This window comes from Scyliorhinus torazame, chromosome 13, assembly GCF_047496885.1.
Source record: "Scyliorhinus torazame isolate Kashiwa2021f chromosome 13, sScyTor2.1, whole genome shotgun sequence".
NCBI lineage: Eukaryota > Metazoa > Chordata > Chondrichthyes > Carcharhiniformes > Scyliorhinidae > Scyliorhinus > Scyliorhinus torazame.
Genome location: NC_092719.1, coordinates 100,245,593 through 101,325,994, shown reverse-complemented (window position 1 = coordinate 101,325,994; position 1,080,402 = coordinate 100,245,593). Strand labels below are relative to the sequence as shown.

Genomic DNA, 1,080,402 nt, shown 5'->3' with positions numbered 1-1,080,402 from the left:
CTGGTGGCCAGCACTGCAACCCTAAATCTCTATGCCACCTGGTCATTCCAGGATGGGCACTTTGTGGCATATCCAAATCTTCCACCCACAGGTGCATCTGGGAGGTGACGGATGCTCCCAATGCCCGGGAATCTGACTATATCACCTCCAAGCTGGACCAGGTCCACCAAGATGCTGGGTGCAGGATTAGCTGCCATTGCTGGGATGCTCCAGGTCCAGGGGCAATTGATGAAACACATGTTGCCCTGCGAGCACTGGCACATTAGAGAGTTCCCTAAATTAACAGGAAGGTTCCACTCCCTGAATGTTCAGATCGTGTGCGACCACCGCCTCAGAATCATTCATGTGTGTGCCTGCTACCCTGGGAGAGTGCATGACAGTTACATCCTGGGGCACTCGGAGATCCCCAGCTTCTTCAAGGACCACCCCAGATGAATGGTTGGCTCGTGGGGAGCAAGGGACACCCGCTGGGGTCATAGCTGATGACGCCAATGCGGAGAGCTGAGACCGAGGTGGAGAACTGATACAATGAGGCTTATGTTGCCAGCTGTGCTGTCATTGAGTGGTTACATTGGACTGCTGAAAATGCGGTTCTGATGCCTTGACAGCTCTGGCATTGCCCTATAGTAAACCCCCAGAGAGTCTGCAGCATTGCGGTGTCTGCTGTGCCCTCCATAACCTGGCACAGCAGTGGGATGACATGCTTGAGGAGGAGGTGGAGCAATATGCGGCTTTGTCTGAGGAGGAGGAGGAGACAGGCCAGGAGGGGCTAGAGGATGAGCTTGAGGAGGAACCAGAAGATGGAAGACAGGCTGTGGCAAGGGTCTGACATGCCCAGAGGACAAGGGAGGCCCTCATCATAGAATCCATTCTATGGGCTCTGTCAATCCTGCAGGCCTCCTAATCCTCTGGCTTCCCACTAATCTTCGCCACTTTGTATGCTTTTTCTTTTGCTTTTATGCTGTCCTTGACTTCTCTCGTCAGCCATGGATGCCTTGTCCTCCCTCCCCTTAGCATGTTTCCTCCTCCTTGGGATGAATTTCTGTTGTCCCTCCTGAATAACACCCAAAAATTCCGGCCACTGCTGTTCCACTGTCTTCCCTGGTAGGCTCCTTCTCCAATCAACTCTGGCCAGCTCCTCCCTCATGTCTTTGTAGTTACCGTCATTTAATTGTAATACCGTTACATCTGATTGCAGCTTCTCCCTCTCAAACTGCAGGGTAAATTCTATCATATTGTGGTCACTGCTCCCTAAGGGTTCCTTCACCTTAAGTTCCCCAATCAAGTCTGTTTCATTACACATCACCAAATCCAGAATTCCCTAGAAGGCTCTGTCACAAGCTGCTCCAAAAAAACATCTCTTAGACATTCCACAAATTGCTTTTCCTGGGATCCACTACCAACCTGATTTTCCCAGTCCACCTGCATATTGAAGTCCCCCATGATTATTGTAATATTGCCTTTTTTACAAGCCGGTTCTATCTCCTGATTTCTTTCCTGCCCCACATCCTGACTACTGCTAGGGGGCCTGTACATAACTCCCATCAGGGTCTTTGTACCTATGCGATTCCTCAACTCTACCCACAGAGATTCTATGCCTCCTGATCCTATATCGCTCCTTGCTATCAAGTTAACTTCATTCCTTACTAACAATGCAACCTTTTTGCCCATCTGCCTGTCCCTTCGATAGGACATATATTGTCTGCACCACGATGTTGACACCCTCAGTGATGCTCCTCAGGAACAGGGCCACGCTCTGCAGTGTCTCGGCAATGTCCACCTCTGTCTGGGACACGCCCCTCAGCAACTGGGACATAATGCCAAGGGCATGGTCGTCACAGACTGAGCCATGCCTTGGACACCGCCAGTCAAGGCGCAGAGATCGTGCTCCAGGTTTTCTACTGCGGTCACCATCCCAGCAGTGTTCACCTCGGCGCCCCGCATTGTCGGCACCTTCTGCGCCTGAAGCCATTGGGACTCATCCAATCGGCCTTACAGGCGCTGGAATGTCGCTGACACCCTCCCCTGAATCTCATGGCTCCGGCCTATCATCTGCATCAGCTCTGGGAGAACCTTGGCCAGAGGCTCGGCATCTGACTGGGACTCAGCTGTGTCCTGGGCTCCAGCAGACCTCTGTCTCACCTGGGGGTTCCTGCCTCCACCTGATCTGCATCAGCAACTGTGAGGTACTCACCAGATTGTGCCCGCGAAGCCTGTCCACTAATGTCACCCACCGAGGTGTGTTTCTGCGCTGGTGGAAGGTGGGGGTGATAGCTGTGATGCCTCAATGGTGGTCTCCTCGGAGCTTCCTTCAAGGTGGTTTCTTGTGTGATGGGGGTGGTACGACTCCAGATGGACTGGCCTCATCAGATGGTGATCCTGCGGACAATGAACATGTGGTCAGTGAGAGGAAAGGATTATTTTGTCTGACAACTCATTTGAGACAGATCATCTGGGTGAAGGCACAGTGGTTCTTCACCTCTCTAGCACAGGCCAACCTCGCTGTGAGTGACTACTCTTTCCTCGGGCAAACCCGTGATCTCCAGCACCCTTTCCTCAGAGAGGGTGAGGACTTGGATCTCTGGCATTGTGCCCACCATCTTGGCCCTTTCCTGCTCATTATGGGCTATCTTCTCCTACAGGGACAAAGAGAGGACATTGTGAGTCGCAAGCTTGATGGCCGGGGGGGTCTATAGCACAGGGCATATATGGGCACCACTAGACATAAACAGATTGGGTGCCAGGGTCTTTTGTGCAACAAACTTGAAGATTGGATGAGGAGAAGGTGTGAGCTGTCAGCCAGTAGATTTCGGGGAGGGGGGGGGGGGGGGGGGGGGTTGGTTTAGGAATTTGAGGGGTGGCAGGCGGAATGGATGCCAGGAGAGAGGTGGTATCATACCCTTGCAGCTCGTTGTGGGTCATTGGTCTTCCTACATTGCGCCTCCTGGTCATGCTGCCCACAGTGACAGCAGCTGCCACTGCCTCCCAGGTGACCCTGCTGCTGGTCCTCTGCCCCCCTCAGTGAGGACAGGATGCCCGCCTCTCATCCACAGCATCGGGAAGCCTTGTCAGGTCGGCATCGCCAAAGTGAGCAGCAGGTCTGCGCGCTGCCATGATTGTGTGTTGACTGGGAGTGAGGGTATGGGAGCATTTAAAAGCAGCTCCCCCTTGTTAGCGCAGTCTGCTGAGGGTGAGTTGGGTGAATCAGACAGCTGGGAAGGCAATAATGATGAGATTCTCGTGCGGGCTCAGTTTTGGCACGAAGTGCCATTGAATACGGGCCCCGATCTCACCAATGCAAAACACCCCGACAAACATGGCCAAAACCAAAACCAATGCGTTTTGACTTTGTAGAGGCAACTCACAAAATGAGTGCTGAAGGAAAGTACAGAGAAATATTCGGGACAGAAATCTCAGCCATGGATTCAAAATCTGGAATCATGAGGCCCGACCCTTTAGTTTCGTTTGGCTTTGGTTCCTGTGCTATTGTGAAAGCAGAATGTGGTAACCCTCCCTCTCTAACAGCACTGTGGATGTGCCCACACCACATGGCCTGCAGCAGTTCAAGAAGGCAGCTCACCAACACCTTCTCAAAGGTAGTTCCAGGGTCCAGGTTCGATTCTTGGCTTTGGTCACTATCCATGCGGAGTCTGCACATTCTCCCTGGTGCTCTGGTTTCCTCCCATTGGCCAAAGATGTGCAGGTTAGGTGGATTGGCCATGATAAAGTGTCCCTTAGTGTCCAAAAAGGTTAGGTGGGGTTACTGGGATACGGGGATAGGGTGGAGGTGTGAGCTTGGGTAGGGTGCTCTTTCCAAGGGTCGGTGCAGACTTGATAGGCCGAATGGCCTCCTTCTGCACTTTAAATTCTAAGATTAGGGATCAGTATGCAACATTGGCTCCACTGATTTGTTTTGTAATTGGAGAGTATTGTGTGTATGAGCATGAGGTTGGTGAACGAGTGGAGAACAAGTTTAATGGCAACTGGAAAATCAATTCAAGTCATCAGGGTTTACAAATGCTTCGGAGTGATTTCAGTCGCACAGAGAATAACAGATTCCTAGCTGCTAGAAGAGGTCTCTTAAATGTATTCTTTGCTCAGCAATTTCCAATACACTAGTTCCTCAAAGGCTGCAGGAGATATGATCTTCGGTAACCGTCAGATGGCACTGCAGGGGGTAGTCAGGTGGGTCAGCGAGTGTGGCTGAGGGTAGGGTGTGGTGGTTGGACGCCCATACGGCCAGTGACCAAGGGGGTGGTCAGTGGGGTGCACAGCAAGATGGCCACGGTAATGGAGGTCTGTGACTGGACACCGCCCCACCCGTGGGGGTCACCCCGGCCGCTCGGCCTGTTCCACCTGTCACACCCCTTCCCCGACCCTGGCAGGCCCCCTCCCCACCCCAGCCAGCCCAGCCAATGTCCAGCCCAGCAGCCCGCCTTCAGTCCTCTCTGTGCCCTACCTCCTCTCTCTCCTTCATCAGCCACGATGCTGGTTTCACAATTTTTAAAAGCACAAGCGAATAGCGCCTCGGCCCATTGGATGAGGAGAATCGCGGAGGCCCCGGAGAATACAGGGTCAGGCCCGCTAATGATATGCAAACGGTGTTTACTGTGTGTGCGGTCCGGTACGCATTGACGGCGCTGTCGCGGTGACGGAGAATTGCTATTTGGCGTCAAATCGATGCCCACCATAATTTTGCCGTCGGGACCAATTCTCCGCCCAATCATGTGCCTTGATTTCGGAGTCATCCAATGGAGAATCCCACCCTCGGTTTTAGTGGTAAGGGTCCAACATGCAGGAAGGATCATTTGAAATGTCTGTATTAGGACGAGCCAAGCCTGCCTTGAGTTTATCTTATTTTGCCTTGGCTGTGCTCTCCAGAATCCTTCATTTTGCACCATCTGGCCAGGAGCCTTTTTCGTATCCTCATTGTCGGAGGAGATGTTGCGATCCACGTGATTCCCATTATTCAGCACCTCCCTTTGCTGCAACTTTAGGTTGTGTAGAGCAAAGTAGACCACCATGACACATAAGACCCTTACTCAGCTCACTAAAGGACTCCACTGGACCAATCTAGCCACCTGAACCACACTTTCAAATGATCAATGGCCTGCTCAACAGTCATTTGACAGGTATTGTGCCCCTCCTCTCCATCCACATATGGGTTTCTCATAGGCCGTGAGTAGTCATGTCCTCAATGTGTACCCCTTTACTCTGTCTATCCCAAAGATTTGTGAGTTGCCGGAAACATTGTGGTACCTGGGAGTGTGAAATGTACTTTCTAATTCCCGGTAGTCCGTTCTTTGATCCTCTGTTCAATATGCCATTTTTGCAGTTCTGCTCAATCAAATTATCTTCTTCGATTTCATTGTGCCCACCATTACTGTCTTTGTCCTTCAGTCACTCACATCGAGCTCTCACATCTGCTCCCTCAAGTCCAAGGTATGCAGACTTGAAAATTCATGGATGACCACTGACTAAATTAAACCATTCATTGCCAGGTCTGACAGGACTACATAAAGCAGAATTAAATCTACCAAGCTTACTCATTATTCCAAGATCATTGAGGAATGCAAAGCTAGCCCTCAACTTCTTTTCACCATAAAAGATTCTTTCAAACCCTTCATCCCTTCCCTCTCGCCTCCAACAACACATGAGAACCTCAAAGGCCTGTTTGCCGCTAAAATTGATACCACCAATTAGCTCCCTTACATTAGTCCACCTGGCTAAACATCCATTAATATTCATCTCTGTCATGGCCCTGAACTATCTATCGCCTGGTGTGGATCTGGGTACGCTGGGTGAATCCCGGGAGAGCCCCAAATTGGACTCCACACTGGGTGCCTGGCCGATCGTGAGTCACCTGGCACACATATGTGCCACGTTGCCAAGGTAGCACTGCCAGAGCGCCAGGCTGGCAGTGCCAAGGTGCCCAGGTTGACGCTGCCAGGGTTTGGGCCTGGGCAGTCCTTGCCAATTGGAGTAGGGGGGGGGGGCAGAGGCCTAGAGAATGTTGGGGGGGAGGGGTGCCAGAAAATGGCGGGGCCTTGAAGGGGGGGGGGAAGACCAGGGATAACGTTCAAAGTGGCGCCCTGATCTGTGAACAACCCTTCGTGCTGTCAAGATGAGCTCGCCAGCAAGAAATCTCCTGGAGGCCAAAAAACGCCAACGGGGTGTTTCCCAGCGCTGCAGCCACCGAGAAACACCTCGCTAAACACACCTAAAAGCGGACTTAAACTTTTGTCCGTTGATTCGGGCCTATCAGCTTTCTTTACTTTCTTTCCTTTCCTGCCCTCTTGGTCAACTTGTCCATGAAACCCACCTTCTGTTCCTTCAAATCTACTCCCACTAAACTGTTGATCACCCATATTCCCCTCCAGGCCCCCATATTGGTCTTGATTACAAACAGTTCTCTCTCTCTATCCAGCTGTTGTCCTTCTGTCCCTTAAATCTGCCGACATCACCCTTCTCAAAAATAAATCCTTCACCTCTTCATCCGACTGTCCCATCTCCAAACTCATTTGCCTCTCCAACTTGAACATATTGTCACCTCCCTGTTGCATTCCCATTTTTCTCCCAACTCCATGTTTGAATTCTTCCAATCAATCAGATTTCCCCCCTCCACAGCATTGAAGCAGCCTTTTTCAAAGGAACAGTAGGCCATTCAGCCCCTTAAGCCTGTTCTACCATTCAATTAAGTCACTGTTGATTTGTGACCTTAACTCCATATATTCACCTTTTCCCCATTTCCCCTAATTCATTTGGACAACAAAAATCTATTAATCTCAGCTTTTGAAACTAACCATTCACCTCACATTAACTGCTTATGGCAGAAGAGAATTCCAAAACCTCTACCAGTGCTTAAGTGTATATGTGTTTCTGAACTTCATTCCTGAGAAATGCCCCATGACGTCACAACTGGCAGATACAGTATCTCTTTATCCGATCAGTTCCACGTTGAAATCTTGAAAAGATCAATCCTTTAACCTTTTAAATTCCAGTAATATCATTCTGGTAAAGTCGATCTGGGACTGGATTCTCCGCACCTTGACGCAAAATCGCAGCCAGCGCTGGGGGCAGAGAATCCATTTTTCCGCATGGAACTGGGACTGGCGCCGGTTCCCCGATTCTGGAGGCCCCAAAAAGCGGCCTACTCGGAGAGTAGGCGCTGCCTAGCACCTACCTGGAGCCATTGCTGGAGGGCCGCCCCGCCATTCTCCTCCCCCGACTGGCCGAAGTCCCGATGGTGTGGATCTAATGTGGTCCTGCCAGTTGGGATACTAGCGTGGTGGCCGCCCTGGTTGGGGGTGGGCCGATCGGAGGGCAGGGTGGGCCTTATACGCTGCCGGGCAATGTTGGGGTGGGCAGTCAGGGTCGGGCACGCAGCCGGTCGGGGACCCTATTTTCAGTGTCCAGCTCTGCGGTCCAAGAGCACGGCGCGGCCGCTGGATGACGCCACCACGCGCAAGCGCGGCCTCCGACCCGGAAGTGCAGGGGCCCGTATCTGCAGCAAAAGCTGCTAGATTTATGCTGGGTCCCTGCTAGCCCCCTGCAGGGCATGAAAGATGTGGCCCAAACTGGCGTGAAAGTCCACTGTTTTGAAGCCGGCGTGGGGACATAGTCCCAAATTCAGTGAATCCAGCCGCTGTTCTTTCTCCAAGGCCAATATATTCTTCCTAAGGTGTGTTAACCAAACTGCTCACACTAACTCCAGGTGGGGTCTAACCAGGGCGTTGTATAGGTGAAACATGGCTTCTACCCTTGTATCCTAGTACTGTTATAACCCCCAATGGAGTTCCCGGGATCAGGACCATACCATTTCCCATGACTTACCAGAATATGAACTGCCCCTTTAAGAAGACGGGGCGAGTCCCGACTTCCGGGGGTGACTATGGAGTGAAAGGTTGCACATTTGGCAGCTCCCGCTTTTGGTGGTCTTTTTGTGGCTTTTAAGCTGGATTTCTACAGGAATTTTTCACAATAAAGGTGTAAAAGCGAGAAGAGAAGGATGTGACTCCTAGTTTACGGAGCTGCACCCAGGGAAAAATCGAAAAAGGAGGAATCAAAAGTTGGTTGGAAATGAGGACCAGAGTTCGAGGGAGGCAATGGCAGGGACGCAGGGTCTGACCGCGCCAGCTCAGTGGTCGATGGACCAGACCAGTTGGTGAGCTTCTTGACTAAGAAGTTCACTCAACATTGCAGGGAGTGTGCGGGGGACCTGTCCCGGTCGGTGGACTCGATCAGGGCTGTGCTCGACCGTGTGGAGGAGAGAGTGACGACCCAGGTACAGGCGATCCAGAGGAACTGGCGGCAGAACGAGAGGAGCAGTCCACCGCGATGGCCGTGGAGATCGGGATGTTACACGACCAACAGAAATGACTGCTAGAGAAAGTGGAGGACCTGGAGAATCGTTCTCTGAGAATATCCCGATCGTTGGTCTGCCAGAGGGGGAAGGAAAGAGTGGATGCTGGTGCGTATGTGGATAAGATGTTGGAGAAACTGATGGGGAGGGTTCATTCCCCAAGCCGTTGGAGGTGACCAGGCCCACAGGGCGCTCCTGTGTAAGCCCCAGGGCGTGAGCACCCTAGGGCGATGGTGGTATGACTGCATCGGATCCTAGACAAGGAAACCATCATGAGGTGGGCCAGGCAGACGAAACGGTGCATGTGGGAAGATGCTGAGATCCGGGTATATCAGGACTTGGGAGCAGAACGCACAAAGAGCAGGGCGAGTTTTAATCAAGTCAAGGTGTCCCTGTATGAGAAGAAAATAAAGTTTGGACTGCTTTACCCAGCCCGACTCTGGGTGACCTATGAGGGTCGGGAGCTGTACTTTGGCTCGCCGGAGGGCGTGTCGGACTTTATGAAGGACAATAATTTGATGGGAAAACAAGTACCTTGAACCTTGACTGTGGAGAGCTGAACTAAGAGTGATGTTTTGCTTTGTAAAAACCTTAGACTTTTAACTTTTAATTTAATTTTCGATGTTCGAAAAGATGTTTGAGATTCTGCATGTATGATTCTTTTTCTTTTTTCCAGTCTTTTTCATTTGGTTCTGTTTGAAGGTGTTTGACTAGATAAGATTTTGTGAAGGGAGTAAGGGTGGGCCTTTGTGCTTGGACCTTGGGAGGGATTGTTGGTTAGTTTTTTGTGCTTTTTGCCATTGTTCTGAGAACTTATACTAAGAGTGGGGGGAGGGGAGCCAGCAGGTGGTAGGATGCTAGGCGCCAGGGGCAGGAACTGCCAGGCTAGCTGGGAGGTCTAGTCCACGGAAGCAAAGTGGGGGGTGAGTTGGAGATCAATGTAGCGGGGGGTGATGGGAGTGGGGACGGGGGGTGGGGACGGGGGGTGGGTAGACAGCTGACGAGAAAGGGACTTTCAAGGTGTTGGAGGAGGAGAGTGGACGACGGTAGCTGCCGAGGGGTGGACCAGGTGAGGTGCGGGGCATGGGCCAAGGGCTGGCCTAGGAAAGGTCATGGCTGATCGACAGGGGAGGGGGGGTAGAGTGCCCCCTGACCAGGTTGGTCACGTGGAACGTACGTGGGCTGAATGGGCTGGTCAAAAGGGCCCGTGTGTTCACACACTTGAGACAGCTGAAGGCGGACGTGGCCATGTTGCAAGAGACACATTTGAAGCTGGGAGATCAAGTTAGATTGAAGAAGGGATGGGTCAGGCAGGTGTTTCATTCGGGACTGGACTTTAAAATGAGGGGGGTGGCAATTCTGGTGAACAAAAAGGTGACATTCAAGGTATGAAAGATAGAGGCAGACCCAGGGAGTAGATTTATTATGGTTAGTGGGAAGCTGGAGGGAATGGCTGTGGTGTTGGTGAATATATATGCCCCAAACTGGGATGATGTTGTGTTTGTCAGGAGGGTGCTGGGGAAAATTCTGGACCTGGACACGCACCGGCTGATTATGGGGGGAGATTTTAACACGGTTCTAGGTCCAAGACAAGACCAGTCGAGTTCCAGGTCGGGAAAGGTGTCAGCAAAGGTGAAAGAGCTGTGGGGGTTCATGGAGCGCATGGGCGGGATGGATCCATGGAGCTTCGGGAGACCAAGGAGCATTGGACCTGAATGGGCGGAGTTGGACAGGCTGGTAGGGGAAATTTTACAGGTGGAGAGGAGAAACGCGGAGTCTCCGGATGAGGAGCTCCTGAAAGAGCGTCGGAGACTTCAAATGGAATTTGGGCTCTTGTCCACAGGTAAGGCAGAGGGGCAGCTGAGGAGGGTAAAAGGGGTGGTGTAAGAATTTGGGAGAAAGCTAATCGGATGTTAGCACATCAGCCTTTCAGAAGATCGTGGTGAGATCCCTTCTTGAACTACTGCAGTCCCTGCAGTGTAGGTACACCCACTGTGCTGTGAGGGAGGGAGTTTCAGGATGTTGCCCCAGTGACGGTGAAGGAGCTGCGATATATTTCAAAGTCAGGGTGATGAGTGACTTGGAGGGGAACCTCCAGGTGGTGGGGTTCCCAGGTGTCTGCTGCTCTTTATGGAAAAAATGCCCTGGAAAATCCTTTTCTGACCTGCTCAGTAAATCAAAACCAGTCAAACAACATCTGTTTAATTAGCAAGGAGAAGGAGAACTGATGAAGCAATATGTTGGGTACTTTGCCAAGTGTAATTGTGGAGGTTAGCAGAGCTCTGAGCTGCTGAAAGGCACAGGAATCCCTTGCTGGTGTGTATCACTAACCCAGCCAGATCCCACATATGGCTTGGCTCTCATCCCTTAATCAGCAGTTTCTTGCAGGTAATGTTGCATCTAATTATCACTCAGCTCTCAATATGGGATTATTTTGCAAACTGCTTTGCACTAATACCATAATCAGGAGCCACCGGACTGCTCCTGCAGAACTGAACCAAATAAACTATGACAGCCAGAAAGAGCAGTGAATCTTCTCCTTCGTCAATTCAGCCTATGTAATGAGCTTTATCCCACTCCCAAAGCTCTCTCCTTTGACAATTATTGTTAACATTCAATTTGCTTTCACATGGAATAGAACTCTCACTCACAATATAATCCACTCAGCACTCAACAGATCTGTACAAGAGGGTTTTAAGACAATAATTCTGATTTCCACTGATGTCAGGCAATGTCACCTCCACATCGGAGACAATGAAATAAAGTGTTCTCCAATTTGAGCTCCATGCAACATGGGTAATACAGTAATAATAAGCAACTTCAATTTACATATAGACTGGGTAAACTTAATTAGGCTAGGAATCTTACAGCGAGTAACTCACCTCCTGACCCCCCCCCCCCAAAGTCTGACAACACAGCAGAAGTCAGGAGTGTAATGGAATACTCTCCATATAGAATCATAGAATTTACAGTGCAGAACGAGGCCATTCGGCCCATCAAGTCTGCATCGGCCCTTGGAAAAAGCACCCTACCTAAGCCCACACCCCCACCCTACCCCCATAACCCAGTAACCCCACCCAACCTTTTTGGATACTAAAGGCAATTTAGCATGACCAATCCACCTAATCTGTACATGTTTGGACTGTGGAGGAAACCGGAGCACCCGGAGGAAACCCACGCAGACACGGGGAGAAAGTGCAAACTCCACACAGACAGTGACCCAAGCCGGGAATTGAACCTGGGACCCTGGAGCTGTGACGTAACTGTGCAAACCATTGTGCTACATGCCTGGATGAGTTCAGCCCCAACAATACTCGAGAAGCTCAACACCATTCAGGACAAAGCAGACCACTTGATTGCTCCACCTTCCAAAAACATTCAAACTCTCCACCACCGACGCACGGTGGCAGCCGTGTGGACCATCTACAAGCTGCATTGCAGTAACTCACCAAGGTTCCTCAGACCGCACCTTATAAACCCATGAACAATGCCATCTAAAAGGACAAGATACCTGGGAACCCCAGCACCTCAAGGTTCCCCTCCAAGTCACTCACCACCTTAACTTGGAAATATATTGGCGCTCCTTTACTGTCGCTGGGCAACATCCTGGAACTCCCTCCCTAATAGCACAGAGGGTGTACCTACACCTCAAGGACTGCAGCGGTTCAAGAAGGCAACTCATCACCACCTTCTCAAGCAAAACTAGGTCTGGGCAATAAATGCTGGCCTAGCCCATGACACTCTGTAGCCATGTAAAATGGCTGCTTCCTGATTAAATTGATCAAACCCCGATCCAAAATGGCGAACGGCAGAGGCTGATGGGAAAATCAGCCAACAGGACTCAAACGGAAGACTGCAGGTAAAACAGTGTATTCGCCTCTAGGGGAAGCCAGACTGATCAAATCATGCAGCCATTAACATCACAACAATCCAGCCATCTGCATAGTGAACAGCCATCCCCGGGAACAATTGCTATACATTAGCATTTGTAAAGCTACTCCAGACCTCTCGGCACCAAGAGAGGCTAACACAAAGAAAGGTGGGCACAGATCAAGGAATGCCCCATTATTGGAGCATATCGAACCGAGTGATTGGGACCGAGTCCAATCACTTGGAACCAGGGTCAAGGTCCGCCCCGAGAGGCGGGAAGACCCTAGCTAACTATAAGAGTAAGGGGCCAAGTTCAGATCGACCCTTCTCTTCCTGCTCGCAACCTTCGCAAGAACTTTCGATTAAGATCAAGTAAGTTTGACTCCAGCGATCGCTACCCGATAGACGCTCCTAACCATCGACCTGTATCATCCTTTGAATCCCTCGAGCTCAGGACCAAAACGAAAGACCATTCGTTTCTCTGACCTGGTGGGCCATTCCTAAAGTTAAGTATTGGCCTGTTAGTTATAGGTATTAGTCTAGAAGTAGCATTATTGTATAAGTATTAATTGCTGTATATAATAAATGACCGTTGATTTAACTCTTACTAAGCGGTGTGCTGTATTATTAATCATAACTTGAGCTTGAACCACGTGGCGGTATCAGAAAGATACCTGCCGACTCGTGAGCAAAGGTGAAGAATTAGAGCTAATAAAACTAAGGCTAATAAGAGCAACAACTCACATCCCATAAATGAATTTTAAGAAACTAATGGTTTGGGGATGAATTATTGGACTTTGTAGAAGATAGGTTTGTGGAGCTGTACGCTGAGGAACCAACAAGAGACCAGGCTATTTTACATTTAGTGTTTCTGTGGCAGTAAGCATGACTCCAAGATGGTGTGTGCCTCTCTGGTGCAAAGTTCAAGGATATCATGGAAAGCCTTCAGGGCATCCTTCTGGGGGAGGTTCAACAGCCAGAGGTCAGAGCCCACATTGGTACCAGCAACGTAGGTAGGAAGATGGATAACGTCCTGAAAGCAGACTTTAGGGAATTGGGAAGGAAATTAAAAAGCAGGACCGCTAGAGCAGTAATCTCAGAATTACTCCCAGTGCCGTGTGCTTGTGAGGAAGGAGCAGCGCTCCGAAAGCTAGTGACATCGAAACAAACCTGTTGGACTTTAACCTGGTGTTGTAAGACTTCGTACTTGTGAGCTTAGGAATAGAAGGACTGATCGATTAAATATGTGGCTGGAGGAACGGTGTCGGAGAGAGAGCATCAGATTTCTGAGGCATTGAGACTGGTACTAGAGCAGGTGGGATGTGTACAAGATGGACGGGTTACATCATAACAGAACTGGCACTGATATACTCACAGGGAGATTTGCTAGTGCTGTTGGTGTGGGTTTAAACCAGCTTGTTGGAGCAATGGGAACCTGAGGAGTGGCACAAATTGAAAGGAAATTGGTAACAGGAAGTTATCGTGGAACTAGAAGGAAGGAATTACAAAACAAAGCATCGAGTATGCGTTGAATGTGAAACGAGGTCAAAAAGTTAAAGCTAAGGGTGATCTACCTGAAAGTGCACAGAATTCGTCATGAGGCAAATGATCTAAAGGCACAAATAGAGGTAAATGGATATGATATAATTGCCATTATAGAAACACGGCTGCATGTGACCAAGACTGGGAACTGAATATTCAAAGATATTTGACATTTAGGAAGGACAGACGAGGAACGAAAGAAGGTGGAGTTGCGCTGATAATAAGAGATGGTATGGGATTGGTGCAGTAGTAAGGGAGTATGTATCTTACATCGGAAGAACAATGTGTGGAATGTGTTTGGACGGAGCTAAGAAGCAGCAAAGAGCAGCGGACATTGATTGTAGTGGTTTATAGGCCACCTAAGACCATAAGACATAGGAGCAGAAGTAAGGCCATTCGGCCCATCGAGTCAACTCCACCATTCAATCATGGCTGATTTCAACTCCATTTACCCGCCCTCTCTCCATAGCCCTTAATTCCTCGAGAAATCAAGAATTTATCAACTTCTATAAGAACATAGAACATAGAACATTACAGCGCAGTACAGGCCCTTCGGCCCTCGATGTTGCGCTGACCCTGTGAAACCACTCTAAAGCCCATCGACACTATACCCTTAGCGTCCATATGTCTATCCAATGACCATTTGAATACCCTTAGTGTTGGCGAGTCCACCACTGTTGCAGGCAGGGCATTCCACACCCTTACTACTCTCTGAGTAACGAACCTACCCCTGACATCTGTCTTATATCTATCGCCCCTCAATTTAAAGCTATGTCCCCTCGTGCTAGACATCACCATCCGAGGAAAAAGGCTTTCACTGTCCACCCTATCCAATCCTCTGATCATCTTGTATGCCTCAATTAAGTCACCTCTTAACCTTCTTCTCTCTAACGAAAACAGCCTCAAGTCCCTCAGCCTTTCCTCATAAGATCTTCCCTCCATACCAGGCAACATTCTGGTAAATCTCCTCTGCACTCTTTCCAATGCTTCCACATCCTTCCTATAATGCGGCGACCAGAATTGCATGCAATACTCCAAATGTGGCCGCACCAGAGTTTTGTACAGCTGCAACATGACCTCATGGCTCCGAAACTCAATCCCTCTACCAATAAAAGCTAACATACCGTACGCCTTCTTAACAACCCTCTCAACCTGAGTGGCAACTTTCAAGGATCTATGTACATGGACACCGAGATCTCTCTGCTCATCCACACTGCCAAGAATCTTACCATTGGCCAGTACTTCCTGTTATTCCTTCCAAAATGAATCACCTCACACTTTTCTGCATTAAACTCCATTTGCCACCTCTCAGCCCAGCGCTGCAGCTTATCTATGTCCCTCTGTAACTTGTAACATCCTTCCGCACTGTCCACAACTCCACAGACTTTAGTGTCATCTGCAAATTTACTCACGCACCCCTCTACGCCCTCCTCCAGGTCATTTATAAAAATGACAAACAGCAGTGGCCCCAAAACAGATCCTTGTGGTACACCACTAGTAACTGGACTCAAGTCTGAACACTTCCCATCAACCACCACCCTTTGTCTTCTTCCAGCTAGCCAATTTCTAATCCAAACTGCTAAATCTCCCTGAATCCCATGCTTCCGTATTTTCTGCGGTAGCCTACCGTGGGGAACCTTATCAAACGCTTTACTGAAATCCATATACACCACATCAACTGCTTTACCCTCATCCACCTGTTTGGTCACCTTCTCAAAGAACTCAATAAGGTTTGTGAGGCACGACCTACCCTTCACGAAACCGTGTTGACTATGTCTAATCAAATTATTCCTTTCCAGATGATTATACACCCTATCTCTTATAAACCTTTCCAAGATTTTGCCCACAACAGTAGTAAGGCTCACTGGTCTGTAGTTACCGGGGTTGTCTCTACTCCCCTTCTTGAACAAGGGGACAATATTTGCTATCCTCCAGTCTTCCGGCACTATTCCTGTTGACAAAGATGACTTAAAGATCAAAGCCAAAGGCTCAGCAATCTCCTCCCTAGCTTCCCAGAGAACCCTAGGATAAATCCCATCCGGCCCAGGGGACGTATCTATTTTCACCCTTTCCAGAATTGTTAACACCTCCTCCTTATGAACCTCAAGCCCTTCTAGTCTAGTAGCCTGAATCTCAGTATTCTCCTCGACAACATTGTCTTTTTCTTGTGTGAATACTGACGAAAAATATTCATTTAACACCTCTCCTATCTCCTCGGACTCCAAGCACAACTTCCCACTACTGTCCTTGACTGGCCCTACTCTTACCCCAGTCATTCTTTTATTCCTGACATATCTATAGAAAGCTTTAGGGTTATCCTTGATCCTATCTGCCAAAGACTTCTCATGTCCCCTCCTGGCTCTTCTTAGCTCTCTCTTTACGTCCTTCCTAGCTAACTTTTAACTCTCGAGCGCCCTAACTGAACCGTCATGTCTCACCTTTACATAAGCCTCCTTCTTCCTCTTGACAAGTGTTTCGACTGCCTTAGTAAACCACGGTTCCCTTGCTCGACCACTTCCTCCCTGCCTGACAGGTACATACTTATCAAGGACACGCAGTAGCTGTTCCTTGAACAAGCTCCACATTTCCATTGTGCCCATCCCCTGCAGTTTTCCTCTCCATCTGATGCATCCTAAGTCTTGCCTCATCGCATCATAATTGCCTTTCCCCCAGATATAACTCTTGCCCTGCGGTATATATCTATCCCTTTCCATCACTAAAGTAAACGTAATCGAATTGTGGTCACTATCACCAAAGTGCTCACCGACCTCCAAATCTAACACCTGTCCTGGTTCATTACCCAGTACCAAATCCAAAACGGCTTCGCCTCTCGTAGGCCTATCTACATACTGTGTCAGGAAACCCTCCTGCACACATTGGACAAAAACGGACCCATCTAAAGTACTCGAACTATAGCGTTTCCAGTCAATATTTGGAAAATTTAAGTCCCCCATAACAACTACCCTGTTGCTTTCGCTCCTATCCAGAACCATCTTTGCAATCCTTTCCTCTACATCTCTGGAACTTTTCGGAGGCCTATAGAAAACCCCTAACAGGGTGACCTCTCCTTTCCTGTTTCTAACCTCAGCCCATACTACTTCAATCGACGAGTCCTCATCAAATGTCCTTTCTGCCACCGTAATACTGTCCTTGACGAACAATGCCACCTCTCCCCTTCTTTTACCACCTTCCCTGAGCTGACTGAAATATCTAAACCCCGGCACCTGCAACAACCATTCCTGTCCCTGCTCTATCCATGTCTCCGAAATGGTCACAACATCGAAGTCCCAGGTACCAACCGATGCCGCAAGTTCACCCACCTTATTCCGGATGCTCCTGGCATTGAAGAAGACACACTTTAAACCACCTTCCTGCCTGCCAGTACACTCCTCCAACTTTAAAACCTTACTCATGACCTCACTACTCTGAACCTCCTGTATACTGGAGCTACAATTCAGGTTCCCAAGCCCCTGCTGAACTAGTTTAAACCCTCCCGAAGAGCATTAGCAAATTTCCCATCCAGGATATTGGTACCCCTCTGGTCCAGGTGTAGACCATCCCATTTGTAGAGGTCCCACCGACCCCAGAATGAGCCCCAATTGTCCAGAAATCTGAAACCCTCCCTCCTGCACCATCCCTGTAGCCACGCGTTCAACTCCTCTCTTTCCCTATTCCTCGTCTCGCTATCACGTGGCATGGGTAACAACCCAGAGATAATAACTCTGTTTGTCCTCGATCGAAGTTTCCACCCTAGCTCCCTGAATTCCTGCCTTACATCCCTGTCCCTTTTCCTACCTATGTCATTGGTACCTATGTGGACCACGACTTGGGGCTGCTCCCCCTCCCCCTTAAGGATCCCGAAAACACGATCCGAGACATCACGCACCCTGGCACCTGGGAGGCAACACACCAACCGCGAGTCTCTCGTTCCCACAGAATCTCCTATCTATCCCCCTAACTATGGAGTCTCCAATGACTAATGCTCTACTCCTCTCCCCCCTTCCCTTCTGAGCAACAGGGACAGACTCTGTTACCTAATGGTAATGTGGGCCCCGATATTAATTAGGAGATGAGAGAATCACATAGCATGGGCAATAGAACATAGAACATTACAGCGCAGTACTGGCCCTTCGGCCCTTGATGTTGCAGCAACCTGTGAAACCACTCTAAAGCCCATCTACACTATTCCCTTATCGTCCATATGTCTATCCAATTACCATTTGAATGCCGTTAGCGTTGGCGAGTCCACTACTGTTGCAGGCAGGGCATTCCACACCCTTACTACTCTCTGAGTAAAGAACCTACCTCTGACATCTGTCTTATATCTATCTCCCCTCAATTTAAAGCTATGTCCCCTCGTGCAAGACATCACCATCCGAGGAAAAAGGCTCTCACTGTCCACCCTATCCAATCGTCTCATCAGCTTGTATGCCTCAATTAAGTCACCTCTTAACCTTCTTCTCTCTAATGAAAACAGACTCAAGTCCCTCAGCCTTTATTCATAAGATCTTCCCTCCATACCAGGCAACATTCTGGTAAATCTCCTCTGCACCCTTTCCAATGCTTCCACATCCTTCCTAATTGTTGCTAACTTTTGGTTGGCTCTTATTTCGTAATTTGCTCTGTTTGTTTAACCTTTGCTCTAGAGTCGGCAGGTATCTTTATGATACCGCCATGAGGTACAAGTTCAAGTAATGATCAATAACTCAACACACCAATTAGTAAGATTCAATTCAAAACACATTTATTATACACAGTAAATCACCACTCATGCATAAACTCTACTTTCTAGGCTATTCCTATCACTAAAAGGCCTATACTTAGCTTTGGACTGGCCCACCAGGTCAGGGGAACAAATGACCTTTCGTTCAGGTCCTGAGTCTGCAGGATTCAAAAGCTGGTATGGACTGGTAGCTAGGAGCGCCTATCTCGTAGCGAGCGTTGACTTGAGACTTACTTGGTTGGCGGCAGTGAGGCAGGTCACTGTCAAGGGTTGGTTCAGGTTGCTGAGTGACCCTGTCAAAGAAGAACGATTTGAACTTCGGGGCTTTACTTTATAGTCCTCAGAGGCTTCCCGCCCTTCGGGGTGGACCCTGTACCTGGTTCCAAGTGATTGGACTACTTTCCAATCACTTGGATCAATTTCTCCAATACTGAAGTTGTTCCCTGATCATTGGGCGGTCCCTAAATGTCCCTTGGCCTCCCTTTGTCTTGGCTCCTGCTGGCACCGAGGAGTCTGGCTTGGCTTTATTCACCTTAACTGCTGCGATTGTGCCTTGGAATCGCTCATGGCTGCTGCATTACTATGCAGATGGCTGCTGGTTTCAGTGCTGTCTGATTCCTTACAGGTTTCAATACACATGATTTCTGTATTTGCTAGTTTTTGCCTGTGTTGGCTGAATTTCCCTTCAGCCTTTGCGGTTCTCCATTTTAAGTTGGGAAGTGGCCAACTCAGGTGGCTACACACCCTCCTTGTGATCCTAATGCGAAGCGTGAAGGATCACATAACTGCGCTGTCTTCATTCCCTGACCCGGCGAGCACTCTTCTATGGCCTCTACACTGACCATAACTATGCAAGAAAAATTTTAACTAACAATTTCTAAGTGGCGCTATGTCAAAACAGAGACATGCATTTCAAAATAAAAAAACGGTACCTCTAACTGTCCTCAATAAACTACACTCACTAAACATTCAGTCATATTAGCTTCCTAAACAATACAAAATAATAGCAGCATTTACATTTTTCCTGGCTTGGCAGTCAAGCGCAGGGGTGTATAATATTTACATTTCTTTATTCACAGAAGAACGCAAACGAATACCCTTTATTATAGATCGAGGGGTTCGGGGTCCTAGGGATAACTGAACATAGGGGATCTTATTCTGTATACCGGGGTGCGAGCGCGGTAGGCTCTCCTTCTCCATTTCCTCATGCGGATAGTCTGCACGATGCTGCAGAGTATCGCTAACACTAATAGGGATTCGACTACGTAGAAAAGGGAGTACCATGTTATGAGCTTATCACACCATGATGGTGTATTGGAGACTATCTCGGGGTTGTGTGTGCTATGGGGAAGTGAATCATTGACGGCTGGGAGGGTTGGGGTCAGGGGGTTCGCGTGCGCGCGCTACCGGGTACAAATTGCACTAACGAAAAACACGTATGCCGTCTTCATTGTTGTCTTCTTCTTTCTCTTCCTTTCCGTTTCGTCTCTTTTCCTGGAGCTTCTGGGGTTCTGTGGGATCAAGCATAATGTCTGTTACAATCTTGGTTAATATCTCATGTGTTAGTATGTCTGTCCTTCCGTGCCAATTCTCCCTTTACAATTTGTCACCATGTGTGACTCCCTCATTTTTAAAATTTTGTTTTAAACCGAATATTCCGGACAAGACACACTTAAAAATACTGAAACAGTGCGAGCCGTCTCGCAGGCTGTGCAATTAACCATCCAAATGTTTGAGGATGTAAATAGCATAGGGATGGCAACCTAAGGGTCGCCTGAAAACAAAACAAACCTTTTTGAACCAAAAAATGCCGAAATGAGGTGCGTATGGGCCGCGACGGGTAAGAATTGGATGGAATCCCCGGGTAGGATGGCGACCAATGCTGTGTGTGCTCTACCCGAGCGTAGCTGACCAGAGGGGAGGGTCCTCAGGCAGGGCGGAGACCGATGCCATTTCTCCACTACCTGAGCAACCGACAAGAACGGGCAAAAAATGTAGTCATCGTGGGGGTTGCCGTATTGGTTCTACCTTGGAACCAGAAGGGCAGTTATGAACGGGGGTCTGGCAAGCTCTCAGCGGTTTCTGCCCATGAGCGTGCTGGCACGTTCTCATAGGTTTCTGCAGACAAATAAGGCATGGGGCCATGGAAAAATTTCCGATCTTACAAACAACATTTAACACTAACAGTAACAAACAACATTAAACAACATGCTGCAGGTTCCATCAGAAAGGACATCGTAAATCACATTTGGACTGGGGTGTAACTAGCATATGGAGGCAGTGTAGTGTGGCCGAAGAAGAGAGGAAGGAGGAGTGAAACAAAAATGAAATGGCCTTGCTGAGGTGTCCCTGCCAGGAGAAGTGGTGGTTAAGTGCTCACAGTTTGCATGGGGCAGATGGGACCTTGTAGCTGCTGTGGGTGGTGTTCTCTTTCATATCTGGGGGCTAGTCTAGCTGGTGGGGGTCTCCTGCAATCTCGGGCGAAGTGTCCTGACTGCCCACAGTTGTAACATGACCCCTGGGGCACATAAGGTGGAGCAGGCCCTCTGGTGCATTGTTCCCTTGGGTATGGTCCCCTGGGTGGGGGGGGGGGGGGGGGGGCGGGGTCGGGACTGTTGGGGTCTTTGCTGGTTCGGGAGGCATTTGTGGGCTTATTCCGTTGCTGTTTCAGGGTGGCTTGACATTCTCGTGCGTAATGTCCTAATTGTCTGCAATTGCTGACATTCTTGAGCTTTGGGCTGGGGTTGGCTGTTCCTGCCTTCGTTTACCCATGCAGGGTTCTGGTGCGTTTTCACCGCTTGGATGTCTGCTTCTGCCTGCTGTTCCTCGGGTTTCCTAACTGCGGGTTTGTTGTGTACAGACTGCTCCCAGGTACCCATTTCTCATTGTGGGCTTCCTCTGAGGGGTCATAATTCGTACAGGCTTTTTGTCCTGCCTCTGTGGCATGGGAGATAAGGGTGCGGGTCCATTTGGCCATACCGTCTTGGGACAAATGGGCGCGTTCTAAATTACCGAAAACTGCTGTGAAATGAATCCACAGGCGTCCAGCAAATGCTGTGGGGTGTTCTGTCTTTTTCTGCCTGCACTTATTCAGGCCTTCTACGGGGTCACCTCTGTTGTAGCCGATCGCGTCTAGGATCGCCGTGTGCATCTCTGCTAGGCTGCCTCCTCCTACATTCTGTGGGTCGGGAAGGGCTACTACGACCGAAGGGTCTAAGCTCAAAACTGAGCTTCACATGCTCACGCTCGTCCAGGCCATACATGGTCGCCTGCTGCTTTACTCCAGCAAAGAGGTGGTGGGGGTCTGAGGTGGGGAGGAACGGTGTGATTTTCTCGCACGCGTCCCGTAATTGGGTCATGGTTAAGGGGGTGGTATAAAGAAATTCTGTCTCTCCGTCCGATGTGACTGTGCGGTGGGTGGTTACTGGGTTCATTGGTGCCTGAACTATCTGCTCTGTGGGGGGTTGGGGCGCTTTTCTCTTCTGGGGCTTTCCTTGCGCACATGTTCACTGAACATACCTATGCGCGGTCTCATTTAATTCTTCCCAATCCGGGCCGTCTTCTGTCTCTAACTGGGATCCAAAGGTGCTCTGGAATCCATCTGAACTGAAAGCAAAGACTGCAGTTCTGCAATCTGCTTCCTGCACTTTGCATGATCTAGTGAGCTTTGTCTCTGCTCCGTGGTGGTGGCATGGAGTGCTCTTAATGCTTCTTTCAGGTCGCTACACTGCCTTTGCAATGCCTCTACCTGTTTCTCTGTTTCCTCTCTTACCAGGACTGCACGTTGTGTGTCCTGATAGGCCTTTTCGTACTGTGTCTGGAAGCTGCTTAGGTGCGCCAGACAAGACTGGTGTGCCCACTTGGCATCATCCACCTCTCCGTCCTTTGCTGCTAACTTCCTTCTTAATTCTAGGTTTTCTTTCTCAACCTCACTTACATCGACCTTGCTCATTCGATGTATTCCTTCTATCTCTTTACGGAGCGTCCGAACGACCTCCTCTGTGCCTCGCAATTGTGCCAAACAGCACATGATTGCCATCGGCTTGCGAGCTTTTCCCAAGCTTTTCTTATGAATCTCTGACAGGTTTTCCCACCAAGTATGTCCTATACTCCTGGGTCCTGTTTCCTCATGGTCACAGAATTCGCTCCAAAGGGGCCATCCTATCCCTTTGAGGTACTTTCTGATTTCCTCTTCCCAAACGGGATACTGTCCTACTCTACTGCTGGTCGCTGCGACCACAAATTCTTTGGGGTTCATGAGGCATTGCATTGCCTGCATTGCCATCTTTCCTCTCTGAATACTTCTCTTAAAATTTGGAACGAGGGGTATTATGGCGGTGCTGTAAGTACGGGTACGGCTTTCGCTATTTTCCGGAATACAAACTCCCGGCAGTTTTTCGCAACAAAAATCTATCAGCTTACCTTATAGCCCTGTTAGTTACGCATGCATTAACATACTTTCGAATTATGAGGATTGATCAGAACTGCTTGAAAACTTGTGGTTTTTCTGATCCCAATTGGATTTCTAATTCAAATTTTGGGTTCTCCCGGAGTGGTTAAGCCACTTTTAAGTCGGGTCCCGTCAGGATGTCACCAGTATTATGTTGCTAATTTTTGGTTGGCTCTTAATTCGTAATTTGCTCTGTTTGTTTAACCTTTGCTCTAGAGTCGCCAGGCATCTTTATGATACCGCCACGAGGTTCAAGTTCAAGTAATGATCAATAACTCAACACACCAATTAGTAAGATTCAAATCAAAACACATTTATTATACACAGTAAATCACTACTCATGCATAAACTCTACTTTCTAGGCTATTCCTATCACTAAAAGGCCTATACTTAGCTTCGGACTGGCCCACCAGGCCAGTCGAACAAATAGCCTTTTGTTCAGGTCCTGAGTCTGCAGGATTCAAAAGCTGGTATGGACTGGTAGCTAGGAGCACCTATCGCGTAGCGAGCGTTGACTTGAGACTTACTTGGTTGGCGGCAGCGAGGCAGGTCACTGTCAAGGGTTGGTTAAGTTTGCTGAGTGACCCTGTCAAAGAAGAACGATTTGAACTTGGGGGCTTTACTTTTTAGTCCCCAGGGGCTTCCCGCCCTTCAGGGTGGACCCCGTACCTGGTTCCAAGTGATTGGACTACTTTCCGATCACTTGGATCGATTTCTCCAATACTGGAGTATTGACCTGATCATTGGGCGGTCCCCCATTGGACCAACCCTGATCATTGGGCGGTCCTTAAATGTCCCTTGGCCTCCCTTTGTCTTGGCTCCTGCTGGCGCCGAGGAGTCTGGCTTGGCTTTATTCACCTTAACTGTTGCGATTGTGCCTTGGAATCGCTCATTACTATGCAGATGGCTGCTGCATTACTATGCAGATGGCTGCTGGTTTCAGTGCTGTCTGGTTCCTCACAGGTTTCAATACACATGATTTCTGTATTTGCTAGTCTTTGCCTGTGTTGGCTGAATTTCCCTTCAGCCTTTGCGGTTCTCCATTTTAAGTCGGGAAGTGGCCAACTCAGGTGGCTACACTATAATGCGGCGACCAGATTTGCATGCAATATTCCAAATGCGGCCGCACCAGAGTTTTGTACAGCTGCAACATGACCTCATGGCTCCAAAACTCAATCCCTCTACCAATAAAAGCTAACACATCGTACACCTTCTTAACAACCCTCTCAACCTGGGTGGCAACTTTCAGGGATCTATGTACATGGACACCGAGATCTCTCTGCTCATCCACACTGCCAAGAATCTTACCATTAGCCCAGTACTCTGTCTTCCAGTTATTCCTTCCAAAATGAATCACCTCACACTTTTCTGCATTAAACTCCATTTGCCACCTCTCAGCCCAGCGCTGCAGCTTATCTATGTCCCTCTGTAACTTGTAACATCCTTCCGCACTGTCCACAACTCCACAGACTTTAGTGTCATCTGCAAGTTTACTCACCCATCCTTCTACGCCCTCCTCAAGGTCATTTATAAAAATGGCAAACAGCAGTGGCCCCAAAACAGATCCTTGTGGTACACCACTAATAACTGGACTCCAATCTGAACATTTCCCATCAACCACCACCCTTTGTCTTCTTCCAGCTAGCCAATTTCTGATCCAAACTGTTAAATCACCCTGAATCCCATGCCTCCGTATTTTCTGCAGTAGCCTACCGTGGGGAACCTTATCAAACGCCTTACTCAAATCCATATACACCACATCAACTGCTTTACCCTCATCCAAATGTTTGGTCACCTTCTCAAAGAACTCAATAAGGTTTGTGAGGCACAACCTACCCTTCACAAAACCGTGTTGACTATCTCTAATCAAATTATTCCTTTCCAGATGATTATACATCCTATCTCTTATAAACCTTTCCAAGATTTTGCCCACAACAGAAGTAAGGCTCACTGGTCTATAGTTACCGGGGTTTTCTCTACTCCCCTTCTTGAACAAGGGGCCAACATTTGCTATCCTCCAGTCTTCTGGCACTATTCCTGTTGACAAAGATGACTTAAAGATCAAAGCCAAAGGCTCAGCAATCTCCTCCCTAGCTTCCCAGAGAATCCTAGGATAAATCCCATCCGGCCCAGGGGACTTTTTTCACACTTTCCAGAATTGCTAACACCTCCTCCTTATGAACCTCAAGCCCTTCTAGTCTAGTAGCCTGAATCTCAGTATTTTCCTCGACAACATAGTCTTTTTCCTGTGTGAATACTGATGAAAAATATTCATTTAGCACCTCTCCTATCTCCTCGGACTCCACGCACATCTTCCCACTACTGTCCTTGTCTGGCCCTACTCTTACCCTAGTCATTCGTTTATTTCTGACATATCTATAGAAAGCTTTAGGGTGATCCTTGATACTGTAATCATGGTTGACATCAATCTGCATTTTGACTGGTTAAACAAATTGGCACTAAGAGGTTTTTTCTGGAGTGTGTTAGGGAGGGGTTTCTCGAGCAGTTTGTTGAGGAGCCAACTGGGGGACAGGGTATTCTATAGCCAGTATTATGGAATGAAAAAGGGCAAATCTAGTTGTAAAACAACCCTTAGAGATGAGTGGCAACATGTTAGAATTTTACATTATGTTTGAAGATGAGGAAGTTCAATCTGAAGCCAGCGTGTTATAGCTGAATGAAGGAAATGGTGAAGATGTGAGGGGCAAATTTGCTGAGGTGGATTGGGAAAATACATCAAACGATTTGACTTGCACAGGTAATGGATAGTCTTCAAAGAACTATTGCATATTTTACAGCATCTATACATTCCTTCATGGTACAACTCCACCCCCCAAAAATAAAACACAATAAGATTAAAATAAAAGGTTTATATTGTTGCCAGAAATACTAATAAACCTGAGGATTGGGAGGGTTATAGACAACAGTAAAGGAAGGCCCAGAATCTGATAAAAGAAGGGGGAATAGAACATCAATACTGTCATGTGAGGGTACCTTTAAGACATGGATGTTTAAGCAATGTACCTTTAAGAAAACAGTAATGTCAGAAAGTGGGTGGGGCTGAGCTCAGGTCAGCCATTTTGGAAGTTTAGTTTTGCAGTTTGAGGTTTGAAAAGAGCTGGGTGTGTGTCTGTGTTTTGCAGTGAACTGGATCTCTGCCATGAAAGAATATCTCTGGATCATTTGAGTGATTTTACTTATAATAGTGATGCCTTTAAACTGATGTGATTTTGTTTAAAGGTGTTAAGTCTCTTGGAAGCTTGAAGGAACATTTTAAGGAATTATTTACTGTTGCAATATTTTCTGAGTTATCTTTGAAGTAAGGGGTGTTAAGAGATCCAATGTTTATTGCCCATAACAATACAATCTAACACAATGCATGCAAACGGATTGTAAAAGCTTCTGTTGTTATGTAAAAAGGAAGTGTTTGGCTGAGCCAAATACATACTCACACAAATACACTGACGTATGAGGAGAGATTGAGTCAGTGTTATATTTGCTGGAATTTCGAAGAATGAGGGAGGAATCTCATAGAAACATATAAAATTCTAACAGAACCAGACAGGGTAGATGGAGGAAGGATGTTCCCGGTGGTGGAGTCCAGAACAAGGGGCTACAGTCTAAGGATACGGGACAGACTATTTCCAAATGAGATGAGGAGAAGATTTTTCACTCAGAGTGTGATCGGCCTGTGTAATTTTCCACAACAGTAACCAGTTAAGGCCAAAACATTTGATTCTCCATCGGCGGGATGCTCCGTTTCGCCGGCAGCGTACTCACGCCTGCGGATTTCCCGCTGGTGTGCGGGTGCCCACGTGGGAAACCCAATTGGCCGGCTGCCAGGATGGAGAATCCCGTTGGCGGGGGGAGGACATGCAGCACCAGAAAAAGGGTGCCGTAGAACGGAGAATCCATCCCCGTATGTTTCAAGAAGGAGTTAGATATAGATCATGGGGCTAAAGGGATCAATAGTAATAACAATAATCTTTATTATTGTCACAAGTAGTCTTAGATTAACACTGTAACAATGAAGTTACTGTGAAAAGCCCCTAGTCGCCACACTCTGGCACCTGTTCACGTACACAAAGGGAGAATTCAGAATGTCCAATTCACCTAACAAGCACGTCTTCCGGGACTTGTGGGAGGAAACCGGAGCACCCGGAGGAAACCCACGCAGACACTGGGAGAACATGCAGACTCCACACAGACAGTGACCCAACCCGGGAATCGAACCTGGGACCCTGGTGCTGTGAAGCACAGTGCGACCCACTGTGCTACCGTACCGCCCAAAGGATATGGGGTGAAAGCAGGAACAGGCTACTGAGTTGGATGATCATAATGAATACATACAATGAATGAGTACATCAGGTTTTGGATAGCGCAATGGAACAAGGCAGGGGTGCCCACTGTCACCGCCGTTATTTGCATTGGTGATTGAATCCTTGCCAATGGCCCTTTGGGGGTCTGCTGAGTGGCGAGAGATTGAGAGGGGGTGGCAGGGTGCATCAGATGTCATTGTACGCAGACGACCTGTTGTTTGTGTCGGACCCTGGAGACTTGGACTGCTGCCGGTTTGGGGCCTTCTCCAGGTATTAGCTGTATGTGGGGAAGAACAAGGTTTTCCCAGTGAATGTGATGGGGCGTGGGAGGCCAAATTGGGGGCACTACCATTAATGGTAGTTAGAGAGAGGTTTAGGTATTTGGGGATTCAGGTGATGGGAGAGTAGGCCACAATGCACAGGTGGAATTTGACAGTGTTTGTGGAGGAGGTGAAAGGGGATTTTAAGAGGTGGGACATTTTGCACTTGTGGTGTGAAGCGATGGGGTGTGAACTCCACCTCCTCCTGCGCGAGGATGTGCTTAATTCAGTTCAAGGTGGTGCACATGGTATCTATGACCTGGGTGAGGATGAGTGGGTTCTTCCAGGGGGTGGCCAATGGGTGTGAGAAGTGTGGGCGGGGGCTGGCAAATCATGCGCACATGTTCAGGGGTTGTGATGCTGGCGAGGTACTGGGAGGCAGTGTCTGGGATGCTTTCTAAGGTAGTGGGGGCAGAGGTCAAGCTGGACCTTATGGTGACGGTTTTTGGGGTATCAGAAGTGCCGGAGCTGCTGGAGGGGAAGGGAGCCGATGTGGTGGCCCTCACCTCTCTGATTGCTCGGCGAAGGATCCTGTTAAATTGGAGGTTGGATTCAGAGATTAGGAATTACCGACCATTATCGTGTTGGAAGGCTGTGACTACTGGGGTACCTCAAGGCTCAGTACTCGGGGCCCCCGCTGTTCACAATATATAGCTATGATTTGGATGTGGGGACCAAATGTAATATTTCCAAGTTCACGGATGATACAAAGCTAGGCTGGAATGTGTGTTGTGAGGAAGATGTAAAGTGGTTATGGGAGGATTTGAACAGACCCAGTTAGTGGACAAGAACATGGCAGATGGAATATAATGTGGAAAAATGTGAGGTGATCCACTTTGGTAGAATGATCAGATGTGCTGAGTGCTTCCTAAATGGTAATAAATGAGAACGTGTAGATATACAAAGGGACCTGGCTGTCCTGTCCATAAGCCACTGAAGGCTAACATGCAGCTCAGCAAACCACTAGGAAGGCTAATGAACTGTTAGCCTTTACCGCAAGAGGATTTGAATACAGGAGTAGTGAGGTCTTGCTTCAATTTTATAGAATCTTGGTTAGGCCGCACCTGGAATATGTGAGTATCCTTGGCTCCCTTACCTCAGAATGGATATTTTTGCCAGAGAAGAGAGTGCAAGGTTCACCATACTAGTCCACTGGATGGCGGGACTGTTTGAAGAGAGATTGGGCAAACTGGGCCTGTATTCCCTCGAGTTCGGAAGAATGAGAGGTGATCTCATTGACACCTACAAAATGCTTAAAAGGAATGGACAGGGTAGATGCAGGTAAAATGTTTCCTTTGGCTGGGTCATCTAGAACCAGGGTGCACAATTTCATAATAAGGGGGAAACCACTTAGAAACAAGATGAGGAGAAATTTCTTGACACAGAGGGTTGTGGAAGTGTTATAACCTGCCTACTTACCATTGGCTGGGGACTAATGACAATCCCACAATCCTGTGGGAGTATGAGCTTCCCCAATGAGGGGGGCGGAGAAACCATTAGTAAACTCATAGTATAAATAAAGCTGGCCAGTTCAGGAACCAGCAGGAAGGAGTGTGCAGCAAGGGAAGTTGCTGCTGCTGCTGCTGCTGCTGCTGCTGCTGCTGCTGCTGCTGCTGCTGCTGCTGCTGCTGCTGCTGCTGCTGCTGCTGCTGCTGCTGCTGCTGCTGCTGCTGCTGCTGCTGCTGCTGCTGCCGCCGCTGCCGCCGCTGCCGCTGCCGCCGCTGCCGCCGCTGCTGCCGCTGCTGCCGCTGCTGCCGCTGCTGCCGCTGCTGCCGCTGCCGCTGCTGCCGCTGCCGCCGCCGCCGCCGCCGCCGCCGCCGCCGCCTCCTCTGTGTATCTATCCCTGTATCTGTCTCTATGTGTATCTCTCTCTGTATCTGTCTCTATGTGTATCTCTCTCTGTATCTGTCTCTATGTGTATCTATCTCTGCATCTGTCTCTATGTGTATCTCTCTCTGTATCTGTCTCTATGTGTATCTATCTCTGCATCTGTCTCTACGTGTATCTCTCTCTGTATCTGTCTCTATGTGTATCTATCCCTGTATCTGTCTCTATGTGTATCTCTCTCTGTATCTGTCTCTATGTGTATCTATCTCTGTATCTGTCTCTATGTGTATCTATCTCTGCATCTGTCTCTATGTGTATCTATCTCTGCATCTGTCTCTATGTGTATCTCTCTCTGTATCTGTCTCTATGTGTATCTATCTCTGCATCTGTCTCTATGTGTATCTATCTCTGCATCTGTCTCTATGTGTATCTATCTCTGCATCTGTCTCTATGTGTATCTATCTCTGCATCTGTCTCTACGTGTATCTCTCTCTGTATCTGTCTCTACGTGTACCTCTCTCTGTATCTGTCTCTACGTGTACCTCTCTCTGTATCTGTCTCCATGTGTATCAATCTCTGCATCTGTCTCTGTGTATCTATCCCTGTATCTGTCTCTGTGTATCTATCCCTGTATCTGTCTCTATGTGTATCTCTCTCTGTATCTGTCTCTATGTGTATCAATCTCTGCATCTGTCTCTGTGTATCTATCCCTGTATCTGTCTCTGTGTATCTATCCCTGTATCTGTCTCTATGTGTATCTCTCTCTGTATCTGTCTCTATGTGTATCTATCTCTGTATCTGTCTCTATGTGTATCTATCTCTGTATCTGTCTCTATGTGTATCTATCTCTGTATCTGTCTCTATGTGTATCTATCTCTGTATCTGTCTCTATGTGTATCTATCTCTGTATCTGTCTCTATGTGTATCTATCTCTGTATCTGTCTCTATGTATATCTATCCCTGTATCTGTCTCTACGTGTATCTCTCTCTGTATCTGTCTCTGTGTATCTATCCCTGTATCTGTCTCTTTGTGTATCTATCTCTGTATCTGTCTCTATGTGTATCTATCTCTGTATCTGTCTCTATGTGTATCTATCTCTGTATCTGTCTCTATGTGTATCTATCTCTGTATCTGTCTCTGTGTATCTATCCCTGTATCTGTCTCTATGTGTATCTCTCTCTGTATCTGTCTCTATGCCTATCTATCTCTGTATCTGTCTCTATGTGTATCTCTCTCTGTATCTGTCTCTATGTGTATCTATCTCTATCTGTCTCTATGTGTATCTCTCTCTGTAACTGTCTCTATGTGTATCTCTCTCTGTATCTGTCTCTATGTGTATCTATCTCTGTATCTGTCTCTATGTGTATCTATCTCTGTATCTGTCTCGATGTGTATCTATCTCTGTATCTGTCTCTATGTATATCTATCCCTGTATCTGTCTCTACGTGTATCTCTCTCTGTATCTGTCTCCCTGTATCTGTCTCTATGTGTATCTATCTCTGTATCTGTCTCTATGTGTATCTATCTCTGTATCTGTCTCTATGTGTATCTATCTCTGTATCTGTCTCTGTGTATCTATCCCTGTATCTGTCTCTATGTGTATCTCTCTCTGTATCTGTCTCTATGTGTATCTCTCTCTGTATCTGTCTCTATGTGTATCTCTCTCTGTATCTGTCTCTATGTGTACCTCTCTCTGTATCTGTCTCTATGTGTACCTATCTCTGTATCTGTCTCTATGTGTATCTATCTCTGTATCTGTCTCTATGTGTATCTATCTCTGTATCTGTCTCTATGTGTATCTCTCTCTGTATCTGTCTCTATGTGTATCTCTCTCTGTATCTGTCTCTATGTGTATCTTTCTTTGTATCTGTCTCTATGTGTATCTATCTCTGTATCTGTCTCTATGTGTATCTATCTCTATCTGTCTCTATGTGTATCTATCTCTATCTGTCTCTATGTGCATCTCTCTCTGTATCTGTCTCTATGTGTATCTATCTCTATCTGTCTCTATGTGTATCTCTCTCTGTATCTGTCTCTATGTGTATCTCTCTCTGTATCTGTCTCTATGTGTACCTATCTCTGTATCTGTCTCTATGTGTATCTCTCTCTGTATCTGTCTCTATGTGTATCTCTCTCTGTATCTGTCTCTATGTGTATCTCTCTCTGTATCTGTCTCTATGTGTACCTATCTCTGTATCTGTCTCTATGTGTATCTCTCTCTGTATCTGTCTCTATGTGTATCTCTCTCTGTATCTGTCTCTATGTGTATCTCTCTCTGTATCTGTCTCTACGTGTATCTCTCTCTGTATCTGTCTCTATGTGTATCTATCTCTGTATCTGTCTCTATGTGTATCTATCTCTGTATCTGTCTCTATGTGTATCTCTCTCTGTATCTGTCTCTACGTGTACCTCTCTCTGTATCTGTCTCTATGTGTATCAATCTCTGCATCTGTCTCTGTGTATCTATCTCTGTATCTGTCTCTATGTGTATCTCTCTCTGTATCTGTCTCTATGTGTATCAATCTCTGCATCTGTCTCTGTGTATCTATCCCTGTATCTGTCTCTGTGTATCTATCCCTGTATCTGTCTCTGTGTATCTATCCCTGTATCTGTCTCTATGTGTATCTCTCTCTGTATCTGTCTCTATGTGTATCTATCTCTGTATCTGTCTCTATGTGTATCTATCTCTGTATCTGTCTCTATGTATATCTATCCCTGTATCTGTCTCTACGTGTATCTCTCTCTGTATCTGTCTCTGTGTATCTATCCCTGTATCTGTCTCTTTGTGTATCTATCTCTGTATCTGTCTCTATGTGTATCTATCTCTGTATCTGTCTCTATGTGTATCTATCTCTGTATCTGTCTCTGTGTATCTATCCCTGTATCTGTCTCTATGTGTATCTCTCTCTGTATCTGTCTCTATGGCTATCTATCTCTGTATCTGTCTCTATGTGTATCTCTCTCTGTATCTGTCTCTATGTGTATCTATCTCTATCTGTCTCTATGTGTATCTATCTCTATATGTCTCTATGTGTATCTCTCTCTGTAACTGTCTCTATGTGTATCTCTCTCTGTATCTGTCTCTATGTGTATCTATCTCTGTATCTGTCTCTATGTGTATCTATCTCTGTATCTGTCTCTATGTGTATCTATCTCTGTATCTGTCTCTATGTATATCTATCCCTGTATCTGTCTCTACGTGTATCTCTCTCTGTATCTGTCTCTGTGTATCTATCCCTGTATCTGTCTCTATGTGTATCTATCTCTGTATCTGTCTCTATGTGTATCTATCTCTGTATCTGTCTCTATGTCTATCTATCTCTGTATCTGTCTCTATGTGTATCTATCTCTGTATCTGTCTCTGTGTATCTATCCCTGTATCTGTCTCTATGTGTATCTCTCTCTGTATCTGTCTCTATGCCTATCTATCTCTGTATCTGTCTCTATGTGTATCTCTCTCTGTATCTGTCTCTATGTGTATCTATCTCTGTCTCTGTCTCTATGCCTATCTATCTCTGTATCTGTCTCTATGTGTAGCTCTCTCTGTATCTGTCTCTATGCCTATCTATCCCTGTATCTGTCTCTATGCCTATCTATCCCTGTATCTGTCTCTATGTGTATCTGTCTCTGTACCTGTCTCTATGTGTATCTCTCTCTGTATCTGTCTCTATGTGTACCTATCCCTGTATCTGTCTCTATGTGTATCTCTCTCTGTATCTGTCTCTATGTGTATCTCTCTCTGTATCTGTCTCTATGTGTACCTCTCTCTGTATCTGTCTCTATGTGCACCTATCTCTGTATCTGTCTCTATGTGTATCTATCTCTGTATCTGTCTCTATGTGTATCTATCTCTGTATCTGTCTCTATGTGTATCTCTCTCTGTATCTGTCTCTATGTGTATCTCTCTCTGTATCTGTCTCTATGTGTATCTTTCTTTGTATCTGTCTCTATGTGTATCTATCTCTGTATCTGTCTCTATGTGTATCTATCTCTAGCTGTCTCTATGTGTATCTATCTCTATCTGTCTCTATGTGCATCTCTCTCTGTACCTGTCTCTATGTGTATCTATCTCTATCTGTCTCTATGTGTATCTCTCTCTGTATCTGTCTCTATGTGTATCTCTCTCTGTATCTGTCTCTATGTGTACCTATCTCTGTATCTGTCTCTATGTGTATCTCTCTCTGTATCTGTCTCCATGTGTATCTCTCTCTGTATCTGTCTCTATGTGTATCTCTCTCTGTATCTGTCTCTATGTGTACCTATCTCTGTATCTGTCTCTATGTGTATCTCTCTCTGTATCTGTCTCTATGTGTATCTCTCTCTGTATCTGTCTCTATGTGTATCTCTCTCTGTATCTGTCTCTATGTGTATCTCTCTCTGTATCTGTCTCTACGTGTACCTATCTCTGTATCTGTCTCTATGTGTATCTATCTCTGTATCTGTCTCTATGTGTATCTATCTCTGTATCTGTCTCTATGTGTATCTCTCTCTGTATCTGTCTCTATGTGTATCTCTCTCTGCATCTGTCTCTATGCGTATCTATCTTTGTATCTGTCTCTATGTGTATCTATCTCTGTATCTGTCTCTATGTGTATCTATCTCTATCTGTCTCTATGTGCATCTCTCTCTGTATCTGTCTCTATGTGTATCTATCTCTGTATCTGTCTCTATGCCTGTCTATCTCTGTATCTGTCTCTATGTGTATCTCTCTCTGTGTCTCTATGTGTATCTCTCTCTGTATCTGTCTCTATGTGTATCTATCTCTGTATCTGTCTCTATGCCTATCGCTCTCTGTATCTGTCTCTATGTGTATCTATCTCTGTATCTGTCTCTATGTGTATCTCTCTCTGTATCTGTCTCTTTGTGTATCTATTTCTGCATCTGTCTCTATGTGTATCTGTTTCTATGTGTATCTATCCCTGTATCTGTCTCTATGTGTATCTATCTCTGCATCTGTCTCTGTGTATCTATCCCTGTATCTGTCTCTGTGTATCTATCCCTGTATCTGTCTCTATGTGTATCTCTCTCTGTATCTGTCTCTATGTGTATCTATCTCTGCATCTGTCTCTATGTGTATCTATCTCTGTATCTGTCTCTATGTATATCTATCCCTGTATCTGTCTCTACGTGTATCTCTCTCTGTATCTGTCTCTATGTGTACCTCTCTCTGTATCTGTCTCTATGCCTATCTCTCTCTGTATCTGTCTCTATGTGTATCTATCTCTGTATCTGTCTCTATGTGTATCTATCTCTGCATCTGTCTCCATGTGTATCTATCTCTGTATCTGTTTTATATATATTTATATATATAAAATATTATTGTAAATAAATGTTATTACTTTGTATCCTTAAAACTCATGCTGGATTCTGTGTGGCCCTCACAAAACCCTGTATCTGTCTCTGTGTGTCTATCTCTGTATATGTCTCGATGTGTATCTATCCCTGTATCAGTCTCTATGTGTATCTATCTCTGTATCTGCCTCTATGTGTATCTATCTCTGCATCTGTCTCTATGTGTATCTATCTCTGTATCTGTCTCTATGTATATCTATCCCTGTATCTGTCTCTACGTGTATCTCTCTCTGTATCTGTCTCTATGTGTACCTCTCTCTGTATCTGTCTCTATGCCTATCTCTCTCTGTATCTGTCTCTATGTGTATCTATCTCTGTATCTGTCTCTATGTGTATCTATCTCTGCATCTGTCTCCATGTGTATCTATCTCTGTATCTGTTTTATATATATTTATATATATAAAATATTATTGTAAATAAATGTTATTACTTTGTATCCTTAAAACTCATGCTGGATTCTGTGTGGCCCTCACAAAACCCTGTATCTGTCTCTGTGTGTCTATCTCTGTATATGTCTCGATGTGTATCTATCCCTGTATCAGTCTCTATGTGTATCTATCTCTGTATCTGCCTCTATGTGTATCTCTCTGTATTAGTCTCTATGTGTATCTATCTCTGCATCTGTCTCTTTGTGTATCTATCTCTGTATCTGTCTCTTTGTGTATCTATTTCTGCATCTGTCTCTATGTGTATCTGTTTCTATGTGTATCTATCCCTGTAACTGTCTCTATGTGTATCTATCCCTGTATCTGTCTCTATGTGTATCACTCTCTGTATCTGTGTCTATGTGTATCTGTCTATGCCTATCTCTCTCTGTATCTGTCTCTATGTGTATCTCTCTCTGTATCTGTCTCTATGTGTATCTCTCTCTGTATCTGTCTCTATGTGTATCTCTCTCTGTATCTGTCTCTATTCCATCTATCTCTGTATCTGTCTCTATGTGTATCTATCTCTGCATCTGTCTCTATGTGTATCTATCTCTGCATCTGTCTCTATGTGCCTCTATCTCTGCATCTGTCTCTATGTGTATCTATCCCTGTATCTGTCTCTATGTGTATCACTCTCTGTATCTGTGTCTATGTGTATCTGTCTATGCCTATCTCTCTCTGTATCTGTCTCTATGTGTATCTCTCTCTGTATCTGTCTCTATGTGTATCTTTCTCTGTATCTGTCTCTATGTGTATCTCTCTCTGTATCTGTCTCTATTCCATCTATCTCTGTATCTGTCTCTATGTGTATCTATCTCTGTATCTGTCTCTATGTGTATCTCTCTCTGTATCTGTCTCTTTGTGTATCTATTTCTGCATCTGTCTCTATGTGTATCTGTTTCTATGTGTATCTATCCCTGTATCTGTCTCTATGTGTATCTATCTCTGCATCTGTCTCTGTGTATCTATCCCTGTATCTGTCTCTGTGTATCTATCCCTGTATCTGTCTCTATGTGTATCTCTCTCTGTATCTGTCTCTATGTGTATCTATCTCTGCATCTGTCTCTATGTGTATCTATCTCTGTATCTGTCTCTATGTATATCTATCCCTGTATCTGTCTCTACGTGTATCTCTCTCTGTATCTGTCTCTATGTGTACCTCTCTCTGTATCTGTCTCTATGCCTATCTCTCTCTGTATCTGTCTCTATGTGTATCTATCTCTGTATCTGTCTCTATGTGTATCTATCTCTGCATCTGTCTCCATGTGTATCTATCTCTGTATCTGTTTTATATATATTTATATATATAAAATATTATTGTAAATAAATGTTATTACTTTGTATCCTTAAAACTCATGCTGGATTCTTTGTGGCCCTCACAAAACCCTGTATCTGTCTCTGTGTGTCTATCTCTGTATATGTCTCGATGTGTATCTATCCCTGTATAAGTCTCTATGTGTATCTCTCTCTGTATCTGTCTCTATGTGTATCTCGCTCTGTATCTGTCTCTATGTGTATCTCGCTCTGTATCTGTCTCTATGTGTATCTCGCTCTGTATCTGTCTCTATGTGTATCTATCTCTGTATCTGCCTCTATGTGTATCTCTCTGTATTAGTCTCTATGTGTATCTATCTCTGCATCTGTCTCTTTGTGTATCTATCTCTGTATCTGTCTCTTTGTGTATCTATTTCTGCATCTGTCTCTATGTGTATCTGTTTCTATGTGTATCTATCCCTGTATCTGTCTCTATGTGTATCTATCCCTGTATCTGTCTCTATGTGTATCACTCTCTGTATCTGTGTCTATGTGTATCTGTCTATGCCTATCTCTCTCTGTATCTGTCTCTTTGTGTATCTCTCTCTGTATCTGTCTCTATGTGTATCTCTCTCTGTATCTGTCTCTATGTGTATCTCTCTCTGTATCTGTCTCTATTCCATCTATCTCTGTATCTGTCTCTATGCCTATCTATCCCTGTATCTGTCTCTGTGTATCTATCCCTGTATCTGTCTCTATGTGTATCTATCTCTGCATCTGTCTCTGTGTATCTATCCCTGTATCTGTCTCTGTGTATCTATCCCTGTATCTGTCTCTATGTGTATCTCACTCTGTATCTGTCTCTATGTGTATCTCTCTCTGTAACTGTCTCTATGTGTATCTATCTCTGTATCTGTCTCTATGTGTATCTATCTCTGTATCTGTCTCTATGTGTATCTATCTCTGTATCTGTCTCTATGTATATCTATCCCTGTATCTGTCTCTCCGTGTATATCTCTCTGTATCTGTCTCTGTGTATCTATCCCTGTATCTGTCTCTATGTGTATCTATCTCTGTATCTGTCTCTATGTGTATCTATCTCTGTATCTGTCTCTATGTGTATCTATCTCTGTATCTGTCTCTATGTGTATCTATCTCTGTATCTGTCTCTATGTGTATCTATCTCTGTATCTGTCTCTGTGTATCTATCCCTGTATCTGTCTCTATGTGTATCTCTCTCTGTATCTGTCTCTATGCCTATCTTTCTCTGTATCTGTCTCTATGTGTATCTCTCTCTGTATCTGTCTCTGTGTATCTATCTCTGTATCTGTCTCTATGCCTATCTATCTCTGTATCTGTCTCTATGTGTATCTCTCTCTGTATCTGTCTCTATGCCTATCTATCCCTGTATCTGTCTCTATGCCTATCTATCCCTGTATCTGTCTCTGTGTATCTATCCCTGTATCTGTCTCTATGTGTATCTCTCTCTGTATCTGTCTCTATGTGTATCTCTCTCTGTATCTGTCTCTATGTGTATCTCTCTCTGTATCTGTCTCTATGTGTACCTATCTCTGTATCTGTCTCTATGTGTATCTATCTCTGTATCTGTCTCTATGTGTATCTATCTCTGTATCTGTCTCTATGTGTATCTCTCTCTGTATCTGTCTCTATGTGTATCTCTCTCTGTATCTGTCTCTATGTGTATCTCTCTCTGTATCTGTCTCTATGTGTATCTCTCTCTGTATCTGTCTCTATGTGTATCTCTCTCTGTATCTGTCTCTATGTGTATCTCTCTCTGTATCTGTCTCTATGTGTATCTATCTCTGTATCTGTCTCTTTGTGTATCTATTTCTGCATCTGTCTCTATGTGTATCTGTTTCTATGTGTATCTATCCCCGTATCTGTCTCTATGTGTATCTCTCTCTGTATCTGTCTCTATGTGTATCTCTCTCTGTATCTGTCTCTATGTGTATCTCTCTCTGTATCCGTCTCTATTCCATCTATCTCTGTATCTGTCTCTATGTGTATCTCACTCTGTATCTGTCTCTATGTGTATCTATCTCTGCATCTGTCTCTATGTGTATCTATCTCTGCATCTGTCTCTATGTGCATCTATCTCAGCATCTGTCTCTATGTGTATCTATCTCTGTATCTGTCTCTACGTATATCTATCCCTGTATCTGTCTCTATGTGTATCTATCTCTGTATCTGTCTCTATGTGTATCTCTCTCTGTATCTGTCTCTATGTGTATCTCTCTCTGCATCTGTCTCTATGCGTATCTATCTTTTTATCTGTCTCTATGTGTATCTATCTCTGTATCTGTCTCTATGTGTATCTATCTCTATCTGTCTCTATGTGCATCTCTCTCTGTATCTGTCTCTATGTGTATCTATCTCTGTATCTGTCTCTATGCCTGTCTATCTCTGTATCTGTCTCTATGTGTATCTCTCTCTGTATCTGTCTCTATGTGTATCTATCTCTGTATCTGTCTCTATGCCTATCGCTCTCTGTATCTGTATCTATGTGTATCTATCTCTGTATCTGTCTCTATGTGTATCTCTCTCTGTATCTGTCTCTTTGTGTATCTATTTCTGCATCTGTCTCTATGTGTATCTGTTTCTATGTGTATCTATCCCTGTATCTGTCTCTATGTGTATCTATCTCTGCATCTGTCTCTGTGTATCTATCCCTGTATCTGTCTCTGTGTATCTATCCCTGTATCTGTCTCTATGTGTATCTCTCTCTCTATCTGTCTCTATGTGTATCTATCTCTGCATCTGTCTCTATGTGTATCTATCTCTGTATCTGTCTCTATGTATATCTATCCCTGTATCTGTCTCTACGTGTATCTGTCTCTATGTGTACCTCTCTCTGTATCTGTCTCTATGCCTATCTCTCTCTGTATCTGTTTCTATGTGTATCTATCTCTCTATCTGTATCTATCTCTGCATCTGTCTCCATGTGTATCTATCTCTGTATCTGTTTTATATATATTTATATATATAAAATATTATTGTAAATAAATGTTATTACTTTGTATCCTTAAAACTCATGCTGGATTCTTTGTGGCCCTCACAAAACCCTGTATCTGTCTCTGTGTGTCTATCTCTGTATATGTCTCGATGTGTATCTATCCCTGTATAAGTCTCTATGTGTATCTCTCTCTGTATCTGTCTCTATGTGTATCTCGCTCTGTATCTGTCTCTATGTGTATCTCGCTCTGTATCTGTCACTATGTGTATCTATCCCTGTATCAGTCTCTATGTGTATCTATCTCTGTATCTGCCTCTATGTGTATCTCTCTGTATTAGTCTCTATGTGTATCTATCTCTACATCTGTCTCTTTGTGTATCTATCTCTGTATCTGTCTCTTTGTGTATCTATTTCTGCATCTGTCTCTATGTGTATCTGTTTCTATGTGTATCTATCCCTGTATCTGTCTCTATGTGTATCTCTCTCTGTATCTGTCTCTATGTGTATCTCTCTCTGTATCTGTCTCTATGTGTATCTCTCTCTGTATCTGTCTCTATTCCATCTATCTCTGTATCTGTCTCTATGTGTATCTCACTCTGTATCTGTCTCTATGTGTATCTATGTCTGCATCTGTCTCTATGTGTATCTATCTCTGCATCTGTCTCTATGTGCATCTATCTCAGCATCTGTCTCTATGTGTATCTATCTCTGTATCTGTCTCTACGTTTATCTATCCCTGTATCTGTCTCTACGTGTATCTCTCTCTGTATCTGTCTCTATGTGTATCTCTCTCTGTATCTGTCTCTGTGTATCTATCTCTGTATCTGTCTCTATGTGTATCTCTCTCTGTATCTGTTTCTGTGTGTATCTATCTATGTGTCTGTCTCTATGCTTATCTCTCTCTGTATCTGTCTCTATATGTATCTCTCTCTGTATCTGTCTCTATCTGTATCTCTCTCTGTATCTGTCTCTCTGCCATTCTATCTCTGTATCTGTCTCTATGCCTATCTATCTCTGTATCTGTCTCTGTGTATCTATCCCTGTATCTGTCTCTATGTGTATCTCTCTCTGTATCTGTCTCTATGTGTATCTCTCTCTGTATCTGTCTCTATGTGTATCTATCTCTGCATCTGTCTCTGTGTATCTATCCCTGTATCTGTCTCTGTGTATCTCTCTCTGTATCTGTCTCTATGTGTATCTCTCTCTGTATCTGTCTCTATGTGTATCTATCTCTGCATCTGTCTCTGTGTATCTATCCCTGTATCTGTCTCTGTGTATCTATCCCTGTATCTGTCTCTATGTGTATCTCTCTCTGTATCTGTCTCTATGTGTATCTATCTCTGCATCTGTCTCTATGTGTATCTATCTCTGTATCTGTCTCTATGTATATCTATCCCTGTATCTGTCTCTACGTGTATCTCTCTCTGTATCTGTCTCTATGTGTACCTCCCTCTGTATCTGCCTCTATGCCTATCTCTCTCTGTATCTGTCTCTATGTGTATCTATCTCTGTATCTGTCTCTATGTGTATCTATCTCTGCATCTGTCTCTGTATATCTATCCCTGTATCTGTCTCTGTGTATCTATCCCTGTATCTGTCTCTATGTGTATCTCTCTCTTTGTATCTGTCTCCATGTGTATCTATCTCTGCATCTGTCTCTGTGTATCTATCCCTGTATCTGTCTCTGTGTATCTATCCTAGTATCTGTCTCTGTGTATCTATCCCTGTATCTGTCTCTATGTGTATCTCTCTCTGTATCAGTCTCTATGCCTATCTATCTCTGTATCTGTCTCTACGCCTATCTATCTCTGTATCTGTCTCTAAGTGTATCTATTTCTGTATCTGTCTCTATGTGTATCTATCTCTGTATCTGTCTCTATGTGTATCTATCTCTGTATCTGTCTCTATGCCTATCTATCTCTGTATCTGTCTCTGTGTATCTATCTCTGTATCTGTCTCTATGCCTATCTATCTCTGTATCTGTCTCTATGTGTATCTCTCTCTGTATCTGTCTCTGTGTATCTATCCCTGTATCTGTCTCTATGTGTATCTATCTCTGCATCTGTCTCTATGTGTATCTATCTCTGTATCTGTCTCTGTGTATCTATCCCTGTATCTGTCTCTATGTGTATCTCTCTCTGTATCGGTCTCTATGCCTATCTATCTCTGTATCTGTCTCTATGTGTATCTCTCTCTGTATCTGTCTCTGTGTATCTATCTCTGTATCTGTTCTATGCCTATCTATCTCTGTATCTGTCTCTATGTGTATCTCTCTCTGTATCTGTCTCTATGTATATCTATCCCTGTATCTGTCTCTGTGTATCTATCCCTGTATCTGTCTCTATGTGTATCTCTCTCTGTATCTGTCTCTATGTGTATCTCTCTCTGTATCTGTCTCTATGTGTACCTATCCCTGTATCTGTCTCTATGTGTAGCTCTCTCTGTATCTGTCTCTATGTGTATCTATCTCTGCATCTGTCTCTGTATATCTATCCCTGTATCTGTCTCTGTGTATCTATCCCTGTATCTGTCTCTATGTGTATCTCTCTCTGTATCTGTTTCTGTGTGTATCTATCTATGTGTCTGTCTCTATGCTTATCTCTCTCTGTATCTGTCTCTATATGTATCTCTCTCTGTATCTGTCTCTATCTGTATCTCTCTCTGTATCTGTCTCTCTGCCATTCTATCTCTGTATCTGTCTCTATGCCTATCTATCTCTGTATCTGTCTCTGTGTATCTATCCCTGTATCTGTCTCTATGTGTATCTCTCTCTGTATCTGTCTCTATGTGTATCTCTCTCTGTATCTGTCTCTATGTGTATCTATCTCTGCATCTGTCTCTGTGTATCTATCCCTGTATCTGTCTCTGTGTATCTCTCTCTGTATCTGTCTCTATGTGTATCTCTCTCTGTATCTGTCTCTATGTGTATCTATCTCTGCATCTGTCTCTGTGTATCTATCCCTGTATCTGTCTCTGTGTATCTATCCCTGTATCTGTCTCTATGTGTATCTCTCTCTGTATCTGTCTCTATGTGTATCTATCTCTGCATCTGTCTCTATGTGTATCTATCTCTGTATCTGTCTCTATGTATATCTATCCCTGTATCTGTCTCTACGTGTATCTCTCTCTGTATCTGTCTCTATGTGTACCTCTCTCTGTATCTGCCTCTATGCCTATCTCTCTCTGTATCTGTCTCTATGTGTATCTATCTCTGTATCTGTCTCTATGTGTATCTATCTCTGCATCTGTCTCTGTATATCTATCCCTGTATCTGTCTCTGTGTATCTATCCCTGTATCTGTCTCTATGTGTATCTCTCTCTTTGTATCTGTCTCCATGTGTATCTATCTCTGCATCTGTCTCTGTGTATCTATCCCTGTATCTGTCTCTGTGTATCTATCCTAGTATCTGTCTCTGTGTATCTATCCCTGTATCTGTCTCTATGTGTATCTCTCTCTGTATCTGTCTCTATGTGTATCTCTCTCTGTATCTGTCTCTATTCCATCTATCTCTGTATCTGTCTCTATGTGTATCCCTCTCTGTATCTGTCTCGATGCCTATATCTCTCTGTATCTGTCTCTATGTGTATCTCTCTCCGTATCAGTCTCTATGCCTATCTATCTCTGTATCTGTCTCTACGCCTATCTATCTCTGTATCTGTCTCTAAGTGTATCTATTTCTGTATCTGTCTCTATGTGTATCTATCTCTGTATCTGTCTCTATGTGTATCTATCTCTGTATCTGTCTCTATGCCTATCTATCTCTGTATCTGTCTCTGTGTATCTATCTCTGTATCTGTCTCTATGCCTATCTATCTCTGTATCTGTCTCTATGTGTATCTCTCTCTGTATCTGTCTCTGTGTATCTATCCCTGTATCTGTCTCTATGTGTATCTATCTCTGCATCTGTCTCTATGTGTATCTATCTCTGTATCTGTCTCTGTGTATCTATCCCTGTATCTGTCTCTATGTGTATCTCTCTCTGTATCGGTCTCTATGCCTATCTATCTCTGTATCTGTCTCTATGTGTATCTCTCTCTGTATCTGTCTCTGTGTATCTATCTCTGTATCTGTTCTATGCCTATCTATCTCTGTATCTGTCTCTATGTGTATCTCTCTCTGTATCTGTCTCTATGTATATCTATCCCTGTATCTGTCTCTGTGTATCTATCCCTGTATCTGTCTCTATGTGTATCTCTCTCTGTATCTGTCTCTATGTGTATCTCTCTCTGTATCTGTCTCTATGTGTACCTATCCCTGTATCTGTCTCTATGTGTAGCTCTCTCTGTATCTGTCTCTATGTGTATCTATCTCTGCATCTGTCTCTGTATATCTATCCCTGTATCTGTCTCTGTGTATCTATCCCTGTATCTGTCTCTATGTGTATCTCTCTCTGTATCTGTCTCCATGTGTATCTATCTCTGCATCTGTCTCTGTGTATCTATCCCTGTATCTGTCTCTGTGTATCTATCCTAGTATCTGTCTCTGTGTATCTATCCCTGTATCTGTCTCTATGTGTATCTCTCTCTGTAACTGTCTCTATGTGTATCTGTCTCTATGTGTATCTATCTCTGTATCTGTCTCTATGTGTATCTATCTCTGTATCTGTCTCTATGTATATCTATTCCTGTATCTGTCTCTGTGTATCTATCCCTGTATCTGTCTCTATGCCCATCTCTCTCTGTATCTGTCTCTATGTGTATCTCTCTCTGTATCTGTCTCTATTCCATCTATCTCTGTATCTGTCTCTATGTGTATCCCTCTCTGTATCTGTCTCGATGCCTATATCTCTCTGTATCTGTCTCTATGTGTATCTATTTCTGTATCTGTCTCTATGTGTATCTATCTCTGTATCTGTCTCTATGTGTATCTATCTCTGTATCTGTCTCTATGCCTATCTATCTCTTTATCTGTCTCTGTGTATCTATCTCTGTATCTGTCTCTATGCCTATCTATCTCTGTATCTGTCTCTATGTGTATCTCTCTCTGTATCTGTCTCTGTGTATCTATCCCTGTATCTGTCTCTATGTGTATCTATCTCTGTATCTGTCTCTATGTGTATCTATCTCTGTATCTGTCTCTGTGTATCTATCCCTGTATCTGTCTCTTTGTGTATCTCTCTCTGTATCTGTCTCTATGCCTATCTATCTCTGTATCTGTCTCTATGTGTATCTCTCTCTGTATCTGTCTCTGTGTATCTATCTCTGTATCTGTCTCTATGCCTATCTATCTCTGTATCTGTCTCTATGTGTATCTCTCTCTGTATCTGTCTCTATGTATATCTATCCCTGTATCTGTCTCTGTGTATCTATCCCTGTATCTGTCTCTATGTGTATCTCTCTCTGTATCTGTCTCTATGTGTATCTCTCTCTGTATCTGTCTCTATGTGTACCTATCCCTGTATCTGTCTCTATGTGTAGCTCTCTCTGTATCTGTCTCTATGTGTATCTCTCTCTGTATCTGTCTCTATGTGTATCTCTCTCTGTATCTGTCTCTATGTGTACCTATCTCTGTATCTGTCTCTATGTGTATCTATCTCTGTATCTGTCTCTTTGTGTATCTATCTCTGTATCTGTCTCTATGTGTATCTCTCTCTGTATCTGTCTCTATGTGTATCTCTCTCTGTATCTGTCTCTATGTGTATCTTTCTTTGTATCTGTCTCTATGTGTATCTATCTCTGTATCTGTCTCTATGTGTATCTATCTCTATCTGTCTCTATGTGTATCTCTCTCTGTATCTGTCTCTATGTGTATCTATCTCTATCTGTCTCTATGTGTATCTCTCTCTGTATCTGTCTCTATGTGTATCTCTCTCTGTATCTGTCTCTATGTGTACCTATCTCTGTATCTGTCTCTATATGTAACTCTCTCTGTATCTGTCTCTATGTGTATCTCTCTCTGTATCTGTCTCTATGTGTATCTCTCTCTGTATATGTCTCTATGTGTATCTCTCTCTGTATCTGTCTCTATGTGTTACCTATCTCTGTATCTGTCTCTATGTGTATCTCTCTCTGTATCTGTCTCTATGTGTATCTCTCTCTGTATCTGTCTCTATCTGTATCTCTCTCTGTATCTGTCTCTCTGCCATTCTATCTCTGTATCTGTCTCTATGCCTATCTATCTCTGTATCTGTCTCTGTGTATCTATCCCTGTATCTGTCTCTATGTGTATCTCTCTCTGTATCTGTCTCTATGTGTATCTCTCTCTGTATCTGTCTCTATGTGTATCTATCTCTGCATCTGTCTCTGTGTATCTATCCCTGTATCTGTCTCTGTGTATCTCTCTCTGTATCTGTCTCTATGTGTATCTCTCTCTGTATCTGTCTCTATGTGTATCTATCTCTGCATCTGTCTCTGTGTATCTATCCCTGTATCTGTCTCTGTGTATCTATCCCTGTATCTGTCTCTATGTGTATCTCTCTCTGTATCTGTCTCTATGTGTATCTATCTCTGCATCTGTCTCTATGTGTATCTATCTCTGTATCTGTCTCTATGTATATCTATCCCTGTATCTGTCTCTACGTGTATCTCTCTCTGTATCTGTCTCTATGTGTACCTCTCTCTGTATCTGCCTCTATGCCTATCTCTCTCTGTATCTGTCTCTATGTGTATCTATCTCTGTATCTGTCTCTATGTGTATCTATCTCTGCATCTGTCTCTGTATATCTATCCCTGTATCTGTCTCTGTGTATCTATCCCTGTATCTGTCTCTATGTGTATCTCTCTCTTTGTATCTGTCTCCATGTGTATCTATCTCTGCATCTGTCTCTGTGTATCTATCCCTGTATCTGTCTCTGTGTATCTATCCTAGTATCTGTCTCTGTGTATCTATCCCTGTATCTGTCTCTATGTGTATCTCTCTCTGTATCTGTCTCTATGTGTATCTCTCTCTGTATCTGTCTCTATTCCATCTATCTCTGTATCTGTCTCTATGTGTATCCCTCTCTGTATCTGTCTCGATGCCTATATCTCTCTGTATCTGTCTCTATGTGTATCTCTCTCCGTATCAGTCTCTATGCCTATCTATCTCTGTATCTGTCTCTACGCCTATCTATCTCTGTATCTGTCTCTAAGTGTATCTATTTCTGTATCTGTCTCTATGTGTATCTATCTCTGTATCTGTCTCTATGTGTATCTATCTCTGTATCTGTCTCTATGCCTATCTATCTCTGTATCTGTCTCTGTGTATCTATCTCTGTATCTGTCTCTATGCCTATCTATCTCTGTATCTGTCTCTATGTGTATCTCTCTCTGTATCTGTCTCTGTGTATCTATCCCTGTATCTGTCTCTATGTGTATCTATCTCTGCATCTGTCTCTATGTGTATCTATCTCTGTATCTGTCTCTGTGTATCTATCCCTGTATCTGTCTCTATGTGTATCTCTCTCTGTATCGGTCTCTATGCCTATCTATCTCTGTATCTGTCTCTATGTGTATCTCTCTCTGTATCTGTCTCTGTGTATCTATCTCTGTATCTGTTCTATGCCTATCTATCTCTGTATCTGTCTCTATGTGTATCTCTCTCTGTATCTGTCTCTATGTATATCTATCCCTGTATCTGTCTCTGTGTATCTATCCCTGTATCTGTCTCTATGTGTATCTCTCTCTGTATCTGTCTCTATGTGTATCTCTCTCTGTATCTGTCTCTATGTGTACCTATCCCTGTATCTGTCTCTATGTGTAGCTCTCTCTGTATCTGTCTCTATGTGTATCTATCTCTGCATCTGTCTCTGTATATCTATCCCTGTATCTGTCTCTGTGTATCTATCCCTGTATCTGTCTCTATGTGTATCTCTCTCTGTATCTGTCTCCATGTGTATCTATCTCTGCATCTGTCTCTGTGTATCTATCCCTGTATCTGTCTCTGTGTATCTATCCTAGTATCTGTCTCTGTGTATCTATCCCTGTATCTGTCTCTATGTGTATCTCTCTCTGTAACTGTCTCTATGTGTATCTGTCTCTATGTGTATCTATCTCTGTATCTGTCTCTATGTGTATCTATCTCTGTATCTGTCTCTATGTATATCTATCCCTGTATCTGTCTCTGTGTATCTATCCCTGTATCTGTCTCTATGCCCATCTCTCTCTGTATCTGTCTCTATGTGTATCTCTCTCTGTATCTGTCTCTATTCCATCTATCTCTGTATCTGTCTCTATGTGTATCCCTCTCTGTATCTGTCTCGATGCCTATATCTCTCTGTATCTGTCTCTATGTGTATCTATTTCTGTATCTGTCTCTATGTGTATCTATCTCTGTATCTGTCTCTATGTGTATCTATCTCTGTATCTGTCTCTATGCCTATCTATCTCTGTATCTGTCTCTGTGTATCTATCTCTGTATCTGTCTCTATGCCTATCTATCTCTGTATCTGTCTCTATGTGTATCTCTCTCTGTATCTGTCTCTGTGTATCTATCCCTGTATCTGTCTCTATGTGTATCTATCTCTGTATCTGTCTCTATGTGTATCTATCTCTGTATCTGTCTCTGTGTATCTATCCCTGTATCTGTCTCTATGTGTATCTCTCTCTGTATCTGTCTCTATGCCTATCTATCTCTGTATCTGTCTCTATGTGTATCTCTCTCTGTATCTGTCTCTGTGTATCTATCTCTGTATCTGTCTCTATGCCTATCTATCTCTGTATCTGTCTCTATGTGTATCTCTCTCTGTATCTGTCTCTATGTATATCTATCCCTGTATCTGTCTCTGTGTATCTATCCCTGTATCTGTCTCTATGTGTATCTCTCTCTGTATCTGTCTCTATGTGTATCTCTCTCTGTATCTGTCTCTATGTGTACCTATCCCTGTATCTGTCTCTGTGTATCTATCCCTGTATCTGTCTCTATGTGTATCTCTCTCTGTATCTGTCTCTATGTGTATCTCTCTCTGTATCTGTCTCTATGTGTACCTATCTCTGTATCTGTCTCTATATGTAACTCTCTCTGTATCTGTCTCTATGTGTATCTCTCTCTGTATCTGTCTCTATGTGTATCTCTCTCTGTATATGTCTCTATGTGTATCTCTCTCTGTATCTGTCTCTATGTGTACCTATCTCTGTATCTGTCTCTATGTGTATCTCTCTCTGTATCTGTCTCTATGTGTATCTCTCTCTGTATCTGTCTCTATGTGTATCTCTCTCTGTATCTGTCTCTATGTGTACCTATCTCTGTATCTGTCTCTATGTGTATCTCTCTCTGTATCTGTCTCTATGTGTATCTCTCTCTGTATCTGTCTCTATGTGTATCTCTCTCTGTATCTGTCTCTATGTGTATCTCTCTCTGTATCTGTCTCTATGTGTACCTATCTCTGTATCTGTCTCTATGTGTATCTATCTCTGTATCTGTCTCTATGTGTATCTCTCTCTGTATCTGTCTCTATGTGTATCTCTCTCTGTATCTGTCTCTATGTGTATCTCTCTCTGCATCTGTCTCTATGTGTATCTATCTTTGTATCTGTCTCTATGTGTATCTATCTCTGTATCTGTCTCTATGTGTATCTATCTCTATCTGTCTCTATGTGCATCTCTCTCTGTATCTGTCTCTATGTGTATCTATCTCTGTATCTGTCTGTATGCCTGTCTATCTCTGTATCTGTCTCTATGTGTATCTCTGTCTGTATCTGTCTCTATGTGTATCTCTCTCTGTATCTGTCTCTATGCCTATCTATCTCTGTATCTGTCTCTATGCCTATCTATCCCTGTATCTGTCTCTATGCCTATCTATCCCTGCATCTATCTCCATGTTTATCTATCTTTGTATCAGTCTCTATGTGTATCTCTCTCTGTATCCGTCTCTTTGCGTATCTATCTCTGAATCTGTCTCTGTGTATCTCTCTCTGTATCTGTCTCTATGTGTATCTCTCTCTGTATATGTCTCTATGTGTATCTCTCTCTGTATCTGTCTCTATGTGTACCTATCTCTGTATCTGTCTCTATGTGTATCTCTCTCTGTATCTGTCTCTATGTGTATCTCTCTCTGTATCTGTCTCTATGTGTATCTCTCTCTGTATCTGTCTCTATGTGTACCTATCTCTGTATCTGTCTCTATGTGTATCTCTCTCTGTATCTGTCTCTATGTGTATCTCTCTCTGTATCTGTCTCTATGTGTATCTCTCTCTGTATCTGTCTCTATGTGTATCTCTCTCTGTATCTGTCTCTATGTGTACCTATCTCTGTATCTGTCTCTATGTGTATCTATCTCTGTATCTGTCTCTATGTGTATCTCTCTCTGTATCTGTCTCTATGTGTATCTCTCTCTGTATCTGTCTCTATGTGTATCTCTCTCTGCATCTGTCTCTATGTGTATCTATCTTTGTATCTGTCTCTATGTGTATCTATCTCTGTATCTGTCTCTATGTGTATCTATCTCTATCTGTCTCTATGTGCATCTCTCTCTGTATCTGTCTCTATGTGTATCTATCTCTGTATCTGTCTGTATGCCTGTCTATCTCTGTATCTGTCTCTATGTGTATCTCTGTCTGTATCTGTCTCTATGTGTATCTCTCTCTGTATCTGTCTCTATGCCTATCTATCTCTGTATCTGTCTCTATGCCTATCTATCCCTGTATCTGTCTCTATGCCTATCTATCCCTGCATCTGTCTCCATGTTTATCTATCTTTGTATCAGTCTCTATGTGTATCTCTCTCTGTATCCGTCTCTTTGCGTATCTATCTCTGAATCTGTCTCTGTGTATCTATCTCTGTATCTGTCTCTATGTGTATCTATCTCTGTATCTGTCTCTATGTGTATCTCTCTCTGTATCTGTCTCTATTCCACCTATCTCTGTATCTGTGTCTATGTGTATCCCTCTCTGTATCTGTCTCGATGCCTATCTATCTCTGTATCTGTCTCTATGTGTATCTCTCTCCGTATCAGTCTCTATGCCTATCTCTCTGTATCTGTCTCTATGTGTATCTATCTCTGTATCTGTCTCTATGCCTATCTATCTCTGTATCTGTCTCTATGCCTATCTATCCCTGTATCTGTCTCTACGCCTATCTATCTCTGTATCAGTCTCTATGTATATCTATCTCTGTATCTGTCTCTATGCCTATCTCTCTGTATCTGTCTCTATGCCTATCTATCTCTGTATCTGTCTCTATGCCTATCTATCTCTGTATCTGTCTCTATGTGTATCTATCTCTGTATCAGTCGCTATGCCTATCTCTCTGTATCTGTCTCTATGTGTATCTATCTCTGTATCTGTCTCTATGCCTATCTATCTCTGTATCTGTCTCTATGTATATCTATCTCTGTATCTGTCTCTATGTGTATCTATCTCTGTATCAGTCTCTATGCCTATCTCTCTGTATTTGTCTCTATGTGTATCTATCTCTGTATCTGTCTCTATGCCTATCTATCTCTGTATCTGTCTCTATGTATATCTATCTCTGTATCTGTCTCTATGTGTATCTATCTCTGTATCTGTCTCTATGCCTATCTATCTCTGTATCTGTCTCTATGTATATCTATCTCTGTATCTGTCTCTATGTGTATCTATCTCTGTATCTGTCTCTATGTGTATCTCTCTCTGTATCTGTCTCTGTGTATCTATCCCTGTATCTGTCTCTATATGTACCTATCTCTGTATCTGTCTCTATGTGTATCTCTCTCTGTATCTGTCTCTGTGTATCTCTCTCTGTATCTGTCTCTATGTATATCTATCCCTGTATCTGTCTCTGTGTATCTATCCCTGTATCTGTCTCTGTGTATCTCTCTCTGTATCTGTCTCTATGTGTATCTCTCTCTGTATCTGTCTCTATGTGTACCTATCTCTGTATCTGTCTCTATGTGTATCTCTCTCTGTATCTGTCTCTATGTGTATCTCTCTCTGTATCTGTCTCTATGGGTACCTATCTCTGTATCTGTCTCTATGTGTATCTATCTCTGTATCTGTCTCTATGTGTATCTATCTCTGTATCTGTCTCTATGTGTATCTCTCGCTGTATCTGTCTCTATGTGTATCTATCTCTGTATCTGTCTCTATGTGTATCTATCTCTATCTGTCTCTATGTGCATCTCTCTCTGTATCTGCCTCTATGTGTATCTCCGTCTGTATCTGTCTCTATGCCTATCTATCCCTGTATCTGTCTCTATGCCTATCTATCCCTGTATCTGTCTCTTTGCGTATCTATCTCTGTATCTGTCTCTATGTGTATCTATCCCTGTATCTGTCTCTATGCCTATCTATCCCTGTATCTGTCTCGATGTGTATCTATCCCTGTATAAGTCTCTATGTGTATCTCTCTCTGTATCTGTCTCTATGTGTATCTCTCTCTGTATCTGTCTCTATGCCTATCTATCCCTGTATTTGTCTCTATGCCTATCTATCCCTGTATCTGTCTCCATGTGTATCTATCTTTGTATCAGTCTCTATGTGTATCTCTCTCTGTATCCGTCTCTTTGCGTATCTATCTCTGTATCTGTCTCTATGTGTATCTATCTCTGTATCTGTCTCTATGTGTATCTATCTCTGTATCTGTCTCTATGTGTATCTATCTCTGTATCTGTCTCTACGTGTATCTCTCTCTGTATCTGTCTCTATGTGTATCTCTCTCTGTATCTGTCTCGAGGTGTATCTATCTCTGTATCTGTCTCTATGTGTATCTGTCTCTATGCCCATCTCTCTCTGTATCTGTCTCTATGTGTATCTCTCTCTGTATCTGTCTCTATTCCACCTATCTCTGTATCTGTGTCTATGTGTACCCCTCTCTGTATCTGTCTCGATGCCTATCTATCTCTGTATCTGTCTCTATGTGTATCTCTCTCCGTATCAGTCTCTATGCCTATCTCTCTGTATCTGTCTCTATGTGTATCTATCTCTGTATCTGTCTCTATGCCTATCTATCTCTGTATCTGTCTCTATGTGTATCTATCTCTGTATCTGTCTCTGTGTATCTATCTCTGTATCTGCCTCTATGCCTATCTATCTCTGTATCTGTCTCTATGCCTATCTATCCCTGTATCTGTCTCTATGTGTATCTATCTCTGTATCTGTCTCTGTGTATCTATCTCTGTATCTGTCTCTATGTGTATCTATCTCTGTATCTGTCTCTGTGTATCTATCTCTGTATCTGCCTCTATGCCTATCTATCTCTGTATCTGTCTCTATGTGTATCTGTCTCTATGTGTATCTCTCTCTGTATCTGTCTCTATGCCTATCTATCTCTGTATCTGTCTCTATGTGTATCTCTCTCCGTATCAGTCTCTATGCCTATCTCTCTGTATCTGTCTCTATGTGTATCTCTCTCCGTATCAGTCTCTATGCCTATCTATCTCTGTATCTGTCTCTGTGTATCTATCTCTGTATCTGTCTCTATGTGTATCTATCTCTGTATCTGTCTCTATGTGTATCTCTCTCTGTATCTGTCTCTATGCCTATCTATCTCTGTATCTGTCTCTGTGTATCTATCTCTGTATCTGTCTCTATGTGCATCTCTCTCTGTATCTGTCTTGACATGAATCTCTCTGTGTATCAGTCAATGTGTGTATCTCTCTCTCTATCTATCTCTGTCTACCTCTCACTGTTACATTATCTGCCTATCTTTGACGAGAGCAGCCTCTAAATGTTCCTCTCTATTAGGCGCTACCTTTATTTCTTTCTGTATCTGCCTCAATCTGCATCTTCATCTCTGTATCTGTCTATGCGTACCTCTGCCTGTATCTGTCTCAAGTGTATCTTTCTGTGTATCTGTCTCCAGATATATTTCTCCAAGTGGAGAAAATGCTGGAAAATCTCAGCAGATCTGGCAGCATCTGTAGGGAGAGGAAGGAGCTAATGCTTCAAGTCCAAATGACCCTTTGACAAAGCTTTAATGCACTGTGGCTTGCCTGGGGACAGTGCCTGGGGAGTTAATGTGCTTTCAGTCCCTGGAAAGTTCATTTGTTTTGCAGCTTGGGGAGATGATGTTATTGCTGGGTGGAGCTAAGAGATTCAGAGAGAGATTTTTTGAGAAAGCTTTTGAAGAGCTACCACACAGTCCACAAGTAAAGGCAATTTTCTTTCCCAGTAGCATAGTTTTAAAAAAGTAATAATATTTTAACAGCAGAGCAGTCTTGTCTGAAGACAAGGAAGAGGCTGAAACAAACCAGTTGAAGCAGCTATTTGAAGATATTCAGCCAGAGTCTGAAGGGCTTCCAACAAGAGCCAGAATCTGTTCTGTAAAGCAAGTATTACTTTATGCCATGCTGGTTTTAAGCTGGATTGAGAGCTGTATGTTTTTTTCCTTGCTGTTTAATGGGGAATTGAGTTGCAGTGTTAAGGGGTAATTGTAAGCTATTCTTTTCTGGTGTGAAGCTAAAGAGTTTAATATTGTATTCATAATAAAGTTTTGTTTTAAAATACCAAATCCCTATTTCTTCATGCAACCACTGCTGGAGCAAATCATTCTTTCCGCACAGACTTAAAATAAACTAAAATACTGTTGTTTCAGTCCACTATCCAAGCCACTATTATTTATCTGTGTACTGTGCCTCATTACCTGTTGCTAGGTGTATTTCTCACTCTGTATCATTCTCTATGTGAATCTTTCTCAGTATCTGTCTCTATCTGTACTTCCCTCCTTGCAACAGTCTCTATGTATATCTTTCTCTGTATCTGTATCTATCCCTGTACCAGTCTATATGTGTTTCTCGCCTCTCTGTCTATATTTGTACCTCCTTCCCTACACATATCTCCTCATATATGTTTCTCTGTATCTGTGTCACCGTACTCTCTCTTACTATGTATATGCCTCTTTCTGTATCAGTCTCCATGCGAATCTCTCTCTCTGTAACTGTCTCCATAATCTATCTCTAACCCTGTATCTCTCACTGCATCTGTCTCAATATTTATCTCTCTCTCAGCATCAGTCTTGATGAGTATCTCTTTCCCTTTGTATCTATCTCTGTTTTCTCTTTGTATCAGTTTCTGTATGTACCTTCAAATTCATTGGGCGGATTTTCCGTTGGTCGACGCTGGAATCGGAAAAAGCGATTGGTGGAGAGTCGCCGTGAGGGGAAAATCGTGACCGGCGCCCGATGGTGTCTTGACAGTGGTGTCAATGCATTGCATGTACAGTAAACGCTGTTGGAATATCATTAGCGGGTCTGACCCGGTATTCTCCGGGGCCTCGGGATACTCCTCCCACACCAGGAGGAAGTACTGACGCCGAGTTTCACTTGTGGCTGCTGAGGGAGAGAGAGGAGGTGGAACATAACCGTGGGCTATTGGTCCTGCCGCAGGCAGGGCTGCCTGTAGGCCAGGGTGGGGGGTTCCGTCTGCCATGCCGGGGTGTAACAGCGGGGAGTGACGGAGATGCTCAGGGGATGGGCCGTGGGGTTGGAGTGACCCCCCGAGACTGGGATGTCCAGGCACGGACTGCCATTGTTGTGGCCTGCAAGGTAGCCACCTGACTGCGCAACCCACTGATTGCCCTCTGAGGCCCGGGGTTGCGCAGAGTGGCACCGGCCATATGTGTCCCCCCCACCCCATCAACCCCAGCCCCAGCCTCCACCCCATCAACCCCGCACACCATCCCCCAATCCCATCCAACCAATTCTCCACCCCCAACTGGCCGCCACATGCCATCAGGGCAGCATGCAGCACACCCAAAGGCAATGCCCACAGTAGCCCCTACAGGGAGTCACAGGACGGGAGCCGCAGAGCGTACTGATGGCATGGATAGCGCCAGCCAATGATACACCTGGCAGCAAGGATGGGCGCCAGGGCCAGAGACCCACACGATCCGAAGGAGCCAGGGCTGCAGAGACGGGGGACATGCGGGGCAGGGTCTGTACTGCAGTCCGGAGCCACTATGTAGCCGGGTGGACCTTGTAGGGCATGGAGGGATGCACCATGCTAACATATCTGACTCTCACACCCTTCAGACAATGGACTTCAAAATTCAACCAGGAATTGTGGCCTTCATCCTGGCACCCTCAGCCCCGGGGGACGCACAGAGGCGGTACAAGCTGGAGCCCCTCGGGGAGGACCCTGAAGCAGCTGAGCCTGCCCAGAGCATCAGGAGGCAGTCGGTGAGGATGGAGAGCCGGTCACCCAACAGACTGTGGAGGAGGTGGGAAGGAGGCGCTGTATCAGGCCTCACGAGTACCGGCAGCACCTGTCGGTCGAGGACCTGCCGGACCGGGCATGCCGTCGAAGATTCCAACTGAGCAGGGGGACTGCACAGCATATCAGCCGGATTAAAGTGCACCTGGCACTGCAGGAGGATTCGAGGAGGACACCCGCTCCTGGTGGCCGTCGAGGTGACGGTTGCCCTGAACCTTTACATTACGGGGTCCTTTCAGGGTGCCGAGTGGGGACCTGTCTGGGATTTTACTGACCTCGGTGCCAAGGTGGCACCGCGCTGTTGCTGAGGTCCTGTATGCCTGCTCGGCGCAATATATCAAATTCAATGTGGACCGGGCCCACCAGGATGTCCGTGCAGCAGGGTTTGCTGTCATCGCCGAGATGTCCCAGGTCCAGGGGGTGATTAACGGATTGCATGTCACCTTATGAGCACTGGCCCAAACCGAAAGGGCTTCCACTCGATGGACGTGCAGCTGGTGTGTGACCATCAGCTGCCCATCGTGCACGTCTGCGTCTGATACCCGGGCAGTGTGTACCACGCCTTCATCCTGGCACACTCGACGGTTCCTGACATTGTCAAGGTGCACCAGGCTGAGGGGTTGGCTCTTGGGTGACAGGAGTTATCCACTGCGGTCATGGCTGATGACACCTATCCAGAGGCCATAGAATGATGCGGAGACTCATTAAAACGACGCCCATGCAGCGACCAGGGACCTGATCGAGCGGTGCTTCAGTATCCTGAAGATGCGGTTCAGGTGCCTGGACCACTCTGGGGGGGGCGCCCTCCAGTATAGCGCGAGAAGAGTATCCCATATTGTGGTGGCCTTCTGTGTCCTTCACAACATCGCGCAGCAGAGGGGCAACGAGCAGGATGAACACCAGGCCTCGTCCGACGAGGAGGATGCGGGGCAGGGCAAGGATGGGCAGGCCATGGTGCCCGGGAAGGCACAGGAGGCCGCACAATGTGTGTGTCTGGGCCGATGCGCTTGGGACGCTAATCACCTCCAGCTTTACTGACTAGGGAGCCTGGCTTGTGGCATGGACATGGATATCCCGTCCCACCGCCACACCCATCTGGTTGACCACCCCTTCCCATGAACATCCCATCTGCACATCCCACCTACCTGCCTCACTAGATGGTGGGGTTCCTGGGTTGGCAGTAACAGCGGGTCTGGTCCACATACAGAGGGTGATGACGACCCGCTCCGCGATGAGTTCCTGACGCTCTGCATCGTTTGACAACGTCTGACCCCTGTCTACGATAATATTTTTCACCGTCCACCTGGGTGATCCCTGCATGTGAGCTGGCCATTCCATCACATGGTCCCACTGAACCCTTGGGGTGGCGGAGGTGGGGACGGTGGAGGGCGGGGTACGGGGTAAGGATAGAGAGGTTTGGGGGTGGCTCACCGATGCGGCGAGCACTGCCAGAACTGGGGTCCCTGGCCCAACGTCCGCCAGTCTGACCCCCCACCCCCACTCCCCCACCCCCAGTGCCGTCTCTGAGCCAGCCCAGCCCAGCCCATCTGTCACACCAGTCTGACAGAGCACCGAGGCAGATTGAAACGTTGTGAACAGGTGTTTATTGTGAACATATATATCCAGGTTTGTGCCCTCACCCCTATCGCTAGACTGTGCTGCCCACATGCCAACTTAACTGGTGTCTGACTTTCTGGCCTTATGGGCCCTGACACTACATCCAGGTGGTTTACCAGTCGGTGTCATGATATTCAGGTAAACATCATAGCACAAACGTTTTGTCGTTCAACATTTCCCCGTTCTTTGTTTATGGTACAAGCTTGTTGTTATGTCGCACCCAACATCGCCCCTTGTATATAGTTTAGCCCCATGTACATGCTGCAGATATTGCACACACACACATTTAGCTGCACTCAGTACACATCTCTATTTATAACCACATAGGCACATGTTCTTGTAAAAGAAAAAGGGGGATGTCATGATATTCAGGTAAACATCATAGCACAAACATACATACATACTGATGGACAGATCAACGGTCCAATCAACACACAAACAACACCACAGCCAATCACAGGCAAGAGCATACACAGTACAAAACAGGGAACATGTCACTTCCTGGGCATTCCAGCAGGAGACAGCTCAGGGCACAGAGCTCACAGCAAGCCACTCAGACATCCACCATGTGCTGAGTGCCACTACAAGATAGTATTAGGAATAGGTCCACAGATTCTAGGGTTATGATCGAACCTCAGTAACCAGTTAACCACTGTAAATAAATGTTAGCAATAAAACTGAGTTGTACCATTCGCAACCGTGTTGGTTCGTCTGTGTAGCAGAGTACCCAACACATCATAGTACCAGGACTAACTGTGGGACCTACCTACGGATCCTCTGGAATCTGCCATCCTGCGCCTTGAACACCGTCAGCACACCGCAGCCACTACAAGTCGCTGGAAACCTCGGCGTTAATTGGAAGCTGTTCAAACAGCACTTCCAGCTCTTCCTGGAAGCCAACGAAAAGGAGAGCGCTTCGGACACCAGAAAGATCATCCTCCTCCTCTCCACGGCAGGTCAACACGCCATCCATGTCTACAACTCCCTGGTGTTCGCGGACGGTGAGGCAAAGACCAAGTACAAGATGGTCCTTCTCAAACTCGACCAACACTTCAACGTCGAGGTCAACGAGAGTTTCGAGAGGTATCTCTTCCAGCAGCGCCTGCAGGGTAAGGATGAGCCCTTTCAATCCTTCCTTACGCATCTCCGTATCCTCGTGCAGTCCTGCGGTTATGACACCACCTCCGATTCCATGATTCGGGACTAGATCGTTTTTGGGGTCACCTCAGGCAACCTACGCCAGCAGCTCTTCAAAATTAAAGGCCTCACCCTAGCCACCACAATCGAAGCCTGTGTCCTGCATGAAAACGCGACTAGCCGCTACTCCCAATTTCAAGCGGCTGATCGGCGCGGCAGGGGTCCTACGCGGCCGGATTGGCGAGGCAGGCGTCCTAGGAGGCCGAACGGGTCCAGGCGATCGAGTTCCTCCCGGCCCGCGGCCCGGAAAAGGGCGGCCATTTTGCACGCTTTCCGAGGCCTCCCGCGTTTGTGCGCGCCAAAAACGACGTCGACACAGAGGGACGTGATGCGCAGGCGCGCTCGACGCAAGACCGAACTGCGCATGCGCGGTGGCGCAACGAACGCCATGACGTCACGACGTGCGGCAACTGCGGAGCCGCACATTTAAAGCGGCAATGTCCCGCAAGAAACCGGCAATGCCTCCGCTGTGGCAAGATGGGCCACTACGCTGCCTGCTGTCGAGCAGCTCAACCTGCCAATGCTCCCCAATTCCGCCAGCCTCGCAGGGAAATGCAGACCATTCAGCCTCCTTACTATGAGTCAAGCCCAGACGATATCCATACCCGTGACACAGACGACCGGGACGCCTTCCGTGTTGCGGTCATTGATGGGAACCGGATGTCTCCAGCCAGGACCCACCAGCCGTTGCAAGTGAACACTGTCAATCCGGGTGATGAATGGTATGCCATCCTAACGGTCAACCGATCACCAATAACATTCCGTCTGGACACTGGCGCCTCCGCCAACCTCATAGCATGGTCAGCCTTCTACGCCATGAAGGTCAGACCACCAATTCGGCCATCCCGTTGCAAGATGGTCGACTACAATGGGAACGTTATTTCATAGAATTTACAGTGCAAAAATAGGCCATTCGGCCCATCGAGTCTGCACCGGCTCTTGGAAAGAGCACCCTACCCAAGGTCAACACCTCCACCCTATCCCCATAACCCAGTTACCCCACCCAACACTAAGGGCAATTTTGGACACGAAGGGCAATTTAGCATGGCCAATCCACCTAACCTGCACATCTTTGGACTGTGGGAGGAAACAGGAGCACCCGGGGGAAACCCACGCACACACGGGGAGGATGTGCAGACTCCGCACAGACAGTGACCCAAGCCGGAATCGAACCTGGGACCCTGGAGCTGTGAAGCAATTGTGCTATCCACAATGCTACCGTGCTGCCCCAATAGTTATCCCGGCTATGGGATCCTGCCAGCTCCAAGTGACACACAACACACACGGCCACACTCTCATTCGAGATAGTCGGATCATCAAAGGACTCCCTGCTAGGCGCACAGGCATGCAAGGTTCTCCACCTCGTGCAACGAGTCCACGCTCTGTCTCCAGAAGGCACATCTGACTTCCTGGATGCAGAATTCAGGGCACAGCTCCAATCGCTCATCGCCCACAACCAGGAGGCATTCGAGGGCATGGGAACACTGCCCTACACCTACAGAATATGGCTCAAACCGGACGCCACCCCGGTCATTCACGCACCTCGCAGGGTCCCAGCGCCACTCAAAGACCGCCTCAAGCAGCAGCTGCAGGATCTCCAGGACCAAGGGGTGCTATCCCGGGTCACGGAGCCCACACCATGGGTCAGCTCCACGGTGTGTGTTAAAAAGCCCTCCGGCGAGCTCCAGATCTGCATTAATCCAAAAGACTTCAACAACAACATAATGAGGGAACACTACCCCATACCCAAACGGGAAGAGATCACTCTTCACAAAACTGGATGCCTCGAAGGGTTTTTGGCAGATCCAACTGGATCAGTCCAGCCGAAAGCTGTGCACCTTCAACACCCCTTTTGGCAGGTTCTGCTACAACAGAATGCCATTTGTTATCATCTCGGCATCCGAGGTCTTTCACAGGATCATGGAGCAGATGATGGAGGGCATCGAAGGGGTGCGCGCCTACATTGACAATGTCATCATCTGGTCCACCACACCACAGGAGCACATCAATCGTCTCCAGCGCATTTTTGCGCACATACGGGAAAATGGCCTGCGCCTCAACCGAGCCAAGTGTTCTTTCAGCCAAACCGAGCTGAAGTTCCTGGGGGACCACATTTCCCGGTCAGGGGTCCGTCCGGATGCAGACAAGGTGAGCGCCATTACAGCCATGCCGCAGCCGGCAGACAAGAAAGCAGTGCTACGCTTCCCAGGCATGGTCAACTTCCTGGGGAAGTTCATTCCCAACCTTGCCTCCCACACGACGGCTCTGCGCCACCTCGTCAAGAAGTCCACGGAGTTCCAGTGGCTGCCCGCACACCAGAAGGAATGGGAGGAGCTCAAAATTAAGCTCACCACAGCCCCGGTATTGGCGTTTTTCGACACATCTCGTGACACTAAAATTTCGACTGATGCCAGCCAGTCCGGCATTGGGGCGGTACTCCTACAGCGGGATGACACTGCGTCATAAGAACATAAGAACTAGGAGCAGGAGTAGGCCATCTGGCCCCTAGAGCCTGCTCCACCATTCAATGAGATCATGGCTGATCTTTTGTGGACTCAGCTCCACCATCTGGCCCGAACACCATAACCCTTAATCCCTTTATTCTTCAAAAAACTATCTATCTTTATCTTTAAAATATTTAATGAAGGCGCCTCTACTGCTTCACTGGGCAAGGAATTCCATAGATTCACAACCCTTTGGTGAAGAAGTTCCTCCTAAACTCAGTCCTAAATCTACTTCCCCTTATTTTGAGGCTATGCCCCCTAGTTCTGTTTTCACCCACCAGTGGAAACAACCTGCCCGCATCTATCCTATCTATTCCCTTCATAATCTTATATGTTTCTATAAGATCCCCACTCATCCTTCTAAATTCCAACGAGTACAGTCCAAGTCTACTCAACCTCTCCTCGTAATCCAACCCCTTCAGCTCTGGGATTAACCTAGTGAATTTCCTCTGCACACCCTCCAGTGCCAGTACGTCCTTTCTCAAGTAAGGAGACCAAAACTGAACACAATAACACAATACTCCAGGTGCGGCCTCACTAACACCTTATACAATTGCAGAACCTCCCTAGTCTTAAACTCCATCCCTCTAGCAATGAAGGACAAAATTCCATTTGCCTTCTTAATCACCTGTTGCACCTGAAAACCAACTTTTTGCGACTCATGCACTAGCACACCCAGATCTCTCTGCACAGCAGCATGTTTTAATTTATCATTTAAATAATAATCCCTTTTGCTGTTATTCCTACCAAAATGGATAACCTCACATTTGTCAACATTGTATTCCATCTGCCAGACCCTAGCCCATTCACTTAGCCTATCCAAATCCCTCTGCAGACTTCCAGTATCCTCTGCACTTTTTGCTTTACCACTTATCTTAGTGTCGTCTGCAAACTTGGACACATTGCCCTTGGTCCCCAACTCCAAATCATCGATGTAAATTGTGAACAGTTGTAGGCCCAACACTGATCCCTGAGGGACACCACTAGCTACTGATTGCCAACCAGAGAAACAGACATTAATCCCCACTCTTTGCTTTCTATTAATTAACCAGTCATGGGCCCCGGTTGCCTATGCCTCGCGGGCCATGACCCCCACAGAACAGCGCTACGCGCAGATCGGAAAGGAGTGCCTGGGTTTGCTGACCGGAATAGACAAGTTCCATGACTACGTGCATGGTCTCCCCCAGTTTACCGTTGTCACTGACCATCGCCCCCTGGTCAGCATCATAAATAAGGACCTGAACGAGATGACCCCTTGCCTCCAGCGCATCCTACTTAAACTCAGGAGGTATGACTTCCAACTGGTCTACACCCTGGGAAAGGACCTTATCATTGCGGATGCCCTATCCAGAGCAGTGAGCACACCGCCCGATTCAGAGGGGTTCGTCTGTCAGGTCGAAGCGCAGGTGGCCTTCACATCGGCACATCTGCCAGCTGACAACTCCAGTCTGGCCCATATTCGCCGGGAAACTGCGGCTGACCCCCTTCTACAACGGGTTATGCACCACATGACGGGTGGGTGGCTCAAAGGGCAGTGCCCGCAGTTCTACAATGTCCGAGACGACTTGGCCGTCATTGATGGTGTCCTTCTAAAGCTGGACCGGATTGTGATTCCGCACAGCATGCACAAGCTGGTCCTCGACCAACTACACGAAGGCCATCTGGGGGTCGAGAAGTGCAGACGGAGGGCCCGAGAGGCGGTATACTGGCCGGGCATCAGTGATGACATTGCCAATATGGTGCTCAACTGCCCCACCTGCCAAAGGTTTCAACCGGCGCAGCCTCCTGAGACGCTTCAGCCCCATGAGCTGGTGACGTCCCCCTGGGCGAAGGTGGATGTGGACCTTTTTCACGCGCTTGGCATGGACTATGTAATCGTCATTGATTACTTTTCCAACTATCCAGAGGTCATACGCCTGCACTATTTTTAACATCGTCCGCCGTCATAAGGGCCTGCAAAGACACCTTCGCTCGCCACGGCATTCCGATTACTGTCATGTCGGACAATGGGCCCTGTTTTGCCAGCCAGGAATGGTCGTCCTTTGCTGCTTCATATGGCTTCACACACGTGACGTCCAGCCCTCTGCATCCCCAGTCCAATGGAAAGGCGGAGAAGGGCGTTCACATCGTCAAGCGACTCCTCTGCAAGGCTGCTGCTGCTGAATCGGATTTCTGCCCAGCCCTGCTGTTGATGGGTCGCGCCCTCAGGACCACTGTGCCATCCATTCTGGCACCCACAACCAACCATGCTCCGGTACTACGCAGAATGCAACAGCAGCGCGTTCGCCAAAAGAGGGCATATGACACACGTGCAACTGATCTTCCCGCCCTGGCGCCTGGAGACGACGTCCGCATCCACCTACCAGAAGGTGGCTGGTCAGCACCTGCCGAAGTTCTCCGACGCGTGGCTTCCCGCTCGTTCCTGGTTCGCATGCCTGATGGATCCATTCGTAGGCGCAATCGCCGGGCTCTTCGCCTACTTCCACGCTCGCTACGGGAACTTACACCAACACCGCGCCCTCCTGTTGTTCCTGATATCGACTTCGTGGAGCTTCCTGCCACCATGCCCCTTCCGTCGTTGCCCGTGGCCAGGCCCATTCCTCAGCCGGTGGATCCAGACCCACCCTTGAGGCGGTCAACCCGAATTCGTCGCCCACCTACTAGACTGGACTTATGAGCCTGTTTGTACATTGAACTCATAATACCACTGTGTTAATATGTTTCTGTTCTTCCTTGTCGTTACAGGAGTTCGTTTTGTCGTTCAACATTTCCCCGTTCTTTGTTTATGGTACAAGCTTGTTGTTATGTCGCACCCGACATCGCCCCTTGTGTATATAGTTTAGCCCCATGTACATGCTGTAGATATTGCACACACAGACATTTAGCTGCACTCAGTACACATCTCTGTTTATAACCACATAGGCACATGTTCTTGTAAAAAAAGGGGGATGTCATGATATTCAGGTAAACATCATAGCACAAACATACATACATACTGATGGACAGATCAACGGACCAATCAACACACAAACAACACCACAGCCAATTACAGGCAAGAGCATACACAGTACAAAACAGGGAACATGACACTTCCTGGGCATTCCAGCAGGAGACAGCTCAGGGCACAGAGCTCATAGCAAGCCACTCAGACATCCACCATGTGCTGAGTGCCACTACAAGATAGTATTAGGAATAGGTCCACAGATTCTAGGGTTATGATCGAACCTCCGTAACCAGTTTACCACTTTAAATAAATGTTAGCAATTAAACTGAGTTGTACCATTCGCAACCGTGTTGGTTCGTCTGTGTAGCAGAGTACCCAACACATCAGTTGGTACATCAGGAGTGGAGGCGGCCTGCTGCGGTTCCCACCCTGTGACCTGGGTTTTCTTTGGCGACCGTCTTCTGGGCAACTGGACCTGGATGGGCCTGGCTACTCCTCGGTGTCTGAGGTGGTGTGGTACTGCCCCCTGTTCTGCCCGCTGTCCACCAAATGCGCCAGGGAGCAGAATGGGGTGTTCAAGGCGCTGTGGTGTTCTGGCACCACCCTGCAGGAGTCACCTTGGGACGTGGGTGCAAGCGGAGCTAACCCCTGATGCTCCGCCACCACCTGGTGCTGCCAGTCCTGGAGGCCCGCTCTCGTCTCGACCAGGGTCTCAATGCACAACCCCAAGGAGCACAGAGAGTGAACCATCACTGTCTGGGACTGTGCCTGGCTCAGGTCAGCCAGCACCCAGGCAATGCCGACACCTCAGCCACAGGCCTTTGTGACAGGGCCATGCTCTGGAGCGGCACTGCAATGTCCAGGTGGCCCTAGTACATTGCTGCCTGTGATAGGGCAGCCCTGTCCTGTGCCCCTGCCCAGGCCTTGGACATCCTGACCAATGTCCGATACCTTCGCCCCCAAGGCCACCACCACTTATGACACCCAAGTGGTGTTGGTCTGGGTGGCAAGCATGGTCGACACCGCCTCCTGCCCCTGCAGGTGGTTGGCCTCCTCCACCTGCACCTGCAGGTGTTGAATGGTTACTGACACCCCCTCATGTAGTCCCTGGCTCTGTGTCTGCATCTCCATTGTCGATGGGACCGCCCTTTCCAGAAACCCAAAACCTGTCCAGACGGCAGCTAGTCCCCGGGATTGGGCCGTCCTCTGATCATCCGCCCCCTCGGGGGTTCCTACCTCCGAGTAAATTTTGCAGTCGTAGAAGTCTACCGATTCTGTCCCGTCATCAGCGGGACCTGGGTGTCCTTGTGCACCATTCGCTGAAGGTAAGTGTGCAGGTGCAGCAGGTGGTAAAGAAGGCTAATGATATGTTGGCCTTCATTGTGAGAGGTTTCGAATATAGAAGCAGGGATGTGTTGTTACAATTATACAGGGCCTTGGTGAGACCACTCTTGGAGTATTGTGTTCAGTTTTGGTCTCCTTCTCTGAGGAAGGATGTTCTTGCTCTCGAGGGAGTGCAGCGAAGGTTTACCAGACTGATTCTAGGGATGGTGGGACTGTCATATGAGGAGAGATTGATCAGGTTGGGATTGTCCTCGCTGGAGTTCAGAAGAATGAGGGGGGATCTCACAGAGACTTATAAAATTCTAACAGGACTAGACAGGGTAGATGCAGGGAAGATGTTACCAATGATGGGTGTGTCCGGAACCAAGGGTCACAGTCTGAGGATTCAGGGTAAACCATTTCGGACAGAGATAAGGAGACACTTCTTCACACACAGAGTGGTGAGCCTGTGGAATTCATCCCCACAGGAAGTAGTTGATGCTAAAACTTTGAATATATTCAAGAGGCGGCTGGATATAGCACTTGGGGAGAATGGGATCGAAGGCTATGGGGAGAAAGCAGGATTAGGCTATTGAGTTGGATGATCAGCCATGATTGTGATGAATGGCGGAGCAAACTCGAAGGGCCAAAAGGGCTCCTCCTGCTCCTATCTTCTATGTATCTATGTATCAACACTTGATTTCTGAAACAGAGAATCTGCCCATTGTCTCCAACAATCACTTCTCCATCAACACAGAAATGCCACCTGTATCCCCTTTATATATATATGTGCAGCTCATCAAATAATAAATGTGGTATATTAAGCAATTCAAGGTCCAATTTGAACTCAATCAATTTCCCCACCATTTCCCTACTATTACTGATTTCCTTTGGTTTCTCCCTCTCACTAAACCCTGTGATCCCCAAATTTCTGGAGCATTATTTGTGTCCAACTTTGTGAAGGCAGAACCAAAGTATGAATTTAGTTGCCCAGCCATTTCTTTGTTCCCCATTTTAAATTACCATATTTCTGACTGTAAGGACATTTGCCTTCATCAACCTTTTTCTCTTCATATACCAATATAAGCTTTTACTGTCAGTTTTTAGGTTCCCCACATGCTTCCTCTTGTACTCTATTTTCAATCAATCAATTCCTGTGTCCTCCTTTGCTGAATTCTAAATTGCTCCCAATCCTCAGGTCTAGTGTTTTGTTTGGTCAATTTGTGTGCCTCTTCCTTGGATCTGATACTATCTTTGACTTCCCTTGTAATCCATGGTTTGGCCAGCTTTCCAGTTTTATTTTTGCGCCAGTGAGGAATGAACAATTGTTGCAGTTCACCCATGAGTTTATTGAATGATTCCCATTGCCTATCCACCATTAAAGTAATGTTTCCCAATCCATCATAACCTCATCTTGTGCCTCATACCATCGTAGTTTCCTTTATTTCGATTCAGGACCCTCATCTCAGAATCAACTGCATCAGTCTCCATCTTGAAGAATTTTGTCATATTATGGTCGCTCATCCCCAAGGGGCCTCACTCAACTGGATTGCCAATGATTCCGTTCTCATTACACAATACCCAGTTTAGGATGGCCTGTTCTCCATGTTATTCCTCAACATATTGGTCCAGAAAACCACCCCGCACACACACTAGGAATTCCTCCTCTGTGGTATTTTTACTAATTTGATTTGCCCAATCGATATTCAGATTAAAATTGCCCACAATTACAGATGTTCCTTTATCTCTAATTTCCTGCTGAATGCCATTCCCAACATCACCACTATCGTTTGGGGTTTATAAACAAGCCCCACTAAGGTGTTTTGTCCCTTGATGTTTCTCAGCTCTACCCATAGGTTCCACATTGTCGGGGCTAATATCCTTCCTCATTATTGCGTTAATTTCCTCTTTAGCCAGCAATGAAACCCCACTGCCTTTGCCTTTTAGTCTTTTCTTCCTGAATAATGGATAGCCATGGATGTTGAGTAAGACAGCAGAATGTGACAGATGGCCCTGTGGAGGAGAGACAGGGGTGATACAGGTCAGGTGGTGGTGTCAGGGGGGTTGCATTGGGACAATAAAAGAAAACAAAAAATAAAAAAGATATGGGGATGTGGGGGGAGTCAAGATAGAGGGAAACGTTCCCAGTCTAACGTTGCTGCGCTCAATGTTGAGTCCTGAGGAAGATGAGGTGTTGTCCTTCCAGTTTGCATTGGGCTTCACTGGAGCTTTGTAGTAGGCCGGGGATGGACATGTGGGCAAGATGCTGAGTTAAAATGGCAAGCAACAGGAAGGTCAGGATCATGCTTGTGGACTGAGTGAAGGTGTTCCGCAAAGCTATTACCTAATCTGCGTTTTGTCTCTATAATGTAGAGACCCAATGGGGAGGCTACCAGAAACTGAACTGGACCAGCAGTATAAATCGTGTGGCTACAAGAACAGGTTAGAGTCTGGGAATTCTGCAGAGCGTAATCCACCTCCAGACTCCCCAAAGCCCGTCCTCCACCTACAAGGCACAAGTCAGTAGTGTAATGGGATAATCTCCACTTGCCTGGATGAGTGCAGCTCCAACAACAGTCAAAAAGCTCAACACCATCCAGGACAAAGCAGCCCCCTTGATTGGCACCCCTTCCACAAACATTCACTCCTTCCATCACTCATGCACAGTAGCAGCCGTGTGCACCATTTACAAGATAAAAGCAAATTACTGCGGGTGCTGGAATCTGAAACAAAAACAAAAAATACTAGACAATCCAGCAGGTCTGACAGCATCTGTGGAGAGATGTTTCGAGTCTGAATAACTCTTTGTCCAGGAGAAGGCAACCGCTGGTCTTGTGGCCCCTCACCTTGGCAGAGCAGAGGGCGTTGGACCTGGTCGGCAGGGTGTGAAAGCGGGCAATCACAGAGGCGGAGGTTGGCATGGGCCAACCAAGTGAGCCCCAATGAATTGCGGTGTCCCTACAACACCCCCCCACCCCCTCACCCCCCACACACACCATGCCTACCTACGACTTAATCATGCGTCTTGTCTCGTGTCTTACAGGGCCACCCCCTGACTAGGTGGGACTGGCTAGCATCCCTCGCCTCCAGCCGAAAGCCCGCAACACCCTGGAGCACCAGTCTGTGGACGACACCAGTTTCTCGTCATTTCTGTCACCGACATCCTCCACCATTCCAGAGACACTCATCTCGGTTGGACACTGTGGTAGTCTGTGTAGAGGTATTACGGTACCTGGTAATGCTGGAACACCATTGGTAGATATTGTATGTTTCCTATTGGTCAAGCTGTATGGTAGCTCCGCTCTGCAAGGCGGGGTATAAGAGCCCGTGCTGCCCCAGCAGCCTTCTTTCTGTACCTGAGCTGCTGGGGGAAACATCTAGCTTATTAAAGCCTTCAGTTGGACTACAACCTCGCTTTAGTGGTCATTGATCGTTCATCAATTTAATAAGCTAGATTTAAAAGGATGGAGCTCCGAATCAAGCCGGAGTGTCTGCAACTCAGACGTGGCGAATTCAGCGGCAACCTTTAAGCACTGGCTGGCGTGTTTTAAAGGATATCTTGGAACGGCCGAAAACAAACCCACGGGAGAACAGAAATTGCAAGTCCTGCACTCGAGGGTGAGCCCGGAAATTTACACCCTCATTGAGGATGCGGACGACTTCGATGCAGCAATGGAGCTGCTAAAAGGACATTATATTCGCCCGACATCTGCTAGCAACGAGGCGACAAATCCCTGGGGAATCACTGGAAGAATTCTACCGTGCGCTCCTGGTATTGGGGAGAAACTGCAGCTGCCCGCAAGTTTCGGCGAGCGACCACACAGAACTCTTGATCCGGGACGCTTTCGTGGCAGGTATGCTGTCCTCCCAAATCCACCAGCGATTGCTGGAAAAAGACACCCTAGGCCTCAAGGAGGCACAGACCCTTGCAGGCTCCCTGGATGTGGCCTCCTGAAATGCCCGCGCTTACGTTCCCGACTGCGCGGCAGCCCCCTGGGCAGCGTAGAACCTCTCCGCAGCCGACCCTGAGACATCCCCCATCCCCCCACAAGCTTATGCTGTATGGCGGCCTGGCAACCCCGGGGGGCCCCGCTGCTACTTTTGCGGGCAGGCCAAGCACCCCCGGCAGCGCTGCCCGGCCTGCGCATCCACCTGCAGGGGATGCGGTAAAAAGGACCACTTGGTGGTGGTATGCCAGGCCTGTGCGGTCGCCGCGGTCTCCGGTGGCGAATGCAGACCGCCACCACAAACCTCTCTACGGTCCCCGTGCGGCCAGCGGGCGCCGCCATCTTCCTCCTCCAGAGCCACGTGTGACCCTCGGGTCCCGCCATCTTGTCCCGCGGATGCCACGTTCGATGGATGGGCGCCACCATTTTGTGCACCCCCAGCCATGTGCGACCAATGGGAGCCGCCATCCTGGATGGACTCCCAGGACCCCAGCTCGGCTGACCGCACACCGCCCAAAGAGAACACTCAACTGCTGCGATTAGCCTCGGTGACCCTGGACAAGTACCGGCCTCAAACACCCTCAACTGCTACAACAACAGTACCAATCAACAGGCACGAGACGTCCTGCTTAATCGACTCTGGGAGCACGGAGAGCTTCATACACCCCGACACGGTAAGGCGCTGTTCTCTCCTCGTCCACCCCGTTAATCAAAAATCTCCCTGGCCTCCGGTTCCCACTCAGTAGAGATAAAGGGGTTTTGTGTAGCAAACCTCACAGTCCAGGGAAGGGAGTTTAAAAATTACCAGCTCTACGTCATTCCCCACCTCTGCGCGGCCACACTCCTAGGGTTAGACTTCCAGTGTAATCTCCAAAGTCTAACTTTCAAATTCGGCAGCCCTATACCCCCCCCCCCCCTCACTGTCTGCGGCCTCGCGACTCTCAAGGTCGATCCGCCTTCCCTGTTTGCGAACCTCACCCCGGATTGCAAACCCGTCGCCACCAGGAGCAGACGGTACAGTGCCCAGGATCGGATCTTTATTAGGTCAGAGGTCCAAAGGCTACTGAGGGAAGGAGTCATTGAAGCGAGCAACAGTTCCTGGAGAGCTCAAGTAGTGGTGGTAAAGACCGGGGAGAAGCATAGGATGGTCATCGACTACAGTCAGGCCATCAACAGATTTACGCAGCTGGACGCGTACCCCCTCCCCCGCATATCCGACTGGTAAACAGGATCGCGCATTACAAGGTCTTCTCCACGGTGGATCTTAAGTCCGCCTACCACCAGCTCCCCATCCGCACTAGTGACCGCAAATACACTGCCTTTGAGGCAGATGGGCGGCTCTATCACTTCTTAAGGGCTCCCTTCGGTGTCACCAACGGGGTCTCGTTTTTCCAACGCGAGATGGACCGAATGGTTGACCAGTACGGTTTACGGGCAACATTCCCGTATCTCGATAATGTCACCATCTGCGGCCACGACCAGCAGGACCACGACACCAACCTCCGAAAATTGCTTCAGATTGCAAAGATCCTTAACCTTACGTGTAACAAGGATAAATGCGTGTTTAGCACCAACCTCCTAGCCATCCTCGGCTACGTAGTGCGAAATGGAGTTATAGGCCCTGACCCTGAACGCATGCGCCCCCTGATGGAGTTCCCCCTCCCTCACTGCTCCAAGGCCCTGAAGCGCTGCCTAGGGTTTTTCTCTTACTATGCCCAGTGGGTCCCCAACTATGCGGACAAGGCCCGTCCCCTGATCCAATCCACAGCTTTTCCCCTGTCGATAGAGGCCCGCCAGGCCTTCAGCCGCATCAAAGCAGACATTGCAAAGGCCACGATGCACGCCATCGACGAGTCCCTCCTCTTCCAAGTCGAGAGAGATGTGTCCGACGTAGCTCTGGCGGCCACCCTCAACCAAGCGGGCAGGCCCGTGGCTTTCTTCTCCTGTACCCTCCATGCTTCCGAAATCCATCACTCCTCAGTCGAAAAGGAGGCCCAGGCCATAGTAGAAGCTGTGCGACATTGGAGGCATTACCTGGCCGGCAGGAGATTCAGTCTCCTCACTGACCAACGGTCGGTTGCTTTCATGTTCGATAATGCATAGCGGGGCAAGATAAAAAACGATAAGATCTTGTGGTGGCGGATCAAACTCTCCACCTACAACTATGAGATCTTGTATCGTCCCGGGAAGCTAAACGAGCCTCATGATGCCCTGTCCCGCGGCACATGTGCCAGCGCACAAGTGGACCGCCTCAGAGCCCTCCACGAGGACCTCTGCCACCCGGGGGTCACTCGCTTTTTTCACTTTATCAAGACCCGCAACCTGCCTGTAGCGCACAAAGACTCCGTGAGACGAATAGAGTGAAGTCGATGAGGCTTAATTAAGCGTGTCTGTTCACCCGCAGCTCGATAGTAGAATGGCCTGCGGGGGAGGACTCCGGCTTCTTATACTCCGCCTTCAGGGCGGAGCTAGAGGTCAACGGCCAACCAGGACCCGGGATCTGTCAGCCAATGACATTAGAGCTTCCAGTCCCACATGACCCCCAATACATACTACCACATTCACCCCTTGTCAAAATGAACCCGGCGGGGTGATGCTTCGTATGGTGGTGAGGGTTTACAGGGCTGGTCCTGGGAGGAAAACATTCACATGGCAATACAGTATTGTACAATTTTGTCCTGTTTCAACTATTTACAGAAGGTATCGGGAGAAAAGCAAAATGTTCTTGTGAAAAGTCCATATATTGATTTAGATCGACGCCACGAGTCGGTCGGGCGGTCTGGTCGTCCGTGTCGATCGCCTCGGCCCCGGTGGTGGTGGTGGTGCTTGTACCGGTGTTGTCGTCTCCGGGAGCCTTACGGTTTCAGCTTGGGCTTTATTCTTGGTCGGGCCTGAGGGGAGGGGAACCAATCCTCCTAGGAAGGGGGCGGTTGCGGGGTGCGGCGGTGGCAGGAAGGGGGGGGTTGGGTGAATGGTGTCGGGGGTGTGTGTGTGTTGCCGGCGGGCGCCAGATCCCGCAGGGAGACCGTGTCCTGTCGGCCGTCGGGGTACTGCGTACTGCGGGTTCGCGTGGAGGAGGTGAACCCTTTCGACCAACGGGTCCGCCTTGTGTGCCCGCACATGCTTTCGGAGCAAGATGGGTACTGGGGCCGCCAGCCAGGTCGGCAGCGACGTTCCAGAGGAGGACCTCCTAGGGAAGACAAGGAGACGCTCATGAGGCGTTCGATTAGTGCTCGTACATAATAGCGACTGGATGGAGTGGAGAGCGTCCGGGAGGACCTCCTGCCACCGTGAAACTGGGAGGTCCCTGGACCGTAGGGCCAGTAGGATGGTCTTCCAGACCGTGCCGTTCTCCCTCTCTACTTGCCCGTTCCCCCGGGGGTTGTAGCTGGTCGTCCTGCTTGAGGCTATGCCCTTGCTGAGCACGAACTGGCGCAGCTCGTCACTCATGAAAGAGGACCCCCTGTCGCTGTGGACGTATGCGGGGCAACCGAACAGTGTGAAGATGGTGTTAAGGGCTTTAATGACTGTGGCCGCGGTCATGTCCGAGCAGGGAATGGCGAATGGGAAGCGGGAGTATTAGTCCACCACATTAAGAAAGTATGTGTTGCGGTCGGTGGAGGGGAGGGGCCCTTTGAAATCGAGACTAAGGCGTTCAAAGGGGCGGGAAGCCTTAATCAGGTGCGCACCATCCGGCCTGAAAAAATGCGGTTTGCATTCCGCGCAGATGTGGCAGCCCCTTGTGACTGTACGGACCTCCTCTAAAGAGTATGGGAGATTGCGGAACTTGATAAAGTGGAAAAACCGAGTGACCCCCGGGTGGCAGAGGTCCTCGTGGAGGGTTTGGAGGCGGTTAATTTGTGCATTGGCACATGTGCCGCGGGATAGGGCATCGGACGGCTCGTTCAGCTTTCCGGGACGATACAAAATCTCGTAGTTGAAGGTGGAGAGCTCGATCTTCCACCTTAAGATCTTGTCGTTTTTGATTTTGCCCCGCAGTGCATTATCGAACATGAAGGCTACCGACCGTTGGTCGGTGAGGAGAGTGAATCTCCTGCCGGCCAGGTAATGCCTCCAATGTCGCACAGCTTCCACTATGGCTTGGGCTTCCTTTTCCACTGAGGAGTGGCGGATTTCTGAGGCGTGGAGGGTCCGGGAGAAAAAGGCCACGGGTCTGCCCGCTTGGTTAAGGGTGGCCGCTAGAGCTACGTCGGAGGCGTCGCTCTCGACCTGGAAGGGGAGGGACTCGTCGATGGCGCACATCGTGGCCTTTGCGATATCCGCTTTGATGCGGCTGAAGGCCTGGCAAGCCTCTGTCGACAGAGGGAAGGTCGTGGTCTGTATTAGGGGGCGGGCCTTGTCTGCATACTGGGGGACCCACTGGGCGTAGTATGAAAAAAACCCCAGGCAGCGTTTCAGGGCTTTTGGGCAGTGCGGGAGGGGAAATTCCATGAGGGCGCGCATACGTTCGGGGTCGGGGCCTATTATCCCATTGCGCACTACGTAGCCCAGAATGGCTAGCCGGTTGGTGCTAAAAACGCACTTGTCCTCGTTGTACGTGAGGTTCAAGGCTTTGGCGGTCTGGAGGAATTTTTGGAGGTTGGCGTCGTGGTCCTGCTGGTCGTGGCCGCAGATGGTTACATTGTCGAGATACGGGAACGTGGCCCGCAACCCATGTTGATCAACCATTCGGTCCATCTCCCGTTGGAAGACCGAGACCCCGTTTGTGACGCCAAATGGGACCCTTAGGAAATGGTATAATCGCCCGTCTGCCTCGAAGGCTGTGTACTTGCGGTCACTTGGGCGGATGGGGAGCTGATGGTAGGCGGACATCAGGTCCACGGTGGAGAAGACTTTATATTGGGCAATCCGATTGACCATGTCGGATATGCGGGGGAGAGGGTACGCGTCTAGTTGTGTGTACTTGTTGATGGTCTGGCTATAGTCTATGACCATCCTTTGTTTCTCCCCTGTCTTCACTACTACCACCTGTGCTCTCCAGGGACTATTGCTGGCCTGGATTATGCCTTCCTTTAGTAGCCGCTGGACTTCGGACCGAATGAAGGTCCGGTCCTGGGCGCTGTACCGTCTGCTCCTAGTGGCGACGGGTTTGCAATCCGGGGTGAGGTTCGCAAACAAGGACGGGGGTTGCACCTTGAGGGTTGCGAGGCCGCAGATAGTGAGTGGGGGTATTGGGCCGCCGAATTTGAACGTAAGGCTCTGTAGATTGCACTGGAAGTCTAATTCCAGTAAAGTGGGGGCGCAGAGTTGGGGAAGGACGTTTAGTTTGTAGTTTTTGAACTCCCTCCCCTGCACCGTTAGGGTAACTATGCAGAAACCTTGGATCTGTACGGAGTGGGATCCTGCAGCTAGGGAAATCTTTTGTGCGCTGGGATAGGTGGTCAAGAAACAGCGTCTTACCGTGTCGGGGTGGATAAAGCTCTCCGTGCTCCCGGAGTCGACTAGGCATGGTGTTGCCTAGGAAATCCATTAGGATTTCTTCTGAATCCTCATACACCGTGCACACCGTAATGCCTTGTAGGGATTCACTGTGCTCAGGTGACCAGCTATCGACTAGGAGAGTTAGCCGCTCAACTAGATTCAGGGATTCACATAATAACAATTGCTTATTTTCACAAGTAGGCTTCAATGAAGTTACTGTGAAAAGCCACATGATTTTATCCCAAGTACTGAGTCCACATCCATGTCTCCAATGTGAAAAAGTATTGTGTGCATCATGCCTGCCACTCAGAGCACTAATTCGCAAACATCAAAGGTCCACAGAGTTCTTGTTCCGAAGTCTATCATCAGCCCTGGCTGATCCGCAAAATCTCGCTGCACGTTTAGCTTTTGAAAAGCATGTTGAGTCACGGGATTGACCGTCGCTTTAGGGTCAAAAATACAATGAATGAAAGCATCATTTACTTTCAATTTGCGTACGCACATAAAGGTTTTCGGAGCATTCTTATTATCTTCATTCTTTCTTACGATTTTGTTTTCATCTTTGTTTCTCAGAATCTTCTGTTTCTCGCCTCGATGACATTGATGAAAAACTTGTGCTTCTGTGTTTCTCACATCAACAGCATGCACTGCTCATGCATGGTCCATGGTAGAACACGCAAACATTGTTTTGCAAAGTGTCAACATGGCGGCACCTGGAACAAACTTTTCCATAGCCCAGACATTGCAATGGAGCATGTCGAGTGCCACACTTTTGGCACAAGATGGCGGCGGCGGCTCTGTCACTGTTTAAAATGGCCACCCGAGGGGCAGTGCGGTGGCACAGTGGTTAACATTGCTGCCTCACGGCGCCGAAGTCCCAGATTCGATCCCGGCTCTGGGTCACTGTCCATGTGGAGTTTGCACATTTTCCCTGTGTTTGCGTGGGTTTCGCCCCCACAACCCAAAGATGTGTAGGATAGGTCAATTGGCCACGCTAAATTGTTCCTTAATTGGAAAAAATGAATTGGGTACTCTAAATTTATAAAAAATAAATAAATAAAATGGCTACCCGCACTGAGACCACATTTCTTCATGTGGTGCTACACCACTGTACCTCCCTACCATTGTACATAGTATATAATAGTTGTGCGTAACGTGGCCCTGTAATACTGTGTATTGTACTGTAACTCTGCAGAGGTTCGGTCACTGGTAGGTAACCCGACCTGGCCACGGAGAGCTCCGCCTTAGCCACTCCCCCGGGAGTCAGTATAAGAACCTCTTCTGGGACAGGCCCCATTCTGTCTGGGGTCGTCTGTGTCGGGTAAGCCTCCCATGTAGTATATTAAAGCCTGAGTTAAAGTCTCACATGTCTTAACGGCGCGGTGTTCCAGGATTTCAAATTCATGGTCCTCCCTCACCTCTGCGCCCCCGCGCTCCTCGGCCTGGACTTCCAATGCCACCTGCGCAGCCTCACCTTGCATTTTAACGGCCCCCTCCCCCCCCTCTCGGTCTCCAACCCCCAGTTCTTCCCTGATTCCCCCCCGGGTCCCACCTGTAGTCTCTCCACGCTCAGGATCCCCCCCCCCTTCACTGTTTGCTAATCTCACCCCCGACTGCAAGCCCGTGGCTACTAAAAGTCGGCGTTACAGTTTCGGGGACCGCCAATTCATTCGAGCGGAGATTACGCGCCTTCTCTCGGAAAATATCATTGCTCCCAGCACCAGCCCCTGGCGAGCCCAAGTGGTGGTAGTCAAGTCTGGTGAGAAACACCGCATGGTCATTGACTACAGTCAGACCATCAACCGGTACACGCTGCTTGATGCGTATCCCCTGCCCCGCATATCTGACATGGTCAACCAGATTGCACAGTACCGGGTGTTCTCCACCATAGACTTGAAATCCGCCTACCACCAGCTCCCTATCCGCCCAGAGGACCGTAACTTCACGGCCTTCGAGGCGGACGGCCGCCTCTACCACTTCCTTAGGGTACCCTTTGGCGTCACCAATGGAGTCTCGGTCTTCCAACGGCAGATGGACCGAATGGTGGACCAGAACAGACTGCGGGCTACCTTCCCGTATCTGGACAACGTCACCATCTGCGGCCACAACCAGCAGGACCATGACGTCAACCTCACGAAATTCCTCCAAACTGCCAAACGCCTCCACCTCACGTACAACGAGGCAAAATGTGTTTTCGGCACCACCCGCCTCGCCATACTCGGCTACGTGGTGGAGAACGGTGTCCTCGGCCCCGATCCCGACCGTCTGCGCCCCCTTCTCGAACTCCCAATTCCCACCTGCCCCAAAGAACTGAGGCGATGCCTCAGATTCTTTGCCTAGTATGCCCAGTGGGTGCCCGAGTACGCTGACAAGGCCCGACCCCTCCTCCGTTCCCCCTCATTCCCCCTCCCGCCCGAGGCCTGCCAGGCCTTCCACCTCCTAAAAACCACTATCGCCAGAGCCGCCATGCATGCGGTAGACGAGTCTGCACCATTCCAAGTCGAGAGCGATGCCTCCGACTTTGCCCTGGGTGCCACCCTCAACCAGGCGGGCAGGCCCATCGCCTTCTTTTCCCGCACACTCCAAGGCCCCGAGATCAGCCACTCCTCTGTTGAGAAGGAGGCACAAGCCATAGTGGAAGCCGTCCGGCACTGGAGGCACTACCTGGCCGGAAAACCATTTACCCTCGTTACTGACCAACGATCAGTTGCGTTCATGTTCGACAACAAACAACGAGGTAAAATCAAAAATGATAAGATATTACGGTGGAGGATCGAACTCTCCACCTACAATTATACTATCTTATACCGGCCAGGTAAGCTCAATGATCCTCCTGATGCCCTGTCCCGTAGTACTTGTGCCAACGCACAGGATGACCGGCTGCGGGCACTACATAATGACCTCTGTCACCCGGGCGTCAGGCGGCTCTACCACTACATCAAGGGCCACAACCTACCCTTCTCAGTCGAGGAGGTCAAGGCCATGACTAGGGACTGCCAAGTCTGTGCGGAGTGCAAGCCGCAATTCTACAAGCCAGACAAGGCGCACCTAATCAAGGCCACCCGCCCCTTTGAACGTCTCAGCATTGACTTCAAAGGGCCCCTCCCCACCCACAACCGCAACACGTACTTCCTCAACGTCATCGACGAGTACTCGCGGTTCCCCTTCGCCATTCCCTGCCCCGACACGACCTCCGCCACCGTCATCAAAGCGTTGCACGACCTCTTCATGCTGTTCGGTTATCCCAATTACGTTCACAGTGACCGGGGCTCCTCCTTCATGAGCGAGGAGCTGCGTCGGTACCTGCTCGCCAGGGGCGTTGCCTCGAGCAGGACGACCAGCTACAACCCCCGGGGGAACGGACAGGTGGAGAGGGAGAACGCGACTGTTTGGAAGGCCGTGCTGCTAGCCCTCAAGTCCAAAGGCCTACCAGTCTCCTGTTGGCAGGAGGCCCTCCCGGCCGCACTCCACTCCATCCGGTCCCTTTTGTGTACTGCAACGAATGCTACCCCTCATGAGCGGATGTTTCTCTTCTCCAGGAGATCGGCATCCGTGACATCGCTTCCATCCTGGCTCCTTTCCCCGGGAGACGTCCTGCTCCGCAAGCACGTGCGGACCTCTAAGGCTCAGCCCCTGGTGAAGAGAGTCCGTCTCCTCCACGCCAACCCACAGTACGCGTACATAGCGTACCCCGACGGGCGTGAGGAGACCGTCTCCATCAAGGACCTGGCCCCCTCTGGGGCCCCTGCCGCCCCCGCCCCGCAGCCTCCACCCCACTCCCTCTCTGCTCCCGTCGATCCCTCGGTCTGTTACTACTCCGTGCCAGCCGCTGTCATCCCGCAGTTTCGCCTCGAGCCAGCCGAAGCGGTGGGGGAAGTCATGCCGCCTCGCGACCCAGCACCACCGACCGCACGGATACCACCGGACACTACCTCAGCGCCGCAGCTCCGACGTTCAAAGAGATCGACCAAACCCATCGTTCGTCTCGACCTTTGACGACACGGAACCTCCTGATGGACTCTGTTCACTGCTCCAAATTTTCACTCCGGACTTCCTTCTAAACAAGGGGTGAATGTGGTGATACACCACTGTACCTCCCTACCATTGTACATAGTATATAATAGTTGTGCGTAACGTGGCCCTGTAATACTGTGTATTGTACTGTAACTCTGCAGAGGTTCGGTCACTGGTAGGTAACCCGACCTGGCCACGGAGAGCTCCGCCTTAGCCACTCCCCCGGGAGTCAGTATAAGAACGTCTTCTGGGACAGGCCCCATTCTGTCTGGGGTCGTCTGTGTCGGGTAAGCCTCCCATGTAGTATATTAAAGCCTGAGTTAAAGTCTCACATGACTTTGTGGTTCTTGACGCTTAGTGCATCACTTCATGATATGTGTCACATCACTAATGGCGCTGGCTTCTTCTTCCACGTTGGCGGCAAAGGTTTTTGCGCAGAGTGCGCCTATTCTTTGTGCAGCAATCTCGCTTGCCTGGCAAATCTCCACCGCCTTTTCCAGCACCAAATCTTCCTCCCGCAATAATATCGCCCGAAGCTTATCATCAAGTAAACCAAAGACAATTTGGTCGTGGATTAACAAAGATTTCAGGTCACTGAAGCTGTATGACTGGGCCTTCAGCCTCAGATACGTTATAAAACTGTCAAATGATTCGCCAGGTCTCTGGGTATGCATATGGAACACTTAGCGCACAATTGTTTCATTCTTCTTCGGGGAACAATGATTATCGAAGTGCTTCATCACTTCATCAAATTTCTTGTGATCCTCCTCATTATCAAACACAAACGGGTTGTACATTTTGAGTGCTTGTGAACCCATCAGTGTTAGCAACAATGCAATTCGCCTTTCATTAGGCTGGGCCTGCAGGCCCAGGGCCGAAACATAAAGTTTGAACTGCTGTTTGAACAGCCGCCAGTTCTCACCTACATTACCGGCAGCACGGTAGCATTGTGGGTAGCATAATTGCTTCACAGCTCCAGGGTCCCAGGTTCGATCCCGGCTTGGGTCACTATCTGTGCGGAGTCTGCACATCCTCCCCGTCTGTGCGTGGGTTTCCTCCGGGTGCTCCGGTTTCCTCCCACAGTCCAAAGATGTGCAGGTTAGGTGGATTGGCCATAATAAATTGCCCTTAGTGTCCAAAATTGCCCTTAGTGTTGGGTGGTGTTACTGGGTTATGGGGATAGGGTGGGGGTGTTGACATTGGATAGGGTGCTCTTTCCAAGAGCCGGTGCAGACTCGATGGGCCGAATGGCCTCCTTCTGCACTGTAAATTCTATGAATGAATGAATATCTGAAGCTGGTGGGGGGCCCTCAGTCCGTCCATCTCGAACATCAGCATTTTCTTACGCGTTGGTTCACCTCAGACCGGTCTTCAAGCCGAATGCCTAACATTGTCACTGACTACAGACGAGGTCCCAGAGGGCTGGAGAATAGATAATGTTGTTCCTTTGTTTAAGAAGGGTAGCAAGGATAATCCAGGAAATTACAGGCCGGTGAACCTTACGTCAGAAATAAATAAAAATAATAAATAACCTTTTTTGTCAAAAATAGGCTCACATTAACTGCAATGAAGTTACTGTGAAAAGCCCCTAGTCGCCACATTCTGGCGCCTGTTCGGGTACACAGTGGGAGAATTCCGAATTCTCAGCTGGTATGGGAAGTGAACCTGCGCTGCTGGCCTTGTTCTGCATCACAAACCAGCTGTCTAGCCCACTGAGCGAAACCAACCAGTGAGGATTCAAAGATTTCTCTCAAGGCCCCAGCAATTTCCTCCCTTGCCTCCCTCAGTATTCTGGGGTAGATCCCATCAGACCTTGGGAACCTATCCACCTTAATGTTTTTTAAGACGCCCAATATCTCCTCCTTTTTGGATCTCAATGTGACCCAGACTATCTACACACCCTTCCCCAGACTCATCATCCACCAAGTCCTTCTCTTTGGTGAATACTGATGCAAAGTATTAATTTAGTACCTCACCCATTTCCTCTGGCTCCACACATAGATGCCGTCCCCTGTCCTTGAGTGGGCCAACCCTTTCCTGGCTACCCTCTTGCTCTTTATATGCTTATAAAATGCTCCTTAATCCTGTTTGCCAATGACTTTTTCTGACCTCTTTTGGCCCCCATGAATCCTTGCTTAAGTTCCTTCCTACTTTCTTTATATTCTTCAAGGGCTTTAACTGTTCCCAGTCTTCTAGACCGTACAAATTCTTCCTGATGGAATTCTGCCCAATTGGGACTCTGTCCGGAAGAGTTCCAATGGTCCAATATTTGAAACCCTCCCTCCTTTTAACCACGCTTAGCTGCACTATCCTCCTATTTCTAGCCTCACTGGCACATGGCATAGGGAATATCCCTGAGATTTCAACCCGAGAGGTCCTGGTTTTTAGCTTACTGCCTAACTCCCTGAACTCCTTCTGCAGGACCTCATCACTCTTTCTGCCTCTGTCATTAGTACCTATGTGCACTACGACCTCTGGCTGTTCGTCCTCCCCCTTCAGAATGCCCCCTGTCCGTTCAGAGATATCTTGGACCCTAGCAATAGGGAGGCAACATACATCCTGGAGTCTCTTTCACGGCCACAGAAGCGTCTATCTGTGTCACTGACTATAGAGTCTCCTATAACTACTGCTCATCAGTGTTTTGACCCTCCCAGCTGAAAAACAGAGCCAGCCATGGAGCCGCCACTCTGGCTGCTGCTGTGGTTTTCCCCTGATAGGCCATCGCCCCCTCAACAATATCTAAACTGATGTACTTGTTAGAGAGAGGGACAGTCACAGGGGATTCCAACGCTGACTGCCTGCCCTTTTTCGCGGTCACCCATCTGTCTGCCTGCACCTTGAATGTGACCACATCTTTATAACTGGGGCTGATTTAGCACACTGGGCTAAATCGCTGGCTTTGAAAGCAGACCAAGGCAGGCCAGCAGCACGGTTCAATTCCCGTACCAGCCTCCCCGAACAGGCACCGGAATGTGGCAACTAGGGGCTTTTCACAGTAACTTCATTGAAGCCTACTTGTGACAATAAACGATTTTCATTTCAACTCCTATCTATGACGCTTTCCGCCACCTGCATGCTCCTAAGTACAACCAACTGCTGCTCCAACTGAACCATGTGGTCTGTGAGGGGGTGGTTGATCATGGGCGGAGGGTGGGGATGGGATGGGACAGCTGGTGTGCTGGTGGCCAGGCCGCCTGGACGGCAAACCTGGAGACGATTCGATTGTACCATGTGCGGTGGGCCAGGCGAACACGTCATGTGGCCTCCTGAGCCTGCCTGGGCCCCATGTCCTGTCCATTATGGCCATCCACTAGATCCTCCTCGTTGGACAAGGCCCAGCATTCCTCCACCTCCTCCTCCAGCATGTTGCTCTCTGTTGTGCAGGACACAGCAGGGCATCACGATGGGGGAGACCCTCCTGGGGCTATACTGGAGGGCCCCTCCAGAGCGGACCAGACCTGAACCACACCTTAAGACACCGATGCACCGCTCAATGATACCCCTGGTTGCTACATGGGCGTCGTTGTTGCGGTTGTCCGCGTAGGTATGGGGCCTCAGGGTAGGCTTCTCGAAGATGTTGGGCATTGCGCCAGGATGAATGCGCCCTGCACACTGCCTGGGTATTGTGCGCAGTCGTGCATGATGTGCAGCGGTGGTCACACACCATCTGCACGTTCTATGAGTGGAAGTCCTTCTGGTTGATGAAGGACACCCCCTCATGGGCCAATTTCCATAAGGGGACATGTGTCCCATCAATCACCCCCTGGACCTGTGGGCGGTGGCGGTGAATCTCGCTGCCCCGGCTAGCTGGTTGCCTTGGTTCACATTGAAGTTGATATATTGTGCCGCCCGGGCATGATATCCCAGACATGGTCCCCATTCGGTGCTTGGAAGGCACTGTGCCATAATTGTTCAGGGTGATGTCACCATGACAGCCACCGGGAGTGGGTGTCCTCCTGCAGACCCCGCAGTCCAGGTGTGTTATAATCCAGCAATAATCCAAGCGGTGACATGCTTGATCCGGCGGGTCCTCGAATGACAGGAGCGTCTGGTACACAGGAAGCCTGATGCGGCGCCTCCTTTCCACCTCTTCCTTGGCCTGTTGGTCAGCCGGCTCTCCATCCTCACTGGCTGCTTACTGCTCCTCTGGGGCATTCTCCTGTCCTGAAGGGTCCTCCCCGAGCAGCTCCTGTTCATGCAGCCTCAGTGTGTTCGCAAGGGCCGCCGTGGCCAGGCAGATGCCAACCATTCCTGGCTGGGCTCCAAAATCCATTATCTGTAGGGAAAAAAAGACAGACATGTTAGCATGGTGGGTACTCCCATGCCCATCCAGTCCAACTGGCTACATGGTGGCCCTGGCCAGCACTGCAGCCTCTGCCTCAGCATGTCCCCCTTCACCCTCCCAATCCCAGCACCACACCTGGCCGTTCCCTCTGACAATGCAGCCATACTGCACCACTGACCCCCGTGGTGCCTGACCCCAGGGAGCCTCTAACCCTGCCACTCATCCCTGCTGACAGGGGTACTGGTGGCTGACGCTACCCATGACAACGATACGCTCTGCAACTCCTGCCCTGCTCCATCCAGTAGGGTCTACAGTGAAAATGAAAAATTGAAAATCGCTTATTGTCACAAGTAGGCTTCAAATGAAGTTACTGTGAAAAGCCCCTAGTCGCCACATTCCGGCGCCTGTTCTGGGAGGCTGGTACGGGAATTGAACCGTGCTGCTGGCCTGCCTTGGTCTGCTTTCAAAGCCAGTGATTTAGCCCTGTGCTAAACAGCTAAACAGCGGCCGTCCTCCTTGGGTAGGGGGAGCGGGGGAGAACTGTACGTCACTGACCAACGCCATGCCTGATGGCATGCGCGCAGGCAGGGCCCACAGACAGGGCTGGGCGAGGGGGTTGGACACTGGTTGGGACTAAAGCTGTATTGTGCTGTGGGTCCTGTGTGCAACACATGGGTTGTGCCCACCCATCGAGGTGCAGGATGGAGGGGAGCAGGGGCACAGTGGGCAAGCAGTGCTTGGGGACAGCCAGTGGTCCTGCAGGGTGTACTAGCTGTTGTACTACTGGTGGGGCATCCCAAGTGAGTATACTCTGGGTCGCTGAGGGCCCCCCACATTTAGGCCCCCGTTTTCAGTACACCCCCCTTTCAGGCCCCCCTTCACCATCCCAATCTTCATGATGCACCTTCATAACCCCGTTCACCCCCCTCCCCTTTCATGGCCATTGTCTCCCTCAGATCTTGCTACTTGGCAGTGCCAGCCTGGCACCCTGGCAGTGCCCGTAACACATTGGCAGTGCCAACCTGGCACCCAGGCAGTGCCCCTAACATTGGCAATGCCCTACCCTGTCCCCGACTACCTGGGGGTTCCAATCTCCTCCAAGACCCCCAGACAGGCCATCATGCACGGTCTCTAATTGGCGCCCTGGTGAGGTCTCATCGGTGTGGCCGATGACTCTCGGGAGCAGGGAGACTGTGGCCTCAACCCAGCCGCGCATATTTAAATGAGCCTAAATGTCATTACCTCCAGATTGCGCAGGGTGCCACGAGTCGGGTGACTCACGGGTGGCTTTGAGCCTGACGCAAAGCCCGTTTTGGACCTCTCATGCGATGCTCCTGGCGCAATGGGATCAGCAGCGGGCACAGCACGGTAGGAAAATTGGGACCATGATCTTCACTTTTCAAGGTCAATGCCTTAGCATGAGGTCACAGTGTTTGCCACCATTTCCCTGAGAGTATTTTGGGATGAGCAATAAATGCTGGCATTGTCAGTGACACCCGCAATTAATGTGAAAGAATAGCAGTCTGCTGAACTTGTCCTGCCTGTCCCCTTCATTCCCAGTTCTCTCTGATGGGGAATCCTTTTAAATGATTCCACATTCCCCTCATGGGGACCTGTGTAGATAGTTGTGGACATGACTTCCTGTCAGTGCACCAGACAAACAGTGAAAAGGCAGCACAGCAGCAGATTAAATGAGATTTATTTTACAAGAATCATTTTACAAAGTTAACAATTTATTCATATTTTTTAAAAATTGTGATAATTTTGATCAGAACCATTTTTACACATATTATGAGGAAGCCAGATTATCAATAATTAAACGATGAAAACATACAAAAAGTTAGATTAATATTCTTGAAAAATAATTTACTTTACTCCAGGATAAAAGCAAATTACTGCGGATGCTGGAATCTGAAACCAAAGAGAAAATGCTGGAAAATCTCAGCAGGACTCACAGCATCTGTAGGGAGAGAAATGAGCTAACGTTTCGACTCCTATGACTGTCAAAGCTGGAGCTTTGACAAAGGGTCATCTAGACTCGAAACGTTAGCTCTTTTCTCTCCCTACAGATGCTGTGAGTCCTGCTGAGATTTTCCAGCATTTTCTCTTTGGTTACTTGAATCCATGTGGATGCCTCTTCTTGCAGAATAAGCAAAATTCTACAGATGCTGGAATCTGGAACAAGAACAGAGGATTCTGGAGAAAATCAGCAAGTCGGGCAGCATCTGTAAGGAAAGAGAAAACAGAATTAACGTTCTGAGTCCTTGGGCTCTTTGTCAGAACTGAAGGGAGGGAGAATGTGTTAATTGTGGGGGTGGGTGGCGTGGGGGGGGGGGGGGGGGGGGAACAAGAGCTACAAAATGGAGGAGATAGGTCACAATCTAATTCGGCAAAGTTTGCCAAACTCAAGTGAGTCTCGAGGGCTGCAAGGTGCGTAACCTGGAGGTAAGATGCTACTCCTCCAGCTTCCACCGGAATTGACTGGAGCATTGCGGCAGGCCAAGGAACCCCCCTATCCCGTCCCACACCGCGCCATCTATGTTCTATGTTCTATGTTCTATCTCTTTACGATTCTTAAAGTTGCCACTTTTTGCTGAAATGTCTTCCAGCTGCACTTTAATATAGGAACATAGGAACACAGGAATTAGGAGCACACTAGGCAAATCAGCCCTTTGAACCTGCTCCGCCATTTAATCAGAGCACGACTGATCTCTTCCTGGTCTCAAATCCACCTCCCACCTGTTGCCCATTTCCCTTCAACCCATTTAGTTCTCACAAAGAGTGAAAAGGACTAGAGATGTTTACTTTTGTTTCTCTGCTTACAGTAGCCGCATGGCCCCAGTTATGCCTGTCTTTGTGGGCTATCAGGAGCACTCCCTGTTCCAGTCCTCCTCAGTCCTTCTCCTGGTCCTAGGATGAATGTGCTAAATTGGGGGAAGGCTAATTATAACAATATTAGGCGGGAACTGAAGAACCTAGATTGGGGGCGGATGTTTGAGGGCAAATTACCATCTGACATGTGGGAGGCTTTCAAGTGTCAGTTGAAAGGAATTCAGGATCGGCAAGTTCCTGTGAGGAAGAAGGATAAATACGGCAATTTCCGGGAAGCTTGGATAACGAGAGATATTGTAGGCCTTGTCAAAAAGAAAAAGGAGGCATTTGTCAGGGCTAAAAGGCTGGGAACAGACGAAGCCTGCGTGGAATATAAGGAAAGTAGGAAGGAACTGAAGCAAGGAGTCAGGAGGGCTAGAAGGGGTCACGAAAAGTCTTTGGCAAATAGGGTTAAGGAAAATCCCAAGGCTTTTTACACGTACATAAAAAGCAAGAGGGTAGCCAGGGAAAGGGTTGGCCCACTGAAGGATAGGCAAGGGAATCTATGTGTGAAGCCAGAGGAAATGGGCGAGGTACTAAATGAATACTTTGCATCAGTATTCACCAAAGAGAAGAAATTGGTAGATGTTGAGTCTGGAGAAGGGTGTGTAGATAGCCTGGGTCACATTGAGATCCAAAAAGACGAGGTGTTGGGTGTCTTAAAAAATATTAAGGTAGATAAGTCCCCTGGGCCTGATGGGATCTACCCCAGAATACTGAAGGAGGCTGGAGAGGAAATTGCTGAGGCCTTGACAGAAATCTTTGGATCCTCACTGTCTTCAGGGGATGTCCCGGAGGACTGGAGAATAGCCAATGTTGTTCCTCTGTTTAAGAAGGGTAGCAAGGATAATCCATGGAACTACAGGCCGGTGAGCCTTACTTCAGTGGTAGAGAAATTACTGGAGAGAATTCTTCGAGACAGGATCTACTCCCATTTGGAAGCAAATGGACGTATTAGTGAGAGGCAGCATGGTTTTGTGAAGGGGAGGTCGTGTCTCACTAACTTGACAGAGTTTTTCGAGGAGGTCACAAAGATGATTGATGCAGGTAGGGCAGTGGATGTTGTCTATATGGACTTCAGTAAGGCCTTTGACAAGGTCCCTCATGGTAGACTAGTACAAAAGGTGAAGTCACAAGGGATCAGGGGTAAGCTGGCAAGGTGGATACAGAACTGGCTAGGTCATAGAAGGCAGAGAGTAGCAATGGAAGGATGCTTTTCTAATTGGAGAGCTGTGACCAGTGGTGTTCCAGGGATCAGTGCTGGGACCTTTGCTGTTTGTAGTATATATAAATGATTTGGAGGAAAATGTAACTGGTCTGATTAGTAATTTTGCAGATGACACAAAGGTTGGTGGAATTGCGGATAGTGATGAGGACTGTCAGAGGATACAGCAGGATTTAGATTGTTTCGAGACTTGGGCGGAGAGATGGCAGATGGAGTTTAATCCGGACAAATGTGAGGTAATGCATTTTGGAAGGTCTAATGCAGGTAGGGAATATACAGTGAATGGTAGAACCCTCAAGAGTATTGAAAGTCAAAAAGATCTAGGAGTACAGGTCCACAGGTCACTGAAAGGGGCAACACAGATGGAGAAGGTAGTCAAGAAGGCATACGGCATGCTTGCCGTCATTGGCCGGGGCATTGAGTATAAGAATTGGCAAGTCATGTTGCAGCTGTATAGAACCTTAATTAGGCCACACTTGGAGTATAGTGTTCAATTCTGGTCGCCACACTACCAGAAGGATGTGGAGGCTTTAGAGAGGGTGCAGAAGTTATTTACCAGAATGTTGCCTGGTATAGAGGGCATTAGCTATGAGGAGCGGTTGAATAAACTCGGTTTGTTCTCACTGGAACGAAGGAGGTTGAGGGCGACCTGATAGAGGTCTACAAAATTATGAGGGGCATAGACAGAGTGGATAGTCAGAGGCTTTTCCCCGGGGTAGAGGGGTCAATTACTAGGGGGCATAGGTTTAAGGTGAGAGGGGCAAGGTTTAGAGTAGATGTACGAGGAAGTTTTTTACGCAGAGGGTAGTGGGTGCCTGGAACTCGCTACCGGAGGAGGTGGTGGAAGCAGGGACGATAGTGACATTTAAGGGGCACCTTGACAAATACATGAATAGGATGGGAATAGAGGGATACGGACCCAGGAAGTGTAGAAGATTGTAGTTTAGTCGGCAGCATGGTCGGCACGGGCTTGGAGGGCCAAAGGGCCTGTTCCTGTGCTGTACATTTCTTTGCTCTTTGTTGTTCTTTGTTATATCGATGACTATATTGGTGTCTCTTGAGGCTCTCATGTGGACTTGGCAAAAGTTCTTGATTTTGCTTCCAATTTCGACCCCTCTCTCGCCTTCTCATGGTTCACCTCCAACACTTCTTCTCTTCCCTTCCGTGCCCTTTCTGCCTCCATTTCCAGTGATAGACTCACCACCAGTATTTATCACAAATCCACCGGCTCCCATAGCTACCTCGACTGAGCAGCACGGGGCAGCATGGTGGCACAATGGTAATAACACTTTTGCCTGGGTTCGAATCCTTGGGTGACTGTGTGGAGTTTGCACGTTCTCCCCGTGTCTGTGTGGGTTTCCTCCCGGTGCTCCGGTTTCCTCCCACAGTCCAAAGATATGCAGGTTAGGAGGATTTGCCAGGCTAAATTGCCCCCTACTGTGGGGTTTCAGGATTAGGACAGGGAGTTGGGCCTATGTAGGGTGGTCTTTCAAAGGGTCGGTGCAGACTTGATGGGCCAAATGGCCTCCTTCCACACTGTAGGGATTCTATGATTCTATGACGACAGGACTCCATCCCATTCTCCTGATTTCTCCACCTCCCTTGCATCTGTTCCAATTATGTCACCTTTGAAAACGATACTTCTGACATGTCTGCCTTTTTGCTTAACCCAGGTTTTCCCTATTTGTGCGTAACAAGGCACTCAACCGGTTTGACCCATCCCCCACACCTCTGCCCTCACCCCTTCCCCTCCCTCCAGAACCAGGATTGGGTTCCTCTTGTCCTCACTTTTCACCCCACCAGCCTTGGCATTCAAAGGATATACCTCTGCATTTCCCCCAACTGCAGCATGATGTCACCTCGAAACATATCTTCCCCTCAATTCCCTGTCAGCATTCCATAGGGACCGCTCCCTCTGTGATACCCTGGTTCACTGCTCCATCAGCCCAGACTCCCGATCCCCTTCCCACAGCACCTTCCCCTCTAATTGCAGAAGGTGCACCACCTGCCCCTTTACCTCCTCCCTCTTCACGTTCAAGGCCCCAAACATTCCTTTCAGATTAAGCAGCGTTTCACTTGCGCCTCCTTCGATCTGGTTTATTGTATTGACTGCTCCCAATGGGGTCTCTTCTACATGGGGGAGACTAAACCAGACTGGGTGATCACTTTGCGGAACACCTTCACTCAGTCCGCAAGCATAATCCCAACATTCCTGTTGCTTGCCATTTTAACTCAACAACTTGCTCTCATATCACATGTCCGTCCTTGGCCTGTTGCAATGTTCTGGTGAAGCCTGGCACAAACTGGAAGAGCAGCATCTCATCTTCCAATTGGAGACGTATCAGACTTTGGGACTCAATGATAAGTTTGGTAACTTTCTTCTCCATCTTAAACCCTTTAAAAAAAATATCCCATACAGGTATTGCCTCAATGCAATCCTCATCAGGTCATCTGTCTTTTGTTCTCAAAGTTGCTACTTCTTGTTGCAGTCTGTCCCAGCTAGTTTAATATCTAACATAGCCTCCCTATCTTTACTTCTGATGAAGAGCCAAAATGATTTAAACTTTAGTTCCATTCTTTCTCCTTACAGATGCTGTCAGACCTGCTGCGTTTTTCCAGCATCCTCTCTTTTTGTTTCAGATTCCAGAGTGGGTCTCTTCAGTCAGTGTTTGTGAAATCAGAGGACCATAGAAACCCTATAGTGCAGTAGGAAGCCATTTGTCCCATCGAGTCTGCACCGACCCTCTCAAAGAGCACCCTACCTAGGCCCACTCCTTCTCCCTATTGCTGTATCCCCATAACCCCACCTAACCGGCACACCTTTGAACACTAAGAGGCAATTTAGCATGGCCAATCTGTCATGATATGCAGACATGCAGATAATGATATACAGACAGGTACAGACAGGCAGCTAATGAACACAGAGAACAGGACATGACCAATGAGCAGGCAGGACACTCAGGGGTGGTATCTCACTATAAAAGGCACGAGACACTCACACTCCGCCTCTTTCCACTGATGAACATCTGCAGAGTGAGTCAGTGTGTATTTACAGTATCACACCTCCAGCACGTGGCTAAGAGCTAGTCTGGTTCAGTCAGACAGAGTAACCACACTTAGGTTAGCAGAGAGTCAAACTCATAGAGAACTGTGCTAACTGTGCTACTGGTTCAATAAATCAGATTGAACTAACTTCAATGTCTGGAGTATCTTTTGGTTAAAGCTGCATCCAGTTGCAGCCTGTGTTATCCCAGAGTACATAACACATCACAATCCACCTAACCTGCACATCTTTAGACTGTGGGAGGAAACCCGAGCACCTGGAGGAAACCCACGCAGACACGGGAAGAAGGTGCAGACTCCGCAAAGTCACCCAAGGCCGGAATTGATCCCCAGTCCCTGGCGCTGTGAGGCAGCAGTGCTAACCACTGTGCCACCCCTTCACACCTGAATATATCAGTTCAAACATTAGTTTGGTGTGGATCCTTAATTGTTGGGGGCAATTAACCCAAATTCATGTTCCTAACCTGCTGCTTAAGCTTGCAGCTCAGCAATATTCCACCACTGCCAAATGTTGTTTGCAACCAAAAAGAAAATAGACAGCAAGTGCTTGATTGGCATTCATGCACCCAAACTACAATTCCAGGTTTAATGTTATAGTGCGCACTGGAAGTTGCTGGATTGCTCCAAGTGATGAACTTGTCATCACAAAATTTGCCCTGCTGCATTTTACGAATGCATCCCTTTCCTGTTAACATTGGCTTGGGATGGGACGACAAGCTGACGCACTGACTCACACAAACACCCAGACAGTGAAAACTCCCAGAGATTGGCTGTGCGAGCTGCTGGTCTGGTTATATCAAAGGGATAATGACACTGTTCATGCAATGAGCTCAGCCACAATTCAAGGAACATTGCATTCATTCAGAATCTATTGTCACCCACGTTGTAAAGGTCCATCTTTATAAAATAAAGCAAATCCACCCTTTGATCACAATTCATTCTAAATCTATTCTTTTTAGAACTACAGTTTCTGATATTCTATCACCGCATACACCTATGCACACACATATGTGCACACAGAGAGACACAGGCACATGTATACAGATTCATAGATATAGATGCACATGCAGAAATAGACACAATCAGATATGTACCAGCTTCCTGCTTTCAATTTTTCTATAATTACCAATAGCTGAGAGAATCTTTCAACAAAGGCTTCACCTTCCAGTGCAGCAGCTGCAGTGTTAATAACTTGATGAGTTTATCATAATGTATGAGATCCTGCTTGGATTATTATGCTTTTACAGTGGCCTAGATTGCTTTCTGCTGACAAGCAGGGCCAGGTTAATCCAATGCTGCTTTATAAGGTCCAATGACCTTTGCGGAGAGGAGATTGTGGCCTGTCACTTGTCTCCGCTGGCAGTGTCAGGTTCATAAAGGACCATCTTGGAAAGAAAGAAGGGAAGGGAAGGTTTCGCTTCTGCTGAACTCCGCAACAACCTGCAACCATGAATGGTACAGAAGGAGACAACTTCTATATTCCCATGTCCAACAAGACAGGAGTGGTGAGGAGCCCTTTCGAGTACCCCCAGTACTACCTGGCTGAACCATGGAAGTTTTCAGTGCTGGCAGCCTACATGTTCTTCCTCATCATAACAGGTTTCCCTGTCAATTTCCTCACCCTGTATGTCACCATCCAGAACAAGAAACTCCGGCAACCCCTCAACTACATCCTTCTCAACCTGGCAGTGGCTGACCTCTTCATGATCTTTGGTGGATTTCCCAGCACCATGGTCACCTCGATGAATGGCTATTTTGTCTTTGGACCAACGGGTTGTGATTTTGAAGGTTTCTTTGCTACACTTGGGGGTAAGTTAAGTTCCAGATAAATTTCAAGTAAGGCCCGCAGTTTGGTCCAGCTCTGATGGAGCAGTGAGAGCAGAGCCTGCCGTAAGCTGGGCTTGGAGAGTGCCTGCAGGAGTATTCTGTGCGGCATTTCATGATAAATATTCTCAACCTGAGCTTAAATTGTTACAGTGTGTTCGTTAAAGGTTCAAATCAAGAATTCTAGATGTGACTTGATTAACAGCATGGTGACACGGTGCCTCACAGCGCCAGGGACTCGGGTTCAATTCCAGCCTCAGGTCACTGTCTGTGCGGAGTCTGCACATTCTCCCCGTGGCTGCGTGGGTTTCCTCCGGGTCCTCCGGTTTCCTCCCACAGTCCAAAGATGTGCAGGTTAGGTGGGGTTACAGGGATAGGGCAGGGGATGGCCCTGGGTAGAGTGCTCTTTCAGAGTGCAGGCTCGATGAGCCAAATAGCCTCCTTCTGTACTGTAGGGATTTGATGATTCTATGATACCCAGTGTAAAATGTAATTGTCTAGGGTGGAAATTTACCTTATGCCTGTCATTTCAGGCACGCGTTGTCTTCTGCTTAACACTCACCACCAATGCCTCTGAAGCTTGGAAAAGGTAAAACAGGGCATCCAATACAAAAGCACTCAAGGCAAATTCATACAACCTCATACCAGGAGAGACTAAACATGGTGCAATCTTCACATTCAACAGGATAAGAGCAGAGATGAGGAACAGAAATAATGAATCCTGCATTTAAAATTTGGGCATCTGTCCTCTTATACATCTAATACTTTGATATGATATTAATGGTCGAGTCAAAACTGGTTCTAAGCTCGAGCTGGGAAGATAGTTACAACAGAAATCTTGTATTACAGACAAATCAAAAGAACCCTACACCAGAAACAAATGCAAAGAGGTCGAGAAACATTGTTCCCGCGGTATCCGGGAGCAGCACGGTAGCATGGTGGTTAGCACTTGGTTTCACAGCGCCAGGGTCCCAGGTTCGATTCCTGGCTTGGGTCACTGTCTGTGCGGAGTCTGCATGTTCTCCCCGTGTCTGCGTGGGTTTCCTCCGGGTGCTCCGGTTTCCTCCCACAAAAGACGTGCTGTTAGGTCATTTGGACATTCTGAATTCTCCCTCTGTGTACCCGAACAGGCGCTGGAATGTGGCGACTCGGGGCTTTTCGCAGTAACTTCATTGCCGTGTTAATGTAAGCCTACTTGTGACAATAAAGATTATTATTAAAGATTATTATTATTATCCAAAGAAGTGGAGATGGAAGAAATGGGGAATACCATCAAAAATGGAATAGCAAGAACAGCAGAACACGTATTAGGTCTGAAAAATAACATAGAGGAACAGAAAAGTATAATGGAAGAATTCTGGCTATTGAGCAGAAAACAAAAACAACCAAAGAGGGAGATCTCAATATCTGCAGACCAAAAATGATACGAAAAGTCAAGACAGATACATGGAGAAATAGTGGGTTTATCACAATTTTCTCCAAAAGATGATGAAGGTTGTGCCATAGCAGCAATACGTAAGGGAAAATAAGTGATCTAAGTGAATCTTACTGACCAAAAATAGCTGCGTTGGAAGCCCAAAATGATTAGATAATTAGCGAACAGGAGACGAGCAAACATGGAAAGAATATTTTAAAGATGTGTACAATATGCAGACCATGACTCGGAGGATGAAGAGAAGATTTTTCCTGATAATTTTAATAAGAGTCAAGGCTCTGAAATTGGATAATATAATTGTAGAGTTGCTGCAGACAGGTGGAGAACATTACAATAGTGTCAATGTTATTTAACAAGATTTGTGAAGGTGAGCAAATGCCTGAAGATTGGGCAAAGTTGACGATGCCAATTTATAAAAAGGAACAAGGGAAAGTGGAACAAATACAGAGCTGGCATTGTGTTCAGTACACCAGGAGAGTACCCACTAACATACTGAAGAAGAGAATACCTGTCATATGGCATGAAGAACTAGCTAGCTTTAGACCAGACTGAAGCACAATAGATCCAACTATTTTTAGTATATAAGATTTTTTAGAAATTTATGAAACACAAGAATTTCATAGTTTTTAAGGGTGGCCTTGAAGATGTGTGTACTCTGATAAACTTGTGAGATGGATACAAACATAATCATAGAATCATAGAACTTACAGTGCAGTAGGAGGCCATTCGGCCCATCGAGTCTGCACCGGCCCTTGGAAAGAGCACCCTACCTCTGCCCACTCCCCCACCCTATCCCCGTAACCCAGAAACCCCACCTAACCTTTTTGGATACTAAGGGCAATTTAGCATAGCCAATCCACCTAACCTGCACATCTTTGGACTGTGGGAGGAAACCGGAGCACCCGGAGGAAACCCACGCAGACACGAGGAGAACGTGCGGACTCTGCACAGACAGTGACCCAAGCCAGGAATCGAACCTGGGACCCTGGAGCTGTGAAGCAACAGTGCTAATAACTTGTGCTACCGTACCGCCGTGTAATAAATAAAATAAAAGTCAGTTGTTGTTTTATTGCTGCCAAGTAATTAATTAATGAATAAATGAAGATGAGAACAGATAGCACAACAAAACTGCAGAGTGCAGGAAGTTATGTAGAGTTAACCTGTACCAGATTGCCACATCTGAAAGAAATTACTCTGCCTTAAATCATTGTGGTTCAGAGGGGTCAAGCTGCAGTGCAGGTTTCAGTCAATCTGACATATAACGTAGGCAGAGACATTGCTGGATGGAAAATGGGTTTAACATGAACATGGCATACATCAGGCAATTTCTCAATTGAGCATGATGTAATCAAAGGTCATGTTTCGAGTGTAAATCAATCATGGGTAAATTGGAAAGGATAGAAACAAAATGTGAAATTAACCAGGTGTCCTTACACACATCCCTAATTTAATTCTTGGAGATCGTGATATCATAGAGTTGATTTGAGTTGATGACATCATTGAAATGGCGAAGTCATTTTGTTTGTTGGACGCGATGATGTCACCAATTTTGTATGAGTTGTTGATGTCAGTGTTTGTTGAAGGTGATGGTTTGATTGGTGTTGTTCACTGTGATATCACTGGGCTTGTTGAAGGTGATGGTTTGATTGGATTGGATTTGTTTATTGTCACGTGTACCGAGATACAGTGAAAAGTATTTTTCTGCGAGCAGCTCAACAGATCATGAAGTACATGGGAAGAAAAGGGAATAAAAGTAAATACATAATAAAGCAACACAAGGTATACAACGTAACTACATAAGCACCAGCATCGGATGAAGCATACAGGGTGTAGTGTTAATGAGCTCAGTCCATAAGAGGGTCATTTAGGAGTCTGGTAACAGTGGGGAAGAAGCTGTTTTTGAGTCTGTTCGTGCGTGTTCTCAGACTTCTGTATCTCCTGCCCGATGGAAGAAGTTGGAAGAGTGAGTAAGCTGGGTGGGAGGGGTCTTTGATTATGCTGCCCGCTTTCCCCCGGCAGCGGGAGGTGTAGATGGAGTCAATGGATGGGAGGCAGTTTTGTGTGATGGACTGGGCTGTGTTCACGACTCTCTGAAGTTTCTTGCGGTCCTGGGCCGAGCAGTTGCCATGCCAGGCTGTGATGCAGCCAGGATAGGATGCTTTCTATGGTGCATCTGTAAAAGTCGGTAAGGGTTAATGTGGACATGCCGAATTTCCTTAGTTTCCTGAGGACGTATAGGCGCTGTTGTGCTTTCTTGGTGGTAGCGTCGACGTAGGTGGACCAGGACAGATTTTTGGAGATGTGCACCCCAAGGAATTTGAAACTGCTAACCATCTCCACCTCGGCCCCGTTGATGCTGACAGGGGTGTGTACAGTACTTTGCTTCCTGAAGTCAATGACCAGCTCTTTAGTTTTGCTGGCATTGAGGGAGAGATTGTTGTCGCTGCACCACTCCACTAGGTTCTTTATCTCCAGCCTGTATTCTGACTCGTCGTTATTCGAGATCCGGCCCACTATGGTTGTATTGTCAGCAAACTTGTAGATGGAGTTGGAACCAAATTTGCCACGCAGTCGTGTGTGCACAGGGAGTAGAGTAGGGGGCTAAGTATTCAGCCTTGCGGGGGCCCGGTATTGAAGACTATTGTGGAGGAGGTGTTGTTGTTCATTCTTACTGCTTGTGGTCTGTTGGTCAGAAAATCGAGGATCCAGTTGCAGAGTGGGGAGCCAAGTCCTAGGTTTTGGAGCTTTGATATGAGCTTGGCTGGGATTATGGTGTAGAAGGCGGAGCTGTAGTCAATAAATAGGAGTCTGATGTAGGAGTCCTTGTTGTCGAGATGCTCTAGGGATGAGTGTAGGGCCAGGGAAATGTCGTCTGCTGTGGACCGGTTGCGACGGTATGCGAATTGCAGTGGATCAAGGTGTTCTGGGAGTATGGAGGTGATGCGCTTCATGATCAACCTCTCAAAGCCCTTCATTACGACAGAAGTCAGGGCCACCGGATGGTAGTCATTGAGGCACGTTGCCTGGTTCTTCTTTGGCAGCGGTATAATGGTGGTCTTCTTGAAGCAGGTGGGGACCTTGGAGTGGAGTAGGGACAGGTGAAAGATGTCCGCGAATACCTCTGCCAGCTGGTCACTGTGATATCATGGGCTTGTTGAAGGTGATGGTTTGATTGGTGTTGTTTACTGTGATATCACTGGGCTTGTCGAAGGTGATGGTTTGATTGAGGTTGTCCACAATGATATCACTGGGTTTGTGAAGGTGATGATTTGATTGAGGTTGTCCACTATGATATCACTGGGTTTGTGAAGGTGATGGTTTGATTGAGGTTGTCCACTATGATATCACTGGGTTTGAGAAGGTGATGGTTTGATTGGGGTTGTTCACTATGATATCACTGGGTTTGTGAAGGTGATGGTTTGATTGGGGTTGTTCACTATGATATCTCTGGGTTTGTGAAGGTGATGGTTTGATTGAGGTTGTCCACTATGATATCACTGGGCTTGTTGAACATCATGGTTTGATTGAGGTTGTCCACTATGATATCACTGGGTTTGTGAAGGTGATGGTTTGAGTGAGGGTGTCCACTATGATATCACTGGGTTTGTGAAGGTGATGGTTTGATTGAGGTTGTCCACTATGATATCACTGGGTTTGTGAAGGTGATGGTTTGATTGAGGTTGTCCACTATGATATCACTGGGCTTGTTGAACGTGATGGTTTGATTGAGGTTGTCCACTATGATATCACTGGGTTTGTGAAGGTGATGGTTTGATTGAGGTTGTCCACTATGATACCACTGGGCTTGTTGAACGTGATGGTTTGATTGAGGTTGTCCACTATGATATCACTGGGTTTGTGAAGGTGATGGTTTGATTGAGGTTGTTCACTATGATATCACTGGGTTTGTGAAGGTGATGGTTTGATTGATGTTGTCCACTATGATATCACTGGGTTTGTGAAGGTGATGGTTTGATTGAGGTTGTCCACTATGATATCACTGGGTTTGTGAAGTTGATGGTTTGATTGAGGTTGTCCACAATGATATCACTGGGTTTGAGAAGGTGATGGTTTGATTGAGGTTGTTCACTATGATATCACTGGGTTTGTGAAGTTGATAGTTTGATTGAGGTTGTCCACTATGACATCACTGGGCTTGAGAAGGTGATGGTTTGATTGAGGATGTTCACTATGATATCACTGGGTTTGTGAAGGTGATGGTTTGATTGGGGTTGTTCACTATGATATCACTGGGTTTGTGAAGGTGGTGGTTTGATTGAGGTTGTCCACTATGATATCACTGGGTTTGTGAAGTTGATGGTTTGATTGAAATTGTCCACTATGATATCACTGGCTTTGTGAAGGTGGTGGTTTGATTGAGGTTGTCCACTATGATATCAGTGGGTTTGTGAAGGTGATGGTTTGATTGAGGTTGTCCACTATGATATCACTGGGTTTGTGAAGGTGATGGTTTGATTGAGGTTGTCCACTATGATATCACTGGGTTTGTGAAGGTGATGGTTTGATTGAGGTTGTCCACTATGATATCACTGGGTTTGTGAAGGTGGTGGTTTGATTGAGGTTGTCCACTATGATATCACTGGGCTTGTTGAACGTGATGGTTTGATTGGGGTTGTTCACTATGATATCACTGGGTTTGTGAAGGTGGTGGTTTGATTGAGGTTGTCCACTATGATATCACTGGGTTTGTGAAGTTGCTGGTTTGATTGAGGTTGTCCACTATGATATCACTGGGTTTGTGAAGGTGATGGTTTGATTGGGGTTGTTCACTATGATATCACAGGATTTGTGAAGGTGGTGGTTTGATTGAGGTTGTCCACTATGATATCACTGGGTTTGTGAAGGTGATGGTTTGATTGAGGTTGTCCACTATGATATCACTGGGCTTGTTGAACGTGATGGTTTGATTGAGGTTGTACACTATGATATCACTGGGTTTGTGAAGGTGATGGTTTGATTGAGGTTGTCCACTATGATATCACTGGGTTTGTGAAGGTGACGGTTTGATTGAGGTTGTCCACTATGACATCACTGGGTTTGAGAAGGTGATGGATTGATTGAGGTTGTCCACTATGATATCACTGGGTTTGAGAAGGTGATGGATTGATTGGGGTTGTTCACTAGGATATCACTGGGTTTGTGAAGGTGATGGTTTGATTGAGGTTGTCCACTAGGATATCACTGGGTTTGTGAAGGTGATGGTTTGATTGAGGTTGTACACTAGGATATCACTGGGTTTGTGAAGGTGATGGTTTGATTGAGGTTGTCCACTATGATATCACTGGGCTTGTTGAACGTGATGGTTTGATTGAGGTTGTCCACTAGGATATCACTGGGTTTGTGAAGGTGATGGTTTGATTGAGGTTGTCCACTAGGATATCACTGGGTTTGTGAAGGTGATGGTTTAATTGAGGTTGTCCACTATGATATCACTGGGTTTGTGAAGGTGATGGTTTGATTGAGGTTGTCCACTATGATATCACTGGGTTTGAGAAGGTGATGGATTGATTGGGGTTGTTCACTATGATATCACTGGGTTTGTGAAGGTGATGGTTTGATTGAGGTTGTCCACTATGATATCACTGGGTTTGTGAAGGTGATGGTTTGATTGAGGTTGTCCACTATGATATCAGTGGGTTTGTTGAACGTGATGGTTTGATTGAGGTTGTCCACAATGATATCACTGGGCTTGTGAAGGTGATGGTTTGATTGAGGTTGTCCACTATGATCTCACTGGGTTTGTGAAGGTGATGGTTTGATTGATGTTGTCCACTATGATATCACTGGGTTTGTGAAGGTGATGGTTTGATTGAGGTTGTCCACTATGATATCACTGGGTTTGTGAAGGTGATGGTTTGATTGAGGTTGTCCACTATGATATCACTGGGTTTGTGAAGGTGATGGTTTGATTGGGGTTGTTCACTATGATATCACTGGGCTTGAGAAGGTGATGGTTTGATTGAGGTTGTCCACTATTATATCACTGGGCTTGTTGAACGTGATGGTTTGATTGAGGTTGTCCTCTAGGATATCACTGGGCTTGTGAAGGTGATGGTTTGATTGAGGTTGTGCACTGTGATATCACTGGGTTTGTGAAGGTGATGGTTTGATTGAGGTTGTCCACTGTGATATCACTGGGCTTGTTGAACGTGATGGTTTGATTGAGGTTGTCCACGAGGATATCACTGGGTTTGTGAAGGTGATGGTTTGATTGAGGTTGTCCACTATGATATCACTGGGTTTGTGAAGGTGATGGTTTGATTGAGGTGGTCCACTATGATATCACTGGGTATGTGAAGGTGATGGTTTGATTGAGGTTGTCCACTATGATATCACTGGGTTGGGAAGGTGATGGTTTGATTGAGGTTGTCCACTATGATATCACTGGGTTTGTGAAGGTGATGGTTTGATTGGGGTTGTCCACTGTGATATCACTGGGTTTGAGAAGGTGATGGTTTGATTGATGTTGTCCACTAGGATATCACTGGGTTTGTGAAGGTGATGGTTTGATTGAGGTTGTCCACTGTGATATTACTGGGTTTGAGAAGGTGATGGTTTGATTGATGTTGTCCACTAGGATATCACTGGGTTTGTGAAGGTGATGGTTTGATTGAGGTTGTCCACTATGATATCACTGGGTTTGTGAAGGTGATGGTTTGATTGAGGTTGTCCACTATGATATCACTGGGTTTGTGAAGGTGATGGTTTGATTGAGGTTGTTCACTATGATATCACTGGGCTTGTTGAACGTGATGGTTTGATTGAGGTTGTCCACTATGATATCACTGGGTTTGTGAAGGTGATGGTTTGATTGAGGTTGTTCACTATGATATCACTGGGTTTGTGAAGGTGATGGTTTGATTGAGGTTGTCCACTATGATATCACTGGGTTTGTGAAGGTGATGGTTTGATTGAGGTTGTCCACTATGATATCACTGGGTTTGTGAAGGTGATGGTTTGATTGAGGTTGTCCACTGTGATATCACTGGGCTTGTTGAACGTGATGGTTTGATTGAGGTTGTTCACTATGATATCACTGGGTTTGTGAAGGTGATGGTTTGATTGGTGTTGTTCACTATGATATCACTGGGTTTGTGAAGGGGATGGATTGATTGGTGTTGTTCACTGTGACATTACTGGGTTTGTGATGAAGGTGGTTTGATTGAGGTTGTCCACTATGATATCACTGGGCTTGTTGAAGAATGATGGTTTGATTGAGGTTGTCCACTATGATATCACTGGGTTTGTGAAGATGATGGTTTGATTGAGGTTGTCCACTATGATATCACTGGGTTTGTGAAGGTGATGGTTTGATTGGTGTTGTTCACTATGATATCACTGGGCTTGTTGAACGTGATGGTTTGATTGAGGTTGTCCACTATGATATCACTGGGTTTGTGAAGGTGATGGTTTGATTGGGGTTGTTCACTATGATATCACTGGGCTTGAGAAGGTGGTGGTTTTATTGAGGTTGTTCAGTATGATATCACTGGGTTTGTGAAGGTGATGGTTTGATTGAGGTTGTCCACTGTGATATCAATGGGCTTGTTGAACTTGATGGTTTGATTGAGGTTGTCCACTATGATATCACTGGGCTTGTGAAGGTGATGGTTTGATTGAGGTTGTCCACTGTGATATTACTGGGTTTGAGAAGGTGATGGTTTGATTGAGGTTGTCCACTATGATATCACTGGGTTTGTGAAGGTGATGGTTTGATTGAGGTTGTCCACTGTGATATCACTGGGTTTGTGAAGGTGATGGTTTGATTGAGGTTGTCCACTGTGATATCACTGGGCTTGTTGAACGTGATGGTTTGATTGAGGTTGTCCACTATGATATTACTGGGTTTGAGAAGGTGATGGTTTGATTGAGGTTGTCCACTATGATATCACTGGGCTTGTTGAACGTGATGGTTTGATTGAGGTTGTCCACTATGATATCACTGGGCTTGTTGAACGTGATGGTTTGATTGAGGTTGTCCACGAGGATATCACTGGGTTTGTGAAGGTGATGGTTTGATTGAGGTTGTCCACTATGATATCACTGGGTTTGTGAAGGTGATGGTTGGATTGAGGTTGTCCACTATGATATCACTGGGATTGTTAAGGTGATGGTTTGATTGGGGTTGTCCACTATGATATCACTGGGTTTGTGAAGGTGATGGTCTGATTGGGGTTGTTCACTATGATATCACTGGGCTTGTTGAACGTGATGGTTTGATTGAGGTTGTCCACTATGATATCACTGGGTTTGTGAAGGTGATGGTTTGATTGAGGTTGTCCACTATGATCTCACTGGGTTTGTGAAGGTGATGGTTTGATTGAGGTTGTCCACTATGATATCAGTGGGTTTGTGAAGGTGATGGTTTGATTGAGGTTGTCCACTATGATATCACTGGGCTTGTTGAACGTGATGGTTTGATTGATGTTGTCCACTATGATATCACTGGGTTTGTGAAGGTGATGGTTTGATTGGGGTTGTTCACTATGATATCACTGGGTTTGTGAAGGTGATGGTTTGATTGAGGTTGTCCACTATGATATCACTGGGTTTGTGAAGGTGATGGTTTGATTGGGCTTGTCCACTATGATATCACTGGGTTTTTGAAGGTGATGGTTTGATTGGGGTTGTTCACTATGATATCACTGGGCTTGTTGAACGTGATGGTTTGATTGGTGTTGTTCACTATGATATCACTGGGTTTGTGAAGGTGATGGTTTGATTGAGGTTGTCCACTATGATATCACAGGGTTTGTGAAGGTGATGGTTTGATTGAGGTTGTCCACTAGGATATCACTGGGTTTGTGAAGGTGATGGTTTGATTGAGGTTGTTCACTATGATATCACTGGGTTTGTGAAGGTGGTGGTTTGATTGAGGTTCTCCACTATGATATCACTGGGTTTGTGAAGGTGATGGTTCGATTGGTGTTGTTCACTATGATATCACTGGGCTTGTTGAACGTGATGGTTTGATTGAGGTTGTCCACTATGATATCACTGGGCTTGTTGAACGTGATGGTTTGATTGGGGTTGTTCACTATGATATCACTGGGTTTGTGAAGGTGATGGTTTGATTGAGGTTGTCCACTATGATATCACTGGGCTTGATGAACTTGATGGTTTGATTGAGGTTGTCCACTATGATATCACTGGGTTTGTGAAGGTGATGGTTTCATTGAGATAGTCCATTAGGATATCACTGGGTTTGTGAAGGTGATGGTTTGATTGAGGTTGTCCACTATGATATCAGTGGGTTTGTGAAGGTGATGGTTTGATTGAGGTTGTCCACTATGATATCACTGGGTTTGTGAAGGTGGTGGTTTGATTGAGGTTGTCCACTATGATATCAGTGGGTTTGTGAAGGTGATGGTTTGATTGAGGTTGTCCACTATGATATCAGTGGGTTTGTGAAGGTGATGGTTTGATTGAGGTTGTCCACTATGATATCACTGGGTTTGTGAAGGTGGTGGTTTGATTGAGGTTGTCCACTATGATATCACTGGGTTTGTGAAGGTGATGGTTTGATTGAGGTTGTCCACTATGATATCAGTGGGTTTGTGAAAGTGATGGTTTGATTGAGGTTGTCCACTATGATATCACTGGGTTTGTGAAGGTGATGGTTTGATTGAGGTTGTCCACTATGATATCACTGGGCTTGTTGAACGTGATGGTTTGATTGAGGTTGTCCACTATGATATCACTGGGTTTGTGAAGGTGATGGTTTGATTGGGGTTGTCCACTATGATATCACTGGGTTTGTGAAGGTGATGGTTTGATTGGGGTTGTTCACTATGATATCAGTGGGCTTGTTGAACGTGATGGTTTGATTGAGGCTGTCCACTATGATATCACTGGGTTTGTGAAGGTGATGGTTTGATTGGGGTTGTTCACTATGATATCACTGGGTTTGTGAAGGTGATGGTTTGATTGAGGTTGTCCACTATGATATCACTGGGTTTGTGAAGGTGATGGTTTGATTGGGCTTGTCCACTATGATATCACTGGGTTTTTGAAGGTGATGGTTTGATTGGGGTTGTTCACTATGATATCACTGGGCTTGTTGAACGTGATGGTTTGATTGGTGTTGTTCACTATGATATCACTGGGTTTGTGAAGGTGATGGTTTGATTGAGGTTGTCCACTATGATATCACTGGGTTTGTGAAGGTGATGGTTTGATTGAGGTTGTTCACTATGATATCACTGGGCTTGTTGAACGTGATGGTTTGATTGGGGTTGTCCACTATGATATCACTGGGTTTGTGAAGGTGATGGTTTGATTGGGGTTGTTCACTATGATATCACTGGGCTTGTTGAACGTGATGGTTTGATTGGGGTTGTTCACTATGATATCACAGGGTTTGTGAAGGTGATGGTTTGATTGAGGTTGTCCACTAGGATATCACTGGGGTTGTGAAGGTGATGGTTTGATTGAGGTTGTTCACTATGATATCACTGGGTTTGTGAAGGTGGTGGTTTGATTGAGGTTCTCCACTATGATATCACTGGGTTTGTGAAGGTGATGGTTCGATTGGTGTTGTTCACTATGATATCACTGGGCTTGTTGAACGTGATGGTTTGATTGAGGTTGTCCACTAGGATATCACTGGGTTTGTGAAGGTGATGGTTTGATTGAGGTTGTCCACTATGATATCACTGTGCTTGTTGAACGTGATGGTTTGATTGAGGTTGTCCACTATGATATCACTGGGCTTGTTGAACGTGATGGTTTGATTGGGGTTGTTCACTATGATATCACTGGGTTTGTGAAGGTGATGGTTTGATTGAGGTTGTCCACTATGATATCACTGGGCTTGATGAACTTGATGGTTTGATTGAGGTTGTCCACTATGATATCACTGGGTTTGTGAAGGTGATGGTTTCATTGAGATAGTCCATTAGGATATCACTGGGTTTGTGAAGGTGATGGTTTGATTGAGGTTGTCCACTATGATATCAGTGGGTTTGTGAAGGTGATGGTTTGATTGAGGTTGTCCACTATGATATCACTGGGTTTGTGAAGGTGGTGGTTTGATTGAGGTTGTCCACTATGATATCACTGGGTTTGTGAAGGTGATGGTTTGATTGAGGTTGTCCACTATGATATCAGTGGGTTTGTGAAGGTGATGGTTTGATTGAGGTTGTCCACTATGATATCACTGGGTTTGTGAAGGTGGTGGTTTGATTGAGGTTGTCCACTATGATATCACTGGGTTTGTGAAGGTGATGGTTTGATTGAGGTTGTCCACTATGATATCAGTGGGTTTGTGAAAGTGATGGTTTGATTGAGGTTGTCCACTATGATATCACTGGGTTTGTGAAGGTGATGGTTTGATTGAGGTTGTCCATTAGGATATCACTGGGTTTGTGAAGGTGATGGTTTGATTGAGGTTGTTCACTATGATATCACTGTGTTTGTGAAGGTGATGGTTTGATTGAGGTTGTCCATTAGGATATCACTGGGTTTGTGAAGGTGATGGTTTGATTGAGGTTGTCCACTATGATATCACTGGGTTTGTGAAGGTGATGGTTTGATTGAGGTTGTCCACTATGATATCACTGGGTTTGTGAAGGTGATGGTTTGATTGAGGTTGTCCATTAGGATATCACTGTGTTTGTGAAGGTGATGGTTTGATTGAGGTTGTTCACTATGATATCACTGGGTTTGTGAAGGTGATGGTTTGATTGAGGTTGTCCACTATGATATCAGTGGGTTTGTGAAGGTGATGGTTTGATCGAGGTTGTCCACTATGATATCACTGGGTTTGAGAAGGTGATGGTTTGATTGAGCTTGTCCACTATGATATCACTGGCCTTGTTGAACGTGATGGTTTGATTGAGGTTGTCCACCAAGATATCACTGGGCTTGTGAAGGTGATGGTTTGATTGAGGTTGTCCACTGTGATATTACTGGGTTTGTGAAGGTGATGGTTTGATTGGGGTTGTTCACTATGATATCACTGGGTTTGTGAAGGTGATGGTTTGATTGAGGTTGTCCATTAGGATATCACTGGGTTTGTGAAGGTGATGGTTTGATTGAGGTTGTCCACTGTGATATTACTGGGTTTGTGAAGGTGATGGTTTGATTGGGGTTGTTCACTATGATATCACTGGGTTTGTGAAGGTGATGGTTTGATTGAGGTTGTCCACTGTGATGTTACTGGGTTTGTGAAGGTGATGGTTTGATTGGGGTTGTTCACTATGATATCACTGGGCTTGTGAAGGTGATGGTTTGATCGAGGTTGTCCACTATGATATCACTGGGCTTGTTGAACGTGATGGTTTGATTGAGGTTGTCCACTATGATATCACTGGGTTTGTGAAGGTGATGGTTTGATTGAGGTTGTCCACTGTGATATTACTGGGTTTGTGAAGGTGATGGTTTGATTGAGGTTGTCCACTAGGATATCACTGGGTTTGTGAAGGTGATGGTTCGATTGAGGTTGTCCACTATGATATCACTGGGTTTGTGAAGGTGATGGTTTGATTGAGGTTGTCCACTATGATATCACTGGGTTTGTGAAGGTGATGGTTCGATTGAGGTTGTCCACTAGGATATCACTGGGTTTGTGACGGCGGTGGGTTGATTGAGGTTGTCCACTATGATATCACTGGGTTTGTGAAGGTGATGGTTTGATTGAGGTTGTCCACTATGATATCACTGGGTTTGTGAAGGTGATGGTTTGATTGAGGTTGTTCACTATGATATCACTGGGTTTGTGAAGGTGATGGTTCGATTGGTGTTGTTCACTATGATATCACTGGGCTTGTTGAAGCTGATGGTTTGATTGAGGTTGTCCACTATGATATCACTGGGTTTGTGAAGGCGATGGTTGAATTGGGGTTGTCCACTATGATATCACTGGGCTTGTTGAAGCTGATGGTTTGATTGAGGTTGTCCACTATGATATCACTGGGTTTGTGAAGGTGATGGATTGATTGAGGTTGTCCACTATGATATCACTGGGCTTGTTGAAGCTGATGGTTTGATTGAGGTTGTCCACTATGATATCACTGGGCTTGTTGAAGCTGATGGTTTGATTGAGGTTGTCTACTATGATATCACTGGGTTTGTGAAGGTGATGGATTGATTGAGGTTGTCCACTATGATATCACTGGGCTTGTTGAAGCTGATGGTTTGATTGAGGTTGTCCACTATGATATCACTGGGTTTGTGAAGGTGATGGTTTGATTGAAGTTGTCCACTATAATATCACTGGGCTTGTTGAACGTGATGGTTTGTTTGAGGTTGTCCACTATGATATCACTGGGCTTGTTGAACGTGATGGTTTGATTGAGGTTGTCCACTATGATATCACTGGGTTTGTGAAGGTGATGGTTTGATTGAGGTTGTCCACTATGATATCACTGGGCTTGTTGAACGTGATGGTTTGATTGAGATTGTCCACTATGATATCACTGGGCTTGTTGAACGTGATGGTTTGATTGAGGTTGTCCACTATGATATCACTGGGTTTGAAAGGTGATGGTTTGATTGAGGTTGTCCACTATGATATGACTGGGTTTGTGAAGGTGATGGTTTGATTGAGGTTGTCCACTATGATATCACTCGGTTTGAGAAGGTAATGGTTTGATTGAGATTGTCCACGATGATATCACTGGGTTTGTGAAGGTGATGGTTTGATTGAGGTTGTCCACTATGATATCACTCGGTTTGAGAAGGTGATGGTTTGATTGAGGTTGTCCACTATGATATCACTGGGCTTGAGAAGGTGATGGTTTGATTGAGGTTGTCCACTATGATATCACTCGGTTTGAGAAGCTGATGGTTTGATTGAGGTTGTCCACTATGATATCACTGGGTTTGAGACGGTGATGGTTTGATTGGGGTTGTTCACTATGATATCACTGGGTTTGTGAAGGTGATGCTTTGATTGAGGTTGTCCACTATGATATCACTGGGTTTGTGAAGGTGATGGTTTGATTGAGGATGTCCACTATGATATCACTGGGTTTGAGAAGGTGATGGTTTGATTGGGGTTGTTCACTATGATATCATTGGGATTGTGAAGTTGATGGTTTGATTGAGGATGTTCACTATGATATCACTGGGTTTGTGAAGGTGATGGTTTGATAGGGGTTGTTCACAATGATATCACTGGGTTTGTGAAGGTTGTGGTTTGATTGAGGTTGTCCACTATGATATCATTGGGATTGTGAAGTTGATGGTTTGATTGAGGTTGTCCACTATGATATCACTGGGTTTGAGAAGGTGATGGATTGATTGGTGTTGTTCACTGTGACATCACTGGGTTTGTGAAGATGGTGGTTTGATTGAGGTTGTCCACTATGATATCACTGGGTTTGTGAAGGTGATGGTTTGGTTGGTGTTGTTCACTATGATATCACTGGGCTTGTTGAACGTGATGGTTTGATTGGGGTTGTTCACTATGATATCACTGGGTTTGTGAAGGTCATGGTTTGGTTGGTGTTGTTCACTATGATATCACTGGGCTTGTTTAACGTGATGGTTTGATTGAGGTTGTCCACTATGATATCACTGGGTTTGAGAAGGTGATGGTTTGATTGAGGTTGTCCACTATGATATCACTGGGTTTGTGAAGGTGATGGTTTGATTGAGGTTGTCCACTATGATATCACTGGGCTTGTTGAACGTGATGGTTTGATTGAGGTTGTCCACTATGATATCACTGGGCTTGTTGAACGTGATGGTTTGATTGAGGTTGTCCACTACGATATCACTGGGTTTGAGAAGGTGATGGTTTGATTGAGGTTGTCCACTATGATATCACTGGGTTTGTGAAGGTGATGGTTTGATTGAGGTTGTCCACGATGATATCACTGGGTTTGTGAAGGTGATGGTTTGATTGAGGTTGTCCACTATGATATCACTCGGTTTGAGAAGGTGATGGTTTGATTGAGGTTGTCCACTATGATATCACTGGGCTTGAGAAGGTGATGGTTTGATTGTGGTTGTCCACTATGATATCACTCGGTTTGAGAAGCTGATGGTTTGATTGAGGTTGTCCACTATGATATCACTGGGTTTGAGAAGGTGATGGTTTGATTGGGGTTGTTCACTATGATATCACTGGGTTTGTGAAGGTGATGGTTTGATTGGGGTTGTTCACTATGATATCACTGGTTTTGTGAAGGTGATGGTTTGATTGGGGTTGTTCACTATGATATCACTGGGCTTGTTGAACGTGATGGTTTGATTGAGGTTGTCCACTATGATATCACTGGGTTTGAGAAGGTGATGGTTTGATTGGGGCTGTTCACTATGATATCACTGGGTTTGTGAAGGTGCTGGTTTGATTGAGGTTGTCCACTATGATATCACTGGGTTTGTGAAGGTGATGGTTTGATTGAGGTTGTCCACTATGATATCACTGGGTTTGTGAAGGTGATGGTTTGATTGAGGTTGTCTACTATGATATCACTCGGTTTGAGAAGGTGATGGTTTGATTGAGGTTGTCCACTATGATATCACTGGGCTTGAGAAGGTGATGGTTTGATTGAGGTTGTCCACTATGATATCACTCGGTTTGAGAAGCTGATGGTTTGATTGAGGTTGTCCACTATGATATCACTGGGTTTGAGAAGGTGATGGTTTGATTGGGGTTGTTCACTATGATATCACTGGGTTTGTGAAGGTGATGGTTTGATTGGGGTTGTTCACTATGATATCACTGGGTTTGAGAAGGTGATGGATTGATTGGTGTTGTTCACTGTGACATCACTGGGTTTGTGAAGATGGTGGTTTGATTGAGGTTGTCCACTATGATATCACTGGGTTTGAGAAGGTGATGGATTGATTGGTGTTGTTCACTGTGACATCACTGGGTTTGTGTAGATGGTGGTTTGATTGAGGTTGTCCACTATGATATCACTGGGTTTGTGAAGGTGATGGTTTGGTTGGTGTTGTCCACTATGATATCACTGGGTTTGTGAAGGTGATGGTTTGGTTGGTGTTGTTCACTATGATATCACTGGGCTTGTTGAACGTGATGGTTTGATTGGGGTTGTTCACTATGATATCACTGGGTTTGGAAGGTCATGGTTTGGTTGGTGTTGTTCACTATGATATCACTGTGCTTGTTTAACGTGATGGTTTGATTGAGGTTGTCCACTATGATATCACTGGGTTTGAGAAGGTGATGGTTTGATTGAGGTTGTCCACTATGATATCACTGGGTTTGTGAAGGTGATGGTTTGATTGAGGTTGTCCACTATGATATCACTGGGCTTGTTGAACGTGATGGTTTGATTGAGGTTGTCCACTATGATATCACTGGGCTTGTTGAACGTGATGATTTGATTGAGGTTGTCCACTATGATATCACTGGGTTTGTGAAGGTGATGGTTTGATTGAGGTTGTCCACTATGATATCACTGGGTTTGTGAAGGTGATGGTTTGATTGAGGATGTCTACGATGATATCACTCGGTTTGAGAAGGTGATGGTTTGATTGAGGTTGTCCACTATGATATCACTGGGCTTGAGAAGGTGATGGTTTGATTGAGGTTGTCCACTATGATATCACTCGGTTTGAGAAGCTGATGGTTTGATTGAGGTTGTCCACTATGATATCACTGGGTTTGAGAAGGTGATGGTTTGATTGGGGTTGTTCACTATGATATCACTGGGTTTGTGAAGATGGTGGTTTGATTGAGGTTGTCCACTATGATATCACTGGGTTTGAGAAGGTGATGGATTGATTGGTGTTGTTCACTGTGACATCACTGGGTTTGTGTAGATGGTGGTTTGATTGAGGTTGTCCACTATGATATCACTGGGTTTGTGAAGGTGATGGTTTGGTTGGTGTTGTCCACTATGATATCACTGGGTTTGTGCAGGTGATGGTTTGGTTGGTGTTGTTCACTATGATATCACTGGGCTTGTTGAACGTGATGGTTTGATTGGGGTTGTTCACTATGATATCACTGGGTTTGGAAGGTCATGGTTTGGTTGGTGTTGTTCACTCTGATATCACTGGGCTTGTTTAACGTGATGGTTTGATTGAGGTTGTCCACTATGATATCACTGGGTTTGAGAAGGTGATGGTTTGATTGAGGTTGTCCACTATGATATCACTGGGTTTGTGAAGGTGATGGTTTGATTGAGGTTGTCCACTATGATATCACTGGGCTTGTTGAACGTGATGGTTTGATTGAGGTTATTCCACTATGATATCACTGGGCTTGTTGAACGTGATGGTTTGATTGAGGTTGTCCACTATGATATCACTGGGTTTGTGAAGGTGATGGTTTGATTGAGGTTGTCCACTATGATAACACTGGGTTTGTGAAGGTGATGGTTTGATTGAGGTTGTCCACTATGATATCACTGGGTTTGTGAAGGTGATGGTTTGATTGAGGTTGTCCACTATGATATCACTCGGTTTGAGAAGGTGATGGTTTGATTGAGGTTGTCCACTATGATATCACTGGGCTTGAGAAGGTGATGGTTTGATTGTGGTTGTCCACTATGATATCACTCGGTTTGAGAAGCTGATGGTTTGATTGAGGTTGTCCACTATGATATCACTGGGTTTGAGAAGGTGATGGTTTGATTGGGGTTGTTCACTATGATATCACTGGGTTTGTGAAGGTGATGGTTTGATTGGGGTTGTTCACTATGATATCACTGGTTTTGTGAAGGTGATGGCTTGATTGGGGTTGTTCACTATGATATCACTGGGCTTGTTGAACGTGATGGTTTGATTGAGGTTGTCCACTATGATATCACTGGGTTTGTGAAGGTGATGGTTTGATTGAGGTTGTCCACTATGATATCACTGGGTTTGTGAAGGTGATGGTTTGATTGAGGTTGTCTACTATGATATCACTCGGTTTGAGAAGGTGATGGTTTGATTGAGGTTGTCCACTATGATATCACTGGGCTTGAGAAGGTGATGGTTTTATTGAGGTTGTCCACTATGATATCACTCGGTTTGAGAAGCTGATGGTTTGATTGAGGTTGTCCACTATGATATCACTGGGTTTGAGAAGGTGATGGTTTGATTGGGGTTGTTCACTATGATATCACTGGGTTTGTGAAGGTGATGGTTTGATTGGGGTTGTTCACTATGATATCACTGGGTTTGAGAAAGTGATGGTTTGATAGGGGTTGTTCACTATGATATCACTGGGTTTGTGAAGGTGATGGTTTGATTGAGGTTGTCCACTATGATATCACTGGGTTTGTGAAGGTGATGGTTTGATTGAGGTTGTCCACTGTGATATCACTGGGTTTGTGAAGGTGATGGTTTGATTGAGGTTGTCCACTATGATATCACTGGGTTTGAGAAGGTGATGGTTTGATTGGGGTTGTTCACTATGATATCATTGGGATTGTGAAGTTGATGGTTTGATTGAGGATGTTCACTATGACATCACTGGGTTTGTGAAGGTGATGGTTTGATAGGGGTTGTTCACAATGATATCACTGGGTTTGTGAAGGTGGTGGTTTGATTGAGGTTGTCCACTATGATATCATTGGGATTGTGAAGTTGATGGTTTGATTGAGGTTGTCCACTATGATATCACTGGGTTTGAGAAGGTGATGGATTGATTGGTGGTGTTCACTTTGACATCACTGGGTTTGTGAAGATGGTGGTTTGATTGAGGTTGTCCACTATGATATCACTGGGTTTGTGAAGGTGATGGTTTGGTTGGTGTTGTTCACTATGATATCACTGGGCTTGTTGAACGTGATGGTTTGATTGGGGTTGTCCACTATGATATCACTGGGTTTGAGAAGGTGATGGTTTGATTGAGGTTGTCCACTATGATATCACTGGGTTTGTGAAGGTGATGGTTTGATTGAGGTTGTCCACTATGATATGACTGGGCTTGTTGAACGTGATGGTTTGATTGAGGTAGTCCACTATGATATCACTGGGCTTGTTGAATGTGATGGTTCGATTGAGGTTGTCCACTATGATATCACTGGGTTTGAGAAGGTGATGGTTTGATTGAAGTTGTCCACTATGATATCACTTTGTTTGTGAAGGTGATGTTTTGATTGAGGTTGTCCGCTATGATATCACTGGGTTTTTGAAGGTGATGGTTTGATTGAGGTTGTCCACTATGATATCACTCGGTTTGAGAAGGTGATGGTTTGATTGAGGTTGTCCACTATGATATCACTGGGCTTGAGAAGGTGATGGTTTGATTGAGGTTGTCCAATATGATATCACTCGGTTTGAGAAGCTGATGCTTTGATTGAGGTTGTCCACTATGATATCACTGGGTTTGAGAAGGTGATGGTTTGATTGGGGTTGTTCACTATGATATCACTGGGTTTGTGAAGGTGATGGTTTGATTGGGGTTGTTCACTATGATATCACTGGTTTTGTGAAGGTGATGGTTTGATTGGGGTTGTTCACTATGATATCACTGGGCTTGTTGAACGTGATGGTTTGATTGAGGTTGTCCACTTTGATATCACTGGGTTTGAGAAGGTGATGGTTTGATTGGGGTTGTTCACTATGATATCACCATGTTTGTGAAGGTGATGGTTTGATTCAGGTTGTCCACTATGATATCACTGGGTTTGTGAAGGTGTTGGTTTGATTGAGGTTGTCCACTATGATATCACTGGGTTTGAGAAGGTGATGGATTGATTGGTGTTGTTCACTGTGATATCACTGGGTTTGTGAAGATGGTGGTTTGATTGAGGTTGTCCACTATGATATCACTGGGTTTGTGAAGGTGATGGTTTGGTTGGTGTTGTTCACTATGATATCACTGGGCTTGTTAAACGTGATGGTTTGATTGGGGTTGTTCACTATGATATCACTGGGTTTGTGAAGGTCATGGTTTGGTTGGTGTTGTTCACTATGATATCACTGGGCTTGTTTAACGTGATGGTTTGGTTGAGGTTGTCCACTATGAGATCACTGGGTTTGAGAAGGTGATGGTTTGATTGAGGTTGTCCACTATGATATCACTGGGTTTGTGAAGGTGATGGTTTGATTGAGGTTGTCCACTATGATATCACTGGGCTTGTTGAACGTGATGGTTTGATTGAGGTTTTCCACTATGATATCACTGGGCTTGTTGAACGTGATGGTTTGATTGAGGTTGTCCACTATGATATCACTGGGTTTGAGAAGGTGATGGTTTGATTGAGGTTGTCGACTATGATATCACTGGGTTTGTGAAGGTGATGGTTTGATTGAGGTTGTCCACTATGATATGACTGGGTTTGTGAAGGTCATGGTTTGATTGAGGTTGTCCACTATGATATCACTCGGTTTGAGAAGGTGATGGTTTGATTGAGGTTGTCCACTATGATATCACTGGGCTTGAGAAGGTGATTGTTTGATTGAGGTTGTCCACTATGATATCACTCGGTTTGAGAAGCTGATGGTTTGATTGAGGTTGTCCACTATGATATCACTGGGTTTGAGAAGGTGATGGTTTGATTGGGGTTGTTCACTATGATATCACTGGGTTTGTGAAGGTGATGGTTTGATTGGGATTGTTCACTATGATATCACTGGGCTTGTTGAACGTGATGGTTTGATTGTGGTTGTCCACTATGATATCACTGGGTTTGAGAAGGTGATGGTTTGATTGGGGTTGTTCACTATGAAATCACTGGGTTTGTGAAGCTCATGGTTTGATTGAGGTTGTCCACTATGATATCACTGGGTTTGTGAAGGTGATGGTTTGATTGAGGTTGTCCACTATGATATCACTGGGTTTGTGAAGGTGATGGTTTGATTGAGGTTGTCCACTATGATATCACTGGGTTTGAGAAGGTGATGGCTTGATTGGGGTTGTTCACTATGATATCATTGGGATTGTGAAGTTGATGGTTTGTTTGAGGATGTTCACTATGAAATCACTGGGTTTGTGAAGGTGATGGTTTGATTGGGGTTGTTCACAATGATGTCAGTGGGTTTGTGAAGGTGGTGGTTTGATTGAGGTTGTCCACTATGATATCATTGGGATTGTGAAGTTGATGGTTTGATTGAGGTTGTCCACTATGATATCACTGGGTTTTAGAAGGTGATGGATTGATTGGTGTTGTTCACTGTGACATCACTGGGTTTGTGAAGATGGTGGTTTGATTGAGGTCGTCCACTATGATATCACTGGGTTTGTTGAACGTGATGGTTTGATTGAGGTTGTCCACTATGATATCACTGGGTTTGTGAAGGTGATGGTTTGATTGGTGTTGTTCACTATGATATCACTGGGTTCGTGAAGGTCATGGTTTGGTTGGTGTTGTTCACTATGATATCACTGGGCTTGTTGAACGTGATGGTTTGATTGAGGTTGGCCACTATGATATCACTGGGTTTGAGAAGGTGATGGTTTGATTGAGGTTGTCCACTATGATATCACTGGGTTTGTGAAGGTGATGGTTTGATTGAGGTTGTCCACTATGATATCACTCGGTTTGAGAAGGTGATGGTTTGATTGAGGTTGTCCACTATGATATCACTGGGCTTGAGAAGGTGATGGTTTGATTGAGGTTGTCCACTGTGATATCACTCGGTTTGAGAAGCTGATGGTTTGATTGAGGTTGTCCACTATGATATCACTGGGTTTGAGTAGGTGATGGTTTGATTGGGGTTGTTCACTATGATATCACTGGGTTTGTGAAGGTGATGGTTTGATTGGCGTTGTTCACTATGATATCACTGGTTTTGTGAAGGTGATGGTTTGATTGGGGTTGTTCACTATGATATCACTGGGCTTGTTGAACGTGATGGTTTGATTGAGGTTGTCCACTAGGATATCACTGGGTTTGAGAAGGTGATGGTTTGATTGGGGTTGTTCACTGTGATATCACTGGGTTTGTGAAGGTGATGGTTTGATTGAGGTTGTCCACTATGATATCACTGGGTTTGTGAAGGTGATGGTTTGATTGAGGTTGTCCACTATGATATCACTGGGCTTGTTGAACGTGATGGTTTGATTGAGGTTGTCCACTATGATATCACTGGGTTTGAGAAGGTGATGGTTTGATTGGGGTTGTTCACTATGATATCATTGGGATTGTGAAGTTGATGGTTTGATTGAGGATGTTCACTATGATATCACTGGGTTTGTGAAGGTGATGGTTTGATTGGGGTTGTTCACAATGATATCACTGGGTTTGTGAAGGTGGTGGTTTGATTGAGGTTGTCCACTATGATGTCATTGGGATTGTGAAGTTAATGGTTTGATTGAGGTTGTCCACTATGATATCACTGGGTTTGAGAAGGTGATGGATTGATTGGTGTTGTTCACTGTGACATCACTGGGTTTGTGAAGATGGTGGTTTGATTGAGGTTGTCCACTATGATATCACTGTGTTTGTGAAGGTGATGGTTTGGTTGGTGTTGTTCACTATGATATCACTGGGCTTGTTGAATTTGATGGTTTGATTGGGGTTGTCCACTATGATATCACTGGGTTTGTGAAGGTCATGGTTTGTTTGGTGTTGTTCACTATGATATCACTGGGCTTGTTTAACGTGATGGTTTGATTGAGGTTGTCCACTATGATATCACTGGGTTTGAGAAGGTGATGGTTTGATTGAGGTTGTCCACTATGATATCACTGGGTTTGTTGAACGTGATGGTTTGATTGAGGTTGTCCACTATGATATCACTGGGTTTGTGAAGGTGATGGTTTGATTGGTGTTGTTCACTATGATATGACTGGATTTGTGAAGGTCATGGTTTGGTTGGTGTTGTTCACTATGATATCACTGGGCTTGTTGAACGTGATGGTTTGATTGAGGTTGTCCACTATGATATCACTGGGTTTGAGAAGGTGATGGTTTGATTGAGGTTGTCCACTATGATATCACTGGGTTTGTTGAACGTGATGGTTTGATTGAGGTTGTCCACTATGATATCACTGGGTTTGTGAAGGTGATGGTTTGATTGGTGTTGTTCACTATGATACCACTGGGCTTGTTGAACGTGATGGTTTGATTGAGGTTGTCCACTATGATATCACTGGGTTTGTGAAGGTGATGGTTTGATTGAGGTTGTCCACTATGATATCACTGGGTTTGTGAAGGTGATGGTTTGATTGAGGTTGTCCACTATGATATCACTGGGTTTGTGAAGTTGATGGTTTGATTGAGGTTGTCCACTATGATATCACAGGGTTTGTGAAGGTTATGGTTTGATTGGTGTTGTTCACTATGTTATCACTGGGCTTGTTGAACGTGATGGTTTGATTGAGGTTGTCCTCTAGGATATCACTGGGCTTGTGAAGGTGATGGTTTAATTGAGGTTGTCCACTATGATATCACTGGGTTTGTGAAGGTGATGGTTTGATTGGGGTTGTCCACTATGATATCACTGGGTTTGTGAAGGTGATGGTTTGATTGGTGTTGTTCACTATGATATCACTGGGCTTGTTGAACGTGATGGTTTGATTGAGGTTGTCCTCTAGGATATCACTGGGCTTGTGAAGGTGATGGTTTAATTGAGGTTGTCCACTATGATATCACTGGGTTTGTGAAGGTGATGGTTTGATTGAGGTTGTCCACTATGATATCACTGTGCTTGTTGAACGTGATGGTTTGATTGAGGTTGTCCACTATGATATCACTGGGTTTGTGAAGGTGATGGTTTGATTGAGGTTGTCCACTGTGATATTACTGGGTTTGTGAAGGTGATGGTTTGATTGAGGTTGTCCACTATGATATCACTGGGCTTGTTGAACGTGATGGTTTGATTGAGGTTGTCCACTATGATATCACTGGGCTTGTTGAACGTGATGGTTTGATTGAGGTTGTCCACTATGATATCACTGGGTTTGTGAAGGTGATGGTTTGATTGAGGTTGTCCACTATGATATCACTGGGCTTGTTGAACGTGATGGTTTGATTGAGGTTGTCCACTATGATATCACTGGGTTTGTGAAGGTGATGGTTTGATTGAGGTTGTCCACTGTGATATCACTGGGTTTGAGAAGGTGATGGTTTGATTGAGGTTGTCCACTAGGATATCACTGGGTTTGTGACGGTGATGGTTTGATTGGGGTTGTTCACTATGATATCACTGGGCTTGTTGAACGTGATGGTTTGATTGAGGTTGTCCACTATGATATCACTGGGTTTGTGAAGGTGATGGTTTGATTGAGGTTGTCCACTGTGATATCACTGGGTTTGTGAAGGTGATGGTTTGATTGAGGTTGTCCACTATGATATCACTGGGCTTGTGAAGGTGAGGGTTTGATTGAGGTTGTCCACTGTGATATCATTGGGCTTGTTGAACGTGATGGATTGATTGTGGTTGTCCACGAGGATATCACTGGGTTTGTGAAGGTGATGGTTTGATTGGGGTTGTCCACTATGATATCACTGGGCGTGTGAAGGTGATGGTTTGATTGGGGTTGTTCACTATGATATCACTGGGTTTGTTGAACGTGATGGTTTGATTGAGGTTGTCCACTATGATATTACTGGATTTGTGAAGGTGATGGTTTGATTGATGTTGTCCACTAGGATATCACTGGGTTTGTGAAGGTGATGGTTTGATTGAGGTTGTCCACTATGATATCACTGGGCTTGTGAAGGTGATGGTTTGATTGGTGTTGTTCACTATGATATGACTGGGTTTGTGAAGGTCATGGTTTGGTTGGTGTTGTTCACTATGATATCACTGGGCTTGTTGAACGTGATGGTTTGATTGAGGTTGTCCACTATGATATCACTGGGTTTGTGAAGGTGATGGTTTGATTGAGGTTGTCCACTATGATATCACTGGGTTTGTTGAACGTGATGGTTTGATTGAGGTTGTCCACTATGATATCACTGGGTTTGTGAAGGTGATGGTTTGATTGGTGTTGTTAACTATGATATGACTGGGTTTGTGAAGGTCATGGTTTGGTTGGTGTTGTTCACTATGATATCACTGGGCTTGTTGAACGTGATGGTTTGATTGAGGTTGTCCACTATGATATCACTGGGTTTGAGAAGGTGATGGTTTGATTGAGGTTGTCCACTATGATATCACTGGGTTTGTTGAACGTAATGGTTTGATTGAGGTTGTCCACTATGATATCACTGGGTTTGTGAAGGTGATGGTTTTATTGAGGTTGTCCACTATGATATCACTGAGTTTGAGAAGGTGATGGTTTGATTGGGGTTGTTCACTATGATATCATTGGGTTTGTGAAGTTGATGGTTTGATTGAGGATGTTCACTATGATATCACTGGGTTTGTGAAGGTTATGGTTTGATTGGTGTTGTCCTCTAGGATATCACTGGGCTTGTGAAGGTGATGGTTTAATTGAGGTTGTCCACTATGATATCACTGGGTTTGTGAAGGTGATGGTTTGATTGGGGTTGTCCACAATGATATCACTGGGTTTGTGAAGGTGATGGTTTGATTGGTGTTGTTCACTATGATATCACTGGGCTTGTTGAACGTGATGGTTTGATTGTGGTTGTCCACGAGGATATCACTGGGTTTGTGAAGGTGATGGTTTGATTGGGGTTGTCCACTATGATATCACTGGGCTTGTGAAGGTGATGGTTTTATTGGGGTTGTTCACTATGATATCACTGGGCTTGTTGAACGTGATGGTTTGATTGAGGTTGTCCACTATGATATCACTGGGTTTGTGAAGGTGATGGTTTGATTGATGTTGTCCACTAGGATATCACTGGGTTTGTGAAGGTGATGGTTTGATTGAGGTTGTCCACTATGATATCACTGGGCTTGTGAAGGTGATGGTTTGATTGAGGTTGTCCACTGTGATATCACTGGGTTTGTGAAGGTGATGGTTTGATTGGGGTTGTCCACTATGATATCACTGGGTTTGTGAAGGTGATGGTTTGATTGGGGTTGTTCACTATGATATCATTGGGTTTGTGAAGGTGATGGTTTGATTGAGGTTGTCCACTATGATATCACTGGGCTTGTGAAGGTGATGGTTTGATTGAGGTTGTCCACTGTGATATCACTGTGTTTGTGAAGGTGATGGTTTGATTGGGGTTGTCCACTGTGATATCACTGGGTTTGTGAAGGTGATGGTTTAATTGAGGTTGTCCACTATGATATCACTGGGTTTGTGAAGGTGATGGTTTGATTGAGGTTGTCCACTATGATATCACTGGGCTTGTTGAACGTGATGGTTTGATTGAGGTTGTCCACTATGATATCACTGGGTTTGTGAAGGTGATGGTTTGATTGAGGTTGTCCACTAGGATATCACTGGGCTTGTGAAGGTGATGGTTTGATTGGGGTTGTCCACTATGATATCACTCGGCTTGTGAAGGTGATGGTTTAATTGAGGTTGTCCACTATGATATCACTGGGTTTGTGAAGGTGATGGTTTGATTGAGGTTGTCCACTATGATATCACTGGGCTTGTTGAACGTGATGGTTTGATTGAGGTTGTCCACTATGATATCACTGGGTTTGTGAAGGTGATGGTTTAATTGAGGTTGTCCACTATGATATCTCTGGGTTTGTGAAGGTGATGGTTTGATTGGGGTTGTCCACTATGATATCACTGGGCTTGTGAAGGTGATGGTTTAATTGAGGTTGTCCACTATGATATCACTGGGTTTGTGAAGGTGATGGTTTGATTGAGGTTGTCCACTATGATATCACTGGGCTTGTTGAACGTGATGGTTTGATTGAGGTTGTCCACTATGATATCACTGGGTTTGTGAAGGTGATGGTTTAATTGAGGTTGTCCACTATGATATCACTGGGTTTGTGACGGTGATGGTTTGATTGGGGTTGTTCACTATGATATCACTGGGTTTGAGAAGGTGATGGTTTGATTGAGGTTGTCCACTAGGATATCACTGGGCTTGTGAAGGTGATGGTTTAATTGAGGTTGTCCACTATGATATCACTGGGTTTGTGACGGTGATGGTTTGATTGGGGTTGTTCACTATGATATCACTGGGCTTGTTGAACGTGATGGTTTGATTGAGGTTGTCCACTATGATATCACTGGGCTTGTGAAGGTGATGGTTTGATTGAGGTTGTCCACTGTGATATCACTGGGCTTGTTGAACGTGATGGTTTGATTGTGGTTGTCCACAAGAATATCACTGGGTTTGTGAAGGTGATGGTTTGATTGGGGTTGTCCACTATGATATCACTGGGCTTGTGAAGGTGATGGTTTGATTGGGGTTGTTCACTATGATATCACTGGGCTTGTTGAATGTGATGGTTTGATTGACGTTGTCCACTAGGATATCACTGGGTTTGTGAAGGTGATGGTTTGATTGAGGTTGTCCACTATGATATCACTGGGCTTGTGAAGGTGATGGTTTGATTGAGGTTGTCCACTGTGATATCACTGGGCTTGTTGAACGTGATGGTTTGATTGTGGTTGTCCACGAGGATATCACTGGGTTTGTGAAGGTGATGGTTTGATTGATGTTGTCCACTAGGATATCACTGGGTTTGTGAAGGTGATGGTTTGATTGAGGTTGTCCACTATGATATCACTGGGCTTGTTGAACGTGATGGTTTGATTGAGGTTGTCCACTATGATATCACTGGGTTTGTGAAGGTGGTGGTTTGATTGAGGTTGTTCACTATGATATCACTGGGTTTGTGAAGGTGATGGTTTGATTGAGGTTGCACACTAGGATATCACTGGGTTTGTGAAGGTGATGGTTTGATTGAGGTTGTCCACTATGATATCAGTGGGTTTGTGAAGGTGATGGTTTGATTGAGGTTGTCCACTATGATATCACTGGGCTTGTGAATGTGATGGTTTGATTGAGCTTGTCCACTATGATATCACTGGGCTTGTTGAACGTGATGGTTTGATTGAGGTTGTCCACTATGATATCACCTGGTTTGTGAAGGTGATGGTTTGATTGAGGTTGTCCACTATGATATCACTGGGCTTGTTGAACGTGATGGTTTGATTGAGGTTGTCCACTATGATATCACTGGGTTTGTGAAGGTGATGGTTTGATTGAGGTTGTCCACTATGATATCACTGGGCTTGTTGAACGTGATGGTTTGATTGAGATTGTCCACTATGATATCACTGGGCTTGTTGAACGTGATGGTTTGATTGAGGTTGTCCACTATGATATCACTGGGCTTGTTGAACGTGATGGTTTGATTGAGGTTGTCCACTATGATATCACTGGGTTTGTGAAGGTGATGGTTTGATTGAGGTTGTCCACTATGATATCACTGGTCTTGTTGAACGTGATGGTTTGATTGGGGTTTTTCATTATGATATCACTGGGTTTGAGGAGGTGATGGTTTGATTGGGGTTGTTCACTATGATATCACTGGGCTTGTTGAACGTGATGGTTTGACTGGGGTTGTTCACTCTGATATCACTGGGTTTGTGAAGGTGATGGTTTGATTGGGGTTGTTCACTATGATATCACTGGGTTTGAGAAGGTGATGGTTTGATTGGGGTTGTTCACTATGATATCACTGGGTTTGTGAAGGTGATGGTTTGATTGGGGTTGTTCACTATGATATCACTGGGTTTGTGAAGGTGATGGTTTGATTAGGGTTGTTCACTATGATATCACTGGGTTTGAGAAGGTGATGGTTTCATTGGGGTTGTTCACTATGATATCACTGGGTTTGAGAAGGTGATGGTTTGATTGAGGTTGTTCACTATGATATCACTGGGTTTGTGAAGGTGATTGTTTGATTGGGGTTGTTCACTGTGATATCACTGGGTTTGTTGAAGACAATGGTCTAATTGGTGTTAGTCACTATGATATCACTGTGGAACTCTTTGCCGCAGAAGGCTGTGGAGGCCAATTCACTGAGTGTCTTTAAGACAGAGGTAGATAGGTTCTTTATTAATAAGGGGATCAGGGATGATGGGGAGGAGGCAGGAGAATGGGGATGAGAAAATATCAGCCATGATTGAATGGCAGAGCAGACTCGATGGGCCGAGTGGCCTAATTCTGCTCCTATGTCTTATGGTCTTATATTACTGGGCTTGTTGAAGGTGATGGTATGATTGGTGTTGGTCACGGTGATATCACTGGGCTGGCTGAAGGTGATGGTTTGATTGTGGTTATTCACGGTGATATCACTGGGCTTGTTGAAGGTGATGGTATCATTTGGGTTATTCACTGTGATATCAGTGGGCTTGTTGAAGGTGATGGTATCATTTGGGTTATTCACTGTGATATCACTGGGCTTGTTGAAGGTGATGGTATGATTTGGGTTATTCACTGTGATATCACTGGGCTTGCTGAAGGTGATGGTATGATTGGGGTTATTCACTGTGATATCAGTGGGCTTGCTGAAGGTGATGGTATGATTGGGGTTATTCACTGTGATATCAGTGGGCTTGTTGAAGGTGATGGTATGATTGGGGTTATTCACTGTGATATCACTGGGCTTGCTGAAGGTGATGGTATGATTGGGGTTATTCACTGTGATATCAGTGGGCTTGCTGATGGTGATGGTATGATTGGGGTTATTCACTGTGATATCACTGGGCTTGTTGAAGGTGATGGTATGATTTGGGTTATTCACTGTGATATCACTGGGCTTGTTGAAGGTGATGGTATGATTTGGGTTATTCACTGTGATATCACTGGGCTTGTTGAAGGTGATGGTATGATTTGGGTTATTCACTGTGATATCACTGGGCTTGCTGAAGGTGATGGTATGATTGGGGTTATTCACTGTGATATCACTGGGCTTGTTGAAGGTGATGGTATGATTTGGGTTATTCACTGTGATATCACTGGGCTTGTTGAAGGTGATGGTATGATTGGGGTTATTCACTGTGATATCACTGGGCTTGCTGAAGGTGATGGTATGATTTGGGTTATTCACTGTGATATCACTGGGCTTGTTGAAGGTGATGGTATGATTTGGGTTATTCACTGTGATATCACTGGGCTTGTTGAAGGTGATGGTATGATTGGGGTTATTCACTGTGATATCACTGGGCTTGCTGAAGGTGATGGTATGATTGGGGTTATTCACTGTGATATCACTGGGCTTGCTGAAGGTGATGGTATGATTAGTGTTGTGATATCACTGGGCTTGCTGAAGGTGATGGTATGATTGGGGTTATTCACTGTGATATCACTGGGCTTGTTGAAGGTGATGTCGAGATGTTTTACTGCAGTTGTATAGGGCATTGGTGAGGCCACACCTGGAGTGCTGTGTGTCGTTTTGGTGTCCTTACTTGAGGAAAGATGTTCTAGCTATGGAGTGAGAGCAGCAAAGGTTTACTGTGCTGATTCCTGGGATGGCGGGACTGTCATATGAGGAGAGACTACGTCGGTTTGGATTATATTCACTTGGTTTCATCTATTATAGAATCACAGAAGAGGCCCTTCAGGCCATTGAGTCTGCACCGATGCATGAAAAGCACCTGACCTGACTACTTAATCCCATTTGCCAGCACTTGGCACATATCCTTGTATGTTATAGAACATAGAACATAGAACAATACAGCGCAGTACAGGCCCTTCAGCCCACGATGTTGCACCGAAACAAAAGCCATCTAACCTACACTATGCCATTATCATCCATATGTTTATCCAATAAACTTTTAAATGCCCTCAATGTTGGCGAGTTCACTACTGTTGCAGGTAGGGCATTCCACGGCCTCACTACTCTTTGCGTAAAGAACCTACCTCTGACCTCTGTCCTATATCTATTACCCCTCAGTTTAAAGTTATGTCCCCTCGTGCCAGCCATATCCATCCGCGGGAGAAGGCTCTCACTGTCCACCCTATCCAACCCCCTGATCATTTTGTATGCCTCTATTAAGTCTCCTCTTAACTTTCTTCTCTCCAACGAAAACAACATCAAGTCCATCAGCCTTTCCTCATAAGATTTTCCCTCCATACCAGGCAACATCCTGGTAAATCTCCTCTGCACCCGCTCCAAAGCCTCCACGTCCTTCCTATAATGCGGTGACCAGAACTGTACGCAATACTCCAAATGCGGCCGTACCAGAGTTCTGTATAGCTGCAACATGACCTCCCGACTCCGGAACTCAATCCCTCTACCAATAAAGGCCAACACTCCATAGGCCTTCTTCACAACCCTATCAACCTGGGTGGCAACTTTCAGGGATCTATGTACATGGACACCTAGATCCCTCTGCTCATCCATACTTTCAAGAACTTTACCATTAGCCAAATATTCCGCATTCCTGTTATTCCTTCCAAAGTGAATCACCTCACACTTCTCTACATTAAACTCCATTTGCCACCTCTCAGCCCAGCTCTGCAGCTTATCTATATCCCTCTGTAACCTGCTACATCCTTCCACACTATCGACAACACCACCGACTTTAGTATCGTCTGCAAATTTACTCACCCACCCTTCTGCGCCTTCCTCTAGGTCATTGATAAAAATGACAAACAGCAACGGCCCTAGAACAGATCCTTGTGGTACTCCACTTGTGACTGTACTCCATTCTGAACATTTCCCATCAACCACCACCCTCTGTCTTCTTTCAGCTAGCCAATTTCTGATCCACATCTCTAAATCACCCTCAATCCCCAGCCTCCATATTTTTTGCAATAGCCTACCGTGGGGAACCTTATCAAACGCTTTGCTGAAATCCATATACACCACATCAACTGCTCTACCCTCGTCTACCTGTTCAGTCACCTTCTCAAAGAACTCAATAAGGTTTGTGAGGCATGACCTACCCTTCACAAAGCCATGCTGACTATCCCTGATCATATTATTCCTATCTAGATGATTATAAATCTTGTCTCTTATAATCCCCTCCAAGACTTTACCCACTACAGACGTGAGGCTCACCGGTCTATAGTTGCCGGGGTTGTCTCTGCTCCCCTTTTTGAACAAAGGGACCACATTTGCTGTCCTCCAGTCCTCTGGCACTATTCCTGTAGCCAATGATGACATAAAAATCAAAGCCAAAGGTCCAGCAATCTCTTCCCTGGCCTCCCAGAGAATCCTAGGATAAATCCCATCAGGTCCCGGGGACTTATCTATTTTCAGCCTGTCCAGAATTGCCAACACCTCTTCCCTACGTACCTCAATGCCATCTATTCTATTCGCCTGGGGCTCAGCATTCTCCTCCACAACATTATCTTTTTCCTGAGTGAATACTGACGAAAAATATTCATTTAGTATCTCGCCTATCTCTTCAGACTCCACACACAATTTCCCATCCCTGTCCTTGACTGGTCCTACTCTTTCCCTAGTCATTCGCTTATTCCTGACATACCTATAGAAAGCTTTTGGGTTTTCCTTGATCCTTCCTGCCAAATACTTCTCATGTCCCCTCCTTGCTCGTCTTAGCTCTCTCTTTAGATCCTTCCTCGCTACCTTGTAACTATCCATCGCCCCAACCGAAACTTCACACTTCATCTTCACATAGGCCTCCTTCTTCCTCTTAACAAGAGATTCCACTTCCTTGGTAAACCACGGTTCCCTCGCTCGACGCCTTCCTCCCTGTCTGACCGGTACATACTTATCAAGAACACGCAGTAGCTGATCCTTGAACAAGCCCCACTTATCCAGTGTGCCCAACACTTGCAGCCTACTTCTCCACCTTATCCCCCCCAAGTCACGTCTAATGGCATCATAATTGCCCTTCCCCCAGCTATAACTCTTGCCCTGCGGTGTATACTTATCCCTTTCCATCATTAACGTAAACGTCACCGAATTGTGGTCACTGTCCCCAAAGTGCTCTCCTACCTCCAAATCCAACACCTGGCCTGGTTCATTACCCAAAACCAAATCCAACGTGGCCTCGCCTCTTGTTGGCCTGTCAACATACTGTTTCAGGAAACCCTCCTGCACACACTGTACAAAAAACGACCCATCTATTGTACTCGAACTATATCTTTTCCAGTCAATATTTGGAAAGTTAAAGTCTCCCATAATAACTACCCTGTTACTTTCGCTCATATCCAGAATCATCTTCGCCATCCTTTCCTCTACATCCCTAGAACTATTAGGAGGCCTATAAAAAACTCCCAACCTCTCCTTTCCTGTTTCTAACTTCAGCCCATACTACCTCGGAAGAAGAGCCCCCATCTAGCATCCTCTCCGCCACCGTAATACTGCTCTTGACTAGCAGCGCCACACCTCCCCCTCTTTTGCCTCCTTCTCTGAGCTTACTAAAACACCTAAACCCCGGAACCTGCAACATCCATTCCTGTCCCTGCTCTATCCATGTCTTCGAAATGGCCACAACATCGAAGTCCCAGGTACCAACCCATGCTGCCAGTTCCCCTACCTTGTTTCGTATACTCCTGGCATTGAAGTAGACACACTTCAAACCACCTACCTGAACACTGGCCCCCTCCTGCGACGTCAAATCTGTGCTCCTGACCTCTATACTCTCATTCTCCCTTACCCTAAAACTACAATCCAGGTTCCCATGCCCCTGCTGCATTAGTTTAAACCCCCCCAAAGAGCACTAACAAATCTCCTCCCCAGGATATTTGTGCCCCTCAGGTTCAGATGTAGACCATCCTGCCTGTAGAGGTCCCACCTTCCCCAGAAAGAGCCCCAGTTATCCAGAAATCTGAATCCCTCCCGCCTGCACCATCCCTGTAGCCACGTGTTTAAATGCTCTCTCTCCCTATTCCTCATCTCACTATCACGTGGCACGGGCAACAACCCAGAGATAACAACTCTGTTTGTTCTAGTTCTGAGCTTCCATCCTAGCTCCCTGATGGCATGCCAAGTGTTCACCCATGTACTTTTTAAAGGATGTGAGGCAACCCGCCTCTACCACCCTCCCAGGCAGTGCGTTCCAGACCGATACCACCCTCTGAGTAAAAAGGTTTTTCCTCAAATTGCCCCTCACCTTGAATGTGTGTCTCCTTTTAACTGACCCTTCAACTAAGAGGAACAGCTGCTCCCTCCCCACCCTGTCCATGCTCCTCAGAATCTTGTCCACCACGATCAGGTTGTCTCCTCTGCAGCAAAAACAACCCAAGCCTATCCAACTGCTCTTCATTAATTCCATCCCAGGCAACATCTTGGTGAATTGCCTATGCACCCTCTCCAGTGAAATCACATCCTTCCTCTAACGTGGCGACCAGAATTGCACCCAGTATTCCAGCTGTGGCCTCACCAAAGTTCTATGCAACTCTAACATGACCTCCCTGCTTTTGTAATCTATGCCCCGATTGATAAAAGCGAGTGTCCCATATGCCTTTTTCACCACCCTATTAACCTGCACTTCTGCCTTCAGAAATCTATTGCCATATACGCCTCTGTTCCTCAGAACTTCCCAGTGTCATGCCATCCATTGAATATTTCCTTGTCCCATTACTCCTTCCAAAGTATATCGCCTCACACTTTTCAGGGTTAAATTCCATCTGCCACTTATCCGCCAATTTGACCATCCTGTCTATATCTTCCTGTACCCCAAGACACTCAGTCTCACTGTTAACCACCCGCCCAATCTTTGTGTCATCCACAAGATTACTGATCCTACCCCCCACATAGTCTCTATGTCATGAGAAACAATAGGGGACCCAGGACAGATCCCTGTGCAACACCACTGGTCACTGGCTTCCAATCACTAAAGCAGCCATCTATGATCACCCTCTGTCTCCTACAGCTAAGCCAATTTTGAATCCACCTTATCAAGTTATCCTGTATCCCATGTGCATTTGCCTTCATTATAAGTCTCCCATGTGGGACCTTGTCAAAGGCTTTGCTGAAATCCATGCAAACTACCTCAACCACACTATCCTCATCTACACGCCTGGTCACATGCTCAAAAAATTCAATCAAATTTGTTAGACATGACCTCCCTTTGACAAAGCCATGCTGACAATTCCTGATCAATCCCTGCCTCTCCAAATGGAGATAGATGCTCTCCTTCAGAATTTTCTCCAATAGTTTCCTTACCTCTGACGTGAGACTCACTGCCTCCATGCCATTGATTCTATGGTTCCATGATCCTCCCTCCCTCTCCTAAACTCCAATGTATATATGCCTATCCGATTTTGTCCCAGATATGACGGTCCCGCCAACCCAGGTATCAGTCTGGTTAACCTTTGCTGCACTCCCTCCACAGCAAGAACATCCTTCCTCAGATAAGTGCAAACTGCACACAATACTCCAAGTGTGGCCTCACCGATGCTCTATACAATTGCAGTAAAACATCTCTACTCCTATTCTCAGATCCTCTCACCATGAAGGCCAACACACCATTTGTCATCTTTACTGCCTACTGTGCCTGCGCACTTACTTTCAGCGACTGATGCACGAAGATACCAAAGTCTTGCTGCGCATCCACCTCTCTCAATTTACACCCATTCAAATAATAATCTTCCTTCATTTGTTTGCTTCCAAAGTGGATATTTTGGTAGGTCTAATATAGAGGGGAAATATTCCGTAAATGGCAAAACACTTAGGAATATAGAAAGTCAAAGAGATCTGGGCGTGCAGGTCCACAGATCTTCGAAAGTGGCAACAGGGTAGTCAAGTGGCCAAGGTAGTCAAGAAAGCAAATGAAACGCTTGCCTTCATTGGACAGGGCATCGAGTATAAAAACTGGCAAGTCATGCTACAGTTGTACAGAACCTTGGTAAGGCTGCACTTGGAATATTGCGCACAATTCTGATTTCCACACTACCAGAAGGATGTGGAGAGGGTGCAGAGGAGGTTTAGAACATACAGTGCAGAAGGAGGCCATTCGGCCCATCGAGTCTGCACCGACCCACTCAAGCCCTCACTTCCGCCCTATCCCAATAACCCCTCCTGACCCTTTTTGGACACTAAGGGCAATTTATCATGGCCAGTCCACCTAACCTGCACACCTTTGGACTGTGGGAGGAAACCGGAGCACCCCGAGGAAACCCACGCAAACACGGGGAGAAGTTGCAGACTCCGCACAGACAGTGATCCAGTGGGGAATCGAACCTGGGACACTGGCCCTGTGAAGCCACAGTGCTACCCACTTATGCTGCCCGTGTTTACCAGGATATTGCCTGGTCTGGAGGGTGTTAGCTATGCAGAGAGGCTGAATAGACTCGGATTGTTTTCATTCAAACGACGGAGGTTGAGGGGTGACCTGATAGAGGTCTACAAGATTATGAGGGGCATGGATAGAGTGGATGGGCAGGCACTCTTTCCCAGAGTGGAGGGGTCAGTCACCAGGGGGCATAGGTTTAAGGTCCGTGGTGCAAAGTTTAGAGGAGATGCGTGAGGCAGGTTTTTTACACAGAGGGTGGTGAGTGCCTGGAACGCATTGACAGGGGAGGTTGTGGAAGGAGATACATTAGCGGCATTCAAAAGGCAAACACACGGATAGGATGGGTATAGAGGGATATGGCACAAGGAAGTGCTGAGGGTTTTGGCCAAGGTTGGAGGGCCGAAGGGCTTGTTCCAATGTTGTATTGTTCTTTGTTCTTTTTGTTCTTTGTCCTCACCCAACCAGCTGTTTTGATTTCCTGGTTCTGCTTTCAGATTCACTTTTCCTTTATCCTCCAAGCTCCTTTCCTGACTATTATCTTTTTCAGTTACTTAAGTCACAGCTATTTAGGCACAATGCCTAATATCAGTTACTCACCAACCAATCCGCTTACCGTTTTCCTGTGATGTCACTTGATTTTGTTGGAGTTGGATGGTTTGACTGGGTTTGTTCACTGATAACTCGGGATACCCACCACAGACATAAGGCTCACCAGTCTATCGTTCCCCAGGCTTTTCCCTACGGCCCTTCTTAAACAAGGCCCAACATTTGCTACCCTCCAATCTTCAGGCACCTGAACTGTGGCTGTCAATGATTCAAATATCTCAGCTAGGGGGCCGGCAATTTCCTCCCTAGCCTCCCACAACGTCCTGGAATACATTTCATCAGGTCCCGGGGATTTATCTATCTTGGTGCGCTTTAATACCCCCAGCACCTCCTTCTCTGTAATATGTACACTCCTCAAGACATCACTATTTATTTCCCCAAGTTCCCTAACATCCATGTCTTTCTCAGTAGTAAATACTGATGAGAAATATTCATTTAGGATCTCACCCATCTCTTATGGATTCGCACATAAATGACCTTGTAGATCCTTAAGAGGTCATACTCTCTCCCTCGTTATGCTTTTCCCGTTTATGTATTATGAAGCTGTTTGGATTCTCCTTTGCCTTTTCTGCCAAAGCAATCTCATGTCCCCTTTTTGCCCTCCTGATTTCTCTCGTAATTCTACTCCGACAATCTCTATACCCTTCAAGGGATCCACTTGACACCAGCTGCCTATGCATGTCTTATGCCTCCTTCTTTTTGACCAGGGGCTCAATATCCTGAGTCATCCAGGGTTCCCTCCTTCTTGTTTAGCACTATGGGCTAAACAGCTGGTTTGTAATGCCAAACAAGACCAGCAGTGCGGATTCAATACCCATACCAGCCTCCCCGAACAGGTGCCGTAATGTGGCGACTAGGGGCTTTTCACAGTAACTTCATTGAAGCCTACTTGTGACAATAAGCGATTATTATTATTGTACCAGCCTTGTCCTTCGCTCTAAAAGGAATATGCTTACCCTGAACCCTGGATAACACCTTTTTGAAAACCTCCTACTTACGAGCCATCCCTTTGCCTGCAAATAGGCACCCCCAAACAACTTTTGAATGTTCCTGCCTAATACCATCAAAATTGACCTTGCCCCAATTTAGAATTTTAACTTCTGGGCCAGACCTATCTTAGGTATCTTAAAACTAATGGAATTCTGGTCACTGGTCCCAAAGTGATCCCTCACAACACTCTCCTGCCCTTCCTTATTTCCCAAGAGGAGGTCAAGTTTTGCCTCCTCTCTGGTCGGGCCATCCACATATTAATTGAGAAATTCCGCCTGAATACACTCAACAAATTTCTTCCCATCCAAGCCCCTAATGTTATGGCTGTTCCAGTCAATGGTGGGAAAGTTAAAGTTCCCAACTATTACCACCCTATTTTTCTTGCGGCTATCTGTAATCTCCTTACATATTTGCTCCTCAATGTCCTGCTGTCTATTTGGGGGCCTATAGTACAGTCCTATCAAAATGATCTCACCCTTCTTATTTTTCAGTTCTACCCATAGAGACTCAGTTGGCGAACCCTCGGATATATCCTCTCTCTGTACTGCCGTGATACTGTCCCTAATCAAAAACCCAACTTCCCCTCCCCTCTAACCTCCTGTTCTATCTTTCCTACAGCATCTGTACCCCAGAACATTGAGCTACCAGTCCTGCTCCTCCCTTAGCCATGTTTCAGTAATAGTTATAATATTACGTGGTTCTGATTTGGTACAGGGCTAAATCACTGGCTTTTAAAGCAGACCAAGGCAGTCCAGCAGCACGGTTCAATTCCCACACCAGCCTCCCTGAACAGGCGCCGGAATGTGGTGACTAGGGACATTTCACAGTAACCTCATTTGAAGCCTACTTGTGACAATAAGTGATTTTCATTCATTTTCATTTCATTCATTTCATCCCAGTCCCATGTACCCATCAATGACCTGAGGTCATCTGCCTTGCCCGTCAGGCCTCTTTCATTGAAATAAGTGCAGTTTAATCTAGACTTCCCTTGCTCTCTGCCCTGCTTTCTCAGACCATCTGTCCGGTCATGTTTTGTACACTCTCCCTGTGTTTTATTTCTCTTAGCCTTACTGGACCCATTCACTGAGTTCTCCACAGTCTCTGTACTGTTGCTCTTTTTGATATTTGACTTTGGTTTCCCTCTTTCACTTTTCCCCTTATTGCCTTTTGTTTCTGTCCCCACTTTAATTCCCTCTGGCTTCCTGAAATGGTTCCCATCCCCCTGCCACATTACTTTATGTCATTGTATTTTGTGTTAGTGTTGGGGTGCTGGATGTCATTGTATATTTGTCAGATTTGGGGTGATGTCATTGTGTCTTTTGTATCTGTTTTGGGGTGATGATGTCATTGTGTATTGTGTAAGTGTTGGAGTGATGCCATGGTTTTTGTTGTATTTTTAAAAATAAATTTAGAGTACCCAATTCATTTTTTCCAATTAAGGGGCAGTTTAGTGTGGCCAATCCACCTACCCTGCACATCTTTGGGTTGTGTGGGTGAAACCCACGCAAACACGGGGAGAATGTGCAAACTCCACATGGACAGTGACCCAGAGCCGGGATGGAACCTGGGACCGGCGCCGTGAGGCAACAGGGCTAATCCTGTTTTATGTTGTATTAGTGTTAGGGGTGATGTCATTGTATTTATTGGGCTAGTGTTAAGGTGATGGTGCCATTGTGTCCGTGTTGGGGTGATGATGTCATTGTGTTTCATGTTAGTGTTGGGGTGATGTCATTGTGTTGTGTTTTTGTGGCAGTGTTGGGGTGATGATGTCATTGTGTCTGTGTTGGGAGTGATGTGTCATTGTGTCTGTGTTGGGTGTGATGATGTCATTGTGTCTGTGTTCGGGTGATGATGTCGTTGTGTCTGTGTTGGGTATGATGATGTCATTGTGTCAATGTTGGGGGTGATGTGTCATTGTGTCTGTGTGGGGGTGATGTGTCATTGTGTCAGTGTTGGGGGTGACAATGTCATTGTGTCAGTGATGGGGGTGACAATGTCATTGTGTTCGTGTTGGGGGTAATGATGTCATTGTGTCTGTGTTGGGTGTGATGCATTTTGTCAAACTTGACACTCTTTGCTTCTGCGTTAATTCTCATATAACCTTTTGATTTAATTTTGCAATATTGTTTTTCACCAACTTTGTACATGGGCCACATGTGGCCACCTTTTGGCTAGTTTCTGTATCTGGGACTAACACTTCTTTCTTCTCTACTTTTATACCTCAGGTGAAATTTCTCTATGGTCGCTTGTGGTTCTAGCTGTTGAACGATATGTGGTTGTCTGTAAACCTATGAGCAACTTCCGGTTTGGCTCTCAACATGCCTTTATGGGTGTTGGCCTCACGTGGTTCATGGCTTTGGCTTGTGCCTTTCCCCCGCTGGTTGGATGGTCCAGGTAATCACATTTGTAATACATTGCACGCGACTCCTTTACTGGCCATTCCAGAGCTGCACTTTACTTGTCCCAATCCCATTATTTTGCCCTATCCAAAAGGAATGTTAAAAAGATAAGCCTCAAGGCTTTGTGCCTTAATGGGAGAACATTCCCAATACAGTGGATGAATTAATCGCTCTGATGGATGTAAACCAGTCTGATATAGTCGGCATAACGGAGACATGGCTGCAGGGTGACCAGGGATGGGAACTGGACACCCAGGGTTATTCAGTGTTTAGGAAAGACAGACAAAAAGAAAAAGGTGGTGGAGTTCTGCTGCTGGTTAAAGAGGAAATTAATACAATAGTGAGGAAAGAAATTGGCTCCGATGATGTGGAATCTGTATGGGTAGAGCTGAAGAAACATCAAGGGGCAAATAACGTTAGTGCGAGTTGTATATAAACCCCCAAATGGTGGAGGTGTTGTGGATGGCATTAAACAGGAAATTAGAGATGCATGCAGTAAAGGAACATCTGTAATTATGGGTGATTTTATTCTGCGTATAGATTGGGCAAATCAAATTAGTAACAATACCATGGAGGAGGAATTCTTGGCGTGTATACAGGATGGTTTTCTGGACCAAAACGTTGAGGAACTAATTAGGGAGCAGGCCATCCTAGATTGGGTATTGTGGAACGAGAAAAGAAAAATTGGCAACCAAATGTCTTGAGGTCCGTTTGGGGTGAGCGACCATAATATGATGGAATTCTTCATCCAGATGGAGAGTGATGTGGTTGATTCAATGACTTGTGTCCTGCTTCTAACTAAAGTAACCTACGATGGTATGATGGATTGGTGAACGTTACGTAAAAGGATAATGGTGGATCAGCAATAGCAAACATTAAAAGAGCGCATGGGTGAACTGCAACAATTGTTCATTCTTGTCTGATGTAAAATTTAAACAGACAAGGTGGCTAAATCATGCCTTTCAAGGAAAATTGGAGATAGTATTAGGTCCAGGGAAGAGGCAGACAAATTGGCCGCAAAGCAGCAGACCTGAGGATTGGGAGCAATTCAGAATTCATCAAAGAAGGGCAAAGGGATTGATAAGAAGCAGAAAATAGAGTATGAGAGTAAACTTGCAGGGAACATAAAAGCTGAATGTAAAAGCTTCTAAAGTTTTGTGAAGAAAAAAAGATTGGTGAAGACAAATCTTCACCTTACAGTCAGAAATACGGGAATTTATAATGGGAAACCAATAAATACTTTTGTTGGTTCTGCTTTCATTAAGGAAATTTCAAAATAACGAAATGTTTGAACACATAGATAGATCATCGAATTTACAGTGCAGAAGGAGGCCATTCGGCCTATCGAGTCTGCACCGGCCCTTGGAAAGAGCACCCCATTTAAGTCCACACTTCCAACCTATCCTCATAACCCAGTAACTCCATCTAACCTTTTTGGACACTAAGGGCAATTTAGCACGGCCAATCCACCTAACCTGCCCATCTATGGACTGTGGGAGGAAACTGGAGCACCCGGAGGAAACCCACGCACACACAGGGAGAACGTGCAGACTCCGCACAGACAGTGACCCAAGCCGGGAATCGAACCCGGGACCTGGAGCTGTGAAGCAACTGTGCTAACCACTGTGCTACCATGCTGCCTTCTCTAACCACAGAGCTACCATGCTGCTATTGTTTAGTGAGAGGGAGGAACCAAAGGAAATCAGTATTAGTCGGGAAATGGCATTGGGGAAATTGATGGGGATTGAAGGCCGATCAAGCCCCAGAGCCTGAAAATCTGCATCCCAGAGTACTTAAGGAAGTGGCCCTAGAAATAGTGGATTTATTGCTGATCATCTTCCAAGACTCTGGAACAATTCCTACAAATTGAAGGGTAGCTAATATAACCACACTATTTGAAAAAGGAGGTAAAAACAAGCACTTATAGACCAGTCAGCCTGATGCCGTTTGTGGGGAAAAATACTAGAGTCCATTATAAAAGATTTATTAGCAGTGGCAGGATCGGACAGAGTCAGCATGGAGTTACGAAAGGGAAATCTTGCTTGATAAATCTACTGGAATTCTTTAAGGATGTAACAAGTGGAGTTGGTGAGGGAGAGGGGCAGTGGATAAGGTTTATCTGGACTTTCAGAAGACTTTAGACAAAGTCCCACACAAGAGATTCGTGTGTAAAATTAAAGTGCATGGGATTGAGGATAGTGTATTGAGATGGATGGAAAACTGATTGGCAGACAGGAAACAAAGAGTAGGAATAAACGGGCCTTTTTCCATTTGGCAGGCAGTGACTAGTGGGGTACCGCAGGGGTCAGTGTGTGGACCCGAGCTATATATAAAGTATAGATAAAGTCACCATAGTCCCAGATGATCATAGGTTGCTTTCTCCTTTGAAGGAGAGAGCTGACTGGTGCTGGTTTAACCTGAGGATCACCACAGCTCAGGTGAGGGGAAAAATTGAGAGGGCAGGCCTTCATGAATAACCTCTGCCTATATGGGATGCCTATATGGGAATTGAACCCACACTGCTAGCCTAGTTCTGCATCACAAAGTAGCTGTCTAGCCAAGTGAGCTAGATGAGGGAACTAAATGTAAAATCTCCAAATTTGCAGTTGACTCAAAGCTGGGGGAATGGTGAGCTGTGAGGAGGATGCAGAGGTCCTTCAGTGTGATTTGGACAGGCTGATGCAATATAATGTGGATAAATGTCAGGATATCCTCTTTTTGGTAATAAAAACAGAAAGGCAGATTATTATTTGAAGTGTTATAGATTGAGAGAAGGAATGTGCAATGAGATCTGGGTATCCTTGTACACCAGTCACTGAAAGTAAGCCTGCAGGTGGTAAAGAAGGCAAATGGTGTGGTAATACCAGGTATTGCGGTACCAGAGAGAGGAATAACCATTGGCTAGACCGCTGGGTCTACCATTGGGCAATGTACATAGCCCCGCCCTGAGAGGCGGGGTGTAAGAACCAATGCCGTCCCAGCAGCCTTCACTTCTGTAACTTCGCTGCTGGGTACAGTTCTATCTGATTAAAGCTGAATCGATATGACTCCACGTGGACTCAAGCGTATTGATTGCGTATCAAATGGTATGTTAGCCTTCATTGCGAGAGGATTTGAGTACAGGAGCAGGGATGTCTTGTTGAAATTATATGTTAATTATATATGTTATATGTAATAACATTGGTGAGGCCACACCTGGAATATTGTATGCATATTTGGTCTCCTTGTCTGAGGAAGGATGTTCTAGCTACAGAGGGAGGGCAGCGAAGGTTACCAGACTGATTCCTGGGATGGCAGAACTGACGCATGAGGAGAAATTGAGACGGTTAGGATTGTATTCGCTGGAGTTCAGAAGAATGAGGCAGGATCTCATAGAAAACGACAAAATTCTAACAGGACTGGACAGGGTAGATGCAGGAAGGAGGTTCCCGATAGTGGGTGTGTCCAGAACCAGGGGTCACAGTCTGAGGATTCAGGGTAGAATATTTAGGACAGAGGTGACGAGAAATGTATTCACCCAGAGAGTGGTCAGCCTGTGGAATTCGTCACCTCAGAATGCAGTTGAGGCCAAAACATTGTGGGCTGGATTTTCCTTTTGGGAGACTATGGGCTGGATTTTTCGTTTGGGAGACTAAGCCCCCATGCTGGTGTGAAAACGGTGGTGTTTTACGCCAGGACAACTGGCGCAAAACGGCCACGGATTCGCCGTTTTACTGGGGGCTAGGAGGGAGGCAGCGTAGCGCTCCCAGCTCCAGCTGCCGATACGGCCCTGAGCATTTCTGGGTCTGTGGCTGCGCATGCGCACGGTGGCGGCCTGCAGCGTGCTGTGCGGTGCTTCATAGCGGACTCAGCCCGCGGACCCGGACGGTAAAAATAGTACCCCCCTTTGGCCACTCGTGTACCCCAGACTGCCCGACCACAGTGCCCCCAGCCCCAAATAAAACCCCCCCTCTCTGCGGATCGGCCCACCCTGACTGTGGCAGCAGCAGACTGAATCAGCAGACACCACGTTAAGTTCACAACGGGTGAGACCACACGTGCCCCACGCTATCGGGAAATTGGCCGGTCGGGAATAGAGCATCGTGGGGCAGGCCTCAGACAATGGCCTGAGGCTGTGGATACGTGGCCGTACGCTGCTTTTCAGGGGGTGGAGGATCGCGAAAGTGGCGCCGCCCCCGATTTTGGTGTCATCAGGGATTCTCCGCACCCTCGCCAATCGCGATTTCACCGTCGGGGAGCGGAGAATCCAGCCCTATGTTCCCGGTGGAGCTGAATTGCACCAGTTTTACCATCCTCTTGTGGTCATAAAGCTGGATGCAATTCAATGTTCCAGGCCATGCACATTTTTTGCATGGGATCGAATACGATGCATTCTTTAATGAAGCTCACCACCACCTTCTCCAGTGGCAATTAGGGATGGGCAATAAATGCTGGCTTCATCCCAAGAATGAATAAAAACTCAACTGCATAATTGTATGCATACAAGCTTTTGGATAGAGTATTAAGTGGAGGTTCTCTTTGCCATCTCAGAGGTAAACAGAAGATCCCTTGGCTGTATTTTAGCAAAGGGCAGAGGAATACTCCCAAGTGGCTCGACCAATATTTATTCCTGGACCAACTTCACTCACTCAGATTATCTGATGATTATATCTGCTATTAGGTGGAGCTCGCTGTGACAAATTGACTGTCACATTTCCTGCATTACAACAGGGTAATGCTTCTAATGTAATTGGCTGTGGGATGTTCTGAGGTAATGAATATCTTTATATCAATGCATGGTCCTTGTTGGGGGGTTGGTGTGGGTGGCCAATCTTGTGAATGATCTCGGACTTTGGACTCACTACAGCGTTCTGGCAGCGAGGCAGAGCCTCTATGTTGAAATGTGGGTCTCCTCAATAGCCCGCCCAATACCGCAGCATTGTCAGCCGACAGGGGGTTTCACTGATGAAAATCTGGTTCCACTGCGGAATTGCACATATCTCCCATGCAGACTGTCACCACTTTAATTTTGAATTAGATATCATGTGGTAAATGGGAAAGAACAAGCGAGCAGCAGTGGCACACACTTCTGGCTTTGCCATCAGGAACACTTAGAATTCCACCTTTGCTTTTTTGATGATAATAACTTGAAGATGTCCTTATCTTTGCAGGTATATTCCTGAGGGAATGCAGTGCTCGTGTGGAATTGATTACTACACTCTGAAACCTGAAGTGAATAATGAGTCCTTCGTCATCTACATGTTCGTTGTACACTTCAGCATACCTCTATCTGTTATATTCTTTTGCTATGGTCGCCTGGTGTGCACAGTGAAAGAGGTAATTTCAGAGCCATTTCTTCAAAAGCAAAAAAATTGCAGAAGTAGGAAATATGAGATAACAACAGAAAATGTTGAATGTACTCATCAGGCGTGGGAGCATCTACGGAGAGAGAAACAGAGCCAAACTCTATGTCAATGATCTGCCATCAGAACTGGTGAACGTCCAAAAAGGTAGATCAAATGGGGTAGGGTGTTTTTTTTTAAAAAGGAAGGTCTATGATAGGACAAAAGATGGGAACTATTAAATGACAAAAAGAGTTGGTTGTGCAGGGCCAATAGGAGTGTGAATGGGACAAATAAAGATATCAAGCTTTGCGCACACGAAGGAGAGACAGCCTGGAGTGAGTGAAACACCAAGAGTGAGGTTGAAACTTGGCAATTTGGAGCAGTGAGGTAATCAAGAAAGGTAAGAGTTGAATTTAATTTTCCTGTTTATCAGTTAGTTTGGTGTCTGATTGGCTGGAGCTGCCCCACCCTAATTGCTGAGTGACAGTTATCTGTCAGTCACCTGAAGCCTGATTAGAGGCAAAAGGCATGAATTACATTTTTCTGTTTGAAGCTTAACTAGTGTGAGTCATCTCAGTTTAGCTGAGTTCTATATAAGAGACAGACATAAAGCGCACACTCAGTAAGCTTTGCGCATGTGAAGGAGACACAGCTTGAGTGAGTGAGACAACTAGAGTGAGGTTGAAACTTGGTAATTTGCCGCATAGGATAATGTTAAATAAGTTATGAGTCCATGGTGTTCAGGGTAAGATCCTGGCATGGATAGAGGATTGGCTGACTGGCAGAAGGCAGAGAGTGGGGATAAAGATGTCTTTTTCAGGATGGCAGCCGGTGACTAGCGGTGTGCCTCAGGGGTCTGTGCTGGGACCACAAATTTTCACAATATACATTAATGATCTGGAGGAAGGGACCGAAGGCACTATTGTTAAGTTTGCAGATGATGCAAAGATCTGCAGAGGGACAGGTAGTATTGCGGAAGCAGGGGGGCTGCAGAAGGATTTGGGCAGGCTAGGAGATTGGGCAATGAAGTGGGAAATGAAATACAATGTGGAAAAGTGTGAGGTTATGCACTTTGGAAGGAGGAATTTTGGCATAGGCTATTTTCTAAATGGGGAAACGCTTAGGAAATCAGAAGCACAAATCTTATTGAAACTTACAGGATACTGCAAAGCCTGGATAGAGTGGACGTGGAGAGGATGTTTCCACTTTAGGAAAAACTAGAACCAGAGGACACCATCTCAGACTAAAGGGACGATTCTTTCAAACAGAGATGAATAGGAATTTCTTCAGCCAGAGGCTGGTGAATCTGTGGAACTCTTTGCCGCAGAAGGCTGTGGAGGCCAAATCACTGAGTGTCTTTAAGACAGAGATAGATAGGTTTTTGATTAATAAAAGTATCAGCCATGATTGAATGGTGGAGCAGACTCGACGGGCCAATTGGTCTAATTCTGCTCCTATGTCTTATGGTCTTATGATCTTATAAAGGACATGGCTAAAGGAGGTGTGAATGGCAGAATAATGAATGATAGCTACCCAAAAACATGATAAAACAAGATTAAGACCAAAACATTGAACCATAGAATTCAACTGTGCAGAAGGAGGCGTTTTGGCCCATCGAGTCTGCACCGACCCTCTGAAAGAGCATCCTGTCTGGGCCCACTCTCCCTTCCTATCCCTGTAACCCCATAACCTCACCGAACTTACACATCTTTTGACACTAAGGACCAATCCACCTAACCTGCATATCTTTGGACTGTGGGAGGAAACGGGAGCACCCGGAGGAAACCCACACAGACACGGCAGAATGTACAAACCCCACACATACAGTCACCAGAGGCTGGAATTGAACCCCGGTCCCTGGAGCTGTACATGCCAAGAAAAGGAAACAAAACAGAGAGAGATATTGAATGTCCATGCCTAGTTTCCCTAAATACATTAAGACTGGAGTCACAAATCGACATTGGTCCTAACACTGACATTGTTGAGCACCTTCCAATCTGAAAAATAACTATCTACTGATTCGCTGTTTTCTGTCCAGATGCCAATATTTAAAATCCAATTGGACACTGACCCTCCTATTCCTTGAGCCAACCTTTTATTTATTTATTAATTTTTGTTTTTGTTTGTTTGTTTTATAAATTTAGAGTACCCAATTATTTTTTCCAATTAATGGGCAATTTAGTGTGGCCAATCCACCTAACCTGCACATCTTTGGGTTGTGGGGGCGAAACCCACGCAAACACGGGGAGAATGTGCGAACTCCACATGGACAGTGACCCAGGGCCGGGATTCGAACCCGGGCCCTCAGCGCCGTAGGTAGCAATGCTAGCCACCATGCCACTGTGCTGCCCTGAGCCAACCTTTTATGTGGCACATGGTCAAAATCTTTTTTTTTAAAAAAATCCATAAAGACAACATCCACCATATTCCCTTCATCAACCTCCTTTAACTTCATCAAAAAATTCCAATAGATTACTCAAGCGCAATATGTCTTTTATAAATTTGTGCTCCCTCTCCTTAATTAACTCAAACGGCTCCCAAGTGTCAGTTGATATTTTCCCTGATTGTGGATTCCAAACCTTACTATTTGCTGATGCACTATCTGGCCTGTAGTTACCAAGACTGTCCTTACACACCTTTGTGCATCCCCAGGGCCTGATGCGGTACTAAAAAAGGTGGCCATGGAAATAATGGCAGCATTTGTAATCATCTTCCAAAACTGTAGATTCTGGAACAGTGCCAGCAGATGGGAAGGTGGCAAATGTAATCCCACTTTTTAAAAAAGGAAGAGAGGAAGAAAACAGGGAATTAAAGACCGTTTAGTCTAACGTCTGGGGCGAGATTCTCCGACCCCCCGCCGGGTCGGAGAATCGCCGGGGGCTGGCGTGAATCCCGCCCCCGCCGGTTGCCGAATTCTCCGGCAGCCGGAGATTCGGCGGGGGCGGGAAGGTTGGCGGGCCCCCCCCACGATTCTCCGGCCCGAATGGGCCGAAGTCCCACTGCTGGAATGCCTGTCCCGCCGGCGTGGATTAAACCACCTCTCTCACCGGCGGGACAAGGCGGCGCGGGCGGGCTCCGGGGTCCTGGGGGAGGCGCGGGGCGATCTGGCCCTCGGGGGGTGCCCCCACAGTGGCCTGGCCCGCGATCGGGGCCCACCGATCCGCGGGCGGGCCTGTGCCGTGGGGGCACTCTTTTCCTTCCGCCTTTGCCATGGTCTCCACCATGGCGGAGGCGGAAGAGACCCCCTCCACTGCGCATGCACGGGGATGCCGTGAGCGGCCGCTAACGCTCCCGCGCATGCACCGCCCGGCAATGTCATTTCCGTGCCAGCTGGCGAGGCACCAAAGGCCTTTCCCGCCAGCTGGCGGGGCGGAAATCAGTCCGGCGCGGGCCTAGCCCCTCAAGGTTAGGGCTCGGCCCCCCAAGATGCGGAGGATTCCGCACCTTTGGGGCGGCGCGATGCCGGACTGATTTGCGACGTTTTTGGCGCCGGTCGGCGGACATCGCGCCGATTACGGAGAATTTTGCCCCAGTAGTAGGGAAAATGCTGGAGTCTATTATAAAGGATGAACGGACAGAACACTTAAAAAATATCAACAGGATTAGACAAAGACAACATGGATTTATGAAAGGGAAGTCATGGTTAACAAACCTACTTTTGAGGATGTAATTTGTAGAAGTGCTGGGTTCCCAACAACTGGGAACTGAGGACTTAGAACAAACAATCATTCATTAACAAGCTGCTGCATGCTGTGCTCTGCCCCTGCTCTGGGAGAACTCATGCGCTCCCAACAATGAGGTAATGACGCTCCCTTTAAGTAGTCACATAATTACGTCATCACGAGACTACTCGGTCTACATGACTGGTAGAATAGATAAGGGAGAATCAGTGGGTGTGGTGTATCTAGATTTTTAGAAAGCTTTGATAAAGTCCCACGAAAGAGGTTAGTGTGTAAAATGAAAGCACATGGAATTGGGGGTCGTATATTGGCATGGATTGAGAATTGGTTAGCAGACAGGAAACAGGAAGAGTAGGAATAAATGCATCTTTTGAAAGTGGCAGGCTATGACCACTGGGGTCTCGCAGGGATCAGTGCTTGGGCAAGGCTATTCACAATATACATCAAGGGCTCGGATGAGGGAACCAAATATAGTATTTCCAAGTTTGCTGATGACACGAAACTTGGTGGGAATGTGAGTGGTGAGGTGGATGTTACGAAGCTTCAAAATGATTTAGACAAGTTGACAAATACGTGGCAGATGCAGTATAACCACTGTAAGTTATCCACTTTGGTAGGAAAAACAGAACGGCTGAAGATTATTTAAATAGTGATAGACTGGAGTATACAAAGGGACTTGGGTATTCTAGTACACCAGTCATCAAAAGCAAGCACTGGTGCAGCCAACAGTTAGGAAGGCAAATGGTATGTTGGCTTTCATTGCAAGAGGACTTGAGTACAGGAGCAAGGATGTCTTACTACAGCTGTACAGGGCCTTGGTGAGGACACACCTGGATTATTGTGTGCAGTTTTGGTCTGTTCATCTGAGAAAGGATGCACTTACCAGAGAGGAGTGCAGTGAAGGTTCACCAGACTAATTCTTGGGATGGCAGGATTGTCGTATAACGGGCGAATGGGTTGACTGGGTCTGTATGGAATTTGGAAGAGAGGGATCTAATTGAAATGTATAAACCTCTGACAAGACTAGACAGATTGGATGCAGGGATGTGGCTGCCTTGAGCTGGGGGAATCGAGAACAAAGGGTCACAGTCTCAGGATCTGGGGACTGAGATGAGGAGAAACTTTTTCACTCAGAGAGTAGTGAACTTATGGAATTCTCTCCCATAGAAGGCTGTGGAGGTCAAATCACTGAATATATTGAAGAAGAAAATAGATAGATTTCTAGATGTTAAAGGTGTGAAGGGGTATGTGGAGAGCGCTGGAAGTATGGTGTCGAGATAGAGGATCAGTCATGATCACGTTGAATGGCGGAGCAGACTCGAAGGGCTGGATGGCCTCCTCCAGTTCCTGGTTTCTGTTTCTGGCTCAATCCCTTCTGATCACATTGAAATGAACCCTCCTCCAATTTTGAAATTCTACTTTAGATTGTACCTTGTTTGTCTCCATTGCTAATCCAAACTTTGTGATACAACAATAAGCTCACGGGATCCAGGGTGAGGTTGCCAATTGGATTCAAAATTGGCTGGACGACAGGAGGCAGAGGGTGGTTGTAGAGGGTTGTTTTTCAAACTGGAGGTCTGTGACCAGTGGTGTGCCTCAGGGATCGGTGCTGGGTCCACTGTTATTTGTGATTTATATGAATGATTTGGATGAGAATTTAGGAGGCATGGTTAGTAAGTTTGCAGATGACACCAAGATTGGTGGCACAGTGGATAGTGAAGGTTATCTAGGATTGCAACGGGATCTTGATCAATTGTGCCAGTGGGCCGACGAATGGCAGATGGAGTTTAATTTAGATAAATGTGAGGTGATGCATTTTGGCAGATCGAATCAGGCCAGGACCTACTCAGTTAATGGTATGGCGTTGGGGAGAGTTATAGAACAAAGAGATCTAGGAGTACAGGTTCATAGCTCCTTGAAGGTGGAGTCGCAGGTGGACAGGGTGGTGAAGAAGGCATTCAGCATGCTTGGTTTCATTGGTCAGACCATTGAATACAGGAGTTGGGACGTCTTGTTGAAGTTGTACAAGACATTGGTACGGCCACACTTGGAATACTGTGTGCAGTTCTGGTCACCCTATTATAGAAAGGATATTATTAAACTGGAAAGAGTGCAGAAAAGATTTACTAGGATGTTGCCGGGACTTGATGGTTTGAGTTATAAGGAGAGGCTGGATAGACTGGGACTTTTTCCCCTGGAGCGTAGGAGGCTTAGGGGTGATCTTATAGAGGTCTATAAAATAATGAGGGGCATAGATAAGGTAGATAGTCAACATCTTTTCCCAAAGGTAGGGGAGTCTAAAACTAGAGGGCATAGGTTTAAGGTGAGAGGGGAGAGATTCAGAAGGGCCCAGAGGGGCAATTTCTTCACTCAGAGGGTAGTGAGTGTCTGGAATGGGCTGCCAGAGGTAGTAGTAGAGGCGGGTACAATTGTGTCTTTTAAAAAGCATTTAGATAGTTACATGGGTAAGATGGGTATAGAGGGTTATGGGCCAAGTGCGGGCAACTGGGACTAGCTTAATGGTAAAAACTGGGCGGCATGGACTGGTTGGGCCGAAGGGCCTGTTTCCATGCTGTAAACTTCTATGATTCTATGATTCTATGAATAACTCTTCCCCAAGTATTCTCCCGCAGACATTTGGTCTATTTGGCCCATCACATTTCCCAGCAGCAGATCCGACAAAACCTCCTCCCTCATTGGGCCAATAACATCCCAAAGTAAGGAAATCTCCTGAACACATTTTGGACATTCCTCCTCCTCCTTACCCTTTACTCTAACATCATCCCGATCGATATTTGCGTCAATAAAGTCTCCCAATGTCACCACTCTACCATTTTTGTGCATCTGTGATTTCCCTGCTGATCTGCTCATTTACCTCCCCCATTCACTATTTGGGCACTGTTACGACATTACGACCCCCTGGGCCAACGTGTGGTCAGTTCCAGACCCGCTTGACCTGGAGTAACAACATGGTTGAAATTAATTTTTATTTTAAATACTGGAGGCCAATAACTACAATCACCAGGTTTGTAAATTTAAACACCTTTAACGTTTTTATTATTAACAGTAACTATAATTTAGAAACAAATATATAAGTGGTTAACTATGATCTAATCCCTTTCGCCCCCCCCCCCCGCCTCTATACACATACACACACATAGACAAACATACACAGAGGGGAATGAGGGGTGTAAAATAATTATGACAGTAAAAGGATAAGAGTCGTTGTTTCAGACGGATGTCTTTCTGTTAGTTGTTTCCTCAGTTAGGCTTTTGTTTTCACTGTAGACTCACAGAAATAGAAGGCTGCCAGAATTCAAGAAAGAAACTTCTTCTTTCAGGGTCGAGAAGCTTCTGCCTTCAAACAGTAGGCAGCAAAGCAGAGAGAGAGCTGCTTCCAGCTTGAGGGTCCAGTGACTTCTCCTGGGTTCTCTCTGAAAAGCCCCACCTGACAGGAACCAATTGCTGTCAGTTGCCAGGCAGAATACTGTCCTGGGCCAATCCATTGGCCACCATCCAACCAATTGAAACAGCCAACCAATTGATCCATCTCTTGGGTGCCATAAAGTCTGGGTTCTTCTGCCCCAAATACAAAACTTTATAACACAATGAACTATTTTGACACTTTGAGTTCCTTACTCCCTCTGCTCGACTTAAAAGGTATGTCTCCATTAATCCATGGATAAAAGTAATAAAGTACGAAGTCTTACAACACCAGGTTAAAGTCCAACAGGTTTGTTTCGATGTCACTAGCTTTCGGAGCGCTGCTCCTTCCTCAGGTGAATGAAGAGGTCTGTTCCAGAAACATATATATAGCCAGATTCAAAGATGCCAAACAATGCTTGGAATGCGAGCATTAGCAGGTGATTAAATCTTTACAGATCCAGAGATGGGGTAATCCCAGGTTAAAGAGGGGTTACCCCATCTCTGGATCTGTAAAGATCAAATCACCTGCTAATGGTCGCATTCCTAGCATTGTTTGGCATCTTTGAATCTGGCTATATATGTGTTTCTGGAACAGACCTCTTCATTCACCTGAGGAAGGAGCAGCGCTCCGAAAGCTAGTGACATCGAAACAAACCTGTTGGACTTTAACCTGGTGTTGTAAGACTTCGTACTGTGCTCACCCCAGTCCAACGCCGGCATCTCCACATCAAAAGTAATAAAGACAAACTAAAATAGGTACTAAGGGAATCAACAGGAAGGGTCCTTATAGTACCTAAAGAATACACGCAGCAGTCTGATCCTACCCTCTAATACTCAACTCTAACCAAAGGGGCTGAATCTGGTCCCCTGAAGAGAATCCTCTCTTTTCAACACGTTCTTCCCAAATCAGAACTGCCACCTCCACCTCCCTTTTTTCTCCTCCCCTATTCTTTAATATACAAGGATACAGAGTGTTCAGAAGAGTCCAGGCCTCACTATTTTTGAGCCTAGCTTTCCGTATTTCCACATAGCTCTTTATGCTTGAAGGACTTTAGGGATCCAGCTGAATTCCTCTGACCGTCATTTAGCTGGTGTTCACCCACATGGTTAGCCATTCAGTTGTCTAACTTGTTTGTATACGGTCATTTAGCTGGTGTTCACCCACATGGTTAGCCATTCAGTTGTCTAACTTGTTTGTATACGGGTCTGTTGCTTGTACATGGGCAGTAGCATGAGGCTATGTACCAGTGATCTGGGCTCTGCATCCTTGTTCATTTCACTACTTTGCTGAATGTTTCACAATCTCTATCTGTCATCCCCACTACCTTGCTTACCTGGCCCAGTGACCTCCATGTGCAGACGATCCTCGTTGTCTAAACTCTCCTCTCCTCCTAATATACAGGCTGCAGCCCAACAGCAGGAATCGGAAACCACGCAGAGGGCTGAGAGAGAAGTCACTCGAATGGTCATTATCATGGTCATCGCGTTCCTCATCTGTTGGTTACCATATGCTTCAGTGGCTCTCTATATCTTCTGCAACCAAGGCAGTGAGTTTGGACCAGTCTTCATGACAATCCCATCTTTCTTTGCCAAAAGCTCATCGTTGTACAACCCTCTCATTTACATCCTGATGAATAAACAGGTAGGAAGCCAGTCTCTAAGACTCTCTCTCTCTGACGCAAACACTCGTGTGCCCTTCCCACTGCCCCTGCATCCAGTCTCAGTCCACCTGTCTGCCTGTCACTGTCTCTGACTGTGTGTTTATGTATGCCTGTCAACCTACCAGTCTGTGTATGTCTGTCTCTGAGTCTAACTGTGTCTCTCAGTGTGTGTGACTGTGTGTGTGCCTCTGTCTCAACCTCAGTCCCTCCCTGTATCCGTCTGTGTCTTTGGGTATGTATGTGTGTGTTTGTAACTCCTCCTCGCTGTCTCAGTCTATTTTTTTCTCTCTGTAATTATTTCATAACTGCTCTTCTATCTTAGTCTCTCACTTTGTGTGTGTGCCTCTCTCTGCCAGTGTGTGTGTCTCTCTCTGCCAGTGTGTGTGCCTCTCTCTGCCAGTGTGTGTGTCTCTCTCTGCCAGTGTGTGTGTCTCTCTCTGCCAGTGTGTGTGTCTCTCTCTGCCATTTTGTGTCTCTCTCTGCCAGTGTGTGTGCCTCTCTCTGCCAGTGTGTGTGTCTCTCTCTGCCAGTGTGTGTCTCTCTCTGCCAGTGTGTGCCTCTCTCTGCCAGTGTGTGTGCCTCTCTCTGCCAGTGTGTGTGTGTCTCTCTATGCCAGTGTGTGTGCCTCTCTCTGCCAGTGTGTGTGCCTCTTTCTGCCAGTGTGTGTGCCTCTCTCTGCCAGTGTGTGAGTCTCTCTCTGCCAGTGTGGGAGTCTCTCTCTGCCAGTGTGTGTGCCTCTCTCTGCCAGTGTGTGTGCCTCTCTCTGCCAGTGTGTGTGTCTCTCTCTGCCAGTGTGTGTGTCTCTCTCTGCCAGTGTGTGTGCCTCTCTCTGCCAGTGTGTGTCTCTCTCTGCCAGTGTGTGCCTCTCTGCCAGTGTGTGTGTCTCTCTCTGCCAGTGTGTGTGTCTCTCTCTGCCAGTGTGTGCCTCTCTCTGCCAGTGTGTGTGTCTCTCTCTGCCAGTGTGTGTGTCTCTCTCTGCCAGTGTGTGTGTCTCTCTCTGCCAGTGTGTGCCTCTCTCTGCCAGTGTGTGTGACTCTCTCTGCCAGTGTGTGTGTCTCTTTCTGCCAGTGTGTGTGCCTCTCTCTGCCAGTGTGTGTGTCTCTCTCTGCCAGTGTGTGCCTCTCTCTGCCAGTGTGTGTCTCTCTCTCTGCCAGTGTGTGCCTCTCTCTGCCAGTGTGTGTGTCTCTCTCTGCCAGTGTGTGTGTCTCTCTCTGCCAGTGTGTGTGTCTCTCTCTGCCAGTGTGTGTGTCTCTCTCTGCCAGTGTGTGTGTCTCTCCCTGCCAGTGTGTGTGCCTCTCTCTGCCAGTGTGTGCCTCTCTCCGCCAGTGTGTGTGTCTCTCTCTGCCAGTGTGTGTGCCTCTCTCTGCCAGTGTGTGTGTCTCTCTCTGCCAGTGTGTGCCTCTTTCTGCCAGTGTGTGTGCCTCTCTCTGCCAGTGTGTGTGTGTCTCTCTCTGCCAGTGTGTGTGCCTCTCTCTGCCAGTGTGTGTGCCTCTCTCTGCCAGTGTGTGTGGCTCTCTCTGCCAGTGTGTGTGCCTCTCTCTGCCAGTGTGTGTGCCTCTCTCTGCCAGTGTGTGAGTCTCTCTCTGCCAGTGTGTGAGTCTCTCTCTGCCAGTGTGTGTGCCTCTCTCTGCCAGTGTGTGTCTCTCTCTGCCAGTGTGTGTGTCTCTCTCTGCCAGTGTGTGTGTCTCTCTCTGCCAGTGTGTGTGTCTCTCTCTGCCAGTGTGTGCCTCTCTCTGCCAGTGTGTGTGCCTCTCTCTGCCAGTGTGTGTGACTCTCTCTGCCAGTGTGTGTGTCTCTCTCTGCCAGTGTGTGTGCCTCTCTCTGCCAGTGTGTGTGTCTCTCTCTGCCAGTGTGTGTGCCTCTCTCTGCCAGTGTGTGTGTCTCTCTCTGCCAGTGTGTGTGTCTCTCTCTGCCAGTGTGTGCCTCTCTTTGCCAGTGTGTGTGCCTCTCTCTGCCAGTGTGTGTGTCTCTCTATGCCAGTGTGTGCGTGTCTCCCTGCCAGTATGTGTGTGTGTGTGTGTCTCTCTGCCAGTGTGTGTCTCCCTGCCAGTATGTGTGTGTGTGTCTCTCTGCCAGTGTGTGTGTCTCTCTGCCAGTGTGTGTGTGTCTCCCTGCCAGTATGTGTGTGTGTGTGTCTCTGCCAGTGTGTGTCTCTCCCTGCCAGTATGTGTGTGTGTGTCTCTCTGCCAGTGTGTGTGTCTCTCTGCCAGTGTTTGTGTCTCTCTCTCTGACAATGTGTGCCTCTGTCTGTCTCTCTGTCTCTATGACAATGTGTGTCTCTCAGTCTCTCTCTTTCTCTCTCTCTTTCTCTGCCAGTGTGTGCGTGTGTGTCTCTGCCAGTGTGTGTGTGTGTGTCTCTGTCTGTGTGTGTGTGTCTCTGTCTCTGTGTGTGTGTGGGTGTCTGTGTGTGTGTGTGTCTCTCTGCCTGTGTGTGTGTCTCTCTGCCTGTGTGTGTGTCTCTCTGCCTGTGTGTGTGTCTCTCTGCCTGTGGGTGTGTCTTTCTGCCTGTGGGTGTGTCTCGCTGCCTGTGGGTGTGTCTCCTCTGCCTGTGGGTGGGTCACTCTCTGACTGTGTGTGTCTCTGTCTGCCTGTGTGTGTGTCTCTCCCTGCTAGTATGTGTGTGTGTGTCTCTCTGCCAGTGTGTGTTTCTCCCTGCCAGTTTGTGTGTGTCTCTCTGCCAGTGTTTGTGTCTCTCTCTCTGACAATGTGTGCCTCTGTCTGTCTCTCTGTCTCTATGACAATGTGTGTCTCTCTGTCTCTCTCTTTCTCTCTCTCTTTCTCTGCCAGTGTCTGTGTGTGTGTCTCTGCCAGTGTGTGTGTGTGTGTGTGTCTCTGTCTGTGTGTGTGTGTCTCTGTCTGTGTGTGTGTGTCTGTGTGTGTGTGTGTCTTTCTGCCTGTGGGTGTGTCTCGCTGCCTCTGGGTGTGTCTGTCCCTGCCTGTGGGTGGGTCACTCTCTGACTGTGTGTGTCTCTGTCTGCCTGTGTGTGTGTCTCTCTCTGCCTGCGTGGGTGTCTCTACGTGCCAGTGTGTGTGTCTATCTGCCAGTGTGAGTGTCTCTCTCTGCCAGTGTGTGTGTCTCTCTCTGCCTTTGTGTGTGTCTCTGCCAGTGTGTGTGTCTCTCTCTGCCAGTGTGTGTATCTCTCTCTGCCTGTGTGTGTGTGTGTGTCTATCTCTGCCTGTGTGTGTGTGCCTCTCTCTGCCAGTGTGTGTGTCTCTCTCTGCCTGTGTGTGCGTGCCTCTCTGCCTGTGTGTGTGTGTCTCTGCCTGTGTGTGTGTGTCTCTGCCTGTCTGTGTGTGTCTCTGCCTGTGTGCCTGTCTCTCTCTGCCAGTGTGTGTGTCTCTCTCTGCCAGTGTATGTGTCTCTCTCTGCCAGTGTGTGTCTCTCTCTGCCAGTGTGTGTGTCTCTCTCTGCCTGTGTGCGTCTCTCTCTCTACCAGTGTATGTGTGTCTCTCTCTGCCTGTGTGTGTCTCTCTCTCTACCAGTGTGTGTGTGTGTCTCTCTCTGCCAGTGTGTGTGTCTCTCTCTGCCTGTGTGTGTCGCTCTCTCTGCCAGTGTGTGTGTGTGTCTCTCTCTGCCAATGTTTGTGTTTGTGTCTCTCTACCTGTGTGGGTCTCTCACTCTGCCAGTGTGTGTGTCTCTCTCTGTGCCTGTGTGTGTCTCTCTCTCTGCCAGTGTGTGTGTGTCTCTCTCTGCCAGTGTGTGTGTGTCTCTCTCTGCCAGTGTGTGTGTCTCTCTCTGACAGTGTGTGTGTCTCTCTCTGACAGTGTGTGTGTGTCTCTCTCTGCCAGTGTGTGTGTGTCTCTCTGCCAGTGTGTGTGTCTCTCTGGCAGTGTGTGTGTCCCTCTGCCAGTGAGTGTGTCCCCCTGCCAGTGTGTGTCCCTCTGCCAGTGTGTGTGTCTCTCTGCCAGTGTGTGTGTACCTCTGCCAGTGTGTGTGTCTCTCTGCCAGTGTGTGTGTCTCTCTGCCAGTGTGTGTGTCCCTCTGCCAGTGTGTGTCTCTCTGCCAGTGTGTGTGTCTCTGCCAGAGTGAGGCCCTCTGCCAGTGTGTGTGGCCCTCTGCCAGTGTGTGTCCCTCTGCCAGTGTGTGTGTCCCTCTGCCAGTGTGTGTGTCTCTCTGCCAGTGTGTGTGTCTCTCTGCCAGTGTGTGTGTCCCTCTGCCAGTGTGTGTGTCTCTCTGCCAGTGTGTGTGTCTCTCTGCCAGTGTGTGTGTCTCTCTGCCAGTGTGTGTGTCCCTCTGCCAGTGTGTGTCCCTCTGCCAGTGTGTGTCTCTCTGCCAGTGTGTGTGTCTCTGCCAGAGTGAGGCCCTCTGCCAGTGTGTGTGTCTCTCTGCCAATGTGTGTGTCTCTCTGCCAGTGTGTGTGTCCCTCTGCCAGTGTGTGTCTCTCTGCCAGTGTGTGTGTCTCTGCCAGAGTGAGGCCCTCTGCCAGTGTGTGTGGTCCTCTGCCAGTGAGTGTGTCCCCTTCTGCCAGTCTGTGTCCCCTCTGCCAGTGTGTGTCCCCTCTGCCAGTGTGTGTCCCCTCTGCCAGTGTGTGTGTCCCTCTGCCAGTGTGTGTGTCTCTCTGCCAGTGTGTGTGTCTCTCTGCCAGTGTGTGTGTCCCTCTGCCAGTGTGTGTGTCTCTCTGCCAGTGTGTGTGTCTCTCTGCCAGTGTGTGTGTCTCTCTGCCAGTGTGTGTGTCCCTCTGCCAGTGTGTGTCCCTCTGCCAGTGTGTGTCTCTCTGCCAGTGTGTGTGTCTCTGCCAGAGTGAGGCCCTCTGCCAGTGTGTGTGTCTCTCTGCCAATGTGTGTGTCTCTCTGCCAGTGTGTGTGTCCCTCTGCCAGTGTGTGTCTCTCTGCCAGTGTGTGTGTCTCTGCCAGAGTGAGGCCCTCTGCCAGTGTGTGTGGTCCTCTGCCAGTGAGTGTGTCCCCTTCTGCCAGTCTGTGTCCCCTCTGCCAGTGTGTGTCCCCTCTGCCAGTGTGTGTCCCCTCTGCCAGTGTGTGCCCCTCTGCCAGTGTGTGTGCCCCTCTGCCAGCGTGTGTGTCCCTCTGCCAGTGTGTGTGTCCCTCTGCCAGTGTGTGTGTCCCTCTGCCAGTGTGTGTGTCCCTCTGCCAGTGTGTGTGTCCCTCTGTAAGTGTGTGTGGGCCTCTGCCAGTGTGTGTGGGCCTCTGCCAGTGTGTGTGGGCCTCCGCCAGTGAGTGTGGCCCTCTGCCAATGTGTATGTGTCTCTCTCTGCCAGTGTGTGTGGCCTTCTGCCAATGTGTATGTGTCTCTCTCTGCCAGTGTGTGTGTCTCTCTGCCAGTATGTGTGTCCCTCTGCCAGTGTGTGTGTCCCTCTGCCAGTGCGTGTGTCCCTCTGCCAGTGTGTGTGTCCCTCTGCCAGTGTGTGTGTGTCTCTCTGCCAGTGTGTGTCTCTCTGCCAGTGTGTGTGGCCCTCTGCCAGTGTGTGTCCTCCTATGCCAGTGTGTGTGGCACTCTGCCAGTGTGTCTGTCTCTCTGCCAGTGTGTGTTTCCCTCTGCCAGTGTGTGTGTCCCTCTGCCAGTGTGTGTGTCCCTCTGCCAGTGTGTGTGTCCCTCTGCCAGTGTGTGTGGCCCTCTGCCAGTGTGTGTGTCTCTCACTGCCAGTGTGAGTGTCCCTCTGCCAGTGTGTGTGCCCCTCTGCCAGTGTGTGTGTCCCTCTGCCAGTGTGTGTGTCCCTCTGCCAGTGTGTGTGTCCCTCTGCCAGTGTGTGTGTGTCTCTCTCTGCCATTGTGTGTGTTCCTCTGCCAGTGTGTGTGTCCCTCTGCCAGTGTGGGTGTCTCTCTGCCAGTGGGGGTGTCCCTCTGCCAGTGTGGATGTCCCTCTGCCAGTTTGGGTGTCCCTCTGCCAGTGTGTGTGTCTCTCTGCCAGTTTGTGTGTGGCCCTCTGCCAGCGTGTGTGTGTCTCTCTCTGCCATTGTGTGTGTTCCTCTGCCAGTGTGTGTGTCCCTCTGCCAGTGTGGGTGTCTCTCTGCCAGTGGGGGTGTGCCTCTGCCAGTGTGGGTGTCCCTCTGCCAGTTTGGGTGTCCCTCTGCCAGTGTGTGTGTCTCTCTGCCAGTTTGTGTGTGCCTCTCTCTGCCAGTGTCTGTGGCCCTCTGCCCAGTGTGTGTGTGTCTCTCTCTGCCTGTGTGTGTGTGTCTCTCTCTCTCTGCCAGTCTGTATGTGTGTCTCTCTCTGCCAGTCTGTGTGTGTCTCTCTGCCTGTGTGTGTGTCTCTCTGCCACTGTGTGTGTCCCTCTGCCAGCGTGTGTGTCTCTGCCAGTGTGTGTGTGTCTCTGCCAGTGTGTCTCCCTCTGCCAGTGTGTCTCCCTCTGCCAGTGTGTCTCCCTCTGCCAGTGTTTGTGTGTCTCGGCCTGTGTGTGTGTGTCCCTCTGCCTGTGTGTGTGTCTCTCTCTGCCAGTGTGTGTCTCTCTCTGCCAGTTTGTGTCCCTCTGCCAGTGTGTGTGTCCCTCTGCCAGTGTGTGTGTCCCTCTGCCAGTGTGTGTCCCTCTGCCAGTGTGTGTGTCTCTCTTCCAGTGTGTGTCTCTCTCTGCCAGTGTCTGTGGCCCTCTGCCAGTGTTTGTGTGGCCCTCTGCCAGTGTGTGTGTCACTGCCAGTGTGTCTCCCTCCGCCAGTGTGTGTCTCTATCTCTGCCAGTGTGTGTGTGTCTCTCTATCTGCCAGTGCGTGTGTCCCTCTGCCAGTGTGTGTGTCCCTCTGCCAGTGTGTGTGTCCCTCTGCCAGTGTGTGTGTCTCTCTGCCAGTGTGTGTGTCTCTCTGCCAGTGTGTGTGTCCCTCTGCCAGTGTGTGTGTCCCTCTGCCAGTGTGTGTGTCTCTCGGCCACTGTGTGTGTGACCCTCTGGCAGTGTGTGTCTCTCTCTGCCAGTGTGTGTATAGCCCACTGCCAGTGTGTGTGTCTCTGCCAGTGTGAGTGTGTGTCTCTGCCAGTGTGTGTGTGTGTCTCTGCCAGTGTGTGTGTGTGTCTCTGCCAGTGTGTGTGTCTCTCTGCCAGTGTGTGTGTCTCTCTGCCAGTGTGTGTGTCTCTCTGCCAGTGTGTGTGTCTCTCTGCCAGTGTGTGTGTCTCTATGCCAGTGTGTGTCCCTCTGCCAGTGTGTGTGTGCTTCTGCCAGTGTGTATTCCTCTCCCAGTGCCTGTCTCGCTGCCAGTGTGTCTGTCCTTCTGCCAGTGTGTGTGTGTCTCTCTCTCTGCCAGTGTGTGTGTCCCTGTGCCACTGTGTGTGTGTCCCTCTGCCAGTGTGTGTGTCTCTCTGCCAGTGTGTCTGTCCTTCTGCCAGTGTGTGTGTGTCTCTCTCTGCCAGTGTGTGTCCCCCTGTGCCACTGTGTGTGTGTATCTCTGCCAGTGTGTGTGTCCCTCTGCCAGTGTGTGTGTCCCTCTGCCAGTGTGTGTGCCTCTCTGCCAGTGTGTGTGTCCTTCTGCCAGTGTGTATTACTCTGCCAGTGCCAGTCTCCCTGCCAGTGTGTCTGTCCTTCTGCCAGTGAGTGTGTCCCTCTGCCAGTGAGCTTGTCCCTCTGCCAGTGTGCGTGTCCTTCTGCCTTGTGTGTGTGTCTCTCTCTCTGCCAGTGTGTGTGTCCCTGTGCCACTGTGTGTGTATCTCTACCAGTGTGTGTTTCCCTCTGCCAGTGTGTGTGTCCCTCTGCCAGTGTGTGTGTCCCTCTGCCAGTGTGTGTGTCCCTCTGCCAGTGTGTGTGTCTCTCTGCCAGTGTGTGTGTCCTTCTGCCAGTGTGTATTCCTCTGCCAGTGCCTGTCTCCCTGCCAGTGTGTCGGTCCCTCTGCCAGTGTGTGCGTCTCTCTCTGCCAGTGTATGTGTGTCTCTCTGCCAGTGTGTGTGTCTCTGCCTGTCTGTGTGTGTCTCTGCCAGTGTGTGTGTGTCTCTGCCAGTGTGTGTGTGTGTCTCTGCCAGTGTGCGTATCCCTCTGCCAGTGTGAGTGTACCTCTGCCAGAGTGTGTGTCTCCCTCTGCCAGTGTGTGTCTCCCTCTGCCAGTGTGTGTCTCCCTCTGCCAGTGTGTGTCTCCCTCTGCCAGTGTGTGTGTGTCTCTCTCGGCCAGTGTGTGTGACGCTCTGCCACTGTGTGTGTGTCTCTCTCTGCCAGTGTGTGTGTGTCTCTGCCAGTGTGTGTGTCCCTCAACCAGTGTGTGTGTCCCTCTGCCAGTGTGTGTGTCCCTCTGCAAGTGTGTGTGTCTCTCTGCCAGTGTGTGTCCTTCTGCCAGTGTGTGTCCTTCTGCCAGTGTGTGTGTCCCTCTGCCAGTGTGTGTGTCCCTCAACCAGTGTGTGTGTCCCTCTGCCAGTGTGTGTGTCCCTCTGCCAGTGTGTGTGTCTCTCTGCCAGTGTGTGTGTGCTTCTGCCAGTGTGTATTCCTCTGCCAGTGCCTGTCTCCCTGCCAGTGTGTCTGTCCTTCTGCCAGTGTGTGTGTGTCTCTCTCTGCCAGTGTGTGTCCCCCTGTGCCACTGTGTGTGTGTCCCTCTGCCAGTGTGTGTGTCCCTCTGCCAGTGTGTGTGTCCCTCTGCCAGTGTGTGTGTCCCTCTGCCAGTGTGTGTGCCTCTCTGCCAGTGTGTGTGTCCTTCTGCCAGTGTGTATTATTCTGCCAGTGCCTGTCTCCCTGCCAGTGTGTCTGTCCTTCTGCCAGTGTGTGTGTCTCCCTATGCCACTGTGTGTGTCTCCCTCTGCCAGTGTGTGTGTCTCTCTGCCAGTGTGTGTGTGTCTCTGCCAGTGTGTGTGTGTCTCTGCCAGTGTGTGTGTGTCTCTGCCAGTATGTGTGTCTCTCTGCCAGTGTGTGTGTCTCTCTGCCGGTGTGCGTATCCCTCTGCCAGTGTGAGTGTCCCTCTGCCAGTGCAGTCTCTAACTGTCAGTGTCTGTGGCCCTCTGCCAGTGCATGTGTGTCTCTCTGCCAGTGCATGTGTGTCCCTCTGCCAGTGTGTGTGTCTCTCTGCAAATGATGTGTCTCTCTCTCTGCCAGTGTTTGTGTGGCCCTCTGCCAGTGTGTGTGCCTCTGCCAGTGTGTGTGTCTCTGCCAGTGTGTGTGTCCCTCTGCCAGAGTGTCTCCCTCTGCCTGTGTGTGTCTCTCCCTCTCTGCCAATGTGTGTGTCTCTCTCTGCCAGTGTGTGTGTGTGTGTGTCTCTGCCAGTGTGTGTGTCTCTCTCTCTGCCAGTGTGTGTGTCCCTCTGCCAGTGTGTGTGTCCCTCTGCCAGTGTGTGTGTCCCTCTGCCAGTGTGTGTGTCCCTCTGCCAGTGTGTGTGTCCCTCTGCCTGTGTGTGTGTCCCTCAGCCAGTGTGTGTGTCTCTCTGCCAGTGTGTGTGTGCATCTGCCACTGTGTATTCCTCTGCCAGTGCCTGTCTCCCTGCCAGTGTGCCTGTCCTTCTGCCAGTGTGTGTGTCCCTGTGCCATTGTGTGTGTGTCTCTGCCAGTGTGTGTGTATCTCTGCCAGTGTGTGTGTCCCTCTGCCAGTGTGTGTGTCCTTCTGCCAGTGTGTATTCCTCTGCCAGTGCCTGTCTCCCTGCCAGTGTGTCGGTCCTTCTGCCAGTGTGTGTCTCCCTCTGCCAGTGTGTGTGTCTCTCTCTGCCAGTGTGTGTGTGTGTCTCTCTGCCAGTGTGTGTGTCTCTGCCAGTGTGTGTATGTCTCTGCCAGTGTGTGTGTGTCTCTGCCAGTGTGTGTGTCTCTCTGCCAGTGTGTGTGTCTCTCTGCCAGTGTGTGTGTCTCTCTGCCAGTGTGCGTACCCCTCTGCCAGTGTGTGTGTCTCTCTGCCGGTGTGCGTATCCCTCTGCCAGTGTGAGTGTCCCTCTGCCAGTGCAGTCTCTCTCTGCCAGTGTCTGTGGCCCTCTGGCAGTGCATGTGTGTCTCTCTGCCAGTGCGTGTGTGTCCCTCTGCCAGTGTGTGTGTCTCTCTGCAAATTATGTGTCTCTCTCTCTGCCAGTGTTTGTGTGGCCCTCTGCCAGTGTGTGTGCCTCTGCCAGTGTGTGTGCCTCTGCCAGTGTGCGTGTCTCTGCCAGAGTGTGTGTCCCTCTGCCAGTGTGTGTCTCTCTCTCTCTGCCAGTGTGTGTGTCCCTCTCTCTCTGCCAGTGTGTGTGTCCCTCTCTCTCTGCCAGTGTGTGTGTCCCTCTGCCAGTGTGTGTGTCCCTCTGCCAGTGTGTGTGTCCCTCTGCCAGTGTGTGTGTCCCTCTGCCAGTGTGTGTGTCTCTCTGCCAGTGTGTGTGCCCCTCTGCCAGTGTGTGTTTCCCTCTGCCAGTGTGTGTGTCCCACTGCCAGTGTGTGTGTCTCTCTGCCAGTGTGTGTCTCTCTCTGCCAGTGTCTGTGGCCCTCTGCCAGTGCATGTGTGTCTCTCTGCCAGTGAGTGTGTGTCCCCCTGCCAGTGTGTGTGTCTCTCTGCAAATTATGTGTCTCTCTCTCTGCCAGTGTTTGTGTGGCCCTCTGCCAGTGTGTGTGCCTCTCCCAGTGTGTGTGTCTCTGCCAGTGCGTGTGTCCCTCTGCCAGTGTGTCTCCCTCTGCCTGTGTGTGTCTCTCTCTCTCTGCCAGTGTGTGTGTCTCTCTCTCTCTGCCAGTGTGTGTGTCCCTCTGCCAGTGCGTGTGTCCCTCTGCCAGTGTGTGTGTCCCTCTGCCAGTGTGTGTCCCTCTGCCTGTGTGTGTGTCTCTCTGCCAGTGTGTGTGGCCCTCTGCCAGTGTGTGTGTGACCCTCTGGCATTGTGTGTCTCTCTCTGCCAGTGTGTATGTAGCCCACTGCCAGTGTGTGTGTCTCTGCCAGTGTGTGTGTGTCTCTCTGCCAGTGTGTGTGTGTCTCTGCCAGTGTTTGTGTGTCCCTGCCAGTGTGTGTGTGTCTCTGCCAGTGTGTGTGTCTCTCTGCCAGTGTATGTGTCTCTCTGCCAGTGTGTGTGTCTCTCTGCCAGTGTATGTGTCTCTCTGCCAGTGTGTGTCTCTCTGCCAGTGTATGTGTTTCTCTGCCAGTGTGTGTGTCTCTCTGCCAGTGTATGTGTCTCTCTGCCAGTGTGTGAGTCCCTCTGCCAGTGAGCGTGTCCCTCTGCCAGTGAGCTTGTCCCTCTGCCAGTGTGCGTGTCCTTCTGCCAGTGTGTGTGTGTCTCTCTCTCTGCCAGTGTGTGTGTCCCTGTGCCACTGAGTGTGTATCTCTACCAGTGTGTGTGTATCTCTGCCAGTGTGTGTGTCCCTCTGCCAGTGTGTGTTTCCCTCTGCCAGTGTGTGTGTCTCTCTGCCAGTGTGTGTGTCCTTCTGCCAGTGTGTATTCCTCTGCCAGTGCCTGTCTCCCTGCCAGTGTGCCGGTCCTTCTGCCAATGTGTGTCTCCCTCTGCCAGTGTGTGCGTCTCTCTCTGCCAGTGTGTGTGTGTCTCTCTGCCAGTGTGTGTGTCTCTGCCTGTGTGTGTGTGTCTCTGCCAGTGTGTGTGTGTCTCTGCCAGTGTGTGTGTGTCTCTGCCAGTGTGCGTGTGTCTCTGCCAGTGTGAGTGTCCCTCTGCCAGAGTGTGTGTCTCCCTCTGCAAGTGGGTCTCCTTCTGCCAGTGTGTGTCTCCCTCTGCCAGTGTGTGTCTCCCTCTGCCAGTGTGTGTGTGTGTCTCTCTCTGCCAGTGTGTGTGATGCTCTGCCACTGTGTGTGTGTCTCTTTCTGCCAGTATGTGTGTCCCTCTGCCAGTGTGTGTGTCCCTCTGCCAGTGTGTGTGTCCCTCTGCCAGTGTGTGTGTCCCTCTGCAAGTGTGTGTGTCTCTCTGCCAGTGTGTGTCCTTCTCCCAGTGTGTGTGTCTCTATGCCAGTGTGTGTGTCTCTCTGCCAGTGTGTGTGTCCCTCTGCCAGTGTGTGTGTCCCTCTGCCAGTGTGTGTGTGCTTCTGCCAGTGTGTATTCCTCTGCCAGTGCCTGTCTCCCTGCCAGTGTGTCTGTCCTTCTGCTAGTGTGTGTGTCTCTCTCTCTGCCAGTGTGTGTCCCTGTGCCACTGTGTGTACGTCCCTCTGCCAGTGTGTGTGTCCCTCTGCCAGTGTGTGTGTATCTCTGCCAGTGTGTGCGTGCTTCTGCCAGTGTGTATTCATCTGCCAGTGCCTGTCTCCCTGCCAGTGTGTCTGTCCTTCTGCCAGTGTGTGTGTGTCTCTCTCTGCCAGTGTGTCCCCCCCTGTGCCACTGTGTGTGTATCTCTGCCAGTGTGTGTGTCCCTCTGCCAGTGTGTGTGTCCCTCTGCCAGTGTGTGTGTCCCTCGGCCAGTGTGTGTGCCTCTCTGCCAGTGTGTGTGTCCTTCTGCCAGTGTGTATTACTCTGCCAGTGCCTGTCTCCCTGCCAGTGTGTCTGTCCTTCTGGCAGTGTGTGTGTCTACCTCTGCCAGTGTGTCCCCCCCTGTGCCACTGTGTGTGTATCTCTGCCAGTGTGTGTGTCCCTCTGCCAGTGTGTGTGTCTCTGCCAGTGTGTGTGTCCCTCTGCCAGTGTGTGTGCCTCTCTGCCAGTGTGTGTGCCCTTCTACCAGTGTGTATTACTCTGCCAGTGCCTGTCTCCCTGCCAGTGTGTCTGTCCTTCTGCCAGTGTGTGTGTCTCCCTCTGCCAGTGTGTGTGTCTCCCTCTGCCAGTGTGTGTGTGTCTCTCTGCCAGTGTGTGTGTGTCTCTGCCAGTGTGTGTGTGTCTCTGCCAGTGTGTGTGTGTCTCTGCCAGTGTGTGTGTCTCTCTGCCAGTGTGTGTGTCTCTCTGCCGGTGTGTGTGTCTCTCTGCCGGTGTGCGTTTCCCTCTGCCAGTGTGTGTCCCTCTGCCAGTGCAGTCTCCCTCTGCCAGTGTCTGTGGCCCTCTGCCAGTGCATGTGTGTCTCTCTGCCAGTGTGTGTGTCTCTCTGCAAATTATGTGTCTCTCTCTCTGCCAGTGTTTGTGTGGCCCTCTGCCAGTGTGTGTGCCTCTGCCAGTGTGTGTGTCTCTGCCAGTGTGTGTGTCCCTCTGCCAGAGTGTCTCCCTCTGCCTGTGTGTGTCTCTCTCTCTCTGCCAGTGTGTGTGTGTGTCTCTCTCTCTGCCAGTGTGTGTGTCTCTCTCTCTGCCAGTGTGTGTGTCCCTCTGCCAGTGTGTGTGTCCCTCTGCCAGTGTGTGTGTCCCTCTGCCAGTGTGTGTTCCCTCTGCCAGGGTGTGTCCCCCTCTGCCAGTGTGTGTGTCTCTCTGTCAGTGTGTGTGTCCCTCTGCCAGTGTGTGTGTGTCTCTCTCTCTCTGCCAGTGTGTGTGTCCCTGTGCCACTGTGTGTGTGTCCCTCTGCCAGTGTGTGTGTATCTCTACCAGTGTGTGTGTCCCTCTGCCAGTGTGTGTGTCCCTCTGCCAGTGTGTGTGTCCCTCTGCAAGTGTGTGTGTCTCTCTGCCAGTGTGTGTCCTTCTGCCAGTGTGTGTCTCCCTCTGCCAGTGTGTGTGTGTCTCTCTCTCTGCCAGTGTGTGTCTCTCTCTGCCAGAGTGTGTGTCTCTCTGCCAGTGTGTGTGTCTCTCTGCCAGTGTGTGTCTCTCTCTGCCAGTGTGTGTCTCTCTCTGCCAGTGTGTGTGTCTCTATGCCAGTGTGTGTGTCTCTCTGCCAGTGTGTGTGTCCCTCTGCCAGTGTGTGTGTGCTTCTGCCAGTGTGTATTCCTCTGCCAGTGCCTGTCTCCCTGCCAGTGTATCTGTCCTTCTGCCAGTGTGTGTGTGTCTCTCTCTCTGCCAGTGTGGGTGTCCCTGTGCCACTGTGTGTACGTTCCCTCTGCCAGTGTGTGTGTCCCTCTGCCAGTGTGTGTGTATCTCTGCCAGTGTGTGCGTGCTTCTGCCAGTGTGTATTCCTCTGCCAGTGCCTGTCTCCCTGCCAGTGTGTCTGTCCTTCTGCCAGTGTGTGTGTGTCTCTCTCTCTGCCAGTGTGTGTCCCCCTGTGCCACTGTGTGTACGTCCCTCTGCCAGTGTGTGTGTCCCTCTGCCAGTGTGAGTGTCCCTCTGCCAGTGTGTGTGTCCCTGTGCCAGTGTGTGTGTCCCTCTGCCAGTGTGTGTGCCTCTCTGCCAGTGTGTGTGTCCTTCTGCCAGTATGTATTACTCTGCCAGTGCCTGTCTCCCTGCCAGTGTGTCTGTCCTTCTGCCTGTGTGTGTGTCTCCCTCTGCCAGTGTGTGTGTCTCCCTCTGCCAGTGTGTGTGTGTCTCTCTGCCAGTGTGTGTGTGTCGCTGCCAGTGTGTGTGTGTCTCTGCCAGTGTGTGTGTGTCTCTGCCAGTATGTGTGTGTCTCTGCCAGTGTGTGTGTCTCTCTGCCAGTGTGTGTGTCTCTCTGCCGGTGTGCGTATCCCTCTGCCAGTGTGAGTGTCCCTCTGCCAGTGCAGTCTCTCTCTGCCAGTGTCTGTGGCCCTCTGCCAGTGCATGTGTGTCTCTCTGCCAGTGTGTGTGTCTCTCTGCAAATTATGTGTCTCTCTCTCTCTGCCAGTGTTTGTGTCGCCCTCTGCCAGTGTGTGTGCCTCTGCCAGTGTGTGTGCCTCTGCCAGTGTGTGTGTCCCTCTGCCAGAGTGTCTCCCTCTGCCTGTGTGTGTGTCTCTCTGCCAGTGTGTGTGTCCCTCTGCCAGTGTGTGTGTGCTTCTGCCAGTGTGTATTCCTCTGCCAGTGCCTGTCTCCCTGCCAGTGTGTCTGTCCTTCTGCCAGTGTGTGTGTCTCTCCGTCTGCCAGTGTGTGTGTCCCTGTGCCACTGTGTGTACGTCCCTCTGCCAGTGTGTGTGTCCCTCTGCCAGTGTGTGTGTATCTCTGCCAGTGTGTGCGTGCTTCTGCCAGTGTGTATTCCTCTGCCAGTGCCTGTCTCCCTGCCAGTGTGTCTGTCCTTCTGCCAGTGTGTGTGTGTCTCTCTCTGCCAGTGTGTGTCCCCCTGTGCCACTGTGTGTGTATCTCTGCCAGTGTGTGTGTCCCTCTGCCAGTGTGTGTGTCCCTCTGCCAGTGTGTGTGTCCCTCGGCCAGTGTGTGTGCCTCTCTGCCAGTGTGTGTGTCCTTCTGCCAGTGTGTATTACTCTGCCAGTGCCTGTCTCCCTGCCAGTGTGTCTGTCCTTCTGGCAGTGTGTGTGTCTCCCTCTGCCAGTGTGTCCCCCCTGTGCCATTGTGTGTGTATCTCTGCCAGTGTGTGTGTCCCTCTGCCAGTGTGTGTGTCTCTGCCAGTGTGTGTGTCTCTGCCAGTGTGTGTGTCCCTCTGCCAGTGTGTGTGTCCCTCTGCCAGTGTGTGTGCCTCTGTGCCAGTGTGAGTGTCCTTCTGCCAGTGTGTATTACTCTGCCAGTGCCTGTCTCCCTGCCAGTGTATCTGTCCTTCTGCCAGTGTGTGTGTCTCCCTCTGCCAGTGTGTGTGTCTCCCTCTGCCAGTGTGTGTGTGTCTCTCTGCCAGTGTGTGTGTGTCTCTCTGCCAGTGTGTGTGTGTCTCTGCCAGTGTGTGTGTGTCTCTGCCAGTATGTGTGTCTCTCTGCCAGTGTGTGTGTCTCTCTGCCAGTGTGTGTTCCACTCTGCCAGTGTGTGTGTGTCTCTCTTCCAGTGTGTGTGTGTCTCTCTTTGCCAGTGTGTGTGTCTCTCTGACAGTGTGTGTGTCTCTCTCTGCCAGTGTGTGTGGCACTCTGCCAGTGTGTGTGTGGCCCTCTGTCAGTCTGTGTCTCTCCCTGCCAGTGTGTGTGTCTCTGTCTGCAAGTGTGTGTGTCTCTCTCTCTTCCAGTGTGTGTATCTCTGCCAGTGTGTGTGTCTCTGCCAGTGTGTGTCTCTCTGCCAGTGTGTGTCTCACTCTGCCAGTGTGTGTGTGTCTCTCTCTTCCAGTGTGAGAGTGTCTCTCTTTGCCAGTGTGTGTGTCTCTCTGACAGTGTGTGTGTGTCTCTGCCAGTGTGTGTGGCACTCTGCCAGTGTGTGTGGCCCTTGTCAGTGTGTGTCTCTCTCTGCCAGTGTGTGTGTCTCTCTCTGCAAGTGTGTGTGTCTCTCTCTCTGCCAGTGTGCGTGTATCTCTGCCAATGTGTGTGTCTCTCTCTGCCAGTGTGTGGTCTCTCTCTCAGCCTGTGTGTGTCTCTCTCTGCCAGTGTGTGTGTGTCTCTCTCTGCCAGTGTGTATGTCTCTCTCTGCCGGTGTGTGTGTCTCCCTCTGCCAGTGTCTGTGTCTCTCTGCCAGTGTGTGTGTCTCTATGCCAGTGTGTGTGGCCCTCTGTCAGTGTATGTCTCTCTCTGACAGTGACTGTGTGTCTCTCTCTGCCAGTGCGTGTCTCTCTCTGCCAGTGTGTGTGTCGCTCTCTGCCAGTGTGTGTGTCTCTCTCTGCCAGTGTGTGTCTCTCTGCCAGTGTATGTGTGTCTCTATCTGCCAGTGTGTGTGTGTCTCTCTCTGCCAGTGTGTGTGTATGTCTCTGCCAGTTTGTGTGTCTCTGCCAGTGTGTGTGTCTCTCTGCCAGTGTGTGTGTCTCTCTGCCAGTGTGTGTGTCCCTCTGCCAGTGCGTGTGGCCCTCTGCCAGCGTGTGTGTCTCTCTGCCAGTGTGTGTGTCCTCTGTCAGTGTGTGTCTCTCTCTGACCGTGTCTGTGTCCCTCTCTGTTTGCCAGTGTGTGTGTCTCTCTCTGCCAGTGTGTGTGTCTCTCTCTGCCAGTGTGTGTGTGTGTCACTCTGCCAGTGTGTGTGTCTCTCACTCTGCCAGTGTGTTTGTCTCTCTGCCAGTGTGTGTGTCTTTCTCTCTGCCAGTGTGTGTGTCTCTCTCTCTGCCAGTGTGTGCGTCTCTCTGCCAGTGCGTGTGTCTCTCTCTGGCAGTGTGTGTGTCTCTCTCTGCCAGTGTTTGTGTCTCTCTGCCAGTGTGTGTGTGGTTCTCTCTGCCAGTGTGTGTCTCTCTCTCTCTGGCAGTGTGTGTGTCTCTCTGCCAGTGTGTGTGTGTCTCTGCCAGTGTGTGCGTTTCTCTCTATGCCAGCGTGTGTGTCTCTCTCTGCCAGTGTGTGTGTCTCTCTCTGCCAGTGCGTGTGTCTCTCTCTGCCAGAGTGTATGTCTCTCTGCCAGTGTGTGTGTCTCTCTGTCAGCGTGTGTGTCTCTCTCTGCCAGTGTGTGTGTGTCTCTCTGCCAGTGTATGTGTGTCTCTATCTGCCAGTGTGTGTGTGTCTCTCTCTGCCAGTGTGTGTGTATGTCTCTGCCAGTTTGTGTGTCTCTGCCAGTGTGTGTGTCTCTCTGCCAGTGTGTGTGTCTCTCTGCCAGTGTGTGTGTCCCTCTGCCAGTGCGTGTGGCCCTCTGCCAGCGTGTGTGTCTCTCTGCCAGTGTGTGTGTCCTCTGTCAGTGTGTGTCTCTCTCTGACCGTGTCTGTGTCCCTCTCTGTTTGCCAGTGTGTGTGTCTCTCTCTGCCAGTGTGTGTGTCTCTCTCTGCCAGTGTGTGTGTGTGTCACTCTGCCAGTGTGTGTGTCTCTCTCTCTGCCAGTGTGTGCGTCTCTCTGCCAGTGCGTGTGTCTCTCTCTGGCAGTGTGTGTGTCTCTCTCTGCCAGTGTTTGTGTCTCTCTGCCAGTGTGTGTGTGGTTCTCTCTGCCAGTGTGTGTCTCTCTCTCTCTGGCAGTGTGTGTGTCTCTCTGCCAGTGTGTGTGTGTCTCTGCCAGTGTGTGCGTTTCTCTCTATGCCAGCGTGTGTGTCTCTCTCTGCCAGTGTGTGTGTCTTTCTCTGCCAGTGTGTATGTGTGTGTCTCTGCCAGTGTGTGTGTGTCTCTCTCTGCCAGTGTGTGTGTCTTTCTCTGTCAGTGTGTGTGTGTGTGTATCTCTCTGCCAGTGTGTGTGTGTCTCTATGCCAGTGTGTGGGTCTCTATCTCTGCCAGTGTGTGTGTCTCTCTCTGCCAGTCTGTGTGTGTCTCTCTCTCTGCCAGTGTGTGTGTCTCTCTCTCTGCCAGTGTGTGTGTGTCTCTCTGCCAGTGTGTGTGTCTCTCTCTCTACCAGTGTGTGTGTGGTTCTCTCTGCCAGTGTGTGTGTGTCTCTCTCTCTGCCAGTGTGTGTGTGTCTCTCTGCCAGTGTGTGTGTCTCTCTCTCTACCAGTGTGTGTGTGAGTCTCTCTGCCAATGTGTGTCTCCCTCTGCCAGTGTGTGTGGCTCTCTCTGCCTGTGTGTGTGTCTCTCTGCCAGTGTGTGTGTGCCTCTCTGTGCCTGTGTGTGTGTGTCTCTCTGCCAGTGTGTGTGTCTCTCGCTCTACCATTGTGTGTGAGTCTCTCTGTCAATCTGTGTCTCCCTCTGCCAGTGTGTATGACTCTCTCTCTGCCAGTGTGTGTGTGTCTCTCTCTGCCAGTGTGTGCGTCTCTCTGCCAGTGCATGTGTCTCTCTCTCTGCTAATGTGTGTGTCTCTCTGCCAGTGTGTATGTCTCTCTCTGCCAGTGTGTATGTCTCTCTGCCAGTGTGTGTGTCTCTCTCTGCCAGTGCGTGTGTCTCTCTCTGCCAGTGTGTATGTCTCTCTCTGCCAGTGTGTATGTCTCTCTGCCAGTGTGTGTGTCTCTCTGTCAGTGTGTGTGTCTCTCTCTGCCAGTGTGTGTGTGTCTCTCTGCCAGTGTATGTGTGTCTCTCTCTGCCAGTGTGTGTGTGTCTCTCTCTGCCAGTGTGTGTGTATGTCTCTGCCAGTTTGTGTGTCTCTGCCAGTGTGTGCGTCTCTCTGCCAGTGTGTGTATCTCTCTGCCAGTGTGTGTGTCCCTCTGCCAGTGCGTGTGGCCCTCTGCCAGCGTGTGTTTCTCTCTGCCAGTGTGTGTGGCCTCTGTCAGTGTGTGTCTCTCTCTGACCGTGTCTGTGTCCCTCTCTGTTTGCCAGTGTGTGTGTCTCTCTCTGCCAGTGTGTGTGTCTCTCTCTGCCATGTGTGTGTGTGTGTCTCTCTGCCAGTGTGTGTGTCTCTCACTCTGCCAGTGTGTGTGTCTCTCTGCCAGTGTGTGTGTCTCTCTCTCTGCCAGTGTGTGTGTCTCTCTCTCTGCCAGTGTGTGCGTCTCTCTGCCAGTGCGTGTGTGTCTCTCTCTGGCAGTGTGTGTGTCTCTCTCTGCCAGTGTTTGTGTCTCTCTGCCAGTGTGTGTGTGGTTCTCTCTGCCAGTGTGTGTGTCTCTCTCTCTGTCAGTGTGTGTGTCTCTGTGCCAGCGTGTGTGTGTCTCTGCCAGTGTGCGTGTTTCTCTCAATGCCAGTGTGTGTGTCTCTCTCTGCCAGTGTGTGTGTCTTTCTCTGCCAGTGTGTATGTGTGTGTCTCTGCCAGTGTGTGTGTGTCTCTCTCTGCCAGTGTGTGTGTCTTTCTCTGCCAGTGTGTGTGTGTGTGTATCTCTCTGCCAGTGTGTGTGTGTCTCTATGCCAGTGTGTGGGTCTCTCTCTCTGCCAGTGTGTGTGTCTCTCTCTGCCAGTCTGTGTGTGTGTGTCTCTCTGCCAGTGTGTGTGTGTCTCTCTCTCTGCCAGTGTGTGTGTGTCTCTCTGCCAGTGTGTGTGTCTCTCTCTCTGCCAGTGTGTGTGTGTCTCCCTCTGCCAGTGTGTGTGTGGATCTCTCTGCCTGTGTGTGTGTGTCTCTCTGCCAGTGTGTGTGTGCCTCTCTGTGCCTGTGTGTGTGTGTCTCTCTGCCAGTGTGTGTGTCTCTCTCTGCCAGTGTGTGTGTGTCTCTCTGCCTGTGTGTGTGTGTCTCTCTGCCAGTGTGTGTGTTTCTCTCTCTACCATTGTGTGTGAGTCTCTCTGTCAATCTGTGCCTCCCTCTGCCAGTGTGTATGACTCTCTCTGCCAGTGTGTGTGTCTCTCTGTCTGCCAGTGTGTGTGAGTCTCTCTGACAGTGAGTGTGTCTCTCTCTGCCAGTGTGTGTGTCTCTCTGCAAGTGTGTGTTGCACTCTGCCAGTGTGTGTGTCTCTCTGACAGTTTGTGTGGCTCTCTCTGCCAATGTGTGTGTCTCTCTCTCTGCCAATGTGTGTGTCTCTCTCTGCCAGCGTGTGTCTCTCTGCCAGTGTGTGTCTCTCTGCCAGTGTGTGTGGCTCTCTCTGCCAATGTGTGTGTCTCCCTCTGCCAGCGTGTGTCTCTCTGCCAGTGTGTGTCTCTCTGCCAGTGTGTGTGGCTCTCTGCCAGTGTGTGTCTCACTCTGCCAGTGTGTGTGTCTCTCTGCCAGTGTGTGTGTCTCTCTCTCTGCCAGTGTGTGTGTCTCTCTCTCTGCCAGTGTGTGCGTCTCTCTGCCAGTGCGTGTGTGTCTCTCTCTGGCAGTGTGTGTGTCTCTCTCTGCCAGTGTTTGTGTCTCTCTGCCAGTGTGTGTGTGGCTCTCTCTGCCAGTGTGTGTGTCTCTCTCTCTGTCAGTGTGTGTGTCTCTCTGCCAGCGTGTGTGTGTCTCTGCCAGTGTGCGTGTTTCTCTCAATGCCAGTGTGTGTGTCTCTCTCTGCCAGTGTGTGTGTCTTTCTCTGCCAGTGTGTATGTGTGTGTCTCTGCCAGTGTGTGTGTGTCTCTCTCTGCCAGTGTGTGTGTCTTTCTCTGCCAGTGTGTGTGTGTGTGTATCTCTCTGCCAGTGTGTGTGTGTCTCTATGCCAGTGTGTGGGTCTCTCTCTCTGCCAGTGTGTGTGTCTCTCTCTGCCAGTCTGTGTGTGTGTGTCTCTCTGCCAGTGTGTGTGTGTCTCTCTCTCTGCCAGTGTGTGTGTGTCTCTCTGCCAGTGTGTGTGTCTCTCTCTCTGCCAGTGTGTGTGTGTCTCCCTCTGCCAGTGTGTGTGTGGATCTCTCTGCCTGTGTGTGTGTGTCTCTCTGCCAGTGTGTGTGTGCCTCTCTGTGCCTGTGTGTGTGTGTCTCTCTGCCAGTGTGTGTGTCTCTCTCTGCCAGTGTGTGTGTGTCTCTCTGCCTGTGTGTGTGTGTCTCTCTGCCAGTGTGTGTGTCTCTCTCTCTACCATTGTGTGTGAGTCTCTCTGTCAATCTGTGCCTCCCTCTGCCAGTGTGTATGACTCTCTCTGCCAGTGTGTGTGTCTCTCTGTCTGCCAGTGTGTGTGAGTCTCTCTGACAGTGAGTGTGTCTCTCTCTGCCAGTGTGTGTGTCTCTCTGCAAGTGTGTGTGGCACTCTGCCAGTGTGTGTGTCTCTCTGACAGTTTGTGTGGCTCTCTCTGCCAATGTGTGTGTCTCTCTCTCTGCCAATGTGTGTGTCTCTCTCTGCCAGCGTGTGTCTCTCTGCCAGTGTGTGTCTCTCTGCAAGTGTGTGTGGCTCTCTCTGCCAATGTGTGTGTCTCCCTCTGCCAGCGTGTGTCTCTCTGCCAGTGTGTGTCTCTCTGCCAGTGTGTGTGGCTCTCTGCCAGTGTGTGTCTCACTCTGCCAGTGTGTGTGTCTCTCTGACAGTGTGTGTCTCTCTCTCTCTGCCACTGTGTGTGGCCCTCTGTCAGTGTGTGTCTCTCACTGCCAGTGTGTGTGTCTCTCTGCCAGTGTGTGTGTGTCTCTCTCTCTGCCAGTGTGTGTGTGTCTCTCTTTGCCAGTGTGTGTGTCTCTCTGCCAGTGTGTGCGTCTCTCTCTCTGCCAGTGTGTGTGAGTCTCTCTCTGCCAGTGTGTGTGCCTCTCTCTGCCAGTGTGTGTGTCTCTCTCTCTACCAGTGTGTGTGTGGTTCTCTCTGCCAGTGTGTGTGTTTCTCTCTATGCCAGCGTGTGTGTCTCTCTCTGCCAGTGTGTGTGTCTTTCTCTGCCAGTGTGTATGTGTGTGTCTCTGCCAGTGTGTGTGTGTCTCTCTCTGCCAGTGTGTGTGTCTTTCTCTGTCAGTGTGTGTGTGTGTGTATCTCTCTGCCAGTGTGTGTGTGTCTCTATGCCAGTGTGTGGGTCTCTATCTCTGCCAGTGTGTGTGTCTCTCTCTGCCAGTCTGTGTGTGTGTCTCTCTCTGCCAGTGTGTGTGTCTCTCTCTCTGCCAGTGTGTGTGTGTCTCTCTGCCAGTGTGTGTGTCTCTCTCTCTACCAGTGTGTGTGTGGTTCTCTCTGCCAGTGTGTGTGTGTCTCTCTCTCTGCCAGTGTGTGTGTGTCTCTCTGCCAGTGTGTGTGTCTCTCTCTCTACCAGTGTGTGTGTGAGTCTCTCTGCCAATGTGTGTCTCCCTCTGCCAGTGTGTGTGGCTCTCTCTGCCTGTGTGTGTGTGTCTCTCTGCCAGTGTGTGTGTGCCTCTCTGTGCCTGTGTGTGTGTGTCTCTCTGCCAGTGTGTGTGTCTCTCTCTCTACCATTGTGTGTGAGTCTCTCTGTCAATCTGTGTCTCCCTCTGCCAGTGTGTATGACTCTCTCTCTGCCAGTGTGTGTGTGTCTCTCTCTGCCAGTGTGTGCGTCTCTCTGCCAGTGCGTGTGTCTCTCTCTCTGCTAATGTGTGTGTCTCTCTGCCAGTGTGTATGTCTCTCTCTGCCAGTGTGTATGTCTCTCTGCCAGTGTGTGTGTCTCTCTCTGCCAGTGCGTGTGTCTCTCTCTGCCAGTGTGTATGTCTCTCTGCCAGTGTGTGTGTCTCTCTGTCAGTGTGTGTGTCTCTCTGCCAGTGTGTGTGTATGTCTCTGCCAGTTTGTGTGTCTCTGCCAGTGTGTGTGTCTCTCTGCCAGTGTGTGTATCTCTCTGCCAGTGTGTGTGTCCCTCTGCCAGTGCGTGGTGCCCTCTGCCAGCGTGTGTGTCTCTCTGCCAGTGTGTGTGGCCTCTGTCAGTGTGTGTCTCCCTCTGACCGTGTCTGTGTCCCTCTCTGTTTGCCAGTGTGTGTGTCTCTCTCTGCCAGTGTGTGTGTCTCTCTCTGCCATGTGTGTGTGAGTGTCTCTCTGCCAGTGTGTGTGTCTCTTACTCTGCCAGTGTGTGTGTGTCTCTCTCTGCCAGTGTGTGCGTCTCTCTGCCCGTGCGTGTGTCTCTCTCTCTGCTAATGTGTGTGTCTCTCTGCCAGTGTGTATGTCTCTCTCTGCCAGTGTGTATGTCTCTCTGCCAGTGTGTGTGTCTCTCTCTGCCAGTGCGTGTGTCTCTCTCTGCCAGTGTGTATATCTCTCTGCCAGTGTGTGTGTCTCTCTGTCAGTGTGTGTGTCTCTCTGCCAGTGTGTGTGTATGTCTCTGCCAGTTTGTGTGTCTCTGCCAGTGTGTGTGTCTCTCTGCCAGTGTGTGTATCTCTCTGCCAGTGTGTGTGTCCCTCTGCCAGTGCGTGTGGCCCTCTGCCAGCGTGTGTGTCTCTCTGCCAGTGTGTGTGGCCTCTGTCAGTGTGTGTATCTCTCTGACCGTGTCTGTGTCCCTCTCTGTTTGCCAGTGTGTGTGTCTCTCTCTGCCAGTGTGTGTGTCTCTCTCTGCCATGTGTGTGTGTGTGTCTCTCTGCCAGTGTGTGTGTCTCTCACTCTGCCAGTGTGTGTGTCTCTCTGCCAGTGTGTGTGTCTCTCTCTCTGCCAGTGTGTGTGTCTCTCTCTCTGCCAGTGTGTGCGTCTCTCTGCCAGTGCGTGTGTCTCTCTCTCTGGCAGTGTGTGTGTCTCTCTCTGCCAGTGTTTGTGTCTCTCTGCCAGTGTGTGTGTGGTTCTCTCTGCCAGTGTATGTGTCTCTCTCTCTGCCAGTGTGTGTGTCTCTCAGCCAGTGTGTGTGTGTCTCTGCCAGTGTGTGTGTTTCTCTCAATGCCAGTGTGTGTGTCTCTCTCTGCCAGTGTGTGTGTCTTTCTCTGCCAGTGTGTATGTGTGTGTCTCTGCCAGTGTGTGTGTGTCTCTCTCTGCCAGTGTGTGTGTCTTTCTCTGCCAGTGTGTGTGTGGTTCTCTCTGCCAGTGTGTGTGTGTCTCTCTCTCTGACAGTGTGTGTGTGTCTCTCTGCCAGTGTGTGTGTGTCTCTCTCTCTACCAGTGTGTGTGTGAGTCTCTCTGCCAATGTGTGTCTCCCTCTGCCAGTGTGTGTGGCTCTCTCTGCCTGGGTGTGTGTGTCTCTCTGCCAGTTTGTGTGTGCCTCTCTGTGCCTGTGTGTGTGTGTCTCTCTGCCAGTGTGTGTGTCTCTCTCTCTACCATTGTGTGTGAGTCTCTCTGCCAATCTGTGTCTCCCTCTGCCAGTGTGTATGACTCTCTCTGTGCCAGTGTGTGTGTGTCTCTCTCTGTCAGTGTGTGCGTCTCTCTGCCAGTGCGTGTGTCTCTCTCTCTGCTAATGTGTGTGTCTCTCTGCCAGTGTGTATGTCTCTCTCTGCCAGTGTGTATGTCTCTCTCTGCCAGTGTGTATGTCTCTCTGCCAGTGTGTGTGTCTCTCTCTGCCAGTGCGTGTGTCTCTCTCTGCCAGTGTGTATGTCTCTCTGCCAGTGTGTGTGTCTCTCTGTCAGTGTGTGTGTCTCTCTCTGCCAGTGTGTGTGTGTCTCTCTGCCAGTGTTTGTGTCTCTCTGCCAGTGTGTGTGTGGTTCTCTCTGCCAGTGTATGTGTCTCTCTCTCTGCCAGTGTGTGTGTCTCTCTGCCAGTGTGTGTGTGTCTCTGCCAGTGTGTGTGTTTCTCTCAATGCCAGTGTGTGTGTCTCTCTCTGCCAGTGTGTGTGTCTTTCTCTGCCAGTGTGTATGTGTGTGTCTCTGCCAGTGTGTGTGTGTCTCTCTCTGCCAGTGTGTGTGTCTTTCTCTGCCAGTGTGTGTGTGGTTCTCTCTGCCAGTGTGTGTGTGTCTCTCTCTCTGACAGTGTGTGTGTGTCTCTCTGCCAGTGTGTGTGTGTCTCTCTCTCTACCAGTGTGTGTGTGAGTCTCTCTGCCAATGTGTGTCTCCTTCTGCCAGTGTGTGTGGCTCTCTCTGCCTGTGTGTGTGTGTCTCTCTGCCAGTTTGTGTGTGCCTCTCTGTGCCTGTGTGTGTGTGTCTCTCTGCCAGTGTGTGTGTCTCTCTCTCTACCATTGTGTGTGAGTCTCTCTGCCAATCTGTGTCTCCCTCTGCCAGTGTGTATGACTCTCTCTGTGCCAGTGTGTGTGTGTCTCTCTCTGTCAGTGTGTGCGTCTCTCTGCCAGTGCGTGTGTCTCTCTCTCTGCTAATGTGTGTGTCTCTCTGCCAGTGTGTATGTCTCTCTCTGCCAGTGTGTATGTCTCTCTCTGCCAGTGTGTATGTCTCTCTGCCAGTGTGTGTGTCTCTCTCTGCCAGTGCATGTGTCTCTCTCTGCCAGTGTGTATGTCTCTCTGCCAGTGTGTGTGTCTCTCTGTCAGTGTGTGTGTCTCTCTCTGCCAGTGTGTGTGTGTCTCTCTGCCAGTGTATGTGTGTCTCTCTCTGCCAGTGTGTGTGTGTCTCTCTCTGCCAGTGTGTGTGTATGTCTCTGCCAGTTTGTGTGTCTCTGCCAGTGTGTGTGTCTCTCTGCCAGTGTGTGTATCTCTCTGCCAGTGTGTGTGTCCCTCTGCCAGTGCATGTGGCCCTCTGCCAGCGTGTGTGTCTCTCTGCCAGTGTGTGTGGCCTCTGTCAGTGTGTGCCTCTCTCTGACCGTGTCTGTGTCCCTCTCTGTTTGCCAGTGTGTGTGTCTCTCTCTGCCAGTGTGTGTGTCTCTCTCTGCCATGTGTGTGTGTGTGTCTCTCTGCCAGTGTGTGTGTCTCTCACTCTGCCAGTGTGTGTGTCTCTCTGCCAGTGTGTGTGTCTCTCTCTCTGCCTGTGTGTGTGTCTCTCTCTCTGCCAGTGTGTGCGTCTCTCTGCCAGTGCGTGTGTCTCTCTCTCTGGCAGTGTGTGTGTCTCTCTCTGCCAGTGTTTGTGTCTCTCTGCCAGTGTATGTGTGGTTCTCTCTGCCAGTGTGTGTGTCTCTCTCTCTGCCAGTGTGTGTGTCTCTCTGCCAGTGTGTGTGTGTCTCTGCCAGTGTGTGTGTTTCTCTCAATGCCAGTGTGTGTGTCTCTCTCTGCCAGTGTGTGTGTCTTTCTCTGCCAGTGTGTATGTGTGTGTCTCTGCCAGTGTGTGTGTGTCTCTCTCTGCCAGTGTGTGTGTCTTTCTATGCCAGTGTGTGTGTGTGTGTATCTCTCTGCCAGTGTGTGTGTGTCTCTATGCCAGTGTGTGGGTCTCTCTATCTGCCAGTGTGTGTGTCTCTCTCTGCCAGTCTGTGTGTGTGTGTGATCTCTGCCAGTGTGTGTGTGTGTCTCTCTCTCTGCCAGTGTGTGTGTGTCTCTCTGCCAGTGTGTGTGTCTCTCTCTCTGCCAGTGTGTGTGTGTCTCCCTCTGCCAGTGTGTGTGTGGATCTCTCTGCCTGTGTGTGTGTGTCTCTCTGCCAGTGTGTGTGTGCCTCTCTGTGCCTGTGTGTGTGTGTCTCTCTGTCAGTGTGTGTGTCTCTCTCTGCCAGTGTGTGTGTGTCTCTCTGCCAGTGTGTGTGTCTCTCTCTCTACCATTGTGTGTGAGTCTCTCTGTCAATCTGTGCCTCCCTCTGCCAGTGTGTATGACTTTCTCTGCCAGTGTGTGTGTCTCTCTGTCTGCCAGTGTGTGTGAGTCTCTCTGACAGTGAGTGTGTCTCTCTCTGCCAGTGTGTGTGTCTCTGCAAGTGTGTGTGTCTCTCTGACAGTTTGTGTGGCTCTCTCTGCCAATGTGTGTGTCTCTCTCTCTGCCAATGTGTGTGTCTCTCTCTGCCAGCGTGTGTCTCTCTGCCAGTGTGTGTCTCTCTGCCAGTGTGTGTGGCTCTCTGCCAGTGTGTGTCTCACTCTGCCAGTGTGTGTGTGTCTCTCTCTTCCAGTGTGAGAGTGTCTCTCTCTGCCAGTGTGTGTGTCTCTCTGACAGTGTGTGTCTCTCTCTCTCTGCCAGTGTGTGTGGCCCTCTGTCAGTGTGTGTCTCTCACTGCCAGTGTGTGTGTCTCTCTGCCAGTGTGTGTGTGTCTCTCTCTCTGCCAGTGTGTGTGTGTCTCTCTTTGCCAGTGTGTGTGTCTCTCTGCCAGTGTGTGCGTCTCTCTCTCTGCCAGTGTGTGTGAGTCTCTCTCTGCCAGTGTGTGTGTCTCTCTCTGCCAGTGTGTATATCTCTGCCAGTGTGTGTGTCTCTCTCTGCCAGTGTGTGTGTGTGTCTCTCTCTGCCAGTGTGTGTGTGTGCCTCTGCCAGTGTGTGTGTCTCTTACTCTGCCAGTGTGTGTCTGTCTCTTTCTGCCAGTGTGTCTGTATCTCTGCCAGTGTGTGTGTGTCTCTCTCTGCCAGTGTGTGTGTGTCTCTCTGCCAGTGTGTGTGTGTCTCTCTTTGCCAGTGTGTGTGGCCCTCTGTCAGTGTGTGTCTCTCTCTGCCAGTGTGTGTGTCTCTCTCTGCCACTATGTGTGTCTCTCTCTCTGCCATTGTGTGTGTATCTCTGCCAGTGTGTGTGTCTCACTCTGCCAGTGTCTGTGTCTCTCTGTCTGCCAGTGTGTGTGAGTCTCTCTGACAGTGTGTGTGTGTCTCACTCTGCCATTGTGTGTCTCTCTGACAGTGTGTGTGTCTCTGCCAGTGTGTGTGTCTCTCTGCCAGTGTGTGTCTCTCTCTGACAGTGTGTGTGTGTCTCTCTCTTCCAGTGTGAGAGTGTCTCTCTTTGCCAGTGTGTGTGTCTCTCTGACAGTGTGTGTGTGTCTCTCTGTCAGTGTGTGTTTCTCTCTCTGCCAGTGTGTGTGGCCCTCTGTCAGTGTGTGTCTCTCTCTGCCAGTGTGTGTGTCTCTCTCTGCCAGTGTGTGTGTCTCTCTCTCTGCCAGCGTGTGTGTATCTTTGCCAGTGTGTGTGTGTCTCTCTGCCAGTGTGTGTGTCTCTCTCTCTCTGCCAGTGTTTGTGTGTCTCTCTCTGCCAGTGTGTGTGTTTCTCTGCCAGTGTGTGTGTCTCTCTCTCTCTGCCAGTGTATGTGTGTCTCTCTCTCTGCCAGTGTGTGTGTGTCTCTCTCTCTCTGCCAGTGTGTGTGTCTCTCTGCCAGTGTGTATGTGTCTGTCTGCCAGTATGTGTGGCTCTCTGCCAGTGTGTGTGTCTCTCTGCCAGTGTGTGTGGCCCTCTATCAGTGTGTGTCTCTCTCTGACAGTGTCTTTGTCTCTCTCTCTGCCAGTGTGTGTGTGTCTCTCTCTGCCAGTGTGTGTGTGTCTCTCTGCCAGTGTGTGTGTTTCTCTCTTCCAGTGTGTGTGTCTCTCTCTGCTAGTGTGTGTCTCTCTCTGCCAGTGTGTGTCTCCCTCTGCCAGTGTGTGTGTGTCTCTCTCTGCCAGTGTGGGTGTCTCTCTGCCAGTGTGTGTCTCTCTCTGCCAGTGTGTGTGTCTCTCTCTCTGCCAGTGTGTGCGTCTCTCTGCCAGTGCGTGTGTCTCTCTCTCTCTGCCAGTGTGTGTGTCTCTCTGCCAGTGTGTGACTCTCTCTGCCAGTGTGTGTGTCTCTCTGACAGTTGTGTGGCCCTATGTCAGTGTGTGTCTCCCTCTGCCAGTGTGTGTGTCTCTCTGCCAGTGTGTGTGTGTCTCTCTCTGCCAGTGTGTGTGTCTCTCTGACAGTGTGTGTGTGTCTCTCTGACAGTGTGTGTGTGTCTCTCTCTGCCAGTGAGTGTGTGCCTCTCTCTGCCAGTGTGTGTCTCTCTGCCAGTGTGTGTCTCACTCTGCCAGTGTGTGTGTGTCTCTCTCTGCCAGTGTGTGTCTCTCTGACTGTGTGTGTGTCTCTCTGACAGTGTGTGTGTCTCTCTCTGCCAGTATGTGTGCCTCTCTCTCTGCCAGTGTGTGTGTCTCTGTCTGCCAGTGTGTGTGTCTCTCTCTGCCAGTGTGTGTCTCTCTGCCAGTGTGTGTCTCACTCTGCCAGTGTGTGTGTGTCTCTCTCTGCCAGTGTGAGTGTCTCTCTCTGCCAGTGTGTTTGGCCCTCTGCAAGTGTGTGTCTCTCTCTGCCAGTGTGTGAGTCTCTCTCTGCCAGTGTGTGTGTGTCTCTCTCTGCCAGTGTGTGTGTCTCTCTCTCTGCCAGTGTGTGTCTCTCTCTGCCAGTGTGTGTGTCTCTCTCTCTGTCAGAGTGTGTCTCTCTCTGCCAGTGTGTGTGTCTCTCTCTGCCAGTGTGTGTGTGTCTCTCTCTGCCAGTGTGTGTGTCTCTCTCTCTGCCAGTGTGTGTGTCTCTCTCTGCCAGTGTGTGTGTCTCTCTCTCTGCCAGTGTGTGTGTGTGTCTCTCTCTGCCAGTGTGTGTGTCTCTCTCTCTGCCAGTGTGTGTGTCTCTCTCTGCCAGTGTGTGTGTCTCTCTCTGCCAGTGTGTGTGTGTCTCTCTCTGTCAGAGTGTGTCTCTCTCTCTGCCAGTGTGTGTGTGTCTCTCTCTGCCAGTGTGTGTGTCTCTCTCTCTGCCAGTGTGTGTGTCTCTCTCTCTGCCAGTGTGTGTCTCTCTCTGCCAGTGTGTGTCTCTCTCTGCCAGTGTGAGTGTCTCTCTCTGCCAGTGTGTGTTACTCTCTCTGCCAGTGTGTGTGTGTCTCTCTCTGCCAGTGTGTGTGCCTCTCTCTCTGCTAGTGTGTGTGTCTCTCTCTCTGCCAGTGTGTGTCTCTCTCTGCCAGTGTGTGTGTCTCTCTCTGCCAGTGTGTGTGTGTCTCTCTCTGCCAGTGTGTATGTCTCTCTCTCTGCCAGTGTGTGTTTATCTCTGCCAGTGTGTGTGTCTCTCTCTGCCAGTGTGTGTGTGTCTCTCTCTGCCAGTGTGTGTGTGTCTCTCTTTGCCAGTGTGCGTGTCTCTCTGACAGTGTGTGTGTCTCTCTGTCAGTGTGTGTCTCTCTGCCAGTGTGTGTGTCTCTCTCTCTGCCAGTGTGGGTGTCTCTCTCTCTGCCAGTGTGTGCGTTTCTCTGCCAGTGCGTGTGTCTCTCTCTCTACCATTGTGTGTGTCTCTCTGCCAGTGTGTGTCTCTCTCAGCCAGTCTGTGCCTCTCTCTGCCAGTGTGTGTGTCTCTTACTCTGCCAGTGTGTGTCTGTCTCTCTCTGCCAGTGTGTGTCTGTATCTCTGCCATTGTGTGTGTGTGTTTCTCTCTCTGCCAGTGTGTGTGTGTCTCTCTCTCTGCCTTTCTGTGTCTCTCTCTCTGCCAGTGTGTGTCTCTCTCTCTCCAGTGTGTGTGTGTGTCTCTCTCTCTCTGCCAATGAGTGTGTATCTCTGCCAGTGTGTGTGTATCTCTTTGCCAGTGTGTGTGTATCTCTCTGCCAGTGTGGGTGTCTCTCTCTGCCAGTGTGTGTGTGTGTCTCTCTCTCTCTGCCAATGAGTGTGTATCTCTGCCAGTGTGTGTGTCTCTCTGCCAGTGTGTGTGTGTCTCCCTCTGCCAGTGTGTGTGTGTATCTCTCTGCCAGTGTGTGTGTGTGTCTCTCTCTCTGCCAGTGTGTGTGTATCTCTGCCAGTGTGTGTGTCTCTCTCTGCCAGTGTGTGTGTGTCTCTCTGCCAATGTGTGTGTGTCTCTCTCTGCCAGTGAGTGTGTGGCTCTCTCTGCCAGTGTGTATGACTCTCTCTGCCAGTGTGTGTGTCTCTCTCTCTGCCAGTGTGTGTGTCTCTCTCTCTGCCAGTGTGTGCGTTTCTCTGCCAGTGCGTGTGTCTCTCTCTCTGCCATTGTGTGTGTCTCTCTGCCAGTGTGTGTCTCTCTCAGCCAGTCTGTGCCTCTCTCTGCCAGTGTGTGTGTCTCTTACTCTGCCAGTGTGTGTCTGTCTCTCTCTGCCAGTGTGTGTCTGTATCTCTGCCAGTGTGTGTGTGTGTCTCTCTCTGCCAGTGTGTGTGTGTCTCTCTCTGTGCCTTTGTGTGTCTCTCTCTCTGCCAGTGTGTGTCTCTCTCTCTGCCAGTGTGTGTGTGTGTCTCTCTCTCTCTGCCAATGAGTGTGTATCTCTGCCAGTGTGTGTGTCTCTCTTTGCCAGTGTGTGTGTCTCTCTCTGCCAGTGTGTGTGTCTCTCTCTGCCAGTGTGTGTGTGTCTCTCTCTCTCTCTGCCAATGAGTGTGTATCTCTGCCAGTGTGTGTGTCTCTCTGCCAGTGTGTGTGTGTCTCTCTCTGCCAGTGTGTGTGTGTCTCTCTCTGCCAGTGTGTGTGTGTCTCTCTCTCTGCCAGAGTGTGTGTATCTCTGCCAGTGTGTGTGTCTCTCTCTGCCAGTGTGTGTGTCTCTCTCTCTGCCAGTGTGTGTGAGTCTCTCTCTGCCTGTGTGTGTGTCTCTCTCTGCCAGTGTGTGTCTCTCTCTGCCAGTGTGTGTGTGTGTGTCTCTCTCTGCCAGTGTGTGTGTGTGTCCCTCTGCCAGTGTGTGTGTCTCTTACTCTGCCAGTGTGTGTCTGTCTCTCTCTGCCAGTGTGAGTCTGTATCTCTGCCAGTGTGTGTGTCTCTCTCTGCCAGTGTGTGTGTGTGTCTCTCTCTGCCTGTGTGTGTCTCTCTCTCTGCCTGTGTGTTTCTCTCTCTCTGCCAGTGTGTGTCTCTCTCTGCCAGTGTGTGTGTGTCTCTCTGCCAGTGTGTGTGTGTCTCTCTCTGCCAGTGTGTGTGTGTCTCTCTCTGCCAGTGTGTGTGTGTGTCTCTGCCAGTGTGTTTGTCTCTCTCTCTGCCAGTGTGTGTGAGTCTCTCTCTGCCAGTGTGTGTGTCACTCTCTGCCAGTGTGTGTCTCTCTCTGCCAGTGTGTGTGTCTCTCTCTCTGCCAGTGTGTGTGTCCCTCTGCCAGTGTGTGTGTCTCTTACTCTGCCAGTGTGTGTCTGTATCTCTGCCAGTGAGTGTGTGTGTGCCTCTCTCTGCCAGTGTGTGTGTGTGTCTCTCTCTGCCTGTGTGTGTCTCTCTCTCTGCCAGTGTGTGTGTCTCTCTCTGCCAGTGTGTGTGTCTCTCTCTGCCAGTGTGTGTGTCTCTCTCTGCCAGTGTGTGTGTGTCTCTCTCTGCCAGTGTGTGTGTGTATCTCTGCCAATGTGTGTGTCTCTCTGCAAGTGTGTGTCTCTCTCTCTCTGCCAGTGTGTGTGTCTCTCTCCCACTGTGTGTGTCTCTCTCTCTGCCAGTGTGTGTGTCTCTCTGCCAGTGTGTATATGTGTGTCTCAGCAAGTGTGTGTGGCCCTCTGTCAGTGTGTGTCTCTCTCTGCCAGTGTGTGTGTCTCTCTGCCAGTGTGTGTGTGTCTCTCTCTGCCAGTGTGTGTGTATCTCTACCAGTGTGTGTGTCTCTCTCTGCCAGTGTGTGTCTCCCTCTGCCAGTGTGTGTGTGTATCTCTCTGCCAGTGTGTGTGTCTCTCTCTGCCAGTGTGTGTGTCTCTCTCTGCCAGTGTGTGTGTCTCTCTCTGCCAGTGTGTGTCTCTCTTTGCCAGTGTGTGTGTCTCTCTGCAAGTGTGTGTCTCTCTCTCTGCCAGTGTGTGTGTCTCTCTCCCAGTGTGTGGGTCTCTCTCTCTCTCTGCCAGTGTGTGTGTCTCTCTGCCAGTGTGTGTCTTTCTCTGCCAGTGTGTATGTGTGTGTCTCTGCCAGTGTGTGTCTCTCTCTGCCAGTGTGTGTGTCTCTCTGCACGTGTGTGTCTCTCTCTCTGCCAGTGTGTGTGTCTTTCTCCCAGTGTATGTGTCTCTCTCTCTGCCAGTGTGTGTGTCTCTCTGCCAGTGTGTATGTGTCTCTCTGCAGGTGTGTGTGTCTCTCCCTGCCAGTGTGTGTGTCTCTCTGCCAGTGTGTATGTGTGTCTCTCTCTGCCAGTGTGTGTGAGTCTCTCTGCCAGTGTGTGTGTCTCTCTCGGCCAGTGTGTGTCTCTCTGCCAGCGTGTGTCTCTCTGCCAGTGTGTGTGTCTGTCTGCCAGTGTGTGTCTCACTCTGCCAGTGTGTGTATCTCTCTCTCTTCCAGTGTGTGTGTGTCTCTCTTTGTCAGTGTGTGTGTCTCTCTGACAGTGTGTGTGTCTCTCTCTGCCAGTGTGTGTGGCACTCTGCCAGTGTGTGTGGCCCTCTGTCAGTGTGTGTCTCTCTCTGCCAGTGTGTGTGTCTGTCTGCCAGTGTGTGTCTCACTCTGCCAGTGTGTGTATCTCTCTCTCTTCCAGTGTGTGTGTGTCTCTCTTTGTCAGTGTGTGTGTCTCTCTGACAGTGTGTGTGTCTCTCTCTGCCAGTGTGTGTGGCACTCTGCCAGTGTGTGTGGCCCTCTGTCAGTGTGTGTCTCTCTCTGCCAGTGTGTGTGTCTCTCTCTGCCAGTGTGTGTGTCTCTCTGACAGTGTGAGTGTGTCTCTCTGCCAGTGTGTGTCTGTATCTCTGCCAGTGAGTGTGTGTGTGCCTCTCTCTGCCAGTGTGTGTGTGTGTCTCTCTCTGCCTGTGTGTGTCTCTCTCTCTGCCAGTGTGTGTGTCTCTCTCTGCCAGTGTGTGTGTCTCTCTCTGCCAGTGTGTGTGTCTCTCTCTGCCAGTGTGTGTGTGTCTCTCTCTGCCAGTGTGTGTGTGTATCCCTGCCAATGTGTGTGTCTCTCTGCAAGTGTGTGTCTCTCTCTCTCTGCCAGTGTGTGTGTCTCTCTCCCACTGTGTGTGTCTCTCTCTCTGCCAGTGTGTGTGTCTCTCTGCCAGTGTGTATATGTGTGTCTCAGCAAGTGTGTGTGGCCCTCTGTCAGTGTGTGTTTCTCTCTGCCAGTGTGTGTGTCTCTCTGCCAGTGTGTGTGTGTCTCTCTCTGCCAGTGTGTGTGTATCTCTACCAGTGTGTGTGTCTCTCTCTGCCAGTGTGTGTCTCCCTCTGCCAGTGTGTGTGTGTATCTCTCTGCCAGTGTGTGTGTCTCTCTCTGCCAGTGTGTGTGTCTCTCTCTGCCAGTGTGTGTGTCTCTCTCTGCCAGTGTGTGTCTCTCTTTGCCAGTGTGTGTGTCTCTCTGCAAGTGTGTGTCTCTCTCTCTGCCAGTGTGTGTGTCTCTCTCCCAGTGTGTGGGTCTCTCTCTCTCTCTGCCAGTGTGTGTGTCTCTCTGCCAGTGTGTGTCTTTCTCTGCCAGTGTGTATGTGTGTGTCTCTGCCAGTGTGTGTCTCTCTCTGCCAGTGTGTGTGTCTCTCTGCACGTGTGTGTCTCTCTCTCTGCCAGTGTGTGTGTCTTTCTCCCAGTGTATGTGTCTCTCTCTCTGCCAGTGTGTGTGTCTCTCTGCCAGTGTGTATGTGTCTCTCTGCAGGTGTGTGTGTCTCTCCCTGCCAGTGTGTGTGTCTCTCTGCCAGTGTGTATGTGTGTCTCTCTCTGCCAGTGTGTGTGAGTCTCTCTGCCAGTGTGTGTGTCTCTCTCGGCCAGTGTGTGTCTCTCTGCCAGCGTGTGTCTCTCTGCCAGTGTGTGTGTCTGTCTGCCAGTGTGTGTCTCACTCTGCCAGTGTGTGTATCTCTCTCTCTTCCAGTGTGTGTGTGTCTCTCTTTGTCAGTGTGTGTGTCTCTCTGACAGTGTGTGTGTCTCTCTCTGCCAGTGTGTGTGGCACTCTGCCAGTGTGTGTAGCCCTCTGTCAGTGTGTGTCTCTCTCTGCCAGTGTGTGTGTCTCTCTCTGCCAGTGTGTGTGTCTCTCTGACAGTGTGAGTGTGTCTCTCTGCCAGTGTGCGTGGCACTCTGCCAGTGTGTGTGGCCCTCTGTCAGTGTGTGTCTCATTCTGCAAGTGTGTGTGTCTCTCTCTGACAGTGTGTGTGTGTCTCTCTGCCAGTGTGTGTGTCTCTCTCTGCCAGTGTGTGTGTCTTTCTCTGCCAGTGTGTAAGTGTGTGTCTCTGCCAGCGTGTGTGTGTCTATCTCTGCCAGTGTGTGTGTCTTTCTCTGCCAGTGTGTGTGTGTGTGTATCTCTCTGCCAGTGTGTGTGTCTCTCTCTGCCAGTGTGTGTGTCTTTCTCTGCCAGTGTGTAAGTGTGTGTCTCTGCCAGCGTGTGTGTGTCTCTCTCTGCCAGTGTGTGTGTCTTTCTCTGCCAGTCTGTGTGTGTCTCTCTCTGCCAGTGTGTGTGTCTCTCTCTCTGCCAGTGTGTGTGAGTCTCTCTCTGCCTGTGTGTGTGTCTCTCTCTGCCAGTGTGTGTGTCTCTCTCTGCCAGTGTGTGTGTCTTTCTCTGCCAGTGTGTAAGTGTGTGTCTCTGCCAGCGTGTGTGTGTCTCTCTCTGCCAGTGTGTGTGTCTTTCTCTGCCAGTCTGTGTGTGTCTCTCTCTGCCAGTGTGTGTGTGTGTCTCTCTCTGCCTGTGTGTGTCTCTCTCTCTGCCTGTGTGTGTCTCTCTCTCTGCCAGTGTGTCTCTCTCTCTGCCAGTGTGTGTGAGTCTCTCTCTGCCAGTGTGTGTGTCACTCTCTGCCAGTGTGTGTCTCTCTCTGCCAGTGTGTGTGTCTCTCTCTCTGCCAGTGTGTGTGTCCCTCTGCCAGTGTGTGTGTCTCTTACTCTGCCAGTGTGTGTCTGTATCTCTGCCAGTGAGTGTGTGTGTGCCTCTCTCTGCCAGTGTGTGTGTGTGTCTCTCTCTGCCTGTGTGTGTCTCTCTCTCTGCCAGTGTGTGTGTCTCTCTCTGCCAGTGTGTGTGTCTCTCTCTGCCAGTGTGTGTGTCTCTCTCTGCCAGTGTGTGTGTGTCTCTCTCTGCCAGTGTGTGTGTGTATCTCTGCCAATGTGTGTGTCTCTCTGCAAGTGTGTGTCTCTCTCTCTCTGCCAGTGTGTGTGTCTCTCTCCCACTGTGTGTGTCTCTCTCTCTGCCAGTGTGTGTGTCTCTCTGCCAGTGTGTATATGTGTGTCTCAGCAAGTGTGTGTGGCCCTCTGTCAGTGTGTGTCTCTCTCTGCCAGTGTGTGTGTCTCTCTGCCAGTGTGTGTGTGTCTCTCTCTGCCAGTGTGTGTGTATCTCTACCAGTGTGTGTGTCTCTCTCTGCCAGTGTGTGTCTCCCTCTGCCAGTGTGTGTGTCTCTCTCTGCCAGTGTGTGTGTCTCTCTCTGCCAGTGTGTGTGTCTCTCTCTGCCAGTGTGTGTCTCTCTTTGCCAGTGTGTGTGTCTCTCTGCAAGTGTGTGTCTCTCTCTCTGCCAGTGTGTGTGTCTCTCTCCCAGTGTGTGGGTCTCTCTCTCTCTCTGCCAGTGTGTGTGTCTCTCTGCCAGTGTGTGTCTTTCTCTGCCAGTGTGTATGTGTGTGTCTCTGCCAGTGTGTGTCTCTCTCTGCCAGTGTGTGTGTCTCTCTGCACGTGTGTGTCTCTCTCTCTGCCAGTGTGTGTGTCTTTCTCCCAGTGTATGTGTCTCTCTCTCTGCCAGTGTGTGTGTCTCTCTGCCAGTGTGTATGTGTCTCTCTGCAGGTGTGTGTGTCTCTCCCTGCCAGTGTGTGTGTCTCTCTGCCAGTGTGTATGTGTGTCTCTCTCTGCCAGTGTGTGTGAGTCTCTCTGCCAGTGTGTGTGTCTCTCTCGGCCAGTGTGTGTCTCTCTGCCAGCGTGTGTCTCTCTGCCAGTGTGTGTGTCTGTCTGCCAGTGTGTGTCTCACTCTGCCAGTGTGTGTATCTCTCTCTCTTCCAGTGTGTGTGTGTCTCTCTTTGTCAGTGTGTGTGTCTCTCTGACAGTGTGTGTGTCTCTCTCTGCCAGTGTGTGTGGCACTCTGCCAGTGTGTGTGGCCCTCTGTCAGTGTGTGTCTCTCTCTGCCAGTGTGTGTGTCTCTCTCTGCCAGTGTGTGTGTCTCTCTGACAGTGTGAGTGTGTCTCTCTGCCAGTGTGCGTGGCACTCTGCCAGTGTGTGTGGCCCTCTGTCAGTGTGTGTCTCTCTCTGCAAGTGTGTGTGTCTCTCTCTGACAGTGTGTGTGTGTCTCTCTGCCAGTGTGTGTGTCTCTCTCTGCCAGTGTGTGTGTCTTTCTCTGCCAGTGTGTAAGTGTGTGTCTCTGCCAGCGTGTGTGTGTCTATCTCTGCCAGTGTGTGTGTCTTTCTCTGCCAGTGTGTGTGTGTGTGTATCTCTCTGCCAGTGTGTGTGTCTCTCTCTGCCAGTGTGTGTGTCTTTCTCTGCCAGTGTGTAAGTGTGTGTCTCTGCCAGCGTGTGTGTGTCTCTCTCTGCCAGTGTGTGTGTGTCTCTCTCTCTGCCAGTGTGTGTCTCTCTCTTCCAGTGTGTGTGTCTCTCTCTCTTCCAGTGTGTGTGTCTCTCTCTCTTCCAGTGTGTGTGTCTCTCTCTCTTCCAGTGTGTGTGTGTCTCTCTGCCAGTGTGTGTGTGTCTCTCTCTCTTCCAGTGTGTGTGTCTCTCTCTCTTCCAGTGTGTGTGTGTCTCTCAGCCAGTGTTTGTGTCTCTCTCTCTGCCAGTGTGTGTGTGTCTCTCTCTCTTCCAGTGTGTGTGTGTGTCTCTCTGCCAGTGTGTGTACCTCTCTCTGCCAGCGTGTGTGTGTCTCTCTGCCAGTGTGCGTGTCTCTCTCTGCCAGTGTGCGTGTGTCTCTCTGCCAGTGTGTGTGTCTCTCTCTGCCAGTGTGTGTGTGTCTCTCTCTGCCAGTGTGTGTGTGTCTCTCTCTGCCAGTGAGTGTGTGGCTCTCTCTGCCAGTGTGTATGACTCTCTCTGCCAGTGTGTGTGTCTCTCTCTCTGCCAGTGTGTGTGTCTCTCTCTATGCCAGTGTGTGCGTTTCTCTGCCAGTGCGTGTGTCTCTCTCTCTGCCATTGTGTGTGTCTCTCTGCCAGTGTGTGTCTCTCTCTGCCAGTGTGTGTGTCTCTTACTCTGCCAGTGTGTGTCTGTCTCTCTCTGCCAGTGTGTGTCTGTATCTCTGCCAGTGTGTGTGTGTGTCTCTCTCTGCCAGTGTGTGTGTGTGTCTCTCTCTGCCTTTGTGTGTCTCTCTCACTGCCAGTGTGTGTCTCTCTCTGCCAGTGTGTGTGTCTCTCTCTGCCAGTGTGTGTGTATCTTTGCCAGTGTGTGTCTCTCTTGGCCAGTGTGTTTATGTGTCTCTCTGCCAGTGTGTGTGTGCCTCTCTCTGCCAGTGTGTGTGTGTCTCTCTCTGCCAGTGTGTGTGAATCTCTGCCAGTGTGTGTGTCTCTCTCTGCCAGTGTGTGTGTATCTCTCTCTGCCAGTGTGTGTGTCTCTCTCTGCCAGTGTGTCTCTCTCTCTCTGCCAGTGTGTGTGTCTCTCTCTGCCTGTCTGTGTCTCTCTGCCAGTGTGTGTGGCACTTGATAGTGTGTGTGTGTCTCTCTCTTCCAGTGTGTGTGTGTGTCTCTCTCTGCCAGTGTGTGTGGCCCTCGTTCAGTGTGTGTCACTCTCTGCCAGTGTGTGTGTCTCTCTCTGCCAGTGTGTGTGTGTGTCTCTCTCTGCCAGTGTGTGTGTATCTCTGGCAGTGTGTGTGTCTCTCTCTGCCAGTGTGTGTGTGTCCCTCTGCCAGTGCGTGTGGCCCTCTGCCAGCGTGTGTGTCTCTCTGCCAGTGTGTGTGGCCTCTGTCAGTGTGTGTCTCTCTCTGACCGTGTCTGTGTCCCTCTCTGTTTGCCAGTGTGTGTGTCTCTCTCTGCCAGTGTGTGTGTCTCTCTCTGCCATGTGTGTGTGTGTGTCTCTCTGCCAGTGTGTGTGTCTCTCACTCTGCCAGTGTGTGTGTCTCTCTGCCAGTGTGTGTGTCTCTCTCTCTGCCAGTGTGTGTGTGTCTCTCTCTGCCAGTGTGTGCGTCTCTCTGCCAGTGCGTGTGTCTCTCTCTCTGGCAGTGTGTGTGTCTCTCTCTGCCAGTGTTTGTGTCTCTCTGCCAGTGTGTGTGTGGTTCTCTCTGCCAGTGTGTGTGTCTCTCTCTCTGCCAGTGTGTGTGTCTCTCTGCCAGTGTGTGTGTGTCTCTGCCAGTGTGCGTGTTTCTCTCAATGCCAGTGTGTGTGTCTCTCTCTGCCAGTGTGTGTGTCTTTCTCTGCCAGTGTGTATGTGTGTGTCTCTGCCAGTGTGTGTGTGTCTCTCTCTGCCAGTGTGTGTGTCTTTCTCTGCCAGTGTGTGTGCGTGTGTATCTCTCTGCCAGTGTGTGTGTGTCTCTATGCCAGTGTGTGGGTCTCTCTCTCTGCCAGTGTGTGTGTCTCTCTCTGCCAGTCTGTGTGTGTGTGTCTCTCTGCCAGTGTGTGTGTGTCTCTCTCTCTGCCAGTGTGTGTGTGTCTCTCTGCCAGTGTGTGTGTCTCTCTCTCTGCCAGTGTGTGTGTGTCTCCCTCTGCCAGTGTGTGTGTGGATCTCTCTGCCTGTGTGTGTGTGTCTCTCTGCCAGTGTGTGTGCGCCTCTCTGTGCCTGTGTGTGTGTGTCTCTCTGCCAGTGTGTGTGTCTCTCTCTGCCAGTGTGTGTGTGTCTCTCTGCCTGTGTGTGTGTGTCTCTCTGCCAGTGTGTGTGTCTCTCTCTCTACCATTGTGTGTGAGTCTCTCTGTCAATCTGTGCCTCCCTCTGCCAGTGTGTATGACTCTCTCTGCCAGTGTGTGTGTCTCTCTGTCTGCCAGTGTGTGTGAGTCTCTCTGACAGTGAGTGTGTCTCTTTCTGCCAGTGTGTGTGTCTCTCTGCAAGTGTGTGTGGCACTCTGCCAGTGTGTGTGTCTCTCTGACAGTTTGTGTGGCTCTCTCTGCCAATGTGTGTGTCTCTCTCTCTGCCAATGTGTGTGTCTCTCTCTGCCAGCGTGTGTCTCTCTGCCAGTGTGTGTCTCTCTCCCAGTGTGTGTGGCTCTCTCTGCCAATGTGTGTGTCTCTCTCTGCCAGCGTGTGTCTCTCTGCCAGTGTGTGTCTCTCTGCCAGTGTGTGTGGCTCTCTGCCAGTGTGTGTCTCTCTTGGCCAGTGTGTTTATGTGTCTCTCTGCCAGTGTGTGTGTGCCTCTCTCTGCCAGTGTGTGTGTGTCTCTCTCTGCCAGTGTGTGTGTATCTCTGCCAGTGTGTGTGTCTCTCTCTGCCAGTGTGTGTGTATCTCTCTCTGCCAGTGTGTGTGTCTCTCTCTGCCAGTGTGTCTCTCTCTCTCTGCCAGTGTGTGTGTCTCTCTCTGCCTGTCTGTGTCTCTCTGCCAGTGTGTGTGGCACTTGATAGTGTGTGTGTGTCTCTCTCTTCCAGTGTGTGTGTGTGTCTCTCTCTGCCAGTGTGTGTGGCCCTCGTTCAGTGTGTGTCACTCTCTGCCAGTGTGTGTGTCTCTCTCTGCCAGTGTGTGTGCGTGTCTCTCTCTGCCAGTGTGTGTGTATCTCTGGCAGTGTGTGTGTCTCTCTCTGCCAGTGTGTGTGTGTCCCTCTGCCAGTGCGTGTGGCCCTCTGCCAGCGTGTGTGTCTCTCTGCCAGTGTGTGTGGCCTCTGTCAGTGTGTGTCTCTCTCTGACCGTGTCTGTGTCCCTCTCTGTTTGCCAGTGTGTGTGTCTCTCTCTGCCAGTGTGTGTGTCTCTCTCTGCCATGTGTGTGTGTGTGTCTCTCTGCCAGTGTGTGTGTCTCTCACTCTGCCAGTGTGTGTGTCTCTCTGCCAGTGTGTGTGTCTCTCTCTCTGCCAGTGTGTGTGTGTCTCTCTCTGCCAGTGTGTGCGTCTCTCTGCCAGTGCGTGTGTCTCTCTCTCTGGCAGTGTGTGTGTCTCTCTCTGCCAGTGTTTGTGTCTCTCTGCCAGTGTGTGTGTGGTTCTCTCTGCCAGTGTGTGTGTCTCTCTCTCTGCCAGTGTGTGTGTCTCTCTGCCAGTGTGCGTGTTTCTCTCAATGCCAGTGTGTGTGTCTCTCTCTGCCAGTGTGTGTGTCTTTCTCTGCCAGTGTGTATGTGTGTGTCTCTGCCAGTGTGTGTGTGTCTCTCTCTGCCAGTGTGTGTGTCTTTCTCTGCCAGTGTGTGTGTGTGTGTATCTCTCTGCCAGTGTGTGTGTGTCTCTATGCCAGTGTGTGGGTCTCTCTCTCTGCCAGTGTGTGTGTCTCTCTCTGCCAGTCTGTGTGTGTGTGTCTCTCTGCCAGTGTGTGTGTGTCTCTCTCTCTGCCAGTGTGTGTGTGTCTCTCTGCCAGTGTGTGTGTCTCTCTCTCTGCCAGTGTGTGTGTGTCTCCCTCTGCCAGTGTGTGTGTGGATCTCTCTGCCTGTGTGTGTGTGTCTCTCTGCCAGTGTGTGTGTGCCTCTCTGTGCCTGTGTGTGTGTGTCTCTCTGCCAGTGTGTGTGTGTGTCTCTCTGCCTGTGTGTGTGTCTCTCTGCCAGTGTGTGTGTCTCTCTGCCAGTGTGTGTGTGTGTCTCTCTGTCAATCTGTGCCTCCCTCTGCCAGTGTGTATGACTCTCTCTGCCAGTGTGTGTGTCTCTCTGTCTGCCAGTGTGTGTGAGTCTCTCTGACAGTGAGTGTGTCTCTCTCTGCCAGTGTGTGTGTCTCTCTGCAAGTGTGTGTGGCACTCTGCCAGTGTGTGTGTCTCTCTGACAGTTTGTGTGGCTCTCTCTGCCAATGTGTGTGTCTCTCTCTCTGCCAATGTGTGTGTCTCTCTCTGCCAGCGTGTGTCTCTCTGCCAGTGTGTGTCTCTCTGCCAGTGTGTGTGGCTCTCTCTGCCAATGTGTGTGTCTCTCTCTGCCAGCGTGTGTCTCTCTGCCAGTGTGTGTCTCTCTGCCAGTGTGTGTGGCTCTCTGCCAGTGTGTGTCTCACTCTGCCAGTGTGTGTGTCTCTCTGACAGTGTGTGTCTCTCTCTCTCTGCCAGTGTGTGTGTCTCTCTGCCAGTGTGTGTGTGTCTCTCTCTCTGCCAGTGTGTGTGTGTCTCTCTTTGCCAGTGTGTGTGTCTCTCTGCCAGTGTGTGCGTCTCTCTCTCTGCCAGTGTGTGTGAGTCTCTCTCTGCCAGTGTGTGTGTCTCTCTCTGCCAGTGTGTGTGTCTCTCTCTCTACCAGTGTGTGTGTCTCTCTCTGCCAGCGTGTGTCTCTCTGCCAGTGTGTGTCTCTCTGCCAGTGTGTGTGGCTCTCTCTGCCAATGTGTGTGTCTCTCTCTGCCAGCGTGTGTCTCTCTGCCAGTGTGTGTCTCTCTGCCAGTGTGTGTGGCTCTCTGCCAGTGTGTGTCTCACTCTGCCAGTGTGTGTGTCTCTCTGACAGTGTGTGTCTCTCTCTCTCTGCCAGTGTGTGTGTCTCTCTGCCAGTGTGTGTGTGTCTCTCTCTCTGCCAGTGTGTGTGTGTCTCTCTTTGCCAGTGTGTGTGTCTCTCTGCCAGTGTGTGCGTCTCTCTCTCTGCCAGTGTGTGTGAGTCTCTCTCTGCCAGTGTGTGTGTCTCTCTCTGCCAGTGTGTGTGTCTCTCTCTCTACCAGTGTGTGTGTGGTTCTCTCTGCCAGTGTGTGTGTTTCTCTCTATGCCAGCGTGTGTGTCTCTCTCTGCCAGTGTGTGTGTCTTTCTCTGCCAGTGTGTATGTGTGTGTCTCTGCCAGTGTGTGTGTGTTTCTCTCTGCCAGTGTGTGTGTCTTTCTCTGTCAGTGTGTGTGTGTGTGTATCTCTCTGCCAGTGTGTGTGTGTCTCTATGCCAGTGTGTGGGTCTCTATCTCTGCCAGTGTGTGTGTCTCTCTCTGCCAGTCTGTGTGTGTGTCTCTCTCTGCCAGTGTGTGTGTCTCTCTCTCTGCCAGTGTGTGTGTGTCTCTCTGCCAGTGTGCGTGTCTCTCTCTCTACCAGTGTGTGTGTGGTTCTCTCTGCCAGTGTGTGTGTGTCTCTCTCTCTGCCAGTGTGTGTGTGTCTCTCTGCCAGTGTGTGTGTCTCTCTCTCTACCAGTGTGTGTGTGAGTCTCTCTGCCAATGTGTGTCTCCCTCTGCCAGTGTGTGTGGCTCTCTCTGCCTGTGTGTGTGTGTCTCTCTGCCAGTGTGTGTGTGCCTCTCTGTGCCTGTGTGTGTGTGTCTCTCTGCCAGTGTGTGTGTCTCTCTCTCTACCATTGTGTGTGAGTCTCTCTGTCAATCTGTGTCTCCCTCTGCCAGTGTGTATGACTCTCTCTCTGCCAGTGTGTGTGTGTCTCTCTCTGCCAGTGTGTGCGTCTCTCTGCCAGTGCGTGTGTCTCTCTCTCTGCTAATGTGTGTGTCTCTGCCAGTGTGTATGTCTCTCTCTGCCAGTGTGTATGTCTCTCTGCCAGTGTGTGTGTCTCTCTCTGCCAGTGCGTGTGTCTCTCTCTGCCAGTGTGTATGTCTCTCTGCCAGTGTGTGTGTCTCTCTGTCAGTGTGTGTGTCTCTCTGCCAGTGTGTGTGTATGTCTCTGCCAGTTTGTGTGTCTCTGCCAGTGTGTGTGTCTCTCTGCCAGTGTGTGTATCTCTCTGCCAGTGTGTGTGTCCCTCTGCCAGTGCGTGTGGCCCTCTGCCAGCGTGTGTGTCTCTCTGCCAGTGTGTGTGGCCTCTGTCAGTGTGTGTCTCTCTCTGACCGTGTCTGTGTCCCTCTCTGTTTGCCAGTGTGTGTGTCTCTCTCTGCCAGTGTGTGTGTCTCTCTCTGCCATGTGTGTGTGTGTGTCTCTCTGCCAGTGTGTGTGTCTCTCACTCTGCCAGTGTGTGTGTCTCTCTGCCAGTGTGTGTGTCTCTCTCTCTGCCAGTGTGTGTGTCTCTCTCTCTGCCAGTGTGTGCGTCTCTCTGCCAGTGCGTGTGTCTCTCTCTCTGGCAGTGTGTGTGTCTCTCTCTGCCAGTGTTTGTGTCTCTCTGCCAGTGTGTGTGTGGTTCTCTCTGCCAGTGTATGTGTCTCTCTCTCTGCCAGTGTGTGTGTCTCTCTGCCAGTGTGTGTGTCTCTCTCTCTACCAGTGTGTGTGTGGTTCTCTCTGCCAGTGTGTGTGTTTCTCTCTATGCCAGCGTGTGTGTCTCTCTCTGCCAGTGTGTGTGTCTTTCTCTGCCAGTGTGTATGTGTGTGTCTCTGCCAGTGTGTGTGTGTCTCTCTCTGCCAGTGTGTGTGTCTTTCTCTGTCAGTGTGTGTATCTCTCTGCCAGCGTGTGTGTGTCTCTATGCCAGTGTGTGGGTCTCTATCTCTGCCAGTGTGTGTGTCTCTCTCTGCCAGTCTGTGTGTGTGTCTCTCTCTGCCAGTGTGTGTGTCTCTCTCTCTGCCAGTGTGTGTGTGTCTCTCTGCCAGTGTGTGTGTCTCTCTCTCTACCAGTGTGTGTGTGGTTCTCTCTGCCAGTGTGTGTGTGTCTCTCTCTCTGCCAGTGTGTGTGTGTCTCTCTGCCAGTGTGTGTGTCTCTCTCTCTACCAGTGTGTGTGTGAGTCTCTCTGCCAATGTGTGTCTCCCTCTGCCAGTGTGTGTGGCTCTCTCTGCCTGTGTGTGTGTGTCTCTCTGCCAGTGTGTGTGTGCCTCTCTGTGCCTGCGTGTGTGTGTCTCTCTGCCAGTGTGTGTGTCTCTCTCTCTACCATTGTGTGTGAGTCTCTCTGTCAATCTGTGTCTCCCTCTGCCAGTGTGTATGACTCTCTCTCTGCCAGTGTGTGTGTGTCTCTCTCTGCCAGTGTGTGCGTCTCTCTGCCAGTGCGTGTGTCTCTCTCTCTGCTAATGTGTGTGTCTCTCTGCCAGTGTGTATGTCTCTCTCTGCCAGTGTGTATGTCTCTCTGCCAGTGTGTGTGTCTCTCTCTGCCAGTGCGTGTGTCTCTCTCTGCCAGTGTGTATGTCTCTCTGCCAGTGTGTGTGTCTCTCTGTCAGTGTGTGTGTCTCTCTGCCAGTGTGTGTGTATGTCTCTGCCAGTTTGTGTGTCTCTGCCAGTGTGTGTGTCTCTCTGCCAGTGTGTGTATCTCTCTGCCAGTGTGTGTGTCCCTCTGCCAGTGCGTGTGGCCCTCTGCCAGCGTGTGTGTCTCTCTGCCAGTGTGTGTGGCCTCTGTCAGTGTGTGTCTCCCTCTGACCGTGTCTGTGTCCCTCTCTGTTTGCCAGTGTGTGTGTCTCTCTCTGCCAGTGTGTGTGTCTCTCTCTGCCATGTGTGTGTGAGTGTCTCTCTGCCAGTGTGTGTGTCTCTTACTCTGCCAGTGTGTGTGTCTCTCTGCCAGTGTGTGTGTCTCTCTCTCTGCCAGTGTGTGTGTCTCTCTCTCTGCCAGTGTGTGCGTCTCTCTGCCAGTGCGTGTGTCTCTCTCTCTGGCAGTGTGTGTGTCTCTCTCTGCCAGTGTTTGTGTCTCTCTGCCAGTGTGTGTGTGGTTCTCTCTGCCAGTGTATGTGTCTCTCTCTCTGCCAGTGTGTGTGTCTCTCTGCCAGTGTGTGTGTGTCTCTGCCAGTGTGTGTGTTTCTCTCAATGCCAGTGTGTGTGTCTCTCTCTGCCAGTGTGTGTGTCTTTCTCTGCCAGTATGTATGTGTGTGTCTCTGCCAGTGTGTGTGTGTCTCTCTCTGCCAGTGTGTGTGTCTTTCTCTGCCAGTGTGTGTGTGGTTCTCTCTGCCAGTGTGTGTGTGTCTCTCTCTCTGCCAGTGTGTGTGTGTCTCTCTGCCAGTGCGTGTGTCTCTCTCTCTGCTAATGTGTGTGTCTCTCTGCCAGTGTGTATGTCTCTCTCTGCCAGTGTGTATGTCTCTCTGCCAGTGTGTGTGTCTCTCTCTGCCAGTGCGTGTGTCTCTCTCTGCCAGTGTGTATGTCTCTCTGCCAGTGTGTGTGTCTCTCTGTCAGTGTGTGTGTCTCTCTCTGCCAGTGTGTGTGTGTCTCTCTGCCAGTGTATGTGTGTCTCTCTCTGCCAGTGTGTGTGTGTCTCTCTCTGCCAGTGTGTGTGTATGTCTCTGCCAGTTTGTGTGTCTCTGCCAGTGTGTGTGTCTCTCTGCCAGTGTGTGTATCTCACTGCCAGTGTGTGTGTCCCTCTGCCAGTGCGTGTGGCCCTCGGCCAGCGTGTGTGTCTCTCTGCCAGTGTGTGTCCTCTGTCAGTGTGTGTCTCTCTCTGACCGTGTCTGTGTCCCTCTCTGTTTGCCAGTGTGTGTGTCTCTCTCTGCCAGTGTGTGTGTCTCTCTCTGCCATGTGTGTGTGTGTGTCTCTCTGCCAGTGTGTGTGTCTCTCACTCTGCCAGTGTGTGTGTCTCTCTGCCAGTGTGTGTGTCTCTCTCTCTGCCTGTGTGTGTGTCTCTCTCTCTGCCAGTGTGTGCGTCTCTCTGCCAGTGCGTGTGTCTCTCTCTCTGGCAGTGTGTGTGTCTCTCTCTCTGCCTGTGTGTGTGTCTCTCTGCCAGTGTGTGTGTGGTTCTCTCTGCCAGTGTGTGTGTCTCTCTCTCTGCCAGTGTGTGTGTCTCTCTGCCAGTGTGTGTGTGTCTCTGCCAGTGTGTCTGTTTCTCTCAATGCCAGTGTGTGTGTCTCTCTCTGCCAGTGTGTGTGTCTTTCTCTGCCAGTGTGTATGTGTGTGTCTCTGCCAGTGTGTGTGTGTCTCTCTCTGCCAGTGTGTGTGTCTTTCTCTGCCAGTGTGTGTGTGTGTGTATCTCTCTGCCAGTGTGTGTGTGTCTCTATGCCAGTGTGTGGGTCTCTCTCTCTGCCAGTGTGTGTGTCTCTCTCCGCCAGTCTGTTTGTGTGTGTCTCTCTGCCAGTGTGTGTGTGTCTCTCTCTCTGCCAGTGTGTGTGTGTCTCTCTGCCAGTGTGTGTGTCTCTCTCTCTGCCAGTGTGTGTGTGTCTCCCTCTGCCAGTGTGTGTGTGGATCTCTCTGCCTGTGTGTGTGTGTCTCTCTGCCAGTGTGTGTGTGCCACTCTGTGCCTGTGTGTGTGTGTCTCTCTGCCAGTGTGTGTGTTTCTCTCTGCCAGTGTGTGTGTGTCTCTCTGCCAGTGTGTGTGTGTCTCCCTGCCAGTGTGTGTGTCTCTCTCTCTACCATTGTGTGTGAGTCTCTCTGTCAATCTGTGCCTCCCTCTGCCAGTGTGTATGACTCTCTCTGCCAGTGTGTGTGTCTCTCTGTCTGCCAGTGTGTGTGAGTCTCTCTGACAGTGAGTGTGTCTCTCTCTGCCAGTCAGTGTGTCTCTGCAAGTGTGTGTGTCTCTCTGACAGTTTGTGTGGCTCTCTCTGCCAATGTGTGTGTCTCTCTCTCTGCCAATGTGTGTGTCTCTCTCTGCCAGCGTGTGTCTCTCTGCCAGTGTGTGTGGCTCTCTGCCAGTGTGTGTCTCACTCTGCCAGTGTGTGTGTGTCTCTCTCTTCCAGTGTGAGAGTGTCTCTCTCTGCCAGTGTGTGTGTCTTTCTGACAGTGTGTGTCTCTCTCTCTCTGCCAGTGTGTGTGGCCCTCTGTCAGCGTGTGTCTCTCACTGCCAGTGTGTGTGTCTCTCTGCCAGTGTGTGTGTGTCTCTCTCTCTGCCAGTGTGTGTGTGTCTCTCTTTGCCAGTGTGTGTGTCTCTCTGCCAGTGTGTGCGTCTCTCTCTCTGCCAGTGTGTGTGCGTCTCTCTCTGCCAGTGTGTGTGTCTCTCTCTGCCAGTGTGTATATCTCTGCCAGTGTGTGTGTCTCTCTCTGCCAGTGTGTGTGTGTCTCTCTCTCTGCCAGTTTGTGTGTGTGCCTCTGCCAGTGTGTGTGTCTCTTACTCTGCCAGTGTGTGTCTGTCTCTTTCTGCCAATGTGTCTGGATCTCTGCCAGTGTGTGTGTGTCTCTCTCTGCCAGTGTGTGTGTGTGTCTCTCTCTCTGCCAGTGTCTGTGTCTCTCTCTCTGCCAGTGCGTGTCTCTCTCTGCCAGTGTGTGTGTGTCTCTCTGCCAGTGTGTGTGTGTCTCTCTTTGCCAGTGTGTGTGGCCCTCTGTCAGTGTGTGTCTCTCTCTGCCAGTGTGTGTGTCTCTCTCTGCCACTGTGTGTGTCTCTCTCTCTGCCATTGTGTGTGTATCTCTGCCAGTGTGTGTGTCTCTCTCTGCCAGTGTCTGTGTCTCTCTGTCTGCCAGTGTGTGTGAGTCTCTCTGACAGTGTGTGTGTGTCTCTCTCTGCCATTGTGTGTCTCTCTGACAGTGTGTGTGTCTCTGCCAGTGTGTGTGTCTCTCTGCCAGTGTGTGTCTCACTCTGCCAGTGTGTGTGTGTCTCTCTCTTCCAGTGTGAGAGTGTCTCTCTTTGCCAGTGTATGTGTCTCTCTGACAGTGTGTGTGTGTCTCTCTGTCAGTGTGTGTCTCTCTCTCTGCCAGTGTGTGTGGCCCTCTGTCAGCGTGTGTCTCTCTCTGCCAGTGTGTGTGTCTCTCTCTCTGCCAGTGTGTGTGTATCTTTGCCAGTGTGTGTGTGTCTCTCTGCCAGTGTGTGTGTCTCTCTCTCTGCCAGTGTTTGTGTGTCTGTCTCTGCCAGTGTGTGTGTTTCTCTGCCAGTGTGTGTGTGTGTCTCTCTCTCTCTGCCAGTGTGTGTGTGTCTCTCTCTCTGCCAGTGTGTGTGTCTCTCTCTCTCTCTGCCAGTGTGTGTGTCTCTCTGCCAATAAATGTGTGTCTCTCTGCCAGTGTGTATGTGTCTCTTTCTTCCTGTGTGTGTGTCTCTCTCTGCCAGTGTGTGTGTCTCTCTGCCAGTGTGTGTGTGTCTGTCTGCCAGTATGTGTGGTTCTCTGCCAGTGTGTGTGTCTCTCTGCCAGTGTGTGTGGCCCTCTATCAGTGTGTGTCACTCTCTGACAGTGTCTTTGTCTCTCTCTCTGCCAGTGTGTGTGTGTCTCTCTCTGCCAGTGTGTGTCTCTCTGACTGTGTGTGTGTCTCTCTGACAGTGTGTGTGTCTCTCTCTGCCAGTATGTGTGCCTCTCTCTCTGCCAGTGTGTGTGGCCCTCTGTCAGCGTGTGTCTCTCTCTGCCAGTGTGTGTGTCTCTCTCTCTGCCAGTGTGTGTGTATCTTTGCCAGTGTGTGTGTGTCTCTCTGCCAGTGTGTGTGTCTCTCTCTCTGCCAGTGTTTGTGTGTCTGTCTCTGCCAGTGTGTGTGTTTCTCTGCCAGTGTGTGTGTGTGTCTCTCTCTCTCTGCCAGTGTGTGTGTGTCTCTCTCTCTGCCAGTGTGTGTGTCTCTCTCTCTCTCTGCCAGTGTGTGTGTCTCTCTGCCAATAAATGTGTGTCTCTCTGCCAGTGTGTATGTCTCTCTCTGCCAGTGTGTGTGTCTCTCTGCCAGTGTGTGTGTGTCTGTCTGCCAGTATGTGTGGCTCTCTGCCAGTGTGTGTGTCTCTCTGCCAGTGTGTGTGGCCCTCTATCAGTGTGTGTCACTCTCTGACAGTGTCTTTGTCTCTCTCTCTGCCAGTGTGTGTGTGTCTCTCTCTGCCAGTGTGTGTCTCTCTGACTGTGTGTGTGTCTCTCTGACAGTGTGTGTGTCTCTCTCTGCCAGTATGTGTGCCTCTCTCTCTGCCAGTGTGTGTGTCTCTCTCTGCCAGTGTGTGTCTCTCTGCCAGTGTGTGTATCACTCTGCCAGTGTGTGTGTGTCTCTCTCTGCCAGTGTGAGTGTCTCTCTCTGCCAGTGTGTGTGGCCCTCTGCAAGTGTGTGTCTCTCTCTGCCAGTGTGTGGGTCTCTCTCTGCCAGTGTGTGTGTGTCTCTCTCTGCCAGTGTGTGTGTCTCTCTCTCTGCCAGTGTGTGTCTCTCTCTGCCAGTGTGTGTGTCTCTCTCTCTGTCAGAGTGTGTCTCTCTCTGCCAGTGTGTGTCTCTCTCTGCCACTGTGTGTGTGTCTCTCTCTGCCAGTGTGTGTGTCTCTCTCTCTGCCAGTGTGTGTGTCTCTCTCTGCCAGTGTGTGTGTGTCTCTCTCTGCCAGTGTGTGTGTCTCTCTCTCTGCCAGTGTGTGTGTCTCTCTCTGCCAGTGTGTGTGTCTCTCTCTGCCAGTGTGTGTGTGTGTCTCTCTCTGTCAGAGTGTGTCTCTCTCTCTGCCAGTGTGTGTGTGTCTCTCTCTGCCAGTGTGTGTGTCTCTCTCTCTCTGCTAGTGTGTGTGTCTCTCTCTCTGCCAGTGTGTGTCTCTCTCTGCCAGTGTGTGTCCCTCTCTGACAGTGTCTTTGTCTCTCTCTCTGCCAGTGTGTGTGTGTCTCTCTCTGCCAGTGTGTGTGTGTCTCTCTGCCAGTGTGTGTGTCTCTCTCTTCCAGTGTGTGTGTCTCTCTCTGCTAGTGTATGTCACTCTCTGCCAGTTTGTGTCTCCCTCTGCCAGTGTGTGTGTGTCTCTCTCTGCCAGTGTGTGTGTCTCTCTCTCTGCCAGTGTGTGTCTCTCTCTGCCAGTGTGTGTCTCTCTCTGCCAGTGTGTGTGTCTCTCTCTCTGTCAGAGTGTGTCTCTCTCTGCCAGTGTGTGTTTCTCTCTCTGCCAGAGTGTGTGTCTCTCTCTGCCAGTGTGTGTGTCTCTCTCTCTCTGCTAGTGTGTGTGTCTCTCTCTCTGCCAGTGTGTGTCTCTCTCTGCCAGTGTGTGTGTCTCTCTCTGCCAGTGTGTGTGTGTCTCTCTCTGCCAGTGTGTATGTCTCTCTCTCTGCCAGTGTGTGTTTATCTCTGCCAGTGTGTGTGTCTCTCTCTGCCAGTGTGTGTGTGTCTCTCTCTGCCAGTGTGTGTGAGTCTCTCTGCCAGTGTGTGTGTGTCTCTCTGCCAGTGTGTGTCTCTCTGCAGTGTGTGTCTCTCTGCCAGTGTGTGTGTCTCACTCTGCCAGTGTGGGTGTCTCTCTCTCTGCCAGTGTGTGTGTGTCTCTCTTTGCCAGTGTGCGTGTCTCTCTGACAGTGTGTGTGTCTCTCTGTCAGTGTGTGTCTCTCTGCCAGTGTGGGTGTCTCTCTCTCTGCCAGTGTGTGCGTTTCTCTGCCAGTGCGTGTGTCTCTCTCTCTACCATTGTGTGTGTCTCTCTGCCAGTGTGTGTCTCTCTCAGCCAGTCTGTGCCTCTCTCTGCCAGTGTGTGTCTGTCTCTCTCTGCCAGTGTGTGTCTGTATCTCTGCCAGTGTGTGTGTGTGTCTCTCTCTGCCAGTGTGTGTGTGTCTCTCTCTGCCAGTGTGTTTCTCTCTCTGCCAGTGTGTGTGTGTCTCTCTCTGCCAGTGTGTGTGTGTCCCTCTGCCAGTGTGTGTGTCTCTTACTCTGCCAGTGTGTGTGTGTCTCTCTCTGCCAGTGTGTTTCTCTCTCTGCCAGTGTGTGTGTGTCTCTCTCTGCCAGTGTGTGTGTGTATCTTTGCCAGTGTGTGTGTCTCTCTCTGCCAGTGTGTTTATGTGTCTCTCTGCCAGTGTGTGTGTGCCTCTCTCTGCCAGGGTGTGTGTATCTCTGCCAGTGTGTGTGTCTCTCTCTGCCAGTGTGTGTGTCTCTCTATCTGCCAGTGCGTGTGTCTCTCTCTGCCAGTGTGTGTCTCTCTCTGCCAGTGTGTGTGTGTGTCTCTGCCAGTGTGTGTGTCTCTTACTCTGTCAGTGTGTGTCTGTCTCTCTCTGCCAGTGTGAGTCTGTATCTCTGTCAGTGTGTGTGTGTCTCTCTCACTGCCAGTGTGTGTGTGTCTCTCTCTCTGCCTGTGTGTGTCTCTCTCTCTGCCAGTGTGTGTCTCTCTCTGCCAGTGTATGTGTGTCTCTCTGACAGTGTGTGTGTGTCTCTCTGACAGTGTGTGTGTGTCCATCTCTGCCAGTGTGTGTGTGTCTCTCTCTGCCAGTGTGTGTGTCTCTCTCTGCCAGTGTGTTTATGTGTCTCTCTGCCAGTGGGTGTGTGTCTCTCTCTGCCAGTGTGTGTGTCTCTTACTCTGCCAGTGTGTGTCTGTATCTCTGCCAGTGTATGTGTGTCTCTCTCTCTGCCAGTGTGTGTGTGTCTCTCTCTCTGCCTGTGTGTGTCTCTCTCTCTGCCAGTTTGTGTGTGTCTCTGCCAGTGTGTGTGTGTCTCTCTCTGCCAGTGTGTGTGTCTCTTACTCTGCCAGTGTGTGTCTGTCTCTCTCTGCCAGTGTGTGTCTGTATCTCTGCCAGTGTGTGTGTGTGTCTCTCTCTGCCAGTGTGTGTGTATCTCTGCCAGTGTGTGTGTCTCTCTCTGCCAGTGTGTGTGTGTCTCTCTCTGCCAGTGTGTGTGAGTTTCTCTCTACCATTGTGTGTGTCTCTCTCTGCCAGCGTGTGTCTCTCTCTGCCAGTGTGTGTGTGTGTCTCTCTGCCAGTGTGTGTGTCCCTCTGCCAGTGTGTGTGTCTCTTACTCTGCCAGTGTGTGTCTGTCTCGCTCTGCCAGTTTGTGTCTGTATCTCGGCCAGTGTGTGTGTGTGTCTCTCTCTGCCAGTGTGTGTGTGTCTCTCTCTCTGCCTGTGTGTGTCTCTCTCTCTGCCTGTGTGTGTGTCTCTCTCTCTGCCAGTGTGTGCCTCTCTCTGCCAGTGTGTGTATGTCTCTCTGCCAGTGTGTGTGTGCCTCTCTCTGCCAGTGTGTGTGTCTCTCTCTGCCAGTGTGTGTGTATCTCTGCCAGTGTGTGTGTCTCTCTCTGCCAGTGTGTGTGTCTCTCTCTGCCAGTGTGTGTGTCTCTCTCTCTGCCAGTGTGTGTGTCTCTCTCTGCCAGTGTGTGTGTGTGTCTCTCTCTGCCAGTGTGTGTGTCTCTCTCTGACAGTGTGTGTGTCTCTCTGCCAGTGTGTGCGTCTCTCTGCCAGTGTGTGTGTATCTCTCTCTTCCAGTGTGTGTGTCTCTCTCTGCCAGTGTGTGTCTCTCTGCCAGTGTGTGTCTCTCTGCCAGTGTGTGTGTCTCTCTGCCAGTGTGTGTCTCACTCTGCCTGTGTGTGTGTGTCTCTCTCTTCCAGTGTGTGTGTGTCTCTCTTTGCCAGTGTGTGTGTCTCTCTGACAGTGTGTGGGTCTCTCTGCCAGTGTGTGTGGCACTCTGCCAATGTGTGTGGCCCTCTGTCAGTGTGTGTCTCTCTCTGCCAGTGTGTGTGTCTCTCTCTGCCTGTGTGTGTGTCTCTCTCTGCCAGTGTGTTTGTGTCTCTCTCTGCCAGTGTGTGTTGAATCTCTCTGCCAGTGTGTGTGTCTCTCTGCCAGTGTGCGTGGCACTCTGCCAGTGTGTGTGGCCCTCTGTCAGGGTGTGTCTCTCTCTGCCAGTGTGTGTGTCTCTCTCTGCCAGTGTGTGTGTTTGTCTCTCTCTCTGCCAGTGTGTGTGTATCTCTGCCAGTGTGTGTGTCTCTCTCTGCCAGTGTGTGTGTGTCTCTCTCTGCCAGTGTGTGTGTGTCTCTCTCTGCCAGTGTGTGTGTGTCCCTCTGCCAGTGTGTGTGTCTCTTACTCTGCCAGTGTGTGTGTGTCTCTCTCTGCCAGTGTGTTTCTCTCTCTGCCAGTGTGTGTGTCTCTCTCTCTGCCAGTGTGTGTGTCACCCTCTGCCAGTGTGTGTGTCTCTTACTCTGCCAATGTGTGTCTGTATCTCTGCCAGTGTGTGTGTGTGTCTCTCTCTGCCAGTGTGTGTGTGTCTCTCTCTCTGCCTGTGTGTCTCTCTCTCTCTGCCAGTGTGTGTCTCTCCCTGCCAGTGTGTGTGTGTCTCTCTCTGCCAGTGTGTGTGTATCTCTGCCAGTGTGTGTGTCTCTCTCTGCCAGTGTGTGTGTGTCTCTCTCTGCCAGTGTGTGTGTATCTCTGCCAGTGTGTGTGTCTCTCTCTGCCAGTGTGTGTGTGTCTCTCTCTGCCAGTGCGTGTGTCTCTCTCTGCCAGTGTGTGTCTCTCTCTGCCAGTGTGTGTCTCTCTCTGCCAGTGTGTGTGTGTGTGTCTCTGCCAGTGTGTGTGTCTCTTACTCTGCCAGTGTGTGTCTGTCTCTCTCTGCCAGTGTGTGTCTGTATCTCTGCCAGTGTGTGTGTGTCTCTCTCTCTGCCAGTGTGTGTGTGTCTCTCTCTCTGCCTGTGTGTGTCTCTCTCTCTGCCAGCGTGTGTCTCTCTCTGCCAGTGTATGTGTGTCTCTCTGCCAGTGTGTGTGTGTCTCTCTCTGCCAGTGTGTGTGTGTGTCTCTCTCTCTGCCAGTGTGTGTGTGTCTCTCTCTGCCAGTGTGTTTATGTGTCTCTCTGCCAGTGGGTGTGTGTCTCTCTGTGCCAGTGTGTGTGTCTCTTACTCTGCCAGTGTGTGTCTGTATCTCTGCCAGTGTGTGTGTGTCTCTCTCTCTGCCAATGTCTGTGTGTCTCTCTCTCTGCCGGTGTGTGTCTCTCTCTCTCTGCCAGTGTGTGTCTCTCTCTGCCAGTGTGTGTGTGTCTCTCTCTGCCAGTGTGTGTGTCTCTTACTCTGTCAGTGTGTGTCTGTCTCTCTCTGCCAGTGTGTGTCTGTATCTCTGCCAGTGTGTGTGTCTCTCTCTGCCAGCGTGTGTGTGTCTCTCTCTCTGCCTGTGTGTGTCTCTCTCTCTGCCTGTGTGTGTCTCTCTCTCTGCCTGTGTGTGTCTCTCTCTCTGCCAGTGTGTGTCTCTCTCTGCCAGTGTGTGTATGTCTCTCTGCAAGTGGATGTGTCTCTCTCTGCCAGTGTGTGTGTGTGTCTCTCTGCCAGTGTGTGTGTATCTTTGCCAGTGTGTGTGTCACTCTCTGCCAGTGTGTGTGTGCCTCTCTCTGCCAGTGTGTGTGTGTGTCTCTCTCTGCCAGTGTGTGTGTATCTCTGCCAGTGTGTGTCTCTCTCTGCCAGTGTGTGTGTCCCTCTGCCAGTGTGTATGTGTCTGTTTCTTCCTGTGTGTGTGTCTCTCTCTGCCAGTGTGTGTGTCTCTCTGCCAGTGTGTGTGTGTCTCTCTGCCAGTGTGTGTGGCACTCTCCCAGTGTGTGTGTCTGTCTGTCAGCGTGTGTGTCCCTCTGCCAGTGTGTATGTGTCTGTTTCTTCCTGTTTGTGTGTCTCTCTCTGCCAGTGTGTGTGTCTCTCTCTGCCAGTGTGTGTGTCTCTCTCTCTGCCAGTGTGTGTGTCTCTCTCTGCCAGTGTGTGTGTGTCTCTCTCTGCCAGTGTGTGTGTCTCTCTCTGACAGTGTGTGTCTCTCTCTGCCAGTGTGTGTCTCTCTCTGCCAGTGTGTGCGTCTCTCTGCTAGTGTGTGTGTCTCTCAGCCAGTGTGTGTCTCACTCTGCCAGTGTGTGTGTGTGTCTCTCTCTTCCAGTGTGTGTGTGTCTCTCTTTGCCAGTGTGTGTGTCTCTCTGACAGTGTGTGGGTCTCTCTGCCAGTGTGTGTGGCACTCTGCCAGTGTGTGTGGCCCTCTGTCAGTGTGTGTCTCTCTCTGTTTCTTCCTGTGTGTGTGTCTCTCTCTGCCAGTGTGTGTGTCTCTCTGCCAGTGTGTGTGTGTCTCTCTTTGCCAGTGTGTGTGGCACTCTCCCAGTGTGTGTGTCTGTCTGTCAGCGTGTGTGTCCCTCTGCCAGTGTGTATGTGTCTGTTTCTTCCTGTTTGTGTGTCTCTCTCTGCCAGTGTGTGTGTCTCTCTCTGCCAGTGTGTGTGTCTCTCTCTCTGCCAGTGTGTGTGTCTCTCTCTGCCAGTGTGTGTGTGTCTCTCTCTGCCTGTGTGTGTGTCTCTCTCTGACAGTGTGTGTCTCTCTCTGCCAGTGTGTGTCTCTCTCTGCCAGTGTGTGCGTCTCTCTGCTAGTGTGTGTGTCTCTCAGCCAGTGTGTGTCTCTCTCTGCCAGTGTGTGTGTGTCTCTCTCTGCCAGTGTGTGTGAGTCTCTCTGCCAGTGTGTGTGTCTCTCTCTGCCAGTGTGTGTCTCTCTGCCAGTGTGTGTGTCTCTCTCTTCCAGTGTGTGTGTGTGTCTCTCTTTGCCTGTGTGTTGAATCTCTCTGACAGTGTGTGTGTGTCTCTCTGCCTGTGTGCGTGGCACTGTGCCAGTGTGTGTGGCCCTCTGTCAGCGTGTGTCTCTCTCTGCCAGTGTGTGTGTCTCTCTCTTCCAGTGTGTGTGTGTGTCTCTCTTTGCCTGTGTGTTGAATCTCTCTGACAGTGTGTGTGTGTCTCTCTGCCTGTGTGCGTGGCACTGTGCCAGTGTGTGTGGCCCTCTGTCAGCGTGTGTCTCTCTCTGCCAGTGTGTGTGTCTCTCTCTGCCAGTGTGTCTCTCTCTCTGCCAGTGTGTGTGTATCTCTGCCAGTGTGTGTGTCTCTCTCTGCCAGTGTGTGTGTGTCTCTCTCTGCCAGTGTGTGTGTGTCTCTCTCTGCCAGTGTGTGTGTGTCCCTCTGCCAGTGTGTGTGTCTCTTACTCTGCCAGTGTGTGTGTGTCTCTCTCTGCCAGTGTGTTTCTCTCTCTGCCAGTGTGTGTGTGTCTCTCTCTGCCAGTGTGTGTGTGTATCTTTGCCAGTGTGTGTGTCTCTCTCTGCCAGTGTGTTTATGTGTCTCTCTGCCAGTGTGTGTGCCTCTCTCTGCCAGGGTGTGTGTATCTCTGCCAGTGTGTGTGTCTCTCTCTGCCAGTGTGTGTGTCTCTCTCTCTGCCAGTGCGTGTGTCTCTCTCTGCCAGTGTGTGTCTCTCTCTGCCAGTGTGTGTGTGTGTCTCTGCCAGTGTGTGTGTCTCTTACTCTGCCAGTGTGTGTCTGTCTCTCTCTGCCAGTGTGTGTTTGTATCTCTGTCAGTGTGTGTGTGTCTCTCTCACTGCCAGTGTGTGTGTGTCTCTCTCTCTGCCTGTGTGTGTCTCTCTCTCTGCCAGTGTGTGTCTCTCTCTGCCAGTGTATGTGTGTCTCTCTGACAGTGTGTGTGTGTCTCTCTCTGCCAGTGTGTGTGTGTCTCTCTCTGCCAGTGTGTGTGTCTCTCTCTGCCAGTGTGTTTATGTGTCTCTCTGCCAGTGGGTGTGTGTCTCTCTCTGCCAGTTTGTGTGTCTCTTACTCTGCCAGTGTGTTTATGTGTCTCTCTGCCAGTGGGTGTGTGTCTCTCTCTGCCAGTGTGTGTGTCTCTTACTCTGCCAGTGTGTGTCTGTATCTCTGCCAGTGTATGTGTGTCTCTCTCTCTGCCAGTGTGTGTGTGTGTCTCTCTCTCTGCCTGTGTGTGTTTCTCTCTCTGCCAGTTTGTGTGTGTCTCTGCCAGTGTGTGTGTGTCTCTCTCTGCCAGTGTGTGTGTCTCTTACTCTGCCAGTGTGTGTCTGTCTCTCTCTGCCAGTGTGTGTCTGTATCTCTGCCAGTGTGTGTGTGTGTCTCTCTCTGCCAGTGTGTGTGTGTCTCTCTCTGTGCATGTGTGTGTCTCTCTCTCTGCCAGTGTGTGTCTCTCTGTGCCAGTGTGTGTGTGTCTCTCTGCCAGTGTGTGTGTGTCTCTCTCTGCCAGTGTGTGTGTCTCTCTCTGCCAGTGTGTGTGTCTCTCTCTGCCAGTGTGTGTGTCTCTTACTCTGCCAGTGTGTGTCTGTATCTCTGCCAGTGTGTGTGTGTCTCTCTCTCTGCCAGTGTGTGTGTGTCTCTCTCTCTGCCTGTGTGTGTCTCTCTCTCTCTGCCAGTGTGTGTGTGTCTCTGCCAGTGTGTGTGTGTCTCTCTCTGCCAGTGTGTGTGTCTCTTACTCTGTCAGTGTGTGTCTGTCTCTCTCTGCCAGTGTGTGTCTGTATCTCTGCCAGTGTGTGTGTCTCTCTCTGCCAGCGTGTGTCTCTCTCTGCCAGTGTGTGTGTGTCTCTCTCTGCCAGTGTGTTGGTCCCTCTGCCAGTGTGTGTGTCTCTTACTCTTCCAATGTGTGTCTGTCTCGCTCTGTCAGTGTGTGTCTGTATCTCTGCCAGTGTGTGTGTGTGTCTCTCTCTGCCAGTGTGTGTGTGTCTCTCTCTCTGCCTGTGTGTGTCTCTCTCTCTGCCTGTGTGTGTCTCTCTCTCTGCCAGTGTGTGTCTCTCTCTGCCAGTGTGTGTATGTCTCTCTGCCAGTGGATGTGTCTCTCTCTGCCAGTGTGTGTGTGTGTCTCTCTGCCAGTGTGTGTGTATCTTTGCCAGTGTGTGTGTCACTCTCTGCCAGTGTGTGTGTGCCTCTCTCTGCCAGTGTGTGTGTGTCTCTCTCTGCCAGTGTGTGTGTATCTCTGCCAGTGTGTGTCTCTCTCTGCCAGTGTGTGTGTCCCTCTGCCAGTGTGTATGTGTCTGTTTCTTCCTGTGTGTGTGTCTCTCTCTGCCAGTGTGTGTGTCTCTCTGCCAGTGTGTGTGTGTCTCTCTGCCAGTGTGTGTGGCACTCTCCCAGTGTGTGTGTCTGTCTGTCAGCGTGTGTGTCCCTCTGCCAGTGTGTATGTGTCTGTTTCTTCCTGTTTGTGTGTCTCTCTCTGCCAGTGTGTGTGTCTCTCTCTGCCAGTGTGTGTGTCTCTCTCTCTGCCAGTGTGTGTGTCTCTCACTGCCAGTGTGTGTGTGTCTCTCTCTGCCAGTGTGTGTGTCTCTCTCTGACAGTGTGTGTCTCTCTCTGCCAGTGTGTGCGTCTCTCTGCCAGTGTGTGTGTCTTTCTGCCAGTGTGTGTCTCACTCTGCCAGTGTGTGTGTGTGTTTCTCTCTTCCAGTGTGTGTGTGTCTCTCTTTGCCAGTGTGTGTGTCTCTCTGACAGTGTGTGGGTTTCTCTGCCAGTGTGTGTGGCACTCTGCCAGTGTGTGTGGCCCTCTGTCAGTGTGTGTCTCTCTCTGCCAGTGTGTGTGTCTCTCTCTGCCAGTGTGTGTGTCTCTCTCTGCCAGTGTGTGTGTCTCTCTCTCTGCCAGTGTGTGTGAGTCTCTCTGCCAGTGTGTGTGTCTCTCTCTGCCAGTGTGTGTCTCTCTGCCAGTGTGTGTGTCTCTCTCTTCCAGTGTGTGTGTGTGTCTCTCTTTGCCTGTGTGTTGAATCTCTCTGACAGTGTGTGTGTGTCTCTCTGCCTGTGTGCGTGGCACTGTGCCAGTGTGTGTGGCCCTCTGTCAGCGTGTGTCTCTCTCTGCCAGTGTGTGTGTCTCTCTCTGCCAGTGTGTCTCTCTCTCTGCCAGTGTGTGTGTATCTCTGCCAGTGTGTGTGTCTCTCTCTGCCAGTGTGTGTGTGTCTCTCTCTGCCAGTGTGTGTGTGTCTCTCTCTGCCAGTGTGTGTGTGTCCCTCTGCCAGTGTGTGTGTCTCTTACTCTGCCAGTGTGTGTGTGTGTCTCTCTCTGCCAGTGTGTTTCTCTCTCTGCCAGTGTGTGTGTGTCTCTCTCTGCCAGTGTGTGTGTGTATCTTTGCCAGTGTGTGTGTCTCTCTCTGCCAGTGTGTTTATGTGTGTCTCTGCCAGTGTGTGTGTGCCTCTCTCTGCCAGGGAGTGTGTATCTCTGCCAGTGTGTGTGTCTCTCTCTGCCAGTGTGTGTGTCTCTCTCTGCCAGTGCGTGTGTCTCTCTCTGCCAGTGTGTGTCTCTCTCTGCCAGTGTGTGTGTGTGTCTTTGCCAGTGTGTGTGTCTCTTACTCTGCCAGTGTGTGTCTGTCTCTCTCTGCCAGTGTGTGTCTGTACCTCTGTCAGTGTGTGTGTGTCTCTCTCTCACTGCCAGTGTGTGTGTGTCTCTCTCTGTGCCTGTGTGTGTCTCTCTCTCTGCCAGTGTGTGTCTCTCTCTGCCAGTGTATGTGTGTCTCTCTGACAGTGTGTGTGTGTCTCTCTCTGCCAGTGTGTGTGTGTCTCTCTCTGCCAGTGTGTGTGTCTCTCTCTGCCAGTGTTTTTATGTGTCTCTCTGCCAGTGGGTGTGTGTCTCTCTCTGCCAGTGTGTGTGTCTCTTACTCTGCCAGTGTGTTTATGTGTCTCTCTGCCAGTGGGTGTGTGTCTCTCTCTGCCAGTGTGTGTGTCTCTTACTCTGCCAGTGTGTGTCTGTATCTCTGCCAGTGTATTTGTGTCTCTCTCTCTGCCAGTGTGTGTGTGTGTCTCTCTCTCTGCCTGTGTGTGTCTCTCTCTCTGCCAGTTTGTGTGTGTCTCTGCCAGTGTGTGTGTGTCTCTCTCTGCCAGTGTGTGTGTCTCTTACTCTGCCAGTGTGTGTCTGTCTCTCTCTGCCAGTGTGTGTCTGTATCTCTGCCAGTGTGTGTGTGTGTCTCTCTCTGCCAGTGTGTGTGTATCTCTGCCAGTGTGTGTGTCTCTCTCTGCCAGTGTGTGTGTGTCTCTCTCTGCCAGTGTGTGTGAGTTTCTCTCTACCATTGTGTGTGTCTCTCTCTGCCAGCGTGTGTCTCTCTCTGCCAGTGTGTGTGTGTCTCTCTCTGCCAGTGTGTGTGTCCCTCTGCCAGTGTGTGTGTCTCTTACTCTGCCAGTGTGTATCTGTCTCGCTCTGCCAGTTTGTGTCTGTATCTCGGCCAGTGTGTGTGTGTGTCCCTCTCTGCCAGTGTGTGTGTGTCTCTCTCTCTGCCTGTGTGTGTCTCTCTCTCTGCCTGTGTGTGTCTCTCTCTCTGCCAGTGTGTGCCTCTCTCTGCCAGTGTGTGTATGTCTCTCTGCCAGTGTGTGTATGTCTCTCTGCCTGTGTGTGTGTGTCTCTCTGCCAGTGTGTGTGTCTCTCTCTCTGCCAGTGTGTGTGTATTTTTGCCAGTGTGTGTGTCACTCTCTGCCAGTGTGTTTATGTGTCTCTCTGCCGGTGTGTGTGTGCCTCTCTCTGCCAGTGTGTGTGTGTCTCTCTCTGCCAGTGTGTGTGTATCTCTGCCAGTGTGTGTGTCTCTCTCTGCCAGTGTGTGTGTCTCTCTCTGCCAGTGTGTGTGTCTCTCTCTCTGCCAGTGTGTGTCTCTCTCTGCCAGTGTGTGTGTGTCTCTCTCTGCCAGTGTGTGTTTCTCTCTCTGACAGTGTGTGTCTCTCTCTGCCAGTGTGTGCGTCTCTCTGCCAGTGTGTGTGTATCTCTCTCTTCCAGTGTGTGTGTCTCTCGCTGCCAGTGTGTGTCTCTCTGCCAGTGTGTGTCTCTCTGCCAGTGTGTGTGTCTCTCTGCCAGTGTGTGTCTCACTCTGCCTGTGTGTGTGTGTCTCTCTCTTTCAGTGTGTGTGTGTCTCTCTTTGCCAGTGTGTGTGTCTCTCTGACAGTGTGTGGGTCTCTCTGCCAGTGTGTGTGGCACTCTGCCAATGTGTGTGGCCCTCTGTCAGTGTGTGTCTCTCTCTGCCAGTGTGTGTGTCTCTCTCTGCCTGTGTGTGTGTCTCTCTCTGCCAGTGTGTTTGTGTCTCTCTGCCAGTGTGTGTTGAATCTCTCTGCCAGTGTGTGTGTCTCTCTGCCAGTGTGCGTGGCACTCTGCCAGTGTGTGTGGCCCTCTGTCAGGGTGTGTCTCTCTGTGCCAGTGTGTGTGTCTCTCTCTGCCAGTGTGTGTGTTTGTCTCTCTCTCTGCCAGTGTGTGTGTATCTCTGCCAGTGTGTGTGTCTCTCTCTGCCAGTGTGTTTCTCTCTCTGCCAGTGTGTGTGTGTCTCTCTCTGCCAGTGTGTGTGTCACCCTCTGCCAGTGTGTGTGTCTCTTACTCTGCCAATGTGTGTCTGTATCTCTGCCAGTGTGTGTGTGTGTCTCTCTCTGCCAGTGTGTGTGTGTCTCTCTCTCTGCCTGTGTGTCTCTCTCTCCCTGCCAGTGTGTGTGTGTATCTTTGCCAGTGTGTGTGTCTCTCTCTGCCAGTGTGTGTGTGTCTCTCTCTGCCAGTGTGTGTGTATCTCTGCCAGTGTGTGTGTCTCTCTCTGCCAGTGTGCGTGTGTCTCTCTCTGCCAGTGTGTGTCTCTCTCTGCCAGTGTGTGTGTGTGTGTCTCTGCCAGTGTGTGTGTCTCTTACTCTGCCAGTGTGTGTCTGTCTCTCTCTGCCAGTGTGTGTCTGTATCTCTGCCAGTGTGTGTGTGTCTCTCTCTCTGCCAGTGTGTGTGTGTCTCTCTCTCTGCCTGTGTGTGTCTCTCTCTCTGCCAGTGTGTGTCTCTCTCTGCCAGTGTATGTGTGTCTCTCTCTGCCAGTGTGTGTGTGTCTCTCTCTGCCAGTGTGTGTGTGTGTGTCTCTCTCTGCCAGTGTGTGTGTGTCTCTCTCTGCCAGTGTGTGTGTCTCTCTCTGCCAGTGTGTTTATGTGTCTCTCTGCCAGTGGGTGTGTGTCTCTCTGTGCCAGTGTGTGTGTCTCTTACTCTGCCAGTGTGTGTCTGTATCTCTGCCAGTGTGTGTGTGTCTCTCTCTCTGCCAGTGTGTGTTTGTCTCTCTCTCTGCCTGTGTGTATCTCTCTCTCTCTGCCAGTGTGTGTGTGTCTCTGCCAGTGTGTGTGTGTCTCTCTCTGCCAGTGTGTGTCTCTTAATCTGTCAGTGTGTGTCTGTCTCTCTCTGCCAGTGTGTGTCTGTATCTCTGCCAGTGTGTGTGTCTCTCTCTGCCAGCGTGTGTCTCTCTCTGCCAGTGTGTGTGTGTGTCTCTCTGCCAGTGTGTTGGTCCCTCTGCCAGTGTGTGTGTCTCTTACTCTTCCAATGTGTGTCTGTCTCGCTCTGCCAGTGTGTGTCTGTATCTCTGCCAGTGTGTGTGTGTGTCTCTCTCTGCCAGTGTGTGTGTGTCTCTCTCTCTGCCTGTGTGTGTCTCTCTCTCTGCCTGTGTGTGTCTCTCTCTCTGCCAGTGTGTGTCTCTCTCTGCCAGTTTGTGTATGTCTCTCTGCCAGTGGATGTGTCTCTCTCTGCCAGTGTGTGTGTGTGTCTCTCTGCCAGTGTGTGTGTATCTTTGCCAGTGTGTGTGTCACTCTCTGCCAGTGTGTTTATGTGTCTCTCTGCCAGTGTGTGTGTGCCTCTCTCTGCCAGTGTGTGTGTGTGTCTCTCTCTGCCAGTGTGTGTGTATCTCTGCCAGTGTGTGTGTCTCTCTCTGCCGGTGTGTGTGTGTCTCTCTGCCAGTGTGTGTGTCTCTCTCTGCCAGTGTGTGTGTCTCTCTCTGCCAGTGTGTGTGTCTCTCTCTGCCAGTGTGTGTCTCTCTCTCTGCCAGTGTGTGTCTCGCTCTGCCAGTGTGTGTCTCTCTCTGCCAGTGTGTGTGTGTCTCTCTCTGCCAGTGTGTGTTTCTCTTACTCTGCCAGTGTGTGTCTGTATCTCTGCCACTGTGTGTCTCTCTCTCTCTGCCAGTGTGTGTGTGTCTCTGTATCTCTGCCAGTGTGTGTGTGTCTCTCTCTCTGCCAGTGTGTGTGTCTCTCTCTCTGTGCCTGTGTGTGTCTCTATCTCTGCCAGTGTGTGTCTCTCTCTGCCAGTGTGTGTGTCTCTCTCTGCCAGTGTGTGTGTCTCTCTCTGCCAGTGTGTGTGTGTCTCTCTCTGCCAGTGTGTGTGTCTCTCTCTGCCAGTGTGTGTGTCTCTCTCTGCCAGTGTGTTTATGTGTCTCTCTGCCAGTGTGTGTGAGTCTCTCTCTGCCAGTGTGTGTGTCTCTCTCTGCCAGTGTGTGTCTCTCTCTGCCAGTGTGTGTGTCTCTCTGCCAGTGTGTGTGTCTCTCTCTCTGCCAGTGTGTGTATGTCTCTCTCTCTGCCAGTGAGTTTGTCTCTCTCTGACAGTGTGTGTTTCTCTCTGTCAGTGTGTGTGTGTCTCTCTCTTCCAGTGTGTGTGTCTCCCTCTCTGCCAGTGTGTGTGTGTCTCTCTGCCAGTGTGTGTGTGTGTCACTCTGCCAGTGTGTGTCTCTTTCTCTGCCAGTGTGTGTGTGTCTCTCTCTGCCAGTGTGAGTGTGTGTCTCTGCCAGTGTGCCTGTCTCTGCCTGTGTGTGTGTCTCTCTGCCAGTGTGTGTGTCTCTCTTCCAGTGTGTGTGTCCCTCTGCCAGTGTGTGTGTCTCTCTCTGCCAGTGTGTGTGTGTCTCTCTCTGCCAGTGTGTGTGTATCTCTGCCAGTGTGTGTCTCTCTGCCAGTGTGTGTGTGTCTCTCTCTGCCAGTGTGTGTGTGTGTATCTCTGCCAGTGTGTGTCCCTCTGCCAGTTTCTGTGTCTCTCTCTGCCAGTGTGTGTGTGTGTCTCTGCCAGTGTTTGTATGTCTCTCTGCCAGTGTGTGTGCCTCTTACTCTGCCAATGTGTGTCTGTCTCGCTCTGCCAGTGTGTGTCTGTATCTCTGCCAGTGTGTGTGTGTGTCTCTCTCTGCCAGTGTGTGTGTGTCTCTCTCTCTGCCTGTGTGTGTCTCTCTCTCTGCCTGTGCGTGTCTCTCTCTGTGCCAGTGTGTGTCTCTCTCTGCCAGTGTGTGTATGTCTCTCTGCCAGTGTGTGTGTCTCTCTCTGCCAGTGTGTGTGTGTCTCTCTCTGCCAGTGTGTGTGTATCTTTGCCAGTGTGTGTGTCACTCTCTGCCAGTGTGTGTGTCACTCTCTGCCAGTGTGTGTGTCTCTCTCTGCCAGTGTGTGTGTGTCTCTCTGCCAGTGTGTGTGTCTCTCTCTGCCAGTGTGTGTGTCTCTCTAGCGCAGTGTGTGTGTCTCTCTCTCTGCCAGTGTGTGTCTCGCTCTGCCAGTGTGTGTCTCTCTCTGCCAGTGTGTGTGTGTCTCTCTCTGCCAGTGTGTGTGTTTCTTACTCTGCCAGTGTGTGTCTGTCTCTCTCTGCCAGTGTGTGTCTGTATCTCTGCCAGTGTGTGTGTGTCTGTCTCTCTGCCAGTGTGTGTGTGTCTCTCTCTGTGCCTGTGTGTGTCTCTATCTCTGCCAGTGTGTGTCTCTCTCTGCCAGTGTGTTTGTCTCTCTCTGCCAGTGTGTTTATGTGTCTCTCTGCCAGTGTGTGTGAGTCTCTCTCTGCCAGTGTATGTGTCTCTCTCTGCCAGTGTGTGTCTCTCTCTGCCAGTGTGTGTGTCGCTCTGCCAGTGTGTGTGTCTCTCTCTCTGCCAGTGTGTGTGTGTCTCTCTCTCTGCCAGTGCGTGTGTCTCTCTCTGACAGTGTGTGTTTCTCTCTGTCAGTGTGTGTGTGTCTCTCTCTTCCAGTGTGTGTGTCTCTCTCTCTGCCAGTGTGTGTGTGTCTCTCTGCCAGTGTGTGTGTGTATCTCTGCCAGTGTGTGTCTCTTTCTCTGCCAGTGTGTGTGTGTCTCTCTCTGCCAGTGTGAGTGTGTGTCTCTGCCAGTGTGCGTGTCTCTGCCTGTGTGTGTGTCACTCTTCCAGTGTGTGTGTGTCCCTCTGCCAGTGTGTGTGTCTCTCTCTGCCAGTGTGTGTGTGTCTCTCTCTGCCAGTATGTGTGTATCTCTCTCTGCCAGTATGTGTGTATCTCTGCCAGTGTGTGTCTCTCTGCCAGTGTGTGTGTGTCTCTCTCTGCCAGTGTGTGTGTGTGTATCTCTGCCAGTGTGTGTCCCTCTGCCAGGGTCTGTGTCTCTCTCTGCCAGTGTGTGTCTGTATCTCTGCCAGTGTGTGTGTGTGTCTCTCTCTGCCAGTGTGTGTTTGTCTCTCTCTCTGCCTGTGTGTGTCTCTCTCTCTGCCAGTGTGTGTCTCTCTCTGCCAGTGTATGTGTGTCTCTCTGCCAGTGTGTGTGTGTCTCTCTCTGCCAGTGTGTGTCTGTATCTCTGCCAGTGTGTGTGTGTGTCTCTCTCTGCCAGTGTGTGTTTGTCTCTCTCTCTGCCTGTGTGTGTCTCTCTCTCTGCCAGTGTGTGTCTCTCTCTGCCAGTGTATGTGTGTCTCTCTGCCAGTGTGTGTGTGTCTCTCTCTGCCAGTGTGTGTGTGTGTGTCTCTCTGCCAGTGTGTGTGTGTCTCTCTCTGCCAGTGTGTGTGTCTCTCTCTGCCAGTGTGTTTATGTGTCTCTCTGCCAGTGGGTGTGTGTCTCTCTCTGCCAGTGTGTGTGTCTCTTACTCTGCCAGTGTGTGTCTGTATCTCTGCCAGTGTGTGTGTGTCTCTCTCTCTGCCAGTGTGTGTGTGTCTCTCTCTCTGCCTGTGTGTGTCTCTCTCTCTGCCAGTGTGTGTGTGCCTCTGCCAGTGTGTGTGTGTCTCTCTCTGCCAGTGTGTGTGTATCTTTGCCAGTGTGTGTGTCACTCTCTGCCAGTGTGTTTATGTGTCTCTCTGCCAGTGTGTGTGTGCCTCTCTCTGCCAGTGTGTGTGTCTCTCTCTGCCAGTGTGTGTGTATCTCTGCCAGTGTGTGTGTGTCTCTCTGCCAGTGTGTGTGTGTCTCTCTGCCAGTGTGTGTCTCTCTCTGCCAGTGTGTGTGTCTCTCTCTGCCAGTGTGTGTGTCTCGCTCTGCCAGTGTGTGTGTCTCTCTCTCTCTGCCAGTGTGTGTCTCTCTCTGCCAGTGTGTGTCTCTCTCTGCCAGTGTGTGTGTGTCTCTCTCTGCCAGGGTGTGTGTCTCTTACTCTGCCAGTGTGTGTCTGTCTCTCTCTGCCAGTGTGTGTCTGTATCTCTGCCAGTGTGTGTGAGTCTCTCTCTCTGCCAGTGTGTGTGTGTCTCTGTATCTCTGCCAGTGTGTGTGTGTCTCTCTCTCTGCTAGTGTGTGTGTGTCTCTCTCTGTGCCTGTGTGTGTCTCTATCTCTGCCAGTGTGTGTCTCTCTCTGCCAGTGTGTGTGTCTCTCTCTGCCAGTGTGTGTGTGTCTCTCTCTGCCAGTGTATGTGTCTCTCTCTGCCAGTGTGTGTGTCTCTCTCTGCCAGTGTGTTTATGTGTCTCTCTGCCAGTGTGTGTGAGTCTCTCTCTGCCAGTGTGTGTGTGTCTCTCTGCCAGTGTGTGTGTGTGTCTCTCTGCCAGTGTGTGTATGTCTCTCTCTGCCAGTGTGTGTGTCTCTCTCTGCCAGTGTGTTTATGTGTCTCTCTGCCAGTGTGTGTGAGTCTCTCTCTGCCAGTGTGTGTGTCTCTCTCTGCCAGTGTGTGTCTCTCTCTGCCAGTGTGTGTGTCTCTCTCTGCCAGTGTGTTTATGTGTCTCTCTGCCAGTGTGTGTGTGCCACTCTCTGCCAGTGTGTGTGTGTCTCTCTTCCAGTGTGTGTGTCTCTCTCTCTGCGAGTGTGTGTGTGTCTCTCTGCCAGTGTGTGTGTGTCTCTCTGCCAGTGTGTGTCTCTTTCTCTGCCAGCGTGTGTGCGTGTCTCTCTGCCAGTGTGTGTGTCTCTCTCTGCCAGTGTGTGTCTCTCTCTGCCAGTGTGTGTGTCTCTCTGCCAGTGTGTGTGTCTCTCTCTCTGCCAGTGTGTGTATGTCTCTCTCTCTGCCAGTGCGTGTGTCTCTCTCTGACAGTGTGTGTTTCTCTCTGTCAGTGTGTGTGTGTCTCTCTCTTCCAGTGTGTGTGTCTCTCTCTCTGCCAGTGTGTGTGTGTCTCTCTGCCAGTGTGTGTGTGTGTCTCTCTGCCAGTGTGTGTCTCTTTCTCTGCCAATGTGTGTGTGTCTCTCTCTGCCAGTGTGAGTGTGTGTCTCTGCCAGTGTGCGTGTCTCTGCCAGTGTGTGTGTCTCTCTTCCAGTGTGTGTGTCCCTCTGCCAGTGTGTGTGTCTCTCTCTGCCAGTGTGTGTGTGTCTCTCTCTGCCAGTGTGTGTGTATCTCTGCCAGGGTGTGTCTCTCTGCCAGTGTGTGTGTGTCTCTCTCTGCCAGTGTGTGTGTGTATCTCTGCCAGTGTGTGTCCCTCTGCCAGTGTCTGTGTCTCTCTCTGCCAGTGTGTGTGTGTGTCTCTCTGCCAGTGTGTGTATGTCTCTCTGCCAGTGTGTGTTTCTCACTCTTCCAGTGTCTGTGTGTCTCTCTCTGCCAGTGTGTGTGTATCTTTGCCAGTGTGTGTGTGTCTCTCTCTGCCAGTGTGTGTATGTGTCTCTCTGCCAGTGTGTGTGTGCCTCGCTCTGCCAGTGTGTGTGTCTCTCTCTCTGCCAGTGTGTGTGTATCTCTGCCAGTGTGTGTGTGTCTCTCTCTGCCAGTGCCTGTGTCTCTCTCTGCCAGTGTGTGTCTCTCTCTGCCAGTGTGTGTGTCTCTTACTCTGCCAGTGTGTGTCTGTCTCTCTCTGCCAGTGTGTGTCTGTATCTCTGCCAGTGTGTGTGTGTCTCTCTCTCTGCCAGTGTGTGTGTGTCTCTCTCTCTGCCTGTGTGTGTCTCTGTCTCTGCCAGTGTGTCTCTCTCTCTTCCAGTGTGTGTGTGTCTCTCTCTGCCAGTGTGTGTGTCCCTCTGCCAGTGTGTGTGCCTCTTACTCTGCCAATGTGTGTCTGTCTCGCTCTGCCAGTGTGTGTCTGTATCTCTGCCAGTGTGTGTGTGTGTCTCTCTCTGCCAGTGTGTGTGTGTCTCTCTCTCTGCCTGTGTGTGTCTCTCTCTCTGCCTGTGCGTGTCTCTCTCTGTGCCAGTGTGTGTCTCTCTCTGCCAGTGTGTGTATGTCTCTCTGCCAGTGTGTGTGTCTCTCTCTGCCAGTGTGTGTGTGTCTCTCTCTGCCAGTGTGTGTGTATCTTTGCCAGTGTGTGTGTCACTCTCTGCCAGTGTGTGTGTCTCTCTCTGCCAGTGTGTGTGTGTCTCTCTGCCAGTGTGTGTGTCTCTCTCTGCCAGTGTGTGTGTCTCTCTAGCGCAGTGTGTGTGTCTCTCTCTCTGCCAGTGTGTGTCTGTCTCTCTCTGCCAGTGTGTGTCTGTATCTCTGCCAGTGTGTGTGTGTCTCTCTCTCTGCCAGTGTGTGTCTGTCTCTCTCTCTGCCTGTGTGTGTCTCTGTCTCTGCCAGTGTGTCTCTCTCTCTTCCAGTGTGTGTGTGTCTCTCTCTGCCAGTGTGTGTGTCCCTCTGCCAGTGTGTGTGCCTCTTACTCTGCCAATGTGTGTCTGTCTCGCTCTGCCAGTGTGTGTCTGTATCTCTGCCAGTGTGTGTGTGTGTCTCTCTCTGCCAGTGTGTGTGTGTCTCTCTCTCTGCCTGTGTGTGTCTCTCTCTCTGCCTGTGCGTGTCTCTCTCTGTGCCAGTGTGTGTCTCTCTCTGCCAGTGTGTGTATGTCTCTCTGCCAGTGTGTGTGTCTCTCTCTGCCAGTGTGTGTGTGTCTCTCTCTGCCAGTGTGTGTGTATCTTTGCCAGTGTGTGTGTGTCTCTCTGCCAGTGTGTGTGTCTCTCTCTGCCAGTGTGTGTGTCTCTCTAGCGCAGTGTGTGTGTCTCTCTCTCTGCCAGTGTGTGTCTCGCTCTGCCAGTGTGTGTCTCTCTCTGCCAGTGTGTGTGTGTCTCTCTCTGCCAGTGTGTGTGTTTCTTACTCTGCCAGTGTGTGTCTGTCTCTCTCTGCCAGTGTGTGTCTGTCTCTCTGCCAGTGTGTGTGTGTCTCTCTCTCTGCCAGTGTGTGTGTGTCTCTCTCTGTGCCTGTGTGTGTCTCTATCTCTGCCAGTGTGTGTCTCTCTCTGCCAGTGTGTGTGTGTCTCTCTGCCAGTGTGTGTCTGTCTCTCTCTGCCAGTGTGTGTGTGTGTCTCTCTCTGCCAGTGTGTGTCTCTCTCTGCCAGTGTGTTTATGTGTCTCTCTGCCAGTGTGTGTGAGTCTCTCTCTGCCAGTGTATGTGTCTCTCTCTGCCAGTGTGTGTCTCTCTCTGCCAGTGTGTGTGTCTCTCTGCCAGTGTGTGTGTCTCTCTCTCTGCCAGTGTGTGTGTGTCTCTCTCTCTGCCAGTGAGTGTGTCTCTCTCTGACAGTGTGTGTGTGTATCTCTGCCAGTGTGTGTCTCTTTCTCTGCCAGTGTGTGTGTGTATCTCTCTGCCAGTGTGAGTGTGTGTCTCTGCCAGTGTGCGTGTCTCTGCCTGTGTGTGTGTCTCTCTTCCAGTGTGTGTGTCCCTCTGCCAGTGTGTGTGTCTCTCTCTGCCAGTTTGTGTGTGTCTCTCTCTGCCAGTGTGTGTGTATCTCTGCCAGTGTGTGTCTCTCTGCCAGTGTGTGTATGTGTCTCTCTGCCAGTGTGTGTGTGCCTCTCTCTGCCAGTGTGTGTGTCTCTCTCTCTGCCAGTGTGTGTGTATCTCTGCCAGTGTGTGTGTCTCTCTCTGCCAGTGTGTGTGTGTCTCTCTCTGCCAGTGCGTGTGTCTCTCTCTGCCAGTGTGTGTCTCTCTCTGCCAGTGTGTGTGTGTCTCTCTCTGCCAGTGTGTGTCTCTCTTACTCTGCCAGTGTGTGTCTGTCTCTCTCTGCCAGTGTGTGTCTGTATCTCTGCCAGTGTGTGTGTCTCTCTCTCTCTGCCAGTGTGTGTGTGTCTCTCTCTCTGCCTGTGTGTGTCTCTGTCTCTGCCAGTGTGTGTCTCTCTCTGCCAGTGTGTGTGTGTCTCTCTCTGCCAGTGTGTGTGTCTCTTACTCTGCCAGTGTGTGTCTGTCTCTCTCTGCCAGTGTGTGTCTGTAGCTCTGCCAGTGTGTGTGTGTCTCTCTCCCTGCCAGTGTGTGTGTGTCTCTCTCTGTGCCTGTGTGTGTCTCTATCTCTGCCAGTGTGTGTCTCTCTCTGCCAGTGTGTGTGTGTCTCTCTGCCAGTGTGTGTGTGTCTCTCTCTGCCAGTGTGTGTGTGTCTCTCTCTCTGCCTGTGTGTGTCTCTGTCTCTGCCAGTGTGTGTCTCTCTCTGCCAGTGTGTGTGTGTCTCTCTCTGCCAGTGTGTGTGTCTCTTACTCTGCCAGTGTGTGTCTGTCTCTCTCTGCCAGTGTGTGTCTGTAGCTCTGCCAGTGTGTGTCTCTTTCTCTGCCAATGTGTGTGTGTCTCTCTCTGCCAGTGTGAGTGTGTGTCTCTGCCAGTGTGCGTGTCTCTGCCAGTGTGTGTGTCTCTCTTCCAGTGTGTGTGTCCCTCTGCCAGTGTGTGTGTCTCTCTCTGCCAGTGTGTGTGTGTCTCTCTCTGCCAGTGTGTGTGTATCTCTGCCAGGGTGTGTCTCTCTGCCAGTGTGTGTGTGTCTCTCTCTGCCAGTGTGTGTGTGTATCTCTGCCAGTGTGTGTCCCTCTGCCAGTGTCTGTGTCTCTCTCTGCCAGTGTGTGTGTGTGTCTCTCTGCCAGTGTGTGTATGTCTCTCTGCCAGTGTGTGTTTCTCACTCTTCCAGTGTCTGTGTGTCTCTCTCTGCCAGTGTGTGTGTATCTTTGCCAGTGTGTGTGTGTCTCTCTCTGCCAGTGTGTGTATGTGTCTCTCTGCCAGTGTGTGTGTGCCTCGCTCTGCCAGTGTGTGTGTCTCTCTCTCTGCCAGTGTGTGTGTATCTCTGCCAGTGTGTGTGTGTCTCTCTCTGCCAGTGCCTGTGTCTCTCTCTGCCAGTGTGTGTCTCTCTCTGCCAGTGTGTGTGTCTCTTACTCTGCCAGTGTGTGTCTGTCTCTCTCTGCCAGTGTGTGTCTGTATCTCTGCCAGTGTGTGTGTGTCTCTCTCTCTGCCAGTGTGTGTGTGTCTCTCTCTCTGCCTGTGTGTGTCTCTGTCTCTGCCAGTGTGTCTCTCTCTCTTCCAGTGTGTGTGTGTCTCTCTCTGCCAGTGTGTGTGTCCCTCTGCCAGTGTGTGTGCCTCTTACTCTGCCAATGTGTGTCTGTCTCGCTCTGCCAGTGTGTGTCTGTATCTCTGCCAGTGTGTGTGTGTGTCTCTCTCTGCCAGTGTGTGTGTGTCTCTCTCTCTGCCTGTGTGTGTCTCTCTCTCTGCCTGTGCGTGTCTCTCTCTGTGCCAGTGTGTGTCTCTCTCTGCCAGTGTGTGTATGTCTCTCTGCCAGTGTGTGTGTCTCTCTCTGCCAGTGTGTGTGTGTCTCTCTCTGCCAGTGTGTGTGTATCTTTGCCAGTGTGTGTGTCACTCTCTGCCAGTGTGTGTGTCTCTCTCTGCCAGTGTGTGTGTGTCTCTCTGCCAGTGTGTGTGTCTCTCTCTGCCAGTGTGTGTGTCTCTCTAGCGCAGTGTGTGTGTCTCTCTCTCTGCCAGTGTGTGTCTGTCTCTCTCTGCCAGTGTGTGTCTGTATCTCTGCCAGTGTGTGTGTGTCTCTCTCTCTGCCAGTGTGTGTCTGTCTCTCTCTCTGCCTGTGTGTGTCTCTGTCTCTGCCAGTGTGTCTCTCTCTCTTCCAGTGTGTGTGTGTCTCTCTCTGCCAGTGTGTGTGTCCCTCTGCCAGTGTGTGTGCCTCTTACTCTGCCAATGTGTGTCTGTCTCGCTCTGCCAGTGTGTGTCTGTATCTCTGCCAGTGTGTGTGTGTGTCTCTCTCTGCCAGTGTGTGTGTGTCTCTCTCTCTGCCTGTGTGTGTCTCTCTCTCTGCCTGTGCGTGTCTCTCTCTGTGCCAGTGTGTGTCTCTCTCTGCCAGTGTGTGTATGTCTCTCTGCCAGTGTGTGTGTCTCTCTCTGCCAGTGTGTGTGTGTCTCTCTCTGCCAGTGTGTGTGTATCTTTGCCAGTGTGTGTGTGTCTCTCTGCCAGTGTGTGTGTCTCTCTCTGCCAGTGTGTGTGTCTCTCTAGCGCAGTGTGTGTGTCTCTCTCTCTGCCAGTGTGTGTCTCGCTCTGCCAGTGTGTGTCTCTCTCTGCCAGTGTGTGTGTGTCTCTCTCTGCCAGTGTGTGTGTTTCTTACTCTGCCAGTGTGTGTCTGTCTCTCTCTGCCAGTGTGTGTCTGTCTCTCTGCCAGTGTGTGTGTGTCTCTCTCTCTGCCAGTGTGTGTGTGTCTCTCTCTGTGCCTGTGTGTGTCTCTATCTCTGCCAGTGTGTGTCTCTCTCTGCCAGTGTGTGTGTGTCTCTCTGCCAGTGTGTGTCTGTCTCTCTCTGCCAGTGTGTGTGTGTGTCTCTCTCTGCCAGTGTGTGTCTCTCTCTGCCAGTGTGTTTATGTGTCTCTCTGCCAGTGTGTGTGAGTCTCTCTCTGCCAGTGTATGTGTCTCTCTCTGCCAGTGTGTGTCTCTCTCTGCCAGTGTGTGTGTCTCTCTGCCAGTGTGTGTGTCTCTCTCTCTGCCAGTGTGTGTGTGTCTCTCTCTCTGCCAGTGAGTGTGTCTCTCTCTGACAGTGTGTGTGTGTATCTCTGCCAGTGTGTGTCTCTTTCTCTGCCAGTGTGTGTGTGTATCTCTCTGCCAGTGTGAGTGTGTGTCTCTGCCAGTGTGCGTGTCTCTGCCTGTGTGTGTGTCTCTCTTCCAGTGTGTGTGTCCCTCTGCCAGTGTGTGTGTCTCTCTCTGCCAGTTTGTGTGTGTCTCTCTCTGCCAGTGTGTGTGTATCTCTGCCAGTGTGTGTCTCTCTGCCAGTGTGTGTATGTGTCTCTCTGCCAGTGTGTGTGTGCCTCTCTCTGCCAGTGTGTGTGTCTCTCTCTCTGCCAGTGTGTGTGTATCTCTGCCAGTGTGTGTGTCTCTCTCTGCCAGTGTGTGTGTGTCTCTCTCTGCCAGTGCGTGTGTCTCTCTCTGCCAGTGTGTGTCTCTCTCTGCCAGTGTGTGTGTGTCTCTCTCTGCCAGTGTGTGTCTCTCTTACTCTGCCAGTGTGTGTCTGTCTCTCTCTGCCAGTGTGTGTCTGTATCTCTGCCAGTGTGTGTGTCTCTCTCTCTCTGCCAGTGTGTGTGTGTCTCTCTCTCTGCCTGTGTGTGTCTCTGTCTCTGCCAGTGTGTGTCTCTCTCTGCCAGTGTGTGTGTGTCTCTCTCTGCCAGTGTGTGTGTCTCTTACTCTGCCAGTGTGTGTCTGTCTCTCTCTGCCAGTGTGTGTCTGTAGCTCTGCCAGTGTGTGTGTGTCTCTCTCCCTGCCAGTGTGTGTGTGTCTCTCTCTGTGCCTGTGTGTGTCTCTATCTCTGCCAGTGTGTGTCTCTCTCTGCCAGTGTGTGTGTGTCTCTCTGCCAGTGTGTGTGTGTCTCTCTCTGCCAGTGTGTGTGTGTCTCTCTCTGCCAGTGTGTGTGTCTCTCTCTGCCAGTGTGTGTGTCTCTCTCTGCCAGTGTGTTTATGTGTCTCTCTGCCAGTGTGTGTGAGTCTCTCTCTGCCAGTGTGTGTGTGTCTCTCTGCCAGTGTGTGTGTGTCTCTCTCTGCCAGTGTGTGTGTGTGTCTCTCTCTGCCAGTGTGTGTCTCTCTCTGCCAGTGTGTGTGTCTCTCTCTGCCAGTGTGTTTATGTGTCTCTCTGCCAGTGTTTGTGAGTCTCTCTCTGCCAGTGTGTGTGTCTCTCTCTGCCAGTGTGTGTCTTTCTCTGCCAGTGTGTGTGTCTCTCTGCCAGTGTGTGTGTCTCTCTCTCTGCCAGTGTGTGTGTGTCTCTCTCTCTGCCAGTGCATGTGTCTCTCTCTGTCAGTGTGTGTGTGTTTCTCTCTGTCAGTGTGTGTGTGTCTCTCTCTTCCAGTGTGTGTGTCTCTCTCTCTGCCAGTGTGTGTTTGTCTCTATGCCAGTGTGTGTGTGTATCTCTGCCAGTGTGTGTCTCTTTCTCTGCAAGTGTGAGTGTGTCTCTCTCTGCCAGTGTGAGTGTGTGTCTCTGCCAGTGTGCGTGTCTCTGCCTGTGTGTGTGTCTCTCTGCCAGTGTGTGTGTCTCTCTTCCAGTGTGTGTGTCCCTCTGCCAGTGTGTGTGTCTCTCTCTGCCAGTGTGTGTGTGTCTCTCTCTGCCAGTGTGTGTGTATCTCTGCCAGTGTGTGTCTCTCTGCCAGTGTGTGTGTGTCTCTCTCTGCCAGTGTGTGTGTGTGTATCTCTGCCAGTGTGTGTCCCACTGCCAGTGTCTGTGTCTCTCTCTGCCAGTGTGTGTCTGTATCTCTGCCAGTGTGTGTGTGTCTCTCTCTCTGCCAGTGTGTGTGTGTCTCTCTCTCTGCCTGTGTGTGTCTCTCTCTCTGCCAGTGTGTGTCTCTCTCTTCCAGTGTATGTGTGTCTCTCTGCCAGTGTGTGTGTGTCTCTCTCTGCCAGTGTGTGTGTCTCTCTCTGCCAGTGTGTTTATGTGTCTCTCTGCCAGTGGGTGTGTGTCTCTCTCTGCCAGTATGTGTGTCTCTTACTCTGCCAGTGTGTGTCTGTATCTCTGCCAGTGTGTGTGTGTCTCTCTCTCTGCCAGTGTGTGTGTGTCTCTCTCTCTGCCTGTGTGTGTCTCTCTCTCTGCCAGTGTGTGTGTGTCTCTGCCAGTGTGTGTGTGTCTCTCTCTGCCAGTGTGTGTGTATCTTTGCCAGTGTGTGTGTCACTCTCTGCCAGTGTGTTTGTGTCTCTCTGCCAGTGTGTGTGTGCCTCTCTCTGCCAGTGTGTGTGTGTCTCTCTCTGCCAGTGTGTGTGTATCTCTGCCAGTGTGTGTGTGTCTCTCTGCCAGTGTGTGTGTGTCTCTCTGCCAGTGTGTGTGTCTCTCTCTGCCAGTGTGTGTGTCTCTCTCTGCCGGTGTGTGTGCCTCTCAATGCCAGTGTGTGTGTCTCTCTCTCTGCCAGTGTGTGTCCCGCTCTGCCAGTGTGTGTCTCTCTCTGCCAGTGTGTGTGTGTCTCTCTCTGCCAGTGTGTGTGTCTCTTACTCTGCCAGTGTGTGTCTGTCTCTCTCTGCCAGTGTGTGTCTGTATCTCTGCCAGTGTGTGTGAGTCTCTCTCTCTGCCAGTGTGTGTGTGTCTCTGTATCTCTGCCAGTGTGTGTGTGTGTCTCTCTCTCTGCCAGTGTGTGTGTGTCTCTCTCTGTGCCTGTGTGTGTCTCTATCTCTGCCAGTGTGTGTCTCTCTCTGCCAGTGTGTGTGTCTCTCTCTGCCAGTGTGCGTGCGTCTCTCTCTGCCAGTGTGTGTGTCTCTCTCTGCCAGTTTGTGTGTCTCTCTCTGCCAGTGTGTTTATGTGTCTCTCTGCCAGTGTGTGTGAGTCTCTCTCTACCAGTGTGTTTATGTGTGTCTCTGCCAGTGTGTGTGAGTCTCTCTCTGCCAGTGTGTGTGTCTCTCTCTGCCAGTGTGTGTCTCTCTCTGCCAGTGTGTGTGTCTCTCTGCCAGTGTGTGTGTCTCTCTCTCTGCCAGTGTGTGTGTGTCTCTCTCTCTGCCAGTGCATGTGTCTCTCTCTGACAGTGTGTGTTTCTCTCTGTCAGTGTGTGTGTGTCTCTCTCTTCCAGTGTGTGTGTCTCTCTCTCTGCCAGTGTGTGTGTGTCTCTCTGCCAGTGTGTGTGTGTATCTCTGCCAGTGTGTGTCTCTTTCTCTGCCAGTGTGTGTGTGTCTCTCTCTGCCAGTGTGAGTGTGTGTCTCTGCCAGTGTGCGTCTCTCTGCCTGTGTGTCTGTCTCTCTGCCAGTGTGTGTGTCTCTCTTCCAGTGTGTGTGTCCCTCTGCCAGTGTGTGTGTCTCTCTCTGCCAGTGTGTGTGTGTCTCTCTCTGCCAGGGTGTGTGTATCTCTGCCAGTGTGTGTCTCTCTGCCAGTGTGTGTGTGTCTCTCTCTGCCAGTGTGTGTGTGTGTATCTCTGCCAGTGTGTGTCCCACTGCCAGTGTCTGTGTCTCTCTCTGCCAGTGTGTGTCTGTATCTCTGCCAGTGTGTGTGTGTGTCTCTCTCTCTGCCAGTGTGTGTGTGTCTCTCTCTCTGCCTGTGTGTGTCTCTGTCTCTGCCAGTGTGTGTCTCTCTCTTCCAGTGTATGTGTGTCTCTCTGCCAGTGTGTGTGTGTCTCTCTCTGCCAGTGTGTGTGTGTGTGTCTCTCTGCCAGTGTGTGTGTGTCTCTCTCTGCCAGTGTGTGTGTCTCTCTCTGCCAGTGTGTTTATGTGTCTCTCTGCCAGTGGGTGTGTGTCTCTCTCTGCCAGTATGTGTGTCTCTTACTCTGCCAGTGTGTGTCTGTATCTCTGCCAGTGTGTGTGTCTCTCTCTCTCTGCCAGTGTGTGTGTGTCTCTCTCTCTGCCTGTGTGTGTGTCTCTCTCAGCCAGTGTGTGTGTGTCTCTCTCTGCCAGTGTGTGTGTATCTTTGCCAGTGTGTGTGTCACTCTCTGCCAGTGTGTTTATGTGTCTCTCTGCCAGTGTGTGTGTGCCTCTCTCTGCCAGTGTGTGTGTGTCTCTCTCTGCCAGTGTGTGTGTATCTCTGCCAGTGTGTGTGTGTCTCTCTGCCAGTGTGTGTGTGTCTCTCTGCCAGTGTGTGTGTGTATCTCTGCCAGTGTGTGTCTCTTTCTCTGCCAGTGTGTGTGTGTCTCTCTCTGCCAGTGTGAGTGTGTGTCTCTGCCAGTGTGCGTCTCTCTGCCTGTGTGTCTGTCTCTCTGCCAGTGTGTGTGTCTCTCTTCCAGTGTGTGTGTCCCTCTGCCAGTGTGTGTGTCTCTCTCTGCCAGTGTGTGTGTGTCTCTCTCTGCCAGGGTGTGTGTATCTCTGCCAGTGTGTGTCTCTCTGCCAGTGTGTGTGTGTCTCTCTCTGCCAGTGTGTGTGTGTGTATCTCTGCCAGTGTGTGTCCCACTGCCAGTGTCTGTGTCTCTCTCTGCCAGTGTGTGTCTGTATCTCTGCCAGTGTGTGTGTGTGTCTCTCTCTCTGCCAGTGTGTGTGTGTCTCTCTCTCTGCCTGTGTGTGTCTCTGTCTCTGCCAGTGTGTGTCTCTCTCTTCCAGTTTATGTGTGTCTCTCTGCCAGTGTGTATGTGTCTCTCTCTGCCAGTGTGTGTGTGTGTGTCTCTCTGCCAGTGTGTGTGTGTCTCTCTCTGCCAGTGTGTGTGTCTCTCTCTGCCAGTGTGTTTATGTGTCTCTCTGCCAGTGGGTGTGTGTCTCTCTCTGCCAGTATGTGTGTCTCTTACTCTGCCAGTGTGTGTCTGTATCTCTGCCAGTGTGTGTGTCTCTCTCTCTCTGCCAGTGTGTGTGTGTCTCTCTCTCTGCCTGTGTGTGTGTCTCTCTCTGCCAGTGTGTGTGTGTCTCTCTCTGCCAGTGTGTGTGTATCTTTGCCAGTGTGTGTGTCACTCTCTGCCAGTGTGTTTATGTGTCTCTCTGCCAGTGTGTGTGTGCCTCTCTCTGCCAGTGTGTGTGTGTCTCTCTCTGCCAGTGTTTGTGTATCTCTGCCAGTGTGTGTGTGTCTCTTTGCCTGTGTGTGTGTGTCTCTCTGCCAGTGTGTGTGTCTCTCTCTGCCAGTGTGTGTGTCTCTCTCTGCCGGTGTGTGTGTCTCTCTCTGCCAGTGTGTGTGTCTCTCTCTGCCGGTGTGTGTGTCTCTCTCTGCCAGTGTGTGTGTCTCTCTCTCTGCCAGTGTGTGTCCCGCTCTGCCAGTGTGTGTCTCTCTCTCTGCCAGTGTGTGTCTCTCTCTCTGCCAGTGTGTGTCTCTCTCTGCCAGTGTGTGTGTCTCTCTCTGCCAGTGTGTGTGTCTCTTACTCTGCCAGTGTGTGTCTGTCTCTCTCTGCCAGTGTGTGTCTGTATCTCTGCCAGTGTGTGTGAGTCTCTCTCTCTGCCAGTGTGTGTGTGTCTCTGTATCTCCTCCAGTGTGTGTGTGTGTCTCTCTCTCTGCCAGTGTGTGTGTGTCTCTCTCTGTGCCTGTGTGTGTCTCTATCTCTGCCAGTGTGTGTCTCTCTCTGATAGTGTGTGTTTCTCTCTGTCAGTGTGTGTGTGTCTCTCTCTTCCAGTGTGTGTGTCTCTCTCTCTGCCAGTGTGTGTGTGTCTCTCTGCCAGTGTGTGTGTGTATCTCTGCCAGTGTGTGTCTCTTTCTCTGCCAGTGTGTGTGTGTCTCTCTGCCAGTGTGTGTGTGCCTCTCTCTGCCAGTGTGTGTGTCTCTCTCTCTGCCAGTGTGTGTGTATCTCTGCCAGTGTGTGGTGTCTCTCTCTGCCAGTGTGTGTGTGTCTCTCTCTGCCAGTGCGTGTGTCTCTCTCTGCCAGTGTGTGTCTCTCTCTGCCAGTGTGTGTGTGTCTCTCTCTGCCAGTGTGTGTGTCTCTTACTCTGCCAGTGTGTGTCTGTCTCTCTCTGCCAGTGTGTGTCTGTATCTGTGCCAGTGTGTGTGTCTCTCTCTCTCTGCCAGTGTGTGTGTGTCTCTCTCTCTGCCTGTGTGTGTCTCTGTCTCTGCCAGTGTGTGTCTCTCTCTGCCAGTGTGTGTGTCTCTTACTCTGCCAGTGTGTGTCTGTCTCTCTCTGCCAGTGTGTGTCTGTAGCTCTGCCAGTGTGTGTGTGTCTCTCTCCCTGCCAGTGTGTGTGTGTCTCTCTCTGTGCCTGTGTGTGTGTGTCTCTCTGCCAGTGTGTGTGTGTCTCTCTCTGCCAGTGTGTGTGTGTCTCTCTCTGCCAGTGTGTGTGTCTCTCTCTGCCAGTGTGTGTGTCTCTCTCTGCCAGTGTGTTTATGTGTCTCTCTGCCAGTGTGTGTGAGTCTCTCTCTGCCAGTGTGTGTGTGTCTCTCTGCCAGTGTGTTTGTGTCTCTCTCTGCCAGTGTGTGTGTGTGTCTCTCTCTGCCAGTGTGTGTCTCTCTCTGCCAGTGTGTGTCTCTCTCTGCCAGTGTGTGTGTGTCTCTCTCTCTGCCAGTGTGTGTGTGTCTCTCTCTCTGCCTGTGTGTGTCTCTCTCTATGCCAGTGTGTGTGTGTCTCTGCCAGTGTGTGTGTGTCTCTCTCTGCCAGTGTGTGTGTATCTTTGCCAGTGTGTGTGTCTCTCTGCCAGTGTGTGTGTGTCTCTCTCTGCCAGTGTGTGTGTGTGTCTCTCTCTGCCAGTGTGTGTCTCTCTCTGCCAGTGTGTGTCTCTCTCTGCCAGTGTGTGTGTCTCTCTCTGCCAGTGTGTGTCTCTCTCTGCCAGTCTGTGTGTCTCTCTGCCAGTGTGTGTGTCTCTCTCTGCCAGTGTGTGTCTCTCTCTGCCAGTCTGTGTGTCTCTCTGCCAGTGTGTGTGTCTCTCTCTCTGCCAGTGTGTGTGTGTCTCTCTCTCTGCCAGTGCATGTGTCTCTCTCTGACAGTGTGTGTTTCTCTCTGTCAGTGTGTGTGTGTCTCTCTCTTCCAGTGTGTGTGTCTCTCTCTCTGCCAGTGTGTGTTTGTCTCTCTGCCAGTGTGTGTGAGTATCTCTGCCAGTGTGTGTCTCTTTCTCTGCCAGTGTGTGTGTCTCTCTCTGCCAGTGTGAGTGTGTGTCTCTGCCAGTGTGCGTGTCTCTGCCTGTGTGTGTGTCTCTCTGCCAGTGTGTGTGTCTCTCTTCCAGTGTGTGTGTCCCTCTGCCAGTGTGTGTGTCTCTCTCTGCCAGTGTGTGTGTGTCTCTCTCTGCCAGTGTGTGTGTATCTCTGCCAGTGTGTGTCTCTCTGCCAGTGTGTGTGTGTCTCTCTCTGCCAGTGTGTGTGTGTGTATCTCTGCCAGTGTGTGTCCCACTGCCAGTGTCTGTGTCTCTCTCTGCCAGTGTGTGTCTGTATCTCAGCCAGTGTGTGTGTCTCTCTCTCTGCCAGTGTGTGTCTCTCTGCCAGTGTGTGTGTGTCTCTCTGCCAGTGTGTGTCTCTTTCTCTGCTAGTGTGAGTGTGTGTCTCTGCCAGTGTGCGTGTCTCTCTTCCAGTGTGTGTGTCCCTCTGCCAGTGTGTGTGTGTCTCTCTCTGCCAGTGTGTGTGTATCTCTGCCAGTGTGTGTCTCTCTGCCAGTGTGTGTGTGTCTCTGTCTGCCAGTGTGTGTCTCTCTCTTCCAGTGTATGTGTGTCTCTCTGCCAGTGTGTGTGTGTCTCTCTCTGCCAGTGTGTTTATGTGTCTCTCTGCCAGTGGGTGTGTGTCTCTCTCTGCCAGTATGTGTGTCTCTTACTCTGCCAGTGTGTGTCTGTATCTCTGCCAGTGTGTGTGTGTCTCTCTCTCTGCCAGTGTGTGTGTGTCTCTCTCTCTGCCTGTGTGTGTCTCTCTCTCTGCCAGTGTGTGTGTGTCTCTGCCAGTGTGTGTGTGTCTCTCTCTGCCAGTGTGTGTGTATCTTTGCCAGTGTGTGTGTCACTCTCTGCCAGTTTGTTTGTGTCTCTCTGCCAGTGTGTGTGTGTCTCTCTCTGCCAGTGTGTGTGTGTCTCTCTCTGCCAGTGTGTGTGTATCTCTGCCAGTGTGTGTGTGTCTCTCTGCCAGTGTGTGTGTGTCTCTCTGCCAGTGTGTGTGTCTCTCTCTGCCAGTGTGTGTGTCTCTCTCTGCCGGTGTGTGTGCCTCTCTCTGCCAGTGTGTGTGTCTCTCTCTCTGCCAGTGTGTGTCCCGCTCTGCCAGTGTGTGTCTCTCTCTGCCAGTGTGTGTGTGTCTCTCTCTGCCAGTGTGTGTGTCTCTTACTCTGCCAGTGTGTGTCTGTCTCTCTCTGCCAGTGTGTGTCTGTATCTCTGCCAGTGTGTGTGAGTCTCTCTCTCTGCCAGTGTGTGTGTGTCTCTGTATCTCTGCCAGTGTGTGTGTGTGTCTCTCTCTCTGCCAGTGTGTGTGTGTCTCTCTCTGTGCCTGTGTGTGTCTCTATCTCTGCCAGTGTGTGTCTCTCTCTGCCAGTGTGTGTGTCTCTCTCTGCCAGTGTGTGTGCGTCTCTCTCTGCCAGTGTGTGTGTCTCTCTCTGCCAGTGTGTTTATGTGTCTCTCTGCCAGTGTGTGTGAGTCTCTCTCTGCCAGTGTGTGTGTGTCTCTCTGCCAGTGTGTGTGTCTCTCTCTCTGCCAGTGTGTGTATGTCTCTCTCTGCCAGTGTGTGTGTCTCTCTCTGCCAGTGTGTTTATGTGTCTCTCTGCCAGTGTGTGTGAGTCTCTCTCTGCCAGTGTGTGTGTCTCTCTCTGCCAGTGTGTGTCTCTCTCTGCCAGTGTGTGTGTCTCTCTCTGCCAGTGTGTTTATGTGTCTCTCTGCCAGTATGTGTGTGCCTCTCTCTGCCAGTGTGTGTGTGTCTCTCTCTTCCAGTGTGTGTGTCTCTCTCTCTGCGAGTGTGTGTCTCTCTGCCAGTGTGTGTGTGTCTCTCTGCCAGTGTGTGTCTCTTTCTCTGCTAGTGTGAGTGTGTGTCTCTGCCAGTGTGCGTGTCTCTCTTCCAGTGTGTGTGTGTCCCTTTGCCAGTGTGTGTGTGTCTCTCTCTGCCAGTGTGTGTGTATCTCTGCCAGTGTGTGTCTCTCTGCCAGTGTGTGTGTCTCTCTCTCTGCCAGTGTGTGTGTGTGTATCTCTGCCAGTGTGTTTCTCTCTCTGCCAGTGTGTGTGTGTCTCTCTCTGCCAGTGTGTGTGTCTCTTACTCTGCCAGTGTGTGTCTTTCTTTCTCTGCCAGTGTGTGTCTGTATCTCTGCCAGTGTGTGTGTGTGTCTCTCTCTGCCAGTGTGTGTGTGTCTCTCTCTCTGCCTGTGTGTGTCTCTCTCTGCCTGTGTGTGTCTCTCTCTGACAGTGTGTGTGTATCTTTGCCAGTGTGTGTGTCTCTCTCTGCCAGTGTGTGTATGTGTCTCTCTGCCAGTGTGTGTGTGCCTCTCTCTGCCAGTGTGTGTGTGGCTCTCTCTGCCAGTGTGTGTGTATCTCTGCCAGTGTGTGTGTCTCTCTCAGCCAGTGTGTGTGTGTCTCTCTCTGCCAGTGCCTGTGTCTCTCTCTGCCAGTGTGTGTCTCTCTCTGCCAGTGTGTGTGTCTCTCTGCCAGTGTGTGTGTCTCTTACTCTGCCAGTGTGTGTCTGTCTCTCTCTGCCAGGGTGTGTCTGTATCTCTGCCAGTGTGTGTGTGTCTCTCTCGCTGCCAGTGTGTGTGTGTCTCTCTCTCTGCCTGTGTGTGTCTCTGTCTCTGCCAGTGTGTCTCTCTCTCTGCCAGTGTGTGTGTGTCTCTCTCTGCCAGTGTGTGTGTCCCTCTGCCAGTGTGTGTGTCTCTTACTCTGCCAATGTGTGTCTGTCTCGCTCTGCCAGTGTGTGTCTGTATCTCTGCCAGTGTGTGTGTGTCTCTCTCTCTGCCAGTGTGTGTGTGTCTCTCTCTCTGCCTGTTTGTGTCTCTCTCTCTGCCAGTGTGTGTCTCTCTCTGCCAGTGTGTGTATGTCTCTCTGCCAGTGTGTGTGTCTCTCTCTGCCAGTGTGTGTGTCTCTCTCTCTGCCAGTGTGTGTGTATCTTTGCCAGTGTGTGTGTCACTCTCTGCCAGTGTGTTTATGTGTCTCTCTGCCAGTGTGTGTGCCTCTCTCTGCCAGTGTGTGTGTGTCTCTCTCTGCCAGTGTGTGTGTATCTCTGCCAGTGTGTGTGTCTCTCTCTGCCAGTGTGTGTGTGTCTCTCTGCCAGTGTGTGTGTCTCTCTGCCAGTGTGTGTGTCTCTCTCTGCCAGTGTGTGTGTCTCTCTCTGCCAGTGTGTGTGTCTCTCTCTGCCAGTGTGTGTGTCTCTCTCTCTGCCAGTGTGTGTCTCGCTCTGCCAGTGTGTGTCTCTCTCTGCCAGTGTGTGTGTGTCTCTCTCTGCCAGTGTGTGTGTCTCTCTCTCTGCCAGTGTGTGTCTCGCTCAGCCAGTGTGTGTCTCTCTCTGCCAGTGTGTGTGTCTCTCTCTCTGCCAGTGTGTGTGTGTCTCTCTTTGTGCCTGTGTGTGTCTCTATCTCTGCCAGTGTGTGTCTCTCTCTGCCAGTGTGTGTGTGTCTCTCTGCCAGTGTATGTGTGTCTCTCTCTGCCAGTGTGTGTGTGTCTCTCTGCCAGTGTGTGTGTGTCTCTCTCTGCCAGTGTGTGTGTGTCTCTCTCTGCCAGTGTGTGTGTCTCTCTCTGCCAGTGTGTGTGTCTCTCTCTGCCAGTGTGTTTATGTGTCTCTCTGCCAGTGTGTGTGATTCTCTCTCTGCCAGTGTGTGTGTCTCTCTCTGCCAGTGTGTGTCTCTCTCTGCCAGTGTGTGTGTCTCTCTGCCAGTGTGTGTGTCTCTCTCTCTGCCAGTGTGTGTGTGTCTCTCTCTCTGCCAGTGCGTGTGTCTCTCTCTGACAGTGTGTGTTTCTCTCTCTCAGTGTGTGTGTCTCTCTCTCTTCCAGTGTGCGTGTCTCTCTCTCTGCCAGTGTGTGTGTGTCTCTCTGCCAGTGTGTGTGTGTATCTCTGCCAGTGTGTGTCTCTTTCTCTGCCAGTGTGTGTGTGTCTCTCTCTGCCAGTGTGAGTGTGTGTCTCTGCCAGTGTGCGTGTCTCTGCCTGTGTGTGTGTCTCTCTGCCAGTGTGTGTGTCTCTCTTCCAGTGTGTGTGTCCCTCTGCCAGTGTGTGTGTCTCTCTCTGCCAGTGTGTGTGTCTCTCTCTGCCAGTGTGTGTGTATCTCTGCCAGTGTGTGTCTCTCTGCCAGTGTGTGTGTGTCTCTCTCTGCCAGTGTGTGTGTGTGTATCTCTGCCAGTGTGTGTGAGTCTCTCTCTGCCAGTGTGTGTCTCTCTCTGCCAGTGTGTGTGTCTCTCTCTCTGCCAGTGCGTGTGTCTCTCTCTGCCAGTGTGTGTTTCTCTCCGTCAGTGTGTGTGTGTCTCTCTCTTCCAGTGTGTGTGTGTCTCTCTCTGCCAGTGTGTGTGTGTCTCTCTGCCAGTGTGTGTGTCTCTCTCTGCCAGTGTGTGTGTGTGTGTCTCTGCCAGTGTGTGTGTCTCTGCCTGTGTGTGTGTCTCTCTGCCAGTGTGTGTGTCTCTCTTCCAGTGTGTGTGTCCCTCTGCCAGTGTGTGTGTCTCTCTCTGCCAGTGTGTGTGTGTCTTTCTCTGCCACTGTGTGTGAGTCTCTCTGCCAGTGTGTGTGTCTTTCTCTGCCAGTGTGTGTCTCTCTGCCAGTGTGTGTCTCTCTGCCAGTGTGTGTGTCTCTCTGCCAGTGTGTGTCTCACTCTGCCAGTGTGTGCGTGTGTCTCTCTCTGCCAGTGTGTGTGTCTCTCTCTGCCAGTGTGTGTGTCTCTCTCGGCCAGGGTGTGTCTCTCTGCCAGTGTGTGTCTCTCTGCCAGTGTGTGTGTCTCTCTTCCAGTGTGTGTCTCATTCTGCCAGTGTGTGCGTGTGTCTCTCTCTGCCAGTGTGTGTGTCTCTCTCTGCCAGTGTGTGTGTCTCTCTCTGCCAGTGTGTGCGTGTGTCTCGCTCTGCCAGTGTGTGTGTGTCTTTCTCTGCCAGTGTGTGTGTCTCTCTCTGCCTGTGTGTGTCTCTCTCTCTGCCAGTGTGTGTCTCTCTCTGCCAGTGTGTGTATGTCTCTCTGCCAGTGTGTGTGTCTCTCTCTGCCAGTGTGTGTGTTTCTCTCTCTGCCAGTGTGTGTGTCTCTCTTTGCCAGTGTGTGTGTCTCTCTCTCTGCCAGTGTGTGTGTCTCTCTCTCTGCCAGTGCGTGTGTCTCTCTCTGCCAGTGTGTGTTTCTCTCCGTCAGTGTGTGTGTGTCTCTCTCTTCCAGTGTGTGTGTGTCTCTCTGCCAGTGTGTGTGTGTCTCTCTGCCAGTGTGTGTGTCTCTCTCTGCCAGTGTGTGTGTGTGTGTCTCTGCCAGTGTGTGTGTCTCTGCCAGTGTGTGTGTCTCTGCCTGTGTGTGTGTCTCTCTGCCAGTGTGTGTGTCTCTCTTCCAGTGTGTGTGTCCCTCTGCCAGTGTGTGTGTCTCTCTCTGCCAGTGTGTGTGTGTCTTTCTCTGCCACTGTGTGTGAGTCTCTCTGCCAGTGTGTGTGTCTTTCTCTGCCAGTGTGTGTCTCTCTGCCAGTGTGTGTCTCTCTGCCAGTGTGGGTGTCTCTCTGCCAGTGTGCGTCTCACTCTGCCAGTGTGTGCGTGTGTCTCTCTCTGCCAGTGTGTGTGTCTCTCTCTGCCAGTGTGTGTGTCTCTCTCGGCCAGGGTGTGTCTCTCTGCCAAAGTGTGTCTCTCTGCCAGTGTGTGTGTCTCTCTTCCAGTGTGTGTCTCACTCTGCCAGTGTGTGCGTGTGTCTCTCTCTGCCAGTGTGTGTGTCTCTCTCTGCCAGTGTGTGTGTCTTTCTCTGCCAGTGTGTGCGTGTGTCTCGCTCTGCCAGTGTGTGTGTGTCTTTCTCTGCCAGTGTGTGTGTCTCTCTCTGCCTGTGTGTGTCTCTCTCTCTGCCAGTGTGTGTCTCTCTCTGCCAGTGTGTGTATGTCTCTCTGCCAGTGTGTGTGTCTCTCTCTGCCAGTGTGTGTGTGTCTCTCTCTGCCAGTGTGTGTGTATCTTTGCCAGTGTGTGTGTCACTCTCTGCCAGTGTGTTTATGTGTCTCTCTGCCCGTGTGTGTGTGCCTCTCTCTGCCAGTGTGTGTGTGTCTCTCTCTGCCAGTGTGTGTGTATCTCTGCCAGTGTGTGTGTCTCTCTTTGCCAGTGTGTGTGTCTCTCTCTGCCAGTGTGTGTGTCTCTCTCTCTGCCAGTGTGTGTCTCGCTCTGCCATTGTGTGTCTCTCTCTGCCAGTGTGTGTGTGTCTCTCTCTGCCAGTGTGTGTGTCTCTTACTCTGCCAGTGTGTGTCTGTCTCTCTCTGCCAGTGTGTGTCTGTATCTCTGCCAGTGTGTGTGTGTCTCTCTCTCTGCCAGTGTGTGTGTGTCTCTCTCTGTGCCTGTGTGTGTCTCTATCTCTGCCAGTGTGTGTCTCTCTCTGCCAGTGTGTGTGCGTCTCTCTGCCAGTGTGTGTGTGTCTCTCTCTGCCAGTGTGTGTGTGTCTCTCTCTGCCAGTGTGTGTGTCTCTCTCTGCCAGTGTGTGTGTCTCTCTCTGCCAGTGTGTTTATGTGTCTCTCTGCCAGTGTGTGTGAGTCTCTCTCTGCCAGTGTGTGTGTGTCTCTCTGCCAGTGTGTATGTGTCTCTCTCTGCCAGTGTGTGTGCGTCTCTCTGCCAGTGTGTGTGTGTCTCTCTCTGCCAGTGTGTGTCTGTCTCTCTCTGCCAGTGTGTGTGTCTCTCTCTGCCAGTGTGTGTGTCTCTCTCTGCCAGTGAGTTTATGTGTCTCCCTGCCAGTGTGTGTGAGTCTCTCTCTGCCGGTGTGTGTGTCTCTCTCTGCCAGTGTGTGTGTCTCTCTCTGCTAGTGTGTTTATGTGTCTCTCTGACAGTGTGTGTGAGTCTCTCTCTGCCAGTGTGTGTGTCTCTCTCTGCCAGTGTGTGTCTCTCTCTGCCAGTGTGTGTGTCTCTCTGCCAGTGTGTGTGTCTCTCTCTCTGCCAGTGTGTGTGTGTCTCTCTCTCTGCCAGTGCGTGTGTCTCTCTCTGCCAGTGTGTGTGTCTCTCTGTCAGTGTGTGTGTGTCTCTCTCTTCCAGTGTGTGTGTCTCTCTCTCTGCCAGTGTGTGTGTGTCTCTCTGCCAGTGTGTGTGTATCTCTGCCAGTGTGTGTCTCTTTCTCTGCCAGTGTGTGTGTGTCTCTCTCTGCCAGTGTGAGTGTGTGTCTCTGCCAGTGTGCGTGCCTCTGCCTGTGTGTATGTCTCTCTGCCAGTGTGTGTGTCTCTTTTCCAGTGTGTGTGTCCCTCTGCCAGTGTGTGTGTCTCTCTCTGCCAGTGTGTGTGTGTCTCTCTCTGCCAGTGTGTGTGTATCTCTGCCCGTGTGTGTCTCTCTGCCAGTGTGTGTGTGTCTCTCTCTGCCAGTGTGTGTGTGTGTATCTCTGCCAGTGTGTGTCCCTCTGCCAGTGTCTGTGTCTCTCTCTGCCAGTGTGTGTGTGTGTGTGTGTGTGTCTCTGCCAGTGTGTGTATGTCTCTCTGCCAGTGTGTGTGTCTCTATCTTCCAGTGTCTGTGTGTCTCTCTCTGCCAGTGTGTGTGTATCTTTGCCAGTGTGTGTGCCTCTCTCTGCCAGTGTGTTTATGTGTCTCTCTGCCAGTGTGTGTGTGTCTCTCTCTGCCAGTGTGTGTGTATCTCTGCCAGTGTGTGTGTCTCTCTCTGCCAGTGTGTGTCTGTCTCTCTCTGCCAGTGTGTGTCTGTATCTCTGCCAGTGTGTGTGTGTCTCTCTCTCTGCCAGTGTGTGTGTGTCTCTCTCTCTGCCAGTGCCTGTGTCTCTCTCTGCCAGTGTGTGTCTCTCTCTGCCAGTGTGTGTGTGTCTATCTCTGCCAGTGTGTGTGTCTCTTACTCTGCCAGTGTGTGTCTGTCTCTCTCTGCCAGTGTGTGTCTGTATCTCTGCCAGTGTGTGTGTGTCTCTCTCTCTGCCAGTGTGTGTGTGTGTCTCTCTCTCTGCCTGTGTGTGTCTCTGTCTCTGCCAGTGTGTCTCTCTCTCTGCCAGTGTGTGTGTGTCTCTCTCTGCCAGTGTGTGTGTGTCTCTCTCTCTGCCAGTGTGTGTGTGTCTCTCTCTGCCAGTGTGTGTGTCTCTCTCTGCCAGTGCGTGTGTCTCTCTCTCTGCCAGTGTGTTTATGTGTCTCTCTGCCAGTGTGTGTGAGTCTCTCTCTGCCAGTGTGTGTGTCTCTCTGCCAAGGTGTGTGTCTCTCTCTCTGCCAGTGTGTGTGTCTCTCTCTCTGCCAGTGCGTGTGTCTCTCTCTGCCAGTGTGTGTGTCTCTCTCTTCCAGTGTGTGTGTGTCTCTCAGTGCCAGTGTGTGTGTGTCTCTCTGCCAGTGTGTGTGTCTCTCTCTGCCAGTGTGTGTGAGTCTCTCTGCCAGTGTGTGTGTCTCTCTCTGCCAGTGTGTGTCTCTCTGCCAGTGTGTGCCTCTCTGCCAGTGTGTGTGTCTCTCTGCCAGTGTGTGTCTCACTCTGCCAGTGTGTGCGTGTGTCTCTCTCTGCCAGTGTGTGTGTCTCTCTCTGCCAGTGTGTGTGTCTCTCTCTGCCAGTGTGTGTCTCTCTGCCAGTGTGTGTCTCTCTGCCAGTGTGTGTGTCTCTCTTCCAGTGTGTGTCTCACTCTGCCAGTGTGTGCGTGTGTCTCTCTCTGCCAGTGTGTGTGTCTGTCTCTGCCAGTGTGTGAGTCTCTCTCTGCCAGTGTGTGTGTGTGTCTCGCTCTGCCAGTGTGTGTGTTTGTCTCTCTCTGCCAGTGTGTGTGTCTCTCTCTGCCAGTGTGTGTGCCTCTCTCTGCCAATGTGTGTGTCTCTCTCTGCCAGTGCGTGTGTCTCTCTGTGCCAGTGTGTGTGTCTCTCTCTGCCAGTGTGTGTGTCTCTCTCTGCCAGTGTGTGTGTCTGACTCTGCCAGTGTGTGTGTCTCTCTCTGCCAGAGTGTGTGTGTGTCTCGCTCTGCCAGTCTGTGCGTGTGTCTCTCTCTGCCAGTTTGTCTCTCTCTGCCAGTGTGTGAGTGTCTCTCTCTCTCTGCCAGTGTGTGTGTGTCTCTCTCTCTGCCAGTGTGTGTGTCTCTCTCTGCCAGTGTGTGTGTCTCTCTCTGCCAGTGTGTGTGTCTCTCTCTGCCAGTGTGTGTGTGTGTGTCTCGCTCTGCCAGTGTGTGTGTCTCTCTCTGCCAGTCTGTGCGTGTGTCTATCTCTGCCAGTTTGTGTGTGTGTCTCTCTCTGCCAGTGTGTGTGTCTCTCTCTGCCAGTGTGTGTGTCTCTCTCTGCCAGTGTGTGTCTCTCTGCCAGTGTGTGTCTCTCTGCCAGTGTGTGTGTCTCTCTTCCAGTGTGTGTCTCACTCTGCCAGTGTGTGCGTGTGTCTCTCTCTGCCAGTGTGTGTGTCTCTCTCTGCCAGTGTGTGTGTCTCTCTCTGCCAGTGTGTGCGTGTGTCTCGCTCTGCCAGTGTGTGTGTGTCTCTCTCTGCCAGTGTGTGTGTCTCTCTCTGCCAGTGTGTGTGCCTCTCTCTGCCAATGTGTGTGTCTCTCTCTGCCAGTGCGTGTGTCTCTCTGTGCCAGTGTGTGTGTCTCTCTCTGCCAGTGTGTTTGTCTCTCTCTGCCAGTGTGTGTGTCTCACTCTGCCAGTGTGTGTGTCTCTCTCTGCCAGTGTGTGTGTGTGTCTCGCTCTGCCAGTCTGTGCGTGTGTCTCTCTCTGCCAGTTTGTCTCTCTCTGCCAGTGTGTGTGTGTCTCTCTCTCTCTGCCAGTGTGTGTGTGTCTCTCTCTCTGCCAGTGTGTGTGTCTCTCTCTGCCAGTGTGTGTGCCTCTCTCTGCCAGTGTGTGTGTCTCTCTCTGCCAGTGTGTGTGTGTGTGTCTCGCTCTGCCAGTGTGTGTGTCTCTCTCTGCCAGTCTGTGCGTGTGTCTATCTCTGCCAGTTTGTGTGTGTGTCTCTCTCTGCCAGTGTGTGTGTGTCTCTCTCTGCCTGTGTGTGTGTGTCTCTCTCTCTGCCAGTGTGTGCATGTGTCTGGCTCTGCCTGTGTGTTTGTGTGTGTGTCTCTCTCTGCCAGTGTGTGTGTGTCTCTCTCTGCCAGTGTGTGTGTCTCTCTCTGCCAGTGTGTGTGTCTCTCTCTCTGCCAGTGTGTTTATTTGTCTCTCTGCCAGTGTGTGTGAGTCTCTCTCTGCCAGTGTGTGTCTCTCTCTGCCAGTGTGTGTGTCTCTCTGCCAAGGTGTGTGTCTCTCTCTCTGCCAGTGTGTGTGTCTCTCTCTCTGCCAGTGCGTGTGTCTCTCTCTGCCAGTGTGTGTTTCTCTCCATCAGTGTGTGTGTGTCTCTCTCTTCCAGTGTGTGTGTGTCTCTCTGCCAGTGTGTGTGTCTCTCTCTGCCAGTGTGTGTGTGTGTCTCTGCCAGTGTGTGTGTCTCTGCCTGTGTGTGTGTCTCTCTGCCAGTGTGTGTGTCTCTCTTCCAGTGTGTGTGTCCCTCTGCCAGTGTGTGTGTCTCTCTCTGCCAGTTTGTGTGTGTCTTTCTCTGCCACTGTGTGTGTGTCTTTCTCTGCCAGTGTGTGTGACTCTCTCTGCCAGTGTGTGTGTCTCTCTCTGCCAGTGTGTGTCTCTCTGCCAGTGTGTGTCTCTCTGCCAGTGTGTGTGTCTCTCTGCCAGTGTGTGTCTCACTCTGCCAGTGTGTGCGTGTGTCTCTCTCTGCCAGTGTGTGTGTCTCTCTCTGCCAGTGTGTGTGTCTCTCTCTGCCAGTGTGTGTCTCTCTGCCAGTGTGTGTCTCTCTGCCAGTGTGTGTGTCTCTCTTCCAGTGTGTGTCTCACTCTGCCAGTGTGTGCGTGTGTCTCTCTCTGCCAGTGTGTGTGTCTCTCTCTGCCAGTGTGTGTGTCTCTCTCTGCCAGTGTGTGCATGTGTCTCGCTCTGCCAGTGTGTGTGTGTGTCTCGCTCTGCCAGTCTGTGCGTGTGTCTCTCTGCCAGTGTGTGTCTCTCTGCCAGTGTGTGTGTCTCTCTTCCAGTGTGTGTCTCACTCTGCCAGTGTGTGCGTGTGTCTCTCTCTGCCAGTGCGTGTGTCTCTCTGTGCCAGTGTGTGTGTCTCTCTCTGCCAGTGTGTGTGTCTCTCTCTGCCAGTGTGTGTGTATGACTCTGCCAGTGTGTGTGTCTCTCTCTGCCAGTGTGTGTGTGTGTCTCGCTCTGCCAGTCTGTGCGTGTGTCTCTCTCTGCCAGTTTGTCTCTCTCTGCCAGTGTGTGTGTGTCTCTCTCTCTCTGCCAGTGTGTGTGTGTCTCTCTCTCTGCCAGTGTGTGTGTCTCTCTCTGCCAGTGTGTGTGTCTCTCTCTGCCAGTGTGTGTGTCTCTCTCTGCCAGTGTGTGTGTGTGTCTCGCTCTGCCAGTGTGTGTGTCTCTCTCTGCCAGTCTGTGCGTGTGTCTATCTCTGCCAGTTTGTGTGTGTGTCTCTCTCTGCCAGTGTGTGTGTCTCTCTCTGCCAGTGTGTGTGTCTCTCTCTGCCAGTGTGTGTCTCTCTGCCAGTGTGTGTCTCTCTGCCAGTGTGTGTCTCTCTTCCAGTGTGTGTCTCACTCTGCCAGTGTGTGCGTGTGTCTCTCTCTCCCAGTGTGTGTGTCTCTCTCTGCCAGTGTGTGCGTGTGTCTCGCTCTGCCAGTGTGTGTGTCTCTCTCTGCCAGTGTGTGTGTGTCTCTCTCTGCCAGTGTGTGTGCCTCTCTCTGCCAGTGTGTGTGTCTCTCTCTGCCAGTGTGTGTGTGTGTGTCTCGCTCTGCCAGTGTGTGTGTCTCTCTCTGCCAGTCTGTGCGTGTGTCTATCTCTGCCAGTTTGTGTGTGTGTCTCTCTCTTCCAGTGTGTGTGTGTCTCTCTCTGCCTGTGTGTGTGTCTCTCTCTCTCTGCCAGTGTGTGCATGTGTCTGGCTCTGCCTGTGTGTTTGTGTGTGTGTCTCTCTCTCTCTTTCTCTCTCTGCCAGTGTGTGTCTCTCTCTCTCTGCCAGTGTGTGTCCGTCTTTCTCTCTCTCTCTCTCTGCCAGTGTGTGTCTCTCTCTCTCTCTGCCAGTGTCTGTCCGTCTTTCTCTCTCTCTCTCTCTGCCAGTGTGTGTCTCTCTCTCTCTGCCAGTGTGTGTCCGTCTTTCTCTCTCTCTCTCTCTCTCTGCCAGTGTGTGTCTCTCTCTCTCTGCCAGTGTGTGTATGTGTGTCTCTCTCTCTCTCTCTGCCAGTGTGTGTCTGCCTCTCTCTCTGCCAGTGTGTGTATGTGTGTCTCTCTTCCTCTCTCTCTGCCAGTGTGTGTGTGTGTGTGTCTCTTCCAGTGTGTGTCTCTCTTTCTTCCGTGATGATAACTGCACAAGGATTAACTGTTGTGATATCTCCCAGTGACTGCTCTGGAATGACCTGCAGCATCCATTCTTCCGTGTCTAAATAAGCAGCTGCAGGCTACAATCTCTGGACTGTGACGATACCAGATGACTGGCTCTGCTGAGACCTCCTCACCCTTTGTTCTCCACTCATTCCGCTGTTAATTGACTCTCTTCTTTTCTCTCTCCTAGTTCCGTAACTGCATGATCACCACCATTTGCTGTGGCAAGAACCCATTCGAAGAGGAAGAGTCCACCTCCGCCAGTGCCAGCAAGACAGAGGCTTCCTCTGTCTCCTCCAGCCAGGTGGCTCCTGCATAAAAGCTCAGCTCAGCAAATTTGAGTGAGCCGCAGGCTGGCACATTGCATCTACGCTGCATTCTCCATACTAACTGATTGTGTCGAGGTTTGAAGGCCCAAGATTTTTTAAAAAACCAAGTCCAAGCATCAAGAAATAGTGGAACTTTTCAACTGTGTGGCGAATATTTGAACAGAATGAATCATTCCGTCCTGAGCTTTCTAATTAAACCATGAGTCCAACAGTAAGACTTCAAGCTGCCATGTTGTGAGGATATTGTACATTACTATATTCAGAGCAGGTGTCTATAGGACTATCCATTATTTTGAAAGTTCAAATGCTTTTTTAAAAACCCTCCTATTGATGACAAACCAATGTAACTTCTATGTCCAGGTCTGATCTAGCAGTATAGAACCAGTTAATAAAGAGCACATTGCAAATTGTCTTGCTTCCTGGTTTTTATTCCACTCAGTCTTCCCCTGAGTCTGCCTCCAGGTCATTGCTGTTCCTTTTTGGTACAATTCCATTCTGCCTCCTCAATGACGTCACTCCCTCTTTCACTTTCGGTGAAGCACAGGTTCAGGGTTGGGTTGACGTGGAGTGAGCTTTCTCATCACGCTGACCCTCTCCCCCATTGCCAACCTTCAGATGTCTGTCATCTGATAATTGAGCCATTTCTCTTTCTGGAATTCCTTTCATTTTCTTTCTCTCAGAGGGCGGCACGATGGCACAGTGGGAAGCACAGTTGCTTCACACCTGCAGGGTCCCGGGTTTGATTCCCGGCTTGGGTCACTGTCTGTGCGGAGTCTGCACGTTTTCCCCATGTCTGCGTGGGTTTCCTCCGGGTGCTCCGGTTTCCTCCCACAGTCCAAAGATGTGCAGGGTAGGTGGATTGGCCATGATAAATTGCCCTTAGTGTCCAAAAACGTTAGCTGGGTTACTGGGATAGGGTGGAGGTGTGGGTTTGGGCAGGGTGCTCTTTTCCAAGAGCCGGTGCAGATTCACTGAGCCGAATGGCCTCCTTCTGCACTGTAAATTCTATGTCTATGTCATGGATATTGATGCAGTTAGTCAACCTCTGAACTACCCTTGCTTGTTCCTCTTGAGCTCAATCTCCCATGCTAGGGGCAACATGGTGGCACAGTGCTTAGCACTGCTGCCTCAGTGCTGGGTCCCAGGTTCAATTCCAGCCTTGGGTAACTGTCTGTGTCCAAAGATGTGCAGGTTAGGTGGATTTGCGATGATAAATTGCCCCTTAGCGTCTAAGGATGTGTAGGTTAGGTGGGGATAGGGTAGGGGAGTGGGCTGAGGTAGGGTTCTCTTTCAGAGGTCAGTGCAGACTCAATGGGCCGAATGGCTTCCTTCTGCACTGTAGGGATTCTATGATTTATTCCCCTCTCCACTCTTCCTACGTTGTCCTCCCCAGGACCTTTCCTCTGGCTGAGGGTTGGAAACTGCTGATTGGCTCCCAGTCGCTCCTGTTGTCACGACAAAATCCATTTTGTTGAAAGCTCCTCTTGTTATTTCAATTTTCCTGACAGTTAGTGTCACACTGGACATCCTCCCAAGGTACACGGATCAGTCGACCTGTGCTACATCAGTTCCATCAGTTGAGGTGGTCACGTTTGTCTGTATTTTTTGTAATAACCTTTCAAAGAAGAACAAAGAAAAAACAAAAAATAATACAGCACAGGAACAGGCCCTTTGGCCCTCCAAGGCTGAGCCGACCATGCTGCCCATCTAAACTAAAACCGTGTGGACTTATGGAGTCCGTATCCTTCCATACCCATCCTATTCATATATTTGTCCAGATGCCCCTTAAATGCCGCTATCGGACCTGCTCCCACCCCCTCCCCAGGCAGCGTGTTCCATATATTTACCACCCTCTGCTAGAATTGTTAACTTCATCGATAATTCATCCTAAATGCTCTTTAGTCTAAGGCATCACCACCATGTATTCTGCATATTTAAGGTTGTTTATGTTTCTGCTGCCAATACTCATTCCTTCAATGTGTTCAATTTTTCTGAATATAGTCCCCAAACCCTGTCCCACCCTTCACCCAGACATACACAAAACAAACATATGGTGGGGGTAGGGAAAGGATTGAAAATGATATTAAGGGATTAAAAGGCCCGAGATGGTTCTTTGCTGCTGAGGTAACGGTCTTTGTAGCCAGCGATCTTCCAATGGTGGTTAAAAGATCTTCTTATCTCTACTCAGGATAAGGCACTCAGTCAGGTTCAAGAGTTCTTCAGAGCAGCCTTTATTTTACAAGAATTCACTTAATATATTTGCATAATTAAACCAAAAAACTTTTATGAGTACATTGAAAAGTCCTTGGGGTACGTGAAGAGTGAAAGAACCTTCTTCTCTCGAACAAAAACAGCCTCAAGTCCCTCAGCCTTCCCTCATAAGATCTTTCCTCCGTACCAGGCAACATTCTGGTAAATCTCCTCTGCACCCTTTCCAATGCTTCCACATCCTTCCTATAATGCGGCGACCGGAATTGCACGCAATACTCCAAATGCGGCTGCACCAGAGTTTTGTACAGCTGCAACATGACCTCATGGCTCCGAAACTCAATCCCTCTACCAATAAAAGCTAACACACCGTACGCCTTCTTAACAACTCTCTCAACCTGGGTGGCAACTTTCAGGGATCTATGTACATGGACACCGAGATCTCTCTGCTCATCCACACTACCAAGAATCTTACCATTAGCCCAGTACTCTGTCTTCCTGTTATTCCTTCCAAAATGAATCACCTCACACTTTTCTGCATTAAACTCCATTTGCCACCTCTCAGCCCAGCTCTGCAGCTTATCTATGTTCTTCTGTAACTTGTAACATCCTTCCGCACTGTCCACAACTCCACCGACTTTAGTGTCATCTGCAAATTTACTCACCCATCCTTCTACGCCCTCCTCCAGGTCATTTATAAAAATGACAAACAGCAGTGGCCCCAAAACAGATCCTTGTGGTACACCACTAGTAACTGAACTCTAGGCTGAACATTTCCCATCAACCACCACCCTCTGTCCTCTTCCAGCTAGCCAATTTCTGATCCACATCTCTAAATCACCCTGAATCCCATGCCTCCATATTTTCTGTAGTAGCCTACCGTGGGGAACCTTATCAAATGCTTTACTGAAATCCATATACACCACATCAACTGCTTTACCCTCATCCACCTGTTTGGTCACCTTCTCAAAGAACTCAATAAGGTTTGTGAGGCACGACCTACCCTTCACAAAACCGTGTTGACTATCTCTAATCAAATTATTCCTTTCCAGATGATTATACATCCTTTCTCTTATAAACCAAGACTTTGCCCACAACAGAAGTAAGGCTCACTGGTCTATAGTTACTGGGGTTGTCTCGACTCCCCTTCTTGAACAAGGGGACAACATTTGCGATCCTCCAGTCTTCTGGCACTAGATGACTTAAAGATCAAAGCCAAAGGCTCAGCAATCTCCTCCCTAGCTTCCCAGAGAATCCTAGGATAAGTCCCATCTGACCCAGGGGACTTATCTATTTTCACACTTTCCAGAATTGCTAACACCTCCTTATGAACCTCAAGCCCTTCTAGTCTAGTAGCCTGAATCTCACTATTCTCCTCGACAACATTGTCTTTTTCCTGTGTGAATACTGATGAAAAATATTCATTTAGCACCTCTCCTATCTCCTCGGACTCCACATACAACTTCCCACTACTGTCCTTGACTGGCCCTACTCTTACCCTAGTCATTCTTTTATTCCTGACATATCTATAGAAAGCTTTAGGGTTATCCTTGATCCTACCTGCCAAAGACTTCTCATGTCCCTTCCTGGCTCTTCTTAACTCTCTCTTTATGTCCTTCCTAGTAACTTGTAACTCTCAAGCGCCCTTACTGAACCTTCATGTCCCATCTTTACATAAGCCTCCTTCCTCCTTTTGACAAGTGTTTCGATTGCCTTAGTAAACCACGGTTCCCTTGCTCGACCACTTCCTCCCTGCCTGACAGGTACATACTTATCAAGGACACGCAGTAGCTGTTCCTTGAACAAGCTCCACATTTCCACGACAGCAAAACTGGCGCCGAACCTGGACCGATTCAACGACTGTGGAGGGACTAGCACCGGCGTCACATGGAATGCAATTGATTCCAATGAGAAATGGTGTGGGATTCGCTGGTCTGTAATGGACACTCGGGAGGCTGACAAGCTGCAGCCACACATACAAATTACAATCCCCACACACACTCATCCCAGCCAACAAGATGGCACTGCTTGTGCTGGAGCACGCCCATTCAGCTGATGGGTCGGCTGCAGACCAGAGGGCACCTAGGGGGGTGACCCGTGGCCCTAAGTTCACAGTGGGCTGTTAACAGCATGTGCAGCTGCATGGCTGCCTTGCCGGCTGTGGAAATGATGTTCCATTAACCCCACAGCTCACCTATGACTCTATGACCTTCTGGCGACCCCCCACTATTCCCCCCGGCCATGGCAGAGGCCCCTGGACAGCGGCACAACTGTGAGAAAGCTAAGGCGGTGTTGGACACTTTCCAAACCCCCTCTCACACCCTCAGCAACCACCATACCAGTTTCATGATTTTTAAAAGTATAAGTGAACCACACTGTCAGGAACCTGGCCCATCGGAGGCGGAGCATTGCGAAGGCCCCGGAGAGTCGGGTCCGTTAATAACATGCAAACGGTGTTTACTGTATGTGCGTTCTGGACGGCATTGACGCTGTTGTCAAGGTGACGCAGAATTGCGATTTGGTGTCAAATCAATACCCGCCGTGATTTTAGCGTTGGAACCTATTCTCCGCCCAATCGCGTTATGTGAATTCAGCGTCAGACACGCAGAATCCCGCCCCTCATCTTTCAATGAGCTCTCGCGAGGAAAAAACAAATCCTTCTCCAGCACAAGGGCTTCAGTAGCCACAGTGTTTCTTAAAATTATTATGGGTTTGGCTGCTTCTGTCACGGAAAATGGGGTAACCTTCCCCTCAGACATCTCACTACCACAGCAGTGACCACCATATGCCTCCTAAGACCACCTTGTTACCTGGGCTTCCAAACCTCACTTCCACCCACAGTACCTTCCTTCCTGATCTGAGGGGGAGATCTTGGGCCCTTCTCAGCAAACCATCCTCTACCTTCGTTGTCTACCTTCCTCTCACTCTCCCACTTTCTATCCTTTTCAAAATTATGGCCGTGATGGAACAAAGGTTTAAATTTATTTGTTGTCCCCTTGTTCAAGAAGGGGAGTAGAGACAACCCCGGTAACTATAGACCAGTGAGCCTTACTTCTGTTGTGGGCAAAGTCTTGGAAAGGTTTATAAGAGATAGGGGGCGTCATTCTCCGAACACCCGCCGGGAGAATCGCCAGGGGCTGCCGTGAATCCCGCCCCCGCCGGTTGCCGAAGTCTCCGGCACCGGAGATTCGGCGGGGGCGGGAATCGCGCCGTGCCGGTTGGCGGGCCCTCCCGCTCGATTCTCCGAAGTCCCGTCGATAAATTGCCTGTCCCGCCGGCGTAAATTAAAGTACCTTTCTTACCGGCGGGACAAGGCGGCGCGGGCGGGCTCCGGGGTCCTGGGGGGGGCGCGGGGCGATCTGGCCCCGGGGGGTGCCCCCACGGTGGCCTGGCCCGCGATCGGGGCCCACCGATCCGCGGGCGGGCCTGTGCCGTGGGGGCACTCTTTCCCTTCCACCTCCGCCACGGACGCTCCCGCGCATGCGCCGCCCCGACATGTCATTTCCGCGCCAGCTGGCGGGGCAACAAAAGCCGTTTCCGCCAGCTGGCGGGGCGGAAATTCCTCCGGCATCGGCCTAGCCCCTCAATGTTGGGGCTCGGCCCCCAAAGATGCGGAGCATTCCGCACCTTTGGGGCGGCGCGATGCCCGTCTGATTGGCGCCGTTTTGGGCGCCAGTCGGCGGACATCGCGCCGTTTCGGGAGAATTTCGCCCAGGCTGTATAATCATCTGGAAAGGAATAATTTAAATAGAGATAGTCAACACAGTTTTGTGAAGGGTAGGTCGTGCCTCACAAACCTTATTGAGTTCTTTGAGAAGGTGACCAAACAGGTGGATGAGGGTAAAGCAGTTGATGTGGTGTATATGGATTTCAGTAAAGCGTTTGATAAGGTTCCCCATGCTAGGCTATTGCAGAAAATACGGAGGCATGGGATTCACGGTGATTTAGCAGTTGGGATCAGACATTGGCTAGCTGTAAGAAGACAGAGGGTGGTAGTTGATGGGAAGTGTTCAGACTGGAGTCCAGTTACTAGTGGTGTACCACAAGGATCTGTTTTGGGGCCACTGCTGTTTGTCATTTTTATAAATGACCTGGAGGAGGGCGTAGAAGGATGAGTGAGTAAATTTGCAGATGACTCTAAAGTCGGTGGAGTTGTGGACAGTGCGGAAGGATGTTGCAGGTTACAGAGGGACATAGATAAGCTGCAAAGCTGGGCTGAGAGGTGGCAAATGGAGTTTAATGTAGATGTATGAGGTGATGCCACAATATCCACTCATGTATATAATGAGATGCAGACAGGCAGTGATTGACACACAGGATAACCAATGAACACACACGACACATAACAACCAATCACCAGACAGGACACCACCACTACAAAGCACACAGGGCATTAAGACTCTCCTTCTCTGTACAGGACACAGCTACTGAGATAGGAAGGGTGCACAAGCCAGTGAGCACTATCACCATGAGGTAGAGAGTTAGTCTGGTCAAGCCAGTAGGAGGTTATCAGTTAGATTGATAGAATGACAACTCACAGCAGACTATGTACAGCAATCAGGAAGTTCAATAAAACAGTGTTGGACCATCTCCTGTGTCAGAAACCTGTTTCTAGTTTCAGTGCATCCAATTGCAGTCAACGTTGAACCAACTTACTTAACACATCATGGTACCAGAGTGCTATTAATCCTAACGAACCTACCTCGAGTGCATCTGCAATGACCAGCAAGCAGCCATCCAGCGGCATGGAAAGGATCCAGCCTCCTTCGCAACTCCGCATCTCCGGCAACCTCGGCACCAACTGGAAAGTCTTCAAACAAAAGTTCCTCCTGTACATCGAGGCCTCCGACCTCGAGGCAGCATCGGATGTCAGAAAGATCACGCTGTTCCTGTCGACTGCGGGAGATCACGCCATCCACATCTATAACTCGCTTACGTTTGCCGATGGTGAAGACAAGACAAAGCTCAAGACTGTTCTGCTAAAATTCAACAGCCACTGCGACATTGAGGTGAATGAGAGCTTTGAACGGTACATCTTCCAACAGAGGCTTCAGGGTAAGGATGAACCTTTTCAGTCCTTCTTGACCCATCTCCGCATCCTAGCGCAGTCATGTAATTGTGACTCGATGACTGATTCCATGATCCGGGATCAGATCGTTTTTGGGGTCCAGTCCGACTCCCTGCGGGAGCAGCTCCTCAAAATCAAACAGTTGACCCTCTCCGTCGCCATCGAAACGTGCGTTGTCCATGAGCATGCCAGAAATCGCTACTCCCGCATCAGGGCAGCAGAAACTGCAAAACTGGCCTCCCACGAGGCAGAAAGGGTGCAGGCCATAGCGAAAATGCAAGGCCTGAGCGTCGAGGAGAGTGGCCGTTTCGCGCGCTTTTCTCGGGTCCCCACGCATGCGCGCCACGACCGGGTGGACGATGAGGCTGAAGACCCTGAGGCGCATGCGCGAACGTTGGCCGACTGCACTGCGCATGCGCGATGGCGCACAGAATGTGCTGACGTCAGCGTCATGACATGTACGAATTGTGGCTCCGCCCATTTAAAGCGGCAATGTCCAGGCAAAGGCAGGCGATGTCTACAGTGTGGAAAGCTTGGCCACTATGTGGCCTCCTGCAGGTCCGCTCCACCGAACAACAGCCAGCGATCCCAGCTGCAGCGCAGACGTGTCCGCTGTGTACAACAAGGCATGCAGGATTCTGATCCAGACAGCCCGACAGACCCCGATGCTGACTGCCTTGAGTCTCCATATCGGGTGGGCATCATCACCACACGTGAGTGGGTCTCTACCTTACCTGCCAACCGCCTTTCGATCCTCAGTGTGGATCCTGACGACGAGTGGTGTGCCATCATCACGGTCAACCAGTCTCGCATCCGATTTAAATTGGATACTGGCGCGTCTGCGAACCTCATATCACAGTTGGACCTTGACAGCACCCGAGACCAACCTAGCATTCTTCCACCAGCCTGCCAGCTCCTTGACTACAATGGTAATGCCATAGCTGCCAGTGGGTCGTGTCAGCTAGGTGTCTCTCACAAGGCAATCAGGGCGACGTTGAGATTCGAGATCGTCCGGCCTGACAAGGCATCCCTGCTCGGTGCTCGCGCATGCAAACTCTTAAATCTGGTACAGCGAGTTCATGCCATGTCCTCGACACCGGCGACGGCCTCGCCCAATGTGAATCTCCAGCCTGAGACAGACGATATTCTCACACAATACCACCGTGTGTTTGATGGGATGGGCACACTCCCATATCGCTACAAGATATTGCTCAAGCCGAATGCCACCCCAGTCATCCATACACCACGCCGGGTGCCGGCTCCTCTCAAGGATCGTCTGAAAACGCAGCTACGAGAGCTCCAAGACCAGGGCATCATCTCAAAGGAACCCACAGAGTGGGTCAGCTCCATGGTCTGCGTCAAGAAACCCTCTGGCGAACTCCGGATTTGCATTGATCCCAAAGACCTGAATCGCAACATCATGCGAGAGCATTACCCGATCCCGAAGTGTGAAGAATTGACCTGTGAGATGGCTCACGCCAAATTCTTTACCAAGCTGGACGTCTCCGCGGTTTCTGGCAGATACAGCTGGATGAGTCCAGTCGGAAGCGGTGCACGTTTAACACTCCGTTCGGCAGGTATTGCTACAACCGCATGCCTTTTGGTATCATATCAGCTTCCGAAGCATTTCATCGCATAATGGAGCAAATGATGGAGGGCTTCGAGGGGGTGCGAGTCTATGTGGACGACGTGATCATCTGGTCCACCACGCCCGAGGATCACATTGCTCGCCTCAAACAGGTTTTCCAGAGGATTCATGAAAATGGCCTCCAGCTCAACAGGGCCAAATGCTCGTTTGGGTGGTCCGCTTTTAGGTGACCACATTTCACAGCAAGGTGTGCAACATGACGCCGGCAAGGTGCTGGCAATCAATGGGAAGAATTACAAGAAACAGCGCAGAGATAGTTCAGGGAACATGTGCGCAGGGAAAGCCCCAAAGGAGAAAAGCACCCCAACCCCCCACACAGCAGGTAGTTCAGGCTCCAATGAACCCAGTCACCACCCACCGCACAGCCACATCGGACGAGGCGGAATTTCTATATTCCACCCACCTAACAGTGACCCAATTATGGGACGCGTGCGCAAAGATCACACCGTTCCTCCCCGCCGCAGACCCCCACAATTTCTTTGCCACCGTCAAACAGCAGACGACCATGTACGGCCTGGATGAGAGAGAGCATGTAAAGCTCATGGTTCTAAGCTTAGACCCATTGGTAGCAGTAGCCCTTCCCGACCCACAGAACGTAGGAGGAGGCACCCTTGCAGAAATGCATACCGCGATCCTGGATGCGATCGGGTATAACCGGGGTGACCCCGTGGATGGCCTAAATAAGTGCAGGCAGAAGAAGTCTGAGCACCCCACAGCGTTCGCAGGACGTCTGTGTATTCACTTTGCAGCCGTTTTTGGAGACGTAGACCATGCCCATTTGTCCCCAGACAACATGGCCAAATGGACCCGCACCCTTATCTCCCATGCCACAGAGGCAGGACAGAATGCCTGCAGTAGTTATGATCCCTCGGAGGAGGCTCATAACGAGAAGTGGGTAGTTAAAAGATTGTCCCGCGTTTGGGAGCTGTCTGTCCAGAGTAAACCCACAGCTAAAACCACCGAAGAAAAGCAAGCCGCTGCAGACATGCAGGCAGTAAAAGCAACACCTCACAACCCCGCCTGGGTAAATGAGGGAAAGAACAGCCCCCCATCCAAATCACAAGAATGTTACAACTGCGGACAGTTGGGGCATTTTGCAAAAGAGTGCAATGGCCCCAAAAAGCCACAGAGAGCCCAACAGACAGGCACTCTGAGTAAGAAAAAGACAGAGCCCATCCATAGCGTTAGCGCACGTTCGCACGGACTTGACCGGAATGGACTGACGGTATACGGGCTCCCCCAGTTGGGTCTGCGACACCCTTTGGGATAGGTCAGGACGACCCGTAGTCGCAGCGAAAATTCAGGGACAGCCTATCGCATTTCTTTGGGACACAGGAGGGTCCCGCACCACCTTAAACTCCTCCACCCTTTTTCAGGACACGTGGCCCACTACAGCCACTATCACCCTCAGCGGCTTTACAGGCCACTCACAGCAGGGACACATCACGGCCCCTGTACCCATTCAAATAGGAAACATTACCACCAAACACCCCGTTGTTTTAGTAGACCTGCCCCACACAGCAGAAGACATTCTGGGAAACGACTTTATGAATTCCCACCACCTATCCTTCGATCCAGTCAACCAGTGTGTCTGGAAGATGGCGAAATCCGCTAGAGCCTCCGCAACGCTCAACATAGGGGACTACATGAACAAAATTAGCGCAGTAGGCGAGTTTTGGTTCAATCCGACCACGCTTAGCACGGACAAGCAGGTTAGGGCAGTTTTGCAAAAGAACAGGGAAGCATTCGCGACCCACAAGCACGACTGTGGACGGATGACTGGCTCTGTACAAGTAACAGGACCTGACCCTAGACCCCAAAAACAGTATGGATTCCCTTTAGAAGCAGAGGGAGTTATAGAGAGCTTATTAGAGCAGGGCGTACTTAGATCAGTAGCCTCTACTAATAAAGCCCCGATTTGGGACCAAGTCCAATCACTTGGAACCAGGTACGAGGTCCGCCCCGAGAGGCGGGAAGCCCCTGGGGAATATAAGAATAGGGGCCAAGTTCAAATCGACCCTTCTCTTCCTGCTCGCAACCTTCGAGACCCTTCTACAAGAAAACTGTAAGTCTTACTCCAGCGATCGCTACCAGATAGGCACTCCTGACTATCGACTTGTACCAGCTTTTGAACACCGCAGGCTCAGAACCAATTCAAAAGACCATTTGTTTCCCTGACCTGGTGGGCCATTTCCAAAGTTAAGTATTGGCCTTTAGTGGTAGGTAGTAGTCTAGAAGTAGGATTATTGTATAAGTATTAATTGCTGTATATAATAAATGAGCGTTGATTTAACTCTTACTAAGCGGTGTGTTGCATTATTAATCATTACTTGGACTTGAACCATGTGACGGTATCAGAAAGATACCTGGCGACTCATGAGCAAAGGTGACAGAATAGGAATAAACTAAACTAAGGCTAAAACGAGCAACAAGTGACATCACAGAAATGCTGTGGCCTGATTGGCTGGTTGGGAATCTACACTAAATTTAAAAAATCAAGCATTGGTAAACTAATTAAACATAATTATTTAATTATAATTTAGAGGGGTATCTAAGCCAGAGATCGGACAGTACTGTATTTAGCTTTCACATTTATAGTAGAAATCTAGTGCGAGGTAACATAGTTAACAGTAACTTTTTTTTAACTTTTAACTTTAATTTACTAATTAATTGACGCAATGTCAGTTAGAGGGGTGCAGTGCTCTGACTGTGAGATGTGGCAGGTCCGGGAAGCTTCCAGCGTCCCAGATGGCTTCATCTGCAGAAAGTGCACCCAACTGGAGCTCCTCACAGACCGCATGGTTCGGTTGGAGCAGTAATTGGATGCACTGAGGAGCATGCAGGTGGCGGAAAGCGTCATAGATAGCAGTTATATAAATGTGGTCACACCCAAGGTGCAGGCAGAGAAATGGGTGACCACCAGAAAGGGCAGGCAGTCAGTGCAGGAATCCCCTGTGGTTGTCCCCCTCTCGAACAGGTATACCCCTTTGGATACTGTCGGGGGGGATAGCCTATCAGGGGAAAACAACAGCAGCAGCCAGAGCAGTGGCACCACGGCTGGCTCTGATGTTCAGAAGGGAGGGTCAAAGCGCAGAAGAGCAATAGTCATAGGGGACTCTATAGTCAGGGGCACAGATAGGCGCTTCTGTGGACGTGAAAGAGACTCCAGGATGGTATGTTGCCTCCCTGGTGCCAGGGTCCAGGATGTCTCCGAACGGGTAGAGGGCATCCTAAGGGGGAGGACAAACAGGCAGAGATAGTTGTACATATTGGTACTAACGACATAGGCAGGAAGGGGCATGAGGTCCTGCAGCAGGAGTTCAGGGAGCTAGGCAGAGAGTCAAAAGACAGGACCTCTAGGGTTGTAATCTCGGGATTACGCCCTGTGCCACGTGCCTGTGAGGCTAGAAATAGGAAGATAGAGCAGACAAACACGTGGCTAAACAGCTAGTGTAGGAGGGAGGGTTTCTGTTATGTGGACCACTGGGAGCTCTTCCGGGGCAGGTGTGACCTATATAAGAAGGACGGGTTGCATCTAAACTGGAGAGGCATAAATATCCTGGCCGCGAAGTTTGCTAGTGTCACACAGGAGGATTTAAACTAGTATGGCAGGGGGGTGGGCACGGGAGCAATAGGTCAGAAGGTGAGAGCATTGAGGGAGAACTAGGGAATAGGGACAGTGGGGCTCTGAGGCAGAGCAGACAGGGAGAAGTTGCTGAACACAGCGGGTCTGGTGGCCTGAAGTGCACATGTTTTAATGCAAGAAGTATTATGGGTAAGACAGGTGAACTTAGAGCTTGGATTAGTACTTGGAACTATGATGTTGTTGCCATTACAGAGACCTGGTTGAGGGAAGGGCAGGATTGGCAGCTCAACGTTCCAGGATTTAGATGTTTCAGGCGGGATAGAGGGGGATGTAAAAGGGGTGGCGGAGTTGCGCTACTGGTTAGGGAGGTTATCACAGCTGTACTGCGGAAGGACACCTCAGAGGGCAGTGAAGCTATATGGGTAGAGATCAGGAATAAGAAGGGTGCAGTCACAATGTTGGGGGTTTACTACAGGCCTCCCAACAGCCATTGGGAGATAGAGGAGCAGATAGGAAGACAGATTTTGGAAAAGAGTAAAAACAACAGGGTTGTTGTGATGGGAGACTTCAACTTCCCCAATATTGACTGGGACTCACTTAGTGCCAGGGGCTTAGACGGGGCAGAGTTTGTAAGGAGCATCGAGGAGGGCTTCTTAAAACAATATGTGGACAGTCCAACTAGGGAAGGGGCTGTACTGGACCTGGTATTGGGGAATGAGCCCGGCCAGGTGGTAGAAGTTACAGTAGGCGAGCATTTCGGGAACAGTGACCACAATTCAGTAAGTTTTAAAGTGCTGGTGGACAAGGATAAGAGTGGTCCTAGGGTGAATGCGCTAATTTGCGGGAAGGCTAATTATAACAATATTAGGCAGGAACTGAAGAACCTAGATTGGGGGCGAATGTTTGAGGGTAAATCAACACTGGCATGTGGGAGGCTTTCAAGTGTCAGTTGAAAGGAATTCAGGACCGGCATGTTAAAGTGAGGAAGAAGGATAAATACGGCAATTTTCGGGAACCTTGGATAACGAGAGATATTGTAGGCCTCGTCAAAAAGAAAAAGGAGGCATTTGTCAGAGCTAAAAGGCTGGGAATAGACGAAGCCTGTGTGGAATATAAGGAAAGTAGGAAAGAATTTAAGCAAGGAGGCAGGAGAGCTAGAAGGGGTCACGAAAAGCCATTGGCAAATAGGGTTAAGGAAAATCCCAAGGCTTTTTACACGTACATAAAAAGCCAGGGAAAGGATTGGCCCACGGAAGGATAGGCAAGGGAATCTATGTGTGGAGCCAGAGGAAATGGGCGAGGTACTAAATAAATACTTTGCATCAGTATTCACCAAAGAGAAGGAATTGGTGGATGTTGAGTCTGGAGAAGGGTGTGTAGATAGCCTGGGTCACATTGAGATCCAAAAAGACGATGGTGTCTTGAAAGATATTAAGGTAGATAAGTCCCCAGGGCCTGATGGGATCTACCCCAGAATACTGAAGGAGGCTGGAGAGGAAGTTGCTGAGAGGCCTTGACAGAAATCTTTGGATCCTCACTGTCTTCAGGTGATGTCCCGGAGGACTGGAGAATAGCCAATGTTGTTCCTCTGTTTAAGAAGGGTAGCAAGGATAATCCAGGGAACTACAGGCCAGTGAGCCTTACGTCAGTGGTAGGGAAATTACTGGAGAAAATTCTTCGAAACAGGATCTACTCCCATTTGGAAGCAAATGGACGTATGAGAGTGAGAGGCAGCATGGTTTTGTGAAGGGGAGGTCGTGTCTCACTAACTTGATTGAGTTTTTCGAAGAGGTCACAAAGCATTGGATGTTGTCTATATGAACTTCAGTAAGGCCTTTGACAAGGTCCCTCATGGTAGACTAGTACAAAAGGTGAAGTCACACGGGATCAGGGGTGAGCTGGCAAGGTGGATACAGAACTGGCTAGATCAGAACTGGTGGATACAGAACTGGGGCAGCACGGTAGCCTTGTGGATAGCACAATTGCTTCACAGCTCCAGGGACCCAGGTTCGATTCCAGCTTGGGTCACTGTCTGTGCGGAGTCTGCACATCCTCCCCGTGTGTGCGTGGGTTTCCTCCGGGTGCTCCGGTTTCCTCCCACAGTCCAAAAGATGTGCAGGTTAGGTGGATTGGCCATGATAAATTGCCCTTAGTGTCCAAAATTGCCCTTAGTGTTGGGTGGGGTTACTGGGTTATGGGGATAGGGTGGCAGTGTTGACCTTGGGTAGGGTGCTCTTTCCAAGAGCCGGTGCAGACTCGATGGGCCGAATGGCCTCCTTCTGCACTGTAAATTCTATGATAGAAGGCATAAAGTAGCAATGGAAGGATGCTTTTCTAATTGGAGGGCTGTGACTAGTGGTGTTCCGCAGGGATCAGTGCTGGGACCGTGTAGAAGCCAGGTATTTCGAATACATCTAGAATAGGTAAAAGACAGCTGTTTAAGATTAAATACTAAGCCCCAGTTTTAAATACCCATTTATACAGCATACTTCACTTTTACTGAGGTCCGTTGTTCTGGCAAATGCATATTTTCAAAGACAGTGTGACATTAAAACAGCACAGTTGCAAGACAATTTGACACTGCTTGTGCTAATTGTCAAGGACAAGGACTGAATACCATAGCAACATGAAGGCACCATTGTTCACAATGCAGATAACAGCTAAGTCAGCAAAAGTCCCAGTTTTTGTTGGTCAGAATATCACATTCCATATCATGAAGACATGAAACTATTAAAAGCTGATGTTGCACATTGAAGATGGACGGCTTGCCATCAAATCAAATGTGTTTGAGTCTAACCCAAACCAATTGGGATTATATTGGGGTGTGATTAGATGACTTAAGACAGATATGAAAGTGTATAACTGAAAAGTTTCCGCCCGCCATTTTAGTGTCTTTCTGTTAGTCTTTGTGTTGTGCTGTGTTGTCTGTCCTTAATTGCTGTCTTTAATTCTCTTAGTCTTTCTGTTAGTGAGTCTCTGTGTTGTTGTGTTGTCTTTCTGTTAGTTTAGTCAGTTTTGTCCTTAATAGTCTCTGTTTGAGATGTCTTTTGGGGGTTCTGTCTTTGTGTTAGTCTGTGTCAGCGATGTAGTGTACTTTTGACTTTGAGTTTTTGAGTTTAGCTGAAGATTAGCTCTCTCTCTCTCTTCATGTTTCATTGCCAGACTTTGACCTTTTAAAAGTTACTTTCGAGCTGTCTGCCTAAGCAAAGAAAGATAATGTCTGTAATTCTCTGAAAGCTTCAAATTGTCTACGAATTGCCTTTTAAATGACTTTCAAATTGTAATCAAGCGACTACAAATAAAACAATTCTTTTTGGCACCTGAGAAGTTTTAACTGCAAATTTCTGCTGAGTCCCAGTATTCGCAAAGTGCTACTGGTAACCGAATAGCAGAGATGATATAAATTCCTTCAACTTTACACAGTCAAATAATACTAGGAATCCAACAACTTGGCATAGTCCAGAAATATTACAAATCTTACAACTTGTCGTATTGCGCCAGGACTTTGATTCATCAACTAAGCTTCCCCCAACTTGGTGTAGTTCGGCAAGTTAAGATCCCTTCAAATTAAAGATTTCAACAATTGGCGAGCCAGCCAGGAGTTAACATTCTTTCAAATTAAAGATTCCTACAGGCCATTGCTGTTTGTAGTATATATAAATGATTTGGAGGAAAATGTAACTGGTCTGATTAGTAAGTTTGCAGACGACACAAAGGTTGGTGGAATTGCGGATAGCGATGAGGACTGTCAGAGGATACAGCAGGATTTAGATTGTTTGGAGACTTGGGCGGAGAGATGGCAGATGGAGTTTAATCCGGACAAATGTGAAGTAATGCATTTTGGAAGGTCGAATGCAGTTAGGGAATATACAGTGAATGGTAGAATCCTCAAGAGTATTGAAAGTCAGAGAGATCTAGGAGTACAGGTCCACAGGTCACTGAAAGGGGCAACACAGTGGAGAAGGTAGTCAAGAAGGCATACGGCATGCTTGCCTTCATTGGCCGGGGCATTGAGTATAAGAATTGGCAAGTCATGTTGCAGCTGTATAGAACCTTAGTTAGGCCACACTTGGAGTATAGTGTTCAATTCTGGTCGCCACACTACCAGAAGGATGTGGAGGCTTTAGAGAGGGTGCAGAAGAGATTTACCAGAATGTTGCCTGGTATGGAGGGCATTAGCTATGAGGAACGGTTTGTTCTCACTAGAACGACGGAGGTTGAGGGGCGACCTGATAGAGGTCTACAAAATTATGAGGGGCATAGACAGAGTGGATAGTCAGAGGCTTTTCCCCAGGGTAGAGGGGTCAATTACTAGGGGGCATAGGTTTAAGGTGAGAGGGGCAAGGTTTAGAGTAGATGTATGAGGTAAGTTTTTTACACAGAGGGTAGTGGGTGCCTGGAACTCGCTGCCGGAGGAGGTGGTGGAAGCAGGGACGATAGTGACATTTAAGGGGCATCTTGACAAATACATGAGTAGGATGGGAAGAGAGGGATACGGACCCGGGAAGTGTAGAAGATTGTAGTTTAGTCGGGCAGCATAGTTGGCACGGGCTTGGAGGGCCGAAGGGCCTGTTCCTGTGCTGTACTTTTCTTTGTTCTTTGAGACAATGCCAAACAGCATGCGATTATAGCAGTATCTGCCAAATGGTGTGTTGAAAGTGCAGAGCCTTCTGCTGGACTCATCCAGCTGGATTTGCCAAAATCCATGTGACGCATCTAACGTGCGTGTGCCATCTCACTGGTGAGTTCCTCCCGCTTCGGGATGGGGTATATTATATTATATATACGCATTATATTCTTATTGAGATCCTTGGGATCAATGCTGTTGCTCAGGTCTCCCGAAGGCTTTCTAACACATACCATCGAGCTGACCCAGTCAGTCGGTTCGGTTACCTTGGAAATTATGCCCTGTTGCTGACTGAAGATCCTTGAGCTGTGCCTTCAGGCGCTCCCTCAGCGGAGCCGGGACCCGGCGTGGTGCGTGGACCAACTCGCTTGGCATCAGGTAGTAGTAGAATCTTGTATCGATATGGCAGCGTGCCCATCCCATCAAACACATCCGGATACTGAGCGAGGATGTCGTCGATGGCGGCCTGAAGATCCACAGCGCGAGCAGGCGGAGGTTAGTTAAGAAGGAGTTGAAAAGACTTCCGGTGGCGGCAATGAGTGAGTGAGCCGCACATTCGGGGGCTCTCACTCTGGCGGGATTTGAGGACCTGGTTCCCCGGTTTTGCGGGACTGTGGAGCGCTGAAAGGACGGCCACGGGGGGCAAAGGAGCGAGCAGAGCAGAACTGTGGGAGAGCAGAAAGCAGCGCAAACAGGAGAGGAAGGGACAAAGGCAAGGTGCAGGGGAAGCTGACCCGGGAGCAAAGATGGCGGACCTACGGACCTCGGACCCGGCGATCCAGCAAGCGCTGGAAAACATGCTGCAGGTGATAAAGAGCAGTTTTGAGTCGGTGAAGCGGGATAACCTGGATCCACTTCAGAAGGCAGTGGATCAGCTGAACCAGAGACTGGATGCCCAGGACGAAAAAGTTAAGGAGCTGGGGGAGCCGGTGGAGGAGCAGGCGGACGCGCAGACGACTGCTGCGCTAGAAGTCGACGGGTTGAAGGAGAGACAGAGAAGACTGCTGGACAGAGTGGAGGAGCTGGAAAATAGAGCCCGCAGACATATCTGAGGATCATCGGCCTCCCGGAGGTGGCGGAGGGATCTGATGCCACAGCGTTCGTGGTGGACGTGTTGATGCAGCTGATGGGGGCTGAAGCCTGTCCGCGACCGCCGGAGCTGGAGGGGGCACACAGAGTACAGGTGAGACAGGTGCGTCCGGGGGCCCCCCCCCCCCCGAAGAACAAAGAACAAAGAACAAAGAAATGTACAGCACAGGAACAGGCCCTTCGGCCCTCCAAGCCTGTGCCGACCATGCTGCCCGACTAAACTACAATCTTCTACACTTCCTGGGTCCATATCCCTTTATTCCCATCCTATTCATGTATTTGTCAAGATGCCCCTTAAATGTCACTATCGTCCCTGCTTCCACCACCTCCTCCGGTAGCGAGTTCCAGGCACCCACTACACTCTGCGTAAAAAACTTGCCTCGTACATCTACTCTAAACCTTGCCCCTCTCACCTTAAACCTATGCCCCCTAGTAATTGACCCCTCTACCCTGGGGAAAAGCCTCTGACTATCCACTCTGTCTATGCCCCTCATAATTTTGTAAACCTCTATCAGGTCTCCCCTCAACCTCCTTCGTTCCAGTGAGAACAAACCGAGTTTATTCAACCGCTCCTCATAGCTAATGCCCTCCATTCCATACAACATTCAGGTAAATCTCTTCTGCACCCTCTCTAAAGCCTTCACATCCTTCTGGTAGTGTGGCGACCAGAATTGAACACTATACTCCAAGTGTGGCCTAACTAAGGTTCTATACAGCTGCAACATGACTTGCCAATTCTTATACTCAATGCCCCGGCCAATGAAGGCAAGCATGCCGTATGCCTTCTTGACTACCTTCTCCACCTGTGTTGCCCCTTTCAATGACCTGTGGACCTGTACTCCTAGATCTCTTTGACTTTCAATACTCTTGAGGGTTCTACCATTCACTGTATATTCCCTACCTGCATTAGACCTTCCAAAATGCATTACCTCACATTTGTCCGGATTAAACTCCATCTGCCATCTCTCCGCCCAAGTCTCCAAACAATCTAAATCCTGCTGTATCCTCCGACAGTCCTCATCGCTATCCGCAATTCCACCAACCTTTGTGTCGTCTGCAAACTTACTAATCAGACCAGTTACATTTTCCTCCAAATCATTTATATATACTACAAACAGCAAAGGTCCCAGCACTGATCCCTGTGGAACACCACTGGTCACAGCCCTCCAATGAGAAAAGCATCCTTCCATTGCTACTCTGTGCCTTCTATGGCCTAGCCAGTTCTGTATCCACCTTGCCAGCTCACCCCTGATCCCGTGTGACTTCACCTTTTGTACTAGTCTACCATGAGGGACCTTGTCAAAGGCCTTACTGAAGTCCATATAGACAACATCCACTGCCCTACCTGCATCAATCATCTTAGTGACCTCCTCGAAAAACTCTATCACTGGACACGACCTCCCCTTCACAAAACCGTGCTGCCTCTCACTAATACGTCCATTTGCTTCCAAATGGGAGTAGATCCTGTCTCGAAGAATTCTCTCCAGTAATTTCCCTACCACTGAAGTAAGGCTCACCGGCCTGTAGTTCCCGGGATTATCCTTGCTACCCTTCTTAAACAGAGGAACAACATTGGCTATTCTCCAGTCCTCCGGGACATCCCCTGAAGACAGCGAGGATCCAAAGATTTCTGTCAAGGCCTCAGCAATTTCCTCTCCAGCCTCCTTCAGTATTCTGGGGTAGATCCCATCAGGCCCTGGGGACTTATCTACCTTAATATTTTTTAAGACACCCAACACCTCGTCTTTTTGGATCTCAATGTGACCCAGGCTATCTACACACCCTTCTCCAGACTCAACATCTACCAATTTCTTCTCTTTGGTGAATACTGATGCAAAGTATTTATTTAGTAACTCACCCATTTCCTCTGGCTCCACACATAGATTCTCTTGCCTATCCTTCAGTGGGCCAACCCTTTCCCTGGCTACCCTCTTGCTTTTTATGTACGTGTAAAAAGCCTTGGGATTTTCCTTAACCCTATTTGCCAATGACTTTTCGTGACCCCTTCTAGCCCTCCTGACCCCTTGCTTAAGTTCCTTCCTACTTTCCTTATATTCCTCGCAGGCTTCGTCTGTTCCCAGTCTTTTAGCCCTGACAAATGCCTCCTTTTTCTTTTTGACGAGGCCTACAATATCTCTCGTCATCCAAGGTTCCCGAAAATTGCCGTATTTATCCTTCTTCCTCACAGGAACATGCCGGTCCTGAATTCCTTTCAACTGCCACTTGAAAGCCTCCCACATGTCAGATGTTGATTTGCCCTCAAACATCCGCCCCCAATCTATGTTCTTCAGTTCCCGCCTAATATTGTTATAATGAGCCTTCCCCCAATTTAGCACATTCATCCTAGGACCACTCTTATCCTTGTCCACCAGTACTTTAAAACTTACTGAATTGTGGTCACTGTTACCGAAATGCTCCCCTACTGAAACATCTACCACCTGGCCGGGCTCATTCCCCAATACCAGGTCCAGTACCGCCCCTTCCCTAGTTGGACTGTCTACATATTGTTTTAAGAAGCCCTCCTGGATGCTCCTTACAAACTCCGTCCCGTCTAAGCCCCTGGCACTAAGTGAGTCCCAGTCAATATTGGGGAAGTTGAAGTCTCCCATCACCACAACCCTGTTGTTTTTACTCTTTTCCAAAATCTGTCTACCTATCTGCTCCTCTATCTCCCGCTGGCTGTTGGGAGGCCTGTAGTAAACCCCCAACATTGTGATTGCACCCTTCTTATTCCTGATCTCTACCCATATAGCCTCACTGCCCTCTGAGGTGTCCTCTCGCAGTACAGCTGTGATATTCTCCCGAACCAGTAGCGCAACTCCGCCTCCCCTTTTACATCCCCCTCTATCCCGCCTGAAACATCTAAATCCTGGAACGTTTAGCTTCCAATCCTGCCCTTCCCTCAACCAGGTCTCTGTAATGGCAACAACATCATAGTTCCAAGTACTAATCCAAGCTCTAAGTTCATCGATGGTGATTAGGTTCCACAGGTTTGTAGAGAAGGAGCGGGTGCTGCAATGGGCAAAGAGCACTCAGAGCAGCACGTGGAATAACAGTGTCCTTCGCATTTACCAGGACCTAAGGCAGGAGGTGGCCAGGCGGCGAGCAGTCTTTAAACAAGTTAAGGAGGTGTTGTTCAAAAAGCACGTGAAGTTTGGTCTGCTCTTCCCGGCCCGTCTTTGGGTTACGCATCAGGGCCAACGCCACTACTTCTCCGATCCCGAAGAAGAGATGGACTTTGTGAGGGATCAGGGGCTGGTCTCGAAAAAAGGACCCACGGACGGTCCGAGAATTACTGGTTGAAGGGACGCCTACTGTGCCTGGACTGCAGGTCGACTGTTTACTGCTTTAAAAGTGCCTTGTGGTGTATTTTATGTGGGCAGTTTTTGCCTGTGGGGGATGTGGGGGGAGAGTATCCCCCCCCCCCACTTTCGAATGGTCTTTTTCCTTTTTTCTGTTGTTTTTTTTTCTCTCCTTTTTTTTTCTTCTGTTGTGGTGGGTGCCTTTTGTTGGGCTCTCTGAGTGCGCTGGAGCCTGTTGTAACAAAAGGGTGGCCGGTCAGCAATGGGGATTAAAGATGTTGGTTGGGGGCTTTTATTTCATTTATGTCTATGGTTTTTATGTTTGTTTCGGATGGGGGATGTACGGGTACTGGGTATTGTGGTGTTATATATATATTTTTTGGTGCTCAGAAAGGGACATGGGTGAGGGTGGGGGGGGGGGGGTGGGGGGGTTGTGCCCCCCACCAGGCTGATCACCTGGAATGTCAGGGGACTAAATGGGCCAGTTAAAAGGGCACGTGTGTTCACGGGCACGGGCTCTAAAGGCGGACGTAATTATGTTGCAGGAGACACTTCTGAAAGTGTCTGACCAGACTAGGCTAAGGAAGGGCTGGATCAGCCAGGTCTTCCACTCGGACTTGGATTCTAAGTCCAGGGGGGCAGAAATTACGATCAATAAGCGGGTTCAATTTGAGGCGGAGAGCGTAGTCGCAGACGGCGGGGGCAGATTCCTTATGGTAAGGGGCAAGCTGGAAGGGAGAAGAGTGGTGCTGGTGAACATATATGCGTCGAACTGGGACGACGTTGACTTTATCAAAAGAGAGAGTGCTGGGGAAGATCCCGGACCTAGACTCACGTAAGTTGATAATGGGGGGGGACTTTAATACGGTCCTTGACCCAGGGCTGGACCGGTCATGTCCCAGAACAGGCAGACTCCCAACAATGGCAAGGGAGCTGAAGGGTTCATGGAGCAAATGGGGGCTGTGGACCCATGGGGAGCCAGACAGCCGACGGGAAGGGGCTACTCGTTTTATTCGCATGTTCATAAAGTATATTCTAGGATTGATATTTTTATCATGAACAGGTACTGTGTAGGGGAGTAAAAGAATACGGAATACTCGGCAATCACTATCTCGGATCATGCCCCGCACTGGGTGGACCTGCAGGTCGGGGGGGGGGCGAATTACCAACGCCCGCAATGGGGGTTAGACGTAGGATTGTTGTCGGAGGAGGGGATGTGTGAGAGACTTCGGAAGTGTATGCAAAATTACTTGCAGGTGAACGATACGGGGGAGGTTTCAGCAGCGACCCTGTGGGAGGCGCTGAAGGCAGTAGTGAGGGGGGAGCTGATCTCAATTCGGGCTCACAGGGTCAGGGCAGACAGAGCAGAAATGGACAGAGTGGTTAGGGAAATTCGCCGGATCGACAAGGAGCATGCGGGGTCCCCGGGGGAGGACCTACTCAGGGAGAGACTGAAATTGCAGGCGGAACTCGGGGTGCTACCATGAGAAGGGCCGTGGAACAAATTAGGAAGGCGAGGGGAGTGGTGTATGAGCATGGGGAGAAAGCCAGTAGATTGCTAGCGCAGCAACTCAGGAAGAGGGAGGCGGCCAGAGAAATAGGTAGAGTGGTTGATGGGGAGGGGAACAGAGTGGAGGACCCGGCCGGACTGAATAAGGTATTTCGGGACTTCTATAGTAAGCTGTACACTTCAGAACCCCGGAAGTGCCGGAGGAGATGAAAAGGTTCCTGGATGGACTAACCTTCCCAAAAGTAGGCAGGGGACTAGTGGACGGGCTGGGGGCCCCGATTAGAGCGGAGGAGGTATTGGGGGGCCTAAAGGCCATGCAGTCGGGGAAAGCTCCGGGACCGGATGGATACCCAGTAGAGTTTTACAAGAAGTTCTCCGAGATAGTGGGATCGGTCCTGACAAGGGATTTTAATGAGGCAAGGGACAGAGGGACCCTGCCACCGACGATGTCGCAAGCCACCATCTCGCTGATACTGAAGCGGGACAAGGACCCGGAATCCTGTGGGTCATACAGGCTAATCTCCCTGATCAATGTGAATGCCAAGCTCCTGGCCAAGGTCCTGGCGATTAGAATTGAGGACTGCGTACCAGAGGTGATTGGGGACGATCAGACAGGGTTTGTGAAAGGCAGGCAGCTGACAGCTAACTTGAGAAGATTGCTTAATGTGATCATGATGCCCCCGACGGGCAAGGAGGTGGAGGTAGTGGTGGCAATGGACGCTGAGAAGGCTTTCGACCGGGTGGAGTGGGGCTATTTGTGGGAGGTGCTTGGACGGTTTGGGTTCGGGGAGGGCCTGGTTAATTGGGTCAGACTATTGTACCAGGCTCCAAAACCTAGCGTTAGGATGAACAGGATAATGTCAGATTATTTCAGACTATACCGCGGGACCAGACAAGGGTGCCCACTCTCCCTGTTGCTGTTCGCGCTGGCCATAGAGCCGTTGGCGATGGCGTTAAGAGCTGCGATGGGGTGGAAGGGAATGACTAGGGGGGGGGGGTGGGGGGGGGGGGGGGGGGTGGGGGGGTGGAACATAGGGTCTCTCTGTATGCGGACGACCTGCTCCTGTACGTGTCGGACCCACTGGCCGGGATGGAAAATATGCTGGAAACAGTGAGGAAGTTCGGCCGGTTTTCAGGGTACAAATTAAATATGGCCAAGAGTGAGATGTTTGTGGTGTAGGCAAGGGGCCAGGAGAATAGACTGAAGGAGCTGTCATTCAGGCTGGTGGAGGAAAGTTTCCGGTACTTGGGGATGCAGGTGGCACGAGGCTGGGGCAGGTTGCATAAGTTAAATTTGACGAGGGTGGTGGGACAAATGAAGAGGGAATTTCGGAGATGGGATGCACTCCCGCTGTCACTGTCGGAGAGGGTGCAGACTGTAAAGATGACAACCCTCCCTAGATTTCTGTTCATCTTCCAGTGCCTCCCAATCTTTATCCCACGGTCCTTCTTCAAAAGGACTGGCAAAATCATCATGAGCTTTGTCTGGGCGGGAAAGTTCCTGCGGGTGAAGAAGGCGATGCTTGAAAGGAGCCGCAGCGAGGGGGGACTGGCATTGCCGAGTCTGATCAACTACTACTGGGCGGCTAACATAGCCATGATAAGGAAGTGGATGGTGGGTACGGGGTCTACCTGGGAGCGAGTGGAGGCGGCTTCGTGCAGGGGCACCAGTTTGGCAGCCCTGGTCACGGCTCCCCTACCGCTGTCGCCAGCCAGGTACCCCACCAGCCCGGTAGTGGGAGCAGCCCTGCGGATATGGGGCCAGTGGAGGAGGCATGTGAGGGGGGGGGGGGGCGTCTGTCTGGGCTCCAATATGTGATAACCATCGATTTGCCCCTGGGAACATGGATGGAGGGTTTCGAACATGGCGACGGGTGGGGGTGGGGAGGGTGGGCGATATGTTCCTGGAGGGGAGCTTTGAGAGTTTGAGGGGCTTGGAGCAGAAATTTGGGTAAGGGGAAATGACTTTAGGTACTTACAGATGCGGGACTTTGTACGCAGACAGGTCCCATCCTTCCCACGCCTCCCGCCAATAGGGATCCAGGACAGAATAGTCTCTAGAGGAGAAGGAGGAGAGGGTAGAGTCTCGGATATCTACAAGGTGCTCATGAAGGGGGAAGAGTCCCAGACGGAGGAACTGAAACTCAAATGGGAGGAGGAGTTTGGCGGGGAGATGGAGGACGGGCTGTGGGCAGAAGCTCTGAGTAGGGTAAACTCAACCGCAACATGTGCCAGGCTCGGCCTGATTCAATTTAAGGTCGTTCCCTGGGCCCACATGACGGTAGCTCGGATGAGCAAATTCTTTGGGGTAGAGGACAAGTGCGCTAGATGCGCGGGAGGACCAGCGAACCATGTTCACATGTTTTGGGCATGTCCTAAGCTTAGGGGGTACTGGAAGGGATTTGCGGGGTCATGTCCCAGGTGCTGAAAACAAGTGTGGTGATGAGTCCAGGTGTGGCAGTTTTCGGGGTTTCGGAAGATCCGGGAGTCCAGGGGGAGAAAGAGGCAGATGTTCTGGCCTTTGCCTCCCTAATAGCCCGGCGGCGAATACTGCTGGCATGGAGGGACTCAAAACCCCCGAAGACCGAACTATGGCTTTCGGACATGTCAAGTTTTCTGGGTATGGAAAAAATTAAGTTCGCCTTGAGGGGATCTGTACTGGGGCTCGCCCGAAGGTGGCAACCATTCATCGACTTCTTCGTGGGAGAGTGAACGTCAGCAGGGGGTGTGGGAGGAGGGGTGAGATTAGAGTAGAGTAGGAGGGATAAATAGGCGGGTAGTGTCTAGGGGAGAGGAGCGGGCATGTGCAGTATGGTTTGATTGAAGTATTGGTTTTATATTGATGTTTGCACATTTCTGTTATCTGTAACTGTTTACAATGCCAAAAAATACCTCAATAAAATTGTTTGTTAAAAAAAAAGGAGTTGAAAGATTCACCTTTACCTTGCAGACGCTGTTTGAATATGTAGCGCTCGAAGACTTCATTGATGTCCACTTCACAGTGACTGTCAAACTTGTCCAGGATGGTCTGAAACTTTGTCTTGTCCTGGTCTTCGGTGAAGTGAAAAGAGTTGAAGAGTTTGATGACTTGATCACCCGCTGTTGAGAGGAGAAGCGTGATCCTCCTTGCATCAGATGCACCCACGAGGTCTGAAGCTTTGATGTGCGGCAGAAACTTTTGCTTAAATGTCCGGCAGTTGGCACTGAGATTGCCGGAGGTCCTGAGCTGGTGAGGAGCCTGAATCTTCTCCATGGTGCCGGGATACATTTGCTGGTTGTCACGGAACCGACTGAGGTAAACCACCTAGATTAAGCAGTCTCCTGGTAGCATGTTGTGTTATGTACCCTGGGATACCACAGGCTGCAACTGGATGCAGCTTTAACCAAAAGATACTCCAGACCTTGAAGTTAGTTCAATCTGATTTATTGAACCAGTAGCACAGTTAGCACAGTTCTCTATGAGTTTGACTCTCTGCTAACCTAAGTGTGGTTACTCTGTCTCACTGAACCAGACTAGCTCTTAGCCATGTGCTGGAGGTGTGATACTGTACATACACCCTGACTCACTCTGTAGATGTTCATCAGTGGAAAGAGGCGGAGTGTGAGTGCCTCGTGCCTTTTATAGTGAGACACCACCTGTAATTGAAAATATGGAAAGGTATTTTATTTGAAACATGGAAGTCTGGCAATGCCTGATCTAGGAGTGCATGAGAGAATGTAGGGAAAAATCCCACGAAGGGTTAACAGCAGCTGCAGGAGAGGATTGTAAAATGCAGATAGCCTTATTCAAGCAGGCTTAGCAAACAAAACAAGCAGGTCTTTCACGACACAATCGAGTGAATTTTAGTATACAGAAGCTGTATACTAAAAAGGCGCCGGAATGTGGCGACTAGGGGCTTTTCACAGTAACTTCATTGAAGCCTACTCGTGACAATAAGCGATTTTCATTTCATTTCAAGCAATGTTTCGCACCTTCTTGAAGTTAACTATCTAAGTAAGCAGTTGGAAAAGAATGGATGAGGTTTTCAGTTGAATTAGGTGACAAATGTATAGGTGTGAAGTTCTGCTGACATCAAGTAAATTAAAAAAAGCTGGAGACAACCTGTCTACAAGAACACAAATTAGACCCAAATCAAAGTCAAAAGTATGAGCTGGGACACAATTTGATAATAATAAAACTATAGAAATGACAGGAATCAAAAGTCACACCACTTTGAAATCAAAGCATTTTTGAACACCACAAAGGATACAATGTAATCAGAGATCTATACGATGAGGTCATGCTCAAAATGAATACTTAGTCGTGTTAGAAAAATTTAGATTAAAGGTACCTTTTACAATCCAAGTGAAATAAAGTTACTTTACAATAGAAGTGTTAGGGTTAGGGTTAGGGTTAAACCCTAAGAAAGGGGACAGCCAGCAGAGCTAGCTCGGTCATGGGAAAGATAGAGCATAGCAACCAAGCAGAACAGTGAATCCATCTGAGAAAGACCAAAAGCTAAAGAAGAGAGACCGTCAGCTCTCATAGCTCGGTACATGGGACGGATAGTGCATAGCAACTGAGCAGAACAGCGAATCCATCTGAGGAAGACCAAAAGCTAAAGAAAAGTGATTGTCAAGGTGGACCTGAAGGTCTTTTCAACCAACCAGGAGAATCCAGAAGCAAGATCTTTTTACTTTTCTGTAAAGGCAATGATTGCATCTTTTAAAAGAACAAATATAATAATAAAATAACTTAACAGTTTTAACCTGAAACAGTGGTTATTACAAAGTCTACTTTACTTACTTCGCAATGCGGGGCCCAGGATCGATGCAACTAAGCGGTAAGTAGATAAAATTCTTCTGTGAAGGTATGGGTTATACCGGGGGATAACTTGAAAATATAGTTTGACCTGAATAGCACCCACCTAAGTCTGCATAGGAGTCAGGGAGTGAGAATCCCTGTTCACCATTTAGAATGTCGATCCTTTTTGGTATAGGGGGAATTCTAAGAATAGTGGTGAGTTTTTAACTTCATGGCGCCCAGCGTGGAGGCCTAGAATACTAGAAGTTTCTAGGTAAAGCGAGGCTAGAATATTAGAAGTTTCTAGTTAAGCAGAGTGGAGGCTAGAATATTAGAAGTTTCTAACCGACACAGGGGCTAGAATATTAGAAGTTTCTAGTTCTCAAACAACGGTTAGAATATTAGAAGCTCCTAACCGGCACAAAGGCTAGAATCTTAGAAGTTTCTAGTCTATGTGTGAGTCAAACTTTACCTGCCGAGTTTAGTTTGGAAAGTCATGTGTGATTGACTTTTGTAAGGATATTCTGGATCGAGGATCGAGGGGACATAAAACTCAGGTTGGGTGTGAAAATCAGTAGACTAGAAGATACTGACCCTGAGAAAAAGTCTGCAAGACATCTTGGTGACAGCACTAAAAATCTTGCATCCATTACTGGTGAAAGGAAGCCAAAAAATAAATCATCCTTAGAGCGAGGCAGATTGTGAGGAGAAATAGGGATGCCTAGAAACCTTTGGAGGCCAATAACCAATCGACCCCTAACTAAAACAGGAAGATAGAGCCTAGTACCTTTGGATAGGGCCCAGAAAGGGTACTTATCCTTAATTTCAGCGTCGACCTGAAAGGGACAACCAGGAACAGAAGTTAGAAATCCAAAAAATGGCAATTAGAATAACCCTCTTGCTCTGAAACACGTTCAAGAGAGTTGAAGCAATGAAACAAGAGTGGAAGAAATTAAAAGAGGCAAAAAAACTCCTGGATAAGAGAGACTTATCAGAACGGAGGGGGTCTCAATTTTTATTAGAGTACCTAAAACCCTACAGAATAGAGGTCCAAGATCTCAGTGGATAAATGTGTGTGTGTGTTTAATAAGGATTTGTGAAACCCTACAGAGTAGAGATCCAAGATCTGAGTGGACGAATGAGTGTGTGTATGTTTAATAAGGATTTGTGAATTTCCTTTGGTGTTTGTAGTTTTTAAAATGTAATTTTGCAAAACTGAGTTTCACATCAATTAGAAGTTATAAACGGCAGGTAGAAATGTGATCAGTATTATGAGGTAGTAAATCAGTATGTTCAGAACTAAATTGGTCTTAGAATAAACACATAAAGACATTTTTACTTGGGAACAGTCAGAGCTGCTTGCAGGAAATTACTTTGAAACTAATGTGTTGAAATTGACTCGGCACAGCTCCACCACGGTCCAAGTGCCCGATGATCACAAGAATGTCACCAGCAAAAAAAAAATGATGTGCAGAATGTTAAATACATTGTAGTAGGAGCTTTAGGGAATAAAGATATTGGACCAGACGTTAGATTAAGAGAATTACTTGCAGTATCAGGAAATGAGAATCTGATGGCAGGGAAAGATTTAATAAAATTAGATACAGGAAAAATTAAGATATTAAAACCAATTGATAACACAGAGGAAGTTTGGGTGAAGCTACCAACTAAAACCACAGGCAAAGTAATCAGTGAAGCTGTAAAAGGTAAAGACAAGATCGTTCAGAATCTGGGTAAACATACAGTTGAATTAGAGAAGCATGGTGTCTGGAGCAAAATAAATTGTATCACAATTAAAACACATGACCCAATTGGTGGGAAGACAGTGAATTGAAACCCGTTAGCAGCATTGATAGGACAGATAATAAAGTTAAAACGTCATGTTCGGAACTTACTTTTCATAAAAATTCGGTCATAAAAAAAATGAAAGAAATTAAAGTAAATGCAGTGGCAATATCCGGAATGTATCAGGGTAAGGTTTCGACCAGGTTGGATCACTGAGTGAGCAAAAGAGGAGGCGTTTGAGATTCTTCGAATCTCACTCAGGGGTGCAATGACAGAAGGAGGAGGCTTAACGGGCTTTAATTGTATGATGTACGTAAATGATAAGGAAAACAAACCAGTTAAAAAAGAAAAAGGAAAGAAATGGTGGCAAAGGAAATCCGGAAGTCCTGAAGAGGGCACTTCTAGAGTATCCAAACAAAAATAGAAAATACAAATTAAAGAATAGGGCCCTCTCCACCCTTGACATGTTCATTTGATTTTTCAGATGGGAAAAACAAAGAAAATAAATAACAGACAAACCAGTTCACAAGAAGGAAGAGAACTACACTCCAGAGAAGAATGTTTTAGACAGGATTGGGGGAAAACTAATGATACAATTGGCTACATATTTGAAAGAATTAAATGACAGAGCCTGAAGGAAAATTTTACAGGTTAGAAACAAATCAAAATATCAAATTATTACTGAGCAATGAACCTCCGGTCAGACATCTCTAACTGGACATCAGCTGATCGATGATCTGCGGTCTCCACGGGGTACTTACTACGTGGTGGAGTTATTCAGGGTCTCGGCAGACAGCAGCGACTGACGAGGAACCCCATCATAATAAATGACAATAGTTTAAGAATTTTTGTAGCTTGATGCCACAGCGGGAAAATTGTAACCAATGCAGCAAACAATATTGCATTGGAGAGCTGTAATAGATATTAAGGAAGAAATGTCATGTATATTGTTAGAGATTGTTATCTATGTACCTATGCATTGGAGTATGCGTGTGCAATATTTACAACATGTACATGAGGCTAAACTATATGCAGAGGAAGGTGTCAGGTGCAACAGAACAACGAGGTTGTACCAATAACAGAACAAATGCAATCAACAAACGCCGAGAGAAAACTCTGGAACAATGAACGACGAGAAGAAAAACTCGTTAACAGTACTGTAAAACAATTCAGTGAGTCCAATGTGCTCACAGGCTCATAAGTCCAGTCCCTCAGGTGAGCGACGAATTGGGTTTACCGCCTCAAGGGTGGGTCAGGATCCACCGGCTGAGGAATGGGCCTGGCCACGGGCGAGAGAGGAAGAGGCAGACTGGCAGGAAGCTCAGCAAAGTCGACATCAGGAACAGGAGGGCGTGGCACTGGTGCATGATCACGTAGCGAGCGCGGAAGCAGCCGAAGGGCCCGTCGATTACGCCGGCGAATGGAGCCATCAGGCATACGAACCAGGAATGAGCGGGGAGCCACGCGGCGGTTGCTGACCAGCCACCCTCCGGTAGGTGTATGCAGACGTTGTCTCCAGGCGCCAGGGCAGGAAGATCAGTCGCCCGAGCGTCATGTGCCACCTTCTGCTGAGCACGCTGCTGTCGCATCCTTTGCAGTATTGGAGCATGAGCGGGAACTATGGTGTTCCCTGTTTTATAGTGCGTGTGCTCTCACTGGTGATTGGCTGCGATGTTGTGTGTGTGTTGGTTGGTCCATCTACCTGTCCATCAGTGTGTGTGTGATTGCACCATGATATGCTGATGTGGATATCATGACAGACTGCAGGATTGAGTGTGATCTCAATGAGCACATCAGCAGTTTAGGAGCTTGCATGCTGAGACCAGCTCCTGAGTCTTCCCCCGTGAGTGATTAACAAGCTGGATGTTCAGTATCTGATAGATTGAGAACATGAAGTGGCTGGTGCACATTGAGTGCAGATTTCCCATCTGCAACTGAGTCTCGCAACGCAAACTCCTGTCTGACACCCTGCCGCTCACACACTTACACTGCCTGATCTCTTTCTGAGTCTCACTTTACAGCAGAGAGCAGCTGATTCTTCATCCTTTTCCAACACTGCTGGGCAGTTCTGAAGTGGGCCCCATGGACACTAACCTCTGCTGTGACCTCTGTCCAGGCCATTCAGGTCAGGAAAGAGAGCCTCCTGCTGTCAGCTCTGGGAAGTAGGACATCCCGCCTTTCCTGGATGGGCCAGATTAGAGTTTACAGGGAGGCATCACTGAATCATGGGGCCACTTGTTGCCTGCTCTGGGTCATTGCTGTTTCATTTGAGCTGCAAGGTGAATGGCAACAGTGATGCAGCAGTGTTGCAATGAGTGTCCAAAGATGTGCAGATTTAGGTGGGGTTACGGGATAGGGAAGGGGAGTGGTCCTAGTGTAGCCACCTAAATTGGCCAGCTCCCGATTTAAAATGGCGAACGGCAAAGGCTGATGGGAAAGTCAGCCAACAAGACAGAAACCGGCAGCTGCAGGTTTGCTGTGTATTAAAACTCTGCAAAAGGCCAGACAACATCGATACCAGTGACCATCACCATAACAATGTAGCAGCCATCTGCATACTGATGAGCAATCCCCGGGAACAATAAGTAACATTTGGGACACACAAAGCAAAGCCAGACTCCTCGGCGCCAGAAGGAGCCAACACAAAGGAGATGAACGAGCACCTCAAGACCGCCCATCGATCAGGGAACCGCTCCAGTATTGGAGAAATTGAACCAAGCGATTGGGACAAAGTCCAATCACTTGGGACCAGGTACAGGGTCCGCCCAGAAAGGCGGGAAGCCCCTGGGGACTATAAGAGTTAAGCCCCAAGTTCAAATCGCTCTCTTCACCTCTTCGTCCTGCCCGGGTCACCCAGCAACACGAACCAACATTGACCGTGACCGGTGCAGTGACCACCGAACAAAGTAAGTCTTAATTCAACGCTCGCTACGTGATAGGTGCTCCTAGCTACCAATCCGTACCAACTTCGAATCCCGCAGACTCAGAACCCGAACGAAAGGCCATTTGCTCCCCTGACCTGGTGGGCCAGTCCGAAGTTAAGTATAGGCCTGTTAGTTGTAGAAGTAGCTTAGACGTAGAATTTGTGCATGAGTAGCGATTACTGTGTATAATAAATATGCTTTGATTTGAATCTTACTAATCGGTGTATTGGGTTATTGATCATTACTCGGACTTGAACCACGTGGCGGTATCATAAAGATACCTGGCGACTCGAGAGCAAAGGTAATAAAACAGAGCAATTGAACCAAGGAGAAAGTTAGCAACACTAGGTAGAGTGCTCTTTCAGAGGGTCGGTACAGACTCGATGGGCTGAAAGGCTTCCTTCTTCACTGTAGGGAATCTATGAATGATTGGTTATCTGCGTGCTCTTTAAATATGGCGCCAGGACCTTTCACCCCAGGAGGTGAGGGTAGGGGAAAACCTCCTGCATCGCCCCCCTCATGATTCACTGAGGACCTCATGCATGCATATATCAGAGAATCGCAGAATCCTTACAGTGCATAAGGAGGCCATTCAGCCCGTCAAGTCTGCACCGATGCTCCAAATGTGCACCCTAACGAGGTATCCTGGCAATCCCAGAATCACACTTAGCCTGCACATCCCTGGGCACTTAAGGAAGGAGATGGTTACAGCGAAGGTAAATATTTAAGGCTGGAATAGAAAGATTTGTATCTCTACAAGAATCAAGGGGCACAATCTAACCAAAATAAAACAAAGTCTGTTCTGAGCGGGATTAGCGGGGTTGTTCCTCATGCCACAAGCGCCGGGAATGACCCGGCTATCTAACGGTACTCTATCTCGTTTTCGTGCCCCGATGGGGAACATCCCCCCCCCTCAAGGCCGCATTTCGCTACATTTCCTGCACTGAGGAACTCCAACGAATGGAGTTCCTCAGTGCAGGAAACAATCGAGACGCCACGGCCCCCAACGCAAAGCCCTGAACGCTCCAACTCGCCTGTTGGGGGGCTCCTTGTGCCCCCCCCTCCCCCGCACCTCACCACATGCTGGCAGGACAACCCCGGGCCCGATCTGTTGCATGGGCACAATGCCTACTTGGCAGCTAGGCAGTGTCAGGCTTGCACCAGGTGACGCTGCCAGGATGTCCAGGTGGCACTGCCAGTCTGCCAGTGCTAAGGTGCCACCCTGCCCACAGGCCAAAGACCTAGAGGCCTCCAATTGCCTGAGAGACCACCCGCCCCCCCCACCCCAAGTACCGTTCTGTCAGTACTGAACGGCTCCCGGCTGGGGTTTCCTCAGCAAGGTCGATAGATGCTGATCCAGCGTCAGCACAGTCAACTGGGTTCTTAAACTCTCCGAGGATCTACCAGCCGCGTCCCACCCCAATCCCGGCGGGACACGGCCGGTAGATCACGCCCAAGATATATGGAGAGTGGGTGGGAAAGGGGACCTGACATTAGCCTCAGTTATATTGAACGGTGACATTTCGGAACAGGTCGAATGGTGCATTCCTTTTTTAAAAAATGCTTTTGTTAATGATTTTTCATATTATACAGAACAAAGATAACATACATCGTAAACAAAATTATACCTCAGTCCTCTATTTACAGTACTTGTCTTTCATTATTTACTACAGTTATAATGTGCATTCCTGATCATATTCCTTATGTTCTCCGAGCCAGAAGATTGTAATTCAAGTCCCACTCACAAAAGTCAAAGGTGACATTCCAGTGTCCCGGCCATTCCAGGGTATGGCGTCGAGGACTCCAGCAGACCAGGGAGACCGTACGGCATATCTGTTGCATCATGGCGCAGCTGGAACCCTTGGCGTATGGAGGAGTACAGCCGCTCCCGGTAGCCATATAGATGACAATCGCCCTGAACGTTTACGTCGCGTGGTCCTTCCAGGCATCTAGTGGGACCTCCAGGGATCTCGCAGACCTCGGTGCACAGGTACATCTGTGCTGTCATGGAGGCCCTGTCTGTCTGGTCGGCGCAATACATCAGCCTGAAAGTGAACCAAACGCACCAGGATGCCTGGCAGCGGGGCTCTCTGCTATCGCCAGGATGCCCCAGGTCCAGGGGGTGATCGACAGGATACGTGTCCCCCTACGGGCACCACCACACGAGGGGGTGCACTTCAGGAACCACAGGGGTTCCATTCCATGAATGTGCAGCTGGTGTGTGACCACAAGATGCACATCATGAACGTCTGCAGCCAGTACCCGGGCAGTGTGCACGTCGCCTTCATCCTGGCACACTCAGCGGTACCCAGCACCTTTCAGGCACTTCCCCAGGTGAAGGGTTGGCTATTGGCCAACAGGGGTTATCCGCTGCGGTCGTGGCTGATGACGCCTATCTAGAGGCCACTGACCAATGTGGAAACCTACTACAAAGATGGCCACGCAGCGACCAGGAGCGTAATCGAGTGGTGCAGCGGCGTGCTCAAGATGCTGTTTAGGTGCCTGGATTTCTCTGGAGGGGCTCTCCAGTACAGCCCCAGGAGAGTCTCCCACATTGTGGTGGTCTGCTGCATCATCCACAACATTGTGCAGCAGAGGGGTGACATGCTGGAGGAGGCGAGATCAAATCCAAGCCTTGTCCGGTGAGGAGGGCCAGGATGGGCAGGGCATGGGGCCTGGGCAGTCGCAGGAGGCTGCACAACGTGCGCGCCAGGGCCTCTGTGCACGGGACAATATAATCGCCACCAACTGTGAGGCTTGGTCTGCGGCTGCTTGAATGTCTCCCCCCCCCCCCCCCCCCCCACCCTGTCGACCCCTCCCCTGTCCAACCTCTCTGCACCACCTCCCCCAAACAACCCCACATACCCTCCATGCTTCCTACCTGCTTCACTGCACGGTGGTGGTCCTGGGTTGATATTATCAGCAGGTCTGGCCCATGGGATGGAGGATGATGTTGACCTGCACTGCAAAGAGCTCTGGTGCTCCCTATCATTTGACAAGGTCTGACTCCTGCCCCAGTTAGCACTTTCCACCGTCCACCGGGGTGGTTCCTGCATGTGTGCTGGCTATTTCACCTCACGGTCCCATTGAACCCTTGAGCGGAGGTATTGGGGGGGTATTGTGGTGGCGTGCAGTAGTGGGTCACTCACCGGGTACACCCTGCCACATGGCACCCCAACATATCTGGTCCGGTCCTCTGCGGTCAACACTGGGGGTGGCCCCTGACTGGCTTAGGGGCCCTTGCCCGTGCCCACCTCCAATGCCCGCGCCCCAAACCAGCAGCTTCACACCCACTCTCTGCTCCCTCTGCACCCAGCCCAGCCCATTCTTGCTGACAGAGCACCCAGGTAGTTTGGAATGTTGGTGAACAGGTATTTATTGTGATATATACGAGCATTTTGCCCTAGCCCCTGTCACTAACCTACATGCTTCACCTGTACCAATTAAACCGGTGTCTAACTTCCGAGCCTAATGCTCTGTCTAGGTGGATCCCCAGGCGGTACATTTGAAGCACAGGTGGCCTGTTGCGATTCCCGCCCTGTGACCTCCAAATGCACCTGCAGGCGCTGGATGGTTGCTGATACACCATCATGCAGTCCCCAGTTCCGAACCTGCATCTCCAACATTGATGGGATGGCCTTTTCCAGAAGCCAAGACCCATCTGGATGGCAGCTAGTCCCTGGGGTCGGGTCACCCTCTGACCATCCGCCCACTCAGGGGTTCCTGCCTCTACCTGATGTACCGCTGCATGTGTGTGGTGCATACCAGATAGTGCCCCAGGAGCCTCTTCACTAACATGCCCAACCGAGGGGAGTGTCTCTGGGACGGTGGAAAGTGTCGGTGACAGCAATGCAGAGATGTCGGTGTCGCCGTCGGACGTGTGCTCTGGGGTGAGGGCCACCAGTTGGACCTGCCTTGTCGCTGGATGAGTTGCGGGGTTGTGGCTGGGGGCGGAGGACCCCAGATGGACCTGCCTTGTCGCCAGGTGACCCTTTAAGACAAAAGACAAGACGCATGGAAATGTACAGTAAATGGCAGAACCCTTAAGAGTATTGACAGGCAGAGGAATCTAGGTGTACAGGTCCACAGGTCACTGAAAGGGGCAACACAGGTGGAGAAGGTAGTCAAGAAGGCATACGGCATGCTTGCTTTCATTGGCCGGGACATTGAGTATAGAAATTTGCAAGTCATGTTGCAGCTGTATAGAACCTTAGTTACACTTGGAGTATAGTGTTCAATTCTGGTCGCCACACTACCAGAAGAATGTGGAGGCTTTGGAGAGGGTACAGAAGTGGTTTACTAGGATGTTGCCTGGTATGAGGGCATTAGCTATGAGGAGAGGTTGGATAAACTTGGTTGTTCTCACTGGAACAACAGGGGTTGCGGGGCGACCTGATAGAGGTCTACAAAATTATGAGGGGCATAGACAGAGTGGGTAGTCAGAAGCTTTTTCCCAGGGTGGAAGAGTCAATTACTGGGGGACATTGGTTTAAGATGCGAGAGGCAAAGGTTGGAGGAGATGTGTGAAGGACGTTTTTCACACAGAGGGTAGTGGGTGCCTGGAACTCGCTGCCGGAGGAGGTAGTGGAAGCAGGGACGATAGTGATGTTTAAGGGGCACCAATTCCCGTCTCTATTCCTGTCCTATTCACTGCGGGCTCACTTGGTTCCGATGTCGACCTCCACCTTGGCGACTGCCCACTCTCCAACGGGAATAGAGGGATATGGACCCCAAAAGTGTAGAAGGTTTCAGGTGAGACAGGCAGCATGGTTGGCGCAGATCTGGAGGGATGAAGGGCCTGTTCCTCTTCTGTACTTTTCTTTGTTCTTCTTTCTTTGCATGGTTAGATCATGGGTGGGGGTTGTGGGGAGTGCAACATGTGCCATAGAGACATCACTATTCACTGCGGGCTCACTTGGTTCCGATGTCGACCTCCGCCTTGGCGACTGCCCACTCTCCGACCCCACTGGCAGGTCCAACACCCTCTGGCCTGCGGTAGTGAGGGGTCGCAGGTCTGGTTGGCCCCCTCCGGTCTTTCCTCTTTCCCAGCGGTTGTGGGCCACCATCGACCTTCTCCTGGGGCGATAGATAATGCACAATGTGAGACATTCAGCCACAGGCAGCATAGGGGGTCCGTGGCTGGAGGCCTGTGTGTGCAGGGTACCCGGCCATGACGGGCGACAAAGGTGTTGGCATGAGGTGCAGGGTGGGGCGCACTCAGACATGGCAGCAGGTGGGGTCGATCGCCCTCTTTCGGGGGAGGGGGGCGGGTTACGGGTGTGTGGGATGGGGGTTGTCCGGAGGAAACAAATACATACACGGGGAGAAAGCGCAAACTCCACAGTCACCTGAGGCCGGAATTGAATCCGGGACCCTAGAGCTGTGAGACAGCAGTGCTAACCACCGTGCCCCCGCCCCCGTTATTTTATAATATCTAATGTAGTGCTCAGGGGTATGCTTGAGACATAGAATTATGGGACGGCACCACCCATAGAAAAGTGTTTAATCAATGTCAATTATAATGCTGTGGTTTAAATGAGGTGTTTATTTTTTGCCTATTTATATTAGAGGTGCCACCTGAAATTGAATTGATTTTCACCAAGGATAAACAGCATAACCCCTATTTACATGAGATCCCTGTCAGTACCGACCTGACCCTCGTGGTGCACAAGGCAGACTTCCATCTCCTCTCACAGCAGGTTTACCGTGAACAGGTCACTACCCTGTCACCAGGGACGCCACTCTATGTCAAGCTTGGCTGACCAGAAATGTTTCCTGCTCTTACCACATGCCATTGGCTGTTGGAAGGATTTTGCAGGTTGACACTCAACTGTTGGCCACATTAGAAACACTCCTTCCTTGGCCATCCTGGTGTGGGACTCAGAGCCCCTAATAATCCAATCCAAACAGCACCACGATAGACTGAATGAGGGACTTCTACAAGCCAATTAGGAGCTCTCCCAGTTGACTCACTGAGTATATATACAGCCTCCATTAGTTGGCCCATTTCTATCATACTGATTAATATGCCTCCAAAGAAAGTGTCAGCAGTCACTAAAGTGACTGTTTCGACTATAGTTGATGGGAGTGTTGTTCCTTCACAGAAACAGTGCAAGCCACATCAAGGTAGGAACCGAGCAGGAGTTTTGATGTTCCCAACTTCATTCCTGCCAATTATCAGCTGTTTTTTCTTGAGTGTGGAAGGGTTGCAGAACCACATCTGCACTCCTATGTTTTCCCTTCATACTGAATCCAGGTGTTTCTACACTGGCTCCTAGTTTTCCTGAACATGTTGATGAGTATGTTGGCTCCAAAGCTCTGTTAAATTCATGGTTTGTTTTGAATTCTTCTATTTACTCCTAAATGAGCTGCTGGGATGCAGAGTCTTTCTAACATGGGTGTGTCCATTGTCTAATTACATTTGCTTCTTTTCACTCTTTAGTAATTAAGATGTGAAAATTACTTGTGGAGATTAGGATCTTGATGCAGGTGAAGTACACTTTCTTAAATATGATGTCCTTTTGAAACTGCCTCACTCACTTTGGTCAGATTTTCCTAATTCTCCAGCTGTTCTTCTAAATAACCCTGTTTAACATCTTGTAACAATTATCCAACACCTTTCATTGCTAACAATGATACGACCCATAACTAAGTGGAATGTGCTTCAATCCATTTCCAAAGTTGCTTTCTATTGCAATCCTCTGGTGATGCCTTGAACATGAAGCTCCAGAAATGTAGCCTGGAGAGTACAGAGCAGCTCTGTTCCATACATTGTGGTGTTGGGTGTTCTGACACACAGATGAGCCAACACAGTTGCATATGGTACAACGCTTGTTTATTTAAACTCACTATTTACAACTTGGTCTTTGCACTCTGCACGTGGGGGGCTCCCTGCTTGTGGTGTTTCAACAGCTCTTTCATGCTTCCTTCTCCCCAGACCTACTGACCTCCAGGTGTCGTGCTCGTGCTTTTTATGTGGTTGGTGTTCTTGTCTGTGATTGGTTGTGGTGTTGTGTACTCTGATTTGCCTGTTAGTGTGTCCATCATGATGTGTGTGTTTGAATATCATGACATCCCCCCTTTTTACAAAGATATGTGCCTACGTGGTAATAAATATGATCGTGACGTGAGTGCATCTAAGAGTGTGTGTGTGTCGTGTGCAGCATGTGTCTATGACGGAACTATGTACATGGGGCGATGTCGAGTGCGTCACATGAATCCAGTTGTACCATAACATAACAGAAATGCGAACGAGAGAAGAAGAAAAAAAATTTTGAACAGTTGTCCAGTCAGACGACATCTGGAACGATAAACAACAACAGGTTATCATGTAAAATTGTCCAACTTATTAAACATATGAACTGTATTATAAGTCCATTCTAATGGGTTTGCGACGAATTCGGGTTGACCGCCTTAAGGGTGGATCAAGAACCACCGGCTGCTGTGCAGGCATGGCCATGGGTGGCGATGGAAAGGGCGTGATGTGCGGCAGCTCCACAAAGTCATCCTCGGAAGCCTGTTGAGGATCTGGCGTGTTGTGTGGCTGTGAACGTGGAAGTCGGCGAAGGGCGCGCCGATTGCGGCGACGCACGGAACCATCCGGCATGCGAACCAGGAACGAGCGGGGAGCCACTTGTCGGAGGACTTCGGCCGGTGCTGACCAGCCACCATACGGTTGATGGACGCGTACTTTGTCTCCGGAGGACAGGGGGGGCAGGTCCGTCGCTCGTGTGTCGTACCGACCTTTCTGGCGATCACGCTGCAGTTGCATGTCCCGAAGAACCGCCTCATGGTCTGTTGTCGGTGCCAGGACGGAAGGTACCGTCGTCCTGAGGGAGCGACCCATTAGTAGCTGCGCTGGCGAGAGGCCCGTGGATAACGGGGCCGATCGATAGGCCAGCAAGGCAAGGTTAAAGTCCGATCCGGCATCAGCCGCCTTGCACAGGAGCCGCTTTGCGATGTGGACACCCTTTTCAGCCTTCCCGTTCGATTGTGGATGCAGAGGGCTGGATGTCACATGAGTGAAACCATATGCTGCGGCAAAGGACGACCATTCACGGCTGGCAAAACAAGGTCCATTGTCTGACATGACAGTCCTTGGAATGCCATGGCGAGCAAACGTTTCCTTGCAGGCCCCAATGACTGCGGACGACGTCAGATCATGGAGAGGCATGACTTCCGGGTAGTTTGAGAAGTAGTCTATAATAACAATGTAATCTCTGCCGAGCGCGTGAAATAGGTCAACACCCACCTTCGCCCAGGGGGACGTCACCATCTCGTGTGGTAGAAGTGTTTCCGGAGGTTGCGCCGGCTGAAACCTCTGACAGGTTGTGCAGTTGAGCACCATGTTGGCTATGTCTTCATTAATACCCGGCCAATATACCGCCGCCCGGGCCCTTCGTCTGCATTTTTCGACACCCAAGTGGCCTTCGTGTAGTTGACGAAGAATCATCTGGCGCACACTGTGTGGAATGACGATCCTATGCGATTTCATAAGGACCCCGTCTATATTGGTGAGATCATCTCGCACATTATAAAACTGGGGGCACTGCCCTTTTAGCCACCCTTCCGTCATGTGGCGCATCACTCGCTGCAGCAGAGGGTCAGTCGCCGTCTCTGCGCGTATGTGGGCCAGACAAGGATCATCAGCTGGCATATTTGCTGCTGTCAGAGTCACGTGTGCCTCAATTTGACGCACGAACCCCTCCGCATCTGGTGGTGTGCTCACTGCTCGGGAAAGAGTGTCCGCCACTATGAGTTCCTTCCCCGGAGTGTAGATCAGTTCAAAATCGTACCTCCTGAGTTTGAGTAAGATGCGCTGGAGGCGAGGAGTCATGTCGTTCAGGTCTTTGTTAATGATGTTGACCAGGGGGCGGTGGTCAGTTTCGACCGTGAATCGTGGCAGGCCATACACATAGTCGTGGAACTTGTCCAGTCCAGTTAACAAGCCCAGGCATTCTTTTTCGATTTGCGCGTAGCGCTGTTCGGTAGGGGTCATGGCTCGTGAGGCATACGCAACCGGGGCCCATGATGACGTGCTGTCTTTTTGCAGGAGTACCGCTCCAATACCAGATTGGCTGGCGTCTGTTGAGATCTTTGTAGGGCGAGTCGCGTCAAAGAAGGCCAGCACTGGTGCCGTGACCAGTTTGTGCTTGAGCTCCTCCCATTCCTGCTGATGCGACTGGTGCCAGTTGAATTCCGTCGATTTTTTTACGAGATGGCGCATGTTTGTTGTATGAGAAGCCAGGTTGGGAATGAACTTCCCAAGGAAGTTGACCATGCCCAGGAATCTTAAGACAGCCTTCTTGTCAGCCGGTCGTGGCATGGCTGTGATGGCGCTAACCTTGTCTGCATCGGGACGGACCCCGGACCTTGAGATGTGGTCCCCGAGGAATTTCAGCTCCGTCTGGCCGAAAGCACACTTCGCACGGTTGAGACGCAGGCCATTTTGCCGTATGCGGGTGAAGACACGTCGAAGACGATGCATGTGTTCCTGCGGAGTGGTGGACCAAATGATGATATCGTCCACATATACACGTACCCCTTCGATGCCTTCCATCATCTGCTCCATAATGCGGTGGAATACTTCAGATGCCGAAATGATGCCGAATGGCATCCGGTTGTAGCAGAATCTGCCAAAAGGGGTGTTGAATGTGCATAGTCTTCGGCTGGCCGGGTCCAGTTGGATCTGCCAGAATCCTTTGGACGCATCCAATTTAGTGAATATGTTGGCTCGCGCCATCTCGCTGGTGAGGTCTTCTCGTTTCGGGATGGGATAGTGTTCCCGCATGATGTTGTTGTTCAGATCTTTTGGATCTATACATATACGGAGCTCGCCAGAGGGCTTCTTTACACAGACCATGGAGCTGACCCATGGCGTGGGCTCCGTGACCTTGGATAGGACCCCTTGGTCCTGAAGAATCTGCAGTTGTGCCTTGAGGCGGTCTTTGAGAGGCGCAGGAACCCTGCGAGGTGCGTGAACGACAGGGATGGCGTCCGGTCTGAGTCGAATCTTGTACGTGTGTGGCAATGTCCCCATGCCTTCAAAAACCTCCTGGTTGTGAGCGAGGAGGGAATGGAGATTCGCGTGGAACTCAGCATCCGGGAAGTCGGATATCTCATCTGGAGAGAGAGACATGATGCGCTGTACCAGGTGAAGGACCTTACACGCTTGTGCGCCCAGTAACGAGTCCTTTGATGAGCCCACAACTTCGAAGGGGAGTGTGGCCGTGTACCTCTTGTGAGTCACCTGTAGCTGGCAAGATCCTACGGACGGGATAACGTTCCCGTTATAGTCAACCATCTTAAGCCGGGATGGTGTGATGAGTGGTTTGACCTTCATGGCCTGGACTGCAGAGTAAGCAATCAGGTTGGCGGATGCGCCGGTGTCCAGACGGAAGGCGACGCGCGATCGGTTGACCGTCAGGGTGGCACACCACTCATCGTCTGGATTGATGGCATTGACCTTGTTGACATCAATGACGGCAACTCTGAAGTCATCCTGGTCATCTGCATCACTTAACTGGAAGTCTTGATGCGTGGGCTGGACGGTCCTGACTCGTGTGCGAGGTTGTCGAGGATGCGCCGGATCCATGGGTTGAGCCGCACGACAGCGGGCTGCGTAGTGGCCTATCATGGCACATCTGTTGCACTGTTGGTATTTTGCAGGACATTGCCCTTTTAAGTGTAGACCTCCACACTTGCTGCACGTCATGACGTCACGGCGTTCGTTGCGCCACTGCGCATGCGCAGTGCGATCTTGCGGTGGGCGCGCCTGCGCAGTGCGTCCCTCGTTGTGGCCGTTATTCTTGGCGCGCACCTGCGCGGGAGACCGCGAAAAGCGCGGGAAGCGGCCGCTGTCGTCCGGGCCGTGGGGCGGGAAGAAATCGACGGCCTGGATGCGTTCAACGTCGTGGGCGGCCTGGCTTGCCGATTCGACGGCTGGGGACCCCCTCCGTGCCAACTCGGACGCCTGAAATCGGGCAAAACGGCAGGCAGCATTCTCATGGAGGACACAGGCTTCCACAGCAGACGCTAAGGTGAGGCTCTTTATTTTAAGAAGCTGCTGGCGTAGGCCACTGGAGGCAACGCCAAAAACAATCTGGTCCCTGATCATGGACTCTGTGGTGGTGCCGTAACCGCAGGACTGCGCCAGAATCCGGAGGTGCGTCAAAAAGGGTTGAAAAAGCTCCTCCTTACCTTGCAGGCGTTGCTGAAAGATGTATCTTTCGAAAGTTTCGTTTACTTCAGTTTGAAAGTGCTGGTCCATTTTGAGGATGACCGTGTCATATTTGGCCTGGTTTTCGCCTTCCTCGAACACCAGTGAATTAAAGACATCATTTGGGTGGGGGCCTGCGTAGAAGAGGAGCATTGCAATCTTCGAATCATCCGAGACATTCTGTTTTTCGGTGGCACGGATGTACAGGTCAAATCGCTGCCTGTAGAGCTTCCAGTTGGTGCCTAGGTTCCCCGTGACTTGCATCGGCTGCGGTTTGCCGGTGTGGTCCATGTCCAGAATGGCAGGTTGGTAGGCAGGTATCGATCCACTCCTGTACCATGTGGTGTTGGGTGTTCTGACACACAGATGAGCCAACACAGTTGCATATGGTACAACGCTTGTTTATTTAAACTCACTATTTACAACTTGGTCTTTGCACTCTGCACGTGGGGGGCTCCCTGCTTGTGGTGTTTCAACAGCTCTTTCATGCTTCCTTCTCCCCAGACCTACTGACCTCCAGGTGTCGTGCTCGTGCTTTTTATGTGGTTGGTGTTCTTGTCTGTGATTGGTTGTGGTGTTGTGTACTCTGATTTGCCTGTTAGTGTGTCCATCATGATGTGTGTGTTTGAATATCATGACATACATCACCTTAACACTAAAGCTGTAGTTGGAGGTCTTAGCATTGTGCCAAAATTTGATTGCTCATTATTATTATTAATCCTTCCCCTGATTCCAGACTTTCAGCAGTTGCACCTTCTCAAAAAAAAACAATCCTTTATTCTTCAAAAAACTATTTATCTTTTATCTTAAACATTTAATGAAGGAGCCTCAACGAGATCAGACAGGGATTGTCTATCTATTAAATGGAACTAGTTGACAAATATCAGGTCTTTGTCAACCAATTGACTGACATTTTCTTTTGTATCCAATGCAGGTGTGAGCAAGAGAATCAGCACTGTGTTGATTCTTTACAAGCGCCCTCCTGTATTAAAAATGGTGCTTAATGCATTGAAGAAAAGCAAAGATCGGAAAGGTACAACAGTGCCAGCTATAAGGAACTATATTCTGTCAAACTACCCCACAGTGAACCCAGTCTACTTGAAGACCAGTCTCAAGAGAGCCCTTGCTATAGGCCTTGAGAAAGGCTTTCTGATTCGGCCTGCAAATTCCAAAGCAACTGGGGCAACAGGAAGATTCAAAGTAAGCATACAAATCTCGAACTGCAAACTCCATTTCTGGGGAAATGTTATGAAACACTGGTCCTCTGGCTGCTGTTAGACAGGATCTGACTTGAGGAAGCTCTCCTTCATTCACTAATTCCTGCCATTTTACTTTTTTTCAAAGTTATGATGTAGGTAGTGAGCTAGTATCCTGCCTGGTCTCTTCAAAGATTGAAATCAGTTGGGAACATGACTGTCTTTGACATCAAGAATGTAAAACTCGTCTATATTGCACATTGTATATGAATGGGATATTTAAGTTTTAAAAATTGAATCATGGTCAACTGGTGCTTCCAGTAACTCTTTGGCTTCTCCAGAACAATAAATTAATATCTCTTTTCCTGATGTACACTGCCAAATACATTCAGCTAGTTTAAACTAGGCTGTCTGGGCCTTGTACACCCAATACTGAACTGACTCCTGTGTTTTGAAGAGACTGCTGGGAGCAAATGACACTTGGCCAGTACAAGCCTTGCTCAAAGGCAGATAGAAATACAATTGGCGGCTTCCAATAAAGGAGTTTTTTTCAATCTAACCTAATGTCTAGCAGCTGCCCAATGCTTCAATGATGGTTCCCCCCCCCCCCCCCCAACACAAAGACTTGCAAAATGGGAGGAGTAGCAGTTAAATTAGTCTCCATGGTAATAGCTTGGTTAAATGTAAATTTTCCTTTAACCTGTAACCAGCCTATATCTGCCTATTGATTTCACTTTCCTACCAGCTCCAAATTACATAGCAGCACAGGGCACCTGCAGCTTTCAATGAGATAGATGAGGTATCAGTGACCTGTGCAAATGTTAGGGTGAGAATCACTATCATTGGAGGGCCGGTTCCTGTGCTGTATTGTAAAGCTGTCATCTCTTCCTCCCTGAGCTGGAGATTCTAGCCTACATATTTTTCTGCAGTGGGGTATGCCAGATTGGTGAAACTAATCAAAGCCCAACAGCATGAGGCTGTCACCAATACTAAGAAGCATTGGCTGCTTACAACTCAGTCTCTCATTCTATGATCTATCCAGTGACATTTAATTGATTCCTCCCCTCAGCTTGCAGCAAGAAGTGATGTGAAGAAAAGTGCCACAAAGAAGGACAATGAAAATGTTGATCCAAACAGTGGATCTAAAGTAAATGTGAAGCCCAAAGTAAAGAATACTGAAGCTGAACCCAGATCTGGTAATTATTCTCGATTCCTTGTTTTGTTGATCTGTGAAAGCCACCTTCCCTCCTGGACTTGTTATCCATTGGTTTTGGTTTTTGATAGTATAGGATGCTGCTGTACTGTTCACTATACATTATGAATTCCTGTAGCTTGCTATGACGGGTAGCACAAGGATCCTGTGACATGACATCTGCCCAACCTTTTAAGACTGTATACCTTGTGATCCACAATTTGCACCTGACCAGACATGTCCAAAATGCAATGGTTCTTGCCTTGAATCTTCATTCCACCTCCCCTGAACCTTTCCTTGTTACTTTTGACCCTTTTTCTGTCACCCTTGTCCTGCTTCACTATCTCTTGCCACGTTTCCCCTCTGTTGCATTTGCTTCAGGTGTAAGGTGTAGTTCACTTGTCTTGTTTTCCCCATGCTGAACAGTGTTTTGTGTACCATTCTGAACTGACCAAAGAAATTATGTAGTCATTACTTCACTGCACCTTGAAGAGGCTGTAGAGCAGGAAATTCTCTTGGCGTCCACTATTTTTCCTGTCCAGCTCCTTTCAACAAAATCTCATTGTCCTGAATCTGATTTTCAACTGGGTTTAACCCATGTGGAATGGTGGAGATTTTATTCTAACATGGAATCTGTTTCCCTTGTATTTCCATAGCTTGCTTTGCCTATTGTGTAGAAAGAACTAAGACAGTTTGGTTAACTTGCATTTCTCCATCAATTAGTAAATTGCAGCTTGGGTGATAAATCACTTGATTCCAATGTGATTTAAAGACTGTTCAAACCAATTCTGTTCTCTACAGGCACCTCCAAGACCAAATTGGGTCTTTCCAAAGTAAAGGGAGAGGAATCTGGAAAGGTGAGTGACTTTTGTGGCAAACTGGGGTTCTAACCTGCTGGCACTCTAGCTGATTACCAACCATAATGGAAAGAGGGCAATGAACCATCTGGGGAAAAATGGTAGGGTCATCGAACATAACAGCGCAGTACAGGCCCTTCAGCCCTCTATGTTGCGCCGACCTGTGAAACCACTCTAAAGCCCATCTACACTATTCCCTTATCGTCCATATGTCTATCCAATGACCATTTAAATGCCCTTAGTGTTGGCGAGTCCACTACTGTTGCAGGCAGGGCATTCCACACCCTTACTACTCTCTGAGTAAAGAACCTACCTCTGGCATCTGTCTTGTATATATCTCCCCTCAATTTAAAGCTATGCCCCCTCGTGCTAGACATCACCATCCGAGGAAAAAGGCTCTCACTGTCCACCCTATCCAATCCTCTGATCATCTTGTATGCCTCAATTAAGTCACCTCTTAACCTTCTCTCTAACGAAAACAGCCTCAAGTCCCTCAGCCTTTCCTCATAAGATCTTCCCTCCATACCAGGCAACATTCTGGTAAATCTCCTCTGCACCCTTTCCAATGCTTCCACATCCTTCCTATAATGCGGCGACCAGAATTGCATGCAATACTCCAAATGCGGCCGCACCAGAGTTTTGTACAGCTGCAACATGACCTCATGGCTCCGAAACTCAATCCCTCTACCAATAAAAGCTAACACACCGTACGCCTTCTTAACCACCCTCTCAACCTGGGTGGCAACTTTCGGGGATCTATGTACATGGACACCGAGATCTCTCTGCTCATCCACACTGCCAAGAATCTTACCATTAGCCCAATACGGTCTTCCTGTTATTCCTTCCAAAATGAATCACCCCACACTTTTCTGCATTAAACTCCATTTGCCACCTCTCAGCCCAGCGCTGCAGCTTATCTATGTCCCTCTAACTTGTAACATCCTTCCGCACTGTCCACAACTCCACTGACTTTAGTGTCATCGGCAAATTTACTCACTCATCCTTCTACACCCTCCTCCAGGTCATTTATAAAAATGACAAACAGCAGTGGCCCCAAAACAAATCCTTGTGGTACACCACTAGTAACTGAACTCCAGTCTGAACACTTCCCATCAACCACCATCCTTTGTCTTCCAGCTAGCCAATTTCTGATCCAAACTGCTAAACCTCCCTGAATCCCATGCTTCTGTATTTTCTGCAGTAGTCTACCGTGGGGAACCTTATCAAATGCTTTGCTGAAATCCATATACACAACATCAACTGCTTTACCCTCATCCACCTGTTTGGTCACCTTCTCAAAGAACTCCATAAGGTTTGTGAGGCACGACCTACCCTTCATGAAACTGTGTTGACTATCTCTAATCAAATTATTCCTTTCCACCCTATCTCCTTTCCATTATTAAATCAAAGCCTGGATTATTGGGTTACATAAGTGACAATCCTTTGCTCTCTGATTTCAGCAACTAGTATTTCTTGTAGTTCCATATTGGGGGTGGGGGGGATCATGTTGTCAAAAATATCAAAAGTGATTTGTTCTTAAGGTGAAGAAGGCCAAATCTCCTTCAGGCAACACTAACAAAAAGAACAAAGCTGTAAAAACTGACCCAGATTCACTTTCGAATAAGAAGGCTTCAAAACCGCTACCTCCAATTGATACTAAACAGAGTCCTGGGCAACAAGGCAAGAAGAAAGCAAAGTTACAAGAGGCTGTGCCATCCAGCAGTAAGACTGGGTCTAGTGTGAAAGAAGTTCCTGGAAGCCCAGCCAAGAAATCTGGAAGACCAAAGAAAAAAGTACAAAAGGATGATTGATGTACTTGGATTCACTCTTCTTCTGAGCAAGAAAAATAGTACTTGATTCTCTCCTTTTTTAAATTTGTACATTATTCAATAAAAGTTTCTAAATACATTGGTCTTTGGATAAAATGGTAAATTCTAGTACTTGGTTAAGTGACTAATTTGGTGAACTGAGGGATTTATTTGGTACAGCTCTAAAATATTTCTGCCTAGGAGAACTCATTATCTTGGGGGTGATTCCCCTCTGGTCACCCAGACCAGGTGACCCTTGGGACAAGGGTACAGACCCCTGCCCAACACCAGGAAATGGAAGTCATTCAGGATGACCTCCATCAGAAACCTATTCTGCCAGCAGTAAAACTCCTATAATTCCACCTAACAATCTCTGCTGACCATTGTACAGAATAAAGAGGCAAGATAGGAGTCCAGTGCTAGGGGTTGTAGACTTGGTGATTGGTTGAAGGGGACATGAAAGACTAGCTTTTTCATACAAGTGTGGTGGGCATCTAGAATGCACTGATCACTTGAAAATGGGGTTAAATGTGTGGCTCGTTTCTAGTTTCTCTTTTTTTGACCAGCACAGACATGTAGGGAGGGCTGACCCTTGGGGCAGGAGGAGGCCATTCAGCCCATAAATGTTAATAATGGCAGCCGATGGATGCCTTGATCTGGGTGACTTAATCCATTTCTAGCTGGCACCAAGTTCTAATGTCAATTTCTGTGTTATTGCCATATTATTGCATAACCTGTCATGAGATAGAAATTCCTTGGAAGGTTTTTGCTAGAGCTAACCTAGAGCTTCCTGCTCTTGTTACCCATTGTGCCACAAGAATTGTAAAGTTGATTTATGGTGTGATTTGAACACAATCCCAGAGTAGTAGCCTGAGCCCTAGATTTCCTATCCAGTGACACTACACTGTTGTCATTTTCTCCTCCCTCCTACAGGTCTCTGAAATTATCTGCTGTATTTTTGGTTTTGATTAATACTGTGATTACTCGTTCAGTTGAGAAATGTTTGCGACTAAATCTCCACTCGTGCTTGATCCTGCCATGTCTGTCACCCCACTGGGCTGTCAACACTTGAGCAAGGGATTTCCCTTGCTTGATTCTCAGAATTCAGCTCTATCCCCTTGCCACAGTACACATGGGAGTTTGTCCTTGCCAAGGGAGTTTGTCCTTTCCACAGTACACATGGGGGTTTGTGCTTTTTGTAATTTGTTTCTCCAATTCCTTCTGACTAGTTGGAGTTTAAAATCTGGTTGTATATGCTTGTTTCTAATTAAACAGACTGACTTTGATCCCTCCATGAGAGATTTCCAATATTAAATAATATGTTTGACCATTCCCTTGCATTGAGGAATGAGCAGTTTTGAGCCAGATTTATATTATAGCCCCCATTTCATCCACACAGCTGCCGTTGATGTACCAGAACTCAATCCCCTTCATCCATTTCCTCCCTGTTTCAACCAACATTCATTCCATTCTGTTTACCCACTGCACCTGTGTGCTAGCTTTGTTTCATGCACCAGGTTTGTAAATGTAAACACAATTACTTTTTGTTAATAACAACTAATGAAATCTAATTCCTAATTCACTACTTCCCACCCTCTGTGCACACAAGACAAAGGAGGGGGAAAAAACACCAATAAATCTTTGTTTCAGATGGTGGTTTCTAACACCTTACTACTCAAACTTTGCTTTTCAGTATGAGGCTTTGCTGTAGCTTAATTCGGGTCACTAGTTTCAGAAATACAGCCATTCCAGCAAGAGAAAGAGGGTCTTGATCTTTGTTTACAGCCTGTAATGTGGATTCATTCATTTGGGATCTCTGCAGTTCCAGAAATATGGCACTCCTAGCTATTTCCCCTGAGAGAGAGTGTCCTTGTCCATGTGCTCTCCTGCTCCTTGTGTCTCGAACAATCGTGCTTCCGGAGTCCATCTGAGCTCCTCGTGTCTAACAATCGTGCTTCCAGGTGTCAATCTGAGCTCCATGTGACACACTGGGACAAGATCCAATCACCAAAGCCTCTTGGGCCAATTTGTTAGCTCCCAGCCAATTAATCAAACCAATCTGACGCCGAGAAGTCTGAGGTCTCCTGTTCAAGACTAGCAGAGTGCTCTCCTGTAAGTTCTGAATTCCTCATTCTCTTTGCTACCTGACTCATAACGTCCATTAATCACCCATGGGTCAAAAATTATAACGGCCAAATAAGGGAATAAACAAGAAGGGCCCTTACAATTTAAATAATGATCTGGAATGAACCGCCTGAAAAGTGGTTAGCACTGTTGCTTCACAGCGCCAGGGTCCCAGGTACGATTCCCCGCTGGGTCACTGTCTGTGCGGATTCTGCACGTTCTCCCTGTGGCTGCGTGGGTTTCCTCCGGGTGCTCCGGTTTCCTCCAAGTCCTGAAAGATGTGCTGTTAGGTGAATTGGACATTCTGAATTCTCCCTCAGTACCTGAACAGTTTCTGGAATGTGGTAACTAGGGTAGTTTCACAGTACCTTCATTGCAGTGTTAATGTAAGCCTACTTGTGACAAGAAAGATAATTATTATTAATAAATACCCTTTGGACCCTTTGCAAGGCTGGCAACTCTTTCCTTGGGTTCAGGGCCCAAAACTGCTCTCAATACTCCAAATGGGGTCTGACCAGAGGAACAGGAACATCCCTGGTCTTGTATTCTAGCCCTCTCAACATGCATGCTAACATTGCATTTGTCCTCCCAACTGCCGACTGAACCGGCACCTTAACCTTGAGAGAATCTTGAACTAGGACTCCCAAGTCCCTTTGTGCTTCTGATTCCAGGGATTGCGGGACTGTCATGTGAGGAGAGATTGACTAGGTTGGGATTGTTCTCGCTGGAGTTCAGGAGAATGAGGGGGGATCTCATAGAGACTTATAAAATTCTAACAGAACTAGTCAGGGTAGATGCAGGGAAGATGTTACCAATGATGGGTGTGTCCAGAACCAGGAGTCACAGTCTGAGGATTCAGGGTAAACCATTTCGGACAGAGATAAGAAGAACAAAGAAAATTACAGCACAGGAACAGGCCCTTCGGCCCTCCCAGCCTGCGCCGATCCAGATCCTTTATCTAAACCTGTCTTCTATTTTCCAAGGATCTACTTCCCTCTGTTCATATATCTGTCTAGATGCATCTTAAATGATGCTATCGAGCCCGCCTCTACCACCTCCGCTGGCAAAGCGTTCCAGGCACCCACCACCCTCTGCGTAAAAAACTTTCCACGCACATCTCCCTTAAACTTTCCCCCTCTCACCTTGAAATCGTGACCCTTGTAATTGACACCCCAACTCTTGGAAAAAGCTTGTTGCTATCCACACTGTCCATACCTCTCATAGTTTTGTAGACCTCAATCAGGTCCCCCTCAACCTCTGTCTTTCCAATGAAACCAATCCTAATCTACTCAACCTTTCTTCATAGCTAGCACCCTCTATACCAGGCAACATCCTGGTGAACCTTCTCTGCACCCTCTCTAAAGCATCCACATCCTTCTGGTAAAGTGGCGACCAGAACTGCACGCAGTATTCCAAATGTGGCCCATCCAAAGTCCTATACAACTGTAACATGACCTGCCGACCCTTGTACTCAATACCCCTTCCGATGAAGGCAAGCATGCTGTATGCCTTCTTGACCACTCTATCGACCTGCGTTGCCACCTTCAGGGTACAATGGACCTGAACTCCCAGATCTCTCTGTACATCAATTTTCCCCAGGACTCTTCCATTGACCGTATAGTCCGCTCTTGAATTAGATCTTCCAAAATGCGCCACCTCGTATTTACCTGGATTGAACTCCATCTGCCATTTCTCTGCCCAACTCTCCAATCTATTTATATTTTGCTGTATTCTCTGACAGTCCTCCTCGCTATCTGCAACTCCACCAATCTTAGTATCATCTGCAAACTGCAAACCAGATCATTTATGTATATCACAAATAACAGTGGTCCAAGCACAGATCCCTGTGGAACACCACCTTTCTCCATTTTGAGACACTCCCTTCCACCACTACTCTCTGTCTCCTGTTGCCCAGCCAGTTCTTTATCCATCTAGTTAGCACACCCTGAACCCCATATGACTTCACTTTTTCCATCAACTTGCCATGGGAAACTTTATCAAACGCCTTACTGAAGTCCATGTATATGACATCTACAGCCCTTCCCTCATCAATTAACTTTGTCACTTCCTCAAAGAATTCTATTAGGTTTGTTAAGACATGACTTTCCCTGCACAAAACCATGTTGCCTATCACTGATAAGTCTATTTTCTTCCAAATGTGAATAGATCCTGGGCGGGATTCTCCGACCCCCCGCCGTGTCGGAGAATCGCCAGGGGCTGGCGTGAATCCCTCCCTCGCCGGTTGCCGAATTCTCCGGCACCGAATATTTGGAGGTGGTGGGAATCGCGCCGCGCCGGTTGGCGGGCCCCCCCCCCCGGCGATTCTCCGGCCCGCGATGGGCCGAAGTCCCGCTGCTGGAATGCCTGTCCTGCCGGCGAGAATCAAACCACCTCTCTTACCGGCGGGACAAGGTGGCGCGGGCGGGCTCCGGCGTCCTGTGGGGGGACGCGGGGCGATCTGGCCCCGGGGGGGGGGGCCACGGTGGCCTGGCCCGCGATCGGGGCCCACTGATCCGCGGGCGGGCCTGTGCCGTGGGAGCACTCTTTTCCTTCCGCCTTCGCCATCGTCTCCACTATGGCGGAGGCGGGAGAGACCCCCTCCACTACGCATGCGCGGGGATGCTGTGAGCGGCCGCTGACGCTCTCGCGCATGCGCCGCACGGCGAAGTCATTTCTGCGCCAGCTGGTGGGGCACCAAAGGCCTGTCCCGCCAGCTGGCGGGGCGGAAATCAGTCTGGCGCGGGCCTAGCCCCTGAAGGTGAGGGCTCGGCCCCTCAAGATGCTGAGGATTCCGCACCTTTGGGGCGGCGCGATGCCGGACTGATTCGCACCATTTTTGGCGTCGGTCGCAGAGAATCCCACCCCCTATCCCTCAGTATCTTCTACAACAGTTTGCCGACCACTGACGTCAAGCTCACAGGTCTATAATTCCCTGGATTATCCCTGCTCCCCTTCTTAAACAAAGGGACAACATTAGCAATTCGCCAGTCCTCCGGGACCTCACCCGTGCTCAAGGATGCTGCAAAGATATCTGTTAAGGCCCCAGCTACTTCCTCTCTCACTTCCCTCAGTAACCTGGGATAGATCCCATCCGGACCTGGGGACTTGTCCACCTTAATGCCTTTTTGAATACCCAAAACCTCCCCCTTCCTTATGCCGACTTGACCGAGAGTATTTAAACATCCATCCTTAGCCTCAACATCCGTCATGTCCCTCTCCTTGGTGAATACCGATGCAAAGTACTCATTAAGAATCTCACCCATTTCCTCTGACTCCATGCATAAATTCCCTCTTTGATCTTTGAGTGGGCCAATCCTTTCTCTAGTTACCCTCTTGCTCCTTCTGTACGAATAAAAGGCTTTGGGGTTTTGCTTAACCCTGTTAGCCAAAGGTATTTCATGACCCCTTTTAGCCCTCTTTATTGCGTGTTTGAGATTTGTCTTACTTTCCCGATATTCCTCCAAAGCTTCATCAGTTTTAAGTCGCCTAGATCTTACGTATGCTTCCTTTTTCATCTTAGCTAGTCTCACAATTCCACCCGTCATCCATGGTTCCCTAATCTTGCCATTTCTATCCCTCATTTTCCCAGCGACATGTCTGTCCTGCACTCTAATCAACCTTTCCTTAAAAGACTCCCACATTTCAAATGTGGATTTACCCTTAAACAGCTGCTCCCAATCCACATTCCCTAGCTCCTGCCGAATTTTGTTATACTTGGCCTTTCCCCAATTTAGCACTCTTCCTTTAGGACCACTCTCGCCTTTGTCCATGAGTATTCTAAAACTTACGGAATTGTGATCGCTATTCCCAAAGTAATCACCGACTGAAACTTAACTACCTGGCTGGGATCATTCCCCAATACCAGGTCCAGTATGGCCCCTTCCCGAGTTGGACTATTTACATACTGCTCTAAAAAACTCTCCTGGATGCTCCTTACAAATTCTGCTCCATCTACACCTTCAACACCACATGAGTCCCATTCAATGTTGGGGAAGTTAAAATCTCCCATCACGACCACCCTATTGTTCCTACATTTTTCGATAATCTGTCTACATATTTGTACCTCGACTTCATGCTCGCTTTTGGGAGGCCTGTAGTAAAGTCCCAACAATGTTACTGCACCTTTCCTATTTCTTAGCTCTACCCATATTGCCTCAGTGCTCGAATCCTCCATCATGCCCTCCTTAATCACAGCTGTGATATCATCTCTGACCAGTAATCCAACTCCTCCACCCCTTTTACCTCCCTCTCTATCCCTCCTGAAGCATTTATACCCTGGGATATTTAGTTGCCAGTCTTGCCCTTCCCTCAACCAAGTATCAGTAATACCAATAACATCATATTCACAGGTACTAATCCAAGCCCTAAATTCATCTGCCTTACCTGCTACACTTCTCGCATTGAAACAAATGCACCTCAGACCACCTGTCCCTTTGCGTTCTTCATCTGCTCCCTGCCTACTCTTCCCCTTAGTCACATTGAGTTTATTATCTAGTACCTTACTGGCTTTAGTTGCTGCCTCTTTACTGACCTCTAACTTCCTAATCTGGGGCGAAATTCTCCGTTATCGGCGGAAACTCCGCCGATCGGCGCAAAAAACGGCGCAAATCCCACTTGCGTCACGTCATAAAAATGGGCCGATAGTCTGCGGCCCGAAATGGGCTAGCAGCGACGTAACGGGATCCGCGCTTGCGCAGTGGTTCACGCCGTGCAGCGTCATACGCGCTGCACGGCGTGACGGCTCATAAGGCCGCGCAGCTCCCCCCCACCCGACCGGAACAGCCGACCGCAACACCCGACTTGATGGCTGGCCGTCGCTCAGCCCCGAGGTTCGAGTCACGCGATGTGGAGGCGCTCCTGGATGCGGTGGAGCAGAGGAGGGACGCCCTGTATCCCGGGCACGGCCGCAGAGTTGCCCCACGCCACAGCCGGCGTCTGTGGAGGGAGGTGGCAGAGGCCGTCACCGCTGTGGCCCTGACACCACGGACAGGCACCCAGTGCCACAAGAAGGTGAACGACCTCGTCAGAGCAGGCAGGGTGAGCGTCCCCCATATCCCCCATATCCCCTCTCCCCCAAATCCCCCCCTCCCCCATATCCCCCATATCCCCCCTCCCCCATATCCCCCATATTCCCCCCTCCCCCATATCCCCCATACCCCCCATATCCCCCCTCCCCCATATCCCCCCCTCCCCCATATCCCCCCTCCCACATATCCCCCCTCCCCCATATCCCCCTTAACCCCCCTCCCCCATATCCCCCATATCCCCCCTCCCCCATATCCCCCCTCCCCCATATCCCCCATATCCCCCCTCCCCCATATCCCCCATATTCCCCCCTCCCCCATATCCCCCCTCCCCCATATCCCCCATATCCCCCCTCCCCCATATCCCCCATATCCCCCTCCCCATATCCCCCCTCCCACATATCCCCCATATTCCCCCCTCCCCCATATCCCCCATATCCCCCCTCCCCCATATCCCCCATATCCCCCCTCCCCCATATCCCCCATATCCCCCCTCCCCCATATCCCCCATATCCCCCCTCCCCCATATCCCCCATATCCCCCCTCCCCCATATCCCCCCTCCCACATATCCCCCATATTCCCCCCTCCCCCATATCCCCCATATCCCCCCTCCCCCATATCCCCCATATCCCCCCTCCCCCATATCCCCCATATCCCCCCTCCCCCATATCCCCCATATCCCCCCTCCCCCATATCCCCCCTCCCCCATATCCCCCATATCCCCCCTCCCCCATATCCCCCATATCCCCCCTCCCCCATATCCCCCATATCCCCCCTCCCCCATATCCCCCATATCCCCCCTCCCCCATATCCCCCCTCCCACATATCCCCCATATTCCCCCCTCCCCCATATCCCCCATATCCCCCCTCCCCCATATCCCCCATATCCCCCCTCCCCCATATCCCCCATATCCCCCCTCCCCCATATCCCCCATATCCCCCCTCCCCCATATCCCCCCTCCCCCATATCCCCCATATCCCCAAGTGAATCCAGCCCTAACCTTAACCTCTGCAATGCACGCGCAACCGATGGCGTGCATTCATATGCCTGCCTAACACTGTTGCCTTTTACCCCTGCCACCACCCCCCCCCCCCAGGAGAAGCGCGCACACAACAATAGGGAGCATGTGAGGACTGGAGGAGGGCCCGCTGATGAGAGGCCACTGACCGTACACGAGGAAAGGGCCCTGGAACTGGCTGGCGGACCTGACGACCGGGAGGTTGCTGATGCAGAGGTCGGGGCCCCACGAGCAAGTGAGCCACCAACAGCCCGTCCCCATATCCCCCCTCCCCTATATCCCCCTCTCCCGTATCACCTGATCACTGCCTGATGTCTAACCATGCATGCTTCATTGTGTATCGCAGGACCAAACGTCCAGGCACCCATCCCCGCAGATGCAGACCGCCCGCAGGATGCCCCTCCGAGACCACGGGAGACGGAGAGACCCGAACCCTCCAGCATGCGACGCCCGCAGGATGCCCCTCGGAGACCACGGGAGACGGAGAGACCCGAACCCTCCAGCATGCGACGCCCGCAGGATGCCCCTCGGAGACCACGGGAGACGGAGAGACCCGAACCCTCCAGCATGCGACGCCCGCAGGATGCCCCTCGGAGACCACGGGAGACGGAGAGACCCGAACCCTCCAGCATGCGACGCCCGCAGGATGCCCCTCGGAGACCACGGGAGACGGAGAGACCTGGAGCAACAGGGAGACGACACCCCCGTCACGTGCGGGAGCGACCACCCAGCGATGAGGGGGGCAGCCACAGGCCCCCGTCACATCCGAGCCAGGACACCACTACCCAGGACACCACTATCCAGGACACCCCTACCCGGGACACCACTACCCAGGACACCCCTACCCGGGACAGCACTACCCGGGACAGCACTACCCAGGACACCCCTACCCGGGAAGACGAAATACCGGACAGTGACTCAGAGTGGATGGGTGGAGACGAACCCCCACCCCAAAGTGCCATGGACTCAGAGTGGGACGAAGAGCACGACACAACGCCACTGCTGTCACCAACACCCTCCACCATCGCAGAAACACTCACCACGGTTGGGCACTTTAGTGATGAGGCGTCTGGTACACTCACTGGTGCGCACAACACAGCCGTCCCGGTACAGCAGGTGGAGGTAGGAGCAGCAGAGGGACCGGGCGGTCGGAGGGCAGCCCAGGCCAAGCGAACATCTGCCGCCCAGATGGATCCCGGGTTCCTGCAGTTACCACACCCACACATAGATCCGATGCAACCACCGACACGGAGACGAGCGAATAGGGTGACGGGTGGCTTGCGGCGCTGCGGTCGCAGGTGGAGGAGTCCACCCGCGTCCAGGAGCTGGGAGTGGTCCCGGTCATGCGTGCCACCCAGGCTGACACCGCACGGGTGGCGTCCGCGGTGGAGGCAATGGGTGCGACGGTGTCAGACATGGGGAACGGTTTGCGAGGCCTGGGGCCTTCCGTGCAGGCGGCGTCTGTGGCCCAGGAAATGGCTGCCCTCTCACAGGAGGCCATGAGCCAGTGCCAGCGCCAGATGGCAGAGGCGCTCAACGCCATAGCCCAGTCTCAGCAGGCCATGGCCCAGTCTCAGCAGGCCATAGCCCAGTCTCTGCAGGCCATGGCCCAGTCTCTGCAGGCCATGGCCCAGTCTCAGCAGGCCATCGCTGAGGGCATCGGCGCCAGTGGCCATGTGCGAGCTGGCGTCGCACTGTCGCAGACAGGGTTCGACAACCCCCTGGGCTCCATGGCTGCAAACCTGCAGACCCCTGTCGATACCAGCACGGGCCTCCAGGACTGGCAGCGCCAGATGTCGGGGGCGCGTCAGATGGCCAGTCCGTTCGCATCCCCCACCCATGTAGAGGCCTGGGGGCCATCGGGCACCCCGAGGGAGGAGGAGGTGGTGTGGTCCGTCCCGGCTCCCTCTGTAGGGGAGGTCCCGGTACACCGCGACACCTCGGACTCCCCCCCCTTCCGTCCCAGGTGCATCGGGTGGGCAACGGGCAGGACAGGCTGGCAGCTCGCCATCCCAGTCGCCCGGGCCGCAGCCTGGCCCATCTAGGCCAGGACGCCCCAGGAAACGGCCGCCAAAGGGATCCAGTGTCAGAGGGCAGGAATCACAGGAGTCCACCTCCAGTTCTGCTGTACCGTCTGGGGAACCACGTAGACGTAGTCAAAGGGCCCGTAAGGCCAAACAATTAGACACTGAGTAAGTTGGCACGGGTGCAGGGCACAGATGAGTTTTAGGCGCTAGGGCACGTGCATGAACTCCTTTGGTTATTAAAGTCAATGTTACACCTACCGAAGCTGCCTTTGTGCTCTGTCCAAAGTGTGCGGGGGTGTCATGTACGTTGAGCGCAAGTGTGTGTGTGAGGGGTGGTCTTACCTCAGCCCCAGGTGAGTCTGCCCCCTTCCCCCTGGGCCGCCATCAACATCCCCCGGGCAGAGGACGGGACCGTGCGCTGCAGTGTCACAGCCGCATGCAGGGATGGTCCGGGTGGATGGTGGTACTGTGGCCATGGGTCAGACATAGTCCAACGATGTAGAGCCAGGAGCTCATCGGAGGCGGGCTGTCATCATTCTCCATGGCCTGCGATAGACACGCGTCCACCCGCAACTGGGTGAGCCCGGCCCGTTGTGCCGCCGGTGGATCGGCAATTGGGAGTGGGGGGGTGGTGTGCATGCGGATGGGGTGTGTGGGGTTGGGGAGGGGGGTGATGGTGCTGGGTGGATGGATGGGTGGGGGGTGTGGGTGGTCGGCTGTTGTCATGGTGTGCGGTCTGTGGCCATACTACCCGATTCCCACGCCCATCTAGTCAGTGAAGCGGGCGTCTATCAGTCTGTCCCGTGCCCGCTGGGCCAGCCGGTAACGGTGGACAGCCACCCGTCTGTGTCTACCCCGTCTGCCCTGACCATTGCCCCCATCCCCCTCATCTGGTGAGGACTGGGCCTCTTCCTGCTGCTCCTCCACTCCGCCCTCCTCTGCCTGCGGCACATCGCCCCTCTGCTGGGCTATGTTGTGCAGGACGCAGCACACCACAATGATGCGGCCGACCCTATCTGACCGATACTGGAGGGCGCCCCCAGAGAGGTCCAGGCACCTGAAACGCATCTTCAGCACGCCAAAGCACCTCTCGATCACTCCCCTTGTCGCTACATGGGCATCATTGTAGCGGTTCTCCGCCTCATTGCGTGGCCTCCGTATAGGCGTCATCAGCCACGATCGCAATGGGTAGCCCCTGTCGCCCAGCAACCAGCCCCTCAGCCGGGGATGGCGTCCCTCGTACATGCCGGGGATGGATGACCGCGACAACACGAATGAGTCGTGTACACTGCCTGGGTAACGGGCGCAGACGTGCAGGATCATCATGCGGTGGTCGCAGACCACCTGTACGTTCATCGAATAGGTCCCCTTCCTATTAGTGAACACGGCCCTGTTATCTGCAGGTGGCCGCACGGCGACGTGCATCCCATCGATCGCGCCCTGGACCATGGGGAACCCGGCAATGGCAGAGAAGCCCACGGCCCGGGCATCTTGGCTGGCCCGGTCCACGGGGAAGCGGATGTAGCGGTGCGCCATGGCATAAAGGGCATCTGTCACTGCCCGGATGCACCGATGCACCGATGTCTGCGATATGCCGGACAGGTCCCCACTCGGTGCCTGGAATGACTCCGTTGCATAAAAGTTCAGGGCCACCGTAACCTTGACGGACACGGGGAGAGGGTGTCCCCCGCCAGTGCCACGCGGTGACAGGTGTGCCAGCAGGTGGCAGATGTGTGCCACGGTTTCCCGGCTCATCCGGAGTCTCCTCCTGCATTCCCGGTCCGTGAGGTCCTGGTATGACTGCCGGGGCCGGTACACACGGGGCGCCCTCGGGTGCCTCCGTTGCCGTGGGGCCGCGACGTCCTCCTCCCCCTCCTCGTCCTGTCGGTCAGGTGTCCCTCCAGCCTGGGCGGCTGCCGCCTGCCCCTCTGCGGCAGCCTGCGCCGCCTCTCTGGCACGCTCCTCCTCCTCCTCCTCCTCCTCCTCATCCAGGGCAACATAGACATGAGCGGCTGCCACCACGGCGGCCAACATCGCTGGATGATCTGAAAACATGACGAGCTGGTGGGGGGGAGGGGAACGACGACATGTCATCATTGCCCATATCCCCTCCTCCCCCCAGCCAGGTGGCATGGACCGCATGGGTCCAACTGTTGGAGGCTGGCACCTGGCCAGGTGGACCAACTCATTTGCCCTCCCATCACCCACCCCGGCACGGACCCGCCCCCGCCCCAACCTCCACCCCAGCACGGACCCCCCCCCAACCTCCACCCCGGCACGGACCCCCTCCCCAACCCCCAACCTCCACCCCAGCACGGACCCCCTCCCCCAACCTCCACCCCGGCACGGACCCCCTCCACAACCCCCAACCTCCACCCCGGCACGGACCCCCTCCCCAACCCCCAACCTCCACCCCAGCACGGACCCCCCCCCCCAACCTCCACCCCGGCACGGACCCCCTCCACAACCCCCAACCTCCACCCCGGCACGGACCCCCTCCACAACCCCCAACCTCCACCCCGGCACGGACCCCCTCCACAACCCCCAACCTCCACCCCGGCACGGACCCCCTCCCCAACCCCCAACCTCCACCCCAGCACGGACCCCCCCCCCAACCTCCACCCCGGCACGGACCCCCTCCCCAACCCCCAACCTCCACCCCAGCACGGACCCCCCCCCCCCAACCTCCACCCCGGCACGGACCCCCTCCACAACCCCCAACCTCCACCCCGGCACGGACCCCCTCCCCAACCCCCAACCTCCACCCCAGCACGGACTCCCCCCCCCAACCTCCACCCCGGCACGGACCCCCTCCACAACCCCCAACCTCCACCCCGGCACGGACCCCCTCCACAACCCCCAACCTCCACCCCGGCACGGACCCCCTCCACAACCCCCAACCTCCACCCCGGCACGGACCCCCTCCCCAACCCCCAACCTCCACCCCAGCACGGACCCCCCCCCCAACCTCCACCCCGGCACGGACCCCCTCCACAACCCCCAACCTCCACCCCGGCACGGACCCCCTCCACAACCTCCACCCCGGCACGGACCCCCTCCACAACCCCCAACCTCCACCCCGGCACGGACCCCATCCACAACCCCCAACCTCCACCCCGGCACGGACCCCCTCCCCAACCCCCAACCTCCACCCCAGAACGGACCCCCCCCCCCAACCTCCACCCCGGCACGGACCCCCTCCACAACCCCCAACCTCCACCCCGGCACGGACCCCCTCCACAACCTCCACCCCGGCACGGACCCCCTCCACAACCCCCAACCTCCACCCCGGCACGGACCCCCTCCCCAACCTCCACCCCGGCACGGACCCCCTCCACAACCCCCAACCTCCACCCCGGCACGGACCCCCTCCCCAACCCCCAACCTCCACCCCGGCACGGACCCCCTCCCCAACCCCCAACCTCCACCCCGGCACGGACCCCCTCCACAACCCCCAACCTCCACCCCGGCACGGACCCCCTCCCCAACCCCCAACCTCCACCCCAGCACGGACCCCCCCCCCCAACCTCCACCCCGGCACGGACCCCCTCCACAACCCCCAACCTCCACCCCGGCACGGACCCCCTCCACAACCTCCACCCCGGCACGGACCCCCTCCACAACCCCCAACCTCCACCCCGGCACGGACCCCCTCCACAACCCCCAACCTCCACCCCGGCACGGACCCCCTCCCCAACCCCCAACCTCCACCCCAGCACGGACCCCCCCCCCCAACCTCCACCCCGGCACGGACCCCCTCCACAACCCCCAACCTCCACCCCGGCACGGACCCCCTCCACAACCTCCACCCCGGCACGGACCCCCTCCACAACCCCCAACCTCCACCCCGGCACGGACCCCCTCCCCAACCCCCAACCTCCACCCCGGCACGGACCCCCTCCCCAACCCCCAACCTCTACCCCGGCACGGACCCCCTCCACAACCTCTACCCCGGCACGGACCCCCTCCACAACCCCCAACCTCCACCCCGGCACGGACCCCCTCCACAACCCCCAACCTCCACCCCGGCACGGACCCCCTCCACAACCCCCAACCTCCACCCCGGCACGGACCCCCTCCCCAACCCCCAACCTCCACCCCAGCACGGACCCCCCCCCCAACCTCCACCCCGGCACGGACCCCCTCCCCAACCCCCAACCTCCACCCCAGCACGGACCCCCCCCCCCAACCTCCACCCCGGCACGGACCCCCTCCACAACCCCCAACCTCCACCCCGGCACGGACCCCCTCCCCAACCCCCAACCTCCACCCCAGCACGGACCCCCCCCCCCAACCTCCACCCCGGCACGGACCCCCTCCACAACCCCCAACCTCCACCCCGGCACGGACCCCCTCCACAACCCCCAACCTCCACCCCGGCACGGACCCCCTCCACAACCCCCAACCTCCACCCCGGCACGGACCCCCTCCCCAACCCCCAACCTCCACCCCAGCACGGACCCCCCCCCCAACCTCCACCCCGGCACGGACCCCCTCCACAACCCCCAACCTCCACCCCGGCACGGACCCCCTCCACAACCTCCACCCCGGCACGGACCCCCTCCACAACCCCCAACCTCCACCCCGGCACGGACCCCCTCCACAACCCCCAACCTCCACCCCGGCACGGACCCCCTCCCCAACCCTCAACCTCCACCCCAGAACGGACCCCCCCCCCCAACCTCCACCCCGGCACGGACCCCCTCCACAACCCCCAACCTCCACCCCGGCACGGACCCCCTCCACAACCTCCACCCCGGCACGGACCCCCTCCACAACCCCCAACCTCCACCCCGGCACGGACCCCCTCCCCAACCTCCACCCCGGCACGGACCCCCTCCACAACCCCCAACCTCCACCCCGGCACGGACCCCCTCCCCAACCCCCAACCTCCACCCCGGCACGGACCCCCTCCCCAACCCCCAACCTCCACCCCGGCACGGACCCCCTCCACAACCCCCAACCTCCACCCCGGCACGGACCCCCTCCCCAACCCCCAACCTCCACCCCAGCACGGACCCCCCCCCCCAACCTCCACCCCGGCACGGACCCCCTCCACAACCCCCAACCTCCACCCCGGCACGGACCCCCTCCACAACCTCCACCCCGGCACGGACCCCCTCCACAACCCCCAACCTCCACCCCGGCACGGACCCCCTCCACAACCCCCAACCTCCACCCCGGCACGGACCCCCTCCCCAACCCCCAACCTCCACCCCAGCACGGACCCCCCCCCCAACCTCCACCCCGGCACGGACCCCCTCCACAACCCCCAACCTCCACCCCGGCACGGACCCCCTCCACAACCTCCACCCCGGCACGGACCCCCTCCACAACCCCCAACCTCCACCCCGGCACGGACCCCCTCCCCAACCCCCAACCTCCACCCCGGCACGGACCCCCTCCCCAACCCCCAACCTCTACCCCGGCACGGACCCCCTCCACAACCTCTACCCCGGCACGGACCCCCTCCACAACCCCCAACCTCCACCCCGGCACGGACCCCCTCCCGGCACTCCCCCGGAGCCCAGCCTACTCTAACCACCCCCCCCCCCCCGCCGCACACACACACAAGCCGAGACACACCTCTTCTCAGGCAATCAGTCTGCGGCCACGCCATTTCCTGCCCAGAGCCAACCCCCCAGGCCGTCACTCACCTCCTCGCTGGTCGGCGTGAGCCTGGAGCACCGGGTCACACCGATGAAAAGGAGGTTTGATTGACGTCGACGTGAACGGTCATCACGTCGATGGGACTTCGGCCCATCCGGAAGGGAGAATATCGGCAGGCCGAAAATCGGCTGCCTTGCGCAGGCCCGTGACATTCTCCGCGGCAGCGGCGCCATTAACGCCCCGCCGACTTTTCTCCCTTCGGAGACTTCGGCGGGGGCGGGGGCGGGATTCACGGTGGCCAACGGCCATTCTCCGACCCGGCGGGGGGTCGGAGAATGACGCCCCTGGTTCCCATCCCCCTGCCACATTAGTTTAAAACCTCCCCAACAGTGTTAGCAAAAGCACCCCCTCGGACATTTCTTCACACAAAGAGTGGTGAGCCTGTGGACTTCATTACCACAGGAAGTAGTTGATGCTAAAACTGTGAATATATTCAAGAGGCGGCTGGATATAGCACTTGGGGAGAATGAGATCAAAGGCTATGGAGAGAAAGTAGGATTAGGCTATTGAGTTTGATGATCAGCCATGATCGTGATGAATGGCGGAGCAGGCTCAAAGGGCCAAAAGGCCTCCTCCTGCTCCTATTTTCATGTATCTATGATTTCCAAAGCATTTTCCCATATTCCTCCATTCTTCCTTCCAAAGTGCATGACCTCACACTTTTCCACATTGTATTCCATCTGCCACTTCTTTGCCCACTCTCCTAGCCTGTCCAAGTCCTTCTACAGCCCCCCTGCTTCCTCAATACTACCTGTCCCTCTAAGTATCTTTGTATCAAATACAGCACAGGAACAGGCCCTTTGGCCCTCCAAGCCTGCGCCGACCATGGTACCTGTCGAAACTAAAACTGTCGGCACTTCCGGAATCCGTATCCTTCCATTCCCATCCTATTCATATATTTGTCTCGATGCCCCTTAAATGCTGCTATCGTACCTGCTCCCACCACCTCCCCAGGGAGCGCGTTCCATATATTTACCACCCTGTGTGCAAAAAGAAAACTTGCCGCGCACATCAGTTCTAAACTTTTCCCCACACACTTTAAACCTATGTCCCTTAGTACTTGACTCTCCAACCCTAGGAAAGAGCATCTGACTATCCGCTAGAATCATAGAAGTCATAGAAGTTTACAGCATGGAAACAGGCCCTTCGGCCCAACCAGTCCATGCCGCCCAGTTTTTACCATTAAGCTAGTCCCAGTTGCCCGCACTTGGCCCATAACCCTCTATACCCATTTTACCCATGTAACTATCTAAATGCTTTTTAAAAGACACAATTGTACCCGCCTCTACTACTACCTCTGGCAGCCCATTCCAGACACTCACTACCCTCTGAGTGAAGAAATTGCCCCTCTGGGCCCTTCTGAATCTCTCCCCTCTCACCTTAAACCTATGCCCTCTAGTTTTAGACTCCCCTACCTTTGGGAAAAGATGTTGACTATCTACCTTATCTATGCCCCTCATTATTTTATAGACCTCTATAAGATCACCCCTAAGCCTCCTACGCTCCAGGGAAAAAAGTCCCAGTCTATCCAGCCTCTCCTTATAACTCAAACCATCCTAGTAAATCTTTTCTGCACTCTTTCTAGTTTAATAATATCCTTTCTATAATAGGGTGACCAGAACTGCACACAGTATTCCAAGTGTGGCCGTACCAATGTCTTGTACAACTTCAACAAGACGTCCCAACTCCTGTATTCAATGTTCTGACCAATGAAACCAAGCATGCCGAATGCCTTCTTCACCACCCTGTCCACCTGTGACTCCACCTTCAAGGAGCTATGAACCTGTACTCCTAGATCTCTTTGTTCTATAACTCTCCCCAACGCCATACCATTAACTGAGTAGGTCCTGGCCTGATTCGATCTGCCAAAATGCATCACCTCACATTTATCTAAATTAAACTCCATCTGCCATTCGTCAGCCCACTGGCCCAATTGATCAAGATCCCGTTGAAATCCTAGATAACCTTCTTCACTATCCACTGTGCCACCAATCTTGGTGTCATCTGCAAACTTACTAACCATGCCTCCTAAATTCTCATCCAAATCATTAATATAAATCACAAATAACAGTGGACCCAGCACCGATCCCTGAGGCACACCACTGGTCACAGACCTCCAGTTTGAAAAACAACCCTCTACAACCACCCTCTGCCTTCTGTCGTCCAGCCAATTTTGAATCCAATTGGCAACCTCACCCTGGATCCCGTGAGCTTTAACCTTCTGCAACAACCTACCATGCGGTACCTTGTCAAAGGCTTTGCTAACGTCCACGTAGACAACGTCTACTGCACTACCCTCATCTACCTTCTTGGTCACTCCCTCAAAAAACTCAATCAAATTTGTGAGACATGATTTTCCACGCACAAAGCCATGCTGACTGCCCCGAATCAGTCCTTGCCTCTCTAAATGCTTGTAGATCCTGTCTCTCAGAATACCTTCTAGCAACTTACCTACTACAGACGTTAGGCTCACCGGTCTGTAGTTCCCAGGCTTTTCCCTGCTGCCCTTCTTAAACAAGGGCACAACATTCGCCACTCTCCAATCTTCAGGCACCTCACCTGTGGCTGCCGATGATTCAAATATCTTTGTTAGGGGACCCGCAATTTCCTCCCTAGCCTCCCACAACATCCTGGGATACATTTCATCAGGTCCCGGGGATTTATCTACCTTGATGCGCTTTAAGACTTCCAGCACCTCCTCCTCTGTAATATGCACACTTCTCAAGACATCGCTATTTATTTCCCTTAGTTTCCTAACATCCATGCCTTTCTCCACCGTGAATACCGATGAGAAATATTCATTCAGGATCTCACCCAACTCTTGTGGCTCTGCACATAGATGTCCTTGTTGATCCTTAAGAGGCCCTACTGTGTCCCTAGTTACTCTTTTCCCCTTTATGTATCTGTAGAATCTCTTTGGATTCTCCCTTGCATTATTTGCCAAAGCAATTTCATGTCCCCTTTTTGCCCTCCTGATTTCCCTCTTAACTCTATTTCGACAATCTCTATACTCTTCAAGGGATCCACTTGATCCCAGTTGCTTATGTACGTCATATGCCTCCTTCTTCTTTTTGACCAGAGTCTCAATATCTCGAGTCATCCAGGGTTCCCTACTTCTACCAGCGTTGCCCTTCACTCTAAAGGGAATGTGCTTACCCTGCACCCTGGTTAACACATTTTTAAAAGCCTCCCATTTACCAGCCGTCCCTTTGCCTGCCAACAGTCTCCCCCAATCTACCTCTGCAAGTTCCTGTCTGATACCATCAAAATTGGCCTTGCCCCAATTAAGAATTTTAACTCTTGGGCCAGACCTATCATTCTCCATAGCTATCTTAAAACCAATGGAGTTATGGTCACTTGTCCCAAAGTGATCCCTCACTAACACTTCTGTCACTTGCCCTTCCTTATTTCCCAAGACGAGGTCAAGTTTTGCCCCCTCTCTAGTCGGTCCATCCACATACTGAATGAGAAATTCCTCCTGAATACACTCAACAAATTTCCCCCCATCCAAACCCCTAATGCTATGGCTGTCCCAGTCAATGTTGGGAAAGTTAAAGTCCCCTACTACTACCACCCTATTATTCTTGCAGCTATCTGTAATCTCCTTACATATTTGCTCCTCAATTTCCCGCTGACTATTTGGGGGCCTTTAGTACAGTCCTACCAAGGTGATCTCTCCCTTCTTATTTTTCAGTTCCACCCATATAGACTCAGTGGGCGAACCCTCGGATATATCCCCTCTAAGTATGGACTCTGTCCATGCCCCTCATAATCTTGTAGACCTCTGTCAGGTAGCCTCTCAACCTCTGTCGTTCCAGTGAGAGCATCTTCAAACTTGGCAACAATGCCCTCAGTACCTCCTTCCAGGTCATTAATGTACATCCTGAATAGCTGTGGTCCCAACACGGACCCCCGAGTCACACCACTAGTCACCAGCTGAATTCCCTATTCTGATGTAATGGTCTCAGAGAATAATACAGTGCAGAATCGGCCCTTCGGCCCATCGAGTCTGCACCGATGCAGGAAAATCACCTGACCTGTCTACCTAATCCCATTTGTCAGCATGTGGCCCAAAGCCTTGAATGTTATGATGTGCCAAATGCTTATCCAGGTAATTTTTAAAGGATGTGATGCATTCCGCCTCTACCCACTCTCCCAGGCAGAACATTCCAGACCATACCCACCCTCTGGGTAAAAGGATTTTTCATCAAAACCCCCCTCCTTCCCTAAACAACTGCCCCTCACCTAGAACGTGTGTCTCCTCCTAACTGACCCTTCAACTAAGGGGAACAGCTGCTCCCTATCCACCCTGTCCATGTCCCTCAATCTTGTACACCTCGATTAGGTTGCCACTCAGCTCTGTCCAGCGAAAACAACCCAAGCCTTTCCAACCTATCTTCATAACTTCTGTTCAATGCCCGGAAAGATCCTGGTAATTCACCTCTTCGCCCCCTCCAGTGGAATGACAGTCTTCCTAGATTGTGGCCACCAGAATGGCACACACTACTCCAGCTGTGGCCTCACGAAAGTTCTATACAACTCCAACATGACCTCCATGCTGTTAATCTATGCCTCAATTGATAAAGGTAAGTGTCCCATATGCCTTTTCACCACTCTGTCCCTGCTGTAATCATTGCCACGCTGTCCCTGCTGTAATCATTGCCACTCTGTCCCTGCTGTAATCATTGCCACGCTGTCCCTGCTGTAATCATTACCACGCTGTCCCTGCTGTAATCATTGCCACTCTGTCCCTGCTGTAATCATTGCCACGCTGTCCCTGCTGTAATCATTGCCACGCTGTCCCTGCTGTAATCATTACCACGCTGTCCCTGCTGTAATCATTGCCACGCTGTCCCTGCTGTAATCATTGCCACGCTGTCCATGCTGTAATCATTGCCACCCTGTCCCTGCTGTAATCATTGCCACCCTGTCCCTGCTGTAATCATTGCCACCCTGTCTCTGCTGTAATCATTGCCACCCTGTCTCTGCTGTAATCATTGCCACTCTGTCCCTGCTGTAATCATTGCCACCCTGTCTCTGCTGTAATCATTGCCACTCTGTCTCTGCTGTAATCATTGCCACCCTGTCTCTGCTGTAATCATTGCCACCCTGTCTCTGCTGCAATCATTGCCACCATGTCTCTGCTGAAATCATTGCCACCATGTCTCTGCTGAAATAATTGCCACCCTGTCCCTGCTGTAATCATTGCCACCCTGTCTCTGCTGTAATCATTGCCACCCTGTCTCTGCTGTAATCATTGCCACTCTGTCTCTGCTGTAATCATTGCCACCCTGTCTCTGCTGTAATCATTGCCACCCTGTCTCTGCTGCAATCATTGCCACCATGTCTCTGCTGAAATCATTGCCACCCTGTCTCTGCTGTAATCATTGCCACCATGTCTATGCTGTAATCCTTGCCACCCTGTCTCTGCTGCAATCATTGCCACCATGTCTCTGCTGAAATCATTGCCACTCTGTCGCTGGTGTAATCATTGCCTCCCTGTCTCTGCTGTAATCGTTGCCACCCTGTCTCTGCTGTAATAATTGCCACCCTGTCTCTGCTGTAATCATTGCCACCCTGTCTCTGCTGTAATCATTGCCACCCTGTCTCTGATGTAATTATTGCCACCCTGTCACTGCTGTAATCATTGCCACTCTGTCCCTGCTGTAATCTTTGCAACACTGCTCTGCTGTAATCATTGCCCCCCTGCTCTGCTGTAATCATTGCCACCCTGTATCTGCTGTAATCATTGCCACCCTGCTCTGCTGTAATCATTGCCACTCTGTCTCTGCTCTAATCATTGCCACTCGGCTCTGCTGTATTCATTGCCACTCTGTCTCTGCTGTAATCATTGCCACTCTGTCTCTGCTGTAATCATTGTGACCCTGTCTCTGCTGTAATCATTGCCACCCTGTCTCTGATGTAATCATTGCCACCCTGTCTCTGCTGTAATCATTGCTACCCTGCTCTGCTGTAATCATTGCCACTCTGTCTCTGCTGTAATCAATGCGACCCTGCTCTGCTGTAATCATTGCCATTCTGTCTCTGCTGTAATCATTGCCACCCTGCCTCTGCTGTAATCATTGCCACCCTGCCTCTGCTGTAATCAGTGTCGCACTGTTTCTGCTGCAATCATTGCCACCCTGTCTCTGCTGTAATCATTGCCACGCTGTCTCTGCTGTGATCATTGCCACACTGTCTCTGCTGTAATCATTACCTCACTGTCTCTGCTGTGATCATTTCCACCCTGCTCTGATGTACTCATTGCCACCCTGTCTCTGCTGTAATCATTGCCAACCTGTCTCTGCTGTGATAATTGCCACTCTGTCTCTGCTGTAATAATTGCCACCCTGCCTCTGCTGTGATCATTGCCACCCTGTCTCTGCTGTGATCATTGCCACCCTGTCCCTGCTGTAATCATTGCCACTCTGTCTCTGCTGTGATCATTGCCAAACTCTCTCTGCTGTAATCATTGCCACCCTGTCCCTGCTGTAATCATTGCCACCCTGTCTCTGCTGTAACCATTGCCACCCTGTCTCTGCTGTAATCATTGCCATCCTGTCTCGGCTGTAATCATTGCCACCCTGTCTCTGCTGTAATCATTGCCATCCTGTCTCTGCTGTAATCACTGCCACTCTGTCTCTGCTGTAATCATTGCACCCCTGTCGCTGTTGTAATCATTGCCACCCTGTCTCTGCTGTAATCATTGCCACCCTGTCTCTGCTGTAATCATTGACATCCTGTCTCTGCTGAAATCATTGCCACTCTGTCTCTGCTGTTATCATTGCCACTCTGTCTCTGCTGTAATCATTGCCACCCTGTCTCTGCAGTAATCATTGCCACTCTGTCTCTCTTGTAATCATTGCCACTCTGTCTCTGCTGTAATCATTGCCACCCTGTCTCTGCCGTAATCATTGCCACCCTGTCTCTGCTGTAATCATTGCCAATCTGTCTCTGCTGTAATCATTGCCACCCTGTCTCTGCTGCAATCATTGTCACTCTGACTCTGCTGTAATCATTGCCACCCTGTCTCTGCTGTAATCATTGCCTCCCTGTCTCTGCTGTAATCATTGCCGCCCTGTCTCTGCTGTAATCATTGCCACCCTGTATCTGATGTAATCATTGCCATCCTGTCTCTGCTGTAATCATTGCCACTCTGGCTCTGCTGTAATTATTCCCACCCTGTCTCTGCTGTAATTATTGCCAGCCTGCCTCTGCTGTAGTCATTGCCACACAGCCTCCGCTGTAATCATTGCCACCCTCTCTCTGCTGTAATCATTGCCACCCTGTCTATGCTGTAATCATTGCCACAGGGTCTCTGCTGTGATCATTGCCACTCTGTCTCTACTGTAATCATTGCCACTCTGTCTCTGCTGTAATCTTTGCCACCCTGCTTTGCTGTAATCATTGCCACTCTGTCTCTGTTGTAACTTTTGCCACTCTGTCTCTGCTGTAGTCATTGCCACCCTGTCTCTGCTGTAATCATTGCCACCCTGTCTCTGCTGTAATCATTGCCACCCTGTCTCTGCTGTTATCATTGCCACCCTGTCTCTGCTGTCATCATTGCCACCCTGCCTCTGCTGTAATCATTGCCACCCTGTCTCTGCTGTAATCATTGCCACTCTGTCTCTGCTGTAATCATTGCCACACTGTCTCTGCTGTAATCATTGCCGCTCTGCTCTGCTGTAATCATTGCCACCCTGTCTCTGATTTATTCATTCCCACTCTGTCCCTGCTGCAATCACTGCCACTCTGTCGCTGCTGTAATCATTGCCACCCAGTCTCTGCTGTAATCGTTGCCACCCTGTCTCTGCTGTAATCATTGTCGCACTGTTTCTGCTGTAATCATTGCCACTCTGTCCCTGCTGTAATCATTGCCACCCTATCTCTGCTGTAACCATTGCCACTCTGTCCCTGTTGTAATCATTGCCACTCTGTCTCTGCTGTAATCATAGCCACACTGTCTCTGCTGTAATCATTGCCACGCTGTCTCTGCTGTAATCATTGCCACTCTGTCTCTGCTGTAATCATTGCCACCCTGTCTCTGCTGTAACCATTGCCACTCTGTCCCTGCTGTAATCATTGCCACCCTGCCTCTGCTGTAATCATTGCCACCCTGTCTCTGCTGTAATCATTGCCACCCTGTCTATGCTGTAATCATTGCCATACTGTCTCTGCTGTGATCATTGCCACTCTGTCTCTGCTGTAATCATTGCCACTCTGTCTCTGCTGTAATCATTGCGACTCTGTCTCTGCCGTAATCATTGCGACTCTGTCTCTGCTGTGATCTTTGCCACCCTGCTCTGCTGTAATCATTGCCACTCTGTAACTGCTGTAATCAATGCCACCCTGATCTGCTGTAATCATTGCCACCCTGTCTCTGCTGTAATCATTGCCACCCTGTCTCTGATGTAATCATTGCCACCCTGTCTCTGATTTATTCATTGCCACCCTGTCTCTGCTGCAATCACTGCCACTCTGTCGCTGCTGTAATCATTGCCACCCAGTGTCTGCTGTAATCGTTGCCACCCTGTCTCTGCTGTAATCATTGCCACCCTGTCTCTGATGTAATCATTGCCACCCTGTCTCTGCTGTAACTATTGCCACTCTGTCCCTGCTGTAATCTTTGCAACGCTGCTCTGCTGTAATCATTGTCACCCTGTCTCTGCTGTAATCATTGCCACCATGTCTCTGATGTAATCATTGCCACCCTGTCTCTGCTGTAACTATTGCCACTCTGTCCCTGCTGTAATCTTTGCAACGCTGCTCTGCTGTAATCATTGTCACCCTGTCTCTGCTGTGATCATTGCCACTCTGTCTCTGCTATAATCATTGCCATCCTGTATCTGCTGTAATCATTGCCACCCTGCTCTGCTGTAATCATTGTCGCACTGTTTCTGCTGCAATCATAGCCGCCCTGTCTCTGCTGTAATCATTGCCACGCTGTCTCTGCTGTAATCATTGCCACTCTGTCTCTGCTGGAATCATTGTTACTCTGTCTCTGCTGTAATCATTGCCACCCTGTGTCTGCTGTAATCATTGGCACCCTGTCTCTGCTGTAATCATTGCCACTCTGTCTCTGCTGTAATCATTGCCACCCTGCTCTGCTGTAATCATTGTCACTCTGTCTCTGCTGTAATCATTGCCACCCTGTCTCTGCTGTAATCATTACCGCGCTGTCACTGCTGTAGTCATTGCCACTCTGTCTCTGCTGTAATTATTCCCACCCTGTCTCTGCTGTAATTATTGCCAACCTGCCTCTGCTGTAATCATTGCCACCCTGTCTCTGCTTTAATCATTGCCACCCTGTCTCTGGTGTAATGATTGCCACCCTGCCTCTGCTGTAATCATTGCCACCCTGTCTCTGCTGTAATCATTGCCACCCTGTCTATGCTGTAATCATTGCCACAGGGTCTCTGCTGTGATCATTGCCACTCTGTCTCTGCTGTAATCATTGCCACTCTGTCTCTGATTTAATCTTTGCCACCCTGCTTTGCTGTAATCATTGCCACTCTGTCTCTGTTGTAATCATTGCCACTCTTTCTCTGCTGTAATCATTGCCACCCTGTCTCTGCTGTAATCATTGCCACCCTGTCTCTGCTGTAATCATTGCCACCCTATCTCTGCTGTTATCATTGCCAACCTGTCTCTGCTGTAATCATTGCCACCCTGCCTCTGCTGTAATCATTGCCACCCTTTCTCTGCTGTAATCATTGCCACTCTGTCTCTGCGCTAATCATTGCCACCCTGTCTCTGCTGTAATCATTGCCTCCCTGTCTCTGCTGTAATCATTGCCACCTTGTCTCTTCTGTAATCATTGCCACCCTGTATCTGATGTAATCATTGCCACCCTGTCTCTGCCATAATCATTGCCACTCTGTCTCTGCTGTAATCATTGCCTCTCTGTCTCTGCTGTAATTATTGCCACCCTGTCTCTGCTGTAATTATTGCCAACCTGCCTCTGCTGTAATCATTGCCACCCTGTCTCTGCAGTAATCATTGCCACCCTGTCTCTGCTGTAATGATTGCCACCCTGCCTCTGCTGTAATCATTGCCACACTGTCTCTGCTGTAATCTTTGCCATCCTGCTTTGCTGTAATCATTGCAACTCTGTCTCTGATGTAATCTTTGCCACCCTGTCTCTGCTGTAATCTTTGCCACCCTGTATCTGCTCTAATCACTGCCGCCCTGCTCTGCTGTAATCATTGCCACTCTGTCTCTGCTGTAAACATTGCCACCCTGTCTCCGCTGTAATCATTGCCACCCTGTCTCTGATGTAATCATTGCCACCATGTCTCTGCTGTAATCATTGCCACCCTGCACTGCTTTAATCATTGCCATCCTGTATCTGCTGTAATCATTGCCACCCTGCTCTGTTGTAATCATTGCCACTCTGTCTCTGCTGTAATCATTGCGACTCTGTCTCTGCTGTGATCATTGCCACCCTGTCTCTGCTGTAATCTTTGCCACTCTGGCTCTGCTGTAATCTTTGCCATCATGCTTTGTTGAAATCATTGCCACCCTGTATCTGCTCTAATCATTGAGACCCTGCTCTGCTGTAATCATTGCCACTCTGTCTCTTCTGTAAACATTGCCACTCTGACTCTGCTGTAATCATTGCCACATTGTCTCTGCTGTAATCATTGCTACCCTGTCTCCGCTGTAATCATTGCCACCCTGTCTCTGATGTAATCATTGCCAACCTGTCTCTGCTGTAATTATTGCCACCCTGTCTCTGCTGTAATCATTGCCACGCTGTCTCTGCTGTAATCATTGCCACTCTGTCTCTGCTGTAATCATTGTCACCCTGTCTCTGCTGTAATCATTGCCACCCTGTCTCTGCTGTAATCATTGCCTCTCTGTCTCTGCTCTAATCATTGCCACCCTGCTCAACTGTAATCATTGCCACCCTGCCTCTGCTGTAAACATTGCCACCCTGTCTCTGATGTAATCATTGCCACCCTGTCTCTGCTGCAACCATTGCCACTCTGTCCCTGCTGTAATCTTTGCAACCCTGCTCTGCTGTAACCATTGCCACTCTGTCCCTGGTGTAATCTTTGCCACCCTGCTCTGCTGTAATCATTGCCACCCTGCACTGCTGTAATCATTGCCACCCTGTCTCTGCTGTAATCATTGCCACCCTGCTCTGCTGTTATCATTGCCTCTCTGTCTCTGCTCTAATCATTGCCACCCTGCTCAACTGTAATCATTGCCACCCTGTCTCTGCTGTAAACATTACCACCCTGTCTCTGATGTAATCATTGCCACCCTGCACTGCTGTAATCATTGTCATCCTGTATCTGCTGTAATCATTGCCACCCTGCTCTGCTGTAATCATATCCACTCTGTCTGCTCTAATAATTGCCACCCTGTCTCTGCTGTAATCATTGCCACTCTGTCTCTGCTGTAAACATTGCCACTCTGTCTCTGCTGTTATCATTGCCACCCTGTCTCTGCTGTAATCATTGCCACCCTGTCTCTGCTGTAATCATTACCAGTCTGTCCCTGCTGTAATCATTGCCACCCTGCTCTGCTGTAATCATTGCCACCCTGTCTCTGCTGTAATCATTGCCAGTCTGTCTCTGCTGTAATCATTGCCACTCTGTCCCTGCTACAATCATCGCCACTCTGTCCCTGCTGCACTCATTGCCATCCTGTCTGTGCTGTAATCATTGCCAACCTGCACTTCTGTAATCATTGCCACTCTGTCTCTGCTGTAATCATTGCCACCCTGTCTCTGCTGAAATCTTTGCCACTCTGTCTCTGCTGTAATCATTGCCACCCTCTCTCTGCTGTAATCATTGCCACCCTGTCTCTGCTCTAATCATTGCCGCTCTGTCTCTGCTGTAATCAATGCCACCCTGTCTCTGCTCTAATCATTGCCGCTCTGTCTCTGCTGTATTCATTGTCACCCTGTCTCTGCTGTAATCATTGCCTCCCTGTCTCTGCTGTAATCATTACCACCCTGTCTCTGCTGTAATCATTGCCACCCTGTATCTGATGTCATCATTGCCACCCTGTCTCTGCTGTAATCATTGCCTCTCTGTCTCTGCTGTAATTATTGCCACCCTGTCTCTGCTGTAATTATTGCCAACCTGCCTCTGCAGTAATCTTTGCCACCCTCTCTCTGCTGTAATGTTTGCCACCCTGCCTCTGCTGTAATCATTGCCACCCTGTCTCTGCTGTAATCATTGCCACCCTGTCTGTGCTGTAATCATTGCCACACTGTGCTGTGATCATTGCCACTCTGTCTCTGCTGTAAACATTGCCACTCTGTCTCTGCTGTATTCATTGCCACCTTGTCTCTGCTGTAATCATTGCCACCCTGTCTCCGCTGTAATCATTGCCACCCTGTCTCTGATGTAATCATTGCCACCCTGTCTCTGCTGTAATCATTGCCACCCTGTCTCTGATTTATTGATTGCCACCCTATCTCTGCTGCAATCACTGCCACTCTGTCGCTGCTGGAATCATTGCCACCCAGTGTCTGCTGTAATCGTTGCCACTCTGTCTCTGCTGTAATCATTGCCACCCTGTCTCTGCTGTAATCATTGCCACCCTGTCTCTGATTTATTCATTGCCACCCTGTCTCTGCTGCAATCACTGCCACTCTGTCACTGCTGTAATCATTGCCACCCTGTCTCTGCTGTAATCATTACCACGCTGTCAGTGCTGTAATCATTGCCACTCTGTCTCTGCTCTAATCATTGTCACCCTGTCTCTGCTGTAATCATTGCCACCCTGTCTCTGCTGTAATCATTGCCACCCTGCTCTGCTGTAATCATTGCCATCCTGTATCTGCTGTAATCATTGCCACCCTGCTCTGCTGTAATCATTGCCTCTCTGTCTCTGCTCTAATCATTGCCACCCTGCTCAACTGTAATCATTGCCACCCTGTCTCTGCTGTAAACATTGCCACCCTGTCTCTGATGTAATCATTGCCACCCTGTCTCTGCTGCAACCATTGCCACTCTGTCCCTGCTATAATCTTTGCAACCCTGCTCTGCTGTAACCATTGCCACTCTGTCCCTGGTGTAATCTTTGCAACCCTGCTCTGCTGTAATCATTGCCACCCTGCACTGCTGTAATCATTGCCACCCTGTCTCTGCTGTAATCATTGCCACGCTGCTCTGCTGTTATCTTTGCCACTCTGTCTCTGCTGTAATCATTGCCACCCTGTCTCTGCTGTAATCATTGCCACACTGTCTCTGCTGTGATCATTTCCACCCTGCTCTGATGTACTCATTGCCACCCTGTCTCTGCTGTAATCATTGCCACCCTGCTCTTCTGTAATCATTGCCACTCTGTCTCTGCTGTAAACATTGCCACTCTGTCTCTGCTGTTATCATTGCCACCCTGTCTCTGCTGTAATCATTGCCACCCTGTCTCTGCTGTAATCATTACCAGTCTGTCCCTGCTGTAATCAATGCCACCCTGCTCTGCTGTAATCGTTGCCACCCTGTCTCTGCTGTAATCATTGCCAGTCTGTCTCTGCTGTAATCATTGCCACTCTGTCCCTGCTACAATCATCGCCACTCTGTCCCTGCTGCACTCATTGCCATCCTGTCTGTGCTGTAATCATTGCCAACATGCACTTCTGTAATCATTGCCACTCTGTCTCTGCTGTAATCATTGCCACCCTGTCTCTGCTGAAATCTTTGCCACTCTGTCTCTGCTGTAATCATTGCCACCCTGTCTCTGCTGTAATCATTGCCACCCTGTTTCAGCTGTAATCATTCCCACCCTGCTCTGCTGTAATCATTGCCACCCTGTCTCTGCTCTAATCATTGCCGCTCTGTCTCTGCTGTAATCAATGCCACCCTGTCTCTGCTCTAATCATTGCCGCTCTGTCTCTGCTGTAATCATTGTCACCCTGTCTCTGCTGTAATCATTGCCTCCCTGTCTCTGCTGTAATCATTACCACCCTGTCTCTGCTGTAATCATTGCCACCCTGTATCTGATGTAATCATTGCCACCCTGTCTCTGCTGTAATCATTGCCTCTCTGTCTCTGCTGTAATTATTGCCACCCTGTCTCTGCTGTAATTATTGCCAACCTGCCTCTGCTGTAATCATTGCCACCCTGTCTCTGCTGAAATCATTGCCACCCTGTCTATGCTGTAATCATTGCCACACTGTCTCTGCTGTGATCATTGCCACTCTGTCTCTGCTGTAAACATTGCCACTCTGTCTCTGCTGTATTCATTGCCACCTTGTCTCTGCTGTAATCATTGCCACCCTGTCTCCGCTGTAATCATTGCCACCCTGTCTCTGATGTAATCATTGCCACCCTGTCTCTGCTGTAATCATTGCCACCCTGTCTCTGATTTATTGATTGCCACCCTATCTCTGCTGCAATCACTGCCACTCTGTCGCTGCTGGAATCATTGCCACCCAGTGTCTGCTGTAATCGTTGCCACCCTGTCTCTGCTGTAATCATTGCCACCCTGTCTCTGCTGTAATCATTGCCACCCTGTCTCTGATTTATTCATTGCCACCCTGTCTCTGCTGCAATCACTGCCACTCTGTCACTGCTGTAATCATTGCCACCCAGTGTCTGCTGTAATCATTGCCACCCTGTCTCTGCTGTAATCATTGCCACCCTGTCTCTGATGTAATCATTGCCACCCTGTCTCTGCTGTAACCATTGCCACTCTGTCCCTGCTGTAATCTTTGCAAACCTGCTCTGCTGTAATCATTGCCACCCTGCACTGCTGTAATCATTGTCATCCTGTATCTGCTGTAATCATTGCCACCCTGCTCTGCTGTAATCATATCCACTCTGTCTGCTCTAATCATTGCCACCCTGTCGCTGCTGTAATCATTGCCACTCTGTCTCTGCTGTAATCATTGCCACCCTGTCTCTGCTGTAATCATTGTCGCACTGTTCCTGCTGCAATCTTAGCCACCCTGTCTCTGCTGTAATCATTGCGACGCTGTCTCTGCTTTAATCATTGCCACCCTGTCTCTGCTGTAATCTTTGCCACTCTGGCTCTGCTGTAATCTTTGCCATCATGCTTTGTTGAAATCATTGCCACCCTGTATCTGCTCTAATCATTGACACCCTGCTCTGCTGTAATCATTGCCACTCTGTCTCTTCTGTAAACATTGCCACTCTGACTCTGCTGTAATCATTGCCACATTGTCTCTGCTGTAATCATTGCTACCCTGTCTCCGCTGTAATCATTGCCACCCTGTCTCTGATGTAATCATTGCCAACCTGTCTCTGCTGTAATCATTGCCACCCTGTCTCTGATTTATTCATTGCCACCCTGTCTCTGCTGCAATCACTGCCACTCTGTCACTGCTGTAATCATTGCCACCCAGTGTCTGCTGTAATCGTTGCCACCCTGTCTCTGCTGTAATCATTGCCACCCTGTCTCTGCTGTAATCACTGCCACCCTGTCTCTGATGTAATCATTGCCACCCTGTCTCTGCTGTAACCATTGCCACTCTGTCCCTGCTGTAATCTTTGCAACCCTGCTCTGCTGTAATCATTGCCACCCTGCACTGCTGTAATCATTGTCATCCTGTATCTGCTGTAATCATTGCCACCCTGCTCTGCTGTAATCATATCCACTCTGTCTGCTCTAATCATTGCCGCCCTGTCTCTGCTGTAATCATTGCCACTCTGTCTCTGCTGTAATCATTGCCACCCTGTCTCTGCTGTAATCATTGTCGCACTGTTCCTGCTGCAATCTTAGCCACCCTGTCTCTGCTGTAATCATTGCGACGCTGTCTCTGCTTTAATCATTGCCACCCTGATCTGCTGTAATCATTGCCACTCTGTATCTGCTGTAATCAATGCCACCCTGATCTGCTGTAATCATTGCCACTCTGTCTCTGCTGTAATCATTGCCACTCTGTATCTGCTGTAATCAATGCCACCCTGATCTGCTGTAATCATTGCCACTCTGTCTCTGCTGTAATCATTGCCACCCTGTGTCTGCTGTAATCATTGCCACCCTGTCTCTGCTGTAATCATTGCCACCCTGTCTCTGCTGTAATCATTGCGACGCTGTCACTGCTTTAATCATTGCCACTCTGTCTCTGCTGTAATCATTGCCACTCTGTCTCTGCTGTAATCATTGCCACACTGCTCTGCTGTAATCATTGCCATGCTGTCTCTGCTGTAATCATTGCCACCCTGTCTCTGCTGTAATCATTACCGCGCTGTCAGTGCTGTAATCATTGCCACTCTGTCTCTGCTGTAATCATTGTCACCCTGTCACTGCTGTAATCATTGCCACCCTGTCTCTGCTGTAATCATTGCCACCCTGTCTCTGCTGTAATCATTGCGACGCTGTCACTGCTTTAATCATTGCCACTCTGTCTCTGCTGTAATCATTGCCACTCTGTCTCTGCTGTAATCATTGCCACACTGCTCTGCTGTAATCATTGCCACCCTGCACTGCTGTAATCATTGTCATCCTGTGTCTGCTGTAATCATTGCCACCCTGCTCTGCTGTAATCATATCCACTCTGTCTGCTCTAATCATTGCCGCCCTGTCTCTGCTGTAATCATTGCCACTCTGTCTCTGCTGTAATCATTGCCACCCTGTCTCTGCTGTAATCATTGTCGCACTGTTCCTGCTGCAATCTTAGCCACCCTGTCTCTGCTGTAATCATTGCGACGCTGTCTCTGCTTTAATCATTGCCACCCTGATCTGCTGTAATCATTGCCACTCTGTATCTGCTGTAATCAATGCCACCCTGATCTGCTGTAATCATTGCCACTCTGTCTCTGCTGTAATCATTGCCACTCTGTATCTGCTGTAATCAATGCCAACCTGATCTGCTGTAATCATTGCCACTCTGTCTCTGCTGTAATCATTGCCACCCTGTGTCTGCTGTAATCATTGCCACCCTGTCTCTGCTGTAATCATTGCCACCCTGTCTCTGCTGTAATCATTGCGACGCTGTCACTGCTTTAATCATTGCCACTCTGTCTCTGCTGTAATCATTGCCACTCTGTCTCTGCTGTAATCATTGCCACACTGCTCTGCTGTAATCATTGCCACCCTGTCTCTGCTCTAATCATTGCCGCTCTGTCTCTGCTGTAATCAATGCCACCCTGTCTCTGCTCTAATCATTGCCGCTCTGTCTCTGCTGTAATCATTGTCACCCTGTCTCTGCTGTAATCATTGCCTCCCTGTCTCTGCTGTAATCATTACCACCCTGTCTCTGCTGTAATCATTGCCACCCTGTATCTGATGTAATCATTGCCACCCTGTCTCTGCTGTAATCATTGCCTCTCTGTCTCTGCTGTAATTATTGCCACCCTGTCTCTGCTGTAATTATTGCCAACCTGCCTCTGCTGTAATCATTGCCACCCTGTCTCTGCTGAAATCATTGCCACCCTGTCTATGCTGTAATCATTGCCACACTGTCTCTGCTGTGATCATTGCCACTCTGTCTCTGCTGTAAACATTGCCACTCTGTCTCTGCTGTATTCATTGCCACCTTGTCTCTGCTGTAATCATTGCCACCCTGTCTCCGCTGTAATCATTGCCACCCTGTCTCTGATGTAATCATTGCCACCCTGTCGCTGCTGTAATCATTGCCACCCTGTCTCTGATTTATTGATTGCCTCCCTATCTCTGCTGCAATCACTGCCACTCTGTCGCTGCTGGAATCATTGCCACCCAGTGTCTGCTGTAATCGTTGCCACCCTGTCTCTGCTGTAATCATTGCCACCCTGTCTCTGCTGTAATCATTGCCACCCTGTCTCTGATTTATTCATTGCCACCCTGTCTCTGCTGCAATCACTGCCACTCTGTCACTGCTGTAATCATTGCCACCCAGTGTCTGCTGTAATCATTGCCACCCTGTCTCTGCTGTAATCATTGCCACCCTGTCTCTGATGTAATCATTGCCACCCTGTCTCTGCTGTAACCATTGCCACTCTGTCCCTGCTGTAATCTTTGCAAACCTGCTCTGCTGTAATCATTGCCACCCTGCACTGCTGTAATCATTGTCATCCTGTATCTGCTGTAATCATTGCCACCCTGCTCTGCTGTAATCATATCCACTCTGTCTGCTCTAATCATTGCCACCCTGTCGCTGCTGTAATCATTGCCACTCTGTCTCTGCTGTAATCATTGCCACCCTGTCTCTGCTGTAATCATTGTCGCACTGTTCCTGCTGCAATCTTAGCCACCCTGTCTCTGCTGTAATCATTGCGACGCTGTCTCTGCTTTAATCATTGCCACCCTGTCTCTGCTGTAATCTTTGCCACTCTGGCTCTGCTGTAATCTTTGCCATCATGCTTTGTTGAAATCATTGCCACCCTGTATCTGCTCTAATCATTGACACCCTGCTCTGCTGTAATCATTGCCACTCTGTCTCTTCTGTAAACATTGCCACTCTGACTCTGCTGTAATCATTGCCACATTGTCTCTGCTGTAATCATTGCGACCCTGTCTCCGCTGTAATCATTGCCACCCTGTCTCTGATGTAATCATTGCCAACCTGTCTCTGCTGTAATCATTGCCACCCTGTCTCTGATTTATTCATTGCCACCCTGTCTCTTCTGCAATCACTGCCACTCTGTCACTGCTGTAATCATTGCCACCCAGTGTCTGCTGTAATCGTTGCCACCCTGTCTCTGCTGTAATCATTGCCACCCTGTCTCTGCTGTAATCACTGCCACCCTGTCTCTGATGTAATCATTGCCACCCTGTCTCTGCTGTAACCATTGCCACTCTGTCCCTGCTGTAATCTTTGCAACCCTGCTCTGCTGTAATCATTGCCACCCTGCACTGCTGTAATCATTGTCATCCTGTATCTGCTGTAATCATTGCCACCCTGCTCTGCTGTAATCATATCCACTCTGTCTGCTCTAATCATTGCCGCCCTGTCTCTGCTGTAATCATTGCCACACTGTCTCTGCTGTAATCATTGCCACCCTGTCTCTGCTGTAATCATTGTCGCACTGTTCCTGCTGCAATCTTAGCCACCCTGTCTCTGCTGTAATCATTGCGACGCTGTCTCTGCTTTAATCATTGCCACCCTGATCTGCTGTAATCATTGCCACTCTGTATCTGCTGTAATCAATGCCACCCTGATCTGCTGTAATCATTGCCACTCTGTCTCTGCTGTAATCATTGCCACTCTGTATCTGCTGTAATCAATGCCACCCTGATCTGCTGTAATCATTGCCACTCTGTCTCTGCTGTAATCATTGCCACCCTGTGTCTGCTGTAATCATTGCCACCCTGTCTCTGCTGTAATCATTGCCACCCTGTCTCTGCTGTAATCATTGCGACGCTGTCACTGCTTTAATCATTGCCACTCTGTCTCTGCTGTAATCATTGCCACTCTGTCTCTGCTGTAATCATTGCCACACTGCTCTGCTGTAATCATTGCCATGCTGTCTCTGCTGTAATCATTGCCACCCTGTCTCTGCTGTAATCATTACCGCGCTGTCAGTGCTGTAATCATTGCCACTCTGTCTCTGCTGTAATCATTGTCACCCTGTCTCTGCTGTAATCATTGCCACCCTGTCTCTGCTGTAATCATTGCCACCCTGTCTCTGCTGTAATCATTGCGACGCTGTCACTGCTTTAATCATTGCCACTCTGTCTCTGCTGTAATCATTGTCATCCTGTGTCTGCTGTAATCATTGCCACCCTGCTCTGCTGTAATCATATCCACTCTGTCTGCTCTAATCATTGCCGCCCTGTCTCTGCTGTAATCATTGCCACTCTGTCTCTGCTGTAATCATTGCCACCCTGTCTCTGCTGTAATCATTGTCGCACTGTTCCTGCTGCAATCTTAGCCACCCTGTCTCTGCTGTAATCATTGCGACGCTGTCTCTGCTTTAATCATTGCCACCCTGATCTGCTGTAATCATTGCCACTCTGTATCTGCTGTAATCAATGCCACCCTGATCTGCTGTAATCATTGCCACTCTGTCTCTGCTGTAATCATTGCCACTCTGTATCTGCTGTAATCAATGCCACCCTGATCTGCTGTAATCATTGCCACTCTGTCTCTGCTGTAATCATTGCCACCCTGTGTCTGCTGTAATCATTGCCACCCTGTCTCTGCTGTAATCATTGCCACCCTGTCTCTGCTGTAATCATTGCGACGCTGTCACTGCTTTAATCATTGCCACTCTGTCTCTGCTGTAATCATTGCCACTCTGTCTCTGCTGTAATCATTGCCACACTGCTCTGCTGTAATCATTGCCACCCTGTCTCTGCTCTAATCATTGCCGCTCTGTCTCTGCTGTAATCAATGCCACCCTGTCTCTGCTCTAATCATTGCCGCTCTGTCTCTGCTGTAATCATTGTCACCCTGTCTCTGCTGTAATCATTGCCTCCCTGTCTCTGCTGTAATCATTACCACCCTGTCTCTGCTGTAATCATTGCCACCCTGTATCTGATGTAATCATTGCCACCCTGTCTCTGCTGTAATCATTGCCTCTCTGTCTCTGCTGTAATTATTGCCACCCTGTCTCTGCTGTAATTATTGCCAACCTGCCTCTGCTGTAATCATTGCCACCCTGTCTCTGCTGAAATCATTGCCACCCTGTCTCTGCTGTAATCATTGCCAGTCTGTCCCTGCTGTAATCATTGCCACCCTGCTCTGCTGTAATGATTGCCACCCTGTCTCTGCTGTAATCATTGCCAGTCTGTCTCTGCTGTAATCATTGCCACTCTGTCCCTGCTACAATCATTGCCACTCTGTCCCTGCTGCAATCATTGCCATCCTGTCAGTGCTGTAATCATTGCCACCCTGCACTTCTGTAATCATTGCCACTCTGTCTCTGCTGTAATCATTGCCACCCTGTCTCTGCTGTAATCATTGCGACTCTGTCTCTGCTGTAATTATTGCCACCCTGTCTCTGCTGTAATCATTGCCACCCTGTTTCAGCTGTAATCATTCCCACCCTGCTCTGCTGTAATCATTGCCACCCTGTCTCTGCTCTAATCATTGCCGCTCTGTCTCTGCTGTAATCAATGCCACCCTGTCTCTGCTCTAATCATTTCCGCTCTGTCTCTGCTGTAATCATTGCCACGCTGTATCTGCTGTAATCATTGCTACCCTGTCTCTGTTGTAATCATTGCCACTCTGCTCTGCTGTAATCATTGCCACCCTGCTCTGCTGTAATCATTGCCACTCTGTCTCTGCTGTAATCATTTCCACCCTGCTCTGCTGTAATCATTGCCACTCTGTCTCTGCTGTAATCATTGCCACCCTGTCTCTGATTTAATCATTGCCACGCTGTCACTGCTGTAATCAATGCCACCCTGCTCTGCTGTAATCATTGCCACTCTGTCTCTGCTGTAATCATTGCCTCCCTGTCTCTGCTGTAATCATTGCCACCCTGTATCTGATGTAAACATTGCCACCCTGTCTCTGCTGTAATCATTGCCACTCTGTCTCTGCTGTAATCATTGCCTCTCTGTCTCAGCTGTAATCATTGCCACCCTGTCTCTGCTGTAATTATTGCCAACCTGCCTCTGCTGTAATCATTGCCACCCTGTCTCTGCAGAAATCATTGCCACCCTGTCTCTGTTGTAATCATTGCCACCCTTTCTCTGCTGTAATCATTGCCACCCTGTCTATGCTGTAATCATTGCCACACTGTCTCTGCTGTGATCATTGCCACTCTGTCTCTGCTGTAATCATTGCCACTCTGTCTCTGCTGTAATCTTTGCCACCCTGCTTTGCTGAAATCATTGCCACTCTGTCTCTGATGTAATCTTTGCCACCCTGTCTCTGCTGTAATTCTTGCCACCCTGCTCTGCTGTAATCATTGCCACACTGTTTCTTCTGTAAACAATGCCACTCTGCCTCTGCTGTAATCATTGCCACCTTGTCTCTGCTGCAATCATTGCCACCCTGTCTCCGCTGTAATCATTGCCACCCTGTCTCTGATGTAATCATTGCCACCCTCTCTCTGCTGAAATCATTGCCACCCTGTCTCTGATTTATTCATTGCCACCCTGTCTCTGCTGCAATCACTGCCACTCTGTCGCTGCTGTAATCATTGCCACCCAGTGTCTGCTGTAATCGTTGCCACCCTGTCTCTGCTGTAATCATTGCCACCCTGTCTCTGCTGTAATCACTGCCACCCTGTCTCTGATGTAATCATTGCCACCCTATCTCTGCTGTAACCATTGCCACTCTGTCCCTGCTGTAATCTGTGCAACCCTGCACTGCTGTAATCATTGCCACCCTGTCTCTGCTGTAATCATTGCCACCCTGCTCTGCTGTAATCATTGCCACCCTGCTCTGCTGTAATCATTGCCACTCTGTCTGCTCTAATCATTGCCACCATGCTCTGCTGTAATCATTGCCACCCTGCCTCTGCTGTAATCATTGTTGCACTGTTCCTGCTGCAATCTTAGCCACCCTGTCTCTGCTGTAATCATTGCCACGCTGTCTCTGCTGTATTCATTGCCACTCTGTCTCTGCTGTAATCATTGTGACTCTGTCTCTGCTGTGATCATTGCCAACCTGCTCTGCTGTAATCATTGCCACTCTGTATCTGCTGTAATCAATGCCACCCTGATCTGCTGTATTCATTGCCACTCTGTCTCTGCTGTAATCATTGCCACCCTGTGTCTGCTGTAATCATTGCCACCCTGTCTCTGCTGTAATCATTGCAACTCTGACTCTGCTGTAATCATTGCCACCCTGCTCTGCTGTCATCATTGCCACTCTGTCTCTGCTGTAATCATTGCCACCCTGTCTCTGCTGTAATCATTACCACGTTGTCACTGCTGTAATCATTGCCACTCTGTCTCTGCTGTAATCATTGTCACCCTGTCTGTGCTGTAATCATTGCCACCCTGTCTCTGCTGTAATCATTGCCACCCTGCTCTGCTGTAATCATTGCCACTCTGTCTCTGCTGTAATCATTGCCACCCTGTGTCTGCTGTAATCATTGCCACCCTGTCTCTGCTGTAATTATTGCCACTCTGTCTCTGCTGTAATCATTGCCACCCTGCTCTGCTGTCATCATTGCCACTCTGTCTCTGCTGTAATCATTGCCACCCTGTCTCTGCTGTAATCATTACCACGTTGTCACTGCTGTAATCATTGCCACTCTGTCTCTGCTGTAATCATTGTCACCCTGTCTGTGCTGTAATCATTGCCACCCTGTCTCTGCTGTAATCATTGCCACCCTGCTCTGCTGTAATCATTGCCACGCTGTCTCTGCTGTAATCATTGCCACTCTGTCTCTGCTGTAATCATTGTCACCCTGTCTCTGCTGTAATCATTGCCACCCTGTCTCTGCTGTAATCATTGCCACCCTGCTCAACTGTAATCATTGCCACCCTGTCTCTGCTGTAAACATTGCCACCCTGTCTCTGATGTAATCATTGCCACCCTGTCTCTGCTGTAACCATTGCCACCCTGTCTCCGCTGTAATCATTGCCACCCTGTCTCTGATGTAATCATTGCCACCCTCTCTCTGCTGTAATCATTGCCACCCTGTCTCTGATTTATTCATTGCCACCCTGTCTCTGCTGCAATCACTGCCACTCTGTCGCTGCTGTAATCATTGCCACCCAGTGTCTGCTGCAATCGTTGCCACCCTGTCTCTGCTGTAATCATTGCCACCCTGTCTCTGCTGTAATCACTGCCACCCTGTCTCTGATGTAATCATTGCCACCCTGTCTCTGCTGTAACCATTGCCACTCTGTCCCTGCTGTAATCTTTGCAACCCTGCTCTGCTGTAATCATTGCCACCCTGCACTGCTGTAATCATTGCCATCCTGTATCTGCTGTAATCATTGCAACCCTGCTCTGCTGTAATCATTGCCACTCTGTCTGCTCTAATCATTGCCAGCCTGTATCTGCTGTAAACATTGCAACCCTGCTCTGCTGTAATCATTGCCACTCTGTCTCTGCTGTAATCATTGCCACCCTGCCTCTGCTGTAATCATTGTCGCACTGTTTCTGCTGCAATCTTAGCCACCCTGTCTCTGCTGTAATCATTGCCACTCTGTCTCTGCTGTAATCATTGCGACTCTGTCTCTGCTGTGATCATTGCCACCCTGCTCTGCTGTAATCATTGCCACTCTGTATCTGCTGTAATCAATGCCACCCTGATCTGCTGTATTCATTGCCACTCTGTCTCTGCTGTAATCATTGCCACCCTGTGTCCGCTGTAATCATTGCCACCCTGTCTCTGCTGTAATCATTGCCACTCTGTCTCTGCTGTAATCATTGCCACGCTGCTCTGCTGTCATCATTGCCACTCTGTCTCTGCTGTAATCATTGCCACCCTGTCTCTGCTGTAATCATTACCACGCTGTCACTGCTGTAATCATTGCCACTCTGTCTCTGCTGTAATCATTGTCACCCTGTCTCTGCTGTAATCATTGCCACCCTGTCTCTGCTGTAATCATTGCCACCCTGCTCTGCTGTAATGATTGACACCCTGCTCTGCTGTAATCATTGCCACCCTGTCTCTGCTGTAATCATTGCCACCCTGCTCTGCTGTAATCATTGCCACTCTGTCTCTGCGCTAATCATTGCCACCCTGCTCAACTGTAATCATTGCCACCCTGTCTCTGCTGTAAACATTGCCACCCTGTCTCTGATGTAATCATTGCCACCCTGTCTCTGCTGTAACCATTGCCACTCTGTCCCTGCTGTAATCTTTGCAAACCTGCTCTGCTGTAATTATTGCCACCCTGCACTGCTGTAATCATTGCCACCCTGTCTTTGCTGTAATCATTGCCACCCTGCTCTGCTGTTATCATTGCCACTCTGTCTCTGCTGTAATCATTGCCACCCTGTCTCTGCTGTAATCATTGCCACACTGTCTCTGCTGTGATCATTTCCACCCTGCTCTGATGTACTCATTGCCACCCTGTCTCTGCTGTAATCATTGCCAGTCTGTCCCTGCTGTAATCATTGCCACCCTGCTCTGCTGTAATCATTGCCACCCTGTCTCTGCTGTAATCATTGCCAGTCTGTCTCTGCTGTAATCATTGCAACTCTGTCCCTGCTACAATCATCGCCACTCTGTCCCTGCTGCAATCATTGCCATCCTGTTGTGCTGTAATCATTGCCACCCTGCACTTCTGGAATCATTGCCACTCTGTCTCTGCTGTAATCATTGCCACCCTGACTCTGCTGTAATCATTGCCACTCTGTCTCTGCTGTAATCATTGCCACCCTGTCTCTGCTGTAATCATTGAAACCGTGTTTCAGCTGTAATCATTCCCACCCTGCTCTGCTGTAATCATTGCCACCCTGTCTCTGCTCTAATCATTGCCGCTGTGTCTCTGCTGTAATCAATGCCACCCTGTCTCTGCTCTAATCATTGCCGCTCTGTCTCTGCTGTAATCATTGCCACGCTGTATCTGCTGTAATCATTGCCTCCCTGTCTCTGCTGTAATCATTGCCACCCTGTCTCTGCTGTAATTATTGCCACCCTGTATCTGATGTAATCATTGCCACTCTGTCTCTGCTGTAATCATTGCCTCTCTGTCTCAGCTGTAATCATTGCCACCCTGTCTCTGCTGTAATTATTGCCAACCTGCCTCTGCTGCAATCATTGCCACCCTGTCTCTGCAGTAATCATTGCCACCCTGTCTCTGCTGTAATGATTGCCACCCTGCCTCTGCTGTAATCATTGCCACCCTTTCTCTGCTGTAATCATTGCCACCCTGTCTATGTGTAATCATTGCCACACTGTCTCAGGTGTGATCATTGCCACTCTGTCTCTGCTGTAATCATTGCCACCCTGTCTCTTCTGTAATACTTGCCACCCTGCTCTGCTGTAATCATTGCCACTCTGTCTCTTCTGTAAACAATGCCACTCTGTCTCTGCTGTAATCATTGCCACCTTGTCTCTGCTGCAATCATTGCCACCCTGTCTCCGCTGTAATCATTGCCACCCTGTCTCTGATGTAATCATTGCCACCCTCTCTCTGCTGAAACCATTGCCACCCTGTCTCTGCTGCAATCACTGCCACTCTGTCGCTGCTGTAATCATTGCCACCCAGTGTCTGCTGTAATCGTTGCCACCCTGTCTCTGCTGTAATCATTGCCACCCTGTCTCTGCTGTAATCACTGCCACCCTGTCTCTGATGTAATCATTGCCACCCTGTCTCTGCTGTAACCATTGCCACTCTGTCCCTGCTGTAATCTTTGCAACCCTGCTCTGCTGTAATCATTGCCACCCTGCACTGCTGGAATCATTGCCATCCTGTATCTGCTGTAATCATTGCCACCCTGCTCTGCTGTAATCATTGCCACCCTGGACTGCTGTAATCATTGCCACCCTGTCTCTGCTGTAATCATTGCCACCCTGCTCTGCTGTTATCATTGCCACTCTGTCTCTGCTGTAATCATTGCCACCCTGTCTCTGCTGTAATCATTGCCACTCTGTCTCTGCTGTGATCATTTCCACCCTGCTCTGATGTACTCATTGCAACCCTGTCTCTGCTGTAATCATTGCCACCCTACACTTCTGTAATCATTGCCACTCTGTCTCTGCTGTAATCATTGCCACTCTGTATCTGCTGTAATCATTGCCACCCTGTCTCTGCTGTGATAATTGCCACTCTGTCTCTGCTGTAATCATTGCCACCCTGCTCTGCTGTAATCATTGCCACCCTGTCTCTGCTGTAATCATTGCCAGTCTGTCTCTGCTGTAATCATTGCCACTCTGTCCCTGCTACAATCATTGCCACTCTGTCCCGGCTGCAATCATTGCCATCCTGTCTGTGCTGTAATCATTGCCACCCTACACTTCTGTAATCATTGCCACTCTGTCTCTGCTGTAATCATTGCCACCGTTTCTCTGCTGTAATCATTGCCACTCTGTCTCTGCTGTAATCATTGCCACCCTGTCTCGGCTGTAATCATTGCCACCCTGTTTCAGCTGTAATCATTCCCACCCTGCTCTGCTGTAATCATTGCCACCCTGTCTCTGCTCTAATCATTGCCGCTCTGTCTCTGCTGTAATCAATGCCACCCTGTCTCTGCTCTAATCATTGCCGCTCTGTCTCTGCTGTAATCATTGCCACGCTGTATCTGCTGTAATCATTGCTACCCTGTCTCTGCTGTAATCATTGCCACTCTGCTCTGCTGTTATCATTGCCACTCTGTCTCTGCTGTAATCATTGCCACCCTGCCTCTGCTGTAATCATTGTCGCACTGTTCTGCTGTAATCATTGGCACTCTGTCTCTGCTGTAATCTTTGCCTCTCTGTCTCTGCTGTAATTATTGCCACCCTGTCTCTGCTGTAATTATTGCCAACCTGCCTCTGCTGTAATCATTGCCACCCTGTCTCTGCAGTAATCATTGCCACCCTGTCTCTGCTGTAATCATTGCCACCCTGTCTCTGATGTAATCATTGCCACCCTGTCTCTGCTGTAACCATTGCCACTCTGCCCCTGCTGTAATCTTTGCAACCCTGCTCTGCTGTAATCATTGCCACCCTGCACTGCTGTAATCATTGCCATCCTGTATCTGCTGTAATCATTGCCACCCTGCTCTGCTGTAATCATTGCCACTCTGTCTGCTCTAATCATTACCACCCTGCTCTGCTGTAATCATTGCCACGCTGTCTCTGCTGTAATCATTGCCACTCTGTCTCTGCTGTAATCATTGCGACTCTGTCTCTGCTGTGATCATTGCCACCCTGCTCTGCTGTAATCATTGCCACCCTGTCTCTGCTGTAATCATTACCACGCTGTCACTGCTGTAATCATTGCCACTCTGTCTCTGCTGTAATCATTGTCACCCTGTCTCTGCTGTAATCATTGCCACCCTGTCTCTGCTGTAATCATTACCACGCTGTCACTGCTGTAATCATTGCCACTCTGTCTCTGCTGTAATCATTGCCACCCTGTCTCTGCTGTAATCATTGCCACGCTGTCTCTGCCGTAATCATTGCCAATCTGTCTCTGCTGTAATCATTGCCACCCTGTCTCTGCTGTAATCATTACCACGCTGTCACTGCTGTAATCATTGCCACTCTGTCTCTGCTGTAATCATTGTCACCCTGTCTCTGCTGTAATCATTGCCACCCTGTCTCTGCTGTAATCATTGCCACCCTGCTCTACTGTAATCATTGCCACTCTGTCTCTGCTGTAATCATTGCCACCCTGTCTCTGCTTTAATCATTGCCACGCTGAGTCTGCTGTAATCATTGCCACCCTGTCTCTGCTGTAATCATTGCCACCCTGTGTCTGCTGTAATCATTGCCACCCTGCTCTGCTGTGATCATTGCCACTCTGTCTCTGCTGTAATCATTGCCACCCTGTCTCTGCTGTAATCATTACCACGCTGTCACTGCTGTAATCATTGCCACTCTGTCTCTGCTGTAATCATTGTCACCCTGTCTCTGCTGTAATCATTGCCACCCTGTCTCTGCTGTAATCATTGCCACCCTGCTCTGCTGTAATCATTGCCACTCTGTCTCTGCTGTAATCATTGCCACCCTGTCTCTGCTGTAATCATTGCCACGCTGTCTCTGCCGTAATCATTGCCACTCTGTCTTGGCTGTAATCATTGTCACCCTGTCTCTGCTGTAATCATTGCCACCCTGTCTCTGCTGTAATCATTGCCACACTGCTCTGCTGTAATCATTGCCATCCTGTATCTGCTGTAATCATTGCCACCCTGCTCTGCTGTAATCATTGCCACCCTGTCTCTGCTGTAATCATTGCCACCCTGCTCTGCTGTTATCATTGCCACTCTGTCTCTGCTGTAATCATTGTCACACTGTCTCTGCTGTAATCATTGCCACTCTGTCTCTGCTGTGATCGTTTCCACCCTGCTCTGATGTACTCATTGCAACCCTGTCTCTGCTGTAATCATTGCCACCCTGCACTTCTGTAATCATTGCCACTCTGTCTCTGCTGTAATCATTGGCACTCTGTCTCTGCTGTAATCATTGCCACCCTGTCTCTGCTGTGATAATTGCCACTCTGTCTCTGCTGTAATCATTGCCACCCTGTCTCTGCTGTAATGATTGCCAGTCTGTCCCTGCTGTAATCATTGCCACCCTGCTCTGCTGTAATCATTGCCACCCTGTCTCTGCTGTAATCATTGCCAGTCTGTCTCTGCTGTAATCATTGCCACTCTGTCCCTGCTACAATCATTGCCACTCTGTCCCTGCTGCAATCATTGCCATCCTGTCTGTGCTGTAATCATTGCCACCCTGCACTTCTGTAATCATTGCCACTCTGTCTCTGCTGTAATCATTGCCACCCTGTCTCTGCTGTAATCATTGCCACTCTGTCTCTGCTGTAATCATTGCCACCCTGTCTCTGCTGTAATCATTGCCACCCTGTTTCAGCTGGAGTCATTCCCACCCTGCTCTGCTGTAATCATTGCCACCCTGTCTCTGCTCTAATCATTGCCGCTCTGTCTCTGCTGTAATCAATGCCACCCTGTCTCTGTTCTAATCACTGCCGCTCTGTCTCTGCTGTAATCATTGCCACGCTGTATCTGCTGTAATCATTGCTACCCTGTCTCTGCTGTAATCATTGCCACTCTGCTCTGCTGTAATCATTGTCACTCTGTCTCTGCTGTAATCATTGCCACCCTGCCTCTGCTGTAATCATTGCCACGCTGTCTCTGCTGTAATCATTGCCACTCTATCTCTGCTGTAATCATTGCGTCTCTGTCTCTGCTGTGATCATTGCCACCCTGCTCTGCTGTAATCATTGCCACTCTGTATCTGCTGTAATTAATGCCACCCTGATCTGCTGTAATCATTGCCACTCTGTCTCTTCTGAAATCATTGCCACCCTGTGTCTGCTGTAATCATTGCCACCCTGTCTCTGCTGTAATCATTGCCACGCTGCTCTGCTGAAATCATTGCCACTCTGTCTCTGCTGTAATCCTTGCCACCCTGTCTCTGCTGTAATCATTACCACGCTGTCACTGCTGTAATCATTGCCACTCTGTCTCTGCTGTAATCATTGCCACCCTGTCTCTGCTGTAATCATTGCCACCCTGCTCTGCTGTAATCATTGCCACTCTGTCTCTGCTGTAATAATTGCCACCCTGTCTCTGCTGTAATCATTGCCACGCTGTCTCTGCTGTAATCATTGCCACTCTGTCTCGGCTGTAATCATTGTCACCCTGTCTCTGCTGTAATCATTGCCACCCTGTCTCTGCTGTAATCATTGCCACCCTGCTCTGCTGTAATCATTGCCACCCTGTCTCTGCTCTAATCATTGCCACCCTGCTCAACTGTAATCATTGCCACCCTGTCTCTGCTGTAAACATTGCCACCATGTCTCTGATGTAATCATTGCCACTCTGTCACTGCTGTAATCTTTGCAACCCTGCTCTGCTGTAATCATTGCCACCCTGCACTGCTGTAATCATTGCCACCCTGTCTCTGCTGTAATCATTGCCACCCTGCTCTGCTGTTATCATTGCCACTCTGTCCCTGCTGTAATCATTGCCAGTCTGTCCCTGCTGTAATCATTGCCACCCTGCTCTTCTGTAATCATTGCCACCCTGTCTCTGCTGTAATCATTGCCAGTCTGTCTCTGCTGTAATCATTGCCACTCTGTCCCTGCTACAATCATTGCTACTCTGTCCCTGCTGCAATCATTGCCATCCTGTCTGTGCTGTAATCATTGCCACCCTGCACTTCTGTAATCATTGCCACTCTGTCTCTGCTGTAATCATTGCCACCCTGCCTCTGCTGTAATCATTGTCGCACTGTTCTGCTGTAATCATTGCCACCCTGCTCTGCTGTTATCATTGCCACTCTGTCCCTGCTGTAATCATTGCCAGTCTGTCCCTGCTGTAATCATTGCCACCCTGCTCTTCTGTAAATATTGCCACCCTGTCTCTGCTGTAATCATTGCCAGTCTGTCTCTGCTGTAATCATTGCCACTCTGTCCCTGCTACAATCATTGCTACTCTGTCCCTGCTGTAATCATTGCCTCCCTGTCTCTGCTGTAATCATTGCCACCCTGTACCTGCTGTAATCATTGCCACTCTGTCTCTGCTGTAATCTTTGCCTCTCTGTCTCTGCTGTAATTATTGCCACCCTGTCTCTGCTGTAATTATTGCCAACCTGCCTCTGCTGTAATCATTGCCACCCTGTCTCTGCAGTAATCATTGCCACCCTGTCTCTGCTGTAATCATTGCCACCCTGTCTCTGATGTAATCATTGCCACCCTGTCTCTGCTGTAACCATTGCCACTCTGCCCCTGCTGTAATCTTTGCAACCCTGCTCTGCTGTAGTCATTGCCACCCTGCACTGCTGTAATCATTGCCATCCTGTATCTGCTGTAATCATTGCCACCCTGCTCTGCTGTAATCATTGCCACGCTGTCTCTGCTGTAATCATTGCCACTCTGTCTCTGCTGTAATCATTGCGACTCTGTCTCTGCTGTGATCATTGCCACCCTGCTCTGCTGTAATCATTGCCACCCTGTCTCTGCTGTAATCATTACCACGCTGTCACTGCTGTAATCATTGCCACTCTGTCTCTGCTGTAATCATTGTCACCCTGTCTCTGCTGTAATCATTGCCACCCTGCACTTCTGTAATCATTGCCACTCTGTCTCTGCTGTAATCATTGCCACCCTGTCTCTGCTGTAATCATTGCCACTCTGTCTCTGCTGTAATAATTGCCACCCTGTCTCTGCTGTAATCATTGCCACCCTGTTTCAGCTGGAGTCATTCCCACCCTGCTCTGCTGTAATCATTGCCACCCTGTCTCTGCTCTAATCATTGCCGCTCTGTCTCTGCTGTAATCAATGACACCCTGTCTCTGCTCTAATCATTGCCGCTCTGTCTCTGCTGTAATCATTGCCACGCTGTATCTGCTGTAATCATTGCTACCCTGTCTCTGCTGTAATCATTGCCACTCTGCTCTGCTGTAATCATTGTCACTCTGTCTCTGCTGTAATCATTGCCACCCTGCCTCTGCTGTAATCATTGCCACGCTGTCTCTGCTGTAATCATTGCCACTCTATCTCTGCTGTAATCATTGCGTCTCTGTCTCTGCTGTGATCATTGCCACCCTGCTCTGCTGTAATCATTGCCACTCTGTATCTGCTGTAATTAATGCCACCCTGATCTGCTGTAATCATTGCCACTCTGTCTCTGCTGAAATCATTGCCACCCTGTGTCTGCTGTAATCATTGCCACCCTGTCTCTGCTGTAATCATTACCACTCTGTCTCTGCTGTAATCATTGCCACGCTGCTCTGCTGAAATCATTGCCACTCTGTCTCTGCTGTAATCCTTGCCACCCTGTCTCTGCTGTAATCATTACCACCCTGTCTCTGCTGTAATCATTACCACTCTGTCTCTGCTGTAATCATTGCCACGCTGCTCTGCTGAAATCATTGCCACTCTGTCTCTGCTGTAATCCTTGCCACCCTGTCTCTGCTGTAATCATTGCCACCCTGTCTCTGCTGTAATCATTACCACGCTGTCACTGCTGTAATCATTGCCACTCTGTCTCTGCTGTAATCATTGCCACCCTGTCTCTGCTGTAATCATTGCCACCCTGCTCTGCTGTAATCATTGCCACTCTGTCTCTGCTGTAATAATTGCCACCCTGTCTCTGCTTTAATCATTGCCACGCTGTCTCTGCTGTAATCATTGCCACTCTGTCTCGGCTGTAATCATTGCCACCCTGCTCTGCTGTAATCATTGCCATCCTGTATCTGCTGTAATCATTGCCCCCTGCTCTGCTGTAATCATTGCCACCCTGTCTCTGCTCTAATCATTGCCACCCTGCTCAACTGTAATCATTGCCACCCTGTCTCTGCTGTAAACATTGCCACCATGTCTCTGATGTAATCATTGCCACTCTGTCACTGCTGTAATCTTTGCAACCCTGCTCTGCTGTAATCATTGCCACCCTGCACTGCTGTAATCATTGCCACCCTGTCTCTGCTGTAATCATTGCCACCCTGCTCTGCTGTTATCATTGCCACTCTGTCCCTGCTGTAATCATTGCCAGTCTGTCCCTGCTGTAATCATTGCCACCCTGCTCTTCTGTAATCATTGCCACCCTGTCTCTGCTGTAATCATTGCCAGTCTGTCTCTGCTGTAATCATTGCCAGTCTGTCTCTGCTGTAATCATTGCCACTCTGTCCCTGCTACAAGCATTGCTACTCTGTCCCTGCTGCAATCATTGCCATCCTGTCTGTGCTGTAATCATTGCCACCCTGCACTTCTGTAATCATTGCCACTCTGTCTCTGCTGTAATCATTGCCACCCTGCCTCTGCTGTAATCATTGTCGCACTGTTCTGCTGTAATCATTGCCACCCTGTTTCAGCTGGAGTCATAGGGTTTAAACTAGTATGGCAGGGGGGTGGGCACGGGAGCAATAGGTCAGAAGGGGAGAGCGTTGAGGGAGAACTAGGGAATATGGACAGTGTGGCTCTGAGGCAGAGCAGACGGGGAGAAGTTGCTGAACACAGCGGGTCTGGTGGCCTGAAGTGCATATGTTTTAATGCAAGGAGCATTACGGGTAAGGCAGATGAACTTAGAGCTTGGATTAGTACTTGGAACTATGATGTTGTTGCCATTACAGAGACCTGGTTGAGGGAAGGGCAGGATTGGCAGCTAAACGTTCCAGGATTTAGATGTTTCAGGCGGGATAGAGGGGGATGTAAAAGGGGAGGCGGAGTTGCGCTACTTGTTCAGGAGAGTATCACAGCTATACAGCGAGAGGACACCTCAGAGGGCAGTGAGGCTATATGGGTAGAGATCAGGAATAAGAAGGGTGCAGTCACAATGTTGGGGGTATACTACAGGCCTCCCAACAGCCAGCGGGAGATAGAGGAGCAGATAGGTAGACAGATTTTGGAAAAGAGTAAAAACAACAGGGTTGTGGTGATGGGAGACTTCAACTTCCCCAATATTGACTGGGACTCACTTAGTGCCAGGGGCTTAGACGGGGCAGAGTTTGTAAGGAGCATCCAGGAGGGCTTCTTAAAACAATATGTAAACAGTCCAACTAGGGAAGAGGCGGTACTGGACCTGGTATTGGGGAATGAGCCCGGCCAGGTGGTAGATGTTTCAGTAGGGGAGCATTTCGGTAACAGTGACCACAATTCAGTAAGTTTTAAAGTACTGGTGGACAAGGATAAGAGTGGTCCGAGGATGAATGTGCTAAATTGGGGGAAGGCTAATTATAACAATATTAGGCGGGAACTGAAGAGCATAGATTGGGGGCGGATGTTTGAGGGCAAATCAACATCTGACATGTGGGAGGCTTTCAAGTGTCAGTTGATAGGAATACAGGACAGGCATGTTCCTGTGAGGAAGAAAGACAAATACGGCAATTTTCGGGAACCTTGGATGACGAATGATATTGTAGGCCTCGTCAAAAAGAAAAAGGAGGCATTTGTCAGGGCTAAAAGGCTGGGAACAGACGAAGCCTGTGTGGCATATAAGGAAAGTAGGAAGGAACTTAAGCAGGGAGTCAGGAGGGCTAGAAGGGGTCATGAAAAGTCATTGGCAAATAGGGTTAAGGAAAATCCCAAGGCTTTTTACACTTACATAAAAAGCAAGAGGGTAGCCAGGGAAAGGGTTGGCCCACTGAAGGATAGGCAAGGGAATCTATGTGTGGAGCCAGAGGAAATGGGCGAGGTACTAAATGAATACTTTGCATCAGTATTCACCAAAGAGAAGGAATTGGTAGATGTTGAGTCTGGAGAAGGGGGTGTAGATAGCCTGGGTCACATTGTGATCCAAAAAGACGAGGTGTTGGGTGTCTTAAAAAATATTAAGGTAGATAAGTCCCCAGGGCCGGATGGGATCTACCCCAGAATACTGAAGGAGGCTGGAGAGGAAATTGCTGAGGCCTTGACAGAAATCTTTGGATCCTCGCTGTCTTCAGGGGATGTCCCGGAGGACTGGAGAATAGCCAATGTTGTTCCTCTGTTTAAGAAGGGTGGCAGGGATAATCCCGGGAACTACAGGCCGGTGAGCCTTACTTCAGTGGTAGGGAAATTACTGGAGAGAATTCTTCGAGACAGGATCTACTCCCATTTGGAAGCAAATGGACGTATTAGTGAGAGGCAGCACGGTTTTGTGAAGGGGAGGTCGTGTCTCACTAACTTGATCGAGTTTTTCGAGGAGGTCACTAAGATGATTGATGCAGGTAGGGCAGTAGATGTTGTCTATATGGACTTCAGTAAGGCCTTTGACAAGGTCCCTCATGGTAGACTAGTACAAAAGGTGAAGTCACACGGGATCAGGGGTGAACTGGCAAGGTGGATACAGAACTGGCTAGGCCATAGAAGGCAGAGGGTAGCAATGGAGGGATGCTTTTCTAATTGGAGGGCTGTGACCAGTGGTGTTCCACAGGGATCAGTGCTGGGACCTTTGCTCTTTGTAGTATATATAAATGATTTGGAGGAAAATGTAACTGGTCTGATTAGTAAGTTTGCAGACGACACAAAGGTTGGTGGAATTGCGGATAGCGATGAGGACTGTCTGAGGATACAGCAGGATTTAGATTGTCTGGAGACTTGGGCGGAGAGATGGCAGATGGAGTTTAACCTGGACAAATGTGAGGTAATGCATTTTGGAAGGTCTAATGCAGGTAGGGAATATACAGTGAATGGTAGAACCCTCAAGAGTATTGAAAGTCAAAGAGATCTAGGAGTACAGGTCCACAGATCACTGAAAGGGGCTACACAGGTGGAGAAGGTAGTCAAGAAGGCATACGGCATGCTTGCCTTCATTGGCCGGGGCATTGAGTATAAGAATTGGCAAGTCATGTTGCAGCTGTATAGAACCTTAGTTAGGCCACACTTGGAGTATAGTGTTCAATTCTGGTCGCCACACTACCAGAAGGATGTGGAGGCTTTAGAGAGGGTGCAGAAGAGATTTACCAGAATGTTGCCTGGTATGGAGGGCATAAGCTATGAGGAGCGATTGAATAAACTCGGTTTGTTCTCACTGGAACGAAGGAGGTTGAGGGGCGACCTTATAGAGGTATACAAAATTATGAGGGGCATAGACAGAGTGGATAGTCAGAGGCTTTTCCCCAGGGTAGAGGGGTCAATTACTAGGGGGCATAGGTTTAAGGTGAGAGGGGCAAAGTTTAGAGTAGATGTACGAGGCAAGTTTTTTACGCAGAGGGTAGTGGGTGCCTGGAACTCACTACCGGAGGAGGTAGTGGAGGCAGGGACGATAGGGACATTTAAGGGGCATCTTGACAAATATATGAATAGGATGGGAATAAAAGGATACGGACCCAGGAAGTGTAGAAGATTGTAGTTTAGTCGGGCAGTATGGTCGGCACGGGCTTGGAGGGCCGAAGGGCCTGTTCCTGTGCTGTACATTTCTTTGTTCTTTGTTTGTTCTTTGCTCTGCTGTTATCATTGCCACTCTGTCCCTGCTGTAATCATTGCCAGTCTGTCCCTGCTGTAATCATTGCCACCCTGCTCTTCTGTAAATATTGCCACCCTGTCTCTGCTGTAATCATTGCCAGTCTGTCTCTGCTGTAATCATTGCCACTCTGTCCCTGCTACAATCATTGCTACTCTGTCCCTGCTGTAATCATTGCCTCCCTGTCTCTGCTGTAATCATTGCCACCCTGTACCTGCTGTAATCATTGCCACTCTGTCTCTGCTGTAATCTTTGCCTCTCTGTCTCTGCTGTAATTATTGCCACCCTGTCTCTGCTGTAATTATTGCCAACCTGCCTCTGCTGTAATCATTGCCACCCTGTCTCTGCAGTAATCATTGCCACCCTGTCTCTGCTGTAATCATTGCCACCCTGTCTCTGATGTAATCATTGCCACCCTGTCTCTGCTGTAACCATTGCCACTCTGCCCCTGCTGTAATCTTTGCAACCCTGCTCTGCTGTAGTCATTGCCACCCTGCACTGCTGTAATCATTGCCATCCTGTATCTGCTGTAATCATTGCCGCCCTGCTCTGCTGTAATCATTGCCACTCTGTCTGCTCTAATCATTGCCACCCTGCTCTGCTGTAATCATTGCCACGCTGTCTCTGCTGTAATCATTGCCACTCTGTCTCTGCTGTAATCATTGCGACTCTGTCTCTGCTGTGATCATTGCCACCCTGCTCTGCTGTAATCATTGCCCCCCTGTCTCTGCTGTAATCATTACCACGCTGTCACTGCTGTAATCATTGCCACTCTGTCTCTGCTGTAATCATTGCCACCCTGTCTCTGCTGTAATCATTGCCACCCTGCTCTGCTGTAATCATTGCCACTCTGTCTCTGCTGTAATAATTGCCACCCTGTCTCTGCTGTAATCATTGCCACGCTGTCTCTGCTGTAATCATTGCCACTCTGTCTCGGCTGTAATCATTGTCACCCTGTCTCTGCTGTAATCATTGCCACTCTGTCTCGGCTGTAATCATTGTCACCCTGTCTCTGCTGTAATCATTGCCACCCTGTCTCTGCTGTAATCATTGCCACCCTGTCTCTGCTGTAATAATTGCCACCCTGTCTCTGCTGTAATCATTGCCACGCTGTCTCTGCTGTAATCATTGCCACTCTGTCTCGGCTGTAATCATTGCCACCCTGTCACTGCTGTAATCATTGCCACTCTGTCTCTGCTGTAATCATTGTCACCCTGTCTCTGCTGTAATTATTGCCACCCTGCTCTGCTGTAATCATTGCCACTCTGTCTCTGCTGTAATCATTGCCACCCTGTCTCTGCCGTAATCATTGCCACTCTGTCTCTGCTGTAATCATTGCCACGCTGCTCTGCTGAAATCATTGCCACTCTGTCTCTGCTGTAATCCTTGCCACCCTGTCTCTGCTCTAATCATTGCCACCCTGCTCAACTGTAATCATTGCCACCCTGTCTCTGCTGTAAACATTGCCACCATGTCTCTGATGTAATCATTGCCACCCTGTCTCTGCTGTAACCATTGCCACTCTGTCTCTGCTGTAATCTTTGCAACCCTGCTCTGCTGTAATCATTGCCACCCTGCACTGCTGTAATCATTGCCACCCTGTCTCTGCTGTAATCATTGCCACCCTGCTCTGCTGTTATCATTGCCACTCTGTCCCTGCTGTAATCATTGCCAGTCTGTCCCTGCTGTAACCATTGCCACCCTGCTCTTCTGTAATCATTGCCACTCTGTCTCTGCTGTAATCATTGCCACCCTGTCTCTGCTGTAATCATTGCCACTCTGTCTCTGCTGTAATCATTTCCACCCTGTCTCTGCTGTAATCATTGCCACCCTGTTTCAGCTGTAATCATTCCCACCCTGGTCTGCTGTAATCATTGCCACCCTGTCTCTGCTCTAATCATTGCGTCTCTGTCTCTGCTGTGATCATTGCCACCCTGCTCTGCTGTAATCATTGCCACTCTGTATCTGCTGTAATTAATGCCACCCTGATCTGCTGTAATCATTGCCACTCTGTCTCTGCTGAAATCATTGCCACCCTGTGTCTGCTGTAATCATTGCCACCCTGTCTCTGCTGTAATCATTACCACTCTGTCTCTGCTGTAATCATTGCCACGCTGCTCTGCTGAAATCATTGCCACTCTGTCTCTGCTGTAATCCTTGCCACCCTGTCTCTGCTGTAATCATTACCACCCTGTCTCTGCTGTAATCATTACCACTCTGTCTCTGCTGTAATCATTGCCACGCTGCTCTGCTGAAATCATTGCCACTCTGTCTCTGCTGTAATCCTTGCCACCCTGTCTCTGCTGTAATCATTGCCACCCTGTCTCTGCTGTAATCATTACCACGCTGTCACTGCTGTAATCATTGCCACTCTGTCTCTGCTGTAATCATTGCCACCCTGTCTCTGCTGTAATCATTGCCACCCTGCTCTGCTGTAATCATTGCCACTCTGTCTCTGCTGTAATAATTGCCACCCTGTCTCTGCTGTAATCATTGCCACGCTGTCTCTGCTGTAATCATTGCCACTCTGTCTCGGCTGTAATCATTGCCACCCTGCTCTGCTGTAATCATTGCCATCCTGTATCTGCTGTAATCATTGCCCCCTGCTCTGCTGTAATCATTGCCACCCTGTCTCTGCTCTAATCATTGCCACCCTGCTCAACTGTAATCATTGCCACCCTGTCTCTGCTGTAAACATTGCCACCATGTCTCTGATGTAATCATTGCCACTCTGTCACTGCTGTAATCTTTGCAACCCTGCTCTGCTGTAATCATTGCCACCCTGCACTGCTGTAATCATTGCCACCCTGTCTCTGCTGTAATCATTGCCACCCTGCTCTGCTGTTATCATTGCCACTCTGTCTCTGCTGTAATCATTGCCACCCTGCCTCTGCTGTAATCATTGTCGCACTGTTCTGCTGTAATCATTGCCACCCTGCTCTGCTGTTATCATTGCCACTCTGTCCCTGCTGTAATCATTGCCAGTCTGTCCCTGCTGTAATCATTGCCACCCTGCTCTTCTGTAAATATTGCCACCCTGTCTCTGCTGTAATCATTGCCAGTCTGTCTCTGCTGTAATCATTGCCACTCTGTCCCTGCTACAATCATTGCTACTCTGTCCCTGCTGTAATCATTGCCTCCCTGTCTCTGCTGTAATCATTGCCACCCTGTACCTGCTGTAATCATTGCCACTCTGTCTCTGCTGTAATCTTTGCCTCTCTGTCTCTGCTGTAATTATTGCCACCCTGTCTCTGCTGTAATTATTGCCAACCTGCCTCTGCTGTAATCATTGCCACCCTGTCTCTGCAGTAATCATTGCCACCCTGTCTCTGCTGTAATCATTGCCACCCTGTCTCTGATGTAATCATTGCCACCCTGTCTCTGCTGTAACCATTGCCACTCTGCCCCTGCTGTAATCTTTGCAACCCTGCTCTGCTGTAGTCATTGCCACCCTGCACTGCTGTAATCATTGCCATCCTGTATCTGCTGTAATCATTGCCGCCCTGCTCTGCTGTAATCATTGCCACTCTGTCTGCTCTAATCATTGCCACCCTGCTCTGCTGTAATCATTGCCACGCTGTCTCTGCTGTAATCATTGCCACTCTGTCTCTGCTGTAATCATTGCGACTCTGTCTCTGCTGTGATCATTGCCACCCTGCTCTGCAGTAATCATTGCCACCCTGTCTCTGCTGTAATCATTACCACGCTGTCACTACTGTAATCATTGCCACTCTGTCTCTGCTGTAATCATTGCCACCCTGTCTCTGCTGTAATCATTGCCACCCTGCTCTGCTGTAATCATTGCCACTCTGTCTCTGCTGTAATAATTGCCACCCTGTCTCTGCTGTAATCATTGCCACGCTGTCTCTGCTGTAATCATTGCCACTCTGTCTCGGCTGTAATCATTGTCACCCTGTCTCTGCTGTAATCATTGCCACTCTGTCTCGGCTGTAATCATTGTCACCCTGTCTCTGCTGTAATCATTGCCACCCTGTCTCTGCTGTAATCATTGCCACCCTGTCTCTGCTGTAATAATTGCCACACTGTCTCTGCTGTAATCATTGCCACGCTGTCTCTGCTGTAATCATTGCCACTCTGTCTCGGCTGTAATCATTGCCACCCTGTCACTGCTGTAATCATTGCCACTCTGTCTCTGCTGTAATCATTGTCACCCTGTCTCTGCTGTAATTATTGCCACCCTGCTCTGCTGTAATCATTGCCACTCTGTCTCTGCTGTAATCATTGCCACCCTTTCTCTGCCGTAATCATTGCCACTCTGTCTCTGCTGTAATCATTGCCACGCTGCTCTGCTGAAATCATTGCCACTCTGTCTCTGCTGTAATCCTTGCCACCCTGTCTCTGCTCTAATCATTGCCACCCTGCTCAACTGTAATCATTGCCACCCTGTCTCTGCTGTAAACATTGCCACCATGTCTCTGATGTAATCATTGCCACCCTGTCTCTGCTGTAACCATTGCCACTCTGTCTCTGCTGTAATCTTTGCAACCCTGCTCTGCTGTAATCATTGCCACCCTGCACTGCTGTAATCATTGCCACCCTGTCTCTGCTGTAATCATTGCCACCCTGCTCTGCTGTTATCATTGCCACTCTGTCCCTGCTGTAATCATTGCCAGTCTGTCCCTGCTGTAACCATTGCCACCCTGCTCTTCTGTAATCATTGCCACACTGTCTCTGCTGTGATCATTGCCACTCTGTCTCTGCTGTAATCATTGCCACTCTGTCTCTGCTGTAATCTTTGCCACCCTGCTTTGCTGAAATCATTGCCACTCTGTCTCTGATGTAATCTTTGCCACCCTGTCTCTGCTGTAATTCTTGCCACCCTGCTCTGCTGTAATCATTGCCACACTGTTTCTTCTGTAAACAATGCCACTCTGCCTCTGCTGTAATCATTGCCACCTTGTCTCTGCTGCAATCATTGCCACCCTGTCTCCGCTGTAATCATTGCCACCCTGTCTCTGATGTAATCATTGCCACCCTCTCTCTGCTGAAATCATTGCCACCCTGTCTCTGATTTATTCATTGCCACCCTGTCTCTGCTGCAATCACTGCCACTCTGTCGCTGCTGTAATCATTGCCACCCAGTGTCTGCTGTAATCGTTGCCACCCTGTCTCTGCTGTAATCATTGCCACCCTGTCTCTGCTGTAATCACTGCCACCCTGTCTCTGATGTAATCATTGCCACCCTATCTCTGCTGTAACCATTGCCACTCTGTCCCTGCTGTAATCTGTGCAACCCTGCACTGCTGTAATCATTGCCACCCTGTCTCTGCTGTAATCATTGCCACCCTGCTCTGCTGTAATCATTGCCACCCTGCTCTGCTGTAATCATTGCCACTCTGTCTGCTCTAATCATTGCCACCATGCTCTGCTGTAATCATTGCCACCCTGCCTCTGCTGTAATCATTGTTGCACTGTTCCTGCTGCAATCTTAGCCACCCTGTCTCTGCTGTAATCATTGCCACGCTGTCTCTGCTGTATTCATTGCCACTCTGTCTCTGCTGTAATCATTGTGACTCTGTCTCTGCTGTGATCATTGCCAACCTGCTCTGCTGTAATCATTGCCACTCTGTATCTGCTGTAATCAATGCCACCCTGATCTGCTGTATTCATTGCCACTCTGTCTCTGCTGTAATCATTGCCACCCTGTGTCTGCTGTAATCATTGCCACCCTGTCTCTGCTGTAATCATTGCAACTCTGACTCTGCTGTAATCATTGCCACCCTGCTCTGCTGTCATCATTGCCACTCTGTCTCTGCTGTAATCATTGCCACCCTGTCTCTGCTGTAATCATTACCACGTTGTCACTGCTGTAATCATTGCCACTCTGTCTCTGCTGTAATCATTGTCACCCTGTCTGTGCTGTAATCATTGCCACCCTGTCTCTGCTGTAATCATTGCCACCCTGCTCTGCTGTAATCATTGCCACTCTGTCTCTGCTGTAATCATTGCCACCCTGTGTCTGCTGTAATCATTGCCACCCTGTCTCTGCTGTAATTATTGCCACTCTGTCTCTGCTGTAATCATTGCCACCCTGCTCTGCTGTCATCATTGCCACTCTGTCTCTGCTGTAATCATTGCCACCCTGTCTCTGCTGTAATCATTACCACGTTGTCACTGCTGTAATCATTGCCACTCTGTCTCTGCTGTAATCATTGTCACCCTGTCTGTGCTGTAATCATTGCCACCCTGTCTCTGCTGTAATCATTGCCACCCTGCTCTGCTGTAATCATTGCCACGCTGTCTCTGCTGTAATCATTGCCACTCTGTCTCTGCTGTAATCATTGTCACCCTGTCTCTGCTGTAATCATTGCCACCCTGTCTCTGCTATAATCATTGCCACCCTGCTCTGCTGTAATCATTGCCACTCTGTCTCTGCGCTAATCATTGCCACCCTGCTCAACTGTAATCATTGCCACCCTGTCTCTGCTGTAAACATTGCCACCCTGTCTCTGATGTAATCATTGCCACCCTGTCTCTGCTGTAACCATTGCCACCCTGTCTCCGCTGTAATCATTGCCACCCTGTCTCTGATTTATTCATTGCCACCCTGTCTCTGCTGCAATCACTACCACTCTGTCGCTGCTGTAATCATTGCCACCCAGTGTCTGCTGCAATCGTTGCCACCCTGTCTCTGCTGTAATCATTGCCACCCTGTCTCTGCTGTAATCACTGCCACCCTGTCTCTGATGTAATCATTGCCACCCTGTCTCTGCTGTAACCATTGCCACTCTGTCCCTGCTGTAATCTTTGCAACCCTGCTCTGCTGTAATCATTGCCACCCTGCACTGCTGTAATCATTGCCATCCTGTATCTGCTGTAATCATTGCAACCCTGCTCTGCTGTAATCATTGCCACTCTGTCTGCTCTAATCATTGCCACCCTGTATCTGCTGTAATCATTGCAACCCTGCTCTGCTGTAATCATTGCCAGTCTGTCTCTGCTGTAATCATTGCCACCCTGCCTCTGCTGTAATCATTGTCGCACTGTTTCTGCTGCAATCTTAGCCACCCTGTCTCTGCTGTAATCATTGCCACTCTGTCTCTGCTGTAATCATTGCGACTCTGTCTCTGCTGTGATCATTGCCACCCTGCTCTGCTGTAATCATTGCCACTCTGTATCTGCTGTAATCAATGCCACCCTGATCTGCTGTATTCATTGCCACTCTGTCTCTGCTGTAATCATTGCCACCCTGTGTCCGCTGTAATCATTGCCACCCTGTCTCTGCTGTAATCATTGCCACTCTGTCTCTGCTGTAATCATTGCCACGCTGCTCTGCTGTCATCATTGCCACTCTGTCTCTGCTGTAATCATTGCCACCCTGTCTCTGCTGTAATCATTACCACGCTGTCACTGCTGTAATCATTGCCACTCTGTCTCTGCTGTAATCATTGTCACCCTGTCTCTGCTGTAATCATTGCCACCCTGTCTCTGCTGTAATCATTGCCACCCTGCTCTGCTGTAATGATTGACACCCTGCTCTGCTGTAATCATTGCCACCCTGTCTCTGCTGTAATCATTGCCACCCTGCTCTGCTGTAATCATTGCCACTCTGTCTCTGCGCTAATCATTGCCACCCTGCCCAACTGTAATCATTGCCACCCTGTCTCTGCTGTAAACATTGCCACCCTGTCTCTGATGTAATCATTGCCACCCTGTCTCTGCTGTAACCATTGCCACTCTGTCCCTGCTGTAATCTTTGCAAACCTGCTCTGCTGTAATTATTGCCACCCTGCACTGCTGTAATCATTGCCACCCTGTCTTTGCTGTAATCATTGCCACCCTGCTCTGCTGTTATCATTGCCACTCTGTCTCTGCTGTAATCATTGCCACCCTGTCTCTGCTGTAATCATTGCCACACTGTCTCTGCTGTGATCATTTCCACCCTGCTCTGATGTGCTCATTGCCACCCTGTCTCTGCTGTAATCATTGCCAGTCTGTCCCTGCTGTAATCATTGCCACCCTGCTCTGCTGTAATCATTGCCACCCTGTCTCTGCTGTAATCATTGCCAGTCTGTCTCTGCTGTAATCATTGCAACTCTGTCCCTGCTACAATCATCGCCACTCTGTCCCTGCTGCAATCATTGCCATCCTGTTGTGCTGTAATCATTGCCACCCTGCACTTCTGGAATCATTGCCACTCTGTCTCTGCTGTAATCATTGCCACCCTGACTCTGCTGTAATCATTGCCACTCTGTCTCTGCTGTAATCATTGCCACCCTGTCTCTGCTGTAATCATTGAAACCGTGTTTCAGCTGTAATCATTCCCACCCTGCTCTGCTGTAATCATTGCCACCCTGTCTCTGCTCTAATCATTGCCGCTCTGTCTCTGCTGTAATCAATGCCACCCTGTCTCTGCTCTAATCATTGCCGCTCTGTCTCTGCTGTAATCATTGCCACGCTGTATCTGCTGTAATCATTGCCTCCCTGTCTCTGCTGTAATCATTGCCACCCTGTCTCTGCTGTAATTATTGCCACCCTGTATCTGATGTAATCATTGCCACTCTGTCTCTGCTGTAATCATTGCCTCTCTGTCTCAGTTGTAATCATTGCCACCCTGTCTCTGCTGTAATTATTGCCAACCTGCCTCTGCTGCAATCATTGCCACCCTGTCTCTGCAGTAATCATTGCCACCCTGTCTCTGCTGTAATGATTGCCACCCTGCCTCTGCTGTAATCATTGCCACCCTTTCTCTGCTGTAATCATTGCCACCCTGTCTATGTGTAATCATTGCCACACTGTCTCAGGTGTGATCATTGCCACTCTGTCTCTGCTGTAATCATTGCCACCCTGTCTCTTCTGTAATACTTGCCACCCTGCTCTGCTGTAATCATTGCCACTCTGTCTCTTCTGTAAACAATGCCACTCTGTCTCTGCTGTAATCATTGCCACCTTGTCTCTGCTGCAATCATTGCCACCCTGTCTCCGCTGTAATCATTGCCACCCTGTCTCTGATGTAATCATTGCCACCCTCTCTCTGCTGAAACCATTGCCACCCTGTCTCTGATTTATTCATTGCCACCCTGTCTCTGCTGCAATCACTGCCACTCTGTCGCTGCTGTAATCATTGCCACCCAGTGTCTGCTGTAATCGTTGCCACCCTGTCTCTGCTGTAATCATTGCCACCCTGTCTCTGCTGTAATCACTGCCACCCTGTCTCTGATGTAATCATTGCCACCCTGTCTCTGCTGTAACCATTGCCACTCTGTCCCTGCTGTAATCTTTGCAACCCTGCTCTGCTGTAATCATTGCCACCCTGCACTGCTGTAATCATTGCCATCCTGTATCTGCTGTAATCATTGCCACCCTGCTCTGCTGTAATCATTGCCACCCTGGACTGCTGTAATCATTGCCACCCTGTCTCTGCTGTAATCATTGCCACCCTGCTCTGCTGTTATCATTGCCACTCTGTCACTGCTGTAATCATTGCCACCCTGTCTCTGCTGTAATCATTGCCACTCTGTCTCTGCTGTGATCATTTCCACCCTGCTCTGATGTACTCATTGCAACCCTGTCTCTGCTGTAATCATTGCCACCCTACACTTCTGTAATCATTGCCACTCTGTCTCTGCTGTAATCATTGCCACTCTGTATCTGCTGTAATCATTGCCACCCTGTCTCTGCTGTGATAATTGCCACTCTGTCTCTGCTGTAATCATTGCCACCCTGCTCTGCTGTAATCATTGCCACCCTGTCTCTGCTGTAATCATTGCCAGTCTGTCTCTGCTGTAATCATTGCCACTCTGTCCCTGCTACAATCATTGCCACTCTGTCCCGGCTGCAATCATTGCCATCCTGTCTGTGCTGTAATCATTGCCACCCTACACTTCTGTAATCATTGCCACTCTGTCTCTGCTGTAATCATTGCCACCGTTTCTCTGCTGTAATCATTGCCACTCTGTCTCTGCTGTAATCATTGCCACCCTGTCTCGGCTGTAATCATTGCCACCCTGTTTCAGCTGTAATCATTCCCACCCTGCTCTGCTGTAATCATTGCCACCCTGTCTCTGCTCTAATCATTGCCGCTCTGTCTCTGCTGTAATCAATGCCACCCTGTCTCTGCTCTAATCATTGCCGCTCTGTCTCTGCTGTAATCATTGCCACGCTGTATCTGCTGTAATCATTGCTACCCTGTCTCTGCTGTAATCATTGCCACTCTGCTCTGCTGTTATCATTGCCACTCTGTCTCTGCTGTAATCATTGCCACCCTGCCTCTGCTGTAATCATTGTCGCACTGTTCTGCTGTAATCATTGCCACTCTGTCTCGGCTGTAATCATTGCCACCCTGTCTCTGCTCTAATCATTGCCGCTCTGTCTCTGCTGTAATCATTGCCACGCTGTATCTGCTGTAATCATTGCCTCCCTGTCTCTGCTGTAATCATTGCCACCCTGTATCTGCTGTAATCATTGCCACTCTGTCTCTGCTGTAATCTTTGCCTCTCTGTCTCTGCTGTAATTATTGCCACCCTGTCTCTGCTGTAATTATTGCCAACCTGCCTCTGCTGTAATCATTGCCACCCTGTCTCTGCAGTAATCATTGCCACCCTGTCTCTGCTGTAATCATTGCCACCCTGTCTCTGATGTAATCATTGCCACCCTGTCTCTGCTGTAACCATTGCCACTCTGCCCCTGCTGTAATCTTTGCAACCCTGCTCTGCTGTAATCATTGCCACCCTGCACTGCTGTAATCATTGCCATCCTGTATCTGCTGTAATCATTGCCACCCTGCTCTGCTGTAATCATTGCCACTCTGTCTGCTCTAATCATTACCACCCTGCTCTGCTGTAATCATTGCCACGCTGTCTCTGCTGTAATCATTGCCACTCTGTCTCTGCTGTAATCATTGCGACTCTGTCTCTGCTGTGATCATTGCCACCCTGCTCTGCTGTAATCATTGCCACCCTGTCTCTGCTGTAATCATTACCACGCTGTCACTGCTGTAATCATTGCCACTCTGTCTCTGCTGTAATCATTGTCACCCTGTCTCTGCTGTAATCATTGCCACCCTGTCTCTGCTGTAATCATTACCACGCTGTCACTGCTGTAATCATTGCCACTCTGTCTCTGCTGTAATCATTGCCACCCTGTCTCTGCTGTAATCATTGCCACGCTGTCTCTGCCGTAATCATTGCCAATCTGTCTCTGCTGTAATCATTGCCACCCTGTCTCTGCTGTAATCATTACCACGCTGTCACTGCTGTAATCATTGCCACTCTGTCTCTGCTGTAATCATTGTCACCCTGTCTCTGCTGTAATCATTGCCACCCTGTCTCTGCTGTAATCATTGCCACCCTGCTCTACTGTAATCATTGCCACTCTGTCTCTGCTGTAATCATTGCCACCCTGTCTCTGCTTTAATCATTGCCACGCTGAGTCTGCTGTAATCATTGCCACCCTGTCTCTGCTGTAATCATTGCCACCCTGTGTCTGCTGTAATCATTGCCACCCTGCTCTGCTGTGATCATTGCCACTCTGTCTCTGCTGTAATCATTGCCACCCTGTCTCTGCTGTAATGATTACCACGCTGTCACTGCTGTAATCATTGCCACTCTGTCTCTGCTGTAATCATTGTCACCCTGTCTCTGCTGTAATCATTGCCACCCTGTCTCTGCTGTAATCATTGCCACCCTGCTCTGCTGTAATCATTGCCACTCTGTCTCTGCTGTAATCATTGCCACCCTGTCTCTGCTGTAATCATTGCCACGCTGTCTCTGCCGTAATCATTGCCACTCTGTCTTGGCTGTAATCATTGTCACCCTGTCTCTGCTGTAATCATTGCCACCCTGTCTCTGCTGTAATCATTGCCACACTGCTCTGCTGTAATCATTGCCATCCTGTATCTGCTGTAATCATTGCCACCCTGCTCTGCTGTAATCATTGCCACCCTGTCTCTGCTGTAATCATTGCCACCCTGCTCTGCTGTTATCATTGCCACTCTGTCTCTGCTGTAATCATTGTCACACTGTCTCTGCTGTAATCATTGCCACTCTGTCTCTGCTGTGATCGTTTCCACCCTGCTCTGATGTACTCATTGCAACCCTGTCTCTGCTGTAATCATTGCCACCCTGCACTTCTGTAATCATTGCCACTCTGTCTCTGCTGTAATCATTGGCACTCTGTCTCTGCTGTAATCATTGCCACCCTGTCTCTGCTGTGATAATTGCCACTCTGTCTCTGCTGTAATCATTGCCACCCTGTCTCTGCTGTAATGATTGCCAGTCTGTCCCTGCTGTAATCATTGCCACCCTGCTCTGCTGTAATCATTGCCACCCTGTCTCTGCTGTAATCATTGCCAGTCTGTCTCTGCTGTAATCATTGCCACTCTGTCCCTGCTACAATCATTGCCACTCTGTCCCTGCTGCAATCATTGCCATCCTGTCTGTGCTGTAATCATTGCCACCCTGCACTTCTGTAATCATTGCCACTCTGTCTCTGCTGTAATCATTGCCACCCTGTCTCTGCTGTAATCATTGCCACTCTGTCTCTGCTGTAATCATTGCCACCCTGTCTCTGCTGTAATCATTGCCACCCTGTTTCAGCTGGAGTCATTCCCACCCTGCTCTGCTGTAATCATTGCCACCCTGTCTCTGCTCTAATCATTGCCGCTCTGTCTCTGCTGTAATCAATGCCACCCTGTCTCTGTTCTAATCATTGCCGCTCTGTCTCTGCTGTAATCATTGCCACGCTGTATCTGCTGTAATCATTGCTACCCTGTCTCTGCTGTAATCATTGCCACTCTGCTCTGCTGTAATCATTGTCACTCTGTCTCTGCTGTAATCATTGCCACCCTGCCTCTGCTGTAATCATTGCCACGCTGTCTCTGCTGTAATCATTGCCACTCTATCTCTGCTGTAATCATTGCGTCTCTGTCTCTGCTGTGATCATTGCCACCCTGCTCTGCTGTAATCATTGCCACTCTGTATCTGCTGTAATTAATGCCACCCTGATCTGCTGTAATCATTGCCACTCTGTCTCTTCTGAAATCATTGCCACCCTGTGTCTGCTGTAATCATTGCCACCCTGTCTCTGCTGTAATCATTGCCATGCTGCTCTGCTGAAATCATTGCCACTCTGTCTCTGCTGTAATCCTTGCCACCCTGTCTCTGCTGTAATCATTACCACGCTGTCACTGCTGTAATCATTGCCACTCTGTCTCTGCTGTAATCATTGCCACCCTGTCTCTGCTGTAATCATTGCCACCCTGCTCTGCTGTAATCATTGCCACTCTGTCTCTGCTGTAATAATTGCCACCCTGTCTCTGCTGTAATCATTGCCACGCTGTCTCTGCTGTAATCATTGCCACTCTGTCTCGGCTGTAATCATTGTCACCCTGTCTCTGCTGTAATCATTGCCACACTGTCTCTGCTGTAATCATTGCCACCCTGCTCTGCTGTAATCATTGCCAACCTGTCTCTGCTCTAATCATTGCCACCCTGCTCAACTGTAATCATTGCCACCCTGTCTCTGCTGTAAACATTGCCACCATGTCTCTGATGTAATCATTGCCACTCTGTCACTGCTGTAATCTTTGCAACCCTGCTCTGCTGTAATCATTGCCACCCTGCACTGCTGTAATCATTGCCACCCTGTCTCTGCTGTAATCATTGCCACCCTGCTCTGCTGTTATCATTGCCACTCTGTCCCTGCTGTAATCATTGCCAGTCTGTCCCTGCTGTAATCATTGCCACCCTGCTCTTCTGTAATCATTGCCACCCTGTCTCTGCTGTAATCATTGCCAGTCTGTCTCTGCTGTAATCATTGCCACTCTGTCCCTGCTACAATCATTGCTACTCTGTCCCTGCTGCAATCATTGCCATCCTGTCTGTGCTGTAATCATTGCCACCCTGCACTTCTGTAATCATTGCCACTCTGTCTCTGCTGTAATCATTGCCACCCTGCCTCTGCTGTAATCATTGTCGCACTGTTCTGCTGTAATCATTGCCACCCTGCTCTGCTGTTATCATTGCCACTCTGTCCCTGCTGTAATCATTGCCAATCTGTCCCTGCTGTAATCATTGCCACCCTGCTCTTCTGTAATCATTGCCACCCTGTCTCTGCTGTAATCATTGCCAGTCTGTCTCTGCTGTAATCATTGCCACTCTGTCCCTGCTACAATCATTGCTACTCTGTCCCTGCTGTAATCATTGCCTCCCTGTCTCTGCTGTAATCATTGCCACCCTGTATCTGCTGTAATCATTGCCACTCTGTCTCTGCTGTAATCTTTGCCTCTCTGTCTCTGCTGTAATTATTGCCACCCTGTCTCTGCTGTAATTATTGCCAACCTGCCTCTGCTGTAATCATTGCCACCCTGTCTCTGCAGTAATCATTGCCACCCTGTCTCTGCTGTAATCATTGCCACCCTGTCTCTGATGTAATCATTGCCACCCTGTCTCTGCTGTAACCATTGCCACTCTGCCCCTGCTGTAATCTTTGCAACCCTGCTCTGCTGTAGTCATTGCCACCCTGCACTGCTGTAATCATTGCCATCCTGTATCTGCTGTAATCATTGCCACCCTGCTCTGCTGTAATCATTGCCACGCTGTCTCTGCTGTAATCATTGCCACTCTGTCTCTGCTGTAATCATTGCGACTCTGTCTCTGCTGTGATCATTGCCACCCTGCTCTGCTGTAATCATTGCCACCCTGTCTCTGCTGTAATCATTACCACGCTGTCACTGCTGTAATCATTGCCACTCTGTCTCTGCTGTAATCATTGTCACCCTGTCTCTGCTGTAATCATTGCCACCCTGCACTTCTGTAATCATTGCCACTCTGTCTCTGCTGTAATCATTGCCACCCTGTCTCTGCTGTAATCATTGCCACTCTGTCTCTGCTGTAATAATTGCCACCCTGTCTCTGCTGTAATCATTGCCACCCTGTTTCAGCTGGAGTCATTCCCACCCTGCTCTGCTGTAATCATTGCCACCCTGTCTCTGCTCTAATCATTGCCGCTCTGTCTCTGCTGTAATCAATGACACCCTGTCTCTGCTCTAATCATTGCCGCTCTGTCTCTGCTGTAATCATTGCCACGCTGTATCTGCTGTAATCATTGCTACCCTGTCTCTGCTGTAATCATTGCCACTCTGCTCTGCTGTAATCATTGTCACTCTGTCTCTGCTGTAATCATTGCCACCCTGCCTCTGCTGTAATCATTGCCACGCTGTCTCTGCTGTAATCATTGCCACTCTATCTCTGCTGTAATCATTGCGTCTCTGTCTCTGCTGTGATCATTGCCACCCTGCTCTGCTGTAATCATTGCCACTCTGTATCTGCTGTAATTAATGCCACCCTGATCTGCTGTAATCATTGCCACTCTGTCTCTGCTGAAATCATTGCCACCCTGTGTCTGCTGTAATCATTGCCACCCTGTCTCTGCTGTAATCATTACCACTCTGTCTCTGCTGTAATCATTGCCACGCTGCTCTGCTGAAATCATTGCCACTCTGTCTCTGCTGTAATCCTTGCCACCCTGTCTCTGCTGTAATCATTACCACCCTGTCTCTGCTGTAATCATTGCCACCCTGTCTCTGCTGTAATCATTGCCACGCTGTCTCTGCCGTAATCATTGCCAATCTGTCTCTGCTGTAATCATTGCCACCCTGTCTCTGCTGTAATCATTACCACGCTGTCACTGCTGTAATCATTGCCACTCTGTCTCTGCTGTAATCATTGTCACCCTGTCTCTGCTGTAATCATTGCCACCCTGTCTCTGCTGTAATCATTGCCACCCTGCTCTACTGTAATCATTGCCACTCTGTCTCTGCTGTAATCATTGCCACCCTGTCTCTGCTTTAATCATTGCCACGCTGAGTCTGCTGTAATCATTGCCACCCTGTCTCTGCTGTAATCATTGCCACCCTGTGTCTGCTGTAATCATTGCCACCCTGCTCTGCTGTGATCATTGCCACTCTGTCTCTGCTGTAATCATTGCCACCCTGTCTCTGCTGTAATCATTACCACGCTGTCACTGCTGTAATCATTGCCACTCTGTCTCTGCTGTAATCATTGTCACCCTGTCTCTGCTGTAATCATTGCCACCCTGTCTCTGCTGTAATCATTGCCACCCTGCTCTGCTGTAATCATTGCCACTCTGTCTCTGCTGTAATCATTGCCACCCTGTCTCTGCTGTAATCATTGCCACGCTGTCTCTGCCGTAATCATTGCCACTCTGTCTTGGCTGTAATCATTGTCACCCTGTCTCTGCTGTAATCATTGCCACCCTGTCTCTGCTGTAATCATTGCCACACTGCTCTGCTGTAATCATTGCCATCCTGTATCTGCTGTAATCATTGCCACCCTGCTCTGCTGTAATCATTGCCACCCTGTCTCTGCTGTAATCATTGCCACCCTGCTCTGCTGTTATCATTGCCACTCTGTCTCTGCTGTAATCATTGTCACACTGTCTCTGCTGTAATCATTGCCACTCTGTCTCTGCTGTGATCGTTTCCACCCTGCTCTGATGTACTCATTGCAACCCTGTCTCTGCTGTAATCATTGCCACCCTGCACTTCTGTAATCATTGCCACTCTGTCTCTGCTGTAATCATTGGCACTCTGTCTCTGCTGTAATCATTGCCACCCTGTCTCTGCTGTGATAATTGCCACTCTGTCTCTGCTGTAATCATTGCCACCCTGTCTCTGCTGTAATGATTGCCAGTCTGTCCCTGCTGTAATCATTGCCACCCTGCTCTGCTGTAATCATTGCCACCCTGTCTCTGCTGTAATCATTGCCAGTCTGTCTCTGCTGTAATCATTGCCACTCTGTCCCTGCTACAATCATTGCCACTCTGTCCCTGCTGCAATCATTGCCATCCTGTCTGTGCTGTAATCATTGCCACCCTGCACTTCTGTAATCATTGCCACTCTGTCTCTGCTGTAATCATTGCCACCCTGTCTCTGCTGTAATCATTGCCACTCTGTCTCTGCTGTAATCATTGCCACCCTGTCTCTGCTGCAATCATTGCCACCCTGTTTCAGCTGGAGTCATTCCCACCCTGCTCTGCTGTAATCATTGCCACCCTGTCTCTGCTCTAATCATTGCCGCTCTGTCTCTGCTGTAATCAATGCCACCCTGTCTCTGTTCTAATCATTGCCGCTCTGTCTCTGCTGTAATCATTGCCACGCTGTATCTGCTGTAATCATTGCTACCCTGTCTCTGCTGTAATCATTGCCACTCTGCTCTGCTGTAATCATTGTCACTCTGTCTCTGCTGTAATCATTGCCACCCTGCCTCTGCTGTAATCATTGCCACGCTGTCTCTGCTGTAATCATTGCCACTCTATCTCTGCTGTAATCATTGCGTCTCTGTCTCTGCTGTGATCATTGCCACCCTGCTCTGCTGTAATCATTGCCACTCTGTATCTGCTGTAATTAATGCCACCCTGATCTGCTGTAATCATTGCCACTCTGTCTCTTCTGAAATCATTGCCACCCTGTGTCTGCTGTAATCATTGCCACCCTGTCTCTGCTGTAATCATTGCCATGCTGCTCTGCTGAAATCATTGCCACTCTGTCTCTGCTGTAATCCTTGCCACCCTGTCTCTGCTGTAATCATTACCACGCTGTCACTGCTGTAATCATTGCCACTCTGTCTCTGCTGTAATCATTGCCACCCTGTCTCTGCTGTAATCATTGCCACCCTGCTCTGCTGTAATCATTGCCACTCTGTCTCTGCTGTAATAATTGCCACCCTGTCTCTGCTGTAATCATTGCCACGCTGTCTCTGCTGTAATCATTGCCACTCTGTCTCGGCTGTAATCATTGTCACCCTGTCTCTGCTGTAATCATTGCCACACTGTCTCTGCTGTAATCATTGCCACCCTGCTCTGCTGTAATCATTGCCAACCTGTCTCTGCTCTAATCATTGCCACCCTGCTCAACTGTAATCATTGCCACCCTGTCTCTGCTGTAAACATTGCCACCATGTCTCTGATGTAATCATTGCCACTCTGTCACTGCTGTAATCTTTGCAACCCTGCTCTGCTGTAATCATTGCCACCCTGCACTGCTGTAATCATTGCCACCCTGTCTCTGCTGTAATCATTGCCACCCTGCTCTGCTGTTATCATTGCCACTCTGTCCCTGCTGTAATCATTGCCAGTCTGTCCCTGCTGTAATCATTGCCACCCTGCTCTTCTGTAATCATTGCCACCCTGTCTCTGCTGTAATCATTGCCAGTCTGTCTCTGCTGTAATCATTGCCACTCTGTCCCTGCTACAATCATTGCTACTCTGTCCCTGCTGCAATCATTGCCATCCTGTCTGTGCTGTAATCATTGCCACCCTGCACTTCTGTAATCATTGCCACTCTGTCTCTGCTGTAATCATTGCCACCCTGCCTCTGCTGTAATCATTGTCGCACTGTTCTGCTGTAATCATTGCCACCCTGCTCTGCTGTTATCATTGCCACTCTGTCCCTGCTGTAATCATTGCCAATCTGTCCCTGCTGTAATCATTGCCACCCTGCTCTTCTGTAATCATTGCCACCCTGTCTCTGCTGTAATCATTGCCAGTCTGTCTCTGCTGTAATCATTGCCACTCTGTCCCTGCTACAATCATTGCTACTCTGTCCCTGCTGTAATCATTGCCTCCCTGTCTCTGCTGTAATCATTGCCACCCTGTATCTGCTGTAATCATTGCCACTCTGTCTCTGCTGTAATCTTTGCCTCTCTGTCTCTGCTGTAATTATTGCCACCCTGTCTCTGCTGTAATTATTGCCAACCTGCCTCTGCTGTAATCATTGCCACCCTGTCTCTGCAGTAATCATTGCCACCCTGTCTCTGCTGTAATCATTGCCACCCTGTCTCTGATGTAATCATTGCCACCCTGTCTCTGCTGTAACCATTGCCACTCTGCCCCTGCTGTAATCTTTGCAACCCTGCTCTGCTGTAGTCATTGCCACCCTGCACTGCTGTAATCATTGCCATCCTGTATCTGCTGTAATCATTGCCACCCTGCTCTGCTGTAATCATTGCCACGCTGTCTCTGCTGTAATCATTGCCACTCTGTCTCTGCTGTAATCATTGCGACTCTGTCTCTGCTGTGATCATTGCCACCCTGCTCTGCTGTAATCATTGCCACCCTGTCTCTGCTGTAATCATTACCACGCTGTCACTGCTGTAATCATTGCCACTCTGTCTCTGCTGTAATCATTGTCACCCTGTCTCTGCTGTAATCATTGCCACCCTGCACTTCTGTAATCATTGCCACTCTGTCTCTGCTGTAATCATTGCCACCCTGTCTCTGCTGTAATCATTGCCACTCTGTCTCTGCTGTAATAATTGCCACCCTGTCTCTGCTGTAATCATTGCCACCCTGTTTCAGCTGGAGTCATTCCCACCCTGCTCTGCTGTAATCATTGCCACCCTGTCTCTGCTCTAATCATTGCCGCTCTGTCTCTGCTGTAATCAATGACACCCTGTCTCTGCTCTAATCATTGCCGCTCTGTCTCTGCTGTAATCATTGCCACGCTGTATCTGCTGTAATCATTGCTACCCTGTCTCTGCTGTAATCATTGCCACTCTGCTCTGCTGTAATCATTGTCACTCTGTCTCTGCTGTAATCATTGCCACCCTGCCTCTGCTGTAATCATTGCCACGCTGTCTCTGCTGTAATCATTGCCACTCTATCTCTGCTGTAATCATTGCGTCTCTGTCTCTGCTGTGATCATTGCCACCCTGCTCTGCTGTAATCATTGCCACTCTGTATCTGCTGTAATTAATGCCACCCTGATCTGCTGTAATCATTGCCACTCTGTCTCTGCTGAAATCATTGCCACCCTGTGTCTGCTGTAATCATTGCCACCCTGTCTCTGCTGTAATCATTACCACTCTGTCTCTGCTGTAATCATTGCCACGCTGCTCTGCTGAAATCATTGCCACTCTGTCTCTGCTGTAATCCTTGCCACCCTGTCTCTGCTGTAATCATTACCACCCTGTCTCTGCTGTAATCATTACCACTCTGTCTCTGCTGTAATCATTGCCACGCTGCTCTGCTGAAATCATTGCCACTCTGTCTCTGCTGTAATCCTTGCCACCCTGTCTCTGCTGTAATCATTGCCACCCTGTCTCTGCTGTAATCATTACCATGCTGTCACTGCTGTAATCATTGCCACTCTGTCTCTGCTGTAATCATTGCCACCCTGTCTCTGCTGTAATCATTGCCACCCTGCTCTGCTGTAATCATTGCCACTCTGTCTCTGCTGTAATAATTGCCACCCTGTCTCTGCTGTAATCATTGCCACGCTGTCTCTGCTGTAATCATTGCCACTCTGTCTCGGCTGTAATCATTGCCACCCTGCTCTGCTGTAATCATTGCCATCCTGTATCTGCTGTAATCATTGCCCCCTGCTCTGCTGTAATCATTGCCACCCTGTCTCTGCTCTAATCATTGCCACCCTGCTCAACTGTAATCATTGCCACCCTGTCTCTGCTGTAAACATTGCCACCATGTCTCTGATGTAATCATTGCCACTCTGTCACTGCTGTAATCTTTGCAACCCTGCTCTGCTGTAATCATTGCCACCCTGCACTGCTGTAATCATTGCCACCCTGTCTCTGCTGTAATCATTGCCACCCTGCTCTGCTGTTATCATTGCCACTCTGTCCCTGCTGTAATCATTGCCAGTCTGTCCCTGCTGTAATCATTGCCACCCTGCTCTTCTGTAATCATTGCCACCCTGTCTCTGCTGTAATCATTGCCAGTCTGTCTCTGCTGTAATCATTGCCACTCTGTCCCTGCTACAATCATTGCTACTCTGCCCCTGCTGCAATCATTGCCATCCTGTCTGTGCTGTAATCATTGCCACCCTGCACTTCTGTAATCATTGCCACTCTGTCTCTGCTGTAATCATTGCCACCCTGCCTCTGCTGTAATCATTGTCGCACTGTTCTGCTGTAATCATTGCCACCCTGCTCTGCTGTTATCATTGCCACTCTGTCCCTGCTGTAATCATTGCCAGTCTGTCCCTGCTGTAATCATTGCCACCCTGCTCTTCTGTAAATATTGCCACCCTGTCTCTGCTGTAATCATTGCCAGTCTGTCTCTGCTGTAATCATTGCCACTCTGTCCCTGCTACAATCATTGCTACTCTGTCCCTGCTGTAATCATTGCCTCCCTGTCTCTGCTGTAATCATTGCCACCCTGTACCTGCTGTAATCATTGCCACTCTGTCTCTGCTGTAATCTTTGCCTCTCTGTCTCTGCTGTAATTATTGCCACCCTGTCTCTGCTGTAATTATTGCCAACCTGCCTCTGCTGTAATCATTGCCACCCTGTCTCTGCAGTAATCATTGCCACCCTGTCTCTGCTGTAATCATTGCCACCCTGTCTCTGATGTAATCATTGCCACCCTGTCTCTGCTGTAACCATTGCCACTCTGCCCCTGCTGTAATCTTTGCAACCCTGCTCTGCTGTAGTCATTGCCACCCTGCACTGCTGTAATCATTGCCATCCTGTATCTGCTGTAATCATTGCCGCCCTGCTCTGCTGTAATCATTGCCACTCTGTCTGCTCTAATCATTGCCACCCTGCTCTGCTGTAATCATTGCCACGCTGTCTCTGCTGTAATCATTGCCACTCTGTCTCTGCTGTAATCATTGCGACTCTGTCTCTGCTGTGATCATTGCCACCCTGCTCTGCTGTAATCATTGCCACCCTGTCTCTGCTGTAATCATTACCACGCTGTCACTGCTGTAATCATTGCCACTCTGTCTCTGCTGTAATCATTGCCACCCTGTCTCTGCTGTAATCATTGCCACCCTGCTCTGCTGTAATCATTGCCACTCTGTCTCTGCTGTAATAATTGCCACCCTGTCTCTGCTGTAATCATTGCCACGCTGTCTCTGCTGTAATCATTGCCACTCTGTCTCGGCTGTAATCATTGTCACCCTGTCTCTGCTGTAATCATTGCCACTCTGTCTCGGCTGTAATCATTGTCACCCTGTCTCTGCTGTAATCATTGCCACCCTGTCTCTGCTGTAATCATTGCCACCCTGTATCTGCTGTAATAATTGCCACCCTGTCTCTGCTGTAATCATTGCCACGCTGTCTCTGCTGTAATCATTGCCACTCTGTCTCGGCTGTAATCATTGCCACCCTGTCACTGCTGTAATCATTGCCACTCTGTCTCTGCTGTAATCATTGTCACCCTGTCTCTGCTGTAATTATTGCCACCCTGCTCTGCTGTAATCATTGCCACTCTGTCTCTGCTGTAATCATTGCCACCCTGTCTCTGCCGTAATCATTGCCACTCTGTCTCTGCTGTAATCATTGCCACGCTGCTCTGCTGAAATCATTGCCACTCTGTCTCTGCTGTAATCCTTGCCACCCTGTCTCTGCTCTAATCATTGCCACCCTGCTCAACTGTAATCATTGCCACCCTGTCTCTGCTGTAAACATTGCCACCATGTCTCTGATGTAATCATTGCCACCCTGTCTCTGCTGTAACCATTGCCACTCTGTCTCTGCTGTAATCTTTGCAACCCTGCTCTGCTGTAATCATTGCCACCCTGCACTGCTGTAATCATTGCCACCCTGTCTCTGCTGTAATCATTGCCACCCTGCTCTGCTGTTATCATTGCCACTCTGTCCCTGCTGTAATCATTGCCAGTCTGTCCCTGCTGTAACCATTGCCACCCTGCTCTTCTGTAATCATTGCCACTCTGTCTCTGCTGTAATCATTGCCACCCTGTCTCTGCTGTAATCATTGCCACTCTGTCTCTGCTGTAATCATTTCCACCCTGTCTCTGCTGTAATCATTGCCACCCTGTTTCAGCTGTAATCATTCCCACCCTGGTCTGCTGTAATCATTGCCACCCTGTCTCTGCTCTAATCATTGCGTCTCTGTCTCTGCTGTGATCATTGCCACCCTGCTCTGCTGTAATCATTGCCACTCTGTATCTGCTGTAATTAATGCCACCCTGATCTGCTGTAATCATTGCCACTCTGTCTCTGCTGAAATCATTGCCACCCTGTGTCTGCTGTAATCATTGCCACCCTGTCTCTGCTGTAATCATTACCACTCTGTCTCTGCTGTAATCATTGCCACGCTGCTCTGCTGAAATCATTGCCACTCTGTCTCTGCTGTAATCCTTGCCACCCTGTCTCTGCTGTAATCATTACCACCCTGTCTCTGCTGTAATCATTACCACTCTGTCTCTGCTGTAATCATTGCCACGCTGCTCTGCTGAAATCATTGCCACTCTGTCTCTGCTGTAATCCTTGCCACCCTGTCTCTGCTGTAATCATTGCCACCCTGTCTCTGCTGTAATCATTACCACGCTGTCACTGCTGTAATCATTGCCACTCTGTCTCTGCTGTAATCATTGCCACCCTGTCTCTGCTGTAATCATTGCCACCCTGCTCTGCTGTAATCATTGCCACTCTGTCTCTGCTGTAATAATTGCCACCCTGTCTCTGCTGTAATCATTGCCACGCTGTCTCTGCTGTAATCATTGCCACTCTGTCTCGGCTGTAATCATTGCCACCCTGCTCTGCTGTAATCATTGCCATCCTGTATCTGCTGTAATCATTGCCCCCTGCTCTGCTGTAATCATTGCCACCCTGTCTCTGCTCTAATCATTGCCACCCTGCTCAACTGTAATCATTGCCACCCTGTCTCTGCTGTAAACATTGCCACCATGTCTCTGATGTAATCATTGCCACTCTGTCACTGCTGTAATCTTTGCAACCCTGCTCTGCTGTAATCATTGCCACCCTGCACTGCTGTAATCATTGCCACCCTGTCTCTGCTGTAATCATTGCCACCCTGCTCTGCTGTTATCATTGCCACTCTGTCCCTGCTGTAATCATTGCCAGTCTGTCCCTGCTGTAATCATTGCCACCCTGCTCTTCTGTAATCATTGCCACCCTGTCTCTGCTGTTATCATTGCCAGTCTGTCTCTGCTGTAATCATTGCCACTCTGTCCCTGCTACAATCATTGCTACTCTGTCCCTGCTGCAATCATTGCCATCCTGGCTGTGCTGTAATCATTGCCACCCTGCACTTCTGTAATCATTGCCACTCTGTCTCTGCTGTAATCATTGCCACCCTGCCTCTGCTGTAATCATTGTCGCACTGTTCTGCTGTAATCATTGCCACCCTGCTCTGCTGTTATCATTGCCACTCTGTCCCTGCTGTAATCATTGCCAGTCTGTCCCTGCTGTAATCATTGCCACCCTGCTCTTCTGTAAATATTGCCACCCTGTCTCTGCTGTAATCATTGCCAGTCTGTCTCTGCTGTAATCATTGCCACTCTGTCCCTGCTACAATCATTGCTACTCTGTCCCTGCTGTAATCATTGCCTCCCTGTCTCTGCTGTAATCATTGCCACCCTGTACCTGCTGTAATCATTGCCACTCTGTCTCTGCTGTAATCTTTGCCTCTCTGTCTCTGCTGTAATTATTGCCACCCTGTCTCTGCTGTAATTATTGCCAACCTGCCTCTGCTGTAATCATTGCCACCCTGTCTCTGCAGTAATCATTGCCACCCTGTCTCTGCTGTAATCATTGCCACCCTGTCTCTGATGTAATCATTGCCACCCTGTCTCTGCTGTAACCATTGCCACTCTGCCCTGCTGTAATCTTTGCAACCCTGCTCTGCTGTAGTCATTGCCACCCTGCACTGCTGTAATCATTGCCATCCTGTATCTGCTGTAATCATTGCCGCCCTGCTCTGCTGTAATCATTGCCACTCTGTCTGCTCTAATCATTGCCACCCTGCTCTGCTGTAATCATTGCCACGCTGTCTCTGCTGTAATCATTGCCACTCTGTCTCTGCTGTAATCATTGCGACTCGGTCTCTGCTGTGATCATTGCCACCCTGCTCTGCAGTAATCATTGCCACCCTGTCTCTGCTGTAATCATTACCACGCTGTCACTACTGTAATCATTGCCACTCTGTCTCTGCTGTAATCATTGCCACCCTGTCTCTGCTGTAATCATTGCCACCCTGCTCTGCTGTAATCATTGCCACTCTGTCTCTGCTGTAATAATTGCCACCCTGTCTCTGCTGTAATCATTGCCACGCTGTCTCTGCTGTAATCATTGCCACTCTGTCTCGGCTGTAATCATTGTCACCCTGTCTCTGCTGTAATCATTGCCACTCTGTCTCGGCTGTAATCATTGTCACCCTGTCTCTGCTGTAATCATTGCCACCCTGTCTCTGCTGTAATCATTGCCACCCTGTCTCTGCTGTAATAATTGCCACCCTGTCTCTGCTGTAATCATTGCCACGCTGTCTCTGCTGTAATCATTGCCACTCTGTCTCGGCTGTAATCATTGCCACCCTGTCACTGCTGTAATCATTGCCACTCTGTCTCTGCTGTAATCATTGTCACCCTGTCTCTGCTGTAATTATTGCCACCCTGCTCTGCTGTAATCATTGCCACTCTGTCTCTGCTGTAATCATTGCCACCCTGTCTCTGCCGTAATCATTGCCACTCTGTCTCTGCTGTAATCATTGCCACGCTGCTCTGCTGAAATCATTGCCACTCTGTCTCTGCTGTAATCCTTGCCACCCTGTCTCTGCTCTAATCATTGCCACCCTGCTCAACTGTAATCATTGCCACCCTGTCTCTGCTGTAAACATTGCCACCATGTCTCTGATGTAATCATTGCCACCCTGTCTCTGCTGTAACCATTGCCACTCTGTCTCTGCTGTAATCTTTGCAACCCTGCTCTGCTGTAATCATTGCCACCCTGCACTGCTGTAATCATTGCCACCCTGTCTCTGCTGTAATCATTGCCACCCTGCTCTGCTGTTATCATTGCCACTCTGTCCCTGCTGTAATCATTGCCAGTCTGTCCCTGCTGTAACCATTGCCACCCTGCTCTTCTGTAATCATTGCCACTCTGTCTCTGCTGTAATCATTGCCACCCTGTCTCTGCTGTAATCATTGCCACTCTGTCTCTGCTGTAATCATTTCCACCCTGTCTCTGCTGTAATCATTGCCACCCTGTTTCAGCTGTAATCATTCCCACCCTGGTCTGCTGTAATCATTGCCACCCTGTCTCTGCTCTAATCATTGCCGCTCTGTCTCTGCTGTAATCAATGCCACCCTTTCTCTGCTCTAATCATTGCCGCTCTGTCTCTGCTGTAATCATTGCCACGCTGTATCTGCTGTAATCATTGCTACTCTGTCTCTGCTGTAATCATTGCCAATCTGCTCAGCTGTAATCATTGCCACCCTGCTCTGCTGTAATCATGGCCACTCTGTCTCTGCTGTAATCATTTCCACCTTGCTATGCTGTAATCATTGCCACCCTGTCTCTGATGTAATCATTGCCACGCTGTCACTGCTGTAATCAATGCCACCCTGCTCTGCTGTAATCATTGCCACTCTGTCTCTGCTGTAATCATTGCCACCATGTCTCTGCGGTAATCATTGCCACGCTGTCTCTGCTGTAATCATTGCCACTCTGCCTCTGCTGTAATCTTTGTCACCCTGTCTCTGCTGTAATCATTGCCACCTTGTCTCTGCTGTCATCATTGCCACCCTGCTCTGCTGTAAACATTGCCATTCTGTATCTGCTGTAATCATTGCCACCCTGCTCTGCTGTAATCATTGCCACTCTGTCTCTGCTCTAATCATTGCCACCCTGCTCTGCTGTAATCATTGCCACCCTGTCTCTGCTGTAATCATTGCCACCCTGTCTCTGATGTAATCATTGCCACCCTGTCTGTGCTGTAATCATTGCCACTCTGTCCCTGGTGTAACCTTTGCAACCCTGCTCTGCTGTAATCATTGCCACCCTGCACTGCTGTAATCATTGCCACCCTGTCTCTGCTGTAATCATTGCCAGTCTGTCCCTGCTGTAACCATTGCCACCCTGCTCTTCTGTAATCATTGCCACTCTGTCTCTGCTGTAATCATTGCCACCCTGTCTCTGCTGTAATCATTGCCACTCTGTCTCTGCTGTAATCATTTCCACCCTGTCTCTGCTGTAATCATTGCCACCCTGTTTCAGCTGTAATCATTCCCACCCTGGTCTGCTGTAATCATTGCCACCCTGTCTCTGCTCTAATCATTGCCGCTCTGTCTCTGCTGTAATCAATGCCACCCTTTCTCTGCTCTAATCATTGCCGCTCTGTCTCTGCTGTAATCATTGCCACGCTGTATCTGCTGTAATCATTGCTACTCTGTCTCTGCTGTAATCATTGCCAATCTGCTCAGCTGTAATCATTGCCACCCTGCTCTGCTGTAATCATGGCCACTCTGTCTCTGCTGTAATCATTTCCACCTTGCTATGCTGTAATCATTGCCACCCTGTCTCTGATGTAATCATTGCCACGCTGTCACTGCTGTAATCAATGCCACCCTGCTCTGCTGTAATCATTGCCACTCTGTCTCTGCTGTAATCATTGCCACCATGTCTCTGCGGTAATCATTGCCACGCTGTCTCTGCTGTAATCATTGCCACTCTGCCTCTGCTGTAATCTTTGTCACCCTGTCTCTGCTGTAATCATTGCCACCTTGTCTCTGCTGTCATCATTGCCACCCTGCTCTGCTGTAAACATTGCCATTCTGTATCTGCTGTAATCATTGCCACCCTGCTCTGCTGTAATCATTGCCACTCTGTCTCTGCTCTAATCATTGCCACCCTGCTCTGCTGTAATCATTGCCACCCTGTCTCTGCTGTAATCATTGCCACCCTGTCTCTGATGTAATCATTGCCACCCTGTCTGTGCTGTAATCATTGCCACTCTGTCCCTGGTGTAACCTTTGCAACCCTGCTCTGCTGTAATCATTGCCACCCTGCACTGCTGTAATCATTGCCACCCTGTCTCTGCTGTAATCATTGCTATTCTGTCTCTGCTGTGATCATTGTCACACTGTCTCTGCTGTAATCATTGCCACCCTGTCTCTGCTGTAATCATTGCCACCCTGCTCTGCTGTAATCTTTGCCACTCTGTCTCTGCTGTAATCATTGCCACCCTGTCTCTGCTGTAATCATTGCCACAATGTCTCTGCTGTGATCATTGCCACCCTGTCTCTGCTGTGATAATTGCCACTCTGTCTCTGCTGTAATCATTGCAAACCTGTCTCTGCTGTAATCATTGCCAGTCTGTCCCTGCTGTAAGCATTGCCACTCTGTCTCTGCTGTAATCATTGGCACCCTGTGTCTGCTGTAATCATTGCCACCTTGTCTCTGTTGTAATCATTGCCACTCTGTCTCTGCTGTAATCATTGCCACCCTGCTCTGCTGTAATCATTGCTACTCTGTCTCTGCTGTAATCATTGCCACCCTCTCTCTGCTGTAATCATTACCACGCTGTCACTGCTGTAATCATTGCCACTCTGTCTCTGCTGTAATCATTGTCACCCTGTCTCTGCTGTAATCATTGCCACCCTGTCTCTGCTGTAATCATTGCCACACTGCTCTGCTGTAATCATTGCCACTCTGTCTCTGCTGTAATCATTGCCACCCTGTCTCTGCTGTAATCATTGCCACGCTGTCTCTGCTGTAATCATTGCCAGTCTGTCTCGGCTGTAATCATTGTCACCCTGTCTCTGCTGTAATCATTGCCACCCTGTCTCTGCTGTAATCATTGCCACCCTGCTCTGCTGTAATCATTGCCATCCTGTATCTGCTGTAATCATTGCCACCCTGCTCTGCTGTAATCATTGCCACCCTGTCTCTGCTTTAATCATTGCCACCCTGCTCAACTGTAATCATTGCCACCCTGTCTCTGCTGTAACCATTGCCACTCTGTCCCTGCTGTAACCTTTGCAACCCTGCTCTGCTGTAACCATTGCCACTCTGTCCCTGCTGTAATCTTTGCAACCCTGCTCTTCTGTAATCATTGCCACCCTGCACTGCTGTAATCATTGCCACCCTGTCTCTGCTGTAATCATTGCCACCCTGCTCTGCTGTTATCATTGCCACTCTGTCCCTGCTGTAATCATTGCCAGTCTGTCCCTGCTGTAATCATTGCCACCCTGCTCTGCTGTAATCATTGCCACCCTGTCTCTGCTGTAATCATTGCCAGTCTGTCTCTGCTGTAATCATTGCCACTCTGTCCCTGCTACAATCATTGCTACTCTGTCCCTGCTGCAATCATTGCCATCCTGTCTGTGCTGTAATCATTGCCACCCTGCACTTCTGTAATCATTGCCACTCTGTCTCTGCTTTAATCATTGCCACCCTGTCTCTGCTGTAATCATTGCCACCCTGTTTCAGCTGTTATCATTCCCACCCTGCTCTGCTGTAATCATTGCCACCCTGTCTCAGCTCTAATCATTGCCGCTCTGTCTCTGCTGTAATCAATGCCACCCTGTCTCTGCTCTAATCATTGCCGCTCTGTCTCTGCTGTAATCATTGCCACGCTGTATCTGCTGTAATCATTGCTACCCTGTCTCTGCTGTAATCATTGCCACTCTGCTCTGCTGTAATCATTGCCACCCTGCTCTGCTGTAATCATTGCCACTCTGTCTCTGCTGCAATCATTTCCACCCTGCCTCTGCTCTAATCATTGCCACTCAGTCTCTGCTGTAATCATTGCCACCCTGTCTCTGATGTAATCATTGCCACGCTGTCACTTCTGTAATCAATGCCACCCTGCTCTGCTGTAATCATTGCCACTCTGTCTCTGCTGTAATCATTGCCACCATGTCTCTGCTGTAATCATTGCCACGCTGTCTCTGCTGTAATCATTGCCACTCTGCCTCTGCTGTAATCATTGTCACCCTGTCTCTGCTGTCATCATTGCCACCCTGCTCTGCTGTAAACATTGCCATCCTGTATCTGCTGTAATCATTGCCAACATTGCTCTGCTGTAATCATTGCCACTCTGTCTCTGCTCTATTCATTGCCACCCTGCTCTGCTGTAATCATTGCCACCCTGTCTCTGCTGTAATCATTGCCGCCATGTCTCTGCTGTAATCATTGCCACGCTGTCTCTGCTGTAATCATTGCCACTCTGCCTCTGCTGTAATCATTGTCACCCTGTATCTGCTGTAATCATTGCCACCTTGTCTCTGCTGTCATCATTGCCACCCTGCTCTGCTGTAAACATTGCCATCCTGTATCTGCTGTAATCATTGCCACCCTGCTCTGCTGTAACCATTGCCACCCTGTCTCTGCTGTAATCATTGCCACAATGTCTCTGCTGTGATCATTGCCACCCTGTCCCTGATGTGATAATTGCCACTCTGTCTCTGCTGTAATCATTGCAACCCTGTCTCTGCTGTAATCATTGCCAGTCTGTCCCTGCTGTAAGCATTGCCACACTGCTCTGCTGTAATCATTGCCACCCTGTCTCTGTTGTAATCATTGCCAGTCTGTCTCTGCTGTAATCACTGCCACTCTGTCCCTGCTGCAATCATTGCCACTCTGTCCCTGCTGCAATCATTGCCATCCTGTCTGTGCTGTAATCATTGCCACCCTGCACTTCTGTAATCATTGCCACTCTGTCTCTGCTGAAATCATTGCCACCCTGTCTCTGCTGTAATCATTGCCACTCTGTCTCTGCTGTAATCATTGCCACCCTGTCTCTGCTGTAATCATTGCCACCCTGTTTCAGCTGTAATCATTCCCACCCTGCTCTGCTGTAATCATTGCCACTCTGTCTCTGCTCTAATCATTGCCGCTCTGTCTCTGCTGTAATCAATGCCACCCTGTCTCTGCTCTAATCATTGCCGCTCTGTCTCTGCTGTACTCATTGCCATGCTGTATCTGCTGTAAACATTGCCACTCTGTCTCTGCTGTAATCATTGCCACTCTGTCTCTACTGTAATCATTCCCACCCTGTCCCTGCTGTAATCATTGCCACCCTGTCTCTGTTGTAATCATTGCCACCCTGCTCTGCTGTAATCATTGCCACTCTATCTCTGCTGTTATCATTGCCACCCTGTCTCTGCTGTAATCATTGCCAGTCTGTCCCTGCTGTAATCATTGCCACCCTGCTCTGCTGTAATCATTGCCACCCTGTCTCTGTTGTAATCATTGCCAGTCTGTCTCTGCTGTAATCATTGCCACTCTGTCCCTGCTGCAATCATTGCCACTCTGTCCATGCTGCAATCATTGCCAGCCTGTCTCTGCTGTAATGATTGCCACCCTGCCTCTGATGTAATCATTGCCACCCTGTCTCTGCTGTAATCATTGCCACCCTGTCTATGATATTATCATTGCCACACTGCCTCTGCTGTGATCAATGGCACTCTGTCTCTGCTGTAAACATTGCCACTCTGTCTCTGCTGTATTCATTGCCACCTTGTCTCTGCTGTAATCATTGCCACCCTGTCTCCGCGGTAATCATTGCCACCCTGTCTCTGATGTAATCATTGCCACCATGTCTCTGCTGTAATCATTGCCACCCTGTCTCTGATTTATTCATTGCCACCCTGTCTCTGCTGCAATCACTGCCACTCTGTCGCTGCTGGAATCATTGCCACCCAGTGTCTGCTGTAATCGTTGCCACCCTGTCTCTGCTGTAATCATTGCCACCCTGTCTCTGCTGTAATCATTGCCACCCTGTCTCTGATGTAATCATTGCCACCCTGTCTCTGCTGTAACCATTGCCACTCTGTCCCTGCTGTAATCTTTGCAACCCTTCTCTGCTGTAATCATTGCCACCCTGCACTGCTGTAATCATTGCCATCCTGTATCTGCTGTAATCATTGCCACCCTGCTCAGCTGTAATCATTGCCACTCTGTCTGCTCTAATCATTGCCACCCTGCTCTGCTGTAATCAGTGCCACTCTGTCTCTGCTGTAATCATTGCCACCCTGCCTCTGCTGTAATCATTGTCGCACTGTTTCTGCTGCAATCTTAGCCACCCTGTCTCTGCTGTAATCATTGCGACGCTGTCTCTGCTGTAATCATTGCCACTCTGTCTCTGCTGTAATCATTGCCACTCTTTCTCTGCTGTAATCATTGCGACTCTGTCTCTGCTGTGATCATTGCCACCCTGCTCTGCTGTAATCATTGCCACTCTGTCTCTGCTGTAATCATTGCCACCCTGTGTCTGCTGTAATCATTGCCACCCTGTGTCTGCTGTAATCATTGCCACCCTGTGTCTGCTGTATTCATTGCCACCCTGTCTCTGCTGTAATCATTGCCACTCTGTCTCTGCTGTAATCATTGCCACTCTGCTCTGCTGTAATCATTGCCACTCTGTCTCTGCTGTAATCATTGCCACCCTGTGTCTGCTGTATTCATTGCCACCCTGTCTCTGCTGTAATCATTGCCACTCTGTCTCTGCTGTAATCATTGCCACTCTGCTCTGCTGTAATCATTGCCACTCTGTCTCTGCTGTAATCATTGCCACCCTGTCTCTGCTGTAATCATTACCACGCTGTCACTGCTGTAATCATTGCCACTCTGTCTCTGCTGTAATCATTGTCGCCCTGTCTCTGCTGTAATCATTGCCAACCTGTCTCTGCTGTAATCATTGCCACCCTGCTCTGCTGTAATCATTGCCACTCTGTCTCTGCTGTAATCATTGCCACCCTGTCTCTGCTGTAATCGTTGCCACACTATCTCTGCTGTAATCATTGCCACTCTGTCGCGCCTGTAATCATTGTCACCCTGTCTCTGCTGTAATCATTGCCACCCTGTCTCTGCTGTAATCATTGCCACCCTGTCTCTGCTGTAAACATTGCCAGCCTGTCTCTGATGTAATCATTGCCACCCTGTCTCTGCTGTAACCATTGCCACTCTGTCCCTGCTGTAATCTTTGCAACCCTGCTCTGCTGTAACCATTGCCACTCTGTCCCTGCTGTAATCTTTGCAACCCTGCTCTGCTTTAATCATTGCCACCCTGCACTGCTGTAATCATTGCCACCCTGTCTCTGCTGTAATCATTGCCACCCTGCTCTGCTGTTATCATTGCCACTCTGTCTCTGCTGTAATCATTGCCACCCTGTCTCTGCTGTAGTCATTGCCACTCTGTCTCTGCTGTGATCATTTCCACCCTGCCCTGATGTACTCATTGCCACCCTGTCTCTGCTGTAATCATTGCCACCCTGCACTTCTGTAATCATTGCCACTCTGTCTCTGCTGTAATCATTGCCACTCTGTCTCTGCTGTAATCATTGCTACCCTGTCTCTTCTGTGATAATTGCCACTCTGTCTCTGCTGTAATCATTGCCACCCTGTCTCTGCTGTAATCATTGCCACTCTGTCTCTGCTGTAATCATTGCCACTCTGTCTCTGCTGTAATCATTGCCACCCTGTCTCTGCTGTAATCATTGCCACTCTGTCTCTGCTGTAATCATTGCCACCCTGCTCTATTGTAATCATTGCCACCCTGTCTCTGCTGTAATCATTGCCACCCTGTCACTGCTGTAATCAGTGCCACCCTGTCTCTGCTGTAATTATTGCCACCCTGCTCTGCGTTAATCATTGCCATCCTGTCTCTGCTATAATGATTGCCACCCTGTCTCTGCTGTAATTATTGCCACCCTGCTCTGCGTTAATCATTGCCACACTGTCTCTGCTGTAATCATTACCATCCTGTCTCTGCTGTAATCATTGCCACCCTGTCCCTGCTGTCATCATTGCCACCCTGTCTCTGCTGTAATCATTGCCACGCTGCCTCTGCTGTAATCATTGCCACTCTGTCTCTGCTGTAATCATTGCCACCCTGCTCTGCTGTAATCATTGCCACCCTGTCTCTGCTGTAATCATTGCCACTCTGTCTTTGCTTTAATCATTGCCACTCTGTCTCTGCTGTAATCATTGCCACCCTGTCTCTGCTGTAATCATTGCCACTCTGTCTCTGCTGTAATCATTGCCACCCTGCTCTATTGTAATCATTGCCACCCTGTCTCTGCTGTAATCATTGCCACCCTGTCACTGCTGTAATCATTGCCACCCTGTCTCAGCTGTAATCATTGCCACCCTGCTCTATTGTAATCATTGCCACCCTGTCTCTGCTGTAATCATTGCCACACTGTATCTGCTGTAATCATTACCATCCTGTCTCTGCTGTAATCATTGCCACCCTGCCTCTGCTGTAATCATTGCCACTCTGTCTCTGCTGTAATCATTGCCACCCTGTCTCTGCTGTAATCATTGCCACCCTGGTCTGCTGTAATTATTGTCACTCAGTCCCTGCTGAAATCATTGCCACTCTGTCTCTGCTGTAATCATTGCCACTCAGTCTCTGCTGTAATCATTGCCACTCTGTCTCTGCTGTAATCATTGCCACCCTGTGTCTGCTGTAGTCATTGCCACCCTGTCTCTGCTGTAATCATTGCCACCCTGTGTCTGCTGTAATCATTGCCACCCTGCTCTGCTGTAATCATTGCCACTCTGTCTCTGCTGTAATCATTGCCACCCTGTCTCTGCTGTAATCATTACCACGCTGTCACTGCTGTAATCATTGCCACTCTGTCTCTGCTGTAATCATTGTCACCCTGTTTCTGCTGTAATCATTGCCACCCTGTCTCTGCTGTAATCATTGCCACCCTGCTCTGCTGTAATCATTGCCACTCTGTCTCTGCTGTAATCATTGCCACCCTGTCTCTGCTGTAATCATTGCCACGCTGTCTCTGCTGTAATCATTGCCACTCTGTCTCGGCTGTAATCATTGTCACCCTGTCTCTGCTGTAATCATTGCCACCCTGTCTCTGCTGTAATCATTGCCACCCTGCTCTGCTGTAATCATAGCTATCATGTATCTGCTGTAATCATTGCCACCCTGCTCTGCTGTAATCATTGCCACCCTGTCTCTGCTCTAATCATTGCCACCCTGCTCAACTGTAATCATTGCCACCCTGTCTCTGCTGTAAACATTGCCACCCTGTCTCTGATGTAACCATTGCCACTCTGTCCCTGCTGTAATCTTTGCAACCCTGCTCTGCTGTAATCATTGCCACCCTGCACTGCTGTAATCATTGCCACCCTGTCTCTGCTGTAATCATTGCCACCCTGCTCTGCTGTTATCATTGCCACTCTGTCTCTGCTGTAATCATTGCCACCCTGTCTCTGCTGTAATCATTGCCACTCTGTCTCTGCTGTGATCATTTCCACCCTGCTCTGATGTACTCATTGCAACCCTGTCTCTGCTGTAATCATTGCCACCCTACACTTCTGTAATCATTGCCACTCTGTCTCTGCTGTAATCATTGCCACTCTGTATCTGCTGTAATCATTGCCACCCTGTCTCTGCTGTGATAATTGCCACTCTGTCTCTGCTGTAATCATTGCCACCCTGTCTCTGCTGTAATCATTGCCAGTCTGGCCCTGCAGTAATCATTGCCACCCTGCTCTGCTGTAATCATTGCCACCCTGTCTCTGCTGTAATCATTGCCAGTCTGTCTCTGCTGTAATCATTGCCACTCTGTCCCTGCTACAATCATTGCCACTCTGTCCCGGCTGCAATCATTGCCATCCTGTCTGTGCTGTAATCATTGCCACCCTACACTTCTGTAATCATTGCCACTCTGTCTCTGCTGTAATCATTGCCACCCTGTCTCTGCTGTAATCATTGCCACTCTGTCTCTGCTGTAATCATTGCCACCCTGTCTCTGCTGTAATCATTGCCACCCTGTTTCAGCTGTAATCATTCCCACCCTGCTCTGCTGTAATCATTGCCACCCTGTCTCTGCTCTAATCATTGCCGCTCTGTCTCTGCTGTAATCAATGCCACCCTGTCTCTGCTCTAATCATTGCCGCTCTGTCTCTGCTGTAATCATTGCCACGCTGTATCTGCTGTAATCATTGCTACCCTGTCTCTGCTGTAATCATTGCCACTCTGCTCTGCTGTTATCATTGCCACTCTGTCTCTGCTGTAATCATTGCCACCCTGCCTCTGCTGTAATCATTGTCGCACTGTTCTGCTGTAATCATTGCCACTCTGTCTCGGCTGTAATCATTGCCACCCTGTCTCTGCTCTAATCATTGCCGCTCTGTCTCTGCTGTAATCATTGCCACGCTGTATCTGCTGTAATCATTGCCTCCCTGTCTCTGCTGTAATCATTGCCACCCTGTATCTGCTGTAATCATTGCCACTCTGTCTCTGCTGTAATCTTTGCCTCTCTGTCTCTGCTGTAATTATTGCCACCCTGTCTCTGCTGTAATTATTGCCAACCTGCCTCTGCTGTAATCATTGCCACCCTGTCTCTGCAGTAATCATTGCCACCCTGTCTCTGCTGTAATCATTGCCACCCTGTCTCTGATGTAATCATTGCCACCCTGTCTCTGCTGTAACCATTGCCACTCTGCCCCTGCTGTAATCTTTGCAACCCTGCTCTGCTGTAATCATTGCCACCCTGCACTGCTGTAATCATTGCCATCCTGTATCTGCTGTAATCATTGCCACCCTGCTCTGCTGTAATCATTGCCACTCTGTCTGCTCTAATCATTGCCACCCTGCTCTGCTGTAATCATTGCCACGCTGTCTCTGCTGTAATCATTGCCACTCTGTCTCTGCTGTAATCATTGCGACTCTGTCTCTGCTGTGATCATTGCCACCCTGCTCTGCTGTAATCATTGCCACCCTGTCTCTGCTGTAATCATTAACACGCTGTCACTGCTGTAATCATTGCCACTCTGTCTCTGCTGTAATCATTGTCACCCTGTCTCTGCTGTAATTATTGCCACCCTGCTCTGCTGTAATCATTGCCACTCTGTCTCTGCTGTAATCATTGCCACCCTGTCTCTGCTGTAATCATTGCCACGCTGTCTCTGCCGTAATCATTGCCAATCTGTCTCTGCTGTAATCATTGCCACCCTGTCTCTGCTGTAATCATTACCACGCTGTCACTGCTGTAATCATTGCCACCCTGTCTCTGATGTAACCATTGCCACTCTGTCCCTGCTGTAATCTTTGCAACCCTGCTCTGCTGTAATCATTGCCACCCTGCACTGCTGTAATCATTGCCACCCTGTCTCTGCTGTAATCATTGCCACCCTGCTCTGCTGTTATCATTGCCACTCTGTCTCTGCTGTAATCATTGCCACCCTGTCTCTGCTGTAATCATTGCCACTCTGTCTCTGCTGTGATCATTTCCACCCTGCTCTGATGTACTCATTGCAACCCTGTCTCTGCTGTAATCATTGCCACCCTACACTTCTGTAATCATTGCCACTCTGTCTCTGCTGTAATCATTGCCACTCTGTATCTGCTGTAATCATTGCCACCCTGTCTCTGCTGTGATAATTGCCACTCTGTCTCTGCTGTAATCATTGCCACCCTGTCTCTGCTGTAATCATTGCCAGTCTGGCCCTGCAGTAATCATTGCCACCCTGCTCTGCTGTAATCATTGCCACCCTGTCTCTGCTGTAATCATTGCCAGTCTGTCTCTGCTGTAATCATTGCCACTCTGTCCCTGCTACAATCATTGCCACTCTGTCCCGGCTGCAATCATTGCCACCCTGTCTCTGCTGTAATCATTGCCACCCTGTTTCAGCTGTAATCATTCCCACCCTGCTCTGCTGTAATCATTGCCACCCTGTCTCTGCTCTAATCATTGCCGCTCTGTCTCTGCTGTAATCAATGCCACCCTGTCTCTGCTCTAATCATTGCCGCTCTGTCTCTGCTGTAATCATTGCCACGCTGTATCTGCTGTAATCATTGCTACCCTGTCTCTGCTGTAATCATTGCCACTCTGCTCTGCTGTTATCATTGCCACTCTGTCTCTGCTGTAATCATTGCCACCCTGCCTCTGCTGTAATCATTGTCGCACTGTTCTGCTGTAATCATTGCCACTCTGTCTCGGCTGTAATCATTGCCACCCTGTCTCTGCTCTAATCATTGCCGCTCTGTCTCTGCTGTAATCATTGCCACGCTGTATCTGCTGTAATCATTGCCTCCCTGTCTCTGCTGTAATCATTGCCACCCTGTATCTGCTGTAATCATTGCCACTCTGTCTCTGCTGTAATCTTTGCCTCTCTGTCTCTGCTGTAATTATTGCCACCCTGTCTCTGCTGTAATTATTGCCAACCTGCCTCTGCTGTAATCATTGCCACCCTGTCTCTGCAGTAATCATTGCCACCCTGTCTCTGCTGTAATCATTGCCACCCTGTCTCTGATGTAATCATTGCCACCCTGTCTCTGCTGTAACCATTGCCACTCTGCCCCTGCTGTAATCTTTGCAACCCTGCTCTGCTGTAATCATTGCCACCCTGCACTGCTGTAATCATTGCCACCCTGCTCTGCTGTAATCATTGCCACTCTGTCTGCTCTAATCATTGCCACCCTGCTCTGCTGTAATCATTGCCACGCTGTCTCTGCTGTAATCATTGCCACTCTGTCTCTGCTGTAATCATTGCGACTCTGTCTCTGCTGTGATCATTGCCACCCTGCTCTGCTGTAATCATTGCCACCCTGTCTCTGCTGTAATCATTAACACGCTGTCACTGCTGTAATCATTGCCACTCTGTCTCTGCTGTAATCATTGTCACCCTGTCTCTGCTGTAATTATTGCCACCCTGCTCTGCTGTAATCATTGCCACTCTGTCTCTGCTGTAATCATTGCCACCCTGTCTCTGCTGTAATCATTGCCACGCTGTCTCTGCCGTAATCATTGCCAATCTGTCTCTGCTGTAATCATTGCCACCCTGTCTCTGCTGTAATCATTACCACGCTGTCACTGCTGTAATCATTGCCACTCTGTCTCTGCTGTAATCATTGTCACCCTGTCTCTGCTGTAATCATTGCCACCCTGTCTCTGCTGTAATCATTGCCACCCTGCTCTGCTGTAATCATTGCCACTCTGTCTCTGCTGTAATCATTGCCACCCTGTCTCTGCTGTAATCATTGCCACGCTGTCTCTGCCGTAATCATTGCCACTCTGTCTTGGCTGTAATCATTGCCACACTGCTCTGCTGTAATCATTGCCATCCTGTATCTGCTGTAATCATTGCCACCCTGCTCTGCTGTAATCATTGCCACCCTGTCTCTGCTGTAATCATTGCCACCCTGCTCTGCTGTTATCATTGCCACTCTGTCTCTGCTGTAATCATTGTCACACTGTCTCTGCTGTAATCATTGCCACTCTGTCTCTGCTGTGATCATTTCCACCCTGCTCTGATGTACTCATTGCAACCCTGTCTCTGCTGTAATCATTGCCACCCTGCACTTCTGTAATCATTGCCACTCTGTCTCTGCTGTAATCATTGGCACTCTGTCTCTGCTGTAATCATTGCCACCCTGTCTCTGCTGTGATAATTGCCACTCTGTCTCTGTTGTAATCATTGCCACCCTGTCTCTGCTGTAATGATTGCCAGTCTGTCCCTGCTGTAATCATTGCCACCATGCTCTGCTGTAATCATTGCCACCCTGTCTCTGCTGTAATCATTGCCAGTCTGTCTCTGCTGTAATCATTGCCACTCTGTCCCTGCTACAATCATTGCCACTCTGTCCCTGCTGCAATCATTGCCATCCTGTCTGTGCTGTAATCATTGCCACCCTGCACTTCTGTAATCATTGCCACTCTGTCTCTGCTGTAATCATTGCCACCCTGTCTCTGCTGTAATCATTGCCACTCTGTCTCTGCTGTAATCATTGCCACCCTGTCTCTGCTGTAATCATTCCCACCCTGTTTCAGCTGGAGTCATTCCCACCCTGCTCTGCTGTAATCATTGCCACCCTGTCTCTGCTCTAATCATTGCCGCTCTGTCTCTGCTGTAATCAATGCCACCCTGTCTCTGCTCTAATCATTGCCGCTCTGTCTCTGCTGTAATCATTGCCACGCTGTATCTGCTGTAATCATTGCTACCCTGTCTCTGCTGTAATCATTGCCACTCTGCTCTGCTGTAATCATTGTCACTCTGTCTCTGCTGTAATCATTGCCACCCTGCCTCTGCTGTAATCATTGCCACGCTGTCTCTGCTGTAATCATTGCCACTCTATCTCTGCTGTAATCATTGCGTCTCTGTCTCTGCTGTGATCATTGCCACCCTGCTCTGCTGTAATCATTGCCACTCTGTATCTGCTCTAATTAATGCCACCCTGATCTGCTGTAATCATTGCCACTCTGTCTCTGCTGAAATCATTGCCACCCTGTGTCTGCTGTAATCATTGCCACTCTGTCTCTGCTGTAATCATTGCCACGCTGCTCTGCTGAAATCATTGCCACTCGGTCTCTGCTGTAATCCTTGCCACCCTGTCTCTGCTGTAATCATTACCACGCTGTCACTGCTGTAATCATTGCCACTCTGTCTCTGCTGTAATCATTGCCACCCTGTCTCTGCTGTAATCATTGCCACCCTGCTCTGCTGTAATCATTGCCACTCTGTCTCTGCTGTAATAATTGCCACCCTGTCTCTGCTGTAATCATTGCCACGCTGTCTCTGCTGTAATCATTGCCACTCTGTCTCGGCTGTAATCATTGTCACCCTGTCTCTGCTGTAATCATTGCCACCCTGTCTCTGCTGTAATCATTGCCACCCTGCTCTGCTGTAATCATTGCCACTCTGTCTCCGCTGTAATCATTGCCACCCTGTCTCTGCTGTAATCATTGCCACGCTGTCTCTGCTGTAATCATTGCCACTCTGTCTCGGCTGTAATCATTGTCACCCTGTCTCTGCTGTAATCATTGCCACCCTGTCTCTGCTGTAATCATTGCCACCCTGCTCTGCTGTAATCATAGCTATCATGTATCTGCTGTAATCATTGCCACCCTGCTCTGCTGTAATCATTGCCACCCTGTCTCTGCTCTAATCATTGCCACCCTGCTCAACTGTAATCATTGCCACCCTGTCTCTGCTGTAAACATTGCCACCCTGTCTCTGATGTAACCATTGCCACTCTGTCCCTGCTGTAATCTTTGCAACCCTGCTCTGCTGTAATCATTGCCACCCTGCACTGCTGTAATCATTGCCACCCTGTCTCTGCTGTAATCATTGCCACCCTGCTCTGCTGTTATCATTGCCACTCTGTCTCTGCTGTAATCATTGCCACCCTGTCTCTGCTGTAATCATTGCCACTCTGTCTCTGCTGTGATCATTTCCACCCTGCTCTGATGTACTCATTGCAACCCTGTCTCTGCTGTAATCATTGCCACCCTACACTTCTGTAATCATTGCCACTCTGTCTCTGCTGTAATCATTGCCACTCTGTATCTGCTGTAATCATTGCCACCCTGTCTCTGCTGTGATAATTGCCACTCTGTCTCTGCTGTAATCATTGCCACCCTGTCTCTGCTGTAATGATTGCCAGTCTGGCCCTGCAGTAATCATTGCCACCCTGCTCTGCTGTAATCATTGCCACCCTGTCTCTGCTGTAATCATTGCCAGTCTGTCTCTGCTGTAATCATTGCCACTCTGTCCCTGCTACAATCATTGCCACTCTGTCCCGGCTGCAATCATTGCCATCCTGTCTGTGCTGTAATCATTGCCACCCTACACTTCTGTAATCATTGCCACTCTGTCTCTGCTGTAATCATTGCCACCCTGTCTCTGCTGTAATCATTGCCACTCTGTCTCTGCTGTAATCATTGCCACCCTGTCTCTGCTGTAATCATTGCCACCCTGTTTCAGCTGTAATCATTCCCACCCTGCTCTGCTGTAATCATTGCCACCCTGTCTCTGCTCTAATCATTGCCGCTCTGTCTCTGCTGTAATCAATGCCACCCTGTCTCTGCTCTAATCATTGCCGCTCTGTCTCTGCTGTAATCATTGCCACGCTGTATCTGCTGTAATCATTGCTACCCTGTCTCTGCTGTAATCATTGCCACTCTGCTCTGCTGTTATCATTGCCACTCTGTCTCTGCTGTAATCATTGCCACCCTGCCTCTGCTGCAATCATTGTCGCACTGTTCTGCTGTAATCATTGCCACTCTGTCTCGGCTGTAATCATTGCCACCCTGTCTCTGCTCTAATCATTGCCGCTCTGTCTCTGCTGTAATCATTGCCACGCTGTATCTGCTGTAATCATTGCCTCCCTGTCTCTGCTGTAATCATTGCCACCCTGTATCTGCTGTAATCATTGCCACTCTGTCTCTGCTGTAATTTTTGCCTCTCTGTCTCTGCTGTAATTATTGCCACCCTGTCTCTGCTGTAATTATTGCCAACCTGCCTCTGCTGTAATCATTGCCACCCTGTCTCTGCAGTAATCATCGCCACCCTGTCTCTGCTGTAATCATTGCCACCCTGTCTCTGATGTAATCATTGCCACTCTGTCTGCTCTAATCATTGCCACCCTGCTCTGCTGTAACCATTGCCACTCTGCCCCTGCTGTAATCTTTGCAACCCTGCTCTGCTGTAATCATTGCCACCCTGCACTGCTGTAATCATTGCCATCCTGTATCTGCTGTAATCATTGCCACCCTGCTCTGCTGTAATCATTGCCACTCTGTCTGCTCTAATCATTGCCACCCTGCTCTGCTGTAATCATTGCCACGCTGTCTCTGCTGTAATCATTGCCACTCTGTCTCTGCTGTAATCATTGCGACTCTGTCTCTGCTGTGATCATTGCCACGCTGCTCTGCTGTAATCATTGCCACCCTGTCTCTGCTGTAATCATTAACACGCTGTCACTGCTGTAATCATTGCCACTCTGTCTCTGCTGTAATCATTGTCACCCTGTCTCTGCTGTAATTATTGCCACCCTGCTCTGCTGTAATCATTGCCACTCTGTCTCTGCTGTAATCATTGCCACCCTGTCTCTGCTGTAATCATTGCCACGCTGTCTCTGCCGTAATCATTGCCAATCTGTCTCTGCTGTAATCATTGCCACCCTGTCTCTGCTGTAATCATTACCACGCTGTCACTGCTGTAATCATTGCCACTCTGTCTCTGCTGTAATCATTGTCACCCTGTCTCTGCTGTAATCATTGCCACCCTGTCTCTGCTGTAATCATTGCCACCCTGCTCTGCTGTAATCATTGCCACTCTGTCTCTGCTGTAATCATTGCCACCCTGTCTCTGCTGTAATCATTGCCACGCTGTCTCTGCCGTAATCATTGCCACTCTGTCTTGGCTGTAATCATTGTCACCCTGTCTCTGCTGTAATCATTGCCACCCTGTCTCTGCTGTAATCATTGCCACACTGCTCTGCTGTAATCATTGCTATCCTGTATCTGCTGTAATCATTGCCATCCTGTATCTGCTGTAATCATTGCCACCCTGCTCTGCTGTAATCATTGCCACCCTGTCTCTGCTGTAATCATTGCCACCCTGCTCTGCTGTTATCATTGCCACTCTGTCTCTGCTGTAATCATTGTCACACTGTCTCTGCTGTAATCATTGCCACTCTGTCTCTGCTGTGATCATTTCCACCCTTCTCTGATGTACTCATTGCAACCCTGTCTCTGCTGTAATCATTGCCACCCTGCACTTCTGTAATCATTGCCACTCTGTCTCTGCTGTAATCATTGGCACTCTGTCTCTGCTGTAATCATTGCCACCCTGTCTCTGCTGTGATAATTGCCACTCTGTCTCTGTTGTAATCATTGCCACCCTGTCTCTGCTGTAATGATTGCCAGTCTGTCCCTGCTGTAATCATTGCCACCCTGCTCTGCTGTAATCATTGCCACCCTGTCTCTGCTGTAATCATTGCCAGTCTTTCTCTGCTGTAATCATTGCCACTCTGTCCCTGCTACAATCATTGCCACTCTGTCCCTGCTGCAATCATTGCCATCCTGTCTGTGCTGTAATCATTGCCACCCTGCACTTCTGTAATCATTGCCACTCTGTCTCTGCTGTAATCATTGCCACCCTGTCTCTGCTGTAATCATTGCCACTCTGTCTCTGCTGTAATCATTGCCATCCTGTCTGTGCTGTAATCATTGCCACCCTGCACTTCTGTAATCATTGCCACTCTGTCTCTGCTGTAATCATTGCCACCCTGTCTCTGCTGTAATCATTACCACGCTGTCACTGCTGTAATCATTGCCACTCTGTCTCTGCTGTAATCATTGCCACCCTGTCTCTGCTGTAATCATTGCCACCCTGCTCTGCTGTAATCATTGCCACTCTGTCTCTGCTGTAATAATTGCCACCCTGTCTCTGCTGTAATCATTGCCACGCTGTCTCTGCTGTAATCATTGCCACTCTGTCTCGGCTGTAATCATTGTCACCCTGTCTCTGCTGTAATCATTGCCACCCTGTCTCTGCTGTAATCATTGCCACCCTGCTCTGCTGTAATCATTGCCACTCTGTCTCTGCTGTAATCATTGCCACCCTGTCTCTGCTGTAATCATTGCCACGCTGTCTCTGCTGTAATCATTGCCACTCTGTCTCGGCTGTAATCATTGTCACCCTGTCTCTGCTGTAATCATTGCCACCCTGTCTCTGCTGTAATCATTGCCACCCTGCTCTGCTGTAATCATAGCTATCATGTATCTGCTGTAATCATTGCCACCCTGCTCTGCTGTAATCATTGCCACCCTGTCTCTGCTCTAATCATTGCCACCCTGCTCAACTGTAATCATTGCCACCCTGTCTCTGCTGTAAACATTGCCACCCTGTCTCTGATGTAACCATTGCCACTCTGTCCCTGCTGTAATCTTTGCAACCCTGCTCTGCTGTAATCATTGCCACCCTGCACTGCTGTAATCATTGCCACCCTGTCTCTGCTGTAATCATTGCCACCCTGCTCTGCTGTTATCATTGCCACTCTGTCTCTGCTGTAATCATTGCCACCCTGTCTCTGCTGTAATCATTGCCACTCTGTCTCTGCTGTGATCATTTCCACCCTGCTCTGATGTACTCATTGCAACCCTGTCTCTGCTGTAATCATTGCCACCCTACACTTCTGTAATCATTGCCACTCTGTCTCTGCTGTAATCATTGCCACTCTGTATCTGCTGTAATCATTGCCACCCTGTCTCTGCTGTGATAATTGCCACTCTGTCTCTGCTGTAATCATTGCCACCCTGTCTCTGCTGTAATGATTGCCAGTCTGGCCCTGCAGTAATCATTGCCACCCTGCTCTGCTGTAATCATTGCCACCCTGTCTCTGCTGTAATCATTGCCAGTCTGTCTCTGCTGTAATCATTGCCACTCTGTCCCTGCTACAATCATTGCCACTCTGTCCCGGCTGCAATCATTGCCATCCTGTCTGTGCTGTAATCATTGCCACCCTACACTTCTGTAATCATTGCCACTCTGTCTCTGCTGTAATCATTGCCACCCTGTCTCTGCTGTAATCATTGCCACTCTGTCTCTGCTGTAATCATTGCCACCCTGTCTCTGCTGTAATCATTGCCACCCTGTTTCAGCTGTAATCATTCCCACCCTGCTCTGCTGTAATCATTGCCACCCTGTCTCTGCTCTAATCATTGCCGCTCTGTCTCTGCTGTAATCAATGCCACCCTGTCTCTGCTCTAATCATTGCCGCTCTGTCTCTGCTGTAATCATTGCCACGCTGTATCTGCTGTAATCATTGCTACCCTGTCTCTGCTGTAATCATTGCCACTCTGCTCTGCTGTTATCATTGCCACTCTGTCTCTGCTGTAATCATTGCCACCCTGCCTCTGCTGTAATCATTGTCGCACTGTTCTGCTGTAATCATTGCCACTCTGTCTCGGCTGTAATCATTGCCACCCTGTCTCTGCTCTAATCATTGCCGCTCTGTCTCTGCTGTAATCATTGCCACGCTGTATCTGCTGTAATCATTGCCTCCCTGTCTCTGCTGTAATCATTGCCACCCTGTATCTGCTGTAATCATTGCCACTCTGTCTCTGCTGTAATTTTTGCCTCTCTGTCTCTGCTGTAATTATTGCCACCCTGTCTCTGCTGTAATTATTGCCAACCTGCCTCTGCTGTAATCATTGCCACCCTGTCTCTGCAGTAATCATTGCCACCCTGTCTCTGCTGTAACCATTGCCACTCTGCCCCTGCTGTAATCTTTGCAACCCTGCTCTGCTGTAATCATTGCCACCCTGCTCTGCTGTAATCATTGCCACTCTGTCTGCTCTAATCATTGCCACCCTGCTCTGCTGTAATCATTGCCACGCTGTCTCTGCTGTAATCATTGCCACTCTGTCTCTGCTGTAATCATTGCGACTCTGTCTCTGCTGTGATCATTGCCACCCTGCTCTGCTGTAATCATTGCCACCCTGTCTCTGCTGTAATCATTAACACGCTGTCACTGCTGTAATCATTGCCACTCTGTCTCTGCTGTAATCATTGTCACCCTGTCTCTGCTGTAATTATTGCCACCCTGCTCTGCTGTAATCATTGCCACTCTGTCTCTGCTGTAATCATTGCCACCCTGTCTCTGCTGTAATCATTGCCACGCTGTCTCTGCCGTAATCATTGCCAATCTGTCTCTGCTGTAATCATTGCCACCCTGTCTCTGCTGTAATCATTACCACGCTGTCACTGCTGTAATCATTGCCACTCTGTCTCTGCTGTAATCATTGTCACCCTGTCTCTGCTGTAATCATTGCCACCCTGTCTCTGCTGTAATCATTGCCACCCTGCTCTGCTGTAATCATTGCCACTCTGTCTCTGCTGTAATCATTGCCACCCTGTCTCTGCTGTAATCATTGCCACGCTGTCTCTGCCGTAATCATTGCCACTCTGTCTTGGCTGTAATCATTGTCACCCTGTGTCTGCTGTAATCATTGCCACCCTGTCTCTGCTGTAATCATTGCCACACTGCTCTGCTGTAATCATTGCCATCCTGTATCTGCTGTAATCATTGCCATCCTGTATCTGCTGTAATCATTGCCACCCTGCTCTGCTGTAATCATTGCCACCCTGTCTCTGCTGTAATCATTGCCACCCTGCTCTGCTGTTATCATTGCCACTCTGTCTCTGCTGTAATCATTGTCACACTGTCTCTGCTGTAATCATTGCCACTCTGTCTCTGCTGTGATCATTTCCACCCTTCTCTGGTGTACTCATTGCAACCCTGTCTCTGCTGTAATCATTGCCACCCTGCACTTCTGTAATCATTGCCACTCTGTCTCTGCTGTAATCATTGGCACTCTGTCTCTGCTGTAATCATTGCCACCCTGTCTCTGCTGTGATAATTGCCACTCTGTCTCTGTTGTAATCATTGCCACCCTGTCTCTGCTGTAATGATTGCCAGTCTGTCCCTGCTGTAATCATTGCCACCCTGCTCTGCTGTAATCATTGCCACCCTGTCTCTGCTGTAATCATTGCCAGTCTGTCTCTGCTGTAATCATTGCCACTCTGTCCCTGCTAAAATCATTGCCACTCTGTCCCTGCTGCAATCATTGCCATCCTGTCTGTGCTGTAATCATTGCCACCCTGCACTTCTGTAATCATTGCCACTCTGTCTCTGCTGTAATCATTGCCACCCTGTCTCTGCTGTAATCATTGCCACTCTGTCTCTGCTGTAATCATTGCCACCCTGTCTCTGCTGTTATCATTGCCACCCTGTTTCAGCTGGAGTCATTCCCACCCTGCTCTGCTGTAATCATTGCCACCCTGTCTCTGCTCTAATCATTGCCGCTCTGTCTCTGCTGTAATCAATGCCACCCTGTCTCTGCTCTAATCATTGCCGCTCTGTCTCTGCTGTAATCATTGCCACGCTGTATCTGCTGTAATCATTGCTACCCTGTCTCTGCTGTAATCATTGCCACTCTGCTCTGCTGTAATCATTGTCACTCTGTCTCTGCTGTAATCATTGCCCCCCTGCCTCTGCTGTAATCATTGCCACGCTGTCTCTGCTGTAATCATTGCCACTCTATCTCTGCTGTAATCATTGCGTCACTGTCACTGCTGTGATCATTGCCACCCTGCTCTGCTGTAATCATTGCCACTCTGTATCTGCTCTAATTAATGCCACCCTGATCTGCTGTAATCATTGCCACTCTGTCTCTGCTGAAATCATTGCCACCCTGTGTCTGCTGTAATCATTGCCACTCTGTCTCTGCTGTAATCATTGCCACGCTGCTCTGCTGAAATCATTGCCACTCTGTCTCTGCTGTAATCCTTGCCACCCTGTCTCTGCTGTAATCATTACCACGCTGTCACTGCTGTAATCATTGCCACTCTGTCTCTGCTGTAATCATTGCCACCCTGTCTCTGCTGTAATCATTGCCACCCTGCTCTGCTGTAATCATTGCCACTCTGTCTCTGCTGTAATAATTGCCACCCTGTCTCTGCTGTAATCATTGCCACGCTGTCTCTGCTGTAATCATTGCCACTCTGTCTCGGCTGTAATCATTGTCACCCTGTCTCTGCTGTAATCATTGCCACCCTGTCTCTGCTGTAATCATTGCCACCCTGCTCTGCTGTAATCATTGCCATCCTGTATCTGCTGTAATCATTGCCCCCTGCTCTGCTGTAATCATTGCCACCCTGTCTCTGCTCTAATCATTGCTACCCTGCTCAACTGTAATCATTGCCACCCTGTCTCTGCTGTAAACATTGCCACCATGTCTCTGATGTAATCATTGCCACCCTGTCTCTGCTGTAACCATTGCCACTCTGTCACTGCTGTAATCTTTGCAACCCTGCTCTGCTGTAATCATTGCCACCCTGTCTCTGCTGTAATCATTGCCACCCTGCTCTGCTGTTATCATTGCCACTCTGTCTCTGCTGTAATCATTGCCAGTCTGTCCCTGCTGTAATCATTGCCACCCTGCTCTTCTGTAGTCATTGCCACCCTGTCTCTGCTGTAATCATTGCCAGTCTGTCTCTGCTGTAATCATTGCCACTCTGTCCCTGCTACAATCATTGCTACTCTGTCCCTGCTGCAATCATTGCCATCCTGTCTGTGCTGTAATCATTGCCAACCTGCACTTCTGTAATCATTGCCACTCTGTCTCTGCTGTAATCATTGCCACCCTGCCTCTGCTGTAATCATTGTCGCACTGTTCTGCTGTAATCATTGCCACCCTGCTCTGCTGTTATCATTGCCACTCTGTCCCTGCTGTAATCATTGCCAGTCTGTCCCTGCTGTAATCATTGTCACCCTGCTCGTCTGTAATCATTGCCACCCTGTCTCTGCTTTAATCATTGCCAGTCTGTCTCTGCTGTAATCATTGCCACTCTGTCCCTTCTACAATCATTGCTACTCTGTCCCTGCTGTAATCATTGCCTCCCTGTCTCTGCTGTAATCATTGCCACCCTGTATCTGCTGTAATCATTGCCACTCTGTCTCTGCTGTAATCTTTGCCTCTCTGTCTCTGCTGTAATTATTGCCACTCTGCCCCTGCTGTAATCTTTGCAACCCTGCTCTGCTGTAGTCATTGCCACCCTGCACTGCTGTAATCATTGCCATCCTGTATCTGCTGTAATCATTGCCACCCTGCTCTGCTGTAATCATTGCCACTCTGTCTGCTCTAATCATTGCCACCCTGCTCTGCTGTAATCATTGCCACGCTGTCTCTGCTGTAATCATTGCCACTCTGTCTCTGCTGTAATCATTGCGACTCTGTCTCTGCTGTGATCATTGCCACCCTGCTCTGCTGTAATCATTGCCACCCTGTCTCTGCTGTAATCATTACCACGCTGTCACTGCTGTAATCATTGCCACTCTGTCTCTGCTGTAATCATTGTCACCCTGTCTCTGCTGTAATTATTGCCACCCTGCTCTGCTGTAATCATTGCCACTCTGTCTCTGCTGTAATCATTGCCACCCTGTCTCTGCTGTAATCATTGCCATGCTGTCTCTGCCGTAATCATTGCCAATCTGTCTCTGCTGTAATCATTGCCACCCTGTCTCTGCTGTAATCATTACCACGCTGTCACTGCTGTAATCATTGCCACTCTGTCTCTGCTGTAATCATTGTCACCCTGTCTCTGCTGTAATCATTGCCACCCTGTCTCTGCTGTAATCATTGCCACCCTGCTCTGCTGTAATCATTGCCACTCTGTCTCTGCTGTAATCATTGCCACCCTGTCTCTGCTTTAATCATTGCCACCCTGTGTCTGCTGTAATCATTGCCACCCTGCTCTGCTGTGATCATTGCCACTCTGTCTCTGCTGTGATCATTGCCACTCTGTCTCTTCTGTAATCATTACCACGCTGTCACTGCTGTAATCATTGCCACTCTGTCTCTGCTGTAATCATTGTCACCCTGTCTCTGCTGTAATCATTGCCACCCTGTCTCTGCTGTAATCATTGCCACCCTGCTCTGCTGTAATCATTGCCACTCTGTCTCTGCTGTAATCATTGCCACCCTGTCACTGCTGTAATCATTGCCACGCTGTCTCTGCCGTAATCATTGCCACTCTGTCTTGGCTGTAATCATTGTCACCCTGTCTCTGCTGTAATCATTGCCACCCTGTCTCTGCTGTAATCATTGCCACACTGCTCTGCTGTAATCATTGCCATCCTGTATCTGCTGTAATCATTGCCACCCTGCTCTGCTGTAATCATTGCCACCCTGTCTCTGCTGCAATCATTGCCACCCTGCTCTGCTGTTATCATTGCCACTCTGTCTCTGCTGTAATCATTGTCACACTGTCTCTGCTGTAATCATTGCCACTCTGTCTCTGCTGTGATCATTTCCACCCTGCTCTGATGTACTCATTGCAACCCTGTCTCTGCTGTGATAATTGCCACTCTGTCTCTGCTGTAATCATTACCACCCTGCACTTCTGTAATCATTGCCACTCTGTCTCTGCTGTAATCATTGGCACTCTGTCTCTGCTGTAATCATTGCCACCCTGTCTCTGCTGTGATAATTGCCACTCTGTCTCTGCTGTAATCATTGCCACCCTGTCTCTGCTGTAATGATTGCCAGTCTGTCCCTGCTGTAATCATTGCCACCCTGCTCTGCTGTAATCATTGCCACCCTGTCTCTGCTGTAATCATTGCCAGTCTGTCTCTGCTGTAATCATTGCCACTCTGTCCCTGCTACAATCATTGCCACTCTGTCCCTGCTGCAATCATTGCCATCCTGTCTGTGCTGTAATCATTGCCACCCTGCACTTCTGTAATCATTGCCACTCTGTCTCTGCTGTAATCATTGCCACCCTGTCTCTGCTGTAATCATTGCCACCCTGTCTCTGATGTAATCATTGCCACCCTGTTTCAGCTGGAGTCATTCCCACCCTGCTCTGCTGTAATCATTGCCACCCTGTCTCTGCTGTAATCATTGCCGCTCTGTCGCTGCTGTAATCAATGCCACCCTGTCTCTGCTCTAATCATTGCCGCTCTGTCTCTGCTGTAATCATTGCCACCCTGTCTCTGCTCTAATCATTGCTACCCTGTCTCTGCTGTAATCATTGCCAATCTGTATCTGCTGTAATCATTGCTAACCTGTCTCTGCTGTAATCATTGCCACTCTGCTCTGCTGTAATCATTGCCACTCTGTCTCTGCTGTAATCATTGCCACTCTGCTCTGCTGAAATCATTGCCACTCTGTCTCTGCTGTAATCATTGCCACGCTGCTCTGCTGAAATCATTGCCAATCTGTATCTGCTGTAATCATTGCTACCCTGTCTCTGCTGTAATCATTGCCACGCTGTCTCTGCCGTAATCATTGCCAATCTGTCTCTGCTGTAATCATTGCCACCCTGTCTCTGCTGTAATCATTACCACGCTGTCACTGCTGTAATCATTGCCACTCTGTCTCTGCTGTAATCATTGTCACCCTGTCTCTGCTGTAATCATTGCCACCCTGTCTCTGCTGTAATCATTGCCACCCTGCTCTGCTGTAATCATTGCCACTCTGTCTCTGCTGTAATCATTGCCACCCTGTCTCTGCTGTAATCATTGCCACGCTGTCTCTGCCGTAATCATTGCCACTCTGTCTTGGCTGTAATCACTGTCACCCTGTCTCTGCTGTAATCATTGCCACCCTGTCTCTGCTGTAATCATTGCCACACTGCTCTGCTGTAATCATTGCCATCCTGTATCTGCTGTAATCATTGCCACCGTGCTCTGCTGTAATCATTGCCACCCTGTCTCTGCTGTAATCATTGCCACCCTGCTCTGCTGTTATCATTGCCACTCTGTCTCTGCTGTGATCATTTCCACCCTGCTCTGATGTACTCATTGCAACCCTGTCTCTGCTGTAATCATTGCCACCCTGCACTTCTGTAATCATTGCCACTCTGTCTCTGCTGTAATCATTGGCACTCTGTCTCTGCTGTAATCATTGCCACCCTGTCTCTGCTGTGATAATTGCCACTCTGTCTCTGTTGTAATCATTGCCACCCTGTCTCTGCTGTAATGATTGCCAGTCTGTCCCTGCTGTAATCATTGCCACCATGCTCTGCTGTAATCATTGCCACCCTGTCTCTGCTGTAATCATTGCCAGTCTGTCTCTGCTGTAATCATTGCCACTCTGTCCCTGCTACAATCATTGCCACTCTGTCCCTGCTGCAATTATTGCCATCCTGTCTGTGCTGTAATCATTGCCACCCTGCACTTCTGTAATCATTGCCACTCTGTCTCTGCTGTAATCATTGCCACCCTGTCTCTGCTGTAATCATTGCCACTCTGTCTCTGCTGTAATCATTGCCACCCTGTCTCTGCTGTAATCATTCCCACCCTGTTTCAGCTGGAGTCATTCCCACCCTGCTCTGCTGTAATCATTGCCACCCTGTCTCTGCTCTAATCATTGCCGCTCTGTCTCTGCTGTAATCAATGCCACCCTGTCTCTGCTCTAATCATTGCCGCTCTGTCTCTGCTGTAATCATTGCCACGCTGTATCTGCTGTAATCATTGCTACCCTGTCTCTGCTGTAATCATTGCCACTCTGCTCTGCTGTAATCATTGTCACTCTGTCTCTGCTGTAATCATTGCCACCCTGCCTCTGCTGTAATCATTGCCACGCTGTCTCTGCTGTAATCATTGCCACTCTATCTCTGCTGTAATCATTGCGTCTCTGTCTCTGCTGTGATCATTGCCACCCTGCTCTGCTGTAATCATTGCCACTCTGTATCTGCTCTAATTAATGCCACCCTGATCTGCTGTAATCATTGCCACTCTGTCTCTGCTGAAATCATTGCCACCCTGTGTCTGCTGTAATCATTGCCACTCTGTCTCTGCTGTAATCATTGCCACGCTGCTCTGCTGAAATCATTGCCACTCTGTCTCTGCTGTAATCCTTGCCACCCTGTCTCTGCTGTAATCATTACCACGCTGTCACTGCTGTAATCATTGCCACTCTGTCTCTGCTGTAATCATTGCCACCCTGTCTCTGCTGTAATCATTGCCACCCTGCTCTGCTGTAATCATTGCCACTCTGTCTCTGCTGTAATAATTGCCACCCTGTCTCTGCTGTAATCATTGCCACGCTGTCTCTGCTGTAATCATTGCCACTCTGTCTCGGCTGTAATCATTGTCACCCTGTCTCTGCTGTAATCATTGCCACCCTGTCTCTGCTGTAATCATTGCCACCCTGCTCTGCTGTAATCATTGCCACTCTGTCTCTGCTGTAATCATTGCCACCCTGTCTCTGCTGTAATCATTGCCACGCTGTCTCTGCTGTAATCATTGCCACTCTGTCTCGGCTGTAATCATTGTCACCCTGTCTCTGCTGTAATCATTGCCACCCTGTCTCTGCTGTAATCATTGCCACCCTGCTCTGCTGTAATCATAGCTATCATGTATCTGCTGTAATCATTGCCACCCTGCTCTGCTGTAATCATTGCCACCCTGTCTCTGCTCTAATCATTGCCACCCTGCTCAACTGTAATCATTGCCACCCTGTCTCTGCTGTAAACATTGCCACCCTGTCTCTGATGTAACCATTGCCACTCTGTCCCTGCTGTAATCTTTGCAACCCTGCTCTGCTGTAATCATTGCCACCCTGCACTGCTGTAATCATTGCCACCCTGTCTCTGCTGTAATCATTGCCACCCTGCTCTGCTGTTATCATTGCCACTCTGTCTCTGCTGTAATCATTGCCACCCTGTCTCTGCTGTAATCATTGCCACTCTGTCTCTGCTGTGCTCATTTCCACCCTGCTCTGATGTACTCATTGCAACCCTGTCTCTGCTGTAATCATTGCCACCCTACACTTCTGTAATCATTGCCACTCTGTCTCTGCTGTAATCATTGCCACTCTGTATCTGCTGTAATCATTGCCACCCTGTCTCTGCTGTGATAATTGCCACTCTGTCTCTGCTGTAATCATTGCCACCCTGTCTCTGCTGTAATGATTGCCAGTCTGGCCCTGCAGTAATCATTGCCACCCTGCTCTGCTGTAATCATTGCCACCCTGTCTCTGCTGTAATCATTGCCAGTCTGTCTCTGCTGTAATCATTGCCACTCTGTCCCTGCTACAATCATTGCCACTCTGTCCCGGCTGCAATCATTGCCATCCTGTCTGTGCTGTAATCATTGCCACCCTACACTTCTGTAATCATTGCCACTCTGTCTCTGCTGTAATCATTGCCACCCTGTCTCTGCTGTAATCATTGCCACTCTGTCTCTGCTGTAATCATTGCCACCCTGTCTCTGCTGTAATCATTGCCACCCTGTTTCAGCTGTAATCATTCCCACCCTGCTCTGCTGTAATCATTGCCACCCTGTCTCTGCTCTAATCATTGCCGCTCTGTCTCTGCTGTAATCAATGCCACCCTGTCTCTGCTCTAATCATTGCCGCTCTGTCTCTGCTGTAATCATTGCCACGCTGTATCTGCTGTAATCATTGCTACCCTGTCTCTGCTGTAATCATTGCCACTCTGCTCTGCTGTTATCATTGCCACTCTGTCTCTGCTGTAATCATTGCCACCCTGCCTCTGCTGTAATCATTGTCGCACTGTTCTGCTGTAATCATTGCCACTCTGTCTCGGCTGTAATCATTGCCACCCTGTCTCTGCTCTAATCATTGCCGCTCTGTCTCTGCTGTAATCATTGCCACGCTGTATCTGCTGTAATCATTGCCTCCCTGTCTCTGCTGTAATCATTGCCACCCTGTATCTGCTGTAATCATTGCCACTCTGTCTCTGCTGTAATTTTTGCCTCTCTGTCTCTGCTGTAATTATTGCCACCCTGTCTCTGCTGTAATTATTGCCAACCTGCCTCTGCTGTAATCATTGCCACCCTGTCTCTGCAGTAATCATTGCCACCCTGTCTCTGCTGTAATCATTGCCACCCTGTCTCTGATGTAATCATTGCCACCCTGTCTCTGCTGTAACCATTGCCACTCTGCCCCTGCTGTAATCTTTGCAACCCTGCTCTGCTGTAATCATTGCCACCCTGCACTGCTGTAATCATTGCCATCCTGTATCTGCTGTAATCATTGCCACCCTGCTCTGCTGTAATCATTGCCACTCTGTCTGCTCTAATCATTGCCACCCTGCTCTGCTGTAATCATTGCCACGCTGTCTCTGCTGTAATCATTGCCACTCTGTCTCTGCTGTAATCATTGCGACTCTGTCTCTGCTGTGATCATTGCCACCCTGCTCTGCTGTAATCATTGCCACCCTGTCTCTGCTGTAATCATTAACACGCTGTCACTGCTGTAATCATTGCCACTCTGTCTCTGCTGTAATCATTGCCACCCTGTCACTGCTGTAATCATTGCCACGCTGTCTCTGCCGTAATCATTGCCACTCTGTCTTGGCTGTAATCATTGTCACCCTGTCTCTGCTGTAATCATTGCCACCCTGTCTCTGCTGTAATCATTGCCACACTGCTCTGCTGTAATCATTGCCATCCTGTATCTGCTGTAATCATTGCCACCCTGCTCTGCTGTAATCATTGCCACCCTGTCTCTGCTGCAATCATTGCCACCCTGCTCTGCTGTTATCATTGCCACTCTGTCTCTGCTGTAATCATTGTCACACTGTCTCTGCTGTAATCATTGCCACTCTGTCTCTGCTGTGATCATTTCCACCCTGCTCTGATGTACTCATTGCAACCCTGTCTCTGCTGTGATAATTGCCACTCTGTCTCTGCTGTAATCATTACCACCCTGCACTTCTGTAATCATTGCCACTCTGTCTCTGCTGTAATCATTGGCACTCTGTCTCTGCTGTAATCATTGCCACCCTGTCTCTGCTGTGATAATTGCCACTCTGTCTCTGCTGTAATCATTGCCACCCTGTCTCTGCTGTAATGATTGCCAGTCTGTCCCTGCTGTAATCATTGCCACCCTGCTCTGCTGTAATCATTGCCACCCTGTCTCTGCTGTAATCATTGCCAGTCTGTCTCTGCTGTAATCATTGCCACTCTGTCCCTGCTACAATCATTGCCACTCTGTCCCTGCTGCAATCATTGCCATCCTGTCTGTGCTGTAATCATTGCCACCCTGCACTTCTGTAATCATTGCCACTCTGTCTCTGCTGTAATCATTGCCACCCTGTCTCTGCTGTAATCATTGCCACTCTGTCTCTGCTGTAATCATTGCCACCCTGTCTCTGATGTAATCATTGCCACCCTGTTTCAGCTGGAGTCATTCCCACCCTGCTCTGCTGTAATCATTGCCACCCTGTCTCTGCTCTAATCATTGCCGCTCTGTCGCTGCTGTAATCAATGCCACCCTGTCTCTGCTCTAATCATTGCCGCTCTGTCTCTGCTGTAATCATTGCCACCCTGTCTCTGCTCTAATCATTGCTACCCTGTCTCTGCTGTAATCATTGCCAATCTGTATCTGCTGTAATCATTGCTACCCTGTCTCTGCTGTAATCATTGCCACTCTGCTCTGCTGTAATCATTGCCACTCTGTCTCTGCTGTAATCATTGCCACTCTGCTCTGCTGAAATCATTGCCACTCTGTCTCTGCTGTAATCATTGCCACGCTGCTCTGCTGAAATCATTGCCAATCTGTATCTGCTGTAATCATTGCTACCCTGTCTCTGCTGTAATCATTGCCACGCTGTCTCTGCCGTAATCATTGCCAATCTGTCTCTGCTGTAATCATTGCCACCCTGTCTCTGCTGTAATCATTACCACGCTGTCACTGCTGTAATCATTGCCACTCTGTCTCTGCTGTAATCATTGTCACCCTGTCTCTGCTGTAATCATTGCCACCCTGTCTCTGCTGTAATCATTGCCACCCTGCTCTGCTGTAATCATTGCCACTCTGTCTCTGCTGTAATCATTGCCACCCTGTCTCTGCTGTAATCATTGCCACGCTGTCTCTGCCGTAATCATTGCCACTCTGTCTTGGCTGTAATCACTGTCACCCTGTCTCTGCTGTAATCATTGCCACCCTGTCTCTGCTGTAATCATTGCCACACTGCTCTGCTGTAATCATTGCCATCCTGTATCTGCTGTAATCATTGCCACCCTGCTCTGCTGTAATCATTGCCACCCTGTCTCTGCTGTAATCATTGCCACCCTGCTCTGCTGTTATCATTGCCACTCTGTCTCTGCTGTAATCATTGTCACACTGTCTCTGCTGTAATCATTGCCACTCTGTCTCTGCTGTGATCATTTCCACCCTGCTCTGATGTACTCATTGCAACCCTGTCTCTGCTGTAATCATTGCCACCCTGCACTTCTGTAATCATTGCCACTCTGTCTCTGCTGTAATCATTGGCACTCTGTCTCTGCTGTAATCATTGCCACCCTGTCTCTGCTGTGATAATTGCCACTCTGTCTCTGTTGTAATCATTGCCACCCTGTCTCTGCTGTAATGATTGCCAGTCTGTCCCTGCTGTAATCATTGCCACCATGCTCTGCTGTAATCATTGCCACCCTGTCTCTGCTGTAATCATTGCCAGTCTGTCTCTGCTGTAATCATTGCCACTCTGTCCCTGCTACAATCATTGCCACTCTGTCCCTGCTGCAATCATTGCCATCCTGTCTGTGCTGTAATCATTGCCACCCTGCGCTTCTGTAATCATTGCCACTCTGTCTCTGCTGTAATCATTGCCACCCTGTCTCTGCTGTAATCATTGCCACTCTGTCTCTGCTGTAATCATTGCCACCCTGTCTCTGCTGTAATCATTCCCACCCTGTTTCAGCTGGAGTCATTCCCACCCTGCTCTGCTGTAATCATTGCCACCCTGTCTCTGCTCTAATCATTGCCGCTCTGTCTCTGCTGTAATCAATGCCACCCTGTCTCTGCTCTAATCATTGCCGCTCTGTCTCTGCTGTAATCATTGCCACGCTGTATCTGCTGTAATCATTGCTACCCTGTCTCTGCTGTAATCATTGCCACTCTGCTCTGCTGTAATCATTGTCACTCTGTCTCTGCTGTAATCATTGCCACCCTGCCTCTGCTGTAATCATTGCCACGCTGTCTCTGCTGTAATCATTGCCACTCTATCTCTGCTGTAATCATTGCGTCTCTGTCTCTGCTGTGATCATTGCCACCCTGCTCTGCTGTAATCATTGCCACTCTGTATCTGCTCTAATTAATGCCACCCTGATCTGCTGTAATCATTGCCACTCTGTCTCTGCTGAAATCATTGCCACCCTGTGTCTGCTGTAATCATTGCCACTCTGTCTCTGCTGTAATCATTGCCACGCTGCTCTGCTGAAATCATTGCCACTCTGTCTCTGCTGTAATCCTTGCCACCCTGTCTCTGCTGTAATCATTACCACGCTGTCACTGCTGTAATCATTGCCACTCTGTCTCTGCTGTAATCATTGCCACCCTGTCTCTGCTGTAATCATTGCCACCCTGCTCTGCTGTAATCATTGCCACTCTGTCTCTGCTGTAATAATTGCCACCCTGTCTCTGCTGTAATCATTGCCACGCTGTCTCTGCTGTAATCATTGCCACTCTGTCTCGGCTGTAATCATTGTCACCCTGTCTCTGCTGTAATCATTGCCACCCTGTCTCTGCTGTAATCATTGCCACCCTGCTCTGCTGTAATCATTGCCACTCTGTCTCTGCTGTAATCATTGCCACCCTGTCTCTGCTGTAATCATTGCCACGCTGTCTCTGCTGTAATCATTGCCACTCTGTCTCGGCTGTAATCATTGTCACCCTGTCTCTGCTGTAATCATTGCCACCCTGTCTCTGCTGTAATCATTGCCACCCTGCTCTGCTGTAATCATAGCTATCATGTATCTGCTGTAATCATTGCCACCCTGCTCTGCTGTAATCATTGCCACCCTGTCTCTGCTCTAATCATTGCCACCCTGCTCAACTGTAATCATTGCCACCCTGTCTCTGCTGTAAACATTGCCACCCTGTCTCTGATGTAACCATTGCCACTCTGTCCCTGCTGTAATCTTTGCAACCCTGCTCTGCTGTAATCATTGCCACCCTGCACTGCTGTAATCATTGCCACCCTGTCTCTGCTGTAATCATTGCCACCCTGCTCTGCTGTTATCATTGCCACTCTGTCTCTGCTGTAATCATTGCCACCCTGTCTCTGCTGTAATCATTGCCACTCTGTCTCTGCTGTGATCATTTCCACCCTGCTCTGATGTACTCATTGCAACCCTGTCTCTGCTGTAATCATTGCCACCCTACACTTCTGTAATCATTGCCACTCTGTCTCTGCTGTAATCATTGCCACTCTGTATCTGCTGTAATCATTGCCACCCTGTCTCTGCTGTGATAATTGCCACTCTGTCTCTGCTGTAATCATTGCCACCCTGTCTCTGCTGTAATGATTGCCAGTCTGGCCCTGCAGTAATCATTGCCACCCTGCTCTGCTGTAATCATTGCCACCCTGTCTCTGCTGTAATCATTGCCAGTCTGTCTCTGCTGTAATCATTGCCACTCTGTCCCTGCTACAATCATTGCCACTCTGTCCCGGCTGCAATCATTGCCATCCTGTCTGTGCTGTAATCATTGCCACCCTACACTTCTGTAATCATTGCCACTCTGTCTCTGCTGTAATCATTGCCACCCTGTCTCTGCTGTAATCATTGCCACTCTGTCTCTGCTGTAATCATTGCCACCCTGTCTCTGCTGTAATCATTGCCACCCTGTTTCAGCTGTAATCATTCCCACCCTGCTCTGCTGTAATCATTGCCACCCTGTCTCTGCTCTAATCATTGCCGCTCTGTCTCTGCTGTAATCAATGCCACCCTGTCTCTGCTCTAATCATTGCCGCTCTGTCTCTGCTGTAATCATTGCCACGCTGTATCTGCTGTAATCATTGCTACCCTGTCTCTGCTGTAATCATTGCCACTCTGCTCTGCTGTTATCATTGCCACTCTGTCTCTGCTGTAATCATTGCCACCCTGCCTCTGCTGTAATCATTGTCGCACTGTTCTGCTGTAATCATTGCCACTCTGTCTCGGCTGTAATCATTGCCACCCTGTCTCTGCTCTAATCATTGCCGCTCTGTCTCTGCTGTAATCATTGCCACGCTGTATCTGCTGTAATCATTGCCTCCCTGTCTCTGCTGTAATCATTGCCACCCTGTATCTGCTGTAATCATTGCCACTCTGTCTCTGCTGTAATTTTTGCCTCTCTGTCTCTGCTGTAATTATTGCCACCCTGTCTCTGCTGTAATTATTGCCAACCTGCCTCTGCTGTAATCATTGCCACCCTGTCTCTGCAGTAATCATTGCCACCCTGTCTCTGCTGTAATCATTGCCACCCTGTCTCTGATGTAATCATTGCCACCCTGTCTCTGCTGTAACCATTGCCACTCTGCCCCTGCTGTAATCTTTGCAACCCTGCTCTGCTGTAATCATTGCCACCCTGCACTGCTGTAATCATTGCCATCCTGTATCTGCTGTAATCATTGCCACCCTGCTCTGCTGTAATCATTGCCACTCTGTCTGCTCTAATCATTGCCACCCTGCTCTGCTGTAATCATTGCCACGCTGTCTCTGCTGTAATCATTGCCACTCTGTCTCTGCTGTAATCATTGCGACTCTGTCTCTGCTGTGATCATTGCCACCCTGCTCTGCTGTAATCATTGCCACCCTGTCTCTGCTGTAATCATTAACACGCTGTCACTGCTGTAATCATTGCCACTCTGTCTCTGCTGTAATCATTGTCACCCTGTCTCTGCTGTAATTATTGCCACCCTGCTCTGCTGTAATCATTGCCACTCTGTCTCTGCTGTAATCATTGCCACCCTGTCTCTGCTGTAATCATTGCCACGCTGTCTCTGCCGTAATCATTGCCAATCTGTCTCTGCTGTAATCATTGCCACCCTGTCTCTGCTGTAATCATTACCACGCTGTCACTGCTGTAATCATTGCCACTCTGTCTCTGCTGTAATCATTGTCACCCTGTCTCTGCTGTAATCATTGCCACCCTGTCTCTGCTGTAATCATTGCCACCCTGCTCTGCTGTAATCATTGCCACTCTGTCTCTGCTGTAATCATTGCCACCCTGTCTCTGCTGTAATCATTGCCACGCTGTCTCTGCCGTAATCATTGCCACTCTGTCTTGGCTGTAATCATTGTCACCCTGTCTCTGCTGTAATCATTGCCACCCTGTCTCTGCTGTAATCATTGCCACACTGCTCTGCTGTAATCATTGCCATCCTGTATCTGCTGTAATCATTGCCATCCTGTATCTGCTGTAATCATTGCCACCCTGCTCTGCTGTAATCATTGCCACCCTGTCTCTGCTGTAATCATTGCCACCCTGCTCTGCTGTTATCATTGCCACTCTGTCTCTGCTGTAATCATTGTCACACTGTCTCTGCTGTAATCATTGCCACTCTGTCTCTGCTGTGATCATTTCCACCCTTCTCTGATGTACTCATTGCAACCCTGTCTCTGCTGTAATCATTGCCACCCTGCACTTCTGTAATCATTGCCACTCTGTCTCTGCTGTAATCATTGGCACTCTGTCTCTGCTGTAATCATTGCCACCCTGTCTCTGCTGTGATAATTGCCACTCTGTCTCTGTTGTAATCATTGCCACCCTGTCTCTGCTGTAATGATTGCCAGTCTGTCCCTGCTGTAATCATTGCCACCCTGCTCTGCTGTAATCATTGCCACCCTGTCTCTGCTGTAATCATTGCCAGTCTGTCTCTGCTGTAATCATTGCCACTCTGTCCCTGCTACAATCATTGCCACTCTGTCCCTGCTGCAATCATTGCCATCCTGTCTGTGCTGTAATCATTGCCACCCTGCACTTCTGTAATCATTGCCACTCTGTCTCTGCTGTAATCATTGCCACCCTGTCTCTGCTGTAATCATTGCCACTCTGTCTCTGCTGTAATCATTGCCACCCTGTCTCTGCTGTAATCATTGCCACCCTGTTTCAGCTGGAGTCATTCCCACCCTGCTCTGCTGTAATCATTGCCACCCTGTCTCTGCTCTAATCATTGCCGCTCTGTCTCTGCTGTAATCAATGCCACCCTGTCTCTGCTCTAATCATTGCCGCTCTGTCTCTGCTGTAATCATTGCCACGCTGTATCTGCTGTAATCATTGCTACCCTGTCTCTGCTGTAATCATTGCCACTCTGCTCTGCTGTAATCATTGTCACTCTGTCTCTGCTGTAATCATTGCCACCCTGCCTCTGCTGTAATCATTGCGTCTCTGTCTCTGCTGTGATCATTGCCACCCTGCTCTGCTGTAATCATTGCCACTCTGTATCTGCTCTAATTAATGCCACCCTGATCTGCTGTAATCATTGCCACTCTGTCTCTGCTGAAATCATTGCCACCCTGTGTCTGCTGTAATCATTGCCACTCTGTCTCTGCTGTAATCATTGCCACGCTGCTCTGCTGAAATCATTGCCACTCTGTCTCTGCTGTAATCCTTGCCACCCTGTCTCTGCTGTAATCATTGCCACGCTGTATCTGCTGTAATCATTGCTACCCTGTCTCTGCTGTAATCATTGCCACTCTGCTCTGCTGTAATCATTGTCACTCTGTCTCTGCTGTAATCATTGCCACTCTATCTCTGCTGTAATCATTGCGTCTCTGTCTCTGCTGTGATCATTGCCACCCTGCTCTGCTGTAATCATTGCCACTCTGTATCTGCTCTAATTAATGCCACCCTGATCTGCTGTAATCATTGCCACTCTGTCTCTGCTGAAATCATTGCCACCCTGTGTCTGCTGTAATCATTGCCACTCTGTCTCTGCTGTAATCATTGCCACGCTGCTCTGCTGAAATCATTGCCACTCTGTCTCTGCTGTAATCCTTGCCACCCTGTCTCTGCTGTAATCATTACCACGCTGTCACTGCTGTAATCATTGCCACTCTGTCTCTGCTGTAATCATTGCCACCCTGTCTCTGCTGTAATCATTGCCACCCTGCTCTGCTGTAATCATTGCCACTCTGTCTCTGCTGTAATAATTGCCACCCTGTCTCTGCTGTAATCATTGCCACGCTGTCTCTGCTGTAATCATTGCCACTCTGTCTCGGCTGTAATCATTGTCACCCTGTCTCTGCTGTAATCATTGCCACCCTGTCTCTGCTGTAATCATTGCCACCCTGCTCTGCTGTAATCATTGCCATCCTGTATCTGCTGTAATCATTGCCCCCTGCTCTGCTGTAATCATTGCCACCCTGTCTCTGCTCTAATCATTGCCACCCTGCTCAACTGTAATCATTGCCACCCTGTCTCTGCTGTAAACATTGCCACCATGTCTCTGATGTAATCATTGCCACCCTGTCTCTGCTGTAACCATTGCCACTCTGTCACTGCTGTAATCTTTGCAACCCTGCTCTGCTGTAATCATTGCCACCCTGTCTCTGCTGTAATCATTGCCACCCTGCTCTGCTGTTATCATTGCCACTCTGTCTCTGCTGTAATCATTGCCAGTCTGTCCCTGCTGTAATCATTGCCACCCTGCTCTTCTGTAATCATTGCCACCCTGTCTCTGCTGTAATCATTGCCAGTCTGTCTCTGCTGTAATCATTGCCACTCTGTCCCTGCTACAATCATTGCTACTCTGTCCCTGCTGCAATCATTGCCATCCTGTCTGTGCTGTAATCATTGCCAACCTGCACTTCTGTAATCATTGCCACTCTGTCTCTGCTGTAATCATTGCCACCCTGCCTCTGCTGTAATCATTGTCGCACTGTTCTGCTGTAATCATTGCCACCCTGCTCTGCTGTTATCATTGCCACTCTGTCCCTGCTGTAATCATTGCCAGTCTGTCCCTGCTGTAATCATTGTCACCCTGCTCTTCTGTAATCATTGCCACCCTGTCTCTGCTGTAATCATTGCCAGTCTGTCTCTGCTGTAATCATTGCCACTCTGTCCCTGCTACAATCATTGCTACTCTGTCCCTGCTGTAATCATTGCCTCCCTGTCTCTGCTGTAATCATTGCCACCCTGTATCTGCTGTAATCATTGCCACTCTGTCTCTGCTGTAATCTTTGCCTCTCTGTCTCTGCTGTAATTATTGCCACTCTGCCCCTGCTGTAATCTTTGCAACCCTGCTCTGCTGTAGTCATTGCCACCCTGCACTGCTGTAATCATTGCCATCCTGTATCTGCTGTAATCATTGCCACCCTGCTCTGCTGTAATCATTGCCACTCTGTCTGCTCTAATCATTGCCACCCTGCTCTGCTGTAATCATTGCCACGCTGTCTCTGCTGTAATCATTGCCACTCTGTCTCTGCTGTAATCATTGCGACTCTGTCTCTGCTGTGATCATTGCCACCCTGCTCTGCTGTAATCATTGCCACCCTGTCTCTGCTGTAATCATTACCACGCTGTCACTGCTGTAATCATTGCCACTCTGTCTCTGCTGTAATCATTGTCACCCTGTCTCTGCTGTAATTATTGCCACCCTGCTCTGCTGTAATCATTGCCACTCTGTCTCTGCTGTAATCATTGCCACCCTGTCTCTGCTGTAATCATTGCCACGCTGCCTCTGTCGTAATCATTGCCAATCTGTCTCTGCTGTAATCATTGCCACCCTGTCTCTGCTGTAATCATTACCACGCTGTCACTGCTGTAATCATTGCCACTCTGTCTCTGCTGTAATCATTGTCACCCTGTCTCTGCTGTAATCATTGCCACCCTGTCTCTGCTGTAATCATTGCCACCCTGCTCTGCTGTAATCATTGCCACTCTGTCTCTGCTGTAATCATTGCCACCCTGTCTCTGCTTTAATCATTGCCACCCTGTGTCTGCTGTAATCATTGCCACCCTGCTCTGCTGTGATCATTGCCACTCTGTCTCTGCTGTGATCATTGCCACTCTGTCTCTTCTGTAATCATTACCATGCTGTCACTGCTGCAATCATTGCCACTCTGTCTCTGCTGTAATCATTGTCACCCTGTCTCTGCTGTAATCATTGCCACCCTGTCTCTGCTGTAATCATTGCCACCCTGCTCTGCTGTAATCATTGCCACTCTGTCTCTGCTGTAATCATTGCCACCCTGTCACTGCTGTAATCATTGCCACGCTGTCTCTGCCGTAATCATTGCCACTCTGTCTTTGCTGTAATCATTGTCACCCTGTCTCTGCTGTAATCATTGCCACCCTGTCTCTGCTGTAATCATTGCCACACTGCTCTGCTGTAATCATTGCCATCCTGTATCTGCTGTAATCATTGCCACCCTGCTCTGCTGTAATCATTGCCACCCTGTCTCTGCTGTAATCATTGCCACCCTGCTCTGCTGTTATCATTGCCACTCTGTCTCTGCTGTAATCATTGTCACACTGTCTCTGCTGTAATCATTGCCACTCTGTCTCTGCTGTGATCATTTCCACCCTGCTCTGATGTACTCATTGCAACCCTGTCTCTGCTGTGATAATTGCCACTCTGTCTCTGCTGTAATCATTACCACCCTGCACTTCTGTAATCATTGTCACTCTGTCTCTGCTGTAATCATTGGCACTCTGTCTCTGCTGTAATCATTGCCACCCTGTCTCTGCTGTGATAATTGCCACTCTGTCTCTGCTGTAATCATTGCCACCCTGTCTCTGCTGTAATGATTGCCAGTCTGTCCCTGCTGTAATCATTGCCACCCTGCTCTGCTGTAATCATTGCCACCCTGTCTCTGCTGTAATCATTGCCAGTCTGTCTCTGCTGTAATCATTGCCACTCTGTCCCTGCTACAATCATTGCCACTCTGTCCCTGCTGCAATCATTGCCATCCTGTCTGTGCTGTAATCATTGCCACCCTGCACTTCTGTAATCATTGCCACTCTATCTCTGCTGTAATCATTGCCACCCTGTCTCTGCTGTAATCATTGCCACTCTGTCTCTGCTGTAATCATTGCCACCCTGTCTCTGATGTAATCATTGCCACCCTGTTTCAGCTGGAGTCATTCCCACCCTGCTCTGCTGTAATCATTGCCACCCTGTCTCTGCTCTAATCATTGCCGCTCTGTCGCTGCTGTAATCAATGCCACCCTGTCTCTGCTCTAATCATTGCCGCTCTGTCTCTGCTGTAATCATTGCCACCCTGTCTCTGCTCTAATCATTGCTACCCTGTCTCTGCTGTAATCATTGCCAATCTGTATCTGCTGTAATCATTGCTACCCTGTCTCTGCTGTAATCATTGCCACTCTGCTCTGCTGTAATCATTGCCACTCTGTCTCTGCTGTAATCATTGCCACTCTGCTCTGCTGAAATCATTGCCACTCTGTCTCTGCTGTAATCATTGCCACGCTGCTCTGCTGAAATCATTGCCAATCTGTATCTGCTGTAATCATTGCTACCCTGTCTCTGCTGTAATCATTGCCACTCTGCTCTGCTGTAATCATTGCCACTCTGTCTCTGCTGTAATCATTGCCACTCTGCTCTGCTGAAATCATTGCCACCCGGCTCTGCTGTAATCATTGCCACGCTGCTCTGCTGAAATCATTGCCACTCTGTCTCTGCTGTAATCATTGCCACGCTGCTCTGCTGAAATCATTGCCACTCTGTCTCTGCTGTAATCATTGCCACTCTGTCTCTGCTGTAATCATTGCCACCCTGTCTCTGCTGTAATCATTACCACCCTTTCTCTGCTGTAATCATTGCCACTCTGCTCTGCTGTAATCATTGCCACCCTGTCTCTGCTGTAATCATTGCCACGCTGCTCTGCTGTAATCATTGCCAATCTGTATCTGCTGTAATCATTGCTACCCTGTCTCTGCTGTAATCATTGCCACTCTGCTCTGCTGTAATCATTGCCACCCTGTCTCTGCTGTAATCATTGCCACGCTGCTCTGCTGTAATCATTGCCACTCTGTCTCTGCTGTAATCCTTGCCACCCTGTCTCTGCTGTAATCATTGCCACTCTGTCTCTGCTGTAATCATTGCCACCATGTCTCTGATGTAATCATTGCCACCCTGCTCAACTGTAATCATTGCCACCCTGTCTCTGCTGTAAACATTGCCACCATGTCTCTGATGTAATCATTGCCACCCTGTCTCTGCTGTAACCATTGCCACTCTGTCTCTGCTGTAATCATTGCCACCCTGCACTGCTGTAATCATTGCCACCCTGTCTCTGCTGTAATCATTGCCACCCTGCTCTGCTGTTATCATTGCCACTCTGTCCCTGCTGTAATCATTGCCAGTCTGTCCCTGCTGTAACCATTGCCACCCTGCTCTTCTGTAATCATTGCCACCCTGTCTCTGCTGTAATCATTGCCAGTCTGTCTCTGCTGTAATCATTGCCACTCTGTCCCTGCTACAATCATTGCTACTCTGTCCCTGCTGCAATCATTGCCATCCTGACTGTGCTGTAATCATTGCCACCCTGCACTTCTGTAATCATTGCCACTCTGTCTCTGCTGTAATCATTGCCACCCTGTCTCTGCTGTAATCATTGCCACTCTGTCTCTGCTGTAATCATTTCCACCCTGTCTCTGCTGTAATCATTGCCACCCTGTTTCAGCTGTAATCATTCCCACCCTGCTCTGCTGTAATCATTGCCACCCTGTCTCTGCTCTAATCATTGCCGCTCTGTCTCTGCTGTAATCAATGCCACCCTGTCTCTGCTCTAATCATTGCCGCTCTGTCTCTGCTGTAATCATTGCCACGCTGTATCTGCTGTAATCATTGCTACCCTGTCTCTGCTGTAATCATTGCCACTCTGCTCAGCTGTAATCATTGCCACCCTGCTCTGCTGAAATCATTGCCACTCTGTCTCTGCTGTAATCATTTCCACCTTGCTCTGCTGTAATCATTGCCACCCTGTCTCTGATGTAATCATTGCCACGCTGTCACTGCTGTAATCAATGCCACCCTGCTCTGCTGTAATCATTGCCACTCTGTCTCTGCTGTAATCATTGCCACCATGTCTCTGCTGTAATCATTGCCACGCTGTCTCTGCTGTAATCATTGCCACTCTGCCTCTGCTGTAATCATTGTCACCCTGTCTCTGCTGTAATCATTGCCACCTTGTCTCTGCTGTCATCATTGCCACCCTGCTCTGCTGTAAACATTGCCAACCTGTATCTGCTGTAATCATTGCCACCCTGCTCTGCTGTAATCATTGCCACTCTGTCTCTGCTCTAATCATTGCCACCCTGCTCTGCTGTAATCATTGCCACCCTGTCTCTGCTGTAATCATTGCCACCCTGTCTCTGATGTAATCATTGCCACCCTGTCTGTGCTGTAATCATTGCCACTCTGTCCCTGCTGTAACCTTTGCAACCCTGCTCTGCTGTAATCATTGCCACCCTGCACTGCTGTAATCATTGCCACCCTGTCTCTGCTGTAATCATTGCTATTCTGTCTCTGCTGTGATCATTGTCACACTGTCTCTGCTGTAATCATTGCCACCCTGTCTCAGCTGTAATCATTGCCACCCTGCTCTGCTGTAATCTTTGCCACTCTGTCTCTGCTGTAATCATTGGCACCCTGTCTCTGCTGTAATCATTGCCACAATGTCTCTGCTGTGATCATTGCCATCCTGTCTCTGCTGTGATAATTGCCACTCTGTCTCTGCTGTAATCATTGCAAACCTGTCTCTGCTGTAATCATTGCCAGTCTGTCCCTGCTGTAAGCATTGCCACTCTGTCTCTGCTGTAATCATTGGCACCCTGGGTCTGCTGTAATCATTGCCACCCTGTCTCTGCTGTAATCATTGCCACTCTGTCTCTGCTGTAATCATTGCCACCCTGCTCTGCTGTAATCATTGCTACTCTGTCTCTGCTGTAATCATTGCCATGCTGTCTCTGCTGTAATCATTGCCACTCTGTCTCTGCTGTAATCATTGTCACCCTGTCTCTGCTGTAATCATTGCCACTCTGTCTCTGCTGTAATCATTGCCACCCTGCTCTGCTGTAATCATTGCTACTCTGTCTCTGCTGTAATCATTACCACGCTGTCACTGCTGTAATCATTGCCACTCTGTCTCTGCTGTAATCATTGTCACCCTGTCTCTGCTGTAATCATTGCCACCCTGTCTCTGCTGTAATCATTGCCACCCTGCTCTGCTGTAATCATTGCCACTCTGTCTCTTCTGTAATCATTGCCACCCTGTCTCTGCTGTAATCATTGCCACGCTGTCTCTGCTGAAATCATTGCCAGTCTGCCTCGGCTGTAATCATTGTCACCCTGTCTCTGCTGTAATCATTGCCACCCTGTCTCTGCTGTAATCATTGCCACCCTGCTCTGCTGTAATCATTGCCATCCTGTATCTGCTGTAATCATTGCCACCCTGCTCTGCTGTAATCATTGCCACCCTGTCTCTGCTCTAATCATTACCACCCTGCTCAACTGTAATCATTGCCACTCTGTCTCTGCTGTAACCATTGCCACTCTGTCCCTGCTGTAATCTTTGCAACCCTGCTCTGCTGTAACCATTGCCACTCTGTCCCTGCTGTAATCTTTCCAACCCTGCTCTTCTGTAATCATTGCCACCCTGCACTGCTGTAATCATTGCCACCCTGTCTCTGCTGTAATCATTGCCACCCTGCTCTGCTGTTATCATTGCCACTCTGTCCCTGCTGTAATCATTGCCAGTCTGTCCCTGCTGTAATCATTGCCACCCTGCTCTGCTGTAATCATTGCCACCCTGTCTCTGCTGTAATCATTGCCAGTCTGTCTCTGCTGTAATCATTGCCACTCTGTCCCTGCTACAATCATTGCTACTCTGTCCCTGCTGCAATCATTGCCATCCTGTCTGTGCTGTAATCATTGCCACCCTGCACTTCTGTAATCATTGCCACTCTGTCTCTGCTGTAATCATTGCCACCCTGTCTCTGCTGTAATCATTGCCACTCTGTCTCTGCTGTAATCATTGCCACCCTGTCTCTGCTGTAATCATTGCCACCCTGTTTCAGCTGTAATCATTCCCACCCTGCTCTGCTGTAATCATTGCCACCCTGTCTCTGCTCTAATCATTGCCGCTCTGTCTCTGCTGTAATCAATGCCACCCTGTCTCTGCTGTGATAATTGCCACTCTGTCTCTGCTGTAATCATTGCAAACCTGTCTCTGCTGTAATCATTGCCAGTCTGTCCCTGCTGTAAGCATTGCCACTCTGTCTCTGCTGTAATCATTGGCATCTGGGTCTGCTGTAATCATTGCCACCCTGTCTCTGCTGTAATCATTGCCACTCTGTCTCTGCTGTAATCATTGCCACCCTGCTCTGCTGTAATCATTGCTACTCTGTCTCTGCTGTAATCATTGCCACCCTGTCTCTGCTGTAATCATTGCCACTCTGTCTCTGCTGTAATCATTGTCACCCTGTCTCTGCTGTAATCATTGCCACTCTGTCTCTGCTGTAATCATTGCCACCCTGCTCTGCTGTAATCATTGCTACTCTGTCTCTGCTGTAATCATTACCACGCTGTCACTGCTGTAATCATTGCCACTCTGTCTCTGCTGTAATCATTGTCACCCTGTCTCTGCTGTAATCATTGCCACCCTGTCTCTGCTGTAATCATTGCCACCCTGCTCTGCTGTAATCATTGCCACTCTGTCTCTTCTGTAATCATTGCCACCCTGTCTCTGCTGTAATCATTGCCACGCTGTCTCTGCTGTAATCATTGCCAGTCTGTCTCGGCTGTAATCATTGTCACCCTGTCTCTGCTGTAATCATTGCCACCCTGTCTCTGCTGTAATCATTGCCACCCTGCTCTGCTGTAATCATTGCCATCCTGTATCTGCTGTAATCATTGCCACCCTGCTCTGCTGTAATCATTGCCACCCTGTCTCTGCTCTAATCATTACCACCCTGCTCAACTGTAATCATTGCCACCCTGTCTCTGCTGTAACCATTGCCACTCTGTCCCTGCTGTAATCTTTGCAACCCTGCTCTGCTGTAACCATTGCCACTCTGTCCCTGCTGTAATCTTTCCAACCCTGCTCTTCTGTAATCATTGCCACCCTGCACTGCTGTAATCATTGCCACCCTGTCTCTGCTGTAATCATTGCCACCCTGCTCTGCTGTTATCATTGCCACTCTGTCCCTGCTGTAATCATTGCCAGTCTGTCCCTGCTGTAATCATTGCCACCCTGCTCTGCTGTAATCATTGCCACCCTGTCTCTGCTGTAATCATTGCCAGTCTGTCTCTGCTGTAATCATTGCCACTCTGTCCCTGCTACAATCATTGCTACTCTGTCCCTGCTGCAATCATTGCCATCCTGTCTGTGCTGTAATCATTGCCACCCTGCACTTCTGTAATCATTGCCACTCTGTCTCTGCTGTAATCATTGCCACCCTGTCTCTGCTGTAATCATTGCCACTCTGTCTCTGCTGTAATCATTGCCACCCTGTCTCTGCTGTAATCATTGCCAACCTGTTTCAGCTGTAATCATTCCCACCCTGCTCTGCTGTAATCATTGCCACCCTGTCTCTGCTCTAATCATTGCCGCTCTGTCTCTGCTGTAATCAATGCCACCCTGTCTCTGCTCTAATCATTACCGCTCTGTCTCTGCTGTAATCATTGCCACGCTGTATCTGCTGTAATCATTGCTACCCTGTCTCTGCTGTAATCATTGCCACTCTGCTCTGCTGTAATCATTGCCACCCTGCTCTGCTGTAATCATTGCCACTCTGTCTCTGCTGCAATCATTTCCACCCTGCCTCTGCTCTAATCATTGCCACTCAGTCTCTGCTGTAATCATTGCCACCCTGTCTCTGATGTAATCATTGCCACGCTGTCACTGCTGTAATCAATGCCACCCTGCTCTGCTGTAATCATTGCCACTCTGTCTCTGCTGTAATCATTGCCACCATGTCTCTGCTGTAATCATTGCCACGCTGTCTCTGCTGTAATCATTGCCACTCTGCCTCTGCTGTAATCATTGTCACCCTGTCTCTGCTGTAATCATTGCCACCTTGTCTCTGCTGTCATCATTGCCACCCTGCTCTGCTGTAAACATTGCCATCCTGTATCTGCTGTAATCATTGCCAACATTGCTCTGCTGTAATCATTGCCACTCTGTCTCTGCTCTATTCATTGCCACCCTGCTCTGCTGTAATCATTGCCACCCTGTCTCTGCTGTAATCATTGCCACCATGTCTCTGCTGTAATCATTGCCACGCTGTCTCTGCTGTAATCATTGCCACTCTGCCTCTGCTGTAATCATTGTCACCCTGTATCTGCTGTAATCATTGCCACCTTGTCTCTGCTGTCATCATTGCCACCCTGCTCTGCTGTAAACATTGCCATCCTGTATCTGCTGTAATCATTGCCACCCTGCTCTGCTGTAATCATTGCCACTCTGTCTCTGCTCTATTCATTGCCACCCTGCTCTGCTGTAATCATTGCCACCCTGTCTCTGCTGTAATCATTGCTACTCTGTCTCTGCTGTGAACATTGCCACACTGTCTCTGCTGTAATCATTGCCACCCTGTCTCTGCTGTATTCATTGCCACCCTGCTCTGCTGTAATCTTTGCCACTCTGTCTCTGCTGTAATCATTGCCACCCTGTCTCTGCTGTAATCATTGCCACAATGTCTCTGCTGTGATCATTGCCACCCTGTCTCTGATGTGATAATTGCCACTCTGTCTCTGCTGTAATCATTGCAACCCTGTCTCTGCTGTAATCATTGCCAGTCTGTCCCTGCTGTAAGCATTGCCACACTGCTCTGCTGTAATCATTGCCACCCTGTCTCTGTTGTAATCATTGCCAGTCTGTCTCTGCTGTAATCATTACCACCCTGTCTCTGCTGTAATCATTGCCACTCTGTCTCTGCTGTAATCATTGCCACCCTGTCTCTGCTGTAATCATTGCCACCCTGTGTCAGCTGTAATCATTCCCACCCTGCTCTGCTGTAATCATTGCCACTCTGTCTCTGCTCTAATCATTGCCGCTCTGTCTCTGCTGTAATCAATGCCACCCTGTCTCTGCTCTAATCATTGCCGCTCTGTCTCTGCTGTACTCATTGCCACGCTGTATCTGCTGTAAACATTGCCACTCTGTCTCTGCTGTAATCATTGCCACTCTGCCTCTACTGTAATCATTCCCACCCTGTCTCTGCTGTAATCATTGCCACCCTGTCTCTGTTGTAATCATTGCCACCCTGCTCTGCTGTAATCATTGCCACTCTGTCTCTGCTGTTATCATTGCCACCCTGTCTCTGCTGTAATCATTGCCAGTCTGACCCTGCTGTAATCATTGCCACCCTGCTCTGCTGTAATCATTGCCACCCTGTCTCTGTTGTAATCATTGCCAGTCTGTCTCTGCTGTAATCATTGCCACTCTGTCCCTGCTGCAATCATTGCCACTCTGTCCATGCTGCAATCATTGCCAGCCTGTCTCTGCTGTAATGATTGCCACCCTGCCTCTGATGTAATCATTGCCACCCTGTCTCTGCTGTAATCATTGCCACCCTTTCTATGCTGTTATCATTGCCACACTGCCTCTGCTGTGATCATTGGCACTCTGTCTCTGCTGTAAACATTGCCACTCTGTCTCTGCTGTATTCATTGCCACCTTGTCTCTGCTGTAATCATTGCCACCCTGTCTCCGCTGTAATCATTGCCACCCTGTCTCTGATGTAATCATTGCCACCATGTCTCTGCTGTAATCATTGCCACCCTGTCTCTGATATATTCATTGCCACCCTGTCTCTGCTGCAATCACTGCCACTCTGTCGCTGCTGGAATCATTGCCACCCAGTGTCTGCTGTAATCGTTGCCACCCTGTCTCTGCTGTAATCATTGCCACCCTGTCTCTGCTGTAATCATTGCCACCCTGTCTCTGATGTAATCATTGCCACCCTGTCTCTGCTGTAACCATTGCCACTCTGTCCCTGCTGTAATCTTTGCAACCCTTCTCTGCTGTAATCATTGCCACCCTGCACTGCTGTAATCATTGCCATCCTGTATCTGCTGTAATCATTGCCACCCTGCTCTGCTGTAATCATTGCCACTCTGTCTGCTCTAATCATTGCCACCCTGCTCTGCTGTAATCAGTGCCACTCTGTCTCTGCTGTAATCATTGCCACCCTGCCTCTGCTGTAATCATTGGCGCACTGTTTCTGCTGCAATCTTAGCCACCCTGTCTCTGCTGTAATCATTGCGACGCTGTCTCTGCTGTAATCATTGCCACTCTGTCTCTGCTGTAATCATTGCCACTCTTTCTCTGCTGTAATCATTGCGACTCTGTCTCTGCTGTGATCATTGCCACCCTGCTCTGCTGTAATCATTGCCACTCTGTCTCTGCTGTAATCATTGCCACCCTGTGTCTGCTGTAATCATTGCCACCCTGTGTCTGCTGTAATCATTGCCACCCTGTGTCTGCTGTATTCATTGCCACCCTGTCTCTGCTGTAATCATTGCCACTCTGTCTCTGCTGTAATCATTGCCACTCTGCTCTGCTGTAATCATTGCCACTCTGTCTCTGCTGTAATCATTGCCACTCTGTCTCTGCTGTAATCATTGGCATCTGGGTCTGCTGTAATCATTGCCACCCTGTCTCTGCTGTAATCATTGCCACTCTGTCTCTGCTGTAATCATTGCCACCCTGCTCTGCTGTAATCATTGCTACTCTGTCTCTGCTGTAATCATTGCCACCCTGTCTCTGCTGTAATCATTGCCACTCTGTCTCTGCTGTAATCATTGTCACCCTGTCTCTGCTGTAATCATTGCCACTCTGTCTCTGCTGTAATCATTGCCACCCTGCTCTGCTGTAATCATTGCTACTCTGTCTCTGCTGTAATCATTACCACGCTGTCACTGCTGTAATCATTGCCACTCTGTCTCTGCTGTAATCATTGTCACCCTGTCTCTGCTGTAATCATTGCCACCCTGTCTCTGCTGTAATCATTGCCACCCTGCTCTGCTGTAATCATTGCCACTCTGTCTCTTCTGTAATCATTGCCACCCTGTCTCTGCTGTAATCATTGCCACGCTGTCTCTGCTGTAATCATTGCCAGTCTGTCTCGGCTGTAATCATTGTCACCCTGTCTCTGCTGTAATCATTGCCACCCTGTCTCTGCTGTAATCATTGCCACCCTGCTCTGCTGTAATCATTGCCATCCTGTATCTGCTGTAATCATTGCCACCCTGCTCTGCTGTAATCATTGCCACCCTGTCTCTGCTCTAATCATTACCACCCTGCTCAACTGTAATCATTGCCACCCTGTCTCTGCTGTAACCATTGCCACTCTGTCCCTGCTGTAATCTTTGCAACCCTGCTCTGCTGTAACCATTGCCACTCTGTCCCTGCTGTAATCTTTCCAACCCTGCTCTTCTGTAATCATTGCCACCCTGCACTGCTGTAATCATTGCCACCCTGTCTCTGCTGTAATCATTGCCACCCTGCTCTGCTGTTATCATTGCCACTCTGTCCCTGCTGTAATCATTGCAAGTCTGTCCCTGCTGTAATCATTGCCACCCTGCTCTGCTGTAATCATTGCCACCCTGTCTCTGCTGTAATCATTGCCAGTCTGTCTCTGCTGTAATCATTGCCACTCTGTCCCTGCTACAATCATTGCTACTCTGTCCCTGCTGCAATCATTGCCATCCTGTCTGTGCTGTAATCATTGCCACCCTGCACTTCTGTAATCATTGCCACTCTGTCTCTGCTGTAATCATTGCCACCCTGTCTCTGCTGTAATCATTGCCACTCTGTCTCTGCTGTAATCATTGCCACCCTGTCTCTGCTGTAATCATTGCCAACCTGTTTCAGCTGTAATCATTCCCACCCTGCTCTGCTGTAATCATTGCCACCCTGTCTCTGCTCTAATCATTGCCGCTCTGTCTCTGCTGTAATCAATGCCACCCTGTCTCTGCTCTAATCATTACCGCTCTGTCTCTGCTGTAATCATTGCCACGCTGTATCTGCTGTAATCATTGCTACCCTGTCTCTGCTGTAATCATTGCCACTCTGCTCTGCTGTAATCATTGCCACCCTGCTCTGCTGTAATCATTGCCACTCTGTCTCTGCTGCAATCATTTCCACCCTGCCTCTGCTCTAATCATTGCCACTCAGTCTCTGCTGTAATCATTGCCACCCTGTCTCTGATGTAATCATTGCCACGCTGTCACTGCTGTAATCAATGCCACCCTGCTCTGCTGTAATCATTGCCACTCTGTCTCTGCTGTAATCATTGCCACCATGTCTCTGCTGTAATCATTGCCACGCTGTCTCTGCTGTAATCATTGCCACTCTGCCTCTGCTGTAATCATTGTCACCCTGTCTCTGCTGTAATCATTGCCACCTTGTCTCTGCTGTCATCATTGCCACCCTGCTCTGCTGTAAACATTGCCATCCTGTATCTGCTGTAATCATTGCCAACATTGCTCTGCTGTAATCATTGCCACTCTGTCTCTGCTCTATTCATTGCCACCCTGCTCTGCTGTAATCATTGCCACCCTGTCTCTGCTGTAATCATTGCCACCATGTCTCTGCTGTAATCATTGCCACGCTGTCTCTGCTGTAATCATTGCCACTCTGCCTCTGCTGTAATCATTGTCACCCTGTATCTGCTGTAATCATTGCCACCTTGTCTCTGCTGTCATCATTGCCACCCTGCTCTGCTGTAAACATTGCCATCCTGTATCTGCTGTAATCATTGCCACCCTGCTCTGCTGTAATCATTGCCACTCTGTCTCTGCTCTATTCATTGCCACCCTGCTCTGCTGTAATCATTGCCACCCTGTCTCTGCTGTAATCATTGCTACTCTGTCTCTGCTGTGAACATTGCCACACTGTCTCTGCTGTAATCATTGCCACCCTGTCTCTGCTGTATTCATTGCCACCCTGCTCTGCTGTAATCTTTGCCACTCTGTCTCTGCTGTAATCATTGCCACCCTGTCTCTGCTGTAATCATTGCCACAATGTCTCTGCTGTGATCATTGCCACCCTGTCTCTGATGTGATAATTGCCACTCTGTCTCTGCTGTAATCATTGCAACCCTGTCTCTGCTGTAATCATTGCCAGTCTGTCCCTGCTGTAAGCATTGCCACACTGCTCTGCTGTAATCATTGCCACCCTGTCTCTGTTGTAATCATTGCCAGTCTGTCTCTGCTGTAATCATTACCACCCTGTCTCTGCTGTAATCATTGCCACTCTGTCTCTGCTGTAATCATTGCCACCCTGTCTCTGCTGTAATCATTGCCACCCTGTGTCAGCTGTAATCATTCCCACCCTGCTCTGCTGTAATCATTGCCACTCTGTCTCTGCTCTAATCATTGCCGCTCTGTCTCTGCTGTAATCAATGCCACCCTGTCTCTGCTCTAATCATTGCCGCTCTGTCTCTGCTGTACTCATTGCCACGCTGTATCTGCTGTAAACATTGCCACTCTGTCTCTGCTGTAATCATTGCCACTCTGCCTCTACTGTAATCATTCCCACCCTGTCTCTGCTGTAATCATTGCCACCCTGTCTCTGTTGTAATCATTGCCACCCTGCTCTGCTGTAATCATTGCCACTCTGTCTCTGCTGTTATCATTGCCACCCTGTCTCTGCTGTAATCATTGCCAGTCTGACCCTGCTGTAATCATTGCCACCCTGCTCTGCTGTAATCATTGCCACCCTGTCTCTGCTGTAATCATTGCCACCCTTTCTATGCTGTTATCATTGCCACACTGCCTCTGCTGTGATCATTGGCACTCTGTCTCTGCTGTAAACATTGCCACTCTGTCTCTGCTGCATTCATTGCCACCTTGTCTCTGCTGTAATCATTGCCACCCTGTCTCCGCTGTAATCATTGCCACCCTGTCTCTGATGTAATCATTACCACCATGTCTCTGCTGTAATCATTGCCACCCTGTCTCTGATATATTCATTGCCACCCTGTCTCTGCTGCAATCACTGCCACTCTGTCGCTGCTGGAATCATTGCCACCCAGTGTCTGCTGTAATCGTTGCCACCCTGTCTCTGCTGTAATCATTGCCACCCTGTCTCTGCTGTAATCATTGCCACCCTGTCTCTGATGTAATCATTGCCACCCTGTCTCTGCTGTAACCATTGCCACTCTGTCCCTGCTGTAATCTTTGCAACCCTTCTCTGCTGTAATCATTGCCACCCTGCACTGCTGTAATCATTGCCATCCTGTATCTGCTGTAATCATTGCCACCCTGCTCTGCTGTAATCATTGCCACTCTGTCTGCTCTAATCATTGCCACCCTGCTCTGCTGTAATCAGTGCCACTCTGTCTCTGCTGTAATCATTGCCACCCTGCCTCTGCTGTAATCATTGGTGCACTGTTTCTGCTGCAATCTTAGCCACCCTGTCTCTGCTGTAATCATTGCGACGCTGTCTCTGCTGTAATCATTGCCACTCTGTCTCTGCTGTAATCATTGCCACTCTTTCTCTGCTGTAATCATTGCGACTCTGTCTCTGCTGTGATCATTGCCACCCTGCTCTGCTGTAATCATTGCCACTCTGTCTCTGCTGTAATCATTGCCACCCTGTGTCTGCTGTAATCATTGCCACCCTGTGTCTGCTGTAATCATTGCCACCCTGTGTCTGCTGTATTCATTGCCACCCTGTCTCTGCTGTAATCATTGCCACTCTGTCTCTGCTGTAATCATTGCCACTCTGCTCTGCTGTAATCATTGCCACTCTGTCTCTGCTGTAATCATTGCCACCCTGTCTCTGCTGTAATCATTGCCACTCTGTCTCTGCTGTAATCATTGCCACCCTGTGTCTGCTGTATTCATTGCCACCCTGTCTCTGCTGTAATCATTGCCACTCTGTCTCTGCTGTAATCATTGCCACTCTGCTCTGCTGTAATCATTGCCACTCTGTCTCTGCTGTAATCATTGCCACCATGTCTCTGCTGTAATCATTGCCACGCTGTCTCTGCTGTAATCATTGCCACTCTGCCTCTGCTGTAATCATTGTCACCCTGTCTCTGCTGTAATCATTGCCACCTTGTCTCTGCTGTCATCATTGCCACCCTGCTCTGCTGTAAACATTGCCATCCTGTATCTGCTGTAATCGTTGCCAACATTGCTCTGCTGTAATCATTGCCACTCTGTCTCTGCTCTATTCATTGCCACCCTGCTCTGCTGTAATCATTGCCACCCTGTCTCTGCTGTAATCATTGCCACCATGTCTCTGCTGTAATCATTGCCACGCTGTCTCTGCTGTAATCATTGCCACTCTGCCTCTGCTGTAATCATTGTCACCCTGTATCTGCTGTAATCATTGCCACCTTGTCTCTGCTGTCATCATTGCCACCCTGCTCTGCTGTAAACATTGCCATCCTGTATCTGCTGTAATCATTGCCACCCTGCTCTGCTGTAATCATTGCCACTCTGTCTCTGCTCTATTCATTGCCACCCTGCTCTGCTGTAATCATTGCCACCCTGTCTCTGCTGTAATCATTGCTACTCTGTCTCTGCTGTGATCATTGCCACACTGTCTCTGCTGTAATCATTGCCACCCTGTCTCTGCTGTATTCATTGCCACCCTGCTCTGCTGTAATCTTTGCCACTCTGTCTCTGCTGTAATCATTGCCACCCCGTCTCTGCTGTAATCATTGCCACAATGTCTCTGCTGTGATCATTGCCACCCTGTCTCTGATGTGATAATTGCCACTCTGTCTCTGCTGTAATCATTGCAACCCTGTCTTTGCTGTAATCATTGCCAGTCTGTCCCTGCTGTAAGCATTGCCACACTGCTCTGCTGTAATCATTGCCACCCTGTCTCTGTTGTAATCATTGCCAGTCTGTCTCTGCTGTAATCACTGCCACTCTGTCCCTGCTGCAATCATTGCCACTCTGTCCCTGCTGCAATCATTGACATCCTGTCTGTGCTGTAATTATTGCCACCCTGCACTTCTGTAATCATTGCCACTCTGTCTCTGCTGTAATCATTACCACCCTGTCTCTGCTGTAATCATTGCCACTCTGTCTCTGCTGTAATCATTGCCACCCTGTCTCTGCTGTAATCATTGCCACCCTGTTTCAGCTGTAATCATTCCCACCCTGCTCTGCTGTAATCATTGCCACTCTGTCTCTGCTCTAATCATTGCCGCTCTGTCTCTGCTGTAATCAATGCCACCCTGTCTCTGCTCTAATCATTGCCGCTCTGTCTCTGCTGTACTCATTGCCACGCTGTATCTGCTGTAAACATTGCCACTCTGTCTCTGCTGTAATCATTGCCACTCTGCCTCTACTGTAATCATTCCCACCCTGTCTCTGCTCTAATCATTGCCACCCTGTCTCTGTTGTAATCATTGCCACCCTGCTCTGCTGTAATCATTGCCACTCTGTCTCTGCTGTTATCATTGCCACCCTGTCTCTGCTGTAATCATTGCCAGCCTGTCCCTGCTGTAATCATTGCCACCCTGCTCTGCTGTAATCATTGCCACCCTGTCTCTGTTGTAATCATTGCCAGTCTGTCTCTGCTGTAATCATTGCCACTCTGTCCCTGCTGCAATCATTGCCACTCTGTCCATGCTGCAATCATTGCCAGCCTGTCTCTGCTGTAATGATTGCCACCCTGCCTCTGATGTAATCATTGCCACCCTGTCTCTGCTGTAATCATTGCCACCCTTTCTATGCTGTTATCATTGCCACACTGCCTCTGCTGTGATCATTGGCACTCTGTCTCTGCTGTAAACATTGCCACTCTGTCTCTGCTGTATTCATTGCCACCTTGTCTCTGCTATAATCATTGCCACCCTGTCTCCGCTGTAATCATTGCCACCCTGTCTCTGATGTAATCATTGCCACCATGTCTCTGCTGTAATCATTGCCACCCTGTCTCTGATTTATTCATTGCCACCCTGTCTCTGCTGCAATCACTGCCACTCTGTCGCTGCTGGAATCATTGCCACCCAGTGTCTGCTGTAATCGTTGCCACCCTGTCTCTGCTGTAATCATTGCCACCCTGTCTCTGCTGTAATCATTGCCACCCTGTCTTTGATGTAATCATTGCCACCCTGTCTCTGCTGTAACCATTGCCACTCTGTCCCTGCTGTAATCTTTGCAACCCTTCTCTGCTGTAATCATTGCCACCCTGCACTGCTGTAATCATTGCCATCCTGTATCTGCTGTAATCATTGCCACCCTGCTCTGCTGTAATCATTGCCACTCTGTCTGCTCTAATCATTGCCACCCTGCTCTGCTGTAATCAGTGCCACTCTGTCTCTGCTGTAATCATTGCCACCCTGCATCTGCTGTAATCATTGTCGCACTGTTTCTGCTGCAATCTTAGCCACCCTGTCTCTGCTGTAATCATTGCGACGCTGTCTCTGCTGTAATCATTGCCACTCTGTCTCTGCTGTAATCATTGCCACTCTTTCTCTGCTGTAATCATTGCGACTCTGTCTCTGCTGTGATCATTGCCACCCTGCTCTGCTGTAATCATTGCCACTCTGTCTCTGCTGTAATCATTGCCACCCTGTGTCTGCTGTAATCATTGCCACCCTGTGTCTGCTGTAATCATTGCCACCCTGTGTCTGCTGTATTCATTGCCACCCTGTCTCTGCTGTAATCATTGCCACTCTGTCTCTGCTGTAATCATTGCCACTCTGCTCTGCTGTAATCATTGCCACTCTGTCTCTGCTGTAATCATTGCCACCCTGTCTCTGCTGTAATCATTGCCACTCTGTCTCTGCTGTAATCATTGCCACCCTGTGTCTGCTGTATTCATTGCCACCCTGTCTCTGCTGTAATCATTGCCACTCTGTCTCTGCTGTAATCATTGCCACTCTGCTCTGCTGTAATCATTGCCACTCTGTCTCTGCTGTAATCATTGCCTCCCTGTCTCTGCTGTAATCATTACCACGCTGTCACTGCTGTAATCATTGCCACTCTGTCTCTGCTGTAATCATTGTCGCCCTGTCTCTGCTGTAATCATTGCCAACCTGTCTCTGCTGTAATCATTGCCACCCTGCTCTGCTGTAATCATTGCCACTCTGTCTCTGCTGTAATCATTGCCACCCTGTCTCTGCTGTAATCATTGCCACACTATCTCTGCTGTAATCATTGCCACTCTGTCGCGCCTGTAATCATTGTCACCCTGTCTCTGCTGTAATCATTGCCACCCTGTCTCTGCTGTAATCATTGCCACCCTGTCTCTGCTGTAAACATTGCCAGCCTGTCTCTGATGTAATCATTGCCACCCTGTCTCTGCTGTAACCATTGCCACTCTGTCCCTGCTGTAATCATTGCCACCCTGCTCTGCTGTAATCATTGCCACTCTGTCTCTGCTGTAATCATTGCCACCCTGTCTCTGCTGTAATCATTGCCACACTATCTCTGCTGTAATCATTGCCACTCTGTCGCGCCTGTAATCATTGTCACCCTGTCTCTGCTGTAATCATTGCCACCCTGTCTCTGCTGTAATCATTGCCACCCTGTCTCTGCTGTAAACATTGCCAGCCTGTCTCTGATGTAATCATTGCCACCCTGTCTCTGCTGTAGTCATTGCCACTTTGTCTCTGCTGTGATCATTTCCACCCTGCCCTGATGTACTCATTGCCACCCTGTCTCTGCTGTAATCATTGCCACCCTGCACTTCTGTAATCATTGCCACTCTGTCTCTGCTGTAATCATTGCCACTCTGTCTATGCTGTAATCATTGCCACCCTGTCTCTGCTGTGATAATTGCCACTCTGTCTCTGCTGTAATCATTGCCACCCTGTCTCTGCTGTAATCATTGCCACTCTGTCTCTGCTGTAATCATTGCCACTCTGTCTCTGCTGTAATCATTGCCACCCTGTCTCTGCTGTAATCATTGCCACTCTGTCTCTGCTGTAATCATTGCCACCCTGCTCTATTGTAATCATTGCCACCCTGTCTCTGCTGTAATCATTGCCACCCTGTCACTGCTGTAATCAGTGCCACCCTGTCTCTGCTGTAATTATTGCCACCCTGCTCTGCGTTAATCATTGCCATCCTGTCTCTGCTATAATGATTGCCACCCTGTCTCTGCTGTAATCATTGCCACCCTGTCTCTGCTGTAATCATTGCCACCCTGCTCTATTGTAATCATTGCCACCCTGTCTCTGCTGTAATCATTGCCACTCTGTCTCTGCTGTAATCATTGCCACCCTGTCTCTGCTGTAATCATTGCCACTCTGTCTCTGCTGTAATCATTGCCACCCTGCTCTATTGTAATCATTGCCACCCTGTCTCTGCTGTAATCATTGCCACCCTGTCACTGCTGTAATCAGTGCCACCCTGTCTCTGCTGTAATTATTGCCACCCTGCTCTGCGTTAATCATTGCCATCCTGTCTCTGCTATAATGATTGCCACCCTGTCTCTGCTGTAATTATTGCCACCCTGCTCTGCGTTAATCATTGCCACACTGTCTCTGCTGTAATCATTACCATCCTGTCTCTGCTGTAATCATTGCCACCCTGTCCCTGCTGTCATCATTGCCACCCTGTCTCTGCTGTAATCATTGCCACCCTGCCTCTGCTGTAATCATTGCCACTCTGTCTCTGCTGTAATCATTGCCACCCTGCTCTGCTGTAATCATTGCCACCCTGTCTCTGCTGTAATCATTGCCACTCTGTCTTTGCTGTAATCATTGCCACTCTGTCTCTGCTGTAATCATTGCCACCCTGTCTCTGCTGTAATCATTGCCACTCTGTCTCTGCTGTAATCATTGCCACCCTGCTCTATTGTAATCATTGCCACCCTGTCTCTGCTGTAATCATTGCCACCCTGTCACTGCTGTAATCATTGCCACCCTGTCTCTGCTGTAATCATTGCCACCCTGCTCTATTGTAATCATTGCCACCCTGTCTCTGCTGTAATCATTGCCACCCTGTCTCTGCTGTAATCATTGCTACTCTGTCTCTGCTGTGATCATTGCCACACTGTCTCTGCTGTAATCATTGCCACCCTGCTCTATTGTAATCATTGCCACCCTGTCACTGCTGTAATCATTGCCACCCTGTCTCTGCTGTAATCATTGCCACCCTGCTCTATTGTAATCATTGCCACCCTGTCTCTGCTGTAATCATTGCCACACTGTATCTGCTGTAATCATTACCATCCTGTCTCTGCTGTAATCATTGCCACCTTGTCTCTGCTGTCATCATTGCCACCCTGCTCTGCTGTAAACATTGCCATCCTGTATCTGCTGTAATCATTGCCACCCTGCTCTGCTGTAATCATTGCCACTCTGTCTCTGCTCTATTCATTGCCACCCTGCTCTGCTGTAATCATTGCCACCCTGTCTCTGCTGTAATCATTGCTACTCTGTCTCTGCTGTGATCATTGCCACACTGTCTCTGCTGTAATCATTGCCACCCTGTCTCTGCTGTATTCATTGCCACCCTGCTCTGCTGTAATCTTTGCCACTCTGTCTCTGCTGTAATCATTGCCACCCTGTCTCTGCTGTAATCATTGCCACAATGTCTCTGCTGTGATCATTGCCACCCTGTCTCTGATGTGATAATTGCCACTCTGTCTCTGCTGTAATCATTGCAACCCTGTCTCTGCTGTAATCATTGCCAGTCTGTCCCTGCTGTAAGCATTGCCACACTGCTCTGCTGTAATCATTGCCACCCTGTCTCTGTTGTAATCATTGCCAGTCTGTCTCTGCTGTAATCACTGCCACTCTGTCCCTGCTGCAATCATTGCCACTCTGTCCCTGCTGCAATCATTGCCAACCTGTCTGTGCTGTAATCATTGCCACCCTGCACTTCTGTAATCATTGCCACTCTGTCTCTGCTGTAATCATTGCCACCCGGTCTCTGCTGTAATCATTGCCACTCTCTCTCTGCTGTAATCATTGCCACCCTGTCTCTGCTGTAATCATTGCCACCCTGTTTCAGCTGTAATCATTCCCACCCTGCTCTGCTGTAATCATTGCCACTCTGTCTCTGCTCTAATCATTGCCGCTCTGTCTCTGCTGTAATCAATGCCACCCTGTCTCTGCTCTAATCATTGCCGCTCTGTCTCTGCTGTACTCATTGCCACGCTGTATCTGCTGTAAACATTGCCACTCTGTCTCTGCTGTAATCATTGCCACTCTGCCTCTACTGTAATCATTCCCACCCTGTCTCTGCTGTAATCATTGCCACCCTGTCTCTGTTGTAATCATTGCCACCCTGCTCTGCTGTAATCATTGCCACTCTGTCTCTGCTGTTATCATTGCCACTCTGTCTCTGCTGTAATCATTGCCACTCTGCCTCTACTGTAATCATTCCCACCCTGTCTCTGCTGTAATCATTGCCACCCTGTTTCTGTTGTAATCATTGCCACCCTGCTCTGCTGTAATCATTGCCACTCTGTCTCTGCTGTTATCATTGCCACCCTGTCTCTGCTGTAATCATTGCCAGTCTGTCCCTGCTGTAATCATTGCCACCCTGCTCTGCTGTCATCATTGCCACCCTGTCTCTGTTGTAATCATTGCCAGTCTGTCTCTGCTGTAATCATTGCCACTCTGTCCCTGCTGCAATCATTGCCACTCTGTCCATGCTGCAATCATTGCCAGCCTGTCTCTGCTGTAATGATTGCCACCCTGCCTCTGATGTAATCATTGCCACCCTGTCTCTGCTGTAATCATTGCCACCCTGTCTATGCTGTTATCATTGCCACACTGCCTCTGCTGTGATCATTGGCACTCTGTCTCTGCTGTAAACATTGCCACTCTGTCTCTGCTGTATTCATTGCCACCTTGTCTCTGCTGTAATCATTGCCACTCTGTCTCTGCTGTAATCATTGCCACCCTGCTCTATTGTAATCATTGCCACCCTGTCTCTGCTGTAATCATTGCCACCCTGTCACTGCTGTAATCAGTGCCACCCTGTCTCTGCTGTAATTATTGCCACCCTGCTCTGCGTTAATCATTGCCATCCTGTCTCTGCTATAATGATTGCCACCCTGTCTCTGCTGTAATTATTGCCACCCTGCTCTGCGTTAATCATTGCCACACTGTCTCTGCTGTAATCATTACCATCCTGTCTCTGCTGTAATCATTGCCACCCTGTCCCTGCTGTCATCATTGCCACCCTGTCTCTGCTGTAATCATTGCCACCCTGCCTCTGCTGTAATCATTGCCACTCTGTCTCTGCTGTAATCATTGCCACCCTGCTCTGCTGTAATCATTGCCACCCTGCTCTGCTGTAATCATTGCCACTCTGTCTCTGCTGTTATCATTGCCACCCTGTCTCTGCTGTGATCATTGCCAGTCTGTCCCTGCTGTAATCATTGCCACCCTGCTCTGCTGTAATCATTGCCACCCTGTCTCTGTTGTAATCATTGCCAGTCTGTCTCTGCTGTAATCATTGCCACTCTGTCCCTGCTGCAATCATTGCCACTCTGTCCATGCTGCAATCATTGCCAGCCTGTCTCTGCTGTAATGATTGCCACCCTGCCTCTGATGTAATCATTGCCACCCTGTCTCTGCTGTAATCATTGCCACCCTGTCTATGCTGTTTTCATTGCCACACTGCCTCTGCTGTGATCATTGGCACTCTGTCTCTGCTGTAAACATTGCCACTCTGTCTCTGCTGTATTCATTGCCACCTTGTCTCTGCTGTAATCATTGCCACTCTGTCTCTGCTGTAATCATTGCCACCCTGCTCTATTGTAATCATTGCCACCCTGTCTCTGCTGTAATCATTGCCACCCTGTCACTGCTGTAATCAGTGCCACCCTGTCTCTGCTGTAATTATTGCCACCCTGCTCTGCGTTAATCATTGCCATCCTGTCTCTGCTATAATGATTGCCACCCTGTCTCTGCTGTAATTATTGCCACCCTGCTCTGCGTTAATCATTGCCACACTGTCTCTGCTGTAATCATTACCATCCTGTCTCTGCTGTAATCATTGCCACCCTGTCCCTGCTGTCATCATTGCCACCCTGTCTCTGCTGTAATCATTGCCACCCTGCCTCTGCTGTAATCATTGCCACTCTGTCTCTGCTGTAATCATTGCCACCCTGCTCTGCTGTAATCATTGCCACCCTGTCTCTGCTGTAATCATTGCCACTCTGTCTTTGCTGTAATCATTGCCACTCTGTCTCTGCTGTAATCATTGCCACCCTGTCTCTGCTGTAATCATTGCCACTCTGTCTCTGCTGTAATCATTGCCACCCTGCTCTATTGTAATCATTGCCACCCTGTCTCTGCTGTAATCATTGCCACCCTGTCACTGCTGTAATCATTGCCACCCTGTCTCTGCTGTAATCATTGCCAACCTGCTCTATTGTAATCATTGCCACCCTGTCTCTGCTGTAATCATTGCCACCCTGTCTCTGCTGTAATCATTGCTACTCTGTCTCTGCTGTGATCATTGCCACCCTGTCTCTGTTGTAATCATTGCCAGTCTGTCTCTGCTGTAATCACTGCCACTCTGTCCCTGCTGCAATCATTGCCACTCTGTCCCTGCTGCAATCATTGCCATCCTGTCTGTGCTGTAATCATTGCCACCCTGCACTTCTGTAATCATTGCCACTCTGTCTCTGCTGTAATCATTGCCACCCGGTCTCTGCTGTAATCATTGCCACTCTGTCTCTGCTGTAATCATTGCCACCCTGTCTCTGCTGTAATCATTGCCACCCTGTTTCAGCTGTAATCATTCCCACCCTGCTCTGCTGTAATCATTGCCACTCTGTCTCTGCTCTAATCATTGCCGCTCTGTCTCTGCTGTAATCAATGCCACCCTGTCTCTGCTCTAATCATTGCCGCTCTGTCTCTGCTGTACTCATTGCCACGCTGTCTCTGCTGTAAACATTGCCACTCTGTCTCTGCTGTAATCATTGCCACCCTGTCTCTGTTGTAATCATTGCCACCCTGCTCTGCTGTAATCATTGCCACTCTGTCTCTGCTGTTATCATTGCCACCCTGTCTCTGCTGTAATCATTGCCAGTCTGTCCCTGCTGTAATCATTGCCACCCTGCTCTGCTGTAATCATTGCCACCCTGTCTCTGTTGTAATCATTGCCAGTCTGTCTCTGCTGTAATCATTGCCACTCTGTCCCTGCTGCAATCATTGCCACTCTGTCCATGCTGCAATCATTGCCAGCCTGTCTCTGCTGTAATGATTGCCACCCTGCCTCTGATGTAATCATTGCCACCCTGTCTCTGCTGTAATCATTGCCACCCTGTCTATGCTGTTATCATTGCCACACTGCCTCTGCTGTGATCATTGGCACTCTGTCTCTGCTGTAAACATTGCCACTCTGTCTCTGCTGTAATCATTGCCACCCTGTCACTGCTGTAATCAGTGCCACCCTGTCTCTGCTGTAATTATTGCCACCCTGCTCTGCGTTAATCATTGCCATCCTGTCTCTGCTATAATGATTGCCACCCTGTCTCTGCTGTAATTATTGCCACCCTGCTGTGCGTTAATCATTGCCACACTGTCTCTGCTGTAATCATTACCATCCTGTCTCTGCTGTAATCATTGCCACCCTGTCCCTGCTGTCATCATTGCCACCCTGTCTCTGCTGTAATTATTGCCACCCTGCTCTGCGTTAATCATTGCCACACTGTCTCTGCTGTAATCATTACCATCCTGTCTCTGCTGTAATCATTGCCACCCTGTCCCTGCTGTAAACATTGCCACTCTGTCTCTGCTGTATTCATTGCCACCTTGTCTCTGCTGTAATCATTGCCACTCTGTCTCTGCTGTAATCATTGCCACCCTGCTCTATTGTAATCATTGCCACCCTGTCTCTGCTGTAATCATTGCCACCCTGTCACTGCTGTAATCAGTGCCACCCTGTCTCTGCTGTAATTATTGCCACCCTGCTCTGCGTTAATCATTGCCATCCTGTCTCTGCTATAATGATTGCCACCCTGTCTCTGCTGTATTATTGCCACCCTGCTCTGCGTTAATCATTGCCACACTGTCTATGCTGTAATCATTACCATCCTGTCTCTGCTGTAATCATTGCCACCCTGTCCCTGCTGTCATCATTGCCACCCTGTCTCTGCTGTAATCATTGCCACCCTGCCTCTGCTGTAATCATTGCCACTCTGTCTCTGCTGTAATGATTGCCACCCTGCTCTGCTGTAATCATTGCCACCCTGTCTCTGCTGTAATCATTGCCACTCTGTCTTTGCTGTAATCATTGCCACTCTGTCTCTGCTGTAATCATTGCCACCCTGTCTCTGCTGTAATCATTGCCACTCTGTCTCTGCTGTAATCATTGCCACCCTGCTCTATTGTAATCATTGCCACCCTGTCTCTGCTGTAATCATTGCCACCCTGTCACTGCTGTAATCATTGCCACCCTGTCTCTGCTGTAATCATTGCCACCCTGCTCTATTGTAATCATTGCCACCCTGTCTCTGCTGTAATCATTGCCACACTGTATCTGCTGTAATCATTACCATCCTGTCTCTGCTGTAATCATTGCCACCTTGTCTCTGCTGTCATCATTGCCACCCTGCTCTGCTGTAAACATTGCCATCCTGTATCTGCTGTAATCATTGCCACCCTGCCTCTGCTGTAATCATTGCCACTCTGTCTCTGCTGTAATCATTGCCACTCTGTCTCTGCTCTATTCATTGTCACCCTGCTCTGCTGTAATCATTGCCACCCTGTCTCTGCTGTAATCATTGCTACTCTGTCTCTGCTGTGATCATTGCCACACTGTCTCTGCTGTAATCATTGCCACCCTGTCTCTGCTGTATTCATTGCCACCCTGCTCTGCTGTACTCTTTGCCACTCTGTCTCTGCTGTAATCGTTGCCACCCTGTCTCTGCTGTAATCATTGCCACAATGTCTCTGCTGTGATCATTGCCACCCTGTCTCTGATGTGATAATTGCCACTCTGTCTCTGCTGTAATCATTGCAACCCTGTCTCTGCTGTAATCATTGCCAGTCTGTCCCTGCTGTAAGCATTGCCACACTGCTCTGCTGTAATCATTGCCACCCTGTCTCTGTTGTAATCATTGCCAGTCTGTCTCTGCTGTAATCACTGCCACTCTGTCCCTGCTGCAATCATTGCCACTCTGTCCCTGCTGCAATCATTGCCATCCTGTCTGTGCTGTAATCATTGCCACCCTGCGCTTCTGTAATCATTGCCACTCTGTCTCTGCTGTAATCATTGCCACCCTGTCTCTGCTGTAATCATTGCCACCCTGTCTCTGCTGTAATCATTGCCACCTTGCTGTGCTGTTATCATTGCCACCCTGTCTCTGCTGCAATCATTGCCACTCTGCCTCTGCTGTAATCATTGCCACCCTGTCTCTGCTGTAATCATTGCCACCCTGCTCTATTGGAATCATTGCCACACTGTCTCTGCTGTAATCATTGCCACTCTGTCTCTGCTGTAATGATTACCATCCTGTCTCTGCTGTAATCATTGCCACCCTGTCTCTGCTGTAATCATTGCCACCCTGCTCTGCGTTAATCATTGCCACACTGTCTCTGCTGTAATGATTACCATCCTGTCTCTGCTGTAATCATTGCCACCCTGTCTCTGCTGTAATCATTGCCACCCCGCTCTGCGTTAATCATTGCCACACTGTCTCTGCTGTAATGATTACCATCCTGTCACTGCTGTAATCATTGCCACCCTGCTCTGCGTTAATCATTGCCACACTGTCTCTGCTGTAATGATTACCATCCTGTCTCTGCTGTAATCATTGCCACCCTGTCTCTGCTGTCATCATTGCCACCCTGTCTCTGCTGTAATCATTGCCACCCTGTCTCTGCTGTAATCATTGCCACCCTGCTCTGCTGTAATGATTGTCACTCTATACCTGCTGAAATCATTGCCACTCTGTCTCTGCTGTAATCATTGCCACTCTGTCTCTGCTTTAATCATTGCCACACTGTCTCTGCTGTAATCATTACCATCCTGTCACTGCTGTAATCATTGCCACACTGTCTCTGCTGTAATCATTGCCACCCTGTCTCTGCTATAATCATTGCCACCTTGCTGTGCTGTAATCATTGCCACCCTGTCTCTGCTGCAATCATTGGCACTCTGTCTCTACTGTAATCATTGCCACCCTGTCTCTGCTGTAATTATTGCCACTATGCTCTACTGTACAAATTGCCACCCTGCTCTGCTGTAATCATTGACACTCTGTCTCTGCTGTAATCGTTGCCACTCTGTCTCTGCTGTAATCATTGCCACCCTGTCTCTGCTGTAATCATTGCCACTATGCTCTACTGTACAAATTGCCACCCTGCTCTGCTGTAATCATTGACACTCTGTCTCTGCTGTAATCGTTGCCACTCTGTCTCTGCTGTAATCATTGCCACCCTGCTCTGCTGTAATCATTGCCGCTCTGTCTCTGCTGTTATCATTGCCACCCTGCTCTGCTGTAATCATTGCCACCCTGTCTCTTCTGTAATCATTGCCACTCTGTCTCTTTTGTAATCATTGCCACTCTGTCTCTGCTGTAATCATTGCCACCCTGTCTCTGTTGTAATCATTGCCACCCTTTCTCTGCTGTAATCATTGCCACTCTGTCACTGCTGTAATCATTGCCATCCTTTCTCTGCTGTAATCATTGCCACTCTGTCACTGCTGTAATCATTGCCATCCTTTCTCTGCTGTAATCATTGCCACTCTGTCTCTGAAGTAATCATTGCCACTCTGGCTCTGCTGTAATCATTGCCACCCTGTCTCTGTTGTAATCATTGGGACCCTGTCTCTGCTGTAATAATTGCCACCCTGCTCTGCTGTAATCATTGCCATCCTTTCTCTGCTGTAATCATTGCCACTCTGTCTCTGAAGTAATCATTGCCACTCTGGCTCTGCTGTAATCATTGCCACCCTGTCTCTGTTGTAATCATTGGGACCCTGTCTCTGCTTTAATAATTGCCACCCCGCTCTGCTGTAATCATTGCCACCCCGCTCTGCTGTAATCATTGCCACGCTGCCTCTGCTGTAAACATTGCCACTCTGTCTCTTCCGTTATCATTGCCACTCTGTCTCTGCTGTAATCATTGCCACCCTGTCTCTGCTCTAATCATTGCAACTCTGCTCTACTGTACAAATTGCCACCCTGCTCTGCTGTAATCATTGACACTCTCTCTCTGCTGTAATCATTGCGACTCTGTCTCTGCTGTAATCATTGCCACCCTGTGTCTGCTCTAATCATTGCCACCCTGTGTCTGCTGTAATCATTGCCACCCTGTCTCTGCTATAATTATTGCCACCCTGCTCTGCTGTAATCATTGCCACCCTGCTCTGCTGTTATCATTGCCACTCTGTCTCTGCTGTAATCATTGGCACCCTGTCTCTGCTGTAATCATTGCCACTCTGTCTCTGCTGTAATCATTGCCACTCTGTCTCTGCTGTAATCAATGCCACCCTGCGCTGCTGTAATCATTGCCACTGTGTCTCTGCTGTTAGAATTGCCACCCTGCTCTGCTGTAATGATTGACACCCTGCTCTGATCATTGCCGCCCTGTCTCTGCTGTAATCATTGCCACCCTGTCTCTGCTGTAATCATTGCCACCCTGTCACTGCTGTAATCATTGTCACCCTGTCTCTGCTGTAATTATTGCCACCCTGCTCTGCGTTAATCATTGCCATCCTGTCTCTGCTATAATCATTGCCACCCTGTCTCTGCTGTAATTATTGCCACCCTGCTCTGCGTTAATCATTGCCACACGGTCTCCGTTGTAATCATTACCATCCTGTCACTGCTGTAATCATTGCCACCCTGTCTCTGCTGTAATCATTGCCACCCTGTCTCTGCTGTAATCATTGCCACCTTGCTGTGCTGTAATCATTGCCACCCTGTCTCTGCTGCAATCATTGCCACTCTGTCTCTGCTGTAATCATTGCCACCCTGTCTCTGCTGTAATCATTGCCACCCTGCTCTATTGGAATCATTGCCACACTGTTTCTGCTGTAATCATTGCCACTCTGTCTCTGCTGTAATGATTACCATCCTGTCTCTGCTGTAATCATTGCCACCCTGTCTCTGCTGTAATCATTGCCACCCTGCTCTGCGTTAATCATTGCCACACTGTCTCTGCTGTAATGATTACCATCCTGTCTCTGCTGTAATCATTGCCACCCTGTCTCTGCTGTAATCATTGCCACCCTGCTCTGCGTTAATCATTGCCACACTGTCTCTGCTGTAATGATTACCATCCTGTCACTGCTGTAATCATTGCCACCCTGCTCTGCGTTAATCATTGCCACACTGTCTCTGCTGTAATGATTACCATCCTGTCTCTGCTGTAATCATTGCCACCCTGTCTCTGCTGTCATCATTGCCACCCTGTCTCTGCTGTAATCATTGCCACCCTGTCTCTGCTGTAATCATTGCCACCCTGCTCTGCTGTAATGATTGTCACTCTATACCTGCTGAAATCATTGCCACTCTGTCTCTGCTGTAATCATTGCCACTCTGTCTCTGCTTTAATCATTGCCACACTGTCTCTGCTGTAATCATTACCATCCTGTCACTGCTGTAATCATTGCCACACTGTCTCTGCTGTAATCATTGCCACCCTGTCTCTGCTATAATCATTGCCACCTTGCTGTGCTGTAATCATTGCCACCCTGTCTCTGCTGCAATCATTGGCACTCTGTCTCTACTGTAATCATTGCCACCCTGTCTCTGCTGTAATTATTGCCACTATGCTCTACTGTACAAATTGCCACCCTGCTCTGCTGTAATCATTGACACTCTGTCTCTGCTGTAATCGTTGCCACTCTGTCTCTGCTGTAATCATTGCCACCCTGTCTCTGCTGTAATCATTGCCACTATGCTCTACTGTACAAATTGCCACCCTGCTCTGCTGTAATCATTGACACTGTCTCTGAAGTAATCATTGCCACTCTGGCTCTGCTGTAATCATTGCCACCCTGTCTCTGTTGTAATCATTGGGACCCTGTCTCTGCTGTAATAATTGCCACCCTGCTCTGCTGTAATCATTGCCATCCTTTCTCTGCTGTAATCATTGCCACTCTGTCTCTGAAGTAATCATTGCCACTCTGGCTCTGCTGTAATCATTGCCACCCTGTCTCTGTTGTAATCATTGGGACCCTGTCTCTGCTTTAATAATTGCCACCCCGCTCTGCTGTAATCATTGCCACCCTGCTCTGCTGTTATCATTGCCACGCTGCCTCTGCTGTAAACATTGCCACTCTGTCTCTTCCGTTATCATTGCCACTCTGTCTCTGCTGTAATCATTGCCACCCTGTCTCTGCTCTAATCATTGCAACTCTGCTCTACTGTACAAATTGCCACCCTGCTCTGCTGTAATCATTGACACTCTCTCTCTGCTGTAATCATTGCCACTCTGTCTCTGCTGTAATCATTGCCACCCTGTATCTGCTCTAATCATTGCCACCCTGTGTCTGCTGTAATCATTGCCACCCTGTCTCTGCTATAATTATTGCCACCCTGCTCTGCTGTAATCATTGCCACCCTGCTCTGCTGTTATCATTGCCACTCTGTCTCTGCTGTAATCATTGGCACCCTGTCTCTGCTGTAATCATTGCCACTCTGTCTCTGCTGTAATCATTGCCACTCTGTCTCTGCTGTAATCAATGCCACCCTGCGCTGCTGTAATCATTGCCACTGTGTCTCTGCTGTTAGAATTGCCACCCTGCTCTGCTGTAATGATTGACACTCTGCTCTGATCATTGCCGCCCTGTCTCTGCTGTAATCATTGCCACCCTGTCTCTGCTGTAATCATTGCCACCCTGTCACTGCTGTAATCATTGTCACCCTGTCTCTGCTGTAATTATTGCCACCCTGCTCTGCGTTAATCATTGCCATCCTGTCTCTGCTATAATCATTGCCACCCTGTCTCTGCTGTAATTATTGCCACCCTGCTCTGCGTTAATCATTGCCACACGGTCTCTGTTGTAATCATTACCATCCTGTCACTGCTGTAATCATTGCCACCCTGTCTCTGCTGTAATCATTGCCACCCTGTCTCTGCTGTAATCATTGCCACCTTGCTGTGCTGTAATCATTGCCACCCTGACTCTGCTGCAATCATTGCCACTCTGTCTCTGCTGTAATCATTGCCACCCTGTCTCTGCTGTAATCATTGCCACCCTGCTCTATTGGAATCATTGCCACACTGTCTCTGCTGTAATCATTGCCACTCTGTCTCTGCTGTAATGATTACCATCCTGTCTCTGCTGTAATCATTGCCACCCTGTCTCTGCTGTAATCATTGCCACCCTGCTCTGCGTTAATCATTGCCACACTGTCTCTGCTGTAATGATTACCATCCTGTCTCTGCTGTAATCATTGCCACCCTGTCTCTGCTGTAATCATTGCCACCCTGCTCTGCGTTAATCATTGCCACACTGTCTCTGCTGTAATGATTACCATCCTGTCACTGCTGTAATCATTGCCACCCTGCTCTGCGTTAATCATTGCCACACTGTCTCTGCTGTAATGATTACCATCCTGTCTCTGCTGTAATGATTACCATCCTGTCTCTGCTGTAATCATTGCCACCCTGTCTCTGCTGTCATCATTGCCACCCTGTCTCTGCTGTAATCATTGCCACCCTGTCTCTGCTGTAATCATTGCCACCCTGCTCTGCTGTAATGATTGTCACTCTATGCCTGCTGAAATCATTGCCACTCTGTCTCTGCTGTAATCATTGCCACTCTGTCTCTGCTTTAATCATTGCCACACTGTCTCTGCTGGAATCATTACCATCCTGTCACTGCTGTAATCATTGCCACACTGTCTCTGCTGTAATCATTGCCACCCTGTCTCTGCTATAATCATTGCCACCTTGCTGTGCTGTAATCATTGCCACCCTGTCTCTGCTGCAATCATTGGCACTCTGTCTCTACTGTAATCATTGCCACCCTGTCTCTGCTGTAATTATTGCCACTATGCTCTACTGTACAAATTGCCACCCTGCTCTGCTGTAATCATTGACACTCTGTCTCTGCTGTAATCGTTGCCACTCTGTCTCTGCTGTAACCATTGCCACCCTGTCTCTGCTGTAATCATTGCCACTATGCTCTACTGTACAAATTGCCACCCTGCTCTGCTGTAATCATTGACACTCTGTCTCTGCTGTAATCGTTGCCACTCTGTCTCTGCTGTAATCATTGCCACCCTGCTCTGCTGTAATCATTGCCGCTCTGTCTCTGCTGTTATCATTGCCACCCTGCTCTGCTGTAATCATTGCCACCCTGTCTCTTCTGTAATCATTGCCACTCTGTCTCTTTTGTAATCATTGCCACTCTGTCTCTGCTGTAATCATTGCCACCCTGTCTCTGTTGTAATCATTGCCACCCTTTCTCTGCTGTAATCATTGCCACTCTGTCACTGCTGTAATCATTGCCATCCTTTCTCTGCTGTAATCATTGCCACTCTGTCACTGCTGTAATCATTGCCATCCTTTCTCTGCTGTAATCATTGCCACTCTGTCTCTGAAGTAATCATTGCCACTCTGGCTCTGCTGTAATCATTGCCACCCTGTCTCTGTTGTAATCATTGGGACCCTGTCTCTGCTGTAATAATTGCCACCCTGCTCTGCTGTAATCATTGCCATCCTTTCTCTGCTGTAATCATTGCCACTCTGTCTCTGAAGTAATCATTGCCACTCTGGCTCTGCTGTAATCATTGCCACCCTGTCTCTGTTGTAATCATTGGGACCCTGTCTCTGCTTTAATAATTGCCACCCCGCTCTGCTGTAATCATTGCCACGCTGCCTCTGCTGTAAACATTGCCACTCTGTCTCTTCCGTTATCATTGCCACTCTGTCTCTGCTGTAATCATTGCCACCCTGTCTCTGCTCTAATCATTGCAACTCTGCTCTACTGTACAAATTGCCACCCTGCTCTGCTGTAATCATTGACACTCTCTCTCTGCTGTAATCATTGCCACTCTGTCTCTGCTGTAATCATTGCCACCCTGTCTCTGCTCTAATCATTGCCACCCTGTGTCTGCTGTAATCATTGCCACCCTGTCTCTGCTATAATTATTGCCACCCTGCTCTGCGTTAATCATTGCCATCCTGTCTCTACTATAATCACTGCCACCCTGTCTCTGCTGTAATTATTGCCACCCTGCTCTGCTATAATCATTGCCACCCTGTCTCTGCTGTAATCATTGCCACCCTGTCTCTGCTGTAATCATTGCCTCCCTGCTCTGCGTTAATCATTGCCACTCTGTCTCTGCTGTAATCATTGCCACCCTGTCTCTGCTGTAATCATTGCCACCCTGTCTCTGCTGTAATCATTGCCACCCTGCTCTGCTGTAATCATTGCCACTCTGTCTCTGCTGGAATCATTGCCACCATGTCTCTGCTGGAATCATTGCCTGTGGCAAGGCATTTTCTCTTCCCCCCCCTCCCCCTCCCCTCCCCTCCACCCCCTCACACACACACTGAGTAAAGGGGGAGATTGGAGTTTATTTCCACTGTATAATTCTGAGGCAACTTAATTGATCCTTCCCTCCCGAAGATTGAAGAATTATGCTATCTCCTAATTCCTTCGCACTGACCAATGTGCAGCATCAGTGGCCGTTGTTGACCCAATGTCAGTTTTGCTTAAGTTTTGCGATAATTTTTAAAATTCATTCATGGGATGTTGCGTCACTGGCTGGTCCAACATTTTGTCGCCCATCCCCAAGACATTTAACTGTCAATCACATTGATGTGGACCTGGAGTCACTTGTAGGCCAGACCAGGTAAGGATGACAGATTTCCTTCCCTACAGGACATTACTGAATGTTTTTTTTACAACGATCGACAATGGCTTCATGGTCATCTTTAGACTCTTAATCCATGGTGGAATTGGAACCTGGGACCTCAGAGCATGACTCTGGGCGGGAGATTCTCTGATCCCCCGCCGGCACCGTTTGTTTGGCGGGGGCAGGAATCGCGGCGGGACGTGCAGGGGCTGTTGGCAGCACCCCCCCCCCCCCCCCCTCCACCCCATCCCCGCCGATTCTCCGCTGCCTGACGGGCCAGTCCCGCTGGCGTAAATTACACAAGGTTCTAAACTGCGGGAGCTGGCTCTGCGGGTGGCCTGCGGTGTCTTCGCGGGGGGGGGGGGCGCGCGCGGGGGATCTGTCCCCAGGGAGCACCCCATGGTGGCCTGGCCTGCGATCGAGGCCCGCCGATCTGCGGGCAGGCCTCTGCCATGGGGGCACTCTTTCCCTCCGCACCGGCCGCTGTAACGCTCCGCCCTGGCCGGCGCGGAGAAGAAACCCCCTGCGCATGCGCAGGAATCACGGCAGCTGTTCTGGGAATACACTGGCGCTCCTGCGCATGCGCCAACTCGCGGCAGTCGGCACGGTGCCAATCACTCCAGTGCTGGCCCAGCCCCCGCCGCCGGAGTGGTTCACGCCGGTACAGCCCGCCCATCGGATACTGAAGCATCCCGGCCTCTGTCTCTGGATTACTAGGCCAGCGACAATACCGCTCCGTCACTGCCTCCCTCACAGTGAGAAAAGGAATTGGTTGCAACAATTGTTCATCTTCTCTCCTCTGCTGCATTCTCACTTTATCTGAAATTCCACATCCCCTGACAAGAGTCGACTCTTCCATCCCCAGAGTGATTTTCTCAGATTCCAAAAGCCCTGATGTCATTTTGGATTGGAATGCCAGAATCTTTCGTATTCCACTCACGTGTAAGAGGCATGGAATAGAAGTTGGGATATAATAGTTGACCCAATCTAACATTAGTGGGCCCACAGACGGAGAATTTGGCACGAGTTTTGGCCTCCACAATGATTTTGAGGTGACGTCAAAAGAACAGTTGGCACTACTTGGTATGAGGAAATATAAATAGTCCCATCCAGCCACCGTGAGATATCACTTATCCTGATGCCAGATAGGCAATACGTTATGTAATGAGTACATCATGGCTGTTAGACAAGAACAGTGTCTGCACCACCTCCTTCTCAATCTCCACCACCCAACTCCCTATTAGCTACTCCCTCCCTTTCCTGAACCTGTGGTTTCACCTGAACTGTGGCTATATTGTGACCATAGGATATTACATCCTATATGGGGACAGCAAGGTGGCACAGTGGTTAGCACTGCTGCCTCACAGCACCAGAGACTCCGATTCGATTCCAGCTTCAGGTGACTTGTCTGTGTGGAGTTTGCACTTCCTCCCCGTGACTGAGTGGGTTTATTCCTGGGGCTCCAGTTTCCTCCCACAGTTCAAAGATGTGCAGGTTTAGTGGATTGGCCATGATAAAAAAATTGCTCCTTAGTGTCCAGGGATGTGCAGGCTAGGTGGGGTTACAGGGATAGGGCTGGGAGTGGGACTAGGTCGGGTGTTCTTTTTAGAGGGTTGGTGCAGACTCGATGGGCCAAATGGCCTCTGTGGTAAACCACTGTAGTATATTATATGTGTATTGTGGCAAACTGCTACTGTATTACACGTAATGTGGTAAACCACTGCCTGATGGCTCCGCCTCCCCTCGGGCTCGGTATAAAGGTGGCTGGTTTCCGCCTCTGCCCCAGTTCAGAATCAGAGGCCAGGAGGCTTTCTGTTTAGCTTATTAAAGCCTCAGTTATGTTCACTAATCGTCTTGTGTTCATTGATGGCACTTCAATTTAATAAGCTAAACTTCTAAGATGAATTCATCACTCAAGCCTGATCGCCTGGAGCTGGACCCACAGGCAGCCGACGCCACTGCGACATTCGAGCACTGGCTAAGCTGCTTCGAAGCGTACCTTAGATCCTCCACTGAAGACTTTGCCGACCTCCAAAAGCAGCAGATACTTAACGCATGGGTGAGCCCGCAGGTTTTCCTTCTGATCAGGGACGCCCCCTCGTATACGGAGGCGATAATGCTGCTGAAGGGACAATATGTAAAGTCTGTAAACGAGGTGTACGCTAGGCACCTTCTTGCCACGAGGCAACAACGCCCTGGGGAATCACAAGGCAAATTCCTGCGTGTCTTGCGGGTACTCTGCTGGTACTGTGCTTGCCAGGCGGTGTTGGCTACCCAATACACGGAGCTGTTGATCAGGGACGCCTATGTCGCAGCCATTAAATCGAACTACATCCGCCAGCAATTGCTAGAAGGGGGTACACCCGGCCTCCCGGAGACAGTGCAGCTCTCAAACTCGCTGGAGGTGGCTTTCCAGAACATGGAGGCCTACACCTCCGACCACGCGGCACCCTCGTGGACCTCGTGGGCGCCGCCATTATCCGACTCGAGTGCGGCGCAAGCCTGTGCCGCACAACAGCCCGCCAGCGCCGGAAGCCCGAAGTGCTACTTTTGCGCCAAGGAAAGTATTCCAAACACTGCTGCCCTGCACGGAACGCGACTTGCAACGGGTGTGGGAGGAAGGGCCACTTTGCGAAAGCCGGCCAGGCCCGATCTCTCCCTAAAACTCCTAGGCCCAGCAGCGCTGCCTGCTGCCTGTCGGGGCCGCCCCCAACTGCCGCGCCACCCGCCATGTGCGACCCGTGGGAGCTGCCATCTTCGCCGCCATCTTCGATTTCACCCGCGACCCATGGGGGCCGCCATCCTGGGACCACTCCGCAGTCTCCCGGGAGCCCCGCTCACCCAGTTTTACGCTGGCCGCCGCTACCTCTGACCAGCCTATCCATCACCTTTCGAAGCTCGCCTCCACCACGCTCGACCAGTCCCGGCCTCATCACCTCAAAAAATCTACGATGACCGTCCGAATCAACGGGCACGAGACAGCCTGCCTTTTCAACTCCGGGAGCACAGACAGCTTCATACACCCAGATATGGTAAGGCGCTGCTCCTTCCCAATTTTACCCGCGACCCAAAAAATCTCCCTGGCTGCCGCATCACATTGAGTAGCAATCCGGGGGTACTGTGTCGCGACCTTTACTGTACAAGGTGTAGAGTACACTAACTTTAAGCTCTATGTCCTTCCCCATCTCTGCGCTGCCCTATTACTGGGGCCCGACTTCCAGTGCCACCTCCAAAGCCTTACCTTAAAGTTGTGTGTATTGTGGTAAACCGCTACTGTATTACATGTAATGTGGTAAACCACTGCCTGATGGCTCCGCCTCCCCTCGTGGCTGGTCTCCACCTCTGCCCCAGTTCGGGATCAGAGGCCAGGAGGCTTTCTGTTTAGCTTATTAAAGCCTCAGTTACGTTCACTACTCGTCTTGTGTTCATTGATGGCATATCAGCCTCCTTCTGCACTGTTGGGATTTTATGATTCTATGATTATATATTCTGGATAAAACGGTCGAGAAACTTCTCCCTTGTGTGTTGGAGTATCTCTGCCTTGCCCTGTAGCTCAGTGACTGAGTTGGCGAGATTGGAAACGGAGATATCTCATGCAGGTTAAATACATGGTTGAAGGTAAGTGGGATTATCAATGTGATGCAATGCTAGCTTGCTGACGAAAACCAGGATTAGGGTTGGTAGAAGTTCTGACCACAAGAGGACTGGAGACTGGGCTCCAGAGGACTGGAGAATTACAAATGTTGCATTCCCTGATCACAGAAGAGAGAGGGACACACCGAATAACTAATGGCATCATGTTCATAGTGGAGAATCATAGAATTTACAGTGCAGAAGGTGGTCATTGAGTCTGCACCAGCCCTTAGAAAGAGCATCCGACTTAAGCCCACACCTCGACCCTGTAACCCAGTAACTCCACCTAACCTTTAGGACACTAAGGGGCAATTTAGCAAGGCCAATCCAGTTAACCTGCACATCTTTGGACTGTGGGAGGAAACCGGGGCACCCAAAGGAAACCCACGCACACACGGGGAGGATATACAAACTCCACACAGATACCTGAGGCCGGAATTGAACCTGGAGCTGTGAGGCAGCAGTGATAACTATGGTGCCACCATGTTGCCTAGGAGACTGTAGTTTTTAAAAATTCATTTGCAGGATGTGGTCGTCGCTGGTTAGGCCAGCATTTATTGCCCTTCCCCAATTGCTCTTCAGAAGGTGGTGGTGAGTTGCCTTCTTGAACCGCTGCAGTGCTTCAGGTGTAGGTACACCCATTGTGCTGTTAGGGAAGGAGTTTGACCATAAGACCATAAAACATAGGGGCAGAATTAGGCCACTCGGCCCTTCGAGTCTGCTCCACCATTCAAAAATGGCTGATATTTTCTCATCCCCATTTTCCTGCCTTCTCCCCATAACCCCTGATCTCCTTATTGATCAAGAACCTAGCTATCTCTGTCTTAAAGACACTCAGTGATTTGGCCTCCACAGCCTTCTGCGGCAAAGAGTTCCACAGATTCACCACCCTCTGGGCTGAAGAAATTCCTCCTCATCTCTGTTTGAAAGGATCGTCCCTTTAGTCTGAGATGGTGTCCTCTGGTTCTAGTTTTTCCTAAAGTGGAAACATCCTCTCCATGTCCACTCTATCCAGGCCTTGCAGTATCCTGTAAGTTTCAATAAGATCCCCCCTCATCCTTCTAAACTCCAACAAGTACAGGCCCAGAGTCCTCAACCGTTCCTCATACGACAAGCTCTTCATTCCAGGGATCATTCTTGTGAACTTCCTCTGGACCCTTTCCAAAGCCAGCACATCCTTCCTTAGATATGGGGCCCAAAACTGCTCACAATACTCCAAATGGGGTCTGACCAGAGCCTTATATAACCTCAGAAGTACATCCGTGGTCTTGAATTCCAACACTCTCAACAAGAAGGCTAACATTGCATTTGTCTTCCCAGCTGCTGACAACCGGCACATTAACCTTCAGAGAATCTTGAACAAGGACTCCCAAGTCCCTTTGTGCTTCTGATTTCCTAAGCATTTCCCCATTTAGAAAATAGTCTATGCTTCCATTCCTCCTTCCAAAGTGCATAACCTCTCACTTTTCCACATTGCATTCAATCTGCCACTTCATTGCCCACTCTCCTAGCCAGTCCAAGTCCTCTGCAGCCCCCCTGCTTCCGCAATACCACCTGTCCCTCTACAGATCTTTGCATCATCTGCAAACTTAGCAACAGTGCTTTCAGTTCCTTCCTCCAGATCATTAATGTATATTGTGAAAAGTTGAGGTCCCAGCACAGACCCCTGAGGCACACCACTAGTCACCGGCTGCCATCCTGAAAAAGACGTCTTTGTCCCCACTCTCTGCCTTCTGCTAGTCAGCCGATCCTCTATCCATGCCAGGATCTTACCCTTAACACCATGGACTCTTAACTTATTTAACAATCTCCTATGCGGCACCAGGATTTTTGTCCCAGGGACAGTGAAGGACCGGCAATATATTTCCAAGCCAGGGTGGTAAGTGACTTGGAGGGGAACATCCAGGTGGTGGGGTTCCCAGGTATCTGCTGCTCTTGTCCTTCTACATGGTGGGATGTTCTCTGTTTTCTTTGTCTGGATGTCTTGAATGCGTAGTATTGAACAAAGAAGATCAAGCTAAGTAAATTAACAAAGCTGATTTATTAACACTACTTAAATAAGATTTGAAAGTATTCCTCAGTATAAGTTGCTAAAATAAACTGTGCTATAACTCTAACTGCAGAACTCTCAAATACACAACTACTGTATCTCACACCTAAACACCTTCTCCTTGAATCAAGGGTCATCACATGACACATATGTGACTTTTCTTGATCGCCAGTGTCATAATTGTCGATGGGCCGAATGGCCTCCTTCTGCACTGTAAATTTTATGATCTATGATAATATACACCAGTATATCATGGTGCAGACACACACACTGATGGACACACAGTGGGACCAATCAACACACACAACACCGCAGCCAATCACCAGTGAGAGCACACGCACTATAAAGACAGGGGGCATCAGAGTTGCCGCTCATTCAAGCTGCAGCTTCCTAGTAGGACAGAGGTCACAGCCTGCAGTACAGACATTCACCATGTGCTGAGTACATCGACTGGTTAGGACAAGGCAAAGGTCTTTAGTTAAAACTTTGTATCGTGTTGTAGCCGCTTAAAATGGTTAACTCCCGATTAGAATGGCCAAACCCCGATTTAAAATGGCGAACGGAAGAGGCTGATGGGAAAATCAGCCAACAGGACTCAAACGGACAGCTGCAGGTAAAACAGTGTATTCGGCTCTGGAGAAGTCAGTCCAGACCGATACCTGCAGCCATCAACATCACAACACCCCAGCCATCTGCATATAAAGTAGCAATCCCCGGGAACAATATGCTACAAATTAGTAACACAAAGCCGACCCAGGCCTTTTGGCGCTAGCAGGAGCTTACACAAAGAGAGGTAAACGACCACCCCTCGATCAAGGAATCGCTCCAGCATTGGAGAATATCGAACCAAGTGATTGGGACCTTGTCCAATCACTTGGAACCAGGTACAAGGTCCGCCCCGAGAGGCGGGAAGCCCCTGGGGACTGTAAGAATAGGGGCCAAGTTCAAATCAACCCTTCTTCTCCTCTCTGCACCCTTCGAGACCCTTCTGCTGACCTTCTACAACAGCCGCTAGAATCGTAAGTTTTACTCCAACGCTCGCTACAAGATAGACACTCCTGACTATCGACCTGTACCAGCTTTGAATCCCGCAGGCTCAAAACCCATACGAAAGGCCATTCGTTTCCCTGACCTGGTGGGCCATTTCCAAAGTTAAGTATTGGCCTGTTAGTTGTAGGAAGTAGCTTAGAAGTAGAATTAATGTATAAGTATTAATTGCTGTATATAATAAATGAGCGTTGATTTAACTATTACTAAGCGGTGTGTTGGATTATTAATCATTACTCGGACTTGAACCACGTGGCGGTATCAGAAAGATACCTGGCGACTCAAGAGCAAAGGTGACAGAATAAAAGCAATTAAACTAAGGCTAAAACGAGCAACATTTTGGCGACATCCTGACGGGACCCGATCTAGAAGTGGAAAACCACTCCGGGAGAACCCAAGAAATTTGAATTAGAATCCAATTGGAAACAGAAAACCACAAGTGTTCAAGCAGTTCTGATCAACAATCATAATTCGGAAGTGTGTGCATGCGTAACTAACAGGGCTATAAGGTAAAACGGATAGATTTTTGTTGCGTCAAAACTGTCGGAAGTCTGTATTTTCAGAAAGTAGCGAAAGCTGTACCCGCATTTACAACACCGCCTGTTCCAAATTTAGAAGAAGCAGTCGGATAGGAAAGATGGCCATGCAGGCAATGCAGCGCCTCATGAACCCTGAGGAATTTGCGGTCGCACCGACCAGCAGTAGTAGAGTGGGACAGTGTCCCATTTGGGAGGAGGAAATCCAGAAATATCTCAAGGGCAAAGGATGGCCCCTGTGGAATGATTTCTGCGATAACGATGAATCAGGTCCCGGAAGTATAGGGCATACTTGATGGGAGAACCTGAGCGAGATACACAAAAAGAGCTTGGGAAAAGCTCGCAAGCCGATGGCAATCGTGTCCTGTTTGGCACAATTGTGAGGCACAGAGGAGCTCGTCAAGATGCTCCGCAAAGAAGTTGAGGGCATACATCGGATGAGTAAAGTCGATGTGAGCGAAGTTGAGAAAGAGAATTTAGAATTAAGGAGGAAATTGGCAGCAAAGGATGAAGAGGTGGCTGACGCCAAACAGGGTCACCAGTCTTGTCTGGCGCATTTAAGCAGTTTCCAGTCACAGTCCAGTTTTCAGGAAACCTTTGGGGAAAGTTTAGAACAGGAAAACGGCCCTGATTGGGAAGAGTTACACAAAACAGCGCAGAGATATGTTCAGGGAACATGTGCGCAGGGAAAGCCCCAAAGGAGAAAAGCACCCCCACCCCCCACACAGCAGGTAATACAGGCTCCCATGAACCCTGTAACAACCCACCGCACAGCCACATCAGACGAGGTGGAATTCCTATATTCCACCCCCTTAACAGTGACCCAATTACGGGACGCGTGCGCAAAGATCACACCGTTCCTCCCCGCCGCAGACCCACACCATTTCATTGCCACAGTTAGACATCAGGCGACCATGTACGGCCTGGATGAGAGAGAGCATGTAAAGCTCATGGTTGTAAGTTTAGATCCGTCGGTAGCAGCAGCCCTTCCCAACCCACAGAATGTAGGAGGAGGCGCCCTTGCAGAAATGCATACCGCGATCCTGGATGCGATCGGGAAAACCGGGGTGACCCCGTAGATGGCCTCAATAAATGTAGGCAGAAGAAGTCTGAGCACCCCACAGCGTTCGCTGGACGCCTGTGGATTCACTTTGCAGCCGTTTTTGGAGACGTAGACCGTGCCCATTTGACCCCAGACAACATGGCCAAATGGACCCGCACCCTTATTGCCCATGCCACAGAGGCAGGACAGAATGCCTGTACGAGTTGTGATCCCTCAGAGGAGGCCCATAACGAGAAGTGGGTGGTGAAAAGATTGTCCCGCGTTTGGGAGCAATCTGTTCAGAGCAAACCCACAGCTAAAAACACCGAGGAAAAGCAAGCCGCCGCAGACATGCAGGCAGTAAAAGCAACACCTCACAACCCCGCCTGGGTAAATGAGGGAAAGAACAGCCCCCCATCCAAATCACAAGAATGTTACAACTGCGGACAGTTGGGACATTTCGCAAAAGAGTGCAATGGCCCCAAAAAGCCACAGAGAGCCCAACAGACAGGCACTCTGAGTAAGAAAAAGACAGAGCCCATCCATAGCGTTAGCACCCGTTCGGATCAGACGGACTTGACCGGAATGGACTGACGGTGTACGGGCTCCCCCAGTTGAGTCTGCGATACCATTTGGGATAGGTCAGGACGACCCGTAGTCGCAGCCAAAATTCGGGGACAGCCTATCGAATTTCTTTGGGACACAGGAGGGTCCCGCACCACCATAAATTCCTCCACCCTATTTCAAAAAGACACGTGGCCCACTACAGCCACTATCACCCTCAGCGGCTTTACAGGCCACTCACAGCAGGGACACATCACGGCCCCTGTACCCATTCAAATCGGTACCATCACCACCAAACACCCCGTAGTTTTAGTCGACCTGCCCCACACAGCAGAACACATTCTGGGAATTGACTTCATGAATTCCCAACACCTTTCATTTGATCCAGTCAACCAGTGTGTCTCGAAGATGGCGAAATCCGCAAGAGCCCCCACAACCCTCAACATAGGCGAATATATGAACAAAATTAGCGCCGTAGGCGAATTTTGGTTCAACCCGACCACGCTTAGCACGGATAAGCAGATTAGGGCAGTTCTGCAAAAGAACAGGACAGCATTCGCGACCCACAAGCACGACTGTGGACGGATGACTGGCTCCGTACAAGTAACAGGACCTGACCCTAGACCCCAGAAACAGTACGGATTTCCCCAAGAGGCAGAGGGAGAAATCTTAAAAGTAATAGAGAGCTTGTTAGAGCAGGGCGTACTTAGATCAGTAGCCTCCACTAATAATGCCCCGATTTGGCCAGTGAGAAAGCCCGATGGATCATGGCGACTGACCATCGATTACCGGGAACTCAACAAAGCCACCCCCGCAGCAGCCCCCACCGTAGCAACAAGTCCCGTGACCATGCTCAAGCAGGGACTCAATTCCCACTAGTCACGGTTTTGGATATCAGTAATGGATTCTGGTCCATTCCATTGGCAAAGGCGTGCCAGTACAAATTTGCCTTCACCTTTAAAGCACAGCAGTACACGTGGACATGCCTGCCACAAGGATTCCACAACTCCCCTTCCATTTTCCACCGACAGCTGGCAAATGGACTAGCCAAATTCTCTCGCCCCGAATGTCTGGATGTCTGGTACAGTATGTAGACGACCTACTACTGCAGACAGACACAAAGGAAGAGCACATTGAGCTTCTGTCCGAACTCCTGGAATTACTACATTCCATTGGCTGTAAAGTCAACCCCAAAAAGGCCCAGATTTTGGAAGAAAAGGTGATATATTTGGGAACAATTATCACGCCCGGTAAACGCGAGATCGAGCATAAAAGAATTGACTCGATTGCTAAATTGCCCCTTCCCCAGAACGTTTCAGCCCTCCGGTCGTCTTTAGGACTGGTTGGCTACTGCCGAAACCACATTGACGGTTTCGCCAGCAAGGCAGCACCCCTCTCAGACCTCCTAAAGAAAGGAGCCCCCTGGGAATGGCTTCCGCAGCATACGGATGCTGTGGACTCTTTAAAACAGGCACTCATAGCCGCCCCCGCACTACAAGTTCCAGACCCGCTTTCCCCTTTACGCCATAGAGGTAGCAACCACAGACCGCACCCTTTCAGCCGTGCTCCTGCAGGAACGGCACGACCTGTTAAGACCCGTAGCTTACGCCTCCAGACTTTTAGATGCTGTGGAGCAGGGATTTTCAGCCCGTGAGAGGCACCTGCTCGCAGTTTTCTGGGCAGTCCAGTACTTTTCATATATTACTGGACTGAACCCCATCACCATTTTGACCGAGCACACCCCCACCCAACTTTTACTGGACTGACGACTTAAGGACGGTACAGTAAGCCAGATTAGAGCAGCGAGATGGACCCTTCTCTTGCAGGGACGGGACATCACAATAAAAAGGACAAAGACACACACCTACTTAGCCGACAATTTACAGTACCACGGAACCCCCCATGAATGTGAGATCATCTCTCCACACCACAACGCAGGCCCCTTTATTGCTAAAATACCCCTCAGAAAGATAGGAAATTCTTCTCAGAGCCCCCCGCACACGGACACGTGTGAGCCCATTAAGATATATGTGGGTGGATCTTCCACAGTCTTAGATGGGAAGCGCATAACAGGTTGCGGGATTTATGTCGAGGACGCGCAGGGACGCGCCCTTGAGGAAATAGCTTTGAAACTACCCGGACACTTAGGCGCGCAGGCAGCAAAGCTTGCGACCATTGCATACATAGTTGAGCACCAAGATTCCTTCCCCAGCCCAGCAGGCATGTACTCGGACAGCCTCTATGTCTGTAACAGCCTCACGGAATTTCTGCCCCTGTGGGAAGCAAGAGGATTTGTTTCCGCAGATGGGAAACCCCTCCCCTCAGCCCCATTACTCCACCATATTTTTAAAAAAGCCCAGAACATGACTTTTGGGATCATAAAAGTCCGCAGCCACCATCGTTCCTCCCCCCCTGGGAATGTAAACACCGACGCACCGGCTAAGGCAGGTTCCAGACATGGATATTTTTGGAAACCCCCCGAAAGCGCGCCAGTGAGTGCAGTTCAGGTCACACAGACTAGAATAGAGGATCTAGTAGAGGCCCAGAAGCAGGACAGCAATCTCGCGGAGATTGTTCAAGGAAAGTTTCCAGCCTCCTACGAGAGGTTCAGAAATACACTGACCACACATGACGGTGTGGTGTTAAAGGACACCCTTTATGTGGTTCCTGAACAGGACAGGAACCAATTGATTTGTTTGTTCCATGACGGTCATGGACATCAGGGAATCGATCCCACTACAGCCCATCTCAAACAGCTTTGTTGGTGGCCAAATCTCAAGGAAGATGTAAGCCATTACATAGAAAATTGTCTTATCTGTGCGCAGAATAACCCCGACAGATATGCCAAAAAGGCCCGACTCAGCCACACCCGACCAGTTAATGGCCCCTGGACTAACCGCCAGATTGATTTTACAGATCCATTGCCCCCTTGCAGGAATGGCTATAAATATGTACTTGTGGTCATAGACAAATTTACAAAATGGGTGGAAGCATTTCCAGCCCGCACAAACACTGCAAAAACCACAGCCAATATTCTAACCCACCACATCTTTGCAAGATGGGGACTCCCCCGCAGCATTGAATCGGACCAAGGTTCCCATTTTACGGGACGTGTCATGCAGAACATCCTCACGATATTTGGCATCACCCAAAAATTCCACATTGCATACCACCCACAGTCGAGTGGTATCGTGGAGCGCATGAATTGGACCCTAAAAACCACCCTCAGAAAAATGGTCCAGCAGAACAACACCACTTGGGACTCAGTCCTCCCTTTTGCGCTGATGTTTTTGCGTAACACTATTTCTACATCCACAGGTTACACCCCACACACCCTCATGACCGGACGCCCCATGAAAGGGACAGAATACTTGTTAGGTTTAGACTTGACCAGCCCCGAAGTGACGGCCCTCACACACGAGAAAGCAGTGGAGCAATTAGTTGCAAATGTTAAAACGGCTCAGCTAGCAGCCGCAGTAAAATTGGGCACCAAAAAGAAACAGAGCAAGGCTTGTTTCGACAAGACAGTGCATGTAATGGAGTACGATATCGGCCAGCAAGTGATGCTTTCCGTATATAACCCCAGCACATTCCTGTCACCAAAATACTCGGGTCCGTATTCCATTGTGGACAAAGTAAGCCCAGCCATTTACAAAATAATACAAAATAAAGTACCCCAATGGGCTGCACGGTAGCATAGTGGATAGCACAATTGCTTCACGGCTCCAGGGTCCCAGGTTCGATTCCGGCTTGGGTCATTGTCTGTGTGGAGTCTGCACGTCCTCCCCGTGTGTGCGTGGGTTTCCTCCGGGTGCTCCGGTTTCCTCCCACAGTCCAAAGATGTGCAGGTTAGGTGGATTGGCCATGCTAAATTGCCCTTAGTGTCCAAAATTGCCCCTAGTGTTGGGTGGGGTTACTGGGTTATGGGGATAGGGTGGAGGTGTGAGCTTGGGTAGGGTGCTCTTTCCAAGAGCCGGTGCAGACTCAATGGGCCGAATGGCCTCCTTCTGCACTGTAAATTGTATGTATGTATGGTAAGACTGCGTGGTTTCATATAAACCAGTTAAAGGCTTACGGAACACAGTCGAACCACGCACACCACGTCATGCTTGACACAGCAGACCACACCCCACCCACAGCCAATGTAACCCTACCAATCCCCACCACGTCCAGCCCAGCCACGGACTCGACCTCGACTCCACCCCCGAAAAATACACTCCGCCCCGGAACGCCCACAGACTGCAACAGCAGAGACAGCGGCTGTGACTCGGACGATAGCCACAGCATGCCTACTATCCCCATGCAACCGGTCCCACACCCAGCGACTCCGACTACGATCCAAGTGTTCCCTTCCTGATCACTTTTCTGAACAAACCCCACCACCGAACCACACTGACGACCCCGATTTTGTCCCCACCCAACTAGACACCAATTAGTGGCACCGTGACAACTCATACCGACTCGTCCGCAATGACGAGAGCAACCCCAACTCACACCACGCAGCCCTTTCAGGCCTAATCCACTCCAGAGTTTGGCACCCGGAAGAAGAGGACGACCTTGGGTCTGACTCCCAAACTGCCAACCCCTTTGCGACCCTGTTCACAACCGAGAACTGAGGTGTCCAGATGATGTTTCAAAGGAACCGTTTGGGAGAAGTGTTGTCCTTTCTGATGGAACCTGCAGAATGTTTTATGTTGTTTGTAAGTTTGTTAAATGTTGTATGTCCGACAGGAGAATTTTTCTCACTGCCACACGCCCATTCGGCCGAAACCTCTGAGGATTTGCCCTCAGAGACCCACACGCTTGTTCAGAGGAACTAGCTTTTCAGCTGATACTTGTCCGGGTATCAGACGCCCGCTCGTAACTGCCCTTCTGGTTCGAAGGATAGAACCACTACGGCAGCCCCACCACGATGACTACATTTTTGCCCGTTCTTGTCGGTTGCTCAGGCAGTGGAGAAACGGCGTGAGACCCGCCCTGCCTGAGGACCCCCCCCTGGTCAACTACGCTGGTCAACTACGCTCGGGTAGGGGAGATATGGCATTGGTAGCCGTCCTACCCGGGGGCTCCATCCAAATCTTACCCATCGCGGCCCATACGCACCTCATTTGACATTTTTCATTTGAAAAAGTTTTGTTGGTTTAGGGAACCTTTAGGTTGCCCGCCATCTGCCATTTACATCCTGGAACATTTGGATGGTAAATCAGCACTGGTCCGTCATTGGGAAGTGTGCCGTGTCCTAACATTTGTTTTTGAAAAAAAATAAGGGAGTCACACATAGTGACCAATTATAAAGGGAATAATTGGCACCAAAGGACAGATACACTAGCATACCAGATATTACACAAAGATAGTTACAGATACTATGCTTGTTTCTACAGAACTCCAGAAGCTCCAGGATCGGAGAAAATAAAGAGAAGAGAAGAAAGAGAAGGAAAGAGGACAGCCATGAGGTCTTCCTTCATCGTGATCAACATACTGTTTTTGGACATTTGGTTGCGCGTGAACGCAAACCCCATGACTTCAAACCCCCCAGCCGTTAATGTTTCACTGCCCCGCAGTACCCAGAGCCCAGTCACCAGCGACACTGCATCTTCCTGGTGTGCCAGGTTCATAACCTGGTACTCCCTGTCCTACGTGATTGAAGCACTGTTAGCGTTGGCGATACTCTGCTGTGTAGTGCAGACGATGCGTCTACGTAAATGGAGAAGGAGAGCGTACCGCGCTCGAACCCCGGTATATAGGATCAGATCCCCTATATTCGGTTACGACCAGACCCCCGACCCCCGCGATCTATAATAAAATAATAAAGTGCATTCACCTGCGTTTATTGTTGTTGTTGTAAATAAAGAGATGTTAAAAAAAAAACTTTTTCATGAGCAAAAAAAAATAAAAAATTGTATGATCCTGAGCTTGACTGCCAAGCCAGGAAAGATTGTATGAAATGCTGTGATTTTGTTGTATAATTGAGGAAGGTAGGATAATGGAATGTTTAGCGAGGGTAGTATATTAAGGATAAATTAGAGGTTCCAAGTTTGTTGTTTTGTAATGCATGTCCTGTCTGACATAGCGCCCTTAGAATTGTTCGTTAAACATTTTTGTTCTGCTATGGTCAGTGCAGAGGCCATGTAGGAGGTGTCCCCCCCGGTCAGGGAATGGAAAGTAACAAAAATGATGTGATCCTTCACACTTCGCGTTAGGATCACAAGGAGGGATTGTAGCCGCTTAAAATGGCTAACTCCCGATTAGAATGGCCAAACCCCGATTTAAAATGGCGAACGGAAGAGGCTGATGGGAAAATCAGCCAACAGGACTCAAACAGACAGCTGCAGGTAAAACAGTGTATTCGCCTCTGGGGAAGACAGACCAAACCGATACCTGCAGCCATCAACATCACAACAACCCAGCCATCTGCATAGTAAGTAGCAATCCCGGGAACAATATGCTACAAATTAGTAACACAAAGCCGACCCAGGCCTTTTGGCGCTAGCAGGAGCTTACACAAAGAGAGGTAAACAGCCACCCCTCGATCAAGGAATCGCTCCAGCATTGGAGAATATCGAACCAAGTGATTGGGACCAAGTCCAATCACTTGGAACCAGGTACAAGGTCCGCCCGAGAGGCGGGAAGCCCCTGGGGACTGTAAGAATAGGGGCCAAGTTCAAATCAACCCTGCTTCTCCTCTCCGCACCCTTCGAGACCCTTCTGCTGACCTTCTACAACAGCCGCTAGAATCGTAAGTCTTACTCCAACGATCGCTACAAGATAGACACTCCTGACTATCGACCTGTACCAGCTTTGAATCCCGCAGGCTCAGAACCCATAAGAAAGGCCATTTGTTTCCCTGACCTGATGGGTATTGGCCTGTTAGTTGTAGGAAGTAGCTTAGAAGTAGAATAATAAATGAGCGTTGATTTAACTCTTACTAAGCGGTGTGTTGGATTATTAATCATTACTCGGACTTGAACCACGTGGCGGTATCAGAAAGATACCTGGCGACTGAAGAGCAAATGTGACAGAACAAAAGCAATTAAACTAAGGCTAAAACGAGCAACAGTGTTAACTCACAGTGAGAGTATGTTAAACTGTTAATGACTCAATAAAATAGTGTTGCACTATTTCAAGTGCTGATGAACTGTATGTGTTCCACGGATCCAGAGCGCCCAACACAACAACCATCTGGTGGTAAGAAGTATTACATGAAATTGTTAACCCTTTACCTCCCATACAATATTGTTACAGATGGTAATGGTCATGTGTTTGGAAGATGCTGGTGTGTTTCTGCAGTGCATCATGCAGATTGTACACACGGCTGTCAATGTTAATTGGCGGTGGAGGGTTTGAATATTTGTGGAAGGGGGAGCAATCAAGCGGGCTGCTTTGTCCTAGATGGTATCAATCTTCTTGTGTGTTGTTGGAGCTGCACTCATCCAGGCAAGTGGAGAGTATTCCATTACACTCCTGGCTTGTTCCTTGTAGATGATGGACAGGCTTTGGGGTTCAGGAGGTCAGTTACTTGCCGTAGGATTCCTAGCCTTTGACCTGCATTGGTAGCCACAGTATTAATGTGGCTAGTCCAGTTCAGTTTCTAATCAATGGTAACCCCCACTTCGGACCTGATGAGGGAAGGCAGGTCATTGATAAAGCAATTGAAAATGGTTGGTCCTGGGACACTACTCTGAGGAGCTCCTACAGTGATGTCCTGGAGCTGCGACGATTCACCTCCAACCACCACAACCATCTTCCTTTGTGCCAGGTATGACTCCAACCAGCGGAGAGTTTCCCCCCTGATTCCCATTGACTCCAGTTTAGCTAGGGCTCCTTGATGCCACACTCAGCCAAATGCTGCCTTGGTGTCAAGGGCAGTCATCTCACCTTACCTCTGGCAATTCAGCTCTTTTATCCATGTTTGAATCGTGGCTGTAATGAGGTCAGGAGCTGAGTGACCCTGGCGGAACCCAAACTGAGCAGGTTATTGCTGAGTAAATGCACTTGACAGCGCTGTTGATAACTCCTTCCATCACTTTGCTGATGATGGAGAGTAGACTGATAGGGCGGTAATTGGCTGGGTTGGATTTGTCCTGTTTCTTGAGTACAGGGCACACCTGGGCAATTTTCCACATTGCCGGGTAGAGGGCAGTATTGTATTGTAGGTGTACAGGAACAGCTTGACTAGTTTTAGAGTACAAGTCTTCAGCGGAGATTTAAAAAGCACGGGAGCTGCGAGTCGGAGCGGAGTTTAAAAAGCGCGGGAGCTGCGAGTCGGAGCGGAGATTTAAAAAGCGCGGGAGCTGCGAGTCGGAGCGGAGATTTAAAAAGCGCAGGAGCTGCGAGTCGGAGCGGAGATTTAAAAAGCGCGGGAGCTGCGAGTCGGAGCGGAGATTTAAAAAGCACGGGAGCTGCGAGTTGGAGCGGAGATTTAAAAAGCTCCGGAGCTGCGAGTCGGAGCGGAGATTTAAAAAGCGCGGGAGCTGCGAGTCGGAGCGGAGATTTAAAAAGCGCGGGAGCTGCGAGTCGGAGCGGCGATTTAAAAAGCGCGGGAGCTGCGAGTCGGAGCGGAGATTTAAAGAGCGCGGGAGCTGCGAGTTGAGGCGGAGATTTAAAAAGCTCCGGAGCTGCGAGTCGGAGCGGAGATTTAAAAAGCGCGGGAGCTGCGAGTCGGAGCGGAGATTTAAAAAGCGCGGGAGCTGCGAGTCGGAGCGGAGATTTAAAGAGCGCGGGAGCTGCGAGTCGGAGCGGAGATTTAAAAAGCGCGGGAGCTGCGAGTCGGAGCGGAGATTTAAAAAGCGCGGGAGCTGCGAGTCGGAGCGGCGATTTAAAAAGCGCGGGAGTTGCGAGTCGGAGCGGAGATTTAAAGAGCGCGGGAGCTGCGAGTTGGAGCGGAGATTTAAAGAGCTCCGGAGCTGCGAGTCGGAGCAGAGATTTAAAAAGCGCGGGAGTTGCGAGTCGGAGCGGAGATTTAAAAAGCGCGGGAGCTGCGAGTCGGAGCGGAGATTTAAAGAGCGCGGGAGCTGCGAGTCGGAGGGGAGATTTAAAAAGCGCGGGAGCTGCGAGTCGGAGCGGAGATTTAAAAAGCGCGGGAGCTGCGAGTCGGAGCGGAGATTTAAAAAGCGCGGGAGCTGAGAGTCCGAGCGGAGATTTAAAAAGCGCCGGAGCTGCGAGTCGGAGCGGAGATTTAAAAAGCGCGGGAGCTGCGAGTCGGAGCGGAGATTTAAAAAGCGCGGGAGCTGCGAGTCGGAGCGGAGATTTAAAAAGCGCGGGAGCTGCGAGTCGGAGCGGAGATTTAAAAACCACGGGAGCTGCGAGTTGGAGCGGAGATTTAAAAAGCTCCGGAGCTGCGAGTCGGAGCGGAGATTTAAAAAGCGCGGGAGCTGCGAGTCGGAGCGGAGATTTAAAAAGCGTGGGAGCTGCGAGTCGGAGCGGAGATTTAAAAAGCGCGGGAGCTGCGAGTCGGAGCAGAGATTTAAAAAGCGCGGGAGCTGCGAGTTGGAGCGGAGATTTAAAGAGCGCGGGAGTTGCGAGTCGGAGCGGAGGTTTAAAAAGCGCGGGAGCTGCGAGTCGGAGCGGAGATTTAAAAAGCGCGGGAGCTGCGAGTCGGAGCGGCGATTTAAAGAGCGCGGGAGCTGCGAGTCGGAGCGGAGATTTAAAGAGCGCGGGAGCTGCGAGTTGGAGCGGAGATTTAAAAAGCTCCGGAGCTGCGAGTCGGAGCGGAGATTTAAAAAGCGCGGGAGCTGCGAGTCGGAGCGGAGGTTTAAAAAGCGCGGGAGCTGCGAGTCGGAGCAGAGATTTAAAAAGCGCGGGAGCTGCGAGTCGGAGCGGAGATTTAAAAAGCGCCGGAGCTGAGAGTCCGAGAGGAGATTTAAAAAGCGCCGGAGCTGAGAGTCCGAGCGGAGATTTAAAAAGCGCCGGAGCTGAGAGTCGGAGCGGAGATTTAAAAAGCGCGGGAGCTGCGAGTCAGAGTGGAGATTTAAAAAGCGCGGGAGCTGCGAGTCGGAGCAGAGATTTAAAAAGAGCAGGAGCTGCGAGTCGGAGCGGAGATTTAAAAAGCGCGGGAGCTGCGAGTCGGAGCAGAGATTTAAAAAGAGCAGGAGCTGCGAGTCGGAGCGGAGATTTAAAAAGCGCCGGAGCTGTGAGTCGGAGCGGAGATTTAAAAAGAGCGGGAGCTGAGAGTCAGAGTGGAGATTTAAAAAGAGCGGGAGCTGAGAGTCGGAGCGGAGATTTAAAAAGAGCAGGAGCTGCGAGTTGGAGCGGAGATTTAAAAAGCGTGGGAGCTGAGAGTCCGAGCGGAGATTTAAAAAGAGCAGGAGCTGCGAGTTGGAGCGGAGATTTAAAAAGCGTGGGAGCTGAGAGTCCGAGCGGAGATTTAAAAAGAGCAGGAGCTGCGAGTCGGAGCGGAGATTTAAAAAGCGCCGGAGCTGCGAGTCGGAGCGGAGATTTAAAAAGCGCGGGAGCTGCGAGTCGGAGGGGAGATTTAAAAAGCGCGGGAGCTGCGAGTCGGAGCGGAGATTTAAAAAGCGCGGGAGCTGCGAGTCCGAGCGGAGATTTAAAAAGCGCGGGAGCTGCGAGTCAGAGCGGAGATTTAAAAAGAGCAGGAGCTGCGAGTCGTCAGCGGAGATTTAAAAAGCGCAGGAGCTGCGAGTCGGAGCGGAGATTTAAAAAGCGCCGGAGCTGCGCGTCGGAGCGGAGATTTAAAAAGCGCGGGAGCTGAGAGTCCGAGCGGAGATTTAAAAAGAGCAGGAGCTGCGAGTCGGAGCGGAGATTTAAAAAGCACCCGAGCTGCGAGTCGGAGCAGAGAGTTTCGGGAGCCGTTCGGAGGAGGAGGAGCAGTCTCTGTCAGGGAGAGAACCTGAGAACACCTGAGACCCTCAGAAGGTAAGTAAGTGATTTTTACTCATTTTTACTTTTATTACCTTTTCAAATTGTGTGTGGGGGAGGGGGGGGGTGTTGGGGGGGGGGGGGGGGGGGTTGTGGGGGGGGGGGGGGGAACTGAAGTGACATCACAGAAAAGCTGTGACCTGAGTGGCTGGTTGGGAATCTACACTAAATTAAAAAAATTAAGCATTGGTAACTAATTAAACATAATTACTTAATTATAATTTAGAGGGGTATCTAAGCCAGAGATCGGAGAGTACTATATTTAGCTTTCGCATTTATATTAGAAATCTAGTGCTGGGAAACAGATAGTTAACAGTAACTTACATTTTTTTAAAAAACTTTTAACTTTAATTTACTAATTAATTGACGCAATGTCAGTTAGAGGGGTGCTGTGCTCTGACTGTGAGACGTGGCAGGTCCGGGAGGCTTCCAGCGTCCCGGATGGCTTCATCTGCAGAAGGTTCACCCAACTGGAGCTTCTCACAGACCGCATGGTTCGGTTGGAGCAACAATTGGATGCACTTAGGAGCATGCAGGTGGCGGAACGCGTCATAGATAGCAGTTATATAAATGTGGTCACACCCAAGGTGCAGGCAGAGAAATGGGTGACCACCAGAAAGGGCAGGCAGTCAGTGCAAGAATCCCCTGTGGTTGTCCCCCTCTCGAACAGGTATACCCCCTTTGGGTACTGTCGGGGGGGGGATAGCCTATCAGGGGAAAACAGCAGCAGCCAGAGCAGTGGCACCACGGCTGGCTCTGATGTTCAGAAGGGAGGGTCAAAGCGCAGAAGAGCAATAGTAATAGGGGACTCTTTAGTCAGGGGACAGATAGGCGCTTCTGTGGACGTGAAGGAGACTCCAGGATGGTATGTTGCCTCCCTGGTGCCAGGGTCCAGGATGTCTCCGAACGGGTAGAGGGCATCCTGAAGGGGGAGGGCAAACAGGCAGAGGTCGTTGTACATATTGGTACTAACGACATAGGCAGGAAGGGCATGAGGTCCTGCAGCAGGAGTTCAGGGAGCTAGGCAGAAAGTTAAAAGATAATCTCGGGATTACTCCCTGTGCCACGTGCCAGTGTGGCTAGAAATAGGAAGATAGTGCAGCTAAACACGTGGCTAAACAGCTGGTGTAGGAGGGAGGGTTTCCGTTACCTGGACCACTGGGAGCTCTTCCGGTGCAGGTGTGACCTTTATAAGAAAGGACGGGTTGCATCTAAACTGGAGAGGCATGAATATCCTGGCCGTGAGGTTTGCTAGTGTCACACGGGAGGGTTTAAACTAGTATGGCAGGGGGGTGCCTGAAGTGCATATGTTTTAATGCAAGAAGTATTACCGGTAAGGCAGATGAACTTAGAGCTTGGATTAGTACTTGGAACTATGATGTTGTTGCCATTGCAGAGGCCTGGTTGAGGGAAGGGCAGGATTGGCAGCTAAATGTTCCAGGATTTAGATGTTTCAGGCGGGATAGAGGGGGATGTAAAAGGGATGGCGGAGTTGCGCTACTGGTTAGGGAGGATATCACAGCTGTACTACGGGAGGACACCTCAGAGGGCAGTGAGGTAGAGATCAGGAATAAGAAGGGTGCAGTCACAATGTTGGGGGTTTACTACAGGCCTCCCAACAGCCAGCGGGAGATAGAGGAGCAGATAGGTAGACAGATTTTGGAAAAGAGTAAAAACAACAGGGTTGTGGTGATGGGAGACTTCAACTTCCCCAATATTGACTGGGACTCACTTAGTGTCAGGGGCTTAGATGGGGCAGAGTTTGTAAGGAGCATCCAGGAGGGCTTCTTAAAACAATATGTAGACAGTCCAACTAGGGAAGGGGCGGTACTGGACCTGGTATTGGGGAATGAGCCCAGCCAGGTGGTAGAAGTTTCAGTAGGGGAGCATTTCGGGAACAGTGATTTCAATTCAGTAAGTTTTAAAGTGCTGGTGGACAAGGATAAGAGTGGTCCTAGGGTGAATGTGCTAAATTGGGGGAAGGCTAATTATAACAATATAAGGCGGTTCCTGAAGAACCTAGATTGGGGGCGGATGTTTGAGGGCAAATCAACATCTGACATGTGGGAGGCTTTCAAGTGTCAGTTGAAAGGAATTCAGGACCGGCATGTTCCTGCAAGGAAGAAGGATAAATACGGCAATTTTTGGGAACCTTGGATAACGAGAGATATTGTAGGCCTCGTCAAAAAGAAAAAGGAGGCATTTGTCAGGGCTAAAAGGATGGGAACATACGAAGCCTGTGTGGAATATAAGGAAAGTAGGAAGGAACTTAAGCAAGGAGTCAGGAGGGCTAGAAGGGGTCACGAAAAGTCATTGGCAAATAGGGTTAAGGAAAATCCCAAGGCTTTTTACACGTACATAAAAAGCAAGAGGGTAGCCAGGGAAAGGGTTGGCCCACTGAAGGATAGGCAAGGGAATCTATGTGAGGGGCCGGAGGAAATGGGCGAGGTACTAAATGAATACTTTGCATCAGTATTCACCAAAGAGAAGGAATTGGTAGATGTTGAGTCTGGAGAAGGGTGTGAAGATAGCCTGGGTCACATTGCGTTCCAAAAAGACGAGGTGTTGGACGTCTTAAAAAATATTAAGGTAGATAAGTCCCCAGGGCCTGATGGGATCTACCCCAGAATACTGAAGGAGGCTGGAGAGGAAATTGCTGAGACCTTGACAGAAATCTTTGGATCCTCACTGTCTTCAGGGGATGTCCCGGAGGACTGGAGAATAGCCAATGTTGTTCCTCTGTTTAAGAAGGGTAGCAAGGATAATCCAGGGAACTACAGGCCGGTGAGCCTTACTTCAGTGGTAGGGAAATTACTGGAGAGAATTCTTCGAGACAAGATCTACTCCCATTTGGAAGCAAATGGACGTATTAGCAAGAGGCAGCATAGTTTTGTGAAGGGGAGGTCGTGTCTCACTAACTTGATAAGAGTTTTTCGAGGAGGTCACAAAGATGATTGATGCAGGTAGGGCAGTGGATGTTGTCTATATGGACTTCAGTAAGGCCTTTGACAAGGTCCCTCATGGTAGACTTGTACAAAAGGTGAAGTCACACAGGATCAGGGGGGAGCTGGCAAGGTGGATACAGAACTGGCTAGGTCATAGAAGGCAGAGAGTAGCAATGGAAGGATGCTTTTCTAATTGGAGGGCTGTGACCAGTGGTGTTCCGCAGGGATCAGTGCTGGGACCTTTGCTGTTTGTAGTATATATAAATGATTTGGAGGAAAATGGAACTGGTCTGATTAGTAAGTTTGCAGGTGACACAAAGGTTGGTGGAATTGCGGATAGCGATGAGGACTGTCAGAGGATACAGCAGGATTTAGATTGTTTGGAGACTTGGGCAGAGAGATGGCAGATGGAGTTTAATCCGGACAAATGTGAGCTAATGCATTTTGGAAGGTCTAATGCAGGTAGGGAATATACAGTGCATGGTAGAACCCTCAAGAGTATTGAAGAGAGATCTAGGAGTACAGGTCCACAGGTCACTGAAAGGGGCAACACAGGTGGAGAAGGTAGTCAAGAAGGCATACGGCATGCTTGCCTTCATTGGCCGGGGCATTGAGTATAAGAATTGGCAAGTCATGTTGCAGCTGTATAGAATCTTACTTAGGCCACACTTGGAGTATAGTGTTCAATTCTGGTTGCCACACTACCAGAAGGATGTGGAGGCTTTAGAGAGGGTGCAGAAGAGATTTACCAGAATGTTGCCTGGTATGGAGGGCATTAGCTATGAGGAGCGGTTGAATGAACTTGGTTTGTTCTCACTGGAACGACGGAGGTTGAGGGGCGATCTGATAGAGGTCTACAAAATTATGAGGGGCATAGACAGAGTGGATAGTCAGAGGCTTTTCCCCAGGATCAGGGGTCAATTACTAGGGGGCATAGGTTTAAGGTGAGAGGGGCAAGGTTTAGAGTAGATGTACGAGGCAAGTTTTTTACACAGAAGGTAGTGGGTGCCTGGAACTCGCTGCCGGAGGAGGTGGTGGAAGCAGGGACGATAGTGACATTTAAGGGGCACCTTGACAAATACATGAATAGGATGGGAATAGAGGGATACGGACCCAGGAAGTGTAGAAGATTGTAGATTAGTCGGGCAGCATGGTCGGCACGGGCTTGGAGGGCCGAAGGGCCTGTTCCTGTGCTGTACATTTCTTTGTCCTTTGTTCTTGTCACCAGACTTTTTATAACTGAATTCAAATATCACCATCTGCCATGGTGGGATTCGAAGACAGGCGTCCAGAGCTTGACTCTGGATATCTGGATTACTGGTCTAGCGGCAATTCCACTATGCCATTGCCTCCCTGTACGACCATAGAAAGTGCCCTATCTGGCTGCATCACAGCCTGGTATGGCAACTGATCGTCCCAAGACCGTAAGAAACAACAGAGTCATGAACATAGCCTCCATCCATTGACTCTGTCTACACCTCCGGCTGCCTTGGGAAAGCAGACAGCATAATCAAAGACCCCTCCCACCCGGGTTATTCTCTCTTCCAACCTCTTCTATCGGGCAGGAGATACAAAACTCTGAGAACATGCACTAACAGATTCAAAAGCAGTTTCTTTCCCCGCTGTTACCAGACTCCTGAATGACCCTCTGATGGATTGAACTGACCCTCCATGTATCTTCTCTACTGAGTAGTATTACACTTTGTAAGCTTGTCCTGATATCCATGTATTTACATTGTGTATCTATCGTATGTCCTATGTTTTTCAGTATGGAACTATCTATCTGGACTGTATGCAGAATAATATGTCCCACTGTACCTCAGTTCACATATCAATATATCCAAATCCGAAGATGAGGTAATCATTGATTTTAACCATTTACTTGTTTACATATAGATGGCTAATGGAATATTGTTTATAGAAAGGAGATTTCTTGGGGTGTAGATAATTTATGAGGGAATGATGTTTAGTCCTAGCTAAGCAGGTGACGGGACATCTTAATGAAATATAGATGATGTAATTAATGGGTGGAGCCAGGTCTGTCTGTGGTTTTGGCAGTTTTGCCATAGAATTTGACTCTGAAAAAACAGAAGGATTTTCAGGTTGTTCCTGAAAGGCTCTCTCCAAAGGTCTGCAGAGAACCCTGATTGCTAACTTTCTTTATGAGTGGATTTTGAACTGTATTGGGTTGCTTAGTTGGAATATATATAGCGGCAGGTGCAATGGTGAGTTAAAGTTTTTCCTCTTATTTAAGAACTATTTAACTGTTAATTGTAAAGCTATTTCTTTGATGTTAATGTGGTTAATTCTGTGTTTAAATTAAAGTTTGTTTTAACATAAAAAGATGCCAATTGGTCAGAGTCATCAGTCCTGGTGTGAAGTATTCTTTCCTCTCAGTTTTACCAATTGGAAACTGTTGGGGTTATTTGTCCAGTATCCAAACAAAAATTGGGTTTTGGTCCGGTATCTTAACAATAGTGAGGTTGTGTCAGCAAAGTCCAGGCATGTGGCGTAAAAGGGCAGCTGCAGCACGCATTCGGAGTTGTCTGAGTGAGATGATACAATGGGTAGGTCCCCAGGGATCAGGAGTTGGCCCACTGGCTGTCTTGATCTAGCTGAATGACCTTGGCTTGGGCCTGCAGGACATAATTTCAAAATTTACTGAAATTCATGTAAAACTTGGAGACATCGTAAATTGTGAGGGAGGTAGTGAGAGACTGCAAGAGGGAATAGAGGGTAGAGTCACGGCAGCAGATTGTTGAGGTGATAGGATAGGGTAGAACGTGGTTGAAAAGGTATCTGCCAATCTTGGGCAAGTTAAACCATGAAAAAACTCTGGGCAGGATCCAATGGCCACACTGGGCAGGAAAAGTAGCTCACTGCAGCGTTGCTGATAAAAGTCCGGATCTACCCGGGTTGCAACGCCTTGTGAGATCCAACACGATGCCGCAAGACATTTCGATGTGAATCCCACCCATTGTGGGCAGGATAACGTTTTGGCAAATCTGCATTTAGAGCAAGACCGTCTCAGTCTGATGTGCAGATTCCCAAGGTATCTGAGGCTTTGGGATTCACCCCCTTCGTCTCAGACAAGCGCCGTTCAACACTAGACGGAACGCCAAAGTGTTAGGTTGGCACTGCAAAGGTGTTTTTTTTTGCGCACAAGTGATCTGGCTTGGGGGGTGCCTGCGTGGGTGTTGGTGAGGCTGGGTCCCTCACATTGTACGTTCGGGCTGGGGGTGGGGGTGGGCGGGGGGGGGGGGGGGGGGGGGGAGGTCAGGGATCAGTTTGGGGGCCTCGGAGATTGGGATGCAATTTAAAAATGGAGTCCTGATTCTCTCGCTTCCCGGTGAGCGGAGCATCCCACTGCACAAAGCGGGGCTATGTGCAGCCTAGGCCGCTCATTCTCCATTGAGGCCCCTTATACGACGCAAGCTGCGTTGAATAGCCATGTGTTTTTCGGCACTGTGAGCGCCGGGAAACACGTGGCTAAAGCGCTCGCTAGGGAACTTTGTTTCCATTTGGATGGATCCTGCCGCCTAGTTCAGGAGTATTTATCCAATTCTCTGCTCAATATTAGTGTTAGTTCCTATCACCCTGAGATTGTACTGATGGATTCTTGAGCCATTGCAATCCATGTGGTGAAAATGCTGCATGCTGATGTTAGATGTGGAATTCCAGAAATAAGAAGAAGAATTATAATAATCCAGGACCTCATTTTTGACCTGATGATGGAAGGGAGGCCATTTACAAAGCAGCTGAAGATAGGGCAGTACCTTGAGGAATTCCTGCAGCTGAGATGATTGACCTCCAACCACCACAACAATCTCATGAATCAGGCATGGTTCTAGCCATGAAGAGTTTCACCATTGGCTTCAGCTTTGCTCGGGGTATGTGCTGCTACACTTGATCAAATATTTGGAGCCCCGCCCTCGGAACTGCTTTACCAATCTCAGGAAAGCTCTCCCAGTCTTGGGACCTGTCCTCCGAAACGCTCTCCCAGTTTCTGGTCCCTGTACTGTGGAGTGCTTTCCCTGTCTCGGGGCTGCTCTCCCAGCCTCGGGCATGCTCTCCCAGTCTCAGGAATGCTCTCCCAGTCTCATGATCACTCCGAATCCTGGGAACGCTCTCCCAGTCATGGGAATGCTCTCCTAGTTTCAGGAGCGCTCTCCCAGTTTTGGGAGCAGTCTCAGGAATGCTCTCCCAGTCTCGGGAACACTCTCCCAGTCGCGGGATTGCTCTCCCAGTCTCGGGAATGATCTCCCAGTCTTGGGAATGCTCTCCCAGTCTCGGGAATGCTCTCTCAATTTCTCCAAGTTTTGGGAATACTCTCTGTGGTAGTATGTATTGGGGGTCATGTGGGACTGGAAGCCCTAATGTCATTGGCTGACAGATCCCGGGTCCTGGTTGGCCGTTGACCTCATACTCCGCCCTGAAGGCGAAGTATAAGAAGCCGGTGCCTTCCCCCGCAGGCCAGTTTACTATCGGGCTGCTGGGGAACAGACACGCTTAATAAAGCCTCATCGACTTCACTCTATTTGTCTCACGGAGTCTTTGTGCGCCACAATTTATTAAGCGTGTCTGTTCCCCAGCAGCCACACTCTCCCAGTCTGGTGATCACATTCCGAATCTCAGGATTGCTCTCCCAGTCTCGGGAACTCTCTCCCAGTCTCGGGAATGCGCTCCCGGTCTCGGGAACTCTCTCCCGGTCTCGGGAACTCTCTCCCAGTCTCGGGAATGCTCTCCCAGTCTTGGGAATGCTCTCCCAGTCTCGGGAATGCTCTCCCAGTCTGGTGATCACATTCTGAATCTCGGAATTGCTCTCTCAGTCTCGGAAACTCTCTCCCAGTCTCTGGAATGCTCTCCCAGTCTCGGGAACTCTCTCCCAGTGTCTCGGGATCTCTCTCCCAGTCTCGGGAATGCTCTCCCAGTCTCAGGAACTCTCTCCCAGTCTCGGGATTGCTCCCCCAGTCTCGTGAACTCTCTCCCAGTCTCGGGAACTCTCCCTGTCTTGGGAATGCTCTCCCAGTCTCGGGAACTCTCTCCCAGTCTCGGGAATGCTCTCCCAGTCTGGTGGTCACATTCTGAATCTCGGGATTGCTCTCCCAGTCTTGGGAACTCTCTCTCAGTCTCGGGAATGCTGTCCCAGTCTGGTGATCACATTCTGAATCTCGGGATTGCTCTCCTAGTCTCGGGAACTCTCTCCCAGTCTCGGGAATGCTCTCCCAGTCTCGGGATTGCTCTCCCAGTCTGGTGATCACATTCTGAATCTCGGGATTGCTCTCCCAGTCTCGGGAACTCTCTCCCAGTCTCGGGAATGCTCTCCCAGTCTCGGGATTGCTCTCCCAGTGTCGGGATTGCTCTCCCAGTCTGGTGATCACATTCTGAATCTCGGGATTGCTCTCCCAGTCTCAGGAACTCTCTCCCAGTCTCGGGATTGCTCCCCCAGTCTCGTGAACTCTCTCCCAGTCTCGGGAACTCTCCCTGTCTTGGGAATGCTCTCCCAGTCTCGGGAACTCTCTCCCAGTCTCGGGAATGCTCTCCCAGTCTGGTGGTCACATTCTGAATCTCGGGATTGCTCTCCAGTCTTGGGAACTCTCTCTCAGTCTCGGGAATGCTGTCCCAGTCTGGTGATCACATTCTGAATCTCGGGATTGCTCTCCTAGTCTCGGGAACTCTCTCCCAGTCTCGGGAATGCTCTCCCAGTCTCGGGATTGCTCTCCCAGTCTGGTGATCACATTCTGAATCTCGGGATTGCTCTCCCAGTCTCGGGAACTCTCTCCCAGTCTCGGGAATGCTCTCCCAGTCTCGGGATTGCTCTCCCAGTGTCGGGAATGCTCTCCCAGTCTCGGGATTGCTCTCCCAGTCTGGTGATCACATTCTGAATCTCGGGATTGCTCTCCCAGTCTGGGGTCCTGTATTTTTCGCAATTATTTTTTGATTTGATGTATAGAATCACGACTGTAAGTGTGCAACTGGGGTCACCTGTAGGCAGAACTTGGCAGTTGGGTTTCCACGACCATCTGTTGTTTCCATGGTGATGACATCTGGTGTCAGCTCACATATTACCCAAATGGTTCACCATTTTCCTTGGCGAGTTTTAAATGGCTGAGCTCTGATATTAGTCCAGGGCAGCAGCCAGTGCTGTACACCAGGCAGGGGCTGAAGTGTCATCCCTGTGTGCACAGCGCTCCACTCTCTCCCGCTCTTTTCCTCATTCACCTCAGGTCGATTTCTGGCTCAGCACTGCCTTGCTTTTCAGTCAGCCATCATAAAACACCCGATGCCAGTGGCCACTGAGTTCATTAAGTGAATAGCATGGAGGCAGGAAAGCATGTTATCCACCCCGGTTCTGATTTTTCAATCCAGCTTCAAACACCAACTTGGTTTTTTGGGCGTTGAGAAAGTGAGGCCAGCATACAAGGAGCCCTTTTATTAAAAGTAAAAAATAATGGTTCACAGCGACAGTCTGATACATAAAACAAAGTCCATGCAATCTCTCGATGGTTGTAATACTAAACAATGCCGGCTACCTTCTGAACATGTTGAATCAGCCAACATTCAGCAGAGACCTGAAAATGGGCAGCGCTGGAACATCAAAACGAGCACTCTGCTTAAGTCCATTATTTTACATGGACACAAACATCCTCAGCAAGATGAAGGGTTTCACTTAACCATAAAATTATTGATAGTTGACTGTATGAAGTGTATTTACATAAGAAAAAAAGCATTAGGGTAAGGGCCGTTCAGCCTGCTCCACTATACAATTGGATCATGAATGATTTCATTCTGGCCTTAGCTCCAATTTCCTGTCTGTTTCCCATAATCCTCGACTCCCTCGTAGATCAAAAAGTATAGAACACCTTCAGTGATCCGGTCTCCACCGCCCACTGGGAAAATAATTCCAAACACTACTGAACCTCTGAGAAGAAATTCTTCCTCATCTCCATCTTGCATAGGAGGCCCTTTATTTTTAAACTGTGACCCCCTAGTTTGAGATTCCTCCACAAAGGGAAATGCCACAGTGCCAAAGACTCGGGTTCAATTCTGGCCTTGGGTGTCTATCTGTGTGGAGTTGTCTGTGTGAAGTTTGCACTTTCTCTCTGTGTCTGCGTGGATTTCCTCCCACGATCCAAAGATGTGTAGGTTTGATGGGGCTATGGCCTTATGGGAATAGGGTGGACAGTAGGCTTCAGAAGGGTGCCTTTTCAGAGGGATAGTGCAGAGTCGATGGACCAATTGGCCTCCTTATGCACTGTAGGGATTCTATAGATTCTATCCTCTCAGCATCTACTTGGTCAACTCTCCTCAGAATCTTATGTTTCAATAGGATCACCTCTCATTCTTCTAAACTCCAGTGAGATTAGGCCCAATCTACTCAACATTTCCTCATAAGACTCTCAATACTCTAGATCTGGTCTCACCAATGCCCTGCACAGTTGTGCAAGGCGTGCGTACTTTCATACTCTATTCCCGTTGCAATAAAGGCCAAATTCCATTTGCCTATTGCTGTGCCTGGATGCTGACACTTTTATGACTTGTGTACCAGGACACCCAGATCCCTCTGTACCACTGTGTTCTGCAGTCGCTCTCCAATTAAATAATATTCAGCTTTTCTATTCTTCCTTCCAAAGTGGACAACTTCTCATTTTCCCACATTATACCAATCCGCCAAATTATTGTCCACCCACTTAATTCCTCTAAATCCCTTCGCAAACTCTTTGGCTAGAATTCTCCGGCCATTCGCTGGCGGCGGAATTCTCTGGTCTCGCCGGCAGTTCACTCCCACCCTTGGGATTCCCGGCAGCATGGAGTGGCATCAATGGGAATTCCCATTGACAATGGCGGGAGCAGAGAATCTCACTGCCAGCAAATGGCACATTTGAAACACGTGGCTGGGAGGTCCGAGAATCCTGCCCAAATCCTCCTCACAACTCACCTTCCTACCTCTCTTCGTATCAGCAAATGTGGCTGCAATACACTCGGTTCCTTTATTCAAGTCATTGATATAGATTGTGAATAGTTGAAGACCCAGCACGGATCCCTGTGGTATTCCATTTGTTACAGTTTGCTATTCTGAAAATTACCGATTATCATAGAATTTACAGTGCAGAAGTAGGCCATTCAGCCCATTAGTCTGCACGAGCCCTTGGAAAGAGCATCCTACCCAAGTCCACACCTCCACCCTATCCCCCAACCCAGCAACCCTACCTAACCTTTTTTTTTGGACACTAAGGGCAATTTAGCATGGCCAATTCACCTAACCTGCACATCTTTGGACTGTGGGAGGAAACCGGGGCACTCGGAGGAAGCCCACGCACACACGGGGAGGATGTGGAAACTCCACACAGACAAGCCGGGAATCAAACCTGGGACCCAGCCTCAAGACCATAAGCTCTTATCTTGTCTTGTGTAGTAACCTTTGATGTGGCATCTCCTCGAATGTGGGAGTATGTTCAACTGCAATACTGAAATGAGATGCAAGCTCCCTATCTCCCTGCTCGCGGGTGCGTTAGATAATAGTCAGTGGCCCAGGTTTGCTGTCAATTTTATCACAATTGAATTTGCCCTCACTTTACCTCTCCTGATGACTGCAGCAAAACCCCATGGATCAGTTCTAGAGTAGTATAAAACGTTGCATCACTGGCCTTACAATCATTGTGTGATGCTGGACACAGTGCAGGCTCGTGCGGATTCACCAGCCTCACTGCTTTATCACAGGTGTCAATCACCACAGCTCTCTGTTCTCTGGAGACTGTGCCCAGTCCACATCCAACGTTAGTCTCTGACAAGCGCCGAGGCCAATGTGGCAGGAGGTGCACTTCATCCGCGGAATTAGTACACTTGTGCCATTGGTGTGTTGGGTTCTTGCGGCCTGTTTCTGTCCATAAAATGTGCAGAGATCCATCAAATTCTGAGGTTGCAGCCTCATCATTTACTGTTAATGTTTCTCGATAATTAATCTGAATTAGCCGATTGCCAGAGAGGCTTCTGTTGCCCTCTCCCGATGGGACGCTGTTCATCCCCGGCGTGGAACGTAAGCCGTCACCTTCATACACTTCATTCTTGCAGGAGCTGCTCAATGCCACTTCACCTATCTAGACCTGTGCCAGACCTGTTTTAACTGCAGGGGGAGTAGATCATCCCATCTTACACACCACTGCCACAGCAGGACGGCTGGATGAGGGATTGTAGGCAGAGATAGGCAGGAGTGGAATCGAGGATACCTGAGGCCAAGAGAATTGACCATTCAGGGAGGGGCTGAATGGCCTTCCCCATTCTCATATCTTCCTGTGCTGAAGCCTCCTGCCTGTGTGGATAAACCCTCAGGACAGATTTTAAACCACATTGGTTAGTAACTGGTTAATAGTTAAATGCACTTGTTTAATCTGTTGCATTTATAAAATTGAACACGGCTATAAGCTGAAGTCTCAATACTCAGTTTGGAAGCGGCAAAGGGCCATTAAACTGGGAGCCTGTTGTGAAGGAGAGACGGACAGTTCCCAGTCTCCATTTAGAAAATTCAGCAAACTATACAGTTCTGTGCAATTCTGAAAACATTCAATTTGTACAATAAATCCCCCAACCCCCAACAGACTCAACCCAAGATCAAAATGAATTCCTGAGAATGCAGGGCTGTCACTTGATAACTGCCCGTCCCCCCCCCCCCCCCCCCCACCCATCCCCATTCCCAAATTGATGGAACCCTGAGATTATTGACACCAGTTCTGCTCAGAGTACATAGTCCTACCCTTCTTTACAATGCTGCCACTTCAATGATCACCAAGCAGTGTTCACACCACAATGGCGGGTGGGGGCGATCTTTCTGGCCCCTCCCACCCACTGACTCCCTCACGTTGTATCAGGCTGCTCTTCCAGATGACTGCCAGATGTGATGCTGCTACAGCTGGGTGAATAGCGATAACAGCAACTCCCCCCTTTCTCATCGCACAGCCACCTCCTGTTCCAAGAACATGCATTTTTTCTCCACTCTGCACCACCTTGTCAAATGTAACCTTCCTCCCCAACTGTAATTACACGGGTTGTACTCATGGACAAGTCATTAAAGCCTGTGCCACCCAGAGCCCACGCTGCATGTTGCTGCTGACTCTCAGCGTTGCCACACTGACTCTCTGGATCTATTCAGTGGTCAAGTCAAACACCCCCATGCTGGGCTGTTGCTGACTGGAGTAAAACACAGTCCCCCTCACGGCCAGTGGAGAGCATTAATGGACAAGGTAGCCTGAAGGGCAATCTTTTGAAGGTTCTTAGTGTTAGAAGTGCCGGTCAATGGTGTACTCAGTCAGTGAGCTGGTTCCAGTTAGGCCTCACTACAACATTCGTAAATATTGTCCTCCATCAGCGCAATGACTTGTTCGAACTTGTGCTGAAACTGCATACGTCTGGTCATTGAGTTTGATTCCAAGGCATTCACCAGCTAGAGAGAGAGAGAGAGAGAGAGAGTGAGTATGGGCAGACGGGTGAGGAAGACAGAAGGGTGGGGTTCTATGCCTCGCCCCCCCAGCACCCTGCAGCAATTGTTCCGGTGGCGGAGACAGCCATTGGCTGCCGGCAGGATCTGCCAGTCCCGTCAATATCGAGCGTGATTTGCGTGGCACGCCAGGATTACTGCTGGAGAACCGCTGAAACGGGGAAAGAGAGGCACCATCAGCGCGACACAAAGATCCCGCTGGTGGGAATGGCCAGCTATTCCCACTTAATGCATCCAGAGCTATTGACTGAGCGTAACAGAGTGTGTGTGTGAGTGTGTGTGTGTCTGAGTGAGCACGTGTCAGTGAGTGAGTGTGTGTCTGAGTCAGCACGTGTCAGTGAGTGTGTGTGTGTCTGAATGAGCACGAGTCAGTGAGTGAGTGTGTGTCTGAGTGAGCACGTGTCAGTGAGTGTGTGTGTGTCTGAGTGAGCACGTGTCAGTGAGTGAGTGTGTCTGAGTGAGCACGTGTCAGTGAGTGAGTGTGTCTGAGTGAGCACGTGTCAGTGAGTGTGTGTGTGTCTGAGTGAGCACGTGTCAGTGAGTGAGTGTGTCTGAGTGAGCACGTGTCAGTGAGTGAGTGTGTCTGAGTGAGCACGTGTCAGTGAGTGAGTGTGTCTGAGTAAGCATGTGTCAGTGAGTGTGTGTCTGAGTGAGCACATGTCAGTGAGTGAGTGTGTGTCTGAGTGAGCACGTGTCAGTGAGTGAGTGTGTCTGAGTGAGCATGTGTCAGTGAGTGAGTGTGTGTCTGAGTGAGCACGTGTGAGTGAGTGTGTGTGTGTCTGAGTGAGCACGTGTCAGTGAGTGAGTGTGTGTCTGAGTGAGCACGTGTCAGTGAGTGTGTGTGTGTCTGAGTGAGCACGTGTCAGTGAGTGAGTGTGTCTGAGTGAGCATGTGTCAGTGAGTGTGTGTCTGAGTGAGCACGTGTCAGTGAGTGTGTGTGTGTCTGAGTGAGCACGTGTCAGTGAGTGAGTGAGTGAGTGTCTGAGTGAGCACGTGTCAGTGAGTGAGTGTGTGTCTGAGTGAGCACGTGTCAGTGAGTGTGTGTGTGTCTGAGTGAGCACGTGTCAGTGAGTGTGTGTCTGAGTGAGCACGTGTCAGTGAGTGTGTGTGTCGGAGTGAGCACGTGTCAGTGAGTGAGTGTGTGTCTGAGTGAGCACGTGTGAGTGAGTGTGTGTGTGTCTGAGTGAGCACGTGTCAGTGAGTGTGTGTGTGTCTGAGTGAGCACGTGTCAGTGAGTGTGTGTGTCTAAGTGAGCACGTGTCAGTGAGTGAGTGTGTGTGTGTCTGAGTGAGCACGTGTCAGTGAGTGTGTGTGTCTGAGTGGGCACGTGTCAGTGAGTGAGTGTGTGTCTGAGTGAGCACATGTCAGTGAGTGAGAGTGTCTGAGTGAGCACGTGTCAGTGAGTGTGTGTGTGTCTGAGTGAGCACGTGCCAGTGAGTGTCTGAGTGAGCACGTGTCAGCGAGTGTGTGTCTGAGTGAGCACGTGTCAGTGAGTGTGTGTGTGTCTGAGTGAGCACGTGTCAGTGAGTGTCTGAGTGAGCACGTGTCAGTGAGTGTGTGTCTGAGTGAGCATGTGTCAGTGAGTGTGTGTGTCTGAGTGAGCACGTTTCAGTGAGTGAGTGAGTGTGTCTGAGTGAGCACGTGTCAGTGAGTGAGTGTGTGTCTGAGTGAGCACGTGTCAGTGAGTGAGTGAGTGTGTCTGAGTGAGCACGTGTCAGTGAGTGAGTGTGTGTCTGAGTGAGCACGTGTCAGTGAGTGTGTGTGTGTGTCTGAGTGAGCACGTATCAGTGAGTGAGTGTGTGTCTGAGTGAACACGTGTCAGTGAGTGAGTGAGTGAGTGTCTGAGTGAGCACGTGTCAGTGAGTGTCTGTGTGTCTGAGTGAGCACGTGTCAGTGAGTGTGTGTGTGTGTGAGCACGTGTCAGTGAGTGAGTGTCTGAGTGAGCACGTGTCAGTGAGTGTGTGTGTCTGAGTGAGCACGTGTCAGTGAGTGTGTGTGTCTGAGTGAGCACGTGTCAGTGAGTGTGTGTGTATCTGAGTGAGCACGTGTCAGTGAGTGAGTGAGTGTGTGTCTGAGTGAGCACGTGTCAGTGAGTGAGTGAGTGTGTCTGAGTGAGCACGTGTCAGTGAGTGTGTCTGTGTGTCTGAGGGAGCACGTGTCAGTGAGTGAGTGCGTGTCTGAGTGAGCACGTGTCAGTGAGTGTGTGTGTGTCTGAGTGAGCACGTGTCAGTGAGTGTGTGTCTGTGTGTCTGAGTGAGCACGTGTCAGTGAGTGAGTGTGTGTCTGAGTGAGCACGTGTCAGTGAGTGAGTGTGTGTCTGAGTGAGCACATGTCAGTGAGTGTGTGTCTGAGTGAGCACGTGTCAGTGAGTGTGTGTGTGTCTGAGTGAGCACTTGTCAGTGAGTGTGTGTGTCTGAGTGAGCACGTGTCAGTGAGTGAGTGTCTGAGTGAATACGTGTGAGTGAGTGAGTGTGTGTCTGACTGAGCACATGTCAGTAAGTGAGTGTGTGTCTGAGTGAGCACGTGTCAGTGAGTGAGTGTGTGTGTGTCTGAGTGAGCACGTGTCAGTGAGTGTGTGTGTGTGTGTGTCTGAGTGAGCACGTGTCAGAGAGTGTGTGTGTGTCTGAGTGAGCATGTGTCAGTGAGTGAGTGAGTGTGTCTGCGTGAGAACGTGTCAGTGAGTGAGTGTCTGAGTGAACACTTGTCAGTGAGTGTATGTGTGTCTGAGTGAGCACGTGTCAGTGAGTGTGAGTGTCTGAGTGAGCACGTGTCAGTGAGTGTGTGTGTGTCTGACTGAGCACGTGTCAGTAAGTGAGTGTGTGTCTGAGTGAGCACGTGTCAGTGAGTGAGTGTGTGGTGTCTGAGTGAGCACATGTCAGTGAGTGTGTGTCTGAGTGAGCGCGTGTCAGTGAGTGTGTGTGTGTCTGAGTGAGCACGTGTCAGTGAGTGAGTGTGTGTCTGACTGAGCACGTGTCAGCGAGTGTGTGTGTGTCTGAGTGACCACGTGTCAGTGAGTGTGGTGTGTCTGAGTGAGCACGTGTCAGTGAGTGAGTGTGTGTCTGAGTGAGCACGTGTCAGTGAATGTGTGTGTGTCTGAGTGAGCACGTGTCAGTGAGTGTGTGTGTATCTGAGTGAGCACGTGTCAGTGAGTGTGTGTGTGTCTGACTGAGCACGTGTCAGTAAGTGAGTGTGTGTCTGAGTGAGCACGTGTCAGTGAGTGAGTGTGTGGTGTCTGAGTGAGCACATGTCAGTGAGTGTGTGTCTGAGTGAGCGCGTGTCAGTGAGTGTGTGTGTGTGTCTGAGTGAGCACATGTCAGTGAGTGAGTGTGTGTCTGAGTGAGCACGTGTCAGCGAGTGTGTGTGTGTCTGAGTGACCACGTGTCAGTGAGTGTGGTGTGTCTGAGTGAGCACGTGTCAGTGAGTGAGTGTGTGTCTGAGTGAGCACGTGTCAGTGAATGTGTGTGTGTCTGAGTGACCACGTGTCAGTGAGTGTGTGTGTGTCTGAGTGAGCACGTGTCAGTGTGTGTGTGTCTGAATGAGCACGTGTCAGTGAATGTGTGTGTGTCTGAGTGACCACGTGTCAGTGAGTCTGTGTGGGTCTGAGTGAGCACGTGTCAGTGAGTGTGTGTGTCTGAGTGAGGACGTGTCAGTGAGTAAGTGTGTGTCTGAGTGAGCACGTGTCAGTGAGTGTGTGTGTGTCTGAGTGAGCACGTGTCAGTGAGTGTGTGTGGGTCTGAGTGAGCACGTGTCAGTGAGTGTGTGTGTCTGAGTGAGGACGTGTCAGTGAGTGAGTGTGTGTCTGAGTGAGCACGTGTCAGTGAGTGTGTGTGTGTCTGAGTGAGCACGTGTCAGTGAGTGAGTGTGTCTGAGTGAGAACGTGTCAGTGAGTGAGTGTCTGAGTGAACACGTGTCAGTGAGTGAGTGTGTGTCTGAGTGAGCACGTGTCAGTGAGTGAGTGTGTGCGTCTGAGTGAGCACGTGTCAGTGAGTGTGTGTGTGTCTGAGTGAGCACGTGTCAGTGAGTGTGTGTGTGTCTGAGTGAGCACGTGTCAGTGAGTGTGTGTGTGTCTGAGTGAGCACGTGTCAGTGAGTGTGTGTGTGTGTCTGAGTGAGCACGCGTCAGTGAGTGTGTGTGCGTGTCTGAGTGAGCACGTGTCAGTGAGTGTGTGTGTCTGAGTGAGCACGTGTCAGTGAGTGAGTGAGTGTGTGTCTGAGTGAGCACGTGTCAGTGAGTGTGTGTCTGAGTGAGCACGTGTCAGTGAGTGTGTGAGTGTCTGAGTGAGCACGTGTCACTGAGTGTGTGTGTGTCTGAGTGAGCACGTGTCAGTGAGTGGCTGAGTGAGCACGTGTAAGTGAGTGAGTGTCTGTGTGTCTGAGTGAGCACGTGTCAGTGAGTGAGTGTGTGTCTGAGTGAGCACGTGTCAGTGAGTGTCTGAGTGAGCACGTGTAAGTGAGTGAGTGTCTGTGTGTCTGAGTGAGCACGTGTCAGTGAGTGTGTGTGTGTGTCTGAGTGAGCACGTGTCAGTGAGTGTGTGTGTGTGTGTCTGAGTGAGCACGTGTCAGTGAGTGTGTGTGTCTGAGTGAGCACGTGTCAGTGAGTGTGTGTGTGTCTGAGTGAGCACGTGTCAGTGAGTGTGTGTGTGTGTCTGAGTGAGCACGTGTCAGTGAGTGTGTGTGTCTGAGTGAGCACGTGTCAGTGAGTGAGTGTCTGAGTGAGCACGTGTCAGTGAGTGTGTGTGTGTGTCTGAGTGAGCACATGTCAGTGAGTGTGTGTGTCTGAGTGAGCACGTGTCAGTGAGTGAGTGTCTGAGTGAGCACGTGTCAGTGAGTGTGTGTGTGTGTGTCTGAGTGAGCACGTGTCAGTGAGTGTGTGTGTGTCTGAGTGAGCACATGTCAGTGAGTGAGTGTGTGTTTCTGAGTGAGCACGTGTCTGTGAGTGTGTGTGTGTCTGACTGAGCACGTGTCAGTGAGTGAGTGTGTGTCTGAGTGAGCACGTGTCAGTGAGTGTGTGTGTGTGTGTCTGAGTGAGCACGTGTCAGTGAGTGTGTGTGTGTGTGTCTGAGTGAGCATGTGTCAGTGAGTGAGTGAGTGTGTCTGAGTGAGAACGTGTCAGTGAGTGAGTGTCTGAGTGAAAACTTGTCAGTGAGTGTGTGTGTGTCTGAGTGAGCACGTGTCAGTGAGTGTGAGTGTCTGAGTGAGCACGTGTCAGTGAGTGTGTGTGTGTCTGACTGAGCACGTGTCAGTAAGTGAGTATGTGTCTGAGTGAGCACGTGTCAGTGAGTGAGTGTGTGGTGTCTGAGTGAGCACATGTCAGTGAGTGTGTGTCTGAGTGAGCGCGTGTCATTGAGTGTGTGTGTGTCTGAGTGAGCACGTGTCAGTGAGTGAGTGTGTGTCTGACTGAGCACGTGTCAGCGAGTGTGTGTGTGTCTGAGTGACCACGTGTCAGTGAGTGTGGTGTGTCTGAGTGAGCACGTGTCAGTGAGTGAGTGTGTGTCTGAGTGAGCACGTGTCAGTGAATGTGTGTGTGTCTGAGTGACCACGTGTCAGTGAGTGTGCGTGTGTCTGAGTGAGCACGTGTCAGTGAGTGTGTGTGTCTGACTGAGCACGTGTCAGTAAGTGAGTGTGTGTCTGAGTGAGCACGTGTCAGTGAGTGAGTGAGTGTGTGTCTGAGTGAGCACGTGTCAGTGAATGTGTGTGTGTCTGAGTGACCACGTGTCAGTGAGTGTGTGTGTCTGAGTGAGCACGTGTCAGTGAGTGTGTGTGTGTCTGAGTGAGCACATGTCAGTGAGTGAGTGTGTGTTTCTGAGTGAGCACGTGTCTGTGAGTGTGTGTGTGTCTGACTGAGCACGTGTCAGTGAGTGAGTGTGTGTCTGAGTGAGCACGTGTCAGTGAGTGTGTGTGTGTGTGTCTGAGTGAGCACGTGTCAGTGAGTGTGTGTGTGTGTGTCTGAGTGAGCATGTGTCAGTGAGTGAGTGAGTGTGTCTGAGTGAGAACGTGTCAGTGAGTGAGTGTCTGAGTGAAAACTTGTCAGTGAGTGTGTGTGTGTCTGAGTGAGCACGTGTCAGTGAGTGTGAGTGTCTGAGTGAGCACGTGTCAGTGAGTGTGTGTGTGTCTGACTGAGCACGTGTCAGTAAGTGAGTATGTGTCTGAGTGAGCACGTGTCAGTGAGTGAGTGTGTGGTGTCTGAGTGAGCACATGTCAGTGAGTGTGTGTCTGAGTGAGCGCGTGTCATTGAGTGTGTGTGTGTCTGAGTGAGCACGTGTCAGTGAGTGAGTGTGTGTCTGACTGAGCACGTGTCAGCGAGTGTGTGTGTGTCTGAGTGACCACGTGTCAGTGAGTGTGGTGTGTCTGAGTGAGCACGTGTCAGTGAGTGAGTGTGTGTCTGAGTGAGCACGTGTCAGTGAATGTGTGTGTGTCTGAGTGACCACGTGTCAGTGAGTGTGCGTGTGTCTGAGTGAGCACGTGTCAGTGAGTGTGTGTGTGTCTGACTGAGCACGTGTCAGTAAGTGAGTGTGTGTCTGAGTGAGCACGTGTCAGTGAGTGAGTGAGTGTGTGTCTGAGTGAGCACGTGTCAGTGAATGTGTGTGTGTCTGAGTGACCACGTGTCAGTGAGTGTGTGTGTCTGAGTGAGCACGTGTCAGTGAGTGTGTGTGGGTCTGAGTGAGTACGTGTCAGTGAGTGTGTGTGTCTGAGTGAGGACGTGTCAGTGAGTGAGTGTGTGTCTGAGTGAGCACGTGTCAGTGAGTGTATGTGTGTCTGAGTGAGCACGTGTCAGTGAGTGAGTGTGTCTGAGTGAGCACATGTCAGTGAGTGAGTGTCTGAGTGAACACGTGTCAGTGAGTGAGTGTGTGTCTGAGTGAGCACGTGTCAGTGAGTGAGTGTGTGTGTCTGAGTGAGCACGTGTCAGTGAGTGTGTGTGTGTCTGAGTGAGCACGTGTCAGTGAGTGTGTGTGTGTGTCTGAGTGAGCGCGTGTCAGTGAGTGTGTGTGTGTCTGAGTGAGCACGTGTCAGTGAGTGAGTGTGTGTCTGACTGAGCACGTGTCAGCGAGTGTGTGTGTGTCTGAGTGACCACGTGTCAGTGAGTGTGGTGTGTCTGAGTGAGCACGTGTCAGTGAGTGAGTGTGTGTCTGAGTGAGCACGTGTCAGTGAATGTGTGTGTGTCTGAGTGACCACGTGTCAGTGAGTGTGTGTGTTTCTGAGTGAGCACGTGTCAGTGAGTGGGTGTGTGTCTGACTGAGCACGTGTCAGTGAGTGTGTGTGTGTCTGAGTGTGCACGTGTCAGTGAGTGTGTGTGTGTGTCTGAGTGAGCACGTGTCAGTGAGTGTGTGTGTCTGAGTGAGCACGTGTCAGTGAGTGTGTGTGTCTGAGTGAGCACGTGTCAGTGAGTGAGTGAGTGTGTGTCTGAGTGAGCACGTGTCAGTGAGTGTGTGTCTGAGTGAGCACGTGTCAGTGAGTGTGTGAGTGTCTGAGTGAGCACGTGTCAGTGAGTGTGTGTGTGTCTGAGTGAGCACGTGTCAGTGAGTGTCTGAGTGAGCACGTGTAAGTGAGTGAGTGTCTGTGTGTCTGAGTGAGCACGTGTCAGTGAGTGAGTGTGTGTCTGAGTGAGCACGTGTCAGTGAGTGTCTGAGTGAGCACGTGTAAGTGAGTGAGTGTCTGTGGGTCTGAGTGAGCACGTGTCAGTGAGTGTGTGTGTGTGTCTGAGTGAGCACGTGTCAGTGAGTGTGTGTGTCTGTGTCTGAGTGAGCACGTGTCAGTGAGTGTGTGTGTCTGAGTGAGCACGTGTCAGTGAGTGAGTGTGTGTCTGAGTGAGCACGTGTCAGTGAGTGTGTGTGTGTGTCTGAGTGAGCACGTGTCAGTGAGTGTGTGTGTCTGAGTGAGCACGTGTCAGTGAGTGAGTGTGTCTGAGTGAGAACGTGTCAGTGAGTGAGTGTCTGAGTGAAAACTTGTCAGTGAGTGTGTGTGTGTCTGAGTGAGCACGTGTCAGTGAGTGTGAGTGTCTGAGTGAGCACGTGTCAGTGAGTGTGTGTGTGTCTGACTGAGCACGTGTCAGTAAGTGAGTATGTGTCTGAGTGAGCACGTGTCAGTGAGTGAGTGTGTGGTGTCTGAGTGAGCACATGTCAGTGAGTGTGTGTCTGAGTGAGCGCGTGTCATTGAGTGTGTGTGTGTCTGAGTGAGCACGTGTCAGTGAGTGAGTGTGTGTCTGACTGAGCACGTGTCAGCGAGTGTGTGTGTGTCTGAGTGACCACGTGTCAGTGAGTGTGGTGTGTCTGAGTGAGCACGTGTCAGTGAGTGAGTGTGTGTCTGAGTGAGCACGTGTCAGTGAATGTGTGTGTGTCTGAGTGACCACGTGTCAGTGAGTGTGCGTGTGTCTGAGTGAGCACGTGTCAGTGAGTGTGTGTGTGTCTGACTGAGCACGTGTCAGTAAGTGAGTGTGTGTCTGAGTGAGCACGTGTCAGTGAGTGAGTGAGTGTGTGTCTGAGTGAGCACGTGTCAGTGAATGTGTGTGTGTCTGAGTGACCACGTGTCAGTGAGTGTGTGTGTCTGAGTGAGCACGTGTCAGTGAGTGTGTGTGGGTCTGAGTGAGTACGTGTCAGTGAGTGTGTGTGTCTGAGTGAGGACGTGTCAGTGAGTGAGTGTGTGTCTGAGTGAGCACGTGTCAGTGAGTGTATGTGTGTCTGAGTGAGCACGTGTCAGTGAGTGAGTGTGTCTGAGTGAGCACATGTCAGTGAGTGAGTGTCTGAGTGAACACGTGTCAGTGAGTGAGTGTGTGTCTGAGTGAGCACGTGTCAGTGAGTGAGTGTGTGTGTCTGAGTGAGCACGTGTCAGTGAGTGTGTGTGTGTCTGAGTGAGCACGTGTCAGTGAGTGTGTGTGTGTGTCTGAGTGAGCGCGTGTCAGTGAGTGTGTGTGTGTCTGAGTGAGCACGTGTCAGTGAGTGAGTGTGTGTCTGACTGAGCACGTGTCAGCGAGTGTGTGTGTGTCTGAGTGACCACGTGTCAGTGAGTGTGGTGTGTCTGAGTGAGCACGTGTCAGTGAGTGAGTGTGTGTCTGAGTGAGCACGTGTCAGTGAATGTGTGTGTGTCTGAGTGACCACGTGTCAGTGAGTGTGTGTGTTTCTGAGTGAGCACGTGTCAGTGAGTGGGTGTGTGTCTGACTGAGCACGTGTCAGTGAGTGTGTGTGTGTCTGAGTGTGCACGTGTCAGTGAGTGTGTGTGTGTGTCTGAGTGAGCACGTGTCAGTGAGTGTGTGTGTCTGAGTGAGCACGTGTCAGTGAGTGTGTGTGTCTGAGTGAGCACGTGTCAGTGAGTGAGTGAGTGTGTGTCTGAGTGAGCACGTGTCAGTGAGTGTGTGTCTGAGTGAGCACGTGTCAGTGAGTGTGTGAGTGTCTGAGTGAGCACGTGTCAGTGAGTGTGTGTGTGTCTGAGTGAGCACGTGTCAGTGAGTGTCTGAGTGAGCACGTGTAAGTGAGTGAGTGTCTGTGTGTCTGAGTGAGCACGTGTCAGTGAGTGAGTGTGTGTCTGAGTGAGCACGTGTCAGTGAGTGTCTGAGTGAGCACGTGTAAGTGAGTGAGTGTCTGTGGGTCTGAGTGAGCACGTGTCAGTGAGTGTGTGTGTGTGTCTGAGTGAGCACGTGTCAGTGAGTGTGTGTGTCTGTGTCTGAGTGAGCACGTGTCAGTGAGTGTGTGTGTCTGAGTGAGCACGTGTCAGTGAGTGAGTGTGTGTCTGAGTGAGCACGTGTCAGTGAGTGTGTGTGTGTGTCTGAGTGAGCACGTGTCAGTGAGTGTGTGTGTCTGAGTGAGCACGTGTCAGTGAGTGAGTGTCTGAGTGAGCACGTGTCAGTGAGTGTGTGTGTGTGTCTGAGTGAGCACATGTCAGTGAGTGTGTGTGTGTCTGAGTGAGCACGTGTCAGTGAGTGAGTGTCTGAGTGAGCACGTGTCAGTGAGTGTGTGTGTGTGTGTCTGAGTGAGCACGTGTCAGTGAGTGTGTGTGTCTGAGTGAGCACATGTCAGTGAGTGAGTGTGTGTGTCTGAGTGAGCACGTGTCTGTGAGTGTGTGTGTGTCTGACTGAGCACGTGTCAGTGAGTGAGTGTGTGTCTGAGTGAGCACGTGTCAGTGAGTGAGTGTGTGTCTGAGTGAGCACGTGTCAGTGAGTGTGTGTGTGTGTCTGAGTGAGCACGTGTCAGTGAGTGTGTGTGTGTGTGTCTGAGTGAGCATGTGTCAGTGAGTGAGTGAGTGTGTCTGAGTGAGAACGTGTCAGTGAGTGAGTGTCTGAGTGAAAACATGTCAGTGAGTGTGTGTGTATATGAGTGAGCACGTGTCAGTGAGTGTGAGTGTCTGAGTGAGCACGTGTCAGTGAGTGTGTGTGTGTCTGACTGAGCACGTGTCAGTAAGTGAGTGTGTGTCTGAGTGAGCACGTGTCAGTGAGTGAGTGTGTGGTGTCTGAGTGAGCACATGTCAGTGAGTGTGTGTCTGAGTGAGCGTGTGTCAGTGAGTGTGTGTGTGTCTGAGTGAGCACGTGTCAGTGAGTGAGTGTGTGTCTGACTGAGCACGTGTCAGCGAGTGTGTGTGTGTCTGAGTGACCACGTGTCAGTGAGTGTGGTGTGTCTGAGTGAGCACGTGTCAGTGAGTGAGTGTGTGTCTGAGTGAGCACGTGTCAGTGAGTGAGTGTGTGGTGTCTGAGTGAGCACATGTCAGTGAGTGTGTGTCTGAGTGAGCGCGTGTCAGTGAGTGTGTGTGTGTCTGAGTGAGCACATGTCAGTGAGTGAGTGTGTGTCTGAGTGAGCACGTGTCAGCGAGTGTGTGTGTGTCTGAGTGACCACGTGTCAGTGAGTGTGGTGTGTCTGAGTGAGCACGTGTCAGTGAATGTGTGTGTGTCTGAGTGACCACGTGTCAGTTAGTGTGTGTGTCTGAGTGAGCACGTGTCAGTGAGTGTGTGTGGGTCTGAGTGAGCACGTGTCAGTGAGTGTGTGTGTCTGAGTGAGGACGTGTCAGTGAGTGAGTGTGTGTCTGAGTGAGCATGTGTCAGTGAGTGTGTGTGTGTCTGAGTGAGCACGTGTCAGTGAGTGAGTGTGTCTGAGTGAGAACGTGTCAGTGAGTGAGTGTCTGAGTGAACACGTGTCAGTGAGTGAGTGTGTGTCTGAGTGAGCACGTGTCAGTGAGTGTGTGTGTGTGTCTGAGTGAGCACGTGTCAGTGAGTGTGTGTGTCTGAGTGAGCACGTGTCAGTGAGTGAGTGAGTGTGTGTCTGAGTGAGCACGTGTCAGTGAGTGTGTGTCTGAGTGAGCACGTGTCAGTGAGTGTGTGAGTGTCTGAGTGAGCACGTGTCAGTGAGTGTGTGTGTGTCTGAGTGAGCACGTGTCAGTGAGTGTCTGAGTGAGCACGTGTAAGTGAGTGAGTGTCTGTGTGTTTGAGTGAGCACGTGTCAGTGAGTGAGTGTGTGTCTGAGTGAGCACGTGTCAGTGAGTGTCTGAGTGTGCACGTGTAAGTGAGTGAGTGTCTGTGTGTCTGAGTGAGCACGTGTCAGTGAGTGTGTGTGTGTGTCTGAGTGAGCACGTGTCAGTGAGTGTGTGTGTGTCTGAGTCAGCACGTGTCAGTGAGTGTGTGTGTCTGAGTGAGCACGTGTCAGTGAGTGTGTGTGTGTCTGAGTGAGCACGTGTCAGTGAGTGTGTGTGTGTGTCTGAGTGAGCACGTGTCAGTGAGTGAGTGTCTGAGTGAGCACGTGTCAGTGAGTGTGTGTGTGTGTCTGAGTGAGCACATGTCAGTGAGTGTGTGTGTGTGTCTGAGTGAGCACATGTCAGTGAGTGAGTGTGTGTGTCTGAGTGAGCACGTGTCTGTGAGTGTGTATGTGTCTGACTGAGCACGTGTCAGTGAGTGAGTGTGTGTCTGAGTGAGCACGTGTCAGTGAGTGTGTGTCTGAGTGAGCACGTGTCAGTGAGTGTGTGTGTGTCTGAGTGAGCACGTGTCAGTGAGTGAGTGTGTCTGAGTGAGAACGTGTCAGTGAGTGAGTGTGTCTGAGTGAGAACGTGTCAGTGAGTGAGTGTCTGAGTGAACACGTGTCAGTGAGTGAGCGTGTGTCTGAGTGAGCACGTGTCAGTGAGTGAGTGTCTGAGTGAACACGTGTCAGTGAGTGAGTGTGTGTCTGAGTGAGCACGTGTCAGTGAGTGAGTGTGTGTCTGAGTGAGTACGTGTCAGTGAGTGAGTGTGTGTCTGAGTGAGCACGTGTCAGTGAGTGTGTGTGTGTCTGAGTGAGCACGTGTCAGTGAGTGAGTGTGTCTGAGTGAGAACGTGTCAGTGAGTGAGTGTCTGAGTGAACACGTGTCAGTGAGTGAGTGTGTGTCTGAGTGAGCACGTGTCAGTGAGTGAGTGTGTGTGTCTGAGTGAGCACGTGTCAGTGAGTGTGTGTGTGTCTGAGTGAGCACGTGTCAGTGAGTGTGTGTGTGTGTCTGAGTGAGCACGTGTCAGTGAGTGTGTGTGTGTGTCTGAGTGAGCACGTGTCAGTGAGTGTGTGTGTCTGAGTGAGCACGTGTCAGTGAGTGAGTGAGTGTGTGTCTGAGTGAGCACGTGTCAGTGAGTGTGTGTTTAAGTGAGCACGTGTCAGTGAGTGTGTGAGTGTCTGAGTGAGCACGTGTCAGTGAGTGTGTGTGTGTCTGAGTGAGCACGTGTCAGTGAGTGTCTGAGTGAGCACGTGTAAGTGAGTGAGTGTCTGTGTGTTTGAGTGAGCACGTGTCAGTGAGTGAGTGTGTGTCTGAGTGAGCACGTGTCAGTGAGTGTCTGAGTGTGCACGTGTAAGTGAGTGAGTGTCTGTGTGTCTGAGTGAGCACGTGTCAGTGAGTGTGTGTGTGTGTGTCTGAGTGAGCACGTGTCAGTGAGTGTGTGTGTGTCTGAGTCAGCACGTGTCAGTGAGTGTGTGTGTCTGAGTGAGCACGTGTCAGTGAGTGTGTGTGTGTCTGAGTGAGCACGTGTCAGTGAGTGTGTGTGTGTGTCTGAGTGAGCACGTGTCAGTGTGTGTGTGTGTCTGAGTGAGCACGTGTCAGTGAGTGTGTGTGTGTGTCTGAGTGAGCACATGTCAGTGAGTGTGTGTGTGTCTGAGTGAGCACGTGTCAGTGAGTGAGTCTCTGAGTGAGCACGTGTCAGTGAGTGTGTGTGTGTGTGTCTGAGTGAGCACGTGTCAGTGAGTGTGTGTGTGTGTCTGAGTGAGCACATGTCAGTGAGTGAGTGTGTGTGTCTGAGTGAGCACGTGTCTGTGAGTGTGTGTGTGTCTGACTGAGCACGTGTCAGTGAGTGAGTGTGTGTCTGAGTGAGCACGTGTCAGTGAGTGTCTGAGTGAGCACGTGTAAGTGAGTGAGTGTCTGTGTGTTTGAGTGAGCACGTGTCAGTGAGTGAGTGTGTGTCTGAGTGAGCACGTGTCAGTGAGTGTCTGAGTGTGCACGTGTAAGTGAGTGAGTGTCTGTGTGTCTGAGTGAGCACGTGTCAGTGAGTGTGTGTGTGTGTCTGAGTGAGCACGTGTCAGTGAGTGTGTGTGTGTCTGAGTCAGCACGTGTCAGTGAGTGTGTGTGTCTGAGTGAGCACGTGTCAGTGAGTGTGTGTGTGTCTGAGTGAGCACGTGTCAGTGAGTGTGTGTGTGTGTCTGAGTGAGCACGTGTCAGTGAGTGTGTGTGTCTGAGTGAGCACGTGTCAGTGAGTGTGTGTGTGTGTCTGAGTGAGCACATGTCAGTGAGTGTGTGTGTGTCTGAGTGAGCACGTGTCAGTGAGTGAGTGTCTGAGTGAGCACGTGTCAGTGAGTGTGTGTGTGTCTGAGTGAGCACGTGTCAGTGAGTGTGTGTGTGTGTCTGAGTGAGCACATGTCAGTGAGTGAGTGTGTGTGTCTGAGTGAGCACGTGTCTGTGAGTGTGTGTGTGTCTGACTGAGCACGTGTCAGTGAGTGAGTGTGTGTCTGAGTGAGCACGTGTCAGTGAGTGTGTGTCTGAGTGAGCACGTGTCAGTGAGTGTGTGTGTGTCTGAGTGAGCACGTGTCAGTGAGTGAGTGTGTCTGAGTGAGAACGTGTCAGTGAGTGAGTGTGTCTGAGTGAGAACGTGTCAGTGAGTGAGTGTCTGAGTGAACACGTGTCAGTGAGTGAGCGTGTGTCTGAGTGAGCACGTGTCAGTGAGTGAGTGTCTGAGTGAACACGTGTCAGTGAGTGAGTGTGTGTCTGAGTGAGCACGTGTCAGTGAGTGAGTGTGTGTCTGAGTGAGCACGTGTCAGTGAGTGAGTGTGTGGCTGAGTGAGCACGTGTCAGTGAGTGTGTGTGTGTCTGAGTGAGCACGTGTCACTGAGTGAGTGTGTCTGAGTGAGAACGTGTCAGTGAGTGAGTGTCTGAGTGAACACGTGTCAGTGAGTGAGTGTGTGTCTGAGTGAGCACGTGTCAGTGAGTGAGTGTGTGTGTCTGAGTGAGCACGTGTCAGTGAGTGTGTGTGTGTCTGAGTGAGCACGTGTCAGTGAGTGTGTGTGTGTGTCTGAGTGAGCACGTGTCAGTGAGTGTGTGTGTGTGTCTGAGTGAGCACGTGTCAGTGAGTGTGTGTGTCTGAGTGAGCACGTGTCAGTGAGTGAGTGAGTGTGTGTCTGAGTGAGCACGTGTCAGTGAGTGTGTGTCTGAGTGAGCACGTGTCAGTGAGTGTGTGAGTGTCTGAGTGAGCACGTGTCAGTGAGTGTGTGTGTCTGAGTGAGCACGTGTCAGTGAGTGTCTGAGTGAGCACGTGTAAGTGAGTGAGTGTCTGTGTGTTTGAGTGAGCACGTGTCAGTGAGTGAGTGTGTGTCTGAGTGAGCACGTGTCAGTGAGTGTCTGAGTCTGCACGTGTAAGTGAGTGAGTGAGTGTGTGTCTGAGTGAGCACGTGTCAGTGAGTGAGTGTGTGTGTCTGAGTGAGCACGTGTCAGTGAGTGTGTGTGTGTCTGAGTGAGCACGTGTCAGTGAGTGTGTGTGTGTGTCTGAGTGAGCACGTGTCAGTGAGTGTGTGTGTGTGTCTGAGTGAGCACGTGTCAGTGAGTGTGTGTGTCTGAGTGAGCACGTGTCAGTGAGTGAGTGAGTGTGTGTCTGAGTGAGCACGTGTCAGTGAGTGTGTGTCTGAGTGAGCACGTGTCAGTGAGTGTGTGAGTGTCTGAGTGAGCACGTGTCAGTGAGTGTGTGTGTGTCTGAGTGAGCACGTGTCAGTGAGTGTCTGAGTGAGCACGTGTAAGTGAGTGAGTGTCTGTGTGTTTGAGTGAGCACGTGTCAGTGAGTGAGTGTGTGTCTGAGTGAGCACGTGTCAGTGAGTGTCTGAGTGTGCACGTGTAAGTGAGTGAGTGTCTGTGTGTCTGAGTGAGCACGTGTCAGTGAGTGTGTGTGTGTGTCTGAGTGAGCACGTGTCAGTGAGTGTGTGTGTCTGAGTCAGCACGTGTCAGTGAGTGTGTGTGTCTGAGTGAGCACGTGTCAGTGAGTGTGTGTGTGTCTGAGTGAAAACATGTCAGTGAGTGTGTGTGTATATGAGTGAGCACGTGTCAGTGAGTGTGAGTGTCTGAGTGAGCACGTGTCAGTGAGTGTGTGTGTGTCTGACTGAGCACGTGTCAGTGAGTGTGTGTGTGTCTGAGTGAGCACGTGTCAGTGAGTGTGTGTGTGTGTCTGAGTGAGCACGTGTCAGTGAGTGTGTGTGTGTGTCTGAGTGAGCACGTGTCAGTGAGTGTGTGTGTCTGAGTGAGCACGTGTCAGTGAGTGAGTGAGTGTGTGTCTGAGTGAGCACGTGTCAGTGAGTGTGTGTCTGAGTGAGCACGTGTCAGTGAGTGTGTGAGTGTCTGAGTGAGCACGTGTCAGTGAGTGTGTGTGTGTCTGAGTGAGCACGTGTCAGTGAGTGTCTGAGTGAGCACGTGTAAGTGAGTGAGTGTCTGTGTGTTTGAGTGAGCACGTGTCAGTGAGTGAGTGTGTGTCTGAGTGAGCACGTGTCAGTGAGTGTCTGAGTCTGCACGTGTAAGTGAGTGAGTGAGTGTGTGTCTGAGTGAGCACGTGTCAGTGAGTGAGTGTGTGTGTCTGAGTGAGCACGTGTCAGTGAGTGTGTGTGTGTCTGAGTGAGCACGTGTCAGTGAGTGTGTGTGTGTGTCTGAGTGAGCACGTGTCAGTGAGTGTGTGTGTGTGTCTGAGTGAGCACGTGTCAGTGAGTGTGTGTGTCTGAGTGAGCACGTGTCAGTGAGTGAGTGAGTGTGTGTCTGAGTGAGCACGTGTCAGTGAGTGTGTGTCTGAGTGAGCACGTGTCAGTGAGTGTGTGAGTGTCTGAGTGAGCACGTGTCAGTGAGTGTGTGTGTGTCTGAGTGAGCACGTGTCAGTGAGTGTCTGAGTGAGCACGTGTAAGTGAGTGAGTGTCTGTGTGTTTGAGTGAGCACGTGTCAGTGAGTGAGTGTGTGTCTGAGTGAGCACGTGTCAGTGAGTGTCTGAGTGTGCACGTGTAAGTGAGTGAGTGTCTGTGTGTCTGAGTGAGCACGTGTCAGTGAGTGTGTGTGTGTGTCTGAGTGAGCACGTGTCAGTGAGTGTGTGTGTCTGAGTCAGCACGTGTCAGTGAGTGTGTGTGTCTGAGTGAGCACGTGTCAGTGAGTGTGTGTGTGTCTGAGTGAAAACATGTCAGTGAGTGTGTGTGTATATGAGTGAGCACGTGTCAGTGAGTGTGAGTGTCTGAGTGAGCACGTGTCAGTGAGTGTGTGTGTGTCTGACTGAGCACGTGTCAGTAAGTGAGTGTGTGTCTGAGTGAGCACGTGTCAGTGAGTGAGTGTGTGGTGTCTGAGTGAGCACATGTCAGTGAGTGTGTGTCTGAGTGAGCGCGTGTCAGTGAGTGTGTGTGTGTCTGAGTGAGCACGTGTCAGTGAGTGAGTGTGTGTCTGACTGAGCACGTGTCAGCGAGTGTGTGTGTGTCTGAGTGACCACGTGTCAGTGAGTGTGGTGTGTCTGAGTGAGCACGTGTCAGTGAGTGAGTGTGTGTCTGAGTGAGCACGTGTCAGTGAGTGAGTGTGTGGTGTCTGAGTGAGCACATGTCAGTGAGTGTGTGTCTGAGTGAGCGCGTGTCAGTGAGTGTGTGTGTGTCTGAGTGAGCACATGTCAGTGAGTGAGTGTGTGTCTGAGTGAGCACGTGTCAGCGAGTGTGTGTGTGTCTGAGTGACCACGTGTCAGTGAGTGTGGTGTGTCTGAGTGAGCACGTGTCAGTGAATGTGTGTGTGTCTGAGTGACCACGTGTCAGTTAGTGTGTGTGTCTGAGTGAGCACGTGTCAGTGAGTGTGTGTGGGTCTGAGTGAGCACGTGTCAGTGAGTGTGTGTGTCTGAGTGAGGACGTGTCAGTGAGTGAGTGTGTGTCTGAGTGAGCATGTGTCAGTGAGTGTGTGTGTGTCTGAGTGAGCACGTGTCAGTGAGTGAGTGTGTCTGAGTGAGAACGTGTCAGTGAGTGAGTGTCTGAGTGAACACGTGTCAGTGAGTGAGTGTGTGTCTGAGTGAGCACGTGTCAGTGAGTGTGTGTGTGTGTCTGAGTGAGCACGTGTCAGTGAGTGTGTGTGTCTGAGTGAGCACGTGTCAGTGAGTGAGTGAGTGTGTGTCTGAGTGAGCACGTGTCAGTGAGTGTGTGTCTGAGTGAGCACGTGTCAGTGAGTGTGTGAGTGTCTGAGTGAGCACGTGTCAGTGAGTGTGTGTGTGTCTGAGTGAGCACGTGTCAGTGAGTGTCTGAGTGAGCACGTGTAAGTGAGTGAGTGTCTGTGTGTTTGAGTGAGCACGTGTCAGTGAGTGAGTGTGTGTCTGAGTGAGCACGTGTCAGTGAGTGTCTGAGTGTGCACGTGTAAGTGAGTGAGTGTCTGTGTGTCTGAGTGAGCACGTGTCAGTGAGTGTGTGTGTGTGTCTGAGTGAGCACGTGTCAGTGAGTGTGTGTGTGTCTGAGTCAGCACGTGTCAGTGAGTGTGTGTGTCTGAGTGAGCACGTGTCAGTGAGTGTGTGTGTGTCTGAGTGAGCACGTGTCAGTGAGTGTGTGTGTGTGTGTCTGAGTGAGCACGTGTCAGTGAGTGAGAGTCTGAGTGAGCACGTGTCAGTGAGTGTGTGTGTGTGTCTGAGTGAGCACATGTCAGTGAGTGTGTGTGTGTGTCTGAGTGAGCACATGTCAGTGAGTGAGTGTGTGTGTCTGAGTGAGCACGTGTCTGTGAGTGTGTATGTGTCTGACTGAGCACGTGTCAGTGAGTGAGTGTGTGTCTGAGTGAGCACGTGTCAGTGAGTGTGTGTCTGAGTGAGCACGTGTCAGTGAGTGTGTGTGTGTCTGAGTGAGCACGTGTCAGTGAGTGAGTGTGTCTGAGTGAGAACGTGTCAGTGAGTGAGTGTGTCTGAGTGAGAACGTGTCAGTGAGTGAGTGTCTGAGTGAACACGTGTCAGTGAGTGAGCGTGTGTCTGAGTGAGCACGTGTCAGTGAGTGAGTGTCTGAGTGAACACGTGTCAGTGAGTGAGTGTGTGTCTGAGTGAGCACGTGTCAGTGAGTGAGTGTGTGTCTGAGTGAGTACGTGTCAGTGAGTGAGTGTGTGTCTGAGTGAGCACGTGTCAGTGAGTGTGTGTGTGTCTGAGTGAGCACGTGTCAGTGAGTGAGTGTGTCTGAGTGAGAACGTGTCAGTGAGTGAGTGTCTGAGTGAACACGTGTCAGTGAGTGAGTGTGTGTCTGAGTGAGCACGTGTCAGTGAGTGAGTGTGTGTGTCTGAGTGAGCACGTGTCAGTGAGTGTGTGTGTGTCTGAGTGAGCACGTGTCAGTGAGTGTGTGTGTGTGTCTGAGTGAGCACGTGTCAGTGAGTGTGTGTGTGTGTCTGAGTGAGCACGTGTCAGTGAGTGTGTGTGTCTGAGTGAGCACGTGTCAGTGAGTGAGTGAGTGTGTGTCTGAGTGAGCACGTGTCAGTGAGTGTGTGTTTAAGTGAGCACGTGTCAGTGAGTGTGTGAGTGTCTGAGTGAGCACGTGTCAGTGAGTGTGTGTGTGTCTGAGTGAGCACGTGTCAGTGAGTGTCTGAGTGAGCACGTGTAAGTGAGTGAGTGTCTGTGTGTTTGAGTGAGCACGTGTCAGTGAGTGAGTGTGTGTCTGAGTGAGCACGTGTCAGTGAGTGTCTGAGTGTGCACGTGTAAGTGAGTGAGTGTCTGTGTGTCTGAGTGAGCACGTGTCAGTGAGTGTGTGTGTGTGTGTCTGAGTGAGCACGTGTCAGTGAGTGTGTGTGTGTCTGAGTCAGCACGTGTCAGTGAGTGTGTGTGTCTGAGTGAGCACGTGTCAGTGAGTGTGTGTGTGTCTGAGTGAGCACGTGTCAGTGAGTGTGTGTGTGTGTCTGAGTGAGCACGTGTCAGTGTGTGTGTGTGTCTGAGTGAGCACGTGTCAGTGAGTGTGTGTGTGTGTCTGAGTGAGCACATGTCAGTGAGTGTGTGTGTGTCTGAGTGAGCACGTGTCAGTGAGTGAGTGTCTGAGTGAGCACGTGTCAGTGAGTGTGTGTGTGTGTGTCTGAGTGAGCACGTGTCAGTGAGTGTGTGTGTGTGTCTGAGTGAGCACATGTCAGTGAGTGAGTGTGTGTGTCTGAGTGAGCACGTGTCTGTGAGTGTGTGTGTGTCTGACTGAGCACGTGTCAGTGAGTGAGTGTGTGTCTGAGTGAGCACGTGTCAGTGAGTGTCTGAGTGAGCACGTGTAAGTGAGTGAGTGTCTGTGTGTTTGAGTGAGCACGTGTCAGTGAGTGAGTGTGTGTCTGAGTGAGCACGTGTCAGTGAGTGTCTGAGTGTGCACGTGTAAGTGAGTGAGTGTCTGTGTGTCTGAGTGAGCACGTGTCAGTGAGTGTGTGTGTGTGTCTGAGTGAGCACGTGTCAGTGAGTGTGTGTGTGTCTGAGTCAGCACGTGTCAGTGAGTGTGTGTGTCTGAGTGAGCACGTGTCAGTGAGTGTGTGTGTGTCTGAGTGAGCACGTGTCAGTGAGTGTGTGTGTGTGTCTGAGTGAGCACGTGTCAGTGAGTGTGTGTGTCTGAGTGAGCACGTGTCAGTGAGTGTGTGTGTGTGTCTGAGTGAGCACATGTCAGTGAGTGTGTGTGTGTCTGAGTGAGCACGTGTCAGTGAGTGAGTGTCTGAGTGAGCACGTGTCAGTGAGTGTGTGTGTGTCTGAGTGAGCACGTGTCAGTGAGTGTGTGTGTGTGTCTGAGTGAGCACATGTCAGTGAGTGAGTGTGTGTGTCTGAGTGAGCACGTGTCTGTGAGTGTGTGTGTGTCTGACTGAGCACGTGTCAGTGAGTGAGTGTGTGTCTGAGTGAGCACGTGTCAGTGAGTGTGTGTCTGAGTGAGCACGTGTCAGTGAGTGTGTGTGTGTCTGAGTGAGCACGTGTCAGTGAGTGAGTGTGTCTGAGTGAGAACGTGTCAGTGAGTGAGTGTGTCTGAGTGAGAACGTGTCAGTGAGTGAGTGTCTGAGTGAACACGTGTCAGTGAGTGAGCGTGTGTCTGAGTGAGCACGTGTCAGTGAGTGAGTGTCTGAGTGAACACGTGTCAGTGAGTGAGTGTGTGTCTGAGTGAGCACGTGTCAGTGAGTGAGTGTGTGTCTGAGTGAGCACGTGTCAGTGAGTGAGTGTGTGGCTGAGTGAGCACGTGTCAGTGAGTGTGTGTGTGTCTGAGTGAGCACGTGTCACTGAGTGAGTGTGTCTGAGTGAGAACGTGTCAGTGAGTGAGTGTCTGAGTGAACACGTGTCAGTGAGTGAGTGTGTGTCTGAGTGAGCACGTGTCAGTGAGTGAGTGTGTGTGTCTGAGTGAGCACGTGTCAGTGAGTGTGTGTGTGTCTGAGTGAGCACGTGTCAGTGAGTGTGTGTGTGTGTCTGAGTGAGCACGTGTCAGTGAGTGTGTGTGTGTGTCTGAGTGAGCACGTGTCAGTGAGTGTGTGTGTCTGAGTGAGCACGTGTCAGTGAGTGAGTGAGTGTGTGTCTGAGTGAGCACGTGTCAGTGAGTGTGTGTCTGAGTGAGCACGTGTCAGTGAGTGTGTGAGTGTCTGAGTGAGCACGTGTCAGTGAGTGTGTGTGTGTCTGAGTGAGCACGTGTCAGTGAGTGTCTGAGTGAGCACGTGTAAGTGAGTGAGTGTCTGTGTGTTTGAGTGAGCACGTGTCAGTGAGTGAGTGTGTGTCTGAGTGAGCACGTGTCAGTGAGTGTCTGAGTCTGCACGTGTAAGTGAGTGAGTGAGTGTGTGTCTGAGTGAGCACGTGTCAGTGAGTGAGTGTGTGTGTCTGAGTGAGCACGTGTCAGTGAGTGTGTGTGTGTCTGAGTGAGCACGTGTCAGTGAGTGTGTGTGTGTGTCTGAGTGAGCACGTGTCAGTGAGTGTGTGTGTGTGTCTGAGTGAGCACGTGTCAGTGAGTGTGTGTGTCTGAGTGAGCACGTGTCAGTGAGTGAGTGAGTGTGTGTCTGAGTGAGCACGTGTCAGTGAGTGTGTGTCTGAGTGAGCACGTGTCAGTGAGTGTGTGAGTGTCTGAGTGAGCACGTGTCAGTGAGTGTGTGTGTGTCTGAGTGAGCACGTGTCAGTGAGTGAGTGTCTGTGTGTTTGAGTGAGCACGTGTCAGTGAGTGAGTGTGTGTCTGAGTGAGCACGTGTCAGTGAGTGTCTGAGTGTGCACGTGTAAGTGAGTGAGTGTCTGTGTGTCTGAGTGAGCACGTGTCAGTGAGTGTGTGTGTGTGTCTGAGTGAGCACGTGTCAGTGAGTGTGTGTGTCTGAGTCAGCACGTGTCAGTGAGTGTGTGTGTCTGAGTGAGCACGTGTCAGTGAGTGTGTGTGTGTCTGAGTCAGCACGTGTCAGTGAGTGTGTGTGTCTGAGTGAGCACGTGTCAGTGTGTGTGTGTGTCTGAGTGAGCACGTGTCAGTGAGTGTGTGTGTGTGTCTGAGTGAGCACATGTCAGTGAGTGTGTGTGTGTCTGAGTGAGCACGTGTCAGTGAGTGAGTGTCTGAGTGAGCACGTGTCAGTGAGTGTGTGTGTGTGTGTCTGAGTGAGCACGTGTAAGTGAGTGTGTGTGTGTGTCTGAGTGAGCACATGTCAGTGAGTGAGTGTGTGTGTCTGAGTGAGCACGTGTCTGTGAGTGTGTGTGTGTCTGACTGAGCACGTGTCAGTGAGTGAGTGTGTGTCTGAGTGAGCACGTGTCAGTGAGTGTGTGTCTGAGTGAGCACGTGTCAGTGAGTGAGTGTGTGCCTGAGTGAGCACATGTCAGTGAGTGTGTGTGTGTCTGAGAGAGCACGTGTCAGTGAGTGAGTGAGTGTGTCTGAGTGAGAACGTGTCAGTGAGTGTGCGTCTGAGTGAACACGTGTCAGTGAGTGAGTGAGTGTGTGTCTGACTGAGCACGTGTCAGTGAGTGAGTTTCTGAGTGAGCACGTGTCAGTGAGTGTGTGTGTGTGTCTGAGTGAGCATGTGTCAGTGAGTGTGTGTGTGTGTCTGAGTGAGCACGTGTCAGTGAGTGAGTGTGTGTGTCTGAGTGAGCACGTGTCAGTGAGTGTGTGTGTGTGTCTGAGTGAGCACGTGTCAGTGAGTGTGAGTGTCTGAGTGAGCATGTGTCAGTGAGTGAGTGTGTGTCTGAGTGAGCACGTGTCAGTGAGTGTGTGTGTGTCTGAGTGAGCACGTGTAAGTGAGTGAGTGTCTGTGTGTCTGAGTGAGCACGTGTCAGTGAGTGTGTGTGTGTGTCTGAGTGAGCACGTGTCAGTGAGTGTGTGTGTCTGAGTCAGCACGTGTCAGTGAGTGTGTGTGTCTGAGTGAGCACGTGTCAGTGAGTGTGTGTGTGTCTGAGTCAGCACGTGTCAGTGAGTGTGTGTGTCTGAGTGAGCACGTGTCAGTGTGTGTGTGTGTCTGAGTGAGCACGTGTCAGTGAGTGTGTGTGTGTGTCTGAGTGAGCACATGTCAGTGAGTGTGTGTGTGTCTGAGTGAGCACGTGTCAGTGAGTGAGTGTCTGAGTGAGCACGTGTCAGTGAGTGTGTGTGTGTGTGTCTGAGTGAGCACGTGTAAGTGAGTGTGTGTGTGTGTCTGAGTGAGCACATGTCAGTGAGTGAGTGTGTGTGTCTGAGTGAGCACGTGTCTGTGAGTGTGTGTGTGTCTGACTGAGCACGTGTCAGTGAGTGAGTGTGTGTCTGAGTGAGCACGTGTCAGTGAGTGTGTGTCTGAGTGAGCACGTGTCAGTGAGTGAGTGTGTGCCTGAGTGAGCACATGTCAGTGAGTGTGTGTGTGTCTGAGAGAGCACGTGTCAGTGAGTGAGTGAGTGTGTCTGAGTGAGAACGTGTCAGTGAGTGTGCGTCTGAGTGAACACGTGTCAGTGAGTGAGTGAGTGTGTGTCTGACTGAGCACGTGTCAGTGAGTGAGTTTCTGAGTGAGCACGTGTCAGTGAGTGTGTGTGTGTGTCTGAGTGAGCATGTGTCAGTGAGTGTGTGTGTGTGTCTGAGTGAGCACGTGTCAGTGAGTGAGTGTGTGTGTCTGAGTGAGCACGTGTCAGTGAGTGTGTGTGTGTGTCTGAGTGAGCACGTGTCAGTGAGTGTGAGTGTCTGAGTGAGCATGTGTCAGTGAGTGAGTGTGTGTCTGAGTGAGCACGTGTCAGTGAGTGTGTGTGTGTCTGAGTGAGCACGTGTCAGTGAGTGAGTGTGTGTGTCTGAGTGAGCACGTGTCAGTGAGTGTGTGTCTGGGTGAACACGTGTCAGTGAGTGAGTGTCTGAGTGAACACGTGTCAGTGAATGAGTGAGTGTGTGTCTGAGTGAGCACGTGTCAGTGAGTGTGTGTCTGGGTGAACACGTGTCAGTGAGTGAGTGAGTGTGTGTCTGAGTGAGCACGTGTCAGTGAGTGTGTGTCTGGGTGAGCACGTGTCAGTGAGTGTGTGTGTGTCTGAGTGAGCACGTGTCAGTGAGTGAGTGTCTGAGTGAACACGTGTCAGTGAGTGAGTGAGTGTGTGTCTGAGTGAGCACGTGTCAGTGAGTGTGTGTCTGGGTGAGCACGTGTCAGTGAGTGTGTGCGTGTCTGAGTGAGCACGTGTCAGTGAGTGAGTGAGTGTGTGTCTGAGTGAGCACATGTCAGTGAGTGTGTGTCTGGGTGACCACGTGTCAGTGAGTGTGGTGTGTCTGAGTGAGCACGTGTCAGTGAGTGAGTGTGTGTCTGAGTGAGCACGTGTCAGTGAATGTGTGTGTGTCTGAGTGACCACGTGTCAGTGAGTGTGTGTGTGTCTGAGTGAGCACGTGTCAGTGAGTGTGTGTGTGTCTGACTGAGCACGTGTCAGTAAGTGAGTGTGTGTCTGAGTGAGCACGTGTCAGTGAGTGAGTGTGTGGTGTCTGAGTGAGCACATGTCAGTGAGTGTGTGTCTGAGTGAGCGCGTGTCAGTGAGTGAGTGTGTGTCTGAGTGAGCACGTGTCAGTGAGTGTGTGTGTGTCTGAGTGAGCACGTGTCAGTGAGTGAGTGTGTCTGAGTGAGAACGTGTCAGTGAGTGAGTGTCTGAGTGAATGCGTGTCAGTGAGCGAGTGTGTGTCTGAGTGAGCACGTGTCAGTGAGTGTGTGTGTGTGTCTGAGTGAGCACGTGTCAGTGAGTGTGTGTGTGTGTCTGAGTGAGCACGTGTCAGTGAGTGTGTGTGTCTGAGTGAGCACGTGTCATTGAGTGAGTGAGTGTGTGTCTGAGTGAGCACGTGTCAGTGAGTGTGTGTCTGAGTGAGCACGTGTCAGTGAGTGTGTGAGTGTCTGAGTGAGCACGTGTCAGTGAGTGTGTGTGTGTCTGAGTGAGCACGTGTCAGTGAGTGTCTGAGTGAGCACGTGTAAGTGAGTGAGTGTGTGTGTGTCTGAGTGAGCACGTGTCAGTGAGTGAGTGTGTGTCTGAGTGAGCACGTGTCAGTGAGTGTCTGAGTGAGCACGTGTAAGTGAGTGAGTGTCTGTGTGTCTGAGTGAGCACGTGTCAGTGAGTGAGTGTGTGTGTCTGAGTGAGCACGTGTCAGTGAGTGTGTGTGTGTGTGTTTGAGTCAGCACGTGTCAGTGAGTGTGTGTGTCTGAGTGAGCACGTGTCAGTGAGTGTGTGTGTCTGAGTCAGCACGTGTCAGTGAGTGTGTGTGTGTGTCTGAGTGAGCACATGTCAGTGAGTGTGTCTGAGTGAGCACGTGTCAGTGAGTGAGTGTCAGAGTGAGCACGTGTCAGTGAGTGTGTGTGTGTGTGTCTGAGTGAGCACGTGTCAGTGAGTGTGTGTGTGTGTCTGAGTGAGCACATGTCAGTGAGTGAGTGTGTGTGTCTGAGTGAGCACGTGTCTGTGAGTGTGTGTGTGTCTGACTGAGCACGTGTCAGTGAGTGAGTGTGTGTCTGAGTGAGCACGTGTCAGTGAGTGTGTGTCTGAGTGAGCACGTGTCAGTGAGTGAGTGTGTGTCTGAGTGAGCACATGTCAGTGAGTGTGTGTGTCTGAGAGAGCACGTGTCAGTGAGTGAGTGAGTGTGTCTGAGTGAGAACGTGTCAGTGAGTGTGTGTCTGAGTGAACACGTGTCAGTGAGTGAGTGAGTGTGTGTATGACTGAGCACGTGTCAGTGAGTGAGTTTCTGAGTGAGCACGTGTCAGTGAGTGTGTGTGTGTCTGAGTGAGCACGTGTCAGTGAGTGTGTGTGTGTCTGAGTGAGCACATGTCAGTGAGTGAGTGTGTGTGTCTGAGTGAGCACGTGTCAGTGAGTGAGTGTGTGTCTGAGTGAGCATGTGTCAGTGAGTGTGTGTGTGTGTCTGAGTGAGCACGTGTCAGTGAGTGAGTGTGTGTGTCTGAGTGAGCACGTGTCAGTGAGTGTGTGTGTGTGTCTGAGTGAGCACGTGTCAGTGAGTGTGAGTGTCTGAGTGAGCATGTGTCAGTGAGTGAGTGTGTGTCTAAGTGAGCACGTGTCAGTGAGTGTGTGTGTGTCTGAGTGAGCACGTGTCAGTGAGTGAGTGTGTGTGTCTGAGTGAGCACGTGTCAGTGAGTGAGTGTGTGTGTCTGAGTGAGCACGTGTCAGTGAGTGTGTGTGTGTCTGAGTGAGCAAGTGTCAGTGAGTGTGTGTGTGTCTGAGTGAGCACGTGTCTGTGAGTAAGTGTGTGCCTGAGTGAGCACGTGTCAGTGAGTGAGTGTCTGAGTGAACACGTGTCAGTGAATGAGTGAGTGTGTGTCTGAGTGAGCACGTGTCAGTGAGTGTGTGTCTGGGTGAACACGTGTCAGTGAGTGAGTGAGTGTGTGTCTGAGTGAGCACGTGTCAGTGAGTGTGTGTCTGGGTGAGCACGTGTCAGTGAGTGTGTGTGTGTCTGAGTGAGCACGTGTCAGTGAGTGAGTGTCTGAGTGAACACGTGTCAGTGAGTGAGTGAGTGTGTGTCTGAGTGAGCACGTGTCAGTGAGTGTGTGTCTGGGTGAGCACGTGTCAGTGAGTGTGTGTGTGTCTGAGTGAGCACGTGTCAGTGAGTGAGTGAGTGTGTGTCTGAGTGAGCACATGTCAGTGAGTGTGTGTCTGGGTGAGCACGTGTCAGTGAGTGTGTGTGTGTCTGAGTGAGCACGTGTCAGTGAGTGAGTGAGTGTGTGTCTGAGTGAGCACGTGTCAGTGAGTGAGTGTGTGTCTGACTGAGCATGTGTCAGTGAGTGAGTGTGTGTCTGAGTGAGCACGTGTCAGTGAGTGTGTGTGTGTCTGAGTGAGAACGTGTCAGTGAGTGTGTGTGTGTCTGAGTGAGCACGTGACAGTGAGTGAGTGTGTGTGTCTGAGTGAGCACGTGTCAGTGAGTGAGTGTGTGTCTGAGAGAGCACGTGTCAGTGAGTGTGTGTGTGTCTGAGTGAGCACGTGTCAGTGAGTGAGTGAGTGTGTGCCTGAGTGAGCACGTTTCAGTGAGTGAGTGTCTGAGTGAACACGTGTCAGTGAGTGAGTCTGTGTGTGTCTGAGTGAGCACGTGTCAGTGAGTGTGTGTCTGGGTGAGCACGTGTCAGTGAGTGTGTGTGTGTCTGAGTGAGCACGTGTCAGTGAGTGAGTGAGTGTGTGTCTGAGTGAGCACATGTCAGTGAGTGTGTGTCTGGGTGAGCACGTGTCAGTGAGTGTGTGTGTGACTGAGTGAGCACGTGTCAGTGAGTGAGTGAGTGTGTGTCTGAGTGAGCACATGTCAGTGAGTGAGTGTGTGTCTGAGTGAGCACGTGTCAGTGAGTGTGTGTCTGAGTGAGCACGTGTCAGTGAGTGTGTGTGTGTCTGAGTGAGCACGTGTCAGTGAGTGAGTGAGTGTGTCTGAGTGAGAACGTGTCAGTGAGTGTGTGTGTCTGAGTGAACACGTGTCAGTGAGTGAGTGAGTGTGTGTCTGACTGAGCACGTGTCAGTGAGTGAGTGTGTGTCTGAATGAGCACGTGTCAGTGAGTGAGTGTCTGAGTGAGCACGTGTCAGTGAGTGAGTGTGTGTCGGAGTGAGCACGTGTCAGTGAGTGAGTGTCTGAGTGAACACGTGTCAGTGAGTGAGTGAGTGTGTGTCTGAGTGAGCACGTGTCAGTGAGTGTGAGTGTGTCTGAGTGAGCACGTGTCAGTGTGTGTGTGTCTGAGTGAGCACGTGTCAGTGAGTGTGTGTGTGTCTCAGTGAGCACGTGTCAGTGAGTGTGTGTGTGTGTCTGAGTGAGCACGTGTCAGTGAGTGTGTGTGTGTCTGAGTGAGAACATGTCAGTGAGTGTGTGTGTGTGTGTCTGAGTGAGCACGTGTCAGTGAATGTGTGTGTGTCTGAGTGAGCACGTGTCAGTGAGTGTGTGTGTGTCTGAGTGAGCACGTGTCAGTGAGTGAGTGAGTGTGTCTGAGTGAGCACGTGTCAGTGAGTGAGTGAGTGTGTCTGAGTGAGAACGTGTCAGTGAGTGAGTGTCTGAGTGAATACGTGTGAGTGAGTGTGTGTGTGTCTGAGTGAGCGCGTGTCAGTGAGTGAGTGTGTGTCTGAGTGAGCACGTGTCAGTGAGTGTGTGTGTGTCTGAGTGAGCACGTGTCAGTGAGTGAGTGTGTCTGAGTGAGAACGTGTCAGTGAGTGAGTGTCTGAGTGAATGCGTGTCAGTGAGCGAGTGTGTGTCTGAGTGAGCACGTGTCAGTGAGTGAGTGTGTGTGTCTAAGTGAGCACGTGTCAGTGAGTGTGTGTGTGTCTGAGTGAGCACGTGTCAGTGAGTGTGTGTGTGTCTGAGTGAGCACGTGTCAGTGAGTGTGTGTGTGTGTCTGAGTGAGCACGTGTCAGTGAGTGTGTGTGTGTGTCTGAGTGAGCACGTGTCAGTGAGTGTGTGTGTGTGTCTGAGTGAGCACGTGTCAGTGAGTGTGTGTGTCTGAGTGAGCACGTGTCAGTGAGTGAGTGAGTGTGTGTCTGAGTGAGCACGTGTCAGTGAGTGTGTGTCTGAGTGAGCACGTGTCAGTGAGTGTGTGAGTGTCTGAGTGAGCACGTGTCAGTGAGTGTGTGTGTGTCTGAGTGAGCACGTGTCAGTGAGTGTCTGAGTGAGCACGTGTAAGTGAGTGAGTGTGTGTGTGTCTGAGTGAGCACGTGTCAGTGAGTGAGTGTGTGTCTGAGTGAGCACGTGTCAGTGAGTGTCTGAGTGAGCACGTGTAAGTGAGTGAGTGTCTGTGTGTCTGAGTGAGCACGTGTCAGTGAGTGAGTGTGTGTGTCTGAGTGAGCACGTGTCAGTGAGTGTGTGTGTGTGTGTTTGAGTCAGCACGTGTCAGTGAGTGTGTGTGTCTGAGTGAGCACGTGTCAGTGAGTGTGTGTGTGTCTGAGTCAGCACGTGTCAGTGAGTGTGTGTGTGTGTCTGAGTGAGCACATGTCAGTGAGTGTGTCTGAGTGAGCACGTGTCAGTGAGTGAGTGTCAGAGTGAGCACGTGTCAGTGAGTGTGTGTGTGTGTGTCTGAGTGAGCACGTGTCAGTGAGTGTGTGTGTGTGTCTGAGTGAGCACATGTCAGTGAGTGAGTGTGTGTGTCTGAGTGAGCACGTGTCTGTGAGTGTGTGTGTGTCTGACTGAGCACGTGTCAGTGAGTGAGTGTGTGTCTGAGTGAGCACGTGTCAGTGAGTGTGTGTCTGAGTGAGCACGTGTCAGTGAGTGAGTGTGTGTCTGAGTGAGCACATGTCAGTGAGTGTGTGTGTCTGAGAGAGCACGTGTCAGTGAGTGAGTGAGTGTGTCTGAGTGAGAACGTGTCAGTGAGTGTGTGTCTGAGTGAACACGTGTCAGTGAGTGAGTGAGTGTGTGTCTGACTGAGCACGTGTCAGTGAGTGAGTTTCTGAGTGAGCACGTGTCAGTGAGTGTGTGTGTGTCTGAGTGAGCACGTGTCAGTGAGTGTGTGTGTGTCTGAGTGAGCACATGTCAGTGAGTGAGTGTGTGTGTCTGAGTGAGCACGTGTCAGTGAGTGAGTGTGTGTCTGAGTGAGCATGTGTCAGTGAGTGTGTGTGTGTGTCTGAGTGAGCACGTGTCAGTGAGTGAGTGTGTGTGTCTGAGTGAGCACGTGTCAGTGAGTGTGTGTGTGTGTCTGAGTGAGCACGTGTCAGTGAGTGTGAGTGTCTGAGTGAGCATGTGTCAGTGAGTGAGTGTGTGTCTGAGTGAGCACGTGTCAGTGAGTGTGTGTGTGTCTGAGTGAGCACGTGTCAGTGAGTGAGTGTGTGTGTCTGAGTGAGCACGTGTCAGTGAGTGAGTGTGTGTGTCTGAGTGAGCACGTGTCAGTGAGTGTGTGTGTGTCTGAGTGAGCAAGTGTCAGTGAGTGTGTGTGTGTCTGAGTGAGCACGTGTCTGTGAGTAAGTGTGTGCCTGAGTGAGCACGTGTCAGTGAGTGAGTGTCTGAGTGAACACGTGTCAGTGAATGAGTGAGTGTGTGTCTGAGTGAGCACGTGTCAGTGAGTGTGTGTCTGGGTGAACACGTGTCAGTGAGTGAGTGAGTGTGTGTCTGAGTGAGCACGTGTCAGTGAGTGTGTGTCTGGGTGAGCACGTGTCAGTGAGTGTGTGTGTGTCTGAGTGAGCACGTGTCAGTGAGTGAGTGTCTGAGTGAACACGTGTCAGTGAGTGAGTGAGTGTGTGTCTGAGTGAGCACGTGTCAGTGAGTGTGTGTCTGGGTGAGCACGTGTCAGTGAGTGTGTGTGTGTCTGAGTGAGCACGTGTCAGTGAGTGAGTGAGTGTGTGTCTGAGTGAGCACATGTCAGTGAGTGTGTGTCTGGGTGAGCACGTGTCAGTGAGTGTGTGTGTGTCTGAGTGAGCACGTGTCAGTGAGTGAGTGAGTGTGTGTCTGAGTGAGCACGTGTCAGTGAGTGAGTGTGTGTCTGACTGAGCATGTGTCAGTGAGTGAGTGTGTGTCTGAGTGAGCACGTGTCAGTGAGTGTGTGTGTGTCTGAGTGAGAACGTGTCAGTGAGTGTGTGTGTGTCTGAGTGAGCACGTGACAGTGAGTGAGTGTGTGTGTCTGAGTGAGCACGTGTCAGTGAGTGAGTGTGTGTCTGAGAGAGCACGTGTCAGTGAGTGTGTGTGTGTCTGAGTGAGCACGTGTCAGTGAGTGAGTGAGTGTGTGCCTGAGTGAGCACGTTTCAGTGAGTGAGTGTCTGAGTGAACACGTGTCAGTGAGTGAGTCTGTGTGTGTCTGAGTGAGCACGTGTCAGTGAGTGTGTGTCTGGGTGAGCACGTGTCAGTGAGCGTGTGTGTGTCTGAGTGAGCACGTGTCAGTGAGTGAGTGAGTGTGTGTCTGAGTGAGCACATGTCAGTGAGTGTGTGTCTGGGTGAGCACGTGTCAGTGAGTGTGTGTGTGACTGAGTGAGCACGTGTCAGTGAGTGAGTGAGTGTGTGTCTGAGTGAGCACATGTCAGTGAGTGAGTGTGTGTCTGAGTGAGCACGTGTCAGTGAGTGTGTGTCTGAGTGAACACGTGTCAGTGAGTGTGTGTGTGTCTGAGTGAGCACGTGTCAGTGAGTGAGTGAGTGTGTCTGAGTGAGAACGTGTCAGTGAGTGTGTGTGTCTGAGTGAACACGTGTCAGTGAGTGAGTGAGTGTGTGTCTGACTGAGCACGTGTCAGTGAGTGAGTGTGTGTCTGAGTGAGCACGTGTCAGTGAGTGAGTGTCTGAGTGAGCACGTGTCAGTGAGTGAGTGTGTGTCGGAGTGAGCACGTGTCAGTGAGTGAGTGTCTGAGTGAACACGTGTCAGTGAGTGAGTGAGTGTGTGTCTGAGTGAGCACGTGTCAGTGAGTGTGAGTGTGTCTGAGTGAGCACGTGTCAGTGTGTGTGTGTCTGAGTGTCAGTGAGTGTGTGTGTGTCTCAGTGAGCACGTGTCAGTGAGTGTGTGTGTGTGTCTGAGTGAGCACGTATCAGTGAGTGAGTGTGTGTCTGAGTGAACACGTGTCAGTGAGTGAGTGAGTGTGTGTCTGAGTGAGCACGTGTCAGTGAATGTGTGAGTGTCCGAGTGAGCACGTGTCAGTGAGTGTGTGTGTGTCTGAGTGAGAACATGTCAGTGAGTGTGTGTGTGTGTGTCTGAGTGAGCACGTGTCAGTGAATGTGTGTGTGTCTGAGTGAGCACGTGTCAGTGAGTGTGTGTGTGTCTGAGTGAGCACGTGTCAGTGAGTGAGTGAGTGTGTCTGAGTGAGCACGTGTCAGTGAGTGAGTGAGTGTGTCTGAGTGAGAACGTGTCAGTGAGTGAGTGTCTGAGTGAATACGTGTGAGTGAGTGTGTGTGTGTCTGAGTGAGCACGTGTCAGTGAGTGAGTGAGTGTGTGTCTGAGTGAGCACGTGTCAGTGAGTGTGTGTGTGTGTGTCTGAGTGAGCACGTGTCAGTGAGTGTGTGTGTGTGTGTCTGAGTGAGCACGTGTCAGTGAGTGAGTGAGTGTGTGTCTGAGTGAGCACGTGTCAGTGAGTGTGTGTGTGTGTGTCTGAGTGAGCACGTGTCAGTGAGTGTGTGTCTGAGTGAGCACGTGTCAGTGAGTGTGTGAGTGTCTGAGTGAGCACGTGTCAGTGAGTGAGTGAGTGTGTCTGAGTGAGCACGTGTCAGTGAGTGAGTGAGTGTGTCTGAGTAAGAAAGTGTCAGTGAGTGAGTGTCTGAGTGAATACGTGTCAATGAGTGAGTGTGTGTCTGAGTGAGCACGTGTCAGTGAGTGAGTGAGTGTGTCTGAGTGAGCACGTGTCAGTGAGTGAGTGAATGTGTCTGAGTGAGCACGTGTCAGTGAGTGAGTGAGTGTGTCTGAGTGAGAACGTGTCAGTGAGTGAGTGTGTCTGAGTGAGAACGTGTCAGTGAGTGAGTGTCTGAGTGAGCACGTGTCAGTGAGTGTGTGTGTGTCTGAGTGAGCACGTGCCAGTGAGTGTGTGTGTGTCTGAGTGAGCACGTGTCAGTGAGTGTGTGTGTGTGTGAGTGAGCACGTGTCAGTGTGTGTGTGTCTGTGAGTGAGCACGTGTCAGTGAGTGAATGTGTGTCTGAGTGAGCACGTGTCAGTGAGTGTGTGAGTGTCTGAGTGAGCGCGTGTCAGTGAGTGTGTGTGTGTCTGAGTGAGCACGTGTCAGTGAATGAGTGTGTGTCTGACTGAGCACGTGTCAGCGAGTTTGTGTGTGTCTGAGTGACCATGTGTCAGTGAGTGTGGTGTGTCTGAGTGAGCACGTGTCAGTGAGTGAGTGTGTGTCTGAGTGAGCACGTGTCAGTGAATGTGTGTGTGTCTGAGTGACCACGTGTCAGTGAGTGTGTGTGTGTGTCTGAGTGAGCACATGTCAGTGAGTGAGTGTGTGTGTCTGAGTGAGCACGTGTCTGTGAGTGTCTGTGTCTGACTGAGCACGTGTCAGTGAGTGAGTGTGTGTCTGAGTGAGCACGTGTCAGTGAGTGTGTGTCTGAGTGAGCACGTGTCAGTGAGTGAGTGTGTGTCTGAGTGAGCACATGTCAGTGAGTGTGTGTGTGTCTGAGAGAGCACGTGTCAGTGAGTGAGTGAGTGTGTCTGAGTGTGAACGTGTCAGTGAGTGTGTGTCTGAGTGAACACGTGTCAGTGAGTGAGTGAGTGTGTGTCTGACTGAGCACGTGTCAGTGAGTGAGTTTCTGAGTGAGCACGTGTCAGTGAGTGTGTGTGTGTCTGAGTGAGCACGTGTCAGTGAGTGTGTGTGTGTCTGAGTGAGCACATGTCAGTGAGTGAGTGTGTGTGTCTGAGTGAGCACGTGTCAGTGAGTGAGTGTGTGTCTGAGTGAGCATGTGTCAGTGAGTGTGTGTGTGTGTCTGAGTGAGCACGTGTCAGTGAGTGAGTGTGTGTGTCTGAGTGAGCACGTGTCAGTGAGTGTGTGTGTGTGTCTGAGTGAGCACGTGTCAGTGAGTGTGAGTGTCTGAGTCAGCATGTGTCAGTGAGTGAGTGTGTGTCTGAGTGAGCACGTGTCAGTGAGTGTGTGTGTGTCTGAGTGAGCAAGTGTCAGTGAGTGTGTGTGTGTGTCTGAGTGAGCACGTGTCTGTGAGTGAGTGTGTGCCTGAGTGAGCACGTGTCAGTGAGTGAGTGTCTGAGTGAACACGTGTCAGTGAGTGAGTGAGTGAGTGTGTGTCTGAGTGAGCACGTGTCAGTGAGTGTGTGTCTGGGTGAACACGTGTCAGTGAGTGAGTGAGTGTGTGTCTGAGTGAGCACGTGTCAGTGAGTGTGTGTCTGGGTGAGCACGTGTCAGTGAGTGTGTGTGTGTCTGAGTGAGCACGTGTCAGTGAGTGAGTGTCTGAGTGAACACGTGTCAGTGAGTGAGTGAGTGTGTGTCTGAGTGAGCACGTGTCAGTGAGTGTGTGTCTGGGTGAGCACGTGTCAGTGAGTGTGTGTGTGTCTGAGTGAGCACGTGTCAGTGAGTGAGTGAGTGTGTGTCTGAGTGAGCACATGTCAGTGAGTGTGTGTCTGGGTGAGCACGTGTCAGTGAGCGTGTGTGTGTCTGAGTGAGCACGTGTCAGTGAGTGAGTGTGTGTCTGAGTGAGCACATGTCAGTGAGTGAGTGTGTGTCTGACTGAGCATGTGTCAGTGAGTGAGTGTGTGTCTGAGTGAGCACGTGTCAGTGAGTGTGTGTGTCTGAGTGAGAACGTGTCAGTGAGTGTGTGTGTGTCTGAGTGAGCACGTGACAGTGAGTGAGTGTGTGTGTCTGAGTGAGCACGTGTCAGTGAGTGAGTGTGTGTCTGAGAGAGCACGTGTCAGTGAGTGTGTGTGTGTCTGAGTGAGCACGTGTCAGTGAGTGAGTGAGTGTGTGCCTGAGTGAGCACGTTTCAGTGAGTGAGTGTCTGAGTGAACACGTGTCAGTGAGTGAGTCAGTGTGTGTCTGAGTGAGCACGTGTCAGTGAGTGTGTGTCTGGGTGAGCACGTGTCAGTGAGTGTGTGTGTGTCTGAGTGAGCACGTGTCAGTGAGTGAGTGAGTGTGTGTCTGAGTGAGCACATGTCAGTGAGTGTGTGTCTGGGTGAGCACGTGTCAGTGAGTGTGTGTGTGTCTGAGTGAGCACGTGTCAGTGAGTGAGTGAGTGTGTGTCTGAGTGAGCACATGTCAGTGAGTGAGTGTGTGTCTGACTGAGCACGTGTCAGTGAGTGAGTGTGTGTCTGAGTGAGCACGTGTCAGTGAGTGTGTGTGTGTCTGAGTGAGCACGTGTCAGTGAGTGTGTGTGTGTCTGAGTGAGCACGTGTCAGTGAGTGTGTGTGTGTCTGAGTGAGCACGTATCAGTGAGTGAGTGTGTGTCTGAGTGAACACGTGTCAGTGAGTGAGTGAGTGTGTGTCTGAGTGAGCACGTGTCAGTGAATGTGTGAGTGTCTGAGTGAGCACGTGTCAGTGAGTGTGTGTGTGTCTGAGTGAGCACGTGTCAGTGAATGTGTGTGTGTCTGAGTGAGCACGTGTCAGTGAGTGTGTGTGTGTCTGAGTGAGCACGTGTCAGTGAGTGAGTGAGTGTGTCTGAGTGAGCACGTGTCAGTGAGTGAGTGTGTGTCTGAGTGAATACGTGTGAGTGAGTGAGTGTGTGTCTGAGTGAGCACGTGTCAGTGAGTGAGTGAGTGGGTGTCTGAGTGAGCACGTGTCAGTGAGTGTGTGTGTGTGTGTCTGAGTGAGCACGTGTCAGTGAGTGTGTGTGTGTGTGTCTGAGTGAGCACGTGTCAGTGAGTGAGTGAGTGTGTGTCTGAGTGAGCACGTGTCAGTGAGTGTGTGTGTGTGTGTCTGAGTGAGCACGTGTCAGTGAGTGTGTGTGTCTGAGTGAGCACGTGTCAGTGAGTGTGTGAGTGTCTGAGTGAGCACGTGTCAGTGAGTGAGTGAGTGTGTCTGAGTGAGCACGTGTGAGTGAGTGAGTGTGTCTGAGTACGAAAGTGTCAGTGAGTGAGTGTCTGAGTGAATACGTGTGAGTGAATGTGTGTGTGTCTGAGTGAGCACCTGTCAGTGAGTGAGTGTGTGTCTGAGCGAGCACGTGTCAGTGAGGGAGTGAGTGTGTCTGAGTGAGCACGTGTCAGTGAGTGAGTGAGTGTGTCTGAGTGAGAACGTGTCAGTGAGTGAGTGTGTCTGAGTGAGAACGTGTCAGTGAGTGAGTGTCTGAGTGAGCACGTGTCAGTGAGTGTGTGTGTGTCTGAGTGAGCACGTGTCAGTGAGTGAGTGAGTGTGTGCCTGAGTGAGCACGTTTCAGTGAGTGAGTGTCTGAGTGAACACGTGTCAGTGAGTGAGTCAGTGTGTGTCTGAGTGAGCACGTGTCAGTGAGTGTGTGTCTGGGTGAGCACGTGTCAGTGAGTGTGTGTGTGTCTGAGTGAGCACGTGTCAGTGAGTGAGTGTGTGTCTGAGAGAGCACGTGTCAGTGAGTGTGTGTGTGTCTGAGTGAGCACGTGTCAGTGAGTGAGTGAGTGTGTGCCTGAGTGAGCACGTTTCAGTGAGTGAGTGTCTGAGTGAACACGTGTCAGTGAGTGAGTCAGTGTGTGTCTGAGTGAGCACGTGTCAGTGAGTGTGTGTCTGGGTGAGCACGTGTCAGTGAGTGTGTGTGTGTCTGAGTGAGCACGTGTCAGTGAGTGAGTGAGTGTGTCTGAGTGAGCACGTGTCAGTGAGTGAGTGAGTGTGTCTGAGTAAGAAAGTGTCAGTGAGTGAGTGTCTGAGTGAATACGTGTCAATGAGTGAGTGTGTGTCTGAGTGAGCACGTGTCAGTGAGTGAGTGAGTGTGTCTGAGTGAGCACGTGTCAGTGAGTGAGTGAATGTGTCTGAGTGAGCACGTGTCAGTGAGTGAGTGAGTGTGTCTGAGTGAGAACGTGTCAGTGAGTGAGTGTGTCTGAGTGAGAACGTGTCAGTGAGTGAGTGTCTGAGTGAACACGTGTCAGTGAGTGAGTGAGTGTGTGTCTGAGTGAGCACGTGTCAGTGAGTGAGTGTGTGTCTGAGTGAGCACATGTCAGTGAGTGAGTGTGTGTCTGACTGAGCGTGTGTCAGTGAGTGAGTGTGTGTCTGAGTGAGCACGTGTCAGTGAGTGTGTGTGTGTCTGAGTGAGAACGTGTCAGTGAGTGTGTGTGTGTCTGAGTGAGCACGTGACAGTGAGTGAGTGTGTGTGTCTGAGTGAGCACGTGTCAGTGAGTGAGTGTGTGTCTGAGAGAGCACGTGTCAGTGAGTGTGTGTGTGTCTGAGTGAGCACGTGTCAGTGAGTGAGTGAGTGTGTGCCTGAGTGAGCACGTTTCAGTGAGTGAGTGTCTGAGTGAACACGTGTCAGTGAGTGAGTCAGTGTGTGTCTGAGTGAGCACGTGTCAGTGAGTGTGTGTCTGGGTGAGCACGTGTCAGTGAGTGTGTGTGTGTCTGAGTGAGCACGTGTCAGTGAGTGAGTGAGTGTGTCTGAGTGAGCACGTGTCAGTGAGTGAGTGAGTGTGTCTGAGTAAGAAAGTGTCAGTGAGTGAGTGTCTGAGTGAATACGTGTCAATGAGTGAGTGTGTGTCTGAGTGAGCACGTGTCAGTGAGTGAGTGAGTGTGTCTGAGTGAGCACGTGTCAGTGAGTGAGTGAATGTGTCTGAGTGAGCATGTGTCAGTGAGTGAGTGAGTGTGTCTGAGTGAGAACGTGTCAGTGAGTGAGTGTGTCTGAGTGAGAACGTGTCAGTGAGTGAGTGTCTGAGTGAACACGTGTCAGTGAGTGAGTGAGTGAGTGTGTGTCTGAGTGAGCACGTGTCAGTGAGTGTGTGTGTGTCTGAGTGAGCACGTGCCAGTGAGTGTGTGTGTGTCTGAGTGAGCACGTGTCAGTGAGTGTGTGTGTGTGTGAGTGAGCACGTGTCAGTGTGTGTGTGTCTGTGAGTGAGCACGTGTCAGTGAGTGAATGTGTGTCTGAGTGAGCACGTGTCAGTGAGTGTGTGAGTGTCTGAGTGAGCGCGTGTCAGTGAGTGTGTGTGTGTCTGAGTGAGCACGTGTCAGTGAATGAGTGTGTGTCTGACTGAGCACGTGTCAGCGAGTTTGTGTGTGTCTGAGTGACCATGTGTCAGTGAGTGTGGTGTGTCTGAGTGAGCACGTGTCAGTGAGTGAGTGTGTGTCTGAGTGAGCACGTGTCAGTGAATGTGTGTGTGTCTGAGTGACCACGTGTCAGTGAGTGTGTGTGTGTGTCTGAGTGAGCACATGTCAGTGAGTGAGTGTGTGTGTCTGAGTGAGCACGTGTCTGTGAGTGAGTGTGTGTCTGAGTGAGCACGTGTCAGTGAGCGTGTGTCTGAGTGAGCACGTGTCAGTGAGTGAGTGTGTGTCTGAGTGAGCACATGTCAGTGAGTGTGTGTGTGTCTGAGAGAGCACGTGTCAGTGAGTGAGTGAGTGTGTCTGAGTGTGAACGTGTCAGTGAGTGTGTGTCTGAGTGAACACGTGTCAGTGAGTGAGTGAGTGTGTGTCTGACTGAGCACGTGTCAGTGAGTGAGTTTCTGAGTGAGCACGTGTCAGTGAGTGTGTGTGTGTCTGAGTGAGCACGTGTCAGTGAGTGTGTGTGTGTCTGAGTGAGCACATGTCAGTGAGTGAGTGTGTGTGTCTGAGTGAGCACGTGTCAGTGAGTGAGTGTGTGTCTGAGTGAGCATGTGTCAGTGAGTGTGTGTGTGTGTCTGAGTGAGCACGTGTCAGTGAGTGAGTGTGTGTGTCTGAGTGAGCACGTGTCAGTGAGTGTGTGTGTGTGTCTGAGTGAGCACGTGTCAGTGAGTGTGAGTGTCTGAGTCAGCATGTGTCAGTGAGTGAGTGTGTGTCGGAGGGAGCACGTGTCAGTGAGTGTGTGTGTGTCTGAGTGAGCACGTGTCAGTGAGTGAGTGTGTGTGTCTGAGTGAGCACGTGTCAGTGAGTGAGTGTGTGTGTCTGAGTGAGCACGTGTCAGTGAGTGTGTGTGTGTCTGAGTGAGCAAGTGTCAGTGAGTGTGTGTGTGTGTCTGAGTGAGCACGTGTCTGTGAGTGAGTGTGTGCCTGAGTGAGCACGTGTCAGTGAGTGAGTGTCTGAGTGAACACGTGTCAGTGAGTGAGTGAGTGAGTGTGTGTCTGAGTGAGCACGTGTCAGTGAGTGTGTGTCTGGGTGAACACGTGTCAGTGAGTGAGTGAGTGTGTGTCTGAGTGAGCACGTGTCAGTGAGTGTGTGTCTGGGTGAGCACGTGTCAGTGAGTGTGTGTGTGTCTGAGTGAGCACGTGTCAGTGAGTGAGTGAGTGTGTGTCTGAGTGAGCACATGTCAGTGAGTGTGTGTCTGGGTGAGCACGTGTCAGTGAGCGTGTGTGTGTCTGAGTGAGCACGTGTCAGTGAGTGAGTGTGTGTCTGAGTGAGCACATGTCAGTGAGTGAGTGTGTGTCTGACTGAGCATGTGTCAGTGAGTGAGTGTGTGTCTGAGTGAGCACGTGTCAGTGAGTGTGTGTGTGTCTGAGTGAGAACGTGTCAGTGAGTGTGTGTGTGTCTGAGTGAGCACGTGACAGTGAGTGAGTGTGTGTGTCTGAGTGAGCACGTGTCAGTGAGTGAGTGTGTGTCTGAGAGAGCACGTGTCAGTGAGTGTGTGTGTGTCTGAGTGAGCACGTGTCAGTGAGTGAGTGAGTGTGTGCCTGAGTGAGCACGTTTCAGTGAGTGAGTGTCTGAGTGAACACGTGTCAGTGAGTGAGTCAGTGTGTGTCTGAGTGAGCACGTGTCAATGAGTGTGTGTCTGGGTGAGCACGTGTCAGTGAGTGTGTGTGTGTCTGAGTGAGCACGTGTCAGTGAGTGAGTGAGTGTGTGTCTGAGTGAGCACATGTCAGTGAGTGTGTGTCTGGGTGAGCACGTGTCAGTGAGTGTGTGTGTGTCTGAGTGAGCACGTGTCAGTGAGTGTGTGTGTGTCTGAGTGAGAACGTGTCAGTGAGTGTGTGTGTGTCTGAGTGAGCACGTATCAGTGAGTGAGTGTGTGTCTGAGTGAACACGTGTCAGTGAGTGAGTGAGTGTGTGTCTGAGTGAGCACGTGTCAGTGAATGTGTGAGTGTCTGAGTGAGCACGTGTCAGTGAGTGTGTGTGTGTCTGAGTGAGCACGTGTCAGTGAATGTGTGTGTGTCTGAGTGAGCACGTGTCAGTGAGTGTGTGTGTGTCTGAGTGAGCACGTGTCAGTGAGTGAGTGAGTGTGTCTGAGTGAGCACGTGTCAGTGAGTGAGTGTGTGTCTGAGTGAATACGTGTGAGTGAGTGAGTGTGTGTCTGAGTGAGCACGTGTCAGTGAGTGAGTGAGTGGGTGTCTGAGTGAGCACGTGTCAGTGAGTGTGTGTGTGTGTGTCTGAGTGAGCACGTGTCAGTGAGTGTGTGTGTGTGTGTCTGAGTGAGCACGTGTCAGTGAGTGAGTGAGTGTGTGTCTGAGTGAGCACGTGTCAGTGAGTGTGTGTGTGTGTGTCTGAGTGAGCACGTGTCAGTGAGTGTGTGTGTCTGAGTGAGCACGTGTCAGTGAGTGTGTGAGTGTCTGAGTGAGCACGTGTCAGTGAGTGAGTGAGTGTGTCTGAGTGAGCACGTGTGAGTGAGTGAGTGTGTCTGAGTAAGAAAGTGTCAGTGAGTGAGTGTCTGAGTGAATACGTGTGAGTGAATGTGTGTGTGTCTGAGTGAGCACCTGTCAGTGAGTGAGTGTGTGTCTGAGCGAGCACGTGTCAGTGAGGGAGTGAGTGTGTCTGAGTGAGCACGTGTCAGTGAGTGAGTGAGTGTGTCTGAGTGAGAACGTGTCAGTGAGTGAGTGTGTCTGAGTGAGAACGTGTCAGTGAGTGAGTGTCTGAGTGAGCACGTGTCAGTGAGTGTGTGAGTGAGCACGTGTCAATGAGTGTGTGTGTGTCTGTGAGTGAGCACGTGTCAGTGAGTGAGTGTGTGTCTGAGTGAGCACGTGTCAGTGAATGTGTGTGTGTCTGAGTGAGCACGTGTCAGTGTGTGTGTGTCTGACTGAGCACGTGTCAGTAAGTGAGTGTGTGTCTGAGTGAGCACGTGTCAGTGAGTGAGTGTGTGGTGTCTGAGTGAGCACATGTCAGTGAGTGTGTGTCTGAGTGAGCGCGTGTCAGTGAGTGTGTGTGTGTCTGAGTGAGCACATGTCAGTGAGTGAGTGTGTGTCTGAGTGAGCACGTGTCAGCGAGTGTGTGTGTGTCTGAGTGACCACGTGTCAGTGAGTGTGGTGTGTCTGAGTGAGCACGTGTCAGTGAGTGAGTGTGTGTCTGAGTGAGCACGTGTCAGTGAATGTGTGTGTGTCTGAGTGACCACGTGTCAGGGAGTGTGTGTGTCTGAGTGAGCACGTGTCAGTGATTGTGGGTGGGTCTGAGTGAGCACGTGTCAGTGAGTGCGTGTGTCTGAGTGAGGACGTGTCAGTGAGTGAGTGTGTGTCTGAGTGAGCACGTGTCAGTGAGTGTGTGTGTGTCTGAGTGAGCACATGTCAGTGAGTGTGTGTCTGAGTGAGCGCGTGTCAGTGAGTGTGTGTGTGTCTGAGTGAGCACGTGTCAGTGAGTGAGTGTGTGTCTGAGTGACCACGTGTCAGTGAGTGTGGTGTGTCTGAGTGAGCACGTGTCAGTGAGTGAGTGTGTGTCTGAGTGAGCACGTGTCAGTGAATGTGTGTGTGTCTGAGTGACCACGTATCAGTGAGTGTGTGTGTATCTGAGTGAGCACGTGTCAGTGAGTGAGTGTCTGAGTGAGCACGTGTCAGTGAGTGAGTGTGTGTCTGAGTGAACACGTGTCAGTAAGTGAGTGTGTGTCTGACTGAACACGTGTCAGTAAGTGTGTGAGTGTCTGAGTGAGCACGTGTCAGTGAGTGTGTGTGTCTGAGTGGGCACGTGTCAGTGAGCGTGTGTGTGTCTGAGTGAGCACGTGTCAGTGAGTGAGTGTGTGTCTGAGTGAGCACGTGTCAGTGAGTGAGTGTGTGGTGTCTGAGTGAGCACATGTCAGTGAGTGTGTGTCTGAGTGAGCACGTGTCAGTGAGTGTATGTGTGTCTGAGTGAGCACATGTCAGTGAGTGAGTGTGTGTCTGAGTGAGCACGTGTCAGCGAGTGTGTGTGTGTCTGAGTGACCACGTGTCAGTGAGTGTGGTGTGTCTGAGGGAGCACGTGTCAGTGAGTGAGTGTGTGTCTGAGTGAGCACGTGTCAGTGAATGTGTGTGTGTCTGAGTGACCACGTGTCAGTGAGTGTGTGTGTCTGAGTGAGCACGTGTCAGTGAGTGTGTGTGGGTCTGAGTGAGCACGTGTCAGTGAGTGTGTGTGTCTGAGTGAGGATGTGTCAGTGAGTGAGTGTGTGTCTGAGTGAGCACGTGTCAGTGAGTGTGTGTGTGTCTGAGTGAGCACGTGTCAGTGAGTGAGTGTGTCTGAGTGAGAACGTGTCAGTGAGTGAGTGTCTGAGTGAACACGTGTCAGTGAGTGAGTGTGTGTCTGAGTGAGCACGTGTCACTGAGTGTGTGTGTCTGAGTGAGCACGTGACAGTGAGTGAGTGTGTGTGTCTGAGTGAGCACGTGTCAGTGAGTGAGTGTGTGTGTCTGAGTGAGCACGTGTCAGTGAGTGTGTGTGTGTCTGAGTGAGCAAGTGTCAGTGAGTGTGTGTGTGTGTCTGAGTGAGCACGTGTCTGTGAGTGAGTGTGTGCCTGAGTGAGCACGTGTCAGTGAGTGAGTGTCTGAGTGAACACGTGTCAGTGAGTGACTGAGTGTGTGTCTGAGTGAGCACGTGTCAGTGAGTGTGTGTCTGGGTGAACACGTGTCAGTGAGTGAGTGAGTGTGTGTCTGAGTGAGCACGTGTCAGTGAGTGTGTGTCTGGGTGAGCACGTGTCAGTGAGTGTGTGTGTGTCTGAGTGAGCACGTGTCAGTGAGTGAGTGCCTGAGTGAACACGTGTCAGTGAGTGAGTGAGTGTGTGTCTGAGTGAGCACGTGTCAGTGAGTGTGTGGGTGAGCACGTGTCAGTGAGTGAGTGAGTGTGTGTCTGAGTGAGCACATGTCAGTGAGTGTGTGTCTGGGTGAGCACGTGTCAGTGAGTGTGTGTGTGTCTGAGTGAGCACGTGTCAGTGAGTGAGTGTGTGTCTGAGTGACCACGTGTCAGTGAGTGTGGTGTGTCTGAGTGAGCACGTGTCAGTGAGTGAGTGTGTGTCTGAGTGAGCACGTGTCAGTGAATGTGTGTGTGTCTGAGTGACCACGTGTCAGTGAGTGTGTGTGTCTGAGTGAGCACGTGTCAGTGATTGTGGGTGGGTCTGAGTGAGCACGTGTCAGTGAGTGCGTGTGTCTGAGTGAGGACGTGTCAGTGAGTGAGTGTGTGTCTGAGTGAGCACGTGTCAGTGAGTGTGTGTGTGTCTGAGTGAGCACATGTCAGTGAGTGTGTGTCTGAGTGAGCGCGTGTCAGTGAGTGTGTGTGTGTCTGAGTGAGCACGTGTCAGTGAGTGAGTGTGTGTCTGAGTGACCACGTGTCAGTGAGTGTGGTGTGTCTGAGTGAGCACGTGTCAGTGAGTGAGTGTGTGTCTGAGTGAGCACGTGTCAGTGAATGTGTGTGTGTCTGAGTGACCACGTATCAGTGAGTGTGTGTGTATCTGAGTGAGCACGTGTCAGTGAGTGAGTGTCTGAGTGAGCACGTGTCAGTGAGTGAGTGTGTGTCTGAGTGAACACGTGTCAGTAAGTGAGTGTGTGTCTGACTGAACACGTGTCAGTAAGTGTGTGAGTGTCTGAGTGAGCACGTGTCAGTGAGTGTGTGTGTCTGAGTGGGCACGTGTCAGTGAGCGTGTGTGTGTCTGAGTGAGCACGTGTCAGTGAGTGAGTGTGTGTCTGAGTGAGCACGTGTCAGTGAGTGAGTGTGTGGTGTCTGAGTGAGCACATGTCAGTGAGTGTGTGTCTGAGTGAGCACGTGTCAGTGAGTGTGTGTGTGTCTGAGTGAGCACATGTCTGTGAGTGAGTGTGTGTCTGAGTGAGCACGTGTCAGCGAGTGTGTGTGTGTCTGAGTGACCACGTGTCAGTGAGTGTGGTGTGTCTGAGGGAGCACGTGTCAGTGATTGAGTGTGTGTCTGAGTGAGCACGTGTCAGTGAATGTGTGTGTGTCTGAGTGACCACGTGTCAGTGAGTGTGTGTGTCTGAGTGAGCACGTGTCAGTGAGTGTGTGTGGGTCTGAGTGAGCACGTGTCAGTGAGTGAGTGTGTCTGAGTGAGAACGTGTCAGTGAGTGAGTGTCTGAGTGAACACGTGTCAGTGAGTGAGTGTGTGTCTGAGTGAGCACGTGTCACTGAGTGTGTGTGTGTCTGAGTGAGCACGTGTCAGTGAGTGAGTGTGTGTGTCTGAGTGAGCACGTGTCAGTGAGTGAGTGTGTGTGTCTGAGTGAGCACGTGTCAGTGAGTGTGTGTGTGTCTGAGTGAGCACGTGTCTGTGAGTGAGTGTGTGCCTGAGTGAGCACGTGTCAGTGAGTGAGTGTCTGAGTGAACACGTGTCAGTGAGTGACTGAGTGTGTGTCTGAGTGAGCACGTGTCAGTGAGTGTGTGTCTGGGTGAACACGTGTCAGTGAGTGAGTGAGTGTGTGTCTGAGTGAGCACGTGTCAGTGAGTGTGTGTCTGGGTGAGCACGTGTCAGTGAGTGTGTGTGTGTCTGAGTGAGCACGTGTCAGTGAGTGAGTGTCTGAGTGAACACGAGTCAGTGAGTGAGTGAGTGTGTGTCTGAGTGAGCACGTGTCAGTGAGTGTGTGGGTGAGCACGTGTCAGTGAGTGAGTGAGTGTGTGTCTGAGTGAGCACATGTCAGTGAGTGTGTGTCTGGGTGAGCACGTGTCAGTGAGTGTGTGTGTGTCTGAGTGAGCACGTGTCAGTGAGTGAGTGAGTGTGTGTCTGAGTGAGCACGTGTCAGTGAGTGAGTGTGTGTCTGAGTGAGCACGTGTCAGTGAGTGAGTGAGTGTGTCTGAGTGAGCACGTGTCAGTGAGTGAGTGAGTGTGTCTGAGTGAGAACGTGTCAGTGAGTGAGTGTGTCTGAGTGAGAACGTGTCAGTGAGTGAGTGTCTGAGTGAACACGTGTCAGTGAGTGAGTGTGTGTCTGAGTGAGCACGTGTCACTGAGTGTGTGTGTGTCTGAGTGAGCACGTGTCAGTGAGTGAGTGTGTGTGTCTGAGTGAGCACGTGTCAGTGAGTGAGTGTGTGTGTCTGAGTGAGCACGTGTCAGTGAGTGTGTGTGTGTCTGAGTGAGCACGTGTCTGTGAGTGAGTGTGTGCCTGAGTGAGCACGTGTCAGTGAGTGAGTGTCTGAGTGAACACGTGTCAGTGAGTGACTGAGTGTGTGTCTGAGTGAGCACGTGTCAGTGAGTGTGTGTCTGGGTGAACACGTGTCAGTGAGTGAGTGAGTGTGTGTCTGAGTGAGCACGTGTCAGTGAGTGTGTGTCTGGGTGAGCACGTGTCAGTGAGTGTGTGTGTGTCTGAGTGAGCACGTGTCAGTGAGTGAGTGTCTGAGTGAACACGAGTCAGTGAGTGAGTGAGTGTGTGTCTGAGTGAGCACGTGTCAGTGAGTGTGTGGGTGAGCACGTGTCAGTGAGTGAGTGAGTGTGTGTCTGAGTGAGCACATGTCAGTGAGTGTGTGTCTGGGTGAGCACGTGTCAGTGAGTGTGTGTGTGTCTGAGTGAGCACGTGTCAGTGAGTGAGTGAGTGTGTGTCTGAGTGAGCACGTGTCAGTGAGTGAGTGTGTGTCTGAGTGAGCACGTGTCAGTGAGTGAGTGAGTGTGTCTGAGTGAGCACGTGTCAGTGAGTGAGTGAGTGTGTCTGAGTGAGAACGTGTCAGTGAGTGAGTGTGTCTGAGTGAGAACGTGTCAGTGAGTGAGTGTCTGAGTGAACACGTGTCAGTGAGTGTGTGTGTGTCTGAGTGAGCACGTGCCAGTGAGTGTGTGTGTGTCTGAGTGAGCACGTGTCAGTGAGTGTGTGTGTGTGTGAGTGAACACGTGTCAGTGTGTGTGTGTCTGTGAGTGAGCACGTGTCAGTGAGTGAATGTGTGTCTGAGTGAGCACGTGTCAGTGAGTGTGTGAGTGTCTGAGTGAGCGCGTGTCAGTGAGTGTGTGTGTGTCTGAGTGAGCACGTGTCAGTGAGTGAGTGTGTGTCTGACTGAGCACGTGTCAGCGAGTGTGTGTGTGTCTGAGTGACCATGTGTCAGTGAGTGTGGTGTGTCTGAGTGAGCACGTGTCAGTGAGTGAGTGTGTGTCTGAGTGAGCACGTGTCAGTGAATGTGTGTGTGTCTGAGTGACCACGTGTCAGTGAGTGTGTGTGTGTGTCTGAGTGACCACATGTCAGTGAGTGAGTGTGTGTGTCTGAGTGAGCACGTGTCTGTGAGTGTGTGTGTCTGACTGAGCACGTGTCAGTGAGTGTGTGTCTGAGTGAGCGCGTGTCAGTGAGTGTGTGTGTGTCTGAGTGAGCACGTGTCAGTGAGTGAGTGTGTGTCTGAATGACCACGTGTCAGTGAGTGTGGTGTGTCTGAGTGAGCACGTGTCAGTGAGTGAGTGTGTGTCTGAGTGAGCACGTGTCAGTGAATGTGTGTGTGTCTGAGTGACCACGTGTCAGTGAGTGTGTGTGTATCTGAGTGAGCACGTGTCAGTGAGTGAGTGTCTGAGTGAGCACGTGTCAGTGAGTGTGGTGTGTCTGAGGGAGCACGTGTCAGTGAGTGAGTGTGTGTCTGAGTGAGCACGTGTCAGTGAATGTGTGTGTGTCTGAGTGACCACGTGTCAGTGAGTGTGTGTGTGTGTCTGAGTGAGCACGTGTCAGTGAGTGTGGTGTGTCTGAGGGAGCACGTGTCAGTGAGTGTGTGAGTGTCTGAGTGAGCGCGTGTCAGTGAGTGTGTGTGTGTCTGAGTGAGCACGTGTCAGTGAGTGAGTGTGTGTCTGACTGAGCACGTGTCAGCGAGTGTGTGTGTGTCTGAGTGACCATGTGTCAGTGAGTGTGGTGTGTCTGAGTGAGCACGTGTCAGTGAGTGAGTGTGTGTCTGAGTGAGCACGTGTCAGTGAATGTGTGTGTGTCTGAGTGACCACGTGTCAGTGAGTGTGTGTGTGTGTCTGAGTGAGCACATGTCAGTGAGTGAGTGTGTGTGTCTGAGTGAGCACGTGTCTGTGAGTGTGTGTGTGTGACTGAGCATGTGTCAGTGAGTGAGTGTGTGTCTGAGTGAGCACGTGTCAGTGAGTGTGTGTCTGAGTGAGCACGTGTCAGTGAGTGAGTGTGTGTCTGAGTGAGCACATGTCAGTGAGTGTGTGTGTGTCTGAGAGAGCACGTGTCAGTGAGTGTGTGTGTGTCTGAGTGAGCACATGTCAGTGAGTGTGTGTCTGAGTGAGCGCGTGTCAGTGAGTGTGTGTGTGTCTGAGTGAGCACGTGTCAGTGAGTGAGTGTGTGTCTGAGTGAGCACGTGTCAGTGAATGTGTGTGTGTCTGAGTGACCACGTGTCAGTGAGTGTGTGTGTATCTGAGTGAGCACGTGTCAGTGAGTGAGTGTCTGAGTGAGCACGTGTCAGTGAGTGAGTGTGTGTCTGAGTGAACACGTGTCAGTAAGTGAGTGTGTGTCTGACTGAACACGTGTCAGTAAGTGTGTGAGTGTCTGAGTGAGCACGTGTCAGTGAGTGTGTGTGTCTGAGTGGGCACGTGTCAGTGAGTGTGTGTGTGTCTGAGTGAGCACGTGTCAGTGAGTGAGTGTGTGTCTGAGTGAGCACGTGTCAGTGAGTGAGTGTGTGGTGTCTGAGTGAGCACATGTCAGTGAGTGTGTGTCTGAGTGAGCACGTGTCAGTGAGTGTGTGTGTGTCTGAGTGAGCACATGTCAGTGAGTGAGTGTGTGTCTGAGTGAGCACGTGTCAGCGAGTGTGAGTGTGTCTGAGTGACCACGTGTCAGTGAGTGTGGTGTGTCTGAGGGAGCACGTGTCAGTGAGTGAGTGTGTGTCTGAGTGAGCACGTGTCAGTGAATGTGTGTGTGTCTGAGTGACCACGTGTCAGTGAGTGTGTGTGTATGAGTGAGCACGTGTCAGTGAGTGTGTGTGGGTCTGAGTGAGCACGTGTCAGTGAGTGTGTGTGTCTGAGTGAGGACGTGTCAGTGAGTGAGTGTGTGTCTGAGTGAGCACGTGTCAGTGAGTGTGTGTGTGTCTGAGTGAGCACGTGTCAGTGAGTGAGTGTGTCTGAGTGAGAACGTGTCAGTGAGTGAGTGTCTGAGTGAACACGTGTCAGTGAGTGAGTGTGTGTCTGAGTGAGCACGTGTCACTGAGTGTGTGTGTGTCTGAGTGAGCACGTGACAGTGAGTGAGTGTGTGTGTCTGAGTGAGCACGTGTCAGTGAGTGAGTGTGTGTGTCTGAGTGAGCACGTGTCAGTGAGTGTGTGTGTGTCTGAGTGAGCAAGTGTCAGTGAGTGTGTGTGTGTGTCTGAGTGAGCACGTGTCTGTGAGTGAGTGTGTGCCTGAGTGAGCACGTGTCAGTGAGTGAGTGTCTGAGTGAACACGTGTCAGTGAGTGACTGAGTGTGTGTCTGAGTGAGCACGTGTCAGTGAGTGTGTGTCTGGGTGAACACGTGTCAGTGAGTGAGTGAGTGTGTGTCTGAGTGAGCACGTGTCAGTGAGTGTGTGTCTGGGTGAGCACGTGTCAGTGAGTGTGTGTGTGTCTGAGTGAGCACGTGTCAGTGAGTGAGTGTCTGAGTGAACACGTGTCAGTGAGTGAGTGGGTGTGTGTCTGAGTGAGCACGTGTCAGTGAGTGTGTGGGTGAGCACGTGTCAGTGAGTGTGTGTGTGTCTGAGTGAGCACGTGTCAGTGAGTGAGTGAGTGTGTGTCTGAGTGAGCACATGTCAGTGAGTGTGTGTCTGGGTGAGCACGTGTCAGTGAGTGTGTGTGTGTCTGAGTGAGCACGTGTCAGTGAGTGAGTGAGTGTGTGTCTGAGTGAGCACGTGTCAGTGAGTGAGTGTGTGTCTGAGTGAGCACGTGTCAGTGAGTGAGTGAGTGTGTTTGAGTGAGCACGTGTCAGTGAGTGAGTGAGTGTGTCTGAGTGAGAACGTGTCAGTGAGTGAGTGTGTCTGAGTGAGAACGTGTCAGTGAGTGAGTGTCTGAGTGAACACGTGTCAGTGAGTGAGTGAGTGTGTGTCTGAGTGAGCACGTGTCAGTGAGTGTGTGTGTGTCTGAGTGAGCACGTGCCAGTGAGTGTGTGTGTGTCTGAGTGAGCACGTGTCAGTGAGTGTGTGTGTGTGTGAGTGAACACGTGTCAGTGTGTGTGTGTCTGTGAGTGAGCACGTGTCAGTGAGTGAATGTGTGTCTGAGTGAGCACGTGTCAGTGAGTGTGTGAGTGTCTGAGTGAGCGCGTGTCAGTGAGTGTGTGTGTGTCTGAGTGAGCACGTGTCAGTGAGTGAGTGTGTGTCTGACTGAGCACGTGTCAGCGAGTGTGTGTGTGTCTGAGTGACCATGTGTCAGTGAGTGTGGTGTGTCTGAGTGAGCACGTGTCAGTGAGTGAGTGTGTGCCTGAGTGAGCACGTGTCAGTGAATGTGTGTGTGTCTGAGTGACCACGTGTCAGTGAGTGTGTGTGTGTGTCTGAGTGAGCACGTGTCAGTGAGTGAGTGTGTGCCTGAGTGAGCACGTGTCAGTGAATGTGTGTGTGTCTGAGTGACCACGTGTCAGTGAGTGTGTGTGTATCTGAGTGAGCACGTGTCAGTGAGTGAGTGTCTGAGTGAGCACGTGTCAGTGAGTGAGTGTGTGTCTGAGTGAACACGTGTCAGTAAGTGAGTGTGTGTCTGAGTGAGCACGTGTCAGTGAGTGAGTGAGTGAGTGTCTGAGTGAGCACGTGTCAGTGAGTGTGTGTGTCTGAGTGGGCACGTGTCAGTGAGTGTGTGTGTGTCTGAGTGAGCACGTGTCAGTGAGTGAGTGTGTGTCTGAGTGAGCACGTGTCAGTGAGTGAGTGTGTGGTGTCTGAGTGAGCACATGTCAGTGAGTGTGTGTCTGAGTGAGCACGTGTCAGTGAGTGTGTGTGTGTCTGAGTGAGCACGTGTCAGTGAGTGAGTGTCTGAGTGAACACGAGTCAGTGAGTGAGTGAGTGTGTGTCTGAGTGAGCACGTGTCAGTGAGTGTGTGGGTGAGCACGTGTCAGTGAGTGAGTGAGTGTGTGTCTGAGTGAGCACATGTCAGTGAGTGTGTGTCTGGGTGAGCACGTGTCAGTGAGTGTGTGTGTGTCTGAGTGAGCACGTGTCAGTGAGTGAGTGAGTGTGTGTCTGAGTGAGCACGTGTCAGTGAGTGAGTGTGTGTCTGAGTGAGCACGTGTCAGTGAGTGAGTGAGTGTGTCTGAGTGAGCACGTGTCAGTGAGTGAGTGAGTGTGTCTGAGTGAGAACGTGTCAGTGAGTGAGTGTGTCTGAGTGAGAACGTGTCAGTGAGTGAGTGTCTGAGTGAACACGTGTCAGTGAGTGTGTGTGTGTGTCTGAGTGAGCACGTGCCAGTGAGTGTGTGTGTGTCTGAGTGAGCACGTGTCAGTGAGTGTGTGTGTGTGTGAGTGAACACGTGTCAGTGTGTGTGTGTCTGTGAGTGAGCACGTGTCAGTGAGTGAATGTGTGTCTGAGTGAGCACGTGTCAGTGAGTGTGTGAGTGTCTGAGTGAGCGCGTGTCAGTGAGTGTGTGTGTGTCTGAGTGAGCACGTGTCAGTGAGTGAGTGTGTGTCTGACTGAGCACGTGTCAGCGAGTGTGTGTGTCTCTGAGTGACCATGTGTCAGTGAGTGTGGTGTGTCTGAGTGAGCACGTGTCAGTGAGTGAGTGTGTGTCTGAGTGAGCACGTGTCAGTGAATGTGTGTGTGTCTGAGTGACCACGTGTCAGTGAGTGTGTGTGTGTGTCTGAGTGACCACATGTCAGTGAGTGAGTGTGTGTGTCTGAGTGAGCACGTGTCTGTGAGTGTGTGTGTCTGACTGAGCACGTGTCAGTGAGTGTGTGTCTGAGTGAGCGCGTGTCAGTGAGTGTGTGTGTGTCTGAGTGAGCACGTGTCAGTGAGTGAGTGTGTGTCTGAATGACCACGTGTCAGTGAGTGTGGTGTGTCTGAGTGAGCACGTGTCAGTGAGTGAGTGTGTGTCTGAGTGAGCACGTGTCAGTGAATGTGTGTGTGTCTGAGTGACCACGTGTCAGTGAGTGTGTGTGTATCTGAGTGAGCACGTGTCAGTGAGTGAGTGTCTGAGTGAGCACGTGTCAGTGAGTGAGTGTGTGTCTGAGTGAACACGTGTCAGTAAGTGAGTGTGTGTCTGAGTGAGCACGTGTCAGTGAGTGAGTGAGTGAGTGTCTGAGTGAGCGCGTGTCAGTGAGTGTGTGTGTCTGAGTGGGCACGTGTCAGTGAGTGTGTGTGTGTCTGAGTGAGCACGTGTCAGTGAGTGAGTGTGTGTCTGAGTGAGCACGTGTCAGTGAGTGAGTGTGTGGTGTCTGAGTGAGCACATGTCAGTGAGTGTGTGTCTGAGTGAGCACGTGTCAGTGAGTGTGTGTGTGTCTGAGTGAGCACATGTCAGTGAGTGAGTGTGTGTCTGAGTGAGCACGTGTCAGCGAGTGTGTGTGTGTCTGAGTGACCACGTGTCAGTGAGTGTGGTGTGTCTGAGGGAGCACGTGTCAGTGAGTGAGTGTGTGTCTGAGTGAGCACGTGTCAGTGAATGTGTGTGTGTCTGAGTGACCACGTGTCAGTGAGTGTGTGTGTGTGTCTGAGTGAGCACGTGTCAGTGAGTGTGGTGTGTCTGAGGGAGCACGTGTCAGTGAGTGTGTGAGTGTCTGAGTGAGCGCGTGTCAGTGAGTGTGTGTGTGTCTGAGTGAGCACGTGTCAGTGAGTGAGTGTGTGTCTGACTGAGCACGTGTCAGCGAGTGTGTGTGTGTCTGAGTGACCATGTGTCAGTGAGTGTGGTGTGTCTGAGTGAGCACGTGTCAGTGAGTGAGTGTGTGTCTGAGTGAGCACGTGTCAGTGAATGTGTGTGTGTCTGAGTGACCACGTGTCAGTGAGTGTGTGTGTGTGTCTGAGTGAGCACATGTCAGTGAGTGAGTGTGTGTGTCTGAGTGAGCACGTGTCTGTGAGTGTGTGTGTGTGACTGAGCATGTGTCAGTGAGTGAGTGTGTGTCTGAGTGAGCACGTGTCAGTGAGTGTGTGTCTGAGTGAGCACGTGTCAGTGAGTGAGTGTGTGTCTGAGTGAGCACATGTCAGTGAGTGTGTGTGTGTCTGAGAGAGCACGTGTCAGTGAGTGTGTGTGTGTCTGAGTGAGCACATGTCAGTGAGTGTGTGTCTGAGTGAGCGCGTGTCAGTGAGTGTGTGTGTGTCTGAGTGAGCACGTGTCAGTGAGTGAGTGTGTGTCTGAGTGAGCACGTGTCAGTGAATGTGTGTGTGTCTGAGTGACCACGTGTCAGTGAGTGTGTGTGTATCTGAGTGAGCACGTGTCAGTGAGTGAGTGTCTGAGTGAGCACGTGTCAGTGAGTGAGTGTGTGTCTGAGTGAACACGTGTCAGTAAGTGAGTGTGTGTCTGACTGAACACGTGTCAGTAAGTGTGTGAGTGTCTGAGTGAGCACGTGTCAGTGAGTGTGTGTGTCTGAGTGGGCACGTGTCAGTGAGTGTGTGTGTGTCTGAGTGAGCACGTGTCAGTGAGTGAGTGTGTGTCTGAGTGAGCACGTGTCAGTGAGTGAGTGTGTGGTGTCTGAGTGAGCACATGTCAGTGAGTGTGTGTCTGAGTGAGCACGTGTCAGTGAGTGTGTGTGTGTCTGAGTGAGCACATGTCAGTGAGTGAGTGTGTGTCTGAGTGAGCACGTGTCAGCGAGTGTGTGTGTGTCTGAGTGACCACGTGTCAGTGAGTGTGGTGTGTCTGAGGGAGCACGTGTCAGTGAGTGAGTGTGTGTCTGAGTGAGCACGTGTCAGTGAATGTGTGTGTGTCTGAGTGACCACGTGTCAGTGAGTGTGTGTGTCTGAGTGAGCACGTGTCAGTGAGTGTGTGTGGGTCTGAGTGAGCACGTGTCAGTGAGTGTGTGTGTCTGAGTGAGGACGTGTCAGTGAGTGAGTGTGTGTCTGAGTGAGCACGTGTCAGTGAGTGTGTGTGTGTCTGAGTGAGCACGTGTCAGTGAGTGAGTGTGTCTGAGTGAGAACGTGTCAGTGAGTGAGTGTCTGAGTGAACACGTGTCAGTGAGTGAGTGTGTGTCTGAGTGAGCACGTGTCACTGAGTGTGTGTGTGTCTGAGTGAGCACGTGTCAGTGAGTGAGTGTGTGTGTCTGAGTGAGCACGTGTCAGTGAGTGAGTGTGTGTGTCTGAGTGAGCACGTGTCAGTGAGTGTGTGTGTGTCTGAGTGAGCAAGTGTCAGTGAGTGTGTGTGTGTGTCTGAGTGAGCACGTGTCTGTGAGTGAGTGTGTGCCTGAGTGAGCACGTGTCAGTGAGTGAGTGTCTGAGTGAACACGTGTCAGTGAGTGACTGAGTGTGTGTCTGAGTGAGCACGTGTCAGTGAGTGTGTGTCTGGGTGAACACGTGTCAGTGAGTGAGTGAGTGTGTGTCTGAGTGAGCACGTGTCAGTGAGTGTGTGTCTGGGTGAGCACGTGTCAGTGAGTGTGTGTGTGTCTGAGTGAGCACGTGTCAGTGAGTGAGTGTCTGAGTGAACACGTGTCAGTGAGTGAGTGGGTGTGTGTCTGAGTGAGCACGTGTCAGTGAGTGTGTGGGTGAGCACGTGTCAGTGAGTGTGTGTGTGTCTGAGTGAGCACGTGTCAGTGAGTGAGTGAGTGTGTGTCTGAGTGAGCACATGTCAGTGAGTGTGTGTCTGGGTGAGCACGTGTCAGTGAGTGTGTGTGTGTCTGAGTGAGCACGTGTCAGTGAGTGAGTGAGTGTGTGTCTGAGTGAGCACGTGTCAGTGAGTGAGTGTGTGTCTGAGTGAGCACGTGTCAGTGAGTGAGTGAGTGTGTCTGAGTGAGCACGTGTCAGTGAGTGAGTGAGTGTGTCTGAGTGAGAACGTGTCAGTGAGTGAGTGTGTCTGAGTGAGAACGTGTCAGTGAGTGAGTGTCTGAGTGAACACGTGTCAGTGAGTGAGTGAGTGTGTGTCTGAGTGAGCACGTGTCAGTGAGTGTGTGTGTGTCTGAGTGAGCACGTGCCAGTGAGTGTGTGTGTGTCTGAGTGAGCACGTGTCAGTGAGTGTGTGTGTGTGTGAGTGAACACGTGTCAGTGTGTGTGTGTCTGTGAGTGAGCACGTGTCAGTGAGTGAATGTGTGTCTGAGTGAGCACGTGTCAGTGAGTGTGTGAGTGTCTGAGTGAGCGCGTGTCAGTGAGTGTGTGTGTGTCTGAGTGAGCACGTGTCAGTGAGTGAGTGTGTGTCTGACTGAGCACGTGTCAGCGAGTGTGTGTGTGTCTGAGTGACCATGTGTCAGTGAGTGTGGTGTGTCTGAGTGAGCACGTGTCAGTGAGTGAGTGTGTGCCTGAGTGAGCACGTGTCAGTGAATGTGTGTGTGTCTGAGTGACCACGTGTCAGTGAGTGTGTGTGTGTGTCTGAGTGAGCACGTGTCAGTGAGTGAGTGTGTGCCTGAGTGAGCACGTGTCAGTGAATGTGTGTGTGTCTGAGTGACCACGTGTCAGTGAGTGTGTGTGTATCTGAGTGAGCACGTGTCAGTGAGTGAGTGTCTGAGTGAGCACGTGTCAGTGAGTGAGTGTGTGTCTGAGTGAACACGTGTCAGTAAGTGAGTGTGTGTCTGAGTGAGCACGTGTCAGTGAGTGAGTGAGTGAGTGTCTGAGTGAGCACGTGTCAGTGAGTGTGTGTGTCTGAGTGGGCACGTGTCAGTGAGTGTGTGTGTGTCTGAGTGAGCACGTGTCAGTGAGTGAGTGTGTGTCTGAGTGAGCACGTGTCAGTGAGTGAGTGTGTGGTGTCTGAGTGAGCACATGTCAGTGAGTGTGTGTCTGAGTGAGCACGTGTCAGTGAGTGTGTGTGTGTCTGAGTGAGCACATGTCAGTGAGTGAGTGTGTGTCTGAGTGAGCACGTGTCAGCGAGTGTGTGTGTGTCTGAGTGACCACGTGTCAGTGAGTGTGGTGTGTCTGAGGGAGCACGTGTCAGTGAGTGAGTGTGTGTCTGAGTGAGCACGTGTCAGTGAATGTGTGTGTGTCTGAGTGACCACGTGTCAGTGAGTGTGTGAGTGTCTGAGTGAGCACGTGTCAGTGAGTGAGTGTGTGTCTGAGTGAGCACGTGTCAGTGAGTGTGTGTGGGTCTGAGTGAGCACGTGTCAGTGAGTGTGTGTGTCTGAGTGAGGACGTGTCAGTGAGTGAGTGTGTGTCTGAGTGAGCACGTGTCAGTGAGTGTGTGTGTGTCTGAGTGAGCACGTGTCAGTGAGTGAGTGTCTGAGTGAACACGTGTCAGTGAGTGAGTGTGTGTCTGAGTGAGCACGTGTCACTGAGTGTGTGTGTGTCTGAGTGAGCACGTGTCAGTGAGTGAGTGTGTGTGTCTGAGTGAGCACGTGTCAGTGAGTGAGTGTGTGTCTGAGTGAGCACGTGTCAGTGAGTGTGTGTGTGTCTGAGTGAGCAAGTGTCAGTGAGTGAGTGAGTGTGTCTGAGTGAGAACGTGTCAGTGAGTGAGTGTGTCTGAGTGAGAACGTGTCAGTGAGTGAGTGTCTGAGTGAACACGTGTCAGTGAGTGAGTGAGTGTGTGTCTGAGTGAGCACGTGTCAGTGAGTGTGTGTGTGTCTGAGTGAGCACGTGCCAGTGAGTGTGTGTGTGTCTGAGTGAGCACGTGTCAGTGAGTGTGTGTGTGTGTGAGTGAACACGTGTCAGTGTGTGTGTGTCTGTGAGTGAGCACGTGTCAGTGAGTGAATGTGTGTCTGAGTGAGCACGTGTCAGTGAGTGTGTGAGTGTCTGAGTGAGCGCGTGTCAGTGAGTGTGTGTGTGTCTGAGTGAGCACGTGTCAGTGAGTGAGTGTGTGTCTGACTGAGCACGTGTCAGCGAGTGTGTGTGTGTCTGAGTGACCATGTGTCAGTGAGTGTGGTGTGTCTGAGTGAGCACGTGTCAGTGAGTGAGTGTGTGTCTGAGTGAGCACGTGTCAGTGAATGTGTGTGTGTCTGAGTGACCACGTGTCAGTGAGTGTGTGTGTGTGTCTGAGTGAGCACATGTCAGTGAGTGAGTGTGTGTGTCTGAGTGAGCACGTGTCTGTGAGTGTGTGTGTCTGACTGAGCACGTGTCAGTGAGTGTGTGTCTGAGTGAGCGCGTGTCAGTGAGTGTGTGTGTGTCTGAGTGAGCACGTGTCAGTGAGTGAGTGTGTGTCTGAGTGACCACGTGTCAGTGAGTGTGGTGTGTCTGAGTGAGCACGTGTCAGTGAGTGAGTGTGTGTCTGAGTGAGCACGTGTCAGTGAATGTGTGAGTGTCTGAGTGACCACGTGTCAGTGAGTGTGTGTGTATCTGAGTGAGCACGTGTCAGTGAGTGAGTGTCTGAGTGAGCACGTGTCAGTGAGTGAGTGTGTGTCTGAGTGAACACGTGTCAGTAAGTGAGTGTGTGTCTGAGTGAGCACGTGTCAGTGAGTGAGTGAGTGAGTGTCTGAGTGAGCACGTGTCAGTGAGTGTGTGCGTCTGAGTGGGCACGTGTCAGTGAGTGTGTGTGTGTCTGTGTGAGCACGTGTCAGTGAGTGAGTGTGTGTCTGAGTGAGCACGTGTCAGTGAGTGAGTGTGTGGTGTCTGAGTGAGCACATGTCAGTGAGTGTGTGTCTGAGTGAGCACGTGTCAGTGAGTGTGTGTGTGTCTGAGTGAGCACATGTCAGTGAGTGAGTGTGTGTCTGAGTGAGCACGTGTCAGCGAGTGTGTGTGTGTCAGAGTGACCACGTGTCAGTGAATGTGTGTGTGTCTGAGTGACCACGTGTCAGTGAGTGTGTGAGTGTCTGAGTGAGCACGTGTCAGTGAGTGAGTGTGTGTCTGAGTGAGCACGTGTCAGTGAGTGTGTGTGGGTCTGAGTGAGCACGTGTCAGTGAGTGTGTGTGTCTGAGTGAGGACGTGTCAGTGAGTGAGTGTGTGTCTGAGTGAGCACGTGTCAGTGAGTGTGTGTGTGTCTGAGTGAGCACGTGTCAGTGAGTGAGTGTCTGAGTGAACACGTGTCAGTGAGTGAGTGTGTGTCGGAGTGAGCACGTGTCACTGAGTGTGTGTGTGTCTGAGTGAGCACATGTCAGTGAGTGAGTGTGTGTGTCTGAGTGAGCACGTGTCAGTGAGTGAGTGTGTGTGTCTGAGTGAGCACGTGTCAGTGAGTGTGTGTGTGTCTGAGTGAGCAAGTGTCAGTGAGTGTGTGTGTGTGTCTGAGTGAGCACGTGTCTGTGAGTGAGTGTGTGCCTGAGTGAGCACGTGTCAGTGAGTGAGTGTCTGAGTGAACACGTGTCAGTGAGTGACTGAGTGTGTGTCTGAGTGAGCACGTGTCAGTGAGTGTGTGTCTGGGTGAACACGTGTCAGTGAGTGAGTGAGTGTGTGTCTGAGTGAGCACGTGTCAGTGAGTGTGTGTCTGGGTGAGCACGTGTCAGTGAGTGTGTGTGTGTCTGAGTGAGCACGTGTCAGTGAGTGTGTGTCTGAGTGAGCACGTGTCAGTGAGTGTGTGGGTGAGCACGTGTCAGTGAGTGTGTGTGTGTCTGAGTGAGCACGTGTCAGTGAGTGAGTGAGTGTGTGTCTGAGTGAGCACATGTCAGTGAGTGTGTGTCTGTGAGTGAGCACGTGTCAGTGAGTGAATGTGTGTCTGAGTGAGCACGTGTCAGTGAGTGTGTGAGTGTCTGAGTGAGCGCGTGTCAGTGAGTGTGTGTGTGTCTGAGTGAGCACATGTCAGTGAGTGTGTGTGTGTCTGAGAGAGCACGTGTCAGTGAGTGAGTGAGTGTGTCTGAGTGAGAACGTGTCAGTGAGTGAGTGTGTCTGAGTGAGAACGTGTCAGTGAGTGAGTGTCTGAGTGAACACGTGTCAGTGAGTGAGTGAGTGTGTGTCTGAGTGAGCACGTGTCAGTGAGTGTGTGTGTGTCTGAGTGAGCACGTGCCAGTGAGTGTGTGTGTGTCTGAGTGAGCACGTGTCAGTGAGTGTGTGTGTGTGTGAGTGAACACGTGTCAGTGTGTGTGTGTCTGTGAGTGAGCACGTGTCAGTGAGTGAATGTGTGTCTGAGTGAGCACGTGTCAGTGAGTGTGTGAGTGTCTGAGTGAGCGCGTGTCAGTGAGTGTGTGTGTGTCTGAGTGAGCACGTGTCAGTGAGTGAGTGAGTGTCTGAGTGAACACGTGTCAGTGAGTGAGTGTGTGTCTGAGTGAGCACGTGTCACTGAGTGTGTGTGTGTCTGAGTGAGCACATGTCAGTGAGTGAGTGTGTGTGTCTGAGTGAGCACGTGTCAGTGAGTGAGTGTGTGTGTCTGAGTGAGCACGTGTCAGTGAGTGTGTGTGTGTCTGAGTGAGCAAGTGTCAGTGAGTGTGTGTGTGTGTCTGAGTGAGCACGTGTCTGTGAGTGAGTGTGTGCCTGAGTGAGCACGTGTCAGTGAGTGAGTGTCTGAGTGAACACGTGTCAGTGAGTGACTGAGTGTGTGTCTGAGTGAGCACGTGTCAGTGAGTGTGTGTCTGGGTGAACACGTGTCAGTGAGTGAGTGAGTGTGTGTCTGAGTGAGCACGTGTCAGTGAGTGTGTGTCTGGGTGAGCACGTGTCAGTGAGTGTGTGTGTGTCTGAGTGAGCACGTGTCAGTGAGTGTGTGTCTGAGTGAGCACGTGTCAGTGAGTGTGTGGGTGAGCACGTGTCAGTGAGTGTGTGTGTGTCTGAGTGAGCACGTGTCAGTGAGTGAGTGAGTGTGTGTCTGAGTGAGCACATGTCAGTGAGTGTGTGTCTGGGTGAGCACGTGTCAGTGAGTGTGTGTGTGTCTGAGTGAGCACGTGTCAGTGAGTGAGTGAGTGTGTGTCTGAGTGAGCACGTGTCAGTGAGTGAGTGTGTGTCTGAGTGAGCACGTGTCAGTGAGTGAGTGAGTGTGTCTGAGTGAGCACGTGTCAGTGAGTGAGTGAGTGTGTCTGAGTGAGAACGTGTCAGTGAGTGAGTGTGTCTGAGTGAGAACGTGTCAGTGAGTGAGTGTCTGAGTGAACACGTGTCAGTGAGTGAGTGAGTGTGTGTCTGAGTGAGCACGTGTCAGTGAGTGTGTGTGTGTCTGAGTGAGCACGTGCCAGTGAGTGTGTGTGTGTCTGAGTGAGCACGTGTCAGTGAGTGTGTGTGTGTGTGAGTGAACACGTGTCAGTGTGTGTGTGTCTGTGAGTGAGCACGTGTCAGTGAGTGAATGTGTGTCTGAGTGAGCACGTGTCAGTGAGTGTGTGAGTGTCTGAGTGAGCGCGTGTCAGTGAGTGTGTGTGTGTCTGAGTGAGCACATGTCAGTGAGTGTGTGTGTGTCTGAGAGAGCACGTGTCAGTGAGTGAGTGAGTGTGTCTGAGTGAGAACGTGTCAGTGAGTGAGTGTGTCTGAGTGAGAACGTGTCAGTGAGTGAGTGTCTGAGTGAACACGTGTCAGTGAGTGAGTGAGTGTGTGTCTGAGTGAGCACGTGTCAGTGAGTGTGTGTGTGTCTGAGTGAGCACGTGCCAGTGAGTGTGTGTGTGTCTGAGTGAGCACGTGTCAGTGAGTGTGTGTCTGAGTGAACACGTGTCAGTGAGTGAGTGAGTGTGTGTCTGACTGAGCACGTGTCAGTGAGTGTGTGTGTGTCTGAGTGAGCACGTGCCAGTGAGTGTGAGTGTGTCTGAGTGAGAACGTGTCAGTGAGTGTGTGTCTGAGTGAACACGTGTCAGTGAGTGAGTGAGTGTGTGTCTGACTGAGCACGTGTTAGTGAGTGAGTTTCTGAGTGAGCACGTGTCAGTGAGTGTGTGTGTGTCTGAGTGAGCACGTGTCAGTGAGTGTGTGTGTGTCTGAGTGAGCACATGTCAGTGAGTGAGTGTGTGTGTCTGAGTGAGCACGTGTCAGTGAGTGAGTGTGTGTCTGAGTGAGCATGTGTCAGTGAGTGTGTGTGTGTGTGTTTGAGTGAGCACGTGTCAGTGAGTGTGTGTGTGTGTCTGAGTGAGCACGTGTCAGTGAGTGTGAGTGTCTGAGTCAGCATGTGTCAGTGAGTGAGTGTGTGTCTGAGTGAGCACGTGTCAGTGAGTGTGTGTGTGTCTGAGTGAGCACGTGTCAGTGAGTGAGTGTGTGTGTCTGAGTGAGCACATGTCAGTGAGTGAGTGTGTGTGTCTGAGTGAGCACGTGTCAGTGAGTGTATGTGTGTCTGAGTGAGCAAGTGTCAGTGAGTGTGTGTGTGTGTCTGAGTGAGCACGTGTCTGTGAGTGAGTGTGTGCCTGAGTGAGCACGTGTCAGTGAGTGAGTGTCTGAGTGAACACGTGTCAGTGAGTGAGTGAGTGAGTGTGTGTCTGAGTGAGCACGTGTCAGTGAGTGTGTGTCTGGGTGAACACATGTCAGTGAGTGAGTGAGTGTGTGTCTGAGTGAGCACGTGTCAGTGAGTGTGTGTCTGGGTGAGCACGTGTCAGTGAGTGTGTGTGTGTCTGAGTGAGCACGTGTCAGTGAGTGAGTGTCTGAGTGAACACGTGTCAGTGAGTGAGTGAGTGTGTGTCTGAGTGAGCACGTGTCAGTGAGTGTGTGTCTGGGTGAGCATGTGTCAGTGAGTGTGTGTGTGTCTGAGTGAGCACGTGTCAGTGAGTGAGTGAGTGTGTGTCTGAGTGAGCACATGTCAGTGAGTGTGTGTCTGGGTGAGCACGTGTCAGTGAGCGTGTGTGTGTCTGAGTGAGCACGTGTCAGTGAGTGAGTGTGTGTCTGAGTGAGCACATGTCAGTGAGTGAGTGTGTGTCTGACTGAGCATGTGTCAGTGAGTGAGTGTGTGTCTGAGTGAGCACGTGTCAGTGAGTGTGTGTGTGTCTGAGTGAGAACGTGTCAGTGAGTGTGTGTGTGTCTGAGTGAGCACGTGACAGTGAGTGAGTGTGTGTGTCTGAGTGAGCACGTGTCAGTGAGTGAGTGTGTGTCTGAGAGAGCACGTGTCAGTGAGTGTGTGTGTGTCTGAGTGAGCACGTGTCAGTGAGTGAGTGAGTGTGTGCCTGAGTGAGCACGTTTCAGTGAGTGAGTGTCTGAGTGAACACGTGTCAGTGAGTGAGTCAGTGTGTGTCTGAGTGAGCACGTGTCAGTGAGTGTGTGTCTGGGTGAGCACGTGTCAGTGAGTGTGTGTGTGTCTGAGTGAGCACGTGTCAGTGAGTGAGTGAGTGTGTGTCTGAGTGAGCACATGTCAGTGAGTGTGTGTCTGCGTGAGCACGTGTCAGTGAGTGTGTGTGTGTCTGAGTGAGCACGTGTCAGTGAGTGAGTGAGTGTGTGTCTGAGTGAGCACATGTCAGTGAGTGAGTGTGTGTCTGACTGAGCACGTGTCAGTGAGTGAGTGTGTGTCTGAGTGAGCACGTGTCAGTGAGTGTGTGTGTGTCTGAGTGAGCACGTGTCAGTGAGTGTGTGTGTGTCTGAGTGAGCACGTGTCAGTGAGTGTGTGTGTGTCTGAGTGAGCACGTATCAGTGAGTGAGTGTGTGTCTGAGTGAACACGTGTCAGTGAGTGAGTGAGTGTGTGTCTGAGTGAGCAATTGTCAGTGAATGTGTGAGTGTCTCAGTGAGCACGTGTCAGTGAGTGTGTGTGTGTCTGAGTGAGAACATGTCAGTGAGTGTGTGTGTGTGTGTCTGAGTGAGCACGTGTCAGTGAATGTGTGTGTGTCTGAGTGAGCACGTGTCAGTGAGTGTGTGTGTGTCTGAGTGAGCACGTGTCAGTGAGTGAGTGAGTGTGTCTGAGTGAGCACGTGTCAGTGAGTGAGTGAGTGTGTCTGAGTGAGAACGTGTCAGTGAGTGTCTGAGTGAATACGTGTGAGTGAGTGTGTGTGTCTGAGTGAGCACGTGTCAGTGAGTGAGTGAGTGGGTGTCTGAGTGAGCACGTGTCAGTGAGTGTGTGTGTGTGTGTCTGAGTGAGCACGTGTCAGTGAGTGTGTGTGTGTGTGTCTGAGTGAGCACGTGTCAGTGAGTGTGTGTGTGTGTGTCTGAGTGAGCACGTGTCAGTGAGTGTGTGTGTCTGAGTGAGCACGTGTCAGTGAGTGAGTGAGTGTGTGTCTGAGTGAGCACGTGTCAGTGAGTGTGTGTGTGTGTGTCTGAGTGAGCACGTGTCAGTGAGTGAGTGTCTGAGTGAGCACGTGTCAGTGAGTGAGTGAGTGTGTCTGAGTGAGCACGTGTCAGTGAGTGAGTGAGTGTGTCTGAGTGAGCACGTGTCAGTGAGTGAGTGAGTGTGTCTGAGTAAGAAAGTGTCAGTGAGTGAGTGTCTGAGTGAATACGTGTGAGTGAGTGTGTGTGTGTCTGAGTGAGCACGTGTCAGTGAGTGAGTGTGTGTCTGAGTGAGCACGTGTCAGTGAGTGAGTGAGTGTGTCTGAGTGAGCACGTGTCAGTGAGTGAGTGAGTGTGTCTGAGTGAGAACGTGTCAGTGAGTGAGTGTGTCTGAGTGAGAACGTGTCAGTGAGTGAGTGTCTGAGTGAGCACGTGTCAGTGAGTGTGTGTGTGTGTGAGTGAGCACGTGTCAGTGAGTGTGTGTGTGTCTGTGAGTGAGCACGTGTCAGTGAGTGAGTGTGTGTCTGAGTGAGCACGTGTCAGTGAATGTGTGTGTGTCTGAGTGACCACGTGTCAGTGAGTGTGTGTGTCTGAGTGAGCACGTGTCAGTGAGTGTGTGTGTGTCTGACTGAGCACGTGTCAGTAAGTGAGTGTGTGTCTGAGTGAGCACGTGTCAGTGAGTGAGTGTGTGGTGTCTGAGTGAGCACATGTCAGTGAGTGTGTGTCTGAGTGAGCGCGTGTCAGTGAGTGTGTGTGTGTCTGAGTGAGCACATGTCAGTGAGTGAGTGTGTGTCTGAGTGAGCACGTGTCAGCGAGTGTGTGTGTGTCTGAGTGACCACGTGTCAGTGAGTGTGGTGTGTCTGAGTGAGCACGTGTCAGTGAGTGAGTGTGTGTCTGAGTGAGCACGTGTCAGTGAATGTGTGTGTGTCTGAGTGACCACGTGTCAGTGAGTGTGTGTGTCTGAGTGAGCACGTGTCAGTGAGTGTGTGTGGGTCTGAGTGAGCACGTGTCAGTGAGTGCGTGTGTCTGAGTGAGGACGTGTCAGTGAGTGAGTGTGTGTCTGAGTGAGCACGTGTCAGTGAGTGTGTGTGTGTCTGAGTGAGCACATGTCAGTGAGTGTGTGTCTGAGTGAGCGCGTGTCAGTGAGTGTGTGTGTGTCTGAGTGAGCACGTGTCAGTGAGTGAGTGTGTGTCTGAGTGACCACGTGTCAGTGAGTGTGGTGTGTCTGAGTGAGCACGTGTCAGTGAGTGAGTGTGTGTCTGAGTGAGCACGTGTCAGTGAATGTGTGTGTGTCTGAGTGACCACGTGTCAGTGAGTGTGTGTGTATCTGAGTGAGCACGTGTCAGTGAGTGTGTGTGTGTCTGACTGAGCACGTGTCAGTAAGTGAGTGTGTGTCTGAGTGAGCACGTGTCAGTGAGTGAGTGTGTGGTGTCTGAGTGAGCGCGTGTCAGTGAGTGTGTGTCTGAGTGAGCACGTGTCAGTGAGTGTGTGTGTGTCTGAGTGAGCACATGTCAGTGAGTGAGTGTGTGTCTGAGTGAGCACGTGTCAGTGAGTGAGTGTGTGGTGTCTGAGTGAGCGCGTGTCAGTGAGTGTGTGTCTGAGTGAGCACGTGTCAGTGAGTGTGTGTGTGTCTGAGTGAGCACATGTCAGTGAGTGTGTGTGTGTCTGAGTGAGCACATGTCAGTGAGTGTGTGTCTGAGTGAGCACGTGTCAGTGAGTGTGTGTGTGTCTGAGTGAGCACATGTCAGTGAGTGTGTGTGTGTCTGAGTGAGCACATGTCAGTGAGTGTGTGTCTGAGTGAGCACGTGTCAGTGAGTGTGTGTGTGTCTGAGTGAGCACATGTCAGTGAGTGAGTGCAGTGAGTGAGTGTGTGTCTGAGTGAGCACGTGTCAGCGAGTGTGTGTGTGTCTGAGTGACCACGTGTCAGTGAGTGTGGTGTGTCTGAGGGAGCACGTGTCAGTGAGTGAGTGTGTGTCTGAGTGAGCACGTGTCAGTGAATGTGTGTGTGTCTGAGTGACCACGTGTCAGTGAGTGTGTGTGTCTGAGTGAGCACGTGTCAGTGAGTGTGTGTGGGTCTGATTGAGCACGTGTCAGTGAGTGTGTGTGTCTGAGTGAGGACGTGTCAGTGAGTGAGTTTGTGTCTGAGTGAGCACGTGTCAGTGAGTGTGTGTGTGTCTGAGTGAGCACGTGTCAGTGAGTGAGTGTGCTTGAGTGAGCACGTGTCAGTGAGTGAGTGTCTGAGTGAACACGTGTCAGTGAGTGAGTGAGTGTGTGTCTGAGTGAGCACGTGTCAGTGAGTGTGTGTCTGAGTGAGCACGTGTCAGTGAGTGAGTGTCTGAGTGAACACGTGTCAGTGAGTGAGTGAGTGTGTGTCTGAGTGAGCACGTGTCAGTGAGTGTGTGTGTGTCTGAGTGAGCACGTGTCAGTGAGTGAGTGAGTTTCTGAGTGAGCACGTGTCAGTGAGTGAGTGTGTGTCTGAGTGAGCACGTGTCAGTGAGTGTGTGTGTGTCTGAGTGAGAACGTGTCAATGAGTGTGTGTGTGTCTGAGTGAGCACGTGACAGTGAGTGAGTGTGTGTGTCTGAGTGAGCACGTGTCAGTGAGTGAGTGTGTGTCTGAGAGAGCACGTGTCAGTGAGTGTGTGTGTGTCTGAGTGAGCACGTGTCAGTGAGTGAGTGAGTGTGTGCCTGAGTGAGCACGTTTCAGTGAGTGAGTGTCTGAGTGAACACGTGTCAGTGAGTGAGTCAGTGTGTGTCTGAGTGAGCACGTGTCAGTGAGTGTGTGTCTGGGTGAGCACGTGTCAGTGAGTGTGTGTGTGTCTGAGTGAGCACGTGTCAGTGAGTGAGTGAGTGTGTGTCTGAGTGAGCACATGTCAGTGAGTGTGTGTCTGGGTGAGCACGTGTCAGTGAGTGTGTGTGTGTCTGAGTGAGCACGTGTCAGTGAGTGAGTGAGTGTGTGTCTGAGTGAGCACATGTCAGTGAGTGAGTGTGTGTCTGACTGAGCACGTGTCAGTGAGTGAGTGTGTGTCTGAGTGAGCACGTGTCAGTGAGTGTGTGTTTGAGTGAGCACGTGTCAGTGAGTGTGTGTGTGTCTGCGTGAGCACGTGTCAGTGAGTGAGTGAGTGTGTCTGAGTGAGAACGTGTCAGTGAGTGTGTGTGTCTGAGTGAACACGTGTCAGTGAGTGAGTGAGTGTGTGTCTGACTGAGCACGTGTCAGTGAGTGAGTGTGTGTCTGAGTGAGCACGTGTCAGTGAGTGAGTGTCTGAGTGAGCACGTGTCAGTGAGTGAGTGTGTGTCGGAGTGAGCACGTATCAGTGAGTGAGTGTCTGAGTGAACACGTGTCAGTGAGTGATTGAGTGTGTGTCTGAGTGAGCACGTGTCAGTGAGTGTGTGTGTGTCTGAGTGAGCACGTGTCAGTGAGTGTGTGTGTGTCTGAGTGAGCACGTGTCAGTGAATGTGTGTGTGTCTGAGTGAGCACGTGTCAGTGAGTGTGTGTGTGTCTGAGTGAGCACGTGTCAGTGAGTGAGTGAGTGTGTCTGAGTGAGCACGTGTCAGTGAGTGAGTGAGTGTGTCTGAGTGAGAACGTGTCAGTGAGTCAGTGTCTGAGTGAATACGTGTGAGTGAGTGTGTGTGTGTCTGAGTGAGCACGTGTCAGTGAGTGAGTGAGTGTGTCTGAGTGAGCACGTGTCAGTGAGTGAGTGAGTGTGTGTCTGAGTGAGCACGTGTCAGTGAGTGTGTGTGTGTGTGTCTGAGTGAGCACGTGTCAGTGAGTGTGTGTGTCTGAGTGAGCACGTGTCAGTGAGTGAGTGAGTGTGTCTGAGTGAGCACGTGTCAGTGAGTGAGTGAGTGTGTCTGAGTGAGCACGTGTGAGTGAGTGAGTGAGTGTGTCTGAGTAAGAAAGTGTCAGTGAGTGAGTGTCTGAGTGAATACGTGTGAGTGAGTGTGTGTGTGTCTGAGTGAGCACGTGTCAGTGAGTGAGTGAGTGTGTCTGAGTGAGCACGTGTCAGTGAGTGAGTGAGTGTGTCTGAGTGAGAACGTGTCAGTGAGTGAGTGTGTCTGAGTGAGAACGTGTCAGTGAGTGAGTGTCTGAGTGAACACGTGTCAGTGAGTGAGTGAGTGTGTGTCTGAGTGAGCACGTGTCAGTGAGTGTGTGTGTGTCTGAGTGAGCACGTGCCAGTGAGTGTGTGTGTGTCTGAGTGAGCACGTGTCAGTGAGTGTGTGTGTGTGTGTGAGTGAGCACGTGTCAGTGAGTGTGTGTGTGTCTGTGAGTGAGCACGTGTCAGTGAGTGAATGTGTGTCTGAGTGAGCACGTGTCAGTGAGTGTGTGAGTGTCTGAGTGAGCGCGTGTCAGTGAGTGTGTGTGTGTCTGAGTGAGCACGTGTCAGTGAGTGAGTGTGTGTCTGACTGAGCACGTGTCAGCGAGTGTGTGTGTGTCTGAGTGACCATGTGTCAGTGAGTGTGGTGTGTCTGAGTGAGCACGTGTCAGTGAGTGAGTGTGTGTCTGAGTGAGCACGTGTCAGTGAATGTGTGTGTGTCTGAGTGACCATTTGTCAGTGAGTGTGTGTGTGTCTGAGTGAGCACGTGTCAGTGAGTGTGTGTGTGTCTGACTGAGCACGTGTCAGTGAGTGTGTGTGTCTGAGTGAGGACGTGTCAGTGAGTGAGTTTGTGTCTGAGTGAGCACGTGTCAGTGAGTGTGTGTGTGTCTGAGTGAGCACGTGTCAGTGAGTGAGTGTGTCTGAGTGAGAACGTGTGAGTGAGTGTGTATCTGAGTGAGCACGTGTCAGTGAGTGTGTGTGTGTCTGAGTGACCACGTGTCAGTAAGTGAGTGTGTGTCTGAGTGAGCACGTGTCAGTGAGTGAGTGTGTGGTGTCTGAGTGAGCACATGTCAGTGAGTGTGTGTCTGAGTGAGCGCGTGTCAGTGAGTGTGTGTGTGTCTGAGTGAGCACATGTCAGTGAGTGAGTGTGTGTCTGAGTGAGCACGTGTCAGTGAGTGTGTGTGTGTCTGAGTGACCACGTGTCAGTGAGTGTGGTGTGTCTGAGTGAGCACGTGTCAGTGAGTGAGTGTGTGTCTGAGTGAGCACGTGTCAGTGAATGTGTGTGTGTCTGAGTGACCACGTGTCAGTGAGTGTGTGTGTCTGAGTGAGCACGTGTCAGTGAGTGTGTGTGGGTCTGAGTGAGCACGTGTCAGTGAGTGCGTGTGTCTGAGTGAGGACGTGTCAGTGAGTGAGTGTGTGTCTGAGTGAGCACGTGTCAGTGAGTGTGTGTGTGTCTGAGTGAGCACATGTCAGTGAGTGTGTGTCTGAGTGAGCGCGTGTCAGTGAGTGTGTGTGTGTCTGAGTGAGCACGTGTCAGTGAGTGAGTGTGTGTCTGACTGAGCACGTGTCAGCGAGTGTGTGTGTGTCTGAGTGACCACGTGTCAGTGAGTGTTGTGTGTCTGAGTGAGCACGTGTCAGTGAGTGAGTGTGTGTCTGAGTGAGCACGTGTCAGTGAATGTGTGTGTGTCTGAGTGACCACGTGTCATTGAGTGTGTGTGTATCTGAGTGAGCACGTGTCAGTGAGTGTGTGTGTGTCTGACTGAGCACGCGTCAGTAAGTGAGTGTGTGTCTGAGTGAGCACGTGTCAGTGAGTGAGTGTGTGGTGTCTGAGTGAGCACATGTCAGTGAGTGTGTGTCTGAGTGAGCGCGTGTCAGTGAGTGTGTGTGTGTCTGAGTGAGCACATGTCACTGAGTGAGTGTGTGTCTGAGTGAGCACGTGTCAGCGAGTGTGTGTGTGTCTGAGTGACCACGTGTCAGTGAGTGTGGTGTGTCTGAGTGAGCACGTGTCAGTGAGTGAGTGTGTGTCTGAGTGAGCACGTGTCAGTGAATGTGTGTGTGTCTGAGTGACCACGTGTCAGTGAGTGTGTGTGTCTGAGTGAGCACGTGTCAGTGAGTGTGTGTGGGTCTGAGTGAGCACGTGTCAGTGAGTGTGTGTGTCTGAGTGAGGACGTGTCAGTGAGTGAGTGTGTGTCTGAGTGAGCACGTGTCAGTGAGTGTGTGTGTGTCTGAGTGAGCACGTGTCAGTGAGTGAGTGTGTCTGAGTGAGAACGTGTCAGTGAGTGAGTGTCTGAGTGAACACGTGTCAGTGAGTGAGTGTGTGTCTGAGTGAGCACGTGTCAGTGAGTGAGTGTGTGTGTCTGAGTGAGCACGTGTCAGTGAGTGTGTGTGTGTCTGAGTGAGCACGTGTCAGTGAGTGAGTGTCTGAGTGAGCACGTGTCAGTGAGTGTGTGTGTGTGTGTCTGAGTGAGCACGTGTCAGTGAGTGGGTGTGTGTACGTGGCTGGATTTCAGTGATTGTGTGTGTGTACCGGGCTGCACTTCAGTGAGTGGGTGTGTGTACCTGGCTGGGCTTCAGTGAGTGGGTGTGTGTCCCTGGCTGCATTTCAGTGAGTGGGTGTGTACCTGGCAGGATTTCAGTGAGTGGGTGTGTGTACCTGGCTGGATTTCAGTGAGTGGGTGTGTGTACCTGGCTGGATTTCAGTGAGTGGGTGTGTGAACCTGTCTGCATTTCAGTGAGTGTGTGTGTGCACCTGCTGCATTTCAGTGAGTGGGTGTGTGTATCTGGCTGCATTTCAGTGAGTGGGTGTGTGCACCTGCAGCATTTCAGTGAGTGTGTGTGTGTACCTGGCTGGATTTCAGTGACTGGGTGTGTGTACCGGGCTCGATTTCAGTGAGTGGGTGTGTGTACCTGGCTGCATTTCAGTGAGTGGGTGTGTGCACCTGCTGCATTTCAGTGAGTGGGTGTGTGTACCTGGCTGCATTTCAGTGAGTGGGTGTGTGTACCTGGCTGGATTACAGTGAGTGGGTGTGTGTACCTGGCTGGGTTTCAGTGAGTGTGTGTGTGTACCTGGCTGGATTTCAGTGAGTGGGTGTGTGTACCGGGCTGGATTTCAGTGAGTGGGTGTGTGTAGCTGGCTGGATTTCAGTGAGTGGGTGTGTGTACCGGGCTGCATTTCAGTGAGTGGGTGTGTGTACCTGGCTGGATTTCAGTAGAGTGGGTGTGAGTACCTGGCTGCATTTCAGTGAGAGGGTGTGTGTACCTGGCTGGATTACAGTGAGTGTGTGTGTGTACTGGACTGGATTTCAGTGAGTGTATGTGTGTACCTGGCTGGATTTCAGTGAGTGGGTGCGTGTACCTGGTTGGGTTTCAGTGAGTGTGTGTGTGTACCTGGCTGCATTTCAGTGAGTGGGTGTGTACCTGGCAGGATTTCAGTGAGTGGGTGTGTGTACCTGACTGCATATCAGTGAGTGGGTGTGTGTACCTGGCTGGATTTCAGTGAGTGGGTGTGTGTACCTGGCTGGATTTCAGTGAGTGGGTGTGTGCACCTGTCTGCATTTCATTGGGTGGGTGTGTGTACCTGGCTGGATTTCAGTGAGTGGGTGTGTGTACCTGGCTGGATTTCAGTGACTGGGTGTGTGCACCTGCTGCATTTCAGTGAGTGGGTGTGTGTACCTGGCTGGATTTCAGTGACTGGGTGTGTGCACCTGCTGCATTTCAGTGAGTGGGTGTGTGTACCTGGCTGCATTTCAGTGAGTGGGTGTGTGTACCTGGCTGGATTACAGTGAGTGGGTGTGTGTACCTGGCTGGATTTCAGTGAGTGGGTGTGTGTACCTGGCTGGATTTCAGTGAGTGGATGTGTGTACCGGGCTGGATTTCAGTGAGTGGGTGTGTGTAGCTGGCTGGATTTCAGTGAGTGGGTGTGTGTACCGGGCTGCATTTCAGTGAGTGGGTGTGTGTACCTGGCTGGATTTCAGTGAGTGGGTGTGAGTACCTGGCTGCATTTCAGTGAGAGGGTGTGTGTACCTGGCTGGATTTCAGTGAGTGTGTGTGTGTACTGGACTGGATTTCAGTGAGTGGGTGTGTGAACCTGGCTGGATTTCAGTGAGTTTGTGTGTGTACCGGACTGGATTTCAGTGAGTTGGTGTGTACCTGGCTCGATTTCAGTGAGTGGGTGTGTGTACCGGACTGGATTTCAGTGAGTGGGTGTGTGTACCTGGCTGCATTTCAGGAAGTGGGTGTGTACCTGGCTGCATTTCAGTAAGTGGGTGTGTACCTGGCTGCATTTCAGTGAGTGGGTGTGTACCTGGCTGCAATTCAGTGAGTGGGTGTGTACCTGGCAATATTTCAGTGAGTGGGTGTGTTTACCTGGCTGCATTTCAGTGAGTGGGTGTGTGTACCCGGCTAGATTTCAGTGAGTGGGTGTGTGTACCGGGCTGGATTTCAGTGAGTGGGTGTGTGTACCTGGTGGATTTCAGTGAGTGGGTGTGTACCGGACTGGATTTCAGTGAGTGGGTGTGTGTACCGGGCTGGATTTCAGTGAGTGCGTGTGTGTACCTGGCTGCATTTCAGTGAGTGGGTGTGTGTACCGGGCTGGCTTTCAGTGAGTGGGTGTGTGTACCGGGCTGGATTTCAGTGAGTGGGTGTGTGCCTGGCTGCATTTCAGTGTGTAGGTGTGTGCATCTTGCTGGATTTCAGTGAGTGGGTGTGTACCTGGCTGGATTTCAGTGAGAGTGTGTGTGTACCTGGCTGGATTTCAGTGAGTGGGTGTGTACCTGGCTGCATTTCAGTGAGTAGTTGTGTGTGTACCGGGCTGGATTTCAGTGAGAGTGTGTGTGTACCTGGCTGTATTTCAGTGAGTGGGTGTGTGTACCTGGCTGTATTTCAGTGAGTGGGTGTGTGTACCTGGCTGGATTTCAGTGAGTGGGTGTGTGTACCGGGCTGGATTTCAGTGAGTGTGTGTGTACCTGGCTACATTTCAGTGAGTGGGTGTGTGTACCTGGCTGGATTTCAGTGAGTGGGTGTGTGTACCGGACTGGATTTCAGTGAGTGGGTGTGTACCTGGCTGCATTTCAATGAGTAGTTGTGTGTGTACCGGGCTGGATTTCAGTGAGAGTGTGTGTGAACCTGGCTGGATTTCAGTGAGTGGGTGTATGTACCTGGCTGTATTTCAGTGAGTGGGTGTGTGTACCTGGCTGGCTTTCAGTGAGTGGGTGTGTACCTGGCTGCATTTCAGTGAGTAGGTGTGTGTATCTGGCTGGATTCCAGTGAGTGGGTGTGTACCTGGCTGGATTTCAGTGAGTGGGTGTGTGTACCTGGCTGCATTTCAGTGAGTGGGTGTGTGTACCGGGCTGGATTTCAGTGAGTGGGTGTGTACCTGGCTGCATTTCAGTGAGTGGGTGTGTACACCTGGCTGGATTTCAGTGAGTGGGTGTGTACCTGGCTGGATTTCAGTGAGTGGGTGTGTACCTGGCAGGATTTCAGTGAGTGGGTGTGTGTACCTGGCTGGATTTCAGTGAGTGGGTGTTTACCTGGCTGCATTTCAGTGAGTAGGTGTGTGTACCTGGCTGGATTTCAGTGAGAGTGTGTGTGTACCTGGATGCATTTCAGTGAGTAGTTGTGTGTGTACCGGGCTGGATTTCAGTGAGAGTGTGTGTGTGTACCTGGCTGGATTTCAGTGAGAGCATGTGTGTACCTGGCTGGATTTCAGTGAGTGGGTGTGTGTACCTGGCTGCATTTCAGTGAGTGGGTGTGTGCACCTGCAGCATTTCAGTGAGTGTGTGTGTGTACCTGGCTGGATTTCAGTGACTGGGTGTGTGTACCGGGCTCGATTTCAGTGAGTGGGTGAGTGTACCTGGCTGCATTTCAGTGAGTGGGTGTGTGCACCTGCTGCATTTCAGTGAGTGGGTGTGTGTACCTGGCTGCATTTCAGTGAGTGGGTGTGTGTACCTGGCTGGATTACAGTGAGTGGGTGTGTGTACCTGGCTGGGTTTCAGTGAGTGGGTGTGTGTACCTGGCTGGATTTCAGTGAGTGGGTGTGTGTACCGGGCTGGATTTCAGTGAGTGGGTGTGTGTAGCTGGCTGGATTTCAGTGAGAGTGTGTGTGTACCTGGCTGGATTTCAGTGAGAGTGTGTGTGTACCTGGCTGGATTTCAGTGAGTGGGTGTGTGTACCTGGCTGTATTTCAGTGAGTGGGTGTGTGAACCGGACTGGATTTCAGTGAGTGGGTGTGTGTACCTGGCTGGATTTCAGTGAGTGGGTATGTGTACCGGGCTGGATTTCAGTGAGTGGGTGTGTACCCGGCTGCATTTCAGTGAGTGGGTGTGTGTACCTGGCTGGATTTCAGTGAGTGGGTGTGTGTACCGGACTGGATTTCAGTGAGTGGGTGTGTGTACCTGGCTGGATTTCAGTGAGTGGGTGTGTGTACCAGGCTGGATTTCAGTGAGTAGTTGTATGTGTACCGGGCTGGATTTCAGTGAGAGTGTGTGTGTACCTGGCTGGATTTCAGTGAGTGGGTGTGTGTACCTGGCTGTATTTCAGTGAGTGGGTGTGTGTACCTGGCTGGATTTCAGTGAGTAGGTGTGTGTACCTGGCTGTATTTCAGTGAGTGGGTGTGTACCTGGCTGGATTTCAGTGAGTTTGTGTGTGTACCGGACTGGATTTCAGTGAGTGGGTGTGTGAACCTGGCTGGATTTCAGTGAGTGGGTGTGTACCTGGCTGGATTTCAGTGAGTTTGTGTGTGTACCGGGCTGGATTTCAGTGAGTGGGTGTGTGAACCTGGCTGGATTTCAGTGAGTGGGTGTGAACCTGGCTGGATTTCAGTGAATGGGTGTGTGTACCGGACTGGATTTCAGTGAGTGGGTGTGTACCGGGCTGGGTTTCAGTGAGTGGGTGTGTGAACCTGGCTGGATTTCAGTGAGTGGGTGTGAACCTGGCTGGATTTCAGTGAATGGGTGTGTGTACCGGACTGGATTTCAGTGAGTGGGTGTGTACCGGGCTGGGTTTCAGTGAGTGGGTGTGTACCTGGCTGCATTTCAGTGAGTGGGTGAGTACCTGGCTGGATTTCAGTGAGTGGGTGTGTGTACCGGACTGGATTTCAGTGAGTGGGTGTGTGTACCGGGCTGGATTTCAGTGAGTGCGTGTGTGTACCTGGCTGCATTTCAGTGAGTGGGTGTGTGTACCGGGCTGGCTTTCAATGAGTGGGTGTGTGTACCGGGCTGGATTTCAGTGAGTGGGTGTGTGCCTGGCTGCATTTCAGTGAGTGGGTGTGTGCATCTGGCTGGATTTCAGTGAGTGGGTGTGTACCTGGCTGGATTTCAGTGAGTGGGTGTGTACCTGGCTGGATTTCAGTGAATGGGTGTGTGTACCTGGCTGCATTTCAGTGAGTGGGTGTGTATACCGGGCTGGATTTCAGTGAGTGGGTGTGTACCTGGCTGCATTTCAGTGAGTGGGTGTGTGCACCTGGCTGGATTTCAGTGAGTGGGTGTGTACCTGGCTGGATTTCAGTGAGAGTGTGTGTGTACCTGCCTGGATTTCAGTGAGTGGGTGTGTACCTGGCTGCATTTCAGTGAGTAGTTGTGTGAGTACCGGGCTGGATTTCAGTGAGAGTGTGTGTGTACCTGGCTGAATTTCAGTGAGTGGGTGTGTGTACCTGGCTGTATTTCAGTGAGTGGGTGTGTGTACCTGGCTGGATTTCAGTGAGTGGGTGTGTGTACCGGGCTGGAGTTCAGTGAGTGGGTGTGTACCTGGCTGCATTTCAGTGAGTTGGTGTTTGTACCTGGCTGGATTTCAGTGAGTGGGTGTGTGTACCGGGCTGGATTTCAGTGAGTGGGTGTGTACCTGGCTGCATTTCAGTGAGTAGTTGTGTGTGTACCGGGCTGGATTTCAGTGAGATTGTGTGTGTACCTGGCTGGATTTCAGTGAGTGGGTGTATGTACCTGGCTGTATTTCAGTGAGTGGGTGTGTGTACCTGGCTGGATTTCAGTGAGTGGGTGTGTGCATCTGGCTGGATTTCAGTGAGTGGGTGTGTACCTGGCTGGATTCCAGTGAGTGGGTGTGTACCTGGCTGGATTTCAGTGAGTGGGTGTGTGTACCTGGCTGCATTTCAGTGAGTGGGTGTGTACCTGGCTGGATTTCAGTGAGTGGGTGTGTGAAACTGGCTGGATTTCAGTGAGTGGGTGTGAACCTGGCTGGATTTTAGTGAATGGGTGTGTGTACCGGACTGGATTTCAGTGAGTGGGTGTGTACCGGGCTGGGTTTCAGTGAGTGGGTGTGTACCTGGCTGCATTTCAGTGAGTGGGTGAGTACCTGGCTGGATTTCAGTGAGTGGGTGTGTGTACCGGACTGGATTTCAGTGAGTGTGTGTGTGTACCGGGCTGGATTTCAGTGAGTGCGTGTGTGTACCTGGCTGCATTTCAGTGAGTGGGTGTGTGTACCGGGCTGGCTTTCAGTGAGTGGGTGTGAGTACCGGGCTGGATTTCAGTGAGTGGGTGTGTCCCTGGCTGCATTTCAGTGAGTGGGTGTGTGCATCTGGCTGGATTTCAGTGAGTGGGTGTGTACCTGGCTGGATTTCAGTGAGTGGGTGTGTACCTGGCTGGATTTCAGTGAGTGGGTGTGTGTACCTGGCTGCATTTCAGTGAGTGGGTGTGTGTACCGGGCTGGATTTCAGTGAGTGGGTGTGTACCTGGCTGCATTTCAGTGAGTGGGTGTGTGCACCTGGCTGGATTTCAGTGAGTGGGTGTGTACCTGGCTGGATTTCAGTGAGAGTGTGTGTGTACCTGCCTGGATTTCAGTGAGTGGGTGTGTACCTGGCTGCATTTTAGTGAGTAGTTGTGTGTGTACCGGGCTGGATTTCAGTGAGAGTGTGTGTGTACCTGGCTGCATTTCAGTGAGTAGTTGTGTGTGTACCGGGCTGGATTTCAGTGAGAGTGTGTGTGTACCTGGCTGGATTTCAGTGAGTGGGTGTGTGTACCTGGCTGTATTTCAGTGACTGGGTGTGTGTACCTGGCTGGATTTCAGTGAGTGGGTGTGTGTACCGGGCTGGATTTCAGTGAGTGGGTGTGTACCTGGCTGCATTTCAGTGAGTGGGTGTTTGTACCTGGCTGGATTTCAGTGAGTGGGTGTGTGTACCGGGCTGGATTTCAGTGAGTGGGTGTGTACCTGGCTGCATTTCAGTGAGTAGTTGTGTGTGTACCGTGCTGGATTTCAGTGAGACTGTGTGTGTACCTGGCTGGATTTAAGTGAGTGGGTGTATGTACCTGGCTGTATTTCAGTGAGTGGGTGTGTGTACCGTGCTGGATTTCAGTGAGTGGGTGTGTACCTGGCTGCATTTCAGTGAGTAGGTGTGTGCATCTGGCTGGATTTCAGTGAGTGGGTGTGTACCTGGCTGGATTCCAGTGAGTGGGTGTGTACCTGGCTGGATTTCAGTGAGTGGGTGTGTGTACCTGGCTGGATTTCAGTGAGTGGGTGTGTGTACCGGGCTGCATTTAAGTGAGTGGGTGTGTGTACCGGGCTGGATTTCAGTGAGTGGGTGTGTACCTGGCTGCATTTCAGTGAGCGGGTGTGTACACCTGGCTGGATTTCAGTGAGTGAGTGAGTTTCTGAGTGAGCACGTGTCAGTGAGTGAGTGTGTGTCTGAGTGAGCACGTGTCAGTGAGTGTGTGTGTGTCTGAGTGAGAACGTGTCAATGAGTGTGTGTGTGTCTGAGTGAGCACGTGACAGTGAGTGAGTGTGTGTGTCTGAGTGAGCACGTGTCAGTGAGTGAGTGTGTGTCTGAGAGAGCACGTGTCAGTGAGTGTGTGTGTGTCTGAGTGAGCACGTGTCAGTGAGTGAGTGAGTGTGTGCCTGAGTGAGCACGTTTCAGTGAGTGAGTGTCTGAGTGAACACGTGTCAGTGAGTGAGTCAGTGTGTGTCTGAGTGAGCACGTGTCAGTGAGTGTGTGTCTGGGTGAGCACGTGTCAGTGAGTGTGTGTGTGTCTGAGTGAGCACGTGTCAGTGAGTGAGTGAGTGTGTGTCTGAGTGAGCACATGTCAGTGAGTGTGTGTCTGGGTGAGCACGTGTCAGTGAGTGTGTGTGTGTCTGAGTGAGCACGTGTCAGTGAGTGAGTGAGTGTGTGTCTGAGTGAGCACATGTCAGTGAGTGAGTGTGTGTCTGACTGAGCACGTGTCAGTGAGTGAGTGTGTGTCTGAGTGAGCACGTGTCAGTGAGTGTGTGTTTGAGTGAGCACATGTCAGTGAGTGTGTGTGTGTCTGCGTGAGCACGTGTCAGTGAGTGAGTGAGTGTGTCTGAGTGAGAACGTGTCAGTGAGTGTGTGTGTCTGAGTGAACACGTGTCAGTGAGTGAGTGAGTGTGTGTCTGACTGAGCACGTGTCAGTGAGTGAGTGTGTGTCTGAGTGAGCACGTGTCAGTGAGTGAGTGTCTGAGTGAGCACGTGTCAGTGAGTGAGTGTGTGTCGGAGTGAGCACGTATCAGTGAGTGAGTGTCTGAGTGAACACGTGTCAGTGAGTGATTGAGTGTGTGTCTGAGTGAGCACGTGTCAGTGAGTGTGTGTGTGTCTGAGTGAGCACGTGTCAGTGAGTGTGTGTGTGTCTGAGTGAGCACGTGTCAGTGAGTGTGTGTGTCTCAGTGAGCACGTGTCAGTGAGTGTGTGTGTGTGTCTGAGTGAGCACGTATCAGTGAGTGAGTGTGTGTCTGAGTGAACACGTGTCAGTGAGTGAGTGAGTGTGTGTCTGAGTGAGCACGTGTCAGTGAATGTGTGAGTGTCTGAGTGAGCACGTGTCAGTGAGTGTGTGTGTGTCTGAGTGAGAACATGTCAGTGAGTGTGTGTGTGTGTGTCTGAGTGAGCACGTGTCAGTGAATGTGTGTGTGTCTGAGTGAGCACGTGTCAGTGAGTGTGTGTGTGTCTGAGTGAGCACGTGTCAGTGAGTGAGTGAGTGTGTCTGAGTGAGCACGTGTCAGTGAGTGAGTGAGTGTGTCTGAGTGAGAACGTGTCAGTGAGTCAGTGTCTGAGTGAATACGTGTGAGTGAGTGTGTGTGTGTCTGAGTGAGCACGTGTCAGTGAGTGAGTGAGTGTGTCTGAGTGAGCACGTGTCAGTGAGTGAGTGAGTGTGTCTGAGTGAGCACGTGTGAGTGAGTGAGTGAGTGTGTCTGAGTAAGAAAGTGTCAGTGAGTGAGTGTCTGAGTGAATACGTGTGAGTGAGTGTGTGTGTGTCTGAGTGAGCACGTGTCAGTGAGTGAGTGAGTGTGTCTGAGTGAGCACGTGTCAGTGAGTGAGTGAGTGTGTCTGAGTGAGAACGTGTCAGTGAGTGAGTGTGTCTGAGTGAGAACGTGTCAGTGAGTGAGTGTCTGAGTGAACACGTGTCAGTGAGTGAGTGTGTGTGTGTCTGAGTGAGCACGTGTCAGTGAGTGTGTGTGTGTCTGAGTGAGCACGTGCCAGTGAGTGTGTGTGTGTCTGAGTGAGCACGTGTCAGTGAGTGTGTGTGTGTGTGTGTGAGTGAGCACGTGTCAGTGAGTGTGTGTGTGTCTGTGAGTGAGCACGTGTCAGTGAGTGAATGTGTGTCTGAGTGAGCACGTGTCAGTGAGTGTGTGAGTGTCTGAGTGAGCGCGTGTCAGTGAGTGTGTGTGTGTCTGAGTGAGCACGTGTCAGTGAGTGAGTGTGTGTCTGACTGAGCACGTGTCAGCGAGTGTGTGTGTGTCTGAGTGACCATGTGTCAGTGAGTGTGGTGTGTCTGAGTGAGCACGTGTCAGTGAGTGAGTGTGTGTCTGAGTGAGCACGTGTCAGTGAATGTGTGTGTGTCTGAGTGACCATTTGTCAGTGAGTGTGTGTGTGTCTGAGTGAGCACGTGTCAGTGAGTGTGTGTGTGTCTGACTGAGCACGTGTCAGTGAGTGTGTGTGTCTGAGTGAGGACGTGTCAGTGAGTGAGTTTGTGTCTGAGTGAGCACGTGTCAGTGAGTGTGTGTGTGTCTGAGTGAGCACGTGTCAGTGAGTGAGTGTGTCTGAGTGAGAACGTGTGAGTGAGTGTGTATCTGAGTGAGCACGTGTCAGTGAGTGTGTGTGTGTCTGAGTGACCACGTGTCAGTAAGTGAGTGTGTGTCTGAGTGAGCACGTGTCAGTGAGTGAGTGTGTGGTGTCTGAGTGAGCACATGTCAGTGAGTGTGTGTCTGAGTGAGCGCGTGTCAGTGAGTGTGTGTGTGTCTGAGTGAGCACATGTCAGTGAGTGAGTGTGTGTCTGAGTGAGCACGTGTCAGCGAGTGTGTGTGTGTCTGAGTGACCACGTGTCAGTGAGTGTGGTGTGTCTGAGTGAGCACGTGTCAGTGAGTGAGTGTGTGTCTGAGTGAGCACGTGTCAGTGAATGTGTGTGTGTCTGAGTGACCACGTGTCAGTGAGTGTGTGTGTCTGAGTGAGCACGTGTCAGTGAGTGTGTGTGGGTCTGAGTGAGCACGTGTCAGTGAGTGCGTGTGTCTGAGTGAGGACGTGTCAGTGAGTGAGTGTGTGTCTGAGTGAGCACGTGTCAGTGAGTGAGTGAGTGTGTCTGAGTGAGCACGTGTCAGTGAGTGAGTGAGTGTGTCTGAGTGAGAACGTGTCAGTGAGTGAGTGTGTCTGAGTGAGAACGTGTCAGTGAGTGAGTGTCTGAGTGAACACGTGTCAGTGAGTGAGTGTGTGTCTGAGTGAGCACGTGTCAGTGAGTGTGTGTGTGTCTGAGTGAGCACGTGCCAGTGAGTGTGTGTGTGTCTGAGTGAGCACGTGTCAGTGAGTGTGTGTGTGTGTGTGTGAGTGAGCACGTGTCAGTGAGTGTGTGTGTGTCTGTGAGTGAGCACGTGTCAGTGAGTGAATGTGTGTCTGAGTGAGCACGTGTCAGTGAGTGTGTGAGTGTCTGAGTGAGCGCGTGTCAGTGAGTGTGTGTGTGTCTGAGTGAGCACGTGTCAGTGAGTGAGTGTGTGTCTGACTGAGCACGTGTCAGCGAGTGTGTGTGTGTCTGAGTGACCATGTGTCAGTGAGTGTGGTGTGTCTGAGTGAGCACGTGTCAGTGAGTGAGTGTGTGTCTGAGTGAGCACGTGTCAGTGAATGTGTGTGTGTCTGAGTGACCATTTGTCAGTGAGTGTGTGTGTGTCTGAGTGAGCACGTGTCAGTGAGTGTGTGTGTGTCTGACTGAGCACGTGTCAGTGAGTGTGTGTGTCTGAGTGAGGACGTGTCAGTGAGTGAGTTTGTGTCTGAGTGAGCACGTGTCAGTGAGTGTGTGTGTGTCTGAGTGAGCACGTGTCAGTGAGTGAGTGTGTCTGAGTGAGAACGTGTGAGTGAGTGTGTATCTGAGTGAGCACGTGTCAGTGAGTGTGTGTGTGTCTGAGTGACCACGTGTCAGTAAGTGAGTGTGTGTCTGAGTGAGCACGTGTCAGTGAGTGAGTGTGTGGTGTCTGAGTGAGCACATGTCAGTGAGTGTGTGTCTGAGTGAGCGCGTGTCAGTGAGTGTGTGTGTGTCTGAGTGAGCACATGTCAGTGAGTGAGTGTGTGTCTGAGTGAGCACGTGTCAGTGAATGTGTGTGTGTCTGAGTGACCACGTGTCAGTGAGTGTGTGTGTCTGAGTGAGCACGTGTCAGTGAGTGTGTGTGGGTCTGAGTGAGCACGTGTCAGTGAGTGCGTGTGTCTGAGTGAGGACGTGTCAGTGAGTGAGTGTGTGTCTGAGTGAGCACGTGTCAGTGAGTGTGTGTGTGTCTGAGTGAGCACATGTCAGTGAGTGTGTGTCTGAGTGAGCGCGTGTCAGTGAGTGTGTGTGTGTCTGAGTGAGCACGTGTCAGTGAGTGAGTGTGTGTCTGACTGAGCACGTGTCAGCGAGTGTGTGTGTGTCTGAGTGACCACGTGTCAGTGAGTGTGGTGTGTCTGAGTGAGCACGTGTCAGTGAGTGAGTGTGTGTCTGAGTGAGCACGTGTCAGTGAATGTGTGTGTGTCTGAGTGACCACGTGTCATTGAGTGTGTGTGTATCTGAGTGAGCACGTGTCAGTGAGTGTGTGTGTGTCTGACTGAGCACGCGTCAGTAAGTGAGTGTGTGTCTGAGTGAGCACGTGTCAGTGAGTGAGTGTGTGGTGTCTGAGTGAGCACATGTCAGTGAGTGTGTGTCTGAGTGAGCGCGTGTCAGTGAGTGTGTGTGTGTCTGAGTGAGCACATGTCACTGAGTGAGTGTGTGTCTGAGTGAGCACGTGTCAGCGAGTGTGTGTGTGTCTGAGTGACCACGTGTCAGTGAGTGTGGTGTGTCTGAGTGAGCACGTGTCAGTGAGTGAGTGTGTGTCTGAGTGAGCACGTGTCAGTGAATGTGTGTGTGTCTGAGTGACCACGTGTCAGTGAGTGTGTGTGTCTGAGTGAGCACGTGTCAGTGAGTGTGTGTGGGTCTGAGTGAGCACGTGTCAGTGAGTGTGTGTGTCTGAGTGAGGACGTGTCAGTGAGTGAGTGTGTGTCTGAGTGAGCACGTGTCAGTGAGTGTGTGTGTGTCTGAGTGAGCACGTGTCAGTGAGTGAGTGTGTCTGAGTGAGAACGTGTCAGTGAGTGAGTGTCTGAGTGAACACGTGTCAGTGAGTGAGTGTGTGTCTGAGTGAGCACGTGTCAGTGAGTGAGTGTGTGTGTCTGAGTGAGCACGTGTCAGTGAGTGTGTGTGTGTCTGAGTGAGCACGTGTCAGTGAGTGAGTGTCTGAGTGAGCACGTGTCAGTGAGTGTGTGTGTGTGTGTCTGAGTGAGCACGTGTCAGTGAGTGGGTGTGTGTACGTGGCTGGATTTCAGTGATTGTGTGTGTGTACCGGGCTGCACTTCAGTGAGTGGGTGTGTGTACCTGGCTGGGCTTCAGTGAGTGGGTGTGTGTCCCTGGCTGCATTTCAGTGAGTGGGTGTGTACCTGGCAGGATTTCAGTGAGTGGGTGTGTGTACCTGGCTGGATTTCAGTGAGTGGGTGTGTGTACCTGGCTGGATTTCAGTGAGTGGGTGTGTGAACCTGTCTGCATTTCAGTGAGTGTGTGTGTGCACCTGCTGCATTTCAGTGAGTGGGTGTGTGTATCTGGCTGCATTTCAGTGAGTGGGTGTGTGCACCTGCAGCATTTCAGTGAGTGTGTGTGTGTACCTGGCTGGATTTCAGTGACTGGGTGTGTGTACCGGGCTCGATTTCAGTGAGTGGGTGTGTGTACCTGGCTGCATTTCAGTGAGTGGGTGTGTGCACCTGCTGCATTTCAGTGAGTGGGTGTGTGTACCTGGCTGCATTTCAGTGAGTGGGTGTGTGTACCTGGCTGGATTACAGTGAGTGGGTGTGTGTACCTGGCTGGGTTTCAGTGAGTGTGTGTGTGTACCTGGCTGGATTTCAGTGAGTGGGTGTGTGTACCGGGCTGGATTTCAGTGAGTGGGTGTGTGTAGCTGGCTGGATTTCAGTGAGTGGGTGTGTGTACCGGGCTGCATTTCAGTGAGTGGGTGTGTGTACCTGGCTGGATTTCAGTAGAGTGGGTGTGAGTACCTGGCTGCATTTCAGTGAGAGGGTGTGTGTACCTGGCTGGATTACAGTGAGTGTGTGTGTGTACTGGACTGGATTTCAGTGAGTGTATGTGTGTACCTGGCTGGATTTCAGTGAGTGGGTGCGTGTACCTGGTTGGGTTTCAGTGAGTGTGTGTGTGTACCTGGCTGCATTTCAGTGAGTGGGTGTGTACCTGGCAGGATTTCAGTGAGTGGGTGTGTGTACCTGACTGCATATCAGTGAGTGGGTGTGTGTACCTGGCTGGATTTCAGTGAGTGGGTGTGTGTACCTGGCTGGATTTCAGTGAGTGGGTGTGTGCACCTGTCTGCATTTCATTGGGTGGGTGTGTGTACCTGGCTGGATTTCAGTGAGTGGGTGTGTGTACCTGGCTGGATTTCAGTGACTGGGTGTGTGCACCTGCTGCATTTCAGTGAGTGGGTGTGTGTACCTGGCTGCATTTCAGTGAGTGGGTGTGTGTACCTGGCTGGATTACAGTGAGTGGGTGTGTGTACCTGGCTGGATTTCAGTGAGTGGGTGTGTGTACCGGGCTGGATTTCAGTGAGTGGGTGTGTGTACCTGGCTGGATTTCAGTGACTGGGTGTGTGCACCTGCTGCATTTCAGTGAGTGGGTGTGTGTACCTGGCTGGATTTCAGTGACTGGGTGTGTGCACCTGCTGCATTTCAGTGAGTGGGTGTGTGTACCTGGCTGCATTTCAGTGAGTGGGTGTGTGTACCTGGCTGGATTACAGTGAGTGGGTGTGTGTACCTGGCTGGATTTCAGTGAGTGGGTGTGTGTACCTGGCTGGATTTCAGTGAGTGGGTGTGTGTACCGGGCTGGATTTCAGTGAGTGGGTGTGTGTAGCTGGCTGGATTTCAGTGAGTGGGTGTGTGTACCGGGCTGCATTTCAGTGAGTGGGTGTGTGTACCTGGCTGGATTTCAGTGAGTGGGTGTGAGTACCTGGCTGCATTTCAGTGAGAGGGTGTGTGTACCTGGCTGGATTTCAGTGAGTGTGTGTGTGTACTGGACTGGATTTCAGTGAGTGGGTGTGTGAACCTGGCTGGATTTCAGTGAGTTTGTGTGTGTACCGGACTGGATTTCAGTGAGTTGGTGTGTACCTGGCTCGATTTCAGTGAGTGGGTGTGTGTACCGGACTGGATTTCAGTGAGTGGGTGTGTGTACCTGGCTGCATTTCAGGAAGTGGGTGTGTACCTGGCTGCATTTCAGTAAGTGGGTGTGTACCTGGCTGCATTTCAGTGAGTGGGTGTGTACCTGGCTGCAATTCAGTGAGTGGGTGTGTACCTGGCAATATTTCAGTGAGTGGGTGTGTTTACCTGGCTGCATTTCAGTGAGTGGGTGTGTGTACCCGGCTAGATTTCAGTGAGTGGGTGAGTACCTGGCTGCATTTCAGTGAGTGGGTGTGTGTACCTGGTGGATTTCAGTGAGTGGGTGTGTACCGGACTGGATTTCAGTGAGTGGGTGTGTGTACCGGGCTGGATTTCAGTGAGTGCGTGTGTGTACCTGGCTGCATTTCAGTGAGTGGGTGTGTGTACCGGGCTGGCTTTCAGTGAGTGGGTGTGTGTACCGGGCTGGATTTCAGTGAGTGGGTGTGTGCCTGGCTGCATTTCAGTGTGTAGGTGTGTGCATCTTGCTGGATTTCAGTGAGTGGGTGTGTACCTGGCTGGATTTCAGTGAGAGTGTGTGTGTACCTGGCTGGATTTCAGTGAGTGGGTGTGTACCTGGCTGCATTTCAGTGAGTAGTTGTGTGTGTACCGGGCTGGATTTCAGTGAGAGTGTGTGTGTACCTGGCTGGATTTCAGTGAGTGGGTGTGTGTACCTGGCTGTATTTCAGTGAGTGGGTGTGTGTACCTGGCTGGATTTCAGTGAGTGGGTGTGTGTACCGGGCTGGATTTCAGCGAGTGTGTGTGTACCTGGCTACATTTCAGTGAGTGGGTGTGTGTACCTGGCTGGATTTCAGTGAGTGGGTGTGTGTACCGGACTGGATTTCAGTGAGTGGGTGTGTACCTGGCTGCATTTCAATGAGAAGTTGTGTGTGTACCGGGCTGGATTTCAGTGAGAGTGTGTGTGAACCTGGCTGGATTTCAGTGAGTGGGTGTATGTACCTGGCTGTATTTCAGTGAGTGGGTGTGTGTACCTGGCTGGCTTTCAGTGAGTGGGTGTGTACCTGGCTGCATTTCAGTGAGTAGGTGTGTGTATCTGGCTGGATTTCAGTGAGTGGGTGTGTACCTGGCTGGATTCCAGTGAGTGGGTGTGTACCTGGCTGGATTTCAGTGAGTGGGTGTGTGTACCTGGCTGCATTTCAGTGAGTGGGTGTGTGTACCGGGCTGGATTTCAGTGAGTGGGTGTGTACCTGGCTGCATTTCAGTGAGTGGGTGTGTACACCTGGCTGGATTTCAGTGAGTGGGTGTGTACCTGGCTGGATTTCAGTGAGTGGGTGTGTACCTGGCAGGATTTCAGTGAGTGGGTGTGTGTACCTGGCTGGATTTCAGTGAGTGGGTGTTTACCTGGCTGCATTTCAGTGAGTAGGTGTGTGTACCTGGCTGGATTTCAGTGAGAGTGTGTGTGTACCTGGATGCATTTCAGTGAGTAGTTGTGTGTGTACCGGGCTGGATTTCAGTGAGAGTGTGTGTGTGTACCTGGCTGGATTTCAGTGAGAGTATGTGTGTACCTGGCTGGATTTCAGTGAGTGGGTGTGTGTACCTGGCTGCATTTCAGTGAGTGGGTGTGTGCACCTGCAGCATTTCAGTGAGTGTGTGTATGTACCTGGCTGGATTTCAGTGACTGGGTGTGTGTACCGGGCTCGATTTCAGTGACTGGGTGTGTGTACCGGGCTCGATTTCAGTGAGTGGGTGTGTGTACCTGGCTGCATTTCAGTGAGTGGGTGTGTGCACCTGCTGCATTTCAGTGAGTGGGTGTGTGTACCTGGCTGCATTTCAGTGAGTGGGTGTGTGTACCTGGCTGGATTACAGTGAGTGGGTGTGTGTACCTGGCTGGATTTCAGTGAGTGGGTATGTGTACCGGGCTGGATTTCAGTGAGTGGGTGTGTACCCGGCTGCATTTCAGTGAGTGGGTGTGTGTACCTGGCTGGATTTCAGTGAGTGGGTGTGTGTACCGGACTGGATTTCAGTGAGTGGGTGTGTGTACCTGGCTGGATTTCAGTGAGTGGGTGTGTGTACCAGGCTGGATTTCAGTGAGTAGTTGTATGTGTACCGGGCTGGATTTCAGTGAGAGTGTGTGTGTACCTGGCTGGATTTCAGTGAGTGGGTGTGTGTACCTGGCTGTATTTCAGTGAGTGGGTGTGTGTACCTGGCTGGATTTCAGTGAGTAGGTGTGTGTACCTGGCTGTATTTCAGTGAGTGGGCGTGTACCTGGCTGGATTTCAGTGAGTTTGTGTGTGTACCGGACTGGATTTCAGTGAGTGGGTGTGTGAACCTGGCTGGATTTCAGTGAGTGGGTGTGTACCTGGCTGGATTTCAGTGAGTTTGTGTGTGTACCGGGCTGGATTTCAGTGAGTGGGTGTGTGAACCTGGCTGGATTTCAGTGAGTGGGTGTGAACCTGGCTGGATTTCAGTGAATGGGTGTGTGTACCGGACTGGATTTCAGTGAGTGGGTGTGTACCGGGCTGGGTTTCAGTGAGTGGGTGTGTGAACCTGGCTGGATTTCAGTGAGTGGGTGTGAACCTGGCTGGATTTCAGTGAATGGGTGTGTGTACCGGACTGGATTTCAGTGAGTGGGTGTGTACCGGGCTGGGTTTCAGTGAGTGGGTGTGTACCTGGCTGCATTTCAGTGAGTGGGTGAGTACCTGGCTGGATTTCAGTGAGTGGGTGTGTGTACCGGGCTGGATTTGAGTGAGTGCGTGTGTGTACCTGGCTGCATTTCAGTGAGTGGGTGTGTGTACCGGGCTGGCTTTCAGTGAGTGGGTGTGTGTACCGGGCTGGATTTCAGTGAGTGGGTGTGTGCCTGGCTGCATTTCAGTGAGTGGGTGTGTGCATCTGGCTGGATTTCAGTGAGTGGGTGTGTACCTGGCTGGATTTCAGTGAGTGGGTGTGTACCTGGCTGGATTTCAGTGAATGGGTGTGTGTACCTGGCTGCATTTCAGTGAGTGGGTGTGTATACCGGGCTGGATTTCAGTGAGTGGGTGTGTACCTGGCTGCATTTCAGTGAGTGGGTGTGTGCACCTGGCTGGATTTCAGTGAGTGGGTGTGTACCTGGCTGGATTTCAGTGAGAGTGTGTGTGTACCTGCCTGGATTTCAGTGAGTGGGTGTGTACCTGGCTGCATTTCAGTGAGTAGTTGTGTGAGTACCGGGCTGGATTTCAGTGAGAGTGTGTGTGTACCTGGCTGAATTTCAGTGAGTGGGTGTGTGTACCTGGCTGTATTTCAGTGAGTGGGTGTGTGTACCTGGCTGGATTTCAGTGAGTGGGTTTGTGTACCGGGCTGGAGTTCAGTGAGTGGGTGTGTACCTGGCTGCATTTCAGTGAGTGGGTGTTTGTACCTGGCTGGATTTCAGTGAGTGGGTGTGTGTACCGGGCTGGATTTCAGTGAGTGGGTGTGTACCTGGCTGCATTTCAGTGAGTAGTTGTGTGTGTACCGGGCTGGATTTCAGTGAGATTGTGTGTGTACCTGGCTGGATTTCAGTGAGTGGGTGTATGTACCTGGCTGTATTTCAGTGAGTGGGTGTGTGTACCTGGCTGGATTTCAGTGAGTGGGTGTGTGCATCTGGCTGGATTTCAGTGAGTGGGTGTGTACCTGGCTGGATTCCAGTGAGTGGGTGTGTACCTGGCTGGATTTCAGTGAGTGGGTGTGTGTACCTGGCTGCATTTCAGTGAGTGGGTGTGTACCTGGCTGGATTTCAGTGAGTGGGTGTGTGAACCTGGCTGGATTTCAGTGAGTGGGCGTGAACCTGGCTGGATTTTAGTGAATGGGTGTGTGTACCGGACTGGATTTCAGTGAGTGGGTGTGTACCGGGCTGGGTTTCAGTGAGTGGGTGTGTACCTGGCTGCATTTCAGTGAGTGGGTGAGTACCTGGCTGGATTTCAGTGAGTGGGTGTGTGTACCGGACTGGATTTCAGTGAGTGTGTGTGTGTACCGGGCTGGATTTCAGTGAGTGCGTGTGTGTACCTGGCTGCATTTCAGTGAGTGGGTGTGTGTACCGGGCTGGCTTTCAGTGAGTGGGTGTGAGTACCGGGCTGGATTTCAGTGAGTGGGTGTGTCCCTGGCTGCATTTCAGTGAGTGGGTGTGTGCATCTTCCTGGATTTCAGTGAGTGGGTGTGTACCTGGCTGGATTTCAGTGAGTGGGTGTGTACCTGGCTGGATTTCAGTGAGTGGGTGTGTGTACCTGGCTGCATTTCAGTGAGTGGGTGTGTGTACCGGGCTGGATTTCAGTGAGTGGGTGTGTACCTGGCTGCATTTCAGTGAGTGGGTGTGTGCACCTGGCTGGATTTCAGTGAGTGGGTGTGTACCTGGCTGGATTTCAGTGAGAGTGTGTGTGTACCTGCCTGGATTTCAGTGAGTGGGTGTGTACCTGGCTGCATTTCAGTGAGTAGTTGTGTGTGTACCGGGCTGGATTTCAGTGAGAGTGTGTGTGTACCTGGCTGCATTTCAGTGAGTAGTTGTGTGTGTACCGGGCTGGATTTCAGTGAGAGTGTGTGTGTACCTGGCTGGATTTCAGTGAGTGGGTGTGTGTACCTGGCTGTATTTCAGTGACTGGGTGTGTGTACCTGGCTGGATTTCAGTGAGTGGGTGTGTGTACCGGGCTGGATTTCAGTGAGTGGGTGTGTACCTGGCTGCATTTCAGTGAGTGGGTGTTTGTACCTGGCTGGATTTCAGTGAGTGGGTGTGTGTACCGGGCTGGATTTCAGTGAGTGGGTGTGTACCTGGCTGCATTTCAGTGAGTAGTTGTGTGTGTACCGTGCTGGATTTCAGTGAGAGTGTGTGTGTACCTGGCTGGATTTCAGTGAGTGGGTGTATGTACCTGGCTGTATTTCAGTGAGTGGGTGTGTGTACCGTGCTGGATTTCAGTGAGTGGGTGTGTACCTGGCTGCATTTCAGTGAGTAGGTGTGTGCATCTGGCTGGATTTCAGTGAGTGGGTGTGTACCTGGCTGGATTCCAGTGAGTGGGTGTGTACCTGGCTGGATTTCAGTGAGTGGGTGTGTGTACCTGGCTGGATTTCAGTGAGTGGGTGTGTGTACCGGGCTGCATTTAAGTGAGTGGGTGTGTGTACCGGGCTGGATTTCAGTGAGTGGGTGTGTACCTGGATGCATTTCAGTGAGCGGGTGTGTACACCTGGCTGGATTTCAGTGAGTGGGTGTGTACCTGGCTGGATTTCAGTGAGTGGGTGTGTACCTGGCAGGATTTCAGTGAGTGGGTGTGTGTACCTGGCTGGATTTCAGTGAGTGGGTGTTTCCCTGGCTGCATTTCAGTGAGTAGGTGTGTGTACCTGGCTGGATTTCAGTGAGAGTGTGTGTGTACCTGGCTGGATTTCAGTGAGGGGGTGTGTACCTGGATGCATTTCAGTGAGTAGTTGTGTGTGTACCGGGCTGGATTTCAGTGAGAGTGTGTGTGTACCTGGCTGGATTTCAGTGAGTGGGTGTGTGTACCTGGCTGGATTTCAGTGAGTGGGTGTGCGTACCTGGCTGGATTTCAGTGAGTGGGTGTGTGTACCGGGCTGGATTTCAGTGAGTGTGTGTGTACCTGGCTGTATTTCAGTGAGTGGGTGTGTGTACCTGGCTGTATTTAAGTGAGTGGGTGTGTGAACCTGGCTGGATTTCAGTGAGTTTGTGTGTGTACCGGACTGGATTTCAGTGAGTGGGTGTGTGTACCTGGCTGGATTTCAGTGAGTGGGTGTGTGTACCGGACTGGATTTCAGTGAGTTTGTGTGTGTACCGGACTGGATTTCAGTGAGTGGGTGTGTGTACCTGGCTGGATTTCAGTGAGTGGGTGTGTGAACCTGGCTGGATTTCAGTGAGTTTGTGTGTTTACCGGACTGGATTTCAGTGAGTGGGTGTGTGAACCTGGCTGGATTTCAGTGAGTGGGTGTGTACCTGGCTGGATTTCAGTGAGTTTGTGTGTGTACCGGGCTGGATTTCAGTGAGTGGGTGTGTGAACCTGGCTGGATTTCAGTGAGTGGGTGTGAACCTGGCTGGATTTCAGTAAATGGGTGTGTGTACCGGACTGGATTTCAGTGAGTGGGTGTGTGAACCTGGCTGGATTTTAGTGAGTGTGTGTGTGTACCTGCCTGGATTTCAGTGAGTGGGTGTGTGAACCTGGCTGGATTTCAGTGAGTGTGTGTGTGTACCTGGCTGGATTTCAGTGAGTGGGTGTGTGAGCCTGGCTGGATTTCAGTGAGTTTGTGTGTGTACCTGGCTGGATTTCAGTGAGTGGGTGTGTGTACCTGGCTGGATTTCAGTGAGTGGGTGTGTGAACCTGGCTGGATTTCAGTGAGAGTGTGTGTGTACCTGGCTGGATTTCAGTGAGTGGGTGTGTGAACCTGGCTGGATTTCAGTGAGTGGGTGTGTGAACCTGGCTGCATTTCAGTGAGTGGGTGTGTGTACCGGGTTGGATTTCAGTGAGTGGGTGTGTGTACCGGACTGGATTTCAGTGAGTGGGTGTGTGTACCGGACTGGATTTCAGTGAGTGGGTGTGTGTACCTGGTTGGATTTCAGTGAGTGGGTGTGTGTACCTGGCTGGATTTCAGTGAGTGGGTGTGTGTACCTGGTTGGATTTCAGTGACTGGGTGTGTGTACCTGGCTGGATTTCAGTGAGTGGGTGTGTGTACCTGGTTGGATTTCAGTGAGTGGGTGTGTGTACCTGGCTGGATTTCAGTGAGTGGGTGTGTGTACCTGGCTGGATTTCAGTGAGTGGGTGTGTACCTGGCTGGATTTCAGTGAGTGGGTGTGTGAACCTGGCTGGATTTCAGTGAGTGGGTGTGTGTACCTGGCTGGATTTCAGTGAGTGGGTGTGTATCTGGCTGGATTTCAGTGAGTGGGTGTGTGAACCGGGCTGGATTTCAGTGAGTGGGTGTGTGTACCGGACTGGATTTCAGTGAGTGGGTGTGTACCTGGCTGGATTTCAGTGAGTGGGTGTGTGTACCGAGCTGGATTTCAGTGAGTGGGTGTGTGAACCTGGCTGGATTTCAGTGAGTGGGTGTGTGTACCTGGCTGTATTTCAGTGAGTGGGTGTGTGAACCTGGCTGGATTTCAGTGAGTGGGTGTGTGTACCGTGCAGGATTTCAGTGAGTGGGTGTGTACCTGGCTGGATTTCAGTGAGTGGGTGTGTACCAGGCTGGATTTCAGTGAGTGTGTGTGTGTACCTGGCTGGATTTCAGTGAGTGGGTGTGTGTACCATGCTGGATTTCAGTGAGTGGGTGTGTACCTGGCTGGATTTCAGTGAGTGGGTGTGTGAACCTGGCTGGATTTCAGTGAGTTTGTGTGTGTACCGGGCTGGATTTCAGTGAGTGGGTGTGTGTATCTGGCTGGATTTCAGTGAGTGGGTGTGTGTACCGGACTGGATTTCATTGAGTGGGTGTGTGTACCTGGCTGGATTTCAGTGAGTGGGTGTGTGAACCTGGCTGGATTTCAGTGAGTGGGTGTGTGAACCTGGCTGGATTTCAGTGAGTGGGTGTGTACCTGGCTGCATTTCAGTAAGTGGGAGTGTGTACCGAACTGGATTTCAGTGAGTGGGTGTGTACCTGGCTGTATTTCAGTGAGTGGGTGTGTGAACCTGGCTGTATTTCAGTGAATGGGTGTGTGAACCTGGCTGGATTTCAGTGAGTGGGTGTGCACCTGGCTGCATTTCAGTAAGTGGGTGTGTGTACCGAACTGGATTTCAGTGAGTGGGTGTGTGTACCTGGCTGTATTTCAGTGAGTGGGTGTGTGAACCTGGCTGTATTTCAGTGAGTGGGTGTGTGTACCGGACTGGATTTCAGTGAGTGGGTGTGTGTACCGGGCTGGATTTCAGTGAATGGGTGTGTACCTGGCTGCATTTCAGTGAGTGGGTGTGTGTACCGGGCTGGATTTCTGTGAGTGAGTGTGTGTACCTGGCTGCATTTCAGTGAGTGGGTGTGTACCTGGCTGGATTTCAGTGAGTGGGTGTGTGCACCTGGCTGGATTTCAGTGAGTGGGTGTGTTTACCTGGCTGCATTTCAGTGAGTGGGTGTGTGTCCCTGGCTGTATTTCAGTGAGTTGGTGTGTGTACCTGCATGGATTTCAGTGAGTGGGTGTGTGAACCTCACTGGATTTCAGTGAGTGGGTGTGTGTACCGGGCTGTATTTCAGTGAGTGGGTGTGTGTACCGGGCTGCATTTCAGTGAGTAGGTGTGTGTACCGGGATGTATTTCAGTGAGTGGGTGTGTGTACTGGGCTGGATTTCAGTGAGTGGGTGTGTGTACCTGGCTGGATTTCTGTGAGTGGGTGTGTGAACCTGCCTGTATTTCAGTGAGTGGGTGTGTGAACCGGGCTGGATTTCAGTGAGTGGGTGTGTGAACCGGGCTGTATTTCAGTGATTGGGTGTGAACCTGGCTGGATTTCAGTGAGTGGTTGTGTGTACCGGACTGGATTTCAGTGAGTGGGTGTGTACCTGGCTGGATTTTAGTGAGTGGGTGTGTACCTGGCTGCATTTCAGTGAGTGGCTGTGTGGACCGGGCTGGATTTCAGTGAGTGGGTGTGTGTAGCTGGCTGGATTTCAGTGAGTGGGTGTGTGTACCTGGCTGCATTTCAGTGAGTGGGTGTGTGCACCGGGCAGGATTTCAGTGAGTGGGTGTGTGTACCGGGCTTGATTTCAGTGAGTGGGTGTGTGTACCTGGCTGTATTTCAGTGAGTGGGTGTGTGTACCTGGCTGCATTTCAGTGAGTGGGTGTGTGCACCGGGCAGGATTTCAGTGAGTGGGTGTGTGTACCGGGCTTGATTTCAGTGAGTGGGTGTGTGTACCTGGCTGTATTTCAGTGAGTGGGTGTGTGTACCTGGCTGCATTTCAGTGAGTGGGTGTGTGCACCGGGCAGGATTTCAGTGAGTGGGTGTGTGTACCGGGCTTGATTTCAGTGAGAGTGTGTGTGTACCTGGCTGGATTTCAGTGAGTGGGTGTATGTACCTGGCTTTATTTCAGTGAGTGGGTGTGTGTACCTGGCTGGATTTCAGTGAGTGGGTGTGTACCTGGCTGCATTTCAGTGAGTAGGTGTGTGCATCTGGCTGGATTTCAGTGAGTGGGTGTGTACCTGGCTGGATTCCAGTGAGTGGGTGTGTACCTGGCTGGATTACAGTGAGTGGGTGTGTGTACCTGGCTGCATTTCAGTGAGTGGGTGTGTACCTGGCTGGATTTCAGTGAGTGGGTGTGTGAACCTGGCTGGATTTCAGTGAGTGGGTGTGAACCTGGCTGGATTTCAGTGAATGGGTGTGTGTACCGGACTGGATTTCAGTGAGTGGGTGTGTACCGGGCTGGGTTTCAGTGAGTGGATGTGTACCTGGCTGCATTTCAGTGAGTGGGTGTGTACCTGGCTGGATTTCAGTGAGTGGGTGTGTGTACCGTGCTGGATTTCAGTGAGTGCGTGTGTGTACCTGGCTGCATTTCAGTGAGTGGGTGTGTGTACCGGGGTGGCTTTCAGTGAGTGGGTGTGTGTACCGGGCTGGATTTCAGTGAGTGGGTGTGTCCCTGGCTGCATTTCAGTGAGTGGGTGTGTGCATCTGGCTGGATTTCAGTGAGTGGGTGTGTACCTGGCTGGATTTCAGTGAGTGGGTGTGTACCTGGCTGGATTTCAGTGAGTGGGTGTGTGTACCTGGCTGCATTTCAGTGAGTGGGTGTGTGTACCGGGCTGGATTTCAGTGAGTGGGTGTGTACCTGGCTGCATTTCAGTGAGTGGGTGTGTGCACCTGGCTGGATTTCAGTGAGTGGGTGTGTACCTGGCTGGATTTCAGTGAGAGTGTGTGTGTACCTGCCTGGATTTCAGTGAGTGGGTGTGTACCTGGCTGCATTTCAGTGAGTAGTTGTGTGTGTACCGGGCTGGATTTCAGTGAGAGTGTGTGTGTACCTGGCTGCATTTCAGTGAGTAGTTGTGTGTGTACCGGGCTGGATTTCAGTGAGAGTGTGTGTGTACCTGGCTGGATTTCAGTGAGTGGGTGTGTGTACCTGGCTGTATTTCAGTGAGTGGGTGTGTGTACCTGGCTGGATTTCAGTGAGTGGGTGTGTGTACCGGGCTGGATTTCAGTGAGTGGGTGTGTACCTGGCTGCATTTCAGTGAGTGGGTGTTTGTACCTGGCTGGATTTCAGTGAGTGGGTGTGTGTACCGGGCTGGATTTCAGTGAGTGGGTGTGTACCTGGCTGCATTTCAGTGAGTAGTTGTGTGTGTACCGGGCTGGATTTCAGTGAGTGGGTGTATGTACCTGGCTGTATTTCAGTGAGTGGGTGTGTGTACCGTGCTGGATTTCAGTGAGTGGGTGTGTACCTGGCTGCATTTCAGTGAGTAGGTGTGTGCATCTGGCTGGATTTCAGTGAGTGGGTGTGTACCTGGCTGGATTCCAGTGAGTGGGTGTGTACCTGGCTGGATTTCAGTGAGTGGGTGTGTGTACCTGGCTGGATTTCAGTGAGTGGGTGTGTGTACCGGGCTGCATTTCAGTGAGTGGGTGTGTGTACCGGGCTGGATTTCAGTGAGTGGGTGTGTACCTGGCTGCATTTCAGTGAGCGGGTGTGTACACCTGGCTGGATTTCAGTGAGTGGGTGTGTACCTGGCTGGATTTCAGTGAGTGGGTGTGTACCTGGCAGGATTTCAGTGAGTGGGTGTGTGTACCTGGCTGGATTTCAGTGAGTGGGTGTTTCCCTGGCTGCATTTCAGTGAGTAGGTGTGTGTACCTGGCTGGATTTCAGTGAGAGTGTGTGTGTACCTGGCTGGATTTCAGTGAGGGGGTGTGTACCTGGATGCATTTCAGTGAGTAGTTGTGTGTGTACCGGGCTGGATTTCAGTGAGAGTGTGTGTGTACCTGGCTGGATTTCAGTGAGTGGGTATGTGTACCTGGCTGGATTTCAGTGAGTGGGTGTGTGTACCTGGCTGGATTTCAGTGAGTGGGTATGTGTACCGGGCTGGATTTCAGTGAGTGTGTGTGTACCTGGCTGTATTTCAGTGAGTGGGTGTGTGTACCTGGCTGTATTTAAGTGAGTGGGTGTGTGAACCTGGCTGGATTTCAGTGAGTTTGTGTGTGTACCGGACTGGATTTCAGTGAGTGGGTGTGTGTACCTGGCTGCATTTCAGTGAGTGGGTGTGTGCACCGGGCAGGATTTCAGTGAGTGGGTGTGTGTACCGGGCTTGATTTCAGTGAGAGTGTGTGTGTACCTGGCTGGATTTCAGTGAGTGGGTGTATGTACCTGGCTGTACTTCAGTGAGTGGGTGTGTGTACCTGGCTGGATTTCAGTGAGTGGGTGTGTACCTGGCTGCATTTCAGTGAGTAGGTGTGTGCATCTGGCTGGATTTCAGTGAGTGGGTGTGTACCTGGCTGGATTCCAGTGAGTGGGTGTGTACCTGGCTGGATTTCAGTGAGTGGGTGTGTGTACCTGGCTGCATTTCAGTGAGTGGGTGTGTACCTGGCTGGATTTCAGTGAGTGGGTGTGTGAACCTGGCTGGATTTCAGTGAGTGGGTGTGAACCTGGCTGGATTTCAGTGAATGGGTGTGTGTACCGGGCTGGATTTCAGTGAGTGGGTGTGTACCGGGCTGGGTTTCAGTGAGTGGGTGTGTACCTGGCTGCATTTCAGTGAGTGGGTGTGTACCTGGCTGGATTTCAGTGAGTGGGTGTGTGCACCGGGCTGGATTTCAGTGAGTGCGTGTGTGTACCTGGCTGCATTTCAGTGAGTGGGTGTGTGTACCGGGCTGGCTTTCAGTGAGTGGGTGTGTGTACCGGGCTGGATTTCAGTGAGTGGGTGTGTCCCTGGCTGCATTTCAGTGAGTGGGTGTGTGCATCTGGCTGGATTTCAGTGAGTGGGTGTGTACCTGGCTGGATTTCAGTGAGTGGGTGTGTACCTGGCTGGATTTCAGTGAGTGGGTGTGTGTACCTGGCTGCATTTCAGTGTGTGGGTGTGTGTACCGGGCTGGATTTCAGTGAGTGGGTGTGTACCTGGCTGCATTTCAGTGAGTGGGTGAGTGCACCTGGCTGGATTTCAGTGAGTGGGTGTGTACCTGGCTGGATTTCAGTGAGAGTGTGTGTGTACCTGCCTGGATTTCAGTGAGTGGGTGTGTACCTGGCTGCATTTCAGTGAGTAGTTGTGTGTGTACCGGGCTGGATTTCAGTGAGAGTGTGTGTGTACCTGGCTGCATTTCAGTGAGTGGGTGTGTGTACCTGGCTGTATTTCAGTGAGTGGGTGTGTGTACCTGGCTGGATTTCAGTGAGTGGGTGTGTGTACCGGGCTGGATTTCAGTGAGTGGGTGTGTACCTGGCTGCATTTCAGTGAGTGGGTGTTTGTACCTGGCTGGATTTCAGTGAGTGGGTGTGTGTACCGGGCTGGATTTCAGTGAGTGGGTGTGTACCTGGCTGCATTTCAGTGAGTAGTTGTGTGTGTACCGGGCTGGATTTCAGTGAGAGTGTGTGTGTACCTGGCTGGATTTCAGTGAGTGGGTGTATGTACCTGGCTGTATTTCAGTGAGTGGGTGTGTGTACCGTGCTGGATTTCAGTGAGTGGGTGTGTACCTGGCTGCATTTCAGTGAGTAGGTGTGTGCATCTGGCTGGATTTCAGTGAGTGGGTGTGTACCTGGCTGGATTCCAGTGAGTGGGTGTGTACCTGGCTGGATTTCAGTGAGTGGGTGTGTGTACCTGGCTGGATTTCAGTGAGTGGGTGTGTGTACCTGGCTGGATTTCAGTGAGGGGGTGTGTACCTGGATGCATTTCAGTGAGTAGTTGTGTGTGTACCGGGCTGGATTTCAGTGAGAGTGTGTGTGTACCTGGCTGGATTTCAGTGAGTGGGTGTGTGTACCTGGCTGGATTTCAGTGAGTGGGTGTGTGTACCTGGCTGGATTTCAGTGAGTGGGTATGTGTACCGGGCTGGATTTCAGTGAGTGTGTGTGTACCTGGCTGTATTTCATTGAGTGGGTATGTGTACCTGGCTGTATTTAAGTGAGTGGGTGTGTGAACCTGGCTGGATTTCAGTGAGTTTGTGTGTGTACCGGACTGGATTTCAGTGAGTGGGTGTGTGAACCTGGCTGGATTTCAGTGAGTGGGTGTGTACCTGGCTGGATTTCAGTGAGTTTGTGTGTGTACCGGGCTGGATTTCAGTGAGTGGGTGTGTGAACCTGGCTGGATTTCAGTGAGTGGGTGTGAACCTGGCTGGATTTCAGTAAATGGGTGTGTGTACCGGACTGGATTTCAGTGAGTGGGTGTGTGAACCTGGCTGGATTTTAGTGAGTGTGTGTGTGTACCTGCCTGGATTTCAGTGAGTGGGTGTGTGAACCTGGCTGCATTTCAGTGAGTGGGTGTGTGCATCTGGCTGGATTTCAGTGAGTGGGTGTGTACCTGGCTGGATTTCAGTGAGTGGGTGTGTACCTGGCTGGATTTCAGTGAGTGGGTGTGAACCTGGCTGGATTTCAGTAAATGGGTGTGTGTACCGGGCTGGATTTCAGTGAGTGGGTGTGTGAACCTGGCTGGATTTCAGTGAGTGGGTGTGAACCTGGCTGGATTTCAGTAAATGGGTGTGTGTACCGGACTGGATTTCAGTGAGTGGGTGTGTGCACCTGGCTGGATTTCAGTGAGTGGGTGTGTTTACCTGGCTGCATTTCAGTGAGTGGGTGTGTGTCCCTGGCTGTATTTCAGTGAGTTGGTGTGTGTACCTGCATGGATTTCAGTGAGTGGGTGTGTGAACCTCACTGGATTTCAGTGAGTGGGTGTGTGTACCGGGCTGTATTTCAGTGAGTGGGTGTGTGTACCGGGCTGCATTACAGTGAGTAGGTGTGTGTACCGGGATGTATTTCAGTGAGTGGGTGTGTGTACTGGGCTGGATTTCAGTGAGTGGGTGTGTGTACCTGGCTGGATTTCTGTGAGTGGGTGTGTGAACCTGCCTGTATTTCAGTGAGTGGGTGTGTGAACCGGGCTGGATTTCAGTGACTGGGTGTGTGAACCGGGCTGTATTTCAGTGATTGGGTGTGAACCTGGCTGGATTTCAGTGAGTGGTTGTGTGTACCGGACTGGATTTCAGTGAGTGGGTGTGTACCTGGCTGGATTTTAGTGAGTGGGTGTGTACCTGGCTGCATTTCAGTGAGTGGGTGTGTGTACCGGGCTGGATTTCAGTGAGTGGGTGTGTGTAGCTGGCTGGATTTCAGTGAGTGGGTGTGTGTACCTGGCTGCATTTCAGTGAGTGGGTGTGTGCACCGGGCAGGATTTCAGTGAGTGGGTGTGTGTACCGGGCTTGATTTCAGTGAGTGGGTGTGTGTACCTGGCTGTATTTCAGTGAGTGGGTGTGTGTACCTGGCTGCATTTCAGTGAGTGGGTGTGTGCACCGGGCAGGATTTCAGTGAGTGGGTGTGTGTACCGGGCTTGATTTCAGTGAGTGGGTGTGTGTACCTGGCTGTATTTCAGTGAGTGGATGTGTGTACCTGGCTGCATTTCAGTGAGTGGGTGTGTGCACCGGGCAGGATTTCAGTGAGTGGGTGTGTGTACCGGGCTTGATTTCAGTGAGAGTGTGTGTGTACCTGGCTGGATTTCAGTGAGTGGGTGTATGTACCTGGCTGTATTTCAGTGAGTGGGTGTGTGTACCTGGCTGGATTTCAGTGAGTGGGTGTGTACCTGGCTGCATTTCAGTGAGTAGGTGTGTGCATCTGGCTGGATTTCAGTGAGTGGGTGTGTACCTGGCTGGATTCCAGTGAGTGGGTGTGTACCTGGCTGCATTTCAGTGAGTGGGTGTGTACCTGGCTGGATTTCAGTGAGTGGGTGTGTGAACCTGGCTGGATTTCAGTGAGTGGGTGTGAACCTGGCTGGATTTCAGTGAATGGGTGTGTGTACCGGACTGGATTTCAGTGAGTGGGTGTGTACCGGGCTGGGTTTCAGTTAGTGGGTGTGTACCTGGCTGCATTTCAGTCAGTGGGTGAGTACCTGGCTGGATTTCAGTGAGTGGGTGTGTGTACCGGACTGGATTTCAGTGAGTGTGTGTGTGTACCGGGCTGGATTTCAGTGAGTGCGTGTGTGTACCTGGCTGCATTTCAGTGAGTGGGTGTGTGTACCGGGCTGGCTTTCAGTGAGTGGGTGTGTGTACCGGGCTGGATTTCAGTGAGTGGGTGTGTCCCTGGCTGCATTTCAGTGAGTGGGTGTGTGCATCTGGCTGGATTTCAGTGAGTGGGTGTGTACCTGGCTGGATTTCAGTGAGTGGGTGTGTACCTGGCTGGATTTCAGTGAGTGGGTGTGTGTACCTGGCTGCATTTCAGTGAGTGGGTGTGTGTACCGGGCTGGATTTCAGTGAGTGGGTGTGTACCTGGCTGTATTTAAGTGAGTGGGTGTGTGAACCTGGCTGGATTTCAGTGAGTTTGTGTGTGTACTGGACTGGATTTCAGTGAGTGGGTGTGTGTACCTGGCTGGATTTCAGTGAGTGGGTGTGTGAACCTGGCTGGATTTCAGTGAGTTTGTGTGTTTACCGGACTGGATTTCAGTGAGTGGGTGTGTGAACCTGGCTGGATTTCAGTGAGTGGGTGTGTACCTGGCTGGATTTCAGTGAGTTTGTGTGTGTACCGGGCTGGATTTCAGTGAGTGGGTGTGTGAACCTGGCTGGATTTCAGTGAGTGGGTGTGAACCTGGCTGGATTTCAGTAAATGGGAGTGTGTACCGGACTGGATTTCAGTGAGTGGGTGTGTGAACCTGGCTGGATTTTAGTGAGTGTGTGTGTGTACCTGCCTGGATTTCAGTGAGTGGGTGTGTGAACCTGGCTGCATTTCAGTGAGTGGGTGTGTGCATCTGGCTGGATTTCAGTGAGTGGGTGTGTACCTGGCTGGATTTCAGTGAGTAGGTGTGTACCTGGCTGGATTTCAGTGAGTGGGTGTGAACCTGGCTGGATTTCAGTAAATGGGTGTGTGTACCGGGCTGGATTTCAGTGAGTGGGTGTGTGAACCTGGCTGGATTTCAGTGAGTGGGTGTGAACCTGGCTGGATTTCAGTAAATGGGTGTGTGTACCGGACTGGATTTCAGTGAGTGGGTGTGTGCACCTGGCTGGATTTCAGTGAGTGGGTGTGTTTACCTGGCTGCATTTCAGTGAGTGGGTGTGTGTCCCTGGCTGTATTTCAGTGAGTTGGTGTGTGTACCTGCATGGATTTCAGTGAGTGGGTGTGTGAACCTCACTGGATTTCAGTGAGTGGGTGTGTGTACCGGGCTGTATTTCAGTGAGTGGGTGTGTGTACCGGGCTGCATTTCAGTGAGTAGGTGTGTGTACCGGGATGTATTTCAGTGAGTGGGTGTGTGTACTGGGCTGGATTTCAGTGAGTGGGTGTGTGTACCTGGCTGGATTTCTGTGAGTGGGTGTGTGAACCTGCCTGTATTTCAGTGAGTGGGTGTGTGAACCGGGCTGGATTTCAGTGAGTGGGTGTGTGAACCGGGCTGTATTTCAGTGATTGGGTGTGAACCTGGCTGGATTTCAGTGAGTGGTTGTGTGTACCGGACTGGATTTCAGTGAGTGGGTGTGTACCTGGCTGGATTTTAGTGAGTGGGTGTGTACCTGGCTGCATTTCAGTGAGTGGGTGTGTGTACCGGGCTGGATTTCAGTGAGTGGGTGTGTGTAGCTGGCTGGATTTCAGTGAGTGGGTGTGTGTACCTGGCTGCATTTCAGTGAGTGGGTGTGTGCACCGGGCAGGATTTCAGTGAGTGGGTGTGTGTACCGGGCTTGATTTCAGTGAGTGGGTGTGTGTACCTGGCTGTATTTCAGTGAGTGGGTGTGTGTACCTGGCTGCATTTCAGTGAGTGGGTGTGTGCACCGGGCAGGATTTCAGTGAGTGGGTGTGTGTACCGGGCTTGATTTCAGTGAGTGGGTGTGTGTACCTGGCTGTATTTCAGTGAGTGGATGTGTGTACCTGGCTGCATTTCAGTGAGTGGGTGTGTGCACCGGGCAGGATTTCAGTGAGTGGGTGTGTGTACCGGGCTTGATTTCAGTGAGAGTGTGTGTGTACCTGGCTGGATTTCAGTGAGTGGGTGTATGTACCTGGCTGTATTTCACTGAGTGGGTGTGTGTACCTGGCTGGATTTCAGTGAGTGGGTGTGTACCTGGCTGCATTTCAGTGAGTAGGTGTGTGCATCTGGCTGGATTTCAGTGAGTGGGTGTGTACCTGGCTGGATTCCAGTGAGTGGGTGTGTACCTGGCTGCATTTCAGTGAGTGGGTGTGTACCTGGCTGGATTTCAGTGAGTGGGTGTGTGAACCTGGCTGGATTTCAGTGAGTGGGTGTGAACCTGGCTGGATTTCAGTGAATGGGTGTGTGTACCGGACTGGATTTCAGTGAGTGGGTGTGTACCGGGCTGGGTTTCAGTGAGTGGGTGTGTACCTGGCTGCATTTCAGTCAGTGGGTGAGTACCTGGCTGGATTTCAGTGAGTGGGTGTGTGTACCGGACTGGATTTCAGTGAGTGTGTGTGTGTACCGGGCTGGATTTCAGTGAGTGCGTGTGTGTACCTGGCTGCATTTCAGTGAGTGGGTGTGTGTACCGGGCTGGCTTTCAGTGAGTGGGTGTGTGTACCGGGCTGGATTTCAGTGAGTGGGTGTGTCCCTGGCTGCATTTCAGTGAGTGGGTGTGTGCATCTGGCTGGATTTCAGTGAGTGGGTGTGTACCTGGCTGGATTTCAGTGAGTGGGTGTGTACCTGGCTGGATTTCAGTGAGTGGGTGTGTGTACCTGGCTGCATTTCAGTGAGTGGGTGTGTGTACCGGGCTGGATTTCAGTGAGTGGGTGTGTACCTGGCTGCATTTCAGTGAGTGGGTGTGTGCACCTGGCTGGATTTCAGTGAGTGGGTGTGTACCTGGCTGGATTTCAGTGAGAGTGTGTGTGTACCTGCCTGGATTTCAGTGAGTGGGTGTGTACCTGGCTGCATTTCAGTGAGTAGTTGTGTGTGTACCGGGCTGGATTTCAGTGAGAGTGTGTGTGTACCTGGCTGCATTTCAGTGAGTAGTTGTGTGTGTACCGGGCTGGATTTCAGTGAGAGTGTGTGTGTACCTGGCTGGATTTCAGTGAGTGGGTGTGTGTACCTGGCTGTATTTCAGTGAGTGGGTGTGTGTACCTGGCTGGATTTCAGTGAGTGGGTGTGTGTACCGGGCTGGATTTCAGTGAGTGCGTGTGTACCTGGCTGCATTTCAGTGAGTGGGTGTTTGTACCTGGCTGGATTTCAGTGAGTGGGTGTGTGTACCGGGCTGGATTTCAGTGAGTGGGTGTGTACCTGGCTGCATTTCAGTGAGTAGTTGTGTGTGTACCGGGCTGGATTTCAGTGAGAGTGTGTGTGTACCTGGCTGAATTTCAGTGAGTGGGTGTATGTACCTGGCTGTATTTCAGTGAGTGGGTGTGTGTACCGTGCTGGATTTCAGTGAGTGGGTGTGTACCTGGCTGCATTTCAGTGAGTAGGTGTGTGCATCTGGCTGGATTTCAGTGAGTGGGTGTGTACCTGGCTGGATTCCAGTGAGTGGGTGTGTACCTGGCTGGATTTCAGTGAGTGGGTGTGTGTACCTGGCTGGATTTCAGTGAGTGGGTGTGTGTACCTGGCTGGATTTCAGTGAGGGGGTGTGTACCTGGATGCATTTCAGTGAGTAGTTGTGTGTGTACCGGGCTGGATTTCAGTGAGAGTGTGTGTGTACCTGGCTGGATTTCAGTGAGAGTGTGTGTGTACCTGGCTGGATTTCAGTGAGTGGGTGTGTGTACCTGGCTGGATTTCAGTGAGTGGGTGTGTGTACCTGGCTGGATTTCAGTGAGTGGGTATGTGTACCGGGCTGGATTTCAGTGAGTGTGTGTGTACCTGGCTGTATTTCAGTGAGTGGGTGTGTGTACCTGGCTGTATTTAAGTGAGTGGGTGTGTGTACCTGGCTGGATTTCAGTGAGTGGGTGTGTGTACCTGGCTGGATTTCAGTGAGTGGGTATGTGTACCGGGCTGGATTTCAGTGAGTGTGTGTGTACCTGGCTGTATTTCAGTGAGTGGGTGTGTGTACCTGGCTGTATTTAAGTGTGTGGGTGTGTGAACCTGGCTGGATTTCAGTGAGTTTGTGTGTGTACCGGACTGGATTTCAGTGAGTGGGTGTGTGTACCTGGCTGGATTTCAGTGAGTGGGTGTGTACCTGGCTGGATTTCAGTGAGTTGTGTGTGTACCGGGCTGGATTTCAGTGAGTGGGTGTGTGAACCTGGCTGGATTTCAGTGAGTGGGTGTGAACCTGGCTGGATTTCAGTAAATGGGTGTGTGTACCGGACTGGATTTCAGTGAGTGGGTGTGTGAACCTGGCTGGATTTTAGTGAGTGTGTGTGTGTGTACCTGCCTGGATTTCAGTGAGTGGGTGTGTGAACCTGGCTGGATTTCAGTGAGTGTGTGTGTGTACCTGGCTGGATTTCAGTGAGTGGGTGTGTGAACCTGGCTGGATTTCAGTGAGTTTGTGTGTGTACCTGGCTGGATTTCAGTGAGTGGGTGTGTGTACCTGGCTGGATTTCAGTGAGTGGGTGTGTGAACCTGGCTGGATTTCAGTGAGAGTGTGTGTGAACCTGGCTGGATTTCAGTGAGTGGGTGTGTGAACCTGGCTGCATTTCAGTGAGTGGGTGTGTGTACCGGGTTGGATTTCAGTGAGTGGGTGTGTGTACCGGACTGGATTTCAGTGAGTGGGTGTGTGTACCGGACTGGATTTCAGTGAGTGGGTGTGTGTACCTGGTTGGATTTCAGTGAGTGGGTGTGTGTACCTGGCTGGATTTCAGTGAGTGGGTGTGTGTACCTGGTTGGATTTCAGTGACTGGGTGTGTGTACCTGGCTGGATTTCAGTGAGTGGGTATGTGTACCTGGTTGGATTTCAGTGAGTGGGTGTGTGTACCTGGCTGGATTTCAGTGAGTGGGTGTGTGTACCTGGCTGGATTTCAGTGAGTGGGTGTGTACCTGGCTGCATTTCAGTGAGCGGGTGTGTACACCTGGCTGGATTTCAGTGAGTGGGTGTGTACCTGGCTGGATTTCAGTGAGTGGTTGTGTACCTGGCAGGATTTCAGTGAGTGGGTGTTTCCCTGGCTGCATTTCAGTGAGTAGGTGTGTGTACCTGGCTGGATTTCAGTGAGAGTGTGTGTGTACCTGGCTGGATTTCAGTGAGGGGGTGTGTACCTGGATGCATTTCAGTGAGTAGTTGTGTGTGTACCGGGCTGGATTTCAGTGAGAGTGTGTGTGTACCTGGCTGGATTTCAGTGAGAGTGTGTGTGTACCTGGCTGGATTTCAGTGAGTGGGTGTGTGTACCTGGCTGGATTTCAGTGAGTGGGTGTGTGTACCTGGCTGGATTTCAGTGAGTGGGTATGTGTACCGGGCTGGATTTCAGTGAGTGTGTGTGTACCTGGCTGTATTTCAGTGAGTGGGTGTGTGTACCTGGCTGTATTTAAGTGAGTGGGTGTGTGTACCTGGCTGGATTTCAGTGAGTGGGTGTGTGTACCTGGCTGGATTTCAGTGAGTGGGTATGTGTACCGGGCTGGATTTCAGTGAGTGTGTGTGTACCTGGCTGTATTTCAGTGAGTGGGTGTGTGTACCTGGCTGTATTTAAGTGAGTGGGTGTGTGAACCTGGCTGGATTTCAGTGAGTTTGTGTGTGTACCGGACTGGATTTCAGTGAGTGGGTGTGTGTACCTGGCTGGATTTCAGTGAGTGGGTGTGTACCTGGCTGGATTTCAGTGAGTTGTGTGTGTACCGGGCTGGATTTCAGTGAGTGGGTGTGTGAACCTGGCTGGATTTCAGTGAGTGGGTGTGAACCTGGCTGGATTTCAGTAAATGGGTGTGTGTACCGGACTGGATTTCAGTGAGTGGGTGTGTGAACCTGGCTGAATTTTAGTGAGTGTGTGTGTGTGTACCTGCCTGGATTTCAGTGAGTGGGTGTGTGAACCTGGCTGGATTTCAGTGAGTGTGTGTGTGTACCTGGCTGGATTTCAGTGAGTGGGTGTGTGAACCTGGCTGGATTTCAGTGAGTTTGTGTGTGTACCTGGCTGGATTTCAGTGAGTGGGTGTGTGTACCTGGCTGGATTTCAGTGAGTGGGTGTGTGAACCTGGCTGGATTTCAGTGAGAGTGTGTGTGAACCTGGCTGGATTTCAGTGAGTGGGTGTGTGAACCTGGCTGCATTTCAGTGAGTGGGTGTGTGTACCGGGTTGGATTTCAGTGAGTGGGTGTGTGTACCGGACTGGATTTCAGTGAGTGGGTGTGTGTACCGGACTGGATTTCAGTGAGTGGGTGTGTGTACCTAGTTGGATTTCAGTGAGTGGGTGTGTGTACCTGGCTGGATTTCAGTGAGTGGGTGTGTGTACCTGGTTGGATTTCAGTGACTGGGTGTGTGTACCTGGCTGGATTTCAGTGAGTGGGTGTGTGTACCTGGTTGGATTTCAGTGAGTGGGTGTGTGTACCTGGCTGGATTTCAGTGAGTGGGTGTGTGTACCTGGCTGGATTTCAGTGAGTGGGTGTGTACCTGGCTGGATTTCAGTGAGTGGGTGTGTGAACCTGGCTGGATTTCAGTGAGTGGGTGTGTGTACCTGGCTGGATTTCAGTGAGTGGGTGTGTATCTGGCTGGATTTCAGTGAGTGGGTGTGTGAACCGGGCTGGATTTCAGTGAGTGGGTGTGTGTACCGGACTGGATTTCAGTGAGTGGGTGTGTACCTGGCTGGATTTCAGTGAGTGGGTGTGTGTACCGAGCTGGATTTCAGTGAGTGGGTGTGTGAACCTGGCTGGATTTCAGTGAGTGGGTGTGTGTACCTGGCTGGATTTCAGTGAGAGTGTGTGTGTACCTGGCTGGATTTCAGTGAGGGGGTGTGTACCTGGATGCATTTCAGTGAGTAGTTGTGTGTGTACCGGGCTGGATTTCAGTGAGAGTGTGTGTGTACCTGGCTGGATTTCAGTGAGAGTGTGTGTGTACCTGGCTGGATTTCAGTGAGTGGGTGTGTGTACCTGGCTGGATTTCAGTGAGTGGGTGTGTGTACCTGGCTGGATTTCAGTGAGTGGGTATGTGTACCGGGCTGGATTTCAGTGAGTGTGTGTGTACCTGGCTGTATTTCAGTGAGTGGGTGTGTGTACCTGGCTGTATTTAAGTGAGTGGGTGTGTGTACCTGGCTGGATTTCAGTGAGTGGGTGTGTGTACCTGGCTGGATTTCAGTGAGTGGGTATGTGTACCGGGCTGGATTTCAGTGAGTGTGTGTGTACCTGGCTGTATTTCAGTGAGTGGGTGTGTGTACCTGGCTGTATTTAAGTGAGTGGGTGTGTGAACCTGGCTGGATTTCAGTGAGTTTGTGTGTGTACCGGACTGGATTTCAGTGAGTGGGTGTGTGTACCTGGCTGGATTTCAGTGAGTGGGTGTGTACCTGGCTGGATTTCAGTGAGTTGTGTGTGTACCGGGCTGGATTTCAGTGAGTGGGTGTGTGAACCTGGCTGGATTTCAGTGAGTGGGTGTGAACCTGGCTGGATTTCAGTAAATGGGTGTGTGTACCGGACTGGATTTCAGTGAGTGGGTGTGTGAACCTGGCTGAATTTTAGTGAGTGTGTGTGTGTGTACCTGCCTGGATTTCAGTGAGTGGGTGTGTGAACCTGGCTGGATTTCAGTGAGTGTGTGTGTGTACCTGGCTGGATTTCAGTGAGTGGGTGTGTGAACCTGGCTGGATTTCAGTGAGTTTGTGTGTGTACCTGGCTGGATTTCAGTGAGTGGGTGTGTGTACCTGGCTGGATTTCAGTGAGTGGGTGTGTGAACCTGGCTGGATTTCAGTGAGAGTGTGTGTGAACCTGGCTGGATTTCAGTGAGTGGGTGTGTGAACCTGGCTGCATTTCAGTGAGTGGGTGTGTGTACCGGGTTGGATTTCAGTGAGTGGGTGTGTGTACCGGACTGGATTTCAGTGAGTGGGTGTGTGTACCGGACTGGATTTCAGTGAGTGGGTGTGTGTACCTAGTTGGATTTCAGTGAGTGGGTGTGTGTACCTGGCTGGATTTCAGTGAGTGGGTGTGTGTACCTGGTTGGATTTCAGTGACTGGGTGTGTGTACCTGGCTGGATTTCAGTGAGTGGGTGTGTGTACCTGGTTGGATTTCAGTGAGTGGGTGTGTGTACCTGGCTGGATTTCAGTGAGTGGGTGTGTGTACCTGGCTGGATTTCAGTGAGTGGGTGTGTACCTGGCTGGATTTCAGTGAGTGGGTGTGTGAACCTGGCTGGATTTCAGTGAGTGGGTGTGTGTACCTGGCTGGATTTCAGTGAGTGGGTGTGTATCTGGCTGGATTTCAGTGAGTGGGTGTGTGAACCGGGCTGGATTTCAGTGAGTGGGTGTGTGTACCGGACTGGATTTCAGTGAGTGGGTGTGTACCTGGCTGGATTTCAGTGAGTGGGTGTGTGTACCGAGCTGGATTTCAGTGAGTGGGTGTGTGAACCTGGCTGGATTTCAGTGAGTGGGTGTGTGTACCTGGCTGTATTTCAGTGAGTGGGTGTGTGAACCTGGCTGGATTTCAGTGAGTGGGTGTGTGTACCGTGCAGGATTTCAGTGAGTGGGTGTGTACCTGGCTGGATTTCAGTAAGTGGGTGTGTACCAGGCTGGATTTCAGTGAGTGTGTGTGTGTACCTGGCTGGATTTCAGTGAGTGGGTGTGTGTACCATGCTGGATTTCAGTGAGTGGGTGTGTACCTGGCTGGATTTCAGTGAGTGGGTGTGTGAACCTGGCTGGATTTCAGTGAGTTTGTGTGTGTACCGGGCTGGATTTCAGTGAGTGGGTGTGTGTATCTGGCTGGATTTCAGTGAGTGGGTGTGTGTACCGGACTGGATTTCATTGAGTGGGTGTGTGTACCTGGCTGGATTTCAGTGAATGGGTGTGTGAACCTGGCTGGATTTCAGTGAGTGGGTGTGTGAACCTGGCTGGATTTCAGTGAGTGGGTGTGTACCTGGCTGCATTTCAGTAAGTGGGAGTGTGTAACGAACTGGATTTCAGTGAGTGTGTGTGTACCTGGCTGTATTTCAGTGAGTGGGTGTGTGAACCTGGCTGTATTTCAGTGAATGGGTGTGTGAACCTGGCTGGATTTCAGTGAGTGGGTGTGCACCTGGCTGCATTTCAGTAAGTGGGTGTGTGTACCGAACTGGATTTCAGTGAGTGGGTGTGTGTACCTGGCTGTATTTCAGTGAGTGGGTGTGTGAACCTGGCTGTATTTCAGTGAGTGGGTGTGTGTACCGGACTGGATTTCAGTGAGTGGGTGTGTGTACCGGGCTGGATTTCAGTGAATGGGTGTGTACCTGGCTGCATTTCAGTGAGTGGGTGTGTGTACCGGGCTGGATTTCTGTGAGTGAGTGTGTGTACCTGGCTGCATTTCTGTGAGTGGGTGTGTACCTGGCTGGATTTCAGTGAGTGGGTGTGTGCACCTGGCTGGATTTCAGTGAGTGGGTGTGTTTACCTGGCTGCATTTCAGTGAGTGGGTGTGTGTCCCTGGCTGTATTTCAGTGAGTTGGTGTGTGCACCTGCATGGATTTCAGTGAGTGGGTGTGTGAACCTCACTGGATTTCAGTGAGTGGGTGTGTGTACCGGGCTGTATTTCAGTGAGTGGGTGTGTGTACCGGGCTGCATTTCAGTGAGTGGGTGTGTGTACCTGGCTGGATTTCAGTGAGTGGGTGTGTGTACCTGCCTGGATTTCAGTGAGTAGGTGTGTGTACCGGGATGTATTTCAGTGAGTGGGTGTGTGTACTGGGCTGGATTTCAGTGAGTGGGTGTGTGTACCTGGCTCGATTTCTGTGAGTGGGTGTGTGAACCTGCCTGTATTTCAGTGAGTGGGTGTGTGAACCGGGCTGGATTTCAGTGAGTGGGTGTGTGAACCGGGCTGTATTTCAGTGATTGGGTGTGAACCTGGCTGGATTTCAGTGAGTTGGTGTGTGTACCGGACTGGATTTCAGTGAGTGGGTGTGTACCTGGCTGGATTTTAGTGAGTGGGTGTGTACCTGGCTGCATTTCAGTGAGTGGGTGTGTGTACCGGGCTGGATTTCAGTGAGTGGGTGTGTGTAGCTGGCTGGATTTCAGTGAGTGGGTGTGTGTACCTGGCTGCATTTCAGTGAGTGGGTGTGTGTACCGGACTGGATTTCAGTGAGTGGGTGTGTGTACCTGGTTGGATATCAGTGAGTTGGTATGTGTACCGGGCTGGATTTCAGTGAGTGGGTGTGTGTACCTGGCTGGATTTCAGTGAGTCGGTGTGTACCTGGCTGGATTTCAGTGAGTGGGTGTGTGTACCTGGCTGGATTTCAGTGAGTGGATGTGTACCTGGCTGGATTTCAGTGAGTGGGTGTGTACCTGGCTCAATTTCAGTGAGTGGGTGTGTACCTGGCTGGATTTCAGTGAGTGGGTCTGTACCTGGCTGCATTTCAGTGAGTGGGTGTGTGTACCGGACTGGATTTCTGTGAGTCGGTGTGTGTACCTGGCTGGATTTCAGTGAGTGGATGTGTACCTGGCTGGATTTCAGTGAGTGGGTGTGTACCTGGCTCAATTTCAGTGAGTGGGTGTGTACCTGGCTCAATTTCAGTGAGTGGGTGTGTACCTGGCTAGATTTCAGTGAGTGGGTGTGTGAACCTGGCTGGATTTCAGTGAGTGGGTGTGTGAACCTGGCTGGATTTCAGTGAGTGGGTGTGTGTACCGGACTGGATTTCAGTGAGTGGGTGTGTGTACCGGGCTGGATTTCAGTGAGTGGGTGTGTGAACCTGGCTGGATTTCAGTGAGTGGGTGTGTGAACCTGGCTGGATTTCAGTGAGTGGGTGTGTGTACCGGACTGGATTTCAGTGAGTGGGTGTGTGCGTGCTAGTGAGGAAGTGGCTGCGAGATGTAGGGCAGCCGGAGAGAGCAGCAGGTTTGTTTGTATGGCTGTGTGTGGTCACTTGGTCTGTCTCCTCCTACTTATTTCTATCCAGATCAGACACTGCGTGAACTGACACAAGCACAAAACACAGCAATGGGCTTACTTGACTGCGATATCTCTTGGCGTATTTGTAGATTTCACCCATCGCAAAATTGGTGTTAAATTCATTTTGGTATTTCTGTAAAAAGAAAAAGGAAAATGCTTTAACTTCTGTAGCCTTGTTCCTTCCCACAGCGAGCATCAAAGAACCATCAAACATATCAGCAGAGAGGAGAGAAGCAATATTTAACATTGACCTCAGCGAGATTGAGAATGGTTAGATTCAGAGTAAAGCTCCCCCTACACAGCCCCCAACAAACATTCCCAGGTTAGGTGCAGCACAGGGCTAGATGCAGAGTAAAGATCCCTTTACACTGCCCTCATCAAACACTCCCAGGACAGATACAGAACAGGGTTAGGATCAGAGTAAAGCTCCCTCTCCACTGTCCCCATTTAACATTCCAAGGACAGTGGAGAGGGAGCTTTCCTCTGTATTAGAACAAAGAACAATACAGCACAGGAACAGGCCCTTTGGCCCTTCAAGTCTGTACTGGTCATGATACCAACCTTGGCCAAAACTCTCAGCACTTGTTGTACTGTATCCCTCTATACCCATCATATCCATGTGTTTGTCAAGATGCCTTTTAAACGCCATTAACGTATCTGCTTCCACAACCTCCCCGGGCAGCGCATTCCAGGCACTCACCACCCTCTGTGTAAAAAATCTGCCTCGCACATCTCTAAACTTTGCCCCCCGGACCTTAAACCTATGCCCTCTGATGACTTGCCCCTCCACCCTGGGAAAGAGTGCCTGCCCATTCACTCTATCCATGCCCCTCATAATCTTGTAGATCTCTATCAGGTCACCCCTCCACCTGTCGTTCTAATGAAAACAGTCCGAGTCTATTCAGCCCCGACACATAGCTAACACCCTCCAGGCCAGGCAACATCCTGGTAAACCTCCTCTGCACCCTCTCCAAAGCCTCCACATCCTTCTGGTAGTGTGGCGATGAGAATTGTGCGCAATATTCCAAGTGGGGTCTTACCAAAGTTCTATACAACTGTAGCATGGCTTGCCAATTCCCTCTACACTGTCCACATCAAACACCCCCAAGACAGATACAACACGTGGTGAGACACGGAATAATGCTCCCTCTCCACTCTCAGTTGCTGTTCTTTGCTCTGGTGTTTGGTGCTTACCCGGGACTCCTCTGCAAGGTGAGCATTCATTTCCTGCTCACTTAATGTAATCATCTCCTGGATCTCCCTGTAATATTTCTGCACGGCCTTCTTGTACTCTGGAATTTCCTTGGCATACAAGAGTTTATTTGTAGGTGAATCCTAGTGAAAAAAATGATAGCGTGTCATGATCACAGAGAGCCCTGGACACACTAGAAACCTCAAGAACGGATATTTCCTTTGCGTGCTACAGAGGGAGTGCTTCACTGACAGAGGTACCATGAAACTGAGGCCCCATTTGTCCTCAGAAACTCAAGATGAGCAGGGAAGTTCTCTGCAGAGTTGTGACCAATATTTATTCTTCAACCTATATCACTAAAATCATTGCTGCTCTTGTGATCTTGCTGTGGGCTGTCCGACAGTTAAAGTACACTTCAAAGAACTTCTTTGCTTGTGAAGATTTGAGACATAGTTGAGGATGAGAAAGGTGCTATAGAAATGCAAGTCCTTCCTCATATCATTAATTTAGTTTCACTGCAGATGTTGTCTTGCAGTCTATCCTTTCAAGACCCTTTGAACATACAACAAGCGAGTGGAATAAATGTCAATTTCGGGATCAAATAGGAGTTTCAAATTATATTTGGGACTTTCTCACTGCGATGGCAAGTCACAAAATGTCAACTCAGACTCCAGCTAAAGATCCAATACCAATAATATAATTAACACAAATCTAATCTACCGCTTCGATTAGATTCCAGTCACCAGATAAGGTGGGTGAACTTGCGGCATGGACTGGTACCTGGGACTTCGATGTTGTGGCCATTTTGGAGACATGGATAGAGCAGGGACAGGAATGGTTGTTGCAGGTGCCGGGGTTTAGATATTTCAGTAAGTTCAGGGAAGGTGGTAAAAGAGGGGGAGGGGTGGCATTGTTAGTCAAGGAGAGTATTACGGTGGCAGAAAGGACGTTTGATGAGGACTCGTCGATTGAGGTAGTATGGGCTGAGGTTAGAAACAGGAAAGGAGAGGTCACCCTGTTAGGGGTTTTCTATAGGCCTCCAAAAAGTTCCAGAGATGTAGAGGACAGGATTGCAAAGATGATTCTGGAAAGGAGCGAAAGCAACAGGGTAGTTGTTATGGGGGACTTTAACTTTCAAAATATTGACTGGAAACGCTATAGTTCGAGTACTTTAGATGGGTCTGTTTTTGTCCAATGTGTGCAGGAGGGTTTCCTGACACAGTATGTAGATAGGCCAATGAGAGGCGAGGCCGTATTGGATTTGGTACTGGGTAATGAACCAGGACAAGTGTTAGATTTGGAGGTAGGTGAGCACTTTGGTGATAGTGACCACAATTTGATTACGTTTACTTTAGTGATGGAAAGGGATAGGTATATACTGCAGGGCAAGAGTTATATCTGGGGGAAAGGCAATTATGATGTGATAAGGCAAGACGTAGGATGCATCAGATGGAGAGGAAAACTGCAGGGGATGGGCACAATGGAAATGTGGAGCTTGTTCAAGGAATAGCTACTGCGTGTCCTTGATGAGTATGTACCTGTTAGACAGGGAGGAAGTGGTCGAGCAAGGGAACCGTGGTTTACTAAGGCAGTCGAAACACTTGTCAAGAGGAAGAAGGAGGCTTATGTAAAGATGAGACATGAAGGTTCAGTAAGGGCGCTCGAGAGTTACAAGTTAGCTAGGAAGGACCTAAAGAGATTTAAGAAGAGCCAGGAGGGGACATGAGAAGTCTTTGGCAGGTAGGATCAAGGATAACCCTAAAGCTTTCTATAGATATGTCAGGAATAAAAGAATGACTAGGGTAAGAGTAGGGCCAGCCAAGGACAGTATTGGGAAGTTGTGCTTGGAGTCCGAGAAGATAGGAGAGGTGCTAAATGAATATTTTTCGTCCGTATTCACACAGGAAAAAGACAATGTTGAGGTTGAGGTTCATAAGGAGGGGGTGTTAACAATTCTGGAGAGGGTGAAAATAGATCAGTCCCCTGGGCTGGATGGGATTTATCCTAGGATTTTCTGGGAAGCTAGGGAGGAGATTGCTGAGCCTTTGGCTTTGATCTTTACGTCATCTTTGTCAACAAGAATAGTGCCAGAAGATTGGAGGATAGCAAATGTTGTCCCCTTGTTCAAGAAGGGGAGTAGAGACACTCCCCGTAACTATAGACCAGTGAGCCTTACTTCTGTTGTGGGCAAAAACTTGGAAAGGTTTGTAAGAGACCCTGGGCGCGATTCTCCACTCCCACGCCGGTTGCGAGAATCGCCAGGGCCGCCAAAATTTCCCGGGACGCCGGCCCGACGCCCTCCCGCGATTCTCCCAAGCGGCGGGTACGGCCTGGTCAAGTTTCGCGGGCCGCAGGCCGGAGAATCTCCGGAAACACCGAAAATGGCAATTCTCCGGCACCCCCGCTATTCTGAGGCCCGGATGGGCCGAGCGGCCAGGCCAAAACGGCGGGTTCCCCCCGGCGCCGTCCACACCTGGTCGCTGCAGTCGTGAGCGGTGCGTGAACGCTGGGGGGGCGGCCTGCGGAGCGGGGGGGGGGGGGGCGAGGGGGGATACCTCAGATGTGGGGTGGCCCGCGATCGGTGCCCACCGATCGTCGGGCCGTCCTCTCTGAAGGAGGACCTCCTTTCTTCCGCGGCCCCGCAAGATCCGTCCGCCATCTTCTTGCGGGGCGGACTTAGAGAGGACGGCAATGACGCATGCGCGGATGACACCCGTTATGAGGCGCCGGCCGCGTCATCTATGCGGCGCCACTTTTACGCGGGCGACAAGGCCTGGCGCGTGTACATGACGCGGCCCCGATCCTGGCCCATTGTCAGGGCCTGAATCGGTCGGGACTGGTGCCCTTTCGTGCCGTTGTGAACCTCCCACTTCAGCGCGGGAGTGGAGAATCCCGCCCAGGGTGTATAATCATCTAGAAAGGAATAATTTGATTAGACATAGTCAACACGGTTTCGTGAAGGGTAGGTCGTGCCTCACAAACCTTATTGAGTTCTTTGAGATGGTGACCAAACAGGTGGATGAGGGTAAAGCAGTTGATGGGGTGTATATGGATTTCAATAAAGCATTTGATAAGGTTCCCCATGGTAGGCTACTGCAGAAAATACGGAAGCATGGGATTCACGGAGATGTAGTAGTTTGGATCAGAAATTGGCTAACTGGAAGAAGACAAAGGGTGGTGGTTGATGGGAAGTGTTCAGACTGGAGTGCAGTTACTAGTGGTGTACCACAAGGATCTGTTTTGGGGCCACTGCTGTTTTTCATTTTTATAAATGACCTGGAGGAGGGCGTAGAAGGATGGGTGAGTAAATTTGCAGATGACACTAAAGTCGGTGGAGTTGTGGACAGTGCGGAAGGATGTTACAAGTTACAGAGGGACATAGATAAGCTGCAGCGCTGGGCTGAGAGGTGGCAAATGGAGTTTAATGCAGAAAAGTGTGAGGTGATTCATTTTGGAAGGAGTAACAGGAAGACAGAGTACTGGGCTAATGGTAAGATTCTTGGCAGTGTGGATGAGCAGAGAGATCTCAGTGTCCATGTACATAGATCCCTGAAAGTTGCCACTCAGTTGAGAGGGTTGTTAAGAAGGCGTACGGTATGTTAGCTTTTATTGGTAGAGGGATTGAGTTTCGGAGCCATGGGGTCATGTTGCAGCTGTACAAAACTCTGGTGCGGCCGCATTTGGAGTATTGTGTGCAATTTTGGTCGCCGCATTATAGGAAGGATGTGGAAGCATTGGAAAGGGTGCAGAGGAGATTTACCTGAATGTTGCCCGGTATGGAGGGAAGATCTTATGAGGAAAGGCTGAGGGACTTGAGGCTGTTTTCATTAGAGAGAAGAAGGTTAAGAGGTGACTTAATTGAGGCATACAAGATGATCAGAGGATTGGACAGGGTGGACAGTGAGAGCCTTTTTCCTCGGATGGTGATGTCTAGCACGAGGGGGCATAGCTTTAAATTGAGGGGAGATAGATATAAGACAGATGTCAGAGGTAGATTCTTTACTCAGAGAGTAGTAAGGGTGTGGAATGCCCTGCCTGCAACAGTAGTGGACTCGCCAACACTAAGGGTATTCAAATGGTCATTGGATAGACATATGGACGATAAGGGAATAGTGTAGATGGGCTTTAGAGTGGTTTCACAGGTCGGCGCAACATCGAGGGCCGAAGGGCCTGTACTGCGCTGTAATAAAAAAATTTTAAAAATAAAAGTAACTCACCCCTGGGTATCTGTTATTCCATATATAAACCACCCCGAACCCCTCGATTAGATTCCAGTCTGTAACTCACCCCCGGGAATCTGTTATTCCATATATAAACCATCCCGAACCCCTCGATCAGATTCCAGTCTGTAATTCACTCCCGAGTATCTGTTAATCTATATATAAACCACCCCGAACCCCTCGATTAGATTCCAGTCTGTAACTCACCCCCGGGAATCTGTTATTCCATATATAAACCATCCCGAACCCCTCGATCAGATTCCAGTCTGTAATTCACTCCCGAGTATCTGTTAATCTATATATAAACCACCCCAAACCCCTTCATTAGATTCCAGTCTGTAATTCACTCCCGGGTATCTGTTATTGTGTATATAAACCACCCCGAACCCCTCGATTAGATTCCAGTTTGTAACTCACTCCCGAGTATCTGTTATTCTATGTATAAACCACCCCGAGCCCCTCGATTAGATTCCAGTCTGCCCGGGTATGTGTTATTCTATTTATAAACTGCTCCGAACCCCTCAATTAGATTCCAGTCTGTAACTCACTCCCGGGTATCTGTTATTCTATACATAAACCACCCCGAACCCCTCGATTAGATTCCAGTCTGTAACTCACTCCCGGGTATCTGTTATTCTATATATAAACCACCCCGAACCCCTCGATTAGATTCCAGTCTGTAACTCACTCCTGGGTATCTGTTATTCTATATATAAACTAACCTAAATCCCTCGATTAGATTCCAGTCTGTAACTCACTCCCGGGTATCTTTATTCTATATATAAACACCCTGAACCCCTCGATTAGATTCCAGTCTGTAACTCACTCCCGGGTATCTTTATTCTATATATAAACCACTCCAAACCCGTCAATTAGATTCCCGACTGGAATTCACTCCCGGGTATCTGTTATTCTATATATAAACCACTCATACTCCTCCTCGGTCAGCTTCCAGTCTGTAATTGCTCATTGGATTCGCTGATTTACCTTGCCTAGTTGGAGGTCAGAAATGGAGCAGGCGTCGATGAAAGCCTGGGCTATCACTGAGAGACAAGCATCCATGTGATCAGTCTTCTCCACATCAAAGACAAACTGCGGATTTTTCAAGATATTCACCCAAAACCGCAGTGGCAAGCTGGAATGGAGGGAAAATCATCCATCAATCCACAGAATACAAGACTGACTGGGGGCAGACTCCTGGACACAAAGGTACGGAGGGGAATGACCCAGGGGAGGTGGGGGGAGATGGAGACTCCACGCCCCAGTGGTTGGGGGGTGACACCAAGACAAGGGGGGGAGGGGAAGAGTCTCCAGGACCCGTGGGAGTGTGGGGATGGGAGCCTCTAGCACCCGGGAAGGGGAGCCTCCAGGACTGTGGGGGCGGGGAGGGGGGAGACCCCAGGGTGTGGCACGACTCCTGACCAGGAGTACATACCAGGACCTAGTGTGAGGGGGTCTCGAGGAACAAGTGTGGGGGGGAGGTGGGTCCAGCGGCTTTGGGGAGGGGACCTCCAGGACCTGGGGAGCAGAGAATCCAGCACCGGTCGGGAGGCATGGTGGGAGGGGTGGGGGGGGGGAAGAGAGAGAGAGAGAGACTCCAGAATCGGGGCGGGGGGTTTGAGACTGCAGAATCCAGGGGGTTGGGGTCTCCAGGACCCATGGTTGGGGGTGGAGCGGGGAAGGGGTGGGGATGCGGATGACCCCAGATGCAAAGAATTCTTTGCTCCGGTTGAATGAGAAAAGCATATGTTGCAGTCTTAGTACTGACAATATTATCTCTCACTTTGCTCATTGTCAATCTGCAGAGAGCTCTGAAAGCTTCCCTGTGAAATCTAATAGAATCATGAAAGAGTGTCTCTGAGAATCACCTGGGAAAGAGGTCCACAATTCAGAGTTGTGTCCAGGTGGTGTTTCACCATACACAGCAGTGATATTCACACAGTGTGATAGAACATAAGAACATAAGAACATAAGAACTAGGAGCAGGAGTAGGCCACCTGGCCCCTCGAGCCTGCTCCACCATTCAATGAGATCATGGCTGATCTTTTGTGGACTCAGCTCCACTTTCCGGCCCGAACACCATAACCCTTAATCCCTTTATTCTTCAAAAAACTATCTTTATCTTCAAAACATTTAATGAAGGAGCCTCTACTGCTTCACTGGGCAAGGAATTCCATAGATTCACAACCCTTTGGGTGAAGAAGTTCCTCCTAAACTCAGTCCTAAATCTACTTCCCCTTATTTTGAGGCTATGCCCCCTAGTTCTGCTTTCACCCACCAGTGGAAACAACCTGCCCGCATCTATCCTATCTATTCCCTTCATAATCTTATATGTTTCTATAAGATCCCCCCTCATCCTTCTAAATTCCAATGAGTACAGTCCCGGTCTACTCAACCTCTCCTCGTAATCCAACCCCTTCAGCTCTGGGATTAACCTAGTGCACACCCTCCAGTGCCAGTCCGTCTCTGCACAGCAGCATGTTTTAATATTTTATCATTTAAATAATAATCCCTTTTGCTGTTATTCCTACCAAAATGGATAACCTCACATTTGTCAACATTGTATTCCATCTGCCAGACCCTAGCCCATTCACTTAGCCTATCCAAATCCCTCTGCAGACTTCCAGTATCCTCTGCACTTTTTGCTTTACCACTTATCTTAGTGTCGTCTGCAAACTTGGACACATTGCCCTTGGTCCCCAACTCCAAATCATCTATGTAAATTGTGAACAGTTGTGGGCCCAACACTGATCCCTGAGGGACACCACTAGCTACTGATTGCCAACCAGAGAAACACCCATTAATCCCCACTCTTTGCTTTCTATTAATTAACCAATCCTCTATCCATGCTACTACTTTCCGCTTAATGCCATGCATCTTTATCTTATGCAACAACCTTTTGTGTGGCACCTTGTCAAAGGCTTTCTGGAAATCCAGGTATACCACATCCATTGGCTCCCCGTTATCTACCGCACTGTTAATGTCCTCAAAAAATTCCACTAAATTAGTTAAGCACGACCTGCCCTTTATGAACCCATGCTGCGTCTGTCCAATGGGACAATTTCCATCCAGATGCCTCGCTATTTCATCCTTGATGACAGATTCCAGCATCTTCCCTACTACCGAAGTTAAGCTCACTGGCCTATAATTACCCACTTTCTGCCTACTTCCTTTTTTAAACAGTGGTGTCACGTTTGCTAATTTCCAATCCGCCGGGACCACCCCAGAGTCTAGTGAATTTTGGTAAATTATCACTAGTGCATTTGCAATTTCCCTAGCCATCTCTTTTAGCACTCTGGGATGCATCCCATCAGGGCCAGGAGACTTGTCTACCTTTAGCCCCATTAGCTTGCCCATCACTACCTCCTTGGTGATATCAATCCTCTCAAGGTCCTCACCTGTCATAGCCTCATTTCCATCAGTCACTGGCATGTTATTTGTGTCTTCCACTGTGAAGACCGACCCAAAAAACCTGTTCAGTTCCTCAGCCATTTCCTCATCTCCCATTATTAAATCTCCCTTCTCATCCTCTAAAGGACCAATATTTACCTTAGCCACTCTTTTTTGTTTTATGTATTTGTAGAAACTTTTACTATCTGTTTTTATATTCTGAGCAAGTTTACTCTCATAATCTATCTTACTCTTCTTTATAGCTTTTTTAGTAGCTTTCTGTTGCCCCCTAAAGATTTCCCAGTCCTCTAGTCTCCCACTGATCTTTGCTACTTTGTATGTTTTTTCCTTCAATTTGATACTCTCCCTTATTTCCTTCGATATCCACGGTCGATTTTCCCTCTTTTTACTGTCCTTCCTTTTTGTTGGTATAAACCTTTGCTGGGCACTGTGAAAAATCACTTGGAAGGTTCTCCACTGTTCCTCAACTGTTTCACCATAAAGTCTTTGCTCCCAGTCTACCTTAGCTAGTTCTTCTCTCATCCCATTGTAATCTCCTTTGTTTAAGCACAAAACACTCGTGCTTGATTTTACCTTCTCACCCTCCATCTGTATTTTAAATTCCACCATATTGTGATCGCTCCTTCCGAGAGGATCCCTAACTATGAGATCCTGAATCAATCCTGTCTCATTACACAGGACCAGATCTAGGACCGCTTGTTCCCTCGTAGGTTCCATTACATACTGTTCGAGGAAACTATCGCGGATACATTCTATAAACTCCTCCTCAAGGCTGCCTTGACCGACCTGGTTAAACCAATCAACATGTAGATTAAAATCCCCCATGATAACTGCTGTACCATTTCTACATGCATCTGTTATTTCTTTGTTTATTGCCTGCCCCACCATAATGTTACTATTTGGTGGCCTATAGATTACTCCTATCAGTGACTTTTTCGCCTTACTATTCCTGATTTCCACCCAAATGGATTCAACCTTATCCTCCATAGCACCGATGTCATCCCTTACTGTTGCCCGGATGTCATCCTTAAATAACAGAGCTACACCACCTCCCTTACCATCCACTCTGTCCTTCCGAAAAGTTTGATACCCTCGGATATTTAACTCCCAGTCGTGACCATCCTTTAACCATGTTTCAGTAATGGCCACTAAATCATAGTCATTCACGATGATTTGCGCCATCAACTCATTTACCTTATTCCGAATACTACGAGCATTCAGGTAAAGTACACTTATGTCGGCTTTTTTACCTCTGTTCTTAATCTTAACACCTCGATCAGTAACCTCTCCTAAGTTATATTTCCTCTTAACCTTTCTCCTAACTTTCCTTGTCGTCGAACCCACATCTTCCTGTAACAACCTGCCGCATCGCTTACCATTAATGTTTTCACTTCCCGTTTTATTTCTTTTAGTATTCCTGGTCCTATTCACTGAGCTCCCCTCAGTCACTGTACCTTGTACTGTCGCCCTTTTTGATTTTTGACTATGGCTTCTCTGCCTTACACTTTCCCCTTACTGCCTTTTATTTCTGTCCCTGTTTTACTACCTTCCAACTTCCTGCATTGGTTCCCATCCCCCTGCCACATTAGTTTAAACTCTCCCCAACAGCTCTAGCAAACACCCCCCCTAGGACATCGGTTCCAGTCCTGCCCAGGTGCAGACCGTCCAGTTTGTACTGGTCCCACCTCCCCCAGAATCGGTTCCAATGTCCCAGGAATTTGAATCCCTCCCTCTTGCACCATCTCTCGAGCCACGTATTCATCCTCTCTATCCTGACATTCCTACTCTGACTAGCTCGTGGCACTGGTAGCAATCCTGAGATTACTACCTTTGAGGTCCTACTTTTTAGTTTAACTCCTAGCTCCCTAAATTCAGCTTGTAGGACCTCGTCCCGTTTTTTACCTATATCGTTGGTGCCTATGTGCACCACGACAGCTGGCTGTTCACCCTCCCCCCCCAGAATGTCCTGCAGCCGCTCCGAGACATCCTTGACCCTTGCACCAGGGAGGCAACATACCATCCTGGAGTCTCGATTGCGTCCGCAGAACCGCCTTGCTAGAACACACCAAGAGCTACTCGAAAACTGCCGCCTCACCTATTGGTTTTCCAGATGTGCAGTGTATCCGGGTCCGTGGTTCCCCGTTTCTCCGCCTGCTCCTCCAGGAAATCAAAGAAATATTTCACAGCAAAGGGGGGTTTTACTGCATGGATACTGAGCACCGCACGAAATAAATCATCCAGGAACTTCTGCAGAGTACCCTACAAGCAAGAGGAACAGAATCAATTAGGATTGTTCAGGTAGGCTGAAAGATAATGAATGAATGAATCTCTTCATAGCTCCAAGTGTGGGTAGTGAGTTACTTGGAGGGGAACCTCCAGGTGGTGGGTTTCCCAGGAATCTGCTGCTCTTGTCCTTCTAGATGGTAGTGGTTTTGGGTTTGGGAGGTGCTGCCGAAGGAACGTTGGTGAGTTACTGCAGTGCATCTTGTAGGTGGTACACAAGACTGTCACTGTGCGTCAGTGGTGGAGGGTTTAAAGGTTTGTGGAAGGGATAATAATCAAGTGGGGATGCTTTGTCCTGGATGGTGTTGAGCTGCTCAAGTGTTGTTGGAGCTGCACTCATCCAGGCAAGTGGAGAGTATTCCATTGCACTCCTGACTTGTGCCTTGTAGATGGTGGACAGGCTTTGGGGGTCAGGAGGTGAGCTAATCACTGCAGGATTCCCAGTCACTGACATGCTCTTGTAGCCACTGTACTTATATGGCTGGTCCAGCTCAGTTTCTCATCAATGGTAACCCCCAGGATGTCCTCTCTTGTAGGTCATTGCCTGGCACTTGTGCTTGTTCTTGTCAGCCCAAGCCTGGATATTGTCCAGGTTTTGCTGCATTTGGGCATGAACTGTTTCAGTATCTGAGATGTGGCAAATAGTGCTGAAGATTGTGCAGTCATCCACAAACATCCCCACTCCTGACCACATGATGGAAGGTAAAAGGTAAAGTCCCCATAGTCCCAGATGACCATAATCTGCTTTTCCCTTTGAGGGGGAGAGCTGACTGGTGGTAATTTAACCTGAGGATCTCCACGCCTCAGGCAAGGGGCAGGGTTGAGAAGGTGGAGCCTTCATGATGGAAGGAAGCTTATGATGCAGCAGCTGAAGATGGTTGGGCCTAGGACACTATCCTGCAGTAATGTCCTGAGCTGAAATGATTGACCTCCAACCATCACAAACATCTTCCTTTGTGTCAGGTATGACTCCAACCAGTGGGTAGCTTCCCCCGATTTGCATTGACTGCAGTTTTGTTAGTGCTCCTTGATGCCACATTTGGTCAAATGCTGTAACAGTCAGTCTCACTTCACTTTTGATAAGTGGACCAAAATTGTACACAGTGCTCCAGGTGTGGTCTCAACAAGGCTTTGTACAGCTGCAGCAAGATGGTAGAACTGGCAGAGCTTAGAACTGATATTGTGGTGAATGTATTGAACTGAATATGAACTGTCTGTATAGTACTGTGACCTATGACCAGGAAATGATAATACGATCTACTTCCAGGTACTGTACTTCACTCATTTGTACAGCAGACACTGGCAGGCAAGTTCCTGGATAATAAAGCCTTATGTTCACTCGTTCTCACAGTCTCGCAGTGATTTGATGGTATATCAATTTATTATCCAGCGACATCACCATGGAAGCTGCTCTAAAGCCAGATAAACTCGAACTCGACGCACGAGCAACAGAAGCTAAAGAGATCTTCTCCCACTGGCTTTGCTGTTTTGAGGCCTACCTCGACTCCTCCACAATGCCTCCCTCCGAAACCCTCAAGCTGTGCCTCCTCCACGCACGGGTGAGCCATCAAATCTCTGTAATGATAGAGAAAGCTGCCACGTACGAGGCGGCAGTCGTGACTCTGAAGGCGCATTTCGTGAAGCCCGTAAATGAGGTGTTCGCGTGGCACCTCCTCACTACCCGCCGTCAACGCGCCGGGGAATCGCTGGACGAGTACCGAGAGAACCTGACCCTACTTGCAAGGAACTGCAGCTATCAGGATGTGAAGGCCGAGGAGCACATGAAGCTGCAGATCTGGGACGCCTACGTGGCTGGGGTCCGGTCTAACTACGTCAGGCAGCGCTTGCTGGAAAACGGGGCCACCGACCTGCAGGACACGGTAAAACTAGCCACCTCATTAGAGGTGGTCTACCAAAGCCTCAGCGCGTTCCCGGCAGACCCAGCGAACCATCGTGGGCACCCCCCAGACCCGACTATGTTGGGGCAGCACGGTAGCATTGTGGATAGCACAATTGCTTCACAGCTCCAGGGTTCCAGGTTCGATTCCAGCTTGGGTCACTGTCTGTGCGGAGTCTGCACATCCTCCCCGTGTGTGCGTGGGTACCCTCCGGGTGCTCCGGTTTCCTCCCACAGTCCAAAGATGTGCAGGTTAGATGGATTGGCCATGATAAATTGCCCTTAGTGTCAAAAATTACCCTTAGTGTTGGGTGGGGTTACTGGGTTATGGGGATAGGGTGGAAGTGTTGACCTTGGGTAGGGTGCTCTTTCCAAGAGCCAGTGCAGACTCGATGGGCCGAATGGCCTCCTTCTGCACTGTAAATTCTATGATCTATGATCTATGATGTCACAGGCCTCTGCCGCGTGGCTGCCCGTCCAGACCGGGGAACCGCCGTGCTACTTCTGCGGCCAGGGTCAACACCCCTGGCAGCGTTGCCCAGCCCGCAAAGCGACGTGCAGCGACTGTGGCAAAAAGGGACACTTCACCAGAGTCTGTCTGGGCCGAACTAAAGCCTAGAAGTTGAAAACTCACCAAGCCCGACCCATGGACTCACAGGCCCGCAGACCCTGCAATGTGGCTGCGTGCCTGCCGGGAACGTCCCCTGCAGACACGTCATCAGCCTCGTGCGACTCGTGGGGGCGGCCAACTTGGCCGGCAGCTTGAACACTGACTGACACGTGCGACCGATGGGGGCGGCCATCTTGGTCGCCATCTTTGACTCAGCCCGACACGTGCAACTCGTGGGGGACGCTATTTTGTGACCCCGGGTCAACGGGCACGAGACCCCCTGTCTTTTCGACTCCGGGAGCATGGAGAGCTTCGTTCACCCTGACAAGGTAAGGCGCTGCTCCCTTCACATCTACCCCGCATCCCAAACAATCTCCCTTGCCTCCGGATCCCATTCGGTGCAGATCCGGGGGTACTGTGTCGCGAACCTCGTGATACAGGGCTCAGAGTACACCCAATTTAAACTGTATGTCCTCCCTCACCTCTGCGCCCCCCTACTGCTTGGATTAGACTTCCAATGCAGTCACCGAAGCCTGACCCTACAGTTTGACGCACCCTTAAGGTCGCCCCCTCCCCTCGCTCTTCGCGAACCTCACCCCCGACTGTAAGTCCGTCGCCACCAGGAGCAGGTGGTACAGTGCACAAGACATGATTTTTATCAAGTTGGAGGTCCAGCGACTCTTGAGGGAGGGAGTCATCGCGGCCAGCAACAGCCCCTGGAGAGCACAAGTGGTGGTTGTCAGGACCGGGGAAAAGAATCGGATGGTTGTGGACTACAGCCAGACCATAAACCGGTTCACGCAACTTGATGCGTACCCCCTCCCCCCGCATAGCGGAGATGGTCAACCAGATCGCACAGTACCGGGTGTTCACCACGGTAGATCTGAAGTCTGCCTACCACCAGCTCCCGATCCGCCCGGAAGATCGCCACTACACTGCTTTTGAAGCAGCCGGCCGACTCTTCCACTTCCTCAGGGTCCCTTTCAGCGTCACTAATGGAGTCTCGGTCTTCCAGAGAGCGATGGACCAAATGGTGGACCAATACACCATTAGACTTCCAATGCAGTCACCGAAGCTTGACCCTACAGTTCGGCGGACCCTTACACCCCTCCCCTCATGGTATGTAGCCTCGCGACCCTTAAGGTCGTCCCCCCCTCGCTCTTCGCGAACCTCACCCCCGACTGTAAGCCTGTCGCCACCAGGAGCGGGCTGCGAGCTACATACCCGTACTTGGACAATGTTACCATCTGCGGCCATGATCAGCAGGACCACGACGCCAACCTTCAGAGGTTCCTCCAAACCGCCCAATCCCTCAACCTGACATATAACAAGAAGTGTGTTTTCTGCACAACCCAGCTAGCCATCCTCGGACACGTCGTGGAAAACGGAGTCCTAGGGCCCGACCCCAACCGTATGCGCCCCCTCACGGAACTTCCCCCTCCCCACAGCCTTAAGGCCCTCAAACGATGCCTGGGGCTATTCTCCTACTATGCCCAGTGGGTCACCAACTATGCGGACAAAGCCCGCCCACTTATTAAAACCACTACATTCCCCCTGACGGCTGAGGCCCGCTCAGCCTTCAGCCGCATCAAGGCCTTTATCACTAAGGCCGCAATGCACGCGGTGGACAAGTCCGTCCCCTTCCAGGTAGAGAGCGATGCCTCAGACGTCACACTGGCCGTCACACTCAACCAGGGGGGCAGGCCAGTAGCCTTCTCTTCCCGAACCCTCCACGCCTCCGAGATCCGACACTCCTCTGTCGAGAAGGAAGCACAAGCTGTGCGGCATTGGAGGCACTACCTAGCCGGTAGGAGGTTCACCCTCGTCACCGACAAGCGGTCGGTTGCCTTTATTTTTGACAACGCACAACGGGGCAAAATTAAAAATGACAAAATCTTGAGGTGGAGGATCGAACTCTCCACCTACAATTACGATATCAAGTATCATCCTGGGGAGCTCAACGAGCCCTCAGATGCCCGCACTTCTATCGGCCAGACAAGGCTCACCTGGTAAAGGCCTCCCGGCCCTTTGAGCACCTCAGTATTGACTTCAAAGGGCCCCTCCCATCCACCAACTGCAATATGTACTTCCTGACCGTCATTGACAAGTACTCCCGCTTCCTCGTCGCTGTCCCCTGCCCTGACATGACCTCGGCCACTGTAATAAAGGCACTGCACAGCACCTTCACCCTGTTAGGTTTCCCTGCATGCGTCCACAGTGACCGGGGCACATAGTGTATGAGCGATGAGCTGCGTCAGTACCTGCTCAGCATAGGCATCGCCTCCAGCAGGACTACGAGCTACAACCCGCAGGGAAACGGGCAGGTGGAGAGGGAGAACGCGATGGTATTGAAGGCGTTCTTCTTGCCCTCCGATCTTGAAGTCTCCCGATTCCCCGCTGGCAGGAGGTCCTCCCCTACGCGCTCCACTCCATTAGCTCGCTCCTCTGCACAGCCACCAATGAGACCCCTCACGACCGTGTGTTTGTCTTCCCTAGGAAGTCCATCTCCGGGGTCTCTCTTCCATCCTGGCTGACAACTCCGGGACCTGTCCTTCTCTGGAAGCATATGAGGAGCCCGAAGACCGACCGTCGAGAGGGTCCAGATGCTGCACGCCAACCCCCAGTACGCTTACATCGTGCACCAGGACGGACGGCAAGATACGGTCTCCCGATAGGACCTGGCGGCAGCTGGTTCCCCTGCCAACTCGCACCCCCCCCTCACAGCCTACCGCCACCCCCGCGCCCCTTACACCCTCCTGGGTCTCCTGTATTGTCCCGCGCCTGCACTGCTGCCACCCACCACCCCCCTGCAAACCCCACCCCTCAACCGTCTCCGACACGCCGGACTGAAGCTCCAGACAACACGCCCCCGGAGTCACCACCTGCAACAACCGTGCCCGCCGCATCGCCAGAGCTGAGGAGGTCTAAAAGAACGATCCGGCCTCGAGACAGACTGAATATTTGATGACCCTGCGTCACCCATCGCTGGACTTGATTTTGTTTAACAGGGGGTGAATATGGTGAATGTATTCACCTGAATATGAGCTGTCTGTATAGTACTGTGACCTATGACCAGGAAATGATAATACGATCTACTTCCAGGTACTGCACTGGAACCCCGGTGGGCTCCACCTCTGGCTACGCCCTCCCCGGGACGATATATAGACCGGCCACCTGTGGACGGCACTCATTTGTACAGCAGACACTGGCAGGCAAGTTCCTCGATAATAAAGCCTTATGGTCACTCGTTCTCACAGTCTCGCAGTGAATTGATGGTATATCAGATATGTTGGTTGTTGAATTGTTTAACTTTCATTAATTCTGTGTTGCAGCTCCACCAGGTGCACCTCATTTTTCGGTATGCCTGGTGCTGCTCCTGGCCTGCTCTCCTGCACTCTTCACTGACCCAGGGTTGATTCCCTGGCTTGGTGGTAATGGTAGAGTGGGGGATATGCTGGGTCAAGAGGTTGAAGATTAAGGTTGAGTACAATTCTGCTGCTGCTGATGGCCCACAGTGCCTCATGGATGCCCAGTTTTGGTTCGAGTGTGACTATGAAAGGCTGTTGAGAAAGGACATTAGTGAACCAGATGGGCTTTTACAACAATCTAGTCATTTCATGGTCACAATATGGAGACCAGCTTTTTATTCCAGATTTATTTAAATCCTATTTATTTCAATTTATTTAAGTATTAGGTTGTTGATTGTGGTGGAAATGCTCTTGCACAGTTACCCACATTTACAGATAATGATGCCCAATGCTATCGATCCCCAAAATAGTTGCTGCCTGCCCATATATACATTCAAACCTCCGAACAGAAGGGGAACACAGGCAGACAGATATAAGGATTCAGAGGGAAATAAAGGGAGAGGGTGGGCTGTGTGAGATAGCGAGAGAGACAGCCAGACACACAGACAGGAACACCAGGCACAGACACACACATACAGACACACAGATATACACACAAACAGATACACACATACAAACATACACATGCACACACACACGCAAATACACACACCAGATGTACACACACATGCAAATACACACACACAGATGCACACATACACACACACAGATACACACACACATGCAAATACACAGAGATACACACACACAGACACATACATACGGACACAGTCACCATTACACACACATGCGCAGATATACATGCACACACGTATAGATGCACACACGTATAGATACACACACATACAGACATGCACACACAGAGATAGAGACATATACACAGACTCACACATAGATACACACATACATACACACAGTCTCACACAAAGACACACAGATACAGGCACACATACACACATACACGCACAGATACACACACACATACTCACACATAGATACACACATACATAGACACAGATAGATACACTCAGTTACACACATATACACAGGTACACACACAGATACAGACACATACACACACACACAGATACAGACACTCACACATAGATACACACACACCGACACATATACACATACACACCGATACAGACACATACACACAGATACAAATATACACATACAGATACACACACAGATAAAGACACAGATACATACACAGACACACGCACAGATACACACAAACATACACACAGGCGCACACACACACACAGGCACTGCAATAAGCATGGACAGCAGCACTTGTGAAATCATCATTACAGCTTGAGCTCTCTACGAGTTGTACAGTACGATTAATTTTCACCATTACTGTGTACCTTGGTGGAGAGGAGTCTGGTCAGGTAGATCTCTGGCAGAACCTTCTTGCGGTGGCTATGTTTGTGAGATCGCTTTGTTTCAACAAGTTCATCATTTGGAAGTACCTGGTTGGGTAAAAGGAAAGATTCTGATTGGTCAGAGTTGAGTCTAACACAATGCTACCTGGTTTGGGATAGATTGAAGGGTGGGTGAGGGACAGGAGAGAATCAAGCTTCCTCTACTCTGCAATTACAATGTTCCTCAACTCCACTATTTGAACCAGACACCTTTATATTTCACAGTTCAGCTCATTGCCCAGAACAGAAAATTACTCCAAATGTGTATGGGATTGAGACAGTCACATGTTTGGGACAGTGATTCACCAAGTGAAGACCAGTCAATTAACCACATAATGAGCAGATACTTGTGTCATAGAGTTCCATTGACAGCAGCATCTGGCAGTATCTTGAGAGAGGCTGGGATCCTGGAGGAGGAATTCCTGGGGTGTATACGGGATGGTTTTCTTGACCAATATGTGGAGGAACCAACTAGAGAGCAGGCCATCTTAGACTGGGTACTGTGTAATGAGAAGGGAATCATTGCCAATCGGGCTGAGTGAGAACCCTTGAGGATGAGCGACCATAACATGATAGAATTTTTTATCAAGATGGAGAGTGAAGTAGTTGTTTCGGAGAATAGGGTGCTGAATCATAATAAAGGAAGTTATGAAGATATGAGGCATGAGTTGGCCTTGATAGATTGGGGGAGAGTTACTGAAAGGGTTGACAGTGGATAGGCAATAGCAAACATTCAAGCAACACATGGAGGAACTACAGCAACTGTTCATTCCTGCCTGGCACAAAAGCAAAGGGGGTAATAGGGCCAATCCATGGCTTACAAAGGAAATTAGAAATAGTATCCGATCCAAGGAAGAAGCATATAGATTGGCCAAGAAAAATAATAGGTCTGAGGATTGGGAGCAATTTAGAATTCAGGAAAGAAGGACAAAGGGATTGATTAAGAAGGGGAAAGTACAGGATGAAAGGAAGCTTGCAGGGAACATAAAGACTGACACTAAGAGTTTCTATAGATATGTGAAGAGAAAGAGATTGGTAAAGAGAAATGTAGGCCCCCTACAGACAGAAACAGGGGAATGCAGAATAAGGGACAAAGAAATGGCTGAGCAATTGAATACATACTTTGGTTCTGTCTTCACAAATGAGGACACAAATCAGATCCCAGAAGTGTTGGAGAATGAACGGTTTAGTGAGAGGGAAGAACTGAGGGAGATCAAAATTAGTAGAGAAATGGTGCTGGGAAAATTGATGGGATTGAAGGCAGATAAATCCCCAAGGCCTGAGAATCTGCATCCCAGGGTGCTTAAGGAGGTGGCTCTGGAAATAGTGGATGCATTGGTGGTCATCTTCCGGGATTCTATAGACTCTGGAACTGTCCCTGCAGATAGGAGGGTAGCTCACGTCACTCCGATATTCAAATAAGGAAGTAGAGAGGAAGCAGGGAATTATAGACCAGTAAGCCTAACATCGGTAGTGGGGAAAATGCTTGAATCCATTATCAAGGACTTTATAGCGGAACATTTAGAAAGCAATGGCAGGATCAGTCAGAGTCAGCATGGATTTATGAAGGGAAACTCATACTTGACAAATCTGTTGGAATTCTTTGAAGAGGTAACCAGTACAGTCGACAAGGGGGAGCCAGTCGATGTGGTATATTTGGACTTTCAGAAGGCGTTTGACAAAGTCCCGCATAACAGATTATTGTGCAAAATTAAAGCGCATGGGATTGGGGAAATGTATTGAGGTGGATAGAAAACTGGTTGGCAGAGATAAAACAAAGAGTAAGGATTAATGGGTCTTTTTCAAATTGGCAGGCAGTAACTTGTGGGGTACCACAGGGATCGGTGCTGGGACCCCAGCTATTCACAATATATATTAATGATTTGGATGAGGGAACAAAATGTAACATCTCAAAGTTTGCAGATGATACGAAATTAGGTGGGAGGGTGAATTGTGACGAGGATGCAGGGATCCTACAGCAAGATTTGGACAGGTTGGGCGAGTGGGCAAACCAATGGCAGATGCAGAATAATTTGGATAAGTGTGAGGTTATTCATTTTGGAAGCAAAAACAGGAAGGCAGATTACTATCTGAATGGCTGTAAATTGGGAGAGGGGAGTGTGCAGCGGGACCTGGGTGTCCTTGTGCACCATTCGCTGAAGGTAAGCATGCAGGTGCAGCAGGTGGTAAAGAAGGCTAATGGTACGTTGGCCTTCATTGTGAGAGGTTTCGAGTATAGAAACAGGGATGTGTTGCTACAATTATACAGGGCCTTGGTGAGGCCCCATTTGGAGTATTGGGTGCAGTTTTGGTCTCCTTCTCTGAGGAAGGATGTTCTTGCTCTCGAGGGAGTGCAGCGAAGGTTTACCAGACTGATTCCTGGGATGGCGGGACTGTCATATCTGGGACAAAATCGGATAGGAATATATACACTGGAGTTTAGAAGAGGGAGGGAGGATCATGGAATTGACTAGGTTGGGATTGTTCTCACTGGAGTTCAGAAGAATGAGGGGGGATCTCACAGAGACTTATAAAATTCCAGCAGGACTAGACAGGGTAGATGCAGGGAAGATGATACCAATGATGGGTGTGTCCGGAACCAGGGGTCACAGTCTGAGGATTCAGGGTAAACCATTTCGGGCAGAGATAAGGAGACACTTCTTCACACAGAGTGGTGAGCCTGTGGAATTCATTACCACAGGAACTAGCTGATGCTAAAACTTTGAATATATTCAAGAGGCGGCTAGATATAGCACTTGGGGGGAATGGGATCAAAGGCTATGGGGACAAAGCAGGATTAGGCTATTGAGTTGGATGATCAGCCATGATCCTGATAAATGGCGGAGCGGTCTCGAAAGGCCAAAAGGCCTCCTCCTGCTCCTATCTTCTATATATCTTTATATCTATGTAACCTCCTGTCCAGGATCTATCTGTATTTGCCAGAAAGTTGATCATTGTGCATTGAATCACGATGTGATCCCTCAGCTAGCCTTGCTGTAGAATCACTACAGCAGCATGCAAACTCTTACAGTATCGGCTCAGATGGATTGGGGAGAGATACTCACCAAATGGAAGTACTTTTCAGTGTCCAAATCTTTCACTGTAAAACAATTAAAATCAGTAATAACTTGAAGCATACATTTAACCAGGATCTTGTCAAATTTAAACTTATTAACAGTTAGCATCCAACAGAAAATGAAAACAGACAAAAGACTCAATATTGCTTCATTTTCAGCATTGCCGCATGATAGGATAGGCCAGGTTACAGCTGGAGCAGCAGGTTGCTAGGATACAACCAGAGCAGTAGGTTGCTAGGATACAACCAGAGCAGTAGGTTGCTAGGATACAACCAGAGCAGTAGGTTTCTAGGATACAACCAGAGCAGTAGGTTTCTAGGATACAACCAGAGCAGTGGGTTTCTAGGATACAACTGGAGCAGTAGGTTGCTAGGATACAACTGGAGCAGTAGGTTGCTAGGATACAACCGGAGCAGTAGGTTGCTCGGATACAACCAGAGCAGTAGGTTTCTAGGATACAACCAGAGCAGTAGGTTTCTAGGATACAGCTGGAGCAGCAGGTTGCTGGGATACAACCAGAGCAGTAGGTTTCTAGGATACAACCAGAGCAGTAGGTTTCTAGGATACAACCAGAGCAGTAGGTTTCTAGGATACAACCAGAGCAGTAGGTTGCTAGGATACAACCAGAGCAGTAGGTTTCTAGGATACAACCAGAGCAGTAGGTTTCTAGGATACAACCAGAGCAGTAGGTTTCTAGGATACAACCGGAGCAGTAGGTTTCTAGGATACAGCTGGAGCAGTAGGTTTCTAGGATACAACCAGAGCAGTAGGTTTCTAGGATACAACCAGCGCTGTAGGTTTCTAGGATACAACCAGAGCAGTAGGTTTCTAGGATACAACCAGAGCAGTAGGTTTCTAGGATACAACCAGAGCAGTAGGTTTCTAGGATACAGCTGGAGCAGTAGGTTTCTAGGATACAACCAGAGCAGTAGGTTTCTAGGATACAGCTGGAGCAGTAGGTTTCTAGGATACAACCAGAGCAGTAGGTTTCTAGGATACAGCTGGAGCAGCAGGTTGCTGGGATACAACCAGAGCAGTAGGTTTCTAGGATACAGCTGGAGCAGTAGGTTTCTAGGATACAGCTGGAGCAGTAGGTTTCTAGGATACAACCAGAGCAGTAGGTTTCTAGGATACAGCTGGAGCAGCACGTTGCTGGGATACAACCGGAGCAGTAGGTTTCTAGGATACAACCAGAGCAGTAGGTTTCTAGGATACAACCAGAGCAGTAGGTTTCTAGGATACAGCTGGAGCAGCAGGTTGCTGGGATACAACCGGAGCAGTAGGTTTCTAGGATACAGCTGGAGCAGTAGGTTTCTAGGATACAACCAGAGCAGTAGGTTTCTAGGATACAGCTGGAGCAGCAGGTTGCTGGGATACAACCAGAGCAGTAGGTTTCTAGGATACAACCAGAGCAGTAGGTTTCTAGGATACAACCAGAGCAGTAGGTTTCTAGGATACAACCAGAGCTGTAGGTTTCTAGGATACAACCAGAGCAGTAGGTTTCTAGGATACAACCAGAGCAGTAGGTTTCTAGGATACAACCAGAGCAGTAGGTTTCTAGGATACAACCAGAGCAGTAGGTTTCTAGGATACAACCAGAGCAGTAGGTTTCTAGGATACAACCAGAGCAGTAGGTTTCTAGGATACAACCAGAGCAGTAGGTTTCTAGGATACAACCAGAGCAGTAGGTTTCTAGGATACAACCAGAGCAGCAGGTTGCTGGGATATAACCATGGCAGTAGGTTGCTAGGATACAACTGGAGCAGTAGGTTGCTAGGATACAACCAGAGCAGTAGGTTTCTAGGATACAACCAGAGCAGCAGGTTGCTGGGATATAACCATGGCAGTAGGTTGCTAGGATACAACTGGAGCAGTAGGTTTCTAGGATACAACCGGAGCAGTAGGTTGCTAGGATACAACTGGAGCAGTGGGTTGCTAGGATACAGCTGGAGCAGTAGATTTCTAGGATACAGCCGGAGCAGTAGATTGCTAGGATACAGCCAGAGCAATAGGTTTCTAGAACCCAGCCGGAGCAATGGGTAGCTGGGATACAGCCGGAGCAGTAGGTTGCTCGGTCTGAAAAAGTCTTTGTAGTCATCTGTAAGTCTTTAATGACTCTTAGAACTATTTGCAAATCATATAATCCCTACAGTGCAGGAGAAGATCATTCGGCCCAGCGAGCCTGCATCGGCCCTCTGAAAGAGCACCTCAGCTAGGCCCACTCTATCCCCACCTAACCTGCACATTTTTGGACATGAAGGGGCAATTTATCATGACCAATCCATCTAACTTGCACATCTTTGGATTATGGGAGAAAATCAGAGAACCCGGCGGAAACCCACGTGGACACGGGGAGAACGTGCAAGTTCCACACACACAGTCACTCAAGTTTGGGAATTGAACCCGGGTCCATGGTGCTGTGATGCAGCAGTGCTAACCACCATGCCACCTATAATCTAAAGGGTACAAATTAGGAACTGTCTCCATGCTTGCTGGTACACACAGCTGTGTCCAAAACTAAACGGACTCGGGTACGGGTCAAATCCTCTTTTACATCAGTGTGTGTGCGGCACTGTACTCTGTCCCACATTAAACCTGCATGTACCAGGCCCTTATACTATAGTATTTACCCCATGGAATGTTTATGACCCCTGTTTCTACCCCAAGACCATTCTCAGACTGTATTTACCCCAAGATCATTTTCAGTCCCTATATTTACCCCAAGACCATTCTCCGTCCCTATATTTACCTGGACCATTCTCAGTCCCTATTTTACCCACTGTACCATTCACGGTCTCTGTATTTAACCCCTGGATCATTCTCAGTTCCTGTATTCACCCCTGGACCATTCTCAGTTCCTGTATTTACCCCTGGACCATTCTCAGTTCCTGTATTTACCCCTGGACCATTCTCAGTTCCTGTATTTACCCCTGGACCATTCTCAGTTCCTGTATTTACCCCTGGACCATTCTCAGTTCCTGTATTTACCCCTGGACCATTCTCAGTTCCTGTATTTACCCCTGGACCATTCTCAGTTCCTGTATTTACCCCTGGACCATTCTCAGTTCTTGTATTTACCCCTGGACCATTCTCAGTTCCTGTATTTACCCCTGGACCATTCTCAGTTCCTGTATTTACCCCTGGACCATTCTCAGTTCCTGTATTTACCCCTGGACCATTCTCAGTTCCTGTATTCACCCCTGGACCATTCTCAGTTCCTGTATTTACCCCTGGACCATTCTCAGTTCCTGTATTTACCCCTGGACCATTCTCAGTTCCTGTATTTACCCCTGGACCATTCTCAGTTCCTGTATTTACCCCTGGACCATTCTCAGTTCTTGTATTTACCCCTGGACCATTCTCAGTTCCTGTATTTACCCCTGGACCATTCTCAGTTCCTGTATTTACCCCTGGACCATTCTCAGTTCCTGTATTTACCCCTGGACCATTCTCAGTTCCTGTATTTACCCCTGGACCATTCTCAGTTCCTGTATTCACCCCTGGACCATTCTCAGTTCCTGTATTTACCCCTGGACCATTCTCAGTTCCTGTATTTACCCCTGGACCATTCTCAGTTCCTGTATTTACCCCTGGACCATTCTCAGTTCCTGTATTTACCCCTGGACCATTCTCAGTTCCTGTATTTACCCCTGGACCATTCTCAGTTCCTGTATTTACCCCTGGACCATTCTCAGTTCCTGTATTTACCCCTGGACCATTCTCAGTTCCTGTATTTACCCCTGGACCATTCTCAGTTCCTGTATTTACCCCTGGACCATTCTCAGTTCCTGTATTTACCCCTGGACCATTCTCAGTTGCTGTATTTACCCCTGGACCATTCTCAGTTCCTGTATTTACCCCTGGACCATTCTCAGTTCCTGTATTTACCCCTGGACCATTCTCAGTTCCTGTATTTACCCCTGGACCATTCTCAGTTCCTGTATTTACCCCTGGACCATTCTCAGTTCCTGTATTTACCCCTGGACCATTCTCAGTTCCTGTATTTACCCCTGGACCATTCTCAGTTCCTGTATTTACCCCTGGACCATTCCCAGTTCCTGTATTTACCCCTGGACCATTCTCAGTTCCTGTATTTACCCCTGGACCATTCCCAGTTCCTGTATTTACCCCTGGACCATTCTCAGTCCTTGTATTTATCCTTTGTTTGGGTTTTGGAAATGCGATCTTACTGGGTGTACTACATGACTGCCTGGCTTGCCATATTCTTGTGACTCTGCCATGAGGCACTCTATTGGCTGCCATTTCTGATCAGTTCAATAAAGCCTCTCACTGAGCCAGGCACTGATGAAGACTGCTGCCCTTATACATGGAACATGGTGTACAGATGTGGAGAAAAAAATAGATTTTTGAGTCCAGGTAAAAGGTACAGAGAAGTCACAGCTCAGAAAGGCACAAAGAAAATAGAAATTGGCAGAAAGATACAAAAATACTGTCAATACTATTGAATGTGCAAATTTGCTCAAATTTCCAATCACCTTGCCAGTTGAAATTAAAGGTGAAATGTGGCAGAATTGGCAGTTTTTCCACATCCAATGGCAAAATTATAAGATTGCAACAGACGTAATGAACAAGCCTGAAACAATAGGACTAGCCACACTTCTAACACTGCTGGTGGACTACTGCTGCAAAGTGTATAGCACTCTAAATCTAACAAGGGAGCAAAGGAAAAAGACAACAAAGATTTCAAAAGCCTAGAATGGACATTTTGAACCCCCAAGGAAACGTTACATGTGATTGTTATACATTCAACACTAGAGTTCAGGGTGAAAGCAAGACTAGTGAACAGTACGTGAATGCAGTAATGCAACTGCTTTATATGGGCGGTACGGTGGCACATTGCTTAGCACTGCTGTCTCACAGTGCCAGGGGACCGAGTTTGATTTTGGCCTTGGGTGATTGTCTGTGTAGAGTTTGCATGTTCTCCAGGTGTCTGTATGGATTTCCTCCGAGTGCTCCGGTTTCCTCCCACAATCCAAAGATGTGTGGGTTAGGTGGATTGGCCATGTTAAATTTCCCCTCAGTGGCCAAAGGTTAGGCGTTGTTATAGGGATAAGGCGTGGCAGTGGGCCGAGGTAGAGTGCTCTTTCATGCGTTAGTGCAGACTCAACAAACAAAGAACAAAGAAATGTACAGCATAGGAACAGGCCCTTCGGCCCTTCAAGCCCGGCACGGCACGACCATGCTGCCCGACTAAACTACAATCTTCTACACTTCCTGGGTCTTGTTATTGAAAATATGGAAAGATGTGTCATTTGAAACATGGAAGTCTGGCAATATCTGGTCTGAGAGAAACATGAGAGGATGCAGGGAAAGATCCCACAAAGGGTTAACAGCAGCTGCCAGGGAAGGATTGTAAAATGCAGATATCCTTGGTCAAGCAGGCTGAGCAAACAAGACAAACAGGATTTTGAATGAAGCCAAAGACAATGGCTCACACCTTGATTGAAAGTAACCATCTTAGTAAGGATATGGAAAAGAATGGGTGAGGTTCAGTTCAATTTGGTGATAATTCTAGGTGTGAAAAGTTGCTAATACCAGGTTTATCAGTCTACGAGAAACATAATTCAAAGCCAAAATCAAAGTCAAAATTGAGCTGAGGACACAATTGGAAAATAAAACTAGAAATGGCAGGAATGAAAAGTAACACTTCTTGAAGTCAAAGCATTTTGAACATCACAAAGGAAACAATGTAATCAGATCTATGAGATGAAGTCATGTCAAAATGAGTACTTAGTTGGGTTAAAAGGTTCAGATCAAAGGTACTTTTTACAATCAAAGAAAATAAGAGTTACTTTACAATAACATCATAAAAACTTAATTGTTAGAAAACGAATATAAACCTTGAGACCAGAGCAGGAACTATCCAGAACCAGAACTCAGAGAGGGAGAGAGAGAGAAGCAGAGAAGGAACAAGCAGCTAGAGACAGATTACAGTCAGCTCAGTCATGGGAAAGAGACAGGGCAAAGCAGCCGAGCTAAAATAGCTAAGTACATCTAAGGAAGACTAGAATTTAAAGAGTAGGCAGATTCAGAGTCAGCTCTCATATCTCGGTACATGGGAAAGATAGGACACAGAAACTGAGCTAACCAGCAAATACATCTAAAGAAGACCAGATTTTAAAAAGAAGATTGATTGTCAAGTTGGGCCTGAAGGTCCCTTCAACCAACCAGAAGGATCCAGAAGCAAGATCTTTTTACTTTTCTGTAAAGACAGTGATTGCATCTTTTAAAAAGAGAAAAATATATAATAATAAAATAACTTAAAAGTTTTAACCTGAAACAGTGGTTATTAGTCTACTTTACTTACTTAGCAATGCGGGACCCAGGATCGATGCTGCTAAGTGGGAAGTAGATTAAATCTTCGGTGAAGGTATGGGTTATACCGGGGGATAACTTGAAAATATAGTTTGACCTGAATAGCACCCACTGAAGCTTGCATCGGAGTCGGGGAGTGAGAATCCCTGATCACCATTTAGAATGTCGGCCCTTTTTGGTATAGGGGGAATTCTAAGAATAGTGGTGAGTTTTCAAAAACAGTCTGTATCCCTCTATTCCCATCCTATTCATGTATTTGTCAAGATGTCCCTTAAATGTCACTATCGTTCCAGCTTCCACCACCTCCTCCGGTAGCGAGTTCCAGGCACCCACTACCCTCGGTGTAAAAAACTTGCCTCGTACACCTACTCTAAACCTTGCCCCTCTCACCTTAAATCTATGCCCCCTAGTAATTGACCCCTCTACCCTGGGGAAAAGCCTCTGACTATCCACTCTGTCTATGCCCCTCATAATTTTGTAGACCTCTATCAGGTCGCCCCTCAACCTCCGTCGTTCCAGTGAGAACAAACCGAGTTTATTCAACCGCTCCTCATAGCTAATGCCCTCCATACCAGGCAACATTCTGGTAAATCTCTTCTGCACCCTCTCTAAAGCCTCCACATCCTTCTGGTAGTGTGGCGACCAGAATTGAACACTATACTCCAAGTGTGGCCTAACTAAGGTTCTATACAGCTGCAGCATGACTTGCCAGTTCTTATACTCAAAGCCCCGGCCAATGAAGGCAAGCATGCCGTTTGCCTTCTTGACTACCTTCTCCACCTGTGTTGCCCCTTTCAGTGACCTGTGGACCTGTACTCCTAGATCTCTTTGACTTTCAATACTCTTGAGGGTTCTACCATTCACTGTATATTCCCTACCTGCATTAGACATTCCAAAATGCATTACCTCACATTTGTCCGGATTAAACTCCATCTGCCATCTCTCTGCCCAAGTCACCAAACGATCTAAATCCTGCTGCATCCTCTGACAGTCCTCATCGCTATCCGCAATTCCACCAACCTTTGTGTCGTCTGCAAGCTTACTGATCAGACCAGTTATATTTTCCTCCAAATCATTTATATATACTATGAACAGCAAAGGTCCCAGCACTGATCCCTGTGGAACACCACTCGTCACAGCCCTCCAATTAGAAAAGCATCCTTCCATTGCTACTCTCTGCCTTCTATGACCTACCCAGTTCTGTATCGACCTTGCCAGCTCCCCCCTGACCCCGTGTGACTTCACCTTTTGTACTAGTCTACCATGAGGGACCTTGTCAAAAGCCTTACTGAAGTCCATATAGACAACATCCACTGCCCTACCTGCATCAATCATCTTAGTGACCTCCTCAAAAAACTCTATCAAGTTAGTGAGACACGACATCCCCTTCACAAAACCATGCTGCCTCTCACTAATACGTCCATTTGCTTCCAAATGGAAGTAGTTCCTGTCTCGAAGAATTCTCTCCAGTAATTTCCCTACCACTGAAGTAAGGCTCACCGGCCTGTAGTTCCCTGGATTATCCTTGCTACCCTTCTTAAACAGAGGAACAACATTGGCTATTCTCCAGTCCTCCGGGACATCACCTGAAGACAGTGAGGATCCAAAGATTTCTGTCCAAAGATTTCTGTCAAGGCCTCAGCAATTTCCTCTCCAGCCTCCTTCAGTATTCTGGGGTAGATCCCATCAGGCCCTGGGGATTTATCTACCTTAATATTTTTTAAGACGCCCAACACCTCGTCTTTTTGGATCTCAATGTGACCCAGGCTATCTACACACCCTTCTCCAGACTCAACATCTACCAATTCCTTCTCTTTGGTGAATACTGATGCAAAGTATTCATTTAGTACCTCGCCCATTTCCTCTGGCTCCACACATAGATTCCCTTGCCTATCCTTCAGTGGGCCAATCCTTTCTGTGGCTACCCTCTTGCATTTTATGTACGTGTAAAAAGCCTTGGGATTTTCCTTAACCCTATTTGCCAATTACTTTTCGTGACCCCTTCTAGCCCTCCTGACTCCTTGCTTAAGTTCCTTCCTACTTTCCTTCTATTCCACACAGGCTTTGTCTGTTCCCAGCCTTTTAGCCCTGACAAATGCCTCCTTTTTCTTTTTGACAAGGCCTACAATATCTCTCGTTATCCAAGGTTCCCGAAAATTGCCGTATTTATCCTTCGTCCTCGCAGGAACATGCCGGTCCTGAATTCCTTTCAACTGACACTTGAAAGCCTCCCACATGTTAGATGTTGATTTGCCCTCAAACATCCACCCCCAATCTAGGTTCTTCAGTTCCCACCTAATATTGTTATAAGTAGCCTTCCCCCAATTTAGCACATTCACCCTAGGACCACTCTTATCCTTGTCCACCAGCACTTTAAAACTTACTGAATTGTGGTCAATGTTCCCGAAATGCTCCCCGACTGAAACTTCTACCACCTGGCCGGGCTCATTCCCCAATACCAGGTCCAGTACTGCCCCTTCCCTAGTTGGACTGTCTACATATTGTTTTAAGAAGCCCTCCTGGATGCTCCTTACAAACTCTGCCCCGTCTAAGCCCCTGGCATTAAGTGAGTCCCAGTCAATATTGGGGAAGTTGAAGTCTCCCATCACCACAACCCTGTTGTTTTTACTCTTTTCCAAAATCTGTCTACCTATCTGCTGCTCTATCTCCCGCTGGCTGTTGGGAGGCCTGTAGTAAACCCCCAACATTGTGACTGCACCCTTCTTATTTCTGATCTCTACCCATATAGCCTCACTGCCCTCTGAGGTGTCCTCCCGTAGTACAGCTGTGATATCCTCCCTAACAAGTAGCGCAACTCCGCCACCCCTTTTACATCCCCCTCTTTCCCGCCTGAAACATCTAAATCCTGGAACGTTTAGCTGCCAATCCTGCCCTTCCCTCAACCAGGTCTCTGTAATGGCAACAACATCATAGTTCCAAGTACTAATCCAAGCTCTAAGTTCATCTGCCTTACCCGTAATATACTTGCGTTAAAACATATGCACTTCAGGCCACCAGACCCGCTGTGTTCAGCAACTTCTCCCTGTCTGCTCTGCCTCAGAGCCACACTGACCCTATTCCCTAGTTCTCCCTCAATGCTCTCACCTTCTGACCTATTGCTCCCGTGCCCACCCCCCTGCCATACTAGTTTAAACCCTCCCGTGTGACACTAGCAAACCTCGCGGCCAGGATATTTATGCCTCTCCAGTTTAGATGCAACCCGTCCTTCTTATATAGGTTACACCTGCCCCGGAAGAGCTCCCAGTGGTCCAGATAACGGAAACCCTCCCCCCTACACCAGCTGTTTAGCCACGTGTTTAGCTGCTCTATCTTCCTATGTCTAGGAATTCGATGGGCTGAATGGCCTCCTCCTGCACTGTCGGGATTCAATGATGATACTTTTATGATACTATGAAATGGCAGAATCATGTGAATTCGGGCAGCTATAAGATGATCTGATTAAAGATAGATTGGTTCTCGGTGGGAGAGATCCCTCGGTGAGAGCAAGTCTACTGAAAGATAAGAAACTGACGCTGAAGAAAACGATAGGCCGGTGTCAAAATGCGGAAGTTGTGAAATGTCAGCACGAGAATATATATGGCAGAGCAGACCAGGAGACCAAAGGGCAGGATGAAAATACTGCGGAGGACAGCATACATAGGAAAAGACGGGTAAAGCAGTGTTTCAACTGCTGGAAGCAAAATCGTTGTCCGCACAAAAGCTTGACCAGATAAAAGGAATACAAGGCTATACAGATGGCCACTGGAATGATATCAGCAAATGGGGCTGATGAAGAGCCACAGACGATACAACAGGATGGTTCCGCCAAGTTTACTGGAGATATCGGTGGGGGCCGGTTTAGCTCAGTTGGCTGGACAACTGGTTTGTGATGCAGAGCAGGGCTAACAGTGTGGGTTCAATTCCCATACCGGTCTGAGGTTATTCATGAAGGCTTCACCTTCTCAACCTGAGGTGATCCTCAGGTTAAATCACCACCAGTCAGTTCTCCACCTCAAAGGGGGAGCCTAGGGTCATCTGGGACTATGGCCACTTTTCTTACTGTTGGAGATAAATGGTTTGTACTTGTCACTATGATGACCCCAGAGGGAGTGACAGTCCAATGCAATGGAAGAAGGAAGATGTTGAGTTCCACATTATAGTGGTAACGGCCACTCATCTCAGCTGGAGGAAGTCCACTGTTTGGAGTGTAACCCCGAGCATGTCAACAGAGTGTCACAGCACACAAGCCATTGGCAGCAGAGCAGATCCAAGAGGAGGGCAAAGATGTGTTTACAGGTTGGGATGCCGACCAGGACAATATGAGACTGTAAGGCCAACTCAGCACTTGCTGAGGAGAGTTGCAGCTGCCTACAAATAAAGCTTAATGAACAAGATAAAAGCTGGAAAAGAAGGGAATAATCGACAAAGTAATCGATAAACAGCTCCGACAGACTAGATTAGCAGTGAAACAACCTGGGAGGTGGATTTAAATAAAACACAGAAGAGATCATTCCAACCAGCGAAGGAAATTTGCCATAATTTACTAGCACTGTTGCTTCATGGCGCCAGGGTCCCAGGTTCGATTCCCGCTTGGGTCACTGTCTGTGCGGAGTCTGCACGTTCTCCCCATGTCTGCGTGGGTTTCCTCCGGGAGCTCCGGTTTCCTCCCACAAGTCCCGAAAGACGTGCTGTTAGGTGAATTGGACATTTTGAATTCTCCCTCAGTGTACCCGAACAGGTGCCGGTATGTGGCGACTAGGGGCTTTTCACAGTAACTTCATTGCAGTGTTAATGTTAGCCTACTTGTGACAATAAAGATTATTTTTTAAAAAATCAAACAAAGGTAAAGATAATCACGACCCGAGATGCGAAGAATGGTAAGTGGAAATTATGATGAAAATGACAGCTTTCTAATTACATTCTGGATGCTGTTTGGGAGATACAGGTGGTTCCACATGCCGTTTAGCATTTCTGCAGCTGCAGGCATTTCCACAGGAGTATCAACATACACAGCATGAGATTGTCAGTGATATTCTCAGAGTGCAAGCAAGAGTGAATGATCTACTTGACTATGGGGGTGGAGATAGAGTGGAAGAAACCATAGCTGACGGTGATCAGAATTTAATACAACTGCTGGAGAGTGCCCACCGGATAAACCTGAAGCTGAAAAAGAAAAGATTGCAACCGATGAACCCTGAAGTCAATTACATTGGTTAAATACTGACCAGGAGAGAGCTGTTAGCTGTGATACAGCAACTGACAGATGTGAAAGCAGTGCAATGATTTGTTGGATTTATGTATTATTAAACAAAATGTTTGGGTTTGGAAATGCAATCTCAGAGTGTACTACGTTACTGTCTGGCTTGTCATAGACATGTGAGTGTGAGGCAGTCTGCCTGCATCAGTTCAATAAGCCACTCTCAGAAACAGACATTGAGAAGACTGCTGTCCTTAAACTTGAAACACCCTTCTCCATTATTCTGGCATTTTACATCTACTTGACGCCCCACCTTGGAATTTTAGCCTCAGTCAGACTTACCTCGTCCTAGCGTGCCGTCCCACTTGTCTTTCATGCTCATGGCCAATGAGGCTCCATCAGGGACCTAGAGACAGTTGAAAGGTCAGAAGGCATTATGACAATTGCTCTAATTCAACAATCACAGAACGGACACAAATCAACACCTCTCGCTCTGTACTGTAACAAAACATCTCAAAGTGATTCACAGAAGCATTCAGTCATAAGGCGATATTAGGTCAGGTGACTGGAATGTTTTGAAGGAGTAAAGTAAGGTCAAGAGATGGAGAGGATTAGGGAGGAAATTCCAGAGCTCAGGGCTTGGGCACCTGAAAATGCAGCCAAAAATCCACGCAGACACGGGGAGATGTATTAACTCCACGCAGTCAACCGAGGTTGAGGTTGGAATCAAACCTGGGTCTCTAGTGCTGTAAGGAAGCAGTGCTAACCACTGTGCCACCGTGCTCCCTAATATGAGAGATGGCTATCTTAGTTTTGGAGGAGTTCAAATTTACAGAGTTTGGGAGAGGGCCAGGAGAGTGTTGGCACAGCCATGTCCATAGGGAGCAAATACTTTGAGGGTTGCAGCAGCACATAACATTCAAGGCTAAAGGCCAAGTGCTGCCAAAATGGGATTAGGTAGGCAGGTCAGGTGATTTTCATGCATCGTGTAGACTTGATGGGCCAAATGGCCTCATCTGCACTGAATTATTCTGTGATTCTGAGACAGCAGCAGGAGACAACAATAAAGTCAGAGCCAATCACACGAGAACAACAGTCAGAGCCAATCACACAAGAGAACAATAGAGTCAGAGCCAATCACACAAGAGAACAATAGAGTCAGAGCCAATAACACAAGAGAACAATAGAGTCAGAGCCAATCACACAAGAGAACAATTTACATAGATGATCTGGAGTTGGGGACCAAGTGTAATGTGCCAAAGTTCACAAATGACACTAAGATAAGTGGTAGAGCTGAGTGTGCAGAGGGATATTGATAGTTTAAGTGAGTGGGCAAGGGTCTGGCAGATGGAGTGAAATGTTGATAAATGTGAGGTCATCCATTTTAGCAGGAATAACAGCAAAATGGTAAAACATTGCAGCATGCTGCTGTGCAGAGGGACCTGGGTGTCTTCGTGCATGAATCGCAAAGCGTTTGTAGGTGCAGCAGGTAATTAAGGCGGCAAATGGAATTTTGTCCTTCATTGCTAGAAGGATGGAGTTTAAAAACAGAGGTTATGGTGCTGGTGAGGCCGCACCTGGAGTGCTGTGTACAGTTTTGGTCTCCTTATATGAGAAAGGACATACTGGCGCTGGAGGGTGTACAGAGGAGATTCACTAGGTTGATTCCGGAGTTGAGAGGATGGGCTTATGAGGACAGACTCAGTAGACTGGGTCTATACTCATTGGAATTTAGAAGAACGAGGGGGATCTTATATAAACATATACAATTATGATAGGACAGAAGCAGGCAGGTTGTTTCCACTGGGGGGTGAAACTAGAACTCGGAAGGGGGTTGCATAGCCTCAAAATAAGGAGGAGCAGATTTAGGACCGAGTTGAGGTGGACTTTCTTCACCCAAAGGGTTGTGAATCTGTGGAATTCGCTGCCCAGTGAAGCAGCTGAGGCTACATAGTTAAATGTTTTTAAGGCAAAGTTGGATAGATTTTTGAACAGTAAAGGAATTAAGGGGTGTGGTGAGCGGGAGGGTAAGTGGAGCTGAGTCCACAAAAAGATCAGCCACGATCTTATTGAATGGCGGAGCAGGCTGGAGGGGCAAGATGGCCTACTCCTGCTCTTCATTCTTATATTTTTATTAATAGAGTCAGAACGAGGATCTGGAGGCAATGGATTCAGTTTTCCAATATTTCATTGTCAGTGCTTATGTGTCATCCACTACTGTCAGCTCGACAGAGGTAGCAATGCTTCAGTTATATCTCACACCATTTTCACACACTTATTTCACATTTTAGTCATTTCTGATACATTGGGGTCTACTCAAGATATCAGAAAATTTGCAAACAAAACTACCAAAGATATGTTTTCAAGATGTTTAATGTAATTATGTCTGAGATAAAGACAACGGATCTGAGAGATGCGTTAGTGGATCTGACAGTGTCTGAGGGAGACAGACAAACTCAGGGGTCAGACAGTGTCTGAGGGAGACAGACAAACCCAGGGGTCAGACAGTGTCTGAGGGAGACAGACAAACCCAGGGGTCAGACAGTGTCTGAGGGAGACAGACAAACCCAGGGGTCAGACAGTGTCTGAGGGAGACAGACAAACTCAGGGGTCAGACAGTGTCTGAGGCAGACAGACAAACTCAGGGGTCAGACAGTGTCTGAGGGAGACAGACAAACTCAGGGGTCAAACAGTGTCTGAGGCAGACAGACAAACTCAGGGGTCAGACAGTGTCTGAGGCAGACAGACAAACTCAGGGGTCAGACAGTGTCTGAGGGAGACAGACAAACCCAGGGGTCAGACAGTGTCTGAGGGAGACAGACAAACCCAGGGGTCAGACAGTGTCTGAGGGAGACAGACAAACCCAGGGGTCAGACAGTGTCTGAGGGAGACAGACAAACTCAGGGGTCAGACAGTGTCTGAGGGAGACAGACAAACTCAGGGGTCAGACAGTGTCTGAGGGAGACAGACAAACTCAGCGGTCAGACAGTGTCTGAGGGAGACAGACAAACTCAGCGGTCAGACAGTGTCTGAGGGAGACAGACAAACTCAGGGGTCAGACAGTGTCCGAGTGAGGCGGACAAACCCAGGGGTCAGACAGTGTCAAAGTGAGACAGACAAACCTGGGGGTCTGACAGTGTCTGAGGGTGACAGAGAACCCCAGGGGTCAGACAGTGTCTGAGTGAGACAGACAAACTTGGGGGTCAGACAGTGTCTGAGGGAGGCAGAAAACCCCAGGGGGTCAGACAGTGTCTGAGTGAGACAGACAAACCCAGGGGTCAGACAATGTCTGAGGCAGACAGACAAACCCAGGGGTCAGACAGTGTCTGAGGGAGACAGAGAAACCCAGGGGTCAGACAGTGTCTGAGGGAGACAGACAAACTCGGATGTCTCGGAGCGGCTGCAGGGCATTCTGGAGGGAGAGGGTGAACAGCCAGCTGTCGTGGTGCATATAGGCACCAACGATATAGGTAAAAAACGGGATGAGGTCCTACAAGCTGAATTTAGGGAGTTAGGAGTTAAACTAAAAAGTAGGACCTCAAAGGTCAAACTGAACAATCTCAGGATTGCTACCAGTGCCACGTGATAGTCAGAGTAGGAATGACAGGATAGCTAGGATGAATACGTGGCTTGAGAGATGGTGCAAGAGGGAGGGTTTCAAATTCCTGGGACATTGGAACCGGTTCTGGGGGAGGTGGGACCTGTACAAATCGGACGGTCTGCATCTGAGTGGGGCCGGAACCAATGTTCTCGGGGGTGTGTTTGCTAGTGCAGCTGGGGAAGGTTTAAACTAATGTGGCAGGGGGGTGGGAACCGATGTAGGAAGTCAGTGGGGACGGAAACAAAAGGCAGGAAGGGAGGGTGTGTAAAGCATGACCAGAGAAAGCAGGGCAGAGAGCAAGGAATGTCTACATTAAACTGCATTTATTTCAATGCAAGGGGCCTGACGGGCAAAGCGGATGAACTCAGGGCATGGATGGGCACATGGGACTGGGATATTATAGCTATGACTGAAACATGGCTAAGGGAGGGGCAGGACTGGCAGCTCGATGTTCCGAGGTACAGATGCTATAGAAAGGATAGAACAGGAGGTAAGAGAGGAGGGGGAGTGGCGTTTTTGATTAGGGAGAACATCATGGCAGTACTTAGAGGGGATATATCCGAGGGTCCGCCCACTGAGTCTATATGGGTGGAACTGAAAAATAAGAAGGGAGAGATCACCTTGATAGAACTGTACTACAGGCCCCCAAATAGTCAGCGGGAAATTGAAGAACAAATATGTAAGGAGATTACAGATAGCTGCAAGAAAAATAGGGTGGTAATAGTAGGGGACTTTAACTTTCCCGACATTGACTGGGACAGCCATAGCATTAGGGGCTTGGATGGAGGGAAATTTGTTGAGTGTATTCAGGAGGAATTTCTCATTCAGTATGTGGATGGACCGACTAGAGAGGGGGCAAAACTTGACCTCGTCTTGGGAAATAAGGAAGGGCAAGTGACAGAAGTGTTAGTGAGGGATCACTTTGGGACAAGTGACCATAACTCCATTGGTTTTAAGATAGCTATGGAGAATGATAGGTCTGGCCCAAGAGTTAAAATTCTTAATTGGGGCAAGGCCAATTTTGATGGTATCAGACAGGAACTTTCAGAGGTAGATTGGGGGAGACTGTTGGCAGGCAAAGGGACGGCTGGTAAATGGGAGGCTTTTAAAAATGTGTTAACCAGGGTTCAGGGTAAGCACATTCCCTTTAGAGTGAAGGGCAAGGCTGGTAGAAGTAGGGAACCCTGGATGACTCGAGATATTGAGACTCTGGTCAAAAAGAAGAAGGAGGCATATGACGTACATAAACAACTGGGATCAAGTGGATCCCTTGAAGAGTATAGAGAGTGTCGAAATAGAGTTAAGAGGGAAATCAGGAGGGCAAAAAGGGGACATGAAATTGCTTTGGTAAATAATGCAAAGGAGAATCCAAAGAGCTTCTACAGATACATAAAGGGAAAAAGAGTAACTAGGGACAGAGTAGGGCCTCTTAAGGATCAACAAGGACATCTATGTGCAGAGCCACAAGAGTTGGGTGAGATCCTGAATGAATATTTCTCATCGGTATTCACGGTGGAGAAAGGCATGGATGTTAGGAAACTAAGGGAAATAAATAGTGATGTCTTGAGAAGTGTGCATATTACAGAGGAGGAGGTGCTGGAAGTCTTAAAGCGCATCAAGATAGATAAATCCCCGGGACCTGATGAAATGTATCCCAGGATGTTGTGGGAGGCTAGGGAGGAAATTGCGGGTCCCCTAACAGAGATATTTGAATCATCGGCAGTCACAGGTGAGGTGCCTGAAGATTGGAGAGTAGCGAATGTTGTGCCCTTGTTTAAGAAGGGCAGCAGGGAAAAGCCTGGGAACTACAGACCGGTGAGCCTAACGTCTGTAGTAGGTAAGTTGCTAGAATGTATTCTGAGAGACAGGATCTACAAGCATTTAGAGAGGCAAGGACTGATTCGGGGCAGTCAGCATGGCTTTGTGCGTGGAAAATCATGTCTCACAAATTTGATTGAGTTTTTTGAGGGGGTGACCAAGAAGGTAGATGAGGGCAGTGCAGTAGACATTGTCTACATGGACTTTAGCAAAGCCTTTGACAAGGTACCGCATGGTAGGTTGTTGCAGAAGGTTAAAGCTCACGGGATTCAGGGTGAGGTTGCCAATTGGATTCAAAATTGGCTGGACGACAGAAGACAGAGGGTGGTTGTAGAGGGTTGTTTTTCAAACTGGAGGCCTGTGACCAGTGGTGTGTCTCAGGGATCGGTGCTGGGTCCACTGTTATTTGTGATTTATATTAATGATTTGGATGAGAATTTAGGAGGCATGGTTAGTAAGTTTGCAGGTGACACCAAGATTGGTGGCACAGTGGATAGTGAAGAAGGTTATCTAGGATTGCAACGGGATCTTGATCAATTAGGTCAGTGGGCCGACGAATGGCAGATGGAGTTTAATTTAGATAAATGTGAGGTGATGCATTTTGGCAGATCGAATCAGGCCAGGACCTACTCAGTTAATGGTATGGCGTTGGGGAGAGTTATAGAACAAAGAGATCTAGGAGTACAGGTTCATAGCTCCTTGAAGGTGGAGTCGCAGGTGGACAGGGTGGTGAAGAAGGCATTCGGCATGCTTGGTTTCATTGGTCAGAACATTGAATACAGGAGTTGGGACGTCTTGTTGAAGTTGTACAAGACATTGGTACGGCCACACTTGGAATACTGTGTGCCGTTCTGGTCACCCTATTATAGAAAGGATATTATTAAACTAGAAAGAGTGCAGAAAAGATTTACTAGGATGTTACCGGGACTTGATGGTTTGAGTTATAAGGAGAGGCTGGATAGACTGGGACTTTTTTCCCTGGAGCGTAGGAGGCTTAGGGGTGATCTTATAGAGGTCTATAAAATAATGAGGGGCATAGATAAGGTAGATAGTCAACATCTTTTCCCAAAGGTAGGGGAGTCTAAAACTAGAGGGCATAGGTTTAAGTTGAGAGGGGAGAGTTTCAGAAGGGCCCAGAGGGGCAATTTCTTCACTCAGAGGGTAGTGAGTGTCTGGAATGGGCTGCCAGAGGTAGTAGTAGAGGTGGGTACAATTGTGTCTTTTAAAAAGCATTTAGATAGTTACATGGGTAAGATGGGTATAGAGGGTTATGGGCCAAGTGCGGGCAACTGGGACTAGCTGAATGGTAAAAACTGGGCGGCATGGACTGGTTGGGCCGAAGGGCCTGTTTCCATGCTGTAAACTTCTATGATTCTATGATTCGATGAACTCAGGGGTCATACAGTGTCTGAGGGAGACAGACAAATCCAGGGGTCAGACGGTGCCTGAGGGAGACAGACAAACTCAGGGGTCAGACAGTGCCTGAGGGAGACAGACAAACTCAGGGGTCAGACAGGGTCTGAGGCAGACAGACAAACTCAGGGGTCAGACAGGGTCTGAGGCAGACAGACAAACGCAGGGGTCAGACGGTGCCTGTTCGAGACAGACAAACTCAGGGGTCAGACAGTGTCTGAGGGAGACAGACAAACCCAGGGGTCAGACAGTGTCTGAGGCAGACAGACAAACTCAGGGGTCAGACAGTGTCTGAGGCAGACAGACAAACGCAGGGGTCAGACAGTGTCTGAGTGAGACAGACAAACCCAGGGGTCAGACAGTGTCTGAGGCAGACAGACAAACGCAGGGGTCTGACAGTGTCTGAGTGAGACAGACAAACTCAGGGGTCAGACGGTGCCTGAGGGAGACAGACAAACGCAGGGGTCAGACAGTGTCTGAGTGAGACAGACAAACTCAGGGGTCAGACAGTGTCTGAGGCAGACAGACAAACTCAGGGGTCAGACAGTGTCTGAGGCAGACAGACAAACGCAGGGGTCAGATGGTGTCTGAGTGAGACAGACAAACTCAGGGGTCAGACAGTGCCTGAGGGAGACAGACAAACGCAGGGGTCAGACGGTGCCTGAGGGAGACAGACAAACTCAGGGGTCAGACAGTGCCTGAGGGAGACAGACAAACGCAGGGGTCAGACGGTGCCTGAGGGAGACAGACAAATGCAGGGGTCAGACGGTGCCTGACAGATTGACGAGGGGAGTACGTTTGTTTGCCATGTGTTGCAGGAAAATCAAACTGACAACGATCACTGACACTTGTGAAAATTGCTATTTGGTTAAGAAAGCTCGCCCGCATGGATCAAAACCCCAGCAGGGTGAAGTGTGGACTTACATATCACTAACTGCTCCTCACCTTGCAATGGGCCACTGTATTGAGTTTCTTTCGGCCGTCCTCTACCACAGACGTGTTGTCCAGGTCTCGCAGTATTCGGCTGTCACTACTTGATGCAAAGCACTCTAACAATAAGAAAAGGAGATCTGATCAGAATAAACGTTACCTTGTGTGGCATATAAACCATTGGTAGCTTTACATACAGGTCCTCCAGTCTCTCAGATTCACACAGAGAACTGGCCCTAGCGTCTGGGATACAAGCAGTGCGCTGGGCCCAGTGTCTGGGATTCACACAGTGCACTGGGCTGTCTGTGATTCACCCAGTGCACTAGGCCCAGTGTCTGGGATTCACACAGTGCACTGGGCCCAGTGTCTGGGATTCACCCAGTGCACTGGCCCTAGCATCTGGGATCACACAGTGCGCTAGGCCCAGTGTCTGGGATCACACAGTGCGCTAGGCCCAGTGTCTGGGATTCACACAGTGCACTGGGCCCAGTGTCTGGGATTCACACAGTGCACTGGGCCCAGTGTCTGGGATTCACACAGTGCACCGGCCCTAGCGTCTGGGATCACACAGTGCGCTAGGCCCAGTGTCTGGCATTCACACAGTGCACTGGGCCCAGTGTCTGGGATTCACACCGTGCTCTCAGCCCAGTGTCTGGGATTCACACAGTGCTCTCAGCCCAGTGTCTGGGATTCACACAGTGCTCTCAGCCCAGTCTCTGGGATTCACACAGTGCGCTGGACCCAGTGTCTGGAATTCACACAGTGCGCTGGGTCCAGTGTCTGGGATTCACACAGTGCGCTGGGCCCAGTGTCTGGGATTCACACAGTGCGCTGGGCCAAGTCTTTGGGATTCACACAGTGCCTCTGGGCCCCGTGTCTGGGATCCACACAGTGCACTGGGCCAAGTCTCTGGGATTCGCACCGTGATCTCGGCCCAGTGTCTGGGATACACACAGTGCACTCGGCCCAGTGTCTGGGATACACACAGTGCTCTCGGCCCAGTGTCTGGGATTCACACAGTGCGCTGGGTCCAGTGTCTGGGATTCACACAGTGCGCTGTGTCCAGTGTCTGGGATTCACACAGTGCATTGGGTCCAGTGTCTGGGATTCACACAGTGCACTGGGCCCAGTCTTTGGGATTCACACAGTGCACTAGGCCCAGTGTCTGGGATTCACACAGTGCACTGGGCCCAGTCTTTGGGATTCACACAGTGCACTAGGCCCAGTGTCTGGGATACACACAGTGCACTGGCCCCAGCATCTGGGATTCACACAGTGCACTGGCGCCAGTGTCTGGGATTCGCACAGTGCGCTGGGCCCAGTGTCTGGGATTCACACAGTGCGCTGGGCCCCGTAGCTGGGAATCACACAGTGCACTGGGCTGACTGTTATTCACCCGTGCGCTGGGCCCAGTCTCTGGGATTCACACAGTGCACTCGGCCCAGTGTCTGGGATTCACACAGTGCACTGGGCCCAGTCTCTGGGATTCACACAGTGCACTGGGCCCAGTCTCTGGGATTCACACAGTGCACTGGGTCCAGTCTCTGGGATTCACACAGTGCACTGGGTCCAGTCTCTGGGATTCACACAGTGCACTGGGCCCAGTCTCTGGGATTCACACAGTGCACTGGGTCCAGTCTCTGGGATTTACACAGTGCACAGGGCCAGGTGTCTGGGATTCACATTGTGTACTGGGCCCAGTGTCTGGGCTTCACACAGTGTGCTCGGCCCAGTGTCTGGGGTTCACACAGTGCACTGGGCCCAGTCTTTGGGATTCACACAGTGCACTAGGCCCAGTGTCTGGGATACACACTGAGCACCGGGCACAGTGTCTGGGATTCACACATTGCCCCTGGGCCCAGTGTCTGGGTTTCACTCAGTGCGCTGGGCCCAGTCTCTGGGATTGACACAGTGCAGTAGGCCCAGTGTCTGGGATTCACACAGTGTTGTGGGCCCAGTGTCTGGGATTCACGCAGTGCGCCTTCCAGTGTCTGGGATTCCCACCGTACTCTTGGCCCAGTGTATGGGATTCACACAGTCAGCTGGGCCCAGTATCTGGGATTCACACAGTGCACTGGGTCCAGTCTCTTGCAGTAAACTGAAATGACCTTTCACATGGGAGTAGGTAATGGACATTTTAATGTTTTTCCACCTCACTGTATTTGACCAAATTAGAAACACAATAATGCTTACCCAGGTCCACATCTTCCACCCTGGGCCACTGGGAGAAAGGCACATTTTTGTAAAACCCTTCCAGAATCTTCTCCTTGACTTGGCTAATGGAGTCACTGTCCATGACGCGGACTGTAATGGAGTCCATACCACAGCCTTGGAATGACACATTCAAGTTCTGTTGGAGTGGAGGGACAGAGAGATCAGCAACAGTTTATATCACGGCCTTTCAGTGAGGGACTGTGGGGAGCACTTAGGCCTGTCCCCCCAGATATCTAAATGGCCTTTGGTCACTACAGCCCCTTGACCCTGCTTCGCCATTCAGTGAAATCATGGCTGATCTGTGACCTCACCCCACCTTTGACCCATATCTATTCCTATCTTTGGGATAGACAAAAATCTATCTCAGATTTCAAATTAACTGATCTAGTGCCAACTGTCATTGGCAGAAGACAGATCCAAACTCTGACTCTTTGTATGTCGAATTGATGATTAATTTCACTCGTCTGAGGTCAGGCTGTACGTTTGAAGATTCTGCCCTGTCTGTGTTAGAACATAGAGAACATAGAAAAATACAGCACAGAACAGGCCCTTCGGCCCACGATGTTGTGCCGAACCTTTGTCCTAGATTAATCATAGATTATCATTGAATTTACAGTGCAGAAGGAGGCCATTCGGCCCATTGAGTCTGCACCGGCTCTTGGAAAGAGCACCCTACCCAAGGTCAACACCTCCACCCAACACTAAGGGCAATTTATCATGGCCAGTCCACCTAACCTGCCCATACGGGGAGGATGTGCAGACTCCGCACAGACAGTGACCCAAGCTGGAATCGAACCTGGGACCCTGGAGCTGTGAAGCAATTGTGCTATCCACAATGCTACCGTGCTGCCCTTAAGAACAAATTAATCTACACTATATCATTCTACCGTAATCCATGTACCTATCCAATAGCTGCTTGAAGATCCCTAATGTTTCCGACTCAACTACTTCCACAGGCAGTGCATTACATGCCCCCACTACTCTCTGAGTAAAGAACCTACCTCTGACATCCCCCCTATATCTTCCACCATTCACCTTAAATTTATGTCCCCTTGTAATGCTTTGTTCCACCTGGTGAAAAAGTCTCTAGCTGTCTACTCTATCTATTCCCCATATCATCTTATAAACCTCTATCAAGTCGCCCCTCATCCTTCTCCGTTCTAATGAGAAAAGGCCTAGCACCCTCAACCTTTCCTCATAAGACCTACTCTCCATTCCAGGCAACATCCTGGTAAATCTCCTTTGCACCTTTTCCAAAGCTTCCGCATCCTTCCTAAAATGAGGCAACCAGAACTATACACAGTACTCCAAATGTGGCCTTACCAAAGTTTTGTACAGCTGCATCATCACCTCACGGCTCTTAAATTCAATCCCTCTGTTAATGAACGCTAGCACACAATAGGCCTTCTTCACAGCTCTATACACTTGAGTGGCTACTTTCAAAGATGTATGAACATAGACCCCAAGATCTCTCTGCTCCTCCACATTGCCAAGAACTCTACCGTTAACCCTGTATTCCGCATTCATATTTGTCCTTCCAAAATGGACAACCTCACACTTTTCAGGGTTAAACTCCATCTGCCACTTCTCAGCCCAGCTCTGCATCCTATCTAATGTCTCTTTGCAGCCGACAACAGCCCTCCTCACTATCCACAACTCCACCAATCTTCGTATCGTCTGCAAATTTACTGACCCACCCTTCAACTCCCTCATCTAAGTCATTAATGAAAATCACAAACAGCAGAGGACCCAGAACTGATCCCTGCGGTACGCCACTGGTAACTGGGATCCAGGCTGAATATTTGCCGTCCACCACCACTCTCTGACTTCTATCGGTTAGCCAGTTCATTATCCAACTGGCCAAATTTCCCACTATCCCATGCCTCCTTACTTTCTGCATAAGCCTACCATGAGGAACCTTATCAAATGCCTTACTAAAATCCATGTACACTACATCCACTGCTGGTTCTGTCTGCTGGTTCCCACAAGTTGGAAATAATCACACTTTCAGACCCAAATACTGGAGCTTTCCCCAAGTGTACTTTTCCAAATCTCACCTTGTGTGTGGAAAGTAGGAACATAGGAACATAGAAATTAGGAGCAGGACTTCCGGGTGCGGCTATGCAGAGCTAGGTCGCATGTTCGGTAGCTCCCGCTTGGAACAAACTTTTGGGCTCTTTACAGGGCCCCCACGGCATTTGTTTCACATTTCCCGGTGTGGGAAGAAGACTGCAACATTCCCCCGACAGTGTCCCCCAGGAATGGTATGTCTTTTGGTTACCAGACCCGGCAGAAACAGTAAAAGATTTGGCTTTAACTGCAGGATAAGCAAAGCCTCTTCCAGCATGCAGGCGGGGGAAGGGCAAGCTTAAAGCTGCAAGCTGACTTGAGGGCCTTTATTAAAGGTGAATTCTAGCAGCAGAGGGAACAACTGTGAAAAGATCTACCAAGGCCATTGAAGAAGCGGGGACGAGGCTTCCGGTGGCGGCCATGGAGGAGTAGGTCGCGCATCCGGCAGCTCCCGTCTGGAATGGACACTTAGACCTTTTTCAGGAGTTTCCACAGACATTTTGGGGCAGATTGGTGAAGCGAACACTGCCAAAAGGATTCCCTCCCGAGACTTCCGGTTGCGGTTATGCGGAGCTAAGTCGCACATTCGGCGGCTCCTGAAAAAACGGACTTTTGGGCTCTTTTCAGGGCCCCCAAGGGCACTTTTTCGACATTTCCTGGTGTGGGAAGGAGTTAATAATAGCTCCCCGTCAGTATCTGGCTTTAACTAGGAATGGGGCGACAAAAAAGGTGGTGGTGGACCAGAAGAAGGGAGGGAAGAAGGACAAAATGGCGGCGGGCGGAGACCAGGCAGCGTGGAGGCAGTGGGCGGAGGAGCAACAGGAGGGTATCCAGCGCTGCCTCAGAGAGATTAAAACGGACCTACTAGAGCCGATGAAGGCTTCTATTGATAAGCCGCTGGAGACACAGATGGCCCAGGGGGTGGCGATCCGAGAGGCTCGACAAAAGATCTCTGACAATGAGGACGAGATCTTAGGCCTGGCGGTAAAGGTGGAGGCACACGAGGCGCTCCACAAGAAATGGCAGGAGCGGTTCGAGGAGATGGAGAATCGGTCGAGGCGGAAGAATCTGCGGATTCTGGGCCACCCGGAGGGACTGGAGGGGCCGGACGTGGGGGCCTATGTGGCCACCATGTTGAACTCGCTGATGGGAGCGGGGTCCTTCCAGGGGCCCCTGGAGCTGGAAGGGGCTCATAGCGTGCTGGCGAGGAGGCCCAAGGCTAACGAGCTTCCGCGGGCGGTGCTGGTGCGGTTCCAAAGGTTCGTTGATCGGGAGTGTGTGCTCAGGTGGGCCGAGAGGAGCAGCAGGTGGGAGAACGCGGAGGTTCGGATATATCAGGACTGGAGTGCGGAGGTGGCGAAGAGGAGGGCCGGGTACAATCGAGCGAAGGCGGTGCTGCACAGGAAGGGGGTGAAGTTTGGCATGTTGCAGCCGGCGCGACTGTGGGTTACCTACAAGGACCGGCACCATTATTTTGAGTCCGGAGGAGGCATGTGCCTTTGTTCAGGCCGAGAAGCTGGACACAGACTGAGGGTCGGGATGGGCGATTGGTGACTGCGGTGGATATGTTATGCCTATTTTTGGTTCGGCGGGGGGGGGGCTTTGCATTGTTTTGGGTTTCTTTTTCTCTGTGTTTTTCTCTTTTGGGTTGGGGAAGGTGGATGGGGCGGGTTGGGCACTGTTTTGGTTGGTGGCGGGGCCTGGTAGGTGGAGAGCGCGGGCTTTTATCCCGCGCCGAAGACCGGCGGGGGGCAGGGCCGGGACCGGGGAAGCGAGGATTGTTTCCTGCGCTTAGAACGGAGGGGGGAGGGGAAGAGCCTGTGGATGGGGAGCGGGAGAGGAGGGTGTGCCACACAATGGGAGGAGTCGAAGGGGAGGCGGGAGTGGCCGGGGTCAGCAGGAGTCAGCTGACTTGCGGAAGTGCAATGGGGGGAGTAAACCAGCTAGGATGGGTCCTAGCCGGGGGGGGGGGGGGGGGATCGTGTTGCTGCTGCTAAGGTCAAGGAGGAGCTGGAGCGAGTGGGAGGGGGTCGGATGGAGGTATGCCGCTGTGGGAACAGGCCGGGTGTGGGGTGCGGGCGCGTGGCTGGCTGAGGAGGGATTATGGCTAGATTATGGGGAGGGGGGCGGGTAGCCCCCTGATCCGGCTGATAACCTGGAATGTAAGGGGACTGAACGGGCCAGTTAAGCGGGCCCGCGTGTTCGCGCACCTGAAGGGGCTGAAGGCGTATGTGGTTATGCTCCAGGAGACACACCTGAAGGTGGCAGACCAGGTAAGGGTGGGTAGGTCAGGTGTTTCACTCGGGGCTAGATGCCAAAAATCGAGGGGTGGCGATCTTGGTGGGAAAGAAGGTGTCGTTTGAGGCGTCGAGCATTGTGGCAGATAATGGCGGTAGGTACATAATGGTAAGTGGTAAGTTGCAGGGAGAGAGGGTGGTACTGGTCAATGTGTATGCTCCGAACTGGGACGGTGCGGGTTTTATTTCGGACTACGCCCCGCATTGGGTGGACTTGGAGATGGGGAGGAGAGGGACCAGCGCCCGCTGTGGCACTTGGAGGTGGGGCTGTTGGCGGACGAGGAGGTGAGCGAGCGGGTCCGAGGAAGTATAGAGAGGTACTTGGAGACGAACGACAACGGGGAGGTCCGAGAAGGGATGGTATGGGAGGCACTGAAGGCGGTGGTGAGGGGAGAGCTGATCTCCATTAGGGCCCACAAGGAGAGAAGGGAGCGAGGGGGAGAGGGAGAGGCTGGTGGGGGAGATGGTGAGGGTAGACAGGAGGTATGCGGAAGAGCCTGAGGAAGGATTGTTGAGGAAGAGGCGCAGCCTCCAGGCCGAATTCGACTTGGTGACCACCAGGAAGGCCCAGGGGGCGGTCTACGAGTATGGGGAAAAGGCAAGCCGGATGCTGGCGCATCAGCTTCGGAAGTGGGACGCAGCTAGGGAGATCGGGGGAGTTAAGGTCAGGGGAGGGAGTGTGGTGCGGAGTGAGGTTGGCATCAATGGTGTCTTCAGGGACTTTTACGAGGAATTCTACCGATCCGAGCCCTCACGGGAGGAGGGAGGGATGGGCCGTTTCCTGGACCAATTGAGGTTTCCAAAGGTGGAAGAGGAACTGGTGGTGGGACTGGGGACCCTGATTGGGCTGGAGGAGCTGATCAAAGGGATAGGAAGCATGCAGGCGGGGAAGGCACCGGGGCCGGACGGTTTCCCGGTCGAGTTCTATAAAAAATATATGGACCTGTTTGGCCCGCTGTTAGTTAGGACCTTTAATGAGGCAAGGAAGTGGCGGGGGGGGGGGGGGGGGGGGGGGGGGGGCTTTACCCCTGACTATGTCCCGGGCACTGATCTCTTTGATCCTGAAGCAGGACAAGGATCCCCTGCAATGTGGGTCTTACAGACCGATTTCCTTGCTAAATGTAGATGCCAAGGTGCTGGTGAAGGTCTTAGCCACGAGGACTGAGGATTGTGTGCCGCAGATCATCCATGAAGACCAGATGGGGTTTGTGAAGGGGAGAGAGTTGAACGCGAATGTGCGGAGGCTTTTGAACGTTATCATGATGCCGGCGAGGAAGGGGGAGGCGGAGATAGTGGTGGCGATGGACGCTGAGAAAGCCTTCGATAGGATAGAGTGGGGGTACCTGTGGGAGGTTACTGAAGAGGTTCGGGTTTGGGGAGGGGTTTGTCAGGTGGGTTAGGCTGTTGTATGAGGTCCCGATGGCGAGTGTGGCCACAAATAGGAGGAGGTCCGAGTACTTTCGGTTGCACTGAGGGACGAGACAGGGGTCCCCCCTGTCCCTCCTGCTCTTCGCACTGGCGATTGAACCCCTGGCTATGGCACTGAGAGAGTTGAGGAACTGGAGGGGGTTGGTGCGGGATGGGGAGGAGCATAGGGTGTCGCTCTATGCGGACGACTTTCTGCTGTATGTGGCGGACCCGGTGGGAGGAATGCCAGAGGTAATGAGTATCCTTAGGGAATTCGGGGACTTTTCGGGGTACAAGCTCAATATGGGGAAGAGCGAGCTGTTCATAGTTCAGCTCGGGGACCAGGAGAGGGGGATTGGCGAGCTCCCACTAAAAAGGGCGGAGAGGAGCTTCAGATATTTGGGGGTCCAGGTGGCCAGGAGCTGGGGTCCCTGCATAGGCTTAACTTTACAAGGCTGGTGGAGCAAATGGACGAGGAGTTCAAGAGGTGGGCCGCGTTTCCGCTGTCCTTGGTGGGTAGGGTGCAGTCAATCAAAATGACAGTGCTCCAAGGTTTTTGTTCCTGTTCCAGTGCCTCCCCATGTTTATCCCGAAGGCTTTTTTCAGGCGGGTTAACAGGAGTGTAATGGGGTTTGTGTGGGCGCGAGGGACTCCGAGGGTGAGAACGGTGTTCCTGGAGCGGAGTAGAGATAGGGGGGATTGGCGCTGCCCAACCTCTGTGGGTACTACTGGGCCGCCAATGCAACGATGGTGCGCAAGTGGGTGATGGAGGGGGAGGGGGCTGCATGGAAGAGGCTGGAGACGGCGTCCTGTGTGGGTACGAGTCTGGGGGCGCTGGCAACGGCGCCGCTGCTGCTCCCTCCAAGGAGGTATACCACGAGCCCGGTGGTGGTGGCGGCCCTCAAAATGTGGGGGCAGTGGAGGCGGCATAGGGGGGAAGTTAGGGCCTCGGCGTGGACCCCATTACGGGGGAACCACCGGTTTGCCCCAGGAAGAACAGGTGGAGGGTTTTCGGGGTGGCACAGGGCAGGCATATGAAAGTTGGGGGACCTGTTTGTGGACGGGAGGTTCGCGAGCTTGGGTGAGCTGGAGGAGAAGTACGGGCTCCCCCCAGGGAACACCTTCAGGTACTTACAGGTAAGGGCGTTTGCCAGACGGCAGGTGGTGGAATTCCCACGGCTACTGCCACACACAGTACAGGACAGGGTGCTCTCGGGGGGGTGGGTGGGAGTGGGGAAGATCTCGGAAACTTACCAGGTGATGCAGGAGGAAGAGGAGGCCTCGGTGGTGGAGTTGAAAGGTAAGTGGGAGGAGGAGTTGGGAGAGGAGATCGAAGAGGGGACGTGGGCAGATGCCCTAGGGAGGGTGACTTCTTCCACTTCGTGCGCGAGGCTCAGCCTCATACAGTTTAAGGTGCTGCACAGGGCACACATGACCGGGACAAGGATGAGCCGTTTCTTTGGGGTGAGGACAGGTGTGTTAGGTGCTCAGGGAGCCCAGCAAATCACCCATATGTTCTGGGCATGCCTAGCGCTGGAGGAATTTTGGAAGGGCGTAGCGAGGACGGTGTCGAGGGTGGTAGGATCCTGGATCAGACCGGGCTGGGGGCTCGCAATATTTGGGGTGGCAGAGGAGCCGGGAGTGCAGGAGGCGGAAGAGGCCGGAATTCTGGCCTTTGCATCCCTGGTAGCCCGGCGAAGGATTCTCCTTCAGTGGAAAGATGCGAGGCCCCCAAGCGTGGAATCCTGGATCTGCGATATGGCAGGGTTCATTAAATTGGAGAGGGTGAAATTCGCCTTGAGAGGGTCGGTACAAGGGTTCTTTAGGCGGTGGCAACCGTTCTTCGACTTTCTGGCAGAACGATAGACATTGGTCAATGGCAGCAGCAGCTCGGGGGGGGGTTTACTTTATTTTTGTTTATGTTATTTACACTGGAAGGGTGTGAGGGGGGTGTATACACCTGTTGTGCTAAGTCGGGGTGTTAATGCTAATTTATTATTTATGTACAGGGGGGAGGGGTTTGGGGGTTGCTTTTTTAGATTGTGTTTTGTACTTAACCCTGTTGGGTTCTTTTTTCTTTCTCATTTTGTTATTGATATTTTATGAAAACCTTTAATAAAAATTATTTTTAAAAAAAGAAATTAGGAGCAGAAGTAGGCAATTCAGCCCTTCGAGCCTGTTTCTCCATTCAATCAGATCATGGCTGTTCTGTTCCTGGTCTCAAATCCACCTATTTCCCATATCCCTGAAACCCACTTTTTATCAGAAATCTCTCTATCTCCTTCTTGAAACCAGTTAATGAATCTGATTTTATCGCACTGCAGGGCAGCGAGTTCCACAAATTGACTGCTCTCTGAGAGTAGGTCCTCCAAATCTCAGTTCTAAAACTACCGTCTCTCAACCTATATCCTTGATCTCTCATTCCAGATTGCCCCTCAAGGGCGAACATTTGGTCCATGTTTACTTTATCAATTATTTTCAGTATTTTATATACTTTTAGCTATGAGGAATGGTTGGAGAAACTCGGTTTGTTCTCACTGGAATGACGGAGGTTGAGGGGCGACCTGATAGATGTCTACATAATTATGAGTGGCATAGACAGAGTGGGTAGTCAGAATCTTTTCCCCAGGATGTGAGAGTAAATTACTAGGGGGCATGGTGAGAGGGGCAAGGTTTAAAGGAGATGTACGAGGCAAGTGTTTTACACAGAGGGTGGTGGGAGCCTGGAACTCACTGCCGGAGGAGGTGGTGGAAGCAGGGACGATAGGGACCTTTTCGGGGCTTCTTGACAAATACATGAATCGGATGGGAATAGAGGCATATGGTTCCCGGAGAGGTAGGAGGTTTTAGTTCAGATGGGTAGCATGGTCGGCACGGGCTTGGAGGGCAAATGGGCCTGTTCCTGTGCTGTACTTTTCTTTGTTCTTTGTTCTATCAGATCCTCTCTCATCCTTCTAAAGTCCAGCGAGTATAAGCCCAAACTGTTTAATCTCTCCTCGTATGTCAACCTCTTCATCCCGGGAATCAATCTGGTGAACCTCCTCTGAACTGCCTCGAATGCCACCACGTCCTTTCTCAAATAAGGAGACCAAAACTGGACACAATATTCCAGATGTGGTCTCACCAACACCCTGTACAATACTCTATACAAGTGTGGCGGAAGAACACATTTTACTGTGGTGTACTGAGTGATATGGTTCTCTGTGTATATACATTGGACTAGAACCACAGAATCCTTAGTGCAGAAGGACACCATTCAGCCCATCGAGTTTGCACCGACACTCTGAAAGAACACCACACCGAGGCCCACTCAGATGCCTATCCCCACAACCTCACCTAACCTTTGGACACTAAGAGGCAATTTAGCACGATCAATCCACCTAACCACCACATCTTGGACTGTGTGAGGAAAGCAGAGGTTTCCCAGAGTACGCAGTGGAAACCCATGTAGACAAGGGGAGAACGTGCACACTCCAAACATTCACCAAAGGCCGGAATCGAACCCTGTGCCACTGTGCCTCATTTTCCTAGAGAAAATAAGAAGCTTCTTTACATCAACATAACTTTTCAATCATTTTCTCTTCCTTAAGCCTAAAGAAAATTTCCAATCAACTTTTAAAACTCTGTTATAGCGTGTTTTCATTTATCAAGAAACATTATTCAAGATATCGCTCAGGCAGTCGGATGTTCTGTCTCCATCTGGTGGATCTGGTATTCATGACTCCCAGTCATGAGCTTACACATTGTGTGATGCTGTGAATTTTGCTCCTCGAGATGTCAATGTCACAGCTTGCTAGTGAAACAGTTCATACTGTCTCACCAGCTAATGATGTTGATGGTGTTGTTGATGCTGCCTCACTAGCTAATGATGTTGACGGTGTTGTTGATGCTATGTCACTAATTAATGATGTTGAGGGTGTTCTTGATGCTGCGTCACTAGCTAATGATGTTGATGGTGTTGATGATGCTGTCTCACTAATGATGTTGACGGTGTTGTTGATGCTGTCTCACTAATTAATGATGTTGATGGTGTTGATGATGCTGTCTCACTAATGATGTTGACGGTGTTGTTGATGCTGCCTCACTAACTAATGATGTTGACGGTGTTGATGATGCTGCCTCACTAGCTAATGATGTTGATGGTGTTGATGATGCTGTCTCACTAGCTAATGATGTTGATGGTGTTGATGATGCTGTCTCACTAATGATGTTGACGGTGTTGTTGATGCTGTCTCACTAATTAATGATGTTGATGGTGTTGATGATGCTGTCTCACTAATGATGTTGATGGTGTTGTTGATGCTGTCTCACTAATGATGTTGACGGTGTTGTTGATGCTGTCTCACTACTTAATGATGTTGATGGTGTTGTTGATGCTGCCTCACTAATGATGTTGACGGTGTTGTTGATGCTGTCTCACTAGCTAATGATGTTGACGGTGTTGTTGATGCAGCCTCACTAATGATGTTGATGGTGTTGATGATGTTGTCTCACTAATGATGTTGATGGTGTTGTTGATGCTGTCTCACTAATGATGTTGACGGTGTTGTTGATGCTGCCTCACTAATGATGTTGACGGTGTTGATGATGCTGCCTCACTAACTAATGATGTTGATGGTGTTGTTGATGCTGCCTCACTAATGATGTTGACGGTGTTGATGATGCTGTCTCACTAATGATGTTGATGGTGTTGTTGATGCTGCCTCACTAATGATGTTGACGGTGTTGATGATGCTGTCTCACTAATGATATTGATGGTGTTGATGATGCTGTCTCACTAATGATGTTGACCGTGTTGTTGATGCTGCCTCACTAGCTAATGATGTTGACGGTGTTGATGATGCTGTCTCACTAATGATGTTGATGGTGTTGATGATGCTGTCTCACGAATTATATTGATGGTGTTGATGATGCTGTCTCACTAATGATGTTGACCGTGTTGTTGATGCTGCCTCACTAGCTAATGATGTTGACGGTGTTGTTGATGCTGTCTCACTAATGATGTTGATGGTGTTATTGATGCTGCCTCACTAATGACGTTGACGGTGTTGATGAAGCTGCCTCACTAGCTAATGATGTTGACGGTGTTGTTGATGCTGTCTCACTAACTAATGATGTTGACCGTGTTGTTGATGCTGCCTTAATAGCTAATGATGTTGACGGTGTTGATGATGCTGCCTCACTAGCTACTGATGTTGACCGTGTTGTTAATGCTGCCTCACTAGCTAATGATGTTGACGGTGTTGTTAATGCTGTCTCACTAATGATGTTGACGGTGTTGATGATGCTGCCTCACTAGCTAATGATGTTGATGGTGTTGATGATGCCTCACTAGCTAATGATGTTGACGGTGTTGTTGATGCTGCCTCACTAGCTAATGATGCTGACGGTGTTGTTGATGCTGCCTCACTAGCTAATGATGTTGACGGTGTTGATGATGCTGTCTCACCAGTGATGCTGACCGTGTTGTTGATGCTGCCTCACTAACTAATGATGTTGACCGTGTTGTTGATGCTGCCTCACTAGCTAATGATGTTGACGGTGTTGTTGATGCTGCCTCACTAGCTAATGATGTTGACGGTGTTGTTGATGCTGCCTCACTAACTAATGATGTTGACGGTGTTGATGATGCTGCCTCACTAGCTAATGATGTTGACGGTGTTGTTGATGCTGTCTCACTAACTAATGATGTTGACGGGGTTGTTGATGCTGCCTCACTAGCTAATGATGTTGACGGTGTTGTTGATGCTGTCTCACTAGCTAATGATGTTGACCGTGTTGTTGATGCTGCCTCACTAACTAATGATGTTGATGGTGTTGATGATGCTGTCTCACTAATGATGTTGACGGTGTTGATGAGGCAGCCTCACTAACTAATGATGTTGATGGTGTTGATGATGCTGTCTCACTAATGATGTTGATGGTGTTGTTGATGCTGTCTCACTAATGATGTTGACGGTGTTGTTGATGCTGTCTCACTAGCTAATGATGTTGACGGTGTTGATGATGCTGTCTCACTAATGATGTTGACGGTGTTGATGGTGCTGTCTCACTAATGATGTTGACGGTGTTGATGATGCTGTCTCACTAATGATGTTGACCGTGTTGTTGATGCTGCCTCACTAGCTCATGATGTTGACGGTGTTGTTGATGCTGCCTCACTAGCTAATGATGTTGACGGTGTTGTTGATGCTGTCTCACTAACTAATGATGTTGACGGTGTTGTTGATGCTGCCTCACTAACTAATGATGTTGATGGTGTTGATGGTGCTGTCTCACTAATGATGTTGACGGTGTTGTTGATGCTGCCTCACGAACTAATGATGTTGATGGTGTTGATGATGCTGTCTCACTAATGATGTTGACGGTGTTGATGATGCTGTCTCACTAACTAATGATGTTGATGGTGTTGATGATGCTGTCTCACTAATGATGTTGACGGTGTTGATGATGCTGCCTCACTAATGATGTTGACGGTGTTGTTGATGCTGCCTCAAAGAACAAAGAACAAAGAAATGTACAGCACAGGAACAGGCCCTTCGGCCCTCCAAGCCCGTGCCGACCATACTGCCCGACTAAACTACAATCTTCTACACTTCCTGGGTCCGTATCCTTCTATTCCCATCCTATTCATATATTTGTCAAGATGCCCCTTAAATGTCCCTATCGTCCCTGCTTCCACTACCTCCTCCGGTAGTGAGTTCCAGGCACCCACTACCCTCTGCGTAAAAAACTTGCCTCGTACATCTACTCTAAACTTTGCTCCTCTCACCTTAAACCTATGCCCCCTAGTAATTGACCCCTCTACCCTGGGGAAAAGCCTCTGACTATCCACTCTGTCTATGCCCCTCATAATTTTGTATACCTCTATCAGGTCGCCCCTCAACCTCCTTCGTTCCAGTGAGAACAAACCGAGTTTATTCAATCGCTCCTCATAGCTTATGCCCTCCATACCAGGCAACATTCTGGTAAATCTCTTCTGCACCCTCTCTAAAGCCTCCACATCCTTCTGGTAGTGTGGCGACCAGAATTGAACACTATACTCCAAGTGTGGCCTAACTAAGGTTCTATACAGCTGCAACATGACTTGCCAATTCTTATACTCAATGCCCCGGCCAATGAAGGCAAGCATGCCGTATGCCTTCTTGACTACCTTCTCCACCTGTGTTGCCCCTTTCAATGACCTGTGGACCTGTACTCCTAGATCTCTTTGACTTTCAATACTCTTGAGGGTTCTACCATACACTGTATATTCCCTACCTGCATTAGCCCTTCCAAAATGCATTACCTCACATTTGTCCGGATTAAACTCCATCTGCCATCTCTCCGCCCAAGTCTCCAGACAATCTAAATCCTGCTGTATCCTCAGACAGTCCTCATCGCTATCCGCAATTCCACCAACCTTTGTGTCGTCTGCAAACTTACTAATCAGACCAGTTACATTTTCCTCCAAATCATTTATATATACTACAAAGAGCAAAGGTCCCAGCACTGATCCCTGTGGAACACCACTGGTCACAGCCCTCCAATTAGAAAAGCATCCCTCCATTGCTACCCTCTGCCTTCTATGGCCTAGCCAGTTCTGTATCCACCTTGCCAGTTCACCCCTGATCCCGTGTGACTTCACCTTTTGTACTAGTCTACCATGAGGGACCTTGACAAAGGCCTTACTGAAGTCCATATAGACAACATCTACTGCCCTACCTGCATCAATCATCTTAGTGACCTCCTCGAAAAACTCTATCAAGTTAGTGAGACACGACCTCCCCTTCACAAAACCGTGCTGCCTCTCACTAATACGTCCATTTGCTTCCAAATGGGAGTAGATCCTGTCTCGAAGAATTCTCTCCAGTAATTTCCCTACCACTGAAGTAAGGCTCACCGGCCTGTAGTTCCCGGGATTATCCTTGCTACCCTTCTTAAACAAAGGAACAACATTGGCTATTCTCCAGTCCTCCGGGACATCCCCTGAAGACAGCGAGGATCCAAAGATTTCTGTCAAGGCCTCGGCAATTTCCTCTCCAGCCTCCTTCAGTATTCTGGGGTAGATCCCATCAGGCCCTGGGGACTTATCTACCTTAATATTTTTTAAGACACCCAACACCTCGTCTTTTTGGATCACAATGTGACCCAGGCTATCTACACCCCCTTCTCCAGACTCAACATCTACCAATTCCTTCTCTTTGGTGAATACTGATGCAAAGTATTCATTTAGTACCTCGCCCATTTCCTCTGGCTCCACACATAGATTCTCTTGCCTATCCTTCAGTGGGCCAACCCTTTCCCTGGCTACCCTCTTGCTTTTTATGTACGTGTAAAAAGCCTTGGGATTTTCCTTAACCCTATTTGCCAATGACTTTTCATGACCCCTTCTAGCCCTCCTGACTCCTTGCTTAAGTTCCTTCCTACTTTCCTTATATGCCACACAGGCTTCGTCTGTTCCCAGCCTTTTAGCCCTGACAAATGCCTCCTTTTTCTTTTTGACGAGGCCTACAATATCACTCGTCATCCAAGGTTCCCGAAAATTGCCGTATTTATCTTTCTTCCTCACAGGAACATGCCTGTCCTGTATTCCTTTCAACTGACACTTGAAAGCCTCCCACATGTCAGATGTTGATTTGCCCTCAAACATCCGCCCCCAATCTATTTACTTCAGTTCCCGCCTAATATTGTTATAATTAGCCTTCCCCCAATTTAGCACATTCATCCTCGGACCACTCTTATCCTTGTCCACCAGTACTTTAAAACTTACTGAATTGTGGTCACTGTTACCGAAATGCTCCCCTACTGAAACATCTACCACCTGACCGGGCTCATTCCCCAATACCAGGTCCAGTACCGCCCCTTCCCGAGTTGGACTGTTTACGTATTGTTTTAAGAAGCCCTCCTGGATGCTCCTTACAAACTCCGCCCCGTCTAAGCCCCTGGCACTAAGTGAGTCCCAGTCAATATTGGGGAAGTTGAAGTCTCCCATCACCACAACCCTGTTGTTTTTACTCTTTTCCAAAATCTGTCTACCTATCTGCTCCTCTATCTCCCGCTGGCTGTTGGGAGGCCTGTAGTATACCCCCAACATTGTGACTGCACCCTTCTTATTCCTGATCTCTACCCATATAGCCTCACTGCCCTCTGAGGTGTCCTCTCGCAGTATAGCTGTGATATTCTCCCGAACAAGTAGCGCAACTCCGCCTCCCCATTTACATCCCCCTCTATCCCGCCTGAAACATCTAAATCCTGGAACGTTTAGCTGCCAATCCTGCCCTTCCCTCAACCAGGTCTCTGTAATGGCAACAACATCATAGTTCCAAGTAGTAATCCAAGCTCTAAGTTCATCTGCCTTACCCGTAATGCTCCTTGCATTAAAACATATGCACTTCAGGCCACCAGACCCGCTGTGTTCAGCAACTTCTCCCCGTCTGCTCTGCCTCAGAGCCACACTGTCCCCATTCCCTAGTTCTCCCTCAATGCTCTGACCTTCTGACCTATTGCTCCCGTGCCCACCCCCCTGCCATACTAGTTTAAACCCTCCCTCACTAGCTAATGATGTTGATGGTGTTGATGATGCTGTCTCACTAATGATGTTGACGGTGTTGATGATGCTGTCTCACTAACTAATGATGTTGATGGTGTTGTTGATGCTGTCTCACTAACTAATGATGTTGACGGTGTTGTTGATGCTGTCTCACTAACTAATGATGTTGACGGTGTTGATGATGCTGTCTCACTAGCTAATGATGTTGATGGTGTTGATGCTGTCTCACTAACTAATGATGTTGACGGTGTTGTTGATGCTGTCTCACTAACTAATGATGTTGACGGTGTTGTTGATGCTGTCTCACTAATTAATGATGTTGATGGTGTTGATGATGCTGTCTCACTAACTAATGATGTTGATGGTGTTGATGATGCTGTCTCACTAATGATGTTGACGGTGTTGATGATGCTGCCTCACTAATGATGTTGACGGTGTTGTTAATGCTGCCACACTAGCTAATGATGTTGATGGTGTTGATGATGCTGTCTCACTAATGATGTTGACGGTGTTGATGATGCTGTCTCACTAACTAATGATGTTGATGGTGTTGTTGATGCTGTCTCACTAATGATGTTGACGGTGTTGATGATGCTGTCTCATTAACTAATGATGTTGATGGTGTTGATGATGCTGTCTTACTAATGATGTTGACGGTGTTGATGATGCTGCCTCACTAATGATGTTGACGGTGTTGTTGATGCTGCCTCACTAATGATGTTGACGGTGTTGATGATGCTGTCTCACTAACTAATGATGTTGATGGTGTTGTTGAAGCTGTCTCACTAATGATGTTGACGGTGTTGATGATGCTGTCTCATTAACTAATGATGTTGATGGTGTTGATGATGCTGTCTCACTAATGATGTTGACGGTGTTGATGATGCTGGTTCACTAATGATGTTGACGGTGTTGTTGATGCTGCCTCACTAGCTAATGATGTTGATGGTGTTGATGATGCTGTCTCACTAATGATGTTGACGGTGTTGATGATGCTGTCTCACTAACTAATGATGTTGATGGTGTTGTTGATGCTGTCTCACTAACTAATGTTGACGGTGTTGTTGATGCTGTCTCACTAACTAATGATGTTGACGGTGTTGATGGTGCTGTCTCACTAACTAATGATGATGATGGTGTTGATGATGGTGTCTTACTAACTAATGATGTTGACGGTGTTGTTGATGCTGTCTCACTCACTAATGATGTTGACGGTGTTGTTGATGCTGTCTCACTAACTAATGATGTTGACGGTGTTGTTGATCCTATGTCACTAATTAATGATGTTGACGGTTTTGATGATGCTGTCTCACTAGGTCATGATGTTGATCGTGTTGTTGATGCTGCCTCACTAGGTAATGATTTTGATGGTGTTTTTGATGCTGTCTCACTAACTAATGATGTTGACCGTGTTGTTGATGCTGCCTCACTAGCTAATGATGTTGACGGTGTTGATGATGCTGCCTCACTAACTAATGATGTTGACGGTGTTGTTGATGCTGCCTCACTAACTAATGATGTTGATGGTGTTGTTGATGCTGCCTCACTAGCTAATGATGTTGACCGTGTTGTTGATGCTGTCTCACTAGCTAATGATGTTGACCGTATTGTTGATGCTGTCTCACTAGCTAATGATGTTGACGGTGTTGTTGATGCTATGTCACTAGCTAATGATGTTGACGGCGTTGTTGATGCTGCCTCACTAGCTAATGATGTTGACGGTGTTGTTGATGCTGCCTCACTAGCTAATGATGTTGATCGTGTTGTTGATGCTGCCTCAATAGCTAATGATGTTGACGTTGTTGTTGATGCTGTCTCACTAGCTAATGATGTTGACGGTGTTGTTGATGCTGTCTCACTAACTAATGCTGTTGACGGTGTTGTTGATGCTGCCTCACTAGCTAATGATGTTGACGGTGTTGATGATGCTGCCTCACTAGCTAATGACGTTGACCGTGTTGTTGATGCTGCCTCACTAACTAATGATGTTGATGGTGTTGATGATGCTGTCTCACTAATGATGTTGACGGTGTTGATGATGCAGCCTCACTAACTAATGCTGTTGATGGTGTTGATGATGCTGTCTAACTAATGATGTTGACGGTGTTGATGATGCTGTCTCACTAATGATGTTGACCGTGTTGTTGATGCTGCCTCACTAGCTAATGATGTTGACGGTGTTGTTGATGCTGCCTCACTAGCTAATGATGTTGACGGTGTTGTTGATGCTGTCTCACTAACTAATGATGTTGATGGTGTTGTTGATGCTGCCTCACTAACTAATGATATTGATGGTGTTGATGATGCTGTCTCACTAATGATGTTGACGGTGTTCTTGATGCTGCCTCACTAACTAATGATGTTGATGGTGTTGATGATGCTGTCTCACTAATGATGTTGACGGTGTTGATGATGCTGTCTCACTAACTAATGATGTTGATGATGCTGTCTCACTAATGATGTTGACGGTGTTGATGATGCTGTCTCACTAACTAATGATGTTGATGGTGTTGATGATGCTGTCTCAGTAATGATGTTGACGGTGTTGATGATGCTGCCTCATTAATGATGTTGGCGGTGTTGTTGATGCTGCCTCACTAGCTAATGATGTTGATGGTGTTGATGATGCTGTCTCACTAATGATGTTGACAGTGTTGATGATGCTGTCTCACTAACTAATTATGTTGATGGTGTTGATGATGCTGTCTCACTAACTAATGATGTTGACGGTGTTGTTGATGCTGTCTCACTAACTAATGATGTTGACGGTGTTGTTGATGCAGTCTCACTAACTAATGATGTTGACGGTGTCGATGATGCTGTCTCACTAACTAATGATGTTGATGGTGTTGATGATGCTGTCTCACTAACTAATGATGTTGACGGTGTTGTTGATGCTGCCTCACTAACTAATGATGTTGACGGTGTTGTTGATGCTGTCTCACTAACTAATGATGTTGACGGTGTTGTTGATGCTGTCTCGCTAATTAATGATGTTGACGGTGTTGATGATGCTGTCTCACTAATGATGTTGACGGTGTTGTTGATCCTATGTCACTAATTAATGATGTTGACGGTGTTGCTGATGCTGCCTCACTAGGTCATGATGTTGATCGTGTTGTTGATGCTGCCTCACTAACTAATGATGTTGACGGTGTTGATGGTGCTGTCTCACTAACTAATGATGTTGGCGGTGTTGTTGATGCTGTCTCACTAATGATGTTGACGGTGTTGTTGATGCTGTCTCACTAATGATGTTGATGGTGTTGTTGATGCTGCCTCACTAACTAATGATGTTGACGGTGTTGTTGATGCTGTCTCACTAATGATGTTGATGGTGTTGTTGATGCTGCCTCACTAACTAATGATGTTGACGGTGTTGTTGATGCTGCCTCACTAGCTAATGATGTTGACGATGTTGTTGATGCTGTCTCACTAACCAGTGATGTTGACGGTGTTGTTGATGCTGTCTCACTAACTAATGATGTTGACGTTGTTGTTGATGCTGTCTCACTAACTAATGATGTTGACGGTGTTGTTGATGCTGTCTCACTAACTAATCATGTTGACGGTGTTGATGATGCTGTCTCACTAGCTAATGATGTTGACGGTGTTGTTGATGCTGTCTCACTAACTAATGATGTTGACGTTGTTGTTGATGCTGTCTCACTAACTAATGATGTTGACGGTGTTGTTGATGCTGTCTCACTAACTAATGATGTTGACGGTGTTGATGATGCTGTCTCACTAACTAATGATGCTGACGGTGTTGTTGATGCTGTCTCACTAACTAATGATGTTGACGGTGTTGTTGATGCTGCCTCACTAGCTAATGATGTTGACGGTGTTTTTGATGCTGCCTCACTAACTAATGATGTTGACGTTGTTGTTGATGCTGTCTCACTAACTAATGATGTGGACGGTGTTGTTGATGCTGTCTCACTAATGATGTTGACGGTGTTGTTGATGCTGTTTTACTAGGTAATAATGTTCAAGGTGTTGTTGATGCTGCCTCACTAACTAATGATATTGATGGTGTTGTTGATGCTGTCTCACTAGGTAATGATGTTGACGGTGTTGTTGATGCTGTCTCACTAACTAATGATGTTGATGGTGTTGTTGATGCTGTTTTACTAGCTAATGATGTTGACGGTGTTGTTGATGCTGCCTCACTAACTAATGATGTTGACGTTGTTGTTGATGCTGTCTCACTAATTAATGATGTTGATGGTGTTGTTGATGCTGTTTTACTAGCTAATGATGTTGACGGTGTTGATGATGCTGTCTCACTAATGATGTTGACGGTGTTGTTGATCCTACGTCACTAATTAATGATGTTGACGGTGTTGTTGATGCTGCCTCACTAGTTTATGATGTTGATCGTGTTGTTGATGCTGCCTCACTAACTAATGATGTTGACGGTGTTGATGGTGCTGTCTCACTAGCTAATGATGTTGACGGTGTTGTTGATGCTGCCTCACTAACTAATGATGTTGGCGGTGTTGTTGATGCTGTCTCACTAATGATGTTGACGGTGTTGTTGATGCTGCCTCACTAGCTAATGATGTTGACGGTGTTGTTGATGCTGCCTCACTAACTAATGATGTTGATGGTGTTGTTGATGCTGTTTTACGAGCTAATGATGTTGACGTTGTAGTTGATGCTGCCTCACTAGCTAATGATGTTGACGTTGTTGTTGATGCTGCCTCACTAGCTAATGATGTTGACGGTGTTGTTGATGCTGCCTCACTGGGTAATGATGTTGACGAAGATGTTAATGCTGTCTCACTAACTAATGATGTTGACGGTGTTGTTGATGCTGTTTTTCTAACTAATGATGTTGACGGTGTTGTTGATGCTGTCTCACTAGCTAATGATGTTGACGGTGTTGTTGATGCTGTCTCACTAACTAATGATGTTGACGGTGTTATTGATGCTGCCTCACTAGTTAATGATGTTGACGGTGTTGTTGATGCTATGTCACTAGCTAATGATGTTGACAGTGTTGTTGATGCTGCCTCACTAACGAATGATGTTGACGATGTTGTTGATGTTGTCTCACTAGCTAATGATGTTGACGATGTTGTTGATGCTGCCTCACTAACTAATGATGTTGACGGTGTTGTTGATGCTGCCTCACTAACTAATGATGTTGACCGTGTTGTTGATGCTGCCTCACTAGCTAATGATGTTGACGGTGTTGTTTGTGCTATTTTACTAGCTAATGATGTTGACGATGTTGTTGATGCTACCTCATTAACTAATGATGTTGACGGTGCTGTTGATGCTGTCTCACTAGTTAATGATGTTGACGTTCTTGTTGGTGCTGTCTCACTAACTAATGATGTTGACGATGTTGATGCTGTCTCACTAGCTAATGATGTTGAACATGTTGTTGATGCTGTCTCAGTAGCTAATGATATTGACGGTGTTGTTGATGCTATGTCACTAACTAATGATGTTGACGGTGTTGTTGATGCTGCCTCACTAATAAATGGCGTTGACAGTGTTGTTGATGCTGCCTCACTAACTAATGATGTTGACGGTGTTGTTGATGCTGCCTCACAAGCTAATGACGTTAACGGTGTTGTTGATGCTGTCTCACTATCTAATGATGTTGACGATGTTAATGCTGTCTCACTAGCTAATGATGTTGGCGATGTTGTTGAAGCTGTCTCACTAACTAATGATGTTGACGGTGTTGTTGATGCTGTCTCACTAACTAATGATGTTGACGGTGTTGTTGATGCTGTTTTACTCGCTAATGATGTTGACGATGTTGTTGATGCTGTCTCACTAACTAATGATGTTGATTGTGTTGTTGATGCTGTCTCACTAACTAATGATGTTGACGAAGATGTTGATGCTGTCTCACTAACTAATGACGTTGACGGTGTTGTTGATGCTGTCTCACCAGTTAATGATGTTGACGTTGTTGTTGGTGCTGTCTCACTAACTAATGATGTTGACGATGTTGATGATGCTGTCTCACTAGCTAATGATGTTGACGATGTTGTTGATGCTGCCTCACTAACTAATGATGTTGACGGTGTTGTTGATGCTGCCTCACTAACTAATGATGTTGACCGTGTTGTTGATGCTGCCTCACTAGCTAATGATGTTGACGGTGTTGTTTGTGCTATTTTACTAGCTAATGATGTTGACGATGTTAATGCTGTCTCACTAGCTAATGATGTTGGCGATGTTGTTGAAGCTGTCTCACTAACTAATGATGTTGACGGTGTTGTTGATGCTGTCTCACTAACTAATGATGTTGACGGTGTTGTTGATGCTGTTTTACTCGCTAATGATGTTGACGATGTTGTTGATGCTGTCTCACTAACTAATGATGTTGATGGTGTTGTTGATGCTGTCTCACTAACTAATGATGTTGACGAAGATGTTGATGCTGTCTCACTAACTAATGACGTTGACGGTGTTGTTGATGCTGTCTCACTAGTTAATGATGTTGACGTTGTTGTTGGTGCTGTCTCACTAGCTAATGATGTTGACGATGTTGTTGATGCTGCCTCACTAACTAATGATGTTGACGGTGTTGTTGATGCTGCCTCACTAACTAATGATGTTGACCGTGTTGTTGATGCTGCCTCACTAGCTAATGATGTTGACGGTGTTGTTTGTGCTATTTTACTAGCTAATGATGTTGACGATGTTGTTGATGCTACCTCATTAACTAATGATGTTGACGGTGCTGTTGATGCTGTCTCACTAGTTAATGATGTTGACGTTCTTGTTGGTGCTGTCTCACTAACTAATGATGTTGACGATGTTGATGCTGTCTCACTAGCTAATGATGTTGAACATGTTGTTGATGCTGTCTCACTAGCTAATGATATTGACGGTGTTGTTGATGCTGTCTCACTAACTAATGATGTTGACGGTGTTGTTGATGCTATGTCACTAGCTAATGATGTTGACGTTGTTGTTGGTGCTGCCTCACTAACGAATGATGTTGACGATGTTGTTGATGCTGTCTCACTAGCTAATGATGTTGACGATGTTGTTGATGCTGCCTCACTAACTAATGATGTTGACGGTGTTGTTGATGCTGCCTCACTAACTAATGATGTTGACCGTGTTGTTGATGCTGCCTCACTAGCTAATGATGTTGACGGTGTTGTTTGTGCTATTTTACTAGCTAATGATGTTGACGATGTTGTTGATGCTACCTCATTAACTAATGATGTTGACGGTGCTGTTGATGCTGTCTCACTAGTTAATGATGTTGACGTTCTTGTTGGTGCTGTCTCACTAACTAATGATGTTGACGATGTTGATGCTGTCTCACTAGCTAATGATGTTGAACATGTTGTTGATGCTGTCTCACTAGCTAATGATATTGACGGTGTTGTTGATGCTGTCTCACTAACTAATGATGTTGACGGTGTTGTTGATGCTATGTCACTAACTAATGATGTTGACGGTGTTGTTGATGCTGCCTCACTAATAAATGGCGTTGACGGTGTTGTTGATGCTGCCTCACTAACTAATGATGTTGACGGTGTTGTTGATGCTGCCTCACAAGCTAATGACGTTAACGGTGTTGTTGATGCTGTCTCACTATCTAATGATGTTGACGATGTTAATGCTGTCTCACTAGCTAATGATGTTGGCGATGTTGTTGAAGCTGTCTCACTAACTAATGATGTTGACGGTGTTGTTGATGCTGTCTCACTAACTAATGATGTTGACGGTGTTGTTGATGCTGTTTTACTCGCTAATGATGTTGACGATGTTGTTGATGCTGTCTCACTAACTAATGATGTTGATGGTGTTGTTGATGCTGTCTCACTAACTAATGATGTTGACGAAGATGTTGATGCTGTCTCACTAACTAATGACGTTGACGGTGTTGTTGATGCTGTCTCACTAGTTAATGATGTTGACGTTGTTGTTGGTGCTGTCTCACTAACTAATGATGTTGACGATGTTGATGCTGTCTCACTAGCTAATGATGTTGAATATGTTGTTGATGCTGTCTCACTAGCTAATGATATTGACGGTGTTGTTGATGCTGCCTCACTAACTAATGATGTTGACGGTGTTGTTGATGCTGTCTCACTAACTAATGATGTTGGCGATGTTGTTGAAGCTGTCTCACTAACTAATGATGTTGACGGTGTTGTTGATGCTGCCTCACTAATAAATGACGTTGACGGTGTTGTTGATGCTGCCTCACTAACTAATGATGTTGACGGTGTTGTTGATGCTGCCTCACTAGCTAATGACATTAACGGTGTTGTTGATGCTGTCTCACTAACTAATGATGTTGACGATGTTAATGCTGTCTCACTAGCTAATGATGTTGGCGATGTTGTTGAAGCTGTCTCACTAACTAATGATGTTGATGGTGTTGTTGATGCTGTCTCACTAACTAATGATGTTGACGAAGATGTTGATGCTGTCTCACTAACTAATGACGTTGACGGTGTTGTTGATGCTGCCTCACTAGCTAATGATGTTGACGGTGTTGTTGATGCTGCCTCACTAGCTAATGATGCTGACGATGATGTTGATGCTGTTTTACTCGCTCATGATGTTGACGATGTTGTTGATGCTGTCTCACTAGCTGATGATGTTGACGGTGTTGTTGATGCTGCCTCACTAACTAATGATGTTGATGGTGTTGTTGATGCTGTCTCACTAACTAATGATGTTGACGAAGATATTGATGCTGCCTCACTAACTAATGACGTTGACGGTGCTGTTGGTGCTGCCTCACTAGCTAATGATGTTGACGGTGTTGTTGATGCTGCCTCACTAGCTAATGATGTTGACGATGATGTTGATGCTGTCTCGCTAACTAATGATGTTGACGGTGTTGTTGATGTTGCCTCACTAGCTAATGATGTTGACGTTGTTGTTGATGCTGCCTCACTAGCTAATGATGTTGACGTTGTTGTTGATGCTGCCTCACTAGGTAATGATGTTGACGATGATGTTGATGCTGTCTCACTAACTAATGATGTTAACGGTGTTGTTGATGCTGCCTCACTAGCTAATGATGTTGACGATGTTGTTGATGCTGTCTCACTAGCTAATGATGTTGACGTTGTTGTTGATGCTGCCTCACTAGGTAATGATGTTGACGGTGTTGATGATGCTGTCTCACTAACTAATGATGTTGTCGATGTTGTTGATGCTGCCTCACGAGCTAATGATGTTGACGGTGTTGTTGATGCTGTCTCACTAATGATGTTGATGGTGTTAATGATGCTGTCTCACTAATGATGTTGATGGTGTTGATGATGCTGTGTCGCTAACTAATGATGTTGACGGTGTTGTTGATGCTGTCTCACTAACTAATGATGTTGACGGCGTTGTTGATGCTGTTTCACTAACTGTCTCAGTTTTGGTCTCCTTACCTGAGAAAGGACATATTGGCACTGGAGGGAGTGCAGAGGAGATTCACTAGGTTGATCCCAGAGTTGAGAGGATTAGATTATGACGAGAGGTTGAGTAAACTGGGACTGTACTCATTGGAGTTTCAAAGGATGCGGGGGGATCTTTTTGAAACATATAAAATTATGACGGGAATAGATAGGATAGATGCGGGCAGGTTGTTTCCACTGGTCGGGGAAAGCAGAACTCGGGGGCATAGCCTCAAAATAAGGGGAAGTAGATTTAGGACGTGTAGGAGGAGTGTAGGAGGAACTTCTTCAGCCAAAGGGTTGTGAATCTCTGGAATTCCTTGCCCAGTGAAGCAGTTGAGGCTCCTTCTTTAAACGTTTTTAAGAAAAAGATAGATACCCTTCTAAAGAATAAAGGGATTCGGGGATATGGTGTACGGGCCGGAGAGTGGAGCTGAGTCCACAAAGATCAGCCATGATCTCATTAAATGGCGGAGCAGGCTCGAGGGGCCAGATGGCCTACTCCTGTTCCTAGTTCTTATGTTCTTATGTCTCACTAACTAATGATGTTGATGGTGTTGTTGACGCTGCCTCACTAGCTCATGATGTTGACGGTGTTGTTGACGCTGTCTCACTAACTAATGATGTTGACGGTGTTGTTGATGCTGCCTCACTAGCTAATGATGTTGACGTTGTTGTTGATGCTGCCTCACTAATTAATGATGTTGACGGTGTTGTTGATGCTGCCTCACTAGCTAATGATGTTGACGGTGTTGATGATGCTGTCTCCCTAGCTAATGATGTTGTCGATGTTGTTGATGCTGCCTCACGAGCTAATGATGTTGACGGTGTTGTTGATGCTGTCTCACTAATGATGTTGATGGTGTTAATGATGCTGTCTCACTAATGATGTTGATGGTGTTGATGATGCTGTGTCGCTAACTAATGATGTTGACGGTGTTGTTGATGCTGTCTCACTAACTAATAATGTTGACGGCGTTGTTGATGCTGTTTCACTAACTGTCTCAGTTTTGGTCTCCTTACCTGAGAAAGGACATATTGGCACTGGAGGGAGTGCAGAGGAGATTCACTAGGTTGATCCCAGAGTTGAGAGGATTAGATTATGACGAGAGGTTGAGTAAACTGGGACTGTACTCATTGGAGTTTCAAAGGATGCGGGGGGATCTTTTTGAAACATATAAAATTATGACGGGAATAGATAGGATAGATGCGGGCAGGTTGTTTCCACTGGTCGGGGAAAGCAGAACTCGGGGGCATAGCCTCAAAATAAGGGGAAGTAGATTTAGGACGTGTAGGAGGAGTGTAGGAGGAACTTCTTCAGCCAAAGGGTTGTGAATCTCTGGAATTCCTTGCCCAGTAAAGCAGTTGAGGCTCCTTCTTTAAACGTTTTTAAGAAAAAGATAGATACCTTTCTAAAGAATAAAGGGATTCGGGGATATGGTGTACGGGCCGGAGAGTGGAGCTGAGTCCACAAAGATCAGCCATGATCTCATTAAATGGCGGAGCAGGCTCGAGGGGCCAGATGGCCTACTCCTGTTCCTAGTTCTTATGTTCTTATGTCTCACTAACTAATGATGTTGATGGTGTTGTTGACGCTGCCTCACTAGCTCATGATGTTGACGGTGTTGTTGACGCTGTCTCACTAACTAATGATGTTGACGGTGTTGTTGATGCTGCCTCACTAGCTAATGATGTTGACGTTGTTGTTGATGCTGCCTCACTAATTAATGATGTTGACGGTGTTGTTGATGCTGCCTCACTAGCTAATGATGTTGACGGTGTTGATGATGCTGTCTCCCTAGCTAATGATGTTGACGTTGTTGTTGATGCTGCCTCACTAGCTAATGATGTTGACGGTGTCGTTGCTGCTGCCTCACTAACTAATGATGTTGACGATGATGTTGATGCTGCCTCACTAATTAATGATGTTGACGGTGTTGTTGATGCTGTCTCACTAATTAATGATGTTGACGTTGTTGTTGATGCTGCCTCACTAGCTAATGATGTTGACGGTGTCGTTGCTGCTGCCTCACTAACTAATGATGTTGACGATGATGTTGATGCTGCCTCACTAATTAATGATGTTGACGGTGTTGTTGATGCTGTCTCGCTAACTAATGATGTTGACCGTGTTGTTGATGCTGCCTCACTAGCTAATGATGTTGACGATGATGTTGATGCTGTCTCACTAGCTAATGATGTTGACGTTGTTGTTGATGCTGCCTCACTAGCTAATGATGTTGACGTTGTTGTTGATGCTGCCTCACTAGCTAATGATGTTGATGTTGTTGTTGATGCTGCCTCACTAGCTAATGATGTTGATGTTGTTGTTGATGCTGCCTCACTAGCTAATAATGTTGACGTTGTTGTTGATGCTGCCTCACTAGGTAATGATGTTGACGTTGTTGTTGATGCTGCCTCACTAGCTAATGATGTTGATGTTGTTGTTGATGCTGCCTCACTAGCTAATGATGTTGATGTTGTTGTTGATGCTGCCTCACTAGCTAATGATGTTGATGTTGTTGTTGATGCTGCCTCACTAGCTAATAATGTTGACGTTGTTGTTGATGCTGCATCACTAGGTAATGATGTTGACGTTGTTGTTGATGCTGCCTCACTAGCTAATGATGTTGATGTTGTTGTTGATGCTGCCTCACTAGATAATGATGTTGACGTTGTTGTTGATGCTGCCTCACTAATGACTTTGACGGTGATGTTGATGCTGCCTCATTAACTGATGATGTTGACTGTGTTGTTGATGCTGCCTCACTAGCTAATGATATTGCCAGTGTTGTTGATGCTGCCTCACTAGCTAATGATGTTGATGTTGATGTTGTTGTTGTTGCTGTCACTGCTGCCTCACATCTCCAGGGACCCGGGTTAGATTCTGACCTCGGGTGACTGGCTGTATGGAATCTGCAAGTTCTCCCCGTGTCTGCGTGGGTTTTCTCCGGGTGCTCCGGTTTCCTCCCACTGTCCAAAGATGTGCAGGTGAGGTGGATTGGCCATGCCAATTTGCCCGTTAGTGCCCGAAAAGTTAGGTGGGATTACGGGGAGAGGGTGGGAGGGTGACTTTAACTCAAGTCTGCTGAATCACACCCTTCATTTTATATTTCTGTTATAAATTCCACTGACCTCAGACTTCCGGTGGAGTTATGTAGTGGGAAGTCATGCCAGAAGTGGCTCCCACTTGTGTACGGAGAGTGGAGCTAAGTCCACAAAGATCAGCCATGATCTCATTAAATGGCGGAGCAGGCTCGAGGGGCCAGATGGCCTACTCCTGTTCCTAGTTCTTATGTTCTCATGTCTCACTAACTAATGATGTTGATGGTGTTGTTGATGCTGTTTCACGAGCTAATGATGTTGACGGTGTTGTTGATGCTGTTTCACGAGCTAATGATGTTGACGATGATGTTGATGCTGCCTCACTAACTAATGATGTTAACGGTGTTGTTGATGCTGTCTCACTAACTAATGATGTTGATGGTGTTGTTGATGCTGCCTCACTAGCTCATGATGTTGACGGTGTTGTTGATGCAGCCTCACTAACTAATGATGTTGACGGTGTTGTTGATGCTGCCTCACTAACTAATGATGTTGACGATGATGTTGATGCTGTCTCACTAACTAATGATGTTGACGGTGTTGTTGATGCTGCCTCACTAACTAATGATGTTGACTGTGTTGTTGATGCTGCCTCTCTAGCTAATGATGTTGACGTTGTTGTTGATGCTGCCTCACTAACTAATGATGTTGACGATGATGTTGATGCTGTCTCACTAACTAATGATGTTGACGGTGTTGTTGATGCTGCCTCACTAACTAATGATGTTGACTGTGTTGTTGATGCTGCCTCACTAGCTAATGATGTTGACGATGTTGTTGATGCTGCCTCACTAGCTAATGATGTTGACGTTGTTGTTGATGCTGCCTCACTAACTAATGATGTTGACGTTGTTGTTGATGCTGCCTCACTAGGTAATGATGTTGACGGCGTTTTGATGCTGCCTCACTAATGACTTTGACGGTGATGTTGATGCTGCCTCATTAACTAATGATGTTGACTGTGTTGTTGATGCTGCCTCACTAGCTAATGATGTTGACGTTGTTGTTGATGCTGCCTCACTAGCTAATGATGTTGACGTTGTTGTTGTTGCTGTCACTGCTGCCTCACATCTCCAGGGACCCGGGTTAGATTCTGACCTCGGGTGACTGGCTGTATGGAATCTGCAAGTTCTCCCCGTGTCTGCGTGGGTTTTCTCCGGGTGCTCCGGTTTCCTCCCACTGTCCAAAGATGTGCAGGTGAGGTGGATTGGCCATGCCAATTTGCCCGTTAGTGTCCGAAAAGTTAGGTGGGATTACGTGGAGAGGGTGGGAGGGTGACTTTAACTCAAGTCTGCTGAATCACACCCTTCATTTTATATTTCTGTTATAAATTCCACTGACCTCAGACTTCCGGTGGAGTTCTGTAGTGGGAAGTCATGCCAGAAGTGGCTCCCACTTGTGTACTGCACAATTTGTTCTTTTTGTTTAGTGTCAGGGGTATTTTCAGCTAAAAACCCAGATATGTAACAGGATAAGGCACCTACACAGGTGAAATTCCCAGAAAACCCTGGGGAAAAAAGCTTGAAAGCAGAAGTTTGTCGACTGAATCGGAAACCTTTCGGGGTTTGTCGGTGGACGAAATGGTGGCAGCAACCTCTGCGAGACCGGCCAATTCACTGACGGCCAAGATGCTTACGAGCACATTAGTGACAGACTTTGACAGACACTGGCGGGCTGTATTGGGGGACCTCTGCAAATCAAAGGAAGAGGCCTTGGCTCCCATCCATTTGGCATTGAAGAGGACCAACAAAACAGTAAAGGTGCATGGAGGTGGCCCTTGGATGCGGAGAAGTCTCTGAGGGCCGATGCGAATAAAGCATGATTTGGAGAATCATTCCAGGAGGCAAAACATCCAAATTGTGGGGCTGCCAGAGGAGATGGAAGGCCCGACACCCACACTGTACTTTGCGGATGTGTTTAGGAAGATGGTGGAGGAGGGTGAACTCACGTCCCCTCCCGAACTGGACTGAGCCCACTGGATACTTCGACAGAAGCCTCATCCTGACTAACCACCTCAAGCAGTAATCGTGAAGATTCACAGCTTCAAAGGAAAAAAGCGGAGTCCTGAGATGGGAGAGGGAGCACCGCAACTACAAATGGGAAGGCCACGCTATTGGGTATTACCAGGATGTGGGAGAGGTGCTGGTGACGAAGAGGGTCACGTTCAACAAAGCCAAGGCCGCCTTGTACAAAATCGGAGTCCGGTTTGGGATGGTGTACCTGGCGCGACCGAGAGTAGGTTTTGAGGGAAAATTCTTCTTCTGATGTGCTGGGGGAGGCGGATTCCTTGTTAAGAATCATGGGCTCGGCAAAGGATGATTGCGGTTTTTGGATATTGGGAATGGGCATATTGATATGTGGAATTGTTGGGGATCCTCGTTGATGTTTGCATTTTTCTGTTCTGGTTGGGGTTGAATGTTTTACAAGTTGGGCTGAGGTTTGGGGTTTAGTTTTATGTGGGTTTTTGTTCTAACTGGTATGAAAATATAGAGCTCCCTGTTGGAGTATAACGTTTTAAGGGCTTTTTGTACGCTGTGATTTTTTGTCTGTGAGCATTTTTCTTCACTCTGTGTGGGAGTCACCCTGCTAGCCGAAGAGCTAGCTAACGGGAGCGGCATTGGGGGGTTGACGTCAGAGCATTATAGTAGTTCTGTTTTAGATAATGAGCTTAGTGTTTTTGTTCTGTTTGTGGTTTGGGTTATTAAAGGTAGGTTTAAGTTGTTTATGTTCACCTTGCTGTTATCGGTATGCGTATTTGCGTGCAATAGTGTCTGAGGGCAAGGACGAGGGGTGAGGTAGGGGTAGTTTCCTGACTGTGACTGCAAATTTTTCTTTGTTTAATCACTATGGACCCACAGGAAATTATGAAATGCATTGGGTTGATGCAGACTGGTAAAGGTCCTGGCCCTGATGGCTTCCCCATTGAGTTTTATAAGACGTTTGCGGAGAAATTGATGCCTCTAATTTTTGATATGTTTAATAACTCATTATCCCTGGGGTTCGTTGCCTGTTACACTTACGCAGGCCTCGATTTCCCTGATCTTTAAGAAAGTCAAGGAGCCTACGGAACATGGCTCCTACTGATCTATTTCACTTTTAAATGGGGATGTTAAGCTATTTGCAAAAGTGCTGACACTGCGGTTGGAGTTCGGCCCCCCAGAAGTGATCTCGGAAGACCAGCCGCGCTTTGTTCAGGGTCGGCCAACATACGTCTGTTAAATGTTGTCCTCTCCCACTGTCAAACTGGAGGTGATTGTTTCCCTAGACACTGAAAAGGAGTTGATAGGGTGGAGTGGGGTTATCTCTTTCACATTGTTGGGAGGTTTGGATTGGACAAAAGTTTATATCCTGAATTTGTTTACTTTATAGAGCCCCACTGCTAGTGTCTTCACAAATGCTTTGACTTTAGGTTACTTTCTGCTCAATAGGCATGAGGCAGCGATGTCCAATGTCTCTGCTCTTGTTTGCTTTGGCAATGGAATCCCTTACCATAATGCTGAGATCTTCTATTAAGTGGAAGTGGATAAATCAGGGAGTGGTGGAGCATCGGGTATCCTTGTACACGGATGACCTGCTTCTTTACATTTCGGACCCAGTATCCACTATGGATGAGATAATGAAGCTGCTTGGGAGCTTTGGCTCCTTCTCTGGATAGAAGTTGAATTTGGATACAAGTGAATACTTTCCATTTTGTATCTGCAAGAAGTTAAGTGAAATAATAGTTTTTTTCAGGAGCCCTGGACAAACAACACTCGGTGCTTCCCAACCGAGTGAGTGTCGGCTGGTCCCGGACCGGCGGGCTTTATACCAGAAGTACTCAAGTCGCCCTGCCCCCTTAGCAAGGAAGCGTGTATTCTCCCAAGGATTCAGGGAATATTCAGTCGGCTTTGTTGCATGAGGTAGAGTCATACAGCAGAGAAAAGGCCCTTAGGCGCATTGAATCTGCGCTGGTCAAAAAACAACCATCTAACCATTCTAATCGCATTTTCCAGCACTTGGCCCATAGCCTTGTATGTCCTGGGATCACAAATACACATCTAAATACTTCTTAATTGTCCATTCCGGCAGCGAGTTCCAAACTCCCTCCACACCCTGGGTGAAAATCCTCACCCCTATTAAACCTCCTGCCCCTTACCTTAAATCTATGTCCCTAGTCATTGATCCGTCCACCATGGGGAAAAGCTTCTTCCTGTCAACTCTATTTATCCTCCTTATAATTTTATGCATCTCAATCATGCCGCCCCCCACCCCCTTGGTCTCATCTACTCCAAGGGAAACAATTCAAGTCATTCCAATCTCTCTTCATAACTAAAATTCTCCAGCCCAGGATCATCCTGGTAAACTTTTCTAAAGCCTTTCAAGTGCTTCACATCCCTCCTATAATGTGCATTCCAGAACTGTAAACAATACTCTAGCTATGGCCTAACCACAGGTAAGGGTGAAATGGGAGGGTGAATTGGGTCCTATTCTGGTTGATGAGGAATGGAGCGAGGCCCTTCACAGGGTCAACTCCACATCCTCATGTGCTCGCCTAAGTCTGATCCAGTTTAAGGTGGCACACAGGGCTCATCTGACGAAAGCGAGGATGAGTGCATTCTTTTCTGGGGTGGAGGACAGGTGTGAGTGTTGTTCTCGGGGGCTGGCTAACCACACTCATATGTTCTGGTCTTGTCCCAAGTTAGTAAGTTTTTGGGTTTCTCTTCAACACCATGTCAGAGATACTCAATGTCGATTTGGAGTCATGTCCGTTGGTGGCCATTTTTGGGGTATCACTCTCCAGTGCTGCAGACCGGGGTGAAGGTGGATGTCCTCGCCTTCACCTCATTGATAGCACACAGAGGGGTTCTGATTGGGTGGAGGTCTCCTACTCCACCCAGTACCTCAGCCTAGTTTGGTTGGGTGACCTCAAGTAATTTTTGTATTTGGAGAAGGCCAAGTGCACCATTAGGGGGGTCGGTAGAAGGGTTCTACCTACGATGGCAACCATTAATTTTCTTTTTTAAAGAGGTAGTCACCCAAGGGGTTTAGTTTAGTTCTGAGGGGTTAAGTTAATTTGTGTTTTTGCTTGTTCTTTGATATTGTAACTTGGGTTAATTGTTTTTTATTATTTTGTTTATAATGGAAAAATTTAAATAAAAATATTTTAAAATTCCACTGACCACATTTATACTGGATACTATCTATCTGGAAACTAGTCACACTGTAATTACACTCGCTTGTCAATAGGGGCACATCAACCCTGATTCTCTGGACTTGGACCACAGTCTGGGACCGTGATGCTGGCTCCTGTCAATCCCTAGCCGCAGGCCCTATTTTTGGACCTGTCCCCCAGGGTCACGGGTTACTATGAGCTACTGCAACTGTTTCCCTCCACCGTGCTCCTCCTGTTTCTTACCGTTGGTCTTGCCTCAATATTCTCCCGTAGGAGCCACTCTTCATTCAGCGTGTATCGAGCTTTTCCTGTAATGGCATCCACCGAACCTTTATTAATTTGTTGCTTCATGGCACAGAGTAACAAGAAGAAAGGTTCACCCACTGTCTCCTGTAACACAGCACGCAGACAGTGAAAGAGCTGACCCAGAGTCAGTAGAATGTTACATTCACATTAGAGTACAACATCATTGGTCACAGCATCACTGTGTACAGTCTCATTACAGATGTGTTATTGGGTACAGTGTTACCGAGCACAGTATCACCACAGATGTGTTATTGGGTACAGCGTCATGGGATAGTGTGTCACCGCGTATAGTCTCACCACACGTGTGTTATTGGGTACAGCATCATGGGGTCACGCCTCACTGTGTACAGTCTCACTACTGGCATGTTATTGGGTAGAGCATCATGGGGTCGCGCCTCACTGCGTACAGTCTCACTACTGGCATGTTATTGGGTACAGCATCATGGGGTGGTGTGTCACCTCGTACAGTTTCACCACAGGTGTGTTACTGGGTACAGTGTCACCGGGTACAGTGTCACCGGGTACAGTGTCACCACAGGTGTGTTATTGGGTATGGCATCACGGAGTACAGTGTCACCACACATGTGTTTTGGGTACAACATAACAAGGCACAGTATCACCGGGTGCAGTCTCACCACAGGTGTGTTATTGTGTACAGTATCACCGGGTACAGTGTCACTGTACAGTATCACCGGGTACAGTGTCACTGGGTACAGTCTCATCACAGCTGTGTTATTGGGTACGGCGTCACCAGATAGACCTTTATTGGGTAGCGCCTCACCGGGTACATCTCACCACTGGTGTTATTGTGTACAGTATCACCGGGTACAGTCTCACCACTGGTGTGTTATTGGGTACAGTATCACCGGGTACAGTGTCACCTGGTACAGTCTCACCACTGGTGTGTTATTGGGTACAGCGTCACTGGTTACAGCATCACAGGGTACAGTATCACCACAATATGTCACCGGGCACAGTGTCACGGGATTCAGTCTCACCACAGATCTGTTACTGGCACAGGTAGAGTCCCACCATAGATATGTTATTGGGTACAGTGTCACAGGGTACAGTGTCACAGGGTACAGTAGCACGGGATACAGTAGTACGGGGTACTGTGTTATGAGGCACAGCGGAGGTACTGTGTTACGGGGCATAAAGACAAGGGGCACAGCATCACGGGGTACAGCGTCACGCGGCACAGCATCACGGAGTACAGCATCACGGGATACAGCGTCACGCGGTACAAAGCATGTACAGAGTCACGTGGTACAGTGTCATAGCGTCATGGAGTCCTCGGGTTTTACAGCACAGAAAGAGGTCCTTTGGCCCTTTGCGCCTGCGCTGGCCATCAAGCACCTCTCTATTCTATTCCCATTTTCCAGTAATTGGTCTTGTGCGCTCGGGCATTTCAAGTGCTCATCTAAATGCTTCTTAAATGTTGTGAGGGTTCCCGCCTTTACCACCTTTCAGGCAGTGAGCTCCAGAGTCCCACCGCCCTCTGGGTGTAAAAGGTTCCCACTCACATCTCCTCTAAACCTCTTGCCCACTACCTTAAATCTCTGCCCCTTGGTTATTGACCCCTCCCTTAGGGGGAAAAGTGCCTTCCTGTCCACCCTGTCCATGACCCTCATCATTTTATACACCTCAGTCAGGTCCCCTCTCAGGCTCCGCTGCTCCAGGGAAAACAACCCCAGCCTATCCAGTCTCTCTTGATAGGGTGGCGGGGTACAGGGTGGCGGGGTACAGGGTGGCGGGGTACAGGGTGGTGGGGTACAGGGTGGCGGGGTACAGGGTCATGGCAGGCGTGACAGTGAAACCAGTGCAGTTGATGAAAAGGACACACAACAATCAGGAGATGGTGCAGCTGGTACCTTGAGGAAGCTGTACATGCAGATGGACATCCAGTTGGTCAGCATCTTCTCCACTACTGACTCTGTTCTACGCAGCATCAGCTTGGGGTTCTTGGAAGCAGAGGCATCAATGAGATCCACCAGCAGATCCTTCATGATACTGGTGTAGTATTCCAACTTGCTGTGCAGTGCAATGGTCAGTAAGGATGCCAGATTACACCTGGGGAGAGGTAAGTAGCACCATTTGTATTCAGACTTTAATCCCATTTCCAGGAGCTGGCTGGCCCACACTGTCATGATATCCACATCAGCATATCATGGTGCAATCACACACACACTGATGGACAGGTAGTTGGACCAACCAACACACACACAACATCGCAGCCAATCACCAGTGAGAGCACACGCACTATAAAACAGGGAACACCACAGTTTCCACTCATTCTACCAGGAGACAGCTCAGAGCACAGAGCTCACAGTGTGACACTCAGACATACACCATGTGCTGAGTGCCTCACTAAGATAGTGATAGGGCTGGGTCCACAGGTTAGCTGGTGAAGCACGAACCTCAGCCAGCAGTTATTAGTTGTTATTGTTTAAGTTGTACCATCTACAACCGTGTTGGATCATTTGTGTATCGGAACACCCAACACGACATGTACCAGGACTGGAAACTAGCCAGTGACTGTGAGACCTACCTGCACCTCTTCAGAAATCCGCCATCCTGCTCCATGGAAAACATCAGCCCGCCGCAGCCGCTCCGAATCGCTGGAAATCTTGGCGTCAACTGGAAGCTGTTTAAACAGCGCTTCCAGCTCTTCCTAGAAGCCACAGACAGGGAGAGTGCCTTGGACACCAGGAAGATCGCCCTCCTCCTCTCCACGGCAGGGCAACACAGCCATCCACATCTACAACTCCCTGGCATTCGCGGAAGGTGAGAACAAGACAAAATACAAGATGGTGCTTTTCAAGTTCGAGGAACACTTCAGCGTGGAAGTCAATGAGAGCTTCGAGAGGTACCTCTTCCAGCAGCGCCTGCAGGGTAAGGATGAGCCTTTTCAATCTTATTTGACACACCTCCGTATCCTCGCGCAGTCCTGCGGCTATGAGGCCACCTCCGATTCCATGATTCGGGACCAGATAGTTTTTGGGGTCACCTCGGACACCCTACGCCAGCAGCTCCTCAAAATAATGTGCCTCACCCTAGTCACCCCCATTGAAACCTGCGTCCTCCACGAAAACGCGACCAGACGGTACTCCCAAATCCAGGCGGCCGAATCGGCACGGCAGAGGTCCTACGAGGCCGAGCGGGTCCAGTCGATCGAGTTCCTCCCGGCCCGCACGAGTGCGGCCATTTCGCGCACTTTCCGAGGCCTCTCGCGCTGGTACGCGCCAAAAGAGGGGACGTCGACGCAGAGGGACGCGATGTGCAGGCGCGTTCTACGCAGGACCGCACCGCACATGCGCGGTGGCGCAACGAACGCCATGACGTCACGACGTGCGGCAACTGTGGCTCCGCCCACTTAAAGCGGCAATGTCCGGCCAAAGCGTGACAATGCCTCCGCTGTGGCAGGATGGGCCACTACGCTGCCTGCTGTCGAGCAGCTCAACCTGCCAACTCTCAACAATTCCGCCAGCCTCGCAGGGACGTGCGGGCCATTCGGCCCCCAGACACTGAGTCATATCCTGACAACATGCGGACCAGTGATACCGAAGCCAGGGAACCCCTCCGCGTTGCGGTAATAATCAAGAACCGGATGTCCCCAAGTCGGAACCACCAGCCGCTGCCAGTGCACAGCATTGATCCAGGCGATGAGTGGTGTGCCACCCTAACGGTCAACCTGAATTCGTCGCCCAGCTGATTGACTTGACTTATGAGCCTGTTTGCACATTGGACTCACTGAATTGTCTTGCAACACTGTTAACGTGTTTCTTTCTTGTCGTTCCAGGAGTTCTCTCTCGTTGTTTGATGATTGCACTTGTTCTGTTATTGGTACAACATCGTTGCTCTGTTGCACCTGACACCTTCCTCTGTATATAGTTTAGCCTCATGTACATGTTGTAAATATTGCACACACATACTCAGATGCACTCAGTACACACCAATATTTATTAGCATGTAGGCACATATCCTTGTGAAAAGGGGGGATGTCATGATATCCACATTAACATATCATGGTGCAATCACACACACACTGATGGACAGGTAGTTGGACCAACCAACACACACACAACATCGCAGCCAATCACCAGTGAGAGCACACGCACTATAAAACAGGGAACACCACAGTTCCCGCTCATTCTAGCCAGCAGTTATTAGTTGTTATTGTTTAAGACAATAAAACAGAGTTGTACCATCTACAACCGTGTTGGATCATTTGTGTATCGGAACACCCAACACGACACATACCTCTCCCTTACCAATGAGCTGCTGAGCTGACGTTCCTCCTCGACACTGAATCATTGGATCTCAGCCACATTAACAGCTGGTATGGGGTTTGCAGGAGAAGACAATTGACGTCATCACCCTCAGTTAGAGGGAGAAATCAGCTTGGGTTCTTGCACCTTATTGACAGTCGGTGGGGATAATTGTGAATTTGGTGATATTGAATCAGCTGCCTGTTAGCCACAGAGGGTTGTAGGCAGAAGGAAACTCTTCAATGCATTGTGTCTCTTTGATAGTTCCTGTAATGCCATCCAATTAGCCCCTGCTTCGTGAAAGTTATGATTAAAATTACTTCCAGCATGGGGGAAAATTCTCATGTTTTCTCTGGCCAATGATCTTAAATCTGTGTCCCCTGGTTACTGACTCTCCATCCAGTGAAAAGAGTTTGTCCTTATTCACTCACCCAAAATTATCCGTGATTTTGAACAGTTTTTTAAAATCAAATTTCTTGTATCAGTCTCAGAGGACAAGCCCAGCTTCTGCAGTCCCTCAAGATAACTGAAGCTCCTCAACCCTTTCAGAAGGTGAGAGCATTGAGGGAGAACTAGGGAATAGGGACAGTGTGGCTCTGAGGCAGAGCAGACGGGGAGAAGTTGCTGAACACAGCGGGTCTGGTGGCCTGAAGTGCATATGTTTTAATGCAAGGAGCATTACGGGTAAGGCAGATGAACTTAGAGCTTGGATTACTACTTGGAACTATGATGTTGTTGCCATTACAGAGACCTGGTTGAGGGAAGGGCAGGATTGGCAGCTAAACGTTCCAGGATTTAGATGTTTCAGGCGGGATAGAGGGGGATGTAAAAGGGGAGGTGGAGTTGCGCTACTTGTTCGGGAGAATATCACAGCTATACTGCGAGAGGACACCTCAGAGGGCAGTGAGGCTATATGGGTAGAGATCAGGAATAAGAAGGGTGCAGTCACAATGTTGGGGGTATACTACAGGCCTCCCAACAGCCAGCGGGAGATAGTGGAGCAGATAGGTAGACAGATTTTGGAAAAGAGTAAAAACAACAGGGTTGTGGTGATGGGAGACTTCAACTTCCCCAATATTGACTGGGACTCACTTAGTGCCAGGGGCTTAGACGGGGCGGAGTTTGTAAGGAGCATCCAGGAGGGCTTCTTAAAACAATATGTAAACAGTCCAACTAGGGAAGGGGCGGTACTGGACCTGGTATTGGGGAATGAGCCCGGTCAGGTGGTAGATGTTTCAGTAGGGGAGCATTTCGGTAACAGTGACCACAATTCAGTAAGTTTTAAAGTACTGGTGGACAAGGATAAGAGTGGTCCGAGGATGAATGTGCTAAATTGGGGGAAGGCTAATTATAACAATATTAGGCGGGAACTGAAGAACATAGATTGGGGGCGGATGTTTGAGGGCAAATCAACATCTGACATGTGGGAGGCTTTCAAGTGTCAGCTGAAAGGAATACAGGACCGGCATGTTCCTGTGAGGAAGAAAGATAAATACGGCAATTTTCGGGAACCTTGGATGACGAGTGATATTGTAGGCCTCGTCAAAAAGAAAAAGGAGGCATTTGTCAGGGCTAAGAGGCTGGGAACAGACGAAGCCTGTGTGGCATATAAGGAAAGTAGGAAGGAACTTAAGCAAGGAGTCAGGAGGGCTAGAAGGGGTCACGAAAAGTCATTAGCAAATAGGGTTAAGGAAAATCCCAAGGCTTTTTACACGTACATAAAAAGCAAGAGGGTAGCCAGGGAAAGGGTTGGCCCACTGAAGGACAGGCAAGGGAATCTATGTGTGGAGCCAGAGGAAATGGGCGAGGTACTAAATGAATACTTTGCATCAGTATTCACCAAAGAGAAGGAATTGGTAGATGTTGAGTCTGGAGAAGGGGGTGTAGATAGCCTGGGTCACATTGTGATCCAAAAAGACGAGGTGTTGGGTGTCTTAAAAAATATTAAGGTAGATAAGTCCCCAGGGCCTGATGGGATCTACCCCAGAATACTGAGGGAGGCTGGAGAGGAAATTGCTGAGGCCTTGACAGAAATCTTTGGATCCTCGCTGTCTTCAGGGGATGTCCCGGAGGACTGGAGAATAGCCAATGTTGTTCCTCTGTTTAAGAAGGGTAGCAAGGATAATCCCGGGAACTACAGGCCGGTGAGCCTTACTTCAGTGGTAGGGAAATTACTGGAGAGAATTCTTAGAGACAGGATCTACTCCCATTTGGAAGCAAATGGACGTATTAGTGAGAGGCAGCACGGTTTTGTGAAGGGGAGGTCGTGTCTCACTAACTTGATAGAGTTTTTCGAGGAGGTCACTAAGATGATTGATGCAGGTAGGGCAGTAGATGTTGTCTATATGGACTTCAGTAAGGCCTTTGACAAGGTCCCTCATGGTAGACTAGTACAAAAAGTGAAGTCACACGGGATCAGGAGTGAACTGGCAAGGTGGATACAGAACTGGCTAGGCCATAGAAGGCAGAGGGTAGCAATGGAGGGATGCTTTTCTAATTGGAGGGCTGTGACCAGTGGTGTTCCACAGGGATCAGTGCTGGGACCTTTGCTCTTTGTAGTATATATAAATGATTTGGAGGAAAATGTAACTGGTCTGATTAGTAAGTTTGCAGACGACACAAAGGTTGGTGGAATTGCGGATAGCGATGAGGACTGTCTGAGGATACAGCAGGATTTAGATTGTCTGGAGACTTGGGCGGAGAGATGGCAGATGGAGTTTAATCCGGACAAATGTGAGGTAATGCATTTTGGAAGGTCTAATGCAGGTAGGGAATATACAGTGAATGGTAGAACCCTCAAGAGTATTGAAAGTCAAAGAGATCTAGGAGTACAGGTCCACAGGTCACTGAAAGGGGCAACACAGGTGGAGAAGGTAGTCAAGAAGGCAAACAGCATGCTTGCCTTCATTGGCCGGGGCATTGAGTATAAGAACTGGCAAGTCATGCTGCAGCTGTATAGAACCTTAGTTAGGCCACACTTGGAGTATAGTGTTCAATTCTGGTCGCCACACTACCAGAAGGATGTGGAGGCTTTAGAGAGGGTGCAGAAGAGATTTACCAGAATGTTGCCTGGTATGGAGGGCATAAGCTATGAGGAGCGATTGAATAAACTCGGTTTGTTCTCACTGGAACGAAGGAGGTTGAGGGGCGACCTGATAGAGGTATACAGAATTATGAGGGGCATAGACAGAGTGGATAGTCAGAGGCTTTTCCCCAGGGTAGAGGGGTCAATTACTAGGGGGCATAGGTTTAAGGTGAGAGGGGCAAGGTTTAGAGTAGATGTACGAGGCAAGTTTTTTACGCAGAGGGTAGTGGGTACCTGGAACTCGCTACCGGAGGAGGTAGTGGAAGCAGGGACGATAGGGACATTTAAGGGGCATCTTGACAAATATATGAATAGGATGGGAATAGAAGGATACGGACCCAGGAAGTGTAGAAGATTGTAGTTTAGTCGGGCAGTATGGTCGGCACGGGCTTGGAGGGCCGAAGGGCCTGTTCCTGAGCTGTACATTTCTTTGTTCTTTGTTTGTTCTTTGTAACCCTGTACCCATTCTCGGGGATCTGTTCTGCACTCTGTCTCTCCAAAGCCTTCCCATCACTCCAGAACAGGGTCCAATACGCCCATTAAGGTTAAACCAATGTTTCAGAAACTGACATTTCTCCAAATTCTCATTTCCATTGCTTTCGGTATCGATGCCACTCCCACACAATCAGACTGCCAGTGAAATGGCAGTGAACTCTCACAGGGAGCTAGGCAAATGCAATTCAGGAAGATGTGTAATACCGGTGGACCAGAGCCAACAGGAGTTCAGGAATGGAGGGGGGAAATAGGTGAAAGACATCTATTGATGCATCCATCTCTGTAGCCACCTCCTTCAACACTCTGGGATGTAGCTCATCTTGTCCAGGGATTTATCAACCTTCAGTCCAATTAACTTTTCAAGTACTACCTCTTTACTAAGACTAATTTCTTTCAGTTCCTGATTTTCACAAGCTCCTTGGTTCCATGGTGTATCTTGGAGATTTTCTGCATTTCCCTCCATGGAAACTGACAAAGTAATTGTTTATTTTCTCCGTCACTTCTCTCTTCCCCATTAGAAATTCTGCTGTAAAGGTCCCACATTTGCCCTCGCTAATCCTTTCCTGTTCACATACCTAAAGAAGCTTTTACAGTCCACCTTGATGTTACTTGCTAGTTTGCATTCATATTCTATTTTCCCATTATCAGTTTCTTGATCCTCGTTTGACGGATTCTAAATTGATCCCAATCCTCGGACTTACCCCTTTCTCTGCATGCTTGTAAGTCACTTCCTTTGATCTAATGCAGTCCTTAACTTCTTTCATTAGCCACTGTTGATTGCCCTTTCCTGTTGAGTGTTTGTGCTTTAGAGTAATGTATATCTGTTGTATTTCTTTAAATACTAGCCGTTGCCTGTCGACCATCAAATCTATTCTTGTATTTTCCCAATCCACTATAGCCAACTTTCCCCTCAGAGCTTCATAATATCCTTTCTTCAGATTGAAGACTCTAGTATTAGAATTAACTATGTCCCATTCAAACTTTATGCAAAATTCTATCATACTATGGTCACTATTTCCAACAGGCTCATTTGCAGCCAGGTTATCAATTAGCCCTTTCACACTAAACAACAATAAATCCAAAATAACCCAATCCCATGTTGGTTCCTCAATGTAATGCTCCAGAAACCCAACTTGTATACACTCCAGGAATTCCTCCTCCACAGTGTTTGATTTAGTGATACAGACACAGTGAATGTAGACAACAGAGAAGAGTGTGGAACCTGTCACCTGGACCTGCCCTGGCCTACACCATGACTCCAGTCTTGCAAATACAATTGACTATTAACTGTCCTGTGAAATAAGTGAGGAAACTGCTAATTAAACATCACCGGGTGTTAAATGGAGACTTGAAGCGAGTGTCAACAGCAGATACTTGCCTGTCCCTTACTGCAAAATCTTTCTGCTGTTCTAATGCATGAACAAAGGTGACAAGAAAGTGCTTATTGTTCAGTAGCAGTGAGAACAAGCTGATTCCCTCCTCCATGTTCTGCCGACAGGTTTCAGGAACCTAAAACAGAGAAAATAGGGAATAAGAGGCACAGACAAGAGTCACACCAGAAAAGAGGGGATTCAGAGAATGGAGTCAATCTGGGAGTGGATCTCCCCCTCCCCCCGGTATGGGTCAGTCTGACAGTGGATCTCCCCCTCCCCCCGGTATGGGTCAGTCTGACAGTGTATCTCCCCCTCCCCCCGGTATGGGTCAGTCTGACAGTGGATCTCCCCCACCCCCCGGTATGGGTCAGTCTGACAGTGGATCTCCCCCACCCCCCGGTATGGGTCAGTCTGACAGTGGATCTCCCCCACCCCCGGGTATGGGTCAGTCTGACAGTGTATCTCTCCCTCCTCCCAGTATGGGTCAGTCTGACAGTGGATCTCTCCCTCCTCCCGGTATGGGTCAGTCTGACAGTGTATCTCCCCTCCCCCCGGTATGGGTCAGTCTGACAGTGTATCTCCCCCTCCCCCCCGGTATGGGTCAGTCTGACAGTGGATCTCCCCCTCCCCCCGGTATGGGTCAGTCTGACAGTGGATCTCCCCCACCCCCCGGTATGGGTCAGTCTGACAGTGGATCTCCCCCACCCCCCGGTATGGGTCAGTCTGACAGTGGATCTCCCCCACCCCCCGGTATGGGTCAGTCTGACAGTGTATCTCCCCCTCCCCCCGGTATGGGTCAGTCTGACAGTGTATCTCTCCCTCCTCCCGGTATGGGTCAGTCTGACAGTGTATCTCCCCCTCCCCCCGGTATGGGTCAGTCTGACAGTGTATCTCCCCCTCCCCCCGGTATGGGTCAGTCTGACAGTGGATCTCCCCCTCCCCCCGGTATGGGTCAGTCTGACAGTGGACCTCCCCCACCCCCCGGTATGGGTCAGTCTGACAGTGGATCTCCCCCACCCCCCGGTATGGGTCAGTCTGACAGTGGATCTCCCCCTCCCCCCGGTATGGGCCAGTCTCACAGTGTATCTCCCCCTCCCCCCGGTATGGGTCAGTCTGACAGTGTATCTCCCCCTCCCCCCCCGGTATGGGTCAGTCTGACAGTGGATCTCCCCCTCCCCCCGGTATGGGTCAGTCTGACAGTGGATCTCCCCCACCCCCCGGTATGGGTCAGTCTGACAGTGGATCTCCCCACCCCCCGGTATGGGTCAGTCTGACAGTGGATCTCTCCCTCCCCCCGGTATGGGCCAGTCTGACAGTGTATCCCCCCTCCCCCCGGTATGGGTCAGTCTGACGGTGTATCTCCCCCTACCCCCGGTATGGGCCAGTCTGACAGTGTATCTCCCCCTCCCCCCGGTATGGGTCAGTCTGACAGTGGATCTCCCCCACCCCCCGGTATGGGTCAGTCTGACAGTGGATCTCCCCCACCCCCCGGTATGGGTCAGTCTGACAGTGGATCTCCCCCACCCCCCGGTATGGGTCAGTCTGACAGTGTATCTCCCCCTCCCCCCGGTATGGGTCAGTCTGACAGTGTATCTCTCCCTCCTCCCGGTATGGGTCAGTCTGACAGTGTATCTCCCCCTCCCCCCGGTATGGGTCAGTCTGACAGTGTATCTCCCCCTCCCCCCCGGTATGGGTCAGTCTGACAGTGGATCTCCCCCTCCCCCCGGTATGGGTCAGTCTGACAGTGGATCTCCCCCACCCCCCGGTATGGGTCAGTCTGACAGTGGATCTCCCCCACCCCCCGGTATGGGTCAGTCTGACAGTGGATCTCCCCCTCCCCCCGGTATGGGCCAGTCTGACAGTGTATCTCCCCCTCCCCCCGGTATGGGTCAGTCTGACGGTGTATCTCCCCCTACCCCCGGTATGGGCCAGTCTGACAGTGTATCTCCCCCTCCCCCCGGTATGGGTCAGTCTGACAGTGGATCTCCCCCACCCCCCGGTATGGGTCAGTCTGACAGTGGATCTCCCCCACCCCCCGGTATGGGTCAGTCTGACAGTGGATCTCCCCATCCCCCGGTATGGGTCAGTCTGACAGTGGATCTCCCCCACCCCCCGGTATGGGTCAGTCTGACAGTGGATCTCCCCCTCCCCCCGGTATGGGCCAGTCTGACAGTGTATCTCCCCCTCCCCCCGGTATGGGTCAGTCTGACGGTGTATCTCCCCCTACCCCCGGTATGGGCCAGTCTGACAGTGTATCTCCCCCCCCCCCCGGTATGGGTCAGTCTGACAGTGGATCTCCCCCACCCCCCGGTATGGGTCAGTCTGACAGTGGATCTCCCCCACCCCCCGGTATGGGTCAGTCTGACAGTGGATCTCCCCCACCCCCCGGTATGGGTCAGTCTGACAGTGTATCTCCCCCTCCCCCCGGTATGGGTCAGTCTGACAGTGTATCTCTCCCTCCTCCCGGTATGGGTCAGTCTGACAGTGTATCTCCCCCTCTCCCCGGTATGGGTCAGTCTGACAGTGTATCTCCCCCTCCCCCCCGGTATGGGTCAGTCTGACAGTGGATCTCCCCCTCCCCCCGGTATGGGTCAGTCTGACAGTGGACCTCCCCCACCCCCCGGTATGGGTCAGTCTGACAGTGGATCTCCCCCTCCCCCCGGTATGGGCCAGTCTGACAGTGTATCTCCCCCTCCCCCCGGTATGGGTCAGTCTAACGGTGTATCTCCCCCTACCCCCGGTACGGGCCAGTCTGACAGTGTATCTCCCCCTCCCCCCGGTATGGGTCAGTCTGACAGTGGATCTCCCCCACCCCCCGGTATGGGTCAGTCTGACAGTGGATCTCCCCACCCCCGGGTATGGGTCAGTCTGACAGTGTATCTCCCCCCTCCCCCCGGTATGGGTCAGTCTGACAGTGTATCTCCCCCCTCCCCCCGGTATGGGTCAGTCTGACAGTGTATCTCCCCCCTCCCCCCGGTATGGGTCAGTCTGACAGTGGATCTCCCCCACCCCCCGGTATGGGTCAGTCTGACAGTGGATCTCCCCCTCCCCCCGGTATGGGTCAGTCTGACAGCGTATCTCTCCCTCCTCCTGGTATGGGTCAGTCTGACAGTGTATCTCTCCCTCCTCCCGATTTGGGTCGGTCTGACAGTGTATCTCCCCCTCCCCCCGGTATGGGTCAGTCTGACAGTGTATCTCCCCCTCCCCCCGGTATGGGTCAGTCTGACAGTGGATCTCCCCCTCCCCCCGGTATCGGTCAGTCTGACAGTGGATCTCCCCCACCCCCCGGTATGGGTCAGTCTGACAGTGGATCTCCCCCACCCCCCGGTATGGGTCAGTCTGACAGTGGATCTCCCCCTCCCCCCGGTATGGGCCAGTCTGACAGTGTATCTCCCCCTCCCCCCGGTATGGGTCAGTCTGACGGTGTATCACCCCCTCCCCCCGGTATGGGTCAGTCTGTCAGTGGATCCCCCCCACCCCCCGGTATGGGTCAGTCTGACAGTGGATCTCCCCCACCCCCCGGTATGGGTCAGTCTGACAGTGGATCTCCCCCACCCCCCGGTATGGGTCAGTCTGACAGTGTATCTCCCCCTCCCCCTGGTATGGGTCAGTCTGACAGTGTATCTCTCCCTCCTCCAGGTATGGGTCAGTCTGACAGTGGATCTCCCCCACCCCCCGGTGTGGGTCAGTCTGACAGTGGATCTCCCCCACCCCCGGGTATGGGTCAGTCTGACAGTGTATCTCTCCCTCCTCCCGGTATGGGTCAGTCTGACAGTGTATCTCCCCCTCCCCCCGGTATGGGTCAGTCTGACAGTGTATCTCCCCTCCCCCCGGTATGGGTCAGCCTGACAGTGGATCTCAACCTCCCCCCGGTATGGGTCAGTCTGACATTGGATCTCCCCCACCCCCCGGTATGGGTCAGTCTGACAGTGGATCTCCCCCACCCCCCGGTATGGGTCAGTCTGACAGTGGATCTCCCCCTCCCCCCGGTATGGGCCAGTCTGACAGTGTACCTCCCCCTCCCCCCGGTATGGGTCTGTCTGACGGTGTATCTCCCCCTACCCCCGGTATGGGCCAGTCTGACAGTGTATCTCCCCCTCCCCCCGGTATGGGTCAGTCTGACAGTGGATCTCCCCCACCCCCCGGTATGGGTCAGTCTGACAGTGGATCTCCCCCACCCCCTGGTATGGGTCAGTCTGACAGTGGATCTCCCCTACCCCCCGGTATGGGTCAGTCTGACAGTGGATCTCCCCCTCCCCCCGGTATGGGTCAGTCTGACAGCGTATCTCTCCCTCCTCCTGGTATGGGTCAGTCTGACAGTGTATCTCTCCCTCCTCCCGATTTGGGTCAGTCTGACAGTGTATCTCCCCCTCCCCCCGGTATGGGTCAGTCTGACAGTGTATCTCCCCCTCCCCCCGGTATGGGTCAGTCTGACGGTGTATCACCCCCTCCCCCCGGTATGGGTCAGTCTGTCAGTGGATCCCCCCCACCCCCCGGTATGGGTCAGTCTGACAGTGGATCTCCCCCACCCCCCGGTATGGGTCAGTCTGACAGTGGATCTCCCCCACCCCCCGGTATGGGTCAGTCTGACAGTGTATCTCCCCCTCCCCCTGGTATGGGTCAGTCTGACAGTGTATCTCTCCCTCCTCCAGGTATGGGTCAGTCTGACAGTGGATCTCCCCCACCCCCCGGTGTGGGTCAGTCTGACAGTGGATCTCCCCCACCCCCGGGTATGGGTCAGTCTGACAGTGTATCTCTCCCTCCTCCCGGTATGGGTCAGTCTGACAGTGTATCTCCCCCTCCCCCCGGTATGGGTCAGTCTGACAGTGTATCTCCCCTCCCCCCGGTATGGGTCAGCCTGACAGTGGATCTCCCCCTCCCCCCGGTATGGGTCAGTCTGACAGTGGATCTCCCCCACCCCCCGGTATGGGTCAGTCTGACAGTGGATCTCCCCCACCCCCCGGTATGGGTCAGTCTGACAGTGGATCTCCCCCTCCCCCCGGTATGGGCCAGTCTGACAGTGTACCTCCCCCTCCCCCCGGTATGGGTCTGTCTGACGGTGTATCTCCCCCTACCCCCGGTATGGGCCAGTCTGACAGTGTATCTCCCCCTCCCCCCGGTATGGGTCAGTCTGACAGTGGATCTCCCCCACCCCCCGGTATGGGTCAGTCTGACAGTGGATCTCCCCCACCCCCCGGTATGGGTCAGTCTGACAGTGGATCTCCCCATCCCCCGGTATGGGTCAGTCTGACAGTGGATCTCCCCCACCCCCCGGTATGGGTCAGTCTGACAGTGGATCTCCCCCTCCCCCCGGTATGGGCCAGTCTGACAGTGTATCTCCCCCTCCCCCCGGTATGGGTCAGTCTGACGGTGTATCTCCCCCTACCCCCGGTATGGGCCAGTCTGACAGTGTATCTCCCCCCCCCCCCGGTATGGGTCAGTCTGACAGTGGATCTCCCCCACCCCCCGGTATGGGTCAGTCTGACAGTGGATCTCCCCCACCCCCCGGTATGGGTCAGTCTGACAGTGGATCTCCCCCACCCCCCGGTATGGGTCAGTCTGACAGTGTATCTCCCCCTCCCCCCGGTATGGGTCAGTCTGACAGTGTATCTCCCCCTACCCCCGGTATGGGCCAGTCGGACAGTGTATCTCCCCCCCCCCCGGTATGGGTCAGTCTGACAGTGGATCTCCCCCACCCCCCGGTATGGGTCAGTCTGACAGTGGATCTCCCCCACCCCCCGGTATGGGTCAGTCTGACAGTGGATCTCCCCCACCCCCCGGTATGGGTCAGTCTGACAGTGTATCTCCCCCTCCCCCCGGTATGGGTCAGTCTGACAGTGTATCTCTCCCTCCTCCCGGTATGGGTCAGTCTGACAGTGTATCTCCCCCTCTCCCCGGTATGGGTCAGTCTGACAGTGTATCTCCCCCTCCCCCCCGGTATGGGTCAGTCTGACAGTGGATCTCCCCCTCCCCCCGGTATGGGTCAGTCTGACAGTGGACCTCCCCCACCCCCCGGTATGGGTCAGTCTGACAGTGGATCTCCCCCACCCCCCGGTATGGGTCAGTCTGACAGTGGATCTCCCCCTCCCCCCGGTATGGGCCAGTCTGACAGTGTATCTCCCCCTCCCCCCGGTATGGGTCAGTCTAACGGTGTATCTCCCCCTACCCCCGGTACGGGCCAGTCTGACAGTGTATCTCCCCCTCCCCCCGGTATGGGTCAGTCTGACAGTGGATCTCCCCCACCCCCCGGTATGGGTCAGTCTGACAGTGGATCTCCCCACCCCCCGGTATGGGTCAGTCTGACAGTGGATCTCCCCCACCCCCCGGTATGGGTCAGTCTGACAGTGGATCTCCCCCTCCCCCCGGTATGGGTCAGTCTGACAGCGTATCTCTCCCTCCTCCTGGTATGGGTCAGTCTGACAGTGTATCTCTCCCTCCTCCCGATTTGGGTCGGTCTGACAGTGTATCTCCCCCTCCCCCCGGTATGGGTCAGTCTGACAGTGTATCTCCCCCTCCCCCCGGTATGGGTCAGTCTGACAGTGGATCTCCCCCTCCCCCCGGTATCGGTCAGTCTGACAGTGGATCTCCCCCACCCCCCGGTATGGGTCAGTCTGACAGTGGATCTCCCCCACCCCCCGGTATGGGTCAGTCTGACAGTGGATCTCCCCCTCCCCCCGGTATGGGCCAGTCTGACAGTGTATCTCCCCCTCCCCCCGGTATGGGTCAGTCTGACGGTGTATCACCCCCTCCCCCCGGTATGGGTCAGTCTGTCAGTGGATCCCCCCCACCCCCCGGTATGGGTCAGTCTGACAGTGGATCTCCCCCACCCCCCGGTATGGGTCAGTCTGACAGTGGATCTCCCCCACCCCCCGGTATGGGTCAGTCTGACAGTGTATCTCCCCCTCCCCCTGGTATGGGTCAGTCTGACAGTGTATCTCTCCCTCCTCCAGGTATGGGTCAGTCTGACAGTGGATCTCCCCCACCCCCCGGTGTGGGTCAGTCTGACAGTGGATCTCCCCCACCCCCGGGTATGGGTCAGTCTGACAGTGTATCTCTCCCTCCCCCCGGTATGGGTCAGCCTGACAGTGGATCTCCCCCTCCCCCCGGTATGGGTCAGTCTGACAGTGGATCTCCCCCACCCCCCGGTATGGGTCAGTCTGACAGTGGATCTCCCCCACCCCCCGGTATGGGTCAGTCTGACAGTGGATCTCCCCCTCCCCCCGGTATGGGCCAGTCTGACAGTGTACCTCCCCCTCCCCCCGGTATGGGTCTGTCTGACGGTGTATCTCCCCCTACCCCCGGTATGGGCCAGTCTGACAGTGTATCTCCCCCTCCCCCCGGTATGGGTCAGTCTGACAGTGGATCTCCCCCACCCCCCGGTATGGGTCAGTCTGACAGTGGATCTCCCCCACCCCCCGGTATGGGTCAGTCTGACAGTGGATCTCCCCCACCCCCCGGTATGGGTCAGTCTGACAGTGGATCTCCCCCTCCCCCCGGTATGGGTCAGTCTGACAGCGTATCTCTCCCTCCTCCTGGTATGGGTCAGTCTGACAGTGTATCTCTCCCTCCTCCCGATTTGGGTCAGTCTGACAGTGTATCTCCCCCTCCCCCCGGTATGGGTCAGTCTGACAGTGTATCTCCCCCTCCCCCCGGTATGGGTCAGTCTGACGGTGTATCACCCCCTCCCCCCGGTATGGGTCAGTCTGTCAGTGGATCCCCCCCACCCCCCGGTATGGGTCAGTCTGACAGTGGATCTCCCCCACCCCCCGGTATGGGTCAGTCTGACAGTGGATCTCCCCCACCCCCCGGTATGGGTCAGTCTGACAGTGTATCTCCCCCTCCCCCTGGTATGGGTCAGTCTGACAGTGTATCTCTCCCTCCTCCAGGTATGGGTCAGTCTGACAGTGGATCTCCCCCACCCCCCGGTGTGGGTCAGTCTGACAGTGGATCTCCCCCACCCCCGGGTATGGGTCAGTCTGACAGTGTATCTCTCCCTCCTCCCGGTATGGGTCAGTCTGACAGTGTATCTCCCCCTCCCCCCGGTATGGGTCAGTCTGACAGTGTATCTCCCCTCCCCCCGGTATGGGTCAGCCTGACAGTGGATCTCCCCCTCCCCCCGGTATGGGTCAGTCTGACAGTGGATCTCCCCCACCCCCCGGTATGGGTCAGTCTGACAGTGGATCTCCCCCACCCCCCGGTATGGGTCAGTCTGACAGTGGATCTCCCCCTCCCCCCGGTATGGGCCAGTCTGACAGTGTACCTCCCCCTCCCCCCGGTATGGGTCTGTCTGACGGTGTATCTCCCCCTACCCCCGGTATGGGCCAGTCTGACAGTGTATCTCCCCCTCCCCCCGGTATGGGTCAGTCTGACAGTGGATCTCCCCCACCCCCCGGTATGGGTCAGTCTGACAGTGGATCTCCCCCACCCCCCGGTATGGGTCAGTCTGACAGTGGATCTCCCCCACCCCCCGGTATGGGTCAGTCTGACAGTGGATCTCCCCCTCACCCCGGTATGGGTCAGTCTGACAGCGTATCTCTCCCTCCTCCTGGTATGGGTCAGTCTGACAGTGTATCTCTCCCTCCTCCCGATTTGGGTCAGTCTGACAGTGTATCTCCCCCTCCCCCCGGTATGGGTCAGTCTGACAGTGTATCTCCCCCTCCCCCCGGTATGGGTCAGTCTGACGGTGTATCACCCCCTCCCCCCGGTATGGGTCAGTCTGTCAGTGGATCCCCCCCACCCCCCGGTATGGGTCAGTCTGACAGTGGATCTCCCCCACCCCCCGGTATGGGTCAGTCTGACAGTGGATCTCCCCCACCCCCCGGTATGGGTCAGTCTGACAGTGGATCTCCCCCACCCCCGGTATGGGCCAGTCTGACAGTGGATCTCCCCCACCCCCCGGTATGGGTCAGTCTGACAGTGGATCTCCCCCTCCCCCTGGTATGGGTCAGTCTGACAGTGTATCTCTCCCTCCTCCAGGTATGGGTCAGTCTGACAGTGGATCTCCCCCACCCCCCGGTATGGGTCAGTCTGACAGTGGATCTCCCCCTCCCCCTGGTATGGGTCAGTCTGACAGTGTATCTCTCCCTCCTCCAGGTATGGGTCAGTCTGACAGTGGATCTCCCCCACCCCCCGGTGTGGGTCAGTCTGACAGTGGATCTCCCCCACCCCCGGGTATGGGTCAGTCTGACAGTGGATCTCCCCCTCCTCCCGATTTGGGTCAGTCTGACAGTGGATCTCCCACTCTCCCCGGTATGGGTCAGTCTGACAGTGGATCTCCCCACCCCCCTGATTTGGGTCAGTCTGAGAGTGTATCTCCCCCTCCCCCCGGTATGGGTCAGTCTGAGAGTGGGTCTCCCCCTCCCCCCGGTATGGGTGAGTCTGAGAGTGTATCTTCCCCTCCTCCCGGTAGGGGTCAGTCTGACAGTGGATCTCCCCCACCCCCCGGTATGGGTCAGTCTGAGAGTGGGTCTCCCCCTCCCCCCGGTATGGGTCAGTCTGAGAGTGGGTCTCCCCCTCCCCCCGGTATGGGTCAGTCTGAGAGTGTATCTCCCCCTCCCCCCGGTATGGGTCTGTCTGACGGTGTATCTCCCCCTACCCCCGGTATGGGCCAGTCTGACAGTGTATCTCCCCCTCCCCCCGGTATGGGTCAGTCTGACAGTGGATCTCCCCCACCCCCCGGTATGGGTCAGTCTGACAGTGGATCTCCCCCACCCCCCGGTATGGGTCAGTCTGACAGTGGATCTCCCCCACCCCCCGGTATGGGTCAGTCTGACAGTGGATCTCCCCCTCCCCCCGGTATGGGTCAGTCTGACAGCGTATCTCTCCCTCCTCCTGGTATGGGTCAGTCTGACAGTGTATCTCTCCCTCCTCCCGATTTGGGTCAGTCTGACAGTGTATCTCCCCCTCCCCCCGGTATGGGTCAGTCTGACAGTGTATCTCCCCCTCCCCCCGGTATGGGTCAGTCTGACGGTGTATCACCCCCTCCCCCCGGTATGGGTCAGTCTGTCAGTGGATCCCCCCCACCCCCCGGTATGGGTCAGTCTGACAGTGGATCTCCCCCACCCCCCGGTATGGGTCAGTCTGACAGTGGATCTCCCCCACCCCCCGGTATGGGTCAGTCTGACAGTGTATCTCCCCCTCCCCCTGGTATGGGTCAGTCTGACAGTGTATCTCTCCCTCCTCCAGGTATGGGTCAGTCTGACAGTGGATCTCCCCCACCCCCCGGTGTGGGTCAGTCTGACAGTGGATCTCCCCCACCCCCGGGTATGGGTCAGTCTGACAGTGTATCTCTCCCTCCTCCCGGTATGGGTCAGTCTGACAGTGTATCTCCCCCTCCCCCCGGTATGGGTCAGTCTGACAGTGTATCTCCCCTCCCCCCGGTATGGGTCAGCCTGACAGTGGATCTCCCCCTCCCCCCGGTATGGGTCAGTCTGACAGTGGATCTCCCCCACCCCCCGGTATGGGTCAGTCTGACAGTGGATCTCCCCCACCCCCCGGTATGGGTCAGTCTGACAGTGGATCTCCCCCTCCCCCCGGTATGGGTCAGTCTGACAGCGTATCTCTCCCTCCTCCTGGTATGGGTCAGTCTGACAGTGTATCTCTCCCTCCTCCCGATTTGGGTCAGTCTGACAGTGTATCTCCCCCTCCCCCCGGTATGGGTCAGTCTGACAGTGTATCTCCCCCTCCCCCCGGTATGGGTCAGTCTGACGGTGTATCACCCCCTCCCCCCGGTATGGGTCAGTCTGTCAGTGGATCCCCCCCACCCCCCGGTATGGGTCAGTCTGACAGTGGATCTCCCCCACCCCCCGGTATGGGTCAGTCTGACAGTGGATCTCCCCCACCCCCCGGTATGGGTCAGTCTGACAGTGTATCTCCCCCTCCCCCTGGTATGGGTCAGTCTGACAGTGTATCTCTCCCTCCTCCAGGTATGGGTCAGTCTGACAGTGGATCTCCCCCACCCCCCGGTGTGGGTCAGTCTGACAGTGGATCTCCCCCACCCCCGGGTATGGGTCAGTCTGACAGTGGATCTCCCCCTCCTCCCGATTTGGGTCAGTCTGACAGTGGATCTCCCACTCTCCCCGGTATGGGTCAGTCTGACAGTGGATCTCCCCACCCCCCTGATTTGGGTCAGTCTGAGAGTGTATCTCCCCCTCCCCCCGGTATGGGTCAGTCTGAGAGTGGGTCTCCCCCTCCCCCCGGTATGGGTGAGTCTGAGAGTGTATCTTCCCCTCCTCCCGGTAGGGGTCAGTCTGAGAGTGTATCTCCCCCTCCTCCCGGTATGGGTGAGTCTGAGAGTGTATCTCCCCCTCTTCCCGGTAGGGGTCAGTCTGACAGTGTATCTCCCCCTCCCCCCCGGTATGGGTCAGTCTGACAGTGGATCTCCCCCTCCCCCCGGTATGGGTCAGTCTGACAGTGTATCTCCCCCTCCCCCCCGGTATGGGTCAGTCTGACAGTGGATCTCCCCCTCCCCCCGGTATGGGTCAGTCTGACAGTGGATCTCCCCCACCCCCCGGTATGGGTCAGTCTGACAGTGGATCTCCCCCTCCCCCCGGTATGGGCCAGTCTGACAGTGTATCTCCCCCTCCCCCGGTATGGGTCAGTCTGACGGTGTATCTCCCCCTACCCCCGGTATGGGCCAGTCTGACAGTGTATCTCCCCCTCCCCCCGGTATGGGTCAGTCTGACAGTGGATCTCCCCCACCCCCCGGTATGGGTCAGTCTGACAGTGGATCTCCCCCACCCCCCGGTATGGGTCAGTCTGACAGTGGATCTCCCCCACCCCCCGGTATGGGTCAGTCTGACAGTGGATCTCCCCCTCCCCCCGGTATGGGTCAGTCTGACAGCGTATCTCTCCCTCCTCCTGGTATGGGTCAGTCTGACAGTGTATCTCTCCCTCCTCCCGATTTGGGTCAGTCTGACAGTGTATCTCCCCCTCCCCCCGGTATGGGTCAGTCTGACAGTGGATCTCCCCCACCCCCCGGTATGGGTCAGTCTGACAGTGGATCTCCCCCACCCCCCGGTATGGGTCAGTCTGACAGTGGATCTCCCCCACCACCCGGTATGGGTCAGTCTGACAGTGGATCTCCCCCTCCCCCCGGTATGGGCCAGTCTGACGGTGTATCTCCCCTCCCCCCGGTATGGGTCAGTCTGACGGTGTATCACCCCCTCCCCCCGGTATGGGTCAGTCTGACAGTGGATCCCCCCCACCCCCCGGTATGGGTCAGTCTGACAGTGAATCTCCCCCACCCCCCGGTATGGGTCAGTCTGACAGTGGATCTCCCCCACCCCCCGGTATGGGTCAGTCTGACAGTGTATCTCCCCCTCCCCCCGGTATGGGTCAGTCTGACAGTGTATCTCTCCCTCCTCCCGGTATGGGTCAGTCTGACAGTGGTTCTCCCCCACCCCCCGGTATGGGTCAGTCTGACAGTGGATCTCCCCCACCCCCGGGTATGGGTCAGTCTGACAGTGTATCTCTCCCTCCTCCCGGTATGGGTCAGTCTGACAGTGTATCTCCCCCTCCCCCCCCGGTATGGGTCAGTCTGACAGTGGATCTCCCCCTTCCCCCCGGTATGGGTCAGTCTGACAGTGGAACTCCCCCACCCCCCGGTATGGGTCAGTCTGACAGTGGATCTCCCCCACCCCCCGGTATGGGTCATCTGACAGTGGATCTCCCCCTCCCCCCGGTATGGGCCAGTCTGACAGTGTACCTCCCCCTCCCCCCGGTATGGGTCAGTCTGACGGTGTATCTCCCCCTACCCCCGGTATGGGCCAGTCTGACAGTGTATCTCCCCCTCCCCCCGGTATGGGTCAGTCTGACAGTGGATCTCCCCCACCCCCCGGTATGGGTCAGTCTGACAGTGGATCTCCCCCACCCCCCGGTATGGGTCAGTCTGACAGTGGATCTCCCCCACCCCCCGGTATGGGTCAGTCTGACAGTGGATCTCCCCCTCCTCCCGGTATGGGTCAGTCTGACAGTGGATCTCCCCAGCCCCCTGATTTGGGTCAGTCTGAGAGTGTATCTCCCCCTCCCCCCGGTATGGGTCAGTCTGAGAGTGGGTCTCCCCCTCCCCCCGGTATGGGTGAGTCTGAGAGTGTATCTTCCCCTCCTCCCGGTAGGGGTCAGTCTGAGAGTGTATCTCCCCCTCCCCCCGGTATGGGTCAGTCTGAGAGTGGGTCTCCCCCTCCCCCCGGTATGGGTCAGTCTGACAGTGTATCTCCCCCTCCTCCCGGTAGGGGTCAGTCTGAGAGTGTATCTCCCCCTCCTCCCGGTAGGGGTCAGTCTGACAGTGTATCTCCCCCTCCCCCCCGGTATGGGTCAGTCTGACAGTGTATCTCCCCCTCCTCCCGGTATGGGTCAGTCTGACAGTGGATCTCCCCCACCCCCCGGTATGGGTCAGTCTGACAGTGGATCTCCCCCACCCCCCGGTATGGGTCAGTCTGACAGTGGATCTCCCCCTCCCCCCGGTATGGGCCAGTCTGACAGTGGATCTCCCCCACCCCCCGGTATGGGTCAGTCTGACAGTGGATCTCCCCCACCCCCCGGTATGGGCCAGTCTGACAGTGTATCTCCCCCTCCCCCCGGTATGGGTCAGTCTGACGGTGGATCTCCCCCACCCCCCGGTATGGGTCAGTCTGACAGTGGATCTCCCCCACCCCCCGGTATGGGTCAGTCTGACAGTGGATCTCCCCACCCCCCGGTATGGGTGAGTCTGAGAGTGTATCTCCCCCTCTTCCCGGTAGGGGTCAGTCTGACAGTGGATCTCCCCCTCCTCCCGATTTGGGTCAGTCTGACAGTGGATCTCCCACTCCCCCCGGTATGGGTCAGTCTGACAGTGGATCTCCCCAGCCCCCTGATTTGGGTCAGTCTGAGAGTGTATCTCCCCCTCCCCCCGGTATGGGTCAGTCTGAGAGTGGGTCTCCCCCTCCCCCCGGTATGGGTGAGTCTGAGAGTGTATCTTCCCCACCCCCCGGTATGGGTCAGTCTGACAGTGGATCTCCCCCTCCCCCCGGTATGGGCCAGTCTGACAGTGTATCTCCCCCTCCCCCGGTATGGGTCAGTCTGACGGTGGATCTCCCCCACCCCCCGGTATGGGTCAGTCTGACAGTGGATCTCCCCCACCCCCCGGTATGGGTCAGTCTGACAGTGGATCTCCCCACCCCCCGGTATGGGTGAGTCTGAGAGTGTATCTCCCCCTCTTCCCGGTAGGGGTCAGTCTGACAGTGGATCTCCCCCTCCTCCCGATTTGGGTCAGTCTGACAGTGGATCTCCCACTCCCCCCGGTATGGGTCAGTCTGACAGTGGATCTCCCCAGCCCCCTGATTTGGGTCAGTCTGAGAGTGTATCTCCCCCTCCCCCCGGTATGGGTCAGTCTGAGAGTGGGTCTCCCCCTCCCCCCGGTATGGGTGAGTCTGAGAGTGTATCTTCCCCTCCTCCCGGTAGGGGTCAGTCTGAGAGTGTATCTCCCCCTCCTCCCGGTATGGGTCAGTCTGACAGTGGATCTCCCCCTCCTCCCGATTTGGGTCAGTCTGAGAGTGGATCTCCCCCTCCTCCTGGTTTGGGTCAGTCTGACAGTGGATGCTCCTCCCCAGGTACAGAGTCAGTCCGCTAATGGATCTACGCACACACGGTCCAAGAGTGGATCCCCCTCTCCCTTAGTGCAGTTCAGCCCGAGAGTGGATCACCATCTCCTTGGTTCCCTGGTATATCTGGGAGATTTTATGCATTGCCCTCCGTGGAAACAGGCACAACGTAATTGTTTATTTACTCCGCCACTTCCCTACCAGTCAGTCAGTGTCCCACCCCCACTCCCCCAGTACGGGGTCAGTCAGAGTCGAATCTACCTGCCCCACAGGATCACTAGAGTCATAAACACTCGATTCAGCCTCACAGAGAAGTCAGTCTCATTGAACTCAACATCACTGGATTCAGTGTCACACCAGATTCACTGTCACTGGATTCAGTATCACAACACAGTCAGCATCACTGGATTCAGTGTCACATTGTATTCAGTGTCACTGCATTCAGTGCCACGCTGGATTCGGTGTCATACAGGGTTCAATATCAATAGATTAGTGTTACATCATAGACAGCATCACTGGATTCAGTGTCACACCAGATTCAGCACCACTGGATTCAGTGTCATATCATAGTCTCCACTATTGGATCCAGTGTCATATCATAGTCAACGTCACTGGATTCAGTGTTGCACCGGATTCAGCACCACTGGATTCCGTGTCACACTGTAGACTGCACAATTGGATCCAGTGTCATATCATAGCCGTCACTGGATTCAGTGTCACACCGGGGACGCGATTCTCCGACCCCCCACCGGGTTGGAGAATCGCCGGGGGCTGGCGTGAATCCCGCCCCCGCCATGTCCCGAATTCTCGGCCACCAGAGATTCGGCGGGGGCGGGTATCGCACTGCGCCGGTCATCTCGCCGGTCGGCGGGCCCACCCCCGGCGATTCTCCGGCCCTTGATGGGCCGAATCCCCGCCGCTGTCAACCCTCTCCAGCCGGCGTGGATTAAACCACCTTGTGAACGGCGGGGCAAGGCGGCGCGGGCGGGGACTGGGGTCCTGGTGCGATCTGGCTCCGGGGGGTGCCCCCACAGTGGCCTGGCCCGCGTACGGGGCCGACTGATTGGTGTGCGGGCCTGTGCCGTGGGGGCACTCTTTTTCTTCCGCCTTCGCCATGGTCTTCACATGGTCAGCAGCCGCTGAAGCTCCCGTGCATGTGTCGCCCGGCAAAGTCCTTTCGGCGCCGGCTGGCGTGGCGCCAAAGGTCTTTCCCGCCAGCCGGTGGAGCGGAAACCGCTCCGGCGCTGGCCTAGCCCCTCAAGGTGAGGGCTTGGCCCCTAAAGGTGTGGAGAATTCTGCACCTTTGGGGCGGCCCGATGCCGGAGTGGTTCCCGCCACTCCATTACGCCGAACCCCCCGCCCCGCCAGGTAGGGGAGAATCCCGCCCCAGATTCAGCACTACTGGATTCAGTTTCATGCCATAGCTGGTGCCACTGGATTCAGTGTCATGCCATCGCCACACCACTGGATCCAGTGTCACACCAGATTCGGTGCCACTGGATTCAGTGTCACACCATTGCCAGTATCACTGGATTCTGTACCACACCATAGCCACACCACTGGATTCAGTATCACACCAGATTCAGTGCCACTGGATTCAGTGTTACATCAGATTCAGTGCCACTGGATTCAGTGTCACACCATAGCCAGCTTCACTGGACTCACTGTCACACTGGATTCAGTGTCTGATTGGATTCCACGATTCAGTGTTACATCAGTGTGTGTGTCACTGGATTCAGTATTGCATTGATGTTATGTAGCGGTTCAGCATTTGCGTCTCACCTTCCAATCAGACTGCAGTAATGGATGGCTCTCTGGAGGGTTCCTCAAGATGGCGGCTAAACTGGACTGGGAGTTCAGCTGATGGAAGCGTTCAGGGGTTTGGTTTTCACAATCAACCGAACACTGGAACACAGGATAAACTGGTTAATTATCAATCCCAGGTCAGTAATAGGACAGGCACTGGAAATGTATATCGATTAGAATAAATCACTTTTCTCCAGTACAGACCAAGCCTCTCACTGAGCTCGAAGCGTTAAATCATTATTGGCTTCTTTTCCACCCCACTTCTCAACTCTGTTTATACCTCATTCCTCATTGGTTGTTACAGCCAAACAATCACGTCATAGCTTTCACACCAATCACAACCCAACAGACAGCCCAGCAGAAATAAATCTCACCAATCACAGCCCCGCAGAAATAAATCTCACCAATCACAGCCCCGCAGAAATAAATCTCACCAATCACAGCCCCGCAGAAATAAATCTCACCAATCACAGCCCCGCAGAAATAAATCTCACCAATCACAGCCCAGCAGAAATAAATCTCACCAATCACAGCCCCGCAGAAATAAATCTCACCAATCACAGCCCAGCAGAAATAAATCTCACCAATCACAGCCCAGCAGAAATAAATCTCACCAATCACAACCCAGCAGAAATAAATCTCACCAATAACAGCCCGTCAGAAATAAATCTCACCAATCGCAGCCCAGCAGACAGCCCAGCAGAAATAGGAGGGGGAGCAGTGCAGGGAGGGAAAGGGACAGGAGAGCTGAGGGTGAGGGTGGGAGGGAGAGATGGAGAGTTGGAGGTCAGGGAGGATGGAGTCAGGGGGATGGGGTCAAAGAAGATGATGTAGGTGGGTGTGGTGGGAGAGGGGGTGTGGTGGGAGAGGAGGATCAGAGAGGTTAAAGAGGGGGTGGGTAGGGAAGGACGCAATGTCAAAGAGTGAGTGGGGGAGGGAAGGGGTGGAGAATAGGAAGACAGGAAGGCGGGAATTGAGAAATGAGGGATGGGGAGGCGATTTTGGAGGGGGGAGGAGATTTTGGAGGAGGGAGAGAGAGGCAAGGGAAGAAGTGAGGATGAGTTTTAAGGGAAGTAGGATGATGAGAGGAGGAGGAGGTTTGGGGTGATGACATAGCAGAGATAATATAGGTAGGCGGATGGTGTGAATGGGAGAACATGGTGAAAGAGAGGAGAGAATGAGGGAGGTAGAAAGAGGGGGCCATCCTGAAACCAGCGATCAGAATGTTAGGAATGGACTGACCTTGGGGAAGAAGGTGCGAATGACAAAGTATTTATATTCCAGGAAGGGAATCCCCTGACTGCGGTTTAACTCTTTGGTCAGGTCAGTCATATCCGTCTGGAGCTCAGCGAAACCTACAGCAGCAGAGAATAGTGGCAGGTTAGGATTCACCAAATAATAAGTTAGAGAAAGACTTCCTCCCTCACCTTTCACAACTCAGACCATCACTTTACAGCCAATACATAGATACATGGAAGAGAGGAGCAGGAGGAGGCCTTTTGGCCCTTCGAGTTTGCTCCGCCATTCATCACGATCATAGCTGATCATCCAACTCAATAGCCTAATCCTGCTGTCTCCCCATAGCCGTCGATCCCATTCTCCCCAAGTGCTATATCTAGCCGCCTCGTGAATATATTCACAGTTTTAGCATCAGCTAGTTTCTGTGGTAATGAATTCCACAGGCTCACCACTCTGTGTGAAGAAGTGTCTCCTTATCTCCGTCCGAAATGGTTTACCCTGAATCCTCAGACTGTGACCCCTGGTTCTGGGCACACCCATCATTGGTAACATCTTCCCTGCATCTACCCTGTCGAGTCCTGTTAGAATTTTATAAGTCTCTATGAGATCCCCCCTCATTCTTCTGAACTCCAGCGAGAACAATCCCAACCTAGTCAACCTCCTCATATGACAGTCCCGCCATCCCTGGCATCAGTCTGGTAAACCTTCGCTGCACTCCCTCGAGAGCAAGAACATCCTTCCTCAGAGAAGGAGACCAAAACTGCACACAATATTCTAGGTGTGGCCTCACCAAGGCCCTGTATAATTGCAGCAACACATCCCTGCTCCTAAAATGCCATTGTTGTAATGTGGGAATATGTGACTGCCAATCAGCACGCACCTCATGGTGATGATTACCTGTTTGTTGACTGAGGGATAAATATTGGCCGTGACACTGGGGAGAACCACAGTACTGTTTTTGAGAATAGTCCCAGAGAATTTATTAAATGTGCCTGAGCTCAGAGGGGAAACACCACATTTGAAAGACAGCATCTCTAACAAGACAGCTCTCCCTCAGTGTTAGCCTGAATTGTCTACCTGGATTACAGGTTCAAGATTCTGAAGTGAGACTTTGAAATCGCAGCCTTCTAACTCAGAGAATTACCATTAAGTCCCAATTGAAATCAAATGGATCTTTACAATACATCACCAGAAACCACAGATGTCTAAGGACTCATCAACAAAATCTAGGAGTATTTCGACTTAATTTTACTTTCATACATGGGATGTGGGCCTCACTGGCTAGACCAGCATTCATTTCTCATCTCTAATTGCCCTTAAGAAGGTGGTGGCATGGTGCCCTCTTGAACCACTGCAGTCAATGTGGTGTAGGTGCTATTCGGGAGGGAGTTCCAGGGTTTTGCCCCAGCAACAGTAAAGGGTCGGAGATATATTTCCAAGTCAGGGCGGTGGGGACCCTCCAGGTGGTGGGGTTCCCAGGTATCTGCTTCCCTTGTCCTTCTAGATGGTAGTGGTCATGGGTTTGGAAGGTGCTGTGTAAAGAGCTTTGGTGAGTTACTGCAGTGCATATTGTCAGTTTAATGACCAGGAAGCCAGCGGTTGGCAGAATGTAGAATTTATTTAAGGTAACATAATAGCTGTCCACTTCAGCAACTATTTACACTTCACAGTCCGGTTGGAACAACCAACAGGCCGGTCCTTGCTTGGGCCGGCTCTTATGCTCTATCTTACAACCCTGTCTGCATGGGCCTCCCCCCACGAGTGGGGAGGTTCATCCTCCACGAGCCCCGTGGGGAGATCGATTACAGTTTCCCGGTGGGCCTCATGGGGTTATTACTGTCAGAGAGACAGTGGGAATGATTGAACATGTGGCAAAGGGAACATTGAAGCTATTGACCCTGTACCTTTACGGATCTCGTCCCTGATCTGAGCCTCCATCTCCTCCATCTGAAGCAGGGTCTTCTGCCGATATCTCTCTGCTCGTCGGCTCTTTGTACAGAAAACCACCAGGGCTGGAAAACACAAGAAATGGCGGACACAAAGTCTGCTGAATGAACTTCTCCCGCACCAATTACAGAGCAAAGCTAACAGTATTGAACAACCCATCAGGCAGAATGGGACCAATATAGGGATAGCAGGAGGCCATTCGACCACTGAGTCTGTTCACAGAAACAGGAGACATTCACCGGAATTCTCTGGCCATTGGAATTCACATTTCCCGCCAGCAGCGCAACCCGCACATGGGTTTCCCGGCAGCAAGGGGTGGCTTCAATGGAAATTCCAATTGACAAGGAGCGGGAAGAGAGAATGCCGCTGCCAGCGAACGGTGTGTCACCGAGAAACATGCGGCTGGATGACCGGAGAATCCCGCCCCACATAAATGTGCCAGAGGGAAGCAGCCCAGGATCTGCCTCAGCCATTCATTGCATCAGGATTTACTGGAAGACCTTCAATTTCTCTCTAATTCTCGCAAACGTGTGGCTCAGTCGGAGCTCGAGTAGGTTTTGCATGACGTGTCACATGGAAGATATTTGGCTGATGTGACATATTGCTCTCTGCCACACCCAGACTGACGTGTATTTCTTACCAATGGCACAGGCCAAGAGCAGCACGACACACACCACGATCGACACCACAATGGAGATCTCGCTCTCTCCCAACTGCACCATCGCTATTGTCTCATTGTATTTACCCACACGGACCTGGAAGACAATCCAGACAGCTCAGTGCAACGTATCACATCATGGCTCAGTAATCCTGTTCACCCAGCAAACTCCATGTACAACACATGACAAAATGATTAACCACAATCCCAAATTGTATTTGGAGAGAGCTCCCATGTAGTGAAAAATCCCATGGCACTACACAGGAGTATCAAACAGAATGACATCCTGAACCACATGAGGAGATATAGGGCAAAACTATCCCAAGGCTCTGACAGAGCGCAGGAGGGTTCAACACCGAGCACAGTAAAGTTTAACACAGAGCACAGTAAAGTTTAACACAGAGCACAGTAGAGTTTAACACAGAGCACAGTAGAGTTTAACACCGAGCACAGTAGGGTTTAACACCGAACACAGTAGGGTTTAACACAGAGCGCAGTAGGGTTTAACACAGAGCACAGTAGGGTTTAACACAGAGCACAGTAGGGTTTAACACCGAGCACAGTAGGGTTTAACACAGAGCACAGTAGGGTTTAACACCGAACACAGTAGGGTTTAACACAGAGCGCAGTAGGGTTTAACACAGAGCACAGTAGGGTTTAACACAGAGCACAGTAGGGTTTAACACCGAGCACAGTAGAGTTTAACACAGAACGCAGTAGGGTTTAACACACAGCAGAGTAAATGTTAACACAGAGCGCAGTAGGGTTTAACACAGAGCACAGTAGGGTTTAACACCGAGCACAGTAGGGTTTAACACAGAGCACAGTAGAGTTTAACACAGAGCACAGTAGGGTTTAACACAGAGCACAGTAGGGTTTAACACAGAGCACAGTAGGGTTTAACACAGAGCACAGTAGGGTTTAACACCGAGCACAGTAGGGTTTAACACAGAGCACAGTAGAGTTTAACACAGAGCACAGTAGGGTTTAACACAGAGCACAGTAGGGTTTAACACAGAGCACAGTAGGGTTTAACACAGAGCACAGTAGAGTTTAACACAGAGCACAGTAGAGTTCAACACAGAGCACAGTAGAGTTTAACACCGAGCACAGTAGGGTTTAACACAGAGCACAGTAGAGTTTAACACAGAGCACAGTAGGGTTTAACACAGAGCACAGTAGGGTTTAACACAGAGCACAGTAGGGTTTAACACAGAGCACAGTAGGGTTTAACACCGAGCACAGTAGGGTTTAACACAGAGCACAGTAGAGTTTAACACAGAGCACAGTAGGGTTTAACACAGAGCACAGTAGGGTTTAACACAGAGCACAGTAGAGTTTAACACAGAGCACAGTAGAGTTCAACACAGAGCACAGTAGAGTTTAACACCGAGCACAGTAGGGTTTAACACAGAGCGCAGTAGAGTTTAACACAGAGCACAGTAGAGTTTAACACAGAGCACAGTAGGGTTTAACACAGAGCACAGTAGAGTTTAACACAGAGCACAGTAGAGTTTAACACAGAGCACAGTAGAGTTTAACGCAGAGCACAGTAGAGTTTAACACAGAGCGCAGTAAAGTTTAACAAAGAGTGCAGTAGGGTTCAACAAAGAATGCAGTAGGGTGTAACACAGAGCACAGTAGGGTTTAACACAGAGCACAGTAAAGTTTAACGCAGAGCACAGTAGACTTTAACAAAGAGTGCAGTAAAGTTTAACAAAGAGTGCAGTAGGGTTCAACAAAGAATGCAGTACGGTTTAACACAGAGCGCAGTAGGGTTTAACAAAGAGTGCAGTAGGGTTTAACACAGAGCGCAGTAGGGTTTAACAAAGAGTGCAGTAGGGTTTAACACAGAGCGCAGTAGGGTTCAACACAGAGTGCAGTAGGGTTTAACAAAGAGCGCAGTAGGGTTTAACAAAGAGCGCAGTAGGGTTTAACAAAGAGTGCAGTAGGGTTTAACACAGAGCGCAGTAGGGTTCAACACAGAGTGCAGTAGAGTTTAACAAAGAGTGCAGTAGGGTTTAACAAAGAGCGCAGTAGAGTTTAACAAAGAGCGCAGTAGGGTTTAACAAAGAGCGCAGTAGGGTTTAACAAAGAGTGCAGTAGGGTTTAACACAGAGTGCAGTAGGGTTTAACACAGAGCACAGTAGAGTTTAACACCGAGCGCAGTAGGGTTTAACAAAGAGTGCAGTAGGGTTTAGCACCGAACGCAGTAGTGTTTAACACAGAGCACAGAAGGGTTTAACACAGAGCGCAGTAGAGTTTAACAAAGAGCGCAGTAGGGTTTAACAAAGAGTGCAGTAGAGTTTAACAAAGAGCGCAGTAGGGTTTAACAAAGAGTGCAGTAGGGTTTAACACAGAGTGCAGTAGGGTTTAACACAGAGCACAGTAGGGTTTAACACCGAGCGCAGTAGAGTTTAACAAAGAGCGCAGTAGGGTTTAACAAAGAGCGCAGTAGGGTTTAACAAAGAGTGCAGTAGAGTTTAACAAAGAGTGCAGTAGGGTTTAACAAAGAGTGCAGTAGGGTTTAACAAAGAGCACAGTAGAGTTTAACACCGAGTGCAGTAGGGTTTAGCACCGAACGCAGTAGTGTTTAACACAGAGCACAGAAGGGTTTAACACAGAGCGCAGTAGAGTTTAACACAGAGCATAGTAGGGTCTAACACAGAGCACAGTAGAGTTTAACACAGAGCACAGTAGGGATTAACACAGAGCGCAGTAGGGCCTAACACAGAGCACAGTAAAGTTTAACACAGAGCACAGTAGAGTTTAACACAGAGCAATGGGGTTTCACACACAGCAATGGGTTTCACACAGAGCAATGGGGTTTCACACACAGAGCAATGGGGTTACACACAGAGCAATGGGGTTTCACACAGAGCAATGGGGTTTCACACACAGAGCAATGGGGTTTCACACACAGAGCAATGGGGTTTCACACACAGAGCAATGGGGTTTCACACAGAGCAATGGGGTTTCACACACAGAGCAATGGGGTTTCACACAGAGCAATGGGGTTTCACACACAGAGCAATGGGGTTTCACACAGAGCAATGGGGTTTCACACAGAGCAGTGGGATTTCACACAGAGCAATGGGGTTTCACACAGAGCAATGGGGTTTCACACAGAGCAATGGGGTTTAACACAAAGCAATGGGGTTTCACACAGAGCAATGGGGTTTCACACACAGAGCAATGGGGTTTCACACAGAGCAATGGGGTTTCACACAGAGCAATCGGGTTTAACACACAGCAATGGGGTTTCACACAGAGCAATGGGGTTTCACACAGAGCAATGGGGTTTCACACACAGCAATGGGGTTTCACACAGAGCAGTGGGGTTTCACACACAGAGCAATGGGGTTTAACACACAGCAATGGGGTTTAACACACAGCAATGGGGTTTCACACAGAGCAATGGGGTTTCACACACAGAGCAATGGGGTTTAACACCCAGCAATAGGGTTTCACACAGAGCAGTGGGGTTTCACACCCAGCAATGGGGTTTCACACACAGCAATGGGGTTACACACAGAGCAATGGGGTTTAACACACAGGGCAATGGGGTTTCACACACAGTAATGGGGTTTCACACACACAGCAATGGGGTTTCACACAGAGCAATGGGACTTCACACACAGCAATGGGGTTTAACACACAGAGCAATGGGGTTTCACACACAGCAATGGGGTTTCACACAGAGCAATGGTGTTTCACACAGAGCAATGGGGTTTAACACAGAGCAATGGGGTTTAACACAGAGCAATGGGGTTTCACACAGAGCAATGGGGTTTCACACAGAGCAATGGGGTTTAACACACAGAGCAATGGGGTTTAACACAAAGCAATGGGGTTTCACACAGAGCAATGGGGTTTCACACACAGCAATCGGGTTTAACACACAGCAATGGGGTTTAACACACAGCAATGGGGTTTCACACACAGCAATGGGGTTTCACACACAGAGCAATGGGGTTTCACACACAGAGCAATGGGGTTTCACACACAGTGCAATGGGGTTTCACACACAGAGCAATGGGGTTTCACACAGAGCAATGGGGTTTCACACACAGAGCAATGGGGTTTAACACAAAGCAATGGGGTTTCACACAGAGCAATGGGGTTTCACACACAGCAATGGGGTTTAACACACAGCAATGGGGTTTAACACACAGCAATGGGGTTTAACACACAGCAATGGGGTTTCACACACAGAGCAATGGGGTTTCACACACAGAGCAATGGGGTTTTACACACAGCAATGGGGTTTCACACAGAGCAGTGGGGTTTCACACACAGAGCAATGGGGTTTAACACACAGCAATGGGGTTTAACACACAGCAATAGGGTTTCACACAGAGCAGTGGGGTTTCACACACAGCAATGGGGTTTCACACACAGTAATGGGGTTTCACACACAGAGCAATGGGGTTTCACACACAGTAATGGGGTTTCACACACACAGCAATGGGGTTTAACACAGAGCGGTGGGGTTTCACACAGGGCAATGGGGTTTAACACAGAGCAATGGGGTTTCACACACAGCAATGGGGTTTCACACAGAGCAATGGGGTTTCACACAGAGCAATGGGGTTTCACACAGAGCAATGGGGTTTCACACAGAGCAATGGGTTTTAAAAAGAGCAATGGGGTTTCACACAGAGCAATGGGGTTTCACACACAGCAATGGGATTTCACACACAGCAATGGGGTTTCACACAGAGCAATGGGGTTTCACACAGAGCAATGGGGTTTCACACAGAGCAATGGGGTTTCACACAGAGCAATGGGGTTTCACACACAGCAATGGGGTTTCACACAGAGCAATGGGGTTTCACACACAGCAATGGGGTTTCACACACAGAGCAATGGGGTTTCACACAGAGCAATGGGGTTTCACACAGAGCAATGGGGTTTCACACACAGAGCAATGGGGTTTCACACACAGCAATGGGGTTTCACACACAGCAATGGGGTTTCACACACAGCAATGGGGTTTCACACACAGCAATGGGGTTTCACACAGAGCAATGGGGTTTCACACACAGAGCAATGGGGTTTCACACACAGAGCAATGGGGTTTCACACACAGCAATGGGGTTTCACACACAGCAATGGGGTTTCACACACAGCAATTGTGTTTCACACACAGAGCAATGGGGTTTCACACACAGCAATGGGGTTTCACACACAGAGCAATGGGGTTTCACACAGAGCAATGGGGTTTCACACACAGCAATGGGGTTTCACACAGAGCAGTGGGGTTTCACACACAGAGCAATGGGGTTTAACACACAGCAATGGGGTTTAACACACAGCAATGGGGTTTCACACAGAGCAATGGGGTTTCACACACAGAGCAATGGGGTTTAACACCCAGCAATAGGGTTTCACACAGAGCAGTGGGGTTTCACACCCAGCAATGGGGTTTCACACACAGCAATGGGGTTACACACAGAGCAATGGGGTTTAACACACAGGGCAATGGGGTTTCACACACAGTAATGGGGTTTCACACACACAGCAATGGGGTTTCACACAGAGCAATGGGACTTCACACACAGCAATGGGGTTTAACACACAGAGCAATGGGGTTTCACACACAGCAATGGGGTTTCACACAGAGCAATGGTGTTTCACACAGAGCAATGGGGTTTAACACAGAGCAATGGGGTTTAACACAGAGCAATGGGGTTTCACACAGAGCAATGGGGTTTCACACACAGCAATGGGGTTTCACACAGAGCAATGGGGTTTCACACACAGCAATGGGGTTTCACACACAGAGCAATGGGGTTTCACACAGAGCAATGGGGTTTCACACAGAGCAATGGGGTTTAACACACAGCAATGGGGTTTAACACACAGCAATGGGGTTTAACACACAGCAATGGGGTTTCACACACAGAGCAATGGGGTTTCACACACAGAGCAATGGGGTTTTACACACAGCAATGGGGTTTCACACAGAGCAGTGGGGTTTCACACACAGAGCAATGGGGTTTAACACACAGCAATGGGGTTTAACACACAGCAATAGGGTTTCACACAGAGCAGTGGGGTTTCACACACAGCAATGGGGTTTCACACACAGTAATGGGGTTTCACACACAGAGCAATGGGGTTTCACACACAGTAATGGGGTTTCACACACACAGCAATGGGGTTTAACACAGAGCGGTGGGGTTTCACACAGGGCAATGGGGTTTAACACAGAGCAATGGGGTTTCACACACAGCAATGGGGTTTCACACAGAGCAATGGGGTTTCACACAGAGCAATGGGGTTTCACACAGAGCAATGGGGTTTCACACAGAGCAATGGGTTTTAAAAAGAGCAATGGGGTTTCACACAGAGCAATGGGGTTTCACACACAGCAATGGGATTTCACACACAGCAATGGGGTTTCACACAGAGCAATGGGGTTTCACACAGAGCAATGGGGTTTCACACAGAGCAATGGGGTTTCACACAGAGCAATGGGGTTTCACACACAGCAATGGGGTTTCACACAGAGCAATGGGGTTTCACACACAGCAATGGGGTTTCACACACAGAGCAATGGGGTTTCACACAGAGCAATGGGGTTTCACACAGAGCAATGGGGTTTCACACACAGAGCAATGGGGTTTCACACACAGCAATGGGGTTTCACACACAGCAATGGGGTTTCACACACAGCAATGGGGTTTCACACACAGCAATGGGGTTTCACACAGAGCAATGGGGTTTCACACACAGAGCAATGGGGTTTCACACACAGAGCAATGGGGTTTCACACACAGCAATGGGGTTTCACACAGAGCAATGGGGTTTCACACACAGCAATTGTGTTTCACACACAGAGCAATGGGGTTTCACACACAGCAATGGGGTTTCACACACAGAGCAATGGGGTTTCACACAGAGCAATGGGGTTTCACACAGAGCAATGGGGTTTAACACAGAGCAATGGGGTTTAACACAGAGCAATGGGGTTTAACACAGAGCAATGGGGTTTCACACACAGCAATGGGGTTTCACACACAGCAATGGGGTTTCACACACAGCAATGGGGTTTCACACACAGAGCAATGGGGTTTCACACACAGCAATGGGGTTTCACACACAGCAATGGGGTTTCACACAGAGCAATGGGGTTTCACGCACAGCAATGGGGTTTCACACACAGAGCAATGGGGTATCACACAGAGCAATGGGGTTTCACACACAGCAATGGGGTTTAACACACAGCAATGGGGTTTCACACACAGCAATGGGGTTTCACACAGAGCAATGGGGTTTAACACAGAGCAATGGGGTTTAACACAGAGCAATGGGGTTTCACACACAGCAATGGGGTTTCACACAGAGCAATGGGGTTTCACACAGAGCAATGGGGTTTCACACACAGCAATGGGGTTTCACACAGAGCAATGGGGTTTCACACACAGCAATGGGGTTTCACACACAGAGCAATGGGGTTTAACATACAGCAATGGGGTTTCACACACAGCAATGGGGTTTAACACGGAGCAATGGGGTTTCACACAGAGCAATGGGGTTTCACACAGAGCAATGGGGTTTCACACAGAGCAATGGGGTTTCACACAGAGCAATGGGGTTTCACACACAGCAATGGGGTTTCACACAGAGCAATGGGGTTTCACACACAGCAATGGGGTTTCACACAGGGCAATGGGGTTTCACACACAGCAATGGGGTTTCACACACAGCAATGGGGTTTAACACACAGCAATGGGGTTTCACACACAGCAATGGGGTTTCACACACAGCAATGGGGTTTGACACACAGCAATGGGGTTTCACACAGAGCAATGGGGTTTCACACCCAGCAATGGGGTTTCACACAGAAATGGGGTTTCACACACATCAATGGGGTTTCACACAGAGCAATGGGGTTTCTCACACAGCAATGGGGTTTAACACACAGAGCAATGGGGTTTGACACAGAGCAATTGGGGTTTAACACAGAGCAATGGGGTTTAACACAGAGCAATGGGGGTTCACACAGAGCAATGGGGTTTCACACACAGCAATGGGGTTTCACACAGAGCAATGGGGTTTAACACACAGGGCAATGGGGTTTAACACACAGAGCAATGGGGTTTCACACAGAGCAATGGGGTTTAACACACAGGGCAATGGGGTTTAACACACAGGGCAAAGGGGTTTCACATGGAGCAATGGGGTTTAACACACAGGGCAATGGGGTTTAACACATAGAGCAATGGGGTTTCACACAGAGCAATGGGGATTCACACAGGGCAATGGGGTTTAACACACAGGGCAATGGGGTTTAACACACAGAGCAATGGGGTTTTACACAGAGCAATGGGGTTTCACACACAGCAATGGGGTTTCACACACAGCAATGGGGTTTCACACAGAGCAATGGGGTTTTACACAGAGCAATGGGGTTTCACACACAGCAATGGGGTTTCACACACAGAGCAATGGGGGTTCACACAGAGCAATGGGGTTTCACACACAGAGCAATGGGGTTTCACACAGAGCAATGGGGTTTCACACAGAGCAATGGGGTTTCACACAGAGCAGTGGGATTTCACACAGAGCAATGGGGTTTCACACAGAGCAATGGGGTTTCACACAGAGCAATGGGGTTTAACACAAAGCAATGGGGTTTCACACAGAGCAATGGGGTTTCACACACTGAGCAATCGGGTTTAACACACAGCAATGGAGTTTCACACAGAGCAATGGGGTTTCACACAGAGCAATGGGGTTTCACACACAGCAATGGGGTTTCACACAGAGCAGTGGGGTTTCACACACAGAGCAATGGGGTTTAACACACAGCAATGGGGTTTAACACACAGCAATGGGGTTTCACACAGAGCAATGGGGTTTCACACAAGAGCAATGGGGTTTAACAACCAGCAATAGGGTTTCACACAGAGCAGTGGGGTTTCACACCCAGCAATGGGGTTTCACACACAGTAATGGAGTTTCACACACACAGCAATGGGGTTTCACACAGAGCAATGGGATTTCACACACAGCAATGGGGTTTAACACACAGAGCAATGGGGTTTCACACACAGCAATGGGGTTTCACACAGAGCAATGGTGTTTCACACACACAGCAATGGGGTTTCACACAGAGCAATGGGATTTCACACACAGCAATGGGGTTTCACACAGAGCAATGTGGTTTAACACAGAGCAATGAGGTTTAACACAGAGCAATGGGGTTTAACACACAGAAATGGGGTTTCACACACAGCAATGGGGTTTAACACGGAGCAATGGGGTTTCACACACAGCAGTGGGGTTTCACACAGAGCAATGGGGTTTCACACACAGAGCAATGGGGTTTCACACAGAGCAATGGGGTTTCATACACAGCAATGGGGTTTCACACACAGCAATGTGGTTTCACACACAGAAATGGGGTTTCACACAGAGCAATGGGGTTTCACACAGAGCAATGGGGTTTCACACACAGCAATGTGGTTTCACACAGAGCAATGGGGTTTCACACACAGAGCAATGGGGTTTAACACACAGAGCAATGGGGTTTCACACACAGAGCAATGGGGTTTCACACACAGAGCAATGGGGTTTCACACAGAGCAATGGGGTTTCACACACAGCAATGGGGTTTCACACAGGGCAATGGGGTTTCACACAGAGAAATGGGGTTTCACACACATCAATGGGGTTTCACACAGAGCAATGGGGTTTCACACACAGCAATGGGGTTTCACACAGAGCAATGGGGATTCACACAGGGCAATGGGGTTTAACACACAGGGCAATGGGGTTTAACACACAGAGCAATGGGGTTTTACACAGAGCAATGGGGTTTCACACACAGCAATGGGGTTTCACACACAGCAATGGGGTTTCACACAGAGCAATGGGGTTTTACACAGAGCAATGGGGTTTCACACACAGCAATGGGGTTTCACACACAGAGCAATGGGGTTTCACACACAGCAATGGGGTTTCACACAGAGCAATGGGGTTTCACACACAGCAATGGGATTTCACACAGAGCAATGGGGTTTCACACAGAGCAATGGGGTTTCACACAGAGCAATGGGGTTTAACACAAAGCAATGGGGTTTCACACAGAGCAATGGGGTTTCACACACTGAGCAATCGGGTTTAACACACAGCAATGGGGTTTCACACAGAGCAATGGGGTTTCACACAGAGCAATGGGGTTTCACACACAGCAATGGGGTTTCACACAGAGCAGTGGGGTTTCACACACAGAGCAATGGGGTTTAACACACAGCAATGGGGTTTAACACACAGCAATGGGGTTTCACACAGAGCAATGGGGTTTCACACACAGAGCAATGGGGTTTAACAACCAGCAATAGGGTTTCACACAGAGCAGTGGGGTTTCACACCCAGCAATGGGGTTTCACACACAGTAATGGAGTTTCACACACACAGCAATGGGGTTTCACACAGAGCAATGGGATTTCACACACAGCAATGGGGTTTAACACACAGAGCAATGGGGTTTCACACACAGCAATGGGGTTTCACACAGACCAATGGGGTTTCACACACACAGCAATGGGGTTTCACACAGAGCAATGGGATTTCACACACAGCAATGGGGTTTCACACAGAGCAATGTGGTTTAACACAGAGCAATGAGGTTTAACACAGAGCAATGGGGTTTAACACACAGAAATGGGGTTTCACACACAGCAATGGGGTTTAACACGGAGCAATGGGGTTTCACACACAGCAGTGGGGTTTCACACAGAGCAATGGGGTTTCACACACAGAGCAATGGGGTTTCACACAGAGCAATGGGGTTTCATACACAGCAATGGGGTTTCACACACAGCAATGTGGTTTCACACACAGAAATGGGGTTTCACACACAGCAATGTGGTTTCACACAGAGCAATGGGGTTTCACACACAGAGCAATGGGGTTTAACACACAGAGCAATGGGGTTTCACACACAGAGCAATGGGGTTTCACACACAGAGCAATGGGGTTTCACACAGAGCAATGGGGTTTCACACACAGCAATGGGGTTTCACACAGGGCAATGGGGTTTCACACAGAGAAATGGGGTTTCACACACATCAATGGGGTTTCACACAGAGCAATGGGGTTTCACACACAGCAATGGGGTTTAACACACAGAGCAATGGGGTTTCACACAGAGCAATGGGGTTTAACACACAGGGCAATGGGGTTGAACACACAGAGCAATGGGGTTTCACCCAGAGCAATGGGGTTTCACACAGCGCAATGGGGTTTAACACACAGGGCAATGGGGTTTAACACACAGGGCAATGGGGTTTAACACACAGGGCAATGGGGTTTAACACGCAGGGCAATGGGGTTTCACACGGAGCAATGGGGTTTAACACACAGGGCAATGGGGTTTAACACACAGAGCAATGGTGTTTCACACAGAGCAATGGGGTTTCACACAGGGCAATGGGGTTTAACACACAGGGCAATGGGGTTTCACACAGAGCAATGGGGTTTCACACAGAGCAATGGGGTTTAACACACAGAGCAATGGGGTTTAACACACAGAGCAATGGGGTTTCACACAGAGCAATGGGGTTTCACACACAGCAATCGGGTTTAACACACAGCAATGGGGTTTAACACACAGCAATGGGGTTTCACACACAGCAATGGGGTTTCACACACAGAGCAATGGGGTTTCACACACAGAGCAATGGGGTTTCACACACAGTGCAATGGGGTTTCACACACAGAGCAATGGGGTTTCACACAGAGCAATGGGGTTTCACACACAGAGCAATGGGGTTTAACACAAAGCAATGGGGTTTCACACAGAGCAATGGGGTTTCACACACAGCAATGGGGTTTAACACACAGCAATGGGGTTTAACACACAGCAATGGGGTTTAACACACAGCAATGGGGTTTCACACACAGAGCAATGGGGTTTCACACACAGAGCAATGGGGTTTTACACACAGCAATGGGGTTTCACACAGAGCAGTGGGGTTTCACACACAGAGCAATGGGGTTTAACACACAGCAATGGGGTTTAACACACAGCAATAGGGTTTCACACAGAGCAGTGGGGTTTCACACACAGCAATGGGGTTTCACACACAGTAATGGGGTTTCACACACAGAGCAATGGGGTTTCACACACAGTAATGGGGTTTCACACACACAGCAATGGGGTTTAACACAGCGGTGGGGTTTCACACAGGGCAATGGGGTTTAACACAGAGCAATGGGGTTTCACACACAGCAATGGGGTTTCACACAGAGCAATGGGGTTTCACACAGAGCAATGGGGTTTCACACAGAGCAATGGGGTTTCACACAGAGCAATGGGTTTTAAAAAGAGCAATGGGGTTTCACACAGAGCAATGGGGTTTCACACACAGCAATGGGATTTCACACACAGCAATGGGGTTTCACACAGAGCAATGGGGTTTCACACAGAGCAATGGGGTTTCACACAGAGCAATGGGGTTTCACACAGAGCAATGGGGTTTCACACACAGCAATGGGGTTTCACACAGAGCAATGGGGTTTCACACACAGCAATGGGGTTTCACACACAGAGCAATGGGGTTTCACACAGAGCAATGGGGTTTCACACAGAGCAATGGGGTTTCACACACAGAGCAATGGGGTTTCACACACAGCAATGGGGTTTCACACACAGCAATGGGGTTTCACACACAGCAATGGGGTTTCACACACAGCAATGGGGTTTCACACAGAGCAATGGGGTTTCACACACAGAGCAATGGGGTTTCACACACAGAGCAATGGGGTTTCACACACAGCAATGGGGTTTCACACAGAGCAATGGGGTTTCACACACAGCAATTGTGTTTCACACACAGAGCAATGGGGTTTCACACACAGCAATGGGGTTTCACACACAGAGCAATGGGGTTTCACACAGAGCAATGGGGTTTCACACAGAGCAATGGGGTTTAACACAGAGCAATGGGGTTTAACACAGAGCAATGGGGTTTAACACAGAGCAATGGGGTTTCACACACAGCAATGGGGTTTCACACACAGCAATGGGGTTTCACACACAGCAATGGGGTTTCACACACAGAGCAATGGGGTTTCACACACAGCAATGGGGTTTCACACACAGCAATGGGGTTTCACACAGAGCAATGGGGTTTCACGCACAGCAATGGGGTTTCACACACAGAGCAATGGGGTATCACACAGAGCAATGGGGTTTCACACACAGCAATGGGGTTTAACACACAGCAATGGGGTTTCACACACAGCAATGGGGTTTCACACAGAGCAATGGGGTTTAACACAGAGCAATGGGGTTTAACACAGAGCAATGGGGTTTCACACACAGCAATGGGGTTTCACACAGAGCAATGGGGTTTCACACAGAGCAATGGGGTTTCACACACAGCAATGGGGTTTCACACAGAGCAATGGGGTTTCACACACAGCAATGGGGTTTCACACACAGAGCAATGGGGTTTAACACACAGCAATGGGGTTTCACACACAGCAATGGGGTTTAACACGGAGCAATGGGGTTTCACACAGAGCAATGGGGTTTCACACAGAGCAATGGGGTTTCACACAGAGCAATGGGGTTTCACACAGAGCAATGGGGTTTCACACACAGCAATGGGGTTTCACACAGAGCAATGGGGTTTCACACACAGCAATGGGGTTTCACACAGGGCAATGGGGTTTCACACACAGCAATGGGGTTTCACACACAGCAATGGGGTTTAACACACAGCAATGGGGTTTCACACACAGCAATGGGGTTTCACACACAGCAATGGGGTTTGACACACAGCAATGGGGTTTCACACAGAGCAATGGGGTTTCACACCCAGCAATGGGGTTTCACACAGAAATGGGGTTTCACACACATCAATGGGGTTTCACACAGAGCAATGGGGTTTCTCACACAGCAATGGGGTTTAACACACAGAGCAATGGGGTTTGACACAGAGCAATTGGGGTTTAACACAGAGCAATGGGGTTTAACACAGAGCAATGGGGGTTCACACAGAGCAATGGGGTTTCACACACAGCAATGGGGTTTCACACAGAGCAATGGGGTTTAACACACAGGGCAATGGGGTTTAACACACAGAGCAATGGGGTTTCACACAGAGCAATGGGGTTTAACACACAGGGCAATGGGGTTTAACACACAGGGCAAAGGGGTTTCACATGGAGCAATGGGGTTTAACACACAGGGCAATGGGGTTTAACACACAGAGCAATGGGGTTTCACACAGAGCAATGGGGATTCACACAGGGCAATGGGGTTTAACACACAGGGCAATGGGGTTTAACACACAGAGCAATGGGGTTTTACACAGAGCAATGGGGTTTCACACACAGCAATGGGGTTTCACACACAGCAATGGGGTTTCACACAGAGCAATGGGGTTTTACACAGAGCAATGGGGTTTCACACACAGCAATGGGGTTTCACACACAGAGCAATGGGGGTTCACACAGAGCAATGGGGTTTCACACACAGAGCAATGGGGTTTCACACAGAGCAATGGGGTTTCACACAGAGCAATGGGGTTTCACACAGAGCAGTGGGATTTCACACAGAGCAATGGGGTTTCACACAGAGCAATGGGGTTTCACACAGAGCAATGGGGTTTAACACAAAGCAATGGGGTTTCACACAGAGCAATGGGGTTTCACACACTGAGCAATCGGGTTTAACACACAGCAATGGAGTTTCACACAGAGCAATGGGGTTTCACACAGAGCAATGGGGTTTCACACACAGCAATGGGGTTTCACACAGAGCAGTGGGGTTTCACACACAGAGCAATGGGGTTTAACACACAGCAATGGGGTTTAACACACAGCAATGGGGTTTCACACAGAGCAATGGGGTTTCACACACAGAGCAATGGGGTTTAACAACCAGCAATAGGGTTTCACACAGAGCAGTGGGGTTTCACACCCAGCAATGGGGTTTCACACACAGTAATGGAGTTTCACACACACAGCAATGGGGTTTCACACAGAGCAATGGGATTTCACACACAGCAATGGGGTTTAACACACAGAGCAATGGGGTTTCACACATAGCAATGGGGTTTCACACAGAGCAATGGTGTTTCACACACACAGCAATGGGGTTTCACACAGAGCAATGGGGTTTCACACAGAGCAATGGGGTTTCACACACAGCAATGTGGTTTCACACAGAGCAATGGGGTTTCACACACAGAGCAATGGGGTTTAACACACAGAGCAATGGGGTTTCACACACAGAGCAATGGGGTTTCACACACAGAGCAATGGGGTTTCACACACAGAGCAATGGGGTTTCACACAGAGCAATGGGGTTTCACACACAGCAATGGGGTTTCACACAGGGCAATGGGGTTTCACACAGAGAAATGGGGTTTCACACACATCAATGGGGTTTCACACAGAGCAATGGGGTTTCACACACAGCAATGGGGTTTCACACAGAGCAATGGGGATTCACACAGGGCAATGGGGTTTAACACACAGGGCAATGGGGTTTAACACACAGAGCAATGGGGTTTTACACAGAGCAATGGGGTTTCACACACAGCAATGGGGTTTCACACACAGCAATGGGGTTTCACACAGAGCAATGGGGTTTTACACAGAGCAATGGGGTTTCACACACAGCAATGGGGTTTCACACACAGAGCAATGGGGTTTCACACACAGCAATGGGGTTTCACACAGAGCAATGGGGTTTCACACACAGCAATGGGATTTCACACAGAGCAATGGGGTTTCACACAGAGCAATGGGGTTTCACACAGAGCAATGGGGTTTAACACAAAGCAATGGGGTTTCACACAGAGCAATGGGGTTTCACACACTGAGCAATCGGGTTTAACACACAGCAATGGGGTTTCACACAGAGCAATGGGGTTTCACACAGAGCAATGGGGTTTCACACACAGCAATGGGGTTTCACACAGAGCAGTGGGGTTTCACACACAGAGCAATGGGGTTTAACACACAGCAATGGGGTTTAACACACAGCAATGGGGTTTCACACAGAGCAATGGGGTTTCACACACAGAGCAATGGGGTTTAACAACCAGCAATAGGGTTTCACACAGAGCAGTGGGGTTTCACACCCAGCAATGGGGTTTCACACACAGTAATGGAGTTTCACACACACAGCAATGGGGTTTCACACAGAGCAATGGGATTTCACACACAGCAATGGGGTTTAACACACAGAGCAATGGGGTTTCACACACAGCAATGGGGTTTCACACAGACCAATGGGGTTTCACACACACAGCAATGGGGTTTCACACAGAGCAATGGGATTTCACACACAGCAATGGGGTTTCACACAGAGCAATGTGGTTTAACACAGAGCAATGAGGTTTAACACAGAGCAATGGGGTTTAACACACAGAAATGGGGTTTCACACACAGCAATGGGGTTTAACACGGAGCAATGGGGTTTCACACACAGCAGTGGGGTTTCACACAGAGCAATGGGGTTTCACACACAGAGCAATGGGGTTTCACACAGAGCAATGGGGTTTCATACACAGCAATGGGGTTTCACACACAGCAATGTGGTTTCACACACAGAAATGGGGTTTCACACACAGCAATGTGGTTTCACACAGAGCAATGGGGTTTCACACACAGAGCAATGGGGTTTAACACACAGAGCAATGGGGTTTCACACACAGAGCAATGGGGTTTCACACACAGAGCAATGGGGTTTCACACAGAGCAATGGGGTTTCACACACAGCAATGGGGTTTCACACAGGGCAATGGGGTTTCACACAGAGAAATGGGGTTTCACACACATCAATGGGGTTTCACACAGAGCAATGGGGTTTCACACACAGCAATGGGGTTTAACACACAGAGCAATGGGGTTTCACACAGAGCAATGGGGTTTAACACACAGGGCAATGGGGTTGAACACACAGAGCAATGGGGTTTCACCCAGAGCAATGGGGTTTCACACAGCGCAATGGGGTTTAACACACAGGGCAATGGGGTTTAACACACAGGGCAATGGGGTTTAACACACAGGGCAATGGGGTTTAACACGCAGGGCAATGGGGTTTCACACGGAGCAATGGGGTTTAACACACAGGGCAATGGGGTTTAACACACAGAGCAATGGTGTTTCACACAGAGCAATGGGGTTTCACACAGGGCAATGGGGTTTAACACACAGGGCAATGGGGTTTAACACACAGGGCAATGGGGTTTAACACACAGAGCAATGGGTTTTCACACAGAGCAATGGGGTTTAACACACAGAGCAATGGGGTTTCACACAGAGCAATGGGTTTTCACACAGAGCAATGGGGTTTCAAACAGAGCAATGGGGTTTCACACACAGCAATGGGGTTTCACACAGAGCAATGGGGTTTAACACACAGGGCAATGGGGTTTAACACACAGCAGTGGGGTTTCACACACAGAGCAATGGGGTTTAACACAGAGCAATGGGGTTTCACACACAGAGCAATGGGGTTTCACACACAGAGCAATGGGGTTTCACACACAGAGCAATGGGGTTTCACACAGAGCAATGGGGTTTAAAATAGAGCAATGGGGTTTCACACAGAGCAATGGGGTTTAAAATAGAGCAATGGGGTTTCACACACAGCAATGGGGTTTCACACACAGCAATGGGGTTTCACACAGGGCAATGGGGTTTCACACAGAGCAATGCGGTTTCACACACAGCAATGGGGTTTCACACAGGGCAATGGGGTTTCACACAGAGCAATGGGGTTTAACACACAGAGCAATGGGGTTTAACACACAGGGCAATGGGGTTTCACACACAGCAATGGGGTTTCACACAGAGCAATGGGGTTTCACACACAGCAATGGGGTTTCACACACAGCAATGGGGTTTCACACAGAGCAATGGGGTTTAACACAGAGCAATGGGGTTTAACACAGAGCAATGGGGTTTCACACACAGCAATGGGGTTTCACACAGAGCAATGGGGTTTCACACAGAGCAATGGGGTTTCACACACAGCAATGGGGTTTCACACACAGCAATGGGGTTTCACACACAGCAATGGGGTTTCACACACAGCAATGGTTATTTCACACAGAGCAATGGGGTTTCACACAGAGCAATGGGGTTTAACACACAGAGCAATGGGGTTTCACACACAGCAATGGGGTTTCACACACAGCAATGGGGTTTCACACACAGCAATGGGGTTTCACACAGAGCAATGGGGTTTCACACAGAGCAATGGGGTTTCACACACAGCAATGGGGTTTCACACACAGCAATGGGGTTTCACACACAGCAATGGGGTTTCACACACAGCAATGGTTATTTCACACAGAGCAATGGGGTTTCACACAGAGCAATGGGGTTTAACACACAGAGCAATGGGGTTTCACACACAGCAATGGGGTTTCACACGGAGCAATGGGGTTTCACACACAGCAGTGGGGTTTCACACAGAGCAATGGGGTTTCACACAGAGCAATGGGGTTTCACACAGAGCAATGGGGTTTCACACACATAGCAATGGGGTTTCACACAGAGCAATGGGGTTTCACACACAGCAATGGGGTTTCACACACAGCAATGTGGTTTCACACACAGAAATGGGGTTTCACACAGAGCAATGGGGTTTCACACACAGAGCAATGGGGTTTCACACAGAGCAATGGGGTTTCACACACAGCAATGTGGTTTCACACACAGAAATGGGGTTTCACACAGAGCAATGGGGTTTCACACACAGCAATGTGGTTTCACACAGAGCAATGGGGTTTCACACACAGAGCAATGGGGTTTCACACACAGAGCAATGGGGTTTCACACACAGAGCAATGGGGTTTCACACAGAGCAATGGGGTTTCACACACAGCAATGGGGTTTCACACAGGGCAATGGGGTTTCACACAGAGAAATGGGGTTTCACACACATCAATGGGGTTTCACACAGAGCAATGGGGTTTCACACACAGCAATGGGGTTTAACACACAGAGCAATGGGGTTTCACACAGAGCAATGGGGTTTCACACACAGCAATGGGGTTTCACACAGCAATAGTGTTTCACACAGAGCAATGGGGTTTAACACACAGGGCAATGGGGTTGAACACACAGAGCAATGGGGTTTCACCCAGAGCAATGGGGTTTCACACGGAGCAATGGGGTTTAACACACAGGGCAATGGGGTTTAACACACAGAGCAAAGGTGTTTCACACAGAGCAATGGGGTTTCACACAGAGCAATGGGGTTTCACACAGAGCAATGGGGTTTCACACACAGCAATGGGGTTTCACAGAGGGCAATGGGGTTTCACACAGAGAAATGGGGTTTCACACACATCAATGGGGTTTCACACAGAGCAATGGGGTTTCACACACAGCAATGGGGTTTAACACACAGAGCAATGGGGTTTCACACAGACCAATGGGGTTTCACACAGAGCAATGGGGTTTCACACAGAGCAATGGGGTTTCACACACAGCAATGTGGTTTCACACACAGAAATGGGGTTTCACACACAGCAATGGGGTTTCACACACAGCAATGGGGTTTCACACAGGGCAATGGGGTTTCACACAGAGAAATGGGGTTTCACACACATCAATGGGGTTTCACACAGAGCAATGGGGTTTCACACACAGCAATGGGGTTTAACACACAGAGCAATGGGGTTTCACACAGAGCAATGGGGTTTCACACACAGCAATGGGGTTTCACACAGCAATAGTGTTTCACACAGAGCAATGGGGTTTAACACACAGGGCAATGGGGTTGAACACACAGAGCAATGGGGTTTCACCCAGAGCAATGGGGTTTCACACGGAGCAATGGGGTTTAACACACAGGGCAATGGGGTTTAACACACAGAGCAAAGGTGTTTCACACAGAGCAATGGGGTTTCACACACAGCAATGGGGTTTCACACAGCAATAGTGTTTCACACAGAGCAATGGGGTTTAACACACAGGGCAATGGGGTTGAACACACAGAGCAATGGGGTTTCACCCAGAGCAATGGGGTTTCACACGGAGCAATGGGGTTTAACACACAGGGCAATGGGGTTTAACACACAGAGCAAAGGTGTTTCACACAGAGCAATGGGGTTTCACACAGAGCAATGGGGTTTCACACAGAGCAATGGGGTTTCACACACAGCAATGGGGTTTCACAGAGGGCAATGGGGTTTCACACAGAGAAATGGGGTTTCACACACATCAATGGGGTTTCACACAGAGCAATGGGGTTTCACACACAGCAATGGGGTTTAACACACAGAGCAATGGGGTTTCACACAGACCAATGGGGTTTCACACAGAGCAATGGGGTTTCACACAGAGCAATGGGGTTTCACACACAGCAATGTGGTTTCACACACAGAAATGGGGTTTCACACACAGCAATGGGGTTTCACACACAGCAATGGGGTTTCACACAGGGCAATGGGGTTTCACACAGAGAAATGGGGTTTCACACACATCAATGGGGTTTCACACAGAGCAATGGGGTTTCACACACAGCAATGGGGTTTAACACACAGAGCAATGGGGTTTCACACAGAGCAATGGGGTTTCACACACAGCAATGGGGTTTCACACAGCAATAGTGTTTCACACAGAGCAATGGGGTTTAACACACAGGGCAATGGGGTTGAACACACAGAGCAATGGGGTTTCACCCAGAGCAATGGGGTTTCACACGGAGCAATGGGGTTTAACACACAGGGCAATGGGGTTTAACACACAGAGCAAAGGTGTTTCACACAGAGCAATGGGGTTTCACACAGAGCAATGGGGTTTCACACAGAGCAATGGGGTTTCACACACAGCAATGGGGTTTCACAGAGGGCAATGGGGTTTCACACAGAGAAATGGGGTTTCACACACATCAATGGGGTTTCACACAGAGCAATGGGGTTTCACACACAGCAATGGGGTTTAACACACAGAGCAATGGGGTTTCACACAGACCAATGGGGTTTCACACAGAGCAATGGGGTTTCACACAGAGCAATGGGGTTTCACACACAGCAATGTGGTTTCACACACAGAAATGGGGTTTCACACACAGCAATGGGGTTTCACACACAGCAATGGGGTTTCACACACAGCAATGGGGTTTCACACACAGCAATGGGGTTTAACACACAGGGCAATGGGGTTTAACACACAGAGCAATGGGGTTTCACCCAGAGCAATGGGGTTTCACACAGAGCAATGGGGTTTAACACACAGGGCAATGGGGTTTAACACACAGGGCAATGGGGTTTCACACGGAGCAATGGGGTTTAACACACAGGGCAATGGGGTTTAACACACAGAGCAATGGGGTTTCACACATAGCAATGGGGTTTCACACAGGGCAATGGGGTTTAACACACAGGGCAATGGGGTTTAACACACAGAGCAATGGGGTTTCACACAGAGCAATGGGGTTTCACACAGAGCAATGGGGCTTCACACACAGCAATGGGGATTCACACACAGCAATGGGGTTTAACACACAGCAGTGGGGTTTCACACACAGCAATGGGGTTTAACACAGAGCAATGGGGTTTAACACAGAGCAATGGGGTTTCACACAGAGCAATGGGGTTTCACACAGAGCAATGGGGTTTCACACACAGCAATGGGGTTTCACACACAGCAATGGGGTTTAACACACAGCAGTGGGGTTTCACACACAGCAATGGGGTTTAACACAGAGCAATGGGGTTTCACACAGAGCAATGGGGTTTCACACACAGCAATGGGGTTTCACACACAGAGCAATGGGGTTTCACACAGAGCAATGGGATTTGACACAGAGCAATGGGGTTTCACACACAGCAGTGGGGTTTCACACAGAGCAATGGGGTTTGACACAGAGCAATGGGGTTTCACACAGAGCAATGGGGTTTCACACAGAGCAATGGGGTTTTACACACTGAGCAATGGGGTTTAACACACAGGGCAATGGGGTTTCACACACAGCAGTGGGGTTTCACACAGAGCAATGGGGTTTAACACACTGAGCAATGGGGTTTAACACACAGGGCAATGGTGTTTCACACAGAGCAATGGGGTTTCACACAGAGCAATGGGGTTTCACACACAGCAGTGGGGCTTCACACAGAGCAATGGGGTTTCACACACAGAGCAATGGGGTTTCACACAGAGCAATGGGGTTTCACACACAGCATTGGGGTTTCACACACAGCAGTGGGGTTTCACACACAGCAATGGGGTTTCACACAGAGCAATGGGGTTTAACACAGAGCAATGGGGTTTAACACAGAGCAATGGGGTTTCACACACAGCAATGGGGTTTCACACAGAGCAATGGGGTTTCACACAGAGCAATGGGGTTTCACACACAGCAATGGGGTTTCACACACAGCAATGGGGTTTCACACACAGCAATGGGGTTTCACACACAGCAATGGTTATTTCACACAGAGCAATGGGGTTTCACACAGAGCAATGGGGTTTAACACACAGAGCAATGGGGTTTCACACACAGCAATGGGGTTTCACACACAGCAATGGGGTTTCACACACAGCAATGGGGTTTCACACAGAGCAATGGGGTTTCACACAGAGCAATGGGGTTTCACACACAGCAATGGGGTTTCACACACAGCAATGGGGTTTCACACACAGCAATGGGGTTTCACACACAGCAATGGTTATTTCACACAGAGCAATGGGGTTTCACACAGAGCAATGGGGTTTAACACACAGAGCAATGGGGTTTCACACACAGCAATGGGGTTTCACACGGAGCAATGGGGTTTCACACACAGCAGTGGGGTTTCACACAGAGCAATGGGGTTTCACACAGAGCAATGGGGTTTCACACAGAGCAATGGGGTTTCACACACAGAGCAATGGGGTTTCACACAGAGCAATGGGGTTTCACACACAGCAATGGGGTTTCACACACAGCAATGTGGTTTCACACACAGAAATGGGGTTTCACACAGAGCAATGGGGTTTCACACACAGAGCAATGGGGTTTCACACAGAGCAATGGGGTTTCACACACAGCAATGTGGTTTCACACACAGAAATGGGGTTTCACACAGAGCAATGGGGTTTCACACACAGCAATGTGGTTTCACACAGAGCAATGGGGTTTCACACACAGAGCAATGGGGTTTCACACACAGAGCAATGGGGTTTCACACACAGAGCAATGGGGTTTCACACAGAGCAATGGGGTTTCACACACAGCAATGGGGTTTCACACAGGGCAATGGGGTTTCACACAGAGAAATGGGGTTTCACACACATCAATGGGGTTTCACACAGAGCAATGGGGTTTCACACACAGCAATGGGGTTTAACACACAGGGCAATGGGGTTTCACACACAGCAGTGGGGTTTCACACAGAGCAATGGGGTTTCACACACAGCAATGGGGTTTCACACAGCAATGGTGTTTCACACAGAGCAATGGGGTTTAACACACAGGGCAATGGGGTTGAACACACAGAGCAATGGGGTTTCACCCAGAGCAATGGGGTTTCACACGGAGCAATGGGGTTTAACACACAGGGCAATGGGGTTTAACACACAGAGCAAAGGTGTTTCACACAGAGCAATGGGGTTTCACACAGAGCAATGGGGTTTCACACAGAGCAATGGGGTTTCACACACAGCAATGGGGTTTCACACAGGGCAATGGGGTTTCACACAGAGAAATGGGGTTTCACACACATCAATGGGGTTTCACACAGAGCAATGGGGTTTCACACACAGCAATGGGGTTTAACACACAGAGCAATGGGGTTTCACACAGACCAATGGGGTTTCACACAGAGCAATGGGGTTTCACACAGAGCAATGGGGTTTCACACACAGCAATGGGGTTTCACACACAGCAATGGGGTTTCACACACAGCAATGGGGTTTCACACACAGCAATGGGGTTTCACACACAGCAATGGGGTTTCACACACAGCAATGGGGTTTAACACACAGGGCAATGGGGTTTAACACACAGAGCAATGGGGTTTCACCCAGAGCAATGGGGTTTCACACAGAGCAATGGGGTTTAACACACAGGGCAATGGGGTTTAACACACAGGGCAATGGGGTTTCACACGGAGCAATGGGGTTTAACACACAGGGCAATGGGGTTTAACACACAGAGCAACGGGGTTTCACACATAGCAATGGGGTTTCACACAGGGCAATGGGGTTTAACACACAGGGCAATGGGGTTTAACACACAGAGCAATGGGGTTTCACACAGAGCAATGGGGTTTCACACAGAGCAATGGGGTTTCACACAGAGCAATGGGGTTTCACACACAGCAATGGGGTTTCACACAGGGCAATGGGGTTTCACACAGAGAAATGGGGTTTCACACACATCAATGGGGTTTCACACAGAGCAATGGGGTTTCACACACAGCAATGGGGTTTAACACACAGAGCAATGGGGTTTCACACAGACCAATGGGGTTTCACACAGAGCAATGGGGTTTCACACAGAGCAATGGGGTTTCACACACAGCAATGTGGTTTCACACACAGAAATGGGGTTTCACACACAGCAATGGGGTTTCACACACAGCAATGGGGTTTCACACACAGCAATGGGGTTTCACACACAGCAATGGGGTTTAACACACAGGGCAATGGGGTTTAACACACAGAGCAATGGGGTTTCACCCAGAGCAATGGGGTTTCACACAGAGCAATGGGGTTTAACACACAGGGCAATGGGGTTTAACACACAGGGCAATGGGGTTTCACACGGAGCAATGGGGTTTAACACACAGGGCAATGGGGTTTAACACACAGAGCAACGGGGTTTCACACATAGCAATGGGGTTTCACACAGGGCAATGGGGTTTAACACACAGGGCAATGGGGTTTAACACACAGAGCAATGGGGTTTCACACAGAGCAATGGGGTTTCACACAGAGCAATGGGGTTTCACACACAGCAATGGGGATTCACACACAGCAATGGGGTTTAACACACAGCAGTGGGGTTTCACACACAGCAATGGGGTTTAACACAGAGCAATGGGGTTTAACACAGAGCAATGGGGTTTCACACAGAGCAATGGGGTTTCACACAGAGCAATGGGGTTTCACACACAGCAATGGGGTTTAACACACAGCAGTGGGGTTTCACACACAGCAATGGGGTTTAACACAGAGCAATGGGGTTTCACACAGAGCAATGGGGTTTCACACACAGCAATGGGGTTTCACACACAGAGCAATGGGGTTTCACACAGAGCAATGGGATTTGACACAGAGCAATGGGGTTTCACACACAGCAGTGGGGTTTCACACAGAGCAATGGGGTTTGACACAGAGCAATGGGGTTTCACACAGAGCAATGGGGTTTCACACAGAGCAATGGGGTTTTACACACTGAGCAATGGGGTTTAACACACAGGGCAATGGGGTTTCACACACAGCAGTGGGGTTTCACACAGAGCAATGGGGTTTAACACACTGAGCAATGGGGTTTAACACACAGGGCAATGGTGTTTCACACAGAGCAATGGGGTTTCACACAGAGCAATGGGGTTTCACACACAGCAGTGGGGCTTCACACAGAGCAATGGGGTTTCACACACAGAGCAATGGGGTTTCACACAGAGCAATGGGGTTTCACACACAGCAGTGGGGTTTCACACACAGCAGTGGGGTTTCACACACAGCAATGGGGTTTCACACACAGAGCAATGGGGTTTCACACACAGCAATGGGGTTTAACACACAGGGCAATGGGGTTTCACACAGAGCAATGGGGTTTCACACACACAATGGGGTTTCACACAGGGCAATGGGGTTTCACACAGAGCAATGGGGTTCAACACACAGAGCAATGGGGTTTCACACACAGCAATGGGGTTTCACACAGAGCAATGGGGTTTCACACACAGAGCAATGGGGTTTCACACACAGAGCAATGGGGTTTCACACACAGAGCAATGGGGTTTCACACAGAGCAATGGTGTTTCACACACAGCAATGGGGTTTCACACAGAGCAATGGGGTTTCACACACAGAGCGATGGGGTTTCACACACAAAGCAATGGGGTTTCACACACAGAGCAATGGGGTTTCACACACAGCAATGGGGTTTCACACAGAGCAATGGGGTTTCACACACAGAGCAATGGGGTTTCACACACAGAGCAATGGGGTTTCACACACAGCAATGGGGTTTCACACACAGCAATGGGGTTTCACACACAGAGCAATGGGGTTTCACACACAGAGCAATGGGGTTTCACACACAGAGCAATGGGGTTTCACACAGAGCAATGGGGTTTCACACACAGAGCAATGGGGTTTCACACACAGAGCAATGGGGTTTCACACACAGCAATGGGGTTTCACACACAGAGCAATGGGGTTTCACACACAGAGCAATGGGGTTTCACACACAGCAATGGGGTTTAACACAGAGCAATGGGGTTTCACACACAGCAATGGGGTTTCACACACAGCAATGGGGTTTCACACAGAGAAATGGGGTTTCACACACATCAATGTGGTTTCACACAGAGCAATGGGGTTTCACACACATCAATGTGGTTTCACACACAGCAATGGGGTTTCACACACAGAGCAATGGGGTTTAACACACAGAGCAATGGGGTTTCACAGAGAGCAATGGGGTTTCACACACAGCAATGGGGTTTCACACACAGCAATGGTGTTTCACACAGAGCAATGGGGTTTAACACACAGGGCAATGGGGTTGAACACACAGAGCAATGGGGTTTCACCCAGAGCAATGGGGTTTCACCCAGAGCAATGGGGTTTAACACACAGGGCAATGGGGTTTAACACACAGGGCAATGGGGTTTAACACACAGGGCAATGGGGTTTAACACACAGAGCAATGGTGTTTCACACAGAGCAATGGGGTTTCACACAGGGCAATGGGGTTTAACACAGAGCAATGGGGTTTCACACACAGCAATGGGGTTTCACACACAGCAATGGGGTTTCACACACAGCAATGGGGTTTCACACACAGAGCAATGGGGTTTCACACACAGCAATGGGGTTTCACACACAGCAATGGGGTTTAACACACAGAGCAATGGGGTTTCACACAGAGCAATGGGGTTTCACACAGAGCAATGGGGTTTCACACAGAGCAATGGGGTTTCACACACAGCAATGGGGTTTCACACACAGCAATGGGGTTTCACACAGAGCAATGGGGTTTAACACAGAGCAATGGGGTTTAACACACAGGGCAATGGGGTTTAACACACAGAGCAATGGGGTTTCACCCAGAGCAATGGGGTTTCACACAGAGCAATGGGGTTTAATACACAGGGCAATGGGGTTTAACACACAGGGCAATGGGGTTTCACACGGAGCAATGGGGTTTAACACACAGGGCAATGGGGTTTAACACACAGAGCAATGGGGTTTCACACACAGAGCAATGGGGTTTCACACACAGCAATGGGGTTTAACACACAGAGCAATGGGGTTTCACACAGACCAATGGGGTTTCACACAGAGCAATGGGGTTTCACACAGAGCAATGGGGTTTCACACAGAGCAATGGGGTTTCACACACAGCAATGGGGTTTCACACACAGCAATGGGGTTACACACAGAGCAATGGGGTTTAACACACAGGGCAATGGGGTTTAACACACAGAGCAATGGGGTTTCACCCAGAGCAATGGGGTTTCACACAGAGCAATGGGGTTTAACACACAGGGCAATGGGGTTTAACACACAGGGCAATGGGGTTTAACACACAGGGCAATGGGGTTTCACACGGAGCAATGGGGTTTAACACACAGGGCAATGGGGTTTAACACACAGAGCAATGGGGTTTCACACAGAGCAATGGGGTTGAACACACAGGGCAATGGGGTTTAACACACAGGGCAATGGGGTTTAACACACAGAGCAATGGGGTTTCACACACAGCAATGGGGTTTCACACACAGCAATGGGGTTTCACACACAGCAATGGGGTTTAACACACAGCAGTGGGGTTTCACACACAGCAATGGGGTTTAACACAGAGCAATGGGGTTTAACACAGAGCAATGGGGTTTCACACAGAGCAATGGGGTTTCACACAGAGCAATGGGATTTCACACACAGCAATGGGGTTTAACACAGAGCAATGGGGTTTAACACAGAGCAATGGGGTTTCACACAGAGCAGTGGGATTTCACACAGAGCAATGGGGTTTCACACACAGCAATGGGGTTTAACACACAGCAGTGGGGTTTAACACAGAGCAATGGGGTTTCACACACAGCAATGTGGTTTCACACAGAGCAATCGGGTTTCACACACAGCAATGTGGTTTCACACAGAGCAATGGAGTTTCACACACAGAGCAATGGGGTTTCACACAGAGCAATGGGGTTTCACACACAGCAATGGGGTTTCACACAGAGCAATGGGGTTTCACACACAGAGCAATGGGGTTTCACACACAGAGCAATGGGGTTTCACACACAGCGCAATGGTGTTTCACACACAGAGCAATGGGGTTTCACACAGAGCAATGGGGTTTCACACACAGCAATGGGGTTTCACACAGAGCAATGGGGTTTCACACACAGAGCAATGGGGTTTCACACACAGAGCAATGGGGTTTCACACACAGAGCAATGGGGTTTCACACACAGCAATGGGGTTTCACACACAGAGCAATGGGGTTTCACACACAGCAATGGGGTTTCACACAGAGCAATGGGGTTTCACACACAGCAATGGGGTTTCACACAGAGCAATGGGGTTTCACACACAGAGCAAGGGGTTTCACACACAGAGCAATGGGGTTTCACATACAGCAATGGGGTTTCACACAGAGCAATGGGGTTTCACACACAGCAATGGGGTTTCACACACAGCAATGGGGTTTCACACACAGAGCGATGGGGTTTCACACACAGCAATGGGATTTGACAGAGCAATGGGGTTTCACACAGAGCAATGGGGTTTAACAAACTGAGCAATTGGGTTTAACACACAGGGCAATGGGGTTTCACACACAGCAGTGGGGCTTCACACAGAGCAATGGGGTTTTACACACAGAGCAATGGGGTTTCACACAGAGCAATGGGGTTTCACACACAGCAATGGGGTTTAACACACAGGGCAATGGGGTTTCACACACAGCAGTGGGGTTTCACACAGAGCAATGGGGTTTCACACACAGAGCAATGGGGTTTCACACACAGCAATGGGGTTTCACACACAGCAATGGGGTTTCACACACAGAGCAATGGGGTTTCACACAGAGCAATGGGGTTTCACACAGGGCAATGGGGTTTAACACAGAGCAATGGGGTTTCACACAGGGCAATGGCGTTTAACACAGAGCAATGGGGTTTCACACACAGCAATGGGGTTTCACACAGAGCAATGGGGTTTCACACACAGAGCAATGGGGTTTCACACACAGCAATGGGGTTTAACACACAGCAATGGGGTTTCACACAGACCAATGGGGTTTCACACAGAGCAATGGGGTTTCACACAGAGCAATGGGGTTTCACACAGAGCAATGGGGTTTCACACACAGCAATGGGGTTTCACACACAGCAATGGGGTTTCACACAGAGCAATGGGGTTTAACACACAGGGCAATGGGGTTTAACACACAGAGCAATGGGGTTTCACCCAGAGCAATGGGGTTTCACACAGAGCAATGGGGTTTAACACACAGGGCAATGGGGTTTAACACACAGGGCAATGGGGTTTCACACGGAGCAATGGGGTTTAACACACAGGGCAATGGGGTTTAACACACAGAGCAATGGGGTTTCACACACAGCGCAATGGTGTTTCACACACAGAGCAATGGGGTTTCACACAGAGCAATGGGGTTTCACACACAGCAATGGGGTTTCACACAGAGCAATGGGGTTTCACACACAGAGCAATGGGGTTTCACACACAGAGCAATGGGGTTTCACACACAGAGCAATGGGGTTTCACACACAGCAATGGGGTTTCACACACAGAGCAATGGGGTTTCACACACAGCAATGGGGTTTCACACAGAGCAATGGGGTTTCACACACAGCAATGGGGTTTCACACAGAGCAATGGGGTTTCACACACAGAGCAAGGGGTTTCACACACAGAGCAATGGGGTTTCACATACAGCAATGGGGTTTCACACAGAGCAATGGGGTTTCACACACAGCAATGGGGTTTCACACACAGCAATGGGGTTTCACACACAGAGCGATGGGGTTTCACACACAGCAATGGGATTTGACACAGAGCAATGGGGTTTCACACAGAGCAATGGGGTTTAACACACTGAGCAATTGGGTTTAACACACAGGGCAATGGGGTTTCACACACAGCAGTGGGGCTTCACACAGAGCAATGGGGTTTTACACACAGAGCAATGGGGTTTCACACAGAGCAATGGGGTTTCACACACAGCAATGGGGTTTAACACACAGGGCAATGGGGTTTCACACACAGCAGTGGGGTTTCACACAGGGCAATGGGGTTTCACACACAGAGCAATGGGGTTTCACACACAGCAATGGGGTTTCACACACAGCAATGGGGTTTCACACACAGAGCAATGGGGTTTCACACAGAGCAATGGGGTTTCACACAGGGCAATGGGGTTTAACACAGAGCAGTGGGGTTTCACACAGAGCAATGGGGTTTCACACAGAGCAATGGGGTTTAACACAGAGCAATGGGGTTTCACACACAGCAATGGGGTTTCACACAGAGCAATGGGGTTTCACACACAGAGCAATGGGGTTTCACACAGAGCAATGGGGTTTAACACAGAGCAATGGGGTTTCACACACAGCAATGGGGTTTCACACAGAGCAATGGGGTTTCACACACAGAGCAATGGGGTTTCACACACAGCAATGGGGTTTAACACACAGCAATGGGGTTTCACACAGACCAATGGGGTTTCACACAGAGCAATGGGGTTTCACACAGAGCAATGGGGTTTCACACACAGCAATGGGGTTTCACACACAGCAATGGGGTTTCACACAGAGCAATGGGGTTTAACACACAGGGCAATGGGGTTTAACACACAGAGCAATGGGGTTTCACACAGAGCAATGGGGTTTCACACAGAGCAATGGGGTTTAACACACAGGGCAATGGGGTTTAACACACAGGGCAATGGGGTTTCACACGGAGCAATGGGGTTTAACACACAGGGCAATGGGGTTTAACACACACGGCAATGGGGTTTAACACACACAGCAATGGGGTTTCACACACAGCAATGGGGTTTCACACACAGCAATGGGGTTTAACACACAGCAATGGGGTTTCACACAGACCAATGGGGTTTCACACAGAGCAATGGGGTTTCACACAGAGCAATGGGGTTTCACACAGAGCAATGGGGTTTCACACACAGCAATGGGGTTTCACACACAGCAATGGGGTTTCACACAGAGCAATGGGGTTTAACACACAGGGCAATGGGGTTTAACACACAGAGCAATGGGGTTTCACCCAGAGCAATGGGGTTTCACACAGAGCAATGGGGTTTAACACACAGGGCAATGGGGTTTAACACACAGGGCAATGGGGTTTCACACGGAGCAATGGGGTTTAACACACAGGGCAATGGGGTTTCACACAGAGCAATGGGGTTTCACACACAGCAATGGGGTTTCACACACAGCAATGGGGTTTCACACACAGTAATGGGGTTTCACACAGAGCAATGGGGTTTAACACACAGAGCAATGGGGTTTCACACAGAGCAATGGAGTTACACACACAGCAATGGGGTTTCACACACAGCAATGGGGTTTCACACAGAGCAATGGGGTTTCACACACAGAGCAATGGGGTTTAACACACAGCAATGGGGTTTCACACACAGCAATGGGGTTTCACACACATCAATGGGGTTTCACACACAGCAATGGGGTTTCACACAGAGCAATGGGGTTTCACACACAGAGCAATGGGGTTTAACACAGAGCAATGGGGTTTCACACACAGCAATGTGGTTTCACATAGAGCAATGGGGTTTCACACACAGAGCAATGTGGTTTCACACAGAGCAATGGGGTTTCACACACAGAGCAATGGGGTTTCACACAGAGCAATGGGGTTTCACACACAGCAATGGGGTTTCACACAGAGCAATGGGGTTTCACACACAGAGCAATGGGGTTTCACACACAGAGCAATTGCGTTTCACACACAGAGCAATGGGGTTTCACACAGAGCAATGGGGTTTCACACACAGCAATGGGGTTTCACACAGAGCAATGGGGTTTCACACACAGAGCAATGGGGTTTCACACACAGAGCAATGGGGTTTAACACACAGAGCAATGGGGTTTCACACACAGCAATGGGGTTTCACACAGAGCAATGGGGTTTCACACACAGAGCAATGGGGTTTCACACACAGAGCAATGGGGTTTCACACACAGCAATGGGGTTTCACACAGAGCAATGGGGTTTCACACACAGAGCAATGGGGTTTCACACACAGAGCAATGGGGTTTCACACAGAGCAATGGGGTTTCACACACAGCAATGGGGTTTCACACACAGAGCGATGGGGTTTCACACACAGCAATGGGATTTGACACAGAGCAATGGGGTTTCACACACAGAGCAATGGGGTTTCACACACAGAGCAATGGGGTTTCACACAGAGCAATGGGGTTTCACACACAGCAATGGGGTTTCACACACAGAGCAATGGGGTTTAACACACAGGGCAATGGGGTTTCATACACAGCAGTGGGGCTTCACACAGAGCAATGGGGTTTCACACAGAGAGCAATGGGGTTTCACACAGAGCAATGGGGTTTCACACACAGCAATGGGGTTTAACACACAGGGCAATGGGGTTTCACACACAGCAGTGGGGTTTCACACAGAGCAATGGGGTTTCACACACAGAGCAATGGGGTTTCACACACAGAGCAATGGGGTTTCACACACAGCAATGGGGTTTCACACACAGCAATGGGGTTTCACACACAGAGCAATGGGGTTTCACACACAGCAATGGGGTTTCACACAGAGCAATGGGGTTTCACACAGAGCAATGGGGTTTCACACACAGCAATGGGGTTTCACACAGAGCAATGGGGTTTCACACACAGCAATGGGGTTTCACACAGAGCAATGGGGTTTCACACAGAGCAATGGGGTTTCACACACAGCAATGGGGTTTCACACAGAGCAATGGGGTTTCACACAGAGCAATGGGGTTTCACACACAGCAATGGGGTTTCTCACAGAGCAATGGGGTTTCACACACAGCAATGGGGTTTCACACAGAGCAATGGGGTTTCACACAGAGCAATGGGGTTTCACACAGAGCAATGGAGTTACACACAGAGCAATGGGGTTTCACACAGAGCAATGGGGTTTCACACAGAGCAGTGGGGTTTCACACAGAGCAGTGGGGTTTCACACAGAGCAATGGGGTTTCACACAGAGCAATGGGGTTTCACACAGAGCAATGGGGTTTCACACAGAGCAATGGGGTTTCACACAGAGCAATGGGGTTTCACACAGAGCAATGGGGTTTCACACACAGTAATGGGGTTTCACACAGAGCAATGGGGTTTAACACACAGAGCAATGGGGTTTCACACAGAGCAATGGAGTTACACACACAGCAATGGGGTTTCACACACAGCAATGGGGTTTCACACAGAGCAATGGGGTTTCACACACAGAGCAATGGGGTTTAACACACAGCAATGGGGTTTCACACACAGCAATGGGGTTTCACACACATCAATGGGGTTTCACACAGAGCAATGGGGTTTCACACAGAGCAGTGGGGTTTCACACACAGAGCAATGGGGTTTCACACAGAGCAATGGGGTTTCACACAGAGCAATGGGGTTTCACACACAGAGCAATGGGGTTTCACACAGAGCAATGGGGTTTCACACACAGAGCAATGGGGTTTCACACAGAGCAATGGGGTTTCACACAGAGCAATGGGGTTTCACACAGAGCAATGGGGTTTCACACACATCAATGGGGTTTCACACAGAGCAATGGGGTTTCACACAGAGCAATGGGGTTTAACACAGAGCAATGGGGTTTCACACACAGCAGTGGGGTTTCACACACAGAGCAATGGGGTTTAACACAGAGCAATGGGGTTTCACACACAGAGCAATGGGGTTTCACACACAGAGCAATGGGGTTTCACACACAGAGCAATGGGGTTTCACACAGAGCAATGGGGTTTAAAATAGAGCAATGGGGTTTCACACAGAGCAATGGAGTTTAAAATAGAGCAATGGAGTTTCACAGACAGCAATGGGGTTTAACATGGCGCACATTGGGATTTAACACACAGTAGTGTGGTTTAATACAACACACTGGGATTTAACACAAAGCACACTGTACAGAGCACAATAGGGTTCAACTCAGAGCAGTGGGATTTAACACAACAGACTGGGATTCAACACAGATCACACTGGGATTTAACACAGAGCATGGTGTTTAAAACTGAACATACTGGGATTTAACACAGTGCAAAGGGATTTAACACAGAGAAGTGGGGTTTAACACAACACACTGGGATTCAACACAGAGCACACTGGGATTTAACACAGAGCATGGGGTTTAAAACTGAACAAACTGGGATTTAACACAGTGCAAAGGGATTTAACACAGAGAAGTGGGGTTTAACACAACACACTGGGATTCAACACAGAGCACACAGGGATTTAACACAGAGCACACTGGGATTTAACACAAGAGCACACTGGGATTTGCACTACACAGAGCACATTGGGATTTACACTACACAGAGCACACTGGGATTTAACACAGAGCACACTGGGATTTAACACAGAGCACACTGGGATTTAACACAAGAGCACACTGGGATTTGCACTACACAGAGCACACTGGGATTTAACACAGAGCACACTGAGATTCAACACAGAGCACACTGGGATTTACACTACACAGAGCACACTGGGATTTACACTACACAGAGCACACTGGGATTTACACGACACAGAGCACACTGGGAATTAACACAGAGCACACTGGGATTTACACTACACAGAGCACACTGTGATTTAACACAGAGCACACTGGGATTTAACACAGAGCACACTGGGTTTTAACACAGAGCACACTGGGATTTACACTTCACAGAGCACACTGGTATTTAACACAGAGCACACTGGAATTTCACACAGAGCACACTGGGATTTACACTACACAGAGCACACTGGGATTTAACACAGAGCACACTGGGATTTACACTACACAGAGAACACTGGGATTTACACTTCACAGAGCACACTGGTATTTAACACAGAGCACACTGGAATTTCACACAGAGCACACTGGGATTTACACTACACAGAGCACACTGGGATTTAACACAGAGCACACTGGGATTTACACTACACAGAGCACACTGGGATTTACACTTCACAGAGCACACTGGTATTTAACACAGAGCACACTGGAATTTCACACAGAGCACACTGGGATTTACACTACACAGAGCACACTGGGATTTAACACAGAGCACACTGGGATTTACACTACACAGAGCACACTGGGATTTAACACAGAGCACTGACTCTTTATAGCTCCAAAGGATTCCCCCCCCAGGGCAAATGTATAAAGGCGAGATACTGAGGCCTGTGTTGTAGCTGGTTAACAATTCCCTTCAATTCCTCTTACTTACTATGACAGGTAACTGTCTCTCCTCAGACTCCATCGAGACATTGACCGCACAGTGAATCTTTCCCTTCACAACATAGATCTCACAGGGGAAAGAGCCAATCATCACTTTGTATTCTTCTGGAGCCAAATTCAAGTTGTCTTGTAATTTCTGTGGAAGAGAGAGAGAGAGATAGAGCACAGAGTGAGCATCCCGACTGAGAGAGAGAGATAGAGCACACAGTGAGCATCCCGACTGAGAGAGAGAGAGAGAGAGATAGAGCACACAGTGAGCATCCCGACTGAGAGAGAGAGAGAGAGATAGAGCACACAGTGAGCATCCCGACTGAGAGAGAGAGGGAGATAGAGCACACAGTGAGCATCCCGACTGAGAGAGAGAGAGAGATAGAGCACACAGTGAGCATCCCGACTGAGAGAGAGAGATAGAGCACACAGTGAGCATCCCGACTGAGAGAGAGAGGGAGATAGAGCACACAGTGAGCATCCCGACTGAGAGAGAGAGAGAGAGATAGAGCACACAGTGAGCATCCCAACTGAGAGAGAGAGAGAGATAGAGCACACAGTGAGCATCCCAACTGAGAGAGAGAGAGAGATAGAGCACACAGTGAGCATCCCGACTGAGAGAGAGAGGGAGATAGAGCACACAGTGAGCATCCCGACTGAGAGAGAGAGAGAGATAGAGCACACAGTGAGCATCCCAACTGAGAGAGAGAGAGAGATAGAGCACACAGTGAGCATCCCGACTGAGAGAGAGAGAGAGTGATAGAGCACACAGTGAGCATCCTGACTGAGAGAGAGATAGAGCACACAGTGAGCATCCTGACTGAGAGAGAGAGAGATAGAGCACACAGTGAGCATCTCGACTGCGAGAGAGAGAGATAGAGCACACAGTGAGCATCCTGACTGAGAGAGAGATAGAGCACACAGTGAGCATCCCGACTGAGAGAGAGATAGAGCACACAGTGAGCATCCCGACTGAGAAAGAGAGAGAGATAGAGCACACAGTGAGCATACCGACAGAGAGAGAGAGTCTGACAGACAGACAAAGATAGAGAGAGGAGATAGGACACAGTGTGCATATAAGCCATGAGAGAGAGAGGCCACATAGTGCACATCCTATAGAGAAGGCAAAGTGTGGTATAGGCCATGATACTGAGGGAGAGGGTGGGGACGAGGACAGAGAGAGAGAGAGGGGATGTAGTGAGCATACAGGCCGTGAGAGGGAGAGACGAATAGGCCATTTAGCCCATCAAGTCCGCTCTGCCATTTACTACGATCATGGCTGGCTGGACATTTCAATGCTTTTACACCACCATCTGCATAACCCTTTCTGTTATTGTTAATCAGAAATCTATCAATCTCTTCAAACAGACTCAATGACTGAGTTTCCAAAGATTCACAACCTCCTTTGTAACAACATTTCTCCTGGCAGAGCTGATCCACTGGTTTCCCCTTGGAGAGCAGGTCAATGTCCAGTTGTAGCTTCTTCCCCTCCACCAGTAGCTGTGCAGTTGGGGTCATGGAGCAACGGTCCACCTCCAGCATGGAGTCGACCAGTTGTTGCCTCCAGCGAGGGAATTCCAACCGTTCTGCTCGGCCGCGGCCTTCTCCAGCTCTCTGATTGCCGTTTCCTGTATCTAGCCGCCTTTCCGTGTTTTCTAGCGCCGCTTGCAGGGTGACCAATGCCTCCGCGACTGCCACTTTCACCATTGCCAACATTTCCAATTTGATGGCATCGCTGAGCTCTTCAAGTTCCTGTGTGAGGAACTCCCTCCATTCATTCATCGGGAGGTAGCCCTGTATATGATCCGGAAGTCCTTCCCGCTCAGGTGTGTCTGGGACCACGTCGCCCTCGTGTTTAACGTCTTCTCGGTCTTTCTTTCCCGGTTCTTACTGCCTTTGCCATCTCTTCGGACCCTCGGGTTGTTGCTACCTGGCACGTCTCCTTCGTCGAGGTAGTGTTGGAGGAAGGTGAGGGTTCTTTCCCGCTTTTAGAGGCTTTTTTGGATTAAAAGTGCACAAATTCGATGTGCAGGTGGAGAGTCACTTTCGTGCGTCCACTCGGCACATCCCTGTCACCGGAGTCGGGGCTAATAAATTATTTTGGGAAGTTAATTGCGAACTTGGCGACACTGTTGGCCCTGCTGCACTGACTATTAAAGAAGGGCCAGAGCTGGTTTTGGATCCGCTGCAACAGGCGGCTTTCATTGAGGTGAAGCGGCCGCTTTCGTTCTCGCGGTTTCTGACGCCATTTGGCCTAGGAGGCTGTTTTGGCCCACAAAATGGACGACGGAACAGAATGGCCCATCGCAGTCAGCTCTGGGCTCTTCACAAGGGGAGGATAGGGCAATTCCCCCTGTGGCACTGAGGCAGATTCGGTGTTGGCCATTGATTTTGGCGACTTACGAATACATCCTGGAGAACAGATTGGGTATGAGGATTCCTCAGGCGGACGGCCTCAGCTAGCATCCGTTGCCCACCAGGCCGCCGGTGCCTGCTTGTGCTGATAAAGTGATAGGGACCTTACATTTTGTGGACACTCTGCCTGTTGCGCCGGCCCAAATACAGGCCTGTGTGGCAGTCACCATTGTTTGTATATATGACGTATATGAGAAGTAATACGGTAAGGCTCCTGTACTACAGGTACGGACGGGGGTAGGATCCCTGCCTGCTGGCTCCGCCCAGTAGGCGGAGTATAAATGTGTGTGCTCACCGAGCTGCAGCCATTTCGACAGCAGCTGTAGGAGGCAACACATCTCTGCTTAATAAAGCCTCGATTACTCTCTACTCTCGTCTCGTCGTAATTGATAGTGCATCAATTTATTAAGCAGAGATTTTACAGCGATGGACCTGTGCATCAAGCCAGATCGCCTGCAGCTGCACCCTCAAGTAGACAACGCCAAATCGGCCTTCGACCACTGGCTAGCTTGCTTTGAAGCTTACGTCGGATCAGCAACAGAACAACCCTCAGAAGGACAGAAATGCCCGATTCTGTACACACGGTTGAGCTCCCATATTTTTCCCCATATCCGGGATGCGCCCAACTACACTGAGGCCATGGCGCATCTGAAAGAGAACTACACATGGCTGATCAACAAACTCTACGCCAGGCTCCTCCTGTCCACGCGGCAACAACTCCCCGGTGAGTCATTGGAAGATTTCTGGCATGCCCTGCACGCCCTGGCGAGGAACTGCGATTGCCAGGCAGTTTCGGCCGTTGAACATTCCGAACTCATAATCAGGGACGCCTTCGTTAAGGGCATAGGGTCAGCGTACATCCGCCAGTGCCTCTTAGAAGGGGGTACGCTCGACCTCGCGGCGATCAAGAAACTCACAATCTCACTAACGGTAGCCTCTTGTAATGTACAAGCGTACGCCCCCTCCTGGACATCGTGGATCCCACCAGCGGCTGCCCCCAGCCAACCCCAAGCCTGCGCCGCACGGCAGCCAGCCAACCCCGGGGGGCCCAAGTGCTATTTCTGCGGGCAGACAAAGCACCCCCGGCAGCGCTGCCCGGCGCGGAGCGCACTCTGCAAGTCCTGCGGAAAGAAAGGACATTTCGCTGCGGTGTGCCAGGCCCGGCCGATCGCCGCTGTAACCAGCCCCATTGTTCCTGCACCCCCCACGTGCGACCCGTGGGCGCCGCCATTTCCGTCCCCGCAACCCACGTGCGGCCCGTGGGCACCACCATTTTCCCTCCATTAGACCTCGTGCGGCCCGTGGGCACCGCCATCTTTAACGCCGCCCGCCTGGTGGGCGCCACCATCTTCAGCGCCATTTTGGACAGGGCCTCAGGACCCCTGCTCATCGGGCACCTCATCGGGCCGCTCATCACCCGCAACAGCTGCCGACCATCCCGGGGCCCACCAACACCAGCCGCAGCTCGCCTCCATCATACTCGACCAGTCCCGGCCACACAACCTCGCAACCGCAACAATGACAGTGAAGATCAATGGCCACAAGACACCTTGCCTTCTGGACTCCGGGATCATGGAGAGCTTCATCCACCCCGATACGGTAAGGTGCTGCTCCTCGCGGTACACCCCATGACCCAACAAATCTCCCTGGCCTCCAGATCCCACTCCGTGGAGATATGGGGGTACTGCATCGCCACCCTCACCATCCAGGGCGTAGAGTTCAGCAACTTCCAGCTCTACGTCTTCCCCAACCTCGGCGCTGTCTTGCTACTCGGCCTGGACTTCCAGTGCAACCTCCAAAGTCTAACTCAGAAATTCGGCGGGCCCCTACCACCCCTTACTGTTTGCGGCATCACGACCCTTAAGGTCGACCCACCTTCCCTGTTTGCAAACCTCACCCCGGATTGCAAACCCGTCGCCACCAGGAGCAGACGGTACAGTGCCCAGGACAGGACCTTCATCAGGTCGGAGGTCCAGCGGCTACTGCGGGAAGGCATCATTGAGGCCAGCAACAGCCCCTGGAGAGCCCAAGTGGCAGTTGTGAAGACTGGGGAGAAACACAGGATGGTCATTGACTACAGTCAGACCATCAATCGTTACACGCAGCTCGACGCGTACCCACTCCTGCGCATATCTGATATGGTCAATCAGATTGCACAGTACCGGGTCTTCTCGACAGTGGACCTTAAATCTGCCTACCACCAGCTCCCCATCCGCAAGGCGGACCGCCAATATACGCCGTTTGAAGCAGACGGCCTCCTTTACCACTTCGGTTCCCTTCGGCGTCACTAATGGGGTCTCGGTCTTCCAACGGGAGATGGACTGAATGGTTGACCGGTACGGACTGCGGGCCACCTTCCCATACCTAGATAATGTCACCATCTGCGGCCACGACCAGCAGGACCACGACGCTAACCTTTTAAAATTTCTCCACACCGCCAAACTCCTGAACCTAACATATAAGAAGGAGAAGTGCATGTTCAGCACCAACCGCTTAGCCATCCATGGCTATGTGGTGCAAAATGGAGTTCTCGGGCCCGACCCTGACCGCATGCGCCCCCTCATGGAACTCCCCCTCCCCCATTGCCCCAAGGCCCTCAAACAATGCCTGGGGTTCTTCTCATGCTATGCCCAGTGGGTCCCTAACTATGCGGACAAGGCCCGCCCACTCATTCACTCCACAGTTTTCCCCCTGACGGCCGAGGCTCACCAGGCCTTCAACCGTATCAAGGCCGACATCGCCAAGGCCACGATGTACGCGGTCGACAAGACCCCCCCCTTTCAAGTCGAGAGCGATGCATCAGGCGTCGCTCTAGCCGCCACCCTCAATCAAGCAGGCAGACCCGTGGCATTCTTTTATCGCACCCTCCATGCCTCTGAAATTCAGCACTCCTCCGTCGAAAAGGAGGCCCAAGCCATCGTTGAAGTTGTGCGGCGTTGGAGGCATTACCTGGCCGGCAGGAGATTCACTCTCCTCACTGACTAACGGTCGGTTGCCTTCATGTTCAATAACACACAGCGGGGCAAGATCAAACATGATAAAATCTTGAGGTGGAGGATCGAGCTCTCCGCCTACAATTATGAGATTTTGTATCGCCCCGGTAAGCTCAACGGGCCATATAGGGCTCATAGGGCCCGATGCCCTATCCCAAGGTACATGTGCCAGCGCACAAGTGGACCGACTCCGGGCCCTACACGATGGATTCTGTCACCCAGGGGTCACCCGGTTCTTTCACTTCATAAAGGCCTGCAACCTGCCCTACTCCATTGCGGAAGTCAAGGCGGTCAATTGAGGAGATCAGGGCTATCACCAGGGACTGCCAGATCTGCGCACAGTGCAATCCGCACTTCTACCGGCCAGAACGAGTGCACCTGGTGAAGGCCTCCCACCCCTTTGAACGCCTCAGCGTGGACTTCAAAGGGCCCCTCCCCTCCTCCGACCGAAACACGTACTTCCTTAACATGGTCGACGAATACTCTAGATTCCCCTTTGCCATTCCATGCCCCGATATGACGTCTGCCACGGTCATTAAAGCCCTCAATAGCATCTTCACTCTGTTCGGTTTCCCCGCTTACGTCCACAGCAATTGGGAATCCTCCTTTATGAGCGATGAGCTGCATCAATTCCTGCTCAGCAAGGGCACTGCCTCGAGCAGGACGACCAGCTACAACCCCCGGGGAAACGGGCAGGTGGAGAGGGAGAACGGGATGGTCTGGAAGGCCGTCCTGCTGGCCCTACGGTCTAAAGATCTCCTGGTCTCCCACTGGCAGGAAGTCCTGCCCGACGCCCTCCACTCCATCCGATCGCTACTTTGCACTGCGACTAATGCCCCATGAACCCCTCCTTGCCTTCTCGAGGAAGTCCACCTCCGGGGGTTTCGCTCCCAACGTGGCTGGCAGCTCCAGGACCCGTTCTGCCCCGCAAACACGTGCGACTCCACAAGGCGGACCCGTTGGTCGAGCGGGTACAGCTACCCCATGCAAGCCCGCAGTACGCCTGGCGTACCCTGACGGCCGCTAAGACACAGTCTCCCTCAGGGACCTCGCACCAGCTGGGTCCCCACCCAACTGCCCTGGCGCCACCTTTCCTCCCCCAGCGCACCTCACCACAGCCCCCACTCCAGGACGATTCGTCCTCCCATTGGTTCCACCCGGGGATGAAGATGAGGACTACACGATCCCGGAGTCACCGGCGCCTTCAATACCACCGGGACTGCGGCGCTCACAATGCAGGATCAAGGCACCCGACCGGCTAAATTTGTGAACTTTTCCCCAAACTGTATGTGGTAGTACCACGTATTGCGGTACCTGAGAGGCTGATGACGATTGGTTAGACCCAGGAGTCTACCATTGGCTGTATTACGTAGCTCCGCCCTGAAGGCGGGGTATAAGAGATGGTGCCGTTCCAACAGCCTTCACTTTCTGTATTGAAGCTGCTGGGGAAAAGGTTCTAGCAGATTAAAGCCTTCAGTTATGGAATCACTTCGCCTTGAGTGTAATTGATTGCGCATCACTGTACACTTTAAAAATGCTCATATACATGCAAATAGTTTTCCACCACCCCCGCTGGACTCTTTTTTAAACAGGGAGTGAATGTGGTAGTCACCACTGTTTGTATATATGACGTATATGAGAAGTAATGCGGTAAGGCCCCTGTACTACAGGTACGGGGGTAGGATCCCTGCCTGCTGGCTCCGCCCAGTAGGCGGAGTATAAATGTGTTTGCTCACCGAGCTGCAGCCATTCCGGCAGCAGCTGTAGGAAGCAACACATCTCTGCTTAATAAATCCTCGATTACTCTCTACTCTCGTCTCGTCGTAATTGATAGTGCATCTGCCTGGACTCAGATGGACCCAGTATTGGCCCGGGTCAGTCATTGTATTGGATAGGTTTCAGCATCGCGTGACCTGAAGGAGTTCACAACAAAGGTGGCAGAGCTCAGTGTTGAAGATGGGTCCTGCGGTGCGGTTCGATTGTGATGGTGTTGGAGAAAGCTCGCGGATCCATTCTGAAGGACTGTTAAGAGTATTGATTTATTCATAGATTTATTCATGTAGGTGCTAGTTGAATGCATGTAGCTGAAAGCTAAAATTGTTAAGTGTTTTAGGACATAGAACATAGAACATTACAGCGCTGTACAGGCCCTTTGGTCCTCGATGTTGCGCCGACCTGTGAAACCACTCTAAAGCCCATCTACACTATTCCCTTATCGTCCATATGTCTATCCAATGACCATTTGAATGCCCTTAGTGTTGGCGAGTCCACTACTGTTGCAGGCAGGGCATTCCATGCCCTTACTACTCTCTGAGTAAAGAACCTACCTCTGACATCTGTCTTATATCTATCTCCCCTCAATTTAAAGCTATGTCCCCTCGTGCTAGACATCACCATCCAAGGAAAAAGGCTCTCACTGTCCACTCTATCTAATCCTCTAATCATCTTGTATGCCTCAATTAAGTCACCTCTTAACCTTCTTCTCTCGAACGAAAACAGCCTCAAGTCCCTCAGCCTTTCCTCATAAGATCTTCCCTCCATACGAGGCAACATTCTGGTAAATCTCCTCTGCACCCTTTCCAATGCTTCAACACCCTTCCTATAATGCGGCGACCAGAATTGCACGCAATACTCCAAATGCGGCCGCACCAGAGTTTTGGACAGCTGCAATATGACCTCATGGCTCCGAAACTCAATACCTCTTCCAATAAAAGCTAACACGCTGTACGCCTTCTTAACAACCCTCTCAACCTGGGTGGCAACTTTCAGGGATCTATGCACATGGACACCACATTATTCCTTTCCAGCTGATTATACATCCTATCTCTTATAAACCTTTCCAAGATTTTGCCCACAACAGAAGTAAGGCTCACTGGTCTATAGTTACCGGGGTTGTCTCTACTCCCCTTCTTGAACAAGGGGACAACATTTGCTATCCTCATGTCTTCTGGCACTATTCCTGTAGACAAAGATGACTTAAAGATCAAAGCCAAAGGCTCCGCAATCTCCTCCCTAGCTTACCAGAGAATCCTAGGATAAATCCCATCCGGCCCAGGGGACTTATCAATTCTCACACTTTCCAGAAATGCTAACACCTCCTCCTTATGAACCTCAAGCCCTTCTAGTCTAGTAGCCTGAATCTCAGTATTCTCCTCAACAACATTATCTTTTTCCTGTGTGAATACTGACAAAAAATATTCATTTAGCACTTGTCCTATCTCCTCGGACTCCACGCACAACTTCCCGCTACTGTCCTTGACTGGCCCGACTCTTACCCTAGTCATTCTTTTATTCCTGACATATCTATAGAAAGCTTTAGGGTTATCCTTGATCCTACCTGCCAAAGACTTCTCATGTCCTCTTCTGGCTCTTCTTAGCTCTCTCTTTAGGTCCTTCCTAGCTAACTTGTAACTCTCGAGCGTCCTAACTGAACCTTCATGTCTCATCTTTACATAAACCTCCTTCTTCCTCTTGACAAGTGTTTCGACTGCTTTCGTAAACCACGGTTCCCTTGCTCGACCACTTCCTCTCTGCCTGACAGGTACATACTTATCAAAGACACGCAGTAGCTGTTCCTTGAACAAGCTCCACATTTCCATTATGCCCATCCCCTGCAGTTTTCCTCTCCACCCGATGCATCCTAAGTCTTGCCTCATCGCATCACAGTTGCCTTTCCCCCAGATATAACTCTTGCCCTGCAGTATATACCTATCCCTTTCCATCACTAAAGTAAACATAATGGAATTGTGGTCACTATCACCAAAGTGCTCACCTACCTCCAAATCTAACACCTGTCCTGGTTCATTACCCAGTACCAAATCCAATATGGCCTCGCCTCTCGTTGGCCTATCTACATACTGTGTCAGGAAACCCTCCTGCACACATTGGACAAAAACAGACTCATCTAAAGTACTCGAACTATAGCATTTCCAGTCAATATTAGTTCAAGTCCACCATAACAACTACCCTGTTGCTTTCGCTCCTATCCAGAATCATCTTTGCAATCCTTTCCTCTACATCTCTGGAACTTTTCGGAGGCCTATAGAAAACCCCTAACAGGGTGACCTCTCCTTTCCTGTTTCTAACCTCAGCTCATACTACCTCAGTAGACGAGTCCTCATCAAACGTCCTTACTGCCACCGTAATACTGTCCTTGACTAACAATGCCACCCCTCCCCCTCTTTTACCACCTTCCCATAGCTTACTGAAATATCTAAAGCCCGGCACCTTCAACATTCCTCTCCCTGCTCTATCCATGTCTCTGAAATGGCCACAACAATTTGACTGCAGGAATCCAATCATTCTCTCATATAATGAATTAACCATTGTATTCTAGTGTATTCAGCACTAAGAATGTATTGTTCTCGGTCTAATCAACTAATCAGTTACAGCAAGGTCTCCGGGACGAGCTGTGTAACATGGAAAGTGTAATAAACAAATCCAGTAATTTTCCTAAGACTGCGATAAACAGACTGTGAGCTAGTTTGATAGGCACCAATCAATCTTAAGTCATGTTCAATGTTTGATTAACAAATTATCCTCTCAGAAACAGACATTCATTTGTACAAACAAGGATGTCTCAGCTGAGAATTAGAAACCAATGAGAGTAAATGAGGGATTAAACCAGAGATAAGAATTCTCTTAAAAGTAGGACCCCATAGTTGAGGTCTTTGTTCCTGAATTCTTGAATCATCTATCTGTTTGTTTGTGTTTAAAGTGATTTCTTTGTGCTTATGCTTTTGTCATGTACTTTACTTTTTTAATGTATTGTTTGATATTTGATTTCGGAGTTTTTATTCAGTTCTTGTTCAAGTCTATTCAATTGACTATTTAGCAATAAGGATGTATTTTTGGCACCTCTCACCAACCGGACTATCGATTCTTATCAGAAGTTAAAATAAGAATCCCAACAAGGACCTTCACAATGGTCACCTAGGGGTCTCAAAGATGAAAATTCTGGCCCGCAGCTACGTACGGTGGTCTGGCATCGATGTGGACATTGAGACACTGGTTTACAGTGCATGCAGTGCCAGGAACGTCAAATGTTGCTGCCGGCGTCACCCCTCCATCCCTGGGAGTGGCCGGAGAGGCCATGGTAAAGGCTGCACATCGATTTTGCAGGGCCCTCCTAATTGTGGATGCCCACAAAGTGGTTGGACATGCACCGAATGGCATCCACTACGTCGCGGGCCATGGTCGAGAAGTTCCGCCAAACATTCTGCATCTACGGAATCCCTGAGGTCTTGGTGACGAAAAACGGGGTGGCTTTCACCAGCACTGAATTCGGACAAATGGCATCCGTCATGTACGAATCGCACCGTATCACCGGCACCAAATGGGCGGTGCAAACATTTAAACAGGGCATGGGTAAGCAGATAATAGGCTCTCTGGAGACCTGCTAGACCCGGGGTTTTTTCTACTCCAGAACCGTGCCGCATGCCACCGTCTGAGCTGCTGACGGGGTGACGACTGCACACTTAGTTGAACCTCGTGTTGTCCGATATTGGAGGGAAGATCAGGAGCAGGCAGGAACGCTCCAACTCAGATTCGGACACACATCTGTCTGTGGGAAGATTTTCCGTGGCTGATGAGGTCTCCGTTCAGAATTTTGCGAATGGAGTTTTCTGCATTCCAGGGGTTGTGATACAATAGACTGGACTGGACTGCTCCTCGGTAGGGGCGCAGGACAGGGAATAGAACCGGTACGTGGACCATCTGCGTGGCTGCAACCAGGAGGTGCTTGATAGCAGCACGGAGGTTCCATGGCCGATAGTGCCACTCCCTCTGCCCTGCCACTTCTACCATCCCCAATGGGCACATACCCCACGGCGTAGAGATGCTAGATGTCGACATATCGGACCCAGATTTGGACCTGGGAACCTAGCCGACTGAGGTGACCACCAATGTGGTGACAATCTGCGGCCCCGATGTATCAATGTCACTCCATCCCTCAGCCCGTAAACCACGTTCCCCAGTGCGTTATACACCTCCGGATGCAGCGCAGTGGACCCCCGACCAGCAGCCCAGGGCTAAAAGGAGTCCTGCTTCTGAGGCCATCGACATGGACAATGTTTCACACTTGGGCAGGAGGGAGGAGTGATATATCTGCATGGGGGTCACGGGGTCTGGACCATTAGATCCCCTGTGGCGTCAGCCGAATATGATCTACCCCGATGAGGAGGTGGGGCTAAACCCTTCACCGGGGTTTCGGTGGACATAAAACCCCCTGACACAAATGTAGGTCAGCGTGGGAGACCCTTCAGAGAGTGGTGAGTGTAACTTGTGTGTGAAACCTGTTTGTTCCACATCCAATATCACTCCCTTGTGGTCGCTTGCCTGGATCTTACAGAAACTCGTAGGGCTCCCCTCGCCTTGCTAAACCACTGTACACCTTCCTCACAAAGCCCATTCCTGCCTAGCTTTGTAGAATCTGAGAACGTGGAAATATTGGCCTGCATCCTCCATTCTGGAGACTGTGGGCTGGATTCTCCGATTTTGTGGCTATGTCCGGAGGAAGAGTCTGGTCTTACGACCAAATTGTCGGCACCGCCCCCACACTGATGCTCCGCCCAGTGGGCAGCTAGCGGACATGCCACGGAAAGGCTTTACCTGCAAACACGAACGGAAAATGGCCGGGCCCGTGGCAGCGACCTGCAGCGGCTGCGCCGCACAACATGGCGCCAGCCTGCTCGATAGTGGCCCCCTGTAACTCCCCTCGCCACCCCCGGACCACTCTCCACCAGTCCCCCCCAGCCCCCGCCAAAGACCCCTCGGGCAGCGGAACGGCTCCTCCCCACCCCACGACTGTGGTGGTCTGGACACAGTCCGCAGCCGCCACGCGAGATCCCCGGAAACTGAGAGGACACGCGACTGACGCCGTCGAGTACCCGGCCCATTGGGGGCGGAGCATCGGGGAGGGCCTCGGTGACGTTGAGGCCGTCCCAACGGCCTGCGGCGTACTCACCGATTATGCCTTTTTTGAGGGGGCGGAGCATCTGAAAAACAGCAGCACCCCCTCCCGATTTCGGCGTAAAACGGATTCTCCGGCCAATCGCCGAGTGCGATTTCAGTGTCGGCAATCGGAGAATCCCACCCAGGGTCTCCCACCAGTGGCGAATTGTGACGGTCTCTGCAGGTGCTAGCAGAAACCGGTTCTCTCTCCTTCACATGCTAATCTATCCATGTGGGAAGAGCGTGCCAGAGTCCATCGAAATCCCAGTGTCGGGCCGCCATTTTGAGCAGACTGTCCGACATCTAGGTCTGGTGGCGGTCCCCTTTACTCACGTTACGCAAATCCTGCTCCTCCCTGCTGACAAATAGGGGCATCGTTCCCCCGTATCAAGATAATAACGGGTTACCCCTCCCCCCCAACAGCACATGTGCATGAGTGTGATCCTATGAACCCCCTCAGATCCCCACCATCAGAACCCCCCGCATCAGAACCTGCATCAGAGACCCACAACAAAGATACCCCCTCTTTTTTAAAGCACTTTGCTGCTTTTGATGTGGTGAGGAGCTGTCAATCATAGCAAATGTGCTTAAAAAGATTGTGGTTAGTATCAAAGCAGTGAAATTGAGATGCGGTGGCTGGACCAATAAAACTGTCAATCGACGGGTAATGCAATGTATTGCTACGTGGGAAGATTTGCATTTCAAAGGGCTTTAAAGCTCTTTCAGGTGCACTTGGTTTTGAGGAATTCTCTGCCATTGCTGCCTTAAACACTTGTGTCTGAGGCAGAAGATGTTAGGGAAGGGTAAGTGAAAAAGCAGTGACCTTTCACTGTACAGCCTGGTCTGCTCTTCAGCTCTGATGGGAGGGGTGGGTTCTGATGGGGTGTGGTTGGGGGGTTCAATGGGTGCATGTTGCAGGGGGTGGGGGGAGGTTGAACTGTTACTCCCATGGTGGGGACACATTTGCATTGTGGTGAAGAGGGGGGCCTTCTGATGGACTGCTGGGGCACCTCAGTTATGCACTGATCCCCTTGACTCACCTCGGGGCCTACTGCATCAGGGCCATGGTTGGGCAAACTTGCACCAAAGCCCACAGTTGGCTCGAAATGTATGGAAAGTGATCCAAGTTGTCCTAGGCCTTGTCCTGCATTTTGATAACCTTGGGGCAGTGGTGTGTATGTGTGTGTGTGTTGGGGGGTTGGGTGAGTTACTCGCCGCAGGATTCCTACCTTCTGACCTGCTCTCCTCGCCACATATTTATATAGCTAATCAAGTTCAGTTTCTGGTCAATGATAACTCCCAGGATGTTTATTGTGTGGGATTCAGTGGTGGTAATGCCATTGAATGTCAAGGGGTGATGGTTAGATCCTCTTTTATTGGAGATGGCCGTTGCCTGGCATTTGGGTGTGGCATGAATGTTACTTGCCACTTGTCAGCCCAAGTCTGGATATTGTCCAAATCTTGCTTTATTTCCACATGGACTCTCCAACCCATGGGTCACTGGATAGTGATCAGGAGCAGAAATCCTGGCTGATTTTCTCTCTCTCTCTAATACATGGATGGCTGGACAATGTTAAAGAACAAATCATCTCAAACCAAATGTTGCTAACAATATCGAGCGGAGTGAAACAGAGGGCCTCTGTACGATGTTGAACCGTACGATGTTGACTCAATAGGCTGTGAGTGGGGTTTGTGAATAGTCACTGGGTTCACACCAGGGCCTTGAACACATCAACAGTTTTATTTAGATTCACAACAAGAGCTCCCATATGAGAGATATTTTAAAATGGGGATGGAGTGACAGACCTCAGGAGTCACATACCTCAATCACCAGGGTCAGGGGTTCTCCCTGATGGTGTTTAATTAACTTCTCCTTGCGATAGAAGTCTGGGTCGCTGTAATACTGCAGGGTGAACGCTGAACTGTCTCTTGACAAAGTCGCAGCTTCCTGGTACTGGATCCCGTTAATATAAAAACGAACATTCACAGTCGAAACCAGATAGGCAGGAGATGGGCAGATGAGAGCAGTGTCACTCTCAACTACACAGACCTGTACGAACAGGAACAGAGGTATATGTATTAATATTCACTCTCATCCACTACTGATACTCACTGACAATCCACTAATACTCACACTCGTCCACTAAAGCTCTCTACCGTCCACTAATATTCACACCCTTCCACTAATACTCACTCACTGTAATATCCCGCACGTAACTTACGGGGTGAGAATGATTGTCTTCCCCGTGACCCTCGTACGAACTCCCTGCTGAGAGGTGGATGAGCTCTATTAACCTTTGTATAAAAGGTCGGACAGTAAGGCAGCGGCCAGAGAAGGAACTCTGTAGTGATCTACTGGTAGTGTAAATGCCGATATTATCAATAAATCTTAGTTCTTTATTGAACTAGGTTTGGACTCCCATTGTCCTTACTAAACTCCCGTCCACCAATAGTCACTCGCGTGCACAAATGCTCACACCCGCCCACGAATACTCACGCCATCCACTAATAGTCTATCTCCAGTGTGAGCATACTGTGGTAAAACCTTTGGCTGCTCTGTGTTTCCTTTTTTCAATTCCTGTCCTGACTGCCTTTAATCCACCATCTTCTGGGAAGCTGTTGCAACACTGAGACTTTCATTTAAACTACCCAGGGTCTGTACACGAACAGGTGCCGGTATGTGGCGACTAGGGGTTTTTCACAGTAACTTCATTGCAGTGTTAATGTAAGCCAACTTGTGACACTAATAAAGGTGACGTTATTACACTGAAACACCGCTGTTCCAATGGACCAGGCCAAGACGTTCCCTTTAGGTTCTGCAGCAGACCCCATGATGTCAGTTTAGTAGGCTTGACACGCAGCCAATCAGTGAATGTGGAATTCTCAGATTGTGAGAATGTCCCCTCCTCACTCACTCCCCCATCGCTCCTCACTCACTCCCCCGTCCCCTCCTCACTCACTCCCCGTCCCCTCCTCACTCACTCCCCCATCGCTCCTCACTCACTCTCCCGTCCCCTCCTCACTCACTCCCCCATCGCTCCTCACTCACTCCCCCATCGCTCCTCACTCACTCCCCCGTCCCCTCCTCACTCACTCCCCCGTCCCCTCCTCACTCACTCCCCCGTCCCCTCCTCACCCACTCCCCCATCGCTCCTCACTCACTCCCCCATCGCTCCTCACTCACTCCCCCGTCCCCTCCTCACTCACTCCCCCATCGCTCCTCACTCACTCCCCCATCGCTCCTCACTCACTCCCCCGTCCCCTCCTCACTCACTCCCCCATCGCTCCTCACTCACTCCCCCATCGCTCCTCACTCACTCCCCCGTCCCCTCCTCACTCACTCCCCCGTCCCCTCTTCACTCACTCCCCCATCGCTCCTCACTCACTCCCCCATCGCTCCTCACTCACTCCCCCGTCCCCTCCTCACTCACTCCCCCGTCCCCTCCTCACTCACTCCCCGTCCCCTCCTCACTCACTCCCCCATCGCTCCTCACTCACTCGCCCGTCCCCTCCTCACTCACTCCCCCATCCCCTCCTCACTCACTCCCCCATCCCCTCCTCACTCACTCCCCCATCGCTACTCACTGACTCCCCCGTCCCCTCCTCACTCACTCCGCCATCGCTCTGCAGTCACTCCCCCATCCCCTCTTCACTCACTCCCACGTCCCCTCCTCACCCACGCCCCCATCGCTCCTCACTGACTCCCCCATCGCTCTGCAGTCACTCCCCCATCCCCTCTTCACTCACTCCCCCGTCCCCTCCTCACTCACTCCCCCATCGCTCTGCAGTCACTCCCCCACCCCTCTTCACTCACTCCCCCGTCCCCTCCTCACTCACTCCCCCATCCCCTCCTCACTCAATCCCCCATCGCTCCTCACTCACTCCCCGTCCCCTCCTCACTCACTCCCCTGACTCCTCCTCACTCACTCCCCCATCTTTCCTCACTCACTCCCAGATCGCTCCACACTCAATCCCCCATCGCTCCTCACTCACTCCCGACACCTCCTCACTCACTCCCCCGTCCCCTCCTCACTCACTCCCCCGTCCCCTCCTCACTCACTCCCTCGTCCCCTCGTCACTCACTACCCGTCTCCTCCTCACTCACTCCCCCGTCCACTACTCACTCACTCGCCCGTCCCCTCCCCGATCACTCACCCGTCCCCCCCTCACTCACTGCCCGTCTCCTCCTCATTCACTCCCCCGTCCCCATCTCACTCACTCCCCCGTCCCCTCCTCACTCACCCCCCTTCCCCTCCTCACTCACTCCCCCATCCCCTCCTCACTCACTCCCCCATCCCCTCCTCACTCACTCCCCCATCCCCTCCTCACTCACTCCCCCGTCTCCTCCTCACTCACTCCCCCGTCCCCTCCTCACTCACTCCCCCGTCTCCTCCTCACTCACTCCCCCGTCCCCTCCTCACTCACTCGTCCCCTCCTCACTCACTCCCCGTCTCCTCCTCACTCACTCCCCCGTCCCCTCCTCACACACTTCCCGTCCCCCCTCACTCACTCCCCCATCCCCTCCTTACTCACTCCCCCGTCCCATCCTCACTCACTCCCTCGTCCCCTCCTCACTCACTCACCCATCCCCTCCTCACTCACTCCCCCGTCCACTCCTCACTCACTCCCCCGTCCCCTCCTCACTCACTCCCCCGTCCCCTCCTCACTCATTCCCCCGTCCCCTCCTCACTCACTCCCCCGTCTCCTCCTTACTCACTCCCCCGTCCCCTCCTCACTCACTCCCCCGTCCCCTTCTCACTCACTCCGCCGTCCCCCCTCACTCACTCCCCCGTCCCCTCCCCACTCACTCCCCGTCTCCTCCCCACTCACTCCCTCGTCCCCTCGTCACTCACTCCCCCGTCCACTACTCACTCACTCACTCCCCGTCACCTCCTCACTCACATCCCCGTCCACTACTCACTCACTCCCTCCCTCGTCCCCTCCTCACTCACTCCCCCGTCCCCTCCTCACTCACTTCCCCATCCCCTCCTCGCTCACTCCCCCGTCCCCTCTTCGCTCACCCCCCTGTCCCCTCCTCACTCCCCATCGCTCCTCACTCACTCCCCTGACCCCTCCTCACTCACTCCCCCGTCCCCTCCTCACTCACTCCCCCGTCCCCTCCTCACTCACTCCCCCATCACTCCTCACTCACTCACTCCCCGTCTCCTCCTCACTCACTCCCCCGTCCACTACTCACTCACTCCCCCGTCCCCTCCTCACTCACTCCCCCATCCCCTCCTCACTCACTCCCCGTCTCCTCCTCACTCACTCCCCCGTCCCCTCCTCACTCACTCCCCCATCCCCTCCTCGCTCACTCCCCCGGCCCCTCTTCGCTCACCCCCCCGTCCCCTCCTCACTCACTCCCCCGTCCCCTCCTCACTCACTCCCCCGTCCCCTCCTCACTCACTCCCCCATCGCTCCTCACTCACTCACCTGACCCCTCCTCACTCACTCCCCCGTCCCCTCCTCACTCACTCCCCCGTCCCCTCCTCACTCACTCCCCCGTCCCCTCCTCATTCACTCCCCCATCCCCTCATCACTCACTCCCCTGTCCTCCCCTCACTCACTCCCCCGTCCTCTCCTCACTCACCTCCCCATCGCTGCTCACTCACTCCCCCGTCACCTCCTCACTCACTCCCCCGTCCCCTCGCCACTCACTCCCTCGTCCCCTCCTCACTCACTCCCCATCCCCTCCTCACTCTCTCCCCCGTCACCTCCCCACTCACTCTCCCGTCCCCTCCCCACTCACTCCCTCGTCCCCTCCCCACTCACTCCCTCGTCCCCTCCCCACTCACTCCCTTGTCCCCTCCTCACTCACTCCCCCGTCCACTACTCACTCACTCCCTCGTCCTCTCCTCACTCACTCCCTCGTCCCCTCCTCACTCACTCCCCCGTCCACTACTCACTCACTCCCCCTTCCCCTCCCCACTCACACCCCCGTCCCCTCCTCACTCACTCCCCCGTCTCCTCATTACTCACTCCCCCGTCCCCTCCTCACTCACTCCCCCGTCTCCTCCTCACTCACTCCCCCGTCCCCTCCTCACTCACTCCCCCGTCCCCTCCTCACTCAATCCCCCGTCCCCTCCTCACTCACTCCCCCGTCCCCTCCTCACTCATTCCTTCGTCCCCTCCTCACTAATTCCTTCGTCCCCTCCTCACTCACTCCCCCATCACTCCTCACTCACTCCCCCATCCCCTCCTCACTCACTCCCTATCGCAGCTCACTCACTCCCCCGTCTCCTCCTCACTCTCTCCCCCGTCCCCTCCTTACTTACTCCCCGTCTCCTCCTTACTCACTCCCCGTCCCCTTCTCACTCACTCCCCGTACCCCCTCACTCACTCCCCCGTCCACTACTCACTCACTCCCTCGTCCCCTCCCCACTCACTCCCCCGTCCCCTCCCCACTCACTCCCTTGTCCCCTTCTCACTCACTCCCCGTACCCCCTCACTCACTCCCCCATCCCCTCCTCACTCACTCCCTATCGCAGCTCACTCACTCCCCCGTCTCCTCCTCACTCTCTCCCCCGTCCCCTCCTTACTTACTCCCCGTCTCCTCCTTACTCACTCCCCGTCCCCTTCTCACTCACTGCCCCGTCCCCTCCCCACTCACTCCCTTGTCCCCTACGCACTCACTGCCCCGTCCCCTCCCCACTCACTCCCCCGTCCCCTCCTCACTCACTCCCCCGTCTCCTCCTCACTCACAACACCATCCCCTCCTCACTCACTACCCCATCACTCCTCATTCACTCCCCCATCCCCTCATCACTCACTCCCCTGTCCTCCCCTCACTCACTCCCCTGTCCCCTCCTCACTCACTCCCCCGTCCCCTCCCCACTCACTCCCCAGTCCCCTCCTGACTCACACCCCCGTCCACTCCTCACTCACACCCCCGTCCCCTCCCCACTCACTCCCCTGTCCCCTCCTCACTCACTCCCCCGTCCCCTCCCCACTCACTCCCCCGTCACCTCCTCACTCACTCCTCCATCGCTCCTCACTCACTCCCCCGTCCCCTCCTCACTCACTCACCATCCCCTCCTCACTCACTCCCCCGTCCCCTCCACACTCACTTCCCCCGTCCCCTCCTCACTCACTCCCCGTCTCCTCCTCACTCACTCCCCCGTCCCCTCCTCACTCACTCTCCTGTCCCCTCCTCACTCACTCCCCCAACGCTCCTCACTCACTCCCCTGACCCCTCCTCACTCACTCCCCCGTCCCCTCCTCACTCACTCCCCCGTCCCCCCTCACTCACTCCCCCGTCCCCTCCTCACTCACTCCCCCGTCCCCTCCTCAGTCATTCCTTCGTCCCCTCCTCACTCATTCCTTCGTCCCCTCCTCACTCACTCCCCCGTCTCCTCCTCAATCTCTCCCCCGTCCCCTCCTTACTTACTCCCCGTCTCCTCCTCACTCACTCCCCTGTCCACTCCTCACTCACTACACCATCCCCTCCTCACTCACTACCCCATCGCTCCTCACTCACTCCCCCGTCCCCTCCTCACTCACTCCCCTGTCCTCCCCTCACTCACTCCCCCGTCCTCTCCTCACTCACCTCCCCATCGCTGCTCACTCACTCCCCCGTCCCCTCCTCACTCACTCCCCCGTCCCCTCCTCACTCACTCCCCTGTCCCCTCCTCACTCACTCCCCCGTCCCCTCCCCTCACTCACTCCCCTGTCCCCTCCTCACTCACTCCCCCGTCACCTCCTCACTCACTCCCCCGTCCCCTCCCCACTCACTCCCCCGTCCCCTCCTCACTCACTCCCCCATCCCCTCCTCACTCACTCCCCCGTCCCCTCCACACTCACTTCCCCCGTCCCCTCCTCACTCACTCCCCGTCTCCTCCTCACTCACTCCCCCGTCCCCTCCTCACTCACTCCCCCGTCCCCTCCTCACTCACTCCCCCGTCCCCGATTCACTCACTCTCCGGTCCCCTCCTCACTCACTCCCCCAACGCTCCTCACTCACTCCCCCGTCCCCTCCTCACTCACTCCCCCGTCCCCTCCTCACTCACTCCCCCGTCCCCTCCTCACTCACTCCCCCGTCCCATCCTCACTCACTCCCCCGTCCCCTCCTCACTCACTCCCCCGTCCCCTCCTCACTCACTCCCCCGTCCCCTCCTCACTCACTCCCCCGTCCCCTCCTCACTCACTCCCCCATCTCCCCTCACTCATTCCCCGTCCCCTCCTCACTCACTCCCCCGTCTCCTCCTCACTCACTCCCCCGTCCCCTCCTCACGCACTCCCCCGTCCCCTCCCCACATACTCCCCGTTCCCTCCTCACTCACTCCCCCATCACCCCCTCACTCACTCCTCCATCGCTCCTCACTCACTCCCCCGTCCCCTCCTCACTCACTCACCATCCCCTCCTCACTCACTCCCCCGTCCCCTCCACACTCACTTCCCCCGTCCCCTCCTCACTCACTCCCCGTCTCCTCCTCACTCACTCCCCCGTCCCCTCCTCACTCACTCTCCTGTCCCCTCCTCACTCACTCCCCCAACGCTCCTCACTCACTCCCCTGACCCCTCCTCACTCACTCCCCCATCCCCTCCTCACTCACTCCCCCGTCCCCCCTCACTCACTCCCCCGTCCCCTCCTCACTCACTCCCCCGTCCCCTCCTCACTCACTCCCCCGTCCCCTCCTCACTCATTCCTTCATCCCCTCCTCACTCATTCCTTCGTCCCCTCCTCACTCACTCCCCCATCACTCCTCACTCACTCTCCCATCCCCTCCTCACTCACTCCCTATCGCAGCTCACTCACTCCCCCGTCTCCTCCTCACTCTCTCCCCCGTCCGCTCCTTACTTACTCCCCGTCTCCTCCTCACTCACTCCCCTGTCCACTCCTCACTCACTACACCATCCCCTCCTCACTCACTACCCCATCGCTCCTCATTCACTCCCCCATCCCCTCATCACTCACTCCCCTGTCCTCCCCTCACTCACTCCCCCGTCCTCTCCTCACTCACCTCCCCATCGCTGCTCACTCACTCCCCCGTCCCCTCCTCACTCACTCCCCTGTCCCCTCCTCACTCACTCCCCCGTCCCCTCCTCACTCACTCCCCCGTCCCCTCCCCACTCACTCCCCCGTCCCCTCCTCACTCACTCCCCCGTCCCCTCCTCACTCACTCCCCCGTCCCATCCACACTCACTTCCCCCGTCCCCTCCTCACTCACTCCCCGTCTCCTCCTCACTCACTCCCCCGTCCCCTATTCACTCACTCTCCTGTCCCCTCCTCACTCACTCCCTATCGCAGCTCACTCACTCCCCCGTCTCCTCCTCACTCTCTCCCCCGTCCCCTCCTTACTTACTCCCCGTCTCCTCCTCACTCACTCCCCCGTCTCCTCCTCACTCACAACACCATCCCCTCCTCACTCACTACCCCATCGCTCCTCATTCACTCCCCCATCCCCTCATCACTCACTCCCCTGTCCTCCCCTCACTCACTCCCCTGTCCCCTCCTCACTCACTCCCCCGTGCCCTCCCCACTCACTCCTCCGTCCCCTCCTGACTCACTCCCCCGTCCCCTCCTCACTCACTCCCGCGTCCACTCCTCACTCACTCCCCCATCCCCTCCTCACTCACTCCCCCGTCCCCTCCTCACTCACTCCCCCATCCCCTCCTCACTCAATCCCCCGTCCCCTCCTCACTCAATCCCCCGTCCCCTCCTCACTCACTCCCCCGTCCCCTCCTCACGCACTCCCCCGTCCACTCCCCACATACTCTCCGTTCCCTCCTCACTCACTCCCCCATCCCCCCCTCACTCACTCCTCCATCGTCCTCACTCACTCCCCCGTCCCCTCCTCACTCACTCACCATCCCCTCCTCACTCACTACCCCGTCCCCTCCACACTCACTTCCCCCGTCCCCTCCTCACTCACTCCCCGTCACCTCCTCACTCGCACCCCCGTCCCCTCCTCACTCACTCCCCCGTCCCCTCCTCACTCACTCCCCCGTCCCCTCCTCACTCACTCCCCGTCTCCTCCTCACTCACTCCCCCGTCCCCTCCTCACACCCTCCCCGTCCCCCCTCACTCACTCCCCCATCCCCTCCTTACTCACTCCCCCGTCCCCTCCTCACTCACTCCCCCGTCCCCTCCTCACTCACTCCCCCGTCCCCTCCTCACTCACTCCGCCGTCCCTTCCACACTCACTCCCCCGTCCCCTCCTCACTCACTCACCCGTCCCCTCCTCACTCATTCCCCGTCCCCTCCTCACTCACTCCCCCGTCTCCTCCTTACTCACTCCCCCGTCCCCTCCTCACTCACTCCCCGTCCCCTTCTCACTCACTCCCCGTCCCCCCTCACTCACTCCCCCGTCCCCTCCCCACTCACTCCCTCGTCCCCTCCCCACTCACTCCCTCGTCCCCTCCACACTCACTCCCCGTCTCCTCCCCACTCACTCCCTCGTCCCCTCCTCACTCACTCCCCCGTCCACTACTCACTCACTCACTCCCCGTCTCCTCCTCACTCACTCCCCCGTCCACTACTCACTCACTCCCCCATCCCCTCCTCACTCACTCCCCCATCCCCTCCTCGCTCACTCCCCCGTCCCCTCTTCGCTCACCCCCCGTCCCCTCCTCACTCACTCCCCCATCGCTCCTCACTCACTCCCCTGACCCCTCCTCACTCACTCCCCCGTCCCCTCCTCACTCACTCCCCCGTCCCCTCCTCACTAACTCCCCCATCCCCCCTCACTCACTCCTCCATCGCTCCTCATTCACTCCCCCGTCCCCTCCTCACTCACTCACCATCCCCTCCTCACTCACTCCCCCATCCCCTCCACACTCACTTCTCCCGTCCCCTCCTCACTCACTCCCCCATCGCTCCTCACTCACTCCCCTGACCCCTCCTCACTCACTCCCCCGTCCCCTCCTCACTCACTCCCCCGTCCCCTCCTCACTCACTCCCCCATCCCCCCCTCACTCACTCCTCCATCGCTCCTCATTCACTCCCCCGTCCCCTCCTCACTCACTCACCATCCCCTCCTCACTCACTCCCCCATCACCTCCACACTCACTTCTCCCGTCCCCTCCTCACTCACTCCCCGTCACCTCCTCACTCACACCCCCGTCCCCTCCTCACTCACTCCCCCGTCCCCTCCTCACTCACTCCCCCGTCCCCTCCTCACTCACTCGTCCCCTCCTCACTCACTCCCCGTCTCCTCCTCACTCACTCCCCCGTCCCCTCCTCACACACTCCCCGTCCCCCCTCACTTACTCCCCCGTCCCCTCCTCACTCACTCCCCCATCCCCTCCTCACTCACTCACCCGTCCCCTCCTCACTCACTCCCCCGTCCCTTCCTCACTCACTCCCCCGTCCCCTCCTCACTCACTCACCCGTCCCCTCCTCACTCATTCCCCCGTCCCCTCCTCACTCACTCCCCCGTCTCCTCCTTACTCACTCCCCCGTCCCCTCCTCACTCACTCCCCAGTCCTCCCCTCACTCACTCCCCCGTCCTCTCCTCACTTACCTCCCCATCGCTGCTCACTCACTCCCCCGTCCCCTCGCCACTCACTCCCTCGTCCCCTCCTCACTCACTCCCCATCCTCTCCTCACTCTCTCCCCTGTCACCTCCCCACTCACTCCCCCGTCCCCTCCCCACTCACTCCCCCGTCCCCTCCCCACACACTCCCTCGTCCCCTCGCCACTCACTCCCTCGTCCCCTCCTCACTCACTCCCCATCCCCTCCTCACTCTCTCCCCTGTCACCTCCCCACTCACTCCCCCGTCCCCTCCCCACTCACTCCCCCGTCCCCTCCCCACTCACTCCCTTGTCCCCTCCTCACTCACTCCCCCGTCCCCTCCTCACTCACTGCCCCTTCGCCTCCTCACTCACTCCCCAGTCCCCTCCTCACTCACTCCAACATCCCCTCCCCACTCACTCCCTCGTCCCCTCCTCACTCACTCCCCCATCGCTCCTCACTCACTCCCCCGTCCCCTCCTCACTCACTCCCCCGTCCCCTCCTCACTCACTCCCCCATCCCCTCCTCACTCACTCCCCCGTCCCCTCCTCACTCACTCCCTCGTCCCCTCCTCACCCACTCCCCCGTCCCCTCCTCACCCACTCCCCCGTCCCCTCCTCACCCACTCCCCCGTCCCCTCCGCACTCACTCCCCCGTCCCCTCCTCACTCACTCCCCCGTCCCTTCCTCACTCACTTCCCCATCCCCTCCTCACTCACTCACCCGTCCCCTCCTCACTCATTCCCCCGTCCCCTCCTCACTCACTCCCCCGTCTCCTCCTTACTCACTCCCCCGTCCCCTCCTCACTCACTCCCCGTCCCCTTCTCACTCACTCCCCCGTCCCCTCCCCACTCACTCCCTCGTCCCCCCTCACTCACTCCCCCGTCCCCTCCTCACTCATTCCCCCGTCCCCCCTCACTCACTCCCCCGTCCCCTCCCCACTCACTCCCTCGTCCCCTCCCCACTCACTCCCTCGTCCCCTCCTCACTCACTCCCCGTCTCCTCCCCACTCACTCCCTCGTCCCCTCCTCACTCACTCTCCCGTCCACTACTCACTCACTCACTCCCCGTCTCCTCCTCACTCACTCACTCCCCGTCTCCTCCTCACTCACTCCCCCGTCCACTACTCACTCACTCCCCCATCCCCTCCTCACTCACTCCCCCATCCCCTCCTCGCTCACTCCCCCGTCCCCTCTTTGCTCACCCCCCCGTCCCCTCCTCACTCACTCCCCCAGTCCCCTCCTCACTCACTCCCCCATCGCTCCTCACTCACTCCCCTGACCCCTCCTCACTCACTCCCCTGTCCCCTCCTCACTCTCTCCCCCGTCCCCTCCTTACTTACTCCCCCGTCTCCTCCTCACTCACTCCCCCGTCCCCTCCTTACTTACTCCCCCGTCTCCTCCTCACTCACTCACCTGTCCTCTCCTCACTCACTACACCATCCCCTCCTCACTCACTACCCTATCGCTCCTCATTCACTCCCCCATCCCCTCATCACTCACTCCCCTGTCCTCCCCTCACTCACTCCCCCGTCCTCTCCTCACATACCTCCCCATCGCTGCTCACTCACTCCCCTGTCCCCTCGCCACTCACTCCCCATCCCCTCCTCACTCTCTCCCCTGTCACCTCCCCACTCACTCCCCGTCCCCTTCTCACTCACTCCCCATCCCCCTCACTCACTCCCCCGTCCCCTCCCCACTCACTCCCTCGTCCCCTCCCCACTCACTCCCTCGTCCCCTCCTCACTCCCCGTCTCCTCCCCACTCACTCCCTCGTCCCCTCCTCACTCACTCCCCCGTCCACTACTCACTCACTCACTCCCCGTCTCCTCCTCACTCACTCCCCCGTCCACTACTCACTCACTCCCCAATCCCCTCCTCACTCACTCCCCCATCCCCTCCTCGCTCACTCCCCCGTCCCCTCTTCGCTCACCCCCCCGTCCCCTCCTCACTCACTCCCCAGTCCTCCCCTCACTCACTCCCCCGTCTCTCCTCACTTACCTCCCCATCGCTGCTCACTCACTCCCCCGTCCCCTCGCCACTCACTCCCTCGTCCCCTCCTCACTCACTCCCCATCCCCTCCTCACTCTCTCCCCTGTCACCTCCCCACTCACTCCCCCGTCCCCTCCCCACTCACTCCCCCGTCCCCTCCCCACTCACTCCCTCGTCCCCTCGCCACTCACTCCCTCGTCCCCTCCTCACTCACTCCCCATCCCCTCCTCACTCTCTCCCCTGTCACCTCCCCACTCACTCCCCCGTCCCCTCCCCACTCACTCCCCCGTCCCCTCCCCACTCACTCCCTTGTCCCCTCCTCACTCACTCCCCCGTCCCCTCCTCACTCACTGCCCCTTCGCCTCCTCACTCACTCCCCAGTCCCCTCCTCACTCACTCCAACATCCCCTCCCCACTCACTCCCTCGTCCCCTCCTCACTCACTCCCCCATCGCTCCTCACTCACTCCCCCGTCCCCTCCTCACTCACTCCCCCGTCCCCTCCTCACTCACTCCCCCATCCCCTCCTCACTCACTCCCCCGTCCCCTCCTCACTCACTCCCCCGTCCCCTCCTCACCCACTCCCCCGTCCCCTCCTCACCCACTCCCCCGTCCCCTCCTCACCCACTCCCCCGTCCCCTCCGCACTCACTCCCCCGTCCCCTCCTCACTCACTCCCCCGTCCCTTCCTCACTCACTTCCCCATCCCCTCCTCACTCACTCACCCGTCCCCTCCTCACTCATTCCCCCGTCCCCTCCTCACTCACTCCCCCGTCTCCTCCTTACTCACTCCCCCGTCCCCTCCTCACTCACTCCCCGTCCCCTTCTCACTCACTCCCCCGTCCCCTCCCCACTCACTCCCTCGTCCCCCCTCACTCACTCCCCCGTCCCCTCCTCACTCATTCCCCCGTCCCCCCTCACTCACTCCCCCGTCCCCTCCCCACTCACTCCCTCATCCCCTCCCCACTCACTCCCTCGTCCCCTCCTCACTCACTCCCCGTCTCCTCCCCACTCACTCCCTCGTCCCCTCCTCACTCACTCTCCCGTCCACTACTCACTCACTCACTCCCCGTCTCCTCCTCACTCACTCACTCCCCGTCTCCTCCTCACTCACTCCCCCGTCCACTACTCACTCACACCCCCATCCCCTCCTCACTCACTCCCCCATCCCCTCCTCGCTCACTCCCCCGTCCCCTCTTTGCTCACCCCCCCCGTCCCCTCCTCACTCACTCCCCCAGTCCCCTCCTCACTCACTCCCCCATCGCTCCTCACTCACTCCCCTGACCCCTCCTCACTCACTCCCCTGTCCCCTCCTCACTCTCTCCCCCGTCCCCTCCTTACTTACTCCCCCGTCTCCTCCTCACTCACTCACCTGTCCCCCCTCACTCACTCCCCCGTCCCCTCCTCACTCATTCCCCCGTCCCCCCTCACTCACACCCCCGTCCCCTCCCCACTCACTCCCTCGTCACCTCCCCACTCACTCCCTCGTCCCCTCCTCACTCACTCCCCGTCTCCTCCCCACTCACTCCCTCGTCCCCTCCTCACTCACTCTCCCGTCCACTACTCACTCACTCACTCCCCGTCTCCTCCTCACTCACTCACTCCCCGTCTCCTCCTCACTCACTCCCCCGTCCACTACTCACTCACTCCCCCATCCCCTCCTCACCCACTCCCCCGTCCCCTCCTCACCCACTCCCCCGTCCCCTCCTCACCCACTCCCCCGTCCCCTCCGCACTCACTCCCCCGTCCCCTCCTCACTCACTCCCCCGTCCCTTCCTCACTCACTTCCCCATCCCCTCCTCACTCACTCACCCGTCCCCTCCTCACTCATTCCCCCGTCCCCTCCTCACTCACTCCCCCGTCTCCTCCTTACTCACTCCCCCGTCCCCTCCTCACTCACTCCCCGTCCCCTCCCCACTCACTCCCTCGTCCCCCCTCACTCACTCCCCCGTCCCCTCCTCACTCATTCCCCCGTCCCCCCTCACTCACTCCCCCGTCCCCTCCTCACTCACTCCCTCGTCCCCTCCTCACTCACTCCCCGTCTCCTCCCCACTCACTCCCTCGTCCCCTCCTCACTCACTCTCCCGTCCACTACTCACTCACTCACTCCCCGTCTCCTCCTCACTCACTCACTCCCCGTCTCCTCCTCACTCACTCCCCCGTCCACTACTCACTCACTCCCCCATCCCCTCCTCACTCACTCCCCCATCCCCTCCTCGCTCACTCCCCCGTCCCCTCTTTGCTCACCCCCCCGTCCCCTCCTCACTCACTCCCCCAGTCCCCTCCTCACTCACTCCCCCATCGCTCCTCACTCACTCCCCTGACCCCTCCTCACTCACTCCCCCGTCCCCTCCTTACTTACTCCCCCGTCTCCTCCTCACTCACTCACCTGTCCTCTCCTCACTCACTACACCATCCCCTCCTCACTCACTACCCTATCGCTCCTCATTCACTCCCCCATCCCCTCATCACTCACTCCCCTGTCCTCCCCTCACTCACTCCCCCGTCCTCTCCTCACATACCTCCCCATCGCTGCTCACTCACTCCCCTGTCCCCTCGCCACTCACTCCCCATCCCCTCCTCACTCTCTCCCCTGTCACCTCCCCACTCACTCCCCCGTCCCCTCCCCACTCACTCCCCCGTCCCCTCCCCACTCACTCCCCCGTCCCCTCCCCACTCACTCCCTTGTCCCCTCCTCACTCACTCCCCCGTCCCCTCCTCACTCACTGCCCCTTCGCCTCCTCACTCACTCCCCAGTCCCCTCCTCACTCACTCCAACATCCCCTCCCCACTCACTCCCTCGTCCCCTCCCCACTCACTCCCCCTTCCCCTCCTCACTCACTCCCCCTTCCCCTCCTCACTCACCCGTCCCCTTCCCACTCACTCCCCCATCGCTCCTCACTCACTCCCCCGTCCCCTCCTCACTCACTCCCCCGTCCCCATCTCACTCACTCCCCCGTCCCCATCTCACTCACTCCCCCGTCCCCTCCTCACTCACTCCCCCATCCCCTCCTCACTCACTCCCCCGTCCCCTCCTCACTCACTCCCCCGTCCCCTCCTCACCCACTCCCCCGTCCCCTCCTCACCCACTCCCCCGTCCCCTCCTCACTCACTCCCCCGTCCCCTCCTCACTCACTCCCCCGTCCCCTCATCACTCACTCCCCGTTCCCTCCTCACTCACTCCCCCGTCCCCTCCTAATTCACTCCCCCGTCCCCTCCTCACTCACTCCCCCGTCCCCTCCTCACTCACTCCCCGTTCCCTCCTCACTCACTCCCCCGTCCACTACTCACTCACTCGCTCCCTGTCTCCTCCTCACTCACTCCCCCATCGCTCCACACTCCTTATTCGCTCCACATCCCCTTGTCAATCACACCCCATCCCCTCATTATTCCCTCCTGTCCAGTTTGCACATTCACCAATCTGGTTAGCACACACTCATTGAAAAGAACTCTTATCCCATCAAATCAATCGTTGTTGTGCCAGCAATCCTTCAATGAGGAGAACAGCATCATGATAAAGCAGTGAAGTACAATGCTGTACTTTTTAAGTAGACTCCCATTCTTCATATCTGTATTGTTGACAAGACAGTCCTTCCATTAAAAACACATGGGGTCGGGATTCTCCGCAATTGGCGCGATGTCCGACGACTGGCGCCAAAAACGGCGCGAATCAGTCCGGCATCGCGCCTCCCCATAGGTGCGGAATTCTCCGCATCTTGAGGGGCCGAGCCCTTACATTGAGGGGCTAGGCCCGCGCCGGACTGATTTCCGCCCCGCCAGCTGGCGGGAAAGGCCTTTAGTGCCCGCCAGCTGGCGCGGAAATGACTTTGCCGTGCGGCGCATGCGCGGGAGCGTCAGCGGCCGCTCACGGCATCCCCGCGCATGCGCAGTGGAGGGGGTCTCTTCCGCCTCCGCCATAATGAAGACCATGGTGAAGTCGGAAGGGAAAGGGCGGCCCCACAGCACAGGCCCGCCCGCGGATCGCCCCGCCGGTAAGAGAGGTGGTTTGATTCTCGCCGGCGGGACAGGCACTCCAGCGGCGGGACTTCGGCCCATCGCAGGCCGGAGAATCGCTGGGGGGGGGGGGGGCCCGCCAACCAGCGCGGTGCAATTCCCACCCCCGCTGAATATCCGGTGCCGGAGAATTCGGCAACCGGCGTGGGCCGGATTCACGCCAGCCCCCGGCGATTCTCCGACCCGGCGGGGAGTCGGAGAATCTCGCCCATGATTCCTATTAACAGGACGCTAATCATATTTAAATCAAAAACTGCCCTATTAAACACTGAGTGTTTGTGTAAAACAAACATCTTGCAGATAAGGTTGAGAGAGAACTCACCGACTGGGCTTTCCCACTGCCTGCAACCTCCATGTGTACACTTTGTGCTAACGTGAATCTCTGGCCTTTCACAGTGATTCTCCTCCCTCCGCTGTCAGAGAAAACAGCAGGTTACAGCAGTGAACAATAACATGTACAAATGTCCATCACAACATGATTCCTCCCCACGGCCAGTGAACAGAGGTCAGCCCTGGGGAAACTGGCAATGCCAACAAGAGATGCCTTCGTCTATGGCAATATAGCAATCGTGCCTGGGAGGTAAGTACAGAGATGACAGATATAAATGGGCCTTATTTCAGTGTTCATTGCTCTTTCTTACCTGACATAGCTGGTGTTTGGGCTGATCCCATCTATTGATGGATTCTCACGATAGCTGAAGGTCATGTTCCGGCCGATGCAATATTTCTTCTCGAACTGGACACAAATGGGAAGGGCTGACCCGGGTCCGGGCAGAGCCGGCATCACACAACTAATCCAGGTCCGTGTCCGCCTTCACACAATGGAGAACATATCAGAATCTCACTAATTCAGGGTCAACATTTCAACCAAATAAAACGAAGTTTATCTCGAACCCTAAATGGTGGAAAATGCCCAAGGCACATCATGAAGGTCAAAGAAGCTTGGTTACACCATGGAATGAGGCCTTTGTGGCTGGATCCTCCATTTCTGTGGCTGGGTGCCGGCTCGAACAGAGAATCCGCCGGCGGTTCAAGTGAAAATAATCGGCACCAACCCCTCACCGATTCCAGCAGTGGTGAGGGGCTAGCACCGGCTCCGACTGAAAGACCCGCCACCTGTGCCGAAAGCGGCTGGAGAATGGCCGCACCCCTGCCACGCATGCGCACGGCTGACGACCTGCACCGGTCGCGCCGTACAACATGGCGCCGGCCGTGCGCGGACCCAACCCGCCATCCTCGACCCACAATGGGGGAGTCGATGGTGGAGGTGTTCTGAAATTGGAGGGTCTCTGGTGGAGGTCTCTCTTATGGGGTCTCTAGTCAGGGTCTTTGTAATGAGGGTCTCTGGTTGAGGGCTCTGAAATGAGGGGATCTCTGGCGGGGGTCTCTGTAATGGGTAATTTTCTGATGGGGTCGCTGTAATGGGGGGGTTCTGGTGGGGTGAGGTGGGCAGGTGTTGCATTGTGGGAGAGAGGGTGTCCTCTGATGGACTTTGAGGCCGTTCCTTTAAAGAATTATCCCCTTGGCCCACCGCGAGGTCCACCGTGCCAAGTCTACGTCGGAAAATATCTGCACTAATTCCCACCTACGTGAATCCCGACCAGGAACATCGGAGATTCACGTGGACTTGGAGAATCTGGTGCCCAGCTTATTTGACCTATTTACATCCTCCCTCTGGCGCGGCTTGCGGACATCGATGCGGTCGCCAGCGGGGACTGGAGCATCGGAACAGGATTGGTGCCGTTTTTGACAATGCTGGATTCTCTGCTGCATCGGGAATTCCCCCATTGGGCTGTGGCGAACCCAGCCCATTATATAATATACATTGTTGATGTTGTTGAGAGCGACAACGCCACATCTTGAACAGGTACCATCAGACTTCTTGAAAATAGAAATATATATAAAAACTGTCTTCAGGGCCACACCAATCGCTATCATCCATTTTGAATTCCACATGCTCTTTTGCACAATGAGGCGAGATATGAACACAATGCTGATGTTTGAATGTCTTACTTTAGATCGGTACAGTCCTTGGAGCCATTGATGGTAACGCTCACAACAGTGCCAATGTGTAAGTTGGTACCATTGATGGTAACTTTGGTTCCTCCAGCTCTGGGCCCTCGATCTGGGTTTATCATGTAGACTTCAGGAAGCTGTTCAGGATAAAGACAAACAGAACTCGAAGCTAGAATCATCATAGAATCCCTACAGTGCAGAGGAATGCCATTCAGCCCATCTAGTCTGCACCAACCCTCTAAAAGAGAACCCTACCCTACTCCCCCGCTTTATCCGCGTAACCCCACCTAACCTGCACATCTTTGGACTGTGGGAGGAAACCAGAGTGTCCGGGGAAAACCCCGCAGACACGGGGAGAACATGCAAACTTCACACAGACCAAGGCCGGAATCGAACCCGGGTCCCTGCCGCTGTGAGGGTAAAATCTGTGAGAGTGATACCTGGGGCAATCTCTTTACATCCAGTTAAATCCATACTGCAGCCAACAAATCTGCAGATTGTTCTTGATAAATTATAGACAGTGTGAAGTTAGGAATATCCTCATTGAGGTCTCCCAGATTACAAACTTCAACTCCAATGTGAATAATAATGTGCATGGGTCTGTGAGATAGTACTGCTGCACATCCCAAAGGTCATTCTCCACCCCCACCCCAATGTCCATTCCCCACGTACATCCCAATCTGACATTCCCCACCCCAACACTCACACCAATACCCATTCTCCATTCCTGTTTGTCACACTGATTGGGTTTCTATTTAGCTTTGAACACAAGCTCAAATGCTGAGGCCATGACTGTGACATTGTGTGAAATGTTCCCTGCCAGCTGGCTCCTTGTCGAACACCCACACACAAAGCCATAAGCTCAACAGCTTCCACGATCACAGATCCCCCCAGATAGCTTACAATGCAAAGGCGATGAAACAATTCCTTTTACAAAGCTGGTATAAAACAGAATTATCCACATCTCAATATCCAGTTGTTTCCTGTTGTATCCTGGGTTATTGTAGAATTTACACAGAACACTCCCTCCCTTTGTCAATGTTCCAGTATGTTCTATGTTTTGATTCAGACTCCCGGAACAGACCACACCTGGCCGGAAGAGTCCCAGAAACCGAGAGTCCATATTTAGCTACGCTCACATCCCAGAGGATAAGACTCTAATCATGGAGGTACACAAACAACAAAAAATGATATTTCAGCATCTAATGCCCAGCTTCATTTCAATAACTTGTTCAAAGAATTAACGTGAACTAGAGACAGTTTCAGAATCAACAATAAGTTCAAATCACATCAAGTTTCAAATAGAAATTCAGACCTGAGTTACAGACTGGAATCTAATCAGGGCTTTTGCCTGTTTATAAATAGAATAATAGATACCTGGGAGTGTGTTACAGACCGGACTCTAATTAAAGTGTTCGAGGTGGTTTATATATAGAATAACAGATACCCGGAAGCGAGTCACAGACAGGAATCTAATCGAGGGGTTCGGGATGATTTATATATAGAATAACAGACACCCAGGAGTGAGGTACAAAGTGGAATCTAATGGAGGGATACAGGGCGGCTTACATATAGAATACAGATGCCTGGGAGTGAGTTACAGACAGAGGGCGAAATTCTCCGGAAACGGTGCGATGTCCGCCGACTGGCGCCCCAAACGGCGCAAATCAGAATGGGCATCGGCCGCCCCAAAGGTGCGGAATGCTCCACATCTTTGGGGGCCGAGCCCCAACCTTAAGGGGCTAGGTCGGCGCCGGACGAATTTCTGCCCCGCCAACTGGCGGAAAAGGCCTTTGGTGCCCCGCCAGCTGGCGCGGAAATGACATCTCCGGAGTCTCTTCTGCCTCCGCCATGGTGGAGACCACGGCACAGGCCCGCCTGCGGATCGGTGGGCCCCGATCGCGGGCCAGGCCACAGTGGGGGCACCCCCGGGGCCAGATCACCCCCCAGGAACCCGGAGCCCGCCCGTGCCGCCTTGTCCCGCCGGTAAGGTAGGTGGTTTAATCTACGCCGGCGGGACAGGCATTTTAGCGGCGGGACTTCAGCCCATCCGGGCTGGAGAATCGCGCGGGGGGGCCCGCCAACCAGCGCGGCGCGATTCCCGCCCCCGCCGAACCTCCGGTGCCGGAGACTTCGGCAACTGGCGGGGGCGGGATTCACGCCAGCCCCCGGCGATTCTCCGACCCGGCGGGGGTTCGGAGAATCTCGCCCAGGAATCTAATCAAGGGGTTTGGGTGATTTAAATATAGAATAATAGATTCCTGGGAGTGAGTTACCGACTGGAATATAAATCATGGGGTTCAAGGTGGTTTATATATAGAATAACAGATACCTAGGAGTGAATTACAGACTGGAAACTAATCGAAGGGCTTGGGGTGGTTTATATATAGAATAATAGATATCCGGGAGTGAGTTACAGACTGGAATCTAATCGAGGGGATCGGGGTGGTTTATATATAGAATAATAGATATCCGGGAGTGAGTTACAGACTGGAATCTAATCGAGAGGTTCGGGGTGGTTTACATATAGAATAACAGATACCTGGGAATGAGTTACAGACTGGAATCTAATCGAGAGGTTCGGGGTGGTTTACATATAGAATAACAGATACCTGGGAGTGAGTTACAGACTGGAATCTAATCCAACGTTTTGGGGTGGTTTATATATAGAATAACAGATACACGGAGTGAGTTACAGACTGGAATCTAATCGAGGGTAAAAGCAAATTCCTGCAGATGCTGGAATCTGAAACCAAAAAGAAAATGCTGGAAAATCTCAGCGGGTCTGGCAGCTCTGTGGGGAGAGAAAAGAGCTAACGTTTCGAGTCCAGATGACCCTTTGTCAAAGCTAACAGAGAAATTGGGAAATATTTATACTGTGGAGTGAGAATGAAAGATGAGTCACAACCACAGAAACCCAGGGAAACCGGGGATCTAATTGAGGGGTTCACTTGTTTTTCTACGTTTTCTTCATATTTTAACATCCCCTTATTTGAATTATATTTTGAATTCAGGTTTTTGTGTAAGAAATGTGTAAAGAATTACTTTAGTATTACTGGGAAATCTTTATATGTTGTAAATATTATATTTGTTCCCTTGGTGGAACATTCTAGAACCAGGGGACATAGATTCAAAAGTGGCAGGTGTAGAAGGGACATGAGGAAGAGCTTTTTTACGCAGAGGTTAGTGGGTGTCTGGAATTCGCTGCCCGAGTTGGTGGTGGAGGCAGAGACTGTAAGCTCTTTTAAAACGTACCTGGATCTGCACCTTAAGTGCTGTAAGCTGCAGGGTCATGGACTGGGTGCAGGAAGGTGGAATTAGAAAGGGCAACTGGGCTTCCTCGGGCTGGCATTATCAAGATGGGCTGAATGGCCTCCTTCTGTGCTGTAACTTTTCTATTATTCTATTCTTATATTGTATATATTGGTTCATTCAGCTTAAAATAAATGTGAGCTCTAAGCAGTGAGAATGAATCATCCTGATTAACTGGCACATTATCAATTGTCACTGAAGTGCATCCTGTGACTGCTGTGAAACACTTGGCACTTCCTGATAGAATGGAACATCTTTAATGCTAACCTTCTTCCCTTCAAAACATGTTTTACCCTTAACTGAACTTCAATGTTTTGAACTAACTTCTCATAAGTCCTGCATTCTCTCTCACTCTGTGATATAATTGATGGTTTTCCTGACTCCGATCATTATCTCCACAGAAACGTCCTCCTTTAAAAGTATCCCGAATTCTCCGTCCTGCCTGCCTCTCATCAATCCATCCTCCATGGCTCTCTTCCATCCTCTCTCCTGTTAGCCTGTGACTTATTCTCCCTAGTCCCTCACCTCCTGTGTCTGTTGTCTCTCTCTCTCTACTGTTAGTAGATTGTAGTTTCGTCGGGCCGTATGGTCGGCACGGGCTTGGAGGGCCGAAGGGCCTGTTCCTGTGCTGTACATTTCTTTGTTCTTTGTTTGTTCTTTGTTATTATTTTACTCTGCCTGTCACCGTTTAGCTCCTCTCTACGGGGTGATTATCCAATATGGAGCCCAAGTATTCGTGCCGCCGTGAACTCCGTCGCGTTTCACGACGGCGCGGACCGGGCCCGGGTACACCGCTCCAGCCTCCTTTTGCGGCGCCAAATGGGCGGCGTGCCAACCTGCGCATACCGGCCCCGACTCAACATGGGGTCGGTGTTCAGCGGCCGGCCGCGCCAGAAAGTAGGCCCGGGGGGGGGCGCCGATTGGAGGCCCCCCCCCAGCGCGGGGATCGGAGAATTGCCCCCGACATTTCAAATTCACGCCTGGGGATCAATCTTATTTTTCTTTATTCAGGATTCCAAAGATCCTTAGCCTTTCTGTGCCCATTTGTGAACCTGCCCAGACATTACTCTCCCAAATCAGCAATGTGTGTTTGTGTATTCTTACCCATCTTAACGCTAACATTTACATTCTGGCCCAGCATCATTATCCAGTGATGGGGCGTCAGTCACAGCTAATTTTTCTGCAGCTATATATCACTGATCTTTGCTTTGACTGTGGTCTCAGGTAAACCAATGAGATGGCGCTCGTCCTTTTCAACAATACGTAATGCCTACTTTTTCTAATACTGGATATCAAAATCTGTACAAGTTACAGGAGAGCTTGCTGCTGTTTAAGGGGATACCAATGCTGGTACTTACCAGGAATGAGAATCTCTGGTTGGAATGCCCTTCCTCCTGCACGCTCACTCTCACTGAACCTGTCAACTCTCCATCAGCCGGGCTGGTGCGGCACACAATCCTGCAAAAATACAATCATTCAGCAAACAGGAATATCAACACTTCTCACAGCCCCTCCCTGTCCCCTCCCCTATCCCTCACAGCCCGTCCTCCTCGACCCCTCCCTGTCCCCTCCCCTATCCCTCACAGCCTGTCCTCCTCAACCCCTCCCTGTCCCCTCCCCTATCCCTCACAGCCCGTCCCCCTCAACCCCTCCGTCCCCTCCCCTATCCCTCACAGCCTGTCCCCCTCAACCCCTCCCTGTCCCCTCCCCTATCCCTCACAGCCTGTCCTCCTCAACCCCTCCCTGTCCCCTCCCCTATCCCTCACAGCCCGTCCTCCTCAACCCCTCCCTGTCCCCTCCCCTATCCCTCACAGCCCGTCCTCCTCAACCCCTCCCTGTCCCCTCCCCTATCCCTCACAGCCTGTCCCCCTCAACCCCTCCCTGTCCCCTCCCCTATCCCTCACAGCCTGTCCTCCTCAACACCTCCGTCCCCTCCACTATCCCTCACAGACTGTCCCCCTCAACCCCTCCGTCCCCTCCCCTATCCCTCACAGCCCGTCCTCCTCAACCCCTCCCTGTCCCCTCCCCTATCCCTCACAGCCCGTCCTCCTCAACCCCTCCCTGTCCCCTCCCCTATCCCTCACAGCCCGTCCCCCTCAACCCCTCCCTGTCCCCTCCCCTATCCCTCACAGCCCGTCCTCCTCAACACCTCCGTCCCCTCCACTATCCCTCACAGACTGTCCCCCTCAACCCCTCCCTGTCCCCTCCCCTATCCCTCACAGCCCGTCCTCCTCAACCCCACCCCGTCCCCTCCCCTATCCCTCACAGCCCGTCCTCCTCAACCCCTCCCTGTCCCCTCCACTATCCCTCACAGCTCGTCCCCTCAACCCCTCCCTGTCCCCTCCCCTATCCCTCACAGCTCGTCCCCTCAACCCCTCCGTCCCCTACCCTATCCCTCACAGCCCGTCCTCCTCAACCCCTCCGTCCCCTCCCCTATCCCTCACAGCCCGTCCCCCTCAACCCCACCCCGTCCCCTCCCCTATCCCTCACAGCCCGTCCTCCTCAACCTCTCCCTGTCCCCTCCCCTATCCCTCACAGCCCGTCCTCCTCAACCTCTCCCTGTCCCCTCCCCTATCCCTCACAGTTCGTCCCCCTCAACCCCTCCCTGTCCCCTCCCCTATCCCTCACAGCCCGTCCCCCTCAACCCCTCCATCCCCTCCCCTATCCCTCACAGTTCGTCCCCCTCAACCCCTCCGTCCCCTCCCCTATCCCTCACAGCCCGTCCCCCTCAACCTCTCCCTGTCCCCTCCCCTATCCCTCACAGCCTGTCCCCCTCAACCCCTCCCTGTCCCCTCCCCTATCCCTCACAGCCTGTCCCCCTCAACCCCTCCCTGTCCCCTCCCCTATCCCTCACAGCCCGTCCTCCTCAACCCCTCCCTGTTCCCTCCCCTATCCCTCACAGCCCGTCCTCCTCAACCCCTCCCTGTCCCCTCCCCTATCCCTCACAGCCTGTCCCCCTCAACCCCTCCCTGTCCCCTCCCCTATCCCTCACAGCCCGTCCTCCTCAACCCCTCCCTGTTCCCTCCCCTATCCTTCACAGCTTGTCCTCCTCAACCCCTCCCTGTCCCCTCCCCTATCCCTCACAGCCCGTCCTCCTCAACCCCTCCCTGTCCCCTCCCCTATCCCTCACAGCCTGTCCCCCTCAACCCCTCCCTGTCCCCTCCCCTATCCCTCACAGCCTGTCCTCCTCAACCCCTCCCTGTCCCCTCCCCTATCCCTCACAGCCTGTCCCCTTCAACCCCTCCGTCCCCTCCCCTATCCCTCACAGCCTGTCCCCCTCAACCCCTCGCTGTCCCCTCCCCTATCCCTCACAGCCCGTCCTCCTCAACCCCTCCGTCCCCTCCCCATCCCTCACAGCCCGTCCTCCTCAACCCCACCGTCCCCTCCCCTATCCCTCACAGCCCGTCCTCCTCAACCCCTCGCTGTCCCCTCCCCTATCCCTCACAGCCCGTCCTCCTCAACCCCTCCGTCCCCTCCCCATCCCTCACAGCCCGTCCTCCTCAACCCCACCGTCCCCTCCCCTATCCCTCACAGCCCGTCCTCCTCAACCCCTCCGTCCCCTCCCCTATCCCTCACAGCCCGTCCTCCTCAACCCCACCGTCCCCTCCCCTATCCCTCACAGCCCGTCCTCCTCAACCCCACCGTCCCCTCCCCTATCCCTCACAGCCCGTCCTCCTCAACCCCTCCCTGTCCCCTCCCCTATCCCTCACAGCCCGTCCTCCTCAACCCCTCCCTGTCCCCTCCCCTATCCCTCACAGCTTGTCCTCCTCAACCTCTCCCTGTCCCCTCCCCTATCCCTCACAGTTCGTCCTCCTCAACCCCTCCCTGTCCCCTCCCCTATCCCTCACAGCTTGTCCTCCTCAACCTCTCCCTGTCCCCTCCCCTATCCCTCACAGCCCGTCCCCCTCAACCCCTCCCTGTCCCCTCCCCTATCCCTCACAGCCCGTCCTCCTCAACCTCTCCCTGTCCCCTCCCCTATCCCTCACAGTTCGTCCTCCTCAACCCCTCCCTGTTCCCTCCCCTATCCCTCACAGCTTGTCCTCCTCAACCCCTCCCTGTCCCCTCCCCTATCCCTCACAGCCCGTCCCCCTCAACCCCTCCCTGTCCCCTCCCCTATCCCTCACAGCCCGTCCTCCTCAACCCCTCCCTGTCCCCTCCCCTATCCCTCACAGCCCGTCCCCCTCAACCCCTCCCTGTCCCCTCCCCTATCCCTCACAGCCCGTCCTCCTCAACCCCTCCGTCCCCTCCCCTATCCCTCACAGACTGTCCCCCTCAACCCCTCCCTGTCCCCTCCCCTATCCCTCACAGACTGTCCCCCTCAACCCCTCCCTGTCCCCTCCCCTATCCCTCACAGCCCGTCCTCCTCAACCCCTCCCTGTCCCCTCCCCTATCCCTCACAGACTGTCCCCCTCAACCCCTCCCTGTCCCCTCCCCTATCCCTCACAGCCCGTCCTCCTCAACCCCTCCCTGTCCCCTCCCCTATCCCTCACAGCCCGTCCTCCTCAACCCCTCCCTGTCCCCTCCCCTATCCCTCACAGCCCGTCCTCCTGAACCCCACCCTGTCCCCTCCCCTATCCCTCACAGCCCGTCCTCCTCAACCCCTCCCTGTCCCCTCCCCTATCCCTCACAGCCCGTCCTCCTCAACCCCTCCCTGTCCCCTCCCCTATCCCTCACAGCCCGTCCTCCTCAACCCCACCCTGTCCCCTCCCCTATCCCTCACAGCTCGTCCCCTCAACCCCACCCTGTCCCCTCCCCTATCCCTCACAGCCCGTCCTCCTCAACCCCGCCGTCCCCTCCCCTATCCCTCACAGCTCGTCCTCCTCAACCCCTCGCTGTCCCCTTCCCTATCCCTCACAGCTCGTCCCCTCAACCCCACCCTGTCCCCTCCCCTATCCCTCACAGCCCGTCCTCCTCAACCCCTCCGTCCCCTCCCTAATCCCTCACAACCCGTCCTCCTCAACACCTCGCTGTCCCCTCCCCTATCCCTCACAGCCCGTCCTCCTCAACCCCTCGCTGTCCCCTCCCCTATCCCTCACAGCTCGTCCCCTCAACCCCACCCCGTCCCCTCCCCTATCCCTCACAGCTCGTCCTCCTCAACCCCACCCCGTCCCCTCCCCTATCCCTCACAGCTCGTCCTCCTCAACCCCTCCCTGTCCCCTCCCCTATCCCTCACAACCTCTCCCCAGCACCGTCAACTTCACTGTCTGCACCCGCCCTGCCAGTGGCAGGAGCAGCACATCCCACCTTCATCTGCTCCACCGGCTGAGCCAGGTTCAACCTGTGCAGCTCCACGCAGCCCCCCATCACCAGATATCTAAAGCTTGCCGCCAACACCCTTAATCAGCAATTCTCCTAATCTCCTCTCCTGCTCCCTAATCTCAATCGGGAAAACCTTGCTCCTTCCCATATTCAACTTGTGCTCCGAAAACCGGCCAAATTCCTCTAAAGTCCCCATGATGCCTCCGATACTGCCCAACGGGTCTGAAATTACAGCAACAGGTTGCCCGCATACAATGAGACCCTGTGCCCGACCCCCCGCTCAATCCCTCTCCAGTCCCTCGACGCCCATTGCCAGCGCCTGTATCGCCAAGGCGAAGAGCAACGGGGAGAGCGGGCACCCCCGCCTCATCCCTCGACGCAGCCCGAAATCCCCAAACTCATTTGGTTCATCTACACACTTGCGACTAGTGCTTTGTACAGCAACCGGACCCAGTCCACCAACCCTTGTCTGAACCCGAACCGCCCCAACACCTCCAGCAGATACTCCAACTCTACCCCGTCAAACGCCTTCTCAGCGTCCATCGCCACCACTACCTCCACCTCGTGCCCCTCCGGAGGCATCTTGATTACATTAAGCAGCCTCCTCACATTCACCATCAACTGCCTCCCTTTCACAAAACCCTGTTTGATCCTCGCCTATCACCCCGGGACACAGTCCTTGATTTGCGAGGCCAGCATCTTCGGCAACAGCATTCAGTAACGATATTGGGCAGTACGATACACACTGCTCCGGGTCCTGAACATTCTTTATAACAGGGATATGGAAGCCTGCTACAGTGTAGGGGGAGTTCCCCCTTCTCCCTTGCCTCATGAAACACCCTCACCAGCTGCGCCCCCGCTCCCTCCCCCCTCCCAGTCCACTCACAGAACCACCCAGTGCGGGATGTGGTCCGAATCACCTCCTCAATCCCCTCCCCAATCCCCTCACAGCCCCCGTTCCCTCCCAGCCCCTCCCCAATTCCCTCACAGCCCCTCCCCAATCCCCTCACAGCCCCTCCCCAATCCCCTCACAGCCCCCGTTCCCTCCCAGCCCCTCCCCAATCCCCTCCCAACCCCTCCCCAATCCCCTCCCAACCCCTCACCAATCCCCTCACAGCGCCTCCCCAATCCCCTCATAGCGCCTCCCCAATCCCCACGCTGCAGTGAGGAGGTGTAAAATGAAGAAACAACAGTCAGTTTTACTTACTGTTCTGATACGATGTAATTCTCCTGCACAGGTGTACATGATATTTCACCAATGTGAACACCATCAACTATGTCACTGAACCTGCGACCCAAGTTCCTGCCTCGTATTATGAGGAGGGTCCCTCCATCTACAGGACCACTCAGCGGCTCGATCTGAAAGATACATCCCCTTCAGTCAACTGCCTCCCATTTCACACAGCTTCATTTAACCAGAGACAGCTGAAAGCGCCTAATAATTTGAAATGTGTTCCTGGGATGTGGTTAGTCCAGCATTTATTGTCCATCCCTAATTGCCCTTGGGAAGGTGGTGGTGAGTTGCATTCTTGAACCGCTGCAGTCCATGTGGTGTAGGTACCATCACTGTGCTGTCAGGGAGGAAATTTTAGGATTTTGTGCCAGTGTCAGAGAAGGAATGGTGAATGACCTGGTGGCAAACCTCCAGGTGGCGGGGTTCCCAGGTATCTGCTGCTCTTGTCCTTCTAGACAGTAGTGGATATGGGTTTGGAAGGTGCTGCCTAAGGAGCCTTGATGAGTTACTGCAGTGCATCTTGTAGATTGTACACATGCTGCCACTGTTAGTCGGTGGTAGAGGAATTGAACGTTTGTGGAAGGGGGAGCAATCAAGCGGGCTGCTTTGTGCTGAATGGTGTTGAGCTGCTTGAGTGTTGTTGGAGCTGCACTCATCCAGTGGAGAGTATTCCATTACACTCCTAACTTGTGTCTTGTAGATGGTTGATAGGCTTTGGGGGGTGTCAGTAATGTGTTGGGTAGGCTGGGTCGATGTGGACTGCACTTGATGCAGTGTAGCGAGAGACAGACCTCCAACACTTGATAAGATGCAACACGATTTTATTTAACATCTAAACTATTAGACATGTTCAACTGTGGGTTGACACTATGCTGACTTGACTGGAGACCTGATACTAGCCTAACCAGACTTACTCGCTACCACATGGTGTTTGCACTGGCCAGCTCACTAACTCTGACTGTCTCAGAGGCTGGGTCCCAAGACCATGGAAAAACTGGTGCCCTCTGGCTTTATAGTGGTCGTGTCCTGTCTGGTGATTGGCTGCTCTGTTCTGTGTGCTTACTGGTCATCCTGTGTGTCAATCACTGCCTGTCTGCACTCCATTGTATACATAGATGTATATTATGACATCTCCCCCTTTTTTTGTTTGTTCTGTATTGTGTGTGTTGAGGTAATAAATATTAAGGTGCATGTGCGTGTGGAGGTGAATATGTGCGTGACTATATACAGAATGTGCTAAAATGACCTTGTGTACACAGGAAGGTGTCGCGAGTGCAGATATAGGGCAGATGAAACAGAGGTCAAAACGATAAGGTAACACAGTGGTGCAAAAGTTCAGTCTATAAGTTTAGTCTCTGCGGCGGGCGACAAAATCTGGTTGACTGCCTCAAGGGTGGATCAGAGGCCGCCTGCACTTGGATAGGCGGGACCGCCGCCAATGCGGTGGTCGCAGAGATCGGCAGGATTGCTGGTAGATCGGTGGCCTCGTGGTAGGGCACGTCCGGAGGCAAGACTTAGGATGCATCGGATGGAGAGGAAAACTGCAGGGAATGGGCACAATGGAAATATGGAGCTTGTTCAAGGAACAGCTACTGCGTGTCCTTGATAAATATGTACCTGTCAGGCAGGGAGGAAGTGGTCGAGCAAGGGAACCGTGGTTTACTAAAGGAGTCGAAACACTTGTCAAGAGGAAGAAGGAGGCTTATGTAAAGATGAGACATGAAGGTTCAGTAAGGGCGCTCGAGAGTTACAAGTTAGCTAGGAAGGACCTAAAGAGAGAGCTAAGAAGAGCCAGAAGGGGACATGAGAAGTCTTTGGCAGGTAGGATCAAGGATAACCCTAAAGCTTTCTATAGATATGTCAGGAATAAAAGAATGACTAGGGTAAGAGTCGGGCCAGTCAAGGACAGTAGCGGGAAGTTGTGCTTGGAGTCCGAGGAGATAGGACAAGTGCTAAATGAATATTTTTTGTCAGTATTCACACAGGAAAAAGATAATGTTGTCGAGCAGAATACTGAGATTCAGGCTACTAGACTAGAAGGGCTTGAGGTTCATAAGGAGGAGGTGTTAGCATTTCTGGAAAGTGTGAGAATTGATAAGTCCCCTGGGCCGGATGGGATTTATCCTAGGATTCTCTGGGAAGCTAGGGAGGAGATTGCTGAGCCTTTGGCTTTGATCTTTAAAGTCATCTTTGTCTATATGAATAGTGCCAGAAGACTGGAGGATAGCAAATGTTGTCCCCTTGTTCAAGAAGGGAAGTAGAGACAACCCCGGTAACTATAGACCAGTGAGCCTTACTTCTGTTGTAGCCAAAATCTTGGAAAGGTTTATAAGAGATAGGATGTATAATCATCGGGAAAGGAATAATTTGATTAGAGATAGTCAACACGGTTTTGTGAAGGATAGGTCATGCCTCACAAACCTTTTTGAGTTCTTTGAGAAGGTGATCAAACAGGTGGATGAGGGTAAAGCAGTTGATGTGGTGTATATGGATTTCAGTAAAGCGTTTGATAAGGTTCCCCACGGTAGGCTACTGCAGAAAATACGGAAGCATGGGATTCAGGGTGATTTAGCAGTTTGGATCAGAGATTGGCTAGCTGGAAGAAGACAGAGGGTGGTGGTTGATGGGAAATGTTCAGACTGGAGTCCAGTTACTAGTGGTGTACCACAAGGATCTGTTTTGGGGCCACTGCTGTTTATAATTTTTATAAATGACCTAGAGGAAGGCGCAGAAGGGTGGGTGAGTAAATGTGCAGACGACACTAAAGTCGGTGGAGTTGTGGACAGTGCGGAAGGATGTTACAAGTTACAGAGGGACATAGATAAGCTGCAGCGCTGAGCTGAGAGGTGGCAAATGGAGTTTAATGCAGAAAAGTGTGAGGTGATTCATTTTGGAAGAAATAACAGGAAGACAGAGTACTGGGCTAATGGTAAGATTCTTGGCAGTGTGGATGAGCAGAGAGATCTTGGTGTCCATGTACATAGATCCCTGAAAGTTGCCACCCAGGTTGAGAGGGTTGTTAAGAAGGCGTACGGTGTGTTAGCTTTTATTGGCAGAGGGATTGAGTTTCGGCGCCATGAGGTCATGTTGCAGCTGTACAAAACTCTGGTGCGGCCACATTTGGAGTATTGCGTGCAATTCTGGTCACCGCATTATAGGAAGGATGTGGAAGTATTGGAAAGGGTGCAGAGGAGATTTACCAGAATGTTGCCTGGTATGGAGGGAAGATCTTAAGAGGAAAGGCTGAGGGACTTGAGGCTGTTTTCGTTAGAGAGAAGAACGTTAAGAGGTGACTTAATTGAGGCATACAAGATGATCAGAGGATTGGATAGGTTGGACAGTGAGAGCCTTTTTCCTCGGATGGTGATGTCTAGCACGAGGGGACATAGCTTTAAATTGAGGAGAGATAGATACAGGACAGATGTCAGAGGTAGGTTCTTTACTCAGAGAGTAGTAAATGCGTGGAATGGCCTGCCTGCAACAGTAGTGGACTCGCCAACATTAAGGGCATTCAAATGGTCACTGGATAGACATATGGACGATAAGGGAATAGTGTAGATGGGCTTTAGAGTGGTTTCACAGGTCGGCGCAACATCGAGGGCCGAAGGGCGTGTACTGCGCTGTAATGTTCTATGTTCTATGTTCTATGAAGCATTGTGTGATGCGGGACATCATGGTTAGGTGGCGGGCGTGGAACTCTGCGCAGCGCCCATCTGTTGCGTTGTAGGAAGGAGCCATCAACCACGCGGAGGAGGAACGATCTCGGGCCACTTTCTTGACCACCACAGCTGTGGCGGACCAACCGCCGTCAGGCAACTGCACATGAACACAATCAGTTGGGACCAGCTCGGTGAGATCCGTGGCATGAGCGTCGTATGCGGATTTCTGTTGGGCCCGAGACTGCTGCATCTTTTGTATGACCGTGAGGTGGTCAAGGTCTGGAACATGGATGGCTGGAACCGTGGTTCGCAGAGTGCGATTCATGAGCATCTGCGCGGACAACCCAGTGGACAGCGGGATGCTCTGTATGCCAGCAGCGCCAGGTCGAAGTCGGAGCCTGAGTCTGCAGCCTTGCATAGTAATCTCTTGACGATATGGACCCCTTTTTCAGCCTTCCCGTTTGACTGTGGGTAGTGGGGGCTGGAGGTTACGTGTCGAAAGTTGTATAGCCGGGCAAAATCCAACCATTCCTGGCTGTAAAAACAGGGACCGTTGTCACTCATCACCGTGAGCGGTATCCCACGCCTGGCAAACGTTTCTTTGCATGATTTAATCACCGCCTTCGACGTGAGGTCGGACAGTTTCACCACTTCAGGGTAATTGGAGAAGTAGTCGACCAGGAGGACATAGTCATGCCCCTTGGCGTGGAAAAGGTCGACACCGACTTTGGACCATGGGGAGGTCACTATCTCATGTTGCTGCAGAGTTTCTTTGGGTTGAGCTGGCTGAAATTTCTGACATGTGGGGCAGTTGAGGACCGTGTTGGCAACGTCCTGGCTGATGCCCGGCCAATAGACTGCCTCTCGAGCTCTGCGTCAACATTTCTCGACCCCCAGGTGGCCCTCATGGAGTTGGCCGAGCACCATAGCTCGCATGCTCTGTGGAATCACAATCCTATCGAGCTTCATGAGGATGCCATCCACCACCGTCAGGTCATCCTTGACGTTGTAAAACTGGGGACACTGTCCCTTCTGCCAGCCATTCGTGAGGTGCTGCATCACACGCTGTAGCAGAGGATCCTTGGCCGTTTCCTCACGAATTTGGATGACCCTCTCATCAGTGGCCGGAAGGTTGGAGGCACACAATTGCACCTGCGCATTGATTTGGCAGACAAAGTTAGTTTGTTCACACGGTGTGGTGATAGACCTGGAAAGGGCATCTGCAACAATGAGTTCTTTGCCTGGCGTGTAGACAAGTTCAAAGTCATAGCGGCGTAGCTTGAGAAGGATTCGTTGTAACCGAGGCGTCATGTCATTCAAATCCTTCTGGATTATGTGGACTAGTGGCCTGTGGTCCGTCTCAACTGTGAATTATGGGAGGCCATACACATAGTCATGAAATTTGTCGATTCCCGTTAGGAGGCCCAGGCATTCCTTCTCGATCTGAGCGTACCATTGCTCAGTGGGCGTCATGGCTCTGGAGGCATACGCAACTGGGGCCCATGAGGAGGAGTCATCCCGTTGGAGGAGCACCGCCCCAAAGCCGTCCTGGCTCGTGTCAGTGGATATTTTTGTCTCTTTGGTAGGGTCGAAGAATGCCAGAACCGGGGCTGTGGTGAGTTTTGCCCTGAGCTCACACCATTCGTTCCCATGAGCGGGCAGCCACTGGAATTCCGTCGACTTTTTGACGAGATGGCGGAGGGCGATGTTGGGAATGAACTTCCCGAGGAAGTTGACCATCCCTAGAAAGCGGAGGCCCCCCTTCTTGTCCACTGGGGCCTTCATGGCGTTGATCGCCGAGACCTTGTCAGCATCTGGCCGCACGCCTTGCTGCGAGATGTGGTCACCAAGGAATTTGATTTCTGATTGACCGAACGAGCACTTGGCTCTGTTGAGTTGGAGGCCATGCTCATGGATTCTGTGGAATACCTGCTTGAGGCGATCGATATGTTCTTGAGGAGTTGTGGACCAGATTATGACATCGTCAACATACACGCGCACCCCCTCGATACCCTCCATCATCTGTTCCATGATGTGGTGAAATACCTCTGAGACAGTGATGATGCCAAAAGGCATCCGGTTGTAGCAGTAGCGACCGAACGGGGTATTGAATGTGCACAGCTTGCGACTGGATGCATCCAGCTGTATTTGCCAGAACCCCTTGGAGGTGTCCAGCTTCGTAAAGAGTTTGGCATGAGCCATCTCGCTGGTCAACTCCTCTCATTTTGGTATCGGGTAATGTTCCCTCATGATGTTGCGGTTTAGATCCTTGGGGTCGATGCAGATTCGAAGCTCCCCTGACGGCTTCTTGACACAGACCATGGAGCTGACCCAGTCCGTGGGTTCTGTAACCTTTGATATGATGCCCTAGTCCTGGAGGTCCTGTAACTGCTGCTTGAGGTGGTCCTTGAGAGGTGCCGGCACCCGACGTGGGGCGAGATTCTCCGAACCCCCGCCGGGTCGGAGAATCGCCGGAGGCTGGCGTGAATCCCGCCCCCGCCGGTTGCCGAATTCTCTGGCACCGGAGATTCGGCGGGGGCGGGAATCGCGCCGCGCCAGTTGGCGCCCCCACCCCCCCCCCCCCCCCGCGATTCTCCGGCCCGCTGCTAGAATGCCTGTCCCGCCGGCGTGGATTACCGGCGGGACAAGGTGGCGTGGGCGGGCTCCAGGGTCCTGGGGGGGGGGCGTGGGGCGATCTGGCCCCGGGGGTGCCCCCACGGTGGCCTGGCCCACGATCGGGGCCCACCGATCCGCGGGCGGGCCTGTGCCGTGGGGGCACTATTTTCCTTCTGCCTTTGCCACGGTCTCCACCATGGCGGAGGCGGAAGAGACTCCCTCCACAGCGCATGTGCGGGGATGCCGTGAGCGGCCGCTAACGCTCCCGCGCATGCGCCGCCCGGCAATGTCATTTCCGCGCCAGCTGGCGGGGCACCAAAGGCCTTTTCCGCCAGCTGGCGGGGCGGAAATCAGTCCGGCGCGGGCCTAGCACCTCAAGGTTAGGGCTCCGCCCCCCCAAGATGCGGAGGATTCCGCACCTTTGGGGCGGCGCGATGCCCGACTGATTGGCGCCGGTCGGCGGACATCGCGTCGATACTGGAGAATTTTGCCCGTGGTGCGTGGATCTCGGGGGTGGCGTTTGGTTTGAGCAGGATTTTGTATCGGTATGGGAGTGTGTATTCCGTTGAACACCCTGTGGTACTGCGTGATGATGTCATCAATTTAAGCCTGGAAGTTCTCATCAGGTGAGGCTGTCGCCTGTGAGGATGACATGGTGTGGACTCACTGAACCAAGTTCAGGAGTTTGCAGGCCCAAGCACCGAGCAGGGATGCTCTGTCAGGTCCCACGATCTCAAATCGCAGTGTCGCTTTAAATGACTTATTGGAAACTCTGAGTTGGCATGAGCCACTGGCAGCTATGGCATTGCCATTGTAGTCAAGGAGCAGGCAGGCCGGTGGAAGAATGCTTGGTCTGACGCGGATGGTGTCAAGATCGGATTTGGAGATGCCCTCCCGGTATGGAGATTTGAGGCACGCAGCATCAGGATCTGTTGGGCTGTCGGGGTCGGAGTCCGGTATGGCCTGCTGTATTGAACGGACGCTTCTGCGCCGTGGCTGGAATCGCTGGATGCTGGGCAGTGGAGCAGATCTGCAAAGGGCTGCGTAGTGGCCAAGCTTGCCACACTGTAGACACCGTCGTGATTTTGCCGGACATTGCCGCTTTAAATGGGCGGAGCCACAATTCGGACACGTCATGACGCCAACGTCAGCGCGTTCCGTGCGCCATCGCGCACGCGCAGTGCGGTCGAACGACGTACGCACCTGCGCAGTCTGGTCGTCGGTCTCGCCGTCCCCTCGGTCGTGGCGCGCATGCGCAGGGACCCAGGAAAAGCGCGCGGAATGGCCACTCTCGTCGATACTTAGGCCCTGCATTTGTGCGATGGCCTGCACCCGTTCCGCCTCGTGGGAGGTTAGCTTTGCCGTTTATGCCGCCCTGATGCGGAAGTACCGATTGTTGGCACGTTCGTGGAGAACGCACGTTTCGATGGCGATGGTGAGGGTGAGCTGCTTGACTTTCAGGAGCTGCTGGCGAAGGGAATCGGGGTGGACCCCGAAAACGATCTGATCCCGGATCATGGAATCAGTGGTCGAGTCATAGTTACATGACTGCGCAAGGATGCGGAGATGGATCAGAAAGGATTGAAAAGGTTCATCCTTACCCTGAAGCCTCTGCTGGAAAACCTGCCGTTCAAAGCTCTCATTCACCTCAATGTCGCAGTGGCTGTCAAACTTCAGTAGGAATGTTTTAAATGTCATCGTGTCTTCGCCTTCAGCGAATGTAAGGGAGTTGTAGATGTGGATGGCGTGGTCCACAGCTGTGGAGACGAATAGTGCGATCTTCCTGGCGTCCGATGCGGCCTCGAGGTCAGTGGCTTCTAGAGTTGTAACTTTTGTTTGAAGAACTTCCAATTTGCACCAAGGTTGCCGGCGATGCGGAGCTGCGGAAGAGGGTGGACGTTTTCCATGTCACCGGATGGCTGTTTGCTGGTCAATGCTGATTCACTCAAGGTTGGTCCGTCTGTTTGCTGGTCAACGCTGATTCACTCAAGGTAGGTCCGTCAATTTTCAGCATCCCTCACTGGTACCATGATGTGTTGGGTAGGCTGGGTCGAAGTGGACTGCACTTGATGCAGTGTAGCGAGAGACAGACATCCAACACATGATAAGATGCAACACGATTTTATTTAACATCTAAACTATTATACATGTTCAACTGTGGATTGACACTTTGCTGACTTGACTGGAGACCTGATACTAGCCTAACCAGACTTACTAGCAACCACATGGTGTTTGCACTGGCCAGCTCTGACTGTCTCAGAGGCTGGGTCCCGAGACCACGGGAAAACTGATGCCCTCTGGCTTTATAGTGGTCGTGTCCTGTCTGGTGATTGGCTGCACTGTGCTGTGTGCTTACTGGTCATCCTGTGTGTCAATCACTGCCTGTCTGCACTCCATTGTATACATAGATGTATATTATGACATCAGGAGGTGAGTAACAGGATTCCCAGCCTCTGACATGCTCTTGTAGCCGCAGTATTTATGTGGCTAGTCCAGTTGAGTTTATGGTAAATGGTAACCCCCAGGATGTTGATATGGGGGTTTCAGTGATGGTCATGCCTTTAACACAAGGAAACCCGGTCATAGATCTCCACGTATACACATGCACACATGCACAAGCAAACACATGTGCAGACAGACACCTTTGCATGCATACTACCCTATAGCAGGAGGCCCCAGCCAATGATCACAGTCGTGTGCCTGAAACCTGGAGCCAATAGCATGAGCAAAGAGGGAACACAGAAAGGTTTGTGTTTTGTGACGAGAGTGAATCGTCACTAAGTACTCACCTGCTGGATCTCGGGGGCAGGGCAGCTGTCCTGGCTCTGTTGGCAATCACGCTGCAGTTTACAGCTCTGTGTACTTTTGCACCAGACACACTGATGGCCTTGGTCTTGCCGGCCCCAGCAAGCTGAGCAGTCATTGCTCCCACTCTCACAGTTATACACTTCCACTGCCGAAACACATCAAAACTGTACCAGTTAGTGCTGTCCTCGGGGCTCTATATATACATCCGCCTATTGAATGAGCTTTGCTAACAGTTCCGCACTTTTGGAGAATGTTTAATCAATTACACACAGATCTTCATGTACAGATCCTCAGCACTGAGTAACACTAAACCCCAAACCAGTGTGAATGTCCCAATCGCATCTCCAGGAAACTCAAACTGCGATTCCCAACACCAAATCCTTTGTAGTTCCAGATTCCGCTCTAGTCCCATCAAACACTCCCAGGGCAGGTAGAGCACGGGGTTAGATACAGAGTAAAGCTCCCTCTACACCATCCCCATCAAACACTCCCAGGACAGGAACAGCACGGGGTTAGATACAGAGTAAAGCTCCCTCTACACCATCCCCATCAAACACTCCCAGGACAGGTACAGCATGGAGTTAGATTCAGAGTAAAGCTCCCTCTACACCATCCCCATCAAACACTCCCAGGACAGGTACAACACGGGGTTAGATACAGAGTAAAACTCCCTCTACACTGCCCCCACCAAACACTCCCAAGACAGGTACAGCATGGAGTTAGATACAGTGTAAAGCTCCCTCTGCACTGTCCCCATCAAACACTCCCAGCACATGTACAGCACGGGGTTAGATACAGAGTATAGCTCCCTCTATACTGTCCCCACCAAACACTCCCAAGACAGGTACAGCATGGAGTTAGATAGAGTAAAGCTCCCTCTACACTGCCCCCATCAAACACTCCCAGGACAGGTACAGCATGGAGTTAGATACAGAGTAAAGCTCCCTCTACACTGTCCCCACCAAACACTCCCAAGACAGAAACAGCATGGAGTTCGATACAGAGTAAAGCTCCCTCTGCACTGTCCCCATCAAACACTCCCAGGACAGGTACAGCACAGGGTGAGATACAGAGTAAAGCTCCCTCTACACTGTCCCCATCAAACACTCCCAGGACAGGTACAGCATGGAGTTAGATTCAGAGTAAAGCTCCCTCTACACTGTCCCCATCAATCACTCCCAGGACACGTACAGTACGGGGTTAAATACAGAGTAAAGTTAATTTTATCAATGTGTGATGTTTGAAGGTAGCCCTCTGTTGCTTCAGGATTTGCTGTTAGTTCTACACAGGAACTAATCTTGTCACTCTTTGATTGGAGTAACTCAGTTAATTCCAAATAGTGTTGCATTGATTCAAATGACGTTGCAGAATAATGGAGTGTCTCTGCATTTCACATGCTGATGTTTCACTTCCTAACTACACTGGCCCAGGTCTGGTTATTCACTTCAAATAATCACTCTGCTGCTTAAATATGCAAATCGGGGTCCTGCGGCAGTCATTAAAATCAATGAAAAGGTGCACTTGCCCTGGTTTAGCAGCTAGTAACTGGCCTAAAGGGCTGCTCAGAAATGGCTTCCTGTTATCGAAAGGCCTGGAAATCTGTCTTCCTCCGATGACCAACAGTTCCAATCTGCTATAGATGGACCAGTCCTCCACTCCTGAAAGAGTGTCAGGCGCAGTGTCCCGAGCTCATACCACGCTCTCTAATCAAATTCCAGCCTACTTGGCACCCAGAGGGTTCACACAAAGGTCCGTCTCTGAATTGACCTTGGGCCCCAGACTTTTATGTATGGATGGGGTATCCAGGAAGGCTTGTTGATGCAATATGTAGATAGTCCAACTGGGGAAGGGTCAGTACTGGACCTGCTTTTGGGGAATGAGCCTGGACAGGTGGTTGAAGTTTCAGGAGGGGAACATTTTGGGAGTAGTGACCACAATTTCGCAAGTTTTAGGGATGAGGGTAACCCTCACGTTAAGGTGCTAAACTGGGGAAAGGCAAATTACGATAACATTAGACAGAAATTGAAGAATTTGGATTGGGTGCGGCTGTTGGAGGGTAAATCAACATCTATGATTCTATGACGTGCAAATCTTTCAAGCGACAGTTGATTAGGATTCAGGAAAGTCACATTCCTGAGAGAATGAAGGATAAGTATGGGAATTTAGGGACCTTTGGATAACGAGGGATATTGTGAACCTTGTCAAAAAGAAAAAGGAGGCATTTGTACAGTTTAGAAGGGTGGGGACAGTCGAAACACTTGAGGAGTATAAAGAAAGTAGGAAAGAAGTTAAGCGGAAAATTAGGAGGGCTAGGAGGGGTCATGAAAAATCTTTAGCAAGTAGGATTATGCTGACTCCCAAAGCTTTTTATTCATATGTAAAAAGCAAGAGGGTGGCCAGGGAAAGGATTGGACCACTTAAGGACAGTGGGGGGAATCTATGTGTTGAGCCAGAGGAAATGGGCGAGGTACTAAATGAGTACTTTGCATCAATGTTCACCAAAGAAAAGGACTTTGTGGAAGATGATTCCTGGGTAGGGTGTGTGGTCATTTAGGGCCATGTTGACATCGAAAAGGAGGAGGTATTGGGTCTTTTAAAAGACATTAAGGTAGATAAGTCTCCTGGGCCAGATGGGATTTACCCAGAATATTGAGGGAAGCTTGGGAGGAAATTGCTGGGGCCTTGACTGACATCTTTGTATCCTCATTGGCTACAGGTGAGATCCCAGAGGACTGAAGAATAGCTAATGTGGTACCGCTGTTTAAGAAAGGTAGCAGGGATAATCCTGGAAACTATAGGCTGATGAACCTCACATTGGTAGTAGGTAAATTATTGGAGAGAATTCTCATGGACAGGATTATATCTATTTGGAAAAATATAGACTGATATGCGATAGACAGCATGGTTTTGTGAAGGGGAGGCGTGCCTCACTAACTTGATCGAGTTTTTTGAGGAGGTGACAAAGATGATTGATGAGGGGAGGGCAGTGGATGTTGTTTACATGGACTGCAGTAAGCCTTTGACAAGGTGCCTCATGGCAGACTGGTACAAAAGATGAAGTCACATGGGATCAGAGGTGAGGTGGCAAGATGGATACAGAACTGGCTCAGTCACAGAAGGCAAAGGGCAGCAGTAGAAGGGTGTTTTTTTCTGAATGGAAGGTTGTGACTGGTGGTGTTCCACAGGTATCTGTGCTGGGGCCTCTGTTGTTTGTAGTATACATAAACAATTTGGAGGAAAATGTAGCCAGTCTGATTTGTAAGTTTGCGGATGACACCAAGGTCGGTGGTGTGGCAGATAGTGTTGAGGATTGTCAGAGGATACTGCAGGACATAGATAGATTGGAGACTTGGGCAGAGAAATGGCAAATGGAATTTAATCCAGACAAATGTGAGGTAATGCATTTTGGTAGGGCTAACATAGAGGGGAAATATACCGTAAATGAGAAAGTTCTTATGAATATAGAAAGTCAGAGAGATCTGGACGTGTAGGTCCACAGATCTTTGAAAGTAACAACACAAGTGGACAAGATAGTCAAGAAAGCATAAGGAATGCTTGCCTTCATTGGTCAGGGCATCGAGTATAAAAACTGGCAAGTCATGCTACAGGTGTATAGACCCTTGGTAAGGCCGTACTTGGAATATTGCGCACAATTCTGGTCACCACACAATCAGAAGGATGTGGAGGCTTTGGAGAGGGTGCAGAGGAGGTTTTCCAGGATGTTGCCTGGTCTGGAGGGTGTTAGCTATGTGGAGAGGCTGAATAGACTCGGACTGTTTACATTAGAACAACGGAGGTTGAAGGGTGACCTGATAGAGGTCTACAAGATTATGAGGGGCATGGATAGAGTGGATGGGCAGGCACTCTTTCCCAGGCTGGAGGGGTCAGTCACCGGGGGCATAGGTTTAAGGTCATGGGGCAAAGTTCAGAGGAGATGTGCGAGGCAGGTTTTTTACACAGAGGGTGGTGAGTGCCTTGAACGCGTTGTCAACAAATACATGGATGTGATGGGTATAGAGGGATACGGCACTAGGAAGTGCTGAGGGTTTTGGCCAAGGTTGGTATCATGACCAATACAGGCTTGGAGGGCCAAAGGGCCTGTTCCTGTGCTGTATTGTTCTTTGTTCTTTATACTGAGCAGGTGAGTGGGGTCACTTGTCAGCTGCTGCCTAGCCTGTATCAGACAATCACTGAATTCCTCCACCACTGCATCCAATCAATGGTACCAATGATCTGGCACTGACAAAATGAGCTGAATAGCCTACTACTGTACCAGTTAGTAAGTGTTCCATGTTAAAGGAGCAATCTCGGATGTAATGGAGGTTGGTTTGCGCTCCGGATCTGTAGCTACAAGTTACATCAGGTGAACAGCCAACAATAAGGTCGAGGAAGTTCAGTCTGAACCAAACTGCATGCCCAGCCCCCAACAACCAATAGATCTCTCACTGACATTAGATAATAAATTAACAAAACCTGAGGTGGTGCTCGGATTGTCAATATACTTCTCTCGTTCCCCACTCAGCCTCAAGTGGATTTCAAACAGCTGGCTCCTGTTGGATGTGGAGAGCTGAAAGAATAAAGGAGAAGGTTGGTATTTGAGAGAGGGAGTGGGGGCCTCGTTTACACAACACCCCAGCACTGCTTCCTCCACCATGTACACTCACATGATGAAACCCGGACACAGAGATTCACATGGACACTCTTCACTGTGACAACTGGCAGGGTTAAAGAGGACTTTGGGCTTAATGGAGTTATAGGGAGTTGTATGGGTTGGTGAGGTTATACAGAGCTGCTTAGGCTTAGTTAGTGAGGTTATAGAGGGTTTGCAGCAGTTAGTGAGGTTATAGAGAGTTAGTAATGGTTATTTATGGGCGGCACGGTAGCACAATGGTTAGCACTGTTGCTTCAGAGCGCCAGGGTTTCAGGTTCGATTCCCGACTTGGGTCACTGTCTGTGCAGAGTCTGCACGTTCTCCCTGTGTCTGCGTGGGTTTTCTCCGGGTGCTCTGGTATCCTCCCACAAATGCCGAAAGACGTACTGTTAGGTAATTTGGACATTCTGAATTCTCCCTCAGTGTACCCGAACAGGCACCGGAATGTGGCGACGAGAGAATTTTCACAGTAACTTCATTGCAGTGTTAATGTAAGTCTACTTGTGACAATAATAAAAGTATTATTATTATCGTTGGTAGGGGTTAGTTCATGAAGTTATAAAATGCTGGGAGGAGTTAGTTAGTGGGACTATCGAGGAAAGACAGTGGTTAGTTAATTAATAGGGGTTAGTTACTGACATTACAAAATGTTGATAGGTTTTTTTGTGAAGTTGCAAAGTGTTGGTGGTGCTTTGTTAGTGAAGTTACAGGGTATTGGTAGGGGCTGGTTAGTGAAGTTACAGAGTGTTGGTAGGGATTGGTTAGTGAAGTTACAGAGTGTTGGTAGGGATTGGTTAGTGAAGTTACAGAGTGTTGGTAGTGGCTGGTTAGTGAAGTGAAATTACAGAGTGTTGGTAGGGGTTGGTTAATGAAGTTACAGAGTGTTGGTAGGGCCTGGTTAGTGAAGTTACAGAGAGTTGGTAGGAGCTGGTTACTGAAGTTAAAGAATGTTGGTAGGGGTTGGTTAGTGAAGTGAAGTTACAGAGTGTTGGTAGGGGTTGGTTAGTGAAGTTACAGAGTGTTGGTAGCGGCTGATTAGTGAAGTTACAGAGTGTTGGTAGGGGCTGATTGGTGAAATTACAGAGTGTTGGTCGGGGTTGGTTAGTGAAGTGAAGTTACAGAGTGTTGGTAGGTGCTGGTTAGTGAACTTCCAGTATGTTGGTAGGGTTTGATTAGTGAAGTTACAGAGTGTTGGTAGGGGTTGGTTAGTGAAGGTACAGAGCCTTGGTAGGGGTTGGTTAGTGAAGTGAAGTTACAGAGTGTTGGTAGGGGCTGGTTACTGAAGTTAAAGAATGTTGGTAGGGGTTGGTTAGTGAAGTGAAGTTACAGAGTGTTGGTAGGGGTTGGTTAGTGAAGTTACAGAGTGTTGGTAGCGGCTGATTAGTGAAGTTACAGAGCGTTGGTAGGGTTTGATTAGTGAAGTTACAGAGTGTTGGTAGGGGCTGATTGGTGAAGTTACAGAGTGTTGGTAGGGGTTGGTTAGTGAAGTTACAGAGTGTTGGTAGGGGTTGGTTAGTGAAGTGAAGTTACAGAGTGTTGGTAGGGGCTGGTTGGTGATGTTACAGAGTGTTGGTAGCGGCTGATTAGTGAAGTTACAGAGTGTTGGTAGGGGCTGGTTAGTGAAGTAAAGTTCCAGAGTGTTGGTAAGGGTTAGTTAGTGAAGTTCCAGAGTGTTGGTAGGGGCGGGTTGGTGAAGTTACAGAGTGTTGGTAGCGGCTGATTAGTGAAGTTACAGAGTGTTGGTAGGAGCTGGTTAGTGAAGTTACAGAGTGTTGGTAGGGGCTGGTTAGTGAAGTAAAGTTCCAGAGTGTTGGTAAGGGTTAGTTAGTGAAGTTACAGAGTGTTGGTAGGGGCTGATTGGTGAAATTACAGAGTGCTGGTAGGGGCTGGTTAGTGAAGTGGAGTTACAGAGTGTTGGTAGGGGTTGGTTCGTGAAGTGAAGTTACAGAGTGTTGGTAGGGGTTGGTTAGTGAAGTTACAGTGTGCTGTTAGGGGGTGGTTAGTGAAGTTACAGAGTGTTGGTAGGGGTTGGTTAGTGAAGTTACAGAGTGCTGATAGGGGCTGATTGGTGAAATTACAGAGTGCTGGTAGGGGCTGGTTAGTGAAGTGAAGTTACAGAGTGTTGGTAGGTGCTGGTTACTGAAGTTAAAGAATGTTGGTAGGGGTTGGTTAGTGAAGTTACAGAGTGTTGGTAGGGGTTGGTTAGTAAAGTTACAGTGTTGGTAGGGGTTGGTTAGTGAAGTAAAGTTACAGAGTGTTGGTAGGTGCTGGTTACTGAAGTTAAAGAATGTTGGTAGGGGTTGGTTAGTGAAGTTACAGAGTGTCGGTAAGGGTTAGTTAGTGAAGTTCCAGAGTGTTGGTAGGGGCTGGTTGGTGAAGTTACAGAGTGTTGGTAGCGGCTGATTGGTGAAATTACAGAGTGTTGGTCGGGGCTGGTTACTGAATTACAGAGTGTTGGTAGGGGTTGGTTAGTGAAGTTACAGAGTGTTGGTAGGGGCTGGATAGTGAAGTTACAGAGTGTTGGTAGGGGCTGGGTACTGAAGTTACAGAATGTTGGTAGGGGCTGGTTAGTGAAGTTACAGAGTGTTGGTAGGGGCTGGTTGGTGAAGTTACAGAGTGTTGGTTGGGTTTGGTTAGTGAAGTTACAGAGTGTTGGTAGGGGCTGATTGGTGAAATTACAAAGTGCTGGTAGGGGCTGGTTAGTGAAGTGGAGTTACAGAGTGTTTGTAGGGGTTGGTTCGTGAAGTGAAGTTACAGAGTGTTGGTAGGGGTTGGTTAGTGAAGTTACAGTGTGCTGTTAGGGGGTGGTTAGTGAAGTTACAGAGTGTTGGTAGGGGTTGGTTAGTGAAGTTACAGAGTGCTGATAGGGGCTGATTGGTGAAATTACAGAGTGCTGGTAGGGGCTGGTTAGTGAAGTGAAGTTACAGAGTGTTGGTAGGTGCTGGTTACTGAAGTTAAAGAATGTTGGTAGGGGTTGGTTAGTGAAGTTACAGAGTGTTGGTAGGGGTTGGTTAGTAAAGTTACAGAGTGTTGGTAGGGGTTGGTTAGTGAAGTAAAGTTACAGAGTGTTGGTAGGTGCTGGTTACTGAAGTTAAAGAATGTTGGTAGGGGTTGGTTAGTGAAGTGAAGTTACAGAGTGTTGGTAGGGGTTGGTTAGTGAAGTTACAGAGTGTCGGTAAGGGTTAGTTAGTGAAGTTCCAGAGTGTTGGTAGGGGCTGGTTGGTGAAGTTACAGAGTGTTGGTAGCGGCTGATTGGTGAAATTACAGAGTGTTGGTCGGGGCTGGTTACTGAATTACAGAGTGTTGGTAGGGGTTGGTTAGTGAAGTTACAGAGTGTTGGTAGGGGCTGGATAGTGAAGTTACAGAGTGTTGGTAGGGGCTGGGTACTGAAGTTACAGAATGTTGGTAGGGGCTGGTTAGTGAAGTTACAGAGTGTTGGTAGGGGCTGGTTGGTGAAGTTACAGAGTGTTGGTAGGGGTTGGTTAATGAAGTTACAGAGTGTTGGTAGGGCCTGGTTAGTGAAGTTACAGAGAGTTGGTAGGAGCTGGTTAGTGAAGTTGCAGAGTGTAGGAAGGGGCTAGTTAGTGAAGTTACAGAGTGTTGGTAGGGGGTGGTTAGTGAAGTTACAAAGTGTTGGTAGGGGTTGGTTAGTGAAGTTACAGAGTCTTGGTAGGGGCTGGTTAGTGAACTTCCAGTATGTTGGTAGGGTTTGATTAGTGAAGTTACAGAGTGTTGGTAGGGGTTGGTTAGTGAAGGTACAGAGCCTTGGTAGGGGTTGGTTAGTGAAGTGAAGTTACAGAGTGTTGGTAGGGGTTGGTTAGTGAAGTTACAGAGTGTTGGTAGCGGCTGATTAGTGAAGTTACAGAGTGTTGGTAGGGGCTGATTGGTGAAATTACAGAGTGTTGGTAGGGGTTGGTTAGTGAAGTGAAGTTACAGAGTGTTGGTAGGTGCTGGTTAGTGAACTTCCAGTATGTTGGTAGGGTTTGATTAGTGAAGTTACAGAGTGTTGGTAGGGGTTGGTTAGTGAAGGTACAGAGCCTTGGTAGGGGTTGGTTAGTGAAGTGAAGTTACAGAGTGTTGGTAGGGGCTGGTTACTGAAGTTAAAGAATGTTGGTAGGGGTTGGTTAGTGAAGTGAAGTTACAGAGTGTTGGTAGGGGTTGGTTAGTGAAGTTACAGAGTGTTGGTAGCGGCTGATTAGTGAAGTTACAGAGCGTTGGTAGGGGCTGATTGGCGAAATTACAGAGTGTTGGTAGGGGCTGGTTAGTGAAGTGTAGTTACAGAGTGTTGGTAGGGTTTGATTAGTGAAGTTACAGAGTGTTGGTAGGGGCTGATTGGTGAAGTTACAGAGTGTTGGTAGGGGTTGGTTAGTGAAGTTACAGAGTGTTGGTAGGGGTTGGTTAGTGAAGTGAAGTTACAGAGTGTTGGTAGGGGCTGGTTGGTGATGTTACAGAGTGTTGGTAGGGGTTGGTTAGTGAAGGTACAGAGCCTTGGTAGGGGTTGGTTAGTGAAGTGAAGTTACAGAGTGTTGGTAGGGGCTGGTTACTGAAGTTAAAGAATGTTGGTAGGGGTTGATTAGTGAAGTTACAGAGTGTTGGTAGGTGCTGCTTACTGAAGTTACAGAGCATTGGTAGGTGCTGGTTACTGAAGTTAAAGAATGTTGGTAGGGGTTGGTTAGTGAAGTGAAGTTACAGAGTGTTGGTAGGGGTTGGTTAGTGAAGTTACAGAGTGTTGGTAGCGGCTGATTAGTGAAGTTACAGAGTGTTGGTAGGGGCTGATTGGTGAAATTACAGAGTGTTGGTCGGGGTTGGTTAGTGAAGTGAAGTTACAGAGTGTTGGTAGGTGCTGGTTAGTGAACTTCCAGTATGTTGGTAGGGTTTGATTAGTGAAGTTACAGAGTGTTGGTAGGGGTTGGTTAGTGAAGGTACAGAGCCTTGGTAGGGGTTGGTTAGTGAAGTGAAGTTACAGAGTGTTGGTAGGGGCTGGTTACTGAAGTTAAAGAATGTTGGTAGGGGTTGGTTAGTGAAGTGAAGTTACAGAGTGTTGGTAGGGGTTGGTTAGTGAAGTTACAGAGTGTTGGTAGCGGCTGATTAGTGAAGTTACAGAGCGTTGGTAGGGGCTGATTGGCGAAATTACAGAGTGTTGGTAGGGGCTGGTTAGTGAAGTGTAGTTACAGAGTGTTGGTAGGGTTTGATTAGTGAAGTTACAGAGTGTTGGTAGGGGCTGATTGGTGAAGTTACAGAGTGTTGGTAGGGGTTGGTTAGTGAAGTTACAGAGTGTTGGTAGGGGTTGGTTAGTGAAGTGAAGTTACAGAGTGTTGGTAGGGGCTGGTTGGTGATGTTACAGAGTGTTGGTAGCGGCTGATTAGTGAGGTTACAGAGTGTTGGTAGGGGCTGGTTAGTGAAGTAAAGTTCCAGAGTGTTGGTAAGGGTTAGTTAGTGAAGTTCCAGAGTGTTGGTAGGGGCGGGTTGTTGAAGTTACAGAGTGTTGGTAGCGGCTGATTAGTGAAGTTACAGAGTGTTGGTAGGGGCTGGTTAGTGAAGTTACAGAGTGTTGGTTGGGTTTGGTTAGTGAAGTTACAGAGTGTTGGTAGGGGCTGATTGGTGAAATTACAGAGTGCTGGTAGGGGCTGGTTAGTGAAGTGGAGTTACAGAGTGTTGGTAGGGGTTGGTTCGTGAAGTGAAGTTACAGAGTGTTGGTAGGGGTTGGTTAGTGAAGTTACAGTGTGCTGTTAGGGGGTGGTTAGTGAAGTTACAGAGTGTTGGTAGGGGTTGGTTAGTGAAGTGAAGTTACAGAGTGTTGGTAGGGGTTGGTTAGTGAAGTTACAGAGTGTCGGTAAGGGTTAGTTAGTGAAGTTCCAGAGTGTTGGTAGGGGCTGGTTGGTGAAGTTACAGAGTGTTGGTAGCGGCTGATTGGTGAAATTACAGAGTGTTGGTCGGGGCTGGTTACTGAATTACAGAGTGTTGGTAGGGGTTGGTTAGTGAAGTTACAGAGTGTTGGTAGGGGCTGGATAGTGAAGTTACAGAGTGTTGGTAGGGGCTGGGTACTGAAGTTACAGAATGTTGGTAGGGGCTGGTTAGTGAAGTTACAGAGTGTTGGTAGGGGCTGGTTGGTGAAGTTACAGAGTGTTGGTAGGGGTTGGTTAGTGAAGTGAAGTTACAGAGTGTTGGTAGGGGTTGGTTAGTGAAGTGAAGTTACAGAGTGTTGGTAGGGGTTGGTTAGTGAAGTTACAGAGTGCTGGTAGAGAGGGTGGTTAGTGAAGTTACAGAGTGTTGGTAGGGGCTGGTTGGTGAAGTTACCGAGTGTTGTTAGGGGCTGGTTACTGAATTACAGAGTGTTGGTAGGGGCTGGTTGGTGAAGTTACCGAGTGTTGGTAGGGGTTGGTTAGTGAAGTGAAGTTACAGAGTGTTGGTAGGTGCTGGTTACTGAAGTTACAGAGCATTGGTAGGTGCTCGTTACTGAAGTTAAAGAATGTTGGTAGGGGTTGGTTAGTGAAGTGAAGTTACAGAGTGTTGGTAGGGGTTGGTTAGTGAAGTTACAGTGTGTTGGTAGCGGCTGATTAGTGAAGTTACAGAGTGTTGGTAGGGGCTGATTGGTGAAATTACAGAGTGTTGGTAGGGGTTGGTTAGTGAAGTGAAGTTACAGAGTGTTGGTAGGTGCTGGTTAGTGAACTTCCAGTCTGTTGGTAGGGTTTGATTAGTGAAGTTACAGAGTGTTGGTAGGGGTTGGTTAGTGAAGGTACAGAGCCTTGGTAGGGGTTGGTTAGTGAAGTGAAGTTACAGAGTGTTGGTAGGGGCTGGTTACTGAAGTTAAAGAATGTTGGTAGGGGTTGGTTAGTGAAGTGAAGTTACAGAGTGTTGGTAGGGGTTGGTTAGTGAAGTTACAGAGTGTTGGTAGGGGCTGATTGGTGAAATTACAGAGTGTTGGTAGGGGCTGGTGAGTGAAGTGTAGTTACAGAGTGTTGGTAGGGTTTGATTAGTGAAGTTACAGAGTGTTGGTAGGGGCTGATTGGTGAAATTACAGAGTGCTGGTAGGGGCTGGTTAGTGAAGTGAAGTTACAGAGTTTTGGAAGGGGTTGGTTAGTGAAGTGAAGTTACAGAGTGTTGGTAGGGTTTGTTTAGTGAAGTTACAGAGTGTTGGTAGGGGTTGGTTAGTGAAGTTACAGAGTGTTGGTAGGGGTTGGTTAGTGAAGTGAAGTTACAGAGTGTTGGTAGCGGCTGATTAGTGAAGTTACAGAGTGTTGGTAGGGGCTGGTTACTGAATTACAGAGTGTTGGTAGGGGTTGGTTAGTGAAGTTACAGAGTGTTGGTAGGGGTTGGTTAGTGAAGTGAAGTTACAGAGTGTTGGTAGCGGCTGATTAGTGAAGTTACAGAGTGTTGGTCGGGGCTGGTTACTGAATTACAGAGTGTTGGTAGGGGTTGGTTAGTGAAGTTACAGAGTGTTGGTAGGGGCTGGATAGTGAAGTTACAGAGTGTTGGTAGGGGCTGGGTACTGAAGTTACAGAATGTTGGTAGGGGCTGGTTAGTGAAGTTACAGAGTGTTGGTAGGGGCTGGTTGGTGAAGTTACAGAGTGTTGGTAGGGGTTGGTTAATGAAGTTACAGAGTGTTGGTAGGGCCTGGTTAGTGAAGTTACAGAGAGTTGGTAGGAGCTGGTTAGTGAAGTTACAGAGTGTAGGAAGGGGCTAGTTAGTGAAGTTACAGAGTGTTGGTAGGGGGTGGTTAGTGAAGTTACAAAGTGTTGGTAGGGGTTGGTTAGTGAAGTTACAGAGTCTTGGTAGGGGCTGGTTAGTGAACTTCCAGTATGTTGGTAGGGTTTGATTAGTGAAGTTACAGAGTGTTGGTAGGGGTTGGTTAGTGAAGGTACAGAGCCTTGGTAGGGGTTGGTTAGTGAAGTGAAGTTACAGAGTGTTGGTAGGGGTTGGTTAGTGAAGTTACAGAGTGTTGGTAGCGGCTGATTAGTGAAGTTACAGAGTGTTGGTAGGGGCTGATTGGTGAAATTACAGAGTGTTGGTAGGGGTTGGTTAGTGAAGTGAAGTTACAGAGTGTTGGTAGGTGCTGGTTAGTGAACTTCCAGTATGTTGGTAGGGTTTGATTAGTGAAGTTACAGAGTGTTGGTAGGGGTTGGTTAGTGAAGGTACAGAGCCTTGGTAGGGGTTGGTTAGTGAAGTGAAGTTACAGAGTGTTGGTAGGGGCTGGTTACTGAAGTTAAAGAATGTTGGTAGGGGTTGGTTAGTGAAGTGAAGTTACAGAGTGTTGGTAGGGGTTGGTTAGTGAAGTTACAGAGTGTTGGTAGCGGCTGATTAGTGAAGTTACAGAGCGTTGGTAGGGGCTGATTGGCGAAATTACAGAGTGTTGGTAGGGGCTGGTTAGTGAAGTGTAGTTACAGAGTGTTGGTAGGGTTTGATTAGTGAAGTTACAGAGTGTTGGTAGGGGCTGATTGGTGAAGTTACAGAGTGTTGGTAGGGGTTGGTTAGTGAAGTTACAGAGTGTTGGTAGGGGTTGGTTAGTGAAGTGAAGTTACAGAGTGTTGGTAGGGGCTGGTTGGTGATGTTACAGAGTGTTGGTAGGGGTTGGTTAGTGAAGGTACAGAGCCTTGGTAGGGGTTGGTTAGTGAAGTGAAGTTACAGAGTGTTGGTAGGGGCTGGTTACTGAAGTTAAAGAATGTTGGTAGGGGTTGATTAGTGAAGTTACAGAGTGTTGGTAGGTGCTGCTTACTGAAGTTACAGAGCATTGGTAGGTGCTGGTTACTGAAGTTAAAGAATGTTGGTAGGGGTTGGTTAGTGAAGTGAAGTTACAGAGTGTTGGTAGGGGTTGGTTAGTGAAGTTACAGAGTGTTGGTAGCGGCTGATTAGTGAAGTTACAGAGTGTTGGTAGGGGCTGATTGGTGAAATTACAGAGTGTTGGTCGGGGTTGGTTAGTGAAGTGAAGTTACAGAGTGTTGGTAGGTGCTGGTTAGTGAACTTCCAGTATGTTGGTAGGGTTTGATTAGTGAAGTTACAGAGTGTTGGTAGGGGTTGGTTAGTGAAGGTACAGAGCCTTGGTAGGGGTTGGTTAGTGAAGTGAAGTTACAGAGTGTTGGTAGGGGCTGGTTACTGAAGTTAAAGAATGTTGGTAGGGGTTGGTTAGTGAAGTGAAGTTACAGAGTGTTGGTAGGGGTTGGTTAGTGAAGTTACAGAGTGTTGGTAGCGGCTGATTAGTGAAGTTACAGAGCGTTGGTAGGGGCTGATTGGCGAAATTACAGAGTGTTGGTAGGGGCTGGTTAGTGAAGTGTAGTTACAGAGTGTTGGTAGGGTTTGATTAGTGAAGTTACAGAGTGTTGGTAGGGGCTGATTGGTGAAGTTACAGAGTGTTGGTAGGGGTTGGTTAGTGAAGTTACAGAGTGTTGGTAGGGGTTGGTTAGTGAAGTGAAGTTACAGAGTGTTGGTAGGGGCTGGTTGGTGATGTTACAGAGTGTTGGTAGCGGCTGATTAGTGAGGTTACAGAGTGTTGGTAGGGGCTGGTTAGTGAAGTAAAGTTCCAGAGTGTTGGTAAGGGTTAGTTAGTGAAGTTCCAGAGTGTTGGTAGGGGCGGGTTGTTGAAGTTACAGAGTGTTGGTAGCGGCTGATTAGTGAAGTTACAGAGTGTTGGTAGGGGCTGGTTAGTGAAGTTACAGAGTGTTGGTTGGGTTTGGTTAGTGAAGTTACAGAGTGTTGGTAGGGGCTGATTGGTGAAATTACAGAGTGCTGGTAGGGGCTGGTTAGTGAAGTGGAGTTACAGAGTGTTGGTAGGGGTTGGTTCGTGAAGTGAAGTTACAGAGTGTTGGTAGGGGTTGGTTAGTGAAGTTACAGTGTGCTGTTAGGGGGTGGTTAGTGAAGTTACAGAGTGTTGGTAGGGGTTGGTTAGTGAAGTGAAGTTACAGAGTGTTGGTAGGGGTTGGTTAGTGAAGTTACAGAGTGTCGGTAAGGGTTAGTTAGTGAAGTTCCAGAGTGTTGGTAGGGGCTGGTTGGTGAAGTTACAGAGTGTTGGTAGCGGCTGATTGGTGAAATTACAGAGTGTTGGTCGGGGCTGGTTACTGAATTACAGAGTGTTGGTAGGGGTTGGTTAGTGAAGTTACAGAGTGTTGGTAGGGGCTGGATAGTGAAGTTACAGAGTGTTGGTAGGGGCTGGGTACTGAAGTTACAGAATGTTGGTAGGGGCTGGTTAGTGAAGTTACAGAGTGTTGGTAGGGGCTGGTTGGTGAAGTTACAGAGTGTTGGTAGGGGTTGGTTAGTGAAGTGAAGTTACAGAGTGTTGGTAGGGGTTGGTTAGTGAAGTGAAGTTACAGAGTGTTGGTAGGGGTTGGTTAGTGAAGTTACAGAGTGCTGGTAGAGAGGGTGGTTAGTGAAGTTACAGAGTGTTGGTAGGGGCTGGTTGGTGAAGTTACCGAGTGTTGTTAGGGGCTGGTTACTGAATTACAGAGTGTTGGTAGGGGCTGGTTGGTGAAGTTACCGAGTGTTGGTAGGGGTTGGTTAGTGAAGTGAAGTTACAGAGTGTTGGTAGGTGCTGGTTACTGAAGTTACAGAGCATTGGTAGGTGCTCGTTACTGAAGTTAAAGAATGTTGGTAGGGGTTGGTTAGTGAAGTGAAGTTACAGAGTGTTGGTAGGGGTTGGTTAGTGAAGTTACAGTGTGTTGGTAGCGGCTGATTAGTGAAGTTACAGAGTGTTGGTAGGGGCTGATTGGTGAAATTACAGAGTGTTGGTAGGGGTTGGTTAGTGAAGTGAAGTTACAGAGTGTTGGTAGGTGCTGGTTAGTGAACTTCCAGTATGTTGGTAGGGTTTGATTAGTGAAGTTACAGAGTGTTGGTAGGGGTTGGTTAGTGAAGGTACAGAGCCTTGGTAGGGGTTGGTTAGTGAAGTGAAGTTACAGAGTGTTGGTAGGGGCTGGTCACTGAAGTTAAAGAATGTTGGTAGGGGTTGGTTAGTGAAGTGAAGTTACAGAGTGTTGGTAGGGGTTGGTTAGTGAAGTTACAGAGTGTTGGTAGGGGCTGATTGGTGAAATTACAGAGTGTTGGTAGGGGCTGGTGAGTGAAGTGTAGTTACAGAGTGTTGGTAGGGTTTGATTAGTGAAGTTACAGAGTGTTGGTAGGGGCTGATTGGTGAAATTACAGAGTGCTGGTAGGGGCTGGTTAGTGAAGTGAAGTTACAGAGTTTTGGTAGGGGTTGGTTAGTGAAGTGAAGTTACAGAGTGTTGGTAGGGTTTGTTTAGTGAAGTTACAGAGTGTTGGTAGGGGTTGGTTAGTGAAGTTACAGAGTGTTGGTAGGGGTTGGTTAGTGAAGTGAAGTTACAGAGTGTTGGTAGCGGCTGATTAGTGAAGTTACAGAGTGTTGGTAGGGGCTGATTGGTGAAATTACAGAGTGTTGGTAGGGGCTGGTTAGTGAAGTTACAGAGTGTTGGCTGGGTTTGGTTAGTGAAGTTACAGAGTGTTGGTAGGGGCTGATTGGTGAAATTAGAGAGTGCTGGTAGGGGCTGGTTAGTGAAGTGGAGTTACAGAGTGTTGGTAGGGGCTGGTTGGTGAAGTTACCGAGTGTTGTTAGGGGCTGGTTACTGAATTACAGAGTCTTGGTAGGGGCTGGTTGGTGAAGTTACCGAGTGTTGGTAGGGGTTGGTTAGTGAAGTGAAGTTACAGAGTGTTGGTAGGTGCTGGTTACTGAAGTTACAGAGCATTGGTAGGTGCTGGTTACTGAAGTTAAAGAATGTTGGTAGGGGTTGGTTAGTGAAGTGAAGTTACAGAGTGTTGGTAGGGGTTGGTTAGTGAAGTTACAGAGTGTTGGTAGCGGCTGATTAGTGAAGTTACAGAGTGTTGGTAGGTGCTGGTTACTGAAGTTAAAGAATGTTGGTAGGGGTTGGTTAGTGAAGTGAAGTTACAGAGTGTTGGTAGGGGTTGGTTAGTGAAGTTACAGAGTGTCGGTAAGGGTTAGTTAGTGAAGTTCCAGATTGTTGGTAGGGGCTGTTTGGTGAAGTTACAGAGTGTTGGTAGCGGCTGATTGGTGAAATTACAGAGTGTTGGTCGGGGCTGGTTACTGAATTACAGAGTGTTGGTAGGGGTTGGTTAGTGAAGTTACAGAGTGTTGGTAGGGGCTGGATAGTGAAGTTACAGAGTGTTGGTAGGGGCTGGGTACTGAAGTTACAGAATGTTGGTAGGGGCTGGTTAGTGAAGTTACAGAGTGTTGGTAGGGGCTGGTTGGTGAAGTTACAGAGTGTTGGTAGGGGTTGGTTAATGAAGTTACAGAGTGTTGGTAGGGCCTGGTTAGTGAAGTTACAGAGAGTTGGTAGGAGCTGGTTAGTGAAGTTACAGAGTGTAGGAAGGGGCTAGTTAGTGAAGTTACAGAGTGTTGGTAGGGGGTGGTTAGTGAAGTTACAAAGTGTTGGTAGGGGTTGGTTAGTGAAGTTACAGAGTCTTGGTAGGGGCTGGTTAGCGAACTTCCAGTATGTTGGTAGGGTTTGATTAGTGAAGTTACAGAGTGTTGGTAGGGGTTGGTTAGTGAAGGTACAGAGCCTTGGTAGGGGTTGGTTAGTGAAGTGAAGTTACAGAGTGTTGGTAGGGGTTGGTTAGTGAAGTTACAGAGTGTTGGTAGCGGCTGATTAGTGAAGTTACAGAGTGTTGGTAGGGGCTGATTGGTGAAATTACAGAGTGTTGGTAGGGGTTGGTTAGTGAAGTGAAGTTACAGAGTGTTGGTAGGTGCTGGTTAGTGAACTTCCAGTATGTTGGTAGGGTTTGATTAGTGAAGTTACAGAGTGTTGGTAGGGGTTGGTTAGTGAAGGTACAGAGCCTTGGTAGGGGTTGGTTAGTGAAGTGAAGTTACAGAGTGTTGGTAGGGGCTGGTTACTGAAGTTAAAGAATGTTGGTAGGGGTTGGTTAGTGAAGTGAAGTTACAGAGTGTTGGTAGGGGTTGGTTAGTGAAGTTACAGAGTGTTGGTAGCGGCTGATTAGTGAAGTTACAGAGCGTTGGTAGGGGCTGATTGGCGAAATTACAGAGTGTTGGTAGGGGCTGGTTAGTGAAGTGTAGTTACAGAGTGTTGGTAGGGTTTGATTAGTGAAGTTACAGAGTGTTGGTAGGGGCTGATTGGTGAAGTTACAGAGTGTTGGTAGGGGTTGGTTAGTGAAGTTACAGAGTGTTGGTAGGGGTTGGTTAGTGAAGTGAAGTTACAGAGTGTTGGTAGGGGCTGGTTGGTGATGTTACAGAGTGTTGGTAGGGGTTGGTTAGTGAAGGTACAGAGCCTTGGTAGGGGTTGGTTAGTGAAGTGAAGTTACAGAGTGTTGGTAGGGGCTGGTTACTGAAGTTAAAGAATGTTGGTAGGGGTTGATTAGTGAAGTTACAGAGTGTTGGTAGGTGCTGCTTACTGAAGTTACAGAGCATTGGTAGGTGCTGGTTACTGAAGTTAAAGAATGTTGGTAGGGGTTGGTTAGTGAAGTGAAGTTACAGAGTGTTGGTAGGGGTTGGTTAGTGAAGTTACAGAGTGTTGGTAGCGGCTGATTAGTGAAGTGAAGTTACAGAGTGTTGGTAGGTGCTGGTTAGTGAACTTCCAGTATGTTGGTAGGGTTTGATTAGTGAAGTTACAGAGTGTTGGTAGGGGTTGGTTAGTGAAGGTACAGAGCCTTGGTAGGGGTTGGTTAGTGAAGTGAAGTTACAGAGTGTTGGTAGGGGCTGGTTACTGAAGTTAAAGAATGTTGGTAGGGGTTGGTTAGTGAAGTGAAGTTACAGAGTGTTGGTAGGGGTTGGTTAGTGAAGTTACAGAGTGTTGGTAGCGGCTGATTAGTGAAGTTACAGAGCGTTGGTAGGGGCTGATTGGCGAAATTACAGAGTGTTGGTAGGGGCTGGTTAGTGAAGTGTAGTTACAGAGTGTTGGTAGGGTTTGATTAGTGAAGTTACAGAGTGTTGGTAGGGGCTGATTGGTGAAGTTACAGAGTGTTGGTAGGGGTTGGTTAGTGAAGTTACAGAGTGTTGGTAGGGGTTGGTTAGTGAAGTGAAGTTACAGAGTGTTGGTAGGGGCTGGTTGGTGATGTTACAGAGTGTTGGTAGCGGCTGATTAGTGAGGTTACAGAGTGTTGGTAGGGGCTGGTTGGTGAAGTTACAGAGTGTTGGTAGCGGCTGATTGGTGAAATTACAGAGTGTTGGTCGGGGCTGGTTACTGAATTACAGAGTGTTGGTAGGGGTTGGTTAGTGAAGTTACAGAGTGTTGGTAGGGGCTGGATAGTGAAGTTACAGAGTGTTGGTAGGGGCTGGGTACTGAAGTTACAGAATGTTGGTAGGGGCTGGTTAGTGAAGTTACAGAGTGTTGGTAGGGGCTGGTTGGTGAAGTTACAGAGTGTTGGTAGGGGTTGGTTAGTGAAGTGAAGTTACAGAGTGTTGGTAGGGGTTGGTTAGTGAAGTGAAGTTACAGAGTGTTGGTAGGGGTTGGTTAGTGAAGTTACAGAGTGCTGGTAGAGAGGGTGGTTAGTGAAGTTACAGAGTGTTGGTAGGGGCTGGTTGGTGAAGTTACCGAGTGTTGTTAGGGGCTGGTTACTGAATTACAGAGTGTTGGTAGGGGCTGGTTGGTGAAGTTACCGAGTGTTGGTAGGGGTTGGTTAGTGAAGTGAAGTTACAGAGTGTTGGTAGGTGCTGGTTACTGAAGTTACAGAGCATTGGTAGGTGCTCGTTACTGAAGTTAAAGAATGTTGGTAGGGGTTGGTTAGTGAAGTGAAGTTACAGAGTGTTGGTAGGGGTTGGTTAGTGAAGTTACAGAGTGTTGGTAGCGGCTGATTAGTGAAGTTACAGAGTGTTGGTAGGGGCTGATTGGTGAAATTACAGAGTGTTGGTAGGGGTTGGTTAGTGAAGTGAAGTTAGAGGGTTGGTAGGTGCTGGTTAGTGAACTTCCAGTATGTTGGTAGGGTTTGATTAGTGAAGTTACAGAGTGTTGGTAGGGGTTGGTTAGTGAAGGTACAGAGCCTTGGTAGGGGTTGGTTAGTGAAGTGAAGTTACAGAGTGTTGGTAGGGGCTGGTTACTGAAGTTAAAGAATGTTGGTAGGGGTTGGTTAGTGAAGTGAAGTTACAGAGTGTTGGTAGGGGTTGGTTAGTGAAGTTACAGAGTGTTGGTAGGGGCTGATTGGTGAAATTACAGAGTGTTGGTAGGGGCTGGTGAGTGAAGTGTAGTTACAGAGTGTTGGTAGGGTTTGATTAGTGAAGTTACAGAGTGTTGGTAGGGGCTGATTGGTGAAATTACAGAGTGCTGGTAGGGGCTGGTTAGTGAAGTGAAGTTACAGAGTTTTGGTAGGGGTTGGTTAGTGAAGTGAAGTTACAGAGTGTTGGTAGGGTTTGTTTAGTGAAGTTACAGAGTGTTGGTAGGGGTTGGTTAGTGAAGTTACAGAGTGTTGGTAGGGGTTGGTTAGTGAAGTGAAGTTACAGAGTGTTGGTAGCGGCTGATTAGTGAAGTTACAGAGTGTTGGTAGGGGCTGATTGGTGAAATTACAGAGTGTTGGTAGGGGCTGGTTAGTGAAGTTACAGAGTGTTGGTTGGGTTTGGTTAGTGAAGTTACAGAGTGTTGGTAGGGGCTGATTGGTGAAATTAGAGAGTGCTGGTAGGGGCTGGTTAGTGAAGTGGAGTTACAGAGTGTTGGTAGGGGCTGGTTGGTGAAGTTACCGAGTGTTGTTAGGGGCTGGTTACTGAATTACAGAGTCTTGGTAGGGGCTGGTTGGTGAAGTTACCGAGTGTTGGTAGGGGTTGGTTAGTGAAGTGAAGTTACAGAGTGTTGGTAGGTGCTGGTCACTGAAGTTACAGAGCATTGGTAGGTGCTGGTTACTGAAGTTAAAGAATGTTGGTAGGGGTTGGTTAGTGAAGTGAAGTTACAGAGTGTCGGTAAGGGTTAGTTAGTGAAGTTCCAGAGTGTTGGTAGGGGCTGGTTGGTGAAGTTACAGAGTGTTGGTAGCGGCTGATTGGTGAAATTACAGAGTGTTGGTCGGGGCTGGTTACTGAATTACAGAGTGTTGGTAGGGGTTGGTTAGTGAAGTTACAGAGTGTTGGTAGGGGCTGGATAGTGAAGTTATAGAGTGTTGGTAGGGGCTGGGTACTGAAGTTACAGAATGTTGGTAGGGGCTGGTTAGTGAAGTTACAGAGTGTTGGTAGGGGCTGGTTGGTGAAGTTACAGAGTGTTGGTAGGGGTTGGTTAATGAAGTTACAGAGTGTTGGTAGGGCCTGATTAGTGAAGTTACAGAGAGTTGGTAGGAGCTGGTTAGTGAAGTTACAGAGTGTAGGAAGGGGCTAGTTAGTGAAGTTACAGAGTGTTGGTAGGGGGTGGTTAGTGAAGTTACAAAGTGTTGGTAGGGGTTGGTTAGTGAAGTTACAGAGTCTTGGTAGGGGCTGGTTAGTGAACTTCCAGTATGTTGGTAGGGTTTGATTAGTGAAGTTACAGAGTGTTGGTAGGGGTTGGTTAGTGAAGGTACAGAGCCTTGGTAGGGGTTGGTTAGTGAAGTGAAGTTACAGAGTGTTGGTAGGGGTTGGTTAGTGAAGTTACAGAGTGTTGGTAGCGGCTGATTAGTGAAGTTACAGAGTGTTGGTAGGGGCTGATTGGTGAAATTACAGAGTGTTGGTAGGGGTTGGTTAGTGAAGTGAAGTTACAGAGTGTTGGTAGGTGCTGGTTAGTGAACTTCCAGTATGTTGGTAGGGTTTGATTAGTGAAGTTACAGAGTGTTGGTAGGGGTTGGTTAGTGAAGGTACAGAGCCTTGGTAGGGGTTGGTTAGTGAAGTGAAGTTACAGAGTGTTGGTAGGGGCTGGTTACTGAAGTTAAAGAATGTTGGTAGGGGTTGGTTAGTGAAGTGAAGTTACAGAGTGTTGGTAGGGGTTGGTTAGTGAAGTTACAGAGTGTTGGTAGCGGCTGATTAGTGAAGTTACAGAGCGTTGGTAGGGGCTGATTGGCGAAATTACAGAGTGTTGGTAGGGGCTGGTTAGTGAAGTGTAGTTACAGAGTGTTGGTAGGGTTTGATTAGTGAAGTTACAGAGTGTTGGTAGGGGCTGATTGGTGAAGTTACAGAGTGTTGGTAGGGGTTGGTTAGTGAAGTTACAGAGTGTTGGTAGGGGTTGGTTAGTGAAGTGAAGTTACAGAGTGTTGGTAGGGGCTGGTTGGTGATGTTACAGAGTGTTGGTAGGGGTTGGTTAGTGAAGGTACAGAGCCTTGGTAGGGGTTGGTTAGTGAAGTGAAGTTACAGAGTGTTGGTAGGGGCTGGTTACTGAAGTTAAAGAATGTTGGTAGGGGTTGATTAGTGAAGTTACAGAGTGTTGGTAGGTGCTGCTTACTGAAGTTACAGAGCATTGGTAGGTGCTGGTTACTGAAGTTAAAGAATGTTGGTTGGGGTTGGTTAGTGAAGTGAAGTTACAGAGTGTTGGTAGGGGTTGGTTAGTGAAGTTACAGAGTGTTGGTAGCGGCTGATTAGTGAAGTTACAGAGTGTTGGTAGGGGCTGATTGGTGAAATTACAGAGTGTTGGTCGGGGTTGGTTAGTGAAGTGAAGTTACAGAGTGTTGGTAGGTGCTGGTTAGTGAACTTCCAGTATGTTGGTAGGGTTTGATTAGTGAAGTTACAGAGTGTTGGTAGGGGTTGGTTAGTGAAGGTACAGAGCCTTGGTAGGGGTTGGTTAGTGAAGTGAAGTTACAGAGTGTTGGTAGGGGCTGGTTACTGAAGTTAAAGAATGTTGGTAGGGGTTGGTTAGTGAAGTGAAGTTACAGAGTGTTGGTAGGGGTTGGTTAGTGAAGTTACAGAGTGTTGGTAGCGGCTGATTAGTGAAGTTACAGAGCGTTGGTAGGGGCTGATTGGCGAAATTACAGAGTGTTGGTAGGGGCTGGTTAGTGAAGTGTAGTTACAGAGTGTTGGTAGGGTTTGATTAGTGAAGTTACAGAGTGTTGGTAGGGGCTGATTGGTGAAGTTACAGAGTGTTGGTAGGGGTTGGTTAGTGAAGTTACAGAGTGTTGGTAGGGGTTGGTTAGTGAAGTGAAGTTACAGAGTGTTGGTAGGGGTTGGTTAGTGAAGTTACAGAGTGTTGGTAGCAGCTGATTAGTGAAGTTACAGAGTGTTGGTAGGGGCTGATTGGTGAAATTACAGAGTGTTGGTAGGGGTTGGTTAGTGAAGTGAAGTTACAGAGTGTTGGTAGGTGCTGGTTAGTGAACTTCCAGTATGTTGGTAGGGTTTGATTAGTGAAGTTACAGAGTGTTGGTAGGGGTTGGTTAGTGAAGGTACAGAGCCTTGGTAGGGGTTGGTTAGTGAAGTGAAGTTACAGAGTGTTGGTAGGGGCTGGTTACTGAAGTTAAAGAATGTTGGTAGGGGTTGGTTAGTGAAGTGAAGTTACAGAGTGTTGGTAGGGGTTGGTTAGTGAAGTTACAGAGTGTTGGTAGCGGCTGATTAGTGAAGTTACAGAGCGTTGGTAGGGGCTGATTGGCGAAATTACAGAGTGTTGGTAGGGGCTGGTTAGTGAAGTGTAGTTACAGAGTGTTGGTAGGGTTTGATTAGTGAAGTTACAGAGTGTTGGTAGGGGCTGATTGGTGAAGTTACAGAGTGTTGGTAGGGGTTGGTTAGTGAAGTTACAGAGTGTTGGTAGGGATTGGTTAGTGAAGTGAAGTTACAGAGTGTTGGTAGGGGCTGGTTGGTGATGTTACAGAGTGTTGGTAGGGGTTGGTTAGTGAAGGTACAGAGCCTTGGTAGGGGTTGGTTAGTGAAGTGAAGTTACAGAGTGTTGGTAGGGGCTGGTTACTGAAGTTAAAGAATGTTGGTAGGGGTTGATTAGTGAAGTTACAGAGTGTTGGTAGGTGCTGCTTACTGAAGTTACAGAGCATTGGTAGGTGCTGGTTACTGAAGTTAAAGAATGTTGGTAGGGGTTGGTTAGTGAAGTGAAGTTACAGAGTGTTGGTAGGGGTTGGTTAGTGAAGTTACAGAGTGTTGGTAGCGGCTGATTAGTGAAGTTACAGAGTGTTGGTAGGGGCTGATTGGTGAAATTACAGAGTGTTGGTCGGGGTTGGTTAGTGATGTGAAGTTACAGAGTGTTGGTAGGTGCTGGTTAGTGAACTTCCAGTATGTTGGTAGGGTTTGATTAGTGAAGTTACAGAGTGTTGGTAGGGGTTGGTTAGTGAAGGTACAGAGCCTTGGTAGGGGTTGGTTAGTGAAGTGAAGTTACAGAGTGTTGGTAGGGGCTGGTTACTGAAGTTAAAGAATGTTGGTAGGGGTTGGTTAGTGAAGTGAAGTTACAGAGTGTTGGTAGGGGTTGGTTAGTGAAGTTACAGAGTGTTGGTAGCGGCTGATTAGTGAAGTTACAGAGCGTTGGTAGGGGCTGATTGGCGAAATTACAGAGTGTTGGTAGGGGCTGGTTAGTGAAGTGTAGTTACAGAGTGTTGGTAGGGTTTGATTAGTGAAGTTACAGAGTGTTGGTAGGGGCTGATTGGTGAAGTTACAGAGTGTTGGTAGGGGTTGGTTAGTGAAGTTACAGAGTGTTGGTAGGGGTTGGTTAGTGAAGTGAAGTTACAGAGTGTTGGTAGGGGCTGGTTGGTGATGTTACAGAGTGTTGGTAGCGGCTGATTAGTGAGGTTACAGAGTGTTGGTAGGGGCTGGTTAGTGAAGTAAAGTTCCAGAGTGTTGGTAAGGGTTAGTTAGTGAAGTTCCAGAGTGTTGGTAGGGGCGGGTTGGTGAAGTTACAGAGTGTTGGTAGCGGCTGATTAGTGAAGTTACAGAGTGTTGGTAGGGGCTGGTTAGTGAAGTTACAGAGTGTTGGTTGGGTTTGGTTAGTGAAGTTACAGAGTGTTGGTAGGGGCTGATTGGTGAAATTACAGAGTGCTGGTAGGGGCGGGTTAGTGAAGTGGAGTTACAGAGTGTTGGTAGGGGTTGGTTCGTGAAGTGAAGTTACAGAGTGTTGGTAGGGGTTGGTTAGTGAAGTTACAGTGTGCTGTTAGGGGGTGGTTAGTGAAGTTACAGAGTGTCGGTAAGGGTTAGTTAGTGAAGTTCCAGAGTGTTGGTAGGGGCTGGTTGGTGAAGTTACAGAGTGTTGGTAGCGGCTGATTGGTGAAATTACAGAGTGTTGGTCGGGGCTGGTTACTGAATTACAGAGTGTTGGTAGGGGTTGGTTAGTGAAGTTACAGAGTGTTGGTAGGGGCTGGATAGTGAAGTTACAGAGTGTTGGTAGGGGCTGGGTACTGAAGTTACAGAATGTTGGTAGGGGCTGGTTAGTGAAGTTACAGAGTGTTGGTAGGGGCTGGTTGGTGAAGTTACAGAGTGTTGGTAGGGGTTGGTTAGTGAAGTGAAGTTACAGAGTGTTGGTAGGGGTTGGTTAGTGAAGTGAAGTTACAGAGTGTTGGTAGGGGTTGGTTAGTGAAGTTACAGAGTGCTGGTAGAGAGGGTGGTTAGTGAAGTTACAGAGTGTTGGTAGGGGCTGGTTGGTGAAGTTACCGAGTGTTGTTAGGGGCTGGTTACTGAATTACAGAGTGTTGGTAGGGGCTGGTTGGTGAAGTTACCGAGTGTTGGTAGGGGTTGGTTAGTGAAGTGAAGTTACAGAGTGTTGGTAGGTGCTGGTTACTGAAGTTACAGAGCATTGGTAGGTGCTCGTTACTGAAGTTAAAGAATGTTGGTAGGGGTTGGTTAGTGAAGTGAAGTTACAGAGTGTTGGTAGGGGTTGGTTAGTGAAGTTACAGAGTGTTGGTAGCGGCTGATTAGTGAAGTTACAGAGTGTTGGTAGGGGCTGATTGGTGAAATTACAGAGTGTTGGTAGGGGTTGGTTAGTGAAGTGAAGTTACAGAGTGTTGGTAGGTGCTGGTTAGTGAACTTCCAGTATGTTGGTAGGGTTTGATTAGTGAAGTTACAGAGTGTTGGTAGGGGTTGGTTAGTGAAGGTACAGAGCCTTGGTAGGGGTTGGTTAGTGAAGTGAAGTTACAGAGTGTTGGTAGGGGCTGGTTACTGAAGTTAAAGAATGTTGGTAGGGGTTGGTTAGTGAAGTGAAGTTACAGAGTGTTGGTAGGGGTTGGTTAGTGAAGTTACAGAGTGTTGGTAGGGGCTGATTGGTGAAATTACAGAGTGTTGGTAGGGGCTGGTGAGTGAAGTGTAGTTACAGAGTGTTGGTAGGGTTTGATTAGTGAAGTTACAGAGTGTTGGTAGGGGCTGATTGGTGAAATTACAGAGTGCTGGTAGGGGCTGGTTAGTGAAGTGAAGTTACAGAGTTTTGGTAGGGGTTGGTTAGTGAAGTGAAGTTACAGAGTGTTGGTAGGGTTTGTTTAGTGAAGTTACAGAGTGTTGGTAGGGGTTGGTTAGTGAAGTTACAGAGTGTTGGTAGGGGTTGGTTAGTGAAGTGAAGTTACAGAGTGTTGGTAGCGGCTGATTAGTGAAGTTACAGAGTGTTGGTAGGGGCTGATTGGTGAAATTACAGAGTGTTGGTAGGGGCTGGTTAGTGAAGTTACAGAGTGTTGGTTGGGTTTGGTTAGTGAAGTTACAGAGTGTTGGTAGGGGCTGATTGGTGAAATTAGAGAGTGCTGGTAGGGGCTGGTTAGTGAAGTGGAGTTACAGAGTGTTGGTAGGGGTTGGTTCGTGAAGTGAAGTTACAGAGTGTTGGTCGGGGTTGGTTAGTGAAGTTACAGTGTGCTGTTAGGGGGTGGTTAGTGAAGTTACAGAGTGTTGGTAGGGGTTGGTTAGTGAAGTGAAGTTACAGAGTGTTGGTAGGGGTTGGTTAGTGAAGTTACAGAGTGTCGCTAGGGGTTGGTTAGTGAAGTTACAGAGTGTTGGTAGGGGTTGGTTAGTGAAGTAAAGTTACAGAGTGTTGGTAGGTGCTGGTTACTGAAGTTAAAGAATGTTGGTAGGGGTTGGTTAGTGAAGTTACAGAGTGTTGGTAGGGGTTGGTTAGTGAAGTTACAGAGTGTTGGTAGGGGTTGGTTAGTGAAGTAAAGTTACAGAGTGTTGGTAGGTGCTGGTTACTGAAGTTAAAGAATGTTGGTAGGGGTTGGTTAGTGAAGTGAAGTTACAGAGTGTTGGTAGGGGTTGGTTAGTGAAGTTACAGAGTGTCGGTAAGGGTTAGTTAGTGAAGTTCCAGAGTGTTGGTAGGGGCTGGTTGGTGAAGTTACAGAGTGTTGGTAGCGGCTGATTGGTGAAATTACAGAGTGTTGGTCGGGGCTGGTTACTGAATTACAGAGTGTTGGTAGGGGTTGGTTAGTGAAGTTACAGAGTGTTGGTAGGGGCTGGATAGTGAAGTTACAGAGTGTTGGTAGGGGCTGGTTAGTGAAGTTACAGAATGTTGGTAGGGGCTGGTTAGTGAAGTTACAGAGTGTTGGTAGGGGTTGGTTAGTGAAGTGAAGTTACAGAGTGTTGGTAGGGGTTGGTTAGTGAAGTGAAGTTACAGAGTGTTGGTAGGGGTTGGTTAGTGAAGTTACAGAGTGCTGGTAGAGAGGGTGGTTAGTGAAGTTACAGAGTGTTGGTAGGGGCTGGTTGGTGAAGTTACCGAGTGTTGTTAGGGGTTGGTTACTGAATTACAGAGTGTTGGTAGGGGCTGGTTGGTGAAGTTACCGAGTGTTGGTAGGGGTTGGTTAGTGAAGTGAAGTTACAGAGTGTTGGTAGGTGCTGGTTACTGAAGTTACAGAGCATTGGTAGGTGCTGGTTACTGAAGTTAAAGAATGTTGGTAGGGGTTGGTTAGTGAAGTGAAGTTACAGAGTGTTGGTAGGGGTTGGTTAGTGAAGTGTAGTTACAGAGTGTTGGTAGGATTTGATTAGTGAAGTTACAGAGTGTTGGTAGGGGCTGATTGGTGAAATTACAGGGTGTTGGTAGGGGTTGGTTAGTGAAGTGAAGTTACAGAGTGTTGGTAGGTGCTGGTTAGTGAACTTCCAGTATGTTGGTAGGGTTTGATTAGTGAAGTTACAGAGTATTGGTAGGGGTTGGTTAGTGAAGGTACAGAGCCTTGGTAGGGGTTGGTTAGTGAAGTGAAGTTACAGAGTGTTGGTAGGGGCTGGTTACTGAAGTTAAAGAATGTTGGTAGGGGTTGGTTAGTGAAGTTACAGAGTGTTGGTAGGGGTTGGTTAGTGAAGTTACAGAGTGTTGGTAGCGGCTGATTAGTGAAGTTAGAGTGTTGGTAGGGGCTGATTGGTGAAATTACAGAGTGTTGGTAGGGGCTGGTTAGTGAAGTGTAGTTACAGAGTGTTGGTAGGGTTTGATTAGTGAAGTTACAGAGTGTTGGTAGGGGCTGATTGGTGAAATTACAGAGTGCTGGTAGGGGCTGGTTTGTGAAGTGAAGTTACAGAGTTTTGGTAGGGGTTGGTTAGTGAAGTGAAGTTACAGAGTGTTGGTAGGGTTTGTTTAGTGAAGTTACAGAGTGTTGGTAGGGGCTGGTTAGTGAAGTGGAGTTACAGAGTGTTGGTAGGGGTTGGTTAGTGAAGTTACAGAGTGCTGTTAGGGGGTGGTTAGTGAAGTTACAGAGTGTTGGTAGGGGCTGATTGGTGAAATTACAGAGTGCTGGTAGGGGCTGGTTCGTGAAGTGAAGTTATAGAGTGTTGGTAGGTGCTGGTTACTGAAGTTACAGAGTGTTGGTAGGGGTTGGTTAGTTAAGTTACAGAGTGTTGGTAGGGGTTGGTTTGTGAAGTAAAGTTACAGAGTGTTGGTAGGTGCTGGTTACTGAAGTTAAAGAATGTTGGTAGGGGTTGGTTAGTGAAGTGAAGTTACAGAGTGTTGGTAGGGGTTGGTTAGTGAAGTTACAGAGTGTTGGTAAGGGTTAGTTAGTGAAGTTCCAGAGTGTTGGTAGGGGCTGGTTGGTGAAGTTACAGAGTGTTGGTAGCGGCTGATTGGTGAAATTACAGAGTGTTGGTCGGGGCTGGTTAGTGAAGTTACAGAATGTTGGTAGGGGCTGGTTGGTGAATTTACAGAGTGTTGGTAGGGGCTGGTTAGTGAAGTTACACAGTGTTGGTAGCGGCTGATTAGTGAAGTTACAGAGTGTTGGTAGGGGCTGGTTAGTGAAGCTACAGAGTGTTGGTAGGGGTTGGTTAGTGAAGTGAAGTTACAGAGTGTTGGTAGGGGTTGGTTAGTGAAGTTACAGAGTGCTGGTAGAGAGGGTGGTTAGTGAAGTTACAGAGTGTTGGTAGGGGCTGGTTGGTGAAGTTACCGAGTGTTGTTAGGGGCTGGTTACTGAATTACAGAGTGTTGGTAGGGGCTGGTTGGTGAAGTTACCGAGTGTAGGTAGGGGTTGGTTAGTGAAGTGAAGTTACAGAATCTTGGTAGGTGCTGGTTACTGAAGTTAAAGAATGTTGGTAGGGGTTGGTTAGTGAAGTTACAGAGTGTTGGTAGGGGCTAGTTGGTGAAGTTACCGAGTGTTGTTAGGGGCTGGTTACTGAATTACAGAGTGTTGGTAGGGGCTGGTTGGTGAAGTTACCGAGTGTTGGTAGGGGTTGGTTAGTGAAGTGAAGTTACAGAGTGTTGGTAGGTGCTGGTTACTGAAGTTAAAGAATGTTGGTAGGGGTTGGTTAGTGAAGTGAAGTTACAGAGTGTTGGTAGGGGTTGGTTAGTGAAGTTACAGAGTGTTGGTAAGGGTTAGTTAGTGAAGTTCCAGAGTGTTGGTAGGGGCTGGTTGGTGAAGTTACAGAGTGTTGGTAGGGTTTGTTTCGTGAAGTTACAGAGTGTTGGTAGGGGTTGGTTAGTGAAGTTACAGAGTGTTGGTAGGGGCTGATTGGTGAAGTTACAGAGTGTTGGTAGGGGTTGGTTAGTGAAGTTACAGAGTGTTGGTAGTGGTTGGTTAGTGAAGTGAAGTTACAGAGTGTTGGTAGGGGCTGGTTGGTGATGTTACAGAGTGTTGGTAGCGGCTGATTAGTGAAGTTACAGAGTGTTGGTAGGGGCTGGTTAGTGAAGTAAAGTTCCAGAGTGTTGGTAAGGGTTAGTTAGTGAAGTTCCAGAGTGTTGGTAGGGGCGGGTTGGTGAAGTTACAGAGTGTTGGTAGCGGCTGATTAGTGAAGTTACAGAGTGTTGGTAGGAGCTGATTAGTGAAGTTACAGAGTGTTGGTTGGGTTTGGTTAGTGAAGTTACAGAGTGTTGGTAGGGGCTGATTGGTGAAATTACAGAGTGCTGGTAGGGGCTGGTTAGTGAAGTGGAGTTACAGAGTGTTGGTAGGGGTTGGTTCGTGAAGTGAAGTTACAGAGTGTTGGTAGGGGTTGGTTAGTGAAGTTACAGTGTGCTGTTAGGGGGTGGTTAGTGAAGTTACAGAGTGTTGGTAGGGGTTGGTTAGTGAATTTACAGAGTGCTGATAGGGGCTGATTGGTGAAATTACAGAGTGCAGGTAGGGGCTGGTTAGTGAAGTGAAGTTACAGAGTGTTGGTAGGTGCTGGTTACTGAAGTTAAAGAATGTTGGTAGGGGTTGGTTAGTGAAGTTACAGAGTGTTGGTAGGGGTTGGTTAGTAAAGTTACAGAGTGTTGGTAGGGGTTGGTTAGTGAAGTAAAGTTACAGAGTGTTGGTAGGTGCTGGTTACTGAAGTTAAAGAATGTTGGTAGGGGTTGGTTAGTGAAGTGAAGTTACAGAGTGTTGGTAGGGGTTGGTTAGTGAAGTTACAGAGTGTCGGTAAGGGTTAGTTAGTGAAGTTCCAGAGTGTTGGTAGGGGCTGGTTGGTGAAGTTACAGAGTGTTGGTAGCGGCTGATTGGTGAAATTACAGAGTGTTGGTCGGGGCTGGTTACTGAATTACAGAGTGTTGGTAGGGGTTGGTTAGTGAAGTTACAGAGTGTTGGTAGGGGCTGGATAGTGAAGTTACAGAGTGTTGGTAGGGGCTGGGTACTGAAGTTACAGAATGTTGGTAGGGGCTGGTTAGTGAAGTTACAGAGTGTTGGTAGGGGCTGGTTGGTGAAGTTACAGAGTGTTGGTTGGGTTTGGTTAGTGAAGTTACAGAGTGTTGGTAGGGGCTGATTGGTGAAATTACAGAGTGCTGGTAGGGGCTGGTTAGTGAAGTGGAGTTACAGAGTGTTTGTAGGGGTTGTTTCGTGAAGTGAAGTTACAGAGTGTTGGTAGGGGTTGGTTAGTGAAGTTACAGAGTGCTGATAGGGGCTGATTGGTGAAATTACAGTGTGCTGGTAGGGGCTGGTTAGTGAAGTGAAGTTACAGAGTGTTGGTAGGAGCTGGGTACTGAAGTTACAGAATGTTGGTAGGGGCTGGTTAGTGAAGTTACAGAGTGTTGGTAGGGGCTGGTTGGTGAAGTTACAGAGTGTTGGTAGGGGTTGGTTAATGAAGTTACAGAGTGTTGGTAGGGCCTGGTTAGTGAAGTTACAGAGAGTTGGTAGGAGCTGGTTAGTGAAGTTACAGAGTGTAGGAAGGGGCTAGTTAGTGAAGTTACAGAGTGTTGGTAGGGGGTGGTTAGTGAAGTTACAAAGTGTTGGTAGGGGTTGGTTAGTGAAGTTACAGAGTCTTGGTAGGGGCTGGTTAGTGAACTTCCAGTATGTTGGCAGGGTTTGATTAGTGAAGTTACAGAGTGTTGGTAGGGGTTGGTTAGTGAAGGTACAGAGCCTTGGTAGGGGTTGGTTAGTGAAGTGAAGTTACAGAGTGTTGGTAGGGGTTGGTTAGTGAAGTTACAGAGTGTTGGTAGCGGCTGATTAGTGAAGGTACAGAGTGTTGGTAGGGGCTGATTGGTGAAATTACAGAGTGTTGGTAGGGGTTGGTTAGTGAAGTGAAGTTACAGAGTGTTGGTAGGTGCTGGTTAGTGAACTTCCAGTATGTTGGTAGGGTTTGATTAGTGAAGTTACAGAGTGTTGGTAGGGGTTGGTTAGTGAAGGTACAGAGCATTGGTAGGGGTTGGTTAGTGAAGTGAAGTTACAGAGTGTTGGTAGGGGCTGGTTACTGAAGTTAAAGAATGTTGGTAGGGGTTGGTTAGTGAAGTGAAGTTACAGAGTGTTGGTAGGGGTTGGTTAGTGAAGTTACAGAGTGTTGGTAGCGGCTGATTAGTGAAGTTACAGAGCGTTGGTAGGGGCTGATTGGCGAAATTACAGAGTGTTGGTAGGGGCTGGTTAGTGAAGTGTAGTTACAGAGTGTTGGTAGGGTTTGATTAGTGAAGTTACAGAGTGTTGGTAGGGGCTGATTGGTGAAGTTACAGAGTGTTGGTAGGGGTTGGTTAGTGAAGTTACAGAGTGTTGGTAGGGGTTGGTTAGTGAAGTGAAGTTACAGAGTGTTGGTAGGGGCTGGTTGGTGATGTTACAGAGTGTTGGTAGGGGTTGGTTAGTGAAGGTACAGAGCCTTGGTAGGGGTTGGTTAGTGAAGTGAAGTTACAGAGTGTTGGTAGGGGCTGGTTACTGAAGTTAAAGAATGTTGGTAGGGGTTGGTTAGTGAAGTTACAGAGTGTTGGTAGGTGCTGCTTACTGAAGTTACAGAGCATTGGTAGGTGCTGGTTACTGAAGTTAAAGAATGTTGGTAGGGGTTGGTTAGTGAAGTGAAGTTACAGAGTGTTGGTAGGGGTTGGTTAGTGAAGTTACAGAGTGTTGGTAGGGGTTGGTTAGTGAAGGTACAGAGCCTTGGTAGGGGTTGGTTAGTGAAGTGAAGTTACAGAGTGTTGGTAGGGGCTGGTTACTGAAGTTAAAGAATGTTGGTAGGGGTTGGTTAGTGAAGTGAAGTTACAGAGTGTTGGTAGGGGTTGGTTAGTGAAGTTACAGAGTGTTGGTAGCGGCTGATTAGTGAAGTTACAGAGCGTTGGTAGGGGCTGATTGGCGAAATTACAGAGTGTTGGTAGGGGCTGGTTAGTGAAGTGTAGTTACAGAGTGTTGGTAGGGTTTGATTAGTGAAGTTACAGAGTGTTGGTAGGGGCTGATTGGTGAAGTTACAGAGTGTTGGTAGGGGTTGGTTAGTGAAGTTACAGAGTGTTGGTAGGGGTTGGTTAGTGAAGTGAAGTTACAGAGTGTTGGTAGGGGCTGGTTGGTGATGTTACAGAGTGTTGGTAGCGGATGATTAGTGAAGTTACAGAGTGTTGGTAGGGGCTGGTTAGTGAAGTAAAGTTCCAGAGTGTTGGTAAGGGTTAGTTAGTGAAGTTCCAGAGTGTTGGTAGGGGCGGGTTGGTGAAGTTACAGAGTGTTGGTAGGGGTTGGTTCGTGAAGTGAAGTTACAGAGTGTTGGTAGGGGTTGGTTAGTTAAGTTACAGAGTATTGGTAGGGGTTGGTTTGTGAAGTAAAGTTACAGAGTGTTGGTAGGTGCTGGTTACTGAAGTTAAAGAATGTTGGTAGGGGTTGGTTAGTGAAGTGAAGTTACAGAGTGTTGGTAGGGGTTGGTTAGTGAAGTTACAGAGTGTTGGTAAGGGTTAGTTAGTGAAGTTCCAGAGTGTTGGTAGGGGCTGGTTGGTGAAGTTACAAAGTGTTGGTAGCGGCTGATTGGTGAAATTACAGAGTGTTGGTCGGGGCTGGTTAGTGAAGTTACAGAATGTTGGTAGGGGCTGGTTGGTGAATTTACAGAGTGTTGGTAGGGGCTGGTTAGTGAAGTTACACAGTGTTGGTAGCGGCTGATTAGTGAAGTTACAGAGTGTTGGTAGGGGCTGGTTAGTGAAGCTACAGAGTGTTGGTAGGGGTTGGTTAGTGAAGTGAAGTTACAGAGTGTTGGTAGGGGTTGGTTAGTGAAGTTACAGAATGCTGGTAGAGAGGGTGGTTAGTGAAGTTACAGAGTGTTGGTAGGGGCTGGTTGGTGAAGTTACCGAGTGTTGTTAGGGGCTGGTTACTGAATTACAGAGTGTTGGTAGGGGCTGGTTGGTGAAGTTACCGAGTGTTGGTAGGGGTTGGTTAGTGAAGTGAAGTGACAGAATCTTGGTAGGTGCTGGTTACTGAAGTTAACGAATGTTGGTAGGGGTTGGTTAGTGAAGTTACAGAGTGTTGGTAGGGGCTAGTTGGTGAAGTTACCGAGTGTTGTTAGGGGCTGGTTACTGAATTACAGAGTGTTGGTAGGGGCTGGTTGGTGAAGTTACCGAGTGTTGGTAGGGGTTGGTTAGTGAAGTGAAGTTACAGAATCTTGGTAGGTGCTGGTTACTGAAGTTAAAGAATGTTAGTAGGGGTTGGTTAGTGAAGTTACAGAGTGTTGGTAGGGGTTGGTTAGTGAAGTAAAGTTACAGAGTGTTGGTAGGGGTTGGTTACTGAAGTTAAAGAATGTTGGTAGGGGTTGGTTAGTGAAGTTACAGAGTGTTGGTAGGGGTTGGTTAGTGAAGTGAAGTTACAGAGTGTTGGTAGCGGCTGATTAGTGAAGTTACAGAGTGTTGGTAGGGGCTGATTGGTGAAATTACAGAGTGTTGGTAGGGGCTGGTTAGTGAAGTTACAGAGTGTTGGTTGGGTTTGGTTAGTGAAGTTACAGAGTGTTGGTAGGGGCTGATTGGTGAAATTACAGAGTGCTGGTAGGGGCTGGTTAGTGAAGTGGAGTTACAGAGTGTTGGTAGGGGTTGGTTCGTTAAGTGAAGTTACAGAGTGTTGGTAGGGGTTGTTTAGTGAAGTTACAGTGTGCTGTTAGGGGGTGGTTAGTGAAGTTACAGAGTGTTGGTAGGGGTTGGTTAGTGAAGTTACAGAGTGTTGATAGGGGCTGATTGGTGAAATTACAGAGTGCTGGTAGGGGCTGGTTAGTGAAGTGAAGTTACAGAGTGTTGGTAGGGGTTGGTTAGTGAAGTTACAGAGTGTCCCTAGGGGTTGGTTAGTGAAGTTACAGAGTGTTGGTAGGGGTTGGTTAGTGAAGTAAAGTTACAGAGTGTTGGTAGGTGCTGGTTACTGAAGTTAAAGAATGTTGGTAGGGGTTGGTTAGTGAAGTTACAGAGTGTTGGTAGGGGTTGGTTAGTGAAGTTACAGAGTGTTGGTAGGGGTTGGTTAGTGAAGTAAAGTTACAGAGTGTTGGTAGGTGCTGGTTACTGAAGTTAAAGAATGTTGGTAGCGGCAGATTGGTGAAATTACAGAGTGTTGGTCGGGGCTGGTTACTGAATTACAGAGTGTTGGTAGGGGTTGGTTATGAAGTTACAGAGTGTTGGTAGGGGCTGGATAGTGAAGTTACAGAGTGTTGGTAGGGGCTGGTTAGTGAAGTTACAGAATGTTGGTAGGGGCTGGTTAGTGAAGTTACAGAGTGTTGGTAGGGGCTGGTTGGTGAAGTTACAGAGTGTTGGTAGGGGTTGGTTAGTGAAGTGAAGTTACAGAGTGTTGGTAGGGGTTGGTTAGTGAAGTGAAGTTACAGAGTGTTGGTAGGGGTTGGTTAGTGAAGTTACAGAGTGCTGGTAGAGAGGGTGGTTAGTGAAGGTACAGAGTGTTGGTAGGGGCTGGTTGGTGAAGTTACCGAGTGTTGTTAGGGGTTGGTTACTGAATTACAGAGTGTTGGTAGGGGCTGGTTGGTAAAGTTACCGAGTGTTGGTAGGGGTTGGTTAGTGAAGTGAAGTTACAGAGTGTTGGTAGGTGCTGGTTACTGAAGTTACAGAGCATTGGTAGGTGCTGGTTACTGAAGTTAAAGAATGTTGGTAGGGGTTGGTTAGTGAAGTGAAGTTACAGAGTGTTGGTAGGGGTTGGTTAGTGAAGTTACAGAGTGTTGGTAAGGGTTAGTTAGTGAAGTAAAGTTACAGAGTGTTGGTAAGGGTTAGTTAGTGAAGTTCCAGAGTGTTGCTAGGGGCTGGTTGGTGAAGTTACAGAGTGTTGGTAGGGGCTGATTGGTGAAATTACAGAGTGTTGTTAGGGGCTGGTTAGTGAAGTTACAGAGTGTTGGTAGGGGTTGGTTAATGAAGTTACAGAGTGTTGGTAGGGGCTGGTTGGTGAAGTTACAGAGTGTTGGTAGGGGCTGTTTAGTGAAGTGAAGTTACAGAGTGTTGGTAGGGGTTGGTTAGTGAAGTTACAGAGTGTTGGTAGGGGTTGGTTAGTGAAGTAAAGTTACAGAGTGTTGGTAAGGGTTAGTTAGTGAAGTTCCAGAGTGTTGCTAGGGGCTGGTTGGTGAAGTTACAGAGTGTTGGTAGGGGCTGATTGGTGAAATTACAGAGTGTTGTTAGGGGCTGGTTAGTGAAGTTACAGAGTGTTGGTAGGGGTTGGTTAATGAAGTTACAGAGTGTTGGTAGGGGCTGGTTGGTGAAGTTACAGAGTGTTGGTAGGGGCTGGTTAGTGAAGTGAAGTTACAGAGTGTTGGTAGGGGTTGGTTAGTGAAGTTACAGAGTGTTGGTAGGGGTTGGTTAGTGAAGTGAAGTTACAGAGTGTTGGTAGGGGTTGGTTAATGAAGTTACAGAGTGTTGTTAGGGGCTGGTTAGTGAAGTTACAGAGTGTTGGTAGGGGTTGGTTAATGAAGTTACAGAGTGTTGGTAGGGGCTGGTTGGTGAAGTTACAGAGTGTTGGTAGGGGCTGTTTAGTGAAGTGAAGTTACAGAGTGTTGGTAGGGGTTGGTTAGTGAAGTTACAGAGTGTTGGTAGGTGTTGGTTAGTGAAGTAAAGTTACAGAGTGTTGGTAAGGGTTAGTTAGTGAAGTTCCAGAGTGTTGCTAGGGGCTGGTTGGTGAAGTTACAGAGTGTTGGTAGGGGCTGATTGGTGAAATTACAGAGTGTTGTTAGGGGCTGGTTAGTGAAGTTACAGAGTGTTGGTAGGGGTTGGTTAATGAAGTTACAGAGTGTTGGTAGGGGCTGGTTGGTGAAGTTACAGAGTCTTGGTAGGGGCTGGTTAGTGAAGTGAAGTTACAGAGTGTTGGTAGGCGTTGGTTAGTGAAGTTACAGAGTGCTGGTAGGGGGTGGTTAGTGAAGCTACAGAGTGTTGGTAGGGGCTGGTTGGTGAAGTTACCGAGTGTTGGTAGGGGTTGGTTAGTGAAGTGAAGTTATAGAATCTTGGTAGGTGCTGGTTACTGAAGTTAAAGAATGTTGGTAGGGGTTGGTTAGTGAAGTTACAGAGTGTTGGTAGGGGTTGGTTAGTGAAGTAAAGTTACAGAGTGTTGGTAGGGGTTGGTTACTGAAGTTAAAGAATGTTGGTAGGGGTTGGTTAGTGAAGTTACAGAGTGTTGGTAGGGGTTGGTTAGTGAAGTGAAGTTACAGAGTGTTGGTAGCGGCTGATTAGTGAAGTTACAGAGTGTTGGTAGGGGCTGATTGGTGAAATTACAGAGTGTTGGTAGGGGCTGGTTAGTGAAGTTACAGAGTGTTGGTTGGGTTTGGTTAGTGAAGTTACAGAGTGTTGGTAGGGGTTGGTTAGTGAAGTAAAGTTACAGAGTGTTGGTAGGTGCTGGTTACTGAAGTTAAAGAATGTTGGTAGGGGTTGGTTAGTGAAGTGAAGTTACAGAGTGTTGGTAGGGGTTGGTTAGTGAAGTTCCAGCGTGTTGGTCGGGGCTGGTTGGTGAAGTTACGGAGTGTTGGTAGTGGCTGGTTAGTGAAGTTACAGAGTGTTGGTAGGGGCTGGTTAGTGAAGTTACAGAGTGTTGGTAGGGGCTGGTTAGTGAAGTTACAGAGTGTTGGTAGGGGCTGGTTACTGAATTTCAGAGTGTTGGCAGGTCTGGTTGGTGAAGTTACAGAGTGTTGGTAGGGGCTGGTTGGTGAAGTTACCGAGTGTTGGTAGGGGTTGGTTAGTGAAGTGAAGTTACAGAATCTTGGTAGGTGCTGGTTACTGAAGTTAAAGAATGTTGGTAGGGGTTGGTTAGTGAAGTTACAGAGTGTTGGTAGGGGTTGGTTAGTGAAGTAAAGTTACAGAGTGTTGGTAGGGGTTGGTTACTGAAGTTAAAGAATGTTGGTAGGGGTTGGTTAGTGAAGTTACAGAGTGTTGGTAGGGGTTGGTTAGTGAAGTAAAGTTACAGAGTGTTGGTAAGGGTTAGTTAGTGAAGTTCCAGAGTGTTGCTAGGGGCTGGTTGGTGAAGTTACAGAGTGTTGGTAGGGGCTGATTGGTGAAATTACAGAGTGTTGTTAGGGGCTGGTTAGTGAAGTTACAGAGTGTTGGTAGGGGTTGGTTATTGAAGTTACAGAGTGTTGGTAGGGGCTGGTTGGTGAAGGTACAGAGTGTTGGTAGGGGCTGTTTAGTGAAGTGAAGTTACAGAGTGTTGGTAGGGGTTGGTTAGTGAAGTTACAGAGTGTTGGTAGGGGTTGGTTAGTGAAGTAAAGTTACAGAGTGTTGGTAAGGGTTAGTTAGTGAAGTTCCAGAGTGTTGCTAGGGGCTGGTTGGTGAAGTTACAGAGTGTTGGTAGGGGCTGATTGGTGAAATTACAGAGTGTTGTTAGGGGCTGGTTAGTGAAGTTACAGAGTGTTGGTAGGGGTTGGTTAATGAAGTTACAGAGTGTTGGTAGGGGCTGGTTGGTGAAGTTACAGAGTGTTGGTAGGGGCTGGTTAGTGAAGTGAAGTTACAGAGTGTTGGTAGGGGTTGGTTAGTGAAGTTACAGAGTGTTGGTAGGGGTTGGTTAGTGAAGTGAAGTTACAGAGTGTTGGTAGGCGTTGGTTAGTGAAGTTACAGAGTGCTGGTAGGGGGTGGTTAGTGAAGCTACAGAGTGTTGGTAGGGGCTGGTTGGTGAAGTTACCGAGTGTTGGTAGGGGTTGGTTAGTGAAGTGAAGTTACAGAATCTTGGTAGGTGCTGGTTACTGAAGTTAAAGAATGTTGGTAGGGGTTGGTTAGTGAAGTTACAGAGTGTTGGTAGGGGTTGGTTAGTGAAGTAAAGTTACACAGTGTTGGTAGGGGTTGGTTACTGTAGTTAAAGAATGTTGGTAGGGGTTGGTTAGTGAAGTTACAGAGTGTTGGTAGGGGTTGGTTAGTGAAGTGAAGTTACAGAGTGTTGGTAGCGGCTGATTAGTGAAGTTACAGAGTGTTGGTAGGGGCTGATTGGTGAAATTACAGAGTGTTGGTAGGGGCTGGTTAGTGAAGTTACAGAATGTTGGTTGGGTTTGGTTAGTGAAGTTACAGAGTGTTGGTAGGGGTTGGTTAGTGAAGTAAAGTTACAGAGTGTTGGTAGGTGCTGGTTACTGAAGTTAAAGAATGTTGGTAGGGGTTGGTTAGTGAAGTGAAGTTACAGAGTGTTGGTAGGGGTTGGTTAGTGAAGTTCCAGCGTGTTGGTCGGGGCTGGTTGGTGAAGTTACCGAGTGTTGGTAGGGGTTGGTTAGTGAAGTGAAGTTACAGAATCTTGGTAGGTGCTGGTTACTGAAGTTAAAGAATGTTGGTAGGGGTTGGTTAGTGAAGTTACAGAGTGTTGGTAGGGGTTGGTTAGTGAAGTAAAGTTACAGAGTGTTGGTAGGGGTTGGTTACTGAAGTTAAAGAATGTTGGTAGGGGTTGGTTAGTGAAGTTACAGAGTGTTGGTAGGGGTTGGTTAGTGAAGTTACAGAATGTTGGTAGGGGCTGGTTGGTGAATTTACAGAGTGTTGGTAGGGGCTGGTTAGTGAAGTTACACAGTGTTGGTAGCGGCTGATTAGTGAAGTTACAGAGTGTTGGTAGGGGCTGGTTAGTGAAGCTACAGAGTGTTGGTAGGGGTTGGTTAGTGAAGTGAAGTTACAGAGTGTTGGTAGGGGTTGGTTAGTGAAGTTACAGAATGCTGGTAGAGAGGGCGGTTAGTGAAGTTACAGAGTGTTGGTAGGGGCTGGTTGGTGAAGTTACCGAGTGTTGTTAGGGGCTGGTTACTGAATTACAGAGTGTTGGTAGGGGCTGGTTGGTGAAGTTACCGAGTGTTGGTAGGGGTTGGTTAGTGAAGTGAAGTGACAGAATCTTGGTAGGTGCTGGTTACTGAAGTTAAAGAATGTTGGTAGGGGTTGGTTAGTGAAGTTACAGAGTGTTGGTAGGGGCTAGTTGGTGAAGTTACCGAGTGTTGTTAGGGGCTGGTTACTGAATTACAGAGTGTTGGTAGGGGCTGGTTGGTGAAGTTACCGAGTGTTGGTAGGGGTTGGTTAGTGAAGTGAAGTTACAGAATCTTGGTAGGGGTTGGTTACTGAAGTTAAAGAATGTTGGTAGGGGTTGGTTAGTGAAGTTACAGAGTGTTGGTAGGGGTTGGTTAGTGAAGTAAAGTTACAGAGTGTTGGTAAGGGTTCGTTAGTGAAGTTCCAGAGTGTTGCTAGGGGCTGGTTGGTGAAGTTACAGAGTGTTGGTAGGGGCTGATTGGTGAAATTACAGAGTGTTGTTAGGGGCTGGTTAGTGAAGTTACAGAGTGTTGGTAGGGGTTGGTTAATGAAGTTACAGAGTGTTGGTAGGGGCTGGTTGGTGAAGTTACAGAGTGTTGGTAGGGGCTGTTTAGTGAAGTGAAGTTACAGAGTGTTGGTAGGGGTTGGTTAGTGAAGTTACAGAGTGTTGGTAGGGGTTGGTTAGTGAAGTGAAGTTACAGAGTGTTGGTAGGCGTTGGTTAGTGAAGTTACAGAGTGCTGGTAGGGGGTGGTTAGTGAAGCTACAGAGTGTTGGTAGGGGCTGGTTGGTGAAGTTACCGAGTGTTGGTAGGGGTTGGTTAGTGAAGTGAAGTTACAGAATCTTGGTAGGTGCTGGTTACTGAAGTTAAAGAATGTTGGTAGGGGTTGGTTAGTGAAGTTACAGAGTGTTGGTAGGGGTTGGTTAGTGAAGTAAAGTTACAGAGTGTTGGTAGGGGTTGGTTACTGAAGTTAAAGAATGTTGGTAGGGGTTGGTTAGTGAAGGTACAGAGTGTTGGTAGGGGTTGGTTAGTGAAGTGAAGTTACAGAGTGTTGGTAGCGGCTGATTAGTGAAGTTACAGAGTGTTGGTAGGGGCTGATTGGTGAAATTACAGAGTGTTGGTAGGGGCTGGTTAGTGAAGTTACAGAGTGTTGGTTGGGTTTGGTTAGTGAAGTTACAGAGTGTTGGTAGGGGTTGGTTAGTGAAGTAAAGTTACAGAGTGTTGGTAGGTGCTGGTTACTGAAGTTAAAGAATGTTGGTAGGGGTTGGTTAGTGAAGTGAAGTTACAGAGTGTTGGTAGGGGTTGGTTAGTGAAGTTCCAGCGTGTTGGTCGGGGCTGGTTGGTGAAGTTACAGAGTGTTGGTAGTGGCTGGTTAGTGAAGTTACAGAGTGTTGGTAGGGGCTGGTTAGTGAAGTTACAGAGTGTTGGTAGGGGCTGGTTAGTGAAGTTACAGAGTGTTGGTAGGGGCTGGTTACTGAATTTCAGAGTGTTGGCAGGTCTGGTTGGTGAAGTTACAGAGTGTTGGTAGGGGCTGGTTGGTGAAGTTACCGAGTGTTGGTAGGGGTTGGTTAGTGAAGTGAAGTTACAGAATCTTGGTAGGTGCTGGTTACTGAAGTTAAAGAATGTTGGTAGGGGTTGGTTAGTGAAGTTACAGAGTGTTGGTAGGGGTTGGTTAGTGAAGTAAAGTTACAGAGTGTTGGTAGGGGTTGGTTACTGAAGTTAAAGAATGTTGGTAGGGGTTGGTTAGTGAAGTTACAGAGTGTTGGTAGGGGTTGGTTAGTGAAGTAAAGTTACAGAGTGTTGGTAAGGGTTAGTTAGTGAAGTTCCAGAGTGTTGCTAGGGGCTGGTTGGTGAAGTTACAGAGTGTTGGTAGGGGCTGATTGGTGAAATTACAGAGTGTTGTTAGGGGCTGGTTAGTGAAGTTACAGAGTGTTGGTAGGGGTTGGTTAATGAAGTTACAGAGTGTTGGTAGGGGCTGGTTGGTGAAGGTACAGAGTGTTGGTAGGGGCTGTTTAGTGAAGTGAAGTTACAGAGTGTTGGTAGGGGTTGGTTAGTGAAGTTACAGAGTGTTGGTAGGGGTTGGTTAGTGAAGTAAAGTTACAGAGTGTTGGTAAGGGTTAGTTAGTGAAGTTCCAGAGTGTTGCTAGGGGCTGGTTGGTGAAGTTACAGAGTGTTGGTAGGGGCTGATTGGTGAAATTACAGAGTGTTGTTAGGGGCTGGTTAGTGAAGTGAAGTTACAGAGTGTTGGTAGGGGTTGGTTAGTGAAGTTACAGAGAGTGGTTGGGGTTGGTTAGTGAAGTGAAGTTACAGAGTGTTGGTAGGCGTTGGTTAGTGAAGTTACAGAGTGCTGGTAGGGGGTGGTTAGTGAAGCTACAGAGTGTTGGTAGGGGCTGGTTGGTGAAGTTACCGAGTGTTGGTAGGGGTTGGTTAGTGAAGGGAAGTTACAGAATCTTGGTAGGTGCTGGTTACTGAAGTTAAAGAATGTTGGTAGGGGTTGGTTAGTGAAGTTACAGAGTGTTGGTAGGGGTTGGTTAGTGAAGTAAAGTTACAGAGTGTTGGTAAGGGTTGGTTACTGTAGTTAAAGAATGTTGGTAGGGGTTGGTTAGTGAAGTTACAGAGTGTTGGTAGGGGTTGGTTAGTGAAGTGAAGTTACAGAGTGTTGGTAGCGGCTGATTAGTGAAGTTACAGAGTGTTGGTAGGGGCTGATTGGTGAAATTACAGAGTGTTGGTAGGGGCTGGTTAGTGAAGTTACAGAATGTTGGTTGGGTTTGGTTAGTGAAGTTACAGAGTGTTGGTAGGGGTTGGTTAGTGAAGTAAAGTTACAGAGTGTTGGTAGGTGCTGGTTACTGAAGTTAAAGAATGTTGGTAGGGGTTGGTTAGTGAAGTGAAGTTACAGAGTGTTGGTAGGGGTTGGTTAGTGAAGTTCCAGCGTGTTGGTCGGGGCTGGTTGGTGAAGTTACCGAGTGTTGGTAGGGGTTGGTTAGTGAAGTGAAGTTACAGAATCTTGGTAGGTGCTGGTTACTGAAGTTAAAGAATGTTGGTAGGGGTTGGTTAGTGAAGTTACAGAGTGTTGGTAGGGGTTGGTTAGTGAAGTAAAGTTACAGAGTGTTGGTAGGGGTTGGTTACTGAAGTTAAAGAATGTTGGTAGGGGTTGGTTAGTGAAGTGAAGTTACAGAGTGTTGGTAGGGGTTGGTTAGTGAAGTTCCAGCGTGTTGGTCGGGGCTGGTTGGTGAAGTTACAGAGTGTTGGTAGTGGCTGGTTAGTGAAGTTACAGAGTGTTGGTAGGGGCTGGTTAGTGAAGTTACAGAGTGTTGGTAGGGGCTGGTTAGTGAAGTTACAGAGTGTTGGTAGGGGCTGGTTACTGAATTTCAGAGTGTTGGCAGGTCTGGTTGGTGAAGTTACAGAGTGTTGGTAGGGGTTGGTTAGTGAAGTTACAGAGTGTTGGTAGGTGCTGGTTACTGACGTTACAGAATGTTGGTAGGCGTATGTTAGTGAAGTAAAGTTAAAGAGTGTTGGTAGGGTTTGATTAGTGAAGTTACAGAGTGTTGGTAGGGGCTGGTTAGTGAAGTTACAGTGTGTTGGTAGGGGTTGATTGGTGAAGTGAAGTTACAGAGTGTTGGTAGGGGCTGGTTAGTGAAGTTACAGAGTGTTGGTAGGGGCTGGTTTGTGAAGTTACAGATTGTTGGTAGGGGCTGGTTACTGAATTACAGAGTGTTGCTAGGAGCTGGTTGGTGAAGTTACCGAGTGTTGGTAGGGGTTGGTTAGTGAAGTTACAGAGTGTTGGTAGGGGCTGATTGGTGAAATTACAGAGTGTTGGTTGGGGTTGGTTAGTGAAGTGAAGTTACAGAGTGTTGGTAGTGGTTGGTTAGTGAAGTGAAGTTACAGAGTGTTGGTAGTGGTTAGTTAGTGAAGTTCCAGAGTGTTGGTAGGGTTTAGTTACTGAAGTTACAGAGTGTTGGTAGGGGCTGATTAATGAAGTTACAGAGTGTTGGCAGGGGCTGATTAGTGAAGTTCGAGAGTGTTGGTAGGGATTGGTTAGTGAAGTTACAGAGTGTTGCTAGGTGCTGGTTAGTGAAGTTACAGTGCGTTGGTAGGGGCTGGTTAGAGAAGTTACAGAGTGCTGGTAGGGGCTGGTTAGTGATTTTACAGAATGTTGGTAGAGGTTGGTTAGTGAAGTTACAGAGTGTTGGGAGGGGTTGTTTAGTGAAGATACAGAGTGTTGGTCGGGGCTTGTTCGTGATTTTACAGAATGTTGGTAGGGGTTGGTTACTGAAATTACAGAGTGTTGGTATGGGCTGGTTAGTGAAGTTACATCGGGACGGTAGCCTTTAGTTTGTGACATTACATAGGGTTGGTGAGGGTGGATCAGCCTCAGGTTGAGAGCAGCATGACTTTGGTCTGATTTTTTAAATCATTTCAATAGTTGGCAATGTGCCTGTGTGTGAGGGAGCACGTGTGGGGGAGTGTGTGCGAGGAATTGTGTCCGAGGGAGTGGGTTGCAAGGCAGCATGTGTGAGGGAGCCTGCATGAAAGAGTGTCTGTGTGAGGGAGTATGTGTGAAGAAGGCAGTGTGTGGAGGAGCATGAGTGAGGGAGCGTGTGTAACTATGTGCATGAGAAGGTGCGTGTGTGAGGGAGCGTGTGTGAGGGAGCATGTGTGAGGGAGCCTGTGTGAGGGAGCCTGTGTGAGGGAGCGTGTGTGGGAGGATGTGTGAGGGAGGATGCGTGAGTGTGCATGTATTTGTGTGTGTATCTAATACGTGTGTACATGTGAATGTATGTGTACATGTGAGTGTGTTCCTATCAATGAGTGTGAGCGTGCATGTGTATGTGAGTGTGTGTGAGCGTGTGTGTGTAAGTGAGCCTGTGTGTGTGAGCGCATGTGAGTGTGTATGTGAGTGCATGTGTGTGAGTGTGTGTATGTGTGAGTGTGTATGTGAGTGAGTGTGTGTGTGTGAGTGCATGTGTATGTGAGTGTGTGTATGTGAGTGTGCGTGTATGCGTGTCTGTGGGTATGTGTGCCTGTGTAAGTGTATGTCTGTGTGTGGGTGGGCGAACTCCTGTGTGTATGTGTGAGTGAGTGTGTGTGTTTATGTGAGTGCGTGTGTATGTGTGTGTATATATATATGTCTGTGTGATGAATGTGTGTGTGAGTATGGATGAATGTGGGTGAGTGTGTGTGTGTCTGTGTAAGTGTGTGTCTGTGTAAGTGTGTGTCTGTGTGATTGTGTGACTGTGTATGTCGGTGTGTGGGTGTGTGTGTGTGCATGTGTATGTGAGTGAGTGTGCGTATGTGTGTACACGTGGGCTAGTTCTGAGTGATGTTTGTGGAGATTCCCGTGTTGTACTCACTCTAACACCAACACACTGCACCATGGACCTGCTCAGCCGCTTTGCTTCATAACTCTGGTCTCCAATGTCACATTGCAGGTTGGTGTGCTGGGGGAGGAGAGAGAAATGTGAGAACTCCAATCACATTCTGCTACATTAATCATAATGCCGAACCAGAATCATCCTTAATGAACTTTGGGCTGTCCGATTCTAATAGTCTTTGTGAAAAGTGCAGCATTGTGTGTGTAGAACTTTGAATCCTGGGATAGGCTAGTCATCTGATCCACTCTGCCTCAGCAGCGCACCCTGCTGGAGCACAAGCTTGCCTTCTTCAGAGCTGGGATGGCAGGATGGGAAATCAGTCAATGTTCCCTGTTCCAATCAGCATCCACTGACAGCTGGGTACTGGTAAGTTCTGGTGCTTGGCCGGTAGGAATGATGCACAGAAGAACGTCTAATTCTTGACTCCTTAAAGTGTTTTATTATAATATAAATGCCTGGTAAAGGTAATTATGAGGAATATATTACAAACTACCAATACTGATAAATTATCCTAGAGCTACTGCAAGTCTGACTATCCACCAACACGACTAACTCCCAACTCCTCGAAGTACAGAGTCATGTGGTAGATTTACACTGCCACCTGCTGGTTGGAGGTCATTTACATCACTATTAACATGATTTCTTATGCATATCATTACAGGTCTCACCTGAGCACTGGGTGAAGAGGAGATCAGATGGCATTTGATGCCCACAGTAGTGGGATAGGTTACTCAATATTACTTCTAGGACAGGGAATTAAAGTGGAGGATTGACACTGGCAGGTAAGGAAGGCTTCACTTGAGTGAAAAGAGTTGGAATTCTTGTTCAAAGGGAGTTGACAACATTCAGTTAATGGGAAAGAGGTAGAGGAAAATGTTTGCAAGGAAATTACTGAGAGATACAAGAATTATAGAGTAATTATAATGGGGTATTTAATTGCTCAAATACAGACTGGGATAATATGATAGAATTTACCCTGCAGTTTGAGAGGGAGAAGCTGGAATCAGATTTAACAGTATTACAATTAAATAAGGATAACTACAAAGATATGTGGGAGGAGCTTGCCAGAGTTGATTGGAAAATGAGGCTAGCAGGGAAGACAGTGGAACAGCAATGGCAGGAGTTTTTGGGGGTTATTCGGGAGGCACAACAGAAATTCATCCCAAGGAGGAGGAAACATGCTAGGGGGAGGACAAGGCATCCATGGCTGACGAGGCAAGTCACGGACAGCATAAAAGCAAAAGAAAAAGCATACAAAGTGGCGAGTATTAGTGGGAAACCAGAGGATTTGGAAGCCTTTAAAAGCGAGCAGACGACAACTAAAAAAGCAATGAGGGGGGAGAAGATGAAATATGAGTGCAAGTTAGCTTGTAATATAAAGGAAGATGGGAAGAGTTTTTTTCAGTAAATAAAAGGTAAGGAAGAGGCAAAAACAGACATTGGACCACTGGAAAATCTGGCTTGAGAAGTAATAATAGGAAACAAAGAAATGGCGGACGAACTGAATCGTTACTTTGCATCAGTCTTCATGGTGGAAGACACCAGTGGGATGCCAAAGCTCCAGGAGATCCAGGGGGCAGAGGTGAGTGCAGTGACCATTACTAAGGAGAAGGTTTGGGGAAACTGAAAGGTCTGAAGTGGATAAGTCACCTGGACCGGATGGACTACACCCCAGGGTCCTAAAAGAGATAGCTGAGGAGATTGTGAATGCATTAATGATGATCTTTCAGGAATCACTGGAGGCAGGAAGGGTCCAAGACGACTGGAAAGTGGCTAGTGTAACACTGTTGTTTAAGAAGCGAGGGAGGCAGAAGACTGGAAATTATAGGCCGGTTAGCCTGACATCAGTCATTGGTAAGATTTTAGAGTCCATTATTAAAGATGAAAGTACTTGGAAGTGCATGAGGACTGAGTCAGCACCACTTCGTCAAGGGGAGGACATGTCTGACAAATCTGATAGAGTTCTTTGAGGAAGTAACAAGGAAGTTAGACAAAGGAGAATCAGTGGACATGATTTATTTAGATTTCCAGAAGGACTTTGACAAGGTGCTGCATAGGAGACTGTTAAATAAGTTAAGTGCCCATGGTGTTAAGGGTAAGATCCTTTCATGGATAGAGGATTGGCTGACTGGCAGAGGGCAAAGAGTAGGGATAAAGGGGTCTTTTTCAGGATGGCAGCCGGTGACTAATGGTGTGCCTCAGGGGTCTGTGTTGGGACCACAACTTTTCACAATATACATTAATGATCTGGAGGGTGGCGGCATGTGGCACAGTGGTTAGCACTGGGACTGCGGCGCTGAGGACCCGGGTTTGAATCCCGGTCCTTGGTCACTGTCTGTGTGGAGTATGCACATTCTCCCCATGTCTGCGTGGGTTTCACCCCCACAACCCAAAGATGTGCAGAGTGGGTGAATTGGACACATTAAATTGCCCCTTAATTGGAAAAAATGAATTGGGTACTCTAAATTTAGTAAAATATAAAAAATTAATGATCTGGAAGAAGGAACTGAAGGCACTGTTGCTACGTTTGCAGATGATACAACGATCTGTAGAGGGACAGGTAGTATTGAGGAAGCAGGCGGGCTGCAGAAGGACTTGGACAAGCTAGGAGAGTGGGCAAAGAAGTGGCAGATGAAATACAATGTGGAAAAGTGTGAGGTTATGCATTTGGAAGGAGAAATGGAGGCATAGACTATTTTCTAAATTTGAGTGTGGTGGAGTCAGATTCACACAGCGAGTGGTTAGGATCTGGATGTTCTGTCTGTGAGTGTGGTGGAGACAGATTCACGCAGTAAGTAGTTAGGATCTGGAATGTACTGTCTGTGAGTATGGTGGAGACAGATTCACGCAGCGTGTGGTTACGATCTGAAATGTTCTGTCGGTGAGTGTGGTGGAGACAGATTCATGCAGCGAGTGGTTAGGATGTTGAATGTACTGTCTGTGAGTGTGGTGTAGACAGATTCGCATAATGAGTGGTTAGGATCTGGAATGTACTGTCTGTGAGTGTGGTGGAGACTGATTCACGCAGCGTGTGGTTAGGGTGTTGAATGTATTGTCTGTGAGTGTGGTGGAGACAGATTCACACAGCGAGTGTTTAGAATCTGGAACGTACTGCACGAGAGTGTGGTGGGGACAGATTCATACAGCGTCTTGTTATGGTGTTGAATATAATGTCTGTGAGTGTGAAGGAGACAGATTCACGCAGCATGTGGTGAGGGTGTTGAATGTACTGTCTGTGAGTGTGGGGGAGACAGATTCACACAGCGTGTGGTTAGGGTGTTGAATGTCCTGTCTGTGAGTGTGGTGGAGACAGATTCACACAGCGTGTGGTTAGGGTGTTGAATGTCCTGTCTGTGAGTGTGGTGGAGACAGATTCACTCAGCAAGCAGTTAAGGTGTTGAAATGTACTGTCTGTGAGTGTGGTGGAGACAGATTCACGCAGCGTGTGGTTAGAATCTGGAATGTACTGTCTGTGAGTGTGATGGAGACAGATTCACGCAGCGAGTGGTTAGGGCGTTGAATGTACTGTCTGTGAGTGTGGTGGAGACAGATTCACACAGCAAGTGGTTAGGGTGTTGAATGTACTGTCTGTGAGTGTGGTGGAGACAGATTCACACAGCGAGTGGTTAGGGTGTTGAATGTCCTGTCTGTGAGTGTGGTGGAGACAGATTCACTCAGCAAGCAGTTAAGGTGTTGAAATGTACTGTCTGTGAGTGTGGTGGAGACAGATTCACGCAGCGTGTGGTTAGGATCTGGAATGTACTGTCTGTGAGTGTGATGGAGACAGATTCACGCAGCGAGTGGTTAGGGCGTTGAATGTACTGTCTGTGAGTGTGGTGGAGACAGATTCACACAGCAAGTGGTTAGGGTGTTGAATGTACTGTCTGTGAGTGTGGTGGAGACAGATTCACACAGCGTGTGGTTAGGGTGTTGAATGTCCTGTCTGTGAGTGTGGTGGAGACAGATTCACTCAGCAAGCAGTTAAGGTGTTGAAATGTACTGTCTGTGAGTGTGGTGGAGACAGATTCACGCAGCGTGTGGTTAGGATCTGGAATGTACTGTCTGTGAGTGTGATGGAGACAGATTCACGCAGCGAGTGGTTAGGGCGTTGAATGTACTGTCTGTGAGTGTGGTGGAGACAGATTCACACAGCAAGTGGTTAGGGTGTTGAATGTACTGTCTGTGAGTGTGGTGGAGACAGATTCACACAGCGAGTGTTTAGAATCTGGAACGTACTGCACGAGAGTGTGGTGGGGACAGATTCATACAGCGTCTTGTTATGGTGTTGCATATAATGTCTGTGAGTGTGAAGGAGACAGATTCACGCAGCATGTGGTGAGGGTGTTGAATGTACTGTCTGTGAGTGTGGTGGCGACAGACTCACGCAGCGAGTAGTTAGGATCTGGAACGTACTGTCTGTGAGTGTGCTGGACACAGATTCACGCAGCGTGTGGTTAGGGTGTTGAATGTCCTGTCTGTGAGTGTGGTGGAGACAGATTCACTCAGCAAGCGGTTAAGGTGTTGAAATGTACTGTCTGTGAGTGTGGTGGAGACAGATTCACGCAGCGTGTGGTTAGAATCTGGAACGTACTGCACAATAGTGTGGTGGAGACAGATTCACGCAGCGTGTGGTTAGGATCTGGAATGTTCTGTCTGTGAGTGTGATGGAGACAGATTCACGCAGCGAGTGGTTAGGGCGTTGAACGTACTGTCTGTGAGTGTGGTGGAGACAGATTCACACAGCGTGTGGTTAGGGCGTTGAATGTACTGTCTGTGAGTGTGATGGAGACAGATTCACACAGCGAGTGGTTAGAGTGTTGAACGTACTGTCTGTGAGTGTGGTGGAGACAGATTCACGCAGCGTGTGGTTAGGGTGTTGAATGTACTGTGTGTGAGTGTGGTGGAGACAGATTCACACAGCAAGTGGTTAGGGCGTTAAACGTACTGTCTGTGAGTGTGGTGGAGACAGATTCACGCAGCACGTGGTTAGGGTGTTGAATGTACTGTCTCAGAATGTGGCGGAGACGGATTCACATAATGAGTGCTTAGGATCTGGAATGTACTGTCTGTGACTGTGGTGGAGACTGATTCACACAGCAAGTCGTTAGGATCTGGAATGTACTGTCCGAGAGTGTGCTGGAGACAGCTTCGCGCAGCGTGTGGTTAGGGTGTTGAATGTCTGTGAGTGTGGTGGAGACAGATTCACACAGCGAGTGGTTAGGGTGTGGAATGTACTGTCTCAGAATGTGGCGGAGACGGATTCACATAATGAGTGCTTAGGATCTGGAATGTACTGTCTGTGACTGTGGTGGAGACTGATTCATGTAGCAGGTGGTTAGGATCTGGAACGTACTGTCTGTGAGTGTGGTGGAGACAGATTCACGCAGCGTGTGTTTAGGATCAGAAATGTTCTGTCTGTGAATGTGGTGGTGACAGATTCACACAGAGAGTGGTTAGGACCTGGAACGTACTGTCTGTGAGTGTGGTGGAGGCCGATTCACGCAGCGTGTGGTTAGGGTGTTGAATGTACTCTCTGTGAGTGTGGTGGAGTCAGATTCACACAGCAATTGGTTAGGGTGTTGAAAGTACTGTCTGTGAGTGTGGTGTAGACAGATTCACACAGCGAGTGGTTAGGATCTGGAACGTACTGTCTGTGAGTGTGGTGGAGACAGATTCACGCAGCGTGTGGTTACGATCGGGAATGTACTGTCTGTGAGTGTGATGGAGACAGATTCACACAGCGAGTGGTTAGGGTGTTGAATGTACTGTCTCAGATTGTGGTGGAGACGGATTCAGAAAATGAGTGGTTAGGATCTGGAATGTACTGTCTGTGAGTGTGGTGGAGACAGATTCACACAGCAAGTGGTTAGGGTGTTGAATGTACTGTCTGTGAGTGCGGTGGTGACAGATTCACACAGCGTGTGGCAAGGGTGTTGAGTGTAGTGTCTCAGATTGTGGTGGAGACGGATTCAGAAAATGAGTGGTTAGGATCTGGAATGTACTGTCTGAGAGTGTGGTGGAGGTAGATTCACGCAGCGTGTGGGTAGGATCCGAAATGTTCTGACTGTGAGTGTGGTGGAGACAGATTCACACAGCGAGTAGTTTGGATCTGAAACGTATTACCCGAGGGTATGGTGGAGACAGATTTGAGCAGTGTGTGGCAAGGGTGTTGAAATGTACTGTCTGTGAGTGTGGTGGAGACAGATTCACGTAGCAGGTGGTTAGGATCTGGAACGTACTGTCTGTGAGTGTGGTGGAGACAGATTCACACAGCGGGTGGTTAGGGTGTTGAAATGTACTGTCTGTGAGTGTGGTGGAGACAGATTCACGTAGCAAGTGGTTAGGATCTGGAACGTACTGTCTGTGAGTGTGGTGGAGACAGGTTCACGCAGCGAGTAGTTAGGATCTGGAGCGTACTGTCTGTGAGTGCAGTGGAGACAGATTCACAAATCAAGTGGTTCGGATCTTGAATGTACTGTCTGTGAGTGTGGTGAAGACGGATTCACATAATGAGTTTTTAGGATCCGAAATGTTCTGTCTGTGAATGTGGTGGAGACAGATTCACACAGCGTGTGGTTAGGGTGTTGAATGTACTGCCTGTGAGTGTGGTGGAGACAGATTCACACCGCGTGTGGTTAGGGTGTTGAATGTACTGTCTGTGAGTGTGGTGGAGACAGATTCACACAGCGAGTGGTTAGGATCTGGAATGTACTGTCTATGAGTGTGGTGGAGACAGATTCACGCAGCGTGTTGTTAGGATCTGGAATGTACTGTCTGTGAGTGTGGTGGAGACTGATTCACACAGCGAGTGGTTAGGATCTGGAATGTACTGTCTGTGAGTGTGGTGGAGACACATTCACGCAGCGAGTAGTTAGGATCTGGAACGTACTGCCCGAGAGTGTGGTGGAGACAGATTCACACAGCGTGTGGTTAGGATCTGGAATGTACTGTCTGTGAGTGTGGTGGACTCTGATTCACACAGCGGGTGGTTAGGATCTGGAATGTACTGTCTGTGAATGTGGTGGGGACTGATTCACACAGCGAGTGGTTAGGATCTGGAATGTACTGTCTGTGAGTGGGGTGGAGACAGATTCACGCAGTAGGTAGTTAGGATCGGGAATGTACTGTCTGTGAGTGTGATGGAGACAGATTCACAGACCAAGTGGTTAGGGTGTTGAATGTACTGTCTGTGAGGGTGGTGGAGACAGATTCACGTAGCAGGTGGTTAGGATCTGGTACGTACTGTCTGTGAGTGTGGTGGAGACAGATTCACGCAGAGAGTAGTTAGGATCTGGAGCGTACTGTCTGTGAGTGCGGTGGAGACAGATTCACGCAGCGTTTGGTTAGGGTGTTGAATCTACTGTCTGTGAGTGTGATGGAGACAGATTCACTCAGCGTGTAGTTAGGATCGGGAATGTACTGTCTGTGAGTGTGATGGAGACAGATTCACAGACCAAGTGGTTAGGGTGTTGAATGTTCTGTCTGTGAGTGTGGTGGAGGTAGATTCACACAGCGAGTGGTTAGGGTGTTGAATGTACTGTCTGTGAGTGTGGTGGAGACAGATTCACGCAGCGTGTGGTTAGGATCGGGAATGTACTGTCTGTGAGTGTGATGGAGACAGATTCACAGACCAAGTGGTTAGGGTGTTGAATGTTCTGTCTGTGAGTGTGGTGGAGGTAGATTCACACAGCGAGTGGTTAGGGTGTTGAATGTACTGTCTGTGAGTGTGGTGGAGACAGATTCACACAGCGAGTGGTTAGGATCTGGAATGTACTGTCTATGAGTGTGGTGGAGACAGATTCACGCAGCGTGTTGTTAGGATCTGGAATGTACTGTCTGTTAGTGTGGTGGAGACTGATTCAGACAGCGAGTGGTTAGGATCTGGAATGTACTGTCTGTGAGTGTGGTGGAGACAGATTCACGCAGCGTGTGGTTAGGATATGGAACGTACTGCCCGAGAGTGTGGTGGAGACAGATTCACACCGCGTGTGGTTAGGGTGTTGAATGTACTGTCTGTGAGTGCGGTGGAGACAGATTCACACAGCGAGTGGTTAGGATCTGGAATGTACCGTCTATGAGTGTGGTGGAGAAAGATTCACGCAGCGTGTTGTTAGGATCTGGAATGTACTGTCTGTGAGTGTGGTGGAGACTGATTCACACAGCGAGTGGTTAGGATCTGGAATGTACTGTCTGTGAGTGTGGTGGAGACAGATTCACGCAGCGAGTAGTTAGGATCTGGAACGTACTGCCCGAGAGTGTGGTGGAGACAGATTCACGCAGCGTGTGGTTAGGATCTGGAATGTACTGTCTGTGAGTGTGGTGGACTCTGATTCACACAGCGGGCGGTTAGGATCTGGAATGTACTGTCTGTGAGTGTGGTGGAGACTGATTCACACAGCGAGTGGTTAGGATCTGGAATGTACTGTCTATGAGTGTGGTGGAGACAGATTCACACAGCGAGTAGTTAGGATCGGGAATGTACTGTCTGTGAGTGTGATGGAGACAGATTCACAGACCAAGTGGTTAGGGTGTTGAATGTACTGTCTGTGAGTGTGGTGGAGACAGATTCACGTAGCAGGTGGTTAGGATCTGGTACGTACTGTCTGTGAGTGTGGTGGAGACAGATTCACGCAGTGAGTAGTTAGGATCTGGAGCGTACTGTCTGTGAGTGTGGTGGAGACAGATTCACGCAGCGTGTGGTAAAGATCTGGAATGTACTGTCTGTGAGTGTGGTGGAGACAGATTCGCGCAGCGGGTAGTTAGGGTGTGGAATGTACTGTCAGTAAGTGTGGTGGCAACAGATTCACGCAGCGGGTAGTTAGGATCTGGAACGTACTGCCCGAGAGTGTGGTGGAGACCGATTCACACAGCGAGTGGTTAGGATCTGGAATGTACTGTCTGTGAGTGTGGTGGAGACTGATTCACACAGCGTGTGGTTAGGATCTGGAGCGTACTGTCTATGAGTGTGGTGGTCACAGATTCACACAGCGTGTGGTTAGGGTGTTGAATGTACTGTCTGAGAGTGTGGTGGAGACAGATTCACGCAGCGTGTGGTTAGGATCAGAAATGTTCTGTCTGTGAGTGTGTTAGAGACAGATTCACACAGCGAGTGGTTAGGATCTGGAACGTACTGTCTGTAAGTGTGACGGAGACAGATTCACGCAGCATGTGGTTAGGGTGATGAATGTACTGTCTGTGAGTGTGGTAGAGACAGATTCACATAGCAAGTGGTTAGGATCTGGAATTTCCTGTCTGTGAGAGTGGTGGGGACAGATTCACGCAGCAAGTGGTTAGGGTGTTGAATGTACTGTCTGTGAGTGTGGTGGAGACAGATTCACACAGCGTGTGGTTGGGATGTTGAATGCACTGTTTGTGAATGTGGTGGAGACAGATTCACGCAGCGAGTGGTTATGATCTGGAATGTACTGTCTGTGAGTGTGGTAGAGACAGATTCACACAGCGAGTGGTTAGGATCTGGAATGTACTGTTTGTGAATGTGGTGGAGACTGATTCACGCATCGGGTGGTTAGGGTGTTGAATGTACTGTCTGTGAGTGTGGTGGAGACAGATTCACACAGCGAGTGGTTAGTGTCTGGAATGTACTGTCTGTGAGTGTGGTGGAGACAGATTCACAGAGCAAGTGGTTAAGGTGTTGAAAGTACTGTCTGTGAGTGCGGTGGAGACGGATTCACGCATCGTGTGGTTAGGGTGTTGATTGTACTGTCTGTGAGTGTGGTGGAGACAGATTCACAGAGCAAGTGTTTCGGGTGTTGAATATACTGTCTGCGAGTGTGGTGGAGACAGGTTCAAACAGCGTGTGGTTAGTGTGTTGAATGTACTGTCGGTGAGTGCGGTGGAGACAGATTCACACAGTAAATGTTTAGGGTGTTGAATGTACTGCCTCAGAGTGTGGTGGAGACGGATTCACAAAATGAGTGGTTATGATCCGAAATGTTCTGTCTGTGAGTGTGGTGGGGACAGATTCTTTTAATATTTTTTATTTAGGTTTTTTAACAACACAATTTTTCCCCTTCCAAACAGTAACCCCCCCCCCTCCCGTAACAAAATAACGCAAAATCTCCCTGAGCAAGATATATACATGGCAAGATGGTATATTTACATAGCTTTATACACTTGCTCTTGGCCGCACGTACCGTTTCCCCCCACCCTCCATGCCATCTCCCGCTCGCCCATCCTCTCAAACAATCTCTCATCCCCCCCGGGTTGCTGCTGCTGCTGACCGACCTTCTTCTAACGCTCCGCGAGATATTCTAGGAATGGTTGCCACCGCCTGTAAAACCCTTGTGCAGACCCTCTCAAAGCAAACTTAATTCTCTCCAATTTTATGAACCCCGCCATGTCGTTCATCCAGGCCTCCAGGCTAGGGGGCTTCGCCTCCTTCCACAATAGCAAGACCCTTCGCCGGGCTACTAGGGATGCAAAGGCCAGAATTCCGGCCTCTTTCACCTCCTGTACTCCCCGCTCATACACTACCCCAAATATTGCTAGTCCCCAGCTTGGCTTGACCCGGACTTTCACCACCTGGGATATTACTCCTGCCACACCTCTCCAGAACCCCTCCAATGCCGGGCATGACCAAAACATATGGACATGGTTCGCCGGGCTCCCTGAACATCTTTCACATCTATCCTCTACCCCAAAGAACCTACTCAGCCTCGCCCTCGTCAAATGCGCTCTGTGAACCACCTTAAATTGTATCAGACTGAGCCTGGCACATGAGGAGGAGGTATTAACCCTTCCTCAATCTCCTCCCCCAGCTCCTCCTCCCAGTTACCTTTCATTTCTTCTACTAGCGCTTCCCCCTCTTCTTTCATCTCTTGGTATATTTCCAACGCCTTGCCCTCCCCGACCCATACCCCCGAGATCACCCTATCTTGAACTTCTTGTGCCGGGAGTGACGGAAATTCCCTCACCTGTCGCCTCACAAAAGCCCTCACCTGCATATATCTAAATGCATTTCCCGGAGGTAACTCAAATTTCTCCTCCAGTGCCCTTAGGCTCGCAAATGTCCCGTCAATGAACAGGTCCCCCATTCTTCTTATCCCCGCCCGATGCCAGCCTGGGAACCCCCGTCCATCTTCCCCGGGACAAACCGGTGGTTACCCCTGATCGGGGACCACACCGATGCTCCCATTGCACCCCTGTGCCGTCTCCACTGGCCCCAGATCCTTAGTGTTGCCGCCACCACCGGGCTTGTGGTGTATTTTGTCGGCGAGAGCGGCAGCGGTGCCGTTACCAACGCCCCCAGGCTCGTTCCTTTACAGGACGCCATCTCCATCCTCTTCCACGCCGCCCCCTCTCCCTCCATGACCCACTTGCGGATCATCGCCACGTTTGCTGCCCAGTAGTAACTCCCTAGGTTTGGCAAAGCCAACCCTCCTCGGTCCCTGTTGCGTTCCAAGCACCCTCTCCTAACCCTCGGGGTCTTATTTGCCAACACATACCCCATAATACTCCTACCTACTCTCTTGAAAAAGGCCTTGGTGATCACGATGGGGAGGCACTGAAACACGAACAAAAACCTCGGAAGGACCACCATTTTGACCGACTGCACCCTACCCGCCAACGAGAGAGGGAACATGTCCCATCTTTTAAAACCCTCCTCCATTTGCTCCACCAACCTCGTCAGATTCAGTTTATGTACGGTCCCCAAACTCCTGGTTATCTGGATCCCCAGATACCGAAAACTCCTCTCCGCCCTCCTCAGCGGCAGGTCCCCTATCCCTCTTTCTTGGTCCCCTGCCTGTAATACAAAAAGCTCACTCTTCTCTACATTAAGCTTGTAGCCCGAGAACTCTCCAAACTCCTTCAGAGTCTGCATGACCTCCACCATCCCCTCCATTGGGTCCGCCATGTATAGCAGCAGGTCATCCGCATATAGCGGTACCCGATGATCCTCTCCCCCGCGGACTATCCCCTTCCATTTCTGAGACTCCCTAAGTGATATGGCCAAGAGTTCGATCACCAATGCAAACAACAGGGGGGACAGGGGGCACCCCTGTCTCGTCCCTCGGTACAGCCGAAAGTACTCCGACCTCCGCCGGTTCGTCACTACACTCGCCACCGGGGCGCTGTAAAGGAGCTTAACCCAGCTAATAAACCCTCCCCTGAACCCAAACCTGCGCAATACCTCCCAGAGGTACTCCCACTCCACTCGGTCAAAGGCTTTTTCCGCGTCCATAGCTGCCACTATCTCCGCCTCTCCCTCCTCCGATGTCATCATTATCACGTTTAAGAGCCGCCGCACATTGGTATTTAACTGCCTGCCATTTACAAATCCCGTTTGGTCCTCGTGAATCACCCCCGGGACACAGTCCTCAATCCTAGTGGCCAGTACCTTCGCCAATAGCTTAGCATCCACATTGAGGAGCGAAATCGGTCTGTACGATCCACATTGCTGTGGATCCTTGTCTCGCTTTAGAACCAAGGAGGTTGTCGCCTCCGACATTGTCTGGGGCAGGGTTCCCTCCTCTCTTGCCTCGTTGAAAGTCCTCACTAGTAGCGGGGCCAGCAGGTCCACATATTTTCTATAGAACTCCACCGAGAACCCATCCGGCCCCGGGGCCTTCCCAGCCTGCATGCTCCCCAAACCCTTACTCAACTCCTCCAACCCAATTGGTGCCCCCAAACCAACCACCTCCTGCCCCTCCACCCTCGGGAACCCCAGCTGGTCCAGGAATTGCCTCATCCCCCCTTCCCCTCCTGGGGGCTGGTATCAGTACAGCTCTTCATAGAAGTCCTTGAATACCTTATTTATTTTCGTTGCACTTCGAACCGTGGCTCCCCTTCCATCTTTGGTTCCCCCTATTTCCCTCGCTGCCGCCCTCTTACGGAGCTGGTGCGCCAGCATCCGACTAGCCTTTTCCCCGTACTCGTAAGTCGCCTCTTGCGCCTTCCTCCACTGTGCCTCCGCCTTGTCCGTGGTCAGCAGGTCAAACTCCGTCTGGAGCCGTCACCTTTCCCCAAGTAATCTTTCCTCCGGGGCCTCTGCGTATCTCCTGTCCACTCGCAAGATCTCCCCCACTAATCTCTCCCTTTCCATTCTCTCTGTCTTCTCCCTATGAGCCCTGATGGAGATCAGCTCTCCCCTGATCATCGCCTTCAACGCCTCCCATACCACCCCCACTCGCACCTCCCCATTGTCGTTGGCCTCCAAGTACCTTTCGATACACCCCCTCACTTTCCCACACACCACCTCGTCCGCCAGCAGTCCCACATCCAGCCGCCACAGCGGGCGTTCGTCCCTCTCCTCTCCCAGCTCCAGTTCCACCCAGTGTGGGGCATGGTCCGAAACGGCTATGGCCGAATACTCCATCCCCTCCACTCTCGGGATGAGCGCCCTGCCCAGAACAAAGAAATCTATCCGGGAGTAAGGCTTATGCACGTGGGAGAAAAAAGAAAATTCCCTGGCCTGCGGTCTTGCAAACCTCCATGGGTCCACTCCCCCCACCTGATCCATAAACCCCCTAAGTACCTTGGCCGCCGCCGGCCTCCGTCCCGTCCTTGATCTGGAGCGGTCCAGTGCTGGGTCCAGCACCGTATTGAAGTCCCCTCCCATTATCAGTCCTCCTACCTCCAGGTCCGGAATGCGCCCCAACATGCGCTTCATAAATCCCGCATCATCCCAGTTCGGGGCGTATACATTTACCAACACCACCCACGTCCCTTGCAACCTACCACTCATCATCACATATCTCCCTGCATTATCCGCTACGATAGTCTTGGCCTCAAATGACACATGCTTTCCCACCAGAATTGCCACCCCTCTATTTTTTGCGTCCAATCCCGAGTGAAATACCTGTCCTACCCATCCCTTTCTTAACCTGACCTGGTCCGCCACCTTCAGGTGTGTCTCTTGGAGCATTGCCACATCTGCCTTCAGTCCCTTCAAGTGCGCGAACACTCGAGCCCGCTTCACCGGCCCATTCAGGCCCCTCACGTTCCACGTTATCAGCCGGATTGGAGGGACTCTCACCGCCCCCCCCCCCCCCCCCTCCCCCCTCCCTCCCCCCCACGCCGCCGACTAGCCATCTCCTTTTCTGGGCCAGTCCCTTGTCCGCGTCTCCCTCACTCTACAGTCCCCCAGCTGGGGAACCCCCGTCCCAGCCACCTCTTCTGTGTCCCGTTCTCTTTCGGCCAGTGCAGCAGCAACCCTTTTCCACCCCCCCCTCCCTCCTCTACCCCCCTTCCCCCCCCCCCCCCACGCTAGATCCCCGTCTAGCTTTTTTGCTCCCCCCATATCCCTCCCGTAAGTCAGCTGACATCTGCTGACCCCGGCTACCCCCGCCATCCCTTTAACCCCCCCGTGTGGGAATCTCCCAATCAATGTACATTCCTTTGTTCCCCTTCCCGCCTTTCTTGTCGCGCGTGGGAAAGACAACCCCGTGCTTCCCAAAGCCTGTCCCCCCCCCCCCCCCCCATGGCGCAGATCCTGTCGTGGCCTTGTCCCTCTCTCTCAGCCCATATAACATTTCCTGCGCGTGGTTGACCCCCTATGTACAACAACCATCCTACTTCAACCCTCAAACACCCCCCTCCCACACAAACCCTCAATTAGAGTCCAATTTTTCAGCTAGTATAAAGGTCCACGCCTCTTCGGGCGTTTCGAAGTAGTGGTGTTGGCCATTATGTGTAACCCACAGTCGCGCTGGCTGCAACATTCCAAATTTCACTCCTTTCCGATGCAGCACCGCTTTGGCCCGGTTGAAACCCCGCAACCTCCGCGCTCCAGTCCGGGTATATTCTGATCTCCGCATTGTCCCACTTGCTGCTCCATTCCTTCTTGGCCCATTTCAGGACACTCTCTCTGTCCGTAAACCGGTGAAATCTCACCACCATCGCCCTTGGCGGCTCTTTTGCCTTGGGCTTCCTCGCTAGCACTCGGTGCGCCCCATCCAGCTCCAGCAATCCTGGGGGGGCCTCCGCACCCATCAGCGTCCCGATCATTGTGCCCGCATATGCCGCGGCATCGGCCCCCTCCACTCCTTCTGGGGGACCCAGGATCCTCAAGTTGTTTCTCCTTGATCTGTTCTCCAGGTCTTCGAGTCTTCCCGCCCACGTCTTGTGCAGCGCCTCGTGCCGCTCCACTCTCTCCGCCAGGCCCATGAGCTCGTCGTCGTTCTCACTCACTTTTTCCTGGATCTCCTGGATCTTCACCGCTTGGGCTTTCTGGGTTGCTCCAAGTCTTTCAACCATTGCCAGTATAGGCGCCACCATCTCCTTACGCAGCTCCTTGAAGCAGCACTTGATGAACTCTTTCATCTCCCCACTGTCCGTGGGCGCCGCCATTTTATTTTTTTCTTTTCTTCTTTCTTCTCCCGTTGCTCCAGGGCCGCTTCTTTCGCCGTTTCGCTGCGGGTCCGATCCATGCAGGTCTGTAAGGGACTTTCTCCTTCCTTCCCCACGGGTTGTTTTTTTTAAAAGTGCCGTTGGGGCTCCGTTAGCGGGCCCAAAAGTCCGTTTTCGCGGGAGCTGCCGCATTGCGCGGCTTAGCTCCGCATCGCCGCAACCCGGAAGTCCGGGGACAGATTCATGCAACGGGTGGTTAGGATCTGGAACATACTGTCTGTGAGTGTGGTGGAGACAGATTCACACAGCGTGTGGTTAGAATCTAGAACGTACTTTCTGTGAATGTGGTGGAGATAGATTCACGCAACGAGTGGTTAGGGTGATGAATGTACTGTCTGTGAGTGTGGTGGAGACAGATGCACGCAGCGTGTGGTTAGGATCTGGAATGTACTGTCTGTGAGTGTGGTGGAGACAGATGCACGCAGCGTGTGGTTAGGATCTGGAACGGACTCTCTGTGAGTGTGGTGGAGATAGATTCATGCAGCGTGTGGTTAAGGTGTTGATTCTACTGTCTGTGTATGGTGGAGACAGATTCACACTGCAAGTGGTTATGGTGTTGAATGTACTGTCTGTGAGTGTGGTGGAGACGGTTTCACATAATGAGTGGTTAGGATCCGAAATGTTCTGTCTGTGAGTGTGGTGGAGATAGATTCACACAGCGAGTGGTTAGGATCTGGAACGTACTGTCTGTGAGTGTGGTGGAGACAGATTCACACAGCAAGTGGTTAGGGTGTTGAATGTACTGTCTGTGTGTGTGGTGGAGACAGATTCACACAGCGTGTGGTTAGCGTGTTGAATGTACTGTCTGTGAGTGTGGTGGAGACAGATTCACACAGCAAGTGGTTAGGATCTGGAATGTACAGTCTGTGAGTGGTGGAGACAGATTCACACAGCATGTGGTTAGGATCTGGAATGTACTGTCTGTGAGTGTGGTGGAGACGGTTTCACATAATGAGTGGTTAGGATCCGAAATGTTCTGTCTGTGAGTGTGGTGGAGATAGATTCACACAGCGAGTGGTTAGGATCTGGAATGTACAGTCTGTGAGTGGTGGAGACAGATTCACACAGCATGTGGTTAGGATCTGGAATGTACTGTCTGTGAGTGTGGTGGAGACAGATTCACACAACGTGTGATTAGGATCTGGAATGTACTGTCTATGAGTGTGGTGGTGACAGATTCACACAGCGAGTGGTTAGATCTAGAATGTACTGTCTGTGAGTGTGGTGGAGACAGATTCACACAGCGAGTGGTTAGGGTGTTGAATGTACTGTCTCAGAGTGTGGTGTAGGTAGATTCACGCAGCGTGTGAATGTTCTGCCCGAGAGTGTTGTGCAGACAGATTCACGCAGCGTCGGGTTAGGGTGTTGAATGCACTTTCAGTGAGTGTGGTGCAGACAGATTCACGCAGCGAGTGGTTAGGATCTGGAACGTACTGTCTGTGAGTGTGGTGGAGACAGATTCACACAACAAGTGGTTAGGGTGTTGAATGTGCTGTCTATGAGTGTGGTGGTGACAGATTCACACAGCGAGTGGTTAGAATCTGGAATGTACTGTCTGTGAGTGTGGTGGAGGCAGATTCACATAGTGAGTGGTTTGGGTGTTGAATGTACTGTCTGTGAGTGGTGGAGACAGATTCACGCAGCGTGTGAGTAGGATATGGAATGTACTGTCTGTGAGTGTGGTGGAGACAGACTCACGCAGCGTGTGAGTAGTAAATCATTGTTGTGAGTGAATTGTGCAGTTTCAATTGAGGTTTTCAAAGGGGAATTCGATCATTTTCTGAAAAGGAGGAATGGTGAAGGGCTGCGGAGAAAAGGCAGGAGTATGGGATCGGTGGGATTGTTCCTGCAGTGCTCCAGCATAGACACACAGGGCCTAATGGCCTCATTCTGTGCTGTAACCTTCTCTGACTCTCTGCAATTACAGCACCTGAATCTCCGTGACATTGAATTCTAACCACTGTGTCTGAGCCCACCCCTCCTACTGTTGCATGTCCCTTTGCTGTGTATTTCTCCCGCTTCTGTCATGCTCATTGACCAACCAAAGTCAGGCTTAAAGCTGGTGTCAGGCACTCATTGACAAGGAGAAGAGTCTCCTCAGAATGGCTGAAATGGTCGGATGATATGGAGAATATATTAGGAGTTTACCTCGAGCAATGCACTGTTGACCAAGGAGACATTAATGTTGCGGACACTTCCCGTGGTCATTGGTGTGATGTACTTTGGTATCATCTGTGGACACTGGGTGAAGTTCTGTAACACAAGGAAGACCCGAGATAATCTGTGCACATCAATACTGCAACATAATGAGCAGCATCAAGCACCAGGCTGCCCGAACAATTCTGGGCCAGGTAAGGTGCTACTCATCCCCAATGTCCCCTGGGTTACAGAGAGAAGGAAAACAGCCAGGGTTTCTGCGCCTGGTCACTGTCCAGTGATCCCTGGGTTACAGAGAGAGGATATCAGCCAGGGTTCCTGCTCCTGGTCACTGTCCAGTGATCCCTGGGTTAGGGAGAGGGGAAATCAGCCAGGGTTCCTGCTCCTGATCACTGTCCAGTGAACAAAGAACAAAGAACAACGAAAAGTACAGCACAGGAACAGGCCCTTCGGCCCTCCAAGCCTGTGTCGACCATGCTGCCCGTCTAAACTAAAATCTTCTACACTTCCGGGGTCCGTATCCCTCTATTCCCATCCTATTCATGTATTTGTCAAGATGCCCCTTAAATGTCACTATCGTCCCTGCTTCCACCACCTCCTCCGGCAGCGAGTTCCAGGCACCCACTACCCTCTGCGTAAAATACTTTCCTCGTACATCTCCTCTAAACCTTGCCCCTCGCACCTTAAACCTATGCCCCCTAGTAATTGACCCCTCTACCCTGGGAAAAAGTCTCTGACTATCCACTCTGTCAATGTCCTTCATCATTTTGTAGACATCTATCAGGTTGCCCCTCAACCTCTGTCGTTCCAGTGAGAACAAACCGAGTTTATTCAACCTCTCCTCATAGCTAATGCCCTCCATACCAGGCAACATCCTGGTAAATCTCTTCTCCACCCTCTCTAATAGCTCCACATCCTTCTGGCAGTGTGGTGACCAGAATTGAACACTATACTCCAAGCGTGGCAGAACTAAGGTTCTATACAGCTGCAACATGACTTGCCAATTCTTATACTCAATGCCCCGGCCAATGAAGGCAAGCATGCCATATGCCTTCTTGACTATCTTCTCCACCTGTGTTGCCCCTTTCAATGACCTGTGGACCATTCACTGTACAATCCCGGTGATCCCTGGGTGAGAGAGAGAGGGGAAATCAGCCAGGGTTCCTGCTCCTGATCACTGTCCAGTGATCCCTGGGTTCTAGAGAGAGGGGAAATCAGACAGGGTTCCTGTTCCTGATCACTGTCCATTGATCCCTGGGCTAGAGAGAGAAGGGGGAAATCAGCCAGGGTTCCTGCTCCTGATTACTGTCCAGTGATCCCTGGGTTAGAGAGAGAGGAGAAATCAGCCAGGGGTCCAGCTCCTGGTCACTGTCCAGTGATCCCTGGGTTAGAGAGAGGAGAAATCAGCCAGGGTTCCTGCTCCTGATCTCTGTCCAGTGATCCCTGGGTTAGAGAGAGAGAGGAGAAATCAGCCAGGGTTCCTGTTCCTGAAAACTGTCCAGTGATCCCTGGGTTAGAGAGAGAGAGAAGAAATCAGCCAGGGTTCCTGTTCCTGATCACTGTCCATTGATCCCTGGGCTAGAGAGAGAGGGGGGAAATCAGCCAGGGTTCCTGCTCCTGATTACCGTCCAGTGATCCCTGGGTTAGAGAAAGAGAGGAGAAATCAGCCAGGGGTCCAGCTCCTGGTCACTGTCCAGTGATCCCTGGGTTAGAGAGAGGAGAAATCAGCCAGGGTTCCTGTTCCTGATCACTGTCCAGTGATCCCTGGGTTAGAGAGAGAGAGGGGAAATCAGGCAAGGTTCCTTCTCCTGATCACTGTCCAGTGGTCCCTGGGTTAGAGAGAAAGAGGATAAATCAGCCAGGGTTGCTGCTCCTGATCACTGTCCTGTGATCCCTGGGTTAGAGAGAGAGAGGGGAAATCAGCCAGGGTTCCTGCTCCTGATGACTGTCCAGTGATCCCTGGGTTAGAGAGAGAGGAGAAATCAGCCAGGGTTCCTGCTCCTGATCACTGTCCAGGGATCCCTGGGTTAGAGAGAGAGAGGAGAAATCAGCCAGGGTTCCTGCTCCTGATCACTGTCCAGTGATCCCTGGGTTAGAGAGAGAGGAGAAATCAGCCTGGGTTCCTGCTCCTGATCACTGTCCAGTGATCCCTGGGTTAGAGAGAGAGAGGGGAAAACAGCCAGGGTTCCTGCTCCTGATCACTGTCCAGTGATCCCTGGGTTAGAGAGAGAGGAGAAATCAGCCAGGGTTCCTGCTCCTGATCACTGTCCAGTGACCCCTGGGTTAGAGAGAGAGAGAGGAGAAATCAGTCAAGGTTTCTGCTCTTGATCATTGTCCAGTGATCCCTGGGTTAGAGAGAGAGAGGAGAAATTAGTCAGGGTTGCTGCTCCTGATCACTGTCCATTGATCTCTGGGTTAGAGAGAGAGAGGGGAAATCAGCCAGGGTTCCTGCTCCTGATGACTGTCCAGTGATCCCTGGGTTAGAGAGAGAGGAGAAATCAGCCAAGGTTCCTGCTCCTGATCACTGTCCAGGGATCCCTGGGTTAGAGAGAGAGAGGAGAAATCAGCCATGGTTCCTGCTCCTGATCACTGTCCAGTGATCCCTGGGTTAGAGAGAGAGGAGAAATCAGCCAGGGTTCCTGCTCCTGATCACTGTCCAGTGATCCCTGGGTTAGAGAGAGAGAGCGGAAATCAGCCAGGGTTCCTGCTCCCGATCACTGTCCTGTGATCCCTGGGTTAGAGAGAGAGATGGGAAATCAGCCAGGGTTCCTGTTCCTGATCACTGTCCAGTGACCCCTGGGTTAGAGAGAGAGAGGGGAAATCAGCCAGGGTTCCTGCTCCTGATGACTGTCCAGTGATCCCTCGGTTAGAGAGAGGAGAAATCAGCCAGGGTTCCTGTTCCTGATCACTGTCCAGTGATCCCAGGGTTAGAGAGAGAGAAGGGAAATCAGGCAAGGTTCCTTCTCCTGATCACTGTCCAGTGGTCCCTGGGTTAGAGAGAAAGAGTATAAATCAGCCAGGGTTCATGCTCCTGATCACTGTCCAGTGATCCCTGGGTTAGAGAGAGAGAGGAGAAATCAGCCATGGTTCCTGCTCCTGATCACTGTCCAGTGATCCCTGGGTTAGAGAGAGAGGAGAAATCAGCCAGGGTTCCTGCTCCTGATCGCTGTCCAGTGATCCCTGGGTTAGAGAGAGAGAGCGGAAATCAGCCAGGGTTCCTGCTCCCGATCACTGTCCTGTGATCCCTGGGTTAGAGAGAGAGATGGGAAATCAGCCAGGGTTCCTGTTCCTGATCACTGTCCAGTGACCCCTGGGTTAGAGAGAGAGAGAGGGGAAATCAGCCAGGGTTCCTGCTCCTGATGACTGTCCAGTGATCCCTCGGTTAGAGAGAGGAGAAATCAGCCAGGGTTCCTGTTCCTGATCACTGTCCAGTGATCCCAGGGTTAGAGAGAGAGAAGGGAAATCAGGCAAGGTTCCTTCTCCTGATCACTGTCCAGTGGTCCCTGGGTTAGAGAGAAAGAGTATAAATCAGCCAGGGTTCATGCTCCTGATCACTGTCCAGTGATCCCTGGGTTAGAGAGAGAGAGGGGAAAACAGCCAGGGTTCCTGCTCCTGATCACTGTCCAGTGATCACTGGGTTAGCGAGAGAGAGGAGAAATCAGCCAGGGTTCCTGCTCCTGATCTCTGTCCAGTGATCCCTGGGTTAGAGAGAGAGAGGAGAAATCAGCCAGGGTTCCTGTTCCTGAAAACTGTCCAGTGATCCCTGGGTTAGAGAGAGAGAGGAGAAAACAGCCAGGGTTCCTGCTTCCGGTCACTGTCCTGTGATCCCTGGGTTAGAGAGAGAGATGGGAAATCAGCCAGGGTTCCTGTTCCTGATCACTGTCCAGTGACCCCTGGGTTAGAGAGAGAGAGGGGAAATCAGCCAGGGTACCTGCTCCTGATGACTGTCCAGTGATCCCTGGGTTAGAGAGAGAGGAGAAATCAGCCAGGGTTCCTGCTCCTGATCACTGTCCAGGGATCCCTGGGTTAGAGAGAGGGAGGGGAAATCAGCCAGGGTTCATGCACCTGATCATAGTACAGTGATCACTGGGTTAGCGAGAGAGAGGAGAAATCAGCCAGGGTTCCTGCTCCTGATCTCTGTCCAGTGATCCCTGGGTTAGAGAGAAAGAGGATAAATCAGCCAGGGTTCCTGTTCCTGAAAACTGTCCAGTGATCCCTGGGTTAGAGAGAGAGAGAGAAGAAATCAGCCAGGGTTCCTGCTCCTGATGACTGTCCAGTGATCCCTGGGTTAGAGAGAGAGGAGAAATCAGCCAGGGTTCCTGCTCCTGATCACTGTCCAGGGATCCCTGGGTTAGAGAGAGAGAGGAGAAATCAGCCAGGGTTCCTGCTCCTGATCACTGTCCAGTGATCCCTGGGTTAGAGAGAGGGAGGGGAAATCAGCCAGGGTTCATGCACCTGATCATAGTACAGTGATCACTGGGTTAGCGAGAGAGAGGAGAAATCAGCCAGGGTTCCTGCTCCTGATCTCTGTCCAGTGATCCCTGGGTTAGAGAGCGAGAGAGAAGAAATCAGCCAGGGTTCCTGTTCCTGATCACTGTCCATTGATCCCTGGGCTAGAGAGAGAGAGGGGAAATCAGCCAGGGTTCCTGCTCCTGATTACTGTCCAGTGATCCCTGGGTTAGAGAAAGAGAGGAGAAATCCGCCACGGGTCCAGCTCCTGGTCACTGTCCAGTGATCCCTGGGTTAGAGAGAGGAGAAATCAGCCAGGGTTCCTGTTCCTGATCACTGTCCAGTGATCCCTGGGTTAGAGAGAGAGAGGGGAAATCAGGCAAGGTTCCTTCTCCTGATCACTGTCCAGTGGTCCCTGGGTTAGAGAGAAAGAGGATAAATCAGCCAGGGTTCCTGCTCCTGATCACTGTCCTGTGATCCCTGGGTTAGAGAGAGAGAGGGGAAATCAGCCAGGGTTCCTGCTCCTGATGACTGTCCAGTGATCCCTGGGTTAGAGAGAGAGGAGAAATCAGCCAGGGTTCCTGCTCCTGATCACTGTCCAGGGATCCCTGGGTTAGAGAGAGAGAGGAGAAATCAGCCATGGTTCCTGCTCCTGATCACTGTCCAGTGATCCCTGGGTTAGAGAGAGAGGAGAAATCAGCCAGGGTTCCTGCTCCTGATCACTGTCCAGTGATCCCTGGGTTAGAGAGAGAGAGGGGAAAACAGCCAGGGTTCCTGCTCCTGATCACTGTCCTGTGATCCCTGGGTTAGAGAGAGAGATGGGAAATCAGCCAGGGTTCCTGTTCCTGATCACTGTCCAGTGACCCCTGGGTTAGAGAGAGAGAGGGGAAATCAGCCAGTGTTCCTGCTCCTGATGACTGTCCAGTGATCCCTGGGTTAGAGAGAGAGGAGAAATCAGCCAGGGTTCCTGCTCCTGATCACTGTCCAGGGATCCCTGGGTTAGAGAGAGAGAGGAGAAATCAGCCATGCTTCCTGCTCCTGATCACTGTCCAGTGATCCCTGGGTTAGAGAGAGGGAGGGGAAATCAGCCAGGTTTCATGCACCTGATCATAGTACAGTGATCCCTGGGTTAGCGAGAGAGAGGAGAAATCAGCCAGGGTTCCTGCTCCTGATCTCTGTCCAGTGATCCCTGGGTTAGAGAGAGAGAGGAGAAATCAGCCAGGGTTCCTGTTCCTGAAAACTGTCCAGTGATCCCTGGGTTAGAGAGAGAGAGAAGAAATCAGCCAGGGTTCCTGTTCCTGATCACTGTCCATTGATCCCTGGGCTAGAGAGAGAGAGGGGAAATCAGCCAGTGTTCCTGCTCCTGATTACTGTCCAGTGATCCCTGGGTTAGAGAAAGAGAGGAGAAATCCGCCAGGGGTCCAGCTCCTGGTCACTGTCCAGTGATCCCTGGGTTAGAGAGAGGAGAAATCAGCCAGGGTTCCTGTTCCTGATCATTGTCCAGTGATCCCTGGGTTAGAGAGAGAGAGGGGAAATCAGGCAAGGTTCCTTCTCCTGATCACTGTCCAGTGGTCCCTGGGTTAGAGAGAAAGAGGATAAATCAGCCAGGGTTCCTGCTCCTGATCACTGTCCAGTGATCCCTGGGTTAGAGAGAGAGGGGAAATCAGCCAGGGTTCCTGCTCCTGATGACTGTCCAGTGATCCCTGGGTTAGAGAGAGAGGAGAAATCAGCCAGGGTTCCTGCTCCTGATCACTGTCCAGGGATCCCTGGGTTAGAGAGAGAGAGAGGAGAAATCAGCCATGGTTCCTGCTCCTGATGACTGTCCAGTGATCCCTGGGTTAGAGAGAGAGGAGAAATCAGCCTGGGTTCCTGCTCCTGATCACTGTCCAGTGATCCCTGGGTTAGAGAGAGAGAGGGGAAAACAGCCAGGGTTCCTGCTCCTGATCACTGTCCAGTGATCCCTGGGTTAGAGAGAGAGGAGAAATCAGCCAGGGTTCCTGCTCCTGATCACTGTCCAGTGACCCCTGGGTTAGAGAGAGAGAGAGGAGAAATCAGTCAAGGTTTCTGCTCTTGATCATTGTCCAGTGATCCCTGGGTTAGAGAGAGAGAAGAGAAATTAGTCAGGGTTGCTGCTCCTGATCACTGTCCATTGATCTCTGGGTTAGAGAGAGAGAGGGGAAATCAGCCAGGGTTCCTGCTCCTGATGACTGTCCAGTGATCACTGGGTTAGAGAGAGAGGAGAAATCAGCCAGGGTTCCTGCTCCTGATCACTGTCCAGGGATCCCTGGGTTAGAGAGAGAGAGGAGAAATCAGCCATGGTTCCTGCACCTGATCACTGTCCAGTGATCCCTCGGTTAGAAAGAGGATAAATCAGCCAGGGTTCCTGCTCCTGATCACTGTCAAGTGATCCCTGGGTTAGAGAGAGAGAGGGGAAAACAGCCAGGGTTCCTGCTCCCGATCACTGTCCAGTGATCCCTGGGTTAGAGAGAGAGAGGAGAAATCAGCCAGGGTTCCTGCTCCTGATCACTGTCCAGTGATCCCTGGGTTAGAGAGAGAGAGGGGAAATCAGCCAGGGTTCCTGCTCCTGATGACTGTCCAGTGATCCCTGGGTTAGAGAGAGAGGAGAAATCAGCCAGGGTTCCTGCTCCTGATCACTGTCCAGGGATCCCTGGGTTAGAGAGAGAGAGGAGAAATCAGCCATGGTTCCTGCTCCTGATCACTGTCCAGTGATCCCTGGGTTAGAGAGAGAGGAGAAATCAGCCAGGGTTCCTGCTCGTGATCACTGTTCAGTGATCCCTGGGTTAGAGAGAGAGAGCGGAAATCAGCCAGGGTTCCTGCTCCCGATCACTGTCCAGTGACCCCTGGGTTAGAGAGAGAGAGGGGAAATCAGCCAGGGTTCCTGCTCCTGATGACTGTCCAGTGATCCCTGGGTTAGAGAGAGGGAGGGGAAATCAGCCAGGGTTCATGCACCTGATCATAGTACAGTGATCCCTGGGTTAGCGAGAGAGAGGAGAAATCAGCCAGGGTTCCTGCTCCTGATCACTATCCTGTGATGCCTGGGTTAGAGAGAGAGAGGAGAAATCAGCCAGGGTTCCTGTTCCTGATCACTGTCCAGTGATCCCTGGGTTAGAGAGAGAGAGGAGAAATCAGCCAGGGTTCCTGCTCCTGATCTCTGTCCAGTGATCCCTGGGTTAGAGAGAGAGAGGAGAAATCAGCCAGGGTTCCTGTTCCTGAAAACTGTACAGTGATCCCTGGGTTCGAGAGAGAGAGAAGAAATCAGCCAGGGTTCCTGTTCCTGATCACTGTCCAGTGATCCCTGGGTTAGAGAGAGAGAGGGGAAATCAGCCAGGGTTCCTGCTCCTGATCACTGATCAGTGATCCCTGGGTTAGAGAGAGAGAGAGGAGAAATCAGCCAGGGTTCCTGCTCCTGATCACTGATCAGTGATCCCTGGGTTAGAGAGAGAGAGAGGAGAAATCAGCCAGGGTTCCTGCTCCTGATCACTGATCAGTGATCCCTGAGTTAGAGAGAGAGGAGAAATCAGCCAGGGTTCCTGCTCCTGATGACTGTCCAGTGATCCCTGAGTTAGAGAGAGAGGAGAAATCAGCCAGGGTTCCTGCTCCTGATCACTGTCCTGTGATCCCTGAGTTAGAGAGAGAGGAGAAATCAGCCAGCGTTCCTGCTCCTGATCACTGGCCAGTGATCCCTGGGTAAGAGAGAGGGGAGAAATCACCCAGGGTTCCTGCTCCTGATCACTGTCCTGTGATCCCTGGATTAGAGAGAGGAGAAATCAGCCTGGATTCCTGCTCCTGATCACTGTCCTGTGATCCCTGGATTAGAGAGAGGAGAAATCAGCCAGGATCCCAGCTCACAGAGCAGCACATCGCAGAAAATGCCTACGTTCCATCGAGTCTGCACTGACAATAACTACCCCTAATTTTGCTGCAATCCTACCTACCAGAACTTGTCCTGTATCCTTGACTGTGATGGTGTTTCAAGTGCTCATCCAAGGGCTTTTTAAAGGTTGGTGTTTCCAGCCTCTATTTCCTTTCCAGGCCATGCATCCCAGGTTCTCTCCACCCTCGGAGTGAAATTACTTTTTCTCAAATCCCCTCGGAATCTACAGCCCCTCACCCTGTACCCCCTTGTCATTAACCCCTTAATCAAGGGGAACAGCTACTTCCTATTTACTCTGCACAAGCCCCTCATAATCTTATACACCTCAATCACATCCTCCCTCAACATTCTCTGCTTCAAAGAAAATAATCCAAGCCTTTCCAGTCTCTCCTTATAGTTCAGATGCTCCATCCCAGGCAATATACTGGTGAACCTCCTCGCCCAAAGCGCATCACCTCACACATTTTCGGGTTAAACACCATCTGCCACTGCTCTGCCCATCTGACCAACCCATCCATAGCTTCCTGTAACCTTCGACCCTCTTCTTCACTGTTAACCACCCTACCAATCTTGGTGTCGTCTGTAAACTTACTTAACATTCCTCCAACGTGCTTGTCCAAAGAAACAATAAGGGACCAGCACTGATTCCGGTGATACTCCGCTGGACACTGATCTCCAGTAACTCAAACAGCCTTCTACCACCATCCTTTGTGTCCTGTCACTAAGCCAGTTTCGGACCCATCTCGACAAGTTTTCTTAAATTCCATGCGCTTCAACCTTTTCAATTGGTCTCCCATGTGGGACCTTGTCAAAGGCTTTGCTAAAATCCAAATAAACTACATCAACTGCACTTCCTTCATCCACACACTCGGTCACATTATCAAAAAATTCTATCAAATTTGTTAGGCATGACCTCCCTCTGACAAAGCCATGCTGATTATTCCGAATCAACCCATGTGTTTCCAAGTGGAATTAGATTATCTCCTTCAGAATTTTCTCCAATAGTTTCCCTACCACTGATGCGAGACTCACTGGTCTGTAATTCCCTGGTTTATCTCTACCATTCTTCCTTAAAAGTGGAACAATATTCCAGTCCTCTGGCCCTTCCCCCGTGGCCAGACAGGAATTAAAAACTTGTGTCAGAGCCCCTACAATTTCCAGCCTCACCTCCCGCAACAGCCTGAGCTGCAATTCATCCAGGCCTGGGGTCCCCATGTTGCGAGGAGCGGCCGACACAGGTCGTCGCTGTGCGCATGCGCGGACCCATGACCGGAAGTGCAGGGCCTCGTATCGGCAGCCAAAGCTGCGAGGAGCACTCTGGGGCCCTGCTAGCCCCCTCCAGGTAAGTGAATCACTCGGACTTTCTTCAGGAAAGTCCGGAGTGATTTGCGCGGTGTTTATCCGTGGGCGTAGGGACATAGCCCCATTATTGGAGAATCCCGCCCCTTAGGTACCTTTCTGAGAATTATTGGTTAATTCACTTGTGTTGTGACTCCGGGCCAAGTGGGGCTGGAATTGACCGCGCACTAGCCCAGGGTGTCGTCACACCATCTTACCTTACCTCATGGTTAACCTTTGCAATTTCACTGACACAGCGCGCTGTGCCTGCGACACATCGGTGCTCTTTAACACACCAGGAACACGCCCATTTAGTCTGAAGACAGCTTCTACACCTGAAAAAACAGTAACCGATAAATAAAACTCACATTCACCATCATCATTCAGTGTGTAAATAACACACACTCACCGCCACCAGTCAGTGTGTAAATAAAACTCACTCACCGTCATCCGGTCAGTGTGTAAATAGCACTCACCCAGTCAGTGTGTAAATAAAACTAATTCACCATCACCCAGACAGTGTGTAAATAAAACTCACTCATCGTTATCCAGTCACTGTGTAAATAACACACTCACCGTCACCAGTCAGTGTGTAAATAAAACTCACTCACCGTCATCCTGTCAGTGTGTAAATAGCACTCACACTCACTGTCACCAGTCAGTGTGTAAATAAAACTCACTCACTGTCATCCAGTCAGTATGTAAATAGCACTCACACTCACTGTCACCAGTCAGTGTGTAATTAAAACTCACTCACCATCACCCAGTCAGTGTGTAAATAAAACTCACTCATCGTCATCCAGTCAATGTGTAACTAACACTCACACTTACCCAGTATGTAAATAATACTGACACTCACCCAGTCAGTGTGTAAATACCACTCACTCATCATCACCCAGTCAGTGTGTAAATAACACTGACACTCACCCAGTCAGTGTGTAAATAACACTCACTCACCATCACCCAGTCAGTGTGTAAATAACACTGACACTCACCCAGTCAGTGTGTAAATAACACTCATTCACCATCACCCAGTCAGTGTGTAAATAACACTGACACTCACCCAGTCAGTGTGTAAATACCACTCACTCACCATCACCCAGTCCATGTGTAAATAACACTCATTCACCATCATCCAGTCAGTGTGTAAATATAATCTCACACTCACCCAGTCCAAAGATGAGCAGGTTAGATGGATTGCCCTTAGTGTCCAAAAAGGTTGGGTGGGGTTACTCGGTTATGAGGATAGGGTGGAGGTGCGGGCTTAAGTGGGGTGCTCTTTCCAAGGGCCGGTGCAGACTGGATGGGCCGAAAGGCCTCCTTCTGTAAATACTATGGTAAAGTACTATGGTAAAGTAAAATACTCTCATCAGTGTGTAATTAACACTGACACTCACCCAGTTCTCTCCTAAATCTCGTTCACTTTAATCTTCTCTCTCTGATCCTCGATGACAGAAGGTTTATCAGAACTGTTGCAGCAGTTTCCAGTGGAGAGAGCAGTTGCACATTTGGTGGCTCCCGCTCAAGGTGGTATTTTTCAGTCCTTTTCCCGTCTGAGGGGTGGAGGTTTGGATGGAAAGAGGTGTAGGAGTGCCAGGAGAAAGTGTAACTCCTCTGGTATGGCCGGTGGATGGATCCATGAACTAGGAGTGGGGCGAGAAAAAGGGAGCAGTTCGTGGTACACCACAGGCAAAGATGGCAGAGGACAAGGGTGTTGTTCTGCCCGCCCAGTGGTCAGCGGTGCAGCTGGTAAACGTCTTGAACGAGAAGTTCAGCCGGCATAGAGAGCCACCCCATTCTTCCCGTGTAACAAAAAAAAACAAAAGGAAAACAAAAGAAAACAAACAAACTCCAGGCGTTGCCCCGAACAACGAACGACCCCCCCCCCACACTTGGCGAGCTGCCCTAACTGACGAGCCTATCTCCCCCTTCTGTGGCGTGGCTCAGCGAAAGCAGAGAGCTGGCAAAGGACCCCGAGAGCAAACCAACATAACCTAGCCCCCTCCAGCCGCCTCCCCAGCCCCCATACAACTTACACTCTGCTTCCAATCTTACATTAGGACAGCACCGGTTACACCTCTTCACCCGGGCGTTCCGACAACGTGCAGCTGCCCATTAGCTCAAGTCCAACTTCTCATTCTTAATGAATGTCCACGCCTCGTCCGGTGTATCAAAGTAGTGGTGCCGGCCTTGGTACATGACCCACAGCCTCGCCGGATGTAGCAGCCCGAACTTCACCCCTTTGTTGAGGAGGGTCATCTTGGCCCGGTTGAATCCCGCACGCCTCTTAGCCAGATCTGCTCCCCAGTCCTGGTAAATTCAAATCTCACAGTTCTCCCATTTACTGCTTCGCTCCTTCTTTGCCCACCGCAGGACACGTTCCTCATCTGTGAAGCGTGGAATCTTGTCACCATAGCCCTCGGTAGTTCGTTCGCCCTAGAGCTTCCTTGCCAGGACTCTATGCGCCCCGTCCAGTTCCAGGGGCCGTGGGGAAGGCCCCCGCACCCATCAGCGACCCCAGCATCGTGGTCACAAATGCGCTCGCATCCGACCCCTCCGCACCTTCGGGGATGCCCAGGATTCGCAGCTTCTGCCTCCTTGGCCTATTTTCAAAGTCTTCCAGTTTCTCCTGCCATCTTTTGTGCAGGGCCTCGTGCGCCTCCACCCTGACCGCCAGGCCCAAGATCTCATCCTCATTTTCAGAGACCTTTTTTTCCACCTCTTTGATCACCTCCTCCTGCATCTTCTGAGTCTCCACCATCCTTTCCATGGAAGCCTTCATAGGGGCCAGCATCTCCGTCTTGGGCTCTGTGAAGCAGCTTCTCAGGAACACCTGGTGCTCCCGCGACCGCTGGGCCCACGCCTCCTGGTCCCGCCGGCCGCCATTTGTCGTTTTGCGCCCGTTCCCCTCGTTTCACCGATCCAGCCTTTACTGCCCCACTCCTGGTCCACTCCATAGAGCGCTGGGGGGAGCCTCACCAGCCTTTACTGCCCCACTCCTGGTCCACTCCATACAGCGCTGGGGGGAGCCTCACCAGCGTTTACTGCCCCACTCCTGGTCCACTCCATACAGCGCTGGGGGGAGCCTCACCAGCGTTTACTGTCCCACTCCTGGTCCACTCCATACAGCGCTGGGGGGAGCCTCACCAGCGTTTACTGCCCCACTCCTGGTCCACTCCATACAGCGCTGGGGGGAGCCTCACCAGCGTTTACTGCCCCACTCCTGGTCCACTCCATAGAGCGCTGGGGGGAGCCTCACCAGCCTTTACTGCCCCACTCCTGGTCCACTCCATAGAGCGCTGGGGGGAGCCTCACCAGCCTTTACTGCCCCACTCCTGGTCCACTCCATACAGCGCTGGGGGGAGCCTCACCAGCCTTTACTGCCCCACTCCTGGTCCACTCCATAGAGCGCTGGGGGGAGCCTCACCAGCCTTTACTGCCCCACTCCTGGTCCACTCCATAGAGCGCTGGGGGGAGCCTCACCAGCCTTTACTGCCCCACTCCTGGTCCACTCCATAGAGCGCTGGGGGGAGCCTCACCAGCCTTTACTGCCCCACTCCTGGTCCACTCCATAGAGCGCTGGGGGGAGCCTCACCAGCTTTTACTGCCCCACCGGGGATCACCGCCAAAGTACCGCTAAAGGTTCGTTAACCGGGAGCTGCCGAACGTGCGACGGGCATGGCCGCAACCGGAAGTCAGACCTGAACCTTAACATCAAGAGCGAGCACTACCTGATTCTGAAGTGGGAGGAAATAACGAGGTGGTTGGAGTGAATTTGAGCGAAGTGTCCGCAAGAATCCAACCCATGATGATAAAGCTCCAAAGCTACGATTTTGACCTAACCTGCACACCAGGCAAGAATCTCTCTGTCGCTGACACACTTTCTCGGGCCACAGGGATTAACAAGATACACCTGGTTGATGAGGACACTGATGGCAGTTATCAGAGGGGAATTTATTTCTATTCGGGCGCACAAGGAGAAGGCGGAGTGGATGGAGTTAGAGAGATTGGTGGGAGAAATCTTACAGGTGGACAGGACGGCAGAGACTGCAGCTGGAATTTGGGCTCCTGTCCACAGGTAAGGTGGAGGGACAGCTGAAGAGGGTGAGGGGAATGGTCTATGAACATGGGGAGAAAACCAGCAGGATGCTGGCACATCAGTTGAGGAAGCAGGACGCGACAAAGGCGGGGGCGAATGATGTGTTTTGGGATTTTTATAGTAAGCTGGAGAAATCGTAAACCCCGAGACGGGAAGGAGGGGATGAGACAATTTCTGGGGGGACAGGAGTTCTCGAAGGTGGATGAGGAGTTGGCGGAAGGTCTGGGGGGGGCCCCAATCAGGCTTGTGGAGGTAATAGAGGGGCTGGGGGCGATGCAATCGGGCAAAGCCCCGGGACCGGACGGATAACCGGTGGAATTTTATCAGAGGTTTACTGGGGTGCTGGGGCCGCTTTTGGTAAAGGCTTTCAATGAGTCAAAGAAGTTGGGAGTGCTCTTTCCGACGTTATCGCAGGCATCGATCTCTCTCATCTTGAAATGGGACAAAGATCCGGAAAGCTGTAGGTCATATAGATCAATTTCCTTGTTAAATGTAGATGCTAAATTGTTGGCAAAGATCCTGGCCACACGGATCGAGGGCTGGTTCCCAGGGGTAATAGGGGAGGACCAGACGGGGTTTGTTAAGGAGCGACACATGGCGACCAATATTAGGCGGCTCTTAAATGTAATAATGATGCCTGCAGAGGGGCGTGAGGTCAAGGTGGTGGTGGCCATGGACGCAGAGAAGGCCTTTGACTGGGTGGAGTGGAAATATCTGTGGGAGGTCCTGGGACAGTTTGGGTTCGGGCAGGGATTTGTGGATTGGGTCGTTTGCTTTATCAGGCAGCGGTGGCAAATGCAAGGATGAATCGGGTGCGGTCAGAATATTTTAGCTTGTGTCGGGGAACGAGGCAGGGATTTCCACTCTTCCCACTACTGTTTGCCCTGGACATTGAGCCTTTGGCAATGGCGCTGCAAGCCTCAAACATTTAGCGGGGGATAGTGCAAGGGGGGATGGAACATAGGGTATCGCTCTTTGGGGACGATTTGCTCCTATATATACAGATCCCCTGGGGGGGGGGGGTTGGAGGGAATAAGGGGATATTGGAGGAATTTGGTCGGTTCTCAGGTTATAAATTGAATATGGGCAAAAGTGAGGTTTTTTTCCATCCAGGCAAGGAGGCAGGAGAAGAGATTGGGGGAGATGCCGCTCCAGGTGGGATCTTCAGGTATCTGGACATTCAAGTGGCAAGGCACTGGGGTCAGCTTCACAAATTGAATTTGGGTAGACTGATGGAACAGATGAAAGGGGGCTTCCGTAGGTGGGACGTGCTCCCGCTGTCACTGACGGGGAGGATACAGACTGTGAAGATGACAGTCCACCCGAGAGTGCTGTTTGTATTGCAGTGTCTCCCAATTTTCATCCCTCAGGCGTTTTTCAGGGAGATGAGTGCGGCGATCTTGGGTTTTATATAGGCTGGGAAAATCCCGCAGATGAAGGAAGTTTTGCGGGAGCAGGGGCCTGGGGACGGGGGGCTGGTTCTTACGAATTCTAGCAATTATTACTGAGCGGCTAGAATATCGATGGTCAGGAAGTGGATAGTAGGGGAGGGGTCGGTGTGGGAGTGGGTGGAGGTGGCATCTTGTAAGAGCACGAGCCTGAGGGCTTTGTTGACGGCACCTCTGCTCGGTACTCCACAAGCCCGGTGGTAGTGGCAGCCCTGAGGGTGTGGGGACAGTGGAGGCAACACATGGGGTTGGAGGGGGCGTCGGTGTGGGCACTGATCTGTGACAACCATTGGTTCGCTCCTCGGGGGCTGGACAGGGCAATAGGAGGTGGTAGCGGGCAGGGATCGAGGGATTCGGAGATCTTTTAATTGAGGAGGGCTTCCTGAATTTGGAGGAGCTAGAGCAGGAGTTTGAGTTGCCGGGTGGGAATGGGTTCCGGTACCTACAGGTGCGGGATTTTGTTCAGAGGCAGGTCCCGAGCTTTCCGCGCCTCCCACAAAGGGGGCTACAGGACAAGTTGATGTCAAAAACAGGTTTCGGGGAGGGGAGGGGAGGGTCTCGGAGGTATATAAGGAGCTGATGGAGTGGGAAGGAGCTCCAATAGGGAAGGTGAAGAGGAAGTGGAAAAGAGAGTTGGGAGGGGAGTTGGAGATTGGGCTATGGGAGGAAGCACTGCAGAGAGTGAACGCGTCCTCATCGTGTGCCAGGCTCAGCCTGATCCAATTCAAGGTGGTCCACAGGCTCATATGACTGTGGCCCAGATGAGCAGGTTTTTTGAGGTGGAGGACAGGTGTGGGCGATGTGGGGGAAGTTCAGCGAATCACGTACATATGCTCTGGGTGTGGCCGAGGCTGAGGGGCTTTTGGCAGGGATTTGCTGACGTCATGTCGGAGGTCCTGCAAGGGAGGGTGACTCTGAGTCCAGAGGTGGCGATATTTGGAATGTCGGAAGATCCGGGAGCCCGGGGGGGAGGAGAGAGAGAGAGAGAGAGAGGCCAACGTTTTGGCCTTTGCCTTCCTGGTGGCCCAGACACGGATTCTGCTGGGATGGAGAGACGCAGAGCCTCCAGATTCGGGGGTATGGGTAAGCGACATGGCAGGGTTTCTCATGTTGGAGAAAAGCAAATTTGCCTTAAGGGGTTCATTACAGGGGTTCGCTCAGAGGTGGCAGCCGTTCATCGACTTCTTTCAGGAAAATGAGTGTGTCAGCAAGGGGTGGGGGGTGGTGGTGGAGGGGGAGGCATGGAAGTGACGAATACGGGTAGGAAAACCAACGCAGGGAGGGCCGTGAGACGGAGTGTTTTACGGACCATGTTGGCTGGGGGTCTGTGTTTGGGGGGGGCGGTGGCTATGCTATTATAGGCTTTTTGTCTTTGTTGGACCTTTTCGTTTAAGAGTGTTAAAATTATATATGCCTTAATAAAATATTTCTAAAAAAAATAATAATTACCCGTAGGTAGCACAGCTCGCGAAGCCGACTGCTCAGTGTGTTAGACAACATGCTAAAGAGATTTTTGCCCGGCATGGGATACCAAACATGGTTATGACTGACAATGGTTCCTGTTTCAAAAACTATGAGTGGACTGAGTTCACCGTTATTATGACTTTGACCACGTTTCTTCATGTCCTTTATATCCTCAATCAAACGGGAAGGCAGAAAAGGGCGTGCACATTATTAAACAGCTGCTGAAATAAGCCGTTGATAGCCAGGAAAATATGTATCTGCCACTTTTGAGCTACCTTGCTGCACCACTTGTCAATGGGCTGTCACCAATGCCGTTGCTGATGAACAGGCAGTTACGAATGACCCGGCCTTCCATTACGACTCACCCTGTGGATTGAGGACTGGAGAGGAAACTGCTTTTTCAGAAAAGGAGGCAGAAAGGGCTCTACGATAGACCCACAAGGAAGCTCCAGCCACTGCATCCAGATGACATGGTTAGACTGGAGGATGCCAATGGAAACGGACGGTCAAGGCTGGCAAAGAGGCAGGTCCACATTAATTTCTCATCATCACTGAGGATGGCTCAGTCTTGTGAAGAAATTGAAGAGTGTTGTTAAAAGTTCAATGTCCCTTGCTTTGAGCCCAACAGAAGAGTTGGTATGTAATCCCCAAATACTTGAAGAGGATACAGACCACCAATCAGAGCCAGCACTCAGAGAAACATCCGCAGCAATAAATACCGAACAAGCAGGAACACCAACAATAAATGAAGGTGGAACACGATCACCTATTCAGCCATTGCTCAGGAGATCAACCAGATTACATCGTAAACCTGGAAGATGAACTTGTAGTGAACTGTGTACAGTTTCATGTTTGAAATTGTTATACATATCATGTTTGGTGAAGCACAGTTACATTTGCAAATGTTGCACTTCCAAAGGAAGGGGGATGTGGTGATATGCATATGCACAGTAATGTATCTAGTTATCTACTAATGTACATAGTTATCAGTATGACCTCAGACCAGCAGGTGGTGATAGATATCCACCATGTGACTCCAGAGATCCGGCACTTGGTAGTAAGTTGTACTAGAGGACAAAGTCACATCAGAAGTAACTCCGGAAGAATTCACTTATTCGTTACCGTTTGAAGTATAGTTCGTTAGTTGTCTTTCCACATGTTCATTTTGTTAATAAACTATCATCACTAGTCAAAGAATTAAATGTTCTGTGTGTATCTTTATCACAGCCAGAACACAGAACATAACAGACCTGGTGGGGTTGAATGGGCTGTTTGAGGAATTTTATAGGAGGTTATATGAGTCGGAGCCCTCGGCTGGAGTGGTTCCTGGATGGGTTGGAATGTCCCAGCGTGGACACGGGGTTGATGTAAGGTATGGGGGCCCCTATTGAGTTGCGAGAGGTGATGGAGAGTATCGGAGCAGTGCAGGCAGGGAAGGTCGCGGGCCTGGATAGGTTCCCCGTGGAGTTTTATAAAATGTTTGGGGGGGACCTGGGGCCATTGCTGGTGAGGACGTATAATGAGGCTAAGGAGAGGGGGGAACTCCCCCTTACACTGTCGCAGGCATCCATCTCCCTGATATTGAAAAAGGACAAGGATCTGGGGCAGTGTGAGTCGTACCGTCTGATATCGGTGCTGAATGTGGATTGTAAGTTGTTGGCGAAGGTGTTGAAGACTGTGTCCGGGGGTGATAGACGAGGACCAAACAGGGTTTGTGAAAGGGAGGCAGTTGTCGGCAAATGTGAGGAGGTTGCTTAATGTGATTATGATGCCTTCCTGAGGGGCAGGAAGTGGCAGTGGCAGTGGCGATGGACGCTGAGAAGACTTTTGACCGGGTGGAGTGGGCATATCTGTGGGAAGTGTTGGGTTTGGATTCAGGCAGGGGTTTGTGGATCGGTCCAGTTGCTTTAAGGTCGTAAGTGTGCGGACGAACTGGGTGAGTTTGGGATATTTTGGGTTGCACCTTGGGTCAAGGCAGGGGTACTCGCTCTCCCCCTTGCTTTTTGTCTTGGCTATAGAGCCATTGGTAATGGCGCTTAGAGCGTTGAGAGATTGGAAAGGATTGTGCGGGGGGCCGATCACTGTGTTCCGCTATATGGGGACGTCCTGTTGTTATATATTTTGGGCCCACTGGGTGGCATTTGGGGCATTATGGGGATTTTGGAGGACTTTGGCCGGTTCTCCGGGTACAGGTTGAACATGGGAAAGAGCAAGTTGTTCCCGATTGAGACCAGGGAGCAGGAGAGGAGGTTGGGAGAGCTGCCGTTTAAGGTGGTGGGGGCGTGTTTCGTGTACTTGGGCATCCAGGTGACGTGGGGTTGGGCGCAGCTGCATTAGTTAAATTTGACTCAGTTGGTGGAGCAGATGAGGGGGTATTTTAAGAGGTGGGATGTGCTGCCATTGTCATTGGCGGGACGGGTGCGGACAGTGAAGATGACGGTGCTGCCAAGGTTCCTGTTTATACTTCAGAAACCCCAGATCTTTGTCCTGAAGTCATTCTTTAAAAAGGTCACGTGTTGATCTCCGGTTTTATGGGGGCAGGGTCAAGAGGGATTTTTTAAGCGGGGGCGAGGTGGGGGGTGGTGTTGGTGTTGCCGAATAGAATGAATTACTACTGGACGGCTAGCGTCGCAATGGCCAGGAAATGAGTAGTGGGGGAGGGGTTGGCATGGGGGCGGATGGAGGCAGCTTCTTACAGGGGAGGGAGTTTAGGGGCATTGTTGATGGTGCCTCTGCCATTCTCACCAGTTAGGTACTCCATGAGCTCAGTGGTGATGTCGGCCTTGAGGGTATGGGGCAGTTGACGCAGAATTTGAGACTGGAGGGTGCCTCGGTGTGGGCACCGATTTGTGATAACCATAAGTTTGCACCGGGGGGCGTGGTGTGGGGGGGGGGGGGGTTCAGGTTTCAGGGGTGCTGGCAATCGTAGGGGCAGCTTTGCAAAATTAGAGGACCTGGAGGAGGAATATGAGCTGCCCAGGGTAATGGTTTTAGGTACTTACAGGAAGGGATTTCGTGAGGAGGGAGGTGCTGCTCTTTCACGGGTTGCTGCCCTTGGGGCTGCAGGATAAGGTGCTGTCGAGGGAGGGCATGGGGGAGGGGAAGGTGTCCGAGGTCGACAAGGAGCTGATGGACTAGGAGGGAGCCCCGATGGGAGATGTTAAACGAAAGTGGGAGGAGGAGCTGGGGAGTGGTGGAAACCGGGACGTGAGAGAAGGCACTGTGGAGTCTTGTCGTGTGCAAGGCTGTCTTATCCAGTTTAAAGTAGTCTACAGGGCGGACATGACGGTGGCGAGGATGAGTAGGTTCTTTTAGGGAGTAGAGGACAGGTGTGAGCGATGCGCGGGGAGGCATGCAAACCATGTCCACATCTTTTGGGCTCGGACGTAATGTCCGAGGTATTGGGGGTGATGGTGGCCCCAAGTCCAAGTGTGGTGAACGTATTATGGTAACCATTCACCACTGTACTACACTGTGCTATGCTGTTGTCCATGTGGGCTCCATGATGACCTCTGCCACCCGGGGGTCACCCGGCTTATCCACTACATCAAGGCCCGCAACCTGCCCTACTCCACCGAGGAGGCCAGGGACTGCCCAATCTGCGCGGAGTGTAAGCCGCACTTCTATCTTCCGGATTAGGCCCACCAGGTGAAGGCATCCCGGCCCTTTGAGCGCCTCAATATCGATTTCAAAGGGCCCCTCCCCTCCACCAACCGCAACACGTATTTCCTCAACGCCGTTGACGAGTTCTCCCGCTTCCCCTTTACAATCCCTTGCCCCGATATGATCGCAGCCACTGGTATTAAGGCCCTACACAGCATCTTCACCCTGTTCAGTTTCCCCACTTACGTCCACAGTGACCGGGGCTCCTCGTTTATGAGCGATGAACTGCGTCAGTACCTGCTCGGTTAGGGCATCACCTCGAGCAGGACTACCAGTTACAACCCTCGGAGAAACGGACAGGTGGAGAGGGAGAACGCGAGGGTATGGAAGGCCATCCTCCTGGCCCTATGGTCTAGGAATCTCCCAGCTTTCCACTGGCAGGAGGTCCTCCCCGACACGCTCCACTCCATTAGGTCATTTCTTTGCACAGCCACGAACGAGACCCCTCATGACCGCCTATTTGTTTTCCCTAGGAGATCCACCTCCGGGGTCTCGCTTCCAGCCTGGCTGAAGACACCAGGGCCCGTACTCCTCCGGAAAACGTAAGGAGTCATAAGTCCGACCCCCTTGTCGAGAGGATCTAGCTCCTTCACGCCAACCCCCAGTATGCATACGTAGCGCATCCAGACAGGATACGGTCTCCCTCCGGGACCTGGCATCCGCAGGACCCCCTACCATCACCTACCCCCCCCAACCTACATCGAACAGCACCTCTGCCCCTACATGGCCTCCACACCCCCTCCTATACCCCCCCTCCCACCGCCGACCGACAGGGATGAAGCTCCAGAAGACACGCTCCCGGAGTCCACACCTGTGCCCGCATCGACGAGTTCAACACCCATGCCCGCACCGACGAGTTCGACACCCGTGCTCGCTGCAAAACCAGAGCTCCGTCAATCGCAGCGCACCATCAGGGCGCCGGACATACTCGACCTGTGAGCCCTTCACCTCCGCCAGACTTCAATTTTTTAACAGGGGGTGAATGTGGTGAACGTATTATGATAACCATTCACCACTGTACTTCATTGTACTATGCTGTTGCCCATGTGGGCTCCACCTATGGACCATTGTTATGTACTACACCAATTGTACCATGTTGGTGCCCTTGTGGGCTCCGCCCCTGGCTCCATCCCCGTGAGGGGAGGTATATAGAGCAGCTGCCCTGTAGGCGGCTCTCAGTGCAGAGCAGTCACAGGCAGGCACTGTTCTAGTTGATTAAAGCCACTGTTCACTTCAACCCTCTGTCTCGTGTGAATTGATGGTCGCATCACAGAGGTAGCGATATTTGGGGTGTCGGAAGACCTGTGAGTCCAGAGGGCGGGAGAGGCCCATGTCTTGGCCTTTGCCTCCCCGAAAGACCGGAGAATGAATTTGCTTGAGTGGAGGGACTCGGAGCCGCCGAAAGCGGGGGGGTGGGTGGGTGAGGGACCTGCTGGAATTCCTGCCAGACCTGCTGAGATTTTCCAGCATTTTCTCTTTGGTTTCAGATTTCAGCATCCGCAGTAATTTACTTTTATCCAGTGTATAACTCACTGGCACCTCTCTTCCAGGAATGCCTACCCTGAAGAAGTACTGCTCTTCTCTCCGACAGGATTTCCGTAAGTCCCTCCCTCACTATCCACCTTCACTGCTTTCCATTTCTCTCTTACTGTTGGACAAGGTATTTACCAAGACTCGCTTCCACAGCCATATTTCCTTCCTCAGTGACTGTCTTCGTCTCCAACTTACCCCACGGGGATTTCAACTCAAATTCCACCCTGTATGTAACCTCCAGGATTACAGGTACCTCCAGCATATACAACATTCAAACTGCTGCTCTCGCCGCATCCTGAAAGCCACACTCAGTGCCATGCACCGTCACATGAAGACACTCGACATCTCTCTCCAGCAGCACTGTCTTACTCTCTCTCAAAGCTGTCCCTGTCCCCAGTTTCATTTCATCCTTCGCATCATTCGACGCCTTAACAAGAATCTTTTCCTGTTTCTTGCAGATGTTAAGGAATGCAAGCTTCAACAACTTAGCAACACCACTGCCCAGCCTAGGCCCTCCACCAGTCCCAATCCCTCCTACCTCATTTCTCCCAGCCCATCCAAAGATGTGCAAGTTAGGTGGATTGGCCATGATAAATTGCCCCTTAGTGTCGAAAGATGTGCAGGTTAGGTTTAAGAGGTTATGGGGATAGGGCGACGGAGTGGGCCTAGGTATGGTGCTCTTTCAGAGAGTCGGTGCAGACTCGATGGACCGAAGGTCCTCCTTCTGTATTGTAGGGATTCTATGGATGGAGAGGGTTGCTTCTTAGCCAGAGGTGCAGGATGCAACTCCAACTTGTGAGCTTAAATAATGGGTTTTGGCACAGTTCAGCCCATCTCAAAGCCTGAACAAAAAAGCCTTCCATGGCCAAATAGCTGGAGAGGAGAGAGGACAGGAACCATGGGCGGGATTCTCTGATCGTGAGGCTAAGTGATGACGCCATCGTAAACGCCGGAGCATTTTACGACGGTGTTATGTGGCCCCTAGGAGCAGGGATCCTGCCCCTACAGGGGGCCAGCACAGCACTGGAGAGCTTCACATGCCCTCAGCAGGAGCGATTCTGACCCCTACAGGGGGCCAGCACAGCACTGGAGAGCTTCACATGCCCTAAGCAGGAGCGATTCTGACCCCTACAGGGGGCCAGCACAGCACTGGAGAGCTTCACATGCCCTAAGCAGGAGCGATTCTGACCCCTACAGGGGGCCAGCACAGCACTGGAGAGCTTCACATGCCCTAAGCAGGAGCGATTCTGACCCCTACAGGGGGCCAGCACAGCACTGGAGCGCTTCACATGCCCTAAGCAGGAGCGATTCTGACCCCTACAGGGGGGCAGCACAGCACTGGAGCGCTTCACATGCCCTAAGCAGGAGCGATTCTGACCCCTACAGGGGGCCAGCACAGCACTGGAGCGCTTCACATGCCCTAAGCAGGAGCGATTCTGACCCCTACAGGGGGCCAGCACAGCACTGGAGCGCTTCACATGCCCTCAGCAGGAGCGATTCTGACCCCTACAGGGGGCAGGCACAGTACTGGAGTGACCCACGCCGCTTCAGCTGCCGATGCCGGCGTCAGATGGGCGACGCGGGTCTGCGCATGTGCACTGCGGGCGGTGCCAATGTGGCTCACGTTTCCGCGCTGGCCCTGACGCAACATGGCGTAGGGCTACAGGGGCCGGCGCGGAGCAAAAGAGGCCCCCCCACCAGGCCTCCCCCAGATGCACGCCGAGGTCCCGCCGGGTAAGACCACACGTGGACGGCGCCGGCAGGACTCGGATTTTTTTAGCTGCCGCTCAGCCCATCCCGGGCGGTGAATCGCCGGGGGGGGGGGGGGGTGCCAAGTAGAGTGGCCCCCGACCGGCGCCGCGCCCACCCCGCTGGCGCCAATTCGCCGCTCTCCGGAGAATCGGCGGACCGGCGTCGGGGCGGCAGCATGCGATTCGCGCCTGGCCCGGCCATTCTCTGACCCGGCGTGGGCTGAGAGAATCCTGGCCCATGTCGTGGACACCACATTCACAACTTTATGTTTCAAATAGTCCACTTGTAATTAAAAAACTCAATGCAATGAAACATTCATTTTTGGAATAGTTTTGATTGCATTTTGCGTTTCCCACAGAATGTCACAGAAGAATGGGCGATGTTTATTTTCAAATACATGAAACTTGACTGGTTTGTTAAGAGTCAGATGGCCTGTTACTGATCTGCACTTTGGAAAAAATGACTTGGTTACAACTTTACCCGTCACTTAGTGATGTTCACATTTATCAACCAACCCTGTAATCTTCTCCGACCCCGGGAGCACGGCTCCATTTCTCGGATCTATTTGCTCAGAGAATGCCTGATGCTTCACAATGAACTGGTTGTAAATTATGGTCTGTCTGAAATGATCAGTGCTGCTGTAACATAAGGCGGATGTTGGGTTTACTCCGGGTCATGTTGTGCATTTGTGGGAGGGGCTGCAGCCTCTGACATAAAGAATAGATTCATCTGTAGTCGCGGACTCCACGGGTGGAATCTAACCATATTTTTCCAAAGTGTTAGGGTTAGACTGAAAACTAGCAGATCGCTCTCCAGTTCCACAGACCAGGTGCGGTATTCTCCAACCCCGCGCCGGGTTGGGAATTGCCGGGGGGGGGGGGGGGCGCGAATCACACGATGCCGCGCCGATGCTGGGCCACCAATTCTCCGACGACCGGAGAATCGGCGGCAAACGCGCGGCGTTGCTTAACGTGGCCCTCCCGGCGATTCTCCGTGCTCGACGGGCCGAGTGCTCGCCGAGTTTAGCCGAGTCCCGCCGGCATCGTTCGCATGTGGTCCTATCCGGCGGGACCTCGCCGATCATGCTGCGGGGGCCGCCCTGGTGTGGGGGTGGGGGGATCCGACTCCGGGGAGGGGCCTCCAGGGTGGACAGCCCTGCGATCGGGGCCTACCAATCAGCGGGCGGGCTAATTGCGTGGGGAGGTTGCTATGTTCTTCCGTGCTGGGCCCCGTAGGGCTCCGCCATGTTGCCCGGGTGCCGGCACGGAGAAGGCAACCCACGCGCATGCGCAGACCCGCGCCAGCTCTGCTGCCGCCCGTATCGGCAGCTGGAGCTGCGTGAAGCACTCCAGTGCCGTGCTGGCCCCCCGTGTGGCGCAGGATCGCTGCTCCTGGGGGCCAGTTGACGCCGTCGTAAAACGCTCCGGCGTTTACAACGGCGTCAATACTTAGCCCCAGGCTCGGAAAATCCCAGCCCGGTTTTCAATCCACATCTTGAGCCGCTGTGAGAAAAAGAAGAGTGGGTGTGAAGTATGCCATCACTCTGGCGGGATTGGGCCCGATAGAGCCGGCAGCCGGCTTCACAGAGATTGGGGCACCGTCTTTAAAGGCCGCCCCAATCAGCACTAAAAATAAACACCCCCACCTCTACATACATGTCACGGCCCCATCAGGGGGCTTCCCCCGCTCCACCTACACAGCAGAAGTGATAGGGAACTACTCCCCTTCTCCCAACAAAAGCAACATCTGGGACCCGCCCTCTGCCTTTGCACACATCGGGTGAACCCCCACCAGAAGGTGAACCTTGCAGGCACCGGGGCAACCGCCTCCCCCCTCCCCTTCCACCACCCCACCACCACCACCATCATAGTCGCGGGGGTAACTCCCTCCCCCTCACAGACATCCCCCTCACAGCCCTCCCCAACACACAGAAGGGGAACCCCGCTCGGGGCCCACTCCTGCCATTGCTTCCAGTGCAGTTTGCTGGTGAGCACTGCACCAACCTGGCTGTGCCAACCTGTGCCATGGGGGATGTGCCAGGGTCACTGTACGGGCATGTCCCTCTCCCCCAGGGGCTATACTTACATTTATTCCCTGAGGCAGGGTGGGTGGAGGGGGTGGTACTTTCGGCTGGATCTTGTTTTTCAGACCTTATTGTAAACCTCAGCGACAGATTCAGTGAGGGGCTGGGGATCATATTACAATACCTGCAAAACCATTAAAAATGTGGTTGGTGCCCTTTGTGGGCATCGGGGAGGGGCGTGAAGAATCGGGAAATCATTCTCTCACATTTCCTGAATCTCTCCAGATTTTCCGGCCTTGTTGGCGATCCTGCAGACCAGTAACGCAAGCTCGGACGGCGAGTTCCAAGTGTTCGGAGGCCATGACGGTCTTGTAGTTGCAGCTTCGCGCGAGGACTCTGAGGTCGCGTAGGTACTCCTCCAGCGCTTCCCCGGGGCGTTGGCGGCGAGTGGTGAGGGGATGCCGCGCGAACACTTTGTTCACCGGCCTCACGTATTGACGCTTCAGCATCGCGAGCGCGTCTGCGTCTGTGGTCGCTTCCTCGAGTTGCACGGAGATTCGATGACTCACCCGGGCGTGGAGGAGGCTCAGCTTCTGTTCGTCAGTAATGGAGGGCGAGGAGGAGGCGGCGAGGTAGGCCTCGAAACAGCGGAGCCAGTGTGAAAAAATCCCTTTGGCTTCTGCAGCCTGTGGGTCGAGTTCCAGTCGGTCAGGTTTGAGGGCTGATTCCATCGCGATGTTGTCGTTTATTAAATTGATGCGACCATCAATTCACACGAGACAGAGAGTTGAAGTGAACAGTGGCTTTAATCAACTAGAACAGTGCGACTGCTCTGCACTGAGAGCCGCCTACAGGGCAGCTGCTCAATATACATCCCCTCACGGGGATGGAGCCAGGGGCGGAGCCCACAAGGGCACCAACATTATACAATCGGTGTAGTACATAACAATGGTCCATAGGTGGAGCCCACATGGGCAACAGCATAGTACAATGTAGTACAGTGGTGAATGGTTACCGCAATACATTCACCACAAGGTTGTCCCTGTATCCATTGGAATTTAGAAGAATGAGAGGTGATCTAATTGAAACAGGGTGGATTCTCCAGCACTTGGCGCGATGGCCCGACGCCAGCGCCAAGAACGGCGCGAACCATTCCGGCATCGTGCCACCCGGAAGTTGCGGAATCCTTCGCATTTCCGGGGGCTCGGCCGGCGGCGGAGCGGTTGGCGCCGCACCAACCGGCGGCGAAGGGCCGCCGTAGTCCCGCGCACGTGCAGGACCGCCGGCATGTTCTTGCGCATGCGCAGGGGGTTTCTTCTCCGTGCCGGCCATGGCGGAGCTCTACAGAGGCTGGCGCGGAAGGAAAGAGTGCCCGCACAGCACAGGCCAGCCCGCAGATCGGTGGGCCCCGATCGCAGGCCAGGCCACTGTGCCCCCCCCCAGGGCCCGATCCCTAAGCGCCCCCCCCCCCGAGGACTCCACTAGACGACCTCCCAATGTCCATTTCACGCCGGCGGTGTCATAATATCCACTCATGTATATAATGAGGTGCAGCCAGGCAGTGATTGACCAGTAAGCATACAACATGAGGCACAATCAATTTGGCTGGAGACGAAGTTGAATTCAAACTGAGGCTTTATTAGTATCTGAAGTGTGGCCTCCTACAGCAGCCGACGAAATGGCTGCGAGCTGAAGGCCACGCATATTTATAACCCGGCTCCTGGGCGGAGCTAGCATGCAGGGGCCCAGGTGAACCTGTAGTGCAGGTTCTACCGTACAACCCTTAATATAGGAACACAGTGGTTTACCACACAACACAGCACAGCCAATCACCAGCCAGGACACTACCACTATAAAGCCAGAGGGCACTAGGTTTCCCGCTCTCTCGGGATCCAGCTACTGAGACAGTCAGAGTCCACGAGCTAGCAAGCACAAACACCATGTGGTAGTTAGTAAGTCTGGTCAGGCTACTACAAGGTCACCAGTCAGATCAGTATAGTGTCGACCCACAGCTGAATATGTAAAGCAGTTCATCTAGTTGAATGAAACAGTGTTGGATCTTCTCCTGTGTTAGACGTCTGTTTCCAACTTCCCTGCATCGAGTGCAGTCCACATCGAACCAACCTGCCGAACACATCATGGTACCAGAGTGATATTGATCTTGACGGACCTACCTCGAGTGAATCAGCATCGACCAGCAAGCAGCCATTCAGCGAAATGGAAAATATCCAGCATCCTCCGCAGCTCTGCATCTCCGGCAACCTCGGCACCAACTGGAAAATCTTCAAGCAAAATTTCTTCTTGTACATCGAGGCCTCCGACCTCGAGGCAGCATCGGATGCCAGGAAGATCACGCTATTTCTCTCCACTGCGGGGGTCCACGCCATCCATATCTACAATTCGCTTACGTTCGCCGACGGCAAATACAAAACAAAATTCAAAACAGTCCTGCTGAAGTTTGACAGCCACTGCGACATTGAGGTGAATGAGAGCTTATAACGGTACATCTTCCAGCAGAGGCTTCAAGTAGAGATGAACCTTTTCAGTCCTTCTTGATCCATCTCCGCATCCTAGTGCAGTCATGTAACTATGACTCGACGGCTGATTCCATGATCCAGGATCAGATCGTTTTCGGGGTCTACTCCGACTCCCTGCGGCAGCAGCTCCTTAAAATCAAACAGTTGACCCTCTCCGTCGCTATCGAGACGTGCGGTGTCCATGAGCATGCCAAGAATCGTTACTCCCACATCAGGGTGGCAGAAACTGCAAAGCTGGCCTCCCACAAGGCAGAAAGGGTGCAGGCAATTGCACAGATGCAGGGCCTGAGCATCGAGGAGAGTGACCGTTTCGCGCGCTTTTCTCGGCTCCCTGTGCATGCGCGCCACGACCGAGTGGACGACGAGACCGAAAACCCGACTGCACAGGTGCATACGTCGGCCGACTGCACTGCGCATGCACGATGGCGCACGGATCGCGCTGACGTCAGCGTCATGGCGTGTCTGAATTGTGGCTCCGCCCACTTAAAGCAGCAATGTCCGGCAAGAGGACGCCGATGTCTCCAGTGTGGCAAGCTTGGCCACTACGCAGCCCTCTGCAGATCCGCTCCACCGCTCAGCAGCCAGCGATCCCAGCTGCGGGGCAGAAGTATCCGCTCAATACAAGGCATGCCTGATTCTGATCCCGACGGCCCAATGGACCCTGATGCTGACTGCCTCAAGTCTCCATATCGGGTGGGCATCATAACCACACATGAGCTGGCCTCCACCAAACCTGCGCAACGCCTCTCGATCCTCAGTGTGGATCCTGACGACGAGTGGTGTGCTGTCCTCACAGTTAACAAGGCTCGCATCCGATTTAAACTGGACACCGGCGCATCTGCGAACCTCATCTCACAATCCGACCTCGACACCATCCGGGCCCGACCAGGCATTCTTCAACCGGCCTGCCAGCTCCTTGACTACAATGGCAATGCCATAGCTGCCAGTGGCTCGTGTCAACTAGGGGTATCCAACAAGGCGATCAAGACAACGTTACGATTTGAAATCGTCAGGCCTGACAGAGTGTCCCTGCTCGGTGCTCGCGCCTGCAAGCTCCTGAACCTGGTTCAGCGAGTCCATACCATGTCACCGGCGACGGCCTCGCCCGATGGAAACTTGCAAGTCGACATAGACAACATTATCACGCAGTACCACAGTGTATTCGATGGAATGGGCACGCTCCCGTACCGATACAAAATACTGCTCAAGCCGAACGCCACCCCTGTGATCCATGCACCACGCCGGGAGCCGGCGCCCCTTAAGGATCATCTGAAAAAGCAACTACAGGACCTCCAAGACCAGGGCATCATCTCGAAGATCATGGAGCCAACAGACTGGGTCAGCTCCATGGTCTGCGTAAAGAAGCCATCAGAGGAGCTCAGCATTTGCATTGATCCCAAGGATCTAAACTGCAACATAGAATCATAGAAGTTTACAGCATGGAAACATTACCTGACAAAATGCGAAAAGATGAGGTTATTATGGCGGTGGTTAAGCATTTAAAGTTGCCTGAGATAGAGTTTGACTCATTGGAAATGGCAAAAATTCAGTTGCAAATTAAACAAATGGAACATCAGAAAGAATTAAAGCGGCTGGAATATGAGAGTGAGAGAGAGGAAAGAGAACGAGAGAGAGAGGAAAAAGAAAGAAAAAGAGAGAGAGAGGAAAAAGAAAGAGAAAGAGAGAGAGAGGAAAAAGAAAAGGAGAGAGAAGAGAGGAGAAAAGAAAGAATAGCTCTAGCAGAACAAAAAGAAAAAGGGAGATACAGACCAGGGGAAAAGATAAAGAGAGGGAGTTTGAACTTCAGAAAATGGCCATGAAACATGACAATCAGTTAAAATTGGCAGACGTAAAGGGAAACGTACAGTTGGATGATAGTGATGAGGATAGTGAGAAAGAGCGTCATGGTCGAAGGCTTGGTGGGAACCTATTTAAATATGTCCAAGCATTGCCAAGGTTTGACGAGAAGGAAGTGGAAGCCTTTTTCATTTCATTTGAGAAGGTAGCTAAACAAATGAAATGGCCACAGGACATGTGGGTATTACTGATTCAAACAAAGCTGGTAGGTAGAGCTCGTGAAGTGTTTGCATCACTACCGGAGGAGGTATCTGGAACGTATGAGGAGGTGAAGAAATCCATCTTAAGTGCATATGAGCTAGTGCCTGAAGCTTACAGACAAAGGTTTAGAAATTTAAGGAAAGAATTTGGTCAAACATACATGGAGTTTGAAAGGCTCAAACGGAGTAATTTTGATAGGTGGATAAGGGCTTTGAAAATAGACCAAACGTATGAAGCTCTCAGAGAAATTATACTTTTGGAGAAGTTTTAAAATTCAATTCCTGATGTAGTGAGAACTCATGTGCAGAACAGAGGGTTAAAACTGCGAGGTTAGCAGCGGAAATGGCAGATGATAATGAATTAATTGATAAATCAAAGATTGGTTTCCGATATCAGTTTCAGCCGGTGAGGGATAGAAACTGGGGACATGAGAAATACTCAAGTGGTAAAGGCAAAGGTGATCTGATGGGAGACAATAAAGAGAGTGTACCTCAGATTAAAAAAGAAATCCAGGAGGGTGGAAAATAAATGAAAAGTTTCAAATGTTTTCACTGTAATAAACTAGGCCATGTAAAGTCACAGTGTTGGTGGTTGAAGAAAAGCACTGGGAAGGCTGATGTGGTAAAACAGGATAAGACAGTGGGGTTTGTGAAAGTGTTAAAGGAAAGCCCAAGGGAAGCGAAGGAGGTGCAAACGATTGTACAGCCCGTTCAAGAAGTAATTGTTAAGAAGATGCCAGATGTCTTTAAAGAATTTACTTGTGTGTGTAAAGTTTACTCATGTGTATCAGGAGGAGCAGGTAAAGAAGTCACAATTTTAAGAGATACAGGGGCTAGTCAATCTTTAATGGTAAGAGATGAAGAATTATGTAGTTTGGGAAGAATGTTGCCAGAAAAGGTGGTGATATGTGGAATTCAGGGTGAGAGGAGTAGCGTTCCATTATATAAGGTAAGGTTGGAAAGTCCAGTGAAGAGTGGTGAAGTGGTAGTAGGAGTAATAGATAAACTACCTTGTCCAGGAATACAGTTTATCTTGGGTAATGATATAGCTGGATCGCAGGTGGGAGTGATGCCTACTGTGGTTGATAAGCCAGTGGAAAATCAGTCAACTGAAGTGTTGAAGGATGAATATCCTGAGATTTTCCCGGATTGTGTAATAACAAGGTCGCAAAGTCACAGGTTAAGACAAGAGGAGAAATCAAAGAGTGAAGATGAAGTTGAAGTGCAATTATCAGAAACCATTTTTGATCAGATGGTTGAAAAAGAACAAGAACAGGTGGAGGATGACGCGGATATTTTTAGTTCAGGAAAATTGCGGAGTTACAACAGAAAGATGTAGAAATAAAAACGGATATATCAGAAAGCATATACGGAAGAGCAATCTGAGAGTATACCAGAGTGTTATTACCATAAAAATGATGCCTTGATGAGAAAATGGAGACCTGTACATATGCAGGCGGATGAAAAGTGGGCAGAAGTTCATCAAGTAGTATTGCCGGTAGGGTATAGAAAGGAGGTGTTGCCAGTTGCACATGAGGTAACAGTGGGAGGTCATTTGGGAATAAGGAAAACTCAAGCTAAAATCCAGAAACATTTTTATTGGCCTGGACTACAGAAAGATGTAGTTAAATTTTATCAATCATGTCACACATGTCAAGTGATAGGGAAACCTCAAGCAGTGATAAAACCAGCGCCCTTAATATCCATTCCAGCATTTGAGGAACCTTTTACAAGGATCCTAATCGATTGTGTAGGACCGCTTCCTAAAACAAAAAGTGGGAATCAATATCTTTTGACTGTAATGGATGTGTCTACTCAGTTTCCAGAGGCCGTTCCAGTACGTAATATTACAGCTAACAGGATTGTGGAGGAGTTACTTAAATTCCTTACTAGATATGGACTACCCACAGAAATTCAATCGGATCCAGGATCAAATTTTACTTCAAAGTTATTCAAAGAAGTTATGGATAGCTTAGGAATAAAACAATTTAAATTAACTGCGTACCATCCAGAATCGCAGGGAGCGTTAGAAAGCTGGCCTCAGACATTAAAGACAATGTTGAGGGCTTATAGTCCAATGTTGAGGATTACTTGTCAAATTTTAGGGAACGATTAAATAGAGCAGGTGAATTGGCTAGACAACATTTGAAAGTTGCACAAAATGTGATGAAACGGGTAGAGGTCAAGAAATCCAAAGTTCGTAGTTTTGCCGGTGGGGATAAAGTTTTAGTGTTGGTACCAGTGGTAGGGGAGCCTTTTAAAGCTAGGTTTTGTAGGACCGTATCAGATTGAAAGGAAATTAAGTGAGGTGAATTATGTGGTAAAAACACCAGATAGAAGGAAGACTCACCAATTGTGTCATGTGAATATGTTTAAAAGGTACTTTGAAAGGGAAGGAGAGAAAAAGGAGGTCTTAATGATTCTAACTCAAAGTGACGAACCAAATCCAGATGACTGAATTTGACATACCTCAAATTAAATTGGAAAATGAGGATGTTCTTAAAAATTGGGATGAATTGTTAAGTTACCTTCCAGAGGAAAAACGAACTGACAAAGAGTTATTGATATCACATGGGCAAGTTTGTAGAGATAAATTGAGAAGTACTAAAATGGCTATACATGATGTAGATGTGGGAAATGCTGTTCCTATCAAACAACATCCATATAGACTTAATCCTTTAAAATTGACACAGGTTAACAAAGAGATTGAGAGTATGCTGAAGAATGGCATAATTGAAGTAGGTTGCAGCCAATGGTGCTCACCCATAGTGATGGTACATAAACCAGACGGTACCCAACGGTTGTGTGTGGACTATAGAAAGGTGAATGCAGTTACAAGAACGGACTCTTATCCTGTCCCACCATTGAAGGATTGCATGGAGAAAGTGCGACAATCTGCTTTTATTCCCAACCTCCAGACATGGAAAGAACATTTAAAACATCGTATGGAGTTCTTCGATTGACTTCAGGTGGCGGGTTTGGTGATGAACCTAGCCAAAAGTGAATTTGTAGAAGCCCAAATCACTTTCCTTGCGAAGTTTCCGTTATCCTCAAGACAAGGGGAAATAATGCGATTTCTTAGCATGAGTGGATTTGATTGAACAGTTGTGCAAAAGTTTTGTGGCATGATTACTCCACTGATGGACTTGCTAAAGAAACCTCAAAAATTTCAAGGGACAGCGGACTTTCAACAGGCATTTGACTGCCTGAAAGTTGTGATCACCAATGCTCCTGTACTGGAGAATTGCAAGGGGCTCTGTGGTCAGATTGAACTAAATTATCTGATTCTGAAGAGAAATGCTGAGGAGTGGCGGAATGGATGGATCGTGCAGAGACTTTGTTCAAAGAGACTGTCAATCGAGAAGGATTTCAGTTGGAGGAGGAAGAACAAAGAAAAATTGACTATATTATTATACCTGTTTGCAGGTGTTGTATTTTTTTTTAAAACGAAAATGTATATTTACTGTGTTCATTTCTTCGTGGATGGTGCAAAAGTGAAAAATGAAACCATCTTGAAGTTGATGGGGGTTTTTATTTTTCTTGGGGGAGGTGTCATGTGAGAATACTTTTAAGACATGGATGTTTAAGCAATATACCTTTAAGAAAACAGTGATGTCAGAGAGTGGGTGGGGCTGAGGTCAGGTCAGACATTTTGCAGTTTAATTGTGCAGGTTTTTAGTTTCAATTTAAAAAGCAGTGTGTATGTCTGTGTGTTTCCAGAGAGCTGCAAGTTTTGAAAAGAGCTGGGTGTGGCTGTGTTTTGCAGTGAGCTGGATCTCTCACATGAAAGATTATCTCTGGATCATTTGGGTGATTTAAAGTAAAGCCTTTAACCTGATGTGATTTTGTTTAAAGGTGTTAAGTCCCTTGGAAGTTTGAAGGAACCTTTTAAGCAATTATTTACTGTTGCAATATTTTCTGAGTTATCTTTGAAGTAAGGGGTGTTAAGAGATTCAATGTTTATTTAAGATATTAAGTTGAGTTCATGGAATAAACAGTGTTTTGTGTTTAAAAACCCACGTCCATAATTGTAATTCCACACCTAGGGAAAAAGCCTCGTGCTCGGGAAAGCAACAAATCCATTAAAGGGAGAGGTTGTTTGAACTCCATGAAACATTTAGGGGTTCTGAAAACGCCTCGCCCATAACAGATGGCTCATGCCAAATTCTTCACTAAGCTGGACGCCTCCCAGGGTTTTTCGCAAATACAGCTGGACGCGTCCAGTCGCAAGCTGTGCACGTTCAACACCCCGTTCGGCCGTTACTGTTACAGCCGGTAACATATCTGCCTCCGAAGTGTTTCATCGCATCATGGAGCAGATGATGGAGGGCATCGAGGGGGTACGAGTATATGTGGACAACGTGATCATCTGGTCCACAACGCCCCAGGAACACATCGCTCGCCTCAAGCAGATCTTCCAGCGAATTCATGAACATGGTCTCCAGCTCGACAGGGCCAAATGCTCATTTGGTCAATCTGATATAAAGTTTCTTGGCGACAACTCGCAGCAGGGTGTGCGGCCAGATGCCGACAAGGTCTTGGCGATCAACGCCATGAAGACCCCGGAGGACTAGAAGGTGGTCCTCCGCTTCCGCGGGATGGTCAACTTTCTTGGGAAATTCGTTCCCAATGTGCATCCCACACCACGGCCCTCCGCCATCTCGTCAAGAAGTCAATGGAATTCCAGTGGCTGCCCACACATGAAGCGGAATGGCGTGAGCTGAAGGCAAAGCTCACTACAGCCCCAGTTCTAGCGTTCTTCGACCCAACCAAGGAAACCAAGATATGAACTGATGCAAGCCAGGATGGCATTGGGGCGGTGCTCCTCCAGCGAGATGACTCCTCGTCCTGGGCTCCAGTGGCGTATGCCTCCAGGGCCATGACGCCCACTGAGTAATGGTATGCCCAGATCGAAAAGAAGTGTCTGGGTCTCCTGACAGGAATAGTTAAGTTTCATGACTACGTTTACGGCCTGCCGAAATTCACTGTGGAAACGGACCACAGGCCTCTAGTACACATAATCCAGAAGGATTTAAATGATATGACACCTCGGTTACAGCAAAATCTTCTTCGACTCCGCCGCTATGACTTTGAACTTGTCTACACGCCAGGCAAAGAGCTGATCATTGCAGATGCCCTATCCCGGTCCATCATCACACCATGTGAACAAGGTGACTTCATCTGCCACATAGAAGCGCAAGTGCAATTGTGTGCCACCAACCTCCCAGCCTCTGATGAACGGGTGGTCCAAACTCGTGAGGAGACGGCCAAGGATCCTTTACTGCAGCGTGAGATGCAGCACCTTACCCATGGCTGGCAGAAGGGACAATGTCCCCAATTCTTTAATGTTAAAGACGAGCTGACGGTTGTGGAGGGAATTCTTCTGAAACTCGACAGGATCGTTATTCCTCAAAGCATGCAGGCTATGGTGCTGGGTCAACACCATGAGGGTCCCATTGGAGTCGGGAAATGCCGACGTAGAGCTCTGGAGGCGGTTTACTGGCCGGGCATTCACCAGGACATTGCCAACACGGTCCTCAACTGCCCCACCTGTCAGAAGTTTCAACCGGCTCAACCCAAGGAAACACTGCAACAGCACGAGATCGTGACCTCTCCGTGGTCCAAAGTAGGTGTAGACCGTTTTTACGCCAAGGGGCTTGACTACGTACTCCTGGTCGACTACTTCTCCAGTTACCCAGAAGTGGTGAAACTGTCCGACCTCACGTCAAAGGCGGTCATCAAAGCTTGCAAAGAAACATTCGCCAGGTATGGGATACCGCTCACGGTAATGAGCGACAACGGTCCATGCTTTTACAGCCAAGAATGGTCTGATTTTGCACAGTCCTCCAACTTCCGTCACGTTACCTTCAGTCCCCACTACCCGCAATCAAACGTGAAGGCCGAGAAAGGGGTCCATATTGTCAAACGGTTGCTGTGCAAAGCTGCAGACTCAGGCTCCGATCAACCTGGCAATGCTGGCATACAGGGCAACCCCACTGTCCACTGGGTTGTCTCCAGCACAGATGCTCATGAATCGCACTCTGAGGAGCACAGTTCCAGCCATCCATGTTCCAGACCTTGACCACCTCACGGTACTACAAAAGGTGCAGCAGTCCCGGGCCCAACAGAAGGCCACATATGATGCTCATGCCACGGATTTACCTGAGCTGGCTCCAGCCGATCACGTTCGCGTCCAGTTGCCTGAGGGCGGTTGGTCAGCCACAGCTGTTGTTGGCAAACAAATTGCCCCGAGGTCTTTCATTGTTCGCATGGCTGATGGCTCCCTGATTCGGCGCAGCAGACAGGCATTGCGAAGAGTTCCACGCCCACCACCTGACCGGAGTGCTCTCCCGGCTATCATGCTTCCTCCGGACGTACCCTGCCACGAGGCCACCGATCTGCCAGCGATGCTGCCGGCCCACGCGACCACCGCAAAGGCAGCGATCCCACCTCTCCACGTGCAGGCGGCTCCGGATCCACCTCTGCGGCGATCGACAAGAATTCATCGCCCGCCACATAGACTGAATCTGTAGATTTAACTTTTAAATTTTTGTGACTGAATCCATCGACTTAACTCTTGTAAATATTGTTTAGTTTGCCATGTGTCTGCACTATCGACATCTTCCCATGTATATACGTTTGTTCAATCACCGTTTGTATGTCGTTAGGCATATATATATATTTCTATATATATATATATATATACACACCTCAGTATTTATTTAACTCAAAAAAAAGGGGGGAAGATGTCATAATATCCACTCATGTATATAATGAGATGCAGACAGGCAGTGATTGACACATAGGATGACCAGTAAGCACACAGCACAGTGCAGCCAATCACCAGACAGGACACTACCACTATAAAGCCAGAGGGCACTAGGTTTCCCCCTCTCTCGGGACCCAGCTACTGAGACAGTCAGCGTCCATGAGCTAGCACAGTGCAAACACCATGCGATAGCTAGTAAGTCTGGTCAGGCTACTAAAAGGTCACTAGTCAGATCAGTATAGTGCCGACCTATTCACAGCTGAATATGTACAGCAGTTCATCTCGTTGAATAAAACAGTGTTGGATCTTCTCCTGTGTTAGACGTCTGTTTCTAACTTCACTGCATCGAGTGCAGTCCACATCGAATCAACCTGCTTAACACATCAGGCGGGACTGGCCAAAAATGGGCGGCAGCTCGGACCATCGGGGCCCGGAGAATTGCCAGGGGGGACCGCTGCCAACGGCACCCGACCGGCGCGGCGTGATCCCCGCCCCCACCCGAAAACCAGCGACGGAGAATCCGGCAGCCGGCGTCGGAGCGGCAGGGCGGGATTCACACCGTCCCCCGGCGATTCAGCGACCCGGCGGGGGTTCGGAGATTCCCGCCCAAGATCCCAAGTGGATTTCACAGAGTGGATGCTGACATGTTTCCCCTTTTGGGAGAGACGAGGGGCGGAATTCTCCGACCCCCTGCAGGGCCAGAGAATCGCCGGGGGCGGCGTGAATTCCGTCCTGCCGCCCTGACAGCGGCTGCCGGATTCTCCGGCTGTTCGGCGGGGGCGGGAATCGTGTTGCGCCAGTCGGGGGCCGTTGGCAGCGCCCCCGCTTAGCGATTCACCGGCCCGCAGTGGCCGCCCGTTTTCGGCCGGTCCCGCCGGCGTAAATCAAACCAGGTCAGTGCCGGCGGGTCCTGGCTCTGCAGGCGACCTGCGGAATCCTCGGAGGGGCGCGGGGGATCTGGACCCAGGGTTGGCCCCCACGGTGGCCTGGCCTGCGATTGGGGCCCACCGATCCGCGAGCGGGCCTGTGCCGTGGCGGCACTCTTTCCCTCCCCGCTGGCCGCTGTAACGGTCCGCCATGGCCGGTGCGGAGAGGAACCCCCCTGCACATGCGCTGGGGTGATGCCAGTACACACTGGCGCTCCCGCGCATGCACCAATTCGCGTCGGCTGGCAGAGGCCCTTCGGCGCCGGCGCGCGTAGCGCCTACCCCGCCGGCGCCGGCCTAGCCTCTGAAGGTGCGGAGGATTCCGCACCTTCCGGGCGGCCCGACACCGGAGTGGTCCACGCCACTCCTCGGCGCCGGCATGACCCGCTCCGCCGGTTAGGGGAGAATCCTGCCCGGTGGCTCGTTGACACAGATTAAAGAGAAGGGGCGGAATTCAAAATAAGGCTGCCGTGAATCCTGCCCCCGCCGACCGCCGAATTCTCCGGCATCGGATATTCGGCCGGGGCGGGAAACGCGCCGCGCCGGTCGGTGGGCCTCCCCTGTCGATTCTCCAGCACACGATGGGCCGAAGTCCAGCTGCTGTCATGCCAGTCCCACCAACGTGAATCAAACCACCTACCTTACCGGCGGGACTGGCGGCGCGGGCGGGCTCCGGGGTCCTCGAGGGGGCGCGGGGCGATCTGGCCCTGGGGGGTGCCCCCACGGTGGCCTGGCCTGCGATCGGGGCCCACCGATCCGCGGGCGGGACTGTGCCATGGGGGCACTCTTGTCCCTCTGCCTCGGCCACAGTCTTCACCATGGCCAACGCGGAAGAGCCCCCCCCCCACACTGCACATGCGCGGGGATGACGTCGGCAGCCGCTGACTTCCCGCGCATTCGCAGACTTCCGCCGGCCGGCGAAGTCCTTTCGGCCCCGGCTGGCATGGCGCCAAAGACCTTCCACGCCAGCCGGTGGAGCGGAAACCACTCCGGCATGGGCCTAGCCCCTCACGGTGAGGGCTTGGCCAGTAAAGGTGCGTTCTCCGCACCTTTGGGGCAGCCCGGCGCCGGAGTGGTTTCCGCCACTCCATCCCGCTGGGACCCCCCGCCCCGCCGGGAGTCTTGGACCCCCCTCGCAGGGTTGGAGAATCCCCTGGGGGAGGCGTGAATCCTGCCCCGACGCCGGCTGCCCTATTCTCCGGCACTGTCTTTTGGGTGGCGGCGGGATTCCCGCCACGCCGGTCCGGGGCCGTTGACAGCTGCCCCTCCGCCATTTCTCCGGGCCCCGATGGGCTGAGTGGCCGTATATTTTTGCCCAGTCCCGCTGGTGTGAATTACTCACCTCACACACGGCGAGACCTGGCAGGTAAGTGTGCGGAGGTGGTCCTCGGGGGGGGTGCAGAGAAGAGACTAAGGGAGAAACCCGCCCAAGGCATCTCCCAGTCAAGATGCCGATGATAATTTCAAAGGGCTGTCGGTCTGTGGAATTATTTCCCACAGAGAGCAGTGGGGGCTGTGGCTCATTGAACATATTCAAGGCAGAGTTATGTTTTCGTTGACAAGGGAGTCAAGGGCCGGGATTCTCCCCTATGCGGCGGGGCAGGGGGTCCCGGCGGGATGGAGTGGCGGCAACCACCCAGCGTCGGGCCACCCCAAAGGTGCGGATTTCTCCGCACCTTTAGGGGCCAAGCCCTCACCGTGAGGGGCTAGGCCCGCACCGGAGTGGTTGGCGCACCACCAGCCGGTCGGCGGAAGTCCGCACATGCGTGGGAGGGTCAGCGGCTGCTGATGTCATCCCGCGCATGCGTAGGGCGGGGTGTCTCTGACGCGTCGGCCATGGTGAATGCTGTGGCCGAGGCGGAGGGAAAAAAGTGCCCCACGGCACAGTCCCGCCCGCGGATCGGTGGGCCCCGATCGCGGGCCGGGCCACCGTGGGGGCAACTCCCAGGACCAGATCGCCCCGCGCCCCCCCCCCCAGGATCCCGGAGCCCGCCCGCGCCAACTAGCCCTGCCGGTAAGTGAGGTAGGTGGTTTGATTCTCGATCGCGGGACAGTCATTCCAGCAGAGGGACTTCGGCCCATCGCGGGCTGGAGAATCGCCGGGGTGGGGGGCCCGCCGACCGGCGCGGCACGATTACCCCCCCGTCGAATATCCGGTGCCGGAGAATTCGGCAACCGGCAGGGGCGGGATTCATGCCAGACCCTGGTGATTCTCCGACGCGGCGGGGGGGCAGAGAATCCCACCCAAGAGCCCTGAGGAAGAGGCAGGAAAGTGGAATTGAGAGACAATGATGCACGATCAATTGAACAAAGACTAGAGTTGGATACAACTGAGGCTTTGTTGCTCTAAGATGTGTGGCCTCCCAGAACAGCTGGTGAAATGGCTGCTGAATGGAGGACACGCATATTTATACTCTGCCTACTGGGCGGGGCCAGCAGGCAGGGACTACTGGCGAACCTGTAGTACAGGTCCTACCTTACATCACCTAATACAGGTGTAACAATGGTTTACCACATTCACCCTATGTTAAAATTGAGTCCGGCGGGGGTGGTGGAGAACTATATACAGCAATAAATCATTATTTACAGTATTTTAGCAGAAAGAAAAATGTCTTTTGAAGTCCGGCGGACCAGTTAGAGGTTTAACTGGTCCGGTGCCTTGATGTTCAGCTGGGAGCGACGTAGCGGTGGTGGCGATGTCGATGCTGGCCCGATGTTCGGTGACTCCGGGAGCCTGCCGAAATCCTCTTCATCCTCGGGCGTGGGCAGGGGGAGGACGGATGGTCCTGGTGGGGTTAATGCTGGGAGCACGGGGGGAGGGGAGGGTGGTGCCGGGCTAGGGGGGTGTGTATGTGTGACCTGCTGGTGCCAGGTCCCTGAGGGAGACAGTATCCTGGCGGCCATCGGGGTATGCCACGTAGGCATATTGGGGGTTTGCATGGAGCAATTGCACCCTCTCCACCAATGGGTCCGCCTTGTGGGGTCGGACGTGCCTACGGAGCAGGACGGGTCCTGGAACAGCGAGCCAAGTCGGGAGCGACACCCTGGATGTGGACTTCCTGGGGAAGGCAAAGAGACGTTCATGGGGTGTGTTGTTAGTGGCGGTGCACAGCAGTGACCGAATGGAGTGGAGTGCATCAGGGAGAACCTCCTGCCAGCGAGAGGCTGGGAGGTTCCTGTACCATAGGGCCAGTTGGACGGCCCTCCGTACCGTCCTGTGCTCCTTTTCTACCTGCCCGTTTCCCCGGGGGTTGTAGCTGGTCGTCCTGCTGGAGGCGATACCCCTGCTGAGCAGGAACTGACGCAGCTCATCGCTCATAAATGAGGATCCCCTGTCACTGTGGATGTAGGCGGGGTAACCGAACAGAGCGAAGATGGTGCTGAGGGCCTTGATGACGGTGGCAGACGTCATGTCGGGGCATGGGATGGCGAAGGGGAGTCTGGAGTACTCCCGACCACACTGAGAATATACGTGTTTCGGTCGGTAGAGGGGAGGGGCCCTTTGAAATCCACGCTTGAGGCGTTTAAAGGGGCGGGAGGCCTTCACCAGGCGCGCATGGTCCGGCCGGTAGAAGTGCGGCTTGCACTCTGCACAGACCTGGCAGTCCCTGGTGATTGTCCTTACTTCCTCGACGGAGTAGGGCAGGTTGCGGGCCTTTATGAAATGGTACAACCGTGTGACTCCCGGGTGACAAAGGCTGTCGTGCAGGGTCCAGAGTCGGTCTACTTGTGCGCTCTACTTGTACCTCGGGATAGGGCAGCTGGGGGCTCGTTGAGTTTGCCGGGGCGATACAAAATCTCGTAATTATAGGTGGAGAGCTCGATCCTCCACCTCAAGATTTTATCGTTTTTGATCTTGTGTTATTGAACATGAAGGCTACCGACCATTGGTCAGTGACGAGGGTGAATCTCCTGCCGGCCAGGTAATGCCTCCAATGCCTCACAGCCTCAACAATAGCTTGGGCCTCTTTTTCGACGGATGTGTGCCGAATTTCTGAGGCTTGAAGTGTGCGGGAGAAGAATGCCACGGGTCTGCCTGCCTGATTGAGGGTGGCGGCTAGGGCGACGTCCGATGCGTCGCTGTCTACTTGAAAGGGCAGTGTCTCGTCTACTGCGTGCATCCCGGCCTTGGCGATATCGGCTCTGATATGGGCGAATGCCTGTTGTGCCTCGGCCGCTAGGGGAAAGTGTGTGGACTGTATGAGTGGGCGGGCCTTGTCCGCATAGTTTGGGACCCACTGGGCGTAGTATGAGAAGAACCCCAGGCAGCATTTGAAGGTCTTGGGGCAGTGGGGAAGGGGGAGCTCCATGAGGGGGCGCATGCGGTCGGGATCGGGCCACAGAACTCCGTTCTGGACCACATAGCCAAGTATGGCTAAGCGGGTCGTGCTAAACATGCACTTCTCCTTGTTGTAGGTGAGGTTGAGAAGAGTGGCGGTGTGGAGAAATTTGGCAAGGTTGGCATCGTGGTCCTGCTGGTCATGGCCGCAGGTGGTGACGTTGTCTAGGTACGGGAAGGTGGCCTGCATACCGTACCGGTCGACCATTCGGTCCATCTCCCTTTGAAAGACCGAGACCCTGTTAGTGACGCCGAAGGGAACCCTGAGGAAGTGATAAGAGACGACCGTCCGCCTCAAAAGCAGTGTATGGACGGTCCGATTTACGAATGGGGAGCTGGTGGTAGGCAGATTTGAGGTCTACCGTTGAGAAGACCCGGTACTGTGCAATCTGATTGACCATATCAGATATGCGTGGGAGGGGGTACGCGTCGAGCTGCGTATACCGATTGATGGTCTGGCTGTAGTCCACGACCATTCCGTGTTTCTCCCCAGTTTTCACCACTACCACTTGGGCTCTCCAGGGGCTGTTGCTGACCTCGATAATGCCTTCCCGAAGCAGCCGCTGGACCTCGGACCTGATGAAGGTCCTGTCCTGGGTGCTGTACCGTCTGCTCCTGGTGGCGATGGGTTTGCAATCTGAGGTTAGATTTGCGAAGAGAGAAGACGGATCGACCTTTAGGGTCGCGAGGCCGCACACAGTGAGGGGTGGTAGGGGCCCGCCGAATTTCAGGGTTAGGCTCTGGAGATTGCACTGGAAGTCCAGGCCTAGTAGTAGAGCAGGGCAGAGAGGGCGTAGAGGCGGAAGCCGCTGAATTCTACGCCCTGGACCGTGAGTGTGACCGTACAGTATCCCCGGATCGTGACGGAATGGGATCCGGAGGCCAAGGAAATTCTTTGGTTGGCGGGGTGTACCGCGAGGGAGCAGCGCCTTACCGTATCCGGGTGTATGAAGCTTTCGGTGCTCCCGGAGTCCAGAGGTCACGTGGCCGTTGATTTTTACGCTGGTCGATGCGGTGGCCAGGTTGTGCGGACGAGACTGGTCGATCGTCACTGAGGTGAGTCGTGGTCAGTCGCCGCCGGCATCGGATGATGGGGAGCCTGGGGGGCCCATGTCCTGGAATGCTGTTGGTGTCCATACCACGTGGGGGAGACAAGATGGCGGCGCCTGAAGATCCTGCGGGGGACAAAATGACAGCGCCCTTGGGCCGATGTTGCGGGGGTTGGACAAGATGGCGGCGCCCATGGGCCGCACGTGGACTGAGGGGGGGGAAGGAAGATGGCGGCGCCCACTGGCCGTGCCTGGTCCGGGGAGATGAAGATGGCGGCGCCCATTGTGTGTAGACTAGGGGGGTGGGGGCAACAGCGGCGACTGCGCGGGCCTGGCACACCGCGGCGAAGTGCCCCTTCTTGCCGCAAGCCTTGCAAAGGGCATCGCGGGCCGGGCAGCGTTGGCGAGGGTGTTTCTGCTGGCTGCAGAAGTAACATTGGGGACCCCCGGGGTGCGAGGGCTGGAGCATGGCGCAGGCGTACTGGCTGGGTAAGGCCCCCGCTGGGGCATACGTCTGTGGGGTCCACGATGCGTAGGAGGGGTGGGCCGCACGGCTGGGGGGGTAGGCCTGACTGTTGCGCGAGGCGACCGTCATAGAGAGTGCTAGCTTCTTTGCTAGATTGAGCGTGGCCCCTTCTAACATATGAGGTCCGACCCAATCCCCGTAACGAACGTAATGAGCATTAGGAGGTTAGAATGTTCAGTGGTCGTAACGGCCTGACAATCACAGTCCTGGACGAGTGGGATTAGGGCCCGCCAGAAGTCATCTATGGACTCACCAGGGAGTTGAGAGCGAGTGGCGAGTACGTGCCTGGCGAAGAGCGTGTTCGTCTTTAGTGCGTAGTTTTCTTTGAGAAGCGCCATGGCATCGGCGGAGTTCAGGATGTCCTGGATCAGTGGAAACGCTTTGGAGCTCAACCTTGAGTACAGGATCTGTATCTTCTGAGCCTCCGGAACAGGGGTGGTCGCTGAGTTGATGTACGCCTCGAAGCAAGCTAGCCAGTGATTAAAGTTCTTTTTGGCGTCGCTTGGTTGCGGATCCAGCTGCAGGCGATCCGGCTTGATATGGAGCTCCATCTTTTAGAAAATCTTAGAGCAATAAATTGATGCACGATCAATTGAACAAAGACTAGAGTTGGATACAACTGAGGCTTTATTGCTCTAAGATGTGTGGCCTCCCACAGCAGCTGGCGAAATGGCTGCTGAATGGAGGACACGCATATTTATACTCTGCCTACTGGGCGGGGCCAGCAGGCAGGGACTACTGGCGAACCTGTAGTACAGGTCCTACCTTACATCACCTAATAGAGGTGCAACTGTAGTTTACCACAGACAACCAGATGGGCTATGATATTATTGAATGGTGGAGCTGCTGGAGAGGCTGAATTGCCTCCTCCTGATGCTAATTCTAGTGTTGGTGTGATCCATTCCCTGTGTCCATCCCCATCCCCATCTCCCATCCCAAATCACAATCTCCATTCACAAATCCCATACAGTTTGGGGCCGGGATTCTCCCTTCCGGGGACCAGGTTCCCATGCCGGCAGGAAAACCGGAGCCAGCGACACCAGCGTCAATGGGCCCCCAAGGTGAGGAATTCTCACCTGTCTCGGGGGCTAGGTGGACAGCGGAGGGATTGGCGCCGCTCCAGCCGGCGGCGAAGGGACTGCGCGAGTTCGCGCATGCGCGGAATGGCCGTCGTAATCTCGCGCATTCGCGGAACCGCCAGCGTGATTCCACGCCTGCGCAGACCAGCCCCTCAGGGATTCTCCAATCCGGCAGGGGGGGGTCGGAGAATCCCGCCCTTGATTTCCAAATCAGGATCAGTGATTGGTGCAATCAGTTCTCTCCTAGGTCTGTGATTAGAGGAATTGCTCCTTCCTGGGTTCTGTGATTGGAGGACTCTGCCCCTACGGGTTCAATAATTGGAGGAATTGCTCTGCTCTGGGTTCAGTGATTGGAGGAATTGATCAACTCTGGGTTCAGTGATTGGAGTAATTGCTCTGCTCTGGTTCAGTGATTGGAGGAATTGCTCCCCTCTGGGTTAAGTGATTGGAGGAATTGATCTGCTCTGGGTTCAATGAATGGAGGAACAGCTTCTCTCTGGGTTCAGTGATTGGAGGAATTGATCTGCTCTGGGTTCAATGATTGGAGGAATTGCTCCCCTCTGGGTTTAGTGATTGGAGGAAATGATCTGCTCTGGGTTCAATGATTGGAGGAACAGCTCCTCTCTGGGTTCAACGATTGGAGGATTCTGCCTTCTCGGGGTTTATGGGCGGAGATGGATAAGTGGGAGCCGACTTTTACTTACGCTGTCCTTGTATGAAGCTGTCCAGTTCTCTCACAATCGTAGATGGTTACACTCCCCCACACGATCAAATGATTCAAAACCTCAATCGCAACCGTCAAAACACTGTGATCTAAATATTAAATAACCAGCATTAACCAGGACAGTGAGTGATTTAAATATTAAATAACCAGCATTAATCAGGACACTGCATCATCTGAATATTAAATAACCTGCATTAACCAGGACACTGTGTGATCTAAATATTAAATAACCAGCGTTAACCAGGACACTGTGTGATCTAAATATTAAATAACCAGCATTAACCAGGACAGTGTGTGATCTAAATATTAAATAACCAGCGTTAACCAGAACACTGTGTGATCTAAATATTAAATAACCACATTAACCAGGACAGTGTGTGATCTAAATATTAAATAACCAGCATTAACCAGGACACTGTGTGATCTAAATATTAAATAACCAGCATTAACCAGGACACTGCATCATCTAAATATTAAATAACCAGCGTTAACCAGGACACTGTGTGATCTAAATATTAAATAACCAGCATTAACCAGGACACAGTGTGATCTAAATATTGAATAACCACCGTTAACCAGGACACTGTGTGATCTAAATATTAAATAACCAGCATTAACCAGGACACAGTGTGATTTAAATATTAAATAACCAGCATTAACCGGGACACTGTGTGATCTAAATATTGAATAACCAGCATTAACCAGGACACTGCATCATCTGAATATTAAATAACCAGCGTTAACCAGGACACTGTGTGATCTGAATATTAAATAACCGGCATTAACCAGGACACAGTGTGATTTAAATATTAAATAACCAGCATTAACCGGGACACTGTGTGATCTAAATATTGAATAACCAGCATTAACCAGGACACTGCATCATCTGAATATTAAATAACCAGCGTTAACCAGGACACTGTGTGATCTAAATATTAAATAACCAGCATTAACCAGGACACAGTGTGATTTAAATATTAAATAACCAGCATTAACCGGGACACTGTGTGATCTAAATATTGAATAACCACGTTAACCAGGACACTGCATCATCTGAATATTAAATAACCACGTTAACCAGGACACTGTGTGATCTAAATATTAAATAACCAGCATTAACCAGGACACTGTGTGATCTCAATATTAAATAACCAGCATTAACCAGGACACTGTGATCTAAATATTAAATAACCAGCATTAACCAGGACACAGTGTGATTTAAATATTAAATAACCAGCATTAACCGGGACACTGTGTGATCTAAATATTGAATAACCACGTTAACCAGGACACTGCATCATCTAAATATTAAATAACCACGTTAACCAGGACACTGTGTGATCTAAATATTAAATAACCAGCATTAACCAGGACACTGTGTGATCTAAATATTAAATAACCAGCATTAACCAGGACACTGTGTGATCTAAATATTGAATAACCACGTTAACCAGGACACTGCATCATCTGAATATTAAATAACCAGCGTTAACCAGGACACTGTGTGATCTAAATATTAAATAACCAGCGTTAACCAGGACACTGTGTGATCTAAATATTAAATAACCAGCGTTAACCAGGGCACTGCATCATCTGAATATTAAATAACCAGCATTAACCAGGACAGTGTGTGATCTAAATATTAAATAACCAGCGTTAACCAGAACACTGTGTGATCTAAATATTAAATAACCACATTAACCAGGACAGTGTGTGATCTAAATATTAAATAACCAGCATTAACCAGGACACTGTGTGATCTAAATATTAAATAACCAGCGTTAACCAGGACAGTGTGTGATCTAAATATTAAATAACCAGCGTTAACCAGGGCACTGCATCATCTGAATATTAAATAACCTGCATTAACCAGGACACTGTGTGATCTAAATATTAAATAACCAGCGTTAACCAGAACACTGTGTGATCTAAATATTAAATAACCACATTAACCAGGACAGTGTGTGATCTAAATATTAAATAACCAGCATTAACCAGGACACTGTGTGATCTAAATATTAAATAACCAGCGTTAACCAGGACAGTGTGTGATCTAAATATTAAATAACCAGCGTTAACCAGGGCACTGCATCATCTGAATATTAAATAACCTGCATTAACCAGGACACTGTGTGATCTAAATATTAAATAACCTGCATTAACCAGGACACTGTGTGATCTAAATATTAAATAACCGGCATTAACCAGGACACTGTGTGATCTAAATATTAAATAACCTGCATTAACCGGGACACTGTGTGATCTAAATATTGAATAACCAGCATTAACCAGGACACTGTGTGATCTAAATATTAAATAACCTGCATTAACCAGGACACTGTGTGATCTAAATATTAAATAACCAGCGTTAACCAGAACACTGTGTGATCTAAATATTAAATAACCACATTAACCAGGACAGTGTGTGATCTAAATATTAAATAACCAGCATTAACCAGGACACTGTGATCTAAATATTAAATAACCTGCATTAACCAGGACACTGCATCATCTAAATATTAAATAACCAGCATTAACCAGGACACTGTGATCTAAATATTAAATAACCAGCATTAACCAGGACACTGCATCATCTAAATATTAAATAACCAGCATTAACCAGGACACTGTGTGATCTAAATATTAAATAACCAGCGTTAACCAGAACACTGTGTGATCTAAATATTAAATAACCTGCATTAACCGGGACACTGTGTGATCTAAATATTGAATAACCACGTTAACCAGGACACTGCATCATCTGAATATTAAATAACCAGCGTTAACCAGGACACTGTGTGATCTAAATATTAAATAACCAGCATTAACCAGGACACAGTGTGATTTAAATATTAAATAACCAGCATTAAACGGGACACTGTGTGATCTAAATATTGAATAACCACGTTAACCAGGACACTGTGTGATCTAAATATTAAATAACAAGCGTTAACCAGGACACTGTGTGATCTGAATATTAAATAACCAGCGTTAACCAGGACACTGTGTGATCTCAATATTAAATAACCAGCATTAACCAGGACACTGTGTGATCTAAATATTGAATAACCACGTTAACCAGGACACTGCATCATCTGAATATTAAATAACCAGCGTTAACCAGGACACTGTGTGATCTAAATATTAAATACCCAGCATTAACCAGGACACTGTGTGATCTAAATATTAAATAACCAGCATTAACCAGGACACTGTGTGATCTCAATATTAAATAACCAGCATTAACCAGGACACTGTGTGATCTAAATATTGAATAACCACGTTAACCAGGACACTGCATCATCTGAATATTAAATAACTACGTTAACCAGGACACTGTGTGATCTAAATATTAAATAACCAGCATTAACCAGGACACTGTGTGATCTCAATATTAAATAACCAGCATTAACCAGGACACTGCATCATCTGAATATTAAATAACCAGCATTAACCAGGACACTGTGTGATCTAAATATTAAATAACCAGCGTTAACCAGGACACTGTGTGATCTAAATATTAAATAACCAGCGTTAACCAGGGCACTGCATCATCTGAATATTAAATAACCTGCATTAACCAGGACACTGTGTGATCTAAATATTAAATAACCAGCATTAACCAGGACACTGTGTGATCTAAATATTAAATAACCACATTAACCAGGACACTGTGTGATCTAAATATTAAATAACCAGCGTTAACCAGGACACTGTGTGATCTAAATATTAAATAACCAGCATTAACCAGGACACTGTGATCTAAATATTAAATAACCAGCGTTAACCAGGGCACTGCATCATCTGAATATTAAATAACCTGCATTAACCAGGACACTGTGTGATCTAAATATTAAATAACCAGCATTAACCAGGACACTGTGTGATCTAAGTATTAAATAACCAGCATTAACCGGGACACTGTGTGATCTAAATATTAAATAACCAGCGTTAACCAGGACACTGTGTGATCTAAATATTGAATAACCGGCATTAACCAGGACACTGTGTGATCTAAATATTAAATAACCAGCATTAACCAGGACACTGTGATCTAAATATTAAATAACCAGCATTAACCAGGACACTGTGTGATCTAAGTATTAAATAACCAGCATTAACCGGGACACTGTGTGATCTAAATATTGAATAACCACGTTAACCAGGACACTGCATCATCTGAATATTAAATAACCAGCATTAACCAGGACACTGTGTGATCGAAATATTAAATAACCAGCATTAACCAGGACACTGTGTGATCTAAATATTAAATAACCAGCATTAACCAGGACACAGTGTGATTTAAATATTAAATAATCAGCATTAACCAGGACACTGTGTGATCTAAATATTAAATAACCAGCATTAACCAGGACACTGTGTGATCTAAATATTAAATAACCAGAGTTAACCAGGACACTGTGTGATCTAAATATTAAATAACCAGCATTAACCAGGACACTGTGATCTAAATCTTAAATAACCAGCGTTAACCAGGACACTGTGTGATCTAAATATTAAATAACCAGCGTTAACCAGGACACAGTGTGATCTAAATATTAAATAACCGGCATTAACCAGGACACTGTGTGATCTAAATATTAAATAACCTGCATTAACCAGGACACTGTGATCTAAATATTAAATAACCAGCATTAACCAGGACACTGTGTGATCTAAATATTAAATAACCGGCATTAACCAGGGCACTGTGTGATCTAAATATTAAATAACCTGCATTAACCAGGACACTGTGATCTAAATATTAAATAACCAGCATTAACCAGGACACTGTGTGATCTAAATATTAAATAACCGGCATTAACCAGGACACTGTGTGATCTAAATATTAAATAACCAGCATTAACCAGGACACTGTGTGATCTAAATATTAAATAACCAGCGTTAACCAGGACACAGTGTGATCTAAATATTAAATAACCTGCATTAACCAGGACACAGTGTGATCTAAATATTAAATAACCAGCATTAACCAGGACACTGTGTGATCTAAATATTAAATAACCAGCGTTAACCAGGACACAGTGTGATCTAAATATTAAATAACCAGCATTAACCAGGGCACTGTGATCTAAATATTAAATAACCAGCGTTAACCAGGACACTGTGATCTAAATATTAAATAACCGGCATTAACCAGGACAGTGTGTGATCTGAATATTAAATAACCGGCATTAACCAGGACACTGTGTGATCTAAGTATTAAATAACCAGCATTAACCGGGACACTGTGTGATCTAAATATTGAATAACCAGCGTTAACCAGGACACTGTGTGATCTAAATAATAAATAATAAACTGCATTAACCAGGACACTGTGTGATCTAAATATTAAATAACCGGCATTAACCAGGACACTGTGTGATCTAAGTATTAAATAACTAGCATTAACCGGGACACTGTGTGATCTAAATATTGAATAACCACGTTAACCAGGACACTGCATCATCTGAATATTAAATAACCAGCGTTAACCAGGACACTGTGTGATCTAAATATTAAATAATCAGCGTTAACCAGGACACTGTGTGACCTGAATATTAAATAACCGGCATTAACCAGGACAGTGTGTGATCTAAATATTAAATAATCAGCGTTAACCAGGACACTGTGCGATCTAAATATTAAATAACCAGCATTAACCAGGACACTGTGTGATCTAAATATTAAATAACCAGCATTAACCAGGACACTGTGTGATCTAAATATTAAATAACCACATTAACCAGGACACTGTGTGATCTCAATATTAAATAACCAGCGTTAACCAGGACACTGTGTGATCTAAATATTAAATAACCAGCGTTAACCAGGGCACTGTGTGATCTAAGTATTAAATAACCAGCATTAACCGGGACACTGTGTGATCTAAATATTGAATAACCACATTAACCAGGACACTGCATCATCTGAATATTAAATAACCAGCATTAACCGGGACACTGTGATCTAAATATTAAATAACCAGCATTAACCAGGACACTGTGTGATCTAAATATTAAATAACCAGCGTTAACCAGGACAGTGTGTGATCGAAATATTAAATAACCAGCGTTAACCAGGGCACTGCATCATCTGAATATTAAATAACCAGCATTAACCAGGACACTGTGTGATCTAAATATTAAATAACCAGCGTTGACCAGGACACTGTGTGATCTCAATATTAAATAACCAGCGTTAACCAGGACACTGTGTGATCTAAATATTAAATAACCAGCATTAACCAGGACACTGTGTGATCTAAATATTGAATAACCACGTTAACCAGGACACTGCATCATCTGAATATTAAATAACCAGCGTTAACCAGGACACTGTGTGATCTAAATATTAAATACCCAGCATTAACCAGGACACTGTGTGATCTAAATATTAAATAACCAGCATTAACCAGGACACTGTGTGATCTCAATATTAAATAACCAGCATTAACCAGGACACTGTGTGATCTAAATATTGAATAACCACGTTAACCAGGACACTGCATCATCTGAATATTAAATAACTACGTTAACCAGGACACTGTGTGATCTAAATATTAAATAACCAGCATTAACCAGGACACTGTGTGATCTCAATATTAAATAACCAGCATTAACCAGGACACTGTGTGATCTAAATATTAAATAACCAGCATTAACCAGGACACTGTGTGATCTAAATATTAAATAACCAGCATTAACCAGGACACTGTGTGATCTAAATATTGAATAACCACGTTAACCAGGACACTGCATCATCTGAATATTAAATAACCAGCGTTAACCAGGACACTGTGTGATCTAAATATTAAATAACCAGCGTCAACCAGGACAGTGTGTGATCGAAATATTAAATAACCAGCGTTAACCAGGGCACTGCATCATCTGAATATTAAATAACCAGCATTAACCAGGACACTGTGTGATCTAAATATTAAATAACCAGCGTTAACCAGGACACTGTGTGATCTAAATATTAAATAACCAGCGTTAACCAGGGCACTGCATCATCTGAATATTAAATAACCTGCATTAACCAGGACACTGTGTGATCTAAATATTAAATAACCAGCATTAACCAGGACACTGTGTGATCTAAATATTAAATAACCACATTAACCAGGACACTGTGTGATCTAAATATTAAATAACCAGCGTTAACCAGGACACTGTGTGATCTAAATATTAAATAACCAGCGTTAACCAGGACACTGTGTGATCTAAATATTAAATAACCAGCATTAACCAGGACACTGTGATCTAAATATTAAATAACCAGCGTTAACCAGGGCACTGCATCATCTGAATATTAAATAACCTGCATTAACCAGGACACTGTGTGATCTAAATATTAAATAACCAGCATTAACCAGGACACTGTGTGATCTAAGTATTAAATAACCAGCATTAACCGGGACACTGTGTGATCTAAATATTAAATAACCAGCGTTAACCAGGACACTGTGTGATCTAAATATTGAATAACCGGCATTAACCAGGACACTGTGTGATCTAAATATTAAATAACCAGCATTAACCAGGACACTGTGATCTAAATATTAAATAACCAGCATTAACCAGGACACTGTGTGATCTAAGTATTAAATAACCAGCATTAACCGGGACACTGTGTGATCTAAATATTGAATAACCACGTTAACCAGGACACTGCATCATCTGAATATTAAATAACCAGCATTAACCAGGACACTGTGTGATCGAAATATTAAATAACCAGCATTAACCAGGACACTGTGTGATCTAAATATTAAATAACCAGCATTAACCAGGACACAGTGTGATTTAAATATTAAATAACCAGCATTAACCAGGACACTGTGTGATCTAAATATTAAATAACCAGCATTAACCAGGACACTGTGTGATCTAAATATTAAATAACCAGAGTTAACCAGGACACTGTGTGATCTAAATATTAAATAACCAGCATTAACCAGGACACTGTGATCTAAATCTTAAATAACCAGCGTTAACCAGGACACTGTGTGATCTAAATATTAAATAACCAGCGTTAACCAGGACACAGTGTGATCTAAATATTAAATAACCAGCGTTAACCAGGACACTGTGTGATCTAAATATTGAATAACCGGCATTAACCATTACACTGTGTGATCTAAATATTAAATAACCAGCATTAACCAGGACACTGTGTGATCTAAATATTGAATAACCAGCATTAACCAGGACACTGTGTGATCTAAATATTAAATAACCTGCATTAACCAGGACACTGTGTGATCTAAATATTAAATAACCAGCGTTAACCAGGACACAGTGTGATCTAAATATTAAATAACCGGCATTAACCAGGACACTGTGATCTAAATATTAAATAATCAGAGTTAACCAGGACACTGTGTGATCTAAATATTAAATAACCAGCATTAACCAGGACACTGTGTGATCTAAATATTAAATAACCAGCATTAACCAGGACACGTGTGATCTAAATATTAAATAACCAGCGTTAACCAGGACACAGTGTGATCTAAATATTAAATAACCGGCATTAACCAGGACACTGTGTGATCTAAATATTAAATAACCTGCATTAACCAGGACACTGTGATCTAAATATTAAATAACCAGCATTAACCAGGACACTGTGTGATCTAAATATTAAATAACCGGCATTAACCAGGGCACTGTGTGATCTAAATATTAAATAACCTGCATTAACCAGGACACTGTGATCTAAATATTAAATAACCAGCATTAACCAGGACACTGTGTGATCTAAATATTAAATAACCGGCATTAACCAGGACACTGTGTGATCTAAATATTAAATAACCAGCATTAACCAGGACACTGTGTGATCTAAATATTAAATAACCAGCGTTAACCAGGACACAGTGTGATCTAAATATTAAATAACCTGCATTAACCAGGACACAGTGTGATCTAAATATTAAATAACCAGCATTAACCAGGACACTGTGTGATCTAAATATTAAATAACCAGCGTTAACCAGGACACAGTGTGATCTAAATATTAAATAACCAGCATTAACCAGGGCACTGTGATCTAAATATTAAATAACCAGCGTTAACCAGGACACTGTGATCTAAATATTAAATAACCGGCATTAACCAGGACAGTGTGTGATCTGAATATTAAATAACCGGCATTAACCAGGACACTGTGTGATCTAAGTATTAAATAACCAGCATTAACCGGGACACTGTGTGATCTAAATATTGAATAACCAGCGTTAACCAGGACACTGTGTGATCTAAATAATAAATAATAAACTGCATTAACCAGGACACTGTGTGATCTAAATATTAAATAACCGGCATTAACCAGGACACTGTGTGATCTAAGTATTAAATAACCAGCATTAACCGGGACACTGTGTGATCTAAATATTGAATAACCACGTTAACCAGGACACTGCATCATCTGAATATTAAATAACCAGCGTTAACCAGGACACTGTGTGATCTAAATATTAAATAATCAGCGTTAACCAGGACATTGTGTGATCTAAATATTAAATAACCAGCATTAACCAGGACACTGTGTGATCTGAATATTAAATAACCGGCATTAACCAGGACAGTGTGTGATCTAAATATTAAATAATCAGCGTTAACCAGGACACTGTGCGATCTAAATATTAAATAACCAGCATTAACCAGGACACTGTGTGATCTCAATATTAAATAACCAGCGTTAACCAGGACACTGTGTGATCTAAATATTAAATAACCAGCGATAACCAGGGCACTGTGTGATCTAAGTATTAAATAACCAGCATTAACCGGGACACTGTGTGATCTAAATATTGAATAACCACGTTAACCAGGACACTGCATCATCTGAATATTAAATAACCAGCATTAACCGGGACACTGTGATCTAAATATTAAATAACCAGCATTAACCAGGACACTGTGTGATCTAAATATTAAATAACCAGCGTTAACCAGGACAGTGTGTGATCGAAATATTAAATAACCAGCGTTAACCAGGGCACTGCATCATCTGAATGTTAAATAACCAGCATTAACCAGGACACTGTGTGATCTAAATATTAAATAACCAGCGTTAACCAGGACACTGTGTGATCTCAATATTAAATAACCAGCGTTAACCAGGACACTGTGTGATCTAAATATTAAATAACCAGCGTTAACCAGGGCACTGCATCATCTGAATATTAAATAACCTGCATTAACCAGGACACTGTGTGATCTAAATATTAAATAACCAGCGTTAACCAGGACACTGTGTGATCTAAATATTAAATAACCAGCGTTAACCAGGGCACTGTGTGATCTAAATATTAAATAACCAGCGTTAACCAGGGCACTGCATCATCTGAATATTAAATAACCTGCATTAACCAGGACACTGTGTGATCTAAATATTAAATAACCAGCGTTAACCAGGACACTGTGTGATCTAAATATTAAATAACCGGCATTAACCAAGACACTGTGTGATCTAAATATTAAATAACCAGCATTAACCAGGACACTGTGTGATCTAAATATTAAATAACCAGCGTTAACCAGGACAGTGTGTGATCGAAATATTAAATAACCAGCGTTAACCAGGGCACTGCATCATCTGAATATTAAATAACCAGCATTAACCAGGACACTGTGTGATCTAAATATTAAATAACCAGCGTTAACCAGGACACTGTGTGATCTCAATATTAAATAACCAGCGTTAACCAGGACACTGTGTGATCTAAATATTAAATAACCAGCGTTAACCAGGGCACTGCATCATCTGAATATTAAATAACCTGCATTAACCAGGACACTGTGTGATCTAAATATTAAATAACCAGCGTTAACCAGGACACTGTGTGATCTAAATATTAAATAACCAGCGTTAACCAGGGCACTGTGTGATCTAAATATTAAATAACCAGCGTTAACCAGGACACTGTGTGATCTAAATATTAAATAACCAGCATTAACCAGGACACTGTGTGATTTAAATATAAATAACCAGCATTAACCGGGACACTGTGTGATCTAAATATTGAATAACCACGTTAACCAGGACACTGTGTGATTTAAATATTAAATAACCAGCATTAACCGGGACACTGTGTGATCTAAATATTGAATAACCACGTTAACCAGGACACTGTGTGATTTAAATATTAAATAACCAGCATTAACCGGGACACTGTGTGATCTAAATATTGAATAACCACGTTAACCAGGACACTGTGTGATCTAAATATTAAATAACCACGTTAACCAGGACACTGCATCATCTGAATATTAAATAACCTGCATTAACCAGGACACTGTGTGATCTAAATATTAAATAACCAGCATTAACCAGGACACTGTGTGATTTAAATATTAAATAACCAGCATTAACCGGGACACTGTGTGATCTAAATATTGAATAACCACGTTAACCAGCACACTGCATCATCTGAATATTAAATAACCGGCATTAACCAGGACACTGTGTGATCTAAATATTAAATAACCAGCATTAACCAGGACACTGTGTGATCTAAATATTAAATAACCAGCGTTAACCAGGACAGTGTGTGATCGAAATATTAAATAACCAGCGTTAACCGGGGCACTGCATCATCTGAATATTAAATAACCAGCATTAACCAGGACACTGTGTGATCTAAATATTAAATAACCAGCGTTAACCAGGACACTGTGTGATCTAAATATTAAATAACCGGCATTAACCAGGACACTGTGTGATCTAAATATTAAATAACCAGCGTTAACCAGGGCACTGCATCATCTGAATATTAAATAACCTGCATTAACCAGGACACTGTGTGATCTAAATATTAAATAACCACATTAACCAGGACACTGTGTGATCTAAATATTAAATAACCAGCATTAACCAGGCACTGTGTGATCTAAATATTAAATAACCAGCGTTAACCAGGACAGTGTGTGATCGAAATATTAAATAACCAGCATTAACCGGGACACTGTGTGATCTAAATATTAAATAACCAGCATTAACCAGGACACTGTGTGATCTAAATATTAAATAACCAGCGTTAACCAGGACAGTGTGTGATCGAAATATTAAATAACCAGCGTTAACCAGGGCACTGCATCATCTGAATATTAAATAACCTGCATTAACCAGGACACTGTGTGATCTAAATATTAAATAACCAGCGTTAACCAGGACAGTGTGTGATCTAAATATTAAATAACCAGCATTAACCAGGACACTGTGTGATCTAAATATTAAATAACCAGCATTAACCAGGACACTGTGTGATCTAAATTTTAAATAACCGGCATTAACCAGGACACTGTGTGATCTAAATATTAAATAACCAGCGTTAACCAGGGCACTGCATCATCTGAATATTAAATAACCAGCATTAACCAGGACACTGTGTGATCTAAATATTAAATAACCAGCATTAACCAGGACACTGTGTGATCTAAATATTAAATAACCAGCATTAACCAGGACACTGTGTGATCTAAATATTAAATAACCGGCATTAACCAGGACACTGTGTGATCTAAATATTAAATAACCAGCGTTAACCAGGGCACTGCATCATCTGAATATTAAATAACCAGCATTAACCAGGACACTGTGTGATCTAAATATTAAATAACCACATTAACCAGGACACTGTGTGATCTAAATATTAAATAACCAGCATTAACCAGGACACTGTGTGATCTAAATATTAAATAACCAGCGTTAACCAGGACACTGTGTGATCTAAATATTAAATAACCAGCATTAACCAGGACACTGTGTGATCTAAATATTAAATAACCGGCATTAACCAGGACACTGTGTGATCTAAATATTAAATAACCAGCGTTAACCAGGACACTGTGTGATCTAAATATTAAATAACCAGCGTTAACCAGGGCACTGCATCATCTGAATATTAAATAACCTGCATTAACCAGGACACTGTGTGATCTAAATATTAAATAACCAGCGTTAACCAGGACACTGTGTGATCTAAATATTAAATAACCAGCGTTAACCAGGGCACTGCATCATCTGAATATTAAATAACCTGCATTAACCAGGACACTGTGTGATCTAAATATTAAATAACCAGCGTTAACCAGGACAGTGTGTGATCTAAATATTAAATAACCAGCGTTAACCAGGACACTGCATCATCTGAATATTAAATAACCTGCATTAACCAGGACACTGTGTGATCTAAATATTAAATAACCACATTAACCAGGACACTGTGTGATCTAAATATTAAATAACCAGCATTAACCAGGCACTGTGTGATCTAAATATTAAATAACCAGCATTAACCAGGACACTGTGTGATCTAAGTATTGAATAACCAGCATTAACCAGGACACTGTGTGATCTAAATATTAAATAACCAGCATTAACCAGGCACTGTGTGATCTAAATATTAAATAACCACATTAACCAGGACAGTGTGTGATCTAAATATTAAATAACCAGCATTAACCAGGACACTGTGTGATCTAAATATTAAATAACCAGCATTAACCAGGACACTGTGATCTAAATATTAAATAACCAGCATTAACCAGGACAGTGTGATCTAAATATTAAATAACCAGCATTAACCAGGACAGTGTGTGATCTAAATATTAAATAACCACATTAACCAGGACACTGTGTGATCTAAATATTAAATAACCAGCGTTAACCAGGACACTGTGTGATCTAAATATTAAATAACCAGCATTAACCAGGACAGTGTGATCTAAATATTAAATAACCAACGTTAACCAGGACAGTGTGTGATCTAAATATTAAATAACCACATTAACCAGGACACTGTGTGATCTAAATATTAAATAACCAGCATTAACCAGGCACTGTGTGATCTAAATATTAAATAACCAGCATTAACCAGGCACTGTGTGATCTAAATATTAAATAACCAGCGTTAACCAGGACACTGCATCATCTGAATATTAAATAACCTGCATTAACCAGGACACTGTGTGATCTAAATATTAAATAACCAGCGTTAACCAGGACAGTGTGTGATCTAAATATTAAATAACCAGCATTCACCAGGACACTGTGTGATCTAAATATTAAATAACCAGCATTAACCAGGACACTGTGTGATCTAAATTTTAAATAACCGGCATTAACCAGGACACTGTGTGATCTAAATATTAAATAACCAGCGTTAACCAGGGCACTGTATCATCTGAATATTAAATAACCAGCATTAACCAGGACACTGTGTGATCTAAATATTAAATAACCAGCGTTAACCAGGACAGTGTGTGATCTAAATATTAAATAACCAGCATTAACCAGGACACTGTGTGATCTAAATATTAAATAACCGGCATTAACCAGGACACTGTGTGATCTAAATATTAAATAACCAGCGTTAACCAGGGCACTGCATCATCTGAATATTAAATAACCAGCATTAACCAGGACACTGTGTGATCTAAATATTAAATAACCACATTAACCAGGACACTGTGTGATCTAAATATTAAATAACCAGCATTAACCAGGACACTGTGTGATCTAAATATTAAATAACCAGCGTTAACCAGGACACTGTGTGATCTAAATATTAAATAACCAGCATTAACCAGGACACTGTGTGATCTAAATATTAAATAACCGGCATTAACCAGGACACTGTGTGATCTAAATATTAAATAACCAGCATTAACCAGGACACTGTGTGATCTAAATATTAAATAACCAGCATTAACCAGGACACTGTGTGATCTAAATATTAAATAACCGGCATTAACCAGGACACTGTGTGATCTAAATATTAAATAACCAGCGTTAACCAGGGCACTGCATCATCTGAATATTAAATAACCAGCATTAACCAGGACACTGTGTGATCTAAATATTAAATAACCACATTAACCAGGACACTGTGTGATCTAAATATTAAATAACCAGCATTAACCAGGCACTGTGTGATCTAAATATTAAATAACCAGCATTAACCAGGACACTGTGTGATCTAAATATTAAATAACCAGCGTTAACCAGGACACTGTGTGATCTAAATATTAAATAACCAGCGTTAACCAGGGCACTGCATCATCTGAATATTAAATAACCTGCATTAACCAGGACACTGTGTGATCTAAATATTAAATAACCAGCGTTAACCAGGACACTGTGTGATCTAAATATTAAATAACCAGCGTTAACCAGGGCACTGCATCATCTGAATATTAAATAACCTGCATTAACCAGGACACTGTGTGATCTAAATATTAAATAACCAGCGTTAACCAGGACAGTGTGTGATCTAAATATTAAATAACCAGCGTTAACCAGGACACTGCATCATCTGAATATTAAATAACCTGCATTAACCAGGACACTGTGTGATCTAAATATTAAATAACCACATTAACCAGGACACTGTGTGATCTAAATATTAAATAACCAGCATTAACCAGGCACTGTGTGATCTAAATATTAAATAACCAGCATTAACCAGGACACTGTGTGATCTAAGTATTGAATAACCAGCATTAACCAGGACACTGTGTGATCTAAATATTAAATAACCAGCATTAACCAGGCACTGTGTGATCTAAATATTAAATAACCACATTAACCAGGACAGTGTGTGATCTAAATATTAAATAACCAGCATTAACCAGGACACTGTGTGATCTAAATATTAAATAACCAGCATTAACCAGGACACTGTGATCTAAATATTAAATAACCAGCATTAACCAGGACAGTGTGATCTAAATATTAAATAACCAGCATTAACCAGGACAGTGTGTGATCTAAATATTAAATAACCACATTAACCAGGACACTGTGTGATCTAAATATTAAATAACCAGCGTTAACCAGGACACTGTGTAATCTAAATATTAAATAACCAGCATTAACCAGGACAGTGTGATCTAAATATTAAATAACCAGCGTTAACCAGGACAGTGTGTGATCTAAATATTAAATAACCACATTAACCAGGACACTGTGTGATCTAAATATTAAATAACCAGCATTAACCAGGCACTGTGTGATCTAAATATTAAATAACCAGCATTAACCAGGACACTGTGTGATCTAAATATTAAATAACCACATTAACCAGGACAGTGTGTGATCTAAATATTAAATAACCAGCATTAACCAGGACACTGTGTGATCTAAATATTAAATAACCAGCATTAACCAGGACACTGTGATCTAAATATTAAATAACCAGCGTTAACCAGGACAGTGTGTGATCTAAATATTACATAACCAACGTTAATCAGGACACTGCATCATCTGAATATTAAATAACCAGCATTAACCAGGACAGTGTGTGATCTAAATATTTAATAGCCAGCATTAACCAGGACACTGTGTGATCTAAATATTAAATAACAAGCGTTAACCAGGACACTGTGTGATCTAAATATTAAATAACCTGCATTAACCAGGACACTGTGTGATCTAAATATTGAATAACCAGCATTAACCAGGACACTGTGTGATCTAAATATTAAATAACCAGCGTTAACCAGGACACAGTGTGATCAAAATATTGAATAACCACGTTAACCAGGACACTGCATCATCTGAATATTAAATAACCACGTTAACCAGGACAGTGTGTGATCGAAATATTAAATAACCAGCGTTAACCAGGGCACTGCATCATCTGAATATTAAATAACCAGCATTAACCATTACACTGTGTGATCTAAATATTAAATAACCAGCGTTAACCAGGACACTGTGTGATCTAAATATTAAATAACCAGCATTAACCAGGACACTGTGTGATCTAAATATTAAATAACCAGCATTAACCAGGACACTGTGTGATCTAAATATTAAATAACCAGCGTTAACCAGGACAATGTGATCTAAATATTAAATAACCAGCGTTAACCAGGACACAGTGTGATTTAAATATTAAATAACCAGCATTAACCAGGACACTGTGTGATCTAAACATTAAATAACCAGCATTATCCAGGACACTGTGTGATCTAAATATTAAATAACCAGCGTTAACCAGGACACTGTGTGATCTAAATATTAAATAATCAGAGTTAACCAGGACATTGTGTGATCTAAATATTAAATAACCAGCATTAACCAGGACACTGCATCATCTGAATATTAAATAACCAGCATTAACCAGGACACTGTGTGATCTAAATATTAAATAACCAGCGTTAACCAGGACACTGCATCATCTGAATATTAAATAACCAGCATTAACCAGGACACTGTGTGATCTAAATATTAAATACCCAGCATTAACCAGGACACTGTGTGATCTAAACATTAAATAACCAGCATTATCCAGGACACTGTGTGATCTAAATATTAAATAACCAACGTTAACCAGGACACTGTGTGATCTAAATATTAAATAATCAGAGTTAACCAGGACATTGTGTGATCTAAATATTAAATAACCAGCATTAACCAGGACACTGTGATCTCAATATTAAATAACCGGCATTAACCAGGACACTGTTATGATCTAAATATTAGCAACCAGCATTAACCAGGACACTGTGTGATCTAAATATTAAATAACCAGCATTAACCAGGCCACTGTGATCTCAATATTAAATAACCAGCATTAACCAGGACACTGTGTGATCTAAATATTAAATAACCAGCATTAACCAGGACAATGTGCGATCTAAATATTAAATAACCAGCATTAACCAGGCCACTGTGATCTCAATATTAAATAACCGGCATTAACCAGGACACTGTGTGATCTAAATATTAAATAACCAGCATTAACCAGGACAATGTGCGATCTAAATATTAAATAACCAGCATTAACCAGGACACTGTGTGATCTAAATATTAAATAACCAGCATTAACCAGGACACTGTGATCTCAATATTAAATAACCGGCATTAACCAGGACACTGTGTGATCTAAATATTAAATAACGGACTTCCGGGTGCGGCTATGCAGAGCTAGGTCGCATATTCGGTAGCTCCCGCTTGGAACGGACTTTTGGGCTCTTTTACAGGGCCCCCACGGCATTTGTTTGACATTTCCCGGTGTGGGAAGAAGACTGCAGCATTCCCCTGACAGTGTCCCCCAGGAATGTTATGTCTTTTGGCTACCAGACCCGGCAGAAACAGTAAAAGATTTAGCTTGAGCTGCAGCAACAGACAAAGGCCTCTTCCAGCATGCAGGCGGGGGAAGGGCAAGCTTAAAGCTGCAATCTGACTTGACTCTATCAAAGGTGAATTCTAGCAGCAGAGGGAACAACTGTGAAAGATCTACCAAGGCCATTGAAGAAGCAGGGACGAGGCTTCCGGTGGCGGCCATGGAGGAGTAGGTCGCGCATTCGGCAGCTCCCGTCTGGAACTGACTCTCAGACCTTTTTCAGGAGTTTCCATAGACTTCTTGGGGCAGACTGGTGAAGCGAATACTGCCAAAAGGATTCCCTCTCGACTTCCGGTTGCGGCTATGCGGAGCTAAGCCGCACGATTCGGCAGCTCCCGCTACCACGGACTTTCTGGCTCGTTAGAGGAGCTCCAATGGAACTTTTTTTTGACGCAGCCCGTGGGGAAGGGAAGAGAGAGGTCCCCTCTCCAACTTCTATGAAACGGACCAGAAGTGTAACGGCCAAAGGAGCGGCACTGGAGCAACAGGAGAAGCGAGGGAAAGAAAACAAAATGGCGGTGGCCAGGGACAAAGGGGAGCTGCAGGAGTTCATCAAGCGCTGCTTCGAGGAGCAGCGCGAGGAAATGCGCAAGGAGATGTTGGCGCCTATGCTTTCGGCAATTGAAGGACTCGGGATCACCCAGGAGGCCCAAGAAGCAAAGATCCAGGAGGTACAGAAAAGAGTTAGTCAGAACGAGGACGAGCTCGTGGGCCTGGCGGTGAGAGTGAAGCAGAACGAGGCGCTACACAAGAGGTGGGCGGGAAGACTCGAAGACCTGGAGAACAGGTCGAGGAGAAAGAATCTGCGAATCCTGGGTCTCCCTGAGGGAGTGGAGGGGGCTGATGCCGGGGCATACGCGAGCACGATGCTTGAGGTGATGATGGGCACGAAGGCCCCTTCGAGGCCGCTGGAGTTGGACGGGGCACATCGGGTGCTGGCGAAGAAGCCCCAGGCAAATGAGCCGCCAAGGGCGATGGTGGTGAGGTTCCACCGGTTCACGGACAGAGAGTGGGTCCTGAGATGGGCCAAGAAGGAGCGGAGCAGTAAGTGGGATAATGCAGAGATCCGAATATACCCGGACTGGAGCACGGAGGTTGCAAAGCGGAGAGCGGGTTTCAACCGGGCCAAAGCGGCGTTGTACCGGAAAGAAGTGAAATTCGGAATGCTGCAGCCAGCGCGACTGTGGGTCACATACAAGGGCCAACACTATTACTTCGAAACGCCTGAAGAGGCGTGGACCTTTGTACAAGCCGAAAAGTTGGACTCTAACTGAGGGCTTGTGAGGGTGGGGGGGGGGATGTTTTGGGGTTTTATATGTGATGGTTGTTGTATATAGGGGGTCAATCACGCGCAGGAAATGTTACATGGGCTGGGGGAGAGAGACAAGGCCGCGACAGGAGCTGCGCCAGAGGGGGCGGAGCGGGCTTTGGAAAGGCGGGAAGGGGAACGAAGGAATGCATATGGATTGGGAGACTCCCACGCAGGGAGGTCAATGGGACGGCGGGGGAAGCCGGGGTCAGCAGGCGTCAGCTGACGTACGGGAGTGACATGGGGGGAGCAAAAAAGCTAGACAGGGGTCTAGCGGGGGGAGGGGAGGGGGGGGAAAAGGGTTGCTGCTGCACTGGCCGAAAGGGAATGGGACACAGAAGAGGTGGTCGGGACGGGGGTCCCCCCTCTGGGGACTGGAGGGTGAGGGAGGCGTGGACACGGGACTGGCCCAGAAAAGGAGATGGCTAGTCGGCGGGGCGTGGGGGGGCGGGGGGGGGGGGGGGGGGGGGGGTGTGGTGGTGAGAGTCCCTCCAATCCGGCTGATAACGTGGAACGTGAGGAGCCTGAATGGGCCGGTGAAGAGGGTTCGAGTGTTCGCGCACTTAAAGGGACTGAAGGCGGATGTGGCCATGCTCCAAGAGACACACCTGAAGGTGGCGGACCAGGTCAGGCTAAGAAAGGGATGGGTAGGACAGATATTCCACTCGGGACTGGACGCGAAGAATAGAGGGGTGGCAATATTGGTGGGAAAGCGGGTGTCATTCGAGGCCAAGACTATTGTAGCGGACAATGTAATGGTGAGCGGTAGGCTGCAAGGGACGTGGGTGGTGTTGGTAAACGTATACGCCCCGAACTGGGATGATGCAGGATTCATGAAGCGCATGTTGGGGCGCATTCCGGACCTGGAGATAGGAGGCCTGATAATGGGAGGGGACTTCAATACAGTGTTGGATCCAGCACTGGACCACTCCAAATCAAGGACTGGAAAGAGGCCGGCGGCGGCCAAGGTACTTTGGGGGTTTATGGATCAGGTGGGGGGAGTGGACCCATGGCGGTTTGCAAGGCCGCAGGCCAGGGAATTTTCTTTCTTCTCCCATGTACACAAAGCCTACTCCCGGATAGATTTCTTTGTTCTGGGTAGGGCGCTCATCCCGAGGGTGGAGGGGACAGGATTTTTCGGCTATAGCCGTTTCAGACCATGCCCCGCACTGGGTGGAACTGGAGCTGGGAGAGGAGAGGGACCAACGCCCGTTGTGGCGGCTGGATGTGGGACTGCTGGCGGACGAGGTGGTGTGTGGAAAGGTGAGGGGGTGTATCGAAAGGTACTTGGAGGCCAACGACAACGGGGAGGTGCGGGTGGGGGTGGTATGGGAGGCGTTGACGGTGGTGATCAGGGGAGAGCTAATTTCCATTAGGGCTCATAGGGAGAAGACAGAGGGTATGGAAAGGGAGCAGTTAGTGGGGGAGATTTTGAGAGTGGACAGGAGATACGCAGAGGCCCCGGAGGAAAGATTACTTGCGGAAAGACGACGGCTCCAGACGGAGTTTGACCTGTTGACCACAGGGAAGGCGGAGGCACAGTGGAGGAAAGCGCAGGGGGCGACCTACGAGTATGGGGAAAAGGCTAGTCGGATGCTGGCACACCAGCTCCGTAAGAGGATGGCAGCGAGGGAAATAGGGGGAGTCAAAGATGGAAGGGAAGCCACGGTTTGGAGTGCGATGAAAATAAACAAGGTATTCATTTATGAAGAGCTGTACAGATCCCAGCCCCCAGCGGGGAAGAGGGGGTGAGACGATTCCTAGATCAGCTGAGATTCCCGAGGGTGGAGGAGCAAGAGGTGGCTGGTTTGGGGGCACCAATTGGGTTGGAGGAGCTGAGCAAGGGTTTGGGGAGCATGCAGGCGGGGAGGGCCCCGGGACCGGACGGATTCCCGGTGGAGTTCTACAGGAAGTACACAGACCTGTTGGCCCCGCTGCTGGTGAGGACCTTTAATGAGGCAAGAGAGGAGGGGACCCTGCCCCCGACAATGTCGGAAGCGACAATTTCTTTGATCCTAAAGTGGGACAAGGACCCACTGCAATGTGGATCGTACAGGCCGATCTCGCTCCTGAATGTGGATGCAAAGTTGCTGGCAAAAGTGCTGGCCACGAGGATCGAGGACTGTGTCCCGGGGGTAATCCACGTGGACCAGACGGGAATTGTAAAGGGCAGGCAATTAAACACCAATGTGCGGCGGCTCTTAAACGTGATAATGATGCCATCGGAGGAGGGAGAGGCGGAGATAGTGGCAGCTATGGACGCGGAGAAGGCCTTTGACCGAGTAGAGTGGGAGTACCTCTGGGAGGTGCTGCGTAGGTTTGGGTTCGGGGTAGGGTTTATCATTTGGGTTAAGCTCCTTTACAGAGCCCCGATGGCGAGTGTAGGGATGAACCGGCGGAGGTCGGAGTACTTTCGACTGTACCGAGGGACGAGGCAGGGGTGCCCCCTGTTGTTCGCATTGGCAATTGAACCATTGGCCATGGCATTGAGGGAGTCTAATAAATGGAGGGGGGTGGTCCGAGGGGGAGAAGAGCATCGGGTGTCGCTATATGCGGATGACCTGTTGCTGTACGTGGCGGATCCAATGGAGGGGATGGTGGAGGTCATGCAGACTCTAAGGGAGTTTGAGGAGTTTTCGGGCTATAAGCTCAATGTAGGGAAGAGTGAGCTCTTTGTATTACAGGCGGGGGACCAAGAAATAGGGATAGGGGACCTACTGCTGAGGAGGGCGGAGGGGAGCTTTTGGTATCTGGGGATCCAGATAGCCAGGAGTTGGGGGACCCTACATAAAATGAATCTGACGAGGTTGGTGGAGCAAATGGAGGAGGATTTCAAAAGATGGGACATGTTACCGCTCTCGCTGGCGGGTAGAGTGCAGTCGGTCAAAATGGTGGTCCTTCCGAAGTTTCTGTTTGTGTTTCAGTGCCTTCCCATCGTGATCACTAAGGCCTTTTTTAAGAGAGTAGGCAGGAGTATTATAGGGTTTGTGTGGGCGAATAAGACCCCGAGAGTAAGGAGAGGGTTCCTGGAATGCAGTAGGGACCGTGGAGGGTTGGCGCTGCCAAACCTGGGGAGCTACTACTGGGCAGCAAATGTGGCGATGATCCGCAAGTGGGTTATGGAGGGAGAGGGGGCGGCATGGAAGAGGATGGAGACGCCGTCCTGTAAAGGAACGAGCCTGGGGGCGTTGGTGATGGCACCGCTGCCGCTCTCACCGACAAAGTATACCACAAGCCCGGTGGTGGCGGCAACGCTAAGGATCTGGGGCCAGTGGAGACGGCACCGGGGTGCAATGGGAGCATCGGTGTGGTCCCCGATCAGGGGTAACCACCAGTTTGTCCCGGGGAAGATGGACGGGGGGTTCCAGAGCTGGCATCGGGCGGGGATTGGAAGAATGGGGGACCTGTTCATCGACGGGACTTTTGCGAGCCTAGGCGCACTGGAGGAGAAGTTCGAGTTACCCCCGTTTAGATATATGCAGGTGAGGGCTTTTGTGAGGCGACAGATGAGGGAATTCCCGTTGCTCCCGGCACAAGAAGTTCAAGATAGGGTGATCTCGGGTGTATGGGTCGGGGAGGGCAAGGTGTCGGAAATACACCAGGAGTTGAAAGAAGAGGGGGAAGCGCTGGTAGAAGAGTTGAAGGGTAAACGGGAGGAGGAGCTGGGGGAGGAGATCGAGGAAGGTCTGTGGGCTGATGCCCTAGGTAGGGTTAATTCCTCCTCCTCGTGTGCCAGGCTCAGCCTGATACAATTTAAGGTGGTCCACAGAGCGCACTTGACGGGGGCGAGGTTGAGTAGGTTCTTTGGGGTAGAGGACAGATGTGGAAGGTGCTCAGGGAGCCCGGCGAACCATGTCCATATGTTTTGGTCATGCCCGGCACTGGAGGGGTTCTGGAGAGGAGTGGCGGGAGCAATGTCTCAGGTGGTGAAAGTCCGGGTCAAGCCAAGCTGGGGGCTAGCTATATTTGGAGTAGTGGACGAACCGGGAGTGCAGGAGGCGAAAGAGGCCAGCATTCTGGCCGAGTAGCCCGGCGAAGGATCTTGCTAATGTGGAAGGAGGCGAAGCCCCCCAGCGTGGAGGCCTGGATAAATGATATGGCTGGGTTCATAAAGTTGGAGAGGATTAAGTTCGCCTTGAGAGGGTCTGCGCAGGGGTTCTACAGGCGGTGGCAACCGTTCCTAGACTATCTCGCGGAGCGTTAGAGGAAGGTCGGTCAGCATCAGCAGCAACCTTGTGGGGTGGGGGGGGGGAGGTGGAGGGGACGTCCTGGGAGTGGGGGGGGGGGAAAGGGGGGACTGCCTGGGAGGGCGGATGAGCAAGAGACAACATGAAGGGTTGGGGAAACTGGCACGTACGGGTGAGGGCCAGTGTACAAAGCTGTGTAAATATATCATTTTGCCATGTATATATCTTGCTCTGCGCGATTTCTCGTTTTTTTTGTTACGAGGGGGGGGGGATTATTGTTTGTAAGGGAGAAAAATTGTGTTAAAAAACTTTGATAAATATATCTTTTTTAAAAAAATATTAAATAAGCAGCGTTAACCAGGACACTGTGTGATCTAAATATTGAATAACCAGCGTTAACCAGGACACTGTGTGATCTAAATATTAAATAACCGGCATTAACCAGGACAATGTGCGATCTCTATAGTAATTAACCAGCGGTAACCAGGACACTGTGTGATCTAAATATTAAATAACCAGCATTAATCAGGACACTGTGTGATCTAAATATTAAATAACCGGCATTAACCAGGACACTGTGTGATCTAAATATTAAATAACCAGCGTTAACCGGGACAATGTGCGATCTAAATATTAAATAACCAGCATTAACCGGGACACTGTGATCTAAATATTAAATAACCAGCGTTAACCAGGACAGTGTGTGATCGAAATATTAAATAACCAGCATTAACCAGGACACAGTGTGATTTAAATATTAAATAACCAGCATTAACCGGGACACTGTGATCTAAATATTAAATAACCAGCATTAACCAGGACAGTGTGTGATCGAAATATTAAATAACCAGCGTTAACCGGGACACTGTGTGATCGAAATATTAAATAACCAGCATTAACCGGGACACTGTGATCTAAATATTAAATAACCAGCATTAACCAGGACACTGTGATCTCAATATTAAATAAGCGGCATTAACCAGGACACTGTGTGATCTAAATATTAAATAACCAGCATTAACCAGGACACTGTGATCTAAATATTAAATAACCAGCATTAACCAGGACACTGTGTGATCTAAATATGAAATATCCAGCATTAACCAGGCCACTGTGTGATCTAAATATTAAGTAACCGGCATTAACCAGGACAGTGTGTGATCTAAATATTAAGTAACCGGCATTAACCAGGACACTGTGTGATCTAAATATTAAATAACCAGCATTAACCAGGACACTGTGATCTCAATATTAAATAACCGGCATTAACCAGGACACTGTGTGATCTAAATATTAAATAACCGGCATTAACCAGGACACAGTGTGATCTAAATATTAAATAACCACATTAACCAGGACACTGTGTGATCTAAATATTAAATAACCAGCATTAACCAGGACACTGTGTGATCTAAATATTAAATAACCAGCATTAACCGGGACACTGTGTGATCTAAATATTAAATAACCAGCGTTAACCAGGACACTGTGTGATCTAAATATTAAATAATCAGCATTAACCAGGACACTGTGTGATCTAAATATTAAATAACCACCGTTAACCAGGACACAGTGTGATCTAAATATTAAATAACCAGCATTAACCAGGACACTGTATGATCTAAATATTAAATAACCAGCGTTAACCAGGACACTGTGTGATCTAAATATTAAATAACCAGCGTTAACCAGGACACAGTGTGATTTAAATATTAAATAACCAGCGTTAACCAGGACACTGTGTGATCTAAATATTGAATAACCAGCATTAACCAGGACACTGTGTGATCTAAATATTAAATAACCGGCATTAACCAGGACACTGTGTGATCTAAATATTAAATAACCAGCGTTAACCAGGACACTGGGTGCTCTACATATTAAGTAACCAGCATTAATCAGGACACTGTGATCTAAATATTAAATAACCAGCATTAACCAGGACACTGTGATCTAAATATTAAATAACCAGCGTTAACCGGGACACTGTGTGATCTAAATATTAAATAACCACCGTTAACCAGGACACAGTGTGATCTAAATATTAAATAACCAGCATTAACCAGGACACTGTGTGATCTAAATATTAAATAACCAGCGTTAACCAGGACACAGTGTGATCTAAATATTAAATAACCAGCATTAACCAGGACACTGTGTGATCTGAATATTAAATAACCAGCATTAACCAGGACACAGTGTGATCTAAATATTAAATAACCACCGTTAACCAGGACACAGTGTGATCTAAATATTAAATAACCAGCATTAACCAGGACACTGTGATCTAAATATTAAATAATCAGAGTTAACCAGGACACTGTGTGATCTAAATATTAAATAACCGGCATTAACCAAGACACTGTGTGATCTAAATATTAAATAACCAGCATTAACCAGGACACTGTGATCTCAATATTAAATAACCGGCATTAACCAGGACACTGTGTGATCTAAATATTAAATAACCAGCATTAACCAGGACACTGTGTGATCTAAATATTAAATAACCTGCATTAACCAGGACACAGTGTGATCTAAATATTAAATAACCAGCATTAACCAGGACACTGTGTGATCTAAATATTAAATAACCTGCATTAACCAGGACACAGTGTGATCTAAATATTAAATAACCAGCATTAACCAGGACACTGTGTGATCTAAATATTAAATAACCTGCATTAACCAGGACACAGTGTGATCTAAATATTAAATAACCAGCGTTAACCAGGACACTGTGTGATCTAAATATTAAATAACCAGCGTTAACCAGGACACAGTGTGATCTAAATATTAAATAACCAGCATTAACCAGGACACAGTGTGATCTAAATATTAAATAACCAGCGTTAACCAGGACACAGTGTGATCTAAATATTAAATAACCAGCATTAACCAGGACACAGTGTGATCTAAATATTAAATAACAAGCGTTAACCAGGACACTGTGTGATCTAAATATTAAATAACCGGCATTAACCAAGACACTGTGTGATCTAAATATTAAATAACCAGCATTAACCAGGACACTGTGTGATCTAAATATTAAATAACCAGCATTAACCAGGACACTGTGTGATCTAAATATTAAATAACCAGCGTTAACCAGGACAATGTGATCTAAATATTAAATAACCAGCATTAACCAGGACACTGTGTGATCTAAATATTAAATAACCAGCATTAACCAGGACACTGTGATCTAAATATTAAATAACCAGCATTAACCAGGACACTGTGATCTAAATATTAAATAACCAGCATTAACTAGGACACTGTGTGATCTAAATATTAAATAACCAGCATTAACCAGGACACTGTGTGATCTAAATATTAAATAACCAGCATTAACTAGGACACTGTGTGATCTAAATATTAAATAACCAGCATTAACCAGGACACTGTGTGATCTAAATATTAAATAACCAGCATTAACCAGGACACTGTGTGATCTAAATATTAAATAACCAGCATTAACCAGGACACTGTGTGATCTAAATATTAAATAACCAGCATTAACTAGGACACTGTGTGATCTAAATATTAAATAACCAGCATTAACCAGGACACTGTGTGATCTAAATATTAAATAACCAGCATTAACCAGGACACAGTGTGATCTAAATATTAAATAACCGGCATTAACCAAGACACTGTGTGATCTAAATATTAAATAACCAGCATTAACCAGGACACTGTGATCTCAATATTAAATAACCGGCATTAACCAGGACAGTGTGTGATCTAAATATTAAATAACCAGCATTAACCAGGACACTGTGTGATCTAAATATTAAATAACCAGCATTAACCAGGACACTGTGCGATCTAAATATTAAATAACCGGCATTAACCAGGACACTGTGTGATCTAAATATTAAATAACCAGCATTAACCAGGACACTGTGTGATCTAAATATTAAATAACCAGCATTAACCAGAACACTGTGTGATCTAAATATTAAATAACCACATTAACCAGGACACTGTGTGATCTAAATATTAAATAACCAGCGTTAACCAGGACACTGTGTGATCTAAATATTAAATAACCACATTAACCAGGACATTGTGTGATCTAAATATTAAATAACCAGCATTAACCAGGACACTGTGTGATCTAAATATTAAATAACCACATTAACCAGGACACTGTGTGATCTAAATATTAAATAACCAGCATTAACCAGGACACTGTGTGATCTAAATATTAAATAACCACGTTAACCAGGACACTGTGTGATCTAAATATTAAATAACCACATTAACCAGGACACTGTGTGATCTAAATATTAAATAACCAGCATTAACCAGGACACTGTGTGATCTAAATATTAAATAACCAGCATTAACCGGGACACTGTGATCTAAATATTAAATAACCAGCATTAACCAGGACACTGTGTGATCTAAATATTAAATAACCAGCATTAACCGGGACACTGTGATCTAAATATTAAATAACCAGCATTAACCAGGACACTGTGTGATCTAAATATTAAATAACCAGCATTAACCAGGACACTGTGTGATCTAAATATTAAATAACCACGTTAACCAGGACACTGTGTGATCTAAATATTAAATAACCACATTAACCAGGACACTGTGTGATCTAAATATTAAATAACCACATTAACCAGGACACTGTGTGATCTAAATATTAAATAACCAGCATTAACCGGGACACTGTGATCTAAATATTAAATAACCAGCATTAACCAGGACACTGTGTGATCTAAATATTAAATAACCAGCATTAACCGGGACACTGTGATCTAAATATTAAATAACCAGCATTAACCAGGACACTGTGTGATCTAAATATTAAATAACCAGCATTAACCGGGACACTGTGATCTAAATATTAAATAACCAGCATTAACCAGGACACTGTGTGATCTAAATATTAAATAACCAGCATTAACCGGGACACTGTGATCTAAATATTAAATAACCAGCATTAACCAGGACACTGTGTGATCTAAATATTAAATAACCACGTTAACCAGGACACTGCATCATCTAAATATTAAATAACCTGCATTAACCAGGACACTGTGTGATCTAAATATTAAATAACCAGCATTAACCAGGACACTGTGTGATCTAAATATTAAATAACCAGCGTTAACCAGGGCACTGCATCATCTGAATATTAAATAACCAGCATTAACCAGGACACTGTGTGATCTAAATATTAAATAACCAGCGTTAACCAGGACAGTGTGTGATCGAAATATTAAATAACCAGCATTAATCAGGACACAGTGTGATCTAAATATTAAATAACCAGCATTAACCAGGACACTGTGTGATCTAAATATTAAATAACCAGCGTTAACCAGGACACTGTGATCTAAATATTAAATAACCAGCATTAACCAGGACACTGTGTGATCTAAATATTAAATAACCAGCGTTAACCAGGACACTGTGTGATCTGAATATTAAATAACCAGCATTAACCAGGACACTGTGTGATCTAAATATTAAATAACCAGCATTAACCAGGACACTGTGTGATCTAAATATTAAATAACCAGCATTAACCAGGACACTGTGATCTCAATATTAAATAACCGGCATTAACCAGGACACTGTGTGATCTAAATATTAAATAACCAGCATTAACCAGGACACTGTGTGATCTAAATATTAAATAACCAGCATTAACCAGGACACTGTGTGATCTAAATATTAAATAACCAGCATTAACCAGGACACTGCATCATCTGAATATTAAATAACCAGCATTAACCAGGACACTGCATCATCTAAATATTAAATAACCAGCGTTAACCAGGGCACTGCATCATCTAAATATTAAATAACCGGCATTAACCAAGACACTGTGTGATCTAAATATTAAATAACCGGCATTAACCAGGACACTGTGTGATCTAAATATTAAATAACCAGCATTAACCAGGACACTGTGATCTCAATATTAAATAACCGGCATTAACCAGGACACTGTGTGATCTAAATATTACATAACCAGCATTAACCAGGACACTGTGTGATCTAAATATTAAATAACCAGCATTAACCAGGACACTGTGTGATCTAAATATTAAATAACCAGCATTAACCAGGACACTGTGATCTCAATATTAAATAACCGGCATTAACCAGGACACTGTGTGATCTAAATATTAAATAACCAGCATTAACCAGGACACTGTGTGATCTAAATATTAAATAACCACGTTAACCAGGACACTGTGTGATCTAAATATTAAATAACCAGCGTTAACCAGGACAATGTGATCTAAATATTAAATAACCAGCATTAACCAGGACACTGTGTGATCTAAATATTAAATAACCACGTTAACCAGGACACTGTGTGATCTAAATATTAAATAACCAGCGTTAACCAGGACAATGTGATCTAAATATTAAATAACCAGCATTAACCAGGACACTGTGTGATCTAAATATTAAATAACCAGCGTTAACCAGGGCACTGCATCATCTAAATATTAAATAACCGGCATTAACCAAGACACTGTGTGATCTAAATATTAAATAACCAGCATTAACCAGGACACTGTGATCTCAATATTAAATAACCGGCATTAACCAGGACACTGTGTGATCTAAATATTAAATAACCAGCATTAACCAGGACACTGTGTGATCTAAATATTAAATAACCACGTTAACCAGGACACTGTGTGATCTGAATATTAAATAACCAGCATTAACCAGGACACTGTGTGATCTAAATATTAAATAACCAGCGTTAACCAGGACACTGCATCATCTAAATATTAAATAACCAGCATTAACCAAGACACTGTGTGATCTAAATATTATATAACCGGCATTAACCAGGACACTGTGTGATCTAAATATTAAATAACCAGCATTAACCAGGACACTGTGTGATCTAAATATTAAATAACCACGTTAACCAGGACACTGTGTGATCTAAATATTAAATAACCAGCATTAACCAGGACACTGTGTGATCTCAATATTAAATAACCACGTTAACCAGGACACTGCATCATCTGAATATTAAATAACCACGTTAACCAGGACACTGTGATCAGCTGGGTGGGGGTGGGGGGGCGTGGGGGGTGCGAGCGAGGATAAACAACATCACAACCCAGGTTTAAACTGGTGGTGTTTATTCAATTGTATCTCAGGAAGAATCATCGCCATTTCTCCTCAGTCTTGCACAGGTCCTCACCAGCCCCACACTCCCTCTGTTCATCAGCACAAATTGGTTAACTCTCAAACTCACTGACAGATGGGCCCCCGTACCTTTATCCAGCAGGAAGGTTGAGTATTTGTTCTTCTGTAGAAATGGGCAGTGCACCAACTGGGATTGACTCGATTTATTTTCATATACGGTGGCTTGGGTCTTATTCCCATTCCCATATACACAATGAACTTTTCTCCCAATTAGCTGTGGAACATTCCCATTGATGGTGATTCCGATGTTCTGTGGTAAGATGAAGAGTGCATTAAGCAGCAGTGAGATATAACACAACTACAACGCATGTATATACAACATCCCCAATATAGTCAAATAGGCCACCGTGCTTCCTGGGAGCAAACAGTATCTCACATTGTTGTGTTATTCACCCAGGGGTAACACGGACTGCAACTGGATGCAGTTGTACTTGAAAGCAGACTCCAAACTGTGATGTTGGTTCAATACGCTTTGTTGAACTTGTTAAGCAGTGCACAGTTTGCTTGGGTTTGACACTCTGCCAATCTAAGTGTGCTTCTAGTAACTAACTAGACCAGACTAGCTCTGAGCCATGTGTAGAAGGTGCTAACTGATATATACACCCTGACTGTCACTACAGTTGTCACCAGTGGAAAGAGGCAGAGTGCTGATGCCTCGTGTGTTTTATAGTGGGAGACCCCCTCTAGTGTTCTGCCTGGTGATTGGTTGTGTTCTGTCCTGTGTGTTGATTGGCTGTACTGGGTGTCCGTCATTGCCTGTCTGTCTCTCATTATGTGCATGAGTGCATATCATGACACACATCAAGTCACATAAGGAGATAATCGATCAGTTGAACAAAGGTTTATCAAAGAGGTGGGTTTTAAGTCGTGCTTTCGAGGAGGAAAGAGAGAGGTTAAGGAAGGAATTTACAGAGCTCAGGGGCGGGATTCTCCGACCTCCCGCCGGGTCGGAAAATCGCCGGGGGACGGCGTGAATCCTGCCCCCACCAGCCGCCAAGTTCTCCAGCACCGAAAATTCGGTGGGGATCGCGCCGCGCCAGTCGGCGGGCCCCCACCCCCGGCGATTCTCCGGCCCGTGATGGCCTGAAGTCCCGCTACTGTCATGCCAGTCCCGCCGACGTGAATCAAACCACCTACCTTATCGGCGGGATTGGCGGCGCAGGTGGGCTCCGGGGTCCTCTGGCCCAGAGGGGTGCCCCCACAGTGGCCTGGTCCGCGATCGGGGCCCACCGATCTGCGGGCGGGCCTGTGCCACAGGGGCACCCTTTTCCTTCCGCCCCGGCCACAGCCTCCGCGATGGCCGACGCGTCAGAGGCACCCCCCCTGCGACTGGCGTGGCGCCAAAGGCCTTTCCCACCGGATGGCGGTGCGCCAACCACTCCGGCATGGGGCTAGCCCCTCAAGGTGAGGGCTTGGCCCTAAAGGTGTGGAGAAATCCGCACCTTTGGGGTGGCCCGACTCCGGAGTGGTTCACGGCACTCAATCCCGCCGGACCCCCGCCCCACCGGGTAGGGGAGAATCCCGCCCCAGGATCCAGGCAACTGAAAGTTTGAGAAGTTTATTAATTGATATGCCATCAATAAACACACGAAGGGTGATGAACGTAACTGAGGCTTTAATATACTAAACAGCGTAAATTGAACCAGGTCCCTTACCGGCAGGATCTGGCGGCGCGGGCGGGCACCAGGGGGGGGCACGGGGCGATCTGGCCCCGGGGGGTGCATCCACGGTGGCCTGGCCCGCGATTGGGGCCCACCGATCCGCGGGCGGGCCTGTGGGGGCACTCTATTCCTTCCGCCTCGGTCATAGCCTCCGCGATGGCCGACGCAGAAGTGACCCCCCCCTGCGCATGTGCGGGGATGACGTCAGCAGCCACTGACGCTCCCGTGCATGCGCGGACTTCCGCCGACCGGCGGAGTCCCTTCGGCCCCGGGTGGCGTGGCGCCAAAGGCCTTTCCCGCCGGCCGGCGGCGCGCCATCCACTCCAGCGCAGGCCTAGCCCCTCACGGTGAGGGCTTGGCCCCTAAAGGTGCTGAGAAAGCACCTTTGAGGCGGCCCAACGCCAGAGTGGTTCACGCCACTCAATCCCGCCGGACCCCCGCCCCACCGGGTAGGGGAGAATCCCGGCCCAGATTACATTCTGTGCCTGTGTCACGCTCAGTGCTTCCTCCAAGTGGTGTTCAATATGGGGGAGTACGGATTCACCAGCTGAGGGCATTCTTATGACACCCTGGGCTAGTGCGCAGTCAGTCCCACCCCCACATGTCCCAAAGTCACAACACTAGTGAATATCCAAGGTTTTTGGCCCTTGGCTATCCAATAGTTACAATCACCTGGGGCGGGATTCTCCGACCCCCTGCCGGGTCGGAGAATCGCCGGGGGCGGCGTGAATCCCGCCCCCGCCGGCTGCCGAATTCTCCGGCGCCGGAGATTTGGCAGGGGCGGGAATCGCGCTGTGCTGGTCGGCTGCCGCTGGCAGTGACCCCACCGCCGATTCTCCGACCCGCGATAGGCCGAGTGGCCACCAGTTTTTGGCAGGACCCGCCGGCGTATGTTACGACAGGTACTTACCGGCGGGACCTGGCCCCGCAGGCGGCCTCCGGGGTCCTCGGTGGGGGGGGGGGGTGCGGGGGGGGGGCGGGGGCGTGGGGGGCTTTGGGCCCGGGGGCGTGCCCCCATGGTGGCCTGGCCCGCGATCGGAGCCCACCAATCCACGGGCGAGCCTGTGCCGTGGGGGTACTCTATTCCTCCGTGCCGGCTGGTGCACCGGTCCGCGATGGCCGGTGCGGAGATGAACCCTCCCCTGTGCTTGCGCTGGGTGACGCCAGCACACGCTGCCGCTCCTGCGCATGTGCCAACTCGCGCTGGCCAGCGGAGGCCCTTCGCCGCCGGTTGGCGTGGCGCCAAGCCCCTTCCATGCCGGCTGGTGCGGCGCAAACCACTCCCTGACGGGGCGGCCCGACACCGGAGTGGTTCACGCCACTCCTTCGCACCGGAGTTGCCCACCCCGCTGGTTTCCGAAGAATCCCGCCCCAGGTTTGTAAATGTACACAATTACTCTTTATTTATAATGAGAACGAGAATGAAATATGCAGCAAATACAACTGGTTAATTGTAAGATAATTCCTAATCCCCACTTTAACCTGCCCCCACCCTCTACACACACACACACACACACACAAGATAGACACAGAGGGGTGGAAAGGGGCAAAAATCATCAGTGAAAGGAAGAAAGAGTCATTATTTCGGATGATAGTTTTAGCACACTTTCTTCACAGCAAGTTTTCAGATTAAAGTCTTTGGTTTGCGGTCTTTAATGATCTTCTCTGTAGATTAATTCATTCAGGTTCTCTGTAGTTCAGAAATGTTGTACTCACACTTTTCTGGAGAGGCACCTTACTGCACTTCAAACTTTGCTCTCAGTTCATGTTTTGTAATCAGACCTCTGTAGTTTCTGAAAAACAGCACCCACATGCCTTCTGGAGAGAGAGATAGCACTCACTGCCGGCTTCTGGAGTTGTTATCAGATTCACATCAACTATTCTGAACAGTTAGCAGAGTCTCGTCTCCTTCTTGCTTCCAGAATCAAAAACTAAGACCTTGGAATTCAGAAAAGCATCCGGGTGGGATCGGATCCAATCACCACCAGTTACCGGCAGACCACAGCCTCTTGTGCCAGTTCATTTGGCCATCAGCCAATCAATCGAACCGAATATCCGAGCAGGGACAGGAATGGATGTTGCAGGTTCTGGGGTTTAGGTGTTTTAGTAAGCTCAGAGAAGGAGGCAAAAGAGGGGGAGGTGTGGCGCTGCTAGTCAAGAGCAGTATTACGGTGGTTGAGAGGATGCTAGATGGGGACTCATCTTCCGAGGTAGTATGGGCTGAGGTTAGAAACATGAAAGGAGAGGTCACCCTGTTGGGAGTTTTTTATAGGCCTCCTAATAGTTCTAGGGATGTAGAGGAAAGGATGGCGAAGATGATTCTGGATATGAGCGAAAGTAACAGGGTAGTTATTATGGGAGACTTTAACTTTCCAAATATTGACTGGAAAATATATAGTTCGAGTACAATAGATGGGTCGTTTTTTGTACAGTGTGTGCAGGAGGGTTTCCTGAAACAATATGTTGACAGGCCAACAAGAGGCGAGGCCACGTTGGATTTGGTTTTGGGTAATGAACCAGGCCAGGTGTTGGATTTGGAGGTAGGAGAGCACTTTGGGGACAGTGACCACAATTCGGTGACGTTTACGTTAATGATGGAAAGGGATAAGTATACACCGCAGGGCAAGAGTTATAGCTGGGGGAAGGGCAATTATGATGCCATTAGACGTGACTTGGGGGGGATAAGGTGGAGAAGTAGGCTGCAAGTGTTGGGCACACTGGATAAGTGGGGCTTGTTCAAGGATCAGCTACTGCGTGTTCTTGATAAGTATATACCGGTCAGACAGGGAGGAAGGCGTCGAGCGAGGGAACCGTGGTTTACCAAGGAAGTGGAATCTCTTGTTAAGAGGAAGAAGAAGGCCTATGTGAAGATGAAGTGTGAAGTTTCGGTTGGGGCGATGGATAGTTACAAGGTAGCGAGGAAGGATCTAAAGAGAGAGCTAAGACGAGCAAGGAGGGGACATGAGAAGTATTTGGCAGGAAGGATCAAGGAAAACCCAAAAGCTTTCTATAGGTATGTCAGGAATAAGCGAATGACTAGGGAAAGAGTAGGACCAGTCAAGGACAGGGATGGGAAATTGTGTGTGGAGTCTGAAGAGATAGGCGAGATACTAAATGAATATTTTTCGTCAGTATTCACTCAGGAAAAAGATAATGTTGTGGAGGAGAATGCTGAGCCCCAGGCTAATAGAATAGATGGCATTGAGGTACGTAGGGAAGAGGTGTTGGCAATTCTGGACAGGCTGAAAATAGATAAGTCCCCGGGACCTGATGGGATTTATCCTAGGATTCTATGGGAGGCCAGGGAAGAGATTGCTGGACCTTTGGCTTTGATTTTTATGTCATCATTGGCTACAGGAATAGTGCCAGAGGACTGGAGGACAGCAAATGTGGTCCCTTTGTTCAAAAAGGGGAGCAGAGACAACCCCGGCAACTATAGACCGGTGAGCCTCACGTCTGTAGTGGGTAAAGTCTTGGAGGGGATTATAAGGGACAAGATTTATAATCATCTAGATAGGAATAATATGATCAGGGATGGTCAGCATGGCTTTGTGAAGGGTAGGTCATGCCTCACAAACCTTATTGAGTTCTTTGAGAAGGTGACTGAACAGGTAGACGAGGGTAGAGCAGTTGATGTGGTGTATATGGATTTCAGCAAAGCGTTTGATAAGGTTCCCCACGGTAGGCTATTGCAAAAAATACGGAGGCTGGGGATTGAGGGTGATTTAGAGATGTGGATCAGAAATTGGCTAGCTGAAAGAAGACAGAGGGTGGTGGTTGATGGGAAATGTTCAGAATGGAGTACAGTCACAAGTGGAGTACCACAAGGATCTGTTCTGGGGCCGTTGCTGTTTGTCATTTTTATCAATGACCTAGAGGAAGGTGCAGAAGGGTGGGTGAGTAAATTTGCAGACGATACTAAAGTCGGTGGTGTTGTCGATAGTGTGGAAGGATGTAGCAGGTTACAGAGGGATATAGATAAGCTGCAGAGCTGGGCTGAGAGGTGGCAAATGGAGTTTAATGTAGAGAAGTGTGAGGTGATTCACTTTGGAAGGAATAACAGGAATGCGGAATATTTGGCTAATGGTAAAGTTCTTGAAAGTGTGGATGAGCAGAGGGATCTAGGTGTCCATGTACATAGATCCCTGAAAGTTGCCACCCAGGTTGATAGGGTTGTGAAGAAGGCCTATGGAGTGTTGGCCTTTATTGGTAGAGGGATTGAGTTCCGGAGTCGGGAGGTCATGTTGCAGCTGTACAGAACTCTGGTACGGCCGCATTTGGAGTATTGCGTACAGTTCTGGTCACCGCATTATAGGAAGGACGTGGAGGCTTTGGAGCGGGTGCAGAGGAGATTTACCAGGATGTTGCCTGGTATGGAGGGAAAATCTTATGAGGAAAGGCTGACGGACTTGAGGTTGTTTTCGTTGGAGAGAAGAAGGTTAAGAGGAGACTTAATAGAGGCATACAAAATGATCAGGGGGTTGGATAGGGTGGACAGTGAGAGCCTTCTCCCGCGGATGGATATGGCTGGCACGAGGGGACATAACTTTAAACTGAGGGGTAATAGATATAGGACAGAGGTCAGAGGTAGGTTCTTTACGCAAAGAGTAGTGAGGAAAGGTTTATAAGAGATAGGGGGCGTCATTCTCCGACCCCCCAGCGGGTCGGAGAATGGCCGTTGGCCGCCGTGAATCCCGCCCCCGCCGGTTGCCGAAGTCTCCGGTACCGGATATTCGGCGGGGGCGGGAATCGGGCCTCGCTGGTTGGCGGGCCCCCCCGCTCGATTCTCCGGCCCGGATGGGCCCAAGTCCCGCCGATAAATTGCCTGTCCCGCCGGCGTAAATTAAAGTACCTATTTACCGGCGGGACAAGGCGGCGTGGGCGGGCTCCGGGCTCCTGGGGGGGGGCGCGGGGCGATCTGGCCCCGGGGGGTGCCCCCACGGTGGCCTGGCCCGCGAACAGGGCCCACCGATCCGTGGGCGGGCCTGTGCCGTGGGGGCACTCTTTCCCTTCCGCCTCCGCAACGGTCTCCACCATGGCGGAGGCGGAAGAGACTCTCTCCACACCAGCATTCCGCACCTTTGGGGCGGCGCGATGCCCGTCTGATTGGCGCCGATTTGGGCGCCAGTCGGCGGACATCGCGCCGTTTGGGGAGAATTTCGCCCAGGATGTATAATCATCTGGAAAGGAATAATTTGATTAGAGATAGTCAACACGGTTTTGTGAAGGGTAGGTCATGCCTCACAAACATTATTGAGTTCTTTGAGAAGGTGTCCAAACAGGTGGATGAAGGTAAAGCAGTTGATGTGGTGTATATGGATTTCAGTAAAGCGTTTGATAAGGTTCCCCACGGTAGGCTACTGCAGAAAATACGGAGGCATGGGATTCAGGGTGATTTAGCAGTTTGGATCAGAAATTGGCTAGCTGGAAGAAGACAGAGGGTGGTAGTTGATGGACAATGTTCAGACTGGAGTCCAGTTACTAGTGGTGTACCACAAGGATCTGTTTTGGGGCCACTGCTGTTTGTCATTTTTATAAATGACCTGGAGGAGGGCGTAGAAGGATGGGTGAGTAAATTTGCAGATGACACGAAAGTCGGTGGAGTTGTGGACAGTGCGGAAGGATGTTACAAGTTACAGAGGGACATAGATAAGCTGCAGCGCTGGGCTGAGAGGTGGCAAATGGAGTTTAATGCAGAAAAGTGTGAGGTGATTCATTTTGGAAGGAATAACAGGAAGACAGAGTACTGGGCTAATGGTAAGATTCTTGGCAGTGTGGATGAGCAGAGAGATCTTGGTGTCCATGTACATAGATCCCTGAAAGTTCCCACCCAGGTTGAGAGGGTTGTTAAGAAGGCGTACGGTGTGTTAGCTTTTATTGGTAGAGGGATTAAGTTTCGGAACCATGAGATCATGTTGCAGCTGTACAAAACTCTGGTGCGGCCACATTTGGAGTATTGCGTGCAAATCTGGTCGCCGCATTATAGGAAGGATGTGGAATCATTGGAAAGGGTGCAGAGGGGAATTACCAGAATGTTGCCTGGTATAGAAGGAAGATCTTAAGAGGAAAGGCTGAGGGACTTGAGGCTGTTTTCATTAGAGAGAAGGTTAAGAGGTGACTTAATTGAGGCATACAAGATGATCAGAGGATTGGATAGGTTGGACAGTGAGAGTCTTTTTCCTCGGATGGTGATGTCTAGCACGAGGGGACATAGCTTTAAATTGAGGAGAGATAGATACAGGACAGATGTCAGAGGTAGGTTCTTTACTCAGAGAGTAGTAAGGGCGTGGAATGCCCTGCCTGGAACAGTAATGGACTCGCCAACACTAAGGGCATTCAAATGGTCATTGGATAGACATATGGACGATAAGGGAATAGTGTAGATGGGCTTTAGAGTGGTTTCACAGGTCGGCGCAACATCGAGGGCTGAAGGGCCTGTACTGCGCTATAATGTTCTATGTTCTATTGGGGCCCACCGATCGGCGGGCCGGCCTCTCCCCCCCCCGGGCCTACCCCCTTCCGCGCGCGGCCCCAGAACACCGGCGCCATGTTGGTGAGGGGCCGGCGCGCGTAAGACGTTCCCTGTGCATGCGCAGGATTGGGCTGCCCCAACTGCGCATGCGCGGGTTGGCATGGTGGGACGCTGGAGCGGCGAGAACCGCTCCAGCACCGTGCTGGCCCCCTGTGGGGGCCAGAATAGGTCGTGCCCGGGCCCTGTTCGCGCCGTCGTGAAACGCGACGGCGTTCACAATGGCGCGAACACTTAGTCTCCATTTTGGAGAATCGCGCCCTGGGACCTTTGTTGACTTGTGGAGATCCTTGTTGTCAGACTCTCGCTACTGTTGTAGGTTAGACTGAACTGGTCTCGTGTCAGAGCTCCTCGTTAATGGGGGCCTTTTGTGGGAGGTGGCTGCCAAGGTCAGGGAAGTGTTCAAGATATTCCAGAATCCCCCCTTCAACATATATGCGAGGTGGAATATTTGGCTGGCTGGGCATGGCATGATAGATTGATTTTGCTTTGGTAACATTTAAGGAGAGGCTACGTTTCTTCAATGACTTATTGAAGAAATTGAGAGCAGCTTGCAAATCTGGTGAAGAGTGAGCAAACTGTAGATCATGTGTAGATCACCCACAAACTGTAGAGCATGTGTATCTGTGGTTGTCACCTGCCCCGACCACACACCAACTCTGCAATGGGGAGGGCAAGGCCTGGGGCAGGAAGCCCACACTTGCCCCAATTAAGGCACCAAAACCATTTAAAGGGCCATTTCCTACTCAGCCTCAATGTTTAGGCTAACAGGAGGATTGAACTTACATTGGGAAAGGCTGAAATTGAACAGGGTTAGATCTCAAGCAGGAAATGAGGGGGTGCATCTATCATCAGCCATCAGGGGAAGGTTCAATGGCCTCCAGACCTCCCCCCCTCCCCACCCCCAACCACCACAGGCCCCTATCCCAAGATCCCACTTGCCCTCTTCACGCCTCCCTGACCTTCCATATCATTCCAGCATTTGAGGAACCTTTTACGAGGCTCCAAATTTATTGTGTAGGACCGCTTCCTAAAACAAAAAGTGGGAATCAGTATCTTTTAACTATAATGGATGTGTCTACTAGGTTTCCAGAGGTCATTCCAGTACGTAATATTACAGCTAAAAAGATTGTGGAGGAGTTACTTAAATTCTTTACTAGATATAGACTACCCACAGAAATACAATCGGATCACGGATCACATTTTACCTCAAAGGTATTCAAAGAAGTTATGGATAGCTTAGGAATAAAACAATTTAAATCAACTGCGTACCATCCAGAATCAAAGGTGGCATCAGACATTAAAGTCAATGTTGAGGGCTTATTGTCAAGATTATCCAGAGGATTGGGATAAAGGAATTCCATTCGTACTGTTTGCAATTAAGGATGCACCTAATGAGTCAACCAAATTTAGTCCTTTTGAACTAATTTTTGGTCATGAGGTAAGAGGGCCACTTAAATTGATTAAGGAAAAATTGGTGGGTGAGAAATCGGAAATTACACTACTGGATTGCATGTCAAATTTTAGGGAACGATTAAATAGAAAAGGTGAATTGGCTAGACAACATTTGAAAGTTGCACAATGTGATGAAACGGATAGCGGACAAGAAATCCAAAGTTCGCAGTTTTGCCAGTGGGGATAAAGTTTTAGTGTTGTTACCAGTGGTAGGGGAGCCTTTAAAAGCTAGGCTTTGTGGACTGTATCAGATTGAAAGGAAATTAAGTGAGGTGAATTATGTGGTAAAAACACCAGACAGAAGGAAGACTCACCGAGCGTGTCATGTGAATATGCTTAAAAGGTACTTTGAAAGGAAAGGAGAGAAAAAGGTTTTAATGATTCTAACTCAAAGTGACAAACCAAATCCAGATGACTGTGAATTTGACATACCTCAAATTAAATTGGAAAATGAGGATGTTCTTAAACATTGGAATGAATTGTTGTTACCTTCCAGAGGAAAAACGAACTGACCTGAAAGAGTTATTGATATCACATGGGCAAGTTTGTGGAGATAAATTGGGAAGTGCTAAAATGGCTATACATGATGTAGATGTGGGAAATGCTGTTCCAATCAAACAACATCCATATAGACTTAATCCTTTAAAATTGGCACAGGTTAACAAAGAGATTGAGAGTGTGCTTAAAAATGGCATAATTGAAGTGGGTTGCAGCCAATGGACCTCACCCATAGTGATGGTACCTAAACCAGATGGTACCCAACGGTTGTGTGTGGACTATAGAAAGGTTAATGCAGTTCCAAGAATGGACTCTTATCCTATCCCACGTTTGGAGGATTGCATTAAGAAAGCGGGACAGTCCGCTTTTATTTCCAAATTGGATTTACTTAAAGGTTACTGGCAGGTACCTTTATCCGAAAGGGCGAAAGAGATTTCAGCTTTTGTGACCAGCAATCCATCTGACACCATTATATATACTGATCATAATCCGTTGATGTTTTAGGAGTGATTCTGGAATAACAATGCAAGGCTGTTTCGTTGGAGTTTATTGTTACAGCAATTTCATTTTAAAATAGTACATGTGGCAGGACAGGAAAATGTGATAGCCGATGCTTTGTCACGAATGTGATGAATGGAAGGATTTCAATTGGAGGAAGAAGAACGGGAAAATGGACTATATTATTATGCCTGTTTGCGTGTGTTGTTTTTTTGTGAAACAAAAAAGTATTTTTACTGTGTGCATTTCTTAATTGATGGTGCAAAGGTGAAAAATGAAACCATCTTGAAGTTGATGGGTTTTATTTTCTTGGGGGAGGTGTCATTTGAGAGTACCTTTAAGAAATAGATATTTAAGCAATGTACCTTTAAGAAAATAGTGATGTCAGAGAGTGGGTGGAGCTGAGCTCAGTTCGGCCATTTTCAGGTTAGTTCTGAGTTTTTAGTTTCAGTTAGAGAGAGCAGCTGGGAATGTCTGTGTGTTTTGCTTAGAGCTGCAGGAACGAAAAGAGCTGGTCTGGTGATTTCTGCAAATCCAAAGACTATAAATATATTGAATGTAACCTGTTGTGCTCCTATTTTTGAAGGGTTGAAGTCTTTTGGATGTTTAAAGGAACAGTTTGCAGGATTGGGTAGTGTTGTATTATTTTCGGGGTTATCTTTGAAGTAAGGGGTGTTAAGAGATCCAATGTTTATTTAAAAGGTTAATTCGAGTTCATGGAATAAACATTGTTTTGTTTTAAAAACCACGGGTGAGATTCTCTGACCCCCCACTGGGTCGGAGAATCGCCGGGGGCTGGCGTGAATCCCGCCCCCGCCGGTTGCCGAATTCTCCAGAACCGGATATTCGGCGGGGGCGGGAATCGCGCTGCGCCGGTTAGCGGGCCCCCCCCGCGATTCTCCGGCCCGGATGGGCCGAAGTCCCGCTGCTAGAATGCCTGTCCCGCCGGCGTAGATTAAACCACCTACCTTACCGGTGGGACAAGGCGGCGCGGGCGGGCTCCGGGATCCTGGGGGGAGCGCGGGGCGATCTGGCCCCGGGGGGGGGCCCCCACGGTGGCCTGGCCCCCGATCGGGGCCCACCGATCCGCGGCGGGCCTGTGCTGTGGGGGCACTCTTTTCCTTCCGCCTTCGCCACGGTCTCCACAGAGACTCCCTCCACAGTGCATGCGCGGGGGTGCCGTGAGCGGCCGCTAACGCTCCCGCGCATGCGTCGCCCGGAGATGTCATTTCCGCGCCAGCTGGCGGGGCACCAAAGGCCTTTTCCGCCAGCTGGCGGGGCGGAAATTAGTCCGGCGCGGGCCTAGCCACTTAAGGTTGGGGCTCGGCCCCCCAAGATGCGGAGGATTCCACACCTTTGGGGCGGCGCGATGCCCGACTGATTTGCACCGTTTTGGGCGCTGGTCGGCGGACACCGCGGCGTACCGGAGAATTTCGCCCCACGTGTCCATAATTGTAATACAACACCTGGGGAACAAGCCGTGTGCTTCAAAAGCAACACTCCATTAAAGGTGGGAGTTGGGTGAACTCCATGATACATTTTGGGGTTCTGAAAACACCTCTCCCATAAGCCTGTGGAAAATCAGACAACTGAAGTGTTGAAGGACGAATATCCTGGGATTATTCCGGATTGTGTAATGACAAGGTCGCAAAGTCGCAGGTTAAGACAAGAGGAGAAATCAAAGAGTGAAGATGACATTGAAGTGCAATTGTCAGAAACGATTTTTGATCAGATGGTTGAAAAAGACCAAGAGCAGGTGGAGGATGAGGCAGACATTTTAGTTCAGGAAAATAAATGGAGTTTCAACAAAACGATGTAGACATAAAACGGATGTGTCAGAAAGCATACACGGAAGAGGAATCTGAGTGTATACCAGAGTGTTATTACCGTAAAAGTGATGTCTTGATGAGAAAATGGAGACCTTTACATATTCAGGTGGATGAAATGTGGGCACAAGTTCATCAAGTAGTATTGCCGGTAGGGTATAGAAAGGAGGTGTTGCGAGTTGCACATGAGGTAACAGTGGGAGGTCATTTGGAAATAAGGAAAACTCAAGCTAAAATCCAGAAACATTTTTATTGGCCTGGACTACATAAAGATGGAGTTAAATTTTGTCAATCGTGTCACACACGTCAAGTGATAGGGAAACCTCAAGCAGTGATAAAACCAACGCCCTTAATACCCATTCCAGCATTTGAGGAACCTTTTACAAGGGTCCTAATTAATTGCGTAGGACCGCTTCCTAAAACAAAAAGTGGGAAGCAATATCTTTTGACTATAATGGATGTGTCTACGAGGTTTCCAGAGGCCATTGCAGTACGTAATATTACAGCTAAAAAGATTGTGGAGGAGTAACTTAAATTCTTTACTAGATATGGACTACCCACAGAAATACAGTCGGATCAAGGATCAAATTTTACCTCAATGTTATTCAAAGAAGTAATTGATAGCTTGGGAATAAAACAATTTAAATCAACTGCGTACCATCCAGAATCGCAGGGAGCGTTAGAAAGGTGGAATCAGACATTAAAGACAATGTTGAGGGCGTATTGTCAAGATTATCCAGAGGATTGGGATAAAGGAATTCCATTCATACTGTTTGCAATTAGGGATGCTCCTAATGAGTCAACCAAATTTAGTCCTTTTGAACTAATTTTTGGTCATGAGGCAAGAGGATCATTTAAATTGATTGAGGAAAAATTGGTGGGTGAGAAATCGGAAATTACATTATTGGATTACGTGTCAAATTTTAGGGAATGATTAAATAGAGCAGGTGAATTGGCTAGACAATATTTAAAAGGTGCACAAACTGTGATGAAACGGGTAGCAGACAAGAAATCCAACGTTCGTAGTTTTGCCAGTGGAGATAAAGTGTTAGTATTGTTACCAGTGGTAGGTGAACCTTTAAAAGCAAGGTTTTGTGGACCTTATCAGATTGAAAGGAAATTAAGTGAGGTGAACTTTGTGGTAAAAACACCAGATAGAAGGAAGAATCACCGAGTGTGTCATGTGAATATGCTTAAAAGGTACTTTGAAAGAGGAGAGGAAAACGAGGTTTAATGATTCTAACTCAAAGTGACGAACCAAATCCAGATGACTGTGATTTCGACATACCTCAAATTGAATTGGAAAATGGGGATGTTCTTAAAAATTGGGATAAATTGGTGAGTTACCTTCCAGAGGAAAAACAAACTGAGGTGAAAGAGTTATTGATATCAAATGGGCAAGTTTGTGGAGATAAATTGTGAAGTACTAAAATGGCTATACATGATGTAGATGTGGGAAATGCTGTTCCAATCAAACAACATCCAAACAGACTTAACCCTTTAAAATTGGCACAGGTTAACAAAGAGATTGAAAGTATGCTTAAAAATGGCATAATTGAAGTGGGTTGCAGCCAATGGAGCTCACCCATAGTGATGGTACCTAAACCAGTCGGTACCCAATGGTTGTGTGTGGACTATAGAAAGGTTAATGCAGTTACAAGAACGGACTCTTATCCTATCCCACGTTTGGAGGATTGCATTGAGAAAGTGGGACAATCAGTTTTTATTTCCAAATTGGATTTACTTAAAGGTTACTTTATCCGAAAGGGTGAGGGAGATTTCAGCTTTTGAGACTCCAGATGGTATATACCAATTCAAAGTTATGTCATTTGGCATGGAAACGCAGCAGCCACATTTCAACGGTTAACTAACAAAGTCGTTTCAGGATTGCCCAATTGTGCGGTATACATCGACAATCTGGTAATTTTCAGCCAGACATGGACAGAATATTTGAAACATCTGACGGAGTTATTCGATTGACTTCTGGTGGCAGGTTTGGTGATAAACCTAGCCAAAAGTGAATTTGGAAAAGCCCGAATCACTTTCCTTGATAAGTTTCCGATACCCTCAAGACAAAGGGAAATACTGCGATTTCTTGGCTTGAGTGGATTTGATCGAACATTTGTGCAAAAAGTTTTGTGGCGTGATTGCTCCATTGATGGACTGGCTGGAGAAACGTCGAAAATTTCAGTGGACAGCGGACTTTCAACAGGCATTTGACGGCCAGAAAGCTGTGATAACCAATTCTCCTGTGTTGGAGAATTACAAGGAACTCTGTGATCAGGTTGAACTAAATTATCTGACTTTAAAGAGAAATGCCGAGGCATAGAGAAATGGACAGATCGTGCAGAGACCTTCTTGTTCAAAGAGACTGTCATCAGGAAGGATTCAGTTGGAGGAAGAACAAAAATGGACTATATTATTGTACCTGTTTGAGTGTGTTGTTTTTTGAAACAAAAAGTATATTTACTGTGTGCATTTCTTAAAGGATCGTGAAAAGGTGAAAAATGAAACCATCTTGAAGTTGATGGGGTTTTTTTTTCTTGGGGGGTGTCATAATATCCACTCATGTATAGAATGAGATGCAGACAGGCAGTGATTGACACACAGGATAACCAATGAACACACACGACACATAACAACCAATCACCAGACAGGACACCACCACTATAAAGCACACAGGGCATTAAGACTCTCTCGCTCTACAGGACACAGCTACTGAGATAGTCAGAGTGCACAAGCCAGTGAGCACTATCACCATGTGGTAGAGAGTTAGCCTGGTCAAGCCAGTAGGAGGTTATCAGTTAGATTGATAGAGTGTCATCTCACAGCAGACTCTGTACAGCAATCAGGAAGTTCAATAAAACAGTGTTGGACCATCTCCTGTGTCAGAAGCCTGTTTCTAGTTTCACTGCATCCAGTTGCAGTCAACGTTGAACGAGCTTACTCAACACATCAGGGGAGAGGTGTCATGTGAGAGTACCCTTTAAGAAATGGGTGTTTCAGAAATGTACCTTGCAGAAATGGAGCTGCTCATGTTACTGGAGTGATGACAGAGTGTGGGTGGAGCTGAGCTCTACTTCTGCTTTTTAGTTTCAGTTTGAGAAGAGCTTGGGTATGCCTGTGAGCCGCACTGCTGTTGATCTCTGCCATCCAAAAAACTATCTATGGATCATTTGGTGAATTCAGAGGAAGAATAAATGTTTTCAGTCTTGAATGTAAACCCCAATGTGCTCCTGTTTGGAGGTTTGTTAAGTTTTCAGATGTTAAAAGAACAGCATACAGGTTACTTAGTGATGTATTCTTTGGGGGGGTGTATTTGGTTTACTGGTTGCTAAGATATTCACTGTTTGTTTTAAAAAGGTTAACTTGAGTTCATAGAATAAACATTGTTTTGTTTTAAAAACCACTGGTCCATTTTCTGCTATACCACACCTGTAGAGTGGGCCGTGTGCTCCCCATACCACAACCTACTAAAGGTTGTGGGTCAGGTGAACTCCATGATACACTTTGTAGTTCTCTAAACCCTGGCCCATAACACTAACGACACTCACTATTGGTCAGGATCATTACTGACCACACTCACTATTGGTCAGGATCATTACTAACCACACTCACTATTCGTAAAGATCATTACTAACTAGACTCACTATTGGTCAGGATCATTACGGACCACACTCGCTATTGATCAGGATCATTACTGACCACACTCACTATTGGTCAGCATCATTACTAACCGCACTCACTATTGGTCAGGATCATTACTGACCACACTCACTATTGGTCAGGATAATTACTAACCACACTCACTATTGGTCAAGATCATTAGTAAATACACTCACTATTAATCAGGATCATTTCTGACCTACACTCACTATTGGTCAGGATCATTACTAACCGCACTCATTATTGGTCAGGATCATTACTAACCATACTCACTATTAGTCAGGATCATTACTAACCACAACCAGTATTGTTCATGATCATTACTAACCACACTCACTATTGGTCAGGATCATTACTAAAGACACTCACTATTGGTCAGGATCATTATTAACCACACTCCCTATTGGGCAGGTTCATTACTGACCACACTCACTATTGGTCAGGATCATTACTCATCACACTCACTATTGGTCAGGATCATAACTAACAACACTAAAGATGGTCAGGATCATTACTGACCACACACACTATTGATCAGGATCATTTCTAACCACACACAGGATGATCAGGATCATAACTAACCACACCCACTATTGGTCAGGATCATTACTAACAACACTCACTATTGGTCAAGGTATTTACTAACCACACTCCAGATTGGTCAGGATAATTACTACGCACACTCACTATTCATCAGGATCATTACTAACCACACTTACAATTGTTCAGGATCATTACTACGCACACTCACTATGGTCAGGGTCATGACTGACCACACTCACTATAGGTCAGGAGCATTACTAACCACACTCACTATTGGTCAGGATCATTACTAACCACACTCAGCATGGTCAAGATCATTATTAACCACACTCAGTATCGGTCAGGATTTTTACTGACCGCACTCACTGTTGGTCAGGATCATTACTAACCACACTTACTATTGGTCAGGATCATTACTAACCATACTCACCATTGGTCAGGATCAATACTGACAACGCTCTATTGGTCAGGATCATTACTGATCACACTCACTATTGGTCAGGAACAGTACTAACCACACTTACTATTGGTCAGGATCATTACTAACCACCCTCACCATTGGTCAGGATCAATACTGACAACACTCTATTGGTCAGGATCATTACTGATCACACTCACTATTGGTCAGGAACAGTACTAACCACACTTACTATTGGTCAGGATCATTACTAACCACCCTCACCATTGGTCAGGATCAATACTGACAACACTCTATTGGTCAGGATCATTACTGATCACACTCACCTATTGGTCAGGAACATTACTAACCACACTCACTATTGGTCAGGATCATTGCTAACCATACTCAGGGTGGTCAGAATCATTACTAACAACACTCACTATTGGTCAGGATCATTACTAACCTCACTCAGGATGGTCAAGATCATTACTAACCACACTTACTATTGGTCAGGATTATTACTAACCACACTCACTCTTGGTCAGAATCATTACTGACCACACTCACTATTGGTCAGCATCATTACTAACCACACTCAGGATGGTCAGGATTGTTACTAACCACACTCACTATTGCTCAAGATCATTACTAACCACACTCGCTATTGGTCAGGACATTACGGACCACACTCACTATTCGTCAGCATTATTCCAACCACACTCACTATTGGTCAGGATCATTAATAACCGCACTCACTTTTGGTTAGGATCTTTACTGACCACACACACTATTCATCAGCATTATTCCAACCACACTCACTATTGGTCAGGATCATTACGGACCACACTCACTATTGGTCAGCATCATTACTAACCACACTCAGGATGGTCAGGATTGTTACTAACCACACTCACTATTGGTCAGGATTGTTACTAACCACACTCACTATTGCTCAAGATCATTACTAACCACACTCGCTATTGGTCAGGATCATTACTAACTACACTCACTATTGGTCAGGATCATTACGGACCACACTCACTATTCGTCAGCATTATTCCAACTTCACTCACTATTGGTCAGGATCTTTACTGACCACACTCACTATTCGTCAGCATTATTCCAACCACACTCACTATTGGTCAGGATCATTACGGACCACACTCGCTATTCGTCAGCATTATTCCAACCACACTCACTATTGGTCAGGATCATTAGTAACCACACTCACTATTAGTCAGGATCATTACTAACCATACTCGCTATTCGTCAGCATTATTCCAACCACACTCACTATTGGTCAGGATCATTAATAACCGCACTCACTATTGGTTAGGATCTTTACTGACCACACTCACTATTAGTCAGGATCAATACTCACCATACTCACGATTGTCCAGGATCATTACTAAACACTCTCACTTTTCGTCAGGATCATTACTAACACTAAGGATGGTCAGGGTCATTACTAACCACACTCGCTATTGATCAGGTTCATTACTAACCACACTCACTATTGGACCTTAAATTTTGCAAATCTAAATTGAATATTGCCCTTCACTTCCATCAGTAATCTTAAAACGCTGACTCGGGTCTTTTCACAGTAACTTCATACTTGTGACAATAAACAATTATGATTATTATTGTTATTGCAATGCTGCTATTAGTGGAGCTGAGAGTAACAACGAGGAGGCAAGTGCCGGAGATGATACATTACCAATTGGGCTCTGCTGGCAACATGGATTTCCGATGGTACAATGCTGATGCTTGGGCACAGCTGCATTCCTGAGCTCAGGGTGGTCCAGAACAAGGGCTTGCTGGAATTAATACATTCCTGCTGTAGAGAACACCTGGGAAGGAAAAAAGACAGTGTGAGATAGACATACAGCCCACACACACAAACACAGAAACAAACAAACAACATACACACATCACAGACACAAACTACACACACACACATACACAGAACCCTCACACACACAACCCACACAGATACACGCAAACCACACACACACATACACACAGCCCGCACACTTACACACAACCCACACCGACACAACCCACACATGCACACAACCCACACACACAACACCCACACTCATACATACACCATTCCATAAACACAGAGTGAGTCACACATACATGCACACACACAGCATCCACATGTTATCCCAAGTTAAAGGAATTCACACAGAGCATTCACACAATATCCATACTGCTCCTTTGACAGAATGACCATGTTTATAGTTCTGTTTAATGTGTCAGTGAGCCAGTTTAAATTTTGACGCCATTCACTTGAAACCGAACTGGTTGTGAAATTGCCCAGTTCGTTCCCACCCTCTCCCAAAGCCCCTCTCCCAACCCCTTCTCCCTACCCCCTCTCCCAACATCCTCTCCCTGCCCCCCTCTCCCAACGCCCCCTCTCCCAAACCCCCTCTCCCAAATCCCCCTCTCCCAACCCCGCCTCTCCCAACCCCCTCTCCCAACCCCCCTCCCCAAACCCCCCTCTCCCAACGCCCCCTCACCCAACCCCCCTCTGCCAAACCCCCTTTCCCAAACCCCCCTCTCCCAAACCCCCTCTCCCAACTGAAGTGTTGGGTGCTCTGAGGTACAGACAAACCAACACGGTTGTGATTGGTACAACGCAGTTTTATTACATTTAACTATTTATACATCAGACTTGGTACTGAGCACGTTGTGACGGTATGAGTATCTTGCAATGAGGTCCTGGCCCTGTGCCGTCTCCAGATGGACTGCCCAGGAAGTGTCGTGTTTCTTGTCTTATACTGTGTCTGCTCTTGTCTGTGATTGGCTGTCGTGTTATGTGTGCTGGTGTTGGTTTGTCTATCATTATGCATGTGTTATGATGTATGTTTGAATATCATGACACCAACCGTCTCCCAACCCCCCCTCCCCCAACCCCCCTCTCCCAAACCCTCTCCCAACCCCCGTCCCAACCCGCCTCTCCCAAACACCTCTCCCAACCCCCATTCCCAAACCCCCCTCGCAACCACCCTCCCCAACCCGCTCTGCCAACCCCTTCTCCCAACCCCCTCTCCGAAACCCCCTTCCAACCCCCCATCTCCCAACACCCCCCTCCCAGAACCCCCTTCTCCCAACTCCCTTTCCCAACCCTCCCTCCCAACCCCCATCCCCCAACCCCTCTCTCCCAACCTCCATTCCCAACCCCCCTCGTAACCACCCTCCCCCAACCCCCTCTGCCAACCCCCTTCTCCCAACCCCCCCTCCCAACCCCCCTCCCAGAACCCCCTTCTCCCAACTCCCTCTCCCAACCTCCCCTCTCCCAACGCCCCTCTCCCAACCCTCCCTCCCAACCCCCCTCCCGCAATCCCCCTCCCCCAGCCCCCCTCTCCCAGCCCCCCTCTCCCAACCGCCCTACACCAACCCCCTCTCCCAACCCCCCCAACCACTCTTCCCCAACCACCCCTTGCAACCCCCCTGTCCCAACCCCCCTGTCCCAACCCCTCCTTTCAACTGCCCTCCCCACCCCCTCTCCCAACCCCCCCTCTCCCAACCCCCCTCCCAACCCCACTCTCCCAACGCCCTTCCCAATCCCCCTCCCCAATCCACCTCTCCAACCCCCTCTCCCAACCCCTCTCTCCTAACCCCCCTCTCCCAACCGCCCTCTCCCAATCCCCCCTCCCAACCACCCTCTCCCATGCCCCCTCTCCCAACCCCCATTCCCAAACCCCCTCGCAAGCACCCTCCCCCAATCCCCTCTGCCAACCCCCTTCTCCCAACCCCCTCTCCCAACCCCCCCTCCCAACCCTCCCTCTCCCAACACCCCCCTCCCGGAAACCCCTTCTCCCAACTCATCTCCCAACCTCCTCTCTCCCAACCCCCATTCCCAAACCCCCTCGCAAGCACCCTCCCCCAATCCCCTCTGCCAACCCCCCTTTCTCAGCCTCCTCTCCCAACCCCCATTCCCAACCACTCCTCGAAATCACCCTCCCCAACCCCCTCTGCCACCCCCCTTCCCCCAACCCACCTCTCCCAACCCTCCCTCCCAACCCCCCTCTCCCAACCCCACCTCCCAACCCCTCTCTCCCAACCCCCCTCACAACCGGCCTCCCCAACCTCTTCTCCCAACTCCCCCTCTCCCAACCCTCCCTCTCCCAAACCCCCTCTCCCAACCCCCCTCTCCCAACCCCCCTCTCCCAAACCCCCCTCTCCCAATCCACCCTCTCAACCCCTCTCCCAACTGCCCTCCCCCAACCCCCCTCCCCCAACCCCCTCTCCCAACCCCCCCTCCCAACCACTCTTCCCCAACCGCCCCTCGCAACCCCCCTCCCCAACCCCCCTCTCCCAGCCTCCCCTCTCAACCCCCCTCCCCCAACCCCACTCTCCCAACCCCTCTCCCAGAACCCCCTTCACCCAACTCCCTCTCCCAACCCCCCTCTCAACCCCCCTCTCCCAACCCCCCACCCTCAATCCCACTCTCCCAACCCCCCTTCCCAATCCCCCTCTCCCAGAACCCCCTTCTCCCAACCCACCCTCTCCCAACCCCCCTCCCAACCCCCCCTCCCAACCCCCCCTCCCAACCGCCCCAACACCACTCTCCTAAACCCCCCTCTCCTAACAACCCCTCACAGAACCCCCTTCTCTCAACTCCCTCTCCCAACCCCCCCTCTCCCAACCCCCTCTCCCAACCCTCCCTCCCAAACCCCTCTCCCAACCCTCCCTCCCAAACCCCCTCCTCCAACACCCCTCTCCCAACCCCCCTGCTCAATCCCCCTCTCCCAATGCCCCTCTCCCAATCCCCCTTTCCCAATCCCCATCCCCCACCCCCCTCTCCCAGCCCCCCTCTCCCAACCGCCCTCTCCCAACCCCCATTCCCAACCCCTCCTCGAAGCCACCCTCCCCAACCCCCTCTGCCACCCCCCTTCCCCCAACCCCCCTCTCCCAACCCCCCCTCCCAACCCCCCTCTCCCAACCCCATCTCCCAACCCCACCTCCCAACCCCTCTCTCCCAACCCCCCTCGCAACCGGCCTCCCCAACCCCATCTTCCAACTACCCCTCTCCCAACCCTCCCTCTCCCAAACCCCCTCTCCCAAACCCCCCTCTCAACCCCTCTCCCAACCGCCCTCCCCCAACCCCCCTCCCCAACCCCCTCTCCCAACCCCCCCTCGCAACCCCCCTCCCCAACCCCCCTCTCCCAACCTCCCACTCCCAACCCCCCCGTTCAACCACCCTCCCCAACCCCCTCTCCAAAACCACCTCTCCCAACCCCCCTCTCAACCCCCCTCCCCCAACCCCACTCTCCCAACCCCTCTCCCAGAACCCCCTTCACCCAACTCCCTCTCCCAACCCCCCCTCTCAACCCCCCTCTCCCAACCCCACTCCCCCAACCCCACTCACCCAACCCCCCTTCCCAATCTCCCTCTCCCAGAACCCCCTCCTCCCAACCCACCCTCTCCCAACCCCCCTCCCAACCCCCCCAAACCCACTCTCCTAAACCCCCCTCTCCCAACAACCCCCTCACAGAACCCCCTTCTCCCAACTCCCTCTCCCAACCCCACCTCTCCCAACCCCCTCTCCCAACCCTCCCTCCCAAACCCCCTCCCCCAACCCCCCTCTCCCAACCCCCCTTCTCAATCCCCCTCTCCCAATCCCCCTCTCCCAATCCCCCTCCCCCAATCCCCCTCCCCCAACCCCCCTCTACCAGCCCCCCTCGCAACCGGCCTCCCCAACCCCTTCTCCCAACTCCTCCTCTCCCAACCCCCCTCTCCCAAACCCCATCTCCCAAACCCCCCTCTCCAACCCCCCCTCTCCCAACCCCCTCTCCCAAACCCCCCTCTCCCAACCCCCCCTCTCAACCCCTCTCCCAACCGTCCTCCCCCAACCCCCCTCCCTAACCCCCTCTCCCAACCCCCCCCCAACCACTCTTCCCCAACCGCCCCTCGCAACCCCCCTCCCCAACCCCCCTCTCCCAACCTCCCACTCCCAACCCCCCTGTCCCAACCTCCCCTTTCAACCACCCTCCCCAACCCCCCCCTCCCAACCCCCCTGTCCCAACCCCCCCTCCCAACCCCCCTCTCCCAACCCCCCCTCTCCCAACCCCCCCGCCCAGAACCCCCTTCTCCCAACCCCCTCTCCCAACCCCCCCTCTCCCAACACCTCCCTCCCAGAACCCCCTTCTCCAAACTCCCTCTCCCAACCCCCCCGACCCCCTCTCCCAACACCCCCTCTCCCAACACCCCTCTCCCAACACCCCCCTCCCAAGCCGCTCTCTGTTTGTTTGATGTTTTTAGACGGGGACTTAGTTGAGGGGCATGTCTCTGAAATCAGAGAGTTTGCAGAGGAGCCTCCTCATTTAAAATAAAACTAGGAATGAAGAGAAACATCGAAAATAGGAGCAGGTGGAGGCCATTCAGCCCTTTGAGTCTGCTCCGCCAACCGTTATGATAACGGCTGGTCACTCAACTCAATAGCCTAATCCTGCTTCCCGCCCATATCCTCTGAGCCCCTTTAGCCCCGTGTGCCATATGTAACTGCTTCTTTTATAAAAAAATATTTTTTATTCTCCCCCTTTTTCACATTTTCTCCCATATTTACACCCACCAACGTAAACAGTAATCAGTGACAAATATGTCAATCCCCATATCAATAACAACGATCCCATCCTCCCACCAAACCCCAAACATTAGCCCGCATGACAAATGACAAAAAAGAATCAGGAATCACTCATAGTCACCATCAACAGACACAGACCCCTCCCCCCAACCCTCCCACCCTCCCGCCCCAACTAATGTTCGATGTTATCCAGCTCCTGAAAGTGCATAATGAATGACGCCCATGACTTGTAGAACCCCTCCATCCTTCCCCTCAGTTCAAACTTAACCTTCTCAAGAGTCAAGAATTCCAGCAGGTCCCCCCGCCACGCCAGGGCACAGGGTGGAGAGGCTGTTCTCCATCCCAACAGGATCCGCCTTCGGGCGATCAACGAGGCGAAGGCTACAACATCTGCCTCCGCACCCGTTTCCAACTCCGACTGGTCCGACACCCCGAATACGGCCGCCCGGGGGCCTGGGTCCAGTTTCACGTGCACCACTTTAGAAATTGCCCTAAAAACCTCCTTCCAGTAATCCTCCAGCTTTGGACAGGACCAAAACATATGAACATGATTAGCGCCCCCCCCCCCCCCCCCCCCCCCCCACCCCCGCAACGCTCACACACATCTTCTACTCCTTCAAAGAATCGGCTCATCCTCGCCCTCGTGAGGTGTGCTCTCTATACCACCTTCAGTTGTATCAGCCCCAACCTCACGCACGAGGTGGAGGTGTTCACCCTCCGGAGCACCTCACACCAGAACCCCTCCTCCATATCCTCTCCCAACTCTTCCTCCCACTTCGCTTTGATCCCTTCCAGTAGTGCCTTCTCCTCTTCCAAAATAGCTCCGTAAACCACTGACACTACCCCCTTCTCCAATCCCTCTGTCGTCAGCACCTCCAGCAGCAATGTGGAGGCCGGCTCCTCCGGGAAGCTCCGTATCTCCTTTCGGGCAAAGTCTCGAACCTGCATGTATCTAAACACTTCCCCCTGCTCCAGCCCATACTTCGCTTCCCGCTCCTTCAGCCCTGCAAACCGACCCCTAAGAAACAAATCGTTTAGTGTCTTAATCCACTTTTCCTCCCATTTCCAAAAATTTCCATACCACCTCCCTGGCTCAAATTTGTGGTACCCCCGAATCGGCATTTCCCTTGACCCTGCCCCCAACCTGAAGTGTTAGCGAAACTGCCTCCAAATTCTCAACGAAGCTATTGTTACCGGACTCCCTGAGTATTTTCCCGGGGCCATCGGGAGTGGCGCTGTTCATATGTAACTGCTCTTGAAAGCATCCAATACAGGAATTCTGCGTTTGGGAGGCTAGACTCTGACACTGGGACTGAATCACATCAGTTCTGCAGCCCCGAAAGCGGCGCCGGTCCCCGAGTGATCCAGAACACTGGTGCCACGTGCAACTAGTGCAAATCCAACGAACGCCGGCGTGTGATTCGCCAGAGTCGGGATTTGCACTTGAGAACCTGACAAGCTGCAGCTGCAAATAACCACTCCACTCCCCACGCACCCTCATTCCAGCCAAGAAATGCCACGCCGAAGAACACACACCTGTAGGCAGTGCTGGGCGAGGATGGGCAAACCCCCCCCCCCGTCCCCCCCCGAAGGCCAGCCGAGGTGGGTCACCACCACCAACACGCCCCTGGCACCGCCTCCATCCACACACCCGTAGCACCCCCCCCCCCTTCCTGGTGGGCGATGGAACCCCACCCGGAAGCAGTCTGCACTCACCCCACTGTGAACCATCTGCCAACACCCATGCCGCCCGCCATGACCGGGTGCCCTGCACACACACAGGCCCCAGCCACAGACCCTCAGTGCTACCCATGTCCAAGTGTCTCACACTGTGGATTATCTGTCCCCCCGGGAGAAGGCAGCTCACAAACGCTGGGAGCGGGAGAATACCGGAGGGGCCCCACGGACATGCAGCCCCTCACCATTGCTGAACAGAGGGAGTTGGACCTGGTCAGTGGGGTCAGGGAGCAGGCAGCCGCCGAGGAGGAGGCCGGCACCGGGAAATCTAGTGAGCTCGTAACAAATCACGATGTGTGACCCCCCATCGCGATCTAACCATGTGTGACCCCCACTCGCGATCTAACCATGTGTGAACCCCACTCGTGACCTAACGATGTGTGTCCCCCACTCGTGATCTAACCATGTGTGAACCTCACTCGTGATCTAACCATGTGTGAACCCCACTCGTGATCTAACCATGTATGACCCCCCATCGCGATCTAACCATGTGTGAACCTCACTCGTGATCTAACCATGTGTGAACCTCACTCGTGATCTAACCATGTGTGACCCCCACTCGCGATCTAACCATGTGTGAACCCCACTTGTGATCTAACCATGTGTGAACCTCACTCGTGATCTAACCATGTGTGACCCCCACTCGTGATCTAACCATGTGTGACCCCCACTCGTGATCTAACCATGTGTGACCCCCCATCGCGATCTAACCATGTGTGAACCCCACTCGTGATCTAACGATGTGTGAACCCCACTCGTGATCTAACCATGTGTGACCCCCACTCGTGATCTAACCATGTGTGACCCCCCATCGCGATCTAACCATGTGTGAACCTCACTCGTGATCTAACCATGTGTGAACCTCACTCGTGATCTAACCATGTGTGACCCCCACTCGCGATCTAACCATGTGTGTCCCCCACTCGCGATCTAACCATGTGTGTCCCCCACTCGTGATCTAACCATGTGTGACCCCCACTCGTGATCTAACCATGTGTGAATCCCACTCGTGATCTAACCATGTGTGAACCTCACTCGTGATCTAACCATGTGTGACCCCCACTCGTGATCTAACCATGTGTGACCCCCACTCGTGATCTAACGATGTGTGTCCCCCACTCGTGATCTAACCATGTGTGAACCTCACTCGTGATCTAACCATGTGTGACCCCCACTCGCGATCTAACCATGTGTGACCCCCACTCGCGATCTAACCATGTGTGACCCCCACTCGCGATCTAACCATGTGTGACCCCCACTCGCGATCTAACGATGTGTGACCCCCACTCGCGATCTAACCATGTGTGAACCTCACTCGTGATCTAACCATGTGTGACCCCCACTCGTGATCTAACGATGTGTGACCCCCACTCGCGATCTAACCATGTGTGAACCTCACTCGTGATCTAACCATGTGTGACCCCCACTCGCGATCTAACCGTGTGTGACCCCCACTCGCGATCTAACCATGTGTGACCCCCACTCGTGATCTAACCATGTGTGAATCCCACTCGTGATCTAACCATGTGTGAACCTCACTCGTGATCTAACCATGTGTGTCCCCCACTCGTGATCTAACCATGTGTGAATCCCACTCGTGATCTAACCATGTGTGAACCTCACTCGTGATCTAACCATGTGTGAATCCCACTCGTGATCTACCCATGTGTGACCCCCACTCGTGATCTAACCATGTGTGAACCTCACTCGTGATCTAACCATGTGTGACCCCCACTCGTGATCTAACCATGTGTGACCCCCACTCGCGATCTAACCATGTGTGACCCCCACTCGTGATCTAACCATGTGTGAATCCCACTCGTGATCTAACCATGTGTGAACCTCACTCGTGATCTAACCATGTGTGACCCCCACTCGCGATCTAACCATGTGTGAACCTCACTCGTGATCTAACCATGTGTGACCCCCACTCGCGATCTAACCGTGTGTGACCCCCACTCGTGATCTAACGATGTGTGAACCCCACTCGTGATCTAACCATGTGTGACCCCCACTCGTGATCTAACGATGTGTGAACCCCACTCGTGATCTAACCATGTGTGAACCCCACTCGTGATCTAACCATGTGTGAACCTCACTCGTGATCTAACCATGTGTGACCCCCACTCGCGATCTAACGATGTGTGAACCCCACTCGTGATCTAACGATGTGTGAACCCCACTCGTGATCTAACCATGTGTGACCCCCACTCGTGATCTACCCATGTGTGACCCCCACTCGCGATCTAACCATGTGTGTCCCCCACTCGTGATCTAACCATGTGTGACCCCCACTCGCGATCTAACCATGTGTGACCCCCACTCGTGATCTAACCATGTGTGACCCCCACTCGCGATCTAACCATGTGTGTCCCCCACTCGTGATCTAACCATGTGTGACCCCCCATCGCGATCTAACCATGTGTGAACCTCACTCGTGATCTAACCATGTGTGAACCTCACTCGTGATCTAACCATGTGTGACCCCCACTCGCGATCTAACCATGTGTGTCCCCCACTCGTGATCTAACCATGTGTGACCCCCACTCGCGATCTAACCATGTGTGACCCCCACTCGCGATCTAACCATGTGTGAATCCCACTCGTGATCTAACCATGTGTGAATCCCACTCGCAATCTAACCATGTGTGACCCCCACTCGCGATCTAACCATGTGTGACCCCCACTCGTGATCTAACCATGTGTGACCCCCACTCGTGATCTAACCATGTGTGAACCCCACTCGTGATCTAACCATGTGTGACCCCCCATCGCGATCTAACCATGTGTGACCCCCACTCGTGATCTAACCATGTGTGAACCCCACTCGTGATCTAACCATGTGTGAACCCCACTCGTGATCTAACCATGTGTGAACCTCACTCGCGATCTAACCATGTGTGACCCCCACTCGTGATCTAACCATGTGTGAACCCCACTCGCGATCTAACCATGTGTGAACCTCACTCGTGATCTAACCATGTATGACCCCCCATCGCGATCTAACCATGTGTGAACCTCACTCGTGATCTAACCATGTGTGAACCTCACTCGCGATCTAACCATGTGTGAACCTCACTCGTGATCTAACCATGTGTGAACCTCACTCGCGATCTAACCATGTGTGAACCTCACTCGCGATCTAACCATGTGTGAACCTCACTCGCGATCTAACCATGTGTGAACCCCACTCGTGATCTAACCATGTGTGAACCTCACTCGCGATCTAACCATGTGTGAACCTCACTCGCGATCTAACCATGTGTGAACCTCACTCGCGATCTAACCATGTGTGAACCTCACTCGCGATCTAACCATGTGTGAACCTCACTCGCGATCTAACCATGTGTGAACCCCACTCGTGATCTAACCATGTGTGAACCTCACTCGCGATCTAACCATGTGTGAACCTCACTCGTGATCTAACCATGTGTGAACCTCACTCGCGATCTAACCATGTGTGAACCTCACTCGCGATCTAACCATGTGTGAACCTCACTCGCGATCTAACCATGTGTGAACCCCACTCGTGATCTAACCATGTGTGAACCTCACTCGCGATCTAACCATGTGTGAACCTCACTCGTGATCTAACCATGTGTGAACCCCACTCGCGATCTAACCATGTGTGACCCCCACTCGTGATCTAACCATGTGTGACCCCCCATCGCGATCTAACCATGTGTGAACCCCACTCGTGATCTAACCATGTGTGACCCCCCATCGCGATCTAACCATGTGTGAACCCCACTCGTGATCTAACCATGTGTGACCCCCACTCGCGATCTAACCATGTGTGAACCCCACTCATGATCTAACCATGTGTGTCCCCCACTCGCAATCTAACCATGTGTGACCCCCACTCGTGATCTAACCATGTGTGACCCCCACTCGCGATCTAACCATGTGTGACCCCCACTCGCGATCTAACCATGTGTGAACCTCACTCGCGATCTAACCATGTGTGACCCCCACTCGTGATCTAACCATGTGTGTCCCCCACTCGCAATCTAACCATGTGTGACCCCCACTCGTGATCTAACCATGTGTGACCCCCACTCGTGATCTAACCATGTGTGACCCCCACTCGCGATCTAACCATGTGTGAACCCCACTCGTGATCTAACCATGTGTGACCCCCCATCGCGATCTAACCATGTGTGACCCCCACTCGCGATCTAACCATGTGTGACCCCCACTCATGATCTAACCATGTGTGAACCCCACTCGTGATCTAACCATGTGTGAACCCCACTCGTGATCTAACCATGTGTGAACCCCACTCGTGATCTAACCATGTGTGAACCCCACTCGTGATCTAACCATGTGTGAACCCCACTCGTGATCTAACCATGTGTGACCCCCATTCGTGATCTAACCATGTGTGACCCCCACTCACGATCTAACGATGTGTGACCCCCCATCGCGATCTAACCATGTGTGACCCCCACTCGCGATCTAACCATGTGTGACCCCCACTCGTGATCTAACCATGTGTGTCCCCCACTCGCTATCTAACCATGTGTGAACCCCACTCGTGATCTAACCATGTGTGTCCCCCACTCGCAATCTAACCATGTGTGAACGCCACTCGTGATCTAACCATGTGTGACCCCCCACTCGCGATCTAACCATGTGTGTCCCCCACTCGCGATCTAACCATGTGTGAACCCCACACGCGATCTAACCATGTGTGACCCCCCCACACGTGATCTAACCATGTGTGAACCCCACTCGTGATCTCACCATGTGTGAACCCCACTCGTGATCTAACCATGTGTGAACCCCACTCGGGATCTAACCATGTGTGAACCCCACTCGTGATCTCACCATGTGTGAACCCCACTCGGGATCTAACCATGTGTGAACCCCACTCGTGATCTAACCATGTGTGTCCCCCACTCGCAATCTAACCATGTGTGAACCCCACTCGCGATCTAACCATGTGTGAACCCCACTCGTGATCTAACCATGTGTGTCCCCCACTCGTGATCTAACCATGTGTGAACCCCACTCGCGATCTAACCATGTGTGTCCCCCACTCGCGATCTAACAATGTGTGACTCCCCACTCGTGATCGAACCATGTGTGTCCCCCACTCGCGATCTAACGATGTGTGACCCCCCATCGCGATCTAACCATGTGTGACCCCCCATCGCGATCTAACCATGTGTGAACCTCACTCGTGATCTAACCATGTGTGAACCCCACTCGTGATCTAACCATGTGTGAACCCCACTCGTGATCTAACCATGTGTGAACCCCACTCGTGATCTAACCATGTGTGACCCCCCATCGCGATCTAACCATGTGTGAACCTCACTCGTGATCTAACCATGTGTGAACCCCACTCGTGATCTAACCATGTGTGAACCCCACTCGTGATCTAACCATGTGTGACCCCCCATCGCGATCTAACCGTGTGTGAACCCCACTCGTGATCTAACCATGTGTGACCCCCACTTGCGATCTAACCATGTGTGAACTCCACTCATGATCTAACCATGTGTGTCCCCCACTCGCAATCTAACCATGTGTGACCCCCACTCGCGATCTAACCATGTGTGAACCCCACTCATGATCTAACCATGTGTGACCCCCCATCGCGATCTAACCATGTGTGAACCCCACTCGTGATCTAACCATGTGTGAACCCCACTCGTGATCTAACCATGTGTGAACCCCACTCGTGATCTAACCATGTGTGAACCCCACTCGTGATCTAACCATGTGTGACCCCCACTCGTGATCTAACCATGTGTGACCCCCACTCGCGATCTAACCATGTGTGACCCCCACTCGTGATCTAACCATGTGTGAACCCCACTCGTGATCTACCCATGTGTGACCCCCACTCGCGATCTAACCATGTGTGACCCCCACTCGCGATCTAACCATGTGTGACCCCCACTCGCGATCTAACCATGTGTGACCCCCACTCGCGATCTAACCATGTGTGACCCCCACTCGCGATCTAACCATGTGTGACCCCCACTCGCGATCTACCCATGTGTGACCCCCACTCGCGATCTAACCATGTGTGACCCCCACTCGCGATCTAACCATGTGTGACCCCCACTCGCGATCTAACCATGTGTGACCCCCACTCGCGATCTAACCATGTGTGACCCCCACTCGCGATCTAACCATGTGTGACCCCTCCCACTCGCGATCTAACCATGTGTGACCCCTCCCACTCGCGATCTAACCATGTGTGACCCCTCCCACTCGCGATCTAACCATGCATCTTGTCTTATATTACCCAGAGGCACTCACCTCGGCTGGGCACTTTGGTGATGAGACCCTGGGGGTCTATCTGTGCGCACCACACACATGCAGCGGTACATCTGGTGGAGGTAGGAATCCCTGAGGGGACGGAGGGCCGGAGGGCGGCACGGCCCCAAGGACTAGCTACCCATCCAGACGGGTCTCAGGCTTCTGGAAAGGGTGACCCCATCAATGCGAGAGATGTGTAGAGCCGGGGACAACAGGAGGGGGAGTCAGCAACCATCCAGCACCTGAAGGTGTTGTTGGAGGAGTCCAACCGCGTGCAGGAGCAGGAGGCGGTGCCGACCATGCGTGTCACCCAGGCCAACACCGCACAGGTGGCGTCCAGGATGGAGGCCTTGGGTGGAATGGTATCGGCCATGGATCAGGATGTCCAAGGCCTGGGGCACAGTGTGCGGGCGGTGGCCAAGGCCCAGGACAGAGCAGCCATGGCACAGGTAGCTATGTACCATGTACCAGGGCCACATGATGTGGAGATGCCGGTGTTGGACTGGGGTGAGCACAGTAAGAGGTCTTACAACACCAGGTTATAGTCCAACAGGTTTGTTTCAAATCACTAGCTTTCGGAGCACAGCTCCTTCGTCCGGTCACCGGAGGAAGGAGCAGCGCTCCCAAAGCTAGTGATTCGAAACAAACCTGTTGGACTTTAGCCTGGTGTTGGAAGACTTCTTACAGGGCCACATGGACATTGCTGCGGTGCTCCAGAGCATGGTCCAATCACAACGGGCCATGGTAGGGGCATCGAGAGCATTGGCCTGGCACTGGCTGACCTGAACCAGCCACTGAGTGATTGGCACGATCCCTGAGTGATGTGGCACGGGCCCAGAGGGACGTGTCATAATTAATCCCTGTGCCCCATGGTCGTGAGCATTGTGACTGGCCTCCCGGACTGCCAGAGCCAGGTGACAGCAGGGCTCTCCGGAGCTTGCTCTGACTGCACCCTCATCCAAAGGAGTAGCCCAGGGGCCATTGGGCACCCTGAGGGAGGAAGAGGCGATGGGGCCTGTGCAGCTGACTCCCACAGGGGACGTGCCTGAACACCGCAACACCTCTGAATTCCCTCCACCTGTCCCTGGAGATGGGTAGCAGCCAGAGCACGATGGCACCATGCCACCTGTGACACCTGGTAGTCAGGCAGGCCCACCCGAGCCTGGTCACTCCAGAGGACGGCCGCCAAAGGGCACCCAGGTCACAGGGCGGGGATCGCAGCATGACGCCTCCACTTCCAGTGTACTGCCTGGCGATCCACCCAGACAGAGCGTTATGGCACCAGTTAAGTTAAGGTAAGTTAAGTTAAGTGAAGCACATTGGTTAGTAATAGGGGCGAGCGCACAATGCTTGTAGATATCACAAACACCTGTTCACCAATGCTGAGACCTGCTCGGTACTCTGTTTAATGAGCGTGAGGGATGTGCTGGGTTGGGCCGGGTGCAGAGGGTGTGCCAGGTGGGGGTGGTGGGAGGCTGCTGGTGCGAGGTGAGGGCGTTGGAGGTGGGTACGGGCCAGGGCCCCCAGGGCAGTCAGGACCATGCCCGGTGATGCCCCCAGAGGCGGTAGGAGACGGGGCTAGATATGTGGGGCCCCAAGTGGGAGGGCCGAACCGGTACATGTCCCACCACCGCACCCCACCCTGGTACCCCAGAGGCAGAGCATTGCGGAGAGCCCAGAAATTGCTAGGTCGGGCCCGTTAATGATATGCCAGTGACCTTTACTGTACAATTTGCACGCTGACACAGGCGTGTGGCGTAGAACGCATTCACACCGCTGTCGAGGCACGAGCATGGCATTCCATTGGGCTCCCGATGCCAACCTTGATTTTCAATGCTCACTCGAATTCTCCGGCCAACCATGTTTTACGATTCCGGCGTCGCTGGACCCAGGTTCCAGCCCACAATGTGTTAACAACACCGATTTTCTGTGGGAGCAAATTCCACAGGATCACCGCTCTGGGTGAAGAAATTTCTCCTCATCTCTGTCCTAAATGGTCTACCCTGCGTCCTCAGATTGTGAGTCCTGGTTCTGGCCACCCCCACCATCAAGAGCATCATTCCTGCATCTACCCTGTCTTTAATAAGGACAGGCGGAGTCCACACCGAGTAAAATATCAACAAAGTTTTATTTACACTAACTATTATGTACACGACCCGGTAGACCCCGACCGGGTTGCTCTCTAGTCGGCACCTTACTGGCCGGTTATATATACTGGGGGTCATTCTTGCTAACCTCCTCTGGACCCTTTCCAAGGCCAGCACATCCTTCCTTCGATACGGGGCTCAAAACTGTTCACAATACTCCAAATGGGGTCTGACCAGAGCCTTATACATCCTCAGAAGTACATTTCTGGTCTTGTATTCTAGCCCTCTCGACATGAATGCCAACATTGCATTTGCCTTCCTAACTGCCGACTGAATCTGCACGTTAACCTTAAGAGAATCTTGAACTAGGACTCCCAAGTCCCTTTGTGCTTCTGATTTCCGAAGCATTTCCCCATTTAGAAAATAGTCTATGCCTCCATTTCTCCTTCCAAAGTGCATAATCTCACACTTTTCCACATTGTATTTCATTTGCCACTTCATTGCCCACTCTCCTAGCCTGTCCAAGTCCTTCTGCAGCCCCCTTGCTTCCTCAATACCACCTGTCCCTCGACAGATCGTTGTATCATCTGCAAACTTAGCAACAGTGCCTTCAGTTCCTTCTTCCAGATCATTAATGTATATTGTGAAAAGTTGTGGTCTCAGCACAGATTCTTGAGGCACACCACTAGTCACTGGCTCCCATCCTGAAAAAGACCCCTTTATCCTTACTCTCTGCTTCTGCCAGTCAGCCAATCCTCTATCCATGCCAGGATCTTACCCTGAACACAATGGGCACTTAACTTATTTAACAGTCTCCTATGCAGCACCTTGTCAAAGGCCTTGCGGAAATCTAAATAAATCACGTCCACTTGTTCTCCTTTGTCTAACTTCCATGTTACCTCCTCAAAGAACTCTAACAGATTTGTCAGACATGACCTCCCCTTGACGAAGCCGTGCTGACTCAGTCCTATTTTACCATGCACTTCCAAGTACTCCGCGATCTCATCTTTAATAATGGACTCTAAAATCTTACCAATGACCAAAGTCAGGCTAACCGGCCTATATTTCCCATCTTCTGCCTCCCTCCCTTCTTAAACAGGGGTGTTACATTAGCCATTTTCCAGTTCTCTGGGACCCTCCCTGCCTCCAGTGATTCCTGAAAGATCACCACCAATGCCTCCAGGATCTCCTCAGCTATTTTGTTTAGGACGCTGGGGTGCAGTCCATCCGCTCCAGGTGACTTATCCACCTTCAGACCTTTCAGTTCCCCCAGCACCTTCTCCCTAGTGATGGCCACTGCACGCACCTCTGCCCCCTGATTCTCCTGGAGCTCTGGCATCCCACTGGCACCTTCCACCATGACGACTGATGCAAAGTAACTATTCAGTTCCTCTGCCATTTATTTGTTTCCTATTAATACTTCTCTCGCCTCATTTTCCAGTGGTCGAATGAGTCTTCTTGCATCACTCTTACCTTTTATATCCTGAAAAGAACTTGCTATCTTCTTTTATATTACTAGCGAGCTTACACTCATATTTCACCTTCTCCCCTTTATTGTTTTTTAAGTTGCCCTTTGCTTGCTTTTAAAGGCTTCTTTTGCTTTTATGCTGTCCTTGACGTCCCTCGTCAGCCAGGGTTGCCTCGTCCTCCCCCGAGCATGTTTCCTCCTCCTTGGGATGAATTTCTGTTGTGCCTCCCGAATAACCCCCAAAAATTCCTGCCATTGCTGTTCCACTGTCTTCCCTGCTCGGCTCCTTTTCCAATCAACTCTGGCCAGCTCCTCCCTCATGTCTTTGTAGTTACCCTTATTTAATTGTAATACCGTTACATCTGATTGCAGCTTCTCCCTCTCAAACTGCAGGGTCAATTCTATCATATTGTGGTCACTGCTCCCTAAGGGTTCCTTCACCTTAAGATCCCGAATCAAGTCTGCCTCATTACACAGCACCCAATCCAGAATTGCCTGTTCCCTAGTAGACTCTGTCACAAGCTGCTCCAAAAAAAATCTCTTAGATATTCCACAAACTCCTTTCCTTGGGATCCACTACCAACCTGATTTTCCCAGTCCACCTGCATATTGAAGTCCCCATGATTATTGTGATATTACCTTTTTTACATGCCTTTTCTATCTCCTGATTTATTTTCTGCCCCATATCCTGACTACTGCTAGGAGGCCTGTACATAACTCCCATCAGAGTCTTCTTATCTTTGCGGTTCCTCAACTCTACCCACACAGATGCTATATCGCTTCTTGCTATCAATTTAATTTCATTCTTTACCACAATGCAACCCTGCCCCTTCTGCCCATCTGCCAGTCCTTTCGATAGGACACATATCCTTGGATATTTAGATCCCCTTGCAGCCATGTCTCTGTCATGCCCACAAGATTGTACCGACCAATTTCAATGTGTGCAACAAGCTCAATTACCTTGTTCCGTATACTGTGTGCATTTACGTACAACACCCTCAGTCCTGCATTGACCCCTTTTTTGCTCTGCCTGAATCCCTCCCATTAACTGCATAGGGCAGGACCTAACCAGTTAATGGTAGGGAGCTGGGAGAGTTACAGAACAAAGAGATCTAGAGGTACAGGTTCATAGCTCCTTGAAGGAGGAGTCACAGGTGGACAGGGTGGTGAAGAAGGCATTCAGCATACTAGGTTTTATTGGTCAGAATATTGAGTAAAGGCGTTGGGACGTCTTGTTGAAGTTTTACAAGACATTGGTAAGGCCACACAAGGAATATTGTGTTCAGTTCTGGTCACCCTATTATAGGAAGGATATTGTTAAACTAATGATGCATGATCTATTGCACAAAGACTTGAGTTGGGTACAACTGAGGCTTTATTGCTCTAAGATGTGTGGCCTCCCACAGCAGCTGGCGAAATAGCTGCAGCAGGGAGGACACACATATTTATACTCCGCCTACTGGGCGGAGCCAGCAGGCAGGGATTATCAACGTACCTGTCGTACAGGTTTTACCATACATCACCTAATAGAGGTGCAACAGTGGTTTATCACATTCACCCCCTGTTAAAATTGAGTCCGGCGGGGGTGGTGGAGAACTATACACAACAAATGGTTTTCCTTTTACATTTACATTTACAATTTTTGATAGCGAGGAATAAAAATGTCTTTTGAAGTCCAGTGGATCAGTTAGAGGTTTAACCGGTCCAGGGCCTTGATATGCCGCTGGGAGCGACGTAGTGTTGGTGGCGATGCCGATGCTGGATTGATGTCCGGAACCTCCGGGAGCGTGCCGAAATCCTCTTCATCCTCGAGCGTGGGCAGGGGAAGGGCGGATGGTCCCGGGGGGTGGGTTGCTGCTGGGAGCACCGGGGGAGGGGAGGATGGTGCCGGGCCCGGGGGTGGGGGGGGGGGGGGGTGGGGGGGGGGTGTGACCTGCTGGTGCCAGGTCCCCGAGGGAGACAGTATCCTGGCGGCTGTCAGGGTACGCCACGTAGGCATACTGAGGGTTTGCATGGAGCAATTGCACCCTTTCCACCAATGGGTCCGCCTTGTGGAGTAGGACGTGCCTACGGAGCAGGACGGGTCCTGGAGCTGCGAGCCAAGTCGGGAGCGACACCCCAGATGTAGACTTCCTGGGGAAGGCAAAGAGACGTTCATGGGGTGTGTTGTTAGTGGCGGTGCACAGTAGTGACCGAATAGAGTGTAGTGCATCAGGGAGGACCTCCTGCCAGTGGGAGGCCGGGAGGTTCCTGGACCGTAGGGCCAGTTGGACGGCCCTCCATATCGTCCCATTCTCCCTCTCTACCTGTCAGTTTCCCGGGGATTGTAGCTTGTTGTTCTGCTGGAGGCGATACCCCTGCTGAGCAGGAACTGATGCAGCTCATCACTCATGAATGAGGATCCCCTGTCACTGTGGACGTAGGCGGGGAAACCGAACCAAGCGAAGATTGTGTTGAGAGCTTTGATGACGGTGGCAGACGTCATGACGGGGCATGGGATGGCGAAGGGGAATCTGGAGTACTCATCGACCACACTGAGAAAATACGTGTTATGGTCGGTGGAGGGGAGGGGCCCTTTGAAATTCACACTGAGGCGCTGTGGTGGTATGTATTAGGGGTAATACGGTACACCATGAATGCCGAGGAGCTATTGGAGGACAGATGCTGGGTCCTGATTGGATCTGCCGCCTACTGGGCTCCACCCAGATAGGCGGGGTATAAGAACCCGGTTTCTCCCAGCAGCTGCAATCTGTGACTGAGCTGCTGGGGAACAAGTCTGAACAAGTCTGCTCAGTAAAGCCTCGATTGAAGTTCTCTACGTCTCGCCTCGTGTGTGATCGATGGTGCTACAATTTATTGAGCAGACTTAAAAAGGAATATGGAGCTCCGGATCGCCCCGGAGTGCCTGCGAATCGGCCCCCAAGCAGCTAACGCAACATCGGCGTTTAAGCACTGGCTGGCGTGCTTTGAGGGGTACCTCCGAATGGCCCCCGGCAGACCAACAGAAGTCCAGAAGATGCAGGTCCTGCATTCCAGGTTGAGTCCCGAAATATACTCACTCATCGAGGACGCGGAAGATTTCCCAGCGGCGATCAACTTGCTGAAAGAGACATACATTTGGCCCGTCAACCAGGTCTATGCACGCTACCAGCTCTCGACGAGACGTCAAATCCCTGGGGAATCGCTAGAGGAATTCTACAATGCTCTAACGATCCTGGGAAGAAACTGCAACTGCCCAGCGGTAACGGCGAATGAACACACGGAGCTCCTGATCAGAGACACGTACGTAGCAGGTTTGGCATCATCGCAAATTCGCCGGAGACTTTTAGAGAAAGACTCTCTCGGACTCACAGAGGCACGGGCCCTTGCAGCCTCCCTTGACGTGGCCTCCCAAAACGCCCGCGCCTATGCCTCCGACCGCCCTAAAGCCCCTTGGGCTCCATTGACCCCCGCCGCGACCGACCCCCCGGCACCCCCCACCCCCCCGCAAGCGTGCGCGGCCAGAATCCCAGACCACCCGGGGGGGCCCCGCTGCTACTTTTGCGGGCAGCCGAACCACCCCCGCCAGTGCTGCCCGGCCCACTCGGCCACCTGTAAAAGATGCGCCAAAAAGGGGCACTACGCAGCGGTGTGCCAGTCCCGTGGGGTCGCCGCTATCTCCGGGGAAGAAACGGGACCACGGACTCAACCCCCCAGCGACCCACGTGCGGCCAACGGGCGCCGCCATTTTGGACCCCGGACACGACGAGGGGGTTACGGGCGCCGCCATCTTCCTACCCATGGGCCGCGTGCGATCCATGGGAGCGGCCATTTTGTCCACCCTCGGCCGCGTGCAACCCATGGGAGCGGCCATTTTGTCCACCCCCGACCGCGTGCGATCCATGGACGCCGCCATCTTGGCTGACTGGCAAGGACCCCAGCGTGGACGGCTCCACACTGCCTGAAGCCAACGACCAGATGCACCAACCACGTTTGGCATTGGTGACCCTGGACCAGTCGCGGCCCCGGACACTCCAGACAACAACGACGAAGGTGCTGGTGAACGGGCACGAGACGCCGTGTTTGATCGACTCGGGGAGCACGGAGAGCTTTATTCATCCGGACACGGTAAGACGCTGTTCCCTTGTAATTCGTCCAAGCACCCAAAAAATTTTCCTGGCGGCGGGGTCCCACTCCGTTGCAATCAAAGGGTTCTGCATCGCAAACCTAACTGTGCAGGGGAGTGAGTTCAAAAATTACCGGCTGTATGTCCTCCCCCATCTCTGCGCTCCCACCCTCCTGGGGTTGGATTTCTAATGCAACCTCCAGAGCTTAACATTCACATTTGGCGGCCCTATACCCCCACTGATTATCTGCGGCCTCGCGACACTCAAGGTCGAACCGCCCTCCTTGTTTGCGAACCTCACCCCGGATTGCAAACCCGTCGCCAGTAGGAGCAGACGGTACAGCACCCAGGACCGGACGTTTATCAGGTCCGAAGTCCAGCGGCTGCTGAAGGAAGGCATAATCCAGGCCAGCAACAGTCCCTGGAGAGCCCAGGTGGTAGTTGTGAAGACCGGGGAGAAGTAAACGATGGTGGTAGACTACAGTCAGACCATCAACAGGTACATGCGTACCCTCTTCCCCGCATGTCCGACATGGTCAATCGGATTGCACAGTACAAGGTCTTCTCCACCGTGGACCTTATGTCCACCTACCACCAGTCCCCATTCACCCCGGTGACAGCAAGTACACTGCCTTCGAAGCAGACGGGCGGCTATACCACTTCTTAAGGGTTCCATTCGGCGTCACGAACGGAGTCTCGGTCTTCCAACGGGAGATGGACCGAATGGTTGACCAGCACAGTTTACGGGCCACGTTCCCGTACCTCGACAACGTCACCATCTGCAGCCTCGACCAGCAGGACCATGACCCCAACCTCCGAAAATTCTTCCAGACCGCTAACGCCCTCAACCTCATCTACAACGAGGAAAAATGCGTGTTTACCACCGACCGTCTAGCCATCTTGGGCTACGTAGTGCGTAATGGAGTGATAGGCCCCGACCCTGAACGCATGCGCCCCCTCATGGAGTTCCCTCTCCCCCACTGTGCCAAAGCCCTGAAACGCTGCCTGGGCTTCTTTTCTTATTACGCCCAGTGGGTCCCCCAGTACGCAGACAAGGCCCGCCCACTAATCCAGTCCACTACTTTTCCCCTGTCGACAGAGGCCCGCCAGGCCTTCAGCCGTATCAAAGCGGATATCTCAAAGGCCACGATGCGCGCCATCGACGAGCCCCTCCCCTTCCAAGTCAAGAGCGACACATCCGACGTAGCTCTGGCGGCCACTCTCAACCAAGCGGGCAGACCCGTGGCCTTTTTCTCCCGGACCCACCAAGCTTCAGAAATTCGCCACACCTCGGTAGAAAAGGAGGCCCAAGCCATAGTGGAAGCTGTGCGACATTAGAGGCATTACCTGGCCGGTAGGAGATTCACTCTCCTCACTGACCAACGGTCGGTAGCCTTCATGTTCGATAATGCACAGCGGAGCAAGATAAAAAACGACAAGATTCTGCGGTGGAGGATCGAACTCTCCACCTACAACTATGAGATCTTGTACCGTCCCGGAAAGCTGAACGAGCTGTCCGATGCCCTATCTCGCGGCACATGTGCCAACGCACAAGTGGACCATCTCCAAGCCCTCCACGAGGACCTCTGCCACCCAGGGGTCACTCGTTTCTACCACTTCATAAAGGCCCGCAACCTCCCTTACTCCGTCGAGGACGTCCGAACAGTCACCAGGAACTGCCAAATCTGCGCAGAATGCAAACCGCATTTTTTCAGGCCAGATAGAGCGCACCTGATAAAGGCTTCCCGTCCCTTTGGACACCTCAGTTTGGATTTCAAAGGCCCCCCCCCCTCCACCGATCGCAACATGTACTTTCTTAACGTCGTTGACGAATACTCCCGTTTCCCCTTCGCCATCCCCTGCCCCGACATCTTTACCCTGTTCGGTTTCCCCGCCTACATCCATAGCGATAGGGGGTCCTCCTTCATGAATGACGAGCTGCGTCAATTCCTGCTCAGCAAGGGCATAGCGTCGAGCAGGACGACCAGCTACAATCCCCGGGGGAACGGGCAGGTAGAGAGGGAGAACGGAACGGTCTGGAAGGCCGTCCTACTGGCCCTACGGTCTAGGAGTCTCCCAACTTCCCGCTGGCAGGAAGTCCTCCCGGATGCCCTTCATTCTATCCGGTCCCTGTTGTTCACCACCATGAACCAAACGCCTCACGAGGGCCTCCTTGTCTTCCCTAGGAAGTCCGCCTCTGGAACGTCACTTCCGACCTGGCTGGCAGCCCCGGCACACATCCTGCTCCGGAAACATGTGCGGGCGCACAAATCAGACCCACTGGTGGAGAAGGTACACCTACTCCACGCAAACCCGCAGTACGCCTACGTGGCGTACCCAGACGGCCGACAGGACACGGTCTCTCTGCGGGACTTGGCGCCCGCCGGTGCTCCCCACACCCCCCCAACACCAATCACCACCCCCTCACTCCCGCCGGTGCACCCCACAGCCACCCACTTCCCGGGGGGATGGGTTCTCCTCCCAGTCCTGTCCAGGAGTAAGGAAACAGATGGGGACAGCGCGATGCTCGACCGGACCCGAGCCTGCACCACCACCACTACCCGGGCTGAGACGATCGGAAAGGGCGACCAGAGCACCATCTCGACTCATCGAATCGACTTAAGATGTATATAATTCAGTGGCCCAGTAAAGTGGCATTGTTGTAAATAGTTAATGCTGCGAATCGGGTTAAGATGTAAATAATTCAGTGACCCAGTAAAAGCGGCATGGTTGTATACAGTTAAATGGTTAAGGCACCGACCCTGTAAACCCCTACCACCATACCACCCACCACCCCACCGGGTTCTTTTTTAACAAGGGGTGAATGTGGTGGTATGTATTAGGGGTAATACGTTACACCATGAATGCCGAGGAGCTATTGGAGGACAGATGCTGGGTCCTGATTGGATCTGCCGCCTACTGGGCTCCACCCAGATAGGCGGGGTATAAGAACCCGGTTTCTCCCAGCAGCTGCATTCTGTAACTGAGCTGCTGGGGAACAAATCTGCTCAATAAAGCCTCGATTGAAGTTCTCTACGTCTCGCCTCGTGTGTGATCGATGGTGCTACAGGCACTCAAAGGGGCGGGAGGCCTTCACCAGGCGCGCACGGTCCTGGCTTGCACTCCGCACAGACCTGGCAGTCCCTGGTGATTGTCCATACTTCCTCGACGGAGTAGGGCAAATTGAGGGCCTTTATGAAATGGTACAACCGTGTGACTCCCGGGTGACAAAGGCTGTTGTGCAGGGTCCGGAGTCGGTCTACCTGTACGCTGGCACATGTACCTCGGGATAGAGCATCTGGGAGCTCGTTGAGTTTACCGGGGCGATACAAATACTAAGCTTGTTTTCTGTAAAGTGCAGAAGATATTGAATCCAATGTGAGTTTGTCAAGGATTATCTGTTCTTTATTGTTCTTTTTGGCCTGTCTGCACCTTTGACATCATTGACCAAACCATCCTCCTGTAATCTACTGCTGTCACGCTGGGTGCAATGTTCCTCTCCAATTTCTTTCTTCTCAATACAGTTGTAGCCAGAGACTCACCTGCAGTAGCTAAGATTATGAGTTACACTGTCACAAACTCACTTAGTTGGTCAGAGATCAGGGGCGGGATTCTCCGATGTCGGCGCGATGTCCGCCGACCGGCGCCAGAAACGGCGCGAATCAGTCCAGCATCGCGCCGCCCCAAAGGTGCAGAAGTCTCCGCATCCTGAGGGGCCGAGCCCTCATCTTGAGGGGCTAGGCCCGCACCTTACTGATTTCCGCCCCGCCAGTTGGCGGGAAAGGCCTTTGGTGCCCCGCCAGCTGGCGCGGAAATGACTTTGCCGGGCGGCGCATGCGCGGGAGCGTCAGCGGCTGCTCACGGCATCCCCGTGCATGCGCAGTGGAGGGGGTCTCTTCCGCCTCCGCCATAGTGGAGACCATGGTGAAGGCGGAAGGAAAAGAGTGCCCCAACGGCACAGGCCCGCCCGCAGATCGGTGGGCCCCGATCGCGGGCCAGGCCACCGTGGGGGCACCCCCCGGGGCCAGATCGGCCCGCGCCCCCCCCCAGGACCCCGGAGCCCGCCCGCACCGCCGTGTCCCGCCGTCCCAAAGGTGGTTCAAACCATGCCGGCTGGCGTGGGTTGACAGCGGCGGGACTTCGGCCCATCGCGGACCGGAGAATCGCCGGGGGATTCCCGCCGACCGGCGCGGCGCGATTCCCGCCCCCGCCGAATATCCGGTGGCGGAGAATTCACGACACGGCGGGGGCGGGATTCACGCCGGCCCCCGGCGATTCTCCGACCTGGTGGGGGGTCGGAGAATCGCGCCCCAGGTGTCAGTGCGCTTGGATACATAAATATTCCACTATCTCATTGGGGCTGGTTTAGCACAGTGGGTTAAATAGCTGGCTTGCAATGCAGAACAATGCCAGCAGCGCGGGTTCAATTCCTGTACCATTCTCCTTGAACAGGCGCCGGAATGTGGCAACTAGGGGCTTTTCACTGTAATTTCATTGAAGCCCACTTGGAACAGTATGTGATAAGTGGGGGTTACTGGGTTACGGGGATAGGTTAGATACGTGGGCTTCAGTTGGGTGCTCTTTGTAAGGGCCGGTGCAGACTCGATGGGCCGAATGGCCTCCTTCTGCACTGTAAATTCTATGATTCTATGAAAGGGTGATCAGATTATCAGGTTGATCAAAGGATTTGATGACTGAATGAGAGGAATGATTGCCCTGGTGGGAGTCTTCAACGCAAGGGGATATAATGTTAAAATTACGCCAGACTGTTCAAGCCAGATATCGAGAAGAATTTATTCACGAAAGGTTTCAGGAAAGCTGGAAATCTTTCCTTCAGAATGCTATGGATACTGATGGACAACTGAAAATGTCAGAATTGAGATTAATTGATTTAGGGTGTGTGAGGGGATTCCAGATCATGGGGCAGAGTGTGGATAAATGGAGCAAAAGTATTGAACAGCCATGATCCTATTGAACAAGACTCGAGAGGCTGAATGGCCAATTCTGGTTTGAGCTACCCTGATTTGTCCCCTACCTGCTCTCCAAGGTGCACCATCCACAGTGGGCATCGTCTGCACCGAGACACTCCTGACAGGACTGGTACTGGGCACAGGTGGCGACCTTTACCCGGCTAACCTGCGAAAAGCAAGAGAATAACATTCAGGAATTGGCTGCTGAGGTGACCAATGGCAGAGCAACCGGAGACAGGATCAGCCGATCACACAATGACTAGGAGGGATGACCTGTGGGAGGGGCCCTGGAGACTGGATCACCCCATCACTCGATGACAAGGAGGTTTGAACAATGGGAAGACCCATCAAGAGAGGATCACCAATCACTCAATGACCAGGAAAGATAACCAATGAGAGGGGCCCTGGCAAGAGGATCAACTGATCACTCAAAGACCAGGAGAACCCAAATGGAAACTGAAGTCACCAAAAACTGGCTGCTGGGGAGTGGGCCCAATCACAAAGTCGGTGGAAGTCAATTCCTTGGTGGGGGTAGAGTGTCAATACAGTGGGGCACAGTCCGTAATGAACAGGAGTCAGCAAATGCTATCAGAGAGAGAGAGAGATTGAGCAGAGCACAAAGTGAGTAACTCTTTGGAAATATCAGAGACTAGGCAGACAAATGGAGGAAGTGTGAGACTAGGGTCAGTATGTCCACAGTGCAGTGGAACACAGAGTAAATTCTGCAGGCCAGTGAGATACAGGCTGGAGTCTAATCGAGGGGTTCAGGTAGATCATAGAAAGAAGAAAAAATACCCGGGAATGAGTTACAGACTGGAATCTAATCGAGGGGTCCCGGGTGGTTTATATATAGAATAAAAGATACCCGGGGGTGAGTTACAGACTGGAATCTAATCGAGGAGTTCGGGGTGGTTTGTACATAGAATAACAGATACCCGGGAGTGAATTACAGACTGGAATCTAATCCAGCGGTTCGGGGTGGTTTATGTATAGAATAACAGATATCTGGGAGTGAATTTCAGACTGGAATCTAACAGAGCGGTTCGGGGTGGTTTATATATAGAATAACAGATACCCAGGAGTGAATTTCAGACTGGAATCTAATAGAGGGGTTCGGGGTGGTTTATATATAAAATAAAAGGTACCCGGGAGTGAATTACAGACTGGAATCTAATCGAGGAGTTTAGGATGATTTATATTTAGAATAACGGATACCCGTGAGTGGGTGACAGACAGGAATCTAATCGAGGCGTTCGGGTTGGTTTATCTCTAGAATAACAGACTCCCGGGAGTGGATTACAGACTGGAATCTAATCGAGGGTTACGGGGTGGTTTATATATAGAATAACAGATACCCGGGAGTGAATTACAGACTGGAATCTAATCGAGGGTTTCGGGGTGGTTTAGAAATAGAATAACAGATACCCGGGAGTGAGTTACAGACTGGAATCTAATCAAGGGGTTCGGGGCGGTTTATATATAGAATAACAGATATCCGGGAGTGAGTTACAGACTGGAATCTAATCGAGGGGTTCGGGGTGGTTTACATATAGAATAACAGATACCCGGGAGTGAGTTACAGACTGGAATCTAATCGAGGGGTTCGGGGTGGTTTACATATAGAATAACAGATACCCGGGAGTGAGTTACAAACTGGAATCTAATCGAGGGGTTTGGGGAGTTTATATATAGAATAACAGATACCTGGGAGTGAATTACAGACTGGAATCTAATCGAGAGGTTCGGGGTGGTTTAGAAAAAGAATAACAGATATCTGGGAGTGAGTTACAGACTGGAATCTAATCGAGGGGTTCGAGGTGGTTTATATACAGAATAACAGATACCCGGGAGTGAGTTACAGACTGGAATCTAATCAAGGGGATCGGGGTGGTTTATATATAGAATAACAGATATCCGGGAGTGAGTTACAGACTGGAATCTAATCGAGGGGTTCGGGGTAGTTTACATATAGAATAACAGATACCCGGGAGTGAGTTACAGACTGGAATCTAATCGAGGGGTTCGGGGTGGTTTACATATAGAATAACAGATACCCGGGAGTGAGTTACAGACTGGAATCTAATCAAGGGGTTCGGGGTGGTTTATATGTAGAATAACAGATATCCGGGAGTAAATTACAGACTGGAATCTAATCGAGGGGTTGAGGGTGGTTTATACTTAGAATAATAGATACTCGCGAGTGAATTACAGACTGGATTCTAATCGAAGGGTTCGGGATGGTTTATATTTAGAATAACAGTTATCCGGGAGTGAGTTACAGACTGGAATCTAATCGAGGAGTTCGGGATGGTTTATATATAGAATAACAGATACCCGGGAGTGAGTTACAGACTGGATCTAATCGATGGGTTCGGGGTGGTTTATATACACAATAACAGATATCCGGGAGTGAATTACAGACTGGAATCTAATCGAGGGGTTAGGGGTAGTTTATATATAGAATAACAGATACCCGGGAGTGAATTTCAGACTGAAATCTAATCAAGTCTGCACATCCCTCTGAACACTGGCTGGTGTCCATGTCCCTCTGAACACTGGCTTGTGTCCATGTCCCTCTGAACACTGGCTTGTCTCTCTGTCCCTCTGAACACTGGCTTGTCTCTCTGTCCCTCTGAACACTGGCTGGTGTCTCTGTCCCTCTGAACACTGGCTGGTCTCTCTGTCCCTCTGAACACTGGCTGGTGTCCATGTCCCTCTGAACACTGGCTGGTGTCCCTCTGAACACTGGCTGGTGCCTCTGTCCCTCTGAACACTGGCTGGTGTCTCTGTCCGTCTGAACACTGGCTGGTGTCCCTCTGAACACTGGCTGGTGTCTCTGTCCCTCTGAACACTGGCTGGTCTCTCTGTCCCTCTGAACACTGGCTGGTCTCTCTGTCCCTCTGAACACTGGCTGGTCTATCTGTCCCTCTGAACACTGGCTGGTCTCTCTGTCCCTCTGAACACTGGCTTGTCTCTCTGTCCCTCTGAACACTGGCTGGTGTCCCTCTGAACACTGGCTGGTGTCCCTCTGAACACTGGCTGGTGTCTCTGTCCCTCTGAACACTGGCTGGTCTCTCTGTCCCTCTGAACACTGGCTGGTCTCTCTGTCCCTCTGAACACTGGCTGGTCTATCTGTCCCTCTGAACACTGGCTGGTGTCTCTGTCCCTCTGAACACTGGCTGGTCTCTCTGTCCCTCTGAACACTGGCTGGTGTGTCTGTCCCTCTGAACACTTATGGGCAGCACGGTAGCCTTGTGGATAGCACAATTGCTTCACAGCTCCAAGGTCCCAGGTTCGATTCTGGCTTGAGTCACTGTCTGTGCGGAGTCTGCACATCCTCCCCGTGTGTGCGTGGGTTTCCTCCGGGTGCTCCGGTTTCCTCCCACAGTCCAAAGATGTGCGGGTTAGGTGGATTGGCCATGATAAATTGCCCTTAGTGTCCAAAATTGCCCTTAGTGTTGGGTGGGGTTACTGGGTTATGGGGATAGGGTGGCGGTGTTGACCTTGGGTAGGGTGCTCTTTCCAAGAGCCGGTGCAGACTCGATGGGCTGAATGGCCTCCTTCGGCACTGTAAATTCTATGATTATCAAATTCTATGAAACACTGGCTGGTGTCTCTGTCCCTCTGAACACTGGCTGGTGTCTCTGTCTCTCTGAACACTGGCTGGTGTGTCTGTCCCTCTGAACACTGGCTGGTCTCTCTGTCCCTCTGAACACTGGCTGGTGTCTCGTTCCCTCTGAACACTGGCTGGTGTCTCTGTCCCTCTGAACACTGGCTGGTGTGTCTGTCCCTCTGAACACTGGCTGGTGTCTCTGTCCCTCTGAACACTGGCTGGTGTCTCTGTCTCTCTGAACACTGGCTGGTGTCTCTGTCCCTCTGAACACTGGCTGGTGTCTCTGTCTCTCTGAACACTGGCTGGTGTCTCTGTTACTCTGAACACTGGTTGGTCTCTCTGTCCCTCTGAACACTGGCTGGTGTCTCTGTCCCTCTGAACACTGGCTGGAGTCTCTGTCCCTCTGAACACTGGCTGGTGTCTCTGTTACTCTGAACACTGGTTGGTCTCTCTGTCCCTCTGAACACTGGCAGGTGTCCCTCTGAACACTGGCTGGTGTCTCTGTCCCTCTGAACACTGGCTGGTGTCTCTGTCTCTCTGAACACTGGCTGGTGTCTCTGTCCCTCTGAACACTGGCTGGTGTCTCTGTCCCTCTGAACACTGGCTGGTGTCTCTGTCTCTCTGAACACTGGCTGGTGTCTCTGTCCCTCTGAACACTGGCTGGTGTCCCTCTGAACACTGGCTGGTGTCTCTGTCCCTCTGAACACTGGCTGGTGTCCCTCTGAACACTGGCTGGTCTCTCTGTCTCTCTGAACACTGGCTGGTGTCTCTGTCTCTCTGAACACTGGCTGGTGTCCCTCTGAACACTGGCTGGTGTCTCTGTCCCTCTGAAGACTGACTGGTGTCCCTCTGAACACTGGCTGGTCTCTCTGTCCCTCTGAACACTGGCTGGTGTCTCTGTCTCTCTGAACACTGGCTGGTGTCTCTGTCTCTCTGAATACTGGCTGGTGTCTCTGTTACTCTGAACACTGGCTGCTGTCTCTGTCCCTCTGAACACTGGCTGGTGTGTCTGTCCCTCTGAACACTGGCTGGTCTCTCTGTCCCTCTGAACACTGGCTGGTGTCTCTCTGAACACTGGCTGGTCTCTCTGTCCCTCTGAACACTGGCTGGTGTCCCTCTGAACACTGGCTGGTGTCTCTGTCCCTCTGAACACTGGCTGGTGTCCCTCTGAACACTGGCTGGTCTCTCTGTCCCTCTGAACACTGGCTCGTGTCCCTCTGAACACTGGCTGGTCTCTCTGTCCCTCTGAACACTGGCTGGTCTCTCTGTCCCTCTGAACACTGGCTGGTGTCTCTGTCCCTCTGAACACTGGCTGGTGTCTCTGTCCCTCTGAACACTGGCTGGTGTCTCTGTCCCTCTGAACACTGGCTGGTCTCTCTGTCCCTCTGAACACTGGCTGGTCTCTCTGTCCCTCTGAACACTGGCTGGTCTCTCTGTCCCTCTGAACACTGGCTGGTCTCTCTGTCCCTCTGAACACTGTCTGGTGTCTCTGTCCCTCTGAACACTGGCTGGTCTCCCTGTCCCTCTGAACACTGGCTGGTGTCTCTGTCCCTCTGAACACTGGCTGGTCTCTCTGTCCCTCTGAACACTGGCTGGTCTCTCTGTCCCTCTGAACACTGGCTGGTCTCTCTGTCCCTCTGAACACTGGCTGGTGTCTCTGTCCCTCTGAACACTGGCTGGTGTCTCTGTCCCTCTGAACACTGGCTGGTGTCTCTGTCCGTCTGAACACTGGCTGGTGTCTCTGTCCGTCTGAACACTGGCTGGTGTCACTCTGAACACTGGCCGGTGTCCCTCTGAACACTGGCTGGTGTCTCTGTCCCTCTGAACACTGGCTGGTGTGTCTGTCCCTCTGAACACTGGCTGGTGTCTCTGTCCCTCTGAACACTGGCTGGTGTCTCTGTCTCTCTGAACACTGTCTGGTGTCTCTGTCCCTCTGAACACTGGCTGGTGTCTCTGTCCCTTTGAACACTGGCTGGTGTCTCTGTCCCTCTGAACACTGGCTGGTGTCTCTGTCTCTCTGAACACTGTCTGGTGTCTCTGTCCCTCTGAACACTGGCTGGTCTCTCTGTCTCTCTGAACACTGGCTGGTCTCTCTGTCTCGCTGAACACTGGCTGGTCTCTCTGTCCCTCTGAACTCTGGCTGGTGTCTCTGTCTCTCTGAACACTGTCTGGTGTCTCTGTCCCTCTGAACACTGGCTGGTGTCTCTGTCTCTCTGAACACTGTCTGGTCTCTCTGTCTCTCTGAACACTGGCTGGTGTCTCTGTCCCTCTGAACTCTGGCTGGTGTCCCTCTGAACACTGGCTGGTCTCTCTGTCCCTCTGAACACTGGCTGGTGTCTCTGTCTCTCTGAACACTGTCTGGTGTCTCTGTCCCTCTGAACACTGGCTGGTGTCTCTGTCCCTCTGAACACTGGCTGGTGTCTCTGTCTCTCTGAACATTGTCTGGTCTCTCTGTCCCTCTGAACACTGGCTGGTCTCTCTGTCCCTCTGAACACTGGCTGGTGTCTCTGTCCCTCTGAACACTGGCTCGTCTCTCTGTCCCTCTGAACACTGGCTGGTCTCTCTGTCTCTCTGAACACTGGCTGGTGTCTCTGTCCCTCTGAACACTGTCTGGTGTCTCTGTCCCTCTGAACACTGGCTGGTGTGTCTGTCCCTCTGAACACTGGCAGGTCTCTCTGTCCCTCTGAACACTGGCTGGTGTGTCTGTCCCTCTGAACACTGGCTGGTCTCTCTGTCCCTCTGAACACTGGCTGGTGTGTCTGTCCCTCTGAACACTGGCTGGTGTCTCTGTCCCTCTAAACACTGGCTGGTATCTCTGTCACTCTGAACACTGGCTGGTCTCTCTGTCCCTCTGAACACTGGCTGGTCTCTCTGTCCCTCTGAACACTGGCTGGTGTCTCTGTCCCTCTGAACACTGGCTGGTCTCTCTGTCCCTCTGAACACTGGAAGGTCTCTCTGTCCCTCTGAACACTGGCTGGTGTGTCTGTCCCTCTGAACACTGGCTGGTCTCTCTGTCCCTCTGAACACTGGCTGGTGTGTCTGTCCCTCTGAACACTGGCTGGTGTCTCTGTCCCTCTGAACACTGGCTGGTGTGTCTGTCCCTCTGAACACTGGCTGGTCTCTCTGTCCCTCTGAACACTGGCAGGTTTCTCTGTCCCTCTGAACACTGGCTGGTGTGTCTGTCCCTCTGAACACTGGCTGGTGTCTCTGTCCCTCTGAACACTGGCTGGTGTCTCTGTCCCTCTGAACACTGGCTGGTCTCTCTGTCCCTCTGAACACTGGCAGGTCTCTCTGTCCCTCTGAACACTGGCTGGTCTCTCTGTCCCTCTGAACACTGGCAGGTCTCTCTGTCCCTCTGAACACTGGCTGGTGTGTCTGTCCCTCTGAACACTGGCTGGTCTCTCTGTCCCTCTGAACACTGGCTGGTGTGTCTGTCCCTCTGAACACTGGCTGGTGTCTCTGTCCCTCTAAACACTGGCTGGTATCTCTGTCACTCTGAACACTGGCTGGTGTCTCTGTCCCTCTGAACACTGGCTGGTGTCTCTGTCCCTCTGAACACTGGCTGGTGTGTCTGTCCCTCTGAACACTGGCTGGTCTCTCTGTCCCTCTGAACACTGGCAGGTCTCTCTGTCCCTCTGAACACTGGCTGGTGTGTCTGTCCCTCTGAACACTGGCTGGTCTCTCTGTCCCTCTGAACACTGGCTGGTGTCTCTGTCCCTCTAAACACTGGCTGGTATCTCTGTCACTCTGAACACTGGCTGGTGTCTCTGTCCCTCTGAACTCTGGCTGGTCTCTCTGTCCCTCTGAACACTGGCTGGTGTCTCTGTCCCTCTGAACACTGGCTGGTGTCTCTGTCTCTCTGAACACTGGCTGGTGTGTCTGTCCCTCTGAACACTGGCTGGTCTCTCTGTCCCTCTGAACACTGGCTGGTGTCTCGTTCCCTCTGAACACTGGCTGGTGTCTCTGTCCCTCTGAACACTGGCTGGTGTGTCTGTCCCTCTGAACACTGGCTGGTGTCTCTGTCCCTCTGAACACTGGCTGGTGTCTCTGTCTCTCTGAACACTGGCTGGTGTCTCTGTCCCTCTGAACACTGGCTGGTGTCTCTGTCTCTCTGAACACTGGCTGGTGTCTCTGTTACTCTGAACACTGGTTGGTCTCTCTGTCCCTCTGAACACTGGCTGGTGTCTCTGTCCCTCTGAACACTGGCTGGAGTCTCTGTCCCTCTGAACACTGGCTGGTGTCTCTGTTACTCTGAACACTGGTTGGTCTCTCTGTCCCTCTGAACACTGGCAGGTGTCCCTCTGAACACTGGCTGGTGTCTCTGTCCCTCTGAACACTGGCTGGTGTCTCTGTCTCTCTGAACACTGGCTGGTGTCTCTGTCCCTCTGAACACTGGCTGGTGTCTCTGTCCCTCTGAACACTGGCTGGTGTCTCTGTCTCTCTGAACACTGGCTGGTGTCTCTGTCCCTCTGAACACTGGCTGGTGTCCCTCTGAACACTGGCTGGTGTCTCTGTCCCTCTGAACACTGGCTGGTGTCCCTCTGAACACTGGCTGGTCTCTCTGTCTCTCTGAACACTGGCTGGTGTCTCTGTCTCTCTGAACACTGGCTGGTGTCCCTCTGAACACTGGCTGGTGTCTCTGTCCCTCTGAAGACTGACTGGTGTCCCTCTGAACACTGGCTGGTCTCTCTGTCCCTCTGAACACTGGCTGGTGTCTCTGTCTCTCTGAACACTGGCTGGTGTCTCTGTCTCTCTGAATACTGGCTGGTGTCTCTGTTACTCTGAACACTGGCTGCTGTCTCTGTCCCTCTGAACACTGGCTGGTGTGTCTGTCCCTCTGAACACTGGCTGGTCTCTCTGTCCCTCTGAACACTGGCTGGTGTCTCTCTGAACACTGGCTGGTCTCTCTGTCCCTCTGAACACTGGCTGGTGTCCCTCTGAACACTGGCTGGTGTCTCTGTCCCTCTGAACACTGGCTGGTGTCCCTCTGAACACTGGCTGGTCTCTCTGTCCCTCTGAACACTGGCTCGTGTCCCTCTGAACACTGGCTGGTCTCTCTGTCCCTCTGAACACTGGCTGGTCTCTCTGTCCCTCTGAACACTGGCTGGTGTCTCTGTCCCTCTGAACACTGGCTGGTGTCTCTGTCCCTCTGAACACTGGCTGGTGTCTCTGTCCCTCTGAACACTGGCTGGTCTCTCTGTCCCTCTGAACACTGGCTGGTCTCTCTGTCCCTCTGAACACTGGCTGGTCTCTCTGTCCCTCTGAACACTGGCTGGTCTCTCTGTCCCTCTGAACACTGTCTGGTGTCTCTGTCCCTCTGAACACTGGCTGGTCTCCCTGTCCCTCTGAACACTGGCTGGTGTCTCTGTCCCTCTGAACACTGGCTGGTCTCTCTGTCCCTCTGAACACTGGCTGGTCTCTCTGTCCCTCTGAACACTGGCTGGTCTCTCTGTCCCTCTGAACACTGGCTGGTGTCTCTGTCCCTCTGAACACTGGCTGGTGTCTCTGTCCCTCTGAACACTGGCTGGTGTCTCTGTCCGTCTGAACACTGGCTGGTGTCTCTGTCCGTCTGAACACTGGCTGGTGTCACTCTGAACACTGGCCGGTGTCCCTCTGAACACTGGCTGGTGTCTCTGTCCCTCTGAACACTGGCTGGTGTGTCTGTCCCTCTGAACACTGGCTGGTGTCTCTGTCCCTCTGAACACTGGCTGGTGTCTCTGTCTCTCTGAACACTGTCTGGTGTCTCTGTCCCTCTGAACACTGGCTGGTGTCTCTGTCCCTTTGAACACTGGCTGGTGTCTCTGTCCCTCTGAACACTGGCTGGTGTCTCTGTCTCTCTGAACACTGTCTGGTGTCTCTGTCCCTCTGAACACTGGCTGGTCTCTCTGTCTCTCTGAACACTGGCTGGTCTCTCTGTCTCGCTGAACACTGGCTGGTCTCTCTGTCCCTCTGAACTCTGGCTGGTGTCTCTGTCTCTCTGAACACTGTCTGGTGTCTCTGTCCCTCTGAACACTGGCTGGTGTCTCTGTCTCTCTGAACACTGTCTGGTCTCTCTGTCTCTCTGAACACTGGCTGGTGTCTCTGTCCCTCTGAACTCTGGCTGGTGTCCCTCTGAACACTGGCTGGTCTCTCTGTCCCTCTGAACACTGGCTGGTGTCTCTGTCTCTCTGAACACTGTCTGGTGTCTCTGTCCCTCTGAACACTGGCTGGTGTCTCTGTCCCTCTGAACACTGGCTGGTGTCTCTGTCTCTCTGAACATTGTCTGGTCTCTCTGTCCCTCTGAACACTGGCTGGTCTCTCTGTCCCTCTGAACACTGGCTGGTGTCTCTGTCCCTCTGAACACTGGCTCGTCTCTCTGTCCCTCTGAACACTGGCTGGTCTCTCTGTCTCTCTGAACACTGGCTGGTGTCTCTGTCCCTCTGAACACTGTCTGGTGTCTCTGTCCCTCTGAACACTGGCTGGTGTGTCTGTCCCTCTGAACACTGGCAGGTCTCTCTGTCCCTCTGAACACTGGCTGGTGTGTCTGTCCCTCTGAACACTGGCTGGTCTCTCTGTCCCTCTGAACACTGGCTGGTGTGTCTGTCCCTCTGAACACTGGCTGGTGTCTCTGTCCCTCTAAACACTGGCTGGTATCTCTGTCACTCTGAACACTGGCTGGTCTCTCTGTCCCTCTGAACACTGGCTGGTCTCTCTGTCCCTCTGAACACTGGCTGGTGTCTCTGTCCCTCTGAACACTGGCTGGTCTCTCTGTCCCTCTGAACACTGGAAGGTCTCTCTGTCCCTCTGAACACTGGCTGGTGTGTCTGTCCCTCTGAACACTGGCTGGTCTCTCTGTCCCTCTGAACACTGGCTGGTGTGTCTGTCCCTCTGAACACTGGCTGGTGTCTCTGTCCCTCTGAACACTGGCTGGTGTGTCTGTCCCTCTGAACACTGGCTGGTGTCTCTGTCCCTCTGAACACTGGCTGGTGTGTCTGTCCCTCTGAACACTGGCTGGTCTCTCTGTCCCTCTGAACACTGGCAGGTCTCTCTGTCCCTCTGAACACTGGCTGGTGTGTCTGTCCCTCTGAACACTGGCTGGTCTCTCTGTCCCTCTGAACACTGGCTGGTGTCTCTGTCCCTCTAAACACTGGCTGGTATCTCTGTCACTCTGAACACTGGCTGGTGTCTCTGTCCCTCTGAACTCTGGCTGGTCTCTCTGTCCCTCTGAACACTGGCTGGTGTCTCTGTCCCTCTGAACACTGGCTGGTGTCTCTGTCTCTCTGAACACTGGCTGGTGTGTCTGTCCCTCTGAACACTGGCTGGTCTCTCTGTCCCTCTGAACACTGGCTGGTGTCTCGTTCCCTCTGAACACTGGCTGGTGTCTCTGTCCCTCTGAACACTGGCTGGTGTGTCTGTCCCTCTGAACACTGGCTGGTGTCTCTGTCCCTCTGAACACTGGCTGGTGTCTCTGTCTCTCTGAACACTGGCTGGTGTCTCTGTCCCTCTGAACACTGGCTGGTGTCTCTGTCTCTCTGAACACTGGCTGGTGTCTCTGTTACTCTGAACACTGGTTGGTCTCTCTGTCCCTCTGAACACTGGCTGGTGTCTCTGTCCCTCTGAACACTGGCTGGAGTCTCTGTCCCTCTGAACACTGGCTGGTGTCTCTGTTACTCTGAACACTGGTTGGTCTCTCTGTCCCTCTGAACACTGGCAGGTGTCCCTCTGAACACTGGCTGGTGTCTCTGTCCCTCTGAACACTGGCTGGTGTCTCTGTCTCTCTGAACACTGGCTGGTGTCTCTGTCCCTCTGAACACTGGCTGGTGTCTCTGTCCCTCTGAACACTGGCTGGTGTCTCTGTCTCTCTGAACACTGGCTGGTGTCTCTGTCCCTCTGAACACTGGCTGGTGTCCCTCTGAACACTGGCTGGTGTCTCTGTCCCTCTGAACACTGGCTGGTGTCCCTCTGAACACTGGCTGGTCTCTCTGTCTCTCTGAACACTGGCTGGTGTCTCTGTCTCTCTGAACACTGGCTGGTGTCCCTCTGAACACTGGCTGGTGTCTCTGTCCCTCTGAAGACTGACTGGTGTCCCTCTGAACACTGGCTGGTCTCTCTGTCCCTCTGAACACTGGCTGGTGTCTCTGTCTCTCTGAACACTGGCTGGTGTCTCTGTCTCTCTGAATACTGGCTGGTGTCTCTGTTACTCTGAACACTGGCTGCTGTCTCTGTCCCTCTGAACACTGGCTGGTGTGTCTGTCCCTCTGAACACTGGCTGGTCTCTCTGTCCCTCTGAACACTGGCTGGTGTCTCTCTGAACACTGGCTGGTCTCTCTGTCCCTCTGAACACTGGCTGGTGTCCCTCTGAACACTGGCTGGTGTCTCTGTCCCTCTGAACACTGGCTGGTGTCCCTCTGAACACTGGCTGGTCTCTCTGTCCCTCTGAACACTGGCTCGTGTCCCTCTGAACACTGGCTGGTCTCTCTGTCCCTCTGAACACTGGCTGGTCTCTCTGTCCCTCTGAACACTGGCTGGTGTCTCTGTCCCTCTGAACACTGGCTGGTGTCTCTGTCCCTCTGAACACTGGCTGGTGTCTCTGTCCCTCTGAACACTGGCTGGTCTCTCTGTCCCTCTGAACACTGGCTGGTCTCTCTGTCCCTCTGAACACTGGCTGGTCTCTCTGTCCCTCTGAACACTGGCTGGTCTCTCTGTCCCTCTGAACACTGTCTGGTGTCTCTGTCCCTCTGAACACTGGCTGGTCTCCCTGTCCCTCTGAACACTGGCTGGTGTCTCTGTCCCTCTGAACACTGGCTGGTCTCTCTGTCCCTCTGAACACTGGCTGGTCTCTCTGTCCCTCTGAACACTGGCTGGTCTCTCTGTCCCTCTGAACACTGGCTGGTGTCTCTGTCCCTCTGAACACTGGCTGGTGTCTCTGTCCCTCTGAACACTGGCTGGTGTCTCTGTCCGTCTGAACACTGGCTGGTGTCTCTGTCCGTCTGAACACTGGCTGGTGTCACTCTGAACACTGGCCGGTGTCCCTCTGAACACTGGCTGGTGTCTCTGTCCCTCTGAACACTGGCTGGTGTGTCTGTCCCTCTGAACACTGGCTGGTGTCTCTGTCCCTCTGAACACTGGCTGGTGTCTCTGTCTCTCTGAACACTGTCTGGTGTCTCTGTCCCTCTGAACACTGGCTGGTGTCTCTGTCCCTTTGAACACTGGCTGGTGTCTCTGTCCCTCTGAACACTGGCTGGTGTCTCTGTCTCTCTGAACACTGTCTGGTGTCTCTGTCCCTCTGAACACTGGCTGGTCTCTCTGTCTCTCTGAACACTGGCTGGTCTCTCTGTCTCGCTGAACACTGGCTGGTCTCTCTGTCCCTCTGAACTCTGGCTGGTGTCTCTGTCTCTCTGAACACTGTCTGGTGTCTCTGTCCCTCTGAACACTGGCTGGTGTCTCTGTCTCTCTGAACACTGTCTGGTCTCTCTGTCTCTCTGAACACTGGCTGGTGTCTCTGTCCCTCTGAACTCTGGCTGGTGTCCCTCTGAACACTGGCTGGTCTCTCTGTCCCTCTGAACACTGGCTGGTGTCTCTGTCTCTCTGAACACTGTCTGGTGTCTCTGTCCCTCTGAACACTGGCTGGTGTCTCTGTCCCTCTGAACACTGGCTGGTGTCTCTGTCTCTCTGAACATTGTCTGGTCTCTCTGTCCCTCTGAACACTGGCTGGTCTCTCTGTCCCTCTGAACACTGGCTGGTGTCTCTGTCCCTCTGAACACTGGCTCGTCTCTCTGTCCCTCTGAACACTGGCTGGTCTCTCTGTCTCTCTGAACACTGGCTGGTGTCTCTGTCCCTCTGAACACTGTCTGGTGTCTCTGTCCCTCTGAACACTGGCTGGTGTGTCTGTCCCTCTGAACACTGGCAGGTCTCTCTGTCCCTCTGAACACTGGCTGGTGTGTCTGTCCCTCTGAACACTGGCTGGTCTCTCTGTCCCTCTGAACACTGGCTGGTGTGTCTGTCCCTCTGAACACTGGCTGGTGTCTCTGTCCCTCTAAACACTGGCTGGTATCTCTGTCACTCTGAACACTGGCTGGTCTCTCTGTCCCTCTGAACACTGGCTGGTCTCTCTGTCCCTCTGAACACTGGCTGGTGTCTCTGTCCCTCTGAACACTGGCTGGTCTCTCTGTCCCTCTGAACACTGGAAGGTCTCTCTGTCCCTCTGAACACTGGCTGGTGTGTCTGTCCCTCTGAACACTGGCTGGTCTCTCTGTCCCTCTGAACACTGGCTGGTGTGTCTGTCCCTCTGAACACTGGCTGGTGTCTCTGTCCCTCTGAACACTGGCTGGTGTGTCTGTCCCTCTGAACACTGGCTGGTCTCTCTGTCCCTCTGAACACTGGCAGGTTTCTCTGTCCCTCTGAACACTGGCTGGTGTGTCTGTCCCTCTGAACACTGGCTGGTGTCTCTGTCCCTCTGAACACTGGCTGGTGTCTCTGTCCCTCTGAACACTGGCTGGTCTCTCTGTCCCTCTGAACACTGGCAGGTCTCTCTGTCCCTCTGAACACTGGCTGGTCTCTCTGTCCCTCTGAACACTGGCAGGTCTCTCTGTCCCTCTGAACACTGGCTGGTGTGTCTGTCCCTCTGAACACTGGCTGGTCTCTCTGTCCCTCTGAACACTGGCTGGTGTGTCTGTCCCTCTGAACACTGGCTGGTGTCTCTGTCCCTCTAAACACTGGCTGGTATCTCTGTCACTCTGAACACTGGCTGGTGTCTCTGTCCCTCTGAACACTGGATGGTGTCTCTGTCCCTCTGAACACTGGCTGGTGTGTCTGTCCCTCTGAACACTGGCTGGTCTCTCTGTCCCTCTGAACACTGGCAGGTCTCTCTGTCCCTCTGAACACTGGCTGGTGTGTCTGTCCCTCTGAACACTGGCTGGTCTCTCTGTCCCTCTGAACACTGGCTGGTGTCTCTGTCCCTCTAAACACTGGCTGGTATCTCTGTCACTCTGAACACTGGCTGGTGTCTCTGTCCCTCTGAACTCTGGCTGGTCTCTCTGTCCCTCTGAACACTGGCTGGTGTCTCTGTCCCTCTGAACACTGGCTGGTCTCTCTGTCCCTCTGAACACTGGCTGGTGTCTCTGTCTCTCTGAACACTGGCTGGTGTCTCTGTCCCTCTGAACACTGGCTGGTGTCTCTGTCCCTCTGAACACTGGCTGGTGTCTCTGTCCCTCTGAACACTGGCTGGTGTCTCTGTCTCTCTGAACACTGGCTGGTCTCTCTGTCCCTCTGAACACTGGCTGGTCTCTCTGTCCCTCTGAACACTGGCTGGTGTCTCTGTCTCTCTGAACACTGGTTGGTGTCTCTGTCTCTCTGAACACTGGCTGGTGTCTCTGTCTCTCTGAACACTGGCTGGTGTCTCTATCCCTCTGAACACTGGCTAGTCTCTCTGTCCCTCTGAACACTGGTTGGTGTCTCTGTCTCTCTGAACACTGGCTGGTGTCTCTGTCCCTCTGAACACTGGCTGGTGTCTCTGTCCCTCTGAACACTGGCTGGTGTCTCTGTCCCTCTGAACACTGGCTGGTGTCTCTGTCTCTCTGAACACTGGCTGGTCTCTCTGTCCCTCTGAACACTGGCTGGTCTCTCTGTCCCTCTGAACACTGGCTGGTGTCTCTGTCCCTCTGAACACTGGCTGGTGTCTCTGTCCCTCTGAACACTGGCTGGTCTCTCTGTCCCTCTGAACACTGGCTGGTCTCTCTGTCCCTCTGAACACTGGCTGGTCTCTCTGTCCCTCTGAACACTGGCTGGTGTGTCTGTCCCTCTGAACACTGGCTGGTCTCTCTGTCCCTCTGAACACTGGCTGGTGTCTCTGTCCCTCTGAACACTGGCTGGTCTCTCTGTCCCTCTGAACACTGGCTGGTGTCTCTGTCCCTCTGAACACTGGCTGGTCTCTCTGTCCCTCTGAACACTGGCTGGTGCCTCTGTCCCTCTGAACACTGGCTGGTGTGTCTGTCCCTCTGAACACTGGCTGGTCTCTCTGTCCCTCTGAACACTGTCTGGTGTCTCTGTCCCTCTGAACACTGGCTGGTGTGTCTGTCCCTCTGAACACTGGCTGGTCTCTCTGTCCCTCTGAACACTGGCTGGTCTCTCTGTCCCTCTGAACACTGGCTGGTCTCTCTGTCCCTCTGAACACTGGCTGGTGTGTCTGTCCCTCTGAACACTGGCTGGTCTCTCTGTCCCTCTGAACACTGGCTGGTCTCTCTGTCCCTCTGAACACTGGCTGGTCTCTCTGTCTCTCTGAACACTGGCTGGTGTCTCTGTCACTCTGAACACTGGCTGGTGTCTCTGTCCCTCTGAACACTGGCTGGTGTCTCTGTCCCTCTGAACACTGGCTGGTGTCTCTGTCTCTCTGAACACTGGCTGGTCTCTCTGTCCCTCTGAACACTGGCTGGTCTCTCTGTCCCTCTGAACACTGGCTGGTGTCTCTGTCTCTCTGAACACTGGTTGGTGTCTCTGTCTCTCTGAACACTGGCTGGTGTCTCTGTCCCTCTGAACACTGGCTAGTCTCTCTGTCCCTCTGAACACTGGTTGGTGTCTCTGTCTCTCTGAACACTGGCTGGTGTCTCTGTCCCTCTGAACACTGGCTGGTGTCTCTGTCCCTCTGAACACTGGCTGGTGTCTCTGTCCCTCTGAACACTGGCTGGTGTCTCTGTCTCTCTGAACACTGGCTGGTCTCTCTGTCCCTCTGAACACTGGCTGGTCTCTCTGTCCCTCTGAACACTGGCTGGTGTCTCTGTCCCTCTGAACACTGGCTGGTGTCTCTGTCCCTCTGAACACTGGCTGGTCTCTCTGTCCCTCTGAACACTGGCTGGTCTCTCTGTCCCTCTGAACACTGGCTGGTCTCTCTGTCCCTCTGAACACTGGCTGGTGTGTCTGTCCCTCTGAACACTGGCTGGTCTCTCTGTCCCTCTGAACACTGGCTGGTGTCTCTGTCCCTCTGAACACTGGCTGGTCTCTCTGTCCCTCTGAACACTGGCTGGTGTCTCTGTCCCTCTGAACACTGGCTGGTCTCTCTGTCCCTCTGAACACTGGCTGGTGCCTCTGTCCCTCTGAACACTGGCTGGTGTGTCTGTCCCTCTGAACACTGGCTGATCTCTCTGTCCCTCTGAACACTGTCTGGTGTCTCTGTCCCTCTGAACACTGGCTGGTGTGTCTGTCCCTCTGAACACTGGCTGGTCTCTCTGTCCCTCTGAACACTGACTGGTCTCTCTGTCCCTCTGAACACTGGCTGGTCTCTCTGTCCCTCTGAACACTGGCTGGTGTGTCTGTCCCTCTGAACACTGGCTGGTCTCTCTGTCCCTCTGAACACTGGCTGGTCTCTCTGTCCCTCTGAACACTGGCTGGTCTCTCTCTCCCTCTGAACACTGGCTGGTGTGTCTGTCCCTCTGAACACTGTCAGGTCTCTCTGTCCCTCTGAACACTGGCTGGTGTGTCTGTCCCTCTGAACACTGGCTGGTCTCTCTGTCCCTCTGAACACTGGCTGGTGTCTCTGTCCCTCTGAACACTGGCTGGTCTCTCTGTCCCTCTGAACACTGGCTGGTGTCTCTGTCCCTCTGAACACTGGCTGGTCTCTCTGTCCCTCTGAACACTGGCTGGTCTCTCTGTCTCTCTGAACACTGGCTGGTGTCTCTGTCCCTCTGAACACTGGCTGGTGTCTCTGTCCCTCTGAACACTGTCTGGTGTCTCTGTCCCTCTGAACACTGGCTGGTGTGTCTGTCCCTCTGAACACTGGCTGGTGTCTCTGTCCCTCTGAACACTGGCTGGTCTCTCTGTCCCTCTGAACACTGGCTGGTGTCTCTGTCCCTCTGAACACTGGCTGGTCTCTCTGTCCCTCTGAACACTGGCTGGTGTCTCTGTCTCTCTGAACACTGGCTGGTGTCTCTGTCCCTCTGAACACTGGCTGGTGTCTCTGTCTCTCTGAACACTGGCTGGTCTCTCTGTCCCTCTGAACACTGGCTGGTCTCTCTGTCCCTCTGAACACTGGCTGGTGTCTCTGTCCCTCTGAACACTGGCTGGTGTCTCTGTCCCTCTGAACACTGGCTGGTGTCTCTGTCTCTCTGAACACTGGCTGGTCTCTCTGTCCCTCTGAACACTGGCTGGTCTCTCTGTCCCTCTGAACACTGGCTGGTGTCTCTGTCACTCTGAACACTGGCTGGTCTCTCTGTCCCTCTGAACACTGGCTGGTCTCTCTGTCCCTCTGAACACTGGCTGGTCTCTCTGTCCCTCTGAACACTGGCTGGTCTCTCTGTCCCTCTGAACACTGGCTGGTCTCTCTGTCCCTCTGAACACTGGCTGGTCTCTCTGTCCCTCTGAACACTGGCTGGTGTCTCTGTCCCTCTGAACACTGGCTGGTGTCTCTGTCCCTCTGAACACTGGCTGGTGTCTCTGTCTCTCTGAACACTGGCTGGTCTCTCTGTCCCTCTGAACACTGGCTGGTCTCTCTGTCCCTCTGAACACTGGCTGGTGTCTCTGTCCCTCTGAACACTGGCTGGTGTCTCTGTCCCTCTGAACACTGGCTGGTCTCTCTGTCCCTCTGAACACTGGCTGGTGTCTCTGTCTCTCTGAACACTGGCTGGTCTCTCTGTCTCTCTGAACACTGGCTGGTCTCTCTGTCCCTCTGAACACTGGCTGGTCTCTCTGTCCCTCTGAACACTGGCTGGTGTGTCTGTCCCTCTGAACACTGGCTGGTGTCTCGTTCCCTCTGAACACTGGCTGGTGTCTCTGTCCCTCTGAACACTGGCTGGTGTCCCTCTGAACACTGGCCGGTCTCTCTGTCCCTCTGAACACTGGCTGGTCTGTCTGGCCCTCTGAACACTGGCTGGTGTCCCTCTGAACACTGGCTGGTGTTTCTGTCCCTCTGAACACTGGCTGGTGTCCCCCTGAACACTGGCTGGTGTCTCTGTCCCTCTGAACACTGGCTGGTCTCTCTGTCCCTCTGAACACTGGCTGGTCTCTCTGTCCCTCTGAACACTGGCTGGTGTCTCTGTCCCTCTGAACACTGGCTGGTGTCTCTGTCCCTCTGAACACTGGCTGGTGTCCCTCTGAACACTGGCTGGTGTCTCTGTCTCTCTGAACACTGGCTGGTCTCTCTGAACACTGGCTGGTCTCTCTGTCCCTCTGAACACTGGCTGGTCTCTCTGTCCCTCTGAACACTGGCTGGTGTGTCTGTCCCTCTGAACACTGGCTGGTGTCTCGTTCCCTCTGAACACTGGCTGGTGTCTCTGTCCCTCTGAACACTGGCTGGTGTCCCTCTGAACACTGGCCGGTCTCTCTGTCCCTCTGAACACTGGCTGGTCTGTCTGGCCCTCTGAACACTGGCTGGTGTCCCTCTGAACACTGGCTGGTGTTTCTGTCCCTCTGAACACTGGCTGGTGTCCCCCTGAACACTGGCTGGTGTCTCTGTCCCTCTGAACACTGGCTGGTCTCTCTGTCCCTCTGAACACTGGCTGGTCTCTCTGTCCCTCTGAACACTGGCTGGTGTCTCTGTCCCTCTGAACACTGGCTGGTCTCTCTGTCACTCTGAACACTGGCTGGTGTCTCTGTCCCTCTGAACACTGTCTGGTGTCTCTGTCCCTCTGAACACTGGCTGGTGCCTCTGTCACTCTGAACACTGGCTGGTGTCTCTGTCCCTCTGAACACTGGCTGGTGTCTCTGTCCCTCTGAACACTGGCTGGTGTCCCTCTGAACACTGCCTGATGTCTCTGTCCCTCTGAACACTGGCTGGTGTCTCGTTCCCTCTGAACACTGGCTGGTCTCTCTGTCCCTCTGAACACTGGCTGGTCTGTCTGTCCCTCTGAACACTGGCTGGTGTCTCTGTCCCTCTGAACACTGGCTGGTGTCCCTCTGAACACTGCCTGATGTCTCTGTCCCTCTCAACACTGGCTGGTGTCTCGTTCCCTCTGAACACTGGCTGGTCTCTCTGTCCCTCTGAACACTGGCTGGTCTCTCTGTCCCTCTGAACACTGGCTGGTGTCTCTGTCCCTCTGAACACTGGCTGGTGTCTCTGTCCCTCTGAACACTGGCTGGTGTCCCTCTGAACACTGCCTGATGTCTCTGTCCCTCTGAACACTGGCTGGTGTCTCGTTCCCTCTGAACACTGGCTGGTCTCTCTGTCCCTCTGAACACTGGCTGGTCTGTCTGTCCCTCTGAACACTGGCTGGTGTCTCTGTCCCTCTGAACACTGGCTGGTGTCCCTCTGAACACTGCCTGATGTCTCTGTCCCTCTCAACACTGGCTGGTGTCTCGTTCCCTCTGAACACTGGCTGGTGTCTCTGTCCCTCTGAACACTGGCTGGTGTCCATGTCCCTCTGAACACTGGCTGGTCTCTCTGTCCCTCTGAACACTGGCTGGTGTCCCTCTGAACACTGCCTGATGTCTCTGTCCCTCTCAACACTGGCTGGTGTCCCTCTGAACACTGCCTGATGTCTCTGTCCCTCTGAACACTGGCTGGTGTCCCTCTGAACACTGGCTGGTCTTTCTGTCCCTCGGAACACTGGCTGGTGTCCCTCTGAACACTGGCTGGTGTCTCTGTCCCTCTGAACACTGGCTGGTGTCTCTGTCCCTCTGAACACTGGCTGGTCTGTCTGTCCCTCTGAACACTGGCTAGTGTCTCTGTCCCTCTGAACACTGGCTGGTGTCCCTCTGAACACTGGCTGGTCTCTCTGTCCCTCTGAACACTGGCTGGTCTCTCTGTCCCTCTGAACACTGGCTGGTGTCTCTGTCCCTCTGAACACTGGCTGGTGTCTCTGTCCCTCTTAACACTGGCTGGTGTCTCTTTCCCTTTGAACACTGGCTGGTGTCTCTGTCTCTCTGAACACTGGCTGGTGTCTCTGTCCCTCTGAACACTGGCTGGTGTCTCTGTCCCTCTGAACACTGGCTGGTGTCTCTGTCCCTTTGAACACTGGCTGGTGTCTCTGTCTCTCTGAACACTGGCTGGTGTCTCTGTCCCTCTGAACACTGGCTGGTGTCTCTGTCCCTCTGAACACTGGCTGGTGTCCATGTCCCTCTGAACACTGGCTGGTGTCCCTCTGAACACTGCCTGATGTCTCTGTCCCTCTGAACACTGGCTGTTGTCCCTCTGAACACTGGCTGGTCTCTCTGTCCCTCTGAACACTGGCTGGTGTCTCTGTCCCTCTGAACACTGGCTGGTGTCTCTGTCCCTCTGAACACTGGCTGGTCTCTCTGTCCCTCCGAACACTGGCTGACGGCCGTGTCCCTCTGAGCACTGGCTGGCGGGCCTGTCTCTCTGAACACTGGCTGGTGTCCCTCTGAACACTGGCTGGTGTGTCTGTCCCTCGGAACACTGGCTGGTGTCCCTCTGAACACTGGCTGGTGTCTCTGTCCCTCGGAACACTGGCTGGTGTCCCTCTGAACACTGGCTGGTGTCTCTGTCCCTCGGAACACTGGCTGACGGCACTGTCCCTCTGAACACTGGCTGGTGTCCCTCTGAACACTGGCTGACGGCTCTGAGCACTGGCCTGCGGGCCTGTCTCTCTGAACACTGGCTGACGGCACTGTCCCTCTGAACACTGGCTGACGGCACTGTCCCTCTGAACACTGGCTGGTGTCTCTGTCCCTCTGAACACTGGCTGACGGCACTGTCCCTCTGAACACTGGCTGGTGTCTCTGTCCCTCTGAACACTGGCTGGTGTCTCTGTCCCTCTGAACACTGGCTGACGGCACTGTCCCTCTGAACACTGGCTGGTGTCTCTGTCCCTCTGAACACTGGCTGACGGCACTGTCCCTCTGCACCCTGGCTGGTGGCCCTGTCCCTCTGAACACTGGCTGGCAGCCCTGTCCCTCTGAACACTGGCTGACGGCACTGTCCCTCTGAACACTGGCTGGTGGCCCTGTCCCTCTGAACACTGGCTGGTGGCCCTGTCCCTCTGAACACTGGCTGGTGTCTCTGATCGGATGAACACTGATTGTGTCCCTGTGAACACTGGCTGTTGTGACAGTGATGAATATGTCAGTGTGAAGACTGTTCAGTAACTCATGCGCACCATCTCCCAACGTGTAAACAACCAGTTTGAAAAGGGTAAAAACTGTGTTACATAATTAGATCCCATTTCACTCACCTGATAACGAGTCATGACATAGAGATAGGTATCGTCCACAGGATCAAAGTGCATGAGGTGATGGACAGGCTCACCTGGTGCCACTGGAATCACCTCTCTCCTCCCAATTGACAAATCGCTCCGTAGGTTGAGCTGGAAGTGTGAAATCAAATGGTCAGGACAGCTGTTGTTGCTCCGGCAGGACTAGCTCAGCGTTTCAATCCCAGTTCATGTACAGAGAGAGCTAGAGCCCAGGGGGTCATTAAAATATCCCTCCAGTCTGATTTCTGCCCCTGTCACAAATGAGATGCTGTGTGACTGTAAGAAAGGGAAACCTTCCCTCCCTGCCTGTAGTCTCGACACCGTTCAATCGCCATCAACTCCAGAACCCAGAGCTCTCTGCACTCCTCTAACTCTAGCCTCTTCACCGGCCCCAACTGGACTTGCTCCACTTGGGTCTTCATTGCTTTCTCTTTCTCACGTGCACTCTCTCTTTCTGTCTTTCTCTCTCCCTCCCTCCCCCTCTCCCTCTCTAATTCACACTCTTCCTTTAAGACACTCCTTAATACTTACCTCATTGACCAAGCATTGTGTCAGCTGACCCAACATCTCCTTACATGTTTCCATGTCAACTGTTGTGTTACTGTGCTCCTGGCAAATTCCTTGGGTGGTTTCTAACGTTAAAGTCACCATATAAATACAACTTGTTGTTGGACATTTCCAGGAGATTTGAGCCTCTTGGACAGGGAAGACATTTCCAAATGATTTTTGTTGGCAGCTAAAGAATGTTAATCAGTAACCAGCCTATTGCCCACTGTATCTTCATCGTGTCACGGCACCCTGGGAGAGTGTACGATCAATTCCAACCTCACAGGCACTGGCTCACAACACAAGTCAATTAACCAATAGTTTGTATCAAAAAATCCAGGGGTGAAATTCTCCGGAAACGGCGCAATGTCCGCCGACTGGCGCCCAAAACGGTGCAAATCAGTCGGGCATCGCGCCGCCCCAAAGGTGCGGAATGCTACGCATCTTGGGGGGCCGAGCCCCAACCTTAAGAGGCTAGGCCGACGCCGGACGAATTTCCGCCCCGCCAGCTGGCAGAAAAAGCCTTTGGTGCCCCGCCAGCTGGCGCGGAAATGACATCTCCGGGCGGCGCATGCGCGGGAGCGTTAGTGGCCGCTGACGGCATTCCCGCGCATGCGCAGTGGAGGGAGTCTCTTCTGCCTCCGCCATGGTGGAGACCGTGGCAAAGGAGGACGGGAAAGAGTGTCCCCACGGCACAGGCCCGCCCGCGGATCGGTGGGCCCCGATCACGGGCCAGGCCACCATGGGGGCACCCCCCAGGGCCAGATCGCCCCGCGCTCCCCCCAGGACCCCGGAGCCCGCCCGCGTCACCTTGTCCCACCGGTAAGGTAGGTGGTTTCATTTACGCCGGCGGGACAGGCATTTTAGCGGCGGGACTTCGGCCCATCTGTGCCGGAGAATCGCGGGTGGGGGGGGGGAGGGGGGGGCGCCAACTGGCGCGGCGCGATTCCCATCCCCGCCGAATATCCGGTGGTGGAGAATTTGGCAACCGGCGGGGGCGGGATTCACGCCAGCCCCCGGCGATTCTCCGACCCGGCGGGGGGTCGGAGAATCTTGCCCCAGGTCTTTGGCCCTTAGCTGCCCAATGATTACAGACACCAGGGGCGAAATTCTCCGGAAACGGCGCGATGTCCGCCGACTGGCACCCAAAACGGCGCCAATCAGACGGGCGTCGCGCCGCACCAAAGGTGCGGAATGCTCCGCATCTTTGGGGGCCGAGCCCCAACATTGAGGGGCCAGGCCGACGCCGGAGGAATTTCCGCCCCGCCAGCCGGCGGAAAAGGCCCTTGTTGCCCCGCCAGCTGGCGAGGAAATGACATCTCCGGGCGGCGCATGCGCGGGAGCATCAGCGGCCGCTGACAGTTTCCCACGCATGCACAGTGGAGGGAGTCTCTTCCACCTCCGCCATGGTGGAGACCCGCCTGCGGATCGGTGGGCCCTGATCGCGCGCCAGGCCACCATGGGGGCACCCCCCCGGGGTCAGATCACCCTCCGCTCCCCCCAGGACCCCGGAGCCCGCCCAAGCCGCCTTGTCCCGCCGGTAAGGTAGGTGATTTAATTTACGCCGGCGGGACAGGCAATTTATCGGTGGGACTTCGGCCCATCCGGGCCGGAGAATCCAGCAGGGGGGCCCGCCAACCGGCGCGGCCCGATTCCCGCCCCCGCCGAATATCCGGTGCCGGAGACTTCGGCAACTGGCGGGGGCGGGATTCACGCCAGCCCCCGGCGATTCTCCAACCCGGCGGGGGGTCGGAGAATGTCGCCCCGGGGCGGATTCTCCGACCCCCCCCCCCCCCGCCGTGTCAGAGAATCTGGGAGGGGCGGCGAGAATTTTGCCCCGATGCCGGCTACCGGATTCTCCAGCGCCGGTTTTCGGGCGGGGTTCACGCCATGCCGGTCGGGAGCATTTGGCAGCGGGCACCCGGCAATTCTTCAGGCCCCGATGGGGCGAGCGCCCGTCGGTTTCTGGCCAGTCCCGCCGGCATGCATTAGACATGGTCCCACACGGCGGGACCTGGCAGGTAGTCGGCTGGGGCGGTCCTCGGGGGGGGGGGCACGGGGGGGATCCGACCCCGGGGGGCTCCCACGGTGGCCTGGCCTGCGATCGGGGCCCACTGATCTGCGGGTGGGCCTCTGCTGTGGGAACACTCCTTTCTTCCGCGCCGGCCCCTGTAGGGCTCCGCCATGGCCGGCGCGGAGAAGACACCCCCCTGCGCATGCGCCAGAATACGCTGGCGGTTTCGCACATGCGCGGACCCGCGCAGTCCCTTCAGCGCCGGCTGGCGCTGCGCCACTCCCTCCACCGTCCACCTAGCCCCCGGAAGTGTGGAAAATTCCGCTACTCCCGGTCTGCCCAACGCCGGAGTGGTTCGCTCTTTTTGACGCTAGCGTCAGGCCATCCCGCCGATTTCGGAGAATCCCGAAGCAGGCTTATAAGTTTAAACACAACTAGTGTTTATTTATAACTAGAATAACTGTGGAAAATGCAGTGAAAATATTTGGTTAAATGTCCTTTAACACCTCACCCCTCCTTAACTGCTCCACCCGCTACCCACACATACAAGGCTGACAAAGAGGGGAAGGAAAAGGGAGAAAAACAATAAGGATTAAGGTCAAAAGGTGAGAGTCCTTGCTTCAGATAATGAATTTGTCAGTGCATTCTCTTCACAGTATGAGTGTAGTTTAAAGCCTCTTGTCTATGAATTGTCGTGGTCTTCTTTGCAGCCCAGCAGTATATCTGACTCAAGCCTTTCCAGGCAAGGCCTCTGGCTTCACAACACCCTGTTCTGCAGAGAGAGTTATCAGATTTGGTATTCTACTTACACAGCCAGTTCGCCAGAGAGAGGTGGTTCTCACAGTGGCCTTTTGGTGAGAATTAACTGGATATTCCTGGAGTGAGGTGGTTAGATTCCTCCACCCAGCTTTCAGAATCAAAAGTGAAACGACAATGGAACCTCATGCGGTGAATGTATAATTACTGATAATTCACCAGTGCACTGTGTTATGTTATTAACCCTGTGGGCTCTACCTATGGGCCATTGTGTGGCTTCACCCACAGGGGATATGTTGGGGCATGTACGGGCTCCGCCCATGGCTCCACCCCCTTCACAGGAAGTATAAGAGCTGCCGACCTGCGGGGCCGCCTTCAGTGTTGTACCGGTCGCAGGCAGGCTCAGTTCTAAGCTGATTAAAACCACGGTTTACTTCTCCACGTGTCTTCGAGTGAATTGATGGTCGCCTCACCTCGTCGCTTTGAGAAACATTCCAGTGAGGTAATATCCAATCACCACCTGTTACCGGGCAGCCTCCTGCACCCATTCATTAGCCACCAGCCACATCAATCAACCTGAGCCATCACTGATGTCTGAAGAGCACAGCTTCTGGAATCAGCTTGTTTGAATTAAAGGCTGTCTGCTGGCTGCTTCTTTGCCTTAAAGATACAGGGCTGGATTCTCCGATTTTCAGACTGCCCTGACGCCAACTGGAAACGGTGGCGTTTTGTGACTGAAGGTTCGGCGCAAAACGGCCACCGATCCTCCATTTGGCTGGGGGATCGGAGGAAGGCCGCGTAGAGCTCTGGGCTCCAGCTGCCGGTACGGCCGGAGAATTGCCGGGTCCGTGGCTGCGCATGTGCACGGCGTAGGCCTGCAGCGGTCGCGGCGTGCAACATGGCGGCGGCCACGTGCGGACCTGGCCTGAAAAATAGTGCCCCTCCTTCAGCCGGCTCGCGACCCCGGACCACTCTCCAACAGTGCTCCCAGCCCCTGCCAAAGTCCCCCCTGCCCGCGGATCGGCCCTCCCCCGACCGTGGCGGCCCTGGACTGAGCCTGCAGCCGCCACGCCGAGTTCCTGACAAATAATAGCACACGCGACCGACACCGTTGGAACTCGGCCGGTCGGGAACGGAGCACCGGGGGAGCGTCTCAGGCAACGTCCTGAGGCCGTCGTTACAGCACGCGCCGTACTCCTACAGTACGCCACTTTGCAGGGGGCGGAGCTTTGCAAAGGCAGCGCCCCCCGATTTCGTCGGAAACGTTGATTCTCCAGCCGATCGCCGAATGCGATTTCCAAATCAGCGACCGGAGAATCCCGCCCACAGGCTGCATTAAGGTCACAGGTCCAATAAATCAACCATGCATCAAAATGGGAATAGCAAAATAAAAGAAAGGGAAAATAAAGGAATAAGCAGAGAACACACAGGAAGAACCTTACAGAATAACAATATTTCCTAGCCTACATTCACAGATGGTTTGAACTGCCACCTGTGTCCATGTCCCTCTGAACACTGGCAGGTGTCAGTCCCTCTGAACACTGGCAGGTGTCAGTCCCTCTGAACACTGGCAGGTGTCAGTCCCTCTGAACACTGGCAGGTGTCCATGTCCCTCTGAACACTGGCAGGTGTCATGTCCATCTGAACACTGGCTGGTGTCTCTGTCCCTTTGAACACTGGCAGGTGTCCATGTCCCTTTGAACACTGGCAGGTGTCATGTCCATCTGAACACTGGAAGGTGTAAGTCCCTCTGAACACTGGCAGGTGTCAGTCCCTCTGAACACTGGCAGGTGTCCATGTCCCTCTGAATACTGGCAGGTGTCATGACCATCTGAACACGGAAGGTGTAAGTCCCTCTGAACACTGGAAGGTGTCCATGTCCCTTTGAACACTGGCAGGTGTCCACGTCCATCTGAACACTGGCAGGTGTCATGTTCCTCTGAACACTGGCAGGTGTCCATATCCCTCTGAATACTGGCAGGTGTCAGTCCCACTGAACACTGGCAGGTGTCCATGTCCCTCTGAACACTGGCAGGTGTCATGTTCCTCTGAACACTGGCAGGTGTCAGTCCCTCTGAACACTGGCAGGTGTCAGTCCCTCTGAACACTGGCAGGTGTCCATGTCCCTCTGAACACTGGCAGGTGTCATGTCCATCTGAACACTGGCTGGTGTCTCTGTCCCTTTGAACACTGGCAGGTGTCCATGTCCCTTTGAACACTGGCAGGTGTCACGTCCATCTGAACACTGGAAGGTGTAAGTCCCTCTGAACACTGGCAGGTGTCAGTCCCTCTGAACACTGGCAGGTGTCCATGTCCCTCTGAATACTGGCAGGTGTCATGACCATCTGAACACGGAAGGTGTAAGTCCCTCTGAACACTGGAAGGTGTCCATGTCCCTTTGAACACTGGCAGGTGTCCACGTCCATCTTAACACTGGCAGGTGTCATGTTCCTCTGAACACTGGCAGGTGTCCATATCCCTCTGAATACTGGCAGGTGTCAGTCCCACTGAACACTGGCAGGTGTCCATGTCCCTCTGAACACTGGCAGGTGTCATGTTCCTCTGTACACTGGCAGGTGTCAGTCCCTCTGAACACTGGCAGGTGTCATGTCCCTCAGAACACTGGCAGGTGTCATGTTCCTCTGAACACTGGCAGGTGTCAGTCCCTCTGAACACTGGCAGGTGTCCATGTCCCTTTGAACACTGGCAGGTGTCATGTCCATCTGAACACTGGAAGGTGTAAGCCCCTCTGAACACTGGCAGGTGTCCATGTCCCTCTGAACACTGGCAGGTGTCAGTCCCTCTGAACACTGGCAGGTGTCCATGTCCCTCTGAACACTGGCAGGTGTCATGTTCCTCTGAACACGGGCAGGTGTCATGTCCCTCAGAACACTGGCAGGTGTCATGTTCCTCTGAACACTGGCAGGTGTCAGTCCCTCTGAACACTGGCAGGTGTCATGTCCCTCAGAACACTGGCAGGTGTCATGTTCCTCTGAACACTGGCAGGTGTCAGTCCCTCTGAACACTGGCAGGTGTCATGTCCCTCTGAACACTGGCAGGTGTCATGTTCCTCTAAACACTGGCAGGTGTCCATATCCCTCTGAATACTGGCAGGTGTCAGTCCCACTGAACACTGGCAGGTGTCCATGTCCCTCTGAACACTGGCAGGTGTCATGTTCCTCTGAACACTGGCAGGTGTCATGTCCCTCAGAACACTGGCAGGTGTCATGTTCCTCTGAACACTGGCAGGTGTCCATGTCCCTTTGAACACTGGCAGGTGTCATGACCATCTGAACACGGAAGGTGTAAGTCCCTCTGAACACTGGAAGGTGTCCATGTCCCTTTGAACACTGGCAGGTGTCATGTCCACCTGAACACTGGAAGGTGTAAGTCCCTCTGAACACTGGCAGGTGCCCATGTCCCTCTGAACACTGGCAGGTGTCAGTCCCTCTGAACACTGGCAGGTCTCCATGTCCCTCTGAACACTGGCAGGTGTCATGTTCCTCTGAACACTGGCAGGTGTCCATGTCCCTCTGAATACTGGCAGGTGTCAGTCCCACTGAACACTGGCAGGTGTCCATGTCCCTCTGAACACTGGCAGGTGTCATGTCCCTCTGAACACTGGCAGGTGTCAGTCCCTGAGAACACTGACAGGTGTCCATGTCCCTCAGAACACTGGCAGGTGTCCATGCCCCTCTGAACACTGGCAGGTGTCAGTCCCTCTGAACACTGGCAGGTGTCCATGTCCCTCTGAACACTGGCAGGTGTCATGTCCCTCCGAACACTGGCAGATTTCCCTGTGCCTCTGAATACTGGCAGGTGTCCATGTCTCTCCGAACACTGGCAGGTGCCCATGTCCTGCTGAACACTGACTGATGTCCCTGTCCCTCTGAACACTGGCAGGTGTCAGTCCCTCCGAACACTGACAAGTATCTATGACCCTCTGAACACTGGCAGGTGTCATGTCCCTCTGAACACTGGCAGATTTCCCTGTGCCTCTGAATACTGACAGGTGCCCATGTCCTGCTGAACACTGGCAGGTGTCATGTCCCTCTGAACACTGGCAGGTGTCCATGTCCCTCTGAACACTGGCAGGTGTCAGTCCCTCTGAACACTGGCAGGTGTCATGTCCCTCAGAACACTGGCAGGTGTCATGTTCCTCTGAACACTGGCAGGTGTCAGTCCCTCTGAACACTGGCAGGTGTCATGTCCCTCTGAACACTGGCAGGTGTCATGTTCCTCTAAACACTGGCAGGTGTCCATATCCCTCTGAATACTGGCAGGTGTCAGTCCCACTGAACACTGGCAGGTGTCCATGTCCCTCTGAACACTGGCAGGTGTCATGTTCCTCTGTACACTGGCAGGTGTCAGTCCCTCTGAACACTGGCAGGTGTCATGTCCCTCAGAACACTGGCAGGTGTCATGTTCCTCTGAACACTGGCAGGTGTCATGTTCCTCTGAACACTGGCAGGTGTCCATGTCCCTTTGAACACTGGCAGGTGTCATGACCATCTGAACACGGAAGGTGTAAGTCCCTCTGAACACTGGAAGGTGTCCATGTCCCTTTGAACACTGGCAGGTGTCATGACCATCTGAACACGGAAGGTGTAAGTCCCTCTGAACACTGGAAGGTGTCCATGTCCCTTTGAACACTGGCAGGTGTCATGTCCACCTGAACACTGGAAGGTGTAAGTCCCTCTGAACACTGGCAGGTGCCCATGTCCCTCTGAACACTGGCAGGTGTCAGTCCCTCTGAACACTGGCAGGTCTCCATGTCCCTCTGAACACTGGCAGGTGTCATGTTCCTCTGAACACTGGCAGGTGTCCATGTCCCTCTGAATACTGGCAGGTGTCAGTCCCACTGAACACTGGCAGGTGTCCATGTCCCTCTGAACACTGGCAGGTGTCATGTCCCTCTGAACACTGGCAGGTGTCAGTCCCTGTGAACACTGACAGGTGTCCATGTCCCTCAGAACACTGGCAGGTGTCCATGCCCCTCTGAACACTGGCAGGTGTCAGTCCCTCTGAACACTGGCAGGTGTCCATGTCCCTCTGAACACTGGCAGGTGTCATGTCCCTCCGAACACTGGCAGGTGCCCATGTCCTGCTGAACACTGACTGATGTCCCTGTCCCTCTGAACACTGGCAGGTGTCATGTCCCTCAGAACACTGGCAGGTGTCATGTTCCTCTGAACACTGGCAGGTGTCAGTCCCTCTGAACACTGGCAGGTGTCATGTTCCTCTAAACACTGGCAGGTGTCCATATCCCTCTGAATACTGGCAGGTGTCAGTCCCACTGAACACTGGCAGGTGTCCATGTCCCTCTGAACACTGGCAGGTGTCATGTTCCTCTGTACACTGGCAGGTGTCAGTCCCTCTGAACACTGGCAGGTGTCATGTCCCTCAGAACACTGGCAGGTGTCATGTTCCTCTGAACACTGGCAGGTGTCATGTTCCTCTGAACACTGGCAGGTGTCCATGTCCCATTGAACACTGGCAGGTGTCAGGACCATCTGAACACGGAAGGTGTAAGTCCCTCTGAACACTGGAAGGTGTCCATGTCCCTTTGAACACTGGCAGGTGTCATGTCCACCTGAACACTGGAAGGTGTAAGTCCCTCTGAACACTGGCAGGTGCCCATGTCCCTCTGAACACTGGCAGGTGTCAGTCCCTCTGAACACTGGCAGGTCTCCATGTCCCTCTGAATACTGGCAGGTGTCAGTCCCTCTGAACACTGGCAGGTGTCCATGTCCCTCTGAACACTGGCAGGTGTCATGTCCCTCTGAACACTGGCAGGTGTCAGTCCCTGTGAACACTGGCAGGTGTCCATGTCCCTCTGAACACTGGCAGGTGTCATGTCCCTCCGAACACTGGCAGATTTCCCTGTGCCTCTGAATACTGGCAGGTGTCCATGTCTCTCCGAACACTGGCAGGTGCCCATGTCCTGCTGAACACTGACTGATGTCCCTGTCCCTCTGAACACTGGCAGGTGTCAGTCCCTCCGAACACTGACAAGTATCTATGACCCTCTGAACACTGGCAGGTGTCATGTCCCTCTGAACACTGGCAGATTTCCCTGTGCCTCTGAATACTGACAGGTGCCCATGTCCTGCTGAACACAGACTGGTGTCCCTGTCCCTCTGAATACTGGCAGGTGTCAGTCCCTCTGAACACTGGCAGGTGTCAGTCCCTCTGAACACTGGCAGGTGTCAGTCCCTCTGAACACTGGCAGGTGTCCATGTCCCTCTGAACACTGGCAGGTGTCATGTCCATCTGAACACTGGCTGGTGTCTCTGTCCCTTTGAACACTGGCAGGTGTCCATGTCCCTTTGAACACTGGCAGGTGTCATGTCCATCTGAACACTGGAAGGTGTAAGTCCCTCTGAACACTGGCAGGTGTCAGTCCCTCTGAACACTGGCAGGTGTCCATGTCCCTCTGAATACTGGCAGGTGTCATGACCATCTGAACACGGAAGGTGTCCATATCCCTCTGAGTACTGGCAGGTGTCAGTCCCACTGAACACTGGCAGGTGTCCATGTCCCTCTGAACACTGGCAGGTGTCATGTTCCTCTGAACACTGGCAGGTGTCATGACCATCTGAACACTGGCAGGTGTCAGTCCCTCTGAACACTGGCAGGCGTCCATGTCCCTTTGAACACTGGCAGGTGTCATGTCCATCTGAACACTGGAAGGTGTAAGCCCCTCTGAACACTGGCAGGTGTCCATGTTCCTCTGAACACTGGCAGGTGTCAGTCCCTCTGAACACTGGCAGGTGTCCATGTCCCTCTGAACACTGGCAGGTGTCATGTTCCTCTGAACACGGGCAGGTGTCATGTCCCTCTGAACACTGGCAGGTGTCATGTCCCTCAGAACACTGGCAGGTGTCATGTTCCTCTGAACACTGGCAGGTGTCAGTCCCTCTGAACACTGGCAGGTGTCATGTCCCTCTGAACACTGGCAGGTGTCATGTTCCTCTAAACACTGGCAGGTGTCCATATCCCTCTGAATACTGGCAGGTGTCAGTCCCACTGAACACTGGCAGGTGTCCATGTCCCTCTGAACACTGGCAGGTGTCATGTTCCTCTGCACACTGGCAGGTGTCAGTCCCTCTGAACACTGGCAGGTGTCATGTCCCTCAGAACACTGGCAGGTGTCATGTTCCTCTGAACACTGGCAGGTGTCCATGTCCCTCTGAACACTGGCAGGTGTCATGTTCCTCTGAACACTGGCAGGTGTCATGTTCCTCTGAACACTGGCAGGTGTCCATGTCCCTTTGAACACTGGCAGGTGTCATGACCATCTGAACACGGAAGGTGTAAGTCCCTCTGAACACTGGAAGGTGTCCATGTCCCTTTGAACACTGGCAGGTGTCATGTCCACCTGAACACTGGAAGGTGTAAGTCCCTCTGAACACTGGCAGGTGCCCATGTCCCTCTGAACACTGGCAGGTGTCAGTCCCTCTGAACACTGGCAGGTCTCCATGTCCCTCTGAACACTGGCAGGTGTCATGTTCCTCTGAACACTGGCAGGTGTCCATGTCCCTCTGAATACTGGCAGGTGTCAGTCCCACTGAACACTGGCAGGTGTCCATGTCCCTCTGAACACTGGCAGGTGTCATGTCCCTCTGAACACTGGCAGGTGTCAGTCCCTGTGAACACTGACAGGTGTCCATGTCCCTCAGAACACTGGCAGGTGTCCATGCCCCTCTGAACACTGGCAGGTGTCAGTCCCTCTGAACACTGGCAGGTGTCCATGTCCCTCTGAACACTGGCAGGTGTCATGTCCCTCCGAACACTGGCAGATTTCCCTGTGCCTCTGAATACTGGCAGGTGTCCATGTCCCTCTGAACACTGGCAGGTGTCATGTCCCTCCGAACACTGGCAGATTTCCCTGTGCCTCTGAATACTGGCAGGTGTCCATGTCTCTCCGAACACTGGCAGGTGCCCATGTCCTGCTGAACACTGACTGATGTCCCTGTCCCCCTGAACACTGGCAGGTGTCAGTCCCTCCGAACACTGACAAGTATCTATGACCCTCTGAACACTGGCAGGTGTCATGTTCCTCTGTACACTGGCAGGTGTCAGTCCCTCTGAACACTGGCAGGTGTCATGTCCCTCAGAACACTGGCAGGTGTCATGTTCCTCTGAACACTGGCAGGTGTCATGTTCCTCTGAACACTGGCAGGTGTCAGTCCCTCTGAACACTGGCAGGTGTCCATGTCCCTCTGAATACTGGCAGGTGTCATGACTATCTGAACACGGAAGGTGTAAGTCCCTCTGAACACTGGAAGGTGTCCATGTCCCTTTGAACACTGGCAGGTGTCATGTCCATCTGAACACTGGAAGGTGTAAGCCCCTCTGAACACTGGCAGGTGTCCATGTCCCTCTGAACACTGGCAGGTGTCAGTCCCTCTGAACACTGGCAGGTGTCCATGTCCCTCTGAACACTGGCAGGTGCCATGTTCCTCTGAACACGGGCAGGTGTCATGTCCCTCTGAACACTGGCAGGTGTCATGTCCCTCAGAACACTGGCAAGTGTCATGTTCCTCTGAACACTGGCAGGTGTCAGTCCCTCTGAACACTGGCAGGTGTCATGTCCCTCAGAACACTGGCAGGTGTCATGTTCCTCTGAACACTGGCAGGTGTCAGTCCCTCTGAACACTGGCAGGTGTCATGTCCCTCAGAACACTGGCAGGTGTCATGTTCCTCTGAACACTGGCAGGTGTCATGTTCCTCTGAACACTGGCAGGTGTCATGTCCCTCTGAACACTGGCAGGTGTCATGTTCCTCTAAACACTGGCAGGTGTCCATATCCCTCTGAATACTGGCAGGTGTCATGTCCCACTGAACACTGGCAGGTGTCCATGTCCCTCTGAACACTGGCAGGTGTCATGTTCCTCTGTACACTGGCAGGTGTCAGTCCCTCTGAACACTGGCAGGTGTCATGTCCCTCTGTACACTGGCAGGTGTCAGTCCCTCTGAACACTGGCAGGTGTCAGTCCCTCTGAACACTGGCAGGTGTCATGTTCCTCTGTACACTGGCAGGTGTCAGTCCCTCTGAACACTGGCAGGTGTCAGTCCATCTGAACACTGGCAGGTGTCATGTTCCTCTGAACACTGGCAGGTGTCATGTTCCTCTGAACACTGGCAGGTGTCATGTTCCTCTGTACACTGGCAGGTGTCAGTCCCTCTGAACACTGGCAGGTGTCAGTCCATCTGAACACTGGCAGGTGTCATGTTCCTCTGAACACTGGCAGGTGTCATGTTCCTCTGTACACTGGCAGGTGTCAGTCCCTCTGAACACTGGCAGGTGTCAGTCCCTCTGAACACTGGCAGGTGTCAGTCCATCTGAACACTGGCAGGTGTCATGTTCCTCTGAACACTGGCAGGTGTCAGTCCCTCTGAACACTGGCAGGTGTCCATGTCCCTTTGAACACTGGCAGGTGTCATGACCATCTGAACACGGAAGGTGTAAGTCCCTCTGAACACTGGAAGGTGTCCATGTCCCTTTGAACACTGGCAGGTGTCATGACCATCTGAACACGGAAGGTGTAAGTCCCTCTGAACACTGGAAGGTGTCCATGTCCCTTTGAACACTGGCAGGTGTCCATGTCCCTCTGAACACTGGCAGGTGTCATGTCCACCTGAACACTGGAAGGTGTAAGTCCCTCTGAACACTGGCAGGTGCCCATGTCCCTCTGAACACTGGCAGGTGTCAGTCCCTCTGAACACTGGCAGGTCTCCATGTCCCTCTGAACACTGGCAGGTGTCATGTTCCTCCGAACACTGGCAGGTGTCCATGTCCCTCTGAACACTGGCAGGTGTCATGTTCCTCTGAACACTGGCAGGTCTCCATGTCCCTCTGAACACTGGCAGGTGTCATGTTCCTCCGAACACTGGCAGGTGTCCATGTCCCTCTGAACACTGGCAGGTGTCCATGTCCCTCTGAACACTGGCAGGTGTCCATGTCCCTCTGAACACTGGCAGGTGTCATGTCCCTCTGAACACTGGCAGGTGTCAGTCCCTGTGAACACTGACAGGTGTCCATGTCCCTCAGAACACTGGCAGGTGTCCATGCCCCTCTGAACACTGGCAGGTGTCAGTCCCTCTGAACACTGGCAGGTGTCCATGTCCCTCTGAACACTGGCAGGTGTCATGTCCCTCCGAACACTGGCAGATTTCCCTGTGCCCCTGAATACTGGCAGGTGTCCATGTCTCTCCGAACACTGGCAGGTGCCCATGTCCTGCTGAACACTGACTGATGTCCCTGTTCCTCTGAACACTGGCAGGTGTCAGTCCCTCCGAACACTGACAAGTATCTATGACCCTCTGAACACTGGCAGGTGTCATGTCCCTCTGAACACTGGCAGATTTCCCTGTGCCTCTGAATACTGACAGGTGCCCATGTCCTGCTGAACACAGACTGGTGTCCCTGTCCCTCTGAGTACTGGCAGGTGTCAGTCCCTCTGAACACTGGCAGGTGTCCATGTCCCTCTGAACACTGGCAGGTGTCATGTCCCTCTGAACACTGGCAGATTTCCCTGTGCCTCTGAATACTGGCAGGTGTCATGTCCCTCTGAACACTGGCAGATTTCCCTGTGCCTCTGAATACTGGCAGGTGTCCATGTCCTGCTGAACACTGGCAGGTGTCAGTCCCTCAGAACACTGGCAGGTGTCCATGTCCCTCTGAACACTGGCAGGTGTCAGTCCCTCCGAAAACTGACAAGTGTCCATGTCTCTCCGAACACTGGCAGGTGTCATGTCCCTCTGAACACTGGCATGTGTCCATGACCCTCTGAACACAGGCTGGCGTTCCTCTGAACACTGTCAGTTGTCATGTCCCTCTGAACACTGGCAGGTGTCGATGACCCTCTGAACACTGGCAGATTTCCCTGTGCCTCTGAACACTGTCAGGTGTTCAGCTTTGTGCAGGTGAAGGAGACACATCCTGAGTGAGTGAGACACATCCAGAGTGGGAATTGGAACATCGTCATTTGGTGCAGTGAGGTAATTCGGTGCAGAGGGGGAAAAGGTGCTTTTTCCATCTTTCTCTTCTCTCCTGTTTTGTTCTCTTTCTTCTGGCCTGTAACTATTAATCTGCAGGGAGAGAACCAGAGAGCATCCTGGGAAGGTAAGTGATTTTTATTTCCTTTTCAAATTGTGTGGGGAGGGGGAACTGTAAGTGACATCAAAGTAAAGCTGTGACCTGATTGGCTGGTTGGGAATCTGTTAAATTTGAAAAAAAAAATATTGCAAAACAAAATCTAATTGATTAACTAGATAGTGGAGTAACTAAACCTGAGGGCAGAGATCGGTATTTAGCATTTAATTTTACAGTAAAAATCATCTAGCGTCAGGGCCATATCGTTAATTGTATCTCAATCGAACAATAATTCAAGTGTTTATTTCAAATTAATTAACGAGTGCATCAATGTCACTCAGCGGGTGCAGTGCTCTAACTGTAAGATGTGGCAGATCTGTGATGCTTCCAGCGTTCCAGCCGACTACATCTGCAGTAAGTGAAACCAATGACAGCTCCTCACAGACCGCGTGGTTTGGTTGGAGCAGCAATTGGATGCACTTAGGAACATGCAGGTGGCGGAAAGCATTGTAGATAGGAGTTATAGAGATGTGGTCACACCCAAGGTGCAGGCAGAGAGATGGGTGACCACCAGACGGGGCAGGCAGTCAGTGCAGGAATCCCCTGTGGTTGTCCTCCGCTCAAACAGGTATACCTCTTTGAATACTTTTGAATAGCCTATCAGGGGAAAACAGCAGCAGCCAGAGCAGTGGCACCACGGCTGGCTCTGATGTTCAGCAGGGACGGTGAAAGTGCAGAAGAGCAATAGTCATAGATAGGCACTTCTGTGGACGTGAAAGAGACTCCAGCATGGTATGTTGCCTCCCTGGTGCCAGGGTCCAGGATGTCTCTGAACGGGTAGCGGGCATCCTGAAGGGGGAGGGTAAACAGGCAGAGGTCATTGTACATATTGGTACTAATGACATAAGCAGGAAGGTGCATGAGGTCCTGCAGCAGGAGTTCAGGGAGCTAGGCAGAAAGTTAAAAGACAGGACCTCTAGGGTTGTAATCTCGGGATTACGTCCTGTGCCACGTGCCAGTGAGGTTTGAAATAGGAAGATAGAGCAGCTAAACACGTGGCTAAACAGCTGGTGTAGGAGGGAGGCTTTCCATTATCTGGACCACTGGGAGCTCTTCCGGGGCAGGTGTGACCTGTATGAGAAGGACGGGTTGCATCTAAACTGGAGACGCATAAATATCCTGGCCGCGAGGTTTGCTAGTGTCACACGGGAGGGTTTAAACTAGTATGGCAGGGGGGTGGGCACGGGAGCAATAGGTCAGAAGGTGAAAAAATTGAGGGAGAACTAGGGAATAGGACCAGTATGGCTCTGAGGAAGAGCAGACAGGGAGATGTTGATGAAAACAGTGGGACTGGTGGCCTGAAGTGCATATGTTTTAATGTGAGAAGTATAACAGGTAAGGCAGATGAACTTAGAGCTTGGATTAGTACTTGGAACTATGATGTTGTTGCCATTACAGAGACCTGGTTGAGGGAAGGACAGGATTGGCAGCTAAACGTTCCAGAATTTAAATGTTTCAGGCGGGATCGAGGTGGATGTAAAAGGGGTGGAGGAGTTGCGTTACAGGTTAGGGAGAATATCACAGCTGTACTGCGGGAGGACACCTCAGAGGGCAGTGAGGCTATATGGGTAGAGATCAGGAATAAGAAGGGTGCAGTCACAATGTTGGGGGTTTACTACAGGCCTCCCAATAGCCAGCGGGAGATAGAGGAGCAGATAGGTAGACAGATTTTGGAAAGGAGTAAAAGTAATAGGGTTGTTGTGATGGGAGACTTCAACTTCCCCAATATTGACTGGGACTCACTTAGTGCTAGGGGCTTAGATGGGGCAAAGTTTTTAAGGAGCATCCAGGAGAGCTTCTTAAAACAATATGTAGATAGTCCAACTAGGGAAGGGGCTGTACTGGACCTGGTATTGGGGAATGACTCCGGCCAGGTGGTAGAAGTTTCAGTAGGGGAGCATTTCGGGAACAGTGACCACAATTCAGTAAGTTTTAAAGTGCTGGCGGACAAGATAAGAGTGGTCCAAGGGTGAATGTGCTAAATTGGGGGAACGCTAATGAGAACAATATTAGGCAGGAACTGAAGAACCTAGATTGGGGGCGGATGTTTGAGGGTAAATCAACATCTGACATGTGGGAGGCTTTCAAATGTCAGTTGAAAGGAATTCAGGACCGGCAGGGAGACTAGGACCCGGGGGCACAGCCTTAGAATAAAAGGGAGTCACTTTAGAACAGAGATGAGGAGAAATTTCTTCAGCCAGAGAGTGGTGGGTCTGTGGAATTCATTGCCACAGAGGGTGGTGGAGGCCGGGACGTTGAGTGTCTTTAAGACAGAAGTTGATAAATTCTTGATTTCTCGAGGAATTAAGGGCTATGGAGAGAGAGCCGGCAAATGGAGTTGAAATCAGCCATGATTGAATGGCGGAGTGGACTCGATGGGCCGAATGGCCTTACTTCCGCTCCTATGTCTTATGGTCTTATGGTCTTATGGCATGTTCCTGTGCGGAAGAAGGATAAATACGGCAAATTTCGGGAACCTTGAGTAACGAGAGATATCGTAGGCCTCGTCAAAAAGAAAAAGGAGACATTTGTCATGGCTAGAAGGCTGAGAACAGACAAAGCCTGTGTGGAATATAAGGAAAGTAGGAAGGAACTTAAGCAAGGAGTCAGGATGTCTAAAAGGGGTCACGAAAAGTCATTGGCAAATAGGGTTAAGGAAAATCCCAAGGTTTTTTACACATACATAAAAAGCAAGAGGGTAGCCAGGGAAAGGTTTGGCCCACTGAAGGACAAGCGAGGGAATCTATGTGTGGAGCCAGAGGAAATGGACGAGGTGCTAAATGAATACTTTGCATCAGTATTCACCAAAGAGAAGGAATTGGTGGATGTTGAGTTTATAGATAGCCTAGGTCACATTGAGATCCAAAAAGACGAGGTGTTGGGCGTCTTGAATAATATTAAGGTGGTTAAGTCCCCAGCGCCTGATGGGATCTACCCCATAATACTGAAGGAGGCTAGAGAGGAAATTGCTGAGGCCTTGACAGAAATCTTTGGATCCTCACTGTCTTCAGGTGATGTCCCGGAGGACTGGAGAATAGCCAATGTTGTTCCTTTGTTTAAGAAGGGTAGCAAGGATAATCTAAGGATCCACTGCGGCACGATAGCACAGTGGTTAGCACTGTTGCTTCACGGCTACAGGGTCCCAGGTTCGATTCCCGGGTTGGGTCACTGTCTGTTCTCCCTGTGTCTGCGTGGGTTTCCTCCGGGTGCTCCAGTTTCCTCCCACAGTCCAAAGATGTGCAGGTTAGGTGGACTGACCATGATAAATTGCCCTTAGTGTCCAAAAAAGGTAAGGTGGGGTTACTGGGTTACGGGGGTAGGGTGGATGTGTGGGCCTGGGAAGGGTGCTCTTGCCAAGGGCCGGTGCAGACTCGATGGGCCGAATGGCCTCCTTCTGCACTGTAAATTCTATGACACAGGCCGGTGAGCCTTACGTCAGTGGTAGGGCAATTACTGGAGAGAATTCTTCGAGACAGGATCTACTCCCATTTGGAAGCAAATGGATGTATCAGCGAGAGGCAGCACGGTTTTGTGAAGGGGAGGTCATGTCTCACTAACTTGATAGAGTTTTTCGAGGAGGTCACAAAGATGATTGATGCAGGTAGGGCAGTGGATGTTGTCTATATGGACTTCAGTAAGGCCTTTGACAAGGTCCCTCATGGCAGACTGGCACAAAAGGTGTCACATGGGATCAGGGGTGAGCTGGCAAGATGGATACAGAACTGGCTAGGTCATAGAAGGCAGAGAGTAGCAATGGAAGGGTGCTTTTCTAATTGGAGGGCTGTGACGAGCGGAGTCCTGCAAGAATCAGTGCTGGGACCTTTGCTGTTTGTAGTATATATAAATGATTTGGAGGAAAATGTAGCTGGTCTGATTAGTAAGTTTGCGGATGACACAAAGGTTGGTGGAATTGCGGATAGCGATGAGGACTGTCAGAGGATACAGCAGGATTTAGATCGTTTGGAGACTTGGGCAGAGAGATGGCAGATGGAGTTTAATCCGGACAAATGTGAGGTAATGCATTTTGGAAGGTCTAATGCAGGTAGGGAATTTACAGTGAATGGTAGAACCCTCAAGAATATTGACAGTCAGTGAGATCTAGGTGTACAGGTCCACAGGTCACTGAAAGGGGCAACACAGGTGGAGAAGGTAGTCAAGAAGGCATACGGCATGCTTGCCTTCATTGGCCCGGCATTGAGTATAAGAATTGGCAAGTCATGTTGCAGCTGTATAGAACCTTAGTTAGGCCACACTTGGAGTATAGTGTTCAATTATGGTCACCATACTACCAGAAGGATGTGGAGGCTTTAGAGAGGGTGCATAAGAGATTTACCAGAACGTTGCCTGGTATGGAGGGTATTAGCTATGAGGAGAGGTTGAATAAACTTGGTTTGTTCTCACTGGAACGAAGAAGGTTGAGGGGTGACCTGATAGATGTCTACAAAATTATGAGGGGCATAGACAGAGTGGATAGTCCGAGGCTTTTCCCCAGGGTAGAGGGGTCAATTGAAATGAAATGAAAACAAAATGAAATGAAATGAAAATCGCTGATTGTCACAAGTAGGCTTCAAATGAAGTTACTGTGAAAAGCCCCTAGTCGCCACATTCCGGCGCCTGTTCGGGGACAATTACTCGGGGGCATAGGTTTAAAGTGCGAGGGGCAAGGTTTAGAGGAGATGTACGAGGCAAGTTTTTTTACACAGAGGGTAGTGGGTGCCTGGAACTCGCTGCCGGAGGAGGTGGTGGAAGCAGGGACGATAGTGACATTTAAGGGGCATCTTGACAAATACATGAATAGGATGGGAATAGAGGGATACGGACCCAGGAAGTGCAGAAGATTTTAGTTTAGATGGGCAGCATGGTCGGCACAGGCTTGGAGGGCCGAAGGGCCTGTTCCTGTGCTGTACATTTCTTTGTTCTTTGTTTGTTTTAGGTGTCCATGTCCCTCTGAACACTGGCAGGTGGCCATGTCTGTCTGGACACTGGCAGGTGTTCATGACCCTCTGAACACTGGCAGGTGTCTATGTCCCTCTGAACACTGGCAGGTTTCCCTGTGCCTCTGAACACTGGCAGGTGTCAGTCCCTCTGAACACTGGCAGGTGTCCCTCTGAAGACTGGCAGGTGCCCCTGTGAACAGTGGCTGGTGTGACACAGTGAGTGTGAAGACTGTTAATTAACTCATGTGCACCACCATCTCTCAACGTAGAAACATCCAGTTTGAAAGGGGTGAAAGCAGTGGCACATGCTTGGATCCCATGTCACTCACCTGGTAACGAGTCATGACATAGAGATAAGTCTCGTCCACAGGCCCACCTGGCATCACTGGAAGACCTAGCGAGTTTTTGGTCAAAGCACAATGTACAGCTAATCCAAGGGGTTTGAGTAGACGAGGGGCAGGACTTTCCAGGCACGCCCCCCCCCCCCCCCAACCCCCCAACACCGGAATCACCCAGTCCCACTGAAAATCAGCTGGTCCACCGAATCTCCCGTGGCAGATCCAATCCTGGCTGATGGCCTCTGAACATCTGCAATCCACAAATCGCTTGTACCTTTGTTGTCCACAGTGACAGAGTCAGGCTGTGACCTGCTCACTGTGTGTGATTGGCTGAATATCCAAGAAGCAGTGTCAAACTGATTCTTGTCTGTAAATTGAGAATGCTGTATTCACCGCTTTGTGACAGCAAGGTTAAAAAGTGGGAGAGAACAAGAGATCTTCAGGGAACAGTGGCTGCGTGACATGTAGCAAGAGGAAGGCAGCTTGAAAGGAAGGAAGCTTCCAGACCCTGTTAAAGGATGGATTTGTCGAGCAAAGCATTGAGTCCTGGTAATGATCTTGTGAGGATAACAAGCAAGAGGAAGTGTGTTCAGATGGGGATTTGGAAAAGATGATGCTATGATGTTGATAAGAGAGAGGGACACAGGAAGTGTGGATAGAGTCTCCTGTAGAAGTGAAGCTGTGAACAGTTCCATTTACCGTGTATTCCAGTCACACTGGCTCCGGGTCTGATAACAGCTTGCAGCTGCTCTGATTGATAACAGCCTGGGAGAGAGACAAAGTTATTCTGAGGCCAGGCTACCTCTGAGAGAGGCTCGATCATTCAATGTGCAACAACTAACCAGCTTCAGAAGCATAACCACAGGCAGATTCACTCGCACCTAGCCAATGAGTGAGTGGCAGGATTTTGACTGTCCACAGGGCGGCACAGTGGTTAGCACTGCAGGGACCAAGGTACGATTCCAGCCTAGGGTGACTGTCTGTGTGGAGTTTACACTTTGCCCCCGTGTCTGTGCGGGTTTCCTCCGGGTGCTCCGGTTTCCTCCCTGTAGCACCGTCAATATGACGCGAGGCAGGTTGAGGTAATGTCCATTGAAGGCTTTATTAAGCAGAACTTTATCCCCAGCAGCGTGGTTACAGAATACAGCTGCTGAGGGAAATGGAGGGAAAAACTGGGTTCTTATACCGGCATTTCTGGGTGGAGTCCAGTAGGTGGCAGATCCTACCAGGACCTGGCATCCCTCCACCAATAGCCTGTCGACACGTGGTGTACCGTATTACCCCTAATACATACCACCACATTCACCCCTTCTTGAAAAAAAATCCGGCGGGATGGTGGTTCGCATGGTGGTAGGGGTTTACAGAGTCGGTACTGTGCCGTAAATTTGAACAAAACACAAAATTATCGCTTCAACTGGGCCAACGGGCCAAACAGGGTCGGCATGATGTCATAACTATAACAAGACACAATAACTGAAAACTGGGCCAACCGGCCAAACAGGGTCAGCATGATGCCATAACTATAACAAGACACAATATCTGAAAACGTTGAGAGTTAAAGTGATTCGATGAGCCGGATGGGCGCCCTGGTCGTCCTTTCCGATCGTCTCGGGCGTGGTGGTGATGGCGCTGGCTCGAGTCCCGTCGAGTCCCGTCGACTCTGGGAGCGTACCGCTGTCCCCTGTGTCCTTACTCCTGGGCGGGTCTGGGAGGAGAACCGAACTCCCCGGGAAGGGGGTGGCTGTGGGATGAACCAGCGGGAGTGAGAAGGTGGTGATTGGCGTTGGGGGGATGTAGGTAGCTCCGGCGGGCGCCAGATCTCTCAGGGAGACCATGTCCTGTCGCCCATCGGGGTACTCCACATAGGCGTATTGCAGGTTGGCGTGAAGGCGATGCACCCGTTCCACCAACGGATCTGACTTGTGCACCCGTACATGTTTCCGGAGCAGAATGGGCCCCGGAGCTGCTAGCCAGGTCGGAAGTGGCGTTCCAGAGGAGGACTTCCTAGGAAAGAGGAGGAGGCGCTCGTGAGGCGTTTGATTCGTGGTGGTGCACAGCAGGGACCGGATAGAGTGAAGGGCATCCGGGAGGACTTCCTGCCAGCGGGAAATTGGGAGGCTCCTAGACCGGAGGGCCAGCAGGACGGCCTTCCAGACCGTTCCATTCTCCCTTTCTACCTGCCCGTTCCCCCGGGGGTTGTAACTGGTCGTCCTGCTCGAGGCTATGCCCCTGCTGAGCAGGAATTGACGCAGTTCGTCACTCATAAAGGAGGATCCCCTGTCGCTATGGATATAGTCGGGGAAACCGAACAGTGTAAAAATGGTACCGAGGGCTTTAATGACCGTGGACGCTGTCATGTCGGGGCAGGGGATGACGAAAGGGAAACGGGAGTATTCGTCAACGACGTTCAGGAAGTACACGTTGCGATCGGTGGAGGGGAGGGGGCCTTTGAAATCCAAACTGGGGCGTTCAAAGGGTCGAGAGGCCTTAACCAGGTGTGCTCTATCTGGCCTGAAAAAGTGCGGTTTGCACTCAGCGCAGATCTGGCAGTTTCTGGTGACTGTTCGGACGTCCTCGACGGATTAAGGGATGTTGCGGGCCTTAAGGAAGTGGTAGAAATGAGTGACCCCCGGGTGGCAGAGGTCCTTGTGGAGGGCTTGTAGACAGTCCACTTGTACATTGGCACGTGCCGCGAGATAGGGCATCGGATGGCTCGTTCAGCTTTCCGGGATGATACAAGATCTCATAATTGAAGGTGGAGAGTTCGATCCTCCACCGCAAGATCTTGTCGTTCTTGATCTTGCCCCGCTGTGCATTATCGAACATGAAGGCAACCGACCGTTGGTCAGTGAGGAGAGTGAATCTCCTACCGGCCAGGTAATGCCTCCAGTGTTGCACAGCTTCCACTATTGCTTGTGCCTCCTTTTCCTCTGAGGAGTGGCGGATTTCTGAAGCATGGAGGGTTCGGGAGAAGAAGGCCACGGGTCTGCCTGCTTGGTTGAGGGTGGCCGCCAGAGCTACATCCGATGCGTCGCTCTCGACCTGGAAGGGGAGGGACTCGTCGATGGCACGCATCGTGGCCTTTGCGATATCCGCTTTGATGCGGCTAAAGGCCTGGCATGCCTCTGTCGTCAGGGGAAAAGTAGTGGACTGGATTAGTGCACGGGCCTTGTCTGTGTACTGGGGGACCCACTGGGCGTAATAAGAAAAGAAGCCCAGGCAACTTTTCAGGGCTTTGGCACAGTGGGGGAGAGGGAACTCCATGAGGGGATGCATGCGTTCAGGGTCGGGGCCTATCACTTCATTACGCACTACGTAGCCCAGGATGGCTAGACGATCGGTGCGGAACACGCATTTTTCTTTGTTGTAAGTGAGGTTTAGGGCGTGAGCGGTCTGGAGGAATTTTTGGAGATTGGCGTCGTGGTCCTGCTCGTCGTGGCCGCAGATGGTGACGTTGTCGAGATACGGGAACATGGCCCGTAATCCGTGCTGGTCAACCATTCGGTCCATCTCTCGTTGGAAGACCGAGACTCCGTTCGTGACGCCGAATGGAACCCTTAAAAAGTGGTATAACCGCCCGTCTGCTTCGAAGGCAGTATAGTTGCGGTCACCGGGACGGATGGGGAGCTGGTGGTAGGCGGACCTGAGGTCCACGGTGGAAAAGACATTGTACTGTGCAATCCGATTGACCATGTCGGATATGCGGGGGAGAGGGTATGCATCTAGCTGAGTGTACCTGTTGATGGTCTGACTATAGTCAATGACCATCCTCTGTTTCTCCCCGGTCTTAACAACTACCACCTGGGCTCTCCAGGGACTGTTGCTAGCCTGGATGATGCCTTCCTTCAGCAGCCTCTGGACTTCGGACCGGATAAATGCTCGGTCCTGGGCGCTGTACCGTCTGCTCCTTGTGGCGACGGGTTTGCAATCCGGGGTGAGGTTCGCAAACAAGGAAGGCGGTTCAACCTTGAGGGTCGCGAGGCCGCAGACAGTCAGTGGGGGTATAGGGCCGCCAAATTTAAATGTTAAACTCTGGAGGTTGCATTGGAAGTCCAACCCTAGGAGTGTGGGCGCACAGAGATGGGGGAGGACATACAGCCGGTAATTTCGGAACTCCCTCCCCTGCACCGTTAGGTTAGCGATGCAGAACCCCGTGATCTGAACGGAATGGGATCCCGCCGCCAGGAACATTTTCTGGGTGCTTGGCCGAATTACGAGGGAACAGCGCCTTACCGTGTCCGGATGAATGAAGCTCTCCATGCTCCCAGAGTCGATAAGACACGGCGTCTCGTAGCCATTCACTAGGACTGTAGTGGTTGCAGTCTGGAGCGTCCGGGGTCGCGACTGGTCGAAGGTCATCGAAGCCAGACGTGGTTGTTGAAGTTGAGCATCGTAATCAGGCAGTATGTGGCCGTCTGCGTCGGGGTCCTTCAGCCAAGACGGCAGCATCCACGGATCGAGCACGGTCAGGGGTGGACAAAATGGCGGCGGCCATCTCTCCCTCGTGGCGTCCGGGGTCCAAAATGGCGGCGTCCGTTGGTCACACGTGGATCGCTGGGGGGGGGGCTGGGTCTGTGGTCCCGTTTCTTCCCCAGAGATAGCGGAGACCCCGGGGGACTTGCACACCGTCGCGTAGTGGCCCTTCTTCCCGCAGCTTTTGCAGGTAGCCACGCGGGCCGGGCATCGCTGCCGAGGGTGTTTCGGCTGGCCGCAAAAATAGCAGCGGGGCCCCCCCGGTTGGTCTGGTGTTTTGGCCGCGCAGGTTTGCAGGGGTGGGGGGAGTGTCGGAGAGTCGACCGCAGTGGGGGTCCACGGAGCCCAAGGGGCTGTAGTGCGGTCGGGGGCGTTACGCGAGGCTACATCGAGGGATGCCGCCAGGGCCCGAGCTTCTGTAAGTCCCAGAGATTCTTTCTCCAGAAGCCTCTGGCGGATCTGGGAAGAGGCCAAACCTGCCACATACGCATCACGGACCAGGAGCTCTGTGTGTTCACTCGCTGTTACCGCCGGGCAGTTGCAGTTTCGACCCAGGATCTGCAGGGCGTTATAAAACTCATCCAGTGATTCCCCCGAAAATTGCCGTCGTGTGGCGAGCTGGTAGCGAGCAAAAACCTGGTTGGCGGGCCGGATGTAGATATCCTTCAGCGCGGCGATGGCACCGGTGAAACCGTCCTCGTCCTCGATAAGGGAGTAGACGTCAGGACTCACCCTGGAATAGAGGACCTGCATCTTTTGTTCGTTAGTCGGTGTGCCGGGGGCCGTTCGGAGGTAGCCCTCAAAGCATGCCATCCAGTGCTTGAAGATAGAGGCCGAGTTAGCTGCTTGGGGTGCGATCGCAGGCGGAGGGTGATTCGGAGCTCCATGTTCCCACGTCGTTTTCTTCAATTTAAATTCTGCTTAATAAATTGTAGCACCGTCAATATGACGCGAGGCAGGTTGAGGTAATGTCAATTGAAGGCTTTATTAAGCAGAACTTTATCCCCAGCAGCGTGGTTACAGAATGCAGCTGCTGAGGGAAAAGCTGGGTTCTTATACCGGCATTTCTGGGTGGAGTCCAGTAGGTGGCAGATCCTATCAGGACCTGGCATCCCGCCACCAATAGCCTGTCGACACGTGGTGTACCGTATTACCCCTAATACATACCACCACACTCCCACAGTCCAAAGATATTAGGTGAATTGGCCATGATAAATTGCCCTTAGTGTCCAAATGATTAGGTGGGGTTACTGAGTTACAGGGATAGGGTGGGGGAGTGGGCTTAGGTTGGGTGCTCTTTCGGAGGGTGGATGCAGACTCGATGGACCGAATGGACTCCTTATGCACTGTATTGAATGAATGAAAATCGCTTATTGTCACAAGTAGGCTTCAAATGAAGTTACTGTGAAAAGCCCCTAGTCGCCACATTCCGGCGCCTGTTCGGGGAGGCTGTTACGGGAATCGAACCGTGCTGCTGGCCTGCCTTGGTCTGCTTTCAAAGCCAGCGATTTAGCCCTGTGCTAAACAGCCCCTGCAGTGAAGTGATTCTAGTGATTCTTTTCAAAAGGCCTGCACGAATGTATCATTAGCAGAGAGCCGCAGGATCGGTGAGGGGACAGAACAGATATACGAGTGCGTTTTCTATTCACTGACATCTTTAATCCCTCACATGACAGGCCTCCCGGGCCTGATGGACAATTTAAGGAACTCCCTTCCACAGCCTCGGGTGTCTCAACAAGAACAAAGAACAAAGAAATGTACAGCACAGGAACAGGCCCTTCGGCCCTCCAAGCCCGTGCCGACCATGCTGCCCGACTAAACTACAATCTTCTACACTTCCTGGGTCCGTATCCCTCTATTCCCATCCTATTCATGTATTTGTCAAGATGCCCCTTAAATGTCACTATCATCCCTGCTTCCACCACCTCCTCCGGTAGCGGGTTCCAGGCACCCACTACCCTCTGCGTAAAAAACTTGCCTCGTACATCTACTCTAAACCTTGCCCCTCTCACCTTAAACCTATGCCCCCTAGTAATTGACCCCTCTACCCTGGGGAAAAGCCTCTGACTATCCACTCTGTCTATGCCCCTCATAATCAGGTCTCCCCTCAACCTCCTTCGTTCCAGTGAGAACAACCGAGTTTATTAAACCGCTCCTCATAGCTAATGCCCTCCATACCAGGCAACATTCTGGTAAATCTCTTCTGCACCCTCTCTAAAGCCTCCACATCCTTCTGGTAGTGTGGCGACCAGAATTGAACACTATACTCCAAGTGTGGCCTAACTAAGGTTCTATACAGCTGCAACATGACTTGCCAATTCTTATACTCAATGCCCCGGCCAATGAAGGCAAGCATGCCGTATGCCTTCTTGACTACCTTCTCCACCTGTGTTGCCCCTTTCAATGACCTGTGGACCTGTACTCCTAGATCTCTCTGACTTTCAATACTCTTGAGGGTTCTACCATTCACCGTATATTCCCTACCTGCATTAGACCTTCCAAAATGCATTACCTCACATTTGTCCGGATTAAACTCCATCTGCCATCTCTCCGCCCAAGTCTCCAAACAATCTAAATCCTGCTGTATCCTCCGACAGTCTCCAGGTGCCTTACAGCCAATAAAGTACTTTCAAAGTGGAATCACTGTTGTAAAGTCGGAAATGCAGCAGACAATCTGTGCACGGCAAGATTCCACAAGCAGCAGTGTGATAATGACCAGATGACCTGTCTTTGTGGTGTTTTGAGGGGTAAATATTGGCCAGCATACATGCCTGCTCTTCATACGTGCCGTGGAATCTTCCATTTCCACCTGGGAGGGCAGATAGCTCCTCAGTACAGCTTGTCCCTGTCATAATATACACCAGTATATCATGGTGCAGCCACACACTGATGGACACACAGTGGGATCAATCAACATACACAACACCGCAGCCAATCACCAGTGAGAGCACACGCACTATAAAGACAGGGGACATCAGAGTTCCTGCTCATTCGAGTAGCAGCTAGCTAGTCCAACAGAGCTCACAGCCTGCAACTCAGACATTCACCATGTGCTGAGTGCATCAACTGGTTAGGACAAGGCAAAGGTCTTTAGTTAAAGCTGGTATCATATTTACCCACAGTTCAAGTATGTTTAAACAGTTAACCTTTTAATAAAATAGTGTTGCACTACTTCAAGTGTGGGTGACCTGAATGTGATCCAGAACACCCAACACATCAATCCCTTCAATCCTGTACTCGAATGTCAGCCGACATCATGCTTTCAAGTCTTTTAGCGTTCTGAACCCACAATTGGCTACTTCTTTTGGGTAACAAACTAAATCAACTAAATTGAGGGATAATTTAAAAAGCAGCCCATTACAGGGATAATGCATCAAAGTCAATAGAATCTCAAAGGAAACTTAAAACGTCAAAACAAAATGTGATTGACGGGATCAATAAACACCACAGTCACCGCAGTGCCCACCGAGCATGGGAGGCCTCGATGATGCCGGCAGACACCGCATGCTCCCTTTCCAGAGACACCCAGGAGTTAACATAGCCCCAGAAGAGCGGCAGACAGTCGGGCTGGTTGACCCCTTGACCACCTCTGCCTGGGCCTGTTAAAGACCAGCTCGGACAGGCCCGGGAGCAGATTCATGAAGTGGTCCTCCTCCCTCCCTGCCACTCTTCTCACTGGGTGTCCAAAGATCAGAAGCATGGGCATAGGCATGGGCATGGGCATGGGCATGGGCATGGGCATGGGCATCCAAAAAGAAAGTAATGGAATTTTCAGAAAACTAAAAAGGGCACGCAGCCTCGGACAATTTACGTATGCTTAGTCCACACACTCCACAAAACACTTCCCTTGGGGTGAGCTGTCACTTGGATTCAACAATGACATGACAGCTCAAGAGCAGCTTTTAATAAACCGAACCTCTGCCAATAGCAGAGAGTGAGCTGGACATCTCTGTGGGAATTCCCAGGCCTCAGGGCTGGGCATACCCTCCACCCCTCAACATACACACTGGCAAAGGGAAGCAGAAGTTGCCTCCCCTCAGGGAATGAATTAAGTGGGGGAGGACCTTGAAGGAAAGGAGGTGGTATATGCCCGAATGGAAGGGGGGGTGGCTGGAAAGGGGGGCAGTGCGTGCAGAGGGTGGGGTGCAGGGGGTAAATCGATGGGACTTCAGGAGACATAGACGCCACAAAGGGATGGAGGAGGGGGGGGGGGGGTGGAGGAGATTCTGGACCCTGGCACAGACTGCAGGGAAGGTCCGGATAGTGACATACCTTCAGGAGCTGACCACTGACTGTGCCCAGAAACACCACCGTGTGGTTATTCACACTCGAGACTGCCACTGAGCTCAGGCCCCTCTCAATGAAGATTGGCCTCGCTTTCAGTGGGTTCTTGATGGAGAGAGGGTGTTGGAGGTGGGCCGCTCCACAGTCCAACTGTTCATTCTGCAGCTGCAAAAATAAATTTAAAGGCACTTAGTTCAAAATCTCTCCGAGAACCACAAAGCCCCTTTTCCAGGGGCCCACACACACTGCCCCACGGGCCCACACTCCCAGCCCCACGGGCCCACACTCCCAGCCCCACGGGCCCACACTCCCAGCCCCACGGACCCACACTCCCAGCCCCACGGACCCACACTCCCAGCCCCACGGGCCTACACTCCCAGCCCCACGGGCCCACACTCCCAGCCCCACGGGCCCACACTCCCAGCCCCATGCACCCACACTCACAGCCCCATGCACCCACACTCCCAGCCCCACGGACCCACACTCCCAGCCCCACGGGCCTACACTCCCTGCCCCACGGGCCTACACTCCCAGCCCCACGGACCCACACTCCCAGCCCCACGGACCCACACTCCCAGCCCCACGGGCCTACACTCCCTGCCCCATAGACCCACACTCCCTGCCCCACGGACCCACACTGCCTGCCCATATATCCATGCGCTGGGGCCCAAACTACCTGCACACCCCACCCAGAGCACACACCTCCAGGGCCACATCCCATATCCAGGCCTTGCACCCCCACCCTAGAGCTCATCTTATACTCCCCTCCCCTTCCTCAACTCCACTTGGGCCAACTGTTCCGAGTTGCCCTTTGACACGCTGCTCACCTGTTCTGCCATTCACACATTTTAATCTCTTTGTGTGCCACTATTAGCACCCTTCTCAGCTTTCTTCACCCCTATTTACAGTCCTTGTATCTTCTGTCCTCAACAGATTTGTCTATGTCCACCTACAGCTGGCCCCTGTCCAGCCCCACCGCTCCACCCCCCTGTCGTGATATCATGGTTTTGCTGTAATTCACCGACTGACCACTAGGAGTCTCATTAGTATATAAATGAGTGTTAGAGTCAGGTAACCTCAGGCTGACTAGAGAGCTGGATGAGAGATAGTGGTTTGTGCATGTTCATACTGTTGTTCAACTGTTTTTTTTGCATTTATTTATCCCACAGTTAATGTTAATAAATCACTTATAGCTTTAGCTACAAGTGTTCTTGTAATATAATTCAGGCCATTGGAAAAGAGCATTGCATGGTACCAGTTGTGGGGTTGAGCTTAGATGAGCAATTCTGTCCTTACATCAGGCCAACCGACAAGAATATTACATCCCCCACTACAGTATAAATCTGACCCCATTTCCAGTTCTCTCCAGCTTTGGCAACGGGCCTTCCAGATTCAAAACGTTAGCCTCCTTTTCTCTCCATAGGAACAGGAATAGGCTATTCAGCCCCTCGAACATGACCCGCCATTTAATGAGATCATGACTGATCTGTGACCTAACTCCAGATACCTGCCTTTGGCCTATATCCCTTAATATTTTTGCTCAACAAAAATCTATCTATCTCAGAAACTGTTCTAGCTTAAAATGCTGTTTTGGGAGAGAGTTCCAAACCTCTACCATCCTTTGAGTGAGGAAATTCTTCCTAACATCTCTCCTGAACGGTCCAGCCTTCATTTTTGGACTATGCCCCCTAATTTTAGAATTTGCAACCAGTGGAAATAGTTTATCTTTATCTACCCTGGCTTTCCCTGTTAAGATGTGGAGATGCCAGCTCACACTGGGGTGAGCACAGTAAGAAGTCTTATGTGTAGTGTCTCCCACCCGCCCTCCTCCTCTAACCTAATAATAAAACCCATTGGTCTGAGGTAAGTACCATATTTTATTATATTATTATTATTTTTTATAAAAATTTAATTTAGTTGTTAGCCAGATCTTGGTAGAAAGTTAGAGGAATGGCAGGGAAGGGAGTGCAATGTTCCTCCTGCAGGATGTTTGAGGTGAGGGATGCAGTTAGTGTCCCTGCTGATTTTACCTGCAGGAAGTGCTGCCATCTCCAGCTCCTCCAAGACTGAGTTAGGGAACTGGAGCTGGAATTGGAAGAACTTCGGATCATTCGGGAGGCAGAAGGGGTCATAGATAGCAGCTTCAGGGAATTAGTTACACCAAAGATTGGAGATAGGTGGGTAACTGTAAGAGGGACTGGGAAAAAGCAGTCAGTGCAGGGATCCCCTGCGGTCGTTCCCCTGAGAAACAAGTATACCGCTTTGGATACTTGTGGGGGGGACGACTTACCAGGGGTAAGCCATGGGGTACGGGCCTCTGGCACGGAGTCTGTCTGTTGCTCAGAAGAGTCTTCTGTTGCTCAGAAGGGAAGGGGGGAGAGGAGCAGAGCATTAGTAATTGGGGACTCTATAGTCAGGGGCACAGATAGGAGATTTTGTGGGAGCGTGAGAGACTCACGTTTGGTATGTTGCCTCCCAGGTGCAAGGGTACGCGATGTCTCGGATCGTGTTTTCCGGGTCCTTAGGGGGGAGGGGGAGCAGCCCCAAGTCGTGGTCCACATTGGCACTAACGACATAGGTAGGAAAGGGGACAAGGATGTCAGGCAGGCTTTCAGGGAGCTAGGATGGAAGCTCAGAACTAGAACAAACAGAGTTGTTATCTCTCAGTTGTTGCCCGTGCCACGTGATAGTGAGATGAGGAATAGGGAGAGAGAGCATTTAAACACGTGGCTACAGGGATGGTGCAGGCGGGAGGGATTCAGATTTCTGGATAACTGGGGCTCTTTCTGGGGAAGGTGGGACCTCTACAGACAGGATGGTCTACATCTGAACCTGAGGGGCACAAATATCCTGGGGGGGAGATTTGTTAGTGCTCTTTGGGGGGGTTTAAACTAATGCAGCAGGGGCATGGGAACCTGGATTGTAGTTTTAGGGTAAGGGAGAATGAGAGTATAGAGGTCAGGAGCACAGATTTGACGTCGCAGGAGGGAGCCAGTGTTCAGGTAGGTGGTTTGAAGTGTGTCTACTTCAATGCCAGGAGTATACAAAACAAGGTAGGGGAACTGGCAGCATGGGTTGGTACCTGGGACTTCGATGTTGTGGCCATTTCGGAGACATGGATAGAGCAGGGACAGGAATGGATGTTGCAGGTTCCGGGGTTTAGGTGTTTTCGTAAGCTCAGAGAAGGAGGCAAAAGAGGGGGAGGTGAGGCGCTGCTAGTCAAGAGCAGTGTTACGGTGGCGGAGAGGATGCTAGATGGGGACTCTTCTTCCGAGGTAGTATGGGCTGAAGTTAGAAACAGGAAAGGAGAGGTCACCCTGTTGGGAGTTTTTTATAGGCCTCCTAATAGTTCTAGGGATGTAGAGGAAAGGATGGCGAAGATGATTCTGGATATGAGCGAAAGTAACAGGGTAGTTATTATGGGAGACTTTAACTTTCCAAATATTGACTGGAAAATATATAGTTCGAGTACAATAGATGGGTTGTTTTTTGTACAGTGTGTGCAGGAGGGTTTCCTGAAACAATATGTTGACAGGCCAACAAGAGGCGAGGCCACGTTGGATTTGGTTTTGGGTAATGAACCAGGCCAGGTGTTGGATTTGGAGGTAGGAGAGCACTTTGGGGACAGTGACCACAATTCGGTGACGTTTACGTTAATGATGGAAAGGGATAAGTATACACCGCAGGGCAAGAGTTATAGCTGGGGGAAGGGCAATTATGATGCCATTAGACGTGACTTGGGGGGGATAAGGTGGAGAAGTAGGCTGCAAGTGTTGGGCACACTGGATAAGTGGGACTTGTTCAAGGATCAGCTACTGCGTGTTCTTGATAAGTATGTACCGGTCAGACAGGGAGGAAGGCGTCGAGCGAGGGAACCGTGGTTTACCAAGGAAGTGGAATCTCTTGTTAAGAGGAAGAAGGAGGCCTATGTGAAGATGAAGTGTGAAGTTTCGGTTGGGGCGATGGATAGTTACAAGGTAGCGAGGAAGGATCTAAAGAGAGAGCTAAGACGAGCAAGGAGGGGACATGAGAAGTATTTGGCAGGAAGGATCAAGGAAAACCCAAAAGCTTTCTATAGGTATGTCAGGAATAAGCGAATGACTAGGGAAAGAGGAGGACCAGTCAAGCACAGGGATGAGAAATTGTGTGTGGAGTCTGAAGAGATAGGCGAGATACTAAATGAATATTTTTCGTCTGTATTCACTCAGGAAAAAGATAATGTTGTGGGGGAGAATGCTGAGCCCCAGGCTAATAGAATAGATGGCATTGAGGTACGTAGGGAAGAGGTGTTGGCAATTCTGGACAGGCTGAAAATAGATAAGTCCCCGGGACCTGATGGGATTTATCCTAGGATTCTCTGGGAGGCCAGGGAAGAGATTGCTGGACCTTTGGCTTTGATTTTTATGTCATCATTGGCTACAGGAATAGTGCCAGAGGACTAGAAGACAGCAAATGTGGTCCCTTTGTTCAAAAAGGGGAGCAGAGACAACCCCGGCAACTATAGACCGGTGAGCCTCACGTCTGTAGTGGGTAAAGTCTTGGAGGGGATTATAAGAGACAAGATTTATAATCATCTAGATAGGAATAATATGATCAGGGATAGTCAGCATGGCTTTGTGAAGGGTAGGTCATGCCTCACAAACCTTATTGAGTTCTTTGAGAAGGTGACTGAACAGGTAGACGAGGGTAGAGCAGTTGATGTGGTGTATATGGATTTCAGCAAAGCGTTTGATAAGGTTCCCCACGGTAGGCTATTGCAAAAAATACGGAGGCTGGGGATTGAGGGTGATTTAGAGATGTGGACAGAAATTGGCTAGCTGAAAGAAGACAGAGGGTGGTGGTTGATGGGAAATGTTCAGAATGGAGTACAGTCACAAGTGGAGTACCACAAGGATCTGTTCTGGGGCCGTTGCTGTTTGTCATTTTTATCAATGACCTAGAGGAAGGCGCAGAAGGGTGGGTGAGTAAATTTGCAGACGATACTAAAGTCGGTGGTGTTGTCGATAGTGTGGAAGGATGTAGCAGGTTACAGAGGGATATAGATAAGCTGCAGAGCTGGGCTGAGAGGTGGCAAATGGAGTTTAATGTAGAGAAGTGTGAGGTGATTCACGTTGGAAGGAATAACAGGAATGCAGAATATTTGGCTAATGGTAAAGTTCTTGAAAGTGTGGACGAGCAGAGGGATCTAGGTGTCCATGTACATAGATCCCTGAAAGTTGCCACCCAGGTTGATAGGGTTGTGAAGAAGGCCTATGGAGTGTTGGCCTTTATTGGTAGAGGGATTGAGTTCCGGAGTCGGGAGGTCATGTTGCAGCTGTACAGAACTCTGGTACGGCCGCATTTGGAGTATTGCGTACAGTTCTGGTCACCGCATTATAGGAAGGACGTGGAGGCTTTGGAGCGGGTGCAGAGGAGATTTACCAGGATGTTGCCTTGTATGGAGGGAAAATCTTATGAGGAAAGGCTGATGGACTTGAGGTTGTTTTCGTTGGAGAGAAGAAGGTTAAGAGGAGACTTAATAGAGGCATACAAAATGATCAGGGGGTTGGATAGGGTGGACAGTGAGAGCCTTCTCCCGCGGATGGAAATGGCTGGCACGAGGGGACATAGCTTTAAACTGAGGGGTAATAGATATAGGACAGAGGTCAGAGGTAGGTTCTTTACGCAAAGAGTAGTGAGGCTGTGGAATGCCCTACCTGCTACAGTGGTGAACTCGCCAACATTGAGGGCATTTAAAAGTTTATTAGATAAACATATGGATGATAATGGCATAGTGTAGGTTGGATGGCTTTTGTTTCGGTGCAACATCGTGGGCCGAAGGGCCTGTACTGCGCTGTATTGTTCTATGTTCTATGTTCTATGTAACACCAGGTTAAAGTCCAACAGGTTTGTTTCAAATCGCTAGCTTTCGGAGCGCAGCTCCTTCCTCAGGTGAATTCCAGGAGCAGTGCTCCGAAAGTTGGTGATTTGAAACAAACCTGTTGGACTTAACGTGGCGTTGTAAGACTTCTTACTGTGCTTTCCCTGTTAATATCTTGAATACCTCAATCAGATCATGTCTTAACCTTCTAAATTCTAGCGAAAACAGGTCTAATTTGAGTAATCTTGCCTCGTAACTTATTCCCTCTAATCCAGGTGTCATTTTTTGTAAACCTTACATTGGACTCCCTCCAAGGGCAAAATATCCTTCCGAAGGTGTGGTGCCCAGAACTGCTCATAGTTCTTCAAGTGTGGTCTAACCAGAGTTTTGTATAGCTGCAGCATAACCTCGGTGTCTTTATATTCCAATCCTCTAGATATAAAAATAGGTGGTATGTAAATAGTGAGGGGCAAAGCCTTATATTAAACGATATAGATGGGCTGGTTAGATGGGCAGAGGAGTGACATAGAACATAGAATTTAGAACATACAGTGCAGAAGGAGGCCATTCGGCCCATCAAATCTGCCAAACCACTTAAGCCCTCACATCCACCCTATCCCTGTAACCCAATAATCCCTCCTAATCTTTTTTGGTCACTAAGGGCAATTTCTCATGGCCAATCCACCTAACCTGCACATCTTTGGACTGTGGGAGGAAACCAGAGCATCCGGAGGAAACCCCGCAGACACGGGGTGAACGTGCAGACTCCGCACAGACAGTGACCCAGCGGGGAATTGAACCTGGGACCCTGGCGCTGTGAAGCCACGGAGCTAATCACTTGTGTTACCGTGCTGCCCCAAATGGAATTTGCCCTGATCGACCAAACCTTTTAGAGATGTTGTTACCCCATCACTGATTATAGACTCCAGCAGTTTCCTCACCACAGATGTTAGGCTAACTGGTCTGTAATTCCCTAGTTTGCCTCTTTCACCCTTCTTAAAAAGTGGAGTGACATGTGTAATTTTTCAATCCAGAGGGGCAACTCCTGAATCTCGGGAACTCTGGAAGTTTATAGTTCGGACATCTACAATGTGCTCCCCTACTTCCTTCAGAATCCTCAGATGGAAACCGTCAGGTCCTGGGAATTTGTCACTCTTTAGTTCCATTAATTTCCGAGTTACTGATGCTGTACTGATGTTAATTGTATTGAGTCCCTGTCCTCTATCGACTGTTTTTTTTGGGAGGATTTCCAGCAAGTTATCCTCCTTATCTACAGTAAATACTGAGGCAACGTAATTGTTCAACATGTCTGCCATTTCCCCATTATCATTGACAATACCTCCATTTTCAGCTTTTAGTGGGCCTACATTGCTCTTGACCTTTATATATCTATTACATTTCTTTTTATTGATTTGAATGTTCCTCACAAGTTTCCTTTCATAATCCTTTTTAGTTGCTCTTATGAACTGCTTTGTAACACTTTGCTGGTATCTGTATCTATCCCATTTATCCGGATTTGCTGGTCTCTGTATCTATCCCATTTATCCGGATTGTGCTATGTTTTGTATTTTTGTAAGCCTTTCTTTTAGTTTTAGAATCCCATCCAGTTCTAGTGACTTATCGGGCGTCATTCTCCGACCCCCCGCCGGGTCGGAGAATGGCCGTTGGCCGCCGTGAATCCCGCCCCCGCCCCCGCCGAAGTCTCCGAAGGGAGAAAAGTCGGCGGGGCGTTAATGGCGCCGCTGCCGCGGAGAATGTCACGGGTCTGCGCAAGGCAGCCGATTTTCGGCCTGCCGATGTTCTCCCTTCCGGATGGGCCGAAGTCCCGTCGACGTGATGACCGTTCATGTAGACGTCAATCAAACCTCCTTTTCATCGGCGTGACCCGGTGCTCCAGGCTCACGCCGACCAGCGAGGAGGTGAGTGACGGCCTGGGGGGTTGGCTCTGGGCAGGAAATGGCGTGGCCGCAGACTGATTGCGTGAGGAGAGGTGTGTCTCGGCTTGTGTGTGTGTGGCGGGGGGGGGGGGGGGTGGTTAGAGTAGGCTGGGCTCCGGGGGAGTGCCGGGAGGGGGTCCGTGCAGGGGTGGAGGTTGGGGGTTGTGGAGGGGGACCGTGCCGGGGTGGAGGTTGGGGGGGGGTCCGTGCTGGGGTGGAGGTTGGGGGTTGGGGAGGGGATCCGTGCCGGGGTGGAGGTTGGGGAGGGGGTCCGTGTCGGGGTGGAGGTTGGGGGGGGGGGTCCGTGCTGGGGTGGAGGTTGGGGGTTGGGGAGGGGGTCCGTGCCGGGGTGGAGGTTGGGGAGGGGGTCCGTGCCGGGGTGGAGGTTGGGGGGGGGTCCGTGCTGGGGTGGAGGTTGGGGAGGGGGTCCGTGCCGGGGTGGAGGTTGGGGGGGGGGTCCGTGCTGGGGTGGAGGTTGGGGAGGGGGTCCGTGCCGGGGTGGAGGTTGGGGAGGGGGTCCGTGCCGGGGTGGAGGTTGGGGGGGGGGGTCCGTGCTGGGGTGGAGGATGGGGAGGGGGTCCGTGCCGGGGTGGAGGTTGGGGGGGGGGGTCCGTGCTGGGGTGGAGGTTGGGGAGGGGGTCCGTGCCGGGGTGGAGGTTGGGGGGGGGTCCGTGCTGGGGTGGAGGTTGGGGGTTGGGGAGGGGGTCCGTGCCGGGGTGGAGGTTGGGGGGGGGTCCGTGCTGGGGTGGAGGTTGGGGAGGGGGTCCGTGTCGGGGTGGAGGTTGGGGGGGGGGGTCCGTGCTGGGGTGGAGGTTGGGGGTTGGGGAGGGGGTCCGTGCCGGGGTGGAGGTTGGGGAGGGGGTCCGTGCCGGGGTGGAGGTTGGGGGGGGGTCCGTGCTGGGGTGGAGGTTGGGGAGGGGGTCCGTGCCGGGGTGGAGGTTGGGGGGGGGGTCCGTGCTGGGGTGGAGGTTGGGGAGGGGGTCCGTGCCGGGGTGGAGGTTGGGGAGGGGGTCCGTGCCGGGGTGGAGGTTGGGGGGGGGGTCCGTGCTGGGGTGGAGGATGGGGAGGGGGTCCGTGCCGGGGTGGAGGTTGGGGGGGGGGTCCGTGCTGGGGTGGAGGTTGGGGAGGGGGTCCGTGCCGGGGTGGAGGTTGGGGGGGGGTCCGTGCTGGGGTGGAGGTTGGGGGTTGGGGAGGGGGTCCGTGCCGGGGTGGAGGTTGGGGGGGGGTCCGTGCTGGGGTGGAGGTTGGGGGTTGGGGAGGGGGTCCGTGCCGGGGTGGGTGATGGGAGGGCAAATGAGTTGGTCCACCTGGCCAGGTGCCAGCCTCCAACAGTTGGACCCATGCGGTCCATGCCACCTGGCTGGGGGGAGGAGGGGATATGGGCAATGATGACATGTCGTCGTTCCCCTCCCCCCCCCACCAGGCCGTCATGTTTTCAGACCATCCAGCGATGTTGGCCGCCGTGGTGGCAGCCGCTCATGTCTATGTTGCCCTGGATGAGGAGGAGGAGGAGGAGGAGGAGCGTGCCAGAGAGGCGGCGCAGGCTGCCGCAGAGGGGCAGGCGGCAGCCGCCCAGGCTGGAGGGACACCTGACCGACAGGACGAGGAGGGGGAGGAGGACGTCGTGGCCCCACGGCAACGGAGGCACCCGAGCGCGCCCCGTGTGTACCGGCCCCGGCAGTCATACCAGGACCTCACGGACCGGGAATGCAGGAGGAGACTCCGGATGAGCCGGGAAACCGTGGCACACATCTGCCACCTGCTGGCACACCTGTCACCGCGTGGCACTGGCGGGGGACACCCTCTCCCCGTGTCCGTCAAGGTTACGGTGGCCCTGAACTTTTATGCAACGGGGTCATTCCAGGCACCGAGTGGGGACCTGTCCGGCATATCGCAGACATCGGTGCATCGGTGCATCCGGGCAGTGACAGATGCCCTTTATGCCATGGCGCACTGCTACATCCGCTTCCCCGTGGACCGGGCCAGCCAAGATGCCCGGGCCGTGGGCTTCTCTGCCGTTGCCGGGTTCCCCATGGTCCAGGGCGCGATCGATGGGATGCACGTCGCCGTGCGGCCACCTGCAGAGAACAGGGCCGTGTTCACTAATAGGAAGGGGACCTATTCAATGAACGTACAGGTGGTCTGCGACCACCGCATGATGATCCTGCACGTCTGCGCCCGTCACCCAGGCAGTGTACACGACTCATTCGTGTTGTCGCGGTTATCCATCCCCGGCATGTACGAGGGACGCCATCCCCGGCTGAGGGGCTGGTTGCTGGGCGACAGGGGCTACCCATTGCGATCGTGGCTGATGACGCCTATACGGAGGCCACGCAATGAGGCGGAGAACCGCTACTATGATGCCCATGTAGCGACAAGGGGAGTGATCGAGAGGTGCTTTGGCGTGCTGAAGATGCGTTTCAGGTGCCTGGACCTCTCTGGGGGCGCCCTCCAGTATCGGTCAGATAGGGTCGGCCACATCATTGTGGTGTGCTGCGTCCTGCACATCATAGCCCAGCAGAGGGGCGATGTGCCGCAGGCAGAGGAGGGCGGAGTGGAGGAGCAGCAGGAAGAGGCCCAGTCCTCCCCAGATGAGGGGGATGGGGGCAATGGTCAGGGCAGACGGGGTAGACACAGGCGGGTGGCTGTCCACCGTTACCGGCTGGCCCAGCGGGCACGGGACAGACTGATAGGCGCCCGCTTCACTGACTAGATGGACGTGGGAATCGGGTAGTATGGCCACAGACCGCACACCATGACAACAGCCGACCACCCACACCCCCCACCCATCCACCCACCCAGCACCCTCACCCCCCTCCCCAACCCCACACACCCCACCCGCATGCACACCATCCCCCCACCCCCAATTGCCGATCCACCGGCGGCACAACGGGCCGGGCTCACCCAGTTGCGGGTGGACGCGTGTCTATCGCAGGCCATGGAGGATGATGACAACCCGCCTCCGATGAGCTCCTGGCTCTACATCGTTGGACTATGTCTGACCCATGGCCACAGTACCACCATCCACCCGGACCATCCCTGCATGCTGCTGTGACACTGCAGCGCACGGTCCCGTCCTCTGCCCGGGGGATGTTGATGGCGGCCCAGGGGGAAGGGGGCAGACTCACCTGGGGCTGAGGTAAGACCACCCGTCACACACACACTTGCGCTCAACGTACATGACACGCCCGCACACTTTGGACAGAGCACAAAGGCAGCTTCGGTAGGTGTAACATTGACTTTAATAACCAAAGGAGTTCATGCACGTGCCCTAGCCCCTAAAACTCATCTGTGCCCTGCACCCGTGCCAACTTACTCAGTGTCTAATTGTTTGGCCTTACGGGCCCTTTGACTACGTCTACGTGGTTCCCCAGACGGTACAGCAGAACTGGAGGTGGACTCCTGTGATTCCTGCCCTCTGACACCGGATCCCTTTGGCGGCCGTTTCCTGAGGCGTCCTGGCCTAGATGGGCCAGGCTGCGGCCCGGGCGACTGGGATGGCGAGCTGCCAGCCTGTCCTGCCCGTTGCCCACCCGATGCACCTGGGACGGAAGGGGGGGAGTCCGAGGTGTCGCGGTGTACCGGGACCTCCCCTACAGAGGGAGCCGGGACGGATCACACCACCACCTCCTCCCTCGGGGTGCCCGATGGCCCCCAGGCCTCTACATGGGTGGGGGATGCGAACGGACTGGCCATCCGACGCGCCCCAGACATCTGGCGCTGCCAGTCCTGGAGGCCCGTGCTGGTATCGACAGGGGTCTGCAGGTTTGCAGCCATGGAGCCCAGGGGGTTGTCGAACCCTGTCTGCGACAGTGCGACGCCAGCTCGCACATGGCCACTGGCGCCGATGCCCTCAGCGATGGCCTGCTGAGACTGGGCCATGGCCTGCAGAGACTGGGCCATGGCCTGCAGAGACTGGGCTATGGCCTGCTGAGACTGGGCCATGGCCTGCTGAGACTGGGCTATGGCGTTGAGCGCCTCTGCCATCTGGCGCTGGCACTGGCTCATGGCCTCCTGTGAGAGGGCAGCCATTTCCTGGGCCACAGACGCCGCCTGCACGGAAGGCCCCAGGCCTCGCAAACCGTTCCCCATGTCTGACACCGTCGCACCCATTGCCTCCACCGCGGACGCCACCCGTGCGGTGTCAGCCTGGGTGGCACGCATGACCGGGACCACTCCCAGCTCCTGGACGCGGGTGGACTCCTCCACCTGCGACCGCAGCCGCCGCAAGCCACCCGTCACCCTATTCGCTCGTCTCCGTGTCGGTGTTTGCATCGGATCTATGTGTGGGTGTGGTAACTGCAGGAACCCGGGATCCATCTGGGCGGCAGATGTTCGCTTGGCCTGGGCTGCCCTCCGACCGCCCGGTCCCTCTGCTGCTCCTACCTCCACCTGCTGTACCGGGACGGCTGTGTTGTGCGCACCAGTGAGATAAGGCAACAGTGTTAGGCAGGTATATGAATGCATGCCATCGGTTGCGCGTGCATTGCAGAGGTTAAGGTTAGGGCTGGATTCACTTGGGGATATGGGGGATATGGGGGAGGGGGGATATGGGGGAGGGGGGATATGGGGGAGGGGGGATATGGGGGAGGGGGGGATATGGGGAGGGGGGATATGGGGGAGGGGGGGATATGGGGAGGGGGGATATGGGGAGGGGGGATATGGGGGAGGGGGGATATGGGGAGGGGGGATATGGGGAGGGGGGATATGGGGGAGGGGGGATATGGGGGAGGGGGGGATATGGGGGAGGGGGGGATATGGGGGAGGGGGGATATGGGGGAGGGGGGTATGGGGAGGGGGGGATATGGGGGAGGGGGGATATGGGGGAGGGGGGATATGGGGGAGGGGGGATATGGGGGATATGGGGGATATGGGGGAGGGGGGATATGGGGGATATGGGGGATGGGGGAGGGGGGATATGGGGATATGGGGATATGGGGGAGGGGGGATATGGGGAGGGGGGATATGGGGGATATGGGGAGGGGGGGATATGGGGGAGGCTCACCCTGCCTGCTCTGACGAGGTTGTTCACCTTCTTGTGGCACTGGGTGCCTGTCCGTGGTGTTAGGGCCACAGCGGTGACGGCCTCTGCCACCTCCCTCCACAGACGCCGGCTGTGGCGTGGGGCAACTCTGCGGCCGTGCCCGGGATACAGGGCGTCCCTCCTCTGCTCCACCGCGTCCAGGAGCGCCTCCACATCGCGTGACTCGAACCTCGGGGCTGAGCGACGGCCAGCCATCAAGTCGGGTGTTGCGGTCGGGTGTTCCGGTCGGGTGGGGGGGAGCTGCGCGGCCTTATGAGCCGTCACGCCGTGCAGCGCGTATGACGCTGCACGGCGTGAACCACTGCGCAAGCGCGGATCCCGTTACGTCGCTGCTAGCCCATTTCGGGCCGCAGACTATCGGCCCATTTTTATGACGTGACGCAAGTGGGATTTGCGCCGTTTTTTGCGCCGATCGGCGGAGTTTCCGCCGATAACGGAGAATTTCGCCCATCAACTTTAAGTACGGTCAACTTTTCTAATGCCTTTCGATTAAGGTAAAGCCAGATGCATTTGCCATGTCCTCGTCCTCCAAACATAAATCCTACTTATGGCCCCTAATCAGCCCCACTCTTCCTTTTCAGAGAATCATAGAATCCCTCCCGTGCAGAAGGAGGTCATTCAGCCCATCGAGTCTGCACTGACCCTCTGAAAGAGCACCCTACGTAGGCTCACTCCCAAGCTTTATCCCCATAACCACACCCAACATTTGGATAGTAAGGAGCAATTTTCCGTGTCCAATCACCAAACCTGCACATCATTGGAATGTGAGGGGAAGCCGGAACACCCGGAGAAAACCCACACAGAATCAGGGAGAAAGTGGAAACTCCACACAGAAAATCACCCGAGGCTGGAATTAACCCTGGGTCCCTGGCATTGTGAGGCACACTGTGCCACCTTTTACTATTTATACACCTATGTAAGACGTTTGGATTCCCTCTCATGTTAGCTGCCAGTCTCTTCTCATACTTTCTCTTTATCTCACTTTTTTCTTTCTTCTCTTCTGAATTTCCTTGGTTCAGCCTGGTTCCGATCTTGCATCATGTACCACCCTTTTCTCTGCCATCGCAGAGAACTCGGATTTTGCTTGTCCTCTATTTCCCCCTGGTGGGAATATACCTTGACTAGATTCAATGTATCTTCACCCTGGAGGCAACCAATGTTTCTACTATCCTTTATCTTACATCATTTCCGAAGAATTCCTTCCATCTTGATCTGTTTGAGGAATTTGTGGAATGTTGCACCTTGACCTCTGAACCTCCTCTCAGTTTCTAACCCCTTCTTAGATAAACTCAATGTCTCAATGTCTACTCTCCCACCTGATGTTATCCAAGCTGAAACGGAGGACCACTGACTTTCCAATAGACAATAGATCACCGAATTCCCAAAAGGCAATAGACCACTGACTCTCCAATAATAATAATAACCTTTATTGTCACAAGTAGGCTTACATTAACACTGCAATTAAATAATTAAGTTACTGTGAAAAGCCCCAAGTCGCCACATTCCGGCGGCTGTTCAGGTATACAGAGGGAGAATTCAAAATGTCCAAATTACCGAACAGCGCATCTTTCGGACTTGTAGGAGGAAACCAGAGCAGCCGAGGAAACCCACTGAAACAGAGGGAGAACGTGCAGACTCCATACGACAGTAACCCAAGTCGTGAATCGAAGGGACCGCCGACTCTCCAATAGACATTAGATTACCGACTCTCCAATAGACCACCAACGCTCCCAGAAGAAAAGATCTAGGAGTACAGGTTCATAGCTCCTTGAAGGTGGAGTCGCAGGTGGACAGGGTGGTGAAGAAGGCATTCGGCATGCTTGGTTTCATTGGTCAGAACTTTGAATACAGGAGTTGGGAAGTCCTGTTGAAGTTGTACAAGACATTGGTACGGCCACACTTGGAATACTGTGTGCAGTTCTGGTCACCCTTTTATAGAAAGGATATTATTAAACTAGAAAGAGTGCAGAAAAGATTTACGAGGATGTTGCCGGGACTTGATGGTTTGAGTTATAAGGAGAGGCTGGATAGACTGGGACTTTTTTCCCTGGAGCGTAGGAGGCTTAGGGGTGATCTTATAGAGGTCTAAAAATAATGAGGGGCATAGATAAGGTAGATAGTCAACATCTTTTCCCAAAGGTAGGGGAGTCTAAAACTAGAGGGCATAGGTTTAAGGTGAGAGGGGAGAGTTTCAGAAGGGCCCAGAGGGGCAATTTCTTCACTCAGAGGGTAGTGAGTGTCTGGAATGGGCTGCCAGAGGTAGTAGTAGAGGCGGGTACAATTGTGTCTTTTAAAAAGCATTTAGATAGTTACATGGGTAAGATGGGTATAGAGGGTTATGGGCCAGGTGCGGGCAACTGGGACTAGCTTAATGGTAAAAACTGGGTGGCATGGACTGGTTGGGCCGAAGGGCCTGTTTCCATGCTGTAAACTTCTATGATTCTATGATTCTAAACAATAGACGTCTGACTCTCCAATAGACAATAGACCTCTCACTCTCCAATAGACAATAGACCACTGACTCTGCAATAGACAATAGACCACTGACTCTCCAATAGACAATAGACCATGGACTCTCCAATAGACAAAGACCACTGACTCTCCAATAGACAAAGACCACTGACTCTCCAATAGACAATAGACCACCGACTCTCCAATAGACAATAGACCACTGACTTTGCAATAGACAATAGACCACTGACACTCCAATAGACAATAGACCACTGACTCTCCAATAGACCACTGACTCTCCAATAGACCACCAACACTCCAATAGACAATAGACCAGTGACTCTCCAATAGACAATAGACCACCGACACTCCGATAGACAATAGACCAGTGACTCTCCAATAGACAATAGACCACCGACACTCCGATAGACAATAGACCAGTGACTCTCCAATAGACCACTGACTCTCCAATGGACAATAGACCACTGACTCTGCAACAGTCAACAGACCACCGATTATTCAATAGACAATAGACCACTGACTATGCAATAGACAAGAGACCACCGACTCTCCAATAGACAATAGACCACCAACTCTGCAACAGACAACACACCACCGACTCTCCAATAGACAATAGACCACCGACTCTGCAACAGACAACACACCACCGACTCTGCAACAGACAACACACCACCGACTCTCCAATAGACAATAGACCACTGACTATGCAATAGACAAGAGACCACTGACTCTCCAATAGACACTAGACCACCGACTCTGCAACAGACAACACACCACCGACTCTCCAATAGACAATAGACCACTGACTATGCAATAGACAAGAGACCACTGACTCTCCAATAGACACTAGACCACCGACTCTGCAACAGACAACAGATCACCGACTCTGCAATAGACAATAGACCACCGACTCTCCAATAGACAACAGACCACCAAATCTCCAATAGACAACAGACAACTAACCCTCCAATAGACAATAGATCACCGACACTCCGATAGACAATAGACCAGTGACTCTCCAATGGACAATAGACCACCGACTCTCCAATGGACAATAGACCACCGACTCTCCAATAGACAATAGACCATGGACTCTCCAATAGACAACAGACAACTAACCCTCCAATAGACAATAGATCACTGACACTCCGATAGACAATAGACCAGTGACTCTCCAATGGACAATAGACCACCGACTCTGCAACAGACAACAGATCACCGACTCTGCAACAGACAACAGACCACCGACTCTCCAATAGACAATAGACCATGGACTCTCCAATAGACAATAGACCATGGACTCTCCAATAGACAACAGACAACTAACCCTCCAATAGACAATAGATCGCCGACACTCCGATAGACAATAGACCAGTGACTCTCCAATGGACAATAGACCACCGACTCTGCAACAGACAACAGACCACCGACTCTCCAATAAACAATAGACCATGGACTCTCCAATAGACAATAGATCACCGACTCCCCAATAGACGATAGACCACCGACTCTGCAATAGACATTAGACCACCGACTCTCCAATAGACAATAGACCACCAACTCTCCAATAGACAATAGACCACCAACTCTCCAATAGACCACTGACTCTCCAATAGGCAATAGACCATGGACTCTCCAATAGACAATAGATCACCGACTCCCCAATAGACGATAGACCACCGACTCTGCAATAGACATTAGACCACCGACTCTCCAATGGACAATAGACCACCAACTCTCCAATAGACAATAGACCACCGACTCTCCAATAGACCACTATCTCTTCAATAGACAAAAGACCTCTGACTCTCCACTAAACCACTGACTCTCCTAGGGGTGTTGTTTGCTAGCGCTGTTGGGGAGGGTTTCAACTAATATGCCTTTTTTCTCTGTGAATGTTACAAATCTGTTTTAAATAAAAAATTTCCAAAAAAAAAAAATGTGTACTGTGCATTGAGCACTCTACAAATCGCTGTTCACAGTACAAAACGGCAGAAAATGAAAATCAAGCCTCCCACGAGGTGGAGAGTGTTCAGGCCATCTCCCGGATACAGCGCCTCCACATTGACGAAAGCGGCCATTTCACGCCCTCTTCCTGAGGCCCGACGCATGTGCAATGCGATTGGGAACACGAAGCGGCTGAAAACCACACTGCACAGGTGCAGACGTTCGAGAACCGCACCGCGCATGTGCAACGATGCACTGAGCGGCATGACGCCGACGTCATGACGTGCGCGAACTACGGCTCCACCCATTTTTTTAAAAACTGCCCTGCAAGAGGCAAACACTGTTTAAGCTGTGGGAAACCACGATGCAGCCCTGTGCAGATCTGCACCACCAATCAGGAGCCAGCGCTCCCAATTCCGACAGCGGCGCATCAGAAGTGTGCAACACCGAATGCATGACTCTGATCCAGGCACTGCGGCGGATCCAGATGATGAATACCTGGACAACACTTACCGAGTGGGCATTATTACGAAGTGCGAATACGCCACGCTGGACACATCGTGAGTCCAATCAATCCTGGCCGTGGATTCCGAGGACGAATGGCGAGCAGTGATGAAGGTCAACCACTGCCCCATCCAGTTCAAACTGGACACAGGTGCCTCCGCCAACCTGATTTTGCAGGTGGACTTCAAGGGAATCAAGAAGCCCCCCACAATCCTTCCAGCTGTCTGCAAACTTCTGGACTACAATGGAAACGCAATCACAGCACTGGGGTCCTGCCATCTGCAGGTGTCCAACCGACACACACAAGCAAGCTTACGCTTCGCGATTGTTAAACCAGACAGGGCGTCCCTGCTCGGTGCGCACGCCTGCAAGCAACTGAACCTCATTCAAAGGGTCTACACCACGACGCCGTCCCAGTCGGATCTTCAGGCCAGCATCGACAACATCCTAACCCAGTACCCAGATGTATTTAGCGGGATGGGCACGCTGCCGTACGAATACAAGCTTCTACTGCGGCCTGATGCTAAGCCAGTGGTCCACGCACCACGACGTGTCCCTGCTCCACTGAGAGAGCCACCTCCAGATTCCTCGAACCACGAGGCCAACAGACGTGCCTCCCGCTCGCCTGTCAAGACACCGCCATCCCCTCCACCACCTCTCCGGCGGTCGACGAGGATCAGACGCAAGCCTCAGAGACCGGACTTATGAGCATTTGTTTTGTTTGTTCTGTATTGCTCTGTCAGTCACATGTATATACACCTTAAAAAAAAAGAGAAAAAAAGGGGGAAGATGTCATGATATGCAAACATGCAACCAATGAACACTCAGAATAGGACACAACCAATGGGCAGTCAGGACACTCAGAGGTGGCATCACCACAAGGGGGCATGACATATACACTATAAAAGGGATGAGGCACTCACACCCTGCCTCTTTCCTCAGACAGACATCTAGAGAGTTAGACAGGGTTGATCAGCAGCTTCACACCCCAGCACGTGGCTTAGAGCAAGCTGGTACAGTGAGACTGAGTTACTGCAGTTAGATTAGCAGAGAGTCGAAATCATTTGAGAATTGTGTTAATAGTTCAACAAACACGGTGAACTCATTTCAGAGTCTGGAGCATCCTTTAGTTAAGACTGCATCAAGTAGCAGCCTGTGTTATCCAAAGGAGCATAACACAACAAGGGGTATAGATATGGTGAACAGTTGGAGGCTTTTTTCCCAGGGCGGAAATGACAATACAAGGGGGCACAAGTTCAGGTTGAGCGGGGAAAGGTTCAGTGGAGATGTGCGAAGGAGGTTTTTTACACAGAGGGTGGTGGTAGTCTGAAATGCACTGCCAAGTGAGGTGGTTGAGGCAGATAGGTTAGCGACATTTAAGTCTTATCTGGATAGGCACATGAACAGGCGGGGTATAGAAGGATACAGGTGGTTGGTCTAAATAGGACACGTGATCGGCGCAGACTTGAAGGCCGCAGGGCCTGTTCCTGTGCTGTATTGTTCTTTGTTCAGTTGGATACATACTTTGGATCAGCGCTCACAAAAAAGGACACAAATCAGATACCAGAAATGTTGGAGAATGAAAGGTTTAATGAGAGGGAAGAACCGAGAGAGATCAATATTAGTAGAGAAATGGTGTTGGGAAAATTGAGTCACTGGCTCTTTGCCTATTGGAGAGTTGGTGGTCTATTGCCTATTGGAGATTCACTGGGCTATTGTCTGTTGGAGAGTCGTTGTGTATTGGAGAGTCAGTGGTTGATTGTCCAATGGAGAGGAAGATGTCTATTGTGTAATTGAGAGTCAGTGGTCTATTGTCTATTGGGAATTCAATGGCCTATTGTTTATTAGAGAGCCGGTTGTCTATTGGAGAGTGGGTGGTCTATTGTCTATTGGAGAGTCACTGGCTCATTGTGTAATTGAGAGTAGTTGGCCTATTGTCTATTGGAGAGTCAGTGGTCTATTGTCTATTGGAGAGTCAGTGGTCTATTGTCTATTGGAGAGTTGTTGACCTATTGTCTACTGGAGATTCAGTGGTCTATTGTCTATTGGAGAGTCAGTGGTCTATTGTCTATTGAAGAGTTGTTGGCCTATTGTCTATTGGAGATTCAGTGGTCTATTGGAGAGTCAGTGGTCTATTGTCTATTGGAGAGTCAGTGGTCTATTGGAGAGTCGGCGGTCTATTGTCTATTGGAGAGTCAGTGGTCTATTGTCTTTTGGAGAGTTGTGGTCTATTGTCTATTGGAGAGTCGGTGATCTATTGTCTATTGGAGAGTCGGCGGTCTATTGTCTATTGGAGAGTCAGTGGTCTATTGTCTATTGGAAAGTCGGTGATCTATTGTCTATTGGAGAGTCAGTGGTCTATTGTCTTTTGGAGAGTTGTGGTCTATTGTCTATTGGAGAGTCGGTGGTCTATTGTCGATTGGAGAGTCAGTGGTCTATTGTCTATTGGAGAGTCAATTGTCTATTGGAGAGTCGGCGGTCTATTGTCTATTGGAGAGTCAGTGGTCTATTGTCTATTGGAGAGTCAGTGGTCTATTGGAGAGTCGGCGGTCTATTGTCTTTTGGAGAGTCAGTGGTCTATTGTCTTTTGGAGAGTTGTGGTCTATTGTCTCTTGGAGAGTCAGTGGTCTATTGTCTATTGGAGAGTCACTGGCACATTGTGTAATTGAGAGTAGTTGGCCTATTGTCTATTGGAGAGTCAGTGGTCTATTGTCTATTGGAGAGTCAGTGGTCTATTGTCTATTGGAGAGTTGTTGGCCTATTGTCTACTGGAGATTCAGTGGTCTATTGTCTATTGGAGAGTCAGTGGTCTATTGTCTATTGAAGAGTTGTTGGCCTATTGTCTATTGGAGATTCAGTGGTCTATTGGAGAGTCAGTGGTCTATTGTCTATTGGAGAGTCAGTGGTCTATTGGAGAGTCGGCGGTCTATTGGTATTGGAGAGTCAGTGGTCTATTGTCTATTGGAAAGTCGGTGATCTATTGTCTATTGGAGAGTCAGTGGTCTATTGTCTATTGGAGAGTCAGTGGTCCATTGTCTTTTGGAGATTTGTGGTCTATTGTCTATTGGAGAGTCGGTGATCTATTGTCTATTGGAGAGTCAGTGGTCTATTGTCTATTGGAGAGTCAGTGGTCTATTGGAGAGACGGCGGTCTATTGTCTATTGGAGAGTCAGTGGTCTATTGTCTATTGGAGAGTCAGTGGTCTATTGTCTTTTGGAGAGTCAGTGGTCTATTGTCTATTGGAGAGTTGTTGGCCTATTGTCTACTGGAGATTCAGTGGTCTATTGTCTATTGGAGAGTCAGTGGTCTATTGTCTATTGAAGAGTTGTTGGCCTATTGTCTATTGGAGATTCAGTGGTCTATTGGAGAGTCAGTGGTCTATTGTCTATTGGAGAGTCAGTGGCCTATTCGAGAGTCGGCGGTCTATTGTCTATTGGAGAGTCAGTGGTCTATTGTCTATTGGAAAGTCGGTGATCTATTGTCTATTGGAGAGTCAGTGGTCTATTGTCTATTGGAGAGTCAGTGGTCTATTGTCTTTTGGAGAGTTGTGGTCTATTGTCTATTGGAGAGTCGGTGATCTATTGTCTATTGGAGAGTCAGTGGTCTATTGTCTATTGGAGAGTCAGTGGTCTATTATCTATTGGAGAGTCAGTGGTCTATTGGAGAGTCGGCGGTCTATTGTCTATTGGAGAGTCAGTGGTCTATTGTCTATTGGAGAGTCAGTGGTCTATTGTCTTTTGGAGAGTCAGTGGTCTATTGTCTTTTGGAGAGTTGCGGTCTATTGTCTCTTGGAGAGTCAGTGGTCTATTGCCTATTGGAGAGTCAGTGGTACGCTGTCTCTTGGAGACTCAGTGGTGTGTTGTCTATTGGAGATTCAGTGGTGTGCTGTCTTTTGGAGAGATATGGATACCTAGAATATAGGAGCAAGAGGAGGCCTATTGACACTCTGCACCAGCTCCGCCATTTATCACGATCATGGTTCATCATCCAAATCAATAGCCCAATCCTGCTTTCTCCCCAATAGACAATAGACCACCGACTCTCAACTACACAATAGACATCTTACTCTCCATTAGACATTAGACCACTGACTCTCCAATTGACAACCGATTCTCCAATAGACAATAGGCCAGTGAATCTCCAATAGACAATAGGCCAGTGAATCTCCAATAGACAATAGAGCAGTAACTCTCCAATAGACAATAGACCACTGACTCTTCAATAGACAATCGACCACCGACTCTGCAATAGACAATAGGCCACCAACTCTCCATTATACCGCTGACTCTCCAATAGAGAATAGACCACTGATTCTCAATAGACAACCGACTCTCAATTATACAATAGACCCCTTACTCTCCAATAGACAACAGACCACAAACTCTCCAATAAACCACTGACTCTCCAATATAGAATAGACCACTGATTCTCCAATCGACAATAGTCCACCGACTCTCAATTATACAATAGACATCTTACGCTCCAATAGACAATAGACCACTGACTCTCCAATAGACAATAGACCACTGACTCTCCAATGGACAACAGACCACCAATTCTCAATTACACAATAGACCACTGACTCTCCAATGGACAACAGACCACTGACTCTGCAATAGACACTAGATCACCGACTCTCCAACAGACAATAGACCACCGACTCTCCAATAGACACTAGACCACCGACTCTCCAACAGACAATAGACCACTGACTCTCCAATAGACACTAGACCACCGACTCTCCAACAGACAATAGACCACTGACTCTCCAATAGACACTAGACCACCGACTCTCCAACAGACAATAGACCAGTGACACTCCAATCGACAATAGACCATTGACTCTCCAATAGACAATAGACCACTGACTCTCCAATAGACAATAGACCACTGACTCTCCAATAGACAATAGACCACCCACTCTGCAATAGACAACAGGCCACTGACTCTCCAATAGACAACAGACCATTGACACTCCAATGGACAATAGAACAGTGACTCTCCAATAGAAAATAGATCACCAACTCTCCAATAAACAGTAGACCACCCACTCTCCAATAGACAATAGACCAGTGATTCCCCAATAGACAATTTATCATAGAATTTACAGTGCAGAAGGAGGCCATTCGGCCCATCGAGTCTGCACCGGCTCATGGAAAGAGCACCCTACCCAAGGTCCACATATCCACCCTATCCCCATAACCCAGTAACCCCACCCAACACTAAGGGCAATTTTGGGCACTATGGGCAATTTAGCATGGCCAATCCACCTAACCCGCACATCTTTGGACTGTGGGAGGAAACCGGAGCACCCGGAGGAAACCCACGCACACACGGGGAGAATGTGCAGACTCCGCACAGACAGTGACCCAAGCCAGGAATTGAACCTGGGACCCTGGAGCTGTGAAGCAATTGTGCTATCCACAATGCTACCGTGCTGCCCTTAAATTGACCACCCACTCTGCAATAGACAATAGACCACTGATTCTCCAATCGACAATAGTCCACCAACTCTCAATTATATAATAGACCTCTTACTCTCCAATAGACAACAGACCACTGACTCTCCAATAGACAATAGACCACTGACACTCAAATAGACACTAGACCACCGACTCTCCAACAGACAATAGACCACTGACTCTCCAATAGACAATAGACCACCCACTCTGCAATAGACAATAGTCCACTGACTCTCCAATAGACAATAGACCACCGATTCTCCAACAGGCAATAGACCACTGACTCTCCAATAGACAATAGACCACCCACTCTGCAATAGACAATAGTCCACTGACTCTCCAATAGACAATAGACCACCGACTCTCCAACAGACAATAGACCACTGAATCTCCAATAGACAATAGACCACCGACTCTCCAATCGGAAATAGGCCAGTGACTCTCCAATCGACAATAGACCAGTGACTCCCCAATAGACAATAGACCACCCACTCTCCAATAGACAATAGGCCATGGACTCTCCAATAGACAATAGGCCAGTGAATCTCCAATAGACAATAGAGCAGTGACTCTCCAATAGACAATAGACCATTGACTCTTCAATAGACAATCGACCACCGACTCTGCAATAGACAATAGACCACCAACTCTCCAATATACCGCTGACTCTCCAATAGAGACTAGACCACTGACTCTCCAATAGACAATAGACCACTGATTCTCAATAGACAATAGACAACCGACTCTCAATTATACAATAGACCTCTTACTCTCCAATAGACAACAGACAACCAACTCTCCAATAAACCATTGACTCTCCAATAGAGAATAGACCACTGATTCTCCAATCGACAATAGTCCACCGACTCTCAATTATACAATAGACATCTTACGCTCCAATAGACAATAGACCACTGACTCTCCAATAGACAACAGACCACCAATTCTCAATTACACAACAGACCACTGACTCTCCAATGGACAACAGACCACTGACTCTCCAATAGACACTAGACCACCGACTCTCCAATAGACAATAGACCACTGACTCTCCAACAGACAATAGACCAGTGACTCTCCAATAGACCACTGACTCTCCGATAGACAATAGACCACCGACTCTCCAACAGACAATAGACCACTGAATCTCCAATAGACAATAGACCACCGACTCTCCAATCGGAAATAGGCCAGTGACTCTCCAATCGACAATAGACCAGTGACTCCCCAATAGACAATAGACCACCCACTCTCCAATAGACAATAGGCCATGGACTCTCCAATAGACAATAGGCCAGTGAATCTCCAATAGACAATAGAGCAGTGACTCTGCAATAGACAACAGGCCACTGACTCTCCAATAGACAACAGACCATTGACTCTCCAATGGACAATAGAACAGTAACTCTCCAATAGAAAATAGATCACCGACTCTCCAATAAACAATAGACCACCGACTTTCCAACAGACAATAGACCACGACTCTCCAATAGACAATAGACCACTGACTCTGCAATAGACAACAGGCCACTGACTCTCCAATAGACAACAGACCACCGACTCTCCAATAGACAACAGACCACTGACTCTCCAATAGACACTAGACCACCGACTCTCCAATAGACAATAGACCACTGACTCTCCAATAGACAATAGACCACTGACTCTCCAATAGACAATAGACCACCCACTCTGCAATAGACAACAGGCCACTGACTCTCCAATAGACAACAGACCATTGACACTCCAATGGACAATAGAACAGTGACTCTCCAATAGAAAATAGATCACCAACTCTCCAATAAACAGTAGACCACCCACTCTCCAATAGACAATAGACCAGTGATTCCCCAATAGACAATTTATCATAGAATTTACAGTGCAGAAGGAGGCCATTCGGCCCATCGAGTCTGCACCGGCTCATGGAAAGAGCACCCTACCCAAGGTCCACATATCCACCCTATCCCCATAACCCAGTAACCCCACCCAACACTAAGGGCAATTTTGGGCACTATGGGCAATTTAGCATGGCCAATCCACCTAACCCGCACATCTTTGGACTGTGGGAGGAAACCGGAGCACCCGGAGGAAACCCACGCACACACGGGGAGAATGTGCAGACTCCGCACAGACAGTGACCCAAGCCAGGAATTGAACCTGGGACCCTGGAGCTGTGAAGCAATTGTGCTATCCACAATGCTACCGTGCTGCCCTTAAATTGACCACCCACTCTGCAATAGACAATAGACCACTGATTCTCCAATCGACAATAGTCCACCAACTCTCAATTATATAATAGACCTCTTACTCTCCAATAGACAACAGACCACTGACTCTCCAATAGACAATAGACCACTGACACTCAAATAGACACTAGACCACCGACTCTCCAACAGACAATAGACCACTGACTCTCCAATAGACAATAGACCACCCACTCTGCAATAGACAATAGTCCACTGACTCTCCAATAGACAATAGACCACCGATTCTCCAACAGGCAATAGACCACTGACTCTCCAATAGACAATAGACCACCCACTCTGCAATAGACAATAGTCCACTGACTCTCCAATAGACAATAGACCACCGACTCTCCAACAGACAATAGACCACTGAATCTCCAATAGACAATAGACCACCGACTCTCCAATCGGAAATAGGCCAGTGACTCTCCAATCGACAATAGACCAGTGACTCCCCAATAGACAATAGACCACCCACTCTCCAATAGACAATAGGCCATGGACTCTCCAATAGACAATAGGCCAGTGAATCTCCAATAGACAATAGAGCAGTGACTCTCCAATAGACAATAGACCATTGACTCTTCAATAGACAATCGACCACCGACTCTGCAATAGACAATAGACCACCAACTCTCCAATATACCGCTGACTCTCCAATAGAGACTAGACCACTGACTCTCCAATAGACAATAGACCACTGATTCTCAATAGACAATAGACAACCGACTCTCAATTATACAATAGACCTCTTACTCTCCAATAGACAACAGACAACCAACTCTCCAATAAACCATTGACTCTCCAATAGAGAATAGACCACTGATTCTCCAATCGACAATAGTCCACCGACTCTCAATTATACAATAGACATCTTACGCTCCAATAGACAATAGACCACTGACTCTCCAATAGACAACAGACCACCAATTCTCAATTACACAACAGACCACTGACTCTCCAATGGACAACAGACCACTGACTCTCCAATAGACACTAGACCACCGACTCTCCAATAGACAATAGACCACTGACTCTCCAACAGACAATAGACCAGTGACTCTCCAATAGACCACTGACTCTCCGATAGACAATAGACCACCGACTCTCCAACAGACAATAGACCACTGAATCTCCAATAGACAATAGACCACCGACTCTCCAATCGGAAATAGGCCAGTGACTCTCCAATCGACAATAGACCAGTGACTCCCCAATAGACAATAGACCACCCACTCTCCAATAGACAATAGGCCATGGACTCTCCAATAGACAATAGGCCAGTGAATCTCCAATAGACAATAGAGCAGTGACTCTGCAATAGACAACAGGCCACTGACTCTCCAATAGACAACAGACCATTGACTCTCCAATGGACAATAGAACAGTAACTCTCCAATAGAAAATAGATCACCGACTCTCCAATAAACAATAGACCACCGACTTTCCAACAGACAATAGACCACGACTCTCCAATAGACAATAGACCACTGACTCTGCAATAGACAACAGGCCACTGACTCTCCAATAGACAACAGACCACCGACTCTCCAATAGACAACAGACCACTGACTCTCCAATAGACACTAGACCACCGACTCTCCAATAGACAATAGACCACTGACTCTCCAACAGACAATAGACCAGTGACTCTCCAATAGACCACTGACTCTCCAATAGACAATAGACCACCGACTCTCCAATAGACAATAGACAATTGACTCTCCAATAGACAATAGACCACTGACTCTCCAATAGACAACAGACCAAGGACTCTCCAATTACAAATAGACCACTGACTCTCCAATAAACAATAGACCACCGACTTTCCAACAGACAATAGACCACGACTCTCCAATAGACAATAGACCACTGACTCTGCAATAGACAACAGGCCACTGACTCTCCAATAGACAACAGACCACTGACTCTCCAATGGACAATAGAACAGTGACTCTCCAATAGAAAATAGATCACCGACTCTCCAATAAACCGTAGACCACCCACTCTCCAATGGACAACAGACCACTGACTCTCCAATAGACACTAGACCACCGACTCTCCAATAGACAATAGACCACTGACTCTCGAACAGACAATAGACCAGTGACTCTCCAATAGACCACTGACTCTCCGATAGACAATAGACCACCGACTCTCCAATAGACAATAGACAATTGACTCTCCAATAGACAATAGACCACTGACTCTCCAATAGACAACAGACCATTGACTCTCCAATGGACAATAGAACAGTGACTCTCCAATAGAAAATAGATCACCGACTCTCCAATAAACAATAGACCACCGACTTTCCAACAGACAATAGACCACGACTCTCCAATAGACAACAGACCACTGACTCTGCAATAGACAACAGACCAATGACTCTGCAATAGACAACAGGCCACTGACTCTCCAATAGACAACAGACCACTGACTCTCCAATGGACAATAGAACAGTGACTCTCCAATAGAAAATAGATCACCGACTCTCCAATAAACCGTAGACCACCCACTCTCCAATAGACAATAGACCAGTGACTCCCCAATAGACAATTTATCATAGAATTTACAGTGCAGAAGGAGGCCATTCGGCCCATCGAGTCTGCACCGGCTCTTGGAAAGAGCACCCTACCCAAGATCCACATCTCCACCCTATCCCCATAACCCAGTAACCCCACCCAACACTAACGGCAATTTTGGACACTATGGGCAATTTAGCATGGCCAATCCACCTAACCCGCACATCTTTGGACTGTGGGAGGAAACCGGAGCACCCGGAGGAAACCCACGCACACACGGGGAGAATGTGGAGACTCCGCACAGACAGTGACCCAAGCCAGGAATTGAACCTGGGACCCTGGAGCTGTGAAGCAATTGTGCTATCCACAATGCTACCGTGCTGCCCTTAAATTGACCACCCACTCTGCAATAGACAATAGACCACTGATTCTCCAATAGACAATAGTCCACCAACTCTCAATTATATAATAGACCTCTTACTCTCCAATAGACAATAGACCACCAACTCTCCAATAAACCACTGATTCTCCAATAGTCAATAGACCACCCACTCTGCAATAGACAATAGTCCACCGACTCTCCAATAGACAATAGACCACCGACTCTCCAATAGACAATAGACCGCCCACTCTGCAATAGACAATAGACCACTGACTCTCCAATGGACAATAGACCACCCACTCTGCAATAGACAATAGTCCACTGACTCTCCAATAGACAATAGACCACCGACTCTCCAATATGAATTAAATGAAATGAAAATTGCTTATTGTCACAAGTAGGCTTCAAATGAAGTTACTGTGAAAAGCCCCTAGTCCCCACATTCCGGCGCCTGTTCGGGGAGGCTGTTACGGGAATAGACAATAGACCACACACTCTCCAACAGACAATAGACCACCGACTCTCCAATAGACAATAGACCAGTGACTCCCCAATAGACAATAGACCACCCACTCTCCAGTCAGATGTGTGGTTATGTTGTTTAAACTGTGGTGAATTTTGATTTACCACCATTTCCTGGAGCCTGACATTTTTCCACAGCATTTCCCACAGATTTTCCTGATTTTTTTTTTCTGCTGTGAGGAGGCAGCCTCACTCGGGATTGGCGATCACTGTGTGATTGAGGTACACAGACTAATAGATGGTTGAGGCAGACAGGCCCCACGATCTAATCTAAAACATTCTGATTTTTCTCTGTCAATTCAATCATGTCGATTTGCTGTGGCTCCAGTGTAGACACAGGAATGAATGTGTGAGGGGATAAACACGCCCTATGGTCAGTCCAGTGTGGCAATAAAGCAGCAAATTCCCAATGTAACAGATGCTGGAAATCAGGAAATTAACTGGAAGTGATGGTAATACTCAACGGATCAGGCAGCATCTGGGAGGAATGTTTGGATGACTGGATGGTGGGAAGGGAGGAGTGACTCAGTGACACCACTACTAACCGAGCCGGCCAAATGGCACATCATCCAGAATGGGCCTGCGGCAGCTGATGAGAGAACCTCCCATACGGTAAAACCTACTTGATCTCATCCTCACCAACCTGCCTGCCGCAGATGCATCTGCCCATGACAGTACCGGTAGGCGTGACTAACGCACAGTCCCTGTGGAGACAAAGTCCCATCTTCGCATTGAGGATACCCTCCATCATGTTGTGTGGCACTCCCACCGTGCTAAATGGGATATACTTCGAACAAATCTAGCAACTCAAAACTAGGCATCCATGAGGCTCTGTGGGCCAGCAGCAGAATTGGATTCAACCACAATCTGTGACCTCACGGCCCGGCATATCCCCCAGTCTACCATTGGGTCATTGACAGGGGAAGGAGAGCATGCCAGGAGCAGCACCCGGCATACCGAAAAATAAGGTGGGAACCTGGTAAAGCTACAACACGGGAGGCATGGTAGCATAGTGGTTAGCACTGTCTCTTCACAGCTCCAGGGTCCCAGGTTCGATTCCGGCTTGGGTCACTGTCTGTGCGGAGTCTGCACATCCTCCCCGTGTGTGCGTGGGTTTACTCCGGGTGCTCCGGTTTCCTCCCACAGTCCAAAGATGTGCAGGTTAGGTGGATTGGCCGTGATAAATTGCCCTTAGTGTCTCCCAAAAAAAGATTAGGTGGGGTTACTGGGTTACGGAATGGAGTGGAGGTGTGAGCTTGGGTGGAGTGCTCTTTCCAAGGGCCGAATGGCCTCCTTCTGCACTGTAAATTCTATGAACACAGGACTACTTGTGTGCCAAACAGCATAAGCAGCAAGTAAGAGGCAGAACTAAGCGATTCCACAACTAACACTTCATATCTAAGCTTTGCAGTCCTGCCGCATCCAGTCATAAGTGGTACTGGATAATTAAACAACTCACTGGAGGAGGAGGCTTCACAAATATCTTCATCATCAATGACAGAGGAGCCCAGCAGACAAGGCTGGAGCATTCGCAACAATCTTCAGTCAGAAGTGCCGAGTGGATGATCCTCCTCAGCCTCCTCCAGAGGTTCCCAGCATCACAGACAATTTGATTCATTCCATTAGATATCAAGGAACAGCTGAAAGCAGTGGATACTGCAAAGGCTATGGGCCCTGACAATACCCCCGCAACAGTACTGCAGACTTGTGCTCCAGAACCTGCCGCACCCCTAGCCAAGCTGTTTCAGTACAGCTACAACACTGGCATCTACTCAGCAATGTGGAAAATTGCCCAGGTGTGCCCTGTACTCAAGAAACAGGACAAATCCAATCCAGCCAATTACCGCCCTATCAGTCTACTCTCCATCATCAGCAAAGTGATGGAAGGAGTCTTCAACAGTGCGATCAAGTGGAACTTGCTCAGCAATAACCTGCTCATGGACGCTCAGTTTGGGTTCCGCCAGGGTCGCTCAGCTCCTGGCCTCTTTACAGCCTTGGTTCAAACATGGGCAAAAGGGCTGAATGCCAGAGGTGAGGTGAGAGTGACTGCCCTTGACACCAAGGCAGCATTTGACATGGCATCAAGGAGCCCTAGCTAAACTGGAGTCAATGGGAATCAGGGGGGAAACTCTTTGCTGGTTGGAGTCACACCTGGCACAAAGGAAGATGGTTGTGGTGGTTGGAGGTCAATCATCTCAGCTCCAGGACATCACTGCAGGAGTTTCCTCAGGGTGGTGTCCTAGGCTCAACCATCTTCAGCTGCTTCATCAATAACCATCCTTCTTTCATAAGGTCAGAAGTGGGGATGTTTTGACTTCCGGGTGCGGCGATGACCAGCTAAGTCGCATGTTTCGGCACCTCCCGTTTTAACGGACTTTTGGGCTCTTATCGGGAGCCCCAACGGCAATTTTCGAAGGCTAAACCCACTGTGAGGCGACATAGAAGGGTGTCCCCCCCGGATGTGAATGGACAGAAGAGATAATAGTGGCCAGATTGCGGAGGATCCTCTGGAGCAGCGGCAAAGAAGGGAAGTGAGAAGCAAGATGGCGGCGGAGGGAGGCCAGTTGGTATGGGGCCTGGAACAGCAGGAGTTCCTCCGGCGATGTGTGGAGGAACTCAAGAAGGAGGTGCTGGCGCCGATGCTGCAGGCGATTGAGGGGTTAAAGGAGGCGCAGAAGACCCAAGAGATGGAGCTCCGTGGAGTGAAGGCAAAAGCTGCCGAAAATGAGGTCGAGATACAGGGCTTGGTGGTGAAGACGGAGACGCACGAGGCACTGCATAAGAGGTGTATGGAGAGACTGGAAGCCCTGGAAAATAGCTCGAGGAGGAAGAACTTAAGAATCTTGGATCTTCCCGAAGGGGCAGAGGGAGCGGACGTTGGGGCGTATGTGAGCACGATGCTCCATACCTTAAATGGGAGCTGAGGCCCCGACGGGCCCCCTGGAAGTGGAGGGAGCGTATCGAGTCCTCATGAGAAGATCAAAGGCAGGAGAAATACCTCGAGCAATAGTGGTGAGGTTCCACCGCTACAAGGACAGGGAGATGGTCCTGAGATGGGCGAAAAAGACACGGAGCAGCAGGTGGGAGAACGCGGTGATCCGCGTGTATCAGGATTGGAGTGCGGAGGTGGCGAGAAGGAGGGCGAGTTTCAATCGGGCCAAGGCGGTGCTCCACAAGAGGAAAGTGAAGTTCGGAATGTTGCAGCCGGCAAGACTGTGGGTTACACACCAGGGTAAACACCACTACTTCGAGACGGCAGAAGAGGCGTGGACATTTACTGAAGAGGAGAAGTTGGACTAGATTGGAGAAAGAGTGTTTGAAATGAAGTAGTGAGGTGGTGGCAAGGGACTGTGAATCAGATGGGGGGAAAATTTTCTTTCCCCTCGAAGTGGGGGGACACGAAGAAATGTGGGCGCCAGTGGGGAAGGGGAGGGGGAAGGAGAGAGGGAGCTGCGCCATCAGGGGCGGAGCCGAGAGGGGAGCGCGGGCTTTGTTCCCGCGCTATGGAAATTGTGGCGGGAAAAGGGGACGCAGGAAGGAGGGGGCCTCACATGATGGGAGGCTAAGGATAAACGGGGGAAGCCGAGGTCAGCCAAATTTGCTGACTTCCGGAAGCAATATGGGGGGAGCAACTAAGTTAGAGAGGGATCTAGCATGGTGGGGGGGGCGGGGGGGGTTAACTGGGTTGCTGTTGCTAAGGGGAAGGGGGAGCTGTTACGGGATGGGATGGTCGGGACGGGAGGGCGCCGTCGGGGGGATAAGCGGGTGCGTGGGAACCGGGTGAGGAGCTGGTCTAAAAAAGGGGATGGCTAGTCGACGAGGGGGGGGGGGGTAAAGAGCCCCCCAACCCGGTTGATCACGTGGAACGTGAGAGGGTTGAATGGGCCGATTAAGAGGGCAAGGGTACTTGCGCACCTAAAGAAGCTAAAGGCAGACGTGGTCATGCTTCAGGAGACGCACCTGAAACTGGCGGATCAGGTCAGATTAAGGAAAGGATGGGTGGGACAGGTATTCCACTCGGGCTTGGATGCGAAAAATAGAGGGGTGGCAATACTGGTGGGGAAACGGGTATTGTTTGAGGCGAAGAACATAGTGGCGGACAGTGGGGGTAGATACGAGATGGTGAGTGGCAGACTGCAAGGTGAGGCGGTGGTGCTGGTGAATGTATATGCCCCGAACTGGGATGACGCAAACTTTATGAAGCGTATGTTGGGGCGCATCCCGGACCTGGAGATGGGAAAGTTGGTAATGGGGGGTGACTTCAACACGGTGCTGGACCCAGGGCTGGACCGGTCCAGATCTAGGACCGGGAGGAGGCCGGCAGCGGCCAAGGTGCTTAAGGGCTTTATGGAGCAGATGGGAGGAGTGGATCCCTGGAGATTTACTAGGCCAAGGAGTAAAGAGTTTTCTTTCTTCTCCCATGTCCACAAAGTGTACTCCCGGATAGACTTCTTTGTCCTGGGAAGGGCGCTGATTCCGAAGGTGGCAGGAACGGAGTATTCGGCTATAGCCATTTCAGATCATGCCCCACATTGGGTAGATCTGGAAGTAGGAGAGGAAAAGGAACACGCCCACTCTGGAGATTAGATATGGGACTGTTGGCGGACGAGGGGGTATGTGTAAGGGTGAGGGGATGTATTGAAAGGTACCTAGAGATTAATGATGACAGAGAGTCCAGGTGGGAGTGGTCTGGGAGGCGCTGAAGGCGGTGGTTAGAGGGGAGCTGATCTCCATAAGGGGAAACAAGAGGGTAAAGAAAGGGAGAGATTGTTGGGGGAGATTTTGAGGGTGGATAGGCAATATGCGGAGGCTCCAGATGAAGGGCTGTACAGGGAAAGACGGAGATTGCACATGGACTTTGACTTGTTGACCACGGGTAAGGCGGAGGCACAATGGAGGAAGGCACAGGGAGTGCAGTATGAATATGGAGAGAAGGCGAACCGGCTGCTGGCCCAACAACTTAGGAAGAGGGGGGCGGCGAGAGAGATCGGAGGGGTTAGAGACGAGGAGAGTAAGATGGAACGGGGAGCGGAGAGGGTGAACGGGGTGTTTAAGGTATTTTACGAGAGGCTATATAAGGCTCAACCCCCGGAAGGGAAAGAGGGAATGATGCGTTTCCTAGACCAACTGGAGTTCCCGAAGGTTGAGGAACAGGAGATGACAGGACTGGGAGCGCAGATTGAGGTGGAGGAGGTGGTAAAAGGAATTGGGAACATGCAGGCAGGGAAGGCCCCGGGACCGGCTGGGTTCCCGGTGGAGTTCTATAGGAAATACGTGGACCTGCTGGCCCCACTTCTGACGAGAACCTTTAATGAGGCTAGGGAAAGGGGGACACTACCCCCGACGATTTCGGAGGCGACGATATCGCTGATCCTGAAAAGAGACAAAGACTCGCTGCAGCCTGCAATACAGGCCTATTTCCCTCTTGAACGTAGATGCCAAGCTTTTGGCCAAGGTGATGGCGACGAGGATAGAGGACTGTGTCCCTGGGGTGGTGCATGATGATCAAACGGGGTTTGTTAAAGGGAGGCAATTGAATGCTAATATACGGAGGCTGCTGGGAGTGATGATGATGCCCCCACCAGAGGGGGAGGCGGAGATCGTGGTGGCGATGGATGCAGAGAAAGCATTTGATAGAGTGGAGTGGGACTACCTGTGGGAAGTACTGAGGAGATTTGGAGAGGGGTTCATTAGATGGGTTCAGCTCCTGTACAGGGCCCCGTTGGCAAGTGTGATTACAAATAGGCAACGATCTGACCACTTCCGACTATATAGGGGTACAAGACAGGGATGTCCCCTGTCCCTGTTACTGTTTGTGTTGGCAATTGAGCCACTGGCCATAGTGCTGAGGGGCTCTAGGAAGTGGAGGGGGGTACTTAGAGGAGGAGAAGAGCATCGGGTGTCATTATACACGGATGATTTGTTGTTGTATGTCGCGGACCCAGTGGAGGGGATGCCTGAGATAATGCAGACACTCAGGGAGTTTGGAGAATTTTCAGGATATAAATTGAATATGGGGAAGAGTGAACTGTTTGTGATGCACCCCGGGGAACAGGGCAGGGGAATAGACAATTTACCGTTGAGGAGGGTAACAAGGGATTTCCGGTATTTAGGGATCCAGGTGGCCAGGAACTGGGGAACCTTGCATAAGCTTAACTTGGCACGACTGGTAGAGCAGATGGAAGAGGACTTTAGGAGGTGGGGCATGGTGCCCCTGTCATTGGTGGGCAGGGTGCAGGTGGTTAAAATGGTCCTTCCGAGGTTTCTTTTTGTGTTCCAGTGCCTCCCTGTACTGATTACAAAGGCCTTTTTTAAGAAGGTGGACAAGAGTATTATGAGCTTTGTGTGGGCTGGAAAGACCCCAAGAGTAAAGAGGGGGTTCCTGCAGCGCAGTAGGGACAGAGGGGGACTGGCACTGCCGAGTCTAAGTGATTATTATTGGGCCGCCAACGTGTCAATGATATGTAAGTGGATTAGGGAAGGGGAAGGAGCGGCGTGGAAAAGACTGGAGATGGCGTCCTGTAGGGGAACTAGCCTAAAGCACTGGCGACGGCGCCGTTACCGTTCTCCCCGAAAAAATACACCACAAACCCAGTGGTGGTGGCAACTCTGAAAATTTGGGGGCAGTGGAGACGACATAAGGGAGTGACGAGTGCCTCAGTGTGGTCTCCGATAAGGAACAACCATAGGTTCGTCCCGGGAAGGATAGATGGGGGATTTAAATCTTGGCAGCGAGCAGGAATTGCGAAATTGTAGGACTTGTTCTTAGACGGGACGTTCGCGAGTCTGGGAGCACTGACAGAAAAATATGGGTTGCCACCTGGGAATGTATTTCGCTACATGCAAGTGAGGGCATTTGTGAGGCAACAGGTGAGGGAATTTCCGCAGCTCCCGGCGCAAGAGATCCAGGACAGAGTGATTTCGGGGGCATGGGTGGGTGATGGCAGGGTGTCAGATATATATAGGGAAATGAGAGACAAGGGGGAGACGATGGTAGAGGAGCTGAAGGGAAAATGGGAGGAGGAGCTGGGGGAAGAGATTGAGGAGGGGCTGTGGGCAGATGCCCTAAGTAGGGTAAACTCTTCGTCCTCGTGTGCCAGGCTCAGCCTGATACAATTCAAGGTTCTACACAGGGCGCATATGACTGGAGCAAGGCTGAGTAGATTTTGTGGAGTGGAGGATAGGTGCGGGAGATGCGCGGGAAGCCCGGCGAACCACACCCACATGTTTTGGTCATGTCCGGTATTGCATGGGTTCTGGGTGGGTGTGGCAAAAGTGATTTCAAAGGTGGTGGGGGTCCAGGTCAAACCAGGCTGGGGGTTGGCTATATTTGGGGTTGCAGATGAGCCGGGAGTGCAGGAGGCGAGAGAGGCCGATGTTTTGGCCTTTGCGTCCCTAGTAGCCCGGTGAAGGATCCTACTTATGTGGAAAGAAGCTAAACCCCCGGGCGTGGAGGCCTGGATAAACGACATGGCAGGGTTTATAAAATTGGAGCGGATAAAGTACGCACTAAGAGGTTCGGCTCAAGGGTTCACCAGGCGGTGGCAACCGTTCCTCGACTATCTCGCAGAATTGTTCCTCATTTGGGTCCTCGGGTTTTGTGTGTGTTTATATATTAGTTATTTATATTAGATTTTACGAAGTTACTATTTTAGTTACTATTTCTGTTGTTTCTTATTTTGTTATTGGCAGTTGCCGTTAGTTAGCATATTATTTATTTCAAAAACGATCAATGTATATATTATTACAAAGTTGTAAAATGGGAACTTTTTGTTTTTTTTGTTTGATCGAAAAACTTTAATAAAATATATATTTTTTAAAAGAAGTGGGGATGTTTGAGAATGACTGCACAATGTTCAGCACCATTCGTGACTCCTCCGATAATGAAGTGTCCGTGTCCAGCTGCAGAAAGACCTGGACAATATCCAGGTTTGGGCAACATTGATAAATGACATTCACACCACAAGTGCCGGGCAATGACCCTTTCCAACAAAAGAGAATCGAAACATCTCCTCCTGACATTACCATCTTGAGTATTGCTGAAAATAGGCACATTATCAAACATTTTATGCTGCACTCGTCAGGACAATCACAGGAATACCAACATTGTGGGAAACAACAACATTGTACTGCATGGGAAGTGAGTGCTGATTCATTGACAACAGATTTAAGATTGTCAGTTGGGCTTACAGTGTGGTGCACTTGTGTGTACTGAAGTTTAATATATTAATACAAAAGATTCTCCGTGCCGCTGCACCAGTTTTTTGCGTTCGTCGATCAGCCGGAGAAACCACGTTGGCGCGGAATCAGCGGCAGCGGCGCTTTTGCGAGGCTCCTCTCCGTCCACAATGCCGTAGTCTAGGGGTACGCTGGCGGGATGGCCTCAGGACGTGACTTGAGGCCCTCCCACCGATGGGCCGAGTTCCCTCCCACGCGTCGGCCGCGTGTGGTATTTATTTTCGGGAACTCGTGACGGCTGCGGACTAAGTCCTGCGCCGCCACAGGGGGGGCCAATCCGTAGGCAGGGGGGGGGCTTTGGCGGGGGCTGGGGGCACCGGTGGGGGCTGGTCCGGGGGTGGGCGAGCCTGGTCAAAGGGGGTCACTATTTGGCAGGCCGGGTCCGCACGCAACCGACGCCATGTTGCACGACGCGGCCACTGCGGGCCGTTGCTATGCGCATGCGCGGCCACGGACCCGGCAATTCTCCGGCCATATCCGCAGCTAGAGCCGGGTACTCTACGCTGCGTGCCTGCTAGCCCCCCACCAGGCGGGGGATCGGTGCCCGTTTTGCGGCGTCAGCACTTGGTCTCAGAATCGGAGAATCCAGCCCATTAAATTTCACCAGCTGCCATGGTGGTATTTAAACCTGTGTCCCCACAGCATTCGTCTGGGCTCCTGGTTTACTAATCCAGCAACATTACCACTATGCCACCATCTCCATTAACTGTGCATTCTTCATGGTAATGCCTCTGCCAATCAGAGTCGACTTTCAAATCAGCACTCTCTTCTCATACGGTATAAAGTTGTTGTTTTCCCTGACAGTGGTACTCTTGTGATTATCCTGATGAGTGCAAAATGAAAAGCTTTGAGAAAATGTCTTTTTTCAAGTTAATACAAGTTCTGTATTACCAAACTATTGATAATACCATCGCTGAATCGCCCACAATCAACATCCTGGGGGTTATCATTGACCAGAAGCTGAACAGGGCTAGCCATATAAATACTATCTTACCAGAGCAGGTCAAAGGCTAGAAAACCTACAGCAAGTAACTCACTTCCTGACTCCCCAAAGCCTGTCCACCATCTACAAGACACCATACTCTCTACTTGCCCGGATGAGTGCAGCTCCAACAACACTCAAGAAGCTCGACACCATCCAGGACAAAGTAGTCCCGCTTGATTGGCACCCCATCCACAAACATTGAATCCCTCCACCACTAATGCACGGTAGCAACCGTGTGTGCCATCTACAAGATGCACTGCAGGAACTCACCAAGGTTCTTCAGGCAACACCTTCCAAACCACTAGAAGGACAAGAGCGGCAGATACCTGGAAACCCCACCAGCTGGAGGTTCCCCTCCAAGTCACTCACCACCCTGACTTGGAAATATCTCAGCGTTCCTTCACTGTTGCTGGCTCAAAATCCAGGAACTCCCTCCCTAATAGCACAGTGGGTGTACCTACACCACAGGGACTACAGCGGTTCAAGAAAGCAACTCACCACCACCTTCTCAAGGGCAATTAGGGATGGGCAATAAATGCAGGCCTAGCTCATGACACTCACATCCCGTAAAGTAACTAATAAGAGCTGTGTTTGCTGAAGTTCATGACACAGTGATGTGGGAGGGGCCAAAGCAGAAGCCGTGAGTGACCCAGGGAAAGGAGAACAATTGACATTAAATTGCAGTTATTGAAATTTGACTAAAAGCTGGAAGTCAGCAGTTTCATTCAGGACTTGGCAACAGCTACAGGAAGGAAATTTGTTGAAGTGACTGAATGGAAGGAGCATTTATTCTGCTGAGCAGGGGGTGTGGTGTGACCAGGAGTGACCTGTGTGTGAGTGATGGATCTGTCACTCTGATATCCTGCACTTTGATCCCCCCCCTCAGCCTCCATCACATAGAGGAAGACAAGGTCAGGACGACGTGTGCAGGAAACAGAAGTCGGAGCAGAAGGAGATGGCAATGCTTGATCTAGTCAACAGGAACTGTGACCTCAGCGTCCAACCAATAACCTGTTACATTCCACAGAAAACCACACTAAATAACTGAACTCAAGAGATTTGAGGACAGGTTGGAGGGGAGATGTGGGGGAGGGTGTTGGGGAAGTGTGGTGGGGAGGAGGAGGTTGGAGAAGCTGAGGTGGAGGGGAGGGCCAGGGTGTAATGCTGCTGGGATTGGCTATCGGTTAAAGGCCCACATTGATCTGAGTGGAATCCACTCCATGCATTGTCTGACTGGAGTTGCAATCTGTAAGATTGCTTTTGATCCTCACTACCTCCAATATTGAAGCTATTTGTCTCCGGGGGCAACACATGAAGAGGGATTTGGCTCAATGATGGCAACAATGAGAACTGGAGGAAACTCCTCTCTCAACCATGTAGGGCTGCCTGAATATGACAGAGGCAGCCAACCTGGGGACCATGCCAAGTTAATTCTTCCTGCATTATTACGCAGGGCATGGGCTTGGCCACAAGTTCAAGTTCAGGCAGGATTGTAAACGTTGTCTCAATGTTTGGAGCTCTTGGCCTGGCTGTGAATCCGGAGTCTGAGGAGGTTAAGAGTTGGGGGAAGGAAGCTGGGCCTAGGGTCGAATGCCTCACGCTCACAGTATGCTGCTGATTGTCTCTGAATCAACACGACGCAGTAGCAGTAACCATCCCGTACGCCTACCTGACTGTAAAACCACAGACCTTACAACTCCCTGCACACAGCTTCTTCATAGACAGTTCAGGGTCTTTGAAGCTGAAGGTTCTTGGGGTGTCAAGCTGCATCAATATTCTCAAACACCCTGCTACGTTTACTTACTGAACATGAATTCCTTGGTTGTGATGTGCTGAGAATGTGAAATGCAGTATTGTGTTTGTATTCTCTGCCGGCAGCTTTACATGGAATTTACAGCACTGAACCAGGCCATTCAGCCCTCCTCTTCAATTTGATATTTCTGTTCCACACAAGCTGCTTCTATTCCTTCTTGATCACACCATCAGGGTATCCTTCAGCTTCCTTTTTCATCATGTGTTTATCAAGTTCCTTGAATGGAGCTGTACTAGAATCATAGAGTGGTCACAGCACAGAAGGAGACCATTCAGCACATTGTCTCTGTGTTAGTTCTCTGCAACAGCAACTCAGCTAGTCCCACTCCTTGACCTTTTCCCTATGACCCTGTAAAATCTTTTTTCTTCAGATGATTATCCAGTTCCCTTTTGAAAACTGCAATAGAATTAGCCTCCACCACATGCTGAGACAGTGCATTCCATGTCCAAAACACTTGTTACAAAAATACATTTCCCCTCATGTCACCTCTGATTCATTTGTTCATCATCTTAGGGTTCTTGTCCTTCTACCGCTTCTCCCTTTTTACTGTATCCAAATCCCTTATGATTTTGAACACGTCTAACAAATCTCCTCTCAACCTTCTCTTCACCAGGGGAACAGCCCCAGCTTCCCCAGTCTATCCAAAAACTAAAGTCCCTCATCATCGGAACCATTCTTGTCAAACTTTTCTGCAGCATTTCTAAAACCTTCACATCCATCCCATTGAGGTTGAACCATTGTTTTATGAAGGTTCATAACTTATGTTTGTACTCTGAGTTCCTATTTATAAAATCCCGGATTCAGTATTGTTTATTTACTGCTTTCTCAACCTGTACTGCTACCTTCAATGACTTACCCACTTCCCTCAGCATTGCCTTCAGAATTGTAGCCTTTAGTTTGTGTTACCTCTCCCCGTTCTTCTGACCAAAATGTATCACCTCACACTTCCCTCCATGACATGGCTGCCCATTCCACTATCCTGTCTACATCCTCGAGAAGTCTATCACTATCCTCCTCACAGTTCACAATACTTCCAAGTCTTGTGACATTTTCAAATTTTGAAATTGTAACCTGTACACCCAATCTAGATTATTAATATAAATCAGGAAAAGCAAAGTTCTCCCCATTTATCATACTCCAGTCAAAAGTAAGTAAAGTTTTCTGTAATTCATGTACTCAATAGGATTGGATTAAATAATTTAACTATCGCATAATGAAATTCTAGCTAATGCTTCAAAATACCACATGGCTCACTCATATTGTTCACTTCAAAAGCATACTTCAACTGACTTTTAGTGGTTCAAGTAATTAATACATCGGAAAATAATGTAATAGGAGATTTACAAATATCTGGTTAAATAATTTTCTTAGACATCCAGTACCTCACGAGTTGGGTCTACACCACTGCTCCCTGAACAGCTTTCCAAGGGGTTTGATACAGAGTAAAACTCCATCTACGCTGTCCCCATCAAATACTCCCAGGCCTGGTACTGCACAGGGTTAGTTAAAGAGTAAAGCTCCCTCACCACCTCACACTCCCAGGACAGGAGCAGCATGGGTTTAGATAAAGACTAAAGCTCCCTCTACAATATCCCTGTCAAACGTTCCCAGCGTAGAAACAGCACAGGCTTAGATACAGAGTAAAGCTCCCTCTACACTGTCACCATCAAACACTCCCAGGACAGGTACAGCATGGGGTTAGATACAGAATTAAGCTTTTTCCATACTGTTCCCCCATCAAACACTCTCAGGGCAGGTACAGCACGGGGTTAGACATAGAGTAAAACTCAGTCTACACTATTCCCATCAAACATTCCCAGGACAGGTACAGCACAGGATTAGATACAGAGGAATGTACCCTCTACACTGTCCCCATCAAACACTCCCAGGGCAGGTACACCACATGGTTAGATACAGACTAAAGCTCCCTCGACGCTGTATTCATCAAACACTCCCAGGGCAGGCACTTCACATGGTTAGAGACAGAGTAAAGCGCCCTCTACACTGCCCCCATCAAACACTTCCAGGGTACGTACAGCACAGGGTCAGATACACAGTAAAGCTCCCTCTACACTTCGCCATCAAACAGTACCAGGACAGGTACAGCACGGGGTTAGATACAGATAAAACTCCCTCTACACTGTCCCCATCAAACACTCCCAGGACAGGTACAGCAAAGGGTTAGGTACAGAGTACAGTGTAGGTGGCACGATAGCACAGTGGGTTAGCACTGTAGCTTCACAGCTCCTGGGTCCCATGTTCCATTCCTGTCTTGGGTCACTGTGCATGTGGAGTCTGCACGCTCTCCCTGTGTCTGCATGGGTTTCCTCCGGGTGCTCTGGTTTCCTCCCACAAGCCCCGAAAGACGTGCTATCAGGTAATTTGGACATTCTGAATTCTCCTCTGTGTACCGAAACAGACGCCGGAATGTGACGACTAGGGGCTTTTCACAGTAACTTCATTGCAGTGTTAATGTAAGCCTACTTGTGACAATAAAGATGATTATTAGAGTAAAACTCTATTCACACTGTCACCATCAAACACTCCCAGGGTAGGTACAGCACAGGATTGGGTAGAGTAAAGCTCCCGATACGCTGTCTCCATCAAACACTCCCAAGTTAGATACAGTACAGGGTTACACAGACTAAAGCTCCCTCTACATTGCACCCATCAAACACTCCCAGGGCAGGAATAGCTCGGGGTTAGATACAGAGAAAAACTCGCTCGACACTGTATTCATCAATTCATCAAACATTCCCAGGGCAGATACAGCACATGGTTAGATATAGACTAAAGCACCCTCGACACTGCCCCCATCAAACAATCCCAGGGCAGGTACAGCACAGGGTTAGATGCAGAGTAATGCACTCTCTACACTGTCCCCATCAAATACTCCCAGGACAGGTACAGTACGGGGTTAGATACAGAGTAAAGCTCCCTCTGCACTGTCCCACATCAAACACTCCCTAGACAGGTACAGCATGGGGTTAGATACAGAGTTAAGCTCCCTCTACACTGTCCCCATCAAACAATCCCAGCACATGTACAGCATGGAGTTAGATACAGAGTAAAGCTCCCTCTGCACTGTCCCCATCAAACACTCCCAGCACATGTACAGCACGGGGTTAGATACAGAGTAAAGCTCCCTCTACACTGTCCCCCATCAAATACTCCCAGCACATGTACAGTACGGGGTTAGATACAGAGTAAAGCTCCCTCTGCACTGTCCCCATCAAACACTCCCAGGAATGGTACAGCATGGAGTTAGATACAGAGTAAAGTTCCCTCTGCACTGTCCTCATCAAACACTCCCAGGACAGGTACAGCATGGAGTTAGATACAGAGTAAAGCTCCCTCTACACTGTCCTCATCTAACACTCCCAGGAATGGTACAGCATGGAGTTAGATACAGAGTAAAGCTCCCTCTACACTGTCCCCATCAAACACTCCCAGGACAGGTACAGCACGGGGTTAGATCCAGAGTAAAGCTCCCTCTACACTGTCCCCATCAAACACTCCCAGGAATAGTACAGCATTGGGTTAGATGTGTATAGCTTTGAAGAAGGCCTTTTAGCCCATCGAGTTTGTTGTACCTATCTGAAATGAAATGAAATGAAAATCGCTTATTGTCACAAGTAGGCTTCAAATGAAGTTACTGTGAAAAGCCCCTAGTCGCCACATTCCGGCGCCTGTTCGGGGAGGCTGGTACGGGAATTGAACCATGCTGCTGGCCTGCTTTGGCCTGCTTTCAGAGCCAGCGATTTAGCCCAGTGAGCTAAACCAGCCCCTATCTTGAACAGTAATCCAGTTGCACGCACTACGCTGCTCTTCCTCCAGCTTTCTGAAATTGTTTCTGCATCAAGTATTTATCCAATGTGCTGCTGAAAGTTGTTGTTGAATCACAGAATGTACTGTGCTGACGAACGGTACGGCCCATCGAGGCTGCACCAGCCCTTGGACAGCGCTCCCCACCCCATCGCTGTCACCCAGTAACCCCGCCTAATCTTTGTTTTTGGACACCAAGGGGCAATTTAGCATATCCAATCCATCTAACCTGTACATCTTTGGAGGAAACCGGAGCACCCGGAGGAAACCCTCACAGAACGTGGAGAATGTGCAGACTGCGCACAAACAGTGACCCAGCGGGGAATCGAACCTGGGACGCAGGTGAAGCATCTGTGCTACCCACTGTGATACCATGCCATTCCACAGTGCATACAAAAATCTAACCATTCACTGGCTGAAGAAGCTCTGTCAACCAGGCTCGGTTTCCATTGTCAATCCCATTAAATCTGTGTCCTCTGGTTCGCAATCTTTCACAAACTGGGGACAAATTTTCATTATTTTCCCGATCAAAACCATATCTCACTCCCTATCCTATTCATAATTCCTGATCTCACTCAAAGCCCCACTCTCAACCCAACCCCCACTCTCAAAATCACATTTAACCCACTCCCGACACCACTCCCCATCCCATTCCCGAACCCACTCCCGATCCCATTTTCAACCTCATTCCCAAACCCACATTCTCAAACCACTTCCAAACCCACTCGCGACCCCCATTCCAAATCCCATTCCTCACCCTCTGCTAGCCCCACTCCCAACTCCAATCCCGACCCACTCCTGATCCAGTCCCAAAACCATGCCCGACCCTATTCCCGACACCACTCCTGAACCCAATCCCGACCCCATTCCCGAACCCACTCCTGAACCCATTACCGAACCCACATCTGACCCCATTCCCAAAACCAATTCGACTCCATTTTCGCAATCATATTCAACCATATTCTCAACCTTACTCCCGACACCGTTCCCAAAACCAATCCCCAACCCACTCCCGACCCCAATCTCGAACCCACTCCTGACCCATTCCCAAAACCACTCCCGACCCTATTCCCGACACCACTCCTGAACCCAATCCCGACCCCATTCCTAATCCCACTCCGTACCCCATTCCCAACACCACTCCCGACACCATTCCCAAAACCAATCCCCTACCTATTCCCGACCCCACTCCTGAACCCATTACCGAACCCACATCTGACCCCATTCCCAAAACCAATTCGACTCTATTCTCGCAATCATATTCAACCATATTCCCAAAACCACTCCCAAACCCATTCCCAAAACCAATCCCCAACCCAATGCCTGACCCCACTCACGCCCCATTCCTGGCCCCATTCTAGAACTTATTCCTGACCCCATTCCTGATGTCACATCCCACCCAATTCCCGAAGCCACACCCGACCCCATTCCCAAAGCCATTTCTGACCCCACTCCCGACTCCACATTCCAGAATCCACTGCCGACCACATTCTCGACCCCACTCCCGACCACATTCTAGAATCCACTACTGATCACATTCCCGAAATCGCAACATACCCCAGTCCAGAACCTACTCTCGACTACATTCCCAAACCTGCTCCCGACTCCATTCCCAAAATCACATCGCACCCCATCCTTGAACCCATTCCTGAATCAACTTATAACCCATTTCCCGAGGCCACTCCCCACCCCATTCACAAAGCTACTCCTGACCCCATTCCCAACTACATTCCAGAACCCACTCCTGACTTTGGGTGGGATTCTCCCATTCGGCAGCAGAGTGTCCACGCCGTCGGAAACGCCGTCGCGTTTCATGATGGGGCCGCTGGGAGTACCGATTTTGGCCCCTAAAGGGGGCCAGCACAGTGCCTGAGAGGTTCACGCCGCTCCAGCCTCCCATCCCGCAGCGAACTGTGCGCCGCGGGATCCGCGCATGCGCTGTGGTGCCGGCACCAGCCCGTGCCTGCACGGTGGCCTCCCTCAACGCACTGGCCCCGACGCAACATGGCCCAGGAGTTCAGGTGCCGACGCGGAAGAAAATAGGCCTGGGAAGCGAAAGGCCGGCCCGCCGATCGGTGGGCCCCGATCGCGGGCCAGGTCCCATTGGAGGCCTCCCCGGGGTCGGAGCCCCCCTCCCACAGGCTGTCCCCCGACCCTGCGCGCAGAGTTCCCGCCAGCTGCGACCAGGTGTGGACGCGACTGGCGCCGCGCCAAATGTGCCGGCGCCAATGGCGTCGCCGGCATCGGGGCAGCGTGGCCCGGTTGCGGGGATTCTCCGGCCCGGCCCCGGGCTGGGAGAATCCCGTCTATTCCTGAACCCTCTCCTAACCCCATTCCTGTAAACACACCAAACCCATTCCCGAATCCACTCCCACCCCATCCCCGGGTCCACTCCCGACCCCATTCTCTAAATTACACCCGACCCCATTCCCGAAACCACTCCGAACCACATCCAGAACCCACTCCTGACCAATTGTCGAACCTTCTCCCGACCCCATTCCCGTAAACACATCCGGACCCATTTCCGAACCCACTCCCACCACATTCCCGAATCCACTCCCAAGCCCATTCCCGAAACCACTGCCAACCACATCACGGAACCCACTCCCGACCTCATTCCCAAAACCGATCCCAAGCCCATTTACGAACACACTCCCGACCCTATTCTCGAAACCAGTCCTGAGCCCATTCCCAAAATCATTCCCGACCACATAGCCGAAATCACACCAGACCCCATCACTGAATACCCCATTCTGGTGGAGCAGCTTCACTAACTATCCCATTCAAGGGGAAGAGTCTGTCTGGTACACATGGTGCTGTCAAAGTGTAACCTTTTAGAAAGCATCTATGGACAGTCTGTGACCTTTTGGACAGTCTAGTTTAATGATTGTGACTTTAGGTTGAAGGAATCAGGATTGGATTTCACACTCAGAACCTACACAGGTTCCCACTGCCCGGTTCTCTCCCCATAGCCTTGTATAATCTCCAAACTAATCCCACTGCCCCACTCTCTCCCCGTAGCCCTGTATAAACCCCAAACTAATCCCACTGCCCCACTCTTTCCACATAGCCCAGAATCAATCCCAAACTAATCCCATGACCCCACTCTCTCCCCATAGCCCTGTATCAATCCCAAACTGCACCCACTGCCCCACTCTCTCCTATTGTCCTGTATCAATCCCAAAACTAATCCCAATGCCCCGCTCATTCCCCATAGCCCTGTAACAATCTCCAATCTATTCCCACTGCTCCAATCTCTACCCATAGACCTGTACCAATCCCAGACTCATACCACTGTTCCACTCTCTCCACGTAGCCCTGTATTAATCCCAAACTAAACCAACCCCCCACTCTCTCCACAGCTGAGCTTCAATCCAAACTAAACTCACTGACCCACTCTCTCTTCATAGCCATGTATCAATCTCATTGCCTCACTCTCTCCCCACAGCCGAGTATCAATCCGAATGAAACCCATTGCTGCATTTGCTTCTATAGCCCTATATCAATCCCAAACAAATCCCACTGACTCCCTCTCTCTCCATAGCCCTGTATTTATCTGAAACTAAACCGTTGCCCCACTCTATTCCCAAAACCCTGTATCAATCCCCAAACTAATCCAATTGCTCCACTCTCTCCTGTAGCCCTGTATCGATCCCAAACTAATCCCAAGGACCCCACTCTCTATTCTAGTCCTTTAACAATCCCAGACTAATCCCATGGACCCGCTCAATCCCCATAGCCCTGCATCAATCCCAAACTAATCCCACAGCTATACGCTCTCCCCAGAGCCCTGTATCAATCCCAAACTAAACCCACTGCCCCGTGCTCTCCCCATAGCCCTGTAAAAATCTCAAACTAATTCCATTGCCCCACTCTCTCCCCAAAACCCTGTATCAATCTCCAAACAAATCGAATTGTTCCACTCTCTCCTATAGTCCTGTATCAATCCCAAACTAATCCCATTGCTCCACTGTCCCATTGCCCTGTATCAATCCCCAAACTAATCGCATTTCTCCATTCTCTCTCCATAGCTCTGTATCAATACCAAACTAATGCCATTGCCCTGCCCACTCCCCATAGCCCTGTATCAATCCCCAAACTAATCCCATTGCTCCACCCTCTCCCTTTAGCCCTGTATCAATCCCAAACTAAACCCACTTCCCTGTGCTCTTCCCATAGCCCTGTATAAATTTCAAACTAATTCCATTGCCCCTCTCACTCCCCATAGCGTTGTATCAAACTCAAACTAATCCCATTGCCCCACTCTCTCCTATGGCCCTGTATCAATCCCAAACTAATCCCATAGCTCCATTCTCTCCCCGTAGACCTGTGTCAATACCAAACTAATCCCATTACTATGCTCACTCCCCATAGCCCTGTATCAATACCAAACTAATCCCATTACTATACCCACTCCCCATAGCCCTGTATCAATACCAAACTAGTCCCAATGCCATGCCCATTCCCCATAGCCCTGCATCAATACCAAACTAATCCCATTACTATGCCCATTCCCCATAGCCCTGTATCAATACCAAACTAGTCCCAATGCCATGCCCATTCCCCATAGCCCTGCATCAATCCCAAGCTAATCCCACAGCTATGCGCTCGCCCCATAGCCCTGTATCAATACCAAACTAAACCCACTGCCCCGTGCTCTCCCCATAGCTCTGTAAAAATCTCAAACTAATTCCATTGCCCCACTCTCTCCCCAAAACCCTGTATCAATCTCCAAACAAATCGAATTGCTCCACTCTCTCCTATAGTCCTGCATCAATCCCAAACTAATCCCATTGCTCCACTGTCCCATTGCCCTGTATCAATCCCCAAACTAATCGCATTTCTCCATTCTCTCTCCATAGCTCTGTATAAGCCCCCAAACAAATCCCATAGCTCCATTCTCTCTCAATAGCTCTGTATCAATACCAAACTAATGCCATTGCCCTGCCCACTCCCCATAGCCCTGTATCAATCCCCAAACTAATCCCATTGCTCCACCCTCTCCCTTTAGCCCTGTATCAATCCCAAACTAAACCCACTTCCCCGTGCTCTTCCCATAGCCCTGTATAAATTTCAAACGAATTCCATTGCCCCTCTCACTCCCCATAGCGTTGTATCAAACTCAAACTAATCCCATTGCCCCACTCTCTCCTATGGCCCTATATCAATCCCAAACTAATCCCATAGCTCCATTCTCTCCCCGTAGACCTGTATCAATACCAAACTAATCCCATTACTATGCCCACTCCCCATAGCCCTGTATCAATACCAAACTAATCCCATTACTATGCTCACTCCCATTAGCCCTGTATCAATACCAAACTAGTCCCAATGCCATGCCCATTCCCCATAGCCCTGCATCAATACCAAACTAATCCCATTACTATGCCCACTCCCCATAGCCCTGTATCAATACCAAACTAGTCCCAATGCCATGCCCATTCCCCATAGCCCTGCATCAATCCCAAGCTAATCCCACAGCTATGCGCTCGCCCCATAGCCCTGTATCAATACCAAACTAAACCCACTGCCCCGTGCTCTCCCCATAGCTCTGTAAAAATCTCAAACTAATTCCATTGCCCCACTCTCTCCCCAAAACCCTGTATCAATCTCCAAACAAATCGAATTGCTCCACTCTCTCCTATAGTCCTGCATCAATCCCAAACTAATCCCATTGCTCCACTGTCCCATTGCCCTGTATCAATCCCCAAACTAATCGCATTTCTCCATTCTCTCTCCATAGCTCTGTATAAGCCCCCAAACAAATCCCATAGCTCCATTCTCTCTCAATAGCTCTGTATCAATACCAAACTAATGCCATTGCCCTGCCCACTCCCCATAGCCCTGTATCAATCCCCAAACTAATCCCATTGCTCCACCCTCTCCCTTTAGCCCTGTATCAATCCCAAACTAAACCCACTTCCCCGTGCTCTTCCCATAGCCCTGTATAAATTTCAAACGAATTCCATTGCCCCTCTCACTCCCCATAGCGTTGTATCAAACTCAAACTAATCCCATTGCCCCACTCTCTCCTATGGCCCTATATCAATCCCAAACTAATCCCATAGCTCCATTCTCTCCCCGTAGACCTGTATCAATACCAAACTAATCCCATTACTATGCCCACTCCCCATAGCCCTGTATCAATACCAAACTAATCCCATTACTATGCTCACTCCCATTAGCCCTGTATCAATACCAAACTAATCCCATTACTATGCCCACTCCCCATAGCCCTGTATCAATACCAAACTAGTCCCAATGCCATGCCCATTCCCCATAGCCCTGCATCAATACCAAACTAATCCCATTACTATGCCCACTCCCCATAGCCCTGTATCAATACCAAACTAGTCCCAATGCCATGCCCATTCCCCATAGCCCTGTATCAATACCAAACTAGTCCCAATGCCATGCCCATTCCCCATAGCCCTGTATCAATACCAAACTAATCCCATTGCCATGCCCATTCCCCATAGCCCTGTATCAATACCAAACTAATCCCATTACTATGCCCACTCCCCATAGCCCTGTATCAATACCAAACTAATCCCATTGCCATGCCCATTCCCCATAGCCCTGTATCAATACCAAACTAATCCCATTGCCATGCCCATTCCCCATAGCCCTGTATCAATACCAAACTAATCCCATTACTATGCCCACTCCCCATAGCCCTGTATCAATACCAAACTAATCCCATTGCCATGCCCATTCCCCATAGCCCTGTATCAATACCAAACTAATCCCATTACTATGCCCACTCCCCATAGCCCTGTGTCAATACCAAACTAATCCCATTGCCATGCCCATTCCCCATAGCCCTGTATCAATACCAAACTAATCTCATTACTATGCCCACTCCCCATAGCCCTGTATCAATACCAAACTAATCCCATTACTATGCCCACTCCCCATAGCCCTGTATCAATACCAAACTAATCCCATTACTATGCCCACTCCCCATAGCCCTGTATCAATACCAAACTAATCCTATTACTATGCCCATTTCCCATAGCCCTGTATCAATCCCACACTAATCCCAGTGCTGCACTCTCCTCCCATAGCACTGCAATAATCTGAAACTAATCCCATTGCCCACTCTCTCCATAACCCTGTATCAATCCCCAAACTAATCCCATTGCCCCACTCTCCCCATAGCTCTGTATCAAACCCAAACTAATCTGCCTGCCCCATTCTCCCCACAGCCCTGTATCAGTCCCAAACTAATCCAACTTCCCCACTCACCCCCCATAGACCTGTATCAATCCCAAACTAATCCAACTTCCCCACTCACTCCCCATAGCCCTGTATCAATCTCAATTCTAATCCCATGGCCCCACTCTTTCCTCTAGTCCTATATCAATCCCAAACTACTGCCATTTCCCCGCTCACTCCCCATAGCCCTGTATCAATCTCAAACTAATCCCATTGCCCCACTGTCCCCATAACCCTGTATCAATCTCCAAACTAATTGCATTGCTCCAATCTCTCCATAGCCCAGTATCAATCCTAAACTAATCCCATGGCCCTGCCCATTCCCCATAGCCTGTATCAATCCCCAAACTAATCCCATTGCTCCATTCTCTCTCCAAAGCACTGTATCAATCCCCAAATTAATCCCACAGCTACGCGCACTCCCTAATGCCCTGTATCAATCCCAAACTAAACCCACTATGCCATGCTCTCCCCATAGACCGGGATAAATCTCAAACTAATTACATTCTCCATTCGCTTCACATAGCCCTGTATCAATCCCAAACTAATCCCATTGCTCCACTCATTCTCCATAGCCCTGTATCAATCCCCAAACTATCCCACTGCTCTGATCACTACCCATAGCCCTGTATCAGTCCCCAAACTATCCCACTACCCTGATCACTACCCATAGCCCTGTATCAATCCCAGACTAATCCCAGTGTTCCACTCTCCTCCCATAGCACTGTATTAATCTGAAACAAATCCCATTGCCCACTCTCTCCATACCCTGTATCAATCCCCAAACTAATCCCATTGCCCCACTCTCCCCACAGCTCTGTATCAATCCAAAGCTAATTTGACTGTCCACTCTCCCCACAGCCCTGTATCAATCCCAAACTAATCCCATTGCCCCACTCTCTCCCCATAGCCCTGTATCAATCCCTAACTAAACCCTGTGCCCCACTCTCTTCTATAGCCCTGTATCAATCCCAAACTAATTCACCTGCCCCGTGCTCTTCCCACAGCCCTGTATCAATTCCAAATTAATTCACCTGCCCCGTGCTCTCCCCATAGCCCTGTATCAATCCCAAACTAAATCAACTGCCCCCTCTCTTCCCCCCATAACCCTGTATTCATCCCAAACTAAATCACTGCCCCGTGCTCTCCCCATAGTCCTGTATCAATCACAAACTAAACCCACTGCCCCCTCTCTCTCTCCAGAGCCCTGGATCAATCCCAAACTAAACCCACTGCCCACCTTTCTCTCCATAGCCCTGTATCAATCCCAAACTAATTCACCTGCCCCGTGCTCTTCCTATAGCCCTGTATCAATACCAAACTAAACCACCTGCCCCCTCTCTTCCCCCATAGCCCTGTATCAAACCCAAACTAAACCCACTGTCCCCTCTCTCCCCCCATAGCCCTGAATCAATCCCAAACTAAATTTACTGCCCCACTCTCTCCCCAAAGCCCTGTATCAATCCTAAACTAATCCCATTGCCCCATAGCCCTGTGTCAATCTCTCCCCACCACCCAGTGTCAATCCCAAACTAAACCCCCTTAACCGCGCTCTCCCCATAGCCTTGTATCAATTCCAAAATACATTCTCTGCCCCACTCTCTCCTATAGCCCTGTATCAATCCCCAATATAATCTAATTGCCCCACACTTTCCCCGTAGCCCTGTATCAATCTCAAACTAATCCCATTGCCCCACTCTCCCCATAGCCCTGTATCAATGCCAAACTAATCCAAATGCCCCACTCTCTCTTATAGCACAATATCAATCCCCAAACAAATCCCATTGCCCCATTCTCTCCCCATAGTCCTGACTCAATCCCCAAACTAATCCCATTGCCCCACTCTCTCCTATAACCCTGTATCAATCCCAAACTAATCCCACTGTCCCACTCTCTTATAGCCCTGTATCAATCCCCAAACTAATCCCACTGCCCTGATTTCTCCCCACAGCCATGTATTATTCCCAGACTAATCCCACTGCCCCTTGCATTCCATGTATTTACTCATATAAATTTTCTCTTAAACATCGGCTGTTTTCTAAAGTGGGTGGAATGACTCATTAAGTCTGGGGAACCGCAAAGATGACTTAAAACATGCAAGAACCCTTCTGCTTTCTAATTTTTATAATAGTTTCGTTCGGAAAGTAGCATTATTTACCTGTACCCCTTTATAAAAACTGAGCTAACCTCAAACACAAGTGTTCGCCTCACACCCCAATCGCCACTCATACCCTCCGACAAACCCAAACCCACCCCACCCACATTCACCTGTACCCTCCCCCAAATCCCACACACACATTCACCTGTACACTCCCCCAAACCCCACACACCCCATCCACATTCACCTGTACCCTCCCCCAAACCCCACACACCACCCACATTCACCTGTACCCTCCCCCAAACCCCACACACCCCACCCACATTCACCTGTACCCTCCCCCAAACCCCACACACCCCATCCACATTCACCTGTACCCTCCCCCAAACCCCACACACCCCATCCACATTCACCTGTACCCTCCCCCAAACCCCACACACCACCCACATTCACCTGTACCCTCCCCCAAACCCCACACACCACCCACATTCACCTGTACCCTCCCCCAAACCCCACACACTCACCTGTACCCTCCCCCAAACCCCACACACCCCACACATTCACCTATACCCTCCCCCAAACCCCACACACCCCACACCCCATCCACATTCACCTGTACCCTCCCCAAAACCCCACACACTCCACACACATTCACCTGTACCCTCCCCCAAACCCCACACACACCCCACCCACATTCACCTGTACCCTCCCCCAAACCCCACACACCTCCACCCCATCCACATTCACCTGTACCCTCCCCAAAACCCCACACACCCCACACACATTCACCTGTACCCTCCCCCAAACCCCACACACACCACACCCCATCCACATTCACCTGTACCCTCCCCCAAACCCCACACACCCCACCCACATTCATCTGTACCCTCCCCCAAACCCCACCCACACCCCACCCACATTCACCTGTACCCTCCCCAAACCCCACACACCCAGCCCACATTCACCTGTACCCTCCCCCAAACCCCACACACCACACCCACATTCGCCCATAGACACATACAAACCCCTTACACCCCTCCCCACTAACCCCCCAACAACATTGCACACACAACACACCCAGAGAACCATAGAATTTACAGTGCAGAAGGGGGTCATTCGGCCCATCAAGTCTGCACTGGCCCTTGGGAAGAGCACCCTCCTTAAGGCCACGCCTCCAACCTATCCACGTAACCCAGTAACCCAACCTAACCTTTTGGTCACTAAGGGCAATTTATCACGGCCAGTCCACCTAACCTGCACATCTTTGGACTGTGGGAGGAAACCGGAGCACCCGGAGGAAACCCACGCACACACGGGGAGGATGTGCAGACTCCGCACAGATAGTGATCCAAACCGGGAATCGAACCGGGGACGCAGGAGCTGTGAAACAACTGTGCTAACCACTGTACTACCGTGACACCCATCCCCTACTCACTCCCCACACACCCTAACACACTCCCTACCCACCACAATCCACTCCCCACCCACTCCTACGCACTCCATACACATCCTCTATGCACTCGCCACCCGCCCCCTGCACACTCCCTACCCAACCCCCACCCACCCCCTACTCATCCCCCACACTCCCCCCCCCACCCCCTACACAACCCCCACACACTCCCCCCCACCCCCTACACACCCCCCACACACTCCACACCCACCCTCTACACACTCCCCCCCACCCCCTACACCCCCCAAACACTCCCCATCCACCCCCTACACACTCCCCCCCCAACCCCCACACACTCCCCCCCACCCCCTACACCCCCCACACACTCCCCCCCACCCCCTACACAATCCCCCCCTCCACCTACACACTCCCCACCCACCCCCACACACTCCCAACTCGCCCCCCAGACACACCCCACCCACCCCCTACACACCCCCCACCCACCCCCACACACTCCCAACTTGCCCCCCAGACACACCCCACCCACCCCCTACGCACCCCCCACACACTCCCCACCCACCCTCTACACACTCCCCCCCCACCCCCTACACACCCCCAAACACTCCCCATCCACCCCCTACACACTCCCCCCCCACCCCCCCACACACTCCCCCCCACACCCTACACACACCCCACACACTCCCACCCCCACCCCCTACACCCCCCCCAAACACTCCCCATCCACCCCCGACACACTCCCCCCCCCCACCCCCGACACACTCCCCCCCCACACCCTACACACCCCCCACACACGCCCCCCCACCCACTACACAATCCGCCCCACCACCTACACACTCCCCACCCACCCTCTACACACCCCCACCCAACCCCACACACTCCCCCCCCCACCTCCTACACACTCCCAACCCACATCCCGACACACTCCCCACCCCCTACACACTCCCCCCCCCAGCCCCCACACACTTCCCCCGACCCCCTACACACCCCCACACACTCCCCCCCACCCCCTACACAATCCCCCCTCCACCTACACACTCCCCACCCACCCCCACACACTCCCAACTCGCCCCCCAGACACACCCCATCCACCCCCTACACACTCCCCCCCCCACCCCCCCACACACTCCCCCCACACCCTACACACACCCCACACACTCCCACCCCCACCCCCTACACCCCCCCAAACACTCCCCATCAACCCCCGACACACTCCCCCCCCCCACCCCCGACACACTCCCCCCCCACACCCTACACACCCCCCACACACGCCCCCCCACCCACTACACAATCCGCCCCACCACCTACACACTCCCCACCCACCCTCTACACACCCCCACCCAACCCCACACACTCCCCCCCCCACCTCCTACACACTCCCAACCCACATCCCGACACACTCCCCACCCCCTACACACTTCCCACCCCCCACACACTCCCCCCCACCCTCTACACCCCCCCACACACTCCCCACTCGCCCCCTACACACTCCCCATCCACCCCCCCACACACTCCCCACCGCTACACACTCCCCACCCAACCCCCACACACTCACCACCCACCCCTACACACTCCCCACTCGCCCCCCACACACTCCCCACCCACCCCCTACACACTCCCCCCCACCCGCTACACACTCCCCACCCACCCCCCACACACTCACCACCCACCCCTACACACTCCCCACTCGCCCCCCACACACTTCCCACCCACCCCTACACGCTCCCCACCCCCTACACACTCCCCACTCGCCCCCTACACACTCCCCACCCACCCCCCACACGCTCCCCACCCCCACACACTCCCCACTCGTCCTCTACCCACTCCCCTCCCACCCCCCACACCCCCACCCACCCCTACACACTCCACCCACTCCCCTCCCACCCCCCACACACTCCACACCCACCCCCTACAGAATCCCCACCTGCCTCTACACTCCCCACCCACCCCCTACACACTCCCCACCCACCTCCTACACACTCCCCACCCACCCCCTACACTCCCCACCCACCCCCTACACACTCCCCACCCACACCCCACACACTCCCCACCCACCCCCTACACACTCCCCCCCACCCGCTACACACTCCCCACCCACCCCCCACACACTCCCCACCCACACCCCACACACTCCCCACCCACCCCCTACACACTCACCACCCACACCCCACACACTCCCCGCCACCCCCTACACACTCCCCTCTCGCCCCCCACACACTTCCCACCCACCCACTACACGCTCCCCACCACCTACACACTCCCCACTCGCCCCCTACACACTCCCCACCCACCCCCCACACGCTCCCCACCCCCCACACACTCCCCACTCGTCCTCTACCCACTCCCCTCCCAACCCCCACACCCCCACCCACCCCTACACACTCCACCCACTCCCCTCCCACCCCCCACACACTCCACCCCCACCCCCTACACACTCCCCACTCGCCTCTACACTCCCCACCCTTCCCCCTACACACTCCCCACCCACCTCCTACACTCCCCGCCCACCCCCTACACACTCCCCACCCACCCCCTACACACTCCCCACCCACCTCCTACACACTCCCCACCCACCCCCGACACTCCCCACCCACCCCCTACACACTCCCCACCCACCCCCCACACACTCCCCCCCCACCCCCTACACACTCCCCACCCCACCCCCTACACACTCCCCACCCCACCACCTACACACTCCCCACCCACCCCCTACACACTCCACACCCACCCCCTACACACTCCCCACCCACCCCCTACACACACCCCACCCACCCCCTACACACTCCCCACCCACCCCCTACACACTCCCCACCCACCCCCTACACACACCCCACCCACCCCCTACACACTTCCCACTCACCCCATACACACTCCCCCCCACCCCCTACACACTCCCCCCCACCCCCTACACACTCCCCACCCACCCCACACAGACTCCCCCCCCACCCCTACACACTCCCCACCCACCCCCTACACACTCACCACACACTCCCCCCCACCCCCTACACACTCCCCACCCGCCTCCTACACACTCACCACACACTCCCCACTCGCCCCCACACACGCCCCACCCACCCCCTACACGCTCCCCACACGCCTTCTACACACTCCCCACTCGCCCCCCACACACTCCCCACTCGCCCCCCACACACTCCCCACCCACCCCCTACACGCTCCCCACCCACCCCCTACACACGCCCCACCCACACCCCCCACACACTCCTCACCCACCCCCTACACACTCCTCACCCACCCCCTACACGCTCCCCACCCCCTACACACTCCCCACCCACCCCCCACACACTCCCCACCCACCCCTACACACTCCCCACCCACCCCTACACACTCCCCACCCACCCCTACACGCTCCCCACCCCCTACACACTCCCCACCCACCCCTACACACTCCCCATCCACCCCTACACACTCCCCACTCGCCCCCCACACACGCCCCACCCACCCCCTCCACACTCCCAACCCACCCCTACACACTCCCCACCCACCCCTACACACTCCCCACTCGCCACCCCTACACACTCCCCACCCGCCCCCCACACACTCCCCACCCACCCCTACACACTCCCCACCCACCCCTACACACTCCCCACTCGCCACCCCTACACACTCCCCACCCGCCCCCCACACACTCCCCACCCACCCCTACACACTCCCCACCCACCCCTACACACTCCCCACCCACCCCCTACACGCTCCCCACCCCCTACACACTCCCCACCCACCCTTACACACTCCCCATCCACCCCTACACACTCCCCACCCACCCCCTACACGCTCCCCACCCCCTACACACACCCCACCCACCCCTACACACTCCCCACCCACCCCTACACACTCCCCACCCACCCCTACACACTCCCCACCCACCCCCTACACGCTCCCCACCCCCTACACACTCCCCACCCACCCCTACACACACCCCACCCAACCCTACACACTCCCCACTCACACCCCCACACACTCCCCACCCACCCCCTACATACTCACCACACACTCCCCCCCCACCCCCCACACACTCCCCCCCACCCCCTACACACTCCCCCCCAGCCCCTACACACTCCCCACCCACCCCCTACACACTCCCCACCCACCCCCTACACACTCCCCACCCACCCCCTCCACGCTCCCCACCCACCCCCTACACACTCCACCCACCCCCTCCCCACTCGCCCCCTACACACACCCCACCCACTCCCCACACAATCCCCCCCACCCCTACACACTCCCCACCCACTCCCCACCCCCCACACACTCCCTACCCACCACTACACCCTCCCCACATGCTCCCCACCACCCCCTACACACTCCCCACCCACCCGCCCACACACCCCTCCCACCCGCCCACACTCCCCTCCCACCCGCCCACACTCCCCTGCCACCCCCTACACACTCCCACCCCACCCCCCAATCACCCCCCACACACTCACCCCCTCCCCCCACACGCTCTCCACACACCCCGCACAACTCCCCCCCACCCCTCCGAATGCTCCCCACCTTCCCTCCACATGTTCCTTACCCACCCCCCCACACTCCCCACCCACCCCCCACACACATCCCCCACCCATCCCCCACCCCCTACACACTCCCCACCCGCCCCTACATGCTCCCCATCCACCCCCCACACACTCCCCCCGCCTCCTACACACTCCCCACCCGCCTCCTACACACTCCCCACCCATCCCATACACACTCCCCACCCACCCGCTACACACTCCCCACTCGCCCCCCACACACTCCCCACTCGCCACCCACCCCCTCCACGCTCCCCACCCACCCCCTACACACGCCCCACTCGCCCCCCACACACTCCCCACCCGCCTCCTACACACTCCCCACTCGCCCCCTACACGCTCCCCACCCACCCCCTACACGCTCCCCACCCCCTACACACACTCCCCACCCGCCCCCCACACACTCCCCACCCACCCCTACACACTCCCCACCCACCCCTACATACTCCCCACCCACCCCCTACACACTCCACCCACCCCCTCCCCACTCGCCCCCTACACACACCCCACCCGCGCCCCACACAATCTCCCCCACCCCCTACACACTCCCCACCCACTCCCCACCCCCCACACACTCCCTACCCACCCCTACACACTCCCCACATGCTCCCCAGCCACCCCATACGCCCTCGTCACCCACCCCCACCCACACCCCACTCACTCCCCACCACCCCCTACACACTCCCCACCCACCCGCCCACACACCCCTCCCACCCGCCCACACACCACTCCCACCCCCTACACCCTCCCACCCCACCCCCCAATCACCCCCCACACACTCACCCCCTCCCCACACACACTCTCCACACACCCCGCACAACTCCCCCCCACCCCTACGAATGCTCCCCACCTTCCCTCCCCATGTTCCTTACCCACCCCCCACACTCCCCACCCACCCCCCACTCGCCCCCTTCACACTCCCCCCCACCCCCTACACACTCCCCACCCGCCCCTACACACTCCCCACCCGCCCCTACACACTCCCCACCCGCCCCCTACACACTCCCCACCCGCCTCCTACACACTCCCCACCCATCCCCTACACACTCCCCACCCACCCGCTACACACTCCCCACCCGCCCCTACACACTCCCCACCCGCCCCTGCACACTCCCCACCCGCCCCCTACACACTCCCCAGCCACCCCCCACCCACTCGTCACCCACCCCCTCCACGCTCCCCACCCGCCCCTACACACTCCCCAGCCACCCCCCACCCACTCGTCACCCACCCCCTCCACGCTCCCCACCCACCCGCTACACACTCCCCACCCGCCCCTACACACTCCCCACCCGCCCCTACACACTCCCCACCCGCCCCCTACACACTCCCCAGCCACCCCCCACCCACTCGTCAACCACCCCCTCCACGCTCCCCACCCACCCCCTACACACGCCTCACTCGCCCCCCACACACTCCCCACTCGCCCCCTACACACTCCCGACCCACCCCCTACACGCTCCCCACCCCCTACACACACTCCCCACCCGCCCCCCACACACTCCCCACCCACCCCCTACACGCTCCCCACCCACCCCTACACGCTCCCAACCCACCCCCCACACACTCCCCACCCACCCACTACACAATCCCCACACGCCCCCCACACACTCACCACACACTCCCCACTCGCCCCCCTCACACTCCCCACCCACCCCTACACACTCCCCACCCACCCCCTACACACTCCCCACCCCTACACACTCCCCACCCGCCTCCTACACACTCCCCACCCACCCCCTACACACTCCCCACCCACCCCCTACACACTCCCCACCCGCCCGCTACACACTCCCCACCCCTACACACTCCCCACCCACCTCCTACACACTCCCCACCCACCCCCTACACACTCCCCACCCACCCCCTACACACTCCCCACCCACCCGCTACACACTCCCCACCCACCCGCTACACACTCACCACACACTCCCCCCCCACCCCTACACACTCCCCCCCGCCCCCTACACACTCCCCACCCGCCCCCTACTCACTCCCCACCCGCCCCCTACACACTCCCCACCCGCCCCCTACTCACTCCCCACCCGCCCCCTACACACTCCCCACTCGCCCCCCACACACTCCCCACTCGCCCCCCACACACTCCCCACCCACCCCCTACACACTCCCCCCCCACCCGCTACACACTCCCCACCCGCCCCTACACAATCCCCACCCGCCCCTACACACTCCCCACCCGCCCCTACACACTCCCCACCCGCCCCTACACACTCCCCACCCACCCCCTACACACTCCACCCACCCCCTCCCCACTCGCCCCCTGCACACACCCCACCCACTCCCCACACAATCCCCCCCACCCCCTACACACTCCCCACCCACTCCCCACCCCCACACTCTCCCTACCCACCACTACACCCTCCCCACATGCTCCCCAGCCACCTCATACGCCCTCATCACCCACCTCCACCCACTCCCCACTCACTCCCCACCACCCCCTACACACTCCCCACCCATCCACACACCCCTCCCACCCGCCCACACTCGGGTGGGCACGGGGGGATCGGGTCCCAGGAGGTGCCCCCAGGGTGGCCTGACCCGCGATCGGGGCCCGCCGATCCGCGGGCGGGTCTGTGCCGTGGGGGCAGTCTCTTCCTCCACGTCAGCTGCTGTGGTCCTCCGCGATGGCCGGCGTGGAGATGAACCCCCCCCTGCGCATGCGCTGGGATGACGCCAGCACGCGCCGCGCCGGCAGGCGGAGGCCCTTCGGTGCCGGTTGGCGTGGCGCCAAGCCCCTTCCCCGCCGACTGGCGCGGCGCAAACCACTCCGGCGCCAGCCTAGCCCCTGAAGGTGCGGAGGATTCCACCCCTTTGGGGCGGCCCGAAGCCGGAGTGGTTCACCCTGCTCCTTCCCGCCGGAGTTGCCCGCCCCGCCGATTCCCGCAGAATCCCGCCCAATGTGCCCTCCCTTTCTCTCTCCCCATGCCCCTTCTCTTTTCCTCTTCTGCACTTCCCCTCCAACTCCTCATTCCATTATTCTCTTATGGATTTCCCCTCTCTCTCTCTGCCCTCATCCCCCCAGACTGATGCCAGGGATGGCGGGACGGTCATGTGAGGAGAGATTGACTAGGTTGGGATTGTTCTCGCTGGAGTTCAGAAGAATGAGGGGGGAACTCATCGAGACTTATTAAATTCTAACAGGACTCGACAGGGTAGATGCAGGGAAGATGTTACCAATGATGGGTGTGTCCAGAACCAGGGGCGAAATTCTCTGGAAATGGCGCGATGTCCGCCGACTGGCGCCCAAAACGGCGCAAATCAGTCGGGCATCGCGCCGCCCCAAAGGTGCAGAATGCTCCGTATCTTTGGGGGCCGAGCCCCAACCTTAAGGGGCTAGGTCGGCGCCGGACGAATTTCTGCCCCGCCAGCTGGCGGAAAAGGCCTTTGGTGCCCCGCCAGCTGGTGCGGAAATGACATCTCCGGGCGGCGCATGCGCGGGAGCGTCAGCGGCCGCTGACGGCATTCCCGCGCATGTGCAGTGGAGGGAGTCTCTTCTGCCTCCGCCATGGTGGAGACCGTGGCGAAGGCGGAAGGGAAAGAGTGCCCCCACGGCACAGGCCCGTCCGCGGATCGGTGGGCCCCGATCGCGGACCAGGCCACCGTGGGGGCACCCCCCGGGGCCAGATCGCCCCGTGCCCCCCCTGGACCCCGGAGCCTGCCCGCGCCGCCTTTTCCCGCCGGTAAGGTAGGTGGTTTAATCTACGCCGGCGGGACAGGCACTTTATCGGCGGGACCTCGGCCCATCCGGGCCGGAGAATCGCGGGGGGTGGCCCGCCAACCGGCGCGCCGCGATTCCCGCCTCCGCCGAATATCCGGTGCCGGAGAATTCGGCAACCGGCGGGGGCGGGATTCACGCCAGCGCCTGCCGATTCTCCGACCCGGCGGGGGGTCGGAGAATCTCGCCTCAGGGGTCACAGTCTGAGGATTCAGGGTAAACCAATTCGGACAGAGATAAGGAGACATTTCTGCACCCAAAGAGTGGTGAGCCTGTGGCATTCATTACCACAGAAAGTAGTTGATGCTAAAACTGTGAATATATTCACGAGGCGGCTGGATATAACACTTGGGGAGAATGGGATCAAAGGATATCGGGAGAAAGCAGGATTAGGCTATTGAGATGGATGATCAGCCATGATCGTGATGACTGGCGGAGCAGACTCGAAGGGCCAAATGGCCTCCTCCTGCTCCTACCTTTTATGTATCTATGTATCCCTCAGGCTCCCCTACCCTCATCTTGTTCTCTCTTCCCCTCCCCTGACATCGTGGCCACTCCAACCTCCCTCCAACCCCTCCTCCTCTTCCATCTGCCTCAATCCCTGCATTCTGTAACTTCTCCTCTCTCCACATCTCCCTCTGACCCTCCTGGCCCTCACTCACCGTGATGTTGCGTCTAATGCAGGATGGTCCACTGCCCTGGATCACGCTGTCCAGCACCGTCACCTCCTGGCTGCGCTCCTCCTCAAAACATTTCCTTCGGGCCTCGCGGATCCGCTGCTCGATAGCTGGGAAGCTGAAGACGCAGAGGGCCGTGTCCCGCCCACCATCTTCAGGCCTCTCGAACAGGCCATACAAGCTCTGAGAAGGTCCAGCCCAGACAGACAACAAGCGGCCATAAAGCCTGGGGCTGGCACCACACTGCAGGCCCAACTGGATGTACGACTCAGTCAGTTTGCGGCTCTCAGCCGGTCGTGGGCCTCGGGCCCCAGCACAGATGCGGGCAAGCAGGCTACGAGGTCGTCCACTCTTGGTGCCTGAGTTGGCGTCATTGTTGAGCGCGAGGTAAGTATACATTCTGCGGCTGAAGGCTCGCACAAAACTCAGCCGGTTCCGAGCCTTTGCCTCGGACTTGATCTTGAAGACATTGTCCTCGGACGGGTTGATGTCATAGCTGAAGAGGCGAGAGAGACGACCCTTATCAAGGGCCCGGATGGCAATCTCAGGAGTGTTCTCAAAGCGCAGGTCCTCACGACTGTTGTTGGTCGGGAAGTAGCGGGTGCCCAGGCCTGTGTAGGTTGCAGCCACCAGTAATCGACTCCCAGCTTCAGGCCCGGGCCCCAGGCCCCGCAGAACCAGGCCGACAGTGGAGGCCTCAGGGTGGTTGGCAGCCACGTACAGCATGCTGGGAAAGACGAGGTCAGGGCCCGCTGCTGGGGGGAACTGCACTGCCAAGTGGCTGATATTCGCTAAAGACCGGAGTTGGCAGAAGCCCTGGTGGACAGAGCCACATACCACCAGCAGGCCCTGGGCTGGGTCAGCTTGCAGCAGCTTGTTGTAGTTGTCCGTCTGTCTACGAGGGTGCTCACAGATGCTGTGAGGGAGTTGTGGAGCATGACACAGGGCACTGTCCTGAACCGGGCCTGTCCTCATCTGAGCCTCTAGCTGCAGTCCTGGCCCCAGCTGGTATACTGCATTGACAGTGCCCACATATACCCGAGGGCCCTGCTCTGGGTTCCAGCCTGGCACTGGCCCCTCCACCACCACTAGGTTGTTGGTGGGCATGAGGCTGCGGAAAGTGTCACCCACCTTCATGCCCAGAACAGCTGGCAGAAGCAGGAGCCCTGCCAGATACATCCCTCTCCCCAGGGTGTGTCCTAACTCCCGCACCCTTTCTGTCTCCCCCGTCCCTCTCCTAACTCTGTCCTTGTCTCCTTATCACTGCCGTGACCCCTGTGCCCTCCTCTCTATCTCCCAGCTGCTCTAAGTCTCTATCTATCTCTTCCTGCCTCTCAATTGCACTGTCTCAATATCCCTATCTCACCCACTGCCCCTGTCGCCAAGCTCCCTGTTTGTGTCCCTGTCCCCTCTCTGCTTATTGAACTGTCTTGTTCCTCACGTACTACTGCACCCCTTCTCTCTCTCTCTCTGTTTTCCTCTCTGTTCCTCTGTATCTCTGTCTATGTGTGTGTCTCTCTCTCCTCTCTCTCTTTCTGTGTCCCTCTGTGTGTCTCCCTCACTCTGTCACTCTGTGTGTCTCCCTCACTCTGTCTCTCTGTGACTCCCTCTGTCTCCCTCTCTGTGTCTCCCTCTCGCTGTCTCCCTGTGTGTCTCCCTCACTCTGTGTGTCTCCCTCACTCTGTGTGTCTCCCTCTCTCTGTCACTCTGTGTCTCCCTCTCTGTGTCTCCCTCTCGCTGTCTCCCTCTGTGTCTCCCTCTCGCTGTCTCCCTGTGTGTCTCTCTTTCTGTATCTCCCTCTCTCTCCCCCTCTGTAACTCGCTATCCTTTCTTTCCCCCACCCTCCGTTTTTCTGTATGGACTGGTCCCGTCCCTCTTTCCCTGTGACAATCCCAATTCCCTGCCTTTCCCTGTGACAATCCCGATTCCCTGCCTTTCCCTGTGACGATCCCGATCCCTGCCTTTCCCTGTGACGATCCCGATTCCCTGCCTTTCCCTGTGAGGGATCCTAATGCCAGTCTTTCCTACCTGTCTCGCTTTGTCCGACTTTCTCTCTCTCTCGCTCAGGAGTTTTTCTCTCTAACTCTCTCTCTCTGGCTGCTGTCTCTGGTTTGATTTTTTCCGATGATTTTTTCCCAGTACAGGAAGAATCTGCTTCCTGCCAAACCCGCCTGGGCTGTGACGCGACCGAGTCCGGGACCCGGGACACAGAGAGCGAGAGACTGTGACAGAGAGAGAGAGAGACTGTGACAGAGAGAGAGAGAGAGAGACTGTGACAGAGAGAGAGTGAGACTGTGACAGAGAGAGAGAGTCTGTGACAGAGAGAGAGTGAGACTGTGACAGAGAGAGAGAGAGACTGTGACAGAGAGAGAGAGTCTGTGACAGAGAGAGAGTGAGACTGTGACAGAGAGAGAGTGAGACTGTGACAGAGAGAGTGAGACTGTGACAGAGAGAGAGAGTCTGTGACAGAGAGAGAGTGAGACTGTGACAGAGAGAGAGAGAGACTGTGACAGAGAGACTGTGACAGAGAGTGAGACTGTGACAGAGAGAGAGAAACTGGGACAGAGAGAGAGTGAGAGAGAGTGAGACTGTGACAGAGAGAGACTGTGACAGAGAGAGAGACTGTGACAGAGAGAGAGTGAGGCTGTGACAGAGAGAGAGAGACTGGGACAGAGAGAGACAGGGAGAGAGACTGTGACAGAGAGAGAGAGAGACTGTGACAGAGAGAGAGAGACTGTGACAGAGAGAGTAAGAGAGAGTGAGACTGTGACAGAGAGAGTGAGAGAGAGTGAGACTGTGACAGAGAGAGAGAGAGAGAGAGAGTGAGGCTGTGACAGAGAGAGAGAGAGACTGTGACAGAGAGAGAGCGAGAGAGAGTGAGACTGTGACAGAGAGAGAGAGAGGGACTGTGACAGAGAGAGAGTGAGAGAGAGTGAGACTGTGACAGAGAGAGAGAGAGAGAGAGTGAGGCTGTGACAGAGAGAGAGAGAGACTGTGACAGAGAGAGAGCGACTGTGACAGAGAGAGAGTGAAAGAGTGAGACTGTGACAGAGAGAGAGAGAGAGACTGGGACAGAGAGAGACAGAGAGAGAGACTGTGACAGAGAGAGAGGGAGAGAGAGAGACTGTGACAGAGAGAGAGACTGGGACAGAGAGAGAGAGAGCGACCGTGACAGAGAGAGAGAGAGAGACTGTGACAGAGCGAGAGAGAGTGAGATTGTGACAGAGAGAGAGAGAGACTGTGACAGAGAGAGAGAGAGACTGGGACAGAGAGAGAGACTGTGACAGAGAGAGAGAGAGAGAGACTTTGACAGACAGAGAGAGACTGTGACAGAGAGAGCAAGAGACTGTGACAGAGAGGGAGAGAGAGAGAGAGAGAGACTGGGACAGAGAGAGAGAGAGAGAGACTTTGACAGAGAGAGAGAGACTGGGACAGAGAGAGAGAGAGACTGTGACAGAGCGAGGGAGAGACTGTGACAGAGAGAGGGAGACTGTGACAGAGATAGAGGGAGACTGTGACAGAGAGAGAGACAGAGCGAGACTGTGACAGAGAGAGAGAGACTGTGACAGAGAGAGAGAGAGAATGGGACAGAGAGAGAGAGACAAGTGACAGAGAGAGAGAGAGTGAGAGACTCTGACAGAGAGAGAGAGACTGAGACAGAGAGAAAGAGAGAGAATGACTGTGACAGGGAGAGAGACTGGGACAGAGAGAGAGGGAGACTGTGACAGAGAGTGAGAGAGACTGTGACAGAGAGAGAGAGACTGGGACAGAGAGAGAGAGAGAGACTGACAGAGAGATAGAGAGAGAGAGACTGGGACAGAGAGAGAGAGAGAGTGACTGTGACAGAGAGAGAGACTGTGACAGAGAGAGAGCGAGACTGGGACAGAGAGAGAGACTGGGACAGAGAGAGAGAGAGAGTCTGTGACAGAGAGAGAGCGAGACTGGGACAAAGAGAGAGAGACTGTGACAGAGAGAGAGACTGTGACAGAAAGAGAGAGAGACTGTGACAGAGAGAGCAGTGACTGTGACAGAGATAGAGAGACTGTGACAGAAAGAGAGAGAGACTGTGACAGAGAGAGAGAGCAACTGTGACAGAGAGAGTGACTGTGACAGAGAGAGCAGTGACTGTGACAGGGATAGAGTGACTGTGACAGAAAGAGAGAGAGAGAGACTGTGACAGATAGAGAGAGAGAGACTGTGACAGAGAGAGAGAGAGAGTGAGACTGTGACTCAGAAACCGAGAGACTGTGACAGAGCAAGAGAGCGAATGTGACAGAGAGATTGATGCACGATCAATAATCCCGAAGCGAGATTGTAGGACAATTGAAGGCTTTATTGAACTAGATGTTTCCCCCAGCAGCGCAAGTACAGAATGCAGCAGCTAGGGAAACACAGTTCCTACCTAGTACCAGCAATGCGCGTTGGAATTCGTCCAGCGATTCCCCCGGAATTTGTCGTCCGGTAGCTCGGAGATGTCGGGCGTAAACCTGATTTAAAGAACAAGAGAACAAAGAACAAAGAAATGTACAGCACAGGAACAGGCCCTTCGGCCCTCCAAGCCCGTGCCGACCATGCTGCCCGACTAAACTACAATCTTCTACACTTCCTGGGTCCGTATCCCTCTATTCCCATCCTATTCATGTATTTGTCAAGGTGCCCCTTAAATGTCACTATCGTCCCTGCTTCCACCACCTCCTCCGGTAGCGAGTTCCAGGCACCCACTATCCTCTGCGTAAAAAACTTGCCTCGTACATCTACTCTAAACCTTGCCCCTCTCACCTTAAACCTATGCCCCCTAGTAATTGATCCCTCTACCCTGGGGAAAAGCCTCTGACTATCCACTCTGTCTATGCCCCTCATAATTTTGTAGACCTCTATCAGATCTCCCCTCAACCTCCTTCGTTCCAGTGAGAACAAACCGAGTTTATTCAACCGCTCCTCATAGCTAATGCCCTCCATACCAGGCAACATTCTGGTAAATCTCTTCTGCACCCTCTCTAAAGCCTCCACATCCTTCTGGTAGTGTGGCGACCAGAATTGAACACTATACTCCAAGTGTGGCCTAACTAAGGTTCTATACAGCTGCAACATGACTTGCCAATTCTTATACTCAATGCCCCGGCCAATGAAGGCAAGCATGCTGTATGCCTTCTTGACTACCTTCTCCACCTGTGTTGCCCCTTTCAATGACCTGTGGACCTGTACTCCTAGATCTCTTTGACTTTCAATACTCTTGAGGGTTCTACCATTCACTGTATATTCCCTACCTGCATTAGACCTTCCAAAATGCATTACCTCACATTTGTCCGGATTAAACTCCATCTGCCATCTCTCCGCCCAAGTCTCTGGTCCTCCGTGGGTGTAGTCGTGGCCGTCCTGATGTATCCATTGAAACACGCCAGCCAGTGTTTAAAGGTCACCGCTGAGTTTGCTGCGTGGGGTTAAGTTGTAGACACTCAGGCTTGATGCGGAGCTCCATTCTTCAAATCTAGTTCAATAAATTGCTGCTCGATCAATAACTCCCGAAGCGAGATTGGATGACAATTGAAGGCTTTATTGGACTAGATGTTTCCCCCAGCAGCGTGGGTACAGAATGCAGCTGCTAGGGAGACACAGACTCTTATACTCCGCCTTACTGGGCAGAACCAGCAGGCAGGCTCCACCAATGATCTTACAGTATCAGGTACCTCCAACACCGATGATCTTACAGTATCAGGTACCTCCAACCGAGGTACCGTAATACCCCTACTACAGACTACCACATTCACCCCCTGTTAAAAAAGAGTCCGACAGGGGTGGTGGTCTTGCGTTGTACAGTGGTGGAGGTTATGGCGGTACCTGTCGGTGGTACAGTGTTTTGCCTTTTTACATGTCACACAAATTATTTACAGGTATTTATTTACAGATACATTTCATAATGAAGCTATTCGGCGATCGGGGGCCCTGGTCGTCCTCTGTGATCGTCGCAGTCTCAGCGGTGATACAGGCGCCGGCACGGGCATCCGTGACTCCGGGAGCGTGGCGTCTTCAGCTTCATCGCCCCTAGGTGGGACCAGTGGAAGGACCGATCCCCCTGGGAAAGGGGCAGCAGTGGGGTCGCCGGTGGGAGGGTGGATCCATCGGGCGCCAGGTCCCGGAGGGAGACCGTATCCTGTCGGCCTTCGGGGTACGCCACTGAGGATTAGCATGGAAGAGGTATCCCCCTTCAACCAAAGGGCCCGACTTGTGCGCCCGCACGTGTTTGCGGAGCAGAATGGGTCCAGGAGCTGCCAGCCAGGTTGGGAGCGAGGTCCCGGAGGAGGACCTCCGAGGGAAGACAAGGAGACATTCATGAAGTGTTTCGTTGATCGTGGTACACAGTACTGATCGAATGGGGTGGAGGGCATCGGGGAGAACCTCCTGCCAGCGGGAGACTGGGAGATTCTTGGACCGTAGGGCCAGTAGGACGGTCTTCCAGACCGTTCCGTTCTCCCTCTCCACCTACCGTTTCCCCGGGGGTTGTAGCTGGTCGTCCTGCTTGAGGCAATGCCCTTGCTGAGCAGGAATTGACGCAGCTCGTCGCCCATGAAGGAGGACCCCCTATCGCTGTGGACGTAGGCGGGGAAACCGAACAGGGTAAAGATGCTGTGGAGGGCTTTAATGACGGTGGCAGCGGTCAAGTCGGGACAGGGGATGGCGAACGGGGTGTCACCAAGGCGAGTCGTGGCAGAAGCTGATGGATCTCCTTGGGCGGTGTGCAGTCCACCGAATCGGGGTCTTGAGACTCCAGTCAAGATGGAGGCGCCCACGTGTCGCACATGGCCGTGGGTTGGCAAGATGGCGGCGCCCATAAATTGCACATGGCCTCTGGGGGACAAGATGGCGGCGCCCGGGGTCCGCACGTGGCCTGCGAGGAGGAGAAAGGCAGCGGCCCTGGTTCGCCTGCGGAGGCAGCTGCAACCGACCGGGCCTGGCATACCGCCACGAAATGTCCCATCTTCCCACAGCCCTTGCAAGTTGCGGAACGGGCGGGCAGCGTTGCCGGGGGGTGCTTGGCTTGACCGCAAAAATAGCATCAGGGCCCCCCGGGGTTGCCTGGCAGCCGGACGGCACAAGCTTGTGGGGGGTTGGGGGATGCGTCGGGATCGGCTGCGGATGGGGTCCACGCTGCCCATGGGGATACCACGTGATCGGGGACGTACGCTCGGGCATTGCGGGAGGCTACGTCTGAGGAGCTTGTGAGTGCCCGTGCCTCCTTGAGACCCAGCGTCTCCTTTTCCAGCAGCCGCTGGCGGATCTGTGAGGAAAGCATACCTGCAACGAAGGCGTCCCGGATTAAAAGCTCGGTGTGGTCATTGGCTGAAACTTGCGGACAGTCACAGTTCCTACCTAGTACCAGCAATGCGCGATAGAATTCGTCCAGCGATTCCCCCGGAATTTGTCGTCCGGTAGCTCGGAGATGTCGGGCGTAAACCTGATTTACTGGGCGAATGTAGTGTCCTTTTAACAGGGTCATCGCGGCCTCGAAACCGTCCGCGTCCTTGATGAGCGTGTAGATTTCTGAGCTCACCCTTGAGTGGATAACTTGCAGTTTCTGGTCCTCCGTGGGTGTAGTCGTGGCCGTCCTGATGTATCCATTGAAACACGCCAGCCAGTGTTTAAAGGTCACCGCTGAGTTTGCTGCGTGGGGGTTAAGTTGTAGACACTCAGGCTTGATGCGAAGCTCCATTCTTCAAATTTAGTTCAATAAATTGGTGCACGATCAATAACTCCAGGAGCGAGATTGGATGACAATTGAAGGCTTTATTGGACTAGATGTTTCCCCCAGCAGCGTGGGTACAGAATGCAGCTGCTAGGGAGACGCAGGCTCTTATACTCCGCCTTACTGGGCAGAACCAGCAGGCAGGCTTCACCAATGATCTTACAGTATCAGGTACCTCCAACCGAGGTTACCGTAATACCCCTACTACAGACTACCACAAAGATAGAGGGACTGTGACAGAGAGAGAGAGAGAGACTGTGACAAAGAGATGGAGAGACTGGGACAGAGAGAGAGAGAGAGAGACTGTGACAGCGAGATAGAGAGAGAGGCTGTAACAAAGAGCGATAGAGAGACTATGAAAGAGAGATAGAGAGAGACTGGGACAGAGAGAGAGAGAGAGACTGTGACAGAGAAACAGAGAGAGAGCGACTGTGACAAAGCGAGGGAGACTGGGACAGAAGAGAGTGACTGTGTGTGGTAATACCAGGTATTGCGGTACCTGAGAGGTGGATGACCATTGGCTAGACCCAGGAGTCTACCATTGGCTGATGTACATAGCTCCGCCCTGAGAGGCGGAGTATAAGGACCAATGCCGTCCCAGCAGCCTTCACTTTCTGTATTGAAGCTGCTGGGGAACAGTTCCAGCAGATTAAAGCCTATTAGTTATGACTCACCTTGTCTCGAGAGTAATTGATTGCGCATCAATTTAATCTGCTACAACTTCAGTTGAAAGGATGGATCTCCGTATCAAACCGGAGTGCCTTCAACTCAGCCCCCACGCGGACAACTCTGCTGCAATCTTCAAACATTGGCTGGCGTGCTTTAAGGGCTACCTCGGCACGGCCGCCGACATCCCCACAGAAAGACAAAAGATGCACCTTCTACGCTCACGGGTCAGCCCTGGGATCTGCCCTCTGATCGAGGAGGCGGAGAATTATGCTGCCGCGATCGAGCTGCTAGAAGGACATTATATCCGCCCTGAGAACCAGGTCTACGCTCGTCACCTGCTGGCGACTAGGAGGCAAAGCCCCGAAGAAACGCTGGAAGACTTCTACCGGGCGCTGCTGGTGCTGTGCCGAAACTATGGCTGCCCGCAAGTTTCGGGGAACGAGCACACGGAACTTTTGATCAGGGAAACTTTCGTGACAGGTATGACCTCCCCCGATATCCGCCGAAGGCTCCTAGAAATGGAAACTCTGGCACATACTGAGGCACGGGCCCTGGCGGGGTCCATGGACGTTGCGTATAACAACGCGCTGGCTTTTGCCCCCGGACGCGCGGTGGCCCCTTGGGCTGCGTGGCACCCTGTTGCGGCAGCTCCTCAGACCTTCCCTCTGACCCCGCAAGCCTGCGCGCTACCGGCCCGCTACCGCCGCCGGACAACGCTGTTTCTTCTGCGGGCAGGCGAATCATCCCCGCCCGCGCTGCCCGGCCCGCACCGCCACCTGCAAAGGGTGCGGCAAGAAGGGTCACTATGTCGGGGTCTGCCAGGCCCGCGCCGTGGCCGCGGTCTCCAGCGACTACCGGCAGCCCCCCTTTCAGGCCCCAGCCGTCCAGCGCCCACCGCCACCCCCCTATCCTCAGGCCACGTGCGACCCACGGGCGTGGCCATTTTGCCCCCCGGCCACCACGCTGGACGGGTGGGCGCCGCCATTTTGTCCCTCGCCACCGCCATTTTCTTCATCCCCGGACTCCATGTGCGACCCGTGGCTGACGCCATCTTGGATGGGGCCCCAGGCCCCCAGCACAGCCGACTACATGCTGCCTGACCAGAACTCTCCATTACTGCAGCTGGCCTCGGTGACTCTGGACCAGAGTCGGCCCCGGACGCTTGTGAAAGCTACAACAACGATCTCCATCAACGGCCACGTGACGTCGTGCTTGATCGACTCTGGGAGCACGGAAAGCTTTGTTCACCCCGACACGGTAAGGCGCTGTTCTCTTGTCACCCATCCCGTAAACCAAAGGATCTCCCTGGCCTCCGGGTCACACGCGGTGGAGATAAAGGGGTTCTGCCTCACGAACCTCACTGTCCAAGGCAGGGAATTCCGCAATTTCCGCCTGTACGTCCTGCCACACCTCTGCGCAGCCACCCTCCTTGGGCTGGATTTCCAGTGCCATCTGCAAAGCCTGACTTTTAAATTTGGCGGCCCTATACCCCCCCTTACTGTCTGCAGCCTCGCGATCCTTAAGGTCGACCCGCCTTCCCTGTTTGCGAACCTCACCCCGGATTGCAAACCCGTCGCCACCAGGAGCAGACGGTACAGTGCCCAGGACCGGACCTTTATCAGGTCGGAGGTCCAAAGGCTGCTGAGGGAAGGTGTCATGGAAGCTAGCAACAGCCCCTGGAGGGCTCAAGTAGTGGTGGTAAAGACCGGAGAGAAGCATAAGATGGTCATTGACTACAGCCAGACCATCAACAGGTTTACGCAGCCGGGTGCGTACCCTCTCTCCCGTATAGCCGACCTGGTAAACAGGATTGCGCAACACAAGGTTTTCTCCACGGTGGATCTCAAGTCTGCCTACCACCAGCTACCCCTCCACAATGGTGACCGCCAGTACACTGCCTTCGAAGCAGATGGGCGGCTCTATCACTTTTTAAGGGTTCCCTTCGGTGTCACAAATCGGGTCTCGGTCTTCCAACGTGAGATGGACCGAATGGTTGACCGGTACGGCTTACGCGCAACGTTCCCGTATCTCGACAACGTCACCATCTGCGGCCATGACCAGCAGGACCACGACACCAACCTCCGAAAATTTCTCCAGACCGTGAATATCCTTAATCTGACCTACAATAAGGAAAAAATGCGTGTTTAGCACCAACCGTCTCGCCATTCTAGGCTACGTAGTGCGAAGTGGAGTCATAGGCCCCGACCCTGAACGCATGCGCCCCCTCATGGAATTCCCCCTCCCTCACTGCCCCAAGGTCCTAAAGCGCTGCCTCGGCTTCTTCAGCTATTTTGCACAGTGGGTCCCCAATTACGCAGACAAAGCCTGACCCCTGATCCAGTCCACAACCTTCCCCCTGTCAACGGAGGCCCGCCAGGCCTTCTGCCGCATCAAAGCAGACATTGCAAAAGCCACGATGCGCGCCATCGACGAGTCCCTCCCCTTCCAGGTCGAGAGCGATGCGTCCGACGTAGCTCTGGCTGCCAACCTCAACCAAGCGGGCCGGCCCGTGGCTTTCTTCTCCCGCACCCTCCATGCTTCCGAAATTCGCCACTCCTCGGTCGAAAAGGAGGCCCAGGCCATAGTAGAAGCTGTGCGACACTGGAGGCATTACCTGGCCGGCAGGAGGTTCACTGTCCTCACGAACCAACGGTCGGTGGCCTTCATGTTTGATAATGCGCAGCGGGGTAAGATTAAGAACGACAAGATCTTGCAGTGGAGGCTCGAACTCTCCACCTACAATTACGAGATCTTGTACCGTCCGGGGAAGCTGAACGAGCTTCCTGGTGCTCTGTCCCGCGGCACTTGTGCCACCGCACAAGTGGACCGCCTCCGAGCCCTCCATGAGGACCTCTGCCACCCGGGGGTCACTCGTTTCTTTCATTTCATTAAGACCCGCAACCTGCCCTACTCCATCGAGGTCAGGACAGTCACCAGGGACTGCCAAATCTGCGCGGAGTGCAAACCACACTTCTCCCGGCCAGAGAAAGCGCACCTGATAAAGGCTTCCCGTCCCTTTGAACGCCTCAGCATGGATTTCAAAGGCCCCCTCCCCTCCACCGACCACAACACGTACTTCCTGAACGTGATTGACGAGTACTCCCGGTTCCCATTCGCCATCCCCTGCCCAGACATGACCACAACCACCGTCAGCAAGACCCTCCAGGGTATCTTTACACTGTTCGGTTTCCCCGCGTACATCCACAGTGATAGGGGGTCCTCCTTTATGAGCGACAAACTGCGTCAATTCCTGCTCAGCAAGGGCATCGCCTCGAGCAGGACGACCAGTTACAACCCCCGGGGAAACGGGCAGGTTGAGAGGGAGAACGGAACGGTCTGGAAGACCGTCCTGCTGGCCCTACGGTCCAGGAATCTCACAGTCTCCCGCTGGCAGGAAGTCCTCCCGGTCGCCCTCCACTCCATCCGGTCGCTGCTCTGTACTACCACAAACCAGACACCTCATGAACGTCTCCTTGTTTTCCCCAGGAAGTCCTCCTCCGGGACCACGCTCCCAACCTGGCTAGCGACACCCGGACCCATCCTGCTTCGGAGACATGTGAGGACGCACAAGTCGGACCCGTTGGTCGAGAGGGTCCATCTGCTGCACGCCAACCCCCAGACACGGTCTCCCTTCGGGACCTGGCGCCAGCCGGAGCCCCACGCGCACCCGCACCAGTGCCCCCACCCCCACCCTCCCCGCAGCACCTGACCGGAGGGTCAGTACTCCCGCCGCCCCTGCCTAGACCCGAACAAGCACCAACGCCCTCTACAGGCGCCCCCCTGCCCACTTTTCGCCCCAACAGCACCGCCTAGGGGTGACAAAGCTGCCGGGGAGGACGACACCACGTTCCCGGAGTCGCAACCGCCGGGACCCCCATCAGAATCACCGCCGAGGCCCAGACGCTCCAGAAGGACGACCAGGCCACCCGATCGACTGATTGCTGCACCATGAACACTTTGCTATTACCCTCGACATCACGGCACCTGCATACCTGGTCCGACCATGAGAAAGGCAACATTAACGCTGGCCATCACCCCGCCGGGCTCTTTTTTAACAGGGGGTGAATGTGGTAATACCAAGTATTGCGGTACCTGAGAGGTGGATGACCATTGGCTAGACCCAGGAGTCTACATAGCTCCGCCCTGAGAGGCGGACAAAAAGAACAGATGCCGTCCCAGCAGCCTTCACTTTCTGTATCGAAGCTGCTGGGTACAGTTCTAGCAGATTAAAGCCTATTAGTTATGACTCACCTTGTCTCGAGAGTAATTGATTGCGCATCACTATGATAGAGAGAGAGAGAGAGAGACTGGGACAGAGAGATAGAGAGAGAGACTGGGACAGAGAGATAGAGAGAGAGACTGGGACAGAGATAGAGAGAGAGAGACTGGGACAGAGAGAGAGAGAGACTGTGACAGAGAGAGAGAGAGACTGTGACAGAGAGAGAGAGAGACTGTGACAGAGAGATAGAGAGACTGAGACAGAGAGATAGAGAGAGACAGGGACAGAGAGAGAGAGAGACTGTGACAGAGAGATAGAGAGACTGAGACAGAGAGATAGAGAGAGACAGGGACAGAGAGCGAGAGACTGAGACAGAGAGATAGAGAGAGACTGGGACAGAGAGATAGAGAGAGACTGGGACAGAGAGAGAGAGAGACTGTGACAGAGAGAGAGAGAGACTGAGACAGAGAGATAGAGAGAGACAGGGACAGAGAGCGAGAGACTGAGACAGAGAGATAGAGAGAGACTGGGACAGAGAGACTGGGACAGAGAGAGAGAGATACTGTGACAGAGAGAGAGAGACTCAGACAGAGAGATAGCGAGAGAGAGACTGGGACCGAGAGAGAGACTGTGAATGGGAGAGAGAGACTTCTTCACCGCAAGCCACGTGCGGTCCGCGGGTGCCGCCATCTTTGATGCCGCCCGCCGTGTGCGCCCCGTGGGCGCCGCCAACTTCGGCACCATTTTGGACGGCGTCTTAGGACCCCTGTGTCACAATATACATTTATGTATGTAATGGAGTGCAGACAGGCAGTGATTGACACACAGGATGACCAGTAAGCACACAGAACAGAGCAGCCAATCACCAGACAGGACACGACCACTATAAAGCCAGAGGGCACCAGTTTTTCCGCTCTCTCGGGACCCAGCCTCTGAGACAGTCAGAGTTCGTGAGCTGGCCAGTGCCTACACCATGTGGTAGCTAGTAAGTCTGGTTAGGCTAGTGTCAGGTCTCCAGTCAAGTCAGCATAGTGTCAATCCACAGTTGAACATGTCTAATAGTTTAGATGTTAAATAAAATCGTGTTGCATCTTATCAAGTGTTGGAGGTCTGTCCCTCGCTACACTGCATCAAGTGCAGTCCACATCGACCCAGCCTACCCAACACATCATGGTACCAGTGAGTGATGCTGAAAATTGACGGACCTACCTTGAGTGAATCAGCGTTGACCAGCAAACATCCATCCGGTGACATGGAAAACGTCCGCCCTCCTCCGCAGCTCCGCATCGCCGGCAACCTGGGTGCAAATTGGAAGATCTTCAAATAAAAGTTCCAACTCTAGAAGCCACCGACCTCGAGGCCGCATCGGACGCCAGGAAGATCGCACTATTCGTCTCCACAGCTGTGGACCACGCCATCCACATCTACAACTCCCTTACATTCGCTGAAGGCGAAGACACGATGACATTTAAAACATTCCTACTGAAGTTCGACAGCCACTGCGACATTGAGGTGAATGAGAGCTTTGGACGGTACGTTTTCCAGCAGAGGCTTCAGGGTAAGGATGAACCTTTTCAATCCTTTCTGACCCATCTCCGCATCCTTGCGCAGTCATGTAACTATGACTCGACCACTGATTCCATGATCCGGGATCAGATCGTTTTCGGGGTCCACCCCGATTCCCTTCGCCAGCAGCTCCTGAAAGTCAAGCAACTCACCCTCACCATCGCCATCGAAACGTGCGTTCTCCACGAACATGCTAACAACCGGTACTCCCACATCAGGGTGGCATAAACGGCAAAGCTAACCTCCCACGAAGCGGAACGGGTGCAGGCCATCGCA

The 1,080,402-nt window shown here is 50.3% G+C and overlaps 3 protein-coding genes across 3 annotated transcripts; 2 read left to right on the top strand and 1 right to left on the bottom strand.

The window, feature by feature from the left end:
* The first annotated feature begins 91,242 nt into the window (after positions 1-91,242).
* LOC140388210 (rhodopsin) lies at positions 91,243-238,507 on the top strand. Its single transcript, XM_072472000.1, has 5 exons — positions 91,243-91,706; positions 132,856-133,024; positions 138,180-138,345; positions 146,862-147,101; positions 237,959-238,507. Exons 1-5 carry the CDS (start codon positions 91,346-91,348, stop codon positions 238,085-238,087), a joined length of 1,065 nt encoding a protein of 354 aa, XP_072328101.1. The 5' UTR covers positions 91,243-91,345; the 3' UTR covers positions 238,088-238,507.
* Positions 238,508-276,653: 38,146 nt separating this feature from the next.
* Positions 276,654-287,690, top strand: LOC140387630 (uncharacterized). The gene is made up of 5 exons (XM_072470824.1): positions 276,654-276,753; positions 282,780-283,045; positions 284,111-284,237; positions 285,035-285,090; positions 286,632-287,690. Exons 1-5 carry the CDS (start codon positions 276,654-276,656, stop codon positions 286,899-286,901), a joined length of 819 nt encoding a protein of 272 aa, XP_072326925.1. The 3' UTR covers positions 286,902-287,690.
* Positions 287,691-468,906: 181,216 nt separating this feature from the next.
* plxnd1 (plexin D1) lies at positions 468,907-1,068,087 on the bottom strand. Its single transcript, XM_072471999.1, has 36 exons — positions 1,065,917-1,068,087; positions 1,002,492-1,002,668; positions 973,974-974,105; positions 952,331-952,431; positions 926,745-926,877; positions 908,021-908,201; positions 877,076-877,184; positions 841,331-841,442; positions 831,417-831,521; positions 813,879-813,965; positions 773,858-773,951; positions 769,366-769,529; positions 760,275-760,426; positions 755,167-755,266; positions 750,494-750,633; positions 749,122-749,292; positions 748,803-748,893; positions 732,850-733,077; positions 718,670-718,816; positions 682,984-683,098; positions 682,301-682,408; positions 680,400-680,512; positions 679,134-679,256; positions 662,778-662,908; positions 655,423-655,621; positions 653,489-653,635; positions 620,270-620,426; positions 618,092-618,195; positions 610,657-610,720; positions 598,770-598,804; positions 595,648-595,752; positions 588,212-588,375; positions 583,693-583,840; positions 578,488-578,628; positions 577,352-577,426; positions 468,907-469,655 (listed from the first exon to the last, which is right to left on the bottom strand). The coding sequence occupies exons 1-36, from the start codon at positions 1,067,108-1,067,110 to the stop codon at positions 469,539-469,541; spliced, it is 5,664 nt and encodes a 1,887-aa protein (XP_072328100.1). The 5' UTR covers positions 1,067,111-1,068,087; the 3' UTR covers positions 468,907-469,538.
* Positions 1,068,088-1,080,402: the final 12,315 nt, after the last annotated feature.

Bases quoted from the DNA above. Each gene is read 5' to 3' on its own strand.
- plxnd1 (XM_072471999.1), bottom strand. From the start codon at position 1,067,110: ATGTATCTGGCAGGGCTCCTGCTTCTGCCAGCTGTTCTGGGCATGAAG. The intron at 755,267-760,274 runs GTAAGTAAAACT...GTATTTTTGCAG, and splicing joins AATTACATCGTATCAGAACA to GATTGTGTGCCGCACCAGCC. The intron at 578,629-583,692 runs GTAAATCAGCGA...TTTTTTCACTAG, and splicing joins CTGACCTCCAACTAGGCAAG to GATTCACCTACAAATAAACT.
- LOC140388210 (XM_072472000.1), top strand. From the start codon at position 91,346: ATGAATGGTACAGAAGGAGACAACTTCTATATTCCCATGTCCAACAAG. The intron at 91,707-132,855 runs GTAAGTTAAGTT...TTTATACCTCAG, and splicing joins TTTCTTTGCTACACTTGGGG to GTGAAATTTCTCTATGGTCG. The intron at 147,102-237,958 runs GTAGGAAGCCAG...TCTCTCTCCTAG, and splicing joins ACATCCTGATGAATAAACAG to TTCCGTAACTGCATGATCAC.
- LOC140387630 (XM_072470824.1), top strand. From the start codon at position 276,654: ATGCCTCCAAAGAAAGTGTCAGCAGTCACTAAAGTGACTGTTTCGACT. The intron at 276,754-282,779 runs GTAGGAACCGAG...TATCCAATGCAG, and splicing joins ACAGTGCAAGCCACATCAAG to GTGTGAGCAAGAGAATCAGC. The intron at 284,238-285,034 runs GTAATTATTCTC...TGTTCTCTACAG, and splicing joins TGAAGCTGAACCCAGATCTG to GCACCTCCAAGACCAAATTG.